Source organism: Dryobates pubescens, chromosome 1 (genome assembly GCF_014839835.1).
Source record: "Dryobates pubescens isolate bDryPub1 chromosome 1, bDryPub1.pri, whole genome shotgun sequence".
Classification (NCBI taxonomy): domain Eukaryota; kingdom Metazoa; phylum Chordata; class Aves; order Piciformes; family Picidae; genus Dryobates; species Dryobates pubescens.
In genome coordinates, this window is record NC_071612.1 from 57,167,499 (window position 1) to 58,320,931 (window position 1,153,433).

General features: G+C 41.0%; 9 protein-coding genes across 17 annotated transcripts in view; 4 read left to right on the forward strand and 5 right to left on the reverse strand.

Annotated features, from left to right (window-relative positions):
• Positions 1-190,678: 190,678 nt before the first annotated feature.
• On the forward strand, positions 190,679-672,565 carry TENM3 (teneurin transmembrane protein 3). The gene is made up of 32 exons (XM_054166328.1): positions 190,679-190,719; positions 281,060-281,133; positions 351,659-351,961; positions 364,823-365,101; positions 496,593-496,802; positions 531,161-531,398; positions 551,208-551,446; positions 571,298-571,420; positions 576,793-577,007; positions 584,223-584,433; positions 584,910-585,011; positions 585,171-585,365; positions 586,619-586,819; positions 591,175-591,360; positions 604,327-604,353; positions 606,863-607,009; positions 614,426-614,642; positions 615,612-615,731; positions 616,134-616,395; positions 623,568-623,835; positions 624,372-624,515; positions 627,814-628,063; positions 628,416-628,436; positions 633,878-634,110; positions 634,661-634,815; positions 635,768-636,642; positions 653,461-653,636; positions 654,311-654,546; positions 661,818-662,114; positions 663,254-664,865; positions 668,822-668,952; positions 671,513-672,565. The coding sequence occupies exons 3-32, from the start codon at positions 351,730-351,732 to the stop codon at positions 672,266-672,268; spliced, it is 8,358 nt and encodes a 2,785-aa protein (XP_054022303.1). The 5' UTR covers positions 190,679-190,719; positions 281,060-281,133; positions 351,659-351,729; the 3' UTR covers positions 672,269-672,565.
• A 38,604-nt stretch (positions 672,566-711,169) lies between these two features.
• Positions 711,170-728,371, reverse strand: DCTD (dCMP deaminase). The gene is made up of 5 exons (XM_009896355.2): positions 728,267-728,371; positions 726,799-726,934; positions 715,648-715,764; positions 714,047-714,143; positions 711,170-711,526 (listed from the first exon to the last, which is right to left on the reverse strand). The coding sequence occupies exons 1-5, from the start codon at positions 728,315-728,317 to the stop codon at positions 711,448-711,450; spliced, it is 480 nt and encodes a 159-aa protein (XP_009894657.1). The 5' UTR covers positions 728,318-728,371; the 3' UTR covers positions 711,170-711,447.
• A 50,738-nt stretch (positions 728,372-779,109) lies between these two features.
• Positions 779,110-874,740, forward strand: WWC2 (WW and C2 domain containing 2). Of its 2 annotated transcripts, XM_009896356.2 has the most exons (23): positions 779,110-779,493; positions 811,489-811,598; positions 824,601-824,804; positions 825,621-825,697; positions 830,646-830,725; positions 833,991-834,120; positions 834,635-834,781; positions 836,200-836,273; positions 840,427-840,669; positions 845,304-845,393; positions 846,808-847,421; positions 851,239-851,359; positions 853,788-853,868; positions 853,952-854,038; positions 856,071-856,263; positions 857,847-858,011; positions 858,717-858,835; positions 859,839-860,031; positions 861,925-862,089; positions 864,417-864,509; positions 865,585-865,827; positions 871,491-871,618; positions 873,748-874,740. In XM_009896356.2, exons 1-23 carry the CDS (start codon positions 779,363-779,365, stop codon positions 873,812-873,814), a joined length of 3,555 nt encoding a protein of 1,184 aa, XP_009894658.2. In that variant the 5' UTR covers positions 779,110-779,362; the 3' UTR covers positions 873,815-874,740. The 2 variants fall into 2 exon arrangements, with proteins under 2 accessions (XP_009894658.2, XP_054022322.1); XM_054166347.1 differs by lacking the exon at positions 857,847-858,011.
• Positions 874,741-877,111: 2,371 nt separating this feature from the next.
• Positions 877,112-877,796, reverse strand: LOC104296536 (claudin-22). Its single transcript, XM_009896357.2, has one exon. It carries the CDS (start codon positions 877,794-877,796, stop codon positions 877,140-877,142), a length of 657 nt encoding a protein of 218 aa, XP_009894659.1. The 3' UTR covers positions 877,112-877,139.
• Positions 877,797-878,699: 903 nt separating this feature from the next.
• Positions 878,700-880,758, reverse strand: LOC104296537 (claudin-22). The gene has a single exon (XM_054166369.1). It carries the CDS (start codon positions 879,664-879,666, stop codon positions 879,013-879,015), a length of 654 nt encoding a protein of 217 aa, XP_054022344.1. The 5' UTR covers positions 879,667-880,758; the 3' UTR covers positions 878,700-879,012.
• Positions 880,759-922,169: 41,411 nt separating this feature from the next.
• Positions 922,170-927,302, forward strand: CDKN2AIP (CDKN2A interacting protein). Its single transcript, XM_054166377.1, has 3 exons — positions 922,170-922,398; positions 922,490-922,620; positions 923,437-927,302. Exons 1-3 carry the CDS (start codon positions 922,175-922,177, stop codon positions 925,320-925,322), a joined length of 2,241 nt encoding a protein of 746 aa, XP_054022352.1. The 5' UTR covers positions 922,170-922,174; the 3' UTR covers positions 925,323-927,302.
• Positions 927,303-941,289: 13,987 nt separating this feature from the next.
• ING2 (inhibitor of growth family member 2) lies at positions 941,290-946,949 on the forward strand. Its single transcript, XM_054166390.1, has 2 exons — positions 941,290-941,724; positions 945,717-946,949. The coding sequence occupies exons 1-2, from the start codon at positions 941,535-941,537 to the stop codon at positions 946,385-946,387; spliced, it is 861 nt and encodes a 286-aa protein (XP_054022365.1). The 5' UTR covers positions 941,290-941,534; the 3' UTR covers positions 946,388-946,949.
• Positions 946,950-981,551: 34,602 nt separating this feature from the next.
• ACAD9 (acyl-CoA dehydrogenase family member 9) lies at positions 981,552-1,015,680 on the reverse strand. Of its 2 annotated transcripts, XM_054166450.1 has the most exons (18): positions 1,015,527-1,015,680; positions 1,013,178-1,013,271; positions 1,008,915-1,009,016; positions 1,007,735-1,007,841; positions 1,005,175-1,005,275; positions 1,001,327-1,001,405; positions 1,000,235-1,000,409; positions 997,819-997,892; positions 996,446-996,521; positions 995,218-995,288; positions 994,312-994,431; positions 992,217-992,345; positions 990,567-990,646; positions 989,431-989,557; positions 986,847-986,924; positions 984,294-984,422; positions 982,256-982,328; positions 981,552-981,803 (listed from the first exon to the last, which is right to left on the reverse strand). In XM_054166450.1, exons 1-18 carry the CDS (start codon positions 1,015,665-1,015,667, stop codon positions 981,703-981,705), a joined length of 1,857 nt encoding a protein of 618 aa, XP_054022425.1. In that variant the 5' UTR covers positions 1,015,668-1,015,680; the 3' UTR covers positions 981,552-981,702. The 2 variants fall into 2 exon arrangements, with proteins under 2 accessions (XP_054022425.1, XP_054022434.1); XM_054166459.1 differs by lacking the exon at positions 984,294-984,422.
• An 11,630-nt stretch (positions 1,015,681-1,027,310) lies between these two features.
• Positions 1,027,311-1,153,433, reverse strand: part of IQSEC1 (IQ motif and Sec7 domain ArfGEF 1) — a 539,967-nt gene continuing 413,844 nt past the window's right edge. For 5 of the 7 annotated variants that reach the window (XM_054166409.1, XM_054166399.1, XM_054166431.1 and 2 more), the window contains 13 exons: positions 1,094,597-1,094,879; positions 1,087,907-1,089,171; positions 1,064,620-1,064,781; positions 1,060,978-1,061,100; positions 1,059,421-1,059,587; positions 1,054,035-1,054,174; positions 1,052,540-1,052,569; positions 1,050,713-1,050,838; positions 1,049,333-1,049,432; positions 1,044,388-1,044,549; positions 1,041,310-1,041,486; positions 1,029,980-1,030,029; positions 1,027,311-1,028,156 (listed from right to left, as the gene is read on the reverse strand). In XM_054166409.1, coding sequence (XP_054022384.1) covers positions 1,027,587-1,028,156; positions 1,029,980-1,030,029; positions 1,041,310-1,041,486; positions 1,044,388-1,044,549; positions 1,049,333-1,049,432; positions 1,050,713-1,050,838; positions 1,052,540-1,052,569; positions 1,054,035-1,054,174; positions 1,059,421-1,059,587; positions 1,060,978-1,061,100; positions 1,064,620-1,064,781; positions 1,087,907-1,089,171; positions 1,094,597-1,094,879 — 3,355 coding nt within the window. In that variant the 3' untranslated portion in view covers positions 1,027,311-1,027,586. Of the gene's footprint in view, positions 1,028,157-1,029,979; positions 1,030,030-1,041,309; positions 1,041,487-1,044,387; positions 1,044,550-1,049,332; positions 1,049,433-1,050,712; positions 1,050,839-1,052,539; positions 1,052,570-1,054,034; positions 1,054,175-1,059,420; positions 1,059,588-1,060,977; positions 1,061,101-1,064,619; positions 1,064,782-1,087,906; positions 1,089,172-1,094,596; positions 1,094,880-1,127,332; positions 1,127,457-1,153,433 lie in introns of those variants that run through there. The other 2 variants (XM_054166425.1, XM_054166438.1) reach the window with 2 other exon arrangements.

Sequence of the window (1,153,433 nt, forward strand, 5' to 3'; positions counted from 1 at the left end):
TGTGATTGGACTCACAGCCAGCCACAACTGAAAAAAACCACTATGATGTAGAATTCAGTTGTCTACTTTCTCTCTCTTCAGCGTAACAGGACAGTAATTAATTTTACTTCATATGGGAGGACCACTGGGTTCTGAGTTCTTAGGCTGACAGGCTAAATAGATATACTGATACAACCTTTCCTTTCTGTGTCACTGTGCAGAAAATAATTCTTGATTGCTGTGTCAGAGAGTGGGACCATGAATAAAAAGGTCTGTGTGATGAGAATTCGGAGAGCAAAGTCTTTCATTTCCAATCATCTAATGATTACTTAGTGTAAAATGAAGAAATAGTTCTAAGAACACAGAAAAACAAACAGGGAATTACACAAATAAATAAGCTCCAAAACCATACTCTTCTTTTTCTTCCTCTTTTATTTTGCTATTTTGAATATATGGAGAAAGATTGTTTGCTTACCTTTAAGGAGAAAACATGTTTTTGATCTCAGGCTAAAATTAGCTCACTGTATTTTTTTACTGGGTTCTTTGGTTGTTGGTCAGTTGGATTGGCGGGGAGATAAGAGGAGAAAGACAATATTAATACTGTAATTTGCTCATCTTCTGGGAGTATTTTAAATGAAAGAAGTGATCCTTGTGCTGCTCCTGAGAGGAGTGGTTTATGCCTCTAATTTGAGGAGAGCACCCTGGATTGCAAATCTTGTCCTGCAACACCCACAAACGCTTAAAGGTCCCTTCGGGGTTTTAGAGTTGTCTGGCCATTACCTTTCCAAGGTGTTGCTCCAAAATATTTTTAAGAGATCTTACAAATGTCACTTAGATCTATGAATTTTGCAAACCAGATACTGAAAGCTTAACAGTGTCACATACAGTATTTGTCTCAGGGTATTTTTGTCATTCAGAAGTTTTTATAATGTTCAATTTTTTTCTAATGCCTAAAAGCATCTGTCTCGAATCACTAGTTGGTCTTCACACATACTATGAAATACTTACATATATTGTGTTAGCTTCCTTTTTTTCTGCTGTTGATCATATCTAATTTCAAATAATACACCTTCTACAGACCTATCTTTCCTACAATCACAATCCTACTCACAATCCTAATGGTTGTGACCTGAAATTCTAAGACTTTAGGATTTTGGCTTGGATACAAATGAACATTTTCTCCTGAGAATGACAAAACCTAGACCTTTACTAGATACACTCAGAGTCAAACTAACCTGAAACACTACTCAAAGACATTAAGACATTGAAAATTTAACAGTGTCTATAGAAAAACTAAAATACCCGTAGACGTGGAAAAAGTGAAGGTTAGGTAAGATACTGTCACATCACAATGACTTGAAATTTAGGTTTGCTGAAAAAGATAGCTTTTTTAATAGCTTCTGGAAAAAAGTAGGATCAATAGATTAGATTGTAGATATAAAAGAACTGCTGCAAAAACAGTTTTATTTTGTTTATCTATAACATCTGTAAATTCAGGTCATGTACTTCTGATTGTATTCTGAGTTTTCCATCACATGTTTCTCAGGTCATAGTTGTTCATGTTAGCATTATTCATTGCATTTGAGAGTATGGATTTCCATTACTGAGTAATCAGTTCATGCTCTTTGTGAAGGCATAATTTTTACATATCTAAGGTGGACACTCTATTCTCTTTTTTTATCTTGCCATATTTATACCTTCTTTGAGAACTTGGTTTTATGTTTTTGCTTTTCCTGTGACAAGGAGATTTCAAGTTTGTTTCTGTCTCTCATATTTGATTTGTTGAGATAATTCAAGAAAAAGCTGCCTTGAAATTTTTAATCTAAAGCCAAAATGTTAACTTTGTTAATACAGAAAAAAAAATATACTTTTTATTGTGCTTACAGCTGTATGCAAATATCCATGACATTTTCTGTCTTAGTTTAATAATTTTGACTGAAGTAAGTCCTTGTATTGCTTGGCTATGTTTCTTTTTACCACAGTGATGATTTAAGACCACTCACTGAATAAAAGTGCCTAAAGTAAGGACATCTTTACAAACTGCAGGCACAGCAAATGCAATAGTTGGCACACTGAGGTTTGGATGACTGCCTCAAGGTGTAGTAACTATCCTATGTTAAAAGCTGCCACATGCTCCCTATAATCTCTAAGCTTTCCGAAAGGGGTCCAAGTCATGTTTGAAGAACTTTCTCTTGAGAGGATTGGTTTTGTTTTGCCTTGTTACACAATTATCAAGTCTTAATGGTTTTGTATTTACCCTTACAGATCTAGGGTTTTTACTTCTGTAGTGAAAAAGTAGCAGCCTCACAATAGCATATCTGAAGGATCCTCTTTTGCAGAATCTTATTGCTATTAGGAATAGCTAATAATAATAACAAGAGGAGGAAACTGAAGCAGCAGCAGCAGCCTGGGATGCTATAGCCAAATGATAAGCCATATACAAAGCAATAGAAACAGATCAATCATTTGGTTTCCAGAGAATTTCTTTATCTTCCACTCCCAGGTTTTGTTCACAGACACTTATCTTGTTTCTCAAGCATGTTTATGGCTGGATTTATGCTGATCTTTCAAATTTATCATGACCCCAAAATTTCCCACCTCCTTTTCAAACTGACTTAGCGGAGGTCCCATTTATGTCATCTTCCTTTTGCTCTTGAGAACTGCCATCCTTATGAGATCCTAGTTTGATCTTCACCAGTTTTAGGAATTTCCAGTTGAACCAATAGTATAACTTCCATTTTTGCATTAAAACAGCTTTTCTCATGGCAATTGCTTCAGCACACAGAGCTGATGAATTACACTGTCATTACAATTTACCACTGTTGAGAACTTTTTATGAAGATGAAATTACTTGTAAATTAAATTCTACGTTTATTCCAAATATGGCTTTGTATTCTCATTTGAGTACCAGCATTGTTCCTGAGGTCATACTAACTTTCAGGTATGGAAGCCTTAAAAGCATTTCTTTTATGCCTTTCTACCTGCAAAGATTAAGCCCCTATCAATTTTTGTCTAGAATTTTTATTTACATTGCAGGCTGACCTGCTGCCATTATCAGCCATAACACCTCATAATGGGTGTAATGCTGTAGCAAGTTAGCATGTGTTGTAGCTTAACTGAAGTTTCATATAAACATTAAACCATATTCAGACTTAGCAGCTTCTGACAAAAATTTCCCTTTCTGTAGCATCTATAAGGCTGTCACATATGATGTTCACACCTCTATCACTCTTGTCTACTCAAGGACAAGCTATTTTGATACATGTGTGTTGGGTTGCCTCTTAGTAAACTCATACTAGTTTCCTTAAGTTCTGACAAACCTTTTGTGGCAGCAGCAGGAGACTTTAAAACCCAAATGAAAAAGGAAAGAAAGGTACCCCTTGTAAATCAATTTCATGAGACATATTGCCATGTGTACTTTGTAACCTGTCCTCCATTCCACATCACTGTCAATTTTTCATTAACGTAAATTGAAAGGTTTGAAGAGGCTGTGGATGTTTTAATGTACCTAGACATGTTTTGGTGTAGTATAATATAGTAAGTCAACAGTAAGGAGAAACAACAAACAGATGTTGCAAATCAAAGTATTTTGGTCTTGTGTGAGTTCACTACAGAAGTGGAATACGTCGGTAGATGTTCTGTATCCTAGGTTTTCCACTTGTAAGGTTGATAATTGAATGATGGAAAAGAAAAAGTCTGGGAGACAGTTAGAAGCTAACTGAAAATTCCAGCATGATGCAGCTGTGAAAAAACTAAAACAACCCTATAATCTCTTAGCAAACTATTTTTCAATAAAGACAGGAAATTATCATTGCACTCCTCAAATTTCTGATGTGCGCAGGTACAGAGACACCCGTGTAAACAGAAAGAGATTCAGAGGAAAGAAATCTCTTTTTAATTCAATTTTTTTCAAGATCAGTTTGTTAAATCTGTGTAAAGGAAGATGTAAAGGGAATAAACTATTTATTCATTGATATGTGTTGTGGGTGAGTAAATATCAAGACATCAAAGGATGAAATTATCAAAAAATCAAGGGATGTAAAATTTGTAAGTAAGTTTAGATCAACAATTAGATTTCCAACCATCTAAAGTTGTGGAGTTCTGAAGTTCCTATAGTCCTCAAATAGGGCAACAGGTGCAAGATATTTATGTGATTTAGATGGTGTCTGATTAATATGCAGAAGGGATTATGGAAATAAATAAAGAGCTATAAAATTACACCTGCACTGTGAGATTTTGGAGTTCCAAGGTACTGATATATCCAAATTGGGCTGAATAGAAACTACGTTGTTATTTGGTTTATTTTCTCATGGGCGGTGCAAAAAGTTTGGGTATTTTTCCCTTGCACATTTTTTGGTGTGAGAAAATAATTGGACCATGTTTTCTTGCCTCTGAAGCCTGTAATTTTCCACAGCCAAAACCCATCAATAAATAAGCTGTCTTTTTGCTCCTACTTTATCCTAAATTGAATTAAATGCCTGGTTAATCTGTTCTGTTCAGGTTTAAAGCAGTTACTGGAATTAACATTCCAGGACTTTTTTAAATTCATTTATTTAGATATTAAGGGCCTTTGTTTTAAAGGCCTTATCTTTTCCTAAATGTACAATATGCAATATTCATAAGAGCCCTCTAGGATCTTTATTTCACAGACTTTTTTGCAGTAGTTGCAGTAACTAAACACCAGCTGTGTCCTGGATCGCTTCTGTTTTCTTTTTGTATCATAGAATGTTTGTAACTTTTGGTCTTTCCAACAGGTCCTGCAGTTAGTAGTGAATGTTGAGAAAGAGCTATGAGCCCTTAAAAATGCATAAAAAATTGCAAAGCAAACCAAAGCTCCTATATTTCAGAAGATTTAGAGTCTGTCATATGTATTATGCAGTCTTTCCAAATCTCCAGAATATGTATTTCCAAGGTAAAAAATACCTTCTTTAATCTAAAATTTTGACAGACTCCTTGTGATTTACTTATACACTAGGCATCCAGATTCAATTTAAAGCCCAGCAAACTGAGAGCAATTAGCTGCATATCTTAGTGAAAAAAAGCTTTTCACGTGGCCTCCTGAATCTCATGGTCTTCAGGATCTAATGATTCTTCTTGGAAATAACTCAACAGGTCATACTTTCTCATTTTTCTATGTGAACATTGTCAGTAATTTTTTTATGGAAGTTTTTTGTGTAAAATTTAAAACGCAGCATGTAGGAGTGAAACAATATACCCATATAAGGAAATCATATCTGATCTATTTCTTTGATATTTTATATTGATCTTTCTCAAGTCTTAAATCTGAAGAAATACAGATATTTTTTCTCTTTTGTAGGAAATCATGAAACATTCTTTCAATCTTAGGTTACTGTACAGAGAAGACACTCATTTGTAGCATACAACTTTAATTAATATTGAAGTCATGTTTTGATTTGGATGCTTACCTAATTATTTTATTTATATAGTATCATTTGATTATCGTAGAACAATGCAGCTATGTTTGTTCTTGTCTTTTGCTTGCTATAAGTATTTTTTTGTACATTAATCAATTTTGCATAGCAGATGAAGCAAGCATTTATTATTAAATATTAACCACAGTTAGCCTTATCTCTGCAGTAGGAAAACTGATTATTATGAGCAAAACAGCAGGCAAGAGGAAAGCAAGGCAAAGTTATTTATCAAAGCATCACAGAAATACCTGCAAGGTGGTAGTCCAGTGTCTTGTATCTCATCTTCCCTATTAGTAGTATCTTGAAACACTTAAATACAGAATCACAGAATGTTAGATGCATGGTTGGAAGGGACTACCAGAGATCACACCAAGCCCCCTGCCAAAACAGGGTGACCTAGGGCAGGCCACACAGGAACATGGGTTTTGAAAGTCTCCAGAGAAGGACACTACACAGCCTCTCTGGGCAGCCTTTTTCAGTGCTCCATCACCTTCACTGTAAAGTGTCTCCTTGTGTTGAGGTCACACCTCCCATGTTCTAACTTGTACCCCCTGTTCCTTGTCCTATCACTGGGCACCAGCAAAAAGAAACTATCACCTTCATCTTGACACCCACACCTCAGATACTTAATGAATGTTGATAAGATCAGAGACAGAGATCCATGGATGCAGGAAGCTAACTTTAGCTTTTGCAGGCTTGTGCTGTTAAACTGAAGCTACATAAGCAATATCTCTGTAATTTAAAGAGTTTATTTTCTGATTGATGCACATAACATTTTCCAATGGTAAGCCACAGGATCAGTGCTGGGTCATGATGCATCTGCTTAAAGATCCTGACATCAAGAGGAAGATAGATGTCTATTGTCAGAGGGAACCATGTTAGACAACTTATCCCTAAGGCTTTAGTGTTCGTAGTGATTGTTAAATCGTTTACATCATACATTAGCAGGAGCAATATAGCTGCAGCAAATGACTCACACATATCTGCTGCTTCATATTTACCGTGGTGAGATGGCAACTGCCAAGTTTCATAGGTGCTGATTAAAAAAACCCACTGTTTTAAATAACGTTATGCTACTTCATAATGTCCAGATCTAGTAGACAGTCTCAGAAAAATACTGTGAAATCCACTTCAAAAATTAACTCTGCTTTATTATAATTGGCATGAAAATACAACCTTTTAAGTGGGTGTTGTAACACGTCTCTCTCCTTAAATTCTAATTTCAGTGGTTTGGATTTATTGTATAGTCTATTCATTCTTTAGAAACACAATAAGGACATAATTCATGTCTCATATAATGCTTACAATTTCTAATCAGTGTCTTAAGAGCTTTTTCAAGAGAAGAGGTAATAGATTTGTAAGAAAACAGAGAAATTAACTACCATAATTATAGTGCCAGGTATAAAATTATGTATATCTTAGTAAATGTCTTTATTAATTTTGATTGATACAAGGTTTCTCTCATCAAAGTGTGATACTTCAGTACAATCATGAAATGCTGCTTTGTGGTGGTATTCCACTTCTCCAGCATTTGTTTTAAATATGTGAATTTTGCTTACCTGCATTGCATAATGCAACAGCTATGGGCAATTTCTTCAATTTCTGTCTTCACTGCTTTACTGACAATATGCCCAAAGGATGTAGGAGCAATGCAAAAGATCAGTAGCCTGCCTCTCATGGTAATGTTAGGTAGGAACAAAAGAGCTAAAGAAAAAAAGAAGACTAGGCTGATACTGACTGATAGGAAGATAGCAATAATGTGAGGTTCAGGGTTAGAGATGATAAAAACCAGAATGCCATCTTTATCCCCTTAGAGGCTCTCTATTAGGGGAAAGAAATGAATGCTAAAATTGTAATGCTGTTCCATGCTAATACAAAGTTATTTTAATGGCTTTGAATTAGCTTAAGTGGAATGTAAAGTTGTTTTTATCACACTGGAAACTCATAAAAACCAACAACTTTTATTGTGACCTTGAAACCATAAATCCTACTCCTACTTGGAGAAGTGATGTAATGGAAGAAATGCAGTTTGTCATTATTTTTCTACCTCCTCAATTTCTGCAATGACTTTCCTTCTTCATAACAAAGCAAACACTTTCTTGTTTCTAAGAATTCAGACCATAAAACTGTATAGTTCCATTGTATTCCTCTTGTCTGTGTCGATAGGAGAGGACCCTCAATAATTTACAGGCTAAGTTCTTACTGAGGTGTTAAACCTAAGTAGTACTGTGCTAATGCCTTTGTTTAAATATGTGGAGTTGCAATCACTGGTTTAGGTGCAGAGTCCCAGCACTGCAAGTAACTTGATGCGAGTACAGGCATTCCATAGTCATTTCCAAGATCATATCCAGAAACTGTTGAATCATGACTTAAGAAAAATTAGTAGCTGCTGCACTTGTAATAAATGCTAACTGTGTTTTCAACACTTTGCAAAACGCAGACAAAAGCCTGCTCCCAGGCCTGCAGTTGCCCTTCAGGTACAACTGTGTGTTCTTATTCATGTAGCTTCTCTCTGTAGCATCTCACTACTCTTTTTACCCTGAGCTACCATCTCCCAATATTGATGGCAGAATAAGTGGATAGTATTTTGACTTTTATACCATTTCCAAACCACATTCTACTAATTCTGCCACAGTTTATCTAATAAATACATGAATAACCACAGACAATGCCATTTCAATTCTGCACAGCTAAACAAATAGGCAATTTTCATTTTTCTGAAGGAACATTTTGAAGTCTGCTTATGATCATTTAAAATCATTATTGGCTGTTGTAGGTCTCAAACAGATCTATAGCCATTGAGACCCAGAGAGTTGAAATAGTAGCATGAGTGTTGCCTGAATCTGCATTTAAAAGACAAAATAAATTTAGTTACTAGCACAATTATTTTTCATGTGAAAAGAAATAATTTTGCTTTTCCTGGGAAAATGCCTGTCTTGGGAGTTTTGCTTTTCAAAAATAAAAATAAATTGCTATGTTGATGGAACTAATTTTCAGAGTAATCTTAGCAAAGTTAGGGACAATAGCAGGTTGCTCTTACCTATGCTGCAATATTTCTGTAATACTCTGAAACCAGTGCAGCATTATAATAATCTCAAAAAATTATCCTCAGACTACAGAAAATGGACTGCATTTTGGGAAGATTTAAAAAAATATTCCCTGGTTATCTTCTTCTACAATCACTTACAAGGAGTAAAATATTTCAACTTCTTACTTTACTTAGCTTTTACAACAATGAAAATATTTTCTGATCAGAATATACACGCCAGTTCATATTACTAAATTACATGCCTGACTGGAAAGCATCAAAGAGTTTATAAATTTCTGTTTAAGAGTGAAATGTGGAAAAGCTGTCAAAAACAGAAGGTGAAAAGGGAGTTCATTCTTCACCTGACAATTTTGGATGCATTGAATTTTAAACAGAGTTTTAATATGTTAAGAGCCATTCTCTGTTCTTGGTTTATTATAAGCTGTGAGTTGAAATGCTTTTATTCTTCTTGAAAATGTTAGTCATAAGATAACACAGTCCTGACTCTCTAGCCTCATCCTTTTATTGCCTTCTTTGCAAATTCATCCTGTGTAGCACAAGCTAAAAGGGCAGATGCTTGATCTGGGAAGTTTTCCAGATTCAAGGTACTTAACACTGAATGCATTCGATGTATGCATTGTGGGATCTTACTAGCCTGTCTTAGAATTGCACCAAGGTTGAACATGAATTCCAGCTCTGTGCATGCTGGTATGCACCTTGGCCTACTCCTTGATTCATGTATTTTTTTTCCTGATCTAATGAAAGGGGTTGTAGGTTTGGGGTTTTTTACAGAAACAGCATATTTAGAATTTGTGGGGTTTAGGAGCAGTGATACTAGTTTAAACTGTTGTGGCCAAAATGATGCAAATAGTCTATTAAAAGTTCCTGTGGTTGAAGAGAATTTGTGCAGAATTATTAGATCCTGATGAATCCTAAAATTACTGACAGAATGGGTAGTCTCTCTGCATTTCTACATGACCATTGAGCATCTTAATGAGAGTTGGAAAATTACTTGAGCAAGTCTCACATGAATCACAAGAATGGCTGAAATAATTCTTCCACTATCCTTCAAATGGGAGGGTCATTCAAATGCAATAGGTCTGGATGATGGATAGAAATTATTTTGTCAGTGATTCAGTAACCTAAATGAGAAAATTAGCAAGCACTTGTGAGCTACATATGACCACTGATTTTACAAACATAATTCAGGAATTTCTAAGTAATGGCCATCTTCACTACAGAAACACTTTAATATGCTATTTTTTTAAAATGTAGTGCTGTTGACAGCAATTCTTTATTGGATATGACCACAAGAACAGGCTATATACAAATCCCTGATAATACCAGATTTAAAGACAATAAAGGTTTGGTTTAGAAAATGCTGTGAGGATAGGCTGAGGAAGTTAGTTTTGTTAAACTTGGAGAACAGAGAACTTTGAAGGGGACCTAGTAGGCCCCTATCCATAGTTACAGGATGGTTAGTGAGAAACTGAACCGGGCTTTCCACTGCAGTGCATGGCGAGATGATGAGACAACAGTCCTAAACTCATGCAGCACAGGTATGAATTCCTCTAGAAGAATAATGTATTGGACCTAGAAGGCCTGTGGGAACTCTGGCCCAACTAGACAAAGCTCTGAAAAGCTTGGTATGAAATTGGTATAGGCCCTGTTTTGAGAAGGAGAATGGACTGGAGATCTACCAAGGTCCTTTCTCGCATGAATGATTCTGTGTTACTATGATACAAAGTGTGGGGAGATGGAAGCAAGAAGTGTAATCGTTTAGATATTTCGATACATCATTTATAACATTTCTTCATATTCTCTTTTATTAATGTATTTGAGAATAAAATAATGTGGGAGATGTCAGAGGTTTTGTTGAAAATCCGAAGTTGACCTTCTGACTTGCTATTTATGATGTACCATTTTATACTAAAATACTACCACAGATTTTACTATGTAACATTGTCCATTTAGAAAAAAAAATTAATAAACATATTAGAACCTAGCAAATTATTCTTCTTTATAATCAGTTAGTGGAATTTTTTCTGTAGTCCAATACATGTTTCTAGTTGTAAATTCTATCAGCATTCCTTCAATTTATACTTACTCCTGACTGACTGACTTTGATTAACACAAACACATTTGTATTTGATTAACACATCATGAGGGACAACACTAAGGGTTAATATTGAAGCAACTATCAGAGGTTCAATGCAATGCAAAGAAATGCAGTTTCTGGGTGAAACCTGTTTCACAAGGATGCAAACCAAAATCCTATGAGGAAAAATCTTTGCAAATACCTGCATGCAAATGCATACATTTTTACAGAAAAAAAGAAGGAAATATTAGTTTGTTCAAAATAAAAACAATACAGGCATAGTTTCTTCAAATAACTTTATTATTTTAAATAAAAATATTTTTAATTATATGATCCATACCATTTTGAGTTAGTACCACAAAACATTTAAAGAAATCTAAGCAAATTAATTTTTGAAAAAGACTGCTCTGCTTTATATTATACAAATCTAAGATATCGTCTACTTAATGAATTTTTTTTTGCATTTTTATTTTAGCTTCTAATCTCTTTTTCCCCTTTTCTTTGTCTTTCCCCACTGCACATGTATTAAACTAACCTGAAGCAAGCATACAGAATTTTAAGTGTTTAAAGCATTTTACAGGTCACATTTGTCTCCACACATGAAGTGGGGCAATCAACTACCTTGTATAGCATATTTTACTTCTGTTGCTCTGTTTAAGCATGGCCATGCATTTTCTTTCTCTTTTAATGTGACTGGTGTTTCTATCTAAATGCAGCAGTTTATTAGGACAGTAAATTAATAGTTTGAATGGTTTTTTTATATCTCTTGGGTTATAACCTATCACAGTTGATATGAAACATCAGATGCCTCAATTGGGCACTGAATCTCTCCTGTAAAATAAAGATGGATGTAGGGTATAGGCAAGCACACAAGCACTTTCAGAGTCATCATCAAGTGTATGAATTTTCCCAATGATGTATGGGATTAATAATATGAAAGTATATTTCTTTTATCTGTTTTTATGGTTTTTAAGAATTGTTTTCTTCTTCATCTTGTAGTTACCTTGATGATCTCTTTAGATCTTCCTATAGAACTCCCCAGGTCTTCCTAAAGCTGCTCCTATCTGTTCCTATTTTGTTTCTTTGTAGAAGAGTCTACAAGGCATGAGACAGATTTTGTAAATGTTTTTTAATTATGCAGATTGGAATAATAATTAAACTCAAGATAAATGTAATTAATTTTCAGTCAATAGAATGAAATCTGTCTTGCTTCCTTTAGTGAGGCAAGCCATTAAAGAAATTCATGGGTAAATCCCAAGACTCCCAGCTTAAATTTCTGTCATCACTCATATAACCTGTGTGGAGGGGCTGAGGACAGAATTTTTTGTGTGTGTGAGTGGTCTTTGAACAGCAGCTTGTGCCACCTTCATGTTTTGCACAGGCATATGAGCACTTCAGTCCTCAATCTGAATCAGTGATCGTATTCTCTGATGTTCTAGCTATTAGAAGCTACCTGGTCTTTTGAATTATTTATAAAGACCACAGACAAATGCATTCCTTTCTTTAACAATTGTGCAGGTTCAAATAGGCTGCTAGAGTGTAGAGAAAAAGCTGTAATCAGATAATACAGATAAGTGGAAACAATCTGGTACAAATTGCTTATTTACACTAGATGACAAACTGCTTATTGACACCAGAAGATTTACAATGTATAGGCACATTAAAAATTAATTTTAAGTTGTCATACATTTTACATATGATTTTGTTAATTTCATTGTGTGAGTTGTGTTAGCAGCACGTTCAAGCTCAGTTGTGAAAACAAGAGGTTTCAGTAAGAATGAAGATTCAAAATACGGTGTGTGTGGCTGCTTGATTTTTGAAGATGCTTCTCATTAGATCTCTGTACTTATTACAAATACTTTGTGAGGAGCACAGTAATGGCCTGTAGAGTTCATGAGGACTGGAGGAAAGTTTCAGACTGTTGAGAGACAGAAAGTGTATGCCAGAAGATTGTAAGTGTGGGGGAGAAGGGGAAACTCAACTTTTGAGTTCATGTGCAGTGAAAGTTTGCTTCCAAATCACTATAAGCTTTCCTTGAAAAAGTGGCTGAATAGCACCTGCATGGCCTGAAAATTTAAAATTTGCTAAAAGGTAAAATTATTGGTAAATGTAATTAAAGGCCACAAATTATCGTGTTTTAGTAGTATTGAATTCATTAATTTAGAAGTATTTTATACTGATGTCCTGGAAAATGGCATAATGAAGCTTTGGTAAAACTAAAGATTTCTCTCTTCTCCACCTTTTGAAAAAGTAGTAAGCTCCTATGCAATAATCCTTGGCAAAATTACATATTTTCCAGGCATTGCGTTTTCATTAAAGCCTGCATCTGGAAGTAGCTTCCACTGTCAGCTCTTCTAAGAAGTGCCCAGCCTATTTCATAGTACCTCTTCAGCTATGGGAATAATGGATATACAGAGATGAGCTAATGGAATTCTATTGCCACTTCCATTTTGAAGTTTAACATCATCTAATTGTGAAGCACGTGCAAATATCTCAGGGGAAGTAGTGCCTTCCTGCTTCTACCTAGACCAAACTGTAGTGGAACATTGGAGACTTGATGGGGTGCTTGGTGCCATGGTTTAGTTGTTTAGGTGGGTTGGATTGGTTGATGGGTTGGACGCAATGATCTTGAGGGTCTCTTCCAACCTGGTCTATTCTATTCTATTCTATTCTATTCTATTCTGAAGTTTTCTGATTGCTCCTCAGAGGCAACTGAAGCAATCCTCCCTGATTTGGATCATTTTGTTCCATGTTGACCACAGGAGGAGTTGGAATAACAGTATGTGAAGAAAGAAAGATTTTATATATGCAAATGTGTTCTCTACAAGATGCATTTTGAATACTTTAAGTTGGAGACTGTATGACACAGACATTTTTAATTTAGGAGTTTCTAGAGATTGCTTAGTTCTTCAGCCAGTGTGAGCAGACTGAATAATAGAGATGGCTTTTGCTTCTGGAGGAGTCAGATCTTGAGAGGTCACACTTTTGGGCTCTGCAAGACTGTAATTTTCATGTGTTTAATAGTATTAGAGGTCTGTTTAATGTTATCCCCGAACAAGCATGTATTTTCTATGTTTCTGTAATTAAAGGAATTATACAAAAAACATTGCTAGCTATCACAGGCTGTAGAAAAGCACATCTTAGACTGTAACTTGCTGTTAGTCAGTCATGCATTGGATTTCAAGTTGATATCAAATCAGAACATTCCTCACTTAAAAATCCTGTGGAAGAAAACTCATAAATTCACACCATCACCAATGACATAAGCTGTATTTTTGTTAGTGTGTTTCCCAGTGATTTGAGTTATATTTAAGCATAATGCTAGTTGGCAATCACTTTCCAGACAGCAATGCAGAGTGTGCAAGGGAAAAGAAAGCCATTGTGAGATTATTTTTTTAAAATTAAGCCAATGTACTAGAAATGTGCTTCTAACTTCTTCTAATTGGAAACATTCTAATCCAGTGCTGCAGAGTGAAGCTGATTGTTAAGTTAATTGCTCTTATGTAACAACTAATATCTGTCAGTAACACTGTATAGCACTGGCAGCTTTTGAAAACAGTTTGGTCCCTTTGCCCCTTCCTTCTTTGTTGTTCTGTTTACTGTGCCCAGTTAATGTGCTCTTGTGCCATAATAATCTCTAGCTAAATGGTAATTGCTCTATTGACAGCACTACTGTACATTTTTGACACATCATTATTCATACTTAACCACTTGACCTGGAATAAATGTTAAAGCAATTACTACTGAGAGCTTTTCTATGAGAAAATTGAGGCAAAGTTTAAAGATAATCAAAATGCAAAGCTGATCATGATAGCAACTGGAAAAATGGCAAATCCTATTAAACAGATTTTTATTAGCGAAGCTGATGCCAGTAGATATTATCTGGCAATTTAGTCTTATTAAAAAGAAAATAAAGCAGATAATTGTTTACTATTCTGGAACTTATTCCAGCTTGCAATTTGCAACTGAAATTAAGCTTTATGTGGCTCATCTATTTTGTCACATTGAAATATGAAAATCATTTGATACAAAGCACATCTGCTCAGTCCTTGCCATCCTACTGGCAAGCCCTCATTCAGTATGTTTCATACCTGTTGAAGCATTGCATTCATGTGTACAGCATACACATTTTAGACAGTCATCTCTTACAGACCTTGTATCTTTAGCTCTTAAAACTCATAATATTATACATACCTTTTACATCTGAAAAAAAAAAAAAAGATTGGTTGTTGGTTTGGAGACTTTAGAAGAGAATTTGGAAATGGAGAGGGACACAGAAATTGCAGTGCAATTGTGTGAAAATTGTCCAAATCTCCCAGACCAGCATTTTATTTTGATAGTTAATTGCATATTTGCTCTAGTTGTGTTTGTATTCTAAAAGGAAAGTAAATGTTCTACAGTTTAGTTGTTTAGAAAGAGGCATTTACACTGATCTCAAATAATTTCACAGGACTCAATTGCAGCACAATGCCTTCAGTACAGTGCTTACAGTAAAAGCTGTAATTATAAAAGAATGCCAAAAGACATCAAGAAAGCCTTAAAGGGATAGTGTAAGCTTTTACTGCCCCCGTCTGAACTATGAGGCTTGCTTGAAAACCACCATTAGGATACAGAATACTGATTGTTGATATGTCACTATTGCTGTCATGGGAGAACTGTTGTAAGGGCCAGAAACTTAACAGCGGTTTCTGTGTTAATGAAACTGGTCCCCACTTACTGAAAGCAAAGAAAGATTGGGGGATTTTAATTAATAAAATATTAAAAACAGGGGAAGAAATCTTCTCTTTTTGTGCCTATCCACATTCTGAACAGCAATAAGGAGTTCTGCAGCAGTGCTTTTATCAGGCAGAAAAATCCTTTTTTTTTTCTTTTTTTTTTTTTTTTGGTAAAGCTCTTTCAACTCCCTCAACTACTTCAGTGTACTGAATGCCTATCAAACTGATAAAAGATTGTTCAGAGGGCATTTAATAGCTTTAATTCTTAAACTTTTCATTCACATTATCATTTCTGATTAGTTATAAGGGTGCTTTTACAGTAAGAGTAAAGCACCACCCATTATCTAGTAAACTGTCAAAAACGGGTAGGCAGACTAAACTGATCTAGATCTCTCCTATTGCTGCTCTGAGTTTATTTTACAGCTGAGGAAACTCTTAATTTTATCTTTTTTTTTTGGAGCATTATAAAATGTGTATTTATAGTTAACATTAATTATGTCAATTGTGAGCCTTCTTTTGTCAAGGAATTTGGGAATTAATTGTATTTTTAACTACTCGGGTTTTAATTGGGATTCTTACCTCTGTGTCCATCACAAAGCATTTGCACTGGATAAAACCTTTTGTTTTGTTGAATTTTCCATATAATTCTCTAATATTTTTATTTCTACTTAGTGTCTATTCCCATTTGTTTTATGTACATGATACGTTAAGCCTTGCTCTTTTATAGCTATGGATGTGTTACAGCCATGGATGGAGAGACCAAAACTCTTGCTGTATGCTTTTGCCTTTTTTTTTCCTTTGCCCTTTTTTTCCCCTTTGCCTTCCCCCCCCTTTTTTTGTAGGGATTGTTTTAGCTCAAAAAACACTGATCCCAGATTTTAATGCATTTCTTGTATGGTAATGTATGATTATGTCATGATTTCCAAACTGCATTTTCATTAATTCATATAATCATTCATAAAGGCCATTTTTGGCTGTTAAATGAAAGACTTCACAGTCTATAGAGCAGCAAACAGTTGGCAACTTTATTTCAGCAAACAAGGTGGTACAGAGTCACTCCAATCAGACCATTTCTGTTTCCATTTCTTTAAAATAGAATTCTTTTTGCTCCTCTTTTTAACAAACTGAATGGAACATAGTATTTAATATTTGTGCCTCAGATACAGTAAAGAAAGTCATCTACCACAACTAATATATTGTCTACATTTTGTCACAAAGAAGACTGTACTGGCAAAGGGAGTCATTACTGTTCATAGGATTCTCTGGTTTAGAGAAAAAAGTAATAAGACTGCTTATTGACATCCCAAGATGCTCAAAATCTCCAAGAAATTTTAAAGGCATAGCCTAAAACCACCACACAGGATGTTTTATAAAAATGCATATTGAGATTTGTTGAATTTTCCAGCTTTTGAGTCTTTATTGTTATATTTTCAACTCCTTATCCCGAAGCAGATATGACAAAAAACCAGTAACTTCTTGGGCATTTTTCTAGAGTTTTCTGAGGAGAAAAGGAGTAGGAGGAAAGGATTGTAAGTCTGAAACTGTTACATGAATTCAGATTTTTAAGGATTTAAGGAAATTCACAAGATTCACCAAACTACACATTTGTAACAATTACTTACACTGTAAATAGCCTGAGTTCTAAAAGAATTTGCTCTTGTTGGAAGAGTGCACCCATGCCAAAAAATGTTCTTACATGGTTGAGAGTAATGTGTAGCCATTACCTAACCTGGCTTGACAGATTCATATGCAATTTGTGCAGTCCAGTTTGGGGCAGAATTTCTACTCTGGGGGAACATACTATAATATTAGTATGGCAAATAGAGAAGAGGTATTTTCTTAGCCTTGCAGAAGATAAACACTACTGCAGTGCATTAACACTACTCTGTTGAAACTGATCCTGCTGCTTTTAAAAATTGTTTTCAGGACAGTAGGACAGAATCATAAAGACAAAGGAAATCAGGTTCTGCTCAGAAAAGAGTGGAAGCACCACATGATATAGCTAACAGTGCTTAGCACTCCTACATTTTTAATTCCTCCATCTGAAAGGTGTTGGAAATTTCCAAACGCCATGATTTAATATTCATGTCAGATTCAATAAAATAGTTTGCTGGTAGGTTTACAGGCTTGGAAATCATGTGAACAAGAAAACATATATATGAAAGCCAGAGATTCAACTGTAGGAAGTATGAAACAAACAAAAAATGGTGTTTGTGTAGGTTTTCTTTTTAGTGTGAGGAGAGCAGCATGATGCCTCTTGAGTATGTCTTTCTCTAGCTCTAGCCAAATTTGTACTCAGGCTGACTACATCTCTCTGTATTTTATAAGGGTACTTGTGAATCATATCTGCTCCAGATTTTCGAAAATGTTCTGGGTATCAGTGAACAGAACCCTATTAGTTCAATAAATAAATATAGATAAAGAAGGAAAATAGGTCAGAGATATGGGTCTCTGCTACTTGTATAGCAGAACTATATCGTTATGTACTTTTGCTGTTGTGAGTGCATCAAAACCGTCAGTAGCACTCTCTCAAGGTTTTTCAGCATACCAGTCATCAGGTTTGCCTCTCTTCCAAACAGATTTTTGCCATTTAGAAAGAGTTGTTGTGGCACAGCATTAAATCAAAAGCTGGATGAGGATGAGAGTGTGGTGGAATGTGGAAGAGATGACCATGGGGATCTCTGCTGCCTGGCTAAGGGGAACCTTTTGATAGAGGAGAAATGGATATTGGGTTCACAAAACTCAAGACAGCAAGAAAGTGAGGGACAAATAGAAATTCTGATGTTACAAAGAGCTTATGCACACACATGTCAGATAAGGGGCTGTGCTTTGATCATGGTGTGGTGAACAAGTAAGAAATTCTAGACCCTACTAGGAGGTGGAGAATATGAAGGCCCTCAAAGGTAGACAAACCAGTATGTCTGGTTGGGTTGACAAAACACATGTTTTCAGACAACCTATAGGAAACAGATCCAATCATATATTCTCCTATATGCAGCACACACCTCTGCTATGCTTAGCTGGCTTAGCTGTATGCTGACATGTGCGTACAAAGCTCTGGTTTAGAAAAGTAAGTCTCTGAAGGAAACTAATTAATTTGATTTTATCATCAGCAACATGATTTGGTCCTGTTGTCTCCCCAGCTTATGTGAAAGATGTACTAGAAGTGGCAAAACCCTGAAGTGTAACTAGTGTTCTCCAAGATGGAGGGATTAGATTTACTTTTTTTCTTTTTACACAGAAATTTCCAACCCATGTTCTCCTATCATAAAAATTGTTGGGCTGATGTTATTCTAAGGAGTGTCATATGGATCTAGACCAGTCTTTAAAATATTTTAATCTCATGAAACGTTTTCAGCAAGAGTACAAATAGAATTCTTCTCCTAGTCCATATGCGTCCTGCTGTTTAAAGATTAAAATGAGATTTTTTTTTCATACCATCTAGATGAAATTTCAGGAGACAGCACTTTTCAGCAACACTAAAGCTGATATTTAATACATAATCATTTTGCTTTTTGTTCTCTCTTAGAAGAATGGCATTTGTTCCAGAATATGCAAACTGGATTCTCATTTTATTAGTTTTTGAAACTGTTGTTGTTATAATAGTGGGTGTTAGATGGTTATCCTGCCTTCACTGGCTTCCTAGAGGGTGTGTAACATGGTTTAATTGGAGTGATATTAAAATGCTGAGTTGAGTGCAATAGTCAGAAAACAAGTGTACAGCAAAACCTTCATTTCACTGACATGAATGTAGCAAAGTGGTGTCTTTCCTATACTTGCCAAAAGACATTGCAAAATAAATTAATGATCTTACCTATGTAATCAACTTTGAAGAACTGACTAATGCATTACCGTCTTTGAGATTTTCTGGTACAAGTCTTCTAACAGTATAATTACAAATGTGCTTCAGAAATTACCGTTCTCAATTATCAAGGCCAGACTCTGAAAATCAAGCTGGAAAACCACCAATTATCTTGCTGTGCAGTTGGCATCCAGAATAAGGCACCTTGAACCAATAGCACATTTTTTAATTTAGGTACTGGGTAAGTGATTGGCTGAACACTGAAGATGGCAGATCTGGAAACCTCCAGATGTGCATATCAAGTTCTGCATGGGTGGATTTCCACTGCTTTGCTTCTTTGCAGGGATCTGCCAAAGACTTGATGAGGTACCTGCAAATCACTGTAACAGACCTTGAGCTATTAACGTTTAAGAGCTTTAGAAACAAGAAATGTTGATTGTCAACAAAATAAAAAGCAAAACATGCATGTTTTTAGCAACAAAATATGCAGAAAGCTAACAGCTTTCTTACTAAGAGCTCATATATATGTGTTCTAATTCCAGGTAAACTGACTGATTTTATAGATTGGTAGTATTTGGATGACTGAAGCATCTTACACTTCTGGTTAATGAGCAAGCATCTTTAATGAGCACCATAGATACTTACATGAACATTGTGGGACATATCCCTAAGTTTTATCTTTTAATTTCAGTATGGTGGCAGCAACTGAAGAAAGCAAACAATTTGTTGATATGTTTCTTTCCTGGTAGTTCAAAATTATTAGTGGCCTAAACTTCAAAGTGATACTGATACATTAATCCCCTTTCAACAGGGAAGATATCTCTAACGTAATTTAAGCACCATGTGCTTTAGTCCTATTTTGAACTGATTCTGTTGTTCTTATCACAAAAAATGACGAGTGTTGAAAAGTACAAAGAATTTGTGTAATTAGAGATAAACTAATCAGGATATATTTTCTTTTGGTGAAATAGCAGGAATACTATAGAAAGTGCCAGAATACTGCAGAAAATGCCTTGCTTTGTTACAACACTAGTATGGGTTTCAGCAGAAATACAGGGCAATGATATTGATTGGAGTTAATTTTAGAACATTAAATACTGCATGTGCTACTTTAGCTTTCAACCCTTATTTAGAAAGAAAAACAAAACAGAGAGGCCACTACAGAAAAGCTAAGCCTCATTTGTCCGTTGTGTCGTCTAGCGTAGATCACGAGTATCTGTAACATTCATAGAGTTCCACCAGTTAAAAAGGTAACATAAATGACATCAGGAGTTGCTCCATTGTATGTAATGCAAGGAGAGCTAAGATTTAAATGATAGATTTATGCCAAACCTGCCCTAGAATGAATGGCTACATTAATAATGCAGTGTTTGTTTTGAAATATTTTATTACAGTTTTGCTAAAAATATCCAAATAGCAAAGGAAAAAAAGCCAATGCTACACATGTTCAGCATTTAGGACAAGTTATTTTTGCAATAAGATTCTTGGCAGACTATCATTTCTTTTAGTACTTCACCTGTGACACTATAAATAATACATATTTATTTAAGTAGAGCTATTATGCACCACTATTTCTGTTGTACATAATTTATAGACAGTGACCTCCTAACATGTGTACATAATGTTCTCTATGGAAAGAAATGTTCAGAATAAAATAATTGTAAAGAAATAAAGCAGTTACTTAAACTGGATTGAACTGAGAGCTCCATTTTGAAGACACAGATTGGTAACTGCTTTTCTGAAGGACAGTGTCAACTTTCTGGTTCACGAACTTTAGCATTACAGTAATTTTTTTTTGTTGTTTAAATGGTGGGAGGCATCAAATAACAGCAGAAATTTAAGTGCTTAAATGGAAGTATGATTACCACTGAAACTTCAGAGGTACTGTATGTATTCCAGATGATGTCAAAGTGTCTAGCTAAAAATACATCTGTAGAGAATTTGTGAACATTGTTATGCAAGTTAATGGAACCCTGCCCCCCTGTTACACTGAGACTGTAAAATCATAATTGTGTCTGTGACTAAACTCAGGAAGATGTTCGGGAGTTCTACATCCATGTTTCCTTGGGGGAGAGCCCTATTAAGGATATTTTAGCCACTATGCTGCCTGCAATAAGTGTATTTATTGACATTCAAAAAGACAGAGATTTCCTCTTGATGCAGCATGAGAGCCTTTGTAGAGTAGATCTGTTGTAACTCTCTAATCTCATGTGTAGATGCGTTCCTTTGTGTCTTGTCTTTCTTGGGACAGTTTGAAAAACTATTTGTATCAGGAATAGAGTTCCATATTCCCTATAAAAATGTCTTCCTGCATATTCATCTCCTTCATGGTCTTTTTTTCCTACACCAGCTTACTATATTTAAAAAAAATAATATAGTAGAGGCTGTGTTGGGAAAAACATGCTGTCCACAAGAAATCAGAAATTAACTAACATTTTAAAGTCCCTTCAGTACTTTTTCTCTCCCTTTCTTTAAACTCCAGTGTGTTGTTGGCTATGTTTTCTGAAGTCTGGAACAGAGTGTAAGGAAAGCTGCCTTTTAAAGCAGCAGCTTTTACCAGGTTAAGCAACAGAAGAGCATTGCATTCTTTGTGCAGTGTTTTTCACTTCAGCAGGGTTGAACTGTGTGTTATTCATTAAGGGACCAACCCGAAGTTGTCTAAGTCAAGTGAAAGTTTCCCATTGACTTTGTCAGCTTTGGCTCAGGCTCCAGTAGATGTTCTATATCCTTTCGTTAGTAGGATTAAAATGTACTCTTTCATTAGTTGAGCGCAAGCTGAATTTCAAATGAGTCAGAATATATTGAAAGTACAACTGTCAAATCATTTGTATTGATTTAGACACTGTTAAACAGAGCAGTGCTAACACACAAGGGTTTATTCTTTGTTACAACATGCTTATAACGCTCATTGATGATAATGGGAATTACAGGCATGTCCAGAAGGGAATGTGCCCTTTGTAAATTCCCTATAAACCTTAGCTTAAGGAGCCACAGTTCTGTGAGAGTTCAAATATTTTTGTGTGCAGCCAGAACTTTCTGAGCTCTCCTGAGTAATTTTTTAGCTGTTCTTGGAAGGTGCACTTTTCAGAAAGAAATGTATCCCAGAGCTATTGTGTTGTGTTTCTTTATCTGACAGGGAAGATGCTAGGAGATTATGCCAGGAGATAGGCTCACTTTTGTCTGTGTGACAAGAAAATACAGTTTATACCAGGCCCTGACTAGCAATACAAATTGCTAATGTAACAAGGAAAGGTTTGTGCAACTGGTAGGAAAATAAAACATGTGAGTTTTATTTATTTTTTTTTTTCATACTAGTGGTGTGTTCATCAGAGACTAATGGGATAATCAGAATGGGATATAAATAAAATATGGTAGTAACTTTTGTAAGTAATCACATTTTCACTGCAGTTTTTGAGGATGCTCATGTTGGTCTTTCTGAAATAACACACTGGTTTTGTTTGGTGTAGTGTTATACAAATAATTTCATTCCCCAGCTACTGTGTTTGCTATGCAGACCAAGAGGTTATTTTGTTCTTTTATTTCCAAGCATTTTCAGTTCACATGACACTGCTATTGCTTCTAGAAGTTTATAGCCTAAACCAGACATAGCTAATGAGATGTAAAATAAAATAACCACATAACCACAAACAAAACATACCTGATACATCAGTGGAACCTTTCTTTAGTAGATAAATTTATTCATCTTGCTGAATAAGTTGTTTACAAATAAAAATGCTCATTAGTAAGTGTTCCCTAGTTTGTTTATATTTCAGTCAAAAAGTTACAGTTTTAAATACAAGACAGTACTGGCTATATACAAGTTAGATAGAAACTAACTGACACCCTGGTGAGTCCTTGTACGTCTGCAAATCAAGCACATTCTTCTACCTATCTTGAAAACACTTAGAAAGCAAGCGTGCTTGCACACACACTTACCCTTTCTCTCATTAGTTTTGTAGTTTTCAGTTTCCAAATCATTAAGTCTAATAATAGGAATACATGACTTGTCTTCCTCTAAATGTAACCCAGATGCTCTTCCTAGGAAAGAAATACTTTCTTGCACTAATGGGGTTGGACTATGACATGTCACTCACACCATGATTTGATATAAATTTGTCCATCACTATTTGTATGCAGTGATCTGCTGATAACAGGAATACAGCAGGTCATCTGAAATAAACCGTGTGCCGGCAGATGCCACTTACCACCCTGTTTGTTAGCAGTGCCCACAAGAGATTAACACAGTGTGTGGCAGCGTGAAGCTTGCCATCTGCATGTCCATTTGCTTTCTTCCAGGAGATAACTGCTCTACAGAGACTTGATAGAGGGAGCAGTCACAGCAAAGGCATGGAATGGGAACCCACTGGTCCCGCCAGCTATTTTTATGCCTCTTTCTCCTGAAGTCCTTTGTGTGCTAATAGTGTTGTCATTTTCTCTTCAATTCATTCCTCTCTACTCATATGTTTGGGGGCTTGAGACAGTGTTTGCATCTACCTCAGCCTTGCTTCTAATCCTAAACTTGCCATGAAGTTCTCCCCTTCAGCTGCCGTGTACATCTGAGAACACTGGAAATTGTTAGGCACCTCTCTGTTTTTAAAACTCTCTGGTTGTTTAAAAAAAAAAAAAAAAAAAGGCATCACAACAACAACAACAACAACAACCAGATGAGAAAAAACATCTTTGGAGCACATATAGGACTGGAAAACTGCAAATCTCTGCCTACTGACACTGATGCCTCAGAAGCACATCTGTAGCCTTTACCTTTCCAGGGGAAGAAGGTATTGCTTTTGTTCTTTCTCTGCTAAGCATGGGGTGAGGGAAGTGTTGAGTTAAGACCCTCTATCTCCTGGGCCACTGCTGTAATGAATAAATTGTACCACATGGCACCCTAACCCTTTTTATGTACTTTCAAATACAACTTTTTGTCAGAGCCCTATGTGCACTTACTAACCTAACTCAGTGCCCCCTCACCCCTGCACACAGGCACAGACTGCCATTTTAGCCCAGACATGTCCCTTATCACTGCCTCAGTGGTGCCACAGCCCTGCCTGCACCTTATCCTAACACAGGCACCTTGATTTACCACACTAGTCAAGGACATGGTGTATTGCCCTGTCCTGGCTGATGTTCACCATCACTACTGCCACCACCTGAATGACCTGGCCACCTGCATGACCTGGCCACCTGCATCCAGCTATGGAACCATGCTGGCAGATAAGACAATGACCTGGCTGCCTTTAGCCACCTGCCTTGGGAATGCAGCCCCACTGGGGCAGGCCCCAAATTAGGCATTGAAGCCTGCCTTGATTTCCAACACACCCAAATGGTCACCGGCTTCCTCTTTATCTCCTTTGCTCACAAGGGAAGCTGCTGAACTTTCAATATTCCTTAGTACTAAGCTTTTTTGATTGTCTTGGAAGCTAAATGGTAAAAGCCATGTATCTGCATCCTCTGCTAAGTCTAGAGATTTGTTCCAGATGCTTCAGTTGAAGAAATCTGTCTCGAAGAAAGCAGTCTAATGCAATGCATTCTCTAATGGTGTAAACATGAAGACTAAGCTTTTTACTGTACCCCTCTCAAGTCTGCCACTTTCTACAAGTAAAAATGATACCACGAGCTATTCTACCTAGCTATACTACCCAAATAAATAACAAAAACTTGTTCCAATTATTTTCCCTCATAGATGGGATTCCATTCATGTATCCCACCTGACCAGATACGAACAGTAGTATACCTGACAAATAATAGCACGTTTGGAAAATCATTACTTTGTCAGAAAGTATACCAAACAAAACTGTTCACTTTCCTATAGGACTTCAAAATTGAGAAATACCTAATGGAACATATCAGAAGCAGGCTGTAAGTGTAGCATGTTTGTAAGCAATGGCTTGCTCTTGTACTTCGAGTATCTTAGTTTGCATTAGTTTGTAAACCAAAAAAAGCACTACTTCTGTAGTAGAGATCCATGGGTTTGTGCTGGAAAATACGTTTATCTGTGTTACAATTGTACTTAAAGGTCTTATGTTCAAACAAGGAGAACTTCTGCTTTGCTACATTTGATTTGGTTCAGTGCACATCTCCAACATATAAACAAAGAGTAACTTCCACAGACTTGGCTGAAAAGAGTGTATGTGTGATTAGAATCTCTCCCCTACCTTTCCTACTGTACAAACCAGGGAGTTTGATAGTATAAAAAAAATTTACATTTTAAAAAATATATTAACTATGTTCTCTATTTTGAGGAGGATCTGGTAAGCATTGGGGGAAAATAATTTCTGTCTGTATTATGTGCACTTGCAAATTCTAATGCAGGGCAAAGGGGAATCTTTTCCTTAGTTTCATTTACTTTCCTATATGCTCTGCAGATTCGGAGGAAAAATCCATCTGGAAATAATATCTTCATTATACTAAATTTGGAATAATTTGGAATCCCTCTGGAAAATATTAATATTTTCTAACTAAAAGTATCCACTATTTTAAACACCCACACTGAATGATACAAATATTGGTCTTCACAAAGTGTATGGAAATTGACCAATCCAATATCAGAAGCAAGATTTACTGTGTCTATGTGGATATAGCTTTCAGCATTTTATTATCAGACCACCTACATTAATTTAAAAAGAGCATTTTTTTAATAAATTAAATTATTTTCTGAATAATGAATAACATTTTCTGAATCTTTTATGCCTTTTTTTTTTTTTTTTTAATAGGCTGAACAATCCAAAAGTCTCCAAACACTTTCCCATATGTTAGTGGGCCTTTCTCAGACGAGGTTTAACTTTTAAAATACAGTTTCAAGAGGATTGCTAGCATTTGTCTGATTTGTCATGACATTTTAGTGATTGAGAGGTTTTGTTTTGGAGACAAATGAAAACCAACCAAGTAGAATCACTTTGCATATTCTTCTGAGTCACTTTGCCCTTTGCTGTGTGAGGGCAAACTAGTTTTGCTGTTCTGTGCAGCCTCCATACAATAAAGTCTACTGTTACAAACAGGCTTTTGAACATAGTTGATGCCAAGTGATGAAATGTCTCAAATACCAATAAGCACTATGCAGAAATGTTGGCGGCCCAGCTCCAAATGACCGGTATTGTTCTGCTAAAAGCGTTCCCATGAAGCCGGTGAACTTGCCAGCACCACACTGGATTTGTTTTCACTGAAATAAGTGTGTATACAAAGAACTTTTTTCCCTCTCTATCCAATTTATCTATAATTGATGCAGAGCTGTTTTGACTTCTAATAATGTGGAAGATTCTTTAGATTTCATACATACTACATCATCTAATTCATCATGGAATTTGTTTGGCTCTACCTTCACCATGTCATCTTGCTTGCCCTAAAAGAAAAGAAAGAAAGATGCTGCCAACATAATTATCCCTTACATCCTGGTGCAATAATTTTAAAAACAGAGATGACATACTCTGTAAGCTTTCGTTAGGGAAAGTAATGACATCACCCACTTAGAATGAGATCCTTATTGAGCTTCTTATTAATTAACATTTCTATGTTGGGAGGAAAAATACTCTAATACATCAAGTGGCACTAGTATTGAGTAATATCTCTACAAGAAAGTTATAAATTACATTTTCTGTGAATTTTGATTTTTTTTTGGTCATTTTTTTTTTTTCTGTACAACATTGGTTTTCCTGAACATGGTAAAGGTTATATTCATGTTTTTTACATCTGCTACTATGTTCCACGTTCATATACTAGCAATGTACTAGCTCCTTGATTAATAGACTAAAAAACAAATGTAGTTTCGGTAGTGATAACAAAATGTGTTAATACTCACAGAATTATTATTTGCAGAGATTTCAATGTTTTCAAAGAAAAAATATGACACTGAAGGGTCAAATAACACAGGATAATAGAAAAACTCTTAAGATTATCAAAAGCTATAAAATATCAGTTAGAAAATGAGCTGCTCAGACTTCTGCTTCTGTATCAGGGAAAAAAATGAAAGTGAAAACAATTTCCTCAAACTAAATGCATGTGTATGAAAAAAATAATTTGTGAGGAGGAAAAAAAGAGGATAGTAATTTAATACAAAAGTTAAATTCATAATGGTTTTTATTTATTAGTATAGCTTGAATTTATGCTGGATATTAAAGGTTACAAATTAAAAATTTTGGAAAAGCTTTACGCATCTAACACTTGTTGAAAGTGCCTTGAGTTCATAAAAAGCCAGTGAGAAAACAAAGTCCTCATTTCATGGGGGACTTCTGAAAAGTGACAAGTAGTTTCCTCAGTTAGTCAAGCACACTAAAGCCCTTGGTTCTAAAATCAGTTTCAGATTAGTCCTAGTGTGAGAGGAGTTAAACACGAGTTATGTTGCTGATAGGATAAAGATAGAAGTATTTCCTAAATCACTTTCCCATTACAATAAAGTTATTCAATTCCACCTGGTAATAACTAATTTTCTTATGATTATAAATTAATGTTTGTTGAATGTTTGCACCTTTTTTTTTTTTTCAGTAGAGAAAACACCTGATCAAAACAGTTTATAAAAAAGTGAAGGCAGAGATCTTTTTCTCCTTCACTACCAAGATTTTGATCATTTTGATCCATATTTTATTTTTCTAAACTTCTCATAGAATTTTTAATTAAAATACTGAATTTAAAAAAGCAAATTGAAATATTCCTTCAAGACAGCTTTTTGTCCTTGTTTGCTGACCCCTTGACTTTTAAAAAAATATATATTAGGTAAGGACCAAGAGCTTCACTGAGGGCATCACCAGTACCCTGTCTGCGGTATGGAAATGAAGTGCCCAGATAAAATCATCCTGTGGAAAGGACCAAGCAGCCAAATGTCAGAGATCTCACGATCCAGGTCATAAAGTGCCAAATTCTTGTGTGCAGCTTGTCTGAACAGAGCAAATAATACAAGTAAATTGTGAGGACTTTTTTCAAGTAGATCATAGAAATCCAAGCCCTTATTTTCTTTTTTTGATGTTACTGAAATCCCCCAAAGTGCAGTTATTTTCTCCTGAGTGAAAGCAACTGATATGCTGTATCCAGTGGAAAAGAAAAAAAAAAAAGGGGGAGAGGGGGAGAGGAGAGCTTGTTCAAATCCAGTGCTTAGGGGTTTGCTTATAGGTGTCATTGTGTCTCACATCCCTGCTGTGAAAATCAGCTTGCATTTGAATGTGCATCTTGACCCATAAATGTCACCCTGGTCCACTGAGCATCTTGACTTCAACATTTCCTGTTGTAAAATGGACAATGGGATAACACTTCTTTTTCTGAAGGAAGGACCTGTGACAATGTGTGCATGTGTGCAGTCAGGAGAAACTGCAGCACTCGGGATTTAAAAGCATGTCATCAGCCACTGAGCAGGAGATCACAGGAGAACGAAGTTGCTGGACAGTTTTTGAAAAACACAAGGATTATCATTTATGTTTCCAAGCCACTTCTCCTTTTCACAGCCCTGAATCCTTCTTGGCCTCTCTCCATCAATGGTTCAACGACGTGCCGCAAAGTAGAGTATGTCCAGCTGTGTGGTAGAGCAAGCTGCCTTTGAACAATGAAATAAGAATGCTGCCATACAAATGCACATGTTGTTTATGTTCCTAGCCTTTTAATTACATGCATTTTCTAGTATAAAACATACTATGCCCAGAAACTTAAATTTGCACTGAGGATGCACTGAAAAGTTCATGTAGGCTATGAAGAGTTCCAGCTTTACAATCTCTCGATGATTGCATAATACCTGCCATTTTATTTAAGAAAAAAAAAAAAAAAACATACTTTAACTTTCAATTCCTTGCTTTTTCTGTCCCAAAGGATATTTAGAAGTCATTTTCTTTAGGACATTGTTTAATCACCAAAATGAGCATGCTTCAGTCAGATTGCCAGCTACAGTTAAAGCCAAGTTATCTAATTCTGGTTTTTGTAAGAGACAGAATTCCTGGCATACCTACATGGAACTTAGGACTTCAGAATTTTAAAGATATTAAATGTTTATAATAGTATTTTGTAGATTCCTGAAGACATGGGCAGAGTTCTAGACAGGGTCTAAAAATGTTCAGAGTATGCTTTTAGAAACGTCATTTGACTTTGATTTGAACTAAATTATGTTAAGAATAATGAAGAGTCATTTAAATATTTCCATTGTTCAAATATCAGTTTTCACCCCATTGCATCAAAGGAATAGAGATTATCCTTTTTATCATTAAGATGATGGAAATACAGGGTTTTTTCCTTCCAAATACAACAGACAGTTCAATTTTTAAACTGCCAAAAGGTCTCTCAATTTTTTGCATCCATCTGCATATGTCTAGATACAAACCTGAATGTCAGCCTATCTTTTCTTGCACTAAAAAGACATGGTTTTAGTGATCTTTTCACAATAGTCAATATCATTAACTAAAGAGGATTTAAATATGAGTGGAAGGAAAACCTTTATTATTAAACCAGGCAACAGTATCCTGTGTTTTCACAAATGTCTGTATTGAAACAGCAAAGACTAGAACTTTGATGTGATGTACAAAAACCTGATAGAAGCCTTGATATAAATGTCATCCCTTTCAGAACCTCAAATTTGATGATTAACACTGGTACCTTATGCACTGAGACATTTTCACAGATATTCTCAAAAGCAGTATTGAAGTGTTTGATAGATCTCATTAGAGCACTTTGATGTCTCTGTTCTTCATATCCAGAAGGCAGAAAACTCAGGTTAAGGATGCAGTTCGTTAGATGGAGATAGAATGGGATATTAGGAAAAAATGGTATTGTTTATGGCTGGTTATAAAAAAATCACATACTGTAAGGGAAGCAGAAAGATGAAGCATAGGCAAGGTTTTAAAGTATTATTTTTATTTCTAAGAGTACTTTGACAACATATAGGAATATATTTGTCTGTGTACATACTAATTTAAAAATATTACACATTCAGATTAATATAAGTTAAGGAATAATGACAACAATAATAATAATAATACTTTTTAAAGGCATATCTGTGAAAGAGAAAGGAAGTAATTTACCAGTAAATCATAGAAGAGTGCTAACATGAATCACCAGAAACTAGATGTCATGATTGGACAGACTGGAGAGCTGGGCAAAGAGGAACCTAATGAGGTTCAACAAGAATAAGTGCAGAGTCCTACACCTGGGAAAAAGTAATGAACTGCACCAATACAGGTTAGGAGGTGATCAGAGAGCAGCCTTGTGGAGAAGGATCTGGGAGTCCTGGTGGACAAGTTATCCATGGGGCAGTAATGTGCCCTTGTGGCCAAGAAGGTCAATAGTATCTTGGGGTGCATTAAGAGTGTGTTCAGCAGATCCAGGGAGGTTCTCCTCCCCCTCTATTCTGCCCTAGTGAGGCCCCACCTGGAATACTGCATCCACTCCTGGGCTCCCCGGTTCAAGAGGGACAGATATCTAATTGAGAGAGTCCAACAGAGGGCTGCAAGGATGATTAAGGAACTGGAGCAATGAATTATGAGGAAAGGCTGAGAGACCCGGGGCTTTTTAGTCTGGAGAAGTCCTGAGATGGAATCTAATAAATGTATATGAATATCTGAGGGCTGGGTGTCAGGAAGGAAGGGACAGCTTCTACTCATTTATACCCTGTGATAGGACAAGGGGCAATGGATGTAAACTACAGCAGAGGAAGTTCCACCTCATTCTTTACTGTAAGGGAAACTAAGAGCACTGGAGCAGGCTCCCCAGGGAGGTTGTGGAGTCTCCTCTAGAAACTTACGAGATCCATCTGGATGCATTCCTGTGAGACATACATTAGATTATATGGTCCTTTGTTGGCAAGGGGGCTGGACTCCAAGATCTCCAGAAGTTCCTTTCAGCCCCTAGCATCCTGTGATCCTGTGATTCATGTGCTGTATAATGAACAACCCTTTGTAGATTGACAGTAAGAGATCACATAATCAGCATGACATAGTGTCTTTTTACCATTAGTTGTCTTATATCTAATTACTTTTGAGAACATAATTAAAATGGGAACTGAAAATTGTAGACCTTTTCTTAAAACTGTAACAGTTTTGTAGGTTTTATATCCTCTCAAAAAAATTATATCACATGCTCTTTCTTTTTAATTCTGTTTATTGTATGAAAGCTGTACACACCTTTATTTCCTTTGCTTGCAGTTTTGCCAGTATCAGTATCATCCTAAATGCAGTCATTGCAATACAGAATCTGAAAAACAGATGCAAAATTAGTCAAGGAAATGCTTGTATTTGCCACAATATTTCCACAAATGAAACTAAAGATCCTTTTTAATACTGAGCATAAATGCAGATCTCCAGACTTGTACCGCTTGTAGGTGAGCTATAGTGTGCTTCAGTGGTGTCTTAAAACCATACCAGTATTAATGCAGCAGGTAATTGATGTAGAAACAATGGATTCTTAACTATCAAGTGTTAATAAAGACAGCATGTTTCATAAATGCTATTGCTGTTATCTCTTTGAAATCTTAGTTGCATGTATATTTTTCAATGTTCATCTATTAGGATGACTGCACTCTCTTAGATATAATATTGCAGGAGAATATTTAGACCAAAATGTTGTCTATCAGAACTAAAGCCTTCTGACAATTGTTGCTATGGAGTAATATATAGGAATAGTGTACTTTTAAAAATACTTCTACATATACAGTTTATGTTTAATTTAGCACGCTTAATACAGTAAGCACAATTCATTCTCTTTAAACTTTTATTTCAGAACAACTTCATTGTCTTAAGTGACTAAATTAAAGCTTTTTAGTGTTTCCTGCAATCTCCCAAAGCAGAAATAAAATCAGTTTTAATTTATTTTATTTGCTAAAACTGTGGATATAATTATTGCTGCAGTCTTTTTAATTGTTTTCAACTAGGTACTTGTCTTTAAGTTGCAATAGACTTCTAATTCTACATTGTTGATGTTCCCTAGTTAATTTTGACAAAGCATCATAAATCCAGGTATTTAGGCTTATTGAATTTTGAAATGAGGTGATTAGCTGGAACGTGGATGAATGAACTGATGCAAAGCAAAATGAATTTTATGATTTACTGCCATTTACAAGTTCCTGTGGAACCGTTATGTGCAAATTGTGAAATGTATTAAGAGGCAAGATATCACAGTTATAATCAACAATGTAAATTTTTTTTCAAATGCAAGTATTCAAGCAGTCCTCCAAAAAGAGTAATTGTTGAATAAGTGTTTGTTATACACAGTTAGTTTTTATTATAGATAACACTTTTCCACTCCAACATTTTAGCATGCAAAAAGGTATCTTAATAGACTTTCAGTGGCAGTCAGTAATGTTTAAGTTCCAAAGCTGTTACCATTATAATTTGCTTTCAAATATTCATGTACTTTAGAAGAGGCATATTTGGGATGAAATAGCCCATTTATCAGTTTTTACTTAAAGTTTATAATGGTTATTAGCTCAAGGTAAAAGCAAACTACAGTAATGTGTGCCCTTGATACCTGTTCATTGATATTTCTAGTAGTCTGGTGGGTTTTGTTAGTAGATTTGAAAGGAAAGGGAGTTCAACCATCTTACCCATGTAATACAAAATGCTGATATACATGCAAGTATGAATTAAACCACAGATGTGTTGTGCTCTTATCTGCAATTAAATAAAGACTTGAGTCTAATTATTAGAAAAGAGAGAAATAACTTAGACGTGCACTCGGAAACTGAAATTTAAAAGTCAGGGAGCTTGAACTCCATAGCTTTGTATTTGCTTTGCTTTGCTTTTTATTTTCATTTTAATTTTAGGTGCATTCTGGACATAAAGGTTTCCTAAAATCTGTTTCTCTCTATTTCAATTGCAGTTCAAAGACCAAAACTTTCCCTGAAGCTTGAATGGTCGCAGGCCTCTAGAAAGGCAAGTTACAAGAACCCTGTGTAGTGATTCTCCTATGCTAGTGCAGCAAAACATAAAATCAGGTTCTGTCTACTGATTACTAGAGTATAGTATGAATATAATATGTGGTTTTCTAGATTTCAGGGAGTATTATTGTCCTGCATTTTATACAAAATAGGTTCACTGCATATATTTATATGGATTCAGACAGAACAAACCCGTAAGTTACAGACACCTTTACAGCAGTGTTCTGTTGGAAATGGCCATTCACATAGTCTGCATTCTTCCATTTTGTCTTCACAGTTTTACATTTAATAAAAATTCCTGGCAGAAGAGTTGTTTTGTGAGTTTAAGAAAGGTTATGGAACCTCTGCCTGATCTGATGATCAAATGTAGTTCCTACAGGGAACGATGATGCCTTAACAGATATGAAAGCAATTACAAAATGGGTTTATTTTATTTTTCCTCATATCTGTTTTGATGGGTTTTGTTAGTCAACTCTAACTTCAAGGTCTCAATTTCATTTGGTCACATTTAACTACATTAATGGTTAGCTAATGTGAGTCAATACTGTAAGAGAGAATATATTTAACCTTGCTAGTGGATTTATTTTACAGCCATTTAACTTGAGGCTTACTTCACATTTACACTTCTTTGCCACAAGCAGTAGCTGATGCTAGTTCAGTGACAATAAAGTTACTTTGAAAACTTCAGGGGTTATGATAACTCTGCATACCTTTGCAGCAAAGTGCAGGATGTTAAGCCACTCTGATCTTTGGGGATGAAAATGAGAAGTAAACATTACAGCTACAGGGCAATGATCCGGTGGTCCTTTAAAGGGTTCTTCAAAGGTGGACTATTCTGGCTGATACAAATTTAAACTGTTAATTATCTATGTGCAAGGAAAACATGCTCTACTAAGAGTTTGAGGTTTTATATTAAACACCTTGACAGAAAACATGGCATTTTAGGGATTTTTATATGGCCTTTTTTTCAGAGGTGAAAACTGTATCATTATATTTAATTGGCTACCTGCAGTTCATTAGTGGCAGCATCATTAAGTAATACTGGAACATTTGTAGTGGCTAATCTTTCAAGCATTTAGCATTCACGATGACCTCGTTAGAAGTAACAAAGGTCAGGCTTCAGTTCAACAGAGTCACCCATTCACCAAGGAGACTAGCATAGCAAAGTAATCTGTGTGTGTCACTTTTCATTAATCATGCTACTTTCCTCTTCATGAAATTCCAGCAGATAATTGTTACTAAATGCGATTTGCAACACCCTGTGCTCTGGTTGAAGGACCAGAAATAGGCAAACAGATAAAAACATTGTTTAGCTTGCAGGCAGCAAGTGTTTGCTATTCAAAGGTACATCATGCATAAACATTGATTTAGCCATGAGCTGACACTTATAAAGCATTTGCTGTTTCCAGAAAGCCTGTGGTCAGGCTAAGTAATAGCCAAGGGCAAGTACTTTACCTGCATAGCAAGGTTAGATTCCATATAAATTGTCTGATCCTGAAATAAATCAGTTTTCATAATGTTAAGCTGCTTCAGCATTGTAATAGGTCACAACAAAATACACTAAATGAAACACTTGCATATGCGGTAAGAAAGGTGTTCCCATGTAAGTTCACCTGCATTGCTATTGAATAAATATTTCATTAAGAACAAAGTTAACAAAGAATTCACTTGTTTTCCTTAATCTCAGATCTTATTTGCATGAGTCTTCTTTATGCTGTGAAATTTCTAGGATGAATTTACCTTCATTTCCATCTGCACCTCCTAAGTTTCGGTTTTAGAAACACACTAGTGGAATCCCATAGAAAGAGATGCTTGCATTTGGCACATGGCCCAAACTAAGATGCAATTTTATTCAAAGCTTAGCCAAATTCTGTTCTGTCAAGAAAATGCAGCTGATGGAATTTTTAGCATTTGATCTTCTGTGCCTTGGCAAAAAGGCAGAATTTGATTGCTACTAACAAAACAGAACTGCGTTCCTGTATTTGTGGAAGGTCTTAATCTTACTGACTTGCCTGTTCACAGAATTACAGACAAGAGCAAAATAAACTAGTTTTAGTGTTGAGTGTTTTAGCTCCATCACCCACACATAACAGAACGACTGGTAGTGAAATTTTTATTCAGGGGTTCTTCAAATAGGTGTAACTTGTGACTTACAGGAAATAAATTAGTGCAAAGTCAAACAAAATTGAAGACTCAAGCTTACTCATAAAACACATTGCCAATGTGTACCACATAAGAATTTACAGCAGTACAATTTCTTCATAATATGATTTTTGAAGGTGACTGAAGAACCTGCATTTCGTTTTAAATAAGATGAAAAGGCACCGTGATTTTTGTAAGGCTTATTATGTTTAGAAATAAGTTGAGGTAGAATTTAATCAGTTCTTCAGGGTAATAGTACAGCATAATTGAGATAAAAAGTATTGACAATACAAAAATGTGTAAACTAGAAGAACGTGTAATGTGGGAATGGTAAAAAAACACCTAATGTCTGTGAAGAACTTACATGATAAATGATTATGAAAAGTCTTCATTTAAATGATAAATAGGGTCAGTATGTACAGTGTGATCATTTGCATTGCAAATGGTGAGTAATGGTACCAGATCATACATTCTGCAAGTATATTCCACTCGTCACTTGAGTCTAATTGAATCTGAGCATTGAGAATTGTGAACAGAATTAAACAAATCTAAAGTCATAGAGCTGTAACACAAAAATACTGCATGACATTAATAATTCAAACATAAAATAGCTTCTTGGGTCTGCACAGCACACAGTTTACTTAATAAGGCATTGCTAAGAATGATGACACTACCTTCATTTTGGGTGATTTTATTGGCATTCCCTAAGTGTCTTATGTTCGGGAAAAAATCTATCCTTTTTCTAACACCGGGCCATGATAAAATTTACATCTTTCCAGACTTACAGAGCCAGACACGTCTGTTTTGCATTTACTAGCCCTCACCTACACACTCATATTAAATGTTGAACATGGTGCCTGCTAGCTTCATTTGATACCTTCTGGGCTTTTTTATTAGAAAAGAAATTGGACAATTAATCTCTATCCATGCCTATGAACTTCTATCACATTCCCACTCAGTCATCTCTTTTCCAACCTGAGAAGTCCTGGCTTCCTTAGTCATTTCTTGTATGGAAGCATTCATTCTTGAATGGTGTCCAAATATGATACTGTTGCAGTATTTAATTCCAACTTAAGTACCATCTGCTAGTAAAATATTCTCTGCCAACATTTCTCTCCACCACTTAATAAGAAAGGTAGTACTATCTGAAAAACGAGAGTGGGTTCTCAGGTAGTTTGTAGTATGTATCTCTTGGCTTCTCCAGCAATTAGAAAATTCAGTATTATTCCAAAAGTCTGTTCTTTACTTTTATGTGAAGGGGTGAGTGGTAAAGGTTTATCTTTTACAGATAATTTTCTATATTGTTCAGGAATTTGTTCTGTTTTCAACCTGTGGTTTTAAATAAAACACCCTAATTCTAAGAGAAATTAAATCAACAGCAATCTTATGGAGTATAAAAGAAAACAGCAAGAAAAGTTGGAAAAGTTTGGATGTTTGCTTTTTGTGTATTGCATTTTGAAGATATCTGGCAATTCTCACGTGCTAGCCTTCAGAAGTAGCTGAGGTTAAGAAAATTCAACAGAACAGACAGCTAGGCAACTAACTTTTACTGATACAATGCAGACAGATTCTATGTTATGCAGAACTTCTTGCCATGGATTGTTTTAGATACTCACATTTTATATGGTTCAAAAACCAGCCAGAAAAATGTAAGAAAGAAAAGTATCAACAGTTAAGTAAGTTCACTAAGTTGTAACTTGCAGAAGTCTGGGAGCATGTTACAGGATAATGGTACAGTGTGCTTATCTTGGAAGCAGGATGCGTGGTGTCCTGAAGGGTCAAACCCCAAAATATGCCCTAGCCCAGACAATGGGCTAAGCACCTGTGAATGTGCTAATCTGGACAGTCCTTGGGGTCCAGGTGGTCCAGATAAATGTATAGCATGTGTGATTAACCTTGTAACCAACTGAATGTGCAAACCTGGACACTTCCTGGGGTCCTGATAAACATGTACCACGTGTCTGTGAACTGTGTGTGCCCCTGGCCATGTTTGGATATGCCCCATTCCATAGGTCCAGTTATCAGGGTTCTGTGTTACCAAAGGGCATTAATTGTCTTGGGACAGTATTTAAAATAGCCAATAAGTCAGGCAAGTTGCCTTGTTCTCACCCAGACAACACCAAGAGCCAAATGCTGCCTAAGTAGCAGCTGAACAATCTGCTCTAGTAGACCAACAACTTTGCCCAGGCCTTGCACCTGGACCAAGGCACAATGGGGAAAAGCTCCAAGAGAATTGAATCTCAGAAGATGCTACAGCCCAGCAACTGGGCATGACAAGACAGAGGCCCCTCAGCCCTCTCTGAGCCAAGGACTGCTCAAATTACAGCCACAGCATCTGGGAAGACACCAGACAGAGGAGCAAGTTGTGAGTACCTGCCTGATCTGCCACAGAATCCCATTTGTGGGAAACCCACAGATCACAGCACCTGTATTTCCAACTTTGTAACACACCTGTGAACGGTGTGTGCCCCTGGCCATGTTTGGATATGCCCCATCCTATAGGTCCAGTTATCAGGGTTCTGTGTTACCAAAGGGCATTAATTGTCCTGGGACAGTATTTAAACCAGTTAAGCAGTTAGGCAACTTGTCTTGTTCTCACCCAGAAAGCAACAAGAGCCAAATTCTACCAGAGTAGCAGCTGAAGGCCTTGCTCTAGCAGACCAACTACAGCTGGGCCTTGTTCTTACCACTAAAGAGACAAGAGCCAAATGCTACCAGAGTAGCAGCTGAAGGCCTTGCTCTAGCACACCAGCTACACCTGTGCCTTGTACATGGACCAAGGCAGAAAGGGGAAAAGCTCCAAGAGAACTGAATTCCAGAAGAGGCTACAGCATGGCAAGGCAGCACATGAGAGAGAGAGAGAGAGGCCTCAGCCCTCTCCAAGCCAAGGACTGCTCGAATTATAGCCACAGCATCTGGGAAGATACTGGACAGAGGAGCAAGTTGTGAGTACCCTGCTAATCTGCCATAGGATCCCATCTGTGGGAAAACCACAGATCACAGCACCTGTATTTCCAGTTTGAATGACTGTGTTGGAAATGTTAGATGTGTGCTTAAATCATTTAACTGTCTTTACATTTGGAATGTAGTACCCACAACCAAATAGAACCTGCAAAGATACTGTGTAAATAAGTTACGGTGGTGCTTGAAGATACCACCACCCAAGATAGTAAATTATAAAATGCATAAAAATATACATTTTATTACACATGGTTAATGTTCCTTGGAAGACTCTTGCATAACATGTAATATTATCATGGATGATTGGAATTTGGTTTTGTGGTGCTGATTTTCCCCTTCAAAGCTACATCTGGTAACATCAAAATTTTATTTCATGCTTCCCTTCCTTGAATCATCAGGCAGTGACGCTTCTTAGTAACATATGGATGTCCCTGTGATACAGTGGTATTTGAGAAAATGTAACAGAGAAGTACTAAAGGCATTTAAAGCTTCTAGTGATACAGATGAATTTTTAGGTAGAAATGCAGGAGTGAGTAGTAGATGAAAACATTGTTTGGCCTGTGGAATATGTGTGACACAGTAGGGCAAGTTTTAAAGATTGCATGGTTTCTCTGTTATTCTCTGATCCCAGGAACATTTTTTTATCTGAGAGAAATGAAGAAGGAAATCTTTAAAATTAAAGTGATGCAAAGATTTGGGAAAGGGGGGGGGATAGACATGAGAAGAGACTATGCGTAGGGACATCTGGAGAGTGGCAAATGTGCTCAACCAGAAAATGCATAACACAGTTTTAATGCTCAATAAGAGGGTATGGAATGCATGGAACAAATTTACATTTTTCAGGACAGTAATGATGCTACATATACAGGTGGTGATTCAAATAAGAGCAATTATTGAACATTTTATTTATATCTTAAGGATTTATTCTTTTTTTTTAACCATTCATATTGTGAGGTCAACATTTGTTTAGTAGCTGATTCTCAACTGAAAGATTGTTTGATTTTATTCATTGTACTGCTGTACCACTGCATAGGTTGATGGCCCTGAATAAGAGAGGTAGGCTATAAATACATTGATACAGTCTTGTTCATTGTACTTGTGCTAATTAGTGAGTGCTAAAAAAATCATTTAAAAACTGAATAACAGTTAACTAAGATTTATAAGTAATAAGCTCAAATTAAGACTCTTTTAAACACAAAATGTTCTTTGACATTCCTTTAAAAAAAAGTTACAAACTTTGTACTATATTGTCAAGGGTCTGGAAAATAAATCCTTGGACTACAACCTTTTTGGTTAAATTGGAAGAAAGAAAATTCTATGCAATTTCTATCAAGATTTCTGTGCTTGAAGACATTTTGAATAGAAATTTAGTTTGCATTCCTCCAAGTGGGGAATTTTAAATGAATACCCCTGAATGACCACAGTACTGGTAAAAATGGTAGGTGATATTTCAAGGTTACTATGTTCTTATATTTTTGATTACAAATTCAAAGGCAGAAATCTCTCTCTTTTTTTATGGTTAAGATAAAACCAGTTATGCTCATCTCCTAGATTTCCTAAATACTTAAAAAGTTAAATTAATAGCTACATTTGTTTAAAAGGTGAACAGTATCTGAAATATTCTATTATCATTAGGTGCTACAATCAAAGATTTTAACTAGTATTTGGAGAACAATTGACATATAAGAAGTAATAAAGAAAAAGAAGTGTTTTCTTAGGGACAGTGGAAAAAAAGACTGAAGATATTTTTAATTGTATTTATACCTACATTTTTGTTGCTCTCTCTGCACTCCAGAGAACAGCTGGCATCTTCATTTTTAGATAAAACATCATTTGAACACTATAGAAGTTCCTCTATAAAACTGCCTTGCACTTTTAATTTATCAGGTGGGAAGTTTTTTGCACTATACTGACCCACCAATAGAAAGCAACATACTTTGGCAGCCCAGAACCGTATCAGTTATATTGTTGCAGCAGTTTCCCAGAGATAGGGAACTATTACAACTTTTTGTTATTCTACTTTGGTGATTATTAGAATCATGAACTTCTAATAGCATGTGCTCTGGAGGCTATTGTTAGACCCTGCAAACCTTCATACTCTGGATTATCATTAAAAATATGCCATATGCAGATATGTTTCATGTCAAGGAAATGTTTACTAGAAAAAACATTCAGGTTCCTGTTAATTGCAGAGTCATTTCAGAAGAGGAAAACAAAGATGTAAAATCTTTTCTATGGCATAAGTGCAAGCAAAATTACTTTGTGTAATTGAACACACACACTGAGTCCATCAAGGAAGAAAGTATCTCTTCAATTTAAAAAGAAAAAAACAGAAATACATGTATTTATGTAAGAGTAATATTAAAAAAATTCAGTATTTTTGCACCTGTATGTGGAATCATGCAGTAGTATTATTACATAAAAGAAATGTTCACTGAGCCTGTACCTGGATACATTATTTATTTAGAATATTTACTGATGTCATTTGCAAACTGATTTGTAGGTTGGCTTTTCTTGTAAATTATAAGGTTATCAAGAGCTTGTAAAAATAAATAATGTCTCCAGTCAATTTACTGGATAGCTATTATTTATCCACGATCTCATTTCAACTATGGAATTATAAAAGGTAGACTGCTGTAGCAGCTACAATAATTACTTTAATTATACTGTAAATAAAAGAGAGCTTGCATACCCAGTTTTTATTTCAGGTTTCTCTAAGGGCTGTAATGATTTAGGAAGCTTTCACTGTACTGTAGTGGCAAAGTATATTTTATTCATTTAAGGCCTACTAAAAAGCCAAGTGCAGATGTAAAACATCACTATATAAACATCAGAATTATACAATGCACAGCTTTCCATCAGTAAACTATATAACATTATATAAAACTTCCTTTTTCCACAAATCAAAATCTATTTTCTGTAGTGTTTCTTTCCATTGTAGATTATTAACACACATTTTCCCTAACTTTGGTGGATAAATCGACTTGGCTTGTTTAGCCATTTCTGATACTGCAACTTAGAGCTTTGATTTGATTCTGATCCCTCAACACACATCATGTGTTCAGGGATGTGTAAATTTGAATTTGAGATTGCCTGCTGGCTTCTAAGTACACAGGAATCTGTGCAAGCACCAGCATCCTTGTGATTATTTTGTTGGGTATCTTGTTGGATCACATATAAGAAGCACAAGAATAATTGTAAGAAGTACGTATACAGATATGTTACCCTAGAAAATTGGTTTGCTTTTATCTCTGGAAACTATAGATTATGAAAGGGGTTTCATTATTTCAGAGGTTATGGTAACAGATTTGCTAGGACCCCAAGTGCCTGTCAAAGTTTCCCATGTAAAAATCTCTTGCAAAACACCTCAGAAGACTCGAACTTTCACCCTGTGTGTGGCATTTGTTTCAGATTCTCAACTTATGTAATGGAGATTATGTATCAATAATAGATCATATATCTGGAAACTGCAGGGGTTACAACTTCTTAATTTCTGGGTTTTACATAGTCTTTCACAGTTCTTTCAGTTTGCTTGTGTTCACACCTTCAACTTCTTCCATAGAAAAATCTATTTTCCAGGAAATTTTCTCCCTGAAGCTGTGTAGCATTGCCCAAAAGGGAATTTGGATGCTCCTTCCCCCGCAGCTTATCATCACGTTCATCCTACCACTTTCTTATACGCACAGCAGTCTCTGAGGTTCACAGGAAAGTACTCGCCTTTTTCATGTTATGCTCAGCATTCTGGCTGTCTCTTAATAAAAAGATACATGCTGTTTATACAAGCTATCTAAATAGAGGAAAAAATCTTTATAGCCATCTTCAGGAATTCTTACTACACATCCTTTAGTATTTACATATTGCAGCTAATGCATATTTCCAAAAATTCCAGGCTCACCTGCACAAATTCATTACCTTGCAGCTTTGCAGTTGCTGGAGCATTACACAAACATGGAAAATGAACATTTCTAGATGACTACCAGACTGTAACAACACTGTTAATCTTTCTCCACTTGCAGTTGCTTTGTGAAGCAGTCTGTCATCAAAAGAGTAGAAATCCTACCTTGTTCTCTTAATAGGAGCTATGGCTCCTGTACACAGAGAACTTAAATCCAGAACGTCCTTCATAGGTTGCTTCTACATTATCATGGTGTTTCCTCTCCAAAAGGGATATCCCAGTCTTTCTTTTAGGTAGATTTAATTCACTTACGTATTTTAGATTTAGGCCAATCTTGCTTTGGGATATGCTTTCTGCCTAACTCCTAACTCCATTAATGACCTTTTTTTTTTTGTTGTTTTAACTGGCTATAGAGTAATAATGACTTTGCTAGTCCTCAAAACTGATAGAAGTAGCTTCTCTCATCTTATCTATGACAAAGTCCTGCCACAGCTAATGACACTGCGTACTAGCAATGTACAGCTTCTTTTGTTTCCTTTCTTTACTTGGATAGAGTTTTAACTTTAACAGAAACTTACTATCATAGTCTATTTTGAGCATGTACCAGGACATGTCTTTTCAGATTGCTGAAAACTACTATATGAGGAACAAACTCTTACTTTATAGATGCAGTGATTTGCAGAACGTGAGACAGTCTAAATTTCATGTTGATGTGTTAAATTATTTCCTTATTTATCTCTCTCATCCCTTTTCACCTTAAAATGACACTTAAAATAAGATGTTTCCTATAGCCAAAGATCCTTGTAATGTACTCTCTTATTGGTATAACTATACAAGGGGAATAATTTTATTGCACAACAGTTTATTACAAGAGACATCAACCACCTTACTCATATTAGGACATGAGTAAATTAGTCCTGTGCTTTCCATACAAATAGTGCTGTCACAAGATATAAATATAAAATAGAAATAAATGTGATACGCACTGAAATCTTACCATGCTCATACAAGTATTCTAATTGTGCAAGTAGAAAGAACTGCTGTAACAAGGGGCCTCAGTGCCTTCAGGCAAGTCTTTGATTCTGTACCTTTCCATCTTGTAACATTCTGCACTGAATATCCTTGTAGTCTTTCTCAGCACAATTTAAAAGGCCTCTAATAATTAAAAAAGACAAGAATAGTATCACCTTAGTAGGACAGACTTTATTACTGTGGATACTACTTAAAATAAGCTACAAAATTAGATGGACAATGCTGACATAGTCACTTTTGCAAAACTAACTGAACATACTTAAAGAACAGGTTTTATAATGGCTACCAAAATGGTGCTTTGATAAATAGTCTTTGATAAATTAAATATGTTTATTTACAAATTAGATGTGATCCAAGTCAATTTTTCCATACTTGGTTTTCTTTAATTAAATATCAATAAGTGGCCTCCTGAACTGATCTCAACTAATACAGCCAGAACATCCAGTACAAAATCCAGTCTGAAGGGTGAATTTTGGATATGGGTAGCCCAGTCCAATGTGCTTTGAACTACACTCCTCTGTAAGGGCAAGATTACATAGATTCATCATGTAATCATGTTTTAACCATCAAATTACTCTCAAGTCTGCGTATAAGTATATATCAGCTCAGGTGAGATCTAGCCTATAACAGGTTTGAACTGTTAGTGACTAAAAGCCTACTTGCGTTTGATACAACACTACTGGCAGTTCTCAAAGATACAAACAATTGTTGTTTTGTTTTTAAATTAATCTTATGCAGCTTCTCAGAGGACAGGAAAGGTCAGAGATTTCTGGTTTTATTTTCTTGTACAACTTTAATTGAAAAGCTGGAACCTGTAGGAATATGTACAGGTTTGTACCCAGGGTGAATCAAAACAGCTAAAATTAGTTATATTCCACTTGCAACTTCTGTTAGCTAATTGTAAGCTAAGGAGTATGCTATATACTCCTTATAGGAAACTGTCTAGATGGATAGACTCAAAGGGTTGTGAACAACAGCTCAATGTTCAGGTGGAGACTAGTGACAAGTGGAATTCCTCAGGTATATGTACTGGGTTTAGTACTGTTTAACATCTTTGTCAGTGACACAGGACTGTGGCATCAAGTAAACCATCAGCAAGATTGCTGATGACACCAAGCTCACTTGAGGGAAGGGATGCCATCCAGAAGGATCTTGACCTTTGACTAGCCCACTTCTCAAACCTGTCAAGTTCCTGCATCTGTTTTAGGCCAATCTCAGGCACAAATACAAGCTGGGTGCAGAGTGGGTTCAGAACAGCTCTGAAGAAAGAGGCCTGGGTGTCTTGATTGATGAGAAGTTCAACATGAGCCAGCAGTGCACTCATGTGGCCCAGAAGGCAAATTATATCCTAGGCTGCATCAAGAGGAGTATGGCCAGCAGGTCAGGAGAGGTGATTCTTTTCCTTACCTCTTGTGAGACCCCACCTCAAATACTGAATCCAGTTCTGGTGTCCCTATCATAAGAAGGACACAGAGCAGTTGGAGTGAGTCCAAAGAAGGGCCACAAGTATGATCCAAGAAACCCTCTGCTGTGAGGATAGGCTGAGGGAGCTAGGGTTGCTCAGCCTAGAGAACAGAAGCCTCTAGGAGGACCTTATAGCTGCCCTCCAACACCTGAAGGGATCCTACAGGAAGGCTGGAGTGAGACTTCTCATAAGGATGTCTAGCATTAGGTTTTAAGTTGAGGGAGAGTAGATTTAGACTGGATCTTAGGAAGAAGTTCTTCAGTATGAGGCTGCTGAGACTCTGGAATAGGTTGTGGATGCCTCCTGCCTGGACATGTTCAAGGCCAGGCTGGATGAGGCCTTGAGCAGCCAAGTCTAGTTGAGAGGTGTCCCTCCTCAGAGCAGGGAGGTTGTAGTAGATGATCTCTAAGGTCCCTTCTCACCAAAGCCATTCTATGAATCTGTAAATCTAAATGACACCTAAAAGAAGCACAGCCTCAGTTCAAATTATTCACAGCAAACAGGAATGATGTTATTGCTTAACCCAACTGATATATTTCCATGTATGATTTCCACTTTCCCTCTTATTCACTGTCATCTAAAACCTGAAAGTTGCTATTTTGTTAAGGGAAGCAATCAGAAAATGCAACACTTTAAATATCTCCAAAGATGGGGCCCCAACCACCTCCCTGGGCATCCTGTTCCAGTGTTCTACCACCCTTATAGTACAGAATCTGTTCCTAATATCCAATCTAAATCTGTTCGTCTCTAGTTTGAAGCCATTGCCCCTTGGCCTGTCCCCACAGGCCTTTGTAAACAGTCTCTCTCCATGTGTCCTATAGGCCCCCTTCAGGTACTGGATAGCTGTTATTAGGTCTCCCCAGAGCTGCCTCTTCTCCAGGCTGAACAACCCCAGTTCACTCAGCCTGTCCTCTTAGCTCCAACCCCCTGATCGTTTTCATGGCCCTCCTCTGGACCCACTCCATCATGTTTGTGTCCTTCCTGTGTTTGAGGACTCCAGACCTGGACACAGTACTCCATGTGAGGCCTCACCAGAGCAGAGTAACATGACCAGTAAATTACCATTGCCACTTTAAGCCAGCCAAAGACTACAGAAAATAAACATCAAAACAATAGTATTTGATAATTATTATGTAAAAGTGAATTTGTTAATGAATTGAGTTTCTGTTGACTTGCTAGGTAACCATATGGTTAACCTCAGAATCAATCAAGAATTTCCTTGGACTTTATTTAATTGGGTGACATATGATTTAAGCACAGGAAGTGTGATAAATACAAGCTGTCTTGATAAAGATCACTCTGTTGATTGAGTAAGAGGAACTGTAATAACAAGTATGTACATAAATATTTAAGTAGAAATCAAGCCAGCCTATTAGAACTAGCAGCAGAAAGTTTACTATGAGTGTTGCTCTTCTTAGTTTTGTACAGGGAGTAGAAGCATGTAATGTACATGGGAAATAGATCATGCTTGTTATGAGCCACATGGTATAGACAATGGAAAAAAAAAAGTCTTCTTTATCGCAGTGTTGCTTTCCACTTAGAGCTGATGCAGATCAAAAGCTGAATGGTGCATGCATTTATTTTATTTTCTATTTTACTCTTCTGCTGTGCAACAATGCTGCTGTTGCTTTCTTTAAGTCAGGCTGAGCAGGCTATTAGGACATTTTTATTTTGATCTTCTAAGAAGACAGTTTACAAATTTAACTCTGGTGATGAGAAGGACTAGATAATCTTGAGATCAGAGAGAGCACTTGAGGTCACTGCTTGGCTAAGGGGACAATTTTACCATTGTTATTCAGATCACTTTGTTTTAAATCTGTTGTGTGACCTATGTGTTTTACTATATTGTCTCAGCAAAAGGATATATACAGAAAGAGCGTGCAGAAAAGAAACTTTGACTTTCTAGTGAATATTTTCCACCCACACAACTACTTTGCGACAGTGATTGTAGTGATGTGATGCTTAATCGTGATTCGCAAAGCTGGGGTAGCATCTTAGCCAGAAGTGTGGTATTTGATTGGCAACAACTGAGATACAACTATAAAAACGACTGCTGCATTCAACTTGAAGGCTTTTGCAAGGTTATGTTGATGACAATTTTATCTGCTTTTCCAAGCCTTCGGGAAAATCTTTCCCACTAAGCACTGATGCTAAAAAGACATAGAGTTAACAAGATCTAGTTCAACTTTGGGCTGTGACCAAGTTTATCAACTGTAGTAAGTAAACAAAGTATATTTTTGGTTGTTGAAGTAATTTTATTGTTATTATTTTTAAAGCACTAAATTTGCTACTAGTTTGCCAATGAAATACTACTGCCAAGCTTTGTGGCATTAATATGCATGAGTAAAGGATGATAACTTTCCTCGAATGATTCAGGTTTCACTATTAGTGGGGAAAGGGAATATATTGTGGTTCACTGAAGGATACTTCCTCTACAGCCAGAGAACACGGTACTGATGGAGGGCCAGGTGCCAATGTATCCAAGTTCCCACAGCTCAAGCAGATGAGGGGTGGAAATAACCCAAAAAACCCAACTGAACTTAACTCTGGTATTTTAACTCAGGTGTTTTCTTTAAATCAAGAGGGATTTAATCAGCATTTTTTAGACTAATGGCTGGCAGTAAAATTGCCACTCTTTACATAATACAGAATTTTCCCTTAGGTTTAACATTCAGGTGAAAAATGGCTAACATAAGCACAAATTTCTTTATAACTCTGGGTTCATTAAAAAAAAAGGCAACTTGTTTTTTATTTCTATTTTTTCAGTTTTGAAAATGAATTGTCTAGGGTTAGGGCTGGGCTGGCCGCTAAGTAAATGACAGACTCTTTATTAAACCTATGGGAGGAGAGAGGGAATAAGGGAGAACTATTGATTGGAAATAAAACTAAAACTAATTTAATGAAAATAATAAAATGAAATACATGCGAAAGCAATACAAAACCTACTCCCCTGAGGGCAAGAGAAAGGGTGCTAATGTTGGGGGAAGGAGTGATCAAGACATCCTGCATCAAAGCCAATGACACTACTAAGCATCCTGGACCCAACAGAGAGCCCTGAAGAGCAGGATAAGGGAACCCCAGTCATTAAACCAGCTTCAATGGAGCCCCAAAGTAAATGCCTCTATACTAACACATGAAGCATGGGGAACAAGCAAGATGAGACGCTGACGTATGTGTGCCTGCGGGGCTATGATGGTATTGGCATTATTGAAACATGGTGGGATGGCTCCCATAACTGGAATGTGGGATTAGATGGATATAAACTCTTTAGGAAAGACAGACAAGGGAGGAGGGGAGAGGGTGTGAGACACTGGAAGATGTTGCCCACAGAGGTCATAGAAGCCCCATCACTGAAGGTGTTCAAGGCCAGGTTGGATGAGATCTTGAGCAACCTGGTTTAGTGGAAGGTGTCCCTGCCCACGGCAGGGTGGTTGAAACTAGGTGACTTTTCAATCCAAATCGTGATAAGATTCCATGATACATGTTTTTAAGGGTTTTTTCATCTCCTAGATGAAATCTATGAATTATGTCATTGGTACCACTGATGCTGTGGGCAGGCAGTAGAGAAGTCTCAGAGTGGACTCAGCAATGGATGAGAACTAGTCACTGGAACTGGATTCTGGAACTGGATTTGGCTTGATGGCCTCCATGGACACTGGCCATTGAAGAAGAAAGCTTAACCATTGTGATCCCTCAGCTTTATACTGAATATGATATATATGGAATGGAATCACTTGTCAGTCAGTTTAGGGTCACCTGTCCAGTCCTCCGTGCATGTGACCTCTTTCTTGTGGCACCCCAGTGTGGTACATAAGATTTAGCAGTAACTTTGTCCTGCATACCAGTCTTTGGTAGTAACTATAAAACATCAAATGGTATCACTACTAGAAGCAGACATGGCCTGTGAAAACATGTCATTAACTTCAGAAAGTGAAGTTACTTAGAAGAGATTGAGCTGAAAAGTAAAATCGCCAATCAGAATTCATTCTGTTCTGACTCAAACCAGGAAATGAATGTATTAATATTAATCATTTCTTTGTTTATAGCTCTTCTCTCCACAAACCATAACATAGATTTTGTAATGAGCTAGTCCTTCCTAGAGGTGTATTGACATTGCTCAGAAATCCACAGGAATTAGTAGAGGCTTGTCTGATTTTTAATTTTCCCAGCAGGAATAGAAACTCAGCAGTTTAATTTTTCCCAAATTGAACATAATTTTATAGCACCTGGCTTCCCCTAGTAGGTGGAACAAACCTGAAAATGCAGGGGAGAGGGGGTAGTGTTTTCATAGATTCCAGCAAGGGAATACATTAGGGAGGGATAGGGCAGAGAAAGGGAAATGGGCATATTCTCTCAAGGACAGAGACAGAAATGAAACCCTGAATTGCAGCCTGCAACTTGAGAAGAGATCTTCTAGGGGCAGGTTTGTTCCTCTATCAAGTTGAATCAGGTGGCAAGCACAATAAAAAGATGCTCACATCTTCCCTGACATTCCTAATATCCAGTCAGCTATCATTAAACTGCAATAAGTGGCTCTATTGTGAAATCTGAGGCTTTCTTCTACCCTGACTTGTGTTTCCTGGTGAAGAAAAGTGGCTTTAACAAGGTCTTTACTTTTCTCCTCTTAATAGATTAGCCAGACAATCTAAGTGGAAAAATGCTTATTTATTACTGGTTTCTGGATTACTGTTGTTAAGACAATACTCCAACAGCAGGTGAAATTATTCAAGTGTGTTAAATAATAGCACAGAAAAGCTGTGGTGGACTCATTTAATCTTCTTGATTATAAAGCTAGGAAATATCAGGTTAAATGTTGTTACTCAGTTAAGCCGCATCCTTAAATATAGGGTTGGGGAAGTATGTTTGAAGGGGATCATAAGGGTATTTGGGTACAGGAACAGGTTGCCCAGAGAAGTTGTAAATGCCTGCTCTCTGGAAGCGCTGAAGGACAGGCTGGATGGAGCAGTTGAGCAACCTGGTCTAGTGGCAGCTATCTCTGCCCTTAGCAGGGCAGATTTGAAGTAGATAACTTTCCAAGCCAAACCATACTATGATTCCATGACCTTTGTTTTCAAGTTTTTTCATCTCCTAGTAAATCATCTCCTGCAAGGTGCTCCTTTTTTTTCTGAGAGACCCTCTGAAGGTAGGCAGTCATAATAGTAACTTCTATTATGTGAAGCAGAACAGGAAAGGCTATGCTAAGAATTGCAATCTGATACCATGTTATTAAGCCTCTCGTGTTGCAGCCCAGAAAAAGATGGTGTTACAGAGAAATGTGTTTCAATGTGCTTAGGTTATTGGGGTATGAACAGATAGCCACAGACAGAGCTGCTTTTTTGAGTTTATACTTGAGGCTGCAACAGCCTTATGACTATAGACAGAAATGCTGCCACAGGAGTGTTTTGCAATGAAGTGGAGTTAATGTGAAGAACAGATAACAGGCATATCCTTTCTCAGACTACCAAATATGTCTTGGCCACTTATATTCTATATGTGCAAAGTTTAAGGGGATTATGAGGCTTTCAGCAGGCAGGTCATAAGTGGGGATAAAAGGAAATAGAATTAATTCCAGTGCTAGTTTCACTTGCACACACAGTAAACTTTCAGTGCAGTACACAATATATCTCAATTTACCTGTCTGTTTCTGAGAAAATTAATTATACCTGTCCTTTATTTTCCCATTATGACATTTAGGGAGCATGCCAAGGCACGTTATATTGAAGGCTGTTCAGAGAGATAGCAATAGAAAAATAAATGTAATGATTATGCAGATTTCTGGGAGAAAAAAATCCTACATAGTTCTTTGATTTGGCTGGATTGGTTTGGGTTTGCATTCTACAGAAGAAGAGTTTGAGTAGAGCAATAGGGCAAGGCTACATCTCAATCCAGATCCTGATCTTTCAGCAGTAATCTGTTTTTTCTCCCGCAGATAATCCCATGATGAGCTAGATTCACATATACACCCTTACTTGCAAAGCTTGAGTATATATACTTTGCCAGCAAGCAAAGAAAATAATATAAACAGGGCTGCTATTTTTTTTTTAAACTAACTTCTTGCAGGGTAGATGATTATTTTTCTTCCTATATGACTTGTTGGTATATGATGATGCACTGGATCTCTGCTTTAAATAACTTCTTTGAAAAGGAATAAATATCTAGGCAGGGATGGCTGGATCATTGCTTTCAGTTTAGACTGAAAGCCTCTGCCACAGCTTCTGTATCCAACAATTTGAATTGTCATTTCTTTTGTTTAATGTTGTATATCATCACTCATAAATCAATAGTACCAAAATACCCTTAAAGCATTCCTGCAATTTTTGCCTACACATTTACTGTGATACTGTCTTTAATTATAGAACACAAGCTATTTCTTACTAAATCAATGTTATTTTAAGCATCTTTCTAACCTCAAATAAATGCATAGCATCTATTCAGGACACTATAAAGTACTTCTCCAGATGGCTTGATCATGACAGATAACCTTATTTATTGTTATGACAGTACAGGGGCAAGCTGCACCTGTGGTCTCCTCCCCAATCTGTCTTGCAGGCTTGTCTTTCAAGCAACAGACATTACCAACACTTTTGCAGGACTGAATCCTGCGGTTGACCTACCTTTAGATTATATCCCTGTTCTCAAATTCTTGCCCCAGTTTCATGCCAATCAATGCCTTATTCATCCTTTGTGCAACCTTTACAGTGATTCTTCAGATAGAATATGCCACTCTTTCCTCTTTTATTTTACTGTTCTTAGTCTTGATCCTAGGACACTGCTCCTTTGTTTGACAAGGTGAACCTTGCAAGCCCAACTGTAAATTTTGATGTTGTCTCAGTGACGCATTCCTGTAAGGTTTTGTGACAAAGATCAAGGCTACAAAGAGTATCTCCCTATGAAGACATGCTATCTATTCTCAACAGAAACACAAGTATGGGAAAGGCTGAAGATCATAATGGGTTCTTTTGCCCACATCAGTGGAACATGGTAGCATGACTGTGTACAAGTAAGCATGCATTGCTTAAACACACATTATTCTCTCAAATTTAGGCAAGCCCAGCTACTCCATATATATAATCTTTATTGTTTCTGCAGAGACTTGTAGTCTCAGTATCTCTCTTGCTTTGTTTTTCCAGTGTTAGCTTAATCGCTTCCTTTCTCAGTGACCTGCGTTAACATTTTTATACATTTTTCATCATAAAATTCCAAAAAGAAAAAGAAACCTATTAATCTAGCTGAAGACAGACAGACGTTTTTCAACTAGTACTTCTCTTTTAATGTCTCAATATTTCTATGTTGTCTTATCTGTGATAATTGGTTTTGCTAGTAAAGTTTTACTCAGCAAGCCAGAATGATATTAGTCAGCCAGATTGAAGAACACAAAGTGTTTGTAAAATGTTATTGACAACTCCTGAGTCCTCCACAATTAATAAACAGTTTCATAGTATAATGACACAATAATATAATTCCATAATGTTCTTAACTTCTCCAATTCTTAATAATGTAATAGAAAACAAACAATTTACCAACTGATACTGAAGAAAATACAGTTTTTATTTAATTCCTTTTGTCATGTTTCTGCTGTGATCCTACAAACTAACACAGAAATTGAGATTAGGAAAAAAATTGAGAGTGTCCAGCAGGGTGGCAAAATGAGGCAGCAAAATGCTGAAACCAAAGTTGTCATGTACAGGTGCATCTTAATTTAAAACAAACTCTTCTCTTATTCATTAGAGTCAGCAGTGGTTCTTGTCTTGACAGTAGAAAACACTGTGATACTGCTGTCTGATTAATAACTTCCATTCGCAGTCTGGGTGTTGCTGACTACAATGAAATGATTTTCAAAGTGACTCCAAAGCTGTATGATAAATGAATAGGTTTCAGCAAGAGGGCTTGATGCATAGACAGTGCTGGCCATGGAGAAATTGTTCTGTGTTATGTTTTGCTGCTACTAAGGAGGTTTAGGCTGGAGGTTAGGAGGAAGTTTTACACAGAGAGAGTGATTGCCCATTGGAATGGGCTGCCCGAGGAGGTGGTGGAGTCACCATCATTGGAGGTGTTCAGGAGGAGACTTGATAGGGTGCTTGGTGCCATGGTTTAGTTGATTAGGTGGTGTTGGATGATAGGTTGCACATGATGATCTTGAGGGTCTCTTCCAACCTGGTTTATTCTATTCTATTCATTTAAATTTACATTATATTGTCTTTATACTTTAATACTTTCAAGTATACTTACTTTAATACTTTCTAGTGTCTCATTGAAAACTTCTATATATTTCTTGCATAAATATTTATTGGACATCACTACCATTTCAACAGAAACTGCTGATGATTACAAATGTTAATGGGGTTAAAGGGTAGATAAACCAATAAACATATCTCCACTCCTTGTGTGAGCATTTTGATATTCAGCTTTAATTTTAGATACCTAAAATGGTTTCTAGATCCTTACAGTGTTCTTCAAGAGTAAGCAGTTTGGCTTTCATCAGTTTACCAAGAATAGATGATGGTCCTCAAATTCCAAACCCAGAATCTGTTTCTAGATTGAATGGAAAGTATGTATGCTATACCCTACTCAGATTTTATTTCTCAAATTTTATTGAACTGTTCATTTATCTTAGGCCAGAGGAAATAACACCTGGGTTGTGGGAAATGGATAAAAATGATATAATTGTTCGGGTTTCTTTTTGAGGAAAGTTCAAAAAAAAATTAAATAAGGATAAAATTATCCCAAATAGAGCAATTTTAATTCTTTTTCCCAAAGAGAGGGAATATTCACCATATGAATAATGATAAATATGCTTAAATGTGAACAGGGAAATATTTGTAGTTTTTAACATTTTGAATCTTGCCTTTGGGAACAGGAAAGGCTCTTATTAATATCAATAGGAATCAGAAGCTCTGCACGATTACTGTCCATCAGTGTTTTGCTAGTGTTACACAAGTTGGGCAATCCCTGCCCATACCTCCTGTTAATCATTTACCTGCACATTTAAATGTTGATGTTACACTGACATTTAATTAGTAGTCACCTCTTAAAATCAAATTGTAAGATGTAGATTAATTGCAAGGAAACAAAACTACTCACCAACATGCCCATGAGTAGAAAGGCAGAAGTTTTAAATCTGGTTTGATCTCTGGAAATGCTTTTCCCTTTCTCTGCTGTTTGCAGAGGAAGTTTTGGACAAGATTTCAAATTTTCCATCTTCAATAAAGGGTTCAAAGTTGGCCAGCAGTATTTTAGTGATGATATTCTTTCTGTTTGTGTAATATAAATTAATTACTATATAATGCTCTTGATTGTTCAGGAACATTTTAGAATTGCAATTTTTTATTATCCTTTATATGTGAACTCATCTAGGTTTAAAAAGTTACTTTAATTGTAATACTATACAGTTCTCAGCAAGTTTTGTGTCAACTGTTTTAGTACATTTGTTGACGTTCTGCCAGGTTCTTGGTGAGTAATGCTTGTAAGAAATCTTGTTGTTGAATCTGATTCAGTTTAAGGCAGGTCACAAATCTCAGTCATAGTTCAGTAGATCATCCATATTTTGTTGTCTGAGTTAGCCCCTTTTATGACTAGCTTCCAAAAGCAGCATATTGGAGTGTGGACTCAGAAGAGGCAAAATAGGATATGTAAGGAATTGAGAAGGCACCATGCTGCTAACATGCAGTCTGTACTTTGCTATCAGTCCTCTGGTTCAGTTCTTGACGTTGCCCCTTGTGAATACTAGCATATTAAACAGTTATAAAATTCATATCATTGCTTAGGGGAACAAAGATTCTCTGTCTTGTTCTGGAGTTTAGTGTGTCTATTATCTCTTCCATCCTCTTAATCAAGAGAAGCAGCTGACAAGAAATGTGCTAAATATGACTAGCAGGAGACAGCAGATAACAAGACAGTATTTTGCTTCAGTTCAGAGAATACAAGTGACAAACCCTGGATAAATTCCTTTCCCTTTCCATTTGAAAATACCTACTCATAGTACCAGACAAGATTAAACATGCCTTCTATCATCATGTGAAAAATACTAGGTCTACAGAAAAGATATCAAATTGAGTAATATGCATCTATCCATGGTAGTAGGATATTCCAAGTATTGCACTGTAATGCCTCAGTGACACATCAAAGAATGAAAGTTGAACCTTTACAAATTTAGTATTAACATTCTCAGGGTGTGTACTGCCAGTATATTTCTTGGTCTGAATATACTCACTGAAATTTAGTAATACTCTTGGTCAGTAAATTCTGAGGAGGGCTTCTACCTCCTGCATAGCACGCAATTCCTGTCGGGAATAGACCGTGGGGAAAAAAACCAAACAAACATTTGCTCAAGAATCATTATAAATATTTACTAATGATATTGCCATACATTTTCTAAATGACATTTTTATAAATTGTTGTCCACTTTTTTCTGAATGTCTTTAGAAGATTACTCCCTCCCTGTACTGTTAGTCTGATCACACACTTTTATTTAGAACAAAACAGTTTAAACAATCAACCAGCAATAGCTGTAGCCCTTTCTTTATTGTATTTGCTGCTGGTTTTCATTACCCTTCAAGTGTATTGATTATGTAAGAAATTTATAGCATGATTTTCTCAAACAAGTGTTAGAGAAAAACATCTGTCTCTTTAAGGTATTTACAAATATATCTTAGTAAAAAAACCTGAAATATAATGGCAATGAAGAAGGTCATAACCTGTGCTTTGCTATTCTAAGATGCATAGTAAATCTTTTCCTCCTTTTGACATGTCTTCCCATTCTGCTCCTTTTCTGTGCAATAATCTTTGTAGTTACTATTAATTTTATCATGTAATGTATACATTAGCTTCAGTCCTTCAGTAAGCAACATTTGTGACACTGAAATCCCATGTTTATGAGTATTGTTTTTCTTCTCTATTTTATATTGGAGCATGTTTGTTTGCTTCTGTTTTGTGTTGGTTTGGGTTTTGGGGGGGGGTTGTTTTGTTTTTTTCCCCCTAATCCTTTCTAGAGCAGTCTATTTGTTGTTTTGTGTTTTGTTGTGTTTTTATTGGTTCATTATATTTCTCATTTCAGCCATTGACAAATTGTTTCCTGTTCTCTAGAATGTAACGTTATTCTCTACATTTTACCCCTTTTCATGCCTGAGTTATTAGCTGACATGTTTATTTCCAGACCAGCTTTTAAAATTTGTTTTCCTTCCTTTAATTTATAAATTATATAATCAATTATTTATACATTATTTCCCTAGTGAGTCCTAGGCAGAATATTTGATTGTCCTTATATAAGTCATGCCATAGCAAAGTGCTCTTGGGCAGCTGACACCAGTTAGCGCAGCTAGTTTTTAACCTCTCCTGAGCCTTCACATGTCTAAGGCCAGCCAACAACTGCCTACGTGTTGTATCACTCAGTGATTGAAGCTGATGCATTGTACAAGCCCATCCACCTCCTTTTGCTGAGGCTGCACTGTTTTGCCTATTGCATGTGTGGTCAGAAGATAGCCTGTGCAAAAGAAAAACAAAAACAACCCAAAACAAACAAAAAAACCCACAAATACCCAGCTATGAGAGAGAAATAAAATCTAACCTAAGCAGAAATAAAATGTTACCTAAGCAGTGTAGTAGTCTTCACTCAGCATTACCCTGGCATCAATAATTTGACAAGCGTCTAATAATCATGTTTGCAGTCATACAACTTGACTGAAATCTGAGTGGTGTCCACACGTTGTAACAGAACTTGTCCATTTTTTCCAGGCAGACTCACATATGCAAAAATACTTCTGTATTGTGAAGTACAAGCAAGAGATGTGTGTCCTTTCCATTGTTACTAATAATGTCCCATAGCTGTTCATTTTTTAACCAAAGAAACTGGTTTTTTACATGGATGACATACTGTCTTCTAGACTCTAATTAAAACTTATTTTTGGTCCTTAGGTGTAATGACTGCTCTTCTGAGATGAGCTCTTAATTAATGCACAGAGATCCTGAAAGTCCCACCTCTCAACAGTAATGATTGACATCCAAGGATATATAAATTACACTAATTGAGCTTTCCATTTATACATTTTCTGCAGCCAACTCATCAGAAAAGGTAGGAGAAAAGAACAGCATAAGAAAAGTTATTTCACTGTCATATATATTTTCCTAAGGGGGAAAATCTTGCAGAACTATTGAACATTTATTACCATGGGTGTCAACTCTTCTCTTCAGATTGTAGATGTAACATTTGCTTTCCTATGAAAATTAGCGTTTGCAATTCAGTGGTGCACAGCTGAATAATGACATAGTAGTCACTGCTCAAAACCAAGAATACCTTACAAGTCAATAAGCAATACTTTGGATGGCAAATAGTGTTGCATAACAATGTACACTTTCTAAACAGAAGTGGTTTGCTGTTAAAATGGAATATTTCACTGTTTGAGGGATGTTTTATCTGTGAATGTTCTCTTAATTTTGACCCACATTCAGAAGCAGAGATTTTGTAGTATATATCAAGCAACCATTTATTTCTAGGATTTAGTACTTCAGTAGTAAAATTTAGTTTGCATTTAATTTAAGACTATAATATCCAGGAGTCAGTTAAAGTGACATCATTGAAGTAACTGCATAAAGTCCAGTATTCTAATCTGAATCCACTGAAACAAACAAAACAAATATTGATAAGAACATGGTGAATGGAGAGGAACAAAGGGCACTGGAATGTATCAGAGATATTTGGCAGCAGAATGCATTGCAAATGGTATATAAGAAGTACTAGAAGTAGTTAAGGGGGGAAAAAATGAAAATATTTATCTCTTTACACCACATTGTAGTGTAAAATAATAACCTGTTTTGTCTCATCAGAAATCAGCTTTTGTTTGACCATATTTTCATTTGAGTGTTTGGATAACTCAGAATGTTAAAATGAACTTATTTATTCTTTTATCTATAACTTCAGTTTCTGGTGGCATACAAACTTTGGTGAAAATGAAGCTCTTTAAATAGGCATCAGACTTTCATAGAAGAAATCTATCCAATTTCAGTGTTTATATTTTACATTCATTGATACAGTTTTCTACAAATGGGAAGCATTCAGGGTGGAAAAAAAAAATGCACATATTTCAGAGATTATACTTCAGGATTCTAAAAATGTGCCAGTGATTTTAATTGGTGGTACCAGCCTTGAAGGGCAGAGGTATTACACCTTCTTGGGGAACATCCATATTGCAAGAAGATTATGAAAACGTCTTTCCTATGCAAGACTACAGAAGAAAGCAAACTAGGAGTATGGAAGCAGAATGACTTAGAGTCTATACATTTGTGTGTCTTCCAATAAATTTGAGGACAAAGTGGAACAAAACTTAAATTTAGAGTTGAGTACAGTGGAGGGTAGGACAAAAAAATGGGGAGTAAAGAATAAAGTATAAGAAAGTTGTTGTTTGTAAATGCTCATCATACCTAAAATAACACCATGCTCTTAGAATTAATACTAAACTATTAGATCTTTTTATGACAATGTAATTTCATCTTCTTTGAGATATAACTGTTTGTTTAAAGTTGCAAACTTTTATATTTATCTATAATTCGTAATGTTATCTGCACTGGATACAAAACTGGATGGATGGCTGGGCCCAAAGAGTGGTGGGGAATGGAGTTAAATCTGGCTGGAGCCTGGTCACTAATGATGTCCCCCAGGCTTCAGTACTAGGGCCTGTCCTCTTCAATATCTTTATCAGTGACCAGGATGGGGGGATTGAATGCACCCTCAGTAAGTCTGCAGATGACACCAAGCTGGGTGGCTATGTCAATCTGCTAGAGGGTAGGGAAGACTTACAATGTGATCTGGACAGGGTAGATCAATGGACGAAGGCTAATTGCATGAAATTCAACAAGGTCAAGTTCAAGGCCTTGCACTTGGGTCACAACCACCCTATGGTAAGCTATAGATTTGGGGGTGGAAAGCTGCAACTTGGAGAGGGACCTGGGGTATTGGTTGATAGTCGATTGAATCAGCAGTGTGCTCAGGTGGCCAAGAAAGCCAATGGCATCCTGGCTTTGTATTAGAAACACTGTGCCAACAGGAACAGGGAAGTGATTGTCCCCCTGTACTTAGCACTGGTGAGGCCACACCTTGAGTATTGTGTTCAATTCTGGGCCCTTCCACTGTAGGAAGGATATTGAGGTACTGGAGTGTGTCCAGAGAAGGGCAATGAGGCTCATGAAGGGCCTGGAGCACCTGACCTATGAGGAACATCTGTGAGGGACCTGGGGTTGCTCATTCTGGAGAAGAGGAAGCAGAGGGGAGACCTTATTGCTCTCTACAACTACCTGAAGGGAAGCTGGAGTGAGAAGGGGGTCAGCCTCTTCTCTTTTGTGTCAAGGGACAGGACTAGGGGAAACGGATAGAAATTGCACTAGGGGAGGTTTAGGATGGATATTAGGAAGTATTTCCTCACTAAAAGAGTTACCAGTTGGAATGGTCTGGCCAGGGTAGTGGTGGAGTCACCGTTTTGGGGCATGTTCAAGTGGCGTGTGGACCTGGCGCCTAGGGACATGGTGTATTGTCTACCCTTCAGTGCTGGGTAAAGGTTGGACTGGATGATATTTGAGGTCTTTTCCAACCAGATGGATTCTGTGATTAAGACAAAACACCTAAGTATTAAGTGATTTTTTTTTTTTCCTCTTTGTTTCTGGGCACATGGAAACAATATGCACTCTAATTTGGCTACTTTGAGAAATCTGAATTGTTGAAAACCTGAACAGTTCGATAGAGCCAAAATGTTTTACCTTGTTAAGGAGAACAAAGATGCTTCTGTACAACATAATACAGCCACTAGTCTGTCAAGGTCTAATTGTATTTTCACACCTTCCCAATTTATGTATTTTTATAATTATGAAGCAGTGAAAGCTCACCATAAGTTTCACCAGACTCTATGAATGTGGAAATATCTATTAACAGAAAACATATGCACATATTCAGTGTTGGCAGCTGTTTCAAACCCCAGTTAAAATGTGTTTTGTGCTAATTCAAAATAATAGTTGCAGCACTAGCACCAGCTTTAAGGATCATAAGCAAATGTCATATCAGCTGAAAGCCAATGTATGTGTCTTGCTTATGATAATCGATTAGACATTCGTGATAGTTATTCCATTTTGAATAGTTACAACAATAAATTATTCTGAGGGTAATATGGTGGAGCCTGTACTCCTTTGACTTTTGGAACTAGTAAAATAACAGAACATCAGTCAAGTTAATAAAGTGTACCCTTATTACACATTCTGCATCTGTACATAAACTGTCAGCACATGATCAAAGACTGCAGCTGTTTCAGTTATATCACAGTCACATCATAGACGTTTTGTAGTAATAGCAGAGAATGTACATCTGCAAGGTGACTGGGTTGTCCCTGGAACTAAGTTCAGTGGAACCTCAATAAATTGTACCTTGATATTAAATGAAACTGGTAGTACTCCTATTAGGTATGGCATACGTAATTTCCATGTTAAAACTGTTTAGTAGGCATTTTATGTACACTGCCTGTATGTCTACTCAAGAAATGCAGGCTTTTGTTCAAACAAAATTTCACAGTTCCATGTGTGCATATTTTAATTTTAGTGGTAGCTGTTAAAAGTAAAGGATTATTAATAGCAAAATGGCCAAAGGGGAAGCATTAACATGAAATATCTAATGTTAATTAAAATAATTATAAGGTGGAATACTAGTGTATTTTCATAGCTCTTGATACATTTTTGCATTTCACCTCATGGATGACTGTTTCACCAAAATCAATGAGTTTTGCAACAAAACCAGAATTTCACCTAGTGAATTTTTAGGGGATGTGTTTTAATAACAACTGATAACCTTTTCTATATTATTAGGTTTCAGTATAAGAAACGACAGAGAGGCAGATGTCTTAATTAGATTCAAGTTGTTGTTCCTGAAAAATATGTTTTAAGAATTACTTAATGTTGAATATAGAATAGCTAACTGCTACACTGCAACAAAACTAAACTGGCAACTTCTTTGCCTGGAATTTTGAAGACATTATAACCTCAGCCTCGCTGTTGGTTTAGTTCCACATTAGAGTTCAACAAAACAGCGTAACTTTGTCATAGCAGCACAACAAAATGCAGGCAGCCAGATAATCTGATATTTGAATCTTAGTATTTTTTGCTATTTATTTTTTTTCTGAAGGAAAATTAAGAAACAAACAACCAACCCCAGAACAAGTTTACTTAAGGAACAGCTCTAACAAAAAAATACAACCTTGTGTTCTTAGTTACTCTTTCTGTCATACTTCACATATAAAGAAACCTATGTGTTTGTTTTGTGCATGCACTGAAAGTTATCAGAACAGAATAGATTATCAACTCTTAACTATGTTAGGTGGGATAATAATCTATTATGGTAACAGTCAAATTGCTTGTCATGTCATGAAGGGTTATGCTTTAATTAAGCAATAAGGCATGACAGCGTGTGAATTACAATGTAGTAATTCTTGCCTAGTGTACTGTTAGGCAAGAGGCCAAAGGCCTAGTGCCACTGTATGCAGCAGGAGTGAAATATTATGCTGTAATTTAAACAATGCAGTATCATATTGCAATAACTGTAAAATACTGCATTTTTAATGATGAAATTACAATTTTTAATTTTTCTAATTCCTCCCCCAATAAACTATTTTGTTGCCAAGGCTGTCACAGAAAAGAGAAATTTTCTATTTAATTTTCTATTTAGAGGACAATTAAATTCTACAGACAATTATTATTGGGAGATCTGTATTTTTATACTTCCCCTAAGATAAACAGAAGGCATAGAGATCTAAGGAATAAATTTTCCCCAAATTTGTTGTTTCTTTTGGACAGAAAGAGTGTACATCTCTTACTTTAAGAGCTTTGTGAATCTCCTCTTACCTAGGAGGAAGGAGGAGGAAGTTCTACACAGAGAGAGTGATTGCCCATTGGAATGGGCTGCCCAAGGAGGCGGTGGAGTCACCCTCACTGGAGGTGTTCAGGAGACTTGATAGGGTGCTTGGTTGCATGGTTTAGTTGATTAGGTGGTGTTGGATGATAGGTTGTACACGATGATCTTGAAGGTCTCTTCCAACCTGGTTTATTCTATTCTATTCTAGGAGCTTTGCATTTAGTAGAGGCTTTGTTATTGCTTTTACCTTTGGGAAGCACAGTTTTTCTTCTTCCCATTCTTCCTTACTGATGCCTTTTCAGAAGACATCTAATTTATAAAACCCATCAAATTAATCTCTCAGACTAATTGCCTTTAAAAAATGTTATTTTCCATTATTTTTCCTCTGATCATCAAAGGAGAAGTCAATAGGAAGAAGATAAAAATTCAGGGTTGTGAGAGCTCTTCTTATATATTTCACTGCTACAAAGTATAAAACCCAAGATACTGTAGATTGAAAGTTGAAAAATTATGAGTTCTGATATTTCTCTGCATTTTCATTGGTTAAATTATATAGGTAGCAAACCTCACATAGCTAAGGCTTACAGTGCAGGATGTTTTACATTGAAACCCAGCCTGGAAGTTGTGTGTCTAGTTCTGGGGTCCTCTGCAAGGAAATATAAGGACCTGTTGGAATGGGTCCAGAAGAGGCACACAGAAATGATTCTTGTTGCAGCCTTTCATTACTTAAATGAGCTTATAAGAAAGATGGGGACCTGTTACAAAAGGTCAAGGGGCAATGGTTTTGAACTGCAAGATTAGATACACCTAGACTATATACAAGGAAGACCTTTTTTACAGTGAGGGTGAGGAAACATTGGAACACACTGGTCAGAGAGGTAGTAGAAATCCCATCCCTGGAAACATTCAAGGCCACATTGGACAGGGTTCTGAGCAACTTGATCTAGTTAAACATGTTTCTGCTCACTGCCTTGGGGGGGTTTGACTAGATGACCTCTAACATTCCCTTTTAACCTGAAGCATTCTATGGTTCTGTGTTTAATGCTACTAAGAAATCATACTTTATTGTCCATTTTGGAAAGCTATTTCACAGACTAAATATCTGACTAGAAAAGGTTCATCAGGCTCCATGCCTTAGCTGAGATGTGTGTGCCGTTTCCTTCCTGAGGGAAACTGGAAGCTGGAAGCCTCTTTCATTCATAATTATATTTGTTTGTACCTAAGCAACATCAGCCAGGTTAGTGGTCTCAAAAAAGAGTTCACTATTTCTTCTCAGTTGTAAGGTTCAATAGAACTGTACTAAAGGGGGGGGGGGGGGGGGAGGGGGGGGGGAAGGGGGAAGAAGGGGATTCTCATTGTTTTACGTTGCTTTTGTGGCGGTGATGTAAATCAGTACAGCCTCCAGAATTTACAGGTCTGATGTACAGTATCACTCCAATCTAAATCATTGTGTATCACATGTTTTTTCTGTTACATTTTCATGTTCAATCTGAAACTGACTGTTGTCTGATATGCTACTGAAAATCAGATGTGGGATCAATTTGCAAGTTACTGTCTGACTCCTTAGTTGATTGAAATTTGTTGTCCTTAAGTAAAAACCATAATTTGCCAGCTGACTTAGTCTTTCTTTCAGTGCTGCAGTATTTATTGTAATGCTAGCAAACAATATTTAACACTTTATTTTTATATCATCACTTTTGTATTGTAGTGCAGCTGTAGCAGTAATAATAGACCTCATGTAAGAAGTGAGTTAGCATTTAGGTTGATACATGAACAAAGAGACAATCTCTTTCCATAACACTTGAATTACAAGCAAATTTTGTCTTCAAAGGATTCTTTGTACACTAAGAAAATCTGTCACTATGACAGAGTTCACAGGAGGAAACAATTGCTTTAATTTTCACAACAGCTGAGTAGCTTCCTCTTCTCTCTAAGCACAATTCATCAAAGATAAAACACATTGCACTTCTGAGGTGGTCTACCAAAGCCATCTGAGGAATTTACTTTTGGTTTCATTGTGATGGGCAGGGCATTTCTACTCATTAGCTTTCAGCAAGCAGTTGTCTTTAATCTGAGACTACAATCTAGATAAGAGTTCATAGCGATTATTCATCACTGAAACATTTTTGGTGCCTGTAACTCTTATAAACTGGTATTTTGACTTAGTTTCCATTTTTGTAATGTACACATTTCTATAAATACTCCATAACTTTAGTTAAAAAGCAGCAGCAAAAAAGGATAAGAAACTGCCAGCTGAAGCTTCTGTTTTTCAAAATAGTAATGCTTTTGAAATTTGATTAGCAATGACATATTATATGACAAAAGAAGAAAAAGGATTTAGAAATGGAAACTAAAAATAGTTGTGCAGTAATTTAATAACCTGGCAGATTTTATTCCATCTGTTAGGAAGAGTTTGAAAGCCATTTCCTGCTGCCACTCACGCCACAGAAGCTTCAGAGTTCAGAGATGGAATCAAATACCTGATGTGAAAATCTGCTATTATGATTCATATCCAAAGATTCATATCAATATCCTTGCCTAGAATATTGTGTGGGGTTATTTAAAAAGTGAATCTCAAAGTTTAGGATTATCATTTATCTCATTGTCAATACCACACCTTGTGGCAGAAAAAATACTCATCCCATTCAATTTATGAAAATTGTTGAAACTATTCTATGTAATTGAACAGCTCAAGAAAACAGATTTCTCACATAGGTCATCCAGTATTCAAATTTCATGAACTTACTTTCAGGATAACAGGACAATTTTGTACCAGTCTGTCCTTTATTGTCATTCAGAATTGATAAGGAGCTTGGTGGGAAGAGAACATCCAAACACATTATGTGAGCAGAGATACAACATGCAGAATAACATGTATAGTGTAAACCTGTATCTGATGAACTGGCCTTCCAGCACAACATAAATAAGTGCTAGCATGCACTGGATTCCGCTCATCAGTTAGCTGCAGCAACCCAGGGTATCTGCGGGTTAGGTAGCTATAATTGGTTGGTTTTAGATGATACTTCATAGTTGTTTGATAGATATAAGAAAACAAATTGCTTTTTGTCTTTGATAACAGAAAATCTGCAACACTTCTGGTAATATTAATCTAACTGACAGTATCAGACAGCATAGCTTCTCTTCACTGGGGGAGAAAGAACATAAATTAGATTTGGACATCAGTAAGTGGAAGCACTATTAACTCATTTTACATAGAAAACATCTTTTCTATCTGGTCATTCAGGAAGACAATCTAGAGAGAGAGCTGACATGCTGCTGGCAACTTGACTTTTTTTCCTTTTCTTTTCTTTTTCTCAAAGAAACACAGATAAGTATGTGCATCTCTGAAAATGAAAAAATAATTTACCTTCCTGTTAGATAAAGTTTTCATGAAAAATTAAAACCCTTATGTAATGCACTTTCCACCCATTCACACATTCACATGCTTTTTGCAGGTTTTGAAATGCACTGGCCCAAGATTCTGTTCTACTTCTCTTGAAATCACTTGTTAGAAAATTAAATAGTTCATTTTAATCACAACAGAAAGGAGTGTTGGCAATTGTAACTATTGAGTTTTCATGTATTAATCCTTTCTAAAAAAGCCATCCCTTATTTATAGAAATATTTCCAGGTATATGATGGAAGCAGCACAATTTTTTAGTACATTCTGACCCCTATATGAGAGGCTAGTTACTGTCATATTATGTGCTGGTTCTACAGGATGGGTGTTTGCTTAGATATTTCAGAACTGGATTACAACAGGAATATTAGGGGAAAATTCCTTGTGTTACCTTATTGATCCACCAAGCTTTCTGCTCTGTCAGGATATACTTGTCTCCTAGTCTGTGCAAAACAAACGTGCTATTTACAAATACAGATCAAGTGAAATAGCACCGGTATTAATGATTTCCACAAGCTTAAGAAAATCTCTCGTTCTAAAGTTTCATGCCAACATCTTTTATCAGGCCTAAGATTAGGCTGCTGGAGTAATTAAAACTTAATAATACTAGATTACTATGCTCAAGCTAAACTCACAGTGGGTTAATATGTTTTCATATAGAAATCAATTTTTTTTGTCCCAGTGAATAGATAGCTTGGATTTAATAAAACCAAGTCAAGCAAACAGATTTGCTAATGTGCAAGACGTGACTTGTCTATGTTATCTGAGCTTCTGGAGAAAGATTTCTTAACTAGCTGTAAGCAAGAGGACTGATGAGTTTACCCATGTGCCCTTCAGACTTTTAAGTACCATATGGACTGCAGTCTCAAAAAGCACATTCCTAAAACTAGTTTTCATACAGAGTTTCAGTATATAGGTGAGGCATATAAAAAGTTTTAATTGGTGTTGATTTGTGGCAGGAAGGCTTAAGTTTAACCTTTCGTTTGTAAAGGTCTTACCCTAAGCATTCCTCGTCTCGCTTGTATCATTTGGACACATGTACTATGTGATACAGTATTTTCCTTTGTCATTTTATTTTAGCATAAACAAACAGATCATAGTCATGATTTCTAGAAAGGAAAAACAAGAGATTCAGAATTTGAATACCTACTGATACCTGCAATCCATAAAGAGGTAATCCTGCATTAAAAGATAAATAACTTAAAATTCCTAATGATGCAGAAAGATCTAACAATTAAAAAATTATCTCAGGCATTGCTTTAGTCTTATTTATCTAATCCTTCTAGTTCCTTTCAACTGTGCAATAGATGATTAATCGGATCAAACCAGGTTTTTAGCCTTTTCATTTATAAAGCAAGGATTTTTTTGATCTCTAACTGTATGCTGCACACCCCAAGGTGGCTTGAGCAGCCAATAGGAGTAATGGGGTGATTAAACCTTGTCACAGGGGGTTAGATGTGGTGCTTTCTTCCAACATGACAGGCTGTGACAGTCAAACGGCACTGAAGCAGAACAAACGACAGTGGCAGTTTGCTGTGAGCAGTGCTACTGTCACAACTCCCACTAGAAAGCTAAATGCTAGGTATTCAGCTCAAGGAAGTTTCAAATAGACCATGAAAATTCTGGTTTCAAAAATTTCTCTGCAAATAAGTAGTGACGTGCATTAACTGCAAAGTGATTGTATTGTTACATGGGTGATTGTCCACTGTCTGATGCTGGCCATGATCATAGTTCGCGAGTGACACTCTTGATCCATTTACATTTGTGCTTAGCTGTTCCTGTTATGGGAAATCTGCCTCCATCTGAGAAAGCTGGCATACTAATGTAATTAGACTGAAGGTTATCATTGCTTTTTAATGACTGCATGTGCTCATCACTCTGCATAACTACATACAGGATGCCATGAAAACCACGTACCTGACTGAGCCCAGGATAAAATCACATGTATTCAGATAAATCATTTAAGCTTTCACCCCTTAGTAAAAAGGACTGACTGTAGGAAGACTACAGAATACTGAACTTTGAATTTTTAACAGATTCCTTAGAAGGCAAAAGTTAACCAAGAAAATGCATCCTAAAATTCAGTCTTTCCAAGTATAGTATTCCAGGCTTTTTTAACAATTTGAGATAGAGCTTGCAGAAACAGGAGACTAAGAGACTTCGTAGTCTGCATAAGAGAGTGGTATAATACAAATATTCTGTTTTCCTATTTTAAGCTGAATTTAGGCTGTTCCAAATGCAGAAGAGAGGAGACCTTATTGCTGTCTACAACTACCTGAAGGGAGGCTGTAGCCAGGTGGGGGTTGGTCTCTTCTCCCAGGCAAACAGCAACAGAACAAGAGGACACAGTCTCAAGCTGTGCCAGGAGAGGTTTAGGCTGGATATTAGGAGGAAGTTCTTCATAGAGTGATTGGCCATTGGAATGGTGTGCCTAGGGAGGTGGTGTTTAGGAAGAGACTGGATGGGGCGCTTGGTGCCACGGTTTAGTTGATTGGATGGTGTTGGGTGATAGGTTGGACTCAATCTCAAAGGTCTTTTCCAACTTGGTTAATTCTATTCTATTCTACTGCAAACCTACTTATGTATATATTTATAAAGAAAGGCAGAATGAGTTCAGGAAAAGTTCAAGAGAAATTCTACACAATCAGTAGCTAGTCATTATAGATAAGAATATTATCATTATTGCATTTTGCATATTTTCTAACTAAAGACATCTTTTCTGACTAAAGAACTGCTATGCTTAGTTTTCTTACTGCTGTCACATAAACTAAGTAACTCTGAATAAATTCTGGACTGAAATTTTCAACGTGCTGTTTGTTGCTATCAGCGATAAGATTAGATGAAATTTTCTCACTTAGCTGTGGATGGTTAAGAAACTGAAGGCTACAGGAGTGTAGCTGAGTTTGCACTTAAAACGTCCCTAATCCCCTTCTTTTGTACTTTTCTTTTAAAAGTTAATCCCATGTCTTATTATTCCTATTCACTTTATTGTTCATGTTTCTTCTAGCTATAGATACTAACCATGTAATGCTTCGCATAAGTTCTCTCATGCATTCACATCATGGTTGGCCAAACACCGCCTTCTTTTCCAACTTTAAAATCAGCTAAGAATCATCATGTCTTACTAAGGCATTAACCACCAAAGCTTATCTTAGACCAGATCATGTGCATCTATTCTTCAGTGTGTTTCCCTTGCACTGCTGGGCATGTTACCTTCTGGCAACTTCTGAGAACTGCTTGTCCATTATACTCAAAGCAGTCACAGCTCTGATAACATTTACTCTTTGAAATACTGGCATGACACCTTTCAATACAGGGCATCTTTTTCACTCTGTTCACTCTCCAGCAAATTATATGAGATTTTTCACAAAAGAGATCCATGCTGAAGAACAAGCTCAGTTTTTTGGACATACCTGTCCTTTCCTCAGCCCTGTAATGCCCTTGTTCCCGATAGGAATTGAGACATGCTGGGAGGGAAGGATTTATAGGCAAAAATGCCTGAGAAACTGCATAGGGAGCATTGTTTCCATCTGGTGAACATTGCATGGTTCGCCAGAGGAAAACTCGGATCCATCTGTCTTTTCTATGTATGTCAGAAGAGGTTGCTCTCTAATAAATATTATCAGTGTTCTGGTCAGCATTGGGAGTGGTTATGAGATGAAGTGGGATTTTCACCAAGCAGTAGTAAATTAGAAGTGTCCTTTTGGAACACCTGTTTAGCTGCCAGCATTTTTTTTTTCCTCGCTTCTTTTCACAGATTTTTGTAGACCCTTGAAGGCTTGGCCAGGGGATGTCATAATCCAGTTAATACCTCTCATTGAGCTAGGACTTCAGCCTCATAAATCAGAATGGGCTTACGAGTAAGGAGAAAGATAGTTGCTTCAAATCTTGTGCTAAAATTAATACCAACCTCAACAAGAATAATCTGTCTCCTTTACAATTTCTGTCCATGCAATTACTACCTAAAATGTAAAATCAGTTGAGAGTCATTTGAAACAAAACAGATGCAGGTGTTCTCTAAGAGTAAAAAAGCCTCTTTTGCTTAAATGCCAATCCAGAATATTTTCGCAGAGCAGTATCATTTCTTTTAAAAGCTATTGTTTTTAAGCAAAAGGCTACAGAAGGTGATGTCAATATCAATAGCAATACTAAATGCATTTCAATTAGTAAAATTAAGTTAAAATTGACAGCAGTTCAGTACAATGTACTCACGTTTGGAAAGCTGTTCAGTGGTTTGGTTAAATAAGTCATTAAAGTAATGATTTAGATGTTTCTCTTGCTTACCCACCACACAAGCAGTTAATACAAAACATTCCTTTTTAATGTTATGAAAGAAAAAATATGTTTTTTTAAAAGAGCTGTAAATTAGGTTGTGATGGAAGCATCCATTTTCTTGCCTCCATCACTGCCAGCTCCCACTGTTTTCTTTGATATATGATTTGCAGACTACTATTATTATTTATGTGTTTTACAATTACTACAAATGACACCTCCCCGTCCTCAGCCCTAAGCCACAAATCTGAAATGAATAAATGCTGTTTATTGTGACAGTCTGCCTTTTGTCTGTGGAACAATGACAAACTACACCACTGACAGCCGGTTGCTGTATTTAACTACTGCTCTCACACGCAGTCTTTGAGTGTTCTTCAGAACATGACAACAGACAGTCTGGAATAAAATAAGTGAAAATGTATTGCATTTGTTTAGCATGCCGTGACACCGTTGTCCAAAACACTGAGTAAACAAGAAGAATAAATTACATAGGCGTGATGGGATTTAGTTCTCTATATTTCAGTGAGACTTGTGCAGCTGTGGTCATATCAAAATTAATTTATTAAAGTTTTTTGGTATTAATCATTTTGATATTCATATAGAGAATTGCCTTCTGAGTGGAATGAAGTGATGGAGGAGAAAAAAAGAGAGCACTTTTAGTTGTGAAATCTAGGAAGGTTGCTATTCACTCTAAGCTCCTCAACAGAGCTGAAGTAGCATGGAATGACTTTATCTGTATGAATTTTGTAAATGTCTTGTGCCCTGCAGCTTGTCAGTTTTTAGCTATTAAACAGGACATTCTAACATTTCTTAATTGTACCTATCGGGGCAAGGTTAGTAAATAAACCACTTCTCACATTTTGACTCCCCTCTGACTTCTGTCTAAATGCAGACTTGTAAATATGCCCAGATATTTAATTTGATATCAGTTTCTTTAAATTCAAGTTTGCACACAAATGTAGCAATTCTTCCTCACACATGATGTTACCCTTTTGTTTATGCCTCTTCCTTCCCTTACACAGGTGCAAGCATGTGACAGTGCTAGTTGATAATCCTTTTTAAAATGTATTTATATATGTTTGGGTACACAGATAAGTAGTGCACTGGTTTTTTACTTAAATGCTGAAACACAGCACAAGATTTTCTGGCATTTGTATTATTGTCATAGAATGTTGTGCTACTTTTAATAATGAAAGCACAAAGTAGAGTGTTTAACTTAGATCTTTACTCAGTGCATTCATGATGCACATACCCAATATCTGTTTTATCTGTATGAATCTGTCTTTAAATTTATTTTTTTCCTTTTATTTTATCAAATCTATCAAAGATAAATGAGCAAATTCCAAATCTGTATTTGCACTGTGAGCTGGTAGAAAATATATTTCTAATTAAAAAAAGCATAATTTATAGTCTTGCTTGGAAGTTCCCATAATTTTACACATTAAAATCTGTAATTAATTGTTTTATGTGTAACTCAGATGAATAATTTGCCACTGTCTCTTCAACTATCCGTATCGCCTTTCTTGTAGTCTTTCTTTCTTCTTTGATTTTCCCTTTGAAGTCCCCTTTCACAGACTTCCTGTATTCCATCTTGTAGAAACACCTGGATATAGTCTCAATAGTTTTCTCTCTGCTAAAGCGGGATATCATTTTTCATTTTTATTTCTAAATACAAATAAAAGCCACAAAGTAGAGAGCAGAGTAGCTCCAGAGTACACAGATTCTTGTCCTTGCCACAAAGCCATTCACCCAGGACTGCAATTTTTAGACTAATACCAGAGAAAATCCTTGACGAAAATCCATTAATGCAGCCTCTTGTATATATTTGTATGTTAATAGATAACATAAATTGATACTTACTTCATCTGTGGGACCAGCAAAGAGGAATGACAACTCTATTGTATTTTGTCTTCCACTAAGTATTCACAAAAAAGTGCATTAAAATACAGTGTGGCAATATAAGCATGAAAATATTCACCTAACTGGCAGGAAGAAGGTCTAGTATGTGTTTTGTTTGGACAAGAAGTCAGAGTTGCAATTGGGTTCCCTTCCCTAAAGCTCAATCCACACTGAAATCAAGAGAAAAAAATTTCTAATTACAGTCTTTCTATCTTAGCAGTTTTTAATGATGTTGGACAGCATGAAATTAATGAGTGAATCACACAGCATAACAATACATGAAATCAGGAACGGGCAGATACATTTAGTGAAGGAAGCCATTTTGGCATTCTCAGCTCAGTGTTCTAATCCATTAGAGAACACTTTATCCTCTTGCATTGCCTCCCATTTGAGCAAACAGTGTTGTGCTCATTCATATAGCCTAAGTATCCCTCCTAAGGATGTAAAGTGTGGTTTACTTGTTTCAGATAATATCTGGGTTATGGCCATTATCTAGCTATAATAAGCTATTTGCTATCAGTAGTGTTAATGATTTCCGTTCAAATCTGGAGATTACTTAAGCTTTCATGTCAGTTACTCACAACTGTATATTGATTTATATGTTATTTACTTTCACTATGAATTTTACTAAGGTGGCTTAAGAAAGTCTCCTCATTAGTTATTGATAGTTAAAAACAATGGGGAAAAAAAATTGTTTACACAATGGATTTTTGTCCTGGGTTAGCACAAGCTGCTCTCACAAGCCCCCATCTCTCCCCACAGAAGCAGGAGGGAAAGTAACACCAAAAAACCCTCTGGGTTTTTTGCTACAATCACAACTACCTTAGCCCATTTGCAGAAAATACACAGCAAAATGCAGAAGCCAATGATAAAATGGTTACCCCCACCCAAGCATGTAGCAGCCAGCCCAGCAGAAAAGACCAACACCCCAAACCAGAAACTGAAAGCATCAACCAGAACAGGAAACCTCTCCTCTTACAACCTGAACTTCAAGCCCCATAGTACTTTGCTCCAGCCAGCACTTTCATTTTGAAGCTGGCATGACAGCAGCATAGTATTGAGGATCGTCAGCAGATTCAACTCAGCCTATGACAATTGTCTTGCAAAACCTTAATACAAAACAGGTAACAAACACTGCTTGTGCTATTTAAGATGAAAATTTAACAAACATGTTCATAATTAAATCAGTGTTCCGTTTGAAGCTATACAAAGGTTGATAAATACTAATATAAATGTCAGTAAAGTGTATGCAATAGGTACTTTGCTAACTTATTATAGAGATGAGGCATCTTGCTTGCTGGGAACTTCTGTTACCAATTACAAGAACTCCAGAAAATAGTTTGGCCTGCAGTATAAACCGCCCAAATTTAAGCTTTCATCATGACAGTGAATTCTAATTAACAGGGATAATTAGGGGATTTTTCACATTATAATGTATACAGCTATGCTAGATTAACATAAAAATTTACTTGAGGTATGGTGATCTGAGTTCCTTTGCTATTTCTCCGCACCCATAGGTAATGTGCAGTTTTTCATGTATGGAATAGCTTTAAATTAGCATGATGCAATCTGCAGTGGTAAAGCTACTATTCAAAGGAGATTGTTCTCATGCTTTTGAAATTGTTTATGGGAGCAGATGTAGTCACTTTCAGAGTGACAGTCCAAGGGAATCTTTGAAAGCAAAGGTTGAGGTTTCTCCATTATAAATGAGTTGTGTTCCAGTACTCTTGCTCAATCATTCTAGTTGCAGAAGCCAGAGCTATTTGTATTCAGCCCTCCTCAGCTTCTCCTTTCCCCTCTCTAGTTTAATTCATAGCAGGTCTGGACAGCATGGGATCAATGAATGAATCCTATTTCAAGTGACAACACATTAATTTAAAAATAGGAATATACAGCCATTTTGCCAATCCAGATTTGGTATTCTAATCTAATAGAAAAGCTTTCATGCACTTACATTACCTCTTTGCAGGCTAAACAAATCTCCATCTGTGAGAATAGTACTATCCTGATCACGTGACTATGCTGTTTGTGCTTCAATTTTTATATATAAAAAAGGTTTTCAATTATAAATGTTGTTGGTTTTTTTCCTTAAATTCCCTTGGGCCCTGGAGTCACAAGAGATATAGGCCAGGAACAGCAATAAGGAAACTGACACCATGTGGTAACAGACCATTGATCATTTTCCTAAATTAGTCACTTGAAGCACAGGTAGAATACATTGGTGCTTGCTGTTACAAATTTAAATGAGTATTTCTAACTCACTTATGTTTTGGGGGGTTTGTTTTGTGTTGGTTGCTGTTTGTTTTTTTGTTTTCTTTGAGTGTTCAGTAAGTGCTACTCTGTGACTCACATTGATACATTTTACTGGAACTTCAGCATGCAAATCAACAATCAGTAACAGCAGAAGAAATGAAGGCGTAGGATTTGACTTGTCACTACCTGACAATCTAATTTTGCTGCAAATTTGCCTTAGGTAACACATCAAGAGCTCACAAAACAGTGTAGGAAACAGCTTCTGAACTGCTTGTGGCTATAAGTAATACAGTCACCAAAATGTCTTAGAAAGTCCTATCTCTTCGACTATTTCCAGTATGAGTTTCATTCCTGATCTTAATCTGTAAAGAAGTCACAACATCAAGCCCAACAAAACAAACCTCAGAGAAGCTGCTGTTTCATAGACCGAAAAGCAAAATGAAACAAAAAGCTCAGAAGCCTTTTAAAGTTTGTCAGAGATTTCTTGTTACTAGTGAATTCCATACTTCTCAGAAACCATTGTGAAGGGCATCCATGTTTCTGTTAGATTCACTGTCTGGTGCGATAGGTATTGAGTATACGCAAGTTGCATTAACTTTGGCTGTAATGGGGTGCTGTAGTCTGCTATGGTTTTCAAAAGAATGTATTACAACTAAACACCTGAATTCTAATGATGCCAGTGGAAATTATTCAATAAATATTCTCCATGACCTTCAAATTATTTTTCTGTGTGGTCAAATCAATGTTTCCTATGCCTTTACTGGTATGGAAAATTACAAAACCTAGGTCCATATGCAGTCATTATAAAGTGAACCTCAGAAAATGCAATCCAAGGAAATGTAATAAGAAAAATAAGGTTTATCTGCAAATGTTCTTTCTGTGATTAGCTTTTCACCAGCATAAGAAGCTGCAAAATATGTAAAACTTGTTTTTGCATTCCAGTACTGTCTTTGGAATGGTAGGGTGTTCTCCAAGCACCAGAGCAGTGTAGGATTCCCAGTGCAGACAGATTTACAGATAAAAAATGAGGGATAAGAAGATTAGAACAAAAATATATGCCATTTTTGTAGAATATATAATTAAATCCCTATTAATATGTAGCATTGACTATGAAGTTTCAGCATGGATCTCTCAGTCTTTGCAGAGGATTTGAAAAATCTTTTTGGAGTAATTACATAAATATGCAAAGGAGACCTCTGAGTTTGCTCATGGTGTCTGGCAGAAGCTTACTGAAAATTACTAAAGAAAGAAAAATCTGAAAGAAAGCTAACAACTGCTTTTCTACAGAATATGCCCCTACAACTGGTTCTGCTCAAAACCTAAAGGAGGGGGCAGCTCACTAAGAAGGAGTTATTTGCCAGTTATGAAAGTTTATTTGGATTATTGAAGACTAAGGAGAATTGTGAGGAACACCAGAAGAACTTGACAAATCCAGAGAAAATAAGTTCAACAGTGGCTGATTAAATTCATACTCCCTAAGTGCTGCAGTGAGCGAATTACTGTATCCTTCATGTACTAGGGGACTCTGAATTAGGCATGGCCTCTCAGGATGAAGCTCTAGGCATCATTGTAGACAGCTCAATGAGGACATCCACCTCAAATGTATCAGAGGTCAAAAAAGTGAATAATATTTGGGCTGTGTGGGGAATATTATGGAAAATATTACAATGTTACACAAAGTGATATGCATCCCTACCTCGACTGCTAAATTCCATTTTGGTCAACTCTTTTGTGAAAATTATATGGAGAGGAAATGTGAAGGTTGCACAAGGGCATGGATATTCTTTTTTTTCCTGCTTAGGAGGGAGAAAAGTAAAAAGACATGTAAAATCCTGGATAGTAATCAAAATCACAACTGGATGTTTCCTTTTGTTGAATCTTATAGAGAGATCAACTAGCACATGTACTTTTATGAAATATATGGTTGGTCTTTAGGAGTTAGCACTTTTTATTTCTTTTAATTTAAGATTTGTGGTGGAGTTTAATTAAATGCTGCATGCCTGGGAATAAGAATTGAGTATTCAATACTGGCAGAAAGATATAGATAAATCTAAGAAATTTTGTGTTTTAAAGGTTGATGTCATTACCTATTGTGCCCTGGAATTGTCTCAGTTCTGTGTGGTTTTATTCAGGGGAGAGAGGTATTTTTCCCAAATAGCCATTGGTATTTTCCACTTTCAAATGCAGATGTTTTTTCTGTTGTTTCCTCTGTTCCCAAATTCATAATATCCCTGCAGTTTGGGGGGGGGGGGGGGGGGAGAAGATGAGTAAAAAAGGAAAAAAAAAGGTGCTTTTAAAACATCCCACTGCGTTTGGATAAGAAGCTACCCACCTAGTGGAAAACTTCTTAAATAAAGCTTGGGGACGTTTTTTCTATTTGCAGCAGAAGTTCTTTAAGAACTGGAAGGTAAAGGAGATGAATGTTTGAGGATACTTACTTAGACTTCAGTCTGCATACTATGCAAGAATACTTTGCAGGGTATGTTGCCAGAGCCTTGTCAATTCCGAATGAACTAAAACACAAACCCAGTAGCTGAATGCTGCTGCAGAGCTCTCTCCTAAATATAATTTCAAAGCACTGTAATGCCATTAGCTGGCAGTAACTCGAGCTGTTTAGGACAGAGTGCACGCATCTTACTTGTGTAGAATGAAGACTTCTAAGATGGCCAGAAATATGGATTAGTTAGTCAGTGATGGATGTTTGAAAGAAAGAACTATCAAATGGATTATTATGATGTGATATAAGAAGATAAGACATTCACAGTGGGAGATGCAGTTACATTTATGTGGGCAATTAAAACACCAAGAACATGAAGTAGTTAAAAGAGGAATGGGTCCAGGTCTCCTGTTTCCACCTTCCTTTGGTTTTGTTTTGTTTTGTTACATAACTTTATTAATATTTGAATCCTTCTCTTTTGCCATTGTACACTGCTATTTTAAAATGAACATGTGTAAGGGGGAAAGTAGAAGTTTAAATACCAACTTCTAAGATCTCTTCTTTAACTTCATCATTAAATATGTGTGAAAATCCTTGTATATAGTCTTGATTTCAGTAAGCAAGATTTTCTGCATAAAGCTACATGCCTCACTGAAGTCAAATACTGTCACATACACAGTGAAGTTATTATCAACTAAATATGTAAGAATATGGGAAAAAATATGGTTTTTTAATTAAATGTATTCTCCTAAACCTGTCTTGACTTACACTAACTACATTATCTTCATTCTTGTCTTTGATAATCCTTGTAAAACTTCAGTGTTTTACCTGACGCTGTTGACAGGTTGCAGTCCCATGTTTACAAGGATTCTGCAACTGATTTTTTCACCTATTGACATGGTACATCTTCACCTGTAGACTAAATATTACACTTCAATCACTTCTCACTCTTACTGAAAAATTATTTTTGTCCAGAGAACTCATTTAATTCTTTCAAAACTCTTCTATTTTAACTGACATTCTGATTTTAAAATGATGGGTTTAAGAACTGTGTTAAATGTTATCACTAGTCACTGTTGACAGTGAAGAGATTTCATTATTGTCATCATGTGTATATGAGCTTTCCTTGTAAAGATAGAATGAAACTATTTATTGAATCATTCTTACATTTTTATTTGCTATGTTTAACTCTGATGGCTGTAGTATTTTCCTTTGTTTATTTTCCTCATATTTTTTTGTAACACACATTTCTTTTCACTATTAATTTTCCTAATTATCACAAACAATTTCAGTTTCATTTTGATTCTCTAGTGTGTTCTACTTGTAACTGGCTTTGATTTCATAATATAGATGCGTGTGTATATATATTTCCATTTTGGACTTCACATTTAGCGCATGAAAATTAAATAGTCTAGTAAATCTGTATTCCTGCAATCTGTGCTTTATCGCTTTATGGCATAGTGAATGATCATCTGTCAGGCTACCTATGAGGTCATTTGTAAAAGACAAATTTGTTCTTAGAACTTTTATTGTTTTAGAAAGAGCTTCACAGAGTGCAAGCAAGTGGAGAAGTATCTCCAAAGTAACCAAGATTTTTCTCAAAGGAGTGGAGGAGAGTTCATTGAAGATGAAAAACAAATTCAAATCTATAGAAGTCACTTTATGGGATAGAAATCTACATGAAAGTGGTAGGAGAAACTTCTGAAACATGTAAGATAAAGCTGAAAAATAAGCTCCTATTTATTTTCCGATTTGGTGATGTCACCATGGCTATCACAAGCTGTATTGCCTCACATACGGAAGTCTTGTTGCCCCTTTGATTCCTCTGTGCCTTTTCAGAAAAATATGCACACATACAACTCTGCATAATGCAAGGCAATAATATTTCGCAGAGCACTCCTGTGACATACACAAACCACTCATTTCTTGTTAATATGGCAACAGCCGAAAGTCTCCAGAGGGTTTTCCAACCTTATAATGAGAGGCCTGTGCTATGTACAATTCTGTAGCCTCAGCCAGACCATGGACTCATCTCCTGCTGTGAAATTTGGCTGCTGCCTGAGACTCTGTGGAAATCATGTTTCTTACTATGCCCAACCATGTGCAAGCCTCCCTGCTGAGAAAAGCATGGAAATTTGCTGCATTCATCTATTTCTCTCCCTCACCATCTGAGACAGAGAGGAAAAGATCTTGAGGGCAGTATTTCCTTCCTAATTTTTTCTTCTGAAGAGGGAAGTAGTAGGGATGTCAATATATTCCTGAGAATGTGATGATTGCAAGTCAGCAAAGAGCTTGATTTCAGGAGGACAGTCACACAGTAGAAGATAAAGCAGAAACTACCAACTCAGCAGGTACGAACGCATTGAAATGAGAATGGAAGAGGAAACCTTGAATATTCTCTTCTCCAGAGGTTCCAAGACTCATATAGGAGAAAAAAAAATAAAAGGTGTAATGTGAAACATACTTGTTCTTGTTACAATGTACAAAATCAATGAAACAGTAATAGTCCCATACTTTTAAAAGTTATTTTATGCATCTAATAGCAAATTGATGTCTACGCCCTTATTTTTAACCTGAGAGATGAGTTTCAAGAGCTAGTGAAAGGTCAGAAACCAAATTCTGAAAAATAGGCCATCAAACTATGCTTTTAAAATCACAAAATAATTATATATACAAAATATTGCACGGCAAAGGGTATTTTATATGCTGCAGTCCTCCAGTGTTTAGAAAACAACAAGGAAATACAAAAACTTACAGGCTTCCCCTCAAAGTGTACAATTAAAGGGCTTGATTTCAAATACCAAGGCATGTTCAGTATTTGTTTGGGTCAGAGTCTGAGAGAACAGTAAACCTGCAGTTAAAGAAACAGGATGTAGGATGATTATAAATGGAAACTGCTCTTGAATATACAATTGATGGGGGAGGAAAGGCAATTTTACTTGCTTTGTGTCCTTTTTCATAGATATACCATTTCCTGTTAAAAACCTGGGAGAACTTGTCTGGCATAGAATAAGTGTATTGAAGTTAATAGAGTTGTCATAGTATACAATAATTTGAACTGGTCAAAACAGAGATAAAGCATTGGTGATGCTAATAGAAATGATTTAATGAGATAGAAAACCATAACTTTTGTATGCAGGCAAAATGTGCTATTTCCTTCATTAGGCTGTGCTGCAGAAACAAGGAAAAGCAAGTGCCAAGACAAGACTGGGGAAATTATTACAGGGGGTTTGTAGCTGGAGATAGACCTTTCACAAGTGGAGAAACTTATTTGTTGTGGTAGGAGAAAAGAAGGCACTAAGTAAATACACATTGGAGAGATGTGAGCTGAGAATGATTTCAAATGAACTGGAGGGAGATAGATGATCACAGGAATCCAAGGCAGAAGCCAAAGATTCCCTTTCTCAAGAGATTCAGTGAGGAGTGTCTTAGAGCTGTTAGAATGAAACAGAATTATCCAAAAAAAAAAAAAATGAGATGTAGCTCCTACCAGAATGTAGAAGAAAATAATGCAATAAGGAGAATGAATGAGGGATTTCAGTTTCATAAATGTATTTTACATGTATATATTTCTCCACATATTTTGTATAAGTAAATAACTGCTTATGTATACATAGACAAACACACAGGTACAGTATAGGTGTTGTTTGTTGGGTTTTTTCCAATTTTTTTTAGGGAATAATGATGAAGCTTGAAAAATACTTAAGCTATAAAATAGTACTCTTGTGGGTTGCTCTTTAACATACATTGGCTGCTGTGGATCTTTTAAATAGAGTATTATGTTCTCAATTAATTTTGTAAATACAGCTTATGACCTATTTCCAAGCTGTTAAGTGGTAACATTTGTGGGAATCCTGTATGTATTGTGCTTTTTTGGAATAAGGAACTGCTAGAAATCCTTTTATCCTCATCAGACTGCTGGGAGCGCGCGCACACACACAGAGGAAAAAAAAGGGGGGGCTCGGTGCAGTTTCACATAATACTTTGGGCAGAATTATGAGCATATATAATCAAACTGCTTTCAAAACATCATATTTCCTAGTTCATGTGAGGTGATAAAATATGGGTTTTTTTCTTTTTAATTGTTAATTTTTCAAATGAAGTAATGATATGAAATCAGTACATAAAGTCAAGAAAATGGCAACAAGATTAGCATTTGTTCTGAGGCAGGAAATAAATAGTATTTACATTTATAGTTTTAATATGGTGATTCTGAATTTTTGAGGCAAACAGGAGGTAGATACTGACAAAACAACTAATACAAAATAGTCAAGTACCTCAAATTTGAGCCTAAAGTATAAAGAAGGGGGGGGGGGGGGGGAAACACCTCTGTAATCCAGTAATTTTAGAGTATATTTATACAGTTAATATGCGGTATTCTGATATTTTACCTCTCTAGAGTCTATTTCATTTAGACTACATGAACAAAAAACCAAAACCTTCTTCATTTGCACTTAAAAACAACACATTTCATCACACCAATTGTCAGCTGGGCTGCAATATCTGGATTATATTTTCCCTTCTCTTTTTTTTTTTTTTTTAATTAAGTGTTACAGATGGATATTGACTTACAAATACTACTATAGTAGTTCCAAAAACAGTAAGCTTTTTTGTGGTTATTTAGTATCTGTTGTTATAATGCTTGCTATTGTTTGACTAGTTTTAAACTGCTCTGTAAAATAACTTTTGCTATCTCGTGTGAATGATCTGCTGGGAGGTTCAGTTCAAGTGCAGAAGACAGCAGGTGAAGGGCACCGTGGCATTGTGCACCCCACCTCTTCACAGCTTTTCAGGTCAGATTTTAGAGAAATAAACATTCTAGGTAAGAGTACGGGCTGGTGTTATGGTTTTTATTTGTGACTTTGGGAATAAATTGCAGTGTAGGAAAAGCAGCTGAAATCATGGATAAAAGTTGAATGCAGGATATTGTAGACCCTGTCAAAATAAATGGGAGAATATTTTTTACTATGTAATTAAATGTCAAGATTTGTGAGTTAATGGAATTTCTGTAGTCACATCAAGGTCAGACGAGCAATTACTGTTTATGAATTATCTGAAATCTTGTATAGCTCTTCTAGCATCTATTTATATTAGACATCTTTGCCATTTCTGATGTTTCTTCCCCATAGTTTCTGTTAACAGCAATGTGGTGCATTTTGTCAATTCCGTAGTTGTTTGCAAAACCTTCCTTTATTTCACTGAAGAGCTTGCAATTAGCCCACTTCTCCCTATTGAGAAGCATCTTTGTAATAACAGCTTTCCTAGCAGAGCTTTTGTTAGGCTGATTTTAAAATCAAGACTCTACAAAGGTTGAGAAAAATCCAATCGCGCAAAAGTTCAGCAAATCCTTTTGAAGGTCATATCAGTTAAGATTACATAGATTTTCCACTTCAGCAAACATTAGTTTAGCATTTCTAGGCATGAATTCTGAATGATGGAATTAATAAAATAAACCAATTCTAAATGAAATTGCTTGCTAAACTCAAAGAAATTTCTGGGCTCTATCCCCACCCCCAGCCTTTAGTAGGGTTACCTTTATCCCCCATGTAGCCTCTTGTATCATTTTCTTTGAAGTCGTTCACAGTGTTTGCATTGACAGCCACTGGGTGTGGGAAGTATAAGGCTATAGCAAGTATCTCCATAGCATAATCCGCCCAGTCACTGTTGGTCACTGATCCAGCTGCATGCAGCAGCTTAATAGTCAAAGGGCATGGTAATTCCCTCCTTCTGTCCTTTTTTTCTTCCAAGGCAAAATCTTCACCTAGTGGTTTTGATTCATGCATTCTAATTATGACGGCTGCCATCATCACCCCTGTGGGTGACACTAGAAATTCTCTGAGGCAACAACTAATGCCACAGCTTGTTAAGCGACCATGTCAGCCTGATTTTAGGGCCCATTTTGCAGTTCACCGCAGGCCTATCTAAAAGCATCAGGAGTCTCCGTCTAGCAGGACAGGCTCATTGTCTTTCTAAATGTCTCCTTCTGATAAGCAGATCCAAATATGGTTCATTCACTGTGGATTTGAAGGCACAGTGGGGAACTTGGCTCACATAGTGGATACAACAAAATGCTTAATATTTTCACTTGGTATAGAGCTAAAGAACCCAATTTTCAATTTCGGGATAAAAACAGTTAGTCCCTGACTATGATCAAGAGTTTGAAATTTAAATCAGAACTCTTCAAAAGCTATTTTAACCCTCAAAGGAGCAGGCTTTCCCATACTTAGAACAAAGAAAAAAAAATCCGGGGTTTGTATCAGAGTTTGAGTCACACAGAATTCACACGACGACCAAAAATGGCTTTTGTTGCCTAAAGGTATTGTAGAAAAAATTTCTCTGAATAATTTTGTGTGAAGTATGTGATTTTAGTGGCTGTGAGGTTACTAACAGCATTATGAATACTGCAGTCTGATCTGCCTTGCAAATTTTATTTGTTTTTAAATAAGTGCTTCAAATGCCTTCCTGATGTATATATTTCTTTTTAATGTTTTGGTTGACCCAAGCTTTGGTAATGGAGAGCAATGAATACCTTTCAATTGCTGGAAATTAGAATGTTACAAATTCTCTGATCTGCAAACTGCTATTTTTTCTAGATAGAAGCAGGGCTAAGTTTTCTGTCAGCACACAGGCATTTTGCATCAGAATTGAGTAGGTATTACAAACGTGTATTAAGAATAAAGTGTACTTTGCATTTCATGCTAATAATTATGTTTGAAACTGTATTAAAACCTGACTGCATCAAAATGCTGCAGCCTAGTTCATCTAAGAGTCAACAAAGACAGATAAAAAACAAATAGCTGATATTTCCTGTAGCATAAATACACGATTATGTTATTAACTCAACACAGTTTTTGTTCCCTAAGAACAAAATCAGTTACTTAACAATGAGGTATGTAAAAGCGCTTATCTTGCAGAACTATCAGTTTGAACAAGTATCCATATGGGATGAGCTAATTTAAGAACTCCACAGGAAATTAGAGTGGCTCTTTTATTATCAACATCCATTTCCTAAACACTGTGTTGCTTTTGGCTTATATTCCATTGACCTATAATAATGATGATGGAGACTTATTTCATCTCTTTGTAAGTTGGCAAACTGGCAGCCATGCCTATCTGCAAGCTCGCTTGTGGAGATAACTAAGAAGCTCTTTTTGTTGCAGAAAAATCTAGTTAACGTGCTGTTGGAGAACCTCTCCTTTATAAATTCTCAAAGGATTTGTAGGAAGAGGGCATTTCCAATATAGATGATAACCGTGCTTTGGATAATGTGTATGTTTTTGCAGTTTTGACATGTAGATTCTCTACTATAACTAAGAAGCTGTGGCAACCCTTTGTGGCTCCATAAGACAAAACCCTAAAGATACACATAGGGATTACATCTCAAAAAATGTACATATCTCTCTAAGTGTTAAATGTCACTGGACAGGCAGAATTTCTATTCTCCTAAATTTCCATCTGCTTTTAAAAACCTGAGAGAAACCTGGGTACAGGATGGGACAAAAGCTCTGCAAGTTAGTGTATAACTGCAAGTGGAAAAGAAGTAGTCTGTGTGGACCTTAAAAAAGTGAGGTATAGATTAAGATCTAAAACCACCCAGACAGAACAAGATAATTTAGAAAGAATATAACAATAATATGAGGTGTTTTGTAAGACAGCAATAATCTGAGGATTCATTCCCATTGCACAGTGGCATAAAACTATGTATAAAGAATTGTATTCTATTGCATCTGCTAATATGGTTTAACCTTCTGCTTATTTAAATTATAGTGACTTTGGTCTAGACAGGGCCTAATAGAGCATAAGCTTGAGTCTAACATCTTTTTCCCTTCTTCATTATCCTAAAACATAAAAGATCCCTTCTACTTACAAAAATATCTTCCATCACTCTAAATATTTTTAGACTGGGGCTAGGAGTCACTACAGTCAATTCCAAAGCGAGTGGCACAAAATACTTCATCATTGATGTACACAGGTTGAGCAAATGTCTTCATGAAAACTTCACAGTGAGATCTTTCATCCCCAGTCATTTAGCATGCCATTGGAAAGAGCAAACCCCCACAATGATTAGGAATTGCTTTTTTCCCCTTTTTTTACAGAAACAGACTCTTAAGGGTTGTAGGAGCAAGACTAGTATTTTTCAGAATGACTTTATATGAAGCATTGGTTATGATTTTGGTACTCATGGACCAGTCTGCATGCTGTCAATCAAAGTATCCTTTTTGGACTTTGTTATCTCCTTTCATTCTTTCCAGCAGGCTGCAGGCTGCTTTCAGGTCACAGAAGATATAAGCCTTTCCTTTAAAAATAATCAAGAGCTTAGCAATGAATAGTGCTGCTGCCTCAATTCCTTCCATTAAAAGTCCTGCCTAATGCTTTTCACTTTACTTTTCATTTCCTTTGTAGTGCTAAGATCTGGGAAAATTAAGATCTGTGATACTCCATATTCAAGCATATATTTGAGACTTGCAGTTTGCAGCATTCTCACATGATCTCTGCTATTAGTGAATGCAAAAACACTTTCTACCCATCTTCCTGTTCTGATTTGCTGAATTGATAGATCAGCAGGAGAAATTTTCCATGCATAATGTGAAGAAACAGCAGATTAGCTCAAGGATTTTTTTGGTTTGCCATAGGTCAGGGGAGAGGATGAGAATCCAAAAAATTCATAATTTTTCATTACAACTTTCTGCCTGGACTTAAGACTTTAAGAATAATATAATATCTCCTTTCTGGTGCAGGTGCTGTTGATTTCTTCTATAATCTGATTTTAATGAAATAGAAAAATGTAGGGCTAACAGTAGGAAAATAACATAAGCATTGTGTAGGAAAACTTGAGGGAAAAAACACAAGCACAAAGCATTCATTTGGTCAGTCATCAAAAAGTCACTGTTGCATTAGACTTTTAACCCTGAGTCTGATAAGGAGCTACCAAAGGAGATATTCAAGATCACCATGATGTATGCAAGTCCTAAGCGTAATATTCTTTGTAGTACTGAAGGATCAAAGGGCACCACAGCTCTTTGCAGTACATCCCAATTTCTGGCAAAATATGTAGCTAGCACTGAAGAATTTATTAAGAAGACAATTGTTTTTAAAACTTTCTTACTATGTGCATCTCTCCTATGCGGACAGACTGAGTTGGGGCTATTCAGTGTGGAGAAGAGAAGGCTCTGAGGAGACCTTATTGTGGCCTTCCAGTATCTTAAGGGAGCCTACAAGAAACCTGGTGAGGGACTTCTTAGGGTGCCAGGAAATTATAGGACTAGGGGGGAATGGAAAAAAAATAAATAAATGGGTAGATTCAGATTGGATGTTAGGAAGAAGTTCTTCCCCATGAGGGTGGTGACACACTGGAACAGGTTGCCCAGGGAGATGGTAGAAGCTTCATCCCTGGAGGCTTTTAAGGCCAGGCTGGATGTGGCTCTGGGCAACCTGATCTAGGGTAAGGTGTCTCTGCCCATGGCAGGGGGGTTGGAACTAGATGATCCTTGAGGTTCCTTCTAACCCTAACGCTGGGGGTGTTCAGGACGAGGCTTGACAGGATGCTTGGTTGCATGGTTTAGTTGATTAGGTGGTGTTGGATGATAGGTTGGACACGATCTTGAAGGTCTCTTCCAACCTGGTCTATTCTATTCTATTCTATTCTATTCTATTCTATTCTATTCTATTCTATTCTTCTATGTGCATGGGCTCAGTCCCCATATGATTCTACTTGGGACTCCAAAATTATCTCGTTCATTGCACTCATAAAATGATTTGCTTCTTGTTGCAGAGCAATCTCACAGCACACAAACTGAGTATCTTCTGGTTAAAACCATATTTTAAGATCTGCTTCTAGGAATATATATCATCTGCTCCAGTCCCTAGAAATTTAGTGTGTGGTACCAAAACCTGAAGTCCACAGCACAGTTTGAAGCATGTAGTGTAAAGATGGAATCTTAGTATCCCCAGCTGACCTTTACAAACTGACTCTTAAGGGTTCACTAATATGAAGACATAGCCATAGTTTCTTCTGTTTCAGGTAATTTTATTTACCCATATTGGTAACTTCATAATCATTCACAGATCATTGGTGCCATGGTTTAGTTGTTTAGGTGGGTTGGATTGGTTGATAGGTTGGACACGATGATCTTGAAGGTCTCTTCCAACCTGGTTTAGTCTATTCTATTCTATAACTCTCCTTGTGATTACAAATTATAGGGACGCTGGGAGAAGGGAAATGATGAGTCTCTCAGCACCCAGCAGTGTTGGGAAGGAAACTCTGAAAAAAGCAAGTTGTTTGGTTGTTTTTTTAATATACTTTTGTATTAATTTTTTTTTTTTATTTAAATAGAACTGCATTGCTAAATTCTCCTTTTCTGAGTAGCTGCAATTAAATAAACTTGAAACTGGTGGCTATAATCCTCAAGGCTGGATATGATTAATAAAGCAAGTGATAGCCTGCTGATTCTTAAGTAAAAACCTGAATAAATACATGTTGCCATTTTCAGCAATAAAGTAATAAGCAGTTTAGAGTAAATGTGATTGGCACAAAATAATGTTAGAAACAATGTCAAATGTACTCATGAAGCAACTATTGATGACAGATTTACAAAATAAGATTTCCAGCAAATATATCCATAATTCAAATGAGAGTTAGAATGACAGATATAGCAACAAATTATTCAGGCCATATTTAAATTGTGTCCTAAACAGTGCTGCAATAGCAACATTTATTTAATCAAAGCATGATCATTATTTGACAATTACTTTTTCTAACTTCCTTAAAATTAAATAGATAATATTTGTACAATTGTGATAGCTGAGCTATGCAAGCAATTGCAAAGCTTATGCAATGTCCAAGGGAGTAAAGAGCCTGGAAGATTTAGGCATATCAAATCTTTGCAATCCAGTTGCTAACTGAATAAAATGCTTACTGTTAAATGGAGCTACTTGCATTTTAAAGAAAGCAGAAACTGATATTTGATATCACCAATCTCAGAATTAGCTTACAAGAAATAGTGAAGGTAGTAGCTACTGAACTTATAAGGAATAATTAAAACCCATGATTTCATTTCCTGTGTGACACATTTCTGGAAGCACTTCAACTCTTAAGGATAAAACACTGGCCACAACAGATCAGGCAATGGTTCCATCTAATCTTGGAGTCTGTCACTAAGAGCATCTGTGCATGGACACACAGAATCATTGAATTATCAGTAGATTCATTTCAGTTGGAAAAGACTTTTAAGGTCATCAGGTCCAACCATTATCTAACTCTACTAAAGTCTGGTGCTAAATTATGACCCTTTGCACCACATCTATGTGTCTCTAAAACACCTCCAGGGATTGTGATTCAAGCACCTCCCGGGGGAGACTATTCCAGTGTTTGATAAGTGACAAATTTCTTCTAATGTCTAAACCTTCCTGTGCAACTTTAGGCCGTTTCCTCTTGTTCTATTAGAAGAGCTATTCAGGTATGTAATTCTTGCCCTAATATTCTCTCATCTAACAATTGCTTTAAGCTTAGAATCATACAGAGACATATATGGCGGTATGAATGTAGTTATTTGTGGATCTTTCTCTGTCTCCTTTTCAGTCTCACCTTGAGCCCCTGCAGACTCTGCATATGTGTGGCCTTTCCTGGCAAGGACTTCCCTAAGTATCCTCTCCTTTTGTTTGCAGCATACCTTCTAGTTCCATTGCTGGTCCCCAGTTCTTATGTTGTAAGAGATAACCAGTCCTTATCTACCCCCGCAATGCTTCTTTTGATGGTGTAGACTTCCAAAACCCACATAAATATGTCTTGTATGGACACTAGGCTATGCTTTTCTTGCTCATAAAGCAGCACTTTGTTCTGGTAGTTATTGAACTCTCTTATGAATCTTTCTGAGATAAGGGATACAGATGGCATCCAAGGTGTGTTAGGTACAAGGAAAATGCTGTTCATAGTATTCCATTGTGATCTATTTAATATTTATATTGCTTTCTGACCACTGCTAACCTTAGCCTGCCCTTTGGTAATAGATTTTTATCAAAAGTCATCTGGAGATGAATGCTGTCTCAACTGGGCCACTCTGTACCTCAAATGGATCACACACAGATTTCGTGATTCTTTCAAAGAGCTTCAGGATTTGCCTTTTAAAAAACTATGCTTCCCAAGTAGAAGACATCTATTCATGTGATCATTAATCGGAATATTTATTTAGCTGGCACAGACATCGGTATTACACAGAGGTATGCAGTTCCTCAGATTTATCCTCCCCTTCCTCATATCCTCTACTATCAAGGCAGATTTAAGGAAGAGAGTTTATACTATCACTAATAGTACAGATGTTTCACTTCTGGGTTCTTTCAGAAACCCTGAGTGAATGCCATCTGGCCCCAGGTGTTTATTGCTTTTCATTTTTGTCAGTGTTCTCTCTAATAAATTCTACAATCTTTATAATGTCAGATCATCTGATGATTCTCTGTCCAGAGAAAGGTTAGCAAGGAATCGTTCCTGGTTTCTTCCACAACAAATGCAGTAAATCAATTTAATTTCTCTGGAATGGCCTTAATTTGTCTGACACCCCTTTTGTGCCCTCCTCAACTGCCACTACAGAATCTCTGGTGTCTTTCTCTTGATACAATTCAGGGAAGATTTATTGTTATTGCTTATTTCTTCTACTAGTTGCTCCTCAAGATCCATTTTCAGATGTCTTGGTTATTCTTTTATACTTAATCTGTTCTATTTTTTTCATTTTAATATTCTTCAAAATATTTCAAGTACTTCCTTCTTTGTCATAAACTCCTTAACCCTTTTTGATCTCTAATGTGCACCTCTTTTTTTGCCAATAAGGTATCTTTAAATAATTTCCACACTATAATTTCCTTACTGTCTGTAAAGATTTACATCTCCTAGTTGCCATTTGTAGCTTCTTTGCAGTAAGTGTCCACATATTTATTCTTGAAAAGCCTGGCAAACGTGGTTCCTGAAATCGCCAAGATTAAGGACCATACTGTTTAACAGCGGGAAGCACATATTGGACATATTGCAGCATCCTTGTCCATAATTTCTGCTGACTGGGGTTATAATAACAATTAAATTTTTATTTTATAATTCTCTAACAGGAGAAATACATTGGCTTGTGCCAGAAGGAAATTATTAAACATTTCCTGAAAATTAAAATACTCCCTATTTCTGACCTTCATTAGGAAGTTTTAAAGTTTGATCTGGCGCTTCAGTAAAAGATGCCTAGTAAGAGGAAAATATCAGAGTTGTTAGGGCAGCCTGTTGTCTGACAAAGAAAACATTTCAGTTTTCCAGGTGAGATGGTTTAGTTTTAATAGTGTGTACATGCTGTCTTGACACCAGGGCAGCTGTTCTTTCCTTGGTTTTTAAATTATGGCACAAACATTTCTCATCGATTGCAATTTTATAGCCATTTCAAAGCTCAGCTTTGGCCCCGTGGCTTCACCGTGCCTGTACAATTGAGAAGAATAGCTTCTGTGATGAGCACTATTATGGTGGTTGTGTTCCTGTGAGGTAGACCTAGGTCTCTACTAAGATGGACAAGATGCATAAATGTCTGCAGCCCTCTGATTATTCCTGAGGGATTTCTGTGAACTCCTAAGATGTACAGAATGTGCAGTTTCCCCTGTTCTACACAGGCTATGAAAACATACAGTTCTTTAAGATTACATCTTTGTGCCACTATTGTGTGGTTAATACTCAATTCAAGAAGCAGGCTCTGTAAAGAGAAGCTTTGCATCAGACTTTCTGAGTTTATGTCATTGAATAATCATCCTCTGATTGTTTGAAATCAAGAGCTTTTTTCCAAAGTTACAGTTTCTTAGGTATGATTCTTCAACTGCATACTTGTTTGCCTGCAGAACTGAATTTTGTGGAATATACTTTTGTGTATGCATGATACAGGATTTTACCAGCTTTATATGCTGAGCAGATGTCATACAGTGTGGAACAGCAGTTCCATCTATGTTCCCTCCCAACTTCTTGTCCACTGCCAGCTTACTCACTGATGGGGTGGGAAGCAGAAAAGACTGATGCTGTTTAAGTACAGCTCAGAAGTAACTAAAACATCACTGTGAAATCAACACTTAATAGTACACATCCAAAACAAAGCTCCACAATGGCTACTATGAAGAAAATTCACTCTATCTCAGCCAAAACTAGCATGCTTTTTCATTTTTATTGTCAGTTGTTATCTGCTTAGAGGTATTAGAGATATTCCTCATGGACATTGGTATTAACAGAATTGAAGATATAACCCATGAAAAATGAAGATCAGTTTGTCAAGGAAAGTGCAGCCTTTGTTAATGATTCACAATATACCATGAAAAGACAGGTCTGTAATACAACTGTCCTTAGGCCTTTACATCTGCATGTGTTTTGGCCACTCCCAAAGACAAAATATTTGGCTAGAAGAGCTTGTTGTATGGCCTTGCTTGTGAAATGTTAGGACAAATGAATACTAAATTCTAGCAGCTGAATACTTGACAGTTGTCCAAACTGATGGCATAGATATTTATGCTTCCAAACATTTCATGAACTAATTACTCCTTGGCCAAGAATGGAATCTTTGTTACACAAACTTGAAATTTTCTGTGATGGCTGTGCTTCACATTTCATTTCCCATTGCTATGTATTAGAATGTAAGTACCTGCAGTCATAAAAATTCTCAATTCCTTCTGCCAGGGCAGATTTTATATTGTGCCCATTTTAGCTTTGTTAAATAACATATGGAAAGTGAAGAATTTAATTCTGGTCCAAATAGGAAATAGTTAACCTCAAGAGGAAAGATAGAGAAAGCTAGTTTTACTCCTTGTGCGTGTTTGTGTGATTGAATGGAGATAAAATCCTGCCCAAAGTTTCAGTTCTGAGCTTGTTGGGATCGATCATTTGCCTTCCTAACTCTAGCAACGGATCTTCTGCTTCCTTTCTAGGCAATTTAATAAGCCCCAAAATCTCTTTTATTCTCCAAATTAAACTCTTTCGTGCTTGTAAAAGCACTATTCAAACTTCGTTAGTGGAAAAATAGGTATCGCTAAAAAGAAATCCTACAACTTCTTAAAAGGAATCTCATTTGGTCTTATGAGCCCTTTTCTCTGCCTTCTACTGTCCTTCCTTCCCTCTCTTTGCAGATCAGGCTATGTGTCCTTATTTATTTATTTTTTTAATGGAACATGAAATTCCCTTTAATCATTCAAAAAAAAAAAAAAGGTACTGGAAATTTACAAACATAATAACTGTTGTGAGACTCAGTTTTCACTTTGCTTCCCTAATTCTTGTCAAGTCTATTAATATTAATTGAAAGAGCGGGTGTTCCATTCTTTCACCCACAAATATATCCATACTTATGTTTCTGTGAAGACAGTTATTTGCTGCTCTCTGAACAGACCTCACTATTTCAAGCTGCTTCCATACGCTGCATTTTCTAGGTCACTAAGACCTCATTAGATATTTCAGAACTGTGTTTATAGATTCCTAATGCTTGTAAGCCTGAAGAAAGTATTCTATCAAAATGCTGAAAAACAATCTCTAAGCTTCATTCAAATAGCATGTAGCTTGTTTTTGTTTTCCACTCAATGTCATTTTATCTGTAAATCTGAAGAAAAAAAAAAAAAGTCTAGCCAGAATATTTATGGCTTTAATAAAAAAAAAATCCTCAGATTATGACAATTGTAGAAAGATTCAGACCACAGTACTGCAAATCAAAGTGAGAATACTCTTACATTGTACATTAAAATCTTCCTTTAAGTAATTTTATTAATTTATAACACCCTTTTGGTATGTTGCCAGAACATTGAGTGTGCATCTGTAAGTTAGCTTTCAGTCAAACACATTATATTATAAATCTATGTTATAAACACGTAGCAATTTTATAGTTCTCTGGTCACCCAAAATGCATTGTTATGAATATCCTGTCATTTGGTGGGCATTTCCTCCATGGCTGCATCTGCTGAACATTACGTTGAGAATATAGATTGCTTTCTGAATTGGTATACTCCAAATAGACTTGAAACTGCACCATGTAAAAAAAAAAAATAAATAAATTTATACTCAGACTTTAATAAAAGATTAAAATTATGATTGTGGCTAACAGGATACAAATAGTGTTCAGGTTCTAATTACCTATAGGACAGCATGTCCCCATTTTAACAAGAGAGTTAGAGAAAGAAAATAGAAAATCTGCCATGACTTCTCGTGTCCATCCACAGTTCAAAAAAATAAAAAATTACTACTGTTATGTTGGTTTCATAGATATGTAGATAATTTATATCTCTAAGTTTCAGCATAGCATTGAGAATGTAAGCTATTGCAATAGGCAGTTAGTTACTAGAGGCAGTAAAGTTAAGGTTCGATCTCTTCATAGCCCTGACTTTCATGGACTTAAATGCAGAACCAATTATATCTACTTATATCTACTTTCCTCCTATCATTGAATAAAAGAATTTCAATATAATGTCCTTTCCAATCGCTCTCTATCCATTTTGATGCATAATTGGTTTTGTGATTGCATAACTTCATAGTGTTTTGGAAAGCATACAGTGCTCAGTCACAGTGGTATTTAAAGTGTAGTGCAGAATCATCAACTGTAATTAAATTCATCTGAATGCTAACTTAATTTAGAAGTTCACATACAATTATATGACTCAAAATATACATAAACTTGTATTTATAGTTCTAAATATAGACAAGGGAAATTCTGTTTCAGAAATTCTTTTATACAAGCTTGTGTTTGGAAATACATTGACTGTTAAAAGCATGTGTCTAAGATAGTTTAATAGGACAGCAAAGAAAGGGAAAAATAAAAATAAAATAATAGTAATAGAATATACAAAACAAGTTATGACCTACATAGTTACTCACTCCTCACTGACAAGTGCAGAGCCAGTCCCTGAGCCGTGGTGTCTCCTCGCCAGCTCCCTCCAATTTATATACTGAGCATGACATCATACATCTTGTTTGGGTCAGCTGTCTTGGTTTTGTCCACTCCCAGCTTCTTGTGCACTCCCTGCCTCTGCTAGCAGGCCAATATTAGAAGACAAAAAGTCCTTGGGTTGGTATAAACACAGCATAGCAACATCCTTGTGTTATCAGTTTTATACCAAATCCCAAACACAGCATTGTATCAGCTGCTAGGAAGAAAATTAACGTTATTCCAGCTGAAACCAGGACAGCGTGTGATCACCCGTCTCGATTTATAGCAAAGGACTTCCTGAGAAGTACTCGGTATTACTTGCAAATTGATCTATGTCATCTGAAAGAATGATGCATATTCCGGAGGTGGTGGAAGGTAGCTGTAACTGTTGATGTGCATGTCTTTGAGCTTAGGAGAAGCTGTGATCAGATCCAAGCTCTGAGTGTGTGGATCTTACATGAATTTAAAAGCACTGATTGTATACTGAAGAAACAATGCTCTTGTAAACACAAATGGAAATCTTTATGAATCTCATCTTGGATACACACAAGGGGAGTGTATTCTCCACTGAAGTCTAATGGGATGTGCATCGAGGGGAGAATAATATGCATCATTGGCTTGTTCACTAACAGGTGAAGGGTAATATAGATGAAATTGGAGAACTAATGGGCAAGGCAGTTCCCATTAGCATATACAAGGCAATTGCACATTTTGCAGCAAAGTAGAGGCAAAGTAGTAGCATAAACCAAGGAAAGATTAAGTCTGAGGCCTGCTATAGATGTGATGAAAACAACTTGACATTTGAATCTTTCAAGTGCTGTTTTGTCACAGGAGTGGCTCAAATAATTACTTTCTCTGTAGCATATAACAATGAGAGAACCTGAAGGGCCTGCATGCTGTATCAGATATGGTGCAAAAGAAACATCAAACTGCATGAGCATGAGGTGGTGGTTTTGCACCACCTGCCTAAAGGAGTAAGAGTGTGGGGTTTTGCCAAAAATTAGATAGATAGACCAATCAATGGATCAATCTTTAAAAGCCAAATCCATTGATTTTTTCACTGCCATGAGTTCCAAAAGTTGACAGCACATACAGCCACACTTTCTTTTCTTCCAGTTCAGATGTAAAGTGTTTTTCCATTGCTCCACAGATACTCAAGAACAAATTTCTCTTGAATGTAGTGATTCAAATACATACCATATGATGTTTTAAATGTGTTTCTGAAACTTTTTATATTGTGAATGGATCTTTGATATTTGCCATATGGAGAAACACACATTTTTATCTGTGTTTGCTTAAAAAAATGTGGGTTTTTTTTTTTTTCCCAAAAGGTCTTACAAACCTGCTGGTTAAAAATAATCATGCTCCAAAATCAAAACACCTCAAAAGATATTTGTAGCACTATTAAGAAAAATATTACATATGGCTCTAAATATAAAACCAAACATATGTAAGACCAGTTTTATTACTTCTACTGAATAGCTCCAGAGTCAGGAGGAAGGCCAACAAGGCAGATGTTCTGGTGAGAGTCTGTTTATAGACTGCCCAACCAGGATCAAGAGGCAGATGAAATATTCTATAAACAGTTGGAAGAAGTTTTACAGTTACTACCACTTGTTCTTGTTGAGACCAACTTCAAGTTAACAGATGCATGCAGGGAATATGATAAAGTAGAGAGAAAAAAAATTCACACTTCCTGAAACAGCTGGTGTGTAAGCCAGCTAGGGAAGGCTCCCTGATGGACCTGTTGTTGTGAACAGAGGAGGACTTGTGGGTGATGTGATGATTGGGAACTGTCTTGGGGATAGTCATCATGAAATTATAGGGGTTTTGGTTCTCGGGAAAATAAGGAGGGAGGTCAGCAGAACTACCAGCTTGGACTTACAGTAGGCAGACTTTGGCCTTTTTAGGAGACTGGTTGACAGTCTCTTGTGTCAAACCCCGAAACATGCCCTACCCCAGACAATGGGCTAAGCGCCTACAAATGTGCTAACCTGGTCAGTTCCTGGGGTCCAGGCGGTCCAGACAAATGTATAATGCAAGTAATTAACCGTGTAAGGAACCATGTAAGGCTTTACAGAGAGAATATTTAAAGTGCCAAAGCCCAACTAGAACTTAATCCAGCTATTGCCATAAAAACAATCTAAAATGTTTCTATAGATACATTAACAGTAAAAGGAGAATGAAGGAAAATCTCCATCCTATACTGGATACAAGGAGAAACATAGTAACCAGACATGAGGAAAAGGTTCAGGGACCGAATCCCTTTGTACTCTCAAACTTTAACAGTAAACCCAGTTATTTTTGGAGTGCCCACCCCCCTGAGCACTCAGGGACAAGAGGAAACAGTCCTTGATCATCTACATCATTTAGACACACATGAGTCTATGGAGCCAGATGGAATCCATGCAAGGATACTGAGGGAGCAGTAACACTACAGATTTAGGGAAGAATGGCCAGAAAGCTGGTCAGTAGAGACCTTGGGTATTGATCAATAGCTGGCTGAATATGAGCAAGCAGCATGCCCAGGTGAGCAAAAAGGCCAACAGCATCCTAGCTTGTATTATGAATGGTGTGGCCAGCTGTACTAGGAAATAGATGGCTGAGGGGTCTAGCCTGAAGAAAAGGAAGCTCAGAGACTTTATGGCTGTCTACAACTACCTGAAAGGAGGTTGAAAGGAGTGGGTATTGATCTCTTCTCCCAAGTAACAAGTGACAGAATGAGAAGAAAGGGCCTTGAGTAACACCAGGGAAGCTTTAGTTTGGAAATATTTCTTCACAGAAGTGCTATGGGACACTAGAACAGTCTGCCTAGGGAAGTGGTGGAGTCACCATTCCTGGAAGCATTTAAAAGGCATGTAGATGTGGCACTTAAGGATATCATTCAATGGTGAGCTTGGCAGTGTTAAATTGATGGTTGGACTCCATGAACTTAAAGGGATTTTCCTACCTGAATGATTCAATGATTTTATAATGAGAGTAGTATTTTGCATGTGACTCTCTGTTTCTGTCTTGTGTGTGTGTGTGGTTATTTTTAACCCCACTTTTACAGCAACATAAAGTGCAAGAAATTTTCAAACAGCCAGGACAAAAAAAAAACAAAACACCACAACAACTCTGTGAGACACATATTTATGGAGCATAGGCTCGTATCAGAAAATCCCTTCCAGGTTGGATCACCAGTTCACAGATTTATGTGGTTCACACACTGGTTTGTTTTAGTGAATTTCCACACTACCTGCTCAGAAATTCCCAACAACAGGTAATGCTGGGAAATACAAAATGTCAGCCTCAAATGCCTTTGACATTACTTAATCATTCAGGTTTGCACTAAGCAAATGAAAACTGGGTTTATTCTATCAAATCAGTACATGAAATTCTTAAGGGGAGTACAGTCAGCGCCTTGCACTATGAGTGTAGATGACCACCAGCAGTAAAAGTCTGTGAAGGGTGAGCCCCCTTGTTGCAGAGGTGGGGGGCTGCAGCATGCAGACAGTTCTAATTCTGGTTGAAAAATATTTCCATAAGTTCTGTTTCATATGGGCATTTGAAATGTCAAAATTTTTTGACATTTTTATGTAAAAACAAACAAAAAAGGATGTCATATTGCAGGAAACAGTTAGTTATGCAATAAAAACAACTGACTTCCTTCAGATGAGCTGCAGGTGCTTGTTACACCTTCTGAACAAATTAGGGAGTTCCACCTGTTTCTGTTGGGTTTTACATAAGCCAGTAATGAGTAGCATAAGTGTTTTCATTGAGTATCTTCCTTTCCCTTGACTGGAATGAGTTTGCCTTCATGGAAAAACTGGGTAAGTAGCAAGAGCAAAGTGGAAACTGTCTCTTTATGAAACACATTTTACCATGCACAGTACAGTGTGTTGGGCTGCTAGAAACATTTCAGCAGGGGGTGGCCACAGTGGGCTGCACTGGCTAACCTCTCTGGAGCCTGGATAAGAAAGTACAAATTAGAGCACTTCTACCCCTGACTGTTCTAACCGAGGATGCCGCTGGAGCAGAACTGACCTCAGAATTAAGGATCAGTGACTACCTTTCTGTCCTGATGAAAGGGATTGTGTGACGTGGATGCTCATGATAGCAAGGGAATGGGCTTAATAGCAGGAAGCTAAAAATCTGGGCACTCAATGGGGGCTGCACCTCTCTGTGTTTAGACAGATAGAGAGGCTATCTAAAGAAAACCTGTGAAAATACTTTGTATAAACAAAGTATGGTTATATGATTTACAAAATTATTCTAGATACTGGTCTATGTCATGTGTTGAGACAGGTCTCAGCAATTTCTGCATGTTAAAAGCTGTCTTTACCAATATCACTTCAGAGCAAGCCTAGCATGTTGATCCAAGTAGAAGACCCAACACTTAGCCTTCTTGAACCTTGTACCACTAGCCCATTAATTCAGCTTGTCCATATCCCTCTGTAGAGCCTTTTTACCCTCAAACAGATCAATACTTCCCTCTAACTTGGTGTTGTCTGCAAACTTACTGAAGGTGCAGTTATCCTTGTTCAGATCATTTTATCTATATACCTATATACAAACAAACAAGGAGATACCAGGCACAGCAAATGCATTATATTCTTAGTTGTGTTAAACTCATGCCACTATAAATTTTCGTGAAAGCCAAGAACAGAAACTGTCTTTGCTAGACTGAAAGGGTATTGTAAGGATGTATATGTTCTTTCTGAGATTTTAGTCATTTCAAGTCTTAAACCTTCATTTTTCCTTCATCTTTGCCATTTCAGTATAGGAGATGGAATAAGGTCTCTGTGAAAGGAAAAGTCCAAACTGTTAGAAGGGACATGCAATCTTACCAAAGCAAATTCTATGGAACTTTATATACAGAACTGTATACTGTTATTATGTATTTATATTACCACAGATTATTATTTTGTATATGTAATATGTAGTTTTGTACATAGTACATAAGTGTGTTATGTCAATTAGTTACTCTTTTGTCTTTATGGTGTACTTTAAGATTCCAGAATTTCTTATTGAGAGCTGGAGAATTGGTAAAATCTTATTTTAGTCAGTGTTTCAATCATAGCCAATAAGCACACTTATCAGTAAATGGCATCTACAGCTACATTTTTTTTATAAATGTAATATTGGGGTGGGTTTTTTTTTGCAAAACATATAAAGGACATGCACCTTTTCCTTTTTTGTTTCTCCAAAATTTTGATGGACTTAAAAATGGTTATACTGATTGAAAAGCAGTTCAGAACTGAGATAGCTACATCGTTGAAAAAGTGTTTTACATGTTAAGATTAGAGCTCAAAGTTGGAAACTAACCTTATCAAATCATACTCATATAATGTTAATTTAGTCAGTTTAAAGTAAATATTTTGAGAGGCATATGGACGTGCTGGAACGTGTCCAGAGAAGGGCCACGAGGATGATCAGAGGGCTGGAGAACCTCTTCTATGAGGACAGACTGAGGGAGTTGGGGCTGTTCAGTCTGGAGAAGAGAAGGCTCCAAGGTGGCCTAATTGTGGCCTTCCAGTATCTGAAGGAGGCCTACAAGAAGGCTGGGGAGGGACTTGTCAGGATATCAGGTAGTGATAGGACTAGGGGGAATGGAATGAAGCTGGAGGTGGGGAGATTCAGGCTGGATGTGAGGAGGAAGTTCTTCTCCATGAGAGTGGTGAAGCCCTGGAATGGGTTTTCCAGGGAGGTAGTTGGGTTGCCGTCCCTGGAGGTGTTTAAGACCAGGCTGGACGAGGCTGTGGCCAGCCTGATCTAGTGTGCGGTGTCCCTGCGCATGGCAGGGGGGTTGGAACTAGATGATCCTTGTGGTCCCTTCCAACCCTGACTGGTACTATGATACTATGAATTGCTTTAAAATGTTAAGAAACTAGAAAACATTGTATTTCATTACACAGGATTCTTCTTATGAAAGCTTATACAAGGACCCAGACATCAGCTCTTTCTTATTTTCTTAATCCTTCAGCAAGTAAAGTCACTATTTTCATTTTTACATTAATTAGTAGAAGGAGATGTTCCCAAACAGAAATCTGATTATAAGTCATCACCAAAATAAAAATATAATGGAAAACGGGAAAGGGAAGAGGAAGAATATGTAAATTCTAAATAGTCTGCCTTAAATTATTGCACAATGTGTTTTTCTTCAATCAATGTAAGTGTGAAACAATACTGTATAGTGATACTTTGCAAAATATAACAATATTGGATTCAGAGAGATTAATGTTTTGAAACTGTTAAACCCTTAAGAAAGCTGATAAATGGAAAAGTAGCAGTTATCACAAATTGAAAATGCAAGACAAAAACTTGAACTAGAAACTTGAATTCACTTATAAGTTCTTTTTCTAATGCTTCATGCATGTTTCTGAATCCTAGTAGAAATGTCATCATCTGGTTATGTTTTTATAAGCATGGAAAATAATAGCAAGGGGAAAAAGTGGGGGTGGAGAGAGAAAGGCATGCTATAAGCAAAACAAAGCTTTAATGTAGTATTTACCAAGGTCCAGATAGTTTGGAGAAGAAATTTAAGCCTGCTTATATAGAAGTCCTTGGATATGTGTATTACCTTCTCACTTCTATCTCACCCTTTTTTCACTATGTTAGTGACATCCATATGGTGCTTTCTATATTTTCACCTAATTGTTATTCTCATGGTAATGTTATATGACTTGAAAAGTTACTGCTTTCAGTCAATAATACTACTGCTTATTATGAAAGATATGAAAGTAGTGGGTTTGGCTTGTGTTCTTTCTCTTTTTCACAGTCATACATGTCTGACCGTTTCAGTCACAGCAAGTTCTCATAACATCCCTACTTTTATACACCCACAACTACATTTGGAACAATGGCTTTCTTCCACTGCAGCATTGTTCAGCAATGTGGTTTAAAGCACATGGATAATGTCCTAGTAAACCATATTAAAGGTAGAGAAGGGAGCAGTGCCTGGTGAAAAGGGAATCTGGCATTATTTAGTCTGCATAGATGTGGTAACACCAGGAACGTGGATCAGTGGTCTAGCATTTATGACATCTGTTATTCAGGCTTGAGTCAGCAGGTATTTTATCTGAATAGTAATGCTACTGAGAGGTGGTCTGGGCAAAGCTCATAAACTCTCTCAACCATACTATCTTTTTATGGCTATGAAATTCAACAGTGATGTTTGTTTAAACATGTTATTAGGTTTTTTTAAACAAAACTCTTATGGAAAACAGAATTGCTAAACTCTGCCCTTCTATATCTGTGCTACACGGTATACTCTGAAGATCCCAACAGCATATGTGCTGCATGAAATAGAACTGTGGAGAGGAAAACGCACCTTGAGGTTCCAACATTCCTCCTGCCTGAAGGATTCTCATAAATAATGCAGTGTTTTTGAAAGGACACTTTAAATAGTTTATCTTAAATTTCCTTAATCTCGGGTGCCATTCTTTGTGTTTCTTGATCATCATAATGTGCACACTGTGTGTTTTTCTTTACATCTTGCATCTCAGCATATTCACACTAGATTCCTTTTCAGTCAGTGTCCAGAGGGTCATTGCTGAAGGACAGAAGGCTTTCAGGCTGGAGGGAAAAAACCTGATTTTAATTTTAGGTATAGGTTCAATTTCAGCATTCTCAACCATGACTGTGCCCTTTTAATGGGAGTTATATGCACACATCAAAGAAAATAGGTACTTAAATATCTGTTTTGATTGGCTGAATCTCTTTAAATAATTTATATATGACTGTAATCACAATATTTCTTGTCTGATGAGCTTATATGCTTGATTCAATGATGGGGAAAAAAACCAATAGGCTAAGCTGTTGATAGTAACTCCCAGGGAAAATATTCTGTACTAAAGGATTGCTACTATAAGTATTGAAAATCTTGAAATGCTACAAAAATTGAAATTATAAAACCACTGAAGGAAACTATTGCATGTAATCACCATAGGCTTTTTCTCACAGCTTGACTCTATGACAGTTTGATGGGTTTATTGCAGTTGGCTTGGATTGCTTTGGCTGAACTAAGTGGCAGCTATCTCACATGCCCTTGATTGTGTTCAGATTAATCAGAGGCTTTTGAAGTGATGGCTTTTGTGTGGCTTTGAAGAATGATGCATTTTAAAAAGTGATATATCAAGACATTTTAAAATAAAGGTATTGCAACAAGACCTGCATTGACTCAGTGAAATGCTGATGGCAACTATCTACTTGTCTGTTCAGTAATTTGGGGAAAAGATTAGGGAAGTTCTTTGTTATGGTAGTATGAGTCTGCTGTTCTTAAAAAGTCTATACATTGCTTAAAATTACTGTCTTAGTCAAAATAAATAAATTCCCAGTCAGATCTGGAGATCCTCCGCACAAAAGCCTGTTACAGTGACTAAAATATAATCATCTGAAATGAGTTACAGAGACTGGGGCTATATTTAAGAATTACCATTATACAGGGAGAATCCGTAATGTAAAATAAATTTAATGTTAAAGTATTTATTTAAAAGTTTGTTCTTCTCTAGGTTTTGATTGAAACTTCTGCTTATAGGCAGATAGAAAGAAGATATTTAGGCACTATATACCTTTTGACAGTTACAATGTAAAGTATCTAAGAAAAGAAGGGGTTCTTCACAGCTACTTTATGTGAGATAAATTTATTCAACATCATTTTTCATTGCCTGGTGGGTGACATATGTAGTCCCTGACAAAACAAGGGCAATATGATTAGCCATCACTTAGATTAATTCCTCTCCATAAATCTATCATCTTGAGCTGCTAATATTTACATGTAAGGCACTTAACATCTGAAGCTTTGCATTATGCATCGTAAATCATGATGGAAAATTTGTATTACATTGTCTTCATCTGCTATAGCAAAATTCCATAATTTGCCTTAAATGTTTAGTCTATTCTAGTTATTAAATCTCAGATGACATAGCACAATCTCATTGGAAAAAAACTCCTGATTCTAGTGGAGGTAGGATGAGGTGCTACTGTCCACCCAAGCAACAGTCACAGAACATTATTGTTTTCCTTGTCTTCATCCATAGGATTTGATCAATTCTGTCCCTCAAACTGTTGATTTAAAGCACCTTCCATTTAAATATGTCTGTTTCTCTTCAGGAAATTTATGTAGAGTGTAATACGAAACTGAATTTTCATGAGAGGTGTCTCACTTCCCTTCTTTCTGGAGTACCTAAGTTATTATGGCCTATACAACACACAACCAACTTTCATGCACTCCCCTTGTATTCACCCCTTGCTAGTCATTTGTGCACTAGGGGTAGAAGATGTCACAGCCTAGCATGCTCTCTCACAGAGAGATCAATGTTATAGTGTTTCCTATTATTTTTCTCACATAGCCTTATCTGTGATGTTTGTTGAAGATACATATCATGTAATGCTGGACTAGCACTCCTAGGGGTAGCTGCTTTAGTGTAAGTTACAATTAGCCTTTAGTTAAAATTTAAATATGCAGTTTTATAGGATATGTAATTAGATTTCAGTCTCTCCAGTGCTTGAATATTTTTTTCCTTCTCTGAAATCCCATCAGTTTGCAGAAAACTTAACCTACAACTGACCTAATCTCTCTGTTCATGTCATTGGAATTCCAAATCTCTGAAGATAATACAGTGTCCATTCTAGTACTGCTGAACACTTCCTCAGCTTATCTGCGAGTCCATCTTCCCTGCTTCTGATGAGAATTAGTTACATACATCCTCACCAAAAGTCAGATCAAAATGAATTTTGCTAATTACTGCTTAGTATCAGAGCTGACAATGGTCAAAATTAAACTGCCAGACAGAAAAAGAGCAAGACAGAATAAGTAGTGAGCAACTATCAATGGCAATTATTTCAGGTTACAGCATCCCTTTTATTAAAGATAAAGAAGAAACCAGGGAAAGTGTATAAGGGTTCAAAGATGGTAATTACTTTTCTCCTCTCCACCCTCAAGAGACATGGTTTATTTTCCCTTTCACCTTCCTCTAAATTTTTTTCCATCTCCCAGTAAATCCTCTCTAAAATCTGCCTCAGTTGAGACTTAGCTTTAAAAATGTATCATCAAGTGAACTGAAATCCCTCCAAAAACAGGATTCAGCACCAGTCTATTTACACACAGGTTTTGTATTCATAGTGAAACTTGTAGTGCTGTGACAACAGCGAGGCTCAACTAGAAACATCTACTACAGTATCAGCAGACAACTTCCTTTTTAAAGGGAAAAAAAAAATCAAATTCTGTTCTTTAAGACAAATTATGTATTTACTTCTGTAAATGATAGTAAGGATATTGCAGTAATATATATAAGCATGAAAGTAAAGTTATAGGAAGGGTTATATCCAGTCTTTCATTATGGCTTCCATTTGCATCAGTTACATTTCTGGATTTTTTTTTTTCCCAAGAGATTGTTTAAATATCTTCTTTCTTTTTTTTTTTCCTTTCTATTTTTTTTTTCTTTGTTTTTTTTTCTTTGTTTTTTTTTTCTTTCTCTTTTTTTCTCCTTTCTCTTTTTTCTCCTTCTCTTTTTTCTCCTTTCTCTTTTTTCTCCATTCTCTTTTTTTCTCCTTTCTCTTTTTTTTCTCCTTTCTCTTTTTTTTCTCCTTTCTCTTTTTTTCTCCTTTCTCTTTTTTTCTCCTTTCTCTTTTTTTCTCCTTTCTCTTTTTTTCTCCTTTCTCTTTTTTTCTCCTTTCTCTTTTTTCTCCTTTCTCTTTTTTCTCCTTTCTCTTTTTTTCTCCTTTCTCTTTTTTTCTCCTTTCTCTTTTTTTCTACTTTCTCTTTTTTCTCCTTTCTCTTTTTTTCTCCTTTCTCTTTTTTTCTCCTTTCTCTTTTTTTCTCCTTTCTCTTTTTTTCTCCTTTCTCTTTTTTTCTCCTTTCTCTTTTTTTCTCCTTTCTCTTTTTTCTCCTTTCTCTTTTTTCTCCTTTCTCTTTTTTCTCCATTCTCTTTTTTCTCCATTCTCTTTTTTTTCCTTTTTTGTTTTTTCCTTTCTCTTTTTCCTTGCCTTACCTTTTTTATTTTCCATTTCTTTCCTTTTTCTTTTCCTTTTATTTTATTCCCTTTCCATTTGATCTTCTTTTTTGAAAAAAAAAAAAAATCCAAAACAAACAACCCAAAACACAACAACAGTGTCATCAAGTAATACTAGGAGTAAAGGTGCTAGGCATAAGCTTTCAGTACCTGTGTCTGAAACTATTTTTGTGGTATTTTGGACTGTCTTCTTTTAGATTTTTAGAAATCTCACTGTGAGTAATCAAACAAAATACAAAAGACAAATGCATCCACAAGGCAGAGTAACTGCTTTTTCATGGATAAAGAAGAAATGCACACAGGCTTATATAATAGCTCTTCTATAGAATGGAAAGAGCACATCTTACTATGCTTTCATTTTGTGAGGAATGATGAAGGCTTAGCTTACTAGGAAAATAAATGAAATACTCTCTTAAGTTACTGGTGAATTCTGGATGATGCAGTGATTGCTTTTACAGCATGATCTCTCATTGTAAACTTCTGTAATGTTTTAGTCATCTGATTTGAAATATTGCAGTCTAAGAGAACAGCACTACCTTCAACAGACTGATCCACATGCCTGTCTCTCAGAGGAGAAATAGTTTGGTTTAGTGAAGCCTGCTGAATGATTTGGCCATTGCCTTTGGACCATCATTTTACCCCTAAACTCATAAGTAATTTGCTTAAAAGTGAATTATTTCAAAAATATATTTCAACCAGAAGTGTAGCATTTCTACACTTTTTCTGGTGTGCATATATAATTTTTTTGAAATTAAAATACTAATTCAGCTCTCATTTTAAATGTTTAGTAATATATTCCAGATGATACATTTAAAAATTCCTTCAGACCAGGTTCTCCAATCTGCCCATGTTGCTTGTCAGTAGTTTCTCTTGCTTCTGTCTTTCTATCACCTTTCTCCTTTGTACGCTTCACTAGCTTCTAGCTTGTTTATATCTATGTTTACTCTTCTTATCTTTGACATTGAAATTCAGTCAACTCCCAATTATTTATCTTAGTGCCGTATTGGGCATATCAGAGACACAAAAGTTTATTCCTTGCACAGCTGGTTCAGAATCATCAGAGCTTATTATGTGCAGACACAGCATCACAGAGACATAAATGCATTTCTTCCAAGACCAGCAGAGGTAGGTTTACTTCTAAGAACAAGGTACAGAGACTTACAGCTACTGCAGGAATAAGCTTGGGTCTTGTGATGTTCATAAGACCCAAACCAGTTCTGTTCATGCTGAGCCTTTGCTTGGTTTGTCTCAACTGTTTTTTGGCTTGTCCCTGTCATTCCCATTATTTTATATGTTTTTCTATCATTCAGGGTATGTCAGCCCTCATTACTAAAACCTGCTTTCATTTTTCTTATAATTCCTTGCTGTTCTTTTTTCGTATGTACTTGCGTTACATATACCCACATTCATATAACATCTGTATTCTGACAGATTTTCTCCTATACATCTTTCTGTTTTTTCAAACTTAAGCTGATCTCACCAACATCTCTTCAGGTCATATTGAAGCTCCTCAGTATGGTGTCTCTGATTAATAGGATTGTAAACATCATGATCAGGAGGTCTTAGTCATTTGTACTTTTAAAGCACATTTTGACCAGCAATATTTTACATGTAATAAAACATATTTTGCATCTATTGCTCTATCTCTCCTGAAAGAAGTCTATGATGGTAAAACAAAAACAGATCAGGCATTCTCTGTAGATTTATACCTGCTCCTGAAATTATGTCATGCTGGTACATTATTTATTCTTCTCCTGTGTTGTATTTTATTATTCTGTGTACTCTTTGGCTTTATTTGGAACAAAATACAAATTTCCAATGCAGAACAACCCTTTCAAACTGAAACTCTGTGCCACTACCTGCACCACTTCATTTTGAAGTGCTGACATTATAATGAAATATCATGTTCTGATTGTGTGTGAGGATCTAAGTGGGTTAAATTTTCATATAAACATATAAGCACTTGTCATAGTGGGCTGACTTACCAAACTGTCTGTAGTTTCACTTTTGTTTACAAGAGTGATTGCAAAAAGTGGTGGGGTTTTTTGTCATATGGTATCATAACTCAAGACCTAGTAAATATTTGGTATGATACTTTATAATGATCATTCATTCTTCATGAAATCACCAAAGAAGCCAGTTTACAGGCACAATACAGTTCTTCCAATTATGTATTGTCTGAATATAACCTCCTCATTAGGCTTCTATGAATAGTGTAAAGACCTTTCATTGACTTCATTGCTGAACATATTTACAGTTCTAAGTGGCTTAATTTCACACATTTAGGTTTCATCACCATCCTTACTGTCATGATGATTAGAGTGGTTATGGTAATAATGTGGCTCCAGCACACTATTGATAAACTACTCTAAGGATGATCATAGTCAGCTACTTCTAATAACCAAAACAATCAGTACCAGGTTGATTATTACAAGTTTAAAGATCTATCTTTAAAGGTGTTCTGTATATTTTATAAACAGTTGAAATGTCTAAGTTTAATAATCTACTACTAAGGTTATTTACTGAAGAAATGTGTTGTCTTGATTATTGCCTTTATTGTGCATTTTGTTACCTGCAGCCAACAGTCACACCAGTGAAATGCTAAGAGGAATAACAATATCTAGATATATTCTGTTTTAATGCTGCAATAAAGTACAAAGGCTTGATCAAATTAACAAATTTGAGGTATCTGTATGGCGCACAGCTCTAGAAATAGCTCAGACCACATCTCATTTGCCAGTTAGAAAATTGCTCGGTCTAGCAGAGACTAAGAGTTATTATGTGATGGTTATTGTGTGGTAAACAGGTTGTTTTATCCACAAAAGCTAATGCCACACTTGGCACTCTAGTTTGCACTATAGCTGGAAACAGTGAGCACTGAATAGGTTACACAGACTATGCTGTTGTCTTACCATCACAAATAGTAGTTCAATGGCAGCAAATATATATGCTGGTGGGAAATTGGGGTAGCTTTTTTCTGATGTGAAAAATGCAAGGCTCAGAGTTTAAGGGCTGTCCACTTTGTGACTTTCACAGGAGCTAAATAGGTTGCAAAAAAAAAAAGGAAAAAGAAATTTTAAAAAAAGCCTTTTAGAAGTATGATTTGTCATAGCTAATCACCATATGTTTGGATATACCAGGTAAATATATTCATGAGTTCTCAAAAGGATAACATTTTTATCTATCAGTATGATCTTTCACAGTGATCAAGTGGTCTTCTGAGTATATAATAATATAGCATATTAACATGTGGAATAACTTTCTACTTTTACTACTATTTTTACATACACTGTAGCTACAGCAGAACATCTTGTATACTAAAATGTGATGCCAGTTTAGGGATCTTTCTTTTATTGAGGGGCTTATATCTATATAGGGTGAAAAAACAAAGTAGACACAGAGGACTGAAATTTTTTATATGCTAGCATTTCTTTTCTGTGGTAGACCCTGACAATTTTGATGAGAGGGAGAAGGACAAAGAAAGAGGGGAAAGAGAGAAAGGGAGAAAAGAAGAAAGAGAGAAAGAAAGAAAGAGGGAAAGAAGTTTTATTTTTGCTCACCTCTCAGAAGTGGCAAAATGCTCTTGGTGAAATGGATTAATTCTCACACACTTCTTTTGTAGACAAGCCTTAGTTCTTATTTACATATATTTTCATTTGCAGTTTATTTCCAACATTGTGTGTCATAAAATTGATCTAGTAATGAGAGACTTATTGATTGCCACTTGTAAAGTTTGTGGGAAGGATGGTAATGAATTGGAAAAATCTAGATTATCTATTTTAGTTTGCCTCATTTATATTTTAAGTAAGTCAGAACCCCCATCAGAATATTTGAGAAGTAAATGTACATAAGTGTTCCTAAACACCAAGGCTTGCAGTGTTCATGCAGTCTGAGCACAGATTCTCAATGCTCTCTGAAGACTGAAGACATGCACATACACACCCACTTCTGAGTGAAGTAACTAAGTCAAGCCACAACCTGGACCCTGCTGATTGTTGCTTTGCTTTTCCTTCCAATGGATTGTGAGGGAGGAAAAGGATGACAAGCATGGCAGGTTACTGCTAACTCAGTCCTCTTCTCTTGTTACTCTCTTCCGCTTAGTATTGCTCAGGGTAAAGCAATTAATACTTTATGTGCCCCAATTACTCCATGTCTTGATATCATCCCATGCAGCCAATCATGTATCAGCATGTAGCTCCCATATAATTTCAGTTTCTCTGTTTAAAAACCCAGTGTATCTGTCCCTTCAAGCCAGCATCATCCCACTCGCTGACTTTCCAGATGATAAATTGTGGTCTTGGGGTCAGCTCTCTTTTTTTCTTTTAATTTATTTACTTATTTATTTGATGAGAGGAATAAGGAATACATTCTTTTTCTCCAGTCTAGGTGGAGTTTCTTTTAATCCAAATATCATTAACAAAGATGCCAAATTTTTATATAGCCTAGTCTGAAAATGTTGACATCCTTGTTACACTTGCACATTACAATAGGAAGTACATTCTAGAGGATGGACAGCTAAATATTAGCATCAGAGAGGAACACTAGAGAAAAGAGATAGTTTTCCTCAGTTCCTGGTTGCTTGATGCAAAAGCTAGGAGACAAGGAAATTGTGGTATTCTGCTTTGCTAGCACTCAGGCAGAAGACAAACCTTTAAAAAAAGACATCTTAGGTTGTGAAAAGAATTGGATCAGCTAAACATAAGAATCAGGCTGGTTTTAAAAAAATAGCCTTATTAACCTTAATGTTGCTGGATAGATCATTGCTGACTGTGATTAGATTAATGGTTAATTAATTGACTGTGATTAGATTAATGGTTAGCTGACAGAACAGGTCTGACATACAATTTGAGGAGCATAAATGCTGCTTACAGTTAGATTATAAAACATCAGTTTATTTTAACTAGTAAAGAGGTCATAGTTGAATGAAGCAACCCCTAAATTTATATAATATCTATGTTCAATTTTTACCATGCTTTTTGATCCATAGGTTGTTTAAGTATTTTATCTGTCTTTCTTGCCCAAAATTGTAACTTCCATATAATTTCTGTCATTCCACCAACAATATAAAGAGACATCTTTTTTATCTGAATTATTGTGATGAGAAATTTGGGTTGGAGCCTATGTCTTTAACAGAGCTCTGTCTGTAATGTAGTTGTCCATTCGCTTTCCCTGAAGCCACAAGCTACTTATTGAGTCATACCATAAAACATTAATACACCTGTATTTGTTTTAGCTGAAATGGAGCTAGTTCTCCCCATAGCATCTTTTGCAGTTCTGTGTTTTGTAGTGGGAGGGTGTTGATAATACAGCAATGTTTTGGCTGCTGCTGAGCAGTGGTTGCACAGCAGCAGTGCTGTGCTCTTCCAACATTGTCCCACACCCAAAAGTAGGCTGAGGGGTGGGCAAGATCTTGGGAGGGGACACAACCAAGCCAGATAAACCAAACTGACCAAAGGGGTATTCCTTACTCTGATGTCAACCCAGATATAAAAGCTAAGATACAGGAAAAAGTGTGAGAGCATTCCTTAATGGCATTTGTCCTCCAGAGCAACCACATACTGAAGCCTGGCTTCATGTGGAGCATCAAGACGTTGTCTGCTCATGGAAAGTAGAAAATAATATTTTGGTTTGCTCTTGCTTCTGTGCATGGCCTTTGCTTTTTCTTTTGCCCTACTAAACTGCTTCTATCTTGACCCATGGGCCTCTTGTTATGTTTTCCGTCTCCCCCATCCTTTTAAAAGGGAGAGTGATAGAGCAGCTTGGTGCCAGGGCAAAACTGCTGCATGCCACTGGATACCACTAGGATGTTCAGAATTAAAAGAAAGAGCATCTGTATAAATCCAGGGCTGTTATCCCCAGGTAGTACTCTCAATATGGCATTTTCAGCTTTAAGAGCAACCAAACAATATCCTATGGCAATGACCCTGCATTCCCTCGGTCAGTCCACCTTGCATCAGTGGGCACCCCAGGATGGTGGAATTTCTGTCATACAGTTTTATCTTTGCTACGTTTTTAGGCAATACCTCAGATCTCAACATATGCAACCTACAGTATGTTGTGCAGTGAGCACAAGAACTGTTGCCCTTTGGCAACCTGTTTGCTATGGAAATGACTGTGGCTTTAAGTTTATTAACTACATGACTAGGCCATTGCTACTAAGTGTAGTAGCAATCGAGACAAAAAACTTCAGTAACACAAAACCCCCGCACCATTCAAACTTTACATTTTAACGAACAAACTCCCCATCTATGCCATCTTCCCATTTTACACAGAAACCATTTTCCTGAAGATTTTTTTTTTTGAGATTCAGTAAGACATCTACGCTTGTGAGGCCATAGTTTGGACCTACAAAAACACTGAGTGAAAAATAACAGCATAAAATAGGCATATGTTACACTGAGTCAAAATCAATTGTAAAAGTCATGCTCATCAAGGAAAATGTTAGCTGCTATAAACATAAAAGGAAAATGAACACTTACTGTGTTACAGTTACAACACCTTTTTAGGAAAGGAGGATATTTTTTGCATATGATCTTACAAGATTTTGACATTTGTCTTTCAGTTCTTAATTTCAATGTATTTAAAACACATCATATCTTATGCTACCACTAAATTCCATAAACTCTTGTGGAATTACATTGAATGAAAATGTATCTAACATGTATTTGGGGAAATTCCTCTTAAAAAGTAATTAATATGATATTCATTATAAACTTCCCTGTGAATGTTCACAAATCTGATGACTTTTCCTGTATTAAACATGAGGTCTTTTTTTTTTCATGTAGCTGCCCGTAAGAAAATATAATATCATATAGAATGATCTGATTTCAAAAGCTATTGATATTTTGTTTGCAGTTTTACATTGTTGTAACTCCCCAAAATTCTAAGAAGTGGAACTCGTCACATATGTGACCTGTCTTTCAGTGGAACCTGTAAGACTGTCATAACCCTCAAATTCAATATCAGTTTCAGGCACTGGGATTGGACATGGCACTTGAAGCCATGGTTTAGTTAGTCATGAGGTGTTGGGTGATAGGTTGGACTTGATGATCTCTGAGGTCTTTTCCAACCTTATTGATTCTATGATTCCATTAGTTCCACATGTCTAGTATTTTTATATCTCCTACTTCAAGTTCGTAAACTATAACCTCATGTGCAATTTAAATCATTCTTTTCTGGAAGTTCATAAATATGTATTTGATTCAAGGGATAGACCAGAACTCACTCCCAAGATGCTGTTCGGGCTAAGTGGAATCTCTTTAGGAACTGCTTCAAAGATCAATTCTTCTTGTCCATAAAAAATAAGTTTAAATTGTCTTCTATGAGCCTGCTGTTAGCAATTGTACTGTTACATTATGTATGATTCTTTGACTGCTCATTGCCTCAACAAACTGCACAGAGCTCCATTAGTGATTTTCAATTTCATGCTAACCTTTGCAATTTATTAGTGTTGTTTAGGCTAATGTACTATTATTTTGCATATTTTATATCATATTTCATTTGCTATTCATATTGCCTAGCAGTTCAATATTAGGGATCAATAAGCCCTCTAATTGTTTTTATATTCATATTAAGAAAAGAAGGAAATCATGCAGACAGTCCAATAAATAGTCAATTAGGACCAAGTTAAGGTTTTTTCCAATTCTCCATTTTCCCTCCACTTTGTCCAGATCTGATTGCAGATTTCCAAACAAGGATATAATGACCAGATGCACTTATTCATGAAAATAATGTTTTAGTAATGATCCCCTAATTGTAGAGACCTGGACTATGCTCATGTGGATTCTTTGCCAGTGTGCTGTATCTCTGTTTATAAACACCAAGATTAAATTCAGCTTAAATATGACCTACTTCCAAGAAGAAGATGCAGTTCAACATTTATTCTGGTTTTGATTTTGCATTTCCCAGAGCTGTGCACTGTTTCAGAAAGGGAAATATTTAGCATTAGTCTGAGGATAATGTAATACTCCTCCCTTGGAAGGTTGTATATACTTGAAATTTTTGTGTGGTCAGATGCTACATGTGATTAAAAAAAAAAAGCACACAGAAAATCAGCAAGCATCAATTCACAATTTCAGAGTAAGACTTCACAACTTTTGAAGTCCCTGTTCTTAAAAAGCAGAGATTTAGAAAGAAAGAAGCACTACAAAAATAGACATGTGAGAGTATTGGTAAAGTGCATTAAAGTATTCATGGAAAATATGTATGTAAACAGATGTCAGAATTGCTAAAGCATTCATAGAAGCAAGGAATAAAATGTGAAGTATCTTAATGGTATGTTGCAAACAGGGAGTAGGACTGAAAGTTTGAATGCTCCTGAGGATGTGGATCAAGGCATTAATGATTCCTCAGTAAAGACTATAGTAGAAGTAGCATTTTAGAAGGATATAAAGTGTTAAACCTAATTTTCTTTTTTAAGAAAAACCTAAAGCATTAAACCTAATTTTCTTTCATATAAAATGTAACATATGTAGGTTTTCAACACAGAAGCAAAGACACAAGAAGTTTTTTTAAAAGGCAAGATAGGTATTAGTTGGTAAGCACTAGATAACCTCACAAAGCTTCACTACTCTTTAATTATTTAGATACTACACCTCAACTGCTAAAATTTCATCAAGGGGGTTTTATTCAGATTCAGCAAAGAAAAAAAAATAAAGCCTTTGCTTCAACAGGAAACTGCATTTGCCCCATAATTTCACCAGCAACGTAACTTGTACATGGAGTTTGGATAAAATTATTTAAATCTTGAAAACCTACCAGAATAATGCTTAAAATTTCTGCATGCATAGCAGAAACCAAAAATGCTTGCCTTCAACCTAAGCAAAATAGAGTTCCAAAATCAGTTCCATTCACTGACTTCCAAAAGACATGTTATAAGGGGAAAAAAATCAGTTGGTCTGAATGCCTAGGATTTGCAGAATGTGGGTTTGTTTCCTTTTGGTATTACCAGGTGCCTCATCATCCTGGCTGAGTGCTTTGGGATCCTTCATGTCACCATGTGAGCAACCAATACAATTAGACAGCCCCAGGAGCAAGGTTTGAAAAATCACAAGTATCAAACAAATCTTCATGTTGCTGATAGGAAATTAGGTCTTTTTCTCATAATCAATTAACTAATTAAGGGAAACCTGCATGTAACCACAAAGTATTTTTCATTTGCCATGCCATCATAGTCAAATTAAATTGCACCTAGCTGTCTCTGATCAGTTGTGCACTCTAGGGTTATAGCTATATGAGCTCTACATCTTCAAAGCTGCAATTTAAAAGTTCATTAGTTGTAAATTTTAGGTGTTTTAATAGTAGACTTGCCAGCTCCATCTTTCCTACACTTTTATATAGGAATGTAATATGTATATGAATCACAGAATCATTTTGGTTGGAAAAAGCCTTTAAGATCACTAAGTCCAAACATTATCTAACTCTACCAAGTCTCATGTGAAAAACCATGTCCCTTAACACCACATCTGTGTGTCTTTTAAACACCTCCAGGAATGGTGATCTAAGCACCTCCCTGGGAAGAACATTGTGAAGAAGCTCCTTCTGAGGACATCAACAGTAAAATCTCTTGACTATCCTTTTCTCTCCTGTCTTCCTCATTTAGACAGAGAGCCAGAGTTTCTTGGCATGCCAGTGGCTTCTTTCTCTGTCAGCATATGGAGAAGATAGAGCTCCTTTCTACATTCCCCTCTGACACATGTAGACCTCATTTTACCCATCTGGATTTGCCATGATTCCTCATAAGCACCTCATAAGCACATTTTCCCTCCCAGGGCCAATGTAGGGAGAGTAGCGATGTATTGCCAAGCGTGAAAACTCTCTTCAAATGTCTAATGAGAACAAAAGTTTGCTCCATAATTGCAGTTTTAGCATGGCATTGTCTAAACTGGAGGTAGTCTGAAGATGTCAGAGCAGCACAAGGAGAGTATAAGTTCCTATTTGCAAAAGGACATGCTTTCTCAAAATCTGAGAATAGCAGCAAAATCTGAAGCTTTTTCAGACTACAGAAAGGGTTACAAGTGGTGCGGCTATCACAGTAATTGTATTTGCAGCAAATTCTCAGCCTAGACAGGGCATAGTTAAACTTATGTAAATATTTGGGGATATGTACAGATCTGCAGTGATTAAAGATCTGCCTTAAAGGATTATTTTGGGGTTTTTGCTTTCTCTTTTGCTGAAAAAATATACACGTATGTGTAGCAGTGGGTCAAGCAGATTCAGACTATTAAGAATGAAAAAGTAAAGCAGGCATCTGTGCTGAGAGATAAATGGTTGTGGTTCACAGCACTAACAATCTCTGCTGATGCAGCTGGTAGAGATCGTAAACCCCATGATGAAAATATCTCCATATCCATATTATGATGCACTAAAGCACTGCAGGCACAGATGGCAGAACTTGTAAGTTCTCTCAGAAACATAGTTATGGTTCACAACATTTTCAGAATCTTCTGAAAGAGCAAGTATAGCTTGTAAGCCCTGAGGAGAAGTTGATGGCACTTACAAACTATGCCAGTTCAGGTGGCAGACCTCGTAGACATTGGGAGAAAAAATAACTGTGATTCACAATGCCTGTCAGAGAAGTGCTAGCGTTTGCAAGCTCTGATGACGCAGTCAGCAAAGCAGAGTTTTGGCATGTTTATTTCAGGATGGCATCTGAAAAAAAAAAGGGGGGGAAAAACCCCAAACCACCATGTGATAAAGTTCCTTTTATTTCTGGGTGGCCATCTCAGGTAGATAAAAGGCTAAATCAGTCTTCCTAGAACTTCACCTATCAGTCCTAGGAAGTCCCACTAGTTCTTCTTGGACCTTTAACAAAATTATACAGAAAAGGTTTATTATGTTATGAAAAATGGCAGGTTACATAAGGCATAAATGAAAGAGCAGTGCCCTGTAATTAAGTGTTCTCATCTAAATACCTTGTTTAGAGAGAACTTCATGGATATTGCAGTACCTTTTGAAAAAAAAAGTCCATATCAAAGGCCATTCATTTCCCTGAGAATTTATTCAGAAGACCTCTATTGGCTTCATTGTGAATGGAATAGGATTTCTAATGAGATGACATATGAATTTAAGAACCCTTAAGTTTTCTTTCTTCATGTAGCTATTTCCTCTTTGGGAACAGTTCTATAATCACTTCTTTTTAAAGTATTGAGGTAATATTTTTATGTGAATAGGTATTTAAAACTGTAGCGATTAAGATGTCATTGATTTGCCAGTAATTGCTGGTTTGTAGAGCAAGTTCAGAAGATTATTGAACACCGAAATGAGTAAAACCCATTGGAAAATGGGGGAAAGCCTCTGAGATATGCAGTATTGCTCCGCCAACCAGACTTTACTGCTTGAGTGTTACCCAAGAGCAGATGCCTACCAGTTGGAAGCAGGAACTGTTGTGTGTGATGTGAAAACAGTAATTTTGCTAATTTGGTGTTCTTGAGTACTTAGAGAGATGTTAAAATTAAGTAGCTGTGACTTAACAAGTGCGAGATTGTTATTAGCCATATTAAAAGAAATATATGTACATTTTAATGAGACTATTTGCAATATATACATAACACATTTTATGTGTTTTTATCAGTATTTAAAATATACACAAATGCCTGTGTGGATTAGTGTTACTGAACATTGCCTCTCAACTAGTAAGGGTACACAAGCAGATAGTATGAATTTTTTTCTGGTTTTCTTTTGTGTTTGAAGAACAACACCAGAGTGCTATAACCTTTTTTAAAAGGTTAAACAAACATAATCTTCACTTGTCATAATTATTTTACGTTGAAAAACAAGATCAAAAAACCAGGGCCCCCCCCCACCTCACAGAAAAACAACAACAACAAAATTTTAAAACATTATCTCTGCAAGTGGAAAAGAGTAAAGCAGGAAAAAATGGGCCATAATTCACTGGTAAATATTGCCACTGTACCAACAGGAATAATTATTTAACTGGTCAAAATAAATTTCTGAACTTTAAATTACACACTGTTGTGAGGTAAATTGAAAATTTTGAAGGATGAATGTGAAAAACTTACTAGCCTATAGAAAACAATTCCTTTTCAAATTTCTAAGGGGTGTTATTTTCTATCTTAGAAATGTCATTTTTCAATTTTCTCAGTACTGACTTAGCCTTCATTATGATTATACAGTTTACAAGTTACTTAGGAAAATTTTCAGTTTTGCTGACTCACAAAAATGTAAGTGATAACATGACAGAATACTTGGCAGATACAACTTTTCACACTTACATGATGGGGATAAAATCCTGTGTTCACAGGTACAGACATATAGAGCACATAGTAGGAACTGGCTGGAGAGCTGAGCCCAGAGAGTAGTGGTGAATGGTGCCACATCCAGCTGGCAGCCAGTCACTAGTGGTGTCCCCCAGGGATCAGTGCTGGGCCCCATCCTGTTCAATATCTTTATTGATGATCTAGATGAGGGGATTGAGTCCATCATCAGTAAATTTGCAGATGACACCAAGTTGGGGGCAGGTGTTGATCTGTAAGAGAGTAGGAGAGCTCTGCAGAGGGACCTTGACAGGCTGGACAGATGGGCAGAGTCCAAGGACATGAGATTTAACACATCTAAGTGCCGCATTCTGCACATCGGCCACAACAACCCCATGCAGTGCTACATGCTGGGGTCAGAGTGGCAGAAAGGGACCTGGGGGTACTAGTTGATACTAGGGTGAACATGAGCCAGCAGTGTGCTCAGGGCCAATGGCATCCTGGCCTGCATCAGGAACAGTGTAGCCAGCAGGAGCAGGGAAGTCATTCTGCTCCTCTACTCAGCACTGGTTAGGCCACACCTCGAGTACTGTGTCCAGTTCTGGGCCCCTCAGTTTAGGAAAGATGTTGACTTGCTGGAATGTGTCCAGAGAAGGGCAACAAAGCTGGTGAGGGGTTTGGAACACAAGCCCTATGAGGAGAGGCTGAGGGAGCTGGGGTTGCTCAGCCTGGAGAAGAGGAGACTCAGGGGTGACCTTATTGCTCTCTACAACTACCTGAAGGGAGGTTGTAGCCAGGTGAGGGTTGGTCTCTTCTCCCAGGCAACCAGCACCAGAACAAGAGGACACAGTCTCAAGCTGCACCAGGGGAGGTTTAGGCTGGATGTTAGGAAGAAGTTCTTCACAGAAAGAGTGATTGCCCATTAGAATGGGCTGCCCAGGGAGATGGTGGAGTCACCATCAGTGGAAGTGTTTAAGAAGTGACTGGATGGGGCACTTGGTGCCATGGTTTAGTTAGTTCGGTGGTGTTGGATGATAGGTTGGACTTGATCTCAAAGGTCTCTTCCAACCTGGTTTGGTCTATTCTATTCTTATTCTATTCTTATTCTATTCTTATTCTATTCTATTCTATTCTATTCTATTCTATTCTATTCTATTCCATTCTATTCTATTCTATTATGTCATAAAGCAAGACACTAGGATAACCCTCTATTTTCCTTCTTCCAGTAGAAAGCTAATTTTATCATCAATCTAAATCTAAAAGCAGTGCCTTTTGAGGGCTCAGCAGGAAGGTGTTCAAAGCACCAGTGTTGGATATTTGTATAATAGATCCAAACCCAAGCTTGAGGTAGATTTCATAGTAATTTTCCATGTGACTATAAAACTTAAATGACACAGAGAACACTGAAATGGTTTATTGGAAAAAAAAAAATAGCTAAGAGAGTTTTAGAGAGTTCAATTTTTGTTGTTATTTTAGCTAATAATGTGTAACCAATATGAAGTGATAGCAGACTAAATGCACTCGTAGCATTTAAATGTATTACTTATATCTAATATCTCCTTCTCTGGAGATATTCAAAATCTGCCTGGATGTGTTCCTGTGTGATCTACTCTAGGTGATCCTGATCTGGCAAGGGGATTGGAGTAGATGATCTTTCAAGGTCCCTTCCAACCCCTAACATTCTGTGATTTTATGTTTGTGTGATTCTGCTATGCATCCACTACAGCTTTTGCTGTCAAATAAATACGGCTTTTTCTTCATTCTCTGAAAGACGTTTTTATGCTTTAATTTTTTCTCTCCAATAAAATTGCTTCATATATTGTTCTCATATAAATCTGTAATATTATTAAGAGCTAGAGAAAAATAAAAAGCTGGTTTAATTCTCCTCTCCCCAGTAAATTATCTTTTCATATTGTTTTCTTATGAATGTGCCATTTTATTAAGAGACAATGGCAAAAAAACTCTGCTATTATTTCCCAAGGCAGTGTTTGGGATTTCATGAAAATTTCAGTTAAGATACTACATAGTGCTTCTCAAGTATAGTTGAAATACCAATTAATATATTTCTGCAAAACCCATGTACACATATGGAGGTTTGGGGTTTGTTTGGGTTTTTTTTTCTGCCTAATATATGTGGAAACAGAGGTGGAACAAGGTTAAATGTCATGTGTAATGCACAGTCAAAACATTTAGGTCAAATTGTTGTAATGCATTTCCAAAAATTCCTTTAATGCTCCAGAGGAAATATTTGTGAATGGAAATGTCTCTTGCTACTGAGTCATCTTCCTATGATAGGTACTCCCCACAACTCTAAAAGATCTCTGGGGGAAAAGATTAATTAGGTTTCAATTATGCTATGGAAAAAAAAAAAAAGTACTTTACATACTTATAATCTGAAAAGCATTGTGGTGTTTCTCTAATGTGTTCAAAACTTCAAATATATTTTTAAAAGCCATTTAAAAAGTCAAGCCAAACTCAGGCTAATGGAACATGATGTCATCCTTGAAAGTGATGTATTCTCTATTCTTCTGGTCTTTGCTGTATGACATTACACAGATACGGTCTGGATTTTTTGTGAATCATTACTGATATTTTTTGAGGAGATTAATCAACTCAGTTGATAGATGTATAGAATTATTTCTACAGCTTTGCACAGCTTTTAAAGGAAACATAGTTCCAAACTACAACTTCTTGCTTTCTGCAGCATTCTATTAGCACTTTCTTTTTTAAACAAATATCTGATATTTCAGTCTTTTTCTTATAAGAAAATTCAACTTCTAGGCATTTTGAATGTATATTGTTAGATAGCAGAATATGATTTTCTGTTATGAAAATAAAGTTACAGGAAGGGTGGTGGGGTATTTTTTGTTTTCTGGTGGGGTTGCAGTTTTTTCAGTGTTTGGAGATTATTTGAAATACCTTCTCTTGAATCTTCTCTCAAGTAAAACCACACCTGAAACATGAACAAACAGAAAATTGTGAGACAAGCTTAAAGAAAAGTTGACTATTCTAGTCAAGTAATAGTCGACTCCTCTAGTCAACTGAAGAATGCACCCAAAGTTTATAGGCCTGACTTAGCATCTATATTTTAATCTGGTCTTTTTCAAACTTCTGCACTGGGTCTGGCTGATCTGTATATAAAAGCATTTGGAAAACTGATTGTTGCCAACAACCCCCTCTTAATTTATGTATTCGTGTTGTGGGCTGAAGCTTTTCTCTTTCAACAATTTCATGTCTGTATTATTCACCTTATCCAAGAGCTCTCATCAAGCTTTTCCTTTTCATCTGATATGCCTGACATTATTGGAACCTTAAATTATTGTTCAAGTGACAGTGCTAAAGTTCAAAACCTTTCAGTCTCTTGGAGAGGTCAATGCACTGGTATGTAAAACTAGTGCAGAGACATTGAGTGGTTTTGATTTGTTTTAAGTAGGTTTCTAATCTCTGCAGATAATGAGTGCGCATTTGTCACAGAAATTTTGTTTCCAGCCTAGATCACAAGATGCTAGACAAGAATTTTGTGCTTCCATAAAGAAGAGAAAGACATTTGTTATGCCTTTTATTAAATCATAAGCTTGTTTACTTTTATAGTCAGCAGTAAATGTCTGGTTTGTTTCCAAGCAGCACAAAACTGTAGACAGAACATTATTCATTAATAGAAACAGTACATTCCTTTAAAAAACCAAACCAAAACAAACCCCCCCCCACACACACAACTGTGTGGCTGAGTAATCTAAAGTCCAACTGAAACAAGTAAGTGGAAGATTATAGGGAATAGTTGTATGAAAGAGAGGCAGGTTGCTGCGGACATGTGGGACCATTTGGTTATGCAAGTCAACTGATTTAAATGCAGCTTCATGAAGGCTCTCCAAGAGTCTAAAAATGAGGTACACTAAAACTCTTGGAATTAATATACTGCAGAATGCTCAGTGCAAAACACTTCATCACTGACAGTAATAAAGACTCATTGCAGCTTCTCAAATTTTACAAAAAATTGAGAGAGTGGAGTGGAGTGGAGTGGAGTGGAATGGAGTAGAATGGAATAGAATGGAATGGAATGGAATGGAATGGAATAGAATGGAATAGAATAGAATAGAATAGAATAGAATAGAATAGAATAGAATAGAATAGAATAGAATAGAATAGAATAGAATAGAATAGAATAACTTCAGATGGAAAAGATCTGCAATGACTATCTCATCCAACTGCCTGCCCACTTCAGGCCTGTGAGAAGTGGAGTCATTTGTATTCTTTTATGAAAATGTCCCCCACCCTCCCTAGTTAAAAAAAAAAAAAAAGGCATTTAAGATTGACACTACTGTTAACTGTACTGGACAGCTATGTGTCCTTAGCACAGAGGGCTCTCTTTTTTTATTACAGCAATTAGGAAATTTTCTATTAACTACTAGGAGAACTCACCTTTGTATTCTTGTTAAACTCTGTAACACTTCCCCCTCCATGAAATATAGTTGACCCTTTCTGCAACATCACCCTGAGTGTATAGTTTATCACTGTCAGAATTCCTTCCAAATGACAAATCCCAAAATTGCACAGTAGCCACTATTTACTCTTTTAACTGCTGGAAAGTTTTCTGGATATTCTGCAGAATTTTAGCATCTAGGAATCCTGTACAAAATTAAGATGGTAAACCACTGTTTTATGTAGTTGAATTCCATACTGGAATATAGTTTTCACAGCCTGGCTGCACGTACTCCTGTACATGAAGTCATGGCCGACTCCTGTCAGCCCTGGTGGCCAGGATGCTCACTCTGCTTCATTGCATCAGTGGAGTTATCCACCTACTTCTGAAAAAGCCAGGAACTAGAACCAGTTCTGACTTTTGTTATCTGGAGATAGGGAGAACAAAGTAACACAACTATTCATCTTGCAGACATCATGTCTATATTTACTATGCCCTCTCTCTTTCAAAAGACCAGTTCTGGTTTCTTATCATCCAAGCTACTTAAGGCTCTTGTGTGAGCAAGCCAGCAAAATGTAATTGAATTTATACAGTAAGAAAAAGACCTGACATCAGAATAGGATGTATTGTGAGTCTGGTTACATACACTTACTCTACATTTATTGTCTATTACTGCAAGAATTTTAGAAATTAACTAATTGTAAATTTAAGTATTTGTCTAAAACCTTGAAGCTCTTAAATAAAAGTGTATAGAAGTTTTGCTGTGGTTTTAGCCAGAAAACATTCAAGAAAATTGCTTCGTAATGTCTGTCTATTTTCCCCATTGCTTTAAGGCAGAAGAAGTGTTCATGTGTCTGTAATTTAGATTTTATGCCAAACTTTTTGGAATATTGCATTGGAATTGAGCCCACAGAACTGTATATATTTTGTGGAAACAGGACAGCTCAGAAATTACAGATCAAAGGAAGATGTTCTTCCTTATCTTAACTATGAACCTGACATTTGGAAATTGAAAATTAAAAAGAGGGAAAAAGAATTCTGGGGATGAACTTGTCCATATCAGGTTATTGTAACAATATTTTTAATACATCGTTCAGGTGAGCAGAATCCTCTCCTATTGCAAAAGGCCTTTCTGAAAGCTAAATGTAATAAAAATTCTGTGGAAAACAAAGACAGGTGTTCAGTCCATCTGCTTTAGGTATCTAATTTAAGGTGCATGTATAAGTTAGTTTCACCAAGCTCTCTCCATAGTCATTGGAGAGAGGGAGGCTGCTGTAGAAGCCGATTCAAGCACTCATGCTCTATGTTGTACGGTGGCACAGTCTGTCTCTTTCCACTGGCTGCATGCTGAACTTGGCTCTTGATTTAGAAATGTAAAGTTAAAATGCATAAATTAGATGATGTGAGTGCCAAAGAGTACTTCATGACTTAGTTCATATCCACACTGTATATGCACGTTTTAGCCTTTTACTTATGCCTGACACAAAGGTAACTGTGGCAATTTAGAGTTCATTTTACATTAGTGTTTTGTGTACAGAAAAAGGCAAGTCATTATAAAACATTTTCCAAATACTCGAAGCTTTTATATATGGTGTTTTTCTAGTGTGCTAACAAAATAAGAAGCAAAGCAAAAATCACTAAGCTACTGTTGATATTTAATAACACAGAAAGAGGAAATACACATATTTTTAAAGGGTCTGGTAGAGTTAATAGGAGTTTCTTTGACAGATTGCAAGTTATTTTGTTCCAGAGCATATTGGCAAATTATGCTAAACCATCTGACAAGAAAATTTTCATTTAAATGTTCCAAGGATAAAAATCATCACCTTTTTCTAGGGAAATTTTTTGTCTGAAGTGCTTTATTACAATCCTGGCTGATCTGAGCAGCTTACTGATTATCTTGCTGTTGGAAATATTTTCAGATATTCATAGAAATACATTTTAAAAACAAAGCTTCTGCTTCTGTCCCTCAGTTAGCCAAACTGTATGACATCAGGGACACTACCTTGATAAATTACTGATGGCGTGACGATTATGGAAATGGTCATTGGCTGGTCAACAGTTATGATTCATTTCAAATCATCCACAGTTTGCAGCATAAATTGAGGTTTTCTCAAAATCTCTTTGCTACGGCACAGCTCTTCCTAGAAAACTTCTTCTGAAGGTCATTAACAGCCTTCTTGGTCATGATCTGCTGTGCATGAATGGAAACACCGAACAACAACATGGCCTCAGGCAAACGAGAGTTGTTAGAAGATCACTGGGCACATACTCACAAGAAAACTATTGGCACAACACATTAATTTAAGAACCAACAGATGTGCCAAATGCAAAAATTTTGTCTGGGCACATAGAGTCTCTTCTAATTTTTATTTTCCTTTCCAATTAGCAATAAATTATAGTGTATGAATTTGATTTGCTATTAAATTGAAGGCAAATTGTTTCTGAATCATGATATAATAGACTTTAATATCTCTCAAACAATTTCTGTAGCAGGAAATATAATTTGTACGTCTTTGCAGAGACGAGGCAGTGTTTCATTATTTCTTCCCAACACTTTTAATAATTGTAGTAATTTTAGGTAAGGGAAGCCCAAATAAATGACTCTCAGTGGTATTATTGCTTGCTATTTTTCTAATTTCTAGTTCTTTACTGTTTGCAAAGGATTATCTACATATGAAACAATGAATAAATACCCCATGTAAAGATTTTCTTTTAAATGAGGGGAAGGGGGTCTTAAGGCCTCATTTTCTTCTATGTCACTTGAATTCAGCTGCTCTGGACTCTCTTTAGCTAATCTTCAGAGTTAGCTTTGCGGGAAAAAAATATTTTAAGGAGAAAGATGCTATCTCATTTTAAAAGGTGTCAAAATTCCAACCACTTTAACAGTTTGTGATAATAAAAATGTACAAAAGATGTTCAGAAAATACAAAAGAAAGTTGCAACTCTGCTAGGAACTTCTCCATAGCACGATGTGACATCTTTTCTATATATTTACCACAAGACATACAGGGCAGACAACAGATGGGAAAAAGAAATAATTAATTAACTGAAACATATAACATGGAATTAAGTCATCAAGATTTTTTTTTTTAATAGTCACAATTCCATTAGTGGAAATGTGAATAACTTATACTTTTCCTGAATGTCAGTCTTATTCACAAATTATTCCCCCAGTCAGTTTAAATAATATTCATATGCTTTTTGTTTAGTATAAACAGAAAACAATTACAAGAATTTCTTTAAATTTGCTTAATAATACTAGTTACTTCAAACTTCTTGCACTTAAAAAAAAACCAAACAAAATCTTCTTTACTATATTTTCTTTCTTAATACAGAGGCAGATGAAACTTTACCAATTGCATGCATTTTTCTTAAAGAGCTATAAGGAGATTACCCATTCTCTTTCAAAAAAAAAAAAGTCAGTATTTTGTCTTAAGTAAAGACTTTTGTTTTCATACACAGTTTCAGTTTCACTCTGTATACCTAATATTTTGGCACAGATAAGAAAATTTTGGAATTACTACTTCCTTAAATTAATTTGTCTTCCAATTTTCATCTAAATCTGGGACTGTAATTCTTCTCTGAAAATCTCAGTATAAACTTTCTTTGTATTTAGAGGGTTTGAACATAAGAAGAAACCAGGGAGGAAATGAGATTCTGTTCTTGGTGTATGGTCTCACCGTTTTTTGAACCCCTCCTTGGCTTAATATGCTATCTGACAGTGAGGAGAAAGGCAGTTTAAGAAACATAAACAGTTATAAGTTGGCTTATTATATTGGGCACAGAAAATCTATAATCACAAAAATTTATATATGTTCAACTCCAAGTTTTGCCACTTTGGAAGTTTCTGAAAACATGTGAGAAAAAGTTTGAGAACAGTGAAGACTTCTTTTTGGTTGGGGTTTGTCGGTGTTTTTTTGACTGAAACTCAATTATGTGTCTCATTTTCTATGGAGAAACCCAAATAACAGTACACTTAGGAAAACTCAGCTGTTGCTTAAAGATTCACTAGCACAAGCTGAAATTGGGGAAGAAAAAAGGGATGCAAATCAGAAGGTAAAATGCTTTAAGAGTTAGATAAAATCCCTGTTGAATGTCTAATTGAACTTTTACTACACTTTAATAATGAGGTTGTTAAGGATTTCAAAATGGCTCCATTTCCTCCCAGCTTTCTAGAAGTTTTTCTCCCAGTTCTGGATAAAGAACTGTCCATTCTAAGCTATACTTGTGTTGCCTTTGAATTGGATTGCTGAAACTGACTGTATTAGAAGCTTATTGTATAGTCATAGGCAAATATAGAATATACTTGCACACCTTGTCCATTGTATTTGTGCACATAAAGCCCATGCTTATGTCCTCTGCTGGTTTTCAGTAATCTTCCAATGCTATTCTGAGTCTTTGATCTTCAAAATAATCTCCTAAGTAATTAATGGATGAATTCTTAGCTAAATTATGAGAACTAATTTTGATGTACATAACCCCATTCTTATTGCTCTCCTGTGAAACTAAACAGATTATTAAATACAAAGTGAGAATAAAAGGTCCACAATTAAGGGAGTCTGTCTATAGAAATAGCAAAACTGTGGGTAACAGTGGATGTTCTAGAGCTTAAGGAACCTCTTCTTTCATAAACAGGTTTTATATCTTGACAGATATTTTCACCTAATAAATCTCTGTTAAAAAGAAAGGAAAGTAAGAAGTCTTTAAGGGACTAGAGGAATGTCTAGAGGGTTTTTGCAATCCACTAGGGATTGATTTGTCAGTATTCATCTCATGAAGAGGAAACTCAAATATTTCAGTAAGGGTAGCTATCTTTAAAAGGGATGACTTACTGATTTTATCATTATTATAATATCAGTCACAATAAATATTGACTGAGACTTAAATTACAACCCATTATTTTTCCACAGAAGGAGAAAATGTTAATTATTTTATTATGAAGAGCATATCCTTTACAAAGTAAGCAATAATAGTTTTTTCCCAAAGCAAAAAGTGCATATAATCATACCATTGGATGCACTCCTTTAATTTGCATATGCCTTTCTCAGGGCAAATAGTGTATTATTTACTGGCATTAAAAAAGAAAGGCAAGACAAGAAAGAAGGAAAAGAAAAAGGAAGGAGAGGAAAATCTGGCTGCTGGCACAGTGTTTCCAGCCCCATAAACACAGCCATCAAAAGAAATAAAGAAGCTTGCAGTCTTCTTAAAAATACTACAACTGTGACTAAAAATTGCAATTTCAGGAGAGAAGACTCATTAGAAATAGGTGACTTACTAGAAGAGTTTTACCTTCCTATTCTATGCTGTTGATCTTCTAAATAAATACAGCCCAGCTTTTGCTTGGTCCCAGTTACATCCATTTTGCCATGTGATGAGAATGAAATGTGGATTGTGAAAAACACAGGGGTCTGTCATTGCCCATGGTTAGAAGACCTCATGAAGGAGGATGCCCAAAAGTGGTTTGTGAAGCAGAGTGGTCTGGCATATCGCATGGAGTATGAAGACATTAGTACAGCCACTCCTCTCCTACAGAGCTTGTTACAGTTTTTGAGTGAGACAAAGAGATGAACTGAGTGAAAAAAAAGAACATTCAAGTCTTGCTAGAGACATTTGGTTGATCTTAATGAAACATGAATTGGGTCTTGAAAAATGAGTTTCACCTGAAAGAAACTCATGGTTTCTTGCATTCTGGTCAGCCACCATCAAGATACTCAGAAATCTAGCATCACTTTATTACTAGATCCAGCAAAAAGGTTTCAGTCATGCAGTCCAGAGGTAATCATAGGTATTCAAACAAAGACTATATAGAGATTTTTAGGCATAATATCATGAAGAATAAAAAAAAACCATATTTTTATCCTTGCAAATCCAGTGTGCAAAAGCACTGAAAATTAAAGGAGACCATGAGATTATAGTCTTTGTAGGCCTCTAAATTAGTGGTTTTGTTGAGGTCAAGATGTGTGCTATTGAATTAAATCTCCCGATTGGTCCAACCCACTGTTCAGATTTGGTCCATATTCAGAATGTCTGAAATGGATTAAAACTGAGCTAGAAGATGCACCAAAGTGCACGTGAGGCACTACCACTGTAATAGTCATTCAGTCCATGGAACTGGTCTAATGCTAGTCCAGAGAAATGCCTCTTCCATGAAGAGCCTAATGTGGGCATTAGGACCTGAGCAGCAACAGTTTCATTTTGCAGATTTATTTCTGTTGTGTTGCTTTAATTGCTAGTGATACACATAGCCTTTGGCCACAGCTGAAGCAATACCTCCCTTATTACATACAGCAGTAGATTTCTTTGGATGCTATGAAGTGCCTCCTACATCAGTGAACACAGCGTTTACTTCACTGTATCAAGATTCTGCCATGTGGCTTTCATCCATCACACAGTCCAAAACAAACATCAAGAAGGATGTCTAGAAAAGACACGTGTATGAGTCAAGTAATGCACAGAATATTCAACACAAGTAGGAAGCATAATGTTCCCTATGTAAGATAAATAGTCATCTCATAAAATTTAGTAAAACTTGGATACAATTATTGATGGTGCTGTGAAGTAGAATTTCTTTCAGTTTTTGTGTAATCCAGATGTTTCCAGCAGTACTGTGGTTCTGTTATCAGCTGTGAATCCTGAAGCTATCACAGAAGTGAAATCACCCATGCAATGTAACAATTTCTGATTGGTTATCACAATGGGAGTGCAAACCTTCCACTGACTTTGGAGTCTTTGCAATGTCTCTTACATTGCTTCTCTGCCTACATAATTAGAAGAACTCAAACAATACACAAAATTCAGTTAAAAAGGATAGCTGAAGTGCTGCACATGCACCCAGAAATATTTTTTTAAGTAGTTTGTACTAGCTGTATCATGTACTAAACATAGCAATTTCTAATATCAATAGATTAGATATTAGATAGGAAGTGATAATTATTTATTAGTAGTATAGATACTTAGATTTTTTATAACATATAGATGTACTATGTTTTTCTCATGCAAATTCTATAACATGTTGACATGGTGACCAACTCAATAAATCCTAGGTAGCTAAAGACAGAAGTAGATTTAAGAATATTATAGAGGTCTACAAACCTTGGTAAGGTGGTAAAATTTATAGTATACTTTAAACTCCATGAGGTAATTCTCAAATGAGACATTATGGTCTGTATGTGTATGTGCAAAAAAAAAGGACAAAACCTCCAGAAGTCATGCTGTAGGATACCATTTTCAGTGGACATCACTAGCTTATATAGGTACTTTTGTGGGTTTACAGTTGATACAGCTATCTGAATTTCACCTGGTTGTTTATTCACAGCCAGTATTCAGTCTAGCCCTGTCACCCACTTAGCTGCATGATTACTGGCAGCAACAACAGCCAGTCTCAAATTTCAGGAGTAATAAAGAGCAACTCAAACTCCCACATAGAAAATTGGTAAAATTTAAATAGTCTTTCTGTTGCTCAGTCAGCTAATTTTCTCTCCTTGCAAATATGAATCAGATGGCTTAGCCAAGAGTACTTTATTGAAAGGAGAAACAAAAAGAACAGCAGGGAAATACTGCAACATACAATATCTAATTATCATCCCCACCATAGAACCATAACTGTTTACTCTTCTGTTTGGTTTCTTGGTGAAGCAAGTGTAGGCCAGCTGGCTGCTTCCTACCCCCTGCAGTAAAACCTTACTCACAGTTGCAGTTCTCAAGTTCTGTGGCTTGGTCCTGAACAGAATCTCCTGTCCATTCTTTTCACCATGTCTTTTGCCTTGCAATATTGCAAACAGCTACTCATAGGCACGCTAAGGCTTAGCTGTTCGAGATATTTACAGGCTGTTGCAAGACTGTTGCTAGATGAAAATAGCTGATTTTATATTTCTGCCTAAAAACTCTGGTGGTTGAAATACTCTATTCGATCTCCTATGGAATAGTAAAGCAATAAAGGAGATATATATATATATATATATATTAAACCTTACAGTTATAGTGCTCTTAAAAATGTATTTCCTGTCTATAGAATGCATGTTTACTGCTCAAATATGAATATTAAACCATGTAGCAGTCATTAGACTGAAATCTCAATAACTTAAATAGATTTCTGGTACACTGAAAGGAGGAAAGTATGTGCCAAATTCCAGTAGTAAGTGTTGTCCTTTTTACAAAATTTTCACACTAAATCTAGCAGCCTATTAAGAAGACATCTGAATCAAGAGGAAGCAATATTTACTATCACTTCATGTAGTAGCCTTTCCTGGTTGCATACCATTTTAAAATTGCAGACTCACGCCACACTATTTTTTCAAGAAGGTGCATACATGCAAAATTAGCAGTATGCTTCCCTCCACATGCAAGGACTGAATGACTGCCTACAGTGTAGTAAAAGGACTTTTAAGAAAAGTAAATTTCCAAACCAATAAATTCTTCTCCAAAACTATGAAACTGTAATCTGCTAGTTTCAATTCAGTACTTAAAAGGTAATGTCTCTGATTGATTTGGGCATGATGCTACTGCTTAATTTACGTTGGCTTAATTTTGTTTGCACCCTTATTCTGGCTGCTTGGCAAAAGAAAGTATTTAACACAGCAGTTAGCCCTTCAGAAGGGAAAGATAAACTGAATTCTCAAGAATGTGTTTTTAGTCCGCTTTGGAAAGTGCTGCATTGACCATAGTGCATTGCTTCAGACCCTGATAATGAGAATCAAGCAATTCAATGGCAAATACAGCTGAAGGATTTGCAGTAGGAGTAGGTTTATGACACACACATGACTGTAAATGGCTATTGAGATTATGTGGTTTAGAGGATGATAACTGCATTCATTTAGCTTGTTAGTATTTTAGCATTCTTCCAGTTTTCTAAGTTTTTGTAAGGCTTTTAGTATTTTATAACATTTGCAGATAAAAGCGTCCTGCAAGTTTTCATGTAAAATAAGTAATATGATTATTTCTGTGATGCATTAATGTCTTCCAGGTCTTTTCATCAGAAAATTTTAGTTAGACTTTTACATAGGAGCCTTTTTGTTTTCACATAATTTTCAAGTTGTCATGCTAGACATTATGTATGTTTGAGTGTCTTTGCTTTTCAGCTGACAAATAACATTTGGGGATTCATATGCCTATGACTTACTCTATAAAATAGATACACTTAGATGCAAACAAACCAGATTTTGAACAGTGTCTTTAGTATTCACTTGCTCTTAGCTGAATACTTACAGTTTTTAAAAATTAGTAAACAGCTCACTCAAAATCTTTTGAGGTAAAGTACCTATTAAATACAACACAAATATCATCGTTGCCATTTGTGATTGTAAGAATCAAATTTGCCAGTGCAGTAAGCACTTTATCAAGTACTGCATTGTTTTCAGCGTAGGTTGTAAACAAACCCTTGCTAATACTATTGTGATCATATGTGTCAAATCAAACCTTTTCCATCCTCCAAGAATAATAGTTTTAATAGTCTTGAGAGCCATATAATTTTGTCCAGAGCTATTAGTGGCACTTTGTGTCATATAGTCATCAAATGCATTTATATGAAAGAGAAAAGAATAAATATTTCATGGCTGCAGCTTTTGAAGAACACTCTGTCTTTCAATCTTGGGCCAGTTTTTCAACATATGTGCCAATCAGAAGTCTTTAGCAGATGCAAAATGCATCTTGTCTCCTTGTCAGTGAGGAATGTAAAGGAGGTATCTGAAATATTCATCACATAGGCAAAATCTGAGCATTGTAAGGAATTGCTGAGCCCTGTAATCACAATTTACCCTTTTTTTCTTACCTCCTCATCATTGGCCCTAAACCAGTGAAAAGTGTGGCTAGGCATAATATTTTGGTTATGTAACTAATCTTGACAATCAGTGATAACATTTAACATCGTGACCTTATAATTTCCACACACACCCCCCTTTGATTTGGACATGTTATTGGGATACCTTTGAGTGAAATCATGCCTATATGATTTTCTAGTTTTAATCTTTTAAGGTTATTTCCACTCATAATTCATATTATTCATTAATAACTGCCAGCTTCCAACATGTCTACAGTATTCCGGTCTTCATTCATGGGCTAAAGTAGGACTGCTGCAAACTGATAGAGCAGATTGTACATGGTCTCTTCCTGTTAGTCTAGCTCTCAGCTAAATCCAAAGTTGTTATAATCAACCGTAACTCTAGTGTAGTTGCACCTAGTCAAATCAAATCTACTTTTGGCCCACGAGGGTTTATGTACACCATGCCCTTTGAATGAACCTGTGACATTCTGTTGCAGTCTGGGCTAGCCACTCCATCACTGAGCAGCGCTGGAAGCTATTAAATCTAGTGTTGTTTTATCTCAGTTAAATGTGGTTAAGTGAAAGGACATTATTTTAACTGGCTGCTGTGTCAATGGAATTTCATAAAGCACTAGCTGACAGCATTTGAGCTCGAACACTGCTCTGAAAAGTTGGGTAAATTGAAGCTTTAGAAAGAATTAGACCTTTGATTAAATGCATTAGTTTTTCAAAAAGAAAGGTTGAATTATCTTTCCGTACCTCAAGTTCACAACTTCAAATGGTATTTTAATGTCTTCTTTTAGGTCTATTCACATTCTTTAGAATAAGACATTTCTTCACAGCGGCAAAAGCAATGCATTTTTAACAAAAACATCATTCATTCCATTGTATTACTGATTTATCATTACTAAAACAATGGTACAGAAACATGGAAAACTGTAAATAAATGCAGAAAGAGTGCTGCAACATGTTTATTTCATGGAGACTACCTATGAAAAATGAGCCACTGAGATCAAGGATATGGGGAAATTACGTATGTGTGGAAAATGTGACACACTTGAATTTCTTAATCTACATTTTCCTACATGCAGATTTACCAACTGAAGTCAGTAAAGCTTCTCACATTTTTCTAGCACCTAAAAACAAGTAACCATGGAGGTACAAAAATATTCAGTTGAGTATGGCAAAAAGAGGTCTCAAAGCTTGTTTCATGATGTATCTGTCTTTCTACAGGTAACATGAAAACCTGCATATAATGTGCCTGATTAATTCTAAACTTTCAGGGAACATTCTTAGAACTGGTGATTATTTCATTTAATGAAAAATTTAATTTTTTTAATACTTGATTAAAAACTACAATGAAGTGATGAACAACAAAAAAAGACATTTTCTTCATGAAAAAGATTGATTTTGCCAGTTAGGATAGAAGGGACTTGAAAAGAAGTAAGGAGAGAGAATTTCCTGGGAAGTTGTGGTACAGAAAGGGCGGGAAATAGAGGCTGCTAAGGGAATCAACATAATCATAAAGCTGCCAAAAATATCTAGACTGTATGTATCCAGCAGACCAAGTCCAAGCATAGAGAAATCTAGGATCTATGGAAAATTATTTGATTTGAAGCAGATATTACTGATTACAGAATTTATAAACTTTAATTGGAGTTTAAAGAAACTATTTCTGGAAGTAGGCACATGTGACAAGGAGCAGTTTTCTTCAGTGACTTTGAGAGAAGACAATTTTCCTGTGGGGCAAATATGAATTTCTATTGTGAAGGAGAAAGTGGAAGCACAGGATAGTGAGAAAGTGGGGGGTAAAAGTCACCCTGAGAGAAGGAGCTGAAGTGTATCTGTAACTCATTACATACACACCCAGCATCAATGCCTTCAGTTGGTCCATCTAACCCATCCCCTCCCTGCACAAGCTTTTCCCCTTGCTGCATTCAAAAGCCTCTCATAAATCTCTGCCAGCATGTATCAGAGGCGGTAGATTCCTGTACCACTCAGTCTTATTGGGCATAACGCCCAACCTGCTGAAGCAACACTCTGAGATAACTTCTAGCAATTTATGGTTTTACTGCTTTCCTGCTATGATAATTTTCCTTCACAATATTTGAAAACCCATAACAAGCATTTGTAACTGCAACCCCAATATGCCATCAAACAAAAAACCCCTGTGCTCAGTTAACTGTAGCTACCTGGTGTAACTCATTTATTGGGAATGATTTAATATCTATGTTGAATTTAAATGAGATGAAGAGCTTTACTAATATATGGTTCTCTAATAGCTAAAACTCTTTTAAAACTGCTTCTGTTGAATTCAGTGAATAAGAGACTGGAGTTTGTTAGGAAGCAAAGAGCATTTGTGAGGTTCTTTACCTTTGTGGGAAATGAGAAAGGCCCTTTAAAGATAAGTAAACATTGCTAACTATACATGCATTAAATGTTGTGCTTAGAAACAAAGCCTCAGATGTTCCCTTTGGCGTACTATCACTAGTCCAGGAATGCCTGATAATACAAGTGAGCAATGGTAAAGCAATGCAGTATTTTCCTTATGGATTTAACAAGGAGTGACCCTAATCAGCAGCTCATTACATCTTTTAACACCAGAGAAAAATATCTGTTTTCTATTTTGACTTAAGAGAAGTGGTTCTTAATCACCACATACTGCCTCTGATCTCTGGCAGCTAGGAACCCAGTCACTGCACTTTCCATCCAGTTTGTTTTAGCTTGGCTGCCTAATTAAATCTGTATGCATCCTGTCTGTCCATCTGTCAATCTAGACAAAAAGTAGACAATGATCCCTTGCACTTAGGAGTGTCCAAACATGGGAGTTTTTCCATGAGCCTAAGGCACTGTAAACTTGCACTTCACCTTACTAATGGTAACAATCCTGTTCTGCCTCTGGAAGCCTCCAGATAGTTGAAGCCCTTCTCAAATGTAGAACTGACTGATTTCTACAGAAGATCATACATATCCTGTAAGTCTATAAAAGCAGTTTGACTTCAGGATATTAAGAACTAATCCATTTTATGTTTTCAAATTAAATGTTCTGAAAGAAAAGGGGGGGGGGGGGGGCGGGGAAGAAGTAAGAAATAGTGCAGGCAGCCTAAAAGACTGTTTTAGCTTTTTCACCAATATGTCAGTTTAGTTGTTTAAAAAACCTGACATTTCCTTAGGCCTGCCAACATAAGGGCCTACTGTTAGGTCTTTACAGACTGAGTTTTTCTTCCAAATTCATACTTGTGTTAGCTGTTCTGTCCTCATTGAATTAGACCTAGTAATGCTGTCTAAGAAAAATTGTCTTTTCTTCAGTTTTCACAGAAATATTAGAACTTCTTATATATGTAGCATAATTACTTGGAAACATATCATTAACTGTTGGAAGAATAAAAGCTATTATTTTCCATTTTTCTAGTTCTTAAATACTTCCAGTGTTTCTGTAAATCACTCAAACAATATTCATCATCTTTTGTTATTAATCACAGAAAAGCAAAGTTAAAAGGGACCCCAGGTGGTCAACTAGTCCATCCCTGTTGTCCAAAACAGAATCAGCCATATTCTTGTCATTCTTGATGTCTTCATAGCTGACCTCCAATACAGCAAACTCCACAATCTTCCTGCACAGTCTGTTCCTAATCCTTTCCAATAAAATTTCTTAATTCCTGATGTCTGAACACAAACTTTCTTACTGCAGCTTAACTGCATGATCTCCCATTATACAGGGCTTCTTTTCTCCTGTTTTCAACAGACTTTTCTAGTTAAGAGACCCCTTTTCACCCTCCATCTCTCCTTTTATTTTGTTGCTAAAACATCCCACTCTTTTCAATCTTTTCTCATAGATCATACTTTCTAGATCCATCTTTGTATTCTGGAATGTTTCCAAATAGATACCTTTTCTTGATTTTTGTGTGTGTGTTTCAGAAATACAGATCTCCTTTATACAGTCTTTTGTGGGCCAAATTCTTAGCTGGCTTTCATCGGTGGTATGCTTCTTAAAATCATGACTTAAACTAATTTTTAATGCAACCTTACCAGTACGTTGGCCAAAATTACAATTGCTTCTAATGTAGGATGTTCAGATGTAATTTACTGATATAGGAGTTCATGCTCTTGACAAACATTGGAGATCAAGATGAGCTTACTACTGCTAACAGAGCACTTTTTGATTATATAAAGAGCTTCATAGTTTTACAAATTAGCAGACTTGGGCACATCAGTAGAAAACCAGAAGAGAGCACTCATACAAAAATATTTTGAAAAGTATGCTTCATTCACAGAAAATAAGGTTCAAGTTGGCATGCAGGGTTTAGTGCTCCATATGATTTCATAGCAAGGAAAAGGCTAAATGCTACTATCATCTGCAGTCAAATTAAATTGATCTGTGTTACCAATTTGTTGGCTGCTGGGAGGAAACAGCATTATTTGTTCTAAAATTTTCATTTAACAGATGAAAAGTCATTTGCAAAGTAGTATTCTTTCCCAGGATATGGGGTGCTACAAATTGGAGTGCTGTAGCACATGTGCAAGTGTAGAAAAATCAATGCTCTCAAAGGATCTTTTTCTGAGATATTGCGAGAACTGTGCAGTTATGCACACAGCAAATGTTCATTTACTTCACATTCTCAGCTCCTTCTACCCTGTTACTCTGCTGTGGTTTAGGAAGGCGTCCCTCAACCCTCCTTCCCTAGCACTGTTCAGGTACACTAGTCTGTAGTGCAGAGGCAGAATACTGCCTTGAAGTGGAGACAGATCCCTGCCATGGGGATAGCAAAGAGGTCCTGGAGACCTCTGGGACATGCCTTCAATTACATTTGTTTTCATATTCAAGAGCTGGGAAGTTATGTTACCTTCTGAGGAGGGAAGGCCAAAGCTTGGCTTTTCTAGTTAGGTAACAGAAAAACAAAATAAATTAAATTGCAGTTGACTCAAAATTGTAGGGAAGCCTTCTTTACTATATTTCACATCATTATGTCTGGAAGTGGAACCATAAATCTAACTGAAGTAATTCCAGATAAAGGCAAAATTAAAAGATGAATCTGAAAATCAGTTTTTAAAGCAGACGGTCTAGAGTTCCATTCAGCTTCAGCTCAGTGCCTATGCACAGTGCCAATAAAACTTCAAGTGATAATTTGTAAAAGCCACTTGCTGTAAGAGCAATAATGTGCATGAATGAAACAATGTTTATAAAACTGTAGTTAACTCAGCCAAGTCAAAACAGATTTAAAACACAGAAAGTCAGGAATGTTTCTAACTTAGGCACCAAATTATGGAATTTTAAAAATTGTTTTACTCTTTCTGAATGGAATCACAGAATGTTAGGGTCTGGAAGGGACCTTGAAAGATCATCTAGTCCAACCCCCTTTCCGGAGACAGATCACCTATACCAGGCCACACAGGAATGCGTCCAGGTGGGTTTTGAATATCTCCAGAGAGGGAGCCTCCACAACCCACCTGGGCAGCCTGGTCCAGTGTACCTATAAGTTTCTACATATAACAAAAACATATTTCTCCCCTCAGTTTTGTGTTCTTAAAAACATTCCAGCTGGATAAGATCTCCCAGGCAGCCAGTACCAGAACAAGAGGACACAGTCTCAGGCTGTGCCAGGGGAGGTTTAGGTTGGATGTTAGGAAAAAGTTCTATACAGAGAGAGTGATTGCCCATTGGAATGGGCTGCCTGGGGAGGTGGTGGAGTCGCCGTCATTGGAGGTTTTCAGGAGAAGACTTGGTGGGGTGCTTGGTGCCATGGGTTAGTTGTTTAGGTGGTGTTGGATTGGTTGATGGGTTGGATGCGATGATCTTGAAGGTCTCTTCCAACCTGGTTTATTCTATGTATATTCTATGTATTCTAAGATAATACTGCTTATTTGACAATTAAAAACAAACAAAGAAAAAAAAGGCATGCTTTGTCACAAATGTTTTGAATTTTCTAAAGAACATTGCTTTGACACAACAAAATGTACAAAATCAGTTGTTCAAACAATCTTTGTAACCCCCATCCATTCACTTTTTAAAAGTACAACGTATTTGGAATTAAGATCTAGGAGTCGTTTGGTTTTAAATAGAATAAATAAATAAATAGAATAAACCAGGTTGGAAGAGACCTTCAAGATCATCACATCCAACCTATTATCCAACACCACCTAATCAACTAAACCATGCAACCAAGCACCCTATCAAGTCTCCTCCTAAACACCTCCAATGATGGTGACTCCACCACCTCCCCAGGCAGCCCATTCCAATGGGCAATCACTCTCTCTGTGTAGAATTTCTTCCTAACTTCCAGCCTAAACCTCCCCTGGCACAGCTTGAGACTGTGTCCTCTTGTTCTGGTGCTGGCTGCCTGGGAGAAGAGACCAGCTCCCATCTGGCTACAACCTCCCTTCAGGTATTTGCAATAAGGTCACCCCTGAATGTCCTCTTCTTCGGGCTAAGCAACCCCAGCTCCCTCAGCCTCTCCTCATAGGGCTTGTGTTTCAAACCCCTCACCACCTTCGTTGCCCTTCTCTGGACATGCTCCAGCAAGTCAACATCCTTCCTAAAGTGAGGGACCCAGAACTGGACACACTACTCAAGGTGTGGCCTAACCAGTGCTGAGTAGAGGGGCAGAATGACTTCCCTGGTCCTGCTGGCCACATTGTTCCTGATGCAGGCCAGGATGCCATCGGCCTTCTTGGTCCCCTGGGCACACTGCAGGCTCATGTTCAGCCTACCATTGACCAGTACCCCCCAGGTCCCTCTCTGCCTGGCTGCTCTCCAAAGCATTTTTACACAAGACACTCATATCCTCAAAATCTCAGGAAAGCAGGGTTACAGAGAAAGACAAAGGTTAGACGCTTGAGCACAATATGCTTGTCACCTTAGTCTGAAAATAGACACTAATGACAAAAAAAAAGGAAATGTGACAATTAACTAATTGTTATATTGATAACAAATGAGCTACTTCCAATTCTATCTATCCAGTAACACTATTGCAAATGACTGTCTAAAATTTATCTTTGTGTTAAAGTGTTTTGTTCCTAAAGCTGCTGTTTTAACAAGGTGGCAAGTAATTTTTTAATTATTTTGTTTTGTCACTAGCAAAATAGGTTCAGTAATACTTCTCAATTCTGAATAGTAGTCAAACAATGAAACTGAATAGAAACACAAAGGACATTTGTAAATTCATAAATTATTAATATCATATTTATGCATCTTTCATTTGCTCATTATGATGATCTCCAAATTAGTACTTTGCAAGAAACTTTAAATCCTTTTTAAGCTCTGTAGAAATATGTGTCTATTAGCAAAAGTACAGATCTAAGCAAGTAATTTGGGGGGGAACATCTACATAAGTTATAAGTTCTTAGTTTAACCATAAGAAAACATGGACCTTTCATCACTGGGGTTTTGCGTTACAAACACTTGATAAGTGTTTCATTTGATAAATACAAGGTGAGGGAAGAGGATTGGTAAAACATTTTACACTGATTTTCTAGTCAGAGCTATGTCAGTTACCTGGAGGTCACTCTTGTGTTTCTGAGGCAGTCTTTTACTTACGAGCAAAGTGCTCCAGATAACAATGGATTAAACTAACTACAATTCTTCTTTCCTAGCTTCAAGCATTTTCCAGCTATTCTTCAACCCAAAAGCTTTTTCTGTGTTCTTCTCAAAATCACTCTTTCTGTACTTCTACCAGTTGCAGGCATCATGATCACTTCTTCGAACTGATTGAAGATCTATAGATACCAGGTACAAGAGCAGACCATGTTGGTCTGTCCACTAATCTTCAGCTGTCTTCTACTGACTCATCCAAAGGAAGGGCTCCATGCACTCTTGCTGCTCTTCTATCACATAGATGGCAACTCTCCCTCCTCATCTTTGCTTCCTGCCCTTCCTAAAGAACCTGTATTCCTCCACAGTCCTGTCAGCCATCCCATCACATCTTTGTGATCCCATTGAGGTCATAGCCCTGTAGCTGCACACTGACTTCTAACTCCTGTTTGTTCCCCATGCTGCATGCCCCAGTGTACAAACATTGCAGAGCAGCATTACACACACTCAGGTGTGAAAATTCCCCAGGACAGATTTGAGAGATCTCCCCCCAAAGCTGTTCTGCAGGCACTTCTTTTTCTACTCATTGTTCATTGCTGGTTCAGACAGGTATAAAAACTTCAGTGAAGGCAGGCAATTATCCTTAGTTTAAAATACTATTGAAAGATGTATCTGTCCCCACCTTTTTCCCCCCCATGTTACCTATTTCAAAGTAAGCATCCTAATTCATCCTGAAATTTTCCATCTACATGCTCTGGTTTGTTCTGTTTAGGCCAAAATTACCTCCAGACACAGGTCTTTCTCTCCTCAGTTAAATTTTGCTAACACATGCTCTATTAAAGTTCTGAAAGCAAGTAATAATAAACCTTTTCCAGTGTGGGAGTTTCCAAACTGAAAATTCACACTATACTCTAAACAATTTCCAAATGTGGGAAGATAGTGTCATTAATGCATGTAAAGATGATCTCCTGCCACACCAAGAGAAGGTTCACTGTGTTCCAGTGCCATCCCCTAGCAGGTATTATTTTAATGTACAAACTTCTCAGCATTGCAGAAGAGCATTCTCCTAACACCAGAATGCTGCCCAGAATTTCTTTCTTCTGCTCTCCCAGAATTCAAAGCTCCCACTGCTTTTATTCTTCACAGTTCAACACAGACCATCGTCTGGTTCAGGTTTCTGAAATCTAGTTCCAGAGGAAGGAAGCACCACTGCCCATACTCTGGACATGGATCCTACAGTTAGCTTAGCAAGAAGTAATGGTTGGACTAGGGAGGCTACAATTAATTTTGGTTTGTTTTACTTATAACAGGACCAAGGTCTAAACAGCATTAATTTCTTCTGTATGGCTTCAAGGAACTGCTGGGCGGAGCACGTCTAGTTTAGCATTTGATATGGCCAGAGGAAAAGCAGTCTGGTTGGTTAGAGGATTGTCAGCAAAATGCCAAAGCCCAAGCATGGCAGAATATGGGGTGCAGGGCTAGATGTAGTTTCAGAAATGAAAAGAGCACAAAGGACCAAAGTATTTGAGTCTGACAAAAGTTCTTCATCTTTGAGCTAGTAACTGCTAAGACTATTTTTTTTCAAGCTTTGCATGTAATAAACCATATATTAATTGCCTCAGCTATTTTGCTCTGGCAAATAAAATGGTATTTCCTAACAATTTTAGCTATCTTCCTCCTTCATGAATTCATAAATTCTTGGTTTTAACATTGTTAATACAAGAATTGAAGGCCTCATCAAGAAAGATCTGCTTCCTGTAACCCCAAAAGGGAGCCATTATAAGAAGCAATGTCCTTGGAAAATTTCTGAATTAGGGTTTGGGGGTGGGGGGGGAATCAAACAAACCATCAGCATGAAAACTTTAGCTGAAAGAACATCTGTTCTCAAGGACTTCCTCAGTCATGCTGTTTCCCTTGCAAGGTAAGCCGGTGTATTCTGATTCCCTAGGTTGTGGTACTGCAACATTAGGAAAACACTTTGTAGTAGGCATATGTTCAGTTTCACTTCATACACCTGAAGGATATCCTGAACTCCAAATGTGAGCTCATCATGTAATTACTCCTTTAAAATTTGTCCAGGAATTAATTAAGTTAACACAGTTGCCACTATGGGTTTTTTTAATTATTATAACTTGCTCACAGCAATTCTGGCCATGAGCTATGTTAACATTTATTTACTATTTGGAAAATAGCATAGAAGATTTTTTCATTCAGATGTATTGTAAGGAGTTAAAACCAGTATGTTATTTAAACTATAATAATTACCAGAGTTTATTCACCAAGCATAAGCTACTTACAATTGAATCCAAGCACAAAATATTGTTAATTATTAAATACAAGCTTTTAAAATTCCTGGGAAATTGTGGTGGTTTAAAAATGTGGAGGGTATCAATAGAACTGAGGAAAAAAATTAATTCTTGCTACAAAATGTGAAATTAAAGTCTACTGCTACAATACACTGTGGGAGTTCCTTATACAATTTACATCCACTGATTTTTTGGTTTGGGCTTGCCCTTCCCATAAAGATCTGAGAGCAATGAGGCTTCAAATAAAACAAAAAATTAATTCCCTCCTTTTAATTGGTAAATGTAGGTCAATACAACATGAAAATTAACTAGTAAGTACTCAAAAATGCTCTATAATACTTATTTTACTCAATTGCATATTTTTCATAGCTTGTGTCTTTTGTTAAGTTAGGAATATGTACAGCTGATTAATTAAGTCGACTAAGGTTCATATGTTATACATGCCAGTTTCCTAAACTGAGTTTCACAAGTTTTAAATTAACATATGTTCTGCACAGTGTGTTTTAATGCAGTCTTCTGTGACAATCCATATTCAGCCTCTATGTCAAAAAACACATAGCAAACCATATTAGCATTCAGCTTGTTCTAGTCAGTTTATTCTTTTCAATTCTCTATTCACCAGGACACTCCTATTGGATTGGGGGGGATCTTTTTGGTTTTGCATTGGGTTGTTGGGGTTTTTTCTGTATCATATTTGACATTCCTCTCAGAAACTGACTTATGCTGAATGTGTTTTTTCCATGATAGAGAGATTGCTCCCTTGAGCCAACACAAATGAAATCTGAAAACTAGAAATATATGAAAGAACTATCCAAAAGTACTTAGACAAGTCAGCATGCTGAATGTTCCCTGAATACCTGCTGCACATTCTCTTACAGTCTGCTGCAATAAATGGGGCTTGAATAGTTTATTTTAGTCTGTAGTTTCTCTGATGCCTACCAACAGAAGTGCATGAAGTTCTATTTTATTTCCTGTTGTCGGCATAATGTAACATGACATATCCTAATGTTAAAGGCATAAAGTAATAAAAAGCTACTGCAATACAGACAGGGTAACCTCCTACATGGATATAATCGAACAGATGCAAGCTTACTCTGCCCAGCCTTAAACCAGTGGGACACAAGCCAACTAGTCAGGAAACCACATAAATGTGTCAGTACAGAGGTTTCGGCAGCAGTTCAGGGGCTGCAAATCAGAACCAGCTTTTGTCTGTCAGGACTGCGGTGAGGCAAATCAATCTTAACTCTGTAAACATGTTGCTGTCATTACTGTGTCTGCATGTATTTATTTTCCTTACTTGCACGCACCCTACATTTTATTTTGTTCATGTTTATTTCCTTACTCCATGGCTTAAATCAGATACCTGATGAAAATAATCATCCATAACTTTAAAATACAATGTCACAGTGAAACAAATGTAAAGTCTATGAAATCTTATGAATTACTTTCCATTAAAAAAGAACAGTGATCTTCTTTCCAACATTGCCATAACATTAGCTTGCTCTTTGCCTCATCTCTAGCACAGTAAGGAATCAAGTAAATTGATAATATGCTAACTGCCATCCTCCATAAATATATTCTGAAATATTCCCACTAAGAAATGCCACTTTCAAAGTTACAGAATTAAGAGAATTGTAACCCCTTTTCCATGCATTGTTTTTGTTTTGTTGTTTGTGGGCTTTTTAAAATATCTGTCTACAGTTGTAATATAAATAAGAGCATTTGAAAATATTTCAGTATAATTCCTTGCAAAAAGATGTGCAGGCTAACACATTATCCTCCCATAAGAAAAGTTAGTGAATGTGACTTTTTAAAATCCCTTTTTTTTTCATCTGTGGGATTTTTCTATTAAAAAAAAAAAAAGTTTAGAAAAAAGAATTTTTCTAAAAGTAAAATGCCAGTTCATAATTCTTGCTGTTTGCTACTTCTAATTCCTTTTCACTTCCCTCTCTGCTAACTACGTCAAGAGCTCAAACCAACGTATCCATGTGGCCTTAATACGTTCTCCACTACCTCTCCTTCACCTGTATCAGACTCTCACTTTTATCCTTTAAAGATAGCACTTGTCCCAGTAATTTCATGTACTGTTACCACCCACTATTACTTAGAACCAGCTGTTCCTTTTTCTCTTTCTTCACTTTTTTTCTCTTGCTTTTCTGCACATTATAATAATGGTCAGAGCAAAAGCAAAGTAAAAGTTCAGCTGCTTTTGTCAGTTTTCTGTCTCACACAATGTCTTTTTGACTCTTCCCTTCACACTCTTACCTTTTGTCAGTACCTCATTGTCTACATTTAGCCTGTATCCAGGGCTAAACTTTATAACTCAGTGACCCCTCCCCAGCAAAGAAGGGGAATCAGGAAAAAGAGAAACCCAAAGGTTGAAAGGAAAATTAATTTAATCAAACAGGCAAACTAAACCAAATACAAATACTAAGTATAAAAAGCTATTCTCAGCCCAGTGTATGTACAGCAGTTAAAATAAACAGGGAAGTAGCCAGGGAAAGCCAAACTCTCATCCTCAGCAAACTTCCCCCTTTGTACTGAGTGTGATGTTTATGGTATGAGATAAACCTGTGAGTCAGCAGCCCCATCGTTTGCCCCCACCCTGCTTAAGTTCCTGGTTGACTCAAATGGCCTGTATATCATGGCTGGCCTATGATGCTATCGTAGTATAAACCACAACACCCAGTGGTCTACTCTTCATTCATCTTTCAGAGGAGCCAAAGACTGTACCTTTTCACCTTCTCCTTATTCATCCCACTCTGTGAATCCTCTGCCTGAGATTCATAAAACATAGTCTTCTGTTCATTTGTTTGACTAATCCTAGATTTTCTTGTCCTGTTTTTGTATCACTCTTAAATTGCCATGAGCCCAACTCTTCTTTGATTCAGTCATTCATTCTCTAATCCAGTCAAATTCTCTGCTTCCGAAGATGTGAACACACTCTAATATACTTCGTCAGGTTTATAATCTGGCTCTCACCATGACTCACTTTGAGATGACAGTCCATAACAGATTTGAGTCTTTCAGGGACAAAGTCTTCCATTAAGTGGACAAGTGATAAATAAGCAAGGGTTACACATTACCAACTGGTAAGTGCTAAACTCATCAAAACTAAGGAAAAGCAGCTGCTGAGCTGCTCACTCAGTGGTAGTTTGTCACCCTTCCTCATTGCAAGGACATTGTTCCCATAAATGACAGAGGTTCCCACAAAAAACTTGGTCCATCGCTTTTGCCTCATTTTAACCACAGGCTAGAAGCTGACTAAGAATAATGCCTGCATTTTTTCCTCTTCTGTAAAAGCATGTAAGAAATTCCAATTTCTGATAGTCTTCCACTCATTTCACAGCAAATCTAGAAGCTGGGTTTTGATACCAAGTTCACTGCTGTAAAATGAAATTAATTAGTTAAAGGAAATGTAACTTAAAAGCAGTAAAGAACACAAGTGTAGGTGAGAGAACTATGCTTACAGAGGTTCTCTTTGCACACTTGAAGATTCTGCAACCAAAACTCTTTGCAGAAAATTCTTTGCAGAATTTTGTTTGGAGATAGAGGCCAGTTGGATTCAGCAGGGAAAAGCATATATAGCATACTTTGACGTAGGAATAATTTAATCCTGAATAGTCATTTTTCAACCTGCTCAGCTGTTCTAGGGAGAAAAATCATAAAGGTTTGTTCTCTGTCCCTAGTATGCTATTACATATGTACAGGCATGTATTCTGGGATCATCAAATCAATTGAAATAAAATACTAATTTTGTTGGGACACAGCTGCACTATATGTACAACAGACAGAGAACTGGTGTTTTTTTTCACCTGTAGGAAGCTCCTGCTGCAATAAAACATCTGTAGTCTAAATAAAGATCTTAGAAATAAGAAGGAAAATAAAAATCAATCCCTTCCACTCCAAATGTGACTTTTGGAGACAATTTGTAATGTTCTAAGGGCTCCTTTTAACACCCTGGCTCTCCTGGTTGTGTTGCTCAGATTCCCCACAATCATGCTCTCATTTACAGACCTGACATGACCGATTTCACCAGAGAAGTTATGCGTTATTGGATGGCAGGAGATAAATCCATCAAAGGGTGTAACAAATAAATAAGAACTTGTTTGAAAGGTGGCATTATCCTGCTATTTCTATCAGAAAGTGTGAGCAAATAGCCCAGAGTTTACCGTATTTATAAAGAGGAAGAGTGTTTGGGAATACTTTTTTTTTTTAAACTCTTTTTTAAGGTTGTCTCTTTAATCTAGAGTTGCAGCAGTGGTTTTGGGGTGTTTTTTTATTAAATGGTAGGTTTTATCAGGAATACAGTAAAACATTTTACCAAGTTATCTTCTTCACATAAGTCACTTGAAACTAGAAGGCTGGAAATTCTTTTCCGCTCTAGTATCCGCAGTCACAAATGGATGGCAGCTTCACTCTTGTTGCCTCTCCCCTGCAGAACAGGTATATAAGAATATGTATATTGCCATACAGAGAGCACACATACATTAGGCAAACTATTTTCTTTATCTTTTTTTTTCAATAGGTGCTTCATTATATGTTCTAAATATTTTTGCCTATATACGCTATAAGAGTAACTCAGTGTAAATACACAGGATAGTATCATATCTAGTAAATGCAAATTTCAGAAGTAACAACTAAACAATGATGCAGATTATCTTTAAGATGGCTGTTTATTACATTAACTTTAAAATACTCTGCTAGGCTTTTGTCCAGACAGTTTGAAATAGTACTTTATTTCCCCAAAGATTTTGTTTCTCTATAAGAGGCTCAACACACTCCCCTGCACCCCAAGCAAACCAAGTCTACTTTAGCACAAACTATGCTGTGCTTATCATAGAACAATTTTCTCTTTCTATACTTAGGATTCATATACCTTGCCTTGTCCTAATGACAAACTGTCTTGGTTTTGCTGGGACAAACATGGGCTGTAGGCTATTAGCAGCTCTGAGTCAGCCAGGACAGCTGACTTGATCTGACTCATAGCTGTATCCCATGATGTGAGCTTCACACTCATTATAAGGGAGGAAGTTCAGTAGAGCTTCCTGTTTTGGCTCCTCCTCACCTTTATCCAGTTCTTGAGGCATGCTTTTTGGGGATTGTGGCTGATGCATTTTTGTTCTGTGGTGAGTATAGCTGTATATTTCTTGTATTGGCATATGTTTTAACTTGGCAGGTTTATTGAATTGTTTTCATTTCAACCTGTGGGTCTTTCCTCCTTTTCTGTTTCCTTTCACAGATGGGGAGAGGTCATCAAGTTTATAGTTTAGCCCCAGATACAAGTTGCCTATTAGGCACAAGCCTATCAATACACATTGTTGATAAATCGTTATGTCACTGATGTTTCTTTTGAACCACATCCTTGTGCGGAAAAACTGCAAATAATGTTAACACTGAAAATTTGGTCTTTCTGGAACTCTTAGTGGTCAACTGCTGTATGTTTCTTCAGGAACATACTGTCACTATCTGATATTGGAGAATTATTTTTGACCACATTCTCCTTCTGGGTGGAGTATATCGGTATCACTGAGACATAAAAATGAGTGCAGTTTGTTGTAAAGGGCTTATAATTGTTGCCTCTACAGCTTGTGTAGAGGAAGCGCTTCTGAAATGCCATGGAGTAATTGGAGTAGTGCTTGTAATGTGATTATAGAATCATAGAAACACCTGGTTGGAAAAGACCATAAGACCACTGAATCTAACCAGAACCCAACATCTCCTGGTGCACAGCTGTTAGATCATGTCCCTAGGCCCTTCAGCCAAACACCTTTTAAACATCTTCAGGGGTAGTGATTCCATCTCCCTGGGCCATCTGTTCCAGTTTCCCATGAGCCTTTCCATGAAGAAATTTTTTCTAACAGCTAATCTAAATGTCCCCTGGTGGAACTTGAGGCCATTTCCTTTTGGTCTTGAATATCTTTAGAGAGGGAGACTCCACAACCCCCTGGGCAGCCTGTTCCAGTGTTCTGTCACCCTCACAGTGAAATAATTTTTCCTCCTATTTCCATGGAACTTCCTATGCCTCAACTTCCACCCATTACCCCTTGTCCTGTCACTGGGCATCACCCAATGCACTGGCTTCCAGAAAGACAGATTATACTGCTTACATATAGGTTCTATGTGAACTTATTTATAATGATGTTATATATAATATTACATAATGTCTGGATGACTAGAAAAACTATAGCTATGAGGGACAACTCTGATGAAATTCTGAACCCACTTGTTGCTATATTGATAATGGATGTGGAGAAGCCAAATAGTATCAAAGCTGTGTGTTTTGGTGGCTTTTACAGTTGTAATAGGGATGAAAAATGACAGTTAGGGGAAAATTCTCCTGCAAAATAGGGATCTTTCAAGTTACTTGTGTAGGAGTGTTCTGGGTAACAACACAAAATATTCAATAAGCTATACTTGAACATTAAAAGCTTTAAAAAGTAATTTGAGTCCTTATGTAAATTTCTTAAGGTCCATCTTCCTATGGTCTTCAAATCTGTCAGTGATCATGGTTGTGCTCCATTCTTCTTTTATCTTTTGACCACAAAGACTTCAGATGATATACTATGCCCTTGAAGTTTCAAACAGTATTTTATTTTACAGAAAAATGGGGGGAAATATAAACAAATGTCATTATATTTTGTTTTCTTTATTCTGTTCTCTTTAGCTGCTCTAGTAGAATGAATATTGAACTAGTCTTGAGTGCTGTTTCCTATATTATATCTTATAAATCATTTTAGGAAAAAAAAATCTCTGGTTTTTTCCCCTAGGAAAACTATTGACTGATTTCAAAAGCTCTATGCGCAGTTCTTATCAGGAAAGCAGGAGGTCTTCAAGACAGGTAGGACTTCTTGTGTGTGTAAATGAGTAATTAACAGACACAGATACCTATACCGTCTTCCACAAAAGAAATAAAAGTCGTATTTTTAAGAGACATAGCTAGCATTCAATTCTGTTGCTGTCTGGATAATGTCTGACAAGAGGAGACAGTGCGTATCTACTTAATGTTAAAAGTGAAGAGGTGAAAATAACCCTGCACCTAATCCCATCAGTTACCTGAAGATAAATAAGATGAGAGCCTGAGAATAACTTCCTGCAGCACCATTCGATTTATAGCAATGATAGGTTTTGTTGAAACAATAGCAGGTTTTAGAAGGTTGACAGAAGTGTGACTTTGTTGACATGCTTTTATATTCAGTGAGGAATATTCATGTCTGAAGGTTTGCATCACTGATTATTGTGTGAATGTGGTTATCTGTCTCACAGGTACTTGTGGAAGCTAAGCAGTAATCCCCAGGAAATACCATTGTTTTTATTTAATTAACAATTTTTATTAAGTCTTGTAACCAACTTTGTGCCCATATGGACTTTAAGCCTTCTCAAAGAAATACAATTTTGCATTATTTATACACGTTAATGAAGCCCTTGGCCCAGAAGTCTTTTGTATGTGAATGGATTTCTCTACCCACATGCCCAGATTTATCCCCCAGTTTTTGGATTCTGGCCAGAAATATTCTCCATTCATGAAGGTGGTGAAGATACTTTTTAATAACATCCACCATAAATTTGGGATAAATTATTTTAATCTTCTGCAATTTCCAGTATAAAGCTTGTGATTGATATATGCGTGCATGCAGTGACATTAAGGCACTGCACACTGTATCCAGATCTTGTGAACTCCATGAATTGTTAATTAAATAATTTACTATTTGAATTTTAGACTGGGCAATATTTTCTTTGGTTAGGACAGCAGTTTTCTGATTAATGTTTTTAATTTTAAGCAATGTCTAATATACACAATAATAAAAGCGACAGTTCAGCTTATAATGAGTTAAGGGTGTTTCTGAGAATACTCAAGAGGTTTTTAAGAGACTTCTAAAGTTTATGTTTACAGAACAGAAGCTCACAAATTAACTCAAATACATTTTTCTTGTCTTCTCCTATATTTGCACGTCTCTGGCTTTAATAATGCCAACATCGCATTTATGAATAGTGCTTGCACTTTCAAGGCTGTATTCCAGTTAAAATACTAAAATAACATTAAAAGAGTAAAATAATATTTGCAATTGACTGCCATTATAGGAGAAAAGCAACACATGCAAGGTTATTAATAGTATATAATCATGGAAGTTAATAACAAGAATAATCTATACTGTGGGGGGAGGAATATAACCAATACATCCACACTACCCCTTTTAACTCCCAGAGCTTTGATATATGTCCATGGTACTGCTGCTCATGCACCAAATCCAAAGGTGCCTGTTTGGCCCTGGTTTCCCCCTTTCTCTATTGACCTGCTGTCCTGCACTGGAGAAGGAGCAGGGGTCTTTTTTGCCCTTTTGCAACAGTCTTTAAGTGATGTGTAGGATCTTGTTGTGAGGTGCAGCATAGCATTGTCTTCAAGTATTTATCCTGGCCACACTGTCCAGTTCAAAGAAGAGAGAGATTAATCTCCTGCAGTAAAAAGAAGCTAAAACCAGTTGTCCAATAATTATTCTGTTTAATACAGTTAGGTTCACAAAACCAGCTTTTCAGACACTAGTCCTTTCTCAGCAGAGTTCACAGGCAGTGTCACAAAACAATAGCCTGTGTCAGTAGAGATTGTACCTTCTGACAGTAAATGCATTAACTGTAGGGTGAACAGCAGCTTCCATCCCCATGCAGAGGTAAACACAAATAAACCCCCACTGTGTTTTTTCTACTTTCCCTGGCTGACCTCCACTGTTGTAGCTGAGCTCTCCTCTTGTGATATTTGCCAAGTTATATAAAAAAGATGTGCCTTCTGGCTGAAACGATAAAACATAAAGCCTATTCTCAGGCTGTGGAAGTCTGATGGTTGTGAAACAGCTGGTGGTCTGTCACTGGGCTCCAAAAGGAAGTCTGAAAGATGGAATTGGTGTTATGGCTAGGAGCTTAGGTTTTGGGGTTTCCTCTCCTTTAGAGCAATGTATAGATATTATGATGATGATGATGATGATGATGATGATGTATAGATATAGATATTACAGAAAGAGTGATTGCACATTGGAATGGGCTGCCTGGGGAGGTGGTGGAGTCGCCATCACTGGAGGTTTTCAGGAGGAGACTTGATGGGGTGCTTGGTGCCGTGGGTTAGTTGTTTGGGTGGTGTTTGATTGGTTGATGGGTTGGACGCGGTGATCTTGAAGGTCTCTTCCAACCTGGTTTATTCTATGTATTCTATGTATTCTAAGTTTCTGTCAGATCTATGTATTATATCTACAATGTAGATTTTCTGAATCAGTATGTGTTTAAGAACACAGATTATTTCTTGGAGTGGAACGTTAGAATTGGGTGTTTCCTAGTAATTAAAAGTGGCATTTAACAGAGAAAGGGGGCAATATATTAGAACTTAGCTTTTTAGATATCTGGTATCTGAGGTAGCCTATGCTGCAAATGACTGATCCTACTTGGGGGAGGGGGGTAGAAGAGGAAGAAATTTACTGGGAAAGAAATGGCGTGTAGAGTGCAACTTGATATGAAGATAATAGAAAATGGAATTCTGTGATGCAACCAGCAAGTGGTGAGAAAAATAAAAAGTTCTACTTTCTGAAATAGGAGAGAGCTGTAAAAATTTGAGTGCATCTTAAATGTTACACTTGCTATTTTTGTTTAGTCAGCATAACATGGCTGGTAAACAGTCTCTACAAGTCACTTGATCTGCAGATACACAGAAGGACATGGGGATCCTATATGGAATATATATGAAATGCAAATACCTGTTTAACATTGTGACCTGCAAAATCCCTTTTCAGCCAAGTCAAATTCTGCAGAAACTTCAGTTCTCTTGAGTTTTCTGGTTTCATTTGGGGATTTATTTGTGATATTCCCAACCTTTAGATGTGACATGCTTAACAATCTTAAAACTTGCTTATTCTCCATGTATCTCTAGAAAAAGTTTAATCCAGTGGGTAAACTCAAACCTCAAAATGCAGGTACAGCTGCATCTTTTGTTCAGGGGAGTAATTTCATGATTTGCACATCAGTTTCCTAAGGATAATTGAACTTTAGTTAATCTGTTTCAAAGTTTTATTAGGAACTCACCCATTTTCACATAGGAAAGTGTTGCTACGAATACACTTTTAAGTAGGAGAGAACCTTAAAGCATCACACTGGATTAAGGATTTTCCAATAATATTCTTCCTTTATGGATTGTATGTATTATCATAGTACATCTTGAGAGAGCATGAGTAGGGTTAGGTAATGGGGTCTCTTTCTTCTACCTCGCTGTCTGACTTCATGGACATCTGAGAGTGGCTTATTCTGAGACTCTCTCTTTCCATCCAGCAACTTAAAAGTAGCTAAGAATTTCAACAGTTCCCAGGCAGAGGCTAAAAGATAAATGTATAGATGGTACATTCACAAAAGTAATTCCCAGTAATATTTTTAATCATCCTGTCTAAAAGAAAATAGAAGGGGTTTGGGGTTGTTTTTTTGGTGTTTGTTTGTGGGTTTGGTTTGGTTTGTGGTGGTGGTTGGTTTTTTGGGTTTTTTTAAGCAAACAGTTGGGTATTTTCTACAATTCTTGGATTTTTGTAATGGAAAAAAACACTCAGACTGAATGCCTTGTTGGTCCTGTTTGTATTGTGTTTGCAGCCATTTAACTTGGGGGTCTTGTATTTAATTTATAAAAGAATCTATAATATGATGCATTCCCAGGTTTCTAGCTTCATAGGTGTCATCTAGCTGAAATAGTACAGTAACTATTACAGTTCTACAGATGTATTTCAGGAATTATCTACAGTGTGGGTTATAGAAGATTTCTACAATGCAGGAAATTAAAACCAAAAGAAGGGGAATTCCATGTGTATGTAGAAAATTCTCCTTGTTTCCTTAAAATATTCTTAAGCTGACTTCACTAGTAAAATTGTCGAGGTGAATGTTCATATCCATATTGCGTGCTGTTACTTTTCAAATTAGTAAATACATATGCTTTATAAAATAACATATATGTAGTGCTGGGCAGTTGTAACACTGGCTGGAAAATATTATTTTCATGTACTCTGCACTTGGGGAACGAAACCGGCTAAAAGCCCCATGTAGCGGGCCTGACACCCTCACCAAAAAAGTGAGGCTTCCATAGCTTTGCGTGCCCTGTGAGCAAGAGCTGCCGCAGGCCCTGGGCGGCTTGGCGGGGCGGGCCCAGGATCGGGGCGGGCCAGGAGGTGGGCGGTGGAGATCCGCGGCGGGCTCTGCTGGTGCCTCGCAGAGCGTACTGCTGGGTTTTGGAGGGCTGCGGAGCTGCAGCCCGGGAAGGAAAGGTGGGCTCAGTGTTGGTGCCCTTGCACTCCCGCGTCACGGTTCCGGGCATCCCCGCGCTATCAAAATCCAGGAGCTGTCGCAGCGGAGAGTAGCGTGCGGCACAGCGAGGAGCCTCCTGCCGTCCCTGCAGCCCTGTGTCGCTGCTGCGCCGCATACAGCCGGCGGGGCCAAGCTCTCTGCGGGCGCTGCTTTAGCGCTGAGGGTGTTTGCCTCCGTGCGTTGCTCATCTGAAGTCACGCATGCTTAAGCTTGAAAACACCGAGTTAGATACTTTTCTAGCTAAAACTGGCAAAACTACTGGACTGTTGCAGATAGGATTGTGCAAAGTCCTGGGAAGACTGTAGTCACTACATTATTCTGCCCTGTGTTTCTACTTAAGGTCACTAACAATGTAGACGAGACATCTGCAGGGAATATTCAGTTTTTGCAGTGTAGAGCTTGGCATATTAAGTTATATAACAAATGAGAGGAGAGAGGACATGCTCTGCTGCAGGAGGGTGTGAATAGGAGGGTCTGGAATGCTTAAAGCTGTGTGTTCCTCTCAGCAGTCCATCGTACAGTATGAGATGCCGTCTGCAGAGACGACGGGCAGGCAGTTAAGGCAGTATATGTCCTGACATACACCCTCCTGACATACACTGCCTTAACTGCCTGCCTGATGTCTCTGCAGACAGCATCTCATATTGTACATAAATGTCTCAGGAAGACTGAACACGAGGCAATCATCAAAGCCCTTCAAGTATTTCCAGAGGGAAATGCTAATAGGTAGACAAAAACATTATGTGAAGTATAGCTGAAAATAAGCATGTTTTATCAAGAGAGTCATAATAATGATTTGCATCTGTATAAATTGTAGCCAGTTTAAACACACATGAACAGAATGAACTTCGATTGTTGTGAATACAGAACACGTTCTCATTTATATTACTTGATTGAAAATCATTATTACTTGGTCTATAATTGCCATAATTTATCACATTGTTAAGATTTGCTAGTAATATGGTGCTATTTGTCTACAGTTCGACTCTAATTGCACAAAATTAATTATTCACTTTGCTCAATTGCTAATTGCCTTTAACATACACTTAAATATGAAAATACCATTGCAAAAAGAATAGAAAAATAAGTTTCTTATATCAGTTTTAACTGTGCTTTCTTAGAACAAGGGAGTAAAACAGTGGATCATGACTTTGTAAATGATGGAAAAATTCCAATGCTTAGTTTCTGTGCACTCAAGTGCGCTTCAGAGCTCTGTAATCTGGTAAATTGCAGTGTATGAGGTATTACATAGGAAGAATAAACAAACATATCCAGTTTGAAATATCAATAATCTTACTGTTTGAAAACAGTTTTTATTGTCTTGAGATTGAAAGAGGGAAGGCCCCAACCCTGGCACAACACTCTTTACTAATAAACGACTGGTTTATGGCACAGTCAGCTCCATGATTTTGCCCTTTCATCTGAACAGGTCTTGTGCAGCTATAGAGAAAGCAAAACACTTCATACTTGATCAGTGCATCAGCATGAAGAAATAAGAGTTTGTACAATTTAACTTCAAATTACAGCTTTAAACACAATTTATAACACCGTGCTTAGAGTCAAGTAATAGTCTAAGCAGAAGAAAATTATAGCACCAAAACAGGAATTGTTTTCCTGAAATCAACTATCCCTAGAACTCAGAAGTGTTTCACAATCAGGTAATCCTTATCACAGTATAACTAAGGTTGGAAGAGACCCCAAGGATCAAGTCCAACCTGTCTCCACAGACCTCATGACTAGACCATGGCACCAAGTGCCACGTCCAGTCTCCTCTTGAACACCTCCAGGGACGGTGACTCCACCACCTCCCTGGGCAGCCCATTCCAATGAAATACTGATATATCTACTGAAATACTCACAATATCTATTATAACAAATACCTGTTACTAGTGGTGCATATGTATGCATATATTTCTGGATCTGCAGCTTGGGGTAAGCTTGGGTGTCTATCCAGTCTAGCTTTAGTATAATTAGGTTACATTACATGTCTTGGGTATTACTAAGAAAGTCTGATGGGGGGGGGGGGGTGTGTGGAAGACAAAGTTGGGGTTCTTCATTAGCTTAATTTTTTTATTTTTAATGAATATATATTTTCTAATAAGTGTTTTGAGAGCAAAACTAATTGGAGAAAATACTTTAATGAATTTATAAATGGACAAGAACAAACTCAACCTCAAAGATGGCTGCAGCTTGCTTAGGATTCAGAATGCCATCCCATTTTCATTCTCAATATGAATTGAGATTGTATTGTGCACTACCTAAATGATTTTCCTCAGCTTTTTAAAAGGCAGTATGTATTAATATTTTAAACTGAAGTAATTGCTTCTTGTTCAGCAATGGGTTTCATTTATGAGTGTTTATCCCTAGCAAATGGAAAGTATGGTTAATCTATGTTAAAAATGGATTCTTTAAATAGCTCTAATTACATTCTGTTTATATTTGTATGTTTTAGACACTTAAGATTTAATCAGTAGCAGTTCTAACAAACCATAATGGTTTTAAATTATTGTTATTGATGGTTCAATGAGAAAATAAATGAATTTTCTACTATAATACATGGTAAATAAAAGATGGACCAACATGAAAAAGATAAATTATATATTCTATAATTTGATTTTTATATTAGAAACAGACAGAATGGAAGGAAACACACACCAAAAAAAAAAAAAAAAAAGGAATGCAACAACTTCAATTTCTCATTTCACTTATACAGATTCCTTATGTTTGTTAGTCTGAATCAAACATTTTTCATGTTTGTTAGTCTGAATCAAAAGTTTATGGTATTGGTCTGTTAACTTCATTATGCACCAATTGTAACAGTTTGTTACTAGGTACTGGCACTTTTAAATGCTATGCACTCCACATTGTATCTTTGAAGCTAGATTTTCAGCGTCAAATGAAATTACTATTAGCAATGATGCAATATTGAAGAGATCAGGTACAAATTATTACAGAAGCCTCTATTTTACTGTCTTGCATAAACATCACACAAGTAAGGAAATGAGTTCTCGGATAAACAGAACTGTTCACATCGAAAGAAAGATGTGGTGTAAAGTACATAGTAGAAGGAAATGGCAATCTTAAATCTTCCTTTAGCTCAACCTATCTGGATAATGTTTAAGAACTGACTGAAAAGTAATTCTTAGGCTGAATATCTTATGAAATATAGGTGTGTTTTTTAAGGTGACCTAATTATAAAAATATTTTCACATCAAATACTTTAAAGTGCAGTATTAAAATACACCAAATGCTGAAAGGAAAGAAAGTCTCAATTCTTTTAACCAAAAAGTAATGAGTCCAAAATTAAAATGAGTCTGGATTATGTTGGTGTTCTATATCTGTAGATGTTCAGGATAGAGTTCTGTTCTTCAGGGTAATGCTGCAACTGAAACCTGGTTACTTAAACACATGGAGTCAGATTCTCTGGTTGGCTTTGCAGTGTTCTTGTGATTTCTGGAAACAGGTTAGAGGCTATTTCAGTATCTGTTTGTCTGGCGTTGCTCCAAAAGGTTGGGCTGTTCAGGATTATCAGAATATCCTGCCAAGAAATGCCTGACATGCTATGTGTGATCCCAGGAAGATGAGGATGAGTAGGCATGGTGTGCCAGCTCCAGATCAACAGAATTCTTCCATAAGGGGAGTCAGCAGAGTTGTATTTCCATTTTTTTAAATATTTCATGCCTTTTTTTAATATATGTAACTGAATTCTATCAGTCTAAAAACGGGCAGCGGTGCTATGCATTTGTTAAATGCTTTCAACCAATTTTCTGTTGACAGTCCTGCAGACACTTTGCAGAGTTGTGCATTTCCATCTGTTTTTCTCCCACCTCCTCGATACCTTTGAAACACGAGCGCTTCAGCTAAATTTAACAGGGGCTAGAGGTCTCAAAAATAATTATGTTCTCACAAGGTCCATGAAAAGAGAACACTAAAATCTCTGAGTGCCCTGATAGTAAGAAAACTGACAACAGGAGATCAATCCTAGTTAGATACTGGAGAACTGTGTTGGGTGGGAAGCATTGGAAACATCTTAACTGTAGGAAACCTTCAGAATTTGCACCTTCTTAAACAGCTAAATCAGCTACAAGTCAGTTTGGGTTTTTTTCTGGTACTTCATAGTTAGTATTTTAAGAACAGGTAGAGGAAAGGAGTATCTCTGAATTAGTTAATGGTTAACGCTAGGCTCTTCAGTGGTTACATTGAGAACATTCTTTGAAATATGCACTCTTACAATCTGTAGAATCATTCTGCTTCTATTGTAGTTACACTGTGTACTCAGACATTAAATGGAATAGCTCCTTTCTCCCTGTTAAGCTTATTTAATTGGAAAAAATTAACAAGGTTTAATAAAATCTAGCTTCGAATTAACTGATTAAAGCTGAGACTCTAAATATATGCCATTTCCCTCTGTGGTTCAGATAATCTTCTTTTCTTATCAGATCTGAAGTTGTTCAAGGCCTTACAGAGATTTCCAAGCTACTAGCAGAATATAAAATTAATTTACGCAAATCTATTTTTATTTAATTTCCCCTAATAAAATTACAAGGTTCTGATTGTCAAGTAAGGGTTTGCCGTTGTGTATATGAATAATCTCAGTTTTCTTACTGCAAGTTGTCTGTGGCAGGGAATCATCTCCTGTTAAAAGTACTGTCAGAAGGTTAAATAATGTAGGTTTAGATATTTAGGGCTTTCTTATTATCTCACAGAAAAGATTAAAAGGCAGTAGTACTGAAATCATTACACTGTGTCCTCTTAGCCTGTTGGCAGAGTGATTTTTACTTACTATGAAGAAAAAAGATTCCCTTACAAAGATTACAATGGTTGTACAGCTGGTAGAGCTCAGCTTTGCTCATGTAAATATTCATGGAAGACTACAACATTGTGTATGCTGCTTAAATTTAGTTTTGAATCTGATTTCCGGATATGTAAAATAGATGCCAACATCTCCCAAATGTGAAAGCCTCAACTGTGCTCAAATGCGGTTTCAGAAATTCCTTCATCTTTTAGACCTCAGATGTTTTTCTGTAATAGTGAAAGTAAAAGCTTCCAAACTTTAAAGCCAGACATGGAATGTGAAAGGTTTGGCCAGGGAGACGTTGGCCAATAAAATGGTGGAAGCTAACCTAGTCTCTGGAAAACTAGAACAGCATAAAAATAGGACAAATCTATGGAATCAGAAGTGACTATTAATGGCTTCTACTGGAGGCAGAGTGTTAGACTGGGTCAAGCATTGTTCTAACACATTGTGCCTGATTTTATATGATGCTTCCTGGTAAGTATCTCAAAGTCTGTTGTTTTTCATTTTGCTTCCTGAATAACTAGTGACATACATTCCAGATATCCTTACAGAAGATGAAATCAGGAATTTAAACCTATTGTGAATGCCTTAAACAACAGTTTTTCATTATTTGAGATGTGGTCTTTATAAAGCTGTTCATGTTGTAACTGTTCAGTGTTGTGCAAATAGTTGATAGCCTCATAAAAAGGAAAAACTGATTGGTATTGAATTGAGATGTTTGGTTTGACTTAAGTCCTTGCTGGACAGTTGCTCTTGATTGTCAAAGCCATACAATCCTTTCTTAGAAATTTTCTATTGAACATTGGGTCAAGTACCCTGCTATAGGTAATATTTGTTTTTCCAACAAAGCCAAGGTATAGTCTTTAAAGCCTTAGAGGAAGCATAGCAGTCATTGGACACTACTCAGGAAAAAATATAAAGTCTTGATTAAAATTAAAGGCCTGAACCCTGGGAAATGTATCAAGAGAAAAATTCCTTGAATCTTCTGATAATAGGAAGGCATGCTAGTGGCCTCATGGAAAAAAAAGATGTGACAAAGAACTTGCAGCTTGAGTCATGTATACCTTTGAGCCTATTTTCTGTGAACAGAAAATAGCCTGTTAACAGGCTAAAATTAACAGATACCATACTTGACTATTCCTCTGTGTACTTGTATCCCTGCCTAGATGAGGTTTAGTATATTTATTTATTTATTTTAAGTGATGATTGCTTTTTTCACCTTTATTTACTTAAAACAAACTCTGTACCCAAGGTCATATTTCAAAGTTTCTCCTCTGTGCCATTGGCCTTAATGACCAATGCTCATGGATTCTGTATTGAGTCATGTGATGACACCTTCCCATACTGATGTTTCTTGAGCCCATGTTGGAAGATACATTAGTTCACTATAGATTTCACACAGAAGATCAAATAGATTTAAATTTATTCATACGCCCTATGAATCTGGTGGTGTTTTTCTCTTTTGTTTTGCAAATATGATATTTGCTTTCCAGTCCCCCAGCTTGAATAGATTTTGCACTTCAAGAAAAGCAGAGGAAAACAAAACAGTACCCCTTACCACTTAGTTCTGATGCTTCCTTTTTTGTTTTGTTTTTGTTGCTGCTCTTTTAGTTTGCTCCGCCATAGAATCAAGTCTTTCATCACTGAGATATGTTTCTAACAACTCCTCATTTTGGCTGAACAGACTCTGCCAGAATTATTTGCCTTTTAAAATAGTTAATTGCATAAAGTTAGTATTTCTTGCCATATTTGCTTGCATTCATCAAATTCAGAGTGAAAAATGTTATAAGACAAAGACTTATTTTAGCATTTTAGAAAGCTGTTCGGATAGTGCATCGGTAACATCTCAGCAGGTGAAGGTCCCATATGATTCCACCATTCAAGAGAACTTCTTTCATATGTGAATAATTCTAAAACCCATTTAATCCACCACATTATGGTGGTCAATTTGGGGCATCTGTGCTGATGAAAATTACTTTTGATTGTGCCTAAATGGCTTTTACATGCACTACTCCATGTAGGTTTATTCTCCAGTTCAAAGAGAGGTAAAATAGAGTCCATTTTCTGGATAGGGCTTTTTTCTTGGCTAGTTAATCAGCATTTCTGTGTCTTCTGTTGAATTAGCTGGCTTGTAATAGCCAATTTAGAAATATTCCTAAATGGTTCTTGATGTTTAGCTTTTAAAAATTAGATCAGTGGCATTTTTTTTATTAGTTTTTCTGTGGTACATATTAACATGTAGCTTTGCTTTAATAAACAATCCATTGTATGCATGTTGCCTCAAATAAGCATGTGCAGAAAACTTATTCACTGGCCAGATTATTTGTTAGATCCTGTATTAGAAATGGGCTGCATGAGGAGATTGTTCTGCAAGGGCAGTGTCCATTAGACCTTACATTGTTCCTCACTTCCTAAACTCTAAAATTCACCATTCCAACTGGTTTTCAGTGTGCCAGCCATCTGGGTGTGAACTGAATTGCTTTCTCAGCCAAAAGCTAAATTATAAAATGACTGTTAGGATTAAACCCTGGGTGACTACCTGATAGAATCATGCAGTCTGTCTTAACTGATGGATTTAGCTGATATCACTCAAAAAAGGGAAAGGGGGTAAGGGTGGAGAGGCGAAGGTAGATTTAAGTTTAATTTCCAGGTTTAGTTATCTAGTAGTAATTCTCACACTCTTCCACTAGAAGATTCTTACAGTCTCTCAGGCTTCTAAACAAATCATTGTTCTGATTGCCACTATGTAGGAACTGAAAAGAGAGAAAAAAGAGTTGGTGATGCCTCTTAGAAACACAGTAGAAGAACTGATAGTGCTATGTCACTCTTCAGTTAATATTTTAGGTATTAAGATACTAAGTATTGCAAATTAATTATCTGTGCGTTCAATTGTTCCAGAAATTTTAAGCTGACTTTAAAGATGAACATTTTATGATGTAATGACATCTAGATGGTGTGAAGAAAAAAAAAAATCATGGAAATGCTAGCTTTGAGGAAAAGATGAAATACAAAAATGCTCAGACAAGTATAGAGGGATAATAAGGCAATCAAAAATAGAAGGTGGAGTAGGTGTTCATGTTTAAAACTGAAAATTTACTTCCAAGAATGCCAATAGAAAATGAAGCCTTAAGGGCATGTCTTGTTTAAACTAAATTCAGAAAGTAAGCTTCAAAGAAGGTTTTTAGACATCTGCAGATCAGAAATTTTCTCCTGAAAACAGGTTAAGAGCCAGTCTCAGTTCAGAAAACTTATTACTAATATAAAATTATGCAATCCGTTATTAAATTAAATTATCCCAAGGTAATATATCCCAAAGACAACATAAAGTTGTCCAAGTCAGAAATCAGATTCATCTACTGGCTGGTTTGCAACAGCTGGCTTTTTGCTTTTTCTCTTTTAAAGTATAAGCTCATATCTGATAGTCTTTTTATCTCTAAGGTGTCTGTCATCTTACTTCCTTGTACTGTAATTAAGGGAAGGTGGGTAATACTGTCCCAACAATTGTGCCTTATAATTACTAAGGTAATAAGTGTGTTATTACATCTCTTAATATAGTCCTGTATCGATTTCTATATTATCTGAAGCTAAGCAATGGATGCAGATCCCCTGAAAAATTGAGGTTTAAATCAGAGCTTCCCAGACCTTTATCTTTCTGCTTCTATCCTCTAGTGATAGATTCTGCACCATGACTGAGGATTTGATACCTTGGAGAACATGAAGATCTGGATATCTCCACTGTGCAATCCTTCATCTCAAATTACCATTTTCCTTTCATTACCCTATTTTTCAGAACTTCCCTTCCAGGGTGTTAGCCATATCTGCATCTCAAGAGCAGCTGCCAAAAATCCCCTTTTCTAGTTCCTGGATGCTGATTTAGGCATTTGGCCATATATTGTGATCTGCCTTACACATTTGGCCACATTGCATGATCTTCCTTAATTCGAAACACATTTAGTGTTCTGACACTGAGGGTTTCTTATAGACAAGTCAGGTTTAAACAGTAAACCAAATATTTCTACACAGTGGCATTTACTTCAGTTTTACTAAAGGCACTATAGATGCCTCAGTACAGATTAACAGGTAGGCTAATCTGGTTTACTGTGGATTTTTTTTTTTTTATTATTATTTATTATGAAATGATTTTAATTTATGAAATAAAAGTTTGTCAAGTCATCCATTTCCTAATGGCATGAGAGGTGTGGAAACACAATTTTGTTTCATCTCAAAACAATTATGTGATAAAAACAGAAGTATTTGTATTCTTTTAAATCTCCATTATCTGCCCAGCTGTGGATATTTTCCTGAATGGCTTTGTTTCAGGCAAATAGGTGAATGCTGTATCAATATTGTGTCGTCTGAAAACAGTGGAAAGTTACACAAATGATTTCAAATTCTTCTTTTTATACTTGAAATTGATTTTATTAGGCATTTATCACAGGGTAAAACAGTATCGAGTCACAGAAATTCACCTAATTTATTGCTAGTTCACATAAGCTTTTGATTACTGAAATAAGCTCACCTTCACACCAGACACCTCACTTCTCTTTCTTCATCTCTAATGCTTCACACCACAGTCCCTTCAGTGAGGCAGCCTGTGGTTCTGGAGGTAGATACGAAGCCTCAGTGTTTCTTACTCCTTTCACCTGCTCTGGCTTTAATTCCTTCATGAGCTGCAGACCTTTAGGGGCCATCTCTCTGCTCCATCAGGGTTTCCTCTACAAAACACAGGGTCATCTTCTATATGTCTTGCCCTGCTTGGTTGTCTGCTGCCCCCAGAAGTTACCACCCTTTCCTAAACGTTTTCACAGAGGTGTCACATACTCCAGTGATGGGATCCAGCTTTGTCTTGTGGTCGGTTTTGTCCATGACAGTGCTGTCAGGAATGAGTGGCACCTGGAGCAGAGCATGCCTGACCTTTCTTCCATATATGTTGTTCTAACAACCCCTACTAGCAACACAGCATTTTAGTCAATATATAAGGTGCACATTATCAAAATTTTGGATTGGCTTACTCCATTATGGCCAGTTTTCAGAAGAGCAGAAGCAGCCTTGTGGCAGTTAGTAACTAATTAGAAATGTGATCTTTAGAAAGCCTTTTGTTAACACAGTTCTTCAATTTTAATATTTAAATAACTTGTGCTTCCAAAGCATCACCTCTCACAAGAGAAACAAATAAGAATTTTTATTCTCATTAATCCTTACCTCATCAATTAGCAGGGTATAACAAGCACATTAATCATTTGTTGTAGGTTATTTATTCATGCTTCTGGATGTGTTAACAAATATGGAAAATTCTCTACTTGTATTACTACTACGGTGTGCAGAAAGCAGTTTGTGGTAGTTGCTCTTTAATGTTTTCTGCCCATCGTTCACTGCTTAAATGAATGAGACAAACTTGATGCCTAAATATCTCATGTCACTCTTTTGGATAAAAGGACTCTACCTATGAACTCATGCTATCTGGGTTTTGTTTTCTGAATGAGATGAAGTGAAAATTCTAACCCGTTGCTAGTTTTGCGAGGGGAAGAGGGTGAAGAGCCAAGGTATGTTGGGGGTCCCAGAGCTGGACACAGCACTCCAGGTGAGAGCAACAGAATCACCTCTCGGTCTGCTGTCCACGCATCTTTAGATGCAGCCCCAGGGTATTATTTGCCTTCTGGGTTGTGAGTACATTCAGATGATGTTGTACCATTGTAGGTTGCACACTTCATTAAAAAGGAAGCCAGTGTTTATTACTGTGGGGGAAAAAAAAAAAAAAAAAGCCCCACAAAATTAAAAGCAGGTCATATATTTTAATTTATACAGACTGATGGTGAGGATTTCCCTGAAGCAGATTCTAAAAATTTTTGGGCTTACTTTTTAGTTCTGGTTAATTTTCACATTTGTCTCCCTGTGTGGGAATCTAGGTCAAGTACAAGTATTTCCAAATCAGCTTAAGATGACAGGAGGAGCAATTTCATTCATACTATGTGATAAAATTGAGTACTGCAGTCTTACAATGACCAGTTTATTTTTTTTAGTGTATTTGTCAGCATTTGTATTTCCTGCTTTTTTGGGGCTTTGCCCAGTGTTCACAGTATGATACAAAAATCATGAAGATCTGGAGGCATGATTAATGTGAGGAAAAAGTTGGGTGTTTGAAAATTGGTGTTGGGATCAGACGGAGAGGTGTCAGCCATAAAATGGCGTAAGAACACAAGTGTAACCTCTGAACTGAACTTGACATAGTGTTACCAAGTAATTAAGTCTGGTAGTACAGTCACCTCTCTTTTAAATTCTAGAGATACTATGTTGCCAGGCTAATGTGTTATCTCACTACTGCTGCTTCTAAACATCTGGGGTTTTTTGAAGACAATTTGTGCTGTTCATCTCTTACTGGACATAGAAACTCTTGCTTTTCTCACACCCTTCCACAAGGCAGGTATAGCCTTCCCCTTTTAGAAGGAGAATTAATGAAGAAATCTGTGAATGACAGTAGAAGATGGTTTCTGTCTTTTATGTTTCTAGCACATCCTCACATATATACTGTACTTTGGTGGTCCCCTCCAGCCCTACTGGATATCCTGAGGTGTACAACCCTCTTCCAGAGTACCTGAAGTGTTTGAAGATGGGAAGCTTAAAGATTTAAAGAAACCAAGCCAGACAACATAGTCACTGTAACTAGAAATGCTTGAGAGGCAGGAAGAAAATAATGAGGAAGAAAATGTCAGCTACTAAAGAAAGAACATTTTCTCCTGCCATCCTCCACAGATGTAGCATTGAACTCTTTCCTGCTACCTGCAAAGTTGAATTATAAATATTTGGGATATGAGGAAGTGAACAGTTGTGCCACTGAAAGTAATACAAAAGAAGCAGAAAACTTGTAATTATCTCATACGTTTTTGCAATACTTTATTAAATTTAACAAAAACTTAACAAAAATATAAATCAATAACCTACAGAGGAGAGCAAGGTAATCCACTTCATTACTGAATAATGTACCATACACAATTATTAGGTATGAAGGGACAAGCCTTTCCACTCATAGTGAATAACAGTCAGTGAACTGTACAAGGCTTAGTATCCTTTTGGTGACATCCCTGATACAAGCCCCAAGTAAGCAGCACACCTCTCTGCAAAGTGTCAGGTCAGCAGATAGGTACTTCCATATCTCTCAGAAGGGCGCTCTGCTGCTTGCTGCAGTAGGTCCTCCAACTGGGTACTTCTGCAGGTACATCTGCTGCATGTCCCTGCTCCAGGAGGTACTTTCTGCAGTTTGAGATCTTGCACTGCAATTTCCTCCTTCATTACCTTTATTAATGGAGGCATCAGCCACCACTGGGGTTTGTGGTGCAGACCCCCCATGAGCCTCTGCTTTCAGGTGAGTGTTCACTGTTCTGTCTGGAGAGACAGGCAGGATGAGTGCCCTTGACTGGTGCAGATTGTGCCTACTTGCTGGGTCATGTGTACTTCAAGACTCTTCACTTGGCCTGTGGAATGCTCCCCCCTCCATGCAAAGAGCTGCACCATGCCCTGTTTGCCTGCTTTGGTCACTGGCACACCCTAGGGTGCTTTTAAGAGCCATGGGGTGGTTGCATGCTCTGGCAGCACACAGGTCTTGTCATCATCTCCTGGGAGAGCTGACAGGTCTCTGCACTGCCCTGTTATTTACCTGCCTCAGGAAAAACTGGTGTGTGCTGGGATCTGCTGCTCTGCTGCACGCCAGGCTGGCTTCAGAGCAGCTCCCTGCAGTGGTCAGCAGCTTCCCTTGGTGCTTGGATCAAAATCTGTTAGTTTAGTTCAACCTTATTTCTAAGGTTGGAACATCAAGGACTTCCATTGGTGGAAATTGATTTGAACTGTGTCTTGGTTAGAGGCTGGGCAGATCCTCTGTCGTCCTTGAGAGGGGCAAGAGAATGACACTCGCACAAATGGATTGCTAAAGTGATAGAAAGTTTAAATGGAAAAGCAGTAAGTGTTTCACAGAAGCTACAAAGCACAGTGGCAAAGATACCCCAAAGCATACAGAGTCCTTTACGGCACACCCAGAGGCCTGCAGCAGTTCCCTCCTCCCCACTTGAGGGTACACCCAAAACCCACAGGGTTCTTTCTTCCCCCCCCCGCCACCCTGGCTAGGCTAGTCTCAGGCTGGCCAGGTCTGAGATGACACACCCCACGCCCCTTCTCCTCCTGGCATTAGGCCTCGACAGGCCTAAGAGGCCTTGAGGTGCTTAAAATGACACCACCACTTCTGAGCAGTCTTTTGTGCCTCTGCACTAACTTAAAGAGTTGTCTAACGATGGAACACATTCTCAAAATCAGTCAGAAGATTTTGACCAGAAGTCTGAGAGAGAACAGCAGGTTCTGAATCAGTTTAGTACATTTTATGGCCGCTAACTGTTTTTTGTGTATGTGCTTTAAATCCAGGTCAAGTTGCAAATTAATTTGTTCTGGTGATGCCAACTTAGTGTTATAAAATGGTGTGTACATACATTGCAGAATGACTGTGTATTTTGGCAGAGTTATGGGAAATAGTTATGCCTGAGTGAAGAAGGGTGATGTTTGCTCAGACAGCAAAGAAATTTCCCAATATCTGTAATTTTTTTTACTTCAGCAGAAGATACCAGCTTCCAAACTACCAGGATTCCTCTGTGATGATTGTTCAGGAACAGCTTGTATGAGAACCTGTGAATATCTGTTGATAACCTTTTAAAAATACGTTGGCTTATTAGACCTTTTCTTTTTTTCCACTGGTGTGTTATACTCCAATTTCTATTTCTATTGCGGATGGTTGTGCAGAATACCACCTGTTGTTCCCAGTTGTGTGAAAGGTTTTCAAGCTTCTTGTTAGTTGTAACACCTTTCCTGTGAATATCATTCCAACAGAGTAATCTAGCCAAAGGGATACAAAGGTCTCACCAGGAGGAAGACATGACAGAACACTGAGGTCTAGCTATGTATATATAAGCAATTATCCATAGCTACTCGCTATTTCAAAATAATTGGATCAACAGCGTGCTTTCTTTGAGAGCAGAGTAACTTGCTGCTAGTTTTTGGCCACACATTGCTTCTTGTTGTAAGCAAGGCATAAGTCTCTTATATAATGAAAGCTCAGAGCAAGCTTTCTAGGAGGTGTTATTTGTTTATCTTGTGTGGTATCTGTTCTTATAATCGATTACTTCAAAGGTATGCTTTATCCTGTCCTGGATATTAAGAAATACAACAATATAAAACACTTTTTTGGCAATAAATAGGACTCTACTGCTTGGAGATACTGTGTGGTATCAATATGAGTGAATGTTTACCTTTTTGTTGGTGGCAGGTTCAATATTTCTGGGTGGTTACATAATAGCTTGTTTGTGGTTTTGTTCATTTGTGAGCTGAGTGAAGGTGAATAGACAAAGCACTGCACCAAGATTTCAGTATAAATCTTTCTGAGAAGTGGGTTCTTTCCTGTCTTGCATTCTGCTGTTGGAATCAGAGCAGGGTATGCATAAAATGCTGATAACAGTCCAAATGTTTTTAAAGTTGCTAGGCTTTTGTATTTATTTACACAGATGTAATTAAACAATGTGCAGTACAGAAGATAATTAAGTCCAGTAACCTTAACAGCAAAATTAGTTGATGCTGCAGTAACTATTTTTAAGTAATGCAAGAACAGTGCAAACTACATGAGGAAAAATGAGGAAGCAGAGTTCCCATTTGACTTGAATAGCCGTTAGCAAATTAAAGTCTGGAGGATTCAACAGAAAAAAATATAATTGTTAATGAAACTTAGAATTGATAAATCATGCCATTAGGAAGTAGAGGCCTTAAAAGAGGATAACTAACAGCATTCTTAACAAAACTGTAAAGTCACAGTATCTGTCGTCATGTTCATGATAACGAAGCTTCATAGCAGTAAGGCTTGTACCAAGCAGAGTGCTAAGATTTCAGATCATAAGCTTTTGTTTTAGATAGCCATGTCAGGAACTTAAGGTCTATTGAAGGCTGACTTTTGCTACTCCAATTTCATCAGCTAGTCAGCCATGAATTACATTTAGTTTTGAGCCTCATCCCTTCATTTGGTTATTTTGGACCTGAGGGCCCTGTCTAGAATTCTTGATTGACACCTGTTCAGTCTTGAGAAAATTGCTCATTGGTGCCTTCTGTCTTGTCACTAATGTGTCCATGAAGCACAATTCCATTCCTTCTTTTTCTGTCAAGGCTTTTTATCACTGAAATCTGGGCTAAGAATCTGAGCTTAAATCATGAATGCTGATGCACCCCACCACCTCATCTGTAGGAAGTTGTTAGAATACTGTATGCACTGCTGAATATTGTCAACGTATGACAAGTACCAGCAGAGGCTTAGCTGGCTTTCAGCTAGAAAATATGCATTACTCACAGGTCACAGAATAAACATGGATATAGGAAAAACATTCAGAAGGAAAACGTGAAAATTAACATATACAAGTGCAATGAATTTTTATAAAGCACACATTAACTCTCTGTACTCCTGAATGATACAAGGGTGTGGTAGTTTTAGGCTATGCCTTCCAAAATTTTTCACAGATCTTGACCAGAAAAGTAGTAAAATGTGCAAATAAATCACTATTGGGTGTTAAAAGGAAAACAAAGATAATTCTAAATGATCCCATTGGAGAGATCTACTGTAAGATCTTGTTCCCAAAAGGATTTCTCTCTCTTCTCGCTTCTGCTTGACCTTGGCTGCATTGTTTTGGTATTCACTTCTCTGTTTTGGTATTAACTTTTCTCCTTCTGTCTCTTCTCCCTTTTGAATGGGGGAGGAGTGGGGGTGGGGAAGGAGGGCAGAGAAGGAGAGGCTAGTAGCTTCCCCTGGTCTTTAATTGTAAATGCATGTAAATATTATGAATACTGTATATTTTGTACATATTCATTGCATTCCGTTGTAGATTGTAGTTCTGCTTGTAAATACAGCTTTCATTCACTTCCAACTGAGCTCGTCTGGCAAATTTAATGTTGAAGAAATTTCAACCCACCACAAAGGGCCTGAGGCAGTTTCAAGTCCTAAGTGGTCTTATAACTTCTACACAACAGTACTTCTGTATATTAGGGTTCTGCTGTGATGGACATTGTCTGGTATTAGATGTCAAGATGTTACAGCAAGAAAAGGGAATATGAAGCACTGCTGGGACTTACTAACCCTTACAGAATACAAGTGCATGGCACATCTCTTCAGCACGTACTGCCCTGGGAAGAGCATTAAGCTAAAAAGGCTGCAGGAATTGCATGGTTGTACTCCACAGACCTGCTCATGTGTTGTTTGTAGTTGGTATCCTGTAATGCAGAGGTGGTAAGCTTTACCAATAGTTTCAAAGAAAAGCAAGTCAAAAGTTGAAGCTGAATCCAGACTATCCTGTGCCTCAGTTAGATTTCTGGGTAGTTTCTCCCCACCCAGTGATTATTACTGCTTTTACATTAGTGCTGCCCCTTTTGCATATGGCAACTAAAAGGTAAGGTAACAAGCTAGGAAAGAAATTTAGCTCAATACAGCTTGCAGATTTTCTTGAAATATCACTCTAGAGCAAGGGAGCAGCAGAGAAGAGATCTATCTAGTGCTAAATACCCCCAGTGTTCAATTTTATTGTATTTAACAGAACTGTTGCAAAAAGTGATTTTTTTTTTTTCTTCTTTTAAAATCTTCTCATTGGAAGGTGAGCTGAAAAGTCATTTTTTTCAGTTGATTGTCTTGGCATTCATAGGAAAACATGGCTATGCATGTACAGTCTTTAGGCAGATACACATTCTTTTTTGCAGATTTTTTAAAAGTTATTAACATGGGGTTTGGTCTATTAGAAAAGTGATTGACAAATCTGAACTTCAAAAGAGTGTGTGAGCAGATGCAGGGTACATCATGAATCGTGGAGAAAGCTATGAGGAGAAGGGGGAGTGTCTTAGCGTTTTGAAAACTGATGTTAAACATGTATCATTTTAAGTTAAGCCTTAGGGAGCTTAGGTTTAAGTCAGTACTCAGAAGTTTTGTTTTCCTTTTGTTGTGAATTGAATGTAAAAACAACATATTTCTGCAGAGCAGGTGAAATTCCAGGTGGGCAAAATTTGATGGATTGTTACACTTCAATCCAATCACAAAGAATTGTGGAAGAGAATAGTTGTGGTGCTGAAGAGTTGCAGTAATCCAGTGTGTGTTTATACCTATCTGCATATTGTTTATTGCATTCAATATATTGATGCTTCAGCAGATAGTAATACAGAAGGACATCCAGTTGGCTGTATTGTAGGGCCCATGTGTATTTCTTCTTTCAGAATCTGTTTGGTTTTTTTTCCATCTAATTGACCACAGATAGTAGGTAGCGTTCTCTTAGCACAATAAAAGCCAGAAAACCATAACTGACTGCTGGCTGATTGCATTTCCCTTTTATGATAACTCATATAGATTGCCATTTCTCTGAAAAAATATCTCTGGAGTCTTAGAAATTTCTGAAATCCAGTAATACTATCTAGAATTAACAAACATTTCTGTGGTGGCTCCTTCTACATCCAACTGTAGCAAGCTGAAAATCAGATGCAAAGGTGATTCCAATCTATTGTTTATTTAGACGTTCTCTTTTTATTTCATTTTAGAGGAAGCTATGACAGAGTAATCAAAATATTTTCTAGAATTTCCAAGTAACTACAATGTTCCTAATTTCCTTTCATTATTGGGGGAAATAACCATGTTTGTGGAGCGCAGCTGCTGAAGTTCAAAAAAAAAAATCCAAGTTTTGTATATTGTCAGCATATCTCTCAGGAATATTATAAAGAGAAGTTTCAGCAATATTGAAAAGAGTAAACAAATTTTTTAAAATAAGGAGGAAATCCAGTGACCCTTAAAGAACTAAAGATAGAAATACAGTAATAAAGACACTAGAGACTTAACTCAAAAAATCTGTTACACTCCTACTCCTTTAAATGTTTTCTTGTAGGCACATCTCTAGCAAATCTCTGGCCATATTTTCATTAACCTTCAGGAAAAAGAAAACCAACCCACAACCAGCAATACTGATTACTGCCTTGGCTTTGTTTTCTTAAGCATGTTTACTAGACACACTGGATAAAAAAATACCCATTTTTCTGAAATTTCCCATCTCGTTATTTACACATTGTCTTTTTTTCCTTTCTGACTGTAGAAGTCTGGTGTAGGTCCTGCAGATCTACCAACTGCAGGAAAAGAAGTTTTGCACTCTCTTTCCAGAGGCCGGTTTGACAACAACTTTAATCACTTTATAACCCACAGTGTGCCATTAGTTGGGGAATGGAACATAGATCTGAATTAAATAAAATGCCACTCACAGTCAGGAGTCATTTGGAGCTGTTACCATTACAATAAGTTATTTTTATTACTGCATAAAAGTATTGATTTATGAGCACTCAATAAATCCAAAGAATAAGCACATTTATAACGCAGGAGAAAGGGGGGGGGGGGGGGGGGGGGGGGGGGGGGGGGAAGTAGAAATTTCTTTATATTGCATTTTTTAGAATTTGCAGTGTTTTAATGAATGCAATTAAAATATGCATTATTGGAGTAACTTGACAGGTTTAGTACCTAACAGTAAGAGAATAGCATTAGATAAAAATTCCTGCAAAATAATAGGATTTAATTTTTTGACTGCCAGATCACATTTAAAAACAGCCCAAATATCCTTTGCTGTTCACCCAGTTTCAGAGAAATCATCTGAATGGTTCTAGCATAGTTCCACTCTTACACCTTGGTGCAATGTTGACACAATTTTGTGTGAACCACACAGAAAGCTGCTTCCTGCTTGCCATTTGTCAGTTTTAAGTGCATTCCTCTAACAGTATTCTGAATGGATATTTTTGTGTGGACTATGGAAGCTATGAAGACAATGTATCTGTTACTGACCAGATGCAAACGAATACTTGGGATACAGATTGCTTTCTATCTGCAGTGCATTAGCACTACTGTTCCTGTTTTACACATCAGAAAACTGAAAGTGGAACATTTACGTTATTAAAATATTTGCTAGCAGGACACAGATGTTTGGTGTGGTTACTTGTAAGTGGAGCACACTACTTGACTTCCACAACATTTTCTGGTTATATTTGTAATATAAAAGGCTGACCTAGGACATACAGTAGATAATTCATAGTATCATCAAGGTTGGAAGAGACCTCAAAGATCATCAAGTCCAACCTATCACCCCAAGACCTCATGACTAGACCATGGCACCACCCTTCAGGTAGTTGTAGAGAGCAATGAGGTCTCCCCTGAGCCTCTTCTTCTCCAGGCTAAACAACCCCAGCTCCCTCAGCCTCTCCTCGTAGGTCTTGTGCTCAAGGCCTTTCACCAGCCTCGTCGCCCTTCTCTGGACACACTGAAGAGTTTTGATGCCCTTCTTAAAGTGAGGGGCCCAGAAATGGACACAGTACTCAAGGTGTGGCCTAACCAGTGCAGAGTACAGGGGCACAATGGCTTCCCTGCTCCTGCTGGCCACACTATTCATCACTTAAAGGTGGAAATACAGATTTTTCCACCCCATTGTTTCTAAGTGTTCTCTGCTTTCATACAGACACAGCTAAGGTCTTCTGAATTGTTCCATTTCTGATGGAAAAATAGGTGAACATCCAAATACTCTCTTGTTTTCCATTAGCAAGGCAGAAATAAAACAAGCGTACTGGCACCATACTGTGTATTCGTGGTGGGGGAAAGAGAGGTCTTTTATCAAAAATTGAGAAGTAGTTTAGACATCCTGAAATATGTAAGTTTTACTAAATAAAACCATTTAAAAGTCTTTCTATTTATCTTCTTTCAGGCATTATTTTTCTTTAAATTTCCATGTTCTGAGTCTACACATGCATTTTTTGAGTTCCTCAGATCTTGGGGGGGAGTGGGGGGTGGGGAATAAAGTACATCAGAAAGGCCTCTGGTGACCTTTGCTAGTTTTGGAAGAAATAATTTGGTTCCTGTGCTGCGCTTTTAGAGCTCCTAGTGCTCCGCCTCCAACACTGGTTAAAATCTCTCCCAAATATCACTAAGTTTTAAGTGCTGCTTAAGTGTTAGAAAGTTTTAGTGGGTCTTAAGTAAAATTGTAGTCACTATGCTGGCACAGAGCCCAGGGTGAATTTCACTTCAGGGTAACGTTTGTGTTTATGAGATTTCTGAATGTGTGGGTAGGGCAGAGCAGGGTTCTGCAGTCCCCAGGTGTCTGCTAAAAGCAAGGGAATCAGAACTGGCTGCCCTGAGATCAGTGCCACCAAGTAACAGGCTCCATCTGGAAGTTTTTGGTCTTTGACGCTTGACCCTCCTCATTCTGCTCCAAAGCTCTCTGGGAGTTTTAGATGTTTTGGAAGGCAAATTTTTACCACATGGACCATGTCTGTTACAGGCATCAGCCCTAGAAGCAGAAATATTGATTATTCTTCTCTTGTTAGTAATTTTTCTGTTAACCACCATTTTCCTTTGAACTGTGGCAACTAGTGGTTACACTCAGGAGTCTTGAAAGTCAAAATACTATGGGAGCAAAACTTAAAAAATTGTAAATACTGATATTGCAAAAATCAAGAAATTATATCTGTAAAGCAGTCAAGAAGTATTTAAAATATATACTAATATGCTTTACAGAAGATGCATCTTGGTCTTTATTATTATGGATGCTTTTCTTAGTATCTTGGAAAACTAAGCTCTGGTCTTTGACAGCTTCTCTCATCAATTTTTTGAAAGTCTGAGTTGTTTGGGTTGTTTTTTTGCTTCTTAGAGTTTAAAACCAAGAAAAAAAGAACAATTGTTTTGAATGCTTTTTATTGTGTCTTTATTGCCTAGTATTAAATAATACTTTCTTTGCTTTTTTTTTTTTTTTTCCATGTGGAAACTGAGTGACTTGACAGTTATTTAGCTAAGAACAGGCACAGTAAAGTGAATCAGCTCTTTTAAGAGTTATCAGGAGATTGCTTATTGTAAGACTGATCAGCACACCTTCAGGATTTGTCTGTGATTCATACCCTGTTTTACACTACCACTATAATCTGTCTGCCCCAGAGCTGTCAAGAATGAGGCAGCAGCATTGCTCCATGCCAGCCTCTCTCACTGCACAGTAAGCAGAAACTGCAACATCTCCTGCATGCCCTTCTCTGCATCTTGTCTTCAAATGCAGGTAATCATAGGAGGGCCCCTGCAGATCTGGGACCTGGGAGGTTTGCAGAAGATAACTTGAGAGAACAGGGAAGAAACTGGGGCCAAATTTTTACCACGTAGCCATAACTAGTCTCTCTGGGAGAGAAGGGCATAAAAGCAGCAGTTATACTTACTATAATTAGACCTTTGGGTGGACTTAGGTGGTTTGTTAGCTATGTACCTTTTTGTCTATTGGTCAGCATCTACTGGGATCAAAACACCTTTCTGAAAAACAGGTCTAGTTTCTTCTCTGTCTGAAAAATAGAGAGATAGCTGTATTGCAGTGAATGTCTCTATGTAAGGAACTTTTCTCTGCTTTCTGCTGTCACATCCTATATATCCTAGAAATCATAAACTCAACAAAGGACATTAAGAATAGAATAGTTCCTTACTGCTGTCAGGCACCTCAGATATTATTAATTCCCAAACTTTCTTCATTATGTTAAAGTGTTGCATACAGACTCTAAAATTCAGCTGACCCACATTTTTGTATTTAGCTCTGTTTTTGTCATGCTTTCTGATTTTTTTTCATCATGGGGATGTCTTGACTACCAGTAAAGTACTCCTTGTGGCCACTCTACATCTCCTCATTCTCACCCCATTCATGTTTCTGTGATTCTCATTGTCTTTGGCTTCCTTTAGTCCTCTCTTACTTTTCTGAACTCCATTCTCCTTGCTGCATTTCTTCTCTTACATGTGCAGTATACATAATTGTCTACTTCCATATTTTTTCCCAATAAACATTATCAAATGCATAAAATCCAGGCAGAGGCAGATCATTCAGCTTTTTTGATTTCTGGTAGCTATATTTACAGACTTACCATGAATTTATTGACTTTTACTATGGAGATTACAAATAAAAGATTTGATTCTCCTTTCACTTACACTTATTTAATATAATTCCATTTGATTCAGTGAAGGTATTCTTAATTACAGCAATATAATTTGAGAGGTTAATTGAACTAGGAGGTCAAAAATTTGAATCTCTCTCACTCCAATCCTTTGTAATAAAAGACAGAATATTTCCAGGGAGAAGTTATATGCAAGACATGTTATGGCTTTGGAATAGCTTTTTCTAAACCATCTAGAAATTATTTGCAAGGCTGCTGGCTATGTCTACATTCCTTTCACCTCTTAGTTTTGTCCTTTCTGTTAACATAAATTCAGGATATATGATGAGAATTTTTTTAATGCTGGAGATATTTGTTTTGTTGAGTACATTTTCTGAGAAAGTGAACTGTGAGCCATATATTTTTATCAAAACCTAATTAATTTGTTTAGACTGCAAAAGGCAATTCACCCATTTTCACATGCATCTTGCTTCCTTCTGATATTTCTGACCATGTTTGTTCTATATGGAAACTGAAAGTTAAAAAAAAAAAAATCTCAACTCTCTTAAAATGTAGAAGTTTTTGGAGTGTGTGTGTGATGGGAGCAGCTTTGTCCTTGTAGACATGTGAGTTTGTATTTTTCCAGACAAAAACTTAACACTGATTAACACAGATTTTTAATTCGCATTTCATTTTGAGCTTGTCATTAAACCTCTTTGATTTAGAACTATATTCATTTTTTAATTCTGTCATGAATGCAAATCATCATGGAAGTGGAGACACAAGAACTGCACAGCTCCAGCTCTTGTAATTTACAGGAAAATGCAGTAGTTTCTGCAGTTTATGATATACATTTGTTTACTCGGATAAGCATTTACTGCAAAATTAACTAATAGACCTAGAAGATTCTTATCTGAATGGCTACTTAAGAGAAAAATTGGTGGTTGTACAGGTGTTTACTATTTATCATCTATTAGATGAAAACTATACTAGTAAATATGCTATAAAATGCAAGCAGAGAGCATTTGGTAAACAAAAGAGAGTTGAAACTGAAAATGGAATACAAAGGAGAAAAAGTGAGGGAGATGTTACAGTGAAAAGCTGTATCAGTAGTTCATCATAAACATAAGCAATAACTAAATAAAATCCAGGATCTGCATTTTTTTAGTTCTGATTCTTGTCACGCTTCTACTACTAGTTTGCAGTACCTTGTAGTGTTTGGGGGTAGGGGAGCATAGCTCATAAAAATGGCTGAAAATGTGTTTGTTGTCGGTACCCTGTTCCAGTACTAACTTCCCCATTATCTATACATTTTTGAGCAACACACTATTTTTCCAGGTTTTGTCTCATTCCTGGTTTTGTCCAGTATCATATTTCCTGCTTGGTCTTACCATAGTTTTACTGTGTCGTACAGCGTTGTCTCAAACCCAGAAAAGTTTGCTATCTTCCAAATGCAGTTTGGAGAAATGATGAATGCTTATGTTAGTCACATGCTTCACCTATTCTGCATACTTTCTCCATAATCTGCAAATATGTATTTTAAGTGAAATTCAACATGCAGTTTGCTTTCTAGTGCTAAAGAAAACTGTGAGACCAAACACTTTAAAAAGCACAACTCTACTGATACTATTGACCTGTAATTTTAGTGTATGCTTTCTCATTTTCTGAAGGCCTCGAATTTCTCAGCTTTAAAAAAAAAAAAAACAAAACAAACAAAAAACCCTGACATTTTTTCTGACTTCTTTGAATTATGCACATATAATCCATGTGCACTGAGAAAAAGCATTCAGAATAGTTAAAAAATGTACAGATTTAACAATATTTATTATATGTACTGTATCAGCTTTCTCACTGCTTTCCCCAAGTGTTGCAAATTGACATTTTGGGAGATGTAAAGCAAAGTGTATATATGCTCCTTCATATGCTTAACAAATCATAAGCAGTGTGGAAAAAAATAGGAAAACCAAAAGTCTCCTTTTACACACTTCAGCACTAGTTAGTCTTTGGCCTTTCAGATTAATTCATTTTTGCTGTAGTGGAAGGTGGATGTTCAAGAACAGTCTTTCATATTTCTTCCCCCCTATGTAATTTCTTTCATTCTCATGTTGTCTTACTTCATGGCTCTCTAAAGGAGCTTCTTTTCTTTGGTTATTATAAAAAAGCAAAGATACAGAGGGGAAAAAATAAGAGGAAAGGCAGCCTGCTCCATTTCTGGCAAATTTGATCAATGTTTTGGGAAATCAGACTGGTCACATAAAACTTCTTCTCAAACAATGTAAAAACACTTGACATAAATTGGAAGCTGTTATTTAATGTCTGTTCCTTACGTGTTGCTAAAACAGTCTTATCCTAAGTTAATGTTCACTTTGCTAATATGAAGACCACTGCTGTAAAGCTTAAAACTTCATAGCCTTGAGATTTTTTTTAGCTTTCAAATGTTCTAAAGCCTTCTGGTTTATTGAGTTTTTGGTCTTTTGTTTTAAAAAAAGGCAACAGATGTCCATTCCTTACTTGTCTAAAAATTAACCGTGAGAATTCCACCTAATTTTGCAACAAGGGCCAAGTTACAAAGACCTTCAAGACTGCAAGATCCTAGTTGTAAGATTTATGACTTGATTTACATGATTCAGAGATAGCAAAGTGAAAGTGATGATGGATAGCTAGCAGCTGTATTTAACTCTGCTATGTCTTTGGACCTAACAGGCAGAAATCTCAGTCCACCGTTACTTCAAACCCTCTGCTACAAGATCCGTTGGGGGGGCATCACCTTAAGTGTAGTGTTCCCTGATAGCTGAGCCAAAAAGTGGGGGATTTTGCCTAATTTATGGGTTTGTTTTAGTCTGAGTGATTTGGTTTGGGTTTTTGATTGCCCATTCTGTTAGGTTCTGTGCAGTTCTGACAAAGGGCTAGGATTTCCAAAGAGCCTAGGAATTCTGTGAGGCTCATTCTTACCCCATTCCATAATTTATGATGTCTCTAATGCTGCTGTGATTTAAATGGGCATCACAAAGCAGTAATAGATGCATTGTCTCTTTACTGGGACCGAGGCAATTACTAATTCACAAATATTGAAACTAGCACTGATTGAGATAAATTAATTTCTCATCATTTAATAATGCAAATCACCCTAGCAGCACATGCCTACAACTATGGGCAGCAGAGCAATGTGAATTTTAGTACAGAAATGTAAAGTCAATAACATTTCTTTTTCTTTGCCTTACATAAACCTGTTGCTAAATAGTTCTTTGTTTTATCCTTATTATTTTGCATTTCTTCTGCTGTTTTATCTGTTGTTAAATCTTTGGGCCAAATTATTCCAGTAGACAATCTTACTCTGTTAAAATCATGAGTGGTTTCATAGCTGAATGCCAAAGTGGTTCCGGGAAGTTTTTACACATTCTGTATTCCCAAATGGTATAATATTCATGTGAATTGATGTCATTAAATCATCAGCTTCTGTAACTTTGATTTGCTAATTAAGCAGAGAGGTTGCTTCATATTGGAAAATTGTGCAGTAACTGTTACTTTTTAAAATATTTGGTAAATTCTGATACATTTGAAAAACGAGACAGATGGGGTTTGTAGTCATTCATATAAGGCTAATGAAAATGAACAAATTTTGAGAAGGCAAAAATCAGTATCTTTTTAATCTGTGCTGTTTAGCTGATAAAATGCCTTGTTTTTAACATAGTGTAAATGACCCTATAAGTCCAAACTTCTACCAAGAAGCTTCATTAAAGTACATAAATTACTACAACTGTCAGACATGGCATTAAGTATTCAATAAAAGTAGACTTAACACAATTAATAGCAATTAAAATTATACTTTTATGATGTCAGCCACCAGCACTGTAAAGACATAATTGCCTGTAAGGACTTCTCTACCATATTTATCCTCTAAAACTGTCCAATTTATATGAAAAATGCCAAAAACATATCCCAAATGGGTACCATTATCTTCCTGGATTTTTAGAAGCGATCTGTCTTTTATCCAGGCTGTGCACATTAAGCTAATTTACTTTAATTAGTTTTTTCTCATTGTCTTAATAGGCATGTTGATAAGATATTATTGGGGAGGGGGAATGGGCTATGTTGGTTGGTTCGTGTTTTGAGGTTGGGTTTCTTTTTCTTTTTAAATTTTCCTGACTGCAGATATTGAACTGTGGTCATTAAATATCTTTTAAGAGACTACTACCTAGAATCCTGGACTTGGATTTTCCCTGTTCATATTCTCTCCTGTTCCATTATCAGTTACAAGCTTAATGAGTTACAGGATTTCTTGTATTTTTAGAAATGCAAAGCAAGTGTTCTTTAGTTAATTAACTGGTAAGAAAGCACATCATTCTTGGCTACACTGAAAAAAGGAAGTTTGCTCTGGACATAACAAATTAATTAACTAATTCCTAGAACTGTAAACAGTTTAAGAGATCTTTCTCTATATATTGTCCTCTGAAATATCCTTTATTGATCAAATCACATTTTCTAAAGTGTACTCACTGTTTTGACAGCATTCCTATGGATGTATTTTTAACATGCCTAATGTTTGCATCCTGTAAATTTTCTGTACACAGATGTATATGTGAGATGTCAAATCATTAATATGGTTTTATCAGATTAAACTGTGATCTGCTCTTTTCCAAATTCATTTGAGGTTCAGTACGAATGTTTTACTAGACACACAATGCATTCTATGATTTTATGATATCTAATTTATGTTACTGGATGGATAGTTCAATCTCACACCAGCATCACCACACAGTCTAAAAATCAATAACCCATAAAGATGCAGAATGGTTGGAATAGGATTACATAGAAAATTGTGAGAGTGAATAGTGTATTTTTAAGTCATACAGCTACTGGTTTAAGGGTTTCAGATTCTTTAGAAATGAAAACTGGTTTTGATAGGAATCCCTCAGAAAAGCATAGAATTCAACAATGAATAAATATTAACCACTGCAGAATCAGTCCCTCATTCAGGTAATTCATTTAACAAGAAGAAACTTCAACTTAATTTTGGATACCACTAAAAAAAGCCTTGAACTCACTTCTCATTCTGAAGCGTTTCCATGAACTTGAAGAATGCCAGAGACTGATACTCTGAGGCATATCTGATAGATAACTTTATAATTATGTAACAAGGAGTTTTATTTAACTTATGGAATTATTGTACACTCATGAAATGAAATTGGTTAAAATTATTAGAAAGAATTCTTGGTAACTAAGCCATATGTATGAAGCAAATGTAAAAGACCTACTACAGGGGGGGGTTGTGCTTTTTGTAAACCCTACAGTAGTGTATTGGTGATTCATGTTACATCACCTCCACTTAATTATTCATAATTCATCCAGAATATTTTCTTTCATCAAGTCTGTACCTTCTGCTAGGGGAAAGAAGTTGATTAGCTATAGGTTTCCAGACTACTGAATTACAAATTTATCCTACTGGTGATGTTTCAGATGTTTTTGCTTTGCTCGCTTAGGTTCAACTTTACTAGGCAAATTGGGTTTTTTCTCTTCTAGCAAAAAACTGTATTGAGAAGAACCAATAATCTGTTGACTGACATAATAAAGTATGAATATTGAATCAGAGACACATTTCATACTCCCAATAACAAAAATTAACAGCTATTTAATCAGTAGTTTTCATGGTTGGAAGCCTTTCTTCTAAATGAAATTTAATCAGAGAATAACAGAATGTTAGGGGTTGGAAGGGACCTATAAAGATCCAAACCCCCTGCAAAGCAGGATCACCTGGGGCAGGTGCATTCCGCACAGGAATGCATCCAGGCAGCCTGTTCCAGTGCTCTGTCACCCTCACCAAGGGTGAGACAACATTAATTTGAAGGAAAGACAAGTTTTTAAAGAAAGTTAGAGTGAGTCAGGTTAAAAGTTTAAGAGAGTGCCAGGGTATTGTAAACAAATATACAATTCCTTCCTGCAGAAGACAAGGAAAAGGCCTGAATTTGTCTATGACAGCAAGCCAGAGAGGCAAAGCAGATGTTTTAAATCTTTGGACCAATGTTTGGAACTTTATTAAATATGGAGTTGAATGATGGGTTGGACACGATGAGCTCTTCCAACCTGATTTATTCTATTCTATTTACTTTTAAAGTAACTTTTAAAGGAGACCTGTCTTGCAGGAGCACTCTCTTACCTGTAACAAACTTCCTTGAAAAAGTCATGCATTATGGTCCTTGTTGCTTGATACTATTTGGTGCTAACATCCAAGGATTAATCATTTTGTGATCCAAATATTGGCTTGTACAGCCAATTCCATGAAATAAATCAAATATGAAAGTGTAGCACCTGAGCCCCCCATAGAAATTACCAAAAAAAAAAGTTTTTCCTGTAAAGTGTGTAACTTCTGCACATGACATACCAATTTTATATTGCCTGCCTCTCAGTGATGTGATTTGCAATTCATTTTGACTTCTGCATCTAATATTTATTTAATAAAATCACTTGTCATAATGGAATTGACAGTTGAAAGTGATGACACTGAAAAATAAATTAGCATTAGAAAATTAGTCTGGGGATTTCCTTATGAAATCAAAAGCATTCCAAGGGAAATGGCATAAGGAGCTGTAAATATTCCAGATGGTAAATCATTTTCTGTGTAACATTCGCATCTATCTCTAAAAGGAGCTTTTGTATTGCATTTATAAGATCTTCTCTGCTTCAGGTTTTTAGTATTGTAAAATATTTTCCTTCAGTGTTGGAAATATATCAAAAATTTGCTTTCTGTGGCTTATGGTACTGATGTTCATAAAGAAAGGTTTCAGAAAGATCAGTATAATTCTGGAAATCAGACAAAGCCATCAGTGAGTATACAATCACTGTATGCTTAAAATGTAGTTGAGTGTTTCTCTGTGTTTGACACACACATTTTTCCTGTAGTAGTGACTGAAGTCTGGCAGAACCTAATAAATATTTCTGAAACTAGTATGCTGATCATATTATATTGAGACATTGATATCAGACATGGTTTTTATGCACTTTAATACTTGAAAATGTGGATAATTCACACTATGTCAGAAGTTTCAGGATAAAACAGGGACCTGAAAGCATGTCTAAAAGATGGAAAATTTATTATCCTTTACTCTTTTATTGGCTTTTACAGTGTTATATCAGGGTGTTGGGACCTCTTGAAACCGATTAATACAACATACTTTTCTCATTTGTTTCCAGATACTTACTTTCCAGCTCCTAAGAAAAATATTTTTCACACATAATCTTATATTACTTTGTGAACTTCAGCCCATTTCTATTACACCCTATCCTCAAGGTCATCCCTTGTTTTCTGTTTGATATAACTGTCCTCTTTTGTACTGGTGTACCTCTGCTCTCACTGTGTCATCAATAAATTTCATTAGAGAGTTCTTACTATTTTCTCTGCCAAGACTACTAATGAAAATGTTAAATTGCATAACATAAAACTCAAGCTCTGAGAAACTCCTCTGTCTGGCTTTCATCACTTCCACCAAGTATCTTCAGACAATTTTTTACCTATCTAACCTCTATTATCTTGAGCTCAGTAAATGTGGTATTCTAGTTTACTAATGGCAGTGGATGAGAGCTGCAGTAGTTCCCATTTCTAGAAAGAAAGCACGTATTTTATTAAAGAGAGAAACTGGGTTAGTCTTGCATGGTTTACTTGGGATGCATGACATAAAAACACATGGAGTCGCATTTCTTCCCTGTGTATATCCTCCCACCACTTGGCAGTCAGTGGCTTGAAGTCTTGATATGTCAGAGGTCCAATTCAGGTGGTTATGTTTAACAGATATCAATGAATCTCCAAGATCTTTTGAATTATTCATGCTTTTAGGCTACGTCATCTTGTGATGGTGACTCACATAATTTCATTATACTTTTCATTTAGAAACCTTTCACGCATTGTTTAGAACTTCACTGTGATAGTTTAATTGAAAGATCTCTATTTTAATGTCATTATGAGAATCCCCTATACATTGTTACATAGGCTTTTGTTGTATCCTTCTTCAATTACCTCTTTTTCAAACTGAAGAACTCTGGTCCATTCCACTGTTCTCAACTAGGAATGACTTCAAAATCCTTCTGTATTCATCCTGTCCTTTCTGCCTCTTTCCTAGGTCTGATGTGTTTTTCTGAAATGCACTGATCAGAAATTCAGTGTTTGATAGAAATATACAGTGGATTTATTTATCTGGTTAAAAATAGCTTCCTGCTGTGTTTGTTTTCCTAATTTTTCATGTTCTACTGCCACTTGTTTTTGTTTTTTTTTAACTGAGGTTGGAAGCTGGTGCTTTCAGAGAACTAGTCACAATGACTCCCAGGTTCTCTTTCCAAGCAGATTTCAGAATTCACCATTTTGAATGTATAGAAAGGGGTATTTATTCCCACATAGACTGTGTTGTGTATATTGACACCATTTCACTAATTTGGCTTCTGCGTACCATTCCGTTGTTTCAAACAGGTAGGTTTCCCTGATGAAGGAGCTTGTAAGAGATGACTGTTGAATTGTGCCTTCCTGGAGGAATCTCCAAAACTTTTTCTAACAGAGGTGGTCACAGTACAGGAGCTTTTTAATTAGCAATGTTGAGTTGAGTCACAGTAAATTACAGTGATGTATAATTGCAGCTCTGACACTGCAATGCTATGCAGTTGCTGTGAAATAAGTATTCTTTATTTGCATGCTTTTTATGAGAGAATGAGAGAGAATATCTTTTTTAATCATCATGAAGAAGGACAAGTCAACTTGGAGCCTGGATACTTAATATTTTTCCTGATTACTGTGTAGCTGAATTAACACTTTCTTACAAATGAAACTCCAAAGAGTATTAAAACTAAATTGTCTCAATTTCTGTCCTTCAATTTCTGTTCACTTTAAATCCTGCTGTTAACCTACTTCCTAAATATTGGCTTTCAGACTGCAAGCGCTATGGAGCATGAATCAGGTTTTGATGGTTTTAAATTCTCTGGAGGAGTTGTGACATTTTCCAGGACTTCTCAACTAGTCCTACACACTCTTATATATATAGTATCTTACTAGCTAATTTCAGTAGAAAAACTTTCTTGAGTATCAGTGGAGAATCAAACTGATATTGTGTATAAAATATGCTATCTTTCAGAATGAAAAATGAAATGTCATGCCATTTATGCCACGGCACAATCATTCTGTTTTCTTTTGAAGATGTCTTAAATCCAAATGCACATAAAACAATTGCAGATAAATCAAGCTCTATTCTTTCGAGTGTTTTCATTTATTTTTAATAAGACTGAAAAACAAAGATCAGAAAAATCTAAAAGGTTAAATTATCTACCTTCAGTTACAAGATACTCTGCCATATCCATAGGAAGAGAAATACGATGTATACCAGATCTTTTGATGCGACTTCAATGTATTCAGTACATTTAGTTCAGTGATGATGAAAGAGTTAACTTTGATTTAGTGCAAAGACTGCCTCATTGACTGTACTCGTTTTGTTAGCAATGTATGTTTTGTACACCTTAGTACACAGACACCTGTATTAGGTTTCTAATTCTATAATGTGCACATAAAAATGTGATATCTTTATCTAAAAATCCTCTAAAGCATCATTAATATTTCCCATATTCCAGCTGAACTCATTAATTCTTGCCTGTGTTAGCTGAGTCTGTATTGAAAAAAGTTAATCAGATTTGCTTTCTTCTACAGGATACATGAATTTCTTAAAGAACTTCAGACCAATAAAAAGCATAAATTAGATAGTCTGTGAGCAAACTTTTCAGAACAGATATGCTTTCCACTGAGACAAACACTCTATGTTGGTGGTCTTTTCTATTTATATTTTACTCACAGTAATGTGTACATCTCTATGGTAAAAAGAAAAGTATGCTTGCCATTAGGGTAATAGAAATTCTGTCAGTAAAAATAATAGTTCAAAAAAGAAGCCTCAGTACTTTTAGGTAAACAATGAAAGCTGGTCTTTGGTGTTCCTGTCATTGTGAACTGCAGCGGGAAGGTGAGCGCTCCAGTCTACCTAATGCGGCAGTTACTGTTGATTTTTGCACGTAATGTTGTTTTCTGATGAATCACACATTCATAACTTGCTGTTGGCTTGCTCTAATTATCGTAGATCATCTTCATGATTTGCCACTTACAACCTAATATATTATGATAGCTGAAGTAATATGTTCTGCTTATAATTGGTTACCCACTATTGGTGTGGGTAATGGATCTCTCCTGTGAAATACAAACAGTAACTAGATGCACAGCATGGAGGTGAGTTAAGTACCCACACTACCCAGGAATCAGCAGGTATTCCTCATGACTTAGTCTCCCGACATACTTTTTTCTGGCAGCTCAGCATATCTCTAATTGCAATTATATTTTGTGTCCATCTTGTCTCAGATCTTAGAAAAGGGGTTTCTGCGTATAAATATTTAAGCATGAAAGCAAAAGGCAATACTGAGCACTTTCTACAGACTTGGAGAAATATAACTGGCATAGATCTTTTCACAGAACTCCCATTTATATCACTAGAGTTCATCTCAAGGATAATGCACATTCCAAAGAGGAAAATCAAATCTTCAAACGGGAAGCTACATTTTGACATATCAAGTCTTCATATTACACTGAACTAAAGTTCAGTGTAATCAATACTATAAATAAATCAGTGAATTGACTGAATTCTGAAAGGATTATAGCTCTCACACAACAAATTGATTTTTGTGTTCTCCGTGTGAACGCATAAACACTGTAGTTAAGTGCACAGTTGGTGTAATTTTGACTTCTTTTTTTCCTGCTACTTAGTCACTCTGTATTCAAAGTTGACAAGGGCAATTTAGTCGCACCCCAGTCTTTCAGTAACCATATTTGTCTAGGGCACTGGTTTTCCCCAAAGCACGTCTTGGATTTAAGACCTGCTCCCTTCTACATGTTCTATTCAAAACTTCCAAACTAAGCTGGAGACAAACTTTACATCCTCTCAAAGTACTATTGAAAGCTTAATTTTAAAAAATTACATATATATACACTCTTGAGGCAAATGTTTGTGGATCTGTACAAACTATTTCACTGGATTTCTTTCAGTAAATCCATAGATGTTGAAGAGCAACCCATCAAAACCTTTAAAGTCTTCGCCCATCTTTTCTTATCCTCACTGCAACTTTAAAAGGATTTTTGAAAGGACAAAGAACAATGCATCCAAACCCACACATAGGTTTAGCTTAGGGTGATTAGTTTTAGTGAATGAGGTCTTATTTGACAGCATACTTCAAAACTAACAGCCTTGGATATTACTTTTGTGGCATCCATTGTAAGAAATCTTTGAAAAGAAAAAAAATTACAGTGGATTCAGTTACTTTTTATTTATTTGTGGCTTTTGTGTTTCCTCTGAAGGATATAAGACACAGCAGTTTTCACCAAATATTCTGCTCAATTTGCAACTTACCTAACACTAAACTGATAACTACCAGGCAGTGATTGTATTTCTACATGACTTGCAGAGCTGGTGGAAATAATATGACACAATACAAATTAAATTATTTTAAGGAAATTTGCAGTTTATTACAATTTTTCAGTATAATAGAAATAGAGAAGTTGGTATACACAGATAATACATGATCAGAGAAATGAGACAACTTGGGATTTTGAAGCTGAAGGAGAGGATTTGACATTTTAGAACAGCATTTAAGAGTCTGAACTAACTACTGTGTGTTTGTCTGATTTAAACATGGGAACTGGTGAAATATATGTACAGCTTCAGTGGTGGTGGTAGCTGAAATGAGGGGGCAAAGGCCACTGAAAAATATTGCATGTGCTGAAATCAGATTTCTGAAAGTCTTTATATTGCAAAACACTCATTCTCAGCATCTTATTTACCATTGTTAGAAGTACTGCTTCTGATGGGCCAGAATTTCATTGCAAAACTGATTAAAATATTTAATTAACTGTTGAAGATTTTAGACAGTACAGATCTGAATACCAACATTCTTTGACAACACACTTTCAAATGTCACAGAATCACAGAACATATTGGAAGGGAACTCAAAAGATCATCTAGTCCAACCCCCTACCAGAGCAGAGTCACCTGTTATATATTAGATTTTTCACAGGACTGCCAAAATTCTGCTAATTATCTATCCTCCTGATTATTCAGTGGCATTATATGATTAAAAGCTTCTTGTCATGTCCATGGTTTAGTTGTTTAGGTGGGTTGGATTGGTTGATAGGTTGGATGCGATGATCTTGAAGGTCTCTTCCAACCTGGTTTATTCTGTTCTATTCTGTATCATTCCATGCACATCAGCCATTCATCATGAAGAATGAAGGGAGGGGCCTGAAGTAGTCTGTGCATATAATGATGATGGTGATACAATGTAATCTAAACTTAATGTAAAGGTGTAGTCCTTATATTCCTCAAACTGTGTTCATGTACACAGTTGTCTTCAGACTTTTCAAGAATACATATTGATTCTTCTGTATGTAGACCCTTGCTAGATGGGATGCATTTTTCATAGAGCCTGTGTCGTGGTGAGAGAAAGTTCAGTTCCCCCCACCCCGAAAACCACCTGTCAGCAGCACAACTAATTATATTCCATGTAAACAGAAAAACATTCTTATGTTTAAGGAATAAATCCAAATTTTAAAGATAAGGCATGTTGCTGGCTTATGCTTGTACTACGCATTCTTCAAAAGTGAAGAAGTTAACATAATCTTGTTCACAATGATTTAAGCAATTGAATATTCCAGTTGCTTTTAAACTCCTTTACTTTTACCACTGTTTTTCTTGAATGTTTTAGTTTTTCTTTATGTTGAGAGAAATCCAGTCAGTACTTCATGGTGAAGGTGTTGTTTGGTTTTGATAGTGGACTATGTGGGTTAAAATGTTGTAAAGCTGAAAAAGCTGCATAATGCTGGTGAACATGTAATTGAAGACAGAGCTCTTTGTTCACAAAACATGTAGTTACGGCATCAAATTCATACTTACAAAACAGTTTAAGCAATGCCAGTTTTCATATGAAGTGGAAGGTGCATTGCTTTCATTATTATACATAATTTTTAACATATGTCTTGTGTTATATTGTGTTATATTACTTTTCCTATGATACTAATTATTTTAAACATGTATGACAGGTAGCTTGCATCTTTGGAGCTGTGAAGTTGCAACTCAGCAGGTTTTACTAGTAATGCTGTGAACATGAAAACAATATGTTAATCTGTTCTATGGAAAAAGATATCATAGAAGGAAAATGCACTGAACAATTGACCAAAAAAACCCCAGTCACTATAGAGGTGAAATGCATAGTTTCTAAGTAATGACATTTCAAGATTAAAATATGGCATATTCCAAGGCTGTCTTTGAAAACTATTGTTCAAATTGACTGTCAGAAGCTCTGGTGGATGCACATCACTGTTCACAACCAAATGAATTAACAGCATTTCGAGGTTCTGTAGAGACCATCTATTTCTGTTGCAGTTGAATTAAAAATACATGCTTTTGTAGGAGGAGATAAACTTTTTTTTTAGGAATATATCTTATGTTATTGGGGTTTACTGTGACAAGGTTAGAAAATCATGTGTGTATAGACTGTGCTGCTTTTGTCACACCAGCAACAATCTAACAAGTTTGTACAGAACTTAAGGATGTAGAGTTTTGTACAAACATATGCATGTGTATAATTAGTTATGTATTTTATACATTTTTCTATGCAAGCTTGTTCTCTGCAAACTATACGTATGATTATGGCTTTATACATATATCTAAAACTATAGCTATGCATATATTTTTTTATATATATGCAACTATAATCTTTAATTTTTATTTTGTTACATGCACTGTACCCAAGTGGATTTACCTGGACCCAAGAAATATGTTCTCACTGTGCCTTTTGGGTTTAGATAGCTGTTTACATAAGAGCTTCCATTCTCAGTACAAACACTGTTCCTTGCCTGGCTGGGATTGGGGTAGCAGACTCCTGTTTACTGTGGTAAGCTGTAGGTTTCATTCATTCATACTGAATGAGGCTGGTGCTGAGAACCCAGCAATATTTACTCTCCATAGAACTGTCTGTTTCTAAATCATTTAATGTTGTTTCTAAAGTCATTTGTTGATCCAAGAACTTTGGATCAGTTGTGCCTACGATTCAATTCAGTAATCTAGTAAATGAAAATGTCCTGTGTGATCTTTGGCTCTGGACTCTTTCCAGCTATGTCTAGGGACATGCCTTACATATAATTTACAAAAGAGCACTAGTCACATAAGTGAGATGATGATAAATGCCTAGCCCTATCCATTCTCTGCCATACAGCTTTTGCTGAAATCCTGCCTGGAGACTCTAATTTTGTGAGAAGGTACTTGTTTGCTTAGTTTCTGTGCCCTTAAATTGTTGCTTCTGAGATAACAACCTCTGCTCTTCCTTACGCTAGCTTTGTCTCCATTAACAAACACTTGGTCTCTTGCTACTTAGTTTTCAGTAGTCCTTACAAACAAGGATGGAAAGAGAATGTTTGTATAGGCAAAATTCAGTACTCTTTTTTTACCATCTCAGCATATAACTGACCAGATGATTAAGTCCAGTTCAGTGTCCTGAAATGGAAAACTACTTTTGTGGTGTGGAATTTATTTGTCCCCAAGTCAAATAAGAGTATGGTTTGTCATAGATATTAACACAGCAACATAATCACTCAAGTTCCAAGCTAACAGACCTTTGAAGTTGATAGTCAAAGAAACAGGATGTGCTGGATCGTTTCAGTGTTTTATCTGACAGGCAGCACTAAAGTTAAATAAGATTTTGAGGGTCAGTTTTACATAAAATAGCACCGATGTTGTACTGTCTTTTCTATTTTGCGTTTTCCACGTGGGATTAACTGTTCCATTTCAGTACATATAATAAATATCCCACTGAATTTATGTGGGTAGTAAGCAAGAATCACTATCTCTGGTGGATTGCTAGAAATTGATGCCATAGTCTAACCATATGTTACTTATCCCATAGGGATTAGGACCTATGGAAGACTTGCTGAGGCCAGGTAACTGTTGCTGCCCTGTTGTCTGAGCTAGCATATCATACATTACCTTCCATTGTCTTCTTCCAAATTCTAGTTAGGAACAGTTAGACAAAATTTTAATTCTCTTGTTGCAGATTGACAGTTTACACATCCTGAAAACAATGACTTCTTCATTTTCTTGGGATTCTTGTCCCAGGTCTGTTGTGGCAGTTTGTGTATGAGCTGAACTACTGTGGATTAACTGTCCCATTTTTAAACTTTAAAATTTTGGATCACAGCCCCTCTGCTGAACAGTCCATTTCCTGTTAAATCCAGCAGACCCATCAATCAGACATTCTAGTGAAACTGAAGAATTGCATGTCTGAGCACCCTCAAGAGGAGCTGATCCAGGACGAACTTCCATTGCTATTTGTTGGACTTGAACTGACTGCTATTTTCAGTGTTTCTTCCCAAGTTTGAGGGCAGCGCTCTTTGATCATGCTCCAGTAAATGAAGACCAGAACATCAAAAGCAGTTAAATATGCCAGCAGTTAGTGTCACTGAGCATGACTTTCAAGTGTGCAATGCCAGGAATTTATTCAGAAATGTGAGTTAAGTGAATTGGGACAGTTACACGCCTAAGACATGGAATCGTGAAGGGAAGAATTCTGAGCACAGGGTCACTTCAATCTAGAAACAGTAAATACTGTAAAGAGCAGAGTTCCAAGAATTTCTACTTTCTTGACTGTAAATATCTATTTTTGACAGTTGTGAATTTGTCGCTTAGAATCTTCCCTCTCTGGAGGGTGGGCTAATTCCTGCAACTGATAACTCATGTAGAAAATGCAAGGATGAAATTTAAGACTGTTGCCATAGATCTCTGCACATTAAGATTTAAGGTTTGCATTCAACCTCCTTTCCTGCTAAAGCATAGAATTCCTGAAGCAGGCTACTCTGATGACACAAATAGGAATGTTTAGGTATTCAGTTATGAAACTAGGCACAAGTCTGTTACTTTTGTATTTGGGTTTGTGCTTGTTTATTAAAAGCAGAAAGGTTCTCAAATGGTATGATTCAATGATTTGATGACTGATCACTATGCATTAGACCATTTTTAATACTGAGCCTTTGGTTTTCAGGAACTTGTCTCCATATTGCAACAATTGTATTTTAACATTTAAGCTTCTTCCATGTTTATATTGACTGTACAGGCAAGCTATATATTCATTTCTATATGTGTGCACATACACATGTGTGTGTATATACGTGTGCATATATATGTATGTATGCCCTATCAAAACAGGCCCTGATAAAAAAGTTGTCCCCATCTTTCTTATGGAGGCCCTTGGAAGGGCCAGAAACCTGGATGGATAGATTTAATATCCACCTGCTTTTTCAGACTGTAGAGCCAATCAGCATTATGATCTAATGTAATACGCATTCTGGTTTCCCAAGGGACTAAAAACAGGATGTTGATCTTGTTTCTTAAACTCTGCCTGTCAAAAGTATGAAGCTGTTCCATCATCCTGCCTGGCAATGGTTGTGGTAATGGTTATCTAGGAAGACAAACACCATAAGTCTGAACATCCCCTCCCTCCATTTTTTATTGGTGAGCACAATCTTCTGGGCATCTGATATCACTTTAGTCTGCTGAGATCAGCTGTTGTCTCCCAATTTCACGTGTACATCCAGCCTACTTGGTGGTGGTGTGGCATGGGAAGCAAAAAAGGCCTTGATCCTGTGGAAGCACTGCTCAAAAGTAGTTGAAACATTTCTCTGTAATCAACACTGTTTTGATCACAAATCCAAAATATAGTATCATCCTAGCTACTAGGAAGAAAACAAACTCTGTCCCAGCCAAAACAAATGCACTACTATTATTTGCATCAATATTGATACCCCTGCTAATACTTTGATCAGTCAGACCAATACCTACTTTTTTTAAAAGAAGGAAAAAAAAAAAAAAATAATTCCCAGAAGATGCTGAGCTTTTACACTTGAGCTACAGAAAATTACTGGTGAAATGCTCCTTCACCCAACATTTTTTAAATGCTCTAAAGCACAGCAAAATGAAAACATTTTATCATGAGAAAAAGTATTTACACAGATAGAGCAGGAGTACATTTGTTTTCACATTTGAGTCATTAAAGGATCAGAAAAAATTGTATAAGGTGCTTGGATTCTATTTTGAAGAGGAGTTCTAGAAAATGTGCAGTTCAAGACATATAGTACTTTTCTTCCCTTTTTGGCAGACAGTACAATGTGCATAATTGCAAACATAAGAATGAAACGTGATTTTCAGGTACTGTTGTTACCGATACGGGCTTTATTCCATGTATCCTTTTAATTTATGAATGCTCAGGGCTTTATATGTGAAATACTCCCAAATTCCTGATTCTTAAAATGGAAAATAATTTTTGAGTTCAAAACAGTGTAAGCTTGTAACACTTGTAAAAATACTGTCTGAAAAATAGCTCTTTCTATATATACTAAGCCCTATTAGGTTGGGCTTTTTTTAATTAATCATTATCTTTGCCGTGTATTTTGTATTTAGTGCTGTTGAATGTCTTGTCTTTGCAAAGCTATGGCTGAGGGATTTGTTGGTGCTTACACCAGCAAAATTGCAGTTTAAAATTCATATAGTCTGTGCTAAAGCTAGAAAGATCTTTCTCTTAAAATTCATATGAAATTCTCAGGACACATGATCAGTTTTCCACATTAGCAGAAAGGAAAGAACATTTTCATGTGTGACCTGAAGGAACTAAATGTGAATGTAAATGAGGTACAGCAGACCTTAGGAATGAGACATAGTTTATGAACACATTATAAACCACAATGCAATGAGGAAAAGAACAGTATGGGGAAAAATTACCATCTAATGTTTGGTTTTGGAACTTAGTTTGGTATTTGTTTATAATGCTTAAGCATTTACAGTGCAAAAATATATTTGATGACCAAATTCTTCATTATCTTTTCTCATTTTAGATTCCTGGATCATTGGAGACGTACCAGCATACCACCACCCAGAAAGCTGAAGGTAAGAAGAAAGATCCCACAGCCTCAGGCTCTAGAGGGAACCATATATTGCACTATTGCTTTTTTAATGACACACAGTTGTCTAACTGACACAGTAGATCAAACTACAAAATTACAATAGGCCAGTATGTGCTCAGTATACAGTGTTCTATTGACTTACCCTTTATCAATAATTTATGCTGCTGTATCTAATTTACTGTTGTTGCAATAACAGCATAGGTCAAAATATAAAATGGGATAAATCCATGTAGGGCTAACTTTAACATATGTAAGTATTTTGTTCAAGCAGGAAAAATCTAGGGTGATAAATTCTCTACCCTCTTACCAGACTTATCAAAAATAGAAGATAATTCAATAAATAATGAAATTCTCAAAATTAGCTATTAAATCTCTTGCAACAGTTCTTGAGTTTCCACAAGGAACTGCTGTTGCCTGCAAAGGCCATGTTGTGAGGTTTTGAAATGATGCTCTTCTTTAGGTTAATAATTTGCTAATGTCATTTGTAGCCATGACCTCAGCTCGGCTGAAAGCACATGAGGTGTCACAGCTCTGAAATGGCAGCTGCTGGTGCCCATTCAGAAGTGCTGTTTTGGCAGGAATTTGGCTGGGAGCAAACCTTAATCTGTCTGATCAGTAGTTTACACTGCTACTGTACTGAATTGAACATGCACCTGCATTTTGGTGGTTTTTCCCCTTTGGTTTTACCTCAGTGATTTTTTTTTCTCAATGGTAACCAAAGTCAAGTAATTTAAAGCTTGTGAACCTCACAAAAAGGGACCATTTAAAACCATATTCTGCATCTTGTGACACCAAATGGAAAGTATGTTCTACTGTATGACTACATCAGATTTTAGAACAGTGATCAGATGTGCATTCTGCTCGTTATTATTTGTACAGTGTCCTGCCTTGAAAGAGCTACAGTTTCTTAGAGCAAGTCATTCAGAATTGGACTACAATCTTCAAGTTTAATAGGTTCAGCTCTTTGAGTTCCCCTACCTCCTCCTGATTGATGGTTTGTTTCTTCTTTTAATACAAAATTCAGTAAAATTTCCCACAGTGAAAAGGGCCTTTTAATTATAAAACACCAGTATGTGGGAATGATTCAATTTACACATCAGAAAAGTTCAGTTACTTGACCATAATTTATTTTTTGTGCTGATCATTTACAGAGCATAGATTCTTCCTCCTCCCCCTCCGCTCTCACTTGCTCTCTCTCCATGTAGAAGAATAAAAATCTCAACCTGGAAAGGGCTCTAGATACAGTATCACTTAGTCATCAGAACTGAAGTCTCCATTATCAGACTTTTCTTTTACCAGCTTTTATCCCTTTCTCATTTCCTAGCTATACTGTCATGTTTTATTTAAATGTCTTCTGTAATTGCTGAGTAATATATTTTTCTTGACACTGACAAAGGGACAGTGCAAGTAAGGAGGAGTACGGTTCCTCACTCATGGAACTGTAAGCATAAGACATACTGTCTGGAAAAGATATTTGTAATTCTGATGTTGCATACAACGTATCAGATCACTATTGCCTTTTCCAGTAGTCCTCTCTAATACTTGAACTGGGTTTTTTTGTTGTTATAAAGAACTAATTAATACCAAAATCAATGTCTGGAAGGAATGGAAAATTTCATGTCTTCCCTCTGTGCAGTATTAATTGTCTTTATAATGCTACAACCTGGAAGACTGCCTTCCAGACAACTGGCCTCCTGAGTTGACAGAAGGAGTCAGGGAGCAGTATAGTTCCCCTGTGATCCAGGAGGGAGTAGTTAGAGACCTTCTTAGCTGCTTGGATCCCCACAAGTCCACGGGACCGGATGGGATCCATCCTAGGATGCTGAGTGAGGTGACAGATGAGCTGGCCAAGCCACTCTCCATCATTTTTCAACAGTCCTGCCTCACTGGAGAGGTCCCAGATGACTGGAAGCTGCCAACATGATGCCCATCTACAAGAAAGGCCAGAAGAAGGAGCCAGGGAATTCCAGGCCTGTCAGCCTGACCTCAGGGCCAGGCAACATTATGGAACAGGTCATCTTGAGTGCAATCACACAGTGCTTACAGGATAGCCAAGGGATCAGGCCCAGCTAGCATGGATTTAGGAAGGGCAGGTCCTGCCTGACCAACCTGATCTCCTTCTATGATCAGGTGACTGCCTGGTAGATGTGGGGAAGGCTGTGGATGTGGTCGACCTGGAGTTTAGCAAGGCCTTTGACACCGTCCCCTGCAGCAAACTCCTGGCCAAGCTGTCAGCCTGTGACTTGGACAGCAGCACTCTGTGTTGGGTTAGGAACTGTCTGGAGGGCTGGGCCCAGAGAGTGGTGGTGAATGGTGCCACATCCAGCTGGCAGCCAGTCACTAATGGTGTCCCCCAGGGATCAGTGCTGGGCCCCATCCTGTTCAATATCTTTATTGATGATCTGGATGAGGGAATTAAGTCCATCACCAGTAAATTTGCAGATGACATCAAGCTGGGGGCAGGTGTTGATCTGTTAGAGGGTAGGAGAGCTCTGCAGAGGGACCTTGACAGGCTGGACAGATGGACAGAGTCCAATGGTATGAGATTTAACACATCTAAGTGCCGGGTTCTACACATTGGCCACAGTAACTCCATGCAGTGCTACAGGCTGGGGTCAGAGTGGCTGGAGAGCAGCCAGGCAGAAAGGGACCTGGAAGCAGTGGTTGATAGTAGGCTGAACATGAGCCAGCAGTGTGCCTAGCTGGCCAAGAAGGCCAATGGCATCCTGGCCAGTATCCGAATAGTGTGGCCAGCAGGAGCAGGAGGGTCATTCTGCCCCTGTACTCAGCATTGTTTAGGCCACACCTTGAGTACTGTGTCCAGTTTTGGGCCCCTCAGTTGAGTTGCTGGAAGGTGTCCAGAGAAGGGCAGCAAACAAAGCCAGTGAGGGGTCTGGAGCACAAGCCCTGTGAGGAGAGGCTGAGGGAGCTGGGGTTGCTTAGCCTGGAGAAGAGGAGGCTCAGGGGAGACCTTATTGTTCTCTACAACTACCTGAAGGGAAGTTGTAGCCAGGTGGGGGTTGGTCTCCTCTCCCAGCTACCCAGCACCAGAACAAGAGGACACAGTCTCAAGCTGCACCAGGAGAGGTTTAGGCTGGATGTGAGGAAGAAGTTCTTCACAGAAAGAGTGATTGTCCATTGGAATGGGCTGCTTAGGGAGGTGGTGGAGTCACCATCACTGGAGGTGTTTAGGAAGAGACTGGATGGGGCATTTAGTGCCATGGTTTAGTTTTGGGTGATAGGTTGGACTTGATGATCTCAAAGGTCTTTTGCAACCTGGTGAATTCTATTCTATTCTATCTATTCATACCATAGCTTAGCACTTGCATTGGCAGATATAGCAGCTTTTAATGACAAAGATTTGTGGATTCTGAATATGACTTTTCTATGAAAACTTAATCTTAGTTTGTGCTCATCAAAAGCATAAGATAAATAAGCAGTGAAAATGTACATAATACCACTTATGCAGACACAGATATGTTCTTATTTTAGTTTTGATCAAATGGGGTTTGTGACTGAAAACTATTAGATTATATAATGCTCATTTTATAATAAAAATTTTAAAATACCTGTAGGGAACTGTAGGTACAAGCACCATTTATTCTAGTAGATATAGTTTTGGTAGACAGCTTGGTAGACCTAGCTGCTGGTCACCTAGTTGTTACAACATGCATAGGAAGACAATGTCTATGCTACTGAAAGAGACTGCTACTACATCTTTGCTTTGTAAGCATTACATTCAGTCTGGTTTTCACTTTGGAAGGGGTGGATGTATGCTAGTCTTAAAACATACCAAACTTGCAACAAAAAGGCAGCCCTTGACATTCTTTTCAGCTAATATGAAAAGTACTCCTCCTTTACCCTGAAATAAGGTTTTAAACTTAAATAACCATTATTAATGTGTTCTGTACTCTTAGAGACTGGAAGACTGGTTTTGTAATATCTGCACCTGCTGCTGTTTGGGTATGATTTTATGTAGAAGCACAAATGTATCTCTGGATAAGACTTAGGAGCTGAAACTAGAGTGTTCTTGTGAAACTGAACGGTGTAAAATGTGATCTTCCTTTGTCTATTTAGCCATTACAGGGTAAATGAAGACAGCCACTAATGCAGCCTTTACTAATTCACCTGTATCTTGCTGCACTCGAATCCTTCTTAGTAAAGAGAACAATTCAAAGTGCATGAGGAAGGCAATAATCACAATCAATGAATGCAATAATCACAATCAATGAGTACAATAATGGATCTTTCCAGTTCCTATTACTGTTCATTTATACTTCTTACTACTAACTGCACTCAGCATTTATTTCCAAAAGCTAGTTTTTAAGACTCTTTATGATCTCTCAATAGAGCAGACCTCTTTATCTTCCATCTGACTGGCATGTGTTGGTAACTAAATGCTCACATACATGATGTCACAAATATTCATGTGGAAGCTGAATTGTAATTTTCTTGCACAAAATTAGTATGCACTACATATAGTTATTCTGTGGTTTGGTTTCTTTGGGTGTTTTTTAATGCCACCAGTTCATAGAAATACTCTATTTTTCTACATCAGTGTGCCTGTAGCCACATTGTCAACAGTTTGCAACAGTTTAAGTTGTCAATAGATCTCATATATATATATACACACACATAAAAGGCCCTGATGTCTCTACTGAAAGCAAAATACTTGTAAATCCCTATTCTTCCAGACCATTAATGGCTATTAACTAATGTAAACAATAAGCTAATGTCAATAACTCTGCATGAAATGCTAATTTGGGTGGCAGGTGAAAATCTTTCCTCATAATTTTTATCATTGCCTTTTTTTATGGTTTTTCATTTTCAAGTTTTTTTCCTGTGGCTTAAATGCTAGCATTTTGCTTCCATTTGTATTCAAGACAGTCAAATGGTGTCATAGACTGTGTTAAAGGTTGATATTGTAGTAGAGGTTTCTATTTAATAGATGTCTTGATACAGTTTTGTGGCAGAAGTTGTTATTGTCACCACTTTTTTGCTTTTTGATTTTCCCTTTATGCCAACATAACGTAACAGGGTTGAATGTCAGTAAGACTGCGATGTTCTCACCCTGATACAAAGATCTCATGGCTCCTGCTGTGTTGTATAGCTTTTTGTACATTCATGGAATTTTTCATTTAGTAGATAGGGATTACAGTGTCCTAGTCTTTCCTGTTGTAACTTAATTCTGCCTATGAACTGAATATCACAGCATCTCAAGTCCTCAAATTGTTGATATAGGAATCAGAGCTGAATTCCCAGCTTGTAGTAATCCCATCTCCCTAGTACTGTTCCTCCACATTATTATAAAATCTTTGTCAGGCTATCTATGAGCTGTTGAGAAGCAAGCCAGTGGAAATATTTTTTTTAAACTTTTCTTCAATAGGTCTCATACTCAATCATTGCACTCAATCATACTCAGTCATCTTCTTATAGCAATCAGTATGTCAGCTAGGGAGATCTCCTTTATTGGGTGGGTATTTTTTTATTTGCAGACACTTCCAGCATCCCTACACAAAATTGCACCATTTGGCATATTAGTTGTACGTCCGAGAAATCATTTAAAAACAAACAAAACCAACCAAACAAAAGCCTACCCACCAGGAAGCTGTGGCAAACATGAGTTTGAAATCATTTCTGCCATCAAAGCTGAGGTCCTCGTCTGAAGTCCTGAGCTGCAAATTGAGTTAGCCTGGGAGTCAGGCTTCAGCTGCCTTTTCAAACAGATGACTACTCACTCTTTCTATGCAAATTCAAGGGTAGGGTTAGGGATGTTGCCAATTTCTGCCTTTAGAAAATGGTTTCCTTGAAATCGGAAAAATTTAACGTTTCTAGGTCCTTCTCAAAAACATGTGTCTCTCTTCTGAGCAGTCACCCTAAAGACCGCCCACAGAATGGCATAAGGATCACTACTTATCCCAGTGCTCTGTGTTAATTGTACTGGAAGGATGACTTAGTGCAGGATTCTCCTTTCCTGGTAAAATTCAACCATTTTCTGCTATGCTTATCAAGGGAAATTTCTGTCTCTAGCATTCTTTGTCATCAAGAATATGGTGTTCAACCCCTGCTTAAAATCTCTCCTTAAGATGCATTAATTCAACTTCTCAAGCCAGCAAAGACATTAAAGCTGTTAAATTTTATTCTGTTAGCATCACAATCAACACCTTACTTTTAAACAGAAGTGGACAGAGCCATTTGATCAGTAATGAGCTCAATTTTATCAGACTGTTAAGCAGTTCCTAAGCATGTCTAACTTAACCTGTTTAATAGTAGAATAAAATGAAGAGGTGCCTCCTTTGACAGCCTCAGATTGCCTCAGGTGGAAAGTTACTGCTAAAACACAGTCCTATTTTGCCACATGAGCAAGTTCCTGAACCTCTTGAGATTCCAGTAGAAAGTGGAAATTAGCCCTTACTCTTGAGCCTCAGCACAACCTGCTGGCATAGCCACAAGCAAGTGACAGTAGCTGCAGAGTTTGTGCTGTGTTTCATCTAGACAGGGCTGACCTAATGCATACAGGTCATCAAGTGCCTCGGTATGAAGTGTTCGGGGAAATATATATGTTGTAGACATGGTACTAAGGGACATGGTTTAGTGGTGGGCTTGGTAGTGTTAGCTTAATGATTGGACGTAATGAACTTAAAGATCTTTTCCAGGCTAAATGAGTCTGCAATTCTGTAATTATTTTTTTTAATCTGACAAGATGAAAACTTGCCTTTGTTCTTGAGAACCATTTCTGGCTTTATTGGTAGAATTCTCCTTTAGAGCATTTGCAGAGATAATAGTTCATGGATTCCCTGATGAGTCTACAGAGCAATGGGAAAAACACTGTGCCTTGAGTGGTGCTACATTCCATGAGTTTCAGTAGTGTCTTTTAAGGACCCTTTACTGTTTGGCAAAACTTGCTTTTTAGCTCTAAAGCCTGTTGACATTAACAGAGATGTTCAGGATTGGAGAGTAAATATGCCAAGTATTTATTTAATTCTAGAAGATAGTGGCATCACTGTTCTGTAAAATATTTATACCAAATGGATAGCAGAAAGTGATATTTTACTTTCAGTGTCAAACCAAGTTCTTCTTTCAGGAAAAACTGTTTACAACAAAATAGAACTTGGATTTCATAAGGTATTTTGCAGTGTGCCCAGGCAGCCAAGAGGGCCAATAGCAGCCTGGCCTGCATCAGAAACAGTGTGGCCAGCAGGAGCAGGGAGGTCATTCTGCCCCTGTACACTGCACTGGTTAGGCCACACCTTGAGTACTGTGTCCAGTTCTGAACCCCTCAGTTTAGGAAGGAGGTTGACTTGCTGGAACGAGTCCAGAGAAGGGCAACAAAGTTGGTGAGGGGTTTGGAACACAAGCCCTATGAGGAGAGACTGAGGGAGCTGGGGTTGCTTAGCCTGGAGGAGACTCAGGGGTGACCTTATTGCTCTTCACAACTACCTGAAGGGAGGTTGTAGACAGATGGATGTTGGTCTCTTCTCCCAGGCAACCAGTACCAGAACAAGAGGACACAGTCTCAAGCTGTGCCAGGGGAGGTTTAGGTTGGATGTTAGGAAGAAGTTCTATACAGAAAGAGTGATTGCCCATTGGAATGGGCTGCCCAGTGAGGTGGTGGAGTCACCATCATTGGAGGTGTTCAGGAGGAGACTTGATGGGGTGCTTGGTGCCATGGGTTAGTTGTTTAGGTGGTGTTGGATTGGTTGATGGGTTGGACGCAATGATCTTGAAGGTCTCTTCCAACCTGGTTTATTCTATTCTATTCTATTCTGAATACAGCTGAACTAATTAGGAGTGTGTGGATGTTTTGAGTAGTGCATTAGATTAAAATAATCAGTCTCCCCCCACCCACTTTCTTTTTTCTTTTCTGTTTATCACATACCTGCCAAAAAAAAAAAAAAAGAAAAAAAAGAAAAAAAGAAAAAAAGACAAAAGAAAAAGAGAAAATACTGAAGATTTTCTTGGTTTCTTAAGAAAATGTCAAATAGTGTTGGCAGTCACTTTTCCTTCTGCAGCACGGTAATAACTTCTAAAAGTAGTCCAGCTGATGCTTTGAGTTGCCATAAGTATAGCGGCCTTGTTATTTTAAGATGCTCAATTCTTTTTTGAGCCTCTGAACTATTGTTTCAGAAAAAAACATTTTGCTCTTTTCCTTCAAGAGGGTAAAACCCCTTTCTTGTGGCTTGTTATGGTTCTCTGAACTACTTTTTAAGGCTAATTTGGGATAAATTTTTGTACTGTGATTTTTATATTTAGTCTACTGGATCCGACTCTCCTCAGTAGCCCCAGGGAAATAAGACAGGAAGCATGGAAATCAAGGAAACCTGAAGCCAGTACTTCAAGCTGAACCAAAAGCTAGTGTAACTCAGTTTGTCAGTGAGAATTTTTGCCGAAAGAAAAAAAAACCCAAAGAATTTCATTTGAATGTTTTTCCCTACCATTTGTCTTTCTGTTTAAAAATAGTGAATTCTACGTGTGTTGTGCAAAATGAGAAACAACATATTGCTGGTTTGAAATAGAGTTCCATAACAAGAGATGGAGTTTCCTGAGACAGATTTAAGCAGATGTACTCTGATGGGATTTTTTTAAAAGGTTTGAGGCATTTCCTTCAGTTAGTAACAATGAAAAGGGACACTTTCATGCATGCTGTCCTTCTGAGCTGATGGCAAAGTGGGCTCAAGTTCAGTTGCCATCCATGCCCTTTTCTGCATCTAACAGATACTAAGACCTGATTGTCTTTTAAATGGGTGGGGGTGGGGGGGGGGGAAGGGGGGAGGAGGGAGGACAAATAATATGAATTACACAAGTCAATGTACAAGGTGGAGCTCATTAGAAAATAGGAAACTGGTTGGTTATAGATACATTTCACGTGAGTTATGCAATAGTATACAAATGAAGTACCAAAATCCAGATGTAGAAAACAGATGTAAGGTAGAGTGTCTATGTTAAAATTTGAATTTACTTGATAATTGTTGCATCAGAGATTATAAAACAGTATAAAATATATGCTTCATTTATTCTCTTATCAACTACACAAGTAATGCTTTTTGTATAAAAGTAGAGATCCTTACCAGGGTCCTACCAAGTTTTGAGAGTGTCAAAAAATTGCAACTCCTGCACATGGGAAGCTGCATGTGAGGCTTGAGGTATACCACACACAGTTCAATTCCAGTTTGGTTTTTTGGTGCATCTTTGACACAGGCTATTTCACATTCCTTCTGTCAGCAAGTGTTAACTATGCTGGTAGGTGGTTGTTTGTTTTAATTAAAGTTAATTTAATCTAAGTGAAGAATTGTATCACACTACACAGTTGATGAGGATAGTAATCTATTTAGTTACTGAGACTGAACCTGGTGTAAGAGGCCTTCCACAAATTATCTGAAATGTGGTCTCTGTGCCCAAGTCCAGGAGCTCCAAGTGTGATTGTGGAGACTTCCAAGTATTCCTGTTACTGAGTATATATGTACCATGTGGAAAAAAGAAAAGGTCTAATCTCGGCTGTAAATGCCGAGAATGACATGTCTGACATGTCTTTCCTCTTTCAGCAATAAATGCTCTTTTGTCTATCTAGATTTTATGTGTTTTTCACATGAATTCCTCACAGTGCTATGCTATGTCATTAAAATATCAAAATCTAGTCAGTCATCTGGCAATAAATGGAAAAACTAGAATTCCATAGCATAAGATTAGTGATATCTAAAAGTGGTTTATGTGTCCTAGTGGGATTCCTCCTTTTTTAACAACAAAGCACAGAGTGAAAGAATATGCACAGCTTACTTTGTCTTCCTACTTCTTTTGATCTGAAAGAACAATCAGATAAGGCTGATTTCTGAAGACAGTTCAGAATGAACAGATTTCAGTTGCCCCCAGTGATAACCATCATTGTCAACAGGAGGCATTCCAGGTACTGACACTAGAGCCTCAAATGTTCAGATACTGAACATTTCATCTTTTATTTTAAAAACTGCTGCTGGGAACTCTCTTTATAGAATGCGATGGATGATGAGTATTTAGAAGAAGAATGAACCCTGAAGGAGAATAAAGCCCAAGCCTCAGAGACTGTCAGTGAACACCAGAAGGACAGAATAATTTAAGGTTAAGGTGGAGAATTTCATGCACACAGAAAACCTGAAGCTGTGGAAAATGGGATGAGAGTTACAGGCTATAAAATCAAAATAAAAGTACTTTAGCTCCCCTGACCCTAATGGGCATTTGTCCATATTTGGTGAATGAATGCACACTGTCCGAGTTCAGCAAAATTAATGCTTTTTCATAGGGAAGGCTCAGAACTGGAATGTGTTGAGCTGTTGGTAATTGAAGTTGAGGCATCTGGATTAAAGCAGTGCACAGAAATACTAATAGCTACCTCCTGTAAGCCACATCACTTAACAAGTGCTGTCAGTCCCTCTAATAAACAAACTTTGGCTCTCGATTTTTGAAGAAGCTATTGATTTTTGGCACAGTGTGACAAGTTGCATTTTACATGATCTACACATTCTGCAAAGCTCACCGAATGCAACACTGTGCTATACAGTGTATTATGAAAACTGATTGCTTGCAAGTGCTAAGAATGATGCTTTTTTAAGGGTGTTTGTGCTCTACCTGGTGCACAATGCTGATGAATGATTTTTTAGTTAGTAGTTAGTTATCTTTATGATTATCTAAGTTAGTAATTGATAGCGTAACACACCTCAAAAGCAGCAGGAAATGCACTATTATCACGCCTCAAGGATAACTAATTTTGAATGAGCAGATGCAAATGTGTTCCTAATTGGAGGGGGTTTATGTGCTTATCACTGCCACCACAGTTTAAAAATGTTTCTACAAAATGCATGTTACTGCTTTTGTAGCCTGCCTTTGAATAGCTTGCTCTGGCTACCAAACCTGGATATGGCATTCAAACACATGGACTCCAATCACCCTACTGGTGCCATTTCTTTTTCTTATGAGTCTTGGATAAAGTCCTATATCATAAAACTGGGGCAGAGTTCATCTACTTTGGAGAATTTACAAGAGTCATTACTAATAGAAGCTCCATTGTCATATGTGTCCAACTAACATACAGAAGAAATACAGACTTGTTAGAGACTGAGTGAAACTGACACTTGTGAGCATGTGGGCAGCACTTCATTTGTTTAAATCCAAAGATGTCTTAGAATTATTTAATTTTAACTATCAGACTTGAAAAGAAAGTGTCGAGTCTTGTAGTCCAGTAGCACTTTTTGCACCAGGAAATGCAGGTGCTGATGAGTTGATTGCTGGGTCTGTGATTGGGAGTGACTGGGGGTAGTGAAGAAGGAAAATTAAGCCATACATTTGAAAGTTACAAACATTGAAGAGTGTAGTAAAAGGCACCGTCTCTTCATCCTCCCTCCATTACCATGGTTTATTCCTTGATCCTTTCACCGGGTTTCTACCTGTCTGAGTTTTTAGGACACATTCAGTATGTCTCAGTTGGCTGTAACTACAGCCACTTTTGAGGCCAGGATGCCCAGTTTCCTAGGTGTACAGTAATGCCTTCTTTTTTCCCCCCTGAGTTTCCTGTATTACTAAGTCACTTCCAGTTCTGACAGGGAAAGAAAATGCAATCTCTTAACTTTCCTGTATATCCCTCAAAACTGTTGGAAGTCTTTCTGCAGGAAGGTCAGGGCAAGTCAAGGTAGGAAGCATCATATGACTTTTGGGCAACTCCATGTTTGTCTCTCTGGCATTTACTTTTTCCAAGACCGAGCAGTGATTTTTCTTAGATAATCTTCCAGAAAAAAAGTAGTTTTACCCAAAAAGTTGTTTACAATGTGAGTATAATTACTTTGCACACTGCACAGAAAAGGTCACAATGATGGCAGGTGTGGAAGAAGATTTTCCTTCTTTTCAAATGAAAATGTAAGGTACAAAAAAAGTTAATTATAACTTTGGCTTATTGTGCTTTACAAAAAAAAAAAACCAACCAGTTTCTAAGCATATGTATATGGTGGCAGTTGAAAAAAAGAAAACTGTATAGAAAACATTTGTTGCAAATATCTGTAAAATTTAAGATAAGCTCTAGGTTGCGTTGAATTTGATTTCTTACTGTGAAACATATTAAACAGAAGGACTTAAACTATAAAGCCCGTGTGAGCATCCTCTTCAGTAAGCATAATCCAAATTTTAGCTAGCTGGGCCCTTCAAAATTTTGACAGGACTTCTGTACATTGGGCAGATAAGCATGACCTGGTGTCCTCTACTACCAGCAAACATGCATCATTAAGTAATCGGAGGCTGAAACCATACCACAAGCCTGTATAAAAAGAGGGAGCTCCATCTTACATTCAATGTAGAGCAAAAGCCTAATGCACAAGAAAACCATCTTTTTATCCCCATATGTTTTCCCCTAAAAATGCAAAACCTCTCTTTGTTTTTATCCATAACACTGACCTGCAAACCCACCTTGCTGATCTTTTTTCATTTCTGAAATACCTACACATTGCTTTAATTTTTATGTAAAGTTATACAGTGTTGACATATTCCATAGCTCTTCTGTGACAGGTCAGTTTGAAAACCTTTCGTTCCATGCCTACTGAAGAAATCATTGGGGTTAAATGACAGGGCTCTACCAGTGATTTGCCTGTCACGGAGAACTGTAAATTGCAGCCTGTCTCCTGGATAGTGTTTAGACACATTCTGAGATTAATGGTTTTGCATAGACACTTTGGACTTCAAATTTTTTTTTGAGATAAGCTCCATCAAGAAGACTCTTCCAGTTTGAACTCAGCAGAAAGCATTTTGCATTTTAGCTATGTCTGTAAAAAACTTTGTTGGTACAGAACAGACAGCATCTGGTATTAAAATGAAATAGTGTCTCATGTTCCAGACCGCATAAAAATTTTCACCTCCAGGTTAACTCTTTGTGATGATTATGGTTTGGGGTTTTTTTTGTGGTAGTTCTTAACACTCCTATTTAAGAGACAGCAGTGAGACATCTTATTTACAGGATTGAGCAGACCCTATATTTTCTCTTAAGCATAGGAAAGCCTGTATCCTAAATTTACAGAAGAGGAGGCTAAGTAGGGTGTATGAATGTCCATCTGAGAATGTGCTAATTGATTATCTTTTCAGAACCTCTATTGGTAATTGATGTGTGCTCTGTAGGCAATGAGATCTATGATTCTAGAACTCTAACTTATGACAAAGGTAATAGTAAGATTTCTTTTTTTGTGTTTTGTGGTAAAAAGAAACAGTTTATCAGAAGAGTGTGATAAATGTACACATTCCTTTTTCATGTGTTCTCTAGTTGTCTGATTTAATTGGGGGGGGGGTGGAAAGGAAGAAAGTATCTTATCATTAATATCAGTTTTAAGCTCTTCTGAATATGTACTGAAAATTGTATGATTTTAGTAGAATATTAGATGCCACAGCATTGGTGGAGCCATGCAAGAACCATTATAAAAGGCTAAGTATTTGTATCATTCTCATAAGTAACCTGTAGTTCACTTATGCTGCCTAAGGGCTAAGAGAGACTGTTGGTTATTACTTAGACTACTCATTGTATCATTAACCAAATATACCACACCAGAGTCTGACAGGAGGCTTGTGGCCTCCTTGTATTACTTGGAGGAGGAAATTTTTGTCAGATGCCACTGGGTGTCTTCCCTGTTCACCTTAGGATTGGTGTGGTTATATGACCTCCGATTTAGTTGTATCATGTGATTAAAGGAGAGTTAAAAGGTCTTTTCAGGAAAAATAAAAGGAAGTAGCTGCACCTTTCAACATGATACACAGACTTGTTAAAAAAAAATTATGGAAGCATCATCATGATTTTTATTTTATTGTTTTAAGTTTTTACATACAGTGTTAGTGCATCTCATTTATATTTGTGACTGAAACATTGATTAAGGTATATTGAAGACTGAAACGAAAACAAATATGGATTTGACCACCAAGTCCAAAGTGTATTAACTTAATGTACCAAACATTAAGTGGCATCTGTGCAGGGAGCTAAAGGACTTCCACCATAAAATCCCACAGCAAATGCATGTTTTCCATCAGCCTGCCAGTGATTTGAACACTGCCTCATTCTCTGCTATGCAAATGAGGTGCAAACTGGATACTATGGCAAGCAAAGACTTACCATCTCTGATTTGAAGGAATATGATTCACCAAGGAAAATTCCCGCACCTGTGAGTAAAACATCTGGAATTTTATTCCTAGTGAGCATTAAGACTTCTCAGACTCCTAGTGACTAATTAGAAGCCATATTCTTTAAAAGCCTTTTCAAATAAAAAAGTTTCTTTCAACACATTGTAAGACAACGAGATCTAAACCAAGTCAAACTGAAAACAAGTTGAGCTTAATGGGAAAACCATCCAGATCCTGGATGTGAAAATCCTTTAGAGCCACAGACCATTATGGACAGAGCTCAAATAGCTCAGAGTAGATGAAACTAGAAGTTAGGGGCTTCTGAAGCTCTAGGGTGAAGTTTAAACAACAAACACAGTAAATTAATTTATAAGCCTCTGTTTTCCTTTGACAGAGAAGTGAGGCTATCTTTCTAGAGAAGCCAGTTTTGTGTTACTTAGCATGCATGGTTCTCTCCCTTGGAAACTGAGCAGTTCACAGAATGAGGCAGACTGATGTTTCCTTCCCTGGGAACTGGATAGGCAAATGATTATTTAAATAATAACTTTTAAAAGGCATCCCAAACCCCCATGTAACATATTAGTGTCAAAATACTTCAGTTGTAAGAACTTGTTTCTCTTAATGCAGCTATGGAATGTATTTGACACTTCTTTTTTGTTTTTTCCTGACAACCAGAGCCAAGGTTTACAAAAAATATAAAATAAGTGAATGTAAAAAATCCTATTCTGAATGTGATTAGTGCATGCCACTTGCAAATGTCAGCAGTTATTTTTAGTGGAGAGCATTTGTAAGATCTGGCAGTAAACTCTTGAAATGTCAGGAGGGTAAGAGGAAGCATAGGAGAAGCCAGATACATAAACAAATATGTTAGAGGATTGCAGTACTAAGTTCAGAATTTTTTGAAAGACAAGATGGGAGCTGTCTTGAAAGCAATCTGATAGATCATGGTTCCCTTTTCATGTCACAGGTATTGTCCAGACATGACAAAAGAACTTGGATTTTTGAAAGAAGTTTTGTTTCCTTGTAACCTAAGGAAAGAGATTGTTCTCCACCTCCCTTCTTGTACACAGATGGTTTGATATCATTAAACAGTATATTGCACTCTACTTGTAGGAAATTTGTGTTACACTTATGTAACTTCTTTCCTGTAGATTTATCATCAAGATTTGTATCAAAATATTGAAGAATATGTTCATCTATTTGATATATAAATATCTATATTTTGAAATAGCCTCATTTGAACATCACTGGAGGCTATAAAGGGAAGGGCAGTTCTTGCATAACATTATCCATAAGCTTAGGGATAATGCTCTTCAGTACTGTTAGCTTTTGCTTGATACAGGAATAGCTGTAGACTTGACAGGTATACTCTATTAGCAATACTTTCATACTGAAAGATGGATCAGTATGCAGCAGTATTTCAAGCATACCCCATCACCTTGTGTATGATTCTTGGGGCTTTTGGGGGTTTTCTTGTTTGTGGTTTTATTTTCTTTTTTACTGTTTCTGATAACTCTAATTACATATTTCTGCTTGCATATAGCCAGGAAAGCTGCTGAGTCGTTATTGGTGCAAAACCTGATACCTGTTAGGATTAAATTATTTAGTTTTTGACTGGTGCAGGAATAGCACTTTCCTCTTTAATAGACATTGTACTCATGGATTTCATGACATCCAACCTGATGTATGACTTTTTCACTTACAGATTATGTAGGATTTTTTGTTTGATGATTGTTTTTTATTCCCAAAGTCTCATACCTAGTTCCCATTGTAAGGTAAATCCTTTGTCCTCCACACTGGTCAGTGCTGCTGTCTTTGCATCAGAACTCTGCCCTTGGAAATCAGTCCTTGGGCAGATTCTAGACTTCAGGGTCACCAGGCAGAGAAAGCGCCCATCCCTTTCCTCTCGTCATTGATTGCTGGAAGGTTGCAAGAGACTGATCTCTAGGGAGCTAACTTCTTTTGAATCATTTTATAGATGTTACATACTTTATTGTTTTCTTGGTTTACAGCAAAGGTAATTTTCATTCTTTAAAATTAGATCAGGTTACAGAAAATTACACTCATAGGTGGAGATAAAATGGACCGTCTGGGTAAACAGTGGACATAGTGGTGGTCAGAGAACAACTCTGAATCCTCCTCTTTTGCAATGCATGTTCTGAGAGTGAAAATATAGACTTTATTGGTAGGCCAATTTAATTCTGTCTGCAATAGAAGTGACAGGACTGATCATGATGGAAAATAGGAAAGCAGCATAAGCAGTAACTTAATTGCATTAATGCCATTAGTAATTTTAAATTTAATACATTTGAGACTGTTTTGAGACTATTTTAAAAGTGATTTTCCATAATGCTCTCTAAAATATATACCAGCTAAAAATTCTGCTCTTTGCCTACACCTGAGGTATTTTGAAAATATTCATAAGGTCAATAGGAAAGCTTAAGGGGCACTGTCAAATTTCTATGAATGCAAAATCTGACCTAATGGGGAAAAAAAAAAAAAAAAGAATAGAAAACCCAGGTTGGAAGAGGCCTTCAAGATCATTGCGTCCAACATATTATCCAACCCACCTAATCAACTAAACCATGCAACCAAGCACCCCATCAAGTCTCCTCCTGAACACCTCCAATGATGGTGACTCCACCACCTCCCCAGGCAGCCCATTCCAACAGGCAATCACTCTCTCTGTGTAGAATTTCTTCCTAACCTCCAGCCTAAACCTCCCCTGGTGCAGCTTGAGACTGTGTCCTCTTGTTCTGGTGCTGGTTGCCTGGGAGAAGAGACCAACATCCGCCTGTCTACAACCTCCCTTCAGGTAGTTGTAAAGAGCAATAAGGTCACCCCTGAGTCTCCTCTTCTCCAGGCTAAGCAACCCCAGCTCCCTCAGCCTCTCCTTACAGGGCTTGTGTTCCAAGCCCCTCACCAACCTTGTTGCCCTTCTCTGGACATGTTCCAGCAAGTCAACATCCTTCTTAAACTGAGGGGTCCAGAAGTGGACACAGTACTCAAGGTGTGGCCTAACCAGTGCAGTGTACAGGGGCAGAATGACCTCCCTGCTCCTGCTGGCCATGCAGTTCCTGATACAGGCCAGGATGCTATTGGCCCTCCTGGCTGCCTGGCCACACTGCAGGCTCGTGTTCAGCCTACCTAAATATATATATATTTTTTTAAATAAATTATATTTTATATTATTTATATATGTATATTTAGATATACTCTGAGCCTGAGAATCCTGCAAATAACTGGAAGTTCTAGTACAAATGAAAAATCCCAGCTACGCGGACAGCTCACAGTAACACAATTCCTTCTTTGCAGATAAATCTCCTTTATCTACTTACTTACTTCTTGTGCTTAGTCTCCTTTGCTCTGGTACAATAACAGAGCAGGCACATAGTTAGGAGACTAATTTGTTCCCAGTGAGAAGTGTACTAGTGTAAAAATGTGTTAACTATGTCAATGTTGTGAATTATTTTACAAGTCTAATGTAAAAGTGGTTTCCTTCTTTGTATAATTATTCTGTGGGATTTCAGCTACTTAAGATCTTAGGATAACTATTTGTTTTTGCTAGACCTGTATGTTACATTGAACTATAGAAAAAAAAAAAAAAAGAAAAAAAAAAAAGATAGAATACAAGACCATTTTTTGGTTGTGTTTTATTCATAAAGAATATTATGAGTTTTATTTCTGATGAAGCTAAGGATAAAAGAAGATAGATGTCAGGAGGCAGATCCTTTTGTACTAGTGTGAAAGAAAAATGGCTCACATAAAAACAAATAAACCTGAAACTGTGAAAATACTGAATATAAAAAACATGGGGGGGGATTGTTTTTTTTTAATGGGGAATGGATAATGATATAAGAATGAATCAGAAGTTACTAAAATCAAAGTACTGTTTCAAGGAAAAAATATTCAGAGGCAGACCTAGGACAGTGCAGAATTAAAATTAAAACCACAACCTGAGTTTAGGATCGAAATCCATATTCAAAGCCTTTATATTAGAGTTGAGATTTGAAAAGTGCTTAGCCCTCAAGATTTCCCATTGAGATCACTGTTTTAGAACAGTGTGATCCTAGGAACCTGAGAATGAGACATTTAACTGGAGGCTCCTATTTTTGTGAATCTTGATTAACATCTAAATACATAAGACAATATTAAAAATGAGGCAATATAAAATGCAGAAGAAAGATATGTAGCTGAGGAGAGCTACGGTCTCCATCTGAATCCATGAAGAACACAGAGCAAGAGACTTGAGAAATTTTAAATTGTCATTATCAAGCACATCTCGTTACTAGGAAGGATAGACAGGAGACTGTCACTTTTCAAAGTGTGTTGTCTTGGGAAATAAATCAGATTAATTAAGAAGGTCACAAGTGGTGAAATGTGGGGAGAAAACTTATTAATATGTGCTGGAGGTCAAGGAATTCTAGAGAGAGTGAGCTAAAATGGAAAGGGAAAAAAATACTGTAGTGGAGGGAAAAAAACCACGAATATTCAGATTTCATAGGAAGGCAAAATTTGTTCTCCAGAATGTGCTAATGAAGCACACTATTATTTGCTGACAGATTTTGAGCACTGCATAACCCATGACTTCAAAATACAGAGCTTTGTGAGATGTCTGTGACATGAATATATAGGAACTGAGAGACTTAGGGCAATGAATATGGTCGTCTCCTGTTCCCTGTGCCATTCCTGATCATTACTTGACCAAATAACTTATGAGTATATCTTAAAATTGCTTGAATCTGGAAAAAAAAAAAAAAAAGCAGAATTTTTATTATACCTTTTTGCAGTTTAGCCAATCAGCTTTCAAGCCTCTTGGCTCCCACTAATCATTACACATACCAAAAACACTAGTGTTGCATTTGTGTCTCAGCACAGATATATATTGCTGTCAAGATGGATATTTGGGGCTTTCTCAGGTTGTTCAGACACTGCTAATAACTTGGTAACAAAACAAATATGAATATAGTGTTATTTAGCTTGTCAAGCAAAAGGCACAGAGCGTTGTTTTAATTCCCAAAAGAATCACAATTGTGAAAGCATCTGGGCATGCACATGTCCAGCTCACCTCGTTGCAGTCTTTGGTATATCTGTACTTCTGTTGGTTTTGTGGAACTAGAAAAATTTTCCTCAAGAAACTGTAATAGACAGTAGTCTGGTTCCTTCTGAGATGTCAAATGCCTACTTTATTAGAGTGAGCAAGTGACAGTCAATTTAAACCAGAATTTATTGAGAACATTAAGAGCTGGAAGGGCTTTGGCTAATCACTGTAATGTCCCCAACAAATGGTAAATGAAAGCATGAGGAAATTGAGTTAACACAAGTTAAAAGTTCACATACTTACTGAATTATATTAAAAAACCTATAACCTAATTAAATTATCTAAAATTACTCATTTCAGTCTGTCCTTTTACACTAGTGAATACATAGGATGGTATTTTCTTAGACACGTAGTAGTTGGTAGGTTTAGCATGAGTCAGATAAAGAGCCAATGAACAAGCTCAAAGGATGAATTGTTTGCCAGTGTGCAGTATTCTCAATAGTGAGACTCAGTGATGAGAAGAGTTTTGTGTTGGTGCTTGTTTATATCTTTCATATTTGTAAGGAAATAAAAACATTATTATCTTGAGTAGAATGCATGGATGAAATGCATCCATTTCTTCTCCTTCATAGAATTTTTATAGAGGAAAGGCAGGAGAAGGTAAAGTAGCCGGCAATATGTACATGCCTGGAGACATGTGTTTTAGGTATGCTAATATCCCTTAATATTGCAGAAGGCGTGTTGCTGGTTTATACACCATTATGCTACTTCACCAAGATCCCTTTACATGCCTAGATTGTATAGTAAGATATAAAATGTAAGATCATGTTTTCTGATTTTCTGTTATCTTGCTGCAATAATCAGTTAATTTTCTTTGCATTTAAAATAAAAAGATGTGAATACTTTACTAGTATAACTGGTGAATTTCCTACAATCTCTCCTACAGATTCAAGGTTTATTGAAAATACAATGGTTACAGAAACTGTGTGTGGTTTCAGGTTATGGCATAGTACTTTGAATTTGAAAATGGTAAGCAGATCTTTGAGAATCTATGAGCAATTTGATTTGGTAGTTGGAGAGCAGCATGTACATGCAGTAGCATTCTCACTTCTAGCATCACATGGGACTGTTTCAAGACAACTTCTGTATATTGAATAGCAGAAATGTTTCCATTTTGGGAGAGTTTGGGGGTTTATGCATTTGCTGTCTTTGCTTTCTTGAGATGAAAAAAATCACATAGGATACAGCTCAATCCTTTGACTAACCACAGAGGACTGAATAGCTTTTCCTGGGAAAAGTCAAGCACCATAAAGAAATCATCTCTGTCACTTGACACACAGGTGTAAGGAAAGGTGCTGGTGATGGCAGGTCTAAGGAAAAAACAATGCTATAGTGTGATTGATAAAAGATCAAGATAGCATTCCAACAATGTTCAAAAAGTGGATGTATCCCATAGAAAGTTCCATCTTCAATTTCACCCTAAGAATGCATTCTTCTCATTGACTGTTAATTAGAGAAATAGTTGCTTTTCACAGAGAAATACTGTGTTGTACATTTGTCTCTAACTGCTTGCTGATAAAAAAAGGAACAGGCAAAGGAAAATTTTTCCCACCCTTAGAGAAATAATTTTTTTATTAAATGAAAGGGCTTGTTCACTCCTATTTAATACTTCTAGGTGGTTGCCTACCAAGAAGAGGGGACACTGTTGATTGTCAGAAACACCTTCATTTAAAATTGAGACATTTCTATATATTTTTCTTCTTGAGGTAGGTAAATTTCCACCAATTTCTCCAGGAGAAGGGATCAGAAGATAAAGTCTCTGGGAGCACAGGCCAGCTTAGAAAGCTTATTACTTTGTAAGAAGATGACCAAGCCTAGAGTAACTTTCAGAAGGCTTGTGTGCTATAAGAGCATGAAGAATTACACCAGGGAATGATTATTTTTGAGTTGTTTTTTTCTTTCAATCTGGATGCAAGGAGTTGATTTTAACGAATGAGGAAAAGGGATGAATTATGTGTTATGGCTCTGGAGTGCTTTCTGAAATTTCAGCATCTTTGAGGTATCTTCCAGCCTTGGTGTTTCTGTGGTAATCAAATTCCCCTCACTTGAGCAGCAAGCCTCTCACCCTTGGTGATGAATGCCACATATCTAACAGTCCTGATCTGCCTCTCTGCTAAGTTCAGCACCGGTGCGGGGGTGGGGGGGAGAGAGAAAATCAGTGAAATCAGTGTGGTTATCCTGATGTAAAGCTCAAGTAATGCATTGAAGGAACAAACACTAAACCTCAAAATTCCTCATGTGGCTGTCAAGTAAAAATAGTCACTGCTTCTAAAAAGATTTTACAAAAGATGCTTGTAAATTTTTCAGTGGAATTTCCCGAGGTCTCTTTTTTTTGTTTTTTCTTTCAGATTGTCTAGGACAAAAATCCTGTTTGTTAGGTTAAAAATCCTTTCACTTCACCCTCACTGAGATATATAAGTTTTTGTGCTTTCTCCATATTATTCAATTGCTTTGGCTTCTGTGAATCCCACACAGTATAGAAAAATACATGCTTTCCAATGTATAGCTTATATTAAAGCAATAGGACATAGTGTGTCAGATTTTTAATGAGTAAATTCTAATAATGGCTTACATAAAAATGAGAGCAACTGTTTCTCTTAGCTTTGAATTTAAGAAGTATTGCAGAATCCCTAAGTATCTCTGATTGCTGCACAGACATTCATCATACTGAAATGATTTGCCAGGCCTAAACAAGCTTGAGCTATATGAAATTTTAAAGATACTGCTGTAAACTCATTTGTTAATTTTATTAAAATAATGAAAAGTATATATTACTTTAGTTCACAAAACATTGAAGAGCTAATTCTTATGAAGTGTTTATTTTCCACACATATATTGCATTACTCTATGTGGCATTAAAACGGGTTCCTCTTTACGTTCTCAGGTTTCCCCTTTTATCTCTTATGCAACAGGAATTTCTAAAATGCATGAACTTGTTAAAATTTTACCAAAAATTTCTAGACATTATCATGACCTTGGGCTTTCTGGTATAAGGATTTTGAATATTGAGCATATGCAAGATGAGTTAAATAAGAACATTTCTTGTCAACAAACAACAGTGAGACAAGTAGTAATTTAAAATGGGCCACCTATGTGTGTTCAGATCAAAGATGGTATTAGAACAGAATAGAAAAACCAGGTTGCAAGAGACCTTCAAGATCATCATGTCCAATCTGTCATCCAACCCACCTAATCAACTACACCATGGCACCAAGCACTCTATCAAGTCTCCTCCTGAACACCTCCAATGATGGTGACTCCACCACCTCCCCAGGCAGCCCATTCCAATGGGCAATCACTCTCTCTGTGTAGAACTTCTTCCTAACCTCCAACCTAAATCTCCCCTGGTGCAGCTTGAGACTGTGTCCTCTTGTTCTGGTGCTGGTTGCCTGGGAGAACAGACCAACCTCTGCCTGTCTACAACTTCCCCTAAGGTAGTTGTAGAGAGCAAATTAAGAAAATTACACAAAACACTAGATATGCCAAATTAGTAGTAGGTAAATATTTTTTTTTTAGCACAATTAGGGCAAAGTAAACAAGTTTGGTTTGGAGGTTGGGTTTTTTTAATAATTATATTCTTACAGAGGAAAACTATTTCACCATTGTTGATGAAAATCACATTATGGCAATGTATTTGGTTTGGCTGAGCTGGAGTTAATTCTCCTTAAAGCATCTTTGCAGTGCTGTGTTTTGCAGTGATAATGCGCCAGTGTTTTGGCTACTGCTGAACAAGCATCCAACTGTGTTTTCCAACATTCTCCCACCCCAAAGTACACTGAGGGGTGGGACGGGTCTTGGGAGGGGACACAGCTGGGCCAGCTGACCAAAGCTGGCCAAAGGGGTATTCCATGCTATGTAATGTCAGCTCAGATATAAGGACTAAGTGATAGAGGGAAGTGGGAGATATTTGTCAATGGCATCTGTCTTTCTGAGCAACCATTACACATAAAGCCCTGCTTCCCAAGAGTGACCACCATCTGATGATGGGAAGTAGAGAATAACATCTCTGCTTTTGTTTTCCACACACAGCCTTTGCTTGTGCTTATTATTATTGTGAAATTGCTTCTATATTATTGCAGGCTTTAGTTACATTTTTCCCCTCTCCCCTGCCCAGCTGAGAAGGGGAGTGATATAGCAGTGTTGGTGGGCATTTGGCTCCCAGCCAGGGTCAAACCACTACGGGCAAACTGAATTCTGTTTATTGATTTTTCTAACTGCCTTTTAGGCACCTTTTTTGTCATCCAAAATTAAATATTTCATCTCATTTTATTTTTTTCTCAACAATAGAACTTTTCTTTTTAGGAAAAGATAACTGCTATAATATTGAGGACTGCAACAAGTTCAATATGACAGTTTCCTTTTTACATATATTACTTTTATCTTCCAACAGAATGCATTTTGCATGCAATGGCAAGTGACTTGTGGTGAGTTGGTGGCATTTTTTCTAGATACAAGAGATACCTGAGATTACTCTCTGTTAATGCAGAATTATTCAGGTATATGCCTGGAGGTGTTCAAGACCAGGCTGGACAAGGCTCTGGCCAGCCTGATCTAGTGTGAAGTGTCCCTGCCCATGGCAGGGGGATTGGAACTAGATGATCCTTGTGGTCCCTTCCAACCCTGACTGATACTATGATACAAGATCCCTCAGTATCACTTTTTTCTTTTTTTTTTTTTAATAGATACTTATTGAAAAAATACTTTGGGTTTGGATTTTTAGGGGAAGTTGTGGGGGTTGTGCTTTTGGTGGTTGGTTTTTTGTTTGGTTGTTTTCCGACAGTACGTCTGACATTTAAACACATAAGGTATATGGATTTACATTGAAAATTATATGATGAACTACATTCCTGCTTTGGGAATCTCTCTGAGAACAGTCCAAAGGGTTTGGCTAGTAAATTCAATTACCTAGCTGTGCTGACAGGCATGCAGAGCATTGCATATGCAAAGATCCCCATGATTTACAAAAGTAAGAATTCAGTCTGAAATGCTTACCACGCACAGATTTTCCTGACAGATGTATATACTTCTGCTGCTTTTAATGGGATTTCTGGTGGGCCTCAGGATTGATTCTGCAGCATTTCTCTCACTAAACTCATAGGAAACAAACTGAGAGCTTTAAAAGCATACGGATTGCATTACTGATATCTGAACATAGTTTCTTTTTGTTTCCAATATACCAATCGTTTTTTAAAAGCCTTATTCTTTATGTAGTACCATCCAACCAGATGTTGCCACTCTCAGACCATGAAGTCTGAAAAGATGGTACAGAAATTAAGTTCTTTGTTAACATATAAGGCTACAGTTAATAATTCAGAATAATAGTATGTTACAGAGTGTATTTGGTTCTCAAAATGAATGTATGTGCCTGTTAGGCACTGGAGCTCTTTATCCTGTAAGTTCTTAGCATATACTGTATGAGGATGCTATAGCTGAAGATGATATTAATATTAATGAAGAATGGGATCTGAGATACAGTGACTCTCATTCTTTCCCCAGCCCCCTACAAGCTAAATCCATTAGTATAGATAGATCAGCATTAATATACAAGGAAACAAAATAGCTCTCAATGCAGGGACAGTTCTGCATGACCTTTGATACGATAAGCTTGTACTTGTTCATTGTGGTGCTCTGAGTTGACCTATGCAGCAATGTTAAATCTGATGTAACCAGAGAAATATCGTCAGTGCTTCATGTGCAACTTAGTGTTTGGAGCTGCTGTGCTTTAGGGGAAAGAAATGTTGAGCTTTTCTGTTTGTGTATCATTATACTGAATACAAAAGGGTTTCTTCCAGGGACCCAAGTGTAAATCTATAGAAAATTAGTTATTAAAGTCATTAGGGACAAGATGCAAGTTATTGCTTTTTATTAAAAATGAATATTTTTAATATGTTGTGCTCTTCATAAAGGCAATACTGACTCCAGATCCAACCTGCTTCTGGACACCCACCAGAATTATTTTTAATTGTTAAGCCTCAACTTAGTCTCAACAGAGTTCAGCACCTAAAGAATAACTCATCTCTCATTCAAGTTTATACTTCTAGACACTGAGAAATTGCTTGGAGATTAAAAACACTAAAAGCACTATACTCCTGATGCACTACAGGTCTGCTGAGAACACTGTTTTCAAGAGTTTTGAGAGCTGCAGAACTTTCAGAACTTTTTTTCTGTCTATGGTTGGAAAAAACCCCAAACAACATATAAAGTATTACTGGTTTAATTCACTTCTATGTTTACACAAATGAAGCTTTAAAGATAGCTTCTACTTCTACATATAAAGCTTCTGTCAGGATACTGTATGGCCAGACAGAGCAGTTGTGAATGAACCCTCCAGAAAAGTGACAAAAGCATACTTGTGGAGCAGTAGAAATAACCATACTTGCAATATATTAATACTTCCAGTCACAGTCAGTGTTTGTAACTCACAAGGTACCTTCTGTAAAAGAGGCAAGTACTAATTTGTAACTGATTCTGGTGGGTTGAAATTTGCCCCATTAAATTTGCCAGACCAGCTCAGTTGCAAGCAAATGAAAGCTGTGTTTACAAGCAAAAATATAATCTACAATGGAATGCAATGAATATACACAAAATTTACACTATTTACAGGTATTTGCAATTAATAAACAGCACAGGGACTCCCCCTGGCCAAAGACCAGGGGAGCTGCAAAAGCTTCTCTCCCCCTGCCTCCCCCTTACCCCCCTGTACAAAAGAGACAAGAGAAAGGAGCAGAAAGATGTTAGACATAGCCAAAACAATGCAGCCAATGTCAAGCAGAAGCAAGCAGAAGCACAAAGTTAGTATCTCCCAGTCCAAGGAGGCAAGTATAGAAAGATTCTTTTGGTACAACTAGTTTTTTGGGTTTTTTTTTACTACTTTCTGTTCAAGCATAGCCTTAAACTACCACACTGATGTTTCAGTAATCTTTGTGCAAAGCTGCAGCCAGAGTATAGCAAGCATAAGAGCTGGGTTAAGCATGTTTCCCTATGAACCAGGATTTTAAGTGCTAGCCTCATTTCTTTCGAAAAACTGTTTTGTGTATATGACTACTCCAGCAATTTTGCCTGCATACATTTCTAGTGCAGCTATTCTGTGTACGTGCTTTATGTGTACATCTATCAATAACATTGCATTTGTGTGGCCTGAGAGAGATACCTGTGTCTTTGTACAGCATAGTAACTTCAACAGTATTAGTTTATGGTTAATCAGTCTTTGAGAACTCTGCACTCTAGAAGATTCCCAGGTTTTCCAGGAACTGCATTTCCAGCCTTGGACAATTTTCTTTGTCACAACACCTGAACTTGTTTGTTCAACTTCCACAACCCCATCCTGTTCCTAGCATTACATAGTCCTACTTCAAACTGCAGTGAAAACATAAACCGTGACCTTGGGGGTCAGGGAAGAAATCCTGTCATATTTGTAACAATGAATCTGTCACTAGACAATATAGCTGGGCTCTAGAGAAATTTCCCTGTATGTATTTTCCTCTTTATGCATTATTAATGTTGCCTTTTAGATCCAATCTATCCTTCCTTCTTTCCCTCCACCCCTGCCCCCAGTTCTTTTTACTTCAGTATCTGGTCACTAGCTGGCTGCTTTGGGTGGCTGGTGGAAACTGCTGCTTGGAAATTCATCATCTCGCCAGAATCTTGACTATTCTTGAAGCACCATCTCTACTGTAGGGGAGGAGTCAGCAAGGGCTGTGGTAAATACTTTTGAGCTGAAAAAAAGAATTTGTATGTATATCATTAAGTGCTAAAATGGATCTAGATTGTGAGAGACAAGTTCATATCTAAAGGAAAGAAGTGACATGTAATTTACATTGATAAAGTGAGACTAAGATCTAAATTTGTGTACTCTCTATCCCTTCTGATTCCATTTGAATGTGCCAAAAACCTTAGGCATGCTTTAGAGGTAACTATATAGCTCAAAACACACACACACTGAACTGTCACTTTGTTAATTTTCAGGAATTTCAGATTAAAACCATGTTAACCTCAGACATGCTACATCAAGAGGACTTCTCAATATTTCCCTCTGAACTGTTTCTTCTGTGTGCATCTGCTTACTTTCATGACCAATAGAAAAACAATCATCAGATCAGCCAGTCACATTTAGATAGTATTTTGTGAGACCTACAGAAGGTGCAAAGATCCATTCTGGATGCCTGGGGAAAGGTCACAATTTACAAAATGTCTTGTAATGCATGCTTACCCCCAAACATTTTCTTGTGCTGAGTGGTAGCATTAGATGTTACCTTGGTAAATTTGAGGACTCAAAGATTTTAAGTAAATACTGACAGAAAAGAGAAAGTGGAGGTAGTTAAGGAAGTAACATCATTCTGATCAATTCTGATCTCGTATCATATTGCTGCTTGTTATCTCCTTGAGTATACGAAGCTAGAGCCCATACTTAACCATATGTTTATGCTTAACGAAGTTCTTGAGCTAATGAAATGCAACAGCTAAAAATTAAAAATACAATTAGAAAACCAGAGAGTGGAGACTGCTATTGCACGTGTTAGCTGGAATATGGCCCTCTCTTATTTGCAACAGATGTCTCCCACTGCTTATGTCTAGCCTCACAACTCCTCTGGAAGAAATCCTCTGCCTTCCAGATAGTAAATGCTGTTTTCTGTTTCCATTATTAAACCATATTGATAACACCTCCATGCCACTCTGAAAACACTGTCCCTCTAGAAGCTGATACCTTGGCATTAAGAACTTTATGAGCATTATTTTGCAATTAGCATGGAATTCTATAGCAGTACCATCTTAGCTGACCAGTTTGTAATCCTCATTGAGAGGAAAACATAAAAAATACTGAGGTTTTATAACCTTTTTTTTATGCCTATCCTAATCCCTTTTTCTCTAAAATGTACATCCTTTTCTGCTTCTTGCATTATTTCTGTTAGCAGTTACAGCAATTTAGTGTGTTTCAAGTGCAGAAAGCAAGCTGCCTTTTGAGCAATAGTACCCCATAGGTTATTTGAATTAGGATGTTTCAATAATAGTACAGCTGTCCCACTAAGATGAAGTATGTCACCTTGGTAACATGTTTAGTTTCCATCAGCCTTAGAGCCTTTATTCATTCCTGAACCAAATTTCAGTTGTTTTTTTAATACACTGCACTGTGGCACAAGACCAGCTGTTTCTTCACTTGTAGTAAAATCCATGTTTCTCCTCATGCCTCAAATAGCTTGTTTTCTCATCATACCTAAATTAAGTCATGCAGGTACCACTATCACTGTGGCCACATTTGAAGAGGATACCTACTTCCAGAATTAGTAGGGATTTTAAGACCATACTTACAGTGGCATTTTCTGAATGATCTCACAGGGGACTTTTAAATTCAGTTAGGAAGTTCTACTCTTTTTGTCATGGTGCATGCTTGCTTCAGTCTTTTCAGTATTACAAGGACGTGACATTGCAGTGGAATTAGAAAGCATGTGTGTCTCTAGCTGTCATTTTTGTAGCTTTTCTTTTTTAAAAATGCATGCATGAGGTACAGGGGATACTTACACAATATCACAGTTTTGTGTGGAGAGGTGTACGGTACCCATAAATTTCAAAGTCATCTCTACATTGGTAAGAAAAAGACCAATTCTTTAAAAAAAAAAAAAAAAGCAATTTTAAATCTAACCTCCATTCTTTAAATAGATACTTTTCCTATCACTCTTTTTGTGTAAGAACTTTTAAGTTTATTGGTAAAATTAATGAAAGCCGCACACTGCGTTGGGTTAGGAACTGGCTGGAGGGCCAAGCCCAGAGAGTGGTGGTGAATGGTGTCACATCCAGCTGGCAGCCAGTCACTAGTGGTGTGCCCCAAGGATCAGTGCTGGGACCCACGCTCTTTAACATCTTTATTGATGATCTGGAAGAGGGCATTGAGTCCATCATCAGGAAATTTGTGGACGACACCAAGCTGGGGGCAGGAGTTGATCTACGGGAGGGTAGAGAGGCTCTGCAGAGGGACCTCGGCAGGCTGGGCAGATGGGCAGAGTCCAACGGCATGAGATTTAACACATCCAAGTGCCGGGTTCTGCACATTGGCCACAGCAACCCCTTGCAGTGCTACAGGCTGGGGCCAGAGTGGCTGGAGAACAGCCAGGCAGAGAGGGACCTGGGGGTGCTGGTCGATGGTCAGCTGAACATGAGCCTGCAGTGTGGCCAGGCAGCCAAGAGGGCCAATGGCATCCTGGCCTGCATCAGGAACAGTGTGGCCAGCAGGAGCAGGGAGGTCATTCTGCCCCTGTACACTGCACTGGTTAGGCCACATCTTGAGTACTGTGTCCAGTTCTGGGCCCCTCAGTTTAGGAAGGATGTTGACTTGCTGGAGCATGTCCAGAGAAGGGCAACAAAGTTGGTGAGGGGTTTGGAACACAAGCCCTATGAGGAGAGACTGAGGGAGCTGGGGCTGCTTATCCTGGAGAAGAGGAGACTCAGGGGTGACCTTATTCTCTCTACAACTACCTGAAGGGTGGTTGTAGACAGGCAGAGGTTGGTCTCTTCTCCCAGGCAGCCAGTACCAGAACAAGAGGACACAGTCTCAAGCTGCACCAGGGGAGGTTTAGGCTGGAGGTTAGGAAGAAGTTCTTCATAGAAAGAGTGATTGCCCATTAGAATGGGCTGCCTGGGGAGGTGGTGGAGTCACCATCATTGGAGGTGTTCAGGAGGAGACTTGATGGGGTGCTTGGTGCCATGGTTTAGTTGATTAGGTGGGTTGGATTGGCTGATAGGTTGGACGCAATGATCTTGAAGGTCTCTTCCAACCTGGTCTATTCTATTCTGTTCTATTCTGTTCTATATTACCACATGATTAGTACTAATACAACAATATGTAAGACCAAAATACTATTTGGTGTACAAGTCAGATTTCTGTATCTAAAAGTCTAGGTCTGCATTAAGAAACATGCATCTAGTGTACAGGATGTGGTATTTCTTCACTTGGAAATTAATATGAAGGACTGTGACATTAAAAGAGGCTTGATTAAAAGGAAAAATATCACAGAATTTTTCTAATTTTATAATGATATGAAGCAAATACCAAATCACTCCAAAGTAGACTATGCAGCCCTTTCACGAATCTACAAGGGCATGTGGGGGCTACTCAATCCACGTTCCCTTGTTTAGCTTTAGGCATCAGATGTTATTGTAAGCATATTGCGACTGAGTTTTGAGTCTCTGTTTATAGGAGTCTGAAAGAAAAGATAGGAATTACAAAAGTAATTTCCAAGAAAAGCTATATTGATAATTTTATGTAATATGGAAAAGGCCCCGCTGATTTCTAACCTCAGTGAAGAGTGATGTTTTAACTTCATTACTATCAATCTTTTAATATGTAAAGATTAAAACTGCACATGCAGAAAGGTCCTCTTCAGATTGGCATCTGTGTGAGCAAAGGGCTTGTATTTCACACTCTCTGCACGTTGTTTTCTGATCCCAAGAGATAACGTGGGCTCTGAAATGTAAATCTCTTGCATATAACCCACAAATACGTTAACAGCACCTTTTTTTGGCAAAATGACAAGAACAATTATAAGCAAATGACTGAGTGATTATAATAAAATTTTTTTAAAAGTAATCATGCCAGAAAGACAAAGATGTCTGGCATTCTCAGCTAGTAACAGGAGACAAAAATGAAAACAAGAACATCTGGTTTTGATGCCTACACTTTTGCATCCACCTATTCGTAATGTATTAATGAGATGTTGCCCAGTGTAATACAATTAAACTCAAATATGTGTGTCGAATTACTATTCCTATTTGCAGCCTTCAAATCATTAAGTATATGACTCATTAGCTTATTAAAAATTATTTTCATATAATTATACAATCAACTGCAGTGGTTACTAAAGACTTGGGATGAATTACAAAGTGTTGCTATAAACATGAAGGAAGTGAGCTTTTACCCTGACAAAAGTGATAGCAATCCCATTTATCAACAGACAGTTAGGAAAACCAGGAAATTCTACATTGTCCAGGACTGGAATATTATCTGTACCTGAATCAATTCTCTAAATCTGGAAACAAGTCTTGTGGGAAGTAGAGGCCAGGGGTGGGGCAGAGAGAGAGAGAAAGGAATTTATCTGACTCCTCAGCATTGGTTTAGGAATTTTAGTACTATGTCATTCAGGACTTGGTAAGATAAAGGTGTAAATCCCTTGAAAAATGTGTCCTATTTAAGATTCAGGGTAAGATTTTGGGTTTGTCTTGGTTTGTCTTGTTTTGCATGTAATAGAAAGTATTTGTTTCCCTATTTTACAATGGGAAATGAAATAAAAAGAAGGGAATGGAATATAAGCATTAAAACAGTCTAGTATTCCTGGGACATAATCTGCTTTGCACATGTACTAAGCGCAGTTATGAAACATGTAGTCCTGTCTGTGAGAAACATGGTTACTTTTGTGGTGTTGGCTCAACATTTTCTTCCCCATCACGATAATATTAGGTAAGTGATGAAAACAAAGTGCTTGAAATTCCTAGTAACTGATCAAATTTGGTCAGGATCAAATGCATTTGACTGTATTTTTTGTTTAAGTGTGAAATTAGTTTCTACAAAATAATTATTAAGCCACAAAAAGTTTCTGCTTTAATTACTGACACAGCTTTAATCATAATAGCATAAATACAGCATGTGATGAAGAGAAACCAATGGAGCTCATAAATTCTTATGTAGAGGGATAAATGGACAGATATGTAGCTGAGCTGATATCAGATGTTGTAAGGTATAACTGCCATAGAGCAAAGGAATGTATGACATGAAGTTGTGTTAATGAAGTAGAGAAATTGTGTACATTTAAGAGTTGCTCATTTTTCATTCACATGGAGGTGTAAATACTCAGAATAATAGTACCTGACAAAGTGCTATGAGGAGACTTAACATCCAGTGTGAGGTGGAGTGTTTAATGGATGAACTTAAAAGCAGATAACAATATAGCATCCCATGTATACTTTCATAATTGTACATTCCTCCAGAGATAATGGATATCATTATCAGCGGCGCCTGTCCTAAGAAACTTGGCAAGGTTATGACTGTTTGTTACAGCTTTGGTTATATTAACATATACATTAATATTTATAAATATTTGATGTCATGTTAATTTTTCATATAAGATGATTTATGTAATGCTGCTCTGCCCTGTTAGAGGGCATTTGCAGTGTGCTTCAGAAGGGAAGAGAATTGATGCATGTTCTTTAAGAGGACTTGTCTGTCTGTTACAGTGCTTACTGCATTATTTTGGAGAACAGCAATTTAAAGATAAATTATCTGAATTGCAAATACACTCCATTAACTTTTTAAATAAAACATAAAGAAAATACCACTCTAAAGAATACAATAATATTATTAACATGCTAGTTTCCTCCTGAATTGTGAAAAGAAGCAAACCAAACAGTACAATGTTAGATTCCTTGGTTTGAGCTACATATCTTTTTTCCTATATTAGGAGAAATTAGTAATTACTTTCATGGCCTAGTTTTGGAAATATGTGGAGTGAAATACTGTATCAATTTTCCAGGTAGCTGTTGAGGAAATTATGATGATATACATGTATTTATCACATATTTATATGTGTGTGTGTGTGTGTGTAATCATAGAATCAGTCAGGGTTGGAAGGGACCACAAGGATCATCTAGTTCCAACCCCCTGCCAGGGGCAGAGACGCCTCACACTAGATCAGGCTGACCAGAGCCTCATCCTGCCTGGTCTTAAACACCTCCAGGGATGGGGCCTCAACCACTTCCCTGGACAACCCATTCCAGGGCTTCACCACTCTCACCGTGTAGAACTTCCTCCTCACGTCCAGCCTGAATCTCCCCACCTCCAGCTTCATTCCATTCCCCCTAGTCCTATCACTACCTGATATCCTAAGAAGCCCCTCCCCAGCCTTCTTGTAGGCCCCTTTCAGATACTTATATATATTTATATGCATCCTTTGGTGAGGGAGGCAAATAGCTTACCACAAATCCAGCCATACAGAAACATAAAACTTGGCTCTAAAGCAGTAAGTATGACATGGGAAGTGGCAGAAATGTAAATAACTATGCCATTCAACTTCACTATTTCTCGCTAATAAGTGGAAGAGCAATCACAAATCATTAAGTTAGCGAATTAGTGGATATGCAAGTAAACACAATGCAATAGTGTATCACAAATGTGTGTGGGAGGGTGGTGACAAATGTAGTTTAGTTTAAATTGTTCATAATGCATCCTACTTGCAAAAAAACCACCCCACTTTATAGGCTATTTTGCAAAACAATAACATTTGTGTAAGAGAACGTCTTACTGCAGCCCGTTACCTGCCAAATCTTTGGGAAATGGGCAAGATTGCTTCTTGTGCATTCCCACAGACTTAGATGTTAAACTGATTGTAGTGCAGCAGTATCATATAATGTATTTGTTCATATATACTTTCTTCTGTAGAAAAGCACATCATTAATCTATTCATGTAAGTTTTTGTACCTCAATCACAGAGCATAACTTAAAGAGTAAGAAAACTAGTAAAAAAAAAAACCACAATTAATTATTTTTTTTGTTTATTTGTTAAGCAGGTATTTAAAGTAACTTGAGGCTTTAAGAACTGCTTTGCACTTTGGTATTCTATAATATAGGGCTATTTCATTCACAGAATTTTGTTTCAAATCCAGACTTCCTATGAATATTTCTTTGAATGAGTCAAAGTCCCAGGCTTTGGCTTTCACACTCCTGAAGGACATCGTCCTAGGAGGATCTGCAGGGTGCTTTCAAGTGCCTAAAACAAGCAGCAATAAACATCCTCCTGGCTGAGCCAGCAAAACTGTTCTTTGTGTTCTACCCTTTGCTGAACAGACCTCCAAAAATCGCTCAGCTGATCCTCTGTAAAAATTAACAGTAGAATTTGGAAAAAATTAGGCTACTAGCCCCAAGTTAGTAATATATTCTTGTAGATTTGAGTACAAAATGTTCATTCATTACCATTAAAAAATTCGTAGCTTTGTGGGGTTTTTTTTTAAGGTTTTAGATTATAAAATTATTGAGTAACTCCATAAATATACATGGAACGTATTAATGAGTTCTAATCACTGAGATTTCAGATGATAATGAACTACAACCCATCTTTGATTGTATATTTCCTCCACAATGTGCAGTCACCACTTGTCTTAAGAGATTTTGGTTTTTGCCTTTTGAATATTAGGGATGTGTAGCTGAAATGCAGTTAGTAGGGAGCAGTGAATCCAGTTTCTGGCTTTGTCACAGACTTGCTGTATTATGTCAGGCCAGTAATTTAGAGGGAGTGTCTCCAACTTCATGTCCTATGTTACATATGTCTACTAGTTATACATCTGCATTAATCTAGTTGTGTGAACTTCTATAGCCACTATAGAGGCAGCATCATAAAAAGTAGCTCGTCCCTTCTTAAGTAGCTAACAGTGCTGGCATGTACTACTCATTTTTTTCCATTTGTTGACTGGAAGTCAGGTAGGAAAAATTCCAACTTCAGAATGAAACTTTATTTTCTTTTTAATAATGAAAACCAACTTTTGGAAGTCAGGTTATATAGAGAATCCCCTACCTCTGCCAGCATAGGAGACGGATTCATTCTTCTAAGATACAGTGTTCCTAGGCTTTCTGCACAAACCCACCATTTCTCTTCTTGATCCTGCTGAGGGGTTTCCTGACTGAATTTGCTTCTCAATCTATTACCAGGCCACTTTCACATCAAGGTACAAGCATTGGGGAAAATATAAACTAAGCATAATTTCAGAATTCACACATTGCAAAACTAGATCTTCCAAAAAGTGGATGTGACAGATGGAGAAATAATTTGTTTATGGAGAAATAATTTGTTTCTAAGATATGACCTGCAGTTTCCCTTAATAAATAAAATATTATCAATATCTTCCACTTAAAATGTAGGGTTTTTTTACACAAATGGCATTATTGGGTTTAGTTGCATGTCAGCCTCTAAGAGTTGGGAAGTGATTCCAGACATGCACTTCAGGACATGGCTTAATGATCATGGTGATATTAGGTCAACGGTTGGACTCAATGATCCTAGAGGTCTTTTCCAACTAAAACAATTCTGTGCTTCTGTAATGTTTAGGATTTCATGGCCAGCAGCTGATCCAAGTACAGCCTGTAACAGCCGTACACAGGACACTTGCCTAAAAGTAAAGTTTTTATCTGAGTATGGTCATTTCAGAAAACCATGTCTTTGTGTTCTAAATTGAATTGTTAAAATATACCATCTGTGGAACTTCCTGTGCAATATTTTACAAATAATGTCAAATAAAATGCTTGTTATCAATTTTACAAAAGGAAGCTATTGAGTGTTTTCCTGTGAATTCTCTAGAATCTCTAACCTGGACCATAACTACCCAAACATTCACTTTTGTTACTGCAAAATCTTTTGACTTTTTGAAATAAGCTGATGAGATTTCACTTTAACTCACAGATTTGAATGGACAGTATCTCTTGAATCTTGGAACATTTGATTTTAAAATATCCTCTAACATTATCCTATGAAATACAAGCACATATTCAAAAACATATCTATGTATTGCATAGACTTTTGCCTTCAGCATTAATACTTTGATGATTTGCGGTTGGATTTGGTCAACTAAATTTATAATCTTTTAAAATCAAATGAAATAAAATAAAACCTGGCAGCACTCTGACCCAGAATTGGATTAGGTAATGCAATGATGAGTATTGCATAAGAACTTCTGTTATATGTGAGAATACTGGAGAAGAAAATATACGTGCATTTAGGCTAGTATTTCCTAAGTCCTCTTTTCAGTTTTCAATACCAAATGAGAATTTCATCAGTTAGCTACCGTGGAAGGGGAGGGTGAGAAGAAATTACATAAAATCTCTGGGCTGGAACATGATTAAGTAGCCATACAATACAGTAACTGAAATGACAGTGGACATTAATTGGTCTTCTCTGTGGGAAATAGCAGTATGGGCAGCAGATGCTGACAGCGAGAAGAAATGACAAATTTGTATGAAATATAAGCACTTATTGTCTAATGAAAATCTTATAATAAATTTGATCATTTTTAATGTGGAGATTGATTTTTATGCAGGGTTTAAAAAAAGAATTCTTTGCTAGGCCAAATATATATTGATAGTATTATTAAGAATGTATTTCACACAAAGTGTAACTGTAAGGCAAAATCAACAAAGATACCCCACTTCTTTTTTTATTTAACCAGTAAAACCAGTTATTCTTAAACATAATTTAATGTTGTGCTAGGAAGAATATAGAAGGACGGTGCTTTATTAGCTTCCATTACCCATGCTGTGAGAAATTTGAACAATAAACAAATATCATATATAATGACAACTATGTTGAAGAACCAGAGGGGTAAAAGTCAATCTTGAGTATTTTTCATACCAAAGGGAGGCCTCACAGTATAAGTTTGGATGCTTTGTAGCCTTCTAAGTGCCGCAAGCCTGCCTGAGAGGGAATTGTAACTATGTAATTGGCACTAAGAGGACCCAGTGAGGAACATTCTTCCTCAGTGTTTGAGAAGCTCACTAAATGATGTTACAGTCATAACAGAGATGCCTTTTGCAAGGAGTGGACTGGAACCTGTCCTTAATTTAGAAAGGAAAAAAAAAAAAGTGATGTAAAATCTTACACTATCCATGGCATTATACTACAACAGACTGACTGTTGGTCACGGTACTGAAAAGACCACAATCATTATTTTAAAAGAGCAATATTCTTTTTAAGCAATGGGTAATTTAAAATATTAATTTTAATAAAATATTCTAGAAAACAGGAACACTGCAAATGCTCAGTACAAATCAAAGCAAAATGCAAGTAAATTATTTAATATTTCATTTATAGAACAGTGATATATATGATAAAAATACAAAAACACACGTTATTAATGCATTGATGGAAAGGCATTCAGCTGTAATTGACATTTCTATACAGCAGCAAGAAAGAAAGGTGACTAATTCCTTTCCATCTACTTAGCAAAAAAATTTTGAAGTCTGCAAAGCATTTAATAGAACTTCTGCAAGATAAATTAAAACAAAAAAAAAATTCTTTCTACTGCTTAACTTTTTTATAAAGTTTTCAGTGTTTTTAAAAGCTGCTGCTAGAAAATGAGATCCATGTTAGCAAATATCACAAAGTGAAAGAACTAAACCGTGCTATTTTAGTCTAAAGTAAGTGTTTGTATTTCTCACCTAACTTAAATTATTCTTCTCTTAAGCTGTTTTGGAGTTTGTTGGGTATTATTATAGTTATTATTGTTGTTGTTATTGTTGTTGTTATTATTATTATTATTATATTTTAATTTTTTCTTTCTTTCTAGGGAACAGATCCTTGCTTATTATCCTGATATGTATTTGTTTTACTATATGCTATACCACATAAAATGTGAAAATTCAGCTCTAAGTGGGAGGAGACAGAATTTTAAGAGCTGTCAGTATAGTGTGAAAGTTAGCTAGCATGTTGGTTATGAGAAGGAATGCTTCCTCTAACCTCTTCGATTACTTGTGCATAGTTTGGTTTGACAAGTGCTCAGCATCACAAGTTACCATCGCTGATCAAGGGAAGCCCCATATTGAAATTACAAACCTCCCATTTCTCTTCCTTTGCAAACACAGATCTGAAACTATAATAGCAAGGCAGAAATCTGACCATTTGAAACCGTTTCCTCTGTTTGATGCAAACAAGGCAGGAGGATCAGGAGAATAAAAATAGAAGATAGATGGAGGTCAATGATTGTATTTTCTACAATCAACTGCCAGCATTCATTATAGGTTTATAATCTTGTAAGCACTGTTACTATTTTGCCTCTTGTTCATTCAGGTCTTCCTCCAGAGACTTCCACAATGATACAGAAAATACGTTCTTTTATTTTGTAAATTTTTACCAATAGTAGAAACAGGGCTGGGAGTATTGTCCCTGCCAGCCACCTGATCACACAATATATTCTCTGCAATGTTATATCAAAGTAGTGAGAGTCTGGAATTCTACACTTGCAACATGGCTTCACAAGACCAATGTATTTTATCATTTGGTGAGCTAAGTTACAAAGCATCTTCTAGAACAAGTATGAGGATTTATTAGACAAACTAAGCAGTCTCCTGTCTTATCAGCTCGGTACTAAATGCTTGGCCCATCTGAATGAAAAAAATTAGGGGGAAGGGAAAAAAAAGAAGAAAAGGTTTAAACCCAACTGTTTTTTAATATGATATTAAAAAAAAAAAAAAAAAAAGACCCTTTCCCTAAAACTGTTTATTTTCCTTTCACTGAGATTTAAATTTTAGAATGAACCCTAACAGACCAGCACCCTCATTTTGCAACATTCGGGGCAAGTGCAGAAGAGAAAGATTTAAAGTCCTCTATGTGTAGTTAGTAAAAGGTTAAAATGGTCCTAGAAAATCCTCCCCTCATTTTCTGATTATTCTTAATTAAGTGGGCTTAAATGATGCCACAAAGGCTACTCCATAAGCCAAGATTAAGCTGAATCACATCAGTGATACTAGTACAGTGTAGAAATATTCTTTAATGCAAACCTTATTGGCTGACACCTAGTAGCAAAGACAAGTACAGTGGAGCTAAGTTCAGGGTAATGTCCCCTGCTGGGAAAGAGCTGTCCTCTTTGAAAGGTGAGGTTTCTGAAGATACTGTCTGAACTAAATATTTCCTACTTAAAAATTGCAGGAATTTCATTCCAGCTATTTTGTCTGGTTTCTGAAAGGGCACTTGATGATGAGCAATGGAATTTAAAATAAAAAGACTTTTCTCCCCTCACTGTAGTCTACTTGCTAGTCCCAGCACAGTCATATTTTAGTGAGTCAATGCCCACACACCTCCTGTGGTCAATTAAAGTGTAAAACCAAAGAGGAAGTATTGCAAGTATTAGAGAGCGTTGAGAGGAATGTGAGGTGGGTGAAGCTGTGGAAAAAAAAAAAAGTCCAGAGCATAAGGAACGTTTATTTGGGTCTGATGTGTCTGAACTGGAGGGGATGTAAGTGGGAAGAGCTAGTGAATGCCCCCCAGGGAAGCTAGCTGAGTGATCATTGATTTAGTCTGATGTCCAAACATATTAACCAAAAAAAAAAAAGAGGAGAGAACTGTTTCAAGTGCAATTGAAACAAAATAATGCAGAGGTTTAAAGTGACCAGGGAAAGAGAACAGGAATCAGTTTGCTAATGCAAGACTACTTTATTTAAGTAAAAAAATCAAGTCTTCCTTCGTTCCCAGTTATTTAACTTTGTTTAGCATTTTGATTTCCATGTTGTTGGGGTTTTTTTTTCCTAAGAAATGGCATTTCCAACTAAAATGTGATATCATTCAATTTATTATTATTCTAAACTATTCTGAAGTATTTCATTTTCAAAATGTAGAACTAGAAAAAACCAAATCCAGTGTTTAATATCTTTTTTAAAAAAAAAACTTGTAGCTGAAACTGAATAGAAAGAGCAGAGAGAGATTTTCCCTTCACTGACTCCACAGAGGAGCTAGCTACCAATCATAAAAATGTATTAGTTAATAAAGTTTTGTTGACCCAAGGGCAAAACTTTTGAGCTCTTACTGTGAAAACTGATGTTTATCTGTAGAATGCATTTTTTGTTTTCATGGGGGCTTTTGCACAGAAACTCTTAAGAAAAAAGTCATTAAATACTAAAATTTGCAAAACTCTGTTGTACAAGTAGGGAAGTATCAAAATGTCCTGTGCCTGTGCAATGTTATTTCTGTGGTGGTGTTGCATGTTTTAATTAAACAATCGCTTCATGAAAGGAGTGGCCTTCCTATAAAAACTAATGACCAGTTTGTAATGAATGGGCTTTCTTTAGAAACCTTTCTTCTGTAGTTTAAAAATATGAATACATGTTTGTGATGGATTGCAAGGCAAAAGGTGATTTTATGGTTAGAGGACATTACATGTCACCTGAAGAACTGAGCAATCAGTTTGCTTTCACTACAGAATTTTTCATGTCATTCGGGGCACGTCTCTCAAGACCAAATGGCCACAGTTGGCTCTGTTCTGGGTTAGGTATTCTCTAGAAACTTCTACAAAGCTACACAGTGCAATGGTCTTTGTCTTTGGCCTCCTTGTGTATGCCGTATTAGGCAGACAAAATTTCTGGACTAGTCAGAGAATTCTACAGCTTTAGTTCTAGTCCCAAATAGGTTTATTACCAATGTAAAATACTAAAAAGTCATGCCCTCAGTACTGCAGAGCTGCCTGTGATAATGGTTTTGTTCAGTGCATCATTCTAATGACACTCAGTAAGAAAGATTCGGCAAAATCTATTGGTTGTAGGAGATAAAAATGCATAGTGATTAACTCTAAAGACTGACCTCAGCAAAACCTGTTTGATCATTAAAGAATATCCTTAAATCTAAAAGCAGGATACTGAAATACAGTTCCATGGACAGCTTTGATTATGGATAGCCTTGGCTGATACTTGATGGGTTGATAGAGCAACCTCATTGCTCTTTGCGTATCACTTCTCATTTTAATGTGTGATAATAAGTATATATGTTAAAGTAGTCTGATACATGAGGACTAACACGTGCAGATGCACCTCTTTAAGCCTAAGTAGTACTTACACTTGTAGTACTTATTAAAAAAAAAAAAAAAAAGAGGAATATTATTAGCGGGGACATGAAACCTATTATCAAATTACCAAAGGAAGTGGTGAGTGAATTTGATTATTGACAATGCTGTTACTTATTTGTATCGCCATGGCTTCCACAAGCACTCAGACTGTGAGAGCTCTCAGACATGCTGCATTAAACATAGCATAAATGGAAAAAGACTTTTCCTGCTTCCAGGGAACTTTACTATCTAAGCATAAAACAAAAGCAACAAGGCAGTGCAGCTAATGGTGGCACACAACAGCACTGGGAATATTGGTAAGCACAATTGCAAATACTATCCAAGCTTTTTGAAGGTATCACAGGAAAGAGGACCCCTAAGAAGCAGTTAGAAAACAAGTGAGATAGCTAGTTTTGTAGGTTTTAGATGGAATTTCTTCCAAAAGTGAGAGGAGTCATGGGGGGGGGGGGGGGGGGGGGGAAGAAAAAAAAGGCAAAGAGATGCATTTTAAACTTTAAGACTTGGCAACAGCAACTGGCATCATATGCGAGGCTGACATGGGTGTTGAGCTCTTGACAGTAAGAAAGCAATGACTGGCAGGATGGGAAAGGGCAATGGAGAATCCTTAAAATGAAGACAAGTAGCTTAAGTTTGGTAGTACAGAGGAGACTGCCAGGAAAAAAGTGTGCTGTTGCCATAGTGTTGAAATGGCCACGGAGGCAGGCTACAGGAACATTTAAGAAGGTTATAAGCCACATAAAACAGAATTGATAGGCTTCTTTATCTCTTCTTTTACTTTCTATAATAGAATTCCTTCTGATAGACATGACAAGTTTATTGTTCCAAAATTATTTTGAGAACTGTTTATTTTATAATGGAAAAATAGAAATGTAGAGCTCCAGTTTTGCCAGCACATGAGCTATTAGCTTTCTGATATTGCTTCTTTATGGTCTTCCATTTCTTTGATTAGTTGAAAAATAGAAAAGCTATATTTTTACAATATGCACATACAAAGGGTTTCACTGGTGTTTTTCAGATACTCAATGTTTCATAAAGAGGAACTATAACTGTGTGCTTTAGAAAGCTTCCAAAAAGATTTATGTTGTAAAATGAAGCTCATTAGAACTATATCCTTTTCATTTTTGCCTTGTTGCAAGTCCTGTTCCCAAAGTAGCGGGACAGCTTTTCTCAGAGTCAGCAAATAGTAGAGTTCACATCAGTGCTGAACTGGGATTTAGGTTCTTTAAGATTCTACCCTTTTGTCTGAATTCAGGGACTTGTTATGATATCATCAATGGTTTGTGAGTATTCAGTGGTCTGATGAAAACCTTAGGTTGTGAAAAATCTTCTATTATTCATCCTCTGTTAAAAGCTTTGATTAATACACTATGTCTGATCTAGTCTTTATCCAGCGTAATTCCAAAGTAATGTAGAATCAGACATGCTGTGTGCAATTACACTGCCATGAATTCAGCAACGCAAACGTCGTACTGCTATGGTAGTAGCTGAGAACTGAAAAAATTAAGATGGTGAAAACAAAAGTGATTTAATTTTGTTTTTCATCCTCCATTCTACTTCATGTTTCTATATTTAAACTCCTGGGCGGGGGGAAGAACAGGAAGAACTTATGCCTCCAGAAGCTATGGGTGTTTCAACATCACCCTAACTAATATACGCAGTATTTAATAGACAACTGAAAGAAAACATAAAACAGGAGGTTGAAAGCATATGATGGAAGGGACTATGGCAGCCTAAATTTATATTCATGCCAAAACTGTCTCCACTATTGGTGGTACTCCAATGCTGAGGTGAGATGTGTAAAAGAGTACAGAGTCCCACTCAAGCTGCTCTGTTTCTGCATGCGCATATGGAAGTCACATTGTTCTGAATGCAGGATGAATATCACAGAATCCAAATTTAGGTCACTCTAAGTGACTGAAATCAGTTCTGTTCAGAACAGCTATTCAAGGGGAGAATTATCTGGTAGACAATTACTTTTGTGTATAACTTTTACTGAAGACATTTCTAGTTTCACTGAAGAGTTTTCCACATTTAGTTTCTAGGTATTTAATAACTCCATATAGTTAATTCAATTTATTTCCATTACCAAAAAAATTAAATCTGTATTTTTGGTGGTGTTGTGAACTTTTGTCAAGCCAGAAAAATAAACACATTTGATCATAAAAGAATGAAGATCATTTGTATATTAACAGCGTAAATGTTAAGTTAAAAAAGGAATGCTGGCCTAGCAAAGTTGATATCAGCATCAATATCGGCATCTGTGGTAAAATTTCTGATTGATCTGTCAGTATATATGTACATTTGTTTTTCAGTGTCACTAGCTTGGTTTTCTTAAATTTAAATCTCTCTGAAAGAGGATTGGCTTCCTCCACTGTATTTGTTGTAACTTTTTTAAAGGCAGTGCTGACAGGTTGTGATGCAGTTAACATGCCTGCATACTAACAGAACCCTTGATAGTAGTTGCTATAGTACAGCCAGTCTGGCACTAGACAGAAGGATTACACAAAGACCTCTACCTAGTAAATTGCTGGAGTTACCATACTCTTTAGGCTTTATACTTGATGCCTGGGCAGTGGCATGGCTGTGAAGCTGACATACTCTTTTATCTGTCTCATTGGTCCATAAAATAGTAGTTAAGCAGTATCCCTGAGGTCTGGAAGGGAAGTATATATCTTACTTTCCAACTATCACTCTTCTTCTTCCTGGGTTGCTGCATCGTCAAATTGCCCTGCTTTTGATAAAAAGAAAGAGGACCTCCAAGTTGTTAACAGGGTGTGAGGCTCCATGTATGATTATATCAACATACACAGCGTAGTACCATACCAATATAGGAAATCAGCATGTTCAGTTCATGGTGTTTCCCTCACTGAAGAGCCTTGGTTTGAATGCCTAGCAGTATAACCTGTTCCAACAATAACAAATTTAAAACAAAACAAAAAAACAAACACCACACCCCAAAAAACCATACCTGCAAACAAAAAACACCACCCCTCTCACAAAGAAATTATATTCCATTGCGACAGAAACACATGATAAACCTTGCAAACAAGGTTAAAGTATGAGATAATATTTAGGAACACAGGCTCCAAATCAACTGGACTTACATACGTTGTTCTCAATACTAATAGAACATTTATATTGCTACAAGTGAGAAGGTCTGAGAACATATGACAAGGATTGTAAAAAACAGTTAATTTCTCTGAGTAGTTGACAGAGCTGAGAAAAAGGACAGGCTTTCAGATACAGGGTTCCTTCATCAGAATCCTTTCTCAGGTATGATAAAGAAGTGTTTCCATTAAAAAAGATGCCACTTAACAGGAAAAGCGAATATATATGTATGTAAATTTTATAAAGAAGCACTGGAACATCCAAAGTTTTTGTGAAACTGTGAGCTCTTTTGTCCATCTTGAGGCTGGAAAGACCCAAGAAAATTATGGACTACACTGATATTTTTATATTATGAAGTTTCACAGCATCTGCGTGTACATAGAGAGATTGTAGCCCCTTGGTAAATGTGCGATGCACTTCTGTTAGGCTCACTAATCCAGCTCTTCTGAGGTAACTCCTGTGATTCCAAACCTCTGAGCCACTTCAAAGAACTCCTGTTTTGCAAGTATCAAAGACATGCTGGTGAAAAGTAAAAAAAAGAAAAGAAAAAAAAGTTTTATCCTCTGAATAGAGAATAGTACCTGTGCAGTGGTCCTGAAGAAAAGTAACTGCCATTGTACAGAGTAGGCAATATTTAGGCCAGGACAGGTATCTTAGTTTAGCATCTGTAGCCCCATGCTATACCAAGGCCTTTTGTACTATTAGAAAAAGAAAAGGAGAGCTCCCTTTGCCACATACAAATTAGTTTGCTTCTGGTGAACACTCACACTGACACTCAGAAAACAAGAACGTCTCTTACCAACAGCCTGCAAAGTATAAGGCTCCAACAAAATATAATCTTTACTCTCTTATCCACGTGTTAACAAACCAAAACAATTTTTAAAGCATTATTCATACTTTTTCTGTCAAAGAGCTGTGAGCTTTCCATAAGGCCTTTACAAGCAGAAGAATACCAGAAGGAGTTTAAGAATTTTCTGCAGAGTATGTGGAATAGTCCAAATACAATGGCTGTTGTAGTGATGCTCATTTGGAGTAATATGCCCACCTCCATCGAGATTTAGTGTATATCAATAAGGTGAATGAGCCCCTTTCTGGAACACAAGGCACTAGCATGAGTTTTTAATATATATGCATGTTTGTTATAAGCAACATACACGTTACTGAAGATATTTTGGGAATCTTGTGGTGCAGCTTTTCTAAGCTCGGGCAAAATGATTTGACTTAAAAAATTTCTGTTTGCAGGAAAGGCTGTATCACCCAATTCTCCTATAAATATTTTCAGCTACTATTTATTTTTAGGCTGCTACAATTATGCCATATCTGATTTGGTTAGCAGAACCATGGCTAATGGAATCAGTATCATGGCTACAGCAAGCTTTGTGAATTCTCCCTGCCCGTTTTCTGCGTAACTACACTTATGTCACTCAAGCAGCACAGGGGTACTCTAACAATTAATTGTAGACCAGGGGGAAACTTTTAATGGACCTCTTCTTGAGATCTTGTGTTTAAAAAAAAAAAAAAAAAAAAAAGTTCCCATGAGTGAAGTATAAGTTAGCTTTTCCAGGGGGAAAAAAGGAATGAATTACATTTCTCTTCTTGTCCTTTAAATGAATAGCATAGTTTGGGTGAAATTATCGGGCAATTGCATGCCTTTTATGCAGATAATGCTATTTGATGAAAGCGGTGTTTTGATCTGCTGAGGATAATACAGATCCAGGGTTGGATTCATTGGTGAGAGTAAAGCTGTCTTCTGTGATAACTTCATCTCAGCATGAGGTCAGACGGGGAAAACTGGGATGGGGGATTAAAAAATGACACAGTCGGAGCAGTATTCAGTTCCCTGCTGTGCTCCTGGCTGCACACTATAGCTTATGTTTCTGATCTGTTATGGTATTGTCTGCTTTTCTCTCCCAGAGCAGAAAGAGATTGCTTAAAACTTTTCTTTTTTCAGCTAGAGGGATTAGTTCAGTGCAGCTTTTTTAATTAAAGAAACTGTATCTTTTTCAATGTAATTTAAGGCTGTACAAGAAGGCCATCAGCATTCATAACTTAGCACTATTACCTGTAACAAAGCCTAGCCATTCATTTTTTATTCAGAACAAGCAATCGCTATTAAGAGTTTTGAGGGTTAAAAACTGACAATTTGCCCTACAATTGAAAGAATCACCATTTACCATTAATTCCTAAAAGTTTTCTGTGGAGGAACTTCAAACAGATTTGCTGTTAGTTTATCTGGGCTTTCTAAGTGACATCTCCATGACATCAGGAGAGTGATTAAAAAATATTCTGATATGCAGAAGTAGACCTAAGCACTTTTTCTAAACAAAAAGTACAAAAGTACCCTCAAATCTTAAAACAACATCTATTCAAAATGTCTCTGTACTACCAGCAGCTTCCTTTTTTTGATCCATATTTAATTTCATTCAACATACTCTCTAAAAATTAATTAGTAATAATGTGCAAATAATTAACACTTGTTCATGATACCTGAAACTACTCAGTGTGTATGTATATGTATGTCTACATGTATTCATATATTGATACACATACACACACATGTATTTTTCAGCTCAGAGTGTTGAACTTACAGCTCACTTTAAACAAGGTTAATGGCTAAAACCTTCAAATGTTTCAAATAAGGCCCATATGGTGATCACTTTACAAAGCATACAGAGGCTCTGCTTATGTTGCAACATACACATTTTCAGCTAAATTCCATGCCAGATCAATTAGAAACAGTTCTCCTGAGCAGACAGGAACAAACACAGATTGTTACCACTCTACTGCCTGAACTCTTGTCTTCCAGGAATGAAAGCAGTCATCTTGGATACAACATATTTTACTACCAACAGCCTTAGAAATTATTTAAACCAGTAGTATTTTTATAAAATCTTTGTTTAGCCACATCAGAGCAATTAGCATTCAAATTACAAAGAGAAAATGGCATATCATTGTCCCTCATTAGAGCTTAGTTAAAGATCTATGTTTCCCAGATTCCATTTATTAGTGATAACTTCTACTTAGAGGAGTACATGGCAGAGGAGAAGGAAAACAGAAAGAAACAATCACAAAAAGAGCATTTGGTTTCTTTTTTCTTCATTCTATATGCTTTCTTTCTGTACATGTCCTTTATTTGAGCAGTTAATTGGTGGAATTGCCTATAATGATTTCTTTTCATACATCTTAAGAGAACACAAGAAAGTTAATTGTAAGTACAAAGGTTATTTACTATTAGGTCTTTTTACTTGTAAAAATTATAAATTCTGAATAAATGTGAATTTAATTTGTAAACTTCAGCAAATACACACAAGGTCTGAATATTGACTACTGAATTGATACAAATACTCTGCATTCCTCTTAATAATGGAAAATATGGGTAGTTAACCTCCAGCTACAGTTTGCTGGGAAAGTGTTATATTAGCAAACACAAATCTTATTTTTTTTTCATGGCCTCATGTACTAATAGTGAGAGCAATAATGGCATTTTGTGATGGCTCCTACTTGTGAATATAATGTGATTAAAATGATTATGTGCTTGATTTTAATGCCATAAGTTTAGCTCAGGCAGTAGTTCCCAGTGCAGTATTAACACTGTATGAAAGGCATTTTTGTATTCCAGATCATATACAAACTCCTTCAGGTTCTTTCTTAAGAAGCCAGTGAAGAGGGTCAGCAGTTGTGTGCAGCTGAAGTGCATCATTTTCACCAGAGGTCAGCTTCCCATATAGCTTTGTTTTATGCAGTGGAACACAAACTAATGTAGTGGAAAAGCATGACCCCCATTTAAAGGTTGATTTGTATGATAATCAGTACATTTAGTGGCCTCAAAACGAATGTGTGTAAGGCCCTATCTTGCTTTAATTAAGGTAATTAAGACATATTTCCCTCTGCAGACAGCTATTTAATTTTATGGCTTTGTCAGTGATCAGATTAGAATATTTGTTTTACGATTTTACCACAATTCAGTACTCGGGGAAAGTGCCTTTCTTGCTCTCCTCCTGGCATCAGAGCACCCTGCTGCAGGGACTGGCGAGGCAGTGCAGCTTTTCCACGGAATGTTTACGGTTTAGCTACGTGTGTCCCCCACACCTCCCGAGTTCCGTTCCGGGTGCATCCCGAGCGCGTTGGGGCTCCCCGCTGACGGCAGAGAGGTGCGGCCCGGTTCATTCTTCCTAAAGTTTCCCCGTCCCCGAGGCGGGAGGCGGGCGGAGCAGACGGTGGGTGCGTGGTGTTTGCCACGGCTTACGGCAGAGTACGGTCACAACCAGCTCCTCACCTTCTGACCCGGTCTCGGCACCTTCTTCCCTGCCGCCGCCTATTCGTTATTGGTGCTGCGCTGCGAGTAGTGGAGGCTGAGCGGGATTGCAGGGAAGGAAAGGGAGACAACTCTGCCGCCTTCTCCTGCGCGAACACTCGAGCAGCCGCTGACTCGGTCCCTGCCCGGGACTCGCACAGGAGCAGAAGCCGTGAAGCTAATTGCTAATGGGAGTAGTTGCTGCCATGTTAGGATCATCCAACAAGATTGATAGGAGGGTCGAAAGGAGAACTTATTTGTTGTCGCTGGTTTCTTTCTTTCTGTCTTTTTTTTTTTCTTCCCTTTTAATTTTTTTTAAATTATTATTTATTTATTAGTAATATGAAGTGTCCTGATGCGGGGCTAGTTGTTTCCATAACATAGAGATAATAATCCCTACCTAGCTGCACTAAACCGCACCTTGCTGCTTACGCCCAGAGGAAAATGTGTGGTTAGAAACAATTTCTTCCTTCATAAGCTGTAGATCAAGGACCTTTGACAATGCAGAGGTTTTGAGATCTGATATTTTCAGACATGCAAGAATCCCAAAGAACATAGAGTCCTGAGAACAGAAAGTGCTGGTAAGCCTGTTGAAGCCTGAGTAACCGCTCAAGTACGGAAGGACACATTAAGAGCAGTTTAAGAAGTTTGGAAAGAACGTGACAAAGTCTGCATCTTTTGGTGTTACTGGTAGATTAGTGCAGCAGCCGGCACATCTTGCATCAGAGGACGTCCTGCTCTCTTCTTTCACTAACACCTACTGTCAAAAAAGATTTACTGATAGTCACCCTTAAAAAAAGTCTCTAAGTCGATAAGGAATGCATATCCTTTTGTTCCTCTCTGCTAAAATGGAAAGCTTATTGGCAATCCAAAAGAGTAAGGAAGGGCTGGACTGTGATTTTAGAGAGTTTAGTCACATGTAGTAGTTGACATTAGGAATATACTTTCCTACAAAGCTCTAGCACATATGTGACTGCACACTTTTCAAATTAGTTTCAGTTCTGAAGGCTGAAATTTAATTAAACCTTGTTAAGCCTAGAAATGCTGCTTCAGTTATATCCAAGTTAAAAGCACCAAAATAACATACTTGGAACGTCAAATTTGTATTAAGAAGTAGTTGATGTTTGTTGTTTATCCAGTGGGCTTTAAACAAGGAAGGAATTTTATAATCTTCACTCACTATATTTGGAGGTGGTAAAAAAATTTCAAGTTAGTACTAGATGAATGGATATAACTAAGGTAATGCAAATGGCTGAAGTAGTGGCACAAAATTATACCACTTCATGTGTTTCCATTTGCAAAATATAATTTTTAATTTTGTGTTAAAGAACTGTAAGAAAAAAGAAGAAAACCATATGTAAAGCCTGAACTCCACAGGGTTTACTTTTAGTTTAGCAGAAATGCTGGCTTCTATGCTGTGCATCAACAATGTGGTGTAAGTTCAGGGTTAAGATTGTTCCTGCGTGTTTGTTGCACGTGTTTTGCAACAAAGAATTTTGTGCAGTTCACGTTTTCACAATTTGAGTGATCTTTGTAGGATGTTATATTTGAAAAAAAGGTCATGACAATTCTGTTTCTACCTATATCATCTGGGCACTTACCTTCATAGAAGTCTTATCTAGAGAGGTCTCTTCTTACGTTTTAAAATGAAATCCTACTACTTGAGCTTCACTCCCAAAGTCAATGCATATTACTCATTTCAGCTCTAGTGGTTCAGTTTTGCTGTCTTTGAAAGAACTTCTCCAAACCTGTATTTAAAAGTAGTGCCTTAGTAATATTACATCTGTCTTGGGGATGAAGACAAGTTTTTTCCGTTATAAATACATGTGGCTTTTTCCCCCCTTCCTTTTCTTTTTTTCTGTGTATAAATTACACACTGTCTGTGCACTTAAAAATGCTTGAAACATTTATGGTGTTCTGTTACACTTGCTGCATACCGGTGCTTGGTGATGCTGGAGATCTATGTGTGTGTGTGCACACAATATCTGCTGTAATTCTCAAATGCTGACCTCAGCACTGTTGGATCAGTTTAAATACCCAGGTACCTTGCCTCTCACGTCGAGCCCAGCAAAGTTCAAACGCAATGAAAAACACATGGGTAAAACGCTCGCAGGTGAGATAAAACTGCTAGACGGACCATAGGTACACCCCTAGCAGTGCTCGTCGACAACATCTGCAGTAACGTTTGTGTAATTAGGAGGTTTTTCCAAGTCACCTCGGGTCAGAGGAATAGAGAGATTTTTCCTCGGGAGCATCTAAGATCACATAGTGGCGCATCTTTCATTGCGGAGTCGGAGATGGCAGATAAATTTAAGTTTGGAAAATCAAAGAACTACAGCAAGCAGCCAGCTAAAGGTTCAAAGCTGCTCATCCACCTAACTTCCCCAAATGTTTCGCATCTCCTATGTGAAACGCCTTTGAGTTTAAAAGGAAAGGAGAAAGGAACAAAAAAAGAGGATAGTCTTAGATAGATATGGGTAACATCTCAGCGTGTGAAAAGTTACAGCTACTACTTTGAGTCGAGAGGATGCTGAGGAGTCAGGGAGAAAAATAATCAGAAGTGCCTTTGTACGCGAGGGAGAAACGGCTTTAAAAGCAGATGTTTGAACTGTAATCAGGTCACCCAACACCGGCTCCCGCCTCACGCCGAAAATTGCAGGGGTGCGGAGGAAAGGCTGGGCGGCGGGGGCCTGCGGGTGCCCGTGCAAGGAACGGGCTGCTGGTCCGGGGAGCCCCGCCGGCACCCCTCGGCCTGTATGGGCGCGGGGCTGCCGGCCGGCCCCGCCGCCGCTGCCTGCGCTGCGCCGCGCCGCCGTGCCCTGGCTGCCGGCAGCGGGCGAGGAGCCTCGGCGGGCTGGCTACGGCCGCTCTGCTTGGCGCGGTGCGGCAGGGAGGCGCGGATTATTTCCCAAAATTCTTCCCCTCCCCTCATAAAAATAAATAGGTCCCCGCGGAAAACAAAATGCGGTGGACAGAAGCTCTGTGTCTCCGCCGGGAGAAGGGAATGCGCAATAGAAGCCGTGTAAGTTCATTAGTGTTTGCAATCAGGAGCACGCAGGCACCTTCATCAGGGCAGAAAGCTGCGAAGAGCCATTCATCAGCCTGAAGTGCTGCTCGCGGATGACCCCTAAATCACCGCCGGCGGCGTGGGTGCACTGATTGGGCACAGCGTGGGAGCCGCGCCGCGGCACTCCACGGCAACCGGCAGCGGCGGGGAGGGGAAAAGAAAGCGACAAAGACGCTGCAAGCCCGGCGAGCCCCATCCCGGAGCGGGGTGGGGGGACCAGCAAAACCCCCACCCGAGTCGCCCGCGCTACGGCACAAGTAGGTGCTGATGGCAGTAGCGGCGGCCCCTCCCCGCGCTCCTCCCCCGCCCGGCACGTTGTCGTGCGCGCACCTTCCCCCTCCTCTCTCGCAAAAAGAGGGGCTAAACTCCCTGCTTGCCCCGGCGGGGGAGGAGGCGGGGAAAGTGAACTCCGCAGGGCGCGTAAGCCCCCGCGGCGGGGGGCGCGAGCAGCAACTCGTGGCCCTTCCCCCGCCCGGCCCCCGGCCCTCCCCCCGCTGCCGCCCGCCCTCCACTCCCGCCCGCCCGGCCTGACAAAGTGTCGGCGTGCGCCGCTCTCCGCGCTGCTGTCGGGGCGCGGAGGCAGCGAGGCTCGCAGCGCCCTCGCGGTAAGTGCCGTGTTCCTCTCCCTGCGCCTGCGGGGGCGGCTGGTTGGCCTCTAGCGAGAAGCTGGGGCCGCGGTGTCCGTAACCCCTTCCCCCCCACCCTTCTCTCCCCGGCCGAGGGCGGGTGAGCGAGCAAGCAAAAGGGCTGGGGGCCCGTGCGCGGAGGAGGTTGGAGGGTTTCCGCGGCCCGCCTTTTCCCGCTTCCCTCGCGGTGACACCTCTTGCGGCGGGACCTTCGCTGAGCGGGAGTCGCGGGGCGCCCCGGGACGCGCGGCTGCGGCTGGAGCGCGGCCCCAGGTAGGGCAGCGTGGGCGCGGAGGAGCTGGAGGGAGGGTCTAGGGGGCAGTTTGATCTGGAAACTCTGCGGCGTGGGGCAGAAACCTGACCGAAGAAGGATCCTGAGCCGGGAGATAGGGCTGCGCGGCCCCCGCGCCAGGACCCCCGCACTGTGGCGGGGTAGTGGGGCTCCTGCCTGTGGCGTGTGCGCGCCGCAGGCGTGTGCGCGCGGCCGCTATCACAGCGGCCGCTCTGGCGCTTCCCCAGGTCGGTTCCGTGGCTCTGGGAAGATCAGTGGAACTGTCTGTACTTTTTTTTCTTTTCTGGAGAGCGCGTCGGTGGGGCGGAGGTGCGAAAGATCATCCCAGTAAGTTTGTGGTGGGTTGCGAACTTCCTTTGCGTTACCTTGGCTCTGCGCGCGCGGGATCGCCCTCCGTGTGTCTCCATGCAGCGTGCTTGTCAGACCGCTTCGGGTGGTGACTGGTTCTGCCGGGTGGTCTGCTGCTCTGGAAGTGCTATCGGGGCTTTACCTGCCCTCCTGCTCAGGGAGGGAGACTCGTAAGGGAGGCCATCAAGGACAGCGTCTTAATGATCACTACATGGTAGTAGAGATCGTGGTGCTGTGCAGCGAGAGCGAGAACACGCCGTGGCTGAAAGAAAGTGTATGGCACTGTGGCTTGGGGAGAGAAAGGGGTGGACTCCTCTCATGAAATTACAAACGTTTCTGGTATCTGGTGCGTTTTTTCTTTACGTGGGCTGTAGGAGGCAAGTTCATTGTTCTGCGGGCTGAAAAGTTTTATGTTGTGAAGTTGCTTTAAAGCAAAGTAGTGTAACTAGATAAAATACACAAAAAGACACATTTATTGTGCTCTCGCACTGTTAAAAGTTTTAGTGGAAGCCATTTCTGTAACAAGTCACATAGTTCTAGGCTCAGCAAAATTCGTAGATTTAAAATACTTTTTAATAAGAAAACTTTAGCAGTTTGGTATTGGTTTTTTGTTTGTTAGTATTTTTTTTATTTGCTGGGGTTGTTTGTGGCTTTTTTTTTTTTTTTAGTAAGTACCATCTCTCCTTTAGATGAAGCCTTCCCGGCTTGCTTGGGTTTTTGCTGGCTGTTATGTGCTGCATTTTAGATGTACTTCTTCATGCAAAGTATATTTTACATAATTCCATTGAAAGAGTTAGAATACTACTCTGTTTACATCCTAAAGTTCAGTCTGGTAAAGAGTATATTGACGTATAAATAATGCTCATCTATGGTCAGTTATCGTATAGAATGAGTTATTTATCAAAGCCTTAAAAGTGCTGACTGATGAAAAATGTTGAGAAACATAATATTGGATTATTTTCAATGGTCTGGTAAATTAGGGGAGAAAAGAAGCCAAAAGTACTGAAGTTTTAGGTGCATACATCAGATTAAAAAGTGAATTGAGTTTACATGAGCGAACTCTCAGGTGTAAGGTATTGTTTGGTAGAAAGAATTCTTGACCACGCTAAGAAGATTCTGTTGTGTAATATTTATTGGAAGGAAAAAAATCCAGAATAACATTCATAATCCAGTTAGCAGGTTAAAGACTGGTACTTCAGTCAAATCTCTTTGAGTGAGGAGTAATTATTCTCTATTCAAATGGAAAAGGGGGGGGGGAAAGGATTTTGTAATAGAAACTAGATTTAAAGTTAGAAATCAATCCACAATGGGTGCTTTAAATAAGCAGCTATTTGATGTAAACCCCATGAAATATCAGAAAATATAATAATATAAATCTGAAAGTACATTTTTGTCATCTCCTAGCCCCAGCAATTAACAGATTATATATAGGCTTGCCTCAATAGGGTGCTGAGTACCTTTATGTCCAGTTGAGATCAGTGAGCCTGATGAACTGATGTCCATGTAGACTGATGCAAAAACTCCCACTGACTTGGATTGGTTTAGTCCCAATAAAAATTGGGAGTGGGGAGTGCTCAGCAACTTAGAGGATCAGGTGCTGTTTGTGAAGGGGCGTTATGCTGTACAGACTTAAAAGAGGCTTATGCAAAGGCTTCAGGTCAGAAGTTCTTTTGATTCGATAGTGCTACTGCTTTTTCTGGTGTAGAAAACTTATCTCTGGCAGTGCACAAAAGAAAATACATTTTTTTCCAAGAGAAATCTTAACATATGTTTTAAAAATCTTACACAAGTGCAACATATTTGTGTGAGGTTTAGAGGCAGATTTCTACTGTGGTACTCCATGTCAGAGATGGTTTTTTTTTGCCAGCTTATCATGTGTGTAATATTATTGTCCTTTAAGAGTAGCTTCACTGCATTCTATTAAAGGAATACAGGTAAAGTTGTTAGGTTTATGTTTTAGCAAATGTAGTGATAACATGACTTTAGCTTCTGCAAGTTTGTGCCATATTAACTGCACAAAAAATTCTCAGAAATAATTTTAGTGTGTTATAGTAAAGACTTTGGTTTCCTTAAAAAAAATAAATATAAGTTCTTCCCAGGCTAACTGGTTAAGTAGGTGAGTTATTTTAGGATGCTTGTATGCAGTTCTTCATAAGCTGAAGAGTAGTATCTTGTGGTCTTAAAATTAATACTTTAACTTTGTAATAGTGTAGTATTATTTGCAAAGTGGTTTATCTTATGGTAAAACATACCAGAAACTCAAAGTTAGGGTAGGTATCCACACTGTCAGCTAAACAGTTCAAATGAAACCCTAAACATTTAATTTTTTGGAGGTTATGGAGGCTTTAAAGAGTACTGTTGTAAAAATGTGCTGCTTTAACAACCTTTCCTTAGTTCTAAAACTAATTAATTGCTGTGTCGTATAAAACCTGATTTATTTCATACTTTTTTCATACCAAGCATTACCATTATGAAGCTCTCCTTATAACTGAGATTAATGTTTCTGAGCGAAGAAGTGGTTTGGAGGGCTGCATTCATTGTGAGTGCTGTTCTAATCAATTTTAGATACAGCATTTCAAAATGTATCAGTCTGTATCCAAACCTGCCTTATTATTTGGAATTAACTTATTAGTGATTAATAGCAAGCCTGCTTCTTCTCCAGAGGTGATTTGTTTCAAAACAAGTGTTAGAGTTTCAAGGAGTTTAAGTACAGTCAGGTGACTCAGGTGCCCTTTCTCTGCCCTGACTGTAGCTTGACAGACTGGTTAGTAAAAAAATGTGGTGTGCTTTTGTGAAGGGGGGGGGGGAGTGGTGGTGGCAAAGCAACAAAACACACCCCTGTATCCCCCAACAAATGCAGTTCCCAAACCCTATGCCTTTATTGAATGGTATTCCTTAAACTATGGTATTGATCCCGTCATACAGCCTGGAGTGACAGGTATAATGCACAGATAGCACATAGTGATGCTCAAACACACTATAACAATGTGTATCTGCTAGACTGTTTTGAAGAATAGCTTTAGTGATTGAAATCAAAACTTACGAGGATAGTTTCATGTGTTGAGGTGTACATCCACTGCATATTGCCTCTGTAGGTAATGAAAGGCATGCTAATTCTTTTTTTTTTTTCTTTCTTTTTCAAAGGTAACAAAGATAGTGCTTGTTTCAATAGCTACTGAAATACCTGCACATTCCCTCTGTGCCCCTTCTGGTCTCAGCTTCACTCATTCTTAACCAACAGTATATGGTCACACTGCCGCGGAGTGTGATGCATAAACATTTAAAGTCCAGGAAAATTTCTTGATAGTGAGAAGAGAAAAGTCAAAAATGCTAAACATAGAGAAAATATTTTAAAAATTAAAAAATTAGAAACCTCTGGGCATCGTAAATACAATTGTAAGAGGACTTATGTATGCTCTACAATCAGGATAGTGATCTCAAACTACGTTGTAGTTACTTAAGTATTTCTTGCAAGACATGCTAATTGATTTCAGTAGGTCTTTTTAAGTTTGCATATTGAACTAATTACATGAGTCTTGGTTTAAGCGTGCATGTAAACAATATACACCCCAGCTGAAGCACTGCCTAAAAATACTTCCAGTCTTATGCATATCAGAAGCTAATAAAATTACAAAATGTTTATGAATACCAGGCTGTAAGTGCTCCACACCACTTATCTCTTGTCTTTTGCTGTGGAAGATACATTGTCTGTACAGGTTCATTTTAATACTGTAACCAAAATAGCTGCTACTGAAGTAACACAAAGAGAATAATCTTTAAACATATGATAAAATAGAGAATACAACACAAACCTTATCTTCAGTTATCTTCCTAGATGGAGGTCTGTCTGCATGATACATACTTTCATCCTACGGTATGTTTACTTTAGTTATAAAATGCTTTTTGGAGGTGATGCTTAGATGATAGATGTTAGAAAAGTAGTTTAAACCTGAAACTGTTTTGCACTAATACACACTGTGGGTCTGCAGAGGAGTAGGTATGCTTTTTCGATCTAGACTGAATTCCAATGTCTAAGTTTAATGCTAGTTGACCTAATTATTTTCAAATTTGCAACGAGTCTGTGCAAGAGATTGAGTTGTTGATACTTATTGTGTGTGGTTTTGCCTGCAAGGGAGTTAATTGTAAACATTGGTTCCTAGAATACAGAAAGCAAACCAGTAAACTAGAAATTGTAAAGTGCTGTACTAGATTCAGCACTGATGAACATACCCTACAAAGTGATGAAATCAGCAAATTACCTGGATTGCTGTCTGCACTCTCTCGGTGCTTAAGTCTTTTTTTCATATATTAAATGGGCATTATAGGTTATAGTAGCCGCTTTGGTTTAGTTTTACGATAGGCTTTTGTGAATACAAATGCAATCTTGATGTATAAAAGAAAACAAAAGCAGTTCTCAACATGAGAAAAGACATCTTAAATTGGTTTTGTTGAGTTGGTTGGTTGTGTTTTATTTTGCACACTTCTGGTAAATGTTTAGAATGAAAATCTTAATGTGTTAGCTACAGATTATAGTTATGTGAAATACAGTCTCTGTTTCTCTGACTTTTTTTTGGTTCTTGTTCTTATTTCCCCCCTCCCCAGCAAAACACTGGAAGGTGTATTTTAGTGCAGAACAGGTTTTCTAACTTTGTTTACTTTTCCAAGTAATTTGTGATTTGTTTTGGGAAGATACTTGCCTGCCTTTTATAATGGCAATCTAAAGCCTGTATCCTATAAATCCTTCAATTTCAAAATCTGGCCTGTATTTTTGCATCTGGACTGCAGAAGAGTAAAATAGCAGTTTTAAAAAATCTTAAGATATTACAACTTTAATTTTGTCTGTGATAGCATGTAAAAATGTTCATAAAACAAGTATTGTAAAAGCCTTTTTGGTGCAGAACATGTAATGTGTTGCATTGGAAACAGTAGTGCTGTTGGTGTTATTTTCCAACACTGTGTTGAATTTCTAAGAGTACTTTTTACAGCAGCAACATACAAAGGAACTAATGTGTCTTATTTCCTTATTTGAGTCTTAACAATTGTTAGTGTCTTAAGAAAACTCCTATCAATGGTAAAATTGGTGAAATGTAGGTTTAAAATATTGTTCTTGGAAGGAAAGCTGCGTGTTAAAATTTATAGAAGAGAAAAAACCCCCACAATCTATACATGATTTACCAGAATACAACAATAGTTGCCTAAATCCTAGAAGTCCTTGATATACATTGTCTGGGTCATGGAGTGGGTGACTGTGTAGTGGTTGAAGAAATCATCATTGCTAATAAGTGTTACTTTAGATTAGCAAATGAAAGACTGCATCGTCCTTCAAAGGCCTCGTCTATTCTCATTATAATTCTTCGAACGCTTATCTGACCTTTTTAAAGAAATCATACTGAAACTTATGTGTAGGGTGTCACATAAATAAACTGACCAGCACTTGTCTCAAGAAGTTTGTAATTTAATGGCAGAAGCAATAATACATATCTTAATATAAAAATATCAAATGTTATTTGTCACAGCAAATTGTTAATTTATTTAAAAATATCTTTTCCTGATAATATGATGCTTATAAAACTAATAAACACTGAGCAGCTTTCTGAAAGTAAATACTGTCATGGGTGTCTGAGAAGTCTACAGCCAGATTGTATTGCTAATATTTTACCTCTTGGCCCTGTTACTGCTGGTATGTTCAGAAAGCTTGGGTAGGTGGAGTAGTTTTGTTCTTATGAATGAGAGCGTGAAGGTTTGTGAAGTCAGGGCATGCCCAGCTAAAGCAAACTGGCATAGTTCTACTCACCTCAGTGAGTGTCATTTACCTTGCAGATGATGAAGGGTAGGGCTTATGCTCATTAAATGCTTTCAGTTTAGATTTCACTTTTTTTTTTCTCCATTTTTTTTTTTTCTGAATGGTTTTCATCTTCCCTGTTATAAAATACATGGCTAATATGAACAGCCTTTGGTGCCCCTACAAAGTGCCATGGCTCAGACGTTACTTTCGAGAAAAAGGTGTTAGTGAGCTTGACAAAGCAGAAAATAATTTAGTAAATCAGTTTTCTTTGAAAGACATTATTTATTCATGCTACTGAATACATAAAGTACTTGCTGTCTTCCTACTCCCCTTAAGAGATACTCTTGATTTCAGTGTCAAAAGGTAGAGTAGTGTCATCCAAATCTGTGCAACTGGAACTGAGGGAAGATTCGGTTTTACAATACATCAGCAGGTTGAAGTTTTGGTTACAAATTGTGAGCATTCGTGTATTGCTTTATCAGCAAAGGCAAAGTAATTAACATAGAGACATCAGTTAATGAACTGCCATTTTTTCCACCATTGTTCCCATTTTGGAAAGCAGAAAAGTTGTGTTTTTAACCTAATGGTGGAACTTGAGAAGTACTGCATCTTCTCAAATGATTGTCTGAGCTTAGCCCAAACAAACAAAAACGTAGGTGGGAATGCTGGGGAGTTCTAGTGTGCATTTGATAAATCAGACTGATGTTAACATAAGTCTTTAAATTTTATTTCCCTTCATAAATAACTAGTTAGAAAATTAAAACTTTGGGCAACAGAGAGTCCTTTAGTACTATACTTTCTCATTTTTGTTTTGAGCCTGATGACTTTGTGCATGAATGAGATTGTGTAGACTGTAGGAAGAATTCTTTTTTGTGCCTTGCTTTGCGGCTTGCAGTGGTAATACACACATACACCATTTCTAATAGGTTAATCTTCAAAACTAATTATTTGATTTTTATATAAATTGCTGGCAGATGAACAAAAAGCATTCCTGGAGCTTTTGAAAATATATGTGTGTGTGTGTGCGTGCATTGGCTATTCAACAGTTTGACTTAGCATAAGCACTATGGTACAAAATTACAGGTGGATTTTATATTTCTTTCTCCCCTTTGGTTTTCCTGACAGTTGCAGCAGTGCAGATTTCAGCAGAGGCTGAATTTGATAAACCCTGAAATGCTTAGGGTCTGATGTCCATAGTTACATGTTGGTGAAGGCTAAGAGTAGAAATGCTCGTCACCCTTCCGAAAGTTTTTCAGTCATTTATGTGTTGTTAGACCTATGAAACAAGACTTACCTTGTGATGAAATATTCATCTTTGTGGCCTGTTTTCACCTTTCACATATTTATTGTAGTCAGTAAGAGGTATCAATTTATCGGAATGTACAATAGCCCAGAAATACATCTATGGCTGATGGTGCTCTACAGGACACTTAAAATTAGTGAGTTATAAGAAAAGCCCTTTTTCCCACCCCCCTTCCCTTGTCTTACAGTGAAAATATATTATCTACTCTTGCTTATCACAAAGCAGTAATAATTACATTTGGAAATGTTTTAAGTGGCTTAAGAATACATAGCAGCTTATATTATTATTTTGATAATTTTATGTTAATTGGGGAATGGTACAGTGTTAATGATACAAAACGTTAGCACTTCTAATGATATGTTTAAGAACAGTGCAGTCATTAAATACAGTAAACTGAGTATGTTGGCTTCATAAATAAGTTCTGAATTATAATACAAAACACACCATGACCAAATTAATTAGTATGTTTAATCTAGTGAATTCCAGCTAGGCTGCATACAAAATGGACATGTATTTAATTTCTAAATTTAATATTAGCTGCATAAGTCAACTCTCACTTATTCAATGTTGAATTACTAATAGAAATTTACTGTCTTCTACTGTTTTATGTAAGTGGTTTGTTTGTGGTTTGTTTTGGTTTTTTTTTTTTTTTTGTGTTTTTTTTTTTTTTAAGCAAGTTATTTTAACTCTGTTGGAGGTTTTAAACATTATCATTAAAACCGGGATTCAAGTGGCGATGTTCCCTCCTGTTCTCCCCATACATCGTCAGCAGGAGGTGGCATTTCTGAGGTCCAAAGTGAAAAATCCTTTCAGTCAAAGTGGTGGCACTCATTCAAATTAATTCAACATTTTAAGGCAGTCTATCTTGTATTTTCTTATTTGATGTAAGCTATTCTGTTGGTTGGTTTGCTGTGATCATGATTGCATCAGGTTTTATTTGTCCAGGGAGAGTCAAAATGCCAGTAGAATAATCTTTTTCATTTGAAAGCTTTATTTTTCAAAGCATGCATAAAATACAAGACACTTATTTATTTTTTTTTACCTCTAAGTACCTCAAATTTTCTGCTAAAATTACAAATATTGTGTCTGTTATGTGAGTTATAGAGCATACAGATGTTCTTGAACTCAGCTTCTGAATTCTTAAATGTGAATTTAGGATGGAAATAGGGGATTGGGTGGTTTGATGTGTTTGAGTCTAATTCCACAAATCTCTAAATAATCTGTTCAGTTGGTAGTTCCATTGACTTCAGTGGGATTGTGCAGTGAATAGGCATTGTGCCTGTGATCAGTGGAATATAGGCTTAGGCTCATGCTTTCAGAGAATATTCTGTTTAAAATGAGGAGAGTTTGAGAATAATCAGTATGGGGCTTCTTTAATTATTTTTTTCTTGATACAGAGTTATACACCCCATTCATAACTTTTGATATGTCTACCTTTGCATTGCAGTTTTTCAGTGAATACTTGACTAGAAATGATTTGAAATACTCTTTTAATTTTTTTAATGGAGAACCCATAACGCACTGAGAGGTCTGATCACATTCTGCTTCTTAGTCAGACCTTATTGTTAAATATATTTAAGGTAATTTCACACACCACACCCTCTGCCCCCCTTGCATTTCCAATAAGCAAGTCCATTGTCTTTTTATTTGCTGGATCACACAAAAGAGCACACTTTGTCCAAAAGGGGGCATGATGAGGTTATGCCTATACTAGTGTAGTAAGCACCATGCTGTAACTTCCCCACATGCTGGGACACAGCCATCTATATGGCTTAACTCTTAAAGAGCATCCTTACAGCTTTTTGATCTGTGCCGTTTCATGTTCCCACAAGTAATTCTTGGGCACGGTTTTGCCATTAAGACTTGGACATGTTCTTGGGACCATTTCCTATAAGTGCTTTTGCTTGCAGCCACCTGATTTAGAGGTTATGATGTTTTACTAGCGCAAGCCTGATTTTAATTAGACCTGCTTTAAGCAGTATTTTGGATGACAACCTCCAGAAGACCTTTTCAACCTAAATTACTCTGCATTCCACACCTAGTGGCTTCTTGCAATCCATCTTGGGCATGTTGAATTTACTATTGGGGCATCACATTTGAATTCAGTGTAGCTGATGCTAATTTCATTGACCACATTTGTAAGAATAGTTTGATTTAATGGGCTCAGAATTAAAATAATTGTTTGACTCAGTTTTAATGATCCAGTATTATTGTTTTATAAACTGTTGTAGGGGTAAGTTGCTTGTAGAAGATCCTGTTAACTCATGAAGAGGATTTGTGGGAATGGACAAGCACCATGGGGACTCTCTGTGCTAGAAACTTTAAGTATTTCTTGAAAAGAACTATTTTACCTTTGGAAGGTAGCTTTTGATGTTGCATTTTTCTTTTAATTTTATGCATTAACTGCACACACACAAAAAATAATTGTGTTATAAAGTCTTTTTTCTGCACTTATTTTGAACTCTAGAAACATTGAGTGTAGTCAGTTGCCCTGCTCTAGAAATGTGATAAATTTAATTCAAATGTGAAAAAAAAAAAAAAAAAAGAGCTTAGCTTTAGTGCACACACCTTCTAATTGCTACACAATGCTAACATGACAGAATTCCCAGGGAGGTGATGGAGTCACCATCCCTGGAGGTGTTCAAGAGGGGATTGGACGTGGCACTTGGTGCCATGGTTTAGTCGTGAGGTCTGTGGTGACAGGTTGGACTTGATGATCTTTGAGGGCCCTTCCAACCTTGGTGATTCTGTGAATTTAAGTTTACTAGTTTATATTAGGTGCCCAGTCTTAGAATCATAAAATAGTTTTGGTTGGAAAAGACATTTAAGATCATCAAGTCCTACCATTAACCCAAAACCACTATGGCTTTTAAACCATGTACTGAAGTACCATGTCTATATCTCCAGGAATGGTGACTCCACCACCTCCCTGGACATCTTATTCCAGTAACTAACATTACTGTTTCTGTGTAACATCATGTATGGAACCCAGATGAACAGCTTTTTATTATGAGACTGGACTAAAGATGATATTAACAGACTTATGAGAGAATCTCCAATCTGCCATTTTTTTTCTGAAGGTTTCCTTTTTTTTTTTTTTTAGTGGTTTCTTACAGAATGTAACAAGCTACAGTGCTAGGTACTTTTAACATTGGTGTAAAACCATTTACAATCTATGGATTAGACTTTAAAGCATTTACCTAACATAGAATTGAACAGCAATTGCGTACCTGAGCTGGAAGGGATGTGGGCTGTAGTCCATTGAGTACAAGCAGTTAACTGAACCCTAAAGGTGGGTGCCTTATGAAGCACTTTCTCTGCAGTGCTTCAGTTTCATATCTACTCAATAGAATAAAATAAATGAAACAGCCTACAAGGGATCTCATCTGTGAGGTTAGGCACCCAAATGGGCTAGCTTTCTGAAGGTCTTTAAGGCATGTCATGACCTTCTCTCCATTGCCTTGAAAGCTGGACGCTTACTGCAGTGGTGCGGCTTTATGAGAGTGCCTAAAGTATAGGCTCAGTTTAATGATCTAAGCTAAACAGACTGGACTTCAGACATACTACCTCAACCAAAATGGCATCAACAGCAGTGAGAGCCTTGTAAAAATCATGTTGATTATAGTTCCCAGGTCTAAATAAGGCCTTGAAGTTCTGCATTATGATACATGACCTGTACAGTAGAAACAAATGTTGCTGATAATATGTAGAATGCTTAGTGGTGTGTTTTTTTTCTTTGTTTGTTTGTTTGGTTTTTTTAAGCTTGGGCTTAAATTGATATTATTTCAGGGGGGAAAAAGGTTTATACATTATTTCTTCATAAAGAGATTAAGTGATGAGCACTGTACCTATTGTTATTTTGAATATTCTTGCAAAATGCAATTAAAAGAATTTTAAATTGGAAAACGTGCAAAAATCTGGTTAAGTGCATTTTACTATTAAAACTCTTCTAGCTCACTGCTATTTTAACAAATATAAGTATGCAATGGCTCTAGACTTTTTCCTCAGAACATTAGTAGCATACTTAATTGAATTTCGTGTCCTACAAATCAAAAGTACTAGGGATTCTGAAAGCTTGGCCTTAATATTCTTCTTCCTCCTGCATTGTGCTGTTCGCATGCCTGTTTCGCTCAGCCTTGTTATATTGCTCCCTGATGGCTGAAAATGACTGTTAGATACCAATTTCTACTTCCAGAAGATGGATTATATGATTTTTGTGTGACAAGCTCAGGAACTGCTTGTTCTTCTGTCTCCTCTATGGTGGTTCATAACTGTCTTAAAAACCAGTAACACTTTGGTTTGATTAACATTTTAAGCTTTCATAAGCTGCCAGTGCTTCCTTTAAAAATAGAGAAATGTTATCCTGCACCCTTTGCAAGCCTGTCCTTCATTCTCGCCCTTTCCCTTGTATAAGCTCACCAGTTTGCTTGGCCATATACAAAATTGAGAGCTGTGGCACAGTTGAAAAATACCATTCAGATCCCTTTTTCTTTTTTTAACTTGTATTTATTTTTCTCCAGCACAATGGCAGGTGCAAGGCAGGAATATAAGAAGAATAGCACTGCCTTTTCAGTTTATGTTAAAAAAGCAAATAGCACACCACCCAGATTTTTCTGCTTAATTACCTTAAGAACACCTACAGGAGAAAAGGAACTCCTAGAAAAGGGTTTAAAACATATGCTTTTCTTCTCTGTGAATTGCTTTGTTTCATACTCATCATCATAAACTTTTGTGACTAAGCTGACCAAGAGGGACCATAAATAAGAAAGAAAATTCAAATGCAAGATTACCTTTTTTCTTCCCCCCCCTTAACTGTATGTGTGTATGCATGTAGTAAGGCCACAGGTTGTTGTTTGCTTTTTTTTATTGTGGTTTTTTTTCCCTTCATATATACTTTTTTGTAGAAGGAAAAATAATAATATTGGGATTACCTTGCTCTGTAATGAAATTGCAGTCATTTTCCAGGAGTTCGACCAGCTCCAGAAGGGAAGTCACAGCACTCAGTGCTTGTTTACAAGAGGACATGAGGGCTCATTTTTGTATTCAAGTTTTTGTGTTTTGTTGGGTTTTTTTAAATAAATTCAATATAGGGTCAATGCCACCAATGCTTGTGTTGGTGATTTGTGCCTCTCAGAAGTTTTCAAGGAAGTAGTAACCTAGAATTGATGGTTTTGTCTGATAAGCAGACCTTATTTCATAATGTAGCTTTCCCTAAAGTCTTCGCTAATCATTTAATGCTGAGCCTCTGGGTTGCAAGGAGAGGACATGCAGCTATTTATGTAGCTTTTCCCTCTGCCCACCTATTTCTCTTTTCAGACATGGATATATAAGGGGATCACAGGGGTTTTCACATTTTAACCTTACCCTTTAGTACCAGCTGATGTGACAGCAGGTGATTCTGCATCCTGTGATGGACTTATGGTCTTGCCTTGTGCAGCCTTGATGTTTTGAGGCAACACAGTTCGGTTCCCATTTTTTCCTGAAGGAGGTCATCATCACCTAGCTGTAGGTTATGACACTGATGCTTTTATTTTTCCTGTTGAAGTTCTGCTTGCCATGAAGAACTTACCTAATGCTTAGGGTGTGCATCTGAGGAGGAGAAATCTTACAGCTTCCTTTAATCTGCAAGAAGTGTCCTTTTCCTTCATTCCTGCTGCTTCTCCTGTGCTGACATGAGTACTGGTATGGCTTTGGTCTGAGCCAGAATTTATTTGTCTGAAAGACTGTAATTATTATTTTTTTTTTGGTTAATTTTCCTTTTCCTCTCTTTGAGTTAGCTGGCTCAATTTGCAAACTGCCTTTTGGTGCCACAGTATGGTTGCTAGTGCTGGCATGCAAGAGGAAGGAATCACTTTCTGCTTTTAAGAGATGTTAACCCACTTCCTAGCCCAAATCTGAGTTTAAGTGTATGAATCTTTTTTTTTTTTTCCTTTTTTTTTTTATCTGACTTCTGCCTTTATCTTAGAAGGAATAGTTGCTAGTCGGTGGTTTGGGTCAGATTGTGGTCCTGAATGGCACAGGGCTGGTTTTGTACATGCAAAGGGAAGAAATACAAAATGAAGATAATGTGGCAAAGTAAACAGTTAAAAAATTAAATACAGTAGATAAAAATCCCCATTCAAATCCTTATTTCTCAGGTTGGCAAAGGCACAGTGTTTCTGATGTAATTCAGCAGATTATTCTTCTATGCATGGGTATTCTGGGCTCACCCTCTAAATGTATGTGTGCTTGTCTTCCCCAGTAAGAACAGAATGACTGCTGTCATAGCAACTTGAAACACCATTTTCACAACAGCCCGATCAGTAGTTCATTAATAAAAGTTATCAGTGGAGTTTATTAGGTGTGATAAAACATATGAAGTTTACCCTTATGTTACAGACCTGAAGACTAAGGCAATGAAAGAAGATTTGCTTATAGGACCACAAGAACCTAAGAGTGGAGCCCTCCTATAACCTGACTCCTAATTAGGCTGTATGGCAGATTCATATTCTTTATAGGCTTATTTTTGCCTTGCCTGTAATTTTGACCTAGTGCATTAATTTGTCTTATGGTTTTCCATAAGCAGTCACACATACTTCTCTATAAAAGGAAGAGAATATGTCAAGCTGGTTTTGAGTTGCTTGTCCTCAAATATAACCATGCTTCAAAGGGGAAGACATTTTCATTCAATTGCTTTGGTGTGAAAATCACTCACCACAGTTTCTTCCTAATTCCAGTATGATTAAACTCCCTTGCAAAGCTTTGCTGGCTGTATTTGAAGAAATGTGGTGCCTACTAGCCATGTTGCTAATATTTTTTAGGTGACAGTCTCAGCAGCTCACACATTTTAGTACGATTGAGTTTCTTGCTGCTGCCATTGGTAAAACAGTGAATGGCTTTTAGTGCATGTGGTAGCACAGACAAGGCCTTAAATTAAGCAGTCTCAAAAATGTATCCATGCAAGTGCACAGTGTACCTTCTGAATGCAAATCTGTTCCTTTTTTCTTTACTCTGTAAAGCCATAAACTGAAGACGAAAAACAGGTTGAGTTGAAATATTTTGTATCTAGTCATCGACTGAGAACATCCTTTGAGTAATAGAAGACTGTCGTTTCAGTGTGGCAGAACTGTTATTAGGTAGTTGACTTAACAGAGTCATATGGGTCACAGTTCAAATGAGTATAAAATTATAACTGTTATCTTCCCCCATTCCCTTAAAAGTCTAAGAATGTGCATTAACAACTCTATGAATGTATTTCTGTCTGACAGAATCTACTAGTAGCAAGAAATACTTCAAATTTAAATATTTGATTGTAAAAATAATTTCTTAAGTTCCTTTTTTACAAGATTACTTTTGTATTTGTACTTGCAGCTTAAGAGAATTTTTATGTTGTATCGTAGATGAGGTAGTTATCAAGGAAAGGAAACATTACAAAGATAAAGGTACTTACAATATTTGATGGCTTAGCATGCTTCTCTGTGAGGGAGCATTGAAAGAAAAGACAATGATGTAAAGCAGCATGTTCTAGTCATGAACCAATCTGAGTTTTACCTATTCAAAAGAAGACTAAAACTGTGTTGTCTAATAAAACTTTGACAGTTCTGACATTCAATGATAATTCTGCCACTCTTCTTTTTGCCTTGTGAACGTGGACTGAGCAGATGTTGTTCCAGTTTATATGCTTATTTTTGAGTCCTGATGGGTTTTTACCACCTTACTAGTTTACTCACTGGAGTAGTTAATATTAACCTGGTTTGATACAGTGGCTGAGCTGTGCGAGATTGGATGGAGGTGGCTGAGCTCCTGGTTGAGTGGTACCCCTCTGGAGTTAGGGAGAAGATTGCATCCAGTACTCAATCTTTTCAGGTCCATAATATGCATCCATTACACACCCTTTCACCTCTCAGTGTGATGGAGGATGCAGCTTACCAGGAGGGATTGTTGTTCCACAGGGCAAAAACGTCTTGAGAATTCCTGATCAGGTGGTATATTCATTGTACATTTAGAAAGTTCTCAGAGCATTACTGAGATGGCAAAGGCAAACTCATCTAGTGCTTAAAACATTTAGTCACCAAAGTCTCCTGTCCTATGTGACACTAAGGACAGCTTACTTTAACAGAGAATGTTTCACCCAGCATCTTTCCTCAGATTTCAGTTACACAATGTCCTTGGAGTGTCTTGGAAAAGTAAGATTAGAGAAATAAGATTTTAAAGCTGTCTTTAGGAAGAGAATCATTTACTCACGGTAAACTGTGAGCTATGAACTGCAGCTTTATGTATTGCTTTAGTAGGTAGGTCATTGTTCAGAAGGCACTGGAATAAATGCATTGTCCTCCAGAAAAGAGTCAGAAAACTGAATTTCACTTGTAAGAAATGCTGTTTCTCTTTCTTCTGCTGTCAGCTGATCATTAGTGATTTGTGGTGCATGTACAAGATGGTTGTGATTTGTCCATAAGGATGGCTAGATTACTTTGTGGCTCTTTCAGCTTAACTTTTGTAGGCTGCTCTGGCTCAGTATCAATTTGATTTAAATCCTTATTCATTTCTTCATTTCCTCCCCCCTACTGTCATTCTTTTACTGCCTTCTCATTTCCATTTGCACTTATTTTGAAGTGATGTACAGAACATCTGCCTGACTCTGAAGTTCTTAGTGTTCAGCATTGATGAAATGTTTAATGTAATACTTGTTTCTGGAAAACACATGGTACCCAGTGATGCTGCTTAGCTATTGTAATTGTTAGTTCTCATTGTAGGCTTCAGAGTGCCTAGAGGGGCTTGAACTCCATGCAGTTCACTCTTGGAGCTGGAATTTCTCACTGATGTTATACTTGGAATGGAGTGTGTTCAGGACAGAGGTTGATCAGTTGGCATGAAGCTAACAAATGCAGTGGGCTGTGTGAGAAGTCATGCAGTTCTGGTGCTGATGCTAAGCAATTATATTAGATGGGTTTTCAGACTTCACCAGATTTGAGATGCACGTGATTGTATCTGCCCCATCCCTGTATTCTAGTGAAACTGAAGACTTTCCTCCTGAGGTGAGCAATAGAGATGTTTGGCTGGTTGTTTCAGCTTTCTGAGTTACTGAAGCAAATTGAGAGTAACTGCCAACTGAAATTGATACTGTGCATGTTAGTAAGCATTGGACTGTCAGTGTAGGATACTGTGTCCTTCTTAAGCCATAAAGACGTTTTAGTTAAGCTGTCTAGTATGAAGGTAGATGTATGCCTGTGAGGTCCGTGTCAGGGTAACAAGTGTGCTTGAAGTAATGTGTCTTCAAAAGCTGACCTAGTCTGAACAGCAGTGGCAGAGTGACCTTGCAAGTGTGCATCTGCTCTAACTTTGATAGAGGGGTCATTTTATATGCTGTTTTCTTTGTAAATCAGGTTGTCTGTGCCTTCTGCAGAGTCTACATTTTTCTGTTTCAAAATACTTTTTGTGTAAACAACATTTTTTTTTTTTAACCTTATACTGCAGAATATTGGATATGAAAAGAAACAAAGCTGGTCTTTGTAAATCAACAGCTTACTCTTGTTACAGTAGTATGTTACTAAGAAAAGTGAAGACAAATTAGTTTTATTTTTCTTATCATAGTGATTATACAGGATTTTGCCACAGGACAACTTTCTTCCAGTGTCAAAGCACTGAACAGCTTGCATTTGTGGGAAAGAGGTGGCAAAATTGATGGAACAGTCTGTTCCTGCTGATGTTCATTTCAATGCCCCAGAATATGGCTTGCAGTATCTTTGCTGCCAGAGTGTACCCAAAATTGTTAGGACAGAAGGAACAGCCTGGATCTTCATGTGTTAAAGTGAGGAAATGAAAATTTAAATCTCATTGAGATTTGAAATTAAGTGGGTTAGCAATGCCTGTGGAGCTCAAACGTGGGGGGGGAAAAGGTGAGTCCTCCCTATCATGGAATCCTCTGAAAGAAGTTGGAAATGTTCATTGGAAGATTGAAGTAGACAAACAGAACAGCTCTTCTTGCAATAGCCAAAACTGTATTGAAAAGTAAGGGGAAGAAGAAAGGGGGGGGAAGTTGAATTTAAAAATATATCTCTGAAAATATTTAAGAGTAAAAAATGCAGTGCAGTCTGCAAGGAGAAAATATTTCTGCTATTACTAAGACCAGTGAGCTCTCCATGTGATCTGCTGAAATTCTGAACTCTCAAGGGTAACCCTAATTCATCATCTAATTTTGCAAGAGTTAACAGAACTCCCAGTAAGGTATGAGGAATCATGTTGCTGATACACAGTTATTATTTCCCTTTCCCATTTTTCCACAGTGATGGGACCTATCTCTGCTCCCAGACATGCTGGAAAGAAGGGTGCTGTTGACTTGGACAATTTAGGATGAGGCACTTTTTTTTATAAAGGAGATATTTTTAAACAAATGTAGACAGGGAAATTGCAGCTTTGCTTATAAATGTCTTCTACTCACCTTAATGTAAAAATGCCATGAAACAGTAGGATCAAAAATGTATATGGAACAGGGCTTGGAAACTTGCGTATGTGCTCAGTGTGCATGAAGTATTGTCTTAGTTTAAAGCGATTCAGATGCTCTTTTACCTCTTCCAAAAGGGGTAAAAGAAAAAAGGCTCACAGAAAGTGTTGGATATAATGTAAAATTTAAATGGAAATGCTATTCACAACTATACAAAATAGCACAAAGTATATAAAATACAGAATATCCATAGTCTGGGCTTAACACACAAGCCCATTAAGCCAAAGCGTCACACAAACTTCCCTTTAAACTAACCCAACAAACCCAGGTTTTCATGCCTCCCCCCTACCATGCCTCTCTACCCCCATACCAAACCCATGTGATGTAGCAAAAAAAAAAAATAAATAAAGTTCAGCTTGGCAGCTCCAGGCCCCAATTAGGCTGCTCCAGACCCCAGATGGCATCATTGCCGTGGCTGAACTAGGCCTCAGCTTCCCCACAAGGAGGTAAAAGCCTGTATGTCCTCCCAGGAGCAGAGAGGGAGTGAAATATACTTCCCGGTCCTTCTCCTGGACACTCTGGAGGTCAGTAACTTTGTGCTTCTTAAAGGCACCCAGTCTCTAAACCATCACAAGTGTCTATGTGTAAAGTGTGTATATAAAAAGCCGCAAATATTATTACTTACTTTAATCCATTAAGATAATTTTATGAAGATGCTGTCTTTCATTCCACTCTGTCAAAATTGGAGCTGTTTATGCAAGCTGGAGCTGTTTATGCTTCCTTAAGATCCACTGAATCACAAGTGGGTAGGTGTCTGTCTGTTGCAGCAGCGGCCTCCTACCTTCCTGGCTATATGGGACCACTTGGTTTGTTGTTGTTATTTGTAGCTTGGTTTTGCTTTTTTTCTGTAATGATGAAAAGTTGTTGATCCATTCATCAGTCCTTTAACCAGAGGACTGAAGCAGACAGCTTTGCAACTGATTCCTGACCTTTGGCCTTTTTGACTTAGGTGAAAATATCATGAGCTACAACTTCTGTCAGCGTGGTTCTTGTTTTCAGGAGCATATCTGGGGCATTCAGTCATATCAACTACCTTTTCCAAGGAAGACTGTTCCTAAGTATATACTTTGATTTACTCATGTGATGCATCATTTGACTAAATTGTATTTTTATGTAAGCATACACAGAAAATGGAACATAAAATACTTTCCTGAAGGTTTTTATTCCAGAATCCCACAATGGTGGGGGTTGGAAGGGACCTCCAGAGATTAGCTAGTCCAACCCCACCACTGAAGCAGGTTTGCCTAGATCATAGGAACATGTCCAGGTGGGTTTTGAAGTCTCCAGAGAAGAAGACTCCATAACCTCACTGGGCAGCCTGGTCTGGTGCCCTAGCACCCTCACGGGAAAGTTGTTTTTCATTGTGTTCCAGTGAAACCTCTTGTGTTCTTGTCTGTAGCTGTTGCCCCTTGTCTTATCACTGGGCACCGCTGAAAAGAACCCATCGCCATTCTCTTTATCCCCACCCTTTAGATATTTATAAGCATTGATAAAATCTCCTCTCAGTGTTTTCCACACTAAAGAGCCCCAGATCTCTCAGCCTCTCTTTGTAAGGGAAATGCTCCAGTCCCCTAATCATCTTTGTGGTCCTCAGATTGAGTCTCCAGTAGTTCCCTGTCTCTCTTGAACCTCCTTCAACCTGCTGGCCACGCCCTTAAGGCATCCTAGGATACTGTTGGCTTTTTGGCAATGAGGGCACGCCGCTGGCTCATACTGAACTTGCTGTTCACCAGGCCTCCCAGGTCCTTCTGCTTGGAGCAGCTTTCCAGCAGGTCAGCCCCTAACCTGTACTGATGCATGTGTTTATTCCTCCTCAGGTGCCGGACTCTCCCTTGTTGAACTTTGTGAAGTTTACATCTCCCCAACTCTCCAGCTTGTCCAGGTCTTGCTGAATGGCAGCACATACTTCTGATGTGTCAGCCACTCCTTCCAGTTTTGTATCATCAGCAAACTTGCTGAGAGTCCACTCTGTCCTTTCATCCAGGTGGTTGATGATGATGTTGAACAAGACTGGACCCAGTTGTGGCCCCTGGGGAACACCACTAGCTACAGGCTTCCAACTGCACTGTACACTGTTGATCACAACCCTCTGTGTTCTGTGATTCAGCCAGTTCTCAATGCACCTCACTGTCCACTTACCTAACCCACACTTCCTAAACTTACCTATGCAGATGTTACAGAAGACAGTGCCATAGTATTTTGGAATTGTGTTACATCATTATTTTAGGATTAAAATTATCCTTTGTTTTTTTTCTTTTAAATTTCCTGTAGCTACAAAGTAAGCTTAATGTGTCCCACAAGCCATACGATATTTGAAAAATACCAGTGTGTCTTAAATTCCATCCCTGCCCCTGGCACCTCTCTAGAGGAATGCCAAATGCAGTATCTTTGACCTTCTGTTTATCAATGAACTATTAAGACATCTCCATTGTAGTAACAGTCTCTATGTACTTTCCACTATATCTCGCTAAAAGATCAGGTTTGTTCCATTGTGGGTTAAGAATATTTAATCCTTTAAAGCTGACATATACAACACATAACCATGTCAGCTACAGCTGTTTCCAAACATCACTAACAAAATTATAGATGGTTTTGAAGCTTCTGTGGTGGAAATGAATACATTTGAGGATTCAACTTGCTGACAGTGCTTATGTAATTTAATCTTGCCATCTGGAAGAAAGTAAACATTTTTTAGGAAATTAAAGTTAAGGTAGCAAGCCCCTTGTGGTTTCTGGCTGCTGCAAATAAGTTGAACCAGGTTGATGGAAATCTTCAACAGGGAGAAGACCATGGTTATATTTAAAAGACAAGTGCATTGATGCATAAAATTGTTTCATAATGTCTGCTTTATGAACTTGCTGGCTTCTTTAATGGATACATTTCTTCTGCTTAGACAAAAATATCCTTATTTTGTGTGTGTGTAATGTGATGAAACATAAGTGTATGCTTGCAGAATGCATAGGTGTAACTGAAGTGGTTTCATAATGGCTTTTTATTTTTCTATTCTTTTTTTCTGTTCCTCCTTCTTTTATTTTCTTTTTTTCCCATTCTGTATTATAGAATGGTTTGGGTTGGAAGGGACCTTAAAGATGATCTAGTTCCAGCCCCACTGCCATGGACAGGACACCTTCCACTAGACCAGGTTCTGCATGGCCTCATCCTACCTAGCCTTGAACAGCTTGAAGGAGGGTTCGTGCATGCCCTTCCTGGGCAACCTGTCCCAGTGTCTCACCACCCTTAATGTAAATAATTTATTTCTAATATCTAGTCTAAATCTGTCCTCCTCAACCTTAAATCCATTCCCTCTCCTCTTACAAACCCTTGTTAAAAGTCCTTTCCTGGCTTACTTGGAGGCCCTTTTCAGGTACTGGAAGGCCACTGTGGTGTATCCCCAAAGCCTTCTTTTTTCTAGGCTGAACAGCCCAAAGTCTCATAGTCTGTCCCCATAGGGGAGGTGCCAGCCCTCTCATCATCTTTGTGGCCCTTCTCTGGGCCTGTTCCAGCAGTGTGTTGTCTTATGCTTGGGGGTGCCAGAACTGAACACAGTACTGGTCTCATGAGATACGACATTTTGCTTCTCAAATACCTACTCTTTCTTTCCTTTTATTCTCATCTTCTTTATTTTGTGAGATTGTTATGTCTTTCTGTATTTTTAGCATCATTTTCTAAAGAAACAGAGATTTACACAATCTTGCCATATATTCATCAGACCCCCTGTAATAATTTTGAACCAGTTAGTCAAACATGAGTCAGAAAACAGATCCCAAAGACCTTGAAATCTCATAATGTTTATGAGTTCAAGTGGCTTGGTAGAGAGAAGGAGACACCTTAATAGTGCCCTACAGCATGAGCTATATGGAGAGAGAAGAAAAGACTAGAGAGACCTGCAGCAAACCAAGGTTAATTAACTATACTGCTCATAGAATCACTTACATGCTCATGTCTTCCCCTCACTATTCCATTGTGTCATTTTCTGTTTGCCATCTGATGACAAGTTTTACATGATGAATGCAAGATACTTTTCATAATTATCACAGTCTAAAACATCTATACATATCAGGCATTTCTGTTAGGAAGCTGTTTTTACAGCTACAGCCATTTTACACACAGAGATTTTATGACTGATGGAAGTGGATGAGACAAAATTAGAGCACATGAAAGTTTTAGTTTAGCCTTCAGGTTTTGAGTTTAAGATAGTCTTTATCTTTGTGAAATATATTTACTGGTTGTTTGGTTTGTTTTTTATTCTTGAATGAAATCTGAAATTCTCAGCTTAGTCATTAAGAAAACCTCTATATTATGCAGCATTTGTTTTGAAGTCTAGGATTTTGTGACGAGATCCACAAAGGCACAAGCAACTGGTATGTTAGTGGTGGTGCCCTTGGTTCCTAAGGGCAGGAAATAGTGTAGCGGAAGTATGAACTCGTCAGAAATTGCTTGGTAATAGTAAAATGAGAGTAACACTTTGTTGTATTCTTTAATCATAGTATCAAATCCAACCTATTACCTAATACCTAACACCTCATGACAATTAAACCATGGCTTCAAGTGCCACATCCAATCCTTTTTTGAACATCTCCAGGGATGGTGATTCCACCAGCTCCCTGGGCAGCACATTTCAATGGCCAATTACTCTTTCTGTGAAGAACTTTATCCTCACCTGGAGCCTAAACTTCCCTTGGTGCAGCTTGAGACTATGTTCTCTTGTTCTGGTGCTGGTTGCTTGGGAGAAGAGAAAAAGAGTCTGTAAAACCAGAGAAAGCTATAGGCTATTCGTGCTTATCTTTGGTGTCTAGTCACTTCAGCTAGTTCTTTAAATCTGTGTTTTTTCTGCTCTTTAAGATGTTATCATTCCTTCTTGATGTCTAAATCCTCTTGCTTAGCTCTCGTCTGCTAGAAGCACTGCTTTATTTACTTAAGCTTGTACAAGCATAGTAGTGTTCTGCTAAAAGAAAAAATACCAATGCCATATAGGAACTTGTCACATAGTGGGATTTTAAACTAAAATATCCAGCTTCATATTCAGTGGAAGCTGCCTGTCAGCATCTTTATGGGTCTGAACAGGCTTTTAAAAGAGTTCTATCTCTAAGCCTTCATAATTGAACTTAAGATACAAAGTTGCTTATGTACTTCGGAAATGTAAACCTCATCCTTGTGAAACTGCAATGAAGCTCTACATGAAATTGAAGTAGGATGTTACTGGAGAATATCTCATTTAGCTTTGCTACTTAATGTAAGTAACAATTTCAGAAATGTTGATTTGTTTTTTATTGTCTTGCATTACAAAGCTAGCTAGTCAGTATCGAAATCATGCCATCTTCCAACTTTGTCAGTGCCCTAGACGTTTGGCTTGAAATAAATACACAGACTGGTGAGTTTGTAAACATCTATAACTGTGCCCTGTGTCAAATAAGGACTGTGCTTTACTTTCATGCAGTAAAATTTAATTAGTTGTAAGTCAGGTTTTGCTTTACTTGTAATTAGTTTAGCATATAATTATTGTGTCTAATAGCAATCTGAAATCTGCAAGCATTTTGATCTTATTCCAAGTTTAAAAAATACTCTTAGATATAGTCAATCAGTAGCAATAATAGAATCTTATTAGTCACCCATATTGCAGACTGTAAATCTTGAAGTGACTGGAGCAGTGTTTTCACTGATGCTTACGTGTTGCATTAAGGAGATGTATAAAATTTTTTTGCATTGTACTTGTTTTATTGGGTGATTAGGGAAAAAATCAATTTGGATTTTCTTGGTGAACTTAGTATTTGCTGTTTGATTCTTAGCTTTTTTCCCCATTTTTATTTCAAAGTTAATTTTAAGCTCTAACTTTAATAAAATATAAATGGGGAGTGTGCATGGAAACAGGAACCCTTCAATTTTAAAGAATGTATGCCTAATATAACTTGTAATTTACACAAACCTGTTATTTCTTAATAAAAGGTATTATAATGGTGCATGGGCATTTTTTGAACAATGTCTTGTGTCTTCTGTCTTTTGGTTGGGGCTGGCTGGCGTTTCTAAAGGAGTTGCTCTGCCAAGTAATCTTCTGTCAGCTCTGCCTATGGATTTCCTTATGGGAACAGCATTACAGCAAGAGATAAATGCAGGGAGTCTGGCATGTTATTAGCTGCAGTGGAGTAATGGGGAGCTGAGCTTCTGTTCTCACTTCCAGTCCAACCCAGCTTATTTTTTGCAGATACCACAACTAGCATTGGTTTGAATTATTACTTGCTAATAATGTTGTTCTAATCTAAATTTTACCTGTATTATTAATATTAAGGTTCTTACATGTTGGCTTCATTAAAGGGTTCATCTCTCTGCTGATCATTTAATCAGCTGATAGTTGAGAAATTCTGACTAATCAGAGTACCGGGAATGACACATTCCAAGGTATTGAACAAATCAACAGTAATCAGCCTTGTACATGATGGATATCTGTCTTTGGGAAGCTCTGTGGTCTGACTGGGAGGGATAAATGACTTCACAACTGGGTATTGACACCAAAAAATACTGCAGACTAAGTAGGAATTGTTTGCTTCATTTTTAGGGAATGAAATTCTCAGTTCCTTTTTGCTTTTGCTGTTACCTGCCCTACAATAGTCACAAATTCAGATATTTCCATTAACTTGTCATTCACCTCTCTGTAACTCCTATTTTAGAACAATGAATAGGATACAGTTCTTCATTCTGTTCCAAGGTTGTGTTTTTTTTCAGAGCAACCATATTGATATTATTTGGCATATTTTTAAAGCATTTTACAAGAATAGTATATTTAGTGTATGTTCATACATGTATAATTGTATGTCTATAAATACTTGTCTATGCAGGAATTGTATGTCATTATAGAACTCAACACTGTGTAAGTATGTGAATATGGATAATACAGAATTAAAATCTTAAAATATAGAACTCAGTCATGTAGAAACTGAAAAATTTGCATATGCCCAGTTGTAAAATACCGTTATACTAAGGCCTTGGTATCTAATGAAAGCTCTCATAAAATTACTGTTAACTTAGTATCTGGATTAGCAGTAGTGAAAATAGAACTTTTCTTGGTGGTTTGCCTCCTCCCCAGAGGAACCAAGAAAACTCTTTAATTCTGAAATAAAGAATGGGGAAAACAATCTTGCTTATACCAGAATAGTATATTTGTGATTTATTTTTTGGCATCTAGACTACTTTAAACCCTGGTTTAAAAATGCACTCTTTTGGCATTGTTGAAGTAATTTGCAACCCAAATGTGATGATAAACCCAAAAGTCAAATATATTCCTGTTATTACTCAAGAAACTGTAGTTAGGATGAATGTAGAAATGGCTCAAGACATCCAGCTGGTTTATAACAAAGACTAGTGTAAGTTATAAATAAATACTTGGAAATGATTTGTCTTAAAACTGAAAGGAGTCTTTTAAAAAGTGATTCAATTCAGTGTGATAAATGAAGTATGAATTCCATTTTGAAATAAATAAAAGGAAGGGCTTTGTTTTTATTCCTTTACCTGTATTTTACCCAAACATATGGATATTGTATTCAGTACTAAACAGTTTCAGAAGATCAAAGTTGCTAGTCATTGGAGCCTGTGTGCATTTTCTAGGCCACAGCCACTGAGCTAAGGGAAGCAGAGAGATGTGAAAATCTAGAGTAATAGAAAGCATTTGCATCTAATAAACCTGAATTTCAACTGTATGCATGGAATTAGAGAAGGGCGTACGTGAAGGTAGGTATCTCCTCCCCAACTCAGAAATGGTCTCAGAGGGCCTTGCAGCCAATTAGGGTATTTCCTACAAATTGTTTTTATTGCAGATCTCCACAAAAAGAAATAATCTAGGATTTTTATCATGTGATCAACAAAGAAACTCCATTTTTGACTCGGTATGATCCTTGTATTTTATGTAGTTACAAAGGTACGTGCTTATATGGGCAAGAATTATTAAATATCCATCTCAAGGCATCAGTTTGTAACTGCTGCCTTTTTTATTTGTGTTGTGGCAGAAGTGAGTAGCACTGCAGGGGAAATAAAAGCAGATTTCTGCTGGTTGTAGTGTAGTAGAACTCAAGAGCAAAATAACAAAGGAAAAATGTTTTATTTAAAAGGAAAAAAAAGTTTTCCAGAGCAGAGATCTGGTGATTTTGCTTATTTTTCACTGCCTTGTTTGAGGCAACACATGATCCTGGCCAAAAAATTACTGACTGAGCAAGAAGTCTTCAGGTTGATTTATATGGGGTATGTTGAATAAGCAAGCTGGGAAATTCCTACCTGGCAACTAGTTCAGGTGTGTGGGCTTGGTTTGTGACATTACTTGCATTTTGTTGTTCTTTTAGGGTATAGTAAGATGGAAAATATTTCAATATCTAAAAATTTTCATGGGATGAAGAGATTATAGGAGCATGTTAAGTTTTGGAGACTCATGGTAGAGAAGCAGGTGAACTTCGGGACAACAAAGGACAGAAAAGCCAAAAGACCAGGTTAAGTGGCTAGCTAAAGGAAGATGGATTGGGCACCAGGTGGCACCCTTTTCCCATAACAAGCTAATATTTGATGGATGGCAAATGCATCAGGTAGTTCTGGTAGGTTTCCAAAAGTTTCATTTTGACATCAGCATCTTCTCTCCACAGTAGCTTCTCACTTGTTCTTTGGTTTCTGAGTTGTTTACTTTGTGTCAGCTATTTGGTAGGTATCGCATGTTGTAAGTGTTGCAGAGCTGCTAGGGTGCTGGTTACCTTGTTGGTCAGGAGGTAACACACCTATCTACTGATAGCTTCCCCAGAGCTGCTAGGGAGGAGAACCAAATTTGCCACCAAATGTCTGCATCAGGTGAAGAATGGAAGAACGTGTAGGAGATACAGGAGGCTTAGTGAGAAGACACCAGTAAAGTTACTGGGAGAAAGGAGGAGCTAGGAATTTATCAAGAAGAGATAAATAACTGAAAATCGATTCTATGGAAGGGAAGTAACATAGAGAAGCATATCAGTAAGTTTGTAGGAAAAGAAAATAATGGAAAGAAGAAATAACAAATGTTCTGTCTGCTTCTACTTACTTCAGGTGTTTCAAGAAAAGTACCTAAAATACCCAACCAGCCAACCAAACACCACCAACACCCCCTCAAAAAAAAAAAAAAATTACAAAGAGAACAAATGGCCACAAGAAATGAAAGAATCCAAGAGAAAAATCCATTTAGTCTCTCCCTCTCTCTCTTTTTTTAATTTTTTTTTTTTTTTTTTTAAAGGCAGTTTATGGACAACCTGCATTAGGCTCTTGTGTGGGAAGACAGAGTTTTGGATACCTCATTATATTGATGTTTTATCATCTGTCCAGTCTAGCTGGTTGTTCATGATTATATATGCAGTAGCTTTTCCAATGGATAGCCTAGTCTGCATGCTTCATATTTGCATCTTCATAATTTGAGTGGCATACTTGCTTTTGACTCTTCCAGAGAGAATTAACCACCAAGCCAAGGTGGAGACTACGAATATTGAAGCATTCTCAATCTGTATTTTTAAACATCTCTTGTTTCTGGGTAGTAATTCATGCTGAATGTTTCTATTGGTTTAACTGGAACCAGGACAATCCTGAAGTGTGGTATATGTGTTATTTCAGAAAGCATTTTGTGTCTTATTTCGGCATCAAACAACTGAAACCTTTTTTTCAAGGCTGCTGACCAAGACACTTTAAGACAGGCTTGAATTTAGTTAAATTTCATTTCAGACTGCTTTTACTGACCTTCCCTCCCTGTCTCCCCTAGCATATGCCCTCAGTGATTTTTCAAAAGCCAGGTATCTGGGATTGTCTCCAGCCTCCTCTGAAAGCACCCCAGGCCTTGGATTAATACTTGAGAGCTGCCTTTTATTCAGCCATTTACATAATGCCTGCTCAGTCAAACTCACAGCCGAGTTGAACCAAAACCTTACCGGGTCACTAGTGCATGGTCCTGTTTCCCACTGAATTAAACTTAAAATATCTTGCCTTTTCACAAGGAAAACTGATAAATATTTCAACAGCATTCTGGATTTCTGATTCAGAGAGGAATTTTTTGAGATCTTGGATGACCTTAGTGAGAGAGATGCTGTGCAGATATGCTCCTACTTAAAGGGTGTGAGTACAGATCTAAGACCAGGGTGAAAAATTTCATCGTGTGTATGTGGCATGAGAGTACATTGCTAGTATATTAAATACTTTCCACAATACACAGATTTGCTGTATCAATGGCCTCCTATTATACTAACTTCTCACACTAAAAACATTGTTTCCACTAAATGCAACAATTTATTAAGAGTCTTTTTTCTGAATTATCAATATCTGAAAATCCACCACATTTCTTCGTTGTCCTTTGCAAGCACATTGAACTACAGGCTGGGTTGGGTTTTAGGTTTGTGGTTGTTGTTTTTTGTTTGGTTGGGTTTTTTCCCCCTGTGTTTTTTTTTTGGGGGGGGGGGGACACACAGTGTTTGCATTTAGGGGTTTTGTTAGTTAATATTTTTTTTTAATGTTGTTCTTGTTTTGGTCTCTTCTGATAATCCTGATTTTCATCTTGGCATTTTATTAGAGTACTTATCAATATTGTTGACAGTGGGTCCCAGTTCAGTTAGTAGTGCAAGGAACAACTACAGAAAATAGCGAGTACTGCTCTGTGTGTGTGTGTGTGTGTTCAAAATGTTCACACTGCTGAATTCACAAACAGATGGTGTTACTAGTGCTTTAAATTAGAGGTGATATCCAAGTTCTCCTGCCTGACTAGCACTTGAACAATGAGTAAGCAAACTAAAGACTTTTATGAAAGTAAAAATGATCACATAAAATATTAGAGTACTTTTACTTAGTGATAAGATTTCCTGTCACAAGTTGTTTTAATTGATACAACTTCATATAAATGTATTAGAAGGTCATTATTTTTTCAATATTTCTGTATCTGTTGCCTTTAAAAAAAATATTATTAGATGAAAACACAGTGTTTGATTTATTAGTTGATTCCAGGACTTAGATATAATATTGTTGGTACTTACACAATATGGCACAGCTTGATTTCCCTAATGAGCAAATAGCTGTTTCCTGTACTTTGTTCTGCATGTAATTCACATCTTTATGTATGCATTTCTTTAGGCTGGAATACCGTAATAAAGAACTGTTGATATGAGATGATTCTTGCTCTTAGTTTTACCATGCTGTTGTTTATAGTCCTTCAATGACTTCAAAATTATAGTCATTGCATTTTACTACAATTTCTAAATTATCTTGTTGCTGAATGTTGTTTGCCTTGAAATTTTATTTTATAGATAATACACATGCAAAAATCTCAGTTTTCTCTTACTCTTTTGACCCTTAATTATCTTTGTCACTCTTTAAAGGGTTTTTTCCCCTCCTTTAAAAATGAGAAACTTTTTCTATGTTTTCTTTAAAATGTGAAGGGTATATTTGTTTTATATAAGCAAAGCAAAGATTCATTAGGAACAGCACAAGAACACACTATTTACTCTAAAAATTACTTATCTGAATTTTATTGTAAAATTCTGGAACATAGAAGCAGTGAAGTTATACTAAAAATCTTTAAAAATAAGAGAGCATACAAATTATTAGATTTAAGAGCTGATCAGGCCTAACATGGGGAAGATAATTGTACGAAATTGCTTAGGCTCAGAAGAAATAAAAATTGCAAACTAATGTGAAAAAAATATAAATAGAGACTTTATAAATACAAAAGTATGAATTTTGTAACTCTTGAAAGTTGTACTGAAAAGATTGACTAATAATGACAAGGAAATAAAAAAATTAGAAATCAATTATTGTGGATTGGAATAAAAATTCCATCAAATAGAACACTTTTTGATAGAATTTTTGTTCAGTAGTTTACTTGGTTCACCACGGTGTAGAGTGGAAAACAGAGGATTTTGGGAATCTCTGATGGTATTCTTTAGCCACCCACATGCTACACTACACCCACCACCCCCACCCCCTTTTTTTTAACACACTGGTTTACCGGAAAGAGAAACACTGCAGAAATTACTGTGCTCTCTTCTTGATTCTAATGTTACTGCTAGGGAGACATTTCAAGAAGGAACTAGCTCCCACCTAACATGTTGTCTTGTCAGCACCAAAAATGCCTTCATGACAAAGTAATCTTTTGGAATCGTAATATTTTCATCATGCTTAGCAAGCAATTGTCCATTTAAGAGCAAGTACTAAACTTACAATGGAGATCAAGATTTGATGGTGATGCACCTCTTGTATCCCAGGTAGCAGAGATGCTTTGCCTTTCAAAACATACCTTTTGGCCCACTCTTTAATATCTATTGATATCAGAATACTTCTGAGCGGTCAGGGGCCCAATTAATTGCACAGGGGCCCAGAGTGTCCAATTAAATCCTCTTCATCAGAGACTCCTGAAAAGAATTGTCTAGAGCAACTGGCATGGAAAATTTCCAGTGCATGGTGGCGTTACACCAGTTTGGCCAACATCTCCTGCTCAAATGGTCCATGATGCTTTCTCTTAACTTCTATAAATACAACCTGTCAGTCATGAAGTCATCATCTGTTGTAAGAATTAGTATATGACCTGCAGTGTTTTACATAATACAGAGGCACTTTACTCCTCCCATCATTCCTGCTGCCTTTTTCTTCCCTGTTTAGATAGGCTGAAGGTTCATTTGACAGGTCTTAGTATGCAAACCTCTGTAAAAAAACCAACCAACCAAAAAACACAAATACAAGTAGACAGTGCGTCAGCAGAAGATGAGTACTGAGAACATGTTCAGTGCCATTTCAGAAAGCTTAGACATTGACTCATTAGAAAAAAAAGTCAACAGTTTAAAAGTTTTAATACTCTTGGCTGTTTGGTTGTGTGACCATATTTTGTGATTGATGAAACACATCAAAGATTGCAAAATGAAATCAAAGAAATGGGCTTGTTTGTTGGTTTTTTTTAATACACTAATGTGTGTTTTAAGTAAAAGTAAGAATTTCTGAGCTTAAATATTTGGAAATAGTTGCTGTAGAGTGGGTGGGGAAAACCTGAGCTTTCAAAGATAGCCTGAGAGAATGAACTCAGACAAAATGTTGGTTTTATAACTGTTTTGATTGGAAAGAAAAAGACAAACTGTTGTGACTAAATGTGAAAGGGGAAAAAAAAAAAGATGAAAAGGAGAAGAAAAATGTTAGTAATAAATAGATCATAAGTGTTTGGGGAGAGGGGAAGGATTTTGTTGCTAATCTGACACAGATACCTTTAGCCTAATTTTGGGGAGAGGAATGCTGCTGACCTGTCCAGTCAGAATGTCAAGAACAAGCAGTTGTGATTAAAAAACACCTGGAAACACGCCTGAGTGTTTTGTCATTTGACATTAGCTGAAAGAATCATACTTAACAGAAACCAGACTTGATTTCTAAATAGTTGGAATTTGACAGAAATATCTTAAGGATTGTATGCCAATTACTTTTGTTGCTTGATTATCTGTCATTTCAAGTTTGAAAGATGAACACAGCTTGATTTTGGGAATTTTTATAAATACTGAAAAATAAATAAGGGAAAAATGTGGTATAAAGCTATTCTATTCTCGGGGGGGGGGTGGGTTTTTTGGGGGGGAAAGTTGTGCTGTTTGTGTTTGGCTTTAATTTTTTTTCTCCTTTAGAAGGTAGGAACATTATTATTGGGAATTGTGAAAAAATTTTAAAGGTCTCTATGGCAAGGTAGGATCCTTGACTTAACCACTTCAAAACATCTAAATACGTTTTAAGCAGAAAGCTTATGTACGATGCTGACAACAGCAAGTTGTGACCATGCATGGTACGAAAATAATCTGTTTTAAAAGTCTGAAATGCATATGAAGGAAGTATGAACCTTTAAACATTTTAAGCAGTTGTGTTTCAGCCTGCAAAACAAATGACATTTCCATAGTAGATTTTTCTTGTTAAAAAGTGGGTTTTGTGATAACAATATTGGATTTTAATTAATAATATGCAAAAGGCATCTATATTGACTTCTTATCTGTCAGAAATGGTTGTTTAATTAAACTTATTCTACCGTGTTGCAGTATGGAGGAATAATAATTGCTTAGCAGACTGTATGACAATACTTGATTCTTCTTTTGTGCTACAGAAAACCCAGCAATAACAAGAGGGATTTTAAAGAAAATGTGTATTAATAAGGCATGTAAACTTCATCTCCTCCCCCCACTCTCTTTTTTTGATCTTTAAGTCGTACTGTCAGTCTTGACATTTTCTTATGCTTGCATATGGAGCAGATTTGTGATATGTTTTGGATAAGACAAGAAGGTTTAATGGTCTGTCCTGGAGATACAGACTGGCACCTTTTCAGTTCCTAAGTATCAACAGCAGACTCAACAATGCAGCAGTGAAAGAAAATTGAGCTTGGATTATACTGTCAATAGGTATTTTGAGATGAAGAAAACATATGGAACTTGCTAACAGAGAAATCCTAGAAGTAGCCAAGCACAAGGAAGGTTTGAATTGTTACTGTTTGTCTTGGCTGGTGTTGATGCTGTGTAGCAATTACTAAGGAATGGGTGAAGCTGGAAGTCATGTCTTCCAAGAAGAAATTTGAGTTCCATCTGTCTTCAAGGAAAAATACAAGAAAGCTTCATTAGAGATGTATCTGTTATTTAAAGGTGCAACTGACCTTGGTGGGGGCAGGAGGGGTGGGGGGAAAAAAAAAAAGAATGACACTGAAAATAGAGTAGACTGCGAATTTTAAGTGTCAGTGAAGCATTGATATAGAGATGCAAGAGAGAGACAACTGCCTTCAAGTGATAGACTTAAAAATTGGTTAGCTTTTGAACAAGTGTAAGGTGTTCAACTGTAGGAGAAGGATTGTAGGAGAAGGATTTAACTTGCTTGCTTCTATGTATGCAAAGAATTTTAGAAAGATCAGTCAAAAGTGTTGTTCTATCAATAAACAAAAAAGGTGGAAATGGAGGAGAAGGATGTTTTTGGATAGCTTTAGAAGACTATAGGGAAGATTTGCTTTTGCTCGAATTAGAGAAAGCTATGTTTTGTCTTTGACAGTAATGTAAACACCTTGTAACTGAAAGAGAGAAACTAGGCAGAATCTGGTTGGATGTGTTAAAATATTGTTTTATTATTTTGACCTATTATATACCTTAATTACATGTATGCCAGTAGAAAATGACCAGTTGAGATGTGACACATGTGCCTTCTGATAGACTATATAACTTTGCTGTATAACGTAACAAACGTCTTCGCCTGCTTACATCTTGTCCTGAAAGCGTTGCACGAGGCAAATCCAACATCTATAAAACATCTATACTATTACATTCAACTTTCTGAGGAAAAATTGAGATATCCTCTGTGACTTGCTTTGCATGGGCTAAGATTAGGAGTAGGGATGTAGGGATGGTGTCTCTTAGAATTAAAACCTGAATCTAGTACATGACTTGTATCCAAAAATGGCTGGGATTTTATCTCTGCTGCACAAGTCTGGGTCTTATCTTACAATAAGTCAGAATCTGAGTCTTTTTTCTTTTTTTATTGTAGTGAAAGTACACATTGGATATAAATCATTTACAATTGAAAAGATTTTAACAACTTGTAGTAGGAAACTGTTTGATACCCCCTGGTTTAGCCTTTCATCCTTTAGAATCTCAGCTGTGCCGTGACAACAGAGCTGAAATATTAAACAAGGGTTGTGCAAGAGCAGGTGGAAGGAAGCAAGAAGTGACCAGATAAAGTATTAAATGAATGAACAATAATGTGTCTCTTGGATTGGAGTAGGAAGTGTTAAGTGATGTAAGTACAATGATTAGCTGTTTACTTATTCCAGACAATTTTTTTGAAGAGACTAAGATCCTTTATGACAGATTGATTAATGTTTGTTTGTTTGGAGTTCTTTGGGTGTAGAGGGTAAGTGGCTTTGTGTGTGCAGTATATTTTTCTGAGCCAAAGAGGCACCCTTATGATAGTCCTTCAATGTTATTTTGGAAGAAACTGCCCTCTTTTCATTACCTATGTGATGTCTTACTTTCAACAAAACACGCCACTATATGTCATAGTATTTTTTTTTTCCTACAAAACCCTCTGACACTATCTCAGGATTTTCTGTCAAAACCACTTAATGTTGCTGATTTAGCACGGCTTTATGTTGGACGCTGTTGCTATGAGTTTTTCCATAAAGAGAGTTTTACAATGAGAATGTTTACATGTAACTGAGCTGAGCTTGCAGCTTAGGCTATGGAATACCTTGCTTTAGGAACTTTTGACCAGTTTCCATTTCTTAAACACTGTTCTCTACATTTTATCTTTTTAGTCTCATATTGGAAAGCTGTATATCTGAATTGACTGGCATCTTGAGTGTGTTCTTGTACCTAAGATGACTGTCTTGTGGAATAAAGCAGACTGCTGTGTGGACTTCTTTTGTTACTGAGATACAATGCTTGATATGTATTCCACAAAACCCTGTTCCTTTTTATTTTCTTTTCCTTTTTTTTTTTTAATTAAAACAAATATTAAAAGATTTATGTATATAACCAGAGTGCATGCTGCAGTCTGATTTACTAGACTTCTCTTTAGCTGATGGCATGAGCTATGTAGCATGTTCATCTATATGCTTATGCAGTCCCTTTCAGCTGTTAATTGGAGATTGAGAAGGTTTAAATTGATGACAGAGCAGAATAATCAGCACAGTCTTTACAAACAGCTGAGTGTTGGACCAGAAAATATTTTATCTCCTTTTACAACAATTCATCGTGGAGGCCTTATAATGAACCTGACCAAAGGTATTGAGTTGCACAGGTTTTTGTGGCTTTCAGAATATAAAGTCAAAGTTGAGTGAAGTCCTCAGAGAGAAAAGATACTTCCATTTTTACCGAGACAACAAAGGCTAATTAAGCCATTGCCGGATAGTTAATATTTTCTGAGTGGCCTTGGGAAGACAAAGAGCTTGTTGGTTACTGTTCCATTATTGCTCTTCCACATAGTCTGATAATGTTGTGCATTTCAAGAGTACAAGAGAACTGAATAGTTTCAACTGCTGTATGTATATCCAGTTGTCTTTCCTGACCAAGTAACTAGGGGAAAAAAAAAAAAAAGGATAATGTGGAAGATCTGAAAGCAAAATCATTTCCATTCAGGAAATATCTTGCTTGTTTTTACTGAAGAGATCGGAGTGAAATATGCACCTTTAAGAATGTATCTACAATTTACAGTGTAAGATCAAATTGTTCAGAAGAAAATACTGTTTGCCTATGGCAAAGGGACAAAAATACTTTATCTGGCAGTCACTAACATGGTAATCACTGGAAAAGTTATTTTCAGGCTCCTGAAAGTAGTGACAGCATTACTTTGGCTGAATGATTCTTGGAATGTGAGGATCACCCTGGAAACTGTTACAAGCAATTTTGTTGGCTCATTTAGTAATTATGTTTTTATTTTAAAAACCAGTAAAATAAGGGCAATCACATTAATCCTTTCAAAGTGCTGCTAAAGTTGTAAAATGGGAACATAAAGAGGAAAAGCTAACACACCTTTGTAGTCAAAATGACTTTAAATATACTTTTGCTAGATGTTACAGTGTGTAGTATTTGTGTCAAGAGGTTGAAAGAGATTCCCTAGGACAGCCATCAATGTCTTGTCTGTTGGTTCTCTTATCTCCATAGGAAAAAAAAAAAAAGAAAGAAAAATCTTGCATTCGTATTTGTGGTATCTACAGCACAGAAACTGCCTGAACATGCTAAAGGCAATAAAATTTGTTTTAACTTTTTCCTCCTTGCCTGCTAGTTTGGTGTAATTTGTTTCCTTGATTTTAATGTGTGTAATTGGCAAAAATAGAACATGCCATTTTACTCAAGAAAATACACTAAACTTTTAGTTGTGCCTTTCTGAAGCCTGGTACTTCTCTAATGTAAAAGATGTCATCACTGCAGATGAAGATCGTGCTAATTAATGTTATGTGGGCTGCATGGAATTTAACAAACAGAATAGCTTTCTTTGTTAACGCATTGTTAGCAAAAAATGTCTGTCTTTTGATTTCTTGTAACTGAGAGTGCATGTGCAAGCCACATGCTTGCCATCTTAATTTGTAGGCTTGCTTTTTCAGTCTTGCTAAGTTGCAGATATTATTGATTACCTGTACTGGTGCCATGCGTAGTGTGATAAACAGCTTAGGCACCAGTGTTCAAAGAGATCTCAAATAGGCCAAACTACAATAATGTCTTAATAGCAGCATGTCCTTATACATCTCTGTGTAGCAGATTAAGTATTCTGCACAGGTACTTGCACTAAGTTTATAATCTAAAAGACTGTCGGGTGTGCTTCCGCAGGTGTCTGCAGGTGAATATGCAGTGCTTCTTGTCTGTCTGAACAACATAAACACGGAAAAATAACTGCAGGTTTAGAATGGGAGAAAGTGATCTCTTGCCTGCTGAGATGTTCATGAATCAAGAGATAGTTTATGTTAATGATTCCTGTACTGGAGATGAGTGTAGTAAGCCTGGCCTTTTGTTTTGAAAGGTAGATAGAAATTGCTGGAATATTGAGTTGTTTCCTCCTCCATGAATCTTTCTGGACTGACAGGCATAATTTCATGGAAAGAAAAATTTGGCATATTAGTGCTAAATTTAAGGTATTGTCTGTTAGCCATGTGATCCTTCCACTCTGTTGTTGAGATTAACAGTGAAGATACATACAGGGAGAATCTACTTTAGAACAAACATTTGCAGCAGAACTAAGTGCTATGTACACATTCCTAAATTGAAAAACAGGGAATTTACATGGGGGTACCTATAATACTGAAATATTCTCTGAGGCAGTATTTAATGATACCCTAACATTTATAATTAGATAAAGCAATCAAGCTGGTTTTATGCTATCTTGGAGCTTCCCTGTAAAAGGTGGTAGGTCTTTCCTTTTATAGTATTTCAGACTATACGCACTAAGGAATTAAATGTAATGGGGGGGGAGGGGGGTTAAAATTGCGAAGTGTATAGATTATTCTGACAGTTACCAACCATGGAAGAATATTCTGTGAAGTTCACAGCAGGGAAAAAAAAGACTATATTGCCATAGGGCTTTCCCTGAAGTATATTTCTACAAACAGAACACAGCTTTCTTACAATGATGAGTTAGGGAAGGATTCTCCTTTCATACGAAGAACATGTAAAAGCTTCCAAAACAGAGAGACTTTCCTCCCATTAAGAGTTAGTTTGTCAGCTAAACCCACTTCTTGTTTGTGCTTTTTAAAAGAATTGGTTTGGTTTTTTGGTTGGTTGCTTTTTTCGTGTGTGGTTTTTGAGTTGGCTTTTCGTGTGTGGGTCTGGGTTTTGCATTTGTTTTTTTGTTTGGTTTTGTTGTTGTTTGTGCATTTATGGTTGGTTGTTTTTTATGGTTTTGGCGTTTACCTTTTTTGATTTGTGTCTTTGGGGTTTGGTGTGTTTTTTTTTGCTTGCTTGTCTGGGTTTTTCTGTTTCATTTGGTTTTGGTGGGTTGTTTTGGTGTTTGGGGTTTTTTTTTTAGGTCGTGAGGAGGAGGAGGGCAGGGAGTGGGTATTGCAATTAAGTCAGAGATAGTTATTGCATTGACAAGATGAGAGCATATTCCAGGTGTCCTGGGAGCTGTTTCCTTTCTGGTGTTAATGGCAGAGATTAAGAAAGTTGCTATTTCTGCTGTGTGCTGACTACTTATTAATTTTCCGTAGATATTGAAGGATGCCACACTCTTTAGGCTATTTTCTGTGGCAGAAGTACAGTAAGCCTGTATTTTTGAAAAAAAAAAATTGCTGTTATAAATTATTTTGTGTTTCTATATGAATAGGTATTTAAGTTGGGAGTGACCTCCAGAGGTTGCCTGGTCCTTGCTCAGCTCAAAGCTGGCCTGGTTAAATTGGCTTGCTCAGTGTTGCACCTAGCACATTCTTGACTACCAGCAGGGTGGCGACCCTGTGGCTTCTCTCAGCAACCTGTGTTGTTATTTGCCCATCCTTATGGTAAAAACTTAGTGATTTCAGATTAATTAGCAAGTAGGAACTGACTTCATCTTTCTGTTACTATGTCCTAGCTCCTTTCCCTCTTTTCTCTGTACCTGAGCATAAAACAAAGAAGCTGCTTCCATACTGTACCTCTTGTTTAGACAGTTTGTTCCTTCTCATGGAGAATGCTTCTTACACTGAAGTACTTTACAACTAGACTATGTACTTTTCTAGTTTTGTGTTAGTGAGAGAACACTTTCTCTCCTTGTTGATTCTACTTGAATAATTGCCTTTCCGTTTTCCATAGGAGTCTATTGCAAGGTGAAAGAAAGTCTTTGAGACACTGGCAACAATCAGGCAACTGTTTCTTTAACACTAGAGGTAAGCTGCCATTTTGTGTCCTATTTGGTATTATATTGGAAGGGAAGTGAGAAGAAAATGGAAAGCTAAGAGTGGTGTTTCAGAATGATGACACTTCCATATATAAAAATAGTTTGCTCTTTTCTGTGAATGCCTAAAACCAAATAATATTTGTGTTTGTCCTTAATTGATGTTACATAGATCCTACCCTTTATCTATTGAAATGCAGAACTTTCTATTTCCCCACATCTAGTTTTGTTTTAAATGGGTATGCTTCTTCCCTGACTTACTGCCAGTAAGAAAATGATACTTTAGCTATTTGTTCAGATATTTAACCAGGGTGAGAATGAATTTTAAAGGAAGGTATAGCTGGGAATATATTTTTTGGGCTGAGGCAAGGTGAGTCATACTCTTTGCCAGGGAAGTATTTCCCCTAAGTTTCTCAGTGAAAAAACTTCATTGACCAAAGATGTTTTTCTGCTTTCAGAATACAGCAATGCCTGGCCCTTGTGTCCCAGTTTTAAAAGGTGGCAACTCATCAGTTTTCTAAGTGTTACTTAAGAGTAGTAACTCTCAATTTGTGTGTAAGAGGGGATAGCAGAAGAAGGAACTATAGATTTAATTTTTTTTTTTTTTAGCATCTAAAAATACTTAATTTCTGTAATAACACAAGTGAAAGGAATATATGGGACTAAAAATTGGAGTAAGATTTCTTTTCAGAGACAGGCCGCATAATATGTGTTTGTACTACGGAATGCTACAATTTACTAGGCTAATGATACACCAGAAGGTTAATCGGTTGTCTTCTCTTTCTGAGGCAGCTATTTCTAGGAATAGCTATTTCTAAACTTTTCCATCCCAATTTTTGCCTACCAGAATGAACTGCAATGAACAGCTGAAAGGAGAATAAACAGTGGTTTCTGTTGAGAAGTGCACTTCCTTTTTACTTTAAAGCAATGATTAACCCTTTTTAAAACTTTTTTGATGTGACCAGACAAAGAGAGACTCACATAGCCTTTTGAGATTTGCCTGCCGTGAACCTTCTTCAAAAATCATGACCTTAGCTGTCCAAGTGACAAGGCTTTCAAGTTGTTAAAGTAGATTTAAATGAGAAGGAAGCAAAATGTCAGATATGCATATTTGTTCCTGTAGGTGTAGCGTAGTCACTAGCAGTACTTTGTATCAGTTAAAGCATGAGTGAGTGTATTAACAGCACAGGTTGTTGCTGGCAGGACAGACAACAAATCTGTGCAGCAGTAGAGTGGAGCAAACTATACCAACATCCTTGTACCGGTATATGCAAGCATTTAATATATAAATGTGAACATAGGTTACATTTATTTTTATCTGGAGGTGGCGATACCGACAAAGTCATTCTTGGCAACAAGGCCACGCTTTGTAGAGCAGATGTATGTATACCTTTTTCTTTATGGTCATAGAAACTTCTTGTCATATGAACTTGAAAGTCCCAAGCGAGGCTTTCCTATCACGGTAGAACAAGAACTCAATAACTTGTTATTCAAAATCCTATGATAGAATACATTTCTGTCATCAGAAATTGGGTTCTTTACACATTTCCCTGGGAAAGAATAACACTCCAGTGACCATTTCAATGTATGCACTGGGTTATAAAGGGAGTTTCAGAGATACTGTACTTATCAGCTGCACATGAACAGTTTGTGGTTTGAAGAGGGAACCTGGGATGGAGAAACCCAGCCTTCTGTATCCAATTTTACCCAGTGGAATATGGCATTAAACAACGCTATTTTGTGTTTAAAATTTCATTTTGTGTGTTGGAACAGTAGACCGTATGGTTTATCTGGAAAAGCTTGTGGGTAATTTGTTCATCATTGTTTCTTCATTTTCTACTTTATAAATCAGATCATATGAGGAAATATATTGAGATAATCCAAGATAAACCTTATAGTTAGCATTGTATAGACTATACCTTATGTCTTAATTACTTTATCGGAATAGGGAAGTTGTGCCTTTTTTATTACAAATTACCCATTTGAATTAAGGTCAGATGGAACCGAGGACTAAAAGTCAAATGTCTCTGAAATATTTCATTACAAAAGGGTATGGATGTTGTGTTTCACAAGAACTGCTTGAAGCATTAAACATCCTTAGGAAATCAAGTTACTGTTTTTAATATGTCAGCTGGAGTTGGGATATGCTTTCTGATATCAGCCAGTCTTTTAGGTTTTAAAGAACGTCGGTGACTTTTTTTTTTCCATTGCGCTCTGGCCTGTATTTATTTGCTTGTCTTCTTTTATACATTTGTTTTTATGCATTAGTTTGCAAATGGAATATTTTCTGAAGATAGTTTTAGGATGCAATATAGCTGACCTGTAAAAGTGCATAAGCTATGCAAATGTATACACTATGTGAGACAGACTGGAAAGCTGTCTATCACTGTTTATATAGCTTTTAGTATTGCTATTTATTGTGATTTATTTATTCCATGTTTTAAACATGTTGTAGTGTTTCTCACTTCTGAGACTTAAACTTTAAGTGGAACAGCCTCACAAAGAAACACCCTTTGCTAAGTAAAAATGAATGATCAGAGAAAGTATGCCAGGACTATAATAATGTTTGTAACATTCATTAACTCTTTCTTAAGTAATGTATTCAGACTGACTAGTGTTTCCCAGCTTCTACATCACCCATTATGTGTTCTAGTAAATTAAAGCTAGGAAACCTTTGTTGGAGTTATAACACTCAAACTGACATCTAATTCCCCCAGACAATAGGTACAAGCCTGCAAGCCTCTCTAATTCTTTCCAGTCTTTACATTTATCGATTCTTTTGTAAACGTGTTTCATCCAATCTATTACAAACAGCACTGGTTAGAAATGTGAAGTTTACCACGTTTGACCTAAGGCACATTAGAAACAATAACTATCTGGCATGCAATCATGTATCCCACACTTACTTCTAATCAGAAAGAAAACATGTATCTGTAACTGCTTGACTGGCTTGATAACCTGCTTTGCTTAGAGGACTGACGTGTTAATTCTTTGATCTGACTGGTTTGGATATGAGTTTAATTCAGCTATCACTTGTATTCTACACTCTAAATGTTTGATTACTTGAGTTGCCTTATGTAAGTAGCTTATGTTGATTCAAGACTTCAATTTTGTCTGGTCTTGAGTAATGTTTTGCATACAGCATGGATGTGATTTTTTGGAAATGTTTTAATTTTCTTTTTCCCCCTCCCAAGATGTCAGCTTTTTGGTATGTCTTAATTTGGAAAAGTTAGCAAATAGGCCATTCCTTATCTCTGAATGGATAGACAGAACAGTAACTTTTAGCAAAAAGAATGTATTTTTATTTTGTGCGTATCTTATGCTGTAAAACATCTGTAATAAATGATAGTAAATAAATACGTCTTATTTTTCCCCACCAGAGTTATCATCAGTACCAAAGCTTTGAAACTCAGTAAATCTATGATAGCTGTTAGTGTAAGAAAATCAAACCATACTCCTGATCCTGTTTGCTTTTTGTCCTTGTTATTCTCGAGCAGAACTTTAATTTGGTAGCCAAAATGCAGGACAAGGAATGTGTGAATAGCCAATAACCAACGAATTTAATTAAAATCTGAAAATTAAATCAGATATTTCTATTAAAAAAAAAAAGTATTTGAAATACTTAACAAAATTTTTCTGTATTTTAAAAAGTTTGTAGGTTTTTCTTTTTTTGGTTATGAATTGCATAAGACAATGGTAGAGGCAAATATTTTTTAATAACAATTGAGCATGTTTTCAGCCTGCTTTCATTCTCAAAACTCTAATCAGGGTGTCTCTCAGCCTGGTTAAATACCTTGCTGAGATCTGCTGTATTTGCCAAGAATAAAAGAAAAAGATGCCAGACTACAAAAATGAAGAAATACAAGGGTTTAGCCTTTGTTGAAATCTCTCCATAGAATACATGTTCCAATTCCTTTGTTTTCCCTTGTTCACATGAAACCGCCAGTGACTTTGGAGAGATTTTTAAGCAGTGACGAGATGGTTGGTTGGTTGGTTGGTGGTTGTTTTTTCCTGAGTCACTGAAGCTCTTCATGATGGTTTTTTATTTATGCGTTCTTACAAAAATTCATAGGCACCAATCATATGTCGTCAGTTTCACCCTGACACAGGGTGAAAGAGGGAGCAGGGGATACGATAGGTACTGCTTTCTGCTTCTGTAATTACAATGAAGCATTCCAGTGAAGTTCTAAAGGACATCTTCAGTGCAAGTGCTAACAGGAGGAGGCAGTTATTTCATGGTGTAGGATTTTCTGGGTCTGAGGTGGAGACTGGTTTGTGAGGCTTTTCTAGATAAAGGTGATTTGTAGGTATTATGAGCTAGATGTTGTGAAAGTTACCCAGAATAGTGAGGACAGCTGTCTTGTTTTTGCCGTTCTTGTCTCAAGAGGTCCTTTACACCACTGTTGTTTTCCTGGTGCGGGATGGGTCCTGGCTTATGTTGGCAAGACCATCTTAAGCTAGTATATTCATTGGCTCACTTATTTTTCTGGTGTGGCAGATGACAGAAGAGGAATGTTTGGGGAAGTTTCTAACTTTGACAAATATGGTGATAAATTCACTTGGCAAAGGCATACTACTCCTTTCTCCCTATTGGGTATTAATGACCTTCTAAAAAAAAAAAAAAAAAAAAAAAAGAACTTGTTGTAACATTCAGGAAATAAAAATCCTACCATCTTTCATAGTAATAATGTTAGCCTGGATACAGATGTTATAATCGACTAATTGGTGTTGTTGGACAGGGGCAAATTGTTTCCTTTAGGTATCTGTAAGTGATGTGATGAGCAAGCATTTAAGCTTTACTTGGTAGCTCAACTGCTTCTTAAAAGTAATTCAAATTAAAAAGTAATTCAAAAGTAAATTAAAAAGTATTTTGTTTTGCTTTTGTTCTAAAAGCTCTTCTTTTCCTTTTCACTTCATGGCTTGTTTTGTCCATGCTTTGCTACTACTATGTTGTAAAACTAGCGATGACAATTGGTCAAGTTAATGATGTTTGCAGATGAACATCCCTATCCTTTTGGAAGCTTTGAACTATTGAAGGAGTATCTGCAAAAGCATTGCAAGAAACATGTGACTACAATGTGCTAGTTATTCAGTGAAAGAAGAACCTTTATACTCAGCTTAAGCACCTCTGACTATTGTAGATCAACATGAAGGATTGAGGCTTGCTTTTTGTAAGGAATGTGGGAAGCATTTGTGAGCTACAACAATATAGACGGGAATACATCACCTTTGTATCTTTCTTTGGTTGCAGAGAGAATCTGCTATAGAAGGAGGAAAATCTCAGTAATTTTCAAGGTGGCTTTTCTGTAGTCAGGTATTTTGGAACACTTCTAAGAATTGTGTGAATTTGTAGTAAGCTATAATGTGTTTATGAAAACATGGGTTTCTTGGCAAGGAAGATGGAATGGAAAAGGCCAACTTAAAGGAGGGTATAATTAACCTCAGCTAAAGGAAGTAGGTTGACAAATGTGTTACCGGGGTTCAGGCTAGAATATTGTTCACACATGGACCTCGGTTATCTGCAGAACAAAGGAAGAGCTTCAATAACTCGCAGTACAGAAAGATCATAGTAGTGCACTTGCCTTTTATGAAGTTACTAATGGTAAGTTATTCACAAATGAAATGCTTGGTTCTTGATATTGGAATCTTTGGAGTTAAATTAGTAAAACAGCCTTGTGCAGCTATCAGTGAATGCCTTTGTGAACTGAATGTTCCTTTTTAGGTCACTAGAAGCAGTAATTACTCAATAAAAAGCAGTGTGCTTTAATTACATTTTTTTTTTCTGTGCAAATCTACTTGATGTACCAAGTAATTCACAGTAAAAGAGAAGAAAATTGAAACCTGACAAATGTGGGTTGGTGCAGAACTTTCTTACAAGTGTAGAACTCTGTCTTTAATGTGTATTAGTTGCTAAATCAAGTCACATGTCTGAGGCGAGAACTGGAGAGCTGAGAGCAAATATTCATAATGGAAGCTGATAACAACCTTAATTAAGCTGCTGCTATCTTTCCATGATAAATTTAGAACTTTTCCATAAGTGACTTAACACTCCATTTGCATTCAGGAGTGTTTGATTGAGATCAATTTCTTTGTTAATAGGTCTGAAGATGTCTCTTTGATAGCCCTAGCTGTGTATCATTGAAGAAGAGCCCAGGAGCTTTGTTTCTGCTGTGTTACCATGTAGAGAAGATGTATATGGACCTAAGGCTTTTCCAGGGCTGACATACCCTGAGAAATGCTTTTTGTAAGGACTAATGTTTTCTTCTTCCAATTCTTCAACCACAAATTCCTTAATCTCTTTTAGTTGCTCTAGAAGGTAAAAGATGAGAGGAGCAAACAGGTGTAGAATAATTATCCTAACATTTAGCAATGATATTTTACAAGAGGCTGTTCATGCAACTATGTCAGATCTGAAACTTTGCTCATTTTTTTCTCAATTATGTTCAAAAAGGAGGACATCCACTTCTGAGGTCACCAAGTTTTTATTTGGGGTCAACACCTATACCAAAATAAACATTTCTGTGTATTTGAAGTTATATTTGGGGAAACACTCAAGGCAGGTACTGTAAAAGCTTAGAAAATAGCATTGGTGTGGGGTTTTTTTGATATCATGCAGGAGATAATAATCAGACAGTTTTACAAAACAAGACCAGAATCTTGATCACTGAGACTCAGTTGCAGTAGTTGAAAGTAGGAAAAAAAAAGATAGGTGCTAATCAGCTGAAATCAGCTGAAATTTTCTCATGATTGTGGCAGGGTTTTTCCGTGTATCCATCTCCTTGACAGTTGCGTCCTGGTGGTGATTTGACAGTCATTTTGTCTCATTCTTGTGTGATGCAGATTTCACTGTAGTTACCCATTTCATCTTTCTAGTCCAGTACTGCACAATATCTCTACTGCTATCCTAAAAACTAGGAGTAATTGAAGAATACTGCTGGCACTCGCTTCATTCTAAGAGGCTTTATCTTGAAAACTTTTATCTTGCAAACTTTGACTAAAAGGATAATTTCAAGCATGTTTTTAGAAGCGTTGCTCTGCACACTTTAAGATGACTGTATTCCTGTGGTGTTAACTGCATCTAAAATTAAAGGCTTTGAGAGAATGACTGACTTGGATGATTCTTTGAATAACAAGTTACTATAGTGTCATCAGATTATTTGAATAGGTTTGGTTTCTCTGTGTATTTTGCTTTCAGGCATTGTATACATTGTATAACGTGTTACTAAATCATCAATGACTAAACTGTCTGATGGATACTGTTTCAATTTAATCCTTTTCAGGAGAGAATAATTGAGATTGAAAGGTAATTCCTGTATTGCAATTTTTTTGACCAAGAAGAAAATATAACTTTTTTTCTGTCTAGAAATTCTGCCATTGTTTCTGAACTAGACATTTTAATAGTGTTCTATTGTATAATTTGCTTACAATTGGAGGGAGCACCTCGTACCAATCTTACACAAATAACAAGCAGTATTCAAAACTGTCATTCTTACGGCCGGCAAAATTCGAGAGGGAATGGATTATTAAGTTGATGTAAATTATAAAACTCATCTATTTATCTGGCTTAAATTACAGTATTCATATATATATATATTTAAAATATCCAAACAAACACAAAACAGAAAATTTTTGGTTTTCAGGAATTTGAGAACTGGTGTGAAAGGAAAGGGATCTCCGAGCAATAGATGTGCAGACAATAATGTATAAGACCCCTTTTAAACGATGAAAAGAAACAAGATTGTTAAGTGCAAGTGCTTTTGTGTTGTTGTCTTTTTGGCCTTTTTTGTGTGTGTATTTTGTTGTTCTTTTTTTTGATTGGTTTTGGTTTGGTGGTGTGGGGTTCGGTTTGGGTTTGGTTCTTGTTGCATTATGATGCTTCTGAGTCAGCAGTTTTTCAGAACGTCTGAAGTGTTAGGATTTTTTTTTTTTTACCTTGAGGTGTTGGGGAATCAGAGATCAGCGAAATACTAGCCAGTATGTGTGACCCCAAAGTGCTTAAATTTACAATTGATTTGAGTTGCTTCTTGGATAATTGCCATTTGCAAGAAACTGATAATTGAATAAAATATTGTTAGCTTTCTTACTTGTCGATCATTACAGCATAAAATTTTTTTGCAGTAGCATCTCTGGATGGTCTGTATAGTAAATTAGCTAAGCAATGTGTATCAACAGAAGTATAAAACAAATACTTTTAAAAAACCTGAGAATTTACAGTCTAAGATTAATCTGTTGTAAGGCTGCTTGTTAATCTGATTAGTTGCATTTTAAGGAGATGGAAACAGACTGAAAGATGTAACAGTGCCTTCATGCAGGTTGATGCTATTTTACCAAGGCAGTAGAAATGTTTCTGGACAAATAAATATTCTCTTTGAATAGTTCTGCATACCAGCAGGTGTAGGAGCATCAAACAGGAAGATGCAGACCCAGAACACATGTAGCACTTAGGTTATCTGTTGAGATTCTCTGGTTTGGGATTAGAAACATGATGAATGTAGGTGACTCCTACAGAGAAGTGGATATCAAAGCTTTACTTTGCTGCCTTGCTTCCCTCAGGTTGTGTACTGTCCTCTCAACTCTAGTATTTGGCAAGCACTTCACTGTGGTAGCTGTGCTTCCAAAGAGCTGCTGAGAACAGAAGCAGATGGCAGCTCAGTCATTTAACCATCCTGCAGTTTACTTCTATATTTCTCTGGAAACTGAAGTTAATTGGTGTTAAGCTGTAACTTCCTGCTCTCTTGGTTGTTCTTTGATCGATTGTTGCATTTTTTTGTTTCTTTCCTTTTGTGGGTTTTTGGTCATGTTCTGGTTTGGTTTTCAGTTTTGTGGGGGTTTTGGTTGGTTGGGGTGGTTGTTGATTTGTTTGTTTGTTGGGTGTTCTTTTTTTTTTCTCCTAGTCATAAATATTTCAGAGCTGTGATACATTTCCAGTTAGAAAATTAACTGCAGGGTAAAGGAAACAAAATGACTTGTTTTGTGAAAGGTGGCTGTGTACTTCATTGTGAATGTTATGAACAGTATGAATTTCACCACTGGTTTATGTGAAAGTTGCTATGGATTTGAATTTATTTTATTTATTTATTTTTTTATCGTCTTCCCTCAAACCCAAATCCTGGGCTGCTAGAGAAATCAGGCATGATGCTTGATTGATTGCCCATAAATCAGAGAGGAGGAAACTGGTTTCTTTGCATTACAGCTTGTGTGTGCATCCTGGAAATTCAGCTTCTTTCTCTTCTTGGATCTGATGTGCAAAGACCTGTGAAGGCAAGAACGGTATTGCCCATAAATTGCCTTACGTTAATTTCTGTTCCAATTCTGTGTAGCACATGTAAGTGAAAATCTTGGAAATATGTTTGCTAAATCATGTGGTAAATGGTCTTGTTGATGACTGCAGAGTTGCTCTGGGGATGGAGTTGTTAAGCAGTTGTTATAGGAATCCAACAGGGCAAATTAAGAGAAACCTCTGTGTGTGCTTGTTATTTTAGGACTTTTATGCTTGTCTGCTGAGACACCTCATATTGGACCTCATGACCTAAAAAGGCTTTATGTCTTTTAGTCAGAGGTTAACTTCTGAAATCTCAATTACTGACCTATCAAAATGATCACCTCCAAGGGAGGGTTTAATGTTATTATTCTTTAATGCTAAATAGCTGAATATTGCCGTTAATAATACATATAAAGTAGCTTTTTTAGTATTCTGCTTAGTTGTATGTGGTAGTTCCACTTATAGCTGAGTCTTTTTGTACTTGCAAATTCAGGGGGTTATTTATGTTTCTTTGTAACTGCTGAGCAGTTTTCTTATTTGTTTGTAACACTATTGCAAGCATTTCCTTAATCTGTGAGTGTTCAGGATACAGTGGGTGGAACTTAAAGCTGTACTTGAGTGTTCCTTGGAAATACTATTCCAAGTACACAAAACCACTGTGCGAGGTAAAATTTGCTGTTATAATAAATTCCATCATAGAAGAACCGATGCATGGTATTTGTTGCTAGTTTCAATTGTTAGTGTTTCAAGACTTAAATGCGCAGCCAATTTAAAACAAGTATTGCTGTTGCATATGCTGCTTGCTCAGTACATCTCCAGATACATGCTTGAAAGATTTATCAGTGTTTAATGCTAGTATACAAATGTATATTTCTACATTAATTTCAAATTTTAATATGTAAGGAGCAGGTGAATCATTTTTCTTACTTTTTTCTCCCCCAATTTCATTCAACTTTCTCAGAAGTATCCGATATGAAAAACTGTCATCTTCTTCTAATAACATTTTTTGCTAGGATCCTAAGAATTTTCACTAACCTGTGCAAGCGGCTTTACTGACGGATCTTGAGTTCCAGCTGAATCAGTTAAGATTTCTGATGGCATGATTATTTTTCCAGTCATTATTATAACAGTGGAACTCCTCTTTGAGGAAAAAAAGGATTATGCTTATTTTGTATGATTCATACTCGAGCTTTACTTCTATAGTAATAAAATTCATTGCTTGGTAACTACAAAGGACTCATACCACTGGAAAACGTAACCCCTCTTTACATAGGTTGTCATGCACACAGTTAGGTTAGTTTCAGAATAAGCACATGACAAAGGAAGAGTAGCAGAGTAATAAAGAGGGACTATGTGTTCTGTTTTAGTTTATGGAATGCTGGAAAGTGTTCAGGTATCTTTAAAAATACCTGACAAGACATTCTGTCCTTCCTGTTTTTCCTCAGATTCCTCTGGTAAGGTTTATAAATGTGCTTTTTAAACTTATTATGTGCACTTATATAGAATATTTTCAGGCCCTCCATTGTCTTTAAATAGTGTTTTTCCACTATCCTTACCAGTTTATTTGTAAGATTCTGTATCAGCAGCTTGCCATTTAAACCAGTGCTTAAATGGCTTCTCTGAAATACTGTATGTTAACCTGTATATACACTAGTGTTCTCTTCTCATATTCTTCTCTGTATCTTGTTTGTAGTAGTAATGAAGGTGTCCAAAATTAGTTTTATCTATTGCCACAGAATGACTTATTAATGTAGAACCTGATATCAATATTTACCTAGAAGAAACTCATACTAATTCATATCCCTCTTGCGAGACTGTAGAAATGTCAGCATTAAACTGACCTAACAGGATGATGCAGAGTGTTATTTACAACTTGGAAAAAAAACAAACCCAAACAAACCCATAGGTCTTTTAGCTTGTGTAATATTAGACCATGTGATACAAGGTCTCACTAACCATGTTATCATCAAAGAATAATTTTCATTCAGTAGTATTCTGGAAAATATCCAAAATTCTGAATAAATATCTTGAGCTGTGCTTTGCCGTTGTGCATTTGCTTCTGTTACTTGTGGAAGCTGAGCTATGTAGCCTTCAAGTACAGGAAAGAGGCGCAGAGATGAAGCAGTAGTACTGCTTTAAACTGCGTGAGCTGACTTGACCAGGTCTGTTTGCTAACCAAACCAGTGTCCTTATGGTTGAAAATCACCCTGCAAACCTTGACAATAGAAGGAAAAACAAAATAACTAAAATCTAAAAAAAATGGGTTTAGGACATACCAGTTTTTTCCCATGGTGCCAAGCATTTTCAGTTTGTATTTAAGGAAAAGGGTGTATAGTGTTTTGGAGGTGGCATGCAGCAACATGCTGGGGTGCCTAGTAACAGCACTTTCCACTCACATGAATGCTGAAAGGAGTTTTAGACTTCTATTTGCAAAGGCAGCAATAGAAAGGGTAAGTGAATGGAGGCGGAGCCAAAAATTACTGCCTTTGTTATGCACAGGGACATAAAAAGCCTACTTTTCTAATGAAGATTGTTACTGAATCCATTGCTGTTGCTATTTCATATTGAACTTCTGTTAGGCTAATAGTTTTTTAAGAAAAGCTAAAAGGCAGTTGAACGTATGCATGGAAAGTGCATTGAACGCTGAAACAATTACAAGTCTCTGGCTGAACTTCTTAATGAAGGCGGTGGTGATGTTGATGTTGCAAAGTGTAATGGACGTTCCTTTCCATGAAATTAAGTGAATTTGCACATAATCCCTAGCAGATTAACCTCTTGAGGTAATACCCATCTCCTTAGCATCTTTCTAGAGCTACAGGTACTTAAAGAAAAACAATAAAGTTAATTCTGTATGTGTTCGTCTTAAAATCTTGCTGTTTGAACATTTGCCTTTTCAACAGAAGCTGATTTGGCAGAACCTGACTGCCTTATAAGTGGATCTTCCACTAGATTTTTAAAGAATTCTGAGATGCTAATAAATAATTGAGGGGCAGGGGGGAAAAGGGAGTTTGTAGTCCAGCTATAACTGCAGAGTATTTCAAAGTATAATGTAACAAATCACTGCAGGTACAGATAAAAAACCTGAGAAAGTAGCATATGATGCTGCAAAGTATTTGAAGGAGTTATTTCAGTATCTTGAACATGTTAAAATATAATGTACAGATTTACTCAATCTAATTGGTATTTCATAGTTGTACTGTTGTAAAGAATTTCTCTGCAAGCAAAGTTGTGGGCAGGTTAGGACGAATTCGACTATAGTACAATACAAACTAGATGCCAGTGAATGTTTCCTAAAATGCATAACAAACTTCATTTAGCATCCTGTTAGCAGCACAGCAGGTTTTGTGGTTCTTCTGTATTTTGGATACTGTGATTTGGATATTAATTTTGGATACTCAGTAGAATTATTAGCAGTTTCAGGAAAAATTCTGCTCTTGTGTTTTACACTATAGGTAATCACTCAGTTTGGTCCTGTATGATAGATAAAATCACAGAATCACAGTTGTTGGAGAAGGCTTTTAAGCTTCAACCATTTTCTAACTCTACCAGGGCCACTACTACTACATATATCCTTGAACACCATATACATGTACTTTTTTTCCCTGATCTTTCATTACTGGTGTAAACTGAGGGGAGGGAAGAACTGCCTTGAAATTCACCCAAAAAAAATGACACTTTGGCAATAAGTAAATTAATTAGATCCAGGAAGACACAATATATCCAATGATTTTGTACTTCAGGAAGGGGATGCCAATAGGTATGTCGAGTACTTTGAAGAGTATACCTTCTTTTTTTCTTTTTTTTCCCCCCATATTAAAATGATAAGTGACATTTGTGAGATTGGTATTCTGTTGCTGTTTAAGCAAAAGTAAGGCAGAGGTGCACTGTTCTTTTGTGTCGTTGCTGGTGCTTATATAAAACCATGTGAAACTGGTTCATAAATCTGCTCAGAGCAAATGTTAACCTTAATCTCTTCTTTCCTCTGGTACTGTGCTTACTTTCTGAGACAGTGCATCTTGCAATCATTAAAATATCAGAGCAAAGGAGGAACTCTGTGGACAGGGTAACAGGGGAGGACAGCAGAAGCAGTGACTTGGACTGACTTAAATAGTTAAAATTCACTAGTTTCATTAGACTCTAGTGTACTTGGGATTCTCATCACTATGTGGCTGAAAGGATGCTGTGATGTACTAGGTAATCTAATGTCTTGATTGTATTGATTCTCTTTCATACCCAGCTGTGGAAAATGTACAAAAGTTGGGCTGCAAACACCAGGGGAAATAAAACCCTCAAGTGGTGATATGCAAAACTTTCATCTGGAATAGGCCTAATAATGATGTTAATATTCTACTTCATTTTTAAAGGGAGCATTCTTGGCACAGGAATAGCTGCTGGGCAGGCAAACTGATTTTTTGCATCTGAACTCAGAGTTGATCATGCCCTAGGTGCTTTTGAAGACATTTGTGAGTCTGGTCTACAAGTCATCAAATGGAGATGACCAAATGTTATAATGAGAGCAGTGTTTCACCCTGGTGAAAGGAGGAATGTCTCCAGTTCGGTTTCAGGGAAGCCAAGAAATTCCCTAATGAAAAGAAAAAGCTATGCTAAGAGAAGTTTGGATATGCAGAATAGTTTTGGCTTGAGCAGTTCTCAGTGGTGAGCAAACTGAGACGGGGAAATGAGTGCACCTTTACACTGTCTGTTTGCACATGCATGTGCTTGTTTTAACATTAGCTAAAGTTTAAAACCAAGTTTGGGAATTGCTGCATGTTTTGGTGCTGTTATTTTCACCCATTTTCCTGGAGATATGACCTGTTAAACCAGAATTCCTTCAGGTTTTAGAGTCCTGTGAATGGCTGCACACACAGTGGACAGGATTCTGTGAGGTCAGACTCCTACTAGGAGACATAATCATCCCCATTGCAATGCCTGTTTTATGGGAGGGATAAAGAAAGCTTGCCAGTGAGGTTAAGGAGAAGGACTGTACCAAAGTCTCTTCAAACAGAGCCTTAAGTTCCTGGGACCTTTTTACTAACTTACTCAAAGTTGTACATCTCTGTCATTTTATTTGAAGATGTTCCAACCTTATTTTTGACCAGAAATCAGTAGTACACCAATGTAAATTAATTTTCTGGGGGGTAACTCTTTATTCAGATCTTAACTACGTATTCTGGAGTTATAACACCTCTCACTATCATCTCATTAAGGGCTTCCAGCATACAGTAAGGTAAATCAAGGAATAATTTTAGTTGTAAGGATATTCTTCAGGTCATTTAGTCCATCTTCGTGGTCAAAACTGGGCAGTCTTCAAAGTGGAGTCAGCTGGCTCAGGGCCTTGTTATGTCAAGCTCAGAAAATCCCTAAGGATGGTGATTTCACAGCCTCTCATGGTAGGCAGTTCCAGTGCTTAACCATTTTCATTACAGAATCATAGAATCATTTAGGCTAGAAAACACCTTTAAGATAATCAAGTGCAGCTGTTAACCATAGCACTGCCAAATTATGAAGCTGCAAAAAGGAATTCACAGTATATTTTGCAAATTTTGGATCCTGATTCTGATTTAGGTATCCCATATTTTATATCTGCATAAGATACCAAGCCTGTTTGTTTCAATTTAGAACTTTCAACTGATGCTTTCTAGGAATATTCTGGTAATAGCCCTTCATTGCTTTTAAGTCAGCATTAGGATTTTAGTTGTTGACATCTATTTTGATATTTTTGAGCAGCTATGGAGTGTTTTGTAACTCCTGAAACTTTCCATTCTGTTGTAATATTGTTTGCATAGGCAACCACTACCAGAACAAGAGGACACAGTCTCAGGCTGTGTCAGGGAAGGTTTAGGCTGGAGGTTAGGAGGAAGTTTTACACAGAGAGAGTGATTGCCCATTGGAATGGGCTGCCTGAGGAGGTGGTGGGGTCGCCGTTGCTGGAGGTGTTCAGGGCAAGGCTTGACAGGATGCTTGGTTGCATGGTTTAGTTGATTGGGTGGTGTTGGATGATAGGTTGGACACGATGATCTTGAAGGTCTCTTCCAACCTGGTTTATCCTGTTCTATTCTATTCTATATGTTATGAGTCCTCAGTCTGTTCTAATGCTGAGATGAGGAGCTTCCATGTAGTTCTAGGGTTTGGGGTTTTTTTGGTTCTCACCTCTCTGTCAGAGTACCATTGTTTTCAGCTAACTTCAGAAAAAAAATAAATAGCGTTGTGGTGTGTGCATCAAGTTGCACAGCTTGAGAATTGTAATGTTCTCAAGAGACTAAAGGATCTGAAAGTCACAGATAGCCTAGTTAAAATATGAAATTATGATGTGTGTTCTTGGAGGACAAATAAAATGAGGAAGGTGTAGGGATTTTCTCATGTAACCCTCTAGCTAATCAAGGGGTTATAAAAGTCACAGATAATTCAAGATAAAAGTCACAGATAATTCAAGATAAAAGTATCCATAAGGTTTTATCACTTTTCATGTCTGAGAAAGAAATTATTTTTTTTTCTGTACATCATGAACATGAATATCTTCCTGATATTCGAGTTCCTGCAAGGAACTAAAGCTATCACTGTTGTAAATTATTATTTTCAGAAATGAGGAGGTTATTTTATCTGCTATCTTATCCAAAGTGTCTTTGAAAGTCTAAGGTTCTGTCTTTGTGAATTATGATGAAAACACTGAGAGAGGAGTTGTTCATGTGGTCTCTCTTGTATATCCTTTCCCAAATACCTCATTGGGTACATGTTTTGGACACATCTCAAAGCAAAATGAGTGTTTGGTACAGACATGGCACTTGTGTTCCCTGACTTAAGGGAACTCAAAACAGGTGAATTATGCTGGTCAGTCTGAGTTTGTGCCAGAAAGAAAATCATCCATGTACCACATTCTGGAATTTTTGACCACTTTACTCAGAAAGTGTTATAGAAAAATATTTCAAGAAATACTCAAACATAAAGTTTATAAATTTTATACTGCATATAGAACTCATCTGTACTATAACTAGTTTTATAGCTTTGGAGAAAAAAAACCTTTGTGGTATATTTTTCTAAGACACTCTTTTTAGGATCACTTAACACCTGCTTATCATAGTATCAGTCAGGGTTGGAAGGGACCACAAGGATCATCTAGTTCCAACCCCCCTGCCATGGGCAGGGACACCCCACACTAGATCAGGCTGGCCAGAGCCTCATCCAGCCTGGTCTTAAACACCTCCAGGGACGGGGCCTCAACCACCTCCCTGGACAACCCATTCCAGGGCTTCACCACTCTCATGGTGAAGAACTTCCTCCTCGTGTCCAGTCTGAATCTCCCCACCTCCAGCTTCATTCCATTCCCCCTAGTCCTAGTCCACCTGACACCCTAAAAAGTCCCTCCCCAGCTTTCTTGTAGGCCCCCTTCAGATACTGGAAGGCCACAATAAGGTCTTCTCAGAGCTTTCTCTTCTCCAGACTGAATAGCCCCAAGTCCCTTGGTCTGTCCTCACAGGAGAGGTGCTCCAGCCCTCTGATCATCCCCGTGGCCCTTCTCTGGACACTTTCCAGCACCTCCATATCCCTCTTGTAATAGGGGCTCCAGAACTGGACGCAGTACTCCAGGTGGGGTCTCACCAGAGCTGAGTAGAGGGGGAGAATCACCTCCTTTGCCCTGCTGGCCACACTTCTCTTCATGCAGTCCAGGATCTGATTGGCTTTTCGGGCTGCAAGCACACACTGAGAGCTCCTGTTGAGCTTCTCGTCCACCAGCACCCCCAAGTCTCTCTCCCTCAGGCTGCTTCCCAGCCAGTCACTGCCCAGCCTGTATTTGTACCTGGGATTGCCTCGACCCAGATGCAGGACCCTGCACTTGGTCTTGTTGAGCCTCGTGAGGTTGGCTTGTGCCCACCTCTCCAGCCTGTCAAGGTCCCTCTGGATGGCCTCCCTCCCCTCCAGCCTGTCTGCTGCACCACACAGCTTGGTGTCCTCAGCAAACTTGCTGAGGGTGCACTCAATGCCACTGTCCATGGCACCAAAAAAGAAATGCTAGAAACAGATTCTTCAAGTCTTCTCTGTAACATAAACCTAGAGGTTGGAATTGATTCTGATTTAGTGGAATATTACAGCACTTCTGTTCACCTAAGGTTAACTTGGTATGGCATTAGTTTGTCATTGCAAGGGACGAAGCAGACGTAAACGTGCCAGGTGCATAGTTGTTACTTTTCTGCGAGACCCTGATCCTGTGAAAAGCCACTTGAAATCAAAGCACTTGAAGGAAATTGCCACACATGGACACAGCCTTGGAAAATGAGAGCAGAGTCCCTATTCTGAGTTTCAGTAAGAATCCCTTGTCAAGAGACATGGGTTAAGACCTTGTTTGTATATATGGAATTAGGTAGAAATTAGACATTTAAACTTTTGAGAATCCCTGGAGACACCTTTCTGATATTTGAAGGGCTCTAAGTATTTGTAATAATTCAGCTGCTAGTTTCCCATTGATTTTTATTTTTTGTTATGTGAGTAAGTATGTATCTGTTCCTCAAGACTGAATATTGTATAAAAATTAACAAAAAATGTAATAAAATATATTGTAAAGATTGCTAGAAAACTTGCTGCACTGGGAGTGTCCTTGTGGATCTGTTGTCCAATCCAGTGTTATGTTTTGCAGTGACCTTGGCTGATATACTTGACCTTAATGCTTCAGCATTTCTAGTTAGCATGTTTATTTGCCAGTAGGCCCCTGAGGGAAGGAACTCTACTGCATTAAATATTGCACGGAGATGAAGATGATAGTCCTCACCTTAGGAATACATAGTGTTAAAGATAAATCTAGCACATGAGGACCTCCAACCAGCTGTGTTAAGTACAGGCTGAGAAAGGTCAAGCATGTGTTACCAAAAGTAGTCGATGATTTGAACATATGCTTGTATGACATTGTTTTCCGTGCTCTTAGCAAGTACGCCATTACCTAAACTTTTACTAAATACATCACTATATTGGAAACGCTGAATGCCAACATTTTTTCTTGATAGTATCATTGTGGTGATTTGGCCATGGCTGAGTGCCAGATGCCCATCGAAGATGCTCTATCACTTCCCTTCTTAGATGGACAGAGGAAAGGGAAAATGCAACTCAAGGCCTGTGAGTCAAGGTAGAAGCAATTTAATAGGATGACAAGCCAAAGCAAAGGCTGCCTGCAGAAGCAAGAGCAAACAAAGATGTTATTTTCTACCTCCCATCAGCAGATGATGTTCGGTCAATTCCTGAGAAGCAGGGCTTCAGTACACGTGGTGGTTGCTCTGGAGGACAGATGCCATCAACAAACGCCCCCCACACTTCTTTCTTTCACTTAGCTTTTATGTCTCAGCTGATGTCATATGGCATGGAATTCTCTTTTGGTCAGGTGGCCTGGCTGTGTCCCATCCCATGATCTTGCCCATCTCTGCACCTGTTGTTGTGGGGGGGATGTTGGAAAAACACAACTTTGGTGCTTGGCTCAGCAGCAGCCAAAACGGTGGTGTGTTATCAACACCAGCTACAGCACTGGAAAACACAGAACTACAAAAGATGCTATGGGGAGAATTAACTCCAGCTCAGCCAAACCAAATAGAGTGGTGTTACCTGTATCTTAAAAGGTATGCATTAGATATGCAGGCAGTCTCACAATTTATGCACAGTTTTGGTCTCATAATCAAATGTATCCTGAAAACGTGAGTAGGTGTGCTGATTTTTCTTTCATATCCATTTTCCTTATTTACTGATCTAATACTTGAGAAGGTAGTTTGTTGTTGTGTTATATAGCCATTTGTTATGGGTTGCTAAAATGCTGCATAGTCATTTTTTATAGAATTGAAATCTTACATGGTCATTTGTTATGGAGAGTTAAAATGTTGACTACAATACTAAGAGATTGAACTCTATTTGAATTATTAAGTTTTTCCCTACCTAATTGATACCTCAAGTGGGAGAGCTGTCATTTAAAAGTGGTGGGCTGCTCTAACAATATCTGACTGTCATGAACTCACAGCCATAATAGAATTGCAAAGATGTATAATGGGAAACTTCAGAAATGTGGATGGGGAATTAATAGCTGTAATTTACTTTCCAGTTTTGCTGCCTTTTCTTTCTTAGAAAATAGTACTTTAATGTTTATTGCAGATACATGTTGCCAGGTGACAATTAAGTTATGTTTTTCTTCTTATGCATAACAAGTCATAAATTTATTGGAGATTCACTAGGTAGTGTGAGAGAAGGTGGAGTTTTAGCTGTGTTTATTCCATCCAAACCACATCTCTTGATGCCTATTTTTCAGCTGTGGAGCCAGCAACTTGTTCTGTTGTTTGCTGCTGTGAGTTCTCTCCAGCTCCAGCCCTGTGGTGGCTGGGTCCTGCATTCTTTGTCCCACTTTCTATCTTTTCAGTTGAGTATGCCTGTTTCCTCATCTTCAAAACATCTCTGGTTTAGCAATGCAATTACTCAGTCCCTGAAGTATCCAGTACCCCAGAACCAGATCAAAATGCCCATACAGTGCAAATTCTGGCTCCATATTAATTTACCGTTCTGATCTGTTATGTCCCAAATTTGTTTTACTTGATTCATTTTCTATAAGCAGTTTTCATGTGGATTGTATGTCACCTATCCATACTGTTCTGGCTGGGTATCATCTTAACTTAAACTTGCATAAACTCCATGTGCGGCTCTGTGGATAGCTTGGAAGATGTGGTAGTCTTATGTTGAGGCCAAATCCTCCAAGTTATATTAGTGCCATTAGGTGATGAAGCAGTTCTTCTTTCTGCTGCTGTTGTTGGAGAATCATTGCTTTTGTTAGACTAGTAAATATTTTTCATTAGTGCTGACCATTTATCATGTCAGCCATAGACAGAGGTGGCTGTTAATAAAGAGGGGAAAATGGTCCAAGCCACCACTACAGGCAAATTAGACATCTGGGTTAGATTCTGTGGACTTGGTGTTAGAAATTCTGAGGCAGCCAGAGATTGTGAATTCTGCGAACGAGTCATTAGACTAAAAAAGAGATTGAAAAGAACTAAAAGAAATCTTTTTCTGCAAAAGTGTAGAATGGGTGATAGCAAACTGTGCTTCTGGTTTTACTTACTGCAAGCTAACCCTGTAGTTCATGTAAGAGAGTCAAGCATTTCTGGTTGAATGGAGTTTTCAGCTCTTGCACCAATTTTCTGATGTTTCTTTGGCTAGACATCGTGTGTGTCTCCTGAGGCATTCTATCCTCCTCATGTATTATAAGTGTGAGGGATACATGTTACTGTAATGTCATTTTAAAGTTTCGTGGAGGGAAATTGAGCTAGTCCAGGAGGTTTTCCCACAGCTTACTTCTATCCTTGTGCCTGTGCCCAACTGAAAAACACTGCACAATTGTATACTGAAGTCATCTTCAGTTTCTGTGGAGAGCACTACATTACTTGGCTTGTCATGTACTATATGGCATAATTACAGAATTTATCCAATAAAAGGAAGTGCCTTTTGCAGACTTTCTTTAATCTTTCCCTGTCTGTGATGTAAGTATAGTGGCATTATTGTTCAATGTCAGTCAAGATGATTTGGGTCCATGACCTTCTGTGGTACTGAGGTCAGACTGACAGGTCTGTAGAACCCTTGATCCTTCCAGCCCTTCTTGTAGGTGGGCATCCCATTTGCCAATTGCCAATCACTTGGGACCTGCCCAGTTAGCGAGGTCTGCTGGGGTTTTTTTTAAATATTGCCTGATTTAATGATTTTAGAAAAAAAGCTGCTTCTGCTGAGCCTTTAAAAGATGCAATGTGAGGAATTTGTAACTTGTCCAGGGCTCTTACACAAATAAATTTAAAGACAGGTATCTAAACTAAGTAAAATTTGATGCAGGAAAAACATGCTGTAAAACTGAGAAAGTTGTAAGTTTTGTGTGTGGAATCTTTCTCACCAAGAGCAGTGACTCTCTCATAGCCTTTGTTGCAATGTTCAGGGCCTTGACAGCTGGATCATTGACTGACCCTTCTCTTCATATGATTTCTTCTGGGATCAGATAGAGTGCTGCCATGCTGAGCATTTGCAAAATGTAGGAGGACCAAACAGGAGACAGACTTATCTTAGATTGACGACTAGATTGATGGTAAGCAGCGCAGAAGGTTCAAGCCCCATGCTAGCATGAAATCATTTGGCAGATAGAAATATTTGCTTATAAATTGAAAGAGTAGGTAATAATAGTGTTTTTTATGATTACATTACATGATATTTTATGATTACACAGCCTAATAGCTAGCAGATGGCACAGTATCCATTTTACTTGTTTACAAAGATGATGGATGGCAGGGATTGAAAAACACTTTTTCCTTGTTACATTACTCTGAAAGCTTGTAGTGGACAGGCAATTTACAATAGGAGTCAACAATAATTTGTGTCTGCTCTAGATTTTGGGGGGCATCAGTTATGGTTCTTATTTTATTGGAGTACTTTCTTCTTTCAGTGATGCTTCTTAGAGGAAGAGGGAAAAAAATGAAATCTACCTTGATAGCTGGGCCTTTAAAAGGATGCATGTTTGTTTGACAGTCTGCATATACAAATAATATCTATTTGTGTGAAGAATAAACAGTGGGAGGTTTTTTCACTGTTCTCTTTCAATGTTTATCATATTACTGGGCATTTTGATGCAAAGAAATATGCTCTGTCTTTTGTTTAGGCACCTCAGCACAAATCTATATTGTTACATTGCATGCTACCAAGGCAGTTAAAGCTATCCAGTCACAATAATAATTGCAGTGGTTTTCATCCCTTTTATTTAATTGGTATTGACTCTCACTCAAATTATCTATGTGTGTGCTTTATATGTATCTGCTGTATTGTTTTCTTGTTTGTTTGTTTGGTTTCCTTCAGTACTATGGCTTGAGAATACTCATAAGCATGAACCAGGTTACTCCATGAGTATTGGACCTCAAAATCTGATTATTTTTTTTCCTAGGTCAATTCCTTATATATTTTAGTCTCCAGTGTCAGATGCACAGCTCATTACCATGTCCCTAAAGTCTGTCATTCCTTTCAGCCTCTCTCAGTGGTTTTTGGCTGGGTGAGGGGTCATGTGTTTGTGGTTTCAACAAACAGTGCCTGAATTCTGATTAGCTGGTAGATTGCCATCTTTCCAAGGCAAGAGGGGGACAAAGCTATGGTTTCTTTTCCCTTGAGAGTCACTGTTGGATTATACTTTTCTGGAAGTTCTCTAACTTCTGTGAAATTGATATCTGAGACATGTAGCATTTTGCCAAATTTGATAGAACTTGGACAAAATGATTCAAATGTTATGATTTTGTGTTTAGTTCTCTCATAATAACATTAGTTTCCTGGAAAAATCAGGCTAAAACAATCAGATGGCACCAGACCTTCTTTTTCTCTTTGAAGAACCCAATAAGATTTTTTTTTCTTCCCCCTGGTCAAAGAGGAAGACAAGTTATTGCTATAATTGTTGTGACTGGACAGCATAAAACATAACTTGAGATATTTTTTCCCAATAATATGAGTCTTGCCTCTCAGACAGAGGATGCTCCAGAATATATGTGACTGATTTCTAATAGAAACAGAGTCCGTTTAAAACTGTGTTTTAAGTTCCCTTTAGGAATTTACATACATGATAAAACCTGACTCTGCGTTAATATTGGGAAGTTCAATGTTGGATCAGCCATAGATGGATCCACTGAGTCCTTGTAATTCTACCCACTTTCAACTCCCATGTCTCAAAGGATTTTCATCATTGCAAACTGCTAGCAGCCTTTCATCATGGAGAAAGTCTATGACATTGTCCTACTTTTTGCCATGTTGTGGTAGGTTGAGAGAGGGCTTAGCTCTCCCTCCTCCACAGAGTAAGAAACCACAGCTAACTCAGTCGAAGAGCAAAAGCTATATATTTACAAGCATATATGGAAAGCAGGTTATATATAACACAATATATACAGGTATTTACAATATATACACAGAAATACACAGCAAAGACAAATAACACAACAAAAATCCCTCCCTCAGGGAGGGATCCCCTCTTTGGAACCCCCTCTCTCCCCCCCTTACCTCCCTTTTTCCCCAAAAAGGGGTTAGAGAGAGAGAAAGGCAAGTTACTAAGGAAAAGAGTTGTTAGCAAGCTTCAAAAGCCCATGCAGGATTAGTGTTTGCTTATCTGAAGGCCAAGTCCAGCAGTTCGCAGAAGAAGCAGGCAGGGAGAACAGGCTGAAACACCAAACTCCCCCAACTCCCAAACCGAACTGCACTGAGGAAAAAAAAAAAAATTTTCCAACCGCTTCACAATCTAAAGCTGAATTTTTGTTTATCAACCAATGAAATTCGTTTAGAATATCAGAATGTTTTGGTTCTAGTACCAAAAACATTAGCCAGTGTGTTCCAGCAGTGTTTGTTCTTAAAGGCACAGCCTCAAACGACCACAGTCCACCCCTTTCTAAACAATTTCATTGGCTGTTCGTACTGTCCATCCAATCCAGAACAATATTTACAGTTCGTAAGTTAAGTTCATCGTCCATTCCGGCTATACTCAGATGTAGATGATTCAGAAGTCCAAGAAAATCCAAAATCAAGAAAATGGAAAACAGTTTGTCTCTCCGCAGACGAAGCGAAGAAAAAGGGAAACAGGGACTCAGGGACTCTCAGTTGACTCAGGGCTCTCAGGGTTCTCAGGGTTCGTGCACCGTAGATTCCTCAGGGACTCTTTCCTTTGGACGCGCTGTAGCTGTACAACATTCTGAAATTAAACTCTCTCAGCTAAAGTTAAATCTCTTTGTGGAATACACTGAATTTCACCATTCTCTTGCATTACCCAATAAGTGTGACCCGGACCTTCTGCTGAAACCACCCCTCGGACAGGTTTAGCCTCTCCTGAGGGCGAAAATACCCAAACAGTTTTACCTAACAGATTCTTTTCCCTAACAACAGGAACTCTATCACCTTCTACTTTCTGTAGCAGATCAGAATGTGCAGGTCCAGCTCGGTTCACTGAACCTCTACTGTTCACCAGCCAGGTTGCTTGTGCTAAATGTTTCTCCCAGTTTTTCAAAGATCCACCTCCCATGGCTTTGAGAGTGGTCTTCAACAAACCGTTGTAGCGTTCAATCTTCCCTGCAGCTGGTGCATAGTAAGGAATATGGAAAATCCACTCAATACCGTGCTCTTTTGCCCAGCTCTTTACAAGGTTGTTCTTGAAGTGAGTTCCGTTGTCTGACTCAATCCTCTCTGGAGTTCCGTGTCTCCACAGGATCTGTCTCTCCAGACCGAGAATGGTGTTGCGTGCAGTTGCATGTGGGACTGCGTAAGTTTCCAGCCATCCAGTGTTTGCCTCTACCATAGTAAGCACGTACTGCTTACCAGAACGAGAACGTGGTAGAGTGATGTAGTCAATCTGCCAAGCTTCACCATACCTGTATTTGGACCATCTGTCACCATACCACAAGGGCTTAATTCTCTTTGCCTGCTTAATAGCAGCACAAATGTCACAGTCATGGATGACTTGTGTGATGGCATCCATGGAAATGTCTATGGATCTGTCACGAGCCCATTGGTATGTTGCATCTCTGCCTTGATGTCCTGACGAATCGTGAGCCCACCGAGCTAAGAATATCTCACCTCGGTGTTTCCAGTCGAGATCAAGTTCAGAGTCCTTGTCTACTTGAGAAACTCTTGCAGCTAGATCTGCCTGATGGTTGTGCTGCTGTTCCTCAGTAGCTTTGCTCTTGGGAATGTGAGCATCAATGTGTCTCACTTTCACTGGAATTCTCTCGATTCGATCAGCAATGTCTTGCCACAGTTCAGCTGCCCAGATGGGTTTTCCTTTCCTCTGCCAGCCATTCTTTTTCCAGTTCTTTAGCCAACCCCACAGAGCATTGGCTACCATCCATGAGTCGGTGTAGAGATAAAGCTTTGGCCATCTCTCACGTTCAGCCACGTCGAGAGCTAGCTGGACAGCTTTTACCTCTGCAAACTGACTGGATTCTCCTTCTCCATCCTTCGCCTCTGCAACTCGGCGTGTTGGACTCCACACGGCAGACTTCCACCTTCGCTTGTTCCCGACGAGACAACAGGAACCGTCTGTGAACAAAGCATATTTCTTTTCATCATCAGAAAGGTCATTGTAAGGAGGAGCTTCCTCAGCACGAGTTACTCTCTCCTCTGGAGGTTTAGCACAGTTGGTATCTTCAGGCCAACTTGAGATCACCTCCACCAGACCAGGTCTTTCAAGATTTCCCATTCGAGCTCTCTGTGTTATCAGGGCCATCCACTTAGACCAGGTGGAATCTGTGGCATGATGTGGTGTGGAACCTTTGCCTTTGAACATCCAATTCAAAACTGGCAATCTGGGAGCTAAGAGAAGTTGTGACTCAGTTCCAATTACTTCAGAAGCTGCTTTCACTCCTTCATAGGCAGCTAGAATCTCTTTCTCTGTTGGAGTGTAATTAGCCTCTGAACCTCTGTAACCTCGACTCCAGAAACCAAGAGGTCGTCCACGTGTCTCACCTGGAGCTTTTTGCCACAAGCACCAGGTTGGACCATTGTCACCTGCAGCCGTGTACAAAATGTTCTTAATGTCTGGACCATCTCGCACAGGTCCCAGACCCACTGCTTGGACTACTTCTTGCTTTATCTGGTCAAAGGCTGCTTGTTGTTCAGGTCCCCAGTGGAAACTGTTCCTCTTTCGAGTCACATCATACAGAGGTTTCACAATCTGACTGTATCCAGGAATGTGTAGTCTCCAAAATCCCACTATCCCCAAGAAACGTAGAGTTTCTTGCTTGTTCGTGGGATTTGCCATGGTAGAGACTCTATTTACCACATCCACTGGAATGTGTCGGCGTCCATCCTGCCACTGCACTCCCAGAAACTGGATCTCTGTGGTAGGACCTTTCACTTTGTCTCTCTTGATGGCAAAACCTGCATTCAGGAGAATGTCCATGATTTTGTTACCTTTCTCGAAGACTTCCTCAGCAGTTTTACCCCAGACGATGATATCATCGATGAACTGGATGTGTTCTGGAGCACCACCTTCCTCCAGAGCATCATGGATTACTGCATGACAGATGCTGGAGCTGTGGATCCAGCCCATTGGCAGTCTGTTGAAAGTGTACTGGATTCCTCTCCAGGTGAAAGCAAACTGAGGCCTGCATTCCTCTGCTATGGGAATAGAGAAGAAGGCATTAGCAATGTCTATGGTAGCATACCATTTGGCCTCTTTGGATTCCAGCTCATACTGGAGTTCCATCATGTCTGGTACTGCTGCACTCATAGGCGGAGTTACTTCATTCAGGGCTCGGTAGTCCACTGTCAGACGCCAGTCTCCATTCGGCTTTCGCACAGGCCACACTGGACTGTTGAAAGGTGAATGAGTTTTGCTGATGACTTTCTGACTCTCCAACTGACGAATCAGATTCTGAATGGGCAACAAAGAGTCACGGTTGGTTCTGTATTGTCTGTGATGCACAGTCCGAGAAGCAACCGGCAACTTAATGTCCTGAATCTTGTGTTGTCCCACAACTGCAGATTCATCAGAAAGCTCAGGTCTAGCAGACAGCTTCAGTTTTTGTCCATCAATTTCTACAGAAGCTACTCCAAAAGCCCATTTGTAACCTTTAGGGTCTTTGAAACGCCCTTCTCTCAGAAAATCAATTCCCAAAATACAAGGTGCATCAGGTCCGGTCACAACTGTATGCTTTTTCCATTGTTTACCAGTTAAGCTTATATTAACCTCCACTTTACTTAACTCTTGAGATCCACCAGTGACTCCCAGAATAGTTATGGACTCTGATCCCTGATAATTTGATGGCAATATGGTGCACTGAGCTCCTGTGTCAACCAAGGCCCTGTACTTCTGAAAGTGTGAAGTGCCAGGCCACTGGATGTACACATCCCAATAGATTCTGTTATCTCCATTATCCCTCTCCTCCCCCTGGCGGGAGGCAGGGCACCCCTAGTTATGGGGAACATGTCCACAGGTGCAACGAGCACACTGTGCAGTGTTAGAACTGGAGCCACTGTTGGAGCTACTAGAGTTGTCCTGGGGAACTGTAGAAGTAACAGCTACCCTTCTGGTATTGCTACCTCGGGTTCTGCCACTTTGCAGTTCTCTCAGTCTCCTGAAAAGATTAGAAGTTGGTTGACCATCCCACCTGTTCATGTTCTCACCAAACTGATCACGCAGGGTAATCCAAATAGTCCTACGTGACTGCCTTGGTGGTCTGTTTTGGTTTGATCTGTTTTGGAATGACCTCCTTGGAGGATGTCTATTCCTCACAGATGAAACCTGTACCCACCTGGAGGAAGAATTGGAATCATCTCTTTGTGCCAATTGGGAGATGGTGTTTTTAAATTCATCCTTCAGCTCTTTCATGCAATTCTCCAGTTTTCCAGACAGAGTTTCAATGGCTGAAACCAAAGAAACACGTGTCATGCTATCATCCAATTGTCTCAATTGATCAGTGAATTGGCCAACCGTAAGAGGAGCTCCACCATAATTTCTTGCTACAATTCTGCTTGCCAGAATGTTTGCATAATTGGAAGGAGCAAGCTTGATGAGCTTTTTAGTAAGACCATTTCCTACAGGAACATCATCAGGATTCAGAGATTCATGTTCACCATAGAGTACCTCTCTAACAGCAAATTCTCTCAGACGCTTGATTCCCTCATCTATGGTAGTCCAGGGCTTAGGATTCCATGGAAGATCATCTCGGGAAGGGTATCTCATGAGAACCGCCATTAGAAGGCGTATCCACAGATTAACCTTACCGAGAGCCTTGCCTAGATGTCTATCTATTCCATTATCCTTTGAGAGAGTTCCTAGCTGGGCTGCTGACTTGTCTCCAACCATTAGAGCTGGAGCACCTGTATCATAACATCTACCAAGCCAAGCGAGAACTGGCTCCTTATCTGCTCTGAGATAGTCTTTTCTCACATTTCTAAGCTCCTCACGTGGTGAAGAGCAGTCGGTTATGTCATCTTGTTCTTGCTCCTCTGCCTCCTGTTCCTCAACTTGTGGTCCCAACAACCTCTCAAGGATCCCTTTAAGCTGAGAGGCACCACCACTAGCTGCTGTCCTACCAAGAGATGCATCTCGATCCTCTGATGATCTCAATAACTCAGCTATATTTTTAAGACAGATTTTCTCTTCCTCCCCAGCAGAAGAACCTTGCTGTGCATCCCCGTCAGCTCCTGAATCAGCTTTAGTCTTACCCTTCCTTGTTGTTAAAACTGCTACTTGCTTTACTGGAGCTGTGTTTGGGTTTCCAGCTGCCTTATTATCAGAAGCTGATAAGCTTTGAGACAGATTAGTTGCTTTGGAGGACGCTTCCGCTCCTGCCATGGAAGAAGGAGGAAATGACTTTGCCTCGTTAATGGTGGCTGCCTGGGACACAGGAGCCGCCATGTTTGGGGCTACTGTAGCCCCTGGCTGCTTGCCAGAATCATCACCATTGCTATTCAGAGCTGCCTTGCCGATTGACTTTTTAGCTTTATCTTTAACTGACACAGATTCTCCATTATCATCCTCACTGGATGTTCCTGAAACAGAGCTAGGGTGGCGTTTTCGTCTCTTAACCCTCCGTTTTATAACAAAGCATGCCTTGGACACTTTTTTCTCCCGGTACAGTGCTACCAACAAATACACATTAATCATCACCGATAGCAGGACTACACACATCGAGAAAATCAGCTTTGGATCCCAGCCATCACTTAAAATTACCCTTTCACCGAGCGGAATCTTAAACTCTTTTATCTCAATAGGGAGTGTGCTAGATGTAACATTCCTGCACTTTTTAACATAAAAGAATTCCAGGCACTGATCATACAGAAGCCGAATCTTGTACTTAAACCACAAATATAATTTTTGCATTATATATTTACCTATCTTATCGATAATCATACCCAGGCAATACTTGTAGATCAATACACTGAAGACCGAGAAGAGCAGACGCTCAAAAAGCCAAAACACCTTCATGTTTGCTCGTTCGACTTAAGCAAGCAATAAATCAAACTAATTTGTCACCAAAGCCCCACGTTGGGCGCCAATAAATGTGGTAGGTTGAGAGAGGGCTTAGCTCTCCCTCCTCCACAGAGTAAGAAACCACAGCTAACTCAGTCGAAGAGCAAAAGCTATATATTTACAAGCATATATGGAAAGCAGGTTATATATAACACAATATATACAGGTATTTACAATATATACACAGAAATACACAGCAAAGACAAATAACACAACAAAAATCCCTCATCTCAGGGAGGGATCCCCTCTTTGGAACCCCCTCTCTCCCCCCCTTACCTCCCTTTTTCCCCAAAAAGGGGTTAGAGAGAGAGAAAGGCAAGTTACTAAGGAAAAGAGTTGTTAGCAAGCTTCAAAAGCCCATGCAGGATTAGTGTTTGCTTATCTGAAGGCCAAGTCCAGCAGTTCGCAGAAGAAGCAGGCAGGGAGAACAGGCTGAAACACCAAACTCCCCCAACTCCCAAACCGAACTGCACTGAGGAAAAAAAAAAAATTTTCCAACCGCTTCACAATCTAAAGCTGAATTTTTGTTTATCAACCAATGAAATTCGTTTAGAATATCAGAATGTTTTGGTTCTAGTACCAAAAACATTAGCCAGTGTGTTCCAGCAGTGTTTGTTCTTAAAGGCACAGCCTCAAACGACCACACATGTGAAAAGAAAAAACAACTTTGCATTCACGTTTGGGAGTCATATGTATGTGTACTTGTATAAATGTATGTGTGGGAGTGTATGTATACGTCAACAGTTCATATCTTCTTCAGATCCATTACCTTTGACAACATCTTTATTTAACATTAAGCCCCAAGCTTCAGACAGGTATGATAATACAGTGTTATCCCGCTTTTGTGTGTATAAAGATGACAGGCTTTGGTAGTGATGCCTAGCTTTGGTTGTGAAGAAAATGCTGAGAAATAAGCAGTAGAAATCTAGCTGCCACGAGCCAAAAATTTTCTAAAACTCCATGATTTTTATATGGAAACCTGAGTTCTGTGCCTGAATGTTTGCTTAGTACCATGCTTGGGGTTGGCAGTATGGCAAAGAAGCAGGACTAGGTAAGAGGAGAAATAGCGATGCTCATCTCTCCTCCTTTAAATTCTCATGGTGCGCTTGCTAGGAGAAGATGAGCAAAAAGCAGCCGTTGCATCCAAAATAGTTTTTGGTCTGGCTAGTTGTGTAATTCACTGCATAATATGCTTTCTGGGTTCAGATTATAAAGCCAGGTTATGAAGTGAAAACTGTAGGTTTTAGTTTAATGAACACTGCTGGTGTCCCTTTCCTGTACCTGCTTTATTGCAGCATCCACATGCCTGTGAGACTTCCTGTGCAAGAGTTAGATTGGCTGGGTGCAGATACAGGCAGGGGTACACACCCAAGTTAAAACTGACTGTGAAAATTAGTATTTAACTCAGGTGAGCTCTGGCAATAGGAAACCAGCAGCTGTGAGATGGAACAGGGGGCAGTGAAGCAGTGGAACACACGATTGCTGCCTTTCAGGAATACTGTGGTCACGTACTTGTGTAAAGTTTCATAAAAACTAATCTTAATCTTATCATAGAACTACATATGCAGATTTCTGGATTAGAAGATGACAGTGATTAACATACATGTACCATTAGTGTGCAAATTACGGAGTTTTGTCAGGAGTAGAGATGGTAAAAATGACAATAGGTCTTAATTAAAGAATATATAAAACGTTCTATTGACTTCAGTTGTCTGCTCAGATTTTTACTAGCTTTTTTGTGTTTGCAACGTTCATTCTTCATTATGCATGTAGGCTGAGGACTGCTAGATCTCTTATGCAGGATTTTAAAGATGTCTTTTTAAAGTAAATGCTTGTAAAATATATATTACTGCTGCAAGTCTACATAGTGAATTTTAAAAATATTCAAAGTCACTCCTTTGTTAAAGTTGCTTTGTGGTGTGTGGCTCTCATATTCCAGTAGGTGTTTTGTTGAGAGAAAAAAGGGCTTTGCACTTTGTGCCTGTATCTAAATTATGCCTTCATAGTTTCATTATGTTTAGTTCTATTTTTATCCTGTTTACGTGCCTTATATAAGTCACTTTGAAGCCCTTCTAACAATGTAATACTTGCATTAACCATCATCAATATTCACAAACAGGAGATTTATTCATGTTGCCTAACAGATACTCTGATTGTGCCTCATATGTCTCCAAAAATATATTGCAGTATTTTTACCACTTAACTTTGTATATAAGATGGTAGGAAACTTGAACCTCTGTATTTTGAGAATGTAATACAAGTTAACCACAGTTTGATATAACTGATTTGATATGTATTTGGTCAGGGAAATATGAAGGAATTCAAGAAGTTATGGAAACTTATTTCATGTGTCAGAACTTTCAACTACTGTTTTCCCAGAACTATTTCCTTCCAGGTACATGTTTCTTCAAATAACTTTATGGAGCAAGGGAAATTCTTGTATGTTGCAGAAGAAAGTGCTGTTGTCTGTCCAAAGCAAAGGCTCCTACCTGTTAGATTATTGTCTTTGTGGCAATGAGCAGGCTTTAGATTCTAACCAAAGCCAAAGTTGAGGGAATATAATATAGTGTACTAGTCCATCAGTATTTTCATCAGACTATCAGAATCCTCCATCTGATTCACGATGATTGCTTTTCAAATTTGCAAATCATTGTTTCATGAGGACAGTCACAGCAATGAAAGGGGAGGGGAGAAGTTCCTTTATTATTTGAATTAAAAAAACCCACAAAAGTGCAACTTCCCCCCCCAAACCACAGCAAAAGCCTGTTGTCTGGCTTCAGCAATTGAAAAATTATTGTTTATTGCCTGGGATATCACAGTGCATCAAATTTACTTGAAAAGATACATTTTAAAAACAGTTCCATTTTCTGATTTTTTGAATAGAAGTTATCCATTGTATTCCATTCCTTATTCAAAGCTTATAGAAGGCTGTAAGATTGTATGTATGAAGGGGCAAGGGAAAACAAAATAAATAGAAGAAAAGCGGCATGCAGAAGACAGAGTATACAAAGTATATGCATGTGTAAATATATTATTTTTTTTTTACAACAAATCACTCTAAGGTATTAGAATTGTACAAATAAGATCTCCCCCTTCTTCTTCCTCCCCCTTCTTCTTCCTCCCCCTTCTTCTTCCTCCCCCTTCTTCTTCCTCCCCCTTCTTCTTCCTCCCCCTTCTTCTTCCTCCCCCTTCTTCTTCCTCCCCCTTCTTCTTCCTCCCCCTTCTTCTTCTTCCCCCTTCTTCTTCCTCCCCCTTCTTCTTCCTCCCCCTTCTTCTTCCTCCCCCTTCTTCTTCCTCCCCCTTCTTCTTCCTCCCCCTTCTTCTTCCTCCCCCTTCTTCTTCCTCCCCCTTCTTCTTCCTCCCCCTTCTTCTTCCTCCCCCTTCTTCTTCCTCCCCCTTCTTCTTCCTCCCCCTTCTTCTTCCTCCCCCTTCTTCTTCCTCCCCCTTCTTCTTCCTCCCCCTTCTTCTTCCTCCCCCTTCTTCTTCCTCCCCCTTCTTCTTCCTCCCCCTTCTTCTTCCTCCCCCTTCTTCTTCCTCCCCCTTCTTCTTCCTCCCCCTTCTTCTTCCTCCCCCTTCTTCTTCCTCCCCCTTCTTCTTCCTCCCCCTTCTTCTTCCTCCCCCTTCTTCTTCCTCCCCCTTCTTCTTCCTCCCCCTTCTTCTTCCTCCCCCTTCTTCTTCCTCCCCCTTCTTCTTCCTCCCCCTTCTTCTTCCTCCCCCTTCTTCTTCCTCCCCCTTCTTCTTCCTCCCCCTTCTTCTTCCTCCCCCTTCTTCTTCCTCCCCCTTCTTCTTCCTCCCCCTTCTTCTTCCTCCCCCTTCTTCTTCCTCCCCCTTCTTCTTCCTCCCCCTCTTCTTCCTCCCCCTCTTCTTCCTCCCCCTCTTCTTCCTCCCCCTCTTCTTCCTCCCCCTCTTCTTCCTCCCCCTCTTCTTCCTCCCCCTCTTCTTCCTCCCCCTCCTCCCCCTTCTTCTTCCTCCCCCTTCTTCTTCCTCCCCCTTCTTCTTCCTCCCCCTTCTTCTTCCTCCCCCTTCTTCTTCCTCCCCCTTCTTCTTCCTCCCCCTTCTTCTTCCTCCCCCTTCTTCTTCCTCCCCCTTCTTCTTCCTCCCCCTTCTTCTTCCTCCCCCTTCTTCTTCCTCCCCCTTCTTCTTCCTCCCCCTTCTTCTTCCTCCCCCTTCTTCTTCCTCCCCCTTCTTCTTCCTCCCCCTTCTTCTTCCTCCCCCTTCTTCTTCCTCCCCCTTCTTCTTCCTCCCCCTTCTTCTTCCTCCCCCTTCTTCTTCCTCCCCCTTCTTCTTCCTCCCCCTTCTTCTTCCTCCCCCTTCTTCTTCCTCCCCCTTCTTCTTCCTCCCCCTTCTTCTTCCTCCCCCCCCCCCCCCCCCCCCCCAAAAAAAGTGTAAAAGTTTCCACTGCTGTAGATTCAGAAAAGTGTCAAGAAAGAATGAAGGGGAGAAAAATAATTCTTGTTCTTTTTCCCTCTGTGTCAGCCTGGTGTCCAGTCCCTCCTCCTCTTGCTAAATGACACTAATTCATTTATAAGTTTTTGTTAGGAGGGGAGTCTTGGTGTTGGTGATGTCCTCGATGTTAGTTTTTGCAGCACATGAGCGGACTTCTTGCTGAAGATCAGAAAAAGCAAGTTCTATTTCAGGAGTCAGACTCCAAAATTAGTTCTATCAACTTAGTTCCCTCCTTTCACTGTGAGAGCTTGCTTAATAAAATCAAACAGTATTTATTTATGCTATCGTTTTTTTGTCAGAAAGAAATAATTATATTAAACAAGAAGATACTGCTCTGGATGAGTATCCCAATATGTAAAACATTCACTGATGAATCTTGTCTGTACCTTACGCCTCTGAGGCGTGCTTCTTTCATTTACTTTAAAGTAAATAAGTGTGATAAAACACCACCACTCTTTCCCCTTCCTCCCCCACCCTTTAAACTGAGCGACTGCATTAGTTTAGATCAGTTACGCTGTCTTGGGGAAGCTAGAGGGAGAAATGGAAATAGATCCAATATATCTCTTGTGTAAATTAGGTTTTTGATCGTTTTGATAGGAGATAATTACTTAAACATGACAGTTAATTTGTGTTTTGTGTTCCAGTGTAGAAGCTTCAGAGAAAGTGTGTTACACTGTGTACAGCTGACTTTACTTTAAATTTTGACTTCATACCAGAGGCATTTTTATCTCAGCTTGAAATACAGTGCTCTACATATTTTTGCAGTATGCTAACACAGCAATCTGTGCAAGGAATAGAGTTTTGGTATTTTAGAAGTTACTGGCAATGACCATGTCTTTGCTATAAAATGCTACCAAATTGGGGAAATGTAATATTCAATACCTGACCTTCAGTATATAGGGTCAGAATATCTTGACTAAAATCAGCATTCCCAAGCACTGAAAAATGCAACAAAATATATTTTTTTTCCTATCAATAGCCTATATAGACAGGTGTGGTTAAAAGTCTTTATCAGATTTTTCAATTGGATATAGTATGTGGATGCTTAGAAACAAATACATTTTAAATTCATAATAAACCCCGTGGTAATCCTGTCCTCAAATAATAAACAGGCACCAGCTTTCAATGAAATAGTAAATGAGTAAATAATAGCATTTAGAGTTCTGGGGCTATAGAGGAAGAAATCCAGGTCTTCACTGTTAGTCTGGCTGAATCAGTTCTCAGGTTTTGGTCTTTCACATAAATTGAAATGAAGTAACTCAATTGTAACAATGCTATGTTGTTAGACCTCGGTCTCAAATTGTATTTGTGTTCAGAGTGGTTTGAGGAAACTCAGAATCTCCATGGAATTGAAGCTGTGTAATTAATGAGAAGGTAACAGATCACTGGATATTTGATCACACTTTGGTGTTGCAGAAGAAACAGCACAGAAAGGATGGTATCTGAAGGAAGCAAAAGAAGCAGTGAACTTTAATGGTGTGAGTTTGTAGTCCTCTGCAGGGTTTCCTGCCTAGGCATGCCAGCTAGAGGGGAAATGATGGTGCTGGTGCTCTGGGGAGCCATTACTTACATAGTCAATGTGTTGAGGGTCAGCAGTTCACTAACTGGCCTGCTTCACTGCTCTGCTTCTAGCACTGTATTCAGAGTCAAGAATTAATTTTAAAATAGTGCCTTGACCATCTTTTGCAAGAGCATGGTGTTTATTGTTAGTTTATATTTGAAAAGATGCTTGTAAGACTTGGTGTGCTTTGAGTTTTCTGATGTTATCAATAATGTTAGAGATGCTAATGTGGTGCATTTACAGAAACATTGGCAGCCGGACACTAGCTTACAGGGAGCACTTCCATCATTAGGAGAAACAAAGCCTGAATGATTCTTAAGACCTAAAGTCATTGCATATATTCAAACAGGTCTAAGAAATGTCAGGGTTGAGAAGGCACTGATAATTTATGCCCCTTGTTTAATGAGCGTCAGTTTGTATTTCTGATTTATACCATAGTCCATAACACAACCGGTGACTATAGTGGGGCAGGCTGCAGGACCCCAACCTGTCTTAGGTTCTTAATAGTTAATTGTGTTGGAGGGAACCTCGTGGCTCTTTCTCTTTTCCCCTGTCTGCGTTGAGTGTGGTGTCAGCAGGGATGCACTGACTAGCAGCAGAACGCTTCAGCATTTGGACAAGAAGTATAACTTGCCTTTACTATACTTACCTTATAATTGCTCTACTTGTGAATGGAAGTCTTAGTAATGGGTATAGTGGTATTTTATAATATCATAAGAAGTGAGTTTGATATTAATTTATTTGATTGCTGCTATGCCAGAGATCCTGAAACACCATCTCTACTTCTTTTAATGAATACATTCATTCTCCTGTAGCTGTAGGTTTTGGTTACTCTCCTGAAAGCTCCACACAAATGTCAGAGTAGTGCTGTATATTAAAATATATCATTATTCCTCTTGGTACCATAGCATGATATATTTGAAGTAAAAGATTTTTAAAGGCACACATACATCTTCCCAAATGACAGATTTTTGCAAATCTGTTTCCATTTACTCTCATTAGTATTAAATCAGTACAATTGATAACAAATGTCAGACTAATGTTTCTGGTGAAGCAGACCATCTGCCTGTTTCATAATATGAATGTTTATGCTTACAGTGTGCTTCAGCAACTGTGTCTGAAATGCCAGGTACTAATGTCTGTTGTTTGAGGTCTCTGAATGCATTATGTATATTGGAAAATTAGGTCTATGCTTTCTCACAAATGTAGTTGTTAAAGGAGCTTTCCATCCATGGATTGCTTGCCTCCCTTGAAAATGCAATACCTCTCATAGCCTCTTTTTTCCCCTATGATTGTTTGTTTGTTTCTTACCAATGTATTTATTTTTCAAATAGCCTCCCTTTGAATAACTGAAATTTGTGAAGGCTGCCAGTTTACCAACTAAAATAATGTTGTGATACTCAAACAAAATCATGTTGCTATCAACTTACCAGTTTGTTTTGACTGGAAGTTTCTGATTAAAAACAAATGCTAAACAAACTAAATTGGTATAAGTACCTATGAAATCCCTCAATTAAAGCTCAGAAATGCAGTATAACTTGCTTTTCTTCTGCAAGGAGTGATGGAAAGTGAAAGATGAGTTATACTTCAGCTAACTCAGTTTAGTTGCCCTTCACATACTGATGCATGTGCTTTTACTGGGACAGATGTCAGTTAATGGGCATCAGTCTCCTCAGATTTCCCTAAATCTGGGTTCTTCATGTCAGCAGTTGAAATCCAGTTCTTGCTTCAGCCTACATTACCATTCCATGTGCTCGATGTTATGAGAGTGTATTGAAGTCACCATGTTTGAGTGAACTGGGCTCAGCATGTTCCTGCTTGTCTCCAGCTCTGCAATGTGCATGGCATATTGCAACTACAGGACGTGATTTGGGGAAGGCAGGGGAGGATTTAGCACCAGCTTATTTTACAGAAGTGTTGCATAGATCAGTTGCTCAGAAAACAGGCTATGCCCATCTGGACAGGTTGTTTTATTAGTAGTAGGACTTAATGAAAATTACAGGTAGAAATGAAAAGAAGGTGGGAGAGATAAGTCTCTGCTGTTCCTAGTTTTTCTCAAATCCTTTTTATGGAAGAAGAGACTTAAATATCCTTGTGGCTTTGGAATCTGTTGAGAGTGTGATACAAAATAGGAGTATTGGGCTGGGATTTTTTTTTGAGCCCAGTGTTAGGATGCCTAAAAAGAAACTGGAAAACGGGTGTATATTAATGGCAGAGTTGCATACATTATGCAATGTTTGTCACTGAGAAACACTGTAAATATAATCAGTGAAAAGATGCTCGATATATTCTTTATTCTGATTTACAAGTAACCTTCTTGATTTGAATATGAAAGGATTGTTAACACTATGCACTTAAAATAGAGGTTTGCTGAGTTATTGCTAGCAATAACTAAACTGTTCTATGTATTCACTAAATTTCTTACAAGTTGTGATCTTTCTCCATTGTGATTTGAGAATGAAGGCAAAGATAATTGAGCTGTTCTTTCCATTTCTTAAAATCACATGGCTTGAGATAGTATTTGACAAAAAGAAACCTTTAGTTTGTTACAGGGTTGTTCTTTTTGTCATGCTGCTGATTTTCAAATACTGGCAGAACTACTTGTCTCATTTGTGGCACATCACACTATCATTCGGCACCCCCCCATCGCCCTCCCCCCGGGCTTTGCTGGTTTATTCAGTGTTTTCAGAGCAATATGTTATGTTCCCAGCTTTCATGTTTGGCTTAGAAACCTGCACTGTTTAAAACTTGAAAATAAGCATTATTCATTTTACATTCATTTTTCTGCTTAGATTGTAAGGGTTCTTAAGGGTGTTAGGTTTGAGCGTGTGTAACTTGTAGGTTTGTATATAGTGTGCGTGTTTGAACATTAATGTATAGCTTGAATGGTAGATTTTCTCACAAGTGCTTAGCATGTGTTTGTCTTTACCATTTGAAGCAGGATTAGAAATCTGTCCTATAAAATATAAGTATCTATTTCTGTAAAGTATCTGTTTTCTCAGGGTTTTGTTCTGGTAGTGTAGTGGACATGACTTCTGTGTATTCAACATTAACAGTTTTGGGATGCTTCAAATCATCAGAATTTTCAAGCTGGAGCATTTTATTAGTGAGAAAAATCAATTGTTTGAAAATTTTGCTTCAGTTGACTATTTCTTGATGACATGATGCTAAGCAGAAGGTTCGATAACTTCTATATAGAGTTACCAACCTTCCATAAAATCAAGGTCTGCAAGTTCTGCCAAGGTTCTCAGTGAGTAAATATTCATCACAATCTTGTCATTTGATGTTGAAGAATGTAAAAAGCGGCAGACTTAGAGAATTGCAACAGGTTTTAAAGCCGCAGAGCTGCTTCAGGAGAAATAAAGTGTTTTACATTGCAAGAGTATATAATACCCAGACCCTCATAGAACACAGTTTTCTTTCCTAGTCCCATTTTCCTGATCTCAATAATAAAAAACCCAGCTTTTGGTATTCCATTTTCTTATTTGTTTGGAATTCATAATTTTGGAAGAAGGATGATGGAGTTTGTGGATTTACAGGCCTGCTTAAGGTGCCATAAATATATGAGTTATATGATGCTTAGAACCCAGATCTTGTCTCCAGGCTTTAATCATTGCTCAATGTTCAACCAATATTTAGACAGTAAAAAGATTAAGAAATGTTACAAAAAATGTTGCTTAGTTAAGGCTTCTTCCTTAACAAAATAGATAGTATTTTTTGGCTGGTTTAGGTAGAGCTGAGCAAGCTGATAATATTCCATTTTCTGTTACTATTGTACTATTACATCATTGTATCAGTATATGCTTATTAACCATAAGTGGTTCCTGTGATGAGAATTTGGTTTTGATAAGTAGTAAGCATATTCTGTTACATCTCAGTTTGAGGGAAGCAAGGGGATAATCTAGAAACTGTTCAGGTTCTGAGGAAATAACATTTGGCATAAAGTGAGTTGCTAGTTAGACACAGAGTCTTCAATTTTGGTTTATTCATGAAATGTACAGTACCAATTATAGCTGATGTATGCTGACAAGTGATATTTTCACTTTAGAAGTCTATCTAGTTAGATAATTTAAATAAATGGGTGTATGTACCCAATACCTGGAGTAAGCTTGCCTGCCAGCTGTTTTTCTTTGTAAGAGTTGGCTTAGATTGTTCAGTTAGTAAGTTTTAAATGTCATATCTATAAAAGGCCTGATGTAAAATCCTCCAGCTAAGGAGCATTTTAATCATTAATTCTTTGGTAGTGAAGAGGCAAGATAGTGTTAGTCCTCACTCATAGTCTTTTGCAAAATACTTGTCAAGATACTGTATTTGAGATGGACATAACTCTGGATAATGATGACTGCCCCAAGGAACTCTGTGTAGTCTGTGTGTGCAGTTATTCCTTTCATGTTCTCCTCCTTATATAACCATGGCTTTCTACATATCCCTCAACCAACTGCCTGCCTTGTCCTTTTATTGTGGATATTTTTCTACACATCTCTTAAAACAATAAAGAAGGTGTGTATTTGTTCACTTCTTGTGTGACATAACCCTTACTCTCTTGAGTCCCCTTCACAAGGGTCACTTCTTGGCCATGGCTAACTGACAGCTGTGTGCTTGTGATTCTCAGCTGTACATATTTCTTGACACCTTTAATGACTCTTCTCTGTTCTCTTTGCCTGCTTCTATTGACTTTTCCTCTAAATACTTCGCATGGATGTGTTTCCTCTAAATATTTCACATGGATGTGTTTCTCCTGAGGACAAATCAACTGTTCTGCTTGTGTAGTTGCTATTTAGACTTTCTGTGAATAACCTGGATATCACATTTGAGCCTGAACTTCTCAACTGATACCCTTCCTCTACCTGCAAATCTCATTTACTATATATAACATCGGCAAGTTTTAGTACGTGGTCTGAACTTGCTCTCTTGACAGTTTCTTTTCTCTCTGTTCCTTCTTTGTCTCCATATTTGCTGCATGTGAAAGAAACATTCATTCTTTTTCTGAGCATCCTGTAGCTTGGCTGGCTTCCAATTAATTAGAGGGATCAATACAAAACCATGTTCTCTTGCTGCAAATATAAATATACTATATTGCATATTTTTCTTACAGTGTTTTCTGTCAATTTTAGCACAGATTTTAGTTACATGAGTCAAGCCTATGTTAATAGTTCTTGTGTTATATATATTACTTCAAGATAATTTTTAGTCTGTTTTCTTCCAGCTACTATATCCTGTTACTTAAGTGTATAATTTTCTTAAATCTTAATTTTAAAGAGGTTATTTTAATTTGTTAGATTTCAGAGTATAAGCACACTTACTATGATGTATACATGATACTGCATATGTTTCCTCACATCTCCTGTGGTGGCTGTTTAGGGTATTCCTGCATGACCAAGTCTAGTGCCAAGGGTCCTTGGCTTGTTGACTAGTCTAGGTGATCTCTTAGAAAACTGACAACTCTAGAGGTCTAGCGGAGGGCCATGTAAATGATCAGGGGGTTGGAATACCTTCCCTACAAGGATAGGCTGAGGGAGACTGAGTTGTTCAGCCTGGAGAAGAGAAAACTCTGGGTTTGACCTGATAACATCCTTCCAGTACTGGAAGGGGGCCTACAAGAAGGCTAGAGAGGGACTGTTTAAAAAAGCCTGTGGTGATAGGACAAGGGGCAATGGTTTTAATTTAGAGAAGAGTAGATATAGATTGAATGTTAGGAACAAGCTCTTTAGCATGAGGGTGATGGAATACTGGAACAGATTGCCCAGGGAGGTAGTTGAGGCCCCATCCCTAGAGATATTGAAGGTGAGGCTTGACAGGGCTCTGGTGAACCACATCTGATGTAAGATGTCCTTGCTGACTGCAGGAGGTTGGACTAGATGGCCTTTGGAGGTCCCTTCTAACCCAAACCTTTCCATGATTACATGATTGTGTGATTTACTAACTTAAAATTCATTCTTAAAGCTGAAAGCTTTGCCTGTGAGCACCACCTAATTGTACAAGGAAGGTGCAAGGGACAAGGGAATAACTCTTAAGCCATGGCATTGTGTGATCCCCATAGAGTTGAACATCAACAACAGCTTTAGCTCTGAACTTGAGTCTTACCTATATTGACAGCCTATCAGTTCTCACATCCATAGAGATGATATACTGCTCCAGGTATGCAGCAGTTCCTACCATTAGATTCCATCTAAAGGACATGTTTGGTTTTTTTCTCAGTGTCAGGTGTTAAGACATTTTGGAGGTTTAGAATGCAAGCAAATTGTTCATTATTATGTTGTTGCTGGCTACAGCTGCAGAACTTGAAAAGCAGTGATTAGTTATGAAAAAGTCAGAGCAGATTTGGAGGCTTGTGTTTGTTTCAGTCAAAATGTTTTAACTTCAAATGTGAACTAAGGAAAATCAGCTTCTACCAAACTGGTGTTTACACGTCATGACACATTCACTTAGATTTCACTGACTGATCAGAGTATCTCTGAAAGTCACTAAGTTTTGAAGTTCATTGTATCCAAACCTTTAAGAAACATGAGCAAATTTTCCTCAGAAGTCTTTGAGAGACCTTTATGTGTCCTACTTTGTTTGAAGTATTTTTCCACTTTAATGTTTTGTCTACCACATACACTATTATAATATTTGAGGATTTTTTCAGGTGTAATTCAGTATCTCCTTAGTAGGCACAGTGTAGGGGAAATTATTGTTGGAATTTGTCTTCCAGTTTCCAGAATGAATATTCTCCTTTTAACAGAAAATGAGTTTAAGTGTCTTTAACAGAAATTCTGCAAAGCTCTGACAAGAATTTCTTTATCATTAAGGCACAAAGGCAGGAATAATAAGACAGCCGTAAGAGCAGTTTCAGAATAGGAGTCAGGGTTCAAAAACTTTATGGCATAATATGAGTATGAGATTGTGATACCTCTGCCAGTGTAGTCATATAGTCATTGTTTTCATTAAGCTTATTTATAATATGGTAAAAGTTAGGTTTCATTTATGGCTAGTATTAGTTTCTTATTGTAAGCTGGAATACTGGTTTATGTATGTAGACTTGATACTTTGAGCTAAGGGGGGAAAACCCTGTTTGCTTTATTCCCTTATTCCCTTCTACTTCCTGGTCTAGAGGAAGTGGATAGTGATTAGCTGAACATCTCTCTTACTCTTTTGTGAAAATTTATTTCCCTTGCTCAGTGACAGTCATTTTTTTGTTTGCAAAATATGGTGAGTTTCTGGTCTGCTGTTGTGGAATACTGTCTTCTAGACAGTATTCTAGAACTTGTCATACTTGTTTCACGGATACATATCAACAATGCTCACTAGAATGCCCTGAAATTGTTGTTAAAGTTACTTGTTTAATTTTGTGAGCTGGCTAATAATATGAACTACAATTCTAAAATGCATTCAGAGGTTCAATCCAAGTGATTCTTTCATGGTGTTAAAATACAAACAGTACAGTTTGACTATGACTCTCTTTTTGGTGTTATCTAAGCACTGTAGCTTATTTGAACATCTCAGGTATTCCCTTCTCTATGTGGTTGTATAATTTATTTTTCAAAGTGTTTTTTAGTTTATTTGGTTTAACTTCTGGGTGTCATGGCAGGGCCAAATGGCCCCAGCACAAATCCAGACAGAGCCTGAGGTGTCTAGACATGGTCCCACTCTTCCCCCTGCTTCCTACAGAAAGTCAGGGAAAAGGAACAAAGGGGACAGGGCCATGCATGTCTGGTAAACAACCCTGTACCTCTGGTAAGGGCATGTGTTCTGGCCACAGCCTGGCAGAACTCCTTCTCATTGGGTAGCTATGTGATGGCTTCAGTTGCCCTATTTGCCCAATCAAATCTTGGGCAAGATTTATATACAGGCTGATTTCTAGTCATCTCTGCCTTGCTCAGCCTTGCTTAAGCCTTGCATGTTTGAACCTGTTTGGACCTTGTCTGGCGTGAAGTTGTCTCAAGTTGCATTGCCTCGAGTGCCCAGTCCAGAGCCTGGGATAAAGCCACGAGCCTACACACCACAAGCTATGAGAGAAGCCACGAGCTTAGGACTGGGAGCCAAGCCTGCTTCCCCTTGTGACCAGGATTTTCCCATGCTTCAGTTTCCCCAGGAAAAGCAAGTGCCCATGTCGTGATAGCATCATTAATAGCCTGCCGTTGCCTGAAGCCAGACCAGCCATTGACGACCGCGTGGCATTCCTGCCGGCTACCTGCCGTGCCTGGTGCATGAGAGCGCCCCAAAGCCTTTAATTCACAGCAGCAGCGCTCCCCCACTTGGGTACAACCAGCTGTGAGTAATTAATTCATTGCCTCTTTGGCTTAACAGTTTTTGTCAAGTTCCCCCTTCATGTGGTTGAGCACCATTTGGCTCTCAGGATATTCTCTGTTAGTTCCTCCCAGTTTGCATGAAATGGTTTAAATTGTGATAGTTGCCCAAATACTGTACCTCCCAATGTAAATATATTCTAACCCTACATTGAACCTTTTGATATGTTTTTGCAATTTTCCTATTAATAAAAGATAAAGTAATATTGTTATTAATATTGGCATATCATTTATAAATAAAAGAAATATATCCTTCAACACTGGGTTACACTAAGGAATTTAGATCTAGTTCTGATTTAATATTCACTAATTCAAAATGGGATGTGTAGACGTGAAAAGGGAATTGCTGCTACATGCTTTAATTCTAGTGGGTGTATGAAGTGTGGACAGTTACACCAGATATGAAACTCCCAGGTATGTGACTGGGGTGGCAATTTGCAAACCCTTTAGCTTCCAGTATGAAAGGCTATGTGGCAGGCACTAAGTTTGCTGACTTCAGGTACGTGTTTCTGATACCGGAGGCAGTCACAAACTGCACTGTATTGTTCAAAACCACATACAGTACAGGCTGGTTTACAGCGTATGTGGCTTAGTCATTGAAACCTGGGGAAAGCTTCAGGGAGATACGGGAAATGCCAGGCAAAGTGTCGTCTCCAGAATGTTGATTATAGCAGCAGGGGTGATTCAGTATGTCTCATTTGTATTGTAGTTGGAGCTTTTATGTTCAAGTGACACTAGGTGCTGGAGGTTTATGATGCCTCTACTGCTGTCATATATGCGTTTCTGCTGGCACGCTTGCAGAGCAGTGTTCTGCTGCTGGTGAATGAAAGCATGAGCAGGGACTAGGCAGAAGACAGGAGGCATGATTTTAAGTTTTTGGGTGTGGAGTTGATACTTGTAGTTTATTTTTGAAATGTCTCTAGAACTGACAGTACAGTTTGGGGGAAAATTCAGTCTTAGTCTTGATGCTGTTAGCAGTAGGAGACTTCGTCATGGGAAATGAGAAACTTCCAGTGTTCTGATCTGTTTCTGCCAGAAGATCAGCAGGTGCGTACATGAGTTAGTGAAAGTGTTTAGTTCTCACTGTCAGCGAGAACTCTGTCATTGGACATGCACAGGAGCTCACAGATATTTTTCAGTGTATTCATTTCTGATGGGAACAATTAGTCCTCTGCAAACTAAACGTGATGGCATTTTTCATCTCCAGAAAGGAGCTTTTCTCTGCCATCAAGAATCCTCCAGATCTGCAGGAGAACGACTTTCCTTTTCTTTTTTTTTCTTTTTGAGCTTGCTCTGGCCTGTCACTTGCTTCTATTTCTCATCATTAAATGGTAATCAAGAGCCTCATCTGCCACTGTTTCAGGAAACAATTGCAAAACCTACATGCAGGACAGAAGCAGGCTGGCACAGGTACTGCCTAGCCATAACCTGAAGAAGCATGTCCAAGATGGTTCTTTTCTCTCCTCATTCTTCATTCTTGCTCTTTGGCTAAGATAGTTCCTCTGACAGCCAAGGTAGCTCATGGTATACATTAGGGTAACCCCCTCTTACTGTGGGACTTAGGTGTGGTGCTGGATGCTCAGCTTCCTGGCTGCTTGTGTTATTCTTACCCAGTGCCTGATCTGTCCCTGTGGAAGCACATTCTCTCTCCTTCTGGTTTGTAGGTGGCAGGACTGCAAGTACCAAGCTTTCATATTTGCCATCAGTTTGTCATAAATAGTGTAAGCAGTATTTTCATTTCTAGAATAACCACAGTTGTCCTTTGAGTTGTTTTTTTTTTTTTTTTTTTGTGCAAAGATGAGATTTTCCTACAGCCAGCAGCTGGGTATGTTGCATGTGTTTCCATCTGCTAGAAGATGCTGTCATAAACAGTACCACTGTAGAAGTGTCCAGCAGCTGTGCTTTGAGCAATGCTCAGGGTTTGGCAGGTGTTACATGGAGTGCTCTTAGCTTAAGACACTTCAATGTTTTTCACACTCACAAAGTTAAAAGTGCTAAATGGCCATGACATACTGGTGAAGGTTCAAGGGCTGGCATCTGCATCTGGGGTTTGCAGGTAACAGAGGTATAAGCCTTCTCTAGCCTGGACTACAAGTGACGCTAGTAATCTTAACGTTCTTTTTATCTTCTTGTGACCAGGATCAATGACTATCAAACACTATGTTGATTTGGGGAATTTATTTGTTTTTAAATCAAGTATTTTTCCTGGAAAGTATAAAACTTCATTAAAGGGAAAGGAACTCAGATGATTTTGTTGATAGTCGTGCTATCATCAGTAAACAGGTTTGCTTTTCTTTGTGCTCTCCTGCCACAATACTTGGTGTAAATCTTCATGCAGCAAACTCATGCAGACTCTTCAGCAAGCTTCATGCAGAATATAAATGTAGCACATATTTCTAGTGATGTAAACATATTCATAAAGAACAACAAAATACTTTTAATAAACAAATGGAGGAATCCATAAGCTTGGGACATCTTTTATGTAGTGTCTTTCACCTAGCCTAACATCCTTTGCTTATAAGACCTCTGTATTGTAATTTGCTAGATTATTCATACAAAGTGGACACCTACGAAGAAGCATTGCTTCAGTTGTCTGTTCTTCTGAGTATTCATGCTGGTAAAATTCTGCTTGGCTCCCCAGATCTGGTAATTATTCATTTCAAAGGATAGAACACAGATGCATTTCTCTTAAACTGTAGTCTTCTGTTTGTTTCCATCACATTTCAGCTTGAAACATTTGTGCAGGGATAATGAGGTAGACCAGGACTCTGTCCTTATCTTTACTAAATTTATCTTCTAAGGTTATAGATTTGTTTTTTAAAAGCTGTCTCTAAAGTTCAAGATGTACTTTGCAGAGTATTGCTAGATTAAATCCAAGTGCAAATAGATGTTTGTTGGAATGTGTGTGTTTGTTTTCAAGATGTGCAACTTCTCTATTAGTAGTGAAAATAATGCAATATTGGAAAAACAAGTATTTCCAACTTGGGTAGGTGTGGAGATAGAAGGCATCTGAGCAGAAATGTGATCTTGCTGCAAACGGTTTTCAACACAGTGATTTCTACTGCAGAAGTAGGAATTAATACAGTAAATTCATCAAAATATCTTATAAAGAGCTATGGTTGTGATTGTCTTTTTAAAGCTAGGCATTGATAAGAGGCAGCACTTAGAAATTGAATTTTTTTTATTATTATTCTTACACCACTCTCAGAATTAAGATTGATTTGATCTGCCAGCATGTGACCTTTACAAATCACAACATTACTTTATCACTTGATCCTTTTTCTGAAGAAAAACTACTTAGATTACACAGCTACCATCTATTATTACCTTGGAATCAATATGTTCCTTGTAAAATTCTGTACTTTTTTGTAAGTTGCTGTAAAGAAAACTCTGTAATATGGAAGCGATTTCTTTAGGACAATGGTTGTGAATATAAGCTTTAATAAATACACAATATTTGAAGCAAAGCATAGTTAGATTTGGAGAGTTAGGTATAATGAAGAAGCTATAAGCAGAAGATTTTTATCTTGGAAGTATAGAGATGGAACTATTTTTTTTAGGTGAATAGGATAGTTATTTTTATTCATTGTGCCTCAAATAATGAGCAGTACACACAAAAAGCATCACAGATAACCTACTGTTTGTTCATGTGTTTTCCTCGTAAGGATGACCTCAAGATAGCAGCATCAACAAATGTTGATGAATTGTCGTGCTGAGTTATACAGCAGTAGCTGCGTAAATGCTGAATCTTAATGGAGTTGTAACTTCTGTATTGGTAATATTTCTTTGTTTTAATGAGTTCTTACATCAAAAAATAATTTAAAAATATTACATGTTTTTCATCTTCATGTTCTTTTGTGTTGTTTTTTTTTGCATTTAATGGTGTGGGTGTGAGAATTAACAAATTCCCTGGAGTGTCTTGGAGCTCTTCAATAAAATGCTGTATTAAAACCAGCAATCTGAGTCTACAGGACAAACTTCATCTGGAATGCCAGGTCCAAGAGGACTTTATGGTGTCTTGTATACTTCATAGCCTTTTTATTTGCTATCAGTTGCTTGATAACTGTCATTGCCCTACATAAACTAGCATGAAGGGGTGTAAGAGAGCAGAACCAGTCACCACCACCCTTCTCTGACCTGTTTTACTCCTTACACCAGCTTTGGTATTCAGCGTGGTGAGGTTTCGGGTCACTGACCCAGTACAAGCCTATTTCTTCCAGTTGAGAAATTTCCACATGGAGAGGCAGAAGGAGAGTCTTCTCTAGGTCTCCCTAAGAAATAAATCACTGTTACAATAAAATAATGTTACAGACTCATGGAATTGTTAGCATTGGAAGGGACCTCAAGGATCATGTAGTTCCAACCCCCCTGCCATGGCAGGGACACCTCACACTAGAGTGGGTTGCCCAGAGCCACATTCAGCCTGGCCTTAAAAACCTCCAGAGATGAGGCTTCTGCTGCCTCCCTGGGCAACCTCTTCCAGTGCCTCACCACCCTCATGTTGAAGAACTTCTTCCTAACATCCAATCTGAATCTACCTATTTCTACTTATTTTCCATTCCCCCTAGTCCTATCACTACCTGACACCCTAAAAAGTCCCTCCCCAGCTGTCTTGTAGGCCCCCTTCAGATACTGGAAGGCCACAATAAGGTCTTCTCAGAGCCTTCTCTTCTCCAGACTGAATAGCCCCATGTCCCTTGGTCTGTTCTCACAAGAGAGGTGCTCCAGCCCTCTAACCATCCTCATGGCCCTCATCTGGACGCCTTTCAACACCTCCAGATCCTTCCTGTAATAGAGGCTCCAGAACTGGACACAGTACTCCAGGTGGGGTCTCACCAGAGTGGAGCAGAGGGGGAGAATCACCTCCCTTGACCTGCTGACTATGCTTCTCTTGATGCAGCCCAGGATGTGATTGGCTTTCTGGGCTGCAAGTGCACACTGCTGGCTCATGTTGAGCTTCTCATCCACCAACATCCCCAGGTCCTTTTCTTCAGGGCTGCTCTCAAGCCAGTCACTGCCCAGCCTATACTGGTGCCTGGGATTGCCCTAGTCCAGATGCAGGACCTTGCACTTGGCCTTGTTGAACCTCATGAGGTTGTCATGAGCTCACCTCTCCAGCCTGTCAAGGTCCCTCTGGATGGATCCCTTCCCTCCAGCGTGTCTGCTGCACCACACAGCTTGGTGTCGTCAGCAAACTTGCTGAGGGTGCACTCAGTGCCACTGTCCGTGTCACCAAGAAAGATGTTAAACAAGACTGGTCCCAGTACTGATCCCTGAGGGACTCCACTTGTCACTGGCCTCCACTTGGACGTGGACCCATTGACAGCCACCCTTTTGGTGCCGCCATCATGCCAGTTCTTTATCCACTGAACGGTCTATCCAGGGAACCCATACTGCACCAGCATGGAGACCAAGAAGTGGTGTGGGACAGTGTTGAAGGCTTTGCTCAGGTCCAGGTAAATTATGTCAGTGGCTTGGCCTTCATCTATTAATGTTGTGACCTCGTCATAGAAGGCCACCAGGTTTATCAGGCAGGATTTGCACTTGGTGAGGCTGTGCTGATTGTGCCCAATCACCTCTTCGTTACTTTTCTGCCTCAGCAGTGCCTCCAGGAGGATCTGCTCCATGATCTTACAGGGCACAGAGGTGAGACTGACTGGCCTGTGGTTCCCTGGGTCATCCCTCTTTCCCTTCTTGAAAATGGGAGTTATGTTTCCCCTTTTCCAGTCAGCGGGGACTGGACTGCTGTGATTTTTGGAATATGGTGGAGAGCAGCCTAGCAACCTCATCTCTCTGTTCCCTCAGCACCCATGGGTGTATCCCATTGCATCCCATGGACTTGAACACTTCCAGGTTCTTCAGATGGTCACAAACCTGATCTTCACTCACCATAGCCAGGGGAGGTTTAGGCTGGATATTAGGAAGAAGAGATTCACAGAAGGAGTGATTGGCTATTGGCATGTGCTGCCCAGGGAGGTGGTGGATTCACCATCACTGGAGGTGTTTAGGAAGAGACTGGATGTGGTGTTTGGTGTTATGGTTTAGTTGATTAGATAGTGCTGGATGATAGGTTGGACTCGATCTCAAAGGTCTTTTCCAACCTGGGCCATCCCATCCCATCCCATCCCATCCCATCCCATCCCATCCCATCCCATCCCATCCCATCCCATCCCATCCCATTCCTTCTTTCAGTCCCTGCCATTATATTCCATTATTCTCAGAGTGTGGCTGGAGCCCTTGCTAGTGAAGACTGAGGCAAAGGAGTCATTGACAGACTCAGCCTTCTCCATGTCACTTGTCACCAGTTCTCCTGTTTCCTTTCTGAGGGGGCCCACACCTTCCCTAGTTTTCTTTTTAGCATTAATATACCTATAGAAATTTTTAGTGTTCCTCTTGATCTCCTAGGCTAGATTTAATTCTAACTGAGCTTTAGCTTTCCTAACCAGGTCTCTTGCTGCCCAGGCAGCTTCCATATATGCCCCCCCATTCTAGTTGTCCTCTCTTACACTCCCTGTAGAGATTCTTTTTGTGTGCCAGCATGTCCTTGCTCATCCAGGCAGGTCTCTTAGCATTCTTTTGTGCTTTTCTCCTTGTGTGTATGCTTTGGTCCTGGGCACAGAGAAGGTGATCCTTGAATACTGACCAGCTGTCCTGGGCCACTCATCCCTCAAGGCCTTTCTCCAAAGTAGCTCATTTACAAAAAAACAAAAAAAAAAAAAGAAAAGAAAAAAGAAACCCCCCCAATCAAACCAAAATCCCCATAAAAGATAGGAAAAAAGGTATTTGTGATCTACTTCCATATCATACAGCTTTCCATAGTTCAGAAACTTATTCTAAGTTAACATGTGAACTTCTTTTATTCCTCCTATGGAAACCAGCAAAGGTTTTTCCTCACATGCTACCTCTATGGAGCTGTGGAAAATGAACCCAGAAGACTGATTTGCAAGCTCATCCTGATGTGTATTACAGTTATGTAAAACACTGCAGGTATATGGGTTTGGCAGAAGAAAAGTGAACACCACTTTGGTCAGCTTGGTAGTTTTAATTAAGAAATGGTGCAGTATTGTGCTGGCCTTTTCTAAAATAAAGGTAAATGAACAATCATACTAGTCAGGCCAAGCTGGTTTAATATCCTGTTTCCTTCTGTTCACAGATGCAAAAAATTATGAACAAATCCCTATTTCTCTTGCAACTCAAGATGGTGAACTGCTGTATCTTCAGTATCAGTTAATTCTGTTGCTTTGCTATTCATCTTTCATTAGTTTTTCACACAACTTTCTGTGAAGCCTTTCTCCACAGAGAAAGCACGTATTTGTATCCTGTTTGTTGCTTTGTCTCTCAATATTTTCCCTGTTACATCACAGCAACCTGTGGCATTACTCTTTTCAGATTATGATCAAAATGGGGTCATTCAGATAATTTTCCTCAAAGGGAAAGTTTGGGGATGACTAGTGAGAAAGCACACATTCTTGTAAACTGAGTAAGCTTTATATGGGCAGTAGTGAGGAATTTTGAATTCAGCAGCTCTGTGAAACTCGCTCACAAAAGTCACTTTCTTAACAAGTCCATTTGGCCCTGTCTCTACAATGTGTGCCTGAAATCCTTCTTCTCTTTGTCAAGTTAAATACAGTGGTTAGCAGGCAAATCCGAGAGACATGGAGTAAGAAGAGATGATGTTTGCTGCTCCTTTGTTGTAAATTTGGCTTCGGAGGTTTTGTAAGGTTTGGAGGCTTTGGAGGGTTGTGTAGCAGCCTCTGACCTGCTGTGAAGGAAGGGAAATCCTCCACTTCCTTCAGCAACTGCTGCTGGCTGCCACTGGGAGAAGAATCAGTGAAGAAGGTAAATAAATAGAGAGATTCCAAGACACAGAAACAAGCTTATTTTGGCACATAAAGGTAACTTCTTATATATTTAAATAGTTTACATTTCCCAAAAGAGTGCTTCAAGCCATAGTTTACATGTTATGCCTTTTAGTGAAGATTGTGATTTGTGATTGTTTTCTCTGTTTGAAACAAGGGTTTCAAAGCATTCCGCACCAGTGGAGCTTCAGAGGCAATTTTTTTAATGCTAAATAAGCTTGCTGTTATGTGTTCTTTACATAGTTGTTTGCAATATAACCTATGGAAAAGGGAAAATTTGCCATACATCTTAATCTGTGTTGCCTGTTTGGTTTGATCTCTTGTGAAAAAGTGTATTTGGAAAACTCCATAGAGGCACCGTCTGAACCTGAGCCACTAGGTATGAAGATATTAGGGGCTTTTTATTTTGCACAATTTGGTTCAAGAATTTTTATTTTTATTTTTTATTTTATTTTTTTTTTTAATGGAATGCACAGCTGCATGTAGATTGTAAGTGATTATGGGAGGCAATTAAATACCATGAAAGAAACAGCCAGGGTAATTATAGATAATTTCTGTACAGTATGTTCTAAACAATGCTTTTTTCACGCTCATCATGAGTTCTGAGATTCTGACTAATCACTCTAAGGTGAGTTGTCAAAGCTTTGTTAAAACTGGAATGTAAATTACTCAGCAAGCAAGACAAATTTTTCACAACAGTAGGCTAACTCATATACAGAAGTGTGTAACCTTGAAAATGGTATGTGTAATTCTGTTCCAGACAGTAGATTTCTCAGCGTAACAAGATGAAGTTTAAATATACGTATTAGCAGGTTTAGCAGCATATGGTTGTTTATGCATTCCAAGGTTCCATTTGTTACCATTCTTTGTTTAGTGCCTGTGTTCTTCTGGGCCTGGACCGTAGTGCCTTCTTCCTCCCTCCTCACTAGTAAAAATTAATGATTTTGTTACTCTGCTACCAGTATAATTTATTGATCTTTGGAAAAAGAGACAAGTAATTAATTTGTTGAAATTCTTTCACAATCAGCACACAATTCAAAGTATGAATATAGTAGACAAAGACAACTGGACTCTATTAAATAGTAACTTAAATCCTTAGAAGTATTTTTATTTAACTGATAGTATGAATTTCTAAATATGCCTCCTGTATGCTGGCTGTCATAGGCTCTGGGGAGTTGCAGGCTGGCTTCTAAGACTTCACTGTCCATTTACAACGAGAGGAAACAACCTCAGCTTGTGCTGGGGAGACTTAGATTGGATATTAGGAAAACTCTTTTTAGTGAAAGAGTTGTCAAATACTGGAACACGCTGCCCAGGGAGGTGATGGAGTCTGCATCTCTGGAAGCATTTAAAAGGTGTGCAGATGTGGTGCTTAGGGCCATGGTTTAGTGGTGGACTTGGCAGTGCTAATTGTTGGACTCAGTGATCTTAAAGTTCTCCCTCTTTGTCAAAAATACAGGCAGCATACCTGCCTGAAGATGTTTGTTAAAAACAAATAAATAAATAATATGTAAACTCTGCCATAAGAATGGATGCTTGAATTGCTTTCTTTAGCAGATAACTAAGATGTGCAGAGGAGCCTACGTGTTTGTTAGTATCTTTTAGTACCTGACTTAACCTAGACCTAAGCATGGTATTAATGTAATCTTTTTAAGATGCAGAAAGGGTCATACAAAATTATCAAGAACTCAGAATACATTGTGACTGTCTGGATTACTGAGTTTTACACAGAATGTTTCTAGTAGGAGACTGCAGACATGCACATTTGATAGGTAGGAAGTTTATATCCCCTTTTGATTCTGTGCATCGTGGTTCTGACAGGCTTCATAGAATTGAGATGTTTAAGTTAGAAACAGAGACTTTGTCCTGTTCTCATAATGAAAGACATCAGTGTGGTATTTTCTCTCAAGAAAATATGAAACCAAAATTTATAGCAGTTGAGCATGTGCACACTGAGTCTTGGTTTTGGTTTAGTTTGTTTTTAAGTTTTGGTGAAATTGTTCATTTTTAGCCATGACTGGGGAGGTGTATAAGGAGGTGGTTTTGAGTGAAAGAACCTTAGGAGGAAAGATTAACCATCCTTATGATAGAGTGCTGTCATTCTTTCTGCTGAAATCTGAGTGAGGAGTTAATTGATCTTAGTAATGAAGACATTGAAAAGTCCTTCAGCAAAACCAGGGTAGATGAAGTTTGACATTTTGTGATCTATCTCAAGCTATTCGTGGCAAATGAAGGAAATGGGGGCGAAAGATGTCAGGTAAAAAAACATGACCTGTTAGACCTTATTTAAATACTAGAGACTGGGGAGGTGGGTGGTTTTCAGGAGTTTGGGGTTTGGGTTTTTTGTGTGCTTTTCTTTTTTTTTTTTTTATTTTATTTGAGAGGGGAAGCATTGTGTTCTTTCATTCTGCCTTAGATAGTCATCCTCCTTGACCATCAAGTTGATTTCAGCCAGAGGAGTGAAAGAACGAAACAGATGAGTCAAAACACTGAAGGTACTATGTGCTGCAGTGTTAACAGGCAGATTTTTTTAGTATCAGAATACTCCAGCTTTCTTCATGTTTAGAGACACAGACCTATGGTTCAGTGCAGCTGCCTTCAATTGGATGCATGTAAGAGTTCAATAAAATTTCAAATTAAAAAAGTTTCAACCATTCATCTTTATCTGGAAAGGAAAGCAGGTCTTTTGCATTTGTATTTAAAATAAGCTTTCTTGACCAACAAAACAATCATAATTAAGTGAAGGGAGGATGAGATTCATCTATAATTAATTCCTTAAATACTGTATTGCAGAGGTCTGTCTTGCTCTGACAGTACCATTTTTTAATAAACCTGCATATTGTATGAATATTGACAGTCTTCCAGTGTACTTGTTCATCACAAGATTAAAGTGGAAGTGGCAGTGAATTTACATCCTTTTCAGAAGGGTCTGAAGGGGAGTATTCTCATGTACTAGTCTTTGGAAAACAGATGATTATGCTGCTCATATTTATTTTTAATAAATGTTTTTCCAGTACCACTGTTTCTGTGCGTCAGTAGCAGATTGCCTGGTTACAATACGTATGCTGACATCTGTCTACTTTATAATTAAAGATAGGCCCTCCTGTACATCAAGTATCTGAAATAGCTACAGCAAACGTGAGTGCTGGTACTCTGTGTGTGTAGCTGCTGAAAGTTGTCATTCCTTTGTGCTCCTATTATTTTTGTACTCTAAGCTAAACAGACTAACTGCTGCTAAGAAGCTGTCAGGGGATGCTTGTCAAACACTAGGTGTATCATGCGATCAGACCAGTGCTGGGATGGAAAAGTCAGTGGTTGGAAGGAGGGAAAAAAGTGACCTTCTTCTCTCATCCTTGTCTTTATACTGAAAGGAACAGATGAGTTGCTGAATTATTCACAGTACTGAAAGCTTGTAATCGTTAGCAACGGTGGCAGCAACAGAGTAGAGAGACACAGGTTGGGTTTTTTTTGTTAAAATGTCTGATTCTGAAGCTCATCAAAGGATTCATTTCACAAAACTGTCTCTGGGAATTCAAGTACTTAAGGTCTGTGGGAGTGAAGGCAGTTTCTTCCAGAGGATCAAGAAAGATACTTTCTTCTTCTGTAAGGATCTCTGTTGAAATAAAGGTTAATATTAATCACAGGTCTTATGCAGCAGTGGAACAAAGAAGCTCGATGAAAAAGGTTTTCTGTTACAAGAAGTAATCTCTGCAAGTCAATTACAGTGTTAGTAATAAAGCAAAATCTTGTAACCCATAATAGATACATGTATTACCTGTCCATAATATAGAGATATATTACCTGTCCATCCAAACAAATAAACCAATTCCCATAATAGTAAAATGTGCTTGAAACAAAAACAGTCAGTAAGATTGTTTTTGTTATAAACTGGTACATGGTGCGAAGTGAGGCTTTCTTTAAGTCCTATCGAGTTTTGCCTACTTAAAACCCAGATTTTTTTACAGGTTTCCTAAAGTAGTTATCTTTTAACAATACACCGTTTAAAATTCTTCTGATTCAGTAGCTCAAATTTCATACTACATTCTTTAAAGTATCTCTCTTCCTCCCTTCCCCCCTCCCCCCGTTTTTTTTTTCTCTTTCTTTCTTTTTTTTTTTTTTTTTTTAATTCTGAAAGGTATTGATGCTTATTACCAGCTTGGAAAGTGAGCACTTGGATGCAATGTGTAGTAATTACTGCATGATTTCACATGCGTGTCATTAGTATCCTATGACAAACAGTCATCAGTTAGATTCTTATTACCCAAATGAGAGCTCATGTGGCAGCATCCATTATTATCATTACTCTCTACTACATGTTTCTAGAGACAAAGGTTTTGCATATGGAGATAGTAAGGGAAAAGCAGTGGAAAGAGGCAGGAGAGCTAATGATCCTACAGCTCTCAGGAACCCAGTTCTTTTCAGATTTTTCCAAAGCTTTTACAGTTCTCCATTTGCTTTTAAAAGCTATTCTTTGTGGATGGGAAGATGTACTTTATTGATACACTCTGAATCGTAAAATAAAAGAGCACATGCCATAGACAAAGAAACAAGAATTTCCTCATAGTCCAGTTAATGTTTTAACAGTGTAATGGCCCATAGTAACATAAAAAAAGCCGATTGAATAATACATTTTAAATTGTTAAACAGAACTTCCAATTGCCTTCACCTTTTTGGTGTTCCTCTTAACTCCCAGTGTTCCTCTGGGTTGTGAGGGTAGAAATAGAATAGCAGGTGTATATGAGTGTTTCCATGGTGTCACTAGCATTCCCTGTCCTCGATCACAGAGAGCATGGTGTTCATAGTGGGGCTGCCTTCTTATCTTGGTCCATGTGGGGCTGTTTCTGTGTTTTATTGTAGCCTGCTTTATTCTCTTCACTTCAAGCTTAGGTTTTGAATATTACCCCAAAGCCTTCCCAGCCTCAGCTGACATAAAAAGCTTTTGTCTGTTACCCAGTGACTACCACAGGGCATCCCCCTGGGAAAGGCCAAGCCAGGCAATATAATAACTTGACCACCTGGCAACTGTTAAAACCAGCTCAGGTTGAGACAACCCCAGTCAGCTCCTGAGACTCTGTACTGCCAGGTCAGTGTAAAGTCTCTGGCCTTTCACTAGGAAGAATCACTTATTGGGCTACTTCATATATAGCAGTATAATTAGATTAAAGCTTTCTGAAATCATAAGTATCTGGCTCCTATTTCCTGTCTGAGGGAACTGTGTGAGTCAACACTACCAAAGACGCACTCAGAACAAACTGACTGAAGTAATAGCTGCAAGTCAGAAAATTCTTATTTAAACCTGGCTAAAAAAGATTCATATATATATATAAAAAATTATTTTTCTTAATGATAAAGTAGATAAAGCAATAAGCTAATGCTGTGTTGCCTAAGGGGAAAAAGGTAGTCTCATTTTCTTCAAACCCTGTCAAACTCCTCCTTGTTGCTCTTCTGGCTTCGTGATTCTCCTATGTGCCATACCAAAGCAGAGAAGTGTGGGATGATCCTGTGTGCATTCAGGTGCGTTTGGCTGTGGAGGGCTGGAGCACAGGTTGCTCCTCTTGGATGAATTTTGAACAAGGACATCTGCAAAGGGTAGAGGATGGAAGGGAATGCTGCTGAAGTTGCCATGTCCCTTGTCCTTTTTTTAAAAAAAGAAAAGCTGTTCTGTTTGAATCTTTTTGCTATTATTTTTTTTTCCTATAAATAAGTTTTAAGCTGAATTTCTTGGCATCTGCTAAATGCTGCTTGATTCTTCTTCAGTCAGTAGGAAGAACATAGGCTCCCTCTAAAGACTCGCAAATCTGGTTTTCTGTTGTTGCATGAAACCCCAAACTCTAGAATTTTATCTTTGGGATTCTGGCAAATGGTGCTTTGTGAAGCTGAATTGTATCTTGCTTGACAAAGCCAAGCTGCTTCATGATTTTATGGATAAGGTGCTCAGAAATTGAGACTAGAATATGGCTTTCTGAAAATACTGCGTTGTGCCCTGTCATAAGTGTGGTGCACACAGAACTGGTATACTTAAGTTTTTGGAGCTGACATCCTAGTGAGATAAGATACTACTTCCTTAGTTCTTTATACTGTAGCTGTTACTGGATCAGTGTGGCTCAATTTCTAATTTAACAATTCTGCAGGATAATTGGTGCCCTTTCAACCAGAGTTCCATACCAACCAGTAGTGGTTTTGTTGTTACTGCCATCTTATTGTAAAATGTAACTAAATGCTTTTAAATAGGAGGTGGAAGATGCAGCCTCGCAGCAATGTTTTTGACTTGCTGATCGACTTGCTGATAGCTTGCTTCTCTCTGAGGCAGCAGCTCCTGATAAATCTGGCACCTCTGCCAAGAGCTACTAACTACTCCTTCAGGTACACAGGAACATAGCCCTGTGGGGAAAAGAGGTAAGGCAATACATGCATAGGTAGCAATATTTCACTGTTACTAGTGATGCTGGGTTTGCTTCCACAGTAAGTTTTATTTTAATTGAATAAATGGATAAAAGGGATTTGGAGGGATTTACAGTTTTATATTTTTCTACCTTCAAAACAAGCATGGAATTTATCTTCACTATGCATTTTGTACCTTTGACTAATTGCTTTGAGGTCCCTTCCAACCCCTTGCATTCTGTGTGATTCTGTGTGATTTAAATTAAAAGATTTCCACCCATGTTAATTTGGATGTAGGAGGTTTCTCTGTTGTTTTCTTTGGGGAAGAGGGGGGTAAAGGACTATTTAAAAACAATTTACAAGAGCATTCCTGCTTTCCCTATTGCTTCAATGTTCCCTGATTTACCCTAGTTTGGTCACTTTTACCATAAAAAACCATAATTGTGAGGAGACAAATTACCGGCATTAAAATGTTTTGGAATATATAATTGTAGAAGGGGTAAGGGAGTGAAATTAGAGACATAAATTACCCATGTGGGCTCAGCTACATAGTGGGCTTTGTTATTTTAGATTCAAAAGAAGATGACTTGCAATACTTTCCCAACAGTAAGTCTTTCATAGTGTTATTTGGTTTATATGCATATATATGTAACATTTATTTCTATATACATGTGTATGTGTGGGTGTATGTATGTACGCACTTTGCTATGTTTGCAATGCTCTGTTAAGCTTTTTAAGCATTAGGGAAGCAAGATCTGCACATCAGTTAAGATCTGATGGTTACGTGCCTAGTCAGGCCACAAAAAATGTCTCCTCAACTTTCCAATCTCTTTTACCTGCTTCTCTCTACTCTCCATCACTGTATTTCAAACTCTGTGCAAGTCTGTCTTTCTCTTTTACAGCTATGCTTGGTGCTTGTTTTGTTTGCAGTACTTGCTGTCTGTGTGTGAGAATTCTTTGATTCTATGGACTTAAAATCAGCTGTATGGAGATGCTAACTGATATAAAGGAATATGAAGATTTCCTTCACCATTCCTGTTCCCCCCTAAACTCCTCAAATACCAGCATATAGTCTACATTCAATGTTTTCCTTTCTGGCGCCTGTTTCTTGGAACCGCTGATTAACTTTCACACACACAGAAATTGTATCTCTAATCCTGCCCAACAGCTCCATGCAGCACAACAAGGCAGTCTGTGCATGAATTCGAAGTGTGGAGTACCCCATTCATTGTTCCCTGCTGAAGACCCCCTCCAGAAGATGAGTATGTCTAGAGATGACAACCAAGTGGTGTGAATCCCTTCATTCACCCATCTGGGCGTGCTCATCCTTTCACCTGGGTGCATTAAGAGCCTATGATATTCATCAGACTGGCTCCAGTCTCAGGGCTTATCTACATCAGTGGTTTTAAAAGTGCACTCTTCTGTCACATCGCTGCATCTGCACAATAAATTTTGCTAGCTTAAGCTATGGCTTCTAGTAAATTCAACTATGTTGGCAAAACTTTAAAGTACAGACTGGATTTGTCAGTACAGTGTGTTTTTAAGCGTGCTCCTCAGCTGCGCACATATAGAGACAAAATTTTGATGCCACTGAATTCAAGTACAGACGCTGGGTGTTTTCTCCCTTTCCTAATGCCTGTGTTTTTTCATTCTGGCCTACCCCTCAGGAGTACAAAAGAAAGATCAAATTTTTTCTAACAGTTTAAATGCTTATGAATGTAGCTAATGTGGTTGAAGGAACTCCTTGGACCTCCTGCTGTGCTATAGGTACTTAGTTTTAGGATGGACATAAGCCCCTCTGCTCCACTGTGTAGATTAAGAAGCCTTCCAGATCCTTCATTCTCAGTCATCCCTACTTCATATCTGTTGCTGAAGTGAATTGATACTTTAGTTACAAGGATTTTAAATCCATGATAGTGATAAGAAAGTCTAAGTATTATCTTAAGTAAAAATTTAAAGGATTTGAAGAAGCAGTTTCATTCCCCTCCAAAAGAATGATGTGAGACTGGTGAACACTTACTGTAGAAGCTGGCACTTCTTTTGCAAAATTGGGAACTTCTGGCAGTGAAGCATTTTTTCTAAGTTGAGACTCTGAGATGTGAGTACAGTGAACCAGGTGCTGTCACTGTGCTCTGCTGGCAGCAGCTCTGCTGCATCCCCAAGGTACAAATTTGGCAGCATGTGGCATCACAGATAGGTGCCTTACCTACAGCTGTCACACACCAGTGGAAGGGGAGACCTGCAGGAGGCAGTTCTTTGCCCTACTTCCTCAGCTTCCACAGGGAAGCATTATGTTATGAAAGGTTAATTGTTTGGGGTTTTTTAAGCAATGTTACCGGAGAGGATCTTGGTTGGTGGTCAAGTAGGGCCACTCCAGAGAAGCTATGTGAACACTCCCAGGGAGAAATGTGGCCCTTTGAACAAAATTGCTGAGTACTGGGGGAAATTGTTTGTCTCAAATAGTTAGCCAAAGAACTTACTTTACAATGCATTATTCTTTTGTTTGCCCTAATCAAAGTCTTAGTTCTGTTGAAACTGGAGACAAAACCTGGGAGGTAAGAGTGGAATGGGGCAATTACAGGACAAAATGTTTTTTGTATGACCTCTAAGGTAAGGCTAAAATCTAATGCTATGAAAGGAGTGGTTTGAAAGAGAGTTAGAACAGGGATTACAGAAAGGAAGTGATCCAGCAGGATAAACAACCTCCAGCCTTTACTGTCTACTGATATTGGATAGTGCCAAAGAAGAGACAATTAGAGGTTGTGACAAGAGGACACAGCTTGTACAGAGAGGGAAGAAGGAACCTGGGGACTGTAAAGGAAGACATGACAGCTGATGTAGTCTGAATAGATGGGATAGTTAAATACAGTAGTAGAGATTGCTAATGCTAACTTAATCAAATCAAACAGTGCTTTACTACACATTATCGAGACCTTAGCTAATAAATTTCCACACTGCTGTGTTCTGAGTAGTAAATGAATGTTGTGATAGTATGAGTATATGGTACTTCTCATGTTTCTGTGGGGATTTTTCATCATGTCTGGGACTCTTCTTCATGTGTGGGTTTTTTTTGTTTTGTTGCTGTTTTGAGAACAAAAGTTGGAAGTGGGGGATGCAAGTCTGAGCAAAACTGAGTTCATGAGCATAAAAAATTGGCAGCGTGCCTTATGCATCTTAGTAGTCACTGAATTGAAGTGAATCACTAAGTAATTCTCTAGGTTTCCAGGCTGTAACCATATCCTAATTATAATGTTATTTGGTCTGAAAAATCCAGTTACCTTTCAGATCATTGTGAAAAGAAAAATCTTATGAAAGTCTCCTGATTATGTGGAATTTAAGCTTTCAACTGTAAGAAAGAAGTCATACATGGAAATGAAGGTTGGTGGTGCAAGTGTAACCCATGTCATGTGACCACAGCAATCATTTCCTTGCTTACCTTTTGCTGTTCTTTCTTCTCTCACCTATGTGTCCTCAGTAACATATTCATTGCAGTTTCCTCAGGTCCTCCTTTCAGACACCTTCACAATGATATTTTCAGCTCAGCCTTCTGACTGTATGCCCAGCTCTTGCATGTCACATGTAATATACTTCATTTCCCTTCTAGTAACATATGAGATGTATTATTTTTGAAACCTCACTACTGTAAGATTGTTTGAAATTAACTCTGAGTTGTTGAAGGGGAAGTTGAATGATCAACAGCCTGTTCAGATGGTGAAGCCCACATACTGATAGCTTTGATCTCCAAACACAAGTGCAGAAACTATTGTGCTGTGCTCTCTGCTTGGAGACATGGGGATTGTTGCACCTTTGTTGCTATTCATGGTTGTTTCATGTTGTTCCTCTTTTGGGTTCTCCATCCAACTTACATTAGTTTTTAAAATCCCTAAATTTCTGTGGCTTTGTATTCAGAACAAAGGTGGACTGCCAGGAAGAGCTCCAAGCAGATGCGGAGGTAAACTTGAGAGATCCCATGCAAGAAGAAATGGTACTCAAATACATCAGGAGACGGTTCAGATAGGTTGCGTAAGACCATGGGGGAGGAGGGGGGGAAATCATGTGTAAAAGATAGGGAGAAGGATGAATTTCAAATTTAAAGGAATAGAGGAAAGTATTTAGGCCTTTCTAATTGCTGCTGAATAATGAATTACCCAGCACTGACTTGCTGAGAGTTTATTACTTTGCTCTGAACTAAATGAAGCACAAAGTTTCTCCATTCTGAAGTTTTCTGTTTTCTTTATCTCTGCTCATTTTTTCTTTTTAATCTCTTCTGTCTTTCTATGCTTGCTGGGTTAATTCTTCACCCCAGTGCTGTCATATTGAGTGCTAATGATTCTGTCTCCATCCACTTTCTGTCCTGTTAATTTTTTCCTTTATGCTACAGAATTTCTGCCCTGTTAACTTCTTTTTCTTTTAAACTTCTTTTCATCTTTTCATCACATATTCTCACTGTCATTCTTTCTACAGGAGCACACCACATTATTTCAGTCTTTTTGCTTTCGTGCTTACTGTCTCACTTAGATCTCTTGGCCCTTCAAGGTAAAACACAAATCCACAAATTTAAGGCAGCTCAGGATCAGAGCTCATGGTAGTTCCTGCAAACAGTTCCTTCATGGATGCTGTAAGGATACCCTCTACTGAGTTCCTTTGAAGAGGCTGTTGCTGTTCGGAGGGCAGATTATCCAGTGTCCTAGGCTTCAAAGAACCACAGAATTGTAGAGGATGGAAGGGACCTCTGGAGATGATCTGGTCCACCCCCTCTGCTGATACATGTATGCCTAGATAAGTTTGCACAGGAATGTGTCCAGGTAGTTTTTGAAAGTCTACAGAGGAGATTCCACAACCTGTCTGGGCAGCCCGTTCCAATGCTTCAGTGCTCTCAACATAAAGAATTTTATTCTTAAACTCAAGTGAAACCTTTTGTGTTCTAGTTTGTGCCTGTTGACCCTTGTCCTATCACTGGGCATCACTGTAAAGAGCCCAGCCCCATCCTTACAATCTCTACCCTTTAGGTATTTATATGCATTTATAAGGTTCCGCTCTTGGTCTTCTCTTTTCCAGGCTGAAGAACCCCAGGTCTCTCAGCCTCTCCTCTTAAGAGAGATGCATAGGGTTATTCTTCTCTAGGTGCAGGACTCTACACTCGCCCTTGTTGAACTTCATGAGGTTTACTTCTGCCCGGTTCTTCTGGTGTGCCAGTTTTGTGTCATCAGCAAATGTGCTGAGAGTATACTCTGTCCCTTCACCCAGACCACTGATGAATATGTTGAACAAGACTATACTAACTCCTGGGCAACACCACTACCGACAGGCCTCCAACTAGACCCTGCAGTGGTGATCACGACCCTCTGTGCTCTGTCATTCAGCCAATTCTCAATCCACCTCACTGTCCACTCAGCTAACCCACACTTCCTAAGCTTGCCTATAAGGATGTTGTGGCAGACAGTGTTGAAAACCTTGCCAAAGCCAAGGAAGACAGCAATGACTGCTCACCCCTCCTCTACCCAGCTGGTTGCACCATCATAGAAGCCTATCACATTGTTCAAGCATGATTTACCCTTTGTGAATCCATGCTGACTACTCCTGATAATCATCTCCATCCTTGCAAGTTCTGTTTTTCTTCAGGCCCTGCTTGGCAACTTAATAGCCAGTAGAGCCCCAGGCTGTATGCATGCACAGTCAGTTTGTTGCTATTTTCAGTTTTCTCTTCCGAAGGTTTGCAGCCTTGCTGTGTGGAGGGCTCCAGCAAGCAGGAATAGTTGTAGCTTCATCTCGAATGCTGCTGTACAGTCTTTGTATGCTCACAAGAAAATACCCTCTGGAGAAATACTCTCCTCACTCCCATTGTTGCAGAGTGTATCATCTCATTTTGCCCTTATGAGAAAAGCCCTGAGGTGCTCTTCCCCCTGCCTCTTTCTTAGTTCCTTCCCCCGCTTCCCCCCCTTCCCCCCCTTTTCTCCCTTTCCTCCCTTCCCTCCCTCCCTCCCTTCCTTCCCTTCCTTCCTGTCCTTTCCTTCTTCGTTCCATCCATCATTTTTTTTGTTTGTTTTTATTTCATCTCCCTCAAAGATTTCAATTTCAAGTAATGGCAGTGAAATTGTTACAGAAACATCAAGCGCTATGACTAAGCAGGACCCTGCAGAACTCTTGTATCTTGCTAATTTTCCTGAATCTTGTTTGCAAGAAACTTTTATAATGAAGGTATAGTACTTTGAGTCATTGTTTATTCTGTCTCAAATGGAGTTGAGATTTTTAGACAGACTAAGTAACATTTTATTAATGTTGCATCCTGTAGATGGTAGATATGAGTATTCTCTGCTTGCCTAATTGATACAGAAAAGTGCTTGAAGAATATGCAGTATTTTTTACTCTTCTTTTTCTTTTTTTTTTCCCTTTCTTTTTCATTTGTAATTTAATTCTAAAATGTAGGGCTTGTTAGTGACTTGAGGGGGCTTTTTTTTGTGTTGTTTAATTTTAGTTTGTGAACTGCCTGTCTGACAGGCCATTTGTTTCCCAATTCTTCTCAAGAATGCTGACTTCAGATGCATCCTCTCCAGTTTTTGTGCTGGAAGACAGACTTTTAATACTAAGAACTGAGTTTCTAGATATGACGACCTGAAATGTCCATGTATTAAGAGTCATCAGTTTGACTAATGGCACACCATGGCTACAGATCATCCTAAGCACCTCTTCAAAGTGTCATTTTTCCAGCTCAGTTGATTTCTGACATATCTCACTTTATCAGCTATTGAAGTGGAAATTTCATCACTCTTTTATGCCTTTTGAGTTTTTCTTAGTATTTGTTTGTAATAGGTTTTATGGGTGATTAGTTGTGTGAATTGTATTTTTTGTGTACAGGAGATTGTCTTAATTTCTGCATATTGTGCTTAGGCTTTTTAATCTACTTGTTACATGAATCAGCTGAATTTGCTTTATTTTTTACTGTTGCAAGGCATGCAAATATTATACCTAATGCAAATTATAACTGGTCTAATATTTACATTAGTAAACAATTACAGAATAAAAGGAAATGATGATTAAATTATAATAATGGCACTTTCAGTAATGTTTCTGTTCAGCAGCACTACTTAGATATTATTTTCAGCAACTATTGTCAATGATGAGAATAGGCACCATCTGGACTTGCAGCCTATAAAATCCTCTGCTCTTATTTCACACAGAAGTTCAAGCCTGCTTCTTCTCCCAGAAGTCTTATGATTATTTTATTGCCCGTGTTTATGCAGTAGTGTATCATGAAAGGAAATTTGTTTCCTATCTAAGCAAGCATTTAGACTTGTGCTTTTATTAATGGATCAGTGTGGAAGGATCAATGATTCTTAATTTGTAATAATGGTAATTAGTAATAAAAATAATAGCAATTCAGTAATAATAATACAGGCATTTGAATGCAGCTGGGAATACTGTTGTTCTGAGGAATACCTGAAAGATTTAGGCATTGAAAGGGAAGATTGTGGTATGTAATATATAGTGGTATGTAATATATCTTTCCCTGGCTCAGTTTTGTTTGCCTCAGGGAGGGAAGAAGTGCTTTGTTCTGAGCAGTGTGCTGCTTTCCTTACTGTTTCTTCTTCTTGTGAGACTGAATAGGAGAGGTCTTGTTTGGCCTTCCGTATAGCAGTATTTGGTCTTCTGTTACAGCTCTTCTATAGCAATATACAAGTTTTATCATCACACTTTGGAAACCTTTTCCATTCTTGCAGTGTGATTATTAAAATCATGACTCTTACTATTCTCATAACTAGTTCTGTTTTTACTTTGTATGTTTTGATATGTCAAAAATGGATATACACATTGAAGAAGAAGAAACCTGGAGAAGAGAAGGATCAGGGGTGACCTCATTGCCCTCTACAACTACCTGAAAGGTGGTTGTAGACAGGAAGGGGTTGGTCTCTTCTCCCAGGCAACCAGCACCAGAACAAGGGGACACAGTCTCAAGCTGCGCCAGGGGAGGTTTAGACTCGAAGTGAGGAGAAAGTTCTTCACTGAGCGAGTCGTTCGTCATTGGAATGTGCTGCCCAGGAAGGTGGTGGAGTCACCGTCCCTGGAGGTGTTCAAGAGGAGGTTGGATGTGGCACTTGGTGCCATGGTCTAGTCATGAGGTCTACCGAGACAGGTTGGACTTGATGATCCTTGGGGTCTCTTCCAACCTTAGTTATGCTGTGATACTGTGAAATGGAATGCAATATAAACTATAGTAGATGCATAAATTGATCCGATTGTATTTCCTATGCAATTATCTCTTCATTTTGGTAGCAAACATCTCTTATTATTTACCTTTTAATTGCATCACACCTATGTTGCTTTTTAGATATCAAAGGACATAAAAAACAGAGGCATATTTAGATGTCTTAATAGTTACCTTGCTGTTCACTGAATCAGATTTAATGCTGGGATAGGATTCTTTGAGTGTGTGTGTGTGGGGAAGCCCTATGTACATTAGGCAGGGTTCCCATCCTATTGCCAAATAGTAATAACAACCCTTTGGGGAACTTGGAGTTGAAGCTGCTGAATTAAATGCACTAATTTTCCATAAGAGTTTAAAAAGCCTGCAGCCATGCTAATGTAGTTAGCTGTTTTAGGTAACGCTCTGTAGCATGACCCTAAAGCCTGGTTTACATCTTGGCAATTAAAATACATACTACATTTTATGTCTGTTGTACTTCTGTGTGGTGGTGCAGGACTTAGTGCTGATGTATTTTTATTGTAAAAAGAGATAAGAAACAATTTCCATTGTTGTTTGACAGTGACTTTATTTCATGTTACAATAGATGATTAAGAGGAACTGTGGAAAGGCTGTCCTGGGGCATTTTAAACAGAGTGTAAAACTTCTACTGCTGCATCAGTCTTTATCTGAGACTTCAGTCATCAAAGCTCCTGCAGTAGCCTCGGCATTTGTGTGTGAATATGCCTTGTGCTCTGTTTTGGTGTTTACACTTTAGCTCTCTCTGACACTAAAGAGAAAAGTAAAGAGTTTTGGTAATTTGTTTGAATTATTATTTTTATGTACCTTATCTGACTTGGTAATGAAATATTCTGCTAAATGCGCTAAGGATATCAGAGGGCTACAAAGTAGCTTGACACATGAGGGGAATGAGAGCTGTGATCCCAGGGACCTGGTCACATAAAAAGAATGCTTTTCACTTTCTCGTGTTTCCCTTTTAAATTAAACAAAAAGAAAGATGTATGTATTAGCTTAATAATGAGTATTTCCTCTCTACAGTTTTGAATGGGTTTTAAAATCTGTAGTGGCATTGGGAAAGTGCAGTCTGACACAAATGGGATGGGCATGACTATATAAGAGCTGACATGTCAATCTGGTGATTAGCACACACTCTCCTGTTTAATCCAGCCAGGAGCCTGTAATATTGGACAGATCACTGAAAAGGTCATGAGAGATCCCAATGCTCAATGACACAGATGAGCATCCTGAGATTTTATAGTTAGAAAAGCATCAAACAGAAACTTGAAGTAGTGGCATGCACCAGTGAAATCTTAGATTTTCTCCATTACATGCAGGCCATTTTATGTTAGCATTGTAATATGATGTGTAGCAGTATTTAGCATGGCTGTTTTGACATGCTGTTGTGAGTTAGTAGTGCAATAGCTTTGTAAATATTGCTCTATGAAAATTCTTTCATAGAGCAAAGCTATTCAATGGGCCGTAAATATTGACATGTGAGCAAAAAATACTTGCAGATGAAGGCAAGTGTTTTGTAACATGTCACAATGTAAATTTAATTTTACTTGGTTCAAAATTTTTGATTTGTTGAAAAACCATCTGTCAAATTAGTCGCTGTGTTCTCTTGAGTTTGTGCTGTACTCACTGTTTCACTGAGCTTCTTCTAAGGCATAGTAAAAGAAAGCAAGCCAGTGCATTTGGGTAACTCCCCCTAGTTTGCAGCTTTTATGCTGTAGGGAGCAGCGGAGAAGAAGAAATTAAATATGTTCAAATTTATGTAGCAGTGGTTCATTTAAGTCTGAATATTTGAGTGGGAAAACTTGTTAATATTTTAACTACAGGGACCTTTATTAGAAAGGTGTTGAGTAGATGCAGTAACTGAGGGCTTGTGGTATTGTTTTGTTTTGTTTTTCCTTAAAATGTTTTTCTCAGTAATTAAACATTTCTCTAAAGGTGTTTTTCTTTTTAAAAAAAGAGGGCAAGAATTCACTCTAGCACTAGTAAGTCGCACACAGTCCTGAGACAGTGAGACATCCAACCACAGTAATAAGATGTGGTTCAGATATTGTAAAGCTGTCTGCAAATCATTCTTTGTTTGACTTGTCATTGCTGGCTTACCACTTAAATATTAAGATAGATAGATTTGTGCATTCAGCAAATGGCAGAGACCATTTATTTGTAGGCTGATCTTTAAGCTGGCTTTTATTCTGCTTGCTTTCAGGTATGTGTACTAATTCACTGGAGAAATCATTTCAAAGGTGTGAGCCTGAGGATGTTAGGTGTTTCCTAGAGCTTGCTGAGAGATACTATTAATTTCTCAAGTTAAAGGTGACTGAAAGTAATCAATTGTTTTGTACAATTCCAGATTCAAAAATATCTTAAATCTTGTAAGATTTTATATCTTGCCCCCCAAAAATGACCACAAGAAATCCCATAGTCTTCATTATTGTAACAGTGCAGTCATTATTAAAGTGTTCTCCTACTGTGGTGTTTATATCTTTTAACCTTTTCTTTCTCTACCTGCAGAAGCAATAGATAACCCAGAGAACTGTCTTTTGAAGTTTTATTGAATTCATTGCCTTCTGTGGGAAGCAGATCAGCACTTCCTCATGCTTCAGCATAGATTAAATCTTTGCGGATATAGGCTTGGTATAGCAACAAAGTGTTGTGCAAAGAAGGATTAGGTTTTGTGGTTTTGGCATGTTTTAGATTATAAAAGAGCTTGAAAACTTGGGAGGGAAAAAAATAAAAAAATATTTCATCTTTGATATCGGTTTTCCCTTGGCACAATTTAGGGAGCTTAGGAATTAGTGGTCCTTTAAAGTCTTTAAACACTTAGATGAAATGGGAGATAGGCTTCTACATGAAGTCTTTAAAAGGCAAAGAATACCTGTATCTGTTAGTAATGAATTTTAAAAGTGACACTTCAGTTTAGTGTTAAGAAAGCTGGTTATGAATTGCCTAGAAAATTATTTTTACATGGAAAGAGTTTGCAGGCAGACATCTTAATAGTCATGAATTTAACAAACTATTCTGTTCCAAAACTTTGGGGTTTATGATCATGTACAAATATTTCAGTTCCTTTTTAACCACTTGACATTTGAATATACGGTAAATTTAGACAAGAATTGCTTAAATGGAAGACTTTGTAACTTTGTATTTAGTCTAAAGTGTGAGATCAAAAAATACAAGAGCTTTTCATGGAATTTCATAGCAGAATGATAAAAAATAAGCTACCATTATTACTCTTGAATAACAGTTCTGTAGTAAATCAAACACTGTTTAAAAATCTTGGCAGCAGTGACAACTAGTTAGTTTGATATTACATATTTGAAATGAAAAAGTTGAAGAGTTCTAAAGCAAGGTTGTTTTTGCTGAACAGTGTACGTGGAGCTAGCTGTTGTCTTGTGATATGTGGTGTAAACTGTCATTTTAATTCTACATCACCAAGGACTGGACTTACAGTACTTCATAAAATAATTGTGGTATTTAAGAGCCTTAAATTAAGGGGAATACCCAGGAGAAAGTTATCCTGGAGGAAGAGAACCCTAGTGTATAAAGGGTGTTAAACCAGACCTATCAAAGCCTCGGTTAACAGGTAAAGTTGCAAAGTATTTGAATCATTGAAAGTATTCTTCATTTAGATGTTTCTTTCAGTTGGTTAACAATATAAATGCTGTTCTTTATTTTAGCACTTTTCTTTAAAGACAAAAGCGAAATTTCCAATCTATTTCTTACTCTGTTAGCAGAGTCAAGCTCTTGGGTCCTGCACATTTAGCCACAATAAGAAACTGAGAAACCTTCTTTTGAAAACCAAGTGGAACAGGACAGTAAAGAGAAATAAATAGTAATAGAAATATAATTTATTGTAGCATTCCTTAAAAGCTTGAGGGAAGGAAAAACTCTTTCTGTCACAAACCAAATAGTTCCTTGCTTTCTAGCGCAAGTTACATAGAATATACTGCCTGGGAGAAGTCTTCCTGCATATCCCCTATAGTGGTTTTGTAGCTTGCTGTGAAATCACTTGTGTATGTTCTTGATGAGAACATTGTTCTTGAAATAAAAGTGACAAGAAGTTGTAGAAGTCTCTATATAAAAAAGCAGACATTAAACACAAGTTTCTGACAAGCAGGAGGAAGTCAGACTTCCCTTTAAAGCATGCGTCCTTCTCAGAGAAAGAAACCAATGTAATTGCATATAGACTTTAGACTTCAGTAGCACATTCTTAAAGTTGAACAACTACACTTTTTCTGCCCAGTTCTGAGTCTGATTGGTCTGCTTGTAATCTTCTACTATGTATAAAATTGAGAAGCATATGTTGCCATTCACAGGAATTTCTTTGCTGACTTCTTGTTTTGGTTTGGTTTTTTTGATCAGAATAGCTAATGTGTGAATCTCGGAGAAGTTGTTGCAAATGTTCCAGAAGTGTATCTCACCTATCATTGATCAGATCTTTCTCTTCCAGACAGTTAGGAAGCAATCACAGCTATTAGAGACCATTGTAATGCATCAGGGGTTGTCTTTCTAATTTTGTTATAGGTGAATGTAAACTGAATGTAGAGAAGACTTCCAAATAAGCTGGACTGATGTGCACAGAGAAGGAATGAAGTATGGATGTGAAGGAACGTAGGCCTTATTGCTCCCTGACAAAGAGCAGACGGGACAAAGAACGGCGCTATACAAATTCTTCCACAGAAAATGAGGAGTGCAGAGTGCCTACACAGAAGTCTTACAGCTCCAGTGAAACCTTGAAAGCTTTTGATCATGATTCCTCTAGGTTGCTGTATGGAAACCGGGTAAAAGACTTGGTCCACAGAGAAGCGGATGAGTATTCCAGACAAGGTAGGCAAGATATTTTAATTCAGAGTGTATAATTCATTAGTACCAAGCAATAAGGCATTCTTACTGCAGGAAAAGTATGTTGTTATACAAGGTTCACCAGTTTTAGTAATACTCCATGCACATAGAGACACTCTTGACTTTTATCTCCTTCAGTGTTTTCCAAAGGTGGGAAAGTATTGCGTACCATCTTTGAAATAACATACAATGCACAAAGAAGTATTCAGGCCTTACAGTTTAAAAACTAGATCCCAAACATAAATTCAACTCATTAACAGATTACCAAAAGTTTTCCACTTCAGTAAACCCAAAATGTAAATAGCTTCAAAAAGAATAAAAATAAACAAATGCAACTGTTCCCAAATGGCTAAGTCCTATGAGCACATTTGAAGAAACTGTATATGTGGATGAGTGCACAAATAATGCATTAGCTCAGTGCTTTCAATTTCAGCTTGCAAGTGTAGTAACAGCACCGTACAGTGAGTAAGGCAAGTTAGTTTACAAGTAATGCTTTGGGGTTTGTTGGGCAATTTTTTAATCTTATTTAATACATATGATACCTGAGCAGTTGCCAACAGGTTGCTAGAGCTCAGTGTTGAACTGCTGAGTCCAGAACTCAGGGGAGCGACCTAATAGGTCTAAATATCCATGGAGATGCTCAAAACCTGACTGGGTATGATCCTAAGAAACTTGGTGTAGTTGACTGTACTTGACCAGGGAGTTTGGACTAGATGATCTAAAAGGATAAAGCTAGGCTAAGAGCTGTGTGGACCTACTTCTCAGTCTTCTGTATGAAGCTACCTTTGTACAAGAATAACAAGAATATATTTGGGATAGAAAAATAAAGCTTCCCTTCCTGCAGGGAACTCCAGAGTTTTATTTTTAGAAATTTTAAAAAATATTTTTCCCAATTGGTGTTCTTTCTTTGTTCCAAGTAGAATAATTTTACATCAGAATTAGAGCTGGGCAGATGGTGTTGACTTTTTTGCCTACAAATGTTTGCAAGGGAAATGAAAATATTTCTTTTAGGCTCATGTAACTGAGGCTTGCTGCTACTGTATTCTGCCTGCTTTCTGCTATGTATATTTTGTTTCTGTGATGTGTTGAAACTTCAGGTCATCACCTCTTTCTAGTTCTTAAGTCATTAATCAACTTGTTCTCATTCCTTCAATGAGTAAAATCAAAAGTAAGTGTTCTAAGACCTGTACTGCAGGCGCTTTCTTGGTAGCAGTGACAAAATTCTATCCAAGTAGGCACCATTTATATTTAATGAATTCATAAACTATTGCCTGAATGAGTATTACTCTTTTTAAATAGCAGTAATAAAATGGAAGAAGTTACATAGTCTGGCATGTAACATATGATGGTGCACTGGGGCCTGGTGATTTTTTTTCTTCTTCATTTTCTTCAGAAAAGCACATAATATTTAGCTAATACTTATTGTCCAATATGCAATAAATTACATGCCTATAAGCTTAAAAATGCAGTTTGGGATGGGTAGTGTCATTGTCACTTTTCAGTGGTCTCATCACTGTCATCTATGCCCATTTGATTTTCCTCATTGTCCCTGTAATTCTTTTTGTATGGCTTATTGGCTTCCTCTAATGTGTGCTGGTTTAGTACCTTTAGGGACTACCTGCATGTTTGATAGGGTCAGGTTATAAAGGGCTTGTTTTGCAGTCTTAGATAGTGTATTCCTTTGATTCATCTTTGACTGAGAGAATTTACTGCTTCTGGCATTGGAAACATTTTGTAGAAAAGGTGTTCAAGGTCATTCCAAAGGTTTTTAAATAATGTATAAACCACACTTCCCTGTATTCCCCCCACCCTCCCCGCTGTCTAGAAATAGAGTGCAGATACTTGGCTTTAGTTGCCAGTCTAAGTGCATTCTAGCCTGAAAAATGAACAGGAAATAAATAAATGCCAATCTTTAATAAATGCCTTTAATTAGAAATTAATTTCTAAAATCTGTCACGACCAGTGTTTCACTTTTTTGACAGACTCTGTAAAATAGCAATATCAGAATTCCAGTGTTAGGTGAGTCCAGTCTCTCAAACTGGCAACATTTTAAATGTCCATGTCCGTTATGGCTAATGTTTTGGGGTAAAGCCCTTCACAGCATTCTGCTAACGAATTGGAACTTCCCCACCTCTTTTTCTTTAGTTGTATCGATACATTCCTGCTTCACAAAATCCCACAGTAGGAATTCAGAGAGGAATACTGCTGTAAGAGATAGGACTTTATCCCAGGAGATCTTTACTTGTGAAGAGGAGGTTCTCCGGTTGTCAGTTCCACTCACAGAATCTTTTTTCCCTTGACTTGAATTTCTGTTACTTTAGAACACTTGCATAATATATAATAATTACATTGTCATTATAATTCTGAAGCCAGTGTTTAAAACATTACAGTAAAATATTTGAACATGAAATCATTAAATAACTGGGATTATTTTGTTAATTTTGAAACAGAGCAGACAAAACTAGAAGAGCAGGCCTGCTTCTTTAGAAGATTTTAACTTCTTCTGGGAAACACGCTTTCGGTTAACATCAACCAGACATAAGGCATACTGTGGTCTCGTTCCCTTCTCAAGCCCTTCATCTGTTGCAAAACTGTTGGTTTTTTTAAAACTCATTAGATAAAGATTATTTAGTTTAATATTTTTGGAACTTCAAATTTATGTCTTCTCACTTTGTTGTTAATCCCCACCACAAGATATATTTTTGTTTAAGTGGTAAGGCTGTGAATAATTAAACTCAGCATCCTGTTGTGTAAATGAAGACTATAAACTGTCTTTTAAAGTATTTTTGAACTCAATTTTTAAATTCAGTGTTTGAAAAGATACCCAATCTCATTCTTGCCACTGGATCAAGCACCATGAGTACATACGTTCTAAGGTGTGGTGATAGGATTGTTTGCTGTTTATGGGTTAGGCAGCTGTCTTCTTTCACTTTGAAATATCCAACTGTAATGAGTGGACTGATTTAAATGTACGACTTCTCTAATGAATTCAGCAACCTAAATGCTTGGTTTTTTGAATATGCCCAAGCATCTTGCTGAATTTGGGATTAAAACTGACTATATAAAGTTGAATTCCTCTGTTATCCAGAGACAGAATCTTGTGTTTACAAAATTAAACTTCTGTGTGAAGTGATATAAAGTACATATGCTATGCTAAAATATCTGAAAGCCTGACATGACTCTGGGTATGGGAAGGGAGTACTGTAGAACTATATGGAGCAAGTAAGTAGAATTGTCTTACATTAAATTTGGGGGGAAAAAAGAATTATTAATATAACAATATGAAAATAATTTGAAAGAGTTCATGAAACAAACTTGGACTCACAAGATAAAAATTTATTGTTTGTGAGAAAAATATAGGCAGGCAAAAACTGTATTTTATTTACTGTCAGATACGCATTAAAGGGAAGAGAGGGAATACACAATGCCTTTTAAGTAGTCATTGTTCAGTTACAGTGAATTTTGTTGTTGCAGGAGTTTAGTGATCTTGCAGATATATTAAACCTCAGTGGGTTTTTGCACAGGAGCAGGAACAAGCGCTGGCAACAGGGTACACTGCAGATTTGCATGTTTTCATACAAAGTAATCACAGCACTGTTTGCACGTGGTATGAACTGGGAAACTGAGTTTCAGGACACCTTTTTCAAATAGAAAACCCAATGAGGTAATCCAGATTTTGTTTTTTACTTTTTGAAAGCTTGAGTCAACTATAGTGTAGCCTGCAGGTAACGTTACTTGGTCTTTCTAGCTGGCAGTGAAAGTGTTGCCATGTTTATCAATCAGAACAATCCATTGCCAGCCAAGCCTCAATGTCCATTTATGATCATGCTACCCATCCTGGTTTTGCAGGATAAAGTACTTGTACAACTGGTTTTGTACCTTTACTGTCTTGTAAGTTTATTCTTTTTAAGTGCCTAAATTAGATTAAATGCAAAAAGAGCTCAACTTGCCAAACAGGGAAACAAAAATAATTTCTTTCCTTCACAATATGCTGAATCACAGGTACCAGCTTGCTGAAAAGCAAAGCCATGTGCATTGTGTTAGTGTGTAGATGTATCATAGATACCACTGAACTGCCAGTCCCATGACAATTAGAATTAGGTGCTAGAAAAAATCTCACCATTCAGTCAAAGAGGCACCTGAAGCAGTGATGTATATGCTTTGACAATTTTATTATTTAAGAAATTAACACTGTCAGAAATACATTTTTAAGACTTCAGAAACCTGAAACTTTAATTGTAACTTCTATCCTAATGTAATATGACTCCAAAGTCTGTGGCTTTTAAATACCAGCTGCTCAAAATGAGTTATTTGGATAGCAAAAAGTTTAATCTTTTTAGATGCCATAAATGTCAGCTATAAGATTAAAGGAGTTAAATGGTCATGTTTTGTAACCTAAAGCTGGAGTATTTTAAGCTTACCTGTCTGAAGCAGTGGAGGGCTAGACATACAGGACCATATTTGATCATCTACTGATGAGCTGATATTGACTATTGAATAGGCAAATGATTCTCAGCAGGACTGAATCAGCCTGCTTTGCAGATTATTTACAGGAAGGTATGAAATAATCTGTAAGTGATCTTCTGATGAGGAAATTAATCACCATTCAGTGACACGGCAACTGCTGCCTCAAAATCTGAGTCAGATAGTAGAATTAGTGTTTTATGTTCCTGGCTGCTGTGCAAGATGTGCTCCGACTGCCATCATGACAGATACCTCTTTGTTAAGCTAAAACATGGCCACCTGCAGTATCTGCCTGATTTGAGTGAGCAACTTAGGTAAGCAGCCTACAGTACCGGTATGGTGTGGATAATTTTGTGGCCTTGAGCTAAGCACATAACCTTCTGGGAGAGGTGGATTTTTTTTTTACCTTTGTAACACAGGAATAATAACACTTGCCCATCGCACAGGCATGTTGGGAAGATTAATTAGTTTGTTTGCAAAATGCTTTGAAGATTAAAGCGCTGTAAGTGCTAAGTAATATTATCATCTTTCTTTGCTATACTGGTTACTTCTTAAAGCAACAATAAGAAGTTAATTGGTTTTCGGGTTCTAGATGATAAGAATCTGTTGACTTTTAAAGTTATTCTATTAGCTACAGAGTGGTACTAAGAAAAACATTTCACTTTTATTTGATTAGGAATATATTTAGCTCATGCTCAGTGATATACACACTTGCTCTAAGGTATTCATCTAGTTGAAATTGGCCCCTTGTGAGCCATGGTCTGTAGATAAGCTACAGATCTAGAGACAGAGGGCAATTGTGATTCTCCAAGGAAATATCAACCTTGGTTATTGGCAGCAGACTGCTTGATCAGGCATTTCTGTGCAGCCTTGGTCCACAGAGTAAAAACCTTGTCTTTGACTAGTCCAGTTGCAAAATAGAAGAATTAAGTGTCTGATCGTAATGATTAAGGATTTAGAAGGTGAGCAGGTGGCCTTCACAAGGACTTTCAGTCTCATAGAAATAAAGATACTGCAGACCATCTGTAATTGCTCTTACATCTTTCGGTAGCTCATATACTGAGGTGTATGCAATGCTTCTGTTCATAATAAAGACTAAACTGAAGACTGGGGAAATGAATGAATCACATGCATGGCAACAAAAGATTACTTCAGCATGTTAACATCTGTGGAGAGAATAAAGCTAGAAAAGTGTGCAGTTAGAAATGGGGTGAGGGGAGTAATGAAAGAGGCTGAAGAGTACCGTCTGCCCTGTCCACCACTTTAGTGCTTAGAGCTGAGAGTCAGGGCTGGAGGCCAAGCTGTGAGTGATTGCTTATTCCACCACTGGCACAGAAATGCAGAAAGTGATGCAGAGATGCTCAATAGGAATAGCTCCTCAGAAAGTTCCTTGATACTTTTTGAAATCAGTTTGTAAAATGTCACAACTTAGACTTGAGAGCCAGTACTCAAGGTTACTAAGCTTATTAAAGCCAAAAGAAGAAATGGCAGAGCCAAGGCAACGCATTTGCCTCAAGTGTTATATTTCTGCTTTTTCACTTTGCAGCACCATAAATGCATCTGAGTCATAAATCCTGTCTTGTCTTCAGCATAATGAACATTTTGCCTGAAAATGTAAATTAAGACAATACAACAGTGCATTTATTATGGGTGTTTACAGAATGGAAGCCCTTTTAGGGGGAGTGTGAGGGGATGTGTAAGTGAGAGAGTCAAAGAGGTTTTAATTTCTGCAGAAGTTCTTAGGCTGTGTAATCTGGCTTTTGCAATTTACTCACAGCAATTGTCCGAGTGCCTCTTTGGTCCATGCATTGCAGAGCTGATTCCCATGCAAGTGGGATGCTTGTTCATGAAATCCTACAAATAGAAATGTATGAGCTGCTCTGAATAGGTGTGTTGGGTTTTTTTGTTTATATCAGTTTAGAGCTTGTTGAACTAATCAAGTTTTCTATCATGTTGTGAGACCTATCCCTCTGTGGGTCTATTCACTCTGTCACTTGTGGAAAGGCAGAAACAATGGTAGAGTTTTCTCTGCTCCCCATACAGAGGAATGGCAGTGGGCCTGAGCTCTGTTTAGCCTGAGCTCAGTTTTGCCTGCTTCTTTTCATGCTGCCTCCTTCCTGCTTGACTGTCCCCATTTCAGGCCATATGTCATATCATTAGCATTGTACTGACTGTAATGTGGCAGTTCATGCCTGTCAGATCTGTGGTTGTAGGCTCTTTGCAGGCTCGATATCCATCATCTTTACAATGCATACCCTTGGGTCATATTTTCTTCACATCTATCAAATTTAGGCTTTATTCATATTTTGTAAAAAATGGGTGCTGAGATGTTGATGATTTGGTCTCAGGATACAAAGCTTAAGATGAAGGCCTAAAATGTTGTTCTGGTCATGATCTAGACTTTGTGTTCCTTTCTACTTATGGAGTTGTATTTCTTATTTAAACCCACAGGATTGCTTTTTGTCCATGATCTGGACAGCTGTGTTAGTGTCTCTTAATTTAGTTTGTATGTTATGTAATCACAGTTACACACCTAATTTTTTTATATGAAATCCCCAATTTTGGAACCATAATATTTAAATTACTAGTTCATTTCATTTGCTGGAACATGATTGCAGATGCTGTAGCTTGAAGGCATTGAATTGTGCAGTTGTGAAATGATTTTCAGCTGACTTTAATCTTACTCTGTGGTAACTTCAGAAGGGCTTGATGAACAGTCCTTTATCCTTATACTGGATTAAGTAGTGCTTCTTATGTTCTGTGGATTAGGGCTGAGGATTCCCTGCCACCCTCAATCTTAACAAGGAATAAAATTACGAGTCTCCCATATTGCACAGAAGATTCTTGATGTTTGAACCATAATTTGGAAAACCACTGGTAGGAAGTTACTGTGTTTCAATTCACATTGATCCTGCTTTATTTCTTAAAATAAAAGCATTCCCACACTCTCATTTCAATCAATGTCTCCTTGTGATGCAGTTAAATGTGAGTAAAAATAAATGGGTAGTTTAAGTATCAAGTTTTAATACCTTTTTTTTTTGAAGAAAAAGGTGTGGGGTGGGAGTTTGTTTGTTTGTTTTTTGTCTACAACAGACTCATGTTTTGAGTCTTACATAAAGCTTTTCTACCAAGTGTCACAGTAAGTCAGAGAACTCAGAGTACCTGGCATGCATAAGAATTCACTGAGACTATGCCTTAGCTTCCCAGATAAAATTGCACAAGCCCATAAGGAATGGGAGAACTGTATGGTTAATGTTTGCTCAGAATAACAAGCACTCAAAAATTATATGCACAGTTGCTAAGTTTTAATATTTAAAACTGTTTGTCATTATATAGTTTACTGGATATATTGAAGAAGCAACTGTCTTTCATACAAACCTTACAGCTCCACTCTGAATTGAATAACGGCAAGAAAAGGAGGTTAAGATGGAAAAGTAAATAGAGAGGAAAGGTCAAGAAATAGAGATTAGGAGGTGACAAGAAAGAAGGTTGTGATGAGTGAAGAGGAGGACATAGGGATTAAAAACAGGAGGAAAATGTGATACAGTGGATTAGGATAGTTTGAATGTCACAGACCATCTTCATCACCACCCACCCTTCCTCCCCAAACCCCTCCCCTCCCCCCAAAAACCCTCACAACACCAAAAACCACAAAGAAAACCCACCACCACCAAAAAACTGCACAAAAACAACCCCCCCAAAAAACCCAAAGCAAACCCCAAACAAAAACCAAAACAAACACAGAACAATTATGACAATAAGCTCATTATTTATCAGTCTTCACTGTGATTTCTTGCATCCAGGCAAACAGAACTCTGCAAGTATATCTTTGAAAACTTATTTTCAGTAAGCATTCCCCCAGACAACATTTACAACTTCTAGCTTAAGTTGTTATGAATATTTTTTAGTAACTTTTCCAATTTAGGCCAGGGGAAAAGCACAAATGCAGCAGGTCTCCATTTAATTCCAATTGTTAACTTCTGGTTTTGTAAACTAAAGCATGATTTCTGCATGCATCAAACTTGCTTACTTACAGTACTTGATGAAACAAACGGATTTACACTCGTAGGATATATAACCTGTGTGATTCTGTTAGGGAAATAGGCATACACATACATAAACATTGTCTTTTAAAAGAACAGTTATATATAATAATTAAATATTGCATATTTACATACATTAAAATTATGTTAATATACTTTAAAAATTATTTTGTTAACTAATGTAATTGAAGAGGTACACCAATGTTATGTGGATCAATGCTTACACAGAAAGTGGTTGCAAATAACAAGGAAATGTGTATGGTTAGTTAGGCCACACCTTGAGTCCTGTGTCCAGTTCTGGGCCCCTCAGTTTAAGAAGGACATCGAGACACTTGAACGTGTCCAGAGAAGGGCAACAAGGCTGGTGAGAGGCCTTGAGCACAGCCCTGTGAGGAGAGGCTGAGGGAGCTGGGGTTGCTTAGCCTGGAGAAGAGGAGGCTCAGGGGTGACCTCATTGCTCTCTACAACTACCCGAAAGGTGGTTGTAGCCAGGAAGGGGTTGGTCTCTTCTCTCTAGCAACCAGCACCAGAACAAGAGGTCTCAAGCTGTGCCAGGGGAGGTTTAGGCTCGAGGTGAGGAGAAAGTTATTCACAGAGAGTCATTTGTCATTGGAATGTGCTGCCCAGGGAGGTGGTGGAGTCACCATCCCTGGAGGTGTTCAAGAGGGGATTGGACATGGCACTTGGTGCCATGGTCTAGTCATGAGATCTGTGGTGACAGGTTGGACTCAATGATCTTTGAGGTCTCTTTCAACCTTGGTGATACTGTGATTACTGTTGGCAAATGCTGCATTTTTAACAGTGATTGCTGCACAAACTCCTGAAAGTTGTTTTAGACTTACTACATTAATTTTCTTCATGTCCACACAAATTGAGAGTGTCAGCAGTCTTTACACTACCAACAAATTGATTTTCCTAGTCAAGAGAAATGCAGTATCTAATGGTAGAATGGTAGTAAGCATCATTGTTGTTAGCTTTTAAAACCTAACTTCCTGGTACATCATCCCAAATAGTCCAAAAACCTCTTCAGAACAAGGCTGCTTGAAAAGTTGTCTAGTTTCTTTCCCCCTGTTTAGCACTTCATACTTTTTAAAGGTGAGGAAAAATACCCACAAAGCATTATGCCTGTCTGTTTAGTTGTTTCTAAGTCTTTATGAACTGTTGAGGCACTTATTGTCAGTGGGAGAAATTCCAAGTGTGTATGTAGTTTGAGAAACTCATGATTAAATCCCTTACATGGAAGCCATTCTGGAAAGGTTAATTAAAACCTCTCAAGAACACAAGGAGAATGTCCTGTCTTCATACTATTTTTTTTCCACTGAGCTCCTGCAGTCTCCTTCTCAATTTTTATTTTGTAGTGTCGTTCATTATCTGGTAAAAGCCTCAACTGTTCTCCTGCCCACTAGATCTGTGTCCCAGCTATGTTCAGTTTCCCCTGGATCCATAGACATGATTTCCCTGGTCAGGAATGTAAATTTTTATATCACATATATGGTTTATTTTTTTGGGGGGGGGGAAGTGGTGTATAAATTCCTGCACAAATTCACATTTTTCACTTCTTCATTTGGGTTTTGTGGGTTTTGTTTTCTCTTTTCATTTGTGTGGGCAATTTACACAGAGTACAATCCTCTTAGGAAAGCTCTTAGGAAAGCTTTAATTCAGAAGATGATTTAGCTGTTACAGCATTTCTGGGGGATGCTGTAAAATTTGTCAGTGTAATGAAAAGCTCTAATATATTGAATATGATGAGAGGGCAATATATGAAGCCTGCCCTATTTTATTTTCTTTTTTGGCCCAGTGACATGCTATTTTGGTTTTCTTATCATTCATAAGAGCGGGGAAAAAGAGAAAATATTTTACATGAAGATAGGCTGTTGTAAACTTCAAGTAGAAAATAAAATCCATTAATATATTGTAGGTGGCATGTTGTGCCTAAGACAGTCTCCTGGAAAGCGATCATGAAGGATGTTGTTATATAATGCCTGAAGTAGAATCTCTTAAAAATAATAGTTTGCTTAAAAGGGAAAGAAGAAGAGAGGGAATAGTCTCTTCAGATTGATGTCTGCACAGATGTCTCCCTGAGTGATTCACAGAGTGCAGTCTTTTTCACAGTGCAGGGGGGAGCGTGGGGCTGTGTGGTGCAGGCTGGTGGAGGAATGAGAGGACACAGTCTCAAGCTGCTCCAGGGGAGGTTTGGGCTGGATGTTAGGAAGAAATTCTTCACAGAAAGTGTGATTAGCCCTTGGAATGGGCTGCCCAGGGAGGTGGTAGAGTCACCATCCATGGAAGTGTTTAAAATAAGACTGGATGAGGCACTTGATGTCATGGTTTATTTGATTAGATGGTGTTGGGTTGGACTTGATCATCTTGAAGGTCTTTTCCAGCCTGGTTAGTTCCATGATTCTGTGGTCTAATTGTGGCTCAAGAGGCAGTATCTGTGTCCTTTCTTGCCCTCAGATCTCAGCACTGTGAGGTTATAAGGATCATAGGCATCACACCCTGTAGTGTTGAAGTCAACAACAGTTTTGTTACTGACTGAAGTGACTTTTGTCTTAGGTCAAAATGACCTCTTTCCTTTGCATTTTGCTTCCCAAATCCCTGTTCTTAGAACCAAAGGTGCTGCATGTGGAACACTTTATATACTTTAGCCACTTCTTGGGCATGTAGCTACACACACATATACAAATACATGTGCATATGGGCTTCTCTTCTATCGATTTCTGACTGAAAAGGTAGATTTGTATAACATACCAAACCATTGTTCTGGATGGTCACTTGTAGTATATATTTACCAAAATGCAAAACCCCGAGCATTTTAGACACTTTGTTTTCAGCTCTGACCATATTACCACTGGGTGGTTTATTTGGCCTGCTTGCTTCTGTAATTAATTAGTTTTAACTCTCACAAAACCCTCACAATTCACATGGTGTGACAGCGTTAAAAAAAGTCATGATATTAGTCTGCATGATAATCCCCTGTTCTGACAATCTTCACACTGCTGAGTTGTAAATATGCTTACTCCTTCTATATTTACCTGTATTTCTGTTCAAATATTTATTCACAGCTGCATAAAAAACACAGTTTGATTTGTACCTAACTGTAGTAACTGATTTTCATTATTTATGGAAGTCATTGTGAGAACTATAGCAACAACTTCAACCTGTAGCAGCAGCATCAACCACAGCAATAAAATGATTAACTCACTCACTTAAAACAAGTCAATGGCCAGGGCATTAACTTCTAATATATCAGGAATTATTTGCACTTCTATATGGTCACATTTCTGCAATTCTATTACTTTCTGTTCTTGTTGTATTATGAGCTCTAATTATTTTAGTAGTATATTTTTATGTTAAATGACTGATTTTAGGTAAATTAGGATGTCTGTCAGATGTGTTCTAATATGTTTGCAGAGCTATGAAGTAACTATGGGCTAGGGTGGAAAAGCATTGTCCGTGTAGGCAGGCAAACGAGCCTGCCAAATGTCTATATATCATAAATGTCTTCAATGTACAGACATAAAAGCAGAATGAAGACACAGCCATTAAAAAGGCAGTAATTTTTGAGTATCACATAATTTAGACACTTTAAGTTATTGAAATGTCAGTAGTTTATTGTACCTAATTCATTAATACAATCATTTGGGATTCACTTATGTCTCTCGCTGTGCCCCAAAACAGAGGCTAAAAGTCTGTTTAAAATGCACAGACTCAGCTTCAGCAGTAAAAGTCCAAAATGCTTCTCAAAGTATGGAGAGGCAAAAAATTACAACTTTGCTGTAGTCCTTATAGGTAATGTGTTCTTGTTTGATTGTTCATGTATTAAAGCAGGACAGAGAGATCTGGTAAAGACCAAGTGAGTTTGGTTCCCAGTTACTTGTCCATTTGCCATGTTAGGTGACATCTGTATAGGGAAGATAGCCTATTGCTTGGGCCTCTAAGCAGGACTGCAAAAAAACCCCCAAACATAATTCTGACAAATACCATGCTACTGCTTTCACACTTCAGGGAAAAAAAAAAAAAATCTTTTATGTGCTGAATTGGCTTTTATTAGTTTGCAGGTCCTGTTATGTTTCTTTCCTACCCAGGAGCACTTATAATGTGTTTAAGCAGTCAAAAAACAATCCTAAGGTGTAGTGTGAATAAAAGGGGGCACCACAGAGAGGTGGAGACGAAAGAATCCACTTGATTGTAGTACATGGAAAACTGTGACAAAATACCTTGTGTGAAACGTGAGACAGTGATACACATAAAGAGTTTTTACTTCTTTTTATAGCTGCTTTTTTAATATTTTTTTTTTAAATTCTCACTTTTTGTTATCTTTTTTTCCCCTAATCAGGACAGAATTTTACCCTAAGGCAGTTAGGAGTTTGTGAACCAGCAACTCGTCGAGGACTGGCATTTTGTGCGGAAATGGGGCTCCCCCACAGAGGTTACTCTATCAGTGCAGGGTCAGATGCTGATACTGAAAATGAAGGAGTGATGTCTCCAGAGCATGCCATGAGACTTTGGGGCAGGGGGGTCAAATCAGGGCGCAGTTCCTGTCTGTCAAGCCGTTCCAACTCAGCCCTCACTCTGACTGATACCGAACATGAAAACAAGTCCGACAGTGAAAATGGTAAGTTCTTACACATATGCTTGTATATAAATCAATGTCTTATTTGCTGGTTTGGTTGACACTTGATGATTTTAAATCTTTAAAGGATTAAAGGAATGGCGTAACTTCCCTACCCGCTCCCCTTCCTCCCCCCGCACCCCAAGAAGTCAATATTCAGTATCAGCCCTAACTAATGCAAGCTTTGGGTGTGATGTTTTAGCTGTGATTTTGAAAGGGTTTAGTCACAGAAAAGATTAGTTCTGTTTTATCTCAGGACACGTCACCTGTTACTATTTGGGGACCAGCTAAGTGGTGATAAAGTTGATCCCCAAGACCAACTTGCAATCAAAGGTTTCTGTGTAAACCCTTCTTCAAGACATCTTGGATAAGTAGCAGAATCTTAGAACGGATGAATGAAAATTAAGAATGGTTTATTAAAACAAATTCAATTGTGCTTTAAACTTCCTAGTTGATTAGAGCAATTGGAATTGTTGGGAAGATGGACATGTGGCCTTTGATGTGCCTGGGGGACTGGATTACTGTGCAATTAAAATCTGAAGAAAAAAGGAAAGTCTAAACAGCAGCTCTGTAGGATGCTTGGTATGACCATTGTATATCAAGGCTCAGTGTTTAAATTAAGAGATTACTACAGTTGACTGATTCATTTTTAAAGCTTTTCAAAAATTTTAACCTCCACTTAAGGGTGTGAGCTGAACCTAATGTAGTGGTGAAGGCTAACTGCACAGATCTTCAAAAACATTTTATCTTTAACGTTTTTACTTACAGAAGATTTTCAACTTTACCAGCATTAAAATGATTGTTCTATTACCTTCATAACTTTCTATATGCCAGATTCAAAAGAGGGATAAAGAAAAATGAATAAAATTTTAAATGAGGGATGGCTCTTGCCTGCATATCTACATGTAATTTTATTAATTTAGTAACCTGTGTGCTCAACTGTGTAAAAGAGCAATTTAATTTCTGTCTTTTGGCAACAGCTGTAACACATTGTGAAACAGCAATGTAATTGTGGTAGATATGTAGGTATGGTATTGCTTTTAACAACAACAACAAATAATATTCAGTCATACCTGTTTATCCTTTTAACTTCAGTTTGAGAAGACAAAACCAGTTATATTATGTCTTGTCTTTCCCCTGGTGGCTGGTTCTGACTGAAGATGCCTGTGCAAGACAGCTGTCTCAGATGGGATCCTCCTTTTTGTGTTGGTCTTAATGCTGAATGATATCTGAGGACACAGCTGTCAGTGTTTGCAGGTGTCTTGACCCATGCTGGGAAAACTTGTTTTGAGTTGTAGTGCGAGTTTTGGAAGAGAAGGACAGGAGTACTTACCTACCTCCTTTTGGTAGTGGAGTTTCTGTTGGACCACCTAGAGATTTGAGCAGTGAAGTAAACTAAAACAAAAGTTTGAGCATTAGGATGATTTTCCTTTTGAAAGGTCTATGCTGAAATAGATTCTCTTGAGCCTTTTGTAAAACCTGAGGTTAATGACCTTCAAAATACATCTCTCTATATACATGCATGCACACAGAGTGTTTCTTTAGAGAGTCATATCTTTATGTTACCAAATAGGTGACTGCTACAGAAGTGCAGTCGTTTTGGTATGCTTTTTATAACCTTTATCTTTACAAATGCCTGATTACCATGTACCAAAATGTCCTCCATGAGTTTAAAGTTAGATTATATTTTTTTTTCCATGTGTGAGATGACTGTGAATATATTAGAAAAGTCATTATTCTGCAGTGATTAAAATTATGCAAAGAACATCTGATGCTTGACTCAACTTCAAAGAAGAGTTTAGTCGCTGAAAAGGATTACTGTTGATTTATTTATTGATAGGGAGACCAGCAGTCCAACTTTAGAAGGTACTGGGACTGCTGTGAGGCTAATGAAATTTTGATGGCTTGAGAGTCCCCTAGGGTTATGAAACATGTAACTTGGACCGTGTCATGGGTCACCATTTCAGTGAAGATTTTACAGAAGTGGTGCAAAGCCTAATCTTCTTCGGTATTTTTCTCTGGATTTTTGCATTCACTGAACATGGAAGACTTGGCTGAGAGACAGTTTTATACACATAGTTGGATCTCAGTATGTTAAATGTTCAGAGTAGAACAGAAAATATAGTTTAAAAGCCAGGCAAGCTGTATCATCCTGGCAGGCCCAGGCGCTCTTATCGAAGGACCAAACTGCAGTTGAGAGATTTGTTAATTTACAGCCTGAAGTTTATAGTTGTGCCTGTATACTGTTAAAATCTGAATCTGGTGAGACTTTCAAACCAGAGTTAGTTAAAATGAATCCTTGGTACTCTACTCCCTTTGCCTGGTGTGTGAAAGCTTCTTGTCTGATTTTTGATGGAACAATTTCACAGGGAAATGCATTTCTATGGAGATTGTTTACCTCTAAGGTAGATAAGGAGCAACAGATTATGATGAGCAAAACACAACATCAGATCATACTATCATCACCTTAAGGCTTCAGTTCTTGAGTGATCCCACTCTTCAGCCAGTAACACTATTCACTGTTTAAATAATCTGTTGCCATGAGCAGACTTTATTGGATTCAGTGGGACCATTCGTGATGAACTGTGACTTACCCTACAGGCTTATGAACTCCAAATTAACCATTTGTTAAATTTACTTGAGGTTTTCATTTTCACATTAGGCAAGAAGCGTGGGATCAAAACACCAATTCCTTTCCTATTCTTCCAGCTGTTATGTGTATTTGATCTTCTGAAATGGTTCTGGATTGTGTATCCTTCAGGAAGGCAAAACTCAAGGCTCTGTGGCATAGCTACAATGAATAAGTGGAAATAATTTGTTGAAGATGATGCTTATTTGTTGAAGTCTTATCATCATGCTTCTAGGATCCTACAAAAGCAACCCAAATTTGTGAATAATACTGGCAGGGGTAGAGGTTTCTTTAAACAGATAACATTGCACAGGATTAAGTTGCAAATTTTTACATATAAGAAGCTATGAATGCAAACAGAACTTTTTAATCTTTTTTTTTTTTTTTAATCTATGTTAAAGAAAACCCCAGCATCAGAACTGTTTATTAAACAGAGTCCATGTACGTATTCTTACATCAAAGTTTTAGGTTACTGCTCTGTGAATCATTCTGAAGAGGAATATTTTTCTTTGAGCTCATTCAAGTTCCACGTAATGACTCCTGGCATCGTATTCTGAGAGATTTGTCATGTCAGTCTCCCTGGAGGAGGACCTGCATCTGTTAATCTGGGCAACCTACCAGAGTTACTTAACAGTATGATGTATCAATTGGAGCACAATGAGCATGCATGTGCTTCTTCAGGCTTTCTTCTCCATTCCCCTTGCAAGTTATTTCATAGGTTATTTCATCAAGACACTTTTGGTAGTAATTGCACTAGGAGCTGTGGCTTTGAAATACAAGCAGCTTCTTTTTCACATCCTTGCCAGTAACATTTGTTTTTAAGCTATTCTAAGATTCCTAATGATTGTCTTTGAAACTTGATAAATATGCCAGCAGAATATGAGCTAGAAGTTGTAGTTACGTAGTTGCTTAGAGGGTAAATATTTTTTTTAAGGTATCTTAGAATCCACTTATTTAAATTATTTTTAGGTCCACTGAACTTCTCTTGGCGCTCTGGATATGTGTGTCACATAGCTGATTTTGCCCACAGTCACAAAGACTAATTGGGTGTACAGAAAATATTCTGATGCTGTTAGAATATGGAGCTTATTTTCCTTTTTAGTGGAAGTATTGCACTGATAGGGATTTGTTAGAAGACCGGAGGAGATCGGGGCGTAACAAAACAAAAAGAAAAGGAGAGAGGAATGTGACAGCCTCAAGGCAGTTGTTCTGAACTGGTTAAATTATTGGAAACTCAGACCTATTTTTCCTAGGTACAGAAAAGTAGATCCTGCAGGTAGAGTGTTCATTGATGACGATTTCCATAAAGAGAATATAGAGATTTATCAGCTGTAAGGGCACCTGCTTGCTTCCTCTACAACTTCAGTTTCTGAAGATAGTATTCCTGTGAGCCTAGTATTCTCTTGTCCTTCCAGAATGGTGCATTTGCTGGCATTCAGATCGTTGAAAACCAAGAAATGCATTGGTAAGAATCTTGTCAAGGCATTTTAAATCTGTTCTCTCTAACCCAGTACTTATATACCAGAACTCTGCATTCTTAAATAAAGCACATCATTCAGGAGTAGTGTTGCACTCTTTCACCTCTTTGTCATCTTTCTTCATGATAAGGCAAAACTTCACTTAGATGAACTCTACTGAACAGGAGCTGCTTGGTACCTGCTAGCCAAATGCTGAGCCTACTGATCACAATCAGCCATATAGTTGATGACTTGATATTCGTCTTACTGTCATACCAGCATTTACAGCTTCTTCACTCTTTCCTACGGTATTCCATCCAGCAATTATATACTTCTCATTAAGCATGTCAATATCTCTTAAATCCTGCTTTGCCACTGAGAACTTTATGACCAGGAAATCGGTCTCTGAAATATTTTATACCTAAACAGACATAGAATTTTTTCTTTGGTTACAGAAACATGGAACAGAAATCCATACACCAAAGTAGTCATCCCTGGTTTTCTGCAATATTATCGCAAGTTTTCTCTAGTTATGTCAGCTTCTGTTATGTTTGTAGCTTTGTGACTATATTCAGTACATTTTCTTAGCATTCACTGTTAATGTAATGGAAAATAATGTTGATAATTCAGTTGGCTAGTGGTAGCCAAAGAGGGAACAGCTGTGTTGACTTTTTTACAGTAACCTTTTGTGATCTCCTGGCCTTCAGAAGTTTGCGTTGGGGACAAGTGTGAGATTCCAAAGAGCCATCTTAATGATATTTTTGTGATGGGAGTCTGTTATAGAACATCAGGCCAGAAGATGAAGCTCTTTGGAAACAGCCAAATTTTCTGATGCACAGGAACCATAGGCTTAACAACAGCTGATGGTAATAAAATTAGAATTGAGGTCTGCAAGGAAAAATAATCTAAGATGAAAATATTAGAGAATTCACTCTTAGTTGCTAAGTGTATAAATCCTTCTGAAGTTAAGGAGTAGTGAAGGAGGTATTTAAAGACCAACTGTTACAGCTCCAGCTTTCTCCAGAGATCTGAACTTCAAGGAAGAATTGTACAGAAAATTGAAGGAAGGCCAAATTTCTGAGGAGCTCACAAAGATGGAACTGGGGGATTTGTCCAGTCATACAAATAAAATTGAGACATAATCAGTAAAAAAGGGAAGAGCTGTACAGAACAATTCATGAATGCTAAGAAAAGGGAAAAGAGGGAAGAGATTTATTGCTAAACAGTGAAGGCAGACTGGTAATATATTGCTGATATGTTTTCTTCTGCTTGTTTTTGTTTTAGCATTTGCTACTTGAGTAACTGATCACAGAGTTAACATTTGTACTATTAAATAAAGGATTAGAGGTTACTTAGGTAAATAAAATTTGTCCTGCATGTATAGAGTGTCTGCAGCCTCTGGGCTTTTTATGACTCATGTCTGAGAAATTATTGATGATGGATATGCTTCTGGAAGGCAAAACGAAACAAACAGGACAACTTCAGAAGGGACAAAGAGAAGGAGGAGGAATCTACCTAATGTAAGACAAGGAAAAAAAATAAAATTAAAAAAAACACAAACAAACAAACAAACAAAAAACCCAAAACACCAAACCAACAAAGGTTTCTGTTTTGTAGCAGTAAGTGTGTGTTTGTACCAAATGAGTCTTACCAAGATAGTGCAGGGTACTCCTTGCATTTTTTGAAGGTATGGCAAACTTTATGTTCTAAAAAGCCATCCAGAACCTTCCTTCATTGACATCACCTTTCAAGGAATCACAGAGGTGCCTTACAGTGACATTGATCATCTCTGCCAGCACCTGTGGATGCTTCCTGTTTGGTCCCCTGGAGCCCAGCATGTGTAAGCAGTGCCTATCATCTCAGTGTTCCTCTGCACTTAGCAGGACTTCTCAGTTGTAGTTAAGCTGTGGCTTCCCTATCCACCGTTGTGCGTGCCTGGGAAACATTTCTCTATTCCTTATCCCTTCTGGGCAGCCATCAGCTGAAGGTCATAGTGGTTATTTATCAGCAGTGTTTTCTGTAGTATGTAAGAGGTTCTTCCACAACCTTATAATTTGTTTTTTTATACAGTGCCACTGAAATCCTACTACTGCACTGAGCAGCACTAACACAGAAATACTGTGCCTCTGTGATTGGTTTGGGAACTGTATTTTGAGGAAAATTCCAGCCAACTGGAGGTTTAGAGAAAGATTAACAAGAATAATTAGAAGTTTTAATCACACAACACTAGAAGAGATTGGGAGGGTTCAAACTGTGCTAAACATGTACTGCCTAGCTGCTGCTGCAGTTACAGAAGCTGTGTATAGCAAATAGGACCAGAATCAGACAATGCAAATAGCAGGAAGTAAAAGTTAGCTCAGATGATGGCATTCCAGGATTAACTCAGTAAAAAAGATTGCTGGGGACCATGCAAATCACAGAATCATGGAATGCATTGGGTTGGAAAAGACCTTTAAAGGTCATCTGGTCCAATCACCCAGCAGCAATCAGGGACATCCCCAACCGGATCAGGTTTGTCAGAGCCCCATCAAGCCTGACCTTTAATGTCTTCAAGGATGGGGCTTCCACCACCTCCCTGAGGAACCTTTTCCAGTGTTCCACCACCCTCACAGTAAAGAACTTCTTTCTAATGTCCAATCTAAATCTAATGTCCTCTAGTGTAAAACCATTGCCCCTTGCAGAGTGCTATAAGCCTTTGTAAATACTCTGCAGTTTTCTCATAGGTCCCCTTGGGGTACTGAAAGGTCAGCTGCTGGACCCACTCCATCAGGTCCATGTTTTCATGTGTTGGGGGCCCCAAATCTGGACACAGTACTCTAGGTGAGGTCTCACCAGAGCAGAGTAGAAGTAGAGTGGCAGAACCACCACTCATGTTCTGCTGGCTACACTTCTTTTGATGAAGCCCAGGGTGCTATTTGCCTTCTGGGCTGCAAGTGCACCTTGAATCGTTAATCGTCTATCATTGTGGCAGTTCGGGCTGGGTGCCTCTCACTACTGCTGCTGCCATACAGGGTCCACCTCTGGTGCCCCAGGTGTCCAGCCCAGTGGGTGGACACAGGGGTTTGGAACATAAGCCCTATGAGGAGAGGCTGAGGGAGCTGGGGTTGCTTAGCCTGGAGAGGAGGAGACTCAGGGGTGACCTTATTACTCTCTACAACTACCTGAAGGGAGGTTGTAGACAGACGGATGTTGGTCTCTTCTCCCAGGCAAGCAGTACCAGAACAAGAGGACACAGTCTCAGGCTGTGCCAGGGGAGGTTCAGGCTGGATGTTAGAAAAAAGTTCTATACAGAGAGAGTGATTGCACATTGGAATGGGCTGCCTGGGGAGGTGGTGGAGTCGCCATCACTGGAGGTTTTTAGGAGAAGACTTGATGGGGTGCTTGGTGCCGTGGGTTAGTTGTTTGGGCGGTGTTGGATTGGTTGATGGGTTGGACGGGATGATCTTGAAGGTCTCTTCCAACCTGGTTTATTCTATGTATTCTATGTATTTCATACCCATAATGTCCTGCTCCCTATAAATCCATCTGCAAGGTCTCACACTTCCTCTTTCTTCCTTTGCTGTTCCTGTGGGAGATGCTCCCTATCTGATAGTGGAAAGGGAGTTATCTCAAGTCCTCTTGGGCCTGTCTAGGCCTAATGCCAGGAGGAGAAAGGGGAAGGACAATCTCAGATCTGGCCAGCTGAGATTAGCCTAACAGTGGAGCGGGGGAAGAGCAAGCCCTGGGGGTTTTGGGTGTACCCTCAGGTGGGGAGAAGGGGAGTGCTGGGAGGCTTCTGGGTATGCTTTGGGATCTCCTTTGTCACTGCACTTGTTCCTTTCTGTAAAACACTCACTACTTTTTCACTTAAACTTTCCATCACTTCTGCAATCCATTTGTTTGAGTCTCATTTTTCTGCCCTGGTGGGAGGCAAGGGAGGATCTGCCTCAAACTGAGACAACCATACATTCCAAAACAATTCTGAAATGTTGGTGTAGTTCCTGTTGAAGCTGGTTTGTGGGAGAAGATGGACCCAAAAAATTCTTCATTTCCCTTTTGGTTTTGTTTTCTGTGAGCCAGTTATTCAATCCAAAAGCCTGATGACAAAAAATGAGGGCTATAAAAATGGTCTGTAATTCACTATAATTTTTATATTTGTCTTGTGGGGTTTTTTTAATGCTAACTGAAGTATAAAGATACTGCTGTTCAGTCCCCCTAAACAAAAGATATTCTTCTGGATGTACCTGAATAAGAAAACTTTATAGAGCAACTTTTTTTTCATTTATGTTTTAATTTTGAGGCTGCCATGAAAGTAAAGCCTGCTTTCCACATCTGATGATCTCTGCTGTTTTGATTTGAAATGTGGTTTTGATGTCCTTGAAAAATCACACTGGCACCAGTAAATAGTTTTAATTACTGTATTACCAACAGATTTGCTGAATCAGGTTTATTGACGTAATTATCACTTGAATAACAAGGGAAAAAACCAACCATCTGTCAGAACTGTGAGACTGTTTGGCTTGTTGTTATTTGAAAGTGTGTTTCTCAGCCCTAAGTTTCTTCATTGCATAGAATCCTATAATGGTTTGAGTTGGAAGGGACCTTCAAGATCATTTAGCTCCAACCCCAATGCCATTAGCAGGGACACCTTTTATTAGACCAGGTTGCTCAAGGCCCTGTCCAACCTGACTTTGAATGCTTCTGGGACTGGAGCCTCCACAACTTCTGGGCAACCTGCTCCAGTGCCTCACCACCCTCATGGGGAAGAATTTCCTCTTCATGTCTAATCTAAATTGAGCTGCTTCTACTTTGAAGCCATTACCCCTCATCCTATCACAACATGCCTTTGTAGAAAGTCCCTCTGCGCTCCTCTGTGGCCCTGCTGAAATACTGAAAAGCTGCTGAAAGGTCTCCCCAAAGGCTTCTGTCCTCCAGGCTGAGCAACACTGACTCTCTCAGCCTGTCTTCAAAGGAGAGCCCTCACATCATCTTCATGGCCTGTGCTGGCCTTGCATGGGAATTTGCAAAATACTTACCAATACCATAACTTCTAATTTAATTCTTTTTTTACAATTGTGCACCCACAGAATCATTAGGAAAGATAAGGGAGAACAATTAAATGAATTATGGATTTAATTATGAGTATGTAAATGGCTACAGGCATTTCTTTCACGTCTCCTGTAACAGCATCCATCCTGTAAGAGCATTCATAATAAACAACAGTTTTGGAGTTTGAAGGTTCTGTGCAGCTGCTGCACCAGGGTTGTGCTTCTGCTGGTGAATCCTTCCCTGGGGGACAGTGGCTGCTGACTAGGTATGTTTGAGACAAAATGTGTCTAGTATTCACAAGAGAAAAAAAAGCAACTGAACTGGGAAATCCTGGTTTCAGATTGTCAGGCTACAGTAGAGATTGACAACAGGCTGATTTATTTGCATTGCTTTTTGTCTTTTGTGATGAAATAGCCATATGCACACATTTATGCATCTGTGTTTTGCGTATATATGGCTATCCTTACAGGGCCTTTTCTTACACAGTTTTATTGCACAGCTTATGCAGAGTTTTCTGACAGATTAACAGGCAGGGCTGAAGAACGGTTTCTTCTTCAAATCTGAAACATTTCCGTAGCAAATACGTATACATGCATAGGCAAAGCAAAGCTATTCTGGTGTTACACACTCTGCCATTGACCTACGGTATGCTGGAGGAAGAACCTGATTTCCCCCCTGCCCCCCTCCAAATCACTGGGGTTTTATAAACATAATAATTCTGTAAACTGCTTTGTAGTTCCAAATGAAGTGTTTTGTATAATTGCTAATGAGTAATGCTATGAAATCTCAATCTGCACCTGTGGCAGACAGTCCGAAGAACTTGGGTTGCTTTGTCTCTGAAAAACTTCAATTTCTTTTTGTGGTGAGTTTCACTGAGCAAAACTGTGTTGGTCACCCAGGCAGTTTGCAGGAAAACAGCTGAAATTAGATGTCTTAAGATGCTTTTTGGCAAAAGTTAGGTCTTGGAGGAGGTTTCAGAGTTGTTTTTTCTGCCTGGTGTTGAAGGTGGATGTTAAATGTAATCAAGGTAGTTTACAATCTTTGAAGTTCTTCTTGAATAATCAAAGTTTCCAAGATGCCTAGGTCAAAAAGGCTTTGAAAGGAATGGTCTCTATCCTCACTATTTGGTTAGATGAGTAGTATCAAGTCTCCTCCCAGGTAGAGTTAATAAACAGAAATGTTCAAGCGGCTAAGTTCTTCATTGTGTGATTGATGTATGCTCTACAAGGAGATTTATTTAAAATTGCTTAAAAGCTGCACTTGGTGGGGAATTCTGCTGCCTGCTCCCTTAACTACTTCAGCTGCCTAGAACATAGGATGTCTTTTTCATTAACTGTCTTTGTTGCTTGCTTGTTCACTTGCTTTCAGTGGAGTTCTGTTATATTGTTTTGTAAACTCAATATTGCTGGGTCCTGGCTGCTTATTGCAATTGAGATGAGATTAGTTGCTTTTGTTAATAGGCCCCAGACTTTAAATTTATAGGGACTAGGCACCATCTGCTCTCAATTAAAGGTCCTGAGCTCTGAAATTAATTCCTTCCATTGGTCCATTAGACTCAAATCTTTTTTGACCTGAAGTCATGATAAGGTTATATTAGCATCTCGAGCCTTGCAAAAGTGAGGAGTTCACACAGGGACAGTATTCGGTGTTCCTTTTAGTCCTTGTATCAGTGTAGTTAGAAGGCAGAAAGCAATGATTGTTTTTCCTTTTTACAGGTAGAGTGAGTTTTAAAAAAGCATTTGGAGATTCAGGGCTCACATCCTCATGTGTTGTAATAGCATCTGTGCTCCTAAATCATTGAAAACCTTTCCCAGAAAAATGAAATTAATATAGAAAATGTTGACTAAATTCACAGAAAGACTTGAAATAGAAGTAGGTTGGGTGTAGAAGTCCATTGTTCCCAGACTTATATTTGCTCCTTAGATTAGCTGCATTTTGCCTCAGCTGTCTTTCATTGCAGCTACAAAATGATAGGGGTGCTTAACAGAAATCTTGGCTCTAGAATTGTTCTGCCAGTGCTTTCACTGGATTTATCTGTCCTGTGGTGTGCAAATGTTGCAGAGGAGAAATGGACGGATGCACAAATTGGTTAACATTTTTGTGGTTGTAATTTTCCCCCACCTCTTTTAATTTCCTTTCTGTATTTAACTGAAAATTCAGGTTTGCTGTGTCAAAATATAGAAGGGAATTCTGTGGAGTGGAGAGAAAGTATAGCCATAAGATTTTTTAGTTCTGAAAGAAATGCCAAATAACTATGCCAGTTGGTTAAATTTAACATCAGTTCCTTATACACATGACAATGTATTTCAAAAGTTTCAGGATCTGATAGTTCCTTAGCAGAATTTGGCTTCATTTATACAGAGCTAGTAATTTTCTGGAAGACAATTTGTAAGATTATTGGTTTTGAGACAAAAATCTCTTACCCAAAATGCAGTTTAATAGAATGTTTTGGGATCTGCTTGCCGTTAGGCTATGAGTAGAAATAAAGAAGGAGAGAATTCATGTGCCTGTTTTTAAGCTAGCCAGAACATAAAAAATGTAGCAATGCTTGACTTCATACAAGGAGCAAGCAAAGTCAAAGTGACTACCTTCACAGCGTGGAAGGAATGACTTGTGACTGCTTCACCTAAGTGCTGCTCGTTGACCTGTCAGCCAGAGGTTAAACTCAGGAATTCAGCTTTTTATTACTCTTTCTCAATATTTTCTGTAAGTTGATCTAACTCTCTGTCCAACTCATAAACTTCTTTTGCACAGGGCAGTGAGGATACGATATCTACTCCCAGTGATGCAGAGGTTTATACCTTCAAGGTTGACTGCAATGCCATTTCCTTCTGCCATCTTGATGCTGCCAAGGCAGTTTTGGGTAGTTGTGTCATTCCTCTGTTGTCTTTCAGGTTGACAAAAGATGGTCATACCTGACAGCTAAGCCCTGTGACTACCGGCTGAAAAAGGTGGAAATCCTTTTTCATGTCCATGGGGAAGAACACTTTTCTTACTCCTCTAACAGTTGCAATTCTTATCTCCAGTAAGACCAAGTCGCAAGCAGACAAGAAGCTGTTGTCTTTTCACTACAATCCAGAAAGAGCCATGTAACAGCTTATTAATTAGGTTTGTAAAAAATTAGGTAAAATTTGTGTCTTTTGTCTCCTGCCTACGATTAGGAGCTCATAAAGTTTAGTAACTGGAAGATACATATTTTTCAACATTACCTAAAATAGAAAGTTGTTGGAGTCTCCATGATACGAGGTGGTGTTTGTCAAGTGTGGCGTAGATGGCTCTGTGATGTGTGTGTGTGTGTGTGTATCCACATGTATATATATATTTCAAAATTCAATTTTTAAAAGGGAAGTTAGAGTTCTTACTTTTTTTTTCCCCCAAATTGTAATATATTATAGACAACTATGAAGTGAACTTACACAGAAAATGCTGAAGTATCCACTTTGCATACATTAATAACATTCTCTTTAACCAGCGAGTCATTTTTGCACTTCTGGGACTTAGGGAGCACACATAAAGAACTATAACAACACTGAAAATATGGTAACAGAGTCCATGTACTTTTAGTTAGCAATTTGCTTTAAAAAAATCACAGTAATTTCTTTCTTGTTTTCTTACAAGTTCTTTGTTCTTTGCAGCATCAAATATATTGATTTTTATGAAAAAGTTAATCGGCTTACCTTTGTTCAGAGTGGATTTTTGTTTCTCTGATCGGCTCTACACAATTGAATTTTTCATCCTCTTTTCTGAGGTATTCCAATGTTATGAAAAAAGCATTAAAGAGAATTCTGATAAATTATTCCTTAAAAAAAGTATCTACTCCAATGCACTTTTGTTGAGGCTGGAGAGTTAATTGAACTCAAAAGAATTCTATTTTGTTTCCAGTGAGAAAGTTATCTGTGCTTGGTACATAGGAGAGATGATTTCTCCTGGGGAACTGGATTACATGGTTCCCTGCTGATTCTGGTTACCCAAGAATTCATAATAGGAATTTGAAGTAACCATTTAGGTGACATGGTGCTATTGATTATCTCAAATTCTGTTTTTCTTGTGATTGAAAACATTTGAAAGTAAAATTTAATAGAGTACACCATAAAATACAGGGTGGGGCGGGAAATTATATGCAAAAAGGAAATGCTTTCTGAATGTTTTTATCATACTCCGTAGGACTACTTTTTTTGAGCAATGTTTCTTCTCAAAACCTATGAAAAAGCCAGGCAGTGTAATACATATTTTTAGTCAAAGTGTGTTTATCCTGTTTTACCTTAAAAAACAAACTCTTTTTAATTTTTTTACTTTTACAAAGGTGCAACCAAAAACCCTGGCCCAGAAAAACCCACAACCTTTTCTTCCATTGTTGTCCAGTGTAGTATTTTTCCTTGTTAAATCAAGCCTAACCTAATCTTTTATGAGTTGTTTTTGTGTCTGTATTACCTCAGGCTGTGCTCTCATCAGGCTTCACAAGCTAAGTGGGCTTGAGTTTTGGATAGTCTGTAGAAATAATCAAAGAAAATGTACTGTGCTCCTGAACGTGATGATAATGGTTCATTATGTCCATTAAATTTAGTACGGAATCAGTGCTGAGCATTCTGCTGTGAGTTCAGGATAGACTCAGCATCCAGATCATTTGTAATTACTAAAGTGCAACTGTTAGCTCAGCTAAACTCCAATCCCAATGACTTTTGTTCTGCTTATCAATTTCTTCTGAACTTTACATGTGGGAAGCCTTCAAATTATTTTCTTTGAAGTCAGAGATTCTGCAGTGAAATACAGATTTGGTCACTAGCTTGCTGTCTCTGCATTTTTGTGTTACTTCATCTTTCTGATTTTGGTTTCCTTCTTGTAAACAGGCATGCTTATTTTCTATCAAACTTCCTAACTCTTTTTTACCTTTGTGAACTAAATTATCTGGAAAAATCTGGGTAGTGTTTTTTAACATATGCATGTATGTGTATGCATAAATAAAAATTCATTTGCTGTAACTTTAACACAGGCATAACTTTTGTAAATTCAGAAGAGATTACGAATCCTGTAAATGATCTCATTAAATTTTATCCAATTACAGGAATAAGGTGAATGCAGAAACCTAGATAATCTGTGGCAATTTCAGATGAGATTGCAGTAAAACCAATGTACAAATTAGAAGCAGCTTTAAGATTCTTGCTTTTGCATATTCTGAATAAACACAAGTAGTTTTGTGTGTTCTGAGCATGTGCATCAAATTACTAAGACTGGAAATGTGTTCTTTATATAGTTTAACCAAAACAAAATGTCTGAAAGCAGAGATTATGGTAATGCCCTTTCTTTGGTTACATGCCACCTCCCATTATAGCAGAGTACAGCTGAGATAGCGTTCTTGTCCAGGCTTTGGCTACATTGCAGTGAATTTCCTGAATTGATTATTTTGATTTTTGATTGTATCAGGCTCTGAGATCAAGTACTGACATTTTTCACACTCCTCGATAATACCATTTTTGTATTTTCCCATAGCTCCTATTCAGGGCTCTTCAACCTGAGGCTTCCAATTCTATCCATTCAGTAACAGATTAATACCCTTTTTTTAGAAAATGGCATAAGTGTCTCTGTTTCCTGTTTTGAGAACTGCACATACTGCCATGCTCAGTGTGCTTGATGTTTTCCCATAGGATGCACAAAGCTTGAGAGAGAGGAGGTGAAATCAACTTTCTGGAACTGTATGTACTGATCTCGTCAGATCTAAATGAAGCAATGGCCTTTCCTCCACTCTTCTATCCCACCCAAACCATGGGAACAGTTTGTCATCAGGTAGGCAAGCCAGACTCCAGTCTTGCACAAAACTAACGTGCCACAGTACAGGGAATCACTGATTCTTGGAAATGGAGGCAGATACTTGCACTTTTGCATCGTAGGTGAGTATGAGGAAGGATAATGCTCAGCCATGTGAAGTCATTTACCCCTTCCTTCAGTGTGTGAGGGAAAAGAAGATGCCTCCAAATGCCAGTGGTACAGCCAGTCCAAAATGGCTTGAATCCTACCAGTCTCATAGGACTGGGATAGTGGAAGCAGCAGCTGGTACTGGAGCGCCAGTCACTGCTGCTCATTCATGTTTGCTCTCCCTCTCAGATTATCTTATCTGTGGCAGACTAAGGATATCTCTAACTTAAATTTGGTAGTTGATGCTGTGGAGATCAAAGACAGGGCTGACAGTGCAGGTGGCAGCCCTGTCTGGTCAGAGCATTGCCTTTTTCTGCTCTGCTTTGCAAGTACTTCTACACCACACCAAGCATGATGGTCACCATGCTGTTTTCTATGCAGTACTTACACAATCCCTCCTCAGAGACTACTGTAACCAGGAGTAACCTTGTTTAGGAGTTGTAGATGATGACACCATGGAATTCAAGAGAAAATACTTGTGTTTTCATAGTTGTTCCTTATTCAGAAATGTAGGATGGCTTTAGCCTGTCAGGTTGTCTACACTTAAGGAGTTTGAAGGAATTTGCAGGTTTCTTGTTAGCCCTTCTTATTTCAGTGCTCCCGCTCTCCAAACTCTTCTGATGCACAGCTTTTTTTAATTTGCAAGTCATTTGGCCATCTTCTGAGCCTGTGAGAAATATTCAATCTGCAATTTCACTGCACTGCCTGAAACATAAATAATTTTTTCACACAGCCAAGTATTGCAATATATCTATCAGTGGTGGAAGCATGCTTAAGGAGGGACCAAATCCATCTGCAGATTGACTGACGTAGTCAGAGGTCATGTAAATGCTGCAGCATTGACTACAATGTCATGAAAGCTGTAATACAGCAGCTCACACTATTTATAGAGTTGGCTGGAGTAAGTGCCTATGAGGCAATTAAAAATAAAAAGTCATATGAAGACAGTGTGTGGCAAGATGGAGATACTAAATCACACATGCATAAGTAGTGCTGTTTTCAAGGATTCAGTCATAACATCCACAGGTTTGGCTGGAGTTTAAGTACAGCCCTTCTAGGTACCACCTGAACAGACTGATTCTACAGCTCAGACTGATGTTATGGAGCAAGATCTGGCTTGATGGCTGGATCTCACGAATATGAGGAGATTCCTTGTTCTTTTTCTTGTTGTGATTCTTTGCACCAGATGCACCAGGCAGAGTGAGTAGCTTGAAGATACAAGGGATGTCATGTTGGGATGAACTCAAATTACCTAGCTTTCCTGATTGGGAAATCTGTCATGCTGTCCCACACAGTATTGTTATGCATCTCCTTTTTGTGCCTGATATCAGACAAGTCCTGAAAACAACACACTTATGCTAGAAGGATTAATTCTTCTCATTTCTGCCAGGAAGCAGTCTGTCTTAAATGATCTTATCATATAAATTATCTATTTCCATGGGTTCTGTAGTGATCTGGCATTTTAAAAGTAGTCAAATGATGACTTAGAAGTAGCTGCTGAAGGGGTTTATGTGGGCAGTGTGAGGAAGAGACCTACCTGTGAAAGAGAAGAGAATAACAGATTCATAATTTCTACATCAATGTGAATTGGGTTTATTGCTAGGTACTGCTACTTTTTAATAATCCTAAACTCATTTCTTTAGAATCAGGCTTAACTGAATCAAGGCTGCAGAGTTACTGTTCCAGCTAATTTCAAATACCAGGGCCATCATCAGTTACATCCTGTACAATCTTGTGTTGTACATAGAGCATATTCTTGCAGAACCGATGTCCTATCTGATCCAGTCATTGGGGCTGCTTTTGAATGTCAGTGTCTTGAGCACCACCAAGAGTTACTGTACCTTGCAGATTGAGGGAATACCTTACAAAGCAGAAAGCATGAGAACTTCTCCCTTGAAGTGAAAGGTGAGCAAGATTAAAAATATTTGGATCCAAAGAGAGGTTCAGTAACATAAAGCCTAATCATGAAGGACAAAGTTTCACATCTTTGTTTGCAGTATTTAGTAATGAAACTCTGGTGCTAGAATTCCTTAAAAATCTCTGTCAAACAATATTAGAGACAGCCGACCTGTGGAATACTGTGCATGTGTTCAGTACTTTTTCCAGAGTTTTGCATTTTTTAAGTTAAATATGAAAACAATGATGTTTTTATGTCACTTCAGAATCAGTAAAGCATCACAAGTCTTAATGCTTTCACTAGAAAAATACCATTAAAGTTAGTAAGTGTGCTGCTGGATTTGAAATATATCAGTTTAAAGCCTTTGTGCTGAAGAGCTTGCAACTGAAAGTCTTAAAAGTAGGCATTAGACTATTAAAAGCCTAAATAAACTGTTAACTGCATTCACTCAGAAACTAAATTATTCAGCAGTAGCCAATACACTTTGTCATAGCATGAATTTACATCTAGTAGCTCTTCTTGGGAGCATTTTGTGCAGTAGCTATAACTTGAGTAGTAAGAACTAGATTATTCAATCTTACTTCAAACTGATCTGCAATATCTGCAGAAATTTGGTATGGACACCTCCAAGTCTGGCTTTTCTTAAATTGAAAGAAAGTATTCACATCTGCAGATGTGAGTGTGCAGAAAGCTATGCAAGTCTGTAGCCTGTATGACTTTGATGATGATAGCATACCTCATAGAAACACAATTATGTATCTTAAGATAGGCAGATTTAAAGGGTATTTAAAATTTGGTATCAACACCTCGTTTTACTCCAAATTATCTTTTCCAAACAATATTCATATATCACGTCATTGTATTTAAGGAATTTTAGTTGAAAATGTTTATAGAAGGTATTTGAGTGTACCTATGGATATATTAAAATCTCAATATTGAAGAATACATCAAGGAATTTAAAAAAATGACTAAAGCACTCCCCTGTGCTGCGATTAATTTGTATATTATCAAGGTCTTTATTATGAATGCAGTTCCTAATGTAGGCCTGTAATAAACAGAGTGTAATTGAATTTTCAATCTTTTGCCACCAGGGAGTAATTTTCTTACAAGACCTCTGCTCCATCTTCTGGCTAATTGTCAGCAGTTACTCAGTATTACTGCATTAATGTCACCAAACAGTGAAAACAGAATCTTACCTGCTTCTGTTACGTGTGAGGATGTATCATTTCAGCTCTCACTGATTTATTGGGTGTGAGTTGTGCATCATTATCACTTGCACTTTTATTAGCAGCATGAAGGTTTTGGAAAATGCAGCCTTGGAGACAAACCAAACATCTCATAAATTTGGCATGGTGTAAATATTTCAGTCAAATTGAATATTCTACATGGTAAAACCAGAAACATCCACAGCATTAGTTTTTTTCAGACGTGCTAGTGAGAAGAGCTTTTTATGTGACCAATGAGTGACTGAATATTATGTTTTGTTTCTTATCAAATGGAGTCATAAATTTGGGAATTTAGGAATAGCCATTGCCTTTCAATTCCATTACACATTGTGTTACATTGCAAAAATAATAAGAGCAGAATTATAGACTGCTGTATGTGCAGGGGAAGGCTGGTTGGTCTACTAGCTGAGCAACTGATGGCTGAGGTTTGGTGAAGAACTTAGTTTCACTCATGATCAGTTTTTCCACAATGGTTTTGGGTGTTTGGTGTAGTTTTATTAACTCCTGCTAGCAGTGCCAGGCTAAATGGAGCCAGAAACTCTTTTCTGGAAAGGATTAGCATTGCAATCTTCCTATGCTGGACTTGTGAGCAAACAAATGTAGTAAATAAGCTGCAATTCAATTTGAGAAAATACAGGTACAACTTGGAAGTAGGAGTAATTAATTCATACCTGAAGGATGGACGAACTGTGTGCCATGCAGAAGCTTTGTAAGGATGGAGGCAGGCAAATGCTGCAAAGGATCATTCACAGTGTATGAATCAACCAAATAATAATACTGTGAATGGAAAGAAAGGATTTAAAAAAATTAGTTGGGATGTGAGCTCGAGTGCTGTATGAAATAGTCATAAAATAATTCCTTCAGCATCTCTCAGCACTCATAAGGCATCCCCTATGGGACTGCCCACGAATGACATTCACAAATAAAACAAGGTTCAGCCTCAAGACCACTGCAAAACCAAAATTTGCTGAAATCGTCATTGGAATGTATGTCCTCTGAAGAAACAATGGCTGAGCTGGATTTTTTTAGAGAAGGGAAAATGATGGAAAGACGTTGTACATTTTTGAGGTACGTACAAGACTGATGGCAAGGAGCAGGAGGCAACTTTGTGGGTCGTTCTGTCAGCAGGTCAAGAAAAAAAACATGATAATTGTTGTGAGGGAGATTTCATTTAGGCATTAGAGTAGCAAAGCACTGGTTGACATGTTTTGGTAAGGCTGTGAAATCTGTCTCCCAGAGGTTTTAAGTTAGTGTTCTGTTAAGAATGATAATCCTTCTCACTGTCTCGTTCATTCCTGTGAATCTGTGGTCCCAGCAGATTGCTGTAGACAATGTGTAAGAAAAGTTGCATTTTGAAAGGTGACAAAAATAAAATGTCTAGCATCATCCACCTCTCTCGTTTGCTTCGCTGGTCTTAAACAGTATTTAAGAACAATGCATTTCTGTCATTTTTAACACCTTTGCAAGTTAGGCTGTTGCTAATTGCTTTGATAATTGATTAGTTTCCTTGAACAGCTGCCAGCTTGAGAATTTGCTGGATTTCTTGACGTGCAAGTGCTGTATTCCAAATTCCAGCCCAAACTTCTATATTAACATGCGGGGAAATTATTTTAGACCAGCAAATGTTTCACAGGATTCTGCTTGCAAATATGAAAATATACTGTTGAGTGTATTTACAGCCTAAGAAATGAGCATTAGTCTGCAAGTATTTAAATCAATAGCTTTCCTCCTCTGTTCCTTGGGAGAGAAAACACAAAGAAAAGCGAAGACAGAGAATGTGCCTGAGCAGGAACCTGTACTGCAATCATGCTCTCCTCAGCATGCCTTCTTTGCAGTGCTTTTTCATCCCAGCCATTTGGAAAATCCCATACTGGTTCAGGGGCCATCAGAGAAACCAGGGTGCAAATGAAGCAGGAGGAGAGAATTAATTGGAAACGCTGCTGTGTGGTTTGGAGCATTGGCAAAATAGGGGCTGATGCTTGTGCTCATAGCTATCAGCAGGAACGGGGGCCTCGAAGCTCAGGCAGGAGAAGTTTTACATCTGTATAGACTTTGCAAAAAGGAAGACGCTTGGGTGTGCTTTTAAAATAAGAAAGTTTACAATTCTTTTTTTAATGTAAATTTGTAATAGTAACTGCATCAAATTTATTTGCAATATTATATGATACTACAGTTACTAGTCATGTTTAAAAAATAACATGCATAACTCAGACTCAGTTGCTGGATCATAGCTATAATATCCTTTAAAATGTCTTCGATGTAGCTTTGAAGGTCAGAATTAAAGTACAGAGGCCACAATCCATTTCCTTGTCATCCATTAAGAAATACTTGCACTTTGCTACTCAATATAGTCAATATAATTCACTGTAAAACACGTGCCTGAAATTCTGTGTACTACATACTAATTGTACCTGAGCTCTTCCTCCAGCATAAAGAATCTGCATGTGTTTGAGTCTTTCATGTTCAAATGATTATCTTTCATGATTCTTTCATTTCAAATATTCTTTCAGGATATTTGCCCTGAAAAGGCATTATAATAACTCTATAGCATTCACATGCCCCCTGGAAATCTTACAAGAAGTTCAAAGTGAGGAAATGCCTTCATTTCCCCCTGGTCTCCTTTGGCATGAACACTAGGACTTTGCTTTTATCAAACCTGTCAGGTCTCATGGTTTCAGTAGGAGACCGATTCCCTCAGTAAGGTTTCTCTGCCATTGCTTATGTATCCACTATACAGGGCAACAGTACTCGAACATCTTACGGCACTGTGATGCACTGGCTGATGCATTTGAAATGCAGGCAAGTGAAACACCCTTAATATGGTATGATCACCTACTTTGTCCTTGCATTGCCTTTCCTTTCCCTTTGTGTTTCTGTAATCTGTCTTGTGTATGTCCTGGCATGTTTTGTGAGCTACGTCTTTTAGGTTGTTTAACTTTATACTTTCTCACTTAGCATTGTGACAAACATAGCTTTTCTGTTTTATATCTTCTATCTTTGTTGTGAAGTGCTTCATACTTCTTATTTTTACGGTGTCATAATTCAACAACGTCTCTGCAAAGTGTGTGATGATATGTATGGTGCTTCTTCAGATGCACAGCAGAAATGGAAAGATTAGTTTACTATTTGGAATGTAACCCAGATTTCTTTCTTGAATGTCAGTGTGGTAGTTTGGCCCTGGCTGGGGGTCATCAAAGCTGCCCTATCACTTCCCATCTTAAATGGACAGAGGAGAGGGAAAATAAAACAAGGAGCCTGTGGGTCAAGAAGAGAACAGCTTAATAAAGCAATAGTAGAGGCTATGTGTGGAAGCAAGAGCAAAGGTGTTATTCTCTACTTCCCATCAGCAGATAATGTCCGGCCACTCCCCAGGAAGTAGTGTTTGCTCTGGAGGACAGACGCCATTAACAAATGCCCCCCACTTCCTTCTTTCTCTTATTTTTTATATCTGAGCTGATATCATACAGGATGGAATATACTTTCCGTCAGTTTGTGTCAGCTGGTCCAGCTGTCCCTTTCCAAGATTTTGCCCATCTCTCAGCCTACTGTTGGGGGAGAGTGGATATTGGAAAAGCACAGCAGCAGCCGAAACACTGATATGTTATCAACACTCTTCCACTACAGAATACAGCACTATGAAAGATGCTATGGAGAGAACTAACTCTACCTCAGCCAAACCCAATACAATCTGTCAAGGCATTTGTTCTAGGGAAAGCAAGTATATAAGTAGTTGGGAGTGTTGTATTTTTCAGCTAAGTAGTTAAGAATTGCTTCTCAAGTAGGACGTGGACAGGTGGAAGATAAATATGAATATAGTCGTATCTGATTCTTGGATTAAATGTGTTTTGCTTTATGAGGAATGGGAAATAGTTTATTTCACCTGAGGTCTATCCACTTATCACCAGTAAAAATAATTTTTTGAATTAGTGAAAATCACTGCAAGATTTGGAGGTAAATTCTCCAACTCCTCAGCTGCAGGATGGTTTTGGTAGCCAGTAGGCAGACAGTAATTGCAATGAAAATTGGACAGTGAGGTCATTTACAAAGACAACACACAGAGTGAGAATTACTGCTTTGGTTGTGAGTGTATAGTATGGGTTTGTGCAGCTGATATAAATTAGAAGAAAAGTTTGCAAGTGGTCAGAGGATTAGAGCAGCTCTCATTTTGCCTACTTGTTCACCTCCGTGGAACAGGGGAGATGTAATGTCAGATCTACTGGGAGCTCCTGGAAATTCTCAAACTATATCCTTGAAATGAATTTGCATAGCTCCTGTTGAAATAACAAGGACATGCAAATATCAGTTTGAGATTTAGATCTGTGCTGTGCTTCTTGCTTTTCCGGTGGATAATGAGTCTCTTTTGGCCCATAGGGTGAGAACAGTAAGATATATAATGCAGAGAAGACCAGATCAAACTAGGAGCGAGGTGAAGGTAGGGGAATTAGCTGAGCTTCTCAGGGCCCATGCTATATAATTTAGGTCTAGTGTGCATAAGGGACATGGCATAACCCCAGTGAAGACCTCAAAATGTAAAGTTCGGCAGTTAAGTGGATAGATTTTTTTAACGTCACAATATGCACTTGGTATCCAGCTTCTGAAACAGTAAGTCGTCAGTTAAGTGTGTAAAATCGCTTCTATAACAAATAATCTTTGCCTATTGAATGAATAAACTGCTCTTTACTTGGTATATACTTGGACAGAAAAAGTATATTGAGAAAATGCAGGTATTATGTCATCTTGGTACATGGTTTCATATATTGTTATAAACAAACTTACAGATCTTGTGCCTTTCCTGATTCCCTTAAGAAATAGTGTTATTAAGGTGCTAGTGAAACTGCTTTGAAAAGAAAAGCAACATTGAGTGTTTTTTTTCCTCCCCCTTTATTTTTTCTCTTGAGGAATATGTTAGTGTAAGAGTAGTCTGCATTGTATTTGTTTTTAAGCTTTAAGGCTTTGTCAGTAAAGGTGATGTGTCTTTGATACCACTTGCTGAGGGTTTTTTTATGTTGCTTTTTCATACCCTTTCTAAACGCTATGTCTGGTCCTCATAACATCTCAGCATTGTCACTGCTCTCCTGGCTCCCTGAGATCTTGTCCTTCCAATAGGTGTTGCTATGTAATCTCCTTAATGAATGCTTTCCAAATGCATCGAAGCAGATGGATGAGTTCCTTGACTTAAAATGTTAATACGGGTGGGATTCATCTCAATGCAGGATTTTGTTGCTTGTTTCTGTGTTCTTCAGCAGACCTTCTTTGAAGGCAATCACTTTCCCACTCCTCCTATTATTTGTTGGTTTGGTTTTTTTTTCTCTTCCTTTTATATGAATATTCAATTAACTGGGACTTTATATACTCCATCCCTACCAAAAAAAGCCCCACACTAAAGATTTTTTGGGACGCTGCATTTATGTCAGCCTTTTGTTCTCCTATGGTTATTGCTGTGTTTTTCTGTTTTCCTCTAAAGAATTCAGTGATTTATTTTTGTTTTAAGATTTCACATCTATGAGTATTTCAAAAGCAAATGTCAGTCTTATTTGTCAAAGTTAGCACATAAAAGATTTGTCTGAGCAGAGTATATCTGTATTGATGAAGAGAAACTCTGGAGTGGGTTTCAAGTACTTTGGGGCATAAGTAGGTGTCCAGGTTATGTCAGGTGACTTGCTTCTAAGTATGTGTGTCTTTGACTATAGAGGAAGCATTAAAATGCGTTATACCTGAGTTTACTTGCATGTCTGCAGTGCCAGGATCTGAAGTCATTTGAAATACAAGCCCTATGAGGAGAGGCTGAGGGGGCTGGGATTGTTTAGCCTGGAGAAGAGGAGGCTCAGGGGTGACCTCATTGCTCTCTACAACTACCTGAAAGGTGGTTGTAGCCAGGAAGGGGTTGATCTCTTCTCTCTAGCAACCAGCACCAGAACAAGGGGACGCAGTCTCAGGCTGCGCCAGGGGAAGTTTGCGCTTGAGGTGAGGAGAAAGTTCTTCACTGAGCGAGTCGTTCGTCATTGGAATGGGCTGCCCAGGGAGGTGGTGGAGTCCCCATCCCTGGAGGTGTTCAAGAGAGGATTGGACGTGGCACTTGGTGCCATGGTCTAGTTGCGGGGTCTGTGGTGACAGGTTGGACTCGATGATCTTTGAGGTCTCTTCCAACCTTGGTGACACTGTGAAATAGCCTTTTTTCCCCTTTTTTCCCCTCCTAGGGCAAACTGTCCTCTCTTACATGGATGAAAAGTGAAAAGTTTCTGCATAGTTTGCTTCAAAAATTTTGATTTTTCAGAAATTATATTGAAGTAGTTGAATAAACCTGTTGTCAACACCTTGCAGGAAACCCAAACAGACCGACCATAATCCTCTTTCTCACAGCAGCCATTGTTGACAGGAAAACTGAAGAAGCTGCACCAGAAAGAAAGGGTTCGGCTGGCGCTGATACTGAAGACAACATGGATATTTTGGGGCAAAATAATAAAGTGAATTTCACTTTGAGAGTTGGGTTTTTTTTTTTATGACTGTGGTATGGCCATTGACTTCTCAGCTTTTTTAGCTCTGAGAAAGAGTTTGTTCTGAAATACCAATATCATAAAGAATTCTTTTCTTTCTGTTGTTCCCCAGCAAATAACATAAGACATACAATAGGCAAGAGTCAATCCAAACACAGTATTCAAGATTTGAATTTCACTTGTTCATTTTTAAAGTATTTTTTTACTGTGTTTGCATTCTTTTTGGCCACTTGTTCCTGTGCCATTTCTCACAAGTACTTCTTTCCATATCATACACAGAAGCATTGGAACAGCCTGCCCAGAGAGGTTGTGGAGTCTCTTTCTCTGGAGACTTTCAGAACCCACCTGGATGCACTCCTGTGCACACTACCCTAAATGATCCTGCTTTGGCAGGGGGTTTGAACCCAATGATCTCTTGAGGTCCCTTCCAACCTCTAATGTACTGTGATACACATATTTTTCAATCTGGCCTACACCTCATAAAGAAATGTTTTTTATCCAGATCATTAAAACATCATCATGTTCCTCATGATAGCAGCCATCAAAATCAGGCATTGTTCTTCTATTAAAACAAGAGAATATGTTTTGTTATTCTACTGATAAGGATTTAAGAAAATGCTTCCACAGACAATGCAAGTTTGACTTTTAAAACAAGCCAAATGAATTTCTGGGCTTTTGATTGTCACTGAAGTAACACTGACTGTAATAATTTTATACTAATGACTTTTGCAACTAATACGTGGTGTACTGAAGTGCGAAAATGTAAAATGCAGTGCATGTATGCCATTAGGAATGAATCACTAACATCAAGGTATTTTTGCAGATGCAGGGAGTAGTAGTTTAATTTTCTATCGGAAGGTGACGGCTCAAAGGTCATTTCCCAAAGCATAAGTCAGATTCTTTGGGGATGTATCCTTTAGCTTCATCTAATGTTTCATTGACTGTACAGGCATTAAACTCCACGAGAATGACAGGCTGTAGTAAGTGGATCCCAGGTGGGTCTTGGGATCTGCAGAGCCAGCTGTTCCCCAGCTCCGGTAACTCTTTTCAGATTTGTAGAACCTTTTGCATCTGACATGGTTTGCCAAGCCTTTGTACTGCCCAGTGCTCATGTTTTAAAGGAGAACAATTTAATAATGTATTAACTGCTACATTTCCTTTGGGCTTTATCTGTGTGATGCCATTGAGTCACTGAGAAGTGTAAATACATAGAAGTTAGCAGAGGCACAGTCTTTAAGAGAGCCAAAGCCTTTTATTTCTTTCTTTCTTTTTTCTTGGGACCAAGGACTCCCCTGAGAATTACTGTTGGTTTACCTTGTTATGAAAGAAAAAATGTTCTGCTTTTTAAATTGTGCCTGAAACATATTTTGAACTTGTTAACATCATGCCCTCCTCAAAATAACAATAATTAACAATATAATGAGAATGCGTTTTTAAAGATTGCTATTTTTTTTCAACCTACTAGCACTATCAGCCTTTTCCAGTCTCTTACCTCAGCATCCTCTGTGTGTGTGTGTACCAACTATTCTTTCCCTTCAAATTCAGGAAACATTTTCTTGTCCATCACCTGTGTCTGTGTAGTATGTTAATGTAGGCTTCTGGCAAGCTGCTAACTCTCCTTAAGGCCACCTGCTCCACAACTCTAGTCAAAAAAAAGTATGAAGGAACAGTAGCAATACTTCAGCACTTCCTGGCTAGGGGAAATCAAATACTGTCTTCTGATTCCCTGAATAAATACAATGAAACATGGCTAAAAATAGATCATTTTGACACTTGTTTCTTTAATCTCTACTGTCCACTCCTGGAAAATCAAAGCACAATGCAGTCTCGTCTGTGCATACAGATTTATGATATCCATTTAAATACCAGTCCATATTTCCTGTTTTGTATTTATGACACAATATTGCAGAACTTCAATATCACTGTTTTCAATAGCATTACTCTCATAAGATAGAGTACTACGGCAGTGAATTAGGACCTCTGCAATAGGTATCTTTTGCTTAGATTGAAAAAAAAAACAATTAAGTGCTTTATTACAAAAAAGCTATTAATTTTTCTTTAGATATTTAATGTAAAGACATCCAGTAATAGAGATCATGAAGAGTTTTCTTGGAGATAAGGCAGACTTCCTCTATTTCCTTTGTTTTATTTAAGACATACAAGCTTGCAGATATTACTGGATGTTAAAAATATTGATTGCCTCTAATACTAAAAATTAATACTAATATGAACAGTAAGCTATTAAGAAGAGAGGTTTTAAGTGAATTAACTTTTCTATTGACTTCAAATAAAAAAATTGCGATTTGGATACTCCTTCAATTCAGCAATAAAATACTAATTTGGACAGACACATCTTACACTGCCTTCAAATACAATTTTGTTTCATTCTTTGTCCATTTGTAAATAAGAAATAAATATTACCAGCTCAGGATTCTGAAGACTTTCATAATGTTTCATGCCTGCTCTCTCTTTTGTGTTGGTTTTTTTTTTCTATCAGGAGTCCACTTAAAGTCCTTGGACAGACCCCAATATATAATAGAAAACAAGGGGACAATACTTAGGCAGAAGCAACTAAATATATGTGGGTTTAGGTTTGTGGAAATTGGTCAAAGAATATCTGGATACCTGCTAATATGTGGTAAATAGTGTGGTAAAATACACTGGTAGCCATTAATCCTAATGTGAATGAGTTTTCCAACTCCAGCTAAAGTGTAGACTCTCTCTCTGCATCCCATAAATTTGGGGATGACGCTGTGCAGATTTTCACATGCTATGTTACTGCTTTTATTTCTGTGAAATCACTAATGCATCATTCCTAAAAAGCTGAAATAATGATTAAATGGTGCTTGCAGACTTTGTGCTGGTTTTAGCATCAGGATGTGATAACATGAATTATTTTTCATCTGTTCAGCAGCATTTAGTCTCCATGGAGGCTGAAAGCATTGTAAAAGCTTTTCATATCAGAAAAAATTGTAGACCAAGCCTGATTGGTATCAACATCCAACAGAATTGAATCCTAATGTAAAGACAGATACGTTGTGGGGTTTTTTAGATAAAGCAAATGAACATGCCTTGCAGCTGAAACACATTCAAAATTTCCATGAATAAACTTTAAGTTTTCTAATGGAGGTTTAAAGGGTAGCTCTAATATAAAAAGACAGTCTATGGAAGTGACTAGTTCTGACTCAGCTGTTGGGAGCCTTATATATGCTTACAGTTCTGTGTAGTAATGAAAGCGATGATTTATACATCCTTCAGTCTTGCGAAGTTAACATAGCTTTGGATTAGTGAATCGTGTCATGATTTGCCCTGGTCCTGCTTGTAATTTAACAAAACTGGGGAACTTTAAGTACATCTCCAAACTATTCCTTTCTTTGCATCTTGGAAGTGTTCACAATGATGTTCCAGTGATGCAGAAGAGATGGAATTCAGCAAGGATAACAGACAGGATGGCAGGTTAAGATGTACAAGAAGTTTATAGCATTGTTATCTATAAAGAGATTTTATTTTTTGTAAAGGCAACAAATCTGGCATAGAAATTCTTGAACACAATTTTTAAAGAGTTTTACAATGCATTTTTCAAGACAAAATAATGTAATCCTTATTTTCTTAAATCAGATTGTATCTCTCTGGGTTCCCAGTTTCCAAAATGACAATCACCTTTACAAACACTCAAGTGAAAATACAAACCTGGAGAAGAAATCATGACTCATTGATGTATTTGTTCCTTGTGTTCAAAATTCAACAATCTCTTTTTCCTTTGTGAATGAAATTTAGGAAACAGCTTTTCTCTTTTTTTTTTTTTTTTTAGTAGACTTCTAACTCTGTTGGAGCAAACATTACTTCAGATGAGACTCCACCTACAAGTATGTGTCTAAGTACTGTACATACACAAAGCCAAATACGAAGTGGTAGCACAGTTTAAGAGATGGTTCCTTTGTGAACTTGAAGTAATTTTTAACTTCAAGTAAGTTTTTTGTTTGAGCCTTATAAAGACAGCAGCAGTTACTCGTTTTCTGTTATTTGAATGGGCCATATTAAAATAGAAAAATGTGGATGTACAATGGAGACTGAACTGTAAAAGGACTGCTGGCTGATCAGACATTAGCTTCCCAGGGTAACTGTTGGACAGATGAAAAAGACAGAAATAGTGAGTGATTACTCTTGAATGTAGATGCAGGGGTTTTTAAAGGGGGCAGTACACTGGGGTTTTTTGCTGAAGTCACTATTTGCATCAGTAGCTTTTCTACTTTAAAAGTGCTGTCTTCTTTTTATTTTTAAATAAAAAGTAGGTTTGATACATGTTTACCTATGCATGAAATGCTTAGCTTAGGAAAGCCCCAAATCTGAGGAAGAGCTGACTTCCTCACTTGGCTTCGTAAGAGTTGTAAACCAATCTCATCTCATCGGGTAGATGACGTGTTAATTTAGTAGATTTTAGATCGTGTTCCTGCTTTGATGTTCCTTAGCTCAGCTCCTGAGCAATGTGATAATATTGAGAAAAAAAATTATAAAAATACAATACATTTTGTTAAGAAACTATTTTTTCCATAGTTTAGTTTATCACCTATAATTGGTGTCAATAATGAAGTACTTCTGCATTCATTTCCAAAAAAAAAAAAGAGAAATCCACTGCTGTAAGCATTAACTAATGTTATGCTCAGATTTTTCTACATATGGTATTTTCATTGTCTTTTGTGAGAAAGATCAATATACAGTGAAAACGCAATTTATGGCCCCTTCTTATTTATGTTGCAGCATTATAATACCATAAACCAAAGTTGTTCTTGTTTTGTCATTTTTAATAACATTCTGTTTTGATTTAGGTGTGCTTAAGTCTATTCATTTCTGATCTGTAACCGGGCAAAAATGAAACTCGCTTATGAAAAAGAAATAAAATGAATCAGTCAAGTACAGCCACCTCTGGGCCACTCAGTTTACCTACTCTACTACCATGTTAGTTTCAGATAAAAACCAAATGTAATTAGTTCAATGCACAAGAAGTATTATGAGAGAAAAAATACAGTTGTAAAATCACTAATGTAGAAGCCTTGTTCAAGATCGGTTTGCTGAGTATTTTAAATTCATTTCAGTTAATCTTCTGAGTCAGGGGGATGGAATACCTGCAGTAACGTCTAAATGCCAGGCCTTTTGTGACCTGTTTTTATGCTGAGAGATCTTAGAATGTTTCCTTGATGAGACTGATTAGAATTTCTGTCTTTTACTGGCTAATAAATACTACTGGCACCTTACTAATAAACAGCAATATCAGTCAAGAAAAGTATTGTTCCTAAGTAGGGATGCTAATTTCCAAAGCATAATTAGGTACCATGAAATTAATGAACAGAAAATTGTACTTGAAGTCAAGCATGGCTGTATATTTTCACTCTGAGTTAGGAGACTGACTCCTAGCATGTAAATAGGTGATATTAATTGTTGATTATTTCCTGTGTGTCTCTCACTACAGTGCATCATAGAATATTTGCTGGTATGTGAGTTTAGCTAAGACTACAATGTCAACCCTAGCATGTACCTTGAAAAACTATTTGGTTGTGACAGAGGACACGAGCAAAAGATGTGAGTCTGCTTAGTTGGTGGCCTTTAAGGTCTTAATAGCCTTCAGCCCTATGAGTCTTGGTATCCCAATGTGCTTATTATATTGATAGTTTTTTATTTTGTAAGGGAGCAGCAATACTTTTATTTTGAAAATTAAATTGCAAAACAATCTCCTAACAAGTCTTAAAATTGCATCAATGTGATGGCTTATTTGGGCTGATCTGATTTTCAGAGCCTTTTATTTGTGTTTTGTTGATTAGCAAAAGCTTTATTTCTAGACACCTTGCCACTTTTGTTTAGAAATGCATTTGTGAAAATGAAATTGATTCTTCATTAAGGAGCCTTTTTTTTCGACTACAGATAAGGCAAATTGACCCAGAATATTCTGAGAGCATATGCGGCGGGTGGTCTGAATTCCTAAGCTGTCTTCTCAGGTACTTTGCTAATGTGGCATTGATCAATCTGCAGATCCCAAAGTGTGGAGAAGTGATAGCAGTATTGGCCACATGATGCACTATGGACCAGAAAGATAAATTGTTTGGGCTGTCTTTTTGTGAGTTTAAGGTCACAATTCATTCATCTTGTTACACTGCTGTATCCCTTTAGTGGCTTCAGTTGCAGGATTAAATATTGAATGGTGGCAGATCATTCAATATATGGCTCTTCTACTTTAGCATTAGAAGGCTTTCCGTGCTTAAAGTGGAGTGATGTGCGCACAGAATGCCAAAGGTAGTCGTGCCAATGATCTATTCTGTAAGATTAATCCCACAACAACATTATTAGGCAATTCTTAACACATCGATTTAATCCTGATATGACACTTCTGAGACAAATGGGTAAATGCTTGGCATATACTCAGCATTCTAGGAGGGAGAATGTGGAATTGAACCCTCGACAGAAGAGGTCCATATTGAAAGTAAACCTATCAAAAGCTTAGTGAGAAGAATTCCAAATTTTTATACTGAAATACATAGCCCCTCATGCAAAGTCAGTCTGTAGGAAACAAGATCACAGCCTGCAGCTTCACTGCGTACCTTGTTTATAGTAATGGTCATGCCACTGTACTTTTCAAGTGGAGGAATGCTTCATGTTTCAGTGCCTCTGGCTTCCCTCTGAAAGGCTCCTCTGCACTGCTACAGAGCTCTGCTCAAATGCCCCCAAGAAGGTGCAAGGTCCCTTACAGACCTTTGCTTTTCTGCTCTTACAGTTAGTGAGCAAGCATAGGTCTTGCAAAGCTCTTGGGTTTCTGTACTGGTGAAAGGAGCAAGAGAATTCTGCCTCTAATGATTGTCACTTGTACAAACTGTGTAAACACCTTCTGTGTTTTTCAAAGAATATTATATACAGAATGTGAAAAGCAGCACAGCTGTTGAAGAAGGTAGGTGTATTTGCAGGTTTTGTAGATAGCATTATGATTGTAGTACAACCCAGCAAAACAAAGGAAATGAGTTGCTGTTGGTTGTTAGCTTTAGCGCTGTTTTTATAAGGTCTCTAAATGGGCATTGTATTTTGTATGCCACCTCTGGATTTCAACAGCATATGATTAATTTCGGCAAGTAAGACATAGCTCCAGGGCTGAAAATGTAGGTTTGCTTTTTGAAATTGTCTAATGATTACATGTGTTACATATGAGTGGGGTCAAAAGTGAGATCCAGTCTCAATCCTGCATCTGACTTGTGGACACAGAGATACCATATGCGTTTCTCCCTATCCCAACAGAAGCAGGAAGGGAGCACTGGAAATGGGAAACATGTCACAGGTCAGTGTGAACTCCAAGCCCTGCCTCTTTTGCCCTAGCCAGCCCTTGTAGCAGGCATGATGTTGGCATGGTATCAGCTACTCATTAGCTGGTTCAGCTGGCTGTCCTGGCTATCTTGTGAAGAAACTGTATCCCAGACAAACCTCAGACATCCAGGTGTCTCATTTCAGGAGGAATATTTGAGACTTCTGGAGTCTCAGTAGCTCTGGAAGTCATCCAGGATATGGAGGAGTGTGGTACAAGTCCCACATCTGGCTAAAATTTGATTATGGAAGGAAGAATGGTTTTAATAGAGATGGCTGACAGACCTGCCCAAGGATGTCCAGTGTGCTGGTCTGTCAGAGCACATTTTTTGAAAGTCAGAAATCTGTTTCCAAACACTTGGCTCAGGACAATTTACTTCTGAATCACTCTTGTGCCATGTAAAAAGTATAAAAAGGGTTATCTTGTTAACATCTTTGTGATTGAGTCTTTGTGTGCCCATAAGTGAAGCATTCTCCTGATGTACTTTCCAAAACAGAAGTTACTCACTTGTTAAGGAGTGATATTTAGTGATATTTAGTCTTGCATCTGGAAAAGACCAACCCCGTGTACCAGTACAGGCTGGGGGCTGATCTGTTGGAGAGCAGCTCTGGGGAAAAGGACTTGGGAGTCATGGTAGGTGACAGGATGGCCATGAGCCAGCAGTGTGCTCTTGTGGCCAAGAAGGCCAATGCCATTCTGGGGTGTATTAGAAGGGGTGTGGTTAGTAGGTCAAGAGAGGTTCTCTTCCTCATTTACTCTTATTCACAGTTCAAGAAGGACAGGGAACTGCTTGGAAGTGTCCAGTACAGAGCCACAAAGATGATTAAGGGAGTGGAATATCTTCCTTATGAGGAAAGGCAGAGAGAGCTGGGTCATTTTAGCATGGAGAGGAGGAAACTGAGGGGTGACCTCATTAATGTTTATAAATACGTGAAGAGGAGTGTCAGGAGGATGGAGCCAGATTCTTTTTTAGTGATGTCCAGTGATAGAACAATAGTCAATGGGTGCAAGCTGGAGCATAGGAGATTCCATGTAAACATAAGGGAAAACTTTTTCACTGTGAGTGTGACAGAGCACTGGAACAGGCTACCCATAGATGTGGCAGAGTCTAATTTTTTTCTTGGATGTGTTCCTGTGTGACCTACTCTAGGTGATCCTGCTTTGGCAGCGGGGTTGTGCTCGGTGATCTTTTGAGGTCCCTTCCAACCCCTAACATTCTGTGATTCTGTGAAACTAGCTGTCTAGAAATATTGGCACAATTTTTTTCCTAAGGTTTAATCTTGCTCGTTACTTTTGGTTGTTACCATTAAGTATAAAAAATATATGCGAGGCCAGGTTCTTAAATAAGTGCTTTGTACCACATTGTACTTACAAATATTAAGATGCATGAATTCTGGTTGCCTGCCTGCCAAAATTTCATCTGGATATGGTTACTATATATATATACAGCTACTGTTCATGTACTAGTGTCTGTAAATACTTAGGCTAGCTAATAAGACTGTTGCTTTCTTTGCAGTTTCTTCATGTAAATGATTAAACTGACCAACTTAATAAATTTAAACATTAAATATTTGCTGAACTGAGTGAGTTGAATTGAGACTTGAAGCTTATTGATATTCAATATTTTTTCCTAATGCCAGTAAAATGGTTTTGTTGTATACAACACCTTTTAAAGTTTGCTTTAAACTGGTGGTTTATTTCTGGTGCTAGTATAATGAAAGCTTACTTGGCAGTGGCTTTCACTGGAAAACAGCATATGTGTGTTTGAAAAAGTAACTTATGTGGATGTGATAGTTGTCTTAGTTATGAAAAACTGTCATCCTGTCTCCTCTAAATGTGAAGACAAGTGAGGAGAAAGTTCTTCACGGAGAGAGTCATTCGTCATTGGAATGGGCTGCCCAGGGAGGTGGTGGAGTCACCACCCCTGGAGGTGTTCAAGAGGGAATTGGACGTGGCACTTGGTGCCATGGTCTAGACATGAGGTCTGTGTTGACAGGTTGGACTCGATGATCTTTGAGGTCTCTTCCAGCCTTGGTGATACTGTGATTGCATTCAAAAATTAATTAGTAGAATCCCAAAACAGCCTTGAGCTATTGTGTATTATTAGGACTGTTTTCTTCTTTAGCCAATTCCTGGTTTATAACAAAGAAATATTTTAATTCATTTGCCTATAGACATCAGTCAGCATGAAATATGAGCAAAAGATCCATTCTGGGGATCAAGAATCTCTCCCAGTATTTGTGCTGTAGATGAAATTTTTATACCATCCACCTATCATTGTGTAAGATTCCTTTTGATCTCATGGAGAATTACACATAAGAGTCAACTGCAGAATATGTAATAATTCAGATTCAAAAGAAAAATGGCTCCTTGGTGTTTGAAACATATATATTTTTAATATCTTTTGATACAATTAGATCCCTCATGAGAACATTCTTAGACAGCTACATGTGCTCCCTAAGTACATACATCCCTGTAACACAGACTGAAGATAAATTGCTGCATTCTGGTTAGAAAGTGATTTAATCTGATCATTTCCTTTGTCTAGACTTCTTTTTTAAGCACTGTTAAAGCAATAACCCAATTATCACATACTCACTAGCCTCACTAGCCTTTTTTTCTTCTTCTTTGTTTCATTTGTTTCTATTTAGGCTGGCATAAAATTCAAAATGCAGCTTTAGAGGTGGAAAGCATCATTGACCTGGAGATTTGATTTCTGAGGTATATATACAGATATATATTAAAAAACCCACAAAACCAGAGGCAGTGGTCTTCTGGTGATAAGCAATGTATGTGAGTCATGATGGGCAGCTTGCTGTTCTGGTGAAACAAAATATTATAGCTAGAGCATATGCAGGCTTCTGCTCTGGTCTAGAACAGACTAGTGAAGTGTCAGCTCAAAGGAGTTTAGTTTGTTGGGTTTTTTTCCTCATGATGAAACATTGTTTTGATGAGACGTTCTGAAGCTGAATGATTTTGAGTCATTGCTTGTGGGGAGTATTGGCAATGAGAATACAATGAGATCAAGAGGCAACTGTCAGCTGGCAATGAAAGTAGTTTTATTCAAGAAAGTGTAAAAAAGTGACAATATTTGGTGGGGATGGAGCTGTTTTCCTTTCTCCTATACATTTTCCGTAGTTTGTTGCCACCTAGCAATAAGCTAGAAACAGTTCATGTTTCCCTTCAAATGCCTGAACTCTACCTTGCACAAACAGATGCATGCCCATGCTGCTTTCCCTAGTAAGTATCTTGAGTAGACAGGCTATAAAGCAGGCCTTTTTTGGGTGGGGGAATCTGTTAAATAGCTGTCCATATTGTCCTGAAAATAACATAATGTGTCTCCTAAGTAAGGACAGGTGGCATTCATGAGCAGGGGCGTAAGAAGGTACATGTATACGTGCATGTATTGTGTGTCCATTTTGAGGTATCACTGATTGTTCTAGCTTACAGTTCCTGTCTGCTTTCTTGTTAAAACCTTCAGCTGTCAGTATGGGCAAGTATACCATGTATGATTATATCACAAATACAGGTTGGCTCTCTGTAGTATTTGTTCATGGGTGGATGTTAACGAAAATCTTCAGGCATATAGCAACCAGGCAAGCTTGTCCAGTACTGGTTTACCACTTTCTGTATGTTCATTCATGTGCTGCAAGAAGGCAGCACTAGGCATGAGTCTTCCTTAATACTCCCTTGCATAAGGTAAGATCTCCATTAGCTCTGTTTTTGCAATTTTCTTTTCTGAAAGTCAAGTTGTAATAAAACCAGCCAAGGCTTTCTCCTGTAGTTCAGCTGCTCCTACAATCTACCCCTCAGGACTGCTGAGTCCACTCAATAGTCTGTAGTTTTCAATTATGGCCTACAGATGACTTTTAAGGGACCTGGCAAAGGTAAACAAGAAAATTGAGCTTGGCAAGATTAAATTTGCGATATAAGGATCTTCATCTTCACAGGAAGATTACTAAGGCTCTGCAAAAACAAACCAAGCCAAAACAAAAACCCACCAACAGAAAAAAAAAACAACCCAAACCACAAAAAACCTGCCCAACTTCTCTGAAAGTGATATCACCATAGCTTAAAAAACCCTGTGGCCTTCAGCCACCAGAATACAGAAGCCTTTTGCAGGTGGGAAAAAAAAAAGAACCTTTGGTAGGTTAATAGAGTTACGTTTATTACATAGTTACATAGTTTATAGGTTTCTGAATTTATGTCAGACTGTAGTGATGTTCTCAAGACATGTTTCTTTTGAACTGAGTAGCACATTTGTGCATCTGGTGGCTTAAGATGAGACATTGTGTATCTGAAACACATCTCCCTTGCCCTTTCCCTGTTAGGTGTTTCTGGTTCTTAAAATGATGCCTATAAGAACTGCTGTTTTGTCTCAAAACATTTGTATAACGACTGTGTATGTAGTATCATGTCAATGGAATTGTGTTTGCAGTATCATGCTAATGGAATATATCCATTAGATGCTTCTAAACCATTGATGTGAACAGACTTTACAGGTACAGAAAACTGAGAGTAGTGGCCTTTTGAGGAGTGGAAGTGCTTCTCATATTTGCACTATACAAAATTGTTTATACAGTGGCATTAATCAGAACAGATTTCTTACCCGTGTGAGGGCTCATATATACATTGACACCAGTGAAGTTACTCATATTTATAAGCATATTAAAATTCAATCCCTACCTTAGTAATATTGTATACTTTATATATATGTGTGTATATATAAATATATATATATATATATATATATATATATATATATATATATATACACACACACACATATATATATATATATATATATATATATATATATATATATACACACATATATATATATATATATATATGTATTTCCTGGTGTGCATTTCTTCCGCAGTGGAGGGCCAGAAATCAGATCTGGACTGACAGGAACCACTGCTTTCCTCTTCAGCTTAAGCAAGAGAGTACTTCAACTGAGCTAAATATTAATAGTGACATATAGTTTACATTAACGTTTGTGTGGCTGCAGCTAAGATTCAGTTCTGGATGGCCATGGAAATAGGCATCCAATCTGCTGAGATGGTATTGACTTGTATCAGGAGAGGGGTTACTTAGTGTTAATTTCCTTTAGTTGTTTTCCCAGGTTTTCTCTTCCTGCCATTCCTCATGTGAGTTACTCTTACAAAACCCAACAGTAAGGCTGCTGGAAGTGCAGCTTGCAGATTATAGCAGAACGAGTTTTAGTATTTTGGCCTAGCAGTCTAGAAAACTATAATATATTCCCAGAAATCCATAAGTGTAGCCAGAATACAATCCACTCATCTACAGAAAACTGCATCCACCAGCTGTCATCCTGTGGGCCTGATTTGTTATGGCCTCATCCTTGCTTTTGTCACTTGGGCCTGATCAACCTTGCTCAGAAAGTCTCCTCATTCTGTAATACCCAGTATTTGTACCTGCCTGCTTTCTGGGTCCCACCAGCACTGGTCACCGAAGGTTCTGGCCCACCATGCTCACAAGGGTACCATTTATATTTATGGCTGAATTTAACTGAGGGAATTACAAATGGAAAGATAGCCTCAGCCACACCTGCTTAGAACTATTGAAATGAACAGAAATGGTCATTGTGAGACTACATAAAGCACCAGGAGAAACACTGAGAAATTCTGGAGCATGGCCTGAATGCCAGACCCCTTCACAGTAGTTTAAAAATAGTATAAAATAATTTTTAAAGTGTTTGTCCCAGGCTACATGAACAAAGTCTTTATTAAGTGAAATCTGATTTGATATAGAAGAACTCATAAGTCATCTTTTAAGATCTTCTGTTCACTGTCAGGAACAGTAGATGTTTATATATTACATAAAATTATATCTTTATCCCAATGCCTTTAGTTAGTTTTCAGCTTTTTGCCCCCTTAACTAATTGGCTTTTCATACTTCCATTTTATTGTAGTTGAAGTTTAATATTTAAACTGCTTAACATGCTAATTGATTAGTAGATGGCCAGACCCTGCTACATATTTTTATCATGTAATTTTATAGACCTATCTGCACCTAGTTAATCTTTTTCCCCTGTGAACCCAATCAAATTTCCTATATAGAAGTACTTGCAGTTCCTTAAAGGCACAGATTTCCACTGGGGATCTATATTCTCATTATGGTTGATGATTCTGGCACTTTTATTTTTATGTTGTGTAGTCCTCTTGCCCATTTGGGCTGAAGACATGTGAACTAGGGCATGAGGTGATGATTTTTTTGTTGTTGTTTCAGAAGTTCAGGTCTCTCCTCTCCTGATTTTGTGTATTTTGTGTATTTGTCCACTGAAATAGTTGGTGATTTGCTAGGTTATCCCTTAATGAGAGTCAGGAAGCTTGGACGCTCTTGTTCTGTTGGGTAAGAAACTTTGTATCATGTACTCCAGTCAGCCCAGTTTGCCAGAAAAGTTAGGGACCTGAGGTGGGTACAAGTCTGAGCATCATCTGATATTAAGGTGGTGCATTTCCCTCATCGGCACCAGGCTGCAGAAGAGTGTTTTAATGAGTACAAGCACTGTGATACCTGGTGATCCTTGCTCAGAGAAGCTTCTTCCTACTAGTAGTACTGACATCTGCATTCAAAGAGGGAGTGGGGACGTATATGGGGATGGGCCATGAAATGATGTTTGGAAAGTTGTAGACATGAAAGGCACATTATGTCAGGACAAGATGGCTGCAGTTTGTTTGGCTGTGGGTGGAAAGTGATGTAGGGACTTGTAAGAAGCTTTGAGGGTGTTGTGGTCTCGGGAAGCAAGAGGTCAGACTACTGTGATATAGGCAGGGCCACACATGAAGTGGGAACAATATGTACAGTAGAGTGATAGAAGTGGGTTTATTCTGTTAAAATCCTATGTGCCTTTGCAAATGAGTGTACTTTGGACTTGAGCCAGCATGGTATTCTTTTTTCCTTTTCTAATGCAACTTTCTGGCCCCCAGGAGAAGCAGTAAAAAAAATCATTAGCGTGTTGTTGGTTTGTGTTGTGTTTTTGAAGGATGTGAACAAGAAGTCAGAAAAAAATAGATTTTAATGTTTTGAGTTCATATTAATTTAGTGATTTAATCAGCCAAAATTGCTTTTGAAAGTGGTAAGGATTGCTGTTTAACAACATGGAGATATTATTCCTTTCCAGAAATCAGGCTGTTCAGGCTGTTAAGTCTGGGATCAAACATTTCCTTAAGTCTTTGTTACTATAATGTTTGTAATATGTAAATAAAATAAAGGAGGCAGTCTTTCAGAGAAACTGGTGAAAAAGCAGGGCTTATTTACATTGAGAAATGAAGAGCAGAAATGTCCTGGCTTGTACTGACCTCAGCTGATAGATTTACATGTTACAAAGCAACGCTCTGCAGCCTTGCCACTTCGGGGGCAGTCTGTCTGCATCAGCCAGGAGCTTCACTCAGACTAACAGACCTTGTGAAGGTGTATGCTATACTGCTAACATGCTCTGATGTTTTGCAGCTCAGGGGTACTCGCCTACTTCCCAGATCAGGTATTTCAGCATCAGTATGTAGACATCCATCCGTAGATGTGTAATTTGAAAAATGGTTTTTAATAACTGGAAGGAAGGCATGCCTCTATTGTGCAGAATCAGTAGCAAATACTTGAAAACAAGTTTTCTGTTAGGCCTGTTTTTAAAAATTCCTCTGGTTTCTGAAAACAAAGAGTAATCAAGAAATTCAAGAATTGAGATGCAAGTTGCAGATTCTTACTAGCTTTTCATTACCGTAGTTATTTGCATGTTGGTTATATCATAATTATTGTTAACATCCCACTGATTTAACTGAGAAATGAGGTCTGTTTTCTATATAGAAATTTAATAAAAGCTAGGATCTAAATACTAAGACAGAATGAAAAACACCCTGACCCGTTTTACCAAACAATGTAGCATTCTTATATTAGCACCCACATAGCTAGTGTAGATTTTCTAGTCGTTAAAATCATTACTAGTGAATTATGCTTTGTGAAAAACAAGTACTGTGAAACAACCTGCAGCCCTTCAACTCATTTGTTTCATGTCATTTCATTCCATTTAAACCTGTTTGACATAGTCCACATTAACAAGCTGCTCTCTTCTGTTCAGCATCTACTGATGGCAAACTACAAACCAACATCTCATCCAGAAGCATCGAAGAGCTCATTAAATATTTTTTGTGAGAGTTAACAGATCTCCAAATTAACCTTTATTAAAAAAAAAGGGAAAGAAAAAAAAAAAAAAGGATAGCAAAGGTCAGCCTTTTTGTACAACAAAGTTTGCTGACCACAGAGATTTTCAAACCTCATGGCACATTTGCCTGCGTGGGTTTCGCAGTGATCTGTTTGATGCCAGCATGCAATGCTAAGATTCTGTCTGATACGTGTTAACATGTAGATTAAAAAAAAAAAAATTAAAAGTCCTAAAGCAGGAAATGAGAAGTAGAAAAGAAAAGGTCATTACATTCTTTGATTTTCAACAGCAGTAAATTATTCATGTGAAACAACTTTGTTAATGATTTGCTCATCTCTCCACTCAGTTGCCAGCTCTTTGAATGGCAACACATCCTTTCATTTTGTTTGATTTATTCTGTTAGAATTCTCTTTATTTCCCTAATAAGTAAATACAAACAAATACATTTTGACAGCTGCAGAAAGCCTACATAGCAAAGTAGTATCTTATTTGAACATGGACTGTTAACAGTTTGAGGCAATTAATTCGACCTCTGAAAGGAAAAACTAAGCCCATATATACTGGTAGTCATAATGATATTCAGGTATATCTGAAGGTGTAGGGAATATTTACTTTAAGCACATTACTTTTTCACTAGAGGGTATAGAAGCTAATATTACTTCCAAGAGTAATCAAAAGTATAATTCACCTGCATTAAACATAAAACACAAATGACAGACATTTCCAAAATTTGCAAGTGGGAATGCCTATAAATAAAAACACTTCATCCAGTAAAGGCAGCAAAAGTAGGTAATAAAGTATTTAGAACAAAACCAAAGATGCTAAGAGTGCAAATAGTATTTCAAGAATAACATTATTACAGCACTATTTATACTTTTGACTTTGAGTGTGTCTTGTACAGAACTAAAATCCAATTGTAAAATATGTCAAATAACCCTAATTTTTTCTTGTTGTTTTGTCTTAGTTTATGCAATTTAACAAATCATATGCTTGCACTGAAGAAGTGCATCGTATGGTCAAGGTGGGTTCTTCCCCCTTTTGTCACTACCTAGTAGAACATTATAGCATTGCTTAAAGTATCTGGGGATCGGTCCCAAAAACCCACTCCATGTTGAACTTGATTGACCACCTATGATGTAAAATTACACCAGGGGAAAATGTGACTTGTTAAGAACCTCTCTATAATATATAAGCAGAAAAAAAAAATGGCATTATCATGGGGACTTCAGTTGAGGGATTATGTTCTGTGTGTTTTATGCTGTCAGTGCTCAAATGACTCTGACATTTAAAATATAACTAAAATGTTGGTGCAATGAATTCTTTATTAAACATCATACTGATGTCTAAAAAAAGAAGAGAAAAAAAACCCACACTTTAGTTGAGTGAACAGATTAATTTTATTACTTCATTAAATGGAGGAAAATGAAAATGAGGAAATACTCTCTCTGTGAAAAACTGTACTGTAAAATCTCTCTCTGTAAATTAAAACACCATTTTGCACACTCTAGAAAATACTCAAATCCAAACCCTGAAATGATTCTTTTAAGCTTGTGCTGAAAACTGCCTTAGAAAAACAGAAAGCACTGTTTAATCACTTTGAGCAGATGTGTATTGAAAAACAACTGGTTGAGAGCATAATTTCATGATAATGAGTATGCATCGGCAAAGATATGCATGAAATCTGAAGGGGTAGGATGACAAATTAGGGAGGAATCAGTGGACAAATTAGGGAGGAATCAGTGGCCAGTGAGTTCAGTGGGTTTGGGGTTCTTTTCTTTAATGGGGCAGATGATGGGCTTGGTCTTGTGGCCATTAAGATGAAAAGGAATGAAAGGAATCTTAACAATGTTAACCAAATCTAGTCAGAAATACAAGAATTCCCCACAGTAAGGCAGAAGAGAGTGAATTAGTCAATGAATACTTCTCTTCTGTACTTGGATGAAGGGAGAGGATGCGAAGAGGACAGATCATATGACAAAATAATTTTTCTATGGAAATACTAAATTGTAGTTATTAATACTGGATGTTTTCAACCACTATGTCCACATAACTTCATTCTGGAGTGCAAAGGTATGTAGTGAAACAACAGGTAGACATAAAGCAAATAATTAATACTGCAAATGCTGGTGCCAATTTGTAGTAAAGTTCCATTAAGAGTATTAAAAGAGCTGCCTGAGGAGCTCTTGCAGTTGTCAGTGCTGAATTCTATAAAGTTTAAAAATTAAAGTAAGATAATACCGTTCCCAATGCTTTATAAGTACTGATAATGTATAATTTTACAAGAGCTACTGGTTTTCTGGCAAAAAAATTGACTGAATGATGCAGGAATCATTTGTGTGAATTTTAACATTCGGTGGCCATTTTAGCATCAAAACTAATGAACCACAGAAGGCATCTCCAAGGTTTTATAGAAGATTTTTAATTTACAGAACTTCTAGTCATAATATTTTCTCCAAAACCAAGTTAAATGTAACTAAGGGTACTTCTCTGTCCAGTGTTCTGTGTGCTTGCAGTGATATCTTTGAATCTGACTTCCACTTCTAGCATGCAAGATGTGCAAGACCATAAAGCTTGGCAGGTTTATGCCATATTACAATCGTATTGTTTATTTTTAAATCCTTATGAAGGCAGATAGTAGGCATCTTCTAGAATGTCTGTTTTATTTCCATCAGCTGTCTGTAGGCTGTTTTTCAAAGACACAGTTAAAACAGTTGATATAAAGCCCTTTGATGGTAAAGAATGTGATACTTCAGACCATCTGCAAAATGGTGGCCTTACAATAAAAATGAAATTAATAAAAGAAGGACTAGGCACTCACTGTATTAATCTTTTTTTTTTCTCTATGTTCTTTTTTTCTTTTACCTCTAATAGAGCTCTAACCTTTAAATGTTCTCTGAGTTGAACAATTTTTCATGATCCAGCTGTCTCAGGATTGTTTTAGCTCAGTTAAGTGTTTCTTTTTATTCACTGTTGGGTGTTCTCTTCTTTTTGATCTATTTATGGGATTTAACTCTGTGCCAGACAGGGGTTAATAAGTCATTATTTGAATAATTATAAAATTATTCCAATTTAATAAATGAAGATGACCTCATTAGGGGGAAAAAACCCAACAAAACCCAAACCCACAACCTCTTAAGGCCAGTGTTTTTTCTCTGTACTTCTTTTCCCAGTAAGACACAAACACACCAAATCTCTGTTTCAAAAGGTTATTTAAAAAAAAATATATAAATCTGGATTGAAATCTATTGACATTTTCTTTTTCCCCTACATTGTTATAATAGAAAATACTGTTTATTTTTAAGGATGAGACTTCATGCAATAGATAGCCAATCCACTATCCATATGCATCAGAAGGGGCTGATCCCATCCTACTTGACTCCAGACAGATGCTGTAGCCATGTCTTATGCAGACTTAGCTCTTAATTACACAGACACAGAGCATGTCATTTCACTGGATGATCCAGGGCTGATGGTTGATGCTAGTGTGCACTATGCTGGTACTGTCTCAATCCTGAGTCTTGCCATGCAGTGACTGTTACTTCTTTGTATTGGAGCAGGTTTTCATCCAATTTCTTCATGATTTAGTTGAGGTTATCTGAGCCAGCAGAGTATTATTCCCTATTCCTCTCCCCATCCTCTCTACCCCCCATTTCTTTGGATAGTTTTGTGAAAATTTAGTAGCTTGAACTTGTTCCCTGCAGAGTCAAACAGCATAGTTACAAAACACAGGATGCAGGGTTTGAAGAAGATGGATGTAACTGTAGCAGTACTAAATATTTTAAAGTCAACATTAATGGAACTTCATCCTAACCCTGAAAAAAAATTTCCTTACATCACCAGCTGCTCGAACTGACTCACCCTGCAGCTGCACAGGCTGATATTACAAAAGGGGGAGGAGAGAGGCAGGCAGGAATCCATGGCTTCAAGGGGTGGGAAGTGGGGCCTCCCCTTTTGGCAGACTTAGACTGGCATGGCTGTAATATGAAACTGCTTAAGCTTTACTTAAAAATTCTGAACTATCTGCTTCAGTTTTGCATCATCTAATTTGTGCTCAAGTATACTTTCACATCACTTGTTGCAATTCATATTTACATTACAAAATTATTTGTGAGGCAGAGAAAGGAAGACATTAATTCAAAAGCAAAATTTAGAAGTTCAGATAGGATTTTCCAAAAGCAATTAACCTGTCAAAATATCTTATTCAAACTTAAATGTACCTTTATTTTGCATCCTGATAAGTGTGCCCAAGACCCCTATACTCCCTCTTGTAGTATGCTTAACTTCTTGTACTACTGTAACTTACTTGACCTCCCTTTCTTAAGAAGGCACAAGGCATAGCAGGTATTCACTGATCACTTATTTGTTCCACCTGTATTTTTCCAGGCTTCAGAAACTGGGTCTCAGGTTAGAGTGAAGAGGTAGATCTTACCATTTTTACCTAGTACTTGGATCAGGCAGGTAAGGGCCATTAAACAGGGGAAAACAGAGGAGTTATTTCTGACATGTTATTCCTGCTCCAGAATGCAATTTGCTTCTTTAGTAATTCTCTTTTGTGTATGCTCACATATTTCAGAATGAATACCTTTGTTTCCTCAACCTCACTGAGCATTGCTCATGTCCATGTAGGCTCCCAGCTGAGTGAGTGAGTCTCTGTATGTGTGAGTAATGCATGGGACTTCCCAAGTTTTGTTCACTCAGATGTGTAGGAGTTGGTCTGCTTCAGGTAAAGCTGACAGTGCCAAAGAAGATCTGAGAAAAAGCAGCTCATTCTGTTAGCTTGTTTATTCTGGCTGTGGTTATCATTTTCAAGATGTACTAAGAGTGACTGGCTTCAGCCTCATCTGATATAATGGGGCAAGTTATGCAGAAACATTCTCTCATTAGGGAGGGTGAAGAACACAAATGTGTTGGAAGCTACAGTTTTTGCTTCCTATTAAGGAAGCTTTTAATACTTAGCTATTACTACTTAAGTTTGTAGTTTTCCAGATTACCATCTCCTTGTCCTTAGGCAGATACTAGAACGCCCAATTTAGAGGTGAGGTAACTCTATGTGAGGGATCCTATATACGTTGACCAATTATGAGTCAGTGCTGCATCATCTGAAAGCAGCCAAGGGATTTGTGAGATTGATCAAAGGTGCTTTGTTTCCTTCATTGCTCGTTACAATTTTGAGTACAGCAGGAGTACGTGTCAGTGACTGTACTTTCAGGTATCTGGAAGAGCAGGCCCAGGTTAAGAAGTTAATGGTCGATGTTATGTTAAAATAAGAATGTTATTTTATTATTGAGAACAGATACTGTGTCTAATTAAAAATAACTTTCTGTGAGCTTTGTTCAAACAGCTCTACGGGTGGGTCTGTGGAGTTGGTTCAGATGTGAGATGTGCACCAAGTCTGCACTCAAAAGGTACTTACTCTCCAAAGTCCTGCTAAAGAAATAATGCTGAGAATTATTTATTCATTTTGTACAGTTTATTCAATTTATACAATTACTTATATTTCACCTCAAACCATCCTTGCCTTTTCCCCAAGTTTTGACACTATGACAGGTCATGTGGTTGGAAAACTGAATGGTCTAGCTCTGTGTTCTTGAGAATGAAATTCTTCCACTTATCTAAAGTTCAAAATTCAAAAGGAACAAATACAAAATCAGTAACTTTAAAATTAGTGATATAAAATACGGTGCAGCTGGAGGTCAATTTTTGCTGCAGCCTACAATAACAAATACATGAATACTGCTACAAATAGCTAAATGTTTGTACTGCTACAAACCTTTCCTCTTGCAATTTCAGAATTAAATATTATTGCTTTATACATTTAATTTTCTGCAAAAGTGTTGAAGTGATGTATAGTCATTACCTATACAACTGTTTACATTGTTAGTGTGAGGACTTCACACTGGTAAGACTTTGCCAATTGGTCCATGCACCACAGGAAGGCTTGGGGTGAACTCAGATCCTCCTTATCCTGTGATGGGGCATTTGGGAGGGAATAGAGAATCCAAGCTCAGCCTTTGCGCTCAGCAGTCAACTTCTCCAGATCCTATATTCACCTACCTCTGCCTGAGGCCTGAGCCAGTGTAACTACAGAAGTCTTCCTGCCCTTGCCATAAGGTTAGACAGACCTATCACACACATCTTTTCATGTGGGAGGACTTTACTGCTGGTAGCAAATTGCTTCAAGTACATTTTGCATAGCAGAAGAGAAGAGAAAAACATGATGTAATTCAGCGAGGAAAGGAAGTACAGCAGTCCCTGAAAGCAAGCAGAGTTCCCTTTATACTTGCCTATATATGGGGATTCCTGGGCTCTAGAAATAAATGCAGTATTTCTGTGCACATGTTGACAGCAACATGACTCTCTTTCTCTCACTCTCTTTTTTTTTTTTTTGTGGTGTATGCGTGGGATGGTATTTTGTTTGCCAAGGTACTTTAAGAGGAAATGGTAATTTGGGGATGAGAAACAGTGTTTCAGCTAGGAGGCCTTTCCTCCTGTAGTTACAAAACACAGCAAACCCAGAATGTGGAAATGCATAAGCCAGAGTTGGAAGGGATTCCTGGAGCTCTTCAGGTCCAACCTTCCATTGAAAGCGGTGCCTTAGACTTAGATGATCCAGGGCAATGTCTCAAGCACAGACTTCACAGACTATGCCAAACAGAAAAGGACCTGGGGGTGCTGATTGACAGCCACCTAAACATGAGCCACCAGTGTACCCAGGTGACCAAGAAGGCCAATGGCATCCTGGCCTGCATCAAGAATAGTGTGGCCAGCAGGAGAAGGGAAGTCATTGTGCCCCTGTACTCTACATTGGTTAGGTCACACCTTGAGTCCTGTGTCCAGTTCTGGGCCCCTCAGTTTAAGAAGGACATCAAGACACTTGAGCATGTCCAGAGAAGGGCAGCAAGGCTGGTGAGAGGCCTTGAGCACAAGCCCTACAAGAAGAGGCTGAGGGAGCTGAGATTGTTTAGCCTAGAGAAGAGGAGGCTCAGGGGAGACCTCATTGCTCTCTACAACTACCTGAAGGGTGGTTGTAGCCAGGAAGCGGTTGGTCTCTTCTCTCAAGCAACCAGTGCCAGAACAAGAGGACACAGTCTCAAGCTGCACCAGGGGAAGTTTGGGCTTGAGGTGAGGAGAAAGTTCTTCACTGAGAGAGTCATTTGCCATTGGAATGTGCTGCCCAGGGAGGTGGTGGAGTCCCCATCCCTGGAGGTGTTCAAGAGAGGATTGGACGTGGCACTTGATGCCATGGTTTAGTCATAGGGTTTGTGGTGACAGGTTGGACTTGATCTTTGAGGTCTCTTCCAACCTTGGTGATTCTGTGATTTTCACCAAGACAGTTCCCATTTCTTGCCTGGGCAACTTAGTAATTTCAGTTATTATTGTAGTGAATTAGTTTTTAATATTCAGAATATCCTCTGAAGCTCTTGCCCTGTCATCATGCACCCCTGTGAAGAAACTACCTCCGTCTTCTCTATAACCACTTTTTAGGCATTGAGAGACTGCCATTAGCTCCTTCTGAGCCTCCCCTTCCCTAGGCTGCATGAATCCCTCCTTCCAACCTTTCTTTATGTGGCAAGTTCTACAATATTTAAATCATGGTGTGTCTCAACTGCACTCTCTGCAGCTTGAGCTGAAGGGACCAAATTATTGATGTTTATCTGCAGTCATCACCTTGGAAGTATTTTAAGAGGGCAATGTCTATAACATTTAGAAACCTGCTTGTTTAGTGCCACACTGTGTATAGATTATTTAAGCTTGAGATTCATTTAATCTTTGTATATGTCCTAAATAAGCTATGAGATTGTATTTATTTTATCTAAAGACACCTACATGTTGGTGCAATGTTTAGCAGAGTGGAAGCATTTTAATTAGTTACCTCTATGCTCTCTGTTCTGGACTTTATCCAGTATGGGTGCTAGGGGTGGGAGGGATACTTGTTTTTATTTTTTGAATGAAGGAAAAGACAAAAACTATCATTCACTCTCATATGTTTCTGCCAATGCGAAACTGCTGTTGCACCAGTGAGTGCTGAACAATGAGTGATGGCTGTAAACAATCAACTACACAACTGAACATATTTTGAAGCATGAACATGGGGGGTTCAGTAGGTTGTGACTGGAGCTGTAAAACTTAGGGGGGTTGTCTATACAGCTACTGGTGTTTAGTTTTAGATCTCTTTTTAAAATAAAACCAGTAGAAATTCTGGGAAGCAAAATATTTAGGAACGTTTTAACTCTTGTAAGTACTTCCTTAATCCTTACTCATTGCTTTCTTGTTACTGTGCCAGGCTACGTTTAGTGAATTGTAGATTATCCTACTTCATTTATAGTTCCTTATCTTCTCCATTTTTCCTGCTTTGTAATGCAGCTCTTTGCTTCTGAGTAGTTAATTTTTAACTTCCTATGTATTTATGTGATGTTAGTAATACCTCAGTATTATGATTAATGGTGCAGGTAGACATATTTTTTTTCCTGTGTCCTTCCTGCTTAGGAGCTTTGGGTTTTGGGGGGGTCCTTCTTTGCTATATAAGAATGTGTCTGTCTTCCCCTTACAATGCAATTATTTTATACATATATGTTGTTTTCTTCTCACCCTGTTGGCATTAGAGAGTAGACTTTGACAGCTGGGTAAGTCATATTTATAAGACCCTATTTTGCTAGGAGTTACTGCCTGCAAAGAAAAACAGAAAATATATAAGGTTGCATTTAAATTTTAAAAAATGAAAGAGAACAACTCCTCAACACCAAATTTCCTAAACTTACTTTCCAATACATAATCAAAACCTAGAAGAAGTCATTTGGGATTACATCCATAGCTTCATTGCAGACTGCTGCTCTTTTTTGCATTATCTCTGTCTTAGGGGAAAAATCCACGTACACAAGTGTTTAGCTTTGGTAGTGGTGGTGTAAGATGTAGAGTTGAGCCACTATGAGGGGATAGGTTTATTATCTCCTTCAGGGAGGCATTACCTGTATAAAACCCAGTGTCTAATTGCAGTCCTACTTATACCACTTAGTTGGACAATCACCAAAGCAATTATAGCAACATCTAGGCTTATCACAAGTCTGAGCAGAACAAAGTCCAGAGCTATTCACTTACTCTAGAAGTTGCACTAGCTTCAATTTGAGAGCTCTGAAAACAGCCACAGTGCTGCTGCTATGATTGTAACTCAGCAGTGGACAAATGTAATTTTAATCTCTGATGCTGCTAATGTGGCATCTTTCACAAGTAGTGATTTTATTATATAATAAATTAATCTGTTTGCCATATCTTACAAGAAAATGATGCACTTAAAAGAAAATAACAACAACAACAACAAAAGTTGTCAGAAGAGAATTAGGGCAAAGACTCCTAAGAAGTTGTTAGCTGTGGGAGGATAGGCTTTTGAAGACCATTGCACAGGGCTAAACTCTCATACTGAAAAGCTGCGGCTGAAATACTGAGACGTATATATAATACGGTCCCAGAAAGCTTGCCGAGGAAACTGCAATCAGAAATGTAGGAAACTGGCCAAGATGAGGGCTCAAACATGTTGCATTCATTACCAGCAGCTGTGCATATAAGTGTTTCTTTGCCACACAACCAAAACCACTGTGGCCTGTCACTGGCATTGGTATAGCAATTTGCTGACTTTTTAAGGAAAACATTTAGCTAAAACAGGAGTTGAATTGACTGACGTAAGATAATTTAGGGGAATTGTAATGGCTACTGCGTGTGTACCATATAACTATGCTGGACTGCACACATATATATATGTAAGATTTTACTGTATGTAATGAAACTCACTAAGATAGTATTTTTTAAATGTGATGATAATAGTTTCATGTTTACTGTAAATCACAGATACAGATCTTAAAATATTCCTTAAAAAACCAGGAAGGGGAAAGTGGTATGACAGTGATAGTATTATTTTGAACATCAGAAGTGTACTTTATTGACATTTCCCTCAAGATAAATTCAAATATGCCTCCATTAGGGGGAGTTACACATTCATTGCTAAGTGCTTCTGTTTTTTAGACACTGTTTGGTATGATAGATTTTCTCTTGGATGTGTTTGTTTACTTTTAAAATACTCTGTTATTACTAGTACTGCCTTGTTCCTCTGCAGTGGGGCATGGTTTCAATGGTTTTCAACTAATCAGCACACAGAAAATTGCAGTGAAGAAGGTCCAACGTTATCAATTTCTGAATACTTCAGAAAACTAAAAGCTATTATAATAGTAAAAATACCTTTATTAATTGGGGGATTTTTTCCAACATTAAATATAAATGGTAACATTTCATAGAAACATAGAATGGCTTAGGTTGCAAGGGACTTTAGAGATCATTTATCCCTGCCATGGGCAGGGATGCCTCTCAACCAGACTCAAGTGCTGAAGGCCTCATCCAAGTTGGCCTTGAACACCCACAGGAGGAAGCATTATTTAGAACATGGGGAGCAAAATCGTTTTTCTCAAGCAGTTTTTCCTTTGCCCATCTTTTATTTATTTATTTAATTTTATTTTATTTCCCTCCCCCCCATCTGTGAAACTCTTTCTGCCTCACAGTAGTTCAAGAAATCTATCAATGTCTGGTTTGTTTACTTTGGTGTAGGAGAGTTTTAAATAGAATGTGACCCTTGCGCTGGATGTTAGTATGAGTGTTATCAAAAAGGCAAAGAATACGATGGACTTCAGCTGATAAATTCTTATGCCAGGCTTTAGAGTATAGTAGTTTTAGATAAGGTATTGAAATCATGTAGTTACATGCCTAAGCACTGTCCGTCTACCTAAGCTCCTGTGTAATATGGATAGTGACAGATCCCTTTCCTTTATTAGAGAACTAAGAACCACAACCAATTGAATGCTCTGTGGATAAAGTCCACTGCACATTGGTGTAGTCACTGTAGGAGCCACTCCTTCATAGTCCAGCCTCAGTGTCTGTGATCAGCTGCAGGAAGCACTGGCTTCTGGGAAATGTCAGAAGAACTTCTGGGAGGCCACATGAGTAGAAAAAAAAATAAGATTTCAAACACCTACAGTCTAAGATTCTGGTATATTACATTTAAGGGCTTGTGTATGAATGCCTGTATTGCTACTCTGCTGTTCAGGCCAGATCTCCACTGGTGACTTTCTGTCTCCTGGCAAAGTTATCACAAAAGTAGGTGGACAAGATGACAAAGGACAGTTCAAGGTGAGAAGTAATAAAGGGGAGAGAGGGGAACAAACTGAAGTTCATCTTTCAGTGGTCATGCCTAGATAGATGACTGAACTGTCTATGCATAGATCATCCTCATTGTAGAAAAAAAAAACCTTGTTCTCTAGGTGGTGGACACAGTGATGTGAGAATAACTTATCAAAAGTGGACTGTGACAGTAGATGTGGCATAGAGATCTTTTTTGTAATAAAATTAATATTTTTGTGTACATTTTCCATGGAATTTTAGGAACAGGCTTTTTCCCATAGTTTTCTACTAGTTTGACCCTAGTTCCATCAACTACTGAGCAAATGCTATGAGATGAGTATTTCACCTCTAATGAAGCATAAGCATCCCCAACAAATGGCAAGGAGAGAAGAGTAATGGCCAAGTATGGAACCTTCCAAATTCTTGGGGAAGGGCTGGCAATGCTTCTTGCAGAGTAATAGATGGCAGGGCAAGTTAAAGCAAGTTGTGTGCTGTGGGGAAATACTGCTGTGGAAAGCAGAGTGAACTCTATGAGACACTGGCAATGCTGTATCTACCTTTTTACCAACTTTTAAGGACATCTTCTATACAGTTTATTATCCTCAGGACATTTGCAATAAAAGCTGCATTTTTGCTGAATGATTTTCTTATCTTTGAATCCTTCTTCAGCAGCCATGGTTCTGGCCATCTGAGATTTTTGGCCTCAGAACTGATCCAATCAGGCTGGCATTTTCAATTCTAAATGTGGCTCCAGTCCTCCACGTAGGTTTTCATTTAAGGTTTCACTTTGCATGCTTTGCTCTTAAAGTGTAAGCCACATGGTGAGTGGGAAGAAGGGAGGTGAGGGGGAAACCCTTTCCTGTGATTTGCACTGATTCATCAGCACCTAAAACCTCCTGTGTCATGCCGTTGACTTTTGTGTGCCTTCAGTATAATACATGCCACAGATTTAGTTCATTTATTTGCTTTGAAAAATACTCTTTATGCCAAATGTTCCACTTGTACACATTTTAAGGGCTCTTGTACAAGAGATTTCTGCTGGCCTTTGAGTTTCCTCTTTTGGCAAATAACACCAGAGTTTGCAAATCTGGCAGTGCTTGTGGGAAGGTCTTAAAAGCAATGGATTTTTAGTGAAATCATTTAGCTGATAGAATTAGAAAATGATAGTGATGAATTTGGCTGCTGTGAAAATAGCAACTTAAAGACAGAGCCAAGCTCCATGATTTTTGAAACTGTTTAAGACAAGTGGATCCATGGTGGTCTGACATCTATGCAGTGGCACTTCCCTAAGCAGAGAAGTGGCAAGGAAGGCTTTAGGGACTATTACACGTGGTAATTTCTATGTAATATACTGTGTTCTGAAAACCTGTGCGGTGGTTAGGCTTGCTCAAGTTGAGTAAGTTGAGCCCAAGTAGCATTTGTAAAACTTTCAGTACAGACTCATGGCTCTGTGTGTGAGTGTAAGGTGAACAGGCTCAGTAAAATGTAGTGAGCACACCAAAAAATCCTGAAGTACAAATCAAAGGAAGGAAAAAATACATTTCTCTTCTTCCCCTCTTAGGTAAATAGTAACTTTAAATTCTTGGTTTTGTCTATACCCTGTTTCTGAGTAAGCCACATCTGCTGGCATCAAATAAAATTACTTCACTAGCTGCTTGGTATGTTGGCAAATTTAAGTCTGCTGGGTTGAATGTGGAAAATGATCACCTGCTCTCTAGGAGAATTAATATACAATAAATCACTTCAAGTTGTACTATAAATGCAATTCTAAATGCACTACAGCACTTAGTCTTGTGCCTAACAACCCACCTATCACTAGGCATTCATCATCTGCTGAATGTGTACCACAAGAAAGTTCTGAGTGTACTTAGAGTGTATATATACCCTATTCTTATGGTTTATGAATACATCTTTTTTGTTTCTTTTGCCTGGAAAAGGTTGTAAGCTCTCTATTTTGAATGCATTGCAGGCTGCTGGGATTTTTTTTTATATGAACCCAAGTTAATATTTTGGAAAGCATTTATATTATTTTAAATGTATGATTTTTATAACCACTTTGTATATAAACCACTTGCAGGATATGGCTTACACCAGGTGTCAAGAGTAGTGTGAAATAATTTTTATGCCACCTTTCCAAGGCAATAAATGTCATATAAGCATACACAAGTGCAGAGAGAGTACTTTTAGATCAACATTCTCTAACTGTATGTTAGAAATCTGCTTGACAGACTTACCCAAAGGATGACACTTCTTTTCTCCACAGCAGCAACTGTGTAAAAAGAAGATTTGCTCTGGTGGTTGGTTTTTGGGTTGTGTTTTTGGTTGTTTTTTTTCCCCCAAGGAGTATGATGTAAAGAGAGGGAGGAGAAGCTGTGATTAGGAGAAAATAAATGGTTTCTTTCTTCTGAGAAAAAAGAAATTTCTGACCAGAATGGTACAGCAAGTTTTCAGTCATCTACCCTGCAATAAAAAGACAAAATACAGGATAAAGGACAGCAACAGCTGAACCCACAATCCTGGCCACACAGTTTCTGTCATGTCATGAGCAGTATAATACTTACTCCAAGAAATATGTGAAGTATTTCTGTGGGAATCACATGGGTATTGATTTTGTGTGGGTGGGTCGGTGCGCCTTTAAAAGCTGTCATTTTGGAGTAGTACCTTGAAGAGGTTTTTTTTAAGATGGTCAGAATACAGGCTAAGCTTTTCTACAAGTATGAGATTCAGGCTTTGTCATTAAGAAGAACAGAGTGTTTTTTCCCTAGATCTTATTCTCTTATACTGATAGGATTGCTCTGCTGGTGGTCTTTACCATTTCCAAGAGATTCACAATGGTGCATTTTTTTTTTCACAAAAGCCAATTCTCTTTGTCAGCCCTCTATACAAGACTATTTTATTCTAAATGCATTGTTTCAAACAGCCTAGTTATGAGATGTCCTGTATCTCATGAGTTTACATACAAAATTGGCCTCTTTTTCTTTCCAGTTACTTTATGTCACTTTCATTGGCAGTAAATCTCTTTCTCTTTCTTTCTGACAAAAGTGCAAATCTTTAATTAAAAAAAAAAATTCAGTAATCCAGATGGATTGAGAGCTGTGGACCCAAATATTAAATGTAAATCAAAACTTAGTCAATTGGAAGCTGCTTATTATGAAGATTAAGGCACATAGTCTCCGGTCTGGAGCATTAGCTGTGCAAGCAACTGCTTCCTTGCCTTCTTTTCCAGATGAAAGCCAGTGAGTAGCAGCTGCTGATAGAAGTTGATGAAAAATGGGAAAGTGATACAATAAATCAGGAAGAAAGGTGCCACAAACTGTGCATGTTTCAGAATCTTTAATAATTCTCTCTTTAGGGTCCTAAAGTGCTATGATGCACTGAAGTGAGTCTTGCAAGATACAAACAGGATTTAAATTCATAGAGTTCAGTGTAAAGAGAGATATAAGTTGGATATTTATTTCTTCAGTGAAGAATTTAAATTTTTTTGTTAAATACTATTGCCTTTTCCTCTAAAATTAGGCAAAAAGACCTGTAAACATTAGAGCATTATTTTTTATTGTTTCCTCTCCATACCATTATTTGTACAGCAGTTCTCCTCAAACAAATAGGATTAGCGGTTTTTTCCTTTCCCCTCAAGGGGGGCGGGGGGGAGGGGCTCTTTTTTTGTATAAAGAGCTCATTGATATATCATCTAATCCCCCAGAACTTTCATGAAAATGTCTTCCTCCCCATCACTTAGCTGTACTATGAGATAAGGAAAGCATGCATGCTTTGTGTTTCCAAGAACTATGTTAATCATTCAAAGCATATGTGCCCTTTTTCTCTGATGCCTGCCTGGTACTGCCTGCATTCAAACATCGGAATGTATTAGTGCAAAAGTAACAAAAACTACAGATATTGTTACACAAAAATACTTTGCATTTGTTTTACCTTGCCTAATGCTGCAGTGAGCTCACTGGAAAATTTGTCAAAGAGCAGAGGAATGTTATTTACATTAATATATTAGTCTACAGGACTCAAAAATCACAGTGCAAACATAACACTGGGTGCTTTTGTATTGCTTCTTAGCGAAAAAAAACAACCCACCACCACCACTTGCTATCCACTTACATTCAAGATAAGTGTCATAAGTCATTTTTGGAAATAATTGTATTTTTTATCTGCAGCTCTTGCTTTACCCCAATTTTATCTACTTGCTTACAATTTCCACTCCTATTTTTAGTGAAATGCTACCTGAAACTGCAAAATACTTAATATGCTCTTTGAAGGGGGTTATAAAAAAATAGTTATGCTTTATGTATGTGAATGAAAAGGGGGGAAAAAAAGTTTGCCTTTTCCATACTTGAACACTGAATGTCTGATCTCATCATGGTCTTAGTCTGTTCTCATTTAAACCAGCATCATTACCACACAAAAAGTATTTCACCTTAATCTTCATTTTTGAGAAAAATCTACCCTGTAAATGTTTAAGAACTGCAAGATGTTCTACATGTACATATGTTTGGGCACATGTACTTTCACATGGGAACACATTATACTACTAATCATGTTGATTTTAGACAGTATTCTTAAGACTTATTTCTAGAAAAGGATTTGCTTTTTTAAATACACTTCCAGCAGGAAGTGCAAGCTAAATTATAAATATTTTACTTGATTGATTAAGTAAAACAGAAAAGAGAATCTGTGTTTTTGTTACAAATGGTGCTTTATCTGACAAAAATCTTTCTCTTAGGCAGTGTTTAAATTTAATAGCTTAATACCCTAGGTTTTTGTAGGGTTGTAAGTTAAAGAAAGGGTCCAAAGTGATGTTGATGCTGGGTGATTTCAGCTTCTAGGCAGACACTCCATTCATGCTGGTTTGTAATGTACGGCATTTCTTTAACGTACACCTAGCCTTTCAGTAGAAGCCGCTGTAACATTAAGTATTTATGATAGGATGTCTTAACAGGGCACTTAGGTTTGTACTATTCAAATAGGTCAATTAGTAGTTGTCTAAAAAGGTGTTTGTCCCCTTTTGAACAATATCCCTGATCATCATTAATGTTGATAAATAGCTGAAATTATTATCTTGATGATAAGAACTTGGAAGACTATGACACATCGTGTTTTCCCTCTCACATGGTACTATTTTTGCGGTATTGACAAAAGTCAGCTCTGTGTCTTCATTTGCCATGTTTAATAGGCATAACAAAGTTTTCTACTTTGGCATAATGGTACACAGAGAAGATAATAGTAAGAACTGAATCATTATGTGCTGCAAGAAGTACAGCTGCTTGTACCTGGAACACTCTATTCTAATGACTACCCAGAGTTATGTCCAGTGTAACCTCTGAAGTCCACCAGGCATCAGCTTAAAGTGATGGAATCACCTATGTGACACTTCTCCGTGTTAGAGCTTGTTTAACAGAGAGTGAATATGGCTGTGCATTACTACCTTTAAATTCGTAAAAACCCAGCACCAATTCAAATCCTGGTATAAAACCTAATCATCGTGATTAAGCTGCAATAGCCCTCCCTCCTCCAACCAGCCAGTTTGAAAGCTGAAACAAAGCCCTGCCTCCAGGAACTAACCACATTCACAATTCTCCCCTGTTTCCCCGTACTCTGGAAAAATATGAACTATGCAGCATGCTATGAATGCCATAAAATTTGAGCTCCTCTGGATGAGAGAAGAGGAATCAGTTCCAAAAGCTTTGAGTTCCCACAAAGAACATCCTGTTAGCAGTTTCTTGCCCTTTTCTACCAGCGAGGCCCCAGCTCAGTTGTTTTCACTGATCTAAATTGTGCCAATATGACAGAGAGAGTGGGAGACAAAAAGAGAAAATCTTTCACTAAAGTCAAGGCCAGCTGTACGGTACCTTTCAATCCTTTAAGAGAAGATAAACTTTCAAGTGACCCTGCCAGTGACCTGAAAAGGCCACTGTGACTTCAGTTCAGCAGGGTATGAGTCTCTCTTGCACATGAAATGCAGCTCCCAGTAAGGAGAGCAAAACTGGCTACCGTAGTGATAAATGTACCTGCAGATAGCTGCATGGATTACACAGCTCTAATTTATTCCACATTAAGAAAAAGGACTATAATGAGTTATTAATAAAGAAAGACTAAAAATGGGTTCAAATTCAATGGTTAATGTGCTGCATAATTTACTGTAATAATCCTTCTGACCAAATAATTGGGGGGGGGGGGGAATGTTTCTTTTTTCCCTATGAATGAAACATATATGCTCTTCTCTGCCTCCCACCTCCCACAAGGTTTTTGTTTGATCTTTCTACTATTTGGGCATAAGCAATGTCATCATAAAGCATGGCATCGGTGATGGAGTTTCTTTCACTCTCATTTGTCTATTCCATATAAATATTTTCCTATGCAAACATCTATGTTTTAGATGTCTTTAGTGTTGCACCTAATAGATTTCATAAATCATTTGTGCTGGCATTAATGGGACAGTGGAGTCACAGCATAGGGGAAATCAAAGCAAAGGAAAATTCCATTGCAGCTGGCTGAAAATGGAGAGAAGAGGATCCACTGCAGTGACATCAACATCTGTTCCTGGATGGAGAAGCCAGGTCAAGAAAGGTCAGCACTGGTGTAATTAACAGAGGCAGAATCTTACTTTTTTGATACACTGTAATCCTCATATAGTGAATGGTCAGAGTAGAAAAATGGTACAGAAGGTATAGGAGAGTAGTGACAAGGTAGCTTTCTTTTGGGAAGTGGGATTGGCTAAATACCTCTTGCCTTCCGTAGCATCTGGCTTGTGGAGAACCCAATATCCTGTTTCCTGCAGAAGTTCAAGGCAGTCTTCTGTAGAGGGAATGCATTATTACAGGTGCCCTCCGAGGGCAGTAATTCTCTAAAGAGTTCTAAAGCTCTACATGAGCTGACTCCAAAGCACCCAGTTTCCATTTCTCTTTCTTTCAAGATCTGTAATCATATATGCCTGAATTAATTACCTACTTAGTAGATTTCTTAGTAGCAGAAAGTGCTTTTCCATAGATGCTTCATTCAAGCAGTCTGGAAAATAGTATTTGCATGATCTAATACCCCATTTATTACAACTACATCTCTTAGAAGCGATGCAGGGAGTATGTGTTGCTGTGGAATTGCTAGAGACTTGCTTCCTTAACTGACTGCATTAGGTCATTGTTTCATCTCATGCCTCTTTTCTTGGCTGGTCTTGCAGCTCTCACAGATAGGAATCTGCCCAGAATGTGAACTTAAAAGTTTCCAGTCTTTAGCCACTACCCCTCACCCCTACCTTTTGCAGCCTGAGCAAAGTCTAAGTCAATGGTGACTGTATTATAGTTTCTCCTTTGTGCTAAGTGCAAAGCTATCATGAAGAGCTTCAGTTCGAGATGTAGTATTAGAGCTATTACTTTAGGATTCTTTCAGTGTTTTCCCCCATAGCCAGCCAAGACTGCCCTCATCAGGACCTCAGTATTCAGCTCTTTATTTCCCCCCATTTCACAGAATTCTACTATTTCAGCCTGTAGTCTTAGTTTCTCTAGGAAGTTGCATATGAGCAGTAATTGTGTGAGCTATTTTGAATATTATTACATTTCTTATGAATAATACATCTAAAATATGTGCTTTTATTGTAGCCCGCTACAGAACAGTGTTGAAACATATTCTGCAATAGTATTATCTTCCTATAAGTACTGTGTAGTCATTATCTTGATCTAGTTTTTGACAAAATGTTCTTCTGGTAGCCTCTGTGATAACATGGCCTGTGTCGAATCTTGTAGGGTGAGGGAGTGCCCAAAGTGAAAAAAAAAAACACCAAACCAAACCAAATCAACCAAACCAAGAACAAAACCCAACCAAACAAAAACAAACAAAACAAACAAAAAACAAACAAAAAAAACAACATGATTTGAGAAGTTTTGTAGGAGTTACTATGTAACTGTGTACTTTTGAAGTCAACTCAAAAGGTTCCTTGTGTAGCGGTTAGGAATGAAGTTATAAATGTCATTCCCACAAACCTTTTAAAGGAGTTCCATGTTCCTGAGGAGGAAATTTGTTAAAAGTTAATATTTAATTAAAAAAAAAATAAAATCTTAGTTTTGTACTAAAGACAGAGGCACTAACTTCAGTTTGCTTGCCAGCTGAAAACTGGGCACTTTGTTTTGAATAAGTGCCTTGGTATCTACATGTTTTGTAGGCATTTAGTTGTTCAGGTTATCTAGGGTATTTCAGACATTAATTGTGAATAATGTGAACGCTGTAGTTTGTGTCGTTTCCTAGCTTTATCTGGCAGATCTGATGCATAATGCAATGCACCTGATTACATGTGCAGTCAGATTGGGCTGCAGCTCCAAAGGCTTCATTAAGAGCAGACTTGATCAGGAATTGTCGAGTGTTTTGAAGGAAGACGAGTTCGTTAATATTCACGCCCCTGCGCGAGGGACGCAAAGCGATCTTCTCAGGTGGGGAGGGGAGGAGGGAAGTGTTTCTGTTTGAAGCAAAGCACAGGTGCTGCGTGATGAGGGGGTCGGTTGCGACATCTGTGCGCTAACACCTGCGCTTCGGTCAGGCCCTGCTTCAGGAGGGTCTCCCCTGCCCGCGAGGGACTCGACACTCTCGTGCTTACTGACGGGAATGAGGCGTCTGCGTCCGAACGTGAAGTCACCTCCTGTAAGTACCGACTTCAGCTCGTTTCCGTACATGCTTTACAGACTCTGTTGACAATTTCTGCGGGAAGGCGCGCTGCAGATGAAGTTCAGTTTTCTGTCAGGGAAAATCTCTGCTTTGCGATGTGTCGCTGCCGGCTGCACGGCCACGCGGAGCTGCGCCGCATTGCCTGTGGTCCGCGCAGCCCGGCCTCAGTCCAGCCGTACCGACGCTGCTGCACAGGCGGCTATGCTTGCTTTCGCCTTCCCGCGCTCGCTGGGGACGATCCTTCCGCCTTTTCCCTATGATCCTGGCCTCCAGCTCTAAGTATTCGCGGCCGCTTCCCGGTGAATCGACCGCCGCAGCCCCGAAAGGGTTACGCGGTGCTAGGCCCAGCCCCCGCTCCTCGCCGGGGAGTAAACACCGCCGCCTCAGCCTATCGCGGCGGTCGGCTGCGCGGGGCCGGGGGCGAGCAGGGCTCCGTCGGGCGGGCCGCTACAGACGGGGCCGGGCGGTGGAGCGGAGCGGCACGGCGAGGTGGGGCGCGGGGCGGGGCTGGGGGGGGCGGTGGCGGCCGTGCGGGGCGGGGGCGGTCGCGGCCGCGAAGGAGGTGGCGGTGTCGGTCGTGTCGGTGCAGCACCCCCGCGGCGCGGGTCTGGGTTGGGGGGCGGCGCTGGCTGGTTCCGCAGCTCTGGCAGCCGCGGGCTGCGAGTGTGGTGTTTGTGGTTTCGTTAAGCCGAGAGGCACCCGCTCGTCTCCTACTCCTGCCTCGCTGCTCAAAGAGCCTGCCCCGGTGTGTGGCCGGGATGCGGTAGGGTACATTTGCGAAATCGGAGGTGTAGGGAAGGAGAAGTTTCTGTTTAATTTGCATTCGGGGTGCTGCATCTCGCTGTGGAGTGCAAGCGTTTGAGCTCCCACACTGAACTCCGTTATGTTTCTAGCATGGGGAAAAATACAAAGTACTTCTAATTATTACAATTGCTGGAGGCTGTGATACCTGAGGGGAAGTGGAAGAGACCGCTCCAGTTCAAAAGTCTAGAATGAAAAACGTAACTAGTTATAACAATACAAAATATGCAAATAAAAGTATGGAAAAAATCAGTTTAGGTTAATTTCTGAAGCACTGTAAAATCCTTCATTTAAAGCATGCAGTAATCGTTAACGTGGGCACCTGAAAAAAAAATTGAAGCAGAGCTGTGGTGTAGAAGTACAGTGCTGCTTAAAGCAGCCACATTTCTGTTAGTTCCTTCTCTTTTGTATACCTAATGATACACATAGAATATACAGCTGTGTCACAAAGTCATTCTATAGTCTTAAAGCTTAGTATAATCAAATTCATAGCCTAAAGATGGTGTAGTTGAAGATTTGATCCTTTTTCACTGAAGTGGAAATATTTTCAGTAATTGGAAGCAGATTCACGTCTGGAGTTGTACCAGCCAAGATTTTCATTTTTAAAACAAACCTTTTGTTCCCCAGCTTTAAATATTTCAGTGAACCATCCGGAGACCTCTGTTTGTTAATTGCTAGAGTAGACTGTAAGGAAGGATTGGGGGAAAAAAAGCCAGCCGAGAAAGGTATGTCCACAATTAAATTCACTTAAAATTATAATGTCTGTATTCCAGTGCATGAACATACTGTTGCAGTTTTTGTGCCCTGCTGCGGTTTAATTTCCTTGTTAATTCATTGTAGTGGGTGAATCTGAATTTGAGCAAAGTGCCTGTCTGAAAAGTATTTTGTTTTAAACAGCATATATTCACTTTCCTTAAATCATTTGCCGTTTTTTATTAAAAAAAAAAAAATAAATAAAAAAATCTGAACTTTGACGATTTGGGAATGTACTGATCTGCTCCAGCAAACAAACCTGACACTTCGTGGTGATAGCTCCCCTTTGTTGACTTTGAGACTGTTTTCTGGCCGTTACTGTGGAAAGCATTCAGAAACCTTGTCTTCTGGTATTTCAACAGCGAGGAGAGAAACTTGGGATGTGAACTACCAAACCCTCAGACAAAGAGTGGGCTGCTCTTGTTCTGTTCATTACTAGCTTTGAAGGTAGAGAACAATGGTGGGAGAGGAAGGGAAGTGCCTTCTTTCCTAAGCACTCTTAATTTGCAGAATAAATTCACTAGAAATGTGTGGAAAGGTTACTAAAGATGGAAAGAGTGTGTTTTGCCTTAGAAAGTGTGTTAATTGCTTAATAGATATAAGGATCTCATTTCCTGATGTTAAATACAGGCTATTACTAAGATAAGGAATTGTACATTTGCATAATGGTACTAAATAGGCCAGGTTTATTTTCCTGAACTTCCTGGTGTTCACATAGCTGACACAGTTCACTTTGCTCTCTTTTCTTTTAAAAGGTAAATCTTCCAATAAATCTTCAGTTAAGTTCAGCTTTCAATATTTAAGTGTGAGAAGGGGAAGTGTTCAAACTGGAACAGAAAATCTATCTTGCTGTTTTATTCATCCATCAGATTTAGGCTCAAAACTGTCAAGCAGCTCAGTAGCTGCAAATAAGGTACTGCAAAACTTTCTGGTTAATCACTCTGCAACTCCATGTGGAGAATAAAATCATATATGTCACAGTATAGTGGTGGTTTGTTTTTTTTCTTTAAGGAGATAGAAAGCTGTGTTACAATTTCACAAGAAACCTGTAACAGCAGAGCTGCTACAGAAACATTTAATGTTTAAATGGTTTTGGCTAACTTCTTTTGCGACAGAATTGAGAACAGGTGAAGTAATACATTCCATGCAATATTGGATAATATTTATTTTTTCATTTAGAACAAAAGCAAATGACATGGTAGCTGTCAACAAAACCCTGGTACTGGATGCTCTAAAAAATGTTAATGATGTTGGTTATATATCTGTTTTAAAGGGTCACAATACGAATGCTGCTAAGCACTCCTCAGTGTACGATACAAACAGTTCCAACTTAAAGAATTCTACTTGAGCCGTAATCTTACATGCCTGATGTGCATCTGTGGAGATTTATCAAATTATTGAAATTAATGTGATAAGCAATTATGAGATCAGACTTTCCAACTTTTCTTTCTCTAAGTTGTTTTGCATCACAATTAATTTGTTGAATTTAACAAGGCGGGGCGGGGGAAGGTCACAATATGTATGGTTTGTACAGTGTAGGCACCATGTTGTTTTCCAAAGGAGAAAAGATGTTTGCTTAACTAGCTCTTCTGTATGTCTATAAAGATCTTGTTGCTGGTTATGTCATTCCAGATATATCTGTAGGCTTCACCCTGTGTGGGTCTGACAGACTTTCTCAAGACATAGTTACAGATGTATGCATTTCAAAATAGCAATAGGGCTTCCATATCTTCAGTGATGTATAGAGAGATGATGCTTTGATCTTGTAACCTCACTAATGGTTTGAAGATGCATACGTCTTTTAGGTTTGAACACTTGAAGATTTTTATGCAAAATAATAAATTGGGATGAAATAGAGCAATTAAGTGCTTCTGTAGATTGCCAACTTCAGTAATATTATTTTTTTAAAACATTAGGGACAAATGGAAGAAATGGCACTCACGTTCATTTAGAATGCTTCACCCGTGTTAAACTCTGAACAGGAGAAGTAGGTGGTTGAATTCACCATCTTTGCCTAGGATTGAAAGAATTGAAAGTACAATTATACAGGAAAACCTCAGAGCTTATGGATGGTAGCAGCAAGGTGTGCAGTCTTCTTTTGGCCCTGGCTAGGGCAGCCATTTATCCAAACCAGAAACTGAAATAATTGTTTTGGGTAAACTGCTCTAAAGTAGGTAGTTTATGAAACAAGTCATTTAAATGTAAGAAAATACTAGAGTTCTCGGTATCTGGAGACTGTGTATCATCCCACTAGGATCCACGTGGGAAACAAAATACAGGGTTGCAATTTTGAGACCTAGCTCAGAGTGAAAAGTTTACAATTTGCTATGTACGTTAGCATATGAACCATTGCAAACCTCATGTACTTGATGTGGTAATCGGTGATAGCAGAAGCACTGGAGGGTTTTGTTTGCTTGGGTTTTGGTTTTGTTGTTTTGGTTTTTTTTAATAGGGTAGTAGAAGGTATCTTCACCCTAGGTTTAAATTCTGTTGTATTCACAATTCAGGAGTTGACTCTGTTAATTCAGGAGTTAAGAAGTGGTACAGCAAAAGGTAGCAGCCAAATACCTGAACACTTTATAATTTGAGCAAACTGTCTACAGTTTAAAGCATTGGTGGCCTGACAGAATGGCAAGGGCAGATACTGTTGTCATCTCTGAATATCTATGTTATGATAAAACTGATTGAATACATGTAACAGGGCAGATATTGTTGTCATCTCTGAAGATCTGTGCTATGATAGAACTGATTGAATACATGTAACAGGTTTTCTCCATGTTGTGTTTTCTGTGGTAAAGGATCAGCAATTTCTGCAGCAGCAGTAAGCTCACGTACCTAGGATCACACCAACAGTTTTATCTTTTTGATGCCATTTGCTGTTCTGCCTCTTTCTGGCTCTTGCAGAGGAGTCAGACCTACACAACAATATTTCTAAGATGCTTAAAAGAAAAACAAATTCAGGAGGGAAAAAAGGAGATTAATCTAAAGTAAGATCTTTTGCATGCAACTGCAAAAAGAACATCTAGCTGCTTTGAATGCTTTTTTATTCTTTTTATCCTGTTTCAATTGTTAATAGACCAAATGCTATTGGTGTGGGTTGTTTTTTTTTCCTTTGTATGAAGAATTAGTGTCCTGGAGACTTCTTTGGGATACTAGAGAATATATGAATAAGAATTAAAGAAGAAAGTAACTGCTATTGCAGGATGGTAATACTTGGTCATATTTCATCATGAGAAAGTGTTACCTAAAGCTTCTGAATTGTCATAACTGCCAAAATTGTTTTAAAACTACCTTAATTTGCCTTTCTAGTACAGTTACTGAGCACACACAAATTAAAAAGGAAAGAAAGAATGGAAATACTTTTATTAGAGCAGCTCTTGGTTTAATCTTATTCATGCTTTTTCATAAAACATTACTGCACCCATGTATGAAATATTTGCAGCTGGCTACCTGCAGAAATTTCAGAGTTGTGGTGGGGTTTTTTGGGGGGGTTGTTTGGGGTTTTTTTGTTAGTTGGTTGGTTTTGTTGTTGTGGGGTTTTTTTCAAAAACGTTTCTCCTTGTTAGTCAGACACTGCATTAAAGAAAAGGCTGTTGTCCAGGGAGTTGTAAAAAGTAGCCTGGAAAGCCTATTATGTTCTTTCTTTAAATAAAACAGAATTGCCTTATGTAACAAAGTTAACTTTGTTAACCTTTTATAATTATTTCACCATTATTTCATTTTACCCGCTGCTTAAACATTGTACGTTAATGCAATAGACACCTGGCTGTGCTCTTAAAAGTTTATTTGTCTTCCAATTCCTCTGATAGTAGGGGGCAGTATATCTCCTTAATTATCTTTGTTCAGGGAAATGTTGAAAGGGCAGGGTAGTTAAACAAGGCCATTTGGATTTGCAGTAAGGTCGAAGTTGGATGCAAGGAAAGTGGTTAAATGCATTATCATCTTATTGAGCACATCAGCGAAGTGACCTTGATGGAGGTGGAAAAAGCCATTTGGCTATTTTATGACAGCCACCTCTCTGATGGCTTTGTCCCTGCCAGAGAGTACTTCAAATAGCTTTATCACAGTCTCCTCTTGCTCTGAAATCTGATTTTTCTTAATTACAGATAACATGTTAGAGCCTGAATGTTGACATGAACTTTTCTGATAATGGCAAATTTTAGTACTTAAGAGTTTATCCTTTGGCTTGGGAGATACAGGGAAGTTATCTCTAAACCTAAAAGTATTAAGGTGACTTTAATGTTGACTATTATATACCTGGCTTTAATGATAATTGTCTGTTTTCTATTAATGCAAGCTTTAATTCTACTACTTTTGAAAGTGTTTTTAAGTTACCTGAGTGCAGGGAAACCAACTTCCATCCTTAGCAGTGGGGATGCTATTTGTTTCAACGTGTGGCTACTAACGTTTCTAAAAGATGCTCAAACAATGGGTGTCCTGTGACTGGTGGAAACAAATAGTTTAGAAAATGTACAACTAATGCTTGCATTCCTCTGTCACTTGTGCTTTGCAATGCTAGTGAATGCTGGTTCCTTAAAGGCTTACAACAGTAAAGTTTTGGCTATTGCATGTTGACTAAAATGTTTAATCAAAGTATTCCAACTGTCCATCCTTCCCCACCTCCTTTTTAACTCTCTTTTCTCATTCAAAAATGGTTTATTTGTTTGGTGTAAAACTACAATGATTTGGATCAGTGTCATCTTAAGTTTCTGGCTTTGAAAAGAGCTCAGTGCTAGTTGTATTTTTTATAGTGCTCTCTGTACATGCATTGGCATAATTAAGGGAATTTTAAAGCAAACATGGAAAATACAAGGAAAGACCATATCAGGCCAATTTGAGCACTTTAAGATATAGGTTAATTGGCTGAAACTCACTGCAGAGCATTACAAATTATTAGAGACTAGAAAGGATGATGCATGGGAAAAGATTAAAGCAAAAATATAAAGCATAGTTACCTGAAATATCAGCACTGATGGAAGAGCCATCTGCAAGATTTTTAAAAACCATGTGGACTGAGGTGGTACATCTAGATGCAATAAAATAAAGCTAAGGACTAGATGCATATCATGACACATCTTGTAATAGTAACATTCTGGTGGCTGTGGAATGTATCTTGGCACAATTGATAGAAGTCCCATTTCTTGAAAGAACACATATTACTTTTTTATGGGGGAGTATGGCTTTTATAACTTTGTGGTGGGTTGAAGTTTCCCCCCCAGTATTAACTTTTGCCAGAACAACTCAGTTAGAAGCAAATGAAGCTGTATTTACAAGCAAAAATCTACACTCTACAATGGAATGCAATGAATGTGTACAAAATATACAGTATTTACAATATTATACATATATTTACAATTAGCAAACAACACAAACACTCCCCTGGTGAAGAGACCAGGGAAGCCGTTCCACTGCCCTCCCCACGCCCCTGTCTCAAGGGAGAAAAAAGGAGCGGAGAGAGAAGCAGTGGGTTAGACTTAGCCAAGGCCAGCCAAAGCATGCAGATTATCTCTCCCAAGCGAAGCAAAAACAGACGAGATCAGAAGAGAAGAGAAAAGGGAAGAATTGTTATGGTGCAGCTCCTCTTATTCCAGGTATTTACCCAATGAATTTGTTTAGAATAGTCTTTCATTTTCCTTTTTACACCCAATAGTGATTTATTTATATTTTTCTATTTTTCTGCTCAAAATCTGTAACTAAATTTTAAAGGCATAGGCTAAAACCACCATAATTCACCCCTTCTAAACAATTTCATTGGCTGCTGATACTGCCCATCTAATTTAAAACAGTATCTACAATAATAAGTAAATAAAGTTCATCATCCATTGTGGCTCTCAGATGTAGATGATTCAGATGTTCAAAAACCAGAAACAAGACAAACAGAAAACAGGGTTTTTTTCCGCAGATAGGCGAAGAAAAGGAACAGGGATGCTCAGGTGACTCAGGGCTCTCAGGGTTCATTAAGGTTTGTGCACTGTAGATTCCTCATGGATTCTTTTTGGGTGCGATGTGTCTGTACAACACTCTGAATTCAAACTCTCTCAGTCATAGTTAGATTTCTGCCAGGCTTCACCATACTTGTGCTTGGACCATCTGTCACCATACCACAAGGGCTTAATTTGATTTGCCTGCTTAATAGCAGCACAAATGTCACAGTTATGGATGACTTATGTAATAGCATCCATGGAAATGTCTATGGATCTGTTATGAGCACAGTGGTATGTTGCATCTCTGCCTTGATGTCCTGACAAATCATGAGCCCACCGAGCTGAGAACATCTCACCTCAGTGTTTCCAGTCAAGATCAGAGTCCTTGTCTACTTGAGAAACTCTTGCAGCTAGATCTGCCTGATGGTTGTGTTGCTGTTCCTCAGTAGCTTTGCTCTTAGGAATATGAGCATCCACATGTCTCACCTTCACTTGAATTCTCTCAATTCGATCAGCAATGTCCTGCCACAGGTCAGCTGCCCAAATAGGCTTTCCTTTCCTCTGCCAACCATTCTTTTTCCAGTTCTTTAGCCAACCTTACAGAGCATTGGCTACCATCCATGAGTTGGTGTAGAGATAAAGCTTTGGCCATCTCTCACGTTCAGCTACGTTAAGAGCTAGCTGGACAGCTTTTACCTCTTCAAAGTGGCTGGATTCTCCTTTTCCATCCTTTGCCTATGCAACTCAGCGTGTTGGACTCCACACTGCAGACTTCCACCTTCGCTTGTTCCTGACAAGACGACAGGAACCATCTGTGAACAAAGCATACTTCTTTTCATCATCAGAAAGGTCATTGTAAGGAGGAGCTTCCTCAGCACGAGTTACTCTCTCCTCTGGAGGTTTAGTACAGTTAGTGCCTTCAGTCCAGTTTGTGATCACCTCCACCAGACCAGGTCTTTCAAGATTTCCCATTTGAGCTCTCTATGTTATCAGAGCTATCCACTTGGACCATGTGGCATCTGTGGCATGATGTGGTGTGGAACCTTTGCCTTTGAACATCCAATTCAAAACTGGCAATCTAGGAGCTAGAAGAAGTTGTGACTCCAATCCAATTACTTCAGAAGCAGCTTTTACTCCTTCATAGGCAGCTAGAATCTTTCTCTGTTGGAGTATAATTTGCCTCTGAGCCTCTGTAGCCTCAACTCCAGAAACCACATGTCTCACCTGGAGCTCTTTGCCATAAGCACCAGGTTGGACCATTGTCACCTGCAGCCGTATACAAAATGTTCTTAATGTCTGGACCATCTCGGACAGGTCCCAGACCCATTGCTTGGACTACTTCTTGCTTTATCTGGTCAAAGACTGCTTGTTGTTCAGGTCCCCACTGGAAACTGTTTCTCTTTCGAGTCACATCATACAGAGGTTTCACAATCTGGCTGTATCCAGGAATGTGCAGTCTCCAAAATCCCACTGTACATAAGAAATGTAGAGTGTCTTTCTTGTTCATGGGATTTGTCATGGTAGAGACTCTATTTACCACATCCACTGGAATGTGTCGGCGTCCATCCTGCCACTGCACTCCCAGAAACTGGATCTCTGTGGTAGGCCCTTTCACCTTGTCTTACTTGATGGCGAAACCTGCATTCAGGAGAATGTCAATGACTTTGTTACCTTTCTCCAAGACTTCTTCAGCAGTTTTACCCCAGACGATGATATCGTCAATGAACTGGGTGTGTTCTGGAGCATCACCTTCCTCCAGATCATTGTGGATCACTGCATGACAGATCCAGTCCATTGGCAGTCTGTTGAAAGTGTACTGGATTCCTCTCCATGTGAAGGTAAACTGAGGCCTGCAATCCTTTGCTATGGGAATAGAGAAGAAAGCATTAGCAATGTCTGTGGTAGCATACCATTTGGCCTCTTTGGATTCCAGCTCATACTGGAGTTCCATCATGTCTGGTACGGCTGCACTCATAAGGTGGAGTTACTTCATTCAGGGCATGGAAGTTGACTGTCAGACACCAGTCTCCATTCTGCTTTCGCACAGGCCACACTGGACTGTTGAAAGGTGAATGAGTTTTGCTGACGACATTCTGACTTTCTAACTGATGAATCAAGTTTTGAATGGGCACCAAAGAGTCACAGTTGGTTCTGTACTGTCTGTGATGCACAGTTTTAGGAGCCACTGGCAACTTTATATCCTCTATCTCACGTTGTCCCCCAACTGCAGATTCATCTAAAAGCACAGGTCTAATGGATAACATCAATTTTCCTCCATCAGTTTCTACAGTTGCTATTCCAAAAGCCCATTTGTAACCCTTAGGGTCTTTGAGGTGCCCTTCTCTCAGAAAATCAGTTCCCAAAATACAAGGTGCATCCGGTCCTGTCACAACAGTATGTTTCTTCCACTGTTTACCAGTTAAACTTATATTAGCTTGAATCTTAGTCAACTCATGAGATCCACCAGTGACTCCCAGAATAGTTATAGGCTCTGATCCCTGATAATTTGATGGCATTATGGTGCACTGAGCTCCTGTGTCAACCAAGGCCCTGTGCTTCTGAAATATTGAAGTGCCAGGCCACTGAATGTACACATCCCAATAGATTTTGTTATCTCCATTATCCCTCTCCTCCCCCTGCGGGAGGCAGGGCACCCCTAATTATGGGGAATACATCCACATGTGCAGTGAGCACAGCTTCTAGTGTCAGAGGTAGAAGCTATTAGAGCTGTTCTGGGAAACTGAGGAAGTAACAGCTACCCTTCTGGTATTGCTACCTCGGGCTCTGCCACTCTGCAGCTCCCTCAAGAAACTGGGTATACAGTACTTTTCTGAGACCTTTATTTCAGTCAGGACATTAAAGTTTCCAGCTGCCAGCAATGTTATAGCATGGTCTTTAACCCTGAGTTGCAGAGTCAGAGTGTGTACTCAGCATGAAGCGTTAACCAGATGGAGAGAGAATCTCCTTTTTCACTCATGCCCCTTGTTTTTCACAGACTTGCCGTGTTGATCAACTCACCTGGAACTGCCCTTCACCTTTGTGGTATAAAGAGGTTTCCTACATTTGTTTAATTATTCTTGCTTCCTCCTCAGCACTCTCCTGGTACTTAAGCAAAATGTTCTGCGAAGTGGGAGGATTATCTGTATATCTGTGTTTCCATGTGTCCACACAGAAAACAAGTCACACAGAAGGCAGGACAGACAGAAACTGAGTTTGAAAATGGAATTCTGCCTTCTTGATCTGTCCAACATAACTCTTCATCCCTTAACTCCAAGAAGGTCACTGTACAGATATGCCTGTTGCTGTCTTGTAACGATACTGAATCTTAAGATCTCCCCCATGAACCAAGAGAGAAACAGTGAGCTGATGGATCTTCTGCTGAAGATCTCACTGTGCCTTGACAAGCGTGCCAAAAGCACTGTCATTATTTGAGTCTTTTTCATAGCCTAGAAGTACCAGTAAGAGTTTTTCTTTTCCTCCCCCATCTTTGTTTTCTTTCGCTCCTTCATTGACCGGTTTTGTTTTCAGAGCTGGGCACGTATTTCATTGCCAGGAGATTTATTTTTTTTCAACAGCTGTTCTTTCTCGAAAACATACGGTAAGGTTCACCGCATTAAGTAGGCATCTGCAGAACATTTCCAATATTCTTACTCTGCAGACCCTACTGCTCTTCGTTTGTGCAAGATCCCAGTATTTGCTACTTTCCCAGAGGTCAAAGGTTCTTAGACTTTTCAGACAATCAGTTCTCCTCTGGCTGTGAACCTTTCTCCCCAGATGATTTTTTTTCTCAGTGGAATTTGGGTATTATTTCCAGTTACTCCTCAGCAGCTCTGCCAGCTTTTCATAGTAGAGACCTGTGTATTATTTATCAATTCTCTTTTCTTATTCCTGCCCTCCAGCTTTTACATTACCCCCTTATTCTAGTTCTTTCTTCCTAATTTACTGCTGATCAGAGCCATGGCAGTAGGACTAGTTATGTGAGGTGAAAAAAAAAGTAAAGATAAAAACCTGCATCAGACAAACTTGGTTTTGCCTTTGAGGCAGTTGGTTTTGTCTGCAGTGATTTTGGTGACATTGGCTTGAGCTGTGTGTTCTTCATCTTGCTTGTATATTGTCTTCCTTTGTTTCCTCTAGTGCAACTGTATCCCATAAAATAACAGGTAGCCAATCAGTCTTTCCAAGTGTTTGTTTTCTTTCTGCATGCTTAGAGCAGAGTTTATGCTAGCATCTGATTTTTTTTGTTTCCCCTGTATTTTTGAATTCGTTTTTTTATGTGGGTAGGATTTCCCCATGTGGTGGTGTGCCAAATATGGCTAGTATTAAACTGATGTGATAGACTACATGGGGGTCTTTACCAAGAAACATAAAAATGTACTGTGGGCCTCATTTTTGCAGGTTGCTGTGGTTCTGTGGAAGTAGGTTTATTTGGTGCAGTCTATATGGAAATTATAACCTTTATTAGCGTAATTTTTAGACTGAGCTGTGTTAGTCTGAAACAGCATATTGCGTGTGTGTATAGACTTGTGTTTTAGCCAAGAGAGAGTTCTCTCCACTCAGCTGGCTGATGTTCCACTTGTTTTCATGGTGATGACACAGTGACTCTTCAGTGTTATACCTGATTGCTGCCTGAAACTATTAAAAAGGATCCTAGAACTCAGCAGGTGAAAGGCCTTGGATGTTGATAAACCTAGAAGCCTGGCAAAGCTTAATACTTGAGGAATATTGGAAGGTATTAGTTCTGTCTGCCTGCTGGGGACTGCTTGCAAGTGTAGAGTGGTGCGCTGCTAGCTAGTGGCTGTAGCCATGAGGCATTCCCTCCTTTCTCAGATTTCCCAAATCCTGTGATGTGGTGGAATAAAGCAAGGAAGGAGAAAAAACAGGTGCCTTTTGGTTTTGCTGTAGAGAGTAAAATTAGACTGTAGAAGAGGTGAGAGAGATGCATAGTCTGTATCAACGTGGATCAAGCCAAGGTCTGTTTGCTGACTGTCACGACACAAAGATCACTGATGTGCACGTGTCCTTCAACAACGGCCTGGGGACTGACTGAGAGCAGTCCCTGGTCCATACCCTTCCCTGAATTGGGTGGCTGTTACCTGTGAGAGCACTGGTTTTCAGAGTTCAAAATTAAGGCAGGAAAAACACTATCAATTACAAGTTATTGATGACTTTTATGTCAGTGTTTGCACTCCACCTTGAACTAAACTGCTCCTGTTGAGTTAGTACAGATGTAAGCACTGAGCCTCAGGCTCCTGGTAGGGATAAGAGGGAAAGAGTAAAACACAGGCCCTTGCAGGGTCACACGTGTCTGCTCTAAACAAATACGTTTGACAGAAGCCATTAGCAGTTCTCAGCATAAGAGCACGAGCTTAATGACAAATTCACCCAGTGTGTCTGTCTTGGAATACTTTTCACACCACCATCACAGTTAGATCTGGATTTATTTATTATATTTTTCTTTTCCTGGTGATTTCTGTATGGAGCTATGGCAGGTAAACCCTTTTCAGTGTGATCCTGATGGACCTGGAGTAGATTGCCCCCTTTTCTTAAAAGACAGCAATTTAGGATGCCTTAATTCCACAGATTTATTTCCAGCTCTGGAGACACCAAATTATGCTTTTGTTTCATGGTTTCTTTGTCATATAACTCTTAAGTTTAGGATAATGAGATTTTTATTATTATTATTTTAAAAATTCAACAACTAAACAAACCCCAAATAACACACACACACACACACACACAAAACCCAACCAACAAATAAGAGAACTACACAAGAATATGTCATGTCAGTTCCTATTCAGCACTCATCCTAGCTGAGTAGCTGCATACATAACTACCTTGCACGTACCAATTCTTGCCAGAGTTGTTACTCATTTATTAGTAAAATCAGCTTGAAAAAAAGTTCATCATTTTATATGGATTTCCACTTATTTTGGCACAAAGATACTGTAGCTCATATTGGTGGTTGTGATGTGTTTGTTGCTGGGTGTAGATGCATACATCTATACAGTTTTTTTTGTCTTTTTCTTCAGTTCATGGAAACAAGCTCTTCTCTTACACACACACACCCCATCCTGAAAGTCATAACCCTTTGTACCATGATTTGCTGCAATTGGATTTTAAGTTGGTTGAAAAATTTATGAAAACTCCCTTTTGGGCTACCCATCTGAAGAGCCTAGAAAGTACACTCGGCTCCATTCTAAGTCAGTTATAGCCCACATGAAATAAATTGATTCCCTATCTGTCTGTGGCAGAGGAACTACCTATCTAGCTTTTATTTTAGATGAAACTACATCTCCTTTTATAAAGCCACCATTGCTCTTTTTAAAGAGAATTATTAACATGGAACCCTTGAAGCTAGAATTTTGTAAAACAGTGGGCTCTGCCAGCTGAGCTATTAGTCATTTACAGCTCTCCCTTTCATTCAAATGCTGCTTGTAATTTTGCAGACAGACTTTCTACCTTTGCTACTGATAACTCCGGTTAGCTCTTCTCTGCCTGGGAAGGATTAAACTAGAGAAGAAGGGCAAAATACTTGTTTACTTTTTGCAGCCAAACAGGTGATACATAATTCACTGTCACTGTGGCCAGCCTTTAAGATGTGTCATGCTTTGAGGTGACACAGGGTCTTTTCTGTGAGGCAGGTGTGTGTGTCCTTGTGCAAGTCGATGTGCCTTCCATCCAGACAGGCTGGCATTTTCAAAAACTCCCATGGTAAAAGTCTCACTGACTGTGGAAAGAGAGTTATCATATTTGTCTGATCAACTAGGAAAATGTACCAATAGTGAAAATAATAATAGCAATAGTAATGCATCCTTCTCCCTGAAATACCCAAGTTTTGCAGGTATCCATGACGTAGTTAGTAAAGGAATTTTTGTGAAGTTGCATGGTGAACTTTCTTCATTCCTGGATGCATAGTGTACATTGATGTGCTGGTGCATGGGAACATGATAAACCTGACCAAGAGGAAGCAAAGCTTCATCTATAATAAAGTGCATAGAAAACTTTAGAATTTAATACAGGTGGTATATACAGTGTTTATAGAATCAGTGTAATTGCATAGCTGTGATACAGTATGCAAAGTGATATCAATGTGTACACGTTTCTGTATGTTCTAACTACATACACTTGTTTTTCTGATATTTTACTCATGTAATTTCCTTAGTCGTGCCAAAGAGAGGAACACAAAAGATAGTACTGTTGGTTTCCTGTAACTTTGGATGCCTATACTTAAAAAATCTCCGCTGTTGTGAGCTATTGTGTGTCTATTAATATATAACCTGAAAATTAGATATGTGATCATAAGTCAGGAGTCCTTACATCATTCAGACTACATCTAGTGTTCCAGTGAGCTTAATGAACTTGCTATTGATGACAAGAGTTGATGGATATTCTTAGAACATGTTCTATATGTATTTGAACTTTGGAGATATGTTAGAATTCTTTAGCTGTCCCTTTATACACAGGCACTGTGACAAAGTTCCTTGTGCAGCCTGAACTTAAAGCTAAGAAACCTGTTGGAGGTCACAGATGGGATCCGAAGTCTGAACCTGTGGAGTTTCTACCTCCTATTGCAAAACTGGGATCAGTGCACCCCACAAAGTATTTCAAGATAATGAGGGCTGGTTAGTGGAGAGCATTCATCACTGTTGCACTCAGATGTCTCTGTAATACCCTGGTGTTCATGCAGCAGCACAGAGCTACCTAAGAAGGCAGACAGTCAGCATAGTTCTGGTACAATTCAGGTTGCAAATCACCAATCCAGACTGTTAGACTGAGGCACTAAATGTTAAAATACTATTATAAATGGAAATATTTGCATTTATTACACTAGTGTAGGCTCTTAACAAGCTGGAAGCTTTTTTTCCCCTCCTCTTCACAGGAAATTTGTATGCAAGCTGACTACTATACCAGATTTCATCCAGATGTGAATTAAAACTGCTAAGTTATGAATGCTTGAGAAACAGAGTACATAGTGGAAATGACAGATCCAGCACGGGAATGCCAGGAGCTGCTGTAATAAGTTTGTATTTAAAGTGCAATAAAATCAGAAATAAGCACCTTTTGGATTTCTGTGTTTCAGAAGAAGATTATGACTTAGATGCATTGCTTCTTGCAGACAAATTCACTGTTATTTTTACAGCTAGAGCACTAGCATGTCTTCACATGCCTGGAAGAGTAAATCAGTTTTTTATGAAAGTAGAAATCAGCTTTGTGCCTGGTTTTGGGGTTTAGGTTTTTTGTTGGCTGTTTGCTTGTTGCTTGATTTGGTTTGGTTTTGTTGTTGGTTTGGGGTTTGGATTTTGTTTTGGTTTCTTTTATTGGGGGGTGGGGGGTTGTTTTGGTTGTTTGGAGGGGTGGTTGTTTTGGTTTGGTTTGTTGGGTTTTTTTTAAAGTTGTTATGGGGTGTTTTTTCTGTTTAATATCTTTCATATCTACTGAAGTGGAGTTCCCTGAAACACAGAACTCTGTCTTATAAATAAACTATTATTTCTGTCTAATGTGTCTAATACCTTGATTGGCCCTTCTCAGGCCAGGAATGTTTGTTCCTTTATTTTGGAGGTTGTGGTGATGTTAGTTGCAGGTACTATTAAGATGGTAAGCATTTGAGGATTGTTGTCCTTTTCATTCCATGAAAGCCTTGAGAAAGTAACAACTCTCAATAAATGGCAGTTGTTCTGAGGCATCCTCTTTTGTCTTTCATACTTAATTGGCCTCAAGCACTCAAAGGTCTTATGTTTTTTTCTGTCACAAAACATGCTCTAAAGAAGAGTTTGGAAAGCAGTTTTGCAGGAAGCTGGGCAATGGAAGTGTTTTAACCCCCTTAACTCACAGAAAGGATAAAAATGTTTCGAGTAATTATTGTAACATGAATAATAAAATTGCTACCAACATTATTAAGCAGCCGACAACAAGCTAATTATATTGGATAGCAACAGGTGACAAGTGTGGCCACATTTCAAATCAGAATTAGTATAATATTTATGGCAATAAATGCAGTAAAAGCAGTAGTGCTTAACACCCCTTAGGGAATACTGAACAGTTTAACCCCAAGAGACTTAGAAATCCAAATATAATGGGATTTGCCTGATCCTGGCAAGGTGCTTTCCTCCTATATTTCCTAGTAAAATTTAAACATAATCCAAGTGGTAATTTTCATAGTTGTCTGTGACTGATGGTAAAACCTAGCCCCTTACATGTTAAAATGTTAAAACTCAAATCTGTAGCCAATAAAATAAATGTTCTTTGATAATGAGTGGAAAATGGGTAATAAAATTAGGTTCATTAGTGGTGAACAGAATGTAAATGTCTCCCAAGGACAAAAAAAAATACAAGTTGTTTTCCTTTCCTCATTTCTAAAAGGTGTTTTGTGTAATGCCAAAATCCTCTATGAGTAGAAAAATTGACTAGTCAGCTGAAATAATTTGGGCAGAGAATATTTTTCTTAATGCTGTGGGGCTGTAAGAGCAGTTGCATACACTGGAATCTTGAATATAGCACAAAGCAATCTGTAGAATGTTGAAAAATCTGCAGTGTAGTAGCCCGTGCCGATTCTGTATCACTACTGTGAAAAGATGCATTTGGTAGTATATGGAGTAACTTGAAGCTTGTAAATGCCAAGAACATGTTAAAACTGTGGCACCTTTCTAACTGTAAAAGTTCCTTCTGGAATGAGAAAGCAGAGCACTTCTTGTGAGAGTTTATAAGTTTAGAATTATTGCATAAAATATGAAAAACACCCATAAGTTGTTTGCTCTCACTTCTGGTAGATCATAGCTCTTACAGGAACACTGTAACATTACAGGCTTGCTTTTCTCGGCAAGGGTGTCTCTGCAGGCCCTGCCGCTGTTCACCGTGGTAGAAGCATCTATTATTTCAACAAAAGAATTGCTGCTTCTGTTGTTGTAACTGAGTTCTGATTCTGATGAATTCATTGTATCCATTGTAAAGCATTTACTTTCATACATGTGTTTATTTAGAGGTGTCCTTACTTCTTCCCCCCCCATTTCTACTACGAAAACTAGGTTACCATCACATGCATCCTCATTTGTAGTAATCTTTAAGTTGCAACTATCTCTTCAGCTATTTCACATTATTATTTTCCCTGGGAACTTTATGGGAGTATTCTGAACCAAGAAAAAAGCTAATCTGCTACACAATGCAAGTCCTGACAGTGGCTACACACACAAACACTATCAATTAAACCAAGGAAGTATTTCCTATCCTTCTTAGATGTAATCAGTCTGCTATAGGGGCACTCCAGTGGCTTAAAGCAGGTGCTTGCAGAGAGAAGGAACTTTTGCCCATTACATTTTTTCCTGAATGCACTATCAGAGTTATATCTAGCTCTGTTATATCCAACTCCACTGTATTGCCAGTTCAAACAAAGTTTTGTCCAAGAGCTTTTCAGTGAAGAAAAAAAACCAACAAACAAAAAAAAAAAAAAAAAACCAAACCCCAAACCCACACCAACCTTCCAAGCCAAATCCTAGTTTAACTGATTCAGCTGCCTCCCTATGATAAAGTGGAGTTTCTAGCACATGGAGGAAGAGGATGAAAGTTGAAGTTTGTTTCTTTGCTGTGGCAAGGGTGAAGTACCTGGTTTCACAGGTTTGTCTAATGGTGATCCGTGGATACTATGCTACTTAGTGTAGTACATGCTGTTCTTCAGGGTGGCTAGCACAGATGAGAAGCTCCTGTTTCAGATGTACTTGGCGTAGGCATTACTTTTTTTCTGTTTTGAAAACATTTCCTGGCATGATTTGTCTGTTTGATTTCTTTAAATCATGTTTATTTTAAAACCCAAGACAAATCCAAGTAGCTGGAACAAGGTGCTGTTTGAGAGCTTGTATAACTTGTAGTACTGTGAGTTGGCCTGTATTTATTTCAGAAATATGCTTTGAATAAGTTTAAAATGAGAAGAAAATAGCAGTATGTCCTCAAGTGAAAACCCTTCACTGCATGCAATTTACATTTAATATCTCAATGTGCTATGAATTCATTAATTTAATACAAAAACACCATCTGTATAAAAAAGATCAAATAACTGCCGGCTTTTCCTCATGCTGAACAAAGTAGTCACTAGATAACATAGAGCAGGAAGAGCAGACACCTTCTTCCTCTTTCCCCTACCTCAGGTGTCTGGGTACAGGGTTTTTCATACTATCTCCTTACCAGTGTGATGATGGACAGGGTGCTTTTTCACTAAGGTCTGCCTGGTTTGTATTTCTGAGCTGTGCTCAATTCCCCAATTGCATTTTGCTAACTGTTACACATTCTTACTGAGGTAGGCGACAACATGCTTCATGTTGGGAGCTCACTTGAAGTGGCCTGAAGGCTGTGTGTTTGGTTTTTTCCACATCTAGGTCCTGATTTTCCTACCTCTTCTCCCTCATATCTACTGTGATTTTTAATTAATTTTCCTTTACTTCCTTATTTTTCCCCATAAGTTTTATTTGATGGTTTGGTCAGTCAGTGAGTTGTTTCTCACCCCAGTCTTTTGATGCCTTTATACCATCTCACTGGATCCAGCAATGCTTTTGGCTTGGGCTTATCTGTGACTGAACCAGACCACTTAGTTCTGCTTCAGAGCTGTGGCTTGCAAACTAGACATGTTTTTGAAGCAGGAGAAAGGATCGGAACACTTCTGGAATTCCAGGGAGGTGTGATCAGCAATGCCTTCCTTCCTCTCCATCCCTGCTTTCTTCCCTAGTTGATAATCACATTTTTGTTAGTTTGATTTAGTCTCATTGTAAACTGGAGATTACAGGTTCCATTCCTTTTCAGGAAACAAAAGAACCCCTCAAACTGCTTTTCAGTTCCATACCCTGTTAGAAAACAGTACTGATTTATGGGGCTGCAGATTACTTCTTGGGTAAAGTAAGTGTCACCAGACAGAGAGAAAAAGCTGCACTTAGCTGTCTTGTGAGTTGTAACATACTGGCTTCAGCAAGAGCAGGGCAGGTTGCAGGATTAACTTTAAAGAGGCTCGTTGCTATTTAATCTGCAGCAGCAGATGATGTGGTGTTTGGTGCATCTCCTTTTACCGTTACCGCTCTTCTGCTCAGTCCTGGCTTTTCCTAATCCAAAGTCAGTATTGGTAAGGTTGGAAAATACTGATTTAGGAAATGAAAGGTAGCTTACTTGCTATCTTGAGGAACCAGGACCTTGGCACTTTGCACTGGAAACTATATGCTTAAGCTTTGTGCTTTTAAGCTTGTGTAGGAGGAAGGATCAAATAATTTTCACATTTCAGATAATTAAGTAACTTATTCCAAAATTAAATGTATGTTCTTAAAGGAAAGCTACGAGCCTTGAAAAGTTTTGATTAGTAATACATTTTTTTACTTCAAAATACTTTCAGATTGCTTTTGAGCACCTCTAAAGGGATACTGTGGAGACTGTGGCTAATTATGAGATGTGCACATTAGCATTGTAATTGGCTAGCTCTGTCTTCCTCAAACAATGAAAAGCAAACCCAGACTTCTTCCACAAAGTCTGTATCTGTGATGTAGTTAAGATGAATTTGAAAAGGGAGGTGCCTATTAAGAGCAAGTCATAAATGATTGATGTATATCTGAGCAGTTACAATTCTAGTATTTAATTTCTTAACTACTTTATTGTTACTTCCCATTTTGCTTTCAAAACCTGACCAGGAATATAGAATGACTAGCAGAAAATAAAATACTAGGTTTTGTTTGCAAATAAACATAGTGTGTTAGAAAATGTAGATTAAAAACTGCACTTTGCTTGCTTCCTAGATAACTGCAGTGCTGTGTAAATCTGAACAAAAAAAACCCTCATACTTCTAGTATCTTTGAGAATATTGTTGTAAAGTGGCTTTCTTCTAGTTTCTAGTTTGCCATTTACTTGTAACTTCTTCTCAAGCTTATCAGGGACAGATTCAGATCAGCTCATACATCAGGCTACCTAAAGCTTTACATTTATCAATTGTTACCATATTACTCTGTCATACTAGTTGATATTATTAGGTAGGATTTATATCAGTAAAAATTTGGCGAAAGTTCTACCTCTGCTGTCAGTGTAAGAAGTTCAAGCTATAGGGTCTAGTATGACAACAGACAAGCTCTTCACTAACCCAAATCATGGGGTCCAGTCACACAGCAAGGCTTAAGCCAGTCATGATCTGACAGTCCACTGTTGCCAGAATACATAACCCAGAAGAAAACTGGTAGGGATTAAAAAAGACATAGTTTTCTGTTAGCAAGTCAAATCAGCTCCCCATGCAGATAGATAGGTAGTAAAGGGCTGATGGGGACAGAAATGGCCGGCTGGAGCAGGGAGAGAAGGTAGAGTTGGGTGTCCCCTTTCCAGTGGCAGGCTATGAAAATAGCTAAATGTTTAAATGATAACTTCAGTCTTTGTTTGCAGCACTGATTTCTAACACTGGTGATCTTTAAAAACCTGCATCCTATTTTACATCTGCTTTGGCATTCAACTGAAGGCATTCATGGTGTCAGAATGGCTTCAGTTACTGCAGTGTGATATCTGATTATTTTTTTTTTCTTTTTGTGCCCCACCTCAATCTCTTGTTCTTTAAGTTGTCTTTTTCCTTGTACTTGAAATTTCTGTAGTGTGGTTTACTAGGTAAGCATGTACATTGCTGGCTGCAGTATCAGTGAAAGTGAAGGTTTCAGTGCTGACTTGCAGTGTATTTGCTGTTTATTTACTTTTCAGGCTACCCAGTGGGATGTGAGAGTGAACTTGTCCTGCTCTTATTTGAGCCTCAGTATGCTTACTTTGCACATTTGTGCAATTGCCAGGAAGAAAAAAAAGAAATCACTACAACAGACTCATAAACCTGAGCAAATGTAGGGGCTTCCTCCTCAGAAAAATAAAAACAATCTGTCTCAGATGTGCTGTGAGTTTGTGCTATGGCTTGTTGCTACTGCGCCCTGATGGCACAGCAGTATGGCCTCTGCCTGAAAAATACCATGCGGGACAGTCTGGACTGCCGCTAGCCCTCTCTCCCAAAAACCCCATGGTGCAATCTTGTCACTTTTAAATAACATGGCTCCTTTACTAGACAATCTTTAGAGCAGGGTGAGATGTGCCATGAGGGTGGTGAGAGACTTGAACAGGTGGCCAGGGAGGTGGTAGAAGCCCCATCCCTGGAGGTTTTTAAGGCCAAGCTGCATGTGGCTCTGGGCAGCCTGATCTAGTGTGAGGGGTCCCTGCCCATGGCAGGGGGTTTGCAAATAGGTGATCCTTCAGGTCCCTTCCAACCCTAACAATTCTATGATTTTTCACAGAGCTGAATGTTTGCCCAGTTCCTCTGTAACATACACTCCTCAGGAAAAATGATTCTGCAATCACTTACACATAGCTAACTGCCATGTGTCATGCAGTGTCCACAGTTGGTTACTCACAGGTTATATGGAGCCTGTTTTTTGTTTTAACTGCACGCTGTTGTTGCTTGAAAAGAATAATTGTATTTCTTGTCTTCAGGCATAGCTTGTGTACTTCTGTTACTTGTTATTCCTAATTGTGTGTTTGTAGTAATAGGTATTGCCTATTTCTTTGAGAAATTATGAGAAGGTATTTTGAAAGAACCATCAATTAAAGGCCTAAGCCTTTATTCTGGGAGGAAAGAAAAGTGCTTTGCTCTCAGTGTACAAGTGTTGGCCTTTCAGCCATACTGCTATGGTTATTGGACAAAACCATGTAGTGATGGACAAAGCTGTGCAGCAAACCAAGAAAGAATTAATTGCTCAATTTTTGAATAATGTTATTTTTAAAAAAGTTTTATATTGAGTCATTCCTGCTCTCTCATAGCACTTTATTTTGTGCAAGTCTACAAGGGAGATCAAGAGAGGACAGAAGTCAGGGAAGAGATAACATCTCTTGTAGTCTGAGTGGGAAGAATCAGTGTGCTCCCAGCATGCTGGTAGTGCCATTTTAGTATTTATCAACCGGATGGATACTTACAAGAGAAGATGAATAGTGGATAAAAGGTCTGTCATAGCTATTTGAAATAAGGCTTGTTTGATAAACAATATTGATGTAAGGTAATTCTGTGTTTTATTTGTTTTACTGCAGGCTGTTGCTAATTGATTTAAAACTTGTTTTGAGAGGTCATGTTGGTTCCTTGGTTTTGTTAGGAGAAAGAGCCATTAGATGTGGTGTGAGGCTTTACTGTCTTTTTGGCCAGCGAATCATTACTGAAAGACCTTCTGTTACCAGTGTTACAGAAATATGCTTTTGATGTTTACATCTGTAGACCAATGCATAGGGACAGCCCTCTGCCTCTTGGCATTGAGTCTGTACTGGTGGTTGATCTGAAGCTTGCTTGAATTTTGAAGAAGTGCAAGAGAGAGAGGGTGCTACTGGAGACAGTCCAGTGGAGGCTATGAGAATGATTAATCTCTCCTATTGAAAGAGTAAGAGAACTGGGTCTGTTTAGTCTGAAAGAAGAGAAGGGATATTATGAATGTATATAAATATCTGAGGGTTGGGTGTCAAAATAAAGGTGTCAGTCTCTTTTCAATGGTGCCCTGTGATAGGACAGGGAATAACAGGTATAAGCTGGAGCCCAGGAAGTTCCACCTCATCATGAGGAGAAACTTCTTTGCTGTGAGGGTGGTGAAGCTTGGAGCGGGCTGCCCAGAGAGGCTGTAAAGTCTCCTTCTCCAGAGACTTTCAGAACCTGTTCTTGAGGAGTTCTTGTGTGACCTGCCCTAGGTGACCCTGCTTTGGAAGGGGGGTTGGAGTTGATCTCCCGAGGTCCCTTCCAAGCTGTGTGTGTGAATGTGTCCATGCTGTAGTTTAGTTTGTTTCAAAACAGATAATGCTCTAAAAAGCATATTTTTTTCAAATACCTTCAACTACTTTGTTTTACTGACAGTGAAGGAGAGAGTGTGATATGGCAACAAATGAATTCGTTTTTATTTAGAGAACATAGTAATAATATTGAGCAAAGCATTGAAATGTCGGATGTGGATCCCTCTTCTGCAAAGCAGCAAGACAACAGTCTGTCTTTGGTGCAATACTTGTGTCTAATTGCCTTTGTTAAGATTCAGATAAAAAGTGTAAAGTTAAGAATATGCTGAACTGGTTTGCAGAATTAGATGGGAGTTTTAGTGCACTAAGAGGTACTCATTTATTGTAAAGCTAAGATTACCAATGGGAGATAAAATTTTGTATTTTCCACAGTACTCTTCATTTCCCAATTTTAATATAAAATGCTTTCAAAAATTGAACATTTAATGTAATTTGATTCAGTTGAGGGGAGGAAACATTCAGAGATGGGGGAAAAATGGTTTTTTTCAAACTTCTTTTTAACATTTTATTGTTTACTTACTTGATCTGAATGTTGGTTTGTAGTGCTCATCATCTGCTCCCTTACTAGATGACAGAGCTGCAGTCTTGTTCCTAAATCAGTGCTGGACAAACAAGACAACTTTGTGTAAAAGTTAGTTCTTAGTAAAGTAGGAGATATTTGTGAAGAGAGTAGGTAATCCAGATAAATTGCAGGTTCAGAGTAGCTACTACCTTGTACTTCACATTTGCTGAGAGTAGATCAAGAAACCAAATTAAAGCAAACAAGTGTGCCTTTGTTCTGACTAACACTGTGCATAAGACCATTAACTGCCATTTCATGAGGTGCAGGTTGCTGGATCCATGAATTCTTACTAGGCCCTTTTACTGTCATTTGTCAGCCAGTATTTCAGAAATGCTCCCAAATTCCCTATGGCAACCATTTCATACGTGCCAATACCCCTTTGTATTTTTATGTGAGAATTGCATTGTGCTTTTTTTCTAACCAAACCTGATGCAATCTGGGGAGGAATCTTCCATATTCTTGTGCTGTGCTGCCTGTAGTTTTCCTGCTGGTTCTCAGCAGCTTTGCAGAAACAGAGGTTGCTCTCCCTTTCAAGAGGCATGCACAATATCCGTAAAGTTGAGTTGTGGAAGAGATGACTTTTGTGTCAGCCCAGATTATTTCAATTTTTTACAAACTGGATCAGAAACTTTCAAAGGCTTAAAGTGTCATAGACCATATTGCTCATCAACAAGCTCCCTGCATTTTCCTGCCATAGACCATACCAAGTAGCCTCCTGAAGCCTCCAAAGGATTAGAATATTCTCTGTGTTTGGCCTGTTAGTAGGACATTTTTTGTGGGGGCAGTGTACAGCACTAATACTTTGATGGGCCTATATTTTATGTTGTATGCCAAATACTGCTGCATGATTACTATTACTGTGGCCCCAAAGGGTGATGAAGAGTGCAGAAGGCAAGGCCCGGCAGATGCTCAGTGTTGCAGGTTTGTGAAGTTTATTTTGATGATTAACCACCATTATTTGACATAGTATCATAGCATCAGTCAGGGTTGGAAGGGACCACAAGGATCATCTAGTTCCAACCCCTGCCATGAGCAGGGACATCCTGCACTAGATCAGGCTGGCCAGAGCCTTATCCAGCCTGGTCTTAAACACCTCCAGGGACGGCACCCCAACCACCTCCCTGGACAACCCATTCCAGGGCTTTACCACTCTCATGGTGAGGAACTTCCTCCTCACATCCAGTCTGAATCTCCCCACCTCCAGCTTCATTCCATTATTCTGAAATGTCTTTGTTTTAACTGTGATAACCTTATTTCGGTTGAATTTGGTACTCTATGAAGGTAAATCTTGTAAATATTCTGGCATGACATAAATCCACATAAGGAAAAATGTATGTCGGTGAGCATCAACCCACAGTGTTCGATGAAGGCCTTCTTGTTGTCATTGTGCAGAAATTAAATGATATATTAGTATCCAGGCAAAGTAAACTGAGTTATTTGGAGAACTCTAGTCTTATTGCTTTTAACTGCCCTACTTGTGGCACATTTAATAGTAAAAAAAAATGGTACTTCTTGGAGAGCCTGTGGTTGCAGTGACAGAAGGATATGACTGGAAGATGGGTTTATTATTAGAAAGCTAGTTGTAATGACATCATTTTACTTTGCTGTTCTTGCCCACGGTTTGTCATGTTTCTAGTGTTACTATTAATGTCTTCTTAAATGTCAGATTCAAAGTGCTGATGCTGATCATCTCGTATTCTGCTGCTAAATATATATGCTCTGGTGAGAATGCCTGATAAAAATGTTATGCCAGACTCTCCATATACTCGTAAGAAAAGTCTTCTTATGCTAAATAACTACTATCAAATATATATTTAATTTTCCTAAGCGGTATACAAAACAAATTGTGGTTTGTTTGTTTTTTTTCAGGAGACCTGCTACTACTGTATTATTTTAAATGATCTGCGATAGTGAGATGCTTTTGGATAATTGTAACACTGCATGCTACTAAGTAGGGAATTCCAGATATATCTTCACTGATGAACTGAAAGCTAATGTCATTTCCATTGAAATGTTGCTTTGAGATCTGGGTGCATGTGAAGAACAACAAAAAATGCCTCAGGGACATTCTTAGTAAAACTTTCTTTTCATTTGTATATATAGGTTAGCCTTTGTAGGCTGGTAAACTCAATGCAATTTAAATTATTAATGATAAATAGCTCTTAATTTCCTTTTCTACTGAGTCATTTTGGAAATTAAAAATCACTTTAAGAAATAGATTCTTACAGTCCTTAAATTAGTTAGCTTGTTAATTGTATGTGAATGACTACCATGTGCAGCTTAAGTTGTGGTGTTTAGTTTACTACTTTGAAATAGAATGCATGAACTTTTGCTCTGATACATATTGAATTTCACACATTTAAGCCTATTTGAAATGCACAATCTTGTAATTTGGATTGAAACATCAATTACTGCTGTTGGAGCTGCTCTTTAAATTCTTTATAAGAAATGACCTGTAGCTTCACTGTGTAAGTAAGATTGCAAACCTCGCTGAAAAATGAGTTAGTATCTTGTTGCTACTGAAAGTGGTTGCAAATTACTGTGGAGATTACATACCAAGGGAATAAGCTTTTGCCTTTACAATGGTTTTGTGATGTTTTGAGTGGCCTTTAATATCTACCATTAGGCTTCAAAAGCAAGGTCTTGAAATTTTAGAGTTGCATATTTATTGATTATATTCACCTACATCTTCTGAAAAAAAAGTCTGACTTCTGGCACATGAATACATAATTGTGGAATTTTAGAGTGCTTGTATCTTTTTAGAACAGCAAACCTGTGGATAGCAAATAGGCAATTTTGAAGAAATGAGGGATGCCATTTGGTTTTATTAAGCTGGGATTTGAATGTTTGCAAAAAGCATTGAGGGAGGCATTTCTTTTGAAACAGAAGTAATATTCCTCATTTGTGATCTTAATGCTATTATTTTTGGCACAGCTGCTTTCTTTATAAGGAAACATAGGAATCTATGCCTATTTTCCATGTTGATTTATAACTTGCCTTTTCGTTATTATTTTCACTTTTGTTAGGGTTTCTGTAGAACCTCAGAACCAGAATTAAATATGATACTCTCTAAATGTGCCATTGTTGCTGTGTGGTGGAAAGGCCCAATAATTGGTTACAGAGTACCAATGCATTGAAAGCTCTTCATTCTATTGTCAAGTCATAAAGAAAATCAGTAAGTGGTGTTTTTCAGGCATGGAACTGTAGAACGCAGTTAATTTTAACTACTTTATCTGACCACAAACAAAGAAAAAGACAATGGTAATAAAGCTTGGAGTTAAGCCATTACTTGTCTTTTATTCCATTAATGCTTTTCCATCTGCAGTGCAGCTTTACACTCCTGTCTTTTTTTGTTATTCACATATTTCATAGTCTGATTTTATATTGAGAGAAGCTTGCACATTCTATGGAAGATTAAGGTTTTGTTTGGTCAATTGAAATGTATGAAAGCCAGTGTGTTTGTATTATTTTGGGTGTAATGTATAATAAATGTAGATGATGTGACAGAAATTTAGGTTTTTAGACCTGCCGTGTCCTGCCTGATCCTCATCATCCCAAGAAATTTTAATTCTCTTGTGTATTTGTCAGTGTCCAGCCTTGAGGCATTTTGTACTATTTCTCTAATTATATTTATGAAGTAGCATTTGGGGAATGCTTAGGGAATATTGAGAAATCGTTTTTGTGTTTCAGCACAGGATATGTGAAGAATTAGTTTGGTTTTGGTGGGTTGTGTTTTGAGTAGAAGGAAACTATAAGTTAAAGCCAGCATGCATTTCTTCATCCAGTAAAAGTGATCTTCTGCAGTAAAATTAAATTGAGAATTCAGTAAAATAGATTCTAACTCAGGCTTACAATTTTAGTACATTTTGTATTCTTGTCAAATATGATTATTCCTAAGTATGTTTGGGATTAGGGCTTTATGAATTCAGCATTATGATTGTTTAGTTGATCTTCCTTTGTGTAGACAAACTGGCAAGTGCAGAGATGAAAGTGGCAGAAAAGGAGAGAAAATTATCTGTAGTAGTATATAACCAATAATAATAGAAATGGGGGGGGAGGGGCATTACAATATATGTAAGAATAATATGAAGATTAAGAATAAAATAAGTATAATATTTCTATGGAGAAAGTTCTGTAAACTTTTTTTTAAGTACACTGCAAACAGCAGTAAGAAATAACACACAACCTTCTCCTCACCTTGCTTCTATAATTTAGTAACTCCTTTCTATCTCTAGTTTGTATTCCATACGTGAGATTCAGATGAACATGAAACCTGTGCTGCAAATTTAAGTGCAGTACCTGCTTCCTTATGTCCTCAAGTGTGAATTGGGAGCAGCTGGCCACATTATGGCCCTCTTCTGCATTGGGCAGCCAAAATTAGAACGTTGAATAATTCCTCACATTTAATATACAAATTGTAGTAATAAGTGGGGAGGAGTTAACCTAATGGTAAAGACAACAATGCATGCATGAAATTTAAAAGAACTTTTGTGCTAGAGCATAGTGCAGCACAGTTGAGTATAGACACTGTTTTCCTTTTTCATTCTTTTTAAGTTGCATAGGGTGAATTCAGACCTTGTCAAGTCTGCATTTATCATTTTGTCATTGTCAATGGCAGCTACCATACAGAACAAGTAGGATGCCAAGACACATCTCTGTGCAGTGTGGATGGAGGTACAGGCATGAGTATCTGTAAATTTAGTCTTTCATCTTTCTGAGTGTTCCCTCTCTTGCCAAGATTGCACCTATGACAGCCCCACAGAGATATTTGTTGCCGCTCTTGATATTGTTAATATTAAATAATAAGTATAAAATATTAATGTTTTAGCAGTCATACAAGTCTCCACACATCTTTTCAGCCCCTTTGTACTAGGCATTTTTCAGCAATACAGAGGCACAGCCCTGTTCTGAGGAGCTTGTAATATAAAACAAAGGATATATGAAATATAGGGAAGGATGACTCAGTCACGCATCTGTATTACAGATTTTGATTTAAATGTGTGAGTAAAAAACCAAATGTTCCTGTATTCTCTTCAACCTAGCTGTTGATTTGGAAAGAGAAACTGCAAATAGATGTGGATTTGGGTTTGTTTGCCCTCAGTTCATACTTTTGCACATTTCTGTAATGCATAAAAGTTTGTAGCTTCTCTTCTCAACTTGAAAAAAATTAATTTCAGATGCAATAGTCAAAAAATTAACAACTGAAATTTATAGGTCACATTCCTGGCTGCTCCTGTCTTACATTTTACTGTCTAGAAAATATCCCAATGCTAGAAAATGCCTTTTATAGCTAAATTTTACTGTCTTCAGTCAAATTGATGACAGTACAAATTGATTACAGTTCCAGGATCTGGATTTATTGTGGTTGTTTGAAAACAGATGCTGATTAAAATTACTGCAGTTAACAACTAGAAATAAAATGCCATTGTCTGGTGGTCAAGTGTTAATTTGGATGACTTAAGGGTATGGAGAAAAACTACACCAAGAGGAGCCTCTGCTGTGCCATTTGTGGCTGTGCTGCACATGAGAATCAGCATGGGAAAGGTACGAGTAGGAGGACATTATGACAAAATGGTCCTGCAAACTGGCTTGCTTTGGTGAACTGGGGCTTTTAATGAGTTCCATCCAGGGGGATGCCCTTTCCATCAGGGCAGACAGAAGTTGGGCTGTGGTTGCTTGCAGTTGTGATGATGACGCAATGTACACAATAGTACACTAACCCCAGTAAGAAATATTGTAGACTGGTAGGTCATGAGTCTTGAAAGGGCAGCAGAGACTGGCTTTCAGTAGGATTTCTCCTACTACTGAAGGAGTACCTTAATATACAAAGATGGGAGGAACCTCCTGTGTGAGCATCTGGCACAGCTGCTGCTTAGAGGCAGGTAGATTGTTCACATATATAGGCAGGTAGATGGTTCACATATGTGTCTGAGCCTTCTTAATTTGCCTTTGCTACCTGTCCCAGAAGTGCTGGTGCATGCTTCTGTGTGCATGGGGCTTTAAAGGTTTGGTCCTGCTGTGTCTCCTTGCTTGGGATTCCCTGCTTACACACATTTTCTAATCTATTGTCTTGTGATTACATGACACCATAGTGGTTTTATGATGTTTTGCAGAGACTTACATTATTGCAAAGCTTACAGTTTCGTGGTCTCTTTTTACTGCCACAGGCCTTCAAATAAATCAAGGGGAACAAGCTTTAAATCTGTGATGACAAATAGGACCATGATATTTTCAAAGTGATGTCTTAAAGCAAAACAGGGTCATGGCCACTCTGTCCAGCAAAGTAGCCACACTAGTTCAGCATGGAATCACGCTTCTTTACTTCGGTTTCCAGGACCAAACATTATCATTTTATAACCCTTTTTTTAAGTATGTGTGCAATCCAACTTCTCTGGATCTTTTTGTTACTCCCATTACTACAATGTTACACAATTCCCTGGTGTTCTTCATGTGTTTCAAGCTTGTTCTTCTCGTCTCTACACAATCTAGTGCTCATGAACTCTACAAAGTATAGCAGAGCTCACTGGAAGCCTGTCACTGTTACAGCTGTTCAGGTGCAAGGTGTTGATTCTCCAAACATTATTTGCACCTTTTGTTGCCATACCTTGCACTATGTCTGGGTTGGAGTCTTCCTCCACTCCCTTCTACAGTCTTGGCAATAGGTGAACCTCATGTTTGGGTATTTGTTAAATAGCTTGAATAGGGAACTATAACATAATTCAAGTGAACTTTGTGCTTTTAGCGTTTGGTCAGTCACTACTGCCCTAAGCAGTTATCCTCTTGGAGCTTTGTTTCCCTTTTCAGAGCTAATCAGACGTAGAGACTGTTTTGTCTTGAGACCTAAAACCACTGAAAAGCAACAAAAGGATCAGCACAAATCACTGAGCTTCTTATGCCATATAAGACTTGGTCATCTCATTAAGTATTTATGTATGCACTTTTTTCTTCCCCTGCAGCTGTCATGTTTCTCAGAGGGGATACAGTACCTTATCACCACATCCACTTGTCTTTATGGCTCTTTTTGAAGCTGCAACAGGAAGGGCAATTTTTTGTACCAAGGCAGACATAGTAGAACTGCTTTTAACTTAGGCATTTTGCAGCTGTGTGGGAAAATATTCTGTCTGTGAGCTGTTTAGATTCTCTTTGCCTAAGTATGAGTTGTCTTCTTGGGATTTTATTTTTGGGGTTTGATCTGGAATTTTTTCACTTTACTTTTTGGGTATGTTTCAGAGTTTTGTTGTGGTGGTTTTTTATTGTAGCTAACTTTCTAGACTGCATCATTAATGTGGTTTAAATCCAACATAATGAAGCATTTGCCTTTCACAGTCTCACTTCTCTGAATGAAGGATTTCAGTTATAGGAGATTAATATCTGGTTTTGTACAGTTTTGTGTGTATACTACTTCAAGCTTTCTGTGCTCTTCACATTGGTTTTGGTGTTGAGCATCGTTGCAGATTGTGTTGGCAGTAAGTGTGTTTCTCTTCTGCCATCTGGGTCACTGTGTATTCAAAAAGTACTAAGCCTCAGTATATCCCAAAGAATACTTTCTGACCCAAATGGAGACCTGAAAGTACAGACTTGGAACTTGTGCAGCAAAAAGAAGCTAAATTTGGATTCCAGCATCATCTGTATGTACTAAAGATTTTTATTTAACCTGTCCCCACAGGGTGTAGTACTGTTACTGTGGTTTTTGTGTCCTTTGTTTTTGAGGGTCAGTGCAAGTTGTGCTCTGTTTTAGAAAGCTTATAAAATGTGTTAGAGGACATGTATGCAGTGCTCAGCATACACTCACAGCTTCTTACACTGCAGACTCAAAAGTCAAAAGTGAAGTTTTGTCATGCTTTTGTGTCTTTGATTTTGGTAGGAAAATTGCTGGCTGCTCACTCTTGTATATTGATGTCAACATTCATATTTCAGTAACATTGTGTGCCAGGACTAGAAGACATTCCACGCTAGCGATTTTTCCTAGCATTCTAACTTTTATCATGTGTGTTTGAAATACTGCATTTAACTTTCTGGTGTTCTATTCAGTATTGCTATTGAACCTTTTGCTGAGTTACAACCACAGAATTTTTTTTAATATTTCTATCTAACATCTTAGTATGTCAAACTATTTTCATGATGCAGTGCAACTATTAAGTAATTTGCTGTGCTTCTAACCTCTGTAACATTGCTACTAGAGTTTACTTTTTGAAGTGTTTGCTCAAGTTTGGCCAAAATCTGACTATTTCTGTACTCAAGACACTTGTATGTGTGTCATATTGATCCTTTTACCCTCCCCCCCCCCCTTTTTTTTTTTAATATTCTCTCTGAGTGAATTTATCCTAATGCATGATACTCTGCTTTGTGTGGCAAATTCAGTGAGTACCTTGTCTGAGAAAATCACACTAAAATGCAAGTGGATGAGATCATTTGTCTGAGTAAGCCACAATATGTTGCAGAGAGGCAATCCTTGTCAGAGAAGCCTGCAGAGGAAGTTTTGTATTTCAAATTGTGAGAGACAGTTTCAATTGCCAGCTATTTTGAAGAAAAAGTTGGGGCCAGAAAATAAAGAATACAAACATCAGCAGTTGTTACCAGAAATATTTGTGTGATTCCACTGTTTAACTCATTTCTCCCAGGTTGTAAATGTTGACAGTGGACATAATATAAAGGTTTTTCAAGGAGTTTTACCATAACATTTACCAATGCTGAAAATTTATTTCTAGAGTTGCTGAGATCCACTGTAGTGCTTGAGACGTTAAATTCTGTAATCTAGCAGTAGGTGAGCAAAGTTAAATGAACAAGGCTTCAAAACACACTTAAATTTAGGGCTAGAAGTGAATTAGGTCCAGTGCTCTGGGCACAGTAGACTTGAATGGCTCCTTTCAAGGAATCCTGCCCTAGAGGGCTGAGCAACTTCATGCTCATTACAAGTCAGAATCATAATCTGACCTTTGGCAATAGATTCTGTACGCATTTGTGCTTTCGATGTGGTAAATAAATGCAGTGTTTTAGATGCTGATGCAATCCATACAGAGTAATGAAAAAAAATCTTGTCTCCTTCTACTCAAAGACATTTGCACTCCCACTGTTGCTACTACTATGCATTCAACTGCACTGGCATAGAAAAGAGTGGCATTACCAGAGTCAGCAAGACCTTAGGGACTGTTGTTATTTTAACTAGTGTGACTGAAACATGCTCTGAACAAGGTGAGAGGACAGTAGCCTGGAAACCTTGTAGCTCCCCTTTCTTTCTCAGCAATGCAATTGCTAGTGGGAAGTGTCACTGACATGACTTGGTGCATCAGCAACCTTTATGGTCCTGGATGGCTACAGGCAGCTCTTATTATTTGTTGAAGTCCACTGATAGCACAGCAGGTAGTGTCCCATAACCATGCTGCTCAGCTTGACAATTTACTCCCTGCTCAAAGGTGAGAGAAGGGCTATTGAACAAGAGCTGTAGGATTATTGGAGGTGTTGAGAGGAGAAGATGCCTAGAGAGGACAACAATTTGTTCTTTAAAGTTGTTTTTATTTGAAAGCACATTTTGGCAACAATTTCCCTATCAGCTTCACAAAATAATTGAAGCTGTATCTGCTTCTCAAGTGGAAACCAGCTGTAAACCAAACCTTTTTATCTTTTTTCCCCTTCTCCCTTTGTCTTCTTTTCATCTTTGAAATTGTGTTTTCTGGGAATTAAATAATAATGGACCTGTTTTGTCAAAACTCCCTAGCCACTGCAGTATTACAGCCCAATGAGAGTGTGGGAGTTCTGTAGCAATACATTGAATTTCTGGTCTGATAATTCTCAGGAACAAAAGCAAGATTTCAGTAGCTCAAATCCCAGCTGCCATATTTTCATGTAATTACTGGGAAAAAATTATTATATTGGAAATGGTGACTGAATGTACCCTACTTTTCAAGTACAAGTTTAAAGACTGCCTTGTATAATATGGGCATCTGTCGCTTTTATGCGATGGATAGATAAGTTATATTACAGTCTCTGAAACATCACGGCATCTCCATCGTCAATTTGTGATGAAGTTTGGGAGCTTTTATTCTGTTGAAATAGGTAATTGAGCTGTTTCCCTTTCCACTTTTTAAAAAAAATATATTGTATGTATGCAGTCATAGCAACAGAATTTATGATGATTTTCAGTGTCTCAGCGCCATGTTGTGAATAATACTGTAAACACAGCAACCAAGAGGTGGTGTTTTCAGGGAAGGGTTGCATTAAACATTACTGCAGACATCAAAGAGTGACATTGTCATACTCATAATTGTAAAGATTTTGTATCTCATTTAAGAAACAAAATAAGGTATTAACACATAATAGTGCATGGCAAATTGTTTTGTGTGTTTTATCACTATTGTCAACTTTGCTTAGTACAAACATTTTGCAATTCTAAGGACTATTAACTATATAATAATTTTTACTTTCTTGTGAAAATGGAGAAATAAAAAAAATTACTGATTCTAATTTTGGGAGTGAGGCCTAGGCTGCTTTTACAGTATCTTTTACAGATACTCTGTTTGACAGAGGTTTAGGTAAGCAGCCCCAGACCTTAGTTTCTCTCCTGTCACTGGCAGTGCTCTCTGTAGTTGGTGGCAGGGACATGCTCTGTCTTACTGTCACTTTAAGGTCCCACAGATTTTGTATGTAGCATTGTCTAAGTGCCACAGCTTCTACTAGGAGGAAAAGGATTTCTTTTAATAATTAAAAAGGGTCGTGTTTCCTCTCCTGGTGCTGATTTGAATGAGCAGGCAATTGTGCTGAACTCTGTGTCTTTGGCAAGTGAGGGTTGCAGTCAGACAAGCCCTGCTAACAGCAGTTGAGCCACATAAGGGGTTTCCATTGCCAGCTGCTCATCCTATCCTTCCCGCTGTGCGTGCCAGCCAGCTACCCAGGTAGCTGCTCCCTGACCTGGCCTGTCCAGATAGTCTCCATTCCATCATGCATTTCTGATAACAAAGCCTATTTTAAAAGCCTGTCACTTTGGCATCAGGGAGTTAGGAAACAAGAGCGGTTGTGATGCTAAGGGATGATGTTCCCCCCTGTGGTGATGAGCAGCTGGGAGCAATAACCTCTTCACCCCACTCAGATGCATCCAGGGCAATGCTTCTGATGATGGCCTTAGGCAGTTAAAGCTTTCTTACCACTTCAGATCCTCAAGGGGTTTTGGGCCAGTCTCCTTTATGGGTCACAAATGGCCTGGAGATGTTGTATATTCAGTAAAAGTAAAGTAAGGTAATGCTGAGATATTCAGTAGCTGTATTCAAGAGGCTCTTGCAGCTTTGCTAGTGAGAACTTGGGCCTCTGTGAGTTCTCAGGCATGTCAGGTGGGAGTGCTTTGGGGTACCAGTCATGAACCAAGGCACAGAAATGCCCATTGTAAGCTTACACATGTTTTTATAGCTGTTGCCTGAGTCCCACTCCTACCAGGTTTACAGGCAGAAGATTTAGATGTGATTTAACTGTGTGCCTGAGGTATATCTATCTAAGCTGACTGTGCCAGGGCTCATTTTTCCCTTCTTTGTTACAGTTTGTGGTATGTTGTGTGCTCATCAGCCAACAGAAGTAATCCTCATAAATATTCTGAATAGAGCTAAAGTGAAAACAGCTTTAATGATTCAGAATGAAGATTCACATTCCAAATCAGGACAAAATAGAAGTCCTCAACATTTTCAGTTAACAATACAAAACTCCCCTAATTTTGCTGTAATGTCAGAAACATTTCTCAAAGGTAATTTTGAATTGCTGTGCTTAGACTACATAGACTACATGGTGCTGTGGGTTAGTTGCTTGGGTGGTGTTGGATTGGTTGATGGGTTGGACGCGATGATCTTGAAGGTCTCTTCCAACCTGGTTTATTCTATGTATATGTAAAATATCATCTAATGCTGGTTAGATTATATTTGGAATCAACCTTGGTGATACTGTGGTAACACATTTTAAAGGGTCAAATAGAAGTACTTCTGAGTTGTTTCAAAGTGATCACATCTTTGTAGTGTCTCTGGAAGACTGTACAAGTGAAGTGGTTCCTCCAAAGTTAAGGAACTTCTGAGTATATAGCATTCAGGACTTTTGAAGCCCTTTTGCAAGAAGGGATTTGATGCAAAACTCAAGGTAGGATCAAGTATTATGATGCTGCAGACTTATTGTACTGCAATGGTAATTCAAAATACATGCTGTCTACAGATTGACAAAATATTGTTTCACTATATGTGTGTTTGGCTGATCAGCACAGAAATGGATGTTTAATCTCAAACAAAACAACAAAAACCCCCACAACCACAAAACCAACCAAACCCCCAAACCGAAGCATGTTTGATGTTGATGCATAACTGAGACTTGATAATTGGGGTTTCTCCCTCCACTTGGCTCTCTTCCCTTGTCTGTTCTTAAGGCATGTGACATAGTTTTAGCATCACATCTCTCATTTTTCCTTTGGACTTTATCGAAGCAAAAAGCAATCTTCCTACCTGGCTGCTGCAGATAACCTTTAGGAAGGTGGTGTTATGTGCAAGGTGTATGCTTGCACTTTTCCTTCAGAAAATCACAACTAAACGCTGAGATGGAGAAAAGAATTCTGAGCCCTTCATTTCATATACTTGTCAATTAGAGCATCTCCTGTTGTAATACTTACATCTGTGCTTTAAGAGGTCACACTAGACGGAGTTTCAAAGGTTGAAGGGAAATTTCTCTTGGTGTGATTGCATACATATAGGGCTCAATCTTGATATTTTGAGGGGAGTTAGACATGGGAGGATAGCATTGCATATTTGCCTTTTCTGTACCGAAACATGCCTGTTTAAAAACAAAAGTATATTCCATACTTCTGCATGTAACACTGCTCATTTAAATTCTGTTTTACTGAGGGAAGAATGGACAAGGTATTTATTTCTACCAAAGGTACTCTTCCTTCTGAAGACAGGGTTCTACTGCAATTTCATATTCAAGCTTTTAGCAGTGCCCTTCAGTGTTTGTTACAATCTACTGAGGCTGCAATAACAATCACCTTATTTTATCCCATATTGGCATGGTCTGACAGGTTTACAGTATAGCATCAGGCCACTGGCTTCTTGTGGCTGTGAGGAATGGTCCTAGTGCAGTGGCATCAGCCTGAGTTGCCATCCATCCGAGCCACTGAGCAGAGCTGCAGAAACCAGTCTCGCGCTGAGCTAGGGCTGAAAGTGATCCAGACTGACTGCCAGATTTTTTTCCCACTTGTGCATTATTGTTGAATATTGAAAATAATGATTTACTGGTAAAAAGATGTAAAGTACATGTTTTTTCTAAAATTGTAGGCTGCATGCTTTGTTTTAATACCTGACTTCTTTGTCAGCTGTGTCAAGGACAAAGCTGGGTTTCAGTTTCACAAGGCACATTTCTCCCTTTTCCACTCAACACTGTGGGCAGAGAGAGGTTCACTGCACTGGTTAGGCCACACCTCGAGTACTGTGTCCAGTTCTGGGCCCCTCAGTTTAGGAAAGATGTTGACTTGCTGGAGCATGTCCAGAGAAGGACAACAAAGTTGGTGAGGGGTTTGGAACACAAGCCCTATGAAGAGAGGTTGAGGGAGCTGGGGTTGCTTAGCCTGGAGAAGAGGAGGCTCAGGGGAGACCTTCTTGCTCTCTACAACTACCTGAAGGGAGGTTGTAGACAGGCAGGGGCTGGTCTCTTCTCCCAGGCAGCCAGCACCAGAACAAGAGGACACAGTCTCAAGCTGCATCAGGGGAGGTTCAGGCTGGATGTTAGGAAGAAATTCTACAGAGAGAGTGATTGCCCATTGGAATGTGCTGCCTGGGGAAGTGGTGGAGTCACCATCATTGGAGGTGTTTAGGATGAGACTTTATGGGGTGCTTGGTTGCATGGTTTAGTTGATTAGGTGGTGTTGGATGATAGGTTGGACACGATGATCTTGAAGGTCTCTTCCAACACGGCTTATTCTGTTCTATTCTAGCCTTGGTAACTTAGCTATCCCAAACCTTTGTTTTCAGTTTTGATAACTTCACCACACATCTTCATACTTGTGTTGATTGAAGTTACTGTAAGCAACCATGTTGTATTAAGAAGAATAAAAAGGAAGTAGGTCTATGTGGCTTGCTGCTTCTGAGATGTTGTTGGCAATTAAATAATTCTAACAATATTTTTCTCATTAATATAGTTTTCTGAATTTAAAATGTGTAATTTTTTTTTCAGACTATAGGCTGTACTCACTAACCAGAGAAAGTAAAGAAAGCAGTAAGCTTTAAAAGTAAAGAAAGCAGAATGAAGGAGAACCAGTTTAAGTCTGGAGTAATCATTATTGCTTTCAAAGGAGAAAATCTTTAAATTCACTCCATACTTTTTTTTTTTTTCTTTTCCCCCACAAGAGCAGTGACTGAGTATTTTCCCTAGAGCTGCAAGTGGTTTGCTAGCTCTTGTGAATTCAGATCTTTGGCAAATGGCCGGAGGAAGTAAAGCCCAGGTTAAAACAGAGTGCTGGGCTTAGGGAATGGAAAGACAGGAAGGTTTTCCCTATATCTGTTGCAGTTTTTATTATTTGTTTTAAATGTCAAGGAAAAAAATCAACAACAAAATACAAACAAACAAAAAAAAAACCCAGCCACCACATCTGCAAATGGCCAGAGCCTTGCATAACCCACTGAATTAAGTAGCATTCCCAACAGGCATGCAGGTCTGCCCACAGGGAAGAAAATGTGGGATTTAGTCACAGTTAGAAGAGTTAGAATATTAATTATATTAATGAAAATCAACATAGAGATAAGCCAGGTTAAAATTAAATTATTAACATTATACTTTTTGTTTTTCATTTTATATTTACCTTTTTTTCCCCTTTGTACTTCATGCCCACATCCCCCAGCAGTCTTTTTTCCTTTTTGTAAGTTAGAAATAATCATTACCAGGTCTCATGAATGAATCTACAGTTACCCAGTTAGAAGAAGATAATCTGTTGGTCACAAATAATATTTTTGAGCATGTTAGCTAGGGCAAAGCAGGTAGACTTGTATATGAAAACAGAAACCAAAGTCCAAGTCTCTTAATATCAGTTCTTGTAAGATTTATTTATTTTTTCAATGTAAAAACTGCAGTAAACAACATTATTCTGGGGTTTGTTTGTTGGTTAGCTCTTAATAAAACTTTTTGTTGTTGTTTTATTGGGGGATTATGTTAATTTAGCTAGACTTCTTTACAAATCTTCAAATGTGTTTTGGTGCTGCTTCTCCAGATACTGCTACACTGAGTAGATCCAAATATGTGTTTAATTAATCCACAAAGAATTTGGTATAGAGGTGCCAAAGCTACTGCCCAAATCAAAAGTAATGCATCTGTGTGAGCTCACTACAATGCCGAAGGTAATTAGAAGCAAGGCTTAATAGCCTGCACTCAGCATTGCAGTGAGGTAGTTAAACTGATCCCAGTGTGCAAGCTACTGTTTTGCACATTAGATATTGTGTGGTATTGTAGAAATGCATTGGCTTCCTCAAATAGCCTTTTTTTGTCTGTTTGTGCTGCAGTCCTCTGTGCTGTAGAAATGATCAGAGAGAATTCAGACAACTATAGCCTGTTGAGAGCATCCATCTCCATTTTAATAATACTTAATTCAAGCACACCTAAATAACTGCAGAAATCTTTCTTTAAAGTTCTCCAAAATAGCTGTGGTGGTTTATTATTTCATTGAGAATCTCAACTGTAGTCTGTGACAAAATACACTTAACATGTATTTATTTTCTAAAGGAGTAATCTTTTAAACCAAAAGTTGCCCAGAAAAGTGTCACCTATGGTGGCAGGGTGAAATAAGTGAAGCCCACTGCTGGGTGTGTTCACTGTGTGCTCCTAATAAAATGCTCCATAGTTACTGTCAGGCTTAATTAACATGGTTTGAGAGGTGACTTGCAGGTTCATTTTGAATCAGTGTTCATCTATCAGCTGCTAGAATTGTCTCCTGCTTATTTGAGCTATGATACCTCTAAACTTTTAGTCAAAACCAACACAGGCAGAGTAATGAGAGGGGTGCAGTAGACAGTCACTCAGAAAACTCACAAGCTGTGCATTTTCTCCACTGCTTCAGTAAAAAATTAAATATGTCCTGCACAGTCCCTTTGAAAGAGGCTGTGAACGGAACTGCCCTTGTACTTTGAGCTACCATTTTTACATCAGTAAAACGGGACAGTTGTGCATCTGACTTCAGCAATGATGATCAGGAGCAGGTCTCCCGGCTGGATATTGCTGAACATCCTCCACAAGTCTTGTTCCTCAAATTCCCAGCTCTGCCTATTGGGAGAATGGCCAAAATAGCTATTCTAAACTAGGAGATGTTTGCTACCATTTCTGATAGCTAAGAATTCGTAAGTGGCAAATCATCCTCTTCTCTTTCATTTGATATCTAATTCTCTTGTTTGGGGGTTTTGGTTTAGCTTTTCAATTAGGAAACAAAATGTGATAAAGATCTTACAGCAAAAATTGTAACTTTCAGTCAGATTGTGTGCTTTAATGTAATGCATCAAAGGTAATGAAAGATGAAATGGCCACAAACTTTAATGTCAGTTTTAGTAGTTATTAAGGTTTTTCAGGTATTCCACATGTTAAATCAGTTCTTAGTTCATTAAAAATACAGAATTATTTTGTTAGTTGCAAAACTTACATGTTGCCTGTGTTGTAGCTGCCATTAAGCATTTCCAAATACATTTTTTACAAAGCACAGGCACTCTTGTGTTTAAAAGTTCTCTTTCACCAGTAGAGAGTGCAACAAAAAGACCTGCATCAAAAGCACACTGGATGTGCTGTTTCCCCGTGTGCCTGATAGCAGACTCGCTCCCACAAACCCTGGCATGATACAGTGACGTGTCAGTTTTCTTCTCTTTTCTTTTCTTTTATTTCCCCCTCCCTGAAGATTTTGAAAATGACCTCTTTGTGGAAATAGCAAGGTGAACTTCGTGAGGAGTGATGTAACTGTTCATATTACTCTAGCGTGAATTAATGTCTTGACAAAGTATCATTATCAGAAGTTCCTGTGGGTTTCTCTTTAATGTATTCTCTAGCTGCTGAAGGGTAAATAATTTAACTGAATATTCAATGTAATCAGCTGAGTGTTTTATTCACATAATCATTCGATCAGTAGAATCACAGGTATTTTAGATGATGTTGTGTTCATTATGACAGAATCTACAGTAAAGAAATGATCAAAAAATAACTTTTTGTTGTTGTTGGCAAACTACATTGCTCGGTGCAATGTTCGGTGTTAATGAGGAAGAGCAGGTGAAGGTAAAGTAGCCTTCTCGGTCCTAACATTTTGTGGTTAAAAGCAATTTCTCGGACAAGTAATGCACAATAAATAGAGAGTGCCCATACTTTTAGTGTTTTAAAATCATTCTTTTCATGTTGTGATGCAGCCACGGTGTCTTGGAGATATAAATAGTCACACGTCTGGGAATAAAATTTTTAAAAGGTGTGTGGCATAAGCTTCACTCTTAAAAGTTCAAAATTATGTGTTTGATTTGGATGGCTCTTGTCATTTTTATGAACTTTAGGAAGCTAAATTTTAGAATGCCAGTATTTCAAATTTGCTAATTGTTTTCAGTGCATTCTTCAAAGTAGCCTTTACATAGTATGAACCGTATATATACACATGTATGAGTTTTCTCATTGATTTATGTGGTTACATATATAAAATATTCATACCTTAATAGAAACTAGAAAGAGTCTTTATTGAGTTAAGTTGTGAATGTGAACACCAGGCTGCAGAAATGATTGATCGTTTTCTTACCACATGTAATAGCCTAACAGGATTTCACAAAACCTTTGTTCACACACTTAAAAAATACCAGAATGTTTCCTTACAGAGCAGATAGTAAACTCCTAAATTGCAGCTCATTATTTCAGAGATATTTTCTTAAACGTTGCTTTAAAAAATCGGTCTGGAATTTAAGGGAATTTTTGATGTGTAAATAAACACTGTAGATGCAGTTGCATATAGACTGAAATATATTCCTGTATTTATTTTACTGAATAGAGTTAGTTCATTGTATCATAACTTGGCTGCTTGATGTGGGTTTTTTAAGAAACACTTTCCAACACAGAAATTGAAAGTATCTTGAGAAACAGTCAGATCTCACCATTTATTAAAAACCACCTATGCCTGCCCTGCTGCCTTTTCCTCTTACGGTCCCTACCTCTTACACCCTTATCACACAGTTGTGACTATTGCTTCCTTGCTCTCTGGTTGACTGAAGTGACTGCACTTCCCTGGTGGTGTTAGACCTCCCCTGTGATATGCCTATAAGATTTGCGTTCTAGCATGGGTTTGGAGTGCAGCCTTTCAGCAAATCATCATTTACCACACTTTGCTTCATCTTACGAGGTGGTATTGGAGCACATGTGCCAATGCCTGTTGGATGATGCTAAGCCAGAGAATGAGCTCCAGAAGTGCTCTTCCCATTCTCAGTTTGCATATGGTCCTGCCTGCAGGATCAGGCTGGAACTAGATCAAAGTGAAACCCTTATAATATGAGTCACGTGTCCATGAGGTTCTTGGCAGCAACTGCTGCACACAGCAGACCCACTCCGGTTGGCACGCTTTGCAATGTCTAACATAGATACAGTCTGTGAGCCCTGTGTCTCCTGGTGGGAGACCTGCTTGCCTAAGGATTGCAAGGCCCTTCTCTGATCCTGTCAGTGCTGATCACTGTAGCTGTGATCCTGGGAACAAGAATTTGAGAGGGAGCACTTTAAGATGGGTATCAGGAATTCATGTCATTCATCAGAGGGGGGTATTCATGTTGTATGCTGTAATCACAGTAATTAAGGACTATAGTAGTATTTTGTTGTGGGTAGAACCCTCCTGGCATTTTTTTCTACCCCTCCTTTTTCTCAGGCTTGCATATCCTCAGGAGTGAAATTATTCATGACCAATGTGCTCACTCCTGTAGCACCCCAGTAATTTACTAAAACTTGTTCCCTTTTGATTGGCCTCTCCATGTAGTCATGTAGAGCATAACACAAAGATGGATTGTATGGCATTCTCTGCTGGGGAAAATCAACACATAGAGCAGGCTCACTGCCAAGATGCTCATAATTAAACTGTTGCTATGGACAGGATTACATCAGTGTTTCTATCAATCATTTGCTGCAGTTTTTTGTCTATTAGTAGTTAGATTTTTTTAAAAATTTTTTTATTTTCAATTTTTATCTTCCTCCTACTTACCTTAGTTTTTGATTGCAGCACATAGAGATACAGAAATAAAAACAATGGTTGGAGGACACAGTATTGGATAAGCCGATTTTATCATTCTGGTTGAAACCAGCATCTTTGTGAGGTGTTTGCATTTATTTAACTAGTAGAAATGACCTGATGTTTTGATTCCCATTCAGCAGTCATCGCATTGTTCTGATTCAAGAGTCAGTTGCAAAACTCACATGAAATGGTTAACAATCTGTACAGCCAGAGTGTTACCAGTTTGTGTTAAAATGTTGCAGTGGAACAGCAGGTGTAATAGAAAAACAGCAGCAAAGTGGTTAAACCTTTTTTTTTTTTACCTTTGCCCTCCCCCCCCCATCCCTTTTGATTCATGTGCAGTAAATTGTGAGATTACTGTCATTAATATAGCATGAATTGCACTAATGTGTTGGAGCAGAGTTTACTTGCCCAAATACGATGGGTGTACTTCACCTGCTACTGTATCACTGCTATCGTTATCCTCTATTACAATGACCTTAAGCAAGTAATTCCTTTTGGTCGCACTCAGAATGTTTCGTATTGCAGGTAGCAAGTGTGGAGTGCATTAAATGTGGAGAGGTCCTGGATTACAGCACAAATAAGGTAGTCTGATGGGTAACAAATGATACCGAGTGCAGCTGAGATCACTGTAACGAGATAAACAGTGTAGTGTCACAAAATTGTCTCCCACTTGGCAAAACAATCCATATTTTATAGATTGCCTTAAAAATTGAAGGATGGAGTCAATTATAGCCAATTATGATGCTGCATTTACTGGAGGAGTTTTCATATCCTTTGGGGAGGAATAAGGAAATGTTCAAGTCAGTCAGAAAAAGCTTTTACATTTGCTTTCTTGTTTTATCTAAATGCAGTCTTTTCCTATTTCTTCAGGTGAAAGCTGCATATGAAAAGCCAGGATCAAATTATCTTTAGGAAACTTTTATTTTATTTAGTTCTTTCATTTTTCTTCATGTTGAGTATAATATTGTGGTAGATAATAAGCAAACAGAACAAGAAACACAAACATTAGCTCCCCCCTCCATTATGGTTGGGTTTACTCCAAAGGAATTGTAAATGCAGCCTGATCATGGCAAAGCCTGTTTGTTCAGTGCAAGTTGACATCTTGAATTTTATTTCCTTCCCCAGAAGATACCTAATGGATACTGCATACTTCTGAATTTAGTCTATTAAAGTGAAGATAAAGAAATGAAAGCATGGAACAATTTGCTGTGACCCCACAGCTGCTTTTTGATTGTGGGATACAGAAGCAGTGTATTGAACAGACAGATGCCCATATTCTTAAAAGATCTCACCAGAGTCTCAATGGCTGAGAGGCAAGCATTCATTTAAGGGCATAGTAGTCTGTCATTTAGATTATTTTCCCCCCTTCCATTTTGATTCTCAGGTAGAACATTGGGGAACCATGAATCCTGTCTCATGCTATAGGACTGACAGAGGAGTAGTTTTCCTTCCCTGGCACACCATGCTGTCAGTAATTAATGAAAGAGTCAGTTATATAGATAAAGCCAACCATAAACAAGTTCTTTGAGTGATGTTTTGGAGCATTATCATCCTTCTGTCCTCAGGATTTCATTTCACCAGCTAGCTTCAGAGGGTGACCTAGTACATGTGCCAATGACAAAAGCTACTTGTAACAATTCAGATCATGCTTTCTGCTTTATGAAATGGGATTGTAAAAATCCTCTCAAAAATGACATCTGAAATAGCATTAAAACACAATTTCCCTTTGATAAGGTTTTAAGGCACTCATATGAAAAGTGACACTGCTTTGAGTGGCTCTGTGTCAGCATTATGCGATGTGTTGCACATAAGTGACATTAATCCATTAAAGGTGTGAGGGTCACTTATTTTTCTCATTAAGTCATTAAATACTTTTATTGATTTCTGCTCAATCAGTTACATTCTGCTGGAATACAGTAATCTCTAGACATGCTAATAATGCTGTTTCTAATAATGTTTATAGACCATAGTTTTAAAGACAGATATTACATTCAGAATAAATTATCATGCCTAAGTGAAACACAAAGGTGCTTAGGGAAGCAATAATATTGTGCTGTTTGCAAATTACCTGAACCTACTTGATTGCAAAAGATGATTCTGTGACACAGATGTTCTAAAATCAATAATTAGCCATCTTCAGTACATTCATTGCTTTTTCTGATTGTACAGAATTAATGTATATATTTGGACCACTTCTATTGCACGATGATAAAGCATCTTTTAAAAGTCAAATGCAAACCTGGAAACCCTGTCACAGTAAAGATAAAATCTGTAGAACCATTTATCTTCTAGGAGGAAGTATGTAAGACTCAATTAAACATAGTAGGTACATTTTAGCACTCTATGAGTGCATGCGAATTAGACTAAAAAGAAAATAAACAAAATTCATGTTCTACCTTCCCTACTTCGATACCATCTCAGTGACTTTGACAGTTAATTTGAGCTTGTTTCCTTACCTAACAGATTCCTGGTTTGTCCTACTTGGAAGGAAATGAGACTCCAGATCATTTTAAAATCTGGTGGAAGAGTTGTGATATGTTAATGTTTGTGATAATCTGATATTGTAGTTGTTGCTTTTTACCTGTCCTCTCCTAGCTTTTTTCCTGCTGGACACAAATGGTTTATCTGAGTAAACTGCCAGTTTTTGCCCTGGGTGTAGTAAAAGTAGACTGGTCCATTTTTCTCTGCAGCTACAATGGGAAGTTTCACTTCCAAGCAGAGAATTGCATGACACCAAATGATGGTAAGTAGTGGCAAGTTTATTACATTGTCTCTGGAGAAGCTGTTGTTCACTCAGCATTTTCTTCATAGGCCGCCTGCCTGATCTCATTGAAGGAAACCTGAGCAAGGCTGTGTTATTAATGAATTATGACAAGCTTTTTGCCTATCAGGCAGAGAGGTTCCCGCTATCTCCTTTTAAGACAAAACTTAATGGAAAATGCTCAGCTGGACAGGTTCTCTGATGATACCCCTTAAGTGCTCATTCCAGGCTGATGCGAATATGCAGAGAGCCGTGAAGCTGCAAGTGGCAGCGTTTACTATCGTCTCCCTCATAATGCCTGAATAATTTTCCAGAGAGCGATCGCTGCAGCTGCTGTGAACATGGTTATTTGTTTGTTTTTCACCTTGGTCCTGGAGGATTGCTGATCTAGCTAACCTGCCGCGTGGGGCCGGCAGTCGGGGGGCCACAAAGACGTTTCCCTGCTTGCAGCACCGGCACCCTACGAACACGACAGGATCAGCAGCCAGAGCCTGAGACGGGCTCCCGGAGCCCAGTGGAGTTAGGCGGGCAGGCTCCCTCGTCTGTTTTTTGAGGGTAGCTGAGCGATGCTGCTGAAAGATGGGAAGGAAGCGATGAGAGAGCCGGTTTATGTTTTCCTTAATGGATGTTTGTGAGCAGGAAGGAGATGGCATGGGCTGTCAGGGTGAGTTATGGAGTGCGTTTTGCGATCTCCCTCCGGTTGGGCAGCTCATTATGTTAAACAGTGCAGCTTTTAGAGTGCCGTAGCTCTCCTTTTATGTGCCATGGCCTTCATTTGCTGAAATGCTTTGAGTTCACGGTGCTCAAGTCGTTTTGGAAACGGGATGTAATTACAAAGGTTTCTTATGCTTACCAACAGCTTTTTTTGAGCCAGTATAATTATCATTACTTGTGGATACTGTAAATTGAATATCCCCTCCCTAATTACGTTAAACTCAATTCTTGGTTTCTTAAACAGCCAAATAAGAAAAGTTCACCCTTTACTATAACTATAAAAATTGTTCTTTTAGTTCTGCTGACCTTTAAAGCAAAGTGTTTTACATGATTTTGTCAGGTGTACATTATAAAGATAGCTTGTAATTAGATCTGTAATGAGGAGCTCAGTTACAATGGCTTTCTGGAAAACTTCATTTATTCAGTGTTTTCTGACTGCGTGGCAGAATTAAAGTTTCAGGGTGCATCAGACTTTTAAAGAGGCCAGCTGCCGCTTTTGCACTTCACCTACTCTGCACCAGTGATTCGTGGCTGCCCAGTGCTACCGCCAGTGCTCAAGGCAGCTGCTGTACCTGCAGGACTTAGCCCTGCTCATTGAAAACAACAGAGTCAAGGGAATTATTTATCTAGCAGTCCAAGGGTTTCTGTAATTAATGAATGTTTCTTTTCTCACTTTGGGAGAGATAATGACTTCATTTGTAGTGAACAGGATGTTAAGGGAAGAGGTAGCTGGCTGATTGTTTTCTATCAGTTAAGTAACTGTAGTCATGCTGAAATCTTACGTTATCTCATCTGATAGAAGGACGCAGAGCTTTAGTTAGTGAGTTGATGCGCTTGCCTTGGGTTCAGTCTGCTGCCTGTCACAGCCTCACCAGTTCTGTACATTGCTGTAAGAACACTGAGGGCATTTCTCTGAAGTTTGACTCCCCTTACTCGCAGTGACTGAAATTTTCAGTGCATTGCTACCAGCTAATACTTTGCTTTTTTTTTTTTTTTTTCCCAGTCTATTTTAATTAAAATCGTGCCATCTATTCCCTGTAGAACCTTTTTAGTAATCTGGACTACTTATTTTCCCAGAGTGCTTCCTGCTGAGTGTCCTTCATGACCTGTCATAAAAACATGCTTGGACAGGACAAATTGAATTGTGTCTTTGCAAAAGAAAGAAACTTCAATTACAGTTCAGTGGTAGAGAATTACAGCTATAGGAAAAGAAAGGGGGGGGGCATTCATCTTGCATAATAGAGTACTAAAACACTTGAATTGAAACAACTCTTAAGTGATTGTTAATGAAATGTAAGGCTAGAACAAAGGCAAAAAATAATTTGCTACTTGATCAATTTTACAATATGTGTTATTAGTCCATCTGCACTCTTTAATAAAATACACTGTGTAGTTTTAGTTCGTGTTGAAAAATACTGACGTTTGATAAGAACAGCCAATATATTTTCTACCTTTCTTTAGCTGTTACATGATAGGCAAGGCTACTGTATATGCTGTTTATATATTGTGGTGATAGTGTGTTTTCTTATACATGTGCACATGGGAAGTGAATCGACAGTATTTTACACAAGGAAGTAGACAGTATACTATACACAGCCAGTTCTGACAGACAAATTCTGTGTCTGACACTTGACTATCCAAATGAAAACTAGAACAGTCTCATGGGTCATGCAATGGTACAAAGATCTGAGTAGTACGAGTCTGTTAGCAAACAGGTAAATCCTTTTTCATAAAAGCAAGAAATAGATGTTTTAGTAGAGATGTGTAGAGACTAGCTGGAAATCATTTGTGTGCTGTTGAAGCAACAGAGTCTGATTCCAGCAACAGCTTGAGCAGGCTAGCTGAAAGAAAATGAGGAAGAGAGTAGTGAGAAAGGTAATTTTTTAAGGATTTTTTATTATTATTATTAATTTGTTCCTACTTACCTTTTTTTGCAGGTACTCATGCTTACTGTTAAGGCTTAAAATCTTTATTTGCTTAAAAATGGCATAGCAAAGTGATTTTTAGCTGGTTGTATAATGCTGTAGTGAAGGTAAATCTTCAAACTTGTCTTTTCACAGCTGTTTGAAATGCTAGTGAAACTTGTATGTTTAGCAGTAACTGAACTTCTGATACTCATGCTGCTTATACTAATGCTTTTGATAGCGCTAGTTGATTGTATGCATGTAATTTGTCAACCTCTTTTGAATGGTTTATCAACAAGTATCAAGTATCATTGAATTTTGTATATAGTCTCAGAGAAAACCCAGGAAACTGAAATGCAGACAGTGTTAAAACTGCAATCTTTGTCACCTGGATTATAGGTCATTCTTCTGCATTAAGCTTCTCCCTGGTAAAAGTAAACACAAAAGCATGAGTCATAAAGCATGTCATCCCCTGAACTTCTCCCTGCTGGAAGAGGGACAGTATATGAACTGGGTGGTATTAGAAAGTCACATAATTGTGCTTCCAGTTCAGTTCCTAACAACATTTGGACAACTTTCTTTTGGCATCTGAGCACTGAGCTGACATTTTGATGGCACTGTGTATTGTAACCCCCAAGGTCTTGCTCCTGAGTGGTAATGTTCAGCTCAGAGCCCATCACGGTGTATGTGAAGTTAAGGTGCTATTTTCCAACATGCATCACTCTACACTTATCCTCACTGAATTTAATTTATCATTTCATTATCTAGTCATTCAATGTCATGAGGCTCTGTGATTCTCCACCACTTGCCCTCATCCTTACTGCTCTGAACAAATTTGTATCATAGATTCATAGAATAGTTTGAGTTGGAATGGACCTTGAAGATCATCTGCAAACTTGGTTGCTTCAGCGTTCTGCTACCTTTCCAGATCAATTACAGTTATGGAAAGAGGAACACACCTCAGTGTAGATCCCTGCAGTGTACTCCACTGGTAAACTTCCTCTGCTGTGCAGGCTTGATCTTTTGCCAATAGGTGCTTAGTTTCTTTAAAATCATATAATTCTAGAATTATTTAGGTTGGAAAAGACCTTTAGGATCATAAAGCCCAAGTGTTATCTGCAAAGTCCACCACTAAACTAAGCACCACATCTACATGTCTTTTAAATACCTGCAGGGATAGTGACTCCACCACTTCCCCATGCAGTCTGTTTCAGTTTTCCTTATGTCCATTGGAAACCTCCCTGGCACAATTTGAGGCCGTTTCCTCTTGTCCTGTTGCTGGTTATTTGAGTGAAGAGTCTGACACCCACCTTGCTACAACCGCCTGAAAGGAGGTTGTAGAGAGCAATAACATTTCCCTCTAGCAGCTTTCCAGCTACTCTTCCTCAAACCTGTAGCCTTGCATGGGGTTGTTGTGACCCAAGTGCAGAGCCTGGCACTTGGCCTTGTTGAACCTCCTACAGTTGACCTCAGCCCATCCCCCTGTAGAGCCTTCCTACTCTCAAGCAGATCAACTCTCCCTCCTAACATAGTGTTGGCTGCAAACTTACTAAGGGTGCACTCAATCAGGATCACTGATTAAGATATTAAAGAGAACTGGGCCAAATACTGAGCCATGAGGAACACCCCTTGTGGCTGTGGCTGCTTGCCAACTGGGTTTAACTCCCATTTACCACTGCTCTTGAGGCTTGGCTATCCAATAATTTTTTTACCCAGCAATGAGTACACACAGCCTTCCCGTACCTGAAGGGGGCCTATAAGAAAGCCAGGAAGGGACTTTTTGTAAGGGCTTGTGGTGATAGGATGAGAGGGAATGGATTGAAGCTTGAGGAGTGTAGATCTAGGCCTGGGTGTTAGAAAGGAATTGTTTACAGTAAGGGTGATGAGCCACTGGAACAGGCTGCCCAGGGAGGTCATGGATGCCCTGTCTCTGAAGGTGTTCAAGGCCAGGCTGGATGAGGACTTGGGCAACATGGTCTAGTTCCAACCTTGCCATGGCAGGATGGGTTGGAACTAGATGGCCTATAAAGTCCCTGCCAACCCAAGCCATTCTATGATTCTATGACTCTATACCCATCCAAGCCATGAGTAGCCAATTTCATTCCAGGGGGATGCTGTGGGAAACACAGTCAAAGACTTTTCTGAAATCAAGGTAGACAACATCTACAACCTTTCCCTCATCCACTATGCAGGTCACCTTGTCAAAGAAGGAGATCGGGTTAGTTGAGCAGGATCTGCCTTTCGTAAACCTATGCTGACTGGCCTTGATCACCTGGTTGTCCTGTATGTGCCTCCTGATGACACTCAGGATGATGTGCTCCTCAATGTTTCCTAGCACTGAAGTCAGGCTGACAGACGTGTAGTTCTTTGAATCCTCCTTCCTGTCCTTCTTGTAGTTGAGTGTGACATTTGCTAACCTCCAGTCAACTCCTTGGTAAGCCAGGACTGCCAATAAGAATAGAAAGTGGCTCAATGAGCAGTTCTGCCAGCTCTTTCAGTTCCCTTAGGTGTATGCCATCTAGCTCCATAGACTTCTGTGTGTCTAAGTTTTGTAGTAGGTCACTTAACATTTTTCCTAGGATTATGAGGGCTTCATTCTGCACCTTGTCTTCCAGCTCAGGGGGGCTGGGCACTTAGAGAACAACTGGTCTTACTGTTGAAGACTGAGACAAAGAAGGTATTTACTACCTTAGCCTTTTTCTTATCCTCGGTCACTGCATTTTCCCCTGTATCAAATAAAGACTGGAGATTCTTCTCAGTCCTCTGTTTATGTTGTCAATGTATTTATAGAAACATTTTTTTATTGTCTTTTATAACAGCAGCCAGCCTAAGTTCTAGTTGGGCTTTGGCCCTGCCAATTTTCACCTTGCATAACCTCATCATCTATAGTCATCCTGGGTGGCCTGCTACTTTCTCCAAAAGTCATAAGCTCTCCTTTTCTTTTCCCCTGAGTTCCAGCTAAAGCTCTCCGATCAGCAAGGATGGTCTTCATAGCTGCCCATGGCACATGGGCATCTCCTGCTCCTGCGCCTTCAAAAATTTCCTTCTTGAAGAACGTCCACTCTTACTGGACTCCTGTCCTTCAGGACTGCCTCACAAGTGATTCTATTAACGTAAACATGCCAAAATCTGCCCTCTGGAATCCAGGGCGAGAGACTTCTTACTAGCCTCCCTCCTTACTTCCCCAAGAATCAAAACCTGTTATTTTTATGGTCACTGTGCCTAAGACAGTTGTCAACCATCACCTCACCCACAAGTCCTTTGTTTACAAACGGGTCTAGCAGGGAGGCTTCCCTAGTTGGCTTGCTCACTATCTGTGTCAGGAAGTTACCTTGCACAGAATCCAGGAACCTTCTGGACTGGTTCCTCTCTGTTGTATTTCCAGCAGACATCTGGTAGGTTGAAGTTCCTTGTGAGAGCAAGGCGTAATGATCATGAGACTTCTCCCAGCTGCTTATATAATATTTTACCTGCCTCTTGACCTGCTTGGGTGGTTTGTAACAGAGTCCCACTATGATACCTGCTTCGTTGGCCTTGCCCCTAGTTCCTACCCATAAACATGTGACCCTGTCTTCACCATCATTAAACTCTAGACAACCCAAACGCTCCCAAACATGCAGAGCTACCCCACCACCACTCCTTTCTTGCCTATCACTTCTGAAGAGTTAGCCTGCTGTATGAGGAAAGGCTGAGAGAATGGGTTTTTTACAGCCTTGAGAAGGGAAGATATAAGAGACCTTATTATCATGTATTTGTACATAAAGGGTGGCTGCCAGGATGATGGAGACTCTCTTTTTGCAAGGAGTCACATGGAAAACACAAGGGGTAAGGGGTACAAGTTACTCCTGAGAAGATTCCGACTGGAATCTAAAAGAAAAATTTTCACCATGAGAACATTTAGACATTGGAATACTCTCTGAAGACCAGATTCCCCAGCTTGACAGGGTGCTGGGCCATCTCATTTAAACTACACTATCACCTAGAAAGGTCAGACCAGATGGTCCTTGGGGGTCCCTTCCAACCTGGCATTCTGTGATGGTCATCCATTGCAGCACTTTGGTTGTGCAAGCCATCCCGCTGTGTTTCTGTGATGGCAACTGTGTCATAGTTTTCCTGCTGACTGTTGGTTTCCAGCTCCTCCTGTTTGTTGCCTATGTGGTGTGTATTGGTGTAGATGAAATTAAGTTGGGTTATTGATCCTGCCACCATTTTGGAGGGAGAAGCCCTATTCCTACAGGACTGTTCACAGGCACATCCATGGTTTCTAACACATCAATAACCTTTGTGGTTTTGCTGGCACATGGTTCCCCATCCTATACCTCCACTGAGACTGCAGACCAAAGAACTGTTGTTCTTCAAACACTGGTGTGCTACTCCTAGGCTTATCTCTAATGACCATGGTTTTATCCCTTTCTTCCTTCAAATCTAGTTCAAAGAATGAGCCTTGCTAACTCCTGTGCAAAGATTCTTTTCCCCACTTTGAGACAGGTGTACCCTGTCTGCAATCAGCAGGCCTGGTGTCATGTAAACTGGCCTGTGCTCAAAACCACCAAAATTATCCTGCTGACACCAGGTTTGGCATCAGGTATTGACCTGCTGGCTCTTCCTATTGCTTCTGTCATCATTCCCAGCAACTTGAAGGATAGATGACAGTACTTGTGCTCCTGATCCCTTAACCAGTTGAAGTAGTTCACTTTGAAGTGCCTGCTATTCAAAGAATTGGGTTAATTTTGTAAAGCAGGACTTCATGAAAACTCTTCTCAGACATGTACCCACTTAATCCACTTGTATTATAGTTTCTATTAACTGGCATACAGACATCAGGTTTGCAGGTTGACATTCCCTGGAGCTTTTCTGGAACCTTTATTAGAAGTTGGTGTCACATTAGCCACATTGGAGACCTTGAGTGGCAAGGCACTAAGGAGAGGGATGACACACTGTGATTAGTAATGCTACTGTTCTGCCTTTGAATTTTCACTCTCAGATGAATGCTGTCTGTTGCCAGCCATCTCTGTGCTTGACACAGAGAAAGGACTGAGGGTTTTTTTCCTACAGACCCTTGTAACACCTGGTACAATAGAGTTCCTTGTACCCTCCAATGTAATAATATACATAAATTAAAATCAAATCACTCATTAAAAACTGGGTTAAAAAGTGAGGCTTTTGCTTCTAGTATTATTTGTCAACTTTAGTCGTATGCTGTTCAGGGGTTTTTTGTTTGTTTTTCTGTGTTTTGATTTCCCTTACTAGTGTTTGAGGCAAAAGGTAGAAGAGAGGGCAAGGTTTCATTTATAGTGAATGAGACTTTTAAAATCCTGAAAACACTTACATAGTGACTATTTTGGTTATATGAATCTGAGAGGTTATTTGAAACCATGCACTCTAGAAAAAGTCAGATGGAAGAAGTATTTTTATTCCCTTTAATAAAAACATTTGACCTTCATCAGTAATTATCAATCTCAAATTACATTAGCTACACTTTAGCTCCTGGATAAGAAATGTGCATCAACGCCATGCCTGGTTTCTGAGTGAAGCTTTTGAGGTATTTTAGTTTCAAGGAATACTTCTTTGGCATTCCTCATTATACAGCTGTCATTCAAAGCTGAGCAAAGTTACAGGTTATATGAAAAAAAGACTGAAGGAGAAGTTTGGGATCAAAAAATACCATTTCTTTGGACAAAGTTGTGTCAATTTCTGTACTATTTATTCATTTTTTAGGGATTCAGAACTGGTTTTTAGTCACACTGGGCTTAAATTTTGAATTCATCAGGGTTTTGAGCTCTCTTAACTCCCTGAAGTGGGGTTCTCAGCCCACAAGGCAGAATAACGTTGCAGGTGAAATGCTTGACAGCAGGTCCTTTTGCTGCTTGAAAGCAAAAAGCAATAAGGCTCCTCAGGTGTCTGCAGAAGCGTAGCCATGATTTTACTGCAAAGCTCATCTGAAGAAAGCTCCCTTACATTCAGGGTGGAAGCAGAACAAAAAAAATGTCTCTTCTTGTGTTTTTATCTTAAGAAAATGGGCTTTGTGGTCCTTTATAGGGTCCCACGTGATATAAAAACTGGCAGCTCTGATCCTCTAACTTCACTTTGCTCTGTATTTCACATCCTGTCAGCTCTCAGTGGGAGAAATGACTGATTCTCTTTTTGTTCTGCCATGGATGTTCAGGGGCGTGAGGTATGATTCATCACAGGCATGCCACTCAGTCTGATGCTCAAGCATGCTCACGTCAGAGGTTTGGGGAAAGAATACTGTCGTAATTGGGATTGCAACATTTTTCCAGTTATGCTTAAAGAGTTTGCTAATTATAGGGAGATGCCATTTATCAGTAAGGTTTCCATTTATCAAGATGACGATAGGAAAGATGGAGATAAAAACAATGCAAAAATGACCAGGGAATGAGATAAAATGAATTGCAAATAATAAATATAGCTAACATGATGTGTATTTAACTTAAAACATTTTGGCAGGCAGAGATTAAATGGAGATTTACCTATGGTACTGAGCACTGCATATATTGGGGGGTATACAGTGATTTCATTCCTGTTTCATTTTTTTCAATTACTGTGGACAGACCAGGAAACTGAAGTAGCCTCATAATTCTTCACCACCACAAGGAAAGAGAGTGTGAAAGAATTGCCACTTTTTCATGATAAATATGTACAGAACTGCAGGCTTCAGGAAGGGTTCCCCTCATGCCTCCCTACCATATTCATCATTTGTAGAGAAATCTTCTGGGTTTTGCCTTCAGAAAGATCTTTTTGGCAAAGTTTCTTGGGAACATAAGAAAGAGGGCAAGGAAGAAGCTGGCTATTAGCACTCTAGTTTGCTTGGATGTTGTCAATATCCAGCTGTCAGATTTCATGTTGAGAGGAAGAAAGTTACTCAGAGGTCTGAATGGCAAAAAACTTGAGGGCTTTTTTTCTTAGGCCTTACTTTCAAAGAAGATCACCTGCTGAGTTTGTAGAGACATACTATAGCCATGTTAAATCCAGTCCATTACAGGGATCTCGAACAACAATCTTCTGAGGACTAACAGTATAACAATCATTTGAAAACTGTAGGAGATAGGATTTTGAGAGTTTGTTTCAATCATAAACTAGCTATGGACGAAGACACACAAGCTATTTCTTTAAAGGACATTTTTTAAAAGGAAATGTAGGAGCTTAAGCAAGGATGATATAAGCCATTTTGTAGGAGACAGTTTGGGAGCTGTCTGAAGATACTCCTAGGATAGGCTTGAGCTGTGGGCTTGAGTGTACCAGTCAGATGTCCACACTGCCTTCTTTGTGTACAGTATTTCCAATATGACTGTGTCCAGCCACACATCTACTTTTTCATAATCAGCCTGCTGCGTCTCTAAGACAGCAATATGGAACTGCAGATTTGGTATCAGGCATGTTATTTTATGGCCACAAATCAGCCATTTCTGCTTTCTTTTAAAGTGCATTATAGCAATGAGTATAACAATAATAATGGAGCATTGTGGGTGCAAATGCTGCTGGAGTTCCTGTAGGGAGTAAGAGACCTCAGGGTAAACAACAAAGTTGGTCTCTTTCCAGGCCTTCTTTGGAGTGAGTAGCTACAAAATGCATAGATAAACGGGGAATAACCATAAAATTATTTCAGCAGGTGACTTTGAATCCAGATATTTTGTGCAGGGAATTCATTATGAGCACTTTTCCAGCTCTTCTCCATAGTAGAGGGATGCACAGTTCAGCCTACATGCAAGATTTGCAGCTTCGTGGTTAATTCGGTCAGGCATCTGCTGCCTTTCAAGGCCAGGCTGAAATCTTCTGGTGTTTGGCTGCTTTTTCTCAAGCTCCCACTTTCTTGAAACACAGCAGGCCAGCCTAGCTTGCAGCCAGTGTGCTTTCTGCTCCAGAAGGGCCTTTGGTGAGGAGGGTAACCAAGGCCAAGCTGTGTGAATTTTTCAGTCACAGTGTGCTCCTAGCTGACCTCTTTTCTGGCAGAAAGGGCACAGGCAGGGACTCAGTTGGGCACAAACCCAGGGGTAACGTGCATGCAGAATAGTCGTTGTGTGTGCTTAGTAAATCCAGCTTTTCTGAGAAGCGGTACACTTTCTGCTCTGGCTGTGCATTTGCGATCCAGCCGCTTCTCCCAGGATCAGCCCCATTTAGCCAGTTCTTCCCAGCCTGCTGTGGCATGGAGCTGAACCCCACTGCAGTAGTTAGCACAGCTTGATGGATTCGTTGCCAAATGTACCATCATTTCACCAGCAACACTGAGAATAATTTCCAGACTTCACTGGCATAGGCACTGCCCCCTTAAAATGTAGACTGGGAGAACAACTAGCAGATTCCTCCTTTTTGCGTGTTTATTTTAGGTCTTAATAGACTTAAGTATTTCAGGACTCTGTGGTAAAATAAATGCCTGAGGGAGCCTAAAATGTTCACACATAACTAGGGCTGGCAGGAGAACAAGAATTTACTGTCATGAAAAATTTAGCAGGCTTGGCATTCATCTTGATGTGGAACTAAACACAGATCTTCAGAGATTTAATGAAAAAAAAAAAAAGAAAGAAAAGAGAAGGAGAACAAGTTGCTCTGCTATTAGCTGAGGGCTCATTAGATGAAGCACTCACCTGGAAGGTGGGAAATCAGACTTAATCCTCTAACCTGGAATCAAGCAAAACATTCAAATGTTGTCTCCGGTTAGGTGCTGTTTCTGCCTGTTTCCCTTACACTGACCTAAAGTTGGGTTAAATACCGGAGATGCCTCTCCAGCAGCAAGTGTTGTTAAAGGTAGTTGTGAGTCTCTTCTCATGTTGAGGGGTCTACAGTTCTTTTTGGTAAATAACTGGAGTGTTCTCCTTCAAGAAGTCCCCAGTGGTATCTGCTTAGTCCATGTATTTTAAACGTGTTTGAGTTTGCTTTCATCAAAAGAAGCAATGGCATTACTGATATTACCTGTGCATTTATGCTATTCCATAGTCATGTCACAAAATGCTGTAAATATGGCATAGTTCATTTAACTAGTGCTCCATTCAGTAATCCCATGTATTTTTGTCATGACAGTCTTTTAGTGGAAGTTCTCCTCCTTTTCTGCAATAAATTAATTCATTAAGAGAAGCAGCATGTGAATTTTTTCATTTGCGGTGTGAGGGAAACAAAAGAAGTTATCTGTTAACAAGAAGGTTGTATGAAAAATAAAAGGGCAAGGAGAGAGAAGATGGAAGAAAGTAGAGGTTTCCTTGGCTGTAAAAGACTGGGAAATCAGGAAGCCCGTTCTCTAGGAGGCTGTAGATAGCATGATATGTATTTGTTGTCCAGTTTCCAGAGGTATATTGCCTGACAGCTTTCAGTTCATAACCTTAGCAGGGGGATAGGAGGCACATGAAGTAAAACTACAGTATTTTGCATACCAAAAAGGAGAGAGAACATTCATTTCTACCTCCAAACTCAGATCCTGGTAGGAGATGCCTGAAGCAGGGAGATAATTTGTTGCATCCTGTCCAGCGATTGTGCATTCACCTAGCATGGGAACCTCTCCTTCAAAATCTGATTTGTAGAAAAGTAGAGGAGTGTCAGGGGTTTTAGTTTGGTTGGTTGGTTGTTTTTGGTTGTGGGGTGGGTTTTTTGTGTGTCTGGGGGGCGGGGGAGGGGGTGTTTGGTCGTGGTTAGGTTTTTTCAATGGATAACATCAGTGAAGACTAATCTGAGCTGGGAGCAGGAGGGGAGGAGATGGATGTGTTTTAATCCAATAGATTCCATGAAAACAGACTGTAACTGTAAAAATGTCAAATAAAGCAGTTGTGTTGTATATTATTGTGTATAATGAATTGTTTTCTACTTTTTCTGCTAATCAGGCATTTTCATAAATCTATTTTCCTTCCAAATGGATATGTTGTTGTTCCCATGGAGCAGCTGTGGTAACATATTGTACTTGCATGTTAGGGTTTTGGGTTTTTGGGTTTTTTTTCAAATGGAGTGATGTGTGAGTCATTTATGCCTGAAACATAGTAAAGCTTATTATACCGTCATTCATGCTACATCTTCTGAAGTAAACAGATCCAAAAAGACACTTGCAGTGAAGGTTGGATTCCTGAGAGTTTGTATGGGTGGTGAAATGTTATAGGCTGATGTACCATTTTTAGTCAAAAGAAATTTTATATAGTTCTTAATAGCATTGTCTGCTCACCTCAGCACACATAATCATAATAGCAGTGTGACAGAGGGATTTGTATTAAACTGCATTGATTAACATCCTCCTCTATTTGACAGGATCTGACTTTGAAATAGCCTCTGTTTTCGACTCATGGATGTGAAAATTCTGACCAAGAATTGACTTTGCAGGCTGTAACTGCTTCACAAAACATGTAATGAATAATTATTTGGACTACTAGGATATGTCAAAGATAAATAAGAAACACAAATAACACGAAGAAAAGAAAGCAAGGGAGCTAAGACTATTCCTTTGTCTTTATCTCTTTGTGTAGACATTTTCACTGTAGGAGCTATACTGAGTACCATGTAACAGCAACTACATCAGAATGCTGCATGCATATTTAGCATAAACATGCCAAAGTACAATAAGAACGACATGTGAGTAAACTCGGGTTCAGTTCTGTGTTTCTCTTTTTCTCTATGCTTAGACATTTCATTTTACACGGTCTGATCCATTCAGAATGAATGTTTAGCTTGTAAGTGTGTCCCTGCATAATCTTTTCCTTACTTAGTGCTGCCATTATCAAGCATCATATAAAATTAGTTACTTTGTGCCAATATGAATGTGAACAAAGTAAAGCCATTAGTTGGCTTCTTCAGGGGCTGCTCTCATAACTGGTTGCATTACTTCTTTTTCTAAAAGGAGCATTGTGTGAATACAAATGTAATCTTAGCCAAAAACCTGTTCAGAATCTTTTGCTGGGGGAAAGAAAGGGGTCGAATAAGAACTCTGTTCATATCTTTTCTTGTCAGTCAGTGCTTTTGGTAAATGCTTTGGCAGTTGAGATTTATGAAGGTTGATGGGAGGGAGTGGATAATCTTGGAAGGCATGTGCTGTAAAGTATATGGGGAATTTTAGTTTTACAGGGCAGGGCTTCCAGACCGATGCCTTTAAATGCTTTCTGCGTAGTAGTAGGCTTTTATCTGGCAAGTCTTACAGGTACTGAGAGGTGCATCTTGAAACTATAATGCTTCAGCATTAATAATTTTTCAGGAACTCAGAGGCTCATACAGCTTCTGCTTGCGATCCTGCCGTTTAGGTGAAGAGGAGTTCTTTCAGACTTTGCAAAGCATTCAGGCAAGAATTTACTTTTTTCTCTTTTCAAAGAGATGGGTAACCTCTGTAGATTTGGATGGCCCAGTTGGCATTTCCCTTGTCCTTGGACAAAGGCCCAAGGATTCTGGAAGCAGCTTGGTAAAAAGGCTTGTTGCCCTTGGCTCTGGTCAGGCATTAACATCTATTTTTCTCTATTTTTGAATTTTTCTTATGTGTATTTTGACCCAGTCTTGCGGACCTTTACTATTTTCATTGAGATAGAACCTCTTAAAAGTCATTGGTGTAGTTGACTTTGTTTTTCACTATTCTGAAGTGGTCAAATAGGCAAAGAAATAAAAGCTTATGTGATTGCTGCTGCTGGATTTTATAGGTAGCATTTTATGAAAGTTTATTAGAACCCCCTTTTGTTCATTGGCTCATAACTTTATGAAAGATAGTTTTGGACTGAAATTTTCCAGGTTTAGTCTGAGGCAAACAGGGTTCTTTTACCTCCATTCAGCACTTTTTGACCTACTTAAGCTAATGTGAGGTGTTTGTATATTGTTGTTTTTTTTTAAGGAACGTTAAGTCTGAGTTTTGAACTTGAGCAGATAGCTAACAGTGTCTGAAATTTATGGTTTAAAATTGTACAGATTGCCAGAGCACAATGCAGTCCTGCCAAGTATAAACAGAACATCACAAGACACAAGATTAAAAGCTATCAGATAAGGGGTTTATATAACTAGGCAAAATATATTCTATTTTAGATCATAATCTGATCTTGTGGTGAAAGACAGTGACTGAAAATTTACAACTTTCTAGTGCTTTACAAATACTGTGTAAACTTTCTCATAAGTTATAACATTATTGATTATGCATTCAGGCAAAAATAAGGGATGTTATTGATGTAGGGCTTTTGTTTAATGCTGAATTTCCAGGGACACCTCAATAAAGAGTCCAGCTTTCTCTGACTTCTCTGTACCAAACAGTTTTTGCTGTTCTGTGTTTTCTAAATCATCCCTCAAAGAGACTAGACTTTGTCAAAAATCTGTCCCTAAAATGCCTTCTTTGGCCCTTTTCAACATCACTGCCTTAGCAGCTTTGATAGTGAGCTAACTTTGGTGATCATGCGGTGGAGTTTCATTTAATCTTTCCAGCTTCCTGCCTGTGGTGGTCTATTTGTTTCTGAGGTTGAAACATTTTCTCCACATGGGCAAAGCTGATAAGTTTTGTTCCAGCAGAGAAATAAATTACATGCTAGATGTAATGAGACATCAATGTCCAGTAAGTGTCCTGTTGCTTGCAAGAGTGGTACTGAATGAGACCACAGTAAATAATTTTCTGGTAATTCTCTAATTCCTCCCCTCCCCAAAATTCCTTTGTTAAAGAGTTACATATAATATAGCAGAAAAAAAGCCCCAACAAGGAAGGCAACTTGAAAGTGCAGCAGGAAGGGAACAGATTTTGAAAATGGGGCGACAAAGAGCTAATGTTAATGCCTGCTCAGTTGTGTTACCTTCAGGCATACAAACCCTATGAAATTCACTCCTTCACTGGCTAGACAAGTTTGATGTTATGTTGCAGGACTGCTCTCTCTTGTTGCTAAACTTACACTTTTATTAAGCATTGTGTGGTTCTTTGGGTTTATGGAAATTTTATTTGCTTGATTTTATTGGGAAAAGTCAGAGTGCAATAACATGCATGATGTTTTATATCATACAGCAGGCTCTGGCAGCAGTGCTGCTCATTCTGGTGACTGCCCAGCAGCCTGCTGGTCTTGCAGGGCTGTGCTTGGAGGCACAGAGACTTAATGCTGGGGTTTGTGTCAGTCTCTGGGTCAGCTTACCATTAGGAGCTGGTGAAGGTGGCAGTAGTAGGTGGCTGCGTGCTTCCCCCTTCTCCTCCTCTTTTGCTCTGCCACAGCCCTGATGTTTTTTAAATAGCTAATGGTCAAAAAATTGCAGCTGACAGGGATACAAATCACACTGAAATAACTAATTTGAATATTGAGAACTAAGATATTACTTTTATAGGTGAGTTTTATGGAATGTTTTGCCTGCAGTTTGTTGATCTTTGTGTCTACAGAAATCTCTTTAAATTGGCATGTTCTCTTCTAAGAAAACAAGTCATATTCTGTGGTCTGCAAGGATAGGCAATCTAATGTCATGAAGAGCTTCTCTGGATCCTTCGTTTCAAATATATGGATCCCTTTATAATGGACTACAAGGCAGCGGACACACTGGTAGGAAGCATGGCATCCCTACCATTGTTCTGACTGCTTTTCTTACGTAGAGTCTGGTAGAATTATGGAAAAGCAAAATTAGTGCAGTCTTATTTATTTTGATTCTTCTCTAGACATTGAGTTGGGAGGAATGAGGATGGGAGGTTACTTGATGCTGAGAACTGAATGATTTGTGAGTCAGTCTCAGATTTGCTTTCTCTTCAAGAAGTCTCTTCTCCCACTCCCTTCCAAAAGAGAGGGGAAAAAACAAAACAAAACCCCAAACAAACAACAACCACCAAAAAACCCACACCACCACCAACAACAACCCAAATCCCCTTGTGCTCTTTAAGATGCATTTACTGTCCTGTTCCAAAAGGACTTTTCTGCCCCCCACCCCAATTTAGCCCAGAGCAACACTGAAAATACAAAGTACGTGGGCAAACATAGGAACATGCTGGAAGAATGATAAACCAGATGTGACATGACTCAATCCATTTCACCTCTAACAACAAAAAGCATTTCTTCAAAGGTTGCTTTTTAGGTGATTGCTTGTTATGAATTGCCATTTGAAAGAACATCAGCATCCAGAAAAAACACAGCTTTTTACAAAGGGCACGACTGAGAGTGGAACTTGGTAAACTCTTCAGCCTCATCACTGCATGAATATAAGTCACATGCAGACTGAGAGTAGTTACCATTCATACATGATTTATGGTATATGCCAGTAGCTCCGTTCTTGATGCTCAGTTCCGTTTCTGGAAATGAAAACAAACAAATATACAAACCAACCTACACCACTAGGGGTTTTTTCATGTTTTTTGCTTGTGTCTGTGATGTGTTTGTACTTTGGGGGGTTTTAACAAGAAAATCATGGCAGGATTTTGAGAAGGGCTGAGTTCTGTCCACAGCACTGTGTGTTGCTGACTTAGTTGTTTGTTTTACACATGAATTGGTGAATGCGGGGAGAGAAAACGACTGGCTGCACATTCCCTTCACTCAAGAGACCTCTCTTGCCCTCTGCCACCCTTGTGTAGTGGTCAGTGAAGCAGTAAGCCCAGGCAGATGAACTCAGCAGTGCAGGGCTGTGACTGAGTCAGAAGTTGTTAGTCACAAACAGGGGCCTTTTGCAGTGCATCAGTACACAGCTGTGCATATGTGTCTGCATGTAGACAGACTGTACGCCTCCAACTTGGCCACATTTTAGCAGCTGCTGGCTTGGTGGCTGTGGAAGGAAGGGGCCAAGTTTGTGGCAAATCCACACAGGGTCTGTGAGGGAGCCCCAGGAGCTTCCCTGCCTGCCCAGTCCGAGTGCTGTGTGCCCTTGGAGACCTCCTGGCTATGATGCTCCAGCTGCCATGTGCTTGTTGCCAGGGTTTGCAAGTTGGTTGCAAATGGTGGTGGCCTGACCAAAACTGTGAGCGTGTGGTTTGTACAGCTGGGTTGGTGGCTGAGCAGGTGTCTCCCTGTCCTGGCTGTGCTGCATGAGGCTCTCATCACAAGGCAGAGAAGCATGCATCCCAGCAGATGCTCTAAATGGAGAGGTGACATTTTCATGTGAGAACTTCTACGTTTCAAGTGGAGATACGAGTTAATCGAAATATTTTGCAATCTGGTGTTGATTTCCTCAGCTTGCTTCTGTTCAAAAACCCCTGCCACCCAAAAGGCGGGGGGAGGGGGGGGGAGGGGAAGTATTAGGCATCTTTTGCTAAAAATATGGAGAGTTACCACTCTAAATGATTTTCTGAGTAGAGTGAGGATTTTCATTCTTCTGGAAATAGTTTTTGTTTCACATCCAACATTTTTCATGCCCACTTTTAATTAATATTTGGGGAAATACAGGGGGAAGTTCAGCTGAGTTGAGCAGAATAGATCCTAAAAATAAAACCTGGATGCCAGAGATGCTTGAGTTTTTTAGAGCAGCTCGTGTACTGTCTGCCAGCTGAGCAGACCTCTGCTCTTCATTTGGCTCTTACGTTACAAGGTAATACCTTTTGAAAGTTACAGGAAAAGGTAGAGCGATGCACTGCAGTTAGGATAATCTGCCAGTTAAGACTCAGATTCTGCCATTTCTCTACATACAAAACTCCCATTTAAATGAGAGTACTGCCTGAACTCAGGACTGAAGGGAGCCATGGAGATCATGCAGTCTGACCTGTGTAAGAGTAGGGCACTCCTCCTTATTTACTAATCTGCTGAGCAGCAGCTTTTAAATTTCCAAAACCACCAAAATGTTTCAAAACACAAAGTGTTTGCTTCAGAAATGAATGTTAGTTCTACTGCATAACCATTTTTCCACAGAAATCATTCTCTCTCTCTCTCTCTCTGTTTTTTTGTTTGTTTGTTTTTTATATGGTTCTAGTCTTGTAAAGCATTGGCTTTCACAGTCTACAGAAGGAGTTGCAACTTTGAGTTAAAATAGGTGTCAAGACCTGGAGTCTTGTGTCCAGTTCTGGGCCCCTCAGTTTAGGAAAGATGTTGACTTGCTGGAGCGTGTCCAGAGAAGGGCAACAAAGCTGGGGAGGGGTCTATGAGGAGAGGCTGAGGGAGCTGGGGTTGCTTAGCCTGGAGAAGAGGAGGCTCAGGGGAGACCTTCTTGCTCTCTCCAACTCCCTGCAGGGAGGTTGTAGCCAGGTGGGGGTTGGTCTCTTCTCTCAGGCAACCAGCACCAGAACAAGAGGACACAGTCTCAAGCTGTGCCAGGGAGGTTTAGGCTGGAGGTAAGGAGAAAGTTCTTCCCAGAGAGAGTTGTTGACCATTGGGATGTGCTGCCCAGGGAGGTGGTGGAGTCACCATCCCTGGAGGTGTCAGGAGGTCTTGAGTGAGAGGTTGGACTTTATGATCTTTGAGGTCTCTTCCAACCTTATTGATTGTATGATTCTTTGCATAATGCACCTGCTTTGCTTAGAAGTAATAACTTTTCAAGGAAACCTAAGAAAGGTAGATGTCATTTATATTTCAGATTTGCTTCTGAGAGATAGTCACAGTTCATCAGCCCTCAGAGGGATTGGAAACTTGGAAAATACAATTCCCAATTTAAGAGTAAAAGAGTCATTATCCCTTATGCATACAAAACAAAGCAAAGCAAATGAATAAAAAAAGCCCACAGCAGATTGCAAGCATCACTTTTATGCTTTGGAAAATATTTCTTTTAAAAAAATTCTTGTATGTAGTTCTCACTGGAGTGTTTTTCATTATGGGTGGATTTATACAGTGTGATTTATATATGTGTTTAGGTACATGTGTATATTTGAAAGACCATCTCTGCATGTATTTTCTTGAGATCTTCACAGTAGCTACAATGGTCAACTGAATTCTTTGGTTGTAAATAATTGTTGTGTTGTGTGCTATGCCACAACATTTTCAGTACATCTATTTGCATGTAGAGTTTTAATTAAGAGATAACTGTCACTGCAGGCTGGCTGCAGAAGGCTGCAGTACCCAGCAGAGAGATAAATGCCAATGCCAAGTCATACAGGTTGAAGAGCATACAGGGAGTCCATAATAAAACATGAATTTACAATTAAAACTCACTTGTTACTGACTCTGCTGTGTTATACGCAGAGATGAAGAGGTCTGAAATTTGGTTGCTTAGGGGGTTTAAGTCTGGAGTTTGGGGTTTTTTAGGGAGCTTTTTTTGGTTCAATCTACATGTGATACATTGGAAATTAAAACTTTGGGATGTGATCAGTAAACTCGTTAAGAGGGTATTGATGCCCTGTTTAACAAGAGTATGTTACAGCTTTCAGCATGCTGGGAAGTCCTAGAACAGATTGCAAAGAGTCATCTCAGCTGGATTCAGAAGGGCTGCAAGTGTCCTTCTGCCTGTTTGAAAGTGTTTTGGTTTCTAATTAATTTAGCCAGAAGACACATTATTTTTGACCTTCACAAACCACTGCTGTCTGATCCAAGTTTTAAAAGATCCCACAAACTCTTTCATTTGGGGGGAGGGTGGGGGAAGGCAGCTTGTCTTTTCCTCTTGTGAGGAGTAAAGTACAAAATTAATATATATAGATACTGTAAGTTAGCCTTTCTGTGTATAACATGTTTTTCCACAAAATGAGGTATGTTTTGGGGTTTATATGACATAATAATGGCATTTCCAATGACATTCAATACTCACTTCCATGAAGTTACCAGCAAAAATACCGTTAATTTAAGTAAATAAAGTAGATAGCTACCTTGACGTTCCTAATTTAATAGCATTTTCTTATTGACGCTGATGTTGCTAAGTGCTCTTCATCATTAATTTCAAAATAAGGCTCTCCCCCTCTGAGATGCAGACAGAGGAATTTTTTTCTTCAGTCTCAGTGACAAGGGCTGCCAAGCCTGTGAAAGGAAAAATGCCCTGTTCTGCTATAGCTAAACAGCCTAAACAGAGCTGTCTACAGCTCTCAAGCAGCTGTCAGGAATTGTGCACAAGCGTTAGATATAGCATTTGTGCGTTGTGACTGAGATTAAAATAATGGTTCTTCAAACTTCTACAGTGAAAATACCTTTGCAATGTTTGTAACTCGCAGTACGTATTATGCAGAGACTTGACAAGGCCGATTTTTGAGAGCTTACCTAGATATGCGCACAAGAGTTCAGCGTTAAAGAAACCGATGAAGCAACAATGACTTTCCTGAATTAAAACCTGATCTTAAGACTGTATAGATTTATAATTACAGAAGAAAATAAGTGAGATTTTTCCCTTTCTTGTTGGCATCATATTGCCAGCAAAATCTCTGGTTTAAGAGTTTGAATCTGTTGGGAAGTTTTTGTAAGTGCATGTATTTTAGGGCTATGCAGAGACTTTCTGGGTCATCTATTCCAGCCTGCCCACCCTGCAACAGCAGGAGATCATTACTGCTGCTTCTCTTCCATCCTATTTTTCTCCTAAATGCCATGTTACAAAAGTGTCCAATACTATTTTCTCTAAAATACATCCAGTGAAGATGCTGTGTGTAATTCATCTACACACCCACTGATGTTGAAGCAAAGTGCTTCTTTAGCATGTGATGATGGATAAAAGATTAAAGCTGTTCGGTTGCTGGGTTCGGTCTTCATAATAAGATATAAATAAGCTCAAGTGCTGCTATAATGGCTTTTTTGTAAGGGTGTAGGCAACCTGTACATGTCGGGAAACTGTGGGCTGTGGCTGGGCATAGGTGTCCCTGCAGTTCTAGGTTTGAAGATGTAACTCTGCCTGCACTGCCCTGGGCCCTTCCCGCACTTTGCAGTAGCCTTCCCTCACTTTCTTCCTCTCATCCCCCCTGGAGTTAGGCAGCATCAATAGCTTAGCCTTAGACTTACCAAAACCTTAGTATACTTACTGTAAAAAGTCCCACACATCCCTGTGGCTCCTATTACTACCAGTCCATTAATGGCACTCTTCTCATTGTTTATTCGCTCTTTTTTTATGGGTTACAGTTATCAGACTTGTCCCTTTCATCTTTTTTCATATGTGACATCAGCTCTGCCTGCAGCTTTTATTTTATGCCATCTTCTAGGTCAGCATTGCTCTTTGCATGGAACAGTACATTCTCTTTTCTAAAACATAATTAACTTGTACACAAGATTCCATGTACAAGTTATTAGCTCAGTTGTGTTTCTTTGTTAATGTTCTTCTTAGACCAATTTTATTTTGGTTTTACTTTATTTGGGGACTTGTATTAGCAAATTTATTTACATCTTCACACACTGCCATATTGGGTTTGTTCCTGCTGAAGTTTGCCTATATTTGCCACAAATCTGGTTTGGCACTTCTGTGTGGGATAGTTTTAGGGGGAAGTATGTAGAAATAATTGAAAGTCAGGTATTTTCAATGGCTGCAAGTTAAAGTTTCTCCTCCTAACTATCCTAAAGGATGAAATTTAAATGCTCTTAAGCCCAGTATACTTTCTTATGAAAATGACTTGGTAACTTATACCAAAGTGACATGAGGAAAACAAAACCATTTGCTTTTTTGAAGTATGGTCAACAAAGTTAAAGGAGAATGGTATATGTTTTTATGAAAATAAATGGAACAGGGAAAAAACTAATAATAATCAACCTTTGTGGATTTGTGTTTTTCCTTAGAATGAAATATTCTTTGCATCATTGTGTGCCTATGGAAAAAGTGTTATCAATATAATTGGCATTTTTCATATTCGGTGATTTTTGTGATTCATAAATGGGTTTAAGTCTTCAGTAAGAGATATTACCAAATATTTTTAAGTGCTTTTCATTCCATGCTGAAAAAAAAAAAAATTAAAAAATTAGAGGAATATGCACATCATTTATGATCTCTCTTGCTAGTGTGCTTGTGATTTTTTTAACAGGTAGCTTATTCTATAAAAGGCAGTATAGATAGCTATCCGTATTTGCACTTGGATTCTAAGATGAGCTCACTGCAGAAGACTGCCAGTGCTGGATGAAGTTGTGCAAGAGTGCATGTCCCAGCTGGTTGGCTTAGGGGTTTTGTGAAGAATTTGCTCATAGTTTAACTCTCTCCCCTTTTGCTGCAGACCATGAGGGAAGACCTGCCTGTCAGAATTAGGTTCATTTATAAAAATCAAATCAAAGTCACATAATTTCCTAGTGGTGTTAGAACCCTAATTTCTTGAATTTTGCAGTGGCAGAGATCTGTCCCTACTGAGTGTGGTAGTGGGGAGTTTTGCTAACAGCCCCCTGCTTCCACACCTGACACACAGAGTTTTCTGAGCTGAGAAGCTGAGTAAGCCAGAGTACCCAAGTTCTGCATGGCAGCTCATCAGTGCAGTGCAGTGTCAACTGGCCACATAGCACTCAGACAATTAATAAATTAAATCTGAATGAATGAGAGAATTTACTAAATAATTAGGAGACCTTGGAAATACCATGTTTTCAGCAACAAGGTATTTTGAATGGTTGCAATTTGTGTAATCAAGGCTCTCTTGTGTATGCAAGTTAATGAGTGTAAATTGGGAAGGAGAGAGGAAGCATATTGAGAGCATTCTTGTGTATATGCTCCATAGGTATTATTGAGATGCTGATTTGCTTCAGACAGTATACATCTGGAACATACTACTACAGCCCTCCTCTCAAGTCAGAGAAGTCCAAAGCAAGTAAAGGGAACTTGTTCCAAGCTAACAAAAGCAAACAAACAAGCAAACAAAACCAACCAACAGAACCCACCAGCCAAAGAGATAAGTTGTATTTTAAAACACTCACTGTTACCTATTTTCAGAATTATTTTTAAAAGGCAATATAATGGCTGTCAAAATCAGTTTGGCTACACCATAAATAACACAAACATAAACCCCACAAATCTAGGTTACTGAAGCAAGCAATGTGAAAAAAATCAAGGTGTAGCAAGATTTGGTGGCACTTTATCTTGAACTTGAAATATACTTATTCTCTACTTTTAGCTTCCCATGTTGAGCCCTGTAAAATGTCATTCCTCCATCCTCATCATTTCCTTTGCTGTAAACCTTGGGCTTCATGAAGAAGTTACTTGAGTAATAGTAAATGCTCACTTTCAATCCAGAACCAAGTCTGATTCTTACATTGGTAATAATATATACTGCACTGTTTGCTGCAATAAGGCTGGGGTCAGAGTGGCTGGAGAGCTGCCAAACAGAGAGGAACCTGGGGGTGCTGATTGACAGCTGCCTAAACATGAGCCAGCAGTGTGCCCAGGTGGCCAAGAGGGCCAACGGCATCCTGGCCTGCATTAGGAATAGTGTGGCCAGCAGGAGCAGGGAGGTCATTGTGCCCCTGTACAATGCATTGGTTAGGCCGCACCTTGAGTACTGTGTCCAGTTCTGGGCCCCTCAGTTTAAGAAGGACATTGAGACACTTGAACGTGTCCAGAGAAGGGCAACAAGGCTGGTGAGAGGCCTTGAGCACAGCCCTGTGAGGAGAGGCTGAGGGAGCTGGGATTGTTTAGCCTGGAGAAGAGGAGGCTCAGGGGTGACCACATTGCCCTCTACAACTACCTGAAAGGTGGTTGTAGCCTGGAAGGGGTTGGTCTCTTCTCCCAGGCAACCAGCACCAGAACAAGAGGACACAGTCTCAAGCTACACCAGGGGAGGTTTAGACTCGAGGTGAGGAGAAAGTTCTTCACCAAGCGAGTTGTTCGTCATTGGGATGTGCTGCCCAGGGAGGTGGTGGAGTCACTATCCCTGGAGGTGTTCAAGAGGGGATTGGACGTGGCACTTGGTGCCATGGTCTAGTCATGAGGTCTGTGATGACAGGTTGGATTTGATGATCCTCGAGCTCTCTTCCAACCTTAGTGATACTGTGATAAATGACAGGACGGAATTAAGCAAGCATTTTGTGATGAGGCTGCCACTTGGTTTTTATGGGAAAGCAATTGGTTAGGGCGTAGCAGTGTGGTTTAGAGATCTTTAAGACACAATGTGAGGAATAAACTGAATATGAAAGAAAAAAAAAATTAATCAGCATTAATCTACCAGTGTACAAGGGAGAGGGAGGGAAGTGAATTCAAGATATTGGTGCCATATGATTTATTGCATTAAACTTCAGTATAACATTGAGAGGTGCTGCACCTCTCCAGCATAACTGTACTACCAAATACCATAAAAACAAATTATTGCATGATGAAATTACTTTCCTTTAATTTAAATTTACTGTCATAGTTGTGAATAGTATCCATACAGGTTAATCTAATTTTTTTTTTTAACATAAAGTATGTAATAAAGCTCCTTCATTTTTCTGGTACAATTCCCTACCTACAAGCAACACAATGTGTTTTTTTTCAAAAGTAGTCCAGCAATCTCAGTCTCACAGAGATCTGTTCTGACTAAATACTAAAAAGAATCAATATATTCAGAGAGTAAATTAGGTCTCTCTCTCTCTGCTGCTTATTGAATTTAATTACTGTTTCACTGAAGGACTATCAGTATTGTTATGATATGATAAAGCTTTATTTAAATATGTCTTCCTCCATTGTGCTTTTATGATAATTTCAAGATGTATAGATGGCTTGTAGTGGTAGCCTATGCATGTTTAAAGCAGCTTGTGCTGATGGACTCAAGTTTGGCAGGTGAAACATTTTAACAGATTTTTAAATAGTATATGTGTCTGAGAAATACTGGGGAGGGGGAAACAACAACAACAAAAAAACCCCACACTTAAATACTTAAATTCCTGTTAGTATAATATGGTAGGAATTGAGGGCTATGCATTTCCCTCTATGAGCTTGAAAAACTGTTCCTGTTTCTATGCTTACACGTATTATTTTCTTCCATAAGTAGATTTTTAGACAGGGGTGTCCCACTGAAGAAAAGCAGCCCTGTACTTGTCCAAGTATTACAGCTCTTCTGTTTAGAGGATTGAAAAATAGAAAGTACTATATTTCCCAAATGGTGGTACAGCAAATACTTTCAGTTGGCATCTGTTTCTCTGTCATTCCATGTTGCAGAGACATTGAAGTTCCATGTAGTGCTAGACACTGTCCAGTGAAATAGCAAGTCATGACATTATGTTACTGTTTCTAAAGCATGTAAATCAGTTTATTACAGGCAATTTTCTTTATCCATCTGTTTTTATTGTTTGAAATACAGTATTCGCTTTCTGGTGATGCTAAAAATAAATTATTTGTTGTTCACATGATATCTTGACCCATATTTTAAAGTCATTGTTTTGTTTTGTTTTGTTTTTTGATAGGTCCTCCCATGCCATCCTCCTCATCTAGTCCATCAGTTACTGAACATTTACACTCCCCTCCTCCATCACCCAATCTCCATGACAACCAAAGGTGGTTACTAAGTAATAATGCCACCCAGCCAGTTCAGGACTCTGATACAGATGAGGACTATACTGCCAACTCATATCTAGTACAGACTGGTGCTATTTCAGTGTCTGACCCAGGTCATGGTAAGAAGAGGACACTTCGTCCATAGTTTGAATACTCTTTTATTTTCCATCCTCTGCCTAATAGTAGTTACATATATCCAAATAACTTTGTGTTTTAAACTGCTTTTCCTTTAAGTATCACAAATTATGTTTCTTCTTTAGTGTAGGATCAGCATTAGTAGACAGTTGCTTCTGATGTATAAAAGCTAGTTTAGGTTATTATAAAATGCAGTACTTAAACTAAGCAATAGGCATTAATAATTTATTACGTAATATATTTTTTAGCAAGTGACTGGCCTTTAGGTTGAAGTTGGTTAAACAGTCATGATGTTTAGCTTCAGAGTAATGTGAAAGTTCTCTTTAACTACTACATCAAATTCAGCAGGTCCTGGATGTTCGCCTAGGTTCGCTGGGATTTGTACTTTAGGGAATAAGGCACTCTGTGTTGGGGAAAGAGATCTAGAGTAGAAGAGCTGGGTGGTGAGAGAAGGCAGCAGTGGCTCCTGAGATGTATGTTTGCAGGTTTCTCCTCCTCCCAACCTGTATGAGTAACCAACAGGAATGATGTGAACTTGAAACAGCAGTGCCCACTTACATATCATGCCCCAATAAAACACATTTTTCCTTTTTTCCTTTTTTTTTTTTTTTTAATCATAAATATTATAGCCACAGTATTGAATAGATTTTCTTGGAGTAGACAGACCAGAAGAATAATCTCTTGATTCACAGCACTTTCCCAGCAAAGCTTAGACCTAACTTCTTCATTTTCTAAGAACCATTTCTGTCTTTGGATTGTAAAGAGCTCACCTGCAGATGAACCACTAGAGCGGGGTTAAAGAAATATTTCCTTAGAGATTGCACATGAGTTGATTGGTCAGAATTATTTTGCAGAGTGCAAACACTGCCTTTGAGTCTTGGCCTTTCAACGGGACAAAATAAGGAGATTTTTCCAGAACAGGCAGGACAGTAATGAAGACCGATGTATGTTGAGTTGTTCTTGTTAGGACTTTTGCTAAGCAGAAGAGAATCCCAGCATATCCAGTGAATCTCTCCCCTCTCTTCCTGCTGTGCTCCCCTGTCCTGTGTCTGCAGATTTCTGACATTTGCCCCTTCAGTGTATATGTGCAGTAGAAGTGCTTGCAGTTTCTGCTTCCCACTGTCAGAATTAAATTGATGATGTATGTACACTGCTAATCTAGCAATGCTGAGAGTTGTGTACTACAGCTAGTGATCTTTCTCTACACAAGATTAGATTTGTCTTTAGAAGTGCTTCAATGTGCTAATCACTACTACTATGTTTGGAATTGCCATATTTAAGTATGGTTTCTTTGCTTCTCTGCTGGACAAGGCAAAGACCATAAGTCTTACAGTAGTGGGCTTCTATCCCTGCAGTCACCTGTAGGGTCAAGATTTGCATTATCTGATGAAAGTAATTGAATATTGCTTGGAATATCTACTTGATATGCTTATGGTTGGTTTCTCATATCTTATGCTGCTGGCCTTTGATGAGGATAAAGTATGTTCTGCAGGAGCAGAATTTAATAACTAAGCTAATAATTCCTAAATTAGCTACAGCTTTCTTCTACTCAATGATTTGCATTGTTCTGTAACCTTTTTACCAGTATGTGGAACTTTCCAAAGTTACCCTGGAAAATTAATATCACGTCATCGTGGCCTTTGGTAGTCTTATTTGCATGTGTAGCACTTTCACACAAGGAAGTTAGTTTTTCAACTGGTTGTCTTATCTTGTAGCATCTGGATGAAGTAAGCTTTCTGTACTAATAGTTGTGTCCTGCAGGCCTCCTTCAAATACTGGAAGGCTGTGATAAGGTTTCCCTAGAGCCTTCTCTTCTCCAGGCTGAATAACCCAAACTCTTTCAGTCTGTCTTTCAGTCCCCCTGTGAGTGCCAAGGCATGTGAATGCATGGCCATGACTATCGGTAGAGAGCCTCATCCTCTCTCTCTTCCTGGTCAGGTGGCCTGTTGCAGACTCCCACTGTAATATTGCTTGTCCCTGCCCTGCCTTTAATTCTGACCCACAAACTCTCAGTCATCTTCTTATCCATCCAGGTGGAGCTCCACGATCACCAGCTGGTCTTTGATACGAAGGGCAACACACCCTCTGCCTGTCCCCTCCCTGTCCTACCTAAAGAGCTTGTAACCCTCCATCCCAACTCTCTAGTCATAGGAGTCATTCTGCCATGTCTCAGTGATGCCAATTATATTGCAGCCTTGCAAATGTCAGGTGTCTCTAGCTCCTCTTGTTCATTCCCTATTCCTGGCATTAGCGTAGAGGCAGTTAAGTTGGGCCCCTGTTGAAGCTGCCTTACTGGTTGGAAATCCTTTCTGCTGCAGTTCAGGTCTTCTCCTGCTGACCTGCAGTTCTCCAGGCATCTTTTGCTGGCTCTGGTCTCCAAGTGGTAGTGGTGGAGCTGACTGAGGATCCCCTCCCTCAGTGGCATTACGTTACGTTATTGAACTGCTTTGAGTTATATTGACTTCGTGTGACTAGCACGTTAAATTACCCTCTCTTCAGTCCATGCAAACACCAGTCTCCCTTTAGTTTGAGTTCACTTGATTAATTCTCTCCAAATTTAAAGCATCTGATTACATATTTAGAGTTCCATTAATATAAGCCTTTGTGTTTGATTATTTGTTTTGTTAACCAATGGGAATTAGCTTTCATTTGATGAATTAGCTAAAAGAGAAATTAAAATTACTAAAATCAGTTTGCAAATGCTTACCACATCAGAAGTGGAGGACTTCTTGGAGATACTGCTGGTAGCCTTAAAACTTCAGATCCAGGTGAGGACTGCTGTGAACAGTACACTAGGAATCATTTAATTTCTCTTAAAGCAGTGGGTTGTCAAATTCAAGAGAAGATAGATTTTGAGAGCACTGGTCATAACACTGTTCCCTTACATAGCACCTCAAATTTACTCTTCTGGTTCCTCTTCTCTGCAGTGCTGCTCAGTATACTGACTGTTCCAGCAGTTAGCCTATTTGTCTACTGATTTCAGAACAATTTACCAGTTTCATTGTTTTGAGAAAGAAGAGTGAACTGGTTATACAAATCATGGGCATAGGACTAAATATGCAGGGAAGAGGAACACTTGCTTAATCAAGAGGGAGAGTGAACTAAAAGCCAGGAGAAGAGGATTCTTCAATGTGACTGAAATGAAGAGGGTTTCTTTATGCAATGTAATCTGCTTGTAAACAACAGAAGTCATGCAAAAGCTGTATTTAGGCATCTTGATAAGCTTCTTAAAATTTATTCACCAAAACCTAGAGATTAGTCAGAAACTGGAGGAGAATTTATTGAAATTAACGGTAGCTTACCTTTCAACACAGACATGTGTTATAATGAGAAATACAGTGCTAAATTCTTTGGTTAATGAGAGATAGAGTTAAATGTTAATGCTTTCTACTGCTAATAGAAGTGAAAAGTGAATTAGAAATTCAGATCTGAGGATTTTTGCCCTGTAAATGGGAACCATTATGGCAGAATCATCAAATGCAAAATAGAGAAAGGTATATTTTCACAGAAGCATTTGCACAGTGCATTTGAACATCTAAGTTGTACAAGTTTCTCATATTTCTTAATAACAATTTGTGATGATAGTTCATCTGATGGGAAGATAGGAAAAAAAATATTCTGTATTATATGAAATGTTTTTCAGTTGTCCTTGATCAAGGATCTGCCAGGTGATGTACAATAAACAAGATTTTGCTCCAACCACATGGGAGTTGCAGATTGATGGGCTTTTCAGTTGAAAATGGCTAAGGTTTCCTGCAAGGAGAAAAATACTGGAAATCCAGAGCACAATGCTGAATTTTAATTTGTGAAAGAGGGGAAAAAAAAAAATCTAGTAAGGCTGATTGAGTGATAACATACCAGATCTGTTCATATCTAGAGGTCTAATTGTATGACGTGTCACTCTACAAACACCAACAATTCTGTGGCATAATTCTTCTCTAAATGTAACTTAAGAACCTTTGTTCATGATGACTCATTAGAATCTGATGGAATAAGCTATATTAAAGTATCTGTCATACAGAAATGATTACTGTTTTATCATGCCGTAATGTCAAGAAGCCAAAATCAGCACCTCCTGCTTTTATAATAGCACATGAGAGAATATAGGCCACATGCTGTAGCCTAGGAGCAGCAATGAACAGGTGCAACACATGTACAAAGCATAGGTGTGAGTTTTATTAGGGGCTGATTTGGGGGTTTTTTGCACTTGATTTTTCCTCCAACTATCATGTTTTATTTTTCCGCACAGGTACCTCAATTAATGTGTACCATCATAACTAACCAATCTGACATTTTCTCTTCTCATCACTTCTGCCTCTTCCTTCCCACCAGAAGTGAAATGTGAATGAAAGTACAGGGATGAGCATTAAAAGCTGCTGGAAGTGTCAAGTGACTTTAAGGAATGTTTTACTCTTGCAGCTTCAGCTCCTGATCTTAAGAGGGTAAGAACAGGACAATGCTATTTCCCCCCCAAAAAAACAACAACCCTCAGCCTTGTGAGAAGTTTGGAAATGACCTCTGAACACTGAAAAAACTCAACAAATTAAGTCAGTCCTAGCCAACATGTTGGAAATACTTAATGGAACTTGCTGGCAGTCCTGCTTTAGTGCCTACAAAACACTTCCCAGCCCTTACTCCATCCCTGCTTTGCCATAGTCAGCTACAAGGGAAACTTCATGTACTATTGAACTGGAACTTAGCATCCAGGCTGTTTCCTGCATTGTAATCAACAACAGTTTAGTTCTGATTATTGGGGAACAAAACAGGGGTGAAAAAAGTGCTATGGGAGAAGGAAACAAAAACATGATGGCACAAGATCAAAGGCTTAAAAGCTTCTTCGTGTCATGATGAGAACTGGCAGCTCATCTGAATTCTCTGGAAATTCCAAGGGTGTCCACACACCTTGTTTACATTGTTGTATGTTGTTTAATCTCTTCTAATTAATGACAAATTTAGTTTTGTCATTGTTGTATCAGTACATAAAATTTTTATTCACCTCTGATACTGGTCCTGAGTCATGCTGCTTGAAAAAAATTAGTTCAGACCAGTTTGGTTTGAAATAGCCAGTGATAATAAATTAAGAATAATAGATCATACTAGGAGTTGTGTTGAAGATATGATGGGGATATGCTATAATCTTGGTTTTATTTAACATCGGCATTAGTTATATGGATGAAGGAGTGAAAATGGCACTAATAAAACTTCCTAATGATACTAAATACTGAGAGTTCTGAGTGCCAGCTGGGGACAAATTGTTAATAGAAAAGGACAAGGAAAGATCATTAATTGTATGGCTAGAAACTAATAAAGTGAGATGGGAACTGAAAAATGTAATCTGGTCTGAGATGCAGAATATTCAGGAAACATCTGAGGGAAAATGGTGAGATAATTTTAATCAGACAAATTTGAAGCATCCTCTGTGTCCAGTTCTGGGCTTCTTGGTTTAGGCAAGATGTTGACTTGCTGGAGCGTGTCCAGAGAAGGGCAACAAAACTGGTGAGGGGTTTGGAACACAAGCCCTATGAGGAGAGGCTGAGGCAGCTGGGGTTGCTTAGCCTGGAGAAGAGAAAGCTCAGGGGAGACCTTATTGCTCTCTGCAACTACCTGAAGGGGGGTTGTAGCCAGGTGGGGGCTGGTCTCTTCTCCCAGGCAACCAGCACCAGAACATGAGGACACAGTCTCAAGGTGTGCCAGGGGAGGTTTAGGCTGGATGTCAGGAAGAAGTTCTTCATAGAAAGAGTGATTGCCCATTGGAATGTGCTGCCCAGGGAGGTGGTGGAGTCACCAGCACTGGAGGTGTTTAAGAGGAGACTTGATGGGGCACTTGGTGCCATGGTTTAGTTGATCAGATAGTGTTGGTTGATAGGTTGGACTCTATGATCTCAAAGGTCTCTTCCAACCTGGTTTACTCTATTCTTTCTAACAAGAACAGTTTGAACTGGGTATACAAATAGATCAGTAAAGAAGGGATCATAGACATAGCATCAGTGCAATATATGTTTTGAATTTGGACCTGTTGCTTTTCAAAGCTCCTGTGAAGGAGCTTACAACTTCCAGAATTATCGCTGTTTATTCTACTGTTCAGATGTATTTGGACAAGAGCAATTAGGTGGTTAGATGTATTACTAAGTGAAAGGAAAAGAGGAAGCAGCCACCAGTTGTGCCAAGGAAGGTTTAGGCTGAGTATTAGAAAAAATTTCTTCACTGAAAGGGTTGTCAAGCATTGGAACAGGCTGCCCAGGGAAGTGGTGGAGTTACCATTCCTGGAGATGCTTTAAAAAAATGTATAGATGTGGTGCTGAGGAACATGTTTTAGTGGTGAGATACTAGTGCTGGGTTAACACTGGACTTGATAATCTGAAAAGTCTCTTAGAAACAAAATGATTGTATGATTCTAATATATGGGAATAGGTAAGAGAATAAAACTTCAACTCACTACATAGCCTAAGCACTAATTAAGCACTGATGAAGGGAAACCAACAACCCAAGATGGAATGGAGCATGTTGTATGCCTTGTAGGATAATGAAAAGCAATAGGTTGAAAATAAAGAGAGGAAAGAAAAGATTAGGCACATTATCAGGACAAACTATCTAGCAGTGAACTTTTGTTAAAATATTTGTGTCTATCCAATGGGAAGCGACAGAAAGTCTGTCACTTTGTAACATGAAAGGAGAATAAAAAATTGGGGGGGGGGGGGGGGGAAACAAACACAAAAACCCAACAGTTGTACTGCTGAGAACAAACCTACATTCACTTAGGAGAAGGTGGTCTGTTTCTAGTACTACCTGTGTGCCTTTTCAATCAGGTATACTTGGGTTTGTAGTTGGTAACAGAGATCATTATACTAAACAATCGAAAGTGTGTTTCATTAGCAGCTTGTACCTTTCAGTGCATTGCCTGTTTAAAGGTAGCAGAAAATTCATCCTGTTGCCCAAACTTCCCTTGGAAATTGTCCATGTCTTCTGCAATAAATGATATGCAAACTAGCCACTTTCCCTTCCCTCTTCCTGGACCATTTTGTATCCTGCAAAATTGCAGAATAAGGTTGCCTGTTTTCAATTAGAACTGCCAATGTCTTCTGGGCATACACCCATACATTCAGAATGTTGGTGATGCTGAATAAAGGTATTTGACAAGCTTTCTGTGAATATGAATAAGTTCATTCTATAAAAATACATGATAACTTTTTTTCTGAGGTTAGGGACTGTTTATATTTCAACTGCTGTGTAGCCCTTCATGCAGGCTTCCTTGGTAGCTACAGAAGCGCTTAATCTCTTATGATCAAAAATCAGACAATGCAGGAAGGCCAGTGCCCTACAGGTACAGATTGACAAATTTATCTCTTCCATGTGCTTGGGGTAAATATACTTGCTTTTAAAACTTAAAAATTGGGTCTTGAATGCTAGCCAATTTATTTTTGATGCCTTTTTGATACTTGATTTCAATTTCATAAATCCATCTTTTTATCCACTTTCTCTGGTTTTTAAGCCATACTTCTGTCAACATTGTTCCCATAATGTACAAAAATGTACATTTGTTCAGTTTAATTAAGCATTCAGTCTGTTTGCCAAGAGCAAATTACAGTTCCCCAATCTCACCCTCACCCCCCCAAAATCAAATTTTGCAAAGTGGTGGGCAATTAGTTCTCATATCTGACTAAGTCATGTCTTCCTCTAGAAGATTTTTGTAGTTTTCGATCTCTGTCACTTAATAGAAGAGCCAAGACCAATTATTTCTCTTCAGATTGTGGCCTTTGTAGCCTTCATAGAACAGTCTCCCCCACACCTCCTGTATCATTAGCTGCAAAATATCTTTCTGAAGATGATTTCGACCTCTTCACAAATCAAAGGATTCAGAGTGACAAATTATCTGTCTTATACTCGAACGCGTGCCAGATGGGACAACGTGCCAACTGTATATCGTACTGCGGATATGATCTGATGTAGAGACATTTCCTCCCTTCTCTCATCCCCATCAAAAATCATGTTACAAAAAAATCTTGCAAGTTAAGAAAATCTGTGAAGATAAATTGATTCTGAAGTACAGTGAAATATAAAAGCAGAATGTGGTTTTATAGAAGGAAGAAGACTGCGTGCATCCAAATGTCAGATCACTTAAACTAAGCAAACGTATACCTGGCAGTATAGATGAACATGAGAGTCAAAAATGCATCCCTTCCCTGCTGGAATTTCCAGTTCTTGCACAGGCATCATTTCCTTTCGCTAGCGTGATTGCAGAGCAGACACTCCTAATTGCAAGATAAGGAGCTTGGATTTAAATTCTGTCACAGTTTGTTAACAGAAGAATCCTGAAGCAGAGATCAGGATCAAGGATGTACTGATCCTGTGGTAAAAAATATGCTCTAACAGATATATGGTAGAAGTTAATTTGCAATACAGAAAGTAAAAGGAGAAGGAAACAGTCACATAGAGAGTTTATTTTCATTATGAATTACAAAGCTGAAGGCTTTCTTTAGGTACTGCTTTGACTAACTTCCCAGAAGTACCAACAGTGTGCAAGCACACAGCAAATAATTTGTTTGAGGTCAGGATCAGACCAAGTATCTGACATCATTGCATTTAACTTATGGGATTGAATTTATGGGATTTCTTTATTTTGTTTCAGGGAAAGAGTTTGTATTTTTAATTCTGGACCACAATACAAAATATGTTTTAAAAAGCCTTGTCTAGGAAGAGAGGGTTGATGATCTTAACATGTGTTCCTATTTGTTCATCACTCAGTGACAGCAGCCTGACCTTACAGTTTTATCCGGTACAGTTTTTAGCACTTCTTATCAGCTGTAATGTTCACCAAGCCTTGGTACCTTTGAGAATATGAAAGTTCTTTCAGAAACATAAAATTAATCAAAAGTTGTGAGGTTTCAATAAAAACATAAATTTTTTTTAGCTTCTTGTTTCTTAGTCTTTAGACTGTTCTCACTGGGGGGGCAGCGATTTAAAGGAAAAAAAGGTGAAAGCTTGGTCAATAATTTAAGGGTTTTTTTGTTTTAGCTGAATTAAAATCAATTATGTAGTCATGCTCATAGTAAAGATAGAGAACACCAAATGTCTGTCAGCTTGGTAGAAAATGTATTAATTTAGTAAGGATAGCATGTACTATCCTGTCCTGTTGATTGTGGAAAAGTTTCTTCCTTCAGCTAATACTGAGTCTTTGGTTACAGCTGTATTTAAAAAGCTCTGCAAATGTGTAAAACACCTGATGTATTCCTTAGTTCTGTTGAATGCTGATAATTGCTAGGGCTTGATCCTTCGCTTTTGCGCAAAATCAGGCTGCTGTTGGATTAAATGGAGGCTGCCAGTGAGAGTTTGCAGGAGTAAAGTAATTGTAATGCAACATACTACTTTTTCTATGATTCTATAATAATTACTCTATAGTAATGTAAAGTCCCTGCAGGAAAAAGAAGAAAGAAAAAAAGAAGTGTCTTGCCACTTTGTTTGCTTTGGAATTCCACTTAAACTCTATTCTGGCCAACTGTGAGTTGGAGGCTGATGTTTTAATGCTTTAAACATGCTACTTGCTGGAAATGATCGGGGCTCTCACAAACTGTGCTGGCAGATGCTTGCCTCAGTCATCCACAGGAGAAATACTGAAAATTTTGTGCTTGTCACCAAGCAATAAAATACGTATTTTTGTTGGATGATTGGTTTGAAAAGTAAAGAGCTGAAGATTTGATACATTTAACATCTTCTATCTTATGAAATATTATCAATTATTTAAAAAGCTTGAGAACGCTGCTTAAAGCATCATTTCTCTGCTCTTCGGCATAATACACAAAAGGCTTCTCCATTTGGTATCTCTCTGTGTCTGACTGTAGAATTGACATGAATTTCTTTGTCACTAAACCATTAGGAGTACACAAGGAGTAGTAATCCTGCTTTTTAAGGATGCAGAGATCTGACTAGAAGGCACATCATCCTTTCTCTTTCATGCAAGGCCAAGGATTCCTATTGTCAGATGCAGTGGGCATGAAAGCAGCAATTTTACAGCACAAAAACTCCAATAACATTTACTGCGGTTGGCTGAGATTGCAATGCACACAGGCACTGCTCAGTCTTGGTTGCTTAAGCACCAGCTTCCCTTGGCTTTTTGCCAGCCTGCATGCTCCAAAGAGACAAGTCCTTTAAGGGGAAAGAGTTTTCCTTGTAACTTGCTGTGGGGTAAACAGACCATTCAGGCATAGTTTATTGCATTACATACTTGACTATGCATACTGGAATGTAGCAAGGTAATTGGTAGAATTATTTTAATTGTTAGAATTCGTAGGTATGAGATGTGTTACCTGAGCCAGGAGGGAAACAAAAAATTACCCAAGGATGTTTCTGTCTGCTAAGTTGCTGATCATTTACAAAGGACTACAAATATCCCCTCCATGGGAAGTTTGTATCTTTACGCTAGTATCCCTGCCACAGCAACAGAAAACTGAATTAATTAGCCTCTTTGTTGATATTCTTCTCTTGAAGATAAATCTCATAGCAGTATGTAACAGGATACATTATCATTAAAAAAATCCCTCAATTTGGAAATACTGTGAAGTGCAGGGTACTTGCAAATTGAAAGCAAGTCATTTACTGTAGATTCTGCCATCAACCCTGTTTGTCTTTGTGTTGATACTTACTCTGGTTTGCAATAATCAGCAGTAAAGTTACCCTGTCATTGCCATAGCCTGGAGGCTGCACATGAAATATTCTTTTAAATATAATCCTCTGTGCATTTCTTAGAGATTTAATTTAACACCACAGTACCTATTCAAACAACATATATTGGAATTTATTTGTACAAAAAACATATGTTATGAGAGCTGAATATACAGAAGGTTGACTTGACTATTACTGAGGGCAAAATCTCAGCTGCTGCTGTTTGAATCTTTTATTTCATCCAGAAAGCTTCAAAGAAGGGTAAAGCTTTCCCTTGAATTTGTTGCTAGTAGTTGGTGTGCAAGGCTTGCTTTTCTGTTCATTCTTACATCCAAAAACTGGAATGCTCCCTTCCTTCTCCTCCTGGTGTCCTGCAGTATGTTCAGAAAAGGTTGTAAATACTGTCACTGGTATTTCTTGAGTCTCTGGATTACTGTCTGGTAGCTTGCCCTATTGCTGAGCAATGAAAAGGCGAGGGTAGGGGTGACCTTGCACCCCTCTCTCTGTGTATGCCAGCATCAAAAAGCAAGTGAAGCACTTCTAATGAATTGCGCTTTTGATTCTTTGAATCTGCACAGCAACTCCATCAAGTTTTTACAGCTGGACTCTTGCTGTAATTGCTACTGGGATGAGATGCACAACATGGGGTTTTGGAGCTAAGTACTTACATTGTTTTACTGGCCAAAAGTATATACCATAGTGAGAGCAGCAGACTTCATGAAATCCACACTTGTATATCTTCATATTCTTCACCCGTTTCTGACATGCTGCTGATTTGCCAGCAGGCACTTTAGATGGAGATGATAAAAATGGAAAAGGAGAAAGATACAGATTCTTAAAGCAGCGCTGTATAAGGAAGGAAGTTGCTTGTGGTTCTGAACATTGGATAAGTGTCCAAATATCCCTTTTTCATTAATTAGCGTAGAATTAATTTCTACGGGTAATGAAAAATTAAAAAACACTTCACAGTTTTCATCTTCTTGGCATCAGCATCTAAAATAATGCTTAGATAATAAGTATCCACTGGTAGAAACAATAACTGGTCTCTTGTAAGCTTCAATATCCGAGTCCTTTAGCTCTTACCTGTCTCCAGGTGTGCATAATTTTTGACATACTTAATTAAATGAAATTCTTTCTAATTCTAATTTCTAAAAATTGTAATTCTTTCTATTGCATTTCCAACTTCTTTATAATGCATTTTTCAGAAGAGAAAACATAAATCTGTTGCTTATGCCCTGTAATGTACAGTTCTCAAAATTCACTGCAGCATTTTTCTTCAGATGCCCTTCCTGGTCTGTTTCCACAATGCCCTTAATTGGTGGCTCGTATTATGGAATATCTTTCTCTCTGTTTACAGTTTTGTATGAATAACTCAAAATAATTGGCATCAGAATGCTCTGCAGCATCCTGTGTGGATCCCTTCTTCACTCAAGTTGCGTTATTTCTTATTTTAGTCTAGTCTCCTATTTACAAGTCTTTGTTGTCTCCCCTAATTGTAGTGAATTCTGGCTACTGTGTGCCTAAGAGAGTAAACCCAAAGGCAGAGAGGGAGCATGGGTTAGATATTTTTAAAACTCTAGCTTCCAGAAAGCCCTCTAGAATAAACTGCTTTGCAAGGCTTCTGGGACAGGAGGCCCTGAGGGACATTCCAGGGTAGGGTGGAGGAATCAATCAGTCTACTTGCATAGTTTTGAGCTTGAAAGGGAAATTCTTCCCTCCCCTATTACAATTATTTATACTTTTAGCTAGACATTAAAATGACTAGTGTTGCAGAGGAAGACCGGCAATATAATACTTGAGTAAAACAGTATAGCCTGCCCAGGTCTGTGCGGTTGCTTTATCATTAATAATACTCACATCAAAATTTCTGTTACATATCTGGAATTTCTGTTGACTCAGTCTTGAACTTTGAATGCAACTTTGCTCCATTACCATATAATAATTCCTTATGGTCATGGCCACAACAGACCAGGGTTTGGGTTGTTTGGTTTTTTTTTCCCTTCATGTGTGTAAAAAATAAAACGCTTGAATTTAAGCATTTTAACCACACACTTCCAGAAACAAGTACCCTTTGCTACTACTGTGCTAGGAAAGTTGGGGGCATTTCAATATTGTTCATGCATGCTTTAGCAAAGTTCTTGTATGGTGCTCTGCCCAAGATTTGCCCAACAGTAATAAAACGTGAATACTAAACAGTCACTGACTAGCAGTGGCAGTTGGTGACTCTAAATTTACACAAGTGCAGTTAAGGACTTGAGCCTGGTGGAATAAAGTTGTAGTTACAGTATGCTGATGTTTCTGTTTCCTCTTACTATACTCTCTTGATTACAACAGAATTTTAAAGTGGTGACAAAGACTTCCACCATTAAGAAACATGCTCTCTGCTGACATAAATAGCAGATTTATGTAATCTTACCAAACTTGCCATGATTTCTTCCTTGAAGAACAAAGCTCTGCTGCTGCTTTGTAGGTTAATAATGTTAATATGGTGTGCTGCTTTCATTGCACTATCCAGATACGTAGAGGGAAAGAAGTTGCCCCTTGCCATATATGGCCATTAGTAGTGATGATGAGGTACAAGGGAAGTCAAGTGGTGCTGCATCAAAAACTCTTAATTTTGAATCCACAGAAGGCACTGGAAAGTTCGATCCCTTTTTCTTGGTGTATTCATTGTTTACCATAGTATGAATGATGGCACATTGCTACATTATTGCTGTGAAGTGTCAACAGGCATCATAAGTGCAGTTCTCCAATGTGGAAAAAGTAAATGAATGAATAATGAGGACTGATCATCCACCCCACTATAGCAATGTCCACTACTGTCAAATGTTCTTATCTCTTACAGAGAGGCAGGCATGAATACCTCATTCCACTAAAAGCATACAACTGATTAGGGGCTAATTTATTTTCTGATACCACCCCCATCTTGGAACAGTAGATAGGGATATGTTCTTTCTGGGCTCTTTCTACCTGCCCCATAGGGACAAAGCTGGGAATAGGTAAGTGAGGATGAGCAAGTCCTGTAGTCTGCCCTTACTTCCATAGCTGATGGGAGGAGCATTTTTAATGCTCCTTAAGCAGCCAAAAGGGCTGAGAAATGACATATAGTTAAATGTAGGATACTACAAACACAATTAAGCATGAGCATTTTGGCTCACTGAAATGATCCATATGCATGGAGGTGACTTTTTTGCCTTTTCCTTCCCATTGGTTGGTGAGGATTTTTTTTGTCTTGTTCCATCATAATTTCAATCCTTCTCATCCACTGAGCGTGCTCTTCTTATTTCTTCTTGTCCCTCTTTTTGCCCCTTCACCTTTGAAGGCTTCTTTTTCTTATTAAGCCATTTAAACTTTATTAAACTATACCATGCCACTCCATCTCACTTCCTACTTTCTCTTTCATCCTTTTTTTTCTCTTTTCTAATGGACTCTCTTCATAGCATTCTTTCCTTGTCCAGGCTTCCTACCTTCCCTTCCTCGTGCCCTTTGTTGTTCTCTCCATGGGACAGGTATATCTCATGAAAAGGTGCTTTGTTCAGAGTGTATCTGCCTTGGGGCAGCTCTTTAATGAAAAAATCAGCTTTTCATCCCATGTTCCTCTCTCTCCGAAGCCCTACGCAATAAATGCCAATTACAGTTTTACATAATTAAAATAACGATGTCGTATTTCTTTTTAATACTTGTGTCTTCACATTAAAGGAATGGAGTGCTGTGCAGCATGTATGCTTTTTGAAACAAAATATAAAAATTATGGTTCTAATCCATATTACAGTCTTCATTATCCAGAGTTTTATTTTAACCCTTCTTTGCTATGCTGAGCTTATTCCAACCATCTGTAGAAATATCAGCAAACACACAAGCATAAATACCTACAAATCTAGTTCCTTTATAATTGAGAATGAAAATTAATTCCCTGCCTGTTTCTGATCCCTCTTACAGCAGGAAAGCTGTTAAAGGGGATGAGAACTGATCAAAAAAACACGACAGACTTTTCTCTTAATGTCTGCTCAGGTTGATGGGTGAATTTTCAGGTGCAATGAGGACAATGGAAGATAAAGATACAAAAGAGTATCAGTCTGGAGTTGTTTTAACAGTGCAGGATAATCTTAAACTTGTGGGTGCTGGGCTACTTGTCCTGCCCCAGGGAACTGAGATATTCCTGGATACCTTAATATCCTTGTAAGAGGATTAAAAGCAGAAATGAAGGAGATGTTGGTAACAGCCATGATGTTAATTTCCTGAAATGTGACCGCTTTTGCAGTAGAGAGTAACTGGTTTCAGGCTTCTGTAAGATGCTTACACTTAACCTGAAATGCCACAGTCTTTAATGTGTGAGTTTGATATCAAGTGGTTCTTTATGCCCACTGTCCAAAAGCTGACATCTGGATTTGTGCTTTTCCCCAACCATTTTCTCCACCTCTTTTATTTCCACTTTATACAATTTGATATTCCTGCTCATAATGTACAGAACTGTGCAAATGTCTGAATTTTAAGTAGCTGAAGCTAACAATTGGAATAGAAATGAATATGTTTTATAAATAAGGACCTAACCCTTTTTCCCCCAGAATATTGTTGATGTTATTAGATGATACTTTTAAAGTGTGCTTTTGAACAGAAGTCAAGTTTGGATTTGCAGATTTCTCCTGAAGAAATAAATGATGTAAATGAATTATCGAAAGCAGCTTTAGGAGTGTTTCATGCTCAGGTAGCCCCATTAGAGAAAGAAATTTGTTCAAGAGGTGCCAAGCAGTCAGCAAGTAGGACTTCAACAGCATTACTGTGTGTAAAAGACTGCTTTTTGCCTAAGTGGAAGGATTGTAATATTAGAGTGGCATCAGATTATGATTGCAGTGGTGGTGCCACATTTGTGCCTACATGTGAGCTGAATGATTAATTGCTGGACAAAGGATAAAAAGAGTTTAGATGTGCTGGCAGAAACAGTGAGCATTTTATGGTATACATGGAAGCTTTTACAAAACAGTACCATGTAGATGGCACACCAGTGCCTTGGTGACTCCCATGTTGTGTGCAAGTGAGGTCACACCTGAGAGTCTTCCTGGAGTGGAGAATCTATGTGTCACCTCAGAAAGGTCATTAATTAGTTTTATCCAGCAATTAATTCAGTAGTTATGCTCTTGTCACCCTAAGTAGTCATCCAGCAGTATATGAGTGGGCCTGATGTGCCTTTCCATCTGCTCTGAGGTGCACTCTACTCTTGGCCACATATGCTCCAAGCACAAGTATGGCAGCCCTGCAAAGGAGTCTTCTGGTTGTACTGGAGGTTTTCAAAGGGTTTGAGTAGTCAGAGAGAATTAACTGGCAGCATAATGCAGAGCAGATGAACGTCATGTGGCATAAAGAACTGATCCCAGGATCTCCTCCAGTGTCCTGGTACTTTGGTTGGAACCAGTCTACTTGAAAGAAAAGAAAATACAGGCAATATAGTTCTGAGGCACCCTGGAACGTGATCTGAAAATAAGCAGAATTGCTCTTTGAAGCAAATTAGTAAAACAGAATAGCTGCTGCTTTTATGTCCTAGGACAGAGGTTCCTCTTGGGTGCCTTTGTCCTTCCCTTGTCAGTCTTTTTTCCTCTCCCTCCCCCCTCTTTCTTTGGTGTTCTGTAATTCTCTTGTATGCCAGTAGCATCATCTTGGACATGTCTTAGTGGCTGTTCCTATACGTTTGCTATTGTGCTTTGTTTATTCCTTTCCCAGGTGTTAGCATTCTTAAAGGATTTCATTGCCTAGGGACTCTTATTTTATTTTTTTAAGAAGGGGCATATTTAAGTTGCTTTACTTAAAGCACTAGGAAAACAACTTAGCATTTTGTTAATCCCTCCTCATATTTTAGAAACAAAAGAATGTTGCTTGTGATTGTATTATCAGTTGATCAGTCTAGGAATTTCTCAACCAAATGCCATATGTGCAGGGTATCATTATTAAGTGTATGATGCAATAAGATGCTGTGTAACAGAACAGTGTGAATTACCCAGGGTGTATTAAGATTTACAATCAAGTAAAAAAAGAAATGCAAATTTAAAATAAAAAAGCGAGTGACTTTCACATTTAGTTTTATAATCCTTCAAACCTCTATACCCCTTTTTTTTTTTTTAAATTACAGAGCTTTTCTGTTGCAGTTTTCTTACTTAGTATGTAGAAAGGAGTCACAGACTCTGTAGAAGAAGGTACCTTGTGAAAATAACCTTATAAAGACATCATTTCCACTCATTAATACAACACTCTGAACTGTTAATGAGCCCAATATAATTCTGTATTTCAGAAGTAGTAGTTCAAGTTACTTTTTTTCCCGAAATTGTTTGTGTTTTATTGGCTTTTTTTTTTTTTCTCTATTATATTACTTTGGAGATTTATGGAAAGTACTCATAATTATCATATCTTTCATTTGATGCAACAGATGTATTTTACTGGACAGCTGTATGCATTCAGTGTTACGCTTTCATTTTGCAGCTGAAGACCAGTTTCCTAATTGCGCTTCTGCAGATAGTTATTGAAGTTTTCTTTTCATTCTTAAATATTTCAGAGATCTTTATCCAAGCTACTGTGAACTTTGCATTTGTGTGTTAGGCATGTGCAATACAGGACTAAGTCTATGATTTTACAAGTTAGAAGTCTCATTAGCTGCTCATGTAGTTCTGGAGATTGCACCTTATAGCTGCAGTTTCATTTTAAATAATAACTTCTAGCTCAGCACCTAGTAATATTAGTACAGAAGCAAAATGTTAGTGGATGCTTTCCCAAACCCTTGAATGAAATTTCCTAGTGCTCTCTGTCTCGCTAAGACACGGAGTCGGGGAAGGATACTTTCCTGCTTGGGGATTTTGTGCTTCCACGCCAGGGAGACAGGAGCTGTAAACAAATTCAACTTTGGCGTTTATAGCCAGGACATTGGGTTTTGATTGAATCCAGTGGTTTTAAAAAACATCATTGCAGGAGTAATTTTCTTCTTGCAAGCAGTAAACATGACACATCCTTAAAAGACAAAGTGCGAGACATAGTTGTAATTGCTCCATTTTGATGCCAAGAATAAGTGGTTTGAAGACAGCTTAGCACTCTTATCCCTAGGGAGATGTAAATTATCACAGGTGACACCAGACACAGTAAATTCTCACCTGAGTTTTAGTAAATAGCAAGGACATGTCACAAGTATAGTAGATATTAAGAAATGCTAAAATGTACTTCTTTTGACACGTTTATATTATGAGTAATTTTTTTATGCATGTACACAAGTACTTATAGTGCAAAGTATTCATATTCCAGGAGCTATTAACTAGTAAATAGCAAATATCAAAGACAACATGATTTTTTTTTATTGTTTGAGTAGGTGCCTTTCTTAGAGCTGTGTAGTCTTCCATGTGTTCCAGCATAAGGGCAAAAGCAATCGTGGCATCAGGAAAGACCTTCTTACCTTTGTAGCAGGAAGACTGAACCTAGAAGCTTTCTTTAATATTTTTGTTGAGGTTTGTTTTTCAAATCGCTTTAGTTGCTCAGGAAGTGTTTTATGTGTGTGTGTGTCTCTGTCCCTACCAAAAAGGGTAAATAAATACAGTTGAAGAATGTGGTTAACTCAGCCCTTAATTAAATGGCTTCAAACAGCTAATTGGTAGACACTGAGGATACTTTACTTTCTGTAAATGAGGAAAAACCCACCTGTGTAGAAACTAGTCTGCTATTCTCTCTTGTTCTGTGGCCTCAAATCAAAAGAAGACTCAAAATGCATCTCTGTGTTAAGTGAAAGTTGTTTCTGATCTAGATGAGACACATACCAGTTGGGGCTGACTTTTATGGCACGTGAACCAGCAAACTAGAATTCCCCAGGTTGTGTCAGGAAACTTTTAAAAAGCTCTTAGAGACTGCTGGCATTAGCAAAAGCCCTAGCCATTAAACACCTGAGCACTAACTCTACTAGGGCATAAATCTGGCATCTTTGCCTGTGTTCAGCAAAGTACAAATGTAAATTAGAATATGTGGCAAGTTTATCATGTAGGAGGAGTTCACACATCCCTGTTGTACACAAAGCAGATGAGTTGACCTGCTGGGACTGGAAAATTGACACGATTAGCTGTGCATGTAACTGTTACAGAAAACCACAATGGCATCAGCAGCAATTCATCAGCCATCAAATTTCATTTTGGGGAATTGCTAGGGAAGAGTTAGCATCATCTCTCACTTCAGTATGTGAAAGGCTTATTTTTGTGGCCCAAACAAAAGATTTTCATCTGCATTCTCACAGTACAAGAAATTTTCAGTAGTGCCCCCACAGCCTACGTTTGGGTGAGGATTGACTATAAACGGTCATAAAGCAGGAATCATGCCTCTGGCAAATGTGATGTTTTTCTACAACTGCATGTTTTGGAAGCATAAACAACAGTCAACTGGCATTTACTTAAAGAAGCTACTGGGAAACACCAAAGAAGCTTTATGCCATGTCTCTGTTTTTTCTTGTGTCTAGGCTTCCAGCATATTGAGATTTGGCTAGTGGCTGGGTAGTGCTTTGAAGATTATTCCTTGCCTCTCTGAGAAGTCCTGTACCGTTGGGAAAGGTTCTGAATGTAAATTGCTGAATGTGGAAGTGCTTCAGATTTTCTAGTTGTCTTTAAAGAAGAGCATATAGTACATGTAGCATGCCATGAAGAACTCCATACTTAACAAAATTAATTAGAAGGTCTTCACCTCAACTTGACTGAGAGCTATAAAATAACTAGGCCTGAAGATTGTGCTGTTCTGGGAGAATATTACCATGCAAGCATCTTATTTTGTAACTATTGCAGCAAACGCTAAAAATGTTCTTAGTCTCCGTCAAGTATCTCCTTGGTATTTAGAAATTTGGGAAGTCTGTGTGAGCTGTGTGAGGCTACCTACAAAGTCAGGTTTTTACTTTTAAAAGTTCTTTTAAAAAGAACAAGTCGATTTTATTATAAAATGGTAGCAACTAAAGGAGGAAGTCTTGGAACCAGAATGTACTTACTTAAAAATAAACACATCTGGCCTGGTTTTTTTCTTGCCAGTTTAGGCTACACAATTAGTCAGTACTTCTGTTACCTTGATAATCTGTCTGCTTGATGTCTACTTAAACTTGCTGGTGGAGTTGCTGACAGCTACTTATCAGCTTTCAGAAATGATAATTGTCTCTGTTTGCAGCTTCTAAAAGCATTGCATTCCCAGGTAATTTTTACAGCTAATGCACCCTGAAGTCTTCACTGTTTGTTTGGGTTTGTTTTGGGTTTTTTTACATATGTGTTTCCAAAGTGTGAATTTCTTCAATAGATTTAATTCACCCGAGAGTATAAAACAACCCAGTCGCTTTTGCTGGAAATGTTACCTTGTTTGTGACGTTGCTTGCTTTATCTTTGTGGAAGACAAAACATTCTCCTGTAATGCCACATGTAACTTGTGAAACCTCACACCTTGGGAAAGGATGTGTGTGTGAAGTCTTTCTTGCTTACAAGTACACAGAGCCAGGGAAATGGGGCTGCAGGGAGTTCTGCAGGGAGTTGCTGCGACGGGTTGCATGTGTTTCCAAACCCTCAGTCTCTCTGTGGAAAAATGGTGGAAACTTGATCCAACAGAAAAAAATCTGATATTCTGGATATACCCACCCATTCACTCTTCAGCAAAGCACAATGTACCCTTCCTCCTCCTCTCCACAAACATATTGGTCAGTGTGCTTTTCACTGTGAATTCAGTCTGAGAGTAGAGGCCTTTAGTTGCTTCTGCTGTATCTGTTCAAGTTTCACTGGCAGAAGTCCCTTCCTCCTCCTCTCCACAAACATATTGGTCAGTGTGCTTTTCACTGTGAATTCAGTCTGAGAGTAGAGGCCTTTAGTTGCTTCTGCTGTATCTGTTCAAGTTTCACTGGCAGAAGTCCCTTCATTTCAAGAGCAGTGAAGAGCCGTTGAGCATGTAATTGATTCCTGCAGCCCCCTGTGCCTCGGCAGGTATCATAACCCACCTTCTGCAGCACAACTGCTGGACTTAGAAAGGTGCTTGTGATCATGCAGTAAGCCACAGGCTGTGCCAGGAATAAAAAAAGAGATTTTCTGATTGCAGTCTTACCACAAGGCAGTTCTCCTGAAGTGTTTGGATTTAGCCCCCAGTAGTAGTTATAAAAGCATGTTAAACACCAGACTTCTCTGCTTGAGACCATCCGTTTGCCACTATGATCATTTAACGAGGAGATGGACCAAGGAGATATATTCAGGTGGGGGCAGCGTGATTATGCCAGCAACAGAGGAATGTTTCCACCTTGAGTAGAAGGCAGCAGTCTTCCAGACACCACAGTCATTCATATCTCCTATGGTTCTGTCTATAAGATCTTGTGAGCCTTGCTTGGGCATTGTTTGCTTTATAAATCAGCAGTGTTATGTGGTGAGCAAGCTATCTGTGTAAGTGCTCTCCAGCATACCAAGAAACATTTTTGACAAATTTGTTACTGGTGAAATGACAGCTGATAGATACAGAGTTTACACACTTCCTGCACACAACTTACTTGTGTACAAATTAGATTACTATTAGGAGATTTCATATAAATCTCTTTTTAAGAACTAAGTATTTTGCAGGATTTTTAATACTGGTGAAAGACACAGAATTGTAATGAATCATTTTAGGTAGCTTTTGCCTGGCCCAGAAGAAGCAGTGTCTCTTTTGCTGCTGCTGCAGTTGCCTGGAAGGCAGGAGCACTGTGGAATTTGCTCTCATTAACAGTACTGGAAGATCTTACCACTTTTCACTGCACCATGGTGGTGATTTGCGTTGTGCTTATTTGTGTATTTTTGCCATTGTTTCAAAACCATTTATTTTAACTCTGCTCTTTTTGGATCTTTATACTATCTAGTTCACTACTTAAATCAAAGCCTGTAGTTGTGAGCTGTGATTTCCTCTTATCTCTTCTGTCAGTGTCTGTCTTAGAACTATGGCAGTGTTATTAAAAGGAAGAGCTTACTATGACATGAATCAGCCATGTTTATTTAAGGAGCTTGGTTCAGGCGAGAATCTATGAAACTGATGTGAAAGATCACCCGCTGGAAACAGCTTTGGACCAGCAGCACAATGAGGACGTAATGAAAAAATGCACAGAAAGAGGCAAAGCCTGTAGTAATTTATGAAAATACATGCAGAGTTTAAATGTAAGAAAGACTGCTTTTCACAGTTTGCCATGGCTTGTACTTAAAAAAAAAAAAAATTCTGTAATTTCCCTCCAAACTGTCTACTATTGGACATAATTATGTCTCATAATTAATAATAGTACAGTTTAACCTGCTCAGCTTAATGCTGTCCTTCAGAGCATGTGCATTACAAATTCTGGACACATACAAATATCTAGTAAAATCACTCTGTGTCCACTGATACCTCTGAAGTTACTATAGCATTTTAATACCTCTGAAGTTACTATAGATATATTTCAAATGCTGTGCTAGATATGGGAGAGTTGTTGCGGAGTGATGTGAACTAAGACATTCAGACTGAAAGGTAGTGTTTGTTTCAACTCTGAACAGTTTGCAGTTTATGTCTGATTTGAGAATTAATGATTCTGTCTTCCTTCTTAAAAGGGAAGGAGCTGTACTGGAAACCCAGAACATCTTTCAAGAAATGTTTCACAATGATTGTCACTGGAAAAGAGTGATATCTTATTAAAATCAAAAGAATATTTTTAGGTGGGTTTTGTTGTTTTATTTTTAAATGTAAGGAGGAAGAGCAAAATTCTGATTCACATGTAATCCTAAAAAGCTTATTTAAAGTCATTAGAGAACAGCAGTTCCTCAGTTTGCTCTTGTGGAGGCCTCCCCCCTCACACATTTCTGTTCCCTGACACAGTTAGGAGAAAAAAAAAAAAAAAGTATTTAAAAGCTGTTTTGAATGTTTAGTTGCTTGTTCTTCTCCTGTCTTTCATGGTCTGTGTGTTTCTTGTACTTGATAACATAGATCAATTAATTGATCTAGAGACAAAAATTCATGAGGTGACTTACTGCTTTATTTCTGTCTTACTTTGAGATCCAGGCTGCAGCCTACAGGAATTTTTACCTTTAGAGGCTGGGATTAAGCTTCTTTTCTTTTTCCTTCTTTACAGTTAAGGCTGTATTTTCCATAAAAGTTTGATTAACTGCAATTTTCTGATAAAATTGTGTTTTCTCATTTTTCTTAGCATTTTTCTCTTTAGCTGCACACTTTTGTGTCTCATTTTTGTACTAATTCATTTAGGCTCTTTTCTGTGCAATTCTTCCATTTTTTCCCCTCGTGGTTTTCTTTTCATCTCACTGGCCCTGTTCCTTTTTCATTTCCTCAAAAGCAAAACATGAATGCCTCTTATCTGAGTTCTTTCAAATCTGATGAAACAACGTCACTTGTTTGTGCATAGAAGTTTTATATTGCGTTTTCCTATTCCTGCTTATCTTTCACAGATTTTATTAGTGTGGCCTTGTGTACTTGGGAAAGGCTGAGCGTGTAGAAATTGGTTGAGACTTTAATCACTTATAATGAACTAATTTGGGGCATTTCAAACTACTTTTGGGTTTCTAAGCATGCAAAATGTTCGAGAGGCTTTCTTTTCCTAAGCGTGCAAAATGTTCGAGAGGCACCAATAACCTTAAGTCCATGACAAAAATTCAGTTGACTTAATTAGTAAAGAATTTTCCCCCTGGCTCTTGGAATTGAGGAAATCCGGTGGCTAGGTCCTTCTTCATGAATGTCAGCTATATGTCAGTAAAAGTCAGGTTTAGTAAGCAGTAAAAGAGGCTTTAGATGGCATTTCTTCTGTTGGGAAGAAAGGTACAGTTTTTGCAGTACTATTCTTGTCAGCTGTAGGCATTGCATAATTGCAACTTGTTGAGTGCTTTTTTTCATGTTAAAGGTTTTGAAAGTGCTGGGTGGGGGTTAACCTGTACAGTAGTAACTGCTTCTACAGGAAAAAGATTTGGCAAATGTTTATTTTATTGGAAGTATTAAGAAATAAAATCAAAAGACAAGGAAAAATATGCAGTCTTACCTCACTTTGAATTAATTATTTTTGGATAGCAACCAAAATTATCTAGTGCTTGAAAATGCTATGAAATCTCGTGCATGTTGTGCATCAGATTGCAAAATGCATACCATGCTCCGGTTTAACATGTGGTGCTACATGTATACATATGTTAACACATTTATCTGAGGCAGGGTTGTACAACGTAGTCTACTTTCATCTGAAGTATGGTACTTGTTTTCTATAAAACATATTTATAAACCACAAATTATGCAGTAAGGTGCTGCATGAGCAAAGCAGGAAATGGGATACTCCACATTGCTTTATATGTATTTTACAGGGAGGTTTAACTATGTATTCAAAGATTTTTCAATTTAATTTAGTCCCCTGTCAGCATTTAAGAAAGTGGAATTTTTCTTCCCCCTGCCAAGTCTTTTAGTCAGAATTTTCCATTTTTATTTCAGAGGTTTCTTTCTTTCAATGAAAACTTCAATTCCCCAGTTAAAAAGCTAGCCTTCAATTTGTGAACTCAAAACGTAGTTCTCCACTGATTTCCATCAGTAAAGAAGAATATCTGAAGCTAGTAATAATTGCATAAGTTGATCATTTCTGACTCAAAAGGATGAAGAATGGTCTGCTTTTTGAAGACAGATTGAGGCTGGATGTAAGGAAGAAGTTCTTTACAAGGAAAATGGCAAAATGCTGGAACAAAGGTGCCTGGGGATGTGGTTGAGGCCCCGTCTTGAGACATTCAAGATCAGACTCGGTGTGGCCCTGGGCAGCCTGATCTAGTTGGAGATGCCCTTACTGACCACAGGACATTTGGACAAGATGATCTTTGAAGGCCCCATCCAACCCAATGCAATCTGTGAATAGAAATAAGTGTGAAGTAAGATGATCCACAGCCCCATAGTCCTTGCAGGTCACCTGAATCCCACTGTGGGGAAGCCAGGCCAGGGAGTACACCACTAAAAGCTTCATTATTATATTTTGAGTCTCTGCATAAAGCAAGCAGAATGTCATTTTTGTGTCTCAAGTGAGCAAGCTTTTTTAATTTCCCACTGTGTCCTAGCATCCTTTCCTAGTATGATCTTCAGGTAAATTATTGGAAACAAGTCAGTGACATTTTACCATTCAAGGGTTTCACTGGTTTCACAGACCTCAGGTCCTACAAAGAGAATAGCTGTCATGTCTGTTAATATGCCTGCTAATTAGTGTGCGGGTTAGCCTGGGGTGGAAGGATGTGGTATTTGAGTAATATGACAACAGGGTTGTAACTGCACTGTTGCTTCTAGTTCTGTGTTCATAGTTGCCATCATGTGTTTTATCTTATCTTTTATATTTACTTTTCTTCTAAAGCCAGTTCATGTTACCCTGGCAGATTAAACTTCAATTTACTTTAGCAGTGTTTCTGTACTTTTCTTTTTTCATCTTTCTTCTTAAATCCCTCTGGGGATAAAGAAGCTGCTATTGGGAAGGCTGTTTGCCGAACTAGTTCCACTACTTTTTTTTTCCACTGAAACTGAAATATTTATCTCTGTTTCAGCTTTCATATGGTGATTAAGCCATCCTCATCTCAGAAAAACCCCCCCAAAGTTTCAGTTTACTTTGTTACTTAGAACGTCTGCCTCGCGGATGACAGCATCATTGTTGGTTTTCCTTGATCCAGGTGAATTTGTTATCCCAACCTGAGCTCTTTCACACCATATGCTTTTGTAACTACCTATCATTAGCCAGTCTTTCATATGGTTCCACAGAGAAAAGGCATGTATCACTATATGGTATTTAAACAGAGTTTTGCCTCCCATAATACAGACCACAAGTTACGTATGTATTGAAAGGGTTAATGGAACAGGCTGGAGGTGGGTATGTTGGAATGCTCTGAGAATCGATTCTAGCTAATGGAAAAAATGTTTTTAAAGTGAGCTGATTCAGTTCCCACAGTGAACAACAGAGAGTGGAAACAACATTTAATAAACCTTTCAGAAGTAAATCCTCCTATTTTTCCTTTCAGCACCATCTGTGGAAGAAATACCTGCTTTCTTCTCAATGGGCAGTATTTCTTCCTGCAGTGTATTTGCCTTACTCTGTTAGGCGTCAAGAGAAATCTCTTTTATGTCTTTGGAAAATAAATAAATTGGAAAATATGTTCTGTTTATGCCTCATCTATAAAGCTTAAGTTTTGCTGACTTTGTATGGTTTTGTTTAAAAGGCAGGTTGACCAAAAATAACCAACCCTAAGATTCCTTCTCAGTTGTCTAACTAGTTGCCAATAAACTGATGCTTTAACTCTATGAATCTTGTTCTGTACAGATGGATATTGCAAATTAAAATCTCTGTTGTAGTTGGATTACAGGGGAATGTTGCAGATTCTGCTGTATCTGTATCACCTCCATTTAAAAAATGGAGATTTGGCAAACATAACCTGTTACTTGTGAAAATAATGCACAACCACGCTTCTTGTTGCTGTTGTCTGGGGTTTCTGTTCTATATAGTTCTCATGCAGAGTTGAGAGGCTGACAGTAATAATTTTTTTTTATTGCTAATTGCACTGATTGTATAGAGATATATATTAAGAAAGTTTTTGTTCTATTAATGAAACCTCACTGAAAAATCCAAGTCTTATTTTGCTTCTGAGAATTGGCATGATTTTTAATGCAGGGTATATTTGTTGTGAACCGTGAACAGTCTTTGTGAAACATGAAGAAGATTTGTGAAAACAGCCTGTAATAAAGAACACACATGCTTCATAAAGCACTACTTGATAGATATCATTTGCACCATTAAGAACTAAACGACAAAGGATGTAATTTCAGTTCTGACATGCAATATTAATCGAAAGCCTTTAAAGCATCTTGGTGATGGGAACTATGACAACATGACATTGAAGAATTACAAACTAGAAACATCTGTCTTAATCAGATTTTTCAAAGTAAATGCCATAAAATAGAAAGTTATTTTATCTGTCTTCACAGGGTCACATATCATTTAGAGTATAGGGCTTTTTAGCTTGTTTATTCTAAAAATCCAAAGGGGGAAAAAAATAACCCGCCTTTCAAGAAAGTTTGAAGTTCAGTTACATACTTCATAAAGTTTTTGTGGAAGTCATGAGGTCTGTGGAGACAGGTTGGACTCGATGATCCTTGGGGTCTCTTCCAACCTTAGTTATACTGTGATACTGTGAAAGATTGTTAGTAATTGATGATTTCCATTTGCTACAGTAAGATTTCTAAAACATTATGGAGAACTGAATTACCAAACAGCTGAGCATGCACAGGTACTATCAGTGTGAAGATGCTGAGGGGAAATACTTTGCCAAATGGATGTGAAATGGAAATAAAAAGTTTGAAGTGGACCTTTAACCTGAGGTAACAGTCCTGTAGATAGCACATCTGAAAGACACAACTGAAAGATACTGGTAAAAACACATTTCCTAAAGATTGCATTTTTGTGTGGGTGACTCTTTGGTTTTTTTCCTGGTATAAGTTTAACTGGTAAGGAACAGCTTCCTTATAATAGGGCACAGGAAATTATCAACATTTACTTTGTGTTTAAAATACAAAATTTACATGTAAAGGATTATCCTACTGCCCTCCAGGGAGCTTCAGCTACTTCTGTTGACATCTGGTAGATCTTAGGTATTTACCACATGCACCATGAGACTAGCTTGAGTTTCTCCATAGTCAAATAAGTCTTTCTTCCCTTTCACATCAGAAGTCTTTATTTCTCTTTAAAAATAGAATAATGTTGAGATTTAAAGAAAAATGTCTAATGTGAATGACAAAATTCAGGTTTTCTTTATCATTTCTTCCAGACATAGGATGCATAAGCAAGGCTATAGAATAGAATAGGATAAACCAGGTTGGAAGAGACCTTCAAGATCGTGTCCAACCTATCATCCAACACCACCTAATCAACTAAACCATGCAACCAAGCACCCTATCAAGTGTCCTCCTGAACACCTGCAGTGATGGCGACTCCACCACCTCCCCAGGCAGCCCATTCCAATGGGCAATCACTCTCTCTATATAGAACTTCCTCCTAACCTCCAGCCTAAACCTCCCCTGGTGCAGCCTGAGACTGTGTCCTCTTGTTCTGGTGCTGGTTGCTGTGTTTCAGAGCATACCCTGCAGTTAAATTCCTTGGCAGTTTCTCACTCCCAGGTAGCTTGACAGGTTGTCAGACCCTACAGGCAGTGTACTGATGAGGATACAAACATTGGTCCACTTTGATCAAGCTACCGGTATGACTTTTTTCCCATTTTATATTATAATAGTGTACACACACACAAGATGCATATCTTGATCAAAGTTCCCTTGTCACTCCACCACAATCTTGTCACTGTTTAGCTAGCCCAGAAGTAGTGGGTGCAGGTTAATTCTGTTTCCATCTGTTTGTCTATTAATTGTAAAGCAAGCAAAAAAGAAGGAAGCTGACAGCAAATCAGAGTGAATGGGATCTCTTGTGGTGGTAAGCACTGTGTTACCTCTTTCCTTATGTTGATTATGTGGTTTGGAACTCTATAAAGCAGCCACTTGGGGCATGAAGCAAGTTAGAGTAAATGATCAGAAATGAAACTTTGAGTCTTGTACACCTTGGCAGAGAAAAAAAAAAAACCAACCCCAAAACCGTATGCTGAGGCAGCGGCTCATTTCAAAAGACAGATCTGCCTAATTACAAATGAACACTTAAATGTGCAGTTTTTCTCTAAAGGGGTTTGGAGCACAAGCCCTGTGAGGAGAAGCTGAGAGAGCTGGGGTTGCTTAGCCTGGAGAAGAGGAGGCTCAGGGGAGACCTTATTGCTGTCTACAACTACCTGAAGGGAGGTTATAGCCAGGTCAGGGTTGCTCTCTTCTCCTAGGCAACCACCAGCAGAACCAGATGATACAGTCTCAAGTTGCTCCAGGGGAGGTTCAGGCTGGATGTTAGGAAGAAGTCCTTCACAGAAAGAGTGATTGCCCATTGGAATGGGCTGCCTGGGGAGGTGGTGGAGTCACCATCACTGGAGGTGTTTAAGAGGAGACTGGATGAGGCACTTGGTGCCATGGTTTAGTTGATGACATGGTGTTAGGTAATAGGCTGGACTTGATGATCTTGAAGATCTTTTCCAACCTGGTTAATTCTATTCCATTCTAATTCTATTCCATTTACATTTACTTAATCTTCTTTTTGTTTGCATTAATCAAATAAAGCTTCTCATGAAAGGTGCTTCCAGACTAGAATCACTGAATATCTGACCATTGTGATGCAGGTAGCATGTCTTACTCCTCCATAAGCAGGGAATTTAAAAAGCACAGCTCCTTTGGGAGCTCTAGGAATAATTAAGCTGCAATATCTACTTTCTTCAATTTTCAGGGATTTATAAGGGAAATCATACTTCTTACCATACTTCTGGAGATAGCACTGTGTGTTAATTAGGTAAAATTTCAAGTCCATCGAAGTGTTTTATTGAGAAAGTCAAACCATTTCTTTTAGAAATTACTGCTGACTGCTATGTTCCGTCCAGTGTGGAAGGGACAGCGAAGAAAGGAAGACTGAGACAAAAGTCCCAGCCGCGCTGGCTCTAACAATCTCACCTCCCACAATTCTACCAATGAAATTCGTTTAGAATACCAAAATATTTTATAAACATTTAGCCAGTGTGCCCCTTCCTTAAAGGCACAGCGTCAAACGGTCACACTGCTAGCAATCAAGGGCTAGCAGATCAGGGACCAGTGACCTGGAAGTGAAAGGTTATCCTTTTTGTTACCAGTTTTCTAAAACATTCACTCTATTCCAGCTGCTTACTTCTGGTAGAAATTGTAGATATTTACCATGGCAAAGACTCTTCTAGAGAGAGGAAAAAAGGAGCAACCCGAGTAGAAAGAGTTAAGATTCTCACAGAGATAGATATCAAATTACATTATGTTCACATTTAAAATGTTTGTATCATAATGGAAGTCATCGCTTTTGTGTTTGTCATGGAAACTCAAAGTTAATGTTAATTATACACTTGTAAAAAGCCTAGTCCTTATCAAATGGAAATCACCCTTTTTTCCTACATGAGTAGCTAGCTGACAGGTCTCAGTGATCTGTCTATTATAGAAAGGCTATCACACAAAATGTACCACAAATTACTTTCTTTTTTTCAGGGATATTTGGTCGTCTTTTCTCTTTCTAAATTAACCCCTCTCTTCCAAGTGGCAGTAGTTATCATAAACGTCTTTCCTTTTTACTTTCACATATGCATTTTTCTGTATTCTTTCATATACTGTTCAAATTTTGTAACAATGAAATTATTAAGCTAATTAAGTGTAAATCACCTTTTGAAAAAGAAAAAAAGAGGGAAAAAGTTTTGTGAACAGCTACAGACTGCGTGTAATTTACCTTCACAACTCAAAAGGCTGCTTTACTTCACTGTAGGTCCCTGGGGTAAATAACCATTTAAACACATTTTGAAAAATGGATGTAACTCTAGTAAGACAGCTTTCTACCCCATTTCTTGCGACTATTCTGAGTTTTGTACATATGTTCGCATGCATAATTGTCTGAGTCTGACTTACGCAGCAAATGCCGCGAAAACAGAGGTGGGTTTTTTGTGGTTGCGCCTGAACAACTTGAATGCATAGGCTGGTTGCTGGGCCAGTTTACATTGCTTCTTACAGCAGAAATCTTCTCTTGAAGATGAACAAGATTGCTTCACAGCCATTAAGGTCTAGACAGTTTTAATTAAAACTTACTTTTATAGACAAAAACTCACCTGTACCCCCACCTGCTTATTTGAGTATGAACCAGACATTCCCAGTTAGATTAAACCAATTAGGAAGGCATTTAAAAATCTAATCTAAAGACAAGCAACTTCAGTTTTCTGCAATAGTTTTGAAGTATTTCAATGCAATCATGCTTTATCAGGTTTCAATGTTCTTTATTCTTCCAGACAGTCTATAACAAGGAAATTTCTAGTAAGCGGTTTGTTGTGAGGGCCCTAGCCAAGTCGCAGTACTGCTAATCTTTTCAGTGGCCAAGGGAAGAACTGTTTCCCTCTAGGATTTCCATTTTCCAACAAGCTGGTACCGAAGAAGGAGGAGTCGCAGGGTCTCAGTACTGGCCATTGTGGCACATGCTGGAGTGTTTTCAGCAGTAGTGGCCAGTGCAGCAGGGTTCATGACATATGTACCTGTGTCATGGTGATAGGTGGTGAGACACTGGAACAGGTTGCCCAGGGAGGTGGTGGAAGCCCCACCCCTGAAAGTTTTTAAGGCCAAGCTGTATAGAGCTCTGGGCAACATGATCTAGTGGAAGGTGTCCCTGCACATGGCATGGGGGTTGGAACTATATGATCCTTGAGGTCCCTTCCAACCCTGTTGATTCCATGGTGTTCCTACTGTCTCTATCAGTTGCTTAATTATGACAAGCAAAACCATGAGTCCTCTTCTGGCTGTGATGCTCATTTCTCAGGAGACCTGTGTGACCCACTTAACATCTATGCCTCAGTTTCCCAGCATGTGCAACGATCATTTTTTCAGAGTACCACAGGGATGTCAGAAGCTTAGTTACTACGTTACTTCAGATACCTTAGAGTGAAATTTGCAGTAATACTGAAAGCTGTTCTTTAGCTATTTAATTTTTTGAAAGAGAAGTAGAAAAAGAATCTGACTCTGGCTTAACATCATTCAAAACATGACTACAGAGATGAATACATCTTCCTCACAAATCATTGGCGCAAGATTGAAGTTTCAGTTGAAAATTGTGTGGCAGGCAGAGCTGTGGATTCAGGAAATCTGACAGGTTAAAGGAAAGATCCAGAGAGCCGCCCTCAGTGCTCTCGCATTCATTCAGACTGACAATACAGAACTGAAAAAACATAGAGGAATATAGATTCTTAGCTCTATTGATATATGGAAAATCTAATGTTACTAGGCTCAATTCTACCTCTAGCTCTTGAGTGATTAGAAGAGGAATAAATCATTCCAGATTTTTCAGGTGTTTCTGAGTCAGTGGCAGCTGTAGATTCCCTGCCAGTTGAAGTCTCCCTTGAACACTAGAAAATGTCTGTCCTATGGAGAGAAACAGTGGGCTTTGAGTATCCTTGCAAAGCTGTACTTGCTGTGCTCTTCTAGCTCCCTTCTAGTTTGCAGCTTATGGTTACAAGCTCACCCTGCAACTTTTAATTTTTTGATATGTTACTCTGTAGTTTCAATGTCAGTAATGTTTATATATTATATAGCAAAAGGACTTTGTAGGTTCATTGCAAATTTCTAGGGGAATAATCTAAATCCCCAACAGTGACCTGAGTAGTTGGTCTATGGACTGAGGATTTCAGTTTCCCTCCTTCAGCATCTTATGGGTCTAGTCACTAGATCTATGCATTTTTTGGGGTGAAGGCATAAATATCCTTTGCAGAGCATGTACTGTCCCTTTTTGTTGTTGGTAGAATGTATGGGAATATCTGATTTGTATCTGAAGCAAGCCTACAGCCCTGGCATCATCCCCTTACACCTCTCTTGTGCAAGAGATCAACAAAATTTTATCGTATGCTTTGTCGTTAGCAGTCCAAAAATCTTTAGTACTAACAATGATAGATTAATGGATTGATTTTCAGCTGAGGTTTTTGGATGAGATGATAAGGGATGACAGGATAACAATTCAGCCAGTAGGAGCTGCAAAGGAGGATAGTGTTGCACTGATCATGGCAACACAGTTCAATGAGGCTAGGCAGGTATGAGAGTCAAAAAAGGGAATAACAAAGGCAAAAAATCAGGTCCTTGGGACAATTTCAATTCAGTAATTTATCTGATTAGAAATAAATTAATTCAAATTATTTAATCTCACTTGTAGGTGTTTTTTTTTATGTTGTGTAGTTAGTCCATTATATGTAGATGTATCTACACATGCACATCTCTAAATACTTCCACAGACACATGTGTACATGTATATATTAATATTGATTATACATACACTTAGATATCATAAAATATAGGGCCAGAGTTAACTATGTGCCAGCCAGTAAATAGCTAGTAGTCTAAATTGGATTTTTATTGTTAGTCTGTTAACTTTTCTTTAGCTGGCTTTTGAAAAGTGGCTTGAAGTTTGTGATGGAGATGGTAATCACATGCCATGACACCCTTTGTGTCAGTCTTGGTAAATACAAAGCTGATCAGTTGTATCCTTCCTGGAAGGTAATTTTTCATTAATGTATTAAGGATTTGATGTTGAAAAGCTTATCGATAATATAAATGCTGGCATTAATTTCATGACCGATTTGGTGTTGGTCTTGTTAGTGGCAGAAGTCCTACTATAAGATAAATAAATAGAAAGGAGAATATTGTTCTCAGAAAGGAAATTATTCCAAAGGCTGGGTTGTGTGTTTAATCTTAGCACGTCTATTTCTTAACATTCTCAGATTTTCTTACATTCACTGTTATTTTTGTAGTAGTAACCTGTAAGTTATTGGAAGCATCCGTTTCAACAGAAATCCTTTTTGTGTGTTTTCTGTACCAAGGTATTATTATTAGGTTGGCAACGATTTGCAGTTATAACCAGTTCCAAACAGGGAATTGCTTATGAAGATCAAACAGCTAATTTAAAAACTATGTGAAAGCATTTAGACTGTGAGCAAAGTGCAGGCCCTGTATCTTCTGCTCTGCTTGAGATTTGCATTTATATTATTAAGCATGTTCTGTTACATTAGTTTAGGAAATAAATTGTAATGTGAATTATGTTTTGTTAAATGTTGTACTTTAAGTGTCATCAGTCATTGCTAGATTACAGTAAACCATCAAGTTGGTTTTTTGATGTGGTGGTTTTTGTGTGTGTGTGTTCATTGTGTTATATGGCAAGGTTTGTCTTCTATTTATGACTACTGATTTTTCACAACCTAACGCTGATGAAGGTCTTTGATTTGTGGGCTTTGTGGTTTTAAGGTTTTGCTTTTAAGCTTTATGGGTTGTGTGCTTAGTTAAGACAAAAAATATTTCCTTTTTTTTTTTTTTTTGGATGGGCTAACTCTCTGATCACCTATGACTTACTCCAAACTGTAGTTATATTGCATAGTGTGAAATTAGAAAATCTGTTCTCTGTGTGTTCTAATGGATGTGACGGTCATTAAGTATATGAGTCTTCTGACGTCGTAATCAGATGTGATTCAGTCTGTTAAATATCCATGAAGCAACATCTGCTTCACAGAGTGACCTTCTGCTAAAGAATACTTAGCAACTATTAGCAGATCATAGTGCAGATCTGCCTTATTTGAAATGCACTAAACTAGAGTAGTCTGCTGCTGTTTAGCAACTAGCTTGTAATAATTTATTGCAGTTAAATAAAGCTTTAAAAACTCCATTAAATAATTACAGGGATTATATGCCTTTTGAAAACCTTTGTGTTCTACCGAAATTACCCATTTAATTTCAGGGTTGGTTTGTTAAAAAAAGCTGAAATCTGAAGGCACATTAGGGGATCTGTCAGATGCTATTTTCTGTAGGTGTTAATAAAACCAGATTAAAAAAAAAAAAGAAACAAATTAAAACCAAAAGCAATTTTACCATCTGTTGTATATTAATTAGAACTTGGTGTATCAAGGGTAAACTTGCTCTTAGAGAATGTCACTGAATGCCTGCTAATAGAATAATATGGTAATATATTAGATGATAGGCTTATATCGAATTTCTCTTCCTGCTTTCATTGTAGCAAATGCTAAGATGGTGTATAACGAACTTTAATTTTCTTTCTTCTTAGAACAACCTCCAAATAACCAAGGCCAGTCGACCCTGCAGCCTTTGCCACCTTCTCACAAGCAACATTCAGCACAGCATCACCCATCCATCACCTCACTTAACAGAAACTCACTGACAAATAGAAGGAATCAGAGTCCGGCCCCGCCGGCTGCTTTGCCCGCCGAGCTGCAAACCACACCTGAGTCAGTCCAGCTGCAGGACAGCTGGGTCCTTGGCAGTAATGCACCACTGGAAAGCAGGTAATTATTTAGGTTCTACTACAGATCGTGGCACTCTAAAGAATACCTTTTAAAGAAAACTCAGTGAAAGATGACCAGCACCTAATACCTCCCCTCATTCAGCAACAAACCTGAAAACTTTTCAGTCCTAAAAACACCTCCCCTTTCTCCAAAATCTGGTGTCACTCTTTTCCCTTACAATGCCTGTTGCAGAGTAATTGGATTCAGAGAGTATGTATTAATGTTTCCAGACAAGCATTTTCCTTCCTGTTCGTAGTCAGACTTCTGGCTGTTGGAAGACATTGTGTGCCTTGCTTGCCAGATATATTATGTGTCAAATATATACTGCCATACAGATTGAATGTCAATGAATTTTCTATACTACCTTTTAGCTTTTGCACTTGGTCCCTTTTAAAGAAATACCCATGCGAGGCTAGCTGATTACCATGTGGCTAGGTGATTAAAGTTGCCTAGGATTTGGTGAGACAAAAGAACTCACTTGTTTCTGGTGCTGAGATGTATCTGTCCTCAGAATAGAATAGAATAGAATAGACCAGACCAGACCAGACCAGGTTGGAAGAGACCTTCAAAATCATCGCGTCCAACCCATCATCCAACACCACCTAATCAACTAAACTGACTTTTATAATTGATACCTGAGAAGGAGCTAACACAAAGGGTGGCTCTAGCTTCTTCTTTGGATGCAGAATGATGTATGATGCAGAATGATCTCTAAAAATATTTGTAGGACTTAATGGCACAGAGCTGAATTTACCTACAGTGATTAATTAGTAGTCATATATCAGTCAGTCAGCACTGATTTTTTATTAACAAAAGCCATAGTATTCCAATTTAGTCATAAAACTGAGCATTTATAACTGTATTGAAACTAACAGTAATTCTTGAAAATGTGTATGAAATCCCTTCAGTTCATTCTTTGAATCCCTTGACGTTATGTTTTGTAGCAAAGCAAGGATAGTCCAGCTGATTTGGACCAATTTAAAGGGTAGTGTGACCTTGAGATTCTCTACTAGGTATTTTTGTCTCCATAGATGCTTCAGGCAACACTTCCATCAGGCTGTTGGGAATGACTATTCCTTTTCTCAGCTTTCTTGAGCCCTGCTGATTACTTATGAGACATGGGCACTGTGGAATAGGATTTCACTGAAGGGATTTCATCATCATACACAGACAATTTAGTACATTAAGAAAGAGGATTTTTATAGCACAAGTAAAAATTTCTAGTGGGATTAGTATGTTTGACCTTTTCCCAGATGCTGGTTAATATTCAGTAGAGGGGTAAGGTCTTTCATGTTTGCTTCTATTGACATCTATGTTTTTGCTGTGTTTCTAAAGAAAAAGACAAAGGACTTGAATGAGAATAACATTTCCAGCCTGGAGTAAATATATTTTACTAACTGCAGTCTTTTCATCTTATACACGTTCTTGATGGAAAGCAAAAGGGCTTTGAGTGTTCAAATTTTGAACACTTGTAAATGAACTGTAATGTGAAAATTTTGCATAAAATGTGGCAGAGCCCTACTGTATATTCATTCTCTAATAACCTCACTTGGTTGGAACAGAGAAGATGAAGAACCCCTTCTGTTTGTCACTGATTTTTCCCTTTTTGGTTAACCTTCTATACTTAGTGTGGTTCTTAGGCCCAGTTTCAACTACATTAACAACATTGTGGTAAGTCTCTACCTTAATCCTTTTCTCAGCCTGAAAGAAGGTTTATTTCCTCTTTGTCAATGTTTTAGCTTGTGCTCACAGTCAGCTTTTTATTGTCCCCATTTCAAGGTAAAGAATGTGAATGTCAGCATATATACACAGCTATCTTTCCATCTTTGTAGGTTCGTATTGGTGATGGGTGGCATAAAAATTACCTACAACGTGCTGTCATATGCAGCTGAATAGTGAATAGGCTGGGTTTGTGTATGTGCATGTAGGGGAGAGTGTAGTATTTACAAAGCCTGAGGGAGGTTTTAGTCCCCATTGTTTTGCAGTAGGATTAGAAGTGAGTTCTAAATATGTATTTCATAATATTTGATTCAATTGAATATTTAATAGAATATTCTCCAATTTTGCTCTGTGGAGTTACTGCTTTTGTGTATAGCATTGCTATTACTGGTTAAATAGATGAACTGTGAGGTGACAGATAATAACATAAAACGGAAATCCCAATTTATGGGGTTTATAATTTAAAAATACTCTTTGCTTGAAATTTTATGAAGGCTTAAAACTATAACTTGGATTACATGAGTGCTTCTTTCGTCTTTGATGCCATATGTAAATGACAATGAGGTTACTGAGCAGTGGCAGAAACTGTCTTCACTCTGTTGGGGCTCAGTAAAATCTACAGATAAAAAAACCCAAAACAGTAGGATAGTAAGAAAATATTTCCTGCAGACTGCACAACCTTTTGATTGGACATTTAACGATCTTTACTATTTGACTCTTCCTCAATGTGTTGCAAGTTAGGTTCAGCTGGAGAAGCAGTAGACCTGATGGAGAAGCCAGCGCTATGGAACAATGTTACTAGCTGGACAGCCAGAATTATGCAAATGAAGGACTATATGTCAGATGTCTGAATGTTACAAATAATTATTAAGTTTTTAAATATTAGTAAGGGGGGTTGATTATCATTGGTATTTAAGTTTCTTTTCACTTACTAGTTTTAGTAGCAAGTTTTTGAGCGGTGGGATCATTAGCTACATTGTCATGGCTTTGCATTCTAGTAGGATCTAAATTACTGATATTTAAAAATGTTTAGTAAAGCACTTCTTTAAGTGCTTTATTAAATATATGTGAAGATTTTTTTCTAATGCACAATCAAGTACGTCACAGAATCATAGAATTATCAGGGTTGGAAGGGACCTCAAGGATCATCTAGTTCCAACTCCCCCTGCCATGGAAAGGGATACCTCATGCTAGATCAGGTTGCTAGGAGCCACATCCAGCCTGGCCTTAAAAACCTCCAGGGATAGCGCTTCCACCACCTCCCTGGACAACCTGTTCCAGTGTCTCACCACCCTCATGGTGAAGAATTTCTTCCTAACATCCAATCTCAATGTACTCATTTCTATTTTTGTTCCATTCCCCCAGTCCTATGAATTTGTGAGACATGCAGAGGAATAGCATGTTAGAATTTGTGAAGTTTTTGATAACAGTAAGCTGGTAACATCTCTTGGTGCAATATTTCTCAGGCAATATTTCATTAATTTTAGGCATTGAATGTCTAAGATAACTTTGTCTTCATGGGGTTATAACTTTATTGAGAACCTGTGCTTATGTGTTAGTGAATCAGAGAAGAGCTTTGCTTTTTATTACTTAATTTGCTGTATAAAATATCACTTTTTTTTTTTTTTTTGAAAGGTGGCTATATTTTGTATGATGGATTTGGGATTTTTTTCATAGAAACTAGCCAAGAATCTAACATGTTTTTAGTAGTCTATACTAACACTGTTTAGTCTTCTCTTACCTCTAATTTATACTTAAAAATAGATTGGGTAGGAACATTATTGCATTCAGTTACTTACCTTATTTTACCAATAAGAAAGAGGGAACTGCTGGAAGAAATAGTTGATGTCTGGAAAATATTTCAGCATTTTGAAGAACTTTTAATTAGAGTAGTATAATTCTTCAGAAGTGGCACAGACAAAACAATACCTAGAAATCCATTCTTCAAGTTTGATCCAAACTTCATTTTAGAATGTGACAATTTTAGAAACTCCTCAAGTGTGATGAATGTACTCGTATGTTGGGGTGAACTGAAGGTAGTGCCTTCAGTATGATTAAGGTGTGTAAAAAGGTGTTGATAGTTTGCAGGGAAGTCTTACATCAATTTGTGTACAAGCTGATTGATTGCAAAATGAGTGTTGCTGGAGGTTAAAGTCTTCTCAACGAATCTATTTTATGCATTCCACCCACTAAAACAGCGCCTGGTTTAATCCCGTTCAGCATTGTTCTGTTCTCTACATCTTTCAGGTTTTCATACGTGGATTTGGTTAGACATGACATATTGAGAAGTCATACATAAAAAAGCAAGGCAAAATCTGGGGATGGAGTTGAAGGCTGGCTCTTTTGTGGGCATGACACATTTCTGGTCTGCAAGTTGAGGAAATAAGACTTTATTTTATTTAGGTTGCTGAGAGCATCCATGTGTTTTTGAAGACTGACATGCCATAACTCTGGGGTCAGTGTACACACGGTAGATGGATTCATTAAGTCAAACAAGCAGCGTTGTTTTCAAAGTTTAATAAAGACGTTCTGTTTAATTTTGACATTCTCATGCAAAGATGCTCACCAAGCATCTGCTTGAATTGTAGCACGCTGAGCCCATATGCTTATATAAGTTCTCCTTGGTGTCAATAATGTCTTACTTAAAATTTTTGCTTGATCTCTCTGGCATTCTTCCTGCTCAAAAATCCCTTGCTGTCACTGTGAATATTTGGAATTTGACCACATTGTGTATTTCATCCCGTGTCTTACACAAGAACTCATACTCCAGAATTCAGTAGTGTTTGCACAGTTATCCTTGAGTTTATCATTCCCCTCTTTAAAGATATGCAATCATTGAAGCAAGTACGGGCCCAAATTCAGTTTCCAGAACTGATCTTTTCCTAGTTTAGGAGGACAAAAGAAATATGGACTTTGGAACAAAATAATAGTGCAGGCTTTTTTTCTCTCTCTTCATTTTTCTCACCATTGCTTGAGAGAGACAGTCTGTGGTCCTTCCTTTCCCTCTCCTGCTGCTGTGCAGTGTTGTTGCAGAACATGAGATCTCTACTCACTCTGGTAGCTAGCTAGCCCTCTGCATATTTTCTGTCTGGCTGTGCCAGATAGCAAGCAAGAGACTGTCTTTTAATAGTCTCAGTTGATTTTTATTACTTCATCTCCGGTCCAGCCTCATGAAGTAAGCAACATCCCCAACTATGCACTACTCAGTCATTAAGACTGTCTTGCCACAGGCATGGGAGGCAGATAAATCCCACATTCAAAATACAGTTGCAGTTTTGCATACCTGTGCGAAAAGAAAGTTTTGAACAAAATTGGCATTGTGGGATCATCCCCTTTTTTTTAATTTGAAATTGCTGCTCTAATTTAATCTTTTTTGTATCTTTGTGTATAGAGAATTAGGAAATCAAGCAGTCCTTGCAAATGGTCATGACAACCATATAGAGATGGATGTGTTTTCTCCAACATATCACGATAGCAGTTATGGGTATGTGACTCTAAGTGTTTGCATGATGCTAACTGTTGACAAAGAAGACGACATTTTATTTTTCATTACATTTATTACAATAGTCAAAACCATCAGGAACAGACTTTCCTTATCTTTATATCTGATTATTATTTTTTAATTATAGTTTCAATCATTTTTCGTACTGAGTCATGGTAAATACAAAATGGTGAACTTTGACAGCCAAATCTTGTTTGCTTTCATGTAGGAAGAAAGACTGCAACAGAGTTTTTCATAAATCTTTATGGCCTGATTCTGCAAGCTGTTGCAAATGATTTGCATGATTATGGATTTGCCAGATCTGATCTTTAGCTTGTAATATATCTACTATATATATTCTATTCTATTCTATTCTACTATCTTTGAAATGTTTGGTTTAGAAGTATGGTGATATGTTAATGCAGCATAAGGAATGACCAATCAAAGAATTTAAGAATAATTTTCTAATTAATCTGTAATATTTTTTACCCCCTAGTTTGAAATCAGAACTGCTGATAAATACCTATCACTGCATTTAGAGAAATCCACATAATTGAATCTTTGAATATTTTTATATAAAATGTATGATACAGAACTGTTTGATATCTACTTAACTTTGTCATGAATATCTTACATTTGAACAATCTTTTGACATTCTTATGCCAAATCAGGAATCAGTATACTTGGTTTCTGATCCACACACAAAAAAAACCCAGACAAAGCAATATAATTTCTAATGAGTTCCAACCTGTTAGTTTGCACAGTATGTTAAATTTTAGTAAGGAACTAGTAATCATAAATTTGCTTTTGTGTTTGTTTATAGTGTGGTAAAAAAATCAGAGCTTTCTGTCCAAATTCTGTTTTGCTTATTGTAACTCTTAACATTACAAAGGGGAGAAGGTGCTATTTGATTAAATGAGAGATGCATCTGCCCATTAATAACTAATTAATCTGTAAAATATATTGACACTGTACATTGATCTGCTTTGTGTTCCAAAACCTCTTAACTTTCACTTAGCCACAAATTAAGAGCCGGCGGAGAATGGCGTGTTAAATTCAATTAGTTAATCATTATCTGCAAACTCAAAGATACTGCAGATATCTGCAAGAATTCTGTAATGTATTTGGTTTTCTTTGAAGTAAAAATGTAAGTATACTATATTGAAAAACAAATACTATTTTTCCCTGGAGACCAGTTACCATACAATACTGATTCAAATGTATAATTGCTAAAGCAGAGTTAATAGAACCATGCCTGATTTAGACTTTATATGTTTGTAATGGGACCACCAAATGCAAGTATTTTGGCAAATTGACTATGCTATATGAAATTCCTCTGAGCTGATACTAATTCAGGTAACGATACAATGAAATTTATCTTATTTGTAATCCCTTCATTTTACAAATTATACTAGCAGGGATCACCTCCTGGTGTGAAAGTTGTCCACAGATAATAATGCATCAGTTCCAAGCATAATAGATTTGAGACTACAACATGCTATCAGCATGAAGATTCAGTTTATCAACCTCACTAACATACTGTGTCACAGCTAGAATCATTATATATTTGTTTCTTTGTTTCATGTCATGCATGTGTTACATTATGATAGGCTATTTCTTAGTCTGTATGTCTTCCTGAGACAATATCAATCTAATTAATTTGACAATTTTAGTGTTAATAATCATAATAGAAATAGATATTTTGCATAGAAGTTCTTATGATTCATAGGTGTAGACCCAAAGAATAGTTGTTTATAGCCTCAAGAGATTCCCACACAGTGCATTAATTATCATAAGACAGCTGGAAACCTCAAAGTATTTTAATGGTGTGTATTGTTGGCTTTACTTGATACCACTATTCTTTTCCCTAAAATGTGAATGAAAGTTAATATACATGGAGACAAATCAGCTTAGTTTCAAGGTAAAAACTCCAATTTACTTTTACCTAACTGATAGACCTTTCCCCAAGTTATCTAGGTGTCAAAGTCTGAAAAAAAAATAGACTAGAATTAACCAGGTTGTAAAAGACCTTCAAGATCAAGCTTTCTTCCAGCTTCTGAGTTAGTCTCTGGGTAAATAATGCAGCTCCGAGTTTCCATGTGTCTTTTGAGACATTTAGAACAATTACTGGTTTTTAGCTTTATGAAGAAAGCAAGGCTAGTAAAAGAGATAGGAGAACGACTTGTGCCTGTACCTTTTTCCTTTGATTTTTGTCTCTGGAAAGCTTAACTTATTCAATATTCAAGACAGGAACAGGCCAAGTTTAGAATGCCTCATCTCAGAGACAACTTCGTAGGGATATGACTCCAGAAGAGCAGAGAAGATAAGGATTTGTAATATAAACTCTTACTGCTTACATAAGCAATTCCAGTCCTCACTGCAAATTCAGATGCTTTCCTCTACTCTCTCTTTTGGAGGCAGGCGTACTGGAACAGCATGAGCACTGTCAGTATCAGAAAGTGCATTAAGGGATGGTCAGGTTCACTTAAACTGCTGCCCCCTTCAGAAGGGAGTGTCACCAACAATATCGAGAGCCAAGTTGCTTACTATAACTTAGATGAAAGTCTGTGAGTAGTAGTCTTCTGAGAGACCCAGCAGAGGCCTGTAAGGAGACTAGAGCCACTTGCTTGTTTTTCAGCAGTATATGTGTAGTATCCTCTGGATAGTAGGCAATGGGACAATCCAGCAACAAAGAGTATGAGTAACTGAAATTGTGGCAGGTTTCTTTGCTTGCCCATTCAGCAGCGTGAGTCATTATTTACACTGAACTTTCCTGTTCACTTCTACAAACTGTTGTTTAGCATCTTTTGTTTCCCTTGCTCACCTTCACAGAGTGCAGCATAGCAGAGAGAATCATGAATGAGCAGGCTCAGCAGGCCCCTCTGATTATACTAGTTCTTTTGATCCTAGATATGTGTTTACATATCACAGAAGTGAACTTCTCCAGGGGAGAGAACTATCAGCCCAAATCTGAATTCAGAGGTGCCCACAGCATGCTGGAGCGCTATATCACAGTATCACAGTATCACAAAGGTTGGAAGAGACCTCGAGGATCAAGTCCAACCTGTCTCCACAGACCTCATGACTAGACCATGGCACCAAGTGCCACGTCCAATCCCCTCTTGAACACCTCCAGGGATGGTGACTCCACCACCTCCCTGGGCAGCCCATTCCAATGACGAATGACTTGCTCGGTGAAGAACTTTCTCCTCACCTCGAGCCTAAACTTCCCCTGGCGCAGCTTGAGACTGTGTCCCCTTGTTCTGGTGCTGGTTGCCTGGGAGAAGAGACCAACCCCTTCCTGGCCACAACCACCTTTCAGGTAGTTGTAGAGGGCAATGAGGTCACCCCTGAGCCTCCTCCAGGCTAAACAATCCCAGCTCCCTCAGCCTCTCCTCATAGAGCTCGTGCTCAAGGCCTCTCCCCAGCCTTGTTGCCCTTCTCTGGACATGTTCAAGAGTCTCGATGTCCTTCCTAAACTGAGGGGCCCAGAACTGGACACAGGACTCAAGGTGCGGCCTAACCAATGCAGAGTAGAGGGGCACAATGACTCCCCTGTTCCTGCTGGCCACACTATTCCTAATACAGGCCAGGATGCCATTGGCCTTCTTGGCCACCTGGGCACACTGCTGGCTCATGTTTAGGCGGCTGTCAATCAGCACCCCCAGGTCCCTCTCTGTTTGGTAGCTCTCCAGCCACTCTGACCCCAGCCTGTAGCTCTGCATGGGGTTGCAGTGGCCAAAGTGCAGCCCCTGGCACTTGGACTTGTTAAATGCCATTTCGTTGGACTCTGCCCATCTGTCCAGTCGGTCGAGGTCCCTCTGCAGAGCCTTTCTACCCTCTAACTGACCAACATCTGCTCCATGTTTTCTTACACCACCAAGAGGATAGGTTCATTGCAAAGGAAGAAATTTACTTTTGAAGACCTAAAGAGAGAAAGTTTGGGGATTTTTGTCCAGTCCTTCACATCAGCAATGTCCTGGTTCCAGCAATTGGAATACTGTCATGTCTGAATTGCTTTTTGAAGCTTCAGCTGTGGGTTGCATGCCTGACTTCTCCAGCAGGCCCCAGAATCTTCCAGGGGCCAGATGCAAAAGAACACATGAGCAGTAAAAGCACTTGCATCCCTAGTAGTACACTTTTTTCTTTCTTAGCATTCAGTCTTCAGTTTGTAAAGAAGGTAGTTGTCAACTCACCCAAATTCAAGCAAGTGTTACCATATGTAAAGTGTTTTTATGAAACATTTGAATAAGCTGTTAGAAGAAGCTTATCTCCGGTTCCCACAGATGTTTCCCCTGTGTTTGCATGTGGATAATAGTTCTCATTCTTTCTCCCAAACTTTGATCATTATTTGATCTGATGTGACCTTGGAGCTTTTTCCAGGATTATGGTACTATTGACTCAAAGGAAGTGGAAATTCACTTTTGTTTCTTCTCAAACAATTTTTTTGATTGCGATTCTGCACAGAAAATAAACTGAGACAAATTCACAGCAGAATATAGTTTCTGTGCTGGCTTGGATTTATGTTAAATGCAGCCATATGGTTCTGTGCAAGTCAGTCATAAACTTGTGCTAAGGGCAAACATCACCAGCTACAAGGTTTCATCTCAGAACAATGTTAACAGAAGATGAAGACAGGCATAAAGTGCTCACAGAGAAACAAAAATCCAGTTCCTTCTGTGGAACCTACTGGGAAAGCTCATCTCATGCATCAGTGAACCAGAGTTCATCTGAGACCTAGCCAGTAATTTCTGTTATCTTTTACATCTTCCCTATAATGTTAGTTGGCAGAGATTAATCTCTTTCCATCTGCTTCCTCAACTCAGTGCAAGGAATCAGATTTATTGATGTGATCTATCCATTAGTGAACCAGGCGGAGCTTACTCTAATGTCAAGTGGCAGGTGAGGGTCATGGTCTCACTCAGAGAACACAAGTTCAATCCAGCATGAATGGAGCCTGTCAGCAAAGAGGGCACACCAGTCAGTGGATGCAATGCAATGATTGATTGTGATCTTGCACCACCATTTTTTCTGCAGTTAATGGTTTTCTTCTGATTCTGATAGTTAATGTATCTGATAGGGGGTTTGTAAACAAACAGAAAACATGATAACCTATTCCCAGGAGGAGAAAGCTCAGCTGGTTTGCATGAAGGAAATTCAAGGCGAGATAAACACAAAACTTATACGAGGAAAGTTGAAACAAACTAAAATAGCTGCACTTGGATATATGAACCCTCTCTTGAAGTTATTTTCTTAAGATTATTTGATTTCTTTGTATGGAACTGGCAGATAAAATGCTAGGTCTTCACACAGAGATAGGCACACACACTCTCTACATGTGTGAGTAAAGAGAAATTTGAGGTACAAAATGAGTGCTCCAAAACCTGGGAAGTCTGCTCTGACTTTCCTATGCCCCTTTGAATCATCAGAAAAATAAAAAGATCATTTACCCTTATGTCTTACTTGTGTGAACTGGCATCAGGATGCTGTCAGACTGTTGAAGAAGGTGCCATTACACTTGAAAAACAGAATAGGGGCATTATGAATGCGACAAATAGGTGCATTATGAATTGCAACCCTTTGGGGGCAAAATCTGGTATTTTATTTTTAGTTCAAAGCAATCATCACAGAAAAACTCATTACAAAACAGAATAAATGCAGGTTTTATTTCTAGAAATTCAGTGATACTACACATGAAATCATTAGGAGTACTATTACATTCTGAGCAGAGAAGTCAGGCCTCCTGAAATGTTGGTCCTGAGAGGAAAATATGTAACCAAAAAATAAATTTACTGAAATACATATTTCTCTCAACTTGCAGTCACTGAAAGTGGATTCAGCAGAAGGTTTTTTCCATCTCTTAAGGATTAGGAGAATATGATTGACTGGCTTCCTAATTTTAGATGTCTAAGTGTAGGCCGCTTCCCACTTTGCACCTTGGAGTGAGTCCAGGCTCTTAATGATTAAGGACCTTAGCAGAATGGATAAGACCAATTACCTGAGCTTGGTTACAAATGTCTTATTTCTTATAATAATGTCCACAGAGTCAACACCCCTTAGAGGCAAATAAGTAATTTATTATTTAATAGAGTTAAATACTGGCAGATTTGAGTTAGTTATGAGGGGAAGATTAACCTATTCTGTCCACAGTGTGGAAAATGTTGTGCTTCTTTCATAAAAGTATTTACCCTGTGATTGCACAGGACAGACTGGTATTGCCTGGGCTGGAAGAACCAAGTAGAGTGATCTTTTGAGGCAACAGCAGTACCTTGTGCTGGTAATTGCTACTATATCCAGGGTTTTCTCCCAGTTGCAAGGAGAACAGATGAGTCAAATATTACACAGTAGTGGACTTGTTAGTTACATTAAAGACATTTTTGTAAAGTCATAGATATACTTAAATATTCAGTGGTCTTTTGGCTCCTGAAAGTAAAATAAACAAATGCAAAAATGTTAGGCATAGGATTTTCTTCTCTCTTTTTGACCTGTCCTCAAGTCACTTCCTGCCCTTCTAGTTATCTTGCAAATGTCAGTTTTTGTTATATTGTCCACTGAAACAATGGGTATCTGAAAATAGCTTTTCTCAAACCCATTGTCTGACCCATCAAGAGCCTAAATTTTACTTCTTTGCTTTAGGCAATTGCTTTTTAATGCTTTTATGTGGTTTATCCTGAGAATAAAGTGAATGAAACAGTAACATTATAAAACATAGGTCTTCATATACTGCAACGCAAACAGTACATACTCATTATACAAGAACAAGGGAACAATCAGTTAATTTAAATTGAAATTGATAGAAGAAAACACTTTTTGGCATGATGGGCATTTAGCCTACAGAAGAAATGCCATCAGTGAGAGTGTGAGTTCTGGACTATTTAGAGGAAGCGTGAGCTGCTAGTGAATAAGCAGACTGGAAGACATTCATCCCCTCCCTTTATATTGGCTACTTTCAGACAGAGTGTTGTTCCTGGTGATCAGTCATACTTCAGTAATTCTTCTCTCTGCTTGCTGAGCTACAGTTACGCACAGATTTTGTACATGTAAATGTTGTCTGTCAAATAAGATTATTTTCCTTCTCCACAACTTTTTGGAACAAACTAACTTGCTTACCACACGGCATATGCTTGCAGGAATCACACCCCTTACACTGTTGTTTTGACAGAGACCTCCTTCAGAAGTCCAGGGCAGCCATCATTTCTAATACTGAATGCCTTTTGTAGCGCAGTCTCCTGAATGTTACAGCTGTTCTTACTCAGTGGTCTGTAATGATCTGAAGAGCCACATATCATTAACACCATCATGGAACTGACCAGACTTGTATTTAGGACAGTACTACAGGAAAACCTATACTGCAATAGCACTGTGGCATTTGCTACTAACTGTGGTGGAATCTCTATTCAGAAACATGACCAAGATAATGAGAGTTACTCTGCTCTGGAGTCTTCAGGTGTTGGTAATATACAACAACACACAAGATTCAAAGATTTGGGAGGGATGAGTTCAGGATTTTTAAGCACATCAATTCTAAATACAATTGTATTATGGATCCATGGTATCATAGCTCTTAAGGTGAAGAGTGATTTGTTGTTGTATACGCCTAAGGCCTAGCAATATTGCATTTATTCTGTAACAGCAGTCATCATCTGAATTACATTGCAAAAAATAATAATAGCTGTCTTTAAATCTCACTTGGGAGATGATAAAATATGATCCATATTCTGATGTGCTTAGGGAAGTTCAATAGAATTTAACTGGGGCTTATTCACAGTTGTGTGTTTTGTGAAAGTCCTTTGTGACGTATTTGCTATGGGATTCAGCACTGTGTTGGTGTGTTTGTGCCACGTGAAATGCTTTAAAACAGAACTAAAATGCTGCCAAGGAAGTTGTTGGAAGTGATAAGGTAGAATATTTTACATTTTTTCCAAGTATGTGCAAAGCTTTCTGTATATGATGCCCGAAATCATAACTACAGGTCACAGTGAATCTCTTGCAAAGTGAAGCTATTTAAATACAAGGTAAAAAAAGAAGTCACGCATCTAATGTAAAATTTATGTTAGAAATGTTAAACTTATGCAGTAATTCTGTACAAATGGAGACCTCTCTGTTTAAAAGTAATGTTTAATACTCCTGTTTGCCTAACATGGGTTTATTTGTCTAATATCTATGCTTTGGGCAGTCTGGGACGTAGGGCTTTCCAGGCATGTTTATGTAATGCTGCATTCATTGGTGCATAGTATCCGTTTTCTTTTAAACTGAGGTCAAAAAGTTTTTATCATGGATCCTTTTGTAGAGAAAGTTATTCTAAATCATGTTTCTGTGCTGGACACCAGGCTATCTTACCTCAGATGTATTTGGGCTTATGGTCTAAGCCTTGCTGTATTTTAATGTTTTGATATTCAATCTCCATTCCTCTAAAGACACAGGTTTTGGTTAACTTAATCTTTCTGCCCAACTCATGAAGGTTTTTATCACATTTTTGTCCTTCCTGCTTTCCCATATACTGAATTTAGTACAGGATGCTTCAATTTTATTTTCCACAGAGGAAGTGGCAACACAGAGAAAATCTTATTTGATGTGAATCCTTCCCCTCAACTTGAAGAGGAAGAAAACCTTCATGTCAGCAGGTGCACACCAGCACTTGGTGCTCAGAGAGTACCAAGGAATTAATCTAAAAGCATGATGATTTTACTTTTATTCATATGCTTCTGTTTTCTGGCATCTTTGAGGATTTTGATGTTGTGTTTCTGTCTTTTCTTTCAAAGGCAGAAGCTAAAGTAAGTAAAATGCCTACCATTAGTAAAATAAGGGGACTTGCCATCTGTCTGTGCATCTAAGGATTACTTTGACATAACTTTGTATTTTGCTACTGGTCTGTAGTTTAGATATGTAGGTACTGAATTCTCCCCCTTCCCCCAAAATGTAGTAGGAACATATATTGAATAAGATGACAGAAATATATATAGAACAAATGTAAAAGTAGAAGATTATTTGCTTTAATAAGTTAATTGAATTACTTCATTAAAGCAGCTAGCTTGTCTTGTAAAATATTCACTGGAATTTTGTACTCTTAAAGCTTAAAATATATTTAAAGTGCTGCTTACATGAAGATCTAGCAAGTGCTTATTAGATGATCTGTTTTGAATGGAAGACACACATTGCAGATGCTATAAGCTCCCTATGAGATGAAACATAGATAAAGTGACTGGTAAGTCAGTAATGCAAGTACTGGTCAAGTAGTGCAAACAGTTTAGGCTTTAGACATTAGCTCTTTGAGTTCCATAGTCTGAAAAGACAAGGTAGGTGGATATATGGATCATTGAAATAATTTGTGGATAGATTATGTTTCAAGAGCATAAGAGTTTCAGCATTATCTGGAAGCAACATGGATTTATTGTCAAATACCAAATCCTTCTGAGTGTCTCATAGGAGCACTGCTGGGCATGGCTCAGTGAGGCATACAAAATGTGCAAATTTGATAGCGTTACACTTTAAATACTCATCACTTGAAGTTAATGTAGCAGGAGAGTCTCTGACAACTTTGTTAGTCACTCCACTCATTTGGAATACAGAGGTCCAAACAAATTTTTTTAACCTAGAGGAAGATACCAGGCTGGGGTTTATGCTGTTGTTTTTCCCTCAGTATTCTCCATTCAGCTGGTGCAACCACTCTGGCATTCTGTCTATGGGAGTCAAAGCAAAGAAGGAATAGCTGAAAGTGAGCAGTTTTTCTGTGTGCTGCCTAGGACTGCACACTGCTCAGTTCCCAGTGCTCAATTCCCACAACGTTCTCTTGGAGAAACTGGCTGCTCATGTCTTAGACAATTTTACTCTGGCTGGATGACCAGGACCATAAAACAGTGGTGAATGGAGCTAAATCCTGTTGGCAGCTGGTCATAAGTGGTGTTCCCCCAGTCTCAGTATTTGGGCCAGTTCTCTTTAATATCTTTATAGGTGATCAGGACAAGAGGATCAAATATACCCTCAGTAAGTTTGCAGATGACACCAAGTGAGAGTGTTGATCTGCTTGAGGGTAGGAAGGCACTACAGGAGGACTTGGACAGACTGGTTCAGTGGTATGAGGTTCAGCGAAGCCAAGTGCTGGATCCTTCGCTCACATCAGAACAACCCCATGCAATGCTACAGGCTTGGAGAAGAGTGTCTGGAAAGCTGCTCAGCAGAAAAGAAGCTGGCACATCTGGTTGAATATGAGCCAGCAGTGTGCCCAGGTAGCCAACAAGGCCAACAGCATCCTGGCTTGTATTAAAATTAGTGTGAATTGCAGGACTAGGTAATTGATTGTCTAATTCTACTCTGCACTGGTGAAGCTGCACCTTGAGTACTGTGTTCAGTTTTGTCACTCACTACAATAAAGATGTTGAGGTGGTGGAGCATGTCCAAATAAGAACAATGAAGCTGGTGAAGGGTATAGACAACAAGTCTTATGTAGAGCTGCTGAAGGAGTTGTTTAGCCTGGAGAAAAGGAGACCAAGAGGAGATGTTATTGCTTTCCACAACTGCCTGAAGGGAAGTTGTTGTGAGGTGGGTGTTGGTCTCTTCTTCCAGGTAATAAGTGAAAGGACAAGAGGAAATGGCCTCAAGTTGCAAAAGGGGAAGTTTAGATTGGACATTGGGAAAAAAAAATTCCCCAAAAGGATTGCCAAGCACTGGAGCAGACTGCCCAGGGAAGTGGTGGGAGTCACCATTCCTGGAGGTATTTAAAAAGACATGTAGATGTAGCACTCAGGGACATAGGAGACTTGGCAGTGTTAGGTTAGTGGTTGGACTTAAAAATCTTAAAGGTCTTTTCTAATCTAAATGATTCTTTATAAATGCCAGATTCATATATAAGTGTTAGAGTTTTCTTTCATTGCCTTGATGCTTAAGGTGGACTGTCAGAGCTATGACAGGTCATGCCACACAGATATGCAGCCATCTCTTGAGTTATCTATGGGATTAAATCCTCAAAAGCTTTGAGAATGTGGATTACAGCCTCTATTAGACTGTGCTGCACCAAAGCCAGCATTTTAGCTCACGTTTTCTTGGAGGAGAAAAAAAGGAAACAAATCAGAGGCTGGCTGTTGCATTTTGTTAAAGGTTAGGATATACAGAGTTGATACAAGTGCTCGTGTAATGCCAGTTCAAATTTTCACTCTGTTGAGCCTAATAGCAAGAGCAGGAGGATGTGAAAATTACTGGTTGGTCAGACAGCTTCTTATTTTTAACATGGTTACTACCTTTTCAGAGGACTATTGCTGTACCTGCTATATGGCTTTCCTTCAGTCCACTAAAATAATACACCTTGTAGATAGAGAGAAACCGTCTTTGTGTGTAGCATTTTATCTGTGTAGACACTGTTTGTGAAATATGACCTAGGAAACTACAGGCCAGAGAGCATCACCTCTGTCCCTGGAAAGGTAATGGAACAGCTCATCCTGGTGGTCCTGTCTAAGCAGATGAAGGAAAAGAAGGTTATCAGGAGTAGTCAGCATGTATTCACCAAGAAGAACTTTTGCTTGACTAATCTGATTGCCTTCTGTGATTGTGTATATGAAGGAAGAGCAGTGGATGTTGTGTACCTTGACTTCAACAAGGCTTTTGACACCATCTCTTATAGCATCCTCATAGATAAGCTCAGGAAGCATGGGTTAGATGAGTGGACAGTAAGATGGGTTGAGAACTGGCTAAACAATAAAGCTCAGAGGGTTATGATCAGTGGTGCAGAGGCCAGTTGGAGGCCTGTGTCTAGTGATGTTCCCCAGGGTCCAGCAGTAGGTCCAGTCTTGATCAACATATTCATCAATGGTCTGGATGAAGTGACATAGCATGTTCTCAGCAAGTTTGCTGATGATACAAAACTGGGAGGATTTGCTGACACACCAGAAGTCTGTGCTGCAATTCAGCAAAATCTGGACAGGCTGAAGAGTTGGGCAGAGAGAAACCTAATGAAATTCAACAAGAGCAGATGTAGAGTCCTACACCTGAGCAAGAATAATCCTATGCATCAGTACAGGTTAGGGGTTGACCTGATGGAAAGCAGTTCCATGGAGTCCTGGTGGATAATAAACTGACCATGAGAGAGCAATGTGCCAAAAGGGCTAGTGGTATCCTGGGGTGGATTAAGACTGTGACCAGCAGGTCAAGGGAGATTCTTCTGCCCCTCTACTCTCTCCTAGTGAGACCTCATCTGGAATATTGTACCCAGTTCTGGGCTCCTCATTTCTAGAGAGAAGGGGAACTACTGGAGAGAGTCCAAGAGAGGGCCATGAGGGTGATTAGGGGAATAGAACATCTCTTTTATGATGAGCAGCTGAGGGACCTGGGGCTGTTTAGCCTGGGGAAGAGAAGGCTGAGAGAGGAACTTGTCAATGTATGTAAATATTTAAAGGGTGGGGATAAAGAGGATGGGGCCAGTCTCTGTCCAGTAGTGCCCGATGATAAGACAATGGGTAGCAGCAACAAACTAGAACACAGGAGGTTTCACTTGAACTTAAGGAGAAAATTCTCTACTTTGAGGGAGACAAAGCACTAGAATAGGCTGTCCAGAAATGCTGTGCAGTCTCCTCCACTGGAGACTTTCAAACTCCATCTGGACACATTTCTGTGCAACCTGATCTAGGCAAGCCTGCATTAGCAGGGGGTTGGGCTAGATGATCTCCAGAGGTCCCTTCCAGCCCTTACCATTCTGTGATTCTGATTCAGTGATATACCTGAACACAACACTCATGAAAAGAACAGTAAAAGTCAACTGGATGAGACACTTTATCAGGATCTGATGAATCTACATGCTTCTGTGAGTCTATAAAATCAAAGTATGGTGTTGTAAGGTGTAAAACACTTTTTACATAGGGCTAGTTGTTATTATTTTGGTGTTTGCTGTATAGAAAATGTAACAACTTTTACTGAAGTACTTTCTTAGAGAGGATTTAAACCACCAGGGCTTTATCTTTTGAAATCGTTGATAATCCTCTGAGCACAGAAGCCAAGAAAAAATTGGGTTATGCTGTTGTGCATCAGTAGATCTAGTGTGGATCTTTCTGTTGTTACTGCCAGCAAGTTTAATATTGTTCGAATGAAACAACCATTGTAGCATATTTCATGGGATCATGTTTGTAACGCAAATATTTTCAAGGAGAGGGCTCATGCCAGTTCATCTTTTAACCTCCCATAGCAAAATCACCAGCAAATAATAAACCTTGTTTATCAACTGCTGGTATTTTTCTCAGTCTGCAGTGATGAAAATTAATCTCTAGTGTCTCTGCAGTGCATTTCCAATGAAGCAGCTATACTTGTATAGGTCGGTCCATTACTATGCAGGTATCCAAGCGTGGGTGCTGGAGGATGAAAGTCCCATCAGCTGAGAAGCAGTCCACGGTGCCATGTGGTGTAAACTAGAGGGCTTTCCACAGTTAGCTAATTCAGTGCTGGATCCTCTGACCTACACAGTATAGGAGGCATGCAGCAAGCAACACAACATAGGCAGGCACATGGCTTCAGGAGAGCCTGGGTGTCAGCAGTTCATCAGTCTCTTACCTATTAAAAAATGCAAACTCTTCTCTAGTTCTTTTTAGCTGTTTGTGTGCTTGGCAAGTTCAAGTTCTCCACAGTGCTTTCTTACCATTTTTAGCTATAACATATTCATTTGGCAAGACGTGATTAGGTAAGGCAAATCCTTACACTACAGAGTTGCTGACATAACAGATTGGCAGAAGAACTCCTGGTGCAAAGATCTTTGTAGGGCTGAGGTTCTGTGGTTCCAGGAAACATGTGTAATGCTTAGAGGCTTTTCCAGAGTAATTATGCTTGTACAAACAAAAATTAAAGGATTCTGTTGTGGATAGGCTCAAGGAGCAATATTTCTTCTAGAAATTTGAATTGACAAAAAACAAAGTTTACTGGTAACTCGCAGAGTGTGCCATGACTTTGGCTTTGCTTTTAATTTCTGGTGCTGGCTGTGGTTCTTTTTGAGCACTTGCTAAATATATGTCTTTAGAGTACTTCCTGGGCTGTACCTTGTGCTGTATCCATAATCAGATCTTGTTATGGTAAGATTATGTGGAAGGAGATACAAATTAGTGAACTAAATATTTAGGACCAAAAAAAATAAATAAATAAAACATCTTTTCACTGACTCATTTTGGTAAAGTTGCCAGAAGTTTATATCTGAGAGATTGCTATTTTCTTTGTACTTAACCCAGGAAAACTGTGATAAGTACTGTGGGCTACAGTTAGATTGCTCATTATTGACTTTTTAATGGAGTTCCCTGTAGTCTCTAGTGGAAGCCAACAAAAATAAACAGCAACAGAAAGCCTGTCCCTACTCGTTGTATAAACTCTAAAAGACCTCCTCCCTACCACAGCATACCTTGGGTAGTTCTGTTTCCTGTCTGGATACCAATGCAATACTAATGTTTGGGGTTTCAGTATTTTCTTAAAGGGAAAGTGTCTTTATTTTGTGTGAGTGTCCTGACAAGCATTGCTTCTATGACCTTTTGTAGACTGGGTGTCGTTAGCAATTTGAAAAACAGGCAGCATTAAAGAAAAGAGGTATGACCGACTCTGCTCCAGCATTATTTACTTTAACACTTTACCATATACTCTTTCTTCTTCAGGCATTTCCTATTCAAAACAGGAACGGGGACCACACCACTGTTCAGTACTGCAACGCCTGGGTACACAATGGCATCCGGCTCTGTTTATTCCCCTCCTACTCGGCCACTACCTAGGAACACTCTATCCAGAAGTGCTTTTAAATTCAAGAAGTCTTCGAAGTACTGTAGCTGGAAATGTACTGCACTCTGTGCTGTAGGGGTCTCAGTGCTGCTGGCAATACTGCTGTCCTACTTTATAGGTGAGTCCTATTTTCTGTGATTGTCACCATGAACAGGGATGTCTGGTGGATTGTGTATGGACTGTGGCATACTAACCTTTAAGTAGCAAAGGTTTTGGTAACAAGAAAAACCACAACAATGATTTAATGAAAAGTCCTAGTTGTTTAGACCAAGGAGAAAATTTGAATATTTTGCAAGCATTCTGCAGCATTTGAATTACAATTAAGTGATGTGGTATCTGTTTCTTATAGAAGTATATGCAAAAGACAGGCTGTAAAAATTCCATAATGCAAATATAATTTGCATCATATCCATGGAATTCTTCTCCTCTAGTTTTGCATGTAATATAACAAATACCGCATGTAGGAATGCCGACTATCACCCATTTCATCATTACATACACATGTGTTTGTGTTCAGAGGTAGAGGAAAAGTTTACAGGGAAAATAGTCATCCAAAAGGACAACATGCAGAGAAGATGGAGACTTCTTCCTCCATTGTGGGTTGTTTATATTTAATTATTTTTTTGTTCTCTCTGTTTGTTAAATTCCATTTTCCACTTTTTATTTTAGATGGCTTTCTTTATTTCTTTATCTCTTTAATTATTGAATTTCATAAATGTTTGCTATAAATATTGTATAATTTGAGTTTTAGGCAGCTAATGTTGGCAGTGCTTGTCTGAAAAAAATGTCATTGACTTCAGTAGGAGACTAAAACAGAAGGGAAGGGAGGCTGATTTTGTGCTTGTAACTTCTTCTGCACTTTGTCCAGATTACAGGTTATTTTTTTTAACCTCTGACTCTATAAATGGTTTTCAAAGACTTTCTTTTAACTGATTTAGTAATTAGAAGTTTGAGTTACCATAGCTATGGAAATATAAGATCTGGTTTTGGTATTGGTTTCACTCAGATTCAGAGACTTAAGAAGTCAGGAAGAGAAAATAGAAAGAGGAGAGTCAATCTCTCCTTCCCTCCTTTTTAAAATCAGTATAAATTAATAATAAAGCCTAGAAGGCCTTATGCTCCTTAAATCTTCATTGCCTTTGTTGAAACAGGCTTGCTACATTTCAATCCAAGGCACAGCATAAGCTGTATAAAGCCTTTGAAGTAGTTCTTACTGTGCTGAAGCTCCTGTGAACAACACAAGAAACTGGGTTGCTGAGTAGCTGGAGAAATTCCTCTCCACCCCAGCAAAGCAGAACCCCCTGAGAACCCTTTACACCCCAGCTACCAGCCCCAAAGCAAAGACATGGATGCTTGCCCACTGCTCCCCAGCCCCTTTCGTTTGTGGTGGTTTTGTGTGACTGTGCACAAATTTATGAAGGTGTGGTTTAGGGTTAAACTGTGACACTAGGCTGTTTGGTTGGTTGGGGTTTTTTTTAAGTGGTATTGAAATTTATAAAACACATTGATTGTGCTCAGTCTCCACAATATTGCCTCATAAGTCATCAGAAGCAAACACCTGCTACTAAATAAATAGACAAATATGAAAGATAGAATTCAGTATAAGTAGCACTGTTAAAAACTGGGGGAAACAGCCATACAGATAGTAAAATATTAAAAGCCTGATCCTGAGCTGAGCTCTATGCTTTGGTAGCCCTGAAGAGCCAGATTGCATATGAATCTGAGTGGCACAGGAAGGTAGCTGTACCAGATTATTTCTCCCACAGGCACATTAAGAAATGTAAGCATGTCTAATGTGCCTATTCCTGTATTCAGGAAAAAGAGCCAAGCTTTCCAGTGAGTGAGAGCTTTCAGATCCACACATCATTTATTCACATACCCTGTAAAATATATAACTGTACAACATTTCACAGGCACACACCAGCTCACATCCATACTGAAATAATGCACATGGGTCTTCCTCTGCCCGTAGTCAGAAGGGAGCTCTTTGCCTACTGGTGGTATTAGACATATTTCAGCTAGCTCAGCAATCTAAATGTACAATCCAGCACTCAGGGACACTCTCTAGAGAACTTCAGGTCCATAAAACCATGAATGGATTACACTCATTCATATACGTGGTTTTCCCATCTCCTCAGGTGTAATATCAGAAATACTCTCCATTTAATAGGCCATCTAAGTTGGTGGAAATCATTAATGTATGACTGAAACAGTCCTTCATCTTGATTAACTGTTTCATAGCACAGGTGTGAAAGGGAAATGACTGAGTAAGAACTAGGTCATAGAATAAAAAGATAGGGAGGACTGATATTGTGTGACCTCTAGCATCCCTCAATATGCTTTTCTAACACAGCAGTCCAGCTTGTCTGATGAGGTTTAAAGCAGCTGAGCTGGCATGTCACATTTTTAAAGCCGTTTTGAGACATGCTCTGTCTTCACAGAGAGACATTGCCCTTGCTGCAAAACATGCCAGTATAAATTGATAAGGAACATAGTGTGAATGATGTCCACTGTGTGACTGTGGCAGCTGCAAACTGAAGAACTAATAGGACCACTCACCTGGTGAACAGTGATGGAACCAGGCCCTTTTCGGAAAGGCAGACATTAATGTGTCATGCCCAGGCTTATTTTAGTTGCAGAGGATATGGGGTGGGGAGAGTGACTTCAGATCCCACTGCCTCCACTCATGTAACATAAGGCAGGAGAGACAGTTTGCTAGACTTCATGTCTGCCTTTGCAGAACTGCTCAGTCAATTACTGCTTTGTCAATTAGCCCAGCCAAAGCAAGGAGCTGCATCAAGAGTTTGGTCTGTCTTGCACTTCTTTTATCACTCTGACAGGAAAGACTCCTACATTTACAAAGTCTGCAAAGAGGAGTTGGGAGCAGAGGATGTCAGCATGGCTTGAGACCAGAATAAACACTGCACTGTAAGGCCATTTAACGCAGTCTTGGGGGTCACAAGGAATTGAAGATACTCTTTCAGTCTAAAGGAAGGAAAGCCCCACTCTCCAGCCTCCTCACATATTCATGGTTTTCTTGCACTGGAGATCTATCAAACATTTTGCAATGTACAAAGTGTTTTTTACCGTTCCCATCAATGACACTTGCTAATTTTTACAGAAAGTAGGAGTGAGTTGTGAAAAAAGTTTGGAGGCTTCATCTACTATTAAATTGTTGAGAAACAGGGAACTATGCAACAGAAATGTGCAAATGCTGAACCAAAAGGTGGTGCAGCAACGTACAAGGGGACTAGAATTAAAAAAAACAGCTCTATTGTGGAATACAGGATTCAAATAAAAGCTCACTGAAATAATGAGTTTAAAAGATGGGGAATAAGGCATAGAAACTGCTTCATTTGGGGATCAGGATTACACCAGAATTTCTGGAAGCTTCTCATGTGCTTAACTGCCACTCATAATCAGATTTGCAACCAAGGAAGAAAGCAACCAATTTTTTTCCCAACATTAACATTTTAGAATCATTTTCCCTGTTTGGAAGACTAGGAAGAACAGTGTTAAATTTAAGCCTTGAAAGAGTAAAAAAATAGTAGGTTGCCTTAGTCTGACCTCTTTCTGTATATGCAGTAATAGTTTTAACCATACCTTGTACAGGGAGTCTGTGTGAGAGCTAGAAATAAAGTTCAGCTTTCCAATACGAAAGACAAACCAGAACTTTGTCCTTTGTCTTGCTATGGCTTAGTGCCTCATTCAGCATCCATCATTTGCAGAGAACAAATTAAGGGAAAGCTTTGTAGGGCAACTCTTAGGTCAAATCAAAGTCTTGTGTATAACCTCCATCCTTCAGTGCTACCTTTTGGGATCTTCTCTGTCCATTCTTGGTTTTATTAAGAGAGGGGAGGTTTTTTGTTCTTGGTTTCTTTGTTCTTGTGGGTTTTTCCTGACAGAAAAATCCACTGTGCAATTAGAGGAAAAAAAGTCAGTCAAGGAGTTGTTTCTAATGTGCTGTTGCTTAGCACAGACTCTGACCCAGCTGTATATACGAACTTTTTGGTACTGTGATAGTTATTTGTTCTTTAGTGTGGATTCAATAACTAGATTATATTAATGACAATTTAGGGCTTCTAGAGCCTCTCTCCTGCAGGAATTACTCTAGCATTTGATTCTCCATTGCCAATGACACTATCTTGGCATTATCTAAGTAAATACAAGAAGTTAATGCCCTTTTCACTGTGCATAGAACCAAAGAGGCAAGCAGTTTTCCTCAATCATTGCTGGCAATTCACAATACCAGATTCAGTCAACTAAGCTTGAAGAGTTGCACACTGAAAGACTGCATGCATCTGTGATGAACATCATCTTACGTTTACTAAGTAAGGTCTCTACGAACATAAAACATTCTTTGAATACAGTGAGACTTGACCTATTCAGTCAGGCTTCTACTGTCCCAACTTCTTCAGAACAATCAGTCATACTTCCAAGTCTGCTGAGTGTTTCACCCTCTGTGTACCTTAGGACTGATTATTTTGTTAGCCTTAGCTCTGGAGACAGTGGTCAGGAAAAGGACATACACCAGCCAACTAGTCTTTGAAATAAAGCAAATATTTAAATATCAGTGATAACAGGGGAAAAGGGGGAGGGAAAGGAATTTTATTTAATTAAAAAGGACACAGGACTATTTTTATCACTGCTGCTTGCCGTGAACACTTAAGCAAATCCATTTTGGACAGAAAACAATACTAATATTTAGACTTAACAATTGAAAGGTCTTCTGGAAAAACATATATATTAGTTTATATTTCATTCTGGGGAAAAAAAAAAAATAGAAAAACTGTTGTTTGCTATGACACAGAGATGACCATACAGTCATAACACAAATTGCAAATGAAGTGTGAACAGAAAAGAAGTGCCAGACATGAAAGCCATGCTTGTGAATTACAGATGATTCATATTTTCCACACTTGCAGAAAAAGTAGATACATTGTGCTTTTTTTATTGTACTGTGCAGTCATGGGTTTTGTCCATCTGAAAATGTTACTGTCTTATCATCATCTCAAGATAAGTAAGCTGAAAATGTCTGTGCTAATAGATTTCCAATAATGAACAACTATCTTCAGAATTGTCTCAAATCGATTAAGAGTAACAACAGAGCAACTTAAGAGGTTTTAAGGTAGGGAGAGAAGATGATGATGGCCAAGAAAACTAGCAAACAAGTTTCATCGTTACAGGAGACTGACACAGAAGGATGCAGGGTGTGAAAATTACAGCTGAGGGTCAATTAACTCTCCTGCAGGTGAGTTTTAAGTAATCCTTAAAAATTAGAAAATTGCCTGTTTCTGCAGACTGAGGTTAACTTTCCACATCTCCAATGCTATTTCCAAGTTTGCTGTCTGTGGTTCCCCAGTATTGTTCAGGATTTTGTGTAGCAGCTGCTGGCATTCACATCCATTCCTAAATTGTGGAGGACCAGATGCCTTTCCTGTTGGGCTTGGTGGCAGAAATCATAGAACGACAGAATCATTATCCCCAGAACTAATAGACTTACAGCCATGACAATTAGAGAACTGAATTTTTGTGATTAAAACAATGGCTAAATATACCTCTAATCAAAAGGAATCTATTTTACTTCATCAATAAAGAACAATATAATATTTCTTTTTGATTGCAATGCCAAGTTAACATTCTTCTGCTGTTTGTAAAGCTCAATTACTGCCAGGAATGAGGAAAACAACTTAACTAATAATGCCATTTAAATGGAATTTTTATTGCCGTACCCAGCATAGGTGTCATAATTAACAGACATGAGGGAAAATACAGTTTAGTTGCCATTAATCACCTTTACCTTCATGATGTGTTTATAGAAACAGTTTTTCTTTATGACTAGCATTTAATTTTGAGTATGGTAATGTTATTGTTGCCGAGAATTTCATCAAGAACTTAGGTTCTCCACGTCTGTCCCATTTCCTACTTGGTACTGGGACCTTAGCTATGGCTGGAGCTTCACTGATGTGTGTGTGTGTTGGAAATTTTGCAATTTGTAAGGTTTATGCTCACAACCCTTTTCTCTTTCCATCAAATTAGGGGCATAGAGGTAGACTAATATATTTAAACAACTATTTAAAAAAAAAAAAAAGTAATATTTTGTCTTTTCTCTTGCCCTCTTGTCTTGATTTGAAGAAAGGGCTCTGAGATTTTGCAGTTTACCAAGTATATGAGTCACACTGTATTCAAACTACCATCCCAAAATCTAAAGCAGGGAAGTCTCTCTTCTGTGAACATTTCTGACAAAGCATATCATCTATATAAGCGTGGTTTATTAGTATTGTCTGATTGCACCAAGCACTTAGGAGAACCACATCAGTATCTTGTGTTCTTGCCCAGTGTGTGTCTGTATCTGGAGCTGTGAAGGAAGGCAGTGTCTCCATCACTGCAGAGAGTATATCACTCCTTGCAAGGTCATAGGCAACTTCTCTTTTTAACAATCCATGGGGCTTTTAAGGTTGGTCTCTTCTCCCAGGCAGCCGGCACCAGAACAATAGGACACAGTCTCAAGCTGCGCCAGGGGAAGTTTAGGCTCGAGGTGAGGAGACAGTTCTTCACTGAGAGAGTCATTAGCCACTGGAATGTGCTGCCCAGGGAGATGGTGGAGTCACCGCCCCTGGAGGTGTTCAAGAGGGGATTGGACATGGCACTTGGTGCCCTGGTTTAGTCATGAGGCCTGTGGTGACAGGTTGGACTTGATGATCTTTGAGGTCTCTTCCAACCTTGGTGATTCTGTGATTCTGTGAAAACACTGGGGGTGTCTGGTGCATTTGGAAGCAGCAGCAGTGTTTCCTGTTATCCTTTCTTTTCCCAAATTAAAGGTTTCTTATATGAGTTCAGACTTGGGGGGTGTTAGAAGTGGCTGTCTCTCAAAGTAAGACGCTGTGTATTTGCTACACAGTGGTGTCTTGTTCTGCCCATAATGGAAATTTTCAGATCTTGTCCAGCTCCAAATGTCATGGGCAACCAAAAGCTGACTTCCTCTGATGGCAACACTGTGTATAGGGCTCTTCCTCTCCAGCATGTGTTGGCTCTGCTCTGTGTCTGTCAAAATATACTTACCTGTTAGCTTAGCCATCAGCTCCATATGGCTTTTCTCTGACAGAAGAGCAGGTATATGGCCTACCCACAAGGCAGGACCAAAGGGTATATATTCTCTTCTTTTGGGCCTTCAGTGTGTGGTCATATGCCTGGTGAATGCACTGCAACGCAATTATTTAGCAGACAGAAACCCCCTCCTGATATTTGTAAAGAATTTTAGCATCCTGAAGGAACCTTAGTAAAGTCCTCAAAGTCTAAAGTCTATTTCAGTACTTCATAATCTTTAAAACCAGAACTATAAAAGCCAGGTAATTGATATTTGTAGGCCATGCCATACTAACAGCAGTTCAGGCAACTCCTTTCAGTCATTTCTCACCGTACTTAATAAATGACAGTACTCAGATATGTGGCTGTCCATACTGGCTTTATGCTTTAACATGAAGCTTAATATTACAGCTAGTGCTGCAATGATTTTCTGCATTGTGGAGATTTCAGTTCTGCCTAGCATGAGATAGCGCATTTTTTTCCTTAGTATCCCATAGCTATGACTTTTAGATATCTCTATGAGTTTCATATAATGTTTACAGCATTGCTGATGAGCATATTGTGCCTCTTTAGTGTGGAAATCCTTTGTAAACTATAAGGTAAATTCATGTTTGCCACATTCCTTCTTTCAAAGCTTGAAGGCAGAATGATTAGTCACAAAATGAAGTTGTTATGCCTCACCCCTTTACTGGGCTTACCATTTTTAACATCTTTCCTTGAAATAGTACAAAATATAAACATGTTGAACATCAAGCATGAACACTAAAAATACTTTCTTGTTCCTTGCAAGAGTACCATTACATTTTTAAGCAAAGATGTGTTTACTGTGTTTCAGACTAAGTGCAAAGCATAATATAGTGTTTACTATTTCAAGAATTCACTGAATTAATATTTGATTTGTGTTGTGGATGTCAAATGCTATTATTGTTAGTGACACTTGAGAGGAAATGCTCATTGAGAAAGATGATCCGCATACAGAAGGGTGTATGAACATGTAATTTTCAGTCAGGAGGTTAAAAGAGACTTGACAAGATTTCAGGGGATCAGAAAAGGTCATCTGTCAAGGGACATACCCACCTCAGCTCCAAAATAGGCTTGGATTTGAATTAGGATTTATCACAAGGTTTTGGGGAGTATTCCTTTAACCATTCCAATTTTGCCCAGGGGAGCAAATTGAAACTCAGTAATCCTGGTGATGTAGCAGGTGGAGTAATGAACTGCAAAGTGACACCATGTCATTGTCCAGAGGACACACAGTGTGTGATTCCCTCATCATACTGTGATGCAATGTGATGTTTTATCAAAATCTGGATGGTATTTTCAGGAATACTGAATTCTCTTGCAAGCATTTTAAGTAGAGCTGTGAACCCTTCTGCACTTCCCCTATAATCTTCTGGCTGACTTCCCAATAGTAGCAGTTTTTCAGTCCAATGAGAAACTAAGTTAAATTGCACCAGCTACTTTGTTTTTTATAAATAGCAAGCTCAGAGTTACTTCATCAGTTCAGGTAAACATCTAGTATATTTTAATAATGTCTAAGCATATGTAATATTTTAAATGTATGCTTATCTTTAAGAGGTTTCGCAAAGCAGAGAGGAAATTACTTAGGTGATTACTCAAGATGTTGTGGACATCAAATTGCAGTCTTCACATCTTCACTGGTAGTTTACATGAATTTCTAACTCATGTCTGTGAAGAAGCCTGCCCTTAGAGATGGGTTGTCTTCTGTGATAAGTGAATTATAATACATACATTAAAACTGGTAGTTTTGTGCATAAGTTACATCTTTTATAGGTTACAGCTTCACTGTAAATTGCAATCTTTTCTTCAGTCTTTTTTAGGAAGGGTGCCCAGGTGGCCAAGAAGGCCAATGGCATCCTGGCCTGTATCAGGAACAGTGTGGCCAGCAGGAGCAGGGAGGTCATTCTCCCACTGAACTCAGCACTGGTTAGGCCACACCTTGAGTACTGTGTCCAGTTCTGGGCCCCTCAGTTTAAGAAAGATGTTGAGTTGATGGAACGTGTCCAGAGAAGGGCAACAAAGCTGGTGAGGGGTTTGGAACACAAGCCCTATGAGGAGAGGCTGAGGGAGCTGGGGTTGCTTAGCCTGGAGAAGAGGAGGCTCAGGGGAGACCTTATTGCTGTCAACAACTACCTGAAGGGAGGTTGTAGCCAGGTGGGGGCTGGTCTCTTCTCCCAGGCAACCAGTACCAGAAGAAGAGGACACAGTCTCAGGCTGTGCCAGGGGAGGTTTAGGCTGGATGTTAGGAAGAAATTCTTCATAGAGAGAGTGATTGCCCATTGGAATGGGCTGCCCAGGGAGGTGGTGGAGTCGCCATGACTGGAGGTGTTTAGCAGGAGGCTGGATGGGGTCCTTGGTGCCATGGTTTAGTTGATTAGATAACGTCGGATGATAGATTGGACATGATGATCTCTAAGGTCTCTTCCAACCTGGCCTATTCCATTCCATTCCATTCCATTCTGTAACTGCATGGTCTTTTAGGAATTCTTTCAAAAATTCATGCTGTTAAAAATGCCCAATTTTGGTAAATCTCTCCATGCACAAATGCTTTAGAATAAAAAGGTCAAGTACATGTATCCATACTTGCTTTGAGCAATATCCTTTGATGTTACATTTATAACTGAGATTGGGAGAACACATGGGTTTTATATAGGTGTAATTACTCCACTGCAGTGATTAATTATGGATGAAAGTTATGTGTCCTCTCAAGTAGACAGGATTTTTTGAATGAGATCCTTTCCTTTTGTATTGATGCTGTTTCAGACAACTTCATTCACAAAACCAAACCAAACAAAAAAGCTGTCTCTTAGGAATCATCATCTATAACAGCATTGGTAGTATTATAATTCAGGAAAAGCAAATGTGCTACAACTGTTTGGATGATGCTTAGTTTGCTTAGTTTTCCTCAATAATAAACCAAACAAAACCATAATGGGTTTGCCAAAGTTTGATGAAACAGAATCAGGCAAAAGCATCTCTTTCAGTAGTTCTATAGAGGGAGTAATATAGGAAGGAGTTAAGAGTTGTAAGTGAATATCAGCCATTTGGAAAACTAGCTAACCTGAGAAACCTTTAAAGAAAGAGGCATGCTTCCTGTGATCTACATTACCATTACTATGGTACAGAAAGAGTATTTCAACAATACTCACTGAAAACTCTAAAACAACAGCCAGCTGCATAGAATTAACATCCTTTGCTAACCACTGATTTACCTGAGTTTTACAAGGTGTAACACAGTAAGTGGGTACAAAGTTTAGACTTAACTGTTGTTTCATCTTCTCTTTTATCTATGAACTGCCAAGTTTCACACTAGTTTTTACTAAGGGATTTTTACTGGATGGTGGGTCTTCATTTGACTTGCTCCAAAACTTCTAACACTGCCAAGGAGTACTTCTTTATGTTTTCAACTTAATTGCCAGTTTTTTGGTCCCCAGAAGTTTCTTTTCTCTCTCCTGTCAGTAATCTCAGGTAGAGGTAATGAAACTGAGATATCCATGTTTGAAAAGGAAAAATACAATTCTGGAACCAAAAGAAGAGGATAGTTCTATAATACCTCCTTATTACTGATAATGGTATCTAATGCAGTAAAAGGAGTGGTTGGGTTTCTCCATCGATTTTATAAGCAAATCCTACTTTACAGCTAAGACTGTCTGTTCTTAATACCATGGTTCAGTGTCACAGGTGATTTTGTTTTAAGGGAAGGGGAAATCAGTATAAAACTGTATTCCTGACTTGTTTTTTCCCCAAGGAATTTTGAGGTGCTTTTCCCAAAAGTACAAAATAACTTGCAAGCCACAAATCACTGGCTTTACAAACAGTTAATGGTAAGGTTGTATCTGTGTAATAAATTGCTTTCATAAATCATATATAATACATTTTTTTCTTCTGTTTGCTTTTTATTAGTAGTATTTTTCATGGATCTACCTATCTTTGCTCACATGAATAGTTTCATAAAAGCCGTCTTTCACTTTAGTGAGGCTTTTGGAAGAATACAGTGTGTTATTCCAATGCAAATAAAATGCATTAGTGACTAATAAAGGATGATCCATCAAGTAGGCAGTCTCTGGCCCAGACACACAGCTGCTCAGGCAGTTGTGATTCTTGTTGATGTAGTGAAGAGCAATGTCCCTGTAAGGAACTGTACTAGAACAGAGAGTGGTGGAGATATTTCAGCAGAGGGATGACTGCAATCACTGAGCTGACTTAAATCTTGTTTCACTGAACCAAGCATTTGCACAGGATTGTTTACTTATATTGATAGCTAATGGCTTGCCAGATTATACTGGAGGTGTTGAGGTAAGGTAGAGTTGTGTAAAAAGGCTTCTGATAGTGAACTCAGTGTGTCTGTTCTGTTTTTAAATATAGCTTTAAGTGGAAATTCAGTGGTTTTGCAAGCTGATCTGCATGTAGTAGTTGGTTTATGCACCTATGTAAGTGCACCATTGAGGTAGATGAGTAGCAATTATTATGGACAGCTCAAAATCACCACAAAGAAGTTTTGTAAAGAGGTTATAAGTTGTTTTGGCTTGGCCTCAATCACATACCTTTGATCTACAAGTGGACCACTGTAATCATGATATCATGAAGACTAAGAAACAGCAAAGGATTAGAAAACCTATATATTGACTTGCACATTCAATCAACTTGCATATGATCTCAGCAGGAAATTCAAAACAAAAGCTAATTTATGGAAAAATATGTAGTTCTAATCACAGTTTAGCTCTGTGGGGTTCCAAATAATGCACTGCAATCTCTACATGCAGATGCTTTCATCTTACATTCCAAATTTGGTGACATTCCAAAAGTTTTTATCAGACCTTATTATCATCTTTTATTAAAGCTTATTACATTTCTCCTTATTGCATGTTGGCTGTAATATTCTGTCATTCTTAATATGGAATAAAAAAACCTTTGATCTTTTTTAGCCAGTCATGAGATGGAAGTATGCAACACAAGTCTTCACTATGCTATAAAGTCCCAGCTCAGTGTGTCCTTTGAACATCACATTAATTGTTCCCTATTTCTTTTTCCTTTGGTTCTTAAATCTTTTCATCAGACTGCACTTCTTTATTTCATCAATATGCAAATAAGTTACACGCGACCATATAGTGAAATTTCATCATTACATTCCTCAAGAGAACTAGGCGGGGCAGTTGCTGGGTTTGGGGTTTGAGGGAGTTCTTGAAATAAATGCAGTATTTGAACTACAAAAATGGTTGGACTTGTTCACTGATACTCTTGCTTAAGAAAGACATTGCCGTTGAATTTTGAGATGTTACATCAAGCGTTCGTTTTCTTAACGCTCCTGTTTTAAGAGAGGTGCGACCTGAAGGATTTTGCCCTGAGCAAGGCTTCTGTTGGAGTTGTGGAAAGAAAATAAAATAACTAGCACAAACCTGAGCCTCAGCTGTTTTCCAGAAAGCAGGCTTAAGGGAAGAAAGGGAAGGAGTTAAATATTGAGAAGGAAGAGAGCAAAGAAATGCCTGAAGGAATGCAGAGAAATAATTATCCTGCAGTCTTAACCCAGTCTTGAAAAGCATAAATTAAGGGAAATTTTTTTCCTGCCTGACAATACTTGACAACAAAATAATTGATTATGACTTTATTTGATAGAAACTCAAAATTTATGGGATGTTTTTCAGGCCTGTGTACAAACTAAAAGAAACAAAACAGCCCTCATCTCAAAGGAGTCAGCAATCTAATATGCACTTCCCCATAATTTCTCTATCTGTAATGATTTTTCACCATCTCATTAACTATGAACAACATTAACTGAGGGGGGAAAATAAAAAGCTATGTACAGGAGAAAGTCCTGAGTGTTGCTAAAGACAATTTAGATAATACTGAAGACTCTTAGATAATGGGTAATGCTGGATGATCATCAGACTAAGTGAGCAAATCTGAAACAAAACATAATAGGTAGCTCTTTTAAGTAAGAGTCTACTGAATAATGATCTTTGTCTCTGTTTTGAAAAATCTGGATTCTCCCTTAAGCTTTGTGCCTCACTTAATACTGTTCCTTAAGCTTTGTGCCTCACTTAATACTGTTGACAGAATAAGACCATCATCTTATAAAAATCCATGGCTTGACAACTGAAATGAGACACGTAGCCGTGCAAGTTTTCCGAGAATAAACATTCCATTTTGGGGTAACTGTGGTAAAAATAGTTACACTGAGACTACCACACATCTGTCTTAATTTAAAATGGCATGTAGCCATGTTTTATTAGTGGTCAAAGAGAGTAACTTCATCCATAGTGGGTAGCTGATATATCTTTGCTATATTTTTTTTTTTCTAGGCATTCTTTGTGATATGTTTTGCAAATTCTTTGTTAAAAGGTTCCGAGAGAAAATGAGAAATAGGGTATAAAGGCTAGGTTTTTTGCAGGTGAAACAGTAAAATCAATGGACTCATTCAACAGTTCAGGATAAAAGGAGACCACACTTTTTCAGTTCCCCTGTTGATCTTCATAGGTATCACTAAGTTTTTCATATAATGATCTATTGAAACGTTTTACATTCAGAGTATAAGTTCAGAAACTTCTATGTGATGCTCTTGGTGGCTGACCTTTTGAGGATGCTCAAAATCATGTATCTTCAAGTAATTTTCAATTTAGAAATGACAGGGTTTCTGTTGAGAAACAACAGTACTAAATAAAGAACTTGTCTTTAAAACTTTTCATTCACTTTATTTAAAATTTTAATTAAATATTTTTAATTCACTGTTTGATCTGCAGCAAAATCAAAGGCATCCCATTATCTTAGAAAAAAGCAAGTGAATGCAAATCAGTGACAGCTGATTTGCACATGTCCTAGTCCACTCCAGGTCCTTCAGAATAAAATAGGTTTACATTCTAATTATAGCTGCAAGAAAAATATATGGGAGATAATTTAAAAAACCACTTCAGTGTTCAAATATTTCATTTGAAAATGTCTTGCCAACAGGGAGATAAACTAGAAGATAATCCTTCAGCAAGATTGAGCAATAATGGCAATTTGCTTAGTTTAAATCTTAATCTTTTTTGCATTGCTTTAAACGTAAGTTATATTCACTTTGCCTTAAGTACAAGTGTGCATATTTATATTATTCTGTTAATTCTAGGGAGGCAATTTTGTAAATTGTGGTTTGTGCACCAGCAGCCAGGAGCACACAGGAGTTTGGTATCTTATCAGGAAGCTCATCTTCAGGTCCAGCTTTATGAGTAACAAGCCTTGATTATCATACTTTGTAAAACACGTGGGAGAAAGGAATGAGGTCACTGACATCATTCAGTTTATCTTGCCTGCTTTTCCCACAGTGTGAAGTTCTTTATGTTCACAGAACATAAGCCATAGCCTTATCTCCAGAAGTTTTGGGGAGATGCTTACTCCATGCAGGTAGACGGCATGTTTTCTTTCTGCTGTCTGGTGCTAATTTTTCATCTGTTGTTATTCTAATAAGGGCTGAAGAAACATTGGAAATCTATTTCTCAATTCAGGTAAATCTGTTTCTGCTTCTTTCTACTCAAAAGAATCCCATTGTTTGTGAATTCTCATTCTCCTGAAACACACTGTCACCTTTATAATTCCTTCATTGGGAAAAACCAAGATTACCAAATTCGGAATGGAAGGTGTTGAATTACTAGTACTTCTGACCAGTACTGCATACTCAAACTTGAGTTATCTCTCCAGTTACTGTAGGGCTACTTCTGTGAATAAAGCCTCTGGTTGTATGCATATAGTTTTGTTGGTACACCCTTATTATCTGCATCTTCAATGCTTTCACTTCCAAGCTCATAGGGTGTTTGCTGTGCCATCTGTTTTTTCATGCGAGCCTATTTGTCACATACAGTACTTTTAAAAATGATGTGATTAATTGTGGTGAGTTGCAGTATAAACGTCCTTGAATTTTGACCAGAACAACAACTAACCTCTCTGGTTTTTGCTACATGTTGCTACTCTTTCCTACAAAGGGGGTGGGAAATTCTTTCTGATAGCACTGTATGTATATTCACATCTGTGTCCAAACTTTGCTTTCTCCTTAGAGCTACATCCTGGATAGTGGAGGATGCTAACACCTATCCTAATTTCTGTATCAACTATCTGTCCCTGTCTTCTTAACAGTCAAATGTGTGAGGAGAAACAAAAATCCCAACAAGCCCGTTTTTTGCTAAATGGAGAAACAGCTTTGTAAATTGGTTTTCAGTTCTTTCTGTGCCTCATAACTTTGGCAGAGAAGAACTTTGAGCAAGTGAGCAAGGCCGCAGAGGGAAAGTACTCCCCAGTTGAATGCAGCAAGTATTTTTCAGCTCTCACTCTGCTACCACCTACTAATAAAGGGACTGATTTCATTTTGGCTTGTTGAAGAAAGTCTCAAGGAGTGTTTTGGAGTGATAACACAGTGTGTTTGCTGAGGAACAAGTTCCTTGTAGAGAGAATGCATGAAGCAATGCAACACTAGCTGGCAACATTAAAGAATGAAATGGCCTAATAGCAGCAAATTCTACCTGAAACAGATTATTGTAAAATGCTTTACATAGTGTAAACTTGTTATATTTTTCAAGCATTTGCTGTGAAATGTATTCTTAGTTGCTACTTTAATTATTGAGTGGGAATTAAGGCTTTGTAGACTGATTACAAACCAAAATAACTAGAGCTCAATTACAGAGTGAAAGTTAAGATCAGCCAAGCTTGAAAAAGCCGTTTAAGGTAGTACAGAAACCCTTCAGTGAACTGCAGTGACAGATGGTAAGATTACCTGATAGTCAGTAACAAATGATGGCATTTTTGTGTTAAGATCAATCACACTGTAAGTATAAAATGCACTTCTGGAATCTGAGCTCTGAATCTTTTGAATATCCCAGTCTATTTGGCATGTTATTGCAGAAATATTAAGGGGAGTAGGGAGAGGGTTGAAAATGCCCCCAAATGTTAGTTTAGTTAGTGCTCGTATGTTTGAGAATTGTTCTGGAGAATTCAGCCAGTATCTACCAGCACCATGCAGACATTAATGCTGTGCTCATCTCAAGAGCAGCTCAGGTCCTCGAGGACTTTTATCCTCGCTGATTCCTCTGCTTCCCACTTCATTAGAGAGAATAGAGTCCTCACCATTAAAACTATCACCACAGTGTAAAGATTGCCCATAATGTTGATATTTGGCCCAGCTGCTCTACAAATACCACCTGAATCAGCTCTGTCAGCCCTAACGTAAAAGACTATCATAACCCCAGCAACAGAAGTTCTCTTGGTAGCTAGAGATTACTTTTCAAAATAGAGATAGGAACTGAAAGAGCAGAAAAGGGAGAGGATAACAGTATTATTTTTCTTCTTAAGAAGTCATTCTATTCCACAATGGAAGTAATCATCCCAATCTTGATACACATAAAAGGAGTTTTTTGTTAGGGTTTTGGGACACAATTAGAATTGTGACAATCTATCTTTTCTTCCATCTCCTGCAGGTTCACTCATGTTTGCTGCTGTGGGTTATTTGAATTGAGTTGTTGTGGTCTGTGACAACTGTCACCAACTGCATCCTTTCTGGTCAGAGTCATCTGGCATTCTGAGAAGGCCTTGCTGCCATCAAAGATATGCTGGCATTGAACTTTGTGCCAGTGGTAGTACAATTACAGATTTGGCAGATTCAGAACTAGTTAGTCTAGGAAGGGTCTTTTGTCTTCATTTTCATTGTCTTGACACCAACTGAATGCCACATTGAGTGGAAATAAACCAGACCTGACAGGCAATATCTAGTCCAGAAATCAAGAAACTGCTTTACACTAGATATGGGAATAAAATAGCAGCTGAGAATAGATAAACTTATTTTGTTTTTATATGTTTTTGCTTTAATTTTGCTTCATATATAAAATTCTTTATAGAAAGAAGTAAACCTACTCTTTCTCTGAAATAGAGAAGAGGATTGAACTCTTACAGACCCATCCTAAAGGTGGAAGAAAGTATTCATCTTTTTCTAGATCTGAGGAAATCAAGCATATACACCACTGCAGTCTGCCTTCACCATTCTCCCTCTGGAAACTCAGAACTAGTTCATAACAGTTAACTTGAAGGTCTCAGATCTCCTACTGAGGTGTGTGCACAGTGTGCAGTAACTAGTACCAGCTGCTGCTTATCAGACTCATGGGAGCCATCAAGAATTTTTGCAGGGGCCTTGCTGTCCATAGAGCACTGACGAGGGCTTAAAGTTTGCTTTCATATAGATGGCTGGCTGAGGAAAAACAGTCTGAACAAAATAGTGCCTGAATTTGTCCTAATCAGTCAATTTACCCATGTTCTTAAAGTCACACATTTCTAAAGAAATGGTGCATTGTATTTTGATCTTGTGTTAACAAGCCTAATTCTTTCATGTTGTTCTCATATGAAAAGGAGAATTCTCTGAATTCCATAGTGCTGTCCAAGGGAGATTTCATAGTTGAATTATTTAGCGAATTAGTATTATGCCGTGAAGTGTGGGTTGTCATTGGAGTTGTCAACCAACATTTTTGTCCTACTTCAAAAATATTCTTGATATTCTGTGAAACAGCTGCTTGTATCCATCTGTCCATTTTTATTAGACATTGTATATCAAACTTGGAGCTAGTTCAGTGTCAGAGTTAAGAGTACAATAGTATTTTTGAGAGGTACAACTATTACTCACCATCTTTGACCATGAACATTATAGTGGGACTCATATCAGTGCAAACACCGAAAAGAAAAAAAAAAACAACCTGGTAATTTTCACTTACCTTGTAGCAACAATGGTTCTTTGAGATGTCCTTGCCTTTTAACATGTCAAATTCTTGCTATTTTGAATTATGAGGGAATGACTGGAAGGTCAAATCAGAGCTTCCCCTTCTAATCCCTCAGTGGAGCATGAAGAGGTACCGGGCATTTACATAGCACCAGCAGACAGAGCTGTTCATGATGTTCTAAGCTCATGTGTTTGGAAGGGATGCACTTCTAGAGTTACAAAGGGAATATCAGGGGTTTTTTGGTTTTTTTCCTCCTGAAGAGTATTAAAAGACATAAGAAGCTAGCAAAACTAGGAGAGGTGATTTAGTCCTCCAAACTGAAGACAAGAAATACATTGGGTTTCAATCATGAAATAGTAAGCTATTTGCAGTCTTTTCATTTCTGCCAGAGTTTGACCCTAGGGATTTTGACGACATATGCTAAAGTAGGTACAATCACCAGGTCATTAATACATAAATAACAATTTCAGCTGAGGTAGAGCCAAAATAATAATGGCCAATTCTAGCGGTGTGCCAAAAATGGTGGTGGTCAGATTTATGGCATAACAAGAGATGGCAGGGAGAAGAAATACAGTTACAGGGTCAAGGAACATTCTACATTATCAGGTTTTAACAGATAATTTGAGGTCTGAGAATGAAGAACATTAGTAGAGTCAGAAACTTGGAGCAAAGAGATAGGTCATCTGTAGTGAGCATTTCAGTCTTTGAAGCATTCAGTCATAGGTCTCTGGTTGCATTCTGCTTTGTTTTGTTGAAGGTAAGGGAGAGGGTTTAAGGCAAAGACCTGGCAGAAAGGATCTTAATTCTGCAGTGTTTGCTGTCTGCCTGACAAAATTTCCACTGATGTCTGTTCGTCTGAAGTAAGGGATGCCATGGTCAATACAGAGAGGTTGAAAGATCAGAGATGAAACCAAACAGGGATTAATAACAGTTTGTTATTCGTGTGGAAAGAATGACTACATTAATAACATTGGCTGCTGTTTCAGTGATCTGTTTCAGAGAGAGAAGGAGCAGAAGCAACAAGATACAGTGAATTGTCTTATTTATACTTTGCACTAATAGTTCAAATATATTATTTCAGATTTTTTTTCCAGTGTATTTGTATTCCCAGGTAGCACTGAAAAACTATTTTAGCTTTGAAGGTAACTGCTGTTATTGAATGGGCAAAGCCATGTTATACCAAACACAAATTAGAGTAATTACAATAAAATTAATGTTGGTATTGCAGAGTCATTGGCAGAGAAGGAATTACACTTCAAATAGCGAGAAATGCATGTGTTGTGTGTGTCACAATGTAACATTAAAGTGGTTTATTTGTTTTTTTCCAGTTTTTGGTCAGAGTTCAGACAGGAGCTTCATTCATTAATCCCTGATGATATCAGGGTTCCTTAATCAGTTCCTCCTGACACCATGGAAGATTGACTCTGTCTTTCATAAACAGTTTAGCTAATTTTTTCAATGTGGTATCACCTTTCTGATAAACATGGTGGTGGGGAATTAAGTATTTCAGATGCATTAACATTATCAGAGCAAAGTGCTTCATTGTCTCCAGCTCTGTTAATGGTCTTGTTCTGTAGACTAGCACAAGGAATTGGCAGGTAACTGGAGTTTGCACGGTCTTGGTGACAGCATGCAAAGGAGCATTCACATTTTAGGTTAGCTCTGCAACACCCACAGCACCCTCCTCCTTCTCCTCTTCCATTGTTTCCTTTCCCTTTCTGGCTAACAGAACAGAGCTATCTGCTGCTGAAATAAGTTATTTTAGTAGGTCATTTAGGAGCTCGCTTAAATGATTTGTCTCTTTGGAAGGATCAGAAATGAAAAAAAAAAGGGGGGGAAGCACATAATTACTGCCTATCCTTTTGAACATCGATCTGGGACCAGTGAAAGACTCAAAATGAGACTGGTGAGCTTTCTGTCAACTGTGTTCACCGAAAGCACTGTATCATTAAAGGACAGTGGTAGTAATTGCTTAGTGCCATTGCTAAGTTGAACTATTAGTCTGTCAATGCTTGTTCCTGTAATTTAATTTTTCAATGTATGAATTGCTGTTCTGCTATGAAGCATGGAAAGCCATTACTTACGTGATTTGTCATTGTGGTTAAGAACATCAAATAACCTGTATCCTTTACCACCAGCAATGCATCTGTTTGGCCTCAACTGGCAGTTGCAGCAAACTGAAAATGATACATTTGAGAATGGAAAAGTGAATTCTGATACTGTGCCAACACATCCTGTAACAGTACCTGCTGGAGAAAATGGTAAGTGAAACAGGCACCAATTTTTCTCCTTTCAGAGCATTTTCTTTCTTTGTGTCTTGTTTGCATTGCCAGACATAGGCACTTTTCCTTCAAAACTGTATATTTAATGGAAGTACAGAGCATTTGCAAGTAATAGCAACTTAAATATGTATGATGCATAGATACTGAACAGGAGCTGTGTTTCAATTGAAAAGAGCATACCAATCCTCCTACCTAGCATGTGAAGAAAGTGATGGATTGTGGGCAATAATGTCAATCTTACTAGGAAAGCTAGCTGTCAACCAGAATTCCTCATGAGAATTTTATGTGTAATGCTTGATGAAGATAGAAAAGATAACATATCCAGAGAAGTGGAACTTCGGAGGTAGCAGTATAGTGCTGAGATTGGGTTGGGTCATCCTGCCCAAGGGACTGGGGCACCTGGAGTCCCGTGTTGCAGAAATGGTCATAACAAAACTAGGGAGCCTAAGGTGACCAGACACACTATTTCATAAAAAAGACCTGATACCATGATTCAATCTTTGGGTGTCCCAGCAAGCTCTGAACAGTTTTCAGACAAAAGCCCCATCTCTGAAAAGGGGACATAACCTCTTTCTATGAAGAGCTGGCACCAGAAAGGAACTTGAGGGAGGTTTTGTGTACTTTTGAAGCTTCTTTTTCAGCTGTATTGAGAAGGCAACTCATGATCAAGGAGATTCCGATGGCATGATGTTCTTGCTGTGTTTTTTTGTGGTTTTTTTCTCTACAGATGATGATGTTTTCTTTTAATTTCTCTCTGAAATATAAGAAGTCATGATACAAGAGGTTATGTGTAATATGTTGATATGTTTTCTTAAAGTCTCAAGCATATATTATTGAGTCTAAGTCATCCAACCAAAAAAAAGTTGTATTAATTTTGTTGTGGGAGCTTTTAAGCTACAAACCCCATAAACAGACTTTTTTATCGACCTCTTTCCATGTTGCCCTTTAAGATTCTCAAAACATTCAAGGGCCTGTGCACTTTTGGCTAACAGAGGCTTTAAAATCAATAGGTTTTGAATGGAAAACTTGATTTAAATGGTTGATGAATGTGGTGTTTGCCTCATTACACAAAAATCCATTTTCCTTTCACAAGGTAGAACTGACCTCCTTACCACTGGGGAGAAGGGAGCCTCTGCCAGAAGTTGACATCTTGAAAATTCTTCAAGTTATCACAGCTAACAGCTATAGAAAAGATACACCTCAGTTCATTCTTTTTGTCATCTTTGTAACCATATGGAACTTTTCCAATAGGACTTTTTCTTTCTTCATTTCCTTTACCCTATTGCCTTTTTCTTGCACTTAGATATTCATTATCTCTTGCTGTGTTCTTACTTGTTTTGAATGAATAGGAAAATATTACTGTATATATTTAATCAATATTGATGCTGCAGTGACAGCTCATCAACTCACTGTGTTCTGCCCCCAGTAGGCAGTATACTTTCTTGTATAAAATATATATGTGGGTTTGGAAATACTTCATAAATATTAATTGTTCCTTTCCCCTGATTATATTTTTTTTTACAAATTAAAACCCATTTTGCTTTGCCTCGAAGAATAACAGGAAGTATATGAAATCTTCCTTCCTTATCTCCCTAAATCCTATACAAGAGAAAAGGGCTAATTCTGTCCACTGTTAAAATGCTGTCCTCTGCAGAATGTGGTAAGTGGTCATTTATCAGCATACATCAATACTAAACAACAGACAGACCAGAGAATATATATTGTAAACCACAAAAGGAAGGTTAGGCAGAAGGCAAAGTATTATGACTATATGTAAAACTGAAGGAGGGGGGACCCTATAATATAGCAGTTACTGAAAACTGAGGAAGAATCAGTAAAGCCTTAATTTGGATAATTTAACAGCTGAACAACTTTCAATACTGCTCCTCTTTAGCCCTTTGATAATATTCTGATACTCTAATTTGGTTGGGAGAAGTTCCCAGTGTTCTAAGGGTCAGGCATTTTCCTTGAGACTCTGTCATGTACTTTGGGTAATCCTGGGCCTGCTTTGGTCAAGAAATCATAGCAAATTGTGTCCTAGGTCCCAAATACTCATTTGCCATGCAGAAGTATGGGTACTTTGCGTGATGAATGGGCAAAGATTTTGTAGATGTATCCTTACCACCTCTGAAGACAATTTTATATAGAAGCTGCTAGTCATGAATTGACAGTTAAAGCACGTTAAATATTCTTACATGGAAATCATTTAAGTGGTGCTGAAATCCCTGAACAGGCCTTTTCCATAGGTTTTTGTATCTTTTGTGGATTTTTGTTTCCAAACACGGTTTTATTTTTCTAAATGCAGTTTAGAGATACTACATACACCAAATGTTTTACCTATTAATTAGCCATAATGCATTGGCTTATTAGAATCACAAATGCAGCATATCATGATTGTATATATTAGATAGTATGTGATGCACCAAATTAGTGTATGATGAATATTAAATAATAGTATGTCTAGCAACATAAGTACAAATCATTATAAAATATCTATACATATTTTTATGTGTTTGTATTACTGTGTTCTGGGGAGGGTCTGTGGAAGAAGAAATTCCAAGGGTGAAAAAGTATAGTGAAAGAGAAAATATTTAGGAAGCTAAGTATATCAACATTTGGGTTCTTACTTGGACTGTTCTGTCAGTGTGGATTTTTGTGAATAAATGTGACATTTCATATTTTGATGTAAGAACTGTTACTGTTGAGAAAGTGAAAAAGGAAATTATGATGCTGCTAAGAATTTTTCTTACCCCCATTGAGGTACAACAGGGAACAAAGAATCATTACAAGAGGACACAGTCTCAGGCTGCGCCAGGGGAGGTTTAGGTTGGATGTTAGGAAAAAGTTCTATACAGAGAGAGTGATTGCCCATTGGAATGGGCTGCCTGGGCAGGTGGTGGAGTCACCATCATTGGAGGTGTTCAGGAGGAGACTTGATGGGGTGCTTGGTGCCATGGGTTAGTTGTTTAGGTGGTGTTGGATTGGTTGATGGGTTGGACGCGATGATCTTGAAGGTCTCTTCCAACCTGGTTTATTCTATGTATTAATGTCCTGTTGTTAGGAGGGCAAGCAAACAGTGATGATTTGGGGAGAGAGGCGGTGTGGCATTAAAGGGGCATGGGTAAAAGTGCATCTATTTTGGTAAAGAAAATGTGAGTCTGTAGGATCATTATTTGCTACGGGTAAGTGTTGAAGCCCAGTAATAAGCATTCCTGGCAAGCTGGTTATAATGTTTGATACAGCACACTTGCTCAAGCTGTCTAGTTCATCTCTTCAATAGTAAGAGGTAGCTGTTTGTCATTTCAAATGTACAAATATGGGAAACTGCAGATCAATACTGCAAATAAGTGTTTATTGTTTAGTGACTGCCAGTCATCAGTGTGTGAATTATACTACACAATGTGCTTAAATGTGAAAGGGGTGGTAAGAAACAAATGCTTAAATGAACCAAAATACTGGATACAGCTCCATCTTCTAGAATAACATACAAACATTGTGAAAGGTTAAGTCCAAAGCAGGAAAAGCAGCAGACTCATCCTGAAAAGTAAAAATAAAAAAAGCTTTCTCCAAGATCAGGTACTAAACTGTCTGTTCTCAGCAGAGTACTGATCAATATGATGAGACATTTTCAGTGACTTCAACACCGTTGTGGTACAGATCTGGTGATGATACAAGCCCCCTGCTCAAAGCCTCTCCGTACTGCTTCTGTACCTGTTTAATTCAGCAGCAGTCTCTGTTCATCTTGGATGCACAAAATGTGGCAAGGATCAATCTGTGACCTCACCTGGCATTTCAGATTGTAATCTACTTTTTAAGTCTAAATGTTTGCAAAAAGGTTGTGTCAGTTTGCTCCACCAAATGATGAATAATGTGGAATTTGAATGTGAAAGGCAGGGTAGCAATAGAGTGTTGTCAGTCTATCAGAACACTTTTATGCAAACAAATTAGCATCACTTGAACATGTTTATCACATTGAGATGGGTTTAGTTAAAACTTTATAATAGACTGGCTGCTGGGGGGGGGTGGGGGGAGAAGGAATATAAATTGGTAAAAACAAAGTGGGCTGTAGGATTGTAACTATAGTTCCATCTTTCTTTATATTTCTTCCCAAAGCTCACCTTTGTGTGCCACCTGCTTAAATGTGGCATTACTTGCTTACTCCAGAGTTGAGGTGTTGGTAAGCAAGTTCTTAAATGCATCTTTGCATTTGACAGCACTGATTCTATTGGATTGAAGTGGGCTTTGACCCTGGCCCCAGCTTTTAAGACTGCCCATGTCCAGCTGCATGACATAGAGTTAGTGTCTGAACATCAGATCTGAGTCTTTGGCCTCAAACAGACTTGATGAAAGTTCATCTAAACCATCCCAGAATTCAAAAATAAATGACGTTTAAAATGAAGTTTAAGACTTTATTTCTTTTTTAATGCCACAACCAGGAGTCCAGTTGTTCAGTGCTAGTATTTGACATCACATGTCTTTTGCGTGTTAGCATCTTCTTTCCCTCTTCTGGGCATGTCCAAGCCATCATCAGTGGCCTCCTAAGGCTGACTGATAGTTGCACAGATGCTTTACAGAGAAAAATTGTTAATGCCTTTCAGTGCTATGTTCTCATTCCTAGTAATTGGCCTGAAGGATAAATGCATATTCATAATACAGGAAAACAGTGAAAGTACCAGATTTTGACATGCAGTTACACATTTTATTCAGGACACAATGTGGACAAGGAGGTGATGATAAACTTGAGGCTGGGGCTAGGAAGTGAGGAGGATGAAGGTATTACAAGAAGAGAAGGTGTAAGAATAGAATATAGAATAGAATATACATAGTGGAGCAAGAAATATTGCCTTTTTAGGGAGGAACCACAAACATAAAAAAATAGAGAACTAGACCTGTAGATACTGTAAGTAGTGTATAAATGCTCTCATATTTAATGTAGAAAAGACTGTATATTGCTTATTTGGACCACTTATGTTTATATATCTGTTCTTGCTATTCTATTTCCCTCTACCTTAAATATTTTTAGTGTGAGACCTTATGCTGGAAAACCCCTGTTAAAATGCTTGAGAAAATGAATTAATTAATTAATTAATTAACTTTCTGTAGATCCTCAAACAGTTTCCATAGTGCTAGTGCTTAGGGATGTTACAGTAGTTTTCCTTGGTAGATATTTGTGGTATCTTCACCATTTTATTTCCATATCAGTAAATTCCCTGGGATCTTACATTCAGAAAGGTTGATAGATAACAGTTTATCTCCTGTGATTCTAAATATTTGCTGGTTTATATGAAGGATGATTGAAAGCAAGAAATTAATATTCATTTATTTTATCTTTTCTTATTCTAACCTGTCAGGAAAATCGGGAGGATTTGCACAAGAAAACAACACTATAGATTCTGGAGAACTTGATATAGGCCGAAGAGCAATACAAGAGGTTCCCCCTGGGATTTTTTGGAGATCACAACTCTTCATTGATCAGCCACAGTTTCTAAAATTCAATATATCCCTTCAGAAGGATGCACTGATTGGAGTATATGGCCGAAAAGGCTTACCACCTTCGCACACTCAGGTGAGAAGCGCTTGCATTAAAAGTTGGACATGTTACTGAAAAGTGTGAGCTTTTATCTTTCCTTTCTCAGGATTATATCCTTTCATGATCTGCTGATTTTTATTTCAACATTTTGTACTTTATTGATCTCATGTGGTGTCCAAGACATGATGCTGCAAGTGATGGCATCTTAAATGAGGAGGAGCATCCTTATTTATGAGCTGTTGTGAATGCTGTGAGCAATGATGATGTTTCAGATATGGAGTTGTTTCAAGCAGAATTTTTCTTCTGTGGTGTATAAACATATTTAAAATCCTAAATAAACTAATACAGCATCTTACGTGGCACATGCTGCACATGTCACATGCCTGGCAAAGAGCACATCAGCCAAATTTCCAAGCAAGAGCACAAGAGATTTTCAAGAAAGTTTCAGTTCTGCAGCAAATGCTACAGTGTTTGCAGCTTGGTGTCTCACTAAAGAAATACACAAAAGAAAAAATATGTAATATGTGTCTATGAAGAACGCGGGGTTCTAAAGTTACCCATCTTTACTAGACATCTAGTGTCTTGAAACTTTGTTCATAAGTGTCCCAGAGGATTTCTTCTGTTCCTCCCCTCAGAAGCTAAGTACACTTTTTATTGTATAGGGTCATGCCTTTGCATAGTAACAAATAAACAGTTTTTATCCATAGTTACAGAGAAGTTGAAGTATGAAAGAATGAATAGTCTTATGCATTGGCAGAACAAAGGGAGAATCATTTTCTTAGACTGTATTTCATAATCAATTGTACTGAGATTTTACTTGCAAGATATAAGTTTCCCCATGTTTAGATTGCCTTCAGCTCAATCCAGGTGCTGGCTCTAAGCCATTTTTCCACCTGAAAAGGGAGCTGAGTTTATGCTCTCCTATGCTAATTAAAGTATTATGCAACATCTTGCTGATTTTTATTATTTTTTTTTCTAAGTGTATGCATTTGCCGTGGACACAGCTCTTAAGTGTGGCAACATAACAGAATAATTGGAATGAAGCTTGGCTGAGTATGCCTGATACGCAGCTGCAACAGAAAACCAATAACTACAAAATGAAAATATTTTATTTTAATTTACTTCCACTATTTTTAGTTCTGATTTGCATGCTATTGCACTGTTTGATTTTGTGTGTGTGTGTGTTTTTTTCTTCAGGCATAACTTCTAAAATACCTAAAGCACAGAAATACTGCCAATACCTAGCAGTCACAAACAACAGAGGAAGAACTAGGGTCAGCAAAGGAGTTTCATACAGCTAAAATCACAGAATGTTGCATTTGCTTTGTTTTTTTTAGTTTAGCTTCTGTTAAACTATAAATGAGTGACTGCAGAAAATGCACTTCTATTTATTTAAAAATTTGACCCTCATGGAAATTAGTGAGTGGGTTTTCCTCAGACCGTCACACGTGAACTCCCACCCTCAGGCAGACAACAAGCCTGAGAAATTCTAGCTCAAAGAAAATTGATTCAGAAAAGTTATCAGCCATTGGAAATAGGGGTTTTGAATACCAATGCCATCTCAGTGATAACAATAATAACAGGAGCTAGGGGGATTGTGGCAAGAATGAATAAAACTGAAGATGCTGATCTGGACTGTGCATTTATGTGAGAGGTTGTGGAAATAGATAAGTCTATGAAAAATGATCCTTACGTGATTCCTTATCCTGGAAAAAGATTGAAATAGGGGTGCCCTTTATCAAAAAACTCAGGAAAGGGAGATAACAATATCTGTTTCTCATCATCTGCATTATGCAGACTCCTTTCCCTTTGGATTCCCACTGCCCAAGTGCTTGTGTAAGTATGATACAGACGCAAAATCGTATGTGAATCCTGCTACTGTATCTTCTGTAGTTTCTGTGGCATTTTGGATGCATTGTTCCTGGGATATAGGTCAAGCTCTCTTGTCCTATTTTTGCCTGGTGTATAATCAGAGTAGTTTTTACAAATCATTTGACTGACAATTGACACCTTGAAAAATTAGACATGTGTATTGATCAGTGCCCTAGAGAACTTCCAAGGCTGCTGGAGATGTACAAGAGCACAAAGTGATCAGAATGTACCAGATTCAGACTTAAAACTAGTGATGTTTGGTTTGGTTTAGTGCCTGAAATAATGTATGCTTTCTCCTAAAAATGCAGTTCCAGTGAGTGGTTGGAAGAGAGGGGCTGTGACCATGCTCCTGCATATAGGAAAAAAAAAAAAAGGAGTAAAATACTTCTCAACAGTTTAAGCCTTTCTGCTACAAAGTCCTAATCAGAGGACTTTGGTAAAACACATATTTTACCGGTACAAGCCATGTCCTCATCAAAGTATCAGATTGAGAGAGGTGATTCTGCCTCTCCTGGAGTACTGTGTCCAGCTCTGGAACCCTCAACACAAGAAGGACATGGACCTGATGGAGCAGGGCCAGAGGAGGGCTATGAAAATTATCATGAGGCTGGAACACCTCTCCTACAAGGACAGGCTGACAGAGCTGGGGTTGTTCAGCCTGGAGAAGAGAAGGCTCCAAGGACACCTAATAGTATTCTTCTAGGACCTAAAGAGGGCTGGAGAGGGGACTACATAAAAAGGCCTGTGGTGATAGGGTAAGGGACAATGGTTTTAAGTTAGAGAAGAGTAGATTTAGACTGGATGTTGGGAACAAGTTCTTTACCATGAGGGTGGTGAAACCCTGAGACAGGTTGCCCAGGGAGGTTAGTTGAAGCCCCATCCCTGGAGATATTCAAGGTCAGGCTCTGAGTGACCTCATCTAATGCAGGATGTTCCTGCTCACTGCAGGGGTGTTGGACTTGATGACCTTTGGTTGTCCCTTCCAACCCAAACCATTCTATGACATAAACAAAACAAGGTATTTAGGCAAAAATTCATCTAATGGAATAGAATATTATGGGATCTGCAGTCATAAATCTTTTTATTGTTTTCTTATTTCCCCTGACACTTATGGCTTGTGCTGTCAAAAGTTCTTAACTGCAAGCCAGACATAGCTGGCAGGGACAGTCTAAGAAGATAATTTTGGGCTTTACTCCATCCTTCCTTTGGACAAGGCAACTTACTTGTCTACTTTCTAGTGTCATGGGAGCTTATTAGAAAAATACATGAATGTTCACACTGAATTTCATCAAAGGGCCATCTAGCCCAGCATTCTGTCTGTGATGGTGGCTATTAGCAAATACATAGAGATTGATATAGCAGGAAGACAGATTTGTAGTTACTCTTCCTACAATACTCTCCTGGCCTCCAGCTTTCAAAGGCTGAAGGATTTCCTGAGTCAAACATGCTGTCTTCATATTTTAAAACCTTCAATAGATTCTTTTTCGCCTGTGAATTTGAGTAATCATCTTTAAACCTATGGAAGCTTTTAGCAGCCATGACATATGCAGCAGGGAGTTTCATGGCTATGCTCCTTAGTGTGTTTTGAGGCAGCATCCTGGTAGCTTTAGTTTGACTCACTGTTGGTAGTTTTGGAAGGGGCAGTGAAGAGTTTTTTGGCTATTTCTTCTCCATGCCACCCTTGATTTATTTATGTTTATTTGTATTTACTATATATATATTTAGTGCCTGTGTTTTTTCTAGTCTCTTTTGTCATTCTTTGTGTGAAACTTGCTTGAATCCTTTGATCATCCTTGCCATTCCCCAATAAATTGGGTAATACTCCACAATTTTACTGCAGCCTTTATAAGATGGGGAGACCAGAACAGCACATGGTAGCAGATGTTTTACTATGTTTCATACAATGCTTTAATCATGTCTGGTTCGATATTTTGTTTTAGTTTTTTTCAGTTAATCATAGAACTAGTATTTCTAGGGTAGATTGTCTACCATAGCTCTCAACATCTCATCCCAGAATGATAAATGTTGGCTCAAAGCCCATCTCTGGATGTATAAAACTAGGGTTGTTTCATGAGGACTTTGAAAAGTAGAATCTCACCCATCTATATCACTTCATGTCTGCATCTTTTGAATGCTATCTGCCCTTATCTCCTAGTCACAGAGTGACAAGTGCTAATAACAGAATTTATGCAAACGAGCAACTGCTGCCTGTTTCTCAAACGTCAGTTTTTGGATTTTTAGCTCTTATGTTAAATAATAGAGAACTCATTACTACCTGCACTCTGCCAACATTCAAAAAGTTTCCTTACCAGCTGTCCCCCTCCACAATCATTGCTCATATGCCTGTGATATTCTACATGTAGAATCACACACCGCCATCTTCTTTAGCTCTCTCCTTACAGCTTCCTCGTTTCTAGAATGGCTGCCTTCTCTCCCCATCACCTTTGGCTGTAGTGCAAAACTTGCGTATTTATTACATTTTCCACCTTGTTCTCCACTTCACCCCTGGACCCTTTGCCTGTTTAGCCACCTCTTCTTTTGTTTTGGTTTTTTTTTTTCTATTTTTTTGGTATCCATTTGAAACTGGACAGTACAAGTAAGAGGAGTCTTATCTTTCCATAGCTGTGTGGCCTGTATCAATCTGATGCCAATTCTTCTGTGACTGCAATGGACATAAGAAAGTATAGTAGAAAGAACTTGGGAGATATCTCAAGAAGTCTTTTAGTTTATACCTTCATTTTGGAGCAAGATCAATAGTATCTAAACCACTTCTATCAGTTTCTTAGCATTTCATCATAAAATAACAGATTGCAGCAAATGTAACTCTTCTTATGTCCCATAACCCAAAATGTGAGGGACACAGCATGTGGGGAATTATTTGATGTATTACAATCTGGACAGAATTTTTGGTTGTGTTTCTGTATGAACTCTGTACAAAAAAAGAGTTTCAAGCACAGCCACTATCTGTATGTCACAAACCAATCTGAGGTGCATAGTTCTCTTTTTCTGGGGAATCATAAATAAATCAACCAGAAGTAATTGACGGCGGCCATCCATTCAAAACCCAATCAATGCGAGCCTGAAAGTCTTTGTGACACATTCTAAAAATGTCAGTTCCTTTGCAGCCAGAGAATCAATATGTTTATTTAAAGAGACTTTATGAATAAAAAAAGGGACTTTGGTTTAAAGCTAAATCAAATGGAATGCTAAGGAAAATCAGCACGTTTAGATTCAAAATAAAGGTAATTAATTTATCCTTACCGGAGGAAAATTGAAATGGTATCTTTTTTTTGCTTATGGAGAGAATTATTTTTACAAGTCTGTTTCTCTTACCATGTCCCAAATACCAAAAAACAAAAAAGGAAAAAGAAAAGGGAAAAAAAAAAAAAAACCAAGCAAACAAAACAAAACAAACAACCTGTAAAAGGGTTAAGATGAATTATTGTGTTTTGCTGGAGGACTGACAGAACAGTAAATTCCCTTTCGTATGGCTTTTAAAATGTAATCTAAAATTGTGTTCTGATAACGTCATATGTCCTTATTACATTACACATATGAAGTCATTAATTGTACCATGCTTGTCTGCCATTAGTGTGCTATCTGTGGTCAAGCAAGTAGTGTATTGATTTGTCCCTGTATCAAAAACATGGAATTATCCTCCTACAAAAAGTGATCCTGTGTGCCATACAGCTTACAAGGTCACTTGCAGTGTCCGTAACTTATTTGTTAAAACTCAGAACTCTGTGAGCTTTCTGTTTCTTAAAACATCAGTGGAAAACATGACCAGAGAGAAATGCTGAGGGGAAAAACAAAACAAACCAAAAAACTGTTTTTCTCTCTCTCACACAAAATAAGATAAATATTTAATTCTCTGACAAATGAGAGTGTTGAATGGTTTTGAGTAATTGGTGCTCTTCAATAATGGTTGCATTTATTTACATGTGGTGCTGCATGCCCATTTGTAGTAACAGCATGCTGAGGTACTGGATTCTGCACATCCTAATCACGTAATCACATTATGTTCTTGTTCAGACATAGCTGGAAAAGTGTCTTAAGTGTTGATAGAGGCATATTAGCTACACATTGCTTTTGCACCCTGACTGGTGAGAAGATAATTCTGACTACCTGAGAGGAACATTCTTATAACAGCAGTGAATTCTGGCCTGCAATTTCAAGAAGAGAACATAAGTAGTTAAATCCTTGTTGCAGGACAAAGGCTATCACATTTTCTTTTGTCCCAGGAGCAGTTTTTGGAGTCTCAAGTCAAGGTGTAAAACTGATTCTCTGGTCCCAGTAACTGATGTTATCCTAGCTCAGGTGATTCAGCCATTTCACATACTGGCCTTTACTTTAATAGGCTGTGGATGTAATTCCATTTGAGAGAGATCTCAAATGGGCGGGAAGATTGCAGGGTTACATGGCATGGTTCACTTCATACAATAAATATGTGTCAAAGTGAAATTGTGAGCAGACTTGACAGGAAAAGCAGAAAGTCTCTATCACAAGCAAGAACACTCTTTAGTTTTCCTGTATGTTTGATTTTGCTATATACACACTGATCTTTACATGGTAAACATGCAGAAGACATCTTTCCATCTATGGGAGTAGGCTCCCAGATAGTGTAAATCAGCACAAGATCCAGAGCAGGTTTCGCCCTCCAGGTGTTACATAGTGTAGGTTAAAATTAACAGGCCTAAAATCTTGAGTGTGAGTTTGCTTGCTTATCAGCTGAGATGCCGCTACATTTTTCCAAGCCCCGCTGATTAGGTGGATGATGGTTGTTAAAAATATGATTGTTGTTAACACAAAAATGTGTGCTGTCCATTGATCTGTGATACTGTAGTTTTGTCAGTTTATCATTCTCAGAAATTGCAATGTCTTATGCTTTCCTTGTTCTCTCTTGGGTTTCTATGCTAGGAAGTAAAGCTCTTGCTCTCATTCCTCCGGATCTCCAGAATGCCCAAAATGGGGACTGAACAATTTAATTCTTCATCCAAAACTGAATGAAAAGTAGATTGTTGGTATTGGATTTTATTCTTAACTCATATGCATATAACACACAGCTCTCCTGTAATTGAGATGGAAGTCGTGACTGGAGATTCATTTCAACTGATGTTTTCTTCCTCCAATATATGTAGTAGTTTCACTGGCTAGATGTCACTGAAGAAGCTACTCTAATAAGCATAAACATGCTATTTTGTTTGAAGTGTTAGCAGGGGACAAAGAAATAAGCAGGGGTTGATTACAGCATCTTCTTCCCTCCTCCCAAAGAAAACTTTTGGTCAGAATACAAGCATATTGTCAGGTTGTTTGTGGGAAGCTGGTGGTGCTGTGGGTCATCCCATGAGTCATCAAGTTCCTGTCTGTTCCTTCCTGCAGTATGACTTTGTGGAGCTCCTGGATGGCAGCCGGCTGATAGCAAGAGAGCAACGCAACCTGCTAGAATCAGAGCGAGCGGGGCGGCAGGCAAGGTCTGTCAGTCTCCACGAGGCAGGTTTTATTCAGTATTTGGATTCTGGCATCTGGCATCTGGCCTTTTATAATGATGGGAAAAATGCGGAGCAGGTGTCTTTTAATACCATAATTATAGGTAAGCATAATCTTCAAAGTTCTTATCAAACTCTAGGCTCTGGGCAGGGTATTTTGGAATATAGAGACAAGTTTTCATAGTTAAATGATCTGACTTTTTTCACAGGTTTTCCATTCATAGTGTTTTATTTGCTGCTCAGAACAAAATGCAGAATATCTGTATCAGTTACTTGGTCTAAGGCATAAGGAGTGAAGCTCCTTGTAAAACAGTGCTTGAAAGGAGGATGCTATTTTGAAGCATGGATTTTAAGTATGGAGCTGGTGGTTTTCCCATTGCAATACATTGGAATGTAGTGTCCTAGAATACTAGAGGCATGGGCAATAGAAAACCACAGTTATTCATGCTCTTCAAACACACCAAACATAAACACTTCTCTGGAAGCAAGAGCATGCTCTCACTTAGTATGATTCAAATTATAGATACTTCATGCAGTGAGCATCTGTGAATTATCCTCTTTTTTTTTCCCCCCCCCTTAGAGTCTGTGGTGGAATGCCCCCGAAATTGCCATGGTAACGGTGAATGTGTTTCTGGATCCTGCCATTGTTTTCCTGGGTTTCTGGGCCCTGATTGTTCGAGAGGTAAATCAACTTGGTATATTCTCAAGTCAGTTTAAAGCAGCTTGAAGACAAATATGTTGCGGAAGTGACTGGCATGTGACTCGCTTCTTAGATGTTCTTCTCTATAAAACTTTGGTGAAGAACTTGATTTTAATTTTTCTGCCATGTTTTATTTCACAGCAGCCTGCCCAGTGCTGTGTAGTGGCAATGGGCAGTACTCCAAAGGACGCTGCCTGTGTTACAGTGGCTGGAAGGGCACCGAGTGTGACGTGCCTACAACGCAGTGCATCGATCCCCAGTGCGGGGGTCGGGGCATTTGCATCATGGGCTCCTGCGCCTGCAACTCTGGATACAAAGGAGAAAACTGTGAAGAAGGTAAATGAGTAAATATTTACCCCAGCAACTGCTATTGTTGGTCAGGTTTCCAGCTGATGCATCCAGCTGCAATGGCTTTGCTAGAGCTAGATCATACACACTAATGGTGTCTCTTCAAAAATCATTTTAGAAAACTAAAAGCTTAAAAGTTGATTCTGGGAATCGCTGGTTTCACTGAATTCTACAGAACTGTTACACTTTATTCATTCTTAAGTAATCAGTGGGAAAATTCTTAATAATGTGTGACATCTTTTTGCTTTCCAGTGTATTTATGTTTATTTTTTCTGGCTGAGGTCAGCTAAGAAGAAAGCACACAAAAACTAGGTGTTGGAATACAAGAAGACTTATTGAATTTTCACAATATAGAATAAATCATTAAGGTATTTCATTTATTAGTGATGTTTTCCACCAACCACATTGTGGAAAGTGCTGATTCAAATGCATCAGAGTGAAAAATGACACGTCATTTTTATATTCCAGAGATGTGCATAATAATATTCATTCTGGTGTGCTGAAAAACACAGCTCATTTTCCATTCTATTTTTTAGGGAGTAAAAAGCACCATTTTCTTCCTCAATCAAATTGATTTTATTGATCTCCACATACAAAGTAATGCAATTAAGACTCTGGAATTAAATTTTCAGACCATTGACCCTACAAGTGTAACATTTTATTGAGTCAAACTGCTAAATTAAATCTCGTCATCTAAAGCACATTAAAGTGAATTAAGACAGATAGACAGTATGCAACTCATTTATTTGTGAAACAAGTTGAGGGTCCTATGCTGTCAGAACTCTGCAGCGGTGGATTGGGAGGGTCAGTTGGTAGCAAGTGCTGTAGAGAATCCAACACTTGTTGCATAGAACAGAGATCAGTTGTCCAAGGCCCAAAGCCAATCTTGTAATTCAGAAAAAATAGCAAACCTTGAAATGTTCTCCATTATCTCAGTGGTAGTCTCGATGTCATTTGTGTGCACACGCAAATTTCACAATACAGAAAGTGATGTGGAAATGAGGTGTCTTTACAAGTCCTGCTGATTTACCTCGTAACCAGAGAAGGCAGGCTAGCATCAGGATAGCTTGAAACAAAGGTGAACGTCTGAGCTTCAACCTATAAAGGCTGATAAGTAAGATGAGTGCAGTGCTGCCTGTTTCACAAGGTGGATTAAGCCCAAAAGTGCCATGAGCATCTATAGGTTGATTTCTGTGGTTAGGAATGACAAGTTTAAGCTGATGTTTGTCATCTTTCCACAGCTGATTGCTTGGACCCAGCCTGCTCCAGCCACGGCATGTGCATCCACGGCGAGTGCCACTGCAACCCGGGCTGGGGTGGCAGCAACTGTGAAATCCTGAAGACAATGTGCCCTGACCAGTGCTCTGGCCATGGCACCTACCTTCAAGAGAGTGGTACCTGCACCTGTGACCCTAACTGGACAGGTCCAGATTGTTCCAATGGTAAGGATTAAAAGCTCTCACATTTTGTAAAATGATAATATCTTGAATAGCTGCATTTTAATGACATTACTGTGTTAGGACCTGACCTGCTGTCCTGATGGAAATCTTAGTGTTGACTTCAGTATGAAATGTGAATTGACTCAAATGTTCAAAATAATTGATGAATTTGAAGTATTTGAAAATCAGTGTATTTGTTAGTATCCTGGTTTCACTGGGATAGACTCATAGGCCAGCTGTGATCTGCAGCCTATTAGCAGTTTCCAGTCAGCCATGAACTTAAGCTGAGGGGCAAAAGCCAGGACAGCTGACTCAAGTTGGCTCACAGGTGCATCTTATACCATAAATGCCACATTCATTATAAAGAGAGATGCTTCCTGAAAAGTTCTTCCCCATGAGGGTGGTGAGACACTGGAACAGGCTGCACAGGGACTTGGTGGAAGTCTCATCCCTGGAGGTTTTTAAGGCCAAGCTGGGAGTGGCTGTGAGCAACCTGATGTAGTGTGAGGTGTCCTTGGCCATGGAACTGGATGATCTTTGAGGTCTCTTCCAACCCTAACAATTCTATGATTCTGTGGTGGCTTCTGCTGGCTTGCTGACCTTGGCTGTGTTCCTGTTGTGGCCAAGTACTAACAAGCTACTCTCGCCATTTCTCCTCTCTTCTCTCATCCCTTGTACAGGGAGGAAGAGGGGGGAAGCTATTGATGGCCCCCTGGTTCAGGGGGGTTCTTGTGTGGTTTATAAATTGTAAATACATGTAAATATTGTATAGTTTGTACATATTCATTGCATTTCATATTTTTAGATTGTAGTTCTGCTTCTAAATATAGCTTCATTTGCTTCCAACTGAGCTGGTCTGGCAATTGTATGTTGGGAGGTAGTTCTTTCAAATTAGCTGGGGGGTAATTTGAACCCACCACAGGATAACAGCTTCTAGGAAGAACACTTCCTATGAGGTTGAGCCTATGAGTAGGTCTCTGAAGAGATTAAAGTTGGCTCTCCTGAAGTCCCTGGTTGTTATCCTACTTACTAACCTGCTGCTTACTTGCATGATCCTGAACTCCACTATCTCATGGTCACTGCATTCAAGTCTGCCTCCAGACTTCACATCTCTGACTGGACCTTCTCTGTTCATTAGCACAAGCTCCAGAAGCACACCTCTCCTCATAGGCTCCTCCACCACCTGTGTCAAAAAGTTACCGTCAGCCTACTGCAGAAATCTCCTGGATTTTTTTGTGCCTTGCTCTATTGCCTTCCCAGCAAATACCAGGGTGGTTTGAAGTCCCCCGGTGATAATAAGGTCATGATAGTGAGGGCATGATATAAGTTCATATATGTAGTACTGGTATTGCAATATTAGTTTTGCCAATTCATTAAATCCATTTGCAAGGATCCCCTCTCCTTTTCCTGATCCTCCTTCCTGGCTATGAAAGGATCATCGGGTGATAGAGCAACTGCTATAATTTAGCCCTGGATAGGTGGCTAAACAGCAGCAGTACATTTTAACAGCCTTCACCTGAGTATCATCTTGCCTAATACATAAAAACTTAAAACTAGACTAGTGAAACTAGAGACAGCTAATTGGAGGTATTTTCTTGAAAACAGACATTATAGCAGTTTGAAGGCAAAGGGAATTCAAGAATGAATCCTAAACAGCTTTTGAGGAAGGGTGCAAGCTGCCAGGGTGGAAGGAGTTAGTAGGAGTGAAGAAGCAGAGGGAAGTCTGAAACTGAGCTTATTAAAACCATACCTTGAGCTTGGAAAGAAAGGAGAAAATGACTGGAGGTACTATCACAGAGAGCAGAACCTAAATATTTATGAAGTATGACAGCAGCCTTTTGACAAATATGAGTTTTTAGAATATTGTTTGGTAGCCACATATCAAAAGAGGAGTCATGTCTAACTGTGAGACATATATTTGTCTAAAACAGTTAATCTAAAAACTCAGATGATTTTGTTAATGAAAAGTGAACACATGGGCTAGCTGGGTTTATGCCAGCTTATGAATAAATATAACTTTTTCATGGGGAACCATCTTTGTAAAACAAATGTACTTCCTGATGAGGGTCTGTGGTTCTTCATAATGGTTTGTGCATATGAGAGTGATAAGACAGAATTCCAACTATGCAAGAAAAAGTGACAGAAAGAAGAAACTGTTGTCTTCTGTTAAATTTGTTTAGAAGAGAAAGTTCTCTTCTGAACATTGCTAGCACTAAAAAGGGCCATTTGTGAGAGATCCTTTCTAGTTCTCAGGCAAAACACAGACCCTCTGTTTCTTGACACAGTGTCCTCTGAGCTATTTTTGATCATTCAGTTATGCTCCATCTTTTATTTATGTTTCAAAGAAGGTTTGGCCAATAAAATAATGTAAAATACTTCTGATCATCTCAAGTATTTCAAAAGTGTCAAGCTCACGAAGGAGGTTTGTAAAAATGAGCACAGACTATTTGCTGAAGTTGTGCAAAATGACCTTCTGAGTAGTACAGTAGAAAAGTAAATTTAACCATAAACATTTTGTTAAACTGCTAGAAGGAGAAAAAAAAAAGAAAAAAGAATGAGTTGTTTCCAACAGGGGTTTATAGGTTTGAATTCAGCAGAGCTTTCCTCTATCTTCATCAGCAGTTTGTTCGTTAATTAGCCCTTCAATTCCACTTCAATTAAATTAACTCTAATTAATAAGTTCATTACAAAGATTGATGCACCTTGCTCAAAGCCAGTGTGCTAAAAGCTGATAAACACCTTTACCCTAATGAAAATTGATTAGATTGAAGAGAAATAGACCTTTCTTTCCTGAAGCTGCTTTGATGTTTTGTGACTCCTGTTAATCAAACCATCTTGCATCTCTTGATCACAAATTTAGTTCAAAAATACTATAAGGGACAAAAAAAACCATTTATAAAAAAAAGAGGAGGAAATTCTGTCTGTCTTTCTCCATAAAGGTTTTGGGCTGTTTCTTATGAGAAATATCACAGCTCCTTGATACTGTGTTTAATGGTCCACAGCGTGTTGAGACAGAGGGTTATACTCTATGGGAGAAGAAAAACACTGTTGAGTGAGAAGCTGGAAACCTTTTTAACACTGAATGCTTCTCCTTTTTTTGCTGTTGAAAACAATTGGGGTTTTTTATAACTAAACTGTTTGCTGCCTTTTCACAAGAAATCAAAACCTAAATACCGTACTTCCATGAACCAGTGTGTGGTTATAGTCAGCTGTATGCTAGGGAACTAAAGATGTCCCTCAGGATGAATTGTATCGCCTCTTGTTTTTCTGTTGTCTGCTTAGAAGTAAAATTTGCTGGAGTCTGACTAGAGGAATCAAAGCTGTAAATGTAGCAGCCTGAATTACCACCTTGTTTTAACTGAGACTTAACCTGTGGCTCTTAACATGTTTTTCAATTGTTCTATCAGTTATAAAATCCTGTTACTATATATAAATGACAGGTTAAATTGCTGTATGTTGATTTATTTTTTTAAGAATCTATTATTTAAACCAGACTGTTCATAGCTGTCACTGGTACAAATTTACTGAAAGTAAAATAGAATCATCTTTTATATTTAACAGATGTGTCAGTATGTCAGCATAGTACTAATTTGTCTCACTAAGGCTGATTCTTTATAATGAAAAAATGTGTCAGAAATGGCACATTTTTACTTTGGAAGTAAACAGGGAGCATGGTAGGGAGGGGAAACCTTGTTAAAACAAACTTTCATTAATACTAGATTTTTACTCACAACACATGATGACCTAGGTCTATGGTACCTAGTTTAGTAACTATGAGTACAGAGCAAGTTCTAGTAGGTGTAAGTGCCATACAGAATCATAGAATTGGTTTGGTTGGAAAAGACTTTTAAGATTGTCAAGTCCAACTGTCTGCCTAAGGTCACTATGGCCATTAAACCATGTCCTCAAGTGCCATGTCCACACATTTCTTAAACACCTCGAAATATCCAATCTAAACCTCCCCTGGCACAATTGCCTCTCATTCTGTCACCTGATACTAGGGAGAAGAGACTGACCCCTACCTCACTACAACCACAAAAAGTTAGTCTTAAGACATACGTGATCGCCAAAAAATATGATTGAGCCAACAGAAGAACTGTGGACTCTGAAGCGCTGCCAAGTCTGCCAGATAACTAAGTGAGCATTAGCGCAGAGATCAAGTTCTGTACTCCATATTCTGTTGCATCCTACCTGAAAATGCTTTTCACAGTAAAATTCTTTTGATTTAATTTTCAAAGGTTTTTGCCTTTCTTGTGTTGAAATATGTTCATATGTTGAATTGAAATGTTAGTGCTGCTAATTAATGCATACCCTGTCTCTCCTGTGTTTACTCTCTGCATCTCTCCTCTCAAATCCAGAAATCTGTTCAGTGGACTGCGGCACACATGGTGTGTGCATGGGTGGCACGTGTCGCTGCGAGGAAGGCTGGACGGGCGCAGCCTGTAACCAGAGAGCCTGCCACCCCCGCTGCGCCGAGCACGGCACCTGTAAAGACGGGAAGTGTGAATGCAGCCAAGGATGGAACGGAGAGCACTGTACCATTGGTAGGCTGGCTATGCTTTACCCTGTCTTCCCTGCAAAATCCAAACAGCCAGTGCTGCTGGCCATGTCTGAATAAGAAGCTTGATTCTTAAAAAAAATATTTGCATGTGTCAGTCTGTGTAAAGGAGTTGGTATTTTAAGAAAGGAAATGACTGTATAATGGCTCATCAAGCCTTCACACCTAGTTTGCTATGAAAAGGAGGAAGAAGAATTTCCTTTCCAGTCTTTCCTCTTTAACTGCCTTTTGCCTAGTGGGAGGTTACTTTTTTTTAAATTGTAAATATATTACTTGATTAGTGCTTTTCTATTTTCATGTGATAGCTTGATGTCTTTCAGAAATGAAGCTTCCTATTGTTTTTCTTTTTTTTTCTTTCTTTTATGGAGAAAACGCTCTAAAAAGTGACATACCTACACAAAAATGTCACTTCCACCTTATAATAAACATGATTGAGCTGCCAGAAATTATCTTCTTGTCACCATAATGCACTATTTTAGAATTATCTCAATTTTCTTACATGTAATTAATGTACCAGCAGTTTAATACAGCTGACTGAGAAGAAGCCATACTTATTACAGCTTCTGTGTTTCTGTAATCAAGTTAATTCTAGCACCTGGAAACCTTGGGAAATTACTATGCCTCTTGCAGTGGAGCGCTCCTTATTCAGTTACGTACAGTCCCTATGTCCCGTGTGCAGCAGGATGTCCCTCTTGAGCACACAGGCTTTGACAGTCAGTGAGTATGAGAAGTTGTGCCTGTAGATAAGGGAACTAAGAAAAAGTGGAGGAGGAGTTGCCAAAAGGTTTATCATTTTAATATTGATTTTGTATAGCTGTAGTGCTGTGAAATTCTGTTCCACATTAAATCCCCCTTTGTACAAGATGCTTCAGGTCTGTAACAGAGGTAGAGGATCCTGTCCAAACTATGTTTGTCTCAGAATAAACACAAGGGAAAAATACTGTGTGACAACAGGTAGGAAGCACAAAGCAACTGGCAATGGCCTAACTGTCAGAGATTACTAGTTTGTACTTAGATGTGTGGGGAGCATTGCAGAAAGTTCAACAGAAGCTGTGACTGGGTAACAAAGTGGCTCTGCAGGTGTTTATGGGACACCTCTCCCAAGTGTGAGAAGCATAATGGCTGTGGTCTTAGAGGTGGGCTGAATAGCCAATAAAAGAGGCAGCCACAGGTCAGACAAAGGCAAGCATGGGTAAATACTGGGTAATATGAATAATAAAATAAAATAGCATAAAAAAGCTCACGACTTTTTGTTTGGAGAGATGGTGGAGAGTCAGTTAGAAGAGACGATGTAGGCAAAACAATATGATAGTACAGTAAGTCTAGTAGCAGTAGAAGTGAAGGATGTGACTACAGAATTATTTGCTTTATCCACAAGCTGAAAGAGGCTGGAGGCTGGTTTTGTGAATGTTTTGAAAGAGTTCTAACTCTGGATTTGTTAGCACAGCTAAGCCATCACTGGGGCATTAGAGCACTGAGCATTAGAAAACAGTAAAACTCAGGCTGTGTTCCTGGATAGCTTACAGACCTGATTGAGAGACCAGGGTGGTGTAAGCTTTGATAGCAGGGAAAATGAGGGCCTGTTACAGCTGTATGGCGAATACCCACATCATTGCACCAGGAAGCGGGCAGTGGTTTATTTTGAAGAAAGGAGTCCAATGTGAAGTAGTAAGATAGATTTGTGAATTGTTCTTTACAAAAATTGCAATGTTTTTGTTGATGTTTACTAATGAGATTGCTCAGACGTGTGAGGGAAAGGGACTGCAGAATCCCAGGGAGAATTGATAGGGTTAATATTTTTGAGGAGTTTCCAGAAAACATGCTGATAAAGAGAGTGGAGAGGAGGGAGAGAACTGCTTTCTGAACAATAAAATAAAGTGACTCTTTAGAAGGAGGATAAAGCCTTTTCTTTGACCGCTTTAACTTGCCAACGAGCAATTACTCAGCAGATCGCTCTGCTGTTGGTCTCAGCAGCTGTTGACCTTGGCAGTATTTCAAGGGTTGTAGTTCTACATGGATGAACTGCTCTTGAACAATTTTTCCAACATTCTAAGCACAAACAAGTTTTTCCTCAGCACTGGGCAAGCAGATCTGTATTCCCACCTGTTTATTCTTTAAATGGGTGTTTACTTTGTGGCTGCTGCTGTAAAGATAGTTTGATTTGTTTATATTGCCCTTACAGCCTCCAAGAGAAATAATAAGGTACAGGCTCTAGCCTGCTGTTATATTTATTTTTCTTAAAGCTGTTTTCTACAAGAGCCTAGTGTTATGGAGAAACCAGGTTCTCTTATTGCTTATTTCCAAGAGTATTTCCTCTTAGTGGATGAAAAATTACTGCCTCCTCAACTTGGCAGATGAAGATTCAGATTGACTCTCACCTACTCTAACATAGGTAGGAGATCTTTCTGAGCAATAAAATTCAAAGCAGAAGGGACATCAGATTGTTTCTCCATGCATATAATCACCCTCCATTTGTAACTCAGGAATTTTTTGCTACTGCTCTTAACTAGGAAGCAGAATATTTATCTAATTTGTCTTATATGTATGAAGGACTTTCACTGTCTCCTTCATACATCTAAAAATAAGACCTGCATCCTTGTTGTTTCTAAAGGACATTAACCATCTAGCTGCAGTGGTGTGAAGGATTTTAGAAATGCAGATACATTCGTTTGTAGGAGCTGTTAGCTGCAAGTCACATAAACTGCATCAGCCTAACAATTTCTTTGGGAAAGGAATATTCCGAGTAAGTTGTAAATTTTAAGGGCAGTGTGCTTTATTCACTTTTTTGGAAAAGAAATAGCCCACTAGCTCTCTAGCTGGATGCACAAAATGGGGTAGATATGTGTACATTAATCATAGATGCACTAACTGGAATGTGTTCTGAATTGTCCAAATCCATAACGCAGCTGATGATGGTATTTTTCTCAAGCATGAATGCCATTTAAAATGGTGACAGTGTTTTGCACCTCAGCTGATGGTTTTTGTGTGTTTCTAAATGCTATCTGTTCAGTCCCATTTTCAGTCAGCCTACTCTTTGTGTTGTTAGTTGACAAGTATTAAAGGTTTGAAAGAAGGGAACAACAGATGAATCTCCTTAATTAAACAAGATAGTCCTTAGTTTGATTCCTCTCTAAGCTCTTCTAAACCCTAGATTGCTTCTTGAATTATGCTGCTTTTTTGCATATACTTGAAGATATTCAAATAGCAATTTGGCCAAAGCAAATTCTAAGTGATCTAAATTTCCAGAGACCTGCTTTTTTTATTTTGGGTGTTGTTTTTTTTTTTACTAGTTGAGGACATTGGGAAGAAAAAGCATAGGTGATTGTATAGAAAAAATTTAGACATCTGCTTCCATGGGTTGTCAGTGTTTCTCTAAGGCTGAAGATCACAAGATAGGAATTGGGAACTTATATACATGTGTATTTTGTGTGCTTCTGATTTGTGAGAGAAAAGAACAATCTAAATAAAGCACATTTTTTTTCTTTTCTTTGTTTGGAAACAGTGTGTAGTAAGTATGGAAACAATGTATAGTAAGCTGGCCAAGATTGGTTTGACTAATGAGGTAAACCTGATGAGTGTGTTGCTGATATCCACTGTTTCATTATGCATATCTGGCACAGGGTAGCTCCGTCATCAACAGCACACCTGATGGGGGCCACACTGAGTTATTTCCTTCGGTATGAATACATAATGCCAAAGATTTATATCAAAAATGTTCAGCATCTAACTACGTGCTCACTGTTGTGAGGAAATTAATAAGAATGAACAAATCTCAAGAATTGTTGCTATTAAGACTCTTACACATTTGCACTAAACACTGGCAATGCATGTTTCAAATACTAAACAATTTAAGGCTTCTAAACTGTTCGCTCTCTTTTCCCTCCTCTGAGAATTGTAGTGTTTTACCACTTCCTGTATCTTCTTCCCCATGAGAAGAGGTTGAATCAACAGTTTACTGCAAAGCTATGGAAATTCACCTGTCAATTGTTTATTTGGTCTGGGAGTGACAGATCAGATAAAGAATTGTTTATTTTGGGTCTGAGGTGAACATCCAGCATAGTATTTTGTGAAGCTCAACCTGCACCTCAATGTGATACAATAACCACACACACACAGCTAGTGCACAGGTGATAACCTGGTTGAAAATTTGCTATGTAATTAAGTTTTCATAACACAATTGTGCTAAAATGTGGTTTTGTTTCTTTTCTGTCCTGGCTTACAATGAGCTCAGTGCCCCTCTCCTGTCTGAGTAGTTGTTTTGTGAGATTGGCACAGATTATTATTTCAAGAAGTCTGTTATTTTTTGTGATGTAACTGGCTTGAACCATGAGAAAATTAAGTAACTGTCATAGGAAATCCATAAATATGAATATTTTTCCAGCTGCTTTTCTATTAAACTTGGTTAGCTGAATGAAATTAGTAAATAATTATGCTGGTGGGGAGTCTGCTATATCCATGTGCTGTGTAACGTCTTTGTTTTACAATACGGCTTAATTTTTTTTCTATAGACCAAATTAGTTTTAATGTAATCTAAATTGCAAATTGGCCAATTTGCATCAAAACGATGCCTTCTTGTTCAGATTTGTCAACACCTCTTTTTTAAAAAGTCTTTAACATTAAGCATGGGTGGGTAAGACCATCTGTTTATGGAGCTTGCCTGCAGCTCCATTACTTAACACATGAGGCAGGTTACAGCTGTTTAATTGTTACTGCATTGAACGATTATCTTCCAGTCCAAAATTAATATATATAAGTATGCATGGAAAGCATGTTGTTAAACATAAGTGATCTAAATGTGTATTAATCCCTCAGGAGGGCTGCAGTTAGTATTGTGGTACTTTCATACTGCTTTTGACTCCCCGTGAGACTACTTTTACTTGGTCTATAGAGCTGAAATTCAAATCTAGTGGTGGTCCGCTGTGGAAGAGTAAAGCTTGGAATATGTTTATATTCCATTGAGAATTGGTATCTAATTGGTTTATCTTCTGAGAACTTCCCCCAAGTTTAGTTGAGAAAAAGATAACATGGGATAGCAAAGTACTTATTTTCACATTTTTCTTTGCATGAAATGACACTAACGTGGCATACAAACCCATCAAGCCCAAGGAAGAAAAGAATTCTTTAGAGGAAATGTCTTGTTTCAGGTGTTGAAGCTGCAAAAAACAGGGAAGTCATCTAGTTTACCATATATTCAGAATTACGAAAAAATAACATCTAAAGCATGCCTCATATATACAGATTCTGTCCTGATGACTCTTTAAAGTGGTTTTCTGACTAGAGATAAACATGCAGTCAATATTGTGTGCCCATGTGAACGTGGGCAGAGTAAGCTCAGAAACACTGCTAGTAATGAGGATTGCTAAGTAATAATCTCCTCCACTAAGTTACATGCTCTGCACCTGCTCTCTTCTGCACGTGTTTAGCTTAGGGCTCCTTATAGTACGGATTTCAAATACTACAGGGGAATGACACTTCATCTCTTCAAAAGATTGCAGAGCACGTCAAGACAAATATGTTGGTCTTGTTAATTAAAGGAAGTGCTTATAGAAAACTTGATATGGCTATATATCATTACACTACATATTTTTGAACTATGATCTTGACAAAGTAAGTCATGGACTGATTTGAGGGCTTGATTGATCTTCCCCACCTTTGTGGGTTAGTGGGACAACAGCATGGATAACGAGAATGATGATGGTCATCATCATTTTAATACTGATGCTATGTTGCCAAGCATGATTTACTTTTCTCTGCAGTTTAAGTTACTGAGAATATGCACTTTTCATAGTGTTTTAATGTGTCAGGTATTTAGTGTACCTTAATGTATCCATGCCAAGAGTTCATCATACATTTTAAGATTCTTTTGAGATTTTAAAATTTTGATTAGAAAGACAGTTCTGGGCCCCTTGTCCAGTTCTGGGCCCCTTGTCCAGTTCTGGGCCCCTCAGTTTAGGAAGGACATCGAGACACTTGAACGTGTCCAGAGAAGGGCAACAAGGCTGGGGAGAGGCCTTGAGCACAAGCCCTATGAGGAGAGGCTGAGGGAGCTGGAATTGTTTAGCCTGGAGAAGAGAAGGATCAGAGGCGACCTCATTGCCCTCTACAACTACCTGAAGGGTGGTTGTAGCCAGGTGGGGGTTGGTCTCTTCTCCCAGGCAACCAGCACCAGAACAAGGGGACACAGTCTCAAGTTGTGTCAGGGGAGGTTTAGACTCGAGGTGAGGAAAAAGTTCTTCACTGAGCGAGTCATTCGTCATTGGAATGGGCTGCCCAGGGAGGTGGTGGAGTCGCCGTCCCTGGAGGTGTTCAAGGGGAGATTGGACGTGGCGCTTGGTGCTATGATCTAGTTGTGAGGTCTGTTGGAACAGGTTGGACTTGATGATCCTTGGGGTCTCTTCCAACCTTAGTTACTGTGATACTGTGATACTGTGATACTGTGACTTTTTTGTCCTTCAGTTAGAATAAATACTGCTGTATGAATACATTTTGTAATTATCAAAATTCCTAGATTTGTCTTTTCCCTTAGTTTTGAGTCCATGGAATTATACCCGACTACGTATTTAACCTAAAAATTAACACTGTATCTGGATGAAGGTGTGATCTTTGGCATTCAAATAGTTCATTCCCAGATAAAATTAACCAGTGTGCTGGGTTACACCCATCCTGGGGGGAGGGCTGCAAGAGCCCTGCTTCTCCTGAGGGACAAAAGAAACCTGATCCAGATCAACAGAGAGGGACTTGGTTTCCCCCTCCCAGGAGGAGGGGTCCCCTGGGTCAAAGGTGGTCTATTCCACTCCTGCTTCCTGTCCAGCAAAGGAGTACTCTGCAGCCATTTGTTCTCTTTTCTCTGCCTCACCTGCTTGAGAGGGCCAATGGCTTCAGGCAGTCTCCTGATTCTTCCACATGGTCAGGCCTGGCCTCTCCCTACTGCATCCACACTTCTCTAAAGGACTGAAAATCCACATACATCCAGGGAAATATAAGGCCATCATTTTATATATTTTCTTATTCATCCTTATTCCTTACCCTTGTAAACCCTCCCTGTTACTGCTGGATGTATGTTTTGCTAAAGAAATTACTGCTCCTATTTCCAAACCAACTTCTTCTCTTTTCCCCTACTCCCCCTTTTTTTTTTTCTTTCTCTCCTTCCTCCTTATCAGGGAGGGAGGGGCAGGGGAGGAAGTTCAGGTTAGGCACATTTTCAGAAAACAGCAGAATCCTCTGAGATATGAGGAATTTTAAAGCATGTTGCAAAGCTTACTTGAGCTGAAGGGGCCAGAAAGTAAGTGGCTTTGTACGTTACGTAGTTGTACGCTGATCAGACATATTCTGAAAGTACTTCCATTCAAGTAGAAAGGTGGACACAGCAATGCTTCCCATCCTATTCCATCCTCTTCTATGTTTTCAAGCTAAATTTATCTTTCACGCAGTTCCTAGTGCAAGCATCAGGCTTTACATGCATCTGAGGCAGGTCTTTGAGTTTATCAGTGGTCTCAAATAGATATTTGCATTTTTTCCAGCCTTTCCATGTGGGACAGTTCTAAATCCTTAATAGCATATACCCTTTCTTCTAAATCCTCTTCCCACTGAATAGATGTTAACAGCAACAGCACTGCTCCTGAACTTGTCGACTGTCCCAAATTTCCTATGTTTACTGTATCCTTCAAAGCAACTGAACCTTTTATTCTAAGATATGTGGCTTTTCAGTACTAAAGGTGAGAAATCTTACTTTATAGTACAATAGGGATGAACTCCAGAACAAAAAATCTACAGAGGCTCATGTGCTTTGTACGTAAAAACCCATAAATGGTTGCTGCAGAGGGCAGTTGTGGTTTTGGCAAGGGATAAATTGAAGTGAATTGAGGTCACTGTGCAGAAACCTATGCCGCAGAAACCTGTGCAGCAGATATTTCTGCTGCAGGTGCATGTAGACAGTGGAGAAAAGTGCAGAAATGATGGAAAAAAAATATGATTTCAGTATGAGAATTATGTTCTGGCCTATATAGGAATGAAACAAAATTGTCTCAAACTATTATTCCATCCATGTGTTCTCCTTTACGAGAAGGGCAAAATGGGAATTTAGGAGTAAAAAACTATCAAAAGGAAAGACTGCTTGTAATCTTCCTCTATTGGCAGCAATACTGTGAACATATGGTGTGTCTAAGACAAGGTTCTTATAAACAGAGAAAGGATGACGACCATGAGCTTCTTATGGTGAAAGAACATGTGCTTCCAGTACTGTTCAGTGATGAATAGAGAAAATTACATTTGCAAGTGATACCAAAGCCCACTGCCCCAAACACTTTGAAGGCAGGACAAGAATTTTAAATTACTTTAACAAATAGCACAGGCTACGGAGAAAAATAAGGTGCAGTTCAACAAATGCTGGGTTCTGTGCTTAAGTAAGAATAATCAGCTTCACAAATTCAGGTTAGGAAGCAGATCGGCAGGCAGAAGAAACTCAGAAGAGGCTCTAGTGGGTGATGAATTTGACACAAGTGAACCACTCTAGACAGGCTTGAACAATAATTTTTAAATTTTTTGAATTCTGGGCACCTGTAAGTTTTCTGATAGAGGTGTGGAGCTTGTAATGCAACTCTCTTTCTCTTCTGTTGGCATGTGTCTGTGAAGCCACCTGGCTTTAGTCATATTCTTTTCTACTTTTGCTTTATGTCTGCTGGTGGTGCTCTGAGGTCAAATTCTGCTCTTACAGCAAAGGTGGTGCTCAGGTCCTGTGGAGCTATTGAGTTGACACTCTAATGGGACTATATATACACTACCAAAAAAAACCGTGGCATGTTGTTGTCTAGTGTACTGGTTATAAAAATTATGAGGGGAGATGATGTCTGATGGAGGATAATAATGTAAACCAATATAAATTTGCTGTATAGTGTTTAGAAGAATGTCACCATTATAATCATAGAATTGTTAGGGTTGGAAGGGACCTCAAGGATCATCCAGTTCCAACTCCCCTGCCATGCGCAGGGACACCTCACACTAGATCAGGTTGCTCAGGGCTGCATTCAGCCTGGCCTTAAAAACTTCCTGGGATGGAGCTTCTACCACCTCCTTGGGCAACCTGTTCCAGTGTCTCACCACCCTCATGGTGAAGAACTTCTTCCTAACATCCAATCTGAATCTACCCATTTCTATTTTTGTTCCATTACCCCTAGCCCTATCATTACCTTTCTTGTAGGCCCCCTTCCTCCATTCCCTGCCATTATCTTCCATTATTCCTGGAGTGTGGCTGGAGCCCTTACTAGTGAAGACTGAGGCAAAGAAGTCATTGAGAACCTCAGCCTTCTGAATGTCACTCGCCCCCAGTTCTCCTGTTTCCTTTCTGAGGGGGCCCACACCCTCCCTAGTCTTCTTTTTACCATTAATATACCTATAGAAATTTTTACTGTTCCCCTTGATCTCCCAGGCTAGATTTAATTCTAACTGAGCTTTAGCTTTTCCAACCAGGTCTCTTGCTGCTCAGGCAGCTTCTTTATATGCCCCTCAGGGTTGTCAGCTTGGGATACATCCTCCTAGTCGCCCTGAGGAACTTAAATTCTGTTGCTTCACAGTCACTGCAGCCAAGGTTATCCCTGAGCCTCACATTGGTCACCAGCCCTTCCCTATTGGTGAGAACAAGGTCCAGCATAGCACCTTTTCTCATTGGTGCCTATACCACTTGGAGGAGGAAGTTGTCATCTATGCATTCCAGGAACATCGTGGAATGCTGATACCTAGCTGTGTTGTCCCTCCAGCAGATGTCAGGGTGGTTGGAATCCCCTACAAGGACCAGGGCTTGTAAACATGAAGCCACTTCTGTTTGTCTGTGGAGGGCCTCATCTGCTTGGTTCTGCTGGTCAGGTGGCCTGTAGCAGACCCCTACAGTAACATCACCTTCACATCTTCCCTTTAATCTTTAGCCATATGCTCTCAACTAGCTCCTCGTCCTTCCCCAGATGGAGCTCCACCGATTCCAGCATTGACTGATATAGAGAGCAACACCTCCTCCCCCACTACCCTGCCTGTCCTTCCTTAACGAGCTTGTACCAATCTATCCCTACATTCTAGTCATGGGAATCATCCCACCAAGTTTCAGTAATAGCCACTATGTCATAGCATTCTGGTAGCACAGTGGCCCTTAATTCATCCTGTTTGTATCACAGTATCACCAAGGCTGGAAGAGACCTCAAAGATCATCAAGTCCAACTTGTTGCCAAAGACCTCATGCCTAGACCACGGCACCAAGTGCCACGTCCAATCCCCTCTTGAACCCGTGCATTTGCATGGAGGCACTTCAGCTGGGCTGGCCCTGTCACCCTCTTAGGTTCCCTTGATTCCTTGTCACTCCCTTGATTCCCTTGGCGTGCCCCAGTGCTTCATCCTTGTCTTGCCTCAGGGCAACAAGTGGAGAGCTCTTGCTAGCACTCCATCCCTCTGCCTCCGGTGAGCTGACCCAGTGTTTGTCACAGGCAGGCATGATATTAATAACCCTTTCCCCCTTCAAATCTAGTTTAAAGCCCTATCAATGAACCCTGCCAGCTTCTTCCCTAAAATCCATTTTCCCCTGTGGGACAGGTGCATCCCATTGGTGCCTTGTAAACTGAGCTGTGATCATAAAATCCAAACCCCTGTCGATTCACCAGTCCTGGAGCCATGAGTTGACCTGCAGGCTCTTCCTAAATGTTTCCTTGTCCATCGCCAGTGTCAGAGGGATGAAGGAGAGCACAACTTGAGCTCCTGATCCCTTTAGCAGTTGCCCCGAGGTCCTGAAGTCTCTTTTAATTGATTGTGAGCCTCTCATTGCTGCATCATCACCACCTACCTGAAAAAACAGAAGTGGGTAATAGTCTGAAGGACTCACAAGGATGGGAAGTTTACCTACAACATTCTTTACCCGGGCACCAGGGAGACAGCAGAGCTCTCTATGAAGTGGGTTTGGTCTGCATATCAGGCCCTCCGCTCCCCTCAGCAGGGAGTCACCTACAACAATGACCTTTCAATTTTAGTTTTCAGGGTCAGTTTTTATGGCTGCCCTGAGGCCTTGGTGGTACTTGTGGCACATTTGGCCTTTGTGAGCCCTCATCCTTGCTCACAACCAGTTCCTCTTGCAGAGCCTCATACCTGTTGTGCAAGGGCACTGTAAGTGGTGTGCTTCTTAAAGGAGCATGTTTGCTCCATTTGTATCATTTGTTTCATTGGGCAGCTACCTGTTCCCGTTGACCCCGCACATGTGAGTTTCTACTCCTTTACAACAGAATAATAAGAATAAAGCAGTGTTCTGAGTACCAATTAATGAACATAAAATCAGTCGAGTATGTGGCTCATGCTGATTGGGGTAAAGGGATTTTATATGTACTTTTATTCTGTGGCTAGTCTGTCATAAATAGAGGAAAGAACCTATGAATAAGCTAAAGAAGACATTGACATATCTGTGATAGGAAATTAAAAGGAGACATTAAATTTTAAAAAAATAAATAAATAAAAGTCAGGGTTCTAACTGGTTATGAAATATGCCTTGTTAAATGTGAATTTGCCTGACAGTTACTAGTTCTTTGTAAAGTACATTCATGTCCCACGTGTTTATATAAATATCCACACACATTGGTAACATCATTTATATTTTATGCTGTACAGATTTGAATGCCACTTGCATATTCTCAGGTTTTGACTATCCTAGAAAATGTACATATCTTATGTCTTCATTTTTGCTTTTCTTCCTTCCATTTGGAGCTGTACGAAGTCTCTGTAGTCCTGGAAATAATAGAAAGATTCAGTCTTAAGCATTGCAAGAAAACCCTTGTAGGTATATTGTCTGGTCTATAATTAGACTTTTTAAAGACTTACTGTAACCCACATGTGCCAGATGTCTACATATCTTGCCGAGGAGCACCTGCTGACGTGCTTCATCCTAATGAAATGTTCCAAATCCCACCTAGACAGGCTTGTATTTTGTGCTTCTGTAAAGAGCTGGGTTCATTCCTGTTTCAGTAGCGCTGCTGTGATGATAAGGATTTTGTTATCTGACATTAACTGCTTTAACACATCTTCAATTGATTTCTGTTTCCTGAAAGCAAGGTGGGTACATGCAGCCCATCTCAGCTTTGTTTCATGTATTAAAAGTAGGGCTTCCTACTTTAAAACCATCTTGTGCTGTTTGCCATTCATCCATCTGCTTCACCAATTTTTATATATTTATTTTTTTGGGGTGAAATTTTAAGTGTCATGACTTATGAAAAGAAGAAGTCTTGCTATTCTTGGATATATTGTGTTATTTATTTTTATACATCTAAAGCCTAAGTTTAGTTTTCACCCACTTTTCCAAATGAAATGGATCCCCATGCTATTCACCCTACTACACCCTCTTCAACCCCGTATATGCAGTCTACATTATTTTACATACTTGGTATGTGTGCTCAAAAGAATAACTGTGGCTGAATTGAAGCAGAATAAAACTGTGCCTCCCCAAAATGTCATTAATCTAGACAGAATTAAGATAGTATGCTGTTTATGCTGTCAGAGTTATACAAATCAAAGGCCTTCCAGTATGGTCAGTGTATTAAAGCTCATAAGCTAAGAAATTGCTCTTACATTGTGTTGGAAATTGCATTTTATAACTAGCTTTGATTGTATTTCTGTTACACGTGAAAATCCAAGCATGTGAAAGAAGTCAGAAGTAAAACAGTAAAACAGTCTCAGAAAAGTAGCATCTTTCTCTTCTGCAGACCTCCTTTATAAAGTAGTTCCATTGAATCATCATGATGCTTGCTAAAAAGAGAATTTCTTGCATTTTTAAAAGCTCTGAAATACATTTTCATTTTGTAATGCAAAACCTCTCATGTCAGGTGCACCTGCTTGATTTGCATGTCAATTCTGAACAATTCTTGGTTTATGTGACACTTCTGAAATGTCTGTCTGTTTTGTTTTGTTTTTTTTTCTTTTCTTTTTAATTCTCAAGCTCACTATTTGGATAAGATAGTGAAAGGTACTGTATATTTGCTCTTTGATGCCATGCTTATACCTACATGTACTTCTTTTATATGAATATATCGTTACAAACGTACTAGTTTCGTCAAAGGATCTTCTCTTACATACATTGCATGGATTATAGATTTAATTCACTGACTTTCAACTCATCTCAAATGAAAAATTAAATCTTTCTTATACTATATAATGAAGTTTTATCAGTAATTATACATTTATATACAAACTGTGTATATGTATTAGATTGTTTCAACCAAAAACTGAAGATAGCATTCATTTGCTGTTTGGTGCTTTTTCTTTATTAGTCATTGGACCTCTGCCTACAAAACTGCATATTTAGGAAACAAAGCAAAGCAATACTCTTGTCACAGAACAGGTGTCATAAGTTCTTAAGAACAGATTAATTATAGATATGTGTGTGCTTACAGAGGGAGAGATCGATAGTATACCTCAGGCCTTTAAGCTTTTGTTTATCTGAATTTAGAAAATCTATAGGAAATTATGATTTGTATTTTGTGTGAAGCTTGTATGCTCTATGCAACATTTTCAATTAAAAGTTTCAAGGATGCAAAAGCCTAACATGAAACAGCAAATAGTTTTGTATCTTCAGTTATGGTGAAAATTTAATTTAGAAAAATGTTTAAAATATTCCCACCCCTCTTTCCCTGAGTATCTTTCTCTATTCCTTATTTGTGTTTTATTTTCTTTAGAATATGGCAATATTCATGGCAATACCCAGGCTTTCACACAATAGTCTTGAGCATACCCAGTTGACTCTTAAAACACTCTGTTAGCATTGCAATTAAAATGTCAGTCTTCCATGAATTAAACAGAAGAAAGGTCAAACAATAAGCAGCTCTCAGTACATCAGTGAATACTATTAGCAGGTACAGTCCAAAAGAGTAGGAGTAGCAAGACTAATCTGAGCCTGGCATGATGACACAATATCCACAGCCATAGTATCATCATCCTTCCTTAAAAGACATTTTCCTGATTCTCTGCCTTTTGAGAGTTAAGCACCCTTTAAAAGTATTTTTTCCTTTGGGAAGATTTCTAATTTGGAGTGACATGGTAGAAAGGAGTCAATGAGTTCAAAAGTCTTTAGAAGAAAAAATATTGGCTATTATTTCTGAAAGACTGCTCTAAGCTCAACTAAGCTTAACCAAAATGAGTCAGTAGATTAGTTCATAAGGATAGTACTTACATAAAATAAAGCAGTGTTTAGCCAGTTATGTAGGGTTTTTTGGATAAAAGTTTACAGAAAATTGCTGTATCCAAATATATCTGATTTCTAGCCAGCTTCTCATAAGATACTTAGTGCCATATCTGTACTTGCTGCTGTCAGTGTCTTATCACAATCACAGATAAGGAACACCAAAATCTACATATTTATAGCTTTGTCATCCTCATACAGATCATGTTGGCTGCATGCCAGATTTCATCACTAGAAAGTGACAGATACTGTTTTTTTTAATGCAATGTTAGACTGAAAACAATTATCGATTTTTGGATATATTAAATTATTTTAATTGTTTCCCAAATTTTCCCTCCTTGGCCATAAAAGCAGACAAGATAGGATATAAAGGTAACAGCACAAAAGCCTTAGGGAGATTGTCACAAAAAATCACTCTCTGCTATCTGTCTTGAAGCACGTCACTACCGTGTTTTTGTTCAGTCTATCAATGTTTTTATTGTGGTCCTTATGGTATTTCATTTTGTCCGTCCTAAGTAATCAAATACGCACAGCTATTACATTTAGTTGAAAATCCTGTTGGTCCTGTCCCATCCGTATGCGGCCTGAATCCCAATGTTTGTTAGAATAGATGCTAAGCTGCTTCACTATTTCCTGGGCTTTGCTTATTCTGTGAAAAGGAATGTATTTTGGCATAAAGTATAGTCATTAAAACTGGCCTATACTTTGTGCAATTCTTTAACGCACTGTAATTTCACATGAATATACGGCAACTCTGAGACCAGATAAAGTTAACCACCTCTTTTATTACGTGCCTAAAATCACACCTATTTCCCTACTTAATAATTTGGAGGGATTTGCCCATACTAACAGGGAGCTTAAACATTTGTGCACTGCATAGAGCAAATAATGATCTACTCTATGGGCACCGAAAAATGTATCATTTTACACAGCTGTGCACTCTTCTGTTGTTATTTTGCCCCCCTCCCCTCACCCAAAAAAAAAAGTAAAGAAAAAGAAAAAAAACACCCAAACTTCATTTTGTCTGGCCTGCAGGTATTTAGAGGATTGATGCATTTATTCCCTGCCTGTACAGGTAAGTGGTGTCTCAAGTGTCAGGCCAATCAAAGATGCCACTTTGTTAAGAATTACTCCCCAGGTAATGTTGCTGTTTCACTCCATGTGCAATTACAGTATTTGTGCTGTTCTTAAGGCCTGTTCCCAGTAAGTGTCCCTTGTTTGTAGTTTATTTATTTTTTTATATAATTGCAATATTTAAGTCACTTGTTATTTTTTTCTTCTTTGTCTGTTTCAACAGAGGGATGCCCTGGATTGTGCAACAGCAATGGGAGGTGCACGCTGGACCAAAACGGCTGGCACTGCGTCTGCCAGCCAGGATGGAGGGGAGCAGGCTGTGACGTAGCCATGGAAACTCTCTGCACTGACAGTAAGGACAACGAAGGAGGTAAGACATGCAAACTGGATCTTTAGCTCTGGGGAAAACAAGTTAAGGAATGGAGGTTTTACAGTCAGGTGATTAAACAGTACCATGAGAACCATACACACATTCCACTAGCACTTACACCTGTAAGAATATACTGTGATATTCAGTGCTTTTCTGTAGTATGTCAGCAAAGCCTTGCAAGCTGCTTATTGCAGGTGAGATATGTACTTAGAAAATGATGGGTGTCACCTTAGTTTCCTAACAGTGTTGTTTTATACTGGAATAAATTGTAGCCTCGATTCAGTGAACTGTAGTGGAGGGCAAAAGAAAGAAAGGAGTTCCAATTTTCAGTGACCTCACAAGAAAATTCCCAGGAGAAAAAGCCAAAGAGTTTGCATTTTCACCGATGATCCTGTTGCTGGAAACAATTGTTTGACCAATATAGAGAGATCTTAACCTTCCATAATCTGTGAATGCTCAGATAACTAACAGGCTGCTCCCAGAAGTCTTTTTTCTGTTATTTTCTTTCCTGCAGTCTGTCATTCAGGTGACAGGTAACAATCTGCAGCAAGATGCAGGCAGCACTGTTGACTTAAGGAATCAACCTGCAATCGTCATTGTAGGGTAGGGAAGGTAGAGGGGCTGTGACTTTGGAATGACTCCAGAACCACACCAAAAAACCCCACAAAAGCAGGATTAGATGTGAATGCAAATATTAGATCAGCATAATGCTTTTATTGTCTGTCTTTCTTCCCCTTCAATCATCAACTCTTTCTGTTTAACACCTTCAGATTCAGCAGAGATAAGAAACTCCATTAGGGTCTCTCGATGATGATAAAGTCATCTCTGACTTTGTTGTTCAGCTTTAGACTGCATACGCCTTTGCTGGCTGGCTTCTTGCTCTCACATCCTGACTGCAGTTAGGATCTTAGGCATCACAAACTATAAAAACAGCAGAATTGACTTCCTGAGGACAATAATAAACAGTTTGAAAACAGTGCTGCTGTTTATTGCTTTACACATCATTTGATTTGTCATCCTCCTCTGTTACATATTGTTTATTTTGAGTCAGCTTGCACATTTAGGGGTCTAGAGAATCTGAGGCACTCTAGTATATGCAGTCTGAACTATTGTGAAGCTGAATTTCTGCGTGTAGGAAGAGAGCAAGAGGAATGATTAGCCCTAGCATTTCCACACAGAGATGTGCTGTTCAGGACGCTAGGTTCAGATGGGCTGAGGGATTGGGAACATAAAAAAGAAAGAGAAACCTACATGTGTGAAAAGAGATAAAGCAAGGAGGATGAAAAACTATGTTAGAACCTGAACAACTTGCAAGAAAATAAATAGGTGGTGGAGGGGAAAAAATGGGGGGGAAAAGTTGAAAGCCCAGTGATAGACTGAAACAGATTCAATAAGTGTTAACCGTAATAGAAGGATGTGATAGCAGAGGGAGAGTCAAGAGCAGGTAACGGAACAGTGGGAGGAAGCAGCACAGGGTGAACGGGAATGCACTTAAACAGGAAAAAAGAAGATGCTCCTTCAGACTGAAAATATTAATAGCTGTTTGTGAGGAAAAAGGGAGAAGAAATAATTGGAGCAGAAGGGTATAACAGGATGACTTAAAGTTTTTGAAGAAAGAACAAAATTACCAAAAAAAGTCTAGTTTATGTATTTTGTTGCCTTTTTTTTCTCCTCTCAGTTGTCTTTCATTATTTCCTTTATCGAATTCATGCAGCTAGGTATGAGGAAGGGATTGGTGAAACAGTTGGTTTTCCATGATTGACCTGTATAATGCTATTTGCCACTGGTATTTCTCTTTCAGTAGAGAGCATATTTGTGTCAGTTTTTGACTAGTGGCTGAGCAAAAGGGTTAAAATATAGGAATTAAATTAAATGAAAAACTGGAAGCGTACCAAACAAAACTGGGAAAATACAGTCCTCTTTGCCAGAATCCCCCTTGTAAAGAGAAGGAGTGTTTCTTCCCTTTCCAAAAGCACCTGCAATCGGCCCAATTGATCAGCCATTTAAATTCCAGACAGCTACAGGGAACACATAAGGATGGCTCTGCTGCATTTGTTTGTTGTGGGAGATTAGGTTATCTGAGTGCTTACACTGAATGTATACCTTGACTGCAGGTAGTGTGATTTTTATCACACTAGTCTCAGTGGCTACATAATTAATGTTCATTGTTAGCTAATTGATATGTTGTGGCTAATGTTTATGTTTCCTCCTACACTGAATGAAATATATCTCCTATATTAATATGAGTGTAATTCATTAACAGCAGTGCCTGCTGTTCCTTTAGTTCTTATCCCTTTGTGGGACTAACTGTTCAAATTCTGTGAGCATGAGAATCCTGAGGACCTCACTGGGATATTCCCCACAGGAAATGCTAATGAGATCAAGGCATTATGATTATACTTGATCATTTTCCCTTCTAGATATTATTGACATATGATGGGACAGTTATTACTCATCTTCCTTTTAATACAGATTTCTAAGAATCTTGTGGACCATTTCCTTTCTCTGGCAGGATCATTCTTTATTTGTCCATGTGTTTGAGTTGGATAATAAAATACAGAGTTTCCTTGTGAGGGGCTAAAAAGAAGAGAAGAAATGTGCATGCAAGAAACAGACCTTAGGCTGAATTAACCACCTTATGGTTTTGTGGGGTGAGGGGAAGTCGGAGTCATCCCTGAGTGGAATAAAGCTAATTTCTTTACTTGGGAAAAAATGTGTCACTACTATACTTTAACAAAGTGGGCCATATTTTGTCATCACTACAGGACTAAAGAGTAAACACTGTTTAATTTAGGTAGGTCTTTATTGAACAGATTCCTTTGGTAAGTTTGGTTTTTTATTAGCTCCTATCCAGTTATTAAGAGTAGTTACAGCTTTCCACCAGCAGGATTTAAGGGATTATTAATAGTCTTTCATTTCTAAAATGAAACTATAGGCTAGAATACAGCAAAGCATACTCTACTTTTGTAATTGCTTGCATAGGCTAGCATAGCCTGCACCTGATGACATTGTCACAGGGTAGCATAAATTCAGCCTGAAGATTACCTAAACCAGTGCCTCTTCTCTGATAGTGGCAAAGAGCAAATGCTTAGCAAACTAATATATTGGGATAATTGTGAACTTATATTTCCTTTGATGTTTCAGCAGGCTGCTAATTAAAGTAGGAAATTATTGCCGCAGAATGCTTTGAATGTCAGAAGGGTTACTAAGTACAAAGATAACCCAAGCTCAGGAAATATCAGCAGGTCTATACTTGAATTAGGACTGATACAGTCCTAATTAGAACTGGCATTCTCATGTTCTCTGCTTTGTGCTCCAACGCTTCCCATTATTCTTCAGCTTTTTGTTTGCATCTGTGGTTACTGGGGAGTGCTTGATTGATACATCCATAGAACTCATCCATGGTGACTCCACAATTTCTTTCTGAGTGACAGCTCATTTAAAGCCCAGCACTCCCTCCAGCAGGAATGTTGAATTTGAGTACACTATAGGCATGTTTATAGAGATACTGCAGTAGAACATGCAGCAAAGTTAAATTAATTGAATAAATCACAAAATCATAGAATGGGAGGGATTGAAAGGGACCTCTGGAGACCATCTAGTCCAAGATCCCAGCTAAAGCAGGTTTGCACAGATCAGGTTGCACAGCAGGGCCACGTCTGTTCTTGTAGCTTTTCCAACCAACTGCTCTACAGGCAATCATTTCTGGTATCTATAATTGAGTCCATTGATTACAGCCTGTTGTAAAATTGAGCTGCGTGAAGATAACTGAGGTTTGTTAATACCATTTTCTGTCCTTTCCAGTCTCTTGCCTTAATGTGGAACAGTCACAGAAATCATCCTGGTTGGATGGCCAACTTCCTAGCTCGAAAACTCTTTTTCTTCTTATGTAGATACTGATTTCAATTCATAGAGGATTTTAGTTGCCTACATTTATAACTTACTTACCAAGAATATGATTTATCTAGGCCCTTGACCACAATCTCCTTGACACTGGCAGAACTAATGCCCAGAGCTTAATTTGTCCCCCTATTTTTCTTCCTTCTGCAGTTTTTTACATGCAATTTAAATTCCATTCAAAAGAAAACATGCCCACTGATGCACCTTAGTTTGTAGACATCCATAAGTGTGGGAATCCTCTGTCCTGACTCCTCTCATTTAATGTTTTGGGGGTTTTATTAGCCTTTCCAAATAAGCTATCCCATCACCAGACCATGCTGCACTGCAATTCCATGCATTTTGCAATGAAGGGAAAAAGAACGTTACTCGAGACCTTTGCAGCTTTTGAGGAAGGAAACAATAATCTAGTCAATACATCTTATATGTGTAGAAGAACCTCTTGCATCTAGAACAAAAAAAAAATAGCCTTCTGAGACTGATAATGATTGTCCAGCTGGCTGCAGGAGTTTCTATTTTCTTCATCATTTCACTGTCATATTTGAGTGATAGAACTGCTAGAGTGATAAGCCAGTGTTGAGCCAAGACTCATATTTTTCAGGCTAAAAAAAAAATTCATCAATAATTTTGCAAAGCCATTTCAGAAAGGAAATTTTGTTCTGCAATAGAGTACTCAAATTAGTGGTACTAGATAGCTCTAGCCACATAAGTACAGAGAAAGGATGAAAAATGTTTTCTCAAGTTATAAGGAGCCAGATTCATAACCATCCGTCACTCGCCTGGGCAAGTTGCTGATAAACTCCACAGAAAAATAACAAACAGCACAGCCCTGTATCTTGCCTGGTGAAAATGAGATTCTTTCTCTGATTGATGTTAGCAGAGAGGCTTGTAAAAATGCATTTCCAGCTGATTAGTTCAGAAGGTGTCAATCTCATGCAGTTTTATGACCTGCAGACTATACTCCAGATGTACATTTGCTTTTTATAAACTAACAAAGATGAATGACAGAATTTGAGCATTTCTTTGGCAACTGCACAAGATATTGCCTCAGAGACCATATAAAGATATAAAACCCCCCAAAACTATGCTTTTTACCATCAGTACCCCCATCTTTGACACTGATCCAGGCTTCTAGAGTTAAAACCAGCAAGGGAGGTCAGTACTTCATCTAGGAAAGGATTTTGTGTTGTGCAAGAATGAGACTAGAAAATCACGAGAGTCACAGACTGTTTGAGGTTGAAAGGGTCTCTGTAGATCACCTAATCCTACCCATGCTTCAAAGCAATGTCAGCTAGAGCAGGTTTCTCAGGACTGTGTCCAGCTGACTTTTGAATATCTCCAGAGATGGAAACCCTACAATTGCCCTGGGCAACCTATCAGTTCAACAGTAAGAAAAGTTTTATCTGGTGCTTAGACTGAATTTCCTGCATTTTAGTCTATGCCCATTGCCTCACGTCCTTTTGCTGAACGTGACTGAAAGGTGGTCCGATCACTGTCCCTGGAGGTGTTCAAAAAGGGATTGGACGTGGCACTTGAGGCCATGGGTTAGTAGTAATGAAGTGTTGGGTGACAGGTTGGACTTGATGATCTTTGAGGTCTTTTCCAACCTTATTGATTCTATGATTCTATCCTATGTGTATCTGTACACGTTGATGAGTCTTCCACCCTGAGGCTTCTCTTCTCCAGAACAAACAATCTCAGCTCTTTCAGCCTTTCCTCATAGGAGAGATGGGTCATGTTCTTAAATCTCTTTGTGGCCCTTCACTGAGTTGTCTTAAGTATGTCCATGTTTGTCTTGTACTAGAAAGCCCAGTCTGCATGTAGCGCTCCAGGTGTGGCCTCACTGGTACTGAGCAGAGGGGAAGAGTTACCTCCCTTGATCTGCTGGCAACACTCCTAATGCAGCCCAGGATGTCATTAGCATCTTCTTTCCCACAAGGGCACCTTGCTGGCTTGTGTTCAATTTAGTGTCCACCAGGGCTCCCAATGTCTTCTCCACAAAGCTGCCTTGCAGCAAGTTGTCCCCAGCATGTACTGGTGCATGGGATTGTTCCACCTGAAGTTAAGGACTTTGCACTTCAGTTTGCTGAACTGCACAATATTGCCATATTGTCTCAATACTGTGAGATCTATTCATGGCCCTCTGATGTGTCCTCATCCCAAGAAGAAGGCCCTCTGCCGCATCCTTAGCCCAGGAAGAACAATGTTCTTTCTTTTCTCTTAAAAAAGTTTAAACTTTGATATACTTGGTGATGACTTTTTCATCTCTTTTATTTTCCCTAAACTGACTTCAATGTCAGATGAGTTAAATATGAATTTTAGATGTGCAAAAGAATAGAAATCCCAGTCCTTTATATTTTGCCAGTCCTCTAACTGATGCACATAGAACAGCAATCCTTAGAGGAATACCTTTAGAAGATCTTTGTTTACTTAGAGTCTTTCAACATATGATTGAACAAAAATGGATGGTATTTTTCCCTTCAGAAAGAAGTTTAAAGCTAGATTCTTTTGTGAGAGAGGCAGTCATGGGCTTCCTCCGAGTACAGCATTGGTATATTTTTCAGTTTAGTGGAGCAAGCAACCTCCATCTCTAATCTAAATGGAATAATAAAATGTTTGAGCTATTTCAGTCTTGCTGTTCTTTGGAGGGAACAGTTATCAGCTGTGTGATACCGTATTACATTCATCTAGGTATTTTCTGTAGCTGACATTTCCAGGCTCATTTTCCTTATGACTTTACTTACAGCAAATTAGTAGTTATAGATTTGATCTCTTGATTTTAATCTTTCACCAAATTAAATTTCCAGTGATGTGACAGATCTGATGCTCATTATATGTGAATATTTCAGCACTTAAGCATAAAAGCACCCATGTGTTTAAATCTTGTTTATACTGGCCAGCATGCCTCATCAGTTTACTTAGAATCAAATCTAAATGTTAAATATAGATTTTGTTCTCTTACACACTTTCATGCAAACTAGTTGTGGAAATTGCCTTTGCCACTAGCAACAGAATCTTTCTGCCAAGGTATAAAGGAATCCACCTTGATAAATGTTGTGAAATATTTAAAGCTACTTGCAGCATAGATACGATAAAAAACTTCAGGAAAACAGCCGTGTGGGAGTTGCTCGTTTCTTTTCTCTAGGAAGCCAAATAACCTTTGTTAAAAGCTACTTAGACCCACCTAGAGTGTTTAATATTTATCAGTTAACAGTGTATACAGAGCCTGAGTGCCTTCATTTTCTGGTTTGTTCAACATAATTTTAGAAAAGTGTTGCATAAACAGATTTAATTTATACACAGTACTGAATGCATTCAGCTTGCATGGTTTTCCATGGGAGTTTAAGAACTCAGTGGAAACAAACTCTCTTTCCTTAATTGAAAGTGAATTAATTAAAAAAATGATGTAGTATGACAGAATACTAATAATTAAGATTTAATCTCTCTGCCGTCTGGGTCATTCATATGCAAAGGGTCAGAAGGAAGAGTTTGTTCATTTGTGTGTATTTCTGCCAACAGATGGACTAGTTGACTGTATGGATCCTGACTGCTGTTTGCAGAGTTCTTGCCAAAACCAGCCTTATTGTCGTGGACTACCTGATCCCCAAGATATAATCAGCCAAAGCCAACAGTCGCCATCGCAGCAAGCTGCCAAAGCATTTTATGACCGTATCAGTTTTCTCATTGGAGCAGAGAGCACTCATGTCATACCTGGAGAAAGTCCTTTTAATAAGAGGTGAGCATGACTCATCATTTACTCATTAGTATGAAACTGAAGAGTATGTGAAATTCACCTTTAGAAGAAGATCCACTGTGACAGTAAGGGTTACAGTGTGGACTTTCAACAGAGGCTTTTGATGTAAATATATCAAATTGCTTATTTTGTTTCATTTCCTTCAAAATTCAAATTGCCAGTGCCAGCAAGTTACAGAGATATTTGCCATGCTTAGTACCTGTATTCTAACAAGGCACTTGATTAATGATTAAATAAATCTTTATTTAACCAGTTGATTTGGGCTAGCTCGGTTGGAAAGAGATCAAAGCAATGAAAACACTTCAGAAGGAAAAGCTGCACTTTTTAAACTGAGCTCACAAAATAATATAAATTATGAATTAATGTAATAGAACTGTTAAGCTCACGGCGGTATAATTGCATAAGCTATGTGACTGGTGCTGTAATGACGTGAAAATAAACCAGTAACAGGAAGCAGGTGTCTGGGATCTCACGGAGTGAAGGAAGATGATTTACACTAGAACTACTGCGTTTGCAGTAATTTAACAGCATTAATGTGTTTGGGCACAGCAGTTGATTAAAAGTTGTTACACAAATGTTCCTTATTGCTCTTTTAGATTTTGTACTTCATAGTCCCCGCAGCTTTACAGATTGCTTTGATACTAATTGAAAAGTATGTTCTTCAGGAGTCTGCCAGAGATACGACTTAGAGTGGGAACATTGAGAGTTTATAAGTTCTTAGAATTCTTCAGTGAATTTCTGGTCTTAGTTACTCAGTATAAACAAAATGAACTGAAGTAAATTCAACAACATTGAAACAAAATGACCGTCTGTGGATTTTGAGGTATTTGTTTATACAGTGTGAATTATATAAACTTGTAAAAGTGTTTGAGTCTCAGGAATGCTTTTTTTAATGCTAGTTGATACTCTGTAGAAACAAACTTGTAATTTGATCCTGCATCTTTTTCACAGTCTTGCATCTGTCATAAGGGGCCAAGTGTTAACCGCTGATGGAACACCACTCATTGGAGTCAATGTCTCCTTTCTGCACTATCCAGACTATGGATATACAATCACTCGCCAAGATGGAATGTAAGTTCCCTTTGAAGCACTTCTAAGTCATAAAGACAGCGAAGCCGTTACTGAAGAGCTGTTTGTAACTATAAGACCATAATAAAATAACGGAAACAAAAGACACTGGAAAAGGAGCTGACCAAAGCTCTGCTTTTTACTTTCTTCAAATGTTAAACATACTGACTGTATACTTTAGAAGGAGAAGGGCTTGCTTAATTTAAACACAGCATCCTAAACACTCCATTCTCTTGATGCAGTATTATGTACTGTAATTTAATTGATTTCTCCATTGTTCCCAGTAGAGCCGTTCTGCCTTCAGAGCAGAATGAAGAATGAAAGAATCAATATGTAAAGTGGAGGCTATGGATAGCTTTGGGAATTTGCTGACTAGTTAGCTCCGTTGTCTTTTGTTTTTTCTAGGTTTGACTTGGTAGCAAATGGTGGTGCCTCTCTGACACTGGTGTTTGAGCGATCACCATTCCTGACACAGTATCACACAGTATGGATTCCCTGGAATGTCTTTTATGTCATGGATACCCTGGTCATGAAGAAGGAAGAGAATGACATTCCTAGTTGCGATCTAAGTGGATTTGTAAGGCCAAACCCTGTTATTGTGTCTTCACCTTTATCCACCTTCTTTAGAATTTCTGCTGAAGATAGTCCTATCATCCCTGAGACACAGGTAAGGCATGTTTCAAATAAGTAACATTTTATCACAGGCTACTACTAAGAAACCTTAATGAAAAGAGTACCAATTGCTGTTTAAAAATAATTCTAAATGCCAAGAATTTGCAATGAGATTCTTTTCTGACCAATTTTTGCATTCTATGGGGTGTTTTTTTTTTAAATTAATCTGAAAAAAAGAAGTCAAGCAAACTTAGTGTATAGTAGAGTCTTGTTTTGTATTTGTCGGCATCGTTTAGTTTACAGAATGTCTTCAGTAATCAGGCACCACGCTATCAAAACTGAGACAATGTAGTACATCTGACTTTTTTGACTGCCCTCTTGTTAGAAGTGCACATCTGGATGTTAGGAAGAAGTTCTATACAGAGAGAGTGATTGCCCATTGGAATGGGCTGCCCGGGGAGGTGGTGGAGTCATCATCATTGGAGGTGTTCAGGGGGAGACTTGATGGGGTGCTTGGTGCCATGGTTTAGTTGATTAGGTGGTGTTGGATTGGTTGGTAGGTTGGACGTGATGATCTTGAAGGTCTCTTCCAACCTGGTCTATTCTATTCTATCCTATCAGAAACTGAAAATGAAAGGTGGTTTTCTGCTATGTCTGAAAGACCCATACCCTTCAACCGATCTGCTTAGTCTTAATAAATGGCATGACACTCAGGTTTTGATAAACTCTCTAACAAGAGCATGGGCTTACAAGCCAGTGTGCTAACATGCTTCCTCAGAACTTGCAATTCTGAAAGTAAGAATTAACATCAAAACCTTGCCTTAAACAAACTTGTGCCTAGAATGTTTTTTCATTGTCATAGATGTATTAAATTCCTCCATCTCAAATATCTAGGCTTCCTTGACTCGTGCAGTTCAAGAACCAATACATTATTGATTTCTGAAAAGATTTTCCTAGTGCAACATCACTCCTTCTGCCTCCCTCTTTCTCTCCCTCTCCCTTTCCTCGCTCCCCTACCTTCACAAAGCTGTAATTACATAGGGCATTCTTTTTTTCTCATTCAGCAAGAAATGTCCTTGTCTCTTCAAGGGAAACATTGAAAATTTGTTCAAATGTTTTCATGCAGAGCTTTTAAGAAGAGATCAAAATCATTAAGCCATTCATGCTAGGAGCAAGTTTAAAGCAAAGATGTAAGGAAAGTACAACTGAACAGTCATACAAATCTAGACTGTGCTAGAAAATTATTACTTTTATCCTCACTATCATTTCCGTGCCTTTGATAGTTCCAAGTCAATTAAAAGAAAGTCTTTCCAAAACACAGGCCGCTGAAAAACAGCTCTGATTTACTTGTTTTGGCAACGGATGATAGATGCAGTTCCTAAAGTGATGGAACATGGCTTAGATAGATAGGATATAAATCAAGAAAAAAGTAATAGTAGAAGAGTGTCAGAGAATACATATTTTAAAAAAACACTTGTAGTGTCTAGGTAAGCAAGTCGTTTCATGAGCAATAGGACTAATGAAGTCTGGTTTCCTACTAATTCCTTGTCAGAGCTGAGGGATGGGCTCGCCACTAGTGGAGTGACAGATGCTTTCTATTCCCAAAGTGGCACAGAAAGGCAATAAGGGACAGAAACATGAATTGTAAAACCAAAAATAAACTCCTTTAATGAAGATAATAACAATAACATTAAATATATACAAAACCAATATAGAACCCAGCCCCCTGATGGCAATTGTCACCATGACCACTGATGCTGTGCGCTGGTGAAGTCCCAGACTAGACTCAGCAGCAGATGGGAACTGAATTCAGGATCTGGATTCTAGAACTGGATTCAGGAACACATGGATTCAGATTGAAAGCAGAATGGACAGAGTCCTCCTCAGAGGATGGCAATTGGAGATGAGAGCTTAACCCTTGTGACCACTCAGAGTTATGCTGCATACAATGTATATGGAACAGAATTCTTTGTTGGTCTGTTTAGGGTCACCTGTCCTGACTTGCTCCTCCCAACAGGTGCAAACTTCTACTTCACAACAGCCTGATGTAATGTGATACACAAGATTTAACAGTGATTTGTTGTTTGTGGGGTTTTTTAATAGGAGCTAGTGCAAGAGCCTTTGTGCATACCAATCCTTAAGTAGTAACTATAAACATTCAGGGGTAACACTTCTAGAAGCAGACACTGTCTGCAAAATATGCCATTAACTTCAGAGAGTGGTGTTGCTTTAGAAGACACTGAGCTAAAAAGTGTAATCACTGAACAGAATTAGTTTTCTTTTAGCTCAAACCACAACATTCCTACGGGTTGTTGTGACTCCAGCTATCTGCCATACCCAGTGCTTCTTCCACTGACTGCATTCAGCCTTTTCCTCTTGAGAGTATCAACTTGCCAGCTTCTTCCCTACCTAAACCCCTTCTTTTGTAAACTCTGAAGGAGCTGAATTATGGTTCAAGATTTAGACATTTCTACTATTATTTTAAATGTGTTTGAAATCGTGTTCTGGGGCACGGGGGGATCTGACAGGCAGAACTGTTGGGTCAATTTGACTTCCCTGGAAAACCATCCAGAAGGGCAGATCATATTCTCAGCAGATTCTAAGCTGTTGGTATTGAGGAGTCATTTACAACAAAGTAAAAATAGTACTGTCACTATGTATGCAAAAATCTGCTTTGGTTACTGTGTGAAAAAACCTACCAAGGAATATTTTCTTCTATATTCTTTGCTTGCACACCTAATTCCCTGGTTTGGCAAACAGAAGCTGCTTGTGATGTTCCTCATTAGGGTCAGATTCCCATCAGAGATCCATAATTATCAGCAGTCTGTCTCCCAGAAAATTCCCTACTCTGATAAAAGATGCCCCAAACCAGATTCCATTCAAAATTGTCTGTTCAGCTCTGGAGGAACCGCGATAGATCATTTCATTAAAACGGGGCAATGCCAGTTTGGAGTGGGGGGGACTGGATGAAGGCACAGAGAAAGAAACCATTCCCCAGGGTTCACTCCATCACTATTAGTCAACCCTGTTCATGTGGTGTGACAGCACTCATTGTCACGTGCTATAGGAGAAAATAATGTGCTGCTGTAATCGTCATCCCTTGAAGCGCTTCATCATCCCTTGGAGGTAATGTTTCCAAAAGGGTGTGCTTAATGGCTTATGAATCCCAAATTGATCAGAGGGGGAATTAAAAGTCTACCGAAGAAGCAGCACAAAAGAAAACTGAAAAATGAAGGCAAGCAAGGGAAAAGAACAAATGTGGTGGGTAAAGGGGTGATCACAGACCCAACAGATCATTACTCAAGAGGAATGATAATAAACAACCCGTTCACTAAATGTGGACTACTTAGGCATGACTTTATTTTTAATTGCAAGTTAACACACTCTGGCTAGACTTAACTAGATGATATTAATCAGTGTGGAACAAGATGGTAAACTGCATGCAGATGAGGGAGATTAGGTTAAACTGGAGCTGCTTTTATGCCTGTTAAGTAATATTGTCGCTGGGTTTTTTCAATACAATAAATATCTACGTGGCACATATCGCAGTGTGATCTGGTAGAAACCCACGAGTCACAAGGAGCAATTCTGAAATTGAGATTTTGCATCCTTCCTTTTGTTAAACACTCTTATGTAACACTGCAAGATGCCTTCTGCAGGTCCTGAGGAGCTTGTTTCTGTCATCTCAAGTGTGTGGGATAATAAGGATTGAAAAGTTTGGCTCCAAATTACATATCCATGGTTGCCCACTTCTTTTATTTTTTTATGCTCCCTTGAGTCACTCTCACTACTGGCAATGCCAGCAGAATAATACTGAGAATACCCCTTCAGGGTAAAATAAGGGCCTCTGAAACTCAATAAAAAAGATTGTTTGGAACTTCAGCACGGCCAGATTTTCAGCAACTATACCTGTTTTATCATTTAGACAGTGTAATAGGATGTCTGGATATTCCATTATTACATGGATGTTGCATCCTAGTTTCGCTTAGCTAAAAATCTCCAGAACTTCAAGTTTGTACTGAAAAAGTAATGGAGGCAAAAAGTCTTAGAGGCAAATGTCTCCATGAATATGTCCCTGTTTTCCAGCGTATTTTTTGGCTTTTTCCTCTTTTGCTTTGTGTTTGAAACTTCATGTACACCTTTTGATTTATTCTTCTACTGACACATTTCTCGTTTTCTACACATGTATGGCTCTTTCCTGCCCCTCCTGTTTGTGGCATCTCAGCAATGTTGCAAGTCCAGAAATGTGAACGTTTTTTCCCCCCCTTTTCATTTCATTTTGATTGATATTGTTAGCTCAAGTTTATTTCTTTGTGTGTTCGCTTAGGTGCCTTGATTCTAGAGGTAGTCCTCTTTTTTAAAAGAAAAGCATTTTTCTTGAAATGAGCAGTTTCAGTTTCTACTTAGGAAGTATAATTTTTGTCCTACTTGGTCTCAAGGCGTGCCAATAGATACCTGTATCTAAAACCACCATCTTTACCCCTCTCAGACCAAGGAGATGTTACATTTTCAGGCAGCAGCTCAGCTCAGCTCTACTTCTCAGAAAATAACCTTTTTCTGGAGGACTCATGTTTGCACTCACTTGTGAAATTTGTTCTCATGTCCTCTGTGGAAGTTGGTTGTTTTGCCACAGCAATACAGCAGACATTTTTCCCTGTAACTGAGTTAAAATCCTTACTCAGCATTCTTTGTACTATGAGGGCGTGTCACTTGAACTGTATTCTGTTTTGGAGCAGGAAAACATTCCAAAGCCTGGACAGGTTTAGTCACAAGAGATGAGGAGACCTGCACAGTTTATTGTGATACAGTCACCAGATTGAACTCTCAGGACAGCAAATTCTGTGAAAATTGAGGTGACCCTTATCTCAGTCCCCTAGGTTATGTATTTCATAGCTGTCCTTCCAAGAAGCTTGATCAGTAAAATGTCAACTGATAGAATTTGGTGGCTGAGCTGTAAGGCAGTTCCCTTAGGGTATTAGCCTTTCTGAAGGTACTTTGATACTGTATCTGGAAAAGTTAAAGTACAGACAAGCGTGGTTGTGTTGGCAATTCCTGATGTGACTTCACCCAGTAACTTTCCCACTTGTTTTATAGTTGATGTGTTGTTTTGGCTCCCACAAGATGCTGTCTACTGTGCTGATGATTCAACTTTACAGATGAACATTAAACTGTTTAATTCTCTTCATAATGCTTGATGCTGGGAGAGAGACTGAGATGTATAACCTTACTTCTACATTTCTTAAGTTCTCAATAAAATATGGTAATGTGGAGGATATTTTATGGAAAGAAGGGGGTTTTAAGTCAGGTTTTCAGCAGGTATTTGAGGCTTCTGTAGAAACTAATAGGAGTTCAGGGTTTGTTTTAAACCTGACTGAGAGCTGCATGAGTGTCCTAGTTTCTGATTTGATAGTAATCGAAATACACAGTGGAATTTCCTGGAAATTGAATCTTCAAGGTGTCCTCTTTATTGCCTGCTATCTCAGCCAAGAGTACTGGAAGACCACCTAAGTGTTTAACGCTGGTCTTCCGGAGTTGCAATTGCAAAAGCAGCAATGGTTGTTAACAGGAGACCAGTGAAGTTCATTAAATTGTGTCCTAGTGTAAGCCTATCACTTCTTTTTCTCCTCTCTCTTACAGAGACCTCCATCTGTTAGTCTGGTTTTAATGTGCACTGTATGAGAATCCTGCTGATGTCTTAAGGGAAAAAAAAAATGTTGTTCCTTGGTTGGTTTTGGTTTTCCCTCAGAGTGTTAGAAAAGGATTATGTTCACAATCACCTCTCTAGAGAAAGGGGATTTTGTCTGTGTAGCAAAGATTTGCTTGTTCTCTGGCTTAGCTACTGTGAATGTATTGGACTGAGGGAGAGCAGACTAGATTTACAAACAGAAGGGAAGTGTGTTAGGTTCTTGAAACATTCAAGGATTGAGAATTTTTAAATCCAAATTTAATTTGTCTAATATCTTCAAATTCCTTCTTTACTTCCTACAACTGTCTTATATATATATGATATGTACATAGTCACGTGTTCCAGACAATGATACCATCTCTGAATTATTGTTACTGTTACTGGGAGGGAGATAGGTATAATTAATATCATCTAAATCTGTCTGTACAACCCAGCAAAAATCTACCATAGAGGATGCTGTGGCATCTGTTGCCCTCCTCAAGATCATAAACCGCATTATTTCACCCTGCTCAACACTTGATTGCAGTCTCAAGCCTAATATTTGTGACAATGCTCTCCCTGAAGTCTGCTTAATTAGTTTCTAGTCTTCAGACTTTAGCACTAAGGGACAGGAAAGTAAAAGAAAGCATTCCAAATTTGCTTCCCCAAGAGTGTTCCTTTGATACCACCAAGGTTCTGGTCTTGTGCTCCAGTGTCCTATGCCCTCTCCCACCAGAGAAATATTATCTTTATAAATGTGTCTAGATACATTTTGTTCCAATAAGATAGGATCCTTAGTTACTATTCACCTGAAGTGCTGGCTCTCAGTGGTTATGTCCTTACTGAGGTATGAAATAGTATAGGCTGTCTTTATCCACATTACAAGAAACTGTCCATCCACCTACAAAAAGCTCCCCAGCTCAGAGGAAAAGACAAGGTAGAAGGAGGAGGAACCTTTTAAAAATAAAATTGAGTGATTGCACCTCTCTAAAATGAGAAACAGGTGAGCTGATGTTTGAGTAATGAATATTGGTCAGGAAATATGGAAAGACTTTCCCTGAGGCATCCTACTTATCTGTCTTTGAAATAAATGGAAGAATGCTCTAGTTTAAAGTATTTACCATCCACAGGTAATGCAAATAATAAAGCACTTTAAAGTCCTTCCTGCTCCTACAGGAGCAATTATACTTTCCAACCCAGATCTGAAGCTTTACAGTGCTTACAGGCTCTACTGCCATTGTTTTCTATCCATATGTGGGATATGGGTGGGAGCCTAAGGAGAGACAGCTTTTGCTTAGATGAAAGATACTTTTTTGCCTCATTTGGAAAAAGCAGTTGGGAATGTGTTCCCTCTCCCGCATGCTTCCTTCTTCCACACCCCACCCCCCAGATGTTGTTATTTATTTATGTATTTTTTACATTACTGAATGAAGACCAGATTTAGACAATAGTTCCCAACTGATTGTTACATAGTCATGTCTGGCCTCCTTTCATGATAGCTGCATTGTTCCTCTAAATTTCAAAGTCATTCCAAACTGTATTCTTTTCTTACCGATGCCTAGGTCCTTCATGAAGAAACGACAATACCAGGAACTGATTTGAAGTTATCTTACTTAAGCTCCAGGGCTGCAGGATACAAATCTGTGCTGAAGATCACCATGACCCAATCTGTTATACCATTTAATTTAATGAAGGTTCATCTTATGGTGGCAGTGGTAGGAAGACTTTTTCAAAAGTGGTTCCCTGCGTCCCCAAACCTGTCTTACACTTTCATATGGGATAAAACTGATGCATACAACCAGAGAGTCTATGGATTATCTGAAGCTGTTGGTACGTATGTTAATGGAAGGGGTTTTGCATGTTGTCTGATATCCATTAATTAGAATATGTTTAGTGGAATAAAATGAGAAATAACACTGAGTGTTGAAATATATTAGGAAATACTAATCTAGACTTTGAACTGTAAGAAAAAGAATACTTACAAAGGCAGAGGAAACCGCAACCATTTTTCTCTTATAGTTCTTCCCCATGAAGTAGCCCTCAGCCTAATAATAACAGTCCGATACTTAGTCTGTACACTCCTTATACTTCAGAGCACAACAGCATTCTGATGGACTTCACCAAATGGCTTTCTTCTGTTCCTGTCCTGATCAACTTACTTTTAGTAACCACAAAATAAGTTTAATAACCCACGATTGCATTTTAAAGGATTTGGGAATTCTCTTTAGTATTTTCAATACATCTAAGGAGGCTCTAGTGATTTTTATGTAGCCTGGGAGAGAAGAACATATGTGTAGGAAATCACATTTTTTAAACTCTTTTGAATTATATCCTATGCTTAATGAGGAAATTTACTGTTCATTCAGTGTCTGTAGGTTATGAATATGAGTCTTGCCTGGATCTAACCCTCTGGGAAAAGCGGACGGCTATTTTGCAGGGTTACGAACTGGATGCCTCCAACATGGGTGGCTGGACATTGGATAAACATCATGTATTAGATGTTCAGAATGGTAAGCAGTTGATTTTATTCTTGCTGATGTTAATATTGCACTGCCCTGCACTGCAAGTATCTCATTCTAACTTTTCAAGGTTTTTGCTTTGTTATTTTAAAAAAAGAATTATGGAGTGCTTTGCATATAGTAAATGCTTTGCACTTTACAGTGTATGTCATGTTTCTTCATCCTGTAAATACATAAGTGTTAAGAATTTCATCTAACAAGTGTCAGCCTTTGTTAAGGCTTGCTTCCCCCCCAAAAAAGACCAAACACACAACTAACCCAAACATGTTGAAACTGTTTTTAACAATTGAGCCATGCTAAGGAGACTATTTCCAAAGCTTTGTATGTGTCAGCACTGTTACTGGGATTAACTGTTTGTTAACAGCCTCTTGAACATGGTTTTCAATTTCAGTTTTCACAGTGAGTGAAAATTAAACAGCAGTAAGAGACATTGCTGCCAAATTGTCACTCCCGGTATTAACTCCCTTATTTATACAGGAGTTGTTTCTCTTCATGTCGTGATATCATCATGCCCAGCACAGCTGCTTGTGTGGGTGCCATGGGTGTCATCTCTTCTGGAGGACAAGCACTCGTTTACATTCCTACCACTTAAATCCTTCTGTCAGGTGATTCCTCCACAGGATGCTGTGGTCTGCTCAGCACACCTCAACAGGTGACAAATGATGCCACTGTAAGGCAGCAAGGGCAGCTCTGCCCCTTGTTTCAGGACAAAGCCCAGTTGCTATTGAGTGAGTCTTCCTTAATTTCAGTGAAAAGATGAGGAATGATACACACTATTATAAGAACCGTGCCTTGGCACCAAGGTAAATTTGTCCAGTCTGCTACTCAGCAACTGTTTGGAGGGTGCCATGCTAAGGAAACCACAGCTGGGCAGTGGAAAGGAGGAAATTTGGAAGAATTTGCTGGAAACAAGTAAGAGAAATAAAATAAGCAGAGTCACCTGGCTTAAGGTAGAAGTTTATCACAGTGGATTTTTATGCAAAATTGGTACCCAGAAGTAATTCAGCAGGAAGAATGTCACTTCTGCAGCACCTGGTGTCCCTGGGAGGACTCACACTAGTACAATGAGCTTGGTTTGTGTGTTACACTAATCACCACCTGTAAGCACCGAATCAAGGGGAAAGATGTCTTTGTACTCAATTTCAAATGTACACAAAAAATCCCCACACCACCTGCAAATTATTGAAAGGTAATCCATCCAGAAATATAAAGAGCTGTAGTTATAGGTGTGTGTGTATATCTATATATATCAAAGATTCTCTTCACAATGTAAATTAATGGTGGCTTTAAACATTGTTCATTTGACAAGTAATGACTTTTCAAAGAGACATGTAGCTAATTGAGGGAGGTTGTGGAGTTGTCTTCTCTGGAGATTGCTAAACCCACCTGGATGCATTCCTGTGCGGACTGCCCTAGGTGATCCTGCTTTTGGCAGGGAAGTTTGACTCGATCTCTGGATGTCCCTCCCAACCTCTAACATTCTTTGATTCTGTGAATGTGGAAAGCTGTTACGGCAATGTGGATGAGCTGAAGAAATATTCAGAAGAGAGTACAGAGAGTATTTGTACAGACATCTAGAACTACTGCAGTAAATAGTCTAATGTACATCTTTTAGTCAGTGATAATAGGGGAGAAATGTGAAGGCCCAATTTGTCAAGGTAATGACAGAATAAATCAGGTGCAATAGTGCGCTGTGCTGACTTGTAGAATTCCTCTGATGGAAATTATAGAACTCAACTATTTCAGGCAAAATTATGGTGCCATGATTGTCATAAATGATGTAATCATAGAAGAGGGGATTTCTTATACTGTTAATGCATTCTGGCTTTAACTATTCATGAAAAATACGTTCTCTGTCTTTTGATTTAGATTACTTATTTAGATTGCTTGCCATTAGGTTTCCATAAACCACTTTCATTCTTCCTGATTTTATCATGTATATTGGTTTTATATTTATAATCTGCTCAATTTTGAAACATTAAAAAGTAGCAAAGACACCTAAAACATTTAAAGAGGAAACCAACATATTTTTTCCTCATATCTTCAAATATAAAGAGTGCATTATGAGTGTGAGGAGAGAAAGAGGAATACAACTTAAATTTCTTCTAAGCATCTCACAAGAGAAATGTATCCCTCGGTTGCAAGCTGCCTTTTAACCTCTGAGTGCGCAATCAATAGAACAGGTATCACTCTGAAGTACAAAGTAACGTGCTTTACATAGATTATACCGCAGAGAGACATATTGTGGCTTACAAGTATAACCCTAATAGCTGACCATTTGTAGAGCACGCCTCATCGGATTCATTGAGCGATCTACATAACGAGGGGCTCAGCAACATTTTAACACACTGTGAAGTTATGCTTTTTTTCCCCCCCTAAAACTGAAAATGTAAAATAAAGCATGCATTTTTCTTCTCAGATTTCTTATGGATGCTATAAGGAAGAAAAATACTGCTGGCACATTGCTTTGTCTTCACAAAATTATTGTTCCTTTCATGCCTCAAAGCATATTTACGTTTAAGAGTCAGGTTGTCCTGGCACCACATTTTTTTTTTTGCTGTTTTGACATTTTTAATAACTGCCTATAACTGCAGACATGGTATTGAGGCAGACTTTGTTGCTAGAGGTACATTTTTGTTGTGAGCCGAATAAAGAATCTTTTCTAATGCAAAACTGAGGCAAGCTCCAACTTTTTGAAGTAGCTCTTTAATTAATATTTACAATTTGCAGCAGTAATCCACTTTAGATTACCATTGACATCATAGTCACAATTAGTTATAGAGGACTTTAGAAATATAATTTGCAATTATAATTTTTTAATTTTTTTTTTTTAAAGTATACTGTATGCAGAGTTAGAATTCCAATCATTTCCAGAGGCTTTCACAACTGCTTTCACTCGGTACACCCCGCAAATTTCTTCCACATGACAATTTTTATTCTGAATGCTAACTATGAAAATCATTCACATTTAAAAATTAGAGTGACTGAAAACTTGTCTGGGTTGTAGATGCCAGGTATATTTAGTGTTTCTGCTACATCATACGGACAAGATAACGTAATGCTTTGCCTGTCTGTCACTTAAATATAACTACAGATGTTCCAATGACGTTCTGGTACTTGCAGTGAGAAAAATACTGTGGTGTAACAATGAAAAATCTGCTAAATTATATTAAACCAGAATATGTAGAAAGAATAATTACAATGCTTATGCATCCTTTTATCTACATACATTCAAAGTTTTCATAAACTTTTTTGTTTGTTTTGTTCTGGTTTTTACATTATCTGCCAGGAATCCTTTACAAAGGAAATGGGGAAAATCAATTTATCTCTCAGCAACCCCCAGTCGTTAGTAGCATTATGGGCAATGGAAGACGACGCAGCATCTCCTGTCCGAGCTGTAATGGTCAAGCTGATGGTAATAAATTGCTGGCTCCAGTTGCCTTAGCTTGTGGGATAGATGGCAGCCTTTACGTGGGGGACTTCAACTACGTTCGGCGGATATTCCCATCAGGAAACGTAACGAGCGTTCTGGAGCTAAGGTATGAGGAGGTTCTCAGGTTTTGTAAGCTCTGAGTGACTGCTGTAAACGAAAGTACAGGGGGAGAAACCAAAACATTTTTAAAAGTGTTTACAGCTAGTGTGGAAAAATGTTACCCAGCTACAATATCTTAACTGCTCATCTAAACTGTGAGAATTTCATCTACCCAAAAGAATTGTTTTGTGGATTTTAAGAGTTAACTTACGTAGTTGACACGAGTGGACAAAAGGCCATCATTCACCACCTCACTAATGACAGATGTAAATGTTGCCTTTTTTTTCATCTCTTAACATCCTTCCTGAATGTTTTTTCTAATAATGTTTTTCTGTTCTTTTTCACTTGCTCCCACCAAGAAATAAAGATTTTAGACATAGGTAAGCATTCCTTAAAGAAGATTTATATTTTTCTAACTGTTCTTTTATCCTTTTTTAACAAATGAATGCTTATAATGGAGAACTCATTTCTGAGCTGTATTACTAGAAAAGAGGAGTATTTTTCAAAAATAATGAGTTCATATGTTCTAGTTATGTCAGCTGTCAGGCTGTGTCGTCCTTTCGGATACGAGTTCCTCTTTTCTCATCACTCTCTGTCCAGCTTCTCAGTCAGGCTTCTTTTTATGTTTGTGTATGCACTCCTATGCTGTTCCCTCATCTCTGCTCACTCCTGTTTCTTGCTGGAAGCACTTCTGCTGATTCTGTCAAAATGCACTCATTAATCAGATACCCCAATTATGATGACAATGGCATATAAGTAATAAAATTATAGAAGTATCAAGTGAGTTTATTTCATTAGCCTTGTGATGTTTAGTCTTCTCGTGATTGCCTTTAACAGATTTGTTTCTTTAAAGGCGAACTTTTCTAAACAGTGCAAGTTGAAATTTTCCCATAATAACACACCTTCCAGGAGTTCAGATTTTAAAGTACAGCAAGAATCGTAAGACTGGTCATAAAAATAATAGTCATCAGAAGGATTGTAGTACAACATTTGTCCTTCCTGGCATTGCTACAATAGTGGCAAGAACAGAGAAGGTGGTGGATGCTTAGATTTTCTTTGTCACAACAGCCAGTGCTGATGAAACAAGAGTTATGCTAAAACCTTGCTGGATGCATGAAAACCTGTGAGACACTGTGGTGGGACTGCTAAGTATAGGGCTTAGCAGCCCCACTTGTCCCTTCCTCTCCTTGTTAGCTGGCAATAGTTTTCCTTCCTTGTTTTCAATCCCAGACAGTCATATCTCAATTCTGTTTATTTAATTCAATTTGGTTTGGAGAGACATCTTTGAGAGGAAGGGAGTTATGTTTAAAAACATACATTTCAAATGTGTTGGGCAACAAATTCCATGACTATTTGCACAGTCTAGCTGTTTTATTTTCCAGGTGTGACTCAGAGGCAGCCTCTTCTATTTGGTGGTTTTGAGTTTTCACTATTACATTTAATTCACATTTGTTCCACACCTTTTACGAGAATTAATAGCCCTTGTGGTATCACAAAGTTGTGATTGCAGCTGGATAAGACATTATCTTGGCAAATGTATGGAATACAGAATAATACTCAAAATGGAATCTGGAATACACAAACAGGTTGAAAGAATAGCTGTGTAATGAGGTTTGGTTTACTGTGATTTAGTAGTGATGCCTCCTTCTGCTGCCTGCAGAACTGTGGTGACAGGCTCAGCAGAGGTATTTCAGAAACTAGAGCCTGCACATAAGAAAAGATGGTGAGAGGGAGGACATTGAAGGTTTTCTCCTTTATTCATGCCTACACATGCAGATGCTCCAGGTAGCAAAATTGCAATCATACTGCACAAAGTAGTGTAAGAGCATTTTCCTGGGCCTATATATCAGCTGTGAAGAGGGGGTTCTTCCCGAGTCAGATGGAGGTGTAGAGGACAATGGAGAACTGTCTCTGCAAGAGCAGTCTTGGAGCCACCAGGCAGGAGGTGTGGAGCCCACTGTGCAGCCCAATACAATCTACGACAAATTTGAATTTTCTCTTCCATCATACAACGTTTTCCAGTGTCCACTCTTAGCCTTAGGGGGTTGCTGCTCATGGGGCTTCCTAAGCCAGCAGTGGCATCTTTATGTCTGTACTCTAAATTAGAGAGACAATGCAGATCAAATATATCTTCTCATGTACCAGTGACCTCTAACATTTTTTCAATCTCAAAGATGAACTGATGTCTTTATACACACTGCTGCCTGAGGGTGATTAATGCTGATAGGCATTTGTGGAAGAAGTAATTTTTAGAAGGACAGGGAGGTCATTTGGAGGCTGTGGCAGTATCCCAAGCCTGCAGAGAGCCAGAAAAAAAAAAGTTTAGCAAAACACAAAACCAGCTTTGTGAGTGCATGGTATAGAAGGCACAGAGTGAATGGGAGAGAGGGCATCTGAAGAAGGAAGAGTATTTTTGAAAAATTAGTACATGAAGAGTGATGCAAGTGATCTGACAGCTGAGGAGTTAGAAAGATCAGCATAGGTGAGATAAAAGCAGTGGGAAAGAGATGATTGCAGCACTGTATGTGTGTGCGCACTTTGAATTCAGAGCACTTACTGCTTGGTGCAGACGGAGCAAGTTATCTTGTAGCTGTCTTCACAGGAGCCCATGTTGGTGTGTAACTACATGTTTTGCAGAGCTACTGACAGCAATTAGGCAATACTGAATAAGTCAAGAAGTCACTGTCTGTGGTGTTTTTTTCTTTGCAATTGTTGTTGTTGGTAGAAGCATTCATAGAAGGTAGAAGCTTAATATCATTGCAAACTACAGTGAAATAGAACAAATTCCGTGTGGCCTTCTAGCTGCTGGCTGCTTACTCCGGTACTATTTAGATAATCACAGTATCACAGTATAACCAAGGCTGGAAGAGACCCCAAGGATCATCAAGTCCAACCTGTTCCAACAGACCTCACAACTAGACCATGGCACCAAGTGCCACGTCCAATCTCCCCTTGAACACCTCCAGGGACGGCGACTCCACCACCTCCCTGGGCAGCCCATTCCAATGACGAATGACTCGCTCAGTGAAGAACTTCCTCCTCACCTCGAGTCTAAACCTCCCCTGGCACAGCTTGAGACTGTGTCCCCTTGTTCTGGTGCTGGTTGCCTGGGAGAAGAGACCAACCCCCTCCTGTCTACACCCACCTTTCAGGTAGTTATAGAGGGTAATGAGGTCACCTCTGATCCTTCTCTTCTCCAGGCTAAACAATCCCAGCTCCCTCAGCCTCTCCTCATAGGGCTTGTGCTCAAGGCCTCTCACCAGCCTTGTTGCCCTTCTCTGGACACGTTCAAGTGACTCGATGTCCTTCTTAAACTCAGGGGCCCAGAACTGGACACAGTACTCAAGGTGTGGCCTAACCAATGCAGAGTAGAGGGGCACAATGACCTCCCTGCTCCTGCTGGCCACACTATTCCTAATACAGGCCAGGATGCCATTGGCCCTCTTGGCCACCTGGGCACACTGCTGGCTCATGTTTAGGTGGGTGTCAATCAGCACCCCCAGGTCCCTCTCTGTTTGACAGCTCTCCAGCCACTCTGACCCCAGCCTGTAGCTCTGCATGGGGTTGCCGTGGCCAAAGTGCAGCACCCGGCACTTGGACTTATTAAATGCCATCCCATTGGACTCTGCCCATCTGCAGATATTTTGCATTTGATATCTGCATAGTATACATGGGTGTTTTCTGGCTAGAAAACAAACGTGGTTTTCCCTGGATAGTTATTCACTTCTTGAAAACTCCCTTGCTCCTGTGAATTTTTTTTCTGTCAGCTAAAGCTGCTTCAACTTGCACATCTCATATTTAGCAATATGTTTACATTTGAAGTGTCTGCAAAGTTTCATAAAGACCAAAGTTATAATGTAAATTGATATGATTTAATTTGCAATCTATAGAGGTATAAATAATTTATACACTACAAATTGATCATATTAGATTATGTCTGCGTAAGTTAAGGTTTCAGTCTAGAGAAGAGAAGAGTCAGGGGTGGGGCGGGTGTTGGTGCTTATAGCTGCCTGATGATACCTGAAGTGATCCTACGGGAAGGCTGGAGAGGAACTTTTCACAAGGGTATCCAGCAATAGGACAAGAGGGAATGGTTTGAAGCTGAGGGAAAAGTACATTTGGACTGGATCTTAGGAAGAAGTTCTTTAGTGTGAGGATGGTGAGACTCTAGAATAAGCTGCCCAGGGAGGTTGTGGATGCCTCTGCCACAGTGGTATTCAAGGCCAGGTTAGATGAGGCTTTGAGCAGCCAAGTCCATTTGAGAGGTGTCCTTGCACATGGTGGGCAGGCTGGAGTAGATGATCTCTGAGGTCCCTTCCATCCTAAGCCATTCTATGAAAAATAGCTTTCATCTGTTCAGCACATTGGCAATAATAGATTTCTAACAGGCAGAAATTTAAAGTAAGCCTATATTTGATTATTTTCAAACATGATGTGCAACACTCAGCTCTATAGCAGAGCTTTTCAAGATGTGCTAGTAAACATGTATTCAATCTCATTAGTCTGCTTCACTTGGTTTCTTCATTCTTAAACAAAATGTTAAAAGTCTAAAAGCCAAAGAAAATCCTATTTGTGCAACACACACTTTTTCTGTGGCTTTGTAATTGGATAGATATAAAAATCTGTCCTTGCTAAAAGACATAATTTGTTCACAACTTGTTCCTGTTTGGTCTCCTCTTGCTTCTTCCAAGTGGCAGTGTATAAAAATGTGTTGCATTAGCACAGTTGTGTATTTACAAAACGTGAAGTGTAGCAATGAAGTGTAGCATTTTGCGAACAGATGTTTGGCTATCACCAAGACTGGGAGATCTGTTTAAGCAGCACTTCTGCAAACATCAGAAGTGGGACTGACTGTTCTGACACTTTGCTTCAATCCATTAGGAGAGCATCTGAAATTACCTCCTGTATTTACATGACCTTATTTCAGCTCTTTGTGCAGTAAATTAGGTCAGGAATTCCAGCTGCAGTGGGTTAAATTTCTACATCATAATATATCAAACCAAAAGGTACTCTCTAGGGCTGTTTTTTCACCAGCAGGGGAGAAAAGACAGTAATTCTCAATTATGTGGCACCAGTGGAGAGGCAAAATGCACGTTTCTGGGAAAGTGGTTAGCAACATGTATTTTCACTGTAAAAAAAAAAACTGTGTTGGCATAGTTAGCAGGTTTGTGCCAATGTGTACAGTTATTTGAAATATGACTCTGAGCTAAGAAGAACAGAAAAGCTCTACTCGGTGCTCTGGTGGAAAAGATGTTATTTCCTGATGTGTTAAATCATGCATGTCACATCTTTGAAAGCAAATTAAACAAACACTTATGAAGAATGTCTTATCTCTTGCCTGTGAACTAATAATACAAGCTCTGCCTTATCTGTTTATGAATTATATAATCCGTGTGTTCCAGCAGCCTGGTACAAATTGTAATAGAATGGTTAGGATGATACCAGCAACAAAGTAAGCAACATTTGGAACTGGATCAAGATTCCCAGAAAGCCTGGGAGATTTTAGACTCCAGTATTGTAATCTGGCTTATTACAGAGACAGGCGCTGTCTCCAATTACAGAGCATGGAAAAGGCCTGGACAAAATAGATCTTCTGTTCCAAAAGAACGAGCAGTCTAGATTGGACTGCTTGTGACACAGGCAAGACATGTGAACCAAAAAAGGTTTGGGGACCATGGCTTGTGCTACCTATGCCTACAGTATCACTGTTAGTTTTAACTGTTTATGAATTACTGCACACTGCTTATGAACTAAAGCCTTGTTGATGAAGCGTTAGGTAAAATTAATTACAGTGTATGCAATGTGCAATTCCCTTTTACAGCAACAACCCAGCTCACAGATACTACCTCGCAACTGACCCCGTGACAGGAGATTTGTATGTTTCCGACACAAACACTCGCAGGATTTATCGGCCCAAATCACTCACAGGTGCGAAAGACCTGACCAAAAACGCTGAGGTAATAGGAGGAACGGGGGAACAGTGCCTACCATTTGATGAAGCAAGGTGTGGTGACGGAGGCAAGGCAGTGGAAGCAACTCTCATGAGCCCCAAAGGTAAAAAGAGTCATCCCTCCATAACTTTCAAAATAATACTAAAGGTTAATGCTGGGGGCATGATCATGTTTAATTATTGAACCCAGTAGTTGACTCAAAAACTTGATCTTGATTAATATTTTTCCAACTGGAAGGACCATTGAGGAGGAAAGCTACAAAGTCCCCAAGCTGATGTGGTTTTGTTTTTTAAGGAAATGCTTGCTTTGCATGGTTACTGAGCATCTTTAAATGCTCATTTACGTTATACGTTTGGCAGGCAGCGGTAAAGAGCTAAAATCACTCTTGCTTTTGATCCCACTTACCCCATGGTTCAGGTAAACTTAAAAGCTAGGCCCTTCTCAACACACAAGAGAAAATGAACAACTGCAATCACCAGTAGCAGATTTCATTCTGAATATTCTTTTATTATGCCAAATATGTTTCTAAGCTGTCTTACCACCTACTGCCTGAGACTGTATTTTCTGCTAGATACATACCACTTAATGCCCTTAGTAATGGATAAATATTCACTGCTAGTAGAAAAATCTAACTTCTGTTCTCTTCATTAAAGGAATAGCAATTGACAAGAATGGGTTAATCTACTTTGTTGATGGGACCATGATCAGAAAAGTGGATCAGAATGGAATAATATCCACTTTGCTTGGCTCCAATGACCTGACTTCAGCACGACCTCTAACCTGTGATACCAGCATGCACATCAGCCAGGTATTTTTCAGCTGCTACCAATCTGGAAAGCTGAGCTGGGGCTAGAAATGCAAATGCAGTTTTCTTGCCCCTTAAAACAAAAATAGGTGGAGTGTATAATGGATATTTGAGAGAATTTGGGAAGAACAAAACCTGTTCCAAGGGTATGAATCTCAATGTATTTTCTTAGCTATAAACACTGCTGTATTCATTTTTCCTGCCCATAAAGTTCATTTCCATTTAGAACAGAAAAACTATCAGCAGGAAACATTGTCTGGTAGTAAATACTGGGACAAGAGCAGACCTGTTAGAACTATCTTGGCTTGTTGATGTTTTCTGAATCACTAACATCCTGAGCTACTGGAGTGAGTGAGAGGGTAGATATAAAAAAACCTTCTTTTTCTGTTTGTCTCAAGAAGTTTGTGTAGGTAAGAGGGAACACCACAAGTGGTAGGTTTAACAATGCCATATGCTACGGTGTTTCCTAATCCGGGAGGCATTTAGCTACTGTTGCTATTACATGAATAACAGATACAGACTGTCCTTGAAGTATGTATATGGGTCTCTATTTTTATTGATGTATTGGTGGTACACAAAAGTGTATTATTTTTTTGAGGAGAAATTCAACCTGCACTGTAGTTCCAGTGGAACTGGCTTTTTTTCCATAAAATAGATACATAGAATACATAGAATAAACCAGGTTGGAAGAGACCTTCAAGATCATTGCGTCCAACCCATCAACCAATCCAACACCACCTAAACAACTAACCCATGGCACCATACCTGAACATATTGTTCCCCTTGCCTCCCTGAAATGCTTTAGTTTGCTGCATGTATTTTCATACACATCCTTTTGTGTAATTGCTTGCAGCAGACAAAAAATATCCTTACAGCAGTGCCTAACACCAAAGCTTAATGAATGAATTTACTCTGCCCCGGTTACCTGTTTAACGAAACACTCCTCTTTGTCCAGGTTCGTCTGGAATGGCCTACAGATTTGGCAATCAACCCAATGGATAATTCCATTTATGTCTTGGATAACAACGTCGTTCTGCAGATCGCTGAGAACCGTCAAGTTCGCATCGCTGCGGGGAGGCCGATGCACTGCCAGGTTCCCGGCGTGGAGTACACGGTGGGGAAGCACGCTGTGCAGACCACGCTGGAGTCAGCCACTGCCATCGCTGTGTCCTACAGCGGGGTGCTCTACATTACAGAAACGGATGAAAAAAAGATTAATAGGATAAGACAGGTCACAACTGATGGAGAGATCTCATTAGTTGCTGGAATACCCTCAGAGTGTGATTGCAAAAATGACGTCAACTGTGACTGTTACCAAAATGGAGATGGCTATGCTAAAGATGCCAAACTTAATGCCCCTTCCTCCCTAGCTGTGTCTCCGGACGGCACCCTGTATATTGCTGACCTGGGAAACATCAGGATACGAGCTGTATCAAAGAACAGACCCTTACTGAATTCCATGAACTTTTATGAAATTGCTTCTCCAACTGACCAAGAGCTTTATATCTTTGATATCAATGGTACTCACCAGTACACTTTGAGTTTAGTCACCGGAGACTATCTGTACAATTTTAGCTACAGTAACGATAATGATATTACCGCAGTAACAGATAGCAATGGGAATACTCTTCGTATCAGACGGGATCCCAACCGGATGCCAGTAAGAGTGGTCTCTCCTGATAACCAAGTCATCTGGTTGACGATAGGCACTAATGGATGTTTGAAAAGCATGACTGCACAAGGGCAAGAGCTTGTCTTACTTACCTACCATGGCAACAGTGGACTTCTGGCAACTAAAAGTGATGAGACTGGATGGACCACTTTTTTTGAGTAAGTACAGAAAATTAGCTGCTCTGTAGTTTTATTCAATGGAATGAAGCTGGAGGTGGGGAGATTCAGGCTGGACGTGAGGAGGAAGTTCTTCACCATGAGAGTGGTGAAGCCCTGGAATGGGTTGTCCAGGGAGGTGGTTGGGGCGCCGTCCCTGGAGGTGTTTAAGACCAGGCTGAAGGAGACTCTGGCCAGCCTGATCTAGTGTGGAGTGTCCCTGCCCATGGCAGGGGGGTTGGAACTAGATGATCCTTGTGGTCCCTTCCAACCCTGACTGCTACTATGATACTACTATGAAATTACACAGTACCATCTGAAATATTGCTGGAGACTGATAAAGTAACTGCAGAGGTGACCCTTGATAACAAAAAACACAGGATATTTTTTTCCATATTGCCTTCCTCTGTCTAACTTCTAAACAGTGGGACTGAATAATTTCATATTCATCATTTTGAATTTCAGATTTATATGTTGAAACAAGAGTGAGACAACATTTCACTCTTGTCAAGAAAGCTGTAGCTCAGACAACCACGATTTTGTAGATCTGCATTGAAACCAAGGTTTTCTTCCCATTTGCTCATTAGATTGACATTGTTCTGCAGCAAATACTGACAGGAAATTTGTCTTCACTGCTCAATATTTTTTCCCTGTCTTTTTCTAAGTATTTTACCCCCCAAAAAACCCCAAAAGCTGTTGGCTTGGTTTTTTCTATTAGAAATGGTTGTGTTTCACTGAGTGGCAAATACACAGGAAGGATCTCCTGGATGCCACTGCCCCGCAGGCTTCCACAAAGGTGGTCCCAGGCAGAAGAAGCTGAGAAAAGAAATGTGGGCTGTCGGGGGGAAATGTCATTCCTGTAGGAATAAACTGAAAACCCAGAGACCACCAGCAACATGCGGCGTAGAGGTGCAGGCACAGCTGTGAGAGGTATTAGTGAAACAGTAGGTCTTGTAATTTTCCCAGGCTCAGAAAAAAATCTTTTCAGTGAATTGCTTTGCCCTATGTTACGCTCATTAAGCCATCAATGCCGGTTCATAACAGCCAGATTAGCAAAACGTTTTACAGAATCCTCAATTATATTGACTAAGGAAGGTCATGACAATTCATGGCTACACTAGTACATCCTGAGAGACCACGTGCAAGTTTTATAGGCAACTTCATCCCCAAAGGAGCTGAACTATAAACTGGTATGCCAAAGAAAACGGAAGGGGGGAAAAAAATGCAGCTTAAGCCATTTATTTCAAAAAAGATCGATGTAGAATTAACACAGATTTCCCCCCCCCAGTAATCTCTGTCAACTGGAAAAATATGTGTATTTTTAAATCACATGACAGACATGCTACGGTTGGGTTAAAAAATGTATTTCTGAAGGAGAAGAAGACATAGGGATAGTACAAGTAGAAGTGTTAGAGGGCCTTCAGTTGAAGTATTTATTCAGGTTTACAAAGGGCATCATGAAAATCCAGTAAGTCCCTCTTTTCTTTTTTCTCTTCTTTTCTCCTATCTTTATGATGAAATGCAGTAACAACTGCTGCCAAGGTCAGGGCCTAAAAAAATGCTTTCAATTCAACACACATGATAAAGAAAATAAAGTGCCGGTGTCAGGCAGTGGCAGCAAAGCCAAACATCTGTGTTCTGAGATAACTTCACATTTCTGTCAGCATACATTTGGCTGAGGCAGTGCGTAGGAGGACTCTAAGCACCTGTATCTGCTCTTCAGCCTTTACATATACCCGTCAGAGACACGAGAGCAGCAGGTGCTGCTTCAGTGCGTATCGTGTCCTGAAGCGGAGACAGGGCGAGAAATGCCAATGCCTAACAAAGACAGCAGGTGGAATGGCACTGCTGCCAGGTTTAAGGTATTCTTACAATAATCTGTAAATTGGCAGGGCTTTGGGAACGGGCACATTCCCAAAGCATTAGCGCACATCTGTAATATTTAATTGTGCATTGGTGCATCCACTGTGTATCTTTTTAGTTTCTGCCAAGAGGACACAGAAGCACAGCAAGGATACACAGAGGCATGCGAAACTGTTCGGCTGGGAAGGGAGGTGTTCTCCTTCTGAGTGAGCCCTGTCCTTTATGCTGAGAGACCAAAGCACAGGTTTGCATGGTCTGGGAATAGTCATCCATTTCCAGAGAGAGTGGAGCCATTGTTTAAATGTGACACACACAACCACTTGGGCAAGGTAGTTGATTTAGGTCATAGTGAAGTCCCTTACTGAAATCGAGGCATCTGCTGGGTACAGCAGGCACTTCAAATCCTGCTGGCATTCATACTGGCTAATTGAGGACCTAGAGTTTTAATCAGGGCAGTAATTTCTCACTACGTTGCCTGTAGTTTTTGTGTAGTCCACTGGTGGGCTGCAGAAGCGGCTGATGGCTCCTGAATGTGTGTTAATGGTGTCTGCGTGATCGCAAAGACGTGGATATTATATTCACTATTAAGTGGTTGATAGGACTGTGTTTTTCATCATAGGGAGACTTTAGAGTACTGTGTGTCATGAAGTACGTAGTTATTTACTGAGTCTGTAAATAGCCAGCTCTCACACCTGATCTTCTTTCATGCAGGCTTTCTGGTCTGAGTTAAGTCATGTCCAGCTGGCTTTTAGAGAACCCAAAGGGCAGGCTATTCCCCTCAGTAAGTATTAGTATTCTTTCCAAGCTGCTCTTTATGCACTTCCTGAAAATTAGCTCCAACCAATGTCTCATTATAATGCCCGAGCTGAAATAATTACAGAGAAGGCTAAGCAATTTTGCCAACTCCAAATCTGCGAGTGCACAAGGCTTTTGCAGAAGCAGCTAATCTCCCCATCGCCATGGTGAAGCAGTAATCTGTTCAATTGCAACAAGGAAGATTCAGATTAGGCATTTGGAAAAACTTCACAGTGAAGGTTTTGGAGCCCTGGAGCAGACAGACAACAATAGTGACCCCTTGGCCTTCACTGTCTTTAAAAACAGATTAGAAATCTTTCAGGACTAACACAGGAAGAACAGATCCTGCCTTGGGGTAGGGGTTGGACCACATGTCCTCTCAAGGCCCCTAAAAGTCATGTTTTCTGTGATGCTCTGTACAAGTAAATACCAAAAATAAAAATTTTTGCACTGCTTATGCAAAGCTCCAGGGAATAAGTGGAAAAAAGGCAGCGTGTTATTTTCCTTGCCAAAACAGCACTCTTAAAAACATCCATCGGGCATCGCAGCTGCTTGCTTCTTTTTAACAGAAAATCCCCATGCACCACATTGTGTATTTCCCTCTTGCAGAAAAAGCAGCTATAACGCAGATAGAAATACAACTTTTTGGCCATTTTTTTTTTTAATCAGCAAACATTTTTGTGATTTTTGCTTTTCAGTGCTGATGATTTGTAACATCAAATCTGACTGCACTGGGTTTCCAGAGGCTTCTGCTACTGTTGTGAAAGCAGATGGAAAACATAAGTATCGTGTGAGGCACTGTGTAGGGGCGTGACACGGTACACATGTGTACCTCTACCATATTCACATTTGAAAGTGTGTGGGCTAAGAAATTTCAGCTGAGGAGTTTTGTGTTGAAAAAAACTATCATGTTAAAAAGGGAAGGCTTCCCTCACATGTCAGGAGAGGAATAAGAAACTAGGAGAAAAATCATTCTGACTTTCTTGTTCTATTTTAGTAATACTAAAATACTTCAGTTTTATCGATGGATGCATTTTTGTTAAAGCTTAATTGTGTATTTTATTTATTCTGTTTCATTATTCAGATTCTATAAATATTTTGGGAAAGGGATAGAATTTATATTTCATTATAAATTTAGACTCCAAGTTAAAACTTTTCAACTGTTAGAATATGCAGTGGAGTAGAAAAGTCATTTTACAACTAGCTCTGACTGTGGCTGGGTTGTTTGACCCTTTGGTTGTCATAGAAGTTACTACTGGAGTTAAGATACTGTGGGTTTAGTAGTAAAATATCAACCTTTGGAGAAAATTCAGTAATAGCTTTGTTAACTGTTCCCTAGTGCAAGTGTATTTGTATAACCAGAGCATGGATCCAAAGAACTGCAATCATTTCAGTTGAGTTCCCAGTGATTTGAAAGCAGATCTATAAAAATTATTTAATCTTTTCTATTTTTTCCCTCCTTTTTTAGAACAACTTTTCAGTGGAGGAAGGAAATCTTTGAAAAAAACACTGCCTCCCAAAAATTGGCAGTCACTGCTCTGGCATGTATTAAAGCATTTGGATTTATTTCTTTTCATGGCTTTTTTTCCACAGTCTAAATCACACAAATACCAGATCCAAAAGAAGGTTAATTTTTCATTTCTTTGAATCTGGATGCTAATTAAACTAGAGTTTATGTAGTCTCCATGTTGCCTGAAGAATGATCCTTGTGGTCCTTTCCAACCCTGACTGATACTGTGATATTATTAGTGATAGGACTAGGGGGAATGGAATGAAGCTGGAGGTGGGGAGATTCAGGCTGGACGTGAGGAGGAAGTTCTTCACCATGAGAGTGGTGAAGCCCTGGAATGGGTTGTGCAGGGAGGTGGTTGGGTCGCCGTCCCTAGAGGTGTTTAAGACCAGGCTGGATGAGGCTCTGGCCAGCCTGGTCTAGTGTGGGGTGTCCCTGCCCATGGCAGGGGGGTTGGAACTAGATGATCCTTGTGGCCCTTTCCAACCCTGACTGATACTATGAAATCTTTCTTTTATAGTCTTTGTGGTTTTTAGAGTGCAAATTTTAAGTACTAACTCAATGATAGAATCTCTTTTCTGTATTTGTGTACAGACTCTGACTTTTTAATGCCTTTATGGCAAAATGGATTTCTAAATTCCTGTTTTGATAAGGGTCATAGTTTGCTGATCAAAACTGACACTATGTTTCAAAAATGGGTATTTTCATTTTATAAAGGACTCTTACTAAAATCAGTAGTAATTCTTACCTGTTTCAAGGATCTAAAACCTTGCTGAATGAACAAGATATTAACAGAGCATTCAAAAAAGGATTGAGAATACATGCTCACTGAAAAACCAATGGAGCTATATGAAGCTGAAATTGCTCCAGATTAGATTTCATAATGAAATTAAGTTTGAAGCAAGGTATAAGAATAATCAGCCTAATCAAATTCTGTTGTTGGAATATTCTGAAATACCTGAGCTGGAAATTAGTAACTGCAGAAATCTTAAAAGTTGAACTAATTATATGTATATCAGCATTTTGCAACTGATACATCCTAGCTAGCCTATATGACATTATTTTTGTGTAGTAGTTCCCATTCAGCTTTCGCATACAGAGAGCTAAACCAGGGGCACAGAGGGAGCATTTTCTCTGGACCTAGGCTGAAGTGAACTCCTAAGACACTTTGTGCCCCTCTGCAATCAATCAGTCATGTAGGAAGTCAGACTTACCCCCAGCCTCCAGGTCTCTGTCAAATCCCTGGCATAACAACAGTTCCCAGTCAGGCTTAAAGTTAATCTGAAAATAGGTTAAAAGCTCACTATTAATCGAAAGTTTGACAATGCTCAAGTGGGCACATTAGGCCAGAAAACAAGCTGCTGCTATTCATCGTACTTTATCTGCCCAGGAGTGTAAGACAATGCTCTGAAAAGGTCCCAAGCATCTTGTTGAGCCCCACTTCTTCTAACTCATCTCACTATCCCAAGTCACTCCCTGGGAGCCACTGGAAGCTGAACATGCACTTGAGGGGCTGTCATAAGCTCCCTGCTTGCATTCAGCTTGCTCCATGACTTCTTTGTATAACTTCAGTGGGATGTTACAGGGAAGTCCTTTGGTTGAATTGTTGGCATGCTGCCCTGCCAGCCTTTTACTGCTTTGTGATCCTCAGGTTGCAAGAGAGGATTCCTCTAGAGCAAGAAGACAGCCTTAGTTGTCTGTGAGGCACCTGCTGAGACTGGGCTGCTTTGCTAAGGTTGCCCTCTATCTTCTCAGTGGTGTGCTTGGCACTCATGATCGGTGACAGCTGCATAGTTCTTAGAAGCCTTTTGGGAAAAACTGTGGTCAGCCCAGCGTCAGGCAGCTGGGATCCATCCTTCTGTGGTCCCAGCCCAGGTGCTTCTGCAGGCTCCTCTGCAAAGAGGTTCCTCCATCTCACAGCATCCCTGGAAGGTGCAAGCAAAACATGCTCTCCTTCGGCCTCCTCTAATCCATTTGGTTAAAATCAGATAACATTCCTCACTTAGCCATGAATTAATTCAAATAGCCACTGCTGCTTACTTCTTTCTTGCCTTCTGTCTTCTTACCTCCCTCTCCTTTTAGGAGCAATAGATCTGATCTAGACTAAGATGCTTCCTCCTTCCTGAAAATGCACTGCCTTTCTTCCATGTCTGGTTTTTGTTGTCCAGACTTTGTCCTCCCACTATGTCTCCTTACTTTCTTACCTTATACCTTCTTCCTTCCTGTATCTCCCATCATTTCTGTAAGCTTCCATGCCTTTTCCAGCAGTGTATTTCTTCTCACTCTTCTCTTGTAGGTCTTAACAGTCCATCCAATGTTTCCACAGGCACTTCATGGCCTGGACTCATTTGTCTTCTTCCCCTCATCCCCCTCCCATTCAATTCTCTCAAAGGGAATGGAACAGAAATCAAAGTGTGTGACATTAAAGATGCCTTACAAGAGCCCTTACTTTGCCCTTACTTTGCTCCCGCAGTTAAACTCTCAAACTTTCCAGCCATTCTGGAAATGTGGTGAAATCAGGAAGAATGTGAAATCCCTACAATAATTTATAGATTATAGGGAATCCCAGGTAAAAATCTATTTTCACTATATGCTACAGAGTGTCACCCTTTACACAGTACACTTTTATTAACAATGCACTCACTCCCTCTTGATTCAGCTTAGTGCATTGCTTGTGGAGTATGACTTGGAAATATTGAGATTTGGGCTGAGAAAAGCCTGTGGAAATTCTGCTGAAAGATTTTGTTTAGATGAAAGCAAATATTTAATTTTGATCAGATAAAAATGACACACACACACCCCCCACCCCCAGTAGCAGCATCAATTCACTTGAGTTCTGCTGTAAATTAAGAGGTTCACAACTCAGTTTTCAGAATTAATATTTCTGTACCATTTGTGGGGGTTTATTTTCCTATAACATATTTCTATTTATGTTCACTTTTCTAGCACATTTATGGTTTAGCAATAGGAATACTTCAAATATATGGTAAACTGGTTATTTTTATCACCTCTAAACAGCATTCTCCAAATGTCCTTGGGATCATAGTGCTCTGTAGATATTCTCATTCTTTTATCATCAACAACCTTCTGCTTTTACTGTTGCTGCTTCTTCCTTCATCAGTGTAAAATATAGTGTCTATAAAGTAATTAACCATATTCATTAAAACAGTTCTGTTCAGATGATTATCACATTCTTGCATTTACTTTCATGGCATCACATGAGCACTTGATTGCAAACCATTACTTACAAGTGCAATATCTTTAATCTTCCTGTATTATATTTACTCAAGCAACAACAACCCACAACATATTCTCTTCATTCTTAACCATCTCTGATCTGTCTTTTGGGGAGTACTTTTGAGGTATCTCGTCCTTGCATAAATGCTTCTTTATCCACATTGCCTGTCTCAATGCAGCACAAAATACATGTATTTCTCTCTTAAAGCACATTTCATGGACTAGCTCGTTCTCAGTCCAAATTTGGTGCTTCTCCCCTCAACACGGCACAAACTGAAACTCTGATAGACACAACCCTCTCTGACCATTTCATGTAGACCCATGGAGGCAAGGCTGACCAAAAGGTGATGCAAAAACTTCCCTCTATTCAAACAAGGTAAGTATTCCCCTTACCCATAGAGAACTTTTAGGGTGAAAAACCAAGCTGTTTTGTTCAATTTGTGCAGGGCCACAAGGTGAAGAATGATGTGCTTTTATTTAAAGCTTCCCATAGATACGTGAATACAGCCTCAATATGGGACTACACCTCAATGCAACACGCCATTTCTGAAGGGAGTGTAGTAGCAGTTGTGCTTGCTGACCATACTTACTATGTTTCTTCATCAGATAAATCAGTAAATACATTTTTTAATGTTTCAACATCAGCTTCCTTTTACTAACAATAGAGACTAAGCTCTCACAGTTTCTAAATGGAAACTGTACGAAGTCTTTACAGTAAATGTCATAATTACAATACAATATGCTCTTACATAGTTTAGTCTTGTAGGCCTTGTGCTGACAGTGGAGCACATAAATTTGCTGTTTCAGCCTCATCTTGCTTAATAACAAAGCAGCAATGTTAAAAATAATCCGTTAATAGTCACTGTAAGATAGCAGTGTGAAGTTTTTAGAGGACTGTAATGTATGCTCTAATTGCCCTGATAGCAGTAGTACATCTACTCTAATAGATATTTACCCATTTTTTCATTCTTTAATGTGTACTGTTCCTTGTCCTTAGAACTAGGCTAAGTAATAAAAGCAGAACTAAGAAACCATGGAATAGGTAATAATATCAAAATAGCAATGCTGAAGACACATAACAACGTTATTACATCTTGCATGGTTGAGAAAGGAGGCAGTGCTTTGGTTTGTATCAAGAACATAATTTTTGAAAGCGCTTTTAAATAAGGATAGTTAGCCAAAAAATAGTATTGGTCCCATTAATGACATTGATGTTCTGCATTGTCAATCCAGTCAGTTCTGCTCAGGCTCCTGAAAGTATCCTTTCTAATTCTGACTAATTCTAATTCTAATTCAGGAACTGACTAATACCATTTGTTCAGTTATTGACACATGAATATTCTTGTGCTATGTCAGGTTTTGTTAAACAGAAGTCAGGGGAGCTATAGCTAAGCTAGCTCACTCTCCTTTACACACACTTCATGGGGGACCTGGTGCAGTGAGGGTGGAAGGGCAGCTCTAAGTGCACATGAAAAGGCCACTCTTTAGTTACGCTGTATTTGAACACACAGTCCTCATTTTCAAGCCTCATCAAGAGATTTGATGTCCCCAGCAAGGCTAGACTGATCAGCTCTCTCCAGAACTTAGAAGTCCTACCTAATTCCTTCAAACAGGAGATTTTCTGTCACTTCTGAGGCTTGGGCTGGTTGGGTATGACTCATGATTCAAAGGGGTAAGAATGTTACTCTACGTTAACCATGAAATCTGAATCTAGCAATATTTGTTTAATATCTTGTTATTCCACTGTCCTTAAAGGGGGGAGGAAAATACATACACACACACACACATCTCTCCTTTTGCTAAACAGAGGTTTCAAACACAGTGCAGTTTCGTAATTCCATTATGTACACTTTTTGTGACCATGTATAAATACATTCATAGAGTTTTTACCTTTCAAACTGGAACAAAGAAAAGAAGACTTAATGGCTAAAAAGCAACATTACAGCTAATTGTGTGAACAAAATGTCTGGTCAAACAGAGCAATTGTACATCCTTTTTTTGCCAAAGACCTATGCACTCTGCTATTGATAGTGTAAGCAGACCTTACAGCAAGGGACAGTCTCTCATACCAAGTGTATACATACACCAGCCCTTCTACTCGAAAGGCCATACTCTGGTGTTTATATAGGCACACAGTTTGTTTGTACAGTAATAGATGAGCTGAGGGTGGTGGGAGCAGGGGCAGGAAGTAACAAGCCAGCAGCCTCAGGGAGCCCTGACATTAAAAACACCATGTGGGTAGCTGGTGCAGGGCACACACCAGCAAAAAACTAGAGTCCAGACCCTGCAGGGCTTGGGGACAGTGAACTCCCATTAGAGGGAACTTGAAAAGGAGGAGATGAGCGTTGAGGTCTTGTGGATAGAAGCCTGGCTACTATAATTCTATAATTGAGTCTCATCCTCAGAAGGACAGGCCCCCTTCAATCGCTACTGAATTGGCTGCACTAAGTTCAAAAGGGTACACGCAGCTGAGGAGCACACCCAGCCCTGGGTAACTGCTCCACCCCCAGAAAATGTCTCTTACTTAAGCCACTGCCCTCCCATCCCCCAGCTCCCAGTGCACCCCTTGCACATTCTGTGTACACTGGAGCTGTTCTTCCTACTCTTCAGAAAGCAGCATCAGTTCATTTGTGCAGGTTCTTGTACGCGTAGAGCGTGTGTCAGAAATGTGAGTCATGAAAGAATTCTTGGGTTTGTGAGTCCTTAGGAGAATGTACATGGCGGGTGCTTACTGCAGCAAACAGCACAGTGGGGGAAGATCACAAGGCCACAAAGTGAAAAGTTTGGCAGTCTTCTGGCAAAAAGTAAAACAGCAGCCTTGGCATGATGAATTCATGTATTGCTGCTTTGACTGCAAAGCACCACTCTCCTGAAATACCTGTCTCTGCAAGTACTTTTGGATTAGGCTGTGAAGGTGGTCAATTTCACTGCAGCACAAGCACTGAACTCAGGCTTGTTTGCCTGGTTGTGCGATGAGGTGGAAAATGAGCATCAAAAGCTTCTCCATTCGGCAGTGAGCAAGCTGTCCTGAGGAAAAGTGTTGATTCATTTCTTTGAGCTCCCTTTCCAACAGACACATTTCCTGCAGTGATTTTCGTTTGGAGTGTGCCTGTTGTTTTGCAGATGAGTTATGGCTGTCAAGAATGGCCTATTTAGGTGAATTGTTCACGTCTGGTGTGCTGAATGCCAGTTTACAAAAAAAGACCAAAAACTTGTTTTCATATTATGACAAAATAGACACAGGAAAAAAGGCTCAAACGCTGCAGCTGTAACAGGAGAAGGTGAAAAGAGAAATTGTCAATCACTTTCTAGCCGAGGAAGTCTCTTCATTAAGCCTAGGTTGGAAAACGCATCCTGACCATGTTGCGAAGATAAAAGACCATTACCTGAATTATTTAACCAGCTGTGCAAACAGTTGCATAAGATTTTCCCAGACAAAAATGGAATAAAAACCCTTTCCCCATGCAAGGCAGCCATCAGATAAAGGAACAGGGAAAGCAGACCAGGTGCTCGAATTTAATCCTGTTGTCTGACACTTGGCTGAACAGAACAGAGAAATTTAGCTGACACTAATACTTTCAGTGCCCTTCCAGCCTCTGTGGATTTGAGAGTTTTCAATTTCTGCCCAAATTCCATTTAAAAAAACCCAAGTAGGTAGGTAAATTCCTGTTCAGAATTGGACTAGGTGATTATAGAATCATAGAATGGTCTGGTTTGGAAGGGATCTCCAAAGGTCATCTAGTCCAACCCCCTCTGCAGCAAGCAGAGGTATCCTCAACTAGATCAGGTTGCCCAGAGCCCAGTCGAGCCTCACCTTGAGTATCTCCAGGGATGGGGCATCAACTAACTCCCTTGTCTTCCCGTTCCAGTATTCCACTACTTTCATGGTAAAGAACTTGTTCCTAATGTCCAGTATAAATCTACTCATCTCTAGTTTGAAACCATCGCCCCTCACCATCCTATCACTGCAGGCCTTTGTAAACAGTCTCTCCATCCTTCTTGCAGGCCTCCTTCAGGTACTGGAAGGCTGCTATTAGGTCTCCACAGAGCCTTCTCTTCTCCAGGCTGAACACCTCCAGCTCCCTCAGCATGTCTTAGAATAGGTGTTCCAACACCCTGATCATTTTCATGGCCCTCTGGACTTGGTCCACCAGGTCCATGTCCTTCCTGTATTGAGGGCTCCAGATCTGGACACAGTACTCCAGGTGAGATCTCACCAGAGCAAAGTGGCAGAATCACCTCTCTCAGTCTGCTGGCCACACTTACTTTGATGCAGCCCAGGATGCAACTGGCTTTCTGGGCTGCAAGCACACACTGTCTGCTCACGTCCAGATCTTTTGAGGTCCTTTCCAGTCCCTAACCATCTGATTCTGTGCAGCTTGTGTTGGCTTCTTCCTCGAATCACTCCTGGACCTATTTTCTCCAATTCCTACTCATCCACTATTTTCTCTGAGCTAAGCAAAACAGAGAGGAAAAAGAGTAGAGCAGAAGGAAAGGGAAAAGAAGGGAAGGAAGCTGTTTTTTCCAGATAAATTTAAACCTTTTAAGATGTCAGATGCACTGTAGAAATAAAGGAATGCATGCATACAGTATTCCAATTAATATTATCTATTAAAAGGCAGGTTGTAAATGAGTAGTAACAGATCCATTTTAGTGCGTATTTCAAGGAAACTAAAGAAGAAATGCCAAAAAAAGATAAATTCTTTGTATATCCATGCATCTGCAGATTATTTTCCCTCTTCTTAATTCTTAGCAGTCCCATTCAGCCACTCTTCAGACAAATAAAAGGCAAAAATGTATACAAAAATGAGGAAAACAACTGAGAAGTAGTGGGGGAGGAGGGTGGGGGGGGAGGAGGGCGGGGGGGGGGGGAGAAGTTGAGAGTCTTGTTATGTCTGCAACCCACATAATGGTCACAGATGGTCAGTACTAGAGCTCCCTGTATGAGCTGTTGTGCAGTGTGGAACAGGAGAGCTCCATATAGGTGACAAAATTCTAACACAAGTGATGGTATATAAACTATGGGTTTGTTTCCTTTTAATAAGCAAGATAACTGTTTTGCTTCTGGTTTAGCAATGCAGCAGCTTCTCTGCTGTAGTTTTCCATCTGTGAATTCACTATTTGGGAGGGACTAAACTTGCAGTATGCTATGGGAGGCTGAATACAAGTGAAGGAAAGTACTTGTATACCGACACTCTTTAATGTTAAATTACACATTAAATTTACACACTCCTCTGTGTTAATGTGAAGTTATTGGCCTCAGCAAGCTGAAGGAGATATTTCATTGCCAGGATAGGACAGATTTTGCAGCATGTGTCAGCAAAGTGAGCACACACCTGAAACAACAGCATGTTGTATTTCTGTAAGTCAGCTTTAAACCTTCTCACCTGCCAAAGAGCAGCACCTTTGTATACAAGGCTTCCAACTAATAGTTAGAAAGAAGCAAGCAGAGTAGTGTTCCTTTTTTTTTTTTTTAGCTGATCTTGATAATTAGAGATGCATGGAGGAAATGCCTGATGTGTGTTGAGTGAGAATGCAACAGTGCTTTTTGTTTTACTGTCAAAATTGTGCATGTCTATATTATGAAGCGCATTCATGCCTCATTTCTCTAGTACAGTAACCCAGCTAATAGTATAACCTGTAACCAGTCTTTAAAGAAATACATAATACACATTTTCACTGTGCAAATGACTTGTTACCTGAAATGTGCAGGAACCAGCATGCATGCCTTGCTCTTCAACCTGACATGTTTCAAAGAGGAGGGGGAGGAATTTGTTTTGTTAAGAATGTGCTGCAGTGGTCTGTTGAAAAACAGTCATGACTTAGTAATTGGCTTTAGCAGCAACCTTTACTATACACTTAATTTCTATGCCTCCCTATTTTATGTTGAAGTAACTTCTGATATAGGACTTTAATAATACCCTGCAAGCTGGGACTGAACTAAATGTACCCCAAACTAAGACACAACGCACATGAGAAACAAGTCAGAAATAAAGTAGGGCGTTTCCATCTGTGACAAGGCTTACCAGGAAGCTATCACTGCAAAGTGAAGTGTCCTACATAGACTAAAACAGAAAATGGTCTGGGAAGGAATGTAATTAAAACTAAAGGAGATGAACAATGGAAGGAAGGCTTCCAGCAGGTGAAGAGTGAAAGGTCAAGAATCTGGGAAGCTGATAATCATTATCTCTGAGAAATTCTCACTGCAGAAGGGGAAAGCTATCTGGTAGTGGCAGATCATCTTAAAGAAGAAAAATAATTTGATCCGAGGGGAGCCTCAGCTAGTGGTGGCGGCAGCTGCCCTTGCTGATGTCTTCTGTAGGTATTGACCAAATATGAAGATCATTATGTGAAGGTGAATGGAAATGAGTTGATGAGATTAATGCATGTCAGGTCACACCCAGTGAGCAAGTCTGCAATTTAGACTCTTGAAAAGTTTCTGTGTCACTTGGTCTTGAGGAACTGAAGATGTTGATTGAATGGATTCTCTGTGGAGTATGGCCTAGGAGAAAGATCAGAGGGCTCTGTGGTAACGTGTGTGCCTGAGCTTGTGAATGGATGAAAAGATCAAAGAGGCTGTGAAATGCCAAATGTAGGCACTTGCCCTCTAGACTGCACATCATTCATTTTAGGGCAATTTCACTTTTAGGGCAATATCAGCCTAGAACAGTAGGCTGATAAAAGAAATCTCTCAGTCTAAGACTGACAATCTTGGATGAATAAATTCACCTTGGCAGCAGAATGCAAGGGTATTTGGATGTAATAGGAAAAATGGCAGAGGAGTGCCCAAAGCTATGAGTGATGTTGCTATGCTAAGCATTGATAAGGCTTTCATTGTGGGCAAAAAGATATCAGGTGTAGAGTAAGTTGAGCATTCAGTGTGCTGTGAACAAAATGAAGGACACACACTACAATCCATCATAAAATGGAATATGTAGTAAATTGTAGAAAGACCTATTTCCCATTCTTTCTTTTTGTTTCTGGCTATAAAAGTAGAAGGAAGCCTATTCTTACCTTTCACATCTCAGTTACATTTCCTTCCTGCACTAGGACATCTGAACCAAGCAATCATAGCTTTTAAAGGTTCTTTCAGCTTCGGAGTCATGTTTTTAAGAACATCAATGCGTACCATGATTTTTTGCTGATATTTGAACTCTCCCCCACTGTAATAACATGAACTGCTTATCTCAGGCTCATGAGTTGCTTTCATGTGTTTGTGAAAGAGGAGACAGGTTCAGGAACTATACAGGCATGAAGTCCAAGAAAAATAATGTGGAAGCAAGAATGCCTAAAAAAGGAATAGTGATGTTCAGTGCTGCGTACCGCAGCAAAACCACCCACTGTACTAATACTACTGATGTGCAGCATTTCCCAACTCACCTGGTACACTCAGAAATAGGGTAATTACTTTCTCACAAATATCATGATTCAAAAGGTTTCTTACAGGGAAACCTTGCCTTCTGCAGCTTTTGTAAGCATTATGTGAAATAAAGACAGAACTTGGCTACTGGAATTAAATGACGCAAGTAGTTCCCAACAAAGCAATTTGATGCCATTTTCAAACATAAAGCAGAAAAAGAAAAGGACACTAATTGGACAATGTATGTTTCCCCGAGAGCTGAAAAGGGAAGTTATGCATGAAAATAAAGTAAGTTTATGGAAGTGAGGAGTGAGGCTGAAGGCTGTAAGTAGGCTAGCAGTCACATTCATGCACAAGGAACACTGGCACGTTTGTTTCGGTCTCCTGCATAAATGCAGTATCTCCGTTTGCCAAGTCCAGTGTGTGACAAAGAGACAAAATTAGGGCTAGAAACACACTGGAAAAGAGACCATTATCTTGAAATGTACTTCAAAAAATAAGTTTCTCCACTTGACTTCCCTGGCTTGAAATATGGTTTCTGATTTTTAAATACTCATTTTCCTGTTGCTAAGTGAAAGTCTTATATAAACAAAGGAAATCAACTGTGTTAAAAGGATGGAAATGACTGTATGCAAAATGCTGTCAAATCTACAGAGTAAGCAAACTGGAGAAACACATTTCTTAACCTAATCCTTTCAGTTACAGCAATGCTGCGCAGTACTTGGTGCTGTTCAGTTAGTGTGTTGTGGGTTAAAACTGTTTGGAATTAATTCTCCCAATTTAAGAACGTGAGTTTCTGTAACCTCAGTGATATGCTTGGGGATTTGGGGGGTGGGGGGGAGTGTTGATTCTGTGCTTCTTTCCCAGAAGGAGCAATTTTGATTATAATTGCTAGCATGAAATGTGTAGTGCACTGTGAAGACCTTCAGAGTCATGTTCCAGTTTCTTTAAGAGACTACAGTTTCCTCCAGCTTCCCACAATGCAGTTGTGGGAGATGGATGGAAAACTCCTGAGTGCAAACAGGTCACATCTGGCCTGGAGTCATCCTTTGGATACTTGTTTCTCTCTATTAAAGGTACAGGCAAGCTCTATTTCTAAATGAGGAGCCTCAGATGAACACCTAGGCTGATGTATGTAGGCTGGAAAAACTAATCTTAAAAGGCAGCTTTACAACCTGAAGGTCACATAATATTTTATATACTGTGACCACAATGTATGTTTGGATGTGACCATGATCTGGGGACTTCTACCAACGGAGTACACCTAACATAGCATAGAAAAGGACATGGTTTAGATGTCATAGGTGTACTTCAGTTACAGAAATTATATCATATTAAATGGATATATAGATGTTGCTTTAAAGCAATGTCAGTAGAGCCAGGAAAAAACCTTCATCTCCTGCATGGCTGATGCCACAATTCTCAAACTATGATCCACAGGCAGTTAATGGGTTATATATGCTCGCTGTTCTGATTCCCAGCTACAAGCAGCTTAAGTAGATTAAATATTACCCTGAATTCTTTCTCTCAATAATACAAGGGATGTTAAGCACTCAGGAAGAGGAGGGCAGGTGGTCTGCATAATCATTGAATAGGAAAGGCCCAAGAGACTCTTACTAAGATACTCTTTATGAAAAAAAAAAAAAAGAGGATTCCTACAGTAACAGCAAAATCTAGTCCAATAACAGGGAGTGAGTACAAAATGCTGTGGAATTTAGCACCAATAGATACACTTCCTTTGAAACGGTGAATTAGATGTGCAGCAGGATCTGGTCACACTTCAAAGAATAATATGCAGAGCTGAAGATCCATCTGTTTGCTCTTGCAATCACCACTGAGGCTCCTGTATGTTAAGCAGTCTTTTGACTACTTCAAAGCACGTTTGAAGTTTTTGCTGTGCCTATCCCATGCACAGAGAAGCAAATGTGCCATAACAATGTGAGTAGCTGGTATTCTTGTTCATTTTACTTGTAAATGAAAACAGTTTGCTCTTGCTACGTATCATTTCTGGACTCTTTTTTTTTCCCCCTCGGTTTGTTGTATGTTTTTTTTTTAGCTATGATAGCGAGGGCCGTCTAACAAACGTTACATTCCCAACTGGAGCTGTCACCAACCTGCATGGGGAAATGGAAAGGGCCATTACAGTGGACATTGAGTCATCCAGCAGAGAGGAGGATGTCAGCATCACTTCCAATTTATCATCAATTGATTCTTTCTATACCATGGTTCAAGGTACTGCAATCAAAAGATTTCTCAGCAGATACTGACCTGAAAACTGTTTTCCTGTGATAAAAGCAGCTCCAATCAGATGCATCAGAATGGAATTTTAGAGGCATAACATTTGAAGGAAGGGATGATACACAGGTGGTTTAATACATATATTAAAGGCACTGTTCGGGGAAGGAAGGAGGTGCAATGAAAATTGAATTAAATATGTTTTCTAACCAAAGAGCTGTTCTAAACAGCTGTGGGAAGTACTCAAAATACCTACTTTGCATTAAAAAGGGATCTTGGAGAGGACAGAGAAATGGATTAATACGGAAATAGATGCAGAAATAGCATGAAGTGATATTTCAGCTTTAAAAATAGCATTTGACATCCCAGCAGCCACATCATTTCAGAAGTCTGTACTCATAATATTCTTAGGATTAAGCCAAACATGCCTAATGAAACAGCAGAAAATGTGTTTTGTGCCATTCCAAAGAATGTACTCTGAGGGTGGGGTTTGGAGATACTTCCCAAAGGTATCTGTGCTCTCACATGTTCTTACCAATCTCACCTTAGGTATTTATTGCCATTGGGTCTGTGAAGTCAAGATGTTACATGCACTACTGTATAAAATGTGCAGGAAATAGACAGGCTCTTAACCCACGTAAGTAACCTATGCTTCTCTTTGGCCTTTTCAGATCAGTTAAGAAATAGCTACCAGATAGGTTATGATGGTTCTCTGAGAATCCTGTATGCCAGCGGCCTGGACTCGCACTATCAGACAGAGCCACACGTGTTAGCTGGCACTGCCAACCCAACAGTGGCGAAGAGGAACATGACCCTTCCTGGGGAGAACGGACAGAACCTGGTGGAGTGGCGATTCCGCAAAGAGCAAGCCCAGGGAAAAGTCAACGTGTTTGGCCGAAAGCTTCGGGTAAGCACACAGGCATGTGTGGTATCTACTGCATTCTCATGGAGAGGCAATGTGAGCAGTCCTGTACTGTCACCCAGTAGCCACAGAAAAGCTTACCAGAAGTAATCAACATGGATTCACAAAGGGGAAGTCATGTCTAATGTCATGACTAACCTGATAGCCTTCTATGAGAACATGACTAGATGTACAGATGGCAGCGGGAGGGCAGTGGACATTGTCTACCTTGACATCAGCTAGGCTTTCAATACCCTCATAGGGAAGCTTAGGAAGTGTGGGTTAGATGGAGAGTGGGCTGGATTGAAAACTGGCTGAAAGGTAGAGCTCAGAGGGTTGTAGTCAGTGGCTCAGAGTCTAGTTGGAGGTCCGTGACAAGTGGTGTTCCCCAGGGGTCAGTATTGGGTCCAGTACTGGATGAAGGGATAGAATGTACCCTTGGCAAGTTTGCTAATCAGATAAAACTGGGAGGTGTGGCTGAGACACAAAAGACTGTGCTGCTATCCAGTGTGACCTGGACAGGCTGAAGAGCTGGGCAGAGAATAACCTTATGAAATTCAACAAGGGCAAGTATAGGGTACTACACCTAGGGAGGAACAGCCCCAGGTATCACTACAGGTTAGGGGCTGGCCTGCTAGAAAGCAGCTCTGTAGAAAAAGACCTGGAAGTCCTGGTAGACAACAGGATGGCTACGAGCCAGAAATGTATACCTTTGTGGCCAAGAAGGCCAATGGCATCCTGGGATGCATCAAGAAGGTCGAGAGACATTATCCTCCCCCTCTACTAGACTGACCTGGTGAGGCCTTGTCTTGAGTACTGTGGCCTGTTCTGGGATCCCTGGTTCAAGAAGGACAGGGAACTGCTTGAGAGGGTACAGCAAAGGGCTACAAAGATGACTAATGATCTAGAACATCTCTTCTGTGAAGAAAAGCTGAGGGCCTTGGGGCTTTTTAGCCTAGAGAACAGAAGAAGTATGGGGCTAGTCTTTTCTCAGTGGTACCCAGTGACAGGACAAGAGGTAACAGGCACCAACTTGAACATAGGAAGTTCCATCTAAACATGAGGAGGAACTTTACTTTGAGAGTGGTAGAGCACTGGAACAGGCTGCCCAGAGAGCTGGTGGAGTCTTCCATCTGTGGAGTCATTCAGAAACTCACCAGGACACTGTCCTGTGCAACCTGCTCTAGGTGAACCTGCTCTGACAGGGGGGTCCCTTCCGATCCCTATTATTCTATGGTTCTTTGACAAGCTTTCTATACAGCTGGAAGTATTTGCTTTTATTACTTCATTTATTCAGTGTTTTTCCTTATTAACTGCCCTTTTCAGTGGACCTTAAACTGTTGGTTTTAGCCTGGAATGCCTTGGAATTAATCTAGATAAAAGAATAATTTTCTGCTTTCCTTCACTGTTTTTTGATTTTCTTACTGAATTCACAGACCTGATTTTGATTCCTGTTTTAAATTATTTCACCATAAGTTAGCACAGTCCTAGGATTTTCTTTCTTTTTTATTTTAAATAAAAATTGTACTAGTACTTATTTATGGTAGAAAGGATTTAACTGTGTGTGCATGTGTATGGCATATTCCTCTAACATATGTCTTTACCATTTTGTTGGCATTCCTTCTTCCTGTACAAGTGAGTGAAACCATGATTTATGACAGCCATTTGGTAAAGACAACATAGATTAAGCATTTTAAATTGGGTTGCCAAGAGACCATTTCAAGACCACATCAGAGGTCTGAGTTACTATTAGAACTGAACCCTGTTCTTGAAAATAAGGCCTAGGCAGTATATTAAAGGAAGGTAAGTAATTTCAGGTCACTAAACTTCTAAGAGGTAACATGCCATTTTAGATCTTGAAATATTTTATGCTTTCCTTCAGGATGAGAAAGGAGGGAATGCTGTTAGGCACCTTGTATTCCCCTCTATCACTTTCTCTGTAAGAGAAAAGGACTTTTTCAAAGAAGGAAGAATGATTATGCACAGTAGCAGCTGCTTAAGAACAACGTACTTGTACCTAGCTATGGCAGCTGATTTACATGGATTAGAGGAAAAAGCAGCCATGCTTTTGGAGCTCATCCATGTGGTTCTGGTTCATAGGCACGTCATTACATGGCACAGTGGGATAACACACTTGCCAATTCATTCTGTGAAAGCCAAGAGAAAATAAAATAGCCAAATCAATGGCATTTGGTTTTGGCAGTGAAACAAATTGCCATGAGTTCAGTTCTCAAATGTGAAGCAAAATGTTGGCATTCAGCTGCAGAAGGGATAAAAGAAATGTCATGGGCATCAAGATTTAAAAAAAAAGAAAAAGGAAGGTCTTTGTGAAATTGATTTACATGGGAAGAGATTACAGAAATGTCACTCGGGGGTGGGTGGGGAGATGTAGGAAAGTAGAGAAAGTAAACAACAGAAAGAAAAACAGGAATAACTTTGGGAGCTTATCATTTCCATCTACAGATATGTCAGTAACATTTTGCTACTCAGAAGACAAACGTAGACAAAAAGCAGTGACAAAGTGTATTGCCAGCAAGTATGCTCATATGCGTGACACTTTCACTGCATTACAAAGTACCTTCTCAGAGTACTCTCTTGGGGTTTTTATCTTATATTATTTCTACCCACTACTAGTGGTCTTGATAAAGAAATTAATTAGGAATTGTGTCACGTGCCCTTAACAATCCTCAGTCAGTCTTCCTTTTGTTCAGACTTGTCTTGTTCACCAAGCCAGTTTTGTCCCTGGACTTGTATATTTGCTCTGTAGGCCTGACCTTTGGCAAAAGTCCTGACAATCTCCTACATGAAAGAGCCTTCTTAGGGCATTTATACTGAGGCCAGACAGAGGGCTCACTTTAAGGGTGTCAAATGGAGTAAGTAGTATGAGCTCTGTCTCAATGCATGCATAGTAGCATAGATGAGGGAGATCATGGGAAGAGTTTCTCTGACTCCTCTTGACACCTGACATGCTCCAAGCTCTAGAGAAGTCCCCAGTTTTCACATTACCTCTTGAACCCCTCTCTAAGGCACACTGATATACTCCTGTTCCTAATGGGGGGATCACAGTCAGGCTTCATGCTTCTCAGTTAAAACTGAAACGAGTTAAAGCAAGAGCAGGATGGATAAAACACCTCAATACTGAAAGACAGGAGGACAGGAGGTGGAGACTGTCAAGAGACTGGATTTTTGTCATTTTCTTTGAAAATTTCCTGAATGATTATTTTTACCATAATGAAACACAGAGGTTTTCAATATATGAGGGAGCTGGCAGAAGTAGGCACCAATCCACTTCCCATTGTTTATCTGTCCTGGCTAACCAGGGAAGTCCCAGCTGACTGGAGGTTAGCAAATGTGACACCTATCTGCAGGAAGGGCCAGGAGGAGGATCTGGTGATCTACAGACCTGTCAGTATGACTTTGGTGCCAGGCAAGGTTATGGAGCAGATCATCTTCAGTGGCATCATGTGGCATATACAGGACAAAACAGATGATCAGTCCCAGTCAGCATGGGTTTATGAAAGGCAGGTCCTCCCTGACTAACCTGATCTCCTATTACAAGGTGACCCATTTAGTGGATACAGGAAAGGCTATCAATGTTGTCTACCTGGACTCCTGGAGAAACTGGTTGCTTATGGCTTGGATAGGTAAATGCTTCACTGGATTAAAAATCGGCTGGATGGCTGGATCCAGAGAGCAGTGGTGAATGGAGTCAAATCCAGTTGGCAACTGGTTGCAAGTGGTGTTCTTCAGGGCTCACTATTGGGCCCAGTTCTCTTTAGTATCTTTATCAATGACCTGTATGACTGGTTCAATGGAGGCACCCTCAGTAAGTTTGCAGCTCACACCAAGTTAGGTGGGAGTGTTGATCTCCTTGAGGGTAGGAAGGCTCTACAGAGGAATCTGGACAGGCTGAACTGACAGGCCAAGGGCAGTTTTATGAGGTTCAGTATGGCTGAGTGCTAGCTTCTGCATGCAACAACCCCATGCAATGCTACATGGAAAGCTGCCCACTGAAACAGGACCTGGGGGTATTGGTCAATAGCCCACTGAACATAAGCTAGTAGAGTGCCCAAGTGGCCAAGAAGGCCAAAAGAATCCTGACTTGTATCAAAAATACTGAGGTTAGCAGGACTAAGGAAGTGATTGGAAGAAGCACTGGTGAGGCTGCCTCTCGAATACTGTGTTCAGTTTTGGGCCTCTCATTACAAGAAGGATATTAAAACCACAGAAACATTCAGGTTGGAAAAGACCCTCAGGATCACCAAGTCCAACCAATAACCCTACACTAGAAGGTTCACCCTTAAACCATATCCCCAAGGATGTGGTATCCTCTAAACACACCCAGGGCTGGTGACTCGACCACCTCCCTGGGCAGCACATTCCAATGTCTGACCACTCTTTCTGTGACAAAAAATTTTGTACCGTCCAGTCTAAACCTACCCATAGCTTGAGGCCATTACCTCTTGTTCTATCACTAATTACCTGTGACAAGAGACTAGCACCAGCCTCTCTACAACATCCTTTCAGGTAGCTGCAGAGAGCAACGAGATATCCCCTCAGCCTCCTCTTTTCCAAACTAAACAGCCTCATCTCCTCCAGTTGCTTTTCGTAAGGTTTATTCTCCAGGCCCTTCAGTAGCTTTGTTGCCCTCCCTCTGCACTAGCTCCAGCACCTCGATGTCTCTCTTGTATTGAGAGAGATGTTGGAGTGTGTCCACAGAAGGACAACAAAGCTGGTGAAGGATTTAGAGCACAAGTCTTGTGAGGAGCAGCTGAGGATTGTTTAGCCTACAGAAAATTCAGCTGAGGGGAGACCTTCTTCTTCTCTACAACTACCTGAAAGAAGTTTGTAGCAAGGTGGGCATCAGTTTGTTCTCCCAACCTACAAATGATGGGACAAGAGGAAATGGACTCAAGTTGCACCAGGAGAGGTTTATGTTGCATATCAGGAAAAAATTCTTCACAGAAAAGGTTGGAAAGCATTGGAACTGGCTGTCCAGGGAAATTGTTCTTGGAGATACTTAAAAGTCCTGTAGATATAGTGCTTAGTGACATGTTTCAGTGGTGACATGGCAGTGCTGGCTTAACATTTGGACTTGATCGGCAAAGTCTCTTTCAAGCAAAACGATTCTGTGATATTTAGAGTGTGACTCATAGACACAATAAAAATGTTCAGTTTTTGCTGTAGAAGCATTTTGGTAGCAGGGCCATTGTTAAGAAATCCTTCAGCTGAAGTCACTACTTTAGCTGACATGTTATTCCAGCTCCACAGAGCCCAATGAAAGAAGCTGTATCACCAAGACTTGCTTTTATGGTTGCCATCTGTATTATGAGATTATGCAAGCACAGCCAAAATTTCACCACAAGCTCACGTCTGAATGGTACAGCTCTCTCAGCAGAATCTGAAAGCATGAATTTTGCTGGAGAAAGAGGCATTTCCTTTCACTCCCCTCATATTCTGCCCAGACAGATGGAAAGTGAGAAGGCAAGGATGATGTTATCTCATTTAGCAGATAAGGCAGTGAGACAGCCAGATTAAGTACTTTGCTGCACTTTACACCGGAAGGATGTGCTTAGCCAAGAAATTAACCACAAGTGCTTGGACATCTGCCTTAACCATAAACCCACCCTTCTCTCTTTGGCAGGTCAGAAATCAGAAGTGCCCAATCTCACTTCAATGTCTATGCCCGAGAAGTAGACAAGAAAATAAATAAAAATCCTAATTAAATGTAAAGTAAGGAAGGGAAGCCGGAGAGAAAGGAAGAAGAAAAAAATCAGAGAAGCAAAACAGGCAGGGAGATGGAGAGATGAGTGCAGGCCTGTGTGGGAGATGCAGAGAAAGACAGAGATGAGATTCAGGAGTGAATTTAGGCAAATAAGCAAATATTAGAAGTCAGAAAATTAAAAAAAACACCTACCTGAAAATTAAGAGGCCCCAAAAAAATTACAAAAAGGAAGTGAAGAGGAATGCTTCACGGTTAAGTTTAACCTACTTCTTGAATCAGTCCTACTTCTAGAATCAGTCTGCAGCTAAATTTTAAAGGCATAGCCTAAAACTACCACAGGTGTTCAATTTTTTTAGGGTATTTAAATAACATGTGATGGCTCATTAAATAGATAAATTAGCTACTCTGCATCTGCTAGACTCTGTGTACCTTACTTAGAAGATTTCCATGAAAACATGATTTTTGTTCCTAAATTGCAGATCGTTCGTTCTCATGCCAGTAATTTCTTATTAAAAAGAGAAAGGTAAGGTAGACAAACAGGTATAAGCAGAACTGAACATTCATAGGCTTTTGTTTTCATATTTGCCTATGACAAATTACCAGGACTTCAAAAGCTTTTATGCCAGTAATAAAGAATCTAATTTATATTGATCTTTTAGAAGCTTATCAGTCTAAGGGCATAAGGACCAACATCCATGATATATGGATTTTAGCACATGAAAAAAACGCAGAAGTACTTCAATCATTTCCTGAATCAACTGCAAGTTAGCATATTTAGAACACTACAGGGGTGGGAGGGACTTCAATGTACAAGTGTTACATACTAACCACTATAGCTTACTTATATTAACAATAGTTTTCAACATAAGTATCTCTAAGCTAAGGCTTTAATTTCAACTCAAAATAAATTTCAAAGCATTTGTAACTGTTTTTCAATGGTTCAGTAGTCTTCCAGTCATTTTGGGCTTTAAGTGATCAGTTAACTAGGTGAAAAATACAATCCTCTGCTAATGATTTCAGCTTGATGTTGCAGCAGTGGATGGTAACACTGAATTAAAAAAGGGGAAATCCTATGTTCTAAAAACAGTTTAACCTGCATTTGAAGATCCTGATGTATTTACCATTTTGAAAATTACTTGCTGGGGAGGATTGGGATTCAGCTCCTTCTTAGCATGACTGCTATGAACTGGACAAGCAGTTGCTGGGAATATATGCTTTGATGTTAATTTGTTGGATATACTTTGTACTGCCTACAAGAGAAATGGCCCCATTTATTACAGCAGTTTTCAGAGCACATGTTTCAGTATTTTCTTAACAGTTGACTAAGCATTGCAACAAATCCTGGGTTATCTCTTCGTATAGTGAGACCTTCTAAAGTAGATGCTTAACGTAACACTTCACATTTATAACATGAAGTTGCTAAAATAATTTACACACGCAGCAAATCACTCACTGTAAATGGTATTTAAGGAATAACTAGCTTTGTGGGAATAAGAGGTGGCTAGGGTTTGAACAGCATGATTTATTGTGTCATTTTGTTTGCTTTAAAAAGGTTAATGGCAGAAACCTCCTTTCAGTTGACTTTGATCGAACCACAAAGACAGAAAAGATCTACGATGACCACCGTAAATTTCTGCTGAGGATTGCCTACGATACATCAGGGCACCCCACCCTGTGGCTACCAAGCAGCAAGCTGATGGCTGTCAATGTTACCTATTCATCTACAGGTCAAATAGGCAGCATACAGCGAGGGACAACTAGTGAAAAAATAGAGTATGATGGACAGGGAAGGATAGTGTCTAGAGTGTTTGCTGATGGGAAAACTTGGAGCTACACGTATTTGGAAAAGGTAAAGAACATTCGGGTTTTGCAGAAGTTCTGCAGCATCTTACTGCTGCATACAAAGCAAAACACAGGTAGTAGCAGCACATATCAATTATTCTCAGTATCAATGTGTGATTCCTAGGGGAATGTTTTACACGCTAGGTATATAATGAAGCTGTACCTAATTGCTAGGAATTTATGTGGTTTTAAATAATGGAGGCCACCAACCAGTAAGAAGCATCTGTGTTTACCTTTTTTGTTAACATTTAAAATATGGTACAGGGCCTAGAACTCCGCAGTGTCATTCAGATGAAACCAATTTGTTTATAAATTTTTCACTATTGTATTTTTTTCACTACCGAGAAAAGCTTGTCTCAAAATAGTACATTGGTACAGGCTCTACGTTGTAGCATCAAAAGAAACACGATTCCAGATAACAATTGCTGAATGATAGCCCTCCCTCTAAAAATACCTGTGAAAATTCCCCATGAGATCTCATGCTTATATGCAAAACCAGAATCCATTCCTTTCTGGGGTTTAAATAGATTTCTGTTGAGGCTGTTGCTCAGCAAATACTGTTTACTAGTCGTTGCAGATACAATTTAATCAAGACCTAGAACACACAATAGCCATGCATCAGAAAAATGTCAGAAGAATTTCAAGTAGCTCCTTTTGATATAAACAAATAAATGTTTTGTCTAGGTCTTAAAAGAATAAGAACACAGTATTTAGGGATCTCAGGCTATTCAAATTCTTCAAAATCATCTCTAATTGTAGGGAAGAAATTGTATCTCCCATATGTTGTTCTTGTGAGTTAATGGCTCTAAGACAGTTTTACTTCTCATATTAAACATGACTTATCTGAATCCATTGACAATCTGCTGTTTAGCTGCAAGTGCTTGATAAAAGAGTGATACAGTCATAACAAGCAGCAAATTATGAATGTGGAACTACTAATTACAGAACCCCTTGCAATTAAGCATCCAAGTAAATTAGTCAGGGGCATGTTAACAACGTGTAAGGTCAAGGATAACTCAATTAAAGAGGAGATAATTTTCTCAAGTGGGAATGTCACATTTTTGTGAAGCAATAGTATTGGTATATATGGGGGTGGAGGGTACTCCACCGTTTGTCACATGGTAAAAATCTGTTCTTAATTTTCAGTCAATGGTCCTTCTGCTTCATAGCCAACGGCAGTATATCTTTGAATATGATTTGCTGGACCGGCTTTCCGCTGTCACCATGCCCAGTGTCGCTCGGCACACCATGCAGACGATCCGCTCCATTGGCTATTACCGGAATATATACAACCCCCCGGAAAGCAATGCTTCTGTCATCATGGACTACAACGAGGAAGGGCAGCTCCTGCAAACAGCTTTCCTGGGAACAAGCCGAAGAGTTTTATTCAAGTACAGGCGGCAGACCAAGCTCTCAGAAATCTTATATGATAGTACAAGAGTTAGTTTCACTTACGATGAGACAGCCGGAGTGCTGAAAACAATAAACCTCCAAAGCGATGGTTTTATCTGCACCATTAGATACAGGCAGATTGGCCCACTCATTGACAGGCAGATCTTCCGCTTCAGCGAAGACGGAATGGTAAACGCACGATTTGACTACAGCTATGACAACAGCTTCAGAGTGACTAGCATGCAAGGTGTCATCAATGAAACCCCACTGCCTATTGATCTCTACCAGTTTGATGACATTTCTGGCAAAGTTGAACAATTTGGAAAATTTGGAGTTATATATTATGATATCAACCAGATCATTTCAACAGCTGTAATGACCTACACAAAACACTTTGATGCACATGGCCGCATCAAGGAAATCCAGTATGAAATATTCCGGTCATTAATGTATTGGATTACAATTCAGTATGATAATATGGGACGAGTAACAAAAAGAGAAATTAAGATTGGGCCATTTGCCAACACCACAAAATATGCATATGAATATGATGTAGATGGTCAGCTCCAGACAGTTTATCTGAACGAAAAAATAATGTGGCGCTACAACTATGACCTGAATGGCAACCTCCATCTACTCAACCCCAGCAGCAGCGCCCGTTTGACACCACTTCGCTATGACCTGCGAGACAGAATAACTCGACTGGGTGATGTTCAGTACCGATTAGATGAAGATGGATTTCTGCGTCAGAGAGGTACTGAAATCTTTGAATACAGTTCCAAGGGCCTTCTTACTCGGGTGTACAGCAAAGGCAGTGGGTGGACAGTGATTTACCGTTATGATGGACTTGGACGACGCGTTTCCAGTAAAACCAGCCTTGGACAGCATCTCCAGTTTTTTTATGCAGACCTCACTTACCCAACCAGGATAACTCACGTATATAACCACTCAAGTTCTGAAATCACATCTCTTTACTATGACCTGCAAGGGCACCTTTTTGCCATGGAAATTAGCAGTGGAGATGAGTTCTATATTGCATCAGACAATACAGGGACACCGCTGGCCGTATTCAGTAGCAATGGTCTCATGCTTAAACAAATTCAATACACTGCTTATGGAGAGATCTATTTTGACTCTAACCTTGACTTCCAGCTAGTAATTGGATTCCATGGAGGCTTATACGACCCACTGACCAAGCTAGTCCACTTTGGAGAGAGAGATTATGACATACTGGCAGGCCGGTGGACAACACCTGATATTGAAATCTGGAAGAGAATTGGGAAGGATCCAGCTCCTTTTAATTTGTACATGTTCAGAAATAACAACCCAGCCAGTAAAATACACGACGTGGAGGATTATATCACAGGTAAAAGGAGGTTACTGAATTGCAAGACTGTCTCCCACTTGTTCAATAATTTACCTTTCTACGTTCTAACAATCTGGAATCTGACTATCTGGGTTACAGGCTGGGGATGTTCTCTAGGTAAGATTAGTAAAGAAATTCTCAGGAAAGATAATTGTTCAGAAAAGTACTTGGTGTTTAGAACCAGATCAACAAAGTGATTTTAGTTTGGGGGTGTTAGACTGCAATTCATAATTTTGGTGAAGTACCTAAATGTGTCCTATTTGGGAAAGTTCTTCATGAGGAAGTGTTAAGCACTTAACAGTAAGAATAATTAGAGCAAACACACTCATCAGTAACAGTCTAGCTTTAGACATCAATTTAGGTACCTGCATAAGAGAGGTTAATTAGCTTTCAGATTTAGGTAATTAAACCTAAACCTTATGCCCTACACAGTCCTTACAGTGCTGTCGTATTAGGCTGGTTATCTAAAAAGATAATTCAGAGCACCTCAGTATACAGCAGGATCTGGTTTTCCAAACTACATTTTGAGGTACTACTGGAATACATCTCTTCCTCTCACACCAACTGAACTGTAATGCACAGTGCCTCAGCAAGAGATTTCAGTGCATTAAGAAAGGAAAGAGAAGCCATATGTTCTCCTTCCAATACTGTTATGCATTACCGAGTACTCTTATAATGAGAAAGATAGAAATCTTGAGCAAATACAAGACTAAGAATCCCTTAAGACCATTCATCTGAACCTACTTACATGTGGATTAGAGTCAGGCTTCTTCATGACTCTGGGCTACTGAGCGGTAAAAAAATGCATATGCATATGCATGGATCAAAAAGATAAAGCCAAGAGGGAGTGAGACTGTAAGGCAGCAATGGCAGGGTCTTTCTGTGACCAGTTTAAGTCATTAACATGGCAGAAAATTTTCACTGAAAAGTTGGCTGATATTTACCAGGGTTGGTTTTCGCAAGGCTGCTAACGGAATTGTCTAAGAGAAGTTCAGTAATCTCTGGGGCCAGCACAAAGTAATGAGTGCACAGCTAGGAGCAGGGAAAGGAGAGCAGGATATGGAAAAAGAAGTGAGTCTCTCTTTTGGCAACAAAAAGCTGCTAACGTGCTGCTTTTTGTGGGTCTAAGAGTTAGTGCTGTGTTGTGATTTCTGGTGACCTGCAGTCAGGTCACCAGAAGTTTCTGAAAAGTGCAGGGCTTAGATACATTTGAATTTTCATATCTGAACAGATGTAAATTATCTGAACTACTTCACACAGGAGTTGTGAGAATGCAACTCAAAAGCATCCTGCGAATGAAGTGGGTTTGCATTATTTAAGAAACAGCAGCTATTAACGAGGTTGCTAACAGGCTGCCTGGGAGCATGATAATAATGGACCTTTGAATCTGTCCTCTTTTAGCAGCCTGTGCCATAGGGAATGCAGTTGCAATCACATATTTTGTGGTATTGAAAATGATGTATGTACTTAGTTCAAAATTTGCCCTCGAAATACAATTGTACAGTTTTTTAATATCTTTGATGTATAGAATCCATGGATACACACTGCTCTTAGAAGGTTAGCATTACCATTAGTAACTTGGCTGACTGGCAGTTTTATACGCAGAGCTTCATGAGGCAAATCATTTATCTGGAAAAGTTAAAACTTATTTCAAGGTAAACATTTTATTAACATTTGGATAAATGTGGTTCCTTGTTTCACTTCACTGGGATTTTCTAAATGAAAAGACTTGCTAAGGAGCACTCTGCCAACTTCTGCTAAGCTTCATATTTGTGAAAGACAGGGCAGAAAAGAAAGAAATAAGGCTGAGCATCCACTCTTGCCCAACAATCATTAACTAAATAATTGTTGGCATCCCTAATTTATTTCTTTTTAACAGAACATAAAATGTACCATAAATAATGTTATCCAGTGCTAATTTATTATCCTGTCTGCTTACTGACGCGAGTGTAATACATTTTGCAAGTTTTTAATTTCATCAGTCACCCTTCATCTTGAAGAGAGGGAGATTTCTCTTGAATCAACACCAAGTCATTTAAAAGGTAATTGACCATGCAGGTGTTATTTCAGGGGTGTTCTGAAGACAGTAAAAGAACACACGTGTAACAGAAGGACAGGATGTGCTCTGCAGTACATTTTCTTTTTTCCTTTTTTTTAAAGTACTGATGATGAGGGTGTGGCATAAAGTGTGTTCAGCTTGACCATGAAATGCCAATTAGTTTAGGCCATAGTAGAAAGAATTCTCCCTTTAGTTGTGCTCCTACACTTGTTCTGGAAGTCACTGAGGCCTTCAGAACTGCTGAAAACTGCAGTGCCTTTCAAAGGAGCACAGTGCGACTCTTACACAGAACAAAAGTTTTCCTGTAAGTTTAGAATGTTACATTTTCTTTTTAGGCTTGCTGTTCTAGCTGTAGAACAAAGCTAAGTGCATACAGATCAAAACGAAGGCTGTTGAACAGTTTTCATGTTAGAGAAAGAAGTCAGCTATGCCAAAAACTATTCTGGGTAAAACTGGTATGATCACAAAATACAGAACAATTCTAATTTTTGAAATAGTAGAAAGGATGAACCCTGGGAACTACCAGGTCATCCCCACCACTGTGCCTGGTGAGATTATGAAGCTTATTCTCCTAGAAGCTATGCTGAGACACATGGAAGACAGGGTGGGGATTCGAGTGAGCCAGATGGCTTCACCAAGCGCAAGTCCTACCTGAATAACCTAGTGGCCTTCTATATTGGTAGACAAGGGAAGAGCTATGGATGTCATCTTTCTGGAGTTCTGTAAGGCCTTTGAAATGCTTCCCCCGCAACATTCTTTTCCCTGAATTAGAGAGATGTGGATTTGATAGGTGAAGTGTTAGGCAGATGAGGAATTGTTTAGATAGTCACATCCAGAGGGTAGCGGTCAACAACTCAATGCCCAGATGGAGATCGGTGATGAGTGGTGTCCCTCAGGATTCCATACCAGTGCTGTTTAATATCTTCAACAGAAATGCAGACGGTGCAATCAAGTGCACCCTCAGCAAGTTTGCACTTGACACCAAGCTGAATGGTGCAGTTGACACACCTGAGAGATGGGATGCCATCCAGAGGGACCTGGAGAAGCTTGAGCCTGTGTGAACCTCATGAGGTTCAACAAAGCCAAGTGCAAGGTCCTGTACCTGGGTCAGAGCAATCCCTGCTATCAATACAGGCTGGGTAATGAAGGAATTGAGTGCAGCCATGCACAGAAGGACTTAGTGGCACTGGTGGGTGCACAGGTGGCATGAGCCAGCAATGTGCACTCCCAAGTCCAGAAGGCAACCATATCCTGGGCTAGATCAAAAGAAGAGTGGACAGCTGACTGAGAGAAGTGATTCTCCCTCTCTGCTCTGGTGAGATACCACATGGAGTACTGCATCCAGCTTGAGTTGTCAGCACAAGAAAGATTTGGACCTACTGGAGCAGGGTCCAGAGGAGCACCACAAAAACCATCAGAGGGCTGGAACACCTTTGCCATGAGAACATGCTGAGAACATTGGGCTTGCTCAGCCTGGAGAAGAGAAGGATCCAGGGAGACCTTATTTAGTTTTGCAGTACTTTACTTAAAGCAAGCAGGCCTATAAGAAAGGTGGAAGCAATCATTTCAGAAGGGCCTGTTGTGACAGGACAAGGGGTAATGTTTTTAAATTGAAAAAGGGTAGGTTTAGACTAGATGTAAAGAAGAAATGTTTTAACAGTGAAGTGGTCAAACACTGGAGCAGGTTGCCCAGAGAGGTGGTAAATGCCCCAACCCTGAAAACACTCAAGTCCATGTTGGACAGGGCTCTGAGCAACCTGATCTAGTTACAGCTATCCCTGATCACTGCAGGGAGGTTGGACTAGGTGACCTTTAAAGTCCCAAAGTGTTCTACAGTTCCATGATTCTAATATTTTTCTTCTTTCTTCCTCTCCCCCCCGCCCCAATTGTCTTTCAGATGTTAACAGCTGGCTGGTGACATTTGGCTTTCATCTGCACAATGCCATTCCTGGTTTTCCTGTTCCGAAATTTGATTTAACAGAACCTTCTTACGAACTTGTGAAGAGCCAGCAATGGGAGGACATACCAGTAAGAATCAAAACTAAACACACAAATGAAACAAGAAACATACAACTAGAACAACAGAAAATGTTCCCTTCTAGTCAGATCTTATTAGGCATGGATAATTCTGACCTGGCTCTTGCTAAGTTAAATATGAACGGTGCTTTTTAAACCTCTACTTTTTATCTACTTTCAAAAGAATTTCAGAAATTACAGACTTTCTAGGCTAGGTACCATTTTAGGTAAGCTTTTGTTTGCTTTGAGCAATAATAAAATGCAGAAAGACACAATCAATGTAAAGAAATTTAAGAACCTTTAAAGCTCACTAAGTTTTGTAGCAGAAACTACAGAAATATGACTGGTACTAACACTGTGCCTGAAGGCAGAAACGGAACACTGTAGTAAAAAATGGACTGTGAAATAAACAGAAGAACAGGTGATATAAATTATGCATACCAGGCACCACTACAGTTTTACTTCTCTTTAATATTAACATGTTTTATATATAAAATATGGAAAATGAAATTACCTGAGGTAAAACCCATTGTATTACATAGAAACCAAAACTCCAAGAGCTTATGAAATTCTTTGGAAGGAAAAAAATTAACTTCAGTCCTGAAAACCTGCTACAGTTTTAAATGGTGGAAGAAATAAATGCAGAAATTAAAATCTAAATCTACCACTTTAGAAAATTCCCTTTACAAACCAAACTTACTCACAGTTTAAAACCCAATGCCCTCAAAAATCTTACGATTCTCAGTTAAGAAGGAAGTGTTAAGAGACAGTGGAACAGTTAATTCCATTGTGAGCAGTCAAAACCAGATCTCTTCTTGCAAGAACTTTACAAGATTAAAAGAGGGTATCATAATATATCATATCATATGATCTTCAAGAATCATACAACCTAATTTAGACCAAAAAAATCATTACAAGGGCGGCCCAGCAGCAGAAGGTAGCATATGGAAGCTAGTTTTGTATGCATGAAGTGACCCACTCTAGGTATTTTTAATAACCAGGGATTGAGTAACAGGGAAAGACCTAAGAGCAGATCATGAGATTAGTCTGAATTAAGGTTGTAGGAGTCTGTTAATGACTCCTGCTTGGTCTCTCACCCTGAAATTTGGGAAAACTAAACAGGCTTTTGCCTCACTTGTGACCAATTAATCAAATGGGGTAAACAATATTGTGATGAAGGGACGGGTCAATTGGAAGATAACTGCATCACCTACAGAAACTAAGTACTCCTTTTTGAAAAGTGCAGCCAAAGCTATTTAAATCTTCCCCCCTCCTTCTGAAGCAACTGCTAGGACAGCTGCTTCCCACCTCCATCAATACTAGGCTCATTCACAGTTCTTTGCTGTTAAGACCAAGGATTAGACAGAGAAGATGTGCCTATTCTGCTCACTTGTAAAGTCTCAACCCAGCCACAGCTGACCCCAGGATGTGAGTGGCCTTGCTATCTAGCTGCACTCAGCTAGTCATTCCTGCTAACTGCACCCGTCTTCTGGCTGTTCTGGCTAACCACAGCAGTTCTGCTGGCAGGTCACCTTCTACGTTACCCTTGCTTTACTAAGAGTGTATTTGGTGTAGTGGACTACATATGGCCCTTAACAGCAAAATACACTAAACAGATTCTCCTATCTAGCTTCTCCGTCTTGTGCTTTTGCACCTCACAACTGCACCTCCTACTTCTGCTCCCTTTAACAGCACATCTATCTTTTGAATAGGCACTCCCCAAGAAATACCAAGCAAGCTTATTTTAAACTTGCATGTTGCTTCTTTTCATTCATTGCCCTTGTCTTTGCTAGTTGTCAGCAAACCTGGTGTATTCAGACCTGCACCTGTCTGAAGTTCTGAGGGGAGAGAGAAGTTGCTCCTCACTTTTAGGCACCATTCTTACAGTTGGGGTGAAATGGAAGCTTGTGCAACTGAACTGGCCACAGCCTTTTCACACATCCCGTTATCAGTTTCTGCAGGTATTTGCAAGAAAAGTAATCAGTGCCCAGTATTCTACCTCACTGCTCTGTACCATTTGCTTCCTTCTCTTTTACTGTCATTACAGCTTGATTCCCTGCCTTCCCTTAGCAGTTTGAGGAGTTACAAGAGGCCCCCTGCAGTTTGGTCTCACGTTGCAGCTACCTGAAAGACTCTTACCTCCAGACTCAGTATAAAGGAGGGCTTGTCCCTGTTTTAAAACACAGCTTTGTAATCTGCAAAAATCTCAGTTTGGATGGACTCAAGATAGATGAGATTTGTAGTTGAACGAGCTCAGAGAGTGAGATGACACTGTAGTAAGATAGCTTACCCATATTATGTCCTGTGCAGCCCCGTAAGTAGCCTCTGAAGTAAAGTCTTACTTTGTACAGGTTCTCAGGGAGACAAAGAGAAAAAGCAGTTAACATTATCAAACAAAATATCCTTGTAACTCAGCAGAACAAGCAGTATGTAGATTTAATTAACTCATTGGCACTGCTGGTTGTGGCATATCCTGTTGTCATCCACGGGCAGCACACCAAGAAAGCCTGGCTGTTTGGCATCTAGAGAGCTACAGATGGTTGGTAAAACTTCTGTCTGTTCTTGTTTACAGCCAATTTCTGGAGTGCAACAACAAGTGGCGAGACAAGCAAAGGCTTTCCTTTCCCTGGGAAAGATGGCAGAAGTGCAGGTCAGCAGGAGGAAATCCAGCGGAGAGAAGTCGTGGCTGTGGTTTGCTACAGTGAAGTCTCTGATCGGGAAAGGGGTGATGCTGGCTGTCAATCAAGGCAAAGTGCAAACAAACGTGCTCAACATCGCAAATGAGGACTGCATCAAAGTGGCAGCTGTTCTAAACAACGCCTACTACCTAGAAAACTTGCATTTCACCGTTGAGGGGAAAGACACGCACTATTTTATCAAGACCACCTCCCCAGAGACTGACCTGGGGACACTGAGGCTGACAAGTGGGCGGAAGGCCTTGGAGAATGGCATCAATGTCACTGTTTCCCAGTCCACCACTGTGGTAAATGGCAGGACTCGTAGGTTTGCCGATGTTGAAATGCAATACGGTGCTCTAGCGCTTCATGTCCGCTATGGCATGACGCTTGATGAGGAAAAGGCCCGAATACTGGAGCAAGCCAGGCAAAGAGCTCTTTCCAGTGCCTGGGCCAGAGAACAACAGAGAGTAAGAGATGGAGAGGAAGGCGCCAGGTTGTGGACAGAAGGAGAAAAGAGGCAGTTGCTCAGTGCTGGAAAGGTACAAGGATACGATGGGTACTATGTACTCTCTGTGGAGCAATATCCAGAATTAGCAGACAGCGCTAACAATATACAATTCCTCAGACAAAGTGAGATAGGAAAAAGGTAACACACTGGCTTAGCTCAGGCTGCCAAAGAGACTGTGTACCAGTGTCTTCTGAAAAGGAGACCAAACTGTTTTGCTGCATTACTACTTGAGCCTAAGCTTACATCTTTGCTCAGATTTTTTCTGTAGCACAATCCCAACTGACTCTGCAACGAAAAGAGCGCCTTCCAGAAGAATGATACTGCTAATGACAAAACTTTTTTTTTTTTCTCAATGACCTTAAAGGTGATCTGCTTTAAAGAATATGTTTACATATGCATATCGCTGCACTCAAGTTGGACTGAAAAGCATTAAAACAAAAAAAAAAAAAGAGGAGGAAAAAAAAAGGCCTACAGATTTTACAACAGGCTGGCTGTTCCTTTGAGGCACTGTAGTTAATTAAGATACAGACCCATACAGTGTTCCCAAATATTACTGAATTGTCAACCTTTGCTTACCAGAAGTAGTCTCTCCCTTTCTCTTTCTCTTTTTCTCTCTCTTTCTCACTGCATAGGATGTGGTATATATCTGTTAATTTTAAAACGTGGGGCAAAAATTACTGTTTATAGACAACCCAACTGCTTTAAACTGTGCTGCTTTCTAAAAGGACATTGGCACAAGTGACTTATGCTACCATGGGAATAATGGATTTTAAAATGCTAACGTGGTTTGCCTTGGGGGGAAAATGGCAAGTAGAATCCTTGTTGCAGATAAGCAAAGGAAACCCTGATTTTTTTGTAAATTATGTGAGACAAGTTGTTTATGGATTTTTATATGAATTACAATTTACTGTACATCAAATATTAGTCTCAGAGGAGTTAATTTATGTAAAGTGTTTAAAAAAGTTTATACTTAAAAATAAAATGATAAAAACATGTGCTGTGTGTGATTTTTTTAAAGAAAAGGGAATTGCACCTTCTATGTTATAGCTGTACAGTATAAAGGATTATATTGTAGAGATATAACAGTGATGACTAATGTCCAAAAGTGTTAATATTTTTGTATTAGGTTTCAAGCTGTGCATCTATCACTCTGCTGATTGAATGGGACACTCCAAAGTGGCTGGCTGAATCAGACCGCAGCTCCTTCCCTTCCCGTACCTCTCCTGTCACCCAGGCCAGTGCCACTTCATCAGTCATTGTTAGAAGGCACAGTAACCAAATAAGTCTCGTTTATTATGATGGAAGACTTTAATAGGTTGGGTTTTCCTTGTCTTTTTCCAGCCCTAATGTAATAAATGGACATTTATTCATACCGGGTGGGGTTTCTGTTGGTTTTTTTAGAAGCTTTGTTTCACAATGGAGAGAATAGTGTCTCAGGTGCTTGGCAAAGTGTATGTAGAAGAAGAAGATATCATGTAGTTTCATCCAGTTATGTCAACTTTGTCTTCTGTATAATACAACTCTTTTAGATGTTAATAACTCCAGATAGAAGAAGCGTACCTCTGACCTGATGCTACAGAATTGCTCTTTAGGCAGGCAGGCTGTTCAGTAGGTTCATCTCCTGGCCTTCAGCTGGCAGATCAAATCCCTGTACTGTGAACACTAAACCTAGGGATGGAGAGGAAGGTCCAGTTCTAGTGCCTAGTCTGCATCTCCACACCACTGCATAGATTTGGCATGCTCTGCTCCAAGGCCCAGTGTATTTGCTGCAGGACAGAACTGAAGTGTGCAGCTGGTTCTTTATAGGAAGCCTGTGGTGGCGTCTATGGCATCTGTTCTACATCTTGGCTGAAACCATTCTTAGAGCTTTACTCTCATGAGCACTAAATTCAGCCACAAAAACAAGTATTTTTAAGATGAGACAAAATTGGGTTTTTTTGATGTTCGTTGGAACTATACACAGTATTTCTATCCATGTATTATAATGACAAAACATAGTAAGTGAACGTGTCTTAACTATGAATGGTTCAAGTGGATGTAATAAAAATAGTTTTCTAACTGCTTTGTATTCTGAGAGTCGATGGTATTACATACTCTAAATTGCACATTAGGATTGTTTGATAAACAGATTTGAACTTCTCCCAGCCAAGTCACTACCGAATCGACAGTATCAGTACTGTTACTGTATGTGTGTATTTGGTAGAGCATACAAGAACTAATTACACGTATAATGAATGCTAATCATCTACTAGAATGAAAGCACAGATTTAGTTGTTAGTATTTTTACCCTTGAAGTCTTGAGGGCCCTAAATTTAGAGCGGATGGTATGTCAGACCCCAGAGGCGTGTCATTGATCTACGTATTCTTTTTGAAGATGTGAAATGCTAGGTGTTTGCAGTTCTGTTGGGTGGCTCTTCCACAGCACTGTATTTAGCATGCTGTAAGTGCTCTCTGTCGAAATAGGCTCATATCCTAAATTATGTCAAATGTTTCTGTTCAAATATGAGAAGCTTGTATAACATGTCAACAATGAAATATATCTTCTACTTGACGCGTACCAGTTCCTTCTCCTTTGTTCTGGCACCAATAAACAACAAAGTACAGTATCTGTTGGTGATCATTTTAGCTAAAGTCAAATCAAGCCAATTAGTGGCCTTGTTAGTAGGTATAATGAGCCTGTTTCTTGCTAAAAAAGATTTGTGATCTGGACATGCTCCTGCAGGAAATAGTGACCTTGGGGAATATATAAACAAGAGTTCTTTTTAAAGAAAAAAAATATGCATAATTGAAAGAAGCATATTACACACAAAAAGAAAAATCCAAAAAAATAGAGGATATTCTAAGTATTTTGGGCAATGCCAGTCAAAATGCTATCCTGATATTTTGAGATGTATATTTCGTCTGATTTGTATTGTTCTTTTAATTTGCCTTCTTAACTTTATATGTGTCCTGAATTTTCCACAAATTGATAACTATAGATTGCATCTAGGCTTTCCAATAAAAGCCAACCCAATGTGTGTGCCTGTGTGTTTATATTTGTTTTTCAAAACTTGTGTGTCAGATCTTGCATCTGTGCTGTTACTTTTCTCGTTGCATCAGAAGCAGCAAACTGATCCAGTTGCACTGCTATTGATTCATCCTATGCATCACAGCTGGCAGTACCTTTTTTTTTTTGACTCTGCCCAATGGCCTCCTCTGCTAACTCAGGAAAAAGTGAATTACTCCATGGATCTCTCAGGTGGCCTACTTTAGAGAATCCATTGTACCTCACAAAGCCAAATCTTCTCTAGATAGGGAAAAGCCAAAGAACAAACCACAACAAAAAAAAATCACTTAGAACTGTTTTCTCTCATGTCCTCCTGAGAAAAAATACCAAAAGTATTTGATTATAAACAATTAGGTTGGCACTGGTAGTTACATATATACACAGAAGACATCCTTCAGTCTGCCTTTAGACCCACTTCACAGAAACTGCTGACTTCAGCACTGCTATACGTCAAGAGGAGCCGGCTTTGATTTTAGTTGGAACAGGCAGACTTCATCACACTTACTTTGTAGTGACAACCTTCAGTTGATAACATGTTGATCCAGCATGAATCAGGTCACTCTGCTTAGCTTACTGTGGCCTAATTTTGTTATTTAAAAAAAAAAAAAAAGCCAGTAAGAGCACTTTGTATGTTCACACTCAGGAGGTGAGACATTTGCATTTGACAAGGGAAAAAAAATGCCAGTTAGCACTGCCCCTCTTCAGAGGCACTTTTAAAGCAATGGCTGGAAGACTGTAAGAGGGAAAAAAAAAAACACTGCATAAAATGACAATTTGAAATGATTGTCTACAAGAGAACAGGCTGCATTTGCAGAGAATCTTAGATGACAAATTGTTTTCAGGGGGAAAAAATTAAATAAAGATCTTCTAAGTGTGTTAATACCATGGTTTACTGCTAACTCCAGAATGGCAAGTTACAGCTGCACATATGGCCAGCTCAAGGACTTTTCAGAAACAGAGGAAGACTAGTGGGTTATTCTTTGGGGATGGCAAATGCAATGCAAAGACACTTATTAGAAAACAGCTTCTAAGCAGCTTATTAGAAGCTGCCAAGGTTAAAAATAAGCCAAAGCAGAGAGCATCACACAGCATAAACTGAACAGCACAGTGAAATCATACCCCTAACTGCAAAGCCACGTCCAAACCGACCAGGCTGATCAGCTTCTCATCTACAGCCAATTAGTGCTACAGACTAAATGCTTATAAAATTAAATTGATCTTCAACTGCACACACAAGTTGCTGGTGCTCAATGATCCAAAAAGAAAAGCCAAAATGAAAACAGTCAATTGATGGGTAGGTGCCAATTCCCCACTCCCAGGAAGAAAAGGAACACACAGTCTATAGCTGTCATGCTGAGAGACACAGCTTTCCTCTTTAGCTTTGTGGCAGAGTGACCACACGAGGCAAATTTAATTGAGTGCCTAGGCTAGACCTATTAAAAAAAAAGAAAATATTCAAAATATAAGGTCCCATGCCTCCCCCTCATGTCAATTTTTCAATGGGAATAATGTAATTAAGGATGCCAGTGGTTAATAAAGTGCACCCCAACATGCTGAAAATTAGCAGCTTATTTTTCATCCCTTCCAGAAATCTGAGTTTTTGTTGCAGAGTGTCTTTGGATTTCAGGGTGAGAAAATAGTGGCAAGTTTTGTTTCTCGTGCCACCTCCTAATACAATATTGGTTATTGCAACTGGCACTGTCAGTGTGACAGAGGGTGAGTCTGATCTGTTGGGGATGGCAGGGAAAGCAGAGGGAAACAGAGGTGGCCTGCCATTAGGTGGGCTAAAATGCAGCAGTGAGGGCAAAGTCACACAGTGCCACACAACTACTGACCTGGGGATTATCTGGCCTGATTCCTAGCATCACAAATACAGGCTACTCTGAGCTGTGCAAGGATGTGCATAAAATGCATCCCTAAATAAAGAAATATATGGTAAATATTGGTCCCTACTTCTAAACCACACAGGTAAAACAGCAACACCGTCTGTTTCCTTAGGTACATCACAGATTTAACATGCAATTTGGAAGGTGAAGAGCAAGCATAATGACATGGCAGCTCATTAAAGTGTCCTGGTTTTACAGAACCTGCTTTACTGCGATTAGTAGCTCTGCAGGTAAACTCTCTTGCTGTTAATTACTTTAACTTCATAGGTAAATTGAGTAAACCTTTTAATTTACTAAGTTAAAATTCTGTCATTGAGGAATATAAATGTCTAGATTTCTTCTTCCTATTATAAACTAAGTCAAAGCTCATAGTAACATCATTACGCAGGTTGGAGTTAATGGGTCCCAAAAAGCTGTCTTAATAAAGCCTTTAGCAATGCAAGAGGTTAAAAAAGGAGAAAATTCAGAAACTAAGAACAGGGCTGGAAGATGACATGTTTCAATTGGCTCTAGTTACTGAATCACACTTAAGCTGACACAGCAGGGTGAGTGCCACACACTACAGAGGCATAGGGGAAACTGTTACCCTAATGCAGTGAAGTATTTCCACATTCCAAGCCCAGGAATCATTTTAAAACTGAAATTACAGGAATGGCTATCTGATGAACCCATACACACTACCTCAATTTTAACAACAAACAAAACAAACCAGCTAGTATATGGAAATCAGTTAAGAACTTGAATCTGAGATTAACTATAGGCATGCAATGCTGTAGAAAAGTCCATCCAGCATTTGCCAATAAGAACTACTAGGGGGTAAAAAATGGGCTGGGGAGCTGGGGAGTATGTACAAGACCATACTATTAATACCAGGTGCTAGTCACCGTTTTCCACATTTGCTAGGGAAGAGCATTTTAAAATTTTTTTTTTTTTTTTCTAAAAATGGTGATGCCAACAATTTGCACATGACAAAAATTGATGGAGTGGCAAATAATGGCTAGGACAGAGCAGTCATACAGAACAATATGGATCACTCGCTGAAGTGAACCCATTCAAAGAAAATGCATTTTAATACAGGCAACTCCAGAAGTAAAATATCTCAGAATAAGAAATGCAAATCTTGCTATGAAAGGTATGTAGCCGCCTACAAGAAAGCAGTGACTGGAAAGAATGAGTGGTGCATAATAGATAAATAACTCATTGTGAGATTCCAGCACAATAGTGGTGGCAATGAAGAGCTCACAGGGATGGAAAAGCTTAATGGGATTACTGGCTTTGTTAAACAAGGGAAATAGGAAGGCAATGTTATCTCCACATATGGCACCAGCAGCACTATTTTTGCATACAGGACTGAAGACATCGTGAAGACATTGTTAAAACTCTGGAGAGAGAGAGAGCACAAGGAGACCTGACGCACAAACTTGAGGCTTGGCAATAAAATAAAAGTCTTGCAGGGCCAGATTTAAACAGCTCACACACACAAAAAAAAGGGCCCAAACCCACCAAAGGGTACTGTGACAATAGATTCTAAGTGCCTTCCCTGAACACATGGTAGTAAGGTGCTTCTAAACAGGGGAGAATGGAAGGGACAGTGGGTGAGAATGCAATTCTGATATAATTCACATTAGAAACTGGAGAGGTAAAGTTGTGGGGGTGGGGAGCTCTGTTTCATGACCATTAGAGCAAACTACAAGAGAAATAGTTTCTAGAAGCTTTTTGATGAAACAGGTGGATATTGAAATCACGTGTATTGGAGACTGGTGATGGAAGTTTAAACCAGATGATGGCACTGTCCGTTTAGCTCCACAGGAGACATCAAAGTGAAACCTTTGTAACTCCCTCTGGTAAACTCCAGGCTAGAGGCTTTAGGTTTGTCTTCCCTTTACCCTCTCCCTTTTTCCAACGGTGAAATATCAAAATTAATGTGACACACTGAAGCCAACGAATAGTGAAACTCCCGAGGTTTTGAACAGACGGTGCTAGGCTGCGGCGAGTTAAAAACATCCCTTGGTTTCCACAGCAGAGTCGTTGTTCTATTACTTTTTGTAGTAGAAGATTATTAAAACAAACTAAAATAAACCTCCTTACTGTTACATTTTCTTCAGGAGCACAGTAGGAGCCCATATGCCTGCACGTTTATGTCTCCAAGGCATCCAGCGGCAAATGTTTAAGTTACAAAAAAAAATAAAACAATAAAACCTTGTCTGTGCCAGCAGTGCTGCACTTTGCCCTGAGCGCACATCGCCCTCAATTACCGACTCTCCCTTCCCAAGCGTTTCCTGCTCTGTCAGCTGCGGTGAAGGTAGGCCAGTGCCAGTCATCACTCGCTGCAGAGCGGGGAGCTGCTGCTGCCTGCAGCGTCGCCAGGGCAGGCTCACTGTGCTGGCACCAGAATCGCCACGCTACCACCCCTGCCTTGCTTAGGGAAAGGAAACTGCTTCCTACCGGGTCCTGCCCCTCCTCACCAGGAAGCCGACATAAGGGCAGAGACGAAAGGGCACTACCTGCCGCAAGCTTGCCGTTGCCTGGGCCAGGCGCGGTGCCCAGCCGGGACGCACAACGCTTCCCCCAGCCGCTTGACCCCACGCCCTCAACGAGGCGGCGCACTCTCCCCGAACCCAAAAACGCGGCAGCCCGGCCTCGGGCAGAGGTAGAGGGCCGCTCGCCCTGCGCCTTCCACAGCTTCTGGCCCGATCCCTAGTCCGGGGCCGCTCACCCTGCGCCTTCCACAGCTGCCGTGCCTTCGGGGCCGCTCACCCTACGCCTTCCACAGCTGCCGTGCCTTCCCCGGCCCTGGGGGCTGCTCACCCTGCGCCTTCCACAGCTGCTCTCCCTTGCGGCAGGTGGCGCCAGTAGGTGGCCTCGTGCGCCCCCTGGCGGACAGGGTAGCGCCGCAGAGGTCCTGTGGATTTGGCGTCTTGGCCGCCATTTTACCGTCTCGGCCAGCCCTGCGCGGCTCCGGAGGCAGCGCGCCGTTTCTGCTGCTCAACGGTGCAGCTCGCTGAGGCAGGGTTCTAGCGAAGATAAGTTACATTAATAAAAATCTGAGCCTTAAGATGCCACATCCCCCAGAGTAATATCTCATGTGGCCCCACAGAAAGGCACCTGCCTGACCCAAGCCATCCAGGTAGCCTGGCACATCTTCCTGGGCCAAATGCCATCACCTGCTCCCTCTCCAGTCTCCATATAAAGCACCATACCCACAGCCCCAGGGAAGATGTAGCAGGTGCTCCAGAAAGGCAGCACTATTTGTGGGACCCAGCCTGCTGCCCCAAGTCTGGCTGCCGGCAGGCCGGGGTGGCGCCCCATGCTTGCCCCAGCCTCTGCTGCATTACACAGCCACAATGGCGGGTCCTGGCCCATCGGCCTACAACAGAGCCATTCCATTGCCTGTTCCTCCCAACTCACACCTGAGTCTGAGCAGCTGCACTAACACTGACTAGTTCAGTTTTAAGGGTGCTAGCTTGACTACTGGTGTATGCTCTTAGTAAAATACACAGAGGTTTCTTTTTTTAGCGGCACAGGAGTTATGTAGAGATGGCTTTCATCTGCAGTGAGTGAAATGCAGCAGCATAGAGATCAACTGCTTCAAACAAATAGCAGCCTGTTTCTCAGCTTAGCTGAAGGCAGACATGCTCTGACTGGAGGCAGTCTGAGGGTAGCTGGTGGCTGGCCATGGGCACTGCCACTGCCTAATACCAATGTTGGGACAATAGCTCAGCCAGCTACTGCAGGGCAACAGCTGCCTGGGCTGGAGAGGCAGAGGGGAAGGGTTGGTCTGGTATTGTGCAGCAAAGACTGTGTGTGTGTGTGCCTTCAGAGTTAATTTGTAATTCTTGCTCCTCAGTAAATCAAGGCTATAAATCCTGCTCCTCAGGAAGAAAGCAGAAGGCCAGGAACTGCATGGAGTAAAGAACAGGGATGTTTTTCTTTTCAGTGCCAAGAGCACATCAGTGACGCTCAGTGCTGTGCTGGGTCAGGCCTTCACCCTCTGCTAAGTTAATACCAACAACTCCTTCATCTAAAGGGCAGACAGTAACAGTGGGGTCCCTCTTAGACTTTTCTGCCTTTCTTTCTTCCTGTTGCAATAGCAATAGCCTCTAAAGGAGCTGCACTAATTAGTTGCTATTATACTTCTTGGGTGGCTGGAAGAACACACTGCCTCTGACCTGACGCTTTACAATGTACCTTAACAGCTTATTACTGCTATTGCATGGCAGCAATGGTTCCTTTTACAGTTACTTTGAAAGAGCCATTCCTCTAGTGCTGAAAAATAATCTAAGACTAACACACAATCTCTCCAGAAGACTGCTGTTAAACTGTCTATAACCAAGTGTCCAAACACGTGCACAAAGCTGTTTCATTTGCTTAACATCGACTCACTAGCAATTAATATGCCTGACATAACAGTGCTGTATAACAAGGCCCATAAAATCTGTAGCAGTAGGGGAGTGAAATGATTTTTTTATTTTTTTTTTCAATATCAGACTACAGTTTGGGCACTGTAATATTTTCAAAGCAAGAAGCTGAGCTGCACCTGAACAGCTGTTGTTTACTGAAGCAATAATTAGCAATGAACCACTCAAAATACCTGCTGCCTTCCACAGCAGCTTAGCAGTCACTTGCACCCTGTGCCTGGAAGCAGAGTGGCTCTCAGCTTCAGGTGGAAACTATACTTAATTAATTATAACTTTAAGACAGGAAGTATTTTTAATGGCAGCATCAGACAGTCTTATGCATACAAGTAATCCCAGTGAACTCATTGTGAGCTGTGAGTCACTTCATCTCATCACAGATATCCCTAACAGTGTTTTTCAGAGAGTGGGAGGCAGGACACGCTGCAAATAAAGTATTAGGCGCAGTCCTGCTGAATGAACTCTATTTGCTCCAGGCACAGGCAGCTGCACCCCGCTCCTGGGACTGAAACCTCTGGGGAAGCATGTCTGTAAAGCCATTTGCCAGGTCTGCAGTTCTGCTGGTCTTACAAGGCTTTTCAGCTAAATAAGAGAGATCAGTAGAACGGCACTAAGAGAAGAGAACTGCAGAAGACAAGGAAGCAAAGAGGTAGCAATGAGCCATGTCGAAAATGGACCTCCTGATTCCAGATCTGTATGAAACCTTGAGATCTCCATGTTCATCCAGCAGGGGAGAAAGCAAGACCTTCCTAAGTAGCCATTGTGTTATTAATAGATTAGGACATGCTGATGGTATGTATGTGTTTACAACCAGGAATATAAGCGCAAGTGTTACATTTTCAGCTCACAGCTGGTTACTGGCAGCAGTGGTTCATCCCCTCAAGTCCAAATTAATACATTGGTGTACAGCTCTGTGTGTATATATATATATATATATATATACACACACACACACACACACATATGCATAGATTGCCGCTGTATACATCCCAGGTAAGGGTCAAAAATCTGAGTATCAAGCAAGGTTATAGCTAAACCATTCTAATGGCATGATGCTATCCAAAGGGATAGTTATAAGCCTTTCCCCCATCTCTTCACAGCCAAAGCTTTCCATCACGTCCACCAGCCTTTACATACATCCAGTTCTGCTGTGACCCACTCTGATGATGTAAACACCTCTTCCCCTGAGATTCATTCTCCACAGATCTTAGCTCTCTGGTGTGCCTTCTGGCAGCATGAGATGAGTGTGACTGTGGACCCCAGTGACAGGAAAGGAATATGCAGCTAAGCTTAGTGTGAAGGGGAGACAAGGACAGGACCTTATTGACTTAAGAGTTAGTTTAAGTAGCTGTTCTATAACAGTCACATGCTCCTGCTCTGTTCCTGGTTAAACACAAAATAGAACTAAATCAAGAATGAGAAAGCCATACCTCATACCGTCAGTAGCATCCTGGAGTTCTCCCCATCCAGACTATTAGAGATGGTTGGCAGAGTGCTGGAAGAACTCTCCAAGAACCCAGGGAGGGCTGCTGGCTGAACCAAGGTGAGCAGGATGCTTAGCAGACAGGTATCAGCCCTACTCCAGAAATTCTTTCTCCTGTGTGAGAAGACTTGCCTGCCAAAACTGCTAGGTACATTTCTACTAACACTTGTCAAATCAGTACTTTCTGACTAGAGAAAATAAAAACATTTTGACAGAAAATTCCTGACCAGCATTACACAATAAGCCAGAAACTGCCTTATTTTATTACACTTGTAGTGCCTTAGAGCATCTTTTTCTGGTTAGTCAAGTTGTTGTTTTGAGATGGAGCTCTGGTGTTAGAGACGCAGGGATCTAGGTCAGTCAGTTATGAGCTTGAGGAGTTTCAGTAAATGAAAGAAAACAAAGTTGTTTGGGCATTTTTGTTGGAATTATGTTTTTTCATATTGAGAAATTATAGCTATCACTTCTGACATTGGGAATTCAACTGGAGTCACTGAGCTAGTAAAAAACAAAAGCAGGAGAACAATACAGACCATACAACAGACCAATACAGTTTCACTGGATGAACTCAGCAAAGTAAGAAGCAACAAACAGTGAACATGATTCCAAGTGAGAGTCAGATGATAGGAACTTAATTGTCTTTTCAATTATCTTTACCACCCCAGAGCTGCAACTGCAGAAGTTCAGTCATTTTAAAATAAACATAGTGATATTTACATAAATGTAACCTTTCAGATCTGTTAAGATACATGCCACATGGTGCTGTGAGGCAAAAGGCCAAATGGACTCAACAACCTAAGAAATAAAATAGTGCACTCAAAGACACTGGCCTGGGGTGTTATTAAACAGAAACCTGAAATATTTGGAGGCAGAAGGGATTTGCCTTTCCTCATTCCTGTTGTCGTGTGCATTAATCACTGCAACTCAGTAAAGAAGCACCATTTGTTCACCAGAGTCCTATTCCTTTTCTCAGAGAAGACAATAAACATTCAACCACAACACCACAGAAATGATCCTGGCTGACCAACCAAGGGAGATGTGGAGCTGACAACTCATAGTTAAGAAAGACTGATGAGCCTGGGTCTTGCAGCCTGCATGTTCCATCAGATCACATCATGCCTTAGCCCACCAGAACATGCACCTAGAGGGGTTAAAGTGAAAGCATATCTATACATAGGAGGTGCAAGTTGTAATGAAACTAAGAATTCAGGTGATACAAGCCCCATCAGTGGGTTCATACAGGTTCAGCTGCTTTTACTAATGGGATTTATACAGTCTTTGATCAAAACTCTTCCATTGCCAAAACATTTGTAATGTACCAAATTCAAAGACCAGTTTGGATATGACAAGCCCTCCACTGAAATTTCTGGTTTGCGTTGCAAGGTTAGGAGTTTAACAAAAACAAACCACCAACAACCCAGCTGCATATTATAGCAAAAAAACCTCCCATTAATTATCAGTTATCATGAGCAGTACAGTTGCTAACAGTCAGGTATATCCCAGCTCTATACCCTGACGAAGACTGTGAGTGAGCCATCTGCAGCCTGTCTTTTTAGTAGAGAGGAAAGGCAGAGGTTCCAGAGAGGATGGCCCAAGCAGCCTAACCTTGGCTTCCAGACCAGAAGCCTCTTGCACATAAGGGGAGCTGAAGGAGGCAGAAAGCAACCCAGCTTTGCTGCTTGCCAAGAGTCACTCATAATATCAGCATCAGTTTCTGTGCACCAGAAGGCCCTGGGACTGCAAAAGACCTTGCCCTGCTAATTTACTTTAGGAACTAATCTGGCAAGAGTGAAAATCAGTACTCAAGCACATGCTGTAGTGTAGGCTCCAAGCCTATTTCACAGTGCAGGTCAGGTGCAAAGGCAAAGGGTGTCCCTGTGATGGGGACACATACAGCCTAACCAGTGTGGATCAGATCCAGACTCTGAATAGGAGAGGGGAAACAAAGTGAAAAACAAAGAAAATAAATAGCAGCTAAAGAAGAGAACATTTTTTAAATAGAACCACCAGAAAAAGAGAAGGGGAAAAGGCTCTGTACCTCAGTGTAGCACAAGGGAGGCGGTGTCACAAGGGTTGGATAAAGGAAGAAGGCTTGAGAATCTGATCTTGCAAACAGTCACTTACCATACAGGACCTCCTCTCCATCTGCCCCTGAGGCACTGTCTTCTCTCGGTGATATGTCTGTCTCTACAAATTAAAAGAATAGGCACAGGTTGAAGACCAGGGATCTCTGAAATGTATGGGGCTGTCCCACCATCTAATCAGTGTTACAAATTTCTGCTTGTCATTGCCAAGCCACTCAAAGCCTTCATGGGAGTGGCAGAGGGGCAGGATCCTTTTTCCTATCTCCAAGCCTATCGCCAAGGCTTTTCCTTTGCAAATGCCTGCGAAGACCTATGCACTACATGCACACAGGTGCAGCAAACAAATCTTGTTAATGGTTTCTTCATATGTGTGCACAGAGAGAGCACTTACTACTTCCTCAGACTGAGAAGCATCATCTAAGAACTTTCTTCCCATTTATTTTAGGACACAATCTCTCACTACTCTGCTGGGGAAAGCCAAGGTGAAAACATTCACTCTTCCCTCTCCCAAAATTCTGATTCAGACTGTGATAACTCTAGACTAGAATCTGTCTAGGGTATTACCCTAGGCAAAAGTGGAAAGCTTCCTAGGGCGAAATGATACAATTATTGTCCCACTGCTCAGCACTCCTGCTAGGCAAGCTGCCCTCAGAAACAGCAGTAAGAGGCTCATGAGAAATCCTATGCACCTTCCAAGGCCACAGGTCTTGCAATATTTCACACCACAGGGAAGAGGAGGAAGTGAGAACAACAGAGGCTCTTAATAAAACTTAGTTCTTTTGAAACATGGTTCTTTGAAGTGCTCATAACATTGAAGAAAAGAAGCCAAGCTTTATCCTTATTCTACAGAGAGATGATAAGAGATGCAGGCAACAGCAGGCTAGGAGTAGAGCCAAGAAACAGACCTCAGGTCTCCCAGTTTCTACAGGTCTAATGGTGGGAACAGGCTACCTTCATGGGAATCTTCTCCTAACGGCAGTTTCTCCACAAAGACACTGACATTTTAGCTCTAGTTTAAAAAACATTTCCACCAACAGCAGTGGAAGACTTGAGTGTTGATGTAATTCTCATGGAAATGAGATTTGAAACAGGATCCACAGTTCCCTCTAAGAGCCTCAAATATTAGCTTGGATAATGGCTGTCCTTCAATGAGCATTCAAGCCAGTTTCCAAACATCAGTTTAGAAGCTTTTCTTACTCATGTGTATCTTAAACCAGTTGGCAGATGCTCTCAGGAAGTTTTGCACTTCTTTGAGATCCTCTGAAAGAGAAAGCAAATCTTCAAAGGGATAACAGTATCTATTTCTGATTAAAAACCTAGCTTAGAGAGCTTCTTGAACACCACTGGATGCATCAGCATAGCACTTTCTGATCAGCAGTGTGTTGAACATTCAGAACTATTTTTCTTGACCTATTAATTTACAGGAAATGTAGGATTTTAAATGGTTCTCGACTGAAACACAAATACCTTGCAGTCAGCAGACACAGCCCTAGACTGACTGTTCAGAAACCCTTGCTCCAGCTCTACACTTCCTGTCCCAAGGGTACAAGGAGTTGTGGGAAAGATCTAGTTTTCCACTGGTGCTGGTTATTGGAGTGGCTAGGCAATGGTTAGCTATCAGCAGCACTCAGAGCTTAGAGAAAGTACTTGGGGAAGTCCAAGTTAAATTTTACTGTCAATATTGAATGCTCTGCCACAACTACAACTCTCCCATCCTGTGCTGCACCAAATGCTGCGCCACTATAGCAGGAGCGTAGGCTCCTAACATTTATGAATGCCTTGAAAACTGACTCAAATCACATTGTAAAAAAGTGACCTATGCTTCTATATTTTAAGCATTAGATGTGATTTCCTTACAAGCTACTACCAAAGTCTTCCTGTCCTCAGGGTAACCTGCAGACTAGTCCTTTCTTGTTCTTCCATAGGAGAAGCTGTGCTGCAATATCATAGAATACATAGAATACATAGAATAAACCAGGTTGGAAGAGACCTTCAAGATCATCGCGTCCAACCCATCAACCAATCCAACACCACCCAAACAACTAACCCACGGCACCAAGCACCCCATCAAGTCTTCTCCTGAACACCTCCAGTGATGGTGACTCCACCACCTCCCCAGGCAGCCCATTCCAATGGGCAATCACTCTTTCTGTATAGAACTTTTTCCTAACATCTAGCCTGAACCTCCCCTGGTGCAGCCTGAGACTGTGTCCTCTTGTTCTGGTACTGGTTGCCTGGGAGAAGAGACCAACATCCATCTGTCTACAACCTCCCTTCAGGTAGTCGTAGAGAGTAATAAGGTCACCCCTGAGTCTCCTCTTCCTCAGGCTTGCAAGGGGCTCCTGTGTCATGCCTCCATTTGCCCCAGGGTTATCAGGAGTACAGCCAGATCCCTACATCTCCTGGCAATGTTGGCTTTCTGAGTGATTTGGAGGCCTGCTAGTAGACTGCCATTATATAAAGGTAACAAACAGTCTGTGAGGAGAGCAAAACTCAGCTGAGACATAGATGTTTGTTTTATTAGCACAGGTTTTTCTACAGCTTCACTGGGGAGAAAGAAGGAAATTTCTTCCCCACAAATGTAATTATTCAGATTAGGTATTAAGAGAGCATAAACCTGCTGCCCCTACTGGAACAAGAGTAACAACGTTATGAACATGAGAAGCCAGGAGAGACATTTTGTATGCAGTGAAAGTCAAGCAAGCTACAGAGCCTGACACCTAATGGAAGAAAGGCCAATGAAGGTCAGAAAAATTACAATGGGAATCTCTACACTAATTTCAAACTACAAGTGTTGCCTGTTGCTAGCAGCCTTTGTTGTAGTTTTCACTGTGTTCATATGGTAGCTATTCATTGTTGGCTAATTATCTTGTTTTATTTTTCTATTTATTTCTTGAATAAATCAAACTAATAAAAATCCAGCCCACGACTGCCATGGGAACACTCCAACAAGGACAGATGCAGTGTAGCTGCAAGGAAAGGAAGCAGGCTTTAACTTTATTAAATTATACACAAGGCGATCAATACAACTTAAAACAAACAGCCCTTCCAGGCCCTGCACTAACCATCCAGAAAGGCTCAACCGGTAACTTCAGAGTCTCTTGCAACACCAAAACTTAACAACCACCATGCCAAATTTCTGTGAGGGCACATGCTCTAGAACACAATGTTCTTGCCCTTCCATCACATCCTTCTATCTCACTACCACACCCAGAAAACATATAGTCTACTTTTCCACCCCATGGACATGCCAGGTGTTTTTTTTTCCTTCTCCTAAGTCCAGTAGATCTGTGTTAAATTTATGCTCTGGCAATCCCAGGATTTGCTTTGAAAATTTAAGTCTAGTTAAAATAATACATTCAGACTGTTTCATACAGTTTCTGAAAGCAGGTATCAAATCAGTCACAAACAAATCAAAACTGTTGTTTAGCTTAACTTGGTCACTGTCTCTGCAAAGATGGATGACAAAAGACAGGAAAATAGAAAGCAAAGAAGAGATTAAAGCAATAAAGGGCCTACAAAGCTCATTGCAATAATTCTCCTTAATTTCCTCATATTCAAGGTAATGCCACTGAAAGAAAGCCGACAAAAAGAATGACATGCACTGCCCAGACTGTACTTGTAAAAGGCAGTCTCATCATTCCTGATCCTTCATATCACTGCCAGTGAGGTTTTTCCGTTTGGACACTGCAGGGAGAGAAGTTGTCGGGCATTTGATTAAGCCAGATCACAGTCTCCTTAAGTGTCCCAGCTGGAAGCTACCTGCCAGTAACTCACTCTGTGCAGGTCATCCTCTCTATTGTAATGCTTTCCCACCAGCCAGAGCGCTGTGATTATCCTCTCTGCTCATATTCTATTAAACTTTCTCTCAGCAGTGGTGACAAGACACCCTCCCCCATCCTCCACTGGACAGTCAGGAACAGGCCCCGTCTCCTTTCTGCGCTGGGCGTCCTGAATCATCTCCTTTTTTTATTCCTAGTCCTCTTCGGATGATAGTTTATCAGGAATCAGCTCTTTGATTAAGCAATATCTATATTGAGAACTTTGCAGAATAAAATATAATGTTCTACCTCTACCCATACTCTTCCTGCTCCTGGGATTATTCATTATTTCATTTCCAGTACCAGCCAGCATCGCCTCTAGCCAGAAAGATACACTGTCTCTGCCTTCAGAACTGCAGCACCCAGTGTGCAACTTCAATTTAAGCCACCAGTGGGTGATACCTCCTGTGACATTGTTCATCCAGGACAGCTATCCAGCCATTCCACCCACATTCTCTTACAATATCTCCAGGACAGAGTTTAGTTCTGGCCTGAATATCTTTGCATTATCTATTCTGCCTATGATAAATCCTATGTGGTGCCATTCCTTCTCTCCACCATTCCTACACACATACAGATGTGCACAGTGCATTTAAATAAGCCTTCAACTACAGGAACTGTGCCTTCTTTAATTAAATGCAATTAATCTGCCATCTGTATTGCATGATTCCTATTGCATTTCTCAGCACTTTGTGTTCTCAGTCACCATTACATTGCACACCAGAGTGGCTGTCTGGCAAATTATGCCACTGTTGCAGTGGAAGGGAGGTCTGTGGTTGTAATGCATTGAAACTGTCTTTTAATTAAAAAACAAATGCAACTCTAGCTTGGAAGGGGTTGTGTTAACTTCTGTGATTTCTACTTTAAGCTTTCTGAATGGAAGTGGGTGCAGACTGGGGCACTTGGAGTTACCACTGTTACCTACTCCAACCTATTTAGGATGTTACTTGTCTCTTATCTCCTTCTCTACAAAATACTTAAGCAAAGACTTAAGAGTAATATCATTACCGCTAACAAGATCATGTTTATTCTCCATTGCTAACAAGATCATGTTTATTCTCCATTGCAATGCTCAAGCACACTGTTACAAGTACTGCCTGATTTACCTTTACCATACTGCTGCCTTTAGGGAAGGATAAATTGGGTAAGAATTGAATCCCCTTGCATTCTAATTGATTCTCAAAGGTTAGAGGGGATAGGGGTGGCTGGGCTTATGTCTTAACAGGTTTGCCAGTTGCTGGGACTAGAGGCCTGACACCAGATGCAGGAACAGCCTGTCTGCATCCAAAAGTAGCAGTCAGGTACACAAATGGTGAGGTTTGCTCATATTCAACATGTACAGGTTAAGATTGCTGGTGATAAGTGCAGTAGAGCTCTGTAGCTCTAAAAATATGCTTGCAATCATAAACTCAGTCTCCCAGGGAAGCACTCAGCACAGCTGAGCTCACAAATCTTACAACCAAAAGGCCTCCTTTCTGGGGAGGGGTAAGCAGGACAAACCCATTGTAAGGGAAGAATTCTCCTGATTTAGAAGCCCCTGTTCACCATAGAGACAGAGTCATCTGGTAAAACTTTATTCAAATAAAGGGAGAGTCCAGAGGACAATTCCTTGTGGGGTCTCTCAAACTGCTGGGAGACACAGCTCCCCATTTATCCTAAATTCCTAGATGCAAATTTCCCTCTCCCTTTCCCCATTGGCTAAGGTACTCAGGATTTCCTGAAACACCTACTACATGTCCCCCTTTACATGTGACCCCCCCCTATTACATATATTGTACATTCATTTAAATTAGGTTCTTCATTTCTCTGGGCAGAGAAGTTAATATTCAGTAGTCTATTAAACCTGCACTCTGGCCTAAAAGTTCAAAAGTTTAGTCTGTGTTCAGTGTCTTTCCATCCTCAGACTGACCCCTACTGACTTACAGCAATATTCAAGATAAGGTACTTTGCAGATGCCCCTTTGTTGTTTATGCACATAGGTAAGGGGAACTGTCTGGTTCCCCCCCTTCCTCTTCCAACCCCCTCTTAGGCAATTCTTCCTTTGTAAAGACATTGGTTACTTTTAATCCCATCACCACTGATCTGTCTGTTGCTTACCATCCAATTCTTGATCCCCTATAATTGAGAGATGAAACTGGGATAATATTTATACCTTGTCATCTACTATTGTGCAGAGGGTGTGGTGGGACCAGGGTCAAGCTATTGTTCCTGGCAGTCAAACATTTGTTCTTTTATCAATTTGCACAAGAAAATTCTTGCTTTTGGTGTAACTCCTCTTGTCAGCAGTGCTGCAGGTGGTAAGTGGAAGAATGGAGCAGAGGGCCTCCACCTTGCCCCCCCATTCTTCCTGATGCCATGGCAACACAGATCACCAGGTCCCCACCCAGCCTCTGTGCCTGCTCTGGTCACCATGTGTTTACAAGCAATATTCAGCCTTAAAATTTTCCACTGGTTTGTGCTGCCAACATGCACTATTAAGTTATTGCAACATCCTAATTCTCATCTCTTCTGATCAAATAGTTTTAGTTAAAGTAACAAGTCAATTGTTTCTGTTTAATCCTCTAAAGTATATTTCATCCTTGAGACTGAATTACCAATGAATGCCATTTGTTAGCAAAACAGAGTTTTCCAGTTCTGGCTCACTTTTGGTTTTGTTGAACCTTGTTACAACCAGCCAGGTATAGTAAGACCGACATCATAGTCCTGTAAGTGAAAGATGTTTCTCATTTAAGCATTGGGCTGTGATAAACATTTCCATGTAAAATTGTTGTTTTCCAATTAGTATGCCAGGGTTGGTATAATTTAGATTTGTAAAGTCTGTCTTTAAAATAAAACATAAATATGTATTCTGTCACAAAATCAAGGTAATAAAATGTTCTGTAGCAGCAACTTGAGGATTATATAGCATGGTGTACCTTTTTTTATACCAATTTATCTACAAACAGTGACTGACTCATGAGAAAGGCTGCATCTGCTTAGGAAGGTGCTTGCTTTCACCACTGCAGTATTTGGTTTCAGTGAGGGCAGTCTGGTAGTTGAGGGGGATTGCAAAGAAGCACTTCCTAGCAAAGCAGAGCCAAAAAGTACCATGAAAGTGCTGTCAAGTCTGAGGATGTGCTGATCTGGAATCTAACTTTACAATGACGCCTACCCTCAGCCTGGATCCAAAATCCAAGCTCTGAAAAGCCTTGAACTCTGCAAGTTCACATCTGAGTCCAATCAGACAGCTCAAGCCCCTTTCCAAGCAGAGGCAAACTGAAAGACATGTGGTATACTGGGGAGACAAACCACAGATGTTTATTGTGCTCTTGCGCCCTTAGCAATTGTTTTAATGGGTTAGAGCTCCTAGGAGACCACTTGACTTTTGCTCACGTCTATACTCTTCTCTTATAATGCTGACTGTGCATAAGCCTGAAGCTGTCAACAATCTCCTTCCAGTGTTATTTCAGGGAAAGAAAAGCGAAGTGACATCTGATCTGTTGAGAGAGGATGGGGTAGGGGGTTATTTTTAAAATATAAAGCAACAACAAAAATCTGTATGGGATCAATATTACAGTCAATACCTTCTGCCCCTCTGGAAAGCACAGCTTAGTCTGAAACACAGGTTTCCCCTTCTCTGTTGCAACAACTGTCCATTAAATAGACTAGTGCTTCCTTTGCCAAGACCGCATTGTCAGTAAGTGTTTTGAAGCTCTGCAATAATGATTATTGTGCAGTATTGCATTTTAATAATTCAAATAAACCATGGAACATTATGATCTCTATGGCTAAGTAAATACTTTGTTGCAACTCCAGCCTTGGAAAGCATCTGTCATTCCAGTACAACCGTCTCTTTGCAGAAAAAAGCATTTTGAAACCACCGCTTGGCTTCAGAAAGAGCAGTCCTGGCTGCAGCCGGTCTTCTCCGGCTTGTGCAGAGGGAAGAATCTATTTTGTGAAGATCATCATTGTGCAAGAACTATAGTTAAGTGACCTTCTGCCGTCTATTTTGTACTTTAAGACCTGTGCAAGCAAGAAGATCCGTCCGTATGCGTCAGGCATTTTGGTCCTTCTTTATTCTTTAGTCATTAAAATAAAACTTGGAATTGGAACCTAGACATTGCCAACAAGAAACACCTGCCTCTTCAGGCAGGACTGACACCATGGCATTTCATTTTTCAATGGCCCTACAAGAACCTGATTTGAATGCAGAGAATTTAAACTGCAGAAGTTACTGAGGTGACACACTAGAGCTAATCATGAGTTCCCTAGTTTTTCTTACATCCAAGAGCTGAACTGCAGCAGAGAAGGACCATCCTTCCTCTTTGAGATGAAGCAGAGGTGGTAAGCAAGAAAGGCTTTGTGAAGTGCACTCGTTGAGGGTTCATGGATCAGGAAGAGAAGAAAGACTCAAGGACAGTAGAGGTGAAGAAATGCTACAGTTTCACAGGAAAGAGTAGAGCCCTCCAGGAAAGAAAAGTGAAATTTAAAAGAGAAAATAGAGAGTAGGATTGAAAAAAGAAATATGATTACTCAAGTGCATTGGTTTCAGGGGAAGAAGGGTTAGGAACTTAAAAAATTTACTCCTTAGGCTAGAAATAGGGAAGGCTGTCAAACATGGATGGCAGCCATGAAAAAATGTACTGTTAGTATTGTTCAGCTGGACTAACGTATGGCACACAAATTCCTTTCAGTTCTTATATGAATATAACAACACAGAGGCTTATTTCTCTGTTCCCTGCCTTCAAAATGTTTGTATATTTATGTTGGACAGTTCCACTACTAAAAGTTTGGTGAGGCTGTCTACTCTATTTAGAGTGGAACAGTAAAGACAAAGGACATTTTCTAATCTGCTAAATCATGTAGCCCAAGGATCTCTCTACAGTTATGCATGTGGTTTTCCACAACCCTCAAAAATAAGATTAGATGGAATATTATCAAAACTAGAATCACTAATGTGTTACTAGAAAATGAAACAAGTTGCTGTCTATTAAAGAGCAACAAAACTACTAAACAGGAAATGGATGACTGACTACAACAAATCAAAGCTTAAGGCAGATTTCAATCTTTGCAGGGTTTGTTTATAGCAGAGAGCTGAACAGGCTAATATTTGTCATTCCAATTTACACATTTTTTACTGTCTACTAGGTCAAAAAGAGCCCTGGTAGGTGCAGACACAACTCCTCTGGCCTCTTAGAAGTCATAAAGTAACCGTGCTTTTAAGGAATGTGTTACTTTGACAAACAGCAGAGTCAAAAGTATTCTATGACAGATAGAAAATTTGCATTTCCATTAGCAAGGCCTTTGTCAAAGGAAAACCCTAAAGGCAGTAAAGAATGCAGTGTATTCACTTACTACCACTCCCCAAGAAAATCCACTACATAGTTCTAAGAAAATTTAAGGTAAAAGGCAGAAGGAAGAAATTTACATTCCAGGGGGGCACACAATAAAGGAATAGTGATTTATGCATGCTTTTGCCACAGGATAGCTTAGAAAAGAAATGCTTTTGGATAGCTTGGCTGGCTGGTAATTCATCAAGGACTCATTTTTCCTATACTGTTCAAAATTAGCAGCTGCTCAAGTAATGATATTAAGATGCTCTGAGTCAAGGTACAGGAATCAAACTGAGTCTGTACTTGAGCCACTTCACGCCTCTGAGAAATGTGGCCAAGATGCTCAACTACTTGCAAAAACGAGCCCAGTTTTTAACTTTCTAAATGTTTATTGAAATATGGGTATGCTTTAAAGAATAAAGAACAGTGCTTCATATTTGTGGCTGATGTCTTTCAGAAATTAATGAAACTATCATTGGTTTTAATGAGATTACTATTCCTTTATGCTCTGAATTTCATACTAAAACTTAACAGAAACATAAACCAAGAAACTATTTAATATGAACAAAAAGATGTCAGAAATTGGTTATAAGTTTTATTTGGCCAGCCTTTAAAACACATTATCACAACTAACCCTGATCATTTCAGGATGTCTGTCTCCTGCTCTTCATTTATGTTTCAGATGACACTTTGAGACTGATAAAATTAAATACACAGATTTGGCATGAGGAATACCCAAACAACTAGAATAATTAGTTAGTTGATATTGGTTTCCCCATCTATATTTGAGCATTTCAGGAGACTATGCCTCATAAAGAATAGCTTGAGACCATACAGAGTTAATCTTTTCAAATCTTACTAGTTTTTCAGCGTGTTCTCACCTGCCCCAGCCCATCCCACTGAGAAAGCTCTTTTCTCACTATTACTTTCCCATCTGACACCCCTTCCTTTAGAATAGAATAGACCAGACCAGGTTGGAAGAGATCTTCAAGATCATCACGTCAAACCCATCATCCACACCATCTAATCAACTAAACCATGGCACCAAGCACCCCATCAAGTCTCCTCCTAAACACCTCCAATGATGGCGACTCCACCACCTCCCTGGGCAGCCCATTCCAATGGCCAATCATTCTCTATGAAGAATTTCTTCCTAAACAATTCCTTCCTTTATTCTGGTGCACATGGCTGTACAGTAAGTTAGCTAAACTTGTCACAGTCCTTACCAAAAGTTATTTTAGCTTATCTGCATTATTGTATTGTTTTGTCCAGTTTGCCTGGATTTCTATATTCAGATGTGAAAATAGGATCCCTGTTCTAAAGCATTCTTGGAGAATATTTCTGCATGTGTGCATTGCCAATAGCTGTAGGAGTACCTGCATTCATTTTATCAAACTAATGAAAGTACTTTTCTTCCACCAAGAAGTCTTCTCTGGAACATGGCCAATATTTACAAACGCCTTTTCACACAAAACTCTCACATGTTGTCTCCTTTAATTACAGCACAGACAAGACAACTGCCAAGTAAAATTACAGAACTTCTTGGAGAGGTATTCTTCTAGTTTATTCCTCCTGTATACAGTCATGTTGTGGCACATGCCCCTGTGTGATGTGTGCTGCTTGTAAACTGTTTCATCAGAAGAAAATCCAAAAGCTTGATCCCAACTTAAACAGTCACCGTGAAACAAAGGTTATCAGTTAAATGGGTTCAGAAGCATAACTCCTAATAATATCTTCCCCTTTAACGGGATTTCTGCTCTAAAGTCACCTACAAGCCTTCAAAAAGTCTTCCCAGGAATAAATGAATAGGTTGTGTTACCATCACACCCTCCCAAAATCATTCACAACCTACCAGGGTGAGAGTGCATGTTCTGATATGCAAACATGTCCAGGACAACATGTTTTGGTTGTTTTCAAGCATTAAGAAGAATTTCCCCAGATAAATTAAAGAACTGAGAGACCACACACACTGGCTAGTATCCTATTTGTTCAGAAACAGGTATAAATTGCTTTCATGAAACAGTGGGCTTCTTACAGGCTCCACTAAGTAATACTTTCTTATTTGAGCTCTTTCTGCCTCTGTACTTATTTATCCCTGCCTCACTAACTTTATTGCTGGCAAAGTTTTTCAGCATTTCTTTCTTTTTTTCTCTTCCTTTTCCATACAGCAATAAATATTATTCAATCCAACAAATGCATACAAATTGTTTCCATTAGAATTTTAATCTACTCTCAAAATGGAAGAAAAGCTTTATATAAATCTTTGCAAATTACCAGACAGGGACATCTCCACCTAGGCTGAGCTGGTGAGTCCAGAGCCTGCTGTCCTCATTCATAAATTAATTGAGGTCTCTAGCTGCTGCAAATGAACAGTGCATCCTGCAAAAGATCATATCTGTCAAGATTGCAGATTGGTTTCTATCAGAGTTTGCAAAAGTCAGAGCACACAATACTTTCATTATGTCTACGAGTATGGCTTTCCAAATGGAAAGAAACGTGTGGTTTGTTCTGTTGGGCCAAGATTTACAGAAAGCAATTTTCCTCCATGCTCCAGCTATGACAAACCTACTGAAAAATGTCATTTCATGACTTCCTTCATTCAGTCACCTTTTTACTGACAAATATATATTCTTTCTGCTCCATGTGTACGCACCAACTGTGACATTTAATGGCCAAGGTAGGTTAATCACATATCCCTCCTGGATATTGCAAGCTATACTGCATTCACTGCCTCTTCTCCATTATAAAGTAAGCCTGGCTTTAGGTGGCTCACAAAACTACCTGTTTTGTATTACAAATTCATAAATTTTTTACAAGGCTCCTTAAGATTCTGAACAACAGCCAGCATATCCATGAATACCTCTTAGGTGTTTTAAATTATGGTAAGGTTGTGATAGAGCATGAAGAGAGACAACGACAAGGTGGGTATTATTGAGTCCTTGGTATTATTTTGTTTCTTCTCCTTTCACTTTGCCCTGTGAATGTGCAGGGACATGGAAGGGTGGACTAAAGAAAAGACAGCATCAGATCTGAGTTGGGAAACTGAGGTAGTTTTGCTTTTAGATTTTTTTTTGATCAGTGCTGTATTTAACAACAGTGGCAGGGATGCTAAACATAAAAACATGAGTTTGCAAGAGTTTGGAAATTAAAAGGAGGGTAGGACTTGCTAGCTCTTTACACCAGTGAGTAGAACATCTCACAGTATAACTAAGGTTGGAAGAGACCCCAAGGCTCATCGAGTCCAACCTGTCTCCACAGACCTCATGACTAGACCATGGCACCAAGTGCCATGTCCAATCTCCTCTTGAACACCTCCAGGGACGGTGACTCCACCACCTCCCGGGACGGTGACTCCACCACCTCCCTGGGCAGCACATTCCAATGACGAACGACTCACTCTGTGAAGAACTTTCTCCTCACCTTGAGTCTAAACCTCCCCTGGTGCAGCTTGAGACTGTGTCCCCTTGTTCTGGTGCTGGTTGCCTGGGAGAAGAGACCAACCCCTTCCTGGCTACAATCACCCTTCAGGTAGTTATTTGGCCAAGCCGCTCTCCATCATTTTCCTCCAGTCCTGGCTCACTGGGGAGGTCCCAGGTGACTGGAAACTGGCCAATGTGGTCCCCATCCACAAGAAGGGACGGATGGAGGAACCTGGAAACTACAGACCAGTCAGCCTGACCTCAGTGCCAGGGAAAGTGATGGAGCAGGTTATCCTGGCGGCAATAACTGCGCACCTGAAGGATGGCCAAGGGCTCAGGTCCAGCCAACATGGATTTAGGAAGGGCAGGTCCTGCCTCTCCAACCTGATCTCCTTCTATGATCAGGTGACCCGTCTGGTGGATGTGGGGAGGCCTGTGGATGTAGTCTATCTGGACTTCAGCAAGGCCTTTGACACCGTCCCCCACAGTAAACTGCTGGCTAAGCTGTCAGCTCGTGGTTTGGACCACAACACTCTGTGCTGGGTTAGGAACTGGCTGGAGGGCCGAGCCCAGAGAGTGGTGGTGAATGGTGCCACATCCGGCTGGCGGCCAGTCACCAGTGGCGTCCCCCAGGGATCAGTGCTGGGCCCCATCCTCTTTAACATCTTCATTGATGATCTGGATGAGGGGGTTGAGTCAGTCATCAGCAAGTTTGCAGATGACACCAAGTTGGGAACAGATGTTAGTCAGTTAGAGGGTAGAAAGGCTCTGCAGAGGGACCTTGACCGACTGGACAGATGGGCAGAGTCCAATGGGATGGCATTTAATAAGTCTAAGTGCCGGGTGCTGCACTTTGGCCACGGCAACCCCATGCAGAGCTACAGGCTGGGGTCAGAGTGGCTGGAGAGCTGCCAAACGGAGAGGGACCTGGGGGTGCTGATTGACACCCGCCTAAACATGAGCCAGCAGTGTGCCCAGGTGGCCAAGAAGGCCAATGGCATCCTGGCCTGTATTAGGAATAGTGTGGCCAGCAGGAGCAGGGAGGTCATTGTGCCCCTGTACTCTGCATTGGTTAGGCCACACCTTGAGTACTGTGTCCAGTTCTGGGCCCCTCAGTTTAGGAAGGACATTGAGACACTTGAACGTGTCCAGAGAAGGGCAACAAGGCTGGTGAGAGGCCTTGAGCACAAGCCCTATGAGGAGAGGCTGAGGGAGCTGGGATTGTTTAGCCTGGAGAAGAGAAGGATCAGAGGCGACCTCATTGCCCTCTACAACTACCTGAAGGGTGGTTGTAGCCAGGTGGGGGTTGGTCTCTTCTCCCAGGCAACCAGCACCAGAACAAGGGGACACAGTCTCAAGTTGTGTCAGGGGAGGTTTAGACTCGAGGTGAGGAAGAAGTTCTTCACTGAGCGAGTCATTCGTCATTGGAATGGGCTGCCCAGGGAGGTGGTGGAGTCGCCGTCCCTGGAGGTGTTCAAGGGGAGATTGGACGTGGCGCTTGGTGCTATGATCTAGTTGTGAGGTCTGTTGGAACAGGTTGGACTTGATGATCCTTGGGGTCTCTTCCAACCTTAGTTACTGTGATACTGTGATACTGTGATACTGATACAGTTGTAGAGGGCGATGAGGTCACCCCTGATCCTTCTCTTCTCCAGGCTAAACAACCCCAGCTCCCTCAGCCTCTCCTCACAGGGCTGTGCTCAAGGCCTCTCCCCAGCCTTGTTGCCCTTCTCTGGACACGTTCAAGTGTCTCGATGTCCTTCTTAAACTGAGGGGCCCAGAACTGGACACAGTACTCAAGGTGTGGCCTAACCAATGCAGAGTACAGGGGCACAATGACCTCCCTGCTCCTGCTGGCCACACTATTCCTAATACAGGCCAGGATGCCATTGGCCCTCTCGGCCACCTGGGCACACTGCTGGCTCATGTTTAGGCAGCTGTCAGTCAGTACCCCCGGGTCCCTCTCTGTTTGGCAGCTCTCCAGCCACTCTGACCCCAGCCTGTAGCTCTGCATGGGGTTGCCATGGCCAATGCATGGGGTTGCCATGGCCAAGGGACTAAAAACCAAACACAGCACCTATTTCCTCCCTTGCCTATGCCAGCTGTGCTGGCCCTTCCCTCTTCATGCAAACACTTAAAAATGATAGGGGAGATTCACCACAACTACAGACACCAGTCGCAGAGAGGTCTTGGTGGTCTCAGCATTCAAAAGACTATTGAGGCAGGGCTAGCAGAGCATACTACAGCATTTTGTTTTGTAAGCACACACACACAATCTTTTGAAGAGTGCAGATTATTTACATGCTAAAAGTTAACATGCCTGTTAATCTCTGTTTAAAGGCTTCTATAGTGCCAACCAGTTATGGTCCATAAAACAAAGGTGGCTGCCAGCCACAAGAGCCAAATATGTACTGGAAATTAATTAGTTACTTGGCAAGTTCAGCAGTCACTTTATTATCAAAGCAATTGGGGCAATTTAGCTGTTTTATTAACTACTCAAGAATTCTAACCTGTATCACACAGGTGACATTTGGCATCCCTGTGTCACAGCTCTTCCCACCATGAGTTAGGAGCACCACACTGTCAAACTCCTGTCGAGAAAAAATCCTTGCAGGTGCAAATATCAGCAGTGGTCCTGGTAGTCTAGTTTAGGAAGCATTTAAAATAAGTATTTAAAATGCACAACTGCTCTGAGCTGGGCTCACACAATGTGAGACATTTCAGAGTGGCAGTTTTTACTGCAACCAATTACAGACTCTTGAAGATGTGGATTGCAGTGGAAACCCTAACAACAGAGTCATCCTGACAGGGACAAAAATATGGGGTGAAACAAAGTCTCTCCTAATCAAATACTCATACCAACACTTTATGTTATATCAGCCTATGCTTCATATATGCTAGTACAGATGTATGCACATCATTCCATTGAAACAAAAAAAAAAAAGGAGAAAAGAAGAAAAAAATCCTCAGGTGTTTGTTAGTTTGGAACACAAATCAAACTGCAGAGATTTTTGTTCAGCCATGGTTTGGTCCCCAAAACTGTGTTGTTGTTATTACTGGTTGCAGTGATACTACCAGACCCCAATTCCTGCAAATATATAATTTCCCCCTTTTATTTTAATATGCTGTGCCTAGTTACAGTCTTTTGGCAGTCCCTCTCTATAATACCAAATATCTGGACACACCTCAGTCTCATTTTAGGCATCATTTAACGAGATTACCCATTTAACGTTTTCCCCTCATCTCCAGGTTCCTAACTGTTGTTACAACCTCTCTGTATTATTCAAAGCAGAAACTACCCTAGACAGGGCTCTGCACCTAACAGTGTGCAGAACACCTGGCAGAACAGTTCTGTGAAGAAGGATGACGACTACTTCTCTCTTCTTCATGACAGATATAGTTCAAAAGTCATGCTTTTTGATTTGGGGGGGTTTTTTTGAGCTACTGTGTCCCATTACAAAGTCATCTATTGTGTACTACTGACTAATTCTTACACTACTTAATAACATATTCCAAAATTTCTCTCTCACAGAAAATTTCTGTGTTTCAGATTCTTTTTGCCCAGACACAGAAACTTTCTTTTCTCTTTGTATCCAGGCAGAGAAAGGCAGAAGAGTGGTTAAAGAGTCTTGCAACGGATCCAGTCTTGAGAGCAATTACCTTGAGAACTACCCAATCAGCCCAACTACATCCTCGTTCAAGCTGGGAAGTCTAACAGAGTTGAATGTGACAGCTTCCTCAGACAACTGATGAGTGAAACTCTCACACATTCGACACATTAGTCTCATGTACCAACTTGGGTAGTAAATGTTTAACCTTGATTTGTCCAGTGTAAGACAGGAAGGAAAAAAGTCAATGAGACTTAATGACCCTCTTTCCCTCCTTGTCCCCCTTTCCTACTAAGGACCAGCTGTGAATATCTTTACAAGAGTAGTTACAAATCTTCAGGTGAATAAGGCACATCCTGAGCAGTCCACATCAAACCATAATCTAGAGACAACTGACTGTGACGCATGATATAAACCAAACTGTAGCTGCCTGAGTTTACAGGAAGACAATCCTCACAACATGCTGATTTGTTCATCAACTCAGGGGCAGGTTACCACTGATTTGAATCATTTAAGGCTGATTGCCATTAGAGTATCTTAGTAAATGGACCATATGTGTATTTGATTAGATTGCAGACAGTTCCAATAGTCTAGACAAATTAAGATCTTGCCCACCAATTGGCTCAAAACCACAGCAGCTAAAAGGACTGACACCAATCCCACCACACCTTGTCACAATGCTTTTCCTATTAGTAACCAAGGATCTAATGACTATAATATAGAGGCAATTACAGAGTTATGTACAAACAGCAATTTTGTTCTGCTGTCAAGAAACAGCATTTCATTATGGCAAGTTTCCCACTGTTGCTGAGGTGTTATAGTAACTTCTGGCTCACTGATGCTTCTATCTGTAGTTTTCAACAGAAATAAGTCAGGAAGCCAAATCTGGGAAATTAATCTACACCTTTGTCTGGGCAGAAACGCCACATGGAGCACCACCCCACTTCAGGAGCTGCACTGCAATGTGCTGGCAGCAGGACAGAAAGCAAGGTAAGTTCTAAAATCTGGAATAAAAGTACTAGAGGGGAAAAAAAAACCCACAGTCTTTTTAATACTACAGTGCTTTTATTTTTAGATGAGAGAAAGGTAGAATTTTTGTGCCTTATTGAGGGGACATAGAGAGACAGTTTTCCTGTGGCATGGAATACTACACTACTCACCAGTGTCCAGCCCCCAGCAAGGAAATAATCTCTCTTAATTTAGCTTTTAAATGGAAGGTGCCTGCACTTCCAGAAGTTACTGGCTTGTATTCTGACAATAAAGTTAAATTACACAAGTATCTGGAATATTTCATCACAAAATCAATGTGAGTTATTTTGAATGTTGCTTTCTTCCTCGTAACTTGCATTCACACCCTAACCTATGAAAGTTTGCCTTCAGTAAGAACAGTTATTTCAGAAAGCTACTGCTGCCTCAAGGAAAATATTCCAAGACAAAAATAATTCTATTTATCAATCATTTTTCTTCCTCACCTCTTTGCTGTTTATAATATTTGCATGAAAATGGGATCTTTATTTCCCAAGAGTTCATCAGCTGCTCCTGCTAGGATATAATTTCCATGGATACCAATTGTATGTGATGTTGCAAGCACAGAACTAGAAGATAAGGAATAACTGCTTTATTCTTTGGCTATGCTCTTGAGTAACACCATAAACAAAACCTAAAGCTTTAGATAATCAGTTCATCACTCACACAAATCACCCACTCAGTCCTTCTCAGTCCTCTTGGCAAAAACATCCCCACTCCTTTAAATGTGTTCACTCTCTCAAATATTAACTATTATGCAATAATACTCTCAGGACTTTGGAAGGTGACAAGAGATGAAAGCCATTCTAATTTGCAAATTTTTAAGCTAAACTATAAATCTTGCCAAATCAGACATTTAAGCAGTAGATTTCTCCATTAAAAAAAAAAAAAATCTTAGTAAAGTATTGATTTCAGCAGAATAACTATCAACAAATAATTACAGGTACAATAAAAACCTGACAAGTAAGGAGGGAAGAAATAAAACCCACCAAGTTTCAAAATGCATGAAATTGCTCTGTCTACTGGTGAAATAAATACAAAGTGCCTGCACAACTACACAAGACTGAGTCACTTTGCAGTCTGATGTGGATTTAGATACTTGTGTCTTGTTAAAAATCATTTGGAGAATACGTTATCTTTGGTTTAAAGCCCTTTCTAACAACAGGTTTTGGATGAACATGTTTTCTCATTTTGTAACTGTACAAAAAACATTTTTCAGATAAGCTTGATCAGATTATGACCCAGGGATTTCAATTTAGCTCAGAAGAGAAATGTCCAGAAGCAAACAGCAGAATAGGCAGAGAGAACTGTAGTCTCCATTCATCCAGGGAACCCTGATGTGACTCACAGGCAAGTCCTTGCACTATTTTGATGCAATGGTAACATGCGTGACCTATAGAGATACAGGAAGAGTCATAACTATAAAGCTGTCACCATTATCTATGATCCCTCTTCCCAATATCTCAACGGAAGGGAGATATTTCATAGAGAAGGGAATGCACACACACACTGAGATCAAGAGGCAGGGTAGAGAGCAGAGATACAGAGGTCCCACAGGATAGCTCTATCCACTGAGGGGCGGACCTGATCCAAGGGTAGTCAGAGCATGTGAGCCAAGAGCTCTTATGCACTGTTTCTCCAAGCCCTAGCGTCATCTCCCCCTGGCATGTCTCAGGTCAGTCCTTAGTCACACTTTGCAAACAATATCAAACTTCTTTGCCAGCAGCTAAGTAACTAAGCCCCTTGGAGTCCCTGCTACTTTTGCTATCCCAGGCTGAGGCAGCATGCTGAGGGGCAAACACAGAAAGCCTCCCTGTAGCTTATAGGGGTCTGCCCTAGCAAACCAATTCACTGGCTGAGAACGAATGGATGTTAACCCTCAACACAGCCAGAGGAGGAGTGATTTAAAAGCTTTCACATCCTGCCTTCTGATACAGCAGGTTCAATGCAAATAGCAGGCTGGGGTGACACAGGCTGACTGCTGTTTAGCTGCCAGGGCAGGCAGAGTGGCCTGCAATTTTGGAGTCTCCTCCCAGAAACTGAAATGCAACGCATGGGCAAGGCTCGAAGTATGTATTTTCTGTTCACTTTCTACTTTTCAGTAGCCTTAACATTATCTCTGGGGTAGATAATAACTTTACTTCTATTATTAATCTTTCCTCATCTGTCAAATCTCATTGCCTGACACCAAGGAGATCAATCTGCCTCCCTTAAACACAACTCCTGGCTCTTTCGAAAGGCTTCCCATTTTAGATGTTGTTCTCCCAAGCTTCTCTCCACAGCCCATCTCCCTTGCTGCAATCCTTCAAGAGATTTTTTTCAAATCAGAACAGACAACCTATAGAGGCTGACATGCTTTTTTGCAGTGCTCACTGCTCACATCTGAATGCTACTACCCAATCTGCCTGCATTCCTGGGCAGCACAGCAGAGGAGACTGGGGACAAGAGGTGTCTGCTACATGTGTATAGGCATTCTCCTTGGAAGGACTCTTATCCTGCAGTCAGTAAAAATTACATGAGTGAGGTAATTCATAAACATTACTGCCAGATAGTTTTAAGCATCAGGACCAGAAAATGTCTATGGAAGGGGGGGGAAGGGAAAAAAAAAAAGAGGAAACCAAGAAAAGGCAAAAAATCTCCAGACTTTATCAGAATCTGCCCTCTCTGGAAATTTTTCCTTAGAAAGAGAACAAATGTAGGTGCTTGAACACATGACCTGCCCTCTTTTGAATGCCAATTTGTCAGAAACATTCATCTTAGTAGATATATATTCTCTGGAGGCCTGGGGCAAAGTCAGGTGTGTGTGTGTGCCTGATGCTGGTAGTTATGCCTTAACCTTAAAAATTGGTTGAAATAAACCAAATATGGTGAAGTTCCAATACCACACAGTTTATTTCAGCTTTTATAGGGAGTTATCATTAGAGAAGACTGTGACCTAAAACAGCTTTCCTTTGCTCTTCCCCAGCCCATTCTGCTCCCCCCTGTATGGAATATGTAAAAGAACACCTTAGTAAAATCAGTCTGAGCTAAAAGTGCATTTAAAAATCAATCCAGGTAATGTGTAGGGCCTATGCACTTGAGGGCAGAATCTCAAATTGCAATTATTTATTACCAGGCTGTAAAGCTGTGGTTTTGCAGCCTTTGTTGGGAAGGTGTTATATGAATGCAAATAGGGGCGTCAAGCTCCATCTCTTTATATACCTCATGTCAGGAAGCGATGTGAGGACACCATCAGATTTAGTCCCACTGACTTAAAGGACAGTTAAGCACATATTTTACATTCTGTCATGCACAGGAAATATGTAATACTCTGCTCACCTTGGCTGCAAGGGGAATACACACACTTATACAGGCTACCTAGCTCACTGCAAAGGATGGTCATGGATTTTCTTGCACTCTAAGCTATAATCAACAGAAAATGAACTGGCCAGAAGCAAGACACGAACAATGGCATCAGTCAGTTTTTATTCAAACCAAATGTATGAAGGTACCTTTTTATTATGCCTCACAGCAAGAACCATGCCAGAAATCACTGATCTTTCGGCAGACTTAAGTCAATCCTAGGGGGCAAAGGCCCTATCCCAGGGACAGGTATCCTGCACCAAGCACTGACCTGGCTCACCTGTGTCCAGGCAGCAGCATTTCCAGCCAGGGAGATAAGCCATCATGACCTAAAAGGAGAAGAGCAGCAGGGACATCCCACTTCCAGAACTATTAAGACTACCACCCTGCCTACTCAAGACCAGGTATGCTGAGCCTTGTTTGAGACAATGGAGTCATTATGGACTATCACAGAGGAGGCAGCAGTCAAAAGCATACACCTGGAAATCACGAGGAGCCACTGCACTGTGAAAGTTGTTGGGAAGTCCTATTTTCGAAGTAAAGCTGCTGACTCAGTGGGATGCGGTCACCCTCCCTCGCAGTCCTGTAAGTTACCAGCTACTCCAGCGACTCGCTGGAGCAGTCTGTAGCCTATCTGCACCAAGCCTACCAAGTAACTTTGGTGCGCTTCCATAAACGAACCTTGCAAGTGCTCTGCAGTGACCTCCTAAGTGGTCAGGCACTATCAGTTTCAAAAGACAATCACTCTAGTTAGCACAAGAAAAATGTTGATTTTCAACACACGTGTTCCCTAGCCACTTTGAAAAGCTCCTTCAGTTTAGAACTGTGTCACCTTACACGGCTCTCTATACTTCTTACTCCGTTTTTTTCTCCAAATCACAGGGAGGTTCTTCACTCCTTGATTCTAGCCAGCTTCCTTTGGCCTTGAAGGGCCAGACAAGTGACAGAGCTCTTGTGCAAACGTTTGCTTCCTTTCCTCTCTTCCCTTCATACTTGGACTTCAACATTCCATCACAAATTTGTTCTGCTCTGGAGGACTTCCTAGACTTCCCTCAGGGCAAGTATCCAAGCACCAGTCAACACTCTTTTAAGGTGTTTTCACCTTTAAAGCCACCTAACTAGCTTATTTTTTCCCCATCTCTGGAAGATATATAAGCAATATGAACAGCAACAAGTAGATCCATGTAGACGAAGGCTTTCATGGTACAGCTGTTTCTTACAGTGCAATATCCCCAGTTATTGCAGAAACATTTCTTCTCCATAAGATGTAAACCCAGAAATAAATGGGATACCCATATCCAATATAATTAAGTATAGTCACCCTCCAAGAAAAGCAACACATGGAACACTAAATCCTGGAAGCTCTTCAGCAAAACTCATCAGTGCTTTAAGAAATTAATAAGAGAGCCATACCACAAAATACTAGACACATTATTAGTAGTATCTTTAGTAACAGTCCAAATACTAAAGTGCCATATTGTTTACAACACCAAATTAAAATTTTAATCAGTCCTGTTTACCCAGCAACATTCTGATTAGCAGTCAGAGCTGACTGAACAGGGGGGAGGGAAGGCAAAAAAACCTGTTCATGAGATACGCTGCATAAAAGACTTCAGCTGGAGTGAACAAATGGCAACAGCAGAGTCATACAGCCAGCTAAAGAATGTACCCAAGGCTCTGGCAAACCAAGACACAACTTATGCCACTGAAGCAATGATTTGAATGTAATTCGTTTCCTCTCCTTTGGTGCAGGGAGCACTTCTGAATATTTGCATGGCAGAACTGAAATACACATTAGCTTGAAACAATGAAGGCACAGAGAGGTAGAGAGCACAGAGCAAGAAATCCCAGGAAACCAGAGGCAATTGCTTCTTTATTATGCATATTTTGCTGCAGGAGCACATTATTCTCGTTCTCCTTAGGGCACCCTTTGTTAAGCACACAGTAAATAATGTCAACAACTAAAAATCCAGCACATCCAAAGTGACTTTTTTTCCCTCTGCGCCCCCCCCCCCCCCCCCCCCGGACATATTTGGATGAGAGGGAGTGCCCTGGCAGAGGACAGATTTTACAGCACCAAGTTTGAAGCACATACGACAGAAGTTACAGTTTCCCACTCCAACCGCTACTCCTTAACTCCTAAAATACCTAGTGCTTCATGTAGGCCGTCACACATCTCTGTGCGTCAAGTGCCGCCTTCTGCTGCGCGGTTCACAGGAAGATGGCGCCCTTCTTTCTGCTGCTCATTGTTCTGAGCCACAGGCAGCGGCCCTCCCACCACAATTAGCTGGTGGTGCCTTGCAGGCATGGAGCTGCCCAAGGCACCTCCCTCCTGGGATACCTCCTCAGCTGGGAAGGGGTTCAAAGCCCAGCCGCATTAGTGACTTTGAAGCATTCAAACGACGTAAATCCACTGCTCCTGGAGAAAAGCAGTGTTTGGAAGCAAGCTCCTGCCATTAAGCACCTACTCCAGAAAAAAACCCCAAACAACAAAACATAATGCTGTGTTCCTCCAAAGCTTGATTAACCACGTGTCATTAAAGCTTTTGTTGCTATTTAACTGAAAACACTTTTTTGAATAAGACAGTTTACAGGTTTTTTTCCCTCCTTCCCCCCCCTCCCCCTTCCTTCAAGCCAGAGAAAGTAAATAGATGAGTTAAAACGTAAAAGGAAGAGAAGATGGACTCAGAGGCTTCATACTTTCTTAAACAGTCAGCTCTATTTAATGCTTTTCCACTGTGTGCCTTTCAGTGGTTTGCAAGGCTGAGAACATGAAACTGATGCCGACTATGCACTTGTTTCAAGTTTTACCTCTCTGTTCTTGAATCAGAGTTTTGCATTAGAAAAACCTGGATTTTAGAGGAGAGAAAGCTGCTAAAAGAGGCTTTAATGGTGCAAACCCTTTGAGCCATCACCGCTGAGGAGAGAAAGAGCTGGTATCTCACACTTTCAGACCTGTATTATATAAATCCTTTTCTTACCTACAACTGAGAAGAAACGATTGCAAATAAATGGCCTTTCAACTGTGGTCACTTCTGTGCTTCATCCTTAAGTGCTCCAAGTATAGCAGAAACCCAAGTTTGATTCTTGCTGCTCCTTCATGAGACTCACACCACTTAACAGCGGCCTCCAAACTCCCTACAGCCCAGCTGCAGCTCATAAACTTATTCCAGGCTCCCAGGTGAGACCTAGTCCTGTGTAATTGCTGCTTCAGGGTGATCAGGTGAGGCTTCTGTGCTTTGTTCCACTTGGATAAAGACTCACATCACCCAGCTTCAGAGAGAAAAGCCAAGAGTGGCAAGTCAGTTGTTTATTTTGCTCATTCTCATTAAAACTACTGTAAGATTCATTTTGGTAGCTGATGAACTACTGCAGCTTCTGCAGTCATGTACAGAGAGCTTTAAGGCTGGGCAATGCACCAGCAGAGCTTTTATTACCAAGGTTATCTTAGGCTGTTTTGGAAATCAGAACTGGTCACAGCATACTTTTTGTTATCTTTGTGAAAACATTGCTAACATACAAAGCAAGAAAATGCTCAGTCTGTGATCAAAGCTTGAAAGATGCCATTCAGCATGCCAGCCTGTGAAACTGTGCTTTCTTAAATAAAATTTATGTCATGCTGCCAGTTCCTTGGGCACTCCAACAGAACAGAAAATTTAGAAGGAAAATCTTGGTAATGGCAGGATTTAGATTTGACCTTTAAGATACTTATATTGAACTGGACAAGATCTCAGCTTTTATTTGAATGAAATTTCTTTCTCCAGAAGTAACAACAAACTGGTCCCAAGAGTCTCTTCAGCTTCCTGTACTGAATTTTCCAAGCACTCTCTAATGAAGCCTCAGCTTGCAGTCACCTCCCATTCTGGGGCTTTCTGGGGGTTTACCAGAGGAGTGGTGCTGGTGGCCAAAACAGGATCTGTGAAGTTTCACACTGGTGAGCCATCAGGCACAAAGAGTCAGTGGTTCAAAATCCAGGTCTTTTAATTGCTGGAGGAGTGGGCTGATGGAACATCATGAAATCCTGCACCAGGAACAGAACAACTCCATGATGACTGGGTGACCGCGGGATGGAAGGCACCTTGGAAGAAAAGGACCCAGGAATCCACATGCATAAGAGATGATATGCCATTGCAGCAAAGAAGGCTATCCAGCATGTCAGGCTCTACTGGAGAGCTCATATAAAATTACTTAAAAGATGCACACATTGTGATTCTAATTTAGTCTGAACTTAGATCAACATCTAAGAAGATGAAGAAAACAGCAACTTTGCTGCAAAACCCAAAAATTCTGCTTCTTTTCTCCTCTCTGTCTCATTGTCAGACCAAAACGCTTCATCTTGTCAATTCAAGCTAACTAAAAAGATGTGCATAAGCATTTTGTGTGACTTTCAATTAAGTATTTTTTTCAGGTTTCACCTTCCCCTGCCACATATGTGCAAATTTCCTCTGGCAGTAAGCCACAGACCAGTTGAGGTGGAAAACAGTTGTAGGGAAAAAAGGGCCAGTCAGAAACTACTTCATAAAAGGACACATCTTACAATACATTGCAATACTCCCTTTAGTAGCCAAGTGGTTCATGAACATTGCACTTTATGCAATATCACAAATGCATAAAATATGTTTTGCATATGATTGCAAAAACAGCAGCACTCTGGAGCCAAGGACTTGGCTCAGTATCATAATAATGGGTCTACTTCAGTCTAGTGGGTTTTAATAAGACTTTACTAAGACTGGTATGAAGCCAAATTACATAATGTCCCAAAATATGAAACAAAGCTTTTATAGAGAAAATAAAAGCTTATTTAAATATAACCACGTTAAAAAAAAACCAACACAACAAACAACAAACCACCACCAATGTTATCTAAACAAAGTTATTAGGCATATGTAACTTAAAAAAATCAAATTAGGGAAAAGAAGTCAAACCTATTCCTAGGCAACATTTCTGAAAATGAAAGTACGACGCCAGCACTGGGAAACAGGCTAACACCGTAATTATCTCTTTTGGCACAGATATGACTATGGGCTGACTATCTCCCAATTTCTCTCAAAGGACTAAAATTATTCAGTCACCTTACAGGTTGACTTTCAGACTGAGCTATGTTGGATTATCCAGAAACAACTTGGACCAATAAAATAATTTTTTTCTACATGTGAAAACCAACTTCAAGTAGAAGTCCTAATGGTAAAGAGCCAAATAACTTACACCCTCAACCCCTTCCAGTTCAGGAGTCTTGGGGAAAACAAAGACTTGAAAGCACTTCCAAGGCTCCTTCTAGCACAGATCATTCTCAGTACAACTTTCTCTCTCACTCCTCCGATTAAATCAGCGTTTCATTTGTTGGATAATGCAGAATATCACACCTGCGTAAAGCTGTATAACCTTTGCAGTATTAGTGTTATGCTACTTGGAGGATTAGTCATTGCATGAATAGCATTTTTTTCCCCTTTATTAGGATTAACTATTTAGATCCACATATCCAACACAGATCATCTTAGTGTACTCCAACAACACAATACAATATTACAAATAACTACTTAAACTGAGTCTAAACCAATGCTGACAGCCTATCAGAGCATGTGGTGATGAATACAGAAGAATCAGAACAGTTTTCTTTACATACATTACATTGTCTCATTCTGCCTGCCTCCAGACTTTTTAAGCAGTTTTGATAAAGGCTTTAAAAAAAATAATTAGTAGCTTTAGATGCCACATGACAAGATGAAGTGAGGAGGGACATTTTATACCTTGGATTTCTCAGAAGTCTACTTTAGCTACAGAAGCCGGTAAAAAGTTTCAAGTAACTTTAAGATGAAAGGCATTAGCACCTTTTTAGAAAAGGATAATCACACTCTTCCAGAGACTTAATGAGACTTAATTCACAGAAGCTTTTGACTTGGTCTGCTGTTAATTGAATCAAAGTCGATGATGATCTTGTTACACTTTGGCTTGAATTCCCTAAAATAAACAACACAGATATTAGTGAGTGAGTAGTTAAAACATTTTGCTTGCTTTAGCTCCAGCTAAATTTCTGAAGAAACTGGAAAAAAAAAACAACACAAAAAGCCCTGCTTGAATTCACATAGTTTTCATCTCTATGGGAGCCAATTATAGTGCACCACACTGAGAGAAACCTGGACAAGAAAGACTAAGACAAAAAAGACAGGTGGGTGGGTTAGCCTCTGTGTTCTTTGACTAGCGGAGTTCATAAATTACCCAGCAGTCAAAGGGTATTTAACAACTTAACTGCAGGTGATGGCATCATGTTTCCAGGGCTTGGACTTTTGTTCATACTTATTTACATTCCAATCATTGTTTATTTACATATTTACACATACAGGTGCACATACAGGTGCCATATAAATATTTCCATATCCTGTATGTGTTATACACACACACACACACACATATATATGTATGTATATACAAAATATATTTTGATAAGTATTTTGATCCTTTTTTTTTCCTTCCAGGTTCTCAAAGAACACTTTCAAACTTTGTCTCAGTATATTAAAATACTTTTTGGCTAGGGGAATATGTATCATTATGCATCATACTGGGGGAAAAAACAAACTAGTTAATTGGGAATCATTTAAAAATTGTAACATTAGAACTGTAAAATTAATACTGCCACAAAATCTTCCCTTTTATTATGATTACAGCATCTGCTACTGCAATTAGCAAGGAAGGTATTTGGGGACCAAGCATATATTTTCCAGTCTACCAGTAAACAAAGGATTATGCAAATGCTGTGGATTTAGTGCCTAATTAAGCTCTGCAGATCAGTTCAAGAGATTCATTAAGTACCACCTACATCCTTAACAATCAATACAAGAATGAGGAACACTCAACACAGAAAAGCACATGCTGCTGGCCACAGAAACTGAATACTCTGTCCAGAATAGCAATCTGAAACACAAGAAACACTTCTCACCCTGGAAAAGTTACAAGATTTGACTTAGAAGAGAATGATTTATGCTTCTTGGTCAAACAGACTTAGTAGACAGGAAATACACTTGATGTCAAGAAAAAAACTCAAACTATCAAAATCAGGTAACCACAGAATCACAAAGTCATGTAACCATGAACAATCTATTTTGAAACTGCGATGAGGACAAAGAGTCCCTAAGAACAAAGAGCTGTGATTAGTCCCTAAGTTAACAATTGTTGGCATAAACTGGTGGCTATTGCAGTTAGAAGGTTTGGTTAGGAACGGTAAGAGAATGCATGAATGATCATGAGCATACAGATAAATGATGAAACCAAATGTAACATTTAGTTGCCTTAAGCTGATTATAATATCATTATAATAAGAAAAAAACTACACCTCCTAGCTAGAAAAGTCCCCTACTCCTAAAGCCCCCCCCATGTGCTTGGAGCATAGTTAGTGAATTTAGAAATAGTTGCACCTTTAAGATGAAGTAAGAAATAAGCTAACCAATATCTAGGTAGTAGGTATTAACTTCAGGCACAGCTAATGCTGCGCATTTCAAGCAGTGTGCTGGCCTTGTGGAATTACCATCTAGCACCCTATTCTGTGCAGAACTGGAATAAAACAAGTATCAGAACTCTGTATGTTGATTTGGTTTTGCACACTGGATAAAGAACCCCGATTTGGAACAACACACTGAACAACACAGAATCTCAAAAACTGCTGTATTTTCTAATGTATCTTAGCCCAGTAGGCAACTTTTATCCATATCAGAACTGTTATGTTTGCAAATTTTTCAGTCTTTATATTAGTACTGTAAATTTTTTTAGACTTGCAAAGCCTCCTGGACTGCCTAACTAGCCTCCCCCACACCGTGTTACTGCTATCGATCAGACTGTTGAACAGATTGTCTTTAGGTATCTGCCTTCGTGTCTTTAAAAAACCCACTCTTTAAACATTTTTCAGATTCTCATTACTTTAAGGCAAATATTCCAAGTTTTATCCTTTTCTCACAAAAAAGCGGTTATAGGAACCGCAAATTGATTATGGGTGGCTCATCTGACACCTTCCCAAATGGGCTGCAAAAATACCCAAACCCTGAAGTTTCAGTAAGGATTAGGTAATCCATGAAAAAAGTCAACTGGTCATTTCAGTCCAACTCGTATGGTCACAGGATAATTCAGATTGTAAGGGACTTCAGAAGATTAACTACTCTAACATCCACTCAAAGCTGGGTCAGTGATGACTCCCATGTGCAATGTAACGACCATCAAATATGCAATTTCACTTGCAATCCAGGAGTGAAATGAGTATCCCAAATGGACCATTTTCTCATACAAATATTATGAAATTGAAATTTACCATACATAAGGCAAAAAAAACCCGGTGCAACAGTCTGTATCTTTTGTTGGCATACAGAGAAAGCCATCTACAAACACTATCACAGAATTTACACAAGGCAAGGAAGAAAACTTTTGCCCTAAAGCTGGTCTCTCACACATAATTGTCTGTCTTTCACAAATAGGGTTAACCCAAAATTGTCTTACCTGTATATAATACCTGCTAAATCAAACATTCGCCGTGCAGCTGTCATCTCCACAGTGTCATGATACTTGTCAGACATAAAGATAACTTCCTTTATGCCTATATAGGAAAAAAAAAATAGAAGTAATGTCTGATGCAAAAAATTAGGAAGGGCAGCGCTCACCCACATGCTCTAGAACTCCTCGGCACACCTGTGCTTGCCACACCAGAGTACAGACTGTACTTGAGAATCAGGCTATGGAATGTAGAACTGTTTCGGAAGGCAGTTCATTCAAAAACAGTGGAGAAAATCTTTCTCTCCACTTCCACCTCAGAAAAACAGAACCAAAATCTCACAGGCAGAACTGCAACTTACACAGACTAGAAATGAAACATTTTTGCAAATGCAACTGAAAACTTCTCTTTCTACCTCTCTAATATAGATAAAATTCTCCACAAAGAAATGCCAAATCCTATTCCCCTTCCAAAAACCCATAGCTGTTAAAGACTGCTTTTAAAATTTTGTTGTTTTATAAGCAACTCTCAGTTCCAAGTTCAAATCCTCATAAAGGCAAGCTGTCTCAAATTGCTGAATGATCTATGCCTGAGTTACTTAGGTGGGGAAGAAGCATAGAGGCTAACCCAAGAGAATACACAAGCTTTTCAGAGCCTATCAACATCTCACTGTATTTACCAGATAACTTGAGTATCAATACATTGCAATTTAGTGCTGTTCTAAGTGCATAAAGGAAAAAGATGAGTGACTACACTGAGCAGAAGCATCCCATCTACCTGGAAGAACATCAGATTTTGATTCTATAAATAGAAGAAATGTAGCGCACATATAGAATACCGTCATCTTTCCTCCTTCACTTCTCTTCGTTTCAAACCTTATTGATCAAAATAAAGCAGCATACTCTTTGCTACTTTCTTTCTAGACTCCTGTGGCCATCAGTGGTGAGAGAAACTCCCCAGAACAGCAATCCATGCTAGAACTGCAAGACTTTACTCAATATATGCTACCTTAAGCAGAGATTTTTATGTTACCGAAGCCTACTGCAGATACTGCCTAATCTGAGAAAAAGGAGACACATTTAGGCCAGCATGCTTGCTGCAGTGGCACAGATTTATAACAGTTGTAATGAAAGACATAATTAAAGTAGGATCATAGAAGTCTTATGACATTTATGAGCAAAGATATTTTAAAATCTTCAAATATCTACCATGCATCACATTCAAATTAAAATTTCATGTATATACTCCCAACAGACCTTTTGTCATGCAGAAGTTTATTTCTTTCTGCCCTACTCTATTCAATGTGTCAGAGCACAGTAAAATTGACAGTAATTATATGCAAAGCCTGTGTTGTTCTTTGGCAGCTCCTGGTCTAAGAAGTTACAAACCTAAATTAGAACCACAGTTAGAATCACAGAAGATGCAATTAGCACTGGAAAATTTTGGCACCATTCACATGCAAAAAAACCCCACAAGTAGCATCTTATGAAGTTGACAGTGCAATTAATTTAGATCTAACAGCAGCAACTTAACATCAAATGTATCCATAAGATACCAACAAGCAGGCAGCACTGCAACCCTGACAAATCAAGCTGGCATTACTCCTTACCTGCCTGGATGATGAGCTTTGCACATTCATTACAGGGAAATAAGGCAACATACATGCTGCAGCCCTTCACATCAGCTGAGTTTTTGTTCATGATGGCATTCAGTTCAGCATGGCACACTGATTTAAAAAAAAAAGAAGAAGAAGAAACCATTCATAATATCATTCATTAAAATCCATCAAACTAAAATAAGCATTACAATATAACTGCTCACAATCCTTTCAAAGGCAAATGGCTTGCACAGCGTGTCATAAAGGGCAGAGGAAGAAATAAAAGCAGAAATACCAAGATCAATGAAGGTCAATTGTTCTGACCAGGCTGCCGATTAGCAATGATATCATTAAGCACATTAGCATTGCCATTTGCTAACACCTATTGCAGGCAAGGAAGATGCAGGCTGTGGGCCAAGTACTTGCAACCACCCTAAGTGAAGCCATGTCTCACAGCTTCACAACTCTCTGGAGTATCTAATTGCTGGCATAAACCATCTCATTTATGTGTCTACATGCACAGATAGCAACAGTCTTATGGTTGTAAGAGCGCCCTGTACACTCTTAAAGGCAGGAGAACTGCAAAGTAAAACTGAGCAGCTCTGTCCTCTGGGTCTCAGAACGGTTCAGTACTACAGCATGATTCTCTCACCCCCAGAATATACAAGACACACTCAACCATGAAAACACCCCAGCTTTAATATTAAAGTGAGCTTACTGCTCATATAAATGTGCCAGACTTCCCAATTAGGAAAACAAAGTTCTACATTTCTCCACGGATTTGGGATCAGCTGGGTGGCCTTATTCCACTGTAACCCAATAGCCCTCTCCGGAGAGATCACACCTTAGCATTTAAGTTTTTATGCTGTACCCATCAGCACATTATCTAGTGTGTTACCGACAGAGGTGAGAACAGTGCAGTTTCTGTGTCATCCACCCTGAACCTCTGAAAAAAACATTAGGATCTCTGCAAGAACTTCCTGTTTACTCCTAGGAATGACAGCAAGCTGCATAATTTATGTATCTACCTACTAAGAAACTGCCAGCTGCCCTTGACTTTACTTCATAAACACGTGCTGAAGTGTGGTGTGCATTTGAGCTCATTTTGAGACCTGCAGTAGCAGACAACACTTAAAGAGTTTTTCCACTGCTTGTTTGGAAGAATGGATTAAAAAAAAAACAACAAACAACCACCACCAAACAAACAAACAAAAAAGGGCAATTTTCCTCTCCTTTATGCACATGCAAAAATTCCAACAAGTGAAGTTTCACAGCACAAGTTCATATTCACAGTATACTTGCTACTATAGACTGGCGTCTGTGTGAATGATCTCACCACTTGAAGAACAACTGAGTGCAGTACCTTCAGCACTCAGGAATCCTCACTGAATGGAAATGTCTTCCTTATGTGCTGGATGTCTATATGGAATTTTCCATGTAACAGCTAATGCAATATAAATTTACAGCCTAACTTACAGCACACAAGCTTTCCCATGCTGACAAGTCATGAAGGACCAAACACTAGCAAAAGAAAGCTCAGGACTGACCTCTACAAGCAGTTGCCAGCATGCAGTTCCATGACCATGCAGCCCACATAACTTCTCATAACCAGTAAAGCCAGAAACATTTTATATTATTAGATTAAGAAACTGTGGTAAATAAAAAAAACCAAACAATAAACCAAACCCCAGCATCATCACATTAAGGTTTATGTTACAGTTACTACTGTTTCAATTGCAGCTGAAACGATGATCAGGCCCAGTCAACATGGGTTTATGAAGGGCAGGTCTTGCTTAATCAATCTCATCTCCTTCTATGACAAGGCAACCTGCCTGGTGGATAAGGGAAAAGGCTGTTGATGTCATCTACCTGGACATTAGAAAGGTCCTTGACACAATTTTCCACATTATCCTCCAGAAGAAACTGGCTGATGGTGGCTTGGACAGGCACATGTTTTAAATAGTGAAAAAATGGCCAAACATTGGGGTCCAGAGAGTTTAAATGCAGTTAAATCCAATTTGTGGCTAGGTACAAGTGGTATTCCCCAGGGCTCCACACTGGTGCCAGTTTCGTTTAACATCTCTATCAGTGACTTGGAGGAGGGGATTGTGTGCACCCTCAGTAAGTTTGTAGATGACACCAAGTTGGGGGGCATGTTGATCTGCTGGTGGGTAGGAAGGCTATGTAGAGACATCTGGACAGGCTGGATAGATGGGCTGAGGTAAATAGCCTGAGATTCAACAAGATAAAGTGTTGAGTGCTGCACCTGGGCCACAACAACCCCATGCAATATTACAGGCTTGTGGAAGAGTGGCTGGAGAGCTGCCCAGCAGGGAAGGCTCTGGAGGTGTCAACTGACAGCCAGCTGAGTATGAGCCAGCAGTGTACTCAAGTGGCCAAAAAGGCCAACAGCATCCTGGCCTGTAACAAAACCAGCATGGCCTGCAGGCCTAGGGATGTGATTGTCTGCCTCTACTTGGCACTGGTGAGGCCACACCTCAAGTACTGTGTTCAGTTTTGGGCCTCTCACTACAAGGACATAGAGATGATGGAGTGTATCCAAAGAACAACTAAGCTGGTGAAGGGCTTTGAACACAAGTCCTATGAGGAATGGCTGAGGGAACTAGGGTTGTTTAGTCTGGGGGAGGCCAAGGGGAGACCCCATCACCCTCAAAGGAGGATGAAGTGAGATTCAGGTTAGTCTCTTCTCACATGCAGCAAGGGACAAGATAAGAAAGCGGCCTTGAGTTGTGCCAGAGGAGGTTAAGGTTGGATATTAGGAAAAATTTCTTCACAGAAAGGGTTATCAGGCACTGGAACAGGCTGCCCAGGGAGGCAGCGGAGTCACAGACCCTGGAGGTATATAAAAGACATATGGATGCAGTAATTAGGGATATGCTTTAGTGGTAGTGGCTTCGCAGTAGGAGTGGGATGGCAAGCTTCAGGTGAGCAGTTGGACTTGATCTCAAAGGTCTCTTTCAGCCTCAACAGTTCTGTGGTTCTAAGGTAACTGGGTCACTGTATTTTAAACATACACCATTAATTGTACAAGATATAGAATAGAACGGAATGGAATGGAATAGAATAGAATAGACCAGGTTGGAAGAGACCATAGAGATCATCACGTCCAACCCATCAACTAATTCAACCCACCTAATCATGGCACCAAGCACCCCATCAAGTCTCCCCCTGAACACCTCCAATGGTGGTGACTCCACCACCTCCCCGGGCAGCCCATTCCAATGGGCAATCGCTCTCTCTGCATAGAACTTCGTCCTCACATCCAGCCTAAACCTCCCCTGGCGCAGCTTGAGACTGTGTCTTCTTGTTCTGGTGCTGGCTGCCTGGGAGAAGAGACCAACCTCTGCCTGTCTACAACCTCCCTTAAGGTAGTTGTAGAGAGCAATAAGGTCACCTGTGAGTCTCCTCCTCTCCAGGCTAAGCAACCCCAGCTCCCTCAGCCTCTCCTCACAGGGCTTATATTCCAAACCCCTCACCAACTTTGTTGCCCTTCTCTGGACATGCTCCAGCAAGTCAACCTCCTTCCTGAACTGAGGGGCCCAGAACTGGACACAGTACTCAAGGTGCAGCCTAACCAGTGCAGTGTACAGGGGCAGAATGACCTCCCTGCTCCTGCTGGCCACACTGTTCCTGATGCAGGTCAGGATGCCATTGGCCCTCTTGGCTGCCTGGGCACACTGCAGGCTCATGTTTAGCCTACCATCGACCAGCACCCCCAGGTCCCTCTCTACCTGGCGGCTCTCAGCCACTCTGACCCCAGCCTGTAGCTCTGCATGGGGTTGCTGTGGCGAATGTGCAGAACCTGGCACTTGGATGTGTTCAATCTCATGCCGTTGGATTCTGCCCATCTGTCCAGCCTGTCCAGGTCCCTCTGCAGAGCCTCTCTACCCTCCAGTAGATCAACTCCTGCCCCCAGCTTGGTGTCGTCCACAAATTTACTGATGATGGACTCGATGCCCTCATCCAGATCATCAATAAAGATGTTAAAGAGCATGGGGCCCAGCACTGATCCTTTGGGGCACACCACTAGTGACTGGCTGCCAGCTGGATGTGGCACCATTCACCATACTGCTGAGCTGCACTAATTTTATGTAGTCATCACAATACATGGGGGGTTAAAGAGGACGGAATGAAAAAGAGTGTCATTACTTTTGCACACGGAACTAGGTTATGTCAACAGGACAGAAACATCACTTTTCTTTGAACAACAGACTTAGAAGCTAGGCAGCAGTCTAAAACTTCTACAGACTTTGAATAAACCTCCTCCCAAGCAAAACCAAGTTCAGGCCAAAAGTAAGTTACAAAAGATAATCAGCTGGAGCAAGGGAAAAGAGAAGTTTTGCCTACAGATCACCATAACACAATCTGAAGAACAATTACAACTCTCCAGTATGGAAAGAAGACAGAGAGACAGTAAAAAGTATGAGAAACTAATCATTCCAAGACAAGAAGTACTGGGGTCTCCACCAAACCCAGAAGGCTTTTGTTTCAAGAGTAAAAGAAGGTAGGTTTTCATACACACTGTAACCTAACCAAGTATTTCTTACTGCAGTTATTGCAGAAAGTAATACAGGACTAGATGTTTGCATTGATTCCAGAAGTAATCTCTCTCCTTCTAATACGTCTTCTTACTTTTAAAATTCACTGGTCTGATTAATACAAAACCATTTTGGCTCAGTCACTGGAACCTGGAAGAGTATTCTGGGGAACCATCATTACTCATCTTTTGTTTTATACATTTCCCTAGACATCTGATACTGGCCCCTCGTTTTTCTTACAGACCTTCCCAACTTTGTACAGAGCACTAGTAATAGACAGCAAAAAAATTCAGAAGCCCAAAATGCCTCTTGTTAATAACTAAGTAATTCACATTTGAGGTGTTACAAAGTTTTCTAACCTGTTAAGCACTTCTACTAATAGTTACATACTGTTCTCGCTCAGACAATGTTAACTTAAAATAACCTTTCACAGGTGCACAGTATTTAGAACTGTGAAAACTGTATTTAAGTAGACTAGTAAAACTAACAATTTTTACAACACCCTGGGGGAGGGAGGATAGAGTTTGGGGTTTTAAAAAATAAGTAATATTCACATGTAGCCAACACAATACTGAGTCTGCAACACTGGTTTCCATTCTGGAAAAGTGGCTTGAAAAGTATTCTCGAAAGGCTTCATTAGCTGAAGAAATAACCATGCAAAGTTAGTGTGTGCCCTGACATTCTCACCACCTGCTACTATATTCAAGAGAAGTGGGGGGAAAAAAAGCAGAGAAATGACTGCTTCATTAATGGCAGTATTAATTGCTAGTTTTTCTCTTCTCATTGCATACTGCTTTGTGTTGCATTCATCCCTAAGTCTACCTGTAAATAATACTGCCACTTACCTTATTAATGGTCATTTTGCAGGCTTAACCACTTAATATGAAGATGATCTTAGCAGGCTGCACAGTCAGAAGTACTCTTCCCACCCACTACAAGTGTTCTGCCTGCCTTTCAAGTGGTCAGACTTTGTAAGAACCACAGGACTAGTCAAAGTGTTTCTTAGTACAGTTTCAAGGCTTACATGCCTGACAAAGAGTTTGAAGTAGGGACTATGGCAACATGACACCTTTTAAGAATCAAAGGAGAAGCTGGGAGGAATGACCTTTCTATGTGATTGAGCCAACAAGGAAATTTGAGGAATTAAGTACTAAACACGGTGTTACATCTGAAAAGAATTAATTTCAGTGCATATAGATTGCCACACAGCAAGTTTTGACCTATTTATTAATGTAAAGTTTTGATACTGCCATGTTAACCAACCTGACAGTTATGAGTTCCCAATACAAATATATGGCAATAGCATGGCATTCATCAGCATAATGCTGGTACAGAGATGGATACAGGGACTTCTGCCATTTGGCCCACTTCGTCTCAATCTTTTGGTAAAAGCTTCACTTCTTCACATTCATCCCTGTCCACCCCATTTTTGTTCAAACTCCATCTACCAGATAATCCTTTACTTGCTGGACCCCTGATGCTGGACACACCAAGGATCACAGAAGGGTCTGAAATATTATTTAAAAGAATGGGGTCTAGAGTGGCAACCACTGAAGACAGTGGTGGATGGATGTGGAATTTGTAGAATGCCAATAATCTTTCGTCAACCTTTGGGAAAACGTAGGGATGGTTGCTGGTCAATGCATTAGGGGGATGGCAAGACACTGATGCTGGGATGTCACTGTCATCAGCCATTCCTGCTGCTCACTTCCTTGCTTTGCATGCTGGAGGAAGAGCAGTTGCTGTGGTTAGAGCAGAGAGGCAAAAATAACACCACCAGTGTTCAGTGGAAAGTAGAAGTGTTCATTCAGACTGCAGTCTGAAAAAGGGAGCAGCACCAGCATTACTGTTTTCTTCTGTAAAAAAGGAGAACTGGGAAGTGAAGATGAGAAGTACAGTTATGAAAATCACAAAATCTGCTGGAGTTAGACCAGAGCTGTTTGCAAAACCTGAGAAACACTAATCCACACCATTTCTCAGTTTGTCCCAACCTGTTCCGAGTTTGTTCTACTGTCAGCAGAACAAAGCTGTCTTTCAGCAGGCAAGCAGAACGAGAGAAACTATTCTTGGTCTTTTCAAATCTCTAAGCTTTCTAGAGACTTGATGTATGACATCAGCATTTGACTGAAATCCATGCAGGACAGGAGTCAGTGGCTGCAGGTGGAGACCGTCTCCTACAGATCCTCTTTCCAGCTGAATCCTCAGCTTTGCAATGGCAATTGGAGAGAGAGCATCACACCTCTTCATAGTGCCTTCTTAAGTTTTGTGCTGTCAAAATAACAGCTTCTACAAAAGTAACATTTGCCTGAGTATCTTTGAATGATCATCTCTCTAAAAAACTGACTAAAAGCTCATAATCCTAACATGAGGAAATGTTGATAACAGTTTGTTTCATTTTACACAGCAGGTACTGTTCAATTAGAGCATACTTTTTGCCACAACACATTTTATTGTATCTGAACATGTATAAATATTTGTAAGCATATTTACTCAGTATTTTCTCTATTGCTCAGAGGTTTCTGAATTTGTCAGTCATTTTAAACTCTCTTAATTAGAGACTAGCTGTCAAATGGATGTTCTTAGATTACAGTGGAGACAGAGGGCATAACAGGAGCACAGCAACTAGCATTAGTGGGAAGACTTGCATTAATAGGAGAAAAATGCAGTATTTTTAATGATTGGTGAGAGGAAATTGAGCATCATCAAATTCTTGGATTCATCGGAGGGCATTCACTTCTGACTCAAAAGACAGAATGTTTTCTAATTATTAAGAAGTTCCTGCACATGGTACTGAGCACAATGCTTCAGGAGGAGCTTTTAATAATGTCTTAGTAAAGCAGGTAATCAATACCAAAAATGGCACTTTGCAAAACACTTAGTGCCTTCTGACATAACAGGGCTATACTACTGAACTGTTCAAGTACACACTACAACTAGAAGGAAAAGGTTTAGCCTGCTTTAAGACTCTTACAAGGAATGTGTAGTATCTATACGAGCAAACCACCACTATTCCTGCAATATCCAAATGCCTTGCAAACAGCTGCATCTTCTAAAGTAAAGTGAGCATTACCTACCATACTTGGATGCTTTCTTTCAGCAGCAGCTAATGTTACACTTGGATATGGGCAAATACAATTTTTTGCCATCAAGCATAATCCTCTCCCTAACACTGAGATGAGCAGATGCATGCTTGGGTGTGCAGGTTAGATATGCAAGCACATCGCAGCAGACCTGGATAACTAAGACACTCAAGCCACAGTAAAATTTAAGAGTGATGGGACTTGTTTAGCCTTACAACAGAAGTTCAAAAAGTTAGTGTTATCAGTAAGTGAACAGGAGAAGTGGGGTAAGGAGGAAGGGTTAATCACAGTGGCTGAAAAAAGGCCAGAAAGAACAATGCTGACACACTCAAGAACGTACAAAATAGCCACAATTAAATGAAACAGTGAACCTGATCAATGTTGTAGGGTCAATGTATCCAGCTGTTCTGCTGAAGCTCAATAAATTTATTACAGGATTATCTAACACACTTCTGCAAAGATAGCCTCTGGGTCCAATCTCCTGCTACATCTATACTGCTAAACACAGACAGGGGCAGGGACTGATCCTTGGCCCTAAGGCTAACTGCCACAGACTGGCTCATGTTCATCTTACTCAGAGCTCCACCAGCACTACATAGCACTTGGCCCTGGGTTTCCTCAGGGCTCCACATCTCAAGAGTCCCCTGGCACCACATAACTTGTTTTGTATGTCTCAGTTCAAAGTGCATAAAGAAATAAGATGACTTTTTTGCAGCCCACTGGCAGGGTATTTCTACAGAATGAAACAGAGTATGCCTTGTGTATCCCAGTATTGCTCGAGGGAGGCTGGTTAAGTATGCCATCTCAGTAGTCTTTGCACTATAGGCCTACACAGGATGACAGTTTTCTTGCAGCCTTTTTCCACCCTGACCTCCAAAGCAGCCTTTGAGTGAGCCGTGGGCAGAGCAATACTCAGGCTTTGTTCTGGAGAAAGCTAGTTAGAGTGGTCCAAAAGAGATGGGATGTGAGCCATGTTTATGCCTAACCTGCCACAGCACACAAAACCAGGTCAGCATTCAGATCCACCCCCAGCCCTTTTCTGTAGTACTGCAGATGCATGAAGTAGCTACGAGAGAGACCTAGTGTGGTGGTACATGCACAATTTCCATCAGCTTTACATAATAAGCAGTGTTGCAGCTCTAGCGAAGAAGGTGTCAGCGTTCTTACTGTAAGCTAGCGGTGCACACAGCAAGACCGAGCCATCTCTGAACAAGGCAGTCAGGAGGAAGCAAGGATAAGAAGTTCAATTTACACAAATTCTGTGTTGATTAGCAAAAGTGGAAAGGAAAACATGACAGTTCAATGAGATTTTAACAGCCATTCTATGTGTGTCTGCATCTACCAGATTTTTTTTAAGCAGATGATTTTTTTTTATACATACACAATTGTCTGGTCTGTCAACTGTACTATCAAAAGTAATAAGAAACTGCTAGAGTTTAAATGATCTGTGAATTACAAACTAGGCTGTTTATTCATCACAGCAGTCATTTTATGTTACAAAGTTGTGATTTTTTTTTTAATGAGGTGAAGACTAGGATTCCTGCGGGGGAAGTGGTTAGACCAACTCCTGTAAATGAACTCATCTCCCCAAGTTGTTAGATTTGGCTAGTGTATTTTTTAAAACATCATGTGTTACAGATTTTTACTTTATTCTGCATTTTTTTGAGTCAAAGTGAAAAAACAACAACAAACAACAACAACAAAATCCCCCATAAAATTAGGTTGTCTTGTATAAAGATTCCTTACACATTCATACAGCATTTTTAGTTTCAACTGGTCAGCTTTCAGCTTACATTTGAGTGCCTGAAACATGCTCAGGTTCCAGAGACCACCCACTGATCTTAGTTCAGAACTGAGACCTTACAGCAGCATAAAGATTCAATGAAAATCGATATTCTGTTTTCAGTACTTTACATTTAATCAATGGGCTAACACTTGTTTCCTCACCCTATAAATAAAGAGCAGTCATACCAAGTTGCATGATTATGGTACCATCAATATATGTAAAACAAGGGCTTCTGTGCTTTAGAACAGACTTAAAATTTGGCAGGAGCTGGCCCTAGTATGGGTAGTACATCTCTTATGAAAAATAATATGAAACTGTCTCAAGCTTAAGAGCTAATGTGAGAGGTTTAATAATAAATTGATGCAGTGAACAAGGACAAAGTACTGGGGTTTTAAAAACTTAAATATGAAACTGATGAATTATGTGCAGAGCCACTGCACATCATCTTTCACTTCAACACTATGGGAAACCAGAAAATGTAATGCCAGGGTTTTTTTGAGAGCTCTGGGTGAACACAGGGAATGACAAAACTCACCCAAGTCTAATTTTTGTATCAGACCAAGTGTTTGAAGTTACAAGTGAAAAACAGTGTTAGGAGGCAGGGATAGATACTGTAAAACAGTGAATGTCTCTCTGCAAAAGCTAAACTGTCATGCCCATTTCCTCCCAACCACACCATGCTGATGGAAAAATTTCTCAGGGCTCTTGCTCAGTTTTGTGATTCTTTCTTCTGCAATCCCTGCAGCACTGGATGAAGGAGCTCCTAATAACCATTTTTCCTATGCTCATAGCTTCTGCTGCATTGGTCTCATCCCACAAAAGTGCAGCAGGAGCTGGTGTAGAAGAAAGATGAAGGAGGGAAATTAAAGAGAGCATACACTCTCTGCATCCTTATCAGTCCTAATCACAGCCCCTCCCCAACACAGAATCATAGAACAGTCCAGGCTGGAAGGGGCCTCCAAAGGTCATCTAGTCTGACCTCCCCGCAGTCAAAGACATCAGCTATTGCAGGCCACAAGGCCAAGTACTTCTGCACCCAGCAGAGAGATTCACAAAGCACCCACCCCTCAAAGCAGGCCTGCAAAAGACCAAACTACAGTGCCTGCTGCAAAGGCAAAGATAGGATCCAAAGCAACACCCAGACACATTTACCATGAAACCATCTGTGGTCTTCATTGCTTTGCCCATTTAGTAAATGTGAATTAAATTAGAGGCTGAAATAGACAGTGACAGTCATCTCACCATAGCAATACACACAGTAATGCAAAAACGACATCACAAAATGCAAACACACAATTCAAGACAAAATTCATCTCCTTCATAATACACACTGCCTATGCCATCAACGCCTGAACACTGAAATTTCCCACTACTGCAATTTACAATTTTAATACCTATATTTTAGACCCAGTTGTTTTGCATATACATGCCCTGTAACTTCTGTGGAGATGAACATACAGAAGCAGCAATCACCTGCACAAATTGCAACAGTGTGCTAATGAGATGCATTATATTTACAAGTTTTCACTACGTGATCCAAAACAGCTAATCATTTATGAACATACTTCAGTCCTTCATATAGACTGTTTTCATTTGGCTTCAGAGCTGTGATTTTTATCCATAGCCGCACACTAACAAAATCAGGCGAGTGAGAGAAAAACTGATTGATAGTTTACCAGCTGAATTTTCATACATACAGACATGACAAGTCTGACCTGTCAGCCACAAGAAGCCTTACCATAAGGATATTTTGTGTCTAGTCTATGTGCTGCCGTTCTTGTCCAGGGTAGTACATCATCACTGCAGCCATTAGGCATCCCATTATATCCAATTCCAACAATCTTGTTTTCTGAATTTACAATGCAAGCACCAACCTAAATAAAACCAGATGCAAATAAAAACCACAATGCAAAACAATGTATCAACAAGGTAAGACATGAAAAGTGAGTCCTATAATTTTTTTTAAGAGACAGAAGCTTCACTAGGTCACACTATCTAGTAAGCAAGGCTACAATTGTACTTACCTGGTGGAGCTTTAAAATAAATTAAGAGTAGATGCTACCCCTCTGGTCATGTACTCCCCATTCCAGTCTCCCAGCACTGTTCCTTGTCCAACTAAGAAGTGAACCCAGCTCAGGGAGCAGAACCGGCACTGAATTAAATCTACTAATCATAATTTTTCTGTGAGTTAAACTCCCCAAAAGAGCTTTTCCAGCAGCAGCAAAAAAGAACAGAAATGCAGTATTGTTGACCTAGGCAGAGACAGGCTCACAAACCATTGTGGCTTGTTCACTCAACTGTGCACCAAAACATTAGACCTTTCAACTCCCATCCTCTATCACTTCAAGTCTACACCGAGACCCCTCTTAAAGAATGAAGTTTCTCATTTTTTAAGTTTTCTGCCCATATTTTGGATATACTGAAATAACAATACTACTGATTTCAAGTCACATCATGTGTTTATCAAACAGTTCTTGAGTAACAAAAAAATTAGCTCTAAGTGAGTAACTTTCAAAGAACCAAGAGCCATGATGTACAGCAGCCAGCAAGTAACTGGACAGTTAACGTGCTCTTTACTCCATGTTCTTTTTCCTGGGATTTGCTTCCTGAATTTTGTTACACAAAGGAAGACTAACAGAATGAGTAAATTTTGCAAAGCAGTGAAGACCACATGTTGCAGGACATCTATCAATGAATTGCCTCACACCGGTATTCAACAGAGGCATGTAAAAGAGGACACAGACAAGCAGAGAGTGAACCTAAGCAAGGAACTAAACTAGAGGAAACTCCAGTCGACACAAGAGCAAACAAAAGGGAATTTTTATACTCCTACAGGTGAGGAAAAGGAACTTGTAAAATGCTGTGTCTTAAAAAATTACAGTCTAAAACTTACATTAGTTTTACCCTTCCCTAACAGTAACTGTATTTACTGCAAAAAAGGAGAGAAAATGTGTGCGCTACTTTAACCTCCAGATGAAAAGAAGATTTAGTAAACTCCAAGCCACAAATGTACACAGAATTATACACGCGAGGTCAGGCCCAGTAAGAGAATTTCTGTAACAAAAGGTGCTGACCATGTTAAAAATTGAATAGCTATATACTGAAATAACTTTTAATAAGAAATCCCTGAAAAAGTGCTACATGTGCATATGAAGTGATGTGCTATATAGATTAGGTTATGTTATTCTCACATGTTGCCCTCTTACCTGCGAACTTGGATCCTTGCTTCTTTGTGCTGACAAAAAAGCTACCGCCATAAAATATTCAGGCCATTCCAAATAATCCTCTCGTTTCGTGCAGGATGCTTCATTGCTGGAACTATAGTTTATGGAAAAAAAGAGTCATTGGCAATCAACACAGAGTTATTACAGACTGGACTATTTTAATGTGCACAAGTTTAAAGGATCAGAATCTGGCTAAGAAGACCACACATTCACTAGTATTTTAATAGTAAAACCATCAGTGTTACGTGCTTTCCAGGAACTTATATATGCAACACTTCCTTTCAGGAAAAGGCATTCAAGTGAGGTTGCAAATTTCAGTTTTAGATAAGAAGGCTGAGCAATTCAGAGCACTGAGCAATTCAAAGACAGAGCAATTTATCCTTTACAGATAACACCTTGTGTATTTCTAAGATTCAGGTATATCATGTACTGCCATTCTTTTCACCCAAACAGCAATCTTTTTTATGATGACTGCGCTTAACTGCAAGCCTCTAATCTAACCCATTTTGTACTTCTGCCTACCACAAGTGCTCAAATAGATTTCCATGTCATAGTTTCCTGTGCAGTCATTTGTTTCTGCCCACACAACTATCACCATGAGCTTGCCTCTCATTACAGCACACATTAGCAAAAATCTGATGCCATTCTGGTAGTCCCCTGCTAAGTTTCTCTTGTATCGTATGGAAACCTTTCAAAAATCTAGAGGAGATTGGTTCAACAATTTTTCCCTTAGCTATAATGTACAGAAGTGTCACAAAACATTCTTTCCCTCCCTGCACAGAGGGATTTCTTTGGCAGGAGGTTGGGTCGGGGGGTGGGGGTGGGGGGGGGGGGGTGCTGCAAAGTGATACACCACTTTCTCTTGCCTGCTTATAGGTGAAAGACTGTTCAGACAGTGCAAGACATAGCAGGGGAATTTCTGTACTTTTCAGCACAGAGGAAAGACAGGATTAAAAAAAAAAAAAAAAATCAAAAAAATCTCACTCTTCCCATTCCCTTCCAACATATTTAAACTTTTCAAATTTCAAGGAAAATATCAACTTCAAAGACACATCCCCAAACTCCCACTTATTATTACTACACTTTAAAACCACAACAATGGATCACCTCAAATACAATAATTAGCCTATCAAAACACAAGGGGCATACACTTCTGCTCCTCTTGTCTGGGTCTACAGATTAAGACAGTGATACCCTTCTAGTAAAGTACAGACATGCAGAAAAATTCATCACAAGTAACTGTGAGCAGCAAGACATCTCCTAGCAACACTAGTACCAGGACTTTCAAAAGACAACTAAATAAACATTAGAAGACAAGTATTTTGTCAATCATTATTTTTATAAGCAAAATCACATTTTAGAAGCTCACAGTTAGCTTGTCATAAAGATGTTTCACTATTTGAATGAAGACAATGCCAGCACATGATAAAACTGTATTTTAGAAACCCACAGGGTGCTGTTTACCAAAGATAAATTGATGCTTTTGAATAGTTCAGATATGGCACGTTACAAGTTAGCAGTTTTGGCTTGTTCTTGGAATGAATGGAGATGATCTTTTAGGTCATAATCTCAATGTGATGCGGGAGAAACATACACTCTTGGTGTAACCAGCACGCCTCTCTTACACTTCAACATTTTAAGTAGTGCCCACAAATCCATTGTTAAAGCAAACACAGAACAAGTATAGGATTGAGAGTGCCTAAACTGGCTTGAATGATGGTAACTAAAGGATTTGGTCTATATCCTACTAAGAAAAAAAAAGCGTTCAGAGAACAAGAAGCTCACAGCAGAAAAGAAATTATACATGCCCTCCCTCACCTCTCCATGCCACATGCAACTTTGACAGGTTAACTGAAAGTGTTTCAGCTAATTTGAGTGATTATTTAAAATATCTCCTGAAAGCAGATTTACAAAATCCAAAACACCATCAGACTTTAAATGATCAGTTTAATACATTCCGGACTATGCGACATTCACGGGGATGTCTCTGGAGAGCCATGCTACACACAACACAGAACTAGATCGAATAAAACATTCTAGGGAAAGGGCTCCAGAATGACAACAGTACTCTGAACTGTGAGATCTCCTTTTGTTACACTATTCCCTAGCAACTCTGTTTATTCAAAACAACAAAAGCTACTATTTACTTTTCTCATAACTACAGAACTGTATGTAAGTGGAGGTCCCCTAGAGTACCAACTTAACAGGGAGAGGAGTACATCTGAAAAATGAGCAGAAGGCTTACATCAAAAAGAACATTAAAAAAACCCTTACTCAATTACTTCTACTTAACATCACTGTGTTTGGCAAGATAATTCCCTCAACTCAGTGCACAGGAATGCAAGAGTGTGAAATGGGTATAAACCATTTAATTTCTGATTGAGCAGAAGCCAAGGCCTTGGCTAGCAGTCAAGCACACAGAGCATAATTAAGTTTATGGATTTGGGGCAGCTGATCATCTTCCTTACCCTTAAGTTCTGGAATTGCATGAATGAATGCTACTCTAGAAAATAGTACAGCTAGCTGCAAAATGAGCAGTTAAGGCTTTCCCTTGTGGTAACTCAAAAGAACTTCTGAATAAAAATAATAGGAACTAAAAGCCATGAAGGTAACACTGCTCAAGAAGAAAAAGGGGAGAAAAAAAAACCTTAAATTCTAGAGTGATTAGTAGCCTGTAGAAAAGTCTGCATAAACAGCATTTCAAAGGAACATAGAGAAAAAGATTCTGCAATTAGAGGACAGTGCCTCCCCTTTCAGTTCTTTTTCGTTCGTCTAGGCTCCAAGTAAGCTGTAACACCATCTGAAATTTCATTCAGGGACTGAAAAAAAAAGAAGAGTCTATCTAAATAAAACATTTAGTTGAGAATCATAGATCAGAATCTTCAAATCTTTTCATATACAACAACAAATCTTTTCATATACAACAATATATTCTTATACAACAATATAGTACATATGGAGAAATGGTGGATATCCCATCTTCCTCTTCATAAGGTTTTTCCTCTGCATTCTTATCTCTGATAATGGCACCTGCATTATAGCAGGTATTTGCCCAGTATCAAATATGGGAGAAGAGACTGACCTCTACCTCACTACAATCAGTAGAGAGCCTCCTCTTCTCCAGACTAAACAATCCCAGTTCCCTCAGCTGCCCTTCATAAGACTTGTGCTCTCAACTTTTCACCAGATTTGTTGCTCTTGTCTGGACAAGCTCAAATACCTTAATGTCCTTCTTGTATTGAGGGGTCCAAAACTGAACGCAGTATTCCAAATGCAGCCTCATCAGCACCGAGAGGCATATCAATTCCCTACTACTGTGGGACAAATTATTTCTGAAACATGTCAGGATGCTTTTGGCCTTGTTTGCCACCTGGGCACACTGCTGGCTCATGTTCCAACAGCTGTCAACCAGCATCCCCAGGTCCTTTTCCAGCAGGCAGCTTTCTTTCCAGGCACTCTTCCCCATGCCTGTAACATTGCATGTGGTGGTTGTGATCCAAGCACACTCAGCCTTGTTAAAACTTCATACAATTGACCCTGGCCCACTAATCCAGTCTGTCCAGATGTCTCTACAGAGCCTTCCTACTGTTTGTGCAGATCAACACTCCCTCCCAGCTTAGTGTCATCTGCAAACTTACTGAGAGTGCACTCAATTCCCTCATCCGTATCACTGATAAAGATATTAAACAGGGCTGGACCCAACACCGAGCCCTGGAGAACACCACTTGTGATGGGCAGCCAGATGGATTTAACTCCATTCACCACCATTCTCCAGGCTTAGCCATCCCAGATAATTTTTACCCAATGAAGAGCACACTTGTCTAAGCCATGAGCCACCAGCTTCTTTAGGAGAATGCTGTGGGAGACAGTATCAAAGGCTTTAGCAAAGTCCAGGTAGACAACATCCACAGCCTTTCCCTCATCCACTGGGTGGGTCACCTGGTCATTTTGGGAGAGGGAGAGAAAAAACAACACTTTTTACAGAAAAATAATACTCCGTGCACTGAAAACAAACTGTATTAGAATATTCCTCAGAGATAACACACCAAACCTATGAATATTAAAACCCTGTAAAAATACCAAGCCCCAGTTGTGCAATATAAGAGTATTTCCCTTCATTGAATGTAGTTTGCTTTTACAACACCATTTCTTTAATTGCATATTGCTCACACCAGTCTCCAGCTCAGGAAATTATGAATACAAGATATCCTACGTGCTCTTTCTCCAATCATTTAAAAACAAAACAAACAAAAAAAGAGGCCATACCATCACCTCAAGGCCTTCAGAGGCCTCCAGAAACACCTCCCTGTGGGGAGGTGGCGTTTCCATTCCCAGCCTGCGCCGCCCAGGCCGACCCCTCTGCACCACAGAGCCCAACGCCCACAGGGAGCGCAGTGCGCGGGGCAGCTGCCCAGCTGCTTGTCCCGTTCTACCCTGCCCCGCTTGCAGCCCCTGCCAGGACTGAACCCACCGCGCGGCTGCCCGCAGCTATCTGCTACCCAAAAAAGCAGCCGAGTGGTCCCGGGGCGGCTGTCGCCGCTCTGCTCTGCTCTGCTCACACCGGGAGCGGCCGCGTGGCACAGGCCGCGGCCGGCAGCACCGCGGGCCCGTCCGCCTGGCTGCCGCCACTCCCGTCACCCGGAGTTCAGCCCCGCGGCGGGAGCGGCCCGGCCGAGGACTGAGAAAGTTTAGTCGGTCAGGAAAGTGAGGGAAGAACGGTGCTAGCAGGGGAGCGACCGCCGGCTGGCGCGCTGTAAGAGACTAGAAACGGCATCACGCAGGTCCCCCAGCCCCACACCCGCGGCCCCTCCCAGCCGCTGATTCCCTCAGCGCCGCCCCGGGCGGCAGGGAGGCGAGCCCACGCGAAGGCCGGGGCCACGCAGCGTACCCGTTAAGGTGACGGCTGGACTCGTGGCCGCTCATCCCGACTGCTTTGGCCGCTTGGCGCCAAAGCGGGAGCAGGCGGGGAAAGGGGCGGGCGGCTGCGAAGGGCGGGAGCTGCCCCGTTGCCGTGGGGCGCTGCGGACCCGGGATGAGGATGGGTGGGGTGTGGCCGCCGGCTCTAGTTTCAACGCACGTGCAGCGCCCGAGACCTGATCTCGCTGACCTGGGGGAGGCCATTTCCATCCCTGCGCTTCTGTGAGCCTCCGCGGTAATTTTAAATGAGTTACTTTAATATGTGCTCGAGTTTTCAGTTTTCTGCCAGATCCTGCTTCGAACACTGTGCTTTGACTCAAGCATGCAGGTTTTCACCCAGTTGAAGCGCTTGAGTTAAATGCTATTTATTAAATGTTAAAATGTCTAAAGGTTGGGTTTAGTTCTCTGGATATGAAATTGATGAGGAAAGTTTGTTACAGTTTAGTAATACCTCCAGCTGCTGCCAGGTTTTAGATGTCTCCCGGGATGCTTAGGTAGCTGTATATACAGCACATTAAGTGCAAAGTAAGTGTCATAATAATATTAAATGCTGGTATGGTGTGTTTTTCTTCATTCTGTGAGAAGATGCCTACCCTGGCTGGCTGGTTGCCACAGGGGCCTGTCTTTACGGAAGCACTTGTATGGGAGCAAGGTACAGATGTTCACTCTATGGGGTGAGGTGAGGACTGCCCAAACCCAGCCATATGTGTCTGATTCAGTTCCCACTGGAGGCAGTGACAGGTACAACTATCTCAGTGAGAACAAAAGAAGAATATTTGCCTTCGAGAGCATCCCCAAGAGGGATTTGTGAGCACAAGCCATGCAGCTCGCACTGCACATGTGCTGCACCATTGATCTAGATTTGGTCAACAGACCTTGCTGAGATAGTGGTTTCCTGCCGCCTGATCAAAATCTTTCTCTGGGAGGATTCTTCAAGTTGGAGAAAAAAAGGACAGTTTTTGGAAACAGGGCACAGAGTAGCCCTATTCCAGAAGCTGTCCCTATAGCTCCTCTTTACCAACTATATGCATAGCAAACTGCACAAGTGTGCAGGTAAGCAAGGACACCAACATGTGCAAGAAGAGGGCTAAGTCAAGGAGCCTGGCATGCTGATGGTTTTATTGAAGCTATGCTAGAAGAGAGGATCTGTAGTAATCGAAACAGAGGAATGAACTGCTAATGTTTGCATATTTAAATTGTTGTATCAGCTAGCATTTTTTTTTTAAACTGACAAACCACCAAATTACTTAATTTCATAGACACTCCTGTTCAGTTGTAACCAGAAAACTTGGCAAAATCAGCCTGTTAACATTTCAAGTGACAGGTTTTCCAGCCTTCAAAGTGGGAAAACATATACTTATTTCAGTTTGCTAGACTTCCACTATCACAATTTCGTCTGGACAACAAATGTTCGTGTATGGTTAATGAACGAACAGGAACAATTTAAATGCAAGAAAAGAAACTTAATGAAGGTAGCACCACTCAGGAAAGCATAAGCCTGAAGGTGAAATGGAGGGCCTGATTATGGTTGATCACGAAGAGAGTTAAAGAGCACTCATTTAATTAATCTGGAGGAAAAAAAAAATCAGTGTAATTCAGTTTTAAAAGTTTTCTACTATCTATATATGTATTTCTGCACTCTTGAATTATGAATTTAAATTAATAATGCTACAATTATGCATGCCAAACTTGTAATTTTTCGTAATTAAGATTCCAAGGGCAAACCATAACAACTACTAACCTTTAAAATGCAGCGCTTATATGCTGATCATACACAGTGAATGATGGATTTTCTTGTCTGTGAACACTGATAAGGAGTTCTTGCAAACTATTCCCGTCCTCTGAATTTATCACATTTTCCAGCTGATATCTATGAATCAGCCAGAACCACATTCACACAATGGACCTGATTCAAAATAATACAATCCCCCATTTCTCAGAAAGGAGACAAAGACTTTTGCTCCCTTCTCTCTCTCTCCCATCGTACAAGAAAAAAATATACACTGCGAAAGAGCTGCTTGTATTATTAGCAATGAGCTTTTAAATTTTGAAGCGCAGATTTCAACTTCCTATAAAATTACATAAGCTTTCTTAATGAAAGGCAAGACTTAACTCTTTTTGCTATGCTTAGCAAGTAAGTTTCTGTAATAATTTGAAACTGCTCTATTAAGTCCAAACATGTATGATTTTAATTTTTTTTTCATAGATTCATAGAATTGTTTCAGTAAGAAAAGACCTCTGAGATCATCGAGTCTCACATAACCCAACACCACCATGACCACTAAACCGTGTCCCAAAGTGCCATGTCCACACATTTTCTTGAACATGTCCAGGGATGGTGACTCCACCACCTCCCTGGGCAACCTATTCCAGTGCCTGATCACTCTTTCTGTAAATAAATTTTTTCTAATATCCAATCTAAACCTACCCTGGCACAGTTTCAGGCCATTTCCTCTCGTCCTATCACCTGATACTAGGGAGAAGAGACCAACCCCCACCTCACCTCAGTCTTCTTTCAGGTAGTTGTAGAGAGCAAGAAGGTCTCCCCTCAACCCCCTCTTTTCCAGACTAAGCAACCCCAGTTCCATCTGCTGCTCCCTTCACCAGCTTTGTTGCCCTTCTCTGGACAAGCTCCAGCAACTCAAAGTCTCTCCTGTAGTGAGGTGCCCAAAACTGAACACAGTATTTGAGGTGTGGTCTCACTGTTGCTGAGTACAGGGGCACAATTGCTTGACTACTCCTGCTGGCCACACTTTTCTTAATACAGGCCAGGATGCTGTTTGCCTTCTTGGCCACCTGGGCACACTGCTGGCTCATGTTCAGATGGCTGTCTATCAGCACCCCCAGATCCTTTTCAACCAGGCAAATTTCCAGTCACTCTGCCCCAAGCCTGTAATGTCGCATGGGGTTGTTGTGACCCAAGTGCACTCAGCCTTGTCAAAAACTTCATACAGTTGACTTTGGCCCATTGATCCAGTCTGTCCAGATCCCTTTGCAGAGTCTTCCAGCCCTCAAGGAGATCAACATTACCAAATTTAGTGTCATCTACAAACTTACTGAGGGTGCACTCAATCCTTTTGTGTAGGCCATTGATAAAGGTATTGGAGAGAACTGGCCCAATACTGAACTCTGGGAAAGACCACTTGTGACTGGCTGCCAGCTGGATTTAACTCCATTCACAACCATTCTTTGGGCCTGACCATCTATCCAGTTCTTAACCCAGCAAAGCATCTACCCATCCAAGCCATAAGCAGCCACTTTCTCCAGGAAGATGGTGTGGGAAATGGTGTCAAATGCTTTACTAAAGTCCAGGTAGACAACATTGATAGCCTTTCCCTTATCCACTGAACAGGTCACCTTGTCTCTATTGATGGAGATCAGGTTAGTCAGGCAGGACCTGTCTTTCATAAACCCATTCTGACTGGGACACATCACCTGGTTGCCCTATACATGCTGCATAATGTCACTCAAGGTGACCTGCTTCTGACACTAAGGTCAGACTGATAGGTCTGTAGTTCCCTAGGTACTCCTTTCAGCCCTTCTTGTAGATGGGTGTCACGTTGGTGAGTCTCCAGTCAGGTGGGACCTTCCCACTTATTTACAACTGCTGGTAAGTGATGAAAGTAGATTGGTGAGTGCTTCCACCAGCTTCCTCAGTACCCTTGGGTGTAAAGGTTGTTGACTTCTATTTTGTTCTTCCTCAAAAAACAGGCTAGCAACATGCAGCATTTCTAATAATAGAGCAGTGACACATTGTCCAAGATGAAAAAAAAATTGGAGGAATTCTGGCTAAGAGACTATAGTGCTGCTAAATGACACATTTTCTGGAAACTTTGCTGCAGTTTGAGTTTTTCCTCTTATTTTTTAGAATTCCACTGAAAACCTCTCTTGTGGCCAAATTGTGACTTCTGTCTTGACAATGTGGTACGGAGGTGGTACTGACATGACAGCCTCTTTCATCATACATATATCCAAAGTAAGTTTTGTGGTTACAGATATATAGAGGAAGTTTCACCTGGATTACATGAGATTTAGGCTTGGATCTTGTGTTCTAAACATAGGGTTACACTGAGGGCTGGTAGCTTGACTTGCTACAGGTGTGGGGCAAAGTCCCACTGCCTGGTATGTTCCACAAGACTTCTCTGGCAGTTGCCTGCTTTGAAAAAGCAGCAGCTCCTCTGGATCTTCTGTCTGAATCCTGCTCTCCATTAACTGTCTTATACTGTGATCTAGAAACTCATTTGCGCCCTTCCTTTTTCTCAGGACCCTTCAGATCTCTATGACAGAACTGGAGTGCGTTTACTCAAAGCTACTGTTAAAACTGGCATGCACTCAAATAGGTTGAATTTCTTTTAATTTTGTGTCTGACACTCTAGCCCTCTCCTTACACATTTCTCATTAATTTGACAGAAGGAGGGTGTGTATGAAGAAGCATGGAGTACTTCAGGTAATCTTTTCTAAGTTATTTTTGTTTGCCTTTCATTTCCTAGGTGAAAGTCCCAAGCATGGACTATCACCACCTTGCTGTATAGATGTCAATAAACAATCTGAGCTGATTACAAATATTTTAGATGCTCTTATTAATGAGAAGTGATAGAAGTTTGAAAGACGTGCTAAATATATAACCATCTGTCAAGATGCTTATATTTTCAGCTTACTGCTTATGACATTTCCACATCTTCTACCTTTTGTCACTTTTGATAAAAGCAAACTAAGCTGAGTTTGGTGAAAGCCCAGGTTTCAGACCTCCTCCTTACTTTCTTGCTGCTTGCCAACAGACTCTTTTAACTTTGTTGGCAAGCAAGATCTCTCCCCAAATATAGCATGTGCGTATGCTGTTATTCAGAGAATAATGTTTGCTATTTGCCAGGACATAGTTCTGGGCCCCTCAGTTTAGGGAAAATGTTGACTAGCTGGAATGTGTCCAGAGAAGGGCCACAAAGTTGGTGAGGGGTTTGGAGCACAAGCCCTATGAGGAGAGACTGAGAGAGCTGGGGTTGCTTAGCCTGGAGAAGAGGAGGCTCAGGGGAGACCTTATTGCTCTCTACAACTACCTGAAGGGAGGTTGTAGACAGGTGGGGGCTGATCTCTTCTCCCAGGCAACCAGCACCAGAACAAGAGGACACAGTCTCAAGCTGCACCAGGGGAGGTTTAGACTGGATGTTAGGAAGAAATTCTTCATAATTCTTCATAGAGAGAGTGATTGCCCATTGGAACGGGCTGCCCAGGGAGGTGGTAGAGTTGCCATCATTGAAGGTGTTTAGGAGGAGACTTGATGGGGTGCTTGGTGCCATGGTTTAGTTGATTAGATGGTGTTGGATGATGGGCTGGATGCAATGATCTTGAAGGTCTCTTCCAACCTGGTCTATCCTATCCTATCCTATCCTATCCTATCCTATCCTATCCTATCCTATCCTATCCTATCCTGGTCTATCCTATCCTATCCTATCCTATCCTATCCTATCCTATCCTATCCTATCCTATCCTATCCTATCCTATCCTATCCTATCCTATCCTAGTAGACCACCCTGAAATCAGTCTCAGAATTTAAGGGAAAAGTAAAAAGAAATTACTAATGAGCTGTTGTCTTTTTCTCTGATAGAATTAACTTTTCAGGAACTAAATACTAGATTTGAAGAGAAAGACAAAGAAATAAATGTAAGTCTTTATATCTTAACCTCTGTCTCTTCTCTGTCTTTCAGAGAAGTACTGTTTGCTGACAGGATAATTTTCATAGTTATGGAATGGAATTAATTTTTAGGTAAGCCTCATCTTCCAAGTATTTTTCCAAACAGGAATTTCTACTTGAGTTAAACATTTCCTCTACACACACCAAGAACATGCAACTGTGGGCATATGCTGCAGTTCTCAAATTCTACAGTTAATTTAATCAAGAATATGAATTTATAGTTTCCTTGCTGATCAAATGACGTTTGTTGCAATGTCAAGCCTTGTTCAGTGAACGATGTCCTACTGATGGAACTCCCTCACTGGAAGACTTAAAATGAGTTAGCTGCAGCAGCTTCTTAGTAAAACAGCCCATTAACAGACTGCAATAAACTGTTAGATTTTTATACTGTAGCATTTTGTATAGGGAGCATATGCATTTCAGAATCGCCACTGCAGTATTAACTTTAGCACATAACTCTTTATACTAAATAGCTTTGAACTACTTAGTTAATAAAGATGGTAAGAAATGCAACTTATTAGCAGCCTTTGATCAAAACCAAATAGGATGGTATCATGGTAATTTTGGTGCAGGTGGAAGCCTGTTGCAAATCCAGTGTTTTCAAACTCAGGTGCCAAAATTCAGGACATTAAAAATCTGTGTAGATGCCTACATTTTCCCATGTTTTTAAACACTCAATGCCAGAAAGTCTTATGCATTATGAGTATCTCTCACAGAATGGAGCCAACACTAAAGTATTTCTATTATTTTCATGTCATAATGGAAACCTATCTTCCCTATTCTTATATTTCAGTGGCTTGTCTATCACCTTACCTTTCTATAGTGTCTGCTCCTTGAAAAATACAATCCTTCCCAGCCAAGTCAGAGAGTATTCTGAGCATCACATTCTCAGTCTTCCAGACTCTATGATCTCTGAAATTCAGTAACTCCCTAAATCCAGTTTCTCACCTAAGTGAATAGCAGCTAGAGTATTCTCTGAGAGTATTCTTTTATTTGTACTTTAGTCTGGCTGGGGTCACATGAGTATACAACTAATTCTCTTTACACAGTCTTTGGTTCCATTTTCAACACTACAACTATTTTGCACTTCACCTAAAATTATTATGAACATATGGTGGGTTTCCTAATTTTGACAGTTTTCTTGTTTTATTCATACTGACAGTTCTAGTTATAGGCCAGTGCCCAGATCACCTTGTCATTTCTTTGCTGTCAGTATATTCTCCAGCTGGGTGTGGTCTTTCTGTATGTTATTTCCTGATGTTTGATTTTTTGCAGTGTTTGTATGTATGTCTCTGACCAGTTCTCTACTTTTGAAACTCCTTGTTCCATTCATATCTGCCCTTGCAACCAAATTCCTTGTTTTATGCAAGCTAGTAAAATTGGCAGGACAAAGACAAGTGGTACAAAACCAGAAGATATTGCACATGATCTTTTCTCCTATCTTTATCCAGAGCTGGAAATCCCAGATAATCTTGCTAGGTTGTCCTGTGGAAAGTAAACTGAGACATAAAGTCTCAGAGTGCAAGTCTTCTGGCAACCCTAGTGTTTTCTTCCAAAATAGGAATTACCTTATTTGCCCACCCATACTAGTCATGACCACAGCTATTCCCTAACTAGAAGTTGGAAATTAATTTTCTGCTTTGAGTAAAGAATTTAACTTTCTTGACATGCTGCTTCCTTTCTCAGCACCTGCCTGCATATTCCACAGCTTTCTATTTCTTCGGTTACCTTCCCCTTATTTTTCAAGGTTATTTGTAATTTCTAAGAAGATTATTTTCTATTTCCATCCCTTTCAATTTGGCATGATTTTCCTGTCTTGATGCAGTAGCTTTTCACATTCCTTCCATGGCATTTCCCTATGTCCACAATCTGCTGTAGTGTATCAACTTGCAAGAACTACAACTGGACAATAACATTACCTGTAATCACCACATCAGATCCATTCTGAAGAAGGAAACCTTTACTTTTCTACCACATACGAAAAATCTGCATCTATATATCCCCTCATATCTGGGCCACTGATTTGCTCTTTGTAGGTTATTTTTGTTTGTTTGTTTGTTTTTGGTTTGGTTTTTTTCCCCCTGATACAAATTCCTTTTATGCTTGTCTCCTTGAACCTCAGTGGAATTTTTCTCCATGTTTCTTTTTATTCCTTTCAATTTTTTCTTTGTTTATCATAAGATTTAGATCTCTTCTATAGGAGAATTTTAAAATTTATCTTTATGTGTAATTTCTTGTGATTTATCTTAGCTGTATCTTTAGATTTCATTTTACTGTGTGATAATACTTAAATATAGGAGTTGCTATACAGAAGCATTTTCTTACATCTTTATAGAGGATTTAGCATGGAATGTTTTAGGTAATGTGCTAAATCCATTCCATGATAAGAGATTAATTCCGTTTTAACCTGTGGATTAGGGTAAAAAAATCCCAAAGACAACTATTTCATGATTCTTAGATGTACTGCTTTGGCTAGCAAAATTAAACAAAGTTAAAAGAAACAAAAAGAACTACTGCAATCACTCTGGTTTTGTCCTGTATCTCACCTCAGCATTCAGAGAGCCCTTTGACCTACTTGCCTTTCAAGTCTGCTAATATTCCCAATGCCCCAAGTACCTATTAGGACCAAAAGCATTTTCCTCCCTTGGTAATAACTGCTCCATTCCTAAGATATAGCACCAAGAGAAATGTGAAACAGGAGGCATAAAGCCTTTATATTGTAATATCCTGAATGTTAGCTTGACATCAGGCCAGAGGGAGCTCAGGTGCCACTGTCAGATGACTTTTCATCTCTTCCATCTAAGTTCTGGCTGTTTCCTAAACTCATTGAACTAATTACAGAAGAGCAGCTAACAGCCACACAGCTTTAACTTATCAATAATGAAAAGTGAGCTGGAGCTGTCAGGAAATACATTTGACATCCCAACGTCAAAGAACAGGAACTCTGCTCCCTCTGTAGATATGAGTGGAAATATAATCATTAGTAAACCTAATTTATTTTATAAGCAGTGTTGGCAGTGTGATTCCTTTTCAAGATTTCCTGGCACTTTCCTATTATGAGATTCTGCTTTTAGTTGTCTGCATCAGACAAACATGATTTGTTCAGCATAACATTTCCCAAGCTGAGCATTTGCTTGTATCCACATTTTTATGCTATTGTAACTTTAAACCTATTATAAATAAAAACATATTCACATTAGAAAGCTATTGATCGAGATGGCAAAGACAGTGTACAGTGAATGAGGAACCGCAGCACAGAGCCACAGCAGCTTTGTGCTATGGAAGATGGCTGATAAGGTAAAGAACACAAAGAGCAGGATGTGAACTTTGAAGCAGGAATCATTAAGGAATTCAAAAGTGGATGTGCTATAGGTTGTGGAAGGGGAAGAAAGACATTGGTTAGATATCTCCAACTCTTATTTCTCAGAATACAACAGGATATTATTAGGGTTCAAAGTAGTAAAGAAAAATTGTCTTTTGTGGCCAGCCTTCACAGCAGCCTAAGGAGACAAAGAAATGAAGTAAACAGATTTTATGTATTTATTTATTTATTTATTTGTAGGAGAAGGGTGTTTTTGGGTAGCTTTGGAAGGCTATGGGGAAGATTTGCCTTTGCTCGAATTACAGAAGGCTATGTTTAGTCTTTGCCTCAGAAAGGAATGTAAACTTCTTGTAACTAAGGAGAAGAAATTAGGCAGAATTTGGTTGGACGTGTTAAAATATTGTTTTGTTAGTTTAGCCTATTGTATGCCTTAATTACACACATGCCAGTAGAAAATAAGCAATTAAGATGTGACATATGTGCCTTCTGATAGACTATATAACTTTGCTGTATAACGTAATAAATGTCTTCGCCTGCTTACATCTTGTCCTGGAAGCTGTGCTCGGGATGATTCGAACATCTAGATGACGTTTATCTCTTTATATATGTATTTAAAATTGAGGAAGCAAAAGGGAACTGAAATGTGATGTCCTTCATTTGCAGGAAAGTAAACAGAAAAAAAAAAAATCCCTATTACTTCTTAAAAAATTCAGTGGATTCTATAGGGACAGTAGCAAGGAGAACTCTGAATCACTCCACTGGTATATATGTCCTCTGGGGTAAGCATTTTCCACAGAAGATACCTTACACAAGCAAAATAAGAAAGAGGCAAAAAAATCACAAGAATTTTATGGGCTTTGTGAAAACTGACTGCTTTCCATGCAAAGAGTCTGCTAAGTTGACTGCAGTGTCAAAGGATTAGAGAACAAAGATACTACATGGGTCATTTTGTTTGTGCATATGTATTATAAAATTCTTCAAGATTTTTTACAATGCTTCAGCTGATCTGTGGTACCAGAACCTGAAATTAGCTAGGACAAAGGAATCAATATTGAGCCATATTTTGTCCCTGAAAGAAATTCAGTCTGTGAGAGAAGAGTAAGAGCAGTGCAATAATTCTGTAAGAAAACCAAGACTCTGGATGAAAGGCTGGATACAGAAATTCCCTGTAAAGCAGTACAAATTAGTTGATGTCACCAGAGCAAGAAAACCATAGTGACAGAATAAAATGTTATCGAGGTTCCAGAATACTTTATTATCACCACCTTAGGTCACTAAGCTTCACAAGCTATATCCATCAAGTTTGATAGCAGTATATATACTCACAGCTGAAGCTAGAAGGTGCAGTGCTTTAATGTACTAACGATTTACATTAAGACACCTGGGTTCAAAGTCAGTTTATGACAAGAACAAAATGGGTTTGTTGGTCTCAGCCTGCTCTCTAGTGGACAGTTGCACATAAACCCAGTTCTGAGAAGAATCCCAAGAACTGTTTGTTGACCAAGACATATTCTTATTCTCTCAACGAAATTATTCAAAACAAACCTCAACTGGATATCTGTGCTTTCTGAGCTATTCTGAAACATTGCATGAGGAGACATTGCCATCAGCATCTCTTAAATGCTGTATTCTGTATTCTTGTTACCAGGATTTGAAAGGATGCAAGAGAAGGGGAAACTACAATGAAAGGCAGCAAAGGCAATCAGATACTTTCACATTAGTGGAAAATGAAGATAAGATGAGCTACTGCCATGACAAACATATATAATGTTTATGACTATGTCTTTGTTTGCTCTTTTTCATAATGCAAGATAGTGGGAAACAAACCAAAAAGACACATAATGAAAAAAGGAAGTGTTTTCTGGATATAACCTGTAAACTCATGTGTGAAAGCCATCTTAGAGCTAAATATGACTTTAAAAAGGTGATGGGTTTGTATGAATAATAAGAATAGCTGGAGTTAGGTTAGTATTAAAATATATGAGGGATATAAACTCTCATGATTCAAAATATAACCAAACATGAATTACCTAGAGCAGGGGAAGAAACTACACGCAGAGATGTTTTATTTCATTACTGTATCCCATACAATGGCTACATTGACTTCAGCAGGCAGGCAGTAGAATGCTGGATCTAGGATTTGTGTACTCTGTGGTATTTCCTATGCTTCCAAAATAAATCCCCTAGATATGCATTTGCAAAACTCAGCTGCAAAAAAAGTTGTCTGGAACTCTGACCCCATTTCAGGTTATTCCCCTTTACATTGCTTTTATTAGTCAGGAGAACAATACTCTGCGATATCCAAGCATTTACAATTATAATCATATGCCATCTGCAGAGGCAAAGTAAAAAAAATAATATTGAGTTAAACTATATTTTCAATTCTTTTGAATATAAAAAATAATGTTGGTTGCACATAAATGACCATTAAAAATTATATCTATTTATGTAGATATACCATATTAGCATTTTTTTAATAATCTTGTGCTTTGTCCTAGTTTAAGATGAGCATTCCATTATTTTTCATCATGTCAGCTACCTCATTTACTTGCAGGAACATTTGAACACTTCTAGGTTTTACAAGCCTACATTTCAAGCTCAAATTCAATGTAAAATTCCATTCTTGTCCAAATAAAGTTTACCTTATGTAGTGGCTACTGTTTACTGTGTTTAGAATGCTGTGTTTCTAGATTTTACATAAAGGGGGGGGGGAGGGGGAATAATCCAAAAAGACCCCAGTGTCTTTTCAGGCTTCTAATGTCAGAACTGCCTCTCTGACATTATTCTGATTCCAAATTTGAAGAATCATAACTCATTTTTTTGGTAAGAAAATAGTTTTTACCCTCAATTTTGCAAAGAAACGCAACTCCAAATATACTTTGAAGTGACATTTATCAACCACTAATTTCAGTTACTCTCTCAGTTTCTGGGTATGCTCTTAATTTATCAAAGCCCTTCATTTCATGGTGCTTTCATAGTTACCACTTCTGATTATTTTATTTCCTATCTTCTGATACTTGATGGTTCACTTAAAGGTTGAAGCAGGAAATGCTAGTGTAAAAGCGTGAGATATGTACAGAAAAACCCTGTTTCTAGACTTTGTAGATAAGAGCTGAATTTTAACAATTAAAAAAGTTAACTAAGTGAATCTAAAAGCCTCTAAAATCATAAAGCAAGTAAAACAAAATGTTAATGTGTTGGGGGAGGGAGGTGACTTGTAATTTCTGCTTATGTGAGGGTGACAACAGGCATCCATGAGGAAATTCTTACTCTGAAATTATATATTTATGGAGTAGTTTGATGAGTATAATTTGCTTGAAGATAAAAGAAAAATAATTAAAAATGTTAAATGGGACCTGATTTTTGCAAGCATAATGCAGAGGAATGAAACAGCTAAGACTCATATAACTTCAAAAGAATTTGAATTATGCATTTAAATTCAGGTTCATAGCATGAACTAAGATAATTACCCGGAAAATAGCAGCTTTTGGAGTCAATAACAGACATTGGATTAAGTTTGTCAGTTTTTCTGGGCTGACAAGTGATGATTGCTGCTGAAACAAGCTGCAGATTATATGAGAGATACTATGGTCCATAAGAACTCATGTTTTTATTGTCAAAGCCTGAAGTTGTAAGAAACATTAATAAAGCCATTTATATTTAGCTGGTTGTATTGCATTAGGTACCCTGTAAAGAAAAGTTTCCTAATGTAGGTAGTCTTCTGTTTCCCTTTGGCATCATACACAGCTTTCTAAACCCCTCTTTCTGTTCTATTCTCCTGATAATTCAACAGCAGTAGGACCAAGAAAACCCTGTCAGGAGTACTAACTGCTTGCATAGAGTTTCTGTTGTACTCGTGACCACCTGCTGGCAAATACTAATGCACAGAGCAAAACTAAGATAGTTACAGCTCAAAATGGATAGTGCTGGTAAAGGAGAAATCCCACCTGTAATAGCAGTGCCTCACTGCTAGAGGACAAATGAAAAACAGTATTTATGCTATGCAAGATCTTAATCTTTATTTGTGATCTTACAAAAGAGCTTAAAATCTTTTCCTTTCTGCACAACAGAGATCTGTGCATACTAAAGCAGGAACATACTGTAACCATGATTATATATTCCAGGGATATAAACCACTGAATGACAGCTCAGGATCAGCCAAAGCTGATCAAAGCTTCAGGAACCTTATCTCCCCAACTTCTGTGGGAACCCACTGTGACAAGCTTATCTCTTTGATCCCAAATTTAGAATGTGTCAGAATGGGTTAACCCTACACAAATAATTAAAAAAAAAACAAACAACAAAAGTTGTCAAATGTGAAAATGAAGTGGTAGGCAGGACACAAGCTTTCAAGTTTCTCACTGCTTTCCATGTCTTGGAAAGTGCCATGGCATGGAGGAAAGTTGTAACTTTTGGATTTCAGCTTTTCCTCATCTCTTCAAAGAGTTTCTGAACTGTGCTGCAGAGAAACATGAGTAATGAAGAATCTTAGAAGGCTGAAAAAGTACTACAGAAAGGAAGTGAGAAGAATCCCCATCTGCTATTATTTTTATACTTTATTATTTTGAAAAGTCATTGATTTTGAATGATGTAACTGAACTCTTAGCCATGGATTTCTTGGACCAGACAGTCACTTCCTCTGTACTCAGAGGTACAGCATGTTTCAGACAAGCCTGACATTGCCCTGAGTAGAGGATATTCCTGTGAGCCTGACTGGCAGCTGAGTTACCCAAGGCATGCAAGGACCCTTATGTGAGGTTGATGAAAAGTGAAACCTACACCTTCCTTCTTGTAATCATTCACTGCAGTCATCATGACTGACTTCTGCATAGAGGCCTCACTGAGTCATTCACTTTGTTTCTGCTCATCCTATGTGTCCAAGACTCATTGTCTACATTTACCTGCATCTGGGGCTCAGCTATAGGAGTTGTTCTAAAACCCAATGACCCCTGCCCAGGAGAGAAGGGGGAATCAGTAAAAGGATGGAAGACCATGGCTGAAATTAAAACAAATTTAATGAAACAGATAAACTAATACCAATGCCAATATAAAGTATAGGAAGTTATAGTACAGTGGCCACAACAGATATGAAAGCAGTCCTTGGGAGCAGAACAGGAAGCAAATCCCTCCAGGGATGGCAAGAAGCAGAAGAAAGAAGAGCAGGAGCAGTGTCAGGAGGAGCCTCCTTCCTCAGCAAACTTCCCACTTTATAATGAGTGGGATGGTCATGGGATGGTTATGGGATACATCCGTGAGCCAGCTTGGGTCAGCTGCCCTGGCTGACTGGAAACTTCTAACAGCCTGCAGACCAGAGCTGGCCTATGATTTTATATTGTCAAAATAGCTAGGTCACTGAATGGATACCATCAAGAGTTGTATGTTGCTTCAGCAGAGAATCTGGAGACACATGCTACTATCTGTAGCCTTACTGTTTAGAGCATCACTCTGATTACTGTTGTCATTCCAGATATAGTGTCCGAGAATTCTAGGGACTCTCCACTGCTACAGTCACAAAATGTCAGTAAGAGTGCCACAAAAATACAAATAGGGACATCTGTTCACCAAAAGCAATAGTGGTGAGGGAAAGAAGCACAGGGCAGCTGCATGAATTAATTATCCATAGGAGTGTAAGAAAAAGCAAAGGCAGATAAGGGCACAGAAAGTCCTAGGAAGGCACATGCACATAACCCTGTATCTTCCTACATTTCCATTTCTTTGATCTGTACAGACCCAGCTCTGAGGAAGGGAACTCTGCCAGGAATCACCTTCAATAGCATCTAGACTGGGTCATGGTCAAGGAACAACTAGGAGCTTGTCTTCCTACATAGTGGTTTTAATTGAAAAAAGGAGTGATGCAATAAGAAAGAGAAAGTTTGTTAAACAGAAGCAAAGGACAGCACAGAGTCTCAGCTCTTCACAGGCACCAAGGAACCTATTTAAGGATATTGTACTGGAAATACATACTTTCTCTTAAGAAAGTCTTCAGAAAGGACAAAAGGACTCTGCTGTAACTAACCAGCAGGGTAAGTGAGGTTGTTAGAAGCAAAAAATACATCTTTGGAAATGCTGAATTCGTGTTCAAATAATGCAAGAAGAATGAGTTACAGACTCTGGCAGGTTAAATGTGAAAATATAATCAGGCAGACCTTGAAGCATCTGAAGAATAACTAACAAAGGAAGCAAAACTAATAATTCTTTTCTCTATAAAACACATCAGGAGCAGGAATTTTGCCAGAATCTGTAAGGCCAGGTTTTTTTCAGGACATAAAAGAATACTCAGAGAAGACAAGGTCATTGAAGAGAAGCTAATTGAACTCTTTGCATTGGTGTTCATTGTGGAAGGAACTTGGAAGATCTCAAAACTCAGCCCTTGGTGAGGGACTCATCTGAAGATCGGCCTGAAACTGAAATTACTGTAGAAGAGAATTGGAATAAATAGATAAGTGAAAATCACTGTGGCTGTATAGTATTAACTTCAAGTTTCTAAAGGAACTCAAGGACAATGGAGCTGAATTTCTCATGGCAGGGTGCAACCTTGCTGATGGAGGGCAGCGGTTGTGACATCGAATCTTTAAAAAAGGTTCCTGAGCAAATCTGGGAAATGGCAGGAATGTAAATCTGATGTGTACTGGCCAATTCACTACAAATGATGATAAGGAACAGAACTAGAGGACACCAGGTAGATCTGATTTATTTGAGAAGAGTTAACATTCTGTTGAGGGGAATACTGCTCTGCTTTACAAGTCTGGCAAAAGTTTTTCAAAAGATCCAATGAGTACATGGACAATATAAAGGTGATGCTGGTGGTATAGTCTGCTCTGGTTTCCAAAAGGCTTGACTAAAACCAAGAAGCTTATATGCAACAATTGTAACTGTATCATTAAATGTATCCTTTCTATATTACTGGGGTGATTTGTACTATTATGTTATTAAAAGATTAACAGGACTAATGCTACATTCTTGCCTCTTCTTTTAAAGCACGATCCTTTTAGCCCAGTAACAGAATTTGAATGCAACATGAATCATAGAATGGTAGGGGTTGGAAGGGACCTTCAGAGATCATCTAGTCCAACCCTACTGCTAATAGAGGTACACCTAGACCAGATTGCACAAGAACATGACTGGGTAGCATTTGAAAGTCTCCAGAGGAGACTCCACAACCTCTCTAGGCAGCCTCTTCCTGTGCTCCATCACACTCAAAGAAGTTTCTTTTAAGTTCAAACCTCCTCTGGTTTCCAGTTTGTACCTGTTGCCCTTTGTCCTGTCACTGGCCACCAGTGAATTCAGCTTCAGGCTAGGGCTAGTCCTAATGGCTAGAGTTAAGGTTTGAAAACCAGCAAGCTTACAGGGGGTTATGTGAATGATGGTAGAAAAAGGACTCCAAGGAAATGCAGGGCAGGTATCCAGAAGATCCCTAGTGAGGGGCTTTAAACATGCTGTGAAGCTTCAGTCTAAGCCTAGTATTAGACTTTGACAAAGTTCAGAAGAGTTAGTTGAGTGTGTTTCTTGATTCTACACGGAAAGAAATGTCTAGAAAAGCAGAAAAGACCTATCACAGGTAAATTCCAAGAAAATACTACTCTTTATAGAATCATCAAATCATTTATGTTGGAAAATACTTTTAAAGCTATTGAGTCCAACCATAAACCTAACACCGACAAGTCCACGTTTAGAACCTGGTGCATTTGAACCTGACATCTGGCCAGACTATGATTAAGGTTTTTTCCAGTGCAGTCCTGACACAGATGGTTGGGACAGGGATAGTAAGAACCTGAACTCTGTGTGAGTAGAAGCCTAAAGAGGTTCCTTAGGGGCAACATTAGGCTAGGGGAACCTGAACCTATCTAAACAACAAGGGCTTAAAAAGAGAAGCTTCATGAATGATAAACAGTCAATTGTTAATGTGCCCACAAAATTTTAAGTGAAGTCAAAAGAACAGCATATGGCAAAACGCTCAATTCAGACTTCTTTTCACCATGAATTGCTGTAGAATTCATAGGGGTTTCAGTGGCAAGCAATTTTAAAGGAATTCCAGTTCTAAATATATAGCAGCCTAATAGGCTAGAACAGTAATTCTTTTTCCATCCAATGTAATGGGCACTTTTTAGATTTCATGTATTTGTGATATTTTTGCCGACTCATACTTCCTTTGTTGTCTTCCCATTGCTGCAGAGTTGCACCCCAGGGTCCCTTATGAAACTGTAACGGATGTAAAAACTTGATTGGCAGATTTTTGTGTGTAAAATATATGTTTTGTGGCATTCAAAAGTATTTCTTGATGGAATCTACTTTGTTCTCTATTAGGCTGTAGTTCCTTTCTGTTATGTGAAAATGTATTTTTGCATTGGGTACTGTACCAAATACATTGCTTTAGGTACTGTCAGTAAAATGTTAAATATTGCTTACGGCACTGTGTCAGCAATCTAAAAGTACAAGAGGAACATTTCTATTTTGGTAAATTGCCCAGAGCTTCCATGCAGATTTTTAGCATTTTGGTGTGAAGATTAACAAAAAGCAAATAAAGCACAACAAACTAGCTCAAGTTCATTATTCACTTGGATTCCAATCCAGTATCAAATACATTAGTAATTGTCATGGATTGAGTTGAACTTGCTGCTGTTATTCATACCATGCTGCAGTCATGCCTGCTTCAAAAATGAAAGCACTGATTGGAGCAAAGTCTTATGGGGCTTGAAGTTCAGATTGAAATATGGGAGGCTGTGGTGGGTTGAAGTTTCCCCCCCAGCATTAACTTTGCCAGACCAACTCAGTTAGAAGCAAATGAAAAGGTGTATTTACAAGCAAAACCTACACTCTACAATGGAATGCAATGCATATGTACAAAATATACACTATTTACAATATTAATATCGATATTTACAATTAGCAAACAACACAAAAATCCCCCTGGTCAGAGACCAGGGAAGCGTTCCACTGCCCCCCTCCCCCCGCCATCCCACAGGAGAGAAAGAGGAGCAGAGAGAAAACAGTGGGTTAGACTTAACTAAACAACTCAGCCAAGATCAGCTGACAAGTAGTTTAATTTCTCCTGAGCGAAGCAAGCAGAGAAATCAGAAAAGAAGAAAGAACTGTTTAGGGACAGCCTGGTTTATGGCAAATATTTACCCAATTAATTAATTTAGAATAATATGTTGTTTTCCTTTTTATACCCAATAGTGATTTATTTATATTTTTTCTACTTTTTTTGCTCAAAATCTGTAACTAAATTTTAAAGGAATAGCCTAAAACCACCCCAGAGGCTTCCTGTTCTGGTTGCTGCTTCTGGGTTCCTGGGGGTTTTTCGGTTGTTCTCTTTTCCACTGGGATGGCAGGGGGGACAAGGAGGGATGGGGGAGTAGTTTTCTGGCTCGGGCTTTTAGCTCCCTTGCCTCTGCTCGCTGCTGCTTTGCACCATGCTTCTTCTGCAAACAGGCTAAGGTAATGATCCATTTTGTACCATATAGACCTGATGTTTGATCAGTAAACTCTATTCTTCTCTCACTTTTTTTTTTTGGTCTCAACCTCAAGTTTTTTGTGTGCTACTTTTCCCTCACTTCTATGGTGTGAAAATAGCCCGGTTAACCCACTGGTTCAGTTTGGCCTGTTTTAGAATACACAGAATAAACCAGGTTGGAAGAGACCTTCAAGATCATCGCGTCCAACCCATCAACCATTCCAACACCACCTAAACAACTAACCCACGGCACCAAGCACCCCACCAAGTCTTCTCCTGAAAACCTCCAATGACGGCGACTCCACCACCTCCCCAGGCAGCCCATTCCAATGGGCAATCACTCTCTCTGTATAGAACTTCTTCCTAACATCCAACCTAAACATCCCCTGGTTTTGTTTTGATTCAAACCATCACATTAATGAATAGGGTAAGAAGGTAAAGAAGGAACACTCAACTGGATAGCAAACTGGCTTGGTTACAAAGTGAAGGAATGACCATAACTGTAAAAGGAAGATGACAAATGCAGGACCACACAGCTTAGCATTAGATCCTCATCTTGGTCACAGTAATGAACAAGGCAACTGAGAGAGCTTCAGGGTGTGCAGTTTGATGTGTCAGGAATATAGATAACAGCTTGTCATGAACAGTAAGGAGGAAAATTTAGTTCAGACTGGATGGAAAAAATGTGGATATGCGTATGCAAGAGAAGTAAAAATTGAAAATGTTTCAAAGTAAGCATAAGAAAGCCCTAAATCATGGGCTATGCTGAGCATGTCAAAGACCTGGCAGTCTTCAAGACAAAGTTTAAACCACGAGGTAATTAGATAAATGATTACATTAAATTATGTTCAAGCTTTTTGGTAAGAATGTGAAGTACTGCATAAATACAATTAGCCTAGCCGGTAATGATTATGTGCAGGAGATGGAGAATGCTAACTTGAGACTCAAAGTACAAAGGAGTGTGAAAAGAATTGAAAACTGGAAAATTAGTTGGAATTTGTCCCTGAAAGACAAAGATTAGCAGTTCTTACCATCAGTTTACTTGTTTGGCTGTCTTTGTGCGACAAGCTGATAACCGTGCCAGCAGACACATTAGCGAATGACAGAACCACAAAATGAACTTTTCTCTTCCTCTGAGAATCTTCCAGTTATTCTTAGAAAATCAGAAGGAAACATACAGGTACAGGATAGCACTTGTTGGAAAACTGCTGTGATACTTCTGGAAATAGAGGTTTGGCACACTGTATTTCAAAAGTGTGTATATTAAGCACTAAGTATTGATCTTCATTGCTGTACTCCCTCATGAGTACAGTAGATGCTGAATCAATCACTTCTCTACATATCCTCGCACTTTGAGTGTTCCACTGTGAGCCCCCCATCCTGCTGGAGGTGCATACTCAAGAACAGTGTGTGGGTGCAATGCTATTGCTATAAAATTCTCTATTTACATAAGTTACATGTAGGCTTAGTCTCCCACCTGCCTTTTCCAAATGCAGCCTTTGGAAAACCAGTTAGATAAGATTAAGACAAGCGCAAACTACACTTCACTGCATTTGACCATACTCATTAGCATCAAAGATAGCATACTCTTTTTACAGCAGCAGCTCACAAATATTTGGCTGAAGTAAAGAAATAAGTGATGCTACTTGAAGAGCTCACAGAGGCATAAAGCATCCTCTGACTGAAAATACAAAATGGTAAGTGGCCAACTCAGTCCATAATTAGTGACTGTTCATGCATTCTTACATCTTTGCCTCTGGGACTAATGCTTGCCCTCAGACACCTGTCTTCATTGAACTGCACTAGACAATGATCTTGCTTTGTTGCTCACACTTCATTTAACTAGATTACAGCAAAGTGGCATGAAACCTGCAGCCCTACAGAAGCTCTAACCTGTTAATTATTTTCTGAGGATCAGAGTAAATTCTAGATACATAAAACTCATCCTCCACTCCCCATATTGCTTTTTCAAAGATTTGGAGTCTCAAGATCTAAGAATTTAGTACTCTGCAACCTCAAGCCAAGCTAAATGAAAGCTAAAGGATGAAGAATGTGAAGTTATGGTTTGACAGAGCTGCTTCTTTGTCAGCCTGTTTGGCACAACAGCTACCTGTATGACAGACAAAATTCTGGAGGCATTGAGGGTAGAGGGAAGAAGAAAATGTAGAATTGACTCTTGCAGAAAGAAAATACTATTACACAGTGTCACTACCTTCTGTTTCATGTGCAAGACCAGCTAAAACACTAAACAGAATGCTTCTCGACTGTGTGTTTCCCTAGTATTCTTAGGGCAGAGGTTAAATGAGGATGGTCATCAACTCATCATTATTGGAAGGAATTAAAATAGTAAGATAGTAAGCACAGCATAAGAAAATGAATACAATAGCCAGCATAGCATAGCACAGCATAGCATTAAATAGGTCTTTTTTTCACAGTGCATTCTACACTTCAATACCTAGAGCAATACAGCTGCTTTCTTACCGATGTCAGATGCCTGTGGGGAAAATAGGACTGGAAGTAGTAATTGTGGGGGAACCCTTTCTGAGAGGTTTTTGTGCTAGGGATCAAGGTATTGAGAAGGAAATTAAACTCCTTGTCCCAGCTGAATCCTTCTCACAGCAAGGGGATGAACTAATCTCTGCTGTGCTGGCCTGTTCTGTGTTGTTCCTTGAAGATACTCTATGTTATTAAATCTTTCTTAGTTGGTATGGAGAGTGTTCAAGGCTTTCTTTTATGATTCTCTTGAATTAACCTATGGCTATTCTTGCTTAATTCTTAACATATCTCAGATTGTTTCATCACTTTACTGGATGACAGTAAGATAAAGGTGGTATCTGATGAATCTTAGAGCTATACTTCATATCTAGTGTTTTCATACAGAATTCTTCCTCAAAGACAGTCAGATACCCACTTTTGGTAGATTCCCAGATTTTGCACCTACACATTAAGATGCAAATTATTCCTATTCTCCCTCCTTGAATCAATCTCCTAAAGCTTCTCTGTATAATATTTTCAGTTTCTAACTTTTGAATGCTCAGTTTTGTAATATGAATGACCTTTTTTTTTGGTAGACAGTGCAAAATAGAGCAATCTGCTGTTAACATGACTGGCACGAGTGATATTATTGTTACTCTTTTTGAGTACAATGATGAAAACAAATAGACCAAATGCATTTGAGAATAGTTTCTTGAGATCCTGTTCTGGACAATTTTCCATTTAATTGTTTCTCTTACACAGCTTTCAAGATACTCAGAATTTTTGTATAAATCTTTCTAATACATTGGGAGAAATACAATAATGCTTTTAATCAGCGTGCAGTGAATGAAGCTATAAAATGAAATGAGGGCAGAATCAGAAACAGAAACAATCCTGTAAGAAATGGACTTACTGCGGGTTTTTGCTTTATGCTATTTTAAGTAGAAGAATTAATATATCACATGTACTCAGAATCATAGAATGGTTTGGGTTGGAAGGGATTATAAAGATCATCTAGTTTCAACCCCTACCTTGTGGTAGCTCACTTATAAGCAAATGGTCTGCCTGGTGGTCTTGAAAATTGTACTTTTTATTTTCTACTACTATGAATAATCTGCTTCATCCCCTCAGATAATAATTGACAAAAATGATGTTTCATCCATGATGTTTGCAATAAAATATGGCTTCAGGCATCAACTGGTAACACTATTTTCAGAGCAGAGGGGAATCATTAATCTTGAGAGACAATCAACTGCTAAATCAATTACAAAAATATAGGCACTTTCAGTTAGCTTTAATTGTTCAGTATCCCAGGAAATTCAAACACTTGGGGTAGCTGCCTGAGACATCAGCTAAGCAAACCTATGATGAAATTCCAAGAGTTTGCATGAAAGCAAAGCTAAACTATTTGAGTAAATCTTATCCAGGAACAAATTAATAGAGTGCAGGTTGACACAGGCATCACAACTACACTCAACCTCTATTAGCCTCCTCTATTTGTTAATTACACTGAAATTTGCAGCCCCAAAATGTACCGGTAGGTTCTATTCATAACATTTACAGTAGTGGTTTTCAATAGAGCTATCTCATTTTATTCTTGTGGTCCACCTCCCTCCCTTAGACCAATAAACTAAGCCAAAATTCAAACCAGAAATGCAGAAGAAGATAGAATCAGCTGATGCGGATGGCACATTACCAAATCCCTATGAATTCCATGGGCCCTATCTCAGACAACTGTATGAGAAATTCTACTTGCAAGCATTAGTGAAGGAATTTTCCCAAGCATTACTGCAAATCACAATATTCCCTTTAGATTGTGACTGACAGAATTTTAAAATATTTACGTTATTTATCATCTCCTGCATCAATAAATCATCAATATCTCACTTCTTCATTCTGTGGTATCTGAATTATGCAGCTCTTCATTGTTTTTATAAACAGATATATACATACATATGTAATGTTCAGCCTTCCCAAATCCATCAGAAATAAACTTATTTCTAATCAATAGGTGCACCTATCATTGTGCCATGTCTCCTTATTTATACTGAATAATGAATTTAAATAGGATAGGATAAAATGGCAGAAATAGTTTATGCATTCCCATCCTGCAACCATACAACTTAGAAGATAAATGCAACTAGGTCTGAGTTTTAGGAAATTATTTTACTGTACTGTGAATTGTGCTCAAATGTAATGAAAATTTGGGGAGGGGAGGGGAGAGGTTTGGAGAGGTTTGGAGAGGAGAGGTTCAGAGAGGAGAGGTGAGGAGAGGAGAGGTTCGGAGAGAAGAGGTTTGGAGAGGTTTGGAGAGGAGAGATTCGGAGAGGAGAGGTTTGGAGAGGTTCGGAGAGGAGAGGTTCGGAGAGGAGAGGTTCGGAGAGGTTCGGAGAGGAGAGGAGAGGAGAGGTTCGGAGAGGAGAGGAGAGGAGAGGTTCGGAGAGGAGAGGTTTGGAGAGGTTCGGAGAGGAGAGGTTCGGAGAGGAGAGGAGAGGTTCGGAGAGGAGAGGTTCGGAGAGGAGAGGAGAGGTTCGGAGAGGAGAGGAGAGGTTCGGAGAGGAGAGGTTCGGAGAGGAGAGGAGAGGTTCGGAGAGGAGAGGAGAGGTTCGGAGAGGAGAGGTTCGGAGAGGAGAGGAGAGGTTCGGAGAGGAGAGGTTCGGAGAGGAGAGGTTCGGAGAGGTTCGGAGAGGAGAGGAGAGGTTCGGAGAGGTTCGGAGAGGAGAGGAGAGGTTCGGAGAGGAGAGGAGAGGTTCGGAGAGGAGAGGTTCGGAGAGGAGAGGAGAGGTTCGGAGAGGTTCGGAGAGGAGAGGTTCGGAGAGGAGAGGAGAGGTTCGGAGAGGAGAGGTTCGGAGAGGAGAGGAGAGGTTCGGAGAGGAGAGGTTCGGGGAGGAGAGGTTCGGTTCGGAGAGGAGAGGTTCGGAGAGGAGAGGAGAGGAGAGGTTCGGAGAGGAGAGGAGAGGAGAGGAGAGGAGAGGAGAGGAGAGGAAAGGAGAGGTTCGGAGAGGAGAGGTTCGGAGAGGAGAGGTTCGGAGAGGAGAGGAGAGGAGAGGTTCGGAGAGGAGAGGAGAGGAGAGGAGAGGAGAGGAGAGGAGAGGAGAGGAGAGGAGAGGAGAGGAGAGGAGAGGAGAGGTTCGGAGAGGAGAGGAGAGGAGAGGAGAGTTTCGGAGAGGTTCGGAGAGGAGAGGAGAGGAGAGGTTCGGAGAGGAGAGGAGAGGTTCGGAGAGGTTCGGAGAGGAGAGGAGAGGAGAGGTTCGGAGAGGAGAGGAGAGGAGAGGAGAGGAGAGGAGAGGAGAGGAGAGGAGAGGAGAGGAGAGGAGAGGAGAGAGGAGAGGTTCGGAGAGGTTCGGAGAGGAGAGGAGAGGAGAGGAGAGGTTCGGAGAGGAGAGGAGAGGTTAGGAGAGGAGAGGTTCGGAGAGGAGAGGTTCGGTTCGGAGAGGAGAGGTTCGGAGAGGAGAGGAGAGGAGAGGTTCGGAGAGGAGAGGAGAGGAGAGGTTCGGAGAGGAGAGGTTCGGGGAGGAGAGGTTCGGTTCGGAGAGGAGAGGTTCGGAGAGGAGAGGAGAGGAGAGGTTCGGAGAGGAGAGGAGAGGTTCGGAGAGGAGAGGTTCGGAGAGGAGAGGTTCGGAGAGGAGAGGAGAGGAGAGGAGAGGAGAGGAGAGGAGAGGAGAGGAGAGGAGAGGAGAGGAGAGGAGAGGAGAGGAGAGGAGAGGAGAGGAGAGGAGAGGAGAGGAGAGGAGAGGAGAGGAGAGGAGAGGTTCGGAGAGGTTCGGAGAGGAGAGGAGAGGAGAGGTTCGGAGAGGAGAGGAGAGGAGAGGACAGGAGAGGAGAGGAGAGGAGAGGAGAGGAGAGGAGAGGAGAGGAGAGGAGAGGAGAGGAGAGGAGAGGAGAGGAGAGGAGAGGAGAGGAGAGGAGAGGAGAGGAGAGGAGAGGAGAGAGGAGAGGTTCGGAGAGGTTCGGAGAGGAGAGGAGAGGAGAGGAGAGGAGAGGTTCGGAGAGGAGAGGAGAGGTTCGGAGAGGAGAGGTTCGGAGAGGAGAGGAGAGGTTCGGAGAGGAGAGGTTCGGAGAGGAGAGGTTCGGAGAGGAGAGGTTCGGAGAGGAGAGGAGAGGTTCGGAGAGGAGAGGTTCGGAGAGGAGAGGAGAGGAGAGGTTCGGAGAGGAGAGGTTCGGAGAGGAGAGGAGAGGAGAGGAGATACAGCTCAGCATACTTTATATATTGGAAGTTATGTGGGGCTTGTAGCAGGACTTACTGTTTTTTTTTAATACAGCTATACTTCACCACAGTCTTGAATGGAAGTTCAGTTTACTTATGAATTTAAGTAACTTTATTTCAAATTACAGGGGAAAAAAAATGAAAACTTCTTACTGTTACCCCAAAACGTGTTTTAAAGGTGTCTTTTGCTATGGAAAATGAACCCATTAATCTGAATTACAATTATTACTGCTCTCAACACTAAACCACTTAAAGAGACTGGGAGTTCTTATGGAGAAGTTTAGAACTTCAAATTAAATTTGAAGGTATTACATGTCGAGTTGCCTTTTTTTTTTTTCTCCCATCATTTTTAATTACTAATACATTTGCATGAAAATAGGATCTTTATTTCTTGAAAGCTCATCTGCTCCTGCTGTTTATTCTTCACTGAAGATGTCACATGCAAAGGGTTGGATTTTTGGGTGAAGTAGAAGCAGGAACAGATGTGCATAAAAGAAAGACTTTTTTTTTTTTTTAAATGCAAATATTATTTTTAATAAACCAGAAGAGGATAAAAAGTGAAAGTACATGCTCTGAAAGCAAAATTCCGGTGTCTTTTCCAAGAGATACAGATGTCCCCCCAAACAAAAGTAATTTTGAACTTTAAAACAGAACAGAGAACATGAAACTAAAATATGAAACCCTAAAGACTGACTAGATCATTGTTACTCAGAAAAGCCCCCCCCCCCCCCCCCCCCCCCCCCCCCCCCCCCCCCCCCCAGTTTAGTACTCATGCCCTTACTGTACAATAAGGAAACACGAGAGCCACACAGCCAGATTGAATCCCTCAAAACAAGGCTTCTCCTCTACAAAAGTTTCTAATTTTCAATGGTCCTTTCTGAAACAAGTGGCTGATTTCTATCTGAAAAGAGGCATGTATAGTGCAAAAATCAGCCAGTCAAACACTTACGCCTTAATGTGAAGAAACCCAAAGCAGACGGCGCTGAATGAACACAAACTGTGAAACCTATTGGCTCCTCCACGTGCAGATTTAGTTGAAATAGTGGTGCAATGCTCTGAGGGAGTTTGTACCACCATGTGGTGTGCTCGCAAAGAGAACAGAAGGCATTTAACACCATATTTAATACATAACCCCTGCTTCTGTTTCTTAATAATGTAGCTTAATTTCAGCTATCAATATCATTGAGTACATTAAAATAGCAATACGAGCTTGGGCTGTATTAGAAGTATGAGGACAAACCACCAGAGACTCACACACTAAAGTAAAAATGTTCTGCTTTAAAAGAGCTATTGTGCTCTACCAAATTTTATTGAAGCTTATATGGTCTTCAGATAGCTCTGCCCAGTTAGGTATACAATCATTGCAACTGCCTGAAGCCTATCTGGGAAGTATCCTGAAGTTTATCACACTCTGGGCACCAGAGTGGTGATGACAGTAAATGAGCTGTTACTCATCAGATATTCTAAATCTGTACACAATTTGGCTGTGTAAATAGCATTTTGGAATGACAACATGGCACAAATTATTTCCATAGTCAGACCCCTGGACCATGTAGGATAAACGAGAGGCAGTGCTGCCACTCTGCAGAATGGGGGCACAACTTGATAGGAGAAAGGGAAAGGAAAAGGGGAAGGGGAAGGGGGAAGGGGAAAGGGGGAAGGGGAAGGGGGAAGGGAAAAGGGGAAAGGGGAAGGGGGAAGGGAAAAGGGGAAAGGGGAAGGGAAAGAGGAAAGAGAAAGTGGAAGGGGGAAAGGGGAAGAGGAAGGGGAAGAGGAAAGAGGGAAGGGGAAGGGGAAGGGGAAGGGGAAGGGGAAGGGGAAGGGGAAGGGGAAGGGGAAGGGGAAGGGGAAGGGGAAGGGGAAGGGGAAGGGGAAGGGGAAGGGGAAGGGGAAGGGGAAAGGACAGGCAAGGCAAGGCTGTTTTTAAAATATGAGTCCTGTAAAGAAAAATACAGCTCTGTCAAAGCACCAGAAGTGGTATTTGACCTCATTTCTTCTGGTACAGAAAAGGACACAGAAGCAGAGGCAAGGCCCAGAGAGTACTTTACCTGCAGCCTGGAAAAAAATGACAATGCACTCAGATTCCAATCTGCAATACAAATGAATTGCTACTAATAAAAACGGAGCAGAGAGTCCCTTTTACATTGTTTTATCCTGTTTAAAAGGCAAACATTTGCACACTGCAAGCCTCAAATGGATAAAAGCTACCAGGAGAACTTATAAGCCATCTGCTAGCTTCCTAATGAAGCCAGTAACTATTATTGTTTACAGTTGAACACCGGGGGTCATGTGTATTTGCTGTAATGAAAGAATCAATGCATCACTGCAGATGCTAAAAGAGAAGGTGTTTTTTTTTTTTCCAGACGGCTAATTATAAATACAATAAAATAGCAAACTAAGAAAAAAAAAAATCTGTTCATCTCCACAGAGAAATAGTGCTTAGCACACTAAATGCAAAATGCAGCTCTGTTCTGTTGTCTGGTAGTCTCCACTCGACAGACTGCACTTACAGAAACAGGATCACAAAAAGTTACACGCTGGTGCTTAACAAGTAGCTGATCACCAAGGAATGCTTGGCCCCTAATTCTCCAATTTTTATGAACCTCCTACATTATTTAACTGTATTGTTTATCTCAATGTAATGATGAAGTGTGATGTGAGGAAGAAGCTCTCCACCATGAGAGTGGTGAAGCCCTGGAATGGGTTGTCCAGGGAGGTGGTTGGGGCACTGTCGCTGAAGGTGTTAAGACCAGGCTGGATGAGGCTCTGGCCAGGCTGATCTAGTGTGGGGTGTCCCTGCCCATGGCAGGGGGGTTGGAACTAGATGATCCTTGTGGTCACTTCCCACCCTGACTGATACTATGATACTATGATTAGCAGATATGTCTCTGTTGCTGTTTTGCTCTGTTTCTCTTACATGAAGTAGAAACTGCGATGTATGAGAACTTGGCTCAATTGAGCTATTAAAAATGTCCTGAAGTTTCTTGTTGTTTTTTTTTTTTCCAGTGGATTTTTTTCAGACAAACTGATCCACAGCAGTAATCCAATAGACTTTTCTCAATCAAACAAAAAAACCCCAGATTTCACACAAACAAAAATGCACTTAGAAAAATTCATCAAAATGCAACAATATTAATTCCCAACGTTTAGCAAAAGCAAAGAATGATAAATAATTTGGCCTTTGTACCTGATGTAATTCTTAAATTCACTGAAAACAAGCCATTAATTCTGAAATCTTGCTAAAAGCCTTTATCTGCTGTAAAGGACATGGCTTACTGTTGACCCTTCAGTGCTGCATCAAGGGTTGGACTGGATGGTTTTTGAGGTCTTTTGCAACCAGATGGATTCTGTGATTCTGTGTGTGGTACAGGGGGTGGGAGCTCCAGTGCAACCTTTCACCCTGGCCTCTCCTTGCACAGTGGCCAACATGTGCACGTTGCACATGTTCCTGAGGTTTGCAGCTACCACAAGCGAGTGGTCTGAGATGCTGGGTAAAGAGAAGATGGAGGGACCTGATAGAATTCAGAGCTTTGCTTTGGCAACCTGGCTGGACCCCTTCAGAGAAAGTCAGTGAAGGAGACAAGTAACTGGATTATAGAAGAGGATTAGAAGAATAAATTAATATCAGTTCCTACTCTGACAACATTTCCATCTTTGTGGACTTATGTGAATACTTTAATTTATATGTCTTAATTATCTGTTTCATAAAACATCAGAGATAATACTTCCTTCCCTAAACCACAGACAAACATGTAAGAATATACTTGCTTCCCCAAATTACAGGGGAGTGGCAAGAATTAATTAGTTAATGTTCACAAAGTGCTTTGGAGGTAGAAAGCACACCATAAGTGCTAATTACTATATCAAAGGTTTATCTGATTTTATTACTAAACCACTAATAAAAGAAGTTGCATAGCTGTTGCAGGTTGGAAAAAGCACTTTTACTGTCTAAAAGATATAAAGGTTTTAATTAGCAAATGTTTTGAAAGCACTTTGCCAAGTCAAAAAATGCTAACTGTTAATAAAGGTTTTCCCTAATGAGAACAGCTACAAAAGATGAACTCTTGGATGCTACTGTAACTTCTGCATATATTATCTAAAGTTTTGTCCCATGACAACAATATTTTTATTTGAAGCACAATTTTTGCAATATTGATGAAAAAAAATTGTGGTTATATTTGTCAAAGACATGTTCAGAAACAGCAAGAGATTAAACGTATCATTCATAGCGGAGAATGGCAAACCCTGATGTATTGTCAAATTATACATACACACACACACCCCCTTATTTTTGCTATTTAACATAAGTTTCATACTTTGCTAAGCTTCCAAGCTTCAGCTCTTTCAAATGGTCTGCTGTACCTGCACATGCGACCTGTCATGCTGGTGTTATCTTAAACTCGTATGTGTTATCTTAAAATCTAAGCACACAAACAGATTTGAGTCTTTTATGTATAGGCAGGTAGAAAGAATGAATTCTGAAAGAGCCTCAAGCCTTCTGAAACACTGTGGATTTTAAAGTTTGCATAGTTTAATCCTGACAGGAGAAACCTTTTGTTCACCTGTTTGAGACACTTGTTTCCCGGCTGGACTTAATAATATAAACCTGAGTATAATCATATGAACATGTTCGTTTATTAGTATGTGTACAACAATTAATGTGTGTTAACATAATTGATTTGGATCCCTTCCTACATACATTTTAGACATGAATTTCATTGTAGAGCTTTCCAGAGTTGTTGTTGTTGTTGTTGTTATTATTATTATTATTATTATTATTATTATTATTATTATTATTATTATTATTATCATTATCATTATCATTATCATTATTATCATTATTATCATTATCATTATTATCATTATTATTATTATCATTAAATTATCAGATGTTCATCAGTATTTCTCAAGTGCTTAAGCTAGTGGTTAGTAGAGAAGCTTGAAAGCATGTCTTGATATGCTTAATACCTGCTGTAAAAAGCACGAAACCTCGACCAGTAAGAAAAGTATATTACTCTGCTTTGCTCAGAGGGAAGAGGCATGCCATCGTCTTCCCTGCTTAAAACTGTGCTGATGGCAGGAAGAGGGTGCAATCAGCCAGGCCTGCCCAGTGAAGCAATGCAGCCTGGCTGCTGAGGGAGAAGCTGCCCATTTCCACAATCCAGGAGGCAGAATACCTCATGCTGTCTCTAGAGCTTCCAGCAAGGAGAGGTCCAGGTGTTGAACAGGAAAAAAAAGGGGTCTGCTGCTTTCTGATGTCACAGACCTTCAGCTCCAAAAGGTCTCTCTCTAATACCCCTGGGGTAGGTGGTAGTATGTGTTCATTAATTTGAGCCATAAATGGCAATTTCATATGTCAGGAAAATGTCCAGAAGATATGGTACAGCAAGGGGTTATGTCCATTTCTGTGCTCTGACTATTGCTCTTCTAGGCAGGTAGGGAGAGTCAGAGCAGCAGCAGGAGGAATAAACCTTTATCACTACACCAATTTGTCAAGCTGTTCCTGAAGGAAAGATCACTGAATTTTTTTGGAAAGGGGACAGGGTTCAGGGCTGGGGACAGGAAGGGACATCTAGGAATAGATGGTAAATGAAAAATGTGCAGGAGACTTGTTAAAATGTCAAAGGGGTCCTTAGAAGAATAAACTCAAGATTACCAAATTTTCCTAAGCCCAGGGGGTTTTCAGTCTGTTTTCTTGGGTTGCAAGTTTACCTTGTGAAAACATGATTATTATATATTTATAAGACAAATTCAGGGTAAGTAATAAACAGTCCAAATTATTTTGTAGTTACTCTAAAATTACATATTGTGAAATAGGGTGCCAATGTATAAAGCAAGAACAGTAGTGCTGAAACAAGGTTTTGAATGATAATTGCATTCATATTATTATTACTATTAGCTCTTAGTTGTTGGGTTTTTTTTAATATAGGAAATCGTGTAGCTGTTGTGGATTTTAAGATGGATAGTATCAAGCTTATTGTGATAAAAGAAAAATAAACCCTTTTTATTTTTAATGCTACATTAATTGAATCAAAATGCACTTTGGTAAGATAAAGATATACACACAGCCCTGTTTGGAAAACCTGAAAATGCATCACAGTATCACTAAGGTTGGAAGAGACCTCGAGGATCATGAAGTCCAACCTGTCACCACAGACCTCATGTCTAGACCATGGCACCAAGTGCCACGTCCAATCTCCCCTTGAACACCTCCAGGGATGGTGACTCCACCACCTCCCTGGGCAGCACATCCCAATGGCCAATCTCTCTTGCTGGGAAGAACTTCTTCCTCACATCCAGCCTAAACCTCCCCTGGCACAGCTTGAGACTGTGTCCCCTTGTTCTGGTGCTGGTTGCCTGGGAGAAGAGACCAACCCCTTCCTCGCTACAACCACCCTTCAGGTAGTTGTAGAGGGCAATGAGGTCACCCCTGAGCCACCTCTTCTCCAGGCTAAACAATCCCAGCTCCCTCAGCCTCTCCTCACAGGGCTGTGCTCAAGGCCTCTCTCCAGCCTTGTTGCCCTTCTCTGGACACCTTCAAGTGTCTCAATGTCCTTCTTAAACTGAGGGGCCCAGAACTGGACACAGTACTCAAGGTGTGGCCTAACCAATGCAGAGTACAGGGGCACAATGACTTCCCTGCTCCTGCTGGCCACATTATTCCTAATGCAGGCCAGGATGCCATTGGCCTTCTTGGCCACCTGGGCACACTGCTGGCTCATGTTTAGGCGGCTGTCAATCAGCACCACCAGGTCCCTCTCTGTATGGGAGCTTTCCAGCCACTCTGACCCCAGCCTGTAGCTCTGCATTGGGTTGCCATGGCCAAAGTGCAGCACCTGGCACTTGGACTTGTTAAATGCCATCCCAAATTCATGTATGTTAGCGTCCATAGAATATATCTTTTTTCTGTGATAGGAGCTCAAAAGGACAGGTCTACCTTCGGTCTTGTATTTTGACTGTGTAGTTTAACTTTTCACATCCTGGTATCACCACTGATACTGGTTCATTCTCTGAGGGTAACAACAGAATTAGAAATAATGAAGGGGGAAAAAAAAAGAGATGTGAAAGAAATAACTTCTGTCTTGTAGCTGGGAAAAAGTAACATTAAATATTAATTATGCTAATTTCTGCTAGGACAGCAAATTGTGAAAAAACAAGTGTGACAGTACTGGGACAGGCATTAGAGCTTTAGAATATGATGGCCAAAAGTAAATTTGTGTTTCAATAAGAAAACTAAAAAATCATGTATCTGGGAAACATGCATGCAGCTTATCTTTAGAGGGCAATGGCCTTGGACCTTGGAATCCCCATCAAAGAAGAGCCTGGGTCACAGAAGCAACTGAGAACACAAGTCCCAGTGAGGTGCTGTGGCAGAAGAGTTTATCCAATGGCAAAAAACTGTGGAAATTATAGCAGAAGTGGATAGATGCCACATACCCCTACATTTGGCATTCCTGGGGAGTCAGTCCTATTTCTGATATTCAAACTTTTAAAAGTCTCCTTTAATTAGAATGGAGTCATGAGAAGAGAGAAATGAAAATGATTAAGTGACTGGAAATTGATCTGTAAAATGAAAACCTACCAAACAGGAGATTAAGAAGTGATTTGAACATATTATGTACATTTTCAAACCAGAAATAGTCATTTCCACTTGTGCAAGATGAGTTTTAAAGACATCTGATGAAACACGGGAGCGAGTACATTCTGACATGGAAGTGTTGACTTCTTTTCTATAGCTGTACATAATTCTGCAGGCATGGAGCACTAAAATTAAAATCCTATATTTGAACGGGATGCAAAAATGATGTGCTGGACTTGCTTCAAACAAAAATTCAACAGTTATTCACATTCAGCTCTTTGGGTTTCCTGCAATCATTTAAAGGCAAACCCCAAAATGAATTTTTTCAGTCTGTCTTGGTATCCCATTATCCTTCTTTACTTTATCAGTGTAGTTTTCTTCCTGCCTACTACATGTTTGCTTTTAAGAAGGTCTGCTCTTGTGACTTATACAGGCACACAGATTTAAAATATGAAGAAACCTAGCTCCATATTAAGACAATTTCACATCTCGGAAATCATGTGTAACAACCCATGTAGATTATACCTTAGTGTCGGTGAGGAAAAGCAAGGCTTTGCAGAGGTCAGGAAGCCCTGTCACACCCTGGAATTGACTCTGTTTGCCCTATACGCAGCTGAATGGCATTTGGAATAGGAGATCACATTAAGGATTTAAATCATTGGATTAACAGGACTTCACTTGGTACTGCAGAAGTATCAATTGTCAGGGAAAGCAGCAGAGAAAACATAAAGTGTTGACATGTTTATTATGGGTTGTCTTTCATCCATCATTGTTTAGCTTTGTGGTTTTTTGCTATTTCTTAGGTTTTGGCGGGTCCTTCAGTTCAGTATCTGCCATTGTTTCAAAAAATATGACATGACAAGACCTCATAATTATTCTGTCACAATGATTTGGTGTATTTCAACATAGGAATCCTCTGTAAATAAAGTGAAGAGATATGAAAAATAATTTTAGCTCTGCAGTCTGGTTTAAGGCCTTTGATTTTACTTTGATTTGGAAATGTCATGGTTCACTGCAAGCTCACCAGAGTGAGTTTAATGGATTAGAATATATTATTAAAATGAGATTGCTAGAGAAGTGTATTCCACAGATGTAGAATACTGAGAAGGGAGATTAAACAAAACAACTGGCAAAAGGCCTCTGCTGCATTAAAAGACAGTATACACTACTTTATCTTTCTCGCCTTACCAGATAAACGGCAGGAATAGCACTATAGATTCCCTATAGCAAACAAGTTTTCCCTGGTTTTAGCTTTTCATCATTTATGTTGATACACAAAAAAATACTTCTTAAAGATATACACTGAAACCAATTAATGTTTCATAGGGCACTAAGGACACAAAATGTGCAATATGTGCTTTTGAGAATGTTTATGTTCTTGTTGAGATATTTTTTTTTCTGAGACATGATTTCCTTCAAGAATTTATTTGATTCCAGAAGATCTCTTTTCATGAACAACCCCTTATCTTCTTCCCTGTCCCAGTGTATTTTTTGCAACCTCTTACCAAGACGAAACAAAATCTTCTGTCAGCTCGTTCATAATCTATGAAAATACTCTAAAACTTTATATGGACAGATCTTTGATTTCTCTTAACAGTATCTGTTATGTATGTGTAACAGTTACACATAACATCACTATGTATTTGTAACATCAGAACGGCTCTTTCCCTACAACTAGTGCAGACGGCACATCAATTCCAGGGCTGATGACAGCTCTCAACTTCCAGTTGCTGCCTCTTCCAGCTCTCACCACATGCATTGTTGTGGCTGTTTCAAGGCCACTGAAAGCCATGCAGCATATTTAGAGCCCCTGCTGAGCAGAATCCAGTGGCAAGCACTTCTGGTTTGGCTTTGATCCTAATTTTCCATCTCACGAGTGGGTTTCAGTAGCAACCCCAGCCACGAACTGTTAACAGCAGGTGTCACTGTCGGCAGCGTGGTCCTTTGCCGGCTGATCCCAACAACAGGTTTGGAGGCGACTACAGGGAGGCGACTACAGACACTCACAACACTGTTCAGAGAACGGGGATGTGGGATGTGCCAGAGAAGGGAACAGCATGGTTGATGGAAGTAGGACAGCACACATCCCAGAGTGCAGCACGGAGACACACCAGCTGCGTGGAGTAATCCAGGTCTATTAGCATTAGTTCTGATGCAGCCCTTGCCATGCCAGAGAATGGAGGCAGGATGAGGAAGGCAACGAAAAGAGCAGGAGCCAGCATCTACCACAGAAGAAGGTGACACTACTTTCTTGCCCCTCCCCACATCACTGACATAGCAAGCTTACTCTTGGTTTTAGCATACAGGCTGAAACTAGGTGGAAGCTGTAGAACAACCAACCTTTGTTCTGCTACATTTTGAAGGTACACTCCATTTTTATATCCTCAGGTTGAAAGGTCTAATTCTGCAATCTGAAAAAAGGTCAAACTAATTGTTTCTGAGATCCTTGAGTGGAAAGTAGGCTGCTGCATAAGTGTATCATACTTCCTTCACATTTGTTATGTTCTGAAAACAAGGTGGCAATGGTTAAGTAATCAAAAGTGTTTCTGAGCTTGTGTCTGAAAACACTTTCCTTCTTTACATAAAAAGAGAACTTTCATTTGTCCCTGTTGCTGAAGATGGCATATCGAGTTGTACAAACATGCAATAATGCTTTCATAGAAGAATCAAGGTCTCTTGTGAGATAACTCTGAAGGCTGCAGAGACTGAGGAGGCTTATCTCTTGTTCTAATTGTCTAGTGAGAATAAAGAGAAAGCAGCACTGAATCTAAACACCTGGCTACTCACTTGTGAAGGCACCTCTGGCCAGTTTGCAGCACAGTAGTTTCCTCTGTTATGTTTGAACCGTGCATCCCACTTTTATGTGCATTAAACATGTGGAGAAATGAGTCAACGGGAATCTCATAAACTTCGACAAAGAGAAATACAATGTCCCACGCCCGGGGAGGGATTATCTCATGTACCAGTACACCATCCAGGCCAACTGGATGGAAAGCAGCTTTGCAGAAAAAGACCTAGGAGTCCTGGTGGACAAAAGGTTGATCATGAGTCACCTAAGCAACCTTGCAGCAAAGGCAGCCAGCATCATCCTGGATTGGTAGTGTTGGTGGGCGATTCTTGGTGATCTGAGGTGATCCTTACCCTCTGCTCAGCACTGGTGAGGCCACTGAATCCACTTCTGGGCTTATCCATATAAAAGACATGGACATGACATAATGGGGAGAGAACAACAGAGTGCCACAAGGATGATTAAGTGACCTCCTATGAAAAGAAAGGCTGAGAGTGCTGGGACTGTTCAGCCTGGGTAAGAGAAGGCTCAGATCTTAATTGCATGTAAATACCTGAAGGAAGGGTGTAAAGGAGATGGAGCCAAGCTCTTCAGAGGTGTCCAGTGACACAATCAGAGGTAATAGGCACAAAATGAAAAAAGAAGGTTCCCTCTGAGTATCAGGAAATATTTCTTTCCTGTGAGGGTGACCCAGCACAGGAGCAGGATTCTCAGTGAGGTTGTGGAATCTCCATCTTTGGAGATATTAACAAACTGTCTGGACACAGTCTTGGGAAACTGTCTCAAGGTGGCTCTGCTTAACCAGGAGTGGTTGAATGAGATGACCTCCAGAGGTCCAGTCTCAACCACCCTGTGATTCGTTTGGTATAAACACCGATGGTATATCCTTTGGCCTCACCATTTACATGTTTATGGAACAGCTGATTATGAGCAACAGCTCTGACATTTCATAGTCTAAGGATTATGTTTTAATACTTAAATTTTGCAGACTCTGCCTAGCTTCAAACAATTTTCTTCGGATTATTGTTTAGTGTAATCTTTTTATGCTGTGGAGGTTGGTTCTTTAGGAATACATTTCCTTTATGAACACACACGTACCACTAACTACAATTTATGCTTTTGTTCTGTTTCACCAGCAAAAAATTGAAGAAGAGGGTTGCTGAAATATTGGAACAGTTCATAGAAGTGGATAGAAACATTTCATAACATATGCTTGACCATATGGAATTGATAACTTTTATATATGCTTTACCTGGGGAGATACTGAATAAAAGGATTTTTTTCTATGAATTTTAATTTTTTCCTTGTGTCAAGAAAGCTTACTCCAACTATTTCTGAGACCACATATTGGAATAATAAAAATGACACACTGCAGTTCAACAGACCCAACTCAGGAGCTAAAAGCATTTTATGTTCTAATCCCTATTCTATTTCACTTACATATTTTTTACTCCATCAAGTCACTTAACACTTTTTTTATGTCCACTGCAAAGTGGACATTAATATCGTGCTGTGTTCTTCAAATTTCTCTTCAGCCCTCTGGAATTTGGATAATCAGACTATAATGAAAATTGCCCTGTGATAACTGACACAATTCAGCAACATCTCTAGCAGTCTAGAAACACTGAATCTTGGTATTGATGCATTAGCTTCATTTTTGCTATAAATTTGCATAGAGTTAGATTTTCGCAGCATGGTTTTTAGACTCAGTTAGTAATAAGATAGGATTGAGGTTCCTTTGTTTGTTGCCCAGGACAAACATCAAAGTACTTTGCATTCATGCAAATAAACTGTACTTTTTTGAGGTGAAAGAAGAGGTAAAAAGTAGGTAAAAGAGAAAATAACCCCTTTTATATATATATATATATATATATATACAGAGAGAGAGAGAGAGAGAGAGAGAGAGAGAGAGAGAGAGTGTCATTTGGCAGGTTCGTACTTGCTTAGTGTTTCAAATAAGACTTTTCATCTGTTAGAGGAAAGGTTCCCTAAGCCTCTCCATCAGTCATGGGCTCTTTTTTTTTGTTCTTTTTTTTTTTGACCAGTCTATTTCATTTACTGAACTGGGTTTCTGAAAGTACATAGATGATACAGAGAAGAAATCGACTTCAGGATAGCATTGCTAACACATGCGTTTGTGAATTTTATCTGTTGCCTTGCCACCTTTACAGTATCACAGTATAACTAAGGTTGGAAGACACCTCGAGGATCATCAAGTCCAACCTGTCTCCACAGACCTCATGACTAGACCATGGCACCAAGTGCCATGTCCAATCTCCTCTTGAACACCTCCAGGGATGGTGACTCCACCACCTCCCTGGGCAGCACATTCCAATGACAAACGACTCACTCGGTGAAGAACTTTCTCCTCACTTCGAGTCTAAACCTCCCCTGGCACAGCTTGAGACTGTGTCCCCTTGTTCTGGTGCTGGTTGCCTGGGAGAAGAGACCAACCCCTTCCTCGCTACAACCACCCTTCAGGTAGTTGTAGAGGGCAATGAGGTCACCCCTGAGCCTTCTCTTCTCCAGGCTAAACAATCCCAGCTCCCTCAGCCTCTCCTCACAGGGCTGTGCTCAAGGCCTCTCCCCAGCCTTGTTGCCCTTCTCTGGACACATTCAAGTGTCTCGATGTCCTTCTTAAACTGAGGGGCCCAGAACTGGACACAGTACTCAAGGTTTAGAGACAACACAGTAGACTGCTTTCTTCTGACTGTGATGAGAGCACTTAATCCTTGCATCAGTAGAGAAGGACTATTAAAAGTGTTAGCTGTGTAAACCTGTGCACTTGTTTACCACTTGATAGAGTATCTTAAATGCTTGAAGAAATTGCTCATCATTCTCCACCAAAGGAGCTGTTATTGAGAAACTCCTTCATTCTTCCCTCCCTGCAGATGAGCATAAACCCTGTGTTGCTGTCCTACTTCTGTCTTACAGATGGCCAAAAGAGAAGACTGGTCTCTTGGGAACTTTCTTGGCTGAGCCCACATGGTTTTGTGGTTCTCCAAAGTCCTCAGACAGCAGTGAATAGACAGCACGATTCCACAGATATGATGAAATGTAAGACAGTTAGATTTGTGTGTGCGAGTATTAGAGATACTAAAAAAAAAAATCAACACCAAGACAACATACCAAGACTGCATGAAACACACAGCACAGAAGAAACAGTCTAGGAAGTTCCTGGAGTGTGTGGAAGGTAACCTCCTGACTCAGCTGGTGAGTCTACCAGCATCAGTGCCTTGCTTGACCTGCTGTTTACAGAGAAAGACTGGTGAGAGATGTGGTGGTCAAGCTATCTTGGGCTTAGTGACCAAGATTATGGAGTGGTTTGTCTTGAGTGTGTTCACCCAGTACATGCAGGGCAACAAAGGGATGAGGCCCAGCCAACAAGGGCTCATGAAAGGAAGTTCCTGCTTGACCAACCAGATCTCATTCTATGACTAGGTGACCTGCCTAGTGGATGAGGAAAAGGCTGCGGATGTTGTCTACCTGGACTTTAGAAAACCCTTTGACACTATCTCCCACAGCATTCTCTTAGAGAATCTGGTAGCTCATGGCTTAGAAAAATGTACTCTGAACCCAGAGAGTGGTGGTGAATGGAGTTAAATCCAGTTGGTGGCTGGTCACAAGCAGTGCTTCCCAGGGCTCAGTTTTGAGGCCAGGCTTGTTTAATATTTTTATCAATAATCTTGATGAGGTGATTGAGTGCACTCTCAGTTACTGTTTGCAGATGATGCTAAGCTGGGAAGGAGTGTTGATCTGCATGAGGGTAGGAAGGCTCTGCAGAGGGATCCAGACAGGATGAGGTCAGTTGTATGAAGTTTAACAAGGCCAAGCACTGGGTCCTGCACTTGGGTCACAACAACCCCATGAAACATTACAGGCTTAGGGGAGAGTGACTGGAAAGCTGCCTGGTGGGAAAGGACTCTGGAAGTGCAGGTTGATAGCTGGCTCAACATGAGCCAGCACTGTATCCAGATAGCCAAGAAGGCCAACAGCATCCTGACCTCTATCAGGAATAGTGTGGCCAGCAGAAATAGAGAAATGATTGTGCCCCTGTAGTCAGTACTGATGAGGTTGCACCTGAACTGCGTTCAGTTTAGGGCCCCTCATTACAAGAAAGACATAGAGTTGCCAGAGCATGTCCAGAGGACAACAGATCTGGTGAAGGGTTTCAAGCACAAGTCATATGAAGAGCAGCTGAGGGAACTGGGATTGTTTACTCTGGTGAAGAGGAGGATGAAGGGAGACCTTATTATGCTCTACAACTACCCAAAAGAAGGTTGTAGTGAAGTATGCATCAATCTTTCCTACATAATTAACAATATGTCCTCAAATTACACCATGGGGCATTTAGATCAGATAGTAGAAAAAATTCTTTACTGAAAGAGTGATCAGGCACTGGAACAGGGGGGTGGTGCAGCCACTGTCCCTGGAGGTGTTTAAAAAATGCGTAGACATAGCATTTTGGGACATGGTGTAGTGGGCATGACAGTGTTGGGTTGACAGTTGGACTTGATGATCTTAGAGATCTTTTCTGACCTTAATGATTCTATGATTTGAAGACATTCTTTGGAAATATGCCTCAAAGGCTAATTTGGACCCCACAGTTCTAGAAGTTTTGAAACAACCCAAATTCTCCGTATTTTTTTCCTTTGTCCACAGAAATATCATTAGTATGAATCTGAGTTACCAGAACTGAATGCTAAATTAATTTGGTGGCTGGTTTGGGGTGAGTTTGAGAATATTTTACTATGAAAATGTTACTCACATTTCCATAGCTAGGTTTGAGGCTTAGCTTTTACCACATCATCTCCATTATACCTATACTAAACTTTAACCAGATTAGCAATTGGTTAAAATTGTTCTGGGCAGTTATTTTCAGATTTGTAGGACTACAATTATGTCTGCAAGGATTTAAAATGTATAATTGCTCACTACTTTCTCCTATGTGTGCCTGGAAGCAAAAACAAGGCTAAAATTCTGAAAACAGTGTGTATTAATTTGGAGCAGAACCTGGTATGGCCTTTTCCACTGATCCCTGTTCAGCAGCAAGCTGCCCAGCTGAATAAAAATGGAAAGAGAAAGCTGCAGTAATGAGAAAAGCTGAATGAGCACAAAAATTATCTGGCTCCATCACTTCTGCACAGTTTCATCACAAGTTCAACCAGCAAATGTTATTCAAAGAGCTTTTACTCTCAGATGTATACATGCATCAGAAGCTTACAACAGTAACAGTAGCACTCCTCCTCCTCTCCACCCTCATGCATATACACTGTTTTTTTCTTTGCAGGACTTTAAAATGAGAAATCTTGCTGCATATTTTTGGTGGGATTCTGGTTGGGTGTTTTGGAAAGCATAGCTGTCAGACACAATTCACTGTTGTTATATAAACAAATATTTATAGTGCTGAAAATACTATTGACTAGAGTTCTACAGCAGCAGTATGTGCGGGAAGTCAGACTTGTCCATATTTGTTGGTGTAAGCATCTAAAAAAACCCAACATAACCAACACATATTTTCAAACATTTTTGTCAAATGTTTTTAGAAATCCATTCTGTCACCATACTTTATGATTCATTCTGCACTCAAATTCTATTTGAAAGCAGTGGAGGCTGAACTATGTAGACTTTCAGCTGTGGCTCTTGATTCAGAGCCATTTGTGGGTAGTACAAGTTGGAGTTGTAACAGCTGTAAATTTCTTCTGGGATACCACTCTAGAGGATAATCAAGTTAGAATAGAATAGAATAGAATAGAATAGAATAGAATAGAATAGAATAGAATAGACCAGACCCCAGGTTGGAAGAGACCTTCAAGATCATCGTGTCCAACCTATCCTCCAACACCACCTAATCAACTAAACCATGGCACCAAGCACCCCATCAAGTCTCCTGAACACCTCCAGTGATGGTGACTCCACCACCTCCCCAGGCAGCCCATTCCAATAGGCAATCACTCTCTCTGTGTAGAACTTCTTCCTAACCTCCAGCCTAAACCTCCCCTGGCACAGCTTGAGACTGTGTCCTCTTGTTCTGGTGCTGGTTGCAGTTAAGGCAGTTAAGGGAATAGGGTTATGGAAGAGGGTACAAACGTGGTTTTTTTTAATCACAGTATCAGGAAGAGATTTGCTGCAGGGAGAAAAAAAAAAAAAAGCAGAGTACATCAAGAGATTAACTACTGAAGAAGGGCATTCTTGTTATGTGATGGGCACCACCACGTGCCTTTGCTGACCCCCATTCTGGATCCAGCCACTTTCACGCTTGTGTTCTGAATCTTAGCATAGATATTTTTCCTTCTAGCTGATAATAGTAAGTAGAAAGAACACAAAATAGTTACGATTATAATTTCACAGTACCACAGTATCACCAAGGTTGGAAGACACCTTGAGGATCATCGAGTCCAACCCATCACCACAGACCTCATAACTAGACCATGGCACCAAGTGCCACGTCCAATCCCCTCTTGAACACCTCCAGGGATGGTGACTCCACCACCTCCCTGGGCAGCCCTTTCCAATGACAAATGACTCTCTCCATGAACTTTCTCCTCACTTCGAGTCTAAACCTCCCTTGGCGCACCTTGAGACTGTGTCCCCTTGGTCTGGTGCTGGTTGCTAGAGAGAAGAGACCAACCCCTTCCTGGCTACAACCACCTTTCAGGTAGTTGTAGAGGGCAATGAGGTCTCCCCTGAGCCTCCTCTTTTCCAGGCTAAACAATCCCAGCTCCCTCAGCCACTCTTCACAGGGCTTGTGCTCAAGGCCTCTCACCAGCCTTCTTGCCCTTCTCTCAGTCCTTTATCTATCTACTACTTAGAATATGAACTCCAGATCAGTCAAATACGTATATGCAACACAGAAGAGAGGACCAATTGGCTCCTTTTCATCGAGCATATCTTGTTATTGATCACAATTTCTGATAAATCCTTAAGTCATGCCACAGCGACATTGTTCTGTGCTTTTGGACAACTCCTTCATATGCACCCTTCTGTGCTTTCAGTAAAGCATGCTTACATCTTCTGAGCTGTGCTGTCTTACGCAATTAACCAAACAATCTGTGGTATGCTGTCAGCTGACAATGTCAGCACAACATGCTAGGCAGGTTATCAGTTGAGATGTAAGAAGTATACTTGAAAAACTACTTTAATTAGAATTTATACCATACTTTAGGCTAAAAGGAACTACTATAAACATCTGTTCTGCCTTCCTGTATTAGACATGTGAAAAAAATATAGGATAGTAGAAAAAATTATTTTCTGCCAATCCAAATGATGAAAAAGCAAAAAACAAGAGGATAATTTGATTATAGTTTGCATAACAATAGCAATCTTTCAAGAAAGCTTAATGTTCTCACTGGCAGTGTTAAAAGCCTGGCATTTATTTACACAAATATTGCCTGCTTTTTGCCAATCTGATTTCAAATACTGTCATTTCTAAGCAGTCCTAAACTGGCACTCTGAACTGTAGACTCGAGCTATAGGCACAAACACAATGAAATACTCAATGGAAAATGAAGGAAGGAAGAGGACAGCCTAACACCACACAACAGATTACAGAATAGAATAGAATAGAATAGAATAGAATAGAATAGAATAGAATAGAATAGAATAGAATAGAATAGAATAGAATTAACCAGGTTGGAAGAGACCTTCGAGATCATCGTGTCCAACCTATCATCCAACACTACCCAATCAACTAAACCATACAACCAAGCATCCTGTGCAGTGTAAGCACATCTGTATATACACAAACAAGCATATGCATAGAAATTTGAAGAGTATGTAACAATTTTAGTATATTTGTCTAAAAAAAAAACCCACCCCAAACACCACCAACCAAAAAACCAACCAAACAACAAAAAGGGAACTGCAATTTCCATTTATATAAACTGAAGATACTGTTTTCTGATGAGAAATTTTACCTTGGTAAAGACGGTTATAATATCAGATCCACATCCATGTAGATCTCATCTCACCAATAATCAAAGATGTGGTTCTGACTGTCTTGGGACTAACATAGAATAGGGCTTGGGTATTACCTCAGGTGCCATGATGAACTTCAAGGGAAGTACTGACATAAATGAGATTTAAGGTTTGTCTTTGTATTACAACTATCTAATCTCATGCTTTCGTCTGGTGGATTATTTGGGAAGTAGGAGTATACCAGTGCTACTGTATAACAGGTCTGATTTTCAGGGAAAAAAAGCTATAGTGTTATAAAAGGTCCTTGCTAATACCAAGATAAGTAACTGTCAGCTAGTTTCAAAAAGAAAAGTATATCCTCTATAGCCTTTATCAATTTACATTACAAAATGTTTTATTGATAATGCAAAGTTAACTTTGAAAGGGAAAAGGAAATCCAGCTTATCCTGTCCCACAACTGCCAGAGGTATGTCCTCACTGTAGGATGTCACCTATAAACAAGTTTATTAAGTTGAATAGACTGTTTAAAAGAACACAAAAGTAAATGGACAGCAAAAACACTTTTTTTTTGCACTGATGGAAAACAAGATGGGACTTTATAAACCAACCAGTTATTGTAACTTCATGTTCTCAATGAAAATAGTCTGTCACTTCAACAGGCTTCCCCTGAGTGTCTGAACTCTTGAGGATACCCAGAAGTCAGGACAGCTCAGCTATTCTCCATTGCTAACTGCACTGTTAACACCGTTGACTTACTTTTCGTATGTAGTTTCACAACAGATGTGAAAATAAAATCTTCAAGCTAGTCTGGAGCTCAATATTTTGGGGTTTTAGGGATGTATAGGAGCCATTTGCAGAGATTGTATTGCAAAATAAAATAAACAAAATAAAGGTCCTAGCTCTTCCAATTTGGCAATTAACTAAATTAATCATACCTTGCTGGTAGTTTTTTCTGTTTAGGGCCAGACACAACAATGGCACTGTAAATTAGTTACTGCAATGCCTGTCAGATATGTGTCCTCTGAAGTGGAATACAAAAAACTTGTTATGCACTGAACAAGTCCAGGACTTAATAAGTGTAAATTGTCTCAGAAAACATAATTTGTAACATAACACTAAAGATAGCTATAATGGAGTAAACAAACAGACTTTAAAAACCCAAAAACAAACAAACAAACAAACCAACCCCAAAACCACCACAAACCAACAACCAAAAAACCAAAACAGGACAGCTCTGGGTCCCAGAATTAAGTCTTGCAGGAAAATTCTGTTAAACCAGTAACTTTAAGTGAAAATAAATGAAACATTCTTGGAAACAGGGATTAAAAGAAAGGTTACTCAGGAGTCTTAGCTGCTAAATCAGTCATATTCCCCCACAGGTGCTCTACTTCTGGTGCCAAATCTTGGGAATAAGATATACATGCAAATTAATGGAGCTCATTGAATTACCTTCTATCAGTTGAACCATGGTAACCAGCCTGCTCCTCTCTTACAGCAAACGTGAGATAAAGCAGAGTAATTCACACCTGGTTTCTATACTTGCAAATGCAATTTAGCTGCCTGCTTTTTAGGCCAGAACAATTCTGGAGGCAAGTGGTGCACATGTATTCTCCACTGGTCATTCTCTTAAAAAGGAGAACCAAAACATTAGGTACTTCTAGGGTTAAAGAAAGGTTTTGTTTTTCATTTAAATTTTGAAATTAGGTATTTTAAACGTGTTTTTTTTAAGAACCCTTGAGCCTTACTACAGCTTTGAGAATGTTCACAAGGTTGTGAAGCAACGATAGAAGGCCTTGAATGAAAGGGAAAAGAAACTCGACACCACCGCGACATGTAGGCAGCGCCAAACCCGCCTTTTCCTGGGGCACGTTCCCCATGCCCCAAAATGCCCAGGACGCCAGCAGCCTGCTCCACCTGATGCGGGGCCAGCAACAGGTTCTCAGACAAAAGGCGGCGGCACCGGTCTGTCGGTGGGCCGGGGTGCCGCTTCCTTCGCCGGGCCGCAGCCCCTTCGCGCCGCTTCCCCCGCAGGGTGGTGGTGGCAGTAGGTCTGTGCGCCTGCAGCTGCCCAAAAAAGCTTTGGGGATGTAGCCGCAGTGCTTCAACGCCCGGGACCTGAGGTCGCAGGGGCATCGGTGGCTTGGCACGCGAGGCCGCTGTCCCCCCTTCAGGTGGTTGTCTCCTGCTCCTACACTGCCCCAGCCCCGGCGTGCCACGGCCTGAGCTGCTGGGGAAAACGGGCAGTTCCCCGTTGCCGCCTCTTTTCCCCCCCACCCTCTCCTGTTCCTGCCTTCGGCACTCCCCCACGGGACTTATTTTGTCCCGGACCTACGGCTGGGGCCTGCCCAGCCCGGCGGCGGGCAGCGCCGGCAGGGTTAACCCTGAGGAATGCAGCGGGAGGAATGTGCATGCAGATGAGATGGATGCTAATCTCATGCTAATGAGCGGCGGCCGCCCGGGGCTCAGCCGGGCTCCCCACGCCCAGACGGCAGCTGGGCTCCGCCGACAACCCTGACCCGGGCTGCCGCGGCGCGGGCAAGGTGGCAATCCAGGCATGGTGGACTGAGACCCGGCCGCAGAAAAGGGCTTTCCTGGGCTTTCGCGAGCGGCCTACTGTGTGCCCCCCAGCCTCTGCTCCCGGCCCCCTTCCCGTCCCCCTGGCTCGGGTGGGAGCTTTTCCCGCTTCCCATCTTTCTGTCCCTATGGAGCAGATAGCCCCGCCGCCCGACCATGCCTAGGAAAGCAGGGAATGGGCAGCTCCCCTTACCCGATGGCTGGGAGGAGGCGAGGGATTACGACGGCAAAGTCTTCTACATCGACCACAACACCAAGCAGACCAGCTGGATCGACCCCCGGGACAGGTGGGTACACTGGCAAGAAGGTGGCGAGGCCCAGGGCGGGAGGTGGGTTCGGAGCGGCGCTGCTGGGGCCCTCGCTGCTGGGGCAGCTCCGCCGTGAAGGGACGGGACACTAGGCGACAGCGGGGTGGTGCGCCCGAGGGTGCCCCTGTCGGGACGGAGGAGCCGGAGAAAGGCGGGAGAAGCCCTGGTTTGCAGTGGGGCGCGTCCTACCCTCCTTCCCCTCGGCTGTTGTTAAGCTTGGTGAGTAAATTGATGTTGGGGGGCGGGGAGGGAGTGGGATCTGGGGGGAACCTGCAGAATTCTTCTCAGAGGCGACGGGGGTCGCTGGTGTTGGGGGAGTTCCCGACAGGTACTGAAGTTTGCCAGTCCCTCTGAAGCGTGAGACACTGGCTCTCCCCCGGACGCCGCGGAGTGGGGCCGCCTCCCTCCCGGCTGGCGGAGCGTCCCAGACGTCTGTCCCTCCCGTGTGCTTCCCCTCCGGTTCTGGGGACCGCCTGGCCCGGCTGTCCGGAGAGGTCTTGGCTGCTGGCAGAGAAAGAGCTGGGACTGTAGGAGGCCTCGTGTGCTCGCTAGGCCTCAGCAAGACCAAATCCTCTCAGCCCGACGCCAGCCCCGGGTGTTTGTTGCCCTTTCCAGGTCTAAACGCTGTAAATCGGCAAACCTTCTTTGAAAGTGCTTCAGGGAGCAAGGTAACCAACAAAGGCTCCTCGCACGGAAGTCATCGGGGCAGGTCTTCGTCTGGGGAGGGATTCTGGCTCTTTGGGTAGGCTTCAATGGCTGTTCTTAATAAGATGGATGTGATAGAGGCCCAAGATACCTATTGTAAAACCTGTACTTTGTCCATGGTGGTCCTGAAAAGTAATTAAACCCCAAAACTGTGCATTTTGGAAACAGCTACTGAAGACAGTGTAGTCTTAGTTACCAAAAACTTTTAAGACATTATAAATTTATGGAACAAGCTGCACTGAATTATAAATGAAGATGCCGGGTCTCTGGAGAAATTAGAAAATGTAGTTGTGCCAGAGCTTGCTGGCTGTGAGTTGCACAGGGAAAGTTTTGACAAGCGTATGCCGTATTGGGCCTGCTTCTCTGCCCTGCTTGCTGTAACTGCAAATTCCTGTAGTGGCAGGAATTCTTTTGTACTTCTAAACGTGTTAAGTACCTTGTAAATGCTAGTGAGGTGGTAAGGCATATGGGACCGCGTTATTTATTATACCAGGCCTTCTCAGGTGATTATTTACATTTTTTTACCATAGGAAAGAAAACCAACCACCACCACCAAAAATCTTCTGCTTTTACTGTCCCTAGAAATAGCGGATTTGAAGTTGCGTTTAGTCGACATCGCAGTGTACTTGCTATAATCCTGCCTCATGAGTATACTGATTTAAAATGTGTTTCACATTCTGTAGTCCTGAAAAGTTCAAGAGTGTTCATATTTGGTAGTGAAATTTTAGTTTTCATTCTCGTTAACGGAGTAGCCAGCTAAATGAGTAACACACGTGTGTTTGCCATCCTATAGGGACAGGGTAAATATTGTTTCATTAATATCTTGTTTACAGATGAAAGAGAACTCAAGCCCCTGAGACTTTGTAATGAGAACTTGAGGAACTACAGACCTTTCTCAGAAAGAGCAGTGTTTGAAATAATTGTTAACCTATGTCAGTCATGCAAAACAAACAGAGGGATTTTGCCCTAGGTGCTTGAGAGGATCTGGTTTAGTATACATGGCTCACCGTGAAGCTGAATTGCCTCCAAAGAAGAGTCTGAAAAGCCCATTTAATGTATCTGTATTTATAATTTTTATTTGTACTGGTGACCTGGTTTGGAAAAGTGAATGAGAAGTGCAGTAAAGTCCTGTAACGAATGTATGTTCGGAAATGATACGAGATGTCATTAGGGCTTGCTCTCAGAAAAAGTGAAAAGTGATCTTCCAAGTCTATCAATGTATCTGGATTCTTGCTGTTTCTTAAATTGTCAAAACAAAGATAATTGTCAAAACAAAGATAACAGAAAGACCAAAAATGCATTTCCTTGATTGATACTTTAGTTGGTTGTGTGTTGTTGTTGTTGTTTTTTAAACTATTTAATGCTAAGGTCATAAAGTTTTCTTAATCTGCTTGTCAAATATTATAGTACCAGGACCCCTGAAATCTTTCATTGCTAAAACAAGTGTAGACTGGGTAAGTTTTTATAGCCAATATTCCTTATAATGTTATTACACTGCATTCCTTGGATGATTACATGGAAGAGTCATGCTTGATGTTTTAAAATATTTTTTTTTCCTTTTTGATTTAGAAGATGCAAAGGCTGAAGACTAGTGATACCAGACATCACGCATATGCCTGTAGGTTCCAGGTGTATTTGAGTATGTTTTGGAATCTTTGTTACTAATTTAAAATATTCATGTCTAGAAATGAGCTGACAGTTGAAAATACAGTATTTCAAAGCTTCTGGGAAAATTCAGTGAGTGATGCTTTTTCTCATGTGCATTTCTAGACTTCTGACAGAACACGTATTTGTTACTGCTTAGGTGGTTAGTATGATAGCTGTGTCTACAGCTGTGGAATAAAACTCCCCTCATCTTCAAGCTTGGGGCTCAGTTTTCAGTTTTGTCCACTTGATTTATCTCAGTAATCCCATTGACATTAGAGAATCTCACTTGTAAGGGCAAGAATGTTGTTGCAGAAGCTATTTGAATTGTACTTTGGGGGTTTTTAAATGTTTTGCACTCTTGAACAGTGATTTTATTTTATTTTTTTAAAATTTTTTTCTCTCCAAACACTTGGAGTACTGTGTTGATTTGCTTTGAAGACTGGTGGCCCAAAAGAGAGGGCACTTTAAAACATAGTGTGATAAAGAAAAGCATAAAGGCGAGAATGAAGGACTTGTAGTATTGATTCCATTTGCTGAATGTGTAAATATGTTACTACTTTGTTTATGACTCCTCCAAGCTTCAGCAAATTGAGAACTCGCTAGTCTTGACAGTTTTCTAAGGGAAATAGGCCAAAATATCAATTGTATCCTACTACTACTTGAGAAAGTTATAAAAAGGCAACTGTGGACTGAAGAGGATGAGCTGGATGAAAAGGTTAGAGGAATTCACAGGTTTTTTCTGAAGTTCCCTTGAAACTCATACAAGCTCCTGAGATACTGAGTTACACTAACGTGTTCATATGGTTCTGTTTTTTCCCCTTATATACAATTAAGAGGAGTGTAGAAAAATTTGAAAAGGAAAGCTGGTTGATGGTAGGCTGAACATGAGCCTGCAGTGTGCCCAGGCAGCCAAGAGGGCCAATGGCATCCTGGCCTGCATCAAGAACAGTGTGGCCAGCAGGAGCAGGGAGGTCATTCTGCCCCTGTACACTGCACTGGTTAGGCCACACCTTGAGTACTGTGTCCAGTTCTGGGCCCCTCAGTTTAGGAAGGAGGTTGACTTGCTGGAACGAGTCCAGAGAAGGGCAACGAAGTTGGTGAGGGGTTTGGAACACAAGCCCTATGAGGAAAGACTGAGGGAACTAGGGTTGCTTAGCCTGGAGAGAAGGAGACTCAGGGGTGACCTTATCACTCTCTATAACTACCTGAAGGGAAGTTGTAGACAGGCGGATGTTGGTCTCTTCTCCCAGGCAGCCAGTACCAGAACAAGAGGACACAGTCTCAGGCTGCGCCAGGGGCGGTTTAGGTTGGATGTGAGGAAGAAGTTCTGTACAGAGAGAGTGATTGCCCATTGGAATGGGCTGCCTGGGGAGGTGGTGGAGTTGCCATCATTGGTGGTTTCCAGGAGGAGACTTGATGGGGTGCTTGGTGCCATGGGTTAGTTGTTTAGGTGCTGTTGGATTGGTTGATGGGTTGGACGTGATGATCTTGAAGGTCTCTTCCAACCTGGTTTATTCTATTCTATTCTGTTTGGTTTTCTGTTATTTTTTTCTTTTCCACATTGTTCATCCCATTTTCTATAGGCCTCATGTTTATTATATTGCTTAATGAAACCAGTAGAGTAGAATACCAAGGAAGAGTGGAATAGGAGATAGGAATCTCAGTACCTTGAAGTCTTCAGCAGCTGGATGTTTGTTTTTTTAAACCAGGAATCTTGGTTTCTACATGGTAAATTGTGCCATGCTTCACTGCTGATTGCTACTGGCTAAAAACAACCTCTTCCCACGGATTTTTTTGTTAATTAGTTTTTATTTTGTATAGCTTGCCTGAAGTGAATTGCACATCACAAATTCTGAAGCTGCGAGTGATCTTTACTTAAATGTGTAGCTACACTTCGTGGTAAGGACTGAGTTGCTATGAAAACAAAGCTATACTTTCTTTCTGCCCCCTTTTCGCTTTGCTTTCCAGTGAGGAGGAAAACCTGTTTAAAATGTACATTTGTAATAGCTCACAGGATACTTCTCCTAGAATGTTCTAGAGTACTTCCTAATTGTATAACCAAGATAGCGCTTGAGAAGCATTGGATGTGCAGAAACAAAGAACTTTGAGTTAAAAGGCTGTTGGTGAGTTTTCTTTGTGGTGATGTGGAAAGGCAATGGAATTTCCATTGCTGCTTTCATTTTTTGTGGAGATGAAAACACAACATCTTTTATCATGGCATCTGTTACTTGTGCAGGGTTTGTCTGAATTAGAACGTTCATTAGGTTTCAGCAGTTAAATGTTGCATGTCTTGGTGTGCTGTAGAAAGGAAGGGCACTTTGTTCCTTACTTTTTCACTGGAACTAGCTGTCTCTTGTCCTGTGAACAGCAGAGGCTGTGAGGAGGGGAGATGCTGAGGTTTCCTGAGCAGGAAGACTTTCATCCTGGTTTTCCTGGACACTACTGTAGCTCAGAGAGGTGTGTCTGTGGTAGAAGGCTTTCAGGCACAGTGGAGACTAAAGTAGGAGATGTTTCAGGCGCTGTGCTTGTAAAAGTTAAAGGTGGCAAGCAGAAAAGGGAATCGCATCAGAGATTGGAAAATACATTTGGATTAATTCATTTCTGCATGCAAGTAAGCTGTGTTTTGACAGATGAGTTGAATAACTTTTACTATACTAAGTGTCTGGTGTCTGAGGCAAGGAGAGTTCTCTGTGAAACTGGTGATTGCAGGTCTTCAGCTAAAATACGAATAACATTCTGAAACGTTAAAACTTGTAGATGAGCAGAGGGGAACAAAATTATTCAAGATACGGAAGTACCATTCAGCTGTCTCTTGAATACTATTGACTTTAATTGCTAGCATTACAATATGAAGGGGATGGATTTTAATTCTAAGTGCAAGTCTCAGTATTGCTGACTTAAGGTACAACTAGAGCAAGTCTTGATAAATCCCTTCTTTAAACTGCGGCTTGCAATGGCAAACCATTACTGAAAGGTTCTCTTTCTTATTCTTTCTCTTGCATCTCACTTGTTTGGTAGTAACTGAGGAGAGAGTGGGGCCTTTACATTTTCAGTGGTGTAGAGCTGTTAAGTGATTGCTTCAACATAGCTTTTGACATTTTAACCTTAAGAAATAGTCACCTGCCTCTTGTGGAAAATGAGTAGAAGATTATATCATGACAATCCAAGGTGCACAATTTGTAATAATCTTCTTGTGATGTAGGACAGTGATTCTTCCTCAAGTATCTTTTTCTGCCTTGTGTCATCCTATGGTATCATTTGCTCTTTTTTTTAACCGGTTCCACATAATGTGTTTCTGACTCCTTGTCTGCTCAGGAATGTGCATATTCCCTGTGAAACCGTCTGGTATCTCATTCTGGTTCCCAGTGACAAGTTGGAAATAGCTTTTACTTAGTTGATGTATATTTATTCAAAATAAAACTTGTGATACAAATATTGAACTCTAAATGAGAGACCAGCTGTGTCTGAACTTCTGACACCATTTATTTATCCAGTGTGAAGTTGGAATTCTAATATTACAGTGCTAATACTATCTGATGCTATCACAGCTATATTAGAATACATAGTGCTTGGAGTTGGTGTGGTTAACTAGTCTGTCATTTCCTTGGTGCTGTGCTGTTGATTCTAGCACTAGTGAAAATGGCTATGGTGACTCTGAGTGTGGTAGTTTCAGGCTATGCCTTTAAAATTTTGTTACAAATTTTGAACAGAAAAGTCGAAAAATATAAATAAATCACTATTGGGTGTAAAAAGGAAAACTAAAGATAATTCTAAACAATTTCATTGGGGAAAATATCTAGTATAAGACTGGCTGTACCAAAGCAATTCTTTCTCTTTTCTGCTTGCTTCACTTGGGATAGATTAACCTGCTTTCGGCTGACCTTGGCTGCATTATTTTGGTTAAGTCTAACCCTTGCTTTCTCTCTGTTCCTTTCTCCCTTTTGGACAGGGGGTGGAAGGGGCAGAGAAACAGCTTCCATGGTCTCTGACCAGGGGGGTTCTGTGTTGTTTATGAGTATCTGTAAAATATTGTAAATACTGTATATTTTGTACATATTCATTGCATTCCACTGTAGATTGTAGCTTTGCTTGTAAATACAGCTTCTGTTTGCTTTCCAACGGAGCTGGTCTGGCAAAGTTAGTGCTGAGGGGAAATCTCAACCCACCACACTGAGATAACACTTTTATTCTTTATTTCTCTGGGAATGATAGGGCTGCAGTGTATCTTTCATCTCAGGACATGTGAAGTTAACAAGTCAGGAAATACTGTGAGGTATTTGCTTATGTGTGCAAAGTATGTACTGCTGGTTGAAGCCAAGAAATGTGACCTGGTATATAAAGCAGGGCAAGTGGTCTAGACTCTGTTTTATCCAGACCTGTGTCTGTAGTCCTTGCCTGTTGGGCCTATTTCACTTAAAATCTGTCTTGATATATATATATATATACACACACTTAAAATCTGAATATATGTATATATTCACTTAAAATCTGTCTTGTGTGTGTGTATATATATATATACACAAGATTGATATTACTGTAGTTGCCATGCACAATGAAAGCCTTAATGAAAAGTTGTACAGATAAATGAAAATAGATCTTTTTTCAAATAAATGGAGCTGAGCTGTTTACTAGAGATGTTTTTCTACTACAATATGGTTAAATGGAGGAATACTTGAGACCTATCTTATATTTTCAGAGAAGGGGAGCTGGCTTCAGTTTGAAGTAATGGCTGGGGAAAAATTTCCATTTTTACAGGTACAGGTCAGTTTGTAGATCAAATAGCACAAATTACAACCTGAGAGATCTGTACACATTTCATTAGGAGTTCCTGTTTGTCTCCAGTTGAATAACTTGTGTTCAACCTTTTGGTTAAAATTCTGTTTTGAACATGTTATCTTGGTTATTAGAACATGATATGAGAATGTCTCTACTTCCACTTACTAATGGTTGTAACACACTAGAGACAAGTGGGTTTTGTTTTGGTTTTCTTGCTACTTCTTTCTTGTTAGCCTGGAAAAATCTTATAGGAATTTTAGATTTCACTATTTTTATATCACAGCAAAAATAGAATACTACTTGTGGAAGTAATGGCAGAATTCAAAAATGGATGAACATACAGTAGTATTTTCAGAAAGGCACAGACAGAAACAGTACTAAGGTTCTACAACTGTTAAGCTGGGACTGTGTAAATTCTTACTAAAGTGGCCTGTATGGGAAGTGGAAAAGGACTGCAGAGGGGTAACACGGCCCACTGAGTCTAAACTGTCATGGTTGTGTTTACCTGTTCCCTTCCTGACACCAAATAGTAAACTGAGCCCAGAAGATTATTTGGTTGCAATGAAATCACTTGGTTTTAGTGGTATTTTCTATCACAGTCAGGTGATATGAGGTAGGAAGCAAGTCCAAAGCTGGGAGCAAAAGGTGAGGGTGGCACTCTGCAGAGAAAGATGCAGGTCAATCCTAGCTGCCACAGAACTGTGGGTCATGGGTGTCTGTCTTTTGTTGGGTTTCTCCATTATTTTCTTGTGTGTCTTTGTGTTCATGTGTGCTTTGCTGTGAAGCAGGAGTATTATGCTACAGATATCTTGATTCTAAACATGTTTGCTGTCACCGAGAAATAGTTATGGTGTTACAAAATTTAAATGACTTTATAAATGTTTGTAACTATGAAGCTCTTGTTGAAGAGAAATTTTGTCAGCACAAAATTAGTTTTGTTTATCAGGAATGTGCTGCCATTGACCTCAGCTGCTGTGCTCATGAACAGTTAGTTTCTACTATATGTGAAAGTAGATCAGAAATTCCTTGGTGTATTTTTTTCATAATTATCATAATAATTCCTAATTATTTTAAACTCTGCTGCAAAGTATCTCAGCAGAATGATGAGTGTTTTATTGTATGAGGTGAACTGGAGCCATTTGTCTTCATGTATCTGAGGGAGTAATCTGTATGGACAAATTGTCTTGTCCTCATTTGGAAAGAACACCTAGTGGCTGAAAATTGGAGTGATAGAGTAAATAGGTATGGTTTCTCTTTTGTGTTGCTAGAGCACTTTGCTTTGTGAAGCAAAGGACAGTTTGGATATTTTTTAATGGCATATTTTGAGTGTTGCTGAGTACTATTGCTCTTCCCAGTGACATTTTCTGTGCAAATGCAGTAGTGTTGGTGAGTTCCTACCTGATAGAAGTTAATCTCTGACTCTGGTTTTTAAAAGGCTAATGAAAGGGCTTCCTGGGGGAGAGATTGTTCCCCTCTCCTGTAAATGTACTTCTAAGAGGTTAATTTGCTGTTGGATCTTTTTTTGGTTGGTTAAGGTTCCTGGGCTAGAAGCAGTCTGTCAGTGGTAGGAATGTATTCTGTCAACTGAAACAATCATTTGCATCTCATAGAACAAGATTAGATGCTATTCTTTGAACTTGGATACTGTTTGTACTTGAAGAAAGGCAGCTTTATCTCAGCTCTGAACACATTGTATTCAAAGTAATTGTTTGTTGTCCCAAGACAGTGTCTTGACATACTTTACACACATTGCTATGCAATACCGTATGTTGGACCTGCTTTGTTTCTGTACTTTTCTCTCAATTCAATCAAACTTCAATCTTTATTTGAATCATGAAAAAGAAAACTATACTGGGACACCTTCGATAATATCCTGTTCATTCTGATAACCAGGCTTTTACAATCTAGAAATAACAAATGCCTTTCACTTTTGTTATGGAGGAAAAGATAAAGAATAATCTGTATTTAACTAAGTCCTTCTAGGACACTGTCTTTGTATTCTCAACTTTCTTGTGTTGTTAATGAAGGAACAGTACTTTGCACATCTATTGTTCCCTTTTAAAATACTCTTAGGTGCTAAACTGTGGTCTTGTTCAGTTAAGCATATCTTATGGTCTGTAGATCAGATCTGTTAAAAATTCTTACTCTGATTCAATGGCTGGCCCTTCATTCTCAGGAGCTTACCTCTCTGAGCTGGCAGTGTCTGACAAAGATGCAGGGATTTTTAATTATGTGGCAGATGATCTTTTGATATTCTGCAGATTGTGTACAACTCCATCATGCCGTATGGCAGTAAACATGCCCAATGCACAACGAATGGTGCTTGCTGGTTAGCTCTGTGGCAGGCAGATGTTTTAGTTGCTTCTTGTCACGTAATACAGTTTGACCAAAGCACCGATGTCCCCTGACGTACAGCTGGGTGGCAGTGGTTTTATTCCTTCACACTGTGGAGGAAGAATGCTGGTCACTTCTGCCTCTCACTCTCTGGGAGATTCTGGTTGTTGAAGAACAGGGTGATTTGCTGTGTGATTCTCTAATACTTCAGAAAAGAATGCATGGCCCATTTCAGCTGAAAAAGTTGGCATTTTAACCTTGCTCAATGCCTGTGGTGGATTGCAGAAAATTGTCAGGGAAAGACATGTATTTGTTCTTGGCAAGAAAACAGTGGGATGTGGTTTTTTCCCCTTGTTTAATACTGTCAGTTTAAAAACATAGTTTAGTTGAGAAATGTGTCTCATTCTTAAGTCAGGTTTCCTTGTTTATACTAAAAAATGTTTAAGCCTTTCTGCTTCTTCACTGCTGTTAAGAGTTTTCATAGAGATGTTTTGTTAATTCCTGTCAGAAATAACTCTCTTAAAAATTCCAGTTGGCTAATCAACAGTTGTTTTGCATCAGAGAAAGAAATGTATTGGAGGTTTATGAACCAGGGCTGTTATTTAGCAAAATGATTGTCAGTCTCATCCTGTGATTCAATTCATATTCTTGAGCCGTTCCGGCTGTGTAGAGCCTCTAGGTGAGTGCTGCTGTCCCTGACAAGTGCAGAGCCTAACTGTGGGCTGCTGAGCTTGGCTTCTGTTCCACAAAGATCCAGTGGAGGCCAGTTGTCATAGAAAAAGCTTTATAGTGCCATAAGGCTGTAATAGCTGGGAGCTGAATGAGGAAGGGAGCATTTGAATGCTTTCTGCTTTTGGAGGGCAGTGGGGAAAGTGGGACACGTGGTGGAATCTAACAGACTTCACTTATGTGAAATAGTCTGTTGTTACTGGTGCTCGTAAAGCTCTGTGGTGGGTTGAAGTTTCCCATCACATTAACTTAGCACGACTAACTCAGTTTCTGCTCAAAATCTGCAGCTAAATTTTAAAGGCATAGCCTAAAACTGCCACAAGCTCCTTTGACCTATCTTTGGTGTTTCTGTCTGATATGTGTATGAATCAAAATTTACTTGTGAGGAAAAGTGATGTAAACCATCTACCACTCTTGTCAAATGTGTGGTGTTAGTTTGTATTACATTTTAAACCTACTTGGCTGTTTTGAGTTACACTGTGAATACCGAGCTTGGGGTATCTTTGTATGCATCATTTCTTGGTACAGTACCAAATGATGTAATTTAAAATCATTTTTTAAGAGATATGACAAGCATCCTTTGAGAAAATCATGAATGCCAGAAGTTTAGGAGCTTAGTTGCTTATTTTCTTTAGAAAATGATGTCTGGATGGGAATGTACTAACACATTACTTCTGTTCTCTAATTTGTTGCTAAAATTTTGACAGAAGTTAGGTCAAGGCTCTGCATTAAGTACTTACTTACGCTTTTTGTGTACACTTGGGGATGTATCCCTAGGTGTACCTAAGACCCCTCTCCATCTCCATCTGACACCCACATTCCTGAGATCTATACAATGTGTACTCGGCATATTCACATATTGCAAAAAAAGAAAAATCAAATCCTTTGCAACTCATTCTGTCAGTGCTGTCTGAACACATCATTCCATCTTGTACAGTAATTTGTGATACATTTAGAAGTATGATCTTGCAAATGTTACATGTGAGTATATTTTTCTTGAGGCATTGCATGGATTTTAATTGCATTCCCAGTAGTGGACAGTTTTCTTGTTGGCAGGATCTGACACAAATGGTATTTTGGGGTTTTGTTGTTCGAGACTTTCAGTGCAAACTGCAAAGACTTGCATGTTACCCCCACATTTTAGTTTGGATGGTACTGAATACTGAATTGAACAATTCCAGTTTGGTGTGCTATGGACTTCTCTAGGAGAGATTTGCAAAATAAGCTGAAGTACAAGTTCAAGGCACAAAACTATTCAGTACTAAATTCCAGAGTGAACAGTGACAGACTGCCAAAACTGGAATTGTAATGATGTGATCTCTGAGGGCCTGGCTTGAATGTCACCCTTTCGGACTAAATAATACTGTTCCCTTTAATTTACTGGATTGGAATGTAGACCTGTAGGAAAGCCCCAGAAATTAAGGCCTTTTCTTCTATGTTTCTGTATCCTAATGTTCCTGGACATTAGGAGTTTTGCCAAAGTTTTTCACATTTCCCGCATTCTTTTGACGTTGCCAGCGTTATTTTATGCAGGGCTGTTAGGCTGAGATGGTCCTTTAGTTACTTACACATGAAGAAGGATCATTTGGAATGGAAGTATTAAATATTTTAAAATTATTTTGCTGAACCTGTGAGTAGTAGATGGTTGTACAAAAGAACCTGTGAGTAGTAGATGGTTGTACAAAAGAGGATGCAATTCAAGGCATCAGTCTGACAGAGAGTAAAGACCTCGTTGTCATGTCATAAGTATTGAAATGTTTGAAATGAACTGTTAACACATTTACAATCATTCTAGTGAACAGTAGAATGCTATGGATGTGAATAATCATCTGGGACCTCTGCAGGACATTCCTGAAACAGTGTTCAAATGACTAGAGAAATTATGGGATGCAGCAAAGCACACAAACACCATAAGCTTTTTAGTCGGGCTAGTTTCTGGCTTTGCAGGTTCTTTTTTGGTTTTCTTCTGTTACTTGTAATCTGTGTGTTCTCTTTCTATATCTGTGCTCTGAGAGAAAGATTTCAGTCCACTGAATTTTGAGGTTTGCTAAGGAGTCGTTAACCGGTTACACTGATGTGTTAGTTAAATTAGTGATACTATGGTTTAGCAGGTGAATTGCTTGTAGCAAAACAAATTATCATGGTGATACAGATCAGGCTTTTTGATTCTTCCTCTTCCCCCTTTTTTCCTCTTCCCCCTTTTTTCCTCTTCCCCCTTTTTTCCTCTTCCCCCTTTTTTCCTCTTCCCCCTTTTTTCCTCTTCCCCCTTTTTTCCTCTTCCCCCTTTTTTCCTCTTCCCCCTTTTTTCCTCTTCCCCCTTTTTTCCTCTTCCCCCTTTTTTCCTCTTCCCCCTTTTTTCCTCTTCCCCCTTTTTTCCTCTTCCCCCTTTTTTCCTCTTCCCCCTTTTTTCCTCTTCCCCCTTTTTTCCTCTTCCCCCTTTTTTCCTCTTCCCCCTTTTTTCCTCTTCCCCCTTTTTTCCTCTTCCCCCTTTTTTCCTCTTCCCCCTTTTTTCCTCTTCCCCCTTTTTTCCTCTTCCCCCTTTTTTCCTCTTCCCCCTTTTTTCCTCTTCCCCCTTTTTTCCTCTTCCCCCTTTTTTCCTCTTCCCCCTTTTTTCCTCTTCCCCCTTTTTTCCTCTTCCCCCTTTTTTCCTCTTCCCCCTTTTTTCCTCTTCCCCCTTTTTTCCTCTTCCCCCTTTTTTCCTCTTCCCCCTTTTTTCCTCTTCCCCCTTTTTTCCTCTTCCCCCTTTTTTCCTCTTCCCCCTTTTTTCCTCTTCCCCCTTTTTTCCTCTTCCCCCTTTTTTCCTCTTCCCCCTTTTTTCCTCTTCATGTGACTTTGGAAGGGACAACATTTTAAAGTTTGTTCCAGAAGGCACTTTCAGAGATGGATGATTGAAAACAACTCTCCTGAATGGCACCTTGCTGTACTTCATAGTTCATAACAGCTTTTATTCACCACTGTGATTGTCTTTTAAATTACTACCTGTGGATGAATACTTGAAAGAACTGGCCTGCTGGCTGCATATTTGGTTTGATTGGGGGCTATCTTGAAGTTGCCTTTAAATTACATGGGGTTCTTGATGATCCTAGCATTTTCTAATCTTCTTTGTACTGCATGGTTTGTTTTGGATCTTAAGATTCCTGCCACTTTAGGAAGAACGATAATTCCCCCCCCCCCCCCCTTGCTTAAAGTGTGTCATTTCAAGCTAAGATACAGAGAGATATTTCTTGCAAAAATGATAAATATGCTGTTTGTTTGTTTGTTTATTTTTCTACTAGAGGCCATAATTTATGTAGTGAATAATTAGTATACTAATAGTTGCTAACAGACTGGAAACTGCTTCATTTGTAAGAGATAAATTTGTCACAAGGGAATCTCCAAGTGATACCTGTAACAGTGGGATACAAAAGCAAGGCTACTTTAATACCTTGCTGAAAAATGTCCATGTGGCAGTAGTGTGCTACGTGTTTTTCCACAGGTGGATGCTTCATTGCACTGTCACTAAATAGACAGGTAGACGAAAAGAGAGAAAATGAATGTTGTAAGACAAAGCAATGGTTGAAGTTGATTGAAATATTTGAATAAACAGCTTTTTTTTCAGAAGTTGCAGTGTTGATAAGTCTGTATAAAATGTTCCCTTCTGTTTTGATGAGATTTTTTTGTCAGAGGCCTTTTAGGGAATATAAAAGACTGGGAGGATTTTGGTGTTTGTCAGTCAGGGTACTGGTCTGAAATGTGAAAGAATCACATACCAAGCTCTTCCCTGATTTGATGCCATTGAAAGGCCATCTTCCCTGAATGAATGATTTGGAGGAGGTACCTGAACATCCAAGGCTTGTTTCTTTAACCCTTGTCGTAACCCAAGGCAACAGGAAAGCCTAGCTTTCAGGTTTGAAAATGGAACATTCTGAAAATTTCCTGGGGGGAAAGGCAGACAAATTAATGGAAAGAAGCGCTGCTGTGGAAATTCTTCTGAAATATATTTGTCCTCTTGATAAAAATCTAAAAGCAATTTATGAACAGCAGTGCCCAGCTTCAGCTTCCATGTTCTGTATGCCCTCTGTTCCTTGCATTTAATTTTATTTCACTCAGAAAATAGCTGAAGTGAATAAGCAGAAGATAGGAGTGATGGGAAGAGTGGATCTTAGCCTATTCAAATATATCACTCTATCTGTGTGAATAGTATGGAATAAATAAAAGGTAGATATGGGTGCTGGTGGCAGTAGAATACAGCTTTTTCAGTGTCCTGAAGTCTACAACATGTTTTAGCTTGTTGGCAGCTTAATACAACTAGGATTGTTGGCGACTGTCAGGAGCATGATTTGATGTGTACAGTTCATACTAGTTCTGCTTCTTGGGCTGTAAAGACATGCTTAGCCAGGCCTTTCTTTGCAGATGCCTAAAAGTTGACTTCAGAATGCCCTGGTTAGGTTTTGGGCTACCTTTGTCCCTGGAAATTGCTTTTTCTTCTTCTGCTGTTTTTCTGAGGTATGTAGCAGCTGGAGGAAGCAAAACAAGGAAACAAAGACATGAAGGACAGAGTTGGGGTGTTTCAGTCCTTGTAGTGTCTTAGTGGGAAGCTTGCATCTTCCATATCTCAGCTGAGGGATTTCTCTGACCCTTCTCTACCTCATTCTGCTCTCTGAGCTATGCTCTGCTCTACTTTGCTCTACTGGCAGACTTAAGTCTTTCTGCCTACTATACGTATCACAGGAACATCATGCTACGTGGATCATTTTGCCTGTGTCCCTACTGTCTGAAGCACCCGTAAAGAACTTGAATTACAACCTAAGCATGGTGAGTGTCAGTATGGTAAAGGTCCTTTTTACATGAGTTAAGCTTCCTAGTCAGGTTTGTAAAAGCAAGAGGTGGTTCTTTTTCTTCCCAAAGCCCAGTGAAAGAATCAAAAACTGCTCTAGCCTGCTTTTTTTTTCATCTGGCACAGTGGATTGCCATGCGTCATCAACCAGACTAATTCTTGTGCTGCCAGTGAAGGTCACCAAGTGCTGCTGCTTCCTTCTGTATCTCCCAGCATCTGGCTTTAGAGGGACAAGAGGAAAAACAGTCTAGACATGGAAAATAACACTGTTAGTTACTTTGCAAATTCTATCCATTTCTGTTATACAGAGCTATGCATGTCTTCTGCAGGCTGTGGTCAAATGAAGCCAGATGCTATTATGAAAACTTAAATGTGGCCGTGTTTGGGTTTTGGTATGTTTTGTTTGATTCTTTGTTTATTAGAATTCCAGATAAAAGATGTGTACTGTTATGACTAGACTCATGAAGGCAAAATTCACTTTTAGCCAAAACATCTTGAATGTGTTAATGTAGAAATACTAATAATGATTGAAATGCTGTAATGAGTAGTACTATTGCTCCACTGGTACCCAGAGACTGTTCTGGTATCATTCAGGGGATGTCTCTAGTTGTTTAAAGTCATATTGCTATTTATGTATGTTTATGTAAACCAAACCAGAGACCTTGTTACAGTCTATTGTAAATACAAGTGATAGCAACACAATGGCTTTTACACAGAGAAAGCATTAAGGTGAAGGAGAGGAAATGTGATGGGAAAAATGTGGGGGTGTTTTGTGTGTGCACCTTTGGCGTCAAGCAGTGAACTTCAGCAAAAAAGGCAGAACTTAAACGCATTCACCTGGACTTCCAATAAAGACTGAGTTTTTCCACTATTCATTTAATGTAAAATGTGATGAAACAGGAATCTCATTGGGATAAGATAAAATTACCATCTACTGAAAAGCCAGTGAAGAGCTATGCAGGTCACCTTTAGGAAGGAATGCAAGTGCTCTCTTTTACTGCAAAGTTCTGCCTTCCTTCCGTACAGTTCTTTGTCTATAAAAGTTTAGTTCTTTGGCTCTTCATAGCTCAAAAAGAGATGCTTGTGTACTGACAGCATGAAATGATCTGCCACAAGTGCATTAAAAATGTTTAGAACTAAATGTGAAAGAATGGATTTTTCATTAAACAAGCACACAGCGCTGATGATTCCTATTAACTTCTACCATTTCAAAGACTTGACAGAAGATCAAATCTCTCTTTTTATGGCTGATTTAAATCAATCATTGTTCTGTCTGGCAAAATTCCAAGTCCACATTTGAAAGCTCTTTTGAGAATTATCCTTCCCCTACCCTAGGTTATATCTGCCAGATCAGGAAATTCCAGCTTCTTCTCTTAAATTTACTATGGAATCCCCAGAGTCTGAAACACAGAAAACAGATTTTTTGCTGGACTGTGAATAATCACGATCCTCTCTTTCTTTCTGAACCTTTTCACATACTTTCTAAAATAAAACTTTAGCCATGCTGAATGCCTGCAGATAAGCTGAGAGAGAGTTGCATGGACTGTCATGAGCTTGGGAATCCATCTTGTTGGGTCAGATTCCATGCTCATATACATTCTGTCTGGATGTTAATTTTCCTTGTTTGTTTTCATGGCTTTACTTAATATGTTGTAAAGCATTGTAGTGCATGCATGTAGCTATCAGCATTTTTAACAGATTAGAAGTTTGACTCATTTATTTGTAGTGCACCTATTTTTAAGATTTCCAATACTTATGGAAACTGTTTTAGATGACTCATGTTTATAGGGGAAGCCTAGCTTCCAAGTAGATAATATTTTGTTTTAAAAGCTTGAGTGGTACATGAAGTAATTTCCCAAAAGAACCTCGAATGGGAGGAAAAATAATATTTCAGAGTATTAATATTTGTCTTGACTTCTTTTCACAAAAGCAACTGATGAAGATTGATTTATGAGAGATAGTGGGAGATTTCCATTGAGAAGTTTAAAGAGATTACAGTGGTAATTGGATAGTGGAGATTTGTATCTGGACTATCTCTTAAGAGCAATCTTCGCTGTTCAGTTTAAAAGAATAATAAATGGCAAATGGAGATGTAATGCTTATCTTGGCAGGGAGTGACTGCATATTTCTGCTCTGTGAGCTGATTCTGAGGTTTATTATTACTCAAACTGCAAAAAAACTTTGCAACTAACAAAATACTTACTGATTTTTATGAAGCAATCATTAAAGCATACCGTGTCTAAGGAATTCCTAGAGTCTGTGAAACTGCAGCTTTCTAGTCAGCTGAATTTACTGAAACATTGCTTATATGGCAGCTTGCCTTTTCCAGTGCAAGAGATACGCAAAGTGTGGGTGATTACTGTTTAATCGATTGGTTTTGCTTGGGTGTTTTTCTGTGGAAGTGCCTCTGCTCAGTATTGGAGACAGTATTGTGGATTTCAGTGTTGTTAGCAGTTGTTTTTGGAAGTCTCTCCTTACTTGAGCCTCATTAAGGAACTAATTTTGGCTTTTAAAAAAATCAAATTGGCAAAAGTAAGGGCAAAAGTAAGGCCTCTCACAGAAGAGCAAAATATTTTAAAGATTTGTTTGGCAAACATGACAGAAGTCAGGTAATGAAAGTATTAATCACATAAGAAGTTTGCTTCTATTCTTGTTAAAGGCAATGGCATGACTGCCTTCAACCTTGGTGTAGAAGGAGGCTGCACACAGAAGTTTCCTTCGCTTATTCTGTGAAGTTCACAGTTCCTGTGTATCCTTCACGGGATTGGACATTTCACTGATTTACATAGTTTTACTTTGAAATTCAAGCAGCCAGCAGATCAAGGGATTACAATAAATAGAAATTTCCCTAATTGCCCAAGGATTTCCATTTTAAAATACAACAGGAATTAAACGTTGTTCTCTGTAATGTCTTCCCTTTTCTCAGAGCTGGGGCTTTGTAACCAGTTATGGTTCATTGTTAGTCCAAAAACTTCTCAACCTACCAAAATCAGCCTCAATCATTAAAAATTTTTACCATGTGTCAACTGTATAACAGTTAAGCACTTCTCCCATTTTGCATGCCTAGATTTTTTTTTTCTGCCTGTCTTAATAGTTTAATCATAAGGTGTAGTAGTAATCATCTATATTACAGAGCAGAATAGCTTGGAAGAGACCTTCAAGATCATCACGTCCAACCTATCAACTAATTCAACCCACCTAATCAAATAAACCACGGCACCAAGCACCCTATCAAGTGCCCTCCTGAACACCTCCAATGGTGGTGACTCTACCAACTCCCCAGGCAGCCCATTCCAAGGGGCAATCACTCTCCCTGTGTAGAACGTCTTCCTACCATCCAGCCTAAACCTCCCCTGGTGCAGCTTGAGACTATGTCCTCTTCTGGTGCTGGCTGCCTGGGAGAAGAGGCCAACCTCCGCCTGTCTACAACCTCCCATCAGGTAATTGTAGAGAGCAAGAAGGTCACCCCTGAGTCTCCTCTTGTCCAGACTAAGCAACCACAGCTCCCTCAGCCTCTCCTCGTAGGGCTTGTGTTCCAAACCCCTCACCAACTTTGTTGCCCATCTCTGGACATGCTCCAGCAAGTCAACCTCCTTCCTGAACTGAGGGGCCCAGAACTGGACACAGTACTCAAGGTGTGGCCTAATCAGTGCAGTGTACAGGGGCAGAATGACCTCCCTGCTCCTGCTGGCCACACTGTTCCTGATGCAGGCCAGGATGCCATTGGCCCTCTTGGCTGCCTGGGCACACTGCAGGCTCATGTTCAGCTTACCATCAACCAGTACCCCCAGGTCCCTCTCTGCCTGGTTGCTCTCCAGCCACTCTGTCCCCAGCCTGTAGCTCTGCATGGGGTTGTTGTGGCCAATGTGCAGAACTCGGCACTTGGATGTGTTAAAATCTCATGCCTATGAGCTCCATCAAGAACCAGAGTTTTAGTGTCTGTTAGAATTTCTTTTGTTTCATGTCTAGTTCACACCAATCTATGTTAGTATGGAGGCACTTTTGCATTGGCATTTGTACCAGTAGTGAACTGGTTAGACAGGTAAACTGGCTGAAAAAATAAGTACATTTCAATTTCTCATACTGAGTTTATTTCTTTGAACTGACTTCTTAGGGAGTTGGATGAGTGCTAGCACAAATAAAAGAGGAGAGGCATGTTGCATGGAGGAAGAGCAGAATTCTGACAGGCAGGTTAGAGCCACTTAAATTGTTATAGAACCTCAGTATTTGGTGTCATATAGGCAAGGATCAAAGATTATTTTTTTCTCTAATGGAGATACACAATGCTGGAGTTCTAAGCTCAAAGAAATGAAGGTAAGGCAGGAGCGAGTACTTAGATATGTATCTGTTCTTCATATCTTTTTAAAATTCACTTTTTGAAAACAATTACAGAACTTCATGGGGGTCAAAATTGTAGTGAGGTCCAGATATGATTGTGTTGTGTAGAGCTTTGTTTTGAGCCTGATCTTCTGCACTTTCTGCATATGCCTCCTTGTAGTGTGACAAATAATGAATGTGTTGCTTGTTCCTGTTTTGGTGTATAATACTTCCACTCTAAGCAACTTCCAAGATGACTAATCTTAATCTGTTCAGTTACATTGCATTCTATACCCTGATACCGTTGCTTGCTGTGGTGGGTTGAAGTTCCCCCCAGCATAAGCCACCACATTTGCTTTTATCTTGATCTGCATTTTTTTGAGGTGTTACAGTGCAGACATACAGAGCTATCAAGAGCTGATACAGTATTAAAATGTAATTGCACTGTAGCTTTATAGAGATTGTAAGGTGATGTTTTCTATTTTCTGTTATATTTCTTTCCTCATAACTTGAAAATAAACTGTTTGGCATTTTGGCCTCTGCTAAATATTGAGCTGATTCAAAGAGCTGTCCACAAGACATGGATTAACTTCTTCAGTGGTGTTGGCAAAAATACTTCATGTCTCTTGTTCCAATTAAAAGTGATTGAGTGGTACAAAAATCTCATCTCAGATTTTTTTTCATAACCTCTTTCCTCTTTTTTTGAGTGTTTAAGTGTTAGTTTAAGCAATTGCATTTGAAAATGTGCGAATGACCTCATTCTGGTGTTCATGTCTTCTTTCCCCTTCTTACATACACCTTGAAAGACAGGACTGGTGAAACATTGCTGTTACCTACTTCTGAGATTATTGAATATTGTTTTGATGTCTGTATGCTTCTTTGAAATAATGATCGTAATTTATTTGGTACTATTAACAGCCACAGCCAGGGAGTAGGTTTTAATGTGTACTATGTTCTCTGAGTAATTCTTTAACCTAGATTAGAATAATCATTTTGAATCAGTGGTGCAAACTGTTAATAAACCTGAAGGGAGTGCATTTCCACATGTGGGAAAGGTAGACAGCTCCATTGCGGTTTGGTAAGCAGAACATTAGCTCATCTAGGGGCTCCAGGTTCCCTTTTACCTTCTCACACAATTCCTCAGCACTCTTTGCAAATTACTGGTTTGTATTTAGTCAGTTTGACATGAGAGGTCAAAGCTGCCTTTTTGCTGCAATGAAGTATGTATGTGCTGTATTTCTGTTAGTGACTACTAGAAAATTAGCTCAATTTTGTACAGGTTTTTGGAATCTTGGGCTTTTTTCAGGTAGTTTCTAGGAGTGTGTGTTTGGGAAGGAAGTCACAGCAAAACATTTAAATGTTTCCTGTTGGATAATTGCATTTTTCCCAGTCCTAAAACCTTATTGCCACTGGGAATAAATGTAATCTAAAACTTGAATTCAGTTAATATTCTGAGTAATAAAATGTAAACACAGTAGAGGTGCTGAAGGAACTCTGTGCTGATTCTGTTTAACGCTGTTTTGTGACTATCTTAGACTGTCCAAAGAAAGGTGGTTTAATTTCAATAAAACCATTGCAAACTAGAGTTCTACGTATGAAAATAATTGGTGGAATGGATTAAACACAGGCCAGAACGTATGTCTGAAATCTTCTTGTAATTGCAAAATATTGTAATTTTACAGTACCATGACACTTCTAGACCTTGCACTTTCAAGTTCCATGTTAGAGTTATATGAAGCAAACCTATTTGATACAGCTGTCATTATACCAGTTTTGTGCAGTCTTACTAATATGTAAGTCAGGCTGTGGCTTCCATTGCTGCTGTCAAGAATGTAAAGATGTTTCTAGAAGCTGTCTTCTATGACACCACAGCTGAAATAACTTGAGGGAATTTTCTGAACCATTTGCACCAAGGTTTGGCAGACATTTTTGCTTACTAATTTTGAAATCTCAATATATTCCCTCGTGCATCTATTTTAATACTATGCTGCTCGCAGTTGTATAAAATCAGTGGCGTGTTTGGTTCCTGTGTGTGACCGTTTGACACTGTGCCTTTAAGAACAAGCAGTGCTGAGACACTGGCTAAATGTTTTTGGTACTAGAACCAAAACATTCTGATATTCTAAACGAATTTCATTGGTGGATAGACAAAAAATGCAGATTTAGATTGTGGGGCAGTTGGAATTTTTTTTTTCCTCAGTTCAGTTCGGTTTGAGGAGTTGGGGGAGTTGGAGTTTCAGCCTGTTCTCCCTGCCTGCTCTCTCTGCGAACTGCTGGAGTTGGCCTTCAGATAAGCAAACACTAATCCTGCATGGGCTTTTGAAGCTTACTAACAACTCTTTTCCTTAGTAACTTGCCTTTCTCTCTCTCTAACCACTTTTTGGGGAAAAAGGGAGGTAGGGGGGGAGAGAGGGGGTTCCAAGGAGGGGATCCCTCGCTCGGGGAGGGATTCTTGTTGTATTATTTCTCTTTGCTGTGTATTTACAATATATATATTGTAAATACCTGTATATATTGTGTTATATATAACCTGCTTTCCGTATATGCTTGTAAATATATAGCTTGCTCTTTCAACTGGGCTAGTTGTAGTTTCTTACTCTGTGGAGGAGGGAGAGCTAAGCCCTCTCTCAACCTACCACATTATGTTAAAAATTGATGATACATTTTAAAGATTTCTCCATCTCCTGTAGCATCTGGAACTAGTTTGTCAGCGCCCAGAGGTTTGCCAAGTGGTTGTGTGCCATTTGAACTCTGATCCAACTCAATATTTTTGCAGCAAGAGCTGCAGTGTACTGCAAACACATGATGAGTTGATGAAGTACGTGCTAAAAGTTGTTACAAAATTGGACAAGAAGCTGAAAATGGGGACATGAAGAGTGCAGCATTGAGAGCGGGGTGCTGGTTTCCCTGTTTGTGGGTCTATAACCAAATTGCAGTGGCCTTGGACAGTTAGCTGGGGTTTGCTCTTTCCTGCTTCTGGAATTATTTGAGTACTTGGCAGGAGTGTTTTACAGCACTGAAGCTGAATGTTTGTGAGGTTATTTGGAATGTTCAGATGGATGGTACTTCTCAAAAGTGCTTGTCACAGATGTAAGTTTCCTGCTACTGAAATTGTTAATGCTCCTGCTGATTTCAGTGGGAGCAGAGTTAGGCAAGGAGAGTCTTGAAATACCTTCTCTATAAATCCAGAGGTTCTTTGCAGTGGAAGTATTGTGTTTGTGGGAGGACTGAAGGGGAGTTCACAGAACAGGATTTTCAAAATAATTTCCTGTAGCTGATAAGGTGACTAGTGGGGTGATTGGGACTAAGGTGTAAGAAATTACAGAAAGGAGGAAGGGGAAAGGTTAGGGATAGGGAATATTTCTTAATGCTGACATTAGCTATCATGATTGGGGTGTGTTGGGTTTTGCTTGTTTGGGGTGTGTGTGGTTTTTTTCTTTAAAATGCATTACTCTTTCCCAGATCTAATTTTCACACTACAGAAATGCCCTATATTTAACCCTGTAAAAATTACCTTCCTGCTACAAAGTCTGCTTTTGATACTTATTGCCTGACAGTCAAGCAGTCAAATCATCCTAAATAACAGGATAATCGTTATAATCCTTTATTACAAGTGTATCTGTCTTGATTTATACTAATAAAGTATTCCAATCTATGGACATTCTTCTCCCATTGTGCATTACATCATGCTTCACTTCAGTGGTAAGCTTCTGGGGACAGATGTCGCTGCCATTTGCATATGCAAATTATTGCAGTTTGTGCCCTTTTTTAATCTAACAAACCTGTGCTTAAACTGGATTTGATTTAAATTTTTTGTTTGTTTGTTGTTTGGTTGTGTTTGTTTTTATTCCCCCCCCCCCTTATTTGTGTATTTCTAAGGGTACTACTTTATATTGTGGAGCAATAGTTTGACAATAAATGTATGAGTGATACAGGACAGGTAAAGGAAACATTTCATAGTCAAGTTTGCAGGTGGATATTGTAGAATTGGGAACACTTAAAATCACTTGGAAAATACCATAGTGTTTATGCATTAAAACTGAATAGTTAAGTTTTGTAACAGTGTTCTCAATTGATGACAACAGTGTTTCCCTCTATCAACAGCACACAGCCATGTATATACAAATAACCTATAGGAAAGCTGCACATAATAGACTTTTCATAATGCCACTGCATTTGAGCTTTCCAGGGGAAGGCTCAAAGGTCATATCATTGGTTTATGGCTGTGGAATTATCCCTGTGCTAGGGTATGGTTATCAGACATTCCTCACATTCCAGGTGTCTAATATTATAGTGCTTACATACCAGTGCAGGACCAACTGCTGCGTCAAAGAAAAAAGCAGGAGAAAACACTCATGGCATTACTCATTTCCACTTCTCTGCCTCCCCTTCCCCACAACCTTTCAAAATGTCATCTTTGCATTGAACTGGGAAATGTTAAAGGGATAAACAAAGTACAAGTAGTGATTTGGTTGGGGCTTTTTGCCCTACAGAACCAAAGAGGTAGTGTGTTGAGCTGGAAAATGTTGATGCTCTTTTCATTTAAAGACGTTTCTTTTGGTTCTTGCAATGATAAAATGATACAGCAAAATGTATTACTGTGTTCAGAGTGGCATTTTTGTCTTCACTGATGGTAATTAAGTGTTTCCACTGCTAAAACAGTTTATCATAATCATAGTCAAAAGGAAAAGGAAACCAAAATCCCATGACAGCATGCAGTTTGACCTGGTCCTGCAACCAGTGGGTGTGGGTCCCTTCCTTCCCAAAAGCATTCTTGCCCTTCTGGGTCTCAGCTATCCAGTTTATGTGCCTTTTCAGAAGCACCTGTGAAGGGATGAAGTGAGCTGCCATTGAGCTAATGTTAACCCTTAGGTAACTCAGAAGAGGCAGCTACCCTCTGCTTCCTTGCTGTTACAGTGTATTTTTATGGCAGTCCTTAACATGCACATGGCATCTTATGGTAAACTGGAAGGCAGCACACTCTCTCAGCTCTTGCCTCCCTCTGTCTTCTGCCTCCTGTACTGAAGTCTTGTTTACTATTAGTTTACTTCCTTCCATTCATGTGAGAAGGACAGCAATTCCCTGTTTTCTTTTTAATGTTAAGGAAACAAGCAAGATCTTCAGAGAACTTGAAGATTTTAATCCTTAACTTTCTATATTGCATAAAGCTTCAGTTTGAGAACATGTAGGATTTTTGAGCACTGAAGTTATGTCTTTTAAAATAAAAAATACAAAAAGGATAGTAATGTTTGTTAATATACTGCAAGCACTTAATGGTTGATGGTTTTGTCTTCTCAGTTCCTAGAAGGTGGAAAAGTAATACATTTTTCAGAACAGTTTCTGTCCAGAAAAAGAGCTAGCATTGTAAGAGGAGGAGAAAAAAATGTGTAATGTACATAATCGTATGTGAGAATGAATGGGTGTGAAATTTAATTAGTGCAATACTTCCTGCAAGAGCCAGACAAGATCTTGCTGCATAGCAAACAACAGGAGGATAACTGGGATTTGAAGAGAGTTTTCAAGTGTACATTGAAGTTGCTATAGAAGTTCAGCATTGACCCTAGTTATAATTGAATTCAGAACTCCAAGTCTTGACTGTAGGTCAAGTACCACACAGCAGAGGAGGTATTCTTGGAAGTAATTTTGAAAAAGATGAAGGTGAACCTTCAGGTGTTTATGTACTTCTTACCAAGCTGCATTTTCTTCCTTTTTAATTGAGCAAAAGAAGGCTCAGATTTTTTTATGTGGGGTTTCTATGGTTTGGTTTTTAGTGGGGTGGTTGGTTTTCGGTCCATGTCTCTTCCCTCTCCTCCATGCCCCATTTACTGAGATCTGCCTACTGCATCCTTTCTTCACCATGTCCTCCAGCATGTATTATAAATCATCATAAATCAGTATTATGAAGTTGATGCAAAAATGTGAGCAAAACACGTCACAGGATCACAGGATGTCAGGGGTTGGTAGGGACCCAAATAGGTCATCAAATCCAACGCCCCTGCCAGAGCAGGACCATACAATCTAGTGCGGGTCACAGAGGAACACATCCAGCCAGGCCTTGAAAGTCTTCAGAAAAGGACACTCCACAACCTCTCTGGGGAGCCTGTTCCAGTGGTCTGTGACCCTTACAGTAAAGAAGTTCTCCTTGTATTGAGGTGGAACCTTCTGAGCTGCAGCTTACATCCATTGCTCCTTGTCCTATCACAGGGAGCAAGTGAGAAGAGCCTCTCCCCTCCCTCCTGACACCCACCCCTCAGACATTTATAAACATTTATTAAATCCCTTAAGTCTTCTCTTTTTCCAGACTGAAAAGCCCCCAGTCTCTCAGCCACTCCTCATAAGGCAGTGTTCCAGTCCCTTAATCATCCTTGTAGCCCTCAGCTGCACCCTCTCCGGCAGATCCCTGTCCCTTTTAAACTGGGGAACCCAAAACTGAGCATGGTACTCAAGATAAGGTCTCATAAGGGCAGAGTAGAGGGGGAGGAGAAACCTCCCTTTATTTGCTGAACAGATAATACAAATAATTATAAATCATCATAAATCAGTCTTACAAAGTTGATGCAAATAGTTCTATGTGAGCAAAACATGTCACAGGATGTCAGGGGTTGGAAGGGACCCAAATAGATCATCAAGTCCAACCCTCCTGCCAGAGCCCTCTTCTTAATACACCTATTGGCCTGCTTGGCCACCAGGGCACATTGGTGTCCCATGGATAACTTGTTATCCACCAGGAGTCCCAGGTCCCTCTCCATGGGGCTGTTCTCTAGCAGATCACCTCCCAACCTGTACTGGTGCAGTTTATTATTCCTCCTCAGATGCAGGACTCTGCACTTGTCCTTGTTGAACCTCACTTGGTTCCTCTGTGCCCAGCTCTCCAGTCTGTCCAAGTCTTGCTGGATGGCCGCACAGCCTTCAGCTGTATCAGCCAAGCCTCCCAGTTTGGTGTCATCAGCAAACTTGCTGAGCAGACACTCTGTTCCCCAATCAGTGTCATTGATGAAGATGTTGAACAGCACCGGACCCACCACTGATCCGTGGGGGACTCCACTAGTTACAGCTCTCCAGCTGTCATGCTGTATTCACATTGTCCTTCAGGATTTAAATAAAATTGGGTCTTGAAGTATGCTAAGAAGGTCAGTGCTGCTGCTCTCAGCTGAGTTTAGAAGAGAGTGAAGACCAAAGTCCCGAGTTTCTTATTGATAAAGTACAGCCCTAATCCTAATTGGGATAACTTGTAGTTCAGTGTTACAGTTGGTTGACTCATGAACAGATTTTGGACAAAAGCACAAGGCAGAGACAGAATGCAGCAGAATGCAGCATTATTCTTGAACAGAACAACGTGTTGAAGATGGGGTGGGGGTGTGTGTATATATGTAGGTGTATAGAAAGACACACGTATGCTCTACACATTTGTAAGAACATGCACATTGGTAGTCTCAGATCACAGAAGTATGAAATACTGACTGAAGGATAGCAGTCACTAGTATATGTAGTAAACTTCTCAATTTTTTATGAATCCTGACCTTATGAAGAAAACTTTTACATATTAATGGTGGGTTGACTTAGCTGGATGACAGATGCTCACCAAGCTACTCTTACTGCTTTCCTCCTCTAGTGAGGGTGGGGGATAAGATAGAAAAAAACCTCATGGATCAAGATAAAGGCAGCTTAATGAAGCAGGGGAAAACAAAAGGATTTATTCTTTACTTCCCATCAGCAGGTGACATCCAGCCACTTCCTGAGAAGCAGGACTGCAGTATGCATAGTGGTTGCTCCAGAAAACAAATTTCATGATCATTATTGTCTCTCAACCCATTCCTCTAAGCTTTTATTGCTGAGCAGATGTCATACAGTATAGAATATGCCTTTGGTCAGTTTAGGTTGTCTGTCCTGGTTATGTCCCCTCCCACAATCTTGCCCACTGCTGGGGCAATGACAGCCTTGCCGCTGTGCAAGCACTGCTTGGCAGTAGCCAGAATGCTGATGTGTTCCCGTCACCCTTCTACCTGCCAGTACAAAGCACAGCACTAGGAGGACTGCTGTAAGGAAAATAACTGTCTCAGCCGGACCCCATACAATATCTAGGGAGTACATCAAGAAATTTGTTCAAATAGGAGTACTGCACTGACAATACATCAGTCTGTCCAGGGAGGTGGTGGAGTCGCTGTCCCTGGAGGTGTTCAAGGGGAGATTGGACGTGGCACTTGGTGCCATGGTCTAGTCGTGAGGTCTGTCGAGACAGGTTGGACTTGATGATCCTTGGGGTCTCTTCCAACCTTAGTTATACTGTGATACTGTAGGTATGGTTCCCTTTTACAGTATCATCAGCCTCTTTATGACCTTTAGATGTATATACAGACTTGTAGCCATGGCTGCAGATGCAATAGCAACTGTTCATGGTAACATATCCTGCATCTGGGGAGGAATAACAACATGCACCAGTACAGGTTAGGGGCTGCCTTGCTCGAAAGCAGCTCCATGGAGAAAGACCTTGGAGTGCTGGTGGACAGCAGGTTCTCCATGGAACAACAATGTGCCCTTGTGGCCAAGAGAGCCAAGGGTATCCTGGGATGCATCAAGAAAAGTCTGTCCAGGTGAGACAACACCTGGAATACTGCATCCAGTTTTGGGCTCCCCAGTTCAAGAAAGACAGAGAACTGTTGGAGAGAACTCAACAGAAAGCCATGAGGATTATTTAGGGGACTTGAGCATCTCCCCTATGAAGAGAGACTGAGATCCCTGGGGCTATTTAGTCTTGAGAAGACTGAGAGGGGATCTCATCAATATGTATAAATATCTGAGGGGTGGGTTTCAAGTGGAAGGGGCTAAGCTCTTTGTGGTGGTGCTCAGTAGTAAGACAAGGAACAATGGTTTCAAGATTGAACGTAGAAGATTTTGCCTCCACATGAGCAGAAACTTCTTTACAGTGAGAGTGACAGAGCACTGGAGCAGGCTGCCCAGAGATGTTGTGGAGTCTCCTCTGGAGACTTATAAAACCCACCTGGATGTGTTCCTGTGTGGACTACCCTAAGTGATCTGTTTTGGCAGGGTGTTTGGACCTGATGATCTCTTGAGGTCCCTTCCAACCTCTAATATGCTATGATACTGTGATGTATATATTATTGTAGAATCTACATTTTAAGGTCTTGGCAAACCCTACATTTTGAAAATGTCAATGAAAAATGTGGGTTTAAAATCATGTAAATTGATGACTACAAACTTGAAAAGTATTATAAACTACCTTGGAGTATCCGTGTCCTGAGACACAGCACCTAATCTTCTATTATGGTGCAATAAACCTCATTTTTTTGGGGTCATGGTTAATGAATGTAGTGGCAGTCTGTCTGTCACAGGTAGTGATCTTCACACAGATTCCTTTGGTCCTTGCTCCTAGGTATTATTTCCTTTCCAGTTACATCTTGTAATTCTTTGCTTTCAACTCTTGTCCTGCAAATTTTCTATTGCATTTTACTTATCTTCATATCATAGAACCATAGAATCAGTCAGGGTGTGAAGGGACCACAAGGATCATCTAGTTCCAACCCCCTTGCCATGGGCAGGGACACCTCTCACTAGATGAGGCTGGCCAGAGCCTCGTGTTAATCTCACTTATTTTTTTAAATTAAATACTATATCTGTTTAAATAGTCATGAAGGAATTAAGCACTTGGACACCACATTATGCTGATTGCTGCTTAATTGTGTAAGTCTGGGTCAAAAATCTGGTGCTGTTGAAAGACTCTGGAGCAACTACAGAAAAGAGTTGTGTGGAATGTAACACTTAAGTAATTGTAATATAGTTTTCCTGTTCAGAAAATCTGCTTGTGACATAGTTTAGATCTTAAGGCTGAGATGTCCAAATGTGATTGAGCAGACCAGAATTTGTAAACTAATTTGTCCATTGTTGCCTGTATTATGGGGCCTCTGCCTCCCTCTCTTGTTGAAGGTCCAGAATGGGTCAGTGAAGTGCTTTTCCACAGTTTTTTAGTGTTGCTTTGAATTATGGAGTGTCTGGAATGACAGAGCGGCTGCTATTCTTTCTCGCAGTGCATGAATCCTGACAGGTGCTAACACCTGGACAGAGCATCCACATGCCCAAATGATCTGCACTCTATCCTACAGAATGCACTGTGATGGTAAGAAGACAGCATTTGATGAAAAGTGAAATTGGTGTGGCATGCATTTGAAAAGCCAGGATAGTGCTGGGTTTATATCCTTCCTGAAGAGGTAGCTTAAACTGTTGCTGTGATTTCTGTCTTTGGTGAAAGGATTGAATGCTTATGCAGAGTTATAAATGATGGATATGTTTATAGGAGTTTGTTATGGTCCCTACTCTGCTGTATGATTTCTTAATTTTTTTTGTCTAATCGAAACTATGTGATATGCAAAATATTTTTTCTAACTGAACTATAAGATCTGTGTTAATATTATAATGTTTAGACTATGGATGACCCCAAACTTTTATTCTTTCTAAGATGTTTCATGAAAACTTACATCTGTAATCTAACTTGAAGCGGGACCTTTGTTAAAGCAGAATGTGACCTTACAGTTGGCACAGGTTCACATAACTAACCAGGCTTGCCAAAAGGCAGTTCCTTTTATGTGATTGATGCTTCCTCTGAGCAGTAGTGACCTGGGAACTCCCTGACATGGGTACCCTGTGTTCAATCCACTGCATGTTGTGGACAGTGTGGTTGAAGCTGCAGGTCAGTGTGTATACAGACTTTAAGAAGTTTCTCCTCCTTTCCTGTCTTCCTGTTTAGCTGTTACTATTTGCAAACAAAACAGTAATCTTTGAAGTGATGCTGGTAATTATTAATAGGTAGCATTTGGGCTGGTGTAGGTGATGTGTCAGTGCTAGGAAGTTAAAATTTGTAGGGCAGCTGTCAGCCCATTTTGCTGGGTAGCTGGCATCCTGGCCACAGCAGCACAGCTCCTGCTGCCCTGAGAAAAGGAGTCAGGTGAGGAGCAGAGTGGCAGGTCTGAGCTGGGATTTTGGGAGCGCTTCTTCTTAGAACAGCCTTGCTTAGAGCAGTACCTTGTCTGGATTTAAAAATATTGGCAGTGGGAGAGGATACAGTGGGGTAGGCTTGGCTTACTACAGGCATGGTCTTTCTGGAGATTGGTTAGGAGTTTAACCAAGTCAGCTTCAGTGAAATGTCCTATCCTGCATTGTAGTGTGGAGGATAGGGCATGCCTGTTTAAGAAAAGGGGCATGCTGAACAGATACTCCCAAGCTACACCTTGTCACTCAAATGGGAAAAGTTCAATGGCTCTCATAGAAAATCTCTGCCAGTAAACACAACTTTTTCTTACTTGTGCTGTTTACAATCCTGATGTAATCCCATGTGAATTTTATAATGATTTTTGGTGGTTTTAGTGCACGGCAGTATTCAAGTGGCAATAAATTAGGAAGCTTGTCTTATTTTGTGAATTTGTTAAGGACCTCAGTCATTAGTAACAATCATAGGATTATTTGGTAAAATATTTGGAGAAATATGAAAAAAATGATTCATGCTTATGATTAAAAAAAAAAAATCTATCTGCACTGCAGAAATTTTTGGATTGTAAGAGATGGATTCTTTGTAATGTCTGCAGCCCTAGTTCACAGGAATAAAGTGTCGCCCTAAATAAAGAATTACAGAATCACCAAGACTGGAAGAGACCTCAAAGATCATCAAGTCCAACTTGTCACCACAGACCTTGTGACTAAACCATGGCACCAAGTGCCACATCCAATCCCTTCTTGAACACCTCCAGGGATGGTGACTCCGCCACCTCCCTGGGCAGCACATTCCAATGGCTAACAACTCTCTCTGTGAAGAACTTTCTCCTCACCTCGAGCCTAAACTTCTTACTGTCACTATGCTTAGGACAAAGCCTTAAATATGTTGTTCTTCCTAGTAAATATATCAGTGTATCAAGCATGGCATTCAGCTGTGGATTTATTAACAGTTTTAAAAGTGGCAAACATAGGATGATGTAAAGCTCTGCTCAGCTTCATGTATTATTGTTATCGATCTACTTCTTGTAACAAATGGGCATACTATTAGAATGAGAAACTTTGTCTTCTCAGAGAGGCACCATGTGAACATCTGAAGGCCCATTAAACATTACTTGTAAAATGCATACTTTGTGCACTCTTTCTCCACACTGCTGCTTATTTTATGCAAGTATGTGGATTGGTAAGTGCTGCTGTGTCTTAGATGGTTGTATGCTCTTTTCTGAGTTTCCTTTCTGTGGTAATTGGTGAGGAGGATCCGGAAACCTTGTGCTCTCATCACAAACTCGACGTTTAAGAGTCTGGTTCTTCTGGGGACTAATAGGAGTATAGATTTTTAACATTTTTTAACGTTTAATTTTACAAGTTCTTGTTTATTGTTTTAATGTTTTTAACTGTCAAAATGTGAAAGATGTTGCACTTGAGTGCCCATACCGAAAAATGTTTGCAATAATTATGTTCTTACAATTCAGAGTGATAGCATAGTGGAAAACCAATCAAGAGCCTGAACTTACAGAAGGAGAAAACACCTCACTGTCCTTTCTCCATGCTTTTTTTTTTTAGCTTATGTCATAATAGGAATTAGTATGAATAGCAAACACAGGTATGTGAGAGAGAAAAGATGTATTATTAACTATTTTATTTGGTTTTAGGTTGACCAAGCCTTTGTCATTTGCGGATTGTGTTGGGGATGAACTGCCATGGGGATGGGAAGCTGCCTATGATCTTCAGATTGGTGTATACTATATTGATCACATCAACAGTAAGTATTTATCAGTTTGCTGTGTTGATTAGATAAGAAGGCTCGTCTTGTGAGTAGACCTCCCTGAGAAGCTTCTGAAGCATAATTTGGAGTAAGGAAAAGTTTCTTGTCAGAGAAGTATAGTTAAAATAACTTCGGGTTTTTCAGGAGACAAATTACCCCATTTGTCTGCATGGTTTTGATAAGGATGGTTGCAGATGTGTTATAGGTGGCTCTAATGAGTCTTCATCTTTCTCTGTGAAAAAAATGCATGTAATCTGTAGTAAATAAATATGGTTTCCATATGTTGGTTATCTGAAGTGTACGGTATTGGTGACTGTTAAATATTCAGCAGTGCACACTGGCAGAGATAGTCTAGTCCGAGTAACAAAAGCTGCCTTCAGTCTGCTACTGAAAGGAGCTACTGTAGATCAGGTAGTATGGAGTGTGAGGGAGTATTTATAACTTGTATATGAGGTATGGCAAACATAGTGTAGTTTAAGAATACATTTCAGGCTATGAATATGTTGTAGCAATATGAAAGGCAATGGGATCAAAATGCTGGGGCAAATGTGTCCTTTAGTATAACATTAATGGCTCACAAGAAAACCTGCTGGTACAAAATGACTGCATCTACATATATATTAATTCTATGAGATTTCTATCTAAAGCACATGAAACTAGAGGAAAAATTGAAATGTGATGCTTGTTACACTTACTGAAATTAATATATTCCTGAAAATGTTTCTCTTTTCTTTTTATGTGTCTATTGCTCCATATTAGTTGAAACCTTTTTCTACTTTCTCAGAAATTCTTTAACAACATAATAGAAGAGATTCTCTTTGAGACCAATACCTGAATATGGGTGCCTGCACTTGTGCTAGCAGTGCCGTGTACTTAATTAATGTCAGTGGCCATCTTGGATAGATTAGCAGAGACAACTGCAGAAAATCTATAGATAGAACATGGACAGTAAGAGACCAGTGGCCTTCTGAAACAAGAGATGAGGACAAGGCTCATTACCCATAGCATCTCAAATGTATGAGCAAGTGAATCAAACCTGAGATGTCTAAGCTGCTTTGTAGCTATCTGGTCAATACAGTCAGTGTAATGTGAACTGTGATGCAACTGTCTGGTTTATTGTCTGCTTTGGAGATGAGCTGATTTAAGCTCCTTTTGTTTGGGTTGGAACTCTGATAACTAGAATGTGACATTATAGAATACATAGAATATGTATCTCCTGTGCTTGTTGAACACCTGCAGATGGACACCCAGTGTTGAACTGAATCCCACCCAATAGCTTCACTTGGGCTTTTATAAGCCAGCTTTCCTGGAATAACAGTGAGAGTCCTCTGATCTTAACATGTGGCCTTAAATGTTTCTGAACTTTAAAAAAACAGGGGCATACTTGATTGAATTCAAAAGGTCAGGAAAGGAAATGTTTTGCTTCTAAATCCAAATACTATTTTAAAATGAACTGCCTGCTGTCCCCAGCACTGCCACTATTGAGAAGCATGGCTGGGCTAATGAACCCCAGTTCATTATTCCTTCATGTATTGCTATCAGAGAATCAGCAACAGTGGTTTCCATCCATTGTTCAGTAGTATGTTTGGTTCCTGTTATATTAATGTGCTCCTTTGTATCAACTTCAGTGAAACTTCTTATGCTTAGTAAAGCAGCACATTCTAGTGTTGTACCTTGTGTTTTGCACAGTGTTTCAGTGAGTGTATTCTTGAATTGCTAGGAGGTAAATGGCCTAAGATTCTTAAATGCAGGTAATTTTTCTGAGGTGCCAAATGTGGAGATTATACATTCTACTTCACCTGATGGGGATACATGTGTTGTTTTGATGCTATTGAAATGCCTAGCATGGATGTCACTAATAATTAGGGGGGGAAAGCCTTTCTATGAAGCAGCTTTTGCACTTGCTTACTGTTTCATTATTGGTGCAGTAATTCAGATGTGTTGATTATGCTTTTTGTATTTGAGCTGTTGAAATTCTGTGAGGAATGTGCTTATGTTAGAATAAGGATGAGTATTATTTCACCTCTATCAATTACAATTTTGTTAGTTCTCTTTTGTACTGGACAAAGAAACAATGAGGGAGTAAAACTGTACTCACTGCTAGGAGGACCAAATGGATAGATGTCAGATAAACAGGTTAGATAAAGTGGAATTTCAGGACCTGTAAATGACAGCTTGAGGAATAGCACCTTCAGAAGAAATCTGGTCCCATGTGTTAGGTAGGGAGATGTGACATTTCATGTTCAGTGCCCCTTGGCTGGATTTATTTCATCAAAATATGGGAGATCCTCTTGCATCCTATAATTATTCTGAACAGTTTGTCTGTTATCAGTCCTGGTTTTAATTTCTTTTTCTAGTGTTGTTCCTACTGTGTGCCTGTGTACAAAGCTATATTTGACACAACTGTGAGGTTTCAGGTTGCCCTCAGGACTTTAGAGCCATTGGAGCAAGACCAGCCAAACTTGCTAAATTTCTTAAACCAACTCAATAAACCGTGAGCAGCAGGCTAGACCTTAGCACAACAGACCGTAAATTCTGAAGGTCTTACTCTTTTTCTGTTAAAAACTCAAGGTTGAAAAGAGAGAGAATTTCCATTAGTGTTCAGTGCAAGACTTGTTCTGCTCCCCTGGAAGGGTGGATTATTGGCAAAACTCCCACTGATTTCAAGGAAGTAGTACTGGGGTGGACCTTGCAAAGTTCTAAAAATGGCAACCAAATTTCTATAATGGCAATTTCCCACAAAATATTTAAATCAGTATATAGAATACATAGAATAAACCAGGTTGGAAGAGACCTTCAAGATCATCGTGTTCAACCCATCAGCTAATCCAACACCACCTAAACAACTAACCCATGGCACCAAGCACCCCATCAAGTCTCCTCCTGAACACCTCCAATGATGGTGACTCTACCACCTCCCCAGGCAGCCCATTCCAATGTGCAATCACTCTCTCTGTATAGAACTTTTTCCTAACATCCAACCTAAACCTCCCCTGGCGCAGCCTGAGACTGTGTCCTCTTGTTCTGGTACTGGCTGCCTGGGAGAAGAGACCAACATCTGCCTGTCTACAACCTCCCGTCAGGTAATTGTAAAGAGTGATTCGATCACCCCTGAGTCTCCTCTTGTCCAGGCTAAGCAACCACAGCTCCCTCAGCCTCTCCTCATAGGGCTTGTATTCCAAACCCCTCACCAACTTTGTTGCCCTTTTCTGGACATGCTCCAGCAAGTCAACCTCCTTCCTAAACTGAGGGGCCCAGAACTGGACACAGTACTCGAGGTGCGGCCTAACCAGTGCAGTGTACAGGGGCAGAATGACCTCCCTGCTCCTGCTGGCCACACTGTTCCTGATGCAGGCCAGGATGCCATTGGCCCTCTTAGCTGCCTGGGCACACTGCAGGCTCATGTTCAGTCTACCATCGACCAGCACCCCCAGGTCCCTCTCTGCCTGGTTGCTCTCCAGCCACTCTGACCCCAGCCTGTAGCTCTGCATGGGGTTGCTGTGGCCAATGTGCAGAACCTGGCACTTGGATGTGTTAAATCTCATGCCGTTGGACTCTGCCCATCTGTCTACTTTTATATGTTAAAATATGTGCTGTATTATATAATACATATATGATATTTATAAATATAGAAGAAATATTTCCCCCATCCGTGTAGCTATTTTAGTCATAGAATACATATACATAGAATACATAGAATAAACCAGGTTGGAAGAGACCTTCAAGATCATCACGTCCAACCCATCAACCAATCCAACACCACCTAAACAACTAACCCATGGCACCAAGCACCCCATCAAGTCTCCTCCTGAACACCTGCAATGATGGCGACTCCACCACCTCCCCAGGCAGCCCATTCCAATGTGCAATCACTCTCTCTGTATAGAACTTTTTCCTAACATCTAGCCTGAACCTCCCCTGGCGCAGCCTGAGACTGTGAGTCCTTTACCTTCCCTTCTGTCACACAAACATGAGAAAAGCCTACTTTCCTTAACTGCTAGAGGAAACTGCTTCCCCTTCACAGAGTAGTAATAGTTGATCCTGAGCAGTCTGCAATCGTAAAACAGTCCCTCAAATCTGGGGAATATTCTTTTGGTGTCAGTATGTTCAAGCATAATCTGTTTTCATTATCATCATATTATATAATTGTATATATTTTAATGATTTTTTTTTTCAAATGCATCTTTGTTTTTCTAGCTCTTAATTGCCTTAGAGCTTTCTCATGATGCTTTTGGATGATGTAACCCGCTTAGAGAAACACTGAGTAAGGCCATTACTTTATGAATTTATTACCCCAATTAGGAGTTTTAATGTGATGCTTTCAGCTTCAAGGGAGACCAGATTACAGGCCATCTGGCAAGGCAGAACTTGCATATGATGTGGGTATAGCTAATACTGTAATAACCTAAATGCTTACCCTGTGGCTTGGTAGCACCCTTTGTTAGAGGGTATTACTTGGTGGCCAGGGACTGAGGGATTTCTTTTGTACAGGATCCTTCTTTCTGTGGTTTGTGAGAGTCCAAAGTTTTTATAGCTTACAGTACTCTCTCTTGCCGTTCCTGGTGTGTAGTAGTGTGTTCATCCACTTCAGTTAATTTGCTAACATTTTCCAATTTTGTTAAATAACACAATTAGGAATTCAAGGCAGTACCAAAGATAACACAAACCTATTATGCCACTTCATTTCATGTTTCTACAGGCAAAGACATCACTTTCAAATTTCCCAATTCTTCTGCTGAGTTTTCAGTATCAAGCATGAAGTGGCTTGGATTCAAGCATTTCTGCTCTTAGAGCTTGGATTTGCAAACACTTCTAAGGGGATACCATTTCTGAAAGAACTGGTCCTGCTCTGTTGCTACCTCTGGCCTTCCATTCTGCCCCTACGCTGGTTTCACTTACCCTGGCAGGAACATTTGTGTGGCCAGACAATGAATCCGATCAGGGAGCTGGTTCAAGCTGTAGCTAATCTGGTATGGAAAAACAATGTTGCTATTTCTTCTCCTTTCCACACCCTTACTTATGCAAGCAAGAGAGAGTAGGTGACCTGGGGATATGAGAGAACAATCAGGTGGGACAGCTGCTTTTTGTGGTCGCATGGGTTAAAGGCATTTTGAAATTACACCCTTGAACTCTCATCTGTTCCATGGTCTGTGCAAACCACCCAGGAACCAGTTTTGACTCTGAGACTGTGATTTCCAGATGCTCTTCTCAGGTGGTGGTGGCTGCTGAAGTAGCAGTTGCTGCTTGCCCTGATTCCTGTCCCCATATTGTGTCAGCATGAGGATGTCTAGTAAACATGGACAACATGCAAACAATCTGCTTCCTGAGGTGTGAGAGTTGTCTTTCCCCACCTCCTCTTCATTTCCCCAGCTGCTCAGGTTTTCTGATCTGGATCATTGCATGGGATGCATGTAGATGAACAGCTGTGGAGGTAATGAGAGCAAGAAAGGGAAACTTCTAGTTCTGGCTTGACGTGACTAACCTGAGCGACTCCTGGGCTGGGACAAGTTCTGCACTGCCTTTAGCATTCAACGTATTCCTAAGCAACTTAGCCTATTTGCTCCAGATCTTACTTTCAGGCTCAGGAATAACCAAGCAAGTGGTTATTTCTTCATTGCATTGGTCTGTTTAACTTACAAAGTGCATACTCTGCTGTTTAGTAATGTTTAGTGGCAAAGGTAGAAGAAAGGAGCTGTATTAAAAAGGTAAGGGTGGGAAAGAATAGGTACTCCTAGTCCAGTAGTATTTCAGACCATCGCAGCACTTTTTTTGACATTCTGTACCTCAAAATGGTGACTTTTTGCCTTGTCCTCTGGCTCCTCTGCTTCTGCAGCTCCTCCCATCAAAGTGAACTGTTGTTTGCTTTGGAAGAATGAATGTGCTTTTCCCAGAGACAGCTTTCTACCACTGTTTCATTCACAAAGAAAAAGAAAATTGAGTCAAAATGTTGCTAAACCATCAGAAAGCTTAGAGGTAGAGGATTTTATCTCTGCTCATCTTGAGAACAGAATTCTTTGGGGGTCCCTGTTTCCTCACTATTTCCCTTCTTTGTGAAATTTTGAAGCCTAGCTGTTTACCTACTGTTTGACGCTTAACACAATATTTTAACTACAGGTACTCTGTTTCTTATTGTAATCATACACTTCCGTGACAGTTTACACTTGTGCAACTGATTTATTTAACACAGGGATTTATTTTTTTGGGGGGGAAGGGGGAAAGGGCGGAATAGACTGGCTCTTCTCTGCTCCAGCCTGGGACTCCAGTACCTCTGCATCTGTGGAAGGGTGCCAGATGGTATTTTCAGATAAGGAAGAAATCTGGAAATCGCCCCAGAAGTCTGCGATTCCTGTTAGTTTGAGGGAGTCAAATGGTGTATCATGATCATATATGTGTACCATGTGTTCCCATGACCCATCACCATCTTCTAGGCAAGTAGTGACATGCAAGCATTTATGAAACGATTGTGAAGACTCCTTTCTGTCAGCAAACACACATGGTAAAAACCCCTGTGCAGTGCATATTACCTTGAATCTTATTTCTAGCTATCTTTTCTGCCCCATGGCTATAGGAAGGGATTCATCTGGTACATGTTGGCTGTAGAAGCAAGGCTCAAGTAATGAAGACTCTGGATTAAAGGCTCCTACCTTTTATTTAAAGATCATATTTGTGTATTTTTTCTTATGTCTTACTTCTGATAGCCATAGCAGCAGAGCATTTCCTACTTACTGGATAACATAGAACAAAATGCTCAGGGTTTCTACTGCAAGCATGTGCTACCTGATAGCTAGAGGAAACTAATGTGCCATGAAGATATGTTCAGTATTTCTTCATAAAATCTCTGAATAAATATTTACTGGATATCTTCTCATGCTTGCACAGTATAGATGGAACACATTCTCATTTTATCTTGTTACTCAAATTCAAGCACAGGATTATTTTGTGGAAGAGTGAAGGGGGAGTCAGGAAGAGAGAAGCATTTTCTGTGTGCAAATTCCATGGCAGGAAACAAACTGTAGAGAGCTCAGTTGAGAGCATACTGTAAATAGCATATTTTTCCTTCATGTCTCTCTTTAGAACCCATATTCCATCTTACTGTGTGGTAGAATATGATGTTCTTTGAGTATCCAGCAATGTTTTAAATGATTTTTAAGATGCTCTATGTGTCATCTCACTGGCCTGCATGGTCTTACTGCAACAGCTCTGATGTGCTATTATTTTATGTATCTATTGAACAAATATGAAATGACACAATACTTGTTTGAGAATCCTTCCTCAAATTTTTGAATACAAATTGTTTTTCTTGTTTGTGTTTGGTTAGTATTTTAAATAGCAGAGGGAAGAGGAACGAGGGGGATGGGGCGGGGAAGAAAAGCTTTCAGGCGGCCTCTGATATGTAAAGTGTGTTCATTAAGCCAGTCTGGTACCACTTTGTTATTCTCCCTGAAACCAGTGCCAGTTCATTTCCTGCTTTGCTGTGCACCAAGACTTGTATCTCGGTCACCTGCAGTACTTGTTTTGCTAGTTGAAGTACAATGGAGTGACATTTGTACTCTCCCCCCCCAAGTATGTAAGAGAGTCAGAGATGTGTAATGGCGTTATCTTTTCATCACTTACTAGTTCAGGCAGAGACATTCCCACCCTGACACAGAGTCCCTAGTTGAGTCGAGTCTACGTGGTGTAGCCGAGAGCACAGCTCTGCATGTGGCATGCTTCTGTATCAGTCAGAACTACCCTCTTCTCAGGGTTCCATCATGTACTCCTAGTTTGCACGTCCAGAAACTTTCCTGTGGAAGGGAGAAAGTGCAAGATGTTGATGAGTAGATCCTTATGTAATATTCTAATGGCTGGCTCGATCCATGACTAGGCTTGCTGCTGCCAAAAATGGATGTCTCCTTGCTTCCCTAGCTGGGTGGTTCTTCCTCTTCTATACTGGCTCATTCCGTCTTTGGTAGCATGGTACAATGTGCCTGCTAGAACACGATGTATCTGCTTCCATGTTGTCTTTTGGAGCCAGTGAGTGTTTGGGTGGGTTTAGTGTGCCTTTGTGTTGGGTTGAGTGCGCACCAGAGACGGCTATATAATGCTGGGGAACATGGGTTAATGTGACAAAAGCCATCACTGGCAAAAACGAAGGTGAGGGACTTTATAACAGCTCCAGCTGTGGCATGCAACTTTCCTCTGCCTTGGAACAGACTCTATTTTGAGATGATTCTGTTACATTTACAAGGTAGAATAACACAGACAAGTGTTAAACAGGTGAGAGTTCTCTCTCCAAGATAAAAAGTACAATGTCATGATTTTGTCTCCTCTCACTGTGTGTGTGTCTTTTGCAGGTAACAATCTGACATACCTGGTATTTTTTTTAATGGGACACCTTAGGAGTACTTGTTCTCTAACTGTGTTGCCTAAATGCAGTGTCTGATTGAAGACCGCTTTCATGTGAGTCATTCCAGGGCCAGTTAATGGATTATTTTGTTTGGCAAGAGGAGATGTTGGAAAACTATTGCTTCCACATATTGTTAATCTGTAGTGAAATGTCCAATTCTCTCATGTCTAGCAGTAGGGTGTCAGGGAGCCATTCTCTTCCCTTTGGGAATCTCTACTGGGATTTTAATGTAATGTATTTTAGGGAAATACAGTCTACTGCTAGTAAGGTAATAGTTTCTTTCTGTTCAAGTAGACTGTAAAAAATTGGCAGATCTTTATCTAAAAAAAGAAAAAAGTATACCTGGCTATAGCCTGTACTCTATGTGTGGGTGTATATCTTCTGTGTAATTACATGGAGCATGCATAACATTGCTGCCCCTGAAGCAAAGTCTAACCAAAGGAATAAAGAAAATTTCAGGGCATAAAGTCAATCCTGGCATTTTGGTTTTCAATTAATTTTTGGACCAAATTCTTAGCTGAGTTTTAGTCCCTCAAACCTGCCTGGAAGTGAGATGGGAATAATGTGATTCATGAATATCTGTATGATTAAAATCAGCGCAGCTTCCTCTGCTTTGTTACAGAGCTGTGATAATTTCAGTGCAGAGGAATGTCCTTGGGTAGAGTGTGCCATCTTGTGCTTGTGTGGTTCCACTGGGTGAGACTACAAGTGTGTTTTGTCTCACAGAATTCCACCCACAGTGTGGGTAGTCATTTAGATCTCTAAATATAGGAGGAAATTGCTGAATATCAGCCACACACCCCCCCTCCTAGTTCTGTTATTATGAATAATTATTCTGTGCTGTGATTGGACAGAGGAATTTGATATATACAAAGATTTTAAATGTGGTTTTTTTTACTCTAATTAGTGCTTTTGATAGAGCCTGATGTACAACTTTTAGTTGTTTAAGAGAGATTCCTTTAGTTAATACTGATGTTTACGCCACAAAAACCAATGGCAATGTATCTTCATTTTCTGTGCCTGAAATGGCTGAACTCTTGAATGTGACTGTCTGGTGATGCAGAAAACATTGGAGAGGTTGTGTCTGGGCAGATGGTTTGTTCATTTTCCACTGCTGATGCCTGGCTAGCATTTTCTAGGACAGATACAACTTACAGCTCTGTATAGTGTTCATAACCAGCGCTTAATCCTCACCTGACTAGCAGAAGTAACATCTCCCCCACCTGTCCAGCTAGCAATTTTGCATGATTCGTATCTGGTAGACAAGGCTTTAAGGTATCATGTTGCAGTCACTAGTGGAAATGTGTATCTGCCCTAAAAATGCAATGAGGTCTCCCAAGTCAATTTTGCATTAACTGTTGAATAATAAGGGCAGGAAAATGTTTGGATGTTCTTTGTAGTTTAAATCTTATGCTTTGGTTTAAGCATGAAGGGCTTCACATCTCAGTTTGAAATGTTGAGTAAACGGCTCCCTCAATGTCATGTCTGTAACTATACAAGTGCATGCAAGTTTGACCCTAGCATCAGGCACTTAAAACGTTCTTGTCCAAGGATAAGAAACCCTTGTCTTTGTGAGGCTTTATTCTGAGCATTATAAATACTTGGTTTTGAAAGAACTCTGCTTTAAAAAAAACCCTGTTATTGGCTTGTGGAAGGTACCTGTGCTCAAATGAACAGACTTTTCAAAGTGTGGCACTACAGTAAGAAATATTATCAGTACTTACGTCTGTAGGTTTTCTCTCTGTGGGATAAACCTACTGATTAAAATATAGATGAACAAGCATATGGTGCTGCTGCACACGAGTTTTTAATGTATATAAAATGAACAACTTGCCAAACAAGTGATACGCCGCTTTGGATTTTCCTTTTCATAACATTTAAAAAGACACAGAGTGAAAAATACTCCAGAGCCTTCTCTGCTTGGTAAAAGTTGAGTAACAATTCTAGGCTAGTCATTCCAGTACTGCTTTGCTTTTTCCAGGATTACATGTTTTCCTGACTTAAGAGCTTGTTCCAGAATGAAATAATTGTAGATAGAATTGGCTGAGAATAGTTGATCAGTAAATGTACCTACACAGGCACATACCAAAACCTCAGTCTGCTGAAGTTATGCTGAAGTAACAGTGTGCAGTTTTCAAAATGCAGGGTCACCTTTAACTTGTTTATGACTATCGGTATAAAAGTTGTTAGCTCGTATAATCATAGTATTGTTTTGCACATGCAGCTCAGAGAGGCAAAAGGAAAATGTTTGATTTTATTCGTCAGCAATACAAAATAATCTGCTGTTGATCAGCTTTGTCCTTCTCTTGCAGTCACAAGGACAGGGCATCTGTAGGCCACATTTTAGAACTCTGCAGGCTACATTTGGTCTTTGGGCTGCATGTTGAGCAATCCTCACTTAAAACCTACAAGGCAATTACCTGCAACATGCTCGAAGATGAGACCTTCCAATCTTGTAAGATTATTTGGTGGCTGCTGGTTGCACTCTTAAAACACAATCACATCATTACATTCTTCTCAAAAACCAACATAACTGCATTTATCCTATTTGATCATTGACCCATGAGAATCCTGCTCCATGCTCCTCATCCTGCCTCACAAAAAAGGACGGCTCTGGAAACCAGCACTTCTTATCTTGTGTAAATAACTGTGAATGTGGAGGTGTGTTAAAGCACAACAGCAATAAGTGGCCACAGATAGGGACATGTGTTGACCATTTAGGAGAGAAAAGGTATCGATTTGTTTCTTTGTGTGCCTGATGTCTTTGTGGAGAAGAGCAGGTATAGATGTGTGCATGTGTGTGTCTGTGGAGTGTTCCTGTTGGGATTATTGGAAAACCGACTGTGTATAAAGCTTCTCTGTTTTAACCTTTTATGCACTGCGCTTGAGTTTACATGGCTTATTCTGGGGATGCAGCCATTCTGCACTTCTAGAAATACCTTTCCCAAGCAGAAAAGGCTTTTCATGTTTGTAAATGGTGTATTTCTTTGTTTTCTAGGAACACAGGTCTGTAGATACTGTCAGTGTAAGATTCTACAGGGTTAGTTTTATGCATTGCTTCTTTTTATTTGTGCATTTTTTAGTTTATGTGATACTAGCACCAAAAAATACTTTTGAAAAACTGAGTCTTAATCAGTATGGAAAATCGTTATTGGCCAGAAAATGTCCTAAGCAGCTTTTGCTATTACAAAATCTGGGGTTTTATATGGAGTTTTTTGAGTGCCTTCTCTCCAAAAGTACTCTTTAGTTACAGTTTAGGGAAATCACGTTTTTCACCCCGTGTCTTCAGCATTCCTGTTCCCCCCCACTGCTGGCACAGGTTCTCACAATAAAGCCGTTCAGAGAACTGAAGTGCTAGAGATCTAATCCAGAGAAACTCCCTCCTCCTTTTTGCAGAAAAATTCTTAAGTAAATACTTTGCTCTTAAATACTTTGGTACTGAATGTTATTTTTAGTCTTGTAAATCTATGTAGATTTACAGTATGTAGCTTACAAAGACAATGCAGTGTGGTGCGTGTGTGCATTTAGCTGTCAAACTTCTCATGACTATGTCTTGTACAGCTTTAAACAAAGAATATTCATTGTACAGCTTCAAAAAGTGCTGAACTAAGTCAGGAAATATTAATAAGGCAGAAGATTCAGCCTCAACTTTTCTCTCAGTATGTTTACCTTAAAAAGAATGATCTAATTGTACATACTAAGATTTAATCTCATCATACACGTTCTTAATATATACAACCACACTATGTCTGATCTTCTTGTGTACATATTCTATGACAATCTGTCTTCTGTGGCTGCTGGAGTTAAAATGTTGATCTGAAGTCATTCATGAATTTAGAGCCGGCTCCAGCCTACTCATTTATATTACCTGGGTAGTTAGTGGAAAGAAGTAGTCACTTGAAAAAGGCAGTTCAGTTCCATATATCTTGGGCATCTGTCTTTGATGGAGTGAAATTTCTTCTCAGGATGGCCCACTGGCTGTTGACCATAATCTTGTATCAGGTGCCTAGCAGGGGTAGGGATAGAGTTAGATGAGAAGATATGGAGAGTTAATGATCTGTTAGTTCAGTTGCAAGGGAGAATATAAAACTGTTTTTGTAGAGGGAAAGGAGAGAGATAACTACTATAAAATATGAATAACGTGTGGCTGTAAAAATTAATGAAGTAGGGAGGAGAAGGGTTGAAAAAAATAGACTATCTAAGATCACTTTTCATTTATGTTCAGAAATGTGTTCAATTTTAAGATGTAATTGAAAAAGCTTTATTGATCCAATTATTTCCAAATACTTTTATGTAAAAACTGTTTTGGTTTTTTTCCCTTGAGTTTTAGGCTGTTTCTAATTCAAGGGTGAAGATGTAGGAATTATCTACCTTAGCATTTACCCATTGTACCTTAATTTCTAACTTTGCAGTTTGATTCCTTAAATAGCATTTCTTACACATACTGTTGTGACAAAGGGAAACTTAAATAAAATTGTACATATGCCTAGTAACCAAAGGCAAGCAATGGCTTAGACTTCTATAACTGAGTTACTGGCAAAGAAACGATTTAGTTGTCACTGGATTTCAGCTGAGGTCTCTTTAAATCCCCTTTTTTTTTTTCTCCTATAAAGAAACCACACAAATAGAAGATCCCCGGAAACAATGGAGGCAAGAACAAGAGAGAATGTTGAAGGATTATCTTATGGTAGCCCAGGATGCTCTCAGTGCTCAGAAAGAACTGTACCAAGTGAAAGAACAGAGGCTAGCACTTGCACTGGATGAGTACGTCCGCTTGAATGATGCCTACAAAGAAAAATCAAGCTCTCGTACAAGCTGTAAGTACCGTAGAGAACACAATGTAACTTCTTTGATCTATGCCTTGTAGGGAATCCCGTTTCTCTTTAGGATGAGTTTTCAGGCTTTACTAAGAACATCTTGTACTCTGGCTTCTTTAGAGATAGGATCTCTACTTTTTTTAACATATGTATATATAAAGATATCTGCTGAAGAGAGCTCTCTTCACTCTGATACAGCCTCTTTGAGCCATGGTTTAGATCAGGTGGCTCTGAAATCTGCCAAATTGAAGTTCAACATAAACAGGATCTCTTGCGCTCCATGGCTACATGCTGAAATGTCCCCAGTGTGTTGATGGGTGTCTGCAAGAAGGGAATTTGTTGCTGCTTCATCAGAATAGCATATAATCGTTTTGGAGCCCATCTGCTGTGATTGGAGAAGTACGGATACAATATTGGGCAAGGATTTGGTATGCAGTGAAGTGACACTAGAGGCCTATCATTGGCCAGACATCTCTCTTAGAACTGTGTGCTGGACCTCTGAAACTTCTGAATAAATATTCTGCTCTCCAGAATCTCCTTAGGAATTACAGTTTCCAGGAAGAGGTGATCAGATTTCACATAAGCAAAGGAGGAGAAGTAGCAAATAGTGGCAGGGGAAAAAAGGCAAATTTTGATTATTCATTAATTAATACCACCCTGCAGTGCTGACTAATCCATAAAAGATTTTTTTCAGAAAGTATTATAAGCCTTTCTGCACCTCAAAGTTTTTGACCAATGTGGATTCATTGAGGAAGGGACTAATTAATGATTTAAAACTACTTAAATATTTGTCCTTTTTTTGTCTTTTTGGAAAAGTGTTCTCAGGCTCCTCATCAAGCACAAAGTATGACCCTGACATTCTGAAGGCTGAAATCTCCACTACAAGATTAAGGGTGAGTGTGCTGAACTCCTATTCATTTGTATTCTGTGTTCAAAGTTTATGATTAGAAAAAGCAAAGCTTGAACTAGCAGACATGGCTTGTACCCTGGTACTGCAACGTTCCAATATTCTCATTAAATACCGTTCAGAGGGTTTTAATGAACTTTTCTCTTACTTTCAGATAAGACGTTTTGGGGAGACAGATACTCTAATTAGATGTGTATTTAAATGAGTCAAATAACTATTGTCACCTGTATGCTCTTGTTTTCAAAAGAGCAAAAGATCTTTAGGTGAAAATAGAAAAATAATAGGCCAAAGTGAGTTGCAGCTAAATAGTTGTTTTTACACAATCTTTCTTCTGTGAGAAATGCACTATTAGCTACATGAACTGCCTCACAAGTTTCTGTTGGTTTAAAAACCTCTTCATTCTGTTTTGCAAAAATGGAACAGGTCAGATGAAGAAAGCTTGTGTTCACATTTTGAAATTGATAATGAACACAAATCGATTATTTGATCAGCTATATTCAGTATGGTCACTAGTGGACTCCATATAAAGAACTTTGGTTCGTAGAGTAGTGAATTTGTCATGAATAAGGAGAGAAAAATGGTGTGAAAGACATTTAAAATTTGTACAGGGAGTTAATTTATTTAGGCTGTGACACATAATGCTCTATGGCTAGGCTTTCTGAAATTAGCAATGAAAACAAAATACAACAAAACAACAAACACCCCAAAAACCGGAACAAACCATGCAGACTAAAGAAAGCACCTCACATCATAGTTCTTCAGTGAGGAGCAGAAGCAACAGCAGTTTACTCAGCTCTTCTATTGCCCCCTCCTGGTTCCTCGCAGAGCAGCACTCACAGAAGCCTCTCAGAGTAACATCCTCCTTCACCTGATGTAAGAGTTATGCGTCTAAACAATTAATGTTTAAATGGAATCCTGGAATAGCTTATTACAACTTTAAACCCCAGTATAAATCAGAGATGAAATAAGCTGTAAAGCTGGTATCTGGATGTTGCCCTCCCGACTGCTTGTACACCTGCTCATCCTTACCAATCTCACTTTGTAGTCCCTTATTCTTTAAGGACAAGGGACGGTGGTTAGTGAGAGAACTTTTTTCAGCACTGGAGGAGGTGGGAGGGACAATTTTAAGATAAGTGGGGAGAATCAACAGCATTAAGGACCCAATCAAGAACCACAATGAAAAGACAAGGTGAGAGCTTGTTTATAAAATCGTAGAGTGATAGATTGTTTTAGATTGAAAGGGACCTTAAAGATCATCTAGTTCCAATCCCCCTGCCATGGGCAGGGACACCTCCTACTTGACTGGGTTGCCCAGGGCCCCAGCCAGCCTGGCTTTGAAGACCTCCAGGATTGGAGCCTTCATAACTTATCTGTGTAATCTGTTACAGTGAAAAATTTCCTCCTAATGTCTAATCTAAATCGAACTTCTTCCAGTTTGAAGCCATTACCCCTCATACTAATACTCCATACCTTTGTAAAAAGTCCCTCTACAGCTCTCATGTAGCCCCCTTGAAATATTGAAAGGCTGCTCTAAGGTCTCCCTGGACTTTTCTCTACTCCGTGTAGAACAACCTGAACTCTGTCAGCCTGGCTTCATAGGAGGGATGCTCCAGCCCCAGACGAATGGAGCAGTAATAAATGTTTCCTTTGGCAAAAACATCACTAGTGGGAAATTAACAGTGCTGTTAAAGAACAAGATACATGACCAAATGTAATGTGTAGTCACCTGCATTTCAAAGAGGGGAAAATTTGAATATGATCTTGTGCTCAATTTTTCCCATTACTTGTCATTGATCACCTCCCAGCAAAAGGTGTGGAAACACTGAATCACCTCTTGGCTGCAGATCTACAAAGTGTTCACTGAGGAGAGAGGCAGATTTGTTAGTAATTGATTTTTTGGAGGTGCTTCCCTCTCTTCATTGTTTCTTGGAGTCAAGAACTGCTGGTTCCCAGCACCTGTTTTATTGGCATTGCAAAGCCCAAGTTGCATATGTGCCTAAAATAGGTGACCTGAATCTTGTCTGCAGAGTTTAGAAGGGTGCAGTCCAAGAATATCTATATCAGCATAAAGTTTGTCATCTAAAGCCACTGGATATGAAAATCATTGAGATAAGAGCAAGTGGAGCCCTGTGGTGATGCTAGGGCTGGAAAGTGGCTTTCATGGAAGATGTCAAGAGAGGTAGGATTGTTATAATGGTTTACCCTTATTTGGATGTTTGAGGATGCTTGCTAATATGCCCACCCTTTGGCGTTTTGCAGTATATGCATGCGTGGACTTGATGGGAAGCAAAGTTAGTCATTAGGAAGCTGCTAGCCAGCTAGTTAGAATTTGCACATTGTTTAGTGAACTATTAGGTCAGATGTACTCTGTTTCTCTCACACACTGGCTGAGGCTTACTGGTATCATCAGGTTAATGGTGGCTGAAGGGGGAAACTCAGCATTCGAGGAAGTTCTGAATTGGCCTTTGGCCTTTTCCTTGTTAGCTGTGTTTAATATATGCATGTTGAGCCTTTTGGGTTCATGAGTTGCTGTTGTGCGGTAGTTCACGGAGAAAATGACAGAAATCAGGCATTGTTTAATAAGCAGAAGACAGACCTTTCTCATAGGATTGAAATTGAAGGACCTGATTCTGCAGTGGCGGTTGAGCGGGACCATTTGGCATTAATTAGTAGTCAGTACCACAAGGCACATACGATCACAGGATAGTTGATGCATATGTAGCACATACGGAATGCACCTTTATAAAACAGCAAGAGGAAGGCAGTTTGTTGTTGTGGTTCCATTATCACTTGAATGCTGGGAATAGAAGGGGGTTAGCACAGGAGCCTGCTTGAAGATGTAGTTAGTAGGAAGCAAAAGGCCTGGTCAGGTGACTTAAGATGATGTGCAGAAGCAATAGGAAGGAGGTGAAGGATAAAGCAAGTGAGGAGTTTTGAACAAGTGGGAACTATAGGAAAGTTTTAAAGGAAAAGATAAGGAGCACAAGAATAGTTTAGTGCAAGTATGATGCAGTAAACACAGCGGCTATATTATGATGTAGGTCACATCCTTCTAGGATAATGTGCCTAGCTCACATTTCCTGATAATGAAATGATGATGAATTACAGCAGAGGACACTCTGAAGATGTTCTTGAGAAAAAATGAAAGGTTTTCTGAGAGATCCAATCTTCTAAGTGGAACTCAAATGTGCCTTCTGCTATTACTATAAATTGACATTTTTTGTGATTTAAAAAAATAAATAAAAAAATGTAGCCATTCTGTGTTTCTCACAAGTTGGGACTTCTTTCCTGTTTTACACAGTGCAATATCTGTTCATTTTTTATAACCTTGATCAGAATACTTGAAAGATCATTCTTTCGTGCTAATCAGGAAAGAATAGTTAAGGAGTCCTGAGTGTATGCTTACAGACGTTGTCAGTTTGTCATGCTAACTGTTCACTATGGCCACAACACACAGAGTTTTCTTTCAGGTAAAGAAACTAGTGAGGATAGTTTCTGAAAGCCTGAACCTAACCTCTCATCTAGGGAACTGATTTTGCTTTGGAGAAAATGGAGATTGAAAGCATTTTATTTTTGTCACAGAAAATACATTAGCCAGAAGCTGCAAACTTGAATGCCTAAGTATCATTCACAAACCCGTAAGAGCACCCTTCCCAGTCACTTGTTACTTTAGACATACAAAACTTTTCAAGTCTCTCGAAAAGGTACAGAGCTGCTAATGCTCAGTACCTGGCATGTTGCAAACCTCGCTTTTTCTTCTCCTTTAAAAAAATAATCTAATTCGAAGAACAGCACCAAGTAGGAAATCTCTGGGGATTTGCATAAAGAAAGTCTTGGGGACATATTTTGAAATTAGTTTCAGTTAAAGTGGTCAAAATGCTTCATTGTAATATAATCCATTTTTCAAAAGAGCTAAATATCTGAGGACCTACATGAGAACAAACAAGAATTTCACAGTGGTAGGTGACAGCAGGGGACTTCCACCAGGCTTTTCCTTTTGTCATCTTGCTGATTGGAAAGTCAAAAAGCCTTACAATATTTGGCTAGTATGGAGAGTGCAAATGAGCCGGGTACAAGTGTACAAATAGGAAAGTTTGAGACTCTGCATTTCAAAGAGGCATTTCTGTTACAATGTGTATGCTGAGGATTAATTTTGATTTTGAGTTAAAGTACACTCCTTTACAAATGGCCCAGAAACTGTTTCAGTATGTTTGGGAAGTATGACATAAAAAATTAAAAAGGAGGATTTTATTTATTTGATCTTGATTTGTAAATATTTTGTAGTGTACTCACAGTTGAAATAGCAGTATTAGGATAAAAAGCAATTGAGCATGCAAATTTAGGGAAAGTAGGAAATGTGCTGCTGAAAACATTTCTATTAAATAGATGCATATGTTTGCAATCCAAATGCATTTGGTGATTGTTACATTAGAGTTAAATAAATTTGAATTATGCATTTAGGGACCCAGTGTCCACAAACCTTTATAAATAAAGAATGGGTTGGGGGGGGGGGGGGCACAGTCCACACACTATCTTTTACTGTGCAAATTATTTGAGAGCTTCCTAGAATGAAAAAGTGAAAATATAAGAAGCCTAAAAATAAACAGACATGTCCCTGTAGGACAATCGGAATGCATGCTTACCAAGTGAGAAGTAAATTACTTGTTAAAGTTCTCTCAGGTTTAATAACACAGTGTGGTATCGATACAAATAAGGAATGTGATTTAATCTGCTTGTGTCCCTTTTATACTAAAGCATGTTGCCCATAGACGTCAGGAAGAGAACAGATCCTTTTGTTTCTAATATGTGTCAGTAGAGCAATTTACTCTCCTTTTTTTCTCATCTGATGTAGAGAATACATTAATTGTTCAAAGGCATGCAATACGCCATTTAACAAGAGGAATTCTCTAACTCTTGCTTTGATTTAACACAAGGTTAAGAAGCTGAAGAGGGAACTCTCTCAGATGAAGCAAGAGCTGCTGTACAAGGAACAGGGCTTTGAAACACTGCAACAGTGAGTAAAAAAAAAAAGTTGAAAGTGTTGGATTTTGGCTTCTTTTGTTTTTTGACACAGAACTGAATCCATCTTATGTGAGAGAATTATGGGGGGAGGGGGGAGGAGTAAATCTAATAACTCTTCATTGTAGTTAGGAAGCAGGAAATCTGTAGAAATAACAAACCTATTGTGCAGGTGTTAACATGAGAAATCTGTTCCCCCTCCTAATTTTTTCCCCATGAGGTAACTTGTGTTGCAAAGAGGCAGAAAGAAGGGGGCAATGGTTAAGGGTCCCAAGGAAGAATTTAGCTGCTTTGTGTGACACATTAAAAAAACGAAAGGTAATTAGATCTCTTTTTTTTCCTTCTTCCCCACCTCTGAGCTCAAAAGTGAGAGGATAGTGCTGTTCTCAGAGGTATGAATGGTGTGCAACTGTGCAGGATTTGAAATCAGTCACAATTTGAGGATTAAAGAGCTGACTTTCTTTGTTCCAGTAGCTGGAATGCCTGGTGTCCAAAGGGCTGATGCTGAACAGGGCGAGGATTCTAGGTATTCAGCCAGATGGATTATTAGGGAATGACTTTCTTCAGTCTGAGCACTCCCTACTGCGCCTGGCTTACAAAGTTGGGCCCTGAAATACTAAACATTACTGGAACTGTCACCACAGAGAAAGTGCTGCAGGGGAAACCTTGCTAATAAGCCTGTTTTCTTGACTAAAGTGAAAAGAAATTTATTAATGCTCCTTTTTTCCTGTATTATGGTATGTACCCCTACATTAAGGATATATTTACACAGTGAAATGCTGAGCTGTGTGCTCTTAGTTCACTAGTTCCAGTAGCAGAAGCAATGTTGCATCATTAATACAATATTGCTTGGATGCATTTATCCTTTTTCTCAGGACCTCCTGTCTATGGCAGTGTGCTATCACATAAGTAATAATCTCTGTCCTGGAGACCTTGCAGAATACATAGGGGAAATGGACAGAAGTTGGGAGAAGATGAGTTATTTTTGCAAAGGATGACAGACCATCTGTGTTTGAAGCTGAGAGATGAGAGTTCAGTTTCGAGTTCTAACCAAAACATCTTGTGTGCTATTGCCTGTGCATTTTGATATTCAGCTCTATAGAGGAGGATTATTTTTTAAATTGGGAGAAAATTGTGATCCAAGAAGTGGCCAGTCACAATTAGAGACATATCAAAATGGACACAAATTGCTGTTCCAGTATGAAGAGCTTGAAGTCAGTTTGGAACTAAAAACCCTCAGCACCTTAGAAGGATGCCAGTCAAGTCTCTATCCTTCATTTTGACTAAAACAAAACTGAGATTTATGTATTGTTTACATATGGGAAGACTAGAGAGGAGTGAAGGTAGAAAAGGATTGTTGACTGAATTTATTTAACCATAAATCAGATTTCCTTTGAAGCAAAGTTTAGAAGAAGAAAGACGTATTGATTCTAAAGCTTAAGATAATAAAAACTCATGCTGCTGTCTCAGAATTAAAGGTTAGCCAGTCATGCTGGGTTTATTTTATTAATTCAACAATGAAGTATTGTTTTAAAGCAGCTTGCTCACAAGCTCTTTGGATAGGAATCCAAAGCATGTTTCAGAGACTGTCAACAGCATTCCACAGAAACACAATGGACGTTTGTTTTTTAAATTCAGTCAGCCACTTTCAAACAGTACTAATATAAAACAGAAAGGTGGAATATCTTATATATCAGAGAGCCTTCCTGTCTACCCTAATTATGTACAGAATAAAGCAGTTGTGGCTTGAATGTGGCGCATCATATTACTGGGCAGCATGTGATGTATTACCCAGCTGTTCATTTACGATCCCAGTTGTTGGCACATCCTGTATATGTTTGACCTTAGCAACCTGGTAAGTTACCAAAACTTGAGTGTTGTCAGACAGCACGTCCCTATGCCAGAGTTTGAGAAACTGTCAAGCTGCAAACATATTTATTCCTGAATAGGAATCAGGGTGCTGAATCACGGAGGTAATTTTCTTACACAAATGAAGTTCTAGTTTACACAAAACCTGAAATGTGGAGAAAGGAGAAGAGAGATGCTCACAGTTTTATTCAAGACTGCTTTAGAACCTTGATCTCTTTGTGCACAAAACTGGAAGAAAAATACAGTTCCAGGTGTCTTGTGCAAGTTGCTCTTCCTGCAGAGGATGCTCAAGATCACTCTGATCATTAAAATGTTTGCTCATTCCTCACTCACAAGGTTAATGTCTTCCAGCAAAGATGATGAATGAGGTTATAAACAGGAAATGACTAGGTTTATAAGAGAATGTGTTCTCCACTAAATGCTTGACTTCTGTGAAGATGGCTGTTGGCTTGAGTTTTGTGAAGCATAACTGCAGTCATTTCTCTGATGCCGTGAGATAGTTAAACTAGAGATCAGAGGAATGTGTTTACAAACTGTAATTCGTAAAATAAGTACAAAAGTCCTAACATGCAATAGCTTTTGGTCTATGTGTTCAGGACCATCTTGTTATTTTCAAGTTACAGTTTTTAAAATCAATGATAATCCAGGAATTTAATCAATTTTCCAGTTTTGCAAGAGATTTTGTGACTAAAAGAGCCTGGTGACTGGCTGAGCAGAATGGCTGTTTCAGGTCATTAATGCCTGGGATTAGGGTGAACTAGAGAAGCGGGTTCTGTTTCTTCTCTGCAAGGCTGATTAGTAGCAAGAAGCTTGCCTGTCAGCCTATGTGACTGTTTGGGCCTGGGTAGAGAAATACTGCTACTGTTAAATTCTACTTCTGTGAGCATCACAAACAGATTATAGCATGAAAGGTGTACCCAAAAGCTGCTTCTGTGATGCAGAGTTACACCGGGGATGATAAATTTGACAGAGTTGTCAGCGATAATGCTGTATGCCTGGTAGCACGTGTAGGACTCATTAGTGCTGTGTGCCCCTTCTGTCTTTAAAGACTGGATCAACTCAAATTGTTTGTGGAGTCTCTGCCTTTGGTAAGAAGCTGGTAAGTTAACTGAAGTGGTTTTACAGGCAACAGAAAAGAATTTCCATTAAATTTCCTGATGTCAGCAAAAGCCTTTCAGTAGACACTGGGTATGTGTTGGATAGTTTGACATTTTTGCCCAGGATTAAGCGGTGAGTATTTTAATAGAGACGTCAATGTCCTCTTTCCTCTTTGCATGTGTGTTACAGGAAATGGTATCTTATATCTCTAATTATGTTTCTGCCTGAAGCAGAACAGCACAGATTCTAGAATTCTTTACTGTATCTGGTATTAGTATACTCTCTCTCCACAGAATTGACCAAAAAATGTCTGGAGGCCAGAGTGGGTATGAGCTATGTGAAGCCAAAGCCATCCTGCGTGAATTGAGGTCCATCAGAAAGGCGATAAGTTCAGGGGAGAGAGAAAAACAAGATTTAATGAAGGTATTCTTCACAGTTGATGTGGGTTTTTTGTGGATCTCTTTTAACGTGACTGACTTTTCCTGATGATAAATACTTTGCATTTTACATTTTTAAGGGATTCTCAACGTTCTTTGGGCCAAACTAGTGTTAAAATAAACCTTCAGATGCAGAAACTGAAGCCTGTAATACTCCTAGTTCAAAAGGCCCTCTATGTCATTCAGAGAATGCATATTTGAACTTGTATCTAAGGTACTATGCATAGGTTACTTCTAAACTACAATTTAAAATGCTAAATGAACAGAGTTGAGGGATGTGTTTGAGGTGCATGGCTATTTTGTAAATCAAAGTTTTCTAAATGGCTCCATTGGTCGCCTACCAACTGCTTGATTGAAAGGATAGCTTTCATAATAGAACGGAAACGCAGAATCTTTATATTGGAGCCTTTCATGTGAACATCTTTTGGAGATGATCTGATACAAGCATAGTTGAATGAAAAGGAGCTTTAATGTTACCTTCTCCTGTGCTTCCTGGACAGAGTCTTGCAAAGCTGAGAGAGAAATTCAGCCTTGGCCAGACCATTGGGACATCCAAACCAGACCTGAATTCCAGCTCTGTAAATTCCCAGCTGTGTTTTTCTAGACAAACTCTGGATACGGGGTCTCAGACTGACATTTCTGGTGAGGTGAGCTTTTTTCCATTTTGTCAAATGTAAGGAGAAATTGAATCAGAATGCTGCTGTTAACAAAATTGGAGCCAAATGGTTGTATATTGAGATGATTACTTAGAGTCAGTAAGCATGTTTCACCCCTAAATTTTAAATCAAGATTCAGATGAGCTTTATACATGTGGCATGAAGCATTTATGACTATCTGATTTAATCAAATGATTCAAGTACAGTGAAGATCAGCATAAGTAAATAGTATTTTTTAGGTCTGTCTGTAGGACCTATTTCATCTTACAGACTTAAGTATGAAGGTGGTTTTAATTTTCAGAATCAAGATCTCGGAATTTAAAAGTGCAATTTCATTTCACACAGCTGAAGATCTGTTAATGGAACTACTTGTTCAGTGATTTATTAAAATCTCTGTTTCACTGATGGTGTATTTTGCATACACAGAAAGCTATGCTTAATTTTGGTGCCTTCTTTGAAGTTTTGTGAGCTAAGACTGTAAGAAAGACACTGTATAAGGTTTTCCAAACAGAGCTAAGCTTGCCTATGTTTTGTAGCAAATTTATTGAAGTCTTACTTTGAAATGGATTTACTTAGTTCTGAACTCTGAGTTCAGTGGAGTTCAAAGTAAGAGATCAAAATTTTGGGTGTAGTCACTGCAAAACATCTTTGAAGATTACAAGAGGGATATGGACGTGCTGCAAGGTGTCCAGAGAAGGGCCATGAGGATGATCAGAGGGCTGGAGCACCTCTCTGCTATGAGGACAGACTGAAGGAGTTGGGGCTGTTCAGTCTGGAGAAGAGAAGGCTCCAAGGTGACCTAATTGTGGCCTTCCAGTATCTGAAGTGGGCCTACAAGAAGGCTGGGGAGGGACTGCTCAGGATCTCAGGTAGTGATAGGTCTAGGGGGAATGGAATGAAGCTGGAGGTGGGGAGATTCAGGCTGGATGTGAGGAGGAAGTTCTTCACCATAAGAGTGGTGAAGCCCTGGAATGGGTTGTGCAGGGAGGTGGTTGGGGCCCCATCCCTGGAGGTGTTTAACACCAGGCTGGATGAGGCTCTGGCCAGCTTGATCTAGTGTGGAATGTCCCTGCCCATGGCAGGGGGGTTGGAACTGGATGATCCTTGTGGTCCCTTCCAACCCTGACTGATACTATGATCCTATGCTCTTACTTTCCTGGGATGAAATACAGACAATTGGTATAACGGTAATTAAAAATAGCTAACTGCATCAGAAGAAAACAGCACTGTCTTGTACAGACAAGTAAATTCCTAACTAGGCATTTAACAGCAAGTGCATGGCTGCAGGTGGGTGTGGGGGTTTGTGGGTTTTTTTTAAAGCTGTGAATTTTCTAGCCCTTGCATAGGTTTTGTTGAGCCATTTTACAACTGTACACAGTAATAAGGCTTTTTTTTTTCTTTCTAAACAGGTTGGAGCAAGAAGTAGATCAAATTTAGTGGAGAAGGTCAGACTAAGTCTTCAATATGAAGAGGCAAGAAGGAGGTAATAGGGTTAGTCGCTTAAGTTCTGGCTTTGAGTTGGGAAGGTCTCTGAGCTCTGCAGAACTAACTCTGTACTCGCAGTGACATCTAGTGGACGGCTCTCTGGAGGCACTGGGAGCGTTACTGCGGTGTTACTTTTCCTTCAGAATGCAAGCAGACTTATAGGAGCAGTCGGTGCTTTTGAACAGTAGGCTTTACATTTAATCCTGACGTGAATGAGTTAAGAACGACAATGCAGACAGTGACAAAGTAATGGACAAAGTTCCAGGATTAAAGGAATAGAGGGAGCTGGCTTTCCTCTGAAAGGAGTCACCAGGTTATTTATGTCTGTTATATCCTTCTTTGGGATCACCATTTCAGTTTCCTATGCCACTGAAGGCTCTTCAATTTTAGACTTGCTTCAGACTTCCAATGCAGTTTTAGTAGGCTTCATTATTTCTTTTTTTTTTTCCCCTCGGGACTTTTGGATAATTTAAACACTTGTTATCACTATGGGGTTTTTTAATGGGTTTAACCTGAGGAGAAAAGACATCAGGAACTGCTCCACTGATGAATGTGGAATGCCTTTCAAATTAAGTTCTGTAGTGGTTGCTCAAGAAAGCAGTGCCGTTTTGATGAATCGCCACAGCACTGAAGACTGACCATTGGAAAGCAGAACACTCAGGGTTAGAATGATGTGTTTTTCTACTGCACTGGAACTAGTGCACAAGAGTAGAAGGTGGTTTACTTTTTTTCTTTATTTTCATTCTTTTTTTTTATAAAGAAAGGTGGAGGGTGATGTGGGTTATCTATTTATAATGTATAAATTGTGTTGTATAATTGTCTAATACTTCTCATAAAATTAGATGTGAGCTATTCCAAAATCTTAGGTTTTGCTATGGAGGTTGGTTGTACTTTAAGGGGAACAGAAGTCTAAAAAGTTATCCCACACTCAAAGTTCCTTTTTTTACTGTAAAGCACTAACCAAGGCAATAAAATAAAAAAATAACACTTTCCCCCAAATGACAGTTGTCCCCAAAATGCCATCTAATGTAAGTATTATTTCAAGAGTAAAGGCATAGTTTCTTGTAATGGTTTAAAGGCAGGAGGCTGAACAATCAACATCTTTTAACCTTATTTCAAATGTACAACATCCATATACAGGGTAGCAGCTACTGTTCTTGGTGGTAACAAGCATAATCCTTTATAGCCTCATTAGGGATCATCGAGCATTATTGTATAGTCAATGCATTCATCAAAGAATGCTGAGGGTATTGTGTTCCTTCACTACTGAACGTGGATGATTTTGGCTCAGAATCAACATGTACACAATATTAATTGTCAGATGGTGGTTTAGATACAGATAGATGGCATTTTTTTCTCGAGCATAATGGATACAAAACCAGATCATCCTCTGTTTTGATTGTATCTTGTTACTAGGATGTCCTGGCTTTGTGTTTTATCTTCCCTTTGTAGGAACAAAAAAAAATAAATTCCTGAACTAAGGGATTCCCCCTAAAAAAAGAAAAGGTGGTGGTGGTGGGAGAAGCAGGGAGAGAAAACCAAACAGTACAGTGTTCAGAGTATGGAGTATTGCAGCACAGGATCTTACTTTCTCACAAATTGGTCGGCCAAGAATGTGGGTTGAAATTCTAGTAGTTCATTTGCATAACTAAATATTTGTTCTATATAATGTTAGTGTCTTTCAAGGTCTAATTATCTTCTTTCACATGGTATCTTTATTCTGTTTTGTCTGAAAAGTGCCCAGTAATGAATATTCTTTTCAGCTTTAAATAAGACAGTCATGTGCCTTGAAGAGACCATTAAAGTCTTTAAAGTGTTTGCACGTACTGGTTTTATCAGTGACTGCAGGGTGAACTTAACAAAGTGTACATGTCTTGCAATAATGAAGATAAATACCAGTTTGCACATAAAATGCAGTACCCAATTACATTCCTGATAATTATTATGGCCGTTGTAATCATCACTGTAATTTAATAAGTATTGACTGGCTTTTCTGAAATATTAAATGTGCAAATTCTCGGTTGTTTTGTGCTAAAATAATGAAGAGAAAGAGATGGTCTTGTAAGTGAACTTTTGCTACTTAGAAATTATCAGGTAATTTTGTATGTTGCCTATTTTATGTTGCTTAGCTGGCAGAACAGCATGGAATGCTGACATTAACTATGCTAAATTCGGTTGCAGTTGTTATTCAGAATGATATAATATAGCATGCTGACCATCCTAGCCAGATGTAGTGAAGATGTGGCTAATATTCTTTGTTAACCTGTTGAGCAAGGACTTCAAGAGTGAGACATGAGACCAGTTCAGTTTTCATATCCATGTAGTCCTTTACCTATCTGATGAGGCAGCTGGAAAGAATGTCGGTTATGGAAACAGAGTTGTCTATAGCAGGGAGACCAAAAGAACTGCTTGGAGGCCACCATCCTATAAACCATCGAATAGCTGTCAGTAGGAGCTGCTTTCAGAACAAGATTAGCTAGAACCAGTGACCTGGAGATGACAGTCTTAACGTTTCATTATCTCTCTGAAATTAGTTGTTTGTTTTCCCTGTGAGTACTGCTCCCCTAAAGGACTGTTGAATATAAATGACATAGATTGAAATGCTTCATTTCATTCTGTCTCTCTGTTTGGTTATGGCAGCGCTGCTGATAGTATTTGTTTATTTTACATTGTTTTTCTGTGAAAATACCATGTCACACTTACTTTTGCAGGGGGTTGGTGGCATTATGGGTTCTGTTCTTTTTTTTTTTTTTGGAAGCTGTTGTTTATTCATTGAGGTGCAGATGAGAATAAAATGTTACCTATGGAAGAAGAAAGGAGGTGGTTCCTCTTAAGTTTCTAGTATATGCAATGGGATAGTTAGAGTCAACATTAACTGTTCTTATCTTTGACCATAAATAAATGCCTTGATGTGCTGTAAAATTAACACTGAAGATGCAAAATCACAGAAAAGAAACTGGAAAGAAGAAAGACATTTTGCCAGGAATCTGTCAGAACTACAGCAAGATTACACACACCAAGTTATCTGTGTATTAATGAAGTATGGCATGGGTCATCACCTTGGGGATGGCCTGGTAGCACTGGAGTTGCACAAACTTCTATCAGTTATTGAGCTGACTTAGGTTTCATGACAGTCATGAATAAATAAAAAGTAGCAGCTCAGTTCCTCTTGCCCTAGATTGTATAGGAGCATCTTTCTATTTTGTCTTCTCCTTTCTCTGCCTTTTTCCTAGCCTCCAAGAAGAGGGTGCAGAAGGCTGGGAGCTGTTGCATAGTTCAAAACATCCATATCTTTAGCTATGCAGCTGGTTCAGATGTAGATACAGCTGAAATTTATCATATTATTAGATATGTAGCACTCCTGGCTTTCCCAGTGGGCAAGGAATCTTTACTGCAAGACCTGCACTTCTTAAGTTATGCTGCTAAGCCTATAGATGGGGTGACTATGGACACTGTATGCTGGAAATAACCTGTCTTGATCAGGACAGAGCTGTAGTACAATAATAAAGTAGGGAAGTTTCTGCTTCCATTATACATGTGCAGTATGTATGGATAACCAGGTCTGGGGTGTCTTATCTCTACAATTGGACATCTGCAATTGGAACGGCAGTTGCACAAACACAAACTCCTGAGTTAATCTCTTTTAGGTAGCTGCTGTCTTACCACCTTTTTTTTTTAATCTCACAGAAGGACAATGTTTTGCCTTTTAAGAATTGCATACATGCACACTGCTGAAGTGTGCACCTTGCTATGGTTTGTGTTCTTTCACATGGGCCTTGCTCTTTCTGAGGAGCAGTCAGCCTCCAACAGCTTAGGAGAAACCCATTATACTCCTCAATGAGTAAAGCATAGTCCGACTGTGTTGCCAGATTGCTTTCAATTAAGCTTTTATTAATGTAAATTCTACTTCAGCTTGGCATTGGAACATGCATGCAAGTTTAATGCATGTCCATATTGCTGTTAGCCTGGATAGGTGGCTTGCTTTTTTGCTGCAGCCTGCATTTTTGTGAAGAACAGCTAATTGAAAGTATGGCTTTGAATAGAAAATGTTGTTATATCCTAATATCTTTCAAAATATGATATTACTTCTCTCTTTCCTGGGATTTGTGTGCTGTATTGGGCTCAGACAAATCTGCTGTGTTTTATTTTAGCATGGCTAACTTGAAGATTGAACTTTCTAAGCTAGATAGTGAAGCCTGGCCTGGGGCACTGGACGTGGAAAAGGAAAAACTAATGTTAATCAATGAGAAAGAAGAGCTTTTAAAGGAACTGCAGTTTATTACACCATGCAAACGTACTCAAGATGAGCTGGAGCAGCTAGAAGCAGAAAGGAAGAGGCTTGAAGAAGAGCTACTCTCTGTGAAAAACACACCCAGTCAAGCACTTGCTGAAAGGTAAGGGGTTGTCTTCCGCTAACACTATATGCTGGTTTCTGCAATCTAACCTTTGTACTCATTACAGACCCTGAACTATGCTTATGAACTATGCTTTGATGGGCTGTTTTCCTTCAGTAACTGTTCTGTGTAGATCTTAATTAAATTTGTTATTAGCAACTGGGCAGAAACACAAAGAAGTCTTCTGTACTGCAAGAGAATGTGAACACCCTGTATGTGCTCTGCAGTATCAGTTGCTCTGCATTTGTTACCAGCATGAAAATACCTGTGACAGATGTTAAATAACTGAGGAATGTCAACATACCAGCAGGAGGGCAATACATCATTTACTCGTTTCTGATAATAGCTGTAAACTATTTGAACTCAGGTTACAAAGATTATCTTGATTGTTGCAGCATCTGAAGCCTTTCTTTGTGAGCTTTATTACATGCAAAAATGCAACCAAGAGGGGAACAGAAAAAGTTTGAGAAAATCAAAGGTGACTGTCACAAATGGACTTTTCATCAACTACAAGTGGGAGTAAATTTATAGGCACCTCCAGCACATAAATAAGAAGCAGTAAACACAAAATGTCATTGTATAGCATGCCTTATTGAAGTAATACAATCAGCTTTGTAAGCCTTCCCTGCTTCCCTCTGCTGGGAAACGCCTACTCTTGCTCCATTTTACTGAATGGTGAAATCCCTGCTGCTGGCATTATAAGCTAGGTCCTGAATTGTAGCTGAGTAGTGAGCAAACTTTTTGTTTACAATGTATGTGTGCATTAGGTATGATTTTAAAACACATTTGTACACTTCATAACAGTTTAAACTGCATTATACTATTTATTCTCACATGGTTTAGAAGGAGCATTATAGAATAGAATAGAATAAACCAGGTTGGAAGAGATCTTTGAGATCGTGTCCAACCTATCATCCAACACCACCTAATCAACTAAACCATGCAACCAAGCACCCTATCAAGTCTCCTTCTAAACACCTCCAATGATGGTGACTCCACCACCTCCCCGGGCAGCACATTCCACTGGCCAATCAATCTCTCTGTGTAGAATTTCTTCCTAACCTCCAGCCTAAACCTCCTCTGGTGCAGCTTGAGACTGTGTCCTCTTGTTCTGGTGCTGGTTGCCTGAGAGAAGAGACCAACCTCTGCCTGTCTACAACCTCCCTTCAGGTAGTTACAGAGAGCAATAAGGTCTCCCCTGAGCCTCCTCCTCTCCAGGCTAAGTATGTCCTACTGGAACTATGTTTTTGTGTTGGTATCTAAAATACCATGGATCTGTTGCCATTTTTTTTTTTACGTCATTAAATGATGAAGAGTAAGGGGTCAATTACAAAACCACTTTGGCAAATAAGTAATTTTAACCAAAGATTTTGGTAAGATGCTCTTACAAGTAATAGCTAAACCTTGACTTATACCATAAATAGCTATTTTCTTAGTCTTGTGTTTTGCATTTGCTTGGTCAGTGCCAAAGAAAATTCTGTAGCTGCCTATTTTCCTATACATGTCAGATGCCAGATTTGGAGTACCGAGGGCAAGTAAAACTGTCTCATGAAATGGCAGATTTTTTTCAGTGGGTTACTAGAGTTGTTAGAATGTTAGAGCATTCTTTTTCTCCTTTTGATTTTTGTTCCTAAAACTGTGGAATATTTTTCTGAATTTGCTGCAAGATTTAATGTCATGCACTGCAGGTTGAGGTAGCATTTGTGGTGGCTTCTGGTTTGCTTTTCGCTATTCCAGTAAATCTCCATTTAATTTCTACCAGCAATTCTTTATATTAAGACTCTCCCTTAATGACTTCAGAGCACATCAATTCTTTCACACCAGGCTATTTTGAGGATTAATTCTGGTGTGTCTGCTTCATTTTATAGAAGGATTCACACAGTGAAACTTTTCCTGAAATGTTAGTTTGGGAAAAGGATGCATTTAATTGTATCAGATCAATCATCAACATTTTGTTTCTTGGAGCTGGAGATTTTTTTCTCTCTGGTATCAGAGAAGGAGCCACACCATGTTTGAAGTGCTGCACTGTTGCTGAATTACTCTTTTCTTTCATGAAATTTCATGAATGCCTTAGGTTTTCAGTGTTTTCACAGGTACTGATAATGAAGCAACAGTGTAAAAAGCTAGGGATGGTGTCAGGAGTTTGTGACAAGGATCTTTTTGTTTGGTTTTGTTTGTTTGTTTCTTGTTTGGGTTTTTTGTAGCTTTTTTTCTAAAGCAGGAAGAAATAGAAGACTTCCTCTGACTTAAAAACATCATAGCATAGCCCAGGGTTATTTTGGAGTAGGATCCAGAAATTGCCACTAGTATATGTACTCAAAATCAATTTACAGAAGGAGGGTGTAAATCATAACATATCAACTTCAAAAAGTAGAGACAGGACATACTCTGTTCTAAGAAGCCTTCCAGCAACAATATAGAAATCACTGCATTGTGAAACTGGTGAGAACTATTTGCTACTGTGTTCATGTCAGGGAGATTCCGCTACTGCTATAGTTCTTGGCAAAATCTTCTAAATAATCACAGGCATTTAAACTGAGGCATGATTTAGCTATGTGATTGTGGTGTTGGCCTGCGAAATGCCCCTGCTCTTACTCCTGTCATAGACAAGTATGTCCACCTAAGTTTGTATTCAAAGGTAAGGTGCATGCACTATAACTTTTTAATGTGCATTTTTAGGATTCTGTAGCCCACTCAGCAATGTTACAATTTAAGATCAAAACTGGAGAAAGATTTCTCACTGTTGAGAAACTGAGTGACTCAAATCACTCCTGCAATTAATAATAGGTTAATTTAGACAGAAGCGGTGCAGAAATGAGAGATTGATAGGCCCATGCCAAAACCACACCAACAAGCAAACCTTTTAGTTTAGTAGCACAAATTCAGTGGAACCAACTATAGGTATGTATTTTGAAGGCTCCATTCAGAGAGGTTCTTAAGCTTTTTGTTATCGTTGTAGCCTTTTCCCTTTAGTGGCTGCATACATGCAGCAATTCTTGTGCCTGTTCCTTGAAGATAAACTGATAGGCCACTATTGAAAAGCCACAAAAAGAGCTAGCGAAGAGCACTCTTGCTTGGGAAAAGCAGCACAGATTAAGCTTTAAAAGATGACAGAAGGCATTGCTAACAGTGAAATGATAGGAAGGAGTTTCTGATACCATAGCGGAGCATAATTTGTGGTTTGGAAACCAGAGTACATTTTGGTGAGCAAAGACTGGAATACCGTGTATGCTTTTAACAGCCTTAGCAGGTATTGGCAGATGAACATGTTACTGTGGTGTAAGAGCGCATGCAATGCAGGCACTGGAGTGGAAGTTCACACCCTGGCTGACCTCAGGGTAACTTATTCACCTTCGCATAACCCAGTTTTGCTCCCTCAATAAGCATGGGTGTAAGCAAGTGCTTTTCATGCTTTGCTGAATTGAGGACTTAATGTCTTTTTACTGGTATCTGACACTGCAAGAGAGTGAATTCTGGAAACTCCTGAGTATTTCATTCAGTTTGCATAAGAAAGCAATGGTTGATTTTGGGGTTTTGTTGTTTGAAGTGTTTTCTGCGTTTGAATTTTAATTTATGCAACCTTGAGATGCCAGAAAGGCCAAAGGAATGGTTTCTGAACACAAGCATCATTTTCTTTTTTTCATTTTGTTTTTTGTTGTTGTTGAGGAGGGGATGCAGTTTCTTGTTTCTCAGATTAGCATCTTGAGAATTTGAGACTAATTCACGACGACAGGAGGATTTTAGCTGAATCCACTGAGGGAAGGCAATTTTGTTGTGTTGTAAATAGAGTAATAAAAAGGAATTATAAAAGGGGAAAAATCATTGTTAACATAATGAATCTCTTTTTTTGCTAGGAGCCAGCCAAAAGGAATGGGAGAGGTCCACTATTTGTAGGTTTAGAGCTATGATGGATAATGGTGCAGAAGGCAGGAAATCCTGCTTTTTTCATAGAATGAGAATGAGCATTACAATGCTGTGCAGCTCTGAGCTCATGACAAAGGTGTTGGGATGTAGAAATCTTTACCAAGAACTGCTAAATATGGTCCTGTATCTCAGAACCTTGTGCTTGAATGCTGCTTCAATTTACTGTGCTTTGTTCTCTGTATGAAGACTGAAATAAAAGGAAGAGCTTTAATTTTAGGCTTCCTGTGGTACTACCTGAAGTTCTTGCATTATCAGGACTAGTACCAACATTAGTGTTCTTTTGTGTTTGGTTGTTTTTCTGTTGTGTCCCCCCGCCAAAATTATATTAAGTGAGGAGCCAGTCTACAGCATGGCTTTTAAAAACTCTGTTAGTGCAGATCATCTTTTCCTGAAGTTTCAGCTACTTTCCCAGTGATCTGTTACTCTTTTATTGGGTGCATGTTCCCCTTGGTACAGCATGAATGGACCAACATTCTGTGTGTTCATGCTCTCAGCAGGCCTATTACAGTGCTTAGTGAAGCAGGGGAAGTCACTCTGCTTACTGCTTAGGGTTTTAGACTGAGAGCTAACAGTCTCTTGTATTGGGGTAGTTGGCAACTAGATGAAAACAGGAGGGATCTTCACTTTGTTTCTGTTTCAGCTACAAAATATTTTAGCCTCCAAATTACTTTGTAATGCTTTCCTATGCTTATGTGTACCTTGCTTTCCAGATTGAAATTGGAGGAGAGAAGAAAGGAGTTGGTACAGAAACTTGAAGAAACTACCAAGTTAACTACTTATTTACATTCACAGCTTAGGAGGTAAGACTGTACTGCATAATGTGAAATCTGTTTTCAGCAACAAACCAGTGGACCTGGATGTCTCAACCAGTTGCTTCTGGTTTTATTCTTCAACACTTGACTTAGCTTTCTGTAGATAGAAATGTATCTTCTGTAGGATTTTTTTTTCTTGCAGCTATTCATTCAAAATCTGACTGTGGATTTATAAAATTCATAGTAGTAACAAAAAGTAATTTGCTACAGCAGCTGTGAACTCAAGCTCGTTGCTCTGATGGGAATTCTAATATTTAATGACGTGTAACTGGTCCTAGGGAGGAGTTTATCTCGTTTCTGTTAACCTTGGGCTACCAAACCACGTGTCCATTATATTGAGAAAATATTGAATTTTCTTACACATCCCAGTGGGATACACTAGTTGGACACTGCAATAACGTTTACCTGTGTTTTTGGACATCACAGTTGGGACTTTAAGACAAATAATGTTTTGTATGCATTCTATAAAGGTCCTCTCCCAATAAGCCATACCTTCCTATTCCTGAAATCTAGGCTTAGCTATTTGAAACATCTTGGCCACGTCCCAGGAATTGCATCTTGACTGATGATTAGTTAAAGTCTTTTAAATCATTCTTTAAAGTATTTTGTGTTCACGTTTGTTTGGACTGTGGGGATTCTCTCTGTTCTGCTAAGAGCAATTTTCTAGCCCAGTTCAAAATTTTTCAAGTTGATAGCTCTGTTATTGTTCAGTAAACATCTTGTAAGTGTTTACAAGGAGCTGCCTCAAATTGCTTTTTTCTGATTTTCCTTTTTTCCCCAGTGTAGTCCTTCTGAGCCAAGGCAGCAACACTCAGGTTCTCTGGCCTGGCAGTGCTCCTCCTTACCTTCTATTATTAGCAGGCGAAGATTGTATGTTATGGCCTTTGTCATGCTTATGTAGTTGGATTCGCTATGCATGTAGTGTGTGTTGTCTTACAGATGTGAAGCAGTTCTGCTCTAAGTTTTCTGTTTGTAGCTGCCACCTTTCCCAGGCACTTGGGGGCAGGCAGCGTAAATTGTTGTGGTGGCAGCACTGTTCTGCCATAACCTCCTTTCCTGTCACATTAACCCCCACAAGTGCCCACATCAGAGTGGAGCATGTCTTTAAAGGGAATATAGCAGCTGAGAGGGTCTTGCAGCTGCTAGACCAGTTTTTCAAATCTGAAACCTTCTGCAGAAGGGGCTCTGGCAGCAGACAGTAAGCTGGGATAAGTTGCCCTGATAGTGTGCAAGTGTGCGCACCCACCTCAGCCAAGTATGGATGCTTAAAAAGCATAATAATGCCCCAAGCAGCATACATTTGTAAATTGTTGTAGCGCAGCTCAATCTTGCCTCTCCTCCTACCATTTTGTGCTGGTTTAGTTTAGTAATGCCAGTTTGTGTGTCTGTGCTTTCTTTGCAGCCTCTCAGCTAGTACCTTATCTGTGTCTTCAGGGAGCAGTTTGGGATCTCTGGCATCCAGCCGGGGGTCTCTGAACACGTCGAGCAGAGGGTCACTAAACTCGCTCAGCTCTATGGATCTCTACTATAATCAAGGCGATCAAGTAACAGATTTGGACTATCAGTACAAGCTTGACTTCATATTGCAAGAAAAAAGTGGTTACATTCCTTCAGGACCAATCACTACTATTCATGAAAATGAAGTGGTTGGTTCCCAGGGGAGACTGGGTTATAGTGACTCTCCTTCAGCTGCAGACCATCCCAAATTGTCTGAACCTCCCAAATCTGTGACTTCACTGTCATCCAGATCTTCACTGTCCTCCTTGTCCCCCCCAGGCTCCCCTTTGGTTTTAGAAGCTGCCCTTTCTGTGTCAGCTCAAAATTCCCCTCTGCATCACCTCGCTACAGACTTTGAAGACTGTGACCTTTCAGGGGATTTTGCAGGCATTAGTCTCTGTGAGAACCAAATATTATTGGACTCTGAAGCCAGAGCAGGATCTCGGATTCCTACAGATGCTAAAGATCTTAATGAAGGCATTAGGCAGCCTCTGCCTTCTCTGCATGAAGGAAGCTCAGGTATTAAAGAATCTAATGTCAAATGTTATATGTAACATGAAATTTTTGAACTAACAGCTGGCTCTTGAATGGGGAAATACCTCATGTAACTGAAGAGTACCGTGATCAGCACACATTTGCCAGGGGCAGTCGCTAATTTCGAGGAACCTTACATAATTTCTAGTGTTGGTTGCAGAGAGATACGATCGCCCTGATTCCACCTACTTATTTCAATAGCTGTCTCAGAAGGAAAGTTCATGTATTACAGAATCACAGAATCAACCAGGTTGGAAAAGAGCACAGAGATCATCAAGTCCAACCTATTACCTAACACCTCATGACAACTAAACTGTGGCTTCAAGTGCCACATCCAATCCTTTTTTTGAACACCTCCAGGGACCTCCACCACCTCCCCAGGCAGCCCATTCCACGGGCCAGTTACTCTTTCTGTGAAGAACTTTCTCCTCACCTCGAGCTTGAACTTCCCCTGGCACAGCTTGAGACTGTGTCCTCTTGTTCTGGTGCTGGTTGCCTGGGAGAAGAGACCAACCCCCACCTGTCTACAACCTCCTTTCAGGAAGCTGTAGAGAGCAATAAGGTCTCCCCTGAGCCTCCTCTTCTCCAGGCTAAACAACCCCAGCAGGCTGTCATGAAGGAAAACAAAGAATAGAAAAACCTGAAGATGGATCTTGAAGACATGGAGGATGTATGGTGTTCCTAGGTATTATCAGGATGTATGGGGATAGAGTAAAAACACCCTCTGCTGGGTTTTGGTAACTTGATAGTTTTTCTCACTGGAGAGAAAGTTACAGACTGACACCCTCAGTAAAAGATTTCTGGACTTGAAGTTAGAATTGTAAGGAGTGTGTGCATATCTAGTTATGTGAACCTGCTGTCACAAAAGATCTGCAGTTCATTTTTTTCAATGTGAATTGAGAAAGACAAGTGACCACATGCCATGTAAGTTAGTGAGACTCTGCATTTCATAGCTTTTAGCTTTTTATCTCGGTTAAAAGAGAGCACCTAAGCGAGTCTGGGCTCCCTGTGCAGTATGTGGGTAACTTCTGAAAGGATGAGTCATCTCATTCTGAAACAAGACTTCCTTTTAGTAGAGAAGGGATGAATGATCCTTTGAGTTATCGAGATATCTTTGGTAACTAGTTAAATGTAACTTTGAGATGGATGAATTAGGTGTAGTGAATTCCACTTTCAGACTGCAGTAAAAGCCATGCAACATACTTGGTTGTTTTGTCAAAGCTTTTGTCAGTCAGGACTTCAAAAATCCCAGCTGGCACTGACTTTGCTGCCTTTTGTTAGGGTTGACAGTATATTGTGCTTTCTCTGCACATTTATTGACTTTCTAGTGTCATTCTGTGTCATTGTTTCTAAGTTATGTTGCAAACCATTCCTGTGTTTGTTATGCCGTGGTTCTGTTTTCCCAAGGAAGAATTGAGGGAGCCTGATTTCCTCCTGTGCAGAGCACTGAGGTGCTGATCAGCACCTAGCATTCTCAGCTCCAAATTCTGAGCCTCACTTGGTAGTGAGGTGGCTTACTGAGGAGTTTGAGTGTCTCAGAATGAATACAGCCTAGCTCTAGAGAGTGCATTGTCCTCCAGATTTGTTGCCAGGTTTGAACCCTTCTGTCTGGTATTTGAGAGGGGTTTTTTGCTGGTACCTGGACATATTGATACAGCCACATTTTTTGAGAAATTTGCCTTGTTTGTATACATGTGTGTGTGTGTAGAAAAGAATTTGTGTAATGTGTTAATTAGAATATCTTACTAGAGTACTGCAGTAATTGCAGTATTGATCAGAGCGATGTGATGACAGGAGAAATGTATGGTATCCATAGTACAAGCTGGGAGTGCCCCCTCTGTTCAACTATGTAGAAATGAAAAAAGAAATTAACTGATGTCCTAATGGTCTGAACCTGTGAAATGCAAAGTGGGAAAACATGGAAGAGGATTTAGAACAGAGGGGGTCATCTTGTCCTTTGTCTTTTCAGTATAGTGAAACACAGTAGTTACTTTGCTTTAGAGCCATATTATGAAAGCAGGAACATGTAATTCATTTTCTTGCCCATATTTCAGCAGCATATACTTTCCAAATTAACAACAAGTTTTGGTCTGTCTGGTTTTGCAATCTGGCTGCAACTCACCTATTCTGAATTTGAGGTGGTTTAGAAATTGGGAATACATGGGGCTGTGAAGAATCAGAATGATTTTTTATTATTTACTACTTAGTTTGTTATTTTGAAAGGCATCATGTGGTTGTCTAACCTTCTGGAGCTTTTTTTGAGGACTTGTTGTGCTGGGTAGTGTTGGGGTGTCTTTTAAGCCTATAGGTAGTTGTGAATGTAAAATACAAACTCCTATTGTGGTTCTTCATATTGGGATTTCCCCATGTAGGGTCATACATATGATAGAAATTATCTTAGAGTCTGCATTGAGACTGCCAAACCAAGCACTCAGGTTTTGAAAAGTTGGGTAACAAATTGTGTCAGTATCTCTAGTTTTAAGAGTAAAATGGGTCTCATGGTGAGAGCTCCAGTACATTAGTGGTGAAACATTGACCTGGGGTTGGTTCAGTGCTTCTACTCAAATTTCATTGGTGTAACTAGTGCAATGCTAAATGGGAAGGTTTTGAACAAACTCAGACAGAGGCACACTTTCAGCCCACCCACTGAAGTTCTGCAAGACTACAAATACAAGTACTGCTGAATCTAAACTTGGAGGTCAGCAAACATACCTGAAGACAGCAGAGCTAGTATTTTCATGTGATAATCAGCATTGACTCTTTAGATGCAGCGCTTGCCTGCTGCTCTATCCCTGACTTTTCTGTACAGGTGAACCATACAGATATTTGCTCCTCTGCACATGTGCCTGGTGTCAGAAACCAAGCTGGAATATCGTGTAGTTCTTCCACAGTCAGTCTCTGTCATTGTCAAAGTCAGTTCAGGCTGCTGTGGAAATTCCTACGGGTAATCAATAAATCATGTCATCACCTTCACCCCTCACAGGGTTGGGGGGAAGGGAAAGAGCACTTCATCATCAAGGAAAAAGCATTCTTATTGCCATAAATAAAAGCACAAATGCAGCAATCAATCATCTAATCTGAAGCCTTACATTTTAAACATCTTAACAAGATGTAAAGTCATGATTCAGATGAGGATGATAACGCATACCAATACCCTCACCCCTTGGCAGATAAAAGTACTGCTAGGCCTCAACTTGCTATGCTGCAGAACATGGCTTTCTGTGAATGCTGCTGCTTCACCGCATGACACAAGCATATGAATGTGAGCTGAGATTAAAGCTAAGTAGTAGTTGATAGAAAAGAAACTGTATCATAAAAAGTTTTTGATGATAGTAAACCGGAGGGGATTTTCTAGCAGTTATATCACTGGGGAGAGGGTGTCTGTCTGACTTCTGAATATTTAATAAACAGTAGGCGAGCACTTTGCCTGTAGCTGAAGTGTTACTACAGTGCAGAATGTGAACATGGCAAATACAGGTTTAAAGATTAGGATAATGAGGGTTAATAATGAAGATAATGAAGGATAATAACTAGCTTAACAGATACAGGTGATGACAGGAGCCTGCATCCCTGGAAAGGAATAATAGTTGTACGTTTTCAAGTTCATCAGTTTGGTTTCTATCCTCAGCCAGAAAATGTGATAACAGCAGTACAGTCTCAGAATGTTTAATGATGTGGAACAAAGCTACTCTGTGATACTCAGTTAAGGGTCACTGCTTTCAACTTGACAACATTCTAAGCTATGTGCTTCTCTTTTTCTGACTATTCATCTCTTGGACTAATTTTAGCTTTCTTTTTGTAGATGTTGACTTGCCAAGAAGAACGGCTGGTCACCTGCTTCAGAAGAAAGCTTGTGTATCTGCTGCTGTGTCTGATGAGTCTGTAGCTGGAGACAGTGGTGTATATGAAGCTTCTGTGAAACAGTATGTTTGAGAAATAATGCAGATCTTTCCCCTACCACCAAAAACTGAAATCTATTTAAGTGATGTTGGGATTTTATAAGTAGTTCATTGGTCTTGCCTTTTTAATAAAACTTGCAAACTTTCATATTGAAAGGAAGGCACATTTGCCAAACGACAAAGTTTGAGGATTATCTTCTTTTTAAGGTAGTAAATTTGTATAACTTGGTTGAACAGCATTAATGTGCTACTTTCTAATGGTGGAGTTTTTTTTCTTGCTAGAATTGTTTCTAAAAAGCTGGGTGTAAGTTGTACAGGTTCTTCCATGTCGTTGTGTTCACTCAACTTGCTAGTGCTTGTTTTGTTTAGATGCAATCTTAAGGTTGCATATTATTTTGCTTGAATAGTTTTTGCAAAGAGGAGGATATAGGAAAGATAAGAAAATCCCTAGTTGTAATGCTGGTATAAAACCAATCCAGGTTAGGGTTTAACCTTGATGCTTCACTGTGGTGAACATGATGCAAAAAAAATCTATTTGCTATTGTTGGTTTTTTGATGAGATAACTTTTACAGGATTCTTCATGTGAGTTTGTCTTGTATTACCTGTTTTCTGGTAGTGACAACACTGAACTTTAGACTGCATAACAGAAGACTGTTGTAAACTGTGAGAGAAAATAAAATCTTTATTTTTCACACCTCCGTTTTGGCAAGTTGTTGACATTAAGTTTTGGGTTTTTTTAATGTTTGAATATTCAGAAAGATATTTTAGCAAAACAGTTGCCTTCAGATGCTAGGCTAAATGCTTTTCTTTTAGGACAGGTAAAGGTTCATTACAGTATCATAAATGGCTTTTGCTGGCCTCTGATAAAATTCCTTGTCAAGTGTTTCATAAATTAAAAGGTAATAAAATACATGAGACCAAAGAAAACGGTGTGAATACAAACGGGATTTCTCCTGAAGAAATCGCCTCCTGCCCGTTCAATCTCACTTTAGGTCGTGGATCCGTATTTCACCCTCCGCTCTGATTCTCATGGTATTAGTTTGCTCTATGTCTTCATTTAGACCTAATGCAACTTCTTAGGCTGAAATAAATGCTCGTCTATTAAAAACTCAGCCTTCACTTGACTGAGTGGCTGCAACTGTGTATTTTTGGTTCAATTACCATTCTTGTCTTTCCATTTTGTTTCGATTCTGAGCCACTGTAATCAAAACTTAGTCTGCTTTAGTTGCAAGTCCAGTAGATAGAAATGAACAGATGTTGGACCAAAAGCTGCAGATGTTCTGTGGAGCAACTCCTTAGCTGTTCTTTCTCCAGTGCTGTGAGTGATGGGATAGGTGGAATACAGAACAATCCCTGTTACCTTCCTGTCATTACTCAGGAAAAAGGACAGGCGAGAGCTGCATCCCCTAAGCCTGTATTCAGAAGGAAACTACTGCCATTTGTGCAAGCTAAGATTTACAGACTCCAGTTATTCCATGAGGGCTCCAGGTGTGGATACTCTTCATTATTACTGAGTAGGAAGTAGTGAAGAGGTAATGAGTGCCTCTGTGAGAGTTGCTTATGTTTAGTAGAAGTGCCTTCATGAGCACTGTGCATGGAATGTCTTAGAGTTCAGCGATTTCTGCTGTATAAATCAATCCTTTGTATGGAGTAATTTAAGGCAGGGAAGGAAATAAATACACTTTATCAAATGAGCCATTAGCCAGGAAATGAATAGTAAAAAGGAAACCTCTAAAAGGAGTCTTAAAATAGTGCTGTCATGTCTTTGGAATGTCTGTGTCATTCTCCACATTTCCTATCTTAACATTTTCCACCTTGATCTTGCTTATTGATCCCAACAGTCTAGTTTTAAAAATCAATGAAACATATTAATACCACATCCTCACTCCAGTCTTCCAGAAAATGACTGGAAATTATGCCATATAGATTCTGTGTAATTCTGTTCAACACCCAGTCTTCAGGTGCAAGAATTTTGTTCCTTCAATGCTTCTGAAAATTGAGGAAATATGCTTCTTGTTTGCACAGAAATCTCTTTATTTTACAGAGCTCCTGCTTCTCAAATATTCTCCAAAGCAGTATTTCGTATCCACTTCTCTTGTGGTCTGACATCTATTGCAAATTTTAATTTACAATATTATGTTTGGAGGGATAAAGAAATACTAAGAATGTGTAGGAAAATGTCATGAGTCTTCCTCTTGCCTGTTAGTCTGCCAGCAATCAGCCTGAAGCCTTTCTGACTCATCAGAGGAGTTGTCAAACTGTTCAAGCAGTGACTGTCTCTAAAATCAGTACTGCTACTGTGTAGGTCTGCAATTCTTGTTTGCAGTCCATGCTTTAATTAAATTAGCCTATTTAGGAGAATGTATCCATGTTCTGTGTGCACATACTTTAATCATTGATGAAAGCTAAGTATACTTTTCCTAAATGTAAGTATTTGCCTGTTTGCCCTAGACCAAATGAATCTGAGGACCTTGTATATAGTGAAGATGATGCAATGACTCCAGGGGCTGCCCAGGTACAAGTAGGACTCAGGTAAGTGACCAGCAAAGGAAATGTTGCTGTTCATACATAAATGCAAATAGTAAACTTCACTTGTGTTCTCCTTTCTTTAACAGATATGACCACAGCAGTTCAAGCTTTGTGATAATCATAGCACAGCTCAGAAATCTTCCAGCATTCTTTGTCCCCTTTGGCTCTAAAGTGTAAGTCAAACAGTCACTGAGCAGTAGTGTTGAAATATGAGAGTATAATAATAACTTCTACAAAGTCTCCAAAGGAATGGAGTGATTTGTTGCTTAACAGCACTAAAATATGTATAAACTTTGCAGACTGTAGCAGTACTTAGCTATTACGTGTTCCAGCAATGCTGCAAGAAAAAGAATTTTTCAGGAAATTGGCACGTTCCACTGAAGTGGAACAAAAAGTTGTTGGTTGATTGGTTGTTTTTTTAATGAGGCTTCTGTTTAGTGTTTTCAAACGTTCTGTACCTTTGCAAGTGCAGAGCAGCTATTCTGTAAATAGCCAAAAAGTAAAATTGCTGAAATGAATTACTTCTGTTTTAGCTCAGACCAGGACATGTAGTTAGAAAAACATTATTTTGATACATCGCTGTTCTTTAAGCTCACAGTGCTGTCTTTTTTCATTTATGTAGCATTTTAATGGAAAATAATACTAAATAATGTCTTTTAAGTGAGCTTTTAAGGGGATAATTTGATAATTGCAAGTGACCAAGGACAGCCACGTTGAAATATGCCACCTGTAACAACTGGAGCTTGGAGGTCTGTTAAGAATTAGTTGTTGTGTTGAGTTGGACCAACAGGAAAGGTCTAAAAGTAATTACAGTGGAAATGGTAGATAGGAAACATACAGAAAAGCCTTAATAAGAAAATGTTAATACTAAGATTCTAATCCAAAACACTCATCCATACAAATAAGTACAGCTTGCCTTGGCTCCTTGGGGATACCTGTACTTCACTGAGCTCTTTTACAGGCTAGAAAGCTATCTTAAACTGTCAGGAAGATTAATAAGATTAGCACAGAACATAATCAATCCTTGGAAAACTGTTTTCTTGCTGGTTCCCTTCCCTCTGTTCCCCATCACCTTGGATTTGATTGGCACATCAATAGGAAGCCACTGACCATGGAAAGAATGAATAGGCACGCAGGCCCCTCTGCTTGCTGGATTTTTCTGGATTTGTTTGGTTTTAATAACAAATGCTTGTCTCCTACCATCCTTCCTTCTCTGAATTCCATCTTCCCCCTGCTGCTCCACTAGCATTTAACACAACAAGACAGAAAAACTATAGAAATGTGGTTAGATAGAGCTGAGAGAAAAGAAGTGTCAACAAATGTTTAGTTAGATAGTTAGGTCATAGTTGGAACTGAAGTACAATTGAATTTGTAATTAGTGATCAAGCATCACTGCTGCAGAAGTCCATACCTGCAGCTGAAAGGATGTAATAAAAGTAAAGCTACACAAAACAAAGAGGAAGAAAGGACAGGGCAAAGGAAGGACCTTGAGAATAACATATTTTTTTTGCCTGTCACTTGCCAGTGTGTGTATATATATGTTCAATTGTAAAGATATGTACAATGATAAAAATGGGGTCTGGAAAATTATGCAGGGTTATAACTGTGTTTTCTATGACATCCAGTTGGATAGATGAGTGCTTTATTGAACTTCTACACACAGAAGAACAGAGCTGACATGAGGTCTTACTGGTGCCTCTTTTCACATTGTAAAAGCTGGTCATTTTAGAGTAGGTAGAGCCTAACTGAATACTTACTATCTGTGTCAGAATCATTTTTTTGTTGGTTGAGAAAGAATAGGTTTATCCCAGCAGAATCTGAAGCATTGGTTGACTTCTTAACCTTTTTAATGAAAATGAAAGTAAGTACTTTTGTAAAACAAAGCCAATGAGCAATTTATCTTTTACTTCTCTCTTCAGCCCTCAGTCTGGCCTGATGCAAGTACATTGGCTAACAATTATTAAAAGAAAACTCCAATGAACCACCTTTTAAACATAGCTTTAAAATACTTCATGTTCTATTCCTATTTTTTCTAAATGTTTCCTAATTGCTCCAGTTTTTCACCTCTTTTCCATTCCAACTGATTTGTTGATGTTTTGTTTCCTTGCCATGCAGTGCTTTAGTTGATGAGTCCAGTTTCTGTCCCCTCCCCACCAGTAAGAGCTAGTTTAAATACAGGTAAAGATGCTGTTTTGTTTCTGGCAGGTACATTCGAGTGGCAGTGCTTCCCTCCTCACTTGATACCAGCTGTCTGTTCCGCACAAGAGTCCATCCTGCCATGGAGACCATGGTATTCAAGGAGATCTTCAGAGTAACCATTTCCCAAGTAACACTGTTGCAGAAGACGCTGAGAGTGGATGTTTGTGCTGTCAGTAGAAGTCGTTGGGAAGAATGCTTGGTATGCAGTTTTAGTTTGGGCATGTTTTGGCATGCATTTGTTTATGATTCCCACTCTTTGATCGTCAAGGCTGCTAAAATTCCACAGTGCTCAGAGACAAATTCTGAAGTATAACTTGGTTGTTGCTATAGTACTTCAAGAACTACCTTTCTCTGAAATTCTTGATGCAGAATCCAATCCTGCATCGAAGATTTAGGTGATGCTTTGATAATTCTTAACAGTGCATGACCATAACCCTTTAACTATAGGTTGATATTCCACCTTTGCAGTGTTATACATAAATCCCCCCTCCCTAAACTGCATTGTAAAATTACCCTAACAGTAGATCTTAAAGCAAAAACTGAGTAAGAGCCACAGTATGGGAAAAAAGAAAAAAGAAAGAGGAAAAAAAAGAAAAGAGCAAACTCTCATTATCACAAAGCACAAACTGAATTACATTGTTGCACATTGTTGTAGGTTATATGACATGCACCTTTTTAGGCATTATGATGAGTAGAAATAAGCAAAAGGTGAGGCACTAAGAGATCAGCCTATTGGAAACTGGCACTTTAAAAAAAACTTGTTGTTGATTGTGGTCATTACTTACTTAGTGATGCTTCATTTGCTTTCCGTTTGCTTTTGCAATGGCCTGGTACACAAGAGAGACTCGTGGTGAAAAACTAAACTGAGTTAGTAGCACATAGTTCAGCTACAACAGGCTGAAGAAGTGCTGGAATATGGTGGGGCTCTGACTATGGGGAGCAGCCTCTCACTTTGAAAAATGTAGAAGTTAATTCCTGGGGAATTCAGTATGTAAGAGATTTCCCTTCAGGTAAGAGAAGGGCAGCAGAACAAAACTGGAACAGAATGCCGGATAGGAAGGTGAAGAAAAGACTCCACCACCAAGAAACCAACCCCACAACAAAGGCGTTAGAGTTAATCACAAGATCAGAAGAAAGAGTTGAGAATACCACCCCCAGCAGAGAAAGCCCTGGGCAAGATGACCGCTCTTAGCCAGAGCTATGTATGCAGCCCAGTAGCTGCGAAGATGATTTGCTTTGCCAAAGAACAGAGGATTTTACACGAGTACTTCCTAAGTTTTCCCAGAATGTCAACTCAGTGGATGTCAGTGCTTGTACAGATGAAAGGGTTTCTTAATCCTTTTTACTGTCTTTTCATCTGCTTCTTCACTGGTTAGAGCAAACAAGGTCATCTGTTATTACTTGCCATAGTGATGATTTTTGTGGTGAAACAAGTGACAAATTGACTAAAACTTGCTGCTCTGTGAGCTGATGCTGCCAGATTCATTGACAGTTTCTCATTATTGAATGCTGTAGAAATCAGGTATGTGCATCACAGTTGTGTGTGTGCACGTGGGGAGAAATTCCTAAGGCTGAAATAAAAGGTGGCAGAACAGGCAATCTGAAGGATCTTTCTGTGTACTTCTATTTGTTTATTTTAACTATAAGGGAAACAGAAAAATTGTACAGTTAAAAAGGGAATTAAGATTCACATCAAATTTCTGCTGCCTGATCAATTTCAAGTCTTTTGCAAGAAATAAAGCCAATTTGATTGATATTCTTCCCCTTTCTTATTTTGTGCAGGCTGGGACTCAGATCAGTCTGGCAGATTTATCATTTTCTGATGAGACTTGTACTCTGTGGTACAACCTGTTACCTTGCAAGCAAAGTCTTGGCAAAAACCCCAAGGAACAAAATGAAGAATCCATGTTTGTGTTAAGCAAGCAGTCACTGCACTCACTGGACTTGGTGAGCAGAGTGTTGGCCTGTGTGTAAGTGCAATAGCTCTAAAGCAGCACTGTTGCACTGTGAGTGTGTGAATTGTCCTCCCTTGAAGGTCCAAGAGCTGTTGTCTTGCAAGGCACTTCTGTCTCTAGTGACTTTGTGTGTTAGTGGGTCCTGTGTGTGCGCTTTCAAACTTGTTAGCAAGTGTGGATAGGGCTGATGTTTCTTAGTGGGATGCAAAATTGCCCTCTAATTTGAAACACTTGAGCTGTGTTTTATTTGAAAAAGGATGTTATTGAAGAGTTTCCTCAAGTTTACCACTGATTTTCATATGCAGTCATTAAAAATTGCTATTTTTTAATTATTGGGATTTGCATACTTAAAGCCATTGTGTCTTCTGGTAAATAACTTTTTCTGCTGTAATACCTCCTTGAGAGAACTATGTTAAAAACCCATAACTTTTAAGAACAAAATTTTTTTTATTATTTAGTGATGTTGCAAGTATGAGAGGGAAAGAGAGATGAGACATTAAGGAATGACAGGAGCATATTGGATTGTATCATTGGTTTGGGTGGGGTTTTTTTAATGGAGATTTATTTTGTATAAAATCAGTCAGTTAATGGGCTACAGATTGACAATTCAAACCCCTTACACTTGTGATCTGAGTCACATTTTTGCTGTGTTATGTGTCACTCAATTCTGGTTTCATCTTCCTTTCCACGTGAGCAGGATACTCTGTCAGCTTTGCTGGAGAGGACATCTGCTGAGCTGGAAGCAGTAGAACAAGAGCTGGCAGAAGATGAGGAGGAGGAGGAGGAACAGGAGCAAAGGGGCTCTGAGGAAGACTGGTAAAGCCACTTTACTCCCTCTGTGTTTGGGAATTCTGAATCATTCCACTTGTTCCTCCTCTGAGACAAATGCAAGGGCTATTCTTTCTGAGTAGATCAATAGACTCATAGGGTGATTTGGGTCAGAAAAGGACCTTTAAAGATCATCTAGTCCAATCTCACTACCATGGGCAGGGACATGTTTCACTAAATCAAGCTGTTAAAAACCCCACCTAACCTGACCTTGAACACTTCCAATGATACATCCCCAACTTCTCTGTGCAACCTGTTGCAGTGCCTCATCACCACTGGAAATGGGGTGAAGTCTTGTTCTCACGTGGTCAATTCATTCATCATCTTTTTAGGTTTATGGTGTCTTGACTGCTCTATTAACTCCTATTTGCTGGTGTTCTTCCATTCCATGTACATCTTCCTGTGAAACCACCTAGTGGGGAGTCTAAGGCACTGGAGGTGTACTAGAATGTCTCATAGCAAATATTAGTTGTGTTAGCTATTATAAGCACCTAATAGGATTTTAAGAGAGTTGGTTTTGCCAAAGTCTGTGTCTGTGCTTCATTAATGGTCTTAGTTTTGAAGAATTTGTGAGCTTTCTCAAGGAACAGATTTTTTTGCTACATTGCTGTGTTGAGTTCTGTTCCTGTGTAGCTCTTTGAGCTGCAATGTAGAAATAAATATGTGCTTTGTTATAGGAGAAGGGGAGACTTGCTCATTTGTTTAATTAATTTATTGCAGCCAAAGCCTTCAATGCTATCAGCATACAGCTATTGAATGTAGTGCAGTGTTGCCATATTGATCTTGGAAGGTCAACTGTAGCAGAGCTTGCTGGGTTCTACTGGAGCATATAATGAAATGTGCCTTCATGTGAACTTAATGGTGGTGGTCCTGTTTTCCCTGTCAGATAAATGTGTATATTATATATGGGTGAAGGCCTAGGCCTTCTGATATCTTTTGCTGGTTCACTTTTCTGTTTGAGAGTAAGCCTGGGCTATTTCTGTTCATACAGGTTAGAAATGCTCACAGAAGCCTCTGATGAAATTGTGGATGAAGAGGAAGATGGCATTAAGCTGGCAGAAGAAGGCAGCTGTACTGATGACATGGGGTTACTCATTGATGCACCAGAAACAAATGAAGACAAGGACAGGGAGAACAGCAATGAGGCCCATGAAAGCCAGGAAGCTGCTGTAACGCTAACACTGGTGAGTATCTTCACGTACACATTCCTACAGTGCCTCACTGTGTCTGAAGCTCCATTTCTGAGCAGTTAATGGAGAAGTCTGCTGCATCTGAGCATTTAGTGTGTGGCCTTTGCTGTAGCACTTGTCAATGTGCACTTTTAATGAAATCAATGTGGTCACTCCTGAGCTATGAAGACATTTAACAGACATGATAGACAGAGCTTCTGAGTCTAAGAGGTTAACTCACTTTATAGGGAGAATATTCAGAACACAAGTGCAGTTCAGTGGCTTCACCTTGTGCACATTTAAAACGTTGCTGCACATCTGTTTCATGGTTTCCTTTTTTTTCTGATTCATCTGATAAACAGGGGAAAAGACAGAACAGGGGTCAAGGCCTTTAAACCAGTGTAGGGAATTCTTTATTTCTTCCCTATTTATTTTTGGGTATGAAATGCAAAGCCTGGCTTAGCAGAGAGGAGGAGGAGACAGAAATCAACAGAAAATTCAAAATGTGTACTAATGGTGTCCTATTGAACTGCCTGTGCACTGCACATAACAAATTCTAATTCCATGTTCTTGTTGACTGCTTGCTTTAAATCATATTTCACCTTTCTGAAAGAACTTTTAGTAAATCTGTAGTAAATTTATACACAACATAAATACAGAAATAAATTTTTAAGAAAGTCTTTCTGCATCTTAATCAAAATGCTGATGCATACGCTAAACCCATAGGTTCTGTGAAACAGCAGAGGTAAAGAGGCAAAGAATGACATCTTGTTCCTTCAAGTTTGTGATGATACAAAATTCAGCACCTCAGTGGACTTGCTGCAAACTGTAATTAACCTCTAATTAATGTGGCGAGATGCCAAATGAGCTAAGTCCATGGTATAAAAGGACTGACAGTCTGCTGGGTAGCAAGTAAATATAGATCAAAGCTGTAATTCCTCCTTGAAAAGGGAAGACATCAAGGACAACATCTGAAGGTTAGGCATTCACACAAGTGTTTTGTTAAGCTCAGGATGGATGGACCTGGACAGTGAGTGAAAGACACACCAGACCTGATCATAAAGCCAGGCAGAATATAGATCTTTGTATGCCAGATCCTTTCAGAGCTGCAGTTTTGCTGTTTAGGTCATTGTATTTATCACCTGCTCACTGAAAACTATGAACTTCATTAAATTACCCAAGCTGATGGAAATACGTAACATCAGATGTGCTTGCTGCTGCTATACTTGTCCTAGCTCGGCTGTCAAGATGATTGCTGCATGTAAGTAAGCACAGGCAGTGCCACCAACGCAGATGTTAGCACCTGAGGCTCCCTGTGATACCTTGTGGGGCAACTGCAGTAGGCAGCAGGCTGCTCCAAAGGGACAACAGCTAGCTGCATCTTTTCCCTGTCTTCACACAGCTGGTGCAGTTCTGCAGATTGCCATAAAACAGCTCTGCAGCTGGGGCTTGGAGGACATACAACAGCATGGCTGGAAGAACCTGGGCAGCAGAGCTTCCCCAGCTGCCCCTTCTGATATACAGAGACCTCATCTCTAGTGTAGCAGAACATTGTTGTTCTACATATGCAGAACAAAATAAATACAAATGTGCAATAATAATCACAACGGTAACATCTGCAAATGGACAGGCAGAAGACTTCTTGTACTGTGGTTGAATCAGACCATCTGCAGCAAAGGCCTTTCTGTGAAAGCTTTGGTTTTACTGCATGCAGAGAGTACCTTCAAAAGACCCTCCACACACATGGATTTTAGGAGTTTGGGGGGTGTGCAATATGCTTTTTGCTGCTGGTCTTTTTCCATCCACTGCAAGGTAACAAGGTCACTTGTAAAACGCAAAGGCACAAAAGCTAGGCAGTGACATGTGTCTGGACATAGTAGTTCTTCTAAACTAATTTCCTTTTTATAGGTTGATAAAGAGACTAACACCGAGGAATCAGTTAATGAGAACACAACAGTCCGACCCAAGGACAGAGCCAGCTGGAGCTCAAGACAGCGTCCCTTTGTCAGGAACAGCATGATAGTGCGCTCACAAACCTTCTCTCCGGGCGAGCGGAACCAATACATCTGCAGGGTGAGAGGAAAAACACTTGAAATGAAGAGCTATTAACTAAAGAGTCATTTAACTTCTTGGGAATGATGCATTAATGACAGTGAGTCATGTGCCAGTTTCCCCTGCAAGAGGCAGAGCCTACGCTTCCCCTAGGTTCTTTCTCTAACTGAGCTGATGCAGGGTAGAATTGACTTTCAGCAGCGTTGCATACTCTTGCAAACACCTTCACTAAGGCAAAAATACATCGCATTGCAGAGAAGTAACACAGGTGCCTGTGCTGGCTGTCTGCAGAAGGCCTGTTCCCTGCCTGTCAGCAACTGCAGCTTTCACCTAGCAAAACAATTTGTAAAAACGTGGAGGTGAATTCACTGTAAACTGCCATTGCATTACTGCCTTTTAATAATGTCATCATTTAAGGGTAGTGGTGTGGAAAGAGGTTTTAAACCTCACTTTGTATCTCAAGGGGCTTTAAACCTGAGCACCCAAAATTGTGCTGTAACTACATCTTTGAAAGCTGTGTGAATGTTGCCTGTAGGCTGAGGTTTTAAACATGGCTTTGGCAACAAAGTTCTCTAATCTCTAGATCTAGGGTAGCGTGGAAAAAAGAAATGATTTGTCAGCCCTGGTGCTGTCTAACTGTGAAAATCATGTTCAAAGATGTAAGGTTACTCATACAAGGAAGATTTTTTTAAAAAAACAACAACTATAGTTCTTCAGTTCAGTTAGAGGTGGTTCCTTTTATCATTTGGGAACACTATAGTTGATGACTTCTCTGTCAAATTCTCCTTGGCCTAAACCAAATTGTATCTATAGTCAGTATCTACGTATTTAAATACCTATTCCATGCAGTCTACAGACTCACAGAATCAGAATTGTTCTGGTTGGAAAAGACCTCTAAGATCATCAAGTCTAACCCTCAGCCTAAAACCATCATGGCCATTAAACCACATCCTGAAGTGCTATGTGTGCATGTATTTTTAACACCTCTTGGGATGGTGACTTTCATAACAACCTCTACAGAATTCAGATAAATTACTGGCTCTGATTCAGATCCTAGCTTTCACCTTAATTCCTATACCCTTGAAACTAGTTATATTGGCAAAAATACTAGTCTTAACTTGCTGCCTGTGGAGGAAATGCAATGGGAAATAGCTCTGATGGATTTAATTGAATTTGTTGCACCTGGAAAAGCATTGGGCTTTTGTAGCTTTGCACATTACTACGTCCCTGCTACCAGAAGCCATAAACACATCTTGTATAAATCACTGTCTTTCTCATTGTGTCTGAAATCAAAGTGCCCTGGGAAAAAAACATGTTTACACAGTTGAATCTTTTGCAGTTTCACAAATACTTGCAGGTGGAGCTCAACAGTGTGCTCTGTAGCTGCATCCAACTCATTGGAGAAGGTCTCACCAGTCTCCACACTGCACTATGAGCCTACTCAGCCTTGCCTGCTGTGTTGTGCTCTTCTTGGGGAACACATCTGTTGGATACACACCAACTGCCAGCTGCTCTCTTTCTAAAGCAAGTGGCCTAGCTTTAAGGAAGCACCTACTTCCTATGATGTTACAGCAAGCATGTATTTTTGAAGCCTAAAGGATGCTTTGAAAAATTCCCTTAAAAAGTGCTTAAAAAACATCAGTGATGATAGTCACCTGTGTGTATCCAGGGCTTAGCTCCCAGTAGTGACTGTGATGAAGACAGATTTGTCTCTTGAGAGGTGTATTCATATTGCAAGAGGTTGTATTTCTCACCTCCAACTGTGTATAGCATGCTAAAGGCTCTGGTTATGAAATGTTAGCAGAGTGATTCTTTTAGTCTGTCCTTTTCTGAAGAGGTGAAATACATACCCTGCTGACAGATGCTTCTCTGTTCTCTGAGGGTTACCCCCATGCATGCTGATGCATCTAACAATCAGTCCGCACTGGTATGTGCAACTAGTGCTGCAGTTAAGAAGCAACTACTGTTGAGCTGTTGTGCATGGTTTTGAGAAGCAGAAACTGTACATGTCCACGGTGATTTACCTTTCTATAATAAATTTGTTAAAAGCCTGCCCCAGGTAAATGAAATCTACCCAGCCAGTGATCTGGTGGTATTAATAACCATCACTACCTTCCTTGCATTCCTAAAGTGTGTACTTACTGAATGAATAGTAGGATCAATGGTTGTCTTGAATTAGAAATAGGATTTTAGGGTAAAGACTGCTTCTAGTTGAAAAAAAAAAAATCTTACTTTGTACAAAGTATGATCTATGTGTTTCTCAGCACTGAGGTTTCCTGACTGGTGATGACAATACAGGTGCATTTCTGTGTGAAGGTGCTTTATGTCTGATATGTACATTTTGACAGCTGAATCGAAGTGACAGCGACAGCTCAACACTAGCCAAGAAGTCTCTCTTTGTGAGAAACGCCACAGAGCGGCGGAGCCTCCGAGTGAAGCGGGTAGGTGCTGTGTGACCTGGGCATGGGTGAAACAGAGCTTGGGAAGAGAAGGAAGAGCAGGTGACTTTAATCAATATGCTTTATGTCAAGGTTGCAGCAAAAGCACATCTAGCCCTGTAGTTTTAGGCTGGAGTCTCAACACTGGTCTCAGATTTATATCTTCCTTCCCCCCCACGCCTCCCACCAAATCTTACGTTGTTTTAGTCATGGCTGAAGCCAGCAGCAAGACACCGGTGCTCAGTGTCATGGTCTTTACTGTTATATTTGATGTTGTTACTGTCAGAGGGGTGTTAAAAACCCCAGATATTACAGAGTGACCCAAGGTGTCTTATGCTGTGTAAAAGTCAACACCAGTGACGTATATCATGAGTAAAATTGAGTGTAAATTTCAAGGATTCACATGGCCTTTCAAAGGAGATTTATTCTTCTCCAGGAGTGTTTTGAGTAGCAAAAGGATCAAAGGACAAGAGAGTAGGGTTGTGTATCTCTTGCATGGAGTTCACTCTTAGATGAGTTGAGAGAGTTATATTTAATCTTGATTAAAACATTTCTGCAGAAGGTTTGTTACCAGGTACCAGGATTACATCTGGCATGAGGAAGTACTGCTGAATATTTGGGAAAGGCTTCTCCTGCCCAACTTATGCATAAAGTCACTATGAAAGGAACAACAGTAAATAATGTGAAATACGCTAAAGAAATGAATGTTTACAGAGTTTATAACATTATGTGTTTGCTTAGACCTTGAAAAAAACAGATGCTCATAAAAATTAATATAGTTGAAATCTATGGGGAAGTGTGGGTTGTGCTATCCTGGGGATCAGAATGGGGCTGGATTTCTTGTTTTAACCTGTAAATATATAATTGTAGAGCTGGTTGGCAAAACTTACATATTTTTTAGCTAGCAGCTGAAAAAATTCCAGAATAGATTATTTTGGGGGGCTTGGATCTCATTAGAGCAGCTTTCTGCTTTAAAAACAAAAACATATATTTGAGCTTTTATGACTGTAGTATGTCAAACCCTACACTAGCCTATGTGGATATTAATTTTCATTGTTCTGCCTCCTCACCAATTCAGCCTGTTTGCCAACCAATCATGCGAAGAGCTACGCAAGAGCTCCCCATACGCACGTCCCTTGACTTGGAGCTGGACCTCCAGGCGTCACGCACGAGACAGAACCGCCTGAATGATGAGCTTCAGGTCTTGCGGGACCTCAAACAAAAGCTTGAGGAAATGAAAGGCAGAGGAGAGACAGACCTTCCCCTGTGTGTGCTAGAGGATGAACGATTCCAGAAACTCCTGAAACAAGCTGAGAAACAGGTACAATCGGCATACAGATGTTGTGTGAGCAGACACAGACATGCCTTTTCTATGCATTTGTTAAGAGAATTGGGTCTGTCATGGTAAAGACTGCTCACATTTGACTAATTACACCTCTGAATAACACAGTGGATGCAGTATTTCTTAGTCAATACCACAACATATAAAACTGGAATGTGAGGTAATTTGTTTCTAGTGCCCTCTAAATATTTCAGTAACTTAGAGTAGAAACTTTATTATATGGAGTAATAGTTGCGGTTGGTGTAGTGAAATAGCATTTATTTGAAAGTTTTAACCTAAAATTCTCACATCCCAACCCAGATATGCACATGCTTCTTGTGCCACACTATCAGTTGATTGGCAGTTTGCACAGAACTGGTAGCCTAAAGATGTCTAACAGGTCAAGAGAGGCAGTGACCATTACTTAGTGGCAGGGGCATGTGGGAAGGCCGGTACTTCAGCTGTGCCTTATTTCCTTATGCAGGACATAATTGTTCTAATTTTGGCAAAGGAAAGCCTAAGTTTGTTCTCCATGTGATGGTCTCTAGAACTGCTACAAAATGTAATGGGATGCCATTTACTCGTGCATAAAAGACAAGGAGTAGGATAGAATGAGTAAGAGGCAACAGTGCCAAGTTTGAACATGGAAAATTCCTACAAAATACATTAAAAAGTTGGATGTTAGGGGGTTTTGTTATGTTCTGGGAGGTTGTTTTTTGGGGTGGCGGTGGTTTTTTTAATGTAATTTTGAGGGTGATCAGGCATGGGAATAGGGGCCTAGAGAAGTTACTAGGAGAGGAAAAAAAACCAGACAAAAAAACCCTAGACCAGCCTCCACAGGTGGTGGACATATTTGGACCATAATTGGATAAACCCCTGAGTAGCCAGCTCCAGCTTTGTCACCTGTGAGCAGGATCTTGGAGTAGATGCTCTCTGGAGCCTTTCCCATCTGTGTTTGTTGATTTTTTAAAAGCTAAATGTCAGGAAATAGAGGAGGGAAGGGATGAGTCGAATAGAATAGAATAGAATAGAATAAACCAGGTTGGAAGAGACCTTCGAGATCATCGTGTCCAACCTATCATCCAACACTACCCAATCAACTAAACCATACAACCAAGCATCCTGTCTCTTTACATATAAAAAGCTGAGCTATGAATTAGATGTTAGGAAGGAGATTCTCCAGTTACAAGAAAAAAAAAAATCACAGATGTCACAAAGGCAAGTCAGAGAGGCACTACTGAGAGGTTGAAACAAAGCAAATCATTGGTTTATGATATTAATGTATCTTATGCCAATAATTTAAACATTGTTTAGTTCTGGTTCCTCTTCTCAAAGTAATTAATAAAATTACAAGGGTCGAGAGATGGTCAGAGGATGAAATAGCTTCCATGTTAGGAGGCCCAAGTAGCTACAACTGAAGTCTATAAAACCACAAGTAAGGTTGGAGGGCAGCAGTTATTGTCTTTTATTATAGAGGAAGCAGGGATTTGAAGAGGTGGCAGGTTAAATGCAAGCAAACACCATAACATTTAGAAACTCTAAAAATGCTTTCCACACAACAAAAACTGCCGCAAGTCTGCATAGATTCAAAAAGCAGTTTGGTAAATTCATGGAAGAAAAACCCCTGAGGTCACTAACCATAATAACACCACCTTCTTCAAGAAGTCCTCGACTGTCTGATAGCTTAGGAAACAAAACCTTTTCATAATACATTCTCCCAGCTTTGTTATTTTCTGGTCTGTCTTCCTCCCTCTTTCCTTGGCACCTGCTGTTGACTGTAGCTAGTGGAGTTCTAAGATGGCTACAAAACAATGCTCAGCCTAAACTCTACTAGTGACAAGTGTTCTGAAAAAAAAATCCCCGTGGGCAAAATGGGCTAAGACAACACAATGTTTAAACACCACACAATCTGAATCCGTTGCGTGAATGTGATCCAAGTTTTAACCCATAAAAATAAGAGCTTATATAAAAGCCGCACAGCTAACTGTATTTAGAAGGTCATAGTTTATCGAATGCTGGCTGCAGAGTAGAAATTACCAGTTTTAATTATTTAATTTAAAGCTACTCCCACTCTAAAGCTATTGCCACTAGCAGAGAGTATGCCTCTGCAACATTTAATACTCTAAACACTTTGGATTAGTGCTTCCTTATTTCAGCTGGTTCTTTAAGGCAGCAGATAGGTTTGTCACAATTTGTGTATCTGATGTTGATGATCAACACCGTAATATGCAATGCAATGAGCGAGAAGGACAATATCGTACCTCCCTAAAATGTATGCAGGCTGCAGCACAGCATTTAAGCCCTTCTTTCCAAGCTAAAAGTTGGAACAAGGATCACAGCCACCCCCCCTCTTCAAAGAGTGGTTACAAAGTTTCTGGAAATATTTATATCTTTAAAATCATTGCAGCCTTCCCCTGTGGTGCAAAACAACCCAGAGAATGCTGTACTTTGCTGTCAGTGTTTCCTCTTGGGTTAGCAAAACACAGCAGCCTAGAGAACATTGTCATAGATTATTTTTCAGATCCTGCAGGCATTATAATGGCACAAACTAATGCAGCAGCTGGAAGTGCCAGAGTAATTGAGAGTCTCAAGTGAAAAATGAAACCGCAGATGTGGGGGATGTTGAAAATCAGTGGCTGCTTGCTAGCACACAGTTGCTCTGCTTGAAGTCAAACACAGACGCTCCATGCTTTCCCTTCCTACCACACCTTCCTAAGTACAGCAAGTATGTAAAGCCCACTAATACCTGCAGATCAGAAAACAGTAGGTATTCTGTGCACCAGAAGCATTTTTTCTTTAGCTTGCATTTTTGTGAGAAATAGAGCAGTGTTTCTAAGTTGGAGTCTTAAATCCTCATGCAAGAACATTTTCAGACACTGTATCATCTGAATCACTTCCTCTTTGTGTATGTACAAAAAAGATGCCTGTGAAGGTGTCTTTACATCTGTAAAGATCTTTATTTCTTTTCAGTACATATTCCACATGGAGGTAACCTGTAATTACGTCACTAGTACCACAGAGATGTCCTCGTTGCAGGATTCTGGTGTTCAGCACAGTTAATTTTTTTTTTTCTTTAGATTCACCTTCTTTCTTCTATGCAAAACTCACTGAAGAACAAGACAGGAATTAGTGTTTCAGTTTAAAATTTGATAGTGTTTCTGCTTAAGTTAAGCACAAATACAGAGAATTCCTATCTGGCACTTATTTTTGGCGAGTGTGTGTCAGATTTTTGGCACTCACTGACCGCACAGCCAATGTTTTTATGTGCTTCTCTATATTTGACATAGGAGGGAGGATTCACTACCTTTGTAAGTCAGTCAAGAACATCGTGTAAACAGAAACCTAGTCACATGCAGCCCTTCTTGCATGCATCAGAGCATCCTGAAAATTTAACACAGTTAAAGCAATGAAAAGGGAGTGCGTGTTAATAGGGAGGATGAAAACAAAGAGGTCATCCATGCTGTTAACCTGGAATGCAGTAGTTGCAAGAATCTCATGGTATAGTTAAGGAAAAGAGAAAATATAGTTTTGTTTGGTGCTGAGAGATAAATGTTAATTAGGAGAGCTGATAAAACATATGGCCAGTGCAAAATTAAGTAAGACACTACCAGTTGTAGCCTGCAAATTTATGTTCATGAACTAATAAGGAAAACAATATTTATAGGTTAAGTTCATTTTCAAATTGTAGCTGTTTTGGGGATGGGGACTGAAGAAGTGAACAGCAGTACAAACCAGCTGGATTTTCAGTGACTTTTGGAAAGGGCAGTGGTCTTTTATGTCTTCAAAACGCTGGAGCACATTTCAGCGGAGCAGCAGCACTGCTATCCCACCGTGAATGGATTTCTATAAATACCCAGAATGAAACTGATAGTATGTATGGGCTTGACTGGTTCTGAATTAGTTGGTTTTGCTGTTGGGGAGTCTGCTGGGTTGAATTCAGAACTGGAGATGTGAACTCCTAAGTTAAAAACCAACTTTGAAGATCACTGTTTCTGGTTTGGGGGTGTGTTTCAACCTGAGGTAATAGAACAGCATTTTGCAGTCTGATTGATGAAAACCAAGCATCAAAAATCATGCTCTAAAGAATTTGAAAATCTTTTTAAGAATGTGTACTGCTTCTATGAGATTTTGATAGCTAGCAAAATTTCAGAGTACAGTGGACAGTATTTGTCAGTCCCTACAGTCTAGAAGTGAAGATGAGTGCACACACAAGGTAGCATTGCCCATGCCATGCACACATGATAGAAGTGATAAGGTATGAGTTATGGGACTCCTGTGATCAGTGGCCATTTGTCTAAGAAATCCAGGTGACTGCCCACCTAAAAAGAGCTGCTCTTCACATTATCACAGTATCACAGTACAACCAAGGTTGGAAGAGACCCCAAGGATCATCAAGTTCAACCTGTCCCAACAAACCTCACAACTAGACCATGGCACCAAGTGCCACGTCCAATCTCCCCTTGAACACCTCCAGGGACAGCGACTCCAACACCTCCCTGGGCAGCACATTCCAATGACGAACGACTCGCTCAGTGAAGAACTTTTTCCTCACCTCAAGTCTAAACCTCCCCTGGCACAGCTTGAGACTGTGTCCCCTTGTTCTGGTGCTGGTTGCCTGGGAGGAGAGACCAACCCCTTCCTATCTACAACCACCTTTCAGGTAGTTATAGAGGGCAATGAGGTCACCTCTGATCCTTCTCTTCTCCAGGCTAAACAACCCCAGCTCCCTCAGCCTCTCCTCACAGGGCTGTGCTCAAGGCCTCTCACCAGCCTTGTTGCCCTTCTCTGGACACGTTCAAGTGTCTCAATGTCCTTCTTAAACTGAGGGGCCCAGAACTGGACACAGTACTCACAGTACTGGACATTCAAAAAGCTTTGATAAAGTTCTTTGAGAAACAAAACATAACTTTTGGTAGCAGCCTATTGCTAAAAGGGTGGGTGTGATTGTCCTGTTGATCCAGCAGCGCTTGCTACTATGGACATGCAATAGAGCAAATAACTGAGGCACAGAGCTACTGTAACCCACTGCTGGGTATGTAGCTGCTCAACAAGGGTCATGCCAAGAAAGGTCCCTGATCTCGTTACCGCTGGTGTTCTGTTCACTTGCCTTGGCTTTTACACCTCTACAACGCACATAAAAGAGACGCGTCTCACTTGCAGAATGGGTGTTGTGTCTTGAGTTAAAGCATGTTTTTAGCTACATCTACTCCAAAATGACAGCTTTCTTGTGAGCTTTAAATTAGGAAATGAAAGCATTTTACATGGGAAGAGAATCATTGAGTTTTAAAAAGATATTTGGATGGACATTTTTTGTGCAAAGGTAGGTGTTGTCCAACTATAGAGCTAAGAAATACCTCATGAAAATTTTTAACACCTAGTAGCCACCTGTGGTGGCATGGCTTTTCTTTTTTTAAGCAAAAACTCTTGTTAGCCAGTTTCATACCCATGTGTTAGGCTTGTGGTGTCAGTCTTTTGTCCTGCTGACTCTCCTGTATAGAGATTTTCATAAAATCATTTAGGTTGGAAATGACCTTCAAGATCATTCAGTCTAACCATAAACCTAGCACTGCCAAGTGTTTTGCTTGACACAAGGAATTTGTCATTTCTTTGAAAGAAGCCATTGTTCATCATCAGCACAACACAGTAATTTTCACTGTTTACAGGCTGAACTGTCAAAAGAAGAACAGAAACAAGGTTTGAGTGCTGAGAAGCTGATGAGGAAAGCTTCTAAGGATGTGTGCCGGTTACGGGAGCAGAGCCAGAAAGTGCCACTGCAGGTGCAGTCATTCAGGTATGGCCTGTTCTGCTTTTCATGCTCTTTATAGGGTAGTGAAGGAAGATTAATTATTTCTAAATATAATCAGGCATGCCCTGTAAAATTAGTCAAAAATCCACATGCCTTTGAAGTACAAAAAACATCACACCTTTCTAAGAGAGCTCCAAACAGAGGTTTCACAGAACTGGGCCTTGGTCACTTGCTCTTGTGGCAGAGGGGGCAGTATGTCAGCTGAGCTGTGGTGGGGGAGCAAGCAGAGTGAAAAGTTTCAGACCCCTGTGTGGCATCTGCTGCAGCTTGATGTGTGACTATTGCAATGGCTCACCTTACCCACAGTAGATTGACAGTGGGCTTTAAGTAATGGGATCTTTTCTGATGGTGGCAGATGCCTTGAAGCAGGTGGCCCCTTCAAGAAGTGGAACAGTACACACCTGTCAGGAAACTCATTAACCACTGTTTGTGCCTTCCTTGAGACTTACTGTGCAAACAAAAAAACATTGAATCCCTCCTCCCTTTTGTTTCCCTCCTCCTTTTGGTTGCAGGAACAGCACCAATTACATGAAGTAATTAATCAACTGTTCTTGCATAGCATAAGCCATAATGAACACTTCCTATCACAAACCTTAATTCTGACAGGTCTAAATTCCTAAAAGGTTGGGCAGTAAGTGGCAGGCTGGCAGCCAAAGGCTGCACTTCTGGAGAAAAATAAAACTGTCACTTGAAAAATAATGATGGTTACTCTTCCACACAGAAACAGTACTGCAGGCTAACTGAATCTGGTTTGTCACTAACACCTGTTTTTAACATTTGATTTCTGGATTCCTGCATAGGAAATCTAAGTCAGGTGTTAAGTGTGAGATTTAGTTTTTGTTTTTCCACCTTTTCAAACCAGTCTTACAGGAGCTGCTTGTGAAATCCATAAGCTAATAGGGGCCTGCAAACCCCGACTAAGCGATACAGAATGAATGCAAGGCAAAGAAAAGGGGTCTCTCAGAAGAAGCCACTACAGCTGAGGTCTTCATCTTCTTTATGAAATTCAGGGCATCTTCAAAGTTTTCACTTTCTGGGCAAGTCTTGAGAAAGTTTTCATTGGTGCTGGTCATTGGACAGTCACCACAACGAGACTGCTGCCCAAATTTACAGGAACATGTAGCGGCGCTCAAGACATCATTCCCCTGCAAGAAGCATATCACAGAACTAGATCCTCCATCCTCTAATCACCACACTACTAGCCAAGGAATCCAATTTACATAGCTGATTTTCCAGAGCTCATTTTTCTCTGAAATACTCTTTTTGGTGGGAACTCAGGCTTTGCTGGTGGAAAACAAGGTTCAGTCTATTGGACAAATAGTTGCATCCTAGGGCTGAATTGCAGCAGTACTTGTTACATGGCTGTGGCCTCACAGGCTAATCACATAGGGGGGTTTTTGAAGCTCTCAAGAAGAATGACTCCTCTGAGCTGGAGGTTTTAGGCCCCCAATACTTATCACCTGCTTTCCAGGCTGCTGGCAGACAGGCTTGTGTGAACTTCTTATGCTTCAGTAATCTCAGTTCATACGAGACAGAAATGGTGACAGCACAGGGGAGGCAACTAGAGAATGGGTTGACAACTCTGCTTCTCTGAGTCCTGCCCAGGTACAATTTTTTGATTTTTTTACCCAACTTTTCCCAAGTCAGGCTGAAATGTTTTGCTTTGCCCTTTGGTTCTCACATACATCCCCCGCAAAATGCCAGCACAGAAAATTCAGTGACTAGACTGGTGTTTCAGTCTCGTCATTGCACTTATTGACAAAATAGTGATTTTAAGATTATATTACCTATTTATGATATGTATGTTATAATAAATAATAGTGTATATAGTTACACCATGTATATAACTTTACATTTATGTGATTTTTTGTAGTTTATCTTATTTCTTTCAGAACTGAAGCTGGCTTTATACATGAAACTGCCTAAGGAGGGAAATATGTCCAAATGCCCCATTTGCTCTAAATAAATTCCCTGTGTATTTTCCTCACTGCATATTTTTTCATGCCTATAATTTTGAAGAACTGTTCTGTAATATTAGCAGCTCTACAGCAGATGACATTGAAGTCATGCCTTAAATAGTAACAATAACAACTTGCTTTCTTTTCTAATTTCAGGGAGAAGATAGCATACTTCACAAGAGCAAAGATCAGTATACCAGCCCTTCCAGCTGATGATGTATAATTGCTCATTTTCATTGCAGTGTGTTTCCACTTGTTCATCCCTTTTCAGATGAACTTTCTAGTTCAAATAACCTGCTTTCACAGATCTTCTATTTTACATTCACTATTGATATGTTTATTTGTAAAATATAGCAAATTGGATTGTTGTATGCTTAAGAAATGGCAACTCCCTCACCCCAAACCATAAAACCAAAGTAGCTTAATTTTGGTATGCTGATTTTGTACAGTTTGTATGTATTACCTGTGTGTTTTTATTTTGTAAAGATGGAACAAAGGAACAAAGGCAGTACTAAGCATGTATCCTGTTGAACTGCACTGTGTTGAGAAATATTATGTTCAACAGAAGATTGTTTATCTTTTCACTGTTTTCATGTGAGCAGACTGTGAAGATGGCTGTTTTGCCATGCAATATTTTTGTACTAGAGTGTGACTTTTATAGTTTAAAGGTTAACCACAAGTGTAAGCTCCTTTCCAAAACATCAAGGCTGCCTCACAACAGCTGCTACTTAGATTCATCACTGGTAATAGAATTTTGTTTCTCACAACAAATTTGTTGTTAATACTTTGTAGGAAGAGCCAGAGTTCAGTTTAGTTCTGTGAATGTACAGTACTTTAACCTGCACTAAAAGGTTTCTTGCATCTGCAGGAGAGTGAGAAAGGCAAGGCAGACAAGTAACCCTAAAAATTTCATATGATACTACCAAAAGGGGCAGCTGCTTTCTGAACTAGAAGCAGAATCAAATTTGTTAATACCAACATAGTTATATCCACTGTATGCTTACAAATGAAAGTTTCTTTTTGTTAATCTTTTGTCCTAGAGGCTGTCATATTGCCAACTGGGAACAGGTAAAAGTGTTTGTTGGGTTTACAAATGCGAAGGTGTTTAATTAAAACATTCATACCAGGAGAAAAAACTCACTGAGAAATCAGAAACACTTTGTGAGAAAGAAAGGCTCCTGAAGCTCTTTGAAGTCTTCAGGTGTTTTGGTACAGTAGCTAACATTTTTACAATACTCTGTGTGCCATTACAGGTGCACAGGTTTAATAAACAGATGTGAATGGCACATTTCAAATTTGTCTTAGATGAAGCAGCCCGCTACATTCTTTTACAAGTCCAAAACGTTAGATGTAGATGTGTAAGTAGCCCTGTCTGGTTAAAGCAGTTGGAGTCTTACCTTCTCCGAGTACTGTGTAAGGAGGTGGACACTGCAGAAAACAGAATTCTGTCTTTTTCTACTTAATATGTTGCACTTGGATGTATTTAATTCACTGGCTGAAGTTTTCTCCCCCAAGCAACAAGCCACATAAGCACGGACTTCATCTGTCAAAAGGACTATAATCACTTGGTGAGACAATGGAAGCAAATACAACCGCACTATGGTAGCAGCTGTCTTAAATGCAAAGTGACAATTCTATGACGAGAGGTCTGTGTAACACCCAAGGGTTTTCTTGTGCACAAATACATCCAGTCTCTTAAGTGTATAGCCAGACAGTTTGGGTGAGATGACTGATTGAACATCCTCTATGAACGCCCCACTTGTTGTTTGTTTCTTGGGTTTGAGTTAACACTGATGCATGAAAGGTCAATTTAAAAAAAGAAATAAATCTGGAATTATTTAATGTAGAGGTGAAATGAAGGTTGACAGTTTCAGCTTCTCAATTTGGTTATATAAGTTGTTTGTAGAATGATGTTTAGAGATATACTTTATGGTGGTTTGGTTTTTTTTTTCCCTTTAATTTATTTGCAGTCTTATTTATGTTTTGTTTAATATAGTTCAGTTCTGGCCATAAAAATATTTGACAATAAGGATGCTATTGTGAAAAAAAAACAATATTTAGAGCTGTCTCAGTTCTTGCCAGATTAGCTGTTTCTCCTCACATGTTGTAGGGTGGTTTTTTTTTAAAAAAAAAAAGTACCATATTTTGATTTGTGAGTAAAAGTGAGGTCAAAACTTAAGGATTGCTGACTTTAGTTTGCAAAACTCATTTTAAAATGGGAGATCTGAACATACTCGTTCTCCTTATTTTCCGAATTGGTAAAGCTGAACATAGTTACAGGCAGCTTGTAACAATTCTGGGTTTGGAATTTTGGGGTGGTTTTGGTTTTTACTCATTCAGATTATTCACATTTGAAACACTGAATAAAATAAGCTAAAATACAAATACCAACCCAGCAGTTTAAAACTATAAATACTACTCGTGAAGGGGAATTTACTCTTCACAGCAGGGGCTAACAACTGTCCTTAGTTCTGTTTCCAGGTACCAATGTCACTGCAGTTGCATATAACAAAATCTAAATATTACTGCTAGAACAATATTTAGCCAAAAGAGCAAAGTTTAGCACAAACTGTAATAGAACACAAATCAAATAATTTTAAGACTCTCTTTTTTGTAACTATTGCTATGTTTATACTGTATTAAATATCAAATGCTCAGGACTGAACTAAATATTTAATCAGGTTATATTCTGAACGTGTTTCTGTTCTAATTTGTAAGAGTATGCCAGTATGTCACATAGATTAACTTGTCTCTGCACTTTCCATGTGTTTCAGTGATTGGAAAATACTTTTTTTAAACAAAGCTCTTTCCCAGACCAGTGTTTTATTTAATTCTTTTATTGCTGTTCTATGTCTTTATATGCTCTTTGCAGAAACAGATGTCACTGTAAAATCATTGCAATTGCTAGGAAGTTCCCATCGATCGCTGACAAGCCTTAGGACGTTATAATAGAAACTGATTCTTCATAATTGAATGTATAAAACTAACTTCAAGTAAAAACTGCATCCTGTATTACATGGCATTGTCTGAGAACATTTAGTTTACTGTAAATTACACAGGTCCAGGGAGCGCTATTCTAGGTTGTACTGCATTGGGTTTTTGTATGCATGTTGAACTCTACAAACTGTTTCAGGACTTAAACTAATATTTTTGTAAAAAAAGATGTTGTGTAAAGCAGCCCATTTAAAGTATGCTCAAGCCTCCATGACCTAGAGAATAACCTTGCTTATCCAAAAAAAAAAAGAAACCCCCAAAACAAACACCACACAAACAAACAAAAAAAACCCCAACGACAACAAAAAAAAACACCACACAAACATGAACTACCCAAAAAAATCTGCAATTGATCAGATTCTGGAGGAATACAGAGGTGAGTTAGATAGGTTATCAATTAATACAATTAAATTGAAGGTAAGTAGTGATTAAAGGAACTATTTAGTGAGAAATAACCTCTTCCCCCCATCTTGTAAACAGTAACCTTTCTGTTCAGCAGACCTTTCTTACTGTAATGCAGGAGTATGAAATCTGAAAACCTGGTATCTCCCCTTTTAAAGTCTTCCATTTCCAGTGTCCAGATGTCGATGGGTGTCTTGCACATCTGCCATTGCATACTGCTCTGGTAGTTGGTGGTCAGCTGATAAGCAGATTGTAAAGAGCAGAAGAGAAGCCCCTAGAATTATAAAAAATCCACCAAACCAACCACTGAACAGTGCATCTCCCATTTCCCATCTGGGCACAATCTCTGGCACGTCTTCATCCCAAAATTCCTGGATTATAGTATGGGTAACCCAAGAAACAGGGACTAAGGCCAGAACTCCAGACATCCACAGGAGTATTGCTCCAAGTAGTAACAACTGTTTCTTTAGCTTCTGCCCTGCATGCTCCATCTTTAAGCAGTCCAAACCAAGACTAGAGATGACAAGGCTCAGAAGTCCTAATCCATTTGATGTTGATACCAGAATCCTGGAAATCCTGAATTCTAGAGGCAAAGCTAGGAATGAATCAAAGTCTTTGCACTGTGTTCCTCCTATATCTTGGACTATACAGGTTTGCCAGAGTCCCATGGTCCAAAGCTCCAGTACATTTAAATCTAAGTTGAAATTTTTCCAGTCTGGTAAATAGTTACAGGTACCAGTTAAAATCCATCCTAGTACAGACAACAGCAGTCCAGCTAACTGTAGCTTGTGTCTGTGGACCAACTTCATGTTTAGCGTCACAGAAGCTCTAAACTGCTCACCTTCACAGACACTGTTCTGATAATTCTTTGTTGTACAGAACACAAAACAATACTTTATGAAGCACGATATACTCCTCCCCTCCTGCTTTCTGTTGCCTGGTTCCACATGTAGTGGAAACCAGCAATGGGTAAACCAGTAGCTCAAGGGTGTGGTCACAGTTAAGCTCACCTTAATTTTGTGGGGGGTTTTGGCATGTATGGTTTGTGGTTTTGTTTGGTTTGGGTTTTTTTGGAGAAGAGCCTGTGTTTTGCTTTCCCTCAATCTGCCAAGGCATTACAACTGGTCTGTTTTCTTGTTAAACTAAGTACCACATTGATATACTTCCACATGAAGCTGCCTGCTTTGTAGCCAATTAAATATCCTCTGTTTAGAGGTTACTGGCTCGACTCAAAAGTTAGAGGTTACTGGTAGTGTGAACAGAGTTTAAAGGAGCCTTGGCTAAGATACATGATGCCTCAATACCTGCATTGCAAGAAGATAGTGCAAGGGTTTTTTTATGAACCAAAAATAGGCTGAGAAATACTGCTTTAAAGTATGCAGGTGCCAGAAAGGGTTACAATAACTGGTTTGAGAAGCTTCATGTGCTGGGCTGGGACACCACCAGTTACTTGGTATGAAGCACCCACGCCATAACAGCCCTCGCACAAAAAGACATGCAAAACTTGCTAAAATTTCAGAAACCTGCATTTTTCCAAGCACAACAATCTCCAAGTACATGGAAAAACAATTTGATGCAATCCCTGTGTTCAGACTGTTTAGGATGTGACAGTTCAAGTTTGTATGTCACTGCATTAGGCAAGTGGAGAATTGCAACTGGGAGTCAAGCTTTGAGGCTGATTGCATTGGTTGTGTATGAAAAAGAAGCATATTTTGGTTAAAAGCCAAGCTGTAAGGGAACATGTGCAGTCATTTGCAGGATTGTACAGTGCCCTTGAGAAAGCAAAAGCACCTTTTCTGTGCTATGAAAACTTCAGCATTCTGCTGTGAAACAAAGTTCTGAGACAGTTCCGCAGCTGAGAAAACACCACCCACCAATGCCAGTTATGGAGAAAACAGACTTAAGTTTAGGAAATCAGCTAGGTAACAAAGAGTCCTTTGAACTGATGCTGGAACAAGCTTCTGGCTTGCTCAAGGGTTTGAGAAAGATAGGGCAGTCTTTATGTCCTGCTTAAAATGTTCCATTTTAAGGCCTAGTTTCAGTTTCTAAGTGTTGACACTGATCTTGCTGTTCTGTTGCTGCATAGTGGATGGAAGATGGATGGATTTCAGTTGAGCAGCTTGTGCAGCTAAGCAGGGATCCTCCTAATATAAGACAAAATCCAGCAAGCCAGCCAACAAACAATGCTTCCCCAAAATCCCACCTGGGAACAATATCTGGTATGTTTTCATCCCAAAATTCCTGAACTGTGGAATGGGCAACCCAAGAAACTGGGACAATAACTGTAATCCCCGATATCCAGAAGAGCATTCCTCCAAACAGCAACAGCCTTCTCTTTTGTTCCTGTTGTCTTTCACCAATTTTCAAACAGTCCAACCCAAAGCCCGAGAGCAAGAGACCCAAAAGCCCTGATCCATTGGAAAAAAACATCAAAATCCTAGAAATCCTGAGTTCTGGAGGCAAAGCTAGGAAAGAATCAAACTCCTTGCACTGTATTCCCCCTTCTTCCTGGACAACACAAGCTTGCCAGAGTCCCATGGTCCAGATCTCCAGTTCATTCAGTTCCAAGTTAAGATTTTTCCACTGGGGTAAATAGGTGGTGAGGCAGGACAGGATCCATCCCAAGAGAGAGAAGAGTATGCCACTTAACTGCATCATTGGCCGATAGACCAAGGCCATTATAAGAGCAGAGTCCCAAAAGCTCAAGGAAGAAGTTCTCCCGAGCAGCTCCGCAACAACTGCTCCCTTCAGTGATGGTGGAAGCTATGATGATTTTAGTTCTCCGCTGCCCCAAATATAAGCCCTTTCTATTAACCCTTCGTTGGCTCTGAAACACTTTTTTGTTCTTCACAAATACAGAGTTTCATATAAAGGACCATGGACTAAACCATGAGTTAGGCTTTCCGATAAGGATTTGATCTGTTACCTTCCAATTTGCTTGGTAAAATTATATCCCAATGCCTGATGATTACAAGCCTGAGGATGAACAAAGAGGGCTCTATGACCCCTCACCCTAAAACACAACAGAAATCTTTGTGCTTCAATACGGATTAATTAGATTTTAAGTGGTGATAAAAAGTCAGCTCTGTGTGCAACAGGACTTCATTGTAATAGCTAAATTTGAGATTTCAGGGATGTAAATCAAGGCCTTGTAAAGAAAGGTAGACTGTTGGCCTATAATCTTTATTCTTAGACTTCCTCAACATACATAATGGCTTATCTTCCACTGCCCTGTTTTATGTCCCCAGCACTGTAAAAGACACTTTGTAAAAGATCCTTATGGTTTACATTTTCTACATTCATTTCTTTTAAAATGGGCTTTGTTTTGACTGACTCTTAAGGGGAAAAGGAGACGGCTATGGTGAAAGTACCATAGAAAATGAAATTCTAGACATCCTTCCACCGTAATGAACCCAGGCAGATCATCAGACAGCATAAACTTTACCTGCCCCAGGACCTCAGCAACACCCTGGTAGCAGCTTACACCAGCTCTGAGTGTCCCCTTTCCTAGAGCCCATGTCCCAGATGGCACACAGTGTATACACTTAGTGTCTAACAAGATCTGGCACTCAGTGCTCCCAGGGCCAGGAATGCCTAGTACCGTTTTGATCAAAGCGAGATACCATTACTCCATGACCCCATTAAGAAACCCTGCTTTTTTCCTGCTCTCACATTAGCTGCACTTGTGCTTGTCTACAGGGTCAGCAAGGAGAGCATTTTCCTGCTCTTCCACTCCACAGGTATAACAGCACAGCCTGTAAAGGAGGAGCTAAGCAGCATGAACACGTGTACGCACACACCCCAGAAATGCTTTCCAGTCTGCCTTGACTTCATGTCCTAGATGTGATCATACATTCATCTCATCTTTTGATTCTCAGTAATTTCAAAGGGTTATCATGTGATGGAAAAAACATAATATTGCTTTTGAACTTTTCCAAAATATTCAAGAGAATCATTAAATTTTACTGTGAAAAGATCTCTTCTCATTCTGCATTGAGTCTTAATTTATAACCCTTGTGTTTTTCTGCCACAATTTATGAAGAGCCAGCACAAGGAGAGATGATCTATTTCCTTTCTGCTTGTGTACCAGCCCAGTCAAATGGCTTACTCCTGGTTTCAAAAAAAACCAAACTACTATGCCCAAGAGCAGGAATCACCAAGGATATTACTGACAAGATCTGGAATAAATTGGTACAAGCAAGGCTCTAACTTTGGCCACCCACTAGAGAAAAGAAGCAGCAGAAAAGACCAACCCTGCATTCATTCAAATGCCAGATTGTATTTTCGGATTTGGCAGTGTCATTTCTCTTCCCTTCCTGTGCTCAGAGCTGCTCATTCTGGAAACAATTGCAACACTCAGTGAGAAACTCCATCATGCCATCTGAATAATTTTTCAATAAGCTACACTTGAGGAGTGTGTCTGCTCATTCAGGGACTACATGCTTATTTGACTTTAAAATCATGATTACTGCCAGACTACTACTGGAATCCTGTTGCACTTCTCTGTGAATATTTAGCATTTTCTTCTCTGTTCCTGATTCCAACAGCCAATACAGTGAGCGAGCACAAGATCATGCAGGTGAAGTTCATTCTTTTGTTAATGTTGGCCACAGCTGGAGCAGTGAGCCAGCCCTTAAATCGTAGCAATCAGACCACTGCATCAGTAGTGTCTGCAACTCGAACAAAGCAAAGACTAAAAATCTTCCAGCTGAACTATGTAAATTCTTTGGTCAGTAACTTTCTTAGGACTGTCTCCCTTGCTCTTCCCCAGTCCCCATTGTTGTTTCTTACTTTCTCTCACATCTAAAAATGTCTTATTCCCAGAATAATTTTATTTTGGTAGACTTGTGCCTACACAGAAGGCAACACGTCAGAGTTACTACAAAGCCTAAGGGCTAGAACTGGCTTCCCATCAGTTTCTGCCTCACTGCTCAGAGCAATTTGAAACATAAACCCATGGTGCACTGTTATATCACAATGACAAACAACATCTGCCAACATCTGCACAGGCTGAGAGAACAGATTGTCTCAAGGGGTTGCAGTGAAGATAGCCGCTACCTCTCAAGCCAGAGGGGCAGGGAACCTGCACACTAGGAACTTCCCCAACCAGTGCCACCAGGCCAGCACACAAATGAGCTGCCCCAGGATGGCACACAGATTGGTACACCTCACACTCACTGCTGTTCCCATTTGACCTGTCCAGCAGCCAGTTCTGAGAGACACTGAGCTTTCATACCTCTCATTACAGACTGCCCAAGAAGAATATAATGCAGGTGTTCACAATCAGGTTCCTACAGTTCCAGTAATACTGTTTAAAGCATCGGAGATCACTTCATTCATTCAAACTAACTCCAGGAATAATCTTACAAGCTGATTTTCACTACAGCAGAATGGGAGTGATCAGCATGCATATAATTTGTGCAGGTAAGCACATTAAAATCGTTACTCTCCGTAAAAACATTTCAGGCTGAACAGAAGGATTCTGGATCTTATTGCAGGTAATATGTACTTTCTTCAAAAGCTTTAGCCCAACACTAACTCTTCTGGGAACCTCCATGGCCAAAGATACACTAATGCTTTACCCCCTGCAAAGAATATTAGGGAACTGTCTTTACAGAGCTCTGCAGCCCACACCACTACCCAAATACTTTATGTTCATCATAAGCAGAAAGAAATATCAGGTGCAGCACTTTGGAAGCTCATCAGGCAATTTAATCCCACAAAAGCAGTCTGTGTATTCTAAGTGACTGACTCTTTCCTATGCTTCCAGTTCCTTCATAAGGCCTAAGCACATTCATGTTTTGGGCTTGTCTGTTCTCCAGCGGTCCAAACCCACACTCATTTGTGAGGTACAGTTGTCTCCAGTGATGTTCCCCAGATACTACCATAATTTTTGTTAATCTGAAGATAGTTACAGAGTTGCCTAAATATTTTTCATTGCTCATTTAAATGTCTTGTATTTTCATGAGTCTTTCACAGGTTTATCTTATCTTTAGATTCCCATCCTATAGATACATATGCAAAAGATGGAAATAAGAGCTGGCACATAGATTTTTCTGTAGCTGAATCTTACAGCCAGTAAAACACAGCTGCTGTCAAATGCTGGCAAAGCAGCATCTTCAGCATCTTCCAACAAGTGAGTTAGTTCATTCAGATTGGCATCCTCTTGCCTTCCACCTTATTGCTTGAACTGGAAGTTGTGGGAGTTCACATTTTCTACCCAACTACAAACCCATTTCTTTGTGATGCCGGAGCATCTTTTGGCTTTATATACACACAGTATGCCCAAAGAAAGAACACAGCCCATACTGCTATCCCTATACTGACTTACTCTAGTATGCATTTAAGTGAACTTTGACCCCCAAAAAGGTATTTACATCGGTAGATTCTAAAGTTTCTGGATGATTCAAAGAGCAACCCAGTTGAGAGAGACTAACTTTTTCCCTGAAGAATTGTCTTTGCATCCCCAACCACTGATAGACAAACTTTTCAACAAAGTGATAGCAAACACATTCTGGCCAACTAATGAAGTGGACTGATCTGAATTTTAATTATTACTGAAGTTATGGTTCTTCTGTTTGATTTCTTTGTTTCCCCAACTGAAATTACAGTATCAAGTTAGATGCAGCCTCATACAGAGCTGGAAGGGCAGAGACGGTGCTCATGTGAGAAGTCCAGTGAAGCAAACTGACACAGCATGCACAAATACTCCAGTGTATGAGTGGTACTGGCTGTTAGCCTGAACCCTACTGCAATCCACAGCAGAAACTCTTAGTTATGGACACTTAGCAGCAATTGAGAAAGCAGGGAAGAAAAGCAGTATGGAGAGGAGTATGCTGGTGATGAAGATGACAATTCCCCTTTTGTAAGGGGAAGAGAGAGTAACTTTTAAAGACAGACATACAGGTAGCTCACAGTATCATTGCACTTTCCTAAAATATCTAATTCAATCTGGGACTACATTCTTTGTTTCTAAGTTGCATCTAAAGGTAACGCCCCTCAGTGAATGCTAGGGTGCTGCTAGAGCCAAGGTTCTAAAAACAACTGAATATTTTGTGGAGAAGTTAGAGCTGAAGGAGCCGGTCCAACAGAGACAAAGCAAATCATCATAAGGGCTGTAGCACCTGTTCCAAGCCACCCCCCCTTATGCAGACAGAGAATACACCCCAGCAGTGCAGCCACCTCAGCAGTGTAGCCACTGGTGCTCTGGGGTGAACACAAAAGTAGAAAGTGAGGACTCAGAGATGCCACTTCAACACCTTTAGAAAAGCCAGGAAGAGGCTTCATAAACTTCTCATGCAGGAAAAGGCACAGCTATCTCTGGCCCTCTGAACATGATTCCCCTCCTCAAATGAGGATTTTCAGCTTTTCAGTATTGCCAGGACTGCCCAACTCTGCAAACCTTCCCTTGTCCAGTGTTTACTAGATGTAATTCATTAAGCAGCTATAACAACAGACTATTACATATGCCAAAAGAAAAAAGTACTTCTGTGGATGAAAGAGCTTGCTAACAATTTCACTTCTGTAAAAGTAATCAAAAGCTTGCAATGTCTTCTAGGATTAATGGCAGTTGGTCAAGACCTAGAAGGGAAAGGAATTGAAAGAGTTAAGCACAGCAAGGCAAAACTGCCTATTTCTTCATTAGGGACTTACTGAAAAGATTGAAATGAGAGTGGGTAGATTTGCCATCATACTGGAAGAACAAAGAATGCTTTAAGGCTCAGTATCTCAACCTATGCAGAACCTTTTCCATCACCATCTAGACTTCAAAGTGAGGGCTGACTGGATAAAAAATTACCCTTATTATTCAGGAAACTATTTTTGATGTACTGTCAATACACAAGAGTATGCAAACTCATGTCACTTGAGCAGTGATTGGAATGTGATTTCCTTGAATGATGGAAGTCTAAGGAATTAATCTCTGGGCTGTGAAATGTGTAGACTTCTTTAGCATTATCTATCCCTTATCATGAGATTTTGGTTTAATAGAGTGTTACACATATATTTCTATAATGCTCTTTGCTTATTACAGTAATTGTTTGCAGGTGTTAAATGTTCTCTCATTCCTGAAGATGTATTTCTTACTGTCAGTAAACTTAGGAGAAATTATTTGTAGTACCCAGTTGATCCAATATGGGGAATTGTTATTGCATGACAATAGGGATTACAAAAATCATATGGACTTGTTAACCATAAATTAGAAGACTGCACATACCTTTTATCATCAGCCTAGCCAGAGTGTGAAATGAGCCATAAGGATTTCTGAAGGAAGCATGGGGTGCCTATGGTGTTTTGTTCATCTGCCATAATTGAGTTTTGTGGGAAGGGAAAAAAGAAGCTGAAAACATTTGAGCTATGAAATGCCTGCTAACAAAGACTTTTCCTTTCTGCAGCTCTTCTCTCCAGTGTTGCAGATCTTTCTGGCTAACAAACAAACAAAAAACCCCCACCCAAACAAAACAAAAAAACACCCAAAACCAAACCACAAGAACAAAACAATAACAAAGGGGAGGAGCAGGAAGCTTTCCTTCTTTCCCAGGATTTAACCTCGGTTTAAATATCCCCTCACAACTGAAATACAAGCAACTTCATAGCTGAAAGAGTTCATGACACCCTGTCATCAACAAATTAGATCATTAACATATAATGTTAAAACTTACACACACCCTTTACTGTTGTCCTCCATTATATTCATGTCCATCCCTTCTCTCTACTCCCTTTCACCTTGACTACTTCATATCAAAAAGCCTAAAAGGCTCTATGTATTTAGATTCCTTAAGGGGGGACAATGGAGAGGTAGTGAAGCAGAGAAAGGGATGAGTGCAGAGAAGGAAGAAGGAAGAGCAGTTTCTTCCCTTCACTTTCCCCTGGCCCTCCCATCGATTGTGGCCACCCAGCAGCATCCTCAGATATCAAATACTGCCTGCAGAGGTGAAAAGGATGATGCACAGAACCCAGTAACACATCTAATGCATGGTGCACTGCTAAATGTGGTATAGCTGAGACAAGTGAGACCGCAGGAGTTCCGATTAATTCTGAATTGAGATAATGCCTGCCCAAGTTCAGCATCAACCCAGACAGAGAGAATGCAAAAGGCTTCCAATGCCATGTCTCTGCAATAGTTATGTGATAGTTATTTTTAACTAATAGATGATGACTGCAGAAGATATTTAGTACTTTTCCAATATGTGAAGTATCACACAGTTTCTAAACACACTTGCATAGAGATGAATGCTACCTCCCTGCCACAGATTCAAAGACAGAGAATGCTTTATTGTAAACAAAAGACAGCAAACAGGCTTAGGTTCTAACTGCAAGGAACAATTGTGAAGATGATTACAACTGTTATTTCCCAATATAGAGACAACCTATGTTCACTTGAGCAGACATCTGCTTTGGTCATTCACAAGAGCGTACTTTCACATAGTACTCAGCAAGTGATTCCGGGAAAGTGACTATTCTGCAACACACTCAAGCCTTTGTATTGTTATTTTTTACAAAATCCCACACAGACTAAAGGCAGCAACTGCATGAGTTAAAGGAATGTAGGAACACAACGCAGATGTGTGTACTTGTAAAGCAACATTCACTATTGCAAGAATGACAGCACCAGCCCAAAAGTTTATTTAGCAGGAAAAGAACACAACATAAGGACAGATTGATACTATCTCCATCCTACAGTGTAAAGATCTCTGAGCCTGAACTTTACATCATCATGTTTAATAGCCTTTGATGGATCCTTCCCCTGTGCATTTGCCCCTAAAGCACATACTTGATGCATCCAAAGCACCTTACAACAATACATTCCACAGTTTAATTTTGCATCATTTTATCCACTGTAATTATAAATGCACTGCTACATCATTCTATCTACCAGTCCCTGCTTCTTCTGTGATGTTCACTATTCATCCTAATTCACTCTCTCAAAACTTTAATACTGGTTTATTATCCTTATGCATAGGTCTTGTCCCTCTAAGAGATCCTAGCTTATTATATATACAATTATCTCTGAACAGATGAAAGAGTGGTGACCTCTCTTGAGATGATCCTACCTTCCAGCTGTCAGAGTTCACTACAGCGTGCACATTGTCATTCCATAAGAGAATTAATGTGGGAAAATAAACCTCTCTTCTTTCACTCCAGTACCATCAGGACTGGTGAACAGAAACATAGCTATGACATACACTTCAGGATGAAACAACCAAAAACTTTCCTAAAGTTGGAAATATTGCAAACAGCACCATTTTGTTGGCACTTTAGTGTGTTGGTATCTACATTTTGCTGCTTGGGTCAAAAAAGAACTGTAGCCCAAGAAATAAAAAGGAAAACAATGAATGCTTTCCATAGTAACCCGCTTGAAATGTAGTATCTTCCATTGTAAAATATGATCTAAAAATGGGTGGATTTGGTTCAGAGATTTTTGGGGGGTTGTGTTGTTTTAAACAGGAAGGATACACTCCCAAATGGATGTACAAATGAGTTTCCTGTAATATCCTGCCAGATGCACAGATGGCATGAGATTAGGAAAGTGCTCCTGGCACCAACTACATGATGATTTTCACAAAGTATAGGTTGGAAATAATTCATCTGTATTCAGTTGAAAACCCTTTATGCTACATCACATTGTCATGCTTTCTCTTGACCTAATTATGACTTCTCTGCAGGACAACAATCACAGAATTTGCTGCTATTGTCCTAAAGGGAAAAATAGGGCACTACGGAGTGTAAGTGAACTGCTCTGTCTTACCTGCATGTCTGGTTACGTGAACTACAACCCACAGGAACATCACCGAGAGCAGTGTGCAGAAATAATTTTCATGTAGGGAATTCCCCCACAAAGGTGAAACAGAATTATGTGTAGTTTCAACAGACATTGAAAGATGCATTAGAAGTAATTTTTGTCCATCTTTTTCTTGCAAGACACAATAAAGCTAGAGACCAGCAGACAGTTACTTAGCTTCTCTTTTAAAGTCTCTGCTGACAGAACAAACACGGCATTCCTAAGCAACCTGTTCTAACGAAGCCCTGGAATACAGATCATATTTTCTTAAGTCCATGTTGTTCTTCTCCCCTTTTTCCCTCCTTTTTTTAAGCAGTAGCACCTAGTGGTTTATGAGAAGAATAGAACAAGGCAAGCAGGCAGTACTATTTCATCAACATCTCCTCCAGCTTTCACCTAAATGCAGGTCAGGGGCTTCCCAAGTTAGAGATGGTATCTTTGTATTCAATAGACCTACACTGCTCTTTCAATTTTTTGTCCAAGTGCTTACTGAAATCATGTTCAGGCACAAAACCCCTTCTCATTTCAGGCTAAGTCTATAGAAAATTCTTACCAGTGAAACAGTGTGAAGGTCAGTGCCTTCCCCTCTTTTAAAATCAGCACCTCAATAAGGTTTCCTGCTTGTGCAGCTTATTCCCTTTTGAGGGAGCGAAATATATTAGACAACAAGACATAAGATAAGGCTTTTCTAGTTCAAATATCCTAGCAAGCCTATTCTAGCCTTCAGGAAAATAGCCAGATGACAGAAATATAAGTTTAATAGTCTCCATAGAAATTAAACATTTAAATACTGAAAGGAATGTGTATATATAAAAGGAAAAGAAAGAAAGAGAGAGGTGCCAAGCTGTTCCAAATGTCAATTTCTGTGAATCGAAGCTTATGCTTTACTTGCAGAAACTGAATGCAGTTCCCAATAGCCTCATCCCATTTATTCTTCAAGCATAATGCTTGTACTAGAAACTATTTATTGAGATTCTGGAGTAACTGAACGATGCTTTATGCCTTCTCTTTCTTTCATTAGGTGTAAACCAAACACTAATCCCCTCAAGGAAACAAACAAACCCCAACCAAAAGAACCACCCTCACAAACCAACAAAAATCTTTACTGGTTCTGTGGAAGTGACAAGAACCTCAAAGGCAGCATATAATTACATCAGTAATCAAAATCATAAAGTCAGTTTTAACGCATTGAAATAAGCAGGCAAATCCCCCAAAGGCATTAACAAGTACAGCTTACCTGAGTGGCAATGAGAAGACCTGAGCTAGGGATTGCTCACAAATAATCACAGTCCATTTTCATAACATAGTCTGGATTTAGTGGCTCCCTAGCCCAAGCAAAGCTATGTATAAAATGCAGAACAAGGAAGACAAGCAAGAGCTGGAAGTCAGGCTCTGGACTTCTTCTCAGCTCTGATAATTGACTTACTTTTAAGAAGCAATTTATCAACATTTTCTTTAAAAAGTACTTACAAACTTCAACTACTAAATGGGACTCAGAGCAAAAAAATACCAAAAAACCAAAACCACCAAACCAAAACACTGCACATCTAAGACGGACAGAAAGATCAAAACAGATACTATGTAAGATATTTGTACAAGAAACAACCTAGTTATGCACATTTATAAGGCAAATAATTTCACTTTCCAAAGAAAAAAAGGCTATATTGAATGAACATTTTCGTGCACAGCACATTTAGGAGTAAGTTTAGCAGTGTCGGTATTCTGAAGAGGGAAGTGGTCCTAAGGGTTGATACATCTTACGACTACAGGAGAATTGATAGCAGAAGAGAATTCTTTGATGTTTTATTTAAAAGTTTTGCTCAATAATTCAGTAAAGAGATCCATTATAAATCAGGAAAGAGTAAGAACATGCCATAAGTACAATCCAGTAAAGAATAAAAGACATAACCAATACAAGGATAGCAAGTGTCTGTAATTTAGGAAGCATATAATTCACTATTTAACCCTACCAAATTAAGTAACCTGGGTTATAAACCCCAGTCTTGGACCTGAACAGTGACCCTGCTGTAGCTTGCTTATCCTGTAAGAGTGAACAGACGAAAATTACCCAGCAGTTCCAATGTTTTTACTAACAGACATGCAAGGGTGCAGCTTTGTGATCACCTATTGACACCAGATTTTTTTCAGGAGTGAGGCAAACATAAAAAGGAAAAGTAAACTGTATCTATTTTCTTGCTTCTATCTTCCCTCTCAACCCTGAACAAGTACCATAAGACCAGTTAGATACAGCAATGTTTATTAATTAATCAAAACTCTGTTGCACACACAAATCCCAAAAACAGGATTCAACAGGGATCATCCCAAAAAGATGATTTTACTTTGGTGGAAAGATACACTGCCTTAGTGCTCCCCAGGTTGAAGAAGAATATCATAGGATCAATAAGGTTGGAAAAGACCTCAAGGATCATCAGGTCCAACCTGCCACCCAAGACCTCATGACTACTAAACCATGGCACCAAGTACCATGTCCAATCCCCTCTTGAACACCTCCAGGGATGGTGACTCAACCACCTCCCCTGGCCAGCCCATCCAACAGCTAACAACTCTCTCTGTGATGAACTTCCTCCTCACCTCCAGCCTAAACCTCCCCTGGCGCAGCTTGAGACTGTGTCCTCTTGTTCTGGTGCTGATTGCCTGGGAGAAGAGACCAACCCCCTCCTGGCTACAACCTCCCTTCAGCTAGTTGTAGACAGCAGTAAAGTCTCCCCTGAGCCTCCTCTTCTCCAGGCTAATCAACCCCAGCTCCCTCAGCCTCTCCTCGTAGGGCTTGTGCTCAAGGCCTCTCCCCAGCCTTGTTGCCCTTCTCTGGACACAGTCAAGAGTCTCAATGTCCTTCTTAAATTGAGGGGCCCAGAACTGGACACAGGACTCAAGGTGTGCCCTAACCAGTGCTGAGCACAGGGGCACAATGACCTCCCTGCTCCTGCTGGCCACACTATTTCTGATGCAGGCCAGGATGCCATTGGCTTTCTTGGCCACCTGGGCACACTGCTGGCTCATATTTAGCTGGCTGTCAACCAGCACCCCTGGGTCCCTTTCTGCCTGGCTACTCTCCAGCCACTCTGACCCCAGCCTGTAGCGCTGCATGGGGTTGTTGTGACCAAAGTGCAGCACCTGGCACTTGGACTTGTTGAATGTCATCATGTTGGACTCCGCCCATCTGTCCAGCCTGCCAAGGTCCCTCTGCAGAGCCCTTCTACCCTCTAACAGATCAACACCTGCTCCCAAACTTGGTGTCATCTGCAAACTTGCTGATGACTGACTCAATCCCCTCATCCAGATCATCAATAATGTGGCACAACAGGATTGTATTTCTGGAATTTCTAGCAGACATACTTTTATGGACACCTTGATTCCCCTTCAATCTGCCCACATCTAGTCTCACATACAGAAGATTAAAAATACTAGTTTCTTGCATTTCCACATATCTTGCCACTCCACATTTTCTAGTGGGAACTACAAAATTATTTTACATAAACTCACAAGGAACCTGCCAGCAGTAAGGAAGCCAAACCAAATTAGGAAATACATTTCCACAGAGTCTTCCATCAAAACACAGCAAATATGGAAATTTCCAACAACTCAGCATGTTGCTACATTGCCATTTGCTCATAAATTCCAATAACACATAGCTCTGAGATCCCATTAGCATCCTAGAGAGTAAATAACAAATGAGCTATAAATCTCAAGCCCTATAATCACAGTCAGGGCTACCTAGCCCAAATCTTTGAATTCAAATATTATTATTTTTTTTTTTTAATTGCATTAGCTATTTTTATTTTAAAATTTCACAGACTCCTAGAATGCCAGGTTGGAAAGGACCCAACATGTCAAAATAAGCAATTCTTAATTGAATGACGCCATTCATTTCAGGTGTAACTCTGTCATCTATCACCTCTCTCTAAATAAGACATCTGGGTAGAAAAACAATAATTGTTTTTTTAAAAATCTTGAATTCAGGATTATTATAGCAGGAACATTATAACTAGCTATAGCAGGCTAAGCACTTTGTGCTTCCTTCCTTCCCAGGAAGTAATATTTCTACCTCGTGGTATTCTTGCATCATCTTCTCACCTTGCTAATACCTATTCTCCTCCAAATAATCCTGATTGTTCCTTGCGAATACATCATTTGTCCCAGATGCTCCTCTGTATGTATTAAAATAATAATATTAGCCACCTTTCTTCCTGACCCAGTTACCACTGAGGTACCCATGATCAGTATCAGCACAATCCAGAACTTATCAGGACATGATGGTGACAATATTTGCAAGGAAACAAGATCTCGCTTTAATCAGTCTTCTGCTTTTTTATATTCCTAATCTGAAGGCAAATGCCACTAGGTTGATAAGCTTTCAAGTAAAGAATAACTACCTTCATATTATTATCCTAACAGGATTGGCCAGGGAAGGGAAATCAATTACAAGAAATCCTCACCTCCAGAAGGTTACTTAGGAACAAGCTCTGAGAATTATATAAGCCTTCCTTACACTACGATGTCAAGCGTAACTGGAAAGCCAGGAGAAATATGAAACAGAAGTCTGAAGAACTAAATACAAGTGAAGCAGAACTAAACCATCTCCCCTTAAGCCTATATTCTATTTCTTTTTCTCAGTTTTGGAAGGTTGCAGCAGAACTCTGTTCCTATGCAGACATCCCACAAGTATTCAAATGTAAAACTTACCAGATTGTATAACAAGTCTTCAGCCTGAGGCATGGGCTCACATATACGGCAATGGAAATTGGAACTTGCTATACTTGCTGTTATTTAAACTTTTAAAAGTCTGATCTGACAGTCATCAAGATTATGTTATGAGCTCAACACTAAAAAGGTGGGTATTGCAAAGGCTGCTGGCAGCATTTTCAAGATTATTTAATCTGGAGAATAGGGGGGTTATGCTTATGCTGCTACTGTCTTTAGGTACCAGCTCTGACTTGTTGATTTTCCTCTTTTTAAATAAGGCCTTTTATTTTAAACAAATCATAAGAAGTTATTCATATGTACAATGTGTTGGGTTTTGGGGGGTTTTCTTTGTGTGTTTTTTTCTTGCTATGTACACTAATATCCTTTAATAACAATACAATTATTAAACAAGCAAAATGTAAAAGTGTATTTATGCAAAGCCATGATCAAATAATAGTACAGTGATGAAGAACAGTTCCAGACAGTTTTCCCACAAGTAAGTTTCCTCTCCACTTAAATACGAAACGTTTAGGAGGTATTTCCAGACACAGTTTATATGTATTCATAAATCAAACTAATTGGTTACATACCTTGAAGAAAGTTACAACAGACTACAGACTAACATTACAGTTACCTCATGTTACGACCTGAGCTGAGAGTGTTTTCAAAGATCAAGTTTCCAGTTAAATGCAGCTTGAGTTCCCCAGTGTCTAAAAGACTAACTGCTAAAGGTCCTTATTACACAGCTTAGAACGTTTTAACACCAGTGCAATAATGCACTACCAGCTGACTGTTGCTGCTCTAAGGTAAGAAAGAGCATACGGTTCCTGTCAGTCTATTCTGTTTATTTCATTCTTACAGCTGTTGAGGAAGCAAATTAAAATTTTAGGTAGACTTCTCAAAACTTCAGTTGGTTTCTGTATGCATAGCTATTTATGCTAAAAGTTTTCGTTTAAAAAAATGCCTTAGAGCAGCCAGCACAGGCAAGAAGCAATTGAGAGTCAGTCACCATTTGTTTTTCCTTTCATTACAGGACTACTCAGTGATCCCAGGCACAAAAGGAGAAGCGCTGCGAGACAGGCTATGACAGCATACAAAACGTTAGTGCCAGGTCCTGAAGGACTTTTAGTCAAAAAAAGATTAAAACCTTCCCTAACAGTTCCCCTGCAGGCCTGATGAAAAAGCCACATTTAATACCGCTGCAAAAGTTCACTGAGGCTCCAGACGGTGTGCAATAAAACTAGATTCTGTGTCACAGAACAACACTTGCCTCAACTTACTTTTCTGTTCTTAAGTTGCTCCCCATTCTCACCAGGAGCACAGGCCACGATCAGATGGGCAGCCTGAAGCTAGTTGAAGAAAACATTCATTCTCCTTAGGACTCTGACAGCTTTTAAACAAACAGTTGTTTAAAACCACTTCCCATTTTGGAACACTAGAAATGGTCTTGGTAAAAACAGATCTGTAAGGCACAGAGGGCTACTGGCAGTGAGAAATTAGTTGAATTGATGAAATTTACTACCTATCCATCTGAGGGAAGCTACCTAATTTCTTCAGACCATAGCATATAAACGCAAAGGTGTTCTATTCCAATGAAAGATTTCCCCACATCTGAAAAGATTATAGAATTGTCCCCTTCCCTACCAGCAAATAAAAGCAGCACCCTGGTAGTACAGGCAGAATAGATTCAGGCCTGGAATGCCAACTTACGGAGTCCTGCAATTTCATCCCAATCTATGCTTCCATTTTTCGATCACCCAACACAGCAGTGCATGCCTGAATGTGCAGAAAGCCTCATTCAATTGCCCTGGCAAACACAAACAGCTCCTTGACCATGCATGGGTTGTAACCATATAAGGTTATAGGAACATGTATGCCTCCCAAAGTGGAGCTGTACATACACAAAGGGCTCAGCCAAAGCGGTTGCTCTACAGTCCATTCATTATGCTAATACACAGCAAAGCCTGCTTGCTGTTGCTCCCAACACCACTCTGCAGGGATGTTTGGCGACACAGAGGGGCCTCACTGCCCTGTGTTAAGGCTCTTACAACTTTATCACAGTATCACAGTATCACAGTAACTAAGGTTGGAAGAGACCCCAAGGATCATCAAGTCCAACCTGTTCCAACAGACCTCACAACTAGATCATAGCACCAAGTGCCACGTCCAATCTCCCCTTGAACACCTCCAGGGACGGCAACTCCACCACCTCCCTGGGCAGCCCATTCCAATGACGAACGACTCACTCGGTGAAGAACTTCTTCCTCACCTCGAGTCTAAACCTCCCCTGACACAACTTGAGACTGTGTCCCCTTGTTCTGGTATCTTTGACATCTTTGAAGATGTCCAGCAAAAATCTAGATGCAGTTGTCACTAGTACATATTTAGCAAGCAAATAAATCCTGTAAAAATATGTCTGTGCCCAGACAGCAGTATTGATAATCAGGAGGAATAAGTGTGTTTCACCTTTCTATTTGTAATATATTAACTTGCTGTAAACACCAGCTTTGCTGTAGTTTAGACAGCTAAATGCAAACCAATGGAACGCTTATGGGAACATAAAGAGACTATGCTCTTAATGATCTTCCTAATACTGCCTTTCAGTGTACCAGTAGGAATTATGGAGAGATGAATTGTGAGATATTTCCAGTGCCATTTAGAGCCTTAAGACACACAAAATAGACAATAAGTATGCATTCAGAGGATTTTAGTGACTTTTTAAATAACTCCTTAATCTTAGAAATGTTTCTAATACAATTGTTTCCGGCATGTAATTTAAATTGAAAGTTAGTGCTTAACAAGAAGAGGTCTAATGAACCATTTTTAGTAGGATTTCTTATTAGAATACCTCAGTTTTGCCAATTAGCAGAAGCTAACATTTTAACTCTATATACTGCCACAGTAGAAGATAAAAGCTCTGAATGGTTAGAAGAGAAATTGCACTGTTTCTTTGTTCAGCCTTGTTTTTGATAGAAACCAAACACAATTTTTAATATATGCCACTTAAAAGCACTGAAGGTGAAGAAAGAGGGAAAACTCTTCATAAGTTAGTAGGGGAAAAGCAGCTGAGAACTTTTATATGGTGAGACTATGAAAAAAGGGAGACCATTTTGGACAATTGCTTCTCTAAATCAATTAACTGTTTCCCCTTTAAGCAAAATAACTTATAAATAGAAACAGAACAATATAGTAAAGCTCCATCAGATAATGTTCAAGTTCAAAATGATAGCCATCAAGATTTCCTAAATTTAGAGCTGTCTTGTACAAGAGTTTTGAGACAAGATTCAGCTCTTACACCACACCAGTATGAAGCAAGATATGCTCCAAATCTCCAGCAATAAATTCTGTGGTTACAAAAAGGCCTGATATAACCCATAGATTTTCACATAACACATTACAGATCCAACTTAAGAGAGAAAACTTGCATCATTTGTGTCTCTTCTTGACAGACATGATGAATACTGAAGCTATATAGCATCCACTGCCACGCTGTACTGTGCCTAGACGTGGCTACATCTTTTTTGAGGGAGAGAAGTTTAATTTATGGGGAAAATCATCAGAGGTTCCAACCTCTTTTCAAGAAAACATTTCCCTTTGTTTGATCTAATCTCTATCTGCAAACCACAACTTTCCACACATACAAGTCCTGCCAGACTGCGCAAACTGAAGCCACACTCAGGATTTAAGGTCAAGAACCACAGAAACACACAACCAACCTAGCAAAAAAAGAGAAACACACAGCAAAGCCTTACTGTGGCATTTCTCCTCAAAGAGCATAACCACCTCAGCTCTTGCCTCCCTTGCTAAACACCCCCTGCAGAGCAAGCAGGTGTGCCCTTCCCACAGAACAGCTCTGCAGAGCTGCCGTTTAATCCCACCTTTTCTGCACTCAAAGCATAGACCATAAGCCTAAATTTCTGCTCTTACCTGGGTTCCTCCAGCTCCCTCTTTGCTTTCTCAGTTCACATGGACTTTTTGGTCTTCCTGTAACCAAGCACTATCACCACAGCAAGCTTTTCTCCTCGTGTAAGTCTTTCCTGCCCACCTCCTCTGTTACAGCTACACTCCTATTAGTTCTGGGTTATACCTCAACACTGGGGCAATTCCACAACAACTACCTATTCCCACAATGAAGAGGACAGGCTTCAACTCCTGTTGTGCACAAAAGACGTTCAGAAGCTTTTGAGTTGCTTCTTACTCAGAATAACACAAGAAGCAGATTGGGTTTTGCCATTACAAAAATTTGCAACAGTTTCTGATTTTTTTAATTATTTTTTTTTTCTTTGAGATGGACCCACATGCTTAAAAATCCTACAGGAATAAAAGGAGATAGACCTGCTCATTCCAGAAGAGTAAACAGCTTTGGTTGTTCAGATGAGATCAAAGAGACTCTATTCAAACTGATTTTGACCTCTGTCCCTTATATTTCAAATGAGTGTCCCAGTCACTGGGGTACTCTCACATGTGTCCTCACTTTTGACTAGGAATGCTGTTTACACTGGAGAAGTTTTTGGTGAATGAGTATGTTCTTATAGAAGCTGCTCTCTTACTAAACTAGCACTTTCTACAAACAAAACCACTTCCCTTCTCCACAACCCATGGAGACTTTTGTGTTTAATGCAGCAAAACTGAACACAGAGTACTTTAGCCACCACACTTCATCAGAACCCCTCTCATCTTCCCTTTTCTGTGGGAGTGCCCTCATGAGCAAGTGACACATTCACTCTTCCTGATCCAGAGCATATTTAATTAATCCATGCAAAACTTCACTAAATGGAATTCAGTAAACAGAATATTAGAACACTTCATAACCTGGCAATTAGGGCATTGCCTTTTGAATTCCTGCAAGCAGTGAATGAAATGGACTTTGTGTACCTACTGTCTGCATGAATAGTCTAATCATTAAGCCCTTGGATAAACAACACAAGGATATAGGGCACTCTTGCCTTTTTACTAGCTTAAGATAATAAATAAAACTTTTCTATCTCAACTTCATTTTAAACACAAACCAAAACTACTCACAGCATGTCAATCCACCAAGAGCAAAACAATTTCTCTACCTGACCCTTCAGGACAAAGTGTACGAATGGGCCAGTTACTTAGGATCACCTGGATACCCAAACCCACCAAACACTCATCACTTTCAGAGACACTCATCTTTAGACAAATCACTTTTCTTTCTGGACTGGTATTCAGTTTATACCATTCAGTATGAATCATGCACTTACAGGATGTTTTATGAAGTATTATAGCTGTTCTCCCAGGCCTGTAACATCCCTTTCTCCATATCTTTGCTCCCCAAAAGCCCCACCACCTGTTCCTGAGATAGCTTTGTGTTCCACAGAGCCTGGGCTAATTAAGGCCAGAACAGATGGGTTCATTTACATATGTGAAGGAGATACCTCATCTGTGAACTTCAGTGGATGAGAGAGGCCCAGAGCTCTCCAGCAGCACTGTCTGAGACACCCCTGGGCATGACATGTGCTATGTGGGAACTTTATTATCAGAGAAGCAAGCATGTGTGGATTACAGTCCCTTCAATGTAAAATTGCAGCAAAGAGTAAAGTTTAACCTCACATACATAAATACCACTCAAATCCATTTATGCATCTAACACTCAGGACTTTAAAAAAAAAATCTCAGCAGGTATTTTTCTCTCTTTGCTACTTCTCTCTTTCCCATCTAACCTGGGAATTAAAAGAGGCAACCAGTTTACAACAAGGTTACAAACCACAGTTTAGAAATAAAAAAGACAGAAGGGTAATTTTACCCCAGTCAAATGAACCCCAAGTTCTTTGTGCATTATCCTTCAAGCACGCTTGACCATGAAGCAACATGACACTGAAAGGCTCAGAGGCAAACCTATTCTGTGGTAATCGGTTTATGCACATTCACAGAGTGTGCCATTCATTGTATGCCCAACACAAACCCCTTTTCTGTGCTGAAGGCAGAAGGATTCTGGAAGTTTACTGGTCATGAAGGAGAAGTCTTGCTCGACATCATATTATAAGCTAGAATATGTATCACAAAGCCATGGCAATGCATTACAGTGCAGGATAAAATAAAAAATAATCAATATACTTCTTTAAAACAACGCAGACTATAAATTTATAGGATAGTTCCTTCCTAGATAACAAAAACATAGTTCCAAATCTGTGCAGCAGGCTCCTTGACTAACATTTGGCTCTCAATAAAGAGATTACTGTAGGATTAAGCCTTACCTTGGGAGGTAGAGAAGAAACAAATCTCTAATTATCTCAGCTTTTGTACTCTGGCCATGATTTGTTTTTCTCTGGGGAAAAATAAGCTTTGTACTGTCTAAAGTTTAATGTGTGTATGCTTTCAGCTAGCTTGAATATATTTTTAAGTAGTAATAACGTAACTTGTAACTTTTATTTTGTAGTTGTTACATATACTTTTTAATAGGAATAGTTTTTGTAATTGTTCTTGTAGTATATACATATGTTCATCCTCCAAACCCCTCTTTTAAGTATTTTACTCTATAACCTGAAATCCCATTTTATGTAGGAGCTAAACCACTTGAAACACTACAGGATAAGGAATTCTGGATTTGCAATCAAACCATTTATTTTTTGTTAGTAGTTAACTAAACTAATGACAAATATTTGCAAAGCAAACTCTCTTTGTCAATGACTACACACCATCAAGAACAGAAATAACCTTCCTCATTTAGAGAGGGATGCCATCCAAGGGGCAAAATTTACCATTTTATTCTTCCTCCTAGGGGCAGAGTTGAAACTAGGGCAAAAATAACAGGAAAAAAACCCCACACAAGTTTTGATCTAGACAAATAAAAATCATAGCTCTGCTGAGTGAAGAGGACAGTAATCTGAAAGACCTGCTTTCTAATAGTGTGAGAGAAAACATAACTCAGTGTGTGACTCTGAGGGAGAGAATGAGAATTTAATGGCAGACAGGAACTGTAGTTTAAAACAACTTTAGAAAAGCACATGAGATAGTGATTTTGGTGAATTTGGTAAAGAAGAAAGAGATTAATACAGAGAAAAGATGTCTAGAAATAAGGAGACTGATTATACATCACAGGGAGGTATAGGGAGACATAAGGAAAAAGCATGAGGACAATGTGAGAGAGAAACACAGATTGCTGCATGAAAGAGAAAACCAGCAGAAGTGTTGGTGGTGTACATGCAGAAGAAATGAAAATCACTAGGGAAGTCCATTAAGATGTACTAAAGAAACAGGAGGTAGAAAAGGAAAACCAACCAACCAAACCCAAAACCCCACAACACGACAAATGAAGAAAATCCTATGTTATCAGTCATTTTCTCACTTGTACTGAACCTCATCTAAATTATGTACACTTTTGCTTGATTTAGAGAAAGTTGGGAAAGCTCTACAAAATTGCTTTATTCCCTGTAAAATGAAATGCCTCAATCACAATTTTGCTGAAATATTTCTACTCTGTTAGAAAAAATAGCACAAAATGTGTTCTTCTGAGTTAAACCAAATGGATGTGAAGTTTGCCTAACCAATCAAAAACTCTCATTTGGGTTTAAACGATAACTAAACTTTTCCTGTGTGAATCGTTGCAGGGTTTCTGGGGAGTTATTGTTCAACTACCACATTCTATTCAACAGATTAACTTTCCCAAAGAGGATTTCAGTTTCCCATCTGCCAAAACTGTTACATTATACACTGCTTACAGGAAAACCAGTATGTCAAGGGAGATGTTGCCTAAACAGACACCTAGAGATTAAAATGGGAATAAGGCACAGAACTGTTTCTTTCACAGAGCCCTCCCTTACCACTTGTAATCATTTGCTTCCAGTCCACAGCCTTATTATGGGTTTCTATTTCCTACTTTCACCTCCTCTCATACCCAAAGATATTTTTTCCTCTATGCTCCATGCTCTTACCTCTCCTACCACCTTTCTTTCCATGTTATTGCTGCTTTCTCTCTGCTTTCATCCTTATTTACTAGACACTGTTTGCTACAAACACTATATATGTCTGCTATGAAGAGTAACATGCTCTCTTTTTGGTAGTTTGGGCACATCAGCCTGTTAAGGAATCTTTATTCTTGCATGGCTGTCACTCAGACCCTTTTCATGAACCTTGAAAACAAGCCTCTTAATCAATGCTAGTTAAGGAGTTGAGGGAGGATGAGTGTGTGTGCTGGCACAAAGAATACAGATGTATATGTTTCTTAGTTTCTTTGTGTATTGGTGGAGTTTTTGTGTGTGTCTGGGTTTTTTGGAGGGGTGGGTTGTTTGTTTTTAAAGTCAGTACCAACAAACAATTTCAAAGGTAAAAAAGAACGTTTCCAATTACGTGGTGTGATGTACATGCCCTGGGGTGTTACATGTACGTGCACATGACATGCATGTGCACATGACATGCATGTTGACAATATGAAATGTTTTCAGCAGGACTTGATATAGAAGAAAACAGAATTTTTTAAAAAATCTATTACAAAAAATATAGCAAGATACTTGCATTTAAGACATACAAAAGAAATCTAGTCTTGGATCACAGTTCAACTATACCTAGATTCCTTCTGGCTTTTTTAAAGACAGAAACTTCATTATTTTACAACCTAAATAAGCCTACAAGCAAAATCAGCTACAATGTATGGCAAATTTGTAAGACATTTTAGCCTTTCCTTGTGGAATCAACTGACCACACCAATTAAGTCACACAGAAGAAAAACTTTTCCAAGCTTCCCTCCGAAGAATTTTTGTGTCTGAATTATTGAGAGATCTGAAGGATGAACCAGTCAAATGTTCTCCATATCCTGAGTAAATCAGCTTCGTGTTGGAATGGAGCTGTCTTCCACCCCCACATAAGAATTTCAAAGGTGTAAGTTACTCAATGTACTTGTATTTTTCAACAGAAATAACAGATGTTCTCTAGTTTCTCCAAGCTGTGACTCCAACTGTTGTGCTGAAAAAAGTCACGACCCAGTTCCTACAAACATATTAAACTCAATTCTATTTCACTTTACATTTTATTAGCCAGTTACTCTGTCTATTTATACCATTAAACTCGATGCTTTCAACAACAAAGGGACTCATCACACACTAATCGAAACCAATGTCAGCACTCCAACTGGGTGCCAGAGTCCTTTACAAACATTGGCAAGCATGCTCAGTGAACTCATGTTTTTAAAAGTTCAATATTTGCATAATCTCTGATGTCTGGTGGTGTTCAGAATAACAAAATAATAGGCACAGTAACCAAAGCAGTTTGTCAGGGCTCTGTCCCTTTTCAGTTATGCCCCAAAACTATAAGGTAAAACCTGCCTTCTCTCTTTTTCATTAAAGAAGTATTATTAAAAGCCTGCTTGAAAAAAGTACATATGAATCAGTGATGCAACCATGGTATTAAAGCTCATGAACTGCTAATTTAGTGAAGGGCAGGACTGTATCAAATTCACAGTAGGTAAGTGTACCTTAAAAAGCACACAGCTATCATTTGCACGCACTCTTTAGCCTACCCCCAGCCCCTACCTGTGAGCCTGACAAGAAGTAGCATGTGATGGACAATTTCTGAATTAGGCATATACCAACTGGTTATCTAGCATACCTTAGGGGAAAGGTTATAGCTGAGCTCCTTCCAAAACCTTTTCACCATGCGAGCCCTCATGTGAGTTTCTGTGGTGGGTTGAAGTTTCCCCCCAGCATTAACTAAAACCACCACAGTTTCTGTTTACCCAGCTGTCAATATTCATAAAACTTGCATTATTCCAACTGGTTTTGATATTGCATATTTTTAAAACTCTTTTTTTCCTCAAACTTGGCAGAAATTGGTCCATAGACTAAAAAATCATTACGAACAGGTGATAGACGAAGAGGATGAAACCAGGTAAAATACCAGTATTGCACAAAATTAAGGCAGTTCATGCTGAATACATTAAAATTGCTGGACTGGCAGACCCTAGAAAGTAATTACCCTGGTGAAATCATTAACTAGTACTGTGTTAACTCTGTGCAACTCTGCAAACAAAGATTCTCTTTTAGTTTGTCGGTGACCTACGAGAATAGTATCTCTCTTTTCAAGATTTATGGGCTGAAATGCTTAAAGAGTTTATTATCCAAGTCAGCCAAGTCTATTACAGTAAAGCCTTCACTTAAAATTTCTGTTGAATACACCAGCTGCTTGTTACAGTGATGCTCATAATACCAAGAAAGTTTCTTAAGCACCATACAGGTTGCATAGTGATACTTCAGGAGTTATCAGGTCTAAAATACACTACAATGTGTATTTAATTTTGTCTCTCTCATAGCAAATTACACAATTCTTAGTTTAATGAAGTCAGAAGAATGCCCATCTTCTCACAGCATTGTCTCAATCAAAAGGAGGGAGCCTTCCTTACCTGCACACAGAGAGGTTTTGTCTGTGTATGGTTTATTCATATAGTGTGTATGTTATTTGAACCACTCAAAACAAAAGCCCTTTTTACTGTCTACCTGCTAGAATCAATACTTAACATCCAGATGATTAATAGTGTTTGCAGCTTGAGAGGCAAGTCCTGGGAATACTAAAGAGTCAAATATCTAGCTGTGTTTGTTTCGTGTATAATCCACCTTTAAAAAGTATAAATATTCTGAAACTTCATGGTCTGTCACCTTAATTAGCCAAACTACTAGACAATTAAAGAGACATCAGTACTTTTTGTTCCTGAGTGTTAGAAGAAAAACAGTTTTGCCCTTCATTGCCTGCAAGGAAAAATTACTAAGAAATCTACTGAGAATTGTGCTGAGAACTGTACTGAAATTAAAGAGATTAAACTTCTTATATCTTAATATCAGTGAATGGCATCAGGGACTGACTGCCATCCCACAGGGACTGAAGGCCTCTACTCTCAACTGGAACATGTGTTCACTCTACTGGGGCTCCAGTCTTACAGAGGGCTTTGGGAGTAGTTTTTGTCTTTTCACTATTTAATTCACAGATTCTCTAGCAATTAGTCTAACAGCACCTAAATGATAGCTGATTCAGCCACTGTGAACTGGACTGAGTCATGCCCTGCACTGAGCTAATTTTAAGTTGTTCATGAGCTTTATTCCATGGTTGCATCACTGATTCATATGTTTTATTCAAGCAGGAATCTGAGAACACTTATTTTATAAAACACAGAAAACATGCATGCCTTATAGTTGTGGGGCATAACTAGAAAAGGACAGATCTTTAATAAATTCTTTAGTTGCTGCACCCATTATTTAGTATGATGAGTAATTTAAGATGCTCAAGGTTATGCAAAGACTGGAGCTCTTCAAACTAAAAGCATTATAAGATAATAAAGTCATGGAAAACATGGAAAGGAGGCAGGCTTATTGCAGTGAGATGAGACACAGCAAACAACCATATAGAAAAACAGGTGTCATTTGTTTGCTTCCATAGATCTCTTTTATGTAGGCTGCCATACAGAACGAAACAAATGTTCTACATAAACTCTAGTGTATTGTGTCGATAGAATCATCTTTATCAAATGTACTTGTAATCTTGTCAGAGAACAATATCAAACTTGTTTGACAAGAGCCATTTTTCCTGAATAAAACAGGCACTTTATGGTCATGAATGAGTATGTGACACTCCAGCTGCTAAATATTGAAAGCATGTACACTTCACAGTTCTCTAGCCTTCTGTCCACCTCTCAGTAATGGTTTAAGTCTCTAAGAATCTTAAATTGCCTATCCTGGTTATTAGCCTGAGTTTTGCTCCAGTCTCATCACTTCCAATTGATTTTTGGAAACGGTAACTTACAACAGAATATTCATTTTACTCACACATACGATGATACAGAATTTCCAAAAGGAACAGAAACAGAGGAAAAGTGCCATTTTATATTAGCATTCCACAAAACAATGCTGCAGAACCACATGCAGCCCTATTTGTAAACCAAAATGCTAAACAAATGTGGCCAGATGTTTGCCCAGTCAGCATTGTGGGTGGATTTGATTGTGATGCCGGGATCTGTAAAAAACACCACTGTGCCCACATGGCACCATCCTGAGCATGGTTCTCACTGTGTGAGACAAACAAGGTGACTACAGCCCCTCAGGGTGCAGTCTGGTAATACTACTAAGTCAGCAGCAGTCATCTGCTACAAAAGCCACAGTCCCATTCCCCCTCTTTCTTAGTCCCTTCAGCAAATTTGTTTCTGGAATCAACAGATGTAAGCAACTTTGGTATGGCAAATTAAACATCCTATGTTGGACTTATTTCCTGAAAGTTTGTTACAGACTTACAAACAGGACAAATTATTTGTTTTGCTAGGTTTTTATTATTAATACTGCTCTTAAAATTACACCTAAACCCACCTTCACTGTAGCCTGCACAGTATAGACAAATCAAAGAAGCTGTTTTGACTGTAAAGTGCTTACAACTAGGCTTATAGAGAGAAGATGAAGAGGAAGAGGATGTGGCACTGGTTCACGGGAAAACGTGTTTATCTAGCAAAACACTTAAGTAGCTATTCTTGGATTCTGGCAAACCTTGAGGCAGAGATGAGGTCCTTGAAAAAGCAGAGGAAGATGGTCTGTCTGTTTTTTACACAAACTTTGAACTTTGTGTAATTAACAGCATGGCTGAAAGCATGAAAGGGTACAAGAGTGGCATAATTTACATAATGGCAGTGAGAGACTACTTAGTGTTGCAGATGAGATGTGGCTTGAAAAGTACAGAGAAGTCATTTGTATGTCACACAGTGAAGAAAAAAAAAAGGGAGCCAATGGCATTGTGCAAAAAAGAGAAGTCACAGGAGTGGGACAGTGAGCCAAGAAAATGACCTTTGCAATAGGACTGGAAGACAATGGAAGTGTTGTTAAGGACATCTATACCATGCACATAGCTTCCAGCAGGTTATTTTAGGGGTGGGGGAAGGAGGCAGGAGGCCATGAGAGATGAGAAGTGTAAGACAGACACACCTAACAAAGATGAAAAGCAGTAACAGGACAAAAATCAACTGTCAGAAAAGCAGACTAGAGCTCACAAGTTAGCAACCTGAACAGCTGGTTTGGATGAAACAAGAGCTAGCACAAGTACATCCGGCCATTAGGTCCTATAATGAAATGTTATAAATATGTCATAAGAAATTCATACAAATCTGAGATTACAGTCTGGAAAGCAGTAGTAATGAAGGCTAACTCAGAAATAGCATCGGTCCTAAAACACTTAAGCACATGTTGAACTTCAGGTAAACTGGACAGTTCTTGGTGTTTGCTGTCTTAAAACAGCAGTGAACCTTGATTAAGTCTGAATTGGGTTATAGCTACTCAGTGTCTATAGAGTCTTCCCGCTGGGACTTAAACTGTGAGCAAGCAAAGATGAAGAAGGCCTGTCTCCTTCCAGACTTCTTGAGCACTGACTTGGGGATATAAAGAAGACATGGATTTGGATTAGCAGGCTACTTATGGATTCTCCCAGCATAGTGAATTCTCCTGGATTTTAAGGGCATGGGTATAGCATAAACAGTAAAGCAGTTCCTGCCTTGTCCAAGAAAAAGCCTTTATTTTCTCATTCTGTGCAGGTGTTGTTCTGCCAGGGAAAAGGGATTTGCCATAAGCCTTTAAGTATTGTACAGTGACCAGATTCTGTATTAATAAGTTCCACGTGGACAAATCAGACAACAGCACACATTTAGGGAGACTCAGGAGACCTACAGGAGTACTTTCATGCAGGGATAGCAAAGAATACCCTGACAGCTAGCAAAATTTAGCTGTGAGCTGCTAATTATCATGTGTTCTAAACCTCTGTTCACAGACAGTTGAAGCTCTGCAGTCTCTGAAAAGCTTATCTGGAGTTTATCCTCTGGAGTCTATGGGGAGAAAGGGAGTGGCCCTTCCTTGACTAATTATGTAGCTTCATCTGCCTTCTCATATAGAAGATAAAATTTCGATTTTGAAAGCTTCTGTACAGTCTTGTTGTATGTTTTGCTAGTTTTGAACTTATGGGAACAAATGCTTTTTGATGTATAGAGCTCTAAGAAATGAATAATCATTCTTTTCCCAGGAGGGGAAATACTTGCCATGGTATAATCAATGTCTTTTTCTGTGCCTGTATACAGCCTGGTGGTTTGAACCCAAGCTGTATCTGGCCTGGGAAGAAATTGTACCACTGCAAGGTTGCCCTAGAGCAGGGAGATGTGCCACATTTTGAGCATGGCCTGTAAGGACTCAAAAGACATTACCCTGTGCTACTAGCTCACAGCACTAACAAGATTAAATAGTCCTGTAAATCTTTAATATTCTGCATCCTGTACCTCATAGGGTTTCCCCCCTTTCCTTTTCTAGGACTAGAATCAACTTGTGTTTTCCCCTGATCTGCAAGTCTATGAACTTCTAAATACATAGCCATCAGGTCTTGCAGTCAGGCAGTTCTTTATGACACTCCATCTGGGTTGTCTGGCATGCTTTCACATGACACTGTCTTCTCAGCATAGTAATGTCTCATCTGGTCTTTGGTGGAACACAGAAAATTTTGGTATCTTTGTTCATTAGCTGCTAAACCCATTTGTTGAGCATCATTTCTTACCTAAATAAAAGCATACTCTACATTTGGCATTCATTTCCTAGCCCTATTGAATTATAGATTGGTTATACTGTCTTATTCTCTCAATGCTGTTTTCAGTTGTAGTGTTTTTCTCTAAGAAAGGGAGCTTGTTTCCTCAGTATTGGATAGATTAAAGATGATCACTTTTAAATTAGTGTTCTGAATTTAAAAGTGGAAAGAAACAAAACAAAACAAAACAAAAAAAGAACAACCACCAAAAAACCCCAACCAACCAACAACCCTTCTACAAGCCCACTGGGAATTTGCATCTAGGAGATTATTGATTTTATTGTTTTACTATATTCAGCAAGTTAAAAAAACACAAGCTTGTGTTTATGTTATCAACAGTCAAGGCTCAGGCTTACAAGTAAAACCAATAGCACAGCAGCCATAAGTTTAATATTTCGCTCGTGTTGTTGCCAGCTCCCTCTTGTTTGTGTAAATGATCTCCATGCGCTCGCTGTAGAAACAAACCTCTGGTGCTGGACTCGAATAAGAATGGATTTGATTTTTGCCCCAGTGTTAGATTTTGAGTTCCTGTCTGCAGTAATTAATTATAAACTATCATTCCCGAGCCACCTTCTCTATTACTGTTTTCTAGACAGCAGCTCCTGATTTTGTATATATGATTATTATTTCTTCCCAGGTGTATTACATTACCTTTATCTATATTAAATCTCATTTCTCTTTCCCCTGTCCATCTCTCAAAAGTTGTCCCTAACCATATTCTGCAGTGAAGAGAGATCCTTTGTCAGTGCTGCTTTGTTTACAGGATGCATTGCTGGAAGGGCATCATAGGTAAAATAATTGTGTAGCTTTTCTAGACTTCTCATTTCCTCTTTTCTGCATTCCAATTCTGCTCCCTCTGATATAGTCACTGACTTCAATTCAACCAAGAACAAGCATTTAAAGAGCTGGCCCATTGTCTGGATAATGGCAGTAGTCCAGTTATAGAAATTTCTTAATCCTTTGTTTGGATTAAATTTCTTGTTCTCTTATGAAAGGGGCATGGAGGATGAGAAAAGATTAAACTATATTACACTGCACCCCAAGCCTACAAAAAACATTTCATAAAAGCAACTTGTAAATACTGTCAGATTCTGCACCTGAAGGAAGTTGTCTAACTTTGTGCCAGGGCTTGCATTTTGGCCTGTTATATTTGTGTCTCTACTGGACTGAAGTTTGATTTTTAGCCGACAGATTTTTGGTTCTGGGATAGCTTTTGGCACAGCAGCCCCTGTACTGTCCATCATCATTGGTTTGTACTCTGATGTACTCTGAAGTCTTCCATAATTCTCTCTGCATATCAAGAAAACAAAGATGAGCCAGCTGAGAGCAACCCTTCAGGGTTTAGGTAGCTTTGCTAAAATCTCACCAAAGAAGTAGATTTGCCTGATCCCAGCAGTTTAACTGAATCTGGGTGAGACCCTCGTACCAAGAAAAAAGTGAATCTTTCCACCAGTGTCACCTGAAATGTTCTTGAAATGCTCTATAGATGACAACAGTTGCTGCAGTAGCCTACTCAGGGGTTTGGGAGTTCCTGCTCCCTTCCTGGCTTTGGCACTAATGATCATGCAGTCTCACCGGGAGTCAGCTCAGCAATGATGCTAATTAATTACTGCAGACAAGAGCTCAAAATGTAACACTGTTGAGCAAATCAAATGTCTGTGCTGTTTTGTCTGCAGATGGTCTCCAATGGCTTCATTTGTGGAAAAATCTTTAGTACAGTTAAGAAAAAAGCATTTGTTCTCTCACTCCACTGTTAAAGAAATACAGTAGTGAAGGATGGAATAGTATTAAAAATTAGGAAGTAACTAAAATGAAATACAGGACAAAGAAAAATTTGTTCTCAACAGTTCTCTTAGGAAGCATACTGCTAGAAACGTAAGACTGGAAGAGACCATTTGGGTCACTAAGTCAGTCCCTGCAAACACAAGCTGTCCTTTAATAATCACTGAATGAATAATCCATAGAATATTGACTCCGCATACCTCATACACAACTGGTCTCTTTCAACACCTCACAATAACCTTAAGATCTACTGTGACCACAAAAAGTCATATCAATAACTTGCTTCAGGAAAAGAACAAGCAAAATCATGGACACTTAAGTGTCATGATCCAGCCTTTCTCCCTTCCCCTTCTCACTGCAGGTACCAGCACACTGCATCAGATCAGGTTGCAAGTTTGTCTGAAAACTCCCTGTATAAAACAGTGATTCATTTTTAGCCCCATAAAATCCTCAAAACCAATTGAGAATGAGTGGCTCTTCTTTTTTGGCAAGCTTAGTTCTTGGCTGCAAAGTTCCCTGGACCAATCTACTGCTCAGCTGCACAAATACCAGGAGGACCCACGATAGCTCTCACTTAGATAAGGATAAACTGCTATAGAACTGCACTCCAGACATGAAATTTCTCATTACAGCAAAGCCAACCAAATGGCTAGCTGCCACAGAAAGGGGCAGTTCCATATAACTGGCACTGCTGTTCTATAAACCATTCACTAACTGCTCACTTTTTATGGTGAGGCTTGCTATGGTCACTAGAAAAGTAGAAATTCATGGCCAAGGAAGAGGGGAAGAAGTAGAATGACCTCCATTTTTTGCATTGGCCAACTGCTAGAGTTGTGTGGTTGCATTGCAAAGCTGTGCTGCAGTGTAGGGGGAGATTTGCCTTTCCTCGAATTAGAGAAAGTTATGTTTAGTCTTTGACTTAGAAAAGAATGTAAACATTTTGTAACTGAAAAGAAAGACTAGGCAGAATTTGGTGGGATGTGTTGAAAAGCTTGTTTTGCTAATTTTAACCTATTGTATGCTTTGCTCAAACACATGCTAGTAGAAAATAGCCAATTAGGATATGATAACTCTGCTTTCAAAAAGGGTATATAACTGTGGTAGTTTAGGCTGAGTGCCTCTTGTTGCCACCACACAAGCTATACCTGCGATGTCCCGAGGGTCCAGCCCAGTGCGTGGGCACGGGAGGCTACGTATTTCATCCCTCAATGCCCTGCTCCCTATAAAACCATCAGCAGGGTTCTGCACTTCCTCTTTCTTCCCTCACTGCTCCTATGGAGATGGTCCTTTTCTGGTAATGGAGGGGGAATCATCTCATGGCCTCTTGGGCCTGGCTAGGCCTAAGACCAGGAGGAGAAGGGGGAAGGACAGTCTCAGATGTGGCCAGCTGAGATTAGCCTAACAGTGGAGGAGTGGGGGAAGAAAGAGCCCTGGGGTTTTTGGGTGTACCCTCAGGTGGGGAAAGGGAAGTGTTGGGATGCTTCTGGGTATGCTTTGGGATCTCCTTTTGTCACTGTGCTTGTGGTTGTCTGTAAAACATTCACTGCTTTTCCATTTAAACTTTCCACCACCTTTGCAATCCATTTGTCTGAGTCTCATTTTTCCTGCCCATGGTGGGAGGGAAGGGAGGATTGCCCCTTCAACCCACCACAATAACTTAGCTGTGTAACATAATAAATGTCTTTGCTTGGAAACATCTTGGCTTGGAAGCTGTGCTTGCGGTGACCCTGTGTTACCAACCGGTAACCCTGTGTTACTACCTCGCAGTTCCTACTGAATGCTCACATCTGCTCCTGTACCATTCGTGTGCCAGCATCCATAGTCTAACAGCCTTGTGATGGACAGAATCAAGGACTAATTAAACTCAAGAAGTTTGGAGGGAAAAAAAGCATAATCTTTTTTTTGCAGCCAGAGGTGTTCCCTGACTGAGCTCACTTTAAAACTGAAGGAGATTAGGCAAAATGATCACTAAGGTTGCTCACAGCCTTCCAGACAGAAAGCCTACCCGTGCAAGTCTATGAATTTACCCCAGCAGAGTGCCTGTTGCACTGTTTGAGTTGGGGAACTGAGGCTGGGCCTACAGTATCAAATTTATAATGTCCCTTCTGGAAGAAATAATACCCTCATATCCCAGGCACAAATTTGATCTAAATATTTATCAACTGCTAGCAGCAGATGGAATTTTAAAATAATAATAAATAAATAAACCCACAACAACAACACAGAAATCAAGCATATACTGCCTATAAATATTTACATAATTTTTGTGGATAATGTTGGCTTTTGCGTGCCTCTCTTCAAAAGCATTTTGCTAAGTGCCATGACTTTAAAAGTCAGAGATATCTAGCTGTGCATACATAAATTTTCCTGGCAGATGCAGTGGAAAAAACCTAATTGAAGATAGCAGAAATGAAAAGGACTAAAAAAACCCTCAAAAAGTCCTCATTTTCATTACTATTTACTCTCTATCTACCTTTTGCTTAACAATAATAATATTTATTTTTTTTAAATCTATGTTCCTGCTATTGTGTGCTGTCACTGTCATATCTTGGAAAGATAAAAAGTAGGTTGATGACATTATAGAGTTTACAATAATTGCTCAAATCTTCAGGGAACCGGCTCCTTCCTTGTGACATTAAACAATTTACAAAACACCAGGAACAACCACTGCCATATCAAGAAGCTATTAATTTTCATCATTTTCATAATTTCACAGGTGTCAGATCTTAATCCATTATGCCCAAATATATTATGCTGCATAGTTCCTCGTCGACTTGCCATGGGCTAATTATTGATGGTCCACGACATTCTAATAAAACCTCTCTCTCATCTGTCTCTCAAACGGAAATAACAGAAAGGAGTTGCCAAAATGACTACCTGGGATCCTTTATAGAACACAAAAGAGGATAAAAGTGTTCTCTTGCCCTCTATCCCCTAGGCCATTCTGAACACTGCCTCTTGAACAATGTTTCCATTTTGCTTCAAGTTTACCTTTTTCTTACTAGGAAGTCCCAGCCTTCATACAAACATCAACTTGAATCTTCAAACAATTTTGAAAACAATGTTATGTTTATGGATATGTTAATCAGTTATGTGAACAAATAGCAATTCTGCAGTCAGTGCTTTGGGAATACACTTGCCACCCAGCTACACGGACACAGAATTTATACTGTAGTCACAATCATATCTCTAACCTGAAACACTACTTTACCTCTCTGAAGGAGAATGTAAGTGTTCTGATAAATGTCCTGGATGAGACTATGCTTTGCTTTTTGCCACACTGCTGTCTGCCTCCATGACCTTGCAGTAGATTCACAGTTTCTATAAAGTTATGGTCAAGAAAAATACCATCCACTTCTTTCCTGCTCCTCTCAGTATTTACAGGCTTAATTAAGAAGTAAAACAAAACAGATTTAAGAAGCAGCTGCATTGGGTGTCCATCATTCCACAGCATTATCTCACAGCCTGAATGACACTTAAAAGGACACCATCTGTTTTTACCTAGAGGGAGGTAACCCCTGGCACAACACCACACGTGACACCTGTATGTAGCAAATGCATCTGTTTCTGCAGCTAAACCCTACAAGGATGAGGAACAAGAAGCCACAGGCAAACAATTTCTCTCTCTGGAATCACACATATGGCTTGATGCAGCAGTATGTGCTGAATCCTCCAGCCAGGTCTGAGACAGAGTCACAGGTGCTATGTATTTGCATGACCACAGTGTTATATCCAACCTAATTAGCACCATGTCCAACCTAATTAGCACCACCTACCAACAGGGTTAAGTACTTTGGATGCAGCAGCACTCATATGCCAGTCTACAGCTGCTTCTTCCTATTCTGCAAATGATGAGTATGTGCTCTGTTAAGTCCTGTACTCTGTTACATGGTGTAGATGGGCCTTCTGTCATTTTTAATCCTTTTTTTTTTTAATAGCAAATACAATTTTATTTTATTTTATTGCTTCCAAGGCAAGATGAAGCTTCACTTACTGCTGGATTTTCCACAGATTTTCTATTTAACTGAATGGGAAAAAAATGATTAGCATACCGGAATACTAGGAAGAAATACATTCAGGATATGCTTCTACATGTGTCTAAAAAGAACCCCAAAATGAAAACAACTAGGTGAAAAGAAATCCCTAAGCCTCTATGCTCAGCTGCTCATGTAAGCGCTGACTCTCTGCTGCTTGGTCTCTAGGGCACTAATTTACAATTCTGTAAGATGTTACTGTAAACTGCTTAGTAGCAACCCTGTGTCCATTTGCACAAGCATGAATGATGATTCAAGGTGTGAAGCAACAGAAAATCAGCCTCCGGTACTTACATATGACCTTAGGGAAGTACACTTCTTCAGGGCATAGCTTTGGACATTTTTTCTTTAAATAAAAAGAAAAAAAGAAAAAAAAAGAGTGGCAGATTAAACTCTTTTAACATCTGAAACTGACACAGTATGCCCATTTCTAACCTAACACATGGACACTTTAAGCATAGTAATGAAGTCCAAAATTCTTACAAGCATCTAAACTGGGCAGTATCAACTGGCAGTTTACCATATGTGTCATGGTAGAAGAAATCTTGAGAGATTTGAAGGATGCAGCAATTGCTTCAGGAAGGGTATTCCATATGCTGAGTGTGACCAAAAGAACATCAGTAACACAGCTACGAGAAAAGCAGATGGACTAGACATGAAGACAGAGATAGAAGAGGAAATCATATGACAGCAAAAGGCAAAGTTGTGAAGTATTGTGGTACAATTGAGAATGCAGCTGAGCTGACACAGTACTCAGGTGCTGCTGACTGAGTGGGCTCCATGGCACTCAGCAGAAGTGAATGGTTCTACACCAGGTAAGCTTCCATAGCTGGTTCATTTGGGTGAGATAAGCACCAGTGTTGGCACAAGAGAAGTGCCAGGAACCAACCCATGATGACAGGTGAGGAAGGAGCAGCACTACCCTTTCGGCAGCAGGTATCTATTAGCTTGGCTTAGCTCTATCTTCAAAATCAGGTCACGGCTCAACACGGCTATATAACCTAATGTAAGCCATAGCTGCTCTGCAACCCCTTGTCTCTCACCACACATTTCCCCAGCCTCAACCACTCAGCTGCACCAGAAGTGTTGCCTGATAGACAAGATTGGAGAAACAAGCTAGTTTGAAAAAGGTGCCTTTCCTCCCTCCCTCGTGCTGCTTTTCCGCCAAATCAGGTTCCTAATCTTGTTTACCATGCAGATAAACAAAACAACTCTGCCAGCAAATTATTGGGCATAACAAAGAGACAGAAGTGAATGGCTGGGAGCAGAGACTGGTTTAGGCCAGCTCAGCTGCCAAAAAAATTGTCAGACTGCACTCCTAAGAGGGCTACAGGGCTTACAGAGACAGGGAAATCTACGGAGATATACTAAAGAGGCAAGTACAAAAAGGAGATACAGAAATAGGCCAGGGAGATAAGTGCAAGAATAGTGTTTCAAGGGACCTTTTTGACAGGTCAGGTCAGGCGCAGGAAAAAAAGCTGTCATAAGCAGGGTAACAGATAACAAAAGCCTAAAACACCTTATCTGTGATGTAGATAGAAATAAGAAGATACTTACGAGAAGAAAAGGAAACAAAATTTATATACATGAAGATAAACAGGTCAAAAAAGAGAGTGGAGTCAAAGATCACTCCCAGGTTACAGGTCTGATAACAGAGACTAATTGTGCGCCTTCCAGACAGGATCACAAAGTCTCTACCCAGCTAAAAACAGGAGTCCTTGTGTGGGGACCACAGATGAGGTTTCAAGTAGGGAGGTTCTCTGAAACACTATATGACATTTCCTCAACAGGTGGAAGCCTTTAATTTTGTATCAATTCCCACAGAGTTTTTTCAAATGAGCTTAAAATCTAACTAACATACTCGTACTTGGTCATCATGGTAGAACTGGCCAGTACCTGCAGCATCGAGGAGGACAGGGATTGAAAATTCTTCAGATATTTAGTAAACCTTCACATAAGAACCCAGAATGGGTCAAAGCTGCATATTTTAGCCTTCACCTTTTTAAGAGGAGAAGGGGTATTCAGATTCAGAAGTTTTGACTCTGCCTCCACTGTAATTTCACCACTGTCAAAACCTAGTACTGCAGCTAGGAGTGTGCTGGTTTTAAAGACAAATTATTACATCAGGATGGAAAATGAGACCACATTTGTCTATTTCAATAATGGAATAAAGAAGTAAGCCACTCTCTTTTTTTTTTTTGAGTTAGACTCAATTTCTAGAGCTATTCCTATGCAATCTTGCCTCCTTCAGTGCCATCCAGTGGAATTAGTGTGAAACATCACAACTATGCACAGGGAGGATATATACAAAATTACCACAGCACACAAAACAGCTGTATATTTTCAGGAGGTGCTGTTCATACCAGGTAAATTGCAGGTTGTCAGAGATATTGGTATAACAATAATGAAAAATAGGACCATGGTTTTCAATAGCAATAATTCAAATTAGATCTGACATTGTTGCCTGGAGTCTCAGGAAAGCTCCTTATATAATTTCTAAAATAGTTATTTGTGTCTGCAAAATATGTAGCACATACAAAATTCATACTGGTACAGCATGGTATAAAGATTTAATAGCACCCATTTGTGTAATGCACCTATCCACAACCCAAGCCAATAAAATATTAGTTTCAATTTTTCCTTTTCCTCCAAGGCATGAATACTCTGACTGAAGGAGCAGGGGTATCTGTATTTATAGGTGTTTAAATAATACAACTATTTTAAAAACATATTCACACATATATCTATATTGTATTGCACATGCACATGTATGCAGAGATGCCTATGTGTTATGTACAAATACATATATACACACATGCAGAAATAAATATTCACCTCATAGTAGATTCTTTATTCAGATAAGACCTACTTGCCCTTTTAGTGCTTTCCTGAATCTTCTAGAATTACAATGAACTCATGCCAATATTTGCATTAAGATCCCTAAGACATTTTTCTTGCTTCCTCCAACTAGGGTAGAGCTGTCTGCCAAAGGCCTAATGCTTTGTAACCAAAAACTCTTTGGAAGTAGCCTGCAAGATGAATTTCTGCAAACAAATGGATTTTTACTCTTTTGCTCCTTAACAGCACACACACAAAAAAGTCAGGAAAAGAACATTAGAGCATTTTCTTGGTCTTACTTATGCTAGCAGATGCCTACTGCAATGGGAAAGCATATTGAAATGACAACGTCTCTGCACTTACCGAGTTTTAACTTTCCTTTCTCTACATTTCTATTAAAATCCCAGTGGTTCCTCTGTCAATGTTCCACTTCCTATTACAGCTTGTCCTTCTGCTCAGAGTCAAGACTTGATTCTGTTTGATTTTGTCCACTCTACCAGTGTACTCTCATTATTCTGGTTTCTTGACTGACTGTCACATATATTCTCTCTCATTTCTCTTAGTTCTAGGCTCCTGGCATACAGTTCCCTTCTGATTTCTCATCTGTATGTACTTGTTCTCTTGCCTTGAACTTGTTCTCCTTCATTTCTCCTTGAGAATTTAATTTCCTTCCTCGCCCAGCCCCAGTACCTTATCCCTATTACTCTCATGTTAAACTTTTCTACCCACTAAGTAGTCTCAGTCTCTTCATATTTCCTGTTTCAATACTTACTGTTTCGCATCAGTCAGGTCCTTGTTCCCTCGTCACTGCTATCAGGCATACTCAAGCACCTAGGAAGAGGAGAAAACGGCAGCTATTTGGGAGCACAGATGGTCTTGATAGCCTCACTCTGAGTCCAGAGACCCCCTCCAATCCATAGCAGAAAGCACAGATCTCTTCCGGGCCCTGCAGCGCTCGGCTGGGGTAGACTTCACTGCAGTAGTTTGGATGGTTGGGGATACATGCTAAGTCAGGAATGCATTAAATTAATTTCTTCAAAGGCTTGTGAATTATACTAAGTGCAGACAGAGGCCCAGACACCCACCTCCCAGTTCAGTTTTTCATGACAAATTCCAAGGCTGCTCTAGAGCATAAAGGCATTAAAAAACATCAATTATCATCTTATGCTAATATTTCATCCTAGCCCTCTTTTCCCTGCCTTTGCCTATACATATGTATAAAGGAAAAATATTATTGATTATTCACTTTTATTTTTAGTTTTATCCACTGAAATAACAAAATAGAGTCAAGAAATCTCAGAAGAGTGGGCAGTTGTGAAATTCAGAGTTGCTTACAGCAGCATAACAATAGTTGTGTAAATGTGGTGAAATAAAAACACAGATTTACTCTAACTTCCCTTCCATTGATGAGCCAATGTAGCCATTAATGCTCTTTTAGCAAGCATTTTCTTTTACTCCAAAGATTAGTTTACTGAATAGTAACGACTGGCTTCCTTGGCACATGCAGACATCTCTCCCAAAAAGCGCTGTCCCTTGCCTGGCTAGCAGACCTTCAGCGATCTGCTCCAACAGAACACATATGTTACCTTTGGAAACATCAAGATGTCTCTTACCCATCCTTCTTCAAGATACATTTCTAAGGAACTTAAGCCAGAGCTCTCAAATATTTATTACTTACAGAAAGGACCAACCTAAAGGTAATGCTCAAAGGATTTACTGTGCCAGGGCAGTAAGATCCCACTGATACCGCCTTTCTGCAGCAGTAACTCTGAGCTTTATCTTCGCGTTGTGATGTTAAGGGCACACTTCTCATATTAAGCTGAATAAAAGGTGTCACTATATTTTTAACCTTAACTGCACAGAATGTAATTGAACTCAATGGGACTACTGCCCTCTGTGTTTCAGTGCAACTTAACTTTGAAGAAATAATAATTCACTGGTTTACAAAAGCAGAAATAAACTTGATTATATAGGAAGTGCAGGTGCAATACTGTGATTATAGACACTGGCATGATTCACCTTGAGATTTTAGTTATATCTTGCCAAAAGAGGCTATTATCAAGCCCCAAATGACTAACAACACTACTAACAATGTGGCATTTAGAAGTTCCTTCCCCAGTGGGAACAAAACTATCTCTTTTCTTCCAATGTTGAAAATTAAATGCACAGTATTAGCACCATCAATGAGGTGTTTAACTTCAAAATTGCCTTTCCTGGTGAGAATGAAAATGCTACTTGTTTCCTTTTTTAAAATTAACAGCAGTGTTTTTCTCTCTTTCCTACTACACACACTTGTTTAATCAACTCGAGACACTGTATGTCTCTAGTGCTCAGAGAGCACTGTTGGTACACACCGAAGTTTGTCTGTGCACGTACGTGACATCCCATGCTCGGGGACTGTGATCTAGTTTGTTTCCAGCATGATTCAAACATGTAATAATAAAGTAGAAAGAATATGTCTACGAAAGAAAAAGGCAGACAACACAGAAAGCTAGATTTTGGGTTAAGTCATCTTGGTACCAACAAGGCTATGCTGATGCAGAAGGAGCATTAGAGGAAATTAACCTGGAATTAACAGCATAAGGTGCCAGAAAGGTACTAGACCATAGAGGTTGCTCTCTATGCAAAACTACAGCCAAAACCTGCTGTGAGCAGTGTGCTGGACTTTTTTCCAGCTGTCAGCTATGTTTGTGTTCACACATATCATCAGTGAGCAGAGGTGAAATGGCTCACAGTTTCTTTGTCCTCTAATGTCTTCTAAAATTGTGCAAGAAAATTAGAAGTTCTTCTAATCAGTCCCTGAACCACTCCAGGACCAGATAATGTATTAGGCTCTGTAGATGTGCTGAGTCTCCACCACTCTTTAGAACAAAGCTTTGGAAGAGCCCAGGATGCATAGGTGAACCCATATAATCTTACACGCATGGGATGACCAAGAACAGATGCAAAACTCTGAGCTGTGGAAGCCTACCTCTGTGTGACCGTTTGACACTGTGCCTTTAAGGACAAACAGTGCTGAGACACTGGCTAAATGTTTTTGGTACTAGAACCAAAACATTCTGATATTCTAAACGAATTTCATTGGTGGATAGACAAAAAAATGCAGCTTTAGATTGTAGAGCAGTTGGAATTTTTTTCTCCTTAGTTCAGTTCGGTTTGGGGAGTTGGAGTTTCAGCCTGTTCTGCCTGCCTGCTTCTTCTGCAAACTGCTGGAGTTGGCCTTCAGATAAGCAAACACTAATCCTGCATGGGCTTTTGAAGCTTACTAACAACTCTTTTCCTTAGTAACTTGCCTTTCTCTCTCTCTAACCCCTTTTTGGGGAAAAAGGGAGGTTGGGGGGGGACAGAGGGGGTTCCAAGGAGGGGATCCCTCCCTCAGGGAGGGATTTTCGTTGTGTTATTTCTCTTTCCTGTGTATTTCTGTGTATATATTGTAAATACCTGTATATATTGTGTTATATATAACCTGCTTTCCATATATGCTTGTAAATATATAGCTTGCTCTTTTGACTGGGCTAGTTGTGGTTTCTTACTCTGTGGAGGAGGGAGAGCTAAGCCCTCTCTCAACCCATCACACTCTGATACTTGGCATAAGAAACTGTCATTCACTCAGCAACACCAGAGTATGACTTCTGGGGTTCCCTCTGACTGTATGAGATGTCCAAATCACCATCTGGAGTCTAACTCTGTCCACCTCATATTCTTAACTGGCATATGAGCAGCTCAACATGGGCTGGTGCTCAGCTGCATCACTGGGCAGCACAGACAGTTGTGGAGGAAGACAGGGCATTCAGGGCTGTATTGTTTGCTTTACTATCTTTGCAATAGTACAGGCAGTCCTGCCACAGCTACTCAGACCTAGCTAATTTCCAGCTGTCCCAGGGCCAAATCCCAACCATTTGTTCAAACTCTTCATTCACTGAAAAATGTAAACAAACAGGCTGGCAGCATGGATGACTTCAGCTCAAATGCAAACTCAAACATAAGTTCACCAGGGATTCCATTTACCATTTTCCTTCTGGGGTCCTGTCAAGGGTTTGCGCTGGGCTGCACACTAGGAAGTGATAGGCACAATTAACCCCTCTCCCTTCCTGAATGGGAAGAGAAAGGGAATAAAGGAGAGAGACATTGCATGGAAAAGAAAACTAAAACTAGTAATGAAGATAAACCCCAAAAAATAAATATATACAAATACACACAAAACAAATATTGAGCCAACCCTCCTGATGGCAGGTACACCACCATGGCAGAAGTCCCACACAACACTTGGCAGCAGACAGTAACTCAATTCAGAAGCTGGATTCTGGAAGTGAATTCAGGAATACATGGATCAGGACAGAAGGTAGAACGGACAGAGTCCTCCTAGGATGCTGGACATTGAAGAATAGGTCTTGACACTTGTGATCCCTCAGCTTTATACTGAATACGACGTACATAGAATGCAGTACCTTCTTGGTCAGCTTATGGTCATCCATCTTGTCCACACCTCCCTGCAGGCACAGCCTTTTGTCCTGGATACCTAACACAGTAAACAAGATTTAGTGACCTTGATCTGCACACCACTCCTTGGTGCTAACGAGAAACATTCAGAGTTATCATTATTAGAAGCAGACAGTCTACTAACACAGGCTGTTTATTTTAGAAAGTGCAGTTACTTAGAAGAGACCGAGCTGAAAAGTAGAATACATGAACAGAATTAGTTCTCTTCTAATTCAAACTGGGACAACTGTGAAGCTAAGAATCATGGTATCACAAATTTAAATGTCTAGGAGACAGGCCCACCTCATTTCTAAGTGGAAATCCTAGTGTGATGGATCATGGCCTTCATATATTTGAGCCTACATTACCAGATAACCACATGCAAGACTGATACTACTAATGTCTGAAAACAGATGGATAACACTACACTGGCGATGACCACAGTGAGGGTTCTAAACCTGACATTGTTTCTAAACAAACCCATCACTTCAAGACACCCACACCAGAGAGTATACAAACTTTCTGTCCTTTTCGTCTTTACAAGCAAATACAAAACAACAGTGAGGCTGTCAGGTTGCATCCCGCTCATTATTGTTCACTCACACTCTGTCACTGAATTATTCTTGCCAATGCACATCATATGAGCTAACAAAACAAAACAAGCTACTTCCACTTTAATAATGGCTACAGAATAAAATTGTTTTGGACTATTTTTTCTGGTTTAGTTTCCTTACTTTTGCATGATAGAGATACTACAGGCTGAACCACTACATAGCAGTTTCCATGAAGTAACACATTAAAGTCACTTAAGGAGAAACACTCCTCCCTTTAATGCAATCTGCCTTGTAGCTCACTTCATGATGACATGTATGGAGGTGTTAAAAATTGAAAACTTAAGCAAATAGAGACTTCTAATTTGGGGGGGGAGGGAATTCAATACCACTCTCCTGGGACAGCCCTTTGCAATTCAAAACTCTCTCCTCTGTTGCACTAATTCTGTGACCACCATCTTGGCAGGCTGAAGCCTGTGCTATTTTCACAGCATGTTTATTACTTTTTCACACAAAATTCCCCAACTGGCTTGAATCAAATACTGGGGTAAAGTTTTGCAACGTAAAAACAGCCTACAGAGTTGCATAAGCAATTATCTGAACCCTTTGAAGCCAGGAGCCCTCATACTTAGACCCAGGCATTTAACGTCACCTCCAAAATGTTACAACCCATTTCCTTCCAAGCACATGTCAAGGAGGGTAAGAATGCCAAGTGATCTCATGAACTACTACCTCAGCAAAGTTGGAACTGAAGCGTGACCTGAACTTCTGTTCACACTTTGACCAGGCATAAACCAAAGTGAGCAACTGTGGCCATACCGTCTCTTTTCTCACAGAGAGCACCTCAAAAACCTGAGAGAAGAATGGGAAAACAGGCAGTCCGTCACAGGCGCAAGGCCAGGGGACAGCAGGGGAGCAGCTCTGCACGTTTTACAGTGCTATGGGCCTGAATGAGGCATCCACAGGCGCACTCTGACAAATGTCAGGCGTCGGGTACAGTACAAAACGAAAAAAAAAAAAAAACACAACCAAAAAAAGACGAACCCAGCTCAATGCGTGGGCGGTATAAAACCACACATTACTCCCAAAGGGGCAGGGACAGCGAGGCGCCTCTGAGGCAGCTACAACCCCGCCGTGCGGCCCCGCCCTGCGGTCCCGCGCACACCCGTCAGGGCGGGGAGGGAAGGAGGGGCCGGGCCGGGCTCCGCGCGACTCTGCCGCGCGTGGCTCTGCGTCACGTCGCTGACCTCACGAGCAACACCTCTCCTCACCTCACCCCGCCCCCTCGCGCGCCGCGAAGCAGCCTGGGGCGGCGGCGGGCGCCGCCGCGCGCGCCGACTGTGACGTCATCCGGCGCGGCCGGAAGGAGCGGAGCCGTTGTTTCCGTTGTGGGGCGCGGAGGAGCGCCCCGCCGCGGAGCCGGAGCGGGCGCGGAAGGGAGGGGCGGCGGCGGCGGCGGGGAACCGGGAGCGGCTATGGCGGCAGGGAAGGCGGCGGCCGAGCCCTTGGGGCGGACGGCGGAAGAGGTGGCTTGGGCTGAGGCGCTGCGTGGGGCCTGCGAGCCTGAGCACCACTGGCGGTTCCGCCGGGAGTTCCTGCTGCGCAACGTCGGGGAGCCGCCAGCGGCGGGCAGTGCCCAGCTCCAGCGCCTAGTGTCCCTCTCCATGGTGTGGGCCAATCATGTCTTCCTGGGCTGCCGGTGAGTGTGGGCCAGGGCGGCGGACCCCGCGTGGGGGGTTGCGGCACAGATGCTTGACGGTCCCCCTCCTCTGCCCTTGTCGCCCCTCCAGGTACCCGCCGCTGGTCATGGAGAAGGCGTTGGAAATGGCCGAAGGCATACAAGTGACCGGCGCCCCTGTTCGCACCACGAGAGATGAACTGGTTGCCAAGGTGAAGAAAAGAGGCATATCAAGTAGCAATGGTTAGCAGATCATAGCTGTGACAATACATAGGAGTCTAGAAAATGCTTGTTTTATGAATGTTCTCGGTTTACCTCTGGCTTAGAAAGTAGTCGAACTAATTTTTTAAAATCCCTTGTTAATCGTTTCCCCTGTCTGTGCTATTTTTTCCTAATACAAACCTGTAAAGTAGATGTAACGTGTATGTATTCTGTTGGTAACGTAGAGCTCTTGTTTTGAATTTCTGTAAGTGGTGCACTTTAGCTGATGATTTTTTAATGCAGTGTAGACTATTGTGCACCACTGTAAATGCATTCTTTTTACTTTGCTTTTAGCCCTAGGCAGATGTTGTTGCTTTGAGAGAAACATAGTTTTGCAAAGAAATTCTTAAAAGTGGTATTTTAAATATGTTTTTAATGATGTTGGTAGACAAAATACACCTTTTTTAAGGTTAGGTAGTCTGTTTAATATACTTGGGTAATTTTTGGTTTGAACTTTAAAGAAGTACATGCTTGCCCGTTGGTCACAAACCACAACCTGAAATCTTGCACCTGAGTATTTTTATTTTGTGTGTGTGTAAAACAAACAAACAAAACCCATACAAAACAAACAACCCCAAAGCCAACAATAACAAAAAAAAACCCTAAACCAAACAGAAAAAAAACCCTAAAACATTCTGAAATAATTGAAATTACAGTTCAAGGTGTATTCCTAATCTGTACCTTTTAAATTCAAAAGGATTATTGCTAGAAGTTCTTAGAAAATAAGTAAATTGTCTCTAGATGGGTATTTCATCATATAGGAATTAAAGAGGGTAACATACTTCACTTGTTTTGCAGAAGGGGTAGAAGAGCCTTCCAAGAAGCGAGCTGTTGAGAAAAGCAAAGATGGTAAGGATACTGGAAAGGATGTGAAAACAACCAAGGCAGAAGCCCTGAAGAAAACAGAGAGCACATTGCCAAAAAAGCAGGAAAGAGATACTAGCAAAGATGGAGAAAGCTCCTGGTCAACTTGCACTTCAGATCAAGAAATGAGCAGAGCATCAAATGCAGAAATAGAAGGAAAACCTGCTAATGCTGAAAATACGAGTGAGCAGAATCCATCTTCATCTGAAAAAGAGTCAGGAGAGAAGTCTTGCTCAAGTTTACCTAAGGAAAGCAAGTGCGGAAACCTGTCATCACCTGAGAAGAAAACTGCAGTGAGTGCAACCCCACCAGCTTCCAAGAGTGCCCTGCAGGTAGAGGTGGTGGCAGCTGCGGTGCCACCGACTGCCAAGAGTACCCCACAGGCAGTGGCAGCAACAGTGCCACCAGCCACCAAGAGCACCCCGCAAGCAGTGTCAGTGCCACCAGCCACCAAGAGCACCCCACAAGCAGTGGCAGCAGCGGTGCCACCCACTACCAAGAGCACCCCGCAGGCAGCAGCAGTGCCACCCACTACCAAGAGCACCCTGCAGGCAGCAGCAGTGCCACCCACTACCAAGAGCACCCTGCAGGCAGTGGCAGCAGTGGTGCCATCGACTACCAAGAGTACCCTGCAGACAGCAGCAGTGCCACCCACTACCAAGAGCACCCCACAGGCAGTGGCAGCAGCAGTGCCACCCACTACCAAGAGCACCCCACAGGCAGTGGCAGCAGCAGTGCCACCCACTACCAAGAGCACCCCACAGGCAGTGACGACAGCAGTGCCACCCACTACCAAGAGCACCCCGCAGGCAGTGGCAGCAGCAGTGCCACCAACTACCAAGAGCACCCCTCTGACAGCAGCAGTGCCACCAGCTGCCAAGAGCACTGTGCAAACAAGTGCTACTCTGCTGTCTTCCAAAAACCAAGCTAGTGCTTCAGCATCAGTGTCCAAGAGTGGTGCTCAGGTGAGCAGCTCACTGCTTCTGGCTCCCAAGAGCAGCACTCAGGTGGGTGCTTCACTGCTGCTGGCCTCCAAGGGCACTGCTAAGGTGACCTCCTCACTCCTGGCCTCCAAGAGCAGTGCTGAGGTAGCTGCTTCATTGCTGGCTGCTCGGAGTGGTGCTCAGCAGGGATCCTCACTATTGAATTCCAAGAGCAGTGCTCAGGTGGCTGCTTCACTGCTGGCTGCTCGGAGCGGTGCTCAGCAAGGTCCCTCATCACTGGCCTCTCGTGGTGGAGCTCAGGCAGGTGCTTCTCTGCTGGCCTCCAAGGGTGGTACGCAGGCAGGCTCACCACAGCTTGCCTCTAAGAGCAGCTCACAGGCAGGTGAAAGCCCTGCTAAGGCTTTGTGCAAACCCTTAACAAGCGAAGATGCAAAGGAAAGACAGCCTTTTTTCAACAGATTATACAAAGCTGTAGCCTGGAAATTAGTTGCTGTTGGAGGCTTCAGTCCTAATGTAAATCATGCAGAACTTCTGAACTCATCTATTCAGTCTGTAAAAGCTACGTTAGATGTTGCTTTTGTTCCCCTGAAGGAGCTTGCAGACTTGCCTCAAAATAAGAGCTCTCTGGAAAACATAGTTTGTGAACTGAGGTGCAAGTCTGTCTACTTGGGTACTGGCTGTGGTAAAAGTATGGAAAATGCTAAAGCAGTTGCTTCAAGAGAAGCTTTGAAATTATTCCTCAAGAAGAAAGTTATTGTGAAGATATGCAAAAGAAAATACAAAGGTAGTGAAATTGAAGATTTGGTACTCCTGGATGAGGAATCAAAACCGTCAAATTTACCTCCAGCTTTAAGAAATCCTCGTGAGATCTTGTAGGGGAGAAAGGCCGTTTGTACCATGTATAATATTTCAAGACAAGGACTGAAGGTTAATTTTGTACTTCAAAAACGCAGGCTTCCAGATATTTTGTATTTCTTTCTCAGTTTTGCAAGACGATGATAGTCTTTTCACTTGGTAGCAATTGTATAAAACTTGTTAGAGATGACAAGTGTGTATTAAAGGTATGCCTTAATACATAGCACATTAGTGTGCTGTTTCATTTGCAAAATAGTCTACCTAATTCTTCTATTTTTAATTAAGGTACAATTTGTTGTTTAAAACTTGACAATTTTGTAATTCCTACGATTCGATGGCAGTGTGGTCAGTTGTCTACCATGTCTTTTTTAGCCACATAGAAGTGTGTATATAGGGACCATAATACTTGAATGATTGAAAGTTGTTTAAAAATTTCAATCAAAAAATTGAATCATCTGTTTCAGGCTCGTTGCTCATAATGTTTGTTGTTGCTCATACTAGGAGCGAAAATACTTGGTTGACTATTGTTATGGGATGTTTCCATAATGCTCACTGATACAAATGACACCCTGATTCCATTTAACATTATACTAGACGGCTAGATCCTGTTTAACATTATACTGGCAGATTATCGATTAGCAGTCAAGTCACAGCTACTTCAGCCACCGAAACTCTGTAAGCAAATTTATACTGTTAATTGTTTTTTTCTTCAAATAAACATGCATTTCTATATTAAATATTTAACTGCTACTAAACCAATAAAACCTCTGGAATATGCTTTTGTAGTATTTTGGTTTGGCTGTTAAATATTCCATCCATTTCAATAATTTTGCAACACCTTAAGGAAAGCTTTACTTTGAGTGGCTTCAAGGTGTAATCCCACATGGATGAGTTGTTTTCTTTATATGCATAGATGGAATACTGTACAAGTGATAGAGTGGACCTGTAGAATGTCTATTTCTACTTTTGTCAAACCAGGATAAGGAAAATGAAGATGCTGCTGTCTACTAGAGACAGCAAATGTATTGTAAAGCAAAGCATTCACACTAATCAAGCCCTTCCTTTGCTGTGTTTTTATGCCACATACAGGATGGTTTGAAGCAAAGAAAGTGAGAGGTTATCTTTTATTTTCAGTGTTGCTGAAATACCTGCACAAACTGCATGTTTGATATATTGGGTAATGACATGTAATTGTAAAAACATATTGTCTTAAGTGCTATTTTGAATTAATCTTGTCTGGTTATGGTAGTTAGCATCATTTAGTGGTGATCTCACACTTGACAGAGATCCATTGATCAACTACTACAGGAGTGAATAGGAATTCCTGGGATCTCAGTAGTATGTATGTCTACTTAAAGACTTCCAAGTTCTTTTGTGATTATGGGACTAAATCACGATGGTGTTATACTGTACCCTATGTAATTTTGAAGAGCTGTGGCTGTGCAGTCCATAGCACCTGAAGCCTGCAAGGCACTTGTGCTTCTTGGTAGCCAGTTGAGAATTTCCTCTGTCCCCTGTACTTCTGTGCCCTCGGTTGTCCTTCACTCTAGATGGGTTTCTCAGGAGTTCCCCCTTGACGTTTCTGGAGCACCACCCGACATTCAGAATGCAATACATTGCATCTCACACAGCATAAGAATTTGTGTATACTGCTAGTGCAGAGCAAGTTCCATGTTGTATTTAGGAGCTGTGGTATTCATGCCAGCAGGCATGAGATCTGTTTTCAGATCCTCACTGTGGGGGTGAAGACACAGAATGACTGTTTTCACAGGGCAGGAATTGCATCCTGTGCCCTCTGAAACACAGCTTTTCTAGCTGTTCATTTGGGCATCTCTGCATCTCTCAGGATTGCAGCATGAATTGGATGGTGAAGATGTCTCCTCACTGCAAAGTGAAGCTGATGGTGTTTACTGACCTCAAGGGGGATGTTAAGGTAACTGTGTTAAAAGGCTGAGGTGCTAGATGTCCATTTTTTAAAGTCCTGACTTAGATTTTTATTTTATTTTTTTTAAGTTTGAATGTTTATTCCTCTTTGATGTTTGGTTGTGATTCATTAAAGGATGAGTCTATAGCTACTCCTAACAGAAACTGAAAGTGTGTGTTGTTTTTTGTTTCACATTCTGCATGGGAAGTGGTTCAACAAGCAGGTTGTGACATTCAAGTAAATAAGCATTAAGTATTTGAATTAGAATTTCTTAACAGTTCATTAACCCTAGAGGAAGAAAGAAAGAATTTCAAAAACTGGCTGTGGCAAGAAGTGTTTGTGCAGTCCTGTCAGTTCCACAGCCTCTGGGTCTCCAAGGTGCTGCCCCAGTCTCTAGCAATTGGGATGCTCGTAATTGTAGACGTTGCTGATCAGGACCGGCTGGAGTAAACGTGGGTGTGCAGTGTTTCAGGGAATAAAAAGGAAAGAAAGTCTCTGTTTTTTCTGCAGGAATGCAGGAAATTGCAGTCATCAAAAATTACTCCTGTTTCCTCTGAAGGCTGCTAGAACAGCTTACGTACGTCCTGTTGGTTCCTTAAGACAGCTGCCCGACTGACTTTTGGCACGTTACGGGGTGGGAAGCTGGCAGGGATCGGAGATGTCTCCGCTGTAGCGCTCGGTACTGGCCATGAGGCGGCGCCAGACGGTCCGGCGCTGCCGGCGGGACGGCGCCACGCCCAGCAGCCTATGGCACGGCCGCCTCGGGGCGGGGCCGCGGCGCTTAATTTGCCTAATACATTCCCGGGGTGCCTCCGGCCCTTCGCGGGCCACAGATCCCGGACATACGGACGCTTGGCGCTCCTCTGGGGCGCCCGAGTGGCTTCTTTCTCTATGCTTTGTCTGCGGAGACTGATAAAAAGAAATGAGGCGCTGCAACCGCCTCTCACCCTACCCTGCAGGGTCTCCCTCCTGGCGCCTCATAAAGGGCGGCTGACAAAAGCGAATACCGAGGGATGCTCTGAAGACCTGCTCTCTAGGCTACGCACGGAGGACGACAGTTCCTCAAGGGCCTCCGCGCCCGCCTAGGGGAAAGTCCCCGGACCGCCGGCAGAGAGTGCCGGGCGCTCTCGCGCCCTGTCCCCCCACGATTCACACAGCTGCCGCCAAGATGCCTCCGGGCAGAGCGGGTGATAGCGGGGTGGGTTCTCGTCACGGCCACAGAAACGCAGGTAGTGCATGGGTGCACTAACAGAACGGGGCTCACTCTCAGGCCATCCCCTTTTACCAGCCGCGGCAAGCCCCGCGCGAAGCTCTTGGCAGGGAAAGCAATGCACGCGTGGGGACACCCGGCTTCCCCTGGCAGGACGTACACCCGCCTGGCAGAGCCCCTATCTCTGCCCGAAAAGGCTTCCCTTCCTTCCCTGCTGGAGGAAGAAACCAGAGGATAAATGGAAGCATTATTGTCACATTTGTTTGCATCATGTGAAGCTAAGCATCAAATATAGAGGAGTCTGATGCATATGCGAGCGACAGTACAAAATCGACACAGCACGAAGTGCAGACATCATGCTTCCCCAGCACAACAGCCCCTCACAGGTGTGCTGCTGCACAGGGCTGAGTGCACAGTGTACTCCTGGTTTCCCCTGCTTACCTGGACCTTCTCAGAGAAGACCAGTACCTCTGACTGTGGCAATCATAGCAATAAGTGGTGTGAGCAATCTGGCAGTATAAGCTTAGAGCTTCACAGTGGTAGGCCATGCTTAGCATAAGTGTAGAAGTAGCTAGCAGTTTTAGCAAAACAGTGCTGTGCTTGCAGCATGTAACTAAGGCAAGGTACTGGTAGCTATAAACACAGAACTATCTTGGAATAACAGGACGCATACGTCGATCGACAACCTCACGTGATATTAGTAGTTTAACCAATAATGTATAACAGTATGAAGTGGGGTCAGTTGTGGGGAACCAATGAAGCTATGCCAAGGATGCTCTGTGAGTCTATATAAGCTGTAGAGGTTCCTTAATTAAACGAACAATATATAGATCATACTGGTCGTCAGTATTGATTCTGTACTCTGTTGTCAGCACCTGACCAGCGAGCGTCACCAGTGCTACTTGCCTACCCCCGACAGATTCTCATGCTTACGTTCTCACACTGTGCAAGAAGCTGCGGCCTGCAGCAATCATGCACATGAGTATTAGCCATGCTAATAAACCCAACTGATTTCATAGGCAGTGCCATCCTTGCCTTCAGTATGTGAAGCAAGTAACACATCACTGTATTCAACTCCATGGAATTAAGTCCTCTGACAACCTACAGTCAAGTCTGCATATGAAAACAGAAGAATACTAGCAAAGACCCCCAAAATAACCCCAAGCTCAGGCATCCCAGGCCCAAAAAATATAATGAATGCTCCCCTTGCCCAAACAGCACCCAAGCAGCCCAGCACCAACACTTCCTTCTGGTTCATGCTCCTGTAGTGCACCCAGGTCTGCTAAACCAGCAGTGTCTTTTAGGTTGAGGGACAGGCATATTGCCTGTATGTAGGCACAGTAGTTTGCAAACTCCACTGTCTTCCAACACCTGCCTTTCTTCCAGCAATACCTTCACAGGGACGGTTTTTTAGCTGTGTGAGACCCCTGTGTTGGGCAGAGGACAGCAACATGTGGAGTAGGGAGCACCTCTGCACAGAATTAGCTACAACAGCTCTACTTGCTTCCAACGTGTTTTGAAAGGGTGCGCAGGGGGGCTGGCAAAGCACCTGCCTTGAGCTGTCATTTTGATTGCTGTTTTAGCTGCTTGAACTTCTTGACTGTCTCTCAATTCTTCATGTGATCAGCTGTATGTATATGGTAAACCAGAGATTTCAAATTAAAATGCTATCAAAGAACCTATCCCAAAAGAAACCACTAAACTAGGGCACATCTTTTATGAAGTTCTCTCTGGGTTTTTTGGGGGGTTTTGTTGTCTTTTTTTTTTTTTTTTAATTTAAACTGTAATGAAATCCCAGTGTCCTAGTTCCATCTGCTAAAAAGATATGTCTCAGACTGTATGAAGCTAATGTTTCATGAGCTGTCAGGCTTTTGTAGTACAGGGAGCACCTGCAGTACAGCCTGACAAGCTTGTGTAGACAAGCTGAAGCTTGCACAGGGACTGATGTGGGTTTGGGTTTCTTCTTTGGTCCTGAAGATTGCATAATAGCACCTTAAAAGTTTGGGCTGGTATTCTCTGTGCATGGACAAAATTTTCTCACTTGTAGTTTATGGTAACTGTCAGTCTTCAAATTTGTTAACAAGAGAGAATATGTCAAAAAAATCAAACTCCTCTTGACTACAGATGGCAGTAAGCTGACATGACATGGTCTAGTAGTCCAGAGACGAAGGGAAAAAACACACATTGAAAGAGATTTGAGGCTTTCTCTCTCGTTCACTAGGCAGGTCTGTCCCCCAGCTCTTTAAACTGGAAACTGGAGGGGAAATCACATCAATATCTGTTCTGTAGAATATTTTGTAAGCTTTTCTTTCAGCTAAAATGTGCACTTTTGCAATGTTTTGCATAGTATATGATAGGCAACACTCTGTCCATTTAACAATTGCTTTGTATTTGTTTGCCCTCTGGGTGGTTGTTAGTTCCTATCACCACAGCAAAGGTATTGCCCTTAGCTACATACTTTTAAGGAAGTATTGTCATTTATGTCTGTTATCCCTGCACTGCCCCCATTTTAAATCTGCTGTCAGGAAGCTATCAATTTTTAGGCTGTGATTAAGAATTACAGAAGAATTACACATTACAGAATCTGAATAAGAATCACAGCTCCTCTTCCTTGTGTGAACTTAAACCTGTGCAGCTTCACTGAACCTCAGTGGTTACAGGAAGAGAGTTATTGCATGTGGCTAAGATTCTTCCAAGTGTAGAGCTGGCCAGAGTGGAGTGATAGCAGCACTCGGAGATGACTGTTCAGACATATGGCTGGCCTTTTGTACACGACAGCACAAGGTTCCACATGCACTGAAGATGCACTCACATACCAGTGCTCAGAAAAACAGGGTTTACGTTGATACTTCGTAACAGTTTGAGATATGTTGTAGGCTAATTCTGAAAAGGGCACATGGTAATTTCTGAGCACAAGTGCCTGTTGCTAAGGCAATGAAAGATGGAGCTCCAACCAGTTAGGTATTTACTTCCTCTAGTAACATTCCTGCAACTGAAAAAGCATTGTTCAGCTCTGACATCTGAGCCTACAGCCCTTTAAAGTTTGAATTGTCACTGACGGTCAAGTCACATTAATTGTTAGTCCTAAGTGGACTGAGAAACTGCTTGGTTTAAATGCCACTGTCGGAGAGCAAACACATTGTGCAAAAGGTAATTTGTCACTGGTAAAAAAGCCAATATAACCAGCCAAGATTGCCTGATTATCCCCCTTTGGTATTTTACATTTTAAGTGCATTCTAAGAAAAACTATTCAGATGCTGTCCATACTTTGATAATAGCTTTCCACCTGAAATTGTGCCTTAGTTTGGAGCATAACGTCGTATTTCCGTTTATTATTTTGGGGAAGAGGATGGTTGAGAAGCTAGGGATCTATCCATCTTGTTTAACCAACCAATTGTTTTCATGATTACAACTGAATAATAAACAAAATATACATTCTGTCAGTACTTGGAAAGAAGGGGCACACCCATCACATGTGTAGTATAGAATAATACTCATGTTTGGTAACTCAGAGTAGTGGCACTGAAAAACTCTGTATAGCAGCAGCACCTGTAATGCAGGTGACTTGGTGCTACGTTTATTTTGAAGATACAAACTTACTCTCCGGTGCTGTTTACATTGACTTCCAGTTACATTCCCGGTTAATTACTTGTACTAAGTCTGGATAAGCAGATTCCAAAGAGAAAATCTAAAATCCACCCTAGGAGGGAAATAAAATGAAGCCGTTTGGTGTGCCAATTCTTTTCAAGTGTTAAAGGGAACTCTGAAATGCATAAATGGCAACGATAGGCATGTAATTACCCCGCTTCTGCACGCGGAGTGGAAATCATTTCACGGAGATCTGTGACAAGAGACCTGGCTCCACTTATAGTCAATGGAGACATTTTTAGGGCAAGACTTATTTATACCATGATTCTCTCTCAACTGACATGTTTGGCTGGATGACTCCCACCTTTATTTCCTGAGCTGGAAAGGACAATTAACATACACATAAGAGAGAGTATTATGAATGTCTTACACCATCAACTACTGAAAATTCCTGCCAGTGCACTGCCTGCCCTTATTTAAATGCATACATACATAGAATAAACCAGGTTGGAAGAGACCTTCAAGATCATCGCGTCCAACCCATCAACCAATCCAACACCGCCCAAGCAACTAACCCACGGCACCAAGCACCCCGTCAAGTCTTCTCCTAAAAACCTCCAGTGATGGCGACTCCACCACCTCCCCAGGCAGCCCATTCCAATGTGCAATCACTCTTTCTGTATAGAACTTTTTTCTAACATCCAGCCTGAACCTCCCCTGGCGCAGCCTGAGACTGTGTCCTCTTGTTCTGGAACTGCTTGCCTGGGAGAAGAGACCAACATCCGTCTGTCTACAACCTCCCTTCAGGTAGTTGTAGAGAGTAATAAGGTCACCCCTGAGTCTCCTCTTCTCCAGGCTAAGCAACCCCAGCTCCCTCAGCCTCTCCTCGTAGGGCTTATGTTCCAAACCCCTCACCAACTTTGTTGCTCTTCTCTGGACTCATTCCAGCAAGTCAACCTCCTTCCTAAAGTGAGGGGCCCAGAACTGGACACAGTACTCGAGGTGCGGCCTAACCAGTGCAGTGTACAGGGGCAGAATGACCTCCCTGCTCCTGCTGGCCACACTCTTCCTGATGCAGGCCAGGATGCCATTGGCCCTCTTAGATGCCTGGGCACACTGCAGGCTCATGTTCAGTCTACCTTCGACCAGCACCCCCAGGTCCCTCTCAGCCTGACTGCTCTCCAGCCACTCTGACCCCAGCCTGTAGCTCTGCATGGGGTTGCTGTGGCCAATGTGCAGAACCCGGCACTTGGATGTGTTAAATCTCATGCCGTTGGACTCTGCCCATCTGTCCAGCCTGTCGAGGTCCCTCTGCAGAGCCTCTCTATCCTCCAGCAGATCAACTCCTGCCCCCAGCTTGGTGTCGTCAGCAAATTTACTGATGATGGACTCAATGCCCTCGTACAGATCATCAATAAAGATGTTAAAGAGCATGGGGCCCAGTACTGATCCCTGGGGCACACCACTGGTGACTGGCTGCCAGCTGGATGTGGCACCATTCACCACCACTCTCTGGGCTCGGCCCTCCAGCCAGTTCCTAACCCATCGCAGTGTGCTCCCATCCAAGCCATGGGCTCACAATCTTGATCACAAAGGTGCAATTGTGTATGTTTGCTCCTCACAAAAGGAAGTAAAAATGTGTTTTCCACCTGACCTGTGCTGAGTAACAGAATCACAAAATGCAGCATGCATGTTAGCCAGGTAAGAGCACAAAAAATTCCTTTGTTCACTGTGGGCATAAGAGGCTCAGTTCCATTAAAGTCACACAGATTCTTCCATTTACTTGAATGGAAGAGGACCAAGCTTCAGTGCTCAAGTAAGACAAGACATACAGTTGCCAAATATTTGCATTAGATTAACTTGGTACCTTTCCTCACCTGGCCTCCCTAAATACCATCTGCACATTTCCCTAAGGTCTTTGACATGGTGATTGGCTCCGCAGCCGGAAAGAAAACCACCGATCATTTATGCTTTAAACCAGTAGATGAAGAATAAAAGTCACTGTCTGAAACCTGCTTTCTGGAGAGGAAAACAGGGATTTGTTACTTCAGCCACAAGGAGACAAAATCGTGTTGTAAATGACAGGGAACAATCCATGTAGCATTACCTATGGTAGCAGCCAGATGCTGCCCCTCAGCTGGTTAGCAGTGTCCTCCACCTCTTAAGGAGCTGCAGTTCCTATGCCAGCCAGCATGCTCCATAGCACCTGTGAGAAGGTGATGACATCCAGTTCCTACCGACTTCCAGAAAGCATTCTGCACAGAGTAGATACTCTCAAAAAGGAGCAGTGTGGTTCCTCTCAAAACAAAGCAACATTATGTCAGTATGCTCTGATGGAAGCAGTGATGCCCTATAAAAGTGAATTTCTTAACAGATTTCACCTTGGGCCTAGCAATTTCTCAAAACACTTTGGAGTACAGCCATGGGATTAGAGTGTAGAAGCTTAACAGGAAGAACTGTGCAAACAGATAAATAATTATTACAAAACAAAGCATGAAATAAACTTAGTTTGCATACTTTACTCCAGAAGAGGATAAATAGAACACATCAGTTTGAAGGAAAAAAAAAAGATGAGCTGAATATTGCAGCTGTCTCTATCCCCATTTTAATACAAGTCAGCTGATCACTAATTTGGGCTCAGGAAGAGATTTTCTTTTAGAAAAGAAAAGCAGAAAACTTGGAAATTCTCCAGTTTTTCAACAGATGTTTCCATTTGGATGAGGAAGAACATATATCTCCTTACCAGTGAGCAATGTTTGATGCTAGGAAGACATTAGATACATGTGAGGATGAGTCCAGGTGGAAACAATACATGCTGGTGTTTTCACAAAATGTACTGGTTTAGTTTATCACTCAGGATCTGATGTTAGCCCATGTCTTATTTCCAGGTGTCCTACACTTGTGTAAATGAAAAATATTTCTTTTCCATATGATTTATGTTCCACCAGATAAGTCAAGCCTAATATTTAAGGAAAATCAAAAGCAATGATGTCTGCCACTACAGGGAAGTACCTTTTTTGGATTATCTGATGTTAGAGAAATTTGCAAGAGTAGCTTACTAGAACAAATGGTACTATCTCTGTAGCTCTGGCAAAGAATAGCCTCTTCCTGGAATATTGTCTATATTGAAGATCAACTAAGGCCGCTCCTTGGCCACACCTTGAGTACTGTGTCCAGTTCTGGGCCCCTCAGTTTAAGAAGGACATTGAGACACTTGAACGTGTCCAGAGAAAGGCAACAAGGCTGGGGAGAGGCCTTGAGCACAGCCCTGTGAGGAGAGGCTGAGGGAGCTGGGGTTGTTTAGCCTGGAGAAGAGAAGGATCAGGGGTGACCTCATTGCCCTCTACAACTATCTGAAAGGTGGCTGTAGCCAGGAAGGGGTTGGTCTCTTCTCCCAGGCAACCAGCACCAGAACAAGGGGACACAGTCTCAAGCTGCACCAGGGGAAGTTTAGGCTTGAGGTGTGGAGAAAGTTCTTCACCGAGAGAGTCATTCATCATTGGAATGTGCTGCCCAGGGAGGTGTTGGAGTCACCATCCCTGGAGGTGTTCAAGAGGGGATTGGACATGGCACTTGGTGCCACGGTCTAGTCATGAGGCCTGTGGTGACAGGTTGGACTCAGTGATCTTTGAGGTCTCTTCCAACCTTAGTGATACTGTGATACTATGGCCTTTTTATACAACCTTTCTGTGGCCTATAGCTTCCTTCAGTTGACTTTTTTTAAAGCCCATCTGGCTTGTACCTGTTCTTTCTTTGCTTGGTATCTTGGAGAACTCTTCACACTTTCCATCCTATTGAAACCAGAGAAGCATACCTGCCAAGAAATATACATCACCAAAAATAATTTGTTCCATTTCCTTGAAAGAAGCACCCTGTTATCATATTTTAAGCATTTCCACTAAATGCTACATAGGTCCTTCACAGCTACAGCCCCTTATGGACGTGTCTTCATCAATAATGTTGCTTTTCATTATTTTTTTCCATGGGCTGAAACTCTTCCTGGGCCATCAATGGAAAGCTGAAAAAAGTCTGACCAATATGTGTTAAATCAAATAGAACAGGAATCAGCTATGGTTTGAGGATATAAAATCAGGATTATGAAATATGAGAGGGGAAAATTGCAAATGGGGAAAATAAAATTTGGATTAAATACCTGGAAATATTTTATCATAGTAAAATCTATACTCCAATGAAATAATCTTTCACAAAAGAAGGGAAATACTCTGATTTTGACTTTTTAAATCTATACTGAGAAAAGATAAAGAAACAAAGCTGTTGTAATCTATCCTTCATGAAAAGTTGGAGTAAAGGTAAATAAATCTCAATATATTTCACATAGGACTTTTGTGGGTTATTTGCTCTTGGAAAACAACCACTGAGGCAGGCTTTATGCAAAATACACTAAGACACACCCATGATACCACTGTGTCAGCCTCAGGCTGTCAGTTCTCCACTTCATGGAGAGGGCTGGTGGAGTCTATGGTCATTCTGCCTCTCCCTCTCTACAATTATCAGGGGTTTTGCTCTACCATGCCTCTTCTGATTTCCAGATTATTCTCACAATCATCAAAAGAAGACACATAGCTGCGTCACAGAGGCTATAAGGTTGCAAACTTGAGTCCAATATATCAAAATTTTCCAGTGCTTGCTCCTAGCCATTTCAAGGAATGATCAAACCAGAGAATTCAGTCTGCTATGATTGCTTCTCTCCCCTCTGAGGCTTCAAACACGCAGCAAGCTAAAGCTTCTTTATCCTAGTGAAATCTGCTGCGTTCTTTAGACTACTCAAAATTTAAACATTTTAGTGTTCAAAAGCAACAGACAACATTTAAATTCAGGAAACATTAGCTTATCTCTGCTGTAACTCAGATACTACTTCCCCCATAGTGACAAACAGCAAGCACAGAAACCACCTGTAACAAATGCTACAAATTGATCTAAAATGACCTTCTTGGCTGTTCTTTAAACAGCTTGGCTGGTCTTTAAACTTGGGAAAAAAGTGATGCCAGTTATTTTTAAATTTACATTTAATTGTAACTAAAAATAACATCTTATTTGTAACAAACTTTTTTTTTTGCTTTATTTTTTTCTGTTTTGTAGGGGAAATCCCTATTTCTCACCTTTATTTCTTCAAGAGATGGCAGAATGACACAGCCACTCAAACTTACTATAAGCAGAAACACAACCCCTCAAAACAGCCAACATCTTTCTAAAGAATATTATATATTATATGAAGAATATTGCCTGCATCAGGAACAGTGTTGCCTGCATCAGGAACAGTGTGGCCAGCAGGAGCAAGGGAGGTCATTCTGCCCCTGTACACTGCACTGGTTAGGCCGCACCTCGAGTACTGTGTCCAGTTCTGGGCCCCTCAGTTTAGGAAGGAGGTTGACTTGCTGGAACGAGTCCAGAGAAGAGCAACAAAGTTGGTGAGGGGTTTGGAACATAAGCCCTACGAGGAGAAGCTGAGGGAGCTGGGGTTGCTTAGCTTGGAGGAGACTCAGGGGTGACCTTATTACTCTCTACAACTACCTGAAGGGAGGTTGTAGACAGACGGATGTTGGTCTCTTCTCCCAGACAGCCAGCACCAGAACAAGAGGACACAGTCTCAGGCTGTGCCAGGGGAGGTTTAGGTTGGATGTTAGGAAAAAGTTCTATACAGAGAGAGTGATTGCCTCTTGGAATGGGCTGCCTGGACAGGTGGTGGAGTCACCATCATTGGAGGTGTTCAGGAGGAGACTTGATGGGGTGCTTGGTGCCATGGGCTAGTTGTTTAGGTGGTGTTGGATTGGTTGATGGGTTGGACACGATGATCTTGAAGGTCTCTTCCAACCTGGTTTATTCTATGTATTCTATGTATTCTAATATCATATCACTTATATTAATCCAGGTCCTTTTCACTGGCATGCAGCTAGTGCTTTTTGCCTGTACAGCTCAGTGATATCTGTTACAAAGAATTCAACTGATGAAGCTTCAGTTACTCAGAAGTGACAGCAGTGACCTCATTGCCCTCTACAACTACCTCAAAGGTGGTTGTAGACAGAAGGGGGTTGGTCTCTTCTCCCAGGCAACCAGCACCAGAACAAGGGGACACAGTCTCAAGTTGTGCCAGGGGAGGTTTAGACTCGAGGTGAGGAAAAAGTTCTTCACTGAGCGAGTCGTTCGTCATTGGAATGGGCTGCCCAGGGAGGTGGTGGAGTCACCGTCCCTGGAGGTGTTCAAGGGGAGATTGGATGTGGCACTTAGTGCCATGATCTAGTTGTGAGGTCTGTTGGAACAGGTTGGACTTGATGATCCTTGGGGTCTCTTCCAACCTTAGTTACTGTGATACTGTGATACAGTGAGCACCTTACAATAAAGTTTCAGCCAACAGAAGTGAAAGTAACTAGCTTATTTTCACTTTCCAAATCTATCTGTGCAAAAATGAGACAAGCAGCATAAAAGAATCCGAGGTTTAGCTTCCTTAGTCTGAGCTGTCACAATACACTAAAATGAAGCAACTGATTTTAGTGGTGTTACGAATTGTAAGATGAAGGTGCCCTCTTAAGAATATAAACACACTGAGTTACAAACTTCCTGGGGTTTTTTTTGGCCAGAGTGATGTCAGTGGAATAAAAAATGTTTTGAAAGTACTGCCTACAACTCTGTTTCCATTCATTGCTGTCACAGGTAAATCCATCCATCTACAGCTACAATTACTCGAGATCTTAGATGCAGATGTAAAAATCACTGTCACGTAGGACACTAGCTGCTGCATGAGTTTAAAGTTAAGAATGTGCTCACATACTTTCATGAATTGAGATGCTGAATTTTGGCTAGATGAAGCTGATGAAGGTCAATACACTAATTTTGTTGTAGGACTAGCCATGGAACCATCTGGCACAGATCATACATTGACAGAATTGCAGAAAAAATGTAGGCTGGAAGGGATCTTCTGGAGGACATCAAAGTAGAGTCAACTTCACAGCCAGATCGGGTTGTACCAGGCCACATCCACTTAGGTTCTGAAAATATCCAAGAATGGAGACTACAACCTTGCTGTACAACCTCTGCTGCTGCCTAACCACTACTCCCGATCATGCCATCCTGAAATGTTATCTACAGGATTAGTATGGGTACGCTTTAGTGCTGGCTGCTTACCTGTAGAGAAGAAATATAAGACAGAAGGGTTTTGGAGGGGTTGGAATTTTTTCACCCTTGAATTCAATCATCTTTGATGCTGCTTTTTGTTTGTTTGTTTGTTTTGCCTAAGTTTGCCAGCTGTCATATTTTCCCCCTACCTTTTTTCAGATTCCTGAAATACAACTGCAACATACTGCAAAACATACAGGTCTCTCCAGGATGATTCAAGACTCCACCAGATTTCAGTTTTTCCTGACACTTACTAATTATTATGCATGTAGTAAAGATCAGGAAAACACCTGACAGAGGTGGGGATTGAAAGACCAACCTTTCAGCAATTCCATCTGTTTTCTATCGTTCTCTCAGTAGGAGAAAGCATGTAGCTAAAAAGCATACTTCTTTTTCCTACTGTATTTGCCATGGCCAATATTTGACACAAATTCTGCAACAGCCTGAGGAAAGACAGGATTCTCTGTTGAAAGTGGGAAGTTTGTTGGCAGGCCAGTGGGTTTTAAAAGGTTAAGCTTCTTCGATGCCTTATTTAAAGTTCTCTGCAAGGATTCTTCAGGATAAAAAGTCACTCTGCTTCTCTAAGTAACAGTTTATCACAAGTAATTTTGCTCTTCTTTAGAGCTAAATCGAGTAGCTCTCATTACAGGCAAGAACAATCTAAACTGCTGTTTCTTGCAGTTGGAGGATGTGAATTAATTAGATGCTTCACCCTATCAATTGCTACAAGTGAGAAAAACTTGGCTATAGAGCACACTCTTGTGTGCCAGGCAGAAACACTTCCTCCTTGCACATTGCCTGTCACTATGCTATGGGTACAAACTTCACCTCATGATGAAAACTACTCTTCAGAAATAAATTATTGTGGATACAGCTGACAGCAGTGTTTAAGAGAGAAATACACAATTCAACTGCAAACAATTCAATGTGTGTGTGTGTATATATATTTTATTGCAATAGAAGTTACTCGCATTCCCTTCCTGCCAGACACAATGCCTTTGGAAAGGTGCATTTCAAGAGATTCAGTGCCATCAGTGCTCACATTATATTGTTTGCCAAAATATTCCAAGGAAATGGAAGGACGGTGCAAAGGGTAAGGCTTCAGCATGAAATGCTAAACTTCTTGCTTGCCCAGGCATCTTTTACATTATCTCCTGGAAACGTGGGAAGGTTCAGGGTTGTGACCGAGCAACCAAGCACAGTGCAAAGCACCACGGCCTGCAGCGGGGACAAGTGTAACAACCCGTAACAGCCACAACACATCCTCGCGATAAACTCCTCCAAGCCTCCAGAGACAGAGAGAATGCTTTTGGAAGAGCGAGCAAACGTGGGGGCTCCGACCAGAGACGAGCGTTAATCAGTGCTGACAAACACAGCACACGAAGGTGGGGGCACACCTGAAAGACCCTCGTGGGTCTCTCCCGTTCGACGCCCGCAGTACTCACAGACACGTCGCGGCGCCACTCCTTGCCCTACTACAGCAGTAGCAGAAGGTGACTGAAAGCTGGAGATGAACGGGCACTACTCACACCTGGCCGTCATTTCCGCTCGCTTCACCGTTTCCTCACACAGGTGCATCGGGGCAGTACCCTAGGGGAAGGCAGCGGGCAGCATGGCGGGGTGAGGCTGGCCACAGAGATGGCTGGAACAGACACCGCGGCGGCGCCCGAGGGGACGAATGTGACCGGCCGCTGAGGGAGTCCCTGACTCCCTGAGCACACGGCGCTTCAGTGCCCACCACCACGGTCGCGCGCACTCCCCCTCCCGCCCACACACCGGCACCACCGGGGCATCTGGCGTGGGGCAGGGCGGGAGTAGGTGCTCGATCGCAGCCACCTCTCTGCCCACCGGCTGCGGGGCGCGAGTAGCCATCACACCGCAACAGCCACCTCAGTCAGGCAGCGACCCTGTGGCACCCTTCAGCAGGGGCACCACTTCGCCCGGATATAAAACCAGCGATAACCTGCACCTTTAAGAGCAGCTCCGCCTCTGCGCCGGCTCCCGCCCTTTGCGGAGCGCCGGGCCAGTAGCAGAGAGCAAGAAGAGAAGGCGGGAGAATGTGAACCCCTCGCGGCGCCGCCAGCCGCGCCTTATAAGGGCAGGGCCTCGCGCATGCGCGCACCCGGCGGCCAGGGGCGGGGGCTCCGAGTGGGTTTTCCTTCGGCGGCGGCACGGCGGCGGGAAGGGGCGAGGGACCCCGCGGAGGAGTGGCCGGGTCCGGCCTGGTGAGGCGCTCACCCCTCACCACCCCACTCAGCGCCTCGGCTCGGTCCGCGCAGCTCGGACCCCGGCGGCTAGAGGGGCGGAGGCAGGAGGAAGCGGAGCGGGGTCGCCGCGGGGACCCCCGCGCCCGGTGAGGGCTGCACGGCAGCGGCGGCGGATGTGCTGCTGGCGCGGGGGGATGATGCTGGCGGGGCCGCAGCTGGTGGCGGGGCCGGCGGCGCCGGGCGGCGAGCGGGCCCGGCTGCTTTCACTCTACGTGCAGGACTACCTGGAGTGTGTGGAGTCGCTGCCGCTGGACATCCAGCGCAACGCCTCGTTGCTGCGGGAGATGGACACGCAGTGCCAAGGTGGGTGCAGCCGCGGGACGCGGCCTCCGCCACAGGGCACCGGGATGGGGGGTAGGGAAAGAAGAGGGGCGGCCGTCCGCCGCACATGCGCCCGACGCGGAGGGGCCGGAGCCGGGGCGGGCCCGGTGGAGGGGGTGGGTGCCGGGGTGAGCCCCCTACTGGGCCTGCTCGGGGCTGAGTCGGTGTTTGCCGGGGTGCTGCACTCCGCGTTTGCCAGGGCGGGCCCCGGCCGGTTCCTCACGGGGAAGGTCGACCCGAGGCGGTGGCCCCGCCCCAGGGGCGGTGGAAGCTGGCGGTTCGTCGCTGCCCGGTGTTAGGCCTCGGCTCGGCGCGGGTGCTGCTTTGCCGTGTGGGGCCGCTCCCGCCCCACTTCCCCACTGTAGGCAGCCGTGGGGATGGAATCGGCGGTGTTGCTGCTGGAGGTGGGGTCATGGAAATCGGTTTCACAGCTGCCTCTGCCCCGCCGCCGTGCGGGGGTAGGGAGTGCTGCGTCCCGGCGGAGCCCTGTCCCTGTCCCATGGTAAATCGCTGCTCTCTAGCTCGACCCGCCGGGCGCTGACCCGGGGCGCTGAGGGGTTAGCTCACGGGGGCAGCTGCATAGCGTTAGCAGCGTTCGTGTGGGTCATGGAGAAGACCCATAGAGCGGGGAGTTACTCTGAATTTCAGCTAAAGCCGAGGCTTCTACCCAAATGCAGGTTAAAATGGATTAGATTTGTTCCATCTTCCGCTCGTGAGCTCTGCTGCTGCGGTGTCTTCTAATTACTGCTTTACCGCCTAGTTATAAGATGGGGTCTTCTGCAGAAGAGCTTTATTACTTGAACGGTGCAGCAGAGGCTGAATGCGGTGGACCCATGGCGGGGTGCGGAATTTGATCCTGTGGAGTAGGAACTAGAGCTGTGTCCCCACTCCTAAGGGGAGGCTTTCTTCAGGATGAGTGAGGAAAGGACCGTTAAGGCCTTGCAGACGTTAAACTGGCCATCTCGGAAGACAGTTATTATAAGCAGATTCTTTCATATCTTTCTGATTACCAGGAAGATGCATAAGAGCTAACGTTTGCAAATTATTCTTGTGTTTTTAAAGTCTGAAGGGCATGGAGTTTTCCTGCAACATGCTGAATTTTTAGCCGGGGCTGGACTGCCTGGCTCTCTCTTTACCTGATCGCTGGTGCGTAGCCAGCACAACACATCTGTCTTCAATAAATTCAATCTTTTATTTAGGCATTGTCTCCTAGAAATCTTTTTCCAGCCGGTAATGCAATATTGAGCCAAAGTAGAAGTTTGTTACTGGTTTTACCAAACCCTTCAACTGGTTTTAAAAAAAACAACACTCCCTTCTCCCCACCAAACGCTCAAAACTGGGTAAAAATATCTTAGGCCCAAGTCTGAAGATGTAAAAGCAAGGCTATACAATTTCAGCTAATGTAAAAGGTAGTGATAGTTCATGCAGGAGGGACAGTGTCACTCTTGCGCTTCCAAAACTGAACTACTTTTAGCTTTCATTAGCTCCACCAAACTTAATCTGATTATCTGTAATGAACTCTTGGCCCTGGTTTATGTCATGTTGGTTTTTTTGTTTGGGTTGTTTTGCTGTTTGTGGTTTGCTTTTTTCGTGTGTGTGGTGGTGTTTGTTGTTATCTTGTGTTTTGTTGGTTTTGGGTTGTTGGGGTTTTTTTGTTGTTTTGTTTTGTTTTGTCTAACAGAAGTTTCAGAGCTATCTAGTTGGGTGTATGGATGCCTTCTCTAATCTTAAGAGACCAAAAATGAGTTTGGTGAACTTGCATCTCTGTCAATCCAGAAGTTCTTTCTTCTTTTTAATGGACGGTGATCCGTTGATCTGGTGATTTTAAGCGCTCAGTGTATCATCATGGGCTGCATCCAGGGAATAATCAACGTAGGGTGAATGTTGTTCTCTGTCACAGTGTGAAAAGGCAAACAGTTACTGCTTGTGGGCTTTTCTGGGCAGGGCATTCCCAATATGGGAAATCTGTAACTACACCTACACACTCCCCCCACTAAAAGGCTGTGTGGGAGATAATGTGGCTGCAGAATGTTGTATTCTGGTTATGGCTTTCTAGTTCAACAGCATACAAAGTACATTACTCCACATTTGTCAGGAGAAAGTAAGATTTATTTATTTATTTTTTTTTATTCCCCCCGCCCCCCCTGGTCAGGGCAAAAGGCAAGTGATGCATCTGAAGATGAAGGGAAACAAAGCTTGTGTTTTTAGTGGTAGCTGGGATGCTGGTATTGAGGAAAGAACAGATGAAATGAGTTATTGGACAGAGAGAGTAGTAATTTTTATCTTCCCCTAAAACCTGGAACAGAACAAAATGCTATTGACTCCTGTTGTCATACAGGTTTCAGAATTTATAGTAAAAAGTGGCCATTTGTGCACAAGCTACTGCTTCAAGATGTCAGCAGGAAACAAAAATATCTCTGTGAACGTTGTTGAGATAACATCTATGGCTTCCATTTAGCACAAGCTTGAATCATTTCACAACTGTACAATGCCGACAAATCCTTTAAAAATGAAAGCCAGTTTGTGAAAGGCAGGTCTTTAGGAAGAGACAGACTGCACTGCCTAGCTTTTTGCTTTAGAAGTAAATAGTTTAGTATTGCTCATAAATTCCCTTGCCTGTTCAAATAAAATCCTCAAGCTGTTTCTGAAGGAATCATTACTGTATCTAACAGTGTGCATCAGGTTTCACTGTCACTTCTGCTAATCTACTTCCTTTCACTTCAGCAATTTTGTCTTACGTGTGGATCTAGTATAATTTTTGGTCTGCAAAATAGTCATATAAAATCCAGACTATAAGGCAGTCTTAGGGTATTTGTTAATCTCTTATTTTGGTTTGTTAAACTCGCTGCTTTTATGAAGGTGTCACAGCAACTCAAACCAGTTATTTTGCGTGACTTGCAAGAACAGCTCAGAAGTCAAACTGTGAACTACTCATTACTAGTTGCTTAAAAATATCCTGTGATGCACTAAATGGCAGGTCACCTGTTCTGAAAAGTTCAGCCTTAATTTAAAATGCAACTTGCTGTAATTTGTTTTGGTAATAGGAAAAGCCTTTCGCGTTGATCTCTGGCCTGATTGTAAATTTGCTCTTGTGTAACTTCAGTTGTCATAGTCCTTTTATAACTATGTCTACTTAAAAATGTAATACCAAACCTTTAGGCAAATCAGAAGGTGAAGGCAGACGACCTGGATATCCTAACTCTGGCATGGTTTATGTCATGATTAAGCTATTGCTTTGCTTTTTTTTTTTTTAGGCCAGAATTTTGGTGCTACTGTGGTAAGGACTCTGAACAGAAAATCCTGCTTTTCACAGTATCACAGTATAACCAAGGTTGGAAGAGACCCCAAGGATCATCAAGTCCAACCTGTCCCCAACAGACCCCACAACTAGACCATGGCACCAAGTGCCACGTCCAATCTCCCCTTGAACACCTCCAGGGACGGTGACTCCACCACCTCCCTGGGCAGCCCATTCCAATGACGAACGACTCGCTCGGTGAAGAACTTTCTCCTCACTTTGAGTCTAAACCTCCCCTGGCACAGCTTGAGACTGTGTCCCCTTGTTCTGGTGCTGGTTGCCTGGGAGAAGAGACCAACCCCTTCCTGTCTACAACCACCTTTCAGGTAGTTGTAGAGGGCAATGAGGTCACCCCTGAGCCTTCTCTTCTCCAGGCTAAACAATCCCAGCTCAAAGAAGGAGCATCTGGACTACCCACAATCCAGCAGGGTTTTTGTTTTTGTTTTCTTTCCAGTAGCTAAAATAAGCTTGAGATACCTCTTTTTGTTGCATCAGGTTGTGATCTTAAATACTGATTTGCTGACCACATGCACCTTGCACAAAATACCTCTTGTAGCTCACTAGGATATACTACAATTAAAACCTGCACTGCTTCTCCTCAGTTAGAAATACACTTCTGTGTTTTCTTTAGCATGTTCCATCTTGTGTAATTATTCCTATTATCTTTATTTTATAGAAGCATTAAAAGAAATAGATGATGTCTATGAAAAATACAAGTCAGAAAATGATCCCGTTCAGAAGAAGCGCTTGCAGCAGCATCTTCAGCGTGCGTTAATCAACAGTCAAGAACTTGGAGATGAGAAAATCCAAATAGTTACTCAGATGCTAGAACTGGTAGAGAATAGAGCCCGGCAGATGGAAACGCACTCTCAGTGTTTTCAAGATCTGTCTGAGAACGAAAAGCCTCTAGAAAAGGCAAAGGTGGAGTCCTGCCAGCCAGAGAGATCTTCACGCAGACCTCGTCGCCAGCGAACCAGCGAAAGCCGTGATCTGTGCCATATAGCAAACGGTATTGATGACTGCGACGATCAGCCGCCTAAAGAAAAAAGATCTAAATCTTCCAAGAAGAAAAAACGTTCCAAAGCCAAACAAGAGAGAGAGGTTTCACCTGTAGAATTTGCAATTGATCCTAATGAACCAACTTACTGCTTATGCAACCAAGTGTCTTACGGTGAAATGATAGGATGTGATAATGAACAGTGTCCTATTGAGTGGTTCCACTTCTCGTGTGTTGGACTCACCTACAAACCAAAGGGGAAATGGTATTGCCCCAAGTGCAGAGGAGACAATGAGAAAACGATGGACAAATGTACTGACAAATCAAAAAAGGATAGAAGATCGAGGTAGTGAAAGCAATTCCATGTTTTAAAGAGTTGATCCTTTTATATTAAAATGTTTAATTTACAGAGAAAGCTGTTTTAGGAAATGCATAAGACTATGCAATAATTTTTAATTATAATATTAATGGAGTATTAAAAGCTGTTATACCTTCTGTGATCTTTAACTTTCTGCACTGAATAACCAAATAATTGAAACAGGGTGGCTTCAGACCTTCACAGAAGACAATACAAGCATATGGCGCTTGATTTCAATTTAACTCTATTAGTATTTTAAAGAACCGTGTGAATCTTGAAGTAATGGTGGTGGGAAAGATACTGAAGAACTTCTCATGCTGTGGTAAAGGTGGCGAAAGACCTCATGTAACTGCTAGATTTTTAACAACTGGATTTGTTCTTTATCCCAGGTCTTAACTTTTCAGTTTTTGTTAACATCACACATTTGGAATTAGGGTTTCTGAATTCAGCTGTAACTGTAAAAGTCTTCCGAGCTAAAAGCAGACCTCTTCAGTGACTTTCATATGAGCAGTACGTTATTTCAAGGAAGAAAATACCACTAACTTAAGCTTTTTTTTTTTTTTTTCCCCTTCCCCCCTCTCCCCCCCATCAATATTAAACTCTTGTCTTTGTGACTTTACACTTGGGAGTTGGTTTTTGAATCTGATAGAATTATGGTGTGCACACTGTTCTGCATGGTCTTGGTAGGCTTTGTTTGGGTTGTGTGGAACATCCTGGCGTGGTCTTTATTGTTTAAGATGGTCTCTCTAATGTCAAAACTTGGTTATGTTTTCCCACTGTCTATATAAGCCTGGGAGGAAGGATCCCTTGAGAGGAGGGGATATTGGCACCTCAGGAAACAGAATTTGCAAATGTGATAAAATATTTGTCATAAGGCAGCTGAGAGGACTGGTACTCTCTGGGATGTAAACTTAGGTTTTCTTTAAGTGCTATTAGTGTATGTGTGGCCACACTTGGGTTTAGGCACACCTCCACAGTTTCTTGGCCTTGGGCAACTATCTAAAAAGCCTGAAGACAAAAGCTTTCAACAAAAGTTTTGATAGATGATTGGAGAGAGAGAAAAAAAAACCACAAAAACAACAAACCCCCCCCACCCAATACATAAATGCGGCTGGCACAGAAACACCATACAAATTCCTTCATGCTTCTGACAGGCTATGTAACAGTGTTGTCCTGAAGTATACTTGTAGTGGCTAAACACTACTTGGGTGGTAGCTGAAAGTGAACGTCCTCAGACTCACAACTTGAAGGTGGAAAAGAAGATGAAAACAGCTGTTCCTGTTTCTTTGCAATGAGAGATGCTAATTGAGAAGTAAGTGGTGTACCAAAAATTGCACCCAGGGATCCTGCTTAAGTGGTGGTCTTTGAGACTGTTTGTGCCCTGGTGGGCTTGGCAAGGCAGTCAGCTCTGCAGGGCTGGATGTGGGGCTTTTCTCTAGGTGGGTTGCAAGCATTCTGAAGTCTCCATAGGTCTTTGCTCTTCATTGCTTAAGGTATCCCTTGACAGCACCATCTCAAAGAGGCACCAAGCCTGACTGAAAAGCAGTTGTGCTGAGTTGAGTGCAGCCTAGAAGGCAGATGAGGAAAAGCAATCCCTGATGGCTGAATGCCATTCAAGCTCCTTCCTTCATCACCACTAGAGGGCTGTGGCGGTCGGGGCTGGAGGGCTGGGAGCACTGTACTTGGCATAAAGAAAGCCTCAGTGCTGTTGGGACAGATGGTATGAATCAATGTGCAGGACTCTAAATATTATGAGCTACGTAAAATATCAAGCCCGTTTCCACAGTTATGATCTGATTCCTTATCTGAATTTAGCATTTGCAAGTAATACTAGTTAGCATATGGCAAGGGAGCATGAAGCCACTGTTTTGAATTTTTGCTCTAAAATTGTAGGTTTAAGTGGATTAGCTCCATTGGGGAGAACTGTACTGCAGTAAGCAAACAGCTCTTGCAGGAAACTACTGTAAAGGCTCTCACCCTCAGCAGGGTAGGACAGACAGTAAACCTTATCCCAAGGCCCTATCTTGCTTTCCATGCCTAGTAGCTAATTGAGGTTGCAAATGCAAGCTTTGTAAGGGGGGTGGATTGTGGGTATTAATGAGGAATGATAAAACCAGCTGTTGGAGGCAAGTGGTGTAAGTCATCCTGTGTGCATTTTACTCCTTTGTCTATTTGCTGCAATTCTTAAATTTTGGTTTTGGTAAGATTGGTTGGAAGCCTTGGGCTGCAGATTGTATGAACACCTACTGTCTACCTAAAATGGCATTGCTCCCTAGTATTAAAAACCAAACATTACTTAAATGCTGAACTTGCAGAAGACAGTACAAATGAAATAGTAGCTATTAACATTACTAGTTTACTTTGAAAAGTATTGCTTGAATTTCTACTGACAAGAATACGCTTTTCTGAGGCAGAGGAGAAAGCTGGGAACCTTATATAATTGTTCATCTGGAATAATTGCTAAAGTAGGAAGTGTATATGTTGTGGTGCTACAGAAAGGAAATTTTAGATTCTGAAAGTGTTCCAGATAAATATCTTTAATGCAAGGATGCTTGCTTTTATGTTAATGGCCCTTCTAGTAGGGAATATGAATTGTCAAAGCTTCCTGTGGAGATGCTGATGGGGAAATGGTACTTGCACAGTACATGAAATCACTCAAATGTAGAATTAATTTTGTAAGCCAATTAGCAGAGTGTCTCAGATATACATGGGTATATCTAAAGTTACCTCTTTTAAGTGGCCTGGTTAATTTGTTAAACTGCACATGAGAAAAGATCTGATGTTATCTGGCATTCAGCATTTTACCACCTCTTTTAACCAAACCCAGATTTTGTGGTTTTGCATCCACTTTCATAGAAGATCAATGGTAGTTGCTGAAGATAAGATGCAAGTTTGAAATCAGAAAGGTAAGTAGAGGACTTGTATGTTGCTTCTTAATGTTGATTTCTTTCTTAAAGGGATGAACCTCACTAATGAAATGAAAATGAAAAATAAAACTCTTAAACCAGTTCATCTTCAAGATATGTCTTGACTGTCACAGGAAGGGACCTACAAGATCACCTAGTTCCAAACCTCTTGTCAGTTGGAAGAGATGTAGATCAGGTTGCTCAAAGCCCCATCCAACCTGGCCTCAAATGCTTCTATGGGGGGCAGGCAGGCATGTGCGAAGTCTAACTTCTTGGGAAACAAACAAACAACAACAAACAATAAAAAATTCTGGGCAGCAAACACTGGAATTTCATAGAAATACAGGTAACTGAACAGGAAACTGTCCTCTGTGAAAGTTAATGTTACATCCTAACAGCATAGGTTACATTTTTGGCTTATTGAAGCTTATGGAAGCTTATGCTTCTAAGTTTGTGCTTTTTGCCTTTCAGTTTTGAGGCAATGGAAGTTCAGCAGCAGCAAAAGGTCCCCATAAACAATTACAAAGGGATGGTATCAGAGTGTTGATCATTGTCCTGTGGAACAGTTGGATCATTTAATCAAAGCAAACCAAAAAATGCCCCTAATAAAAATCTTACTAGTTTGAAAGCACAAGGAGCAACTCTTGCTATCTTCAGCAGTTACTTTTTGTGTTGTTATTTTGTTTGGTTTAGGGTTGGTGGTGGTTTGGGTTTGGGTTTTTTACTGGAATTCTGGCAGGTCTGGAATAGTACACAAGGTTAATAGAGGTTTCCTTCAGTTGTGCATTTATTCTGTTTTGTAAGCTGCCTGAATCCAAACAATTAATCCAGTTAATTACCAGCCATGGTAGGGACAAGTTTTTTAAAGTGTACCCTTCTGCATACTGTTATACCCTAGTATCTCTTAATTGGTTTTAGCACAGTGATAACACCTCCTTACTTAGACTATTTTAACACTGTTTCCCTGCCAGTCATTAACTAATCTACACATCCTGAGATAGTAATGTAGTACTGACAGGTCTTGAAACTAGTACAGAAAGATGGTAAGTGAAATGCCCCATTCTTCCCTGAATTTAAGGATTTTTCTATTTTGGATGCTCTTTTTAGAGCTGAAGTGGGTCTTTGTAAAGAAGAGGGTGCTTCCTGTATTTGAAGATAATTTTTCTTCATTTTTTAAAGCCTCTAACTTTGTCTTCAAGGTAACTACTACAGGTTTTCTGAATTCATGCTTAAAAATTAGTAGTTTGGCACTTCTGTGGCTTCTATAACTTCTGACTGCTTAAAGGTTATTTTCTTCAGAATTGGCTGAATTTAACTGCTCCCTGTTCTGTCTCAATGGACTCTTTGGGTCTTAGGGGAGACTGAACTGCAGCAAGTGCCACACCAGCAAGTGAAGGGCTTAGATTTCTTTTTCCCTCTATCCGCGTATGTATTTCTTTTCTTAAGAAGTCTCATCTGTGGTAGCTCTGCAGGTCTTTGACACTAGCACCTTAGACTGCAAAAATACCATAGGATTCATATAGAAGCCCAACTTGCTTTAAATGTTGCAATCTAATCTAAACCTTTTCTTCCCCCTGTACATAACTAAATCCAGAGCAATGATAAAAGCCCCTGCAAATCACAAAGATACTTTTATCACATTGTGATACATTTGAAATTCTTCTACTGCATATTTCAAAGGTAATACTCTCTTAGTAGCTATTGCTTGCTGAAGCCTGCTTTAAATTCATGACATAGTATTACTCCTGAAATGCAGTCTATTCACTCAGTGACTCAGCAAAGAAATTTATCATGGGCAAAGAAAAAGCAACTTGTTTATGTTATAGCTTAGAAGTAGGGTATCTTCCTGTCTGCACCTGCAGCTGTGGCTAGTGTCTGCAAAGGAGACTTGAGGCAGACCGTGTATGGTTTGACCTGTGGAATGCCACAGACCAGAAAAGATTGAGTTGTATGCTGGGAGGGTCTGAATTAGGTCAGTCAGATGAGGTTAGGAAAATAGTGGCAGTTGCTGTTTTGTGAGTGTTTCCATTTCAAAAAAAGGTCAGAAACCTTGAACAGAGATGTGTATCCCTGCAATTCAGAGAAAAGCATTTGTTCTTGAAGATGGGCAGCTCCTAACTTATTTGCCTTACCTCTTCAAAGTTCTTTAGAGATTCTTTAAGCAGTTCCCTTGACTGTCATGGCTTTCTGAATCCTCTTCATAGTGCATAGCTTTTCTTGGTCACAGTGAACAATTATGCCTCTGAATGTCTTTAAGAGATCAGAGATACTCTTTGTATCTTTAATTATCAGAGTCTAATTTTCTTCAGGGTCCTCTTGGTTGCTAGCAGGCACTTCTCAAAAGTAGTCTTTCATTTGTTTGGTTTTGTTTTGTTTTTTTTTCTCCAGTAGAATGGACAATTGGGTTTGCATCTGATCTCAAGATTAGAAGCAGGGCTGTTACTCAAACCCACAAGAATTGTTCTTATGTTCAGTGCTAGTTAGACATTTTTCTGTCTGTGGTAGAATTAGATGTAACTCTGCAACTGTTAAAGACCCATGGGGTTATGATGCCTGCAATAAAAAGGTGTTTATTTTTTACTCTTATAGAATTGAAAAAGTTTGCAATCCTCTCTTGTGCCATTTTTCTGATTGCCCTGCAGTCTTTGGAACAGCTACAAGATTATGGATTTCCTTCACAACTGGCCAGGAAACAGTTCTGTTTAGTGAAAATTCTGGCAAATCTTCCATTAACTGAAGCTTGTCATTTGCCTTTGATTCCAAGTATCTTCTTAAGATCAAGCTCATACTGCACTGAAATACTTTCTGATTCTTGGCTGGGGTAGGATAAGAGTTCTAAAAGCTTATTTTGACAAATTCTGTACTTACCCCCCCCTCCCCTCCCCCCCGCCTCCCCCAGCATATTTCTGTATTCTTCTGGTTTATCTGGTAGGGCAACTTCAGTTTGAAGTCAATCAGCAATGTTTTAGCTTCAAGTATTAGGCGAGAGTGCAGCTTTGCTGCTGCAACTAGCAGAACGTACTGACTAGAACATAGCTAATTTTGTTCTTTTAGAGATGCACATCACACATTCCACACTTTTTTTTTTTTTCCCCCCTTCTTAAATATACAGCAAGGAAGTTACAAGTAGCATACACACAGATACAAGCTGTAATTACTTCTCGTGTTCCAAAGGCCTGTTTTCTAGCGCAAAGATTAGCGCTTAGTGGGTGCATAGAAAATAAAACCCTCCCCAAAGTTTTGCCTTTACATATTTTCCACTGGAAAAAAAAAGGTACAGCTGCTGAATGAATTTCGCTCCAGCAATTGAATGGGCACACCAAGACTACTAGAAAGTTACAGTTCCTGGTTGAGAGAGTGCAGGGGAAGCAATGTGGGTACTTCTGTGGCTGAATATAGTGTGGTTTAAGAAGCCTAAAAGGAAACTTTCATCTCCTGCTGAAAACCAGAATAAAATAAAGAGAATTCTAGAACCTTTGAGAAAAACTTTCAGTAGAGAAATTAGGATAAAATCCTGTCCCAATTTAAATAAAATTCTGTTGAGTAGGGTTCTACCCAGCATACAGATTTCCAGCTTCCTTTGACTGAAGCCTAAAAAAAGATTAAGGCTCCATGGCAACTGCTATCTTAACTCCTGACAGCCATAATACAAATTACATCTTGGAAAAACCTAATACTGAAAGTTTTATTTAGGTCACCAGTCAGGCTAGGAAATATGGTGGGCTTGTAGATAACCCCCTAAATTTCATTTTGTGCCCTGCATGGCCTCAGCGAGGCAACCATTTTTGTGGGAGGCAAACTGGATGCTATATGATAACATGCAGTAGACATTAAAAAAACTGACAAGTTTTAGCTGCTTAAATTTCTTTTATACTTTCAGCAAACAGGCAGCAATTTACTCGCAACTGTAACCCTCCGGTGAAGAATACAGTGAGGCTCACCCGGGAGATGGCAGCCCAGGCGGGCCCCATGTGAGGTCACCACAGATGCTGTGTTTGCTGGCAGTGGAGAAACAATATTGGTTTATTTATTTAAAACGGAGAGGGGAGGGAGATGGGCATATGTTGCGCAATTCATTTGCCCACAGGAGTCTGGGCATTCACAGTTGTGCCACAGAAGCTCCGTGTCCCTTTTGGGTCTGTATGGAGATAGTGCTTTCTTGCTCTTTGAAGTTAAGCAGTAGATTATTGTTTTGAGTGGTGGAAATGAATATTAAATGGACATAAAAAGTCTAAAGTAGAATAGAATACATAGAATAAACCAGGTTGGAAGAGATCTTCAAGATCATCGCGTCCAACCCATCAACCAATCCAACACCACCTAAACAACTAACCCACGGCACCAAGCACCACATCAAGTCTTCTCCTGAACACCTCCAGTGATGGCGACTCAACCACCTCCCCAGGCAGCCCATTCCAATGGGCAATCACTCTTTCTGTATAGAACTTTTTCCTAACATCCAGCCTGAACCTCCCCTGGCACAGCCTGAGACTGTGAACCTGTGGTAAAAAACAACCACCACCACCCTGGCCAAATTTCTGTCATTTGCATTAAGATTATCTGGTACTGTTAATTGTGGGTTTTTGCTACTTTTGACCCTGTCATCTCTGGACTATTTGCTTTTAGGCCTTGAAGAATGCCTTTAATAGCTGTCTGAGGAACACTGAAATAGCCTGGTGCTTGAGACAGGGGCGAGATTGGTAACAGGGATCGTTGATCCTGCTGCTCACTGCAGGGCCAAAAAGGGGTCTGCATGCTCCCTAAGGTGTTAGCTGCTGCTGGGCAGTCACAGAATTATTCAAGGTTTCTGCTGACCTCATCAGATAGCAAAGTTGAAGTCTCCAGCATTCTATTTAAAAGGACAAAGTATCCCTTATTTCTCAAATGAAAATAAACCCAAGATAGTACTAAAACCATACTAGGGTTGCAGCCCACTATATACCTCCATTATTGTGTGCTTGGAAATGTTGCCTTGTAAATGTTTAACCCTAATATGCCTTCTATTGCTCATTAAGGATGAGAAATAGAGTTCTGGAGGCATGACCAATATAATAATTAGTTTTACAGAACTGCAAGTAGGGCTGCTTTTGCCCTTTCCTCTGGCAGCTGGAGTTGCGTGATCACAGTACAATGTATGCCTTCCTAACCAGGAATAATGGTATGGTGGTGTTCAAATGGATCCCAAACGTCTCTCTTGTGAACAGACAGCAAAATCAAACATACAGTTAGTAAATTCTATGAGAAAAAAAAAACAGGTTTATTTTTTTCCCTCCCAAGAGTGTAATAACAAATAATTGTGGTGTTGAAGACAGAGAGTTGTATAAGTTAACCACTAATCTCATCATTAAATGGGTTTTGGGAGGGGTTTAAAGGAAGCTTTTTAACAGGTAAATGACTTGGATTTCTGAGCACTGGGTCATAGGAATTTCTGCGTTGGTGAAGAACTCTTCAATGCATAAAGCTTAGAAATTAATGATAGCTGAAATCATACAAAACCAGACAATTGAGCATTTTCTAAATTAAAATACATACTTTGGCTATGATTTTCAATGCAGTAATCTCTAATCTTATGTTAATATACACTGGAGAGGCAAATTCATCTATGTTATGATTACACTTTATTTAGCTGCAGAAGGTAATAATTTTTATTTCATCCTCTACACTATTAAAATATCTGTAGTAAACTGAAGGTACTTTTGGATGATTTTACACAAAGAACACTGCAATAAACTTTGTGGGGAGGTTTAGGCTGGAGGTTAGGAGGAAGTCTTACACAGAGAGAGTGGTTGCCCATTGGAATGGGCTGCCCGAGGAGGTGGTGGAGTCACCATCACTGGAGGTGTTCAGGAGGAGACTGATAGGGTGCTTGGTGCCATGGTTTAGTTGATTAGGTTGGATGATAGGTTGGACATGATGATCTTGAAGGTCTCTTCCAACCTCGTCTGATCTATTCTATTCTAAAATACATAGAATACATAGAATAAACCAGGTTGGAAGAGACCTTCAAGATCACCGCGTCCAACCCATCAACCAATCCAACACCACCCAAACAACTAACCCACGGCACCAAGCACCCCATCAAGTCTCCTCCTGAAAACCTCCAGTGATGGCGACTCCACCACCTCCCCAGGCAGCCCATTCCAATGGGCAATCACTCTTTCTGTATAGAACTTTTTCCTAACATCTAGCCTGAACCTCCCCTGGCACAGCCTGAGACTGTGTCCTCTTGTTCTGGTAAAAGTAACAATAAATGGTGATTATCATACTAAAGTCCACTTCAGAAGACTTCTCTCCCTGTTCCCAAAGAGCTCCCAGATCAGGTAAGTTAGAGTATGTGTTCATTCTTTGCCCTGTGCAGCAGCTGGCCCTGCTGTGGGGAATGCACTTAGTTATTAACTGATGGAGCTTTATAAGCCACAAGGCTTGCCTTCCTGTAAACATGCTGTGCATTTCTGAAAGCTGCTTGAGGATCAAATACTATTGCTTCCTTGAAAAGTGGCATTTTAATATTGAAACTTTTCTTTAGAGGAATCCTGAATGTTCTGTCACGTGCTTGTGGCTGTTCCTTAGGAGACAGGATTGGTTTGGGGGAAAGCAGGTCGGACTTAAGTTTCATACCTAATAAACTTCTTTTCTTGCTAACATCTCTCTCTTGTTTTCAATGACTTGTTGTCTGTACTTGCTGGCATGAAGTACAACAGTAGAGAAGAAAGCACCCAGAAGATTTCAGAGGCTTGACTTTGTGCAGTGCACTAGTAGAGTAAGCAAACTGCAGATTCAGTAACGGTCACGCTGTTAAAATCTGGGAGAATTACAATAAACTGAGAAGAAAGTCTAAACTTTTCTTAATAATTTCAATCATGCAAGTCCGTCACAAGAGGAATGTCCTGACTGGAACCAGAAACATTTCTCCATCTTATTCTGCCTCTGGATAAAGGATTTAAAAACAAAAAAAAAGACAAACCTCCAACCAAACAACCTGTGGTGGTTTGAAAGGAAAGGCTCTGCTTTCCCTCCCCCACTGAGAAAGAGACCACGGCTAAACCCAGTCGGAGAAATGAGAGTATATTTTACAAGGAAACAGATTCTATGTAACACAACAAATACAGGGATTTTACAATATATACAGGAATATACAGCAAATGAACTCAACCAGAAACCAGACCCCCCACAGAGGGGGCTTCCCCCGTGCCCCCTTCACCCCCCTACCTCCCTTCTCCCCCAAAAGAGGTAGAAGAAGAGACGCAAAGGGAGTTAGCACAGCAGACAGAGGCCTATGCACAGGGAGTTAGTTCTTATCTTAGTTGGCCAGAATCCCAGAAGCAGATCCAGCCGAGAGGGACAGCGAAGGAAGGAAGACTGAGAGAAAGTTCCAGCTGCGCTGGGACTAACCTCACCTCCCACAATTCCACCAATGAAATTCGTTTAGAATACCAAAATATTTTATAAACATTTAGCCAGTGTGCCCCTTTCTTAAAGGCACAGTGTCAAACGGTCACACAAGCCTCAAAGCAACAAAACCCAGCAAACCAAACCACCCCCACAGCACTGAAAATCCTGCCATTTTGGAGTACAGCCTCTGGGCAGAAGTTAATTCAAAAAACTCAGCAGAAAAGTTATTACCTTAAGATCGTGTCATTCTGCTTGCCAAAACAACAGAGCTTTGATGAGGCTCCTCCTTGAGCCTTATGGCCAAAGTAACTCTGCATATAAAGATACGTAAAGTGTTCCCGGATCATAGTCTCAGTTGTTCTTCTCCCTAAATTAAGCACAGCTTCTAAATGGAATTGTCTGATGAATAAAAAATATATATATATATTTTCACTCAGTTCTTTATAGCTGAAGCAAAGTGACACCTTTTATTTTCCCACTGATATGAAACAGTATTATTTTCTGCCTGCTTCTCTAAAGGTGGTGGGTAAACATGCTCTTCAGCAGGCACTTTATCTCCTATTCGACAGCCTGAACAACTGATAAGACCAAGATACAACTGTAAATCACATCCCTGGCGAGATAGGGAGTCTGCACAAAGCAGGTTTTGTCTTTGGTCAAAAGCTGGCTCTATTTAAAAAAAAAAAAAAAAAAAGTATTAAAAATCCATTAGCAAATAGTAACCTTGAAACTGGTTATTTTTGTCTTGCACAGAAAAAGTGCGCAGAGAAGCTCCTGAACTGCAGTCAGTCTTGCAAATGCTAATGAGAGAGAATAGAGTTAATCAGGTTGGAAGAGACCTTCGAGATCATCAAGTCCAACCTATCACCCAGCACTATCTAATCAATTAAACCATGGCACTGAGCACCCCATCCAGTCTCTTCCTAAACACCTCCTGGGATGGTGACTCCACCACCTCCCTGGGCAGCCCATTCCAATGGCCAATCACTCTTTCCTAACATCCAGCCTAAACCTCCCCTGGTGCAGCTTGTGACTGTGTTCTGGTGCTGGTTGCCTGGGAGAAGAGACCAACCCCCACCTGGCTACAACCACCCCGATGGCACTAAAATCATTCCACTAAGGTATTGCTTTTGTTTTCAGCAAAATGTGTAAGTTTTTGCTGAAGGTGGCTGTGTTGTGTCACTGTAATTAGATTACTTTTATTATTCCAAAGTGGAATGATCATCACCTGCTTCAGCTGGGTAGAGAGGGAGCCATTCAACACAGCCAAACACAATACTTAAAGCCTGAGTCCCAGATAAAGATAGGATTCAACATTACACACAACAAAGCCTTATTTCAAACAAACTATGCATGTCTTTAGTAATGACTGCCTCTTGATTATTTTCATTTCAGAATATCAGAACATGTAAGCACAAAATAATGCATTTGTCATACTAAACTGTCATGTATCTGGAATTTGCCTCCTTTCTTCAGGTGAACAAACCTGGCAAGACCCAACTGTTACACTGTACATTGTACATAGTGGAAGGATGCAAGTGAGCGGAATAAAAACGGTGTAAGGAGTAATTTTGTTTGAAAAGAAAGTGGTTTTTACAAACATTCTAAATCCATGACTTACCAGCAGAAGCACAAACTGTTAACTTATTCTTTGCATTTCATGAAGTTTTTATCAGCATTAGCCAACTTCCTCAATCTTCCGTTCTGAGCAAGTGATTCAGAACAGGAACCTGATGGTCGTCGAGTGTATGATTCATGTAATAACAGAACAACATCATATTCAGGAGTTTACCCATTTTCCATCAATGCCTCCAAACTCAGTTCTACTGGCAGGATGTGTAAGTGTCAAACAGTATGTAGCTGGTTCTTTTTTCAATAGTTTTGGGGTTTTTTTAACCTAAAATTTAGAAAAATAGTAATTTAAGTGTCTGTATAAATACCCCTGCTATGAATTTTATATTAGTCTTAAGGAATAGCACTTTAATAACTTAATCATTAAAGCACAATAATCTATGACAATAAAAGACCTTTAGACTTTGAAGAGGGTAATGCTTATGTGTCATTAGTTTGTGCCATTGCAAAAAACTCCAAATGTTGTGAGACAAAGAGATAGAATTGCTGTTTTTAAGACATTCTAAATATATGCCATTTTGAAACCATACTTAAGGGAGATCAAATAAGCAAGAAGATAGAGAAAAGGTGTAGAAGACAATGAATTCTAATGAAAAATCAAACAGAGCCTAGGAACAAGAGGACTGAGGTCAACAGTCCTCAGTAATGTGAAAGTTTGCTTCCAAGTAGAAAGGGACGTCTCAGCAAAAAGGACAGTAATTAATGTCTTTTGGATGGAGCACTGGAAGTTGAAGAAGACACAAAGGAGTAAAACAAACTGTCCAAGCACAATGACAGTGAAGCACTGGGACATACTACTTTGGAAAGTAAAGATTTCCAGTGATGAAGATGCTACAAGACAGGCTAGACAGTCGCGTCAGCATTGGTTTAACTGATCCTGCTCTTGGGCAGAGGAAATGGATTGGGCCAGCAGTTCTTGAGGTGTGAGAAGGTACCAACGTATCTTTAGGGGCTGAGATGAATCTCCAGGGCAATTTAATCTGGAGTTTCTCCTCCTTCCTGCTTTTCCTCCTGAAAGTTCTCCCTGAAAATCACTTAAAGAATGTAGTATTTACTTCCATCCATCAGGACAGAAGGAGACCAGACCCATCAGATCCACCCTACCTAGAGGAACATTTTGAGCATCACCAGTGACCAGCTGAGTGGATGCTTGTTGCATGTTCCTTGCATTCCCCTGGCAAAAGCGAGATAAACTGTTCAAAGTTATGCTACCACAGCAGCACAAAGTCTGTGGGGGAGGCTGACCTTTCTCTTCACAAAGGAAACCAGATCAACACCTCAGGAGCATTTAAAAGCAATCTTGTGAAAAAAAGGGTAACATTCTTACTGCAATTCATAATTTGATCTTTAGAAAGAAAAATGATAGAATGACCATCCAAAAAAATCCATCATCAGTGTAAATTAAGAAATCAGAACTTGGACTTAATTATGATTGTGACCCCAGAATACTTACCTGTCCAAGACCTTCCTGACACCAGGTCATATTGGAAACTGAGGTAAAAATAATATGCAAATAAGGGACATAATTTTTAAAAAATTAAAAAAGGAAAAAAAAAAAGGAAAGAAAAATAAAAAGAAGTAATTCAAAGCAGGACAAGTAGCTTCCTAGCATATTAAGAGTTACATGACATATCCACCAGGAAGCAGAACAATGTTTCGGGATTTGAGAGAAACTATATAAACATGGTACATTTAGATGTTGTTTCTCAGCTTTTCATCTCCATTAAGCAAGCTCCATGTCATCAGCAAGTTTGCAGATGACACCAAGTTGGGAACGGATGTTAGTCAGTTAGAGGGCAGGAGAGCTCTGCAGAGGGACCTCGACCGACTGGACAGATGGGCAGAGTCCAATGGGATGGCATTTAATAAGTCCAAGTGCCAGGGGCTGCACTTTGGCCACGGCAACCCCATGCAGAGCTACAGGCTGGGGTCAGAGTGGCTGGAGAGCTCCCAAACAGAGAGGGACCTGGGGGTACTGATTGACAGCCGCCTAAACATGAGCCAGCAGTGTGCCCAGGTGGCCAAGAGGGCCCTGGCCTGTATTAGGAATAGTGTGGCCAGCAGGAGCAGGGAGGTCATTGTGCCCCTGTACTCTGCATTGGTTAGGCCACACCTTGAGTACTGTGTCCAGTTCTGGGCCCCTCAGTTTAGGAAGGACATCGAGACACTTGAACGTGTCCAGAGAAGGGCAACAAGGCTGGGGAGAGGCCTTGAGCACAGCCCTGTGAGGAGAGGCTGAGGGAGCTGGGGTTGTTTAGCCTGGAGAAGAGAAGGATCAGGGGTGACCTCATTGCCCTCTACAACTACCTGAAAGGTGGTTGTAGACAGGAAGGGGTTGGTCTCTTCTCCCAGGCAACCAGCACCAGAACAAGGGGACACAGTCTCAAGCTGTGCCAGGGGAGGTTTAGACTTGAGGTGAGGAGAAAGTTCTTCACTGAGCGAGTCATTCGTCATTGGGATGTGCTGCCCAGGGAGGTGGTGGAGTCACCGTCCCTGGAGGTGTTCAAGGGGAGATTGGACGTGGCACTTGGTGCCATGGTCTAGTTGTGAGGTCTGTTGGGACAGGTTGGACTTGATGATCCTTGGGGTCTCTTCCAACCTTGGTTATACTGTGATACTGTGATACTGTGATATTTTTCACTAGTAAATTCCATTTTTGCTATTTCTTGCTTTACCACCTTCTCCAGTCCCCTTTCCTGTCTTAATTTCCTTGTCTTTCCCATGGGGTCCAAAGTTCTGAAAAAATATTAAACATTTCCATTTTTCACCTGACACAACCTTTTGCTTACATTCACCAAAGCAAAATTCCTTGTAAGGAAGGATGCACAATTTACCTCATAGGCAATCACTGCTCCAAAATCTGCTGCCTTGTCATGTTCTGTGTAGTGGTGATAGGCTACACCTTAAAGGACTATTGTGAATAGCAATGGTACATTCAAGATGAATTCCTTCTGTTTACTCAGGAGTCAAAATAGGCTGTTTGCAACTCCAGACTTTAAGAGGTAAGGTAAGGAAAGGAAAACTGTGAGTATGCTTACTTTCCATTCATGCAGGACTGCCATTCCAATGGACAAAACTTATGGGTTACAAGTAGAAAAAAGACTGGAAACCACTGTTTTAGACAGATGTCTTGACAGATAGTAATGCTACTTAAATAGTATTTGAGTGAGAATAGTCACAATTCCTACTTCCCAGTCAGTCAGGGTCACCAGTTCTTGCAGTTGAAGGAATACAGTAATTGTGCATTGGTCTGGCAGTCTTTATCTATTTGATCTCCCTGTTCCAAGATCAGAATACTACGGCTTGAAGGAAGGTTACAGTGACCTCATTTATTTATTCCAGGAACTCATATTTCAGTACAAATCTATGGCCTGGACATCCAATGTTTCAATTGTCACCTGTCACTCCCTTGCTCATTCTCCTTTTGGGTGGAGTCTCCTGGCACAGGTCCCTGCTGGCATTTGACATTAGATGGCCTGCCAGGATAGGTTGCTCAGGAGTTTTCTTTGTATTCCAGCTCAGCCAACCTTTCACAAACCCAGTCTCTAAATTCCCAATGACAAAAAGGTCCCTGGCACAACATCAGGATTCTTTGATATCACATGAACCATGTTCTGGGAACAGCACCAAAAGATCTTATCCAAACATTTCTCACAGACTTCAGAAACGCTAGGGAAAACCAACTCAGTCCAACAGGCACAGGGGAGAGTTCCATCTTTCTGCTCCAGCGAGGTCTTTGTTACTGCTAAAGGGTTTTATCCCCAGAAAATGACTTTTGCCTTCCTCCATTTCTGGAAAAAGTAAGCTCAGTCATAGTTCAGGTCTCACAGTATCTTTGAAACTAAGAAGTACAGCTGACCTTAGCCAGATAATGTGACTGTTCCAATACAAAATATTCTGTAAATAATTGCTTTATGGCATATTAAGGCACAGACCCCCAAAGAAAACTTACTGGATCTTAACTTTATTTAGAGACAATTCCATGAGTATCTGATGGATTTCAAGAGAATGTCCTTTATGCTAATGACTATTGTGACTCAATAAAATAATTGTCGTAGTTTGGGCTGGGTGCCCTCTGCTACAGGGGTGTTTCCTGTGTCCAGAAGTCCATCCCAGTGGGTGGACTCAGGAAATTAGGTATTTCTACCATAATCCCTTGCACCACTATAAATTTTGCGGTGGGGTCTGGCACTTCCTCTTTCCTTCCCTCTCCGAGACTTGGTAACTGGGGGAGAGATCTCCCGGCCATGGGCCTGATTGGGCCCAAGGCCACAGGGGGATGGGCATTCTCAGGCCTGGCCAGCTGAGACTAGCCCAGCAGAGGGAGGGGGAAGAAGGAGCCCTGGGGGTTTTGCATGCACCCTCAGGTGGGGTTTGGAGTCTTTCTGGGTTTACTTTGGTTCCTTTCTTGTCACCATGTTTCCTTTTGTGCACACTCACTGTTCTCTAGTTAAACTCTCCACTACTTTTGCAATCAGTTTGTCTGAGTCGTTATTTCTGCCTGTGGTGGGGAGGGGGTCTGCCCCAACCCATTACAATAATAAATAAATAAAAAAGATGCTTGACTGAACAGCTATGCTATTTAAAAGTATTTTGCAGTTGGTTGTAGGGAACAAATCATATGTTCACGCTCTGCGCGTAAAACTTTGCTGAGTATCACAGTATCACAGTATAACCAAGGTTGGAAGAGACCCCAAGGATCATCAAGTCCAACCTGTCCCAACAGACCTCACAACTAGACCATGGCACCAAGTGCCACGTCCAATCTCCCCTTGAACACCTCCAGGGACGGTGACTCCACCACCTCCCTGGGCAGCACATCCCAATGACGAACGAATCGCTCAGTGAAGAACTTTCTCCTCACCTCGAGTCTAAACCTCCCCTGGCACAGCTTGAGACTGTGTCCCCTTGTTCTGGTGCTGGTTGCTAGAGAGAAGAGACCAACCCCTTCCTGGCTACAACCACCCTTCAGGTAGTTGAAAAGAGCAATGAGGTCTCCCCTGAGCCTCCTCCAGGCTAAACAACCCCAGCTCCCTCAGCCTCTCCTCATAGGGCTTGTGCTCAAGGCTTCTCCCCAGCCACATTGCCCTTCTCTGGACACGTTCAAGTGTCTCGATGTCCTTCTTAAACTGAGGGGACCAGAACTGGACACAGTACTCAAGGTGTGGCCTAACCAATGCAGAGTACAGGGGCACAATGACCTCCCTGCTCCTGCTGGCCACACTATTCCTAATACAGGCCAGGGCCCCCTTGGCCACCTGGGCACACTGCTGGCTCAATGAAGTCAGTGCCAGAAACGAACTCTTACCTATTCTGCGAGAGGCCAGGTATTAGCCCTCCCTCAAGAATTCTGTACTCTTTGGCAAGGAGCTGTTTCTTCACATACTTCTTTTTCAAAAGGTCTTTAAAAGTTAGTCTAGTAAACATATAAGAAAACCCCAACCTCGCCTGCTTTGTGTAACTGTCTAAGTAAGTATCTTGTTTTATTAGGTTTTACAGAAGGTAAAACAGAATCCATAAGCATGCACCCCACTCCTTCCAGCTTACTTTCTGAATAACTTTGTGTTTAGTACCTGCCAAAATGAGCTTTGGGAGAATCTGGAAGAGAGGCCAGTCCCTTGCAAGTAATGCCAAAGAGTTTGGTATCCCTCACCAGCATAATTTTGGTGCTTTCTGCAAGCCCCTTTTCAATTCTAGCACAGACATCTGATTTTACGGTGTTCCATGCTGTAAGCACTCTGCCGCTGAGATTCCTTCGTGCAACATATCTCTGAGACAAAACAAAAAAAAAACAATCAACCAAATAGTCACCAAAATATGACTAGTAATTATTCTATCTGCAGAGTTGTCCCTGTTGTGTTATACAGCTTGAAATTGCTTGGATTATGAATCTTCTGAACACTGCCTTGACAGTGATCTCCAGTTCCCCATCACAGATTTGCACGTGTCCAATTGCACAAAGCTAAAATCCTGGCCACACCAAAATCAATGGGAATCAGGAGGTCACTTAGGGAGTTCAGAGCTTTCATAATAAAAAACAAAACAAAAAACCCCAACATCTATCAATATGTTGCAAAGTCCTTTGGCTGTTTATGTTCAAGCTGTTTTCAGTTGGAGATTCTAGCAGTGCTCTACATCGTGCTCATTTACACCAGTTCTGAATTCAGCCCTCTGCAATGTGTAAACTACTTCAGAAACAGGCAAGACAATTCAGCCACAACACAGGGAATCCCCTTTTAGCAGTTACATTAATGCTTTCAAATGCAAGATTGTGCATGTCATGTTGTCTTTGTCTGCTACCTGCCCTAAGGTTTGAAATTCCATTTGTTTTATTCCCTTGTTTGTGGTAATGGTCAAAAACTGGTTATTGATCTTTGAAGCCAAGTTCCATTGGAAGGTAGTTCTCTCCACCATAAAAGGCTAAACAAAGAAGTTCAGTACAATATTACATTAAAAATCAATATTACATTAAAAAGAACACCAAACTAACGGAACCCCCAACCAAACCAAAAAACAACACCGCAGAAAAACTAACCCCAAAACATAATTAACACATATGCCTGTAGTTCTGCTAGGATTATCTCGTGAGGTTGCTTGGACATTCCACCTGAATTTTGCTGTCCAACTTTTTGGTGAGTACAAGGCCAAGTGCACAAACATCTGCACTGGTAATCATCTAACTTTATAGGTGAAATACAGAGGGCTGATCACTGTATAAAGTGATCTATAGCTTACAGAGAGTTTAGAAAGTAGCACAATTTTCTCTCTGCAACAGTCTTACCACAGTAACTGTTCAGAAGGAATATTACCAGGTATCATTTGTCTGAGCTAAGCTGCACAAAATTTAAGCACTTAGCCATTTTTTTTTTAGAATAAGCCACGGTTTGACTTTAATGACATTTGAATCTTGTATTATTTACAAGAAGACAGACGGTAGACTGAACATGAGCCTGCAGTGTGCCCAGGCAGCCAAGAGGGCCAATGGCATCCTGGCCTGCATCAGGAACAGTGTGGCCAGCAGGAGCAGGGAGGTCATTCTGCCCCTGTACACTGCACTGGTTAGGCCGCACCTCGAGTACTGTGTCCAGTTCTGGGCCCCTCAGTTTAGGAAGGATGTTGACTTGCTGGAACGAGTCCAGAGAAGGGCAACAAAGTTGGTGAGGGGTTTGGAACATAAGCCCTACGAGGAGAGGCTGAGGGAGCTGGGGTTGCTTAGCCTGGAGAAGAGGAGACTCAGGGGTGACCTTATTACTCTCTACAACTACCTGAAGGGAGGTTGTAGACAGACGGATGTTGGTCTCTTCTCCCAGGCAAGCAGTACCAGAACAAGAGGACACAGTCTCAGGCTGCGCCAGGGGAGATTCAGGCTGGATGTTAGAAAAAAGTTCTATACAGAAAGAGTGATTGCCCATTGGAATGGGCTGCCTGGGGAGGTGGTGGAGTCGCCATCACTGGAGGTTTTTAGGAGAAGACTTGACGGGGTGCTTGGTGCTGTGGGTTAGTTGCTTGGGCGGTGTTGGATTGGTTGATGGGTTGGACGCGATGATCTTGAAGGTCTCTTCCAACCTGGTTTATTCTATGTATTCTATGTATTCTATGTATCTTTGATAATAGCACTCAGTTTACTGATAAAGTATTGCAATAGCAACAAAAGCTTGAATTGGGCACTGAAAAATGTATCTTTGATTTCCAGATCGTGGCGATTTTCATGACTAGAGAGTGTATTTCAGTGATAAGGAGCAATCACAACCTTTGGAACTTCATTGGAATTCTCTTAGAATTCCAAAACATTAGCATGACATTTGAGTCAGATCTGTTGTGTTTGCACAAGAAAGAATACACTTGTTGACAGCTTAACCCTGTCTCCCTTGTCACCTGTCTGATTTCAGAGCACTCAGGTCACTTGGTACTCTTTTCTTCAATCACAAGACGTTGCAGTCTTGTTACAGACATTCATGTGAAATTGTAGGGAATTCAATGAAGTACCATGGTAAAGCAGAAGAGGTAACAGAAATAGAATATGGGATGACAACATCGAAAGTTTGAGACTTCCCTTTGCTCACCGATTCTTTCGGAAAGGAATCGATCCAAATGAACAATTCTCTTTTATTTAAGTAATGGTGACAGAAATTAAGCCAACTTGCCTTCAAGATGAAATGGAGGTCACTTGGCCACATGCCTGTGGTTTTCAGATTCCAGGGTATTATCTCAGTGATATTAGTGTCTGGAGTATGGCTGAACGCCACGAGATGATAGCCCAGATGCTATTTATTCGCACCTTAGCGAAGCAGGTGCAAATAAAGTCATTGCAGCAACTCTGAAGAGTGTGAGAGTAGGCAAATGTGCTAAGGCTGAGAAGTTCTGCTTACATAATATCCTGCTACCCTGTAAGGAACAGCAAAACTGTTCACAGCAAGAGGCAGCTTTCTACTACACCAGTACTGGCACTTTTAAAAGAGGAATTTGTTTTTCCATCTATAACACTCTGAAAAGAAAATGTGCTGTCTCAACAATGTTTTAGGGTCAAATTTACTTCAATGCAAAGCAAGGGAAGCCCTCCTGACCCTTCTGAAAGTATCACAGTATCACAGTATAACCAAGGTTGGAAGAGACCCCAAGGATCATCAAGTCCAACCTGTCCCAACAGACCTCACAACTAGACCATGGCACCAAGTGCCACGTCCAATCTCCCCTTGAACACCTCCAGGGATGGTGACTCCACCACCTCCCTGGGCAGCACATCCCAATGACGAACGACTCGCTCAGTGAAGAACTTTCTCCTCACCTCGAGTCTAAACCTCCCCTGGCACAGCTTGAGACTGTGTCCCCTTGTTCTGGTGCTGGTTGCCTGGGAGAAGAGACCAACCCCTTCCTGTCTACAACCACCTTTCAGGTAGTTGTAGAGGGCAATGAGGTCACCCCTGATCCTCTTCTTCTCCAGGCTAAGCAACCCCAGCTCCCTCAGCCTCTCCTCACAGGGCTTGTGCTCAAGGCCTCTCCCCAGCCTTGTTGCCCTTCTCTGGACACCTTCAAGTGTCTCGATGTCCTTCTTAAACTGAGGGGTCCAGAACTGGACACAGTACTCAAGGTGTGGCCTAACCAGTGCAGAGTACAGGGGCACAATGACTTCCCTGCTCCTGCTGGCCACACTATTCCTAATACAGGCCAGGATGCCATTGGCCCTCTTGGCCACCTGGGCACACTGCTGGCTCATGTTTAGGCAGCTGTCAATCAGCACCCCCAGGTCCCTCTCTGTAATAGACTAATACAGAATTTGCTCTGGGAGCAGATACCAGGCCTAATAGGATACAGGTACCAGAATCTAGAAGTCTTGATGAATGTAAATGAAAGTATGAGAGAGCTGAAACGTCCTGCCTCCAGACTGAACACAGATAGGTGAAAAGACTCAGATTTTTAGGCAGAATTAGGCACCTGAAGTTGCTGGGAGGCTTCCAGTGTGATTTTCAAAAACTCCAGAAGTATTTATAAAGTGCTTTTGAAGAGCTCACGAGCCACCCAAATATTTTAAATTATCAGGTGTAACTTCCTTTCCTGGAGAAGCAAGAACACAGTTTCTAAACATTCATTACCTGAAGATCACAAGGATGCACACATTTGTTACAGCTTCTCCCTGAACAGCAGCCATATCAGCTTAACAACCACATGTCCTTTGCTAGCACTGACCACCATGGCTTCTTTCCTATTGCTGTAAAAAGAAGAGTCAATTAAAGCAGAAAAACATATTTGTAGCCTTAGTCTGTCACACTGCTAGATAAACTCTGAAGCCTCAGCACTTGTGCAAGGAGAACTCTTCCCATATGTGTATGCTCAGGCCAGTGGAAGAGCTGTATAACACTGGGCCTATACTGTCAGAATCAGCTAGATGAGCAGGGTACAGAATCATAGAATCATAGAATCAATAAGGTTGGAAGAGACCTCAAAGATCATCAAGTCCAACCTGTCACCCAACACCTCATGACTACTAAACCATGGCACCAAGTGCCACATCCAACCTCCTTTTGAACACCTCCAGGGATGGTGACTCCACCACCTCCCTGGGCAGCACATTCCAGTGCCTAACAACTCTCTCTCTTTGTCTTCACCTTGAGCCTAAATAAATAATAATAAATATAAAACCCCAGATGCTCTGCTGCATAATAAATAATAAATAAATAAATAAATAAATAATAACAAATATAAAACCCCAGATGCTCTGCTGCAGCTGAATTTGGACTTTTTATACAAACAATGGCTAATTTGGACTTTTCATACAAACTATGACAGCCTTGGGAGAGGGAAGACTGGAAGGGCAATCTTGCTGCTCTGGCAGTGGCAGTTCAGAAATAAAAAGCTGTCAGATTGCCACACACACTAATGTTAATTAACTACACATTTTAATGCTATAAAACACTGTCTTGTACAGTAGTTGGGATTTTTTTAATGTGGTTCCATTTTGCCTCTTTTGAAATGTTTTGCCCCCACCTCTGGTTGTACTGACTCTGGATGCAGCATACATTTTCTCTGCTCTCAACATCATTTCCATCTGCAAATCTAGCTTTTAAATCCTTCAGACATACCAGTGATAAAAATAAGTGACTGAATAAGAACAATGGCATACGCTTTGGATTATTCTCTTTATATTCTCTTTTATGTATGGCCTCTTGATTCCTTCCTCTTTCATCAATGTTCTTTCTAACACGTTAACTCCTTGCAGCTGCATTTGCCTTTGTAAACGGTTTCTGCCTTTGGTATAGAATACTGACAGTGCCATTTGAAAATCAAACCCAAGTGAATAGTTGGCACTGGATTTCTAAACCACATCATTCAAATACTATCAAACATACTGCATAAGTAGTTATGAGTATCCTTTCCTACCATTCTGTACTACATAAAAGGACTAGTCTCCCTTAGAAAACCTATCAGTTTTTTTATGTGACTACATAAAAAAGTATTTTTGCAGAGCAAAAAAAGTAATAACAATAGGTCACCAACTGAGAGAAGGCTCCTGCACTGCACTAGTATAAATCTTGTTCTCAGAAATTTCAGTCTGACAATCTCAACAAACACCACATAAAGCTGCACGCTGGACTGGCATATCAAACCAGGAAAGAATGCCCTTTGACTTACATTTGGAAGAAGTATTTGAGTAGGAGTTTGTTAGTGGAAGATACAGTAGGCTGTTGAAGGGATGAGGGAGTTGTACCTGCAAGATGTACTCTTTGGATGAATCCCTTATGTCACTTGGATTTGGATTATATAATGACAATGCACTAATTATAGAGCAACAGAGTAAACACAAAGAAATTATTAAGAGAACCGACTTTCAAGAAAATATAATGATAGAAGGCTGATATTCATCGGAGTTACAAAAAGGAATGTTTTAGTCCTGCATTCTCACTGGTGAAAAACAATTCCTACTGCTTTATAAGCACATACAACATAATCTTTCACTGAGTTTCTGACACAAGTAAGGAATAATCCCTTTGTATATAGGAATATCCCCCGAAGAAATGTGTATTTCATGCAGCAACTGGCATGATTCTATCACATCAAAACCCTGCAATAATGATAGAAAAAGGTACAAGTTCAAACACAGAGCTGAGTGTATTTCCTGAGTCTGCAGCTGGCATGTATTCCTATTCCTTTCACTTCCCTGACCTCAGAATAAAGTATGAGGCAATAAAATTCTGAGGGGAAGTCGAACGTGAAAACAGAGAACGCGAAAGCATCACCCACCCAGAAAGCAACAGAGAAAACTAAACCCAAACGAGAGAGAATTGAAGCAGAGATTGAAGTGTCAGAAATAATTAGGAGGAGTGTGGAAAGTAATACAAGCAAACTAAAAAAGGGAACTGAAGGGTCATTTTATAGCTAGTTAGCTGCACCTGGAAGTAATTATAATACATCTCCTCTTCCAAAAAAGTTGTAAGATTGTCTCCCTTTCTATTTTCTTTAAGAAAATCATAAAGTACACATTCAAGTGTCACATGCACTGTAATTTATCCAACAGTCACCGCTAAGGAGCTGCAATTGTACACCAAATAATTTAGGGTTGGGTTTAGTTTTTAAATTTCTGAGCCTCCTGCTACTCTTTTCCCCTTTTTTTACATTTCACTTCTTATTTACTACATATGGGAGATTAATTCCCACTGAAATGTTGGGGGGGTGTGACCATTTGACACTGTGCCTTTAAGAAAGGGGCACACTGGCTAAATGTTTGTAAAATATTTTGGTATTCTAAACGAATTTCATTGGCCAAGGATTGTGGGAGGTCAGATTGGACCCGGGGGAGCTGGGAACTTTCTCTCAGTCTTCCTTCCTTCACTGTCTCTCTCGGCTGGATCTGCTTCTGGGCTTCTTGCCAAAAGATAAGAACTAACTCCCTGTGCATAGGCCTCTGCTTGCTGTACTAACTCCCTTTTCATCTCTTCTTGTACCTCTTTTGGGGGAGAAGGGAGGTAGGGGGGTGAAGGGGGCACAGGGGGAAGCCCCCTCTGTGGGGGGTCTGGTTTCTGGTTGAGTTCATTTGCTGTATATTCCTGTATATATTGTAAAATCCCTGTATTTGTTGTGTTACATAGAATCTGTTTCCTTGTAAAATATAATCTCATTTCTCCAACTGGGTTTAGCCGTGGTCTCTTTCTCAGTGGGGGAGGGAAAGCGGAGCCTTTCCTTTCGAACCACCACAGGGGGAAAAAAAATCTCAGTAAGTTCTGCCATTATTTAAGTAAGTTGTCAGACAAATAAATACAGAAATAAGTCCTCCTCTCTCAAATGCTGAAATATGGAAAACAAGCCCTTCATAAGTAGACAGGATCCAGACATTAAAACAAAATAATCTATTAAAACCTCATGTCCCAGTGTGCAAGACAGTTTCTAACTGAGGAAGCCATAAAGTGAAGTCCATTAGACAGCAATTTGATATAAACTGTCCTGTGCCTTCCTGTGAAGGATGTTACAAAATACTGTCAAGGAACAGAAACCCAAGGTGAAAAATGAAGTTTTTTAATGAGACTGTTAGTATTTTTGTATGACAAGATAAGGAAAGGGAAGAGAGAGAGAGAGAAAGAGAGAGAGAGAAAGAGAAAGAGAGAAAGAGAAAGAGAGAAAGAGAAAGAGAGAGAGAGAAAGAGAGAGAGAAAGAGAGAGAGAAAGAGAGAGAGAGAGAAAGAGAAAGAGAGAAAGAGAAAGAGAGAAAGAGAAAGAGAGAGAGAAAGAGAGAGAGAAAGAGAGAGAGAAAGAGAGAGAGAGAGAAAGAGAAAGAGAGAAAGAGAAAGAGAGAAAGAGAAAGAGAGAAAGAGAGAGAGAGAAAGAGAGAGAGAAAGAGAGACAGAGAAAGAGAGAGAGAAAGAGAGAGAGAGAGAGAGAGAAAGAAAGAGAAAGAGAGAAAGAGAAAGAGAGAGAGAGAAAGAGAAAGGGAAAGAGGGAAAGAGGGAAAGCGGGAAAGAAGGAAAGAGGGAAAGAAGGAAAGAGGGAAAGAAGGAAAGAGGGAAAGAAGGAAAGAGGGAAAGAAGGAAAGAAGGAAGGAAAGAAGGAAGGAAAGAAGGAAGGAAGGAAAGAAGGAAAGAAAGAAAGAAGGAAGGAAAGAAAGAAAGAAGGAAGGAAAGAAAAAAGGAAAGAAGGAAGGAAGGAAAGAAAGAAAGAAGGAAAGAAGGAAAGAAAGAAAGATAGATCGATCCTATTGGTGGTCTAACAAGGCTGTTTACCCATAATTCATGCTATAGAATGCAAAATTGACTATTACCTAAGGAACTTTCAATGTCTCCCATTGGCTATAATTCTTATGACTAACAGATTAATAGTTTCTGAGAAGTCAAAGGATGCCACAGCACTGAAAATTACAAATGCCTGAGCAAGTAGCAAGCAGCTCAGAGGCAATAAGAACCAGCTTTGTATATGATTGTTCAGCTCTAATTAACTGTGTGAGCTTTCCTGCCTGTTGTAGCACAAAGTAGACAACTTCCCTCATTCCTAAAGACTGTTTCTGTTCATATGGTCAGCTACAACTCAGAAATTATGCAAGAAGCTGTTCCTTATCACCTTTCAGCTGCTACTCTCTCTGTCTCAACATCTACTTATTACTCTGTGGATGACGTATTCCAAGTGAAGAAGGAAACGTAGAAAGCAGCAAGTTCATTTTTTCCAGAAGGACCAACACCCCTCCTGTCCTCTTAGTCACAGGAAGGTTTTTATTAAACCTTGATGAAATGTAAATTGATCTCACGATTTAGCTAAGAGAATGAAAACCAAGAACAAGAAGAATAAAACCCCTCTAACCTTGACCAGTTGGTTACCACAGAAGAAACCCTAAGGAATTCATTGTCCATGTTGGTATTGGCACACATAAGGCAAGGAGATATGTGTTAGCTCTTCTTGTTTATTCATAAATAAATCACCTACATCAACCTTCTCAAGAATTCTTTTTAAATCACTTTTTATGGGTCTTGTCAGGCTCCTAACCTGTTCACCACAGCACTAAGACTTGATTTTAAATCATTTTAGAGGCTTGGGGTTTTTACATGCAATAAAGAAAACGTGGCTTGATAGAACTAAAAATTGGCTTGAATTTTAACAAGCTTCTATCAATAAATGTTTAGGAAATCACTGCAGTTGAGCTGGGTTTAAAAAAAAAGAAGCTGAATTAAAAAATCAAATCATTCTTCAGCGCATGATCATGAGTTGGGATAACTGGGAGTATGTCAAAATACAGAGATTTTTAAGGAAAAATGAAGATGTGTAAGTTTGGAAACACTTGAACACTTAGTTCCAAAGTGCTCAGTTCAATAAACACTTCAGCACTTGACACATATTTCTGTGCTGAAAAAATCAAAAGATAATATGCATGAACTACACCTTCTAGCCTTTCCCAGCCAATTTATTTCTTGATAAAGAAAATGTCAGCTTAATACATAGTAGAAAGCTCTTGCAGCCTGTTTGTAGTCAGGGATTTGGAGAGCTTTCCTTTCAAAGGCACAGATAGCCTACTCACCCTTGCTTCTACCTGGCCTAAATTTTCTCAGGGATAATTACTTCACCCTTGAAGCTGTTTTTCTTTCATGCAATTTTGGTGTCCTCATTCGTGTCACAAAGAACAGCATACATAAACCCCCAAGTACTATGACATGTACATCACAGGGCACTGCTTTGCTTGCTGAAGTGACAGCTCACAAAAGAAGCCAGCAGGAAGGTGCATTGATTTCCTGTCTAGTCTCCAAACTAACCTGAGGACAGAGACCCAAATCCAAAGTCCTGTTAAGCGTAAGAGAGGGTTTTCACCCGGGAACACGCTCGAGTTGAAAGGTCAACTCAAGTTGCACCAGGGGAGGTTTAGATCGGATGTTAGGAGAAATGTCTCCACCGAAAGGGCTGTCAAGCATTGGCACAGGCTGCCCAGGGAAGTGGTTGAGTCACCATCCCTGGGGGTATTTAAAAATGTGTAGATGTGGTGCTCACAGACATGGTTTAGTGCTGGCCTCGGCTCTGCTAGGTTAATGGTTGGAATCGATCTCACTGGTGTTTTCCAATCTAAACGCTTCCCACGATGCCACGAAAACCTGACAGTTCTTGGCTTTGGCTCCCTCTGGTGGGTAACGCACACTCCAGAGAAGAACAACTACTGGTAAAGGTAACCATGAAACAAAATAACATGCAGGTTATTAACGTTTTTCTTAAAATATATAGAAATACACCAGCTGACTAATGATTGCAACTGAGAATAGAGCTTTCAACTGCAGCTTGACACATCAGTCCTGAAAAGAAGAAGATGCAATGTTTCTGCCAGAACTGAACTCCCTTCAAATTCAGAAAAGAAAAGAGATGGGCATTTTGGTCCAGGCAGAAAGCTATTTTCAGCACCTAATGTTGATTAAATTAAAAAGAGGAACTAATTAAACACTGCTCTTTTTGACAAGAACATCTGCTTGGATTTCCTGTTCTCGGATGATACTTCAAGGCCTACATTTGATCCTCTTTCTCAAAAATATTTTGCTCACAGGATTCACAAAATACTCATCATTCCACATATTTCACACTCCAGTGATTCTGTATTCGTTACAAAGGATTTAGTTCCAGTAGAAAAGAAAAACGTGCTCTTAAACCTGTGATCTCTTCTTACAAACCACACAAGTCCACACATTTACCAGATGAAAAAAAGAACCTGAAAATTACAGAATTTTTTGTTTGTTTGTTTCCTGGGCATAAAATCTAAGTCCTTCCACAGGAATGACGTGCACACTGTATTGCAAATACATGGGTTATGGTAGTGGGAATTTGTAGCAATTACAATGTTAAAATATGCACCAGTAATCTCTGCACTACAAACCCCACTGCCATTCTGATTGCCTCAGAAAGAGGCAGGGAAATTTTGCAGGTATCAGCAACCTGCTAATAGAGGCTTAGAACTAATCATGCTTTTCTGCTCCTGCCAGTGGCATGAATAAAGCAAATTACAACTCTTGCATCTCTGTGTTAATTTTTTTTTCCTTCCCCCTCCAGAAGCTTGTTTGTTTATCTGAAGCACACACTGACAGCTATTTTGATAGGAAAATAACAATGTTTCCCACAGAAAATAGTAACTGAGTGTGAGAACGTTTTGGGCAATAAGGGTTATAAGAGTTTATGTTCTTTCAGTGGACCATGTCCCTGTTGTTTAGGCACAGGACCAACAACTGTATAGTCTCTTCAATAAACTCCTCATGGTGTTACATGATACTCAAAGCCGACTCAGCGGATAAAAAGCTGACATTAGCTGGCAATGTGTGTTTGCAGCCCAGAAGACCAACTGTATCCTGGGCTGCCTCAAAAGAAGTGTGTCCAGCAGGTCAAGGGGTGTAATTTTGGCTCCACTTCAGTGAGACCTCACCTGGAGTACTGTGTCCAACTTGAGTCTTCAGCGCAAGAAAGATGTCAGGCTGCAGGAGGGCTGAAAAACGATCTGAGGATTGTAACACCTCCCTTATGTGGACAGGCTGAGAGAATTGGGGTTCAGCCTGGGCAAGACAAGTCTCCCCTGTGACCTTACTGTGGCCCTTCAGTACTTAAAAGATTTACAAGAAAGATGTGGACAATCTTTTTAGCCTGGCCTGTTGCAAACTACAACTACCTGAAGGGAGGTTGTAGACAGACGGATGTTGGTCTCTTCTCCCAGGCAAGCAGTACCAGAACAAGAGGACACAGTCTCAGGCTGCGCCAGGGGAGATACAGGCTGGATGTTAGAAAAAAGTTCTATACAGAAAGAGTGATTGCCCATTGGAATGGGCTGCCTGGGGAGGTGGTGGAGTCGCCATCGCTGGAGGTTTTTAGGAGAAGACTTGACGGGGTACTTGGTGCCGTGGGTTAGTTGCTTGGGCGGAGTTGGATTGGTTGATGGGTTGGACGCGATGATCTTGAAGGTCTCTTCCAACCTGGTTTATTCTATGTATTCTATGTATTCTATGTAAAAGGACAAGGGGTAATGGTTTTAAACTAAAAAAGGGTAGATTTAGACTAGATACGCTGAACTCACAGAACCTGACCCCACTGAACATGTGTTGAAATTTCCTCATCCTTGTAAACACTTCCCTTTTCCTCCTGACATGTAGCATTTCCAGGGAAAAACTTTATATTTTTGTTAACAGGAAAAAATCCTTCACTAGCCAGTTTTCCCTTTATTTACAGAACTACCAGCAGTCTTAAGAGTAAATAAATAAACCTTCCTGACCAACGAACAGCAGCCCAATACATTATTATTTCATAATGACATCGCAAGTACTCATTAAAGTTACCTGATAAGCAAACTATGTTCCTAAACCAGCTGCCCTATCTACAAACTCTTCATTAAATTGCAGCCAGGCTCTTTGTAAGCACACACAAAATATGCCATTATTTTCAACTGCCCTAGTTAACTCTAAGCGTGTTCAAAGATAGAGGTCAAAGTCTCTCATATGACATTTAGTGTACAACCCAATAGATTTGTATACAAACAAACCAAAAATCCCCATTCTTGTACACTAAAGCACAAGTAGCGTGGGGAACTTGCTCCCTCTACCACGTCCTGCATGATCAAACCAGACCTTCAGAATAAAACTAATGAAAACTGTGAGTTTCTGTTCACAGGATTGGATCGCCGGACACCCCCGTGACCCCTGTATCCCGCTGTCAGGAGAGCCCGACGAGCCACCAGATACACCATTCAGGCCTGGGAGACCAACACTTGCAGAACCCAGACAACAGCAGAATAACCTTTGCAAAAGAGGGTTGTGATATCACAGTATCACAGTATCACAGTAACTAAGGTTGGAAGAGACCCCAAGGATCATCAAGTCCAACCTGTTCCAACAGACCTCACAACTAGATCATAGCACCAAGCGCCACGTCCAATCTCCCCTTGAACACCTCCAGGGACGGCGACTCTACCACCTCCCTGGGCAGCACATTCCAATGACGAATGACTCGCTCAGTGAAGAACTTTTTCCTCACCTCGAGTCTAAACCTCCCCTGACACAACTTGAGACTGTGTCCCCTTGTTCTGGTGCTGGTTGCCTGGGAGAAGAGACCAACCCCTTCCTGTCTACAACCACCCTTCAGGTAGTTGTAGAGGGCAATGAGGTCGCCTCTGATCCTTCTCTTCTCCAGGCTAAACAATCCCAGCTCCCTCAGCCTCTCCTCATAGGGCTTGTGCTCAAGGCCTCTCACCAGCCTTGTTGCCCTTCTCTGGACACGTTCAAGTGTCTCGATGTCCTTCCTAAACTGAGGGGCCCAGAACTGGACACAGTACTCAAGGTGTGGCCTAACCAATGCAGAGTACAGGGGCACAATGACCTCCCTGCTCCTGCTGGCCACACTATTCCTAATACAGGCCAGGATGCCATTGGCCTTCTTGGCCACCTGGGCACACTGCTGGCTCATGTTTAGGCGGGTGTCAATCAGCACCCCCAGGTCCCTCTCCGTTTGGCAGCTCTCCAGCCACTCTGACCCCAGCCTGTAGCTCTGCATGGGGTTGCCGTGGCCAAAGTGCAGCACCCGGCACTTAGACTTATTAAATGCCATCCCATTGGACTCTGCCCATCTGTCCAGTCGGTCAAGGTCCCTCTGCAGAGCCTTTCTACCCTCTAACTGACTAACATCTGTTCCCAACTTGGTGTCATCTGCAAACTTGCTGATGACTGACTCAACCCCCTCATCCAGATCATCAATGAAGATGTTAAAGAGGATGGGGCCCAGCACTGATCCCTGGGGGACACCACTGGTGACTGGCCGCCAGCCGGATGTGGCACCATTCACCACCACTCTCTGGGCTCGGCCCTCCAGCCAGTTCCTAACCCAGCACAGAGTGTTGTGGTCCAAACCACGAGCTGACAGCTTAGCCAGCAGTTTGCTGTGGGGGACGGTGTCAAAGGCCTTGCTGAAGTCCAGATAGACTACATCCACAGGCCTCCCCACATCCACCAGACGGGTCACCTGATCATAGAAGGAGATCAGGTTGGAGAGGCAGGACCTGCCCTTCCTAAATCCATGTTGGCTGGACCTTTGTGTGATCTTGATCCTAGCACCTATTGCCGTAGGGCGGGCGGAATCAGATTACCACAGTCACCAGGCCCATCAACCATTCAAATGGACACTGTCTCGAGGGGATCGATCGGTCGTGAGAACCTTAATAACGGTGGGGGGTCCTAGCTTCCTGGTTACACTGCGTGAGCTAGTTAACGCAAAGGGAGCGTGTGACGAAGAAACACCATCGTTTTACATGTGTCCTAGCTCCAACCCCGGAAGACCATATTGTAATCAGCCAGGACACTATTTTTGTGCATAGTGGGGTTGTGAGACAATTGCCCCCGCGTGGATTACAGAGCCCCTTGATCCTTATTGAAATGTAGCTCAGTATCCCGTTGGATGCAGACCACAAGTGGAGCGTGCTTTTGATGAACAGGGACGATTTCACACCGCAGTGCGGGATCGTAAGACACGGAGCTTGAATGTCATCCAATTTCAGAACCCCAGCTGGCTTGTAGGGAGAAGTTGGGGATTTCGGTAGGTTGAAACAGGGAAGGACAGAGGTGGATTGATTACTATTAAGAAGGAGCCGATTGAGAATGATCCTGTGCCAGTAGGTCGTAACCAAGTTTTGGTGGTAGAATCTAGGAGTAACACCAAAAGCCTAACCATAAGCACCCCAGACCATGTAAGAGATACAACAGCAGTTCCAACTGTCCCAGCTTCGGATGAGAGCTTTGGGGAGGAATCTTTGTGGAAATTGACACAGGTTAGTTATTTAGTGTTAAATGGATCAAATCCAAATCTTACAGAACATTGTTGGCTGTGCTATGGGATAAGGCCACCTTTTTGTGAAGCCGTGGGAATAGCAACACCAGTCTGGTACACGGACGATGTCAGCCCGGCGCAATGCAAATGGAAGGTAGAGAGGCAAGGAATAACGTTAACGCATGTGAGAGGGAGAGGGGTATGTGTAGGTAAGGTTCCTGAGGAGAATAGAATAGAATAGAATAGAATAGAATAGAATAGAATAGAATAGAATAAACTGGGTTGGAAGAGACCTTCAAGATCATCACGTCCAACCCATCAACCAATCCAACAGCACCTAAACAACTAACCCATGGCACCAAGCACCCCATCAAGTCTCCTCCTGGAAACCACCAATGACGGCAACTCCACCACCTGTCCAGGCAGCCCATTCCAATGGGCAATCACTCTCTCTGTATAGAACTTCTTCAACTGTGTATAAATGATGGAAGGGGTTCTGATAAGCTCAGAAGACCTGCAACATGGTTATTACCAGCTGAAAACAGTAAGTGGGCCTGTTCCACTGTTGGAGTTACACTTTGTTTAGCCTTAGATTATTTTGATGACACTTTAGCATTTTGTGTACAAGTAGCAGTAGTCCCCAAAATTTTTTATCACTCTGCAGAGTCTGTCTATGATATACAAGTCGTTTTGGACCACCACCTGTCTAAGAGAGAACCCTTTACCGCACTAACAATAGCAATGTTAGTAGCTCTAGGGGGAACAGGAGTAGCTACTGGAGTAACCTCGTTGGTACAGCAAAGTAAAGAATTTCATGCTCTTAGAGCGGCAGTAGATGAAGATTTGGCTAGGACTGAACAATCGATAAGTGCCCTTGAAAAGTCCTTGAGATCGACGTCGGAGGTAGTTTTACAGAACCGCAGAGGACTGGATCTTACGTATTTACAACGAGGGGGAGCGTGTGCTGCATTAGGAGAGGAGTGCTGTGTGTATGCAGATCACACTGGAGTGGCCAGAGATTCCATGTCCAAACTCAGAGATGGTTTAGAAAAGAGAAAGAAAGATAGGGAAGCCCAACAAGGGTGGTTTGACTCATGGATTCATCATTCTCCGTGGTTAACCACCCTGGTATCTACCCTTGCAGGGCCAATTGTGATGATCATAGAATACATAGAATACATAGAATACATACATAGAATACATAGAATAAACCAGGTTGGAAGAGACCTTCAAGATCATCGCGTCCAACCCATCAACCAATCCAACACCGCCCAAGCAACTAACCCACGGCACCAAGCACCCTGTCAAGTCTTCTCCTAAAAACCTCCAGTGATGGCGACTCCACCACCTCCCCAGGCAGCCCATTCCAATGTGCAATCACTCTTTCTGTATAGAACTTTTTTCTAACATCCAGCCTGAACCTCCCCTGGCGCAGCCTGAGACTGTGTCCTCTTGTTCTGGTACTGCTTGCCTGGGAGAAGAGACCAACATCCGTCTGTCTACAACCTCCCTTCAGGTAGTTGTAGAGAGTAATAAGGTCACCCCTGAGTCTCCTCTTCTCCAGGCTAAGCAACCCCAGCTCCCTCAGCCTCTCCTCGTAGGGCTTATGTTCATGATGGCATTGATTTTTGGACCTTGCATATTGAACAGGCTCGTGTCTTTTGTCAAGAGCCGTTTGGAGAAGGTCAACATTATGTTAGTAGAAACCCACCAGTTGTTGTAGAAAAGCACTGATTAGCACTTTGTAGCTATTTTTAGCTATGCACTGTGGTAGAAGAGCACTGGTTAGCACTTTTGGCTATTTTTAGCTATGCACTGAACACCACTAGCCTGGTGTGCCTTATATTTCTTGTGTGAAACTATATTTTTATGACCTTTTTACTTAGGTATAGAGTGTTTTATATTCCTATGTAAATTTAGGACATATATTTTTTTTAAGACTATGATAAGGTACTAACACTGGAAGGATTTAACACTGGAATAGAGTTTTTAGGATTGTTCAGAGCACTTGAACTACAGCTGGTTGCTAAGCTGGAGCTGGGAGCCAGAACTGCCTCCCCAGTGTGGTCTGGCCAGCAGATCATTCCCTAAGGCAAGTGTTGAGCTGTGTCACTGGATAGAGCTGAGCTCACAGGGACAGGCAAGAGGCAGCTAAATGATGTTTGGGGCTGGGAAGAGGGTAGGGGAAAGGAAGGAGTAAATGGTCATCAAGTCTGACTGCTGCTGCTGAAAATCCTTTGTCTTATGAGGTCTTCAACAGAGCTGAGAGCTTGTGTTTCTGTAAACCCCTCTGCTCCTTGCAGTCACAGAATTGCCTGGGTGGGGAAGACTCTAAGATCGTTGAGTCCAACCATACCCAGCATCCCCCAGTACACAACTGTTAGACCATGCCCTAAGCTCCTCATCCAAATGTCTTTTGGAACACCTCCAGGGATGGGCATTCAACCACCTACCTGGGCAGCCTGCTCCCGTCCTTGAGAACCCTTCCAGGGAAGAAGTTTCTTCTAATCTCCAACCTAAGCTTTTCCTGGTGCAACTTGAGGCCACTTCCTCTCATCCTGTCACTTGTTACTGAGATGAGAGCAGCTCCCACCTGGCTCCAGCCTCCTGTCAAGAGTTGCAGAGAGCAATGAAGCCCAGATCTCCAGGCTGCTCCTCACAAGACCTGTGTTCAAGGCCCCTCACCAGCCTCCTTGTCCTTGTTGGCTCTAAAAACCAACCCCTCACCCTTTAGCTCTTGCTGAGCACTGAGAAGATTCCCCTCTCAGGCTGCTATGCTTCCAGACTGATCTGTTGGGGCTCTGCAGCTCTCTCAGTGCTGCGCTGCAGGTGAGTGGCTGATTGAAGCTTAAAGATCCTTAAATCCCACCCTGAGCCTTTCCCTGGGAGCACACACCTCCCCCCTCCACCCTCAGCTGGATTCAGCTCCAAGGGGAGCAGACATCTGTCCCTCTAGTCAGACGAAGGTGAGACTAAAAGAAACTGTCTTTATTTATTCTCCCTCTATGAAGCTGTGTTTACAATTCCACTTTCCACAGTCAGAGCTCATTACATTTGCTGCAGCAGCTTGTGAGGTGCCAGGGAGCTGAGCTGCAGGCAGGCAGGGGCTGCTCCTCAGGAGGGGCTGTCAGGGAGGGGATCAGAAGGTCCTGTCCAGAGGGTGAGAACAGATGTAGGCTCTCTTCTCCAGCACCTGCTTTGCAGCTTTTTTGATATGGTCATCCAGGTTTTCATCTGCATCTGTGGAGAAGCAGGAGCAGAGCTCACTGAAGTGCTGTAAGCAGCTTCTTCACACAGGGTTTTGGAATGAAGCCCCTAACCCTCTACACTCCCTTGCCAGGAAGTAACACAGCCTTCACTGCAGGAAAAGGCTGCCCAGTGCAGGTTGAGTTTCAGACAGCAAGTGGTCAGTGCCTAGCAGTTAGGTGTTTGACCTCCTTGGGGATCTACTGCTTTCTTCACAGGACTAGTTCCTACTACCAGCTGCAATGTTCCTCCCCACAGAGGAGGCTGAAAATCTACCTCCCTGTGGTTTTTGTCCATCAGATGGAGAGACTGTATCCATCTGGCACCACTCCTGTTCCTCACCTGATTCAAGTCCCATCTTGGTCACATCAAACCCACCTAACTTCTGTTTGGAGTCTGTGAAAATCCCCAGAAATACAAAAAATGTTCTGTTTTCTAGAGCTTACATTTTTCTAACTGAGCCATGGCATAATTGTTCTTGAAATAGGCTTCTGTGCAGAAGATGTTGGTGAGAAGCACCTGGGGAAAGAGGAGAGCTCAGTTAGAAACCAGCCCCTGGACTTCAGAGAGAAATCAAGGCAGCAAAGAGAGTCAGTTACACTCCTGACAGGCTGGGGCTGACTCCTGATCAAGGAGCCTGGGCAAGTCAGCAGCTGTGTCTCTGCCCTGGTGAGGCCACATCTGGAGCACCGGGTGCAGTTCTGTGCTCCCCAGCTCAAGAAGGACAGGGACTTGCTGGAGAGGGCACAGCAAAGGGTTACAAAGATGCAGAGGGCACTGGAACTGCTCTGTGAGGAGGAAAGGCTGTGAGAGAAGGGGGGCTGTTTAGTTTGGAGAAGAGCAGCCTGAGGGAGGATCTGATCAATGCTGATCAATACTTCAAGGGCTGGTTGCAGGAGGCTGGGGCCAGACTCTTCTCAGTAGTGCCCAGTGCCAGGGCAAGAGGCAATGGGCACAAACTTGAACATCAGAAGCTCATCTAAACAGAAGGAGGAGCTGCTTTAATTGAAGGCTGCTGGAGCTCTTGAGCAGGCTGCCCAGAGAGGTGGTGGAGTCTCCATCTCTGGAGACCCTCAAGGCCTGTGTTCCTGTATGACCTTCTCTAGGTGGCCCTGCCTTGGCAGGGGGTTGGACTGGATGATCTCTGGAGGTCCCTCCCACTCCCCACCACTCTCTGATTCTGTGAAATTCAGCTGCTCTATTCTCCCCACAGCTACCCAGGGGCAGAGCTGGGCAGTCCCTTTGCTCCAAGCTGACCAGAAGCAGCTTACACACAGCAGCTGCCATCACAAGGCCAGTGAAGACAAAGGTTAACTATCCTAACACTTCATTTTCTGTCAATAAATTCACTGACAAAACCTTGTTGCTGTCTTCTGTCACCTACTGATTATTATATGGAAGAGCTTGGAGAGTCCCAGAGGCTAGCAGCAGCTTTCTGAGACCCTGCACACTTGCAGCTCTTTCACAAGACCTTCATGGTTGGACTTGATGATCTTCAAGGTTTCTTCCAACCACAATGGTTCTGTGATTCCACAATTCTCTGTGTTTGAAACTCTGCTGAACAGTTGGATACTGTATGGTGAGAGCACCTGGGAGGGAGCTGGTGTGGTGACTGCAGCCCTGCACCCAGGGGGTTAGAAACACTCTGGTGCACTGCCGGTTTGCCAGCAGTTTGTTGTGCTAAGGTGGAAATTCCTAACAGGTGAGGAGGAGTGTCCCTGAAGTGGAATGGGAAGCTCTTTGTCCTTGGGGTTTGTGGTCCCCCAGGTGTCAGACAAGGCCTCTCTCAGGCCAGCACCACACAACCAAATGGTTTGGCTTGGAAGGGAACTGAAAGATCATCCAGTTCCAACCCCCCTGCCAAGGGCAGGATGCTGCCCACTAGCTCAGGTTGCTCAAGATCCCATCCAGCTTGCCTTGGAACACTTGCAGGCTAGGAGCCTCCAGAACATCTCTGGGCAAGCTGTACAAATGCTTCACCATCCTCATGGGGAGGAACTGCTTCCTACTGTCTGATCTCAATCCAGTTTGAAGCCATCACCCCTCCTCCTGTCACTCTCCAGTTCCCCTGTAGCCCCCTTCAAACACTGGAAGGCTGTTCTAAGGTCTCCCCAGAGCCTTCTCTCCTCCAAGCTGCACAAGGCCAACTCTCTCACAGCAGAGGCTTCCAGCCCTCCCAGCATTGCTGTGGCCTCCTCTGGCCCCTGCTCCAACAGCTCCATGTCTGTGCTGTGCTGAGGAGTCCAGCACTGCAGGGGAGAACACAGCAGAGAGGAGAAGAGGGGCAGAATCCCCTCCCTTCAAGCTGCTGGGGAGGAGCCCAGGATGGTGCCTGTGCAGGGCTCAGAGGGGCAGAGAAAGCTGGGGCTGTGAAAGCTGAGGAGCAGCTCTGCTGCAGAGGTGAGGCAGAAGGGTGCCAGGCAGTGGCTGTGAAGGCGCAGCAGGCAGGCAGCACAGCCCTCAGGAGGGCAGCAGCAGCCTTACCTCGTGGTCATGGTTCCTGAGGCCGATGCTGATGGACCTGCTGGCTCTGGAGATGGTGGCTGTCATCGCATAGAGGTTAATGACCACGTCTGCCACTCTCTTCAGCACCAGCTGCTCCTCCACGATTGTCTGCAAGGCCAGCCACACACATTCATTTGCAGCTCCTCCATCTCAAACCTTAACCAAACATTGTCTTCATGCTTCACATTTGGGTTCCTCCTTACCTGGCACAGGCAGGGAAGCTGCTACATGGAATTTCCACCCTGAGAAGATTTGGGATTCACTGTTCCACCTTTTCACTCTCTGCCTGGCTACAGCCAACAAATCAAAGCTGCCTTGAAACCAGCCCTGTGTGCAGCCCAAACAGTTGTGTTCTGGGCCCCTCAGTTTAAGAAGGACATTGAGAGACTTGAAGGTGTCCAGAGAAGGGCAATGAGGCTGGGGAGAGGCCTTGAGCACAGCCCTGTGAGGAGAGGCTGAGGGAGCTGGGGTTGTTTAGCTTGGAGAAGAAGAGGCTCAGGGGAGACCTTCTTGCTCTCTCCAACTCCCTGAAGGGAGGTTGTAGCCAGGTGGGGGTTGGTCTCTTCTCCCAGGCAACCAGCACCAGAACAAGGGGACACAGTCTCAAGCTGTGCCAGGGGAGGTTTAGACTCGAGGTGAGGAGAAAGTTCTTCCCAGCAAGAGAGATTGGCCCTTGGGATGTGCTGCCCAGGGAGGTGATGGAGTCACCGTCCCTGGAGGTGTGGAAGAGGGGATTGGATGTGGCACTTGGAGCCATGGATTAGTTGTCAGGAGGTGTTGGGTAATATGTGATAGGTTGGACTTGATGATCTCTGAGGTCTTTTCCAACCTGCTTGATTCTGTGATACCACTTCAGCAAACACCAAACTCACTGACATCACAGCACCAGGGATACAAAGGCTGTTCAGCAGCTGTGTGAGGTAAGGTGGAATGTGGTGGGGCCCAGCCTGAGGAGCAGCCTCACAGCACAGCAGGTTACAGTGACAATCCAGGGTGTGCTAGGTTCATCCTCTCCTGTTTGAAGTACCCCACTGTGTGACACAAGGGCAGACACAACTCTTCCACTGTGCAGCATAGGGAGACTCCAAACCTGCTGGTCCTGCTCTTCATGTGGGGACAGGGAAATGGGTTCCAGTGGCTGTTCACAGCAAGAACTTCAAACAGTGCCTGGAGCAGGCAGGAGTTTTGCTTACAGAGGCAGAGGAAAGCAACTACTTCCCTGAGACTGCTGCCTTTTGGCTGTGGGGTTTTGAGGGCTGTCTTTTTTTTCCTCTAACACAAGCTTTGCATTACATCAAGTGTGGAATTCCACTGGTAGCTTCTCATCTTCCAGGGCAATGGGGAATGGAGCAAAACTAGACATGGGTAGGTTCAGATAGACAGTGAGGAAGAAGTTGTTCCCCATGAGGGTGGTGAGAGACTGGCACAGGTTGCCCAGGGAGGTGGTGGAAGCCTCCTGCCTGGAGGTTTTTGCAGCCAGGTTGGATGTGGCTGTGAGCAACCTGCTGTAGTGTGAGGTGTCCCTGCCCATGGCAGGGGGGTTGGGACTGGCTGATCCTTGAGGTCCCTTCCAACCCTGACAGTTCTGTGATTGTATGAAATGTGCAAAGGGAGCCCTGGCTTCTGCCACAGCCCACTCTGGGTTCTAGCCAGGCCACTTTGGTTGAAGATCACAGAATCACTAAGGTTGGAAGAGACCTCAAAGATCATCGAGTCCAACCTGTCTCCACAGACCTCATGACTAGACCATGGCACCAACTGCCACATCCAATCCCCTCTTGAACACCTCCAGGGATGGTGACTCCACCACCTCCCTGGGCAGCACATCCCAATGGCGAACAACTCTCTCAATGAAGAACTTTCTCCTCACCTCCAGCCTAAACTTCCCCTGGTGCAGCTTGGGACTGTGTCCTCTTGTTCTTGCCTGGGAGAAGAGACCAACCCCCACCTGGCTACAACCTCCCTTCAGGGAGTTGAAGAGGGCAATAAGGTCTCCCCTGAGCCTCCTCCTCTCCAGGCTGAACAACCCCAGCTCCCTCAGCCTCTCCTCACAGGGCTGTGCTCAAGGCCTCTCCCCAGCCTTGTTGCCCTTCTCTGGACACCTTCAAGTGTCTCAATGTCCTTCTTAAACTGAGGGGCCCAGAACTGGACACAGGACTCAAGGTGCAGCCTAACCAGTGCTGAGCACAGGGCACAATGACTTCCCTGCTCCTGCTGGCCACACTCTTCCTGATCCATGCCAGGATGCCCTTGGCCTTCTTGGCCACCTGGGCACACTGCTGGCTCATGCTCAGCCTACTGTCAATCAGCACCCCCAGGTCCCTTTCTGCCTGCCTGCTCTCAGCCACTCTGACCCCAGCCTGTAGCTCTGCATGGGGTTGCTGTGGCCAAAGTGCAGTCCCTGGCACTTGGACTTGTTGAATGCCATCCTGCTGGGCTCTGCCCAGTCGGTCCAGGTCCCTCTGGAGAGCCCTTCTGCCCTCTAACTGATGAACTGTTCAATAACCAAGAGCACAGCCATAAGATAGTTACCTTCCCAAACCTACTCAGCAGGCTTCTCACTGTTGCTCCAAAGTAATAAATGTTTTCTTCAAGTTTCTTGGCACTCTCCTAGAGAAGAAAACAGAAAGTACAACAATTGGAGTGGCCTTCTAAGGGAAAAACCAAGCAGATCCCTGCCCCCTACAAACAGGACACTGAGCTGAACAAGGAGGATGTTGTAGGGAAGCAGCTCTGGGCACTATGAGCTACTCTTGGGCCATCCAGCCCCTAGCTCAAAGCCTTGGTGACACAACCTGCTGCAGGAGACAGCAGCTGCTCTGCTGGCTGCCAGGGTTGCTGCTGGCTTTAGCTGCCAAGACACAAATGAGAATTCTCAGCTGCAGCACAAATGAGTTTTCCTTTCTGATTAGCCAGGAGTGAGATGTGAGCTGAACAGAATCAGTTCTGGGTGATCACAACAAGGGAGCAGTGTAGACTGAGCTGAAGAACCAGCAGCAGACAAGAAGGGCTGAAGCCCCAAGCTGTGTGCCCCACCACAAGGGGGAACTTCCCCTCTCAGAGAGTGGCAGGTCAGTTTTCTGCCATATGCAACTTCTGATCCCTGACCACAACTCCCTTCTAAGATCATCTTTCACCATCTCACATCTTTTTCTTTCCACTTGAAAAGGAGAAGTTTCCCTATTTATCACAGAAACATCCAGGCTGGAAAAGAGCCTCAGGATCACCAAACCCAACCCAGAACCCTACTCTGCAAGGGTCACCCCTAAACCAGAGCCCCAAGCACCACATCCAAACCACCCTGAAACACATTCAGGCTTGGGGACTCCACCACCTCCCTGGGCAGCACATTCCAATCCCTGACCACTCTTGCCATGAAAAAGGTTTCCTACTCTCCAGTCTAACCCTGCCCAGTCACAGCTTGAGGCCATTCCCTCTTGTTCTACCACTAATTACTTGGGAGAAGAGACCAGCACCAACCTCTGCACAACCTCCTTTCAGGTAGTTGTAGAGAGCCATGAGGTCTCCCTCAGCCTGCTCTGTTTCACACTAACCATGCCCAGCTCCTTCAGTTGCTCCTCACCAGATTTATTCTCCAGGCCCTTCCCAGCTTCCTTGCCCTCCTCTGCCCTGGCTCCAGCACCTCCACATCTCTCTGGGATTGAGGAGACCCAAACTGGACACAGCACTCGAGGTGAGTGCCAGGGGACAATCCCTGCCCTGCTCCTGCTGGACACAGCATTGCTGATCCCAGCCAGGATGCCACTGGCACACTGCTGGCTCTTATTCAGCTGCTTGTCAATAAGAACCCCCAGGCCCCTTTCTGCTAGACAGCTGTCCAGCCACACTGCCCCAAGCCTTTAGCTAAAAGGAATGGGATTATAAGATGTTGACTCTGAGGGGGAAAAAAACCAACTCAGTGTCTAGCTGCAGCCCTGGTACCATGAAACCCAACTAGTCCTGGATTGTCTCTTAGCAAGCAACAGCCTTTAAACATCCATCCAATTTGCTGCTGCACACCACAGAGGTACCATTCTGTATACAACAGGGAGAAAAATATTCTCAGTGTTCCCTTGGCTAACTTCTCAGCACAGTCCTTACACTTGTGAAGGTGACAGCCTGGAGAATTCGTGGGCAACATTTAGCTCTGCAGAGCAAGGCCAACTCTTACCCTAAGTGCCTCCAATTCTCCTAAACTCAACTGTGCAGCCTACCCTGGACTCTCTCTCTCTCAGACTTTCTCTCTGAGAAGAGCCCAGCCCCATCCTCTTGCCTCAACCCTTTAGCTCTTGCTGAGCATTGCTCAGATCCCCTCTGGAGCTGCTCTTCTCCAGGCTCAGCAGCCCCAGGGCTCTCAGCCTTTGCTCCTCACAGAGCTGCTCCAGGCCCCTCAGCAGCTTTGTGGCCTCCACTGGACTCTCTCCGGTAGTTTCCTGACTCTCTTGAACTGGGGAGCCCAGAACTGGACCCAGCACTCCAGGGGTGGCCTCACTAGGGTGAGTAGAGACGGGGAGAAAATCCCTTGACCTGCTGGCCACACTCTTCTTAATGCTCCCCAGGACACCATTGGTCTTCTTGACCACAAGAGCACATTGCTGGCTCATGGGGAACTTGCTGTCCACCAGCACTCCCAGGTCCTCCTCCATGGAGCTGCTTTGCAGCAGGTCAGCCCTCACCGGTACTGCTGCAGGGGCTTGTTCCTTCCCAGGTGCAGGACTCTACACTTGCCCTTGCTGAACTTCATGTAGCTCCCCTGAGGGAAACCCATGAGGCCAGCAAAGCTCAGTTACAAAGCACAGGATTTGGGAGGAAGGGCAGGACAGGCCATTTCTAACACCATCTTTCACAGTGTGGCATTTCCATTTCTGTAAGCCACTAGGATGGATATAAAGGGGGCCTGGGTATAAACACAGACCTGGAGCAGTCTTCACCTCACCCTGCTACATGCCCACGCCATACCTCTAAGTCCTTACCCCCCATATGGTAGAAACTCCTGCTTGAAGCTGTGAATCTTGCTATTGCTAAGCACAGGGACACAGCTGTGCCAGTGAAAGGAACCAAGCACTGAAGAGCAGTGTCTGGACATGAGCAGAGCACTGTCAGCCCCTTTCCTCACCTGCAGGCTGGGGTGTGCCACTCCACGATCACCACAGAGGCCATAATCCACTTTTCTGCCCATGCTGTCTCGCAGCCTGTTCAGGAACTCTGCCAGTGCCACTCCAACATTGCCCTTCTTGATTTCTCTACAAGGTTGGACAAACAGCAGCTGTGAAAGGCCATGCCCTGGCTCACAAGGCAAGATACCTCTCCTATGAGGACAGACTGAGGGAGTTGGGATTGTGCAGTTTGGAGAAGAGAAGGCTCCCAGGAGACCTTCTTGTGGCTTTGCAGTATCTGCAGGGGGCTCCAAGAAAGCTGGGGAGGGACTTTGGAGGGTGTGAGGGAGGGATAGGACTGGGGGGGATGAAGCAAAACTAGAAGTGGGGAGATTGAGACTGGATGTTAGGAAGAAGTTGTTCCCCATGAGGGTGGTGAGAGACTGGCACAGGTTGCCCAGGGAGGTGGTGGAAGCCTCCTGCCTGGAGGTTTTTGCAGCCAGGCTGGATGTGGCTGTGAGCAACCTGCTGTAGTGTGAGGTGTCCCTGCCCATGGCAGGGGGATTGGGACTGGCTGAGCCTTGAGGTCCCTTCCAGCCCTGACAATTCTGTGATTCTATGGTTTGAGGTGCAGAGAACCACTTCAGATCCTGAATGCTTTGCCAAAACACCTGCAGTTTGTCTAGGAATCATCAGGTCTGTTGAGCCATTCTACTGTGAGGTCTGGGGAGCAATCAGGATTTGAGAAGCATCAAACTGGTTCACATTAAAACTCCTCTCCAAAACACTCACAGTAAATCCCAGGCATCAGCAGAGGCACTCAAGGTGCTCCAATGCTTGGAGTTTTGCCCACAAATTCAATGCAATTTTGTTATAAAGCCCTAACTTAGAGAATTCCAACTTGCTGGTCCTGCAAGGAGGGATTCTACTGAAGCTGGAAGTGGAACATTCAGTGGGGTACAGGCCAAGATTCTGAAATCTGTAAAGCCCTTATTGCAAAAGAGAAAAGCCCAGGCACTTCTAGCAGTGAGCCAGCTGGTAGGCAGCTAACAGGTTGGCCAAAGCCTGGGAGCTTCTTCCTGCAGCCTCCCCTCTTCTCTGCAGATCAGAAGCTCTGAAGCCCTGCTCAGCTGAGCAGCAGTCCAGCAGCACCTACTTGATTCTGTCAGTCAGGGCTCTGCCCGCGTGCTGCATCCCCGTCAGAGCGATGTACAGCCGCAGGATCTCGTTGGTGCCCTGCCGGAGACACAAAGGCAGCGTCAGGCACAAAGCACCTGCAGCACTGCCCGCGGCCCTGCCTGCTGCCGGCCTCTTTCATGCGCTGCTGTGCGCCCCCAGCACGGATTCTGATGTCTGAGGCACTTGTGCTGCGCTCTTCCGCAAGACCTTGTCAGATGCATCTGCATTCCTCAGGCAAACCTCTTCTGAGAGCGCTCTGCCAGGCGAGAGAGGACCGGCCCGGGAGGGAAACTGCTGCCACCACCCGCACTGCTGGCACGGGCAGGGGAGCCGGGGAGCCCCGGGGGCGGCGGGGGGAGGAAGGGAGCCCCGGGGGCGGCGGGGGGAGGAAGGGAGCCCCGGGGGCGGCGGGGGGAGGAAGGGAGCCCCGGGGGCGGCGGGGGGAGGAAGGGAGCCCCGGGGGCGGCGGGGGGAGGAAGGGAGCCCCGGGGGGCGGCGGGGGGAGGAAGGGAGCCCCCGGGGGCGGCGGGGGGAGGAAGGGAGCCCCGGGGGCGGCGGGGGGAGGAAGGGAGCCCCGGGGGCGGCGGGGGGAGGAAGGGAGCCCCGGGGGCGGCGGGGGGAGGAAGGGAGCCCCGGGGGCGGCGGGGGGAGGAAGGGAGCCCCCGGGGGCGGCGGGGGGAGGAAGGGAGCCCCCGGGGGCGGCGGGGGGAGGAAGGGAGCCCCGGGGGCGGCGGGGGGAGGAAGGGAGCCCCCAGGGGCGGCGGGGGGAGGAAGGGAGCCCCCAGGGGCGGCGGGGGGAGGAAGGGAGCCCCGGGGGCGGGGGGGGGAGGAAGGGAGCCCCGGGGGGGGGGGGGGGAGGAAGGGAGCCCCGGGGGCGGCGGGGGGAGGAAGGGAGCCCCCAGGGGCGGCGGGGGGAGGAAGGGAGCCCCCGGGGGCGGGGGGGGGAGGAAGGGAGCCCCCGGGGGCGGGGGGGGGAGGAAGGGAGCCCCGGGGGCGGGGGGGGGAGGAAGGGAGCCCCGGGGGGGGGCGGAAGGGAGCCCCCGGGGGTGGCGGGGGGAGGAAGGGAGCCCCGGGGGCGGGGGGGGGCGGAAGGGAGCCACCGGGGGCGGGGGGGGGAGGGAGCCCCAGGGGCGGGGGGGGGAGGGAGCCCCAGGGTGCCCAGGGGAGGGGCGGGGCAGCGAGAAGCTTGGGAGGCAGAGGCTGCAGAGGGTCAGGGCTGGTGAGAGCACACAGCACAAGGTGAACACCACCAATACATTTCCCCGTGGGTAACTGAGGACACGTTCTTGAGCTAGTCGTGGGGGTTACAACAGGAGCGTTTGCCAGGCAGCTCTCTCCTGCCCCTCTTCTCCTTCTGCTGTTCTGGTACTGAAAGATTTCTCTCCCTCCACAGCTGCCTGCTGGCTTTTGCTTTCTCTCAAGTGCCAGCTCTGATTTCATTCAGCTGTGAAGAATCACTGCCTGGTTTGGGTTGGAAGGCACTTCAACCACCACCTAATTCCAAGCCCCTGCCACGGGCAGGGACTCCTTGCACTAGCCCAGGTTGCTCAAGGCCCCATCCAGACTGGCCTCCAACCCCTCCATGGAGGGGCAGAGTGTGAGAATAAAGCAGTGTGTGAGCACTTGCCTCAAATATCAGCAGGATCCTGGTGTCTCTCAGGTAGCGTTCGTAGGGGTAGTCTTTCATATAGCCCAGGCCTCCAAGGATCTGCAGTGCTTCACTGACACAAGCCCAGGCCCCTTCAGAGCTGAACACCTGCCAGGGGACAGCACTGCAGTCACCATGCTGCTCATCCACCTGACACTGCTGGGCTGCTCTGCACCGCTGCCGCGACGCTGCCCTGAAGCGGCATCCTTACGGCTCAGGGTGCACAGCTGGCTCAAGGCCTCCAGGCAACACGACAGCCAGAACCAGCTGAAGCTGCTTGGCTGGAGGCTCTCCTGTCTGCTCTGATCCGCCACAACATGAGCTCCTTAGCACTGACCACACCCTAAGGGACCATGAGTGGGGGGTGAATACAGTATCACAGTGTAGCTAAGGCTAGAAGAGACATCAAAGATCATCAAGTCCAACCTGTCTCCACAGACCTCATGACTAGACCATGGCACCAAGTGCCACATCCAGTCCCCTCTTGAAAACCTCCAGGGACGGTGACTCCACCACCTCCCTGGGCAGCACATCCCAATGGCTAACAACTCTCTCAGTGAAGAACTTTCTCCTCACCTCGAGTCTAAACCTCCCGTGGCACAGCTTGAGACTGTGCCCTCTTGTTCTGATGCTGCCTGCCTGGGAGAAGAGACTAACTCCCACCTGGCTACAACCTCCTTTCAGGTAGTTGTAGAGAGCAATGAGGCCTCCCCTGAGCCTCCTCTTCTCCAGGCTAAACAACCCCAGCTCCCTCAGCCTCTCCTCACAGGGCTGTGCTGAAGGCCTCTCCCCAGCCTTGTTGCCCTTCTCTGGACACCTTCAAGTGTCTCAATGTCCTTCTTGAACTGAGGGGCCCAGAACTGGACACAGGACTCCAGGTGTGGCCTAACCAATGCAGAGTACAGGGGCACAATGACCTCCCTGCTCCTGCTGGCCACACAATTCCCAATGCAGGCCAGGATGCCATTGGCCTTCTTGGCCACCTGGGCACACTGCTGGCTCATGTTTAGGCAGCTGTCAATCAGTACCCCCAGGTCCCTCTCTGTTTGGGAGCTCTCCAGCCACTCTGACCCCAGCCTGTAGCTCTGCATGGGGTTGTTGTGGACAAAGTGCAGCCCCTGGCACTTGGATTTGTTGAATGCCATCCTGTTGGACTGTGCCCATCTGTCCAGCCTGTCCAGGTCCCTCTGCAGAGCTCTTCTGTCCTCTAACTGACCAACATCTGCTCCCAGCTTGGTGTCATCTGCAAACTTGCTGATGACTGACTCAACCCCCTCATCCAGATCATCAATGAAGATGTTAAAGAGGATGGGGCCCAGCACTGATCCCTGGGGGACACCACTGGTGCCTGGCTGCCAGCTGGCTGTGGCACCATTCACCACCACTCTCTGGGCTTGGCCCTCCAGCCAGTTCCTAACCTAGCTCAGAGTGCTGCTCTCCAAGCCAGGGGCTGACAGCTTAGCCAGCAGTTTGCTGTGGGGGACGGTGTCAAAGGCCTTGCTGAAGTCCAGGCAGACTACATCCACAGCCTCCCCACGTCCACCAGACGGGTCACCTGATTATAGAAGGAGATCAGGTTGGAGAGGCAGGACCTGTCCTTCCTAAATCCATGTTGGCTGTGAGCTCTGCTCTGGGGGGAGCCCCAGCCAGCAGCAGCCAACCCCGTGCTGCAGGAGCACCCAAAACAGAGACATTCCTGTGGAGAGGGCCAGTCTTGGACAGAAGCCCCTGAGCCAGGCCTGCAGCTGGAGATAAACTTGAGTGTCTTTTCACTTTTGCTATGGTGTGAAGCCACATAAAAGAAGGATTCAAGGGGACCAATGATATTCCAAAGCTGTTGCATGCAGCTGTGACTTCCTCTGGTGACAAGAGCCTGAATTTGAGCTCATGAAGAGCCCATGGGATAGAGGGAAAACAGTTACATCTTTTTCCATCTAGGTGAGGGATTTGTATCACATGTCTGAAGGTACCACCTGAGCCTCTCAGCAATGTGGAATGTAGGTGAAGAAGAGGGGAGGTGTTAAATCCTTCCTCTCTTACAGCTGTAGGCAAGTCTTTGAACCAAGTGAATTACCTTGACCATGGCTGCCTCCACGGAGCAGTCCGGCACGCCTGGCCTGTCCATCATGCCTGCAGTGAGGTAAGCCATGCTCTCCATGACATATGCTCTCACAGCCATGAAACAAAACTTCTCCTGTCAAACAGCAATGGAGGAATCACACACTGATACACACCCCAGACAGAATCATAGAAAGAGTAATGCTGGAAAAGACCCCAAAGATCATCCAGTCCAACCTCTCACCCAACACCTCATGGCTACTAAACCATGGCCACATCCAATCCCCTCTTCAACACCTCCAGGGATGGTGACTCCACCACCTCCCTGGGCAGCACATTCCAGTGGCCAATCTTTCTTGCTGGGAAGAACTATCTCCTCACCTCCAGCCTAAACCTCCCCTGGCACAGCTTGAGACTGTGTCCTCTTGTTCTGGTGCTGCTTGCCTGGGAGAAGAGACCAACCCCGACCTGGCTGCAGCCTCTCTTCAGGGAGTGGGAGAGAGCAAGAAGGTCTCCCCTGAGCCTCCTCTTCTCCAGGCTAAGCAACCCCAGCTCCCTCAGCCTCTCCTCACAGGGCTGTGCTCCAGATCCCTCCCCACCTTTGTTGCCCTTCTCTGGACACCTTCAAGAGTCTCAATGTCCTTCTTAAACTGAGGGGCCCAGAGATGCCAAAGCCTGAAACTTGTACACAGCTGCAGTCTGTTAACAGATTACCAGATGCTGGCTAACAAAAAGCACTAACCATGAAAAACCTAAAGCAAAGCCTCTTTCTTCATGACATTTACCATTCTACACAGGCAGCAGAGAAGGCTGTGCCAAGTTTGCACAAGTTTAGCACCACTAAATCAGCAGAGCCAGAAGCCTCCCAGCACACTCAAGCAAGACAGAACACAGAGATGTTGTGGCTTCCCCTGTTGATTACCTGAATTAATCCAAAGTCACTCAGTTTCTTGTTGAACTGCTTCCTGGTGCAAGCATATTCTGCTGTCATTTCTGTAAAAACAAACCAAATCCATCTCCAAGCAGCAGAACTCCCACTGTGATGAGCAGCCCTGCTGAGAGGGGCTTTCTGTTGGCTGACTGTGACACTTCAGCCTCTCCACAGCAAGCCCCTGGCTGCTTCACAAGCAGCAGCTTGTGGAAAACCCCCTCAGAATGGTGCTGTTGAGCAGCTTTGGGAACAGTTTGCTCAAAGGCTTTGAAAGCAGAGGCTGAGGTGTGAGCCTGGCCTCTTAGGGCATATTTTAGTGCTAATCACAGAATGGTGGGGGGTCTGCACACTGTATGGGCTGTACAGCAAGGAGTTTCAACAGCTTCAGCAGCCCTCAATATAGCTTCACTAGTTTCAGGAGCCCTCAACACAGGAAGGACATGCACCTGATGGAGTATATCAAGAGGGGGGACACAAAATGGTCAGGGGGTTGGAGCAGCTCTGCTACAAGGACAGGCTGAGGGAGCTGGAGGTGTTCAGCCAAAAGAAGAGAAGGCTCTGGGAAAATCTAATGGGAGCCTTCCAGTACCTGAAGGGGGCTACAGGAAGGATGGAGAGAGACTGTTTGCAAAGGCCTGCAGGGACAGGACCAGGGGCAATGGCTTCAAACTAGAGCAGAGCAGATTGAGATTGGATATCAGGAACAAGTTCTGCACCAGGAGGGTGGTGGAACACTGGAACAGGTTGCCCAGGGAGATGGTGGTGGCCTCATCCCTGGAGATCTTCAAGGTGAGGCTGGACAGGGCTCTGGGCAACCTGATCTAGTTGGGGATGTCCCTGCTGACTGCAGAGAGGTTGGACTGGATGAGCTCTGGAGGTCCCTTCCAGCCCAGACCATTCTGTGATTCTATAGGCAAGAGAATCCAGGCAAGTTTCTCAGTAAGAACCTTTTCCCTCCCAAGCACTTAGGGGCAGTAATTTTCCAGTGTAAGAAGTGAAAACACTTCAATGTTAAACCACTAAGAGCAAACCTGCAATACAAATCCCTGCTACAAGGTATTTTAGTACTGTGAGGAAGCCAAAGCACAGCACGACTGACAACACAGTGATCTTCTGAGCAGCACTGCAGCTGCTCTCCTGGGTTACCTGCATGGGGCACCTTAGGCTCAGGGCTCTTTTTGCATGGCATCCAGCAGTACAACCCATTTCATTCACCTACCTATCAATTTTTTGATCATTCCAGCAGAAGCACTGCCCATGCTGAACCTTCCACTGTTCAGGATATTCATGGCCACCTGTGAAGAGAGAAGATGGTTTTAGGCAGTGCTGGTGTCACAAAACTGCTCCTTAGGCCATGATGGTTGCTGCTGGCTTGCCTCAGAGCCATGGAATTCTTTGGGTTGGAAAAGACCTCCAAGATGTACTGATACATGAGAGGAGTCCCTCAGGGATCAGTGCTGGGACCAGGCTTAACACCTTTGTGGGTGCCATGGACAGTGGCACTGAGTGCACCCTCAGCAAGTTTGCTGATGACACCAAGCTGTGTGGTGCTGCTGACAGCTGGAGGGAAGGGATCCATCCAGAGGGACCTGGACAGGCTGCAGAGCTGGGGCCATGACAACCTCATGAGGTTCAACAAGACCAAGTGCAGGGTCCTGCAGCTGGACTGGGGCAATCCCAAGCACTGCTATAGGCTGGGCAGGGACTGGCTTGAGAGTAGCCCTGAAGAAAAGGCCTTGGGGATGCTGGGGGAGGAGAAGCTCAACAGGAGCCAGCAGTGAGCACCTGCAGCCCAGAGAGCCAAGCAGAGCCTGGGCTGCAGCAAGAGAAGTGCGGCCAGCAGGGCCAGGGAGGGGATTCTCCCCCTCTCCTCCACTCTGCTGAGACCACAGCTGGAGCTCTGTGTCCAGTGCTGGAGCCTCTGTGCCAGGAAGGATCTGGAGGTGCTGGAAAGTGTCCAGAGAAGGGCCACGAGGATGAGCAGAGGGCTGGAGCTGCTCTGCTGTGAGGACAGACTGAAGGAGTTGGGGTTGCTCAGTTTGGAGAGAAGGCTCTGAGGAGACCTCCTTGTGGCCTTGCAGTATCTGCAGGGGGCTCCAAGAAAGCTGGGGAGGGACTTATAAGGGTGTCAGGGAGTGACAGGACTGGAGGGGATGGAAAAAACAACAACTAGAAATGGGGAGATTGAGATTGGATGTTAGGAAGAAGTTGTTCCCCATGAGGGTGGTGAGAGACTGGCACAGGTTGCCCAGGGAGGTGGTGGAAGCCTCCTGCCTGGAGGTTTTTGCAGCCAGGCTGGCTGTGGCTGTGAGCAACCTGCTGTAGTGTGAGGTGTCCCTGCCCATGGCAGGGGGTTGGAATTGGCTGATCCTTGAGATCCCTTCCAACCCTGACAGTTCTGTGATGCTATCATGGAGTGCAACTATTCTCTAACTCCACCAAGGCTGGGGCTAAACCTCCACTGCTCTTCACTTTTCCAAAGTCCATATGACCAAAAAGGAAACTTCAGTACAAGCAGGAAAAAAGAAAGGGGAAAAAAAAGGCCTCTTTCAGGCTTTTAGAAGTCATCAATAGTCATTCTTCATGGCTTACCTTAAACCCTCCTCCTACTTCTCCAATCACATTCTCTACAGGCACTTTAGTGTTTTCAAAATGTACTTCACAGGCTGAAACACAAAGGGAAGAGCTGCTCAGCTGCTATGTGGAAATCACAGTATCACCGAGGTTGGAAGAGACCTCAAAGATCATCAGGTCTAACCTCTCACCACAGACCTCATGACTAAACCATGGCACCAAGTGCCACATCCAGTCTCCTCCTAAACACCTCCAGGGGTGGTGACTCCACCACCTCCCTGGGCAGCACATCCCAATGGCGAATGACTCTCTCAATGAAGAACTTTCTCCTCACCTCCAGCCTAAACTTCCCCTGGCACAGCTTGAGATTGTGTCCTCTTGTTCTGGTGCTCCTTGCTAGAGAGAAGAGATCAACCCCCTTCTGGCTACAACCTCCCTTCAGGGAGTTGGAGAGAGCAAGAAGGTCTCCCCTGAGCCTCCTCTTCTCCAGGCTAAGCAACCCCAGCTCCCTCAGCCTCTCCTCACAGGGCTGTGCTCCAGACCCCTCCCCACCTTTGTTGCCCTTCTCTGGACACCTTCCAGCATCTCAACATCTTTCCTAAACTGAGGGGCCTAGAACTGGACACAGTACTCAAGGTGTGGCCTAACCAGTGCAGCCTACAGGGGCACAATGACTTCCCTGCTCCTGCTGGCCACACTATTCCTGATGCAGGCCAGGATGCCCTTGGCCTTCTTGGCCACTTGGGCACACTGCTGGCTCATGTTTAGGTGGCTGTCAATCAGCACCCCTAGGTCCCTCTCTGTTTGGCAGCTCTCCAGCCACTCTGACCCCAGCCTGTAGCTCTGCATGGGGTTGCCGTGGCCAAAGTGCAGCCCCTGGCACTTGGATTTGTTGAATGCCATCTGTGCAGCCTGTCCAGGTCCCTCTGCAGAGCTCTCCTACCCTCTAACTGACCAACATCTGTTCCCAACTTGGTGTCATCTGCAAACTTGCTGATGACTGACTCAATGCCCTCATCCAGATCATCAATGAAGATGTTAAAGAGGATGGGGCCCAGCACCGATCCCTGGGGGACACCACTGGTGCAGAAATATTTAAAAGACATCCAGGGCCATGGTTTGCTCTCCTTGTAACAGAGGTGAAGTTTTCCTGAGGCTCTGTGACAGATACCAGTGTTTTGCCAAAGGAGTAAGGACTTGGGGAAAGCCTGCCAGCAATTGCTGATGTGAGGCATTCAAAAGGTAATGAATGCAGGCTGTGGAAGCAGAGGACCAGAGGAGCAGCACTGCAGTCCAAATGATAGATGGTGACAAACTGCAATCATGAGGGAACTTCAGAACCCACAAGAACTTCTTTCTAGACTAAAGCTACTTGTTTGCTAAATTATCTGAGTAACTTCTTTCACTACATAGCTAGGGAAGCTTTACACATGTAGGGAAGAATGGATTTCTTCGTTGAGACTCTGCACTAGGAAGGACTGATAGGACTGATGCCATCCAGAGGGGCTTGGACAGGCTGGAGAGGTGAGCCCATGCCAATCTCATGAAGTTCAACAAGGCCCAGTGCAAGGTCCTGCAGCTGGGTCATGGCAATGCCAATCACAAATCCAGGCTGGAGAGAGAATGGCTTGAGAGCAGCCCTGAGGAGAAAGACTTGGTGCAGTTGGTTGATGAAAAACTCAAGCCATGGTCCCTGGCAGCCCAGCAGGCAGCTGTGTGCTGAGCTGCATTCAAAGCAGGGAGAGCAGCAGTGCAGGGGATTCTGCCCCTCTGCTCTGCTCAGACCCCACCTGCAGTACTGTGTCCAGCTGTGGTGCCCCCAGCCAAAAAAGGACATCAAATTGTTGGAGAGGGGCCAGAGGAGGCCAGAAAGATGATCAGAGGGCTGGAGCACCTTCTCTCTATGGACAGGCTGAGAAAGTTGGGACTGTTCATACTGAAGAAGAGACCTTCAGGGAGACCTTAGAGCAGCCTTCCAGTACCTGAAAGTGGCTACAAGGGAGCTGAGGAGGGACTTTTGACAAGGCCTGGGAGTGACAGGACAAGGGGCAATGGCTTTGAGCTGGAAGAAGGCAGATTCAGACTGGAGTTTAGGAAGAAATTCCTTCCAATGAGGGTGGGGAGACACTGGCACAGGTTGCCCAGGGAGGCTGTGGCTGCCTCCTCCCTGGAGGTGTTCAAGGCCAGGCTGGCTGAGGCCTTGAACAAGCTGAGCTAGTGGGAGGTGTCCCAGCCCATTGCAGATCCAGAGGTCCCTTCCCACCCAAACTACTGCACGAGTCTACAAATCTATGCAGATGGAGGGAAGGAAACACAAAGCTTATCCCGTCTAATGGAACAGATATTGCTTTGTCCCTGAAGGCAGCTGATCCAAAGAAGTGAGACCACCAGAATCTGGAACCAAGTCCTGTCAGCCAGTGGGAGTGGTTCTTACTGTTGGATCCTCGAATGCCCAGCTTGTCCTCAGGCTTCCCATGGGTGACTCCTCCGAAGTCCCGCTCCACGATGAACGCCGTGATTTTGTCTTTGACCTCTCCGTCTTTATCCACCACCTCTGTCCTGGCAAACACTGTGAAAATACTGGCCAGGCCCCCATTTGATATCCACACCTGGTTGGAGAGAGGAAAGGTGTGCAAAACCCACGTTTGTCCTGCTTTTGTGACCACAGCTAAGTGCTTCGGCACAAGACCGGCAAAGGAGAGCGGTGGAAAACTGCTGCTGCCGCCAAAGAGGGCTCTAAAGAGGGCTCTGCTACCGGTCTGGGCTCCTGGGAGTGCACTGCCAAGGAAGAAATGGAGCAACTGCAAGCTACAGGTTGTAACAGACTTGAATGAAATGGAAATCCAAGGGGCATTTTCACAGAAGCCACTTGTGAAGGCTGCAAGGGTGATCCAGACTGCAGGATCCCTTGGCAATGCAGCCCTGCTAAAAACCCCCTAGCTCTCACCTGGCCTGGCATAACAGGAACCTTTCCCACAGGCTGGCTCTCTTCAGATCACCACCACCTCACCAAGAGATCAGGTCTGCAATGTGTTGATGCATCACGTGCTGAATCTCTGCATTTCAAGGTTGGATCTGGCCAGTTTCTTGGAGCAGAAATGCCCCAAGCAGCCCTGTTCCCCATTGCCCATCAAATGCCAGGCTTTCTCTCAGCACTGCCTAGAACACCCACCATGAAGGATGAAGCCAGGGGAAAACCTGGGGTTAGGTTTCTTTCTGCCTGAGCTGTCACTAATGAACCCTCCCTGAAGCTGACCACCACCAGCTGGCAAGACAGAGCAAGACTCAGAGTGGCTTTTGATATCTTTCTTACCAAGAGCTCAGTGAAGGTCATCCCCTGCTCTTCTATTCTCTTTGGCCCTAACCCAGCTGGCTGGCTTTGTGACATGGTCACTCTTGACCAGCTTGGCAACCTCAAAGTTCTGAGGCAGCTGCCAAGCCAGCCTCCTGCTTAGCCAAACTGACTGACTGCAGTGCTGCAGGAGATGAGGCTGCTTAATTTCCATCAACTTCTAACACTGCCAACCTTGGAGCCATTCAGCAGGAAGTATTTCCCATCTTCACTGAGGGTTGCTCTGGTCTGGATGGAGGCAGCATCACTCCCACTGAAAGACAAACAAGTTGTTAATGATTGAAGAGACATGCTTTACAAAACCCAGCCTACACCTTTTCCCTCTGCCTGTCCTCTCCTCCCCATCTACTCTGCCCTGGTGAGGCTGCATCTGCAATCTTGTGTCCAGTTCTGGGCCCCTCAGGCCAAGTACCTCAGGGAACTGCTTGAAAGAGTCCAGCACAGAGCCACAACAATGATGAAGGGAGAGGAACATCTTCCTTATGAGGAGAGCCTGAGGGGGCTGAGGGCTCTGTAGCTTGGAGAGGAGGAGACTAAATAGTGTTGGATGATAGGTTGGACTTGATGATCTCTGAGGTCTTTTCCAACTTGGTTAATTCTATTCTATTCTAAAGGGTGACCTCATTCATCTTCATGGATATCTGCAGGGTGAGTGCCCAGAGGCTGGAGCCAGGCTCTGCTGGGTGCTGCCCAATGCCAGCACAAGGGGCAGTGGTGGAAGCTGAGGCAGAGGAAGCTCCATCTGGACATGAGGAAGCATTTTGCTGAGGGGGTGGCACAAGGGGTACCTGAAGGGGGCTACAGTGGAGCTGAGGAGGGACTTTTGACAAGGGCTGGGAGTGACAGGACAAGGGCCAATGGCTTTGAGCTGGATGAGGGCAGATTGAGACTGGAGTTTAGGACAAAATTCTTTCCAGTGAGGGTGACAGAGCCCTGGCACAGGCTGCCCAGGGGGGTTGTGGAGCCTCCCTCTCTGGAGGTATTCAAGACCCACCTGGATGTGTTCCTGTGTGACCTGCTCTAGGTGACCCTGCTCTGGCAGGGGGGTTGGACTGGATGACCTTTCAAGGTCTCTTCCAGCCCCTAAACATTCTGTGTGAATGTCTACAGATGGATTAAATAGCAGAAAGTATAAATTTCAGGTTTGAACTAACAAGGAAACTTACTAAATGCCAGAGATGTGAAGAATCAGCTTCTACTTAAGTGACCTGAGGGGACATTTCTGCTCATGAGCATGTATGTTAAGCTATGTTGGCCACCTTGTGACTTGGCCAGAACGTTCAGACTGTCACACAAGCAGCTTTTTGGAGCTATAGGAGCACACAATGGAGCTGTCATCCTAAAACACAACCAAGTTTAAAAAGGGAGAGATTTAGGCTAGACAGAAGGAAGAAGCTTTGTAAGCTGACGGTGCTGAGACCCTGGCCCAGGCTGCCCAGAGAGCTGGGAGATGCCCTACCCCAGGAACCACTCCAGGTCAGGTTGCTTGGGGCTCTGACTTCTGGGGGATTGGACTAGATTTGAACTAAAAGAGATTGAGACTGGAGAGAAGGGAGAAATGTTTGACACTGAGGGTAGTGAGACCCTGGCCCAGATCACCCAGAAAGGTGAGAGATGCCCCATCCTTGGTCAGGTTGTTTTGGGCTCTGTGCAATCTGCTCTAGTTGCAGATGTCCCTGCTGACTGCAGGGGGGGCTGGACTGGATGACTTTGAAATGTCTCTTTCAACCTAAAGCCTTCCATGGTTCTGTCTAAGCTGCTCCTCAAACATTCACAGCCTGGTTTTAAACTCTAGGTGAAAAAAGGCTCAAAGAGAAAAGAAAAATAAACATGACAGTGTCTCCCAAGGGGCACAGCAAATCCCTTCCACAGGAGCAAAACCTGGTGAGTTACAAGAAGGCAACCAGAATGCTCCATCCTGTCATGACAAGTTGCCCCCCTCTCCTGACTCACCACCTCTATACTCAATGTAAGAAGTGGCACAGGAGCTCCCCCTTGAAAGGAGCTTCCTCCTCCAGAAATGCCACAAGGGCTCACTTGAGGCTTTCAGCTCAAGACAGTTCCAGTTCTTGGAGCAGCCAGATCTCAGCTGGTTAAGAGTTCTCAGGCAGCTCTAACAACGACAGCTTCTGTGCAGCACAACTCAAGGCTATAAAAAGGCTGAAGTCACTAAGACTGGCAGCCTTTGTAAGCAATGCTGGGCTAAATAAAGATGTTAAAAGAATGGCAGAGGGTGGAGAGCCTTTGCTATTTTCATAGAATCACAATGGGTGGGGCTGGCAATGGCCTCCAAGACCATCTAGTTCCAACCCCCTGCCATGTGCTGGGACACCTTCCGCCAGCCCAGCTTGCTTGAGGCCTCATCCAGCCTGGCCTTCAGCACTTCCAGGCAAGGGGCATCCACAGCCTCCCTGGGCAACCAGTCCCAGTGTCTCCCCACCCTCACTAGAAAGAATTCTTTCCTGAACTCCAGTCTGAACCTGCCCTCTTCCAGCTTTAATCCACTGCCCCTCGTCCTGTCACTCCCAGCCCTTGTCGAAAGTGCCCCCCAGGGCGCCTGAAGCCCCTTCAGGTATTGGAAGGCTGCTCTGAGGTCTCCCCAAAGCCTTCTCTCCCCCAAGCTGTGTGTTACCCCCAGGTGTCATCCATGGATATTTTGTTAAAGTAGCTGAGCTGGCTTAAATGTTACCTGCAACTGGGATGGCTTTTAGAGCATTCAAACTCAGCTCAGGACTTGAACAAAACTCATCTCTGATGGCTGAGAGGTATCTGCCTCCCAGCGAGTGAGCAAGTAACCCCAGTGCTCACTGCAAGGCACTCCAGAATCATGGAGTTGTCAGGGATGGAAGGGACCTCAAGGCTCAGCCAGTTCCAACCCCCCTGCCATGGGCAGGGACACCTCACACTACAGCAGGTTGCTCTCAGCCATATCCAGCCTGGCTGCAAACACCTCCAGGGATGAGGCTTCCACCACCTCCCTGGGCAGCCTGTGCCAGTCTCTCACCACCCTCATGGGCAACAACTTCTTCCTAACATCCAGTCTGAATCTCCCCATTTCCAGTTCTGCTCCATTCCTCCATGTCCTATCCCTCCCTGACACCCTCCAAAGTCCCTCCCCAGCTTTCTTGTAGCCCAATGGAAGGCCACAAGAAAGTCTCCTGGGAGCCTTCTCCTCTCCAGACTGAACAGCCCCAACTCCCTCAGTCTGTCCTCACAGCAGAGCAGCTCCAGACCTCTGCTCATCCTCGTGGCCCTTCTCTGGGCACCTTCCAGCACCTCCAGATCCTTCCTGGCACAGAGGCTCCAGCACTGGACCCAGAGCTCCAGCTGTGGTCTCAGCAGAGTGGAGCACAGGGAGAGAGTCACCTCTCTGGCCCTGCTGCTGACACTCTAGGAGAAAAAGCAGAGTTTCAAACCATAGCTGTGTATGGACAAGCAAAATTCAACTTCAAACCCTCCACTGGTCTCAGTCTTTCAGTGTTTCCTTTACTTCTGCCTATATGGTTTTAAGTAAACTCTGTCCCTTCTGCACCAAGAGAGGCTGCAACATCAGCAACAGTCAGTGGATCAGCATAATAAAGGGACCTGCTGCTGTAAAGAAGCCTTTGCTAACCTCTAAGGAAAGGCCACAATTTCTTCCTCTTTATTTTTGGTAGCTCCTTCCATACAGGCTTCTGTGATTTTGAACAAGAGCTGAGAGCCTCCCAGAAGAGTTGCTGCACTGTTAGTTTAAACACAGCACAAAGGATCCACATCCAGCAAAGCCAGAAACTGAGTGGATCAGTCCCTGGGATGGGAACAACAATGGTTAATGATTTCATGGAGCTGCCACAAGCAGCACACTGGGAAAGGCTGAATTACATGGTTTGAGGTGGGGCTTTGAAAAAGAACACTACAAAAATGAAGCCACAGGCAGCAGGTTAGTTCAGTGTACCAAGCAATCACCACAATGGAGATGAAAGAATAACAGAAAGTCATCATTTTGGTGTTTTCTGAAGCTATTGTGATTACAAACCCAGCACCTTCCAGGCTCAGTGAGACAAAAAGCAGCAATGTGCTCCCCAGATGCCAGCCTAGGCAGGTACTTGGCTTTCTGTTCATCTGTGCCAGCAATGAGGATGCCCTAAACAAAGAAGGGAGAGAAAACTTTTCAGCATCAATCTGTGTCAGGAAGAAGTGAAGCTGACAGCTCAGGAAGCTTAGTTTGCACATGTTGGGGCATAACAAGAGACAGTTTAAGAAACAATGGCCACAATCATTTATCAGACACTAAAATATGTCCAAGCTAACATCACACAGCTGTTCAAATGCCCTTAGGAAATGGGTGTTGGGACTCCCCTTTCTAGGGTATTGATGCTGTCAGTGAAGGCTTAACTGCTGCTCTGACACAGTCCTGCCTTGACCATTTTTCATACCTTCATCACCATCACATTCTAATACAATCCCCAGGCTCCTGATCAGAGCACAGAACACACCATCTCCTCAGGTTCCAAAGGATTTCATTACACAGGCTTTCAACAACTCCCTGCCAGAGACCACTTCTTTATCTCTGCCTCATTTGGGTGTTGTACAGCTGGTTTCTCACAAGGGACAAATACAGCACAAGAAATCCATACTGAGGGTAAATAACCAGAGGTTAAATAGCTAAGACTCAACAACATTAGGATTAACCCCAGCTGACCCAGGCTGGCCACAGCAGGAGGGTCACACTCTGCAACAACACTCCCCACAAGACTGCTCTTCACAAACCAGCTCAGCTCTCTAGCCCTGTTCTGCAGACAAGGAAATTTGAGGTAAGGTAAGCAACGAACACATATTTTGGGGGTATAAATATCCAATTCTGAGCCTGGTCTGCTCCATTCAGGAAGACCTTTTTCTTGTTAGAATGAATTTACTGCTGCTTCAAGCTTCAGACTGATTCCACCTACCCACCACTAAAAAGCAAACACCTAAAGCTATTACATAGAAGCACAGAATAGTTTGGCTTGGAATGGGCCTTAAAGATCATCTAGTTCCAACCTCTTACACTACACATTTCCCACTAGCCCAGGTTGTTCAAGGTCTCATCCAGCCTGAACACCTCCAGGGAGGGAGCAGCCACAACCTCCCTGGGCAGCCTGTTCCAGTGTCTCCCCACCCCCACTAGAAACAGTTTCTTCCTCATCTCCAGTCTAATCTCCCCTCTTCCAGCTGAAAGCCACTGCCCCTTGTTCAAGCACTCCAAGCCCTTGCAAAATGTCCCTCCCCAGCTTTCTTACAGGCTTGCTCTAGCACACTGCCCCTGAAGAAGTTCTTTCCTACCTCCCCCAATATCCAGCCTCATTCAGCTACAAAAAGCTGCACCCTTCTGCACTGCCTGCATGGTTCCCTCCCCACCCTCCCTAACTTTAGTCCTCCTGATGTTTCAATATTTATTCTTAAGACAGATCAAATTTGCTCAAGTTAAAGAAAAACCAACTGAGATCCCCCAAGGTGTTTTTTTTTCTTTCCCCTAAGTCTTGTCATCTGGTTGTTACCAGTAACTTTTGGACTACTTCATACTGCATGCTGGTGCAGCACTGAGCAGAGGTTGCTGGGAATGCCAGCGACCAACCTGATGTCAAAGTTGCACCTGACTTCTACTTCACCTGGACTTAGAAGCACAGAGCTGTTTTGGTTGGGAAAGCCCTTTCAGATCACCCAGCCCAACCATTCTCCAAGGCTACCAAGGCTGGGGCTCAATCATGGCCCTCAGCACCACAGCTCTGCCTCTTGGAAACGCCTCCAGGGGTGGGGATTCAACCCCTGGACAGCCTGTGCCAGGCTTTGAGAACCTTTTCAGGGAAGAAGTTTCTTCTAATGTCCAACCTAACCCTCCCCAGTGCAAGGTGAGGCCATTTCCTATCATTCTATTGCTTTTTCCTTGGGAAAAAGGGACCAACCCCCACCTGGCTCCAGCCTCCTTTCAGGGAGCTGTAGAGAGCAATGAGGTATCCCCTCAGCCTCCTCTTCTCCAGACTAAACTACCCCAGTTCCCTCAGCTGCTCCTCCCCAGCCCTGTTCTCCAGACCCTTCCCCAGCTTCATTGCCCTTCTCTAGACCTGCTCCAGTCTCTCAAGGTCCTTCTTGGAGTGAGGGGCCCAAAAGTGAACCCAGTACTCAAGGTGTGGCCTCACCAGTGCTTGACAGCAGGGCTACAATCCCTGCCCTGCTCCTGCTGGCAACACCATTGCTGATCCAGGTCAGGATGCTGGAGGCCTTCTTGGCCAATTGAGCACACACTGGCTCATGCTCAGCTCTCAACCAGCACCCCCAGGGCTTTCTTTGCTGGGCAGTTTCTAGCAACTCTTCTGTAATCCTGAAGTATTCAGGAGGTGGTTGTGACCCAAGTGCAGGAGGCCAGCACCTGTCCTTGGTGACCCTCCTCCTGTCGACCCAGCCTGTCCAGGTCCCTCTAAAAGCCTCCCAACCCTCCAGCAGAGCACCACTCCCTCCCAGCTCAGCGTCATCTGCAGCTGTTAGTTTTTACACCCACAGCCCACAGTGCACCAGGCCTCCCCTCCCCTCTGTGCAGAGCTTCTTGCCATGAAAGAGCAGCTTTACCTTCAGGCCAATGGCTTGGTGAGCTGCCAGAGTGACTGCAATGGCTCCATCTAGAGAAGTGATTTCTCCCAGCCGTGCGTACATGGTGTTGGACAGACCAAGGCCACCTGGGACAAACAACAGGCTTTCATCCCATGTAAGTTGCTGTTCCCTCCCCAGAATCCCTTTCCAGTACAAACAAACCCCATGAAGAACAGAAGACACTTGACTGGAGAGGGTCTCAGCACAGAGGAGATATAAGCTGTCCACACAGCAGCACCACACTGGTGCAGTGTGCCAGAAGAATTCCCTGGGCGGGGTGAGAGGCCTTGAGCACAGCCCTGGGAGGAGAGGCTGAGGGAGCTGGGGTTGCTTAGCCTGGAGAAGAGGAGGCTCAGGGGAGACCTCATTGCTCTCTCCAACTCCCTGAAGGGAGGTTGTAGCCAGGTGGGGGTTGGTCTCTTCTCCCAGGCAACCAGCACCAGAACAAGGGGAGACAGTCTCAAGCTGTGCCAGGGGAGGCTCAGGCTGGAGGTGAGGAGAAAGTTCTTCACTGAGAGAGTTGTTAGCCATTGGAATGTGCTGCCCAGGGAGGTGGTGGAGTCACCATCCCTGGAGGTGTTCAAGAGGGGATTGGATGTGACACTTGGTGCCATGGTTTAGTCATGAGGTCTGTGGTGAGAGGTTGGACTTGATGATCTTTGAGGTCTATTCCAACCTGGTTGATTCTGTGAATAAGCAGGAGCTGTGCTGCATCTCCTCCTAGGCAGGGAGCAGATGCCTGTGTCCAAGCAAGCCTGCACACACAACCAGCACAGCACCAAGTGCCACATCCAATCTCCTCCTGAACTTTACTTAAACAGGCTGTAGTCTGGACCCAGTGTAGTTTTAGGACTCCTTAACATGAACTGAAGTCCCACTGAATGTCCTGCTCTGCTGCATCCAGAAAAAAACAGGAACAAGAAGGAAAGTGCTATGCCAGGAGGAATTTACACCACCTAATATTAGTTCCTCAACTCAGGAGTCCAAGGTAGGAGTATGCAGAGCTCCCTACACAGCCAGCAGGCATTCCTGGCATCCACATGACAGGGAGGAAGCCTCAGCTCCTAATTTTGGCATCCAAGTCCAATGTCTGCACAGGGAATAGTAGAGACACATTTTTGCAAGGGCCTAGGGTACTCCTTTGTGATCATTCACTCACCATACTCCTCTGGAATCTGCATGCCAAAGAGACCCAGCTCCTTCAGGCCTTCTAAAGTCTCAGGTGGGATTTTTGCATCTTGATCAATCTTCTTCGAGTCCACTACAAACACAGAAGGGTTTAGAGGTCAGAATTGTGGGGTTTAGTGCACAAACCCATCCCTGGGGCCACAGTGCTTTCAAATCATTGCATGTAAGAGCTGGCTGAGGTAGGATCCCTAACCTAGCAACCAGTCTGAGAGACCAGACCCAAAGAACTGACATACCTGACACAAAAAGGGGCTGCTAGAGAATCCCTTCCCTCCCTGCTGGAGTCACAGAATCATAGAATCAATAAGGTTGGAAAAGACCTCAGAGATCATCAAGTCCAACCTCTCACCCAACACCTCATGACAACTAAACCATGGCTCCAAGTGCTACATCCAATTCCCTCTTGAACACCTCCAGTGATGACGACTCCACCACCTCCCTGGGCAGCACATCCCAAGGGCCAATCTCTCTTGCTGGGAAGAACTTTCTCCTCACTTCCAGCCTAAACCTCCCCTGGCACAGCTTCAGACTGTGTCCTCTTGTTCTGGTGCTGCCTGCCTGGGAGAAGAGACCAACCCCCACCTGGCTCCAACCTCCCTTCAGGTAGTTGTAGACAGCAATGAGGTCACCCCTGAGCCTTCTCTTCTCCAGGCTAAGCAACCCCAGCTCCCTCAGCCTCTCCTCCCAGGGCTGTGCTCCAGACCCCTCCCCAGCCTCGCTGCCCTTCTCTGGACACCTTCCAGGAGCTCAACATCTTTCCTAAACTGAGGTAGTCTTCTGAAGCACCATTAGAAAAGCCACAATACTTGCACCAGACACACACATGCTTCTCAGCCCTAACTTCAAGACAATGCCTCTTCTCAGGCTCTAGCCTGATCACAGAGAGACAGAATCATGAAGAGCCTTGGGTGGAAAGGACCATTAAAGGCCATCTAGTCCAACCCTGCTGCAGTCAGCAGGAACAAAACAACCTTCCTGAATGTCCTCTTTGCCTCCCTTCCCTCAGGCTTGGAAGCGTCTTGACCCCAAACTGGCTTCTGCAAGATTAATAGCACGGTGGGTGGGTTGGAGGGCTGTTTGCCACAGCCTATCACCCCAATCCACCCCCTCAAACCATCCACCCCCCTGCAAAAGGCAAAAATGATGATTTTTTTAGCCCATGGATGACATTGCCTTAAACAATTCATCAGGAAGTCCCAATTTTGTTTCTGCAGAGCAATGCTCTGCTTAGGCAGCCACCTTTATTACACCATCAGCCAAACACAGAGGCAGCTGGAAGGTCCCAGGCATACTGATGATGGTTGTCAACTCATGACAGAAGAAGGCAAAGGTCTGGGAGGTGTGAAAAGTCTGAGAGTTGTTTAATTCCCTCAGGCATTTCTAGGAGGACAGGTTGTGCTTGTGCTCCTTGGCAAATGTCATGACTGGGCTAAGGGAAGCGGCTTCCAAAGACTTTCTCTCTGAGCTAGGTCTAGGTTGTGGCTGAATGACCCAAATGTGTATCAATCAGTTAATTCAGAAATCTTCCTCTTATGAGTTATTCAACTTCCTGGGGGATTACAGGAGCTGTTCTGTACTTCAGTGGTGAAAACAACCAAGAGTTGTGTTAAGCAGCTCAGGAAAGCTGTATGCTGCAGCAAAAGCACCACAAGCCATCTTTCCAGAGAGCACACAAGATAAGGAACTCTACAAAAGCAGTGTTGCTTCCATGGTGGGGTTGCAAGGGACCTCTGGACATCATCCAGTCCAACCTCCCTGCTAAAGCAGAGCACCCACAGCAGCTTGCCCAGGAGCACAATGCCCAGTGGGGGTTTGGAATCTCCCCAGAGAAGGAGACTCCACAACCTCTCCGGGCAGCCTCCAGCACCCTCACACCACAAGGGTTCCAGTTTGTGCCCACTGGCTCTTGTCCTGTCACTGGGCACCACTGACAAGAGCCTGGCTCCAGCCTCTTGCCTCCCACCCTACAGCTCTTGCTGAGCATTGCTCAGATCCCCTCTGGGGCTGCTCTTCTCCAGGCTCAGCAGCCCCAAGGCTCTCAGCCTTTCTTCCTCACAGAGCTGCTCCAGGCCCCTCAGCACCTTTGCAGCCTGTGCTGCACTCTCTCCAGTAGTTTCCTGCCTCTCTCGAACTGGGGAGGCTAGAACTGGACCCAGCACTCCAGCTGGGACTTCACTAGGGCAGAGTTTCCTAAAGAAACGTGGAGGAGGCTGCAACTTCTATATAAAACACAACAGAGGGAAGCAAATAACCATTCTGAAGCTTTTCTAACAGAAGCTGTTCATAAATAAAACTCATTTTACAAAAGACTTGATGTTCCCCTGTGCCAATTTCTTAGCTACACAGTATCAGACACACACTTGTGGTGTGCCACCAGCTGTCCTGGGAAGGGAAGGTGGTTTTCATAGCATCACAGAATTGTCAGGCTTGGAAGAGACCTCAAGGCTCAGCCAGCTCCAAGCCCCCTGCCATGGGCAGGGACACCTCACACTACAGCAGGTTGCTCACAGCCACATCCAGCCTGGCTGCAAAAACCTCCAGGCAGGAGGCTTCCACCACCTCCCTGGGCAGCCTGTGCCAGTCTCTCACCACCCTCATGGGGAAGAGCTTCTCCTGCTAACATCCAATCTGAATCTCCTCTCCTCTAGCTTCTCCTCCACTCTGCCCATACAGACCTAGCTGTGCTGTCTGGACACTGTGAGGCTTCATAATAACCTTGCTGAGGTGAATTTCCTTACCCAGTGCCAATCAGATCAAGTTTCTAACTGCTCAAGGGTGCTCTCCTATCCTATTTTCACCACACTAAGTTACCCTGAATAACTCAACAGAAAGTTGTGACTTCAAACAAAGATGACCAATTTCCAGCTTAATACTGTAATGTGGTATTTTTATCACTCCCATAAAGAGCAGGTTTTTCACTCACTAAATAATGCTCCTCAAGAGAGCAGAGGATTAACAAATGCAGGCTGCACAAATTCTCAATGTGCCCTCAGTGAGCAGCACTGCAATTGTACACTTAACATTACCTGGGTCTCAGAAACTGTGATGTGTGACAATCACAAGGTTCTTCAGGCTCCTGCAGAGTTTGGCAGGCAAGGCCTAGTATCAGAGCCAGCAGGAAATCCCAGAGGATATTGTATAAACTGCCTCAGAAATGGCTGGCTGTAAAAAAAACCCACTTTTGACAAGTGCTCTAGAATTGGCTTGTCTGTTGCACCAGGAGTAGCAGAAACACCCTGTAACCCCAGCTGGAATGCACAGGGCTGGAATATGACTTCCCCAAACAAAATTACCACCCTGAAGCTAAGAAAAAGAGATAGAAACCAATGCTTCTGATTTCTCACAGCTGCTCACTGAGACAGTTCTAAAGAGCTCTGCTGCATTTTTGCTCAAACCACTTTCAGCCCAGTTAAAAAGCTTCAGAAAAAGCTCACAGCATGTGAAGCTGTAAATAACATTATTCAGCTGAGCTAAATCCCACTTCAAATCCTCCCTCTGCCCCAGAATTCTTTTGCTTTTCTTTGCTGTTGCTGGTTTTATTTGATTGTTGGCTTTTGTGTGTGTGTGTGTGTGTTTGGGGATTTCTTAATTGTTTTGAAGATTTATTTCTTCTCACCAGCATCCAAATACTCCATGTAAGAAAACCCCTAACACACCTACAGAACTAGCAGCATTGTTGTCTGCAAAGACACAAAAAAATAGAAAAATACAATAGGACAGGACAGGATAGAATTAACCAGGTTGGAAGGGACCTCCAAAGCTCATCCAGTCCAACCCCTCTGCAGTCAGCAGGGACATCCTCAACTAGATCAGGTTGCCCTGAGCCCTATGCAGCCTCACCTTGAATATCTCCGGGGATGGGGCCCCAAGCACCTCCCCATGCAATCTCTTCCACTGTTCAAGTAACCTCATAGTAAAGAACTTGTTCCTCACATCCAATCTGTCTGCTCTGCTCTAGTTTGAAGCCACTGGCCCTTGTCCTGTCCCTGCAGGCCTTTGCAAACAGTCTCTCTCCATCCTTCTTGTAGCCCCCTTCAGGCTGCTATTAGGTCTCCCCAGAGCCTTCTCTTCTCCAGGCTGAAAACCCTCTCAGCCTGGCCTCAGAGCAGAGCTGCTCCAACCCCCTGATCATTTTCATTGGTATTTGAAATATAATAATCCTGCTCATGTGCTGTAGTTAAATCATTTTGCAATCACTGAATCACCTGCATGAATAAGGAAGCAAGAGCTGTACCTTCTTCACTGAAGAACTTTTCCACAGGTCCTACAAACTGGTTGATCTCGTTCAGCTCCTCATTGGTGATTTCTGGGTATGGAAAAACTTCTTCCTGAAAGAGGAGGCAAAAATGTTCAGCAAAACAGCCTTCCCTGATGAAAACCACAGGGCTCAGCTTTACTACAGACTGAAACAGCAGAAGGGTTTAACTGAAAGCCAGACACAGCAGGGAGAAATTAACAGGTTTTAAGGCCTACAAGGACAGGGCAAGCCTGAATTTTGGCAACATAATCCCACTCCAGGGTTAAAAAGAGTTAATTTTCATTTGTATCACAATCAGTTCACTGCTGAGTTGTGTTTTCAAAGCTCAGCCTACAAAGGCTGGACCTTGGAAACACACAGCACCTGCATCACGTCACAAAGGTCAGCGAGTCCACACTGCTCCTCACCATCGCTGTTATCTTGGTCATAGGTCGTGCTGCTTCCAGTTTATCAGGCTTGAATAAATAAACTCCCCCAAGCAAATAATTAAAGGTCACATGAGAAGCAGGCTTCTATTTTTATCATCTTTTCCTCCTTGCAAGCACAAGAGCCAACCTCTGCCCAAACCAGCTTGTGCGTGACAGGCTGGAAAAGAGTCACGTCGGCCCCAAAACCTCAGGGCCTGGTGAATGCTGGTTTCACAACACTCTTGGATTGAAATCTGAGAGGGGGAAGAAGAAAAAGCCTCACACAAAGAGAGATTTAATGTGATGGAATCTGATTGCTGACACAAAATTGCACTTGGCAAGGTCTGTGGGGGAGACTTTGTCGTTCAGCTCATTTCAGTGGATTCAAGTGGTTCTTTTTTTCCCTTCTTATTTAACCTTGTAACCTCTGACAAGGCACAGCCTCTGACAATCCCAACCCCAGGTTAACAAATCCTGCTTCAATCCACTGCTGTATCTCAAATTCAGAACTACCTTGTGCAACAGCATCTCAAGGCACAGCAAGAACTTAAGAGAAGCACAGAATCAATAAGGTTGGAAAAGACTCCAGAGATCACCAAGTCCCACCTGTCCCCCAACACCTCCTGACAACTAAACCATGGCTCCAAGTGCCACATCCAATCACCTCTTAAAGACCTCACTCTTTCCCATTAAAAACTACAAAAGATTAGATACAGCCTTGCTCCTTGAAGCAAACAGAGAATCAAGTGGCACAAGTTTGGTGGAATGCTGCTGAGGCCCAGAGCTCAGGGTAAACAGAAACTGCTGTTCCTGCAAGGCAATCTGCTAGGCTTGCCAGAACAGGAGACTGCGGTTGAAGGAAGCTCCTCAGATGCTGGCTGTTCTTGAGCAATAAACATGACATCCTGCATTTTGTGTGCACAGGGCATGTAGGTGGGTTTGTTTAACCCAGCTTCAGCAGAGAGGCCAGCTGAAAACCCCTGAGAGCCAGCAGGCCTGGACTGCAATGGGGAGCTGCAGCTGTTAGTAGAACTGCCTTCAGCAGATTGCACAGCAATGCCTTGCTTACTCCCTTCTGCTGGAGGGTAGGGAGGCTTCCCAGAGGGACCTGGACAGGCTGGATCGATGGGAGGAGGGTCACCAAGTGCCAGGTCCTGTACTAGGATGACAACAGCTCCATGAATGCTCCAGGCTTGGGGAACAGTGGCTGGAAACCTCCCAGCAGAAAAGGAGTTAGGGTGTGGGTCAGTGGCAGCTGAACTCAGTGTGTGACCAGCATCTTGGCATGGATCAGCAATAGTGTGGCTAGCAGGAGCAGGGAAGGCATTGCCCCCTGTACTGGGCCCTGGTAAGACCACACCGCAAGGACTGGGCTGTATTGGGTCCCTCACTCCAAGAAGGAACTTGAGGTGCTGGAGCAGGGTCTCTTCTCCCGAGAAACAAGTGACAGAAGGAGAGGGAACGTCCTCAAGCTGCACCCCTACCAGCAAGGCTGCCCAGGGCAGTCCCCAGCCCCGAAGGGGTTTCACGCAGCCCTGCAGAGGTGGTGCTGAGGGAGAGGGTTTAGCGGTGACCTGGGTTAATGGTTGGCCTCGGTAACCCTAATGGCCTCTCCCAACCGGAACGACTCCACGGTTCGGCGCAGCAGGTGCGGGGCCAAAGCAGGGCTCAGCGCACTGCAGTTAGCCCGGGACAGCTGCGCCCCAGGCAGCAGACACCCGCAGTCCCCGAGCCCACCAGCACTCCCCGAGCTCCCCCGCACCGCAGCCGCCACCGCTCGGCTAACGAGCGGCTGCTAATCCCAACACCGGCGCACCGCTGTCAGCTGCGGCTCGGCACCGCCGCTCCTCTGCCAGGGTCCCGCTCGGCTTCCCTCCGAGCGCCACAAGCCTACCCCCACGCCCGGCGGGCCCCTCACCTTCCGCACCGACCCCAGGAAGAGCTCCTTGGCGAAGGCGCGGCGGGGCGCGGCGGTGCGCAGGTGGCGGCGGGCGGGAAGGCCGCGGGCAGCCGGCAGAGCGGAGCGCAGGGCGCGCAGCACCGCCGCGCTCAGCGCCATGGCCGCCGCCTCTCCCCGCGCGCGGCTGGCGTCACGCGCGCGACGCGCGCTTCCCTTCCCGTCAGCCCCCGCGGGAGGGGGCGGGGGCAGGGAGCTGCTGTCCGCCCACCCCTGGCGCCGGGGCGGGGCGGGGCGGGGCGGGGCGGGGCTGCGCAGCCTCAAGGCCGCCGAGGCTTTCGCTGTGCCTCCGTGCAGCTCAGGCTGGGTGCCTGCTGTTGCTGCCACACGGGTGTCCCGAGGGTCCAGCCCAGGAGGTGGACATAGGAAACAGCCTATTTCACACCCATAATACCCTGCGCCCTATAAATCCAGCTGCAGGCTTTTCCTGTTTCTTCCCTCTCTGCTCCCCTGGGGATGCAGCCTGAGACCAGCCTAGCAGTGGGGGGGGGAAGAAAGAGCTCTGGGGGTTTTGGGTAGACCCTCCGGTGGGGAGAAGGGAAGTGTTGGGAGGCTTTTGGGTGTGCTGTAAGGGAGACTCTATGCTTTAGGTTTCTTTTGTCACTGTGCTTTGTAGCTTCTGGACAACACTTGCTGCTTTTCCATTAAAACTTTTCATCACTTCTGCAGTCCATTTGTGTGATGAGTGTCATTCTTCGGTCCCTTTCAGGGGCAAGGGAGGATCTGCCTGGCCTCAAACCAGGCCAGGCTGGGTAGCGTGGGCAGGAGTATGCTGTGCCTCAGTAATGCCAAGGTCTGCCCCGAGAGCCATCCGCAAGGGCAGGTCAAGTGGAGGGGGCCAAGCTCTTTCCAGTGGTGCACAGTAATAAGGTGAAGAACACCAGGTTCAAGCTTGAACACAGTAGATTTCAGCTAAACATGAGGAGAAACTTCTTCACAGGGTGACAGAGCCCTGGAGCAGGCTGCCCAGAGAGCTTGTGGAGTCTCTGGAGACTTTCCAACCCCACCTAGCTGCATTCCTGTGCAGACTGTCCTGGGAGATGCTGCTGTGGCAGGGGGGTTGGACTGGATGATCTTTGGAGGTCCCTTCCAACCTCTGATGTACTGTAATGCCCGCAGACCGCACACCCAGCAATGCCCTGCCAGTTACAGCCCTTGGCACTGGCAAAGAATTAGCACAGCAATAGAGCCGCTCGGCGCTAGCGGCGCTCCCGGTTCCATGGCCCCGGCGAGCCCTGATCCCGCCCCGGGGACGTGCTTCAAGTTTGGCAGCAGCCCAGAGACCTGCACTGCACCCTGTGAGGGGGCTGGCACTGCAGGAGCCCCTCTCCATCCTCCACCAGCGCTACGTCTAGTGATCACCTGCAGTAGCTACAGAAAAACAGAGACCTGGACAGGGCGACAAAAACCCTTTTGGAGCACACAGGAGGTCTCTGAATTGCTTCCCTGAGCCAACTCCAAAGCAGCGCTGCAAGCCAGCAGAGGGAACAGGCCAACTCACCAGAGACAAGGGAGAATGGCTTCATCCCCTGTTCAGATCTGGTTGATGTGCTAGGTAACCACCACGAAATCTCCAGCAAAACCTGACTCCTAATCTGTGTGTCTCTGGAATTAGGGGGAGGATTACACCAGCCCTCACCACTTCACCTGTGCAGCCGGTTTCATAGACGATTAAGTGCCAAAGACAAAACACCAGGACTGTGACCAGAGGTAATGACTGCATTGAGGATGTTCAGATTTCTGTTTCTCCTTGGCTTTCATCTGCCTATGCCTTTGAAGCAGTTTCTTGTTTCATTAAAAACCCCAAGTGTCAGCACCACGCTGGATTACTGAGCTGGTTACCTAAATACCAACACCTGGTTAGGAAACACACACTGCTCTGATGCTCTACAAGAGGTCACTTTGCAGGTTACTTCTGACACCACCCCGGTACCCTGTTCCACTCTGCACTCAGGTAGGAGTGCTCACTAACCATTTGTACTCAAAAGAATGCTAGAGATCATTTATACAAGGGTACAATTAATTGGTTTGAACTATTTCTTTCAAGTCCTTTAAAGGCTGTCTTGACTCCTTGTCCTGCTGCCCTTCATTCTTCAGCTGCCCTCATTTTGGGTTGGTGAATCATAGAATTGTTAGGGTTGGAAGGGATCAGCCAGTTCCAACCCCCCAGCCATGGCCAGGGACACCTCACACTACAGCAGGTTGCTCACAGCCACATCCAGACTGGCTGCAAAAACCCCCAGGGATGAGGCTTCCACCACCTCCCTGGGCAACCTGTGCCAGTCTCTCACTACCCTCATGGGGAACAACTTCTTCCTAACATCTAATCTGAATCTAACCATTTCTAGTTTTGTTCCATTCCCCCCAGTTCTATCACTCCCTGACACCCTCAAAAGTCCCTCCCCAGCTCTCTTGTAGGTCGCCTTAAGATACTGGAAGGTCACAAGAAGGTCTCCTGGGAGCCTTCTCTTCTCCAGACTGCACAACACCAACTCTCTCAGTCTGTCTTCATAGGAAAGGAGCTTCAGACCTCTGCTCATCCTCATGGTCCTTCTCTGGTATGTTCCAGCACCTCCAAATCCTTCTTGTAATAGAGGCTCCAGAACTGGACACAGAGCCTCCAGGTGTGGTCTCACCAGAGCGGAGCAGAGGGGGAGAATCACCTCCCTCAACCTCCTGGCTATGGTTCTCTTGCTGCAGCCCAGGATGAGATTGGCTTTCTGGGCTGCAAGTGCTCACTGCTGGCCCATGTGGAGCTTCTCATCCACCAGCACCCCCAGGTCCTTTTCTTCAGGGCTGCTCTCAAGCCAGTCCCTGCCCAGCCTATATTGGTGCCTAGGATTGCTCTGACCCAGCTGCAGGACCTTGCATCTGGGTCATGAAGAGCCCTTCAGAATGGTGGTGATTTAATGAAAGAGCATTTAACAAAAGAATGAGTACTAAAAGTAAACACAGGCCTAATGAACTGATTTGCTTTGCTTGTTTATTTGCTTACTTCACTTTTGACTTGTAAAATGTAAATCCTTTAATCCTTTTGGCAGGAGATTTGAACACATCCAAGTGCCAGGTTCTACACATTGGCCACAGCAACCCCAGGCAGTGCTACAAGCTGGGGTCAGAGTGGCTGAGAACAGCCAGGCAGAGAGGGACCTGGGGGTACTGGCTGACAGCAGCAGAACAGGAGCCACCAGTGTGCCCAGGTGGCCAAGAAGGCCAAGGGCCTTTCCAGGTCCCTCTGCAGAGCTCTCCTATCCTGTAACAGATCATCTGCAAATGTACTGATGATGGACTCAATCCCCTTGTCCAGATCATCAATAAAGATATTGAACAGGATGGGGCCCAGCATAACCAGAGTGATAACATTGCTGTCTCTGCTTGTATCTATAGCTGGTTGATGGTATGGATAGTCTGCTCTGCTGCTCAGCCTTTTGACACTGGGCTAACTGAGCAGGCCTTCCAACCTGATGTCACTGAGAGGGAACCTTTCTGGCACAGTGGTGAAATGAGAGTGCTGAAGGCAGCGTGCCACACCAGTGCCACAACCCACAAGTGGTGGTAGCTAGACATCTCCCAGGGGTCAGAAGTGTGGGCCCAGTGGCATCCTCCCCAGGCTACCTACACAAAGGACACCAGTGCTAGAGCTGAGGCTATCCTCTACTGAGACAGGTCAGGCTGGTTGTGGTCAGTACAAAGGAAGATGATCTGAAAACTTTAAAGAAGGAATCAACAAAGAGCACAGTTAGAAGCCTGCTTAAGAACATGATCCCAAGAGTGAAAACAAGGCTGGGCAGTTGGGAAAGAGCAGGAACAAAATGCCTCATCAGGAAGTTCAAAGGAACTGGAGCAGCAGCCAGGATGCTCCACCCTGCTCATTCAGTCACTGAGCATGAGAAAGGCACTGTGAGCACATCCCAAAGGAACACCTGGGGCCTTCCAGTGCAGAACGAATCACATGGTGGTAGCACATCCACAGCATCAAAATGCAAGCAGACTGCCAGCAGTACATTGAGAATGCTCTTTGTTTCTGCACTGACACAGATGGTATCACACCACTCACTGTGTCCCTCCTAATGCTGTCTGGAACTACAGCTGCAAGCACACTGCTGGCAGGTGCAGCTCTCTGCAGCTTAGTTCTACCATTCTGACATGGAAACATCTTCAAACTGCACTGCTCAGAACTGCAGGTGATACTGATAGCAAAAGCAAGAGCTGTGGTTTGACTTTTGCTTCAGAGCATGCCCAACCTTCTCCTTTCCCCGAGTTTATTTACAGCTTGTCTCTGCTTTCTCTGCCGCTTGGCAGTTCAGCCATGTGTTCATAGGGCTTCACCTTCCTTCGACATCATCAGACCTCTCTTCACTATCATCCTGGAGCAGATAATCCCTCAGCTGCTAAAGAGCTCTTCACAGAACCACAGACTGCTTTAGGTGAGGAGAGCCCTTTCAAGGCCATCCAGTCCAACCCTCTGCAGTCAGCAGAGACACCTGCAACTACAGCAGGTAGCTCAGAGCCCCAGACAAGCTGACCTGCAATGGTCCCAGGGACGAGGCACCCCCATCTTGGCAACCTGGGCCAGGGTCTCACCAGCCTCAGTGTCAACTATTTCTTCCTTCTCTCCAGCCTGAATCTCCCTCTGTGAGTTGAAAAATCACTCTGTGGTCAACCAGGACTGCCACAGTGCTGCCCATTTCAGTCTGTTCCACAGGGAATTGCCTTCTTCAGAAGGAATTAATACCAGATATGGATCAGTGAATGAATCTCATGAACTTACCCTGCAGTTTTCCTTTCCTTTTTGTTTACTCTGCCATACTTTTCAGCAGCTGCTCAAAAAGTGGCCTGCAGTAATATAAAGATCTGATAGTATTTAGCTCCTTGACACATCTTTTATTTACTGAAAAAGTGACACTGTAGGTCTGAGTTACTCAAGAAAAACATCCTCCAGCCCTTGCAGCACTTCCAGGAAAACAGAGACAATTCCCGCAGTAGCTTCTATTCTATTCTATTCTATTCTATTCTATTCTATTCTATTCTATTCTATTCTATTCTATTCTATTCTATTCTATTCTCTCCTCCCTTTATGCAATTGTTTTCTCCTTTTCAGTCAGATGGTAGGGAAGTTCTACACTTGAAATCCACAATTGCCTTCCCTGTGGGCATGTGATGATGGTGCTCATTGCCTCATGCCTCCCATCTCTAAGTTTAAAAGAAACTGGCTTCAAATTACATCTTGGGAAAGGTGAGAGCAGGAACTGGTATTTCCACTTTGGCTCTTGGTTACATGCTGTGGAAGTAATGCAATGTGTTTGAAACAGAGATCACAGGATCCCAGCATGGTGGGGGATAGGATAGGATAGGATAGGATAGGATAGGATAGGATAGGATAGGATAGGATAGGATAGGATAGGATAGGATAGGATAGGATAGACCAGACCAGACCAGACCAGACCAGGTTGGAAGAGACCTTCCAGATCATCAAGTCCAACCTCTCACCCAGCACCATCTGATCAACTAAACCATGGCACCAAGTGCCTTAGCCAGGCTCTTCCTAAACACCTCCAGGGATAGTGACTCCACCACCTCCCTGGGCAGCACATCCCAGTGGCCAATCTCTCTTGCTGGGAAGAATTTCTTCCTAACATCCAGCCTGAACCTCCCCTGGCACAGCTTGAGACTGTGTCCTCTTGTTCTGGTGCTGCCTGCCTGGGAGAAGAGACCAACCCCCACCTGGCTACAACCTCCCTTCAGGGAGTTGGAGAGAGCAAGAAGGTCTCCCCTGAGCCTCCTCTTCTCCAGGCTAAGCAGCCCCAGCTCCCTCAGCCTCTCCTCACAGGGCTGTGCTCCAGACCCCTCCCCACCTTTGTTGCCCTTCTCTGGACACCTTCCAGGATCCTAAACTGTGGATCCCAGAACTGGACACAGGACTCAAGGTGTGGCCTCAGCAGTGCTGAGCACAGGGCAGAATGACCTCCCTGCTCCTGCTGGCCACACTGTTCCTGATGCAGGCCAGGATGCCCTTGGCCTTCTTGGCCACCTGGGCACACTGCTGGCTCATGTTCAGCCTACTGTCAACCAGTACCCCCAGGGCCCTTTCTGCCTGGCTGCTCTCCAGCCACTCTGACCCCAGACTGAAAGGGTTGAAAGGGTTCCCCCAGTCCATCCCCCCTGTTAAAGCAGGGACACCCAGAGCAGGCTGCCCAGGATCACAGTGTCCAGGGGTGTTTGGCATCTCTCCAGAGGAGGAAGACTCCACAACCTCTCTAGGTCTCGGCCTGGTCTCAGTTCAGGTAAGGAGCAGCAGCATTTAGCTGAATATTTAGGTCTTACTAAGGTGATTACTTAGTGGTCCTGCTTTAAAGTGGATTAGGAAAAACCTCAGCTTTGTAACAACATCTATAAACTGTTAAATTAGAGAAGACAAACTCCTTGCCTCCTCAAAATGCAGAGCTATCAAAATTCTGAGAATCATAGGTTCTAAAGCAGGAGGTAGAAGCACCAGTGAAGAACATCCCTGCAAACTCTGCCACTAACAGGATGTTCCCAGGATGCTTCAGTTAGCTTCTAATGGGTGGCACAGCTCAGAGGGACAGCACATGAGGAGGTATCTAGTGATAAACAGGTACTTACCTCCCAAAACCTCACTGATCAAGGTGTACCTCCTGAGTTAGAGCTGTGGTTGGCTATTCCCACAACATAATTCATGAATCTTCTAAAATTGCTAGGGAAAACAAGCAAACAGAGTCTTTAGTTGAAAGCAAGAGCTGGGCACCAGCTTCAGCAGGCTTTCCTGACACACTGTCATCCCCTTGAAGCCCAGGGGACACACAAATACAAACCTACAATCAACTCTGTCACAGGTTGTTATCTAAAGTAACTTCAGGAGTGTAACAGACAGTACTGAGAGGGCCGTGGTAGTGTGTAGAGAGCATTCTGTGGTCTAAAGTGAGAGACACAAGTAACCACAGGTCCAAGTAGTAACAGGACAAACTTACTCAATTACATCACTTACTGAAGTAGGATGATGGTTCCCTGCCAGCTGGCACAGAGGAGCACTGGAGACTCTCCAAGCCTGGTCCAAAGGGTGGAGGTGACACTTAAGGACTGAAGGACTGCATCCCTGGAGAGGACAAACTTGGAACACTTGAGTCAAGGGCAGACAGTGGTCTGAGCGTGAGCTCCTACGGCAGTGCCACAACCAAAAGGCTAGTGGGAGCAGCTGGGCATGCTGGCCAGCTCGTGTTTAAGAAGGCTCAGAATCTGCCTACTGCTTTGCAACCTTAGAATGCTTGGGTAAACAGCACACCAAACAGCCTCTTCAGTGGCTATAGATCAAGGTGTTGTGGTCATTGCTCTTTGTTGTGCTTTGGAACTGTCTTTTTTCCCAGCACCACCAAAGAAAGGCAAACCTGCTGGGAAGGGAGCACAGCCTCCCCAGTACTGACCACCACACCCACCAGCTCCTCTTGAATTCAGAGTGGAGACTGACAGCTTGGCCCCTTTGACATGAGCAGCAGCAAGCCCTTTGGCCAGGATACCTTCGGAAGGAACTTCCTTCAGTTCAAGCCTAGGTCAAAGTGGAAGCTCTTGGGAGTACACAAAATGAGAAGCAGAGAGTTTTAAATGATTTATTTGATTTCTCCACATGATCACAGTTATAGTTTTACATCAATAGGGTCTGTTACTACTTACAAACAGAATGCATATTAAAATGAAAGCACTCCTCTCTTCCCCAGAGTTACAAAAGGGGTCTCAAGCCTCCCCAGAACAGAAGCTTCTTGTAAGCATAATGGTTGTTGGTTTTTACTTTATTATGTTTGTTTTTTTTTTTTTTAAAGTCTTTAACAGTCTGCATTCAAGACCTAATTCTAACATTTTAATACAACTCCAAGCTGATTTAAGTTCCTAGCAGGAGATAGGCAACCTCCAGTGACTGCAGACTGGTAGTTAGCGCTAATGTACACACTATGTACAGTTTAGAGAATTCTCTATTCCCCCTACTGGTCCCATTCTCACCACCCCCTTTTCTCTCTTTCCCAAACTGAATCTTGTCATTGGTTCCACCTTTTGTTTGTCTGTTTGCTTGGTTTGAACCTATATACACAGTACTCCATTTTGCAGGCAAGAAGTGCGATGGTATTTTACAAGGGGAACAGCGAAGAATGCATGCTTTAAACGGCCGAAAACACACAGCTTCATGTGGAACAGCAAGTCAACATCTAGAGAGTCATTGTTTAAATATCTGCTGACTGTCTCTCAGCTCATTTTTATCAAGAAACAAGAGGCTTCTGCTGCATGCAGTACATGATGGGGGAAAAAAATCATTCTACACCGTTATGGTTAGACTTGGCTTTGGTTAGCAATACAAGACACACGTTATATTAGGATGAGCTCGGGTTGCTGTTTTTTTTTTACATTGGTTTACATTTCAGTCTTAAGGAAGAAGAAGAGAAAGAAGAAAGAAAAAAAGGAAAAAAAAAATAAAAAAAAGAAAACCCCCAAATAGATATCTGATTGTTGTCCCAGAAAAGATTATGGATTTGTTGTCGTTGTTGCCGCCACGCTCTCATCCTTTACGCTTCCCTCACACTTTGTCAGATTACTCCTCGGCCGTATCAGTTATGGGAACAGAGAGGCACTCTGTGCACTTCTGTACCAGTTTGTAATGGGCAATGGCATCTGAAGAAAAGCCCTCTCCCTTCTGCTCCTGCCTGCAGGCTGGGAAAAGTCATTTCCTTAACTGCAGGCAGTGCTGAAGCAGTAGCACCTCCCTGTTCCGGGCATGATCCACACTGCTCTAAGCAATGGTTAATTAAAGATGGAGCCAGAGAGGTTTTACTGCGACCCTAAGCAAGCAGCAAAGTTCTCCAGACTTACAGTGACACCAAGACACAGCTGGTTGTTTAAAGTACATACAGATATAAGAGTCTAGAAGGAAAAATGATAGCAAAAAGAATCGACTCCACTGGATTTCTCCTCATTGACTTGAAACAATAGAGAGCTCCCAAATACTGCGCTTAGGGGACCGGGTTTGTTTCATTATCTATCCCCAAAGGGACCTGGGATTGTGCAGACGCAATTTCAGGTGCCTGGGGAGGGCAGGCATGAACTCCTTCCCCACACCTACACGAAACCAGGCATGAATCTGGGGGGAGCCTGCTTGCACATTTGTGACATCCCCTGAATACTGAATCGGCTGCCCAGGGAAAATCGGTGGTGGAGTGCTGAAAAATTGGTGTGCAAATTGATAGGCACTGATATGTAACTCCAATTGAGGTGAATGAAGGGGGGTGGTTAAAACACAGCAAGCGCAGAGCTGGGAGCCTGAACATCTCTAGTGCTCATCAACACAGCCAGAGCCAGATCTTCCCCTCCACTGCTGCCACTCACTCTGTACTGACCCCCCCCAGATGGGCAGTGCTACTTACAAGGTGACCCTGCACCCGTGAAGCAAACCCAGCTTCCACCACTCTGTGAAGAGAAGCACCCTTACCTCTCCTGTAATTAAAGAAAGATGGGAGTTTCTGAAAGATGCTTGGACCCAAATAGTTCTTTATCTTTTCTGGAACAACCCACAAATTACAGTTGAGAGTCGACTATTGGTACAGATGTAGGAAGAAAAGTCTACATATTGAAATATGTTATCACTTTTACTTCAACTAATTATCAACAGGAACACTGATATATCGTTGCAAATATACAATATGTAGAGTGTAGCCTCACACTACTAACAGTAGATGACATGCAGACAGTTTCTACTTTCCCTTATAAGAACAGTATATAGCTTTTAACTGCAAGGAACAGAGCCTCAGGGGAGCCATGGGAGCCCTCCGAAGGTAAGCCGCAGAATTTGGGACAGTATGAGTGGTACTGATAGGTACAAATGACTCCTTTTGTGTGAAGGGAACAGAGAGGAGAAGGAGCAGGGGGGTGGGGAATCTATTGCACAGGTGTGAACCCAACGTGGACAGCTCTACACAAGAAAGGCTAAACTCTAGATTGCTGTATTTGCTGTCTGAGGAGGTTAACGAAGTGCTCGGTTTGCAGCTCTTTCGCTGGTATTGTGAGAGCAATGGGATGAAAGGGACAACATTATTCAGCCTCCCCCCCACCCCCCCGCCTATCAGAGATGCCGTGAGCAAGCCGACAGGAAAAGTCACCCTCTTATTCCGGTGCCCTGACAGCAGAAAGTCAGCTGGGCTTTGTTGCTCTTGCTTTTACCCATCTCACACTGGACCTTTTGGGTTGTGTTTTTTTTTTGCTCATCCTCTTCGAGGTTTGCTTTTAGGCTTGGTACAGTTTTGCAGCTGTGACTCCTTTGCCTCTACTCTTTAGGTGTAAAGTCCTTGCAGTGGCTCACAACGCTGAACCTACAAAGTAGGCGCCATGTACAGCTTGGTAGAGGGGTTGGGGACAGGAAGGGTGGATAGAAATCTGCAAAATGGTTGGGTTACAACACGGAAGCAACGACAGCACAGCCTGCTTTCATGTGATGCCTTTGCAACTAACTGGACTATGGAAGTGAGGGTTTGAGCGTAGACTCAGCCTGCTGAGTGCTGGGCACTTTTCAAACTCACAATGTGATGGAGTAAAAAATGGTGAAGCCACTTTGTTGCTAGCACATGGCTACATGGAATTACAGCTCTTATTTGTTTGTTTATTCATTTTATTTTATATATATATATATAGATCTCTATAAAAACCCTAGACTAAATTCTAAAACAAACCTTCAAGTTTTAGAGCACTCCTCTGCTGGGAAATGCTCTCACTAGAATTCAGCTTGGCCTGGGGGTGAGGGGGGGTGGGGGTTAAAAATGAGGAATCATGGTAAAGAGGAAACCAAGTAGCTGAGGAGGATGGAGGAAGTTTGCCGTTTATCATGTCTGAGATGAATGTTGTTGCAGTGTGTGCATGCACCTGGCGGAAACTCCTCCCTCCCTGTGTGCTTGGTGCGAAAGAGATGTGGGTCATGGAGGTTCACAGTTATCACAGCCTGTAACAGTGTCTTAAGAACCTGTGGTGTGAGCAATGCTTGGAGGCGCCCGTGGGTGAAGCTGGCCAACCCTACGCTGCTATACGGTAGAGTTACTGGGTCTTAACGAGTTTGCTTACCTGAAGCAGCAGAGCAGTTAGGATACTTGGTTACCTTTGATAGCGCCCTGTTAAGAAAACCAGGACTTCATACAAAGCAGGATTTGACTACGACACTGAGCCTCTACGTTACCTTGGCACGTGGTAGTGGTGAGTGCTTAGAAACCTCCGCGAGCCCCAGAGGGCTCGGAACGGAATCGCTGCAAATGGGTCTGGGATTTGTTCCTACTGTTGAACGGGTTTGGTCTACTTTTCCATACTCTTTTAGTTCACCTATGGTACTGCCCTAGCAAAAGTTAAGTGGAATTCCTTTGTAAGGTCCTCTATTGCTAAGTTTTGTGGACTGGAGGGAAAAAACAAAGAAGAAGAAGAAGAAAGAAATCCCTTTCCAAGCACAAATGTTAACTATACAGTATATATATATATATTTATATATATTTATATGTATATATTTATATTATATAAAGTTTACTTACGTACTTTCATCAACCATATCAGGTCTACTTAATTTTTGTTTGGGGTTTTGTTTTGTGTTTGGTTTTGCCCATTGCCAAGAGAAGAGCAAGAATGCGACACTGGGGTCTGTGTATCTCTTTTTTGCCTTTTCTTTTTGGGTGGTGGTGGTTCTCTCAGAGATTTCAGTGTAAAACCTCCGGGGGTGGGGGGAGTGGGAGGGGAGGGTTTGGTGTAAAAGGTAGCTTTACTCAGGCGCAGCAAGCAGCAGGTTTTCACAAGGCAGTCTGGCAACCAGGCCTAACCAAGCTGGTGGGGGAAGTAAACCCAGTGTCGGAATGGTTTTAGTTGAGTAACAGCAAGCCTTAAAGCTCACACGGCTCCAATTGGCATGGGGCAGTCTGACCGCCTGACCCGGGGCTTCCTCTTAAGTGCCTCTGAGACTGCGTCTAAACCCTACATTCCCGGGAGGGGCAGCGCCTCCTAGACTATTGTGCTGATGCCGCTGTGTTTGGGCTTGGTGCTGGCGGAGGTGGAGGGGGGCGGCGGCGGCCCGTGGTGGTGCTGGGGGTGAGCGGCGTGGGCCGGGTGCGGCGGGGGGTGGGCGTGCGGCGCGTGGCCGTGCGGCAGGTAGGGGGTGTGCGGGGGGTGCGGGGCGTGCTGGGCGTGGGGCAGGTGCTGGTGGTACTGGTGGGGGTGCTGGATGTGCTGGGGAGGGTGGTAGTGGTGGTGGTGGTGGTAGGGCGGAGGGTTCTGCTGCATGTGGCAGTACTGCGAGTGGTGGGAGTGCACCTGCGCCTGCGTCTGCCCCTCGCCCGGCCCTGCGTGATGCATGGCGGAAGGATGCTGTGAGTGCTGCTGATGGGGGATTACAGGAGGTTGCTGTGATGAGCCGGATGGTGGATGGCCTTGGGAAGGTGGCTTTCCCCTTTTACTACCAAATAAGGAACCTAGGAGTGAGGAGGAGTTAGGCATAGTCTGGTGAGGGCGAGATGGACACTCTCGGGTTGATGTAGCTCTTCGGCGCATGTGAGGACTGCTAATGATGGACCCCTAAAAAGAAATTAATAGAAACGAAAATTAAAAGAAATCTTAAAATGCTTAAAAGAAAAAAGTTCACACTGATCCAACAAACTCCTCCTTCAGTGTTCACAGGGGTGGACTACACTTAAAAGAGTTCTAGGGAAAATTGGACTTCCCCCTTCTCTAAGTTGCAAGTGAGGCATTTGTGTCCTTCTTGGGGGGTATTTTTGAGCATTAGTCTGTCTTTCTTTCTTTTCTTTTCTTTTTTTCTCTTAGGACTTTTACTATCAGAAGTACTTTATTATCAACTTGAAATAAGGGGGGTGGGGGGAGTGGGGGAAAAAAACACCCCCCCCCCCCCTGTCACTGCAGAGTAAGATGACGTAAGAGCTAGGAGTGTGCTTTGAAAATGAAACGACAACAACAACAAAAGAAAAACCCCAACCAAAAAAAATGACACTTGAGCATAAAAAAAAAACCACCCCCAAAACCAAACCCAAACCAAAAGAAAGCAAGCCCCCAAACAAAAAATTTTTTTACAGCCAACAACAACAACAACAAAAAATATTAATATTAAAACTACATTGAATTCCAGAGCTAAACACCCAGCAGCGAACGTTACAGTGACAAGGCGGATTTACAAAGCAGTGTTTTAAACCCCTGGGGGGTGGGGGTGAGGGGGAGGGAGGGAGGGGAAGTCTGAGGTTATTTTCACAGTGGTTTTCCACTACTGTGTCTATGCCACAGTGCTGCTTCTTCAGGCCTGCTTCTGAAATTAAAGTGTTCCCATGGAACCACGCCACTAAGGTTCCTAGGGGTGAGGGTGTTCTTCTGAGCTACGGTTTAGCTTGGGGTGGTGTATTTAGTTTCTGGACATTTAGGTTGTTATTTTTTTTTGGGGGGTGGGGCTGGGGGGGTTGGGGTGGGGCTAGGAGATGAATTGTGTCGTTCAAAAAGAGCTACGGGACACAACAGGACTCAGGCAAAAAGTGTGCTAGGTTGAGAACTGCGAGCTACCTAAAGCCAACACAAAAAAAACAACCCCAAACCCAAACAACCCCAAAATACTCCAAACAACCCCAAAAATCAATCAAACAAACAAACAAAAAAAACCAGAAAGAGAACCAAAGAAACAAACAAACAAACAAAAAAACCAACCAAAAAACCCAAACAAAACCCAAAACCAAACCAAAGAAAAGAAAAAGAAATCTGCAAGCTGAATTCAGAGACATGAACAGTATATATATAAATGGTTTGAAGATGAATGAAATCTCATGAAATCCACATTGAATTCACCTGGCTTGGCATACTTATTTTGGTTGCTGTGGTTTGGTTTTCCTCCCATGCCCTATCTGTGCAATTCCATGGGGTCATGACTGCAGACACTGAGCAATTGAACTCGGAAAAGAAGCAATGGGAATGGCCGAGCGTGGCAGGTCGAGAGTGGGAGCTCGAGATCGAACAGCGACAACAGTGGACTGGGGTAACGGAGAGCAAGTGGGCTTTTTAAAGCTGGGACCAGACTGAAATGGTGGCAGAAGGACACATCATACTCATTGAACCATGCTTGCAGGAAACAGAGGGGACGAGGTTAGCTCAAACCAACGAGATGGCATCGGTCTGAAACGAGCTGTCAGTGCTTTGGAAGCTGGCAGGATACGGAGTGAGTAGCCTAGGCATGCAGTTTGTTTGAGGCAGGCAGGTTATATGTTAGAAGAAAAAAAGAGCAAAAAAAATAATAATATATGTGTGTGTATATATATGTATATATATATATATATAAAAAAAAAAAAAAGAAAGGTTTGAAATGCACATCATCACATCCAGCTAGACATCAGGAACTTCCTACTTACTTCCATATTGCTGTCTAGCGATCCTGCACTGCTGCGTCGCCCACGCTTGCCTGCCCAGGACATGCAACACCAGAGATTAGAGACTGAGACAAGACCCGGGTGAAAAACAGCTGCTCCCCCTCCAGCACTAGAGGAGTCTCTACACCCAGCTAGGGGGAGGGGGCTCAGGGGACTGGTACAGCAGCTACCAAGGCAGAAACTTCCATCTTTGAGGCCGTTAGTTAGGTCAAGTTTCTGTACCTGAGGGAGTTGGAGCAGGGAGCGTTGGTGTGAAGCGACTCTCATTAGCGGGGGGTGAGTTTTTAATTGGCAACACGTGGGGGTTCAGCTACATTTAGCAGTACCATGATGATGTTGGCCAGCAACAATGCAATTTCCTGCCATCTGATGGTCTGTGAAGACTCTTTCACTAATATATATGTATTTGCTACCAGTTATATTTGGGGAGTGGGTATTAACTTAAATACAGAATGTAATGCTGGCTTATTCTGAACTTGGGGGAGGGAGGGATCAGTGAGGGGCATTGCTTTCATCAGTTCAACTCAAGAACCTCAGTGGATTTCATATAATCTTCTTTCATGAGGTTTAAAAGGAACTAAACTTAATTTTTTTTCTTGATTTCTTTCTTTCTTTCCCCCCACCCCCAGCAATCCATCCAGAATCTGTCTTGACATTATGGCCAGGGTTTGTTTGTTTAGCTGTGCAGTGCCTTTATAGAATCACAGAATGGTCTGGGTTGGAAGGGACTTCCAAAGGTCATCCAGTCCAAGCCCCTCTGCAGTCAGCAGGGACATCCTCAACTAGATCAGGTTGCCCTGAGCCCTCTTGAAACTCACCTTGAGCATCTCCAGGGATGGGGCCCCAACCACCAACCTGGGCAACCTGTTTAAATGTTCCACCACCCTCATGGTGCAGAACTTGTTCCTAACACCCTATTTAAACCTGCTCCTCTCTAGTTTGAAGCCACTGCTCCTTGTCCTGTCACTGCAGGCCTTTGCAAACAGTCTCTCTCCATCTTTCTTGTAGCCCCCTTCAGGCACTGGAAGGCTGCTATTAGGTCTCCCGGGAGCCTCCTCATTTCCAGGCTGAACAACCCCAGCTCCCTCAGCCTGATGGATTTGTTCTCCAATCCTCTCAAAGCGCCAAAGACATTCACCTAGGACTACACAGGAGACACCAGCCTGTTTGCCTAAGAGCCTGAATACTTCAGTGGTTATACAGAGGATCCCAGCTTGTCTCTCTCCCTTCACAGGTGGCTGTTTCTGAGAAGAGGGCTGGTGCAGCATGGCTGTGCAACGCTTCCAAATCCTTCACTGGCAGGGTGTGCAAACAAAGCTAACCTTGGAAGAGCTATCAGGTTCTCTAAACTTCTCTAACATCTGCATGACTTTAGAAACCTGGCTTCCTCCCTGCTTTCCTCCCCAATATCAAAAGACAGTCTTCACCCTGCCTTGCTACATTGCTGCCTCCAGGATCATCTGCTCTAGCAGGTGGTTTTGGAGAGGAATGTGAAGATCCCAGCATCATTATGAGCCATATAGCCTCACTGTAGAAGCCCAAAAGCCACCTGGTATGACACTTAAAGAGAAGAACTTTGGGACTGGTTAGTCAGTGGGATTTCTGGGAGGTGCACCCTTACTTCTTGGCACACCCTTTCAGACCAGTTTAGACTATCCATAGCATCACAGACTGCTTTGGGTTGGAAGGGACCTTTAAAGGTCCTCTTGTCCAACCCCCTTGCAGTGAGAGCAGGGACATCTGCAACTGACAAGGTTGCTCAGAGCCCCCATCCAACCTCACCTGTAATGTATGATCTAAAACCACCACCTATTGGATCTATAACTATGCCTTGACCTGGCAGGTCATGGGATGCCACCCTGCAGCCCAAGTTTCTCTTAAGAGCCACGGTTCTCTATAGACCACTCTAACAGTTCCCCCTCTCTCGTTATCTCAAAGAGTTAGTCCCCAGTGCAAACCCCCTTACACTGACATAAACTTGAGGGGAAGGTGTCTCTGGTCAGGTTTGGCTTCTTCAATTCATTGGAATCTTGAACAATTCTCCTTGACAAGCCCTGTGCCCAAAGCTTGGCAGATCATCTCTTGCAGCTTTAGCCTGATCAAAACCATAACTGTGCTACCTTATGACCCCCCCAAGAAAAACTGCTTTCAATAATCCCTTCTTTTCACTTCTGCTCAGGCTTTGATATTTTTTTCTGCTCTGCTAAGGGGATTAGTAGTGATTAACACTCAAATCACTCTTGCCTGCTGATAGAAAACATGGAGGGAGAGCCATCTCTGAATGTAGCAGTCAATATCACAAACACAGACTGACAGCTGCCACCAGTCACTAAGTGTGGCCAAAAATGAAGGAAAACAGAAAAACCCAATGCCTGTTGCACAGGGCAAAGCCTGTGATAAAATAACCATGAGCAGGGTATATACACAGTGTGTATGGACAGAGAGACAGATGGAGTTCTGCTTGGAATCATTTCAGGGCAAAGAAGGACTAGCAAAGCCAAGAGCAAAGAGAAAATCCTCCTGCACGTGGCTGGGATTGCCCTCAGACCACAATCATGAGGTTTGGGTTTTGCTAAAAGCCAGACTGAACCCAACTCTCTCCTGACCTGGTGTCTGCTACTAGAGGTGTGAAACAAATCCTCCAGAGCCTTCCTCCTGACGATGGACAAGGCTGCTCCCTGCTCTTGGAGCTGCCATCTCTTCTCAAAAATGTTTGTCCAGAGCTCCAGCATTCACAGAACCACAGGATCCCAGCATGGCAGGGGGCAGAAGGGGCCTTTGGAGACCACCCAGTCCAACCCGCCTGCTAAAGCAGGGCACCCACAGCAGCTTGCCCAGGAGCACAATGGCCAGGGGGTTTTGGAATCTCTCCAGAGAAGGAGACTCCACAACCTCTCTGGGCAGCCTGCTCCAGGGCTCCAGCATCCTCACACCAAACAAATTTCTCCTCCTGACACTCAGATGGAACCTCCTGGGTTCCAGTTTGTACTTGTTGCTCCTTGTCCTGTCCTTGGGCACCACTGACAAGAGTCTGCCCCCAGCCTCTTGCCCCCCACCCTTTAGCTCTTGCTGAGCATTGCTCAGATCCCCTCTCAGGCTGATTTTCTCCAGGCTCAGCAGCCCCAGGGCTCTCAGCCTTTCCTCCTCACAGAGCTGCTCCAGTCCCCTCAGCAGCTTTGTAGCTCTTCACTGGACTCTCTCCAGTAGTTTCCTGACTATCTTGACCTGGGGAGCCCAGAACTGGACCCAGTACTCCAGAGGTGGCCTCACTAGGGCACCTACTGTTCACACTCTTCCTTAATGCATGCCAGGACACCACTGGTCTTCTTGGCCACCAGGGCACATTGCTGGCTCATGGGGAACTTCTTGTCCACCAGCACTCCCATGTCACTCTCAGCAGAGCTGCTTTTGATCTGGTCGGCCCTCATCTGTACTGGTGCAGGGAAGCTGATCCTTCCCACGTGCAGAACGCTACACTTGCCCTGGTTGAACTTAATGAGCTTCCCTCTAGCCTGCCCAGGTCTCACTGGATGGCAGCACAGCCTGACTGGGTATCAGCCACTCCTCCCAGCTCAGTATCATCAGCAAACTGACTGAGGGTCAACTCTATGCCTTCATCCAGGTCACTGACAAAGATGTTGAACAAAACTGGAACCAGTATGGAACTCTGGGGAGCACCACAAGCTACAGACCCTGCCCTGCTGATCACAACCCTCATTAGCTCTGTCCTTCAGCCAGTTCTCAACCCACCTCACTGTCCACTCCCCTGACCCACGCTTCCTATGCTTCCCTGTGAGGATGCAATGGGTTCATGAAAATGGTGATTCTTGCTCTAAAGCAAGGTGGTGTTGATCATCTCCAAACAATCAGTTTTGCTTCCTCTATTCTGATCTGCTTCAAGTTTTGAAGGGTGCTACTTAGAGTGACCTTCATTTCTTTTTCTTTAATTCCATTTCAGTTCACCTCATCATTTTTGATTCTTTCCAGCAATTCACTGATGCTAGACAGGAATATCCTTAGTGAGAAACACCTTGAAGCTGCAGCAGTGTAATGTGTCCCACATGGCAACAAGAACATTGCACATTTAGAGTGGAGATACTAAGTGGTCAAAATGTTCTTACACACTTCACCACTGCAAAAGAAAAGGCAGAGTTGCATCAATAAAACTCCACCCCAGCTAGCAGAACTCTGTCTCTCCAATGTCCAGCTCGCTACAGGAAATGTGAGAAGAGAAGGCTCAGGGGAGACCTTATTGCTTTCTCCAACTCCCTGAAGGGAGGTTGTAGCCAGGTGGGGGTTGGTCTCTTCTCCCAGGCAACCAGCACCAGAACAAGAGGACACAGTCTCAAGCTGTGCCAGGGGAAGTTTAGGCTGGAGGTGAGGAGAAAGTTCTTCCCAGTAAGAGAGATTTGCCCTTGGGATATGCTGCCCAGGGAGGTGGTGGAGTCACCATCCCTGGAGGTGTTCAAAAAAGGCTTGGATGTGGCACTTGGAGCCATGGTTTAGCTGTCAGGAGGTGTTGGTGATAGGCAATAGATTGGACTTGCTGATTTCTGAGGTCTTTTCCAACCTTATTGATTGTATGATTCTCACTGCTGCTCTGTGTCTCTTGAACCCCCATTTTATGGCAGGGGGATACACTGGCAGCTACACAATGGTTTATCATCTGCCTTTATGTCTGGGGGCAAGGTTGGAAAGTTCTACACTCAGGTTTTGGTAAAGCCAACTAATGTAGCATCTCTTGGAAGGAAGGAGCCTCCAAAGGCTGTTAAGTGGATGCTCCCAGCAGCACAATCTGTAACCATCTTCCTGCTGAGCTTATAGGTAGCACCTAACCAGACCTGCTCAAAATGAAATAACCAATACTGGTTCATTTAGTCAGCGCCTTCCAGGGTGGGTTCATTTAGAGAGCACCTTCCAGGGTGTATCAAAATCACAGAATGGAAGGGGTTGGAAGGGATCTCTGGAGATCATTGAGTCCAACCCCCCCCGCCAGAGCAGGATCACTTAGGGCAGGTCACACAAGAACACATCCAGGTAGGTTTTGAAAGTCTCTAGAGAAGGAGATTCCACAACCTCTCTGGACAGCCTGCTCCAGGGCTCTGTCACCCTCACAGCAAAGAAGTTTCTCCTCATGGTGAGTTGGAACCTCCTGGGTTTCAGCTTGTACCTGTTGTTCCTTGTCCTACCTCTGGGCACTACCAAGAAGAGCCTGGCACCTTCATCTTGGCACTCATCCCACAGCTATTGATAGACATTGATCAGATCCCCTCTCAGCCTTCTCTTCTCCAGACCAAGCAGCCCCAGGTCTTTCAGCTTTTCCTCACAGGAGAGACATTCCAGTCCCTTCATCATCCTCATAGCCTCTGTTGGGCTCTCTCCCATAGTTTAATGTGTCTCTTGAACTGGGGAGCCCAGAACTGGATACAGTATTCCAGGCATGGTCTCACCAGAGCAGGGTATAGGGGCAGGAGAACCTCCCTAGATCTCCTGGACACACTTATTAATGAAGAGCCTCTTTGTCTCTTGCTCCATAAGACAGCAAAGGTGCTGATCCCAAGGTGTTTATGAACACCCTGGGGTGTTCTTTGTACAAGACACCTGTAAAGTGTTTGGTATCACAAAAGGCATGACTCTCAGAAATCTGGCTTGGTTTTATTGTTATTAAGTTCTGTCCTGCCCATTGCTGTTGCCATTCCATAAAGAACAGGAAGTATCATAGAATGGTTGGGTTGGAAGGGACCTTAAAGATCATCTAGTTCCAACCTCACTGCCATGGGCAGGGACACCTCCCACTAGCCCAGGTTGCTCAAGGCCTCATCCAACTGGGCTTTCAACACTTCCAGGCTTGGAGACTCCACAGCTTCTCAGGGCAACCTGTCCCAGTGCCTCACCACCCTCACCACAGGGCAGAATTTCTTGTCAATGTCTGATATCAATTCAGCTTCTTCCCCTTTGAAGTTGGTGCCACTTGGTGCCATGAGGTGTTGGGTGACAGGTTGGACTTGACGGATCTTGGAGGTCTTTTCCAACCTTGTTGATTCTATGATTCTAAGTAGTCACCCTGTTGTCAGCCTGTCACTCCAGGCGGTTGTCAAAAGTCCCTCTCCAGCTGCCAGCAGATATAACAGTAACAAGAGAGGAGACAGCAAAAGATTCCATTTGAAAGCTCTTCTAATAAGGGAGAAGGTGTCTGCTACTCTCCCTTGTCCTGTGGGATGCAGGAAAATCCATGGGAGTGGAGGGAGACAATCACTAGGGACCCTTGGCAGCAACAGGTGTGGAGCAGCCAAGGAACTGTGTGGCCTGACTGCACAAAGGAAGGGCAACAAGGCTGGGGAGAGGCCTTGAGCACAGCCCTGTGAGGGGAGGCTGAGGGAGCTGGGGTTGCTTAGCCTGGAAGAGGCTCAGGGGTGACCTTATTGCTCTCTCCAACTACCTGAAGGAAGGTTGTAGCCAGGAGGGAGTTGGTCTCTTCTCCCAGGCAACCAGCACAAGAGGACATAGTCTCAAGCTGTGCCAGGGGAAGTTTAGGCTGGAGGTGAGGAGAAAGTTCTTCACTGAGAGAGTCGTTCATCATTGGAATATGCTGCCCAGGGAGGTGGTGGAGTCACCCTCCCTGGAGATGTTCAAGAGGGGACTGGATGTGTCACTTGGTGCCATGGTCTAGTCATGAGGTCTGTGGTGACAGGTTGGACTTGATGATCTTTCAGGTCTCTTCCAACCTTGGTGATTCTGGATTTGTGTGAACTCAGAGACTTCTCAAGGGGATCACATTGCTGAGACCTTCCCCAAGGTTTTCCATTACACCTGGGGATATAGGTAATTGTAAAAAATACATGGGAAGATTGCTAAAGCCAGAAAAGAACTATTAGAAAAGCTGAGGGTTGCCAGCAGATCCTCTACAACATCCAAGCAGGATTTGTTTTCCTTCTGGAACCACTCGATGGCTTTGTTTTGTTGGCTTTGTTGTTTTCAGTAGTCTCTGTGGGTCTGTGATTGTTTTGAGCTAGCTCAGGAGATGATGAGGCCAGCACAACTGAGCTTAATAGTAAGCCTGCTGCCAGCCTGCCCTGCTGTGCAGCTTCCAGTGCTACACAGGTGTGCCAGGTGGGTATTACCTCAGCAAAACATCCAGTTACAAACCAGAGCAGGCTGCAATCACTCCCCCCGCCCTGACAGGTTAGGAATGGGGAGAAGAAAGCTTGGTTTCCACAGGTGCTTACCACCATAAACTCAATGTGAAAGCCCTGGGTCCTCCAGCAACTGAAAGTCACTGGAATTCAGACTGACCACCATACAATCAAATCAAAACATCTGTGAGATGCAGAATCAGAGGCACAGCCACAGTCTAATCCTCCGGTGCTCTGCTTTAGGGTCTAAATGATTCTTCTCACCTTCTCACAGACTCACACACTGGTTTGGGTAGGAAGCTTTAAAGCTCATCCAGTCCAACCCCCCCTGCACTCAGCAGGGACCTCTGCAATTAGGCCAGTTTGCTCAGTGCCCCAGACAACCTGACCTGCAGTGGTTTCAGGGATGGGGCATCTCCCACCTTTCTGGGCAACCTGGGCCTGGCCCCCACCACTCTCAGTGTAAAAAAATCTCCTCCTTTTATCTACTTCAAATCTCTCTTTTTAACCAGCACCCCTTGTCCTGTCACAATAGGCCCTTCTAAAACATCTGTCCCCAGCTTTCTGCTCAGCCCCTTGAAGTACTGAAATGCCACCAGAGGTCTCCCTGGAGCCTTCTCTTCTCCAGGCTGAACAATTCCAACTCTCTCCCCCTGTGTGTAGTGGGAGGCAGCCTAGTGCTAGGCACAGGCTTGGTGTCTAACAGGATTTACTTTGGGCCAGAAAAGCAAATAAAGCTTTTCTGTTTTCAAATGGCAATTGTGCAGCTCTGCTGCTCCTGCTGCAGATGAAGCACAAACTCAGACTGCTTGGTGTTGGGAAGGACCTTTCAAGGCCATCCGTCCAACCTCCCCTGCAGTCAGCAGGGACCTCTGCAGCTAGAGGAGGTTGCTCAGAGCCACAACCAACCTGACCTCAGGGGTTCCAGGGATGGGGCTTCTACCACCTTTCTGGGCAACCTGGGCCAGGGTCTCAGCACCCTCAGTGTAAAAAAATTCTTGCTTGTCTTCAGGGAATGCTGGGACTTCACACACTCCACATCTTTCAGTAGGCTTACTTTGCATGTAGTGGTAAATGCTGAATGTCCAAAATTCTATTGGAACTCATAACCCTCAGCTTGAATTGCATTCAAACTTGTCTGTCTTCTCCTATTTTTGTGTAAATTAAGAATTTCCAAGTCTGGGATAAGCAAATTCAGCTCTTCCTCAACTACAGCTCAAGAAAGTGTAATAAAGACTATACACATTTTACTTCTGGGAAAAATAAAGCAATGAATACTTCTGCCATATTCCCAACTTGGACCAGCTGGTTGCCACATTCTGCTTTGTATTCCATGGAAAGATCTGTCAACCCATGGCAGTGTTCTCCTGGAAATCAAGGGACCTTTATTCACCTCTTCTTTGCCATTAGGATTTAAGCAATCGTGGCAAACTCATGGGAGAACAACCAGCAGGAAGGGATTCCTGACAGAGGAATGTGGCCTTCCCTTAGGGATTACAGCTTAGAAGTCCCTCAGGGATTCAACAATCATTAGGTCTAAGAAGCTTATGAACTCTCTTTCACAAGAGATAAATTCAAAGTCGTTTCCCACAGCCATCACTGACTACTGATACCTGGTAGGGAGTGAGGGATTGCTCTCTTCAATCCTCTTGTCATACCTCTGTGCCACCCAAATGCTCTTCAGTCACATTTCCCCTTCACTGAGTCAATATTCTAAAACTTGCCCTTGGTCTTTGCAGTTTCCTTTGGACAATCATCTGCCTCACTGCAGAAATACTCAAGGAGGCCATTTCCTTAGGGTCATTAGATTGACTTCTGTCTGCATGGAGAAGGGAACTCCTTAAATCTCTGCCTTCATCAGGCCTTCTCCTACAGAAGGACATGGGCACACACACAGTCCCACCACTCCTGTTCCTCCTCCTTGGTGATCCTGTGTTTCATCTGCAAAGAGTTGAGGCAACCTAACTCAGTACTCTGCAGTAAGGTGCAGCATCTTGCTAACTGCAGGAGGACCCTTTGGCTTTCTATGGATCACCTCTCCCACATTTAAACCCTTTCTGCAGTAAGGTGCAGCATCTTGCTAACTGCAGGAGGACCCTTTGGCTTTCTATGGATCACCTCTCCCACATTTAAACCCTTTCTGCAGTAAGGTGCAGCATCTTGCTAACTGCAGGAGGACCCTTTGGCTTTCTATGGATCACCTCTCCCACATTTAAACCCTCTCAGCCTTGCATGCAAGCTCTTCCCTGAGGACAGGCAGAGAAGACAACAGATCATCTTGTTAAAGTGACACCAAGTAACACAGCAAATCGCAGGGATGGAATTCCTGCAGTCAGTTGCACTGCACAAGCCCAAACAGAAACTCTCCATAATTCTCAACTCAAGAGTTTAAAATTAAGTTTAGTTGGGTTTAACAAACTCCTTGGTAAACCCTGCAGTCTGTGTGAGTGATTTCTGCTTTTTTTTGTTGTTGTTTGCTATGGAGAGAGGTTATTTTCAGGAGTCAGCATGCCAACCTCCAGGCATGCCCTGTGGAAACGTGGAATGTTTTCATGAGGACACATCCTTGTTTAGTGCAGAAAACCCGTAACATGAATTTAAAGACAGGGCAATGATTGGAAGACAGGGATGAAAAATTCCTATGGGATGCAGAAAAAAATAATAAAGAATAAAAAGAAAGGATCTGGACCCACAGGTGTGGGTAGAGGTACCCACTGAACTCACATATTCAGCAATATGGTAGTTCTCACTCCAGTGAAATGAGAACAAAACAACAAACAGGGTGATGGAAGTATCCTCAAATCTGAGAGGTAACAGTGGTGGAGACTTAGTGGCTTGATCTAAGACCCACCGAAGCCAGTCAAGCACCAACGTCTGGCCTCGGCCTGGTTTTGGATCAAGGCCCTAGGTCGTTCTAATGAAGCAAATGGAGGTATGAGTATGAACGCCTAAAGAGAGAATAAAAGAATTGAAAGAGCTCACTCTCTACATATCTGGATGCACATACAAACCCCCACCAAACACAGACTGGCATTTCAGGTCACAACAGTTTTATTGCAGCGCAGCTGAAATCTCCTCTTTAGGTAGAAGAGGACAAAGGTGAAGTGGTTGCCTGCTACCAAAGGGTTGGAACGATGACTGCACTGGAAAGCCCCACTGCAGTTAAAGGACCAAACCAGAGCTGTAACACAACCTATCAACTAAAAAAAAAAACCAACAAAAAAAGGACTTCAAAAGGCACTCTCTAGTTGCTGCTGCTTCCCCCAGAAGGTGCTTCCCAAGCAGCGGGCATGGCGCTCAGCTACGGCTTCTGGGGACAAGGAATTGCCTTCAGCACCGAAACAACAAGGTTACTACCAGGGGCAGTCTGCCACTTCTGCATTACTCAGGCAAACCACAAACTGAAAACATCCCAAACTTGCTTTGGCTGGAAAAAAAATCATCCCCCCAACTCCTTGCCTAGTCTTCAGCTGTATTAATCAGTGACTAAAGCTCAAGGCAGAGCGGTGGCTTCGTGAGCTCTCGGTGTTCTCACCCACCAGGCCTTCCTGTGGGTTACTGGCAGCAGTATTTCACATCAACCTCTTCTGCAAGAGCTGGGAACTGTGCTTTTGAGTGCTGAATGTCTAAGGGAGCAGTGGGGACAAGGCTGTGTGTGGATCACATCGCTCTAGGCGGAATTTAGCAGGGCTTCACTCAATTTCATTCATCAGTGTGGTAACACAGGTGTACACTTGAGCACAGAATACACAGAAAGCGGTCGTCACACACAGACCAGTGTCTTGTCTTTTCTCTCTAAGCCTACTGTATGGAGGGGAAGAAGCAAAGGGGAAGGGGGAAAAACCAAAAGAAAGGAAAACTAAGTGGGTTGCTCCTAGCAGGAGTTACTGTACAGAACACTTACAATTTGTCCTCTGTCTTCACTCTCCTTTAAAAGTCTACATAGCAATCTACACCGGTTTAACTGTGGTTCAAACAGTGGTTGCTTAATAGAACAAGGAGTGGGAGGGGAAAAAAACAAACAAACCAACCACAAACAGAAATTAACCACCAGCTATGAAAGAGCAGCTACTCCGAGGGTCTGCAGTTTCGGTCTGGCCAGGTGTGGGCTCTGCAGGCCGGGCCGCGGGGGGGCCGGGCGTGCAGGGCTGGGAGCGGGGGCGGCAGGGCAGCGCTTACCTGCTTCCGACAGGTCCCGCAGGGAGCTGCTCAGAGCGCTCCGCTTCAGCCCCTCCCCGCTGGCGTAGCTGTCGTCCAGGCAAGCCCGGCTCAGCGTCCCGTTGCCGGAGTCCTTCTTCAGGCTGGAGCACTGCGACATGCTCGGCCGCACCACGCCCTTCTGCTTCTCCAGCTCGGCTGCAACGGAGAAGGGGACTGCGGTTTCACAGCTGATTAGGAAGGAGGCGGTCACGGCCCCGCTCCTGCCTCTGGGCAGGTGTCGCTGTGAGGAACAGGGAAGGGCTGCGGGGCAGAGAGGAACCTCATCAGCTCCCACAGCTGCAGGGTCCTGCACCCGGGGAGGAACGAGCCCCTGCAGCAGTATAGGTGAGGGCTGACCTGCTGGAAGGCAGCTCCACAGAGGAGGACCTGGGAGAGATGGTGGACAACAAGCTCCCCATGAACCAGCAATGTGCCCTCTTAGCCAAGAAGGCAAATGATCTCCTGGGGTACATGAAGAAGACTCTGGACAGCAGGTTGAGGGAGGTTCTCCTCTGCCTCTACTCTACCCTGGTGAGGCCAGGTCTGCAGTCCTGGGTCCAGTTCTGGGCTCCTCAGTTCAAGAGAGACAGGAAACTGATGGAGAGAGTCCAGTGGAGGCTACAAGGATGCTGAGGGGCCTGGAGCAGCTCTGTGAGGAGGAAAGGCTCAGAGTCCTAGGGCTGTTGAGCCTGGAGAAGAGCAGCCCCACAGGGGATCTAAGCAATGCTCAACAAGAGCTAGAGGGTGGGAGGCAAGAGGCTGGGGCCAGACTCTTGTCAGTGGTGCCCAAGGACAGGACAAGGAGCAACAAGTACAAACTGAAACCCAGGAGGTTCCATCTGAGTGTCAGGAGGAGAAACTTGTTTGGGTACTGGAGCCCTGGGGCAGGCTGCTGAGAGAGGTTGTGGAGTCTCTTCTCTGGAGAGATTCCAGCCCCCCCATGGCATTGTGCTCCTGGGCAAGTTACTGTGGGTGCCCTGCATTAGTAGTGGGGGCTGGACTGGATGATCCCCAGAGGTCCCTTATAACGTCCATCATGCTGGGTTCATAGATTTTTGGCACTGGTAAATGCCAGAGAGGAACTTCACCCCAGTACCAACAGCTGTATCTTGCAACACAGAGGACAAAAGGCTGTTCCTCTTTGGGAGATACAGCAGACAAAATTCCATCTCCAGACATTCATCTCTAAGCTCTGTGGCTACTTAACTGAGAAAATGCAGGAAAATCAACTGGGAAACAAAGGAAAACCTCAGTGAACCATATTTGAAGGGCCACATTTCAGAGTGATGCAAACCATCCCTAATCTTCTTGCTGTAATTTACACTACAAATGATAAATCCATCTCTGCTGCTATTTGCAGTTTGTCCAGTCTGTGTTTTTGACTGCAATAAACAACAGGCAATGAACTCAGCAGAGGCTGAAGATCTCACTGAGTTTTAGCTCTTTCTGGACTCAAAACCATGGGGAAAAAAAGACCCCACATTATTGCCTTGAAGTTTGAAAGAGTTCCAGTGCTCCTCTTCTGTAGGTGTTCAGTAGACAGATCCTAAAGATGAAAGCTCAACAACTTTGCCAGGTTGGAAGGGACCCTGAGGATCACCTGGTCCAACCATTCTTGGCAATAGTATAGTTTAAATGAGATGACACATTGCCATACCCAGCACCCTGTTAAAATGAGCTTTAAAACTGTCCAGTGTAAGCAAATCCACTACTGCTCTTGGGAGATTATTCCAATGTCCAACTGTTCTCATTGTGATGGGTGTGGCAGTTCAGGCTGGGTGCCTCCTGTTCCTGCCACATAGGTTACACCTCTGGTGTCCTGAGTGTCCAGCCCAATAAGGTGGGCACAGGAAACAGCCTATTTCGTACCCATAATATCCTGCAACCTATAGATCATCTGCAAAGTCTTTCTCTTCCTCTTTCTTCCCTCTCTGCTCCCATGGGAGATGCTCCCTATCAGGTAACGCTGGGGGAGTTATCTCAGGGCCTCTTAGCCTGGCTAGGCCTAATGCCAGGAGGAGAAGGGGAAGGCAGCCTCAGACCTGGCCAGCTGAGACCAGCCTAGCAGTGTGGGGGGAAGAAAGAGCTCTGGGGGTTTTGGGAAGACCCTCAGGTGGGGAGAAGGGAAGTGTTGGGAGGCTTTTGGGTGTGCTGTAGGGGACTCTGTATGCTTTGGGCTTCTTTTGTCTCTGTGCTTTGCAGCTTCTGGACTGTTGTGCTTTTCCATTTAAACTTTCCATCACTTCACAATCCATCTGTGTGATGAGTGTCATTCTTTGGTCCCTCTCAGGGGCAGGAGAGGATCTGCCTGGCCTTAAACTAGAACAGTGGGTTTGATCCCAGGCTGAACATGAGCCTGCAGTGTGTCCAGGTGGCCAAGAAGGCCAAGGGCATCCTGGCCTGCACCAGGAACAGTGTGGCCAGCAGGAGCAGGGAGGTCATTCTGCCCCTGTACACTGCATTGGTTAGGCCACACCTTGAGTCCTGTGTCCAGTTCTGGGCCCCTCAGGTTAGGAAAGATGTTGACTTGCTGGAATGTGTCCACAGAAGGGCAACAAAGCTGGGGACGGGTCTGGAGCACAGCCCTGGGAGGAGAGGCTGAGGGAGCCAGGGTTGCTTAGCCTGGAGAAGAGGAGGCTCAGGGGAGACCTTCTTGCTCTCTCCAACTCCCTGAAGGGAGGTTGTAGCCAGGTGGGGGTTGGTCTCTTCTCCCAGGCAGGCAGCACCAGAACAAGAGGACACAGTCTCAAGCTGTGCCAGGGGAGGTTTAGGCTGGAGGTTAGGAAGAAGTTCTACACACAGACAGTGATTGGCACTTGGGATGTGCTGCCCAGGGAGGTGGTGGAGTCACCATCACTGGAGGTATTCAAGAGGGGATTGGATGTGGCACTTGGAGCCATGGTTTAGTTGATTAGGTGCTGTTGGATGATAGGTTGCACACAATGATCTCTGAGGTCTCTTCCCACCTGGTTTATTCCATTCTATTCTATCCCCATTCAGGATTTCCTGCCAGTGAGTAGCTGGGAGGTGCTGCATTCCGTGGACCTTTGTACTTACACTCTATTCTGTGCTTTTCCATCTCTTGAACCTCTGCAATCGACTCCCTCAGATCATCTGTAAACTTCTTCCTGTCCTGAGGATTTGGTGCATTGAAATTTATGAGCACTTTGATATCTGCTCCTGGAACAGCCGACGTGAGCCGAATCCCGTTGGGGTAATCTAGAAGAAAGAGTCAAGAAATAACCCCAAATCAGTCTAAGCTCTGATTGCTCTGATTGATTGCTGTTTTGCCTTCCATGAAAAGCAAACAACCTGAAGGCTTTGTACGAATATTACCATACAGGGGACAAAGTCTAAAGGTACAGAATTAGAATGTAAAGGCACAGAATTAGAATGAAAATCCTTAAGAGGCACATTGGGTCACTGCTGGAGGTGTTGACAGCCAGGTTGGATGAGGCCTTAAGCAATGGAGGTGTCCCTGCCTGTGGCAGGGGGTTGGAACAAGCTGATCTTTAAGGTCCCTTCCAATCCAAACCAGTCTGTGATTCTCTGGAGAGATTTCAAACCAACCTGGCTACTGTGATCCTGGGCAAGCTGCTGTGGGTTCCCTGCTTTTGCAGGGAGAGTTGGACCTCGACCGACTGGACAGATGGGCAGAGTCCAATGGGATGGCATTTAACAAGTCCAAGTGCCAGGGGCTGCACTTTGGCCACGGCAACCCCATGCAGAGCTACAGGCTGGGGTCAGAGTGGCTGGAGAGCTGCCAAACAGAGAGGGACCTGGGGGTGCTGATTGACACCCGCCTAAACATGAGCCAGCAGTGTGCCCAGGTGGCCAAGAAGGCCAATGGCATCCTGGCCTGTATTAGGAATAGTGTGGCCAGCAGGAGCAGGGAGGTCATTGTGCCCCTGTACTCAGCACTGGTTAGGCCACACCTGGAGTCCTGTGTCCAGTTCTGGGCCCCTCAGTTTAGGAAGGACATTGAGACACTTGAAGGTGTCCAGAGAAGGGCAACAAGGCTGGGGAGAGGCCTTGAGCACAGCCCTGTGAGGAGAGGCTGAGGGAGCTGGGGTTGCTTAGCCTGGAGAAGAGGAGGCTCAGGGGTGACCTCATTGCCCTCTACAACTACCTGAAGGGTGGTTGTAGCCAGGAAGGGGTTGGTCTCTTCTCCCAGGCAACCAGCACCAGAACAAGGGGACACAGTCTCAAGCTGTGCCAGGGGAGGTTTAGACTCGAGGTGAGGAAAAAGTTCTTCACTGAGCGAGTCGTTCGTCATTGGAATGTGCTGCCCAGGGAGGTGGTGGAGTCACCGTCCCTGGAGGTGTTCAAGAGGAGATTGGACGTGGCACTTGGTGCCATGGTCTAGTCATGAGGTCTGTTGGGACAGGTTGGACTTGATGATCCTTGGGGTCTCTTCCAACCTTAGTTATACTGTGATACTGTGATATTGTGACTGGATGATCTCCGGAGGTTCGTTCATTCCTACCCATGCCATGCTAGGGTTCTGGGATAGCTGATCTGCTTCTGCTGACCACATGACAATCACATCTCCTTTCAGTCAAGCCAGACAGCTGCCTGCAGCTGCTGTTGTTCAGAATGCAGCCAAATGGCCACAAGTGCTGGGGAGGCAGTGGGTGGAGAGCTTGGGATCACCTCATGTACTGTTTGAACGCTGCCTCTCGACATAGCAGCAAATGGCTCTACAAAGTGAGGAAAAATGTTTATGAAACCCAACAAGGATCTTTGGTAACCCCAAGGTCAGGTGGAACCCCCAAAGAAGAGATTTCTTCATACTAAACAAACAGAACTCTTTCCTGTCCAGATGAGGCTGGGCTCTTCTCAGTGGCGCCCAGTGGTGGGACAAGGAGCAGCAGGCACAGACTAAAACCCAGGAGGTTTCACTTGAATTTATGAAGAAACTTCTTCAATGGTGACACAGCCCTGGAGCAGGCTGCCCAGAGAGGTTGTGGAGTCTCCTTCTCTGGAGCCTTTCAAGGGCTGCCTGGATGTGTTCCTCTGTGATCTGTTTTAGGTGATCCTGCTCTGGCAGTGGGGTTGGACTCAATGATCCCCAGAGGTCCCTTCCAACCTCTACCACTTCATGATTCTGTGATTCTATGATACTTCTCTACATCCTATTGATCACCAGGAAACACACAGTCCTTGGTTTCAGACAGACTCTCTCAGAGAGGACCTGCTTGCCCTTTAGATTTTGGCAGTGATTCTGGCAGCAAATGTAAAATACACTTCCCATGTGGGCTATTTATTTCCTCAAGATACCAGGACATCACTTCCCCTCTTGGAACTCATCCATCCCTCAGTGTAATTGACTTCTAGCATTAGGAGTCCATTCTTCTGCCACCAATGCCTATCACATTGTTCTATCTCAACCAATGCTTTTGTTGCTTCAGCTTCAAGGATACTAAATTTCACTGACTTGAAGGCAGCTGATTCTGACAGCTGCTGCACACAGATTTACTGAGTGGCAGGATGGCTTGGGCCAAAATAACCTAAAGCTTGCTGGGGGCAGGGGAACCAGGAATGTGAGTGGGACAAACCAGAGGGGAAGAAGAATTCTTCCTGCATTCCACTTAACAGGCACTTAGAGAATCACAGAACCATAGAATGGTCTGGGTTAGAAGGGACCTCCAAAGCTCATCCAGTCCAACTTCCCCTGCACTCAGCACGGACATCCCCAACTAGATCAGGCTGCCCAGAGCCCTGTCCAGCCTCTCCTTGAATATCTCCAGGGATGGGGCCCCAACCACATCCCTGGGTAACCTGTTCCAGTGTTTCACCACCCTCACAGCAAAAATCTTGTTCCTCACATCCAATCTCGATCTGCTCTGCTCTAGTTTGAAGCCATTGCCCCTGCTCCTGTCCCTGCAGGCCTTTGCAAACAGTCTCTCTGCAGCCTTCCTGTAGCCCCCTTCAGGTACTGGAAAGCTCCTATTAGATTTTCCCAGAGCCTTCTCTTCTCCAGGCTGAACACCTCCAGCTCCCTCAGCCTGTCTTTGTAGCAGAGCTGCTCCAATCCCCTGATCATTTTTGTGACCTGGACCCTCTCCATTGGCTCCATGTCCTTCCTGCATTAAGGGTTCCAGACCTGGATACAGTATTCCAGGTGAGGTCTCACCAGAGCAGAGCAGAGGGGCAGAATCCCCTCTCTGGATCTGCTGGGCATGGCTTTTGGTGCAGCCCAGGATGCCATTGGCCTTCTGGGCTGCAAGCTCACCCTGCAATCCACTCTCTCATTCACCCCAGTGAGTCCACCTCAGGAGCCCAAGCACGGCCACTAGAGAGACTCAGTCAAAATGGCTCCAGTTCCCTGGGAGGAATCCAGCCCTTTTGCTCCTAACTTTGACTACAGCTATTTTTATGTTTACTTGACTCAAGTGTTTCTACTTAGCATGCTTATGAGGGTTATTTATTTCTAACATTTATTTAGCTTGACATCAGAGGGATTAGCTATCCTTCTATTTTTAGCAGAGCCCAGGACAGAAATATTTGGCTTCCCTCTCCCCAGAATGAATTTTACATCTTGTGTGTGCATATCAATGAAGTCCAGGCCACCCTGCTGCTCTAAGCTCTGCAAAGCCTCCCCTTCTGAAAGCTCTCCAGGTGCTTTGACTCAGAAGCAGCCACTTCTTGTGAGGGAGAGGAGCACTGGGGCACATTTTCAAGGACAAGGGAAAACTGAAGAGCCTTCCACAACAGGAAAGCAGAGAAACTACTGAATGCCACACTGGGCTGCATCCAATTTATCATGAAGGTCACAAGGCATGCTCTGCAAGCCCTGCAGTCAGGTCACACAGGCTCTCTTGTCTCCCTCTGGACAAACAACTGTGCTCTGCTATCCCTGATGCTCGGGGTTTAGAATCAGGACATTAGGACATTAGCAAACTCTCTGCCCTGTGCTGGGCTTTTTTGTCTGCTAAGGCTAAGCCTGACAAGTAGTAAAGATACAAAGAATATTGGATTGGTGCAGATTACAACTGACAGAAACAGAAGCCTGTCAGAAAATAGAGACTTTAGTCTGGTCTCTCTGCTTGGTATTTAGATCTGAAGCAGTGGTAGATTACCTTGGCATGAGGTTAAGATAGAAATCAGGAAAGGAAATTAAATAGTGCCTTGAGTTATCCAGATCATTGTAATAGTTATTACTCAGAGGGCATATATTCAGCTCCAGCTAACTCTGCCACTGACTCAGAAGAGATTCAACATGTTAGGATTGCTTTACAAGCACTTCACTCTTTCCAAGTGGTCACAAACCACACATTTGGCTACAACCCAAAATACCTAACAGCAGTGTTCCTGTTTCTCCTGCTGGCCCCATCTTGTTTTCACCTTTAAGGTCAAGTCACATTCAGAGCAATGTTACTCCTAACTTCAGCATCAAGACTTGTCCATCCCTTTCCTTCACACAAGGCATTGGTTTCATTTATGTAGAAATCAAATATATTTGTTAATTGTTAATTTGTTAAAATTGAAGTTAAAATAAAGTTAAAATTACATGTCCAGAGAAGGGCCACAGGGATGAGCAGAGGGCTGGAGCTGCTCTCCTGTGAAGACAGACTGAGAGAGTTTGGGTTGTTCAGTCTGGAGAAGAGAAGGCTCTGAGGAGACTTAATTGTAGCCCTCCAGTATCTGAAGGGGACTACAAGAAAACTGGGGAGGGACTGTTTAGGATGCTAGGTAGTGATAGGACTGGGGGGGAATGGATCCAAGCTAGGGATGGTGAATTTAGATTGGATGTTAGGAAGAAGTTGTTCCCCATGAGGGTGGTGAGAGACTGGCACAGGTTGCCCAGGGAGGTGGTGGAAGCCTCATCCCTGGAAGTTTTTGCAGCCAGGCTGGATGTGGCTGTGAGCAACCTGCTGTAGTGTGAGGTGTCCCTGCCTGTGGCAGGGGGTTGGAACTGGCTGAGACTTGAGGTCCCTTCCAAGCCTGACAATTCTGTGATTCTGTGAAATGGTCACCTGAGAAGAGAGGAGAAACTTACACTGGTTCTCAAAGAGCAGCACTTGCATTCCATAGAGGGAGAAGGACTGTCGGAAGCTGTACGTCACCGAGTTCTTCTTCTTCTGAAAAATCTTGGTCACCTGCAAGTCAGCAAACAAACAAGCTGAAATATCCCTTTTACTCTATGTGCCTGGGGACATGGCTCTTCTTAAGAACTAGCACATGAGAAAACATTTCCTGCCAAAGCTATCATCCAGCTGTCCTCTACCAGAAAAGAGGAACTTGTCCTGTTCCCCCAACAGGTTCTCCATGGGACAGCAATGTGCCCTGCGGGCCAAGCAGGCCAATGGGATCCTGGGGTGAATTAAGAGGAGTGTGTGCAGCAGAGCCAGGGAGGTTCTCCTCCCCCTCTACTCTGCCCTAGTGAGGCCACACCTGGAATACTGCATCCAGTTCTGGGCTACCCAGTTCAAGAGGAACAGGGATCTGCTGGAGAGAGTCCAAGGGAGGGATACAAGGATGCTGAAGGGAGTGCAGCACTGCCTGGGGAGGAGAGGCTGAGAGCACTGGGGCTGATTAGTCTGAAGAGGAGAAGACTGAGAGGGATCTGATCAATGTCTATCAATAGATGAGAGCTGGGGGTCAGGAAGGAAAGGACAGGGACAGCCTCTGCTCACTGTGCCCTGGGATAGGACAAGGGGCAGTGGATGGAAACTCCAGCACAGGAGGTTCCACCTCAACATGAGGAAGAACTTCTTGACTGTGAGGGTCCCAGAGCCTTGGAGCAGGCTGCCCAGAGAGGTTGTGGAGTCTCCTTCTGTGGAGCCTTTGCAGCCCTGTCTGGATGTGTTCCTGTGTGACCTGTGCTGGATTCTATGCCCTGGCAGGGGGTTGGACTGGAAAATGTCCAACCTAAATCTCCCCTGGCACAGCTTGAGACTGTGTCCTCTTGTTCTGCTGCTGGTTGCCTGGGAGAAGAGACCAGCCCCCACCTGGCTACAACCTCCCTGCAGGGAGTTGGAGAGAGCAAGGTCTCCCCTGAGCCTCCTCTTCTCCAGGCTAAGCAACCGCAGCTCCCTCAGCCTCTCCTCACAGGGCTGTGCTCCAGACCCCTCCCCAGCTTTGTTGCCCTTCTCTGGACATGTTCAAGGGTCTCAATGTCCTTCTTAAATTGAGGGGCCCAGAGCTGGACACAGGACTCAAGGTGTGGCCTAACCAGTCCTGAGCACAGGGGCACAAAGCAAGTGATACATAATGAATAAAGTTGAACTCTTAATCATGCCCAGCTGGTTGGAGTACAGAGTAACAGGTAACTGAGATGTATTTTTAGGAGTGCTCTTGCACTTAATTGCCACTCATTCAGTGGAGAGAGGCCCTGCTGAATGCCTCCCTGCAAGCCCAGCCACCTGGAGACACCTACCACGAGAAGATCATTAAACAAGAATATTTCTCTTTGGTGCAATCCAAGCTTCTGAGGTTTATTTGGGTCTGGAACTTCAAACAGCCTGCAGTAGCAAACAAGCCTCCGGTGGGGCAGGGAGAGGACCTGTGGTCACAGAGAAGGTCATGGTTAGTGCAGCAAGAGTGAGCCAGAAAGGGCAGCTTATAAACTCAGACTCTTTTTAATACTTGGAAATGTTTTTACCTCTAAGCCCATTAGGCTTTCTCATCACAGGACCAAGAGCAAAATAAAGATTATACAGCAACAGCCTTGCATGACTTTCAAACATCATCAAGGCTCTTACAGCAAATTGTCTCTACCAGCTTGCACTCCTGTGTATGGATACCAGTGAAGGTGTTACTGGGCACAGAGTTTTATTACTTGGTGAAATGATAAAAACTTCACAGAGTTTAAAAGTAGAATCACAGAAACAGAGAATTGGTTTGGTTGGAAGAGACCTCTGAGGTCATCGAGGCCAACTTCCAATCCATCACCACCATGGCCATTAAACCTTGTCCCAAAGTGCCATGGCCACAGGTTTCTTGACCACCTTCAGGGATGGTGACTCCACCACCTCCCTGGGCAGCCTGTGCCAATGCCTGGCCACTCCTGCAGCAAAGAAACGTTTCCTAATCTCCAACCTAAATCTCCCCTGGCACAATTTCAGGCCATTTTCCCTCGTTCTATAACCTGGCTTCCAGCTCTCTGCTCATGTTCATGGCCTCCTCTGGCCCCACTCTGACAGGTCCCTGTCTGTGCTGTGTTGAGGACTCCAGAGCTGGCCCCAGCACTGCAGGTGTGCTCTCAGGAGAGCAGAGCAGAATCCCTCTCCCTCTCCCTCTCCCTGGTGCCCACTCTGCTGGAGATCAGCTCAGAACATGGTTTGCTCTGGGCTGCGAGTGCATGGTGCTGGCTCACGTTGGGCTTCTCCTCACCCAGCACCTCCAAATCTTTCCCTTCACTCAGCACTGCTCTCTGTCCACCCAGCCTGGATTTGTGCTTGGGATTGCCCCAGTCCAGCTGCAGGACCTTGGCTTTGTTGAACTTCATGAGATTGGCATGGCCCCACCTCTCCAGGCCCCTCTGGATGCCATCCCTTCTCTCCAGCCTGTCAGCTAGGCCACACAGCTTGGTGTTGCTGGCAGAGCTGCTGAGGGTGCCTCCATCCCACTGCTCTTGTTGCCAGCAAGAAGCAATCCTTGCACTCCTCTGCTCTGAGGTGGTTCCTTTGTTCCCCACTGGCAGCACTAATGTCATTGTGAAATTAAAGTACGTGGAGGACTGCAGCAGAGGAACAGTTTCAGGGTTATTACTGAATCTGCCTATGACTTAAATCTGGAATCAATACTTCCTGCACTCATCTCCCTTTCAGAAGAGAACTGTTCCATCAAGTGACAATACCTTAGTGGAGGATCACTCAATACTGAAATGGGCCAGAAAGAATAAACACCCCAGGGTGTGGGTGGCAAAGGGAGGTCCAGCTGCAATTGGGCTTTGTGGTTTATTCTTTGCTGGCTGTCTAATTCCTGCAGTGCTAATGGCATTCAAAATCTGTCACAAGTGGACCAGAGAAAGGTCTGGAAAACCCTTGGCAATAATTTGAGCAGGGGACATGCCATTTGGGGGGGGATTGAAAGGAAGCCTTCCTGTTTTAGACTCTGACAATAGCAACCCGCCCAAGCTTCCACAAAGCTCCGATGTACGCAATGCAGTAATTGCCAGCAGAAGGGAAAAAAGCTGCTGCTTAAATGAAAAACCCCAGCAAACCCCTCTGAACTGGGGAAGGAGAAAGAGAGGAATACGTACACAGCCCAGTCCATGGTGCAGAGATCCAATCTACAGTGGAAAGACACATACAAGTTGGTTAAACTTCAGAGCAAGACAGCACTGTATCACAGCAAGCAAACAGGGTGCTGGCTGACTATGACTAAAGGCCGACAAAGTACAAACAAACACCTCCATCAATACAGCCTGCTGCCCTAGTCCCTGACTTATCTCTCCCACACTTAAAAATGTCTCTCAACAGAAGACTCCTTCAGCCTAGGAGGCCACTCAAGGCATTGTTTTCTTGATCCCATGTAATGTTCAAGGATTAGCTTTAGGATTTGAACTGCCACATGCTGACATGTCCCCCCCCTCTCCTCACAGAAGCCCTGACAGAATCACAGAATCCACCAGGTTGGAAGAGACCTCCAAGATCATCAAGTCCAACTGATCACCCAACCCTAACTAATAAACCAGACCAGGCACTAAGTGCCCCATCCAGGCTCTTCTTAAACACCTCCAGGGACCTTGACCCTACACCCTCCCTGGGCAGCATATTAGAATCATAGAATCATAAAACAGTCAGGGTTGGAAGATACCTCAAGGATCAGCCAGTTCCAATCCCTCTGCCATGGGCAGGGACACCCCACACTACAGCAGGTTGCTCACAGCCACAGCCAGCCTGGCTGCAAAAACCTCCAGGCAGGAGGCTTCCACCACCTCCCTGGGCAACCTGTGCCAGTCTCTCACCACCCTCATGGGCAACAACTTCTTCCTGACATCCAATCTGAATCTCTCCATTTCTAGTTGTTGTTTTTTCCATCCCCCCCAGTCCTAGCACTCCCTGACACCCTCAAAAAGTCCCTCCCCAGCTTTCTTGGAGCCCCCTGCAGATACTGGAAGGCCACAAGAAGGTCTCCTCAAAGCCTTCTCCTCTCCAGACTGAACAGCCCCAACTCCCTCAGCCTGTCCTCATAACAGAGCAGCTCCAGCCCTCTGCTCACCCTCGTGGCCCTTCCAGCACCTCCAGATCCTTCCTGGAACAGAGGCTCCAGCACTGGACACAGAGCTCCAGCCGTGGTCTCAGCAGAGTGGAGCAGAGGGGCAGAATCCCCTCCCTGGCCCTGCTGGCCACACTTCTCTTGCTGCAGCCCAGGCTCTGTTTGGCTCTCTGGGCTGCAAATGCTCACTGCCAGCTCCTGTTGAGCTTCTCCTGCCCCAGCACCCCCAAGGTCTTTTCTTCAGGGCTGCTCTCAAGCCAGCCCCTGCCCAGCCTACATCAGTGCCTGGGATTGCCCTGACCCAGATTTCAGAAGGGGAGAGCTTCACATAAAGAGTTGCACATCATCGATGCTGAATACCAGACTGCAACACCACCACCACTCATCTGCACTGTGGCTGCTCCCAAATGAAACCCAGCATCAGTACCAAGCATTATTGGTACAGTCTCTCCTTTTTTGCCTTTATTTATGCTTCCTCTAAGCAACCCCCTTCTGCAGGCCCTGCCCTACTGAGAGGCAGGGTAAAGGCAACTTACTGGTTTCTTCCCTACAATGAGTTTCTCCACCTTCTGGACTTGGGACACGTGATCCTCGTTGGTCTTCAGCTCCCGCTTGCGGATCCGCTCGTAGATCCCAATCAGCATTTCCCGGGGGATGTCCTCCCCATCATCCACACCTGCAGAAGGAAACAGTTCCTGTTAGCACAGCAGCACAGCCTGCTTCAGGTTGCCCTCCCCATCATCCACACCTGCAGAAGGAAACAGTTCCTGTTAGCACAGCAGCACAGCCTGCTTCAGGTTGCCCTCCCCATCATCCACACCTGCAGAAGGAAACAGTTCCTGTTAGTACAGCCTGCTTCAGGTTGCCCTCCCCATCATCCACACCTGCAGAAGGAAACAGTTCCTGTTAGCACAGCAGCACAGCCTGCTTCAGGTTGCCCTCCCCATCATCCACACCTGCAGAAGGAAACAGTTCCTGTTAGCACAGCAGCACAGCCTGCTTCAGGTTGCCCTCCCCATCATCCACACCTGCAGAAGGAAACAGTTCCTGTTAGCACAGCAGCACAGCCTGCTTCAGGTTGCCTTCCCCATCATCCACACCTGCAGAAGGAAACAGTTCCTGTTAGCACAGCAGCACAGCCTGCTTCAGGTTGCCCTCCCCATCATCCACACCTGCAGAAGGAAACAGTTCCTGTTAGCACAGCAGCACAGCCTGCTTCAGGTTGCCTTCCCCATCATCCACACCTGCAGAAGGAAACAGTTCCTGTTAGCACAGCAGCACAGCCTGCTTCAGGTTGCCCTCCCCATCATCCACACCTGCAGAAGGAAACAGTTCCTGTTAGCACAGCAGCACAGACTGGAAGAGACCTTAAAGATCATCCAGTTCCAACCCTTCTGCCAAGGGCAGGGACACCTCCCACTAGACCAGGTTGCTGAAGGCCTCATTCAACCTGGCCTTGAATACTTCCAGGCTTGGAGCTTCCACAACATCTCTGGGTAACCTATTCCAGTGCCTCAACACCCTCAAGGGGAAGAATTTCCTCTTAATGTCTCATCTAAATCCAGCTCCTTCCAATCTGAAGCCATCACCTCTTATTCCATCACTCCATGCCTTTGTCAAAAGTCCCTCTCAAGCAGGCTCTCATCAGCCATGGGAAGGCCGCTCTAAGGTCTCCTCAGAGCCTTCTCTTCTCCATTCTGAACAACCCCAGCTCTCTCAGCCTGGCCTCACAGCAGAGACCTTCCAGCCCTCCCTCACTGCTGTGGCCTCCTTTGGCCCTGCTCCAACAGCTCCATGTCTCTGCTATGCTGAGGACTCCAGAGCTGGCCCCAGCACTGCAGGGGACATCTCAGCAGAGCAGAGCAGAGGTCATAATCCCCTCCTGCCACCTGCCAGCCACAGTCAGCCATCAGCTGGCTCTGAGTGATTTCTCAGCAAGGAGAAGGCAGAAAGCTGGGCAGCCAGCATTGCCCAGGACTGCTGTTTGTGCTGTTTCTCTTCTGCCCTGGCCTTGTGCCTACCTTACCAAAGTAGCAGAAGTGATGCTGCTCATTAGGGAAGCACTGATTTTTGCCCCAAAGCTTGCTGCCTTCATCATGCCAAAGCAGTGATGGAGATGACACAGGTTTGGGGGGGGGGTTTGATTTCACACTAAGCTGTAAAAATCCTTTATTATGAATACTAAGCAAATGCTCATTTCCCATCTCTGTTTTTTCTTTTGCCTTTTCAGTTTCCTCTGTTTGGTATCAAAGCTCAAATGAGTTAAATAAATAACACTTGAGACATTAAAATCCTCTGTATGGCTTTCTCCTGGGAGCACACCACTGGGAGGAATCAGAGCCACCATTCCATTTTGCTCCATCCCAATATTACTCTGCTCAGAAAATGTCTTTGTGTTTTGGGTTTGGTTGGGTTTTTTTCCCCACACAAGAACCCTGGGAGCACCCAGCAAAATGAATGTGAGCAGTATTTCCTCCAGGGCTTGCAAAGCAATCTACTGTGCAGAGACAAATCACAGTCAGTATTAGCCAGCCCTGTGTGATTATCACTGGCATGTCACCATTCTAACAAATGCCACAGTGCCTGGAATGCTTGATCCTGGAGTTTTAATAGCAGTGGAAGGAGCCCAGCTTCAAGAAGTGCCTTGAGGCTGGATGGCCAGGGGCCAGGGAGAAGCATGGCTGGTTTTTTTAAGCAGGTTTAAAGCAATAACCTCTTATCTCCCATTCAGAAGCCCAAGCACAATATTTTATCAGTGGAACAAGTGCTCACTCTTAAGAATTTCTGTAATCAAATACAGTTGCTTTGCAACTAGAAGCAAAAGAGCCTCTGTTCTGTTCCACACCAGCAAGTCTGCCACAGATTACCCTTTGCAGTCATTTAAAGCCAGAAGCAAGGTAGCCTGTTGGGGGGTGGGGGGGAAACAAAGCCTACAATAAGAAGAAATTGCTGGCCTTTGGGCAGGAGCTCAGAGAGAATGGATTTCAGGCAACAAATGTAACTACAGAGTTATGCTAAGAAATGAGTATCAGGCCTGCTTCAGTCTTTGTGGGCTTCAAAATCCAATCTCCACAGTAACTTATACTTTGCTAAACTAAACCACCTGCTTAGCATCATTGCTCGCCATGACCACAGGCAAGCAAATCACCAAGCAGCAGCTTCATTGTCAAGGTCACAGTACCACAGAATGGGTTGGGCTGGAAGGGACCTTAAAAATAGAATAGGAATAGGAATAGGAATAGGAATAGGAATGGAATAGAATAGAATAGAATAGAATAGAATAGAATAGAATAGAATAGAATAGAATAGAATAGAATAGGAATAGAATAGACCAGGTTGGAAAAGACCTTCCAGATCATCAAGTCCAACCTCTCACCCAACACCATCTCATCAACTAAACCATGGCACCAAGTGCCTCAGCCAGGCTCTTTTTAAATACTTCCAGGGATGGTGACTCCACCACCTCCCTGGGCAGCACATCCCAAGGGCCAATCTCTCTTGCTGGGGAGAATTTCTTCCTCACCTCCTGCCTAAACCTCCCCTGGCACAGCCTGAGACTGTGTCCTCTTGTTCTGGTGCTGGTGCCTGGGAGAAGAGACCAACCCCCACCTGGCTACAACCTCCCTTCAGGGAGTTGTGGAGAGCAATGAGGTCTCCCCTGAGCCTCCTCTTCGCAGGCTAAGCAACCCCAGCTCCCTCAGCCTCTCCTCATAGGGCTGTGCCCCAGACCCCTCCCCAGCTTTGTTGCCCTTCTCTGGACACCTTCCAGCATCTCAACATCTTTCCTAACCTGAGGAGCCCAGAACTGGACACAGGACTCAAGGTGTAGCCTCAGCAGTACTGAGCACAGGGCAGAATGACTTCCCTGCTCCTGATGCAGGCCAGGATGCCCTTGGCCTTCCTGGCCACCTGGGCACACTGCTGGCTCATGTTCAGCTGCTGTCCACCACTACCCTCAGGCCCCTTTCTGCCTGGCTGCTCTCAGCCACTCTGACCCCAGCCTGTAGCACTGCCTGGGGTTGCTGTGGTCAATGTGTAGAACCTAGTACTTGGATGTGTTCAATCTCCTGCCCTTGGACTCTGCCCATCTGTCCAGCCTGTCCAGGTCACTCTGCAGAGCTCTCCTACCCTCTAACAGATCATCCAGTTCAAACCCCCCTGCCATGGGCAGGGACACCTCCCACTAGCCCAGCTTGCTCAAGGCCCCAGTTCACTTGGCATTCAACACTTCTAGGCTTGGAGCCTCCACAACTTCTTTGGGCAACCTGTCCCAGTGCCCCACCACCCCTCATCCCCAAGAAGAATCTCTTCCTAATGTCTAATCTCAATCCAGCTTCCTGCAGTTTGAAACCATTGTTCCTCATGCTGTGTCTCCATGCCCCTGTAATTAAGTCCCTCTCCAGCTCTCCTGTAGTCCCCTTCAAATCCTGGAAGGCTGCTCTAAGGTCTCCCCAGAACCTTTTCTTCTCCAGGCTGAACAACCCCAACTCTCTCAGCAACAGAAGGGCTCCACTGCTTTGATCATCTGTCTGCTTTGTTCCATGTCCTTCTTGTGCTGAGGGCTCCAGAGCTGCCCCAGCAGAGCACAGCAGAGGGGCAGAATCCCCTCCCTGCCCCTGCTGCCCACACTGCTGGGGATCAGCCCAGGACAACAGCACACAGCACTGGCTCATGTTGAGCTTCTCTTCCCCCAGCACCCCCCTAAGTCCTCCTGATCTCCAGGACCCCACCAGTCTTTTGCTTTCACAAGTACTAAACTGAAGGTACCACCTGCAGTCATGCACACAAACTGCCACAGCTCTGAGAGGCACCACTGCATTTCTGTACATGAAGCAGCTTGGGTCTGTCCTTCAGCCTTTCAGACCACTTTTAGGTATCCCTGTATCAGATGACTGTTCAACAGAGCACCACCACTGGCTGCTGGGGTGGGACTGCTCTCTTAGCATGCTGCTCCATCCACTGTTGCCAGTAGAAGAGAGACTGTGCACAAGGTTGCGTGTCAAGGCAGGGGGAGGAGGGCATTGCACTGACTGAGCAGGTAAAGGTCCTGCCCTTTGCACAAGCACACAGCAATGCAACTAGAGGAAAAGCTGATTTCCCCTATGGGCACAAACTATCTTAAAGGGATGTGGCAGTTCAGGCTGGGTGCCTCTTGTTCCTGCCACGTAAGTTGTACCTCTGGTGTCCCAAGTGTCCAGCCCAGGAGGTGGGCACAGGAAACAGCCTATTTCTACCCATAAATCCTGCGCCCTATAAATCCATATGCAAAGTCTTTCTCTTCCTCTTTCTTCCCTTGTGGGAGATGCTTCCTATCAGGTAACTGTGGGGGAGTATCTCAAGGTCTCTTAGGCCTGGCTATACCTAATGCCAGGCGGAGACAATGGGTGGAGAGGAGGCAGTCTCAGACCTGGCCAGCTCAGACCAGCCTAGCAGTATGGGGAGAAGAAATAGTCCTGGGGGGTATGGGTATACCTTCAGGTGGGGAGAAGGGAAGTGTTGAGAGGCTTTGGGTGTGCTGTAGGGGACTCTATGCTTTGGGATTCTTTGCCACTATGCTTTGCAGTTTCTGTACAACACCAATTGCTTTTCCATGTAAACTTTCCATCACTCTCCAATCCATTGGTGTGATGAGTGTCACTCTTTTGTCCTTTCAGGGGCAGGAGAGGATCTGTTTGGCCTTAAACCAGGACAAGGACAAGGGAGTAAAAAGGGATGGAGACTTCAGCTTCATTTTATTCCTCCAATATCCAAGTGCTCTTCTGGAGCACAGCAGGAGATGAATGTCTGACCCATTCTTCCTCCAGTGCCCAGGAACAACAGGAGGTGCCCTCTTCCCACACACCACCTTCCTCCCCAGCTCTCCAGGGAGAGGCAGTTCCAGGGAGGAGCCATCCCCCACCTTCCAGGTCAGTGTTTGCTCACCTCTCAGGTTCTTGACAAAGTCTTCTAGCTTCATTTTGCGCTCTGGTTTCACGTTGGGGCTGTACATGTCCGTGTTCAGCAGTATGATGGCAAAGGCTAGGATGAAGATGGTGTCAGGGTTCCTAAATTGTCTCACCACACCTGGATTGCAGATGCAGTATCTCTGGCTGTACAGAAAAAGAAAAGCAAAGAGGAGAAGCTGTCAGGGCTGTGAATTCCTGCCCAAATTCCTCCAAAGCAACCAACTGCTGCTACATTCCAGGAGCTGAGCAACAGATTATTTGCCTTCCATACATACATTTCATTTTCCAGGCACATACTTCCATGAGCCAGTCCTAGAATGAGGAAGGCTTCTGTGCTCTACTCTAACTTCACTTCTTAGGACAGATTCTCAGCTACAACAACTTCATTATTTCACCATTCTTTCTTTCAGTGACTAATACCTACTGACAGCAAGTAAGAATGCAGCATGGATCTTAGCTCACTACCACAGGATGGTTTACCCTGGGTCAGGTATGTGTTGGCATTAATTAGAAGAGCATTAACCAAGTTAATGCTCTTTATTCCACCTTGGTTGAAAAGCTTTAATGTAAGTTTGAGAACATTCTCCTCCAAAATGTAAACAATCCTGTTAACTCCACTCACAGAAACCATCATATGTAGCTTGCTCAAGACAGTCAAAACCCCTTGAGCTGCTTTTCAACTGATGCCAGAAAGCACTCTGAGTTGATAAGCCTTTCCCTGTTAATTCCAGTGGGCCTTGGTTTTACAGGGAGCAAGACAGAGCTCTCTAACCCTTCTCAAAGCAGTTAAAGAAAAACTCCACACAGGACAGGATAGAAATATCAGATGTTAGTGGAAGGTTACATGGAAGTGCTATTCATAAACTACATGCCTCAGTGCAAAGCAGATTAAATCAAAGGAATCCAGAGGCCATGGTTGTCCAAGAACCTCCTTATGCCAAAGCTGCCCCAACCTCCACCAAACCAGGTCAAAATCCAGGCCTCAAATCCCCCCAACAACCATGCCTCTCTGCCTCCTCCCCCCCCTTCCCCCCCCACCCCGAAAGCCCCAAATGAAGCAGCTTAAAATTAGCCTTGCCCAGGCCTCTAGCAGGCTGCTCAAGGCTGAAACCCTCTCCCATACCAAACAGGAGACAAAGAAGCTGCATTGGGAAGGAAGCAGGGAGAGGAGAAGGGAGGAGGCAGCTTTTGCTGTCCCCTTCTCCAGGCAAGATGCAGGCACTCTGGGAATGAAAGAACAAAAATGACAATTTCCTGTCCACCCCTGGAGCTCCTGGAGATCCTCAACTTTCTGTTCTTAAAGGCACCCCCATCAAACCATGACACAGTGACATACACACAGAGCACCAGCAAATTCAGCTTCCTCTGTGCTCCTGAGAGGAGCCTCCGCACAGGACGTGCTGGGTTTGTAAGCAGCTCACAGGGATACTGCAAATAAGCAGGGAAAGAACTCAGATTTGCTCAACCTTCCCAGCCCTCCAGTTAGACAACAGCAGGTTTTCTGGTGAGTGAATCACCTGTTCCAGCATCCTACCTAAAAGCTTCAATCAGCCGTTCTACTTTCTGGGCTTCCCCTTGAACACGGATATGAGCCTGAAATTTCCTGAGTGCTTCATCCAGTTCCATGGTTGAGAAGTCCATCTCATCCACCACACAGCTAGGAGAAAAACAGATTGCCATTGTGTCTTTTCATTTGTCTTTTCACTTCCCACAACACAGCACCAAAGGTAAGATTCTGAGAGCAAAAGCACCTTTCTGTTTCCCATCTCTGGCAGAGGTTCGTGGGCTTTGCTGCAGCACTCGGCAGCAATAGCTGCAGGTGAGCTGTGGGGGAAGGGCTCTTCAGCACCCATCAGCCACAATGAGCACACCAGGCTCTTTTATTTTCCTGTAACAGAAGAGCTGCTGGGGTGACAAATGTCTGGGCAATGGAAGTGGTATCCCATCGCCAGGAATTGTGCTTCCAGGCCAATCAGTTATTTCAACACCTGTAATGATCTAAAAGGGTTTGTGCTGCTCCAGTACCACACCTCCAACAGCAAGCACCACAATCTGCTCTGTGCCTTGGAATGTTCTTGCACATGGAGAAATGTTTGGATAGTCTCTTATTGTAGTCCTCACCTCCCCACTGTGTGCCAGGCCTTTCAGGTAACTCATGCAGGAACAATCCCTCTCTCCACAGAATGGCTCAGATTGGAAGGGATCTCAGAGATAATCTACTCCAACCACCCTGCCATGGGTAGGGACATGGCAGGGACACCTCCCAGCTAGCCCAGGTTGCTCGAGGCTTCATCCAACCTGGCCTTGAACACCCCCAGGGAGGGGGCATCCACGACCTCCCTGGGCAACCTGTTCCAGAGTCTCACACTGAACAACTTCTTCCTCAGATCCAGTCTAGCCCATTCCCCCTTGTCCTGTCTCTAGATACCCTCATGAAAAGTCCCTCTCCAGCCTTCCTGTAGGATCCTTTCAGGTATTGGAAGGCAGCTCTAAGGAGTCCTCTCCAGGCTGAGCAATCCCAGCTCCCTCAGCCTGCCCTCACAGCAGAGGTGCTGAAAACATGCTGACAGAGAATGTAAAGGAGCCAGGTTAACATAACCAACATAACCAATGAACTCTGTCATTCTAATACTGTGTTTAAAGACTACTTTGAAATCTAGAAGCTTATAAATTTCCTCTGTTTAAACTTAGCTTTTGGTTTTGAAATCAACAGACATGACTCACTGGAAGTAACAGCACTGCAGTGCTGAAACCCCAGAAAGCAAGCAGAGCCCAGCTTTAAAAGCCTTTTCCTAACCATACAGCTTTACAATGATAAATTACAGCAGCTTGCATTTTTCCTCTGGTAAGGCTGCAGCTAACAGACTAATACCACAGCACTTTATTCACTTGGCCTTGAACATTTTCCCCTTTATGCAGAAGTGGCAAGGAAGGAGACAAACCAGCTTGGCATTTCTCACGCCCTTTCCAACCCACACCTCCAGAGCTATTATCAGCTCTGCAATAACCTTCACATCAGACCTGCCTACTGCAGGTTCTGTAACACCTTCCAAAGCTCTTCTCTCCTTCAAAGGTGTAAAATGCATGTGCAGGCAAGCTGGAGGCAAAATGAAGTCATCAGCAGAGCAACTAAGGCCCTCCAGTACCATGCTGGCCAACAATATAATAAGCAGGGGTCTGAAACCACCAGCAGACACTCTGCTGTGGTCAGTGTTCCTAACTGGAACCAGTGCTTTCTGCCAGTGTTTCTCACTGCTGTACAGATCTTTTCTAGTGGTTATGTCCCCTGTGGGGACAGGCTGAGAGACCTGGGGTTGTTCAGCCTGGAGAAGAGAAGGCTCCAGGGAGACCTTCCAGTACGTGAAGGGGGCTAGAGGAGAGCTGGGGAAGGACTTCTGACAAGGGCTTGTAGTGACAGAGCAAAAGGGAATGCATTGAAGCTGGAAGAGGGGCAAGATGCAGGGACAAGCGTTTTCTTCACTGGCCAGTGTTCCAGGAGGACTCAGTCTTTTCTGCCTTCCATTCTGATCTGTGTGTTCCTGCATCCAGTTCCTGAATCCAGCTCCTGAATCCAGTTCCCATCTACTGCTGTGCCCAGTCTGGGACTTGCCCAGTGCCTGCCCCAGCACCAGTGGTGCCATTATTGCCATCAGAGGTTGGGTTCTGTATTGGTTTCTGTGTTTCTGACTCTGTTTCATGGGATTGTTCTTACCATCCCAGCTGGTTCAATTTCTCTCCCAGCCCATCAGTCCCACTTTCCTCATCCCTTTGGGGAGGCACAGGGGTCCATGGAGAGCTTCTGGCAGTCACCTGGTGGCCAGCCCAGCCCTGACCTCAACAGCTGGTTAAATTAACACCCTCTTATAAATAGCACCCTCCTCTGTATATAAGGTTTAGACCTTTCTGATCAAGCTGATGTAAGTCTAATTTGCTGCCTTGAATTTCTTTGCTCCTTAAACCAGTTTCTGTTTATCTAATCTTTTGGAAAAGAGCAGCTTTTACAGACCTTGTCAGCACAGGCCTGTGCAGGCTGCAGTCCCTGTTTGTCTAACAGCTGAGCCATTTGGCTGCAGTAATTGTTTCCATGTTCTGGTGCTGATGAAGCCTTATGTTGCATCTAATCATATTGTTTTGTTTCATTCAGTAAATTACTAGGGGGAGCCTGAAGAAGGAAAAAAATGTTGGCAATAACAGAGTCTCACACCAATAAAATGATAACATAAATTTAGAGTAAATGTACATGGCTGTGGGGAATATAAATCCTGGTAAGTATCTGGCTGGTTCAATAATAAAAACAGGAACTTGGTTGGAAAGCAAAGAAAGAAATATTTGCTCATCTGCATGTTCTCTTTCTTAACCCTTAGAGAGCAGCACAAACATTCAGAGACTGACTGCCTCTGGCTTGATGGAATGCCTTACATAAACATTCAGAGACCATGGCTACCACCTGAGTGATGGAAAGCCTTACTTGAACCTGGGGGTTCTAATCAACAAGCAACTGAAGACGAGCCAGCAGTGCCCACGTGGCCAAGAAAGCCAAAGGCATCCTGACTGGGATCAGCAATGCTGTGTCCAGCAGGAGCAGGGCAGGGATTGTCCCCTTGTGCTCAGCTCTGGGGAGGCCACACCTCGAGTGCTGTGTCCAGTTTTGGGCTCCTCAATCCCAGAGAGATGTGGAGGTGCTGGGGCCAGGGCAGAGGAGGGCAAGGAAGCTGGGAAGGGCCTGGAGAATAAATCTTGGCAGGAGGAGCAACTGAAGGAGCTGGGGATGGTTAGTTTGGAAAAGAGGAGGCTGAGGGGAGGCCTCATGGCTCTCTACAGCTCCCTGAAAGGAAGTTGTGGAGAGGTTGGTGCTGGTCTCTTCTCACAGGTAACTAGTGATAGAAAAAGAGGGAATGGCCTCAAGCTGTGACTGGGTAGGTTTAGACTGGACAGTGGGAACAATTTTTTCCCAGCTAGAGTGGTCAGGGATTGGAATGTGCTGCCCAGGGAGGTGGTGGAGTCCCCAAGCCTGGATGGGTTTCAAGGTGGTTTGGATGTGGTGCTTCGGGATATGGTTTAGGGGTGACCCTTGCAGAGTGGAATTCTTGGTTGGATATGGTGGTCCTGAGGGTCTTTTCCAGCCTGGATGTTTCTGTGACTCTGGGAAGGCCTCCTCCCCACACTCCATACTCACTCCAGCACGTCGCGGTTGAACTGCTTCTGCCGATTCCCCAGGAACTCTCCGATCATCTGCCTGCTGAGACCTTTCCTCTGCAGGAGGAAGTGGGCAACACCAACTGGAGTGTCTGGCACGAAACCTCGTTCAATGAGGTACTGGACTCCTTTTTCAGGTTTTCTGAGGAGAGATGAAGATACAAAATGATTAATTTTCTCCCACTGGACCTGAAAAGTACCGGAACAGGCTGCCCGGGGAGGCGGCTGAATGATCACCACCCCTGGAGGGATTTCAAAGTCATGCAGAAGTGGTGCTGAGTGAGCTGGCAGTGTGGGGTTGGACTGATCATCTTAAAGGTCCATTCCAGCCTAAACAATTCCACCATTCTACAAAGGGATCTGATGAGAGTGTTACAACAATGCCACCGATCACCCCTGACTAGCATACTCCTGGCGTAGTCCTAGGATCAAAGCAACCAACCTGCAGAACACACTGCTCACTCTGGGTAGCTTACCAGCTCTGAAACACACCTTTGCATACCACTAGACACTCCCTTTTCCCATAGCCCTTCCAAGCAGAAGCTTTATATGCAAGCAGCCTCACACATGGAAGTCAAAAGGTTTGTCAGTGCAGAAGTCGAGCCCAACATCAGGTCACTAAATGCTCCTGTGGCTGGGAGAGGTGCATCTCCCAGGAAGGGAACTCAAAAGCTGCCTGATGACAAAGAAGCAGCAATTCACTTCCCCAACCTCACACTCCCCTCATGTCGAAAGTTAAACTTACTGAACAGAAACACCTGAAAAAATATAACCTGCAAGCTGAGCCACACCTTGAGTCCTGTGTCCAGTTCTGGGCTCCTCAGCTTAGGAAAGATGTTGAGATGCTGGAAGGTGTCCAGAGAAGAGCAACAAAGCTGGGGAGGGGTCTGGAGCACAGCCCTGTGAGGAAAGGCTGAGGGAGCTGGGGTTGCTTAGCCTGGAGAAGAGGAGGCTCAGGAGAGACCTTCTTGCCCTCTACAACTCCCTGCAGGGAGGCTGTAGCCAGGTGGGGATTGGTCACTTCTACCAGGCACACAGCACCAGAACAAGAGAACAGAGTCTCAAGCTGTGCCAGGGGAGGTTTAGGCTGGATGTTAGGAAGAAGTTCTTCTCAGAGAGAGTGATTGGCCCTTGGGATGTGCTGCCCAGGGAGGTGGTGGAGTCACCATCCCTGGAGGTGTTTAGGAAGAGCCTGGCTGAGGCACTTGGTGCCATGGTTTAGTTGATTAGATGGTGTTGGGTGAGAGGTTGGACTTGATGATCTCAAAGGTCTTTTCCTACCTGGTCTATTCTATTCTATTCTATTCTATTCTATTCTGAGAATACAAAATGCAGGGAAATAAAGACAGTCATGCAAAAAGAAGCAGTGAACAACAGTACAGCTCCCCTCTCATGTAGATTTTCTTTCCCTTGGCCTTTAACACACCCATTGGCCCAGATGTCCCTCCCTTGGACAAGCACCTTCACAGTTTCTGGAGTATTTTACATCTCTTCATACATCAGCTCCACACTGAGGTGTATTCACAGATGTCTAAGCAGAGCCAGCCACAGCTGCTAATTTTAACATACTAAGAAACAAGTGCTGGGGAGGAGAGCTGGGGAGGGAATTGATTGCTGGCAATAAGATCTACTGCCTACAAAGGCAAACACTGCTTCTGCTCTAAAGTTTGGACACGATGATCTTGAAGGTCTCTTCCAACCTGGTCTATTCCATTCCATTCCATTCCTATTCTATTCTAAGCTTTCCTATTCTATGTCAAGCTTTAAAGTATCAGTGTCCAGGATCAGAGGAAATGGCCTCAAGTTGCACCAGGGGAGGTTCAAGGTTGGACATTAGAAGAGTACCTTGCACCTGGGAATGCATAACCCAGGAGAGCAGCTCAGAGTGGCATCCAGCTGGCTGGAGAGCAGCCCTGTCGAAGGGGACCTGGGGGTCTTGGTGGACAAGAAGCTCAGCATGAGTGAACAGTGAGCTGCAGTGGCAAATAAAGCCAACAGGATGTGGAGTTCCATCGACAAGAGTGTCACCAGCAGTGATGGCACAACCAGCACTGTGCCACTCAGTGCTGGTCAGCCCACACCTGGAGCCCTGCCTGCAGTTTTGGTCCCTACTGTACAACAGAGCTGTGGGCAGGCTGCAAAGTGTCTGGAGAAGGGCGAGGAGAATGATCAGAAGAGTGGCATGTGAGGAGAGGCTGAGAGAGCTGGGGGTGTTCAGCCTTCCCAAGAGAAGGCTTAGGGGAGAGCTTACCACCATGTACCAGGTCATGAAGGGTGGCTGCTAGGAGGAGTGAGATTCCCTTTGTACAAGGAGTCCCATGGAAAAGACAAGGGGTGATGGGGACAAGTTACTGCTGGGGAGATTCCCATGGGACTCCAGAAGAAATCCCCCCTGAGAACAGTCAGACACTGGAATCATCTCCCTAGGGAAGCAGAAGAGTCCCCTGCACTGGACAGCTTTAAGGCTCAGCTTGCCAGGGTGCTGGCCCAGCTCATCTCAGCTGCCCTGTTACCTAGAGAAGTTGGAGCAGATGCTCCTTGGGGTCCCATCCAACCTGGCATTTGGTGATTGTGTGATTAGAAGACATTTTTCCTCTGAAAGGGCTCTCAAAGCCTGGCACAGGCTGCCCAGGGAAGTGTTTGAATCCCCATTCCTGAAGGTGTTTCAAAGAGGCAGAGCTGTGGTGCTGAGGGCCATGGTTTTAGCCCCAGCCTTGGCAGAGCTAGAGAATGGTTGGGCTGGATGACCTTGCAGAGCTTTGCCAACTGAAACCATTCTGTGCTGCTAAAATCCCCCTGACAGCACAGAGTGGGCACTGCATCTGCCAGCACCGGCACCCCACGGGCATCCACTACTGCTTTAAAAGCTATCAAAGGGCTCTCCACACAACCTGTGGCTTCAGCACCTTTGTAATTCTGCCAGGGGTCAGAACAAAACATCCACCTGTACCAGTGGATGGCTTGCAGTGTGTGGGCTGCCCTGAAAGATGTCTCCTTTAAGGCAAGCCACATCCATTTCAAAGGCCAAGGTGACCCTGCTATTTTCACAGCCGGTTGATCACCCAGCCATCACCCTTCCTGGGGGGGTTTAATTGCAAGGAGCTTTACTAAATGCATCACCATTCAGTTCTCCTGCTCTTTCACATGATGCTGTTATACACTTAATGCTCTGGGAAGAGTTAGAGAGATGAGAGGAACACACAGAAATGACTCAAAAGGGAGTTGTCACGTCTCCATTTCCTGCAGCAGGCTTTGGGGCTCTTCAATCTGCAATGAGATTACATCTGCTAAATAAAACCTTGTCAGATTCATCCCCTTCCCACTCCACAAGTGCCCTTTTCCTTGTGCCTAGTCCAACTGCTGTGTTACAGGCTTTTGAGCTGTATGTCATAGCTCTTCCAATTTAAATTCACAACATCCAACCCAACCAGGAATAGTTCACAGATTGCACTGGATTGGAAGGGGCCCTTCAAAGGGCATCTTGTCCAACCCCCCTGCAGTCAGCAGGGACACCTCCAACTAGATCAGGATGCCCAGGGCTGATCTTGAATGTCTCCTGGGATGGGGTCTTGGTCACATCCCTGGGCAACCTGTTCCAGTAGTCACCATCCTCATAGTAAAGAACTTCCTCCTGATGTCTAACCTAACTCTGCCCTGCTCCAGTTTCAAACCACTGCCCCTTCTCCTATCCCCACAGACCCTTCTGAACACTCCCTCCCCAGCCTGCCTGAAGGTCCCCTTCAGATATTAAAATGCAGCTCTAAGGTCTGGTCTCCCCAGAGCCTTCTCTTCTCCAAGCTGAACAGCCCAACTCTCTCAGCCTGTCCCCATAGCTCCATCCCTCTCTGATGATCTTTGTGGCTTCCTCTAGATCCACTCCAGCTGGTCCATGTCCCTCTTGTGTTGAGGGCCCCAGAGCTGGCCCCAGTACTCCAGGTGAGATCTCACCTGGGCGAGCAGAGTGGCAGAATCACCTCTCCTGATCTGCTGGCCACGCTGCTTTCGATGCAGGCAGTTATCTCTGCCCTCCCTGTCAGTCAGCTACATTTGTGCCTAGAATTCAGAGGGACACAAGTCCAGGAGAAAGCAGAAAACAAACCAGCACAGCTTGTTCCATAGATCATCTTTACTGGAGCTCTAGAAAATGCTGGATCATTCTTCACTGTGCTAAGCCACATCCTGACACCTTACCCCCCTAAACCTGAACATGTAAAACCCCCACAGAGGTGACAGCTGATGCATGTCACATCAGCTCCTGTAGAGCTGCATGGCTTTACACCACTCAGGGGCTGCCTTTTCACACAGGAGGTTCAGCAACATGAAACCACTTTACTCAAATACCCTTCAGACTAGGCCAGCAAAGTCTCCCAGACAGACTCACAAACCCATTTTGCAACGCACTGCAGGCCAAAAGCTCTTGCCCCTTCCTTCAAGCTGTGCCAGGGGAGGTTTAGACTCGAGGTGAGGAAAAAGTTCTTCACTGAGCGAGTCATTCGTCATTGGAATGTGCTGCCCAGGGAGGTGGTGGAGTCGCCGTCCCTGGAGGTGTTCAAGGGGAGATTGGACGTGGCACTTGGTGCCATGATCTAGTTGTGAGGTCTGTTGGAACAGGTTGGACTTGATGATCCTTGGGGTCTCTTCCAACCTTAGTTACTGTGATACTGTGATACTGTGATACCTTCTGCATGCATCAGGTAGTTTTTGCAGACAAGGGTCATTTGAAAGAAGGCCAATTTGTTACCAGCTGTAACGTGGAACCAGTGTAAACTTGGAGCCCTACTAACAGGAAAAGAGCAGCTGAAATCTCTGAGCTGCAGGAATGAAGATTGCTCCTTCCCTCTTTGAACAGACTCTAGAGTAACAGTGAAGAGAAGGATAGGATAGGATAGGATAGGATAGGATAGGATAGGATAGGATAGGATAGGATAGGGTAGGGTAGGGTAGGGTAGGGTAGGGTAGGGTAGGGTAGGGTAGGGTAGGATAGGGTAGGATAGAATAGAGTAGAATAGAATAGACCAGGTTGGAAGAGACCTTCAAGATCATCGAGTCCAACCTATCATCCAACACCACCTAATCAACTCAACCATGGCACCAAACACCCTATCAAGTCTCCTCCTGAACACCTCCAGGGATGGTGACTCCACCACCTCCCTGGGCAGCACATCCCAATGGGCAATCACTCTCTCTGTATAGAACTTCTTCCTAACATCCAGCCTAAACCTCTCCTGGCACAGCTTGAGACTGTGTCCCCTTGTTCTGGTGCCGGGTGCCTGGGAGAAGAGACCAACCCCCACCTGGCTACAACCTCCCTTCAGGGAGTTGGAGAGAGCAAGAAGGTCTCCCCTGAGCCTCCTCTTCTCCAGGCTAAGCAACCCCAGCTCCCTCAGCCTCTCCTCATAGGGCTTGTGTTCCAAACCCCTCCCCAGCTTTGTTGCCCTTCTCTGGACACCTTCCAGCAAGTCAACATCTTTCCTAAAGATGAAGATGAAGATGAAGAAACCAAACCCTATTTTTCCTACAATGTTTCATTGGAGATGACCAAGAATAGGCCATGGATTTAATATGGTAGGACATCTAACAGAAGTTACCCTCATTTCTACCTACTCAGAACTGAGTGTAGGCCATTTTGTACTTACAACTAAGAGTCTTGTGTGATTAGGAAAATTCCCAGTGATGATTTGTTAATTACACTTGCCAATAAAAACAGAAGATGAGAAAACTGTATATGGCTAGATTCAGATTGGATGTTAGGAAGAAGTTGTTGCCCATGAGGGTGGTGAGAGACTGGCACAGGCTGCCCAGGGAGGAGGTGGAAGCCTCCTGCCTGGAGGTTTTTGCAGCCAGGCTGGATGTGGCTGTGAGCAACCTGCTGTAGTGTGAGGTGTCCCTGCCCATGGCAGGGGTGTTGGAACTGGCTGAGCCTTGAGGTCCCTTCCAGCCCTAAGAATTCTATGATTCTATGAATAACAATCATGGAAGCTGCATAATCCCAGAATCCCAGCATGGTGGGGGTGGGAAGGGACCTCTGGGAATCATCCAGTCCACCCCTGCTACAGCAGGGCAGGGAAACCCTTGCAAATTCTCTGGGCACCTTGTTCCAGTGCTTGTCACCCTCATGGGGAAGAATTCTTCCTAATGTCTGATCTCAATCCACCTTCTTCCAGTCTGAAGCCATCCCCCCTTGTTGTGTCACTCCAGGCCTTTGTCAAAAGTCCCTCTCCAGCTCTCCTGCAGGCTCCCATCAAACGCTGGAAGGCTGCTCTAAGATCTCCCTGGAGCCTTCTCTTCTCAAGGCTTCACAACCCCAGCTCTCCCAGCCTGGCCTCACAGCAGAGGCTTCCAGCCCTCCCAGCATTGCTGTGGCCTCCTCTGGCCCTGCTCCAACAGGTCCCTGTCTGTGCTGTGCTGTGCTGAGCACTCCAGAGCTGCCCCAGCACTGCAGGGGGGTCTCAGCAGAGGAGCAGAATCCCCTCCCTGCCCCTGCTGCCCATGTTGCTGGGGATCAGCCCAGAACAGGGCTGGCTCTGGGCTGGCAGCACTCAGTGCCAGCTCACATTGAGCTTCTCCTCACCCAGCACCCCCAAGTCCTCCCCCTCAGGACATTTTTTACAGCAAATATAGGGTATTTACAGTAGTTATAAAAGTAAGCATTAGTTTAACATTTCCAGCATGGAATGGGCTTCTTGAGTAGCACAAACCTAAGACTTTTCTTAGAACCATTCAGGAAGTTAAATATTTTCCAACAGCCAAGTTGGCAGTAAGAAGCTAGGGGAACATTCTCCTCAGCCTGGCAGGCAGTGAGATGTTGGTTTTATGGTTGTACTTCACCATTCACCTTTGCTGAACATCCTCCTGCTGCCACAATGAAACTAAGAGAATCATGAAGTCTATTTTAAACTTGGGAAAGAAGGAAAGAAAGAACAATACCCCTAAAATACTACCAAAACTAGTGCCAAAGCAAACTGTCAGAGCTGCCTCAGTCATGCAGCAAAGCAGTAAGTGGACTGAAAGGAAGAAAAAGGTGTGCCAGCAAAGTTTAGGTTGGAGATTAGGAACAATTTCTTCACTGCAAGAGTGGTCAGGGATTGGCACAGGCTGCCCAGTGAAGTGGTAGAGTCACCATCCCTGGAGCTGTTCAAGAAACACATGGACATAGCACTTGGGGATATGGTTTAGTGACCAAAGTGGTGTTGGGTCAGAGTTTGGACTTGATGATTTTAGGGGGCTGTGCCAACCAAAACAATTCTATGATTCTATGAAAAACTACAGAACCTGAGTGGGAAGCCTGAGCTGGGCTTTTCTCGAGCTACACAACTGTTTAATGAAGAGAAAGAAGAACTGGGTGTAAACTGGATCTGCTGGGAATGACAAGAGCCTCTGGGTTGGGTAAGAGGGCCAATGGCATCCTGGCCTGCATCAGGAAGAGTGTGGCCAGCAGGAGCAGGGAGGTCATTGTGCCCTGTGCTCAGCACTGCTTAGGCCACACCTTGAGTCCTGTGTCCAGTTCTGGGCCCCTCAGTTTAAGAAGGACATTGAGACTCTTGAACGTTGCCCAGAGAAGGGCAACAAAGCTGGGGAGGGGTCTGGAGCACAGCCCTGTGAGGAGAGGCTGAGGGAGCTGAGGTTGCTTAGCCTGGAGAAGAGGAGGCTCAGGGGAGACCTTATTGCTGTCCACAACTCCCTAAAGGGAGGTTGTAGCCAGGTGGGGGTTGGTCTCTTCTCCCAGGCAAGCAGCACCAGAACAAGAGGACACAGTCTCAAGCTGTACCAGGGGAGATTTAGGCTGGAGGTTAGGAAGAAGTTCTACATAGAGAGATTGCCCATTGGAATGGGATGCCCAGGGAGGTGGTGGAGTCACCATCACTGGTAGTGTTTAGGAGGAGACTTGACAGGGTGCTTGGTTCCATGGTTTAGTTGATTAGGTGGTGTTGGATGATAGGTTGGACATGATGATCTTGAAGGTTTCTTCCAACCTGGTTTATTCCATTCCATTCCATTCCATTCCATTCCATTCCATTCCATTCCATTCCATTCCATTCCATTCCATTCCATTCCAAGGAAGCCATGACACAGCACACTGCCCACAGCTTCTCTGCACCTTGTGGAAAGAGGGAGATAGTTCTGCACATTACTGGGCCAGTAGCCCTACAGTTTCCCCCACAGCAGGGATGACTTCTCCTCACTCTGGTATGTTCACCTTCCCAGGTTCATTCAAGACCAAACCATAAAGCCTACCAGCAGAGATATGAAGGTCACAGCTCACTTGCAATTACCTCCAATTACCTGGAGTAACCTCCAGCCAGTGAAAGTGAATTTCTGCTCCTGTGACTAACAAAAGAATTTACCAGGAAGTGAGCTCAGTGCCCAGCTCTGTTTGGTGGGGCAGTAACATAAAGAGAGGAAACTCTGCAGATATCTGCTTTCATGAAACTGCAGCTCTGCCATGACTTCCAGGCTGATCAATCAGTGCCTTTATGTCACTGTTTCCTAGCAAAGTGTTTGGAAATTGAACACTAAACATTTATTAGTGCTGCTGAAAACTTTAGGTTTTTGCCTTAAAGCCAACAAGCCTGAATCAGAGCTGACTGGAGACCCACAAACAGTGCTCAAAAGGCAGCTCAAGGCTCCAAGCAGGAAGTCTGGGCTGTGTCAATACCAGAGGAAAAAGAGAGCTTAAAGGCTTTTTTCAGAAACAGGATTTTTTCCTGTGAGCAAAGCATCAGCCTTGAGGAACAAAGCAGTAAGCAGAGGGAGGAGAATCCTAAGGCACACCCCAAGCAGTGGCTGGGCATGTCCTTGCTAGTAAAAACCACCCTGAGTCATCATGCTAGAGCAGATTTTGTAGCTCCTCGTTGTTGCCTCTCTTGGCACTGGACAGCCTGCATCTACCCTCCCCTCCCGCTGCTCCTTCCCTCCTTGGAAGAAAGAAGGAAGTATTTCAGTGAAATCAATGGACCAAAACCCTCTGTGAGGATGTTCTCACCTCCTCTGACCCTGCTGCATCTCTGCAGTTCTCAGAGAGCAGGGAAAAGAGTGTGGAGCTGCCAGCAGAGCAAAATACACTGCACTGTGAGACAAGACAGATGAAAAACCTGCTGGCTGTCTCAGAACTGCTTGCCAGGGCTGAGCACTGCTTCATGCTTATGCAACTGCAGTCAGGAATGAGGTAGTAAGGTGACTATGTCCTTGAAGCTGAGGAACGGTCCCTGTCTCATTGTCTTCTAGTGTCCCTGTCTCAGAGTCTCTTTCCAGACCTCTACCCCAGTTACACAGAACAGAAGCACTTCCAACTTCAATTTCTGCACCTCTGATGACTGCAAAATTATTTCTCAGGTCCACAGAAGGACAAAAAGGGTGGGGAAGGGTTTGGAGAACTCAGGTCTTGTGAGGAGCAGCTGAGGGAACTGGGGATGTTTGGTCTGCAGAAGAGGAGGCTGAGGGGAGACCTCATTGCTCTCTACTTCTTGAAAGGAGGTTGCAGCCAGGTCGAGGTTGGTCTCTTCCCTCTAGTAATGAGTTATAGAGGAGAGGAAATGGCCTCAAGATCCACCAGGAGAGGCTTAGGTTGGACACCAGAAGCTTCTTCACTGAAAGGGCTTTCAAACACTGGAAAAGGCTTCCCAGGGAAGCAGTTGAATCCCCATCCCTGGAGGTGTTTCAAAGGGGCAGAGCTGTGGTGCTGAGGGCCATGGTTTAGCCCCAGCCTTGGTAGGGTTAGAGAATAGTTGGACTGGATGATCTGAAAGGTCTTTTCCACCCTAAATGCTTCTGGGATCCTACAACCCCCTGGGAATGCCATTATTTTAAAGGGGATAGCTTTTGGATTGGCAGTGCAAAACCACTCCTTTAAAGACCTCCCTATTTTTCATTTACAGGTTCACCAACCCCAGTCCAGCAGGTAGATATGAACTTTCAGAGGAAAGAGTCGGCTCCCCCTCATTTTTCCCCTTAACTCTTCCCCCAAGGGCTCCTTTGCAGCCTTCCCAGCTCCCTCTCCAAACTCCCCTCGGTGCGCTGGCAGCTGGCCACATTTTTCACCCTCAGAATGTTTTCACTTTAGGTTTGGGGGCAGGGGGAATTCCAGCCCTGGCATCCAAATCTCACCCTAGGCCGGTCTGGGAGCTGCTCACCCTATCCACTTCCTCCCTTCCTAGGGGCCATTCTCTACCCAGCAGCTGTTCCCTCCTGAGCTAGGCCCCTGGCAGGGCTCCAGCACAGCAGTTCCCCATTCCCGGCACGCAGCGGCGGGAGGGGGACGGTGCCCAGCGGGGCTGAGGGCAGGCAGGGCTGGCGGCAGAAGGTGAGGTAATGGCTCCTGCAGGGCTCCAGTTCACACAGCTCCTGCTGGCCCTGGCACAGCCTTCCAAAAGCTGGTTCCGCTGTCAACATTTGCTCAAGTTTCTGCTCCCTTTTCAGGGCAGTGAAGGGAATCCTGCTGCCCACGTCTGAATAGTGCTGGTTGCCTGCAGGGAGTTCAGTTGGCTTTCTGTGCTACCCAAAGTGCCCTCTCTGGGGAAAAGAGAAGGGAAAATGGCTCCTGAAGGAGGGGAGATAAAACACCCACAGAACAAAGCAAAACACAGAGAGCTGTTTTTTTCCTTGTTGTTGTTTTCCCCTTTGGGTGTTCTCACTCAGGGCTAAATGTTTTCAGGAGTAATGAGAGTCACAGTAAGAACATTCCTCCCCTCTTACTAACTCCTCGGCGTGTTCAAGGACAGGCTGCATGGAGAGCTTTGATTTGCCTTGCGCTTGGAACTGTCTGTGGCTGAATAATCTGCACTCCAGATGTTGGAACCACAGCGAGGTCCCCCTCAGAATATGCATGAGGATGGCAGAGGGCTCTGGGAGAACACAGCTCTTGTCTCCCCTTCCCTCCTCCTGTTGAATTATTCCCTAAAACACAGGAGGGTACAGGATGGGCAAAGACCTCACAGACCAGATAGGAGAGAGGCAGGAGAGCATCATGGGCAGAAACGTGAACACAGCAAGTTACATCTAAACACAGATACATAGAAAGGTTTGGCTTGGAAGGGACCTTAAAGATACTCTAGTTCCAACCTCCTCCTATGGGCAGGGACACCTCCCACCAGCCCAGCTTGCTCAAGGCCTCATCCAACCTGGCCCTGAACATCTCCAGGGAGGGGGCATCCACAGCCTCCCTGGGCAACCTGTGCCAGTGTCTCCCCACCCTCACTGGAAAGAATTTCTTCCTCATCTCCAGTCTCAATCTGCTCTTCTCAAGCTTCAACCCATTCCTCCTCATCCTATTCATTACAAGACCTTGTCAAAAGTCCCTTCCCAGCTTTCTTGCAGGCCGTTTTCAGGTACTGGAAGGCTGCTCTAAGGTCTCCCTGGAGGCTTCTGAGAAGGAACTTCTTTACTCTGAGGGTGGCAGAGCACTGGAGCAGGCTGCCCAGAGAGACGATGGAGACTCCATCTCTGGAGACTGCCTGGACATGTTCCTGTGTGACCTACCCTAGGTGATCCTGCTCTGGCAGTGGGGTTGAACTTGATGATCTTCAGAGCCCCCTTCCAACCCCCAGCATTCTATGCTTTTGTGATCCAAAGAATTAGTGTCCAAAGAATTAGTTCAAAGCTAAACTGAATCAACTTAGTTTGATTCACACCTTCCCCCTCCTACTCCATCTGCACTTTCAAAGCCTAAAATAATTAGAAGTGTTTCCAACAAACCTTCACCCTAAAATTCACAGAATCACCAAGGCTGGAAGAGACCTCAAAGATCATTCTAAGGGAGACAGCCTAAAACTTCATGTTCTCAGACTCCAGCCTGCTGAATGGAAGCCTGAGTGAAGGCAACACAGAGACTATCTTCAGCATCTTGAGGGGAACTCCTGAGGCATGTGACGGGTGTAGAGGAACACCAGATTAATACACTTATTACAACATTTCAACTAATGAATGCCTGAGAAAACACATCTGGCAGCTTTTAAGGGTTTCAAAGGGGAGTTTTGCAGTGCTTCCTGAGTGTAACAGCACTGAGGAATCCAAACTACCTTCAATCTCTCCCTGCATGTAAATGATGGCAAACACAGACTCTGTTGAGAGGATGAAACATGTGCCTTCTCACCAGCATCATTACTGGGTGTCTGAGACTTCCAGTGAGAGCTGCCATTTGCAGTTGTGTCTCTGCTATAACCCTGCCAGCACTCTGCAAGTTTCTCTCCCATCTGCTTAGTAAAACAGAGAAATCTGTCAGTTAACATCATGGAATCACACAACCACAGACTGGTTTGGGTTGGAAGGGATCTTAAAGCTCAGCTAGTTCCAACCCCCTGCCATGGGCTGGGATACCTCCCACCAGCCCAGCTTGCTCAAGGCCTCATCCAACCTGGCCTTGAACACCTCCAGGGAGGGAACATCCACAACCTCCCTGGGCAACCTGTTCAGTGTCTCCCCACCCTCACTGGAAAGAATTTCTTCCTAATATCCAATGTCAATCTCTACTCTCCCAGCTCAAAGCCATTGCCCCTTGTCCTGTCACTCCCAGCCCTTGTCAAGAGCCCCAGCTTCCCTTCAGGTACTGGAAGGCTGCTGTGATGTCTCCCTGAAGCCTTCTCTTCCTCAGGCTGAACAACCCCAACTCTCTCAGCCTGTCTCCAGCCCTCTGCTCATCTTTGTGGCCTCCTCGGGACCTGCTCCAACAGTTCCAGGTCCTTCTTGCGCTGGGAGCCCCAGAGCTGGACACAATGCTCCAGGTGGGGTCTAAGCAGAGCAGAGTAGAGAGGCAGGATCCACTCCCTCAGTCTGCTGTCACTGTGCTTTGGACACAGCCCAGGTTGGGTTCAGTGACCCTGAAGGTCTCTTCCAACCAAAACAATGCTCTGACTCTACAATTACAATGCAGCTGTAGTGGAGGACCAAGGGGAGAAAATCCAGCTCCTTGGGAGGCGAGGGGGTGATTATGATGATGTGCTCAGGCTCGAGGCAGAGAGTTAAACACTGGTGGGTGCCCTCCAACAGCACTTGCCTATGATTTAAGCCAAGAATAGAATCCATTGAGCCAGGCTTGGAGGCAGCAATCTCAATGTGTGAGAAAGTCTGCTCCTGGAACTGGCATCCAATTCTTATCAAGAGTCATCTTTAAATTCTGAATAAAATCATCCCCACCATGAATGAAATGAAGCCTGTGGGGCCTCAGTGCTTACATCACTGCATAATGCAGCCAGATCCTCCTGCCTTATTAACCCTGTCCATAAATCCCTTGAGAGCACTTGGGAACAGTGGGAGCCTTGATAATACCCTGTCAGAAAGGAAGCTACACAGAACTCCCCAAAGCAGTATGCTGCATGGGCTGAGAACACATGGGGAATGGTTTTCCATCTGTCACTACCCTTTCCAGAGATTAAGAAAGAGGGAATGGGGAGTAAAAGACATCTGGGAAAACTTATGATGAAAATATTTATAGCCCAGCCTCTCCTCCAGCAATGTAAAGTGGTTGATGCTCATTTACATCCAAGATGTACCTCATGGCTACAAAGCCTTCCACCAAACATAGAATCATAGAATTTTAGGGTTGGAAGGGACCTCAAGGATCAGCCAGTTCCAATCCCCCTGCCATGGGCAGGGACACCTCACACTACAGCAGGTTGCTCACAGCCACATCCAGCCTGGCTGCAAAAACCTCCAGGCAGGAGGCTGCCACCACCTCCTTGGGCAACCTGTGCCAGTCTCTCACCACCCTCAGGGGGAACAACTTCTTCCTAACATTCAACCTGAATCTCCCCACTTCTAGTTTTGCTCCATCCCCCCCCCCCCCCAGTCCTATCACTCCCTGACACCCTCCAAAGTCCCTCCCCAGCTTCCTTGGAGCCCCCTGCAGATACTGCAAGGCCACAAAAAGGTCTCCTCAGAGCCTTCTCTTCTCCAGACTGAACAGCCCCAACTCTCAGTCTGTCCTCAGAGCAGAGCAGCTCCAGCCCTCTGCTCATCCTTGTGGCCCTTCTTTGGACACCTTCCAGCACCTCCAGATCCTTCCTGGCACAGAGGCTGCAGCACCGGACACAGAGCTCCAGGTGTGTTCTCAGCAGAGTGGAGCAGAGGGGCAGAATCCCCTCCCTGGCCCTGCTGGCTGTGCTTCTCTTGCTGCAGCCCAGGATGTGGCTGGTTTCAGGGTGGCACTACAGAAGGTGTTTGTACCCCCAGCCCAGCGGGTGCTGAAGATCCCTGCGCTGCGCTCCGCTGGCTGGGGCTCGGCAGACGCGCCACGGGTTTGAAGAGGCAGGGACTGAGGGCAGCTTTATCACCACACGTACCTGGTAGCCACAAACACCTGGCAAGGAGCCACCGGTGGCACGAGAGAAGGGCACCTGGCCGGCAAGCTCCTGCTGCGGCAGAGGGCTGCAGCCTGCCGCTGCCGAGCGCGGGGCCGGCCCGCGGGCAGGGCGCCCTCCCTCCCCCTGCCGCCGCCCAGCCGCCGGGGCCGCCTGACTCTGCTCCAACCAGCGGCGCGCTGCTGGCACAACGGAACCCGAAAATCCTACCAGCCTGGCCTGCAGCAACTGGCAAACCTGGTATTTCCAGCCTGCAGTCAAAACAAACAGGAGAATACAATCCCAGCCCTTTGCACTTGGGCCTTTGTCAACTTCTCTATTTCTTTTTCTTTTCTTCTCTTTTTCCCCCCCCCCCCCCCCCCTCTTTTCAAGCAGCAGTCAAAAGGGCTCTTGAAGCCTTGTTTATAAGCAAACCAGCCTCAAAGGCTGGATTTGCATTGGCAGGGCTTTGGAGTCTGCAAAATAAACCTTTCTAGGTAGTGTTTTCCTTCTGCCTCCGAGGGAGAAATGATTTCTAGTGTGATTTCTCCCAGACTCCATCCCTTCCAAACCCCACTGAAGAAAAGGCCTGATTCAACACAGCTGGCCTCACCAAGCCTCCCTGGGAGCCCTGCTCTCTGGGCATGCACCTGCACTCCTTCCTTTGGGAAGGCAATGAATGGCACCACACCATCTGACAGCTACTGGCAGCAGGGAATCACTGCTGCCATTCACAGCCAGGAGGATGTGCAGAAGCTGCTACTCGGCTGCGATTTCTTGGGCAGAGATCATTGGGTTTGGGTGAGGTTTTACACATCTCTTGTAAAGCATACTGCTTCAAACAGCACACAGATTCCAAACTCAGCACCGAGGTAGAGTTCCAAACAAACTGATCAAGGGATAAAACCCCCAGAAAAATGTTTGTCCTGCTTTGAGCCAGAGCAGAACTGATTCTATTCAGGGCTGTGACTTCCCAGCTCAGTCTTTGCAATTTCTGCAGTTCAGGGCAGCTTTGCACAGCCAGAGGCTGCTTCTAGCAGCAAGAAGCTGATGGGCAGAGTTCCTGCCAAGGGCTGGGGGTGCAGACCAAGGGCACTGCTAAATCCTCTGCCCCACATTGGGATACAGGAAGTCAGAGGTGGCAGCTGCAGGGAGGAGCAGACAGGAGAGATGACTCAACTGCCCAATGAGGGATTCCATCCCATGGATGGCATCTTCAGGAGAAAGCTGAGGGATCACCAGGGTCAAGCCTCTTATTCGCTGCCTGGTGTCCCAGGAGGACTCTGTCCCTTCTGCCTTCCATCCTGACCCAGTTCCAGAATCCAACACCTGAATTTGGTTTCTGTCTGCTGCTGAGTCCAGCCTGGGACTTGCCCAGTGCCTGCCCCCAGCACCAGTGGTGCCAATCAGGGCTTGGGTTCAATATTGGTTTCTGTCTCTATTCCATGGGATTGTTCTCATTTCCAATCCATCTGGTTTAGTTTCTTTCCCACCCCATCAGTCTCTCTCTTTCTTCCCTTTAGGAAGGCAGGGGAGTTCATGGAGGGCCTCTGGTACTCATCTAGTGACCAGCCCAGCCCTGACCTTGACAATGGATTTTTATTACCTATAGTTTTTTCTCTACTCTCTTGTGTTCTCCACTCTCCAAGGACCTTTGTGCTGCTCCTGTTCTGCATGTAACAGTGACCAAGTGCCCACCAGTTGTGCTCTGCTTTGACTCCACCCAGAATCAGCTATTCTAGGAAAGGGCCTCTGGTCAGAAACTGAATACAGAACACAGAATTAACCAGATTGGAAAAGACCTTCAAGATCATCAAGTCCAACCTCTCACCCAACACCATCTAATCAACTAAACCATGGCACCAAATGCCTCAGCCAGGCTCCTCTTAAACACCTCCAGGGATGGTGACTCCACCACCTCCCTGGGCAGCACATCCCAATGACCAATCTCTCTTTCTGAGAAGAAATTTCTTCCTAACATCCAGCCTAAACCTCCCCTGGTACAGCTTGAGACTCTTGTTCTGGTGCTGCTTGCCTGAGACAAGAGACCAACCCCCTCCTGGCTACAACCTCCCTTCAGGGAGTTGGAGAGAGCAAGAAGGTCTCCCCTGAGCCTCCTCTTCTCCAGGCTAAGCAACCCCAGCTCCCTCAGCCTCTCCTCACAGGGCTGTGCTCCAGACCCCTCCCCAGCTTTGTTGCCCTTCTCTGGACACCTTCCAGCATCTCAACATCTTTCCTAAGCTGAGGAGCCCAGAACTGGACACAGGACTCCAGGTGTGGCCTAACCAGTGCTGAGCACAGGGCACAAGGACTTCCCTGCTCCTGCTGGCCACGCTCTTCCTGATGCAGGCCAGGATGCCCTTGGCCTTCTTGGCCACCTGGACACACTGCTGGCTCATGTTCAGCTGCTGTCAACCACTAACCCCAGGTCCCTTTCTGCCTGGCTGCTCCCAGCCACTCTGTCCCCAGCTGTTGGGCCTCTGGAAAGAATTGTAACAGGAAAGCCAGGAAATTAACAAAGCCATCTGCTGAAACTTCAATTGTGAGGATCCTGACTTTCCATGCTTTCAAAAACCTCTTTCTTTCAGCACTCCCTGGTGACCAAAGCAAAAGCATTTACTGCAATCCGTGCTCCTCTCCGAGGCTCCAAATCCTTTGCGTTTCACACACCAGAAAGAAACAACACAGATTCATCGGTCAGTAAGGGTTGGGATCATAGAATAGAATAGAATAGAATTAACCAGGTTGGAAGAGACCTTCAAGATCATCGAGTCCAACCTATCATCCAACACCAACTAATCAACTCAACCATGGCACCAAGCACCCTGTCAAGTCTCCTCCTAAACACCTCCAGTGATGGTGACTCCACCACCTCCCTGGGCAGCCCATTCCAATGGGCAATCACTCTCTCTGTGTACAACTTCTTCCTAAACTCCAGCCTAAACCTACCCTGGTGCAGCCTGAGACTGTGTCCTCTTGTTCTGGTACTGGCTGCCTGGGAGAAGAGACCAACTTCGCCTGCCTACAACCTCCCTTCAGGTAGTTGTAGAGAGCAAGAAGGTCTCCCCTGAGCCTCCTCTTCTCCAGGCCAGGCAAGCCCAGCTCCTTCAGTCTCTCCTCATAGGGCTTGTGTTCCAAACCCCTCCCCAGCTTTATTGCCCTTCTCTGGACACCTTCCAGCAAGTCAACACCCTTCCTAACCTGAGGGGCCCAGAACTGGACAGGTGTGGCCTAACCAGTGCAGTGTACAGGGGCAGAATGACCTCCCTGCTCCTGCTGGCCACACTTGTTCCTGATGCAGGCCAGGATGCCATTGGCGCTCTTGGCCGCCTGGGCACACTGTTGCAATCTTCATACTCATCTACATCTTCATCTACCAGGAACATTGTAAAGGTGGTAATGAAATAAACATGAAGTTCTTGCAACAAAACCTGCCCCTGATAGGTGCAGACATGTGGAAAAGCCCTGTTGGAAGGGGTAAGCTGCAAGGCACAGCTCCGTGCAGCCCTTCCGCCGGGCTGGAGCACACATCCTCCCCGCGCCTCGCTGCCAACTCCAGTGCTGCTCCCTCACTCGGAGACCTCATGTCTGCCACGGAGGATCACGTGGCCAAAAGACATCTGAAACACTTCTGATGCCTTGGCTTGAACACTGGAGAGTGGACTTCAAAATGTATCCCAGCCCAGGGTCTGTGTCAGGGCTGGGCTACATGCCAGCGGAGTGCCAGAGGCTCTCCATGAAGCCCTCTGCCTTCTGAAAGGGAAGAGAAAGGGAGAGAGGCTGATGGGCTGGGAAAGAAACTAAACCAGCTGGCATGGGAAGAAGAACAATCCAATGAAACAGAGACAGAGACACACAAACTAATATGGAACCCAAGCCCTGATGGCAATGATGGCACCAACAGTGCTGGGCCAGGCACTAGGCAAGTCCCAGGCTGGACTCAGCAGCAGATGGGAACCAAATTCAGGCACTGGAGTCAGGAATACACAAGATCAGGATGGAAGGCAGAAGGGCAGAGTCTTCCTGGGACACCAGCCAGTGAAGAATTGGCTTGATCATGGTGATCCCTCAACTTTCTCCCGAAGATGCCATCCACGGGATGGAATCCCTTGTTGGGCAGTTGAGGGTCACCTGTCCTGGCCACTCCTCCCACCCAAGGGAGGGCACAAGATGTGTCAGTACCCTCCTGCAGAGGAGCAAGTCAAAGGCAGAACCTTTCTGCAGCCCAGCCCTTGGCAGGAACTCTCCCCATCAGCTTCACCCTGCTAGAAGCAGCCCCTGGCTGTGCAAAGCTGCCCTGAGCTGCAGCAATTGTAGAGACTGAGCTGGGAAGTCACAGCCCTGACCAGAATCAGTTCTGCTCTGGCTGAAAGCAGGACAATCTGGCCACAGGATAGGCAGCAGAAGCAGTTTGTAACACACAACTGTATGCACAGGCAGACCCTTGCTCATAGGAGATGCTGAGCAGTTGCATTTTTGCCACATCAGGAGAGAGGAACTGCAAAGCTGGGACTGAGTTGCAGAACATCCACCTGCCCTGCAGATCCCCTTCCTGGCTTGTGTCTAACCAGCCTGGGCAATCCTCCTTTACAACACCCAGGACCTGGCTTTCCTGTCAATAAACATTTGGACACACAAGACAGAATCATAGAACCATGGAATGCATTGAGCTGGAAAGGACACTCAAAGGTCATCTTGTCCAATTCCCCCTGCAGTCAGCAGGGACAAGCTCGGTGTGCTGGGAACAAGGAGCATAATAGTCAGAAGTGATTTGAAACTAATGGACCTGTATAGCACAGCTGTAAAAAGGAAAAGGATTCTTCACCTAGAAGAAATCATCACTTGTAAAGCCTGGAGAGCAGCTCAACACAATCTCTACCCCTTTCACTTAACCTCAACAAATTGCATTCAATTTGCCATCCCACCTGATACCCTCCCCAGAGTCTCCTCCTGAACGCCTTCAAGAAGCAAGCTTTGGAACTTCCCCAGCTCCCATTTCCAAAGAGCTTACAGATTTGTGCACCACCACATTCAGTGATGGTCCAAGAGCCTGAGGCTGCACAGAGGGGAAATAAAGCTATTAGTGAAAATGTCACAGCCTGGGAACTCACAGAGCCACAATCAAATGTGGGATAACTGGGGACAACCCAAGCTATCAACAGAATCAGAGTGATGCGGCAGAAGGAAATGAGAACCTTCAGTTCTGTATCATTACTGGAGAGAAAATGCGGTGGGGGATGGAAACAATCACATGGAGCAGAAGCTCAGAGAGAGAGGTGCTGCCTGGGGTTCTGTTCTAGAACTCACTGCTGAAGCTAGGCAGAAGGCGTCTTACAACCAGCCAGTGCATACAAAGCCATTCAAGCCCATGCAGCAGGATCAATGAGATGTGTTTCAAGTAACAGCCCCTGTTCTTCTCTCCTCTTCTTCTCATTTTCAGCACACCACTAGAAGTGTGACAACTTCCAGTGCTCCTATTTCTTGCTGTGTGCTGCTGCAGCACTTCTGCCACTCACCTTTTTCCTCACAGCCCTCTGCAACTGATTCCAAAGACTGCATTATCAAGCCTGACATTCACCGATCATTGACTGCTTCGGGCTTAATTTACTGTGCAAACCCCTGAGTGAACACCAAGTCTCTCAAAAGCCAGCCAGCACCTTCCCCCCAGCTCCAAGCACCTCCATGTTTGCAATCTTCCAAAGCAAGCACAGATTTACCTTCCCACCCAGTCTACTTCAGCAGTAGAAAAAGCTGCACAGTATCTTTGAGTGACTTCCAGTTGGTTTGATGCCCATCCACAAGAAGGGCCGGTTGGATGAGCCAGGGAATTCCAGGCCTGTCAGCCTGACCTCAGTGCCAGGCAAGATGATGGAAGAGGTCATCTTGAGTGGAATCACACAGCACTTACAGGATGGCCAAGGGATCAGGCCCAGCCAGCATGGATTTAGGAAGGGCAGGTCCTGCCTTACCAACCTGATCTCCTCCTATGCCCAGGTGACTGCCTGGTGGATGTGGGGCAGGCTGTGGATGTAGTCTGCCTGGACTTCAGCAAGGCCTTTGACACTGTCCCCTACAGCAAACTGCTGGCCAAGCTGTCAGCCCCTGGCTTGGACAGCAGCACTCTGAGCTGGGTTAGGAACTGGCTGGAGGCTGAGCCCAGAGAGTGGTGGGGAATGGTGCCACAGCCAGCTGGCAGCCAGGCACCAGTGGTGTCCCCCAGGGATCAGTGCTGGGCCCCAGCCTGTTCAATATCTTTATTGATGATCTGGAGGAGGGCATTGAGTCCATCATCAGTACATTTGCAGATGACACCAAGCTGGGGGCAGGAGTTGAACTGCTGGAGGGTAGAGAGGCTTTGCAGAGGGACCTGGACAGGCTGGACAGATGGGCAGAGTCCAAGGGCATGAGACTGAACACATCCAAGTGCCAGGTTCTGCAGATTGGCCACAGCAACCCCAGACAGTGCTACAGGCTGGGGTCAGAGTGGCTGAGAGCAGCCAGGCAGAGAGGGACCTGGGGGTGCTGGTTGATAGTAGGCTGAACATGAGCCTGCAGTGTGCCCAGGTGGCCAAGAAGGCCAAGCGCATCCTGGCCTGCATCAGGAAGAGTGTGGCCAGCAGGAGCAGGGAAGTCCTTGTGCCCTGTGCTCAGCACTGCTTAGGCCACACCTTGAGTCCTGGGTCCAGCTCTGGGCTCCTCAGGTTAGGAAAGATGTTGAGATACTGGAAGGTGTCCAGAGAAGGGCAACAAAGCTGAGGAGGGGTCTGGAGCACAGCCCTGTGAGGAGAGGCTGAGGGAGCTGGGGTTGCTTAGCCTGGAGAAGAGAAGGATCAGAGGCGACCTCATTGCCCTCTACAACTACCTGAAGGGTGGTTGTAGCCAGGTGGGGGTTGGTCTCTTCTCCCAGGCAACCAGCACCAGAACAAGGGGACACAGTCTCGAGCTGTGCCAGGAGAGGTTTAGACTCGAGGTGAGGAAAAAGTTCTTCACTGAGCGAGTCATTCGTCATTGGAATGGGCTGCCCAGGGAGGTGGTGGAGTCGCCGTCCCTGGAGGTGTTCAAGGGGAGATTGGACGTGGCGCTTGGTGCTATGATCTAGTTGTGAGGTCTGTTGGAACAGGTTGGACTTGATGATCCTTGGGGTCTCTTCCAACCTTAGTTACTGTGATACTGTGATACTGTGATACTGTGCTGGAGTCCACATCCCTGGAGGGGTTTCAAAGCCATGTAGCTGTGGTGCTGAGGGTCATGGTTTAGTGGTGACCTGGCAGTGCTGGGTTAATGACTGCACTCAAGGATCTTAAAGGTCTCTTCCAACCCAAACAATTCTCTGATCCAGTGACCTGTTAGCTCTCAGAAGCTACAAAACTTTCATGAAGATATCCTGTAGGAAACCTTCAAACCTCCTACAAATACTGTGAGCAGCCAACAGCATTTTCAATAAAACCAGGGAGGAAAAAAATCAATTCTGGCACTTAGCATCTTTCATGTCAGTGTTCTGAGGAGCTTTGTAACACCAGTGCCAGAAGGGGCTTAAGGAAATGACAGCCATCCTAGGGCAGGGCAACTGGCACACTGGGAGTAACTGAGCAGCCATCAAAACCTAGGAACTGTAACGCCAACCACCTTGCTGCTCTTAGCTTCAGAGTGTGCCAGTCCCGCTGAGAACTCTGCAGCCTCAGGCCTGTGAAGAAGAGCTGAGAGTTGTGTCCTGTTGTTTGTTAACCCTCTGTCATCACATTCCTGATTTGCTGCAGCCACAGGCAAATGGCCAAAGCAGAAAGTGTTTCCAGAAAACAAAAAAACCTGAGAAAGTTGTGTTAGAGAAAGCCAAATAGCTCCATACATGGCAAAACCTTCATTCATAGGGAGAAATACACATTCAGTGATACAGAATAAACATTTCTGCAGGGAGAAAATATTCAGCACTTCAGGTTTTAGTATCAAAGTTTTGCTGCAATCTGCTGAACCCCTTCCAGGCTCTGCCCATGGTGAACAGGAAACTCATCTCACACTGCTTGCTAGTTCTAGTTCCCAGAGGACAGCTTCTACAATGCCTCCATGATTAGGGCAGGAAGAAAGCTGCATTTGTTCTAAGACCAAAAATGGATCAGGACTGCACCACCATATTTCTCAACAAGAAAGGAATTCTATGAATCTTCTGCTGGGTTACCACCATCTACACTCTTTACTACCTCACTCCAAGAAGGACATTGAGGGGCTGGAGCAGGTCCAGAGAAGGACACCAAAGCTGGTGAAAGGTCTGGAGAACAGAGCTGGTGAGGAGCAGCTGAAGGAAATGGGGTTGTTCAGTCTGGAGAAGAGGAGGCTGAGGGGAGAACTCCTTGCTCTCTACAACTCCTTGAAAGGAGGCTGGAGAGAGATGGGGGTTGGTCTTTTCTCCCTAGTAACAAGTGACAGGATGAGAGGAAATGGGTTCGTGCTGCACCAGGGGAGGTCTGAGTTGGATATTAGAAGGAACTTCTTCCCTGAAGGGAGTCTCAACCACTGGAACAGGCTCCCCAGGGCAGTGGTGGAGTCACCATCCCTGGTGATGCTTCAAAGCCACGTAGATATGGTGCTGAAGGCCGTGGGTTAGCCCTAGACTTGGTACAGTTAGAGAATGCTTAGACTCAACGATTTTAAGCCTCTCTTCCAACCCAAATGCTTCCATGACTCTGTGTACACATAATTACATTTTCCTCTTTTCCCCTGAAGCTGTTTAACTCTGAAGATGTCAACCTGTAAACACTCTAAGGTGAGCAGCCAGCACAAGCAGCATGGCTTTCCAACCACCAGTCAGCATCAGACACTAGCTGTCCTTACCTGTCAGAAGAACAGCACTCCTGGCTCAGGGAGATCAGGCACTAGTTGTCCTTACCTGACAGAACAGCACTCCTGGCTCAGGGAGATCAGGCACTAGTTGTCCTCACCTGACAGAACAGCACTCCTGGCTCAGGGGTACAGAGAGCAAAGGAGGGGAAAGGGTGCACTTACTTGTTGAAGAGGTTGAGGCCGATCCTGTAATGGCGCTTCCTGATCACATCGTTGCTGAAGGCAGGGGAGTCCCAGCTGTTGCGAGTCTCTTTGTGGTAGGTTTGCTTGCTCAAGGTTTGCTCCCTGAGGCTGTCTCTGGAAGAAGATTCTGAGCTGCAGTTTATTGTGTCGTTGGAGTTGGAAGTGCTGTTGATGCTGTCGTTGTCTCCGTCGGAATAATCAGACTCCGACTTGCTCTGCCTGTTTGCTGTGCCATTGATAGCCAAGTGACTCTCGATGGGCCTAGGCCTGTGCCTCGCCTCCTGCTCCTCCCGGGATATCATCTTGGCAGGAATACTGTGCGGGATGTGCTTAGGGCTGCCTTGCTGGCTCGTGATCCCTCGGTCGTAGGCGTTTTGTCTCTTTAGCGACCCCCTCTCCGAGCGGTCGCTCAAGTCCACTGAGCTGTCGCTGGGTGGCTCTATGGTTAGCAACGGTAGGTGATCCATCCTCATCCTCTGGTCCTGACACTCCAGCGAGGGCGTGCTCCTGCAGCTCGTGTCGGTGTCCAGCTTATCATCTTTGTGGGTCATGGACCAGTACTCCTGAGAAGAGTTCATGGAGCGCAGCCTCAGGTCAGACTCTGTGCTGGATGGTCTGTCTACCGACTGGGAGAGCGGGAGGGGCGGGGACAGCTCTTCCTCGTCGATGTACAAGGTGACATCGCTGTAGGAGGCCGTCATCTCGTCCAGCTTCCTGTGATCCACGCCGTGCAGGGCCGGCTTGGGCTGCGCGCAGCCCTCCCTCTCCAGCTCGCGGCTCCTCACCTGGTCCGGGGTCTGCGCCTCCTCGGAGTGCAGGCTGCGGCAGTTGAGGGCGTCGTCGATGGACTCCGCCAGGGACTTCACCTGCCTGGAGAAGGCATCCTCCAGCTCCGTGATGGCGTCGGCGAAGTCGGCGGAGGCCGCCGGAGACTTCATGGGAGCCGCCTCCTCCAGGTCGGCGCACTCCGGCGCGACCATGGGGCCCAGCTTGGAGCCGTCGTTGGTGACGGACACTTGCTTGCCTTCGAAGTAGGAGCTGTGGACTTTCTCCGGCCCTTCGAAGGAAAACTGCATTCTCATATTGGAGAGCACGATGCGGCGGGACATGCGGTTCTCGGACATGGAGCTGCGCAGCCGCTCGAAGTTCTTGTTCATCTGGTACTGGCGGAAGGCCGTCTGGATGGTGCGGGCAGCATGGCGCGTGATCAGGCGGCCGCCGTACTTCCGTTCTAGCATCTCCACCTGCGGGAGGCAGCAACAGTGCCGCTGTGACTGCAGCCGGGCAGACAGCCAAAGCTCGGCACCCGCGCCCCCCGCAGCGGCTCTCGCCCTCGGACGCTGCTCCTGGCCTGCATCAGGAACAGTGTGGCCAGCAGGAGCAGGGAGGTCATTCTGCCCTGTGCTCAGCACTGCTGAGGCCACACCTTGAGTCCTGTGTCCAGCTCTGGCCTCCTCAGTTTAAGAAGGACATTGAGACACTTCCAGAGAAGGGCAACAAAGCTGGGGAGGGGTCTGGAGCACAGCCCTGTGAGGAGAGGCTGAGGGAGTTGGGGTTGCTTAGCCTGGAGAAGAGGAGGCTCAGGGGAGACCTTCTTGCTCTCTACAACTCCCTGAAGAGAAGTTGTAGCCAGGTGGGGGTTGGTCTCTTCTCCCAGGCACCCAGCACCAGAACAAGAGGACACAGTCTCAAGGTGTGCCAGGGGAGGTTTAGGCTGGAAGTTATGAAGAAATTCTTTCCAGAAAAGTGAGTTTGGCCATTAGGATGTGCTGCCCAGGGAGGTGGTGGAGTTTAAGAAGAGCCTGGATGAGGCACTTGGTGCCATGGTTTACTTAAGAGTATCACAGTATCAGTCAGGGTTGGAAGGGACCACAAGGATCATCTAGTTCCAACCCCCCTGCCATGGGCAGGGACACCCCACACTAGATCAGCCTGGCCAGAGCCTCATCCAGTCTGGGCTTAAACACCTCCAGGGACGGGGCCTCAACCACCTCCCTGGACAACCCATTCCAGGGCTTCACCACTCTCATGGGGAAGAACTTCCTCCTCAGGTCCAGCCTGAATCTCCCCACCTCCACCTTCATTCCATTCCCCCTAGTCCTATCACTACCTGAGATCCTGAGAAGTCCCTCCCCAGCCTTCTTGGAGCCCCCTTCAGATACTGGAAGGCCACAATTAGGTCACCTGGGAGCCTTCTCTTCTCCAGACTGAACAGCCCCAACTCCTTCAGTCTGTCCTCACAGCAGAGCAGCTCCAGCCCTCTGCTCAGCCTCGTGGCCCTTCTCTGGACACCTTCCAGCACCTCCAGATCCCTCTTGTAATAGGGGCTCCAGAGGCAGTACTGCAGGTGGGGTCTCAGCAGAGCTGAGCAGAGGGGGAGAATCCCCTCCCTTGCCCTGCTGGCCACACTTCTCTTGCTGCAGCCCAGGCTCTGATTTGCTTTCCGGGCTGCAAGTGCACATTGAGAGCTCATGGTGAGCTTCTCGTCCACCAGCACCCCCAAGTCTCTCCTCAGTGCTGCTTTCCAGCCAGTCATTTCCAGCTAGTTGATTAGATGGTGTTGGGTGATAGGTTGGACTTGATGATCTGGAAGGTCTTTTGCAACCTGGCTAATTCTGTATTCTCTTGCTGAAAGGCAAAGCTGAAAGCTCCACACTAACAGCTGTGCTGAGACAACCAAACAGACCCTGAGAGGATAACCCTGCTGCCTGCCAGCACCTGAAGGGAGCCTGCAGGAAGGCTGCAGAGGGGCTTTTCACAGAATCGCAGAATCATGTTAAGGGCTGGAAGGGAGCTTGAGAAATCATGTAATCCAAACCCCTGCCAGAGCAGCGTCACCTAGAGCAGGTCACACAGGAACTCATCCAGGTGGGTCTTGAATAACTCCAAAGGAGACTTGTGAGGGTGTCTAGCAACAAAACAAGGGGGAAGGGATTTAAGCTGAGGGAGAGGTGGGTTAGACTGGATTTTAGAGATAAGTTCTTCAGTATGAGTGTGGTGAGACTCTGGACCAGGCTGCCCCCTCCCTGGGGGTGTTCAAGGCCAGCTTAGATGAGGCCTTGGGTAACCAAGTCTACTTTTCAGGCATCCCTGCCCGTGGCAGGGGGCATGGAGTAGATGATCTCCAAGGTCCCTTCCAACCTAAGCCATTCTATGATTGTCATTGTTTCACCCAGGCCTGGAATCAAAGCAGAACTGAGCTGCCCAGGGGGGTTGTGGAGCCTCCCTCTCTGGAGATATTCAAAGCTCACTTGGATGCATTCCTGTGTAATCTGGTGTCGGTGATCCTGCTCTGGCAGGGGGGTTGGACTGGAGGAGCTTTCATGGTCCCTTCCAGCCCCTGAAATGCTGTGATTCTCCCAGATCTTACTGGGAGAGAAGACTTTTTATAAGGGCATGGGATTGTAGAGGGATGGTTTATAAGGGCCCCTGGTGATGGGACAAAGAGCAATGGTTTTAAACTACAGCAGGGAAGATTGGACGTTAGGAAGAAATCCTTCACTGTGGAGGTGGTGAGACACTGGAGCAGGCTGCCCAGAGAAGCTGTGGACATCTCATCCTTGGTGGGGACCAGTGCTGGGTTAAAGGTAGGAGTGGATGATCTTGGAGGGTCTCTTCCAAACAATGTGTTCTGTGATTCTAATAAACTTTAATCTGCATTTAATGCACCTTCTAAATGCCTATTTAAAGCACACTGCCTCTAGGCAAGGCTTTGCACATTTTCCTGAAGGGTTGTGAAGTATCTTGTGAGATTTCAGGGAGAGCTTTTCATGAGCATCAGCAGCTCCTCTCCATCAAGCTTCCTGTATCCATCATTGTCACTTGTTATTGTGTTGGACTCCCACAGCAAATACCAAATCCCAGCTGCAGCCCTCATGCTTTAGCAAACTGGCAGAAGAGGACAGGTGGAATGAGGCTCTGTGGAATATCTGCAGGGCAGGAGACCCCCTGAGTAAGCCTTACACTCTCCATCAGGCCCTGAGGAGCTATCTAGTGACTGCCAAAGGGGGGAAAGGAGGTAACACAGACCTCAGAAGGAGGTCCAGTGAAACAGCAGAGCTGGCATGAGCCAGATCCAGCATCAGGAATTTGCTGTGTCCCTACTGCCACAGAGAATCTGCAGAGCACAGAGACTCAGCTCACACTTGAGAGCCCAAATGTTGGCTTCAGTTTGAAGTCAGAGCCATCTGAAGGTGAGCCAGCAGTGTGCCCAGGTGGCCAAGAAGGCCACCAGCACCCTGGCCTGGCTCAGCAATGGTGTGGGCAGCAGGACCAGGGCAGTGATTGTGGCCCTGTAGTCAGGCACTGGTGAGGTCTCACCTTGAGTCCTGGGTTGAGTTTTGGGCCCTTCACTCCAAGAAGGTCATTTAGGGTCTGGAGCAGTTCCAGAGAAGGGCAACCAAGCTGGGGAAGGGTCTGGAGAACAGGGCTGGGGAGGAACAGCTGAGGGAACTGGGGGTGTTTAGTCTGGAGGAGGCTGAGGGGAGATCTCATTGCTTTCTACAGCTCCCTGAAAGGAGGTTGCAGTGAGGTGGGGCTTGGTCTCTTCTCTCTAGTATTAGGTGATAGAATGAGAGAAAACAGCCTGAAATTGTGCCAGGGGAGGTTTAAGCTGGCAATTAGAAGCTGCAAGAGTGGCCAGGGATTGGAACAGGCTGCCCTGGAGGTGTTCAAGAAATATGTGGCCATGGCACTTGAGGAAATGGTTTACTGGCCATGGTAGTCTTAGATTGATGATTTGACTCAGAGGTCTTTACCACCTGAAACAATTCTATGACTCAAGCTCTGCTCTTCTGGGTCTCCCTGGAACAACACTGCAGCATTCTCCAACCTGAAAAGGCAGAACCACCAGCAGACTCCTCCCATATATATGTCAGAAACCAGCTATGCCTGGTCCAAACTCTGGAGAAGCTCCCTGCCAGTCTTGCAGACAGGAATTCTGCAGGCTTCCACTTTGGCCATGTTCATGGACAGGCTGGAGTGACTATGCAACACACCACAGGTGTGTTCACAGGCAACAACATATTCTGTGGCAAGAAAGATCTCTAAACAGGAACATAAAACCCAACCAAACCCCGCTGATCATAGAATGGTCCAGGCCAGAAGGGACCTCCAAAGCTCATCCAGTCCAACCCCTCTGCAGTCAGCAGGGACATCCCCAACTAGATCAAGTTGCCCAGGGCCTTGTTGAGCCTCACCTTGAATATCTCCAGGGAAGGGACCCCAACCACCTCCCTGGGCAACTTGTTCCAGTGTTCCACCACCCTCATAGTGAAAAACTTCTTCCTGATATCCAGTCTAAATCTGCTCTGCTCTAGTTTGAAGCCATCATCCCTCATCCTGTCCCTGCAGGCCTTTGCAAACAGTCTCTCTGCAGCCTTCCTGTAGCCCCTTCATGTAGTGGAAGGTTGCTATAACATCTCCCCAGAGCCTCCTCTTCTCCAGACTGATCCATTGGCTGCTCTTCATCTAGAAGTGAAATCCAGAGCATGCTGCATATTCACTTCTAATTAGCTATTACAGCATCATTTCCAAATGGTCCCAAGGGCTGTAGCAACTCCCCTGTGGAGACAGGCTGAGAGAGTTGGGGCTGTTCAGCCTGGAGAAGGCTCCAAGGAGACCTAGAGCAACCTTCCAGTGCCTGAAGGGGCTACAGGAGAGCTGGGGAGGGACTTCTGACAAAAGCTTGTAGTGATAGGATAGGGGGCAGTGGACTGAAGCTAGAAGAGGGGTGGTGGAGTCACCATCCCTGGAGGTGTTCAAGAGGGGATTGGACATGGCACTTGGTGCCACGGTTTAGTCATGAGGTCTGTGGTGACAGGTTGGACTTGATGATCTTTGAGGTCTCTTGCAACCTTGGTGATTCTGTGATCTAGAATGGACATTAGGAAGAAACTCTTGCCAGTGAGGGTGGGGAGAAACTGGAACAGGTTGCCCAGGGAGGTTGTGGATGTCACCCCCCTGGAGGTTTTTAAGGCCAGGTTGGATGAGGCCTTGAGCACCCTGGGCTGGTGGGATGTGTCCCTGCCCATGGCAGGGGGTTGGATCTGGATGATCTTTGATGTCCCTTCCAACCCAACCCATTCTATGATTGGCTGATTCTATGAATGCTCCATAGGAATTTCTGGGGCAATAAAGCTCTTTCACAGAATCACCAAGGTTGGAAGAGACCTCAAAGATCATCAAGTCCAACCTCTCACCACAGACCTCATGAATACCTTTAGAATAAAAGTTCAAAGCAATGGCTGAGGCTGAGACTGCTTTACAGAAGTCTTTTCAGGGTCAAAGGCTTTGAACATCTGCATAGCTTCCTCCTAAAGCACATGAGAGTTTTGCTGAGGTGAGACAAACCGACTGAGCCTCTGAACTCTCCCCAGAGGTAGCAGAGAACATCAGCTGCAGTAAGTCCCAATCACAATCCCTAGCAGAAGTGGTGTTACTTTTAGCACTATTAACACACCTTTTACACCTTTCTATGGGAAGGGATCCAGGGATGACACAACACAGGAAAAAAAAAGAGTGGAAAACCTCAGAGAAGCCAAGTCCCAGGGGCAAAAAAACCCAGGAAGGTACTTTCAGTATCACAACCAAAGTGATGCCAGACAAGCCTTTTGCCCAGCTTACAGACCTGCTGCCACTGTCATCAATGAGGTGGAAAAGCTCAAATACCTGCTTATCTTGGAGGTCTGAAGAGAGTTCATAGCTCTCAGAGAGTGATCTTGACCTTTTAATAGCTTCCTCCTCCGCTTGTTTGCGCAGTATGGATGTGGAGTGCTGCAGCTTGGGCCGCCGGGACCTCTGCTGCCCGGGGGAGACGGAGTAGAGCCCGTAGGCAGAGTGCTCGTAGTGGTCTGGGCTCAGAGCGGAGCTGTGTGTTATAGGTCCTTGATGGTAAGCAGATGGGCTGTCCAAGGAGGTGCCAGTTTCACTGCTTGGAGCTTCACCCTCAACACTAGGCAGAAGGGAAAGACAGGAAAAGCCTCAGGTGAGCGTGGCCTCAGCAACAAACAGTATCATGGTACCACAGACACCCAGCACCTGCTGCTGCTGCCACAGGCTGATGTGGCTTCCATGCCAACCACCACCACCACTTGCACTGTAAGCTAAGCAGAGGTCATCTTCAGAGCATGAGCTGAGCAGGAGAATGGAGGTTTCAAGCATTACTTAACTTTCTACAGTAACTACTAGAAACATCCTGAGTAGGTCACTCAGCAGCTGCTGTAGAAAACAAATCAAAACCTGATTCACAGAATCCCACACCGGTTGGGTTGAAAAGGACCTTAAAGACCATCCAGTTCCAGCACCCTGCCATGGGCAGGGACACCTCCCACCAGCCCAGCTTGCTCAAGGCCTCATCCAACTCTGCCTTGAACACCTCTAGGCAGGAGGCAGCCACAGGCTCCCTGGGCAACCTGTGCCAGTGTCTCTCCACCCTTACTGGAGAGAATTTCTTCCTCATCTCCAGTCTCAACCTCCCCTCTCCCAGCTCACAGCCATTGTCCCTCATCCTGGCACTCCTAGCCCTTGTCCAAAGTCCCTCCCCAGCTCTCCTGGAGCCCCTTCAGGTACTGGAAGGCTGCTCTGAGGTCTCCCTGGAGCCTTCTCTTCTCCAGGCTGAAGAGCCCCAATGGTCCCCACAGGGGAGGTTCTCCAGCCCATTTCTTAGCAGAGTGCTCATCTCCAAGTTGTTCTTCAAACTGGAGGATGCTTATTGTATCCTTCCTTGCTTTGGCAAAGACAAGCAATACTTACTGGTGGACTACAGCGTGTGACAAAGGGCTTTGCTTTCACCTTACTCATCAGAGACTCGGGATAAAACGGATCTTGTGAGCTACTTTGCTTCTAACAACTGAGGGTGGGGGAAAAGAACCTGCAGGGGAAATCCCATTTATTCCTCTGCTGGTGAAAGATGGTTCCCCTGGCATGCTTTTGGCATGCTTTGCAGAAAAGCATCCTAAGGGAGGGTGTTGCTGGCTAATGAAAGCAGGAGATTTGCAGGTAGGGAAAACACAGGAGGAGCTAGCTGGGAATTTTATTTCCCAGGCAGCTCCTCTTGTGTTTTCCCTATGTGAAACAGCCTTCCTGTGAGTGCTGCTACTGGTAAGGAATAAATCACAGAGAATAGCCAGTTGGAAGACACCTCCAAGCTTCGACCCGGTCTAGGGTCAATCCTGAACAATGTCCCTAAGACCAGCTCACACAGGCTGCTTAAGTACCCCCAGGGATGGTGACTCCAGCACTGCCCCGGGCAGAACATTCCAGTGTTTGAGAACCCTTCCAGTGAAGAAATATTTCCTAATATCCAGCCTGAACCTCCCCTGGGGCAGCTTGGAACCATTGCCTCTGCTCCTGCTGCTTGCAGAGCCACATCTCCAGGGAGACATGGTAGCAGCCTTCCAGTAACTGAAGGGGTCTACAACCAAGGAGCAGAGGCTGTCCCCTCCTCACTCCAACCTCCCTTCAGGGAGCTGTACAGAGCAAGGAGGTCTTCCCTCAGCCTCCTCTTCTCCAGCCTGAACACCCCCAGTTCCCTCAGCCCTCCTCTAGCCCAGGGGCTCCAGGCCCTTCTCCAGCCTGGCTGCCCTGCTCTGGACAGGCTCCAGCCCCTCAATGTCCTTCCTGCAGGGAGGGCCCAGAGCTGAGCACAGCACTCGAGGTGTGGCCTCCCCAGTGCTGAGCACAGGGGGATGGTCACCTCCTTTCCCTGCTGCCCACCCTGCTTCTGACCCAAGCCAGGATGCCATTTGCCTTCTTGGCCACCTGGGCACTGCTGGATCATGTTCAGTGAGTGCCAACCAACACCCCCAGGTCCCTCTCCAAGCTGTACCTTCCCAACCACTCCTCCCCAAGTCTGTAGCTTGCCATGGGGTTGTTGTGAGCCAGGTGAAAAGAAAAAGCCCCAGCTTTCTATTACAAGAGTTGCAGAGAATAGGAAACAATTTGAAACTGAGTCCTAGCCAAGGTTTATCCTGAGCTGCTGCTGACTAACAGTAATTTGTCTTGGGTTTACATCACGTTCTCACATTGTAGTAGGGTATGAGCTCTTTCAGCTTTTTCATCTGTTTACCATCAATATTTACTGTCTGCCTCATCCTGTGTCCACACAGCACTGACAGAAACCCCACATGTTCCTATTTAAGCACTCAAAAGACAATAAACACTCCACAGCTACAGCAAGATAAGCACTGGCAGTGCTGCCCTTACCTTTTAGTTTAGGAACAGGTACATCCAAACTCTACAGGAGTCAAGCCTCACCCTTCCAACACCCCCTGTATTTCTTAGTTGCCTTTCATTCACATGTACACGACCACAGGCCAAGAAGAAGTTGCCAGCCTCTCGTCAGTGGTGCCCAGGGACAGGACAAGTTAAAATGGGCACAAACTGGAACCTAGGAGGTTCCATCTCAATGTGAGGAAAAAGCTTCTCTGGTGTGAGGGTGCTGGAGCCCTGGAGCAGGCTGCCCAGAGAGGTTGTGGAGTCTCCTCTGGAGAGATTCCAACCCTCCTGGCCATTGTGCTCCTGGGCAAGCTGCTGTGGGTGCCCTGCTTTAGCAGGGGGGTTTGGACTGGATGATCCCCAGAGGTCCCTTCCAATCCCTCTCTGTCTCTCCAGAACGCGCTGCTGCGAGCCTGGCTGCAAGCACACAGCACACAGCCCCTTCTCCAGTTCAAAGCACGGGGTGAGGTCAGAAAGATTGCTCTGCACCAGCCCACACTGCCAGGGGAGATCAAGGGCACCGCTGGCAGACCTCTCCCAGCTTGGGCAGTGTGTACTTTTGAAAGTGAAGGAGAACAAAGCCCCTTAGATGTCTCCAAATGCTTTCCATAAACATCCAACACTGAAAGGCAGCCCTCTTTTTGTGCCCATCAAAACATGACTCTACCCCAAAGGTATTTTCAAACACACTTCACCCAGCCTGGAGATATTTTCAGTGTGCACACATGACTTTTTCCAGGGAGGAAGCTGACAGGAAGCTAATCCCTTTCCCTCCACCATACAGCTGGCTTTCAACTTAAAAATGATAAATTGACCCAGCTTCTGCTGGTGACATTGAAACTGTGGAACCACCCATTAAAAACAAACACATCTCCCTGAAGGAAAGCAATCAGGACCATAGCACAGCTTCACATTCTCTCTGGAGAGACCAAAAGCATTTCTCTGCTCTGCTGACACTTGTGGGCATCAGAAGTTCCTAAAGACAACCTTATTTGTACTCCACTTCCATACAAGTATGGCAAATGTAAGAGGTCAGGAAGTAGCACCCTTGGCCCTTACTTAAGTGGAGAGGAAATGGCCTCAAGTTGCCCCAGGGGAGGTTCAGCTTGGGCGTTAGAAGGAACTTCTTCCCTAAAAAGGTTCTCCCTGAAAGAGGGCTGGAAGCAATCTCCAAGATCATTGACTGCAACCATCAACCCAGCACCACCATGGCCATCCAACCACACCCCAAAGTGCCATGGCCACAGGTTTCTTAAACACTTCCAGGGACATTGACTTCACCACCTCCCTGGGCAGCCTTTTCCAATCCCTGACCACTCTTGCAGCAAAGAAATTGCTTCTAATTGCCAGCTTAAACCTCCCCTGGCACAATTTCAGGCCACTTCCTCTCGTTATATCACCTGATACTAGAGAGAAGAGTTTTGTCAACGAACAAAACTGCCATAGAATCATAGAACCAACAAGATTGGGAAAGACCTGAAAGACCATCAAGTCCAACCTGTCACCCAACACCACATGACTACTAAACCATGGCTTCAAGTGCCACATCCAATCCCCTCTTGAACACCTCCAGGGATGGTGACTCCACCACCTCCCTGGGCAGCACATCCCAACAGCTAACAGCTCTCTCTGGGAAGAACTTTCTCCTCACATCCAGCTTAAACTTCCCCTGGCACAGCTTGAGACTGTGTCCTCTTGTTCTGGTGCTGGGTTCTGCTCCAGGTTTGCCACAAGAGTAAGTCCTCCAGTGACTAGGAGGCTAGGCAGACATCTTTCTAGCAACCCTGCACACAACTGGTCAGGCACTGGTACAGGCTGCCCAGGGAGGTGGTGGAGTCACCATCCCTGGAGCTGCTCAAGAAACACATGGACATAGCACTTGGGGATATGGTTTAGTGATCAAGGTGGTGTTGGGTCAGTGTTTGGACTTGATGATCTTGGAGGGCTTTTCCAACCTAGACAATTCTGTGCTTCTATGAATGGCCTCCCAATATGAATGAGGAATTAAGGACAAATGTACTCTGAAACAAGGACAATGAAACTTGACTCAGCTTCACCAGGAGGTAGAAATAACTTGGTAAAAAAGAGTAAGATGCCTCCAAGTTGAGGCATCTGCCACCTGCTAAACCTGCCCAGGAGAATCACTGAAAATTTCCGTGTTTAAAAACAACTAGTGGATGAACTTCAAGTGTGGATTTAGGAGATCAAGCCAGAGTGAAGCTAGCAGGTCAAGGGAGGTTCTCTTCACCTTCTCCTCTGCCCTAGTGAGGTTCCATCTGGAGTTGTGGGTCCAGTTCTGGGCTCCCCAGGTCAAGAGAGACAGGGAACTACTGGAGAGAGTCCAGTGGAGGCTGCAAAGATACTTAAGGGCCTGGAGCTTGTCTGTGAGGAGGAAAAGCTGAGAGCCCTGGGGCTGAGAGCCTGGAGAAGAGCAGCCCCAGAGGGGAGCTGAGAAATGCTCAGCAAGAGCTAAAGGGTGGGGGGCAAGAGGATGAGCCTGGGACCTTCTCAGTAGTGTCCACTGACAGGACAAGGGCCAATGGACACGAGCTGGAACCCAGGAGGTTCCATCTGAACAGGAGGAGAAACTTCTTTGGTGTGAGGGTACCGGAGCCCTGGAGCAGGCTGCCCAGAGAGGTTGTGGAGTCTCCTTCTCTGCAGAGATTCCAACATCTCTCTGAAAAACTGTGCTCCTGGGCAAGCTGCTGTGGGTGCCCTGCTTTAGCAGGGAGGGTTGGACTGTATCACAGTATCACAGTATCACAGTAACTAAGGTTGGAAGAGACCCCAAGGATCATCAAGTCCAACCTGTTCCAACAGACCTCACAACTAGATCATAGCACCAAGCGCCACGTCCAATCTCCCCTTGAACACCTCCAGGGACGGCGACTCCACCACCTCCCTGGGCAGCCCATTCCAATGACGAATGACTCGCTCAGTGAAGAACTTTTTCCTCACCTCGAGTCTAAACCTCCCCTGACACAACTTGAGACTGTGTCCCCTTGTTCTGGTGCTGGTTGCCTGGGAGAAGAGACCAACCCCCACCTGGCTACAACCACCCTTCAGGTAGTTGTAGAGGGCAATGAGGTCGCCTCTGATCCTTCTCTGGATGATCTCCAGAGGTTTCTTCCAACCCATACCATGCAGGGGTTCTGGGATTTGGTTCATTTGCCTGCCATATGCAGTGGGATATTACTGGTGAGAGTGGCAGTATGTTGAACGATGGGATTACATTGTAGGAGAGGGCAAAAAAACACTTCAGTGATTCTTTCCTTTTCAGCTTTATCACACTCAAGTTCCAGCAGAAAACAGACTTTTATTATCTGCCTAGGCAGAAAAAGAGAAAGGGTACTTGCCAGGGCTTTACAAAGAAGCCAAGAATGGAGCAGCTAAAGAGTGGAAATGGAAATGAGATGTTTAAAAGCAGTTAGTGCTATTAATAGGACTTTGCATGCACAAAACCTTAAAAGAGGGCCCTGGAAGAAAACTTCTGTTTCTTTGAACATTGAAATCACTTTTTTTCTTTGAAAGCCAGCACTGCCTCAATCAGTATCTCATCAGAAATGGACACTGCAAGTTTCTTCCTGCCTAAACCTCAACTTGTAATACTGATTAAAAAAACCAGAAACCTCAAACGCTGTGTTGAGGAACAGCAGGGAAGGAGAAAGGCTGAGAGAAAAAGGGAACTCAAGTGTGGTATTTTTAACACATCTCAATGGATATGTAGAACTACTGGGTGGGGTGGGGGAGAATCAGATTAATGTTACTTTTTTCTCTCAACTATAAACCTGTTTTAAATGCCATACCTCGATGGACCCAGGCCTTTGCTCCCCTTTCCTGTGTGCACGGCTCTGGATTCCCTGCAAGAGCTGAGCCACGTGCTCTGCAAAGGCTTTGCCACTAGAGCACATCAGCTGGAGTGCCATCTGTGCATGCAAGCAGGATCTGCTGGCTCCTTCAGCAGGGCAGTGAGATGAGGGTGATCCCAGCCATGCCACAGCCACCCTATTTACCCATGGTGCATGCTGTGCTCTGTCTGTCTGCACCCAAGATTAACACCAACCTGCCTGCCCAAAGCTGCTTGTCTAACCCATCCGCCTAGATGTCAAAGCTGCATCACCCAGTGCAGGGCTGCATCTCTGGGGAAAGCAGCACACAACGATGAGAGGTGAAGGAGATGGTGCTGCTAACTAGAAAAAGTTCATGGGTTTTAGTTATTTCCCACTACTCAGTGGATAAACTCATTTCAAGAACTTTACCTAGTAAGAGAAAGCTCTGTCCCCTCCTTCCTGTGTACTTCTGCAGTGCTGGCTCCAGTTCTGGGCACCCCAGCTCAAGAAGGACAAAGAACTACTGGAGAGTCCAGCAGTGAGCCCCCAAGATCTGGGACATCTCTCATGTAGGGGATGAAACATCTCTCATGTGAGGAAAGGCTGAGAGAGCTGAAGCTGTTTAGCCTGGAAGAGGCTGAGGGAGGTCTTACCAATGCTTACAAATGTCTAAGGGGTGGGTGTCAGGAGGATGGGGCCAGACTCCTCTCAGTGGTCCCCAGTGACAGGACAAGAGGTAATGGGCATAAACTTAAGCATAGTAAGTTCCATCTAAACATGAGAAGAAACTTCTTTACTGTGAGGGCGGCAGAGCCCTGGAGCAGGCTGCCCAGAGAGGTGGTAGAGCCTCTGTCTCTGGGGACTTTCAAAGCTCACCTGGCTGTGTTCCTGTGCGACCTGCCCTTGGTGATGCTGCCCTGGAAGGGGAGTTGGACTTGATCTTCAGAGGTCCCTTCCAACCACTACCATGTTGTGATTCTGGGATTCCCTCTGCCTCATCACTCAATGCAGTTGTGTGGTTAGCCATGACCAAAACAAAGCACTTCCACTCCAGGCATTTCAGCAGCAGAAAGGAATCCGGCAGCTCTTTTCACCCCTGCCTCTCATTTTATACCTCCAGTTCTTCCATCTGATCAGACAGGCTGTAATGAGTAACCAGCACACCACAAGCACTGTCATATTTTACAACAGAATGTTGCTCAGCATGTTTGAATAGCTACTGTAATACCCTGATTTAGTTTTCATTTGATACCCTCACCTTCCTTTTCTCTTCAGGTTACCTTAGCAAAACCAAAACCATAGAATCAATAAGGTTGGAAAAGACCTCAAAGATCATCAAGTCCAACCTGTCACCCAACACCTCATGATTACTAAACCATGGCTCCAAGTGCCACATCCAATCCCTTCTTGAACACCTCCAGGGACAATGACTCCACCACCTCCCTGGACAGCACATCCCAATGACAAACAACTCTCTCAGTGAAGAACTTTCTCCTCACCTTGAGCCTAAACTTCCCCTGGCACAGCTTGAGATTGTGTCCTCTTGTTCTGGTGCTGCTTGCCTGGGAGAAGAGACCAACCCCCACCTGGCTACAACCTCCCTTCAGGGAGTGGGAGAGAGCAAGGAGGTCTCCCCTGAGCCTCCTCTTCTCCAGGCTAAGCAACCCCAGCTCCCTCAGCCTCTCCTCACAGGGCTGTGCTCCAGACCCCTCCCCAGCTTTGTTGCCCTTCTCTGGACACCTTCCAGCATCTCAACATCTTTCCTAAACTGAGGGGCCCAGAACTGGACACAGGACTCAAGGTATGGCCTAACCAGTGCTGAATGTCCAGGGCAGAATGACCTCTCTGTTCCTGCTGGCCACACTCTTCCTGATGCAGGCCAGGATGCGCTTGGCCTTCTTGGCCACCTGGGCACACTGCTGGCTCATGTTCAGCCTACTATCAACCAGCACCCCCAGGTCCCTCTCTGCCTGGCTGCTCTCAGCCACTCTGACCCCAGCCTGTAGCACTGCCTGGGGTTGTTGTGGCCAAAGTGCAGCTCCTGGCACTTGGACTTGTTGAATGCCATCCTGTTGGACTCTGCCCCCCCAAAACCCACCAACTAAGTGCAATAAAGACAGAATTCTGAAAAGCCAAGAAAACTTCAACATTTGAACCTAAAATGGAAGCTGGAAAGAGTCTTCAAGACCTACATTTCAGTAAGGAGCAAATCCCAAGCTTTTCCAGGACTACAGACTACTCAACAGTAATGGCAAAATGAGCCAAGAAGCTGCAGGTTTGGATCCACAGGGACAAGCTTTTGCCTCTCAAAGACACTGCATTATGAAAGAGAGAGAGGTGAGAACCAGAAAAGCAGAAATTCCCTTTTTTACTGAGGGCTAGGACCTTACCTTTTAAGGGGGGAAACACAGACCAACACCAGCAGATGCAGGGAATAATTATTCAGCATTCCCACTCGCCCCAGAAAGCTCACAGTTTGCAAGCAATGAAATGTCCCAGTGCATGTAGGGACTGAAACACCAAGATAATGGGAACATATGTCTCCAAAACCCATCCCCATGCTCAAACCAGTGTGTTGCAGATTTAGTTTGGAACTCAAAGCAAACCAGAAATCCAGCACTGCTTCTAAAAAAGAATGCAAATGCCAAAGCAACAACTGCATGCAACCTGGAATAGAAGCAAAAGGGCCTTCCCAGCTGAACAGAGTGAATGCTTGAGAAATTATGTCCCCAGTGAACATTCCCTGAGATCAGCAGCTCTTTTCAGCAGTCATTTCCAGTGGACTCTCAACAGTGCAAAAGAAAGACATGAAATTGAAAACAGGCCCTAACAACTGGGTAGTGCACACACCAGCACAGGCTGAGAGAGTTGGGGCTGCTCAGCCTGGAGAAGAGGAGGATCCAGGGAGACCTCAGGGCAGCCTTCCAGTACCTGAAGGGGGCTACAGGACAGCTGAGAAGGGGGCTTGCACTGATAGGATGAGGGGCAATGGCTGTGAGCTGGAAGAGGGGAGATTGAGACTGGAGATAAGGAAGAAATTCTTTACACTGAGGGTGGAGAGATACTGGAACAGGTTACTCAGGGAGGTTGTGGATGCTCCCTCCCTAGAGGTGCTCAAGGCCAGGTTGGATGGAGCCTTGAGCAAGCTGGACTGGTGGGAGGTGTCCCTGGCCATGGCAGGGGGCTGGAACCAGATGAGCAGCTCTGCTATGAGGACAGACTGAGGGAGTTGGGGCTGTTCAGTCTGGAGAAGAGAAGGCTCCAGGGAGACTTTCTTGTGGCCTTCCAGTATCTGCAGGGGGCTCCAAGGAAGCTGGGGAGGGACTTTTGAGGGTGTCAGGGAGTGATAGGGCTAGGGGGGAATGGAAAAAAAACAACCTAGAAATGGGTAGATTCAGATTGGATGTTAGGAAGATGTCTGGTGAGAGACTGGCACAGGTTGCCCAGGGAGGTGGTGGAAGCCTCATCCCTGGAGGTTTTTGCAGCCAGGCTGGATGTGGCTGTGAGCAACCTGCTGTAGTGTGAGGTGTCCCTGCCCATGGCAGGGGGGTTGGAGCTGCCTGATCCTTGAGGTCCCTTCCAACTGTAACAATTCTATGATTCTATGATCTTTAAGGTTCCTTGCAACCCAAACCATTCTGTTATTAGCAGTAGATTCACCTTGGAAAATGCTTAGGACATGAAAAGAAGCTTGACAACGAAGTCTGTTCTCTAGCCCATATTAGACCTTTAAAAGCATGAGCACAAGTTCAAAGAGAGGTACACAGAATAAACTTCATTGCACACAGCGAAAAGTACATACAAGTGGTACAAACATGGCAGGAAAAACATGGCCAACTTCACCTCCTAGTCAGCAGGAGACAGTAGAAACCACTCTGCAAGGGCTGTGCCCTTAGGGAGCTGCAGTTCCAAACCCTGACCCTGGTGAGTGTGGCTGGCCAGAGCCAGCAGTCAGGCTGCACACCCTGAGCTCAGCTCACTGAAGGATTTATGCTCTTCGATTATTTGCTGCAACAGCGAAGCATTTGATCAAGGAGCTCTTCATCTCAGCTCTTCACCTCAGCCAAATCCAGCCCTTGCCTACTTTTCCCTGACTCCATCTCATTCCTTCCCCTCTTCAGGAAGACTGCATGTAAAGCTGGTTCCTGTAAGCCATACCCACTGGCAGAAGGAATGCAGCAAGCTGATTTCCTTCCTGTGTCCCAGAGACTTCTCTGTCCATAACCATCAGCACGATGTCTACAGCTGAGTATCCAGACACTTAGAGGCTCCACCACAAGAATTACGAGATGGATTTAAATGTAAAGCAAAGAGTGAAGCTTCTTGTATTAAAACATCTGGCCTGCATCAGGAACAGTGTGGCCAGCAGGAGCAGGGAGGTCATTCTGCCCTATACACTGCACTGGTTAGGCCATACCTTGAGTCCTGTGTCCAGTTCTGGGCCCCTCAGTTTAAGAAGGACACTGAGATGCTGGAAGGTGTCCAGAGAAGGGCAACAAAGGTGGGGAGGGGTCTGGAGCACAGCCCTGTGAGGAGAGGCTGAGGGAGCTGGGGTTGCTTAGTCTGGAGAAGAGGAGGCTCAGGGGAGACCTTCTTGCTCTCTCCAGCTCCCTGAAGGGAGGTTGTAGCCAGGTGGGGGTTGGTCTCTTGTCCCAGGCAAGCAGCACCAGAACAAGAGGACACAGTCTCAAGTTGTGCCAGGGGAGGTTCAGGCTGGATGTTAGGAAGAAATTCTTCCCAGCAAGAGAGATTGGCCCTTGGGATGTGCTGCCAAGGGAGGTGGTGGAGTCACCATCCCTGGAGGTGTTTAAGAAGAGCCTGGATGAGGCACTTGGTGCCATGGTTTAGTTGATTAGGTGGTGTTGGGTGAGAGGTTGGACTTGATGATCTGGAAGGTCTTTTCCAACCTGGTTAATTCTATTCTATCCTATCCTATCCTATCCTATCAGTTCATCAGCATGATTCCCAGTAATGCTTCTGCCTCCCTCAGCAATAAACATCCCATACAAACTTGCTCAAACACCCAGGAAGGACAAAGAGCTCTGCATCTGTTTCACACCAACCCTCTCTTCTCAAAATCTGAAGGGTAAAGTGGTTGAGCTCTGATCCTAGCTCCTAATTATAGAAAACCACTTGAAACAGATCCAAATTCTCTACCTAGCTCCAAGAAAGCAGAGCAGAAGTCGCCAGTGGGAACTAACTCTGAGTAACAGAGAGCAGCACGATGGCAGCTGCTGGGAGCAGCTGGTGTGGTCAGCCACTTCCAATATGAAGCCTGAAAAAAACCCAGTTAAATGGCAAAAATGATTAGGTCAAGTAACTGGTACTGCTGAGGCCACACCTGGAATCAGGGGTTGAGTTTTGGGGCCCTCACCCCAAGAACATCATTGAGGGGCTGGAGTGCATCCAGAGAAGGGCAATGAAGCTGGTGAAAGGGTCTGGAGAACAGGGCTGGTGAGGAACACCTCAGGAAAGTGTTAGGTAATAGGTTGGACTTGGTGATCTCTGAGGTCTTTGCCAACCTGGTTAATTCTATGATTCTGTGATTAAACTGGTGGTGTTTAGTCTGGGGAGAAGAGGCTGAGAGGAGACCTCATTGCTCTCTACAACTCCCTGAAAGGAGGTTGGAGCGTGGCGGGGGTTGGTCTCTTCTCCCTAGTATTAGGTTATAGAACAAGAGGAAATGGCCCAAGATTGTGCCAGAGGAGGTTTGGGTTGGAGATTAGGAAAGCTTTCTTTTCGCAAGAGTGGTCAGGGATTGGCACAGGCTGCCCAGGGAGGTGGTGGAGTCCCCATCCCTGGAGGTGTTCAAGAAATGGGAAGCCATGGCACTTGGGGCTGTGGTTTAGTGGCCATGGTGGGGTTGGGTTGATGGTTGAAGTAAACGTTTTTTTCCAAGCAAAACAGTTCCATGGCTCTATAAATCAAGGCATTCCACACAGGAAGACACCTCTACCACAGTTCATTCCAGGCACATAACTATGCCAGAATACAGAATTAACCACGTTGGAAAAGACCTCTGAGATCACCGAGTCCAACCTCTCACCCAACACCATCTAATCAACTAAACCATGGCACCAAGTGCTTCATTCAGACTCTTCCTAAACACCTCCAGAGATGGTGACTGCACCACCTCCCTGGGCAGCACATCCCAATGGCCAATCTCTCTTGCTGGGAAGAATTTCTTCCTAACATCCAGCCTGAACCTCCCCTGGCACAGCTTGAGACTGTGTCCTCTTGTTCTGGTGCTGCTTGCCTGGGAGAAGAGACCAACCCCCACCTGGCTACAACCTCCCTTCAGGGAGTTGTAGAGAGCTAGAAGGTCTCCCCTGAGCCTCCTCTTCTCCAGGCTAGTGCAAGTGCAACAGTCCTGGTTTGAATGTGACATTTTCAATGACAAAACACATAAAACTGAAGCTGTGCCTCCCCACTCACAGTTGCATCCAAGCACAAGCATTCACTGCACACAGGGGACACCCTGCTGCTTCCAAGCTGCCTCATGCCTCAGTACCTGTGGCATGCTCTGCTGTGAACTGGGAGGTGCATTTAATTAAAGTGCTGATGGATTAGCTTGCATTGGAAGTGGCTGTCCCCTTGGTGAGGCCACACCTCAAATAGTACAGTCACTTTTGGGCCCCTCACTCCAAGAAGGACATTGAGGTGCTGGAGCAGGTCCAGAGAAGGGCAGCAGAGCTGGGGCAGGGTCTGGAGAACAGGGCTGGGGAGGAGCAGCTGAGGGAGCTGGGGGTGCTCTGTCTGAAGAAAAGCCTGAGGTTAGACCTCATCACGCTCTGCAGCTCCCTGAAAGGAGGCTGCAGTGAGGTGGGGCTTGGTCTCTTCTCCTTAGTATCAAGTGATAGGACAAAAGGAAATGGCCTCAGGTTGCAGCAGGGGAGGTTTAGGTTGGACATCAGATGAAAATTCTTCCCCAAAAGCATTCCCAGACACTGGAAAGTGCTGCCCAGGGAGGTGGTTGGATCCTCATCCCCGGATGAAAGGCAGAGCTGTGGTGCTGAGGGCCATGGTTCAGCCCCAGCCTTGGCAGAGTTAGCGAACGGTTGGGCTGGATCACCTTAAAAGGTCCAAATGAAATGGTTCTGTGATGCTATGAGCTCAAACTACCCTGCACAAACAGCTCCTCAAGCACCTTCTTCCAAAGCCAAACTCTTCCTCTGTAGCTCATACAATTTAGTTTGTTTTTCTCCCTTCCCTCACTCCCCAGTCAAGTGAAACCATTTGAGCAGAAATGCATTCTGTTATTAGCACAGTCTGCAAGAGATTAGAATCCAGCTCCTACTGGCATGCCTGTTTTATACTCTCTAGTAAACCAAAGTCAATTCTATTAAGAACTAACACAAATTCCCCAGATCTGATCAATGCAGTCCCATTAACAAACCAATCTACCTTCAAACACACCCTGCCAAAAGTTCAAAGCCATTATGATGGACAGCAGCATTCACTGGCTGTGGCAAAAGCTTTGATCCAGGAGAGAAGTATTGACCCACTCCTTTTACTTAGAATGCACTCTGAGCTCAGCTGTTTCTGTTCAAAACAAATGAAACCTTTGAATGCACATCAAAGTGGGGTCCCAGGTTCTTCATCTTACTGCAAGAAAAACCCAGATGACATTTGCATGTGTCTCAGAAGCAAAAGCTAACAAAGCAACCCCTCCATTCACAGCATCCCAGCATGGTGGGGTTGGAAGGGAGCTCTGGAGATCATCCAGTCCAACCCCCCCTGCTAAAGCAGGGCACCCACAGCAGCTTGCCCAGGAGCACAGTTTTCAGGGAGAGGCTGGAATCTCTGCAGAGGAGACGACTCCACAGCCACTCTGGGCAGCCCGCTCCAGGGCTCCAGCAGTGTAGTGTTCTGTGTAGTAAACCTGCCAGTATCAAGCCAGCTGCAGTTAAAGGGATGTGACAATCACTGGCAGAGAGACCAGCACTCACAGGCAAGTACCACTTCGTGCAGTGTAATCCTTCCTTTGCTCCCAGGTCCTAGCCCTGGGTTCAAACTCAGGGGAAAAAAACACCAACATCCACTCACTTGGGCAGTGTCAAGTTTTAATTCTCACTAATCACCCCTGTAAAAGGCAGTAACAAAAAGGTCTTTTGAAAGGGCATTTTGTCCCACAGCCTTATTTGCCATCACAGAATTGTCAGGGTTGGAAGGGACCTCAAGGATCAGCCAGTTCCAACCCCCCTGCCACGAGCAGGGACACCTCACACTACAGCAGGTTGCCCAGAGCCACATCCAGCCTGGCCTAAAAATCCTCCAGGGATAAAGCTTCCACCAGCTCCCTGGGCAACCTGTGCCAGTCTCTCACCACTCTCATGAGGGACAACTTCTTCCTGACATCTAATCTCAATCTCCCCTCCTCTAGCTTGGATCCATCCCCCCCCAGTCCTATCACTACCTGACACCCTAAAAAGTCCCTCCCTAGCTTTCCTGTAGGCCCCCTGCAGGAGTCAAGAAAAGAGAAGGTTAGCAGCAGCAGCAGAGAGCAGGGGCAGGCCAGTGAGAGATCTTCTCCATGTCAGAAGAGAATGTAGGAATTAATGCACTGCCTCTTCTGAACCAGTGATGCACACCAGCAAGAGAGTCAAAGAAAAACTGACCCAGCTTCCTTTTTAGGGAACAACCTTTGGAATAGATTTCAGAACTAAGAATATCCATTTGAAAAGAGCTTACTTGAGATTATCTCCAGCTTCCAGGGAGGAGAAGGAAGGTTAAACACCTCCGACATCACCTTTGGCTAAGCCAAACAGAGGCAGCATATTGGCTAGTGGGCACAAGTGTTTACTACAGCAGGGTCAAACAGAACAACCAGCCCTGACCCAGAAACCATTTACTGCCTGAGGAACTTCACCTGTTAAAGGCAAAGCAGTTGGAAAGGCACAAAGGAGACTGAAAGCATCAACAGAACTTGAGTACAGCTTACAAAGGTGAGCTTCTACCTGAGGTAAAGACAGACAATGTCATTCTCTGCTAATCTCTGTTAATCATCATCCAGCAGATGTTTATTCAGCACTGAGCGTATTATCACAGAATCACAGAATGGTTTGGCTTGGAAAGGACCTTAAAGATCATCCAGTTCCATCCCCCTGCCATGGGCAGGGACACCTCCCACCAGCCCAGGTTGCTCAGCTTGAACACCTCCAGGGAGGGGGCATCCACAACCTCCCTGGGCAACCTGTGCCAGTGTCTCCCCACCCTCACTGGAAAGATTTTCTTCCTCATCTCCAGTCTAAACCTCCCCTCTTGAAGTTCAAAGCCATTGCCCCTCATGCTATCCCAGCATCACTTCTGGAGACATGTCCTTGGCTCCACAAATCCCTTTCTCTTGGCTGGAACAGGTCAGTGTGTGTGCAGAGGGATCTGCATATATTTTTAAATCATCCCACTCCCTCAGCTTCCTCTCTGCCTACAGCAGGATAATTATTGCCTAGCACTTGGTATTCACAGGTTACATTTCAACCAGGTTCATTAAAACCAACCCCAACCCCCACAGAACTGTATTAAACAGGGACTAAGCAAAATATTCATTAACATATTGTACAGGAAGAATAAGAAAACAAACAAACAGCCATGGCTTTTAGTTCAGAAATATGCTGCTGAAAAAAACATTCTTTGAGACCTATATAGAAAACCTTTTACCTCTGAAGGTTTAAGTTTCCCATCAGAACTGTACAAAAATAACTATATATATATATATACACAGATATAAATAACACCTTGAAATCCTTGTGGGATTCTGTTGGCTTCTTTTTGCTGTAATACTTTCACAAGCTTACAATTCATTAAAATTAAAATAAAATAAATTAAAATAAAATAAATTAAAATAAAATAAATTAAAATAAAATAAATTAAAATAAAATAAATTAAAATAAAACAAAATAAATAAAATTACAAACAAAAATTAAAATAAGTAAAATAAAAATAATTTTTAAACCCCAATAAAATATAAAATAAAATAAAAAATACAATTAAAATAAAATAAACAAAACCTAAATTAAATTAAAATAAAATAAAAAATTAAACAAAAATAAAATAAAAAATAAAAAATAAAAATTAAAAATAAATTAAAATAAAAATAAAATAAACAAAACCTAAATTAAATTAAAATAAAATAAAAAAATTAAACAAAAATAAAATTTAAAAATAAAAATAAAAATAAATTAAAATAAAAATAAAATAAACAAAAATTAAATTACAATAAAATTAAATTTTAAAGTAAAATAATGATAAAATAATAAAAAAACCCACAATAAAATATAAAATAAAATATTAACTAAAAAAAAAAAAATAAAAACTGGTCCTGAAAATAAAATAAAAAAAACCTAAACTAAACAACAAAATAAATTAAGTAAAATAAATATAAAAAACCCAATAAAATGAAAAATAAAATAAAAATGAAATTAAATTAAAATAAACCAAAATGAAATTAAAATAAAATAGAATTTTAAAAAATACAATAAAATAAGTAAACTAAAAATAAAATAAAATAATAAAAACCCCACAATAAAAATTAAAATAAAATAAAATAAAATATTTTTTAAAATAAACTAAACCAACAAAACCTGGTCCTGAACTGGACCTTGTTCAACATCTTTGTGGGTGCCATGGACAGTGGCACTGAGTGCACCCTCAGCAAGTTTGCTGATGACACCAAGCTGTGTGGTGCAGCAGACAGGCTGGAGGGAAGGGATCCATTCAGAGGCACCTGGACAGGCTGGAGAGGTGGGCACAAGCCAACCTCAGGAGGTTCAACAAGACCAAGGGCAGGGTCCTGCAGCTGGGTTGAGGCAAACCCAGGCACAAATCCAGGCTGGGCAGGGACTGGCTGGAAAGCAGCCCTGAGGAGAGAGACTTGGGGGTGCTGGTGGACGAGAAGCTCAACAGGAGCTCTCAGTGTGCACTTGCAGCCCAGAAAGCCAAGCAGAGCCTGGGCTGCAGCAAGAGAAGTGTGGCCAGCAGGGCAAGGGAGGGGATTCTCCCCCTCTGCTCAGCTCTGCTGAGACCCCACCTGCAGTACTGCCTCCAGTTCTGGAGCCCCTATTACAAGAGGGATCTGGAGGTGCTGGAAGGTGTCCAGAGAAGGGCCACGAGGATGAGCAGGGCTGGAGCTGCTCTGCTATGAGGACAGACTGAAGGAGTTGGGGCTGTTGAGCCTGGAGAAGAGAAGGCTCCCAGGTGACCTAATTGTGGCCTTCCAGTATCTGAAGGGGGCTCCAAGAAGGCTGGGGAGGGACTTCTCAGGATCTCAGGTAGTGATAGGACTAGGGGGAATGGAATGAAGCTGGAGGTGGGGAGATTCAGGCTGGAGGTGAGGAGGAAGTTCTTCCCCATGAGAGTGGTGAAGCCCTGGAATGGGTTGTCCAGGGAGGTGGTTGAGGCCCCGTCCCTGGAGGTGTTTAAGCCCAGGCTGGATGAGGCTCTGGCCAGCCTGATCTAGCGTGGGGTGTCCCTGCCCATGGCAGGGGGGTTGGAACTAGATGATCCTTGTGGTCCCTTCCAACCCTGACTGATACTATGAAAATAAATAAAAATAAACTAAAAATACAATACAAATAAAATAAAACAAAAAACCCACAAACAAAAAAACCCCAAACCCAACCACAACATATTTCCGTATCTCCATAACATGAAACATCATTCCAACATAATTCCATCCTTCCAACTCTTAACAAATGGACACAATACTATTAAAAGGTGTCTAGGGTAATAATTTGAAGCTTGTGGCTGGAGGAAGAGTTCTCCAATTACAGAATCACAGAATCACCAAGGTTGGAAGAGACCTCAAAGATCATGAAGTCCAACCTGTCACCACAGACCTCATGATGAAACCATGGCACCAAGTGCCACATCCAATCCCCTCTTGAACTCCTCCAGGGATGGTGACTCCACCACCTCCCTGGGCAGCACATTCCAATGACGAACAACTCTCTCAGTGAAGAACTTTCTCCTCACCTCCAGCCTAAACTTCCCCTGGCACAGCTTGAGATTGTGTCCTCTTGTTCTGCTGCTGGTTGCCTGGGAGAAGAGACCAACTCCCCCTTGGCTGCAACCTCCCTTCAGGTAGCTGTAGAGAGCAATGAGGTCTCCCCTGAGCCTTCTCTTCTCCAGGCTAAGCAACCCCAGCTCCCTCAGCCTCTCCTCACAGGGCTGTGCTCAAGGCCTCTCCCCAGCCTCGTTGCCCTTCTCTGGACACCTCCAAGTGTCTCAATGTCCTTCTTAAACTGAGGAGCCCAGAACTGGACACAGTATTCAAGGTGTGGCCAATTCATCAGCCCAATGTTTTAGAAGGCTTTTTTATGGTCAGCTCCTCCTCTTGCTGTGTCCAGAGGAAATACAACAGCAGCAGAAAATAGCATTGGGTGTCAGAAGGCTGCTTACCTCCCTGCAGGGACTCAGGCTAAAAATGAAGTGTAACTGTGGCATTTGACCATTTAACAGACCTGAGAGGCTCTGCCTCCCACTGCAGACTTTGTCCTCTCCCTCCTATGTCAACTTTTACACAACAGGTTAAGCTCCAGCAGTCAGTGGAGTTTCTCAAGGCAGCTCTGGTAGAATTTGACCTCAGCTATTTATTATTTATTCAAATGCATCCCTCAGCAACTGGAATCCTCTGCACTCAGACAGGAGCTGTGTTTGTGACAGGGAGGCAGCAATGCACACCCTACTGTTTATATCATGACATGACCTTTATGCAATGCTAATTTTAAAAGGGAAGATTTAGTTTCTGCAGCTGAGAAACAGCCTGATTTGCATGCACAGCTGAAGCAGCACTTGATACAATGGAAAAATCCTCCCTGTCTGTACCAACCATCCTTGGATTTCACCTCTGCTGTGGCTTCAGCTGTTGTGTCAAGCCCAGCAGAGGCAGAGGTAGCACAGAAGGGCACTGCTGGCTGCAATCAGCTTCTGGAAGACACTAAATGCCAGCCTCCTCTTCCTGTGCAGCAATGCTCCTTTCCCCTCTTTTATACAGTATACCAAGCACTGTGCCCAGGTGGCCAAGAAGGCTAACAGCATCCTGACCTTTACCAGCAATAGTAGCAAGACCAGGGAAGTGATTTTCCCCCTGTACTCAGCACTGGTGAAGTCACACCTTGAGCACTGGGTTCAGTTTTGGGGCTCTCCATACAAGAAGGACATTGAAGTGCTGGAGCAGCTGAGGGACCTGGAATTGTTCACCCTGGAGAAGAGCAAGGTGCATGGTTTAGTTGATTAGGTGGTGTTGGATAATAGGTTAGACACAATGATCTTGAAGGTCTCTTCCAATCTGGTCTATCCTATCCTATCCTATCCTATCCTATCCTATCCTATCCTATCCTATCCTATCCTATCCTATCCTATCCTGTTCTATTTCTCTCTACAACTCCTTGAAAGGAGGTTGGAGTGAGGTGGGGGTCAGTCTCTTTTGCCTGGTAACAAGAGATCGGTCAAGAGGAAGTGGCCTCAAGTTGCACTAGAGAAGGTCTTGGTTGGACACCAGAAGAAACTTCTTCCATGAAAGGGTTCTCAAAGACTGGCACAGGCTGCCCTGGAGGTAATTGAATGCCCATCCCTGGAGGTGTTTCCAAGAGGCACAGATATGGTGCTGAGGGCCATGGTTCAGCCCCAGACCTGGTAGAGTTAGAGAATGGTTGAACTGGATGATCTGAAAGGTCTTTTCCAACCACAACAAGTCTAGCTCACATAAACATGAATTACAGATCCTTACCAAAATCCTGTTTACTGAGTAAACAAAATGTTTCAAGCATTGAAACTTCATACTGAGAACAGAATGTATTCTCACCTTAGACCAAATAGATTTGATCAAGCATCTAGTTTGACCCATTTTCAAGTTTTGCCCCATCACCATCAGAAATTGTTACAAGTAAGATGCAGTGCAGAGAGCTTTGAGAATGAGTTTTGAGCAGGCCAGACTGTTGGCTGGGTGCCTGGGCAGAGGGAAATGAAGAATCCTCCCTCAGTAAAGAACATGCAGTGGGGCCACACAGCAGAACTGACAACAAACCCATCTTTCTCTATTGGACATGGCTGGGCAAAGTCACAGGTGGCATCACCACTTAGGCCACAGTTTCACTTAAGCAGCAGCAGACCTACTTCAACCAACCAAGGGATTTTATTTCAATTACTTAATAATCTGTTGTTATTAGCTAACACACTGTGCTTTAAAACAGCATCACTGCCAAACATCAGCTGCTTTGTTCTCTCACTTGGGTTTAAGAAAGAGTTGGCTAAGGTTCTTCCACTTTTACTGGCAGAAAGAAAGGGCTTGTGCAGCTTTGAGAGGCTGATTGGTTTCCCTCTGAACTCACAGATAAACCTGACAAGGTTAGAGGTCAATGTACTTAGCAAGTTTGTGGGTGACACCAAACAGCATGGTTGACAAGCTGGAGGGAAGGGATGCAGCCTGGGGAGGTGAGCCCATGCCAATCTCATGAAGTTCAACAAGGCCAAATGCAAGGCCCTGCACCCAGGACAGGGCAATCCCAAGCACAAATCCAGACTGACCAAGGAGTGGCTCAAGAGCAGTTTGGAGGAGAAGGCCTTGGGGGTATCAGTTGATGACAAGCTCCCCAGGAGCCAGCAATGGTCCCTGGCAGCCCAGCAGGCAGCTGTGTGCTGGGCTGCATCCAGAGCAGGGAGAGCAGCAGCACAGGGGAAGGATTCTGCCCCTCTGCTCTGCTGTGCTGAGACCCCACCTGAACACTGTGTCCAGTTCTGGTGCCTCCAACACAAGACAGACATGGAACTGGCAGGTCCAGAGGAGGCCATAAAGATGATCAGAGTGCTAGAGAACCTCTCCTGTGGGGAGAGTTGGGGCTGTTCAGCCTGAGGAGGAGAAGGCTATTTTAGGGAGACCTTAGAGCAGCCATCCAGTACCGGAAGAGGGCTACAGGAGAGCTGGGGAGGGACTTTTTATAAGGGCTTGTAGTGATAGGATGAGGGACAATGGCTTTGAGCTGGAAGAGGGGAGACTGAGACTGGAGATTAGGTAGAAATTCTTCCCAGTGAGGGTGGGGAGACTCTGGCACAGGTTGCCCAGGGAGGCTGTGGCTGCCTCCTGCCTGGAGGTTTTCAAGGCCAGGTTGGATGAGTCCTTGAGCTACCTGGGCTGGTGGGAGGTGTCCCTGCCCATGGCAGGGGGTTGGAACTAGCTGATATTTAAGGTCCCATCCAGCCCTAACCATTCTATGAATTTAGGAATCCAAAGCCTGAGCAGAGGAAGGCCTTTCACTGATCCAGAAGTACCCATAACATAGAAACACTGCTCAGGTTTCAACACTGCACAGGTTTCAACACTGCACAAACCAACTACATTCTACCAAGTCTCAAAAATCCCAGCCCCCAAGACAAAGACAGCCTACATCTCTGTGGAGAACAATCTAAGTCTCACACACACACATGCAAAGGGGCATGGAAAACTCTCACCAGGTAGGAAAGAAAATGGATGAGAACACAAAACCTTTGCTCCTGCTTCCAGTGAAGTGCAGAGAGTTACACAGTACAAATGAGAACGGGCCTTGAGCATTTTGCAGGCACAGAGAGAGGTCTGGAACAGAACCACTGCTCCAAAATCACAGACATCCTCAGAAAAGGGACATTTTTATCCTCTGCAACACACCCAGGGTTTACATTGAAATGTACAGAACATTAGGTTTAAGGAACCAAAACGGCAATAGCCAGCAGGGCCAGGGAGGGGATTCTCCCCCTCTGCTCCACTCTGCTGAGACCACAGCTGGAGTACTCTGTCCAGCTCTGGAGCCTCTGCTCCAGGAAGGATCTGGAGGTGCTGGAAGGTGTCCAGAGAAGGACCATGAGAAGGAGCAGAGGGCTGGAGCCCCTTTCCTATAAGGACAGACTGAGGGAGTTAGGGTTGTTCAGGCTGAAGAAGAGAAGGCTCCCAGGAGACCTAATTGTGGCCTTGCAGTATCTGAAGGGGGCTCCAAGAAAGCTGAGGAGGGACTTTGGAGGGTGTCAGGAAGTGATAGGACTGGGGGGAATTGGAACAAAACTAGAAATGGGGAGATTCAGATTGGATGTTAGGAAGAAGTTCTTCCCCAGGAGTGTGGTGAGAGACTGGCACAGGTTGCCCAGGGAGGTGGTGGAAGCCTCCTGCCTGGAGGTGTTTGCAGCCAGGCTGGCTGTGGCTGTGAGCAACCTGCTGTAGTGTGAGGTGTCCCTGCCCATGGCAGGGGGGTTGGAACTAGATGATCTCTGAGGTCCCTCCCAACCCTGACAATTCCATGATTCTGTAACAGGTCTTTTGTTTGAAGAAAGGAGTCTGGTGGAAAAGAACATTTGAGATATTTCAGGGAGCAGTGTGATGCCCTGGAAATCCATGAGGAATTAGTTGGGGACCTGCTGAGCCACTTGGACACTCACTCTGGCCAGCAGGAGCAGGGAGGTCATTGTGCCCTGTACTCTGCATTGGTTAGGCCACACCTTGAGTCCTGTGTCCAGTTCTGGGCCCCTCAGTTTAGGAAGGACATCGAGACACTTGAAGGTGTCCAGAGAAGGGCAACAAGGCTGGGGAGAGGCCTTGAGCACAGCCCTGTGAGGAGAGGCTGAGGGAGCTGGGGTTGCTTAGCCTGGAGAAGAGGAGGCTCAGGGGTGACCTCATTGCCTTCTACAACTACCTGAAAGGTGGCTGTAGCCAGGAAGGGGTTGGTCTCTTCTCTCTAGCAACCAGCACCAGAACAAGAGGACATAGTCTCAAGCTGTGCCAGGAGAAGTTTAGGCTGGAGGTGAGTATAAAGTTCTTCACCGAGCCAGGTGTTCGTCATTGGGATGTGCTGCCCAGGGAGGTGATGGAGTCACCATCCCTGGAGGTGTTCAAGAGGGGATTGCATGTGGCACTTGGTGCCACGGTCTAGTCATGAGGTCTGTGGTGACAGGTTGGTCTCGATGATCTTTGAGGTCTCTTCCAACCTGGTGATACTGTGATATCACCTCGTTTCAAGGCAATGCATTCAAGTACAGCAGAAGCCTGCAGACAATACTCAGACGTTCTGTAAATCTTCACTCTCAAGGAAGCAACCACTCAGAATACTGCTTACAAGCTCTAAATCAGTTAAAGAGCTGACAGATGCATTTTCTCATTTACAAGCTTCCTTCTACATTTCCTCTCTGTTATGCTGAGCCTATGTATTTCATAGTCCTTCCTCTGTTGGTGAAGAATTAAATGTAGGCTTTCAGCAGGACTTCTGACCCACAACAGAAAAGTGACACAGGTAGCAATTCCTGTCTTGGAAACCTAGAGCTGTTATTTCAAAGCTTACTGTAAGCTAACAGCTTTCTCCTTACCAAGCTTCTCTCTTTTTTTCAAATGTTAAGATCTGCTCTATGTTTTAACTGCTTTTATTAGTGACTTCTAATCAGTAACTAAACCTAGACCCTAGAGGGACTGCAGCACTGCCTTATGAGGAAAGGCTGAGAGCCCTGGGGCCTTTTAGTCTGGGGAGGAGAAGGCTGAGAGGGGATCTAATCAATGCCTATAAATATCTCAGGGCTGGGGTCAGGAAGGAAGGGACAGGGACAGCCTCTGCTCACTTGTGCCCTGTCATAGGTGGGATGTGCTGCTCAGGGAGGTGATGGAGTCACCATCCCTGGAGGTGTTCAAAAAGGGATTGGATGTGGCACTTGAAGCCATGGTTTAGTTGTCAGGTGTTGGGTGATAGGTTGTACTTCATAATCTCTGAGGTCAACCTTATTGATTGATTCTATGACAAGGGGCAATGGATGGAAACTGCAACACAGGAAGTTCCACCTCAACATGTGAGGATCATGGAGCACTGGAGCAGGCTGCCCAGAGAGGTTGTGGAGTCTCCTTGTCTGGAGGCTTTCAAGACTCATCTGGATGTGCTCCTGTGTGACCTGTGCTGGATTCTACAGTCCCGCTCTGGCAGGGTGGTTGGACCTGAAGATCTCCAGAGGGCCCTTCCAGCCCCTAACATCCTGTGATTTACCCTATTACTGGGCTGTCCTGCAGCTTGCAGCAGCTTCATTTCAAAGCAGCACACACACCCTGCACAGCTCTGCAGCTCTTGCTCCCAGAAGCATCAATGATCTGTGCTGGCTTCTGTGGACAGAAGCTGCCTTAGCTGGGGGCTGCTTGTGAGGCTGCTCAACCACAAGAGAACATCCGGTCCGACTCAGATCAGCCTTTGCATGTGTAAGGCTCTTTGCCATCACTCAACTGATAGATATTTCCACAATGGTCTTTTAGGATAAGGGTGCCACTCCAGTTCCAGAATAGAATAGAATAGAATAGAATAGAATAGAATAGAATAGAATAGAATAGACCAGGTTGGAAAAGACCTTTGAGATCATCAAGTCCAACCTCTCACCCAACACCATCTGATCAACTAAACCATGGCACCAAGTGCCTCAGCCAGGCTCTTCCTAAACACCTCCAGGGATGGTGACTCCACCACCTCCCTGGGCAGCACATCCCAAGGGCCAATCTCTCTTGCTGGGAAGAATTTCTTCCTAACCTCAAGTCTAAACCTCCCCTGGCACAGCTTGAGACTGTGTCCTCTTGTTCTGGTGCTGCTTGCCTGGGAGAAGAGACCAACCCCCAGCTGGCTACAACCTCCCTTCAGGTAGTTGTAGAGAGCAAGAAGGTCTGCCCTGAGCCTCCTCTTCTCCAGGCTAAGCAACCCCAGCTCCCTGGAAGAGTCACCCTTTTGTGAACTGACAAAGAAGTATTTTGCAAAACCAGATGGTCAGAATGCCGACCAAAGGCGGTCAGAAACGATCCTGTGCAACGTGCTGGACTCTGGCTGCACAGGCAAACCTGAACTACTTCTTTTCCTCTAGGCTAAGGTAACCAAAACCATCTTAATCACACTTCAATAACACAAAAATAACCCAAGTTGTCACCATTTGGGTCGACTTCCATTAAGCACAGGTGAGCCTCTCTCTCAATTCCACAAAGGGTTAGGATTAGTAGGAAACTATTAGCTGTAAACTCTCATTCTCCAAACCCATGAAACACTAGAATCAGCCTACTCTTGAAGCCTCAATGCTGCACATCACTGGTATCTTTTAAGCAAGGTTCACAGAGTAACATGTGAAAGGAATATTTACCTGGAGCTGAGCAAAGCCTTCGACACTGCCCTGCCCCACATCCTGGTCTCCAAACTGGTGACACAGGGGTTTGATGGGTGACCACTAGATGGATACAGAACTGGCTTGATGGCCAAAGAGTGGCTGTCAATGGGTCCATGTCCCAGTGGAGGCCAGGGACAAGCAGAGTCCCTCAGGGGTCAGTCCTGGGACCAGGCTTGTTCAGCATCTTTGTGGGTGCCATGGACAGTGGCACTGAGTGCACCCTCAGCAAGTTTGCTGATGACACCAAGCTGTGTGGGAAGGGATCCATTCAGAGGGACCTTGACAGGCTGGAGAGGTGGGCACAAGCCAACCTCAGGAGGTTCAACAAGACCAAGGGCAAGGTCCTGCAGCTGGGTCAAGGCAACCCGAGGCACAAATCCAGGCTGGGCAGGGACTGGCTGGAAAGCAGCCCTGAGGAGAGAGACTTGGGGGTGCTGGGGGATGAGAAGCTCAACAGGAGCTCTCAGTGTGCACTTGCAGCCTGGAAAGCCAATCAGAGCCTGGGCTGCAGCAAGAGAAGTGTGGCCAGCAGGGCAAGGGAGGGGATTCTCCCCCTCTGCTCAGCTCTGCTGAGACCCCACCTGCAGTTCTGCCTCCAGTTCTTTAGCCCCTATTACAAGAGGGATCTGGAGGTGCTGGAAAGTGTCCAGAGAAGGGCCACAAGGATGAGCAGAGGGCTGGAGCACCTCTCCTGTGAGGACAGACTGAAGGAGTTGGGGCTGTTCAGTCTGGAGAAGAGAAGGCTCCCAGGTGACCTAATTGTGGCCTTCCAGTATCTGAAGGGGGCTCCAAGAAGGCTGGGGAGGGACTTCTCAGGATCTCAGGTAGTGATAGGACTAGGGGGAATGGAATGAAGCTGGAGGTGGGGAGATTCAGGCTGGACCTGAGGAGGAAGTTCTTCCCCATGAGAGTGGTGAAGCCCTGGAATGGGTTGTACAGAGAGGTGGTTGAGGCCCCACCCCTGGGGGTGTTTAAGCCCAGGCTGGATGAGGCTCTGGCCAGCCTGATCTAGTGTGGGGTGTCCCTGCCCATGGCAGGGGGGTTGGAACTGGATGATCCTTGTGGTCTCTTCCAACCCTGACTGATACTATGAATATATAAACAATCACCACAACCTGTCCTTCATTCGGGAGCCTAAGAACAGCTGAAAATATTACCTAACATCCAACACCCTGTGAAATGATAACTTCAAAAAGCATAAGAATCACCCCTGACACCTCTGGAGTGGAAATCCAACAGCTGTTTGGCAGCACACATTGCAATAAAGCAGAACCACTCAGGAAAGAAAACTCAAGGCAATTTTTATTCCCAACGGAAAGCGCAAAGAGAAGTTAGACTGAGAGAAAAACTAATCTGCAGCTGAAACGTGGCCACAAAGTCAGGGGTTTGTACAGGTCTGTTGTGTTCTCTGTACTATTACACCCCTGGGACCTGCAGCTAGATCAGGAACATGCTGTCCATCTCTAATCACGACTTCCTCAGCACAACCCCCTCCCCCCGCCCCAAACAACAAGGGAAACCTGTCTTTGCTATTAGCTTCCAACTAAATCATCCATTCCTTCCCAAAGACTTGTCCTTCTGTGCAGGTACTGACATGGCCTCCCCTGACCTGACTCATGAAAACCAAAAGGATCACAACTACCATCACACCACAAAGAATGCCCTAACCCCCAGTTAAATGCAGCCCAAGGCGCAGCTGCCTGAGCTACAATGGCCACAGCCACAGCTATATTTAACTCTCCACGTGATCTGAGACTGAGTTGGGTCCGTTCCCCTAGAAAGGTGAGGAGAGAAAAGTGAAGTCAGATTATCAGCTTCCCAGCAGAGCAGCTTCAGGACTAGCTGCAAACACACCCTGCACCAGCAAATCCACCAGGTTTGCATCCTTGCTTCCTTTTCATTCAGGAGGATGACCCAGCAAGGTCATGCATCTATCAACAACAGAAGGAAGTCAGTTTGCTTTTTTCTCTCTCCTCAGCAAAACATTTAAACTCACGACACCTCCATCCTCGCTCATCTGGTGAGTTTCAGAGGTGACTGAGATTTTTTGGACTAAACAATGTAAGTACCACTCAAAACAACCCTTAGGATTCTTTTCCCTACTGCTTTGCCTCCTATGGAGCCACTCATGCAAAAAGGAAGTCAAATCATTTCGTTTGTGCTTGCACAACATAAGGCAAGAGGGAATTGGGTCTTTTGTTTTTAAGCACAAGTTTAACTGGGGTGCCATGGAGCTGCTGAAAGGATCTGATTAACAGTTACACGACATCAATTTCCTGCATTCAAGGCTATCGCAACCATCACTCTAATTTTCTGCTCCTCCGAGGGGAACAAAAGGGCTTGATTTTGTATCACACCACAGGCTGGCTCTTTAAACTTTATTTTCATTAAAGCCATCCTTACAATAATGTCATGAAGGCACTCCTAGCCTTTTGTCCATTGTGAGGAAGCCAAAGAAGATTTATTTAGCTAAATTCACAGCCCCCTTCAACGTAATACTGGGGCTTTGTGCTACAGGGGATTAAAGCAGCATCTGTTCTTCTCTGGAAACCTGGAGTCAAATCACAGCAGCGCAGTGAACTTGCCATCTCTGGCTGTACCCAAACTAGAATCCTCCAAATGCCATTCAGCTGAATTCCTGAAAGGCACAAGAAGGGCTGTGTAACACAGCCCCATTTCTGGTTCAGCAGTCTTGCTTAAAAAAGCCCTCGACCGCTTCACTATTTTTGCCCAGATGAATGGGAAGAACGAAACAAAATCTCCATGTCAGTTTGGCCATGCAGTGACAACACAGAGGATACTAAAAAGGAAATTCCAAATTCAGAGCCTGATTCTACTCCTCTAACTAGGAGTGGAATTGTTGGGCAACAGAAAGCAAGCGGCGAACTTGGGAATACGAGTTTGGCTCGTGGCCCACATGCTCTTCAAACACAAATGACATCTAAGCAGAGCAGGGTTAACAAAAGCAAGGCACTAACACACTTTGTCCCCCAAGCCATGATTCATCTCTGCACAATTCCAGTCCTTCTGCTGTTCTGTGGGTTAAGGGCACATCCTCCTATACCGAATGTAACAAACAGAGCAATCAGGGCTCCGGCTTGATTACAGTTGCTCAGGTCTCCCGCAGTTCTGTTATTAAATAAACATAAAAAGCAATAATTGATTGACAGCTGTGATTAAAACCTATCTGGCTCTGAAAGTAATGATAAAGTTACCAGCAATTCTGGCAGAAAAATAAAGACTGTAAATGCTGGGAGAGCAAGGTAATCACATCTTTAATGTCCCCCGTCAATTACAGTAAAGCCCTGCAATGAACAGGGACAAGGGGCACAACAAGCCAGCTCTCCTATGTCCACCTATCACAACCCTCAAAGCAACAAAATGGGAGGTTCTCTCCTCAAAACTGTGGCACTTCACATTTTTTTTTCCCAACACCACAGTACTCATAAATGCAATAACTTGAGCCACCCCTTTGCTCCTGCCAGAATCATACCGAAACTGGCAGCCGCAGGGGTTTACAACAAAGAGAGGGTGCATTAGTGTGGATCTCGAGATCCAGGAAGGCTAATTTCCAGGCCATCTTTGTGGCATTCCTATTTCCAAGAGTAAGGTGGCCTGACAGCGAGCTAAATGCAGTTTTACTCATTGAGAGTCACACAGCTGAGGCTATAAAGTTAAGGCAACGCAGTGTCTTGAATTTCAATTGCTACACCAGGCAGCAGGCAAAGGCTGCGGTTCAGCAGCAAAGCAATCTCTCACTTTGAGCACTCTTGTTTCCCAAACTTCTGCTGGAGATGCCTGAAGCCTGAGCGTCACTGGTGTTAAGCACCAAGCAAGCACAACTGAGGTATGTGAGAGGAAAGTGAACACCCCCCAGTCAGCATCTCCACAAAGTGTGGGGTTTGGTTCAGGATGCCTCTTTGCATCCGTCCACACGGGGCTGGCTACTATTAGGTCATTCACAGCTACTTCCTAATGGTGGTCAGGGCAAACACAGTTTGCAAGCATAATTCATCACCAAGAGGATGGAGCCAGGCTCTTCTCAATGAAGCCCAATGACAGGACAAGGGTCACTGGGTGGAAGTTGAGACATAGGAAATTCCATGTAAACATGAGGAACATTTTTTTCCCTGTGAGGGTGACAGAGCCCTGGCACAGGCTGCCCAGGGGGGTTGTGGAGTCTCCCTCTCCGGAGAGATTCAAAACCTGCCTGGATGTGTTCCTGTATGATCTGCTCTAGCTGATCCTGCTCTGGCAGGGGGGTTGGACTGGGTGATCTTCCGAGGTCCCTTTCAGCCTCCAACATTCTGTGATTCACCTAAGAGTGCTAATCAGCTACTAAACCATGAGACCTTCCTCTTCAGAAAGTCTGATCCTTGAATTGCCATCTTCATACTTCAAAGAGAGCACCATCACTACAAAAGTAAACTGTCCTTTCAAAGCAGTTCTTCCACTTGAAGCCCTAGCGCCCAGCCGCTGGATCCTCAAAGGCATGGGACAATCCCAGCCCCCAAGGGATGGAAAAGAGTCAGTATTTGGAGGAATACATAGAGAGAAACACAATTCTCTGGAGAGAATTCTTCCTTTTGCAAACATGAAAACGGTCACAGGGGGAGAAAAAACCACACAAGGCTGTCTGTCCTAAGAAATCACTGCCCAGTTTTCCAGGGGAACACCCTGCCAGCTGCTAGTGAAGGTCTGCTGGCCCAGCAGTAACTCACTCTGTCAGCTCCTAGCAACCTTCCAAGATCGATTTGCAACAAGAACAACAAACCAGTTACTGTTCAACTTGGTATTTGTACTTTTCAGGAGACAAAACCGAATCCTTGGGCTTCCTTACTTGCAAAGTGCAAATTATTCCACGCATCTGAAATGCAAACTCTTTATTAACTGCACCAGGCATCCCCCGAGAGCTTCTGAAGAGCCTGACCTAATGCACTGTTAGCTCCAGATCTGGTGCTACAGTTAGTATCTCTGACAATAATCGTTTTGGATTAGTAGAAAAGGGAAAAACACAAAGGGAGGACAGCTGACTTGACAGGTGAAATTCCAACGCTGAGCACCTATTGAGCTGAGAGGGCAGCAAACCAGCACTCTCAGCATCTGCAATTGCAGGCGTTAGAACAGAGTGTGAGAGCCACAAAGCAAACCTGATACAGAAAGAAAATGGGAAATGGGTCACTGTGTTCAGCACGGCTTAAGTCCTCCCGAAGCACTAGACAGATGCAATGGATTCTGTGTTTAGGCGAGGGCTATCTGCCACAGGAATAGCCGCGGTTAACCAGCCAAACTAAGCACTCAGCAATTCCTCTTTCAACACATCAGGCAGAATAATCAAGCTGAACAGAACGGAAGTGCAGAGCAACGTGCAAATAATGGGGGGGGGGGAGAAAGTCTGAAACAATGACTGGGTAGCAAAAACCGTGGCAGTGTGAGTGCAGGCAGCTCTGCCGCTAAAGTAAGGCTTAGGAGTGGTGTTTTGTAGCAAGGCAGGCAGATGGAACATCACTTCTGCAAAGGCTGCCAGCTCCGGGCAGGAAATCTGCAAGCTCAACTTTGATTATTTTCCATAAGGGTCACATCAGGCTTGAGGATCATTGAAGTGTGTGACTAAACTGTACTACCAAACATTTTTCTTTATCAAAAGTCATTTTCCCCCCTCTTTCTTCTCCCGAAAAGACACTGCTGCATTCATATGCAGTTACACTCCATCTAGTCACTTCCTCCCTTTATGTTTCTCCACCACACAAGCACACGCCCAATTTAAGATGTTGCTTATCTCCATTCAAATGGAATGACTTCTTTCGCCGGCCATCAGCTCAGCGTTTCACCCAATGACTCGCCGGACTACGCTTTCCCAATGAGAAATTCGTTTTGCAAGCACACTTGCCATGGTAACCCTTTTTAGCCTGCCACAATCCACGCACGATATTAAACAAGAAAAACTTGTTTGCACTTCCAGATTTCAAGTGGCTCCCCTGCCGAAGTGCTGTGTTTTTGTAACATTGCTGCCTGTTACTCTGCTCGTTAACAACATCCAGACAACAGAGGCTGTGCGGATTTACATGACAAACTCCATTTTCTCTTTCGGCGGCATCAGTTCGTCCCTCATCAATGCTTGCAAGTATCTAAGGGGTGGGTGTCAGGAAGATGGGGCCGCACTCTTCGCAGTGGTCCCCAGTGACAAGAGGTAATGGGCATAAACGTGAACATAGGAAGCTCCATCTAAACATGAGAGGAAACTTCTTTACTGTGAGGGTGGCAGAGCCCTGGAGCAGGCTGCCCAGAGAGGTGGTGGAGCCTCCATCTCTGGAGATTTTCAAGGCCCACCTGGCTGTGTTCCTGTGTGACCTGCCCTAGGTGCTCCTGCTCTGGCAGGGGGGTTGGACTGGATGAGCTCTCGAGGTCCCTTCCAATGCCAACCATTCTGTGACTCATCCTTACTTTAAAGCTAAACTTTCTTTTTCTTAAAACTAAACTTTTTGTTTTCTTTCCCCCCCTTTCTCTCTCTCTCTGTGGCCGAGGCTGTGATACTCAACACCCCCTGAGCAGTACCAGGGACCGTAACGCACCTTTCTCACGCTGACAGCTACCCCGCCAGGGTCTCCCCAGTGGGTTCCGGGTAACCGGGAACAGCGTGTACCGGCGCTCTGAAGTAGAACTCGCCGCTTGTTTGACACCGGTCATGTGATGGCTCGCACTACACCAAACTGAAGGCACAGAGGTGTTTTGGTGCCTGTGTGCACCCACGCTCCCAGACCGCAGCCAGAGGCACTTCGCATCCCACCAGGACCCTGCTCCAAGGGCTTCTGGCGGCTTTGCAGCGTCCAACAGCGCTACGAGCACGGGGCCCGATTTTGATACCGCACTTCAAGGATTTGCCACTTCAAACTCAGTTCCACCCCCCCCCCCCCCCAAACCCAGACCGCGCTGTAATTCCCGCTGCCGGCCCGGGACAGCATCTCCTGAGCACCCCCGCGGCCGGCAGCCGCCGCCCGCTGCCAGCCCCGCCGCACCCCACAGACAAAGGGGGTGACCCCAGCGCCAAGCCAAGCACCAGCACCTCGCAGCTGGGAGCGGCTCCGGGCTGCCGCTCCACCCGGCTTCCCTCAACGGGGATCGGCCAGGCCGGGCGAGCGACGGAGCGGAGCCCTTTGTGTGACAGCAGGACGGGGCTCCCCGCCGGGGACGGCCCCGCGGGGCACCCCCCTAGCTCCCGGACCAGGCTTACCAGCTGTCAAGCTCCAGCTCCAGCAGCGACTGGGTCCTCTCCGAGCTGCAGTGCAGGCACCACATGGCTGGGCCGGAGTGGCAGGCGGGGAGCCGGCAGCCGCCACCATAGCCGCCCCTCGGGCCGCCCCGCCTCCGTGCCCGCGCCCGCGCGCGCCTCGCTGGCGGGAAGGAGGGGGGCGCGGGAGCGCGCGCAGGCGCGCGGTTTCCCGGGGAACGCGCGGCGCCGAGCGGCCGCGGCCCTGCCTGACCCGGGCGGCGCGGCCGGGGTGCGAGGGGTGGGCAAGGACTGGAGGTGCTGGAGGCTGAACGTTGGACATCAGCCAGCACCGAGCGCTGCCAGCCCAGAGCCAGCCCTGTCCTGGGCTGATCCGCAGCAGCGTGGGCAGCGTGGGCAGGGAGGGGATTCTGCCCCTCTGCTGTGCTCTGCTGAGACACCCCCTGAAGTGCTGGGGCAGCTCTGGAGGAGACATGGACCTGTTGGAACGGCGATATAGCAATGCTGGCAAGGCTAGAAGCCCTCTGCTGTGAGGCCAGGCTGAGAAAGCTGGGGTTGGCCAGCCTGGAGAAGAGAGGGCTTCGGGGAGACCTCCTGGTGGCCTCTCAGTGCTTTCAAGGGTTGATCAGAAAGCTGCAGACAGACTTTTGAGCAGGGCCTGATGTGACAGAACAAAGGGTGATGGTTTAAGCTAAAAAGAAGGTAGACTCAGGAAGACAAGGAAGTGTTTGACCCTGAAGATGGTGAGGCCCTGGCCCATGCTGCCCAGAGAGCTGGGAGCTGCCCCATCCCTGGCACCACTGCAGGTCAGGCTGTTTGGGGCTCTGAGCAACCTGCTCTAGTTGCAGAGCTCCCTGCTGACTGCAAGGTATTGGACTGGATGACCTTTGAAGGTCCCTTCCACCCCAAACCAGTCTGTGATTCTGATATGCAGCACTTTTGTCATCCTCAGACACTGAAAACAACAGCAGCTGAAGTTCCCCCATTGTTGTTCTGAAGCCCAGCACAATAATCCAAGCCCTGTTTACTTCCTGTAAAACACTGGGTTTATGCCCATTGCCCTGGTGTGAGGTTCCTGATTGCAAGCCTGTGAAACACTCCAAAAGCAAACACACGTAAGACAACACCACATTAAGTGCTGTAGAGGCTTGGTGAGAGGAAAGCAATGATTTTGGAGGAGGGGTTGGTTTATTAGTTAAAAAGTACCAAATAATAATTTTTAAAAAGCAGTAAGTGGAGTTTTAAAACCTTAGTAATTAAGCAAATGTTTTAATTCTTATCCTTCATTGCTGCACTGAAGCCTGACCTAGAAAGCCTGTATCATGATTGAGTTTGGGCTGTTTGGTCTGGAGAAGGGAAGGCTCTGAGGAGACCTTCTTGTGGCCTTCCAGTATCTGCAGGGGGCTCCAAGAAAGCTGGGGAGGGACTTTTGAGGGTGTCAGGGAGTGATAGGACTGGGGGGGATGGAGCAAAACTAGAAATGGGGAGATTCAGATTGGATGTTAGGAAAAAGGTAGTGGAAGCCTCCTGCCTGGAGGTTTTTGCAGCCAGGCTGGATGTGGCTGTGAGCAACTTGATGTAATGTGAGGTGTCCCTGCCCATGGCAGTGGAGTTTGAACTGGATGATCCTTGAGGTCCCTTCCAGCCCTGACAATTCTGTGAATCGATGTCCTTAGTGTGCTCACAGTATTTGTAAATGGGAATGGAAAGAAACCTCCACCTCCTCCAAACACAGCAGAGCTCAATAGTAAAGCTAGTTCTGGCAAGCAAGAATTCCTTGTTAGAACTTAAATAAACCAGCCAACACACCAACAGAATTTCATCATCACAGTATTTGACACATGAATAACAATCCTTGCTTTTTTTTTTTTTCCTCTTTCCAAGCAGATTCACCATGCAGTGATTAAAGTATTGCAAGAGATCAAGTCTAAACAGAGTTAATTGTAACTCAGTAGTTTGTAAATGGAAACCATCTCACCTCCTAGAACGCTGTGAAAGGTGCTTTCATTTAGACACATGCTCCTTATGGAGAAACCACACACACCTGCTAATGGGAACCTACAAATGATGGCATTTTCTCACACACATCTTTACAACAAATGCCTGTGTTTTGTGATGCTTTCCTCTCTCAAAGCCTAGAAAGGAGAAAGGGGTTTGCGGCATATCTTGAAGGTTAATCTGAGTGCTGAAGGACTCAGCAGTCAGCCAGCTCCAGACCTCGTCATAGAATCATAGAATGGTCCAGGCCAGAAGGGACCTCCAAAGCTCATCCAGTCCAATCCCCTCTGAAGTCAGCAGGGACATCCCCAACTAGATCAAGTTGCCCAGGGCCTCATTGAGCCTCACCTTGAACATCTCCAGGGATTGGGCCTCAACCACCTCCCTGGGCAACCTGTTCCAGTGCTCCACCACCCTCATAGTGAAGAACTTCCTGATATCCAATCTCAATCTGCTTTCTGCTCTAGTTTGAAGCCATTGCCCCTGGTCCTGTCCCTGCAGGCCTTTGCAAACAGTCTCTCTCCATCCTTCACAGAAAGAGTTGTTGGCCATTGGAATGTGCTGCCCAGGGAGGTGGTGGAGTCACCATCCCTGGAGGTGTTCAAGAAAGGATTGGACGTGGCACTTGAAGCTATGGTTTAGTAGTCATGAGGTGTTGGGTGACAGGTTGGACTTGATGGTCTCTGAGGTCTTTCCCAACCTTATTAATTCTATGATTCTATGATTCTTGTAGCACTGGATGTTGATAAGGTGATGCCCCCAGGGAACATCACCTTATCAACAGTCTTCTCCCCTTCAAAATGCAGCCTGAGTTCCTCTGTTGATCTAAACCACAAATAAGTTTGCACAGTGCTTGCTAAGCCCTAGTTTCTTTGGGTAGACTTCTCCTACAGCATTTTTAGCTTCCCAAGCCAAAAGAACAGCTGAAACTGCACCAGAAACCCAATAGAGAAATAGTGCTACCTCTAGCTACAAAGAGATCAGTGTTCCCCCAAAATGGTAAGGCCCCTGTGATTAATCTCCTGTAATAAGGCAAGAGAGCAAGACAAGTTTTAGCTTTTTGGGTTTCCTGCTTCATGGACCCGTCAAAACATCTCTCTTTCCAAAGTCAGTTTCCCTTGGTCAAAATAAGCATCATGTCTGTGTAAGCTGGGCAAGCTGTCTAACCACAGACACTCCTTGTCTTCCTTCAGATGCCAGGGTACTGAAGAAGGGGAAGCTAATTAAGGAAACAAGAACCATTCTGGGAATGTGGATTAGGGTGGAGCTGGCTGGGGGGGGTGGGTTGGTAAATTTACCACTAAAAGCTTCATTCATAATCATTTGCACACTGTTTAGTGCAGTTTTGTGTAGGATCACACAGGATCACAGGATGTTAGGAGCTGGAAGGGACCTCTGGAGATCTTCCAGTCCAACTGCTCTGCCAGAGCAGAACCACAGAATCCAGCACAGGTCACACAGGAACACATCCAGACAGGGCTGGAGAGTCTCCAGAGAAGGAGACTCCACAACCTCTCTGGGCAGCCTGTTCCAGTGCTCTGGGACCCCTACAGTCAAGTTCTTCCTCATGTTGAGGTGGAACCTCCTGTGCTGGAGTTTCCATCCACTGCCCCTTGTCCTATCCCAGGGCACAAGTGAGCAGAGGCTGTCCCTGTCCCTTCCTTCCTGACCCCCAGCGATACATATTTATACATATTTGTTAGATCCCTTCTCAGTCACAGAATCAGAAAATGTTAAGAGGTTGGAAGGGACCTCCAGAGATCATCCAGTCCAACCCCCCTGCCAAAAGCAGAATCACCCAGGGTAGTCCACACAGGAATGCACCCAGGTGGGTTTTGAAAGTCTCCAGAAGAGACTCTGTAACTTCTCCTCTCCCAGCTAAACCGCTCTCAGCCACTCCTTATCAGGCAGTGCTCCAGTCCCTTAATCATCCTTGTAGCCCTCCCTTGGACTCTCTCCAGCAGATCCCTGTCCCTCCTGAACTGGGGAGCCCAGAACTGGCTGCAATATTCCAGATGTGGTCTCAGCAGGGCAGAGTAGAGGGGGAGGAGAACCTCCCTGGATCTGCTGGACACACTCCTCTCAGTGCACCCCAGGGACAGAGCAATTTGCACTTTGCTTTTTAGGAATGGAAATGCTCCAGCACGTAAGAGCAGCTGATCTCTGTAGTCTGGGGCAAACTGAGAAGTTTAGTCAGGAACACAAAGTGTTGCTCAAACACTTCAGGTAGGAGGAAGAGCACAAGGAAAGGCCCAGCTGTGCCCTTGTGCTGTATATACAACACAGCTCTTATTTACAATACAGACCATCAGAGCCCAGCACGTCTTTCTGGAGGATAAAAAGAATCAAGGCAGCTTCACTTGAACCCAGTCAAATGTTTGGCTCCACTGTGCTTTTGGCAGAGTTTCCTAAGGAAGCATTAGGCAGAGATTCTGAGGAGCCTGGGTTTAACTAGCTTGCAGTGAAACTCAAACATGTCAAGGAAGGACACACCTACCCCAAGTGTTTTGATAGTAATGTCACTGCAAGCCTAAAACCAGAGACTATTTATACTGCAAAGCCTACTTTCAACATCTAATGGTTATCCAGACGGTCTCTCCCCTCCAGAAGTTCTGGGACAGACAACAGTCCCACATTTTTTCTGGCCTTCCAACACCAAGCGTCATCTCTCCGTGCAAAGAGAGACAAAGCCAAAGCAGACACAAGCAGTCCGCAGCCAGTCAACTGCTCCTCTGGAAACCAGTTTCCACTGGGAAAGCAAGTGCAGACAGCCACAGCGTGGGCTGTGAAGGAGGAGATGTGCTGGAAAGGGCAGCAGAAGAGCTCAGACCTCAAAAGCAGTCACAAAGTTCTCTGAAGAATGTGCTTTTCTGTACCCTCTTCAAACAGAATCTCCCCTCTACAGACACAGACACGCTTAGATAAGCAGCAAAACCATTTCAAACACGACCTGGATCAATCGTTGCAGCCTTCCCCCCTCCATGTCAAACAGCCAGGATTCTCAGTTTTCACAGAACCAAAGAATCTTAGGGGCTGGAAGGGACCTCCAAAGCTCATCCAGTCCAACCCCCCTGCCAGAACAGGGTCACACAGGAATGCATCCAGGTGGGTCTTGAATATCTCCAGAGAGGGAGACTCCACAACCTTCCTGGGCAGCAGTTCTGTCACCCTCACAGGGAAAAATTGTTTCCTCATGTTCCCATGGAACTTCCTAAGCCTCAGCTTCCATCAGTGCCCCTTGTGCTGGCATTGGGCATCACCCAGCAGCCTGGCTCCAGCCTCTGGGCACTCACCCTGCACATCGTTATCAAGAGTCACCTCCCAGGCTCCTCCTCTCCAAGCTAGAGAGCCCTCAGCTCCCTCAGTCTTTCCTCATAAGGAAGATGTTCCACTCCTTTAATCATCTTTGTGGCTCTGTGCTGGACTCTCTCCAGCAGCTTCCTATCCCTCTTGAACTGAGGGGCCCAGGACTGGACACAATATTCCAGATGTGGCCTCACCAGGTCAGAATAAAGGGGGAGGAGAACCCCTCTCGACCTACTAACTACAGCCCTTCTAATCCACCCCGGAACAGTGGCGTCCCTCTTGGCCACAAGAGCACACATTTTTTCTGCTGCCACCATGCTGCTGCAGAAGTTTCCTAGACACACTTGATGTTTCAGTAAGTTTTTTTGAGTCTGCAGTAGCCATTAAATACCCAAAGCATCTACAGATTTAAGATCCCCTGTGTATTCCAATAGAATATTAAAGAGAGAAAAACAAATTCCTGGAGCACTACACAGATGGCATTGTGGTTTCCCAGGCAAGGCAGCCTGATGCAATTGTTCTTGGAGGGCTTTTTGTGTTGTTTATGTTTCAGCATTGCAAAATGCATCTTTGTTCAGCCATAATCCATACTGCATAATCCCCTCTCCCTCAGGTAACAGGAGCCATAATCCATGCTGCATTCCCCTCGGCCCAGACCCAGCCATCTCCTGGGATGCATTCCCAGCAGCGTGGGCAGCAGGTGGAGGGAGAGGCTGCTGGCCTTCTGCTGCACTCTGCTGAGACCCCACCTGCAGTGCTGGGGCCAGCTCTGGAGCCCCCAACACAACAAGAACATGGAACTGTTACAGCAGGGCCAGAGGAGGCCATGAAGATGATCAGAGGGTTGGAGCATCTCTACACAGTCTCAAGCTGTGCCAGGGGAAGTTTAGGCTGGAGGTGAGGAGAAAGTTCTTCACAGAGAGACTTGTTAGCCATTGGGATGTGCTGCCCAGGGAGGTGGTGGAGTCAGCATCCCTGGAGGTGTTTAGGAAGAGCCTGGATAAGGCACTTGGAGCCATGGTTGAGTTGATCAGATGGTGTTGGGTGAGAGGTTGGACTCGATGATCTGGAAGGTCTTTTCCAACCTGGTTCATTCTATTCTATCCTATCCTATCCTATCCTATCCTATCCTATCCTATCCTATCCTATCCTATCCTATCCTATCCTATCCTATCCTATCCTATCCTATCCTATTCTATTCTATTCTACTATGAAGGCAGCACTTGGCCTTTTCCAGTCTTATACAGTTGGCCTTGACCCATCGATCCAGCCTGCCCAGGTCCCTCTGCAAGACCCTTCCTACCCTCCAGCAGATCAATACTCCCTCCCAACTCAGTGTCATCTGCAACTTACTGCAGGTGCCTCCATCCTCTCATCCAGATCATTAATAAAGACATCAAAGAGAAGTGGTCTCAGTGCTGAGCCCTGGAGAACACTGTTTGTGACTGGATACCAACTGGATTTAATACCACAAAGTTATCTTTGCTCCATTAAAACATTTAAGACACCAGGAAGTCTCTGTGCAAGGCAAAGCAAAGATTTCACACTATGAATTTATGAACAGCAGATCAGAAACTTGGGGTGTTGGGTGCTGAGCAGCTCCCCAGGAGCCAGCAGTGCCCTCCTGCAGCCCAGCAGGCAGCTGTGTGCTGGGCTGCAGCCAGAACAGGGTGGGCAGCAGGGCAGGAGAGGGGATCCTGCCCATTGGTTCTGCTCTGCTCAGACCTCACCTCCACTCCAGTTCTGGTGTCCCCAGCAGAAGAAGGAGACAGAGCTGCTGGAGAGAGTCCAGAGGAGGCCACAAAGATGATCCAAGGGCTGGAGCAGCTCTGCTGCGAGCACAGGCTGAGGGAGCTGGGGGTCTACAGCCTGCAGAGGAGAAGGCTCCAGGGGGACCTTAGAGCTGCCTTCCAATAGCTGAAAGGAACCAACAGGAAGGCTGCAGAGGGACTTTTCTTGAGGGTGTCTGGAGCCAGGCCAAGGGGGAATGGTTTGAAGCTGAGGCACAGCAGGGTTAGACTGGAGCTTAGGAAGAAGTTCTTCAGTACAAGAGTGGTGAGACACTGGACTAGGTTGCCTAGAGAGATTGTGAATGCCCTCTCCCTGGAGCTGTTCAAGGCCAAGTTGGATGAGGCCTTGACCAGTGTGGTTGAGAGGCATCTCTGCCCATGGAGTAGATGATCTCAAAGGTGCCTTCCAGCCTAAGCCATTTCATGATTCTATGATTAAGTAATTGGGAAGCAAGCAGGCTGGCTGCCCATGACACCTTACTGCTGACAACTGGCTCATTCACTGCAGTTGCCTATTCATTCACTTGGTCCCACCATAGTTTTCCATCTGTGCAACCAACAAATCAACAGAACCACAGAAAACAGCCTGGAAGAGACCTCCAAGCTCATCCAGTCTGGTTGACCCAGCACTCAAGGGTCAGCGCTAAACCATGTCCCTAAGCACCAGCTCCACAGGCTGATTAAACACCTCCAGGGATGGTGACTCCAGCACTGCCCTGGGCAGAACATTCCAATGTTTGAGAACCCTCTCAATGAAAAAATATTTCCTAGCATCCAGCCTGAACCTCCTCTGGGGCAGCTTGGTGCCATTGCCTCTGCTCCTGTCCCTTGCCACCAAGGAGCAGAGGCTGTCCCCTCCTCACTCCAACCTCCCTTCAGGGAGCTGTACAGAGCAAGGAGGTCTTCCCTCAGCCTCCTTTTCTCCAGCCTGAACACCCCCAGTTCCCTCAGCCCTCCTCTAGCCCAGGGGCTCCAGGCCCTTCTCCAGCCTGGCTGCCCTGCTCTGGACAGGCTCCAGCCCCTCAATGGCCTTCCTGCAGGGAGGGCCCAGAGCTGAGCACAGCACTCGAGGTGTGGCCTCCCCAGTGCTGAGCACAGGGGGATGGTCACCTCCTGTCCCTGCTGCCCACCCTGCTTCTGACCCAAGCCAGGCTGCCATTGGCTTTCTTGGCCACCTGGGCACTGCTGGATCATGTTCAGTCAGCTGTCAACCAACACCCCCAGGTCCCTCTCCAAGCTGCAACTTTCCAACCACACCTCCCCAAGTCTGTAGCTTGCCATGGGGCTGTTGTGACCCAGGTGCAGGACCTGGCACTTGGCCTTGTTGAAATTCATACCATTAGCCTTGACCCACGGCTCCCACCTGTCCAGACCCCACTGTAAAGCTTCCCTACCCCCTAGCAGATTGACACAGCCACCCAGCTGGGTGTCACCTCCAGACTTACTGAGGGTGCACTCAGCCCCCTCATCCAGATCACTGATGAAGACATTAAAGAGGACAGGCTCCTGGGCTACTGACAGCTTACAAAGGCAGCCACAGTTTTGTCACTGTGACTCTGACTAACACCACCTCAGTTGTGGATGTCACACATGCTCAATCCTCCTCCCTCAAGCTAACCACACTGCTGCTGCAGGGATATAACTGAACCTCAGACTGAGGAGAGCACTGAAATTTTGGGTTATCCAGATATTTGCATACATCACTGCTGGTTTATGTGTTAACAGCTAAGATAAAGTTTGTAAAGCCCCAGAGTGGAGCTGTAATTAAGAGCACACAGCAATTTGTAGAGCACTGCCACCTAAATCTACAGTAATTACCACCCTGCTTAAGGGTAAGTCCCAACTTAATCACACTTAATACACCATTATTTACAAGATCTAAAATGCTGCAGTGGGTATTTATCTTGCCTTTTGTTTGAATAAAGGCAAAGAGTTATCCAGGAAAAGGAAATGGAAGAACCTACTGGGATGTAGTTTCCCTCCTGCAGAGCGTAAGGAGAGCTGTGCAGCACGGTTCAATGAGCACACACAGAGCTCACAATGCATCTCAGTGCTCTCACAGGGGGCTTGGGGGGGATAGTAATCCAAGTCACCCCTTGAAACGGGGATATGGATCCTCCACCTCCTCCCTCCTTGCCATCAGGAGGTCTCTGCTTCTCCTGCTCTCCCCTCACCCCTGCTCACCTGTGCATCTAATGACAACTAATTGTTCCTTAGAAGAAGATGGGGATTTATCAGCTTCAATGCTCTCCCACAGCAGCCTCTTTTGGTGAATAAGGAGGGTATCAATACATAGGAATTGATTTACTACCTCTATAAAACAGTGTATTGGGGTGATTTTCCCACATGACCTGGAATTATCATCAAATGGTTTGTGCTAAAAGGGACCTTAAAGATCATCCAGTTCCAGCCCCCTGCCATGGCCAGGGACAGCTTCCACTAGATCAGCTTGCTCAAGGCCTTGTCTCACCTGCCTTTCAACACCTCCAGACTTGGAGCCTCCACAACTTCTCTGGGCAGCCTGTTCCAGTGACTCAGCCCCCTCATCACATGGAAGAATTTCTTCCTGATGTCTCATGTAAATCCAGCTTCTTCCAGTCTGAATCCATTACTCCTCATCCTGTCACTCCATGCCTTTCCAAAAACTCCCCCTCCAGCTCTCCTGTAGCCCCCTTCAAATCCTGGCAGGCTGCTCTAAGGTCTCCCCAAAGACCTTCTCTTCTCCAGGCTGAACAGCCACAACTCTCCCAGCCTGGCTTCATAGCTGAGGTTCTCCAGCCCTCTGGCCCTCCTCTAAGAGTTCCATGTCCTTCTTGTGCTGGGGTGTCCAGAGCTGGCCCCAGTGCTGCAGGGGGTGTCTCAGCAGAGCACATCAGAGGGGCAGAATTCCCTCCCTGCCCCTGCTGCCCACACTGCTGGGGATCAGCCCAGGACATGGCTGGGGCAGGCTGGCAGCACACAGTGCTGGCTCATGTTGAGTTTCTCTTCACCCAGCACCCCTAAGCCCTTCTCCTCAGCACTGCTCTCTGTCCATTCTCTGCCCAGCCTGGATCTGAGCTGGGGATTGCCCTGACCCAGCTGCAGGACCTTGCCCTTGGCTTTGTGGAGCTTCGTGAGGTTGGCATGGGCCAATCTCTCCATCCTGTCCAGGTCCCTCTGGATGCCATCCCTTCCCTCCAGCATGTCAGCCACACCACAAGCTTGGTGTTTCTGGCAAACCTGCTGAGGCTGCTTCCAACAACCCCATGCAGTGCTACAGGCTGGGGTCAGAGTGGCTGAGAACAGCCAGGCAGAAAGGCACCTGGGGGTAATGGTTGAGAGTAGGCTGAACATGAGCCAGCAGTGTGTCCAGGTGGCCAAGAAGGCCAATGGTATCCTGGCCTGGATCAGGAAGAGTGTGGCCAGCAGGAGCAGGGAAGTCTTTGTGCCCTGTGCTCAGCACTGCTTAGGCCACACCTGGAGTCCTGTGTCCAGCTCTGGGCTCCTCAGGTTAGGAAAGATGTTGAGATGCTGGAAGGTGTCCAGAGAAGGACAACAAAGCTGGGGAGGGGTCTGGAGCACAGCCCTGTGAGGAGAGGCTGAGGGAGCTGGGGTTGCTTAGCCTGGAGAAGAGGAGGCTCAGGGGAGACCTTATTGCTCTCTGCAACTCCCTGAAGGGAGGTTGTAGCCAGGTGGGGGTTGGTCTCTTCTCCCAGGCACCCAGCACCAGAACAAGAGGACACAGTCTCAAGCTGTGCCAGGGGAGGTTTAGGCTGGATGTGAGGAAGAAGTTCTTCCCAGCAAGAGAGATTGGCCATTGGGATGTGCTGCCCAGGGAGGTGGTGGAGTCACCATCCCTGGAGGTGTTTAGGAAGAGCCTGGATGAGGCACTTGGTGCCATGGTTTAGTTGATTAGATGGTGTTGTGTGAGAGGTTGGACTTGATGATGTTGAAGGTCTTTTCCAACCTGGTTTGGTCTATTCTATTCTATTCTATTCTATTCTATTCTATTCTATTCTATTCTAATTCTAATTCTATTCCATCCCATCCCATTCCATTCCATTCTATCTACCCTACTCTCTGCATCACTGACAGAGATGTTAAACAGTACTGGTCCCAGCAGGTAGGACTGGTAGAATTGCAGAGGACCTCTCAGATATGCCAGGTAATTCTTTGCAAGCTACCATGTTCCTGTGCTTAGGCTGGCCTTGCCTCCCCTCAAGATGCCTTTCTGATCTTCTCTCTGTACATTTCTTCACTTCCTAGGGCTGCATACAAGTTCACTTCAGTTTTTTTAATGCCAGTATACAAACCCCAGTGTTGAGACAGCATCTGCAGCCTCAGTCCATGCTTTAAACTGAACTTACAAAGCCTCTAAATAAACACATCTGGGAAAAGGCTTTATGCTGGCGGTTGCTATGGAGCAGACAAAACAAGGAATCTTTGTAGTCATTTTGCTCTCCTAAAAACAGATCCAAAGCCTATTTAAGGCAAAGGAAACCTTCACTGGCTTCCAGGCTTGGTAGACTCAAAACTCTACTTTTCAACCACCCAGCTCAACCCCTCCCACACCTTTACACAGTATGAAGTAGCACTGGGGCTGTGTGAAGGGTGAGGATATCAAAGCACAAAGGGTATAAGCCAAGGCAGAGGGGAAATAGAGAAACTCATCACAGGCACCTTGCAGATCAGTGGGAGAACTAAAAATGAAACAGGTCTACACATTCTGCTTCTTTCTCCCCACCCATAAAACAAGAGACTTTGCCCCACAGAGGGAGAAAAGACTCTGTTATTACCCCTCAAAAGAAACCTGGCTGTTCTCTGCAGCAAACTCTCTCCTCAGCTCTGGCCAGAAGGTTCTGTAGAATCATGGAAGGCTTTAGGTTGGAAGGGACCTTTCAAGGTCATCCTGTCCAACCCTACTGCAGTCAGCAGGGACTTCTTCAGCTAGAGCAGGTTGCTCAGAGCCACAGCCAACCTGACCTGGAATGGTTTCCAGGCATAGGAAGCCGCTCTGGGCAACCCAGGCCAGCATCTCAACACCCAGAGCACCAAACAGTCTAAGTTAAAACCCATCACCCCTTGTGCTGTCACAACAGACCCTGCTATGTCCCCACTGAAAGGCCACAAGAAAGTCTCCCTGGAGCCTTCTCCTCTCCAGGCTGAACAGCCCCAGCTCTCTCAGAAGCTCAGTTTTGGATCACAAAGGCAACTCCCCAATGCTAACGTTTCAGAATGCTAAGATACCCTGATTTATCCAGCCTGGGAGCTGGCAAGCCAGTCAGCCCTGTAAACTACAGCAAAAATCTCAGCAATGAGAAAAACAATGTGGAAAGAGGATTAGGTTGCAGTCAGAGCATTAGACCAAAGCCAGCATTCCTGACTCCAAATTCTCTGCTGTCGATACTCTGACCTGGTTTTGTCCCTCAGTCGGTAGGTGATCCTACAAACCCTCACTTCTGTGGGGAGCTATTGGAAGCTAAATGGTCAGGTGTACTACATACAGCACTTCACAGAATCACAGCAGCTGTTTACATCCACAGGAACCACATCAGGGAAAAACAGCATCAGGCTTTGGTTGAGCTTTGATTTAGTCCTGTATTCAGGTATCTCTCCCAGAGAACTCTGGAACTCTGTTCATGCTGCTTCTGAGCTGATGCTTTCACCCTCTCTGCTTCTGCTGTCTCTGCTCCCCATAGCACAGCTCACAGCAAGACACAGTTTGGGGTCTCCACAAAGTTCAAGCTGCATCTGGTTGTAAGACTGTCAAGCTAAAACGTCTTCTGACAGACCCACAAGCAGGTGGAACAAGATCTCTGTGCAAACACCAGGTAACCTCCCTTCCAAAACCACCTTCAGCAGGGGCTTTCTGCAGCCATCAGTGTTGCTGTGACTCACCCCAGCAGGGAAGCTATACCTGAGAAGGAGAAGCTGCCCTCTAGGTCAATCAGCATTGAGTGGTGGATCTTCAAGAGGAAACATTTTCTTCTCACAAATGCACAAACAGGACAGTGGATGCCTGGAAATCCCCCAAAGAGGCTGACAAGGAGCTAGGGAGCTCCTCTAGAAGGAAGTTCAGCTGAAAGCCAGGAAGGCCACTCTATGACTGCCAGAATTTGTAGAGTGGAACAGAGTAAAAAGGAAAAGGAAATACTTAATCTGCATTCCTGGGGGCAATAAAGGCAGGACTCTGCACTGTGATTACAAGGAGACTGCAGTTATGAGTTTGTTGATACCATCACACATGTAACAATCCTTTGCCTCCTAAGAGTGAAGCATGTGTGAGCGGTTCCATCTTTCTCATCTGGGTGTCACATTCTCTGAGGGATCCACATTCCCACAGCTTACAACACAGAATCACAGAATTGTCAGGGTTGGAGGAGGACCTCAAGGATCAGCCAGTTCCAACCCCCTGCCATGGGCAGGGACACCTCACACCACAGCAGGTTGCTCACAGCCACATCCAGCCTGGCTGCAAAAACCTCCAGGCAGGAGGCTTCCACCACCTCCCTGGGCAGCCTGTGCCAGTCTCTCACCACACTCCTGGGGAACAACTTCTTCCTAACATCCAATCTCAATCTACCCATTTCTAGTTCTGTTCCACCCCCCCTAGTCCTATCACTCCCTGACACCCTCAGAAGTCCCTCCCCAGCTTTCCTGTAGCCCCCTTCAGATACTGCAAGGCCACAATTAGGTCTCCTCAGAGCCTTCTCCTCTCCAGACTGCACAGCCCCAACTCCCTCAGTCTGTCCTCAGAGCAGAGCAGCTCCAGCCCTCTGCTCATCCTCGTGGCCCTTCTCTGGACACCTTCCAGCACCTCCAGATCTTTCTCATAGCAGGGGCTCCAGACACACACTCCTAAGTGTCTGAAACACTGAGGCCCTGGGCTCCAGGATTTCACTGGCTGTATGTTCAGTGCCTCTACTGAGTAAGGGTGGTGGCCACCAAGCCCATGTGGCACACAACTGAGTAGCTGGGCATGTAAGGAATGCATCCTGATGCTCTAAACCAGCAAACCTTACAGACAGCTTGCTGAAGCCACGAGCTCCCCCTTCCAGACTGTGACTAGTCACAATGAAGGGTAGAAAAGGTGCAGTAATTCTCCTTGCCTAGAGAAATGGTGCAGGTTTTGTGGTCAGGTTAAGGTACCACTGCCACAGGAAGATAGGTCTCTTCTCCCAGGCACCCAGCACCAGAACAAGAGGGCACAGTCTCAAGCTGTGCCAGGGGAGGTTTAGGCTGGAGGTTAGGAAGAAAGTTCTTCATAGAAAGAGAGATTGCCCATTGGAATGGGCTGCCCAGGGAGGTGGTGGAGTCACCATCACTGGAGGTGTTTAGGGAGAGACTTGATGGGGTGCTTGGTGCCATGGTTTAGTTGATTAGATGGTGTTGGGTGATAGGTTGGACTTGATGATCTCATAGGTCTGTTCCAACCTGGTCAATTCAATTCAATTCAATTCAATTCAATTCCATTCCATTCCATTCCATTCCATTGCATTTCATTCTATTCTACTCTACTCTACTCTACTCTACTCTACTCTACTCTACTCTATTCTATTCCATTCTATTCCATTCCATTCCATTTCATTCCATTCCATTCCATTATTCTATTCCCTCCCCTTCACTCCTGCACCTTCCCCAGCCCCCTTGCACATGTTCATGCTGCTGTGATGGGCTTGAAGAGATGTACAGCAAAGCAGGCTTGGGCAGGTGGCTGGGGGTGTTTGGCCTTGTCCAGGGCAGGGCAAAGCTGCACACCGAGCAGCACTCAGCATCAGGAAGACTCAGGGAGTGTGAGAGAAACGATGCAGAAGTTCACTTCTGTGCTTGACATGTCTCCAAATGGAACCTGACTGGGAAGATTATGATGGGTTAGGGCTTTTTAATGTTACAAAGCACCACCATTAAAAAGCCACGAGGAAAATCCACTGAGGGAGGACGACACAGAGCTCCCTGCACCGCCCGTGCAGTAGGCAGCAAACTCATCACTGTATGAAGTCTCTTGGGATGAAGCTGGACAGCACATGAACAGGGAGCTGATAGATGTAATGCAGTAGATTACCAGCTGGGCAGCACACTGAGATGATACACACAATGCAGTATATTATCACTCTTGAAACACTCTCTGTAAACCAACGGAAACTGAACCACTCATTCAAAATCTGCCACACCAGGAGGCTCCCCCAGCCTTCTGTTGGGGCCTGATAATGGTGGGACTCAATGATCTTCAAGGCCTTCTCCAACTGAAATGATTCTAAGAGTCTTTCATTTCATGATTCCTCTGCCTGCTTTCATTTTATGGCATTAATAATGTGCTTGCTGCAAACAGCATTGCTTTGGGATCAACGGGCAGCTGAGATTAACAGTCCCAGAACCACAGAATGTTAGGGGTTGGAAAGGACCTCTAGAGATCATTAAGTCCAACCCCCCTGCCAAAGCAGGATCACCTTGGGCTGGTCACACAGGAACACATCCAGATGGGTTTTGCAAGTCTCCAGAGCAGGAGACTCCACAACCTCTCTGGGCAGCCTGCTCCAGGCTCCAGCACCCTCACTCTAAAGAAGTTTCTCCTCCCATTGAGGTGGAACCTGCTGGGTTCTAGCTTGTGCCTGCTGCTCCTTGACCTATCACTGTGTACCACCACAAAGAGCCTGGCACCTTCATCCTGACACCCACCTCCTGGATCCCCTCTGGGGCTGCTCTTCTCCAGGCTCTCAGCCTTTCTCCTCACAGGGATGCTCCAGGCCCCTCAGCAGCTTTGTAGCCTGTGCTGGGTGCTCTCTCTAGTAGTCAGCTGTCTCTCTTGAACTGGGGAGCCCAGAACTGGGCCCAGCACTAGTCAGTATTCAAGTAAATATCTGAATGTTGCCAATTTCTGCTCTGTATAGAGCTGTCTCTGCCAGCACCTGTGCCAGCTGGCTGCATGCAGTGTGCTGCATGGAGAAATCACCACGCACAAGGACAGATTTTCCATGACTTGTCTTTCTGCAACAGCCCTTCTAGACCCAGGAATGTTTCTGCTGGGAGCTCAGGTTGTGTAAGACTTGTTTGCTTTGATAGCAATCACTGTTTAAAGTGTTACTAAAATGACAACCATCACTAAAACACTCCATGTGTAAATAAAGTAAATAAATGGCTGAAATCCAGGGTTTGAGGTGAAGAAATCACTCTGACCCTGACTGCATGCTTAAATCTAAGGAGGAGAGAGGACTTACTCTCGTTCATAAGGCAATAAGCTAGATCTGAACAAATTCTATGAACATCTTCCCCTGGTTTCTGGATCAGAGCATGGGTGTGCAATACAACAGCCTGGAATTCCAGAAGGATGTTGCTCTGCATCCCCATTTTGTCAGGCCTGATGGTGCTGCATTGCTCAGAGAGAAGCCTCCATTCCAGTGCAGAAGCATTCACAGGCTCAGCACTTTGGTTTGACAGTTGCTCATCCTTAGGCTGATGCACCAGAGACTGTGCAGGCACTGCAGAGTCCCTTTCCACCCAGTTCAGCACAGGCCATGTGCCTTTGGTTTATAATGCAAAGAGTGGGGAGAACAAAGCAACCAACCCACATTTCCCAGCAATGACCACAGTGAATCACAGAATGCTTTGAGTTAGAAGGGACCTTAAAGATCGCCTAGTTTCATCCCCCTGCCATGGGCAGGGACACCTCCCACTAGAGCAGTTCACTCAAGGCCCCATCCAGCCTGCCTTGAAACACTTCCAGGCTTGGAGGCTCCACAACTTCTCTGGGCAGCCTGTTCCAGTGACTCAACACCCTCCTGAGGTAGAATTTGTTCCTGATGTCTAATCTCAATCCACCTTCTCACACTTTGAAGCCGTGACCCTCATCCTGTCACTCCATGCCTCTCCGGCTCTCCTGTAGCCCTCTTCAAACCCTGGCAGGGTGCTCTAAGGTCTCCCCAGAGCCTTCTCTTCTCCAGGCTGAACAGCCACAACTCTCCCAGCCTGGCCTCACAGCAGAGGGCTTTGAGCCTTCTGATCATCTTCATGACCTCCTCTGGTCCTGCTCCAACAGGTCCCTGTCTGTGCTGTGCTGAGCGCTCCAGAGCTGCCCCAGCACTTCAGGGGGGGGTCTCAGCAGAGCACAGCAGAGGGGCAGAATCCCCTCCCAGCCCCTGCTGCCCACACTGCTGGGGATCAGCCCAGGACTTGGCTGGGGTGGGCTGGCAGCACATGCTGCTGGCTCATGTTGAGCTTCTCAGCACAGCTCTCTGTCCATTCTCCACCCAGTCTGGATTTGTGCTTGGGATTGCCCCTATTTTCTGTCCCTTCTTCTGTCATGGTGACAGTATCACAGAAATGTTCTGCCTGGAATATTTTAAGTCCATCCATTTTCCAACTCTATGAAGTCTGGAGCTAAACCATGGCCCTCAGCACCACAGCTCTGCCTCTGAAACACCTGCAGGGATGGGGATTCAACCACCTCCCAGGGCAGCCTGTGCCAGGCTTTGAGAACCCTTTCAGGGAAGAATTTTCTTCTAATGTGTAACCTATATCTCCTCTGTGGCCTTTTCCTCTCATCCTGTCACTTGCTCCTTGGGAGAAGAGACCAGCCCCCACCTGGCTCCAAGCTCCTTTCAGGGAGCTGTACAGAACACCAACCCATGAATGGAAGCAGACCTTCCAATTACCTTCTTTGTAACAGTGACCTACACAGGCATGGCAAGGTAAAAAAGGACCAGGAAAAGCTCTCTTTGGAACTCTTCAGTGCAGGGCCCTAATTACCTTTGCTGCTATGTTCAGTGAAAGAAGAACTGTGTCCCCCCACTATCAGATCCACAGGGAGCACCCAGAAAGCAACCCCTGTGATACAGGTCTCTATGGGAAATCCTTCTATCAGGTTTGCCTTAAATGACTCCAAGACACCACTAGCAGAGTGCCAATAGAAGAAAGACTTGGCTGTGCCTGTGCCACAGTCCATGTTGGCTCACAGATGGACAGGACAGACTTTGGTTCCTTTTGGAAATACTGGAATGGCAGCATTCCCTTTGGATGGCAACTCCTTAACACAGAAGTGGTAATTTTTGCACCACTTCAGAATCCCAGCATGGTGGGGCTTGGAAGGGACCTCTGGTGATGATCTAGCCCAATCCCATCCTGCTAAAGCAGGGCTAACCACACCAGGCTGCCCAGGGGGGCTGTGGCTGTCCCCTCTCTGGTGGTGAATAGTGTGGCCAGCAGGAGCAGGGAAGTCATTGTGCCCTGTACTCTGCACTGGTTAGGCCACACCTGGAGTCCTGGGTCCAGTTCTGGGCTCCCCAGTTTAAGAAGGACATTGAGACACTTGAACGTGTCCAGAGAAGGGCAGCACAGCTGGGGAGGAGTCTGGAGCACAGCCCTGTGAGGAGAGGCTGAGGGAGCTGGGGTTGCTTAGCCTGGAGAAGAGGAGGCTCAGGGGAGACCTTCTTGCTCTCTCCCACTCCCTGAAGGGAGGTTGTAGCCAGGTGGGGGTTGGTCTCTTCTCCCAGGCAAGCAGCACCAGAACAAGAGGACACAGTCTCAAGCTGTGCCAGGGAAGGTTTAGGCTGGAGGTGAGGAGAAAGTTCTTCATAGAAAGAGAGATTGGCCCTTGGGATGTGCTGCCCAGGGAGGTGGTGGAGTCACCATCCCTGGAGGTGTTCAAGAGGGGATTGGAGGTGGCACTTGGTGCCATGGTCTAGTCATGAGGTCTGTGGTGCCAGGTTGGACTTGATGATCTTTGAGCTCTCTTCAACCTTGGTGATTCTGTGATTCTGTGTTCAAGGCCAGGCTGGATGAGGCCTTGAGAAACCTGGGCTGGTGTGAGGTGCCCATAGGCAGTGGGTTAGAACTGGATGATCTCTAAGGTCCCTTCCAACCCAAACCATGCTATGAATCTATGATGATCATGAGTAGCTAGATTTGGAATCTCTCCAGAGAAGGAGACTCTACCACATCTCTGCTCAGCCTGCTCCAGTGGTTCCAGCACTGGCAAGCAAAGTTTTTAGCTTTTAAATCACATTCTGCAGTGATTGTTTTGCATCTGGATTAAAAAAAAACCTACACAAGCAAGCAAACAACCCCCCCCCCAAAAAAACAAACCCTATGATGTGTCCTCCTGCTGACTTCATGTGAATTACACCACTGGTGCTAGGTTTAGGCTGGAATAATAGGCTGCTAACGCAGGGGGGTGGTGGGCTGAGTGCCCTGTCTGGCACACAGTGGTTTGTGCCTTTCACAGGAATCACATAATATAGAATTGTCAGGCTTGGAAGGGACCTCAAGGCTCAGCCAGTTCCAACCCCCCTGCCATGGGCAGGGACACCTCACACTACAGCAGGTTGCTCACAGCCACAGCCAGCCTGGCTGCAAAAACCTCCAGGCAGGAGGCTTCCACCACCTCCCTGGGCAACCTGTGCCAGTCTCTCACCACCCTCATGGGCAACAACTTCTTCTTCCCCAGTCTGAATCTCCCCATTTCTAGTTCTGCTCCATCCCCCCCAGTCCTATCACTCCCTGACACCCTCAAAAGTCCCTCCCCAGCTTTCCTGTAGCCCCCTTCAGATACTGGAAGGCCACAAGAAGGTCTCCTGGGAGCCTTCTCTTCCCAGACTGCACAACCCCAGCTCCCTCAGTCTGTCCTCACAGCAGAGCAGCTCCAGCTCTCTGCTCATCCTCGTGGCCCTTCTCTGGACACCTTCCAGCATAAAATCATAAAATCATTAAGGTTGGAAATTACCTCCAAGATTAAGTCCAACTGTTATCTCAATACTGCCAAGTCACCACTAAACCATGTCCCTCAGATCCACATCTACACCTTTTTTTGACACCTCCAGTGATGGTGACTCCACCACCCCCCTGGGCAGCACATCGCAATGGCCAATCTCTCTTTCTGAGAAGATCTTTCTTCCTCACCTCCAGCCTAAACCTCCCCTGGCACAGCTTGAGACTGTGTCCTCTTGTTCTGGTGCTGCTTGCCTGGGAGAAGAGACCAACCCCCACCTGGCTACAACCTCCCTGCAGGGAGTTGCAGAGAGCAAGAAGGTCTCCCCTGAGCCTCCTCTTCTCCAGGCTAAGCAACCCCAGCTCCCTCAGCCTCTCCTCACAGGGCTGTGCTCCAGACCCCTCCCCAGCTTTGCTGCCCTTCTCTGGACACCTTCCAGCATCTCAACATCTTTCCTAAACTGAGGGGCTCTGCAAGGTGAGGAATAAGGGACCTGTCCCATGACCCAAACCATATTTTAAACCTCCTGCCTTCCAAAGGCAAAAAGGGCAAAAGAAATCACATTGTAGTCACCTGTAACAAAAAGTTTGCTTTGCAATAAACTGCATTTAGGATAGGATAGGATAGGATAAGAATAAGAATAAGAATAAGAATAAGAATAAGAATAAGAATAAGAATAAGAATAAGAATAAGAATAAGAAAAGAATAGAATAGAATAGAATAGAATAGAATAAACCAGGTTGGAAAAGACCTTTGAGATCACCAAGTCCAACCTCTCACCCAACACCATCTGATCAACTAAACCATGGCACCAAGTGCCTCATCCAGGCTGCTCTTAAACACCTCCGGGGACGGTGACTCCACCACCTCCCTGGGCAATCCTTCGGGTGCCTTTTTGCCCTGTCACACAAAACACCTAACAAATGAAGCCTCATCCCAGAAAATGAAAAGCCATTATGCTAATTAATTAGCCACTAATAGCTAAGGGTTGGTACCCTTTTAAATGCAAGAACCACCCGGGGGTATCTGGGGCAAAGCTGCTAAGCTATCTGGAGATTAGAAACGGGAAGCCATTTGAAATGTAAATTCATTTTCTTTACCACCGTAAAAGGTCCTTCCCCCTCCCCCCGCTCAAATCTAGGTGCTCCTGCTACAAACTGCAGTCACTTGGCAAATAAGAGTAGCCTGAGGCAGTAAGAGAGAGGGAGAATGTGTTGTATATGGGTGATCTTCGGCACCCACCATGAGATTATTCAGTGAACCAGTTTCTATCAGTGTTACTTCATTAATAAGGGGGAAACACACTCCAGGCTCAGAGGGGCTCCGATTTCTACTCAAGGCCTGGCAATGTAATCAACTTGAATCCATTCATGTTAACTGACGAGAAAGATTTCCTCCTTCCCTGGGGTAGAACTCTTCTGGGTGTGCTCAGAGCCCTGTTTGCCCAGAATCCAGGAAGCTAAACCACAAGAGATGGTTTACGTTGTTGATGGGATCACAGAATCACAGAAACGTTGAGGCTGGAAAAGAGCCTCAGGATCACCAGGTCCAACCCAGAACCCTACTCTGCAAGGGTCACCCCTAAACCAGAGCCCCAAGCACCACATCCAAACCACCTTGAAACACAGCCAGGCTTGGGGACTCCACCACCTCCCTGGGCAGCACATTCCAATCCCTGACCACTCTTGCCATGAAAAAGGTTTCCTACTCTCCAGTCTCACCCTGCCCTGTTGCAGCTGGAGGCCATTCCCTCTTGTTCTGTCACTAATAACCTGTGAGAAGAGACCAGCAGCAGCCTCTCCACAGTCTCCTTTCAGGGAGCTGTAGACAGCCAGGAGGTCTCCCCTCAGCCTCCTCTGTTTCACACTAACCATCCCCAGCTCCTTCAGTTGTTCCTCACAAGATTTATTCTTCAAGCCCTTCCCAGCCTCCTTGCCCTCCTCTGCCCTGGCCCCAGCACCTCCACATCTCTCTTGGACTGAGGAGGCCAAAACTGGACACAGCACTCGAGGTGTGGCCTCCCCAGAGCTGAGTGCCAGGGGACAATCCCTGCCCTGCTCCTGCTGGACACAGGAATTCTATTCCCAGCCAGGATGCCTTTGGCTGGATTGCACATTGGCTACTGAAGGCAGAGCACAGCAGTGACATGCAGCTAGAATCAGCTCCAAGAGATGGAGCAAAGTGAGAGAAGATAGATGGACTTCCAGGTGGTGTTATTCTCTGGAAACCTCACCATGGCTTTCCCATCTCGTGAGCTTGGAATCATGGAATGCACTGGGTTGGAAGGGACCTTCAAAGGTCATCTAGTCCAACCCCCCTGCAGTGAGCAGGGACAACCACAAGTAGAGCAGGTTGCTCAAAGCCCCATCAAGCCTGACTCTGAATGTCTCTAGGGATGGGGCTTCTATCACCTCCTGGGCTTCCACCATCCAACCTTGAAAGCTCACCCAGTCCAGAATCCCTGCCAGAGCAGGATCACCTAGAGCAGATCACACAGAAACACACCCAGATAGATCTTGCATATCTCTGGAGAGGGAGACTCCACAACCCCTCTGGGCAGCCTGTTTGAGAACTTCCTTCAAGCATCCACTCCAAATCTTCTCTAGTTTTTTGTCCTAGTGCTACAAAGCCTTTGTAAACACTTCCTCCCCAGCTTTCTTGCAGATCATATTAGTAAGCAGAGAAAGCTGAAGACCTACTCTCCTATTTGTTTTCAGTCTAATTAGGTTAGAATGCCCTTTTCAGTTCTTGACAGGTACTGAAAGTACAGCTGAAGATGAAAGAGGCTAAGTCATGGACTGGGAGTCATCTAGAGTCCTCAGATGGTTTCTAGAATGAACAACTTTATGGACTGCAGATTTGAGCTCCTGAATCAAATTTAAAGCTAAGATGAAGGTGCAAACCCCACAAGGCAAATCCAAAGGAGACCACTGCACACTGGAGTACCAAAATGGGTGAAACCCAGGAGCTGGCACAGCCAAATAGAATAGAATAGAATTAAACAGGTTGGGAAAGACCTTCCACATCCAGTCCAACCTCTCACCCAACACCATCTAATCAACTGAACCATGGCACCAAGGGCCTCAGCCAGGCTCTTCCTAAACACCTCCAGGGATGACGACTCCACCGCCTCCCTGGGCAGCACATCCCAATGGCCAATCTCTCTTGATGGGAAGAACTTTCTCCTCCCCTCCACCCTAAACTTCCCCTGCTGCAGCTTGAGACTGTGTCCTCTTGTTCTGGTGCTGCTTGCCTGGGAGAAGAGACCAACCCCCTCCTGGCTACAACCTCCCTTCAGGGAGTTGTAGAGAGCAGTAAGGTCTCCCCTGAGCCTCCTCTTCTCCAGGCTAAGCAACCCCAGCTCCCTCAGCCTTTTTTGGCAAACTTATTTTCAGATATTCCATCTGAACATGAGGGAAAAGCTTCTCTGGTGTGAGGGTGCTGGAGCCCTGGAGCAGGCTGCCCAGAGAGGTTGTGGACTCTCCTTCTCTGCAGAGCTTCCAAACCCACCCTGGCCATTGTGCTCCTGGGCAAGCTGCTGTGGGTGCCCTGCTTTAGCAGGGAGATTGGACTGGATGATACTTAGAGGTCCCTTCCAACCCCCACCATGCTGGGATTCTGGGATATTACAGATGTTTTGTTCTTGAACAAACATGAGGATAAATTTGACTCTTGGTGGAAACCTGAGGCTGAGTGAAATGTGAGCCACTGTGGCCTATGTGCAAAATAGTACCTAACCCCTCCTACTGCTCCAGGAGAGCCCTGAGAACATCACCTAACAGGGGTGTCCAAGGACTAAGCCTCCAAAATCCATGCCTATCACCCCAAAGAGACATTTATATGTGAACTTTCAGAACACTCCAGGAGCAGACTGTTGAGACAGACCATGAGGGTGGTGAGAGACTGGCACAGGGTGCCCAGGGAGGTGGTGGAAGCCTCCTGCCTGGAGGTTTTTGCAGCCAGGCTGGATGTGGCTGTGAGCAACCTGCTGTAGTGTGAGGTGTCCCTGCCTGTGGCAGGGGGGTTGGAACTGGCTGATCCTTGAGGTCCCTTCCAACCCTAACAATTCTCTGATTATTGTTGTATTTAAGCTACAGGCTCAGGGATGTGTGGTTGGAAAGCTGTTACTTGGAGAGGGACCTGGGGGGTCCCTGATGTTCAGTCAGTCAGTTGCCTGAACAGGAGCCAGCAGTGCTCAAGTGGCCAAGAAAGCCAATGGCTTCCTGGCTTGGGTGAGAAGCAGGGTGGGCAGCAGGGACAGGAGGTGACCATCCCCCTGTGCTCAGCACTGGGGAGGCCACACCTCGAGTGCTGTGCTCAGCTCTGGGCCCTCCCTGCAGGAAGGACATTGAGGGGCTGGAGCCTGTCCAGAGCAGGGCAGCCAGGCTGGAGAAGGGCCTGGAGCCCCTGGGCTAGAGGAGGGCTGAGGGAACTGGGGGTGTTCAGGCTGGAGAAGAGGAGGCTGAGGGAAGACCTCCTTGCTCTGTACAGCTCCCTGAAGGGAGGTTGGAGTGAGGAGGGGACAGCCTCTGCTCCTTGGTGGCAAGGGACAGGAGCAGAGGCAATGGCTCCAAACTGCCCCAGAGGAGGTTCAAGCTGGATGCTAGGAAATATTTCTTCATTGAGAGGGTTCTCAAACACTGGAATGTTCTGCCTAGGGCAGTGCTGGGGTCGCCATCCCTTCCAACCCTGACAATTCTGTGATTCTTTGTGTAACACAGTGGTTACTCCCCTTTGCAAGCCTATTGCAAAGAAGGAAAAGAGTGTAGGACAAGCACATATATGTTTAGTTATCAACTAAAAACCTGGTATTGATAGGTCTAGGATGACCATTCTGACATCCTAGAGACAGAAGGAAAAAGCAGGTAAACGTAGCTGAAACAGAAGTGCTAAGAAGCTTCCACAGCTCCTTAACTGGAGCAGCAGCTTGGATATTATGCCCTCTTTTGTTTAAATGACGAACTGCAAAGGCATTGAAATGTGAAGGATTGCTCTATCAGTTCAGAGCTTCATCTCAGGAGATTCAACCATTTAAAGGAGAGTTATTTTTCTTAAAAAAACCACCCCAAACCAACAAAAAACAACCAACAAACAAACACCACCCCCAAAAAACCCACAAAAACAACCAACCAACCCCTCCAAAATATAACAACCCCCTAAAAACCCCCAACCACCACCAAACCAACCAGAAAACAAAGAAACCTCCAAAACAAAACCAAACCAAGATGGTTTTTTATGACACCAAGCTGGGGGCAGGAGTTGATCTGCTGGAGGCTAGGAGAGCTCTGCAGAGGGACCTGGACAGGCTGGACAGATGGGCAGAGTCCAAGGGCATGAGATTGAACACATCCAAGTGCCAGGTTCTGCACATTGGTCACAACAACCCCATGCAGTGCTACAGGCTGGGGTCAGAGTGGCTGGAGAGCAGCCAGGTGGAGGGGGGCCTGGGGGTGCTGGTTGATGGTAGGCTGAACAGGAGCCTGCAGTGCGCCCAGGCAGCCAAGAGGGCCAATGGCATCCCGGCCTGCATCAGGAACAGTGTGGCCAGCAGGAGCAGGGAGGTCATTCTGCCCCTGTACACTGCACTGGTTAGGCCACACCTCGAGTCCTGTGTCCAGTTCTGGGCCCCTCAGTTTAGGAAGGAGGTTGACTTGCTGGAAGATGTCCAGAGGAGGGCAACAAAGTTGGTGAGGGGTTTGGAACACAGCCCTGTGAGGAGAGGCTGAGGGAGCTGGGGTTGCTTAGCCTGGAGAAGAGGAGGCTCAGGGGTGACCTTATTGCTGTTGACAACTCCCTGAAGGGAGGTTGTAGCCAGGTGGGGGTTGGTCTCTTCTCCCAGGCAACCAGCACCAGAACAAGAGGACACAGTCTCAGGCTGTGCCAGGGGAGGTTTAGGCTGGAGGTTAGGAGGAAGTTTTACACAGAGAGAGTGATTGCCCATTGGAATGGGCTGCCTGAGGAGGTGGTGGGGTTGCTGTCACTGGGGGTGTTCAGGGTGAGGCTTGACAGGGTGCTTGGTGCCATGGTTTACTTGATTAGGTGGTGTTGGATGATAGGTTGGACTTGAGGATCTCAAAGGTCTCTTCCAACCTGGTTAATTCTATTCTATTCTATTCTATTCTATTCTAAAACCACCAACAAAAAACACCACAAAACCAACCAAAAAACCCTCATAACAGCAAACAAATCCAAAATCAAACAAAAAACCACTCAACCATTACCAAATCAAGTAAAAAAAACCCAAACCAAAACAAAAAACCTTCCAAAACAAACCAAAACCATCACCAAAAAACCACCACAAAACCAACCAACCAAAAACCAACCACAAAAA

What these genes read in the sequence shown, in the direction of transcription:
- TENM3 (XM_054166328.1), top strand. Translation starts at nt 351,730, where the DNA reads ATGGATGTGAAGGAACGTAGGCCTTATTGCTCCCTGACAAAGAGCAGA. An exon ending in TACCACCTTCGCACACTCAG is followed by an intron (nt 577,008 to 584,222) that starts GTGAGAAGCGCT and finishes TCCTTCCTGCAG; the next exon opens with TATGACTTTGTGGAGCTCCT. An exon ending in AGGAGAAAACTGTGAAGAAG is followed by an intron (nt 585,366 to 586,618) that starts GTAAATGAGTAA and finishes ATCTTTCCACAG; the next exon opens with CTGATTGCTTGGACCCAGCC.
- DCTD (XM_009896355.2), bottom strand. Translation starts at nt 728,317, where the DNA reads ATGGCGGTAGCTTTTTTGTCAGCACAAAGAAGCAAGGATCCAAGTTCG. An exon ending in GCAAGGATCCAAGTTCGCAG is followed by an intron (nt 726,935 to 728,266) that starts GTAAGAGGGCAA and finishes GGTTTTATTTAG; the next exon opens with GTTGGTGCTTGCATTGTAAA. An exon ending in TTAGCAGGTATTATATACAG is followed by an intron (nt 711,527 to 714,046) that starts GTAAGACAATTT and finishes TGTTTATTTTAG; the next exon opens with GGAATTCAAGCCAAAGTGTA.
- WWC2 (XM_009896356.2), top strand. Translation starts at nt 779,363, where the DNA reads ATGCCTAGGAAAGCAGGGAATGGGCAGCTCCCCTTACCCGATGGCTGG. An exon ending in AAAAACAAGATTTAATGAAG is followed by an intron (nt 834,121 to 834,634) that starts GTATTCTTCACA and finishes CTTCCTGGACAG; the next exon opens with AGTCTTGCAAAGCTGAGAGA. An exon ending in CTGCAGGTGCAGTCATTCAG is followed by an intron (nt 871,619 to 873,747) that starts GTATGGCCTGTT and finishes TTCTAATTTCAG; the next exon opens with GGAGAAGATAGCATACTTCA.
- LOC104296536 (XM_009896357.2), bottom strand. Translation starts at nt 877,796, where the DNA reads ATGAAGTTGGTCCACAGACACAAGCTACAGTTAGCTGGACTGCTGTTG.
- LOC104296537 (XM_054166369.1), bottom strand. Translation starts at nt 879,666, where the DNA reads ATGGCCTTGGTCTATCGGCCAATGATGCAGTTAAGTGGCATACTCTTC.
- CDKN2AIP (XM_054166377.1), top strand. Translation starts at nt 922,175, where the DNA reads ATGGCGGCAGGGAAGGCGGCGGCCGAGCCCTTGGGGCGGACGGCGGAA. An exon ending in CATGTCTTCCTGGGCTGCCG is followed by an intron (nt 922,399 to 922,489) that starts GTGAGTGTGGGC and finishes TCGCCCCTCCAG; the next exon opens with GTACCCGCCGCTGGTCATGG. An exon ending in AGGCATATCAAGTAGCAATG is followed by an intron (nt 922,621 to 923,436) that starts GTTAGCAGATCA and finishes CTTGTTTTGCAG; the next exon opens with AAGGGGTAGAAGAGCCTTCC.
- ING2 (XM_054166390.1), top strand. Translation starts at nt 941,535, where the DNA reads ATGTGCTGCTGGCGCGGGGGGATGATGCTGGCGGGGCCGCAGCTGGTG. An exon ending in GATGGACACGCAGTGCCAAG is followed by an intron (nt 941,725 to 945,716) that starts GTGGGTGCAGCC and finishes TTTATTTTATAG; the next exon opens with AAGCATTAAAAGAAATAGAT.
- ACAD9 (XM_054166450.1), bottom strand. Translation starts at nt 1,015,667, where the DNA reads ATGGCGCTGAGCGCGGCGGTGCTGCGCGCCCTGCGCTCCGCTCTGCCG. An exon ending in TGTCTCACTGAGCCTGGAAG is followed by an intron (nt 1,001,406 to 1,005,174) that starts GTGCTGGGTTTG and finishes TTTGTCTTTCAG; the next exon opens with TGGGAGTGATGCTGCCTCCA. An exon ending in TGCTGAGTAGGTTTGGGAAG is followed by an intron (nt 984,423 to 986,846) that starts GTAACTATCTTA and finishes CTGGCCTTGCAG; the next exon opens with ACAATCGTGGAGGAGCAGCT.